The sequence below is a fragment of the Microcaecilia unicolor genome, chromosome 6 (assembly GCF_901765095.1).
Source record: "Microcaecilia unicolor chromosome 6, aMicUni1.1, whole genome shotgun sequence".
Lineage (NCBI taxonomy): Eukaryota > Metazoa > Chordata > Amphibia > Gymnophiona > Siphonopidae > Microcaecilia > Microcaecilia unicolor.
The window spans coordinates 41,037,899-42,162,773 of NC_044036.1; the positions used below are offsets into that span (position 1 = coordinate 41,037,899).

General features: G+C 43.9%; 3 protein-coding genes and 1 long non-coding RNA gene across 5 annotated transcripts; 2 read left to right on the forward strand and 2 right to left on the reverse strand.

Annotated features, from left to right (window-relative positions):
• Window positions 1-53,564: 53,564 nt before the first annotated feature.
• On the forward strand, window positions 53,565-587,765 carry CACHD1 (cache domain containing 1). 2 transcript variants are annotated; one of them, XM_030205962.1, is made up of 27 exons: window positions 53,565-54,115; window positions 239,707-239,769; window positions 311,828-311,976; window positions 336,288-336,394; window positions 375,353-375,479; window positions 386,288-386,432; window positions 394,579-394,795; window positions 420,506-420,655; window positions 435,229-435,462; window positions 451,618-451,767; window positions 456,301-456,424; window positions 471,397-471,514; window positions 478,121-478,289; window positions 487,146-487,288; window positions 487,724-487,905; window positions 490,898-491,008; window positions 511,089-511,211; window positions 517,951-518,050; window positions 518,149-518,265; window positions 525,155-525,315; window positions 531,702-531,788; window positions 543,591-543,707; window positions 563,649-563,800; window positions 566,926-567,087; window positions 568,126-568,203; window positions 573,140-573,241; window positions 585,552-587,765. In XM_030205962.1, exons 1-27 carry the CDS (start codon window positions 53,876-53,878, stop codon window positions 585,788-585,790), a joined length of 3,867 nt encoding a protein of 1,288 aa, XP_030061822.1. In that variant the 5' UTR covers window positions 53,565-53,875; the 3' UTR covers window positions 585,791-587,765. The 2 variants fall into 2 exon arrangements, with proteins under 2 accessions (XP_030061822.1, XP_030061823.1); XM_030205963.1 differs by lacking the exon at window positions 53,565-54,115 and adding an exon at window positions 208,578-208,644.
• Window positions 587,766-622,970: 35,205 nt separating this feature from the next.
• On the forward strand, window positions 622,971-753,596 carry RAVER2 (ribonucleoprotein, PTB binding 2). Its single transcript, XM_030205895.1, has 15 exons — window positions 622,971-623,312; window positions 650,825-650,891; window positions 673,199-673,668; window positions 679,344-679,535; window positions 685,341-685,467; window positions 691,304-691,386; window positions 715,143-715,247; window positions 715,380-715,491; window positions 725,834-726,063; window positions 731,138-731,249; window positions 735,889-736,034; window positions 745,862-745,945; window positions 751,543-751,599; window positions 751,685-751,807; window positions 753,153-753,596. Exons 1-15 carry the CDS (start codon window positions 623,067-623,069, stop codon window positions 753,294-753,296), a joined length of 2,298 nt encoding a protein of 765 aa, XP_030061755.1. The 5' UTR covers window positions 622,971-623,066; the 3' UTR covers window positions 753,297-753,596.
• A 17,832-nt stretch (window positions 753,597-771,428) lies between these two features.
• On the reverse strand, window positions 771,429-984,230 carry JAK1 (Janus kinase 1). Its single transcript, XM_030207520.1, has 24 exons — window positions 984,153-984,230; window positions 897,313-897,511; window positions 881,747-881,870; window positions 853,539-853,692; window positions 849,934-850,097; window positions 847,252-847,594; window positions 843,880-844,065; window positions 842,013-842,170; window positions 835,549-835,672; window positions 826,778-826,967; window positions 825,111-825,217; window positions 814,867-815,022; window positions 812,877-812,964; window positions 809,866-809,993; window positions 805,044-805,179; window positions 798,508-798,659; window positions 795,613-795,763; window positions 792,781-792,875; window positions 782,190-782,382; window positions 780,690-780,814; window positions 778,342-778,514; window positions 777,312-777,429; window positions 772,986-773,096; window positions 771,429-771,872 (listed from the first exon to the last, which is right to left on the reverse strand). The coding sequence occupies exons 2-24, from the start codon at window positions 897,479-897,481 to the stop codon at window positions 771,771-771,773; spliced, it is 3,447 nt and encodes a 1,148-aa protein (XP_030063380.1). The 5' UTR covers window positions 897,482-897,511; window positions 984,153-984,230; the 3' UTR covers window positions 771,429-771,770.
• A 53,186-nt stretch (window positions 984,231-1,037,416) lies between these two features.
• Window positions 1,037,417-1,058,452, reverse strand: LOC115472641. Its single transcript, XR_003942530.1, has 3 exons — window positions 1,058,442-1,058,452; window positions 1,048,295-1,048,299; window positions 1,037,417-1,037,529 (listed from the first exon to the last, which is right to left on the reverse strand). It is a non-coding gene; the product is annotated as an uncharacterized LOC115472641 (long non-coding RNA).
• Window positions 1,058,453-1,124,875: the final 66,423 nt, after the last annotated feature.

Here is a 1,124,875-nt window from a genome sequence, read left to right on the forward strand (position 1 = left end):
ATAGTAGCACTTAGTCATTTTGCTGCCACACATGTTTGCTGCTATTCTGTACATTTATGTACACAAGTGGCACATAAATATGGGTACCCATTTATAGAATTGCCCTTCACATGCTTTATTTTTCGTTGCTCTATTTCCCTATATTTTTGTGTGCCTGGAGAGGGCCCAATAAATGAGTATTTTTATACAAATCCATACTAGCGTCCCTTGGGGTCCCTTTTTCTAGGGTGTGCTAATGATTAGCATTCGCTATATGATAAGATGCCCACTATATTTCTATGGGCGTCTTAGCATTTAGCACATGCTAATCAGTGCACGCTAAATCTGTTAGCACACCTTAATAAAAGGATCTCTTAGTTATTTTTTCCAGTGTGACTTGAATGTGCCTGTCCAGGAACCATCCAGAGAATATTCAACCAAACTGCAGGTACATTTTATACTTGTCATGACTTGGGTTGAGCCCTTGAGTTGCAGCCAAGTTGACGCTACCTAGTATAGCCCCTCCACTGACAAATGAACTCAGACTTACTTAATTACCTTTTCTTCTTTTACAGGTAAATATTGTATGTGCAAAATATTCAATAATAAAGAACCTTTTAATTGAAAGTTCCAATAAATTACTTCTTTTCCATTTCTCTTACAGGGTGTATAAAAGGTAAGTGTAGCTATATTAAACTCTTCTTAAAAACAGGTTTAACAGAAAACCTTTCATTCGTTTAACTTATTTTTTTTCCTCTGTTAGGATTCAAGTTCTGTATTGTGATTGAAGGTTAGTACCTCAGGAAATTTAAGTTTTCCTTTTAGTGTCTGAATGTCCTAATGCCCTTTAATTTATTTTCTTTCTTCTTTACTTATCTCTGTTCTTCAAGCTCTCTTGGTATTCTTTTTTTCATCTGTCTTGGATGACTTGAATGCTGATCTTCACCCTAAAATCCTGGCTGCAAAATAAAATAAAAGGAAAGAGACTTCCTCCCTTCAGTGTGTGTGTCTCTTGTTATGAGCCTGCCTGTCACAGGATACCTGTACCGAGCTTTGCTAAATAAAATAAAATTCCCTTCTAGTGAGAAAAACAATTTTGTCCGAGTGTCCTCACTAAAACTTTTATTTTTTTCTTTCCCTCACTTTAACTACAAGGAGAGAATTATCTTCAGTTTCTTCTGTTTTCTTCAGAATATCACTCATTCAAGTTTAATTCACTCGTCTGAAAAACATCACTTTAAAGTGACATCATTTTCTTTAAATTCAGGATACAAGACCCCTGGTGTGTTTTCACACCCAAATTAAACTAAAAGGGTCTTTATAATTTCAAATTAATTTACAAAGAATCTCCTTTTAAAATAGAGAACCTAAATTTTGTCACCAGAGGTAAACGGTTAAATCAAGATCTCTCTCTCTTTCTCCCTCTTGTCTGTAAATTCTTTAGTAATTAAAACAAAATTTATATATAATTGCTAGTGACAAACTCCTTTGCCGCAGAATAAAAATTACCTTTGAGATAGTAATCAGTATAAACTGGCCAGATGAAACTCTCCTCTAAGTTAAATCTTTTCCTTACATTCTCTCTTTCTCACTTCACACTTTTATTTTTATTTTCAGACAGAAACTCTTCACTTTCATACACGAAAATCTTTCTCATACAGACAGCACTCATACCCTCTTTTCAAAGCTGTTGGTTGCTCTCTTCAACAGCTGTTTCTGTTCAGGTTCCCTTAGTGACCAGAACAGCCAATCAGATAGATCCTGACATACCTGCTGCAGCTCACTCTAATGTTCCATTTACCTATTTTATATCAAAAATAAACCTTAAAACCCTCATTTTTGGATTCTAATAGCACAATTCATATCAGAGCCATGCCCTAACGCAGTGGCGTAGCCACAGGTGGGCTGGGGTGGGCCAGGGCCCACCCACATGGGGCTAAGGCCCACCCAACAGTAATACACATTTAGTAGTAGCTGGTGGGGATCCCAATCTCTGCTAGCTGAAGACTTCCCCCTGATAGTAATGAAAATGCTACTCCCACGATACCGACACCTGCACATTCTCAGTTTTCAGCGCCTGCCTGCTGCAGACTGCCATGGTGGAGAGAAGCATTTTTTGGGTGGGGTGGAGAACACTTGGTGCCCACCCACTTCTTGCCTAGGCCCACCCAAAATTTGCTGTCTGGCTACGCCCCTGCCCTAACGTTTATCATGTAAAAATCTGATTTAGACCCCCAAATACTCAAATTAGAACTTCCTAAAAATGGACTCATTTGCTTAAAGCCAGAGCTACTTCAAAGTGTTTTATTAATACAGCTTAATAAGGTGTTTATATTTGTTATAAAGCTAGTTGAATGATATGTACCATTGTAGTAATTATTTTGCAGGATATTGTGATGTGTGTTGACATGTTTACCAGACTCAAGTCTACTATAATGGCAGAGTTTAAGTTATGGGATAATGTGACTTTATTTAAAAATGGCAGTGTTTCCAAAGTTTCCATAAGTGTGCGTGGGGTTTTATGTCGCTGCAGGACAGCTGTTGGGCAGAGTGTTTACTTTGAAATCTATCATCAAGTGCACTCTAAGGCATTACTTAGTACACCAAGCACTACTCACATCTAAATGCCTAGTGTCCCCCCCCCCCCCCCCATGTTAACTCTGCCCCCCCACAAAAAAAAGTCAGGTCTGGCTATGCCACTAGCATACATATGGCCTGAATCCCACCAGCAAATGTCACTGTTCTGCAGTGGCTGGGACAGCCCTTCCTGTTGCTAGGAAAGCAATCTCTGCAGCATCCCCAGCCCCTGCTGGCTTTCACACCAGAATCCGTGTCTGGTTCCTTCTCTCCACACTTCAGGGATAAACCTCTCAGGGCTTCACAACTTCTACAAAGAGGCACTTCTTAACAGCATGTGAATGATAATAAATCTGATCCATTTCCCTCCACCATGAAAGCTGCTGGAGTTTGAAACCCACTTAATAAGGCCAGGATTATGTGGTTATAAGAGTCTCCATGTCTGGTGTGTAAGACATATGGTAAATATAAATGTGTTCCCTGAAGCCATGTATCATTTGTACTGTGGCTGAATTTTGTTTAAAGGTTTTAGATGTTAATTCTTAGGGTCTGGCACTGAATGCTTTCCTACATCAGAAATGTAATGAAATTGGATCTCGATAGCAGTAGTATTTGTACTTTTCTATATTATTAAGTAGAGAGATGTGGTAGCCGTGTTAGTCCACTTTTAAAGATAATCAATAGACCCCTCCAAAGGGACACCACCTTGTAGTGGTGGAGGGGCTTCTGTGTTTCAATGACTCAGAGGGCTATGCTGAAGGGTTACCCATATCAGACAGGCCTCTGAGGAGAAACCAGACAAAGAGTGTCCCAAACTGGGAGAGTGGTAACACGGCAACCTGAAGTTCGTATGCTCAATGGCCCAGCTGCCCTCTGAAGTTTTGTCTTCTTTACGTAAATTTCCTCTCTGCAATTGCAGTTACCTTAACTGAGAGGAAGGGGACAACAGGCGGTCAGCCGCCGATGGCCAGCGTTTTGTGCCCTGAGCAGCAAGTGCGGGACTGCTGCGTGACAAACTGCCCACAGATGAAAGGGCTGGCGAGTCCTTTGATTAGCGCCGGCAAAGGAGCATCGACGCTCTTGGACCTGGAAGAAACAACTCCATCGCTCCCGAATTATTCAGCCACCATGTCCAAAGGAGTGGAGGAGTGAGTTAGAGGCATATGCCGAAACGGAGGACATTTACAGCAGAACCCGAATCGGCAGAACTACTCCTAAACACCTAAGAGAAATCAACTTGTTTTTGGCTCCCGTGGAGGTTACATTGAATACCATCTGGAAGGCGCTTCGGGACCTAACGGTGGCAGTAAATAATTTTGTTTCAGATATAATTTTATTAGAGAGTTACATGGACAATTTAACTGAACCCTTTGAGAGTGAAAAATTGATATAACAAATGATTCTACACGAGCAAGAAGTGGTTATGATTTTGAAAATGATAATAGACCAGAAACTTTGAAAATTAAAATGAATTTTATTATAGATGATTAATATCGAGATTATTGTTTTTCCCAGAGTTCCAGGTATGACTCCTAAAGTTTTCCTCAGAAATATTTCCTCAATTATTACTTTAAAAGGAGTGAAGCCTGTGAAAACTGGGATTACTTTAATCAGTGGGATCTGAGTTAGAGACTTAAGTATATGTATTGTTAAATAACTTCTGGTTTTTAAAAGAGAACGAATGTAATCAGATGTATTATTTCTAACTAATATTGGACAATAAGTATGTTTTCAATGAAATGATTTGACTATACACCGTATTGGCCTTGAAGAAGCCAACCAGATGATCAATGTGGAATAATGAATTAGACGAGTAATATCTGGGAATAATCAGGTTAATACCACGTTTTTTTCTGTTTATTGTTTAAGTGATCTCCTTGTCTTGTTTCACTCTCCCTATTTAGTGGTCTAAGGAAGAGAATAGAATTACCTGGCTGAAATAATTCCTATATATTACTTTCTCTGTATTTCCAACAAGTTGTTTTATCGCTTGTAAAAATTTAAATGGCTATAAAGGTAATCAATAGAAATAGAATAAAATAAAACAGATATAAGTGGGGTTTGGGGGCAGCAGAGGTGTCATTTTGCCTAGCACAAATGGCAAAATGCATAAGGAGTTACCTCAACAACAGGTAACTGAATTATATGCTATACTTTTCACATTTCCAAATAATACATGTCTTAAAGGATTCTAATCTGTTATTTCTGTATTCTCTACTTCCCCAACTCTTTTTTAAAACATAAGATAAACTTCCCTGGCATACTGAGGCTGCGCATGGCCTGCATACACTAATTCCATCCAAACAGTGAGGCCGTATATGGATCTGGGCAACAATAACCTTCTCCAACTCCTTTCTGCTCCCCTAACATATTCTGGAAATGTGGTGTGGATTAGATGCAAATCCAAAAAGCTATTAGGAGGCATAACTAAAGGCATGTATTTCTGAAATACTTGGATTTCTCCCACCTCCCCAAAAATATGCCTGTCGTGATCTTTATGGACCCCTGACATGTCTTGGAAATTTATTGTGCATCTGATGCAGAATGGCTGCAAAACAGCACACTTATTAGGGCATGAGAATTGTACAAATCTTTATCAAATGTGTGGATCTAGGGGAAAACACCGATGTTCAACCTTCTCATGGAAACAAAAGAAAAGCCATGTTGAGTCAGACCAAGGTCTGTTGAGCCCAGCATCCTGTCTCCAACAAGGCCAATTTGTATCACAAGAACAATATAGATCTATTTCTTGTAGCTCATTTCCAGGTATAAGCGATGGTTTTCCAAAGTCTGTCTGGCTAATAGTTATGTATCAGTGGTCTTCACTAATTTTTAAGTTGAGGCCACTTTGGATCCAGTTGAGCTGAAGGAGAGCCACCAAGTATCTTGCCGTATGAGGACACCTGCTAGTTATTAGTGTCATGGAATGCCCTCTTATTTTGAAGTTATTTGAAAAGTTAAATAACTGTTCCCTGTTTAAATCATTTCATCCTACTCATGATTTGTATAAAATATCACATACCCTCTCAATCTTCTTTTCTCCAAGCTGAGGAGCTCTAACCTATTTATCCTTTCTTTACAAGGGAGGTGTTCTATTTCCTTTATCATTTTTGTGGTTTTCACTTAGTATTTTCTTGTTCTGATATATCCTTTTTGAGATGGGCCAATCAAAATTCACATAGTTATTAAGGCATGGCCACACCAGGGAGACCTATACAGACTCATAATGATATTCTTCATTCCTTTTCAAATAATCACAAACATTCTTCTTCTGTTTTTTTGGCGGGGAGGGGGTGGGGGGTTGGTTTGGCTTTTTGGCAGCAGCAGTACACTGGTCTGAAAAGTTCAATGCACTACCCACAATTATGCCAAAGTGCATTTCCTGGGCAGTAACTCATTAGTTGGGATTATTTTTCCCCATGTGCATCCCTTTGTGCTTGTCCACGTTAAATTTAATTTGCCATTTAGAAGTCCAGTTTCTTTTCTCATAAGATCCTTCGGAGATTCCTTACAGTCCTCTGCTAGTTTAACAACTACAGCAATAATCATTTGTCATCTGAAAATGTAATCACCTCACTCATGGTTCCTTTTTCCAGATCATTTCTGAATGTTAAATAACACAAATTCTTCTACGGACTCTTGGGGCATGCTACTATTGACCTTTTTCCATTTGGAAAACTGACCATTTAGTCTTACTGTCTGTTTCCTGTCTTTTAACTGATTATCAATCCAGAAAACAGAACCACTTCATATCCCATGACTTTTTAATTTCCTAAGGAGTCTCTCATGAGGGACTTTGGATGATATGATGCAATGATGGTTGGCCATGAGTGTCTTTGAATACTACTGAAGCCTTTTGTTTCCAGTGTGATTTACTAGTATTGAACTTTTCACTCTGAGCACCTAACACAAAAAAAATTTTAAATTTAAAAATATAAATACATGTGGATTTGTGAATTATTTACTTGGATAGGGTTAATTGTGCGATTTGAACTAAATTTTAACTGTCAGACCTTTGACCATTCTTGTAATGTTTGGAGATGTCTTCTCATGGTTTCTACTCCCTCCAAGGTATCCACTCTATTGGCTATCTTCGTGTCATCTGCAAAAAGGCAAACGTTTCCTTTTAATCCTTCAGCAATGTCTCTCATAAATATATTAAACAGAATCAGCCCCAGCACCAACCCCTAAGGCACTTCACTGCTCACCTTCCTTTTCTCCGAGTGAATTCCATTTACCACCACCCCCTGTTGCCAGAATTTTCCTTTGGTAAAGCCATGTTGCCTCAGATCTTGCAACCCATTGGCTTCTAGAAAGTGAAATATATTTTCCTTTAGCAGTGACTCCATTATTTTTCCTACCACCGACTTGAGCCTTACCAGCCTGTAGTTTCCCACTTCTTTCCTGACCACATCAGCTCATCTCCAATCCCGTGGAACCTCTCCCATCTCTAAAGCTCTATTAAATACATCCTTAAGAGGTCCTGCCAGGATTTCTTTGAGTTCCCTCAGTATCCTGGGACGTATCCCATCCGTCCCCATAGCTTTGTCCATTTTCAGATTTACAAGCTGTTTATAAACACTTTCTTCCATGAACAGGGCAATATCCACTCCATTCCCAGATATACCCTCATCGGCTGACCATGGTCCTTGTCCAGGATTTTCTTCCATGAACACCAAAGTAAAGTAGTAATTTAGCACATTAGCATTATCATCATCACTCTGCACATAGCCACTCTCAGCATCTTTCAAGTCTTCCAATTCCATTCCTAGCTTTCCTCCTGTCCCCAATATATCTGAAAAAGGTTTTATCACCTCTCTTTACAACTTTAGTCATTTTTTCTTCCACCTGCGCTTTCGCTAGCTGTATTTACCTCTTCGCTTCTTTGAGTTTAATCCAGTAATTTTTTCCGTGATCTTCTTGTTGCATCCTTCTGTATTTCTTGAATGAAATCTTTTTTTGCCCTTATTTTTTTGGCACTTGTTTAGAGAACTATATAGGCTTCCTGCTTCTCTTGTTTTTGTTTACTTTCCTTGTATAAAGGTCTGTTGCCATATTTGTAGCAGCTTTCAGCTTGGACCACTGCAGTTCTACTTCTCCATTGCCTACCCATGCCATCAGCTCCTTCTTCAGGTATTCCCCCATTTTGCCAAAATCAGTGCTTCTGAAATCCAGTACTTTGAGTTTTGAGTCTCTGCACTCTGCTTTTGCTCACTACTGGGTGGCGCACAGGAGTCAGCTCTGTGGGTGCTATAGCCTCAGTACTGAGCAAACGTCTTCATTGTGTCCAGAAATTGGTAATTTCCATTGAGTTTAGCACCCCCAATCATTTTTGAAAAGGTGACTCCTATGGTCTGGAGCAGAATTCTAGGTGTGTTAGCCAGTTTGGACAAGAGTCCTACAAAATCTTTTTACTACTTGAATGCCAACTCTACCCTCCAGCCCTTTTTTCCACCAGGCTCACTTTTTCCTTAGTTGCCAAGATTATAATTACATTTCTGCGCCTGGCAGCTGATGAGTCCCACATATGAGAATATCATGCCTGCTTGTCCTCAGAGAAAGCAAAGTTACTTACCTATAGCAGGTGTTCTCTGAGGACAGCAGACATCTATTCTCACACCCCTCCCCCCTCCCCGGAAGTTGTCTTCTTAGTTTTAGTTTTATACTGCTGGTTCTGCACTCGCTCGAGCATTGGGTGGGAAAGCACCCGTGTATGTGTGGTGGGGGCACTGCCTCAAAGTTTTAAAGTGACAGTGCACAATGGCATTGTTTGCACCGGGCTCAGTGGATGATATCACCCACATAAAATATATACCTGCTGTCCTCGGAGAACACCTGCTACTGGTAATTAACTTTGCTATATTTACAGTGCTGACTTTTCATAGGTAGGGTTGGTGCAATTTGAGTTCATGAACTTGGTGCTGCTATAGTATGATAATCTTCTATTTGCAAGGTTTTTGGTTACTTCACAGAGGGTCTGCAGTGGAAGGTGTTTGTGTTGCTGTCATTGATGTGACTCTAGAATGTGACTGTCATTAGGATCTTTTTAGTATGTTGAGTTGTAAAGTATCCCACTTCTGCTTTGTACCCATTGTTGTGAGACTTTTAATAGTTAATCTGGGAGTGTTCTGAGTGAATGAATTATTATACTGTATCGGACTGATATTTAAAGGTAATTTTGCGTTAACAAACATATAGTCTATTCATATATTTCTAATATCAAACATTTTCAATTATTAAGTGGACAGTTATTATCTGCATATTTGTGGGCGGGGTTAGGGAAGGAATGAGGACAGGCTAAAAAAAACTATGCAAATAACAGCAACATTCAGCAGCAATGCAGATAAGTTATACACTTAGTTTAGGCCTATTGAACAGCAGGACAAAAATAAAAAGTTAATGCCAGTGTGGTCACTAAATTCTGTGTATTGAGCACCTCTACCTATATGGATAATGGCACTGAATATATGGATTAAGTTAAATATAAATGCCCGTGTCAACATTTAACTTAAGCCGGGGACTGCATCAGCTGAAAATTAACTCCTATCGGTGTGGTTTATATCGTAGGATTAACCCAAAGATGAGGATGCAACACAAGCTGGCTCAGGGTTTGATCCAGCCCTTGTGCCTTTGTGACTCACTTCTTTTCTTAAAGGATGGTAAATCAAAGGCTTTGTAGAGACTTCTGACAAATTCATGGTGTTCCACTGTAATCTGCATTAAAAGGAACACAGATCCCTTAATGAGGAGAAAAAGACTCATTCAAAAGATTGTATTTAGTCCTTGAAACATATGTCAGGCAGATTGGGTATCTCAAGCTCACTGGTGCCTGCTTTGCAAGGCCCCACTAATTGAAAAGCAGCAGTACTAATGAAACATATTTTAATTAAGAAACAAACAACGTCAGTAAGAATCCCCTTCTTTCTTTTTTTTTGTACCATTTCTTATGAAATACTGTATTACTGCTTAATATTTGTTAAAGCTCTTCTTAATATTCTAATTAAACCAGTGCACTGAAGGAATGATCCCTTATAAGAACCCCATAAAGGCATCAATTATGTTATGGAGATCACGAACATACCATGCACAAATCAGCTGACTCAAGAATGGAAATGTATGTTTAAACATGCCTACGTCTCTAATGCCTTTTAAAAATAACAATTATTTGAAATAAACTATGCTAAAGACACACAGAAAGAAGCCACATGAACAAGACTAACAGAGGAAGTTATAGAACTGAAAAGCTGGCAAGTTGATATTTTGAAGATGCAGGGGTTAACTCTGTGAGCTGTCTGTAATACTCCATCCCTCTAGAAAAGAATAAAATAAATAGGAAACAGAAGTTTTGTATCCCCTTTCCTTGCTGGTAATTAGGAGCATCTGTTGTAGACAATTTTATCCATTACTATTAGCCCTGGGCTTGCCTGTTTTCCATAAAATGTATAATGTGTGCATTCCTGAGAGGGGCACCAGCATAGTTCTGTCCACACATATGTTATTGGTTGCTCTGTGCTACTTTAAATACATGCTCTTCAGCCTGGAATGCATACGACGTAGATGGCTGTGATTTAATACTCCTAGAGAAAGGGCATGCGAGAGATCAGCCTGCACGGTCTTGGATGGACATGAAAATGCTACATGCAAGAGACTGCCCTTCACAGTCCTGGGTACATATATATAAGTGGAATCTCACAAAGAAGCATTTTGTGTCAAAAGTCAAAATGCTTAGTGCTTCCAGTCCTATGTCAAATTTGCATCCACTGGGACACTGATCTCAACTGTCTGCTGGAGGCACACCTATCCAGTCGGGGTTTCGGGATTACGACAATGAAGTGGAGGAGTCAGGGCCGGGCTTAGGCAGAGGCGACCAAGGTGACCGCATAGGGCCCCGCGCCTGAGGGGGCCCCGCACAGCATGCCTAAGGGGGCCCCGCGCAGCGCCTCAACTCTGCCTCGCTCGTGCCTCCGCTCCGACCTCTGCCGCTGCTCGCCTTAGTCGCCTGAGATGATCCCCATTCCCGCGGCTCGGCCACTCCACTCCCGCCACCACCGGCGCGGCATCCACCCCCGGCTTGGGCCCGCTACTAATTGTAGTGGACTTGAACTGAATAATTTCTGGGGAGGGGAGGTTTCATGATAGCATTGTGCTTATTATTTCAATCAGTTTTTTTTGTACAGGTTTAGCTTCATTTATCTTTATTTGAAATTTCATAAATAAAAAAATGTTCTAAAAATGGAATAATCTTATCAAAGGGGTGGAGCTAGTGTGGAGGCAGAGCTAGGGTAGGCGGGGCTAGGATGGGGCCCCACCAAATTGGTCTGCATAGGGCCCCGCACTTGCTAAGACCGGCCCTGGGAGGAGTGGCCTAGTGGTTAGGGTGGTGGACTTTGGTCCGGAGGAAGTGAGTTCAATTCCTGGCACAGGCAGCTCCTTGTGACTCTGGGCAAGTCACTTAACCCTCCATTGCTCCATGTAAGCCGCATTGAGCCTGCCATGAGTGAGAAAGTGCGGGGTACAAATGTAACAAAACAAAAAAAAAACATGAATGATATTGATTTGCATAGAAGGGCAAGTCTATAAACTAGATGCTCACATTTACAGGTGTAATACATATGTAAATGTTTAGAACACAAGCATATACGTGCATAAATGCACATACACACACACACACACACACATATATATATATATATATATATATATATATATATATATATATGAGGCCACCGCTAGGAGGGTCACAGCGCTATGGGCTCCCCAAACCCCTACCTGCATTGACTAGTACTGTGGCAGGCAGGACCCTGGGTTGGAGCCCCTGATCGCGCACAATGTCGAGAAACCGCCATCTTAGACCATGGGACACCCGCTTGGTTACAGCAGGAGGGTACGGCCATTTCCCCTTCCAGGCAGATCTCTGCAAGTCAGAAGGAATGGATCCTAAGGAGCTTAGCCGAGATTGGGTGGCAGAGCTGGTGGCGGGAGGCGGGGATAGTGCTGGGCAGACTTATACGGTCTGTGCCAGAGCCGCTGGTGGGAGGCGGGGACAGTGCTGGGCAGACTTACATGGTCTGTGCCCTGAAAAGGACGGGTACAAATCAAAGTAAGGTATACACAAAAAGTAGCACATATGAGTTTTATCTTGTTGGGCAGACTGGATGGACCGTGCAGGTCTTTTTCTGCCATCATTTACTATGTTACTATGTTTCTATGTTATTCCTGGCATGACATGATCTGAGGACGGCACCCGCGCTGCTGGAGAGAGGAAAGAAGGACTCTCCCACAGCGAAGAAGAGCTTCCTCTCAATGAGTGAGCGGCACCGACAATCTGACCGGCAGACCCAAACCACAGAAGAAACTCAAACACACTGAACATTAAATCCATCCCAGCACATGTCCCAGTGATGAACCACGCTGACTCTTACCCAAGCAAAGGACCCACAAGGGAGCTGGAACTCAGAAACCGATCCAAGAGAGGAATCCCAGGTCATAGCATAGAAATTTAAAGATGCACAGCAACAGCTCCTGAGGCAGCACTTAACATCTCCAGAGCATGGTCACCAGGCTGCAGAGTCCCACAGTGTTCTCCTCTGTCCCCAACACTATTTAACATCACAATCAGGCTTATTTTTGAAAGAGAAGGGCGCCCATCTTTCGACACACATCGGGAGATGGGCGTCCTTCTCCCAGGGTCGCCCAAATCGGCATAATCAAAAGCCGATTTTGGGTGTCCTCAACTGCCTTCCGTTGTGCGGATGACCAAAGTTCACGGGGGCGTGTAGGAAGCATAGCGAAGGTGGGGCTGGGGCATCCCTAATATGTGGGCTTCCTCGACCCATAATGGAAAAAAGAAGGGCGTCCCTGACGAGCACTTGGGTGACTTTACTTGGTCCATTTTTTGTTACGAACAAGCCTCAAAAAGGTGCCCGAACTGACCAGATGACCACCGGAAGGAATCGGGGATGACCTCCCCTTACTCCCCCAGTGGTCACTAACCCCCTCCCAAACTAAAAAAAAAAACTTTTTAAATATTTTTTTGCCAGCCTCTATGCCAGCCTCAAATGTCATACCCAGCTCCATGACAGCAGTATGCAGGTCCCTGGAGCAGTTTTAGTGGGTGCAGTGCACTTCAGGTAGGCACACCTAGGCCCATCCCCCCCTACCTGTTACACTTGTGGTGGTAAATGTGAGCCCTTCAAAACCCAAAAGAAACCCACTGTACCCACATGTAGGTACCCCCCTTCACCCCTTAGGGCTATGGTATGGTGTACAGTTGTGGGGAGTGGGTTTGGGGGGCTCAGCACACAAGGTAAGGAAGCTATGCACCTGGGAGCAATTTCTGAAGTCCACTGCAGTGCCCCCTAGGGTGCCCGGTTGGTGTCCTGGCATGTGAGGGGGACCAGTGCATTACGAATGCTGGCTCCTCCCACGACCAAATGGCTTGCATTTGGTCATTTCTGAGATGGGCGTCCTCAGTTTCCATTATGGGAGAAAATCGGGGACGACCATCTCTGAGAACGACCATCTCTAAGCTCAACCTAAATTTCGCGATTTGGGCATCCCCAACCGTATTATTGAAACAAAAGATGGACGCCCATCTTGTTTTGATAATATGGGTTTCCCCGCCCCTTCACCGGGACGTTTTGCGAGGACATCCTCAAGAAAACTTAGGCGCCCCTTTCAATTATGCCCCTCAATGGCTCCACTAGGTAAAAAGCTAGAAGAACTGATGCTGAAATCACACATTTATGCAGACGACGTGACAATATACATACCCTTCTTGGGCAACCTAACAGATATCACAGACGGGATTCGGACAGGCCTAGATACAATGGAGACCTGGGCCTCCACCTTTAGGTTAACGTTAAACAGAGAGAAAACCAAATTCCTGGTTATATCAAGTACCGATCACCCTCTCCCCTACCACACCTTCACGATCGACCAAACAAGTTTCCCACTAGAGAACAATCAAAGTCCTGAGAGACGTGCTAGACCAGAACCTGACACTTGATGACTAAATAACCTCAGTTGCAAAGAAAGCCTTCAGAACGCGCTGGAAACTAAGAAGAATCTACTTCTACTACTACTATTTAGCATTTCTATAGTGCTACAAAGCGTACGCAGCGCTGCACAAACATAGAAGAAAGACAGTCCCTGCTCAAAGAGCTTACAATCTAGTAGACAGGAGATATCAGGTGGATCGATACAAGATTACGTTAGTATTCTATAACAGAACCTAGGGGCCTTGGCACCAGAGGCGTAGCAAGGGCGGGGCGGTGGGGGCGGTCCACCCCAGGTGTCAATGGGTGGGGGTGCATCCATCCACCCCCCCCCCCCCGGTGCAGCGCCTCCCCCCCGACACGGTCCCCACCTGCCTACGAGCTCCATCCATCTGCAGCACTGCTGTAAAGAAGAAATCGCTTCGTCGGCCCTTCCCTCACTCACTGTCTCCCGCCCTCTGATGTAACTTCCTATTTCCTCAAGGGCGGGACACAGTGAGTGAGGGAAGGGCTGACAAAGCGATTTCTTCTTTACAGCAGCGCTGCAGATGGATGGAGCTTGTAGGCAGATGGGGACCGTGTCGGGGTGGCGCTATGCCGGGGGTGGGGGGGTGTTGACGCCGGTGGGGGGGTGTCGTGTTGGTCTGCACCCGGAGGGGGGGGGGTGCAGCGACGATCCGCCCCGGGTGGCAGCCGCCCCCGCTACGCCACTGCTTGGCACTATTATAGAATACTCTCCTCCCACTGGACCTCCGAGCACCTAAATGGAATCACCCAGTTATACAATTGCCCCCATAATGGGTTCTGGTATATGCAAATTTTTCTCAGGCATACTCATTGTTAGCAATCCTGAAAACCCAACTATCTAGGTCTCCTTCCAGGAGAAAGTTGAGAGACACTACTCTTAGAAAAGCAAAAAGCTCTGTGTGATTTATAAGTAAGGCATTTGTCAAAGTCAAGTCAGACACCTGAGGTTAAGTGGATGGGTTTTCCTCTCTTAACCTGTGGATGTAGACCAGCAGCAGATCACTAGATTCAGTAGATTAAGAAACTGTAAACCCGATAAGCAAGATAGAAAGTGCACATGTACAGTGTAACACAATGGCATGTTTCCCCTGCCTCCATCAGCAGCTTCAACCAAGTTTGTGCGAGGGATGTAATATGTTCATACAGCTCTCTGTAATTGATGTGTCTTTTTACATAGCAACCAAAGGTTTGGAGAAAAATACATCGCAATACTTTTTTAAAAACAAAAAATACCAAACAAATACATTGTTATTTTTCTAATTTTTGTAGATTTTTGTATAGACAGGAGGGAAAAAAAACCTCAGAAATCGCAAAAAGGCTTTAGAACTTAAAGAGCTGTCTTTTAGCGATAGATCAATCACGTCAAAAAAACCTCCAGCTACACAAGGACACAAGGAGTTGCACATGTGCTCTGAAAAAGCCTATCACAGGGAACTACAGGATTACAGGGATTTGTAGTTCAAGGGCAATTCCCTGCCTCCATGCAAATAGGGGGCAGAACAGGAAGAAATATTTTCTCTTATTTGATTTAAGTTTACTACTTAGTAGCTTCCTTATGTGCCTTCTAGTCCTTGGGTTTTTGGAAAGAGTAAACAAGGGATTCGTGTCTACCTGTTCCCCTCAGTATTTTATACACCCCTACCATAAATTTACAAATTTAAAATCCCACGGTTTTCATTTGAAGTCAAACAATTGTTGCTCGCCATGGTCTTTAAATATTGGTGGGGGGGGGGGCCTGTTTTTCTAGTAGTCGACATGAGTGGACCCACTGAACCTGTGATTCATTCTTGCCTTTTGATCCTCAACAGCTTCTAGTTGTGGGTGTCAGGGGCGTAGCTATGGGGGGCCACAGGGGCCTGGGACCCCGCAAATTTCAACCGGGCCCCTGATTTGGCTGGTGGGGGTTGGGGACCCCTGCCAGCAACGTTATTTGTTTGTGAGGGGAAGCAGCGAGGAGGCGAGGCGGGGGGAGAGGAGTTGAGGTGAGGCGTGGCGTGGCGGTGGGGGGTGGCGGGGTGGCACTCAAAATGGGCCCCCAACCTCGGGCTCTGGTCCCCTCCGACCATGAGGTCAGGCTACGCCCCTGGTGAGTGTACCAAATACCCCTTTGCTCCACAATGTCATGCCAGTGTTTGTGTCTCTAACAGAAACACACAAAAAAAATCTCATTAGTTTTCAAAACAGTATTGTTGACAGTCTCTCTCTTCTGCTTTAAATAACTACCTTCTACACAGAACAGCATTTTAGGATGCCTCCCACAGTGTTTATGTTTGGTCTAAATTCAGATCCATTCTACAACTTACTTGGTGCATCTGTTTTTCTCAGGGTCAGTAATGAGTTCTTGGAGGCATTTGGTGTTTTCATGGTGGGGGATGATACTGGCATTCATTTTTGGGGAAAATGAAGCCTGCAATACTATTGCTGTTTATTTTATTGTCACATGTTTCTAAGACACATCCTGGTTAATTGCCTAGTACATCCTGTTTATCTACTCAAATTAATGAAACATGTGCCATTTTGCAGTTTCGCTCATACGAATGAGTGCACAAAATTGCAAAGCATTGCTAGAGGAGACTTTCTGTTGCCTCTGGTATTCTCATCATAATCTTCCCACTAAAACAGTTTGAGCATTAGAAAAGCCTTTTTGCTGATGCCAGTTTGTGGGCCTCTTTCAAGCATTTGTAAGAGCTCGCTGGTGTCGATGCAAAAAGCTGCATGTTAGAGCCGGTGACCGCAGGCATGTACCATGACCTTGCCACAAAAAATTTACTATGAGAGGCAGTATTCAATTACTGCTGCATTAAAAATGTGGCTGTAATCTGCAGCTCATTGCAAAATGTCCCCGTTTATGTTAGTGCATGAGTGATGATTGGCTCGTGTATTCACAGACAGGATGGCAAACAAACACAGTGAATATGACAATAAAAGCACACACAGTCAGTAATGGTGCTGTTAAAACTTTTAATTAAAACATGGTGTGACTCGACACGAGCCTGTGTTTCGGCCAACTGATCTGCATCAGAAGTCCAATGCCACTGGCCACGTTTCTTGATGCGGGAACCCCACCTGAAGGGAAATAGGTTGAGTAATAGCCCACAGATGCCCTGGCAGTGGGTCTCTGTAGACTGAGGAAATACAGAGGGGTTCTCTGAGGGGATTCACAGAAATGTCATTCTGGTGTATCAGCTATTCATCCACAAAGTTCTCAGCTGTGCTGGAATCAAAGAGAGCTTGGACAATGATCTATTTATTTTCTCATTGAAGGATAACAGGTAAAATAAAAAGGGAGATCAGGAGAGGAAGTGACGTCACGAAGTCGAATGGACACTTGAGACTTTAGCTCCTGCACTTCCCTGCGACTAAATTGCTTCATCGGCCGCCATCCGCTCCCGATTCCCTCTCAGATTGCTGGAAGAAATTCGAGGTGGCGTACGGGTCGTGATGAGTAAAAGCTCGCCGACGCAACTCAGGGAGGGAGAACGATGTTCGGCGAGGCAATCGGCGCAGGGCCTTTCGCTCCCTGCTTCTCCCACGCAGGACCGTTTGTCTGCATCAGACTCGGCCTACTCACACGTTGACACTAGGCGAATAGCACCTACAAAGGGCTTTTCCAGAGAACTGGTGAAATATTTGGATGAGATACGAGAGGATATCAAGACGTCCAAGCTAGAAATTCTAAAGCACATGGACGCTATAAGAATTGATATTCGTGAGCTGGGAGGCCGAGTTGAGGTCCTGGAAGAGTGCGTGGACGAACAGTAAACAAAGACAAGTCCTGGAAAACCGACACCCTCGTATCATTGTAATCCAGTGATCGTAATTGGCGGGCTTTCAACCATATTTTCTCCTTAAGAGCATAAGATGTAAATCGTACTATAATATCCCTAGGTCGGCTATCTGTAGTTTTTCCAAGTGCTCTATGTGCACGATCCATCTCAACAGCTTCAGCTTCCAAGCTTTCTCCCAATATTTTCACACACAGTGTCCTCACAATAGATGGTATATCCTCCATATTGCCATTCTCGGGAACTCCGTGAAACCGGAGGTTGTTTCTCCGGCCTCAGTTCTCTAAGTCATCTATTTTATACGGGAACTCTTCTGCTTGCTCAGTCAATTGCTTGAAATGAGATTCCACCAACCCAGGTTGCTCATCTTTTATCCCAAAGGCGGGCAATTAAACCAGTGCTGGAGATTTTGGTAAAGGAAAAAATCAAGTACAGGTGGACTTTCCCATTTGCATTATGTTTCACAGGTCAGGTTTCGCAGGATTGCGGAGGCTTGGCAGTTTTTGCATGAAGCTGGCCTGAATGGTTCTGCGGTACCGCCAGGCGACCTGGCTTCTGCGACAAGAGCTCAGTTACAAAAATGGAAGAGAGTATCGAAGAAGCCCAAGAAGCAAGGGAAACAAACTTGGCTGTAGTTTTATTGATATCCTGACTGTCTGTCTCTGTCAAATTGATGATATGGAAGTGGTGGTATATTAAGGCTATCATAGGTTTTCAGTGGGACTATAGCGGATGTGGGAGGAATAAGGGTAGAGTGTGTGCAGGAGGGTAGTTTGATGATATATGTTGCGGTGCATAACGTTTGAGTGGGGGGTGTAATCGGGGTATGTGTGAGGTGTGTGGGGGTGTATTTGGTTTGAGTGGAATGCTTCCTGGATTTCCCATTCATGGCCCCGGGGCGCTGTCTGGTGGGAGTATGATTGTGGGTAGAGGGGAAAGGGGGGGAGGGGATGGGGCGGGTTGTGGGTTTGGAGGGGAGGCTTTTTGGGTTGCCTTGGGGGAAGTTTTGTTTGTGTGGGTGGTGCTTCGGGGGGGGCTTCCTGGTTTAGGTGAGTTTACGATGTACCTGCTAGGCAGAGGTTTGACATGACATGACTGCAGATTTAAATTTTCTATCCTATAATGTGAAAGGCCTGAATTCTCCACAAAAGTGTCAGAAATTGTTTAAACAACTAATGCATTTTCACCCACAGGTGATTTTCTCCAGGAAACTCATATAAGAAGGGATCATGAGAAGTTCTTGTGTCACCCTCATTATCCCTCTGTATTTTGTGCTTCTGCATTAGATGGCTCTAAGAAAAGGGGGGTGGCCATTATGTTGCACTCCACTCTACAGATGCAGCTGGTGCGGGTGAAGAGAGTCAGAGAGGGGCGGTTTTTACTTCTCAGTGTGGTATTGGGAGACCAGGCTGTTACACTAGCTTCGATCTATACTCCTAATGAAGGGCAGAAAGGATTCTTGACTAAGTTGGTGGGTCATTTTAATTCTTGTATTCAGGGGAAATTTATAGTGGGGGGGGGGGGACTTCAACACTACGCATAATCCAGTGCTAGATAGGTCGGGTATGCCGTCTGGGGGGGATGTCTTGCTCTCTCAAGCTTTGAGTAGATTTGTTAGAGATTTAGGGATCTCGGATGTATGGCGAGTTTCCCATCCGGGGGCCAGGGATTATTTGTTTTATTCCTACTCACATGAAACGTATTCTCAAATTGATTATATTTTTGTGGATGTCACATTGACATATGCGAAAATTTCAGTGGAAGAGGTTAAGGTGATTAAGGCCCTGCCAATTGGAAAGTTGCCTGGTCTGGATGGGCTACCGAATGAATTTTATAAGGCTTTTAAGGGGGAATTGGCTCCTATTTTGATGGAAATCATAAATGAGATTCTAGTGGGAGATGAATTTCCTTCTTCTATGATGGAAGCTTGGATAGCGGTAATACCCAAACCGGGTAAAACTATGAGTGGGTGTGCCTCATATCATCCCATTTCTATACTAAATTCTGATATAAAAATCTTAGCAAAGGAACTGGCCAATCGTTTGGCAATGGTTATGCCAGACTTAATTCATCCAGACCAGACGGGCTTTATTCCTCGCAGACAGGCAGTGGATAATATTCGTAGAATGGTTAATTTACTCCATATAGCTCAGAAAAGTAATCTTCCTGTTTGTTTATTGGGGTTGGATGCTGAAAAGTCATTTGATAGAGTTCATTGGCCTTTTATGTTCCAAGTGTTAGATTGTTTTGGAATAGGTTCGGGTTTTATTCGGTGGATCCGGGCCTTGTATACCTCGCCTAGGGCCTGTGTTAGGGTTAATGGCGGTAGCTCTCCAATGTTTTCTTTGTACCGTGGGACCAGACAGGGACGCCCTTTCTTACCTTTGCTTTTCGCATTGGTTATGGAGCCACTTGCCATGTATATTAGGTCAGAACCTAATATATCAGGAATTCAGGTAGGCAATAGGGAATATAAATTGGCACTTTTTGCTGACGATGTGCTTCTCTCTTTGACAAAGCCCCTAATTTTGTTACCTAATCTGATGAAAGGTCTGTCATTATACTCCATGGTTTCAGGTTTTAAATTAAATGTGGGTAAGTCCGAGACCCCGGCAGTTGGAATTTCTCGATCGGTTGTGGAATCGCTCCAGCATTGTTTCTCATTCAAATGGGTTAAAGGAGGATTAACTTAAATGGGGGTTACACTCACTCCTCACCCCTCAGAGTTATTCTCAGCTAATTATCCAAGACTGTTGAAGGTGGTCAATAGGGATCTAGAGAGGTGGGATAACACTGTTTTGTCTTGGCTAGGTAGAATTGCGGTCTTAAAGATGAATGTATTGCCACGACTGATGTATTTGTTTCAAGTTCTTCCTATTCAGGTTCCTAGAGGCTTCTTGGCAGGTGTGCAGGACAAGTTGGTTCATTTTGTTTTTGGGCCAATAAGCGTCCTTGTTTGCCTAGGACTTTATTGTATAAGGATAGGAAGAAGGGGGGTTTGGGAGTGCCAAATGTTTTGTGGCATTGTAAGGCGGCTCAAGCACGAGCGGCTTTTGAGTGGTTTCAGGATCAGCCTCATAAGCTGTGGGTGAAGTTGGAGCAGGCTGAGGTGGGTTCTTGTCCACTTTGGGCCTTGATGTGAATTCCCAGTAAATATAGGGTGTTACGTAAAGATTTGTGTCCCTCGAGCCTTTCAACTTTCACTCATTGGGATGGATTGTTTGCTAGGCCGGAAGTGGTGTTATCTAAGTTGTCCCCCATAGCGTATAATCCACTCTTTCCCCCTGGTGTTTCATCAGGAATATTTCGTCGATGGGAATCCTTGGGCCTGGTTTCTTGGGGTCAATTATTTGAAGAGGGTAGTGTGCTTTCTTTTGAGTCTCTAAAGGAACAGTTGTACTAAATGCGATGTTTGCCTATTGTCAGTTAAGACATTTTCTTACCTCCAGGGAGATCCAGGCCACCATAGTGCAGGAAGACTCTTTTATTGAAGACCTTTGTGAAGATTCCAGAACAACAAAGGGTCTTATTACATGTTTGTATTCCTTTTTAAGGGGAAGGTTGGGTCCTAATCATGCTCACAGGGAGAGGTGGCAACAGGAGCTGGGGGTGTCTATTGATGAGGGTGACTGGTCCTTCATTGAGAATAATTGGTCTAAGATCTCTGTCTCTGTTCTTTATCAGGAGAATGTAGTTAAGGTGCTATACCGGTGGTATTTGACTCCGGTTCGGTTGCAGCACATGTTTTCTGGGGTTTCACCACTGTGTTGGCGTGGGTGTGGTCAGAGGGGAACGATGGGCCACATTTGGTGGACTTGTATTAAAATTAAGGCCTGTTGGAAAGCAATACAACACAGATTGCAAACGTGGATTCAAAGGCCGTTAAATGGTCACCTGAGTATTTTCTATTTTCAAAAATCCTGCCAGGTCTTACAAAATCTCAAGCGCTGTTAGTCAGACAAGTAATGGTGGCAGCGAGAGTTGTAATTGCTGGCTGTTGGAAACTGCCTGCAGTCCCACCATTGACAAGGTGGTTAAATAAACTATGGTATATATGTTAAATGGAGAGACTCAGGGCGGTATGGGGCCATACGGAGGCGAAGTGGGAGGCTATCTGGGAGCCTTTTCTGAAGCACTGTGAATGTTGAAGGGGGGGAGGGTGATGGTGGGGTGGGTTGGGGAGGGGTGGGAGATGACTATAGTTAATTGGGGTGCTTGGGGGGGAAGGGGGTTAGGAAACATTGTTAAAAACTTCAAAAACTTTGGAGTCACTTGTGCAGTTGGCAGATTTGGATTTCCTGTGGGATATGTATAAGTTAAGAGATGTTGTACAGGGATATTGATGTTCTATTTTTGTGATTTAATTCTGGTTGACATGTATACAGTTATCCTTCATGTGCACTATTCACTGTACAGGAATCTTTTCAGTTTCAATAAAGACGCTTTTCAATTTAAAAAAAAAGAGGGGGGTCAGAACAACTTGGGAAGGACCAAGGGAAGTCTATACCACTCCTGGGTCTCATGGAGGGGCATAATCGAAAGGGGCGCCCAAGTTTTCCTGAGGACATCTTTGCAGAATGTCCCGGCGAAGGGGTGGGGAAACCCGTATTATCGAAACAAGATGGGCGCCCATTTTTCGTTTTGATAATACGGTCGGGGACGCCCAAATCTTGAAATTTAGGTCATCCCTAGAGATGGTCATCCTTAGACTTGGTTGCTTCTCATTTTCGGCGATAATGGAAACTAAGGACACCCATCTCAGAAATTACCAAATGTAAGCCCTTTGCTCGTGGGAGGAGCCAGCATTCATAGTGTACTGGTCCCCCTCACATGCCAGGACACCAACCGGGTACCCTAGGGGGCACTGCAGTGGACTTCAGAAAAAGCTCCCAGGTACTTAGCTCCCTTACCTTGTGTGCTGAGACCCCCCCCCCCCAAAAAAAAACCCCAAACCCACTTCCCACAACTGTACACCACTACCATAGCCCTTAGGGGTGAAGGGGGCAGGCACCTAGATGTGGGTACAGTGGGTTTCTGATGGGTTTTGAAGGGCTCACATTTACCACCACAAGTGTAACAGGTGGGGGGATGGGCCTGGGTCCACCTGCCTGAAGTGCACTGCACCCACTAAAACTGCTCCAGGGACCTGCATACTGCTGTCATGGAGCTGGGTATGATATTTGAGGCTGGCATAAAATATAAAAAAAATTTTTTTTGAGGGTGGAAGGGGGTTAGTGACCACTTGGGGAGTAAGGGGAGGTCATCCCTGCTTCTCTCTGGTGGTCATCTGGTCAGTTCGGGCACCTTTTTGTGGCTTGGTCATAAGAAAAAAAGGACCAGGTAAAGTCGTCCAAGTGTTCGTCAGGGATGCCCTTTTTTTTTCCATTATGGTTATCAATAGAAATCAAACAAAATAAAACATGGAAAAGAAAATAAGATAATACCTTTTTTATTGGACATAACTTAATACATTTCTTGATTAGCTTTCGAAGGTTGCCCTTCGTCAGATCAGAAATAAGCAAATGTGTTAGTTGATAGTATATATAAGTGAAGCTTCAAAGCATTTCAATGACAGTCTAGCAAGGGGGGGGGGGTGGGTAGGAGGTATGCATGGGTACATCAAAGCATTTCATTTCATAGATAGTCTACAGGATGGGTGTGGGTAGTTGAGAGGAGAGTGATAAACAGAGAAATACAACTTTATGGTTTATAATGGGCTAGAAAACCCAGATCCTTGTTAAGTCCTGTCTGTTGGGTGTCAAAATATTCAATCTTTATAAACCATAAAGTTGTATTTCACTGTTTATCACTCTCCTCTCAACTACCCAAACCCATCCTGTTAGACTATCAATGAAATGAAATGCTTTGATGTACCCATGCATACCTCCTACCCACCCCCACCTTGCTAGACTGTCATTGAAATGCTTTGAAGCTTCACTTATATATACTATCAACTAACACATTTGCTTATTTCTGATCTGACGAAGAAGGGCAACCTTCGAAAGCTAATCAAGAAATATATTAAGTTATGTCCAATAAAAAAGGTATCATCTTATTTTCTTTTCCATGTTTTATTTTGTTTGATTTCTATTGATAACCTTTAAGAGTGGACTAACATGGCTACCACACCTCTCAACTTTTCCATTATGGAAAGTCCCGCCTTCGCTATGCCTCCGACACACTCCCAGGAACTTTGGTCGTCCCCACAACGGAAAGCAGTTGGGGACGCCGAAAATCGGCTTTCGATTATGCCGATTTGGGTGACCCTGTGAGAAAGACGCCCATCTTGCAATTTGTGTCGATAGATGGACGTCCTTCTCTTTCGAAAATAAGCCTGAAAGTGTTCCCCATTTCCTGGGACATCACTTACCATAATGTCCCAGGTCCGCGTAGTATAGACAGAGGTTTTGCGCTCTCTGACATCTTTTCTTTTCCTCCGAAAGTTGAGAATGTCCTATCTGTATGGGAACCTCTTCCTCCAGGGTAACTGGAAAAGTTGGCATCTGTGAGTTTGTAGGATCCTGAAACTGTGGTGTCGACCACATAGAGTGTCTCCACATTCCTTAGTCCTCTTGAAAGCAGATGTCTACCTTGATGCATAGGGAAACCAGGTTGTCCAAACTGGTGGGGAGATTCCATCCTACCAGTTCATCCTTAATGTGGACCGCCAGGCCCTTCCAAAAGATGGCTGCTGGGGACTCCTGATTCCATTGCAGTTCAGAAACCAGGGTCCGAAATTGAATGACGTACTGGCACACAGTTGATGCCCCTTGTCATAGGTGCAGGAGCTTGGAAGCTACTGAGGAAAGGCACCCTAGCTTGTTAAATACCTGCTGGAAGTGTGTGAGGAAGGCTGCCAGGTTGGACATAAACGGGTCATTCTGCTCTCACAGGAGAGAGGCCCAAGCCAGCTCTTGCCTAGAATGAGAAAGACAATAAAGGTGATCTTGACTCAATCAGAAGGAAAGCTAGAGGGTTGTAGTTCAAAGTTCATCAAGCACTGGTTAATAAGTCTCTGCGGGTTAGGGCTTCCACCTTGCCATCGTTTTCAGCCGGTTGTGGTGGTGGGAAGAGCGTTGGAGGGGACAACGATGTGTCCTGTCCCAAGAGCTCAGCTTCTCCTTAAGCTGCTAGTTCAGCGGGAGCTCCGACCGCCGATAAAGTGGATCTCGCGAGAAAACTCTCCAGGGTCTGCTGGGTAGGTGTTAATGTCGGAGCTGGCTGGGTCCCGATTCAAACGGATCCCTTTCGCTTCGTATGGGGCATTTCCAATTCAGTAAGCAAGAAATTTTGTTAAAGAAAAACGAAGAGAAAAGGATAAACCCAGCGGTCTCCGGAGAGTCAGTCACGGAATGCTGTTAGTGCCGCCATCTTGCTCCGCCCCTCTGCTCCAATTGGATCAGGTGCTAAGAATTATTAGGAAAGGGATGGTAAATAAGACCAAGGATATTATATTGCCTCTGTATCGCTCCATGGTGTGACCTCACCTTGAGTATTGCGTTCAGTTCTGGTTACCATATCTCAAAAAAGATGTGGTGGATTAGAAAAGATTCAAAGAAGATTAATCGAAATGATAGAGGGGATGGAATTACTCTCATATGAAGAAAGGCTAAAGAGGTTAGGACTCTTCAGCTAGGAAAAAAGACAGCTGAGGGGAGATATAATTAAGGTCTACAAAATCCTGAGTGATGTAGAACAAGTAGAAGTGAATCAAATTTTAATTTTTCAAAAAGTGCATAGACTAGGGGACACTCAATGAAGTTGCATGGAAATACTTTTAAAACAAATAGGAGGAAATATTTTTTTCACTTAATAGTTAATCTCTGGAACTCGTGGTAACAGCAGTTAGCATATCTGGGTTTTCGAAAAGTTTGGACAAGTTCCTGGAGGAAAAATCCATAGTCTGCTATTGAGACAGACATGGGGAAGCCACTGTTTGCCCTGGGATTGGTAGCATGGAATCTTGCTACTATTTGGGTTTCTGCCAGGTACTTGTGACCTGGATTGGCCACTATTGGAATCAAAATACTGGGCTAGATGGACCATTGGTCTGACCCAGTATAGCTATTTTTATGTTCTTAACCAGTTGGCAGTGTGAATATCACCACTAACCAGCTAAGTACTGGATCTTCCAGGCTTTGAACAAGCTCCATCCTACTACTACTACTATTTAGCATTTCTATAGCGCTACAAGGCATACGCAGCGCTGCACAAACATAGAAGAAAGACAGTCCCTGCTCAAAGAGCTTACATCCATGAACTGCTCCGCACCAACTTGACAGTTCAGGGGCAATTAATAGCGATATTCAGTGGCACTGTCCAGGGCCGCTGAGAGACTAAGCCGGGGCCTGGGGCAAGGCCAGGCCCGAGGCCCCCCTGAGGCCGCCGCCCCCCCTGAGGCCGCCGCTGCCTCCCCAATCGCTACTCAGGCCGCCAGTGCCGCAGTCCCCAGTGTCCACCCACCCACCCCCAGCCCCATTGACAGCCCCCCTCCGTCCATCACCAGGCCCCCTGCATTCAAATCGGCAGCGCCTCACCTCCGTGTGAAAGCGAAGCGCCGTCAGATCGCCTCCCTTCGGGCCTTCCCTCCCTGTGTCCCACCCTCATGGAAACAGGAAGTTACATCAGATGAGGGCGGGACACAGGGAGGGAAGGCCCGAAGAGAGGCGATCTGCTGGTGCTGCGCTTTCACAGGGAGGTGAGGCACTGTCGATTTGAATGCAGGGGGCCCGGTGGCAGACAGAGGGGGGCTGTCGATGGAGCCGAGGGCGGGCGGGTGAGACCGGGGACTGCGGCGCCAGGCCCCCTTTGCAGGCCCAAGCCCAGGAAAGTTTGTCCCCCCTGCCCCCCTCTCAGCGGCCCTGGCACTGTCCAGTTAAGTACCACTGAGTCGGACACAAGCAATTTAACTGGGCAGGAGTTAAATCGCTTTGAATACTGGGTGGGTTGTTCTTAGCCCATTCTTGAACTGATTGCTGTTAAACAATTAGTCAGTTTATTCAGGGCTGTAGATAAGTCTGGTTCAGCAGGTACGAGTAGCTGCATGTCATCCACATAGATGCAGAACTAAGATGCTCATTTTCAAAATAGAAAAATGGCTCAAAAGCGGCACAAAGCAACAGATGGACATTTTTCTCACAAAAGCTTCTAAGTCACGATTTTCAAAACGCAGAATTGGTATGTTTTATTCCTCAGCTTGTCTAAATTGCAAGGAGGCTTGTTTTGGATAGGAATTGGGCAGGCTTAAAAGCTAGATGTTTTTCAGGGATAATGAAACAGAAAAAAAAGGTCCTGGGCAAAAAGGAAGTATGTTTTTATCTAGACCTGTTTCAGTCATGACTAAATGAGAAAAAGATGTCCTGCCTGATCAGCTGACCAGTGGAGGGATTAAGGCATGACCCCCTCTTAATTCCACAATGGTCATTGACCCCCCCCCCCTCCCATTCCCCAAAGATGTGACAATGACAGTAGATACTAGGCTCTATGACAGCTCCAGATATTATGGCCATTCCTAAGAAAGCAGGAAACAAGTGGATGAAATAGCCTAGTGGTCAGTGCAGTGGACAGTGAACAACAGGGCCCAGGTTGAATTCTCACTTTAACTCTTTAATTTCAGTACAAATATTTGAACCCTTCTGGAACATATAAATACCTCCTGTACCTAAGTGACCTGCAAGCCTGAGGGCCATTGTAGGGTGGACCTTTAAGTACAGTAGGTTTTCTGACCATTAAGCTGCCCTTCTGCACTGCTGGGATGTGTGTGTAGCCAGTTTATTAAGAATGCTGTCTGACAATGTCCCAATGGCTTGTTTTTCTACATTTTTCCCTGGTACATCCCCCCCCCCCCCCCCCCCCCGGGCAGACTCAAGAAAATGTCAGGAAGCATTTTTCACGGAGAGAGTGGTGGATACTTGGAATGCCCTCCCGCGGGAGGTGGTGGAGATGAAAACGGTAACGGAATTCAAAAATGCGTGGGATAAACATAAAGGAATCCTGTTCAGAAGGAATGGATCCTCGGAAGCTTAGCGGAGATTGGATGGCAGAGCCAGTGGTGGGAGGCGGGGCTAGTGCTGGGCAGATTCTACGGTCTGTGCCCTGAAAATGGCAGATACAAATCAAAGTCAGGTATACACATAAAGCAGCACATATGAGTTTATCTTGTTGGGCAGACTGGATGGACCGTACAGGTCTTTCTCTGCCGTCATCTACTATATGTAGATGTACTTGGCAGTTTACAAAAAGAATATTTATAATAAAACATAATTGAAACAAACCAGAAAATGGTACATGCAGATGGATGTGTTGAGCATAAAAATGTCTAGCTCACAGCCATAAGTGAATCAAAAATGTAGATGTTTTTATAGTTCTATTAAGGCTGTTAGTTGAATGTTTTTTGAGACGTTTTCAGCAAAACGTCTCAATTTAGACTTAGACGTTATATCGAAAATGCTCCTAAATAAGTACCTATTGACTGAATCAGTTGTGTATCTAATAGATTGGATCTGAACCAGATAAGTACTGTGCCATTGACACCTGTTTCTGTCAGTTGTGCTAGCATGATATTGTGGTCCAGTGTCAAACAACTGTCTCTGTTCCATAACCAGGTCTGAATCTGAATTGACATGGATCTACGGTGACAACAGCAGACCACCAAAGCAGTAGAATAAAAACTTTATTGCACAAATACAGATAAAAACTAGCCTAACGTGGCCATGTTTTGCCTTCAAGGCTGGGTAAGGGGCATAGTGTCAAACAGACATAAAACATTAAATGAAAGGAATAATCAACAAAATCATATACAATAAATCATAAGAACATATAAATCATTCTAAATCATATTGCAATGAGATCAAACAAACATAATAAAAGAATATGCATATCAAATTGTCCAAATTACAAATATAATGTAGAGGATGTATTGCTGTCCTTTTTAATACTCTTGGGAGTTGTCCATTAGAAAGAGAGGGGTTTATGATTTTGTGGCCCCTTCTATGAGGCTCCTGCTTGCCTGTTGCACTATCTTTGATGAGCAGAGTCGAGGGAGTAGTTGGTTGGGTGAAGGCCTCTCAAGATTTTGTCAAGGGATTTTGTCAAGGGCTTCTCTGTAATTGAGTTTTAAAAAGTTCCAAATATTGATATGAGGAGAGGGCAAGTTTGTGTGCTCCTGGTTAACTGACAGGAGACTGGGTGACTGCCTATAAATGCTGGGAAAACTTTTAATGTTGTTGGCAAAATATGCAGCAAAATTGCAGTTCAGTTTCAATTGGGCAGGCTGGTTCTGCTGTGGGAATTACAGGTGGTATTTGAATTGGCAACCTGTTCAATACATTAAGAGAAATATTGTTTCTTGGCTGCTGTTAAGGCTTGTCATGCGTTTCCTACAGTTTAACCTGTCTTTATTTATTTATTTATTTATTTACCACCTTTTTGAAGGGATTCACTCAAGGTGGTGTACAGTAAGAATAGATCAAACATGAGCAATAGACAATTACAGCAGTAAAAATATTAAAAACAGTACAAAGTATGGTATGGTATTCTATTTACAATTTCAACACAATATCTGATAGCGAAGGGTAAAGCAAAGATGTAACATATAGAAGGGTAAGAAAGTAGGAAGAGTTAGAAAGTAAGGTGATTGATCTAAAGAAAGTTGCACATGAGGTCAGAGAAATGGTTAAATGTTATCTCAGCTAGGGTAGGAGTGGATAAACATGTCCTGCTACAGTATATGCAGCCTGAGTACTACTTGTGTGTGTGAGTGAGACTAAAGAGTTAGTTACTTCTTCCAGTAAAGGCCTGGTTGAAGAGCCAAGCTTTCACTTGCTTCCTGACTTCATTCAAACAAGATTTATCTCCTTTCCACTTTCCATCCTTCACACTTAAGGGTCCAAAGTTCTAGAGAGAACCGAGCTGAGCATATTTGAGTGCTGGATAAGACCAGTAGTGTGCTGGAGCAGGCTCTCACAGGCTCGCAAGAGCCGGTTGTTAAGTTTTTAAGAATTTTGGGAGCTGGTTGTTAAAGTAGGGCCCTCCATGGCTACTTTAACAACTGGCGCCCAAAATGTGGGCTTGGGCCCCCTGCTGAATTCTCTTTTACTTTGCTGGTGGGGATGCTGAGCCCTGCCAGCCAAGTAAATAGTCTACTGCTGCCGCTCCCCGCTCCTTGTTTCCAGCTCTGAGCAGCAGGCTGGGACTTCTCGAGCATGTGAGAGAAGTTCCAGCATGCTGCTCAGAGTAAGACGTTGGGAGTGGTGGCAGTCCATTTATTGACTGCCAGCAAAGGTATGCCTAGCTTGCCCGCACGAAGGGAGGGAGGAGAGAGAGGCAAGTGTTGCTTCCCCACCCCCCAGCCGCCCCTGGCCCTTCCAACTGCAGAGCTGGCTACGTCCGGAGAAAGAGCCTGTTGTTAAAAATTTACCAGCACACCTCTGGATAAGACCTTTTTTAGTGATGCAATTTTCTTTAGCGACTTAGCTAAGTGTGTATTCCAAATATCACTGTAGTGGTCTTTTTATCCACATTTTATTTATTTATTTATTTAGATTTTGCTCACACCTTGGGATAGTCCAAGGCAGGCTTATCCAGCCTTTTTCTATCAGGGACCACATTTTATATTTTGTAACATTTGGAGGGCCAAACACACACCATCATATTTTGCTGCATCATTTTATCAGATAGTAGCAGAATGCAACAGTGCATTGTCCCCTTCCCAGCCTTCACACAGTCTCTCTCACTCTTATTTACACCCCCTCCCCCCAGTCTTCACCCAGTCTCTTTACCCTCACCTGGCTTCAGCTGCAGAAGAAACAGCAGGATTCCTGCTTTCCCACCACGAAACAGCTGTCTGCAAGCTTGGGCCATGTGGTGCTGGAAGTTCGGGTTGGTCTCACGAGACTTGAAACCGCAAGACCAACCCGAACTTCCGGCTCCAAGTGGTTCAAGCTTACAGAGAGCTGAGTTGTGGCGGGAAAGCAGGAATCCCGCTGTAAGTATCACAAGAATTGCCAAGCTTCTGAGGGCCAGAAAAAAGCACTTGGTGGGCCGGATTCTGGCTCGTGGGCCATAGGTTGGACAAGCCTGGTCCAAGGCCTCCAGTAAATTCTAAGATTTTTCTTGTCTCTGATCTCCTTCCAAACTCTAGAAGGCGCCATTCGCGTCAGGTTGTCACGTAGAGAAAATCTGATTAGAAAGTAGTCTATCCATGATAGAGGTGTTATTTCAACCCCACTATCCTGATGTTCTGTGATGTCAACCCCCTTGCAGAACACCAAATCTGACCCTTTTTCAGAGTTGAAGAATTGATCATCTGTGTGAGTCCTAGTGCTGTTGTGTCCCAAACAACAGCTGTGGTGGTATTTGGAGTTTCAATGTGTAGGTTAGAATTTCCCATGATCACCAACCTAGGGAAACTCAATCATCTTTTTAATTAAATTAAGGAGAGTCACGGTTCTCATACTGAGTTTCCCAGTGCAACATTTAACAGTTAAACCAGTCTAATATCCAGTCCAACATTCATAGAGGATACGCAATCTCTTAGTTTCCAACTATTTAATACAGGTAAATAATGAACATAATGCATGCAGAATGTTGAAACAAGAGAGTATCAGAGTCTGAATTGTTTCTTCTGATAACTGCACAACATCCACAGGAGTGAATGCAGGTAGGTAGATGTTGAAGAAACAAATATTGGATTTCTGAATGTATACAACAGTTTTGTAGAAACAGTGAGGTGAAGAGGAGGCTTGTGTGACTTTGCTTTAGGAACTGAGCCAAGACGGAGATTTTCTTACAAGGGGGAGGAATGCAGGACTAGCTGAGATGTTAATGGCTCTGGAATGGACCAACTGGGTCAAAGGTTACACCTGGTTAAGATATGAGCAAATAGTAGTAGATCTCAAGGAGACTAGAGAGAGTTAAACATTTAACATATGAGTGTAAAGGTTACAGGACCAAGCATGAAGTATTGCACACTAGCTATAGCCTATCAGTACAATATAAACTGTATGTAAACAAGCACACACATCAGTGAGGGCAGAATAAGGAGTTCTTGTAGAAAGATGGTGGGTTGTTACAAAATGCTTAGTATACCATGAGCAGTCAGGTTTCTCTTCTAGCTGGATTAAAAGGGATTCTGATTCAATTAGATGGAGAATGGTGATTCTGCACAATTTGATTGTGTCTCCCTAGTCTTGGTTGATGTTGGATGTTGAAACCTGTTGTACTTAGTTCAGATAGTGGTAATCCCCCAGTTTCATCTAGCCAAGTTTCAGTTATTCCTAAAATGTCTAGATGCTGACCCCAAAATACAAGATAATACATTCTGTTCAAAACCACATTAAACTTATTTGAAAATGGATCGTTTGTAGACAAATCTCTTACCTAAAGAGAAAATAGAAAATATGATATCATCAGATCATGTGTCCATTTGGTTTGATCATATATATCTGCATACAAAAAGGGAAACAATGCTGTAAACTAGATGATATTTTACTGAATGATGATACGGTCTGCAAAAGCAGAGGAAATTATATTGTAGAATACTGCTATACAAATGGCACTGGCGAGATCTCACAGGAAATTCTCTGTGATTCATGTGGGGTTGATAGCATGGTCTGCTGGAAAGAAAAAGAAGAAAGATGCCAAAGCTATTAACTTAAAAATATGTATTGCAAAACTTAAAAGAAAACATAAGCTTAAGGGTTTGTATAGAAATATTCCACAAACCTCTATTCTGACAAGATTAAATTGGATAAAGTAGCAGATTTGGGCCCCAGTGTGGGAGGCTTTTCCGCAAAAAGTACACACTTTGTTCTTGAACTCCTGAACCTGTGGCAGCCTTGTGGGTGATCATCTTAGAGGACATGACACATATGAGTATTGAGCTGTATAATATGCTATAGTTAATCATCTTGATGGTGGGGAGAGGGGGAGTGGAGAGAGAGAAAATAATACCTTGCCCTGGAGAAGAACCACAGGGAATGAGGAAGCACTGGTAGATGTTTTAATGATGGGGGAAGGTGGCTTTCAGGGGATTGGTGAAGGAAATAAAATATAATTTGTTGAAAGTAAGATACAGAGGAATATCTATATAAAGTAGAAAGCAAAATGATTTAGCTTATGTCACACTGTGATGCGGCTCGAGTGTAGTTAGTTACTTATAAGTCCAGGACCCTGACTCCTTTCCAGGTTTTCTATATAACCTCCTTTAATGACTTGAAATCATAGTAGTTAATAAACACAAAGTCTTATGGTTGCGGGATCCTTCCTTCACTGATTCATGACATTTAACAGCCAAATTCATGTGGAGAGTCATAATCGAAAGGGATGTCCTCGTTTCAATTTGGACGTCCTCGCAGAATGTCCTGATCCAGAGGCGGGGAAACCCGTATTTTCAAAACAAGATGGACGTCCATCTTTTGTTTCGATAATACGGTCAGGGACGTCCAAATGCTTAAATTTGGTTGTCCCTAGACTTGGTCGTTTCTGATTTTCAGAGATAATGGAAACCAAGGATGTCCATCTCAGAAATGACCAAATGCAAGCCATTTGGTCATGGAAGGAACCAGCATTTCTAGTGCACTGGTCCCCCAGACATGCCAGAACACCAACCAGGCATCCTAGGGGGCACTGCAGTGGACTTCATAAATTGCTCCCAGGTACATAGCTCCCTTACCTTGTGTGCTGAGCCCCCCCAACCCCCCCCCCAAACCCACTACCCCCAACTGTACAGCACTACCATAGCCCTTACGGGTGAAGGGGGGCTCCTAGATATGGGTACAGTGGGTTTCTGGTGGGTTTTGGAGGGCTCGCTGTTTCCTCCACAAATGTAAGAGGTGGGGGGGGGGTGGGGCTGGGTCCGCCTGCCTGAAGTGCACTGCACCCACTAAAACTGCTCCAGGGACCTGCATACTACTGTCATGGACTTGAGTATGATATCTGAGGCTGGCAATCAATATTTTTAAAGATGTTTTTTTAGGGTGGGAGGGGGCTAGTGACCACTGGGGGAGTAAGGGGAGGTCATTCCTGATTCTCTCTGGTGGTCATCTGGTCATTTCGGGCACCTTTTTGTGCCTTGTTGTAAGAAAAACACGACCAGGCAAAGTCGTCCAAGTGTTCATCAGGGACGTCCTTGTTTCTTTCAATTATGGGTCGAGGACGTCCTAGTGTTAGGCATGCCCAAGTCCGCCTTCGCTACGCCTCTGACATGCCTCCTTGAACGTTGGCTGTCCCTGCGACAGAAAGCAGTTGGGGACGTCCAAAATGGCTTTCGATTAGACCGATTTGGACGACATTGTGAACAGTGGCGTAGCTAGGTGGAGCGCCAGGGGAGCGGCCGCTCCCCCAAACGGAGTTCTGCTGGTGCCGGCGCCTATTTTTTTCGTTGTGTAGCACTGAAAATGTGCGCCAGCAGAAGTCCGCTCTCGCTCCCCCTGCGCCATCAACCTGGTTCAACCTGGCTACACTTCTGCCTGTGAGAAGGATGTCCATCTTCCGATTTGTGTCGAAAGATGGGCGTCCTTCTCTTTCGAAAATAAGCCCGATAGGGTGCCAGCTTAAGGCCTTTGTTTTATCAAGGGCGCCCTATAAAGCCACACTTTAACTAGCTGCATGGGAGTCCTTTATGTTTCAAGATTTCCCACATAGTTAACACAGTATTTTAAAGAAAGTTCATTCGCTACCCTTTTATTTCCTTTAAACTCAAGCTTTTTGTACCCATTTAACGTTCTGAGGCTCAGGTGACCCCCACCCTTGCACATACCAGCAACTAAACATCTGGTATCCACCCACATGGGTCAGGCTTAAGTGCAGTGCCACATCCCCAACACACTTCAAAAGAAGTTAAAATGCTTGTAGTCATTCCCAAGGTCAGATTCCCGTGTTCATACCTTCAAGACTTCCCCCCCCCCCCCCCCCCGGAGCCTTCTGCCACGTTCCTATGAAATTAGCAAGGAAGGTTCTTATCAGGCCCTTAGGCTCCTCCCTTTTTACCTTTGACAGTGCGGAAATGTCCATTGGTTCTGGCTCAGGTGTTACAACCTCACCTTGATCCCCTGAAACCCCTTCAACAGGCAACCACTCCATTGGTTCCTCCTCCCCTCCTCTGCAGCTGATAATCCTTAAGGTTAACCTGCCTACAAAGGTCATGGGCTTTACCCTCAGGGACTTGGGAATTGTAGTGAGGGCTAACCTCACTAAAGGCGTCATGTGACCTATCCCGAGGAAACTGGGAATTGTAGTCCCTTGAGCTCTCTGGAAAATGCCTGGCTTTCGGGCAGCTCTTCCCAAAGACCTCCCCTCTAGATCTGTCTTGCCCATCACACTTAACACCACGATATTTGTTTGCTATTAGAGTTAAGGATTTATTTTGGATTACTATATTGTACTCATAGATGAAAACCATGTAATAGTTGAATATGTTGAAGATTCATTCAATACAATAAAAAACAATTGGATAAAGTCCTCTATATTGTGGTCTTGGATTCCTAATTGTGGACTTGAGTGAAGTTCTTCTAATTTAATTACTGGATATTGTATATCAGAATAAGTTTTTATTTTTTTTTTTCTTTTCACTATGCTGTACAAGTGTTATTGCTTAGTTAAAAATTTATAATGTGATGAATAACAAAAAATTGGATAAAGTAAAACAAATATACCGTATATACGCAAATATAAACCTAATCGAATATAACAGGCTGTCTGGGCCAATCTGGATCCTTTCCTCGACAGTGTCTCACTCCTCTGACATAACCTTACATTACAGGACACTTATATCCCACACATACCTCCTGAGTTCAGGAATATTGCAGTAGAAAAAAAAACATAATACATAAGATTAAGAAAAAATCACATTAAAATCAAAAAATTAAAAACCAAGACTAAGCATAACAATCATTAAATCAGATAATTTCTAAATAAAAAAAAAAGATTTTAACAACTTCCAAAATTGGACATAATTAGCCTGACTTCTAATATTGTGTTAGCAATTTCCCTCTGAGTGATCCTTGATTGTCCTTTGAGTTCACCAACCTTTCCCATGTAAGACTTGTCTATTGCTATCAAGGGTTGTCCACTTCATTTTTTTATCACAAAAATCTGCCATTCCCAATCCAAAATCTTTGAATTTTGTGGCCAAATGTCACCAAATACTCACCAACACAGTCGTCACGATGAACAAACTGCATGTGGCAGTGAATTTCAATTGAAGGAACTTCAACAGTCAAAAATTCTATCATAGCAAGTTGCTTAAATCACATCAACAAGTGCTCACTGCACGCTTATATTTCACAAGCAATAGTAAAACAGCCTCTTCACACAGACACTTCTCACCAACTGAGGTGAAGGAAGAGATTAAAAAAAAAAAAAAAAAAGAATACAAGTAGCACATTAGTCCTGCCATCTGTTGATGAATTATAAAGCTGGAAGTATTACTTTTCAATCAACTCTCAGAATTTAGGAGGGGGTTGTAAGGACAAAAATTTCTCTACATCACCTAATACCCTTGTATTGACCCTGCCTTCCAAACAACTATAGCAACAGTTCTCAGAAAGGGCCCCACAAATTACAGCTCACTCCAGAGTGTAGCAACATGCTCCCTAAATCTGACCACTGGGTATAGCTATTGAATGAGGGCTGAGGCTTCCTAGCTTTCCTGACCCTGGCCGCTCCAGAGAGCAGCATCCTGGTCAGCCTTATAGGATTTTCATTTAATAAGAACCAAAGTTCATTGTTTTTCAGGGGCTGTCCTAGAGACATGGAATGAGCTTTGTAAAGAACAGGAAAATTTTATTGATTAATTGCAATTTCACTGAATGTCAAAAACTTATTTGTTTGTTGTGGGGGGGGGGGGTTAAATAAGGGCTCCTTTTACTAAGCTGTACTAAACACTATTATGTGCTTACTGCAGCTTAAAAGGACATTAGAGAATTGCATGAGGACAGATATTTCACGCATCTCCACCCATCCCCAATGGAATCTAACCCATACCCACCCATCCCCACTAAGATCCATTCCATCCCCACCCATCCCCACAATTAATCTCCTCCATACCCACCCGTATTCAACGCTATTATTTATTTGCTCGCACACCTCTGTTTCCTCAAAACCCCAACAGCCTCCCGTGTATTTTTGGATAGTATTCACTATTCAACCAATGAATCATGTTCCGAGCCTCAGTCTGGTGTTCCAGCTGCCTCTCTGGGCATTCCAAGCTTCATTCTGGTGCTCCAATTACCTCTTTCAGTGCATTCCAAGTCTCATTCTGGAGTCTCCATAGATTTTGACTACACTCCCGTGGGAATCCTACAGCAGCTTCTTCCATCCCCACGAGAATCCCGCAATCACCATTCCTGTGCGATTCTCTAAACTGCATGCACAAACCGTGCACTAAATCATTTTTATTTTTAAGTAGAAGTGGTGTGTCTGAGGGCAGAGAGTGGGCGCTTCTGTGCTAACTACTCCCCCCCCCCCCCATTTACTAAGTCGCGTAGCAATGCCGACACAGCCCATTCAAAGTACATGGGCTGTGTCGGCATTAGCGCACTGGCAGCCGCTAGCATGACTTAGTAAACAGGGGGGTTTGTTAGTGCATTTGCATTACCACATGCTAACTGTTTAGCACAGGATTAGAACATGAACCCTTACTGGCTACTAAATAATTAATTCTTTATTTATTTTTTTTAAAAATGGAAAATCAGCCATTAATCCTGCTGCGCTAAAAATGGCCTTAGCATAAGGCCCACATAAGGGTGAACTAAGGCCACTTTTTAATGCAGCTTAGTAAAAGGAGCCTTAAATATTTTAAGTAGTGAATTAAGGTGCTATGTTTGTATAAATGCTGAGGTTTGGATTTTGGGGTGAATAAGAATCTTGGAGGATTGTTTTTAAAAATTGTTTTTTATGTTGTACTCTACTTTATGACTGATTGTTATTTGTTTTGATTATGTTGTACTCTGCTCTGTACATTTTGTGCTTGAAAGAGTGGCAGATAAGCAGCAGCTCCCTCTGCAAGGTCCCTGGCTGGCCCAGATTTAGGACTTTTCTAGATTTGAAGCATACTAGAATTTTAGTTAGATTGCATTACAGAAAACCAAAATGTGCAGCATCTGTGGACCTAAACAGTTTAGTCTTTTCCCCGCCTTTTTTCCTGGTAGAGTATCTTAAACTCAAGGAAATGGATCTCAATAAAGTGTGTGCTGTTTTTCTCATGCTGTTGAATGAAGTGTGAGTCATGACATAGACTGTACTTTAGTGAAATTCAATGTTCTGCCTCTGTAGGCCAAAGAAAATATTTTTCTTTGATTAGTGATGATTATTCCTCAAACAGATGAAACTCAGACTGAACAGGAAATTCATTATTCCCTCCAGGAATAATGCCCTGCTTACGTTTTTTCTTTAAGACAAAAGGAGCTAGCTCTGTGGCTTATCCTGCTTCTAGTCACAGATGTGTTATGGAGTTCACACAAAACTACAGGCCTAACTGATCCACAGAGCCAACAAAACAAGACATTGTGTTCAAGGAGAAAAACCTGAGAACAGCATTGATAATAGAGGTCTCAGTGCCAAGTGATTACTCTGTGCATCCAGCTGAGAAAGAGAAGCTCCTTGCATACCAAGCAAAGCAGTCACGAGACAGTAGCGTAGCCAGCCCTGCAATTTTGGGGGTGCCCAGGGGTGGACTGGGGGACAACGCATTCCCCTCTCCCCCTTCCTGCGCGCACACACACTAAACATACCTTTGTTGACGGGGATGCCGAGGTCCTTCCAGCAAAACTAATACAGTGCTGCCACTCCCCTCCTCCTTGCACTGCTTCCTTCCTGCTCAGAATACTACTATTTGCTTTTCCTTAAAATCAGGAAGGTATCTTCATATATGTTCATGTTCGTACTGTGCAAGATAGTTTATATTATTACTAGCCGTTAAGCCCGAAACAACGGGCTAGTTTTTTGTTTTCCTATGGCCTCCCCCCGTCCACCAACCCTGCTCTCTCCCCTGCCTTCCCTCCATGTCCAGCAACTCTCTTCTCCCCCCTCCCATCCGCTCCATCCACCCATGTCCATCAACTGTTCTCTCCCCTACCCTCCATCCTCAGGCTCCCATCCACCGCGATTGTGACCTCCTGTGCCCTGACGTCCCCACCACCGCCACCACCTTTGACCCCCCCCCCGGCGTCGCCCCCCTCTTTCCCCCGTTGTTGTGTCGTCAGTTCTCCATTGCTGCGTCTGTTTCCCTCAGTTCCGCCCCCTCCTTCCCTCCCTGCTCCCTCCTCCTCCGATTTCCAAGCCCACGTCCAAGCCTTCCTCCCTATTGGGCTGTATTGCTGGCGGAGGCGGGGCTTGGACTTCTACACTCTCAGCGTTCCGACTCTACTGCGCATTTGCAGGTGAGTCGGTCACTTGCCTTTTATATGTTTGATCTAATCTATTATATTATAAGTGCACTCCATCTGCATGTTGTGATAAAGTCACATCCAGGATAGTTGGGTTAAGGCAGCTTCAGTCTGAACTACAAGTCCCAGAAGGCATTGCAGGCAAGGAGCCAGGGGGTGAGATGGAAAACCTGGACTGGACTCCTAGCTGCAATAAGGGAAGACATGGGTGTAAGCTAACAGGAGGTGTAGATTGGCTGCCACTAGGGGGAAAGAGAGATAGGAAACCCTGTGTGCAGGAGCTCCTCATTAGTCTAATGCTTAACTCAGCTGGTATGAGTGTGTAGAGAAGCTAATGAAAGGAGAATGATTGGTTGTGAGAGCAGAAGCCAGGGATTGATTAGGCAGGTGGGAAGGAGTCTCGAGTACAGTTCAGGGAGAGCAGCAAGGAAGGCGAGAAGCAGTTGCAGGCTGAAAACCCTTGGGCAGGGTGGTCCCTAAAGTACTGAAGTCTGACAGGCTGAAAACCCTTGGGCAGGGAGGTCCCTAAAGTACTGAAGTCTTGGAAGTATTTGCAGGCTGAAAATCCTTGGGGATGATGAATTGAATGGACTGCTGCTGTTGGAACTGTGTACTAGAAACCTGCATGGAATAAAGTCCTTGAGTTTGAAGTTACTGGGTCATTGTACCGGGAGCCTGTGGTTAGAGGAGATTGTTCTATCCCTGGCTGCACAAGAGAGGCACCTGGTTACAATGTATAAGATATAATATATTGGGAACTTGTCTATTTTCATGTAACTTTCAATTGTGGGATTAATCCACTGTCATTAATCCTGAATCATGTTGGTACATACCTAAGATGAGGATACCTCTATAGTCTTTTGCATAGTTTCCATATGTTTAACATCATTGCAATAATGGTTATACTTCATCATTTTAATTTTGCACTTCCATTGGGTTAGCAATTATGTTTGGACTCCCCTATAGCCTTGCCCACCCAAGGGTTGTTCCCGCTTACTATATTAATGGTAAGTGTATTGCAGCTATTACCTGGAGAGCCAAACTTGTCCTTTTAGTGCTTATGTTTAAGTTTCACAAAGGTTTCCTTTACTATTGATGATTTTGCCATCCTCAGATTTATTCATATGTTATTTCACTACTGCATTATGGTATGGACATTATTTTCTTATGTTTCATAATGGCTTTAATCAACAGAGCAAGCAAACAGAAAAAAATCATGTTTCACCATTTATTGCTGGGACGCACTTGCTCCATATATGTGGAGGGGCATAATCAAACGCCCATCTCCATGGGTGTCTATGTCCGAAAACGGGTATGTGAAGAAGCGGGACAGACCGTATTTTCGAAAAAAAATGGGCGTCCATCTTTTGCTGGGAGGGGGTTAGTGACCACTGGGGAAGTCAGGGCAGGTGATCCCCGATTCCCTCCAGTGCTCAACTGGTCAGTTGGGGCACTTTTTTGGGACTTGATCGTGAAAAAAAGGGTCCAAAAAAGTGACCCAAAATCGCGGTAAAGCCTTTTTTTTTTTTTCGATTATCACCTAAAGACACCCATCTCTGCTCGGCCGATAACCATGCCCCAGTCCTGCCTTCACCATGCCTCCAACACGCCCCCATCAACTTTATTCGTTCCCGCGATGGAGTGCAGTTGAAGACGCCCAAAATCGGCTTTCAATTATACCAATTTGGGCACCCGCGAGAGAGAGACGTCCATCTCCTGATTTAGGTCGGAATTTAGGCGTTTTTCTCTTTCGATTATAAGGTGGATAGTCTACTAGCTCCACTGGGTTGATGAAATCTTTAGTTTGTTTATTAAAGGTAACACGTAGATGGGCACGATATAGAACATTCTGAGTTTGGAACCAATGTCCTTGAGTCTTGGCCTGTATGCCAATAATTGCTTACACAGTTTGGTTGTGTTCTTCCTTAAGTCTTGTAGAAACAATAAGGTAGTACCTCCAAATTTAATGGGCAATTGTAATCTGGCATGTTGCATAATATCCACTTCTTGATTAGATCTCAATAGCCTCACAATAAGAGGACATATATGTCGGTATGCGGTGCACTCTGTCCACTTCCAGATCTCTATCAAACTGTAAATCTAGCAGCTTGGGCAAGAAACATTCCACAAATTTTATTGGATGTTGACCCTCTACAAAATATGGAAGTTATTGCGATGCACCCAGTTACAGTATTTGCATCTTCCAATTCAGTTTCTAGTTGGGTTGTACGTTTGGATTGGCGATGCAAGTTTTGAAAGTTTTCTTCTACTGCACAGATTTTGTTTTCCATTATATCAACATGAGATTCAAATTGAGAAAATTCTGATTTTAAGGCATAAAAATCAGATTTTATATCAGATGTGTCCTCTTTAGTTTTAGATAGGAGCTCACACATACTACGCAGTTTGTATAGAATGGCCAACAAAGCCTCCTCCTCATTTTTAATTGATGATCATTTTTGTGGAGAAACCAGTTCTAAGTTCCTCCTCTTCCCGGGTTTATTTGTGGCCATATATTTCAGAAATCAGGATCTGAATCCGTCATATCTGAAAACGTTGAAAAATCACGATTATTTGATTTATTGTCGAGGCTCCCACCAGAGCAAAGTATACTCTGCCATACTCTGCAGTGCTCACTAGCACCCCCTAGTCTTGATTGATGAAAAGGAATTTTCAAGGACACCTTGACAATTTGCCCATACATGTTAATATTATAAACGCTAGAAAGAACCTCTCTTTGGAATGATGCAAGTACCATGATGCGTGTCAGTTAAATTTGAGAGATTGAGATCATGCTCCATGTAACCTGGTATAGCAGTAAGGTACATTGCTATTATGGAATGCACAAAAACTAAATTATATTTACAAGATAAGCATAGAAATGTGTGGCAAAAATAATAACACCCAACATCCAATCCTATATAAAATTTGCCAAAACAATTAGGGCTGGCTTAACTAGCTTTTTACAATGAGATTTTCACTACCTCATTTTATCTTCTTACTAGTAAAAAAGGCTTGTTTCTTAACACAATGAAACAGGCACTAGCAAGACAATCCCCCACCCTCCCAGTTCAAGGCCTCTCTCCTTCCCAGTTCAAGGCCTCCCTGCCGGCCTCCCTTCCTGGCCTCCCACCCACCCAGTTCATCAAGGCCCCCTCACGCCCCTCCCACCGAGTTTGGTGCTGGCCAGCGAGGCACAAGCATGAGAAACAATATGAACATAAAAACATAAGAGTAGCTATACTGGGTCAGACCCATGATCCATCTAGCCCAGTATCCCATTTCCAAACAGTGGCCAAGCCAGGCCACAAGCACCTGACAGAAACCCAATTAGCAGCAACATTCCATGCTACCAATCCTGGGACAAGCAGCTGCCTGCCTCCCCATGTTTGTCTCAATATCAAACTATGGACTTTTCCTCCAGGAAATTGTCGAAACCTTTTTTAAACTCAGATACGCTAACCGCTGTTACCACATCCTCTGGCAAAGAGTTTCAGAGCTTAAATATTTGTTGAGTGCAAAATACAGTGCAATCCGCTTAAGTGCAAGGGTCTGGGACCAAAGAAATGCATGCAATTAACCAGAGCGTGCACTTAACCGTTGTGAACCAAAGAAGCTTGACATCTGATAAATATATGTACAGTACTGTTTGTTATTATACGTATAGTATACAGTCTCAGTTAACTGACATTAGGCTTACTTGAAGTAATCAGTTATTGTCCTCTGTACACTCTTGGGCCTGTGAGTTCCATAGACTACGTCTGCCAGACGGTAAAAACTGTCATAGCACTGACATCCAATGGCCTCCAGATAGGCCCGCAGGGTGTTGAGACTCTCCAGCGCTCTTGCAAAAGTGACAGGAGGAGGTTGTTGAATTTCATCAGCTTGTGTCTCGCTGCTCATTTCTTCATCTGTTCCATCATCAGCCGTTGTTGCCTGCGTGTAGGCGCATATCTCGACATCAGTGCTGTCTTCAGCTGTTTGTAGATCGTAATCAACAGCTATGTAGCGATGGAACTCTTCTTCAGTAACACCGGCTGGGATGTCAACAACCTCTGCATCTGTTTTGTTCCTCTCCACATCCTTAACAAAGCTTGCCCGCTTGTAGCAGTTCACAGTGGTTGCCTGTGTAACATGATTCCAGGCTTCTTTCTGCATATGTAGGGAATCCAACAGTGATAGATTACGAGCCAGGTCAACAGCACGTTTATCCTTGCCAGTCTGGTCATCCATAACGCTCATCAGATGATGTAGCACAAGAGCCCGATAATGTTGTTTGAAATTGGCTATTATGCCCTGATCCATAGGTTGGATCAGAGAGGTAGTGTTTGGTGGCAGGAAGACCACCTTAACGTTAGACAGTCTGACATCATCCCTGTGTGCAGCACAATTATCACAAAGCAACAACATCTGACGCTTTTGTGCCTGCAATCTAGTGTCTAACTTCTTTAGCCACTGCTTCCAAATTTCCCCAGTCATCCATGAATTTGCGTTAGCCTCGTATGACACAGGAAGTCGCTTAACTTTCTTGAAGCAACGGGGCTGTTTGCTCTTTCCAATGACGAGGGGTTCCAGCTTCTCACTCCCATCCATATTGCAGCAAAGGAGGATTGTCAGTCGGTCCTTCGATGGTTTACCTCCAGTAGTTTCGGCATTTTTGAATGCAAGTGTTCCATCAGGAAGTAGAGGCCATTTTCGTCAGCATTGAAAATGTCACGAGGTGCAAAGTCATTCAAGATGGTAGGAAGAACTGAAACAACCCAATTTTCAGCACCAAAGTCATCAGTGTCTTGTTTCTCACCATGCTGTTTCTTGAATTTTATGCTGTTCCTCTCCTTCCATCTTTCCAACCATCTAACAGTGGCTTTGAATTCAGTTAGTCTAAGACTTTCAGCTAGCTGGTTAGCTTTCTCCATAAGCAGTGGACATAGGCAGTCGGTGGCCCAACTGTTTGGGGAGGCTAAAGGGGGCGTGGTTAGGGGGTGGGGCCAGGGGTGGAGCTTAAATCCATAATTGTCTGATAACACACAGAAAAAAATAAATAAATAAAAAGTCACAATTAATACCTTTTATTAAATTTAGATATTAAATATGTATCATATGTCAAAGAATAAAGTGGTTGCTCAAAGCATATACTAACCACAATCATAACTACAAAAAACTATGCACAACTTTGTGCAAAAACACACTCAGAACCTTACTGTACCATACATATTACACTGGGCAGAACCTAATACACCAATATACCACCCATACGGAAAATGCAGACCGTCATCAATATGAAACAAGGATCATAAAATCACAATTCTCATGTACAGCCACAAAACATCCTAATTCATGTTTAATGTGGGATAAAATGCCATACATAAGTAAATAAATATAAACATTTAATGTTGAGCACCTGATTCTCAAAGTGGACATATTCCAAACACTATAATGAAAATAAAATGATCTTTTCTACCTTTGTTGTCTGGTGACTTTGTTTTTCTGATCATGCTGGCCCAGTATCTGATTCTGCTGCTATCTGTCCTCTTAACTCCATTTCCAGGGCTTCCTTTCCATTTATTTATTTCTTTTCCTCCTTTCTTCTTCATTTCTGGTCCTCAGCTTCTGCCTATTTTCTTCCTCTATGTGCAATTTTTCTCTCTTCCTTTTCCCTCATCTCATCTCCTTCCTCACTCTTCCCTCCCCTCCATCCACCCAAGTCCAGCAACTCTCCTCTCCCCTGCTCTCCCCTCCATCCACCATGTCCATCAACCCTCCTCTCCCCTCCATTCACCCATGTCCAGCACCAGCAACCCTCCTCTCCCCTGCCCTCCCCTTCATCCACCTGCCCATCTCCCTTCTGCCAGCCATTTCCTGCCTTCTTCCAGCTCCCTCCCCACCGATCCCCTGACCCCCACTCCCCCCCCCGTCGCCAATCATCTGACATCTGCCCGATGGCCCTCGTTCCTGTCCTGCCCTCGCCCTACCTTAAAATAGCATAATTCTCCTCGAGCAGGCGGCGCCGGCATTGCAAGCAGCAGCAGGCTCCAGCGTTCCCTCACCTGGCTTCGCCCTTGCAGAAACACGTCAGAAGAGGGCGGAGCCATGCGAGGGAATGCTGGAGCCTGCTGCTGCTTGCAATGCCGGCGCCGCCCGCTCGAGGAGAATTACGCTATTTTAAGGTAGGGCGAGGGCAGGACGGGAACGAGGGCCATCGGGCTGATGTCAGATGATTGACGACGGCGACAGGGGGAGCGGGGGATCGGTGGGGCTGGAAGAAGGCAGGAAATGGCTGCTGAGGGCAGATGGGGAAGTCTGCAGCTCGCGAGGTGGGGGCAGCGGTTGGGCTGGGGAGGCTTAGCCTCCCCAAGCCTCTTATACCGGGCGCCTATGGCAGTGGACCACTGACAGGAAACTGTCTGCTCCTGACTCGAGAAAACCACCGAAGAAGAGCATCTTCTACCTCCTCAGCTTTTCCCGCCCGTTTTCATTTCCGTTGTGGATTTGTATTGTTTTGCCAGTCTTCCAGAAGCTGGTCTTTCTGCTTCAAGACACGTGAAATTTGACTGACACCACATTCTTTAGCAATAGATGCTTGACTTTGTTTGTTTTCTAATTTGTTAAGAACTTCTATTAGTTCAGCCAGTGTTAAAGTCTTACAGTTCCGCCACGATGACGATCCCGGTGTACGCTCTAACAACATTCTTTCGCTTATTCTGCCTGTGGCAGTTAAAGAGGTAGTAAATTTGAAATCTCGTTGGTTGTCACACACCAATCGGCTTCCATATTCCATGCGTGTGCTTATGCAGAGTCAGGTAACTATGATTCGGATTATTCTTTCCTATGTGCATCACCTTGCATTTGTCCACCTTAAATTTAATCTGCTATTTGGTTGCCCAGTCTTCAAATTTTCTAAGGTATTCCTGCAATTTTTCACAATTTGCACGTGTTTTAACAACCTTGAATAGTTTTGTATCATCTGCAAATTTAATCATCTCACTCGTTCTGATTTCAATATCATTTATAAATATATTAAATAGCACCATTCCCTGTACAGATTCCTGTGGCACTCCACTGTTCACCCTCCTCCATTGAGATAAATTACCATTTAACCCTACTCTCTGTTTTCTGTCTTATAACCAATTTCTAATCCACACCAGAACCTTGCCTCCTATCCTATGACTCTTTAATTTTATCAGGAGTCTCTCGTGAGGAACTCTATCAAAAACTTTCTGAAAATCTAGATACACCACATCAATCGGCTCACATTTATCCACGTGTTTATTCACACCTTCAAAGAAATGAAGCAAATTGGTGAGGCAAGACTTCCCTTGGCTGAACCCATGCTGACTCTGTCCCATTATGTTTGTCTATGTGTTCTGTGATTTTATTCTTTATAATAGTTTCTACTATTTTGCACAGCACCGATGTCAGCCTTACCAGTCTATAATTGCCCGGATCACCCCCTAGAACCCTTTTTATAAATTGGCGTCACATTGGCTACCCTCCAATCTTCAGGTACTATGGATGTTTTTAATGTTACATATTACTAACAGCAGATCAGCAAGCTCATGCTATGGAACTTTGGAAGGCTAAGTGCTTTGAAAATATGCCTTGTGGAGGGGCATAATCGAACGCGAACGCCCATCTCCATGGGCGTCTATGTCCGAGAACGGGTACGTGAAGGGGCGGGACAGACTGTATTAAAAAAAAAAATGGGTGCCCATCTTTTTTTTTGATAATACGGTTTGTGCCGGGCAAATACATTGGATCTGTGGGGATTTGAGCTGGGCAGTTTCGTTTTTCAGCGATAATGGAAACTGAAGGCGCCCAGCTCAAAAACGAACAAATCCAAGGCATTTGGTCGTGGGAGGGACCAGGATTCGTAGTGCACTGGCCCCCCTCACATGCCAGGACACCAACCGGGCACCCTAGGGGGCACTTGTAACAATTTAAAAAAAAAAGTAAAATACCTCTCAAGTCCATAGCTCCCTTCCTTTGGGTGCTGAGCCCCTCAAATCCCCTCCAAAACCCACTGCCCACAACTCTACACCATTACCATAGCACTTATGGCTGAAGGGGGGCATCTAGATGTGGGTACAGTGGGTTTTGGGGGCGGTTTGGAGGGCTCCCATTTACCACCACAAGTGTAACAGATAGGGGGGGGATGGGCCTGGGTCCACGTGGCTGACATCCACTGCACCCACTAACAACTGCTCCAGGGACCTGCATACTGCTGTGATGGAGCTGGGTATGGCATTTGAGGCTGGCATACAGGCTGGAAAAAAAGTTGTTAAAGTTGTTTTTTTTTTGGTGGGAGGGGGTTAGTGACTACTGGGGGAGTCAGGGGTGGTCATCCCTGATTCCCTCCGGTGGTCATCTGGTCATTTAGGGCACTTTTTTGGGACTTGTTCGTGAAAAAAAGGGTCCAAAACAAGTTACCTAAATTCACGCTAAAACGCCTTTTTTCGATTATCGGCCAAGGACGCCCATCTCTCCTCGGCCGATAAACATGCCCCAGTCCCGCCTTCACCACGCCTCTGACACGCCCCTGTCAACTTTGCCCGTTTCCGCGACAGATTGCAATTGAAGACACCCAAAATTGGCTTTCGATTATACTGATTTGGGCGCCTTTGTGAGATGGGTGCCCATCTCCCGATTTGGGTCGAAATATGGGCGCCCATCACTTTCAAAAATAAGCCCGATAGTGTTCCAATCAGACAATCTTATTCTACTCCTTAGTTGAAATGAATTCTAGTAATTTACTAGGTTCCAAAAATATATAATTTGAGGAATTTAAGGAGACTACATATCTACAGGGATACATAAGAAGAAAAGTTCCACCTATATTAAGCAATCTTAATTTTAATTGTAAAAATTCCTTCCTTCTTTTTTGCGTATCCCTCGATAAGTCCGGAAACATTTGAATTCTTGATCCTAGAAAATTATCTTTGATGTGGCTGAAATACAATTTGAGTATATTATTGCGGTCCAATTCGAGAGCAAACATCACCATCATGGTGGTCCTTTCTGTTACTGTTTCCAGTGACGTTTCAAGAAATTCAGTTAGGTTCAGATTAGGTTGAACAGAATTCTCCACATTTCGTATAACAGAGATATACTGAATCCTAGTAATAGGCGGAATATTATCAAGAGGAATATGCAAAACTTCCATAAGATACCTCTTAAACACTTCCAATGCAGATATTAATGGAGATTTAGGAAAGTTTAAGAGTCTTAAATTATTTCTCCTAATCTGATTTTCAAGGTATTCAATCTTCCGAGTTTGGAAATTTTTATCTTTAGACACACTGGAATAAAAGTTTTTAAAAGTTTGTATATCGTTTTCAAGTACCTCTATTTTGGTGGCGTGAGTCTCGAGCTTGGCTGAAAAATTCTCTTGGCCACCCTCCAATGTTCCGGTACCACGCTCAATTTTAAAGATATATTTCATATTACTTGTCAGTGCTTATGTTGCTTCCTATTTTTTTTTTTCATTTGGGTCCTTTTTCCATTCTTTGAAGAACAAACATTTGGCTGTAATGTCCTCTTTTACTTCCTAGCAGGCCTGAGCACAATGGACCATACTCATGAGCAGAGCATGGGTGTGAATAAAAGGCAGGAAGATCCATGTGTACACGTCCTGAGCAGAACTGGATGTCAAGTCAAAATCACAGAAACCACAAAAGGGTGGAGATTTAAAAAATGCATGACGATACAGTTTTGTCTGGAATTTTGACTTGACATCCAGTTCTGCTCAGGACAGTGTATCTACACAACTACAAATAAAGACTACCTTTTATTGTACACTTTTTTTTTTATTTGTACCCCACGCTTTCCCACTCATGGCAGGCTCAATGCGGCTTACATATTATATACAGGTACTTATTTGTACCTGGGGCAATGGAGGGTTAAGTGACTTGCCCAGAGTCACAAGGAGCTGCAGTGGGAATTGAACTTAGTTCCCCAGGATCAAAGTCCACTGCACTAACCACTAGGCTACTCCTCCACTAGCAACATTCCATGTAGAAGCCTGCCCTTGCAGATCAGCAATGCGGCCGCGCAGGCTTCTGTTTCTGTGAGTCTGATGTCCTGCGCGTACGTGCAGGACATCAGACTCACAGAAACAGAAGCCTGCGCAGCCGCATTGCTGATCTGCCAGGGCAGGCTTCTACATGGAAAGTTGCTAGTGGAATAGCAACATTCCATGTAGAATCTCAAATAGTAGCAACAGAATCTCAATAGTAGCAACATTCCATGTAGAATCTCCAATAGTAGCAGCATTCCATGTAGAATGTCAAATAGTAGCAACAGAATCTCAATAGTAGCAACATTCCATGTAGAATGTCAAATAGTAGCAACAAAATCTCAATAGTAGCAACATTCCATCTAGAATCTCCAATATTTATTTTATTTTTCTTACATTTGTACCCCACACTTTCCCCACTCATAGCAGGCTCAATGTGGCTTACATATTATATACAGGCACTTATTTGTACCTGGGGCAATGGAGGGTTAAGTGACTTGCCCAGAGTCACAAGGAGCTGCCTGTGCCTGCAGTGGGAATTGAACCCAGTTCCCCAGGACCAAAGTCCACCACTAGGCCACTCCAAAACTTGGATCTACCTGCCTTTTTTTCACACTCATGCTCTGCCCATGAGTACGGTTCATTTAGGATTACACACTAGGTGTCCTTTTACTAAAGTGTGTTAAACCCAGGGCTTTTTTTTTAGGGGGTACTGAGTACTGGCACCTTTTCTATTGTCTGCTAAAAGTGACCCATGGTCCCCAAGTTTTAATGAACAAACTCAGGCTCTACATACCAATTCTGTCTTGTCATAGATTTTGTAACTGGCTGCAGGGGGCCTTGCTATTGTGGGGTGGGTACGTCAGTGATCACCCCATCCCTGAAGGGTGGCCTGGCATTTGAGTACCATCACCTTTTTCGCTAGAAAATATGCACTGGTTAAACCCTGGGCTTAGCGTGATGTAACAAAGGATATTCCCACATACTAAGTTCAGATTTAATGCAACACTTTTACAATTTTATTTATTTTTTATTTATTGCATTTGTATCCCACATTTTCCCACCTCTTTGCAGGCTCAATGTGGCTTACAATACATCATGGATAATGGAAATATGTAAGAAAATATACAATTAGTATAACAGAAGGATTTTGGGTAACATAATAATGATGAAACAAGATAGTAGTTTGACAAGCATATTTTGTAAGGCAGTTCTGGATATATGTGTAGGAGTTCATGTTTGTTGATCTTTGTGGTAAGCCTTGTTGAAGAGATGGGTTTTCAGTAGTTTGCGGAAGTTGGTTAGTTCATAGATCGTTTTTAAGTTCCGTGGCAGCGCGTTCCAGAGTTGTGTGCTCAGGTAGGAAAAGGTTGACGCATGCGTTAGTCTGTATTTTAAACCTTTACAGTTGGGGAAGTGAAGATTAAGGAATGTGCGGGACGATTTTTTAGCATTCCTGGGTGGTAAGTCTATTAGGTCTGACATTTAGGCTGGGGTGTTTTATTTATTTATTTATTTATTTATGCAAATTGTGTGCTAATGCTTCCATTTGTGCATGGAACCTGCAAAATATTAATGTGGGAGCACTTACAGCCAAGTGCGCCTATGTTAAGCCTACATATTCCAGTAAGTGTGTGCTAATCAGAATGCACTAGCTGGATTATACAGGAATGCCCATTCCCTGCCCAGGCAACACCCTTTAGAAAACATATATTTAAAAAATCATTAATGCAGGGTTTAGCGAGCGGAAACAGGGAAAATACCACAAAACGCTTTAACGTATTTGTGCAGTATTAGAGATTGTCCCCATTCCCATGAGCTCTGTCCCCTTCCCTGCCCCATTCCTGAGATCTCTGTCCTGTCCTCACCCTGTCTCCCTGAGTGCTGTCCCCATACCCGCAAGCGCTGTCCCCATCCCCACAAGCTCTGTCTGATCCCATCCGCACAAGCCTCGAACAGTTATGACTTTATATTTAAATTATTTATTTAAAGTATAAAAAGAAACAATATTCTGTACAACTGTCATTTTATAAATCACAAACAATACAGAACAAGGATCAACAAAACCCTTGTCTTCCCTTTCCCCTAACAAATATTCCCTCCACTAACTGGAAAACTGAACAAGCCAAATTACTACAAATAGAAAATTCATGCTAACAGAACATCTCAGGCACACACACAGAACACACAGCTGATCAAAAATTATAAACATATATTAAACCAAAATCCCAAGAAGCCATACCTTCCATGTACGTCTACACCAAAGAAATAGAAAGAGATGCATTTCTTCCTATTCTGTGCAAAATATAATGTTCACACATGCCCACGGATGGTGTTAGAGAAGTACAGCTAGGGCAACTGCCTCCTGGCCAGAGAGACCCTAACCCTCCTAGAAGCTGAAGGATGCATGAACTGATACTGTGCTTTGGGGTTGCCTCCCAGATTTCTGCCCTGTGCCTCAGCCATGTCTAATACCAGCTCTGGCAGGATACACATTTCAAATCTGACATATTCTAGTCATAAATAGAAAATACAATTATTTTTTCTACTTTTGTTGTCTGGTCATTTTATTTTTTTCAAATCATGTTGGTCCCAGTATCTGATTTCTGTTTCCTTCTGTCTTATCATAACTCGTTCACCTGGGTCTCCTGCCCATTTGACATTTTTTTCCTCCATACTCACCATCCATACTCCATTTCAGTGTACCTCTTTCCCCATGTACAGCATCTCCCTTCTCTGTGTCCCCTATACTTCTCTGTCCAGCATCTCCCCTGTGTCCATCTCCCCATATTCATCATCAGCACTCTGTGTCCTTATCCCCCCCTGTATTCAGCATCACTCCTCTGTATCCCTATGCCCCCCCCCCCCAAGTTATAAGAACATAAGTGTTGCCATACTGGGACAGACCAAAGATCCATCAAGCCCAGTATCCGGTTTTCAACAGTGGTCAAGCCAGGTCACAAGTACCTGGCAAGATTCCAGAACAGTAAAACACATTTTATGCTGCTTATTCTAGAAATAAGCAGTGCATTTTCCCAAGTCCATCTTAATAATGCTTATGGATTTTGCTTTTAGGAAATTATCCCTGTGTCCAGCTTCTCGCTTATCTTCCTCCCCCACACCAGTTTCTCTCTCCCTCTCTCTTCCCTCCCACACTCTGCTGTATGTTATTTCACTCCCTCTTCTTTCATCCCCTTGGTTTGGCATCTCTCTTTCCCTTCCCTCCTCTCCCCTCACCCCTGCTGGTTCAGCACCTCTTTCTTTTCCCTCCAGCCTCTAACCCCCTCCCCACAGGTCTAGCCCCTCTCTCTTCCCTCCATTCCCCTTCCCACAGGTCCAGTGCCTCTCTCCCTTCCCTCCAGCCCCCCCCCCCATGGATCCAGTGTCTCGCACCCTTCCATCCAGCCCTCCCCCCCCATTGGTCTAGCACCTCTATCCCTTCCCTCCAGCCCTCCCTCTCTCTCCCCCATGGTCTAGCATGCTTCCCTCCAGCCTCCAGCCCTCTCCATGGGTCCAGCGCCTCTCTCTCTTCCCTCCAGCTCTCCTGCCCCCATGGTCCAGGTCCTTTCTTCCTTTCCTCCAGCCTTTTCTTGTGTGTTCAGCACCTCTCTCCCTTCCCTTCAGCTCCACCCCCCCCCCCCCATGGGTCTAGTACCTCTCTCCCTTCCTTCCAGCGCCTTCCCCCATGGGTCTGGAACTTTGTCTTCCTCACCCTACTCCCACCGTGGTATCTCTACCTTATGAAGCCACCGGCAATAATCACCACAGGCCTTCTCTGGGGCTTTCTCTCTGCCAGGTCCTGCTTTCTGATGTAACTTCCATAAGGTAGAGATACTGTAGGGAGGGGAGAAGAAACAGAGGTGCTGAACCCACAAGAGTGGTAATCGTATTTTTTTTTTACCACAGGAGCAAGGCTTTTTACTGTTCCTGCGTGCTGGTAAAAAGTTTTGCTCCCGCACCTGCAGTAAATGTGCCAAAAACTTTTCTGCTACCACAGGTTCACCACAGGTCCCCATCCCTGTGTCATTCTTTATGCCAGTGGTTCCCAAACCTGGTCTTGGTGGCACCCCAGCCAGTCAGGTTTTCATGAAAGAGATCCGCATTCACTATCTCCACTGCATACAAATCTCTCTGGTGCAGTACCCTGTTTCCATGTGCCAAACACTTTAAGGGCTTAATGCCTTTAATAAAATGGCCCCTAAGTGACATATACGCCAAGTTTATATTACAGAGTTTAGGGTTTGTGAGCATAACTGCCAATTTATGGCGCCAACCAGAACCTAAGCACAGCTATTCTATAAACTTTGCATCAAATTGGCCTTTTAGGTTAAGTGTACCTTAAAGAATTATCTTTTTAGTATTTCAAAAGATTGTGAGTTGAGATACAAGGAGAGAAAAAAAATTAAAAACATGTTTAAAAGCTTTTCAATATCGTTGACCATTTGGGGGGGGTGTGGGGGGAGTTAGTGGAGAGATGATATGTTTTAGGGTGAAAATTTATTTGTTTGTTTGCCTGTTCATTTTCTCTGTTGTTTAATAAAGAGAGAGAGAGAGATAAAAGCTTTTTAATATCTTTTCGCAGGTAATTGTGTTGCATCTTTTATAAATCAGTTTCGGAAAGAGCCGGACGAAACAATTGACACGGATTGAACTCCAGCCACACAGTGCGCGCAACCGTAGAATCCGGGCCTGCAGCTGGGGGGCGCCAGAGAGCCTGGTAAGCTCCGGCCAGAGTCCGCGCTCCGGCGCCGCGTTTTACGAGCGGCCGACGTTGTTGTCTCCTCTCCCCTGAGCTCCGGGATCGCGGCGGCGAGTTGAAGCGGACCAGGCAGAGCCTTGCGGACGTTCTCCTGCGCCCTTCCCCCTCCTCCCACACCAACTCATTCCTAACCGAGTCCGACCGGAGCCGAGGATTTCAGCAGAGAGCAGAAATCTGGCGGAAAAGTTGTTTTTTCCTTTTGTTCTGAGCCGAGGAGAAAGTTTTTGTTGAGGTTCTTGTGAGGGGGATTTTTTTTTCGAGTGCATGTTAACTGAGGGAAATAAACCCCAGGCAAAGCGCGGGTGGCCGTTTTTGTTTTTTCCCCGGAGCAACACTAAAACGGAGGACGCAGGATGACCGGGGGCACCCGGGAGGCTGGCGTGGGCGACGGAGTATCAGCTCTCCGGTGTGTCGGGAGGAGTAGAAGGGGCACTTTTCGGTGGCTGCTGCTGCCCCTGCTGTTCTTCTCCGCGGCGGGTTTCTGGAGGTTTAGTGCCGCTGAGACGGACTTTTCCATCCTGGACGAAGCGCAGATCTTGGCAGCTCAGATGAGGAAGCTGGCGACGGAGGAACTGGGGGTCCTCACTATGCAGGTCTGTGTGTGCTGCCCGCACCCGACTCCTGGCCCTGGCGCTTTGGTGCCAGGGTGCACTTAGAGGGGTGGGGGTGGGGAGAGAGGTGAGGGGTTCAGATGCCAGGGTGCAGCAGTCAGTGGGGGGGGGGGGGGGTGAGTGTCAAGAAGCACAGGGACTACTGCCAAAGGGGATCGTGGGATGTTTGGTGGAGAGAGAGGAGGGACTATGGCTAGGGTGAAATCAATGGGGTTGGGAGTAGGGAGGCTCTGGTGGGGAGTAGGGAGGCTTGAACAGGGTAACTTTGAAAGAAGTGGGCTTTTGCCAGCCAGGGTGACATGGATGACTGAAGATAGGTGCCAGGGTACCCTCGGATGAGAAGCACCAAACACCTCCCGGTCACCCACTCATCCGAGGGTACCCAAGCACTATTGGTCTCTCCACTTCTTTGAAACTGGCACCAAAGCTTCCCCAGTCACCCAAAGGATGGATCGTCCTTTTGCTACTTAGTTGTTGTACTCATTTTATTGGGGGCAAAATGATGCCCGATCGCACGACTTTTTTTCCAGTTTTTCCGAAAAATAAAGTTCTTTAATGCTAATTGCTTTTTTTTTTGCTTGGGGTTGAGGGGTTACTGTGTTGTTTGTTTGTTTGTTTTTTTGTAAGAAATAAAATGTTATGCAGCTTCATGGCAGGAATACTTTTAAATCGCCTCTCTCTGCTCTAAGATTGGTGACTTTCTGGCCCTTTGTCCCACAGGCTCAAGGAACTGAGCTGGATTGCATGTTGTTTTTTGGTGCTTGGTTTTCTGGCAATATGTTAGCTTTAGGATCACTGTTTTATGAAAACATATATTTGAATTTGATATCATGCTCTACTTGTTCCTACAGGCCCCTTTTTGTTTTGAACTTAATTTTAATGGCAATAAGTAGAAAGAAAATAAGATGATACCATGGACTAACTTAATACATCTTTTGATTAGCTTTTGAAAAGGTATAGTCGTCTATGTTTTGATTTAGCTCTATTTATTACCTTTAAAAATGGAGTAACACGGCTACCATACCACTGAACTTAATTTGAATACTGAACAATAATTGTTGGAGATAGTGTAGACATTTTAGAGAAGTAGAGGCTGGTGCAGTTTAACTTGTCGTTGCAAATGCTTTCTTGAGTGTTTAAAATGTTTAGTAAAATTTCATTCCACACTTATAAATATGCATGTATTGCTTGTTTATTTCATAACACAGCCACTTTCCTGTAATATAGGCAAGATATATTGTCAATTGTTATCAGAACTTATATCATAGAGGCAAACTGTAAAAACTTTACAGGAGGAAAAAGCCTTGGAGCTCCATCTTCTTTACAAGAGAGAAAAATAATAGGGATGGATGTATGGTAGACCTGGACCAATTCTCAGAAGACTCTGTCCATGAGGAGCTAGCTAAACTAAAAGTAGATAAAGTGATGGGGCCTGATGGGAAAAATCCGAGGGTACTCAAGTGGAGGCGTGGCCTAGTGGTTAGGGTGGTGGACTTTGGTCCTGAGGAACTGAGCTCGATTCCCACTTCAGGCACCTCCTTGTGACTCTGGGCAAGTCACTTAACCCTTGTTTTTAATTGCCTCTTCTAGACCTCTTTCTGACTCTGTCATACGGGGGACTAAAGGTACTTATTTCATATAACAGATTCTGTATAGTTTCTCTGACCTCCATTGTCACCCAATCCCATGGGGATTGAAAACTAATTCCCATAAATACTGCTTTCTGTTCTTCTGGATCTAGGTATACTCTGGGCCATTTATGTTCCCACATAAATCTTATTAAACATCTGTCTAAGTTTCTGCAAAGACTGAGTGTCACTTGTATATGATCTACCTTGTAGGCTAAATGTAAGGTAAAGAGAAGATAGAATCAATAATAATAAAGACAGGGATAGGTTTAGATAGATAGATACATTTTATTTCTTACCCAAACACAAGTCTTCAAGTTGATACAAATACAGACATCAGATTCTGGTTTCAACCGCACAGGGCTTCGCCGTCTGACAGCTTTGGAGAAAAGACTCTCAAACTAAGCCAAAATTTCCCCTCTTTTATACTCTATCTTCTCCATAGAAGTGAATGGTGAGATACCTAGCTCCTAATATTTCTCAACTTCCTGAGATCATACTTTCCCATGCGATCTGCTATCTGATGTACCCACCTCCTTTGGTTCTCAGCTACTGCTAATTATCAACATGTTTTGGGAAGCGTTGAGATAACAGTTTCACATCTTCCGGCTGCAATACGTCTCATACCTTTCTCATGAACTCTGTATTACCTCTGTATCATTGTATACCAAAACTAATAAGCTCCATTTTATTCATCTGATCTTTCATTACAAGTGCTATATTGGATTTAAAAATTGTACCAATTTTGTATCAGGACTCATTGTTCAGACCTGCTTTTTGCAGATTCTCAAATATTAAATCACTTGCTTGCTGTTTGGCCTAGTCAGTATTTTTTTCCAGTTGTTCTAGGCTGCATAGCTCTGGCCATCACTATTCCAGTGGTAGCCTTAAAGCTAGGCCATATATTAACATTCCCCTCTTCACCCTATCCCATAGGGTGACACCAGGGTTAACGTACCTTGGTACCATCCGTTCCAGAAGGTATTCTATGAGGCCATAAAATTATCTGAGTCTTAAGATCAACTGGTACAATTTGTTTAGTTTGCGGTTTGAAAGTATCATCTTGGCAGTACTGCAATTATGTCAATCCTACTAAAACTTATAGTTATTATAATACTATTTTTCTTCCACCTTTTAATATGCAGGTTCTATCTTATTCTTATGTATGTCAATATATTTATATTGTTATAAATCACAAAATCATTGGTTATATACTGATTATATCTTAATTATACATTTGCATAGATTAGCACAATTTATCATATCATCTTATACAGCTTTATATGGTTACATTATATCCCTGTGCGCTATCATCTGATTATACAGTTGCAGACATCTCTCCAGTGTCTCTAACAGTTGCATAGCGATTGGTCCTTCCCAAAGGGAGAGAGTCCAATGGGTTATCTCCTGTGGTGTTAGGAAGGAGGTTTTCGTGCAGGGTATACTGTCCCGCTACTGTCTTTTTCATTATTGCGGTTTCAATTAAGCGTTCTACTAAGCCTCTAGCACAAGGGATTATGCAACATCCTACTAAAACAAAAATTGCTACCACTATGATTATAGTCGTGGCTGCTGAAATGATAAATGTTTTCCATTTACCAAACGCTCTATCCATCCAACCTGTCCAGGATGTATCAACGCCAGAGTTTTCTGCCAACTCTTGCGACAGTGAGGTTAAGCCTTCTAAAGCTCTGGTAATTGATCCATCTGGAGCTGTATTGTTGGGGATAAAGGTGCAACACTGGGTACCTATCTTTTGGCACACCCCTCCATCCGCTGCTAGAAGTTGGTCAAGAACTAATCTATTTTCCAACGTCATCCGGCTAGTGGCGTCTAATTGTGTTGCAATTCCTTGAACTGCATCCCTAGTGTAATTCACAAATCTCTGCTGATTGTAATATATATAGTTGATCCAGTCAAGGTTCTTATTGATAGTCGCCCACCAAAAGAAAACTGATTCAAATCCTGCAGCTATCTGGTTTCTGGCTTTAAACTCATCAGGAACCCCTCTTGGAACTCCAATAGCATCTATATAGACCCGATCATCAAAAGATCCAGGCATTGCATTTCTCTTCACTCGTGAGGAAGAGCTGCTATGAGGAGGAGGCAAGGATGCTATAATGATTGGAATGACCAATTTGACTAGGGCACATCTGCCTGTCCAATTGTTAGGAAGTGTATGGCGGATAGTGCGGGTTCCACAGTACCACCATATGTCTGCTCTAGCTTGTGAGAACCGTGTTAGGGTCAGATTTTTCAGAGTCCCATTTCCTAAGGTTGTGTTACAATTGGTTAAGTTTCCTAAAAACCGTGTCTGTTTCACCCCATATCGTTCCAGACATGTATGATATCTGGTAGCTGGATTTGGAATCCTGAATGCAGGTGGAATCCTCATCCGAGGGGGTAAGTAGGGGTGGTGCTCGTCAAGGTGTTGGCAAGACTGGTTTATGTCCTCTTTGACCTGCAATAACTGTAACATACACCAAAATCCATCTGGATCATTTTGGAGATCTAAGGGGAAAGGAACAACTGTTGGTTCAGCTCTTGCATGGGAACAAAAATAACAATTAGAGACATTCAAACTCTTTGTAGTATAATGTGCCCATTCGAGCCATAGGTTTGTCTCTCCAAATCCCGTTTCCAGTGCCACTAAATCTTTAGAATTATTAATTGGTACAATCTGGTAAGGAATTTTTATTTCTGGGATCTTTGTCGGCACTAAAGGATTGGTCGCTGTAGGTTGGGCTGGGGGTGGAATAATCTTGAATTTTCCAATGGGGTCTCTACCTGTGGCATCAATTCCTATGGAATAAGTTCTGTATGTAACATCCGTTACTCCTCTAAAAGTGATAGCCACGGGATTACATTTGGTCATTTGGCAGAGGCCAGTGACTCGCAATTTCATGATGGAAATACTCCTTTTTAGATCTGGAATCTCAGTACCTGAGTAGGGAACCCATGAGCCTGTATACCACCATACTTGTGCCCAACTTCCACAATTGGGGAAGGGACACAGGTATACTTCAAAAGCTGACAAATATTGCTGCACAGGATGTTCCCCACACATTGTGTAAGCACACACATCAAGGGTGATAGTGGTTGTGTCCTTGGTAGTGGGTAATGTTATTTCATAAGTGGTTGTAAATTGTTCTTGAAAATTTGCTAGGTACTGTGTTCCATGTATCATGGGTGTGGTGAGCACACACAACAGGAGGGCTAAGCACTTCATGTTGGTAGTTTTCATAATGAGGCACGGTAGGTAAGTAACGGCTACTGATTAAGGAGAGCGACAAATTTATCCCAAGGGTTTTAGCAACAGGTATTTGGGTATGGGGGGTAAATTCTAATAGCCCCTATTTCAGTAGGATCTGGGATTTGGAAAATACCATATACTTCCAAAGGTCTCAATCCAACCTCTCTGATAAACAGGAAGGGAATCCAGTCAGTGCCCAGTACAGCGTATGTAATTACCCAAAAATCTACAATGTCACCAGTTTGTGGCCTGATTAGGAGGTCGTCTGTTTGTTCAATTTGTAAGCCTAAGGTTCCTCCAAACAGTGACTGAGTGTGTGTAACCGTACGGCTAGGACCTAATGTCCAACTGTCAAACAAAGGTTCACACAGTGTGTGGTATCGGGTGAAGGGGTCCCAATTTGTATCGTCTTCTGGAGCAGGGTCCCAATGAGGATGATATTCTGGGGGTTCAGGGATCAAGTGTGCACCTAAATTTAAAGGCGACGGTGGGGGAGAATCAGGTGGAGAAGGCGGAGTGTCTGGTAAATTCTGGGACATATATTGGTGGTCACTTAGGCGTGTTGAGCTATCTGGGAGGACGAGTGGCTGGGACGGTGATGTTTGACGTGGCTACAGTAGTATGTGTGGGAGGAGGAGCGTCACTAGCAGGAACCAAAGAATAAAGAGGAGGGGTGGGTCGTAATTCAAGCAAGGCAATATTATCCTCAAAAGTAGTTGTACGATTGGGGACAATATGGACCGAGCTACTGATAGGATTGGGAACAGTTGTAAAATACAAAACAGGAGGATCAGTGAGGAAAGGAGTAGTTGCAGAGATCTCAATAGGCTCTGGAGGATTGCCAGTTGAAAAGTCTGTCGTGGCAGATGTGTCTGCCCAGGGGGTGGGATGACTGGTGGCAGCGGGGCTGATCTTTGAGATCGTCTGGGGGGGGCTATATCCAACCAGGCGTGGGAATGTGATGTTCTGTTGGAGCTTTGTGTTGGCTGCTGTAGTAGGTAGTGGAGCAGGAGCAGATGCAAGTACAGAAGTAGTTGCAAGTACCGTAGCGTTTCCGGCTGGCAAGGTAACGTTGCCAGTGGGAAAGGCTGTAAGTGTGGTCCAAAGATTAACGTGATAACAGTCAGCAGTATAGGTAAACAGGGTAGTGAGAAACAAAACCAAACCTATACACAGTATGATCATGCACACGAGTCCAACAGCAAACAGTCTGGCAGATGGGAAGCAGAAGAAGAGGGTGTACTGATGTATTTATCTGGCTTGATTCGGGAAGTACCGATGTAGAATGTCGAGCAGCTCACAGGTGTTGCTGTGCAAAATGTTTACTGTTGAAAACACAATGGACTCTCGTTCTTCCGGGGTCAACTGTCCTGCTAGGTTGCGGACTTGGAGGAGATCGTCTGCCAGATTACGGATTCTGATGAGGCGGATGCGAAGATCCACGTAGGGAAGTGGATGAACAGGAACTGTGGGAGGTGGAGGTGAAGAAGGCAACTCAAATACTGGTTCAGATACAGGTGGTTGTTCAGATGGTGACTCTGGAGAATCTGCGAAGGCTTGGATAATAATGTCAGCCAGATCAAGGAGGTGTGATTCAGGAGAGGGGATAAGGTGGTTAAGTCTTTGGTCAAGATGATTCAAAAGTGTTGGGTGCGGGGTCGGTGGTCTCGGGCTCAGTGGCGGTGGTGATGGGGTTCGTGCTGGGACTGGTCTCTCCAGTGACTGCTGTGCTGGAAACATCAATGGAAACATCCAGGAGACCTGATGGGGTATTTGGATAAGCTCGTATATCTTTCAGATGGACCCAGGATGTGTGGTCCTCCAGCTTTGCAGCTGTGGCTGACAGGGCTTCTATCTTGAAGGGCCCAACGTAGATCGGATCTCGCCAGGTCTTGTGCGTGTAATAACGCCGGTGCACTAGATCGCCCACTTTATAAGGGGGGGATCTATCGGCATCACAATCCCCTCTTCTGTCCGAAATGGCCTGTGGAATTGAGGACAGAGAACTTACAATAGTTTGCAAGATATCCCAATATACTGAGTATTGATCGGGTACTTGAGTGTCTGGATTGCCAGGTATGAGTCGCATCTGGCGACCTGTACATAATTGGAACGGCGTCAGTTTAAGGGAAGAGGATGGAGTGGCACGGAGAGATAATAGTGCCAAAGGAAGGGCATCAAGCCAATTCTTTATCCCATTTGCCATAAGCTGACGCATTTTTGTTTTGAGCAATCCATTGTATCGTTCAACCAGACCATTACTGGTGGGTTTGTAAACACAGACAGTTCTGTGAGTAATGCCGAGTGCAGGAAGAAGGTTCTGCAAAAGTTCATTTACAAAGTGTGTACCATTATCTGTGGTAATTTTTCCAGGAATCCCAAATCGAGGAATAATTTCAGTGCACAGTGATTGTGCCATAGTTTGGGCGGTTTCTCTAGAGCAAGGGAAAGCTTCCACCCACTTCGAGAAAGCGTCCACGCAGACAAGCAGATACCGTTTACCACGAACGGGCGTCTGCATATCTGTGAAATCAATATACCAATGTTGGCCAGGTCCCTGGACAACAGGTAAATGACCTGAAGGAATAACAGGTCCTCGTTTAGGTGTGTACAGAAAACATTTGTAACAATTATGAACTACGGTGTGACACATGGGCATCATTTGGGGAGCCCATAATCTGGAAGACAATTGATCATACAGTGTAGTAGCATTTAAATGTAAGGGGTAGTGGAGGGCATGCAAAAGAAGAGATAAAACATGCTGTGAAACACATAATTGCCCATTGGGATGGGTCCAAATTCCATTCGGATTTAGGAAACATCCTGCCTGCTTCCACAAAGTGAGTTCTGCTTGTGAAAGGGAGGAAGTGAGGGTAGTAGAGAAGTCTGAGATTAAGGATTCTGAGGGAGGGGACGTTACAGGGGGCTCAGATTCAGGAGATTGCAAGGAGGTGATGACAGGAGGGGTGTTGAAAGCAGGGGAGGAGGATTCAGAGGGTGTTGAATCCGTGGGAGTAGAAGGGGGCGTCTCAAAGGGAAGCGCTTCGGACGCGAGTACAGGAAGTGTAACATCGCAAGTGGATATAGTAGGAAGATTGGAAAAGGAAGTGACTTCACGGGCTAGTTCATCTGCAACATGGTTACCATTAATGGCGAAAGAGAAAACTGTCTCCTGTGCTTTAATCCAGGAGATACTGGTGCGAAGGCCTTTTTGATGGCGCTTCTCCAGTGCTTCAAAAAGTGCAGTCCACAAAGGTAAGTGACTTAGGGGTTGCCCGGTAGAGGAGATCATACCCCTCTGGTTCCATTTGCGAACATGGGAATGCAAGGAAGTGAATACATAGTCCGAGTCGGTGACAATGCTCAGATCTGAGTGTAGTGCTTTAAACAGCAAGACATACAAAACCGCTGCAAGTTCTGCGGTTTGGGCTGTGAATGAATCAGGTAACCTGAATTGTATAGGATCCAGAATATCTTCTTCTGGTGTATAACGGAGGGCGGCAAAACCGGCAACTCCGTTTTGCTGAGAACCATCTGTAAACCAAACCTCGCCACTTTGCAAGATTTCTGAATGTAGATGGAGTGATTCAGGAACAGATAATCGGGTAGTGCACTCATGGGGAAAAATAGCATTCTGTGCTGTCTCTGATACAGTGAGTAATGGATCCAGGCGTTGAAGGTCAGTTAAAGTTAATGGGTGAATAAAGTGCACTACACTGAACAAAAGGACTTGATACTTTTGTAACCGGCAGACAGTCATGTGACTAATCTGTTTATCCAACAGATATTTAACATCATGGGATGTGTGAAGAATCACCGGAAGGTGAGGAATGTAGCTGTATAATTTTGTAACAGCTGTGCTGGCGGCAACAAGGCCCTTCTCACAAGTAGCAAAAGCTCTTTCAACAGGTGAAAAAGTACCCGAGAGATAACCACAAGCAAGGTCATCATGTTCCTGAGTGATCAGGCAAGACCAGGTAGTCTCAGTATGCACAACCCAAAGGTGCACATCCTGAGACACATCAATGGTTGCTAATGGTGAGGAAAGCATAACATCCTTTACAAGTGCCATAAGATCAGCTGTTTCTTGAGGTGTAAAAAGAACGGGTTCATGTTTTACTTTCTGTTTGCCTTGTAGTTTTATATAAAAGGGCTGAGTTCGGGCTGAATAATTTGGTATCCATAGGCGACAAAAATTTAACATACCAAGGACACCTCTGAGATCAGAAATGGTAGTGGGCATTCGCAAGGAGGAGACATGTTGGAGATATATTAACACCCTCCATTGCCCCATGTAAGCCGCATAGAGCCTGCCATGAGTGGGAAAGCGCGGGGTACAAATGTTAAAAAATAAATAAATAAATAAAACTAGGAGATGTCCTGGCGGCTCTGCTGTCAGACCTCATCAATGCTTCCCTAGAGTCTGGTGTGGTCCCGGAATATTGGAGAAAGGTGAATGTGGGCCCTCCGCACAAGAACAGGAGGAGGTTGGGAATTACAGATCTGTCAGTGCATGGTGGTGAGTAAACTAATGGAAACGCTGCTAAAGCGGAGGATTGTGTGGTTTCTCAAATCGAATAGCCTTCAGGACCCGAGGCAGCATGGCTTCACCAGAGGCAGGTCATGTCAGTCGAATCCGATTGATTTCTTTGACTGGGTGACCAAACAGTTAGACGTGGGAGGGGCGCTAGATGTGGTGTACTTGGGTTTTAGTAAAGCCTTTGACACAGTTCCGCACAGGCGGCTGATTAATAAACTGAGTGCCGTTGGTATGGGACCTAAAGTGACGGTTAGAAACTGGTTAAATGGGAGGAAACCAGAGGGTGGTGGTAAATGGAGCTTGCTCTGAGGATAGGGATGTTATTGGTGGTGTACCGTAGAGATCGGTCCTTGGGCCAACTCTGTTTATCATCTTTGTGAATGATATTGCGGAAGGGCTGTCTGGTAAGGTTTGCCCCTTTGTGGATGATAGCAAACTCTGTAAAAGGGTTGACACCCCAGAGGGTGTGGGTGACATGAGTAAATATCTGTCAAAACTTGAAGAATGGTCTGATAATTGGCAACTAAAATTTAATGCTAAGAAATGCAAGGTCATGCACTTGGGTTACAAGAATCCAAGGGCACGGTACCATATTGGGAGTGAAGTGCTTCTGTGTACGAAATAAGAGCGGGACTTGGGGGTGATTGTGTCTGATGACCTTCAGGTGGCCAAACAGGTAGAAAAGGTGACGGTCAAAGCCAGGAGGATGCTTGGGTGCACAAGGAGAGAGATGACCAGCAGGAAAAAGAGGTGATAGTGCCCCTGTATAAGTCTCTGGTGAGACCTCATTTGGAGTACTGCTTGCAGTTCTGGAGACCGCACCTACGGAAAGATATAAACAGGATGGAGTTGGTCTAGAGGATGGCTACAAAATTGGTAAGCGGTCTCTGTCATAAAACATACGGGGAAAGGCGTATAAACCTCAACATGTATACTCTGGAAGAGAGGGGATATGATAGAGACGTTTAAATACCTCAGTGGCATCAATGTACAGGAGGTGAGCCTTTTTCAAATAAGGAAAACCCTGGAATGAGAGGGCATAGGAAGAAGTCGAGAGGAAATACGTTTAGGAGGAAACTAAGAAAACGCTCCTTCATGGAAAGAGTGGTGGAAGCATGGAATGGCCTTCCGGTAGAGGTAATAGAGATGAAGACTGTGTCAGAATTTAAGGAAGCATGAGACATGTATTTTTGGTTCCCTTAGGAAAAGGAGGAGTTAATGGTTGCTGAGGAAAGGCAGACAGGATGGGCCATTTGGTCCTTATCTGCCATCATGTTTCTATGTTTCTATTGTAGGCGGTCAGTGGCCCAGCTGTTTGGGGAGGCCGAAGGGGGCGGGGTCAGGGTGTGTGTCCTACATCTATGATTGATAACACACAGAAAAAAGAGGAGGAAAGGAAGATGCTGGACCAGAGTGCAGAGATGCTAAAGGTGGCCCATCCCAAACAATGATAAGTACCACCCTAATTAGTGCGATTGAAGGCTAGTGAGTGAGGGTTTTCTTGCAATGCGTTTGGTATATACAATTTGTCATGGTGGAGAAGAGACTGAGTCCTAAGGAAGGGCTGCTGCTTATTGACAATGCCTTCATGTGTATGTAAAAATGGATTTATATATCATAATTTACATATCTTCCTTATTGTCCCTCCGGATCAGCCCAGAATGCAACTGATAGGTTGTGCATGCCTTCCAGTAGGTGGAGACTGAAAACTGTGACTCTAGAGAGATACAATAAGACCCCTGGCAAACTGTAACTAGACTCTGTATTATCAGTCTCCAGCAGGTGGAAGGTGGTGAGCCCTTTCAGTCTTCTTTCTTTTCTTTCATTCTCATTGAGAGTAACTTTGTTATTCTGTATCTCTTGTGTCTGGAGGCTGAGATCCTTGGGGGTGTCACACTCGGGTGACTGGGTCCCTCCCCCCTCTTTTCCCTTGGTCTCCCTGCTTCTTGGGTTCTGCAGGTTGTTAGCCAGCCTTCAACTCTTCAGTGGAAGAGTGTGTTAAGGCATTGGGAGAGGCAGCCGCTGTTCTTCCTCAGCGCTATGGCCAAGAAACTTAAGCATTGCTCTTTCTCTTCTGTACGGTCTGGCGGCCGCAGGGCTATGTAAATTTTGTATGACGGTCAATGCGGTTCTGGAAGGTGGTCCCTCTTGAATTGTTTCAGTGGTGCTGACTGAGGCAGCGGTAGCAGGGGATGTGGGCAGTGTGGGCGTGCCGGTGCCCAGAGCGGCGGGAAATGCCGCCATCGTGGGCTGTCTCGGCCAACAGACCTGCTGCTTTTCAGCCCTCAGATCAACCAGTTTTGCCGTGCTCTGTGCCCTTGGGGGTCTCAGGGGAGGGCATCCCGCCAGAATTTGTTTTACAAATTGTATAAGTCTTTTCTGCTGCAAAAGTCTATTCCACTTCCTGTGCCTTTGACTCAGAACTTAGACAGTCAACCCCTGCCTGCCAAGCATCCCAGGGGGCCTGGGACCCAGAGGATGATCTGGCTTCTGATCCAGATCAGGACATGCCTGCTTTGGAGGGGCCAGATTTGTTGGGGAAAGAAATGCTTCCTGAGGACCCCAGTGCAAATTCTCCCGGGAGAGGATCCTTCCGTAGTCCAAATTTTCTACAAAGAAGGTTTGCAAGAACTCATTTCATTAGTGGCCTGTACCTTGTTTTTTGAGGATGACCAAGCCACTCTTGTGGAAACCCGCAAAGTGGATCTTCTTGTTAAGGGTATTAGAAGACCAGGTAAAACTTTCCCTATGTATCAGTATATCCGGGATATCATACAGGCTCAGTGGGATGCCCCAGATTCTCCTTTTTGGCTTGCTAGGACAATGGTTCATCTTTATCCTGTGCCCTTCATAAACCCCCCGTAGTGGATACAGTTGTCTTCACGGTTACAAAGCGGAATACGGTCCCTGTGGTTGTGGGTACCGCTCATAAGGATGCTCAAGATAGGCGTATGGAAGCCCTTTTGAAGAGTACTTTTGATGTCTCTGTCTTGGCGGTTCAGGCAACCATCTGTGGTTCTTTGGTTGCTAGGGTATGTTTCCGTTGGTCAAAGCACATTTTGAATAGCACTTTGGATGATGTGTTCTTAGTACATGCTGAATGGCAAAAATAGTGATGAGGTCTACCTTTTTGGCAGACTCTTTGTATGATCTGCTTAGGGCTTCGTCTGAATCTACAGCTTTAAGTGTAGCAGCTAGATGCTGTGGGATTGGGCTGCAAACGTGGCTTCCAAGTCAAAGTTGAGCAAATTTCCCTTTCGGGGGTTCTCTTCTTTTTTGGGAAGACTTGGATAAGTTGGTTCACATACTAGGAGAAACTAAGGTGCCTTGGCTCCCTGAGGATAGGCCCAGAGTGTTGGGTTGTTCTTTGCTCCTTGCTAGGGGGCGGGGGTGTGATTTTCAGTGGTATAAGCCAGAGAGAGTGTCTGTGGCACAGAGATCTTGATTTTTTTTTTCAGAGGAATCAGTCCTTTCAGGGAGCTCAAAGCGGGGGTAGAGACTCAGAACCTTCCTTCCAATCCCCCTCCCATCCCACCCAATGAAGGTTTCCGGGTCCAGCCTCTAATTCCTGTGGGATCACAGTTGACACAGATTTATTGGAGGTGGGCCCAGATTACCTCCGATCAGTGGGTGGTAGAGGTTATTTGAGTCGGGTACTCAGTTTGTGCGGCATCTTCCCAATGCCTTTTTGGAGTCTCCTTGTTGCTCCCTGATCAAGGCAAACATGGTTCGGGACACGCTGCAAAGGCTATTTGTCCAGTTCACTCCGCAGAACTCAGGCAAGGTTGTTATTCTATTTACTTTGTCGTCCCAAAGAAAGAGGGATCTTTCTGTCCCATTCTGGATTTCAAGGCGGTCAATCGATCCCTCCGGGTTTCCTCTTTTTGAGACTCTTCGGTTGGTCATAGTAGCAGTCAGGTCCGGGGAGAATTTGACCGCGCTGGATTTGACAGAAGCTTACTTGCATATTCCTATTCAGCCTCTTCATCAGCGTTTTATTTGGTTTGCGGTTCTGGGCAGGCATCACCAGTTTTGGGTTCTGCCTTTTGGTCTCTGTACTGCTCCTTGCACTTGCACAAAAGTGATGGTGGTGGTAGCTGCTGCTCTTCAGAAAGAATGCATTTTAGTTCATCCCTACCTATACAGTTGGCTGATCAGAGCAAAGTCATATCAAGAAAGCCTGCAGGTTACAGATCTTGTGGTCCAGCTTCTGCAATCCCTCAGTTGGGTGGTCAGTTTTCTCAAGAGCTGCCTAGTTCTTTCTCAGTCCATCGACTAGGAGTTTCCTTTGACATGGTTCAGGCAGAGTGACTCTTCCCCAGACCAGGATTCGCAAATTGCAGGCCCAGATTCAGGCCTTTCTTCGAACATCGGTTCCCTGTGCGAGGGGTTATCTTCAGGTGCTGGTCTTGATGGCAGCAACAATAGAGGCAGTGCCATGGGCCAGGGTGCACATGAGACCTCTTCAGAAGTCTCCTTTTTTCCAGATGGTCACCGCAGAGAAATTTTCTAATGGTGAAATTGCCTTTGAGAATTCGGGAACGCAGCAGTCTATGTTGATGGCTCTGGATATCCAATCTGTCTAGGGGAATACCTCTGGATCTGCCACAGTGGACAGTAGTCATGATGGATGCCAGTCTCGGAGGGGGAGCTCACTATCTCGGTCAATATGCTCAAGGTTTGTGGTCTCGCCAGGAGGCCTCCTGCTTGATCAACCTCTTGGAAACCAAGGCAATTCAGTTGGCTTTGGAAGCTTTTCGCCCTCTGATCTTGGGCAAATCAGTGCGCATCCTGTTGGACAATGCTACGGCAGTGGCGTATCTCAATCGCCAAGGGGGAACGAAGAGTTGTCTCTTGGAACAGGGAGAATGAATGTTCAGGCAGACTTTCTCAGCCGTCACACTCTGGACCGGGAGAATGGGCCCTCAGACATTTCAAGCAGTCGTGGATTGCTGACAGCCGGTCACAGATCTATTTGGCTCAAATCTAAATACAAAAGTGCCTCAAAACAGTTGGAGCGACCCCAAGGCAAACGGGACTTCTGTTTGCGTTTCCTCTTTGGCCTCTCCTGGGGTGTCTAATTAAAAGAATCGAAGCACACAAAGGTCTTGTAATTTTGATAACTCCAGATTGGCCGGCCCTCTGCTTAGACTTCCAGATTCTCGTGGACTTTTTCAGGGTCCGGTGGTTCATCCAGAGCCAGCTCGATTTTGTCTTACGGTTTGGCGCTTTAGAGGGCTTGGCTTATGAAGTGAGGTTTTTCTACTAATGTGATTGCCACAATGCTTCGTTTACGTCGTCGTTCTACTTCTCTTAATTAGAACTTGGCGGGTGTTTGAGGCATGGTATTCAGATAGACACATTTCCCCATTTTGTGCTTCAGTGCAAGAGATCTTGGATTTCTTGGAGCAGGGTTTTGATAAAGGTTTGGCGCTCATGTGTTTTTGAGGGCGCATTCGGGGTAAAGCTTTGTCTGGCCATCTGGATATTTCCTAGTTCCTTTGTGGTGCGAATCTTCTATGTCATCCTGTTAGGGTGATCTTTCCAGTTTGGGATTTGAACTTGGTTCTATCGGTTCTTACTAGGGCAGCCTTTGAACCCTTGTCTTCCTGCTCTCTAAAGGATTTAACTCAAACGTTCTTCTTATAGGCATTGCCTCCGCTAGGAGAGTTTTGGAACTGCAGACCCTTTCTTGTTGTTCCCCATTTTTGGAGTTTTCTCAGGAACGAGTTGTTTTACGACCGGTCCCCTCCTTTCTCCCTAAGGTTTTGCCTTTCACTTATCTTAGTCAGTGGTTTTGCCTGTTTTGGGTTCTCCATCTAGTTCAGAGGAGCAGCTCCGTTTACGGTGTTAGTGTTTCAGAATTCTTCTGACATCCAATGTGAAAACGACTGAGAGCATTAGGGGCACTGATCATCTGTTTGTGTTGATTGGAGGGTTGCATAAAGGTTTGGCAGCATGTAAACCTACCATCTTCAGATGGCTTAAGGAGATGATCGCTTCCACTTACCTCCTTTCCGGGAAACCTGTTCCAGAGAGTGTAATAGCGCATTCAACCAGAGGCCAAGCTGCATTGTGGGTAGAGCATTTTCTGGTGCCTTCCTTGTAAATTTGTAAGGCAGCTACGTGGTCCTCCTTGCATTCGTTTTCTAAGCATTACCGGTTGGATATTCAGTGTTGTCAGGAGGCAGTTTTTGGCGCTAGCGTTCTCATGGTGGGATTGCTAGGGTCCCTCCCATGAATGTACTGCTTTGTTACTTCCCATCAGTTGCATTCTGGGCTGGTCGGAGGGACGCTAAGGAAGGAGAAATTAGATCTTGCCTGCTATTTTGCATTCCTTTAGTCCTTCCGGACTAGCCCAGATCCCTCCCAGTTACTCAGAGGACTTTGTTGTTTTTCTCATAGTCGTTTTGTTTCTGTCAGTGGAGCTGTTTTGCGAATTTGCACTCTTGTGTTTAAAAATAAATAAAACAAAATTAACAGAAATCTTTTGTCTATAAATGTTTAGCTATAATGTTCTACTTCAGGTATGCTGCACTATTTCCCATCCGCCATCCCTATTTCCTATCAGTCACATGAAAGAATTTCTGGCTGATCACAAACTCTGATAAGGTCTCCTGTTACTATGGCAACTCAGCTGCCTGGTATAACTTGTTACAAATGTAATTTACTGAGAAGAGGTGTGGCAAGGACACAAATTGCAAGTCTCCAGCACATATGAAGGAACCAATTGCAAGTCTCCAGCATATATGCAGCACCTATGATTGGTCCAGGGTAGAGAAGTGAATGTTTACCACAGGCCTATGAAAATATTCTGTAGACAAAGAAACTCTGAAAAATAGCCATGCTCGTAGTTTCATATCCTCCCATTGCCTATTTTTCCGAAGGGGGTGCAGTTTACCTCCCTCGTAAGAACTAATTCTTTATAGCTAAGAATCTTTCTTTCTTTCTTTCTTTTCTTTCTCTCTGTTCTGTGACCTTTGTATGACAGTGAGGAATAAACTTTCCTTTCTCTCTTTCTTTTTCTTTATATAATTAGTCTGATTACTTAAAGTACCAGAGCTACAGATGTAAGATTTTGTAAGTTTGCTATTATTTTTCCACAACTTGCTACTGCTATCTGATCCTGTGCTGGTGAATAATAAAAGACTTTTTTCTCTAATTCCTATCCAACATTTTTGTGTTCAGAGAATAGCAATCAGACGCAGCCAGTACACTTTTTTGGTTCAGACACATTGTTTAAGAGACATGTGTTCTTTGGTAGTATGTTCTGGGTGGCTGCTCAAGTTTCCCGGAGGCACAGAGTGAGGGGGTCGTCGTCTTCTTTGTTAAAGTAATACTGAGTCTAGTTACAGTTGGCCAGGGCTGTTATTGGCTCTCTCTAGAGTGAGAGTTTTCAGTCTCCACCTGTTGGAAGGCATGCACAACCCATCGCATTCTGGGCCAGTCTGGAGGGACTAAAGGAAAGCAAATTAGCAGGTAAGATCTAATTTCTCCAAATTTTAAACAAAATTATTTCAAGCACTTACCAACCCTAAACCAGATGCACATCTATGGAACAATTCAACATCAGATCCTGCAAAATATTCTAAAACCATGTCTGATGTTATGACAAACTGAAAGTAAATTAAAGTATTGATGTCACCTCAGTATGGCCAATACACAATCCCACTGCAAAACACTATGCACAAAGTTGTGCAGGCACACAAGTGGAACCTTACTGTACCATAACAACACTAATTCCCAGGACTCAGAGCAAAAACCTTATGCATGCCCTGTGAATATTATACTGGGCGGGCCCTAATACACCACCCAGTGAGAAAACGGAACAAACAGGTCTGCAACAAGATGTCTACATAGATACATGCTAGCAGAATACTGCACCTTGGTCACACATGCAAAACAGACAGGCCCTCAATAACATGAAACAAGGGACCACAGATCAGTAATAGCGATATGAAGGCAGCAACACTGAACTGCCCCATGTAAGCCGCATTGAGCCTGCCATGAGTGGGAAAGCGCAGGGTACAAATGTAAAAAAAAAAAAAATCATGAAATCACACTCTACATACAGCAATACTACAAATATTATAGTAACTGAAATCCAGAAGATCAGAATGCACATTTACAAAAGCTAATATAACAAAACAGTGAGGATGACTTAGAAAGAGTCAGATTAATCCAAGGATGAGTGCAAAAAACTTTCACTGGACATTAATAAAGCACATTATTTTTCCAACTAGAAGTACATTTCAAAGTGTAAATATCCAATGATTGCAAAACAGTGGTCTCGATAGGAGAGTAAAGACTCAACACGATGGAGGGAAGGGCCCAGCATTGTCATCACCCATACATTGTGTGCTCCCTGGCACAGGGATAGCTGCCAAACAGCACAAATACCTTAATTTATTCTATTGCAGTTCATGAATGTGTGCAATCGATTTTTCAATTGGATTATGTGAATCTTAACACTGACATTTTTGCTGAAATACAACTATGTTGTGTCTTTGATCTCCAATTGGGACTCTGTTCTGCAGTTGTTGGATGTTTGCACGTTATGACCATATGATTGTGGCATTATGGACTTGTGTGCATTAATAAAGCACATTTTTTTTCAACTAGAAGTTCTTAGCACTCATCCTTGAATTACCCTGACTCTAAGTCATACTCCCTGTTGTTTGTTTATTTTTTTATATTGACTACTTTTTGAGGACTTGTTTTGTCTACATTTCCAAAAGCTAACATATTCCAGTTAATAAATTCTAAATAAAATACTTTTTTCTACCTTTGTTGTGTGAGCATTTCATTTTTCTATTCACTAGTGTCAGGGTCTCTTTTCTGCTTTTCTCTATTTTTTTCCTATCTTCGCAGGTCTTTTGTCCATTTGACATTTCCTCTCTCTCCGTGTCAACCGTTCATCCTCCATCTGCATCCCTATCTGTCCTGTCCAGTATCTCCTCTCTGTGTCCCTGACCCTGTACCTTTGTCCATGTTCAGAAGCTGTCCTCTTAGTGTCTCTATGCTCTCCTATGTTCAGCATTTCCCCTTTTTGTGCCTACCTTGACCTGTCCTGTGTCCCTATCCCTCTCCCTGTGATCAGCAGTTTGCACCTATGTTGAGCATTGCCCTTGTGTGTCCCTATCCCCTCTCTGGCCAGCATTGCCGTTCTGTGTCCCTGTCCCTATGATTCCTCCATGCCCAGTATCTCTTCTCTGTCTCTGTGACTCAACTCTTTCTCCTGCATCCCCTACTCTGGGGCCAGTATCTCTCCCTCTAAATTCCTTCCACCCCTTCACAGTCTCCCTCTATCTAGTGTGTCTCCCTCTCTTTCCCATCCAGCATTTTTCCCCAGTGTTCTCTTCCCCCAGTCCAACTGTCTGTATCTGTCTCTCTCTTTCCTCCCCCTCCCCCACTGGTCCACCCAACTCCATGCTCCCTCCTAAGTTCATTACCTCTTCCCGTCTGTCCCTCTTTTATTCCCATTCCATCCAGCATGTTTTCCTGTTTCTTCTCCCCTAATCCAGCCTTTTTTCCTGTCCTTTCCCCACCCTGGTCCATCAGAGCAGCACTTGCATATCTCCTTCTCCCTCCCCTTCCCCCCCAGGTCAGTGTCCATTCCATCCAGCTTCTTTCCCTGTCCCCAAGTCCATCAGAGCAGCACTTGCATATATCTCTCTTCCCCCCCCCCCCCCCCCCCCAAGGTCAGTGTCCTGTCTCTTCTGTTGGTGAGCCCTTAGGTTCCCTAAGGCCCCGAAAGACCTCAGAGGACAGCCGTGCACCCCGAATCTTCACCCGCGGCGACCGCCGTTCACCAAGGGTTGAGCCCCCAGCTGCAGGCGGCCAGCAGGACTGCTGGAACCGTGGGGTGACGGCTGGCCTGGCTGGTAGTCAGCAAACACAGTCTCTGAATGGCGGCTAGCAAGGGCGGCTAGCAATCCGTAAGAAGGATTAGCACAGTCTCTGAATGGCGGCTAGCAATCCGTGAGAAAGATTAGCACAGTCTCTGAATGGCGGCTAGCAAGGGCGGCTAGCAATCCGTAAGAAAGATTAGCACAGTCTCTGAATGGCAGCTAGCAAGGGCGGCTAGCAAGGGCACACGAACCCACTGTGCCAGCATCGGATACAAAAACCGGAAGCGCCGATGTCTGCCAGCCCCAGCGTTTAAATATCGCGCCTTCCCGCCTCCAATGGCGAGTCTCTCCAATCCGACCTTGGGAGTCGGCAGAGCCTCTACTGATAGGCTCTGCCTGAACTCCCAGGCGGAGACTTCTTCTGGTCCTCCAATCGGGTGTGGGGAGGTGGAGCTCCAGAGCCCTCCGACTCCGGGGCGGAGAGGACATCGGCCCCATGCTCTAGCGCCGCCATTTTGGGCGGCGCGGGTCTCTTCCTGGCTCTCCTTCCAGCGAGACCGGCGGTCACCGTCGCCGGCCGCCGATCCCGACCCGGGCCGCCGGTCCCGCGGCGGCGCCGGTCCCCCTGCAGAGGCCGGTCGGCCGTCCTCCCGCGCCGTGGCCACCGACTCCCGCCCCCCGCGGCGGGAGGGGAGCAGGTAGGCGCGTGAGACGCGACAGTCAGTGTTCATTCCATCCAGCATCCTTCCATGTCTCTTCTCTTGCCCCCCAGCCCCCTCTGGTTCCAGTCTCTCTAGTCCCACTGGCCCTCCCCCAAAGAAGCAGTCCCACACTTGCCTTGAATGTCTTCCTGCTGCAATGTGCAGTTCTACTGGTAGCAGTTGCGCTTTAGCAATCACAGCAGACCTGCCTTGAGGACTGAACCTTTTTCCTGTGATTCATCCCACCCTCATGGAAGCAGGAAGTTGCATCAGAGGAGGTGGGATGTGTCATGGGGGGAAGGCCGAGCCTGCCATGATCATTAGAGTACCGGCCGCTACGGTGTGGAGAGGCGAAAGGGGGGGGGGGGGGGGACACGGCTGTGCAGAATTCTGCTGATGGCAGGTAAGCTGCAGCACTAATGGATTCTTGCTCTGTCTTTCCTGTTGTATCTGTTGTGTTGTGCTACGCAGCACTTCATGGTACCGTGCGGAGGCTTTTCGGGTTTGCTTGCGGCTGGCGAGGCTTAGCCTCCGTAAGCCTGTTATACCGGCTGCCTAGGGATAGGATTTACTGGGTAGTTACTTCATTGGCATAAAAAACTCCTGTTGACTGTACTGGCTCTATGCAATGCAATGTAATGAAGGAATCCAGTGACACACAAATGAATGCTTGGAACCTAAAGAATATTTGAATCCTGTTTTGCCCTGAAGCAGTTTTCTGGCGAAACTAGTCAGCAGGATTTTGTCTTCTATGACATGTTGCTCTCAAGTTGTCACATTTGATTTTTGAGTTATCAGTCGATTGTTTATTGCATTGCATAGAGCCAGTATGGTCAACAGTGAGGTAACTACCCAGTAAATCCTATCTTTTTTGTAAAGAAGGTGGGGCTCTAATTTATTTTTATTTATTTAGATTTTGCTCACACATTTTTCAGTAGTTGCTCAAGGTGAGTTACAGTCAGGTACTCTGGATATTTCTCTGTCCCAGGAGGGCTCACAATCTAAGTTTGTACCTGAGGCAATGGAGGATTAAGTGACTTGCCCAAGATCACCAGGAGCAGCAGTGGGATTTGAACCCGCCACCTCTGGATTGCAAGACTGGTGCTCTAACCACTAGGACACTCCTCCACTCCACTCAGGATTTTTCCTCCTGTATTTTTTTACCATCTGCCTCTATGCTTATAAATTCTGATAAAAATTGACAATATATTTTGCCAATATTACAGGAAAGTGGTTGTGTTATGATTGTTTTCTCTCGTGTTCTCTAATTTGTTGATTGCTTGTTTCAGTCATATAGTTAGAAGGTCCTGCAGCCAGATGAGAACACTATCTTTGCAATCTTTCCTTCTAAGTTGTTCTAACACTTGTGGTCCAATGTTTTAAACATTTATTTATTTTGAGCAAGACCTTTCAAATTTTATAAACTAAAATTTTGTGAGTGTGCAGAACAATATTTCCTGGGAGAAGTATTTGTCTGAATACAGAAATGGAGACATATTTGCAGAAGATTGACTGACTAGTTCTGGTGTTATATTTATTTTTTTAATACAGCGTATGTTCCTGTGAGTGGTTATGGGTCCAGCCAAAATGATACATTGTTAAAATTACTGGTTTATGTGAAGCTTGGTTAGTTCAGATAAAAATTGCTTAGGACTTGGTATCCTTATAGGTTAGACTATAAAATGTTATTTAATGGTATTCCATCATACATTTATTCTCTGGTTATAAATAATTATTCTGTTCCCACTGTAATTCAGTTTTAGGTCAGAGGTGATTCATAATTTTTCCATCTATGTCAGTAGTGTTTTTTTTATATACTGACTTATTGTTAAAAGAAATGTTACCATTCAACAACAAAAAAACTTGGTACTCATAATGGCAAATAATGAACTTTGACCCAATTGCATTGTAATTCAGTTACAGTTGGTAACAAATACATTGTAAAACCCTTGCCTGTTAAAGGCTGCACTTCAGTGTGATCAGTAGGGAGGAGGGAAACTCTGGAGCAAAATGTCCTTTTATCTTTTTGAAATTGACTCCATTCTACTACCTGAGGAAGGTCATTTGTAGTGGCTGGCTTCCCAGAGCTTCCAGCATTGTCCTGCGAAATGGCTAAACTGCTCCACTGGCCTTTCATACTATAGTAGGAAAACTTTAATTCATGTAGCTCACTTAAGGAGAGAGCTCGAACTGGGTAAATAGTCGCTTGTTAATATTTCAGAATTGCCTTTAGTAGTTTTGACGCTGTAAGCCGATGACTACATTACTTATCTGTTAGGAAATCCACTGAATGGACGATTTTCTAAGTATGATTAATGTAATCGTTTTCTAGACAACACATTGTCCGCTTTTGAGATGTTCTGCTTAGCTTTGGAGTCTTTTTAGGTAGCATGCCAGTTCAGTGTGTGGAAAAAAGTTAGGGGAAGATCCACGGCTATGAGGGGAGGTCACACTGCATTTATAAGAAAAACTGGGGGATTGTTGAATGAGTTGATGGGAGAGTCCTTGCAAGGATGTTGCATAACAAAAAGACTGGTCAAGGTCATTGACTCTGAAAGCAAGCAGATGGCAGGGCAGAGAATATACAAGTTGTGGGCCAGTGCATTCAAGTAAATTGTGGACTTCATCCTGATAAGATTGGACTAAAGGCCAGATGCACAAAACCTAACGAGCCCACAACTTGCGTTTTAAACTGGTTCCAGCCAGTTTAAAACGCAAGTAGTTTACCCGGGGCATGCACTAAGGGCATTTTTCCTGCCAAGGTAGCAGGCAACGAAAACGGAATGCAAATGATTCAAAAGCTATTATAATGAGCTGCACTACCGTTTTTCCAATTCCCTTACCGTAGGAACCCTAACGGGAGGTCTGCACCTCTCGTTAGGGCTCCTGTGAGGGAATCGGAAAGGAAAAGGGCCCCCCAAAAAAAGATAAAAAAGAAAAAAAGCAGGGAGCGCATGTGAGGGGCATCCTTTAAGGACGTACTCTCCCTGCGCTTGTGAGAGACGTTTTTTTTTTCCACAGTTTTTTGCTCTGCCGGCGCTCGTGTTTTTTTTCCCCCTTCTATTTTGTCTTCACCGCGCCACTTACCCCTCCACAGCAAAATTTTTCTATTTTCCTGGTTGCCGGACAATCGGGACGTCCCTTTAGATTAGGCTCCTCTTCCTGGTCTCTTCAGCCAATCAGAGCACGTTTCGCTGACAACAGCCAGCTAAGCCCGCTTTGATTGGCTGAAGAGACCAGGAAGAGAAGCCTAATCAAAAGGGACTTCCCGATTCTCCGACTCAGGTACCGAAGGAATAGAGAATGCAAGTGAGCTACAACGAGTAGCTCATTTGCATTCCCTATCGTTGATGCATTCCCGTTCCCTACCGATTCGCTATGGAATCCATAGGGAACGGGAATTATTGACGTCTTTAGTGCATCTTGCTCTAAGAGCTGACAGTAAAAAAAAAAGTGCATACTAACACCTCCTGTGGGCACATGTTGTTATATAAGGTGGTGACAAGGACACAAAGGCAATGAAGTTGGCAATAAAAAGCCATTTGTTGCTCATCCAAGGGAATAGATCAGGAGAATCTTGTGCCATTGCATACAAGGTTTGAAAGACCAAGTAAGACTGCAGTTAGGTGTTACTACAGCTGGGAAATTAGATGTAGAACAGAGAGACTGCATGGCTGTATCCTAAATTCTAGTTTCTGTGGGCAGGTAGTAGAACCCTTAAAGTATCTCTTGTCAAACTCTTCATATCTGTGGCATGTTCCTCCAGAATATGTTTGGCAGGTGAGGATTTCATCCATTGCCTGTCAGTGTTGCAGTTTTGTAATTTTTATTTTAAAGAAAGTTTCAGTTGCCAATATATGCAAGACTTAAAATGATAATTCAGCCTCAGTTTGCAGATCTGCTTCTAGCAGTGCTACAGAATTTTGAGCATCTGTTATGCTAGTATAATTGCTCTGCTTTGACTAGAGAGAGAAAAATGGAGAAATTGTGACTGTCTCAGGGAAAAGGTGTTTAAACTAGTAGATCCAAAATGTTCAGAATTGTGGTTTTTTCATGTCATGGGTCCATTAGCAGTGTACAAAAGTTACTAAAAATGTTTTTACATAAAAGATGGGGGTTGTATTACAAATTGTTTGCTTTAACAGAATTCATTAAAACCTAATTTTTGGTTTCTGGGTACTTTAGTCACCTTTTCTCAGAGATGGTGACAATTGTCCAAGAGACACTTTCACCCAATGACATGCCGGTATATTCCAACATTAGAATGGGGGTAAATATGATAGGCATAATTTGAGTTACCTTTTGGAATTAAAAACATTTGTGCATTTGAGTTTGGAGCATGCTTATTTAATTTTTGTCTTAAAGTATTAAGCAGACCCTCAACTTTGAAATAGAACCCCTCCAATATCTGAAAGCTTTTACATTCTTATTTTGGAGGAGGAATGATTTCATGGAGTAGATTGTGGTTCAGAAAACAGCTCCAAAGAGTGTACTGTTGTGGGAAATTTATAATTGCAGCCTTATTATTAAATTCACGAACCACAAATATACATTAAAGGCACGCACACAAAAAAATCTTTGTTGTCTTTACAAAATCTTTGTACATTACCTGAGGCATCATTAAATTTTAAAAACAACTGAGAAATAGAATTAAAAACACCAAGGGCCCTGTTTACTAATCTGCGCTGTAGGTGCACAAACTTTTTAGTGCATTCTAAAAAGTTTGCGCACCTACAACGTGACTTAGTAAACAGGGTCCCAAACCTGCTAAGGTAAAAAAATACAGTACCAGAAAAACAGTAATACAAATGGGCCAATTTTGGTGGCACTGGATTGGCCGCGAAGGCCGTGGTACGCCGACCTTCGTTGTCTCCTGGTGGATCTGCCCTTCAGGCTTCCGGTCACGCAAGATCTTTTGTCGCAGGGTCCGGTCACTCATCCGGATCCGGATCGATTCTGTCTTATGGCCTGGTTCTTGAAAGGGCTAAGCTGATTAAGAAAGGTTATTCAGCTCAGGTCGTTGCTACTATGCTTCGTTCTCATCACCGTTCTACTTCTTTGAGTTATGTGCGCACTTGGCGGATATTTGAGGACTGGTGTAAGGGGTTTAGTTTTTCTCCTTTTAGGGCTTTGGTTCCGCAAATTTTGGATTTTTTGCAGCGGGGCCTTTGGCTTCTCTTAAGGTGCAGATTGCGGCCTTTTCATGTTTTCGTAGTCTGATTCAGGGGAGGTCTCTCGCTAGTCATCCGGATGTGGTGCATTTTTTGAGGGGCGTTAATCTCCTTCGTCCCCCCTCTTATGTTCTTTTCCTCGTTGGGATCTGAATTTGGTGCTTTCGGTTCTTACTAAGCCTCCCTTCGAGCCTTTGCCGTCCTGTACTCTGAAGGACTTGACTCTGAAGACAGTATTTTTGGTGGCCGTGGCTTCAGCTAGGCGAGTTTCGGAGTTGCAAGCGTTGTCGTGTAGATCACTGTTCTTGGAGTTCTGTTCCGATCGCGTAGTATTGCGCCCAGTTCCTTCCTTTCTGCCCAAGGTAGTGACTCGGTTTTAAATTTCTCAGTCGGTGGTATTGCCTGTGTTAGGCTCTTTCTCTGGCTCAGAGGAGCAGCGGCATTTGAAGTGTTCAGGTGTCGAAACACTATGTTAAGTCTACTGATGACATTCGACGATCTGATCATTTGTTCTGATTGGAGGGGTACATAAAATGTTTATGGCATCTAACCCCACTATTTCTTGTTGGCTTAAAGAAGTGATTGCTTCAGCTTATCTTCTTTCTGGGAAAGCTGTTCCAGAGCATGTTAAGGCTCACTCTACGAGAGGTCAGGCAGCCTCTTGGGCAGAGCGTTCATTTGTAGAGCGGAGACCTGGTCGTCCTTTCGTTCTTTCTCTAAGCACTACCGTTTAGACGTCCTCAGTCGTCAGGTCACTTTCGGAGCGCGCGTTTTGTCGGCAGGCTGCTAGGGTCCCTCCCATAATTTCACTGCTTTGTTACTTCCCATCAGTCACATTCTGGGCTGGTCCGGAGGGACGCTAAGGAAGGGTAAATTAGACCTTACTTGCTAATTTGTTTTCTTTAGTCCCTCCCTTCAAGTATCTGTGGATTTTTTGTAAAGTTACGAGTTATTTATTGGAGCTGTGTTGCTAGTTTATTAAAAGAATTAATAAATACATATAAATAAGAGAAATATTCTCTGCTTTACTGAAATGTCCTGTTTGAAGGACCATGGTATGTTGGAAGGCACTCACCCTTTGTTGGCAATGTGCTGGTGGCTGCTCAGGTTTTTTTGTTTAGTTTAGTTGTTTCTTCTATGGCTTTATTTCTGCTTTGGTACTTTATTACTGGATCTTTCTCTAGCTGGTAAGGGCTCTTATTGGCTCTCTAGAGTCATAGTTTTTTTCTCAGTCTCCACCTGCTGGAAGGCGTACACAACCCATCAGTTACATTCTGGGCTGGTCCGGAGGGACTAAAGGAAAGCAAATTAGCAGGTAAGGTCTAATTTACCCTTATTTTGCTGGCAAAATGCCGATTCCTGGTCCGACGTGGACGTTGACCCACATGTGAGAACAATCAGCCTGCTGTCCTCGGAGAATACCTGCTACAGGTAAGTATCTTTGCTATCCCTTATTTGTCCTGTTTGTATGTCTTGATTTAGATTATATGCTCTGTCAAACAGGCACTGTCTCTTACATATTTAGTGTACATTGCTGCATATGTCTTAATAATGCTATAGAAATAAGTAGTACAGTGTTACTCTTTTAAGTGGAGGAGGTTTGCTGTCTGGTGTGAGGATGAGACCTTAGATCCCCTCACTTGTCCTACACAAATACTGTTTAATACCTCCTTCACCTCTCAGAGTCTGTTTTGAAAACCAACTCTGTAAGGGTTAATCTCCGTGTGATGAGTGCTTGCCATCACCATGTGGGAGGTAAGCCCATCTCTATACAGCCTCTAGTTGTTTGCTTCATGAGAGGTTTGTTTTTGACAAAGCCCCCAGTCTTACCTCCAACTGTGCCATGGGATCTCTATGTCTCCCTCATCCAGCTGATGAGGGCTCCTTTTGAGCCATTTGATTCCTGTCATCAGAAATATTTCACCCTGGAAAGTTGTGTTTCTGGTGGTGGTGGTAACTTCAGCTTGCAGGGTTAGCGAGTTTCAGGCTCTAGTAGCTGATCTACCTTACACTAAATTTCACTACAACAGAGTAGTTCTCTGCACGCACCTTAAGTTCCTTCCTAAGGTAGCGTCTGAGTTCCATCTTAATCAGTCAGTTGACTTGCCAACTGTTTTTCCCATCCCTGCCCATCCTAGCGAGAGTGTACTACATACTTTGGACTGCATACATAAGAGCTTGAGAATAGTCTGTCTAGCCTAGTATATTGTTTCCAAAAGTGGCCAAGCCAGGTCACAAGTACTTGGCAGAAACCCAAATCATGGCAACATTCCATTCTACAAATTCTAGGGCAAGCAGTTGCTTCCCCATGTCTGTCTCAATAGCAGACTATGGACTTTTCGTCCAGGAACTTGTCCAAACATTTTTTAAACCCAGAAATGCTAACCGCTGTTACCATATCCTCTGGCAAAGAGTTCCAGAGCTCAACTGTTTGAGTGAAAAAAATATTTCCTCATATTTGATTTAAAAGTATTTCCATGTAACTTCCTTGAGTGTCCCCTAGTCTTTGTACTTTTGGAATGAGTAAAAAATCGATTTACTTGTACTCTTTCTACACCACTCAGGATTTTGTAGACCTCAGTCATATCTCACCTCATCCATCTCTTTTCCAAACTGAAGAGCCCTAACCTTTTTAGCCTTTCCTCATATGAGAGGAGTTCCATCCCTTTTATTATTTGGTTGTTCTTCTTTGAACCTTTTTTAATTCTGCTATATATTTTTTGAGATATGGTGACCAGAATTGAACGCAATTCTCAAGGTGAGCGCCTTCTTTCTCTATAACATCAGCAAAATTCGCCCCTTCCTCTCCGAGCACACCACCCGAACTCTCATCCACACTCTTATCACTTCTCGCCTTGACTACTGCAACCTACTCCTCACTGGCCTCCCACTTAACCATCTATCCCCCCTTCAATCCGTCCAGAACTCTGCTGCCCGTCTTATCTTCCGCCTAGACCGATATGCTACTACTACTATTACTACTATTTAGCATTTCTATAGCGCTACAAGTCGTACGCAGCGCTGCACAAACATAGAAGAAAGACAGTCCCTGCTCAAAGAGCTTACAATCTGATAGACAAAAAAATAAAGTAATCAAATCAATTAATGTGTACAGGAAGGAGGAGAGGAGGGTAGGTGGAGGCTCATATCACCCCTCTTCTCGAGTCACTTCACTGGCTTCAGATCAGGTACTGCATTCAGTTCAAGCTTCTCCTACTAACCTACAAATGCACTCAATCTGCAGCCCCTCACTACCTCTGCTCACAGGACAAATCCCTCCTCTCAGTACCCTTCTCCACCACTGCCAACTCCAGGCTCCGCCCTTTCTGCCTCGCCTCACACTATGCTTGGAATAAACTCCCTGAGCCCATACGCCAAGCCCCCTCCCTGCCCATCTTCAAATCTTTGCTCAAAGCCCACCTCTTCAATGTCGCTTTCGGCAACTAACCATTGTACCTCTATCCAGGAAATCTAGACTGCCCCAATTTGATTGACTGCACTTTTTGTCCTTTAGATTGTAAGCTCCTTGAGCAGGGACCGTCCTTCTTTGTTAAATTGTGCAGCGCTGCGTAACTCTGGTAGCGCTTTAGAAATGTTAAATAGTAGTAGTAGTAAGTAGACTAAATCTCATAGACAGTCCACTCAGCTTTTTGTTTCTTCTAACCCAAACGGGCTAGGGTAGCCATCCGCAATTGGACAGTTTCCAGTTGGCTAGCAGATTGCATCTCCTTTACTTATGCCCAGGCTGGGCTGACTCTGGAGGGTCATGTCAAGGCTCATAATGTCAGAGCTATGGCTACATCGGTAGCCCACACTTGAGGTCAGACTCCATATAGGAGATTTGCAATGATTCTATTTGGTCATCTGTCCACACATTCACATCTCATTACTGCCTTGAGCAGGATACCCGATGTGACAGACAGTTCACTCAGTCTTGCAGAATTTGTTCAGTGTTTAGAATCCAACTTCATCCCCCTAAGTCCAGTTATGTTCTGTTCTAGGCTGCACCTCCACAACTAGTCCACAATTTTTTCAGGTTGATTGAGTACCGGCCTTGACGTTTTGAGCCTCTATTGCCCTAGCAATGTTGTTTTTTTGGTGAGCCTGGTAGCTAAAGATTCCCACATGTGATAATACAATGGCCTGCCTGTCCTCAGAGAAAGCAAATTACTCACCTGTAGCAGATGTGCTTTGAGGGTAGCAGGCCAAGTATTCTTACTTGCTTTCCCAATTCCCTTTTGAGTTGCATCCTGTAGCTTTTTACAATGTCCGAGGGACCCGAGCTCACTGGTCGGGCGAGAAGGCACCAGCTTCCACACCATGCTCCGTTAGCGTCATCACCCATGTGTGAGAATGCTATCCTTGGAGAACACCTGCTATAGGTGAGTAACTTTGCCTTTTTAAAATACAAAAAATAAAGGTATAATCTTGCCAAACGGTTAGTTTATTCCTGGGCTTTGTTATGAAAGTATTATTTTGTTCAAGGATCAGTTCACTCCAGAATTATCTTGTATTGATATTTTCAGATTTTTTGAGAAAGACGTTTGCTTTATTTTTAACAGTTCTTTTTGATATTGGCTGTCTTGTAGGGATTACTTAATCCCTTTAATTCATTATCTTAGTCGTCCTACTAAGTGTGTAATAAAATTCTCTACTTTTTTTATTGATTTGTTATATTCCTATATTAATATTTGACATCTTTTATTCACAGTGTTAGTTTATAGATGTAATGTGATCTGTATATGGTGGTTTAATAGTTGTTGATGTATAGACGTTATCATTTTATTTCAGAGTTTTCTTTTAAACATTGAAAATTTATAAATGTTTCACATATATGAATGTTCTTGATGTTTCTGACCATGTACAATTAATTTTAGTTGATGGTTTTGTTTTGCAAGGATTATAAATTAAATGTTTATTGATGTTTCTGATAATATATGATTCATTTTAGCTGATGGTTTTGTGCTGTAAGGAATATTTATTGATGTCTCTGGACATGTAGTTTGATTTTGTTCTTCAATCTTGTTTTTTAATTGTGCTTTTTAATTTTGGTATTTGTATTGATTTGTGTACTTCACATTTTTCTGTACATATATTTAATCCATTTATATTTTCATTTGGCATTTAGACTCCTGATGCAGGCACTTTAACTGAAACACAGCCCATGTTGAGTTATCATAATTACAATAAAAAGACATTGAATATTGTGATTTTCTTTGTCAGCTCCAGTGTATTGTCTTTAAGGAGAAATTAGGTCCTATCTGCTAATTTGCTTTCTTTAAGGAGAAATTAGGTCCTATCTGCTAATTTGCTTTCCTTTAGTACCTCCGGACCAGCCCGGAAGACTGGTGGGTTGTGCACGCCTGCTGGAAGGCGTGCACAACCCACCAGTCTTGTGGGCCAGTCCAGAGGGACGCTAAGGAAGTGCCAGTTTATGCACGTATCTAATATGAATAGGGCTTGTAAAATGAGGGCCATAGCATATCTTTTGACAAAGTACCTCATTCAGGACTCCTAAGGAAATTAAAAGCCATGGGATGGGTGGCAATGTCCTGTTGTGGATTGGGAACTGAATAAAAGATGATAAACAGTAGTGTTAAATGGCTGATTCTCTCAATGAAGGAAGGAGAATAGAGGTGGGATCTGTACTGGGAACAGTGTTTTTTTAAACATATAAATGATATAGAAATGGAAACAAGAAAGGAGGTGATCAAATTTGCAGATGTTATTATTCACAGTGAAATCACATGCAGATGTGAGAAATTGCAGAAGGGAGACTAAAAGACTGTGAGCATGGAAATGGCAGATGAAATTTAATGAGCACAAGTGTAACATGATACACATAGGGAAGAATACCTGAATTTATAGCTACACAATGCTGGGTTCCAGGCTGCCAAAAAGAGCAAACAAAATGTTAGGAAGGTAATATTTATTGGTTTTATTCTGTATCATAATGCCTTTGTATTGCTCCATGGTTCAATCACACCTTGAGCATTGTGTGCAGTCATGGTGACTGCGTCTTAAAGAATACATAGTGGAATTAGAAAAGGTACAGAGAAGGACAACCAAAATGAAAAATGGAATGGGACAACTTTCATTTGAGGAAAAGCTAGTGAATTTGGGGCTCTTCAGTTTGGAGAATAGACAACTAAGGTAGAAATGCTAGAGATCTATAAAATCTTGAGTGGAATGGAAATTTTTTTACTTATTCAAAAAGTGCAAAGGCTAGGGGGACACTGAAATTGTTGAAGAATATGGAAAAGCAGCTAGCAGAGCTGGGTTTAAAAATGGAATGCCACTGCTTATCCATGGGGATAAGTAGTTTGGAATTGTGCTACTTTTTAGGATTGTGCTGGGTAAGTAACAAGACAGCCTTTTGCAGACCACCAACAAAAACCATTGAAGCCTCAAAATCAAGTGTTGTCTTGTACACTGATAGGCAGTTTACTCGGGGATTAATATGCCTGTAGAAGCTGTCTCTCGAATACATTAAGTATAACTCTGGGCATTCATGGGGGGGGGGGGGGGTCTTTTCATGAGTCAAAGAGATGTAGTCAATAGAAACATTCTTAGCTGATCACTCTTTGACGACCCTTTTTTTTTTTTTTTAAGGTAAAGAGCAGTTCTTCACCTGAAGATCTTTTTCATAGATTTGTACAGTAATTTTCTATTTTAATAGATTTGCAAGTAGAGGTATATCCCAGGGCAGTCGTCTTCAATTTCTTCTAATACTGGGAGGCCCTGAAAGTTAGTGGCTGTGCTCATCCCCTCTTTTTATACAAAGGTATATTTTGATCACAGGTGCATCCAACCTGGGCTTGTATATCTAAATGGGCTTCACTCTCACGGTCCTTGTCCCCTCTGGGGAAAATATTCTGTAATCCCCTGTTAGATGGGATTACTAATAGAGTAAGTCAGTGGCGTTCCTAGGGGGGCTGGCACCCGGGGCGGATCGCCGATGTGCCCCCCCCGGGTGCAGCGCCCCCCGATGCAGCGCGGACCCCCCCCTCGGTGAAAGGACACCCCCGCAATGGAACCCCCCCCCTGCCGGGTGCAAGCCGCCAGGGGGGGGGCTCCGCGCACGCCTGTCCTCCATTGTTCCATGCTTCTTCTCTGCCCCGGAACAGGTTACTTCCTGTTCCGGGGCAGAGAAGAAGCATGGAACAACGGAGGACAGGTGTGCGCGGCACCCCCCGGCGGCGTGCACCCAGGGCGGACCGCCCCCCCCCCCCCCAGGAACGCCACTGGAGTAAGTCCCTGTAGAGAGTCACTGAGGGGAGTGACTGGGAGGTTCCTGGGTGGGAGGATGCCCAGCCCAAGGGGAGTAACTTTGAAATGAACTGCATAAAGATAGTTCCTTTCTGGACAGGAGTGACAGGGGAGGTGGAGTTAGTTGTTAATAACATAGTAACATAGTAGATGACGACAGAAAAAGACCTGCATGGTCCATCTAGTCTGCCCAAGGAGTTGGTTGCCCTTTAGGGGGGGGAGAGTACACTTTTTGGTCTCTGGTCTTTGGTTGCCTGTGGGTCCCCTGCCATTGACCTGGAGGGTAAAGGAGAGTCCCAGAACTAAAGAAGAAGTGAGTCCATTGGCTATAGAAGAAGAGTTGCTGCTAAGAAAACAGTGACTGGGAAGGAGAACTCTGGGTGGGCAGTAGAGAGATCCAACCTTGGAGTGCAGGATCGGAGCCAGGGAGTTCTCATCTCATAGTCAGAGTGAGCTGCTGTGTAGGTCGGACCACAAGGGTCTGGACCTGAGATACAGGAGCATAGCCTTTGGGACGCTGTCGTTGGGGGGTAGGCATGGACAACATGTAAATAATTCTACTATAGAACACCTTGTAAATACACACGAAAGAAGAATACCAAAGTTCCTCTGGGGAATGTCAGAAATACATCTTGTTTTAAAGTTTGTACCTGTTGGTGGAGATTTCATGCAGTTGGAATTTCCTTGTGGTTTACAGTGGAAGAATAAACTTTTTTTTTTTTTTGAGTTAAGCTGTTGACTATGGAATAGTCATTTTGTGCTAGACAGTGTATCGCTGTCCCCCTTAAAACAGCTAAATGTAACCACCAGCCTTACTTCCTACAGGGGTTTGGGACCTGGACTTTTGAGTTTCCTAGGAGAGAAGAGGGTAATCCCACCTGCCAACCCTTCTTTCCCCAGGTGGAGGCACTGTGCGCCAAGGAGTGTGTGAGTGAGAGCTTGACGGAGCATGACCTTTGCAGGGACTCCAGCCCGCTTGGACCCTGGACCCAGAAGCGCCTAGGCAAAGGGGCATTACAGCTACATATCAAAGCATAAATATCTGGAGCTAAGGACAATTCACTGGTGACTAAAAGTTTTTTCTCAGAAATCAGGTTGCCAATCAAATTGTCCTGGTCTAAATAGGCAGTCAGGAATCTGTCTCCTACCAGAACAAGCAGGGAGGAATAGGATCCTGTTGTGTAGAGAAGATGCCAAAATATGTAACTGGGGCATCTCAAATGGGATAAATCTAAGAACTGCTTTTTTTTTTTCCAGGGACAGAGTGTTCTGAAAGACAGATGAGCCACCAGTTAGGCTCTAATGAACATACCTGGGAATTTTTGAGTTTTGGTCACACAGATTTGATGTGAATTAGTGGAGATACATTTCAGTGTTCCTCTTTCACTTCTCCCCTGACCCACTCTTTTATAAACACATGTTCAATTTCTGAAATGGGATGACCCCATTGCTGTTTCCCTCACTAAGCATGAGCACAGTGCTTTTTCTTTTTTCCCTAACAAGCTTATAGTTGATGTGTCAGAGAACTTTTATCTGACTAGATAACAGATTGCATATTCTTTGCTTATGCGCAGGCAGGTTTTGACTTTAATAAAGAGGCATGTCTAGGTCTATAATGTTGGGGACAAGGTTGTGTCAATGGCCCATTCACGTTCGAAAACTTCTGAAAACTTTTCTTTTTTCAAACTGTATTGAACAGAATTTACGAAAGGGAAGGTGTAGAAGTTTTGGTTAAATTATATTTATTATAGGTAATTGTGTTGTTGTTTTTTTTTTTTTTTTTTTAGTAGTAGATTTTACTAGAAATGTATTTCTTTGTCTTTTTGGGTTGCTGTGCTTTTCTGTCAATGATTGGAGTTCTTGTTTGTATGAGAAGTATTTCTTTTTAATGTAAACCGTTCTGTTTTGCAATAGCAATAAGAAACGGTATATAAAATGAATAAATAAAATCTAATGTTGACCGTGGCTTTGCAGGTCTTTTCAGTAGCAGGGCCGCTGAGAGGTGAGGGCAAGATTCCCTTAGCCCGGCCGCCAAGGGGGTCCCGGCGCTGGAGTCTGTCTCTCTTGGGCTAGGTAGCCACAGGTGGGCCAGGGCCCATCCCCATCCACTTTGGGGTCAGGCCCACACGAAATCAGTTCTCTGTAGGCGTGGCTGGGATGTGGTTGTATGGACTCAACTTCAAATTTCTATTAAACAAGGCCACCGAAAGACAGAGCCAGACCCGAGACAGAGCCACCGCCACTCTTGCCCCACCGAGCCCAAAGAGAGTGGGCCTGAAAACTCATCTGGCCCCCTCTGGTGCTCTTCTCCTCCACCCTCAATCAGACCAAAAGAAATACCTGAGCTTGTGGGAATCCGTAAGCCCCCCCCCCCCACACTGAAGATCTCCTCCCTGCAGAAAGAACACTTACACCCTGTCCAGCCAGCTGTGTCGCTGAGCTGGAGCCACTGCTGCCCTACCTCTCATGCATGCTTAGTTTGCACATATGCGCAGAAGCTGGCCATGTCAGTGGTTCTGGAATACTACTACCAGTTGGGTTCTTTCTGCCAAGAGAAGGAGGTTTTCGGCTGGTGGAGCTTTTGGATCCCCACCAGCTTAGGTATTTCTTTTGGGTTGTTTGAGGGTGGAGGGGAAAAGCACTGGAGGGGGGGCCAGGATGAGTTTTAGTGCCCACTCTCTTTGGGCTCGGGGGGTGGGGGGTGGTAGCGATGCCAGCCTGAGTGGCGGGGGATGGCTGCGGCGGCTCTGTCTCTCAGTGGCCCTCTTCAATAGAAATTTGAAGTTGAGTCCGTACATCCACATCCCAGTACTGTTCGAATACTGACTCCTGACATGTCACTTTTGAGCAGTCATTGTTAATCTCACATCCAGCTTCACAAGTGCCCATTTTTATGACTTTGGGTTGTCCTCCTCTTAAATAAAAGGTCCTAAACTGCCAAAAAATTGTTCTCAAATTTCATCTTGAAGATAACACTTAGTACAGTTTCTGGAGTCAAGTGTGGTATACACTACCAAGTGGTTGAATTAGCACAAGTTAGAAGCTGTGGGCAATAGTGCCAGTATGAAGGCTCAAGCCCTTAGCTAGTGGTAGCTGTTGCATCTTTCATAAATGTTGGTAACACGTTATAGCCATATCAGAAAGAATAGTCCAGAGAACTGCATCAGTTAATTGCAATTGACAGAAAATGTTGCCTTTTGAAACTAGTTGACTACTGAATTAAAGGTCTGATCTTTGTGTCCAGTTTAGCTAGTGAAGGATTTATGTCCCTCATTTATCTGAACTAATTCCTGATAGCATTGAGTGTGCTGGCGTGGTTTTGACTCTTTATTGTGCTTTATGATTAATTCACTTTTTAAGGACATAAAAGAATATATTCATTCTGTTGAATGGTTTGGGGATTTTTCTCTTTGCACTGGTTATAAAGTGGGAACCTATGGAATAAAATCTCATGTGCTTTATGTGATTGTTCTGATTCTTTTTGAAGCATAACAACCTTTTTTAAGAGGCTCTGTGAGCCCACAATAGCAGCAGTTTTTCATGTTTCACTTCAAATTTTTTTTTTTATCTCAAACATTTTCAGAAAGTGAAGTGCTGAGGTCCTAATGGCAAAGGCAGCTGAAGTCATCAAGCTTGGGAGAATAAATCTGAATTTTTAATTAGGCTTTGAGTTAGTTGGAATTTTTTTTTCCAAGGTGTCAAGGCATCATTAGTGATTTAAGTCTTGCTGCATTATCCCAGACTGACATTTTCTCTTCAAACAGAGAGAGTGCAGCTGTCCTATGCAGATAAAAGTTACTGAGCTTGGTGTAGCAAGGTGGATTGGTAGATAATTAGCTGTCCCTCTTTACTGCTGTGCTGAAGAACCTAGCAAATCATTGTTGGGTGGGGGTGGGGAATGCAGGGAAAGGTTAGGAAAGGAGAGAATTAGCCACTGGAGAAAATCCAAATATGTCGCAAAGCAATTTAGAATATTTTCAGCTGTAGAAAAGCAGATAAAGACACGTGCTAAGGAAACATTATAAACTGAACATTTTATAATTCTTTTCATAGCTTTATTCAGTGGAGGAATGACTGTGTAACTGAAGAATCCATAAAGCATGGGCAATGACTGTTGCAGCAGATCCAGCAGTTATGAGCTGTTTTTGCTTCTAAAAAGTTTAATTGGGTTGCAGATTATTAGGGTTGACATTTCATTTTCCTAATGAGAAATTTTGCATTTATGCAGTTTTTACTAGGAAAACAGTCAAAATGATTTCGAACAGTTATTGGTAAGGGGGGGAGGGGGAAGCATGTAGAAAGGTTGATTCCAAAACAAATACTCTGCATATTTGAAGTATCTATCCTATATCACCATCCTTTCATAGTATTTCATATCTGTGAAAAGTAGGTACATTTCTTATTCCATAGTGTCCCACAGATCAATCCAGAGACAAGTGGGTTATGTCCCTCTACCAGCAGGTGGAGATAGAGAGAACAGTTCAGAGTCTTACTATATGTAGGCATGTGCAGCCAGTTTACTCTCAGTATTCTCTCTATCTCAGCAGGTGGATAGACATATCCTGTGCAGCTCTCTGGATTGAGATGTGCTCCTAGCCTGTTCTCTCAGGATTAGTTGAACTGATGGAGATTTGCTCCTAGCCTGTTCCCTCAGGATTAGTTGAGCTAGGGGTTCGTGGCCATGCTGAGCCAGTAAGGGGGGGTACACCTGGTGGTGCCAGGTCCCTCCCCTACCCCTTCCCTGTCGCCAGGCTTGGTGGCATTCCTTGGAGCTACGCTTCTGATGTTCCCTGCAAATCCTGCCTCTTTTAAAAAAAAAAAAAAAAAAGAAGAAGAAGGATCTCAAAGGCTAAAGTGATCATGGTTTTTCGGCTCTTGATTGGACACATCAACTGGTATTTCCTTCCTTTGGGCTCTGTTACTACTTTCCTATCGGGTGAGTGTCATTTTATTTCTTTACCATTCGGAGCGGTTCGTCAGGTTTCGCGGGACTCTGAACACAGCTGTGTTTTATTTTGCTGTTTGGGCGCTGGCAGGGAGAGCATTATTAGTGTTCCGTTGGTATTGCTAGAGAGCGCTGTAGTTTTGGTGGGATCTCGTCATCGCGGACGCCATCTTGTGCTGGGGCTGGCTGTTTAGCGAGACGCATTCAGGCTCCTTGTAGTTTCGCGGTTCTTTTCTCGGGAGCGTGCTCAGAGTGCTAGCGGAGGTGTCGGGCTTGAGGCGGTAGGGCCTTTTACCGACCCGACTTCTTCTCGTTGGCTGATTCTGGCAAGGGGAGAGGGAACTTTGTTCTTCCTCGTGGTTTTTTTCTTGTCTGCTGTCCTCTGATGTGTGTCAGTCGTGGTGAGACGGCGTGGGTCTCTCGTCTCTTAGCTGGTTTAGACAGCATTGTTTAGCAGCAGCGGAACGTTATTTTTTGACTGTCTGGGTTTGCCTGCACCAGGCTATGTGGTATCGTGCAGGTTCCCGGCCCTTCTTACAGTGTGGTATAACCTCTCCTACAGGCTAGAGGGGCTTATGATGTTAGTGGCATGTTAATTGTACGGGGTGAAGTTTTATTTCCTCAGGTTCTCTCACGGGCTGGCTTTGCTAGTGCAGATAGCATGTTTTGCTGCATATTGCATAGTTAGTGCTATTCTGGGTCAGCCTTGGTCCTGCTAGCCCAGTCTTCGGTTTTCAGATTCAGTTCTAACCTATGGTACTGGAAGACCGGGGTTTTTGGCTGCAGCTAGGCTCTCTCAGGGCTTTCTTGGTTACCCTGTTATGCATGTTCTAGAGGATGGCATGGGCACATGCTTTCTCAGATTTATTATCTGTTTGCTTGTCCTTAAGCGGTGGTGGTTATTTTCCTTTTATGGTTGTTAAGCCTCTAGATTTGGAGGCCTGCTCCGTCTCCAGACACCAATCCCGGTTAGGTCTCTGAGGGTGTTCCGGGTGTTTTGGATAGGCTTGGCTTCAGTCTACGGACATTGTGCTCTGTCATGGTTTTTCAAGCGTCTGTTTTTCTCCTTTGCCAGACTTCTCCGCAGGTGGCATGCTGCCGTTCCTGTGTCTGCAGTAGGCAGATTTTTGGTGACCGGGGGGTTTGCCGCTTTTCCTTTATTAGGAACTGATTGGGCAGGCCTTGGGCTAATTTCCATATCATCATGCAGATCAATCCATAGACTAATGGGTTGTGTCCATCTACCAGCAGGTGGAGATAGAGAGCAATGTTTTGTCTCTATATGTGGTCATGTGCTACTAGGAAATCCTCAGTATTCTATCTCAGCAGGTGTGTGGTCACACTCAGCAGCTCTGGCTTGGTCTCCACGCCTATTTACTTAGGCTTTGTTGAGTACCTGGGGTTGAGGGCTCTGCGTGAGCAAGTGCAAACCTGGTGGTGCCAGGTCCCTCCTTTTCTCCCCCCTCCCGCTGGCTCCATTTAAAAAAAAAAAAAAAAAAAGAATTGAAGCAGAAAAGCTGTTACTGATTCACCTGCTCACTGGGACACCATTTCGTCACAGCTTGGAGCAAGAAGCAGGTAATTCCACCTTTTTCTGGTGGGCAGGGGTTTCCCCAACGCTTCCCTCGTTGAATATGGCGGCGGATGGAAAGGGTGTGAAAAAGCATTCCCCGGACCATGCTCGCGTGGTAAGTGGGGATGTGCGGGGAGCGGAGGCGGAGAAGCCCTTTTTGGGCGCCTTTCAGGACTTATCCGATCTAGCCGGGACAACCGCCTCTGGGGCGTCGTCGCTCTTCCGCCGTTGGCCGCCCATGCAGCTCGGGTGGCTCAGCTTGGAATAGCCACCCATGAGTTGGGCGGCGGTAAGAAAACGGCGAAGATTAAACGTCCTTCCCGCACGGCTCCTCGGAGTGGCGTGTCGGATGCCATTTTGGATGCGCAGCGTGCTTCTCCCCCGCTCTATGGAGTTGAGGTTGAGAGTCCCTCTAGGGCTGTTGCCCAGGCTGCAGAGGTGCACAAACAGGGGGGTTTCTCCCCTGAATTTGTTTTATTGCTGCATCAAGCCTTTCAACTGCAAAACGCTGCTCCTGCTCCCCTGGTGTCTTCTGTATCAGACATGGGTGAGGAGCCTTCCCTGCTCAAGCGCCCTCGGGTGGATCCTCAGGTTTTGGGGGAATCTGTTTACTCTGATGCAGATGAGGGCAGTGTTTCTGAATTCTCCCAAAGGTCCTTTGGGGATTCATTGGAGGAGGCTGATCCTCGCTCTGATGGGGGAGATGACCCCTCTGCAGCGCGGCTTTTTCGCTCAGAGGAGTTGCCAAACCTGTTAGTTCAGGCTATGAGCATCTTAAGCATTTCCTCTCCGGATGAAGTCCCTCCCTCAGCCTCGGGGGGTTCCTCTATTATGTTGGGACCAAGCGCCCTCCCAGGACCTTTCACATCCATGAAGCCATGCAAACTCTAATTTCGGCTCAATGGGATTCTCCGGAGGCGAGCCTCAGAGTGGCCAGGGCTATGGCTCATCTGTACCCTCTGCCAGAGGGTGAGCGAGATGCCTTGCGTTGGCCGGCAGTAGACTCTCTAATTACGGCTGTGACTAAAAAGACGGCCTTGCCAGTGGAGGGCGGCTCAGCCCTTAAAGAGTCACATGACAGGACAGGAAACTGAAGGCGGCTTTAAAGTTAGCCTTTGAGGCGGGCGCCTTGTGTTTGCAAGCCTCGGTTTGCGGCTCCTATGTGACCAGGGCATGCCTGACAGTGTTACAGCAGGCTTCCCCCTTGGATCCTTCCTTGAGGACGAATTGGCTGGTCCTGGAGTCGGGCTTGGCTTACTTGGCAGACTTGCTGTATTGATGTCTTGAGAGCCTCGGCTAAAGGTATTTCTCAGACAGTCTCCGCCCGTCAGTGGTTATGGCTTAAGCATTGGACAGCTGACCATGCCTCCAAATCTCGCTTAGCCAAGTTGCCTTTTAAGGGCAAGCTGCTCTTCGGGGACGAGCTGGACAAGATCGTGATGGATCTCGGCAGTTCTAGAGGCAAGAGGTTACCGGAAGGCAAGGCGAGGTCCAGCAGTGCTCGCCCTGGTTCCTCTAAGGGCCATTTTCAAGAAGCCCGTCGGTATCGCCCGGGCAAGTCTGGCTCCTCCTCCTCTTTCAAGCAGCGATTCTCCCCAAAGCAACATTCCTTTCGCAGAGACTGCCGCTTGGGAGGCTCTTCCTCCGGTCCTGCCCCAGGGTCTCGTACCCAATGACTGGGCCCTGGTCCATGGCCCAGAGCGGATAGGAGGATGGCTGTCCTCATTTCTGGGCAAGTGGACCAGGGTAACTTCAGACGCTTGGGTTCTGGAAGTCATCAGATATGGCTACAAGTTGGAGTTCTGCCGGCCCCTGAGAGACTGTTACGTGAACTCTCCCTGCAAGTCTCCTCTCAAGTGGCGGCAGTTCAGCAGATGCTGAACAACTTACTCCGCCTTGGGGCGGTAGTCCCAGTTCCCGTAGACCAGTGCGGCACGGGACGTTACTTCATTTACTTTGTGGTACCAAAGAAAGGAGGCTCTTCTCGGCCTATTCTCAACCTCAAGGGAGTCAATTGGGCCTTGAGAGTACGGCATTTCCGTATGGAGACTGTCTGCTCAGTGATCGCTGCGGTAAAGAAGGGAGAATTCCTGACATCCTTGGACATCAAGGAAGCTTATTTGCACGTTCCCATCTGGCCGCCGCATCAGCGTTTCCTGCGTTTCGCAGTGCTGGGCCGGCACTTCCAGTTCAGAGCCCTCCCTATCGGGTTGGCTATGGCTCCGAGGACCTTTTCCAAAGTGATGGTCGTCATTGCGGCTCATCTCCGCAAGGAAGGCGTGCAAGTCCATCCCTACCTGGACGACTGGCTGATTCGAGCTCCCTCCTTTGCGGAGTGTGGGAGAGCGAAGGACAAGGGTCATTGCTCTTCTGAGCTCCCTGGGATGGATCATCAACTGGGAGAAAAGTCAGCTGCGGCCGACTCAGTCCCTGGAGTATCTGGGTGTGAGGTTCGACACCAAAGCGGGCAGAGTGTTCCTGCTGGAGAACCGGAGCCTCATGCTTCAGGCCCAGGTATGTCGGTTCCTAGACTCCTCAGCTCCCCGGGCTTGGGATTATGTGCTCCATGATGGCCACGATGGAGGTAGTGCCCTGGGCCAGGGCCCATATGAGACCGCTACAGCACTCTCTTCTGCGGCGTTGGACTCCGGTTTCGGAGGATTACGCGGTACGCCTTCCCTTGGATCCGGCGGTGCGAAGGGCTTTGAGTTGGTGGCTGTTGTCAGACAAGCTGTCAGCCGGAATGCCTCTCACGACCCCGGAGTGGACTGTCGTCATGACGGACGCCTGCTTGACGGGCTGGGGAGCCCACTGCCTGGGAAGGACAGTGCAGGGGATATGGTCGCCTGCGGAGGCGAGGTGGCCCATCAACCTCTTGGAACTCCGGGCAATTTGGTTGGCGCTGCAGGTACCAGGAGCGCTCCCCTAGCCAGGGAAGCCATGAAGTTATGCCTTTGGGCAGAGGCGAATCTGGAGCAGCTGTCGGCGGCTCACATTGCGGGAGTCCTGAATGTCGAGGCGGACTTTCTCAGTCGCCATACCTTGGATCCCGGAGAGTGGCAACTGTCTGCTCGGCCGTTCTTGTGGATCACGAAGCGCTGGGGCATGCCGACCTTGGATCTGATGGTGACCTTGGCCAATTGTCAAGTGCCGTGATTCTTCAGCAGAGGCCGGGACCCTCGATCTCTGGGTATCGATGCTCTTCTCCAACAGTGGCTGGCAAAGGATCTTCTCTATGTGTTCCTGCCATGGCCTATGATGGGCAGAATCCTCGGCCGGGTGGCGAGGCATCCAGGTCGGGTGGTCCTGGTGGGTCCAGACTGGCCCTGACGTCCTTGGTATGCGGACCTGATCCGGCTTTCCGTAGACAGTCCTTTGCGGCTTCCAGCAGAGCAGGGCCTTACATCAGGGTCCCGTGGTGATGGAGGATCCCTCCCCCTTTGGTCTTACGGCCTGGCTCTTTAGCGGATGCGGCTGAAGAAGGGTTTCTCAGACAAGGTCATCGCCACTATGCTGAGAGTGCGAAAGCGCTCTACCTCTAGTGCTTACGCTAGGGTCTGGCGTATCTTTGAATCGTGGTGTGAGGCCGGCTCCCTGTCACCCTTCACGGCGCCAGTTGCTTCAGTGTTGGCGTTCCTGCAAGAGGGTCTGGAGAAAGGCCTTTCGCTCAGTTCTCTTAAAGTCCAGGTAACATAGTAGATGACGGCAGAAAAAGACCTGCACGGTCCATCCAGTCTGCCCAACAAGATGAACTCATGTGTATACCTTACCTTGATTTGTACCTGTCTTTTTCAGGGCACAGACCGTATAAGTCTGCCCAGCACTATCCCCTCCTCCCAACCACCAGCCCCGCCTCCCACCACCGGCTCTGGCACAGACTGTATAAGTCTGCCCACTATCTTCGCCACCCAACCACCAACCCCTCTTCCCCCCACCGGCTCCGCCACCCAATTTCGGCTAAGCTTCTGAGGATCCATTCCTTCTGCACAGGATTCCTTCTGCACAGGACCCCTGAAGCAAGCCCTAGCTTGCTTCAGGGGTCACCTGAAGGGTGCTTCCCTGACTTCTCAGCCAGATGTGGTGCGTTTTCTGAAAGGTGTTAATCACCTGCGCCCACCTCTGCACTCGATTGTGCCTACGTGGAATCTCAATCTGGTGCTGCGGGCCTTGCAGAAGCCGCCCTTTGAGCCCTTATCGCTGCTGTCTCTTAAGGATCTGACATTGAAAGTGGTGTTTTTGGTGGCAATCGCTTCAGCCAGGAGGGTTTCTGAGCTCCAGGCACTCTCGTGTAGGGAGCCGTTCCTGCGTTTCATGGAGGCAGGGGTGTCTATTCGCCTGGTGCCTTCCTTCCTGCCCAAGATTGTTTCTCGCTTCCATGTGAATCAGCAGCTTTGTCTGCCCTCCTTCCATAGGGAGGATTATCCAGAGGAGTATCATTCTCTCAGATGCCTGGATGTTAGACGAGTCATCATCAAATACTTGGAAGTGACTAACGATTTCCGGAAGTCGGATCATCTGTTTGTGCTGTTCGCGGGACCTCGTAGGGGTCTCCAGCCATGTAAGCCTACCGTAGTATGTTGGGTCAAGGAAACGATTGCGGCAGCTTATGTGGCCTCAGGGAAGGTGCCACCAATTCAGCCAAAGGCTCATTCTACTAGAGCGCAGGCGGCCTCTATGGCAGAGTCCAGATCCGTTTCCTTGGAGGAGATTTGTAGATCGATGACTTGGGCATCGGCTCATACCTTCTCAAAGCATTACCACTTGGACCTGGCAGCGCGTGCCAATGCACAGTTTGGGGCATCAGTGTTGCGCTCTGGGATTTCCATGTCCCGCCCTGTGTAGGTACTGCTTGGGTACATCCCATCAGTCTATGGATTGATCTGCATGATGATATGGAAGGTAAAATTAGGTTTCATACCTGATAATTTTCTTTCCATTAATCATTGCAGATCAATCCATAGTCCCTCCCAGATATCTGTACTGTTTTTTCTCGTTTTTGTTTATTTCAGGTTCAAGTTCAGATTCCAGTTCTTGTTCAAGAGGACTTCGTGTTCAAGTTCTTCCAGTTGGATTTCCCTTAAGTTGGGTCGACTTTGTGTTACAGTGAGCTGCTGCTTCTTCCCCCCGTTTCGACGGTGGTTGGGATCTGAATTTGGTGCTTACAGTTCTTACTAAGCCTCCCTTCGAGCCTTTGTTGTCCTGTACTCTGAAGAAGTTGACTCTAAAGACAGTGTTTTTGGTGGTTGTTGCTTTGGTTCGGCGAGTTTCGGAGTTGCAAGTGTTGTCGTGTAGTGTAGATCTCCGTTCTTGGAGTTCTGTTCTGATCAAGTGGTGCTGTGGCCAGTTCCTTCCTTTCTTCCCAAGGTGGTAACTAGGTTTCATGTTTCTCAGCCGGTGGTATTGCCTGTATTAAGTTCTTTCTCCGGCTCAGGGAGCAGAGACTTTTGAAGTGTTTGGATGTTAAACGGGTGTTGAAACACTATGTTAAGTCTACTGAGGGCATTCGACGGTCTGGTCGTTTGTTTGTTCAGATTGGAGGTGCGCGCAAGGGGTTCATGGCTTCTAAGCTCACTATTTCTCGTTGGCTTAAAGAAATGATTGCTTCAGCTTATCTTCTTTTGGGGAAGTCAGTTCCAGAGTATGTTAAGGCGCACTCTACTGGAGGTCAGGCAGCTTCGTGGGCAGAGCGCTGTCTGGTGCCTCCAGAAGACATTTGTAGGGCGGCGACCTGATCTTATTTGCATTCTTTTTCTAAGCACTGCCGTTTAGACGTTCTTAGTCGGCATCCGGTGGTTTTTGGAGCGCGCGTTCTGTCAGCAGGGCTTCTAGGGTCCCTCCCATAATTTCACTGCTTTGTTACTTCCTATCAGTCATATTCTGCACCGGTCCGGAGGGACGCTAAGGAAGGGTAAATTAGGCCTTACCTGCTAATTTGCTTTCCTTTAGTCCCTCCGGACCGTCCCAGATCCCTCCCTTCAAGTATCTGTGAATTTTTCTCTAAAGTTACGAGTTCGTATTTCTTGAAGCTGTGTTGCTAGTTTATTAAAGGAATTAAAGAATTAAGACTTCAATGAATACATATACATAAATAAGATTGATATTCTCTGTTTTACTGACACGTCCTGTTGGAAGAATCATGTCATGTTGGAAGGCACTCACCTTCTGTTGGCAATGTGCCGTGGCTGCTCAGGTTTTTGGATGCACAGTTTAGGTGTTTCTTCTATGGCTTTTACTTCTGCTTTGGTACTTTATTACTGGATGTTTCTCTAGCTGGCAAGGGCTCTTATTGGCTCTCTAGAGTCACAGTTTCTTTTCTCAGTCTCCACCTGCTGGAAGGCGAACACAACCCATCAGTCACATTCTGGGCCGGTCTGGAGGGACTAAAGGAAAGCAAATTAGCAGGTAAGGCCTAATTTACTCCTAGACTTTAGAAATTAAGACAAGTGAAACTAGACTAGGGAAGGAGAAGGGGGATGTGATTTGAAACACCACCTTTCTGTGGTTACAAGCAAAGTGGTTTACATATTATATACGGTACAGGTACTTATTTTATACCTGGGGCAATGGAGGGTTTAATGACTTGCCCAGAATCACAAGGAGCTGCAGTTGTGCTGTAGGATGTGTGTTCTTGTATTTGGTGTAATCCCTTCTTCCGCCAGTGTAGGGATAAGTTTAATTTGTAGTGATCAGTCCAGGGTGTTTCAGTCCAGTTAATATCTGTTATTATTAAGTTCTGGTCTGTTGAAAGTTTGTGTGAGATGAGATCAAGTGTGTGCCCTTTGACGTGGGTTGCTTGCAATTGTGGCCATTTGAGATCCCATAAGTGGAGGAATTCCTTACATTCCCATGTATTGATATGCATTAATATGCAATCCTTGTCAGTTATTCTCCGAGGACAAGCAGGCTGCTTGTTCTCACTGATGGGTGACGTCCACGGCAGCCCCTCCAATCGGAAACTTCACTAGCAAAGTCCTTTGCTAGCCCTCGCGCGCCCGCGCGCACCGCGCATGCGCGGCCGTCTTCCCGCCCGAAACCGGCTCGAGCCGGCCAGTCTTCTTTTGTCCGCACTCGGTACGGTCGTGTTTTCGCCGTGTCGAGCCCCGGAAAGTCGACCTCGCGCGTCCAATTTGTTTGAACGTGTTTTTTTTCCTTCGGGAAAGCTTTGTCCTAGTCGGGAAGTGCTCCGGAAACCCCCCGCCGGGTTTCGTGTAAATCCTCCCCGTACTTCCAGCTTTTTTGCCCCGGTAAGTTTTCTTTCGTCGTCGGGGTAGGCCTTTTTTCGGCCTCGGTCGAGATTTTTTCTCCCTCTAAATTTGGTGCTTCAAATTTCGCCATTTCGGCTTTTGATTTCGCCGGCGTGATTTTTCCGCCCATGACATCGAAGCCTTCCAGCGGCTTCAAGAAGTGCACCCAGTGCGCCCGGGTTATCTCGCTCACTGATCGACACTCGTCGTGTCTTCAGTGTCTGGGGGCCGAGCACCGCCCTCAGAACTGCAGTCTGTGTTCCCTGCTTCAAAGGCGGACTCAGGTAGCGAGACTAGCCCAGTGGAACGTGTTGTTCTCGGGCTCTTCGTCGGCATCGGCACCGGGATCTTCGAGTGCATCGACGTCGTCAGCGTCCAGACCATCTTCCTCGGCCGCCCCTGCATCGAGTGCATCGAGGCATCGGGCCTCTGCATCGGCGCCGAGACATCGGATAGCTGCATCGACGTCGGTGGTACCAGGACCTCGTCTGCTGATGTCGTCGGACGGTGGTGCATCGGGTGGAGTGCAGGTGAGGGCTGTCCATTCCCCTGCTGGTGGCGGTGAGCCCTCGGGTGGGTCTCCCCCTACCCTGAGGGCTCCTGCGGTACAGCCCCCCCGAGATCGACCTTCTTCAGTCTCGGCCCCGAGGAAGCGACGGGTGGATTCGACGTCCTCCTCGTCGGTGCCGGGGAGCTCCGGTGACATGCTTCGGAAGAAATCGAAGAAGCATCGACACCGGTCTCCTCCCCGTGTCGGCACCGAGAGCTCTGGGTCGCCGAGGGATTCGGCACCCAGCAGGCATCGGCACCGAGAGGACCGCTCACCCTCTGTTCAGGAGGTGTCGATGCGCTCCGCTCTGGACAGCCCGGAACAGCCTCCACGCCCGGAACAGGTACTGACGTCGACGCCTGCATCGACCTCTCAGCCTTTCTCTGCAGCCGCTCTAAACGAGAGCCTCCGGGCCGTTCTCCCAGAGATTCTGGGAGAGCTGTTGCGCCCTACCCCTCCGGTACCGGCGGTGCTTGCGCCACCGGTACCGTCGAGCGTGGCGCCGGCTGGCCCATCGCCCAGGTTGAGGTCCCCGACGTCGGTACCGCGTGCGGTACCGACCGCGGCCACCTCCCAGGAAGGCTCCCCGACTACGTCGGCGGAGGGAGCTTCGCCGATGCGGGCGAGGGAGTCTACCTCTCGACGCCCCCATCGTGGACGGGGTTCCACGGAGTCGAGCAGGGCGAGGTTGCAGACACAGGTCCGTGAACTTGTGTCTGACACCGAGGGTGAGGCCTCGTGGGAGGAAGAGGAAGATCCCAGATATTTCTCTGACGAGGAGTCTGGGGGTCTTCCGTCTGATCCCACTCCCTCTCCTGAGAGACAGCTTTCTCCTCCCGAGAGTCTGTCTTTTGCCTCCTTTGTCCGGGAGATGTCTACGGCCATCCCCTTCCCGGTGGTTGTGGAGGACGAGCCCAGGGCTGAAATGTTTGAGCTCCTGGACTATCCTTCTCCACCTAAGGAAGCGTCCACTGTTCCCTTGCACCATGTCCTGAAGAAGACATTGCTTGCGAACTGGACCAAACCATTAACTAATCCCCACATTCCCAAGAAGATCGAGTCCCAGTACCGGATCCATGGGGACCCAGAGCTGATGCGCACTCAGTTGCCTCATGACTCTGGAGTTGTGGATTTGGCCCTAAAGAAGGCTAAGAGTTCTAGGGAACATGCTTCGGCGCCCCCGGGCAAGGACGCTAGAACCTTAGACTCCTTTGGGAGGAAGGCCTACCATTCCTCTATGCTCGTGTCCAAGATCCAGTCTTACCAGCTCTACACGAGCATACACATGCGGAATAATGTGCGGCAGTTGGCGGGCTTGGTTGATGCTCTTCCCCCTGAGCAAGCCAAGCCTTTTCAGGAGGTGGTCAGGCAGCTGAAGGCGTGCAGAAAATTCCTGGCCAGAGGAGTTTATGACACTTTTGATGTTGCGTCCAGGGCCGCTGCTCAAGGTGTGGTGATGCGCAGGCTCTCATGGCTGCGTGCCGCCGACCTGGAGAATAGAGTCCAGCAGCGGATTACGGACTTGCCTTGCCGTGCGGATAACATTTTTGGCGAAAAAGTCGAGCAGGTGGTAGAGTCTCTCCACCAGCGGGACACCGCATTCGACAAGTTCGCCCGCCGGCAGCCTTCAGCTTCTACCTCTACAGGTAGACGATTTTTCGGGGGAAGGAAGACTGTTCCCTATACTTCTGGCAAGCGTAGGTACAATCCTCCTTCCCGACAGCCTGCGGCCCAGGCTAAGCCCCAGCGCGCTCGCTCTCGTCAGCAGCGTGCGAATCAGCAAGGCCCCGCGGCTCCCCAGCAAAAGCAAGGGGCGAGCTTTTGACTGGCTCCAGCAGAGCATAGCCGACATCCAAGTGTCAGTGCCGGGCGACCTGCCTGTCGGAGGGAGGTTGAAAGCTTTTCACCAAAGGTGGCCTCTTATAACCTCCGATCAGTGGGTTCTCCAAATAGTCCGGCAAGGATACACCCTCAATTTGGCCTCTCAACCTCCAAATTGTCCACCGGGAGCTCAGTCCTACAGCTTCCAGCACAAGCAGGTACTTGCAGAGGAACTCTCCGCCCTTCTCAGCGCCAATGCGGTCGAGCCCGTGCCATCCGGGCAAGAAGGGCTGGGGTTCTATTCCAGGTACTTCCTTGTGGAAAAGAAACAGGGGGGATGCGTCCCATCCTAGACCTAAGGGCCCTGAACAAATATCTCGTAAAAGAAAAGTTCAGGATGCTTTCCCTGGGCACCCTTCTCCCCATGATTCAGCAAAACGATTGGCTATGCTCTCTGGACTTGAAGGATGCCTACACACACATCCCGATACTGCCAGCTCACAGACAGTATCTGCGATTTCAGCTGGGCGCACGCCACTTCCAGTACTGTGTGCTACCCTTTGGGCTCGCCTCTGCGCCCAGGGTGTTCACAAAGTGCCTAGCTGTGGTAGCAGCGGCGCTTCGCAGGCTGGGGGTGCACGTGTTCCCATATCTCGACGATTGGCTGGTGAAGAACACATCCGAGGCAGGAGCCCTGCAGTCCATGCAGATGACTATTCGCCTCCTGGAGCTACTGGGGTTTGTGATAAATTACCCAAAGTCCCATCTTCTCCCAGTGCAGAAACTCGAATTCATCGGAGCCCTGCTGGATTCTCGGACGGCTCGCGCCTATCTCCCAGAGGCGAGGGCCAACAACTTGTTGTCCCTCGTCTCGCGGGTGAGAGCGTCCCAGCAGATCACAGCTCGGCAGATGTTGAGATTGCTGGGCCACATGGCTTCCACAGTTCATGTGACTCCCATGGCCCGCCTTCACATGAGATCTGCTCAATGGACCCTAGCCTCCCAGTGGTATCAGGCCGCCGGGGGTCTAGAGGACGTGATCCACCTGTCCACGAGTTTTCTCGAATCCCTGTATTGGTGGACGATTTGCTCCAATTTGACTCTGGGACGTCCCTTCCAAATTCCTCAGCCTCAAAAAGTGCTGACCACGGATGCGTCTCTCCTGGGATGGGGAGCTCATGTCGATGGGCTTCACACCCAAGGAAGGTGGTCCCTCCAAGAAAGCGATCTACAGATCAATCTTCTGGAGTTGCGAGCGATCTGGAACGCTCTGAAGGCTTTCAGAGATCGGCTGTCCCACCAAATTATCCAAATTCAGACAGACAATCAGGTTGCCATGTACTATGTCAACAAGCAGGGGGGCACCGGATCTCGCCCCCTGTGTCAGGAAGCCGTCAGCATGTGGCTCTGGGCTCGCCGTCAAGGCATGGTGCTCCAAGCCACATATCTGGCAGGCGTAAACAACAGTCTGGCCGACAGGTTGAGCAGGATTATGCAACCTCACGAGTGGTCGCTCAATTCCCGTGTGGTGCGACAGATCTTCCAGGCGTGGGGCACCCCCCTGGTGGATCTCTTCGCATCTCAAGTGAACCACAAGGTCCCTCAGTTCTGTTCCAGGCTTCAGGCCCACGGCAGACTGGCGTCGGATGCCTTCCTCCTGGATTGGGGGGAAGGTCTGCTGTATGCTTATCCTCCCATTCCTCTGGTGGGGAAGACTTTGTTGAAACTCAAGCAAGACCGAGGCACCATGATTCTGATTGCTCCCTTTTGGCCGCGTCAGATCTGGTTCCCTCTTCTTCTGGAGTTATCCTCCGAAGAACCGTGGAGATTGGAGTGTTTTCCGACCCTCATCACGCAGGACGAAGGGGCTCTTCTGCATCCCAACCTCCAGTCCCTGGCTCTCACGGCCTGGATGTTGAGGGCGTAGACTTTGCCTCTTTGGGTCTGCCAGAGGGTGTCTCCCGCATCTTGCTTGCTTCCAGGAAAGACTCCACTAAGAGAAGTTACTTCTTTCATTGGAGGAGGTTTGCCGTCTGGTGTGACAGCAAGGCCCTAGATCCTCGCTCTTGTCCTACACAGACCCTGCTTGAATACCTTCTCCACTTGTCTGAGTCTGGTCTGAAGACCAACTCCGTAAGGGTTCACCTTAGTGCAATCAGTGCATACCATTACCAAGTGGAAGGTAAGCCGATCTCAGGACAGCCTTTAGTTGTTCGCTTCATGAGAGGTTTGCTTTTGTCAAAGCCCCCTGTCAAGCCTCCTACAGTGTCATGGGATCTCAATGTCGTTCTCACCCAGCTGATGAAACCTCCTTTCGAGCCACTGAATTCCTGCCATCCGAAGTACTTGACCTGGAAGGTCATTTTCTTGGTGGCAGTTACCTCGGCTCGTAGAGTCAGTGAGCTTCAGGCCCTGGTAGCCCAGGCCCCTTACACCAAATTTCATCACAACAGAGTAGTCCTCCGCACTCACCCTAAGTTTCTGCCAAAGGTTGTGTCGGAGTTCCATCTGAACCAGTCAATTGTCTTGCCAACATTCTTTCCCCGTCCTCATTCCTGCCCTGCTGAACGTCAGCTGCACACATTGGACTGCAAGAGAGCATTGGCCTTCTATCTGGAGCGGACACAGCCCCACAGACAGTCCGCCCAATTGTTTGTTTCTTTTGATCCCAACAAGAGGGGAGTGGCTGTAGGGAAACGCACCATATCCAATTGGCTAGCAGATTGCATTTCCTTCACTTACGCCCAGGCTGGGCTGGCTCTTGAGGGTCATGTCACGGCTCATAATGTTAGAGCCATGGCAGCGTCGGTAGCCCACTTGAAGTCAGCCACCATGGAGGAAATTTGCAAAGCTGCGACGTGGTCATCTGTCCACACATTCACATCTCATTACTGCCTGCAGCAGGATACCCGACGTGACAGTCGGTTCGGGCAGTCAGTTCTTCAGAACCTGTTTGGGCTTTAGGATCCAACTCCACCCCCCGAGGGCCCTGTTTGTTCTGTTCCAGGCTACACTCTCAGTTAGTTGGTAAATTTTTTAGGTCAATCTCAGTTATGTCCTCGCCGTTGCGAGGCCCAATTGACCAATGTTGTTGTTTTGAGTGAGCCTGGGGGCTAGGGATACCCCATCAGTGAGAACAAGCAGCCTGCTTGTCCTCGGAGAAAGCGAATGCTACATACCTGTAGAAGGTATTCTCCGAGGACAGCAGGCTGATTGTTCTCACAAACCCGCCCGCCTCCCCTTTGGAGTTGTGTCTTCCCTTGAAGTGTATTGTCTTGCTACATACTGGACTGGCCGGCTCGAGCCGGTTTCGGGCGGGAAGACGGCCGCGCATGCGCGGTGCGCGCGGGCGCGCGAGGGCTAGCAAGGACTTTGCTAGTGAAGTTTCCGATTGGAGGGGCTGCCGTGGACGTCACCCATCAGTGAGAACAATCAGCCTGCTGTCCTCGGAGAATACCTTCTACAGGTATGTAGCATTCGCTTTATGCCAAGATTCTAATTTTCATATTTCTTTGGTAATTTAATGAAAATTTTGTGAGTCCCGGTGCAGTCTGTTTAAGTGGGTTGGTTCTGTACATACTGTGACAGTAGTGAACCTCACACCTAAGCCTGTTTATGTAGGCTATGATATCACTCTCAGATTTACTGCTGATATTGACTGTAGTATTTGCATTGTACCATGTTCGTCCTCTGTCTTAAGTTTGTGATGGAATAAGCAACATTGTACAGTATATGTTGTTGGAAGCTCTAATGGAAGTTGCCAGTCAAGACTTTCAAAAGTTTAGGAGAGTTGCTTGGGGGGGCTTTCTGTGCCATTTACAGATTTGACCTTCACACTTGATGTATAGATACTCCTTTATCATCAGATGAAGTTTGGGCATTTTGTGCATGGCTGGAGTAGATGTTATAGTGGTAATATATTGCTTGAGCTGTGAACTGCCATGAACTGTGTTGGGAAGAGCAGTATAAATTCAAGTAAATTAATACATTTTTAATTTTTGAATTTTTATCTGTTTTTTTCAAATAAATGCTCGAGGTGAGGTACATCATTATTTGAATTCAGATGCAAGTCTGTGCCTCCAAAGATATTTTAGTCTACCTGATTTAACAGGAAAATAAGTGACTTGTCACAGGGGGCATCCATGGGTAAAGTAAGATTTAAACCCTTGGTTCTCAGCCCATAGCTCTATCCACTAAGCTGCTACTCCCGATCTGGTGTTAATGCTTGCATTTGTAGACTGAAATAATTACTTTATTCTCTCTGCAGTATGGGATGTGTGTTAGGTGCCACTGCCAGCACGTAGCCTGGTTGTGGTGATCCTGGATTCTTCTGGTGTCTTCTGCTACTGTAGACACAACCAAGTCAGGGTCAAGAATGAATCTGTATTTGGCTGTATGTTTTCTTATATCATCAATATTAATATGAAAAACTGGAGTAAAGACTTGTGTGAAGAACAACCTTTTCCCCCTTTGTCCTCATCACGGTCTCGTTGTCATTTGATTCTATGAGTTTGTGTATGTGTGTGTTAGAACAAGATTTGATACTTTAATCTAACCATGTGTGCTGACATACTTCTCCAGTGAGTCACTTGATTTAATTTGCTTGTTGAATTTCAGAAGTAGGTGTGGTCATTCAGACCTTTGGCTATTTTAGTTTGAATGAATTAAAGCTTACTAACTAAATTAGCCCTTCTAACTGGGGATAAGTACAGTAAGGGGGCCATGAGGGAATATAGAGGTCAACAGACAAGTTGCAAGTAACATCTTTCATGTCTGATTTTATCTGAGACATTTGTTACTGGCTTTCAAAACGACTTCTTTCATCTGATGCACCTTTTTATTGGCACGTGGGCTTTCATGAAAGCAATCTTTCCTTATGCTGGATTTAGAAAGCAGATGATTGGAATAGTAGCACAAATTTGGTGTCCACTCGCCAAGCAGTGTGCCAGATTAGTGGGGACTTCAAAAAAACCTTTTAAAGAATGAAGTAAAAATTCAGGAATTCAAGATAACATGGAAGCATTTCAACTTTACTAACACAGCCCATTAAGCTTAAAATACTTCTGCAATGTCCATAGAACTAAATATAGAATTGTTTTGCTTTCCAAATGGAGACAGTAGGTTTTTTTTTTTTTAAACTGACCCAGCAGAGTCCTTTGCAGTTCCTTCTCAGTAAGGGCCAGAGCTGCAATCCGGTTGCATATGAGCTTTTATTTGATTGAATTATGTTTGGTATTCTGCCTTTAGTAAACAAGTTACATCAAAGCGGATCAAAATATAAAATGCAGTCAAAAAAAACAAACAAAAATAAAGTGCAGTAAAAATCAGTCTTCAATGTTTTCCAAAAGCAAAGATAATTTAATTCTTTCTGACTTTCTAGTGGAATAGAGTTCCACAAATATCACATATGTAACTTACTGATCAGCGTAACATCACTATATCTGGCCCAGCCCAAGCGACTGAGAGATCAACTGCTTCTATCCTCTCTTTGTTTCAAGGGCACCAGATTCCAGAAGACCAACTCGCTCTTCCTTGTGGCCGGAACCTCACTTTGGAACCTCCTACCAATTGCCATCAGAATAGACAATGTCTGTCTTAGGTTTAGGAAGAAGCTAAAAACATTTCTGTTCCCCAAAATTCCCCTCTCACCTCCCATCACCACAACACTCTATGAAGTTTCCTACCTAACCATACCTTTATCTCCTCTCAGCCCTCTATCTGATTTCCCCATGCCTGCAGCATCTACTGTGCCTTAACTGTCTGTAAACTGCACTGAACCCTAAAATGGGCATACCAGCAGTATATAAGAACGAAATTAAACATGCATAGTTTAAAGTACTCTGGAAACTATGGCCTAACTGTGAGAAATACCCATGGCCTGCTCTACCCACATGTATGCCCCCATTGCAATTAGGCACCACGGCACTTAGACTCTACCTTATAGAACTTAGTGCACATAGATGCCTGTCAATTTGAGGGTGCCTTTGATGTGCATTGGTGGTGCCTACCTCTAGTCACTATTTTATAGAATTGCCCTATAGTGTCTAATGGATGCTAAATTTATTATTATTGTTAATGTTATATGCGATAGAACAAGAGCACATAACAGAAATCTCAAGTCCAAGATATCCAACCAACATTTGACCACTCTAATCCTGCAAAGCACAAAAAATGATAATCACTATAGAGCATATTTGATGCCCAGATATTAGACAGAAAACTAGATGATGTCCCAGGGAAACCACCATGTATTTGATTATAATAGATATAGAGTAGGGCAAGGATCTTTTCTTCAAAATCATGTAGCATCACATTTAGTAGGGTCCAAATTCAAATACACCACCTTGAGTGAATTCCTTCAAAAAGGCAGTAATAAATCCTAATAAATGCATTTGTTTTCATTAAATCAAAAACAGAGACTGATCCCAAGCATGAGGTCAGCAATTATCTATCCAAAGAATCAGGCTCTGACCTTCACAGAATCTGGATATCATCAGCATAAATGTATGGGCTGCATTTCATGGCCTGGATCTATGCTAAAATAGCAGTAATCCCATTTGAGATGAGTATAGAACATGCATTAGTTGATAGAGAATGAAATGTTCAGCCAAATATGCCTCTGCAATAGCATTTGTGCACAAGTAAAAGACAAGTTTTTGAACCATGTTTGTTTTTTTATTTTTTGTTCAACCTTTCATATACAGTATAGCACATTGTGTACATCACTGAGACAGCAGTAGCAAAACAACACACATTAATATGTAGAACTCGTGTATACAAGTATTAACACTGATTACTACCTCCATCTTAACTATCTCCCACTAAATTCAGTATAATTAAAAAAAAAATTTAAACCATATTCTGGCTTCAACAGGAAGCCAGTGAAATTTCTTCTAGTTTCTGCTTCCTTAATAAAAATGTAGCTGCTACATTCTGCACTAATGCAATATTTTAAAGCTCATTTTAAACCATGATACAAAGCATTGCAATAATTGGTTCCTGATAATATCAGTGCCCCAACCAACATAACAAGATTTTCATATTGTAAGAATGGACACACCATCAACTTTTACCAATCCAAGGCAACCATAAATCTTTCGAGATGTGGAGGGGCATTATCGAAGGGGTTTGCCCAAGTTTTGCTGAGGAAGTCCTCGCAAAACCTCTTGATGGAGGAGCGGGGAAACCTGTATTATCAAAACAAGATGGATGCCCATCTTTTGTTTTGATAATACGGTTGGGGTCGCCCAAATCCTGAAATTTAGGTCGTCCTTAGAGATGATCGTCCCTTTACTTGGTCGTTTCTGATTTTTGGCGATAATGGAAACTAAGGACATCGATCTCAGAAATGACCATATGCAAGCCCTTTGGTCGTGGGAGGAGCTAGCATTCGTAGTGCACTGGTCCCCCTGACATGCCAGGACACCAACCGGGCATCCTAGGGAGAATTGCAGTGGACTTCAGAAATTGCTCCCAGGTACATAGCTCCCTTACCTTGTGTGCTGAGCCCCCCCAACTCCCCCCAAAACCCACTACCCACCACTGTACACCACTACCGTAGCCTTTAGGGGTGAAGGGGGGCACCTAGATGTGGGTACAGTGGGCTTCTGGTGGGGTTTGGAGGGCTTCCCCCCGCTCTTCCCCCCCCCCCCTTGTTCATTTTCCTTTTTTCTTCTTTTTTTTCTTCTCTTTTTCTTTCCTTTCTTTCTTTTTACTTTTTTTCTTCTTCTTTTTCCCACTTTCTTTCCTTTTCTTCCTTCCTTCTCCCCCTCGTTGCCCTCTTCTCTTCCTCCATTCCCTTTCCCCCTCCCATTGCCCCCTCATTTTTTCCTCTTTCCTGTCCTCTCCCCCTTCTCCCCCTTTTTCCCCCTTTTCCCTCATTGCACCATTTCCCCCCCTCTTCCCCGCCTCTTTTATCCCCCTCTTTTTCTCCCCCCCCTTTTTTCCTCCTTTCTCTTTTTTCACTTTTTTAATTTTTTGATCTGTTATTTTATATATATATACTAGTAAATGAGGCCCGTTTCTGACACAAATGAAACAGGCGCTAGCAAGGTTTTTCTGGGAGTGTGTATGTTTGAGAGAGTGTGTGTGAGAGTGACTGTGTGAGAGAGAGAGTGTGTGTGTGAGAGTGACTGTGTGAGAGAGAGAGAGTGAATGTGCGAGTGTGTGTGTGAGACAGTGTGTGAGTGTGAGAATGAGAGTATGAGTGCGTATGTGAGACACAGTGACTGTGAGAGAGTGTGTGTGAGACAGAGTGTGAGATAGTATGTGTGTGATACACAGACTCTGTGAGACCGAGAGAGTGTATGAGACCGACCTTGTGACACATAGAGAGTGAATGTGATACAGTGTGAGACATAGTGTGAGAGACTGTGTGAGAGAGAGAAAGACACTGACTGTAAGAGAGTGTGTGTGTGTGTGTGTGACAGAGATACCTCCCCCTCCTCCTCCCCCTGTGGTCTGAGGACGCCCTCCCCCCTCTGGTCTCAGGATCCCCTCCCCTCTCTAGTCTTAGGATCCCCTTCCCCCCTCTAGTCTCAGGATCCCCTCCCCCCCTCTGAGGTCTGAGGACCCCTCCCCCTGTGGTCTCAGGATTCCCTGCCTCTCCCCCCCTCTGCGTGGTTGGCAGCAGCGTGCGAGTGTGTGTGTGTGACAGAGAGTGAGACTGGGTGCGAGTCTGCACCTGCAACGTTCTGAAGCTGACTCCGTGGCTTCACTGAAGGGTTCGTTGACTCCTGGCATCTGATTACCCGCCCTCGACATCATGACGTTTTGACGCGAGGGCAGGGCCTGCTCTCGACATCATCACGTTTAGACGCGAGGGCAGGGCAGAGAGACATGGGCAGAGAGAGGTGGCTACACAGTTACGAACTTACGAACCCTTCAGTGAAGTGAAGCCATGGAGTCAGCTTCAGAACGTTGGAGGTGCTTTTTATTATAGTAGATATTTGTTCATTCATTTATCCTTTTTTGTTTTTCAATTTTTATTTTTATTCTATATTACGATTATTTTTTTTGATATAGTTTTTTTAATAACCTTTTTCACCCCCCTTTTTTTATTTCCTTGCTGGTAGTGCCCCCTTTTTCTACCCCATTATTTCCACTAACAGACCCAAAATTCTCACTTATGGACTTGCATTGACAACCCTCTTCTTTTACTCTTTTTAACGTTTTTAAGGTTTTATCACTATTTATTTATTGCATTTGTATCCCACGTTTTCCCACCGCTTTGCAGGCTCAATGTGGCTTACAATACATCATGGATACTGGGAATGAGAAGAGGATGTACATTTGGTTTTACAGAAGGATTTTGGGTTACATAATCATGAAATATAAGATAGTGGTATTGCAGAACACATTAACAAACATTAGGAATATAGATAGTGGTATAGCGACATTATAAGACATTAGACGCGTTAAGGAGTTTCTGGGTATGTTTAGAAATTTTTATATGTTTTGATCTTGTGGTATATCTTTTCAAAGAGATGAGTCTTTAGTAATTTATGGAAGTTGGCCAGTTCGTTGGTCGCTTTCAAATTGTGTGGTAACGCGTTCTAGAGTTGCGTGCTCAAATAAGAGAAGGATAGAGGCATGCATTAGTTTGTATTTCAGACCTTTGCAGTTGGGAAAATGAAGATTAAGGAATGTTCAAGAAGATTTTTTTTTTGCATTCCTGGGTGGCAAGTCTATTAGGTCCGACGTGTAGGCTGGGGCATCTCCATGGATAATTTTATGAACTAGGGTGCATACTTTGAATGTGATTCGTTCTTTGAGTGGGAGCCAGTGTAGTTTCTCTCGTAGGGGTGTCGCACTTTCATATTTTGGTTTTCCGAATATTAGTCTGGCTGCCGTGTTCTGGGCTGTTTGGAGTTTTTTGAGTATTTGTTCTTTACAGCCGGCGTAGAGTGAGTTGCAGTAGTCCAAATGACTGAGTACCAGTGATTGTACCAAATTGCGGAAGACAGTCCTTGGAAAAAATGGTCTTACTCTTTTTAATTTCCACATTGAGTGAAACATCTTTTTGGTTATGTTATTCGTATGGCTCTCAAGTGTTAGGTGCCGATCGATGGTGACTCCTAGAATTTTTAGGGAATTTTTAGTGGCTCCATATCCACTTTACGTCTCCACCCATATTTTTACTAATTCATTTCACGTCACATAACAAGATAAAAGATATATCCCTCAGAGAAGATAAACAGATATATATGATATGCATAGGTTCAGAAATAATTATGTGCACAAAAATATATATAAGTATATTTAAGCGTATAGATTTTTATAAAAAGATTACTGTCTGTGTACTATATATAGAATACATTTTTTAATACATCGTTATATTTTATTTAATATATTTTATATTTTATTTATGTGCTCTGTATGTTCAATTTCCATATTTTACTTATCATTTATCTGTAATTTACTGTACACATTCTTTATTCAATATTACCATTCTAGGACTGACACGAGCATTTTACATGTGAACACACAAATCTTTGCCTGTATGGCTTGTATTTAGCAACTGATGTATATACATTTTTATTTGTGTTTTAACTGTCTATTTATACATGTTTTTGATTATCGTAATATCTTATTATTTTTTATCTTGCAATATTTTTCATCACCAATTGCTTTTTAGCATTTCAGTATCTGAGTTTTTGATTATATAAGATTTGATTTTTATTCAATGTTTATTTGTATATATGTGTTTTGTGGACTGCTGATGCAGACCTAACGGCCAAAACACAACGGTTGTGTCGAGTCTTTTTTCATCAATAAACAAGTATTTTAAGATACATCTCTCCAGGTATTGTATTGCCGTGGTCAAAGATCCCACTTTCTTCTATACCTGTGTTCTCCCGTGGGACGTTCGAGTTCTCCGCTTGACCTGGGTTTTGGAGGGCTCACATTTACCACCACAAGTGTAACAGGTGGGGGGGGGGGGGGGGGTGGGCCTGGGTCCGCCTGCCTGAAGTGCACTGAACCCACTAACACTGCTCCAGGGGCCTGCATACTGCTGTGATGGACCTGAGTATGGCATTTGAGGCTGGCACAAAAGATTTTTAAAGATGTACCTGGCAGAAACCCAAACAGTAGCAACATTTCATGCTCCCGTTCCCAGGGTAAACAGTGGCTTTTACATGCCTGTCGCAATAGCAGACTATGGGATTTTCCTCCAGGAACTTGTCCAAACCTTTGTGAAACCCAGGTACTCTAGCTGATGTTACCACATCCTCCGGCGGCAAGTTCCAGAGCATAACTATTTGTTGATGAAAAAATATTTCCACCTACTTTTTTAAAAAGCTTTTCCATGTAACTTCCTTAAGTGTCCACTAGTCTTTGTACTTTTTGAAAGAATAAAAAATTGATTCACTTGCATTAAGTTTACACCACTCAGGATTTTGTAGACCTCAATTCATATCTCCCCTCTACTGTCTCTTTTCCAAGCTGAAGAGCCCTAACCTGTTTAGCCTTTCCTCATATGAGAGGAGTTCTATCCCTTTTATCATTTTGGTCGCTCTTTGAACCTTTTCTAATTCCTCTATGTCTATCTTGAGATACAGTGACCAGAATTGAACTCAATACTGAGGGTGAGGTCGTACCATGAAGTGATAAAAAGGCATTATAGTATTCTTGGTCTTATTTACCATCCTTTTCTTAATAATTCCTAGCTTTGTGTTGTTAATTGTACTCTGGTTTGATGGTTTCCCCTAAGTGGTTTATCAAATAAAGTTAACCTGATATTCCTGTGGGTGTCTTATCGTTTAGCACACGCCACATCTTTTAGTGCACCTTAGTAAAACGACCCTGAAATGAGGAAAATAGTAAAAAAAAAAAAAAGATGAAACACCACATCTGCAAAGCTTAATAGTTTACATCAGCCAACAACAAATTAAAGAGCAGCAAATCACCTGGACTGGATATTATATACCTCAGTGCTGACAGAATTAAAAAATGAAGTTGCAGATCTACTATTAGGTTGCCATATTACTATCATTAAAATCATCTCGGTACCTGAAGATTGGAGAGAGACAAATGTAATGCCAATTTTTAAAAAGAGTTCTAGCAGTGATCTGGAAAACTACAGACCAGTGTGACTGACATCAGCAGCAGGCAGAATGGTAAAAACTATTATAAAGAACAAAATTACTGAACACATTTATTTATTTATTTGCTGCATGTATATCCCACATTTTGCCACCTATTTGCAGGCTCAATGTGGCTTACAATATATTACAAAAAACCAAAATAGCAGTAAAACCATGTATATCATCAAACAATTCAAAAAAACTCAAAAAATGTCAAAAACGCGGGAAAAAGTTTCAACAAGTAGGACAACCCTCATAAACACAGTTAGTTGTACATACAAAAAGTCATCATAAACTGAAAAAACCCCCCGTAGACAACAAGAATTTTTTGCATATTTTACTAAATTGCTTTTCACATGAACAGTCAAAAAGAATCTGTAGAGCCTTGAATATACTTAGAACAATGTCAAAAACATAGTGTTGTAGAGCACAATTTTCTCTTTCAGATGATACTGTTCACAAGCTGATTCAGGCAGACTCTTTTTTAGTAATTGGCTTTGAACTTCGGTACATTTTACCATTTGCGCTGACAGTGCCAACTTTGAAGAGATCCTGCAGGGCGGTTATAGATGCTGGTTAGTTGCAAATCAGGCAGTATTATGTCCAGCACAATCATAATGCTTGATCAAATATGTTCCGATGAGTCGTGACCAATTTTGATGCACACTTTGAGTCAACTTGTTTGACTGGATTTTGCATCCATAATGTTAAAATGTATTTCATTGGAATTAGCATCAAAAACTGTACAGGATTTGAATTTTTTAGCCATTCTTATAAATGTGTTTGGATTTTATTAGATCCCCCAAATGGCATTTTGGTAAATGTTGCGCGCTCATGGACTGACAACCTTTCAGAAAAGGGGGTCTAGATCTGCAACTATTGCAGTTAGAGACCTCAAATTTTGGGAAACTTCGTTTAACACCTGACTCGCGCAACAGATAAAATTTGAACAAAATTGGAGACATGATAGTGGGAAGGTTTAGACCACTTGGCATGGAATGACCCTGATGCCAGACTGGCTTTCTCTCCTATTCCAACTGGGGGACACCTCATAGCATTTTGGGCAGAGTGGGCCAAGGTTACTTCGGATCAGTGGGTCCTCAACATCCTTCAAGATGGGTACAAGTTGGAATTCTGTCTGGTCACTCCTCTCTGACAATCCCCTTGGGGGGGGGGGCAATAAAGGCAGCTCAGGTTTAGGGCACCCTTGACAGATTGTTGCCTCTACAGGCAATTGTGCCATTGCCCCCTGATGAGATTAGTCAGGGACGGTATTCCATCTACTTGTCGTACCCAAAAAAAGAGAACCCTGTGCGTCCAGTGTTGGACCTCAAAGGGGTAAATCACTGCCTGAATGTCTCTTACTTTCGGATGGAGACGCTGTGGTCCGTTTTCGCCTCCGCTCAGGCAGGGGAGTTTCTTAACAGTGCTCGATCTCAAGGAGGAGTATCTACACATTCCCATCTGGGCCCCCACAATGGCAGTTTCTGCATTTTGCGGTGTTGAGGCGTCACTTCCAGTTCCAGGCCATGCCGTTCGGCTTAGCCAAGGCGCCATAAACCTTTTTCAAGGTGCTAGTCTTGGTGGCAGCATTTCTGCATCAGCAGGGGGTGCGGGTGCACCAGTATCTGGGCGATTGGCTGATCAGAGCATCGTGCTTCCAGGACAGTGTGGCAGCAATGAACCAAGTCGTTTCCCTTCAGGTGTTGGGCTGGGTGATCAATTTCAATAAGAGTTGGCTGGTCCCATCTCAGTGGTTGGAGTAACTGGGAGTGCTGTTCAATATGCGACAGGAGCGGGTGTTTCTAACGGACGCCAGGCAACAGAAGCTGGTACACCAGATTCTGTTCTTGCTCTGGTGTGGTCGGCCGCACGCCTAGGACTATATTCAGGATCTAGGGTCCATGACTTCAGCCATTGACACGGATGCCTCTATTGCAACTGTCTTAACTCAATCGGTGGTCTCTGGCATCGCAGGATTTCACAGTTCGGCTGCCTTGGATGATGAGGGCCAGAAGGAGCATGGCCTTGTGGTTGACACCACAGAATCTGTCACGAGGAGTCTCGTCTCTGATTTCCCATCTGCTTTAATCATGGGCTCTTTCTCAGCTCACTGACACCGGCCGCATTGATTTTCTCCATCATCGCCTTCGCCTCTCCCGGCTCGCTGATATATATCACCCAATTTTCATGCCACACCTGTAGCTTCGCCGGGTAGAGAAGGGCAAACTTAATTCCCTTTTTATGCAGTTTGGTGCACGTGGGCGCCATAGCTTTCCTTAACATTGCCACTCTCGTTGAATAATCATTGAAAATGAGCAGTCTTTGGCCCTCGTAATTCAGTGCTTTCTTGAGCGGAAAGCCCTTAATATCTCCTCTTTTGCCTGCCAATTGGTAAAGTGGGCAATTACTGTTCTGGATCTGGCACTCTGCTTGCTTCGTGCCCCAATTTGATGCGCCCTGTCGCAGCATATTTTGTTTCTTCCAGTTTCGATACCCAGCTGATCGGGAAGCCAAGAGTCAAAAAAACTATATAAGTTCGTCGGGGAGACCAACAACTCTGATTGTTCCTCCTTGCGCGATTTTCTTGCTCCTCCAGGCGGTCTCTTAAATCTCACGTTTCTTTTTGAAGAGCTGATATCTGGGCCGCCATTTGCCTCATGTCGTCCTCTCCCAACGTTACCCTTTACTCCACTTCGGTTATGTGGCTAGCATGCGCATCGAATTTGCCATTAATTTCATCAACAGCTGTTTGTAGCTTGCCAAGCCTGTTTTCCAATGCCTCCGACACTGATCGCGTGATTTCCGCAATCCACTCTCCTGCTTGCTGTTCATTCTCATTCCGTGCACGCTGCAGTGGTGTCTCCGCCATCTTTTTTGGTGCCGTGGTGTCCGAGGTTTTCGCTCCTCTCTGGGATTTTGTGGACATACCGCAAGAACTCTCTCAGTATCTTAGCCAACTCTGGTCTCTGCCCCTTGAACAAGCGTCCAACACCCTCAGAAATCAGGTTCAGCCAGTAAATCTGGCTTTTTAAAAGCTGAAATTAGCAGGTCTCCCGAGGAGCCACTGTCCACCACCTCCTTTCAGGCAGCAGGCATCACGTGACCCCTGCGCTTTCCATGTTAATCAGTTGGTGAAGCTTCTCTCCTTCCGGAAGGATGTTTATAGGCTCCTTGTACCCCTCCCAAATTAGCATATACCAGCTATCAACAACTTGGGGGGGATAAAAGAAACCAGGGCTACGTGCATATGAGAAAGTCAATTGTTTATTTACCAAGTACAGATACAATTGCTGGTTTCTCATGAGAGATCAGTACAGTTACATAAAAAGAGATGTACTCTGTGACTGCATCTCTGAAATACTGTTCTGATTCAGCAGCTTATATCGTTTGTTTCAGACAATGATTTACATGACTTTTTCTGCAAATCATCCTACTCATAGATTATCTGGTTCTCACCATCTGCTTTCCTAACCTGTTAAACCACATTCTCTCCTTTGTTTACACTAGCTTCTTTCTCAAGCCTGCTTGCCCGTAAAGGTATCATAATAGACCATAAATTCCAGAGTCACACAGACTTATCAATCTCTGGTCTTTTGACCCATTCCATAGTGCATGACTGTGCTCAATTCTACAAGGAGCAGGAGGGTGTGCAGTTTGCTTCCTTGCGACTTTTGGATGTTCGCCAGGTGCTCATGCAGTATCTGGAGGTCACGAATTACTTCAGGAGATCACATAGGTTGTTTGTTCTTTTCAGCAAGTAGAGATTGGGGCTTATGGCATTTAAGGCATCAATAGCACGTTGGCTGTGGGAGACAGTTGAAACGGCATATTTGTTGGCAGGCAAGCAACCTCTGCTCGTGTTACAGGCTCATTTGACATGCCGGATGGCGGCCTCGTGTGCAGAGGCCTCTTTTTTTTTTTTTTACACCGTCAGACATCTGCAGAGCAGCGACATGGGCTACGTTTCATACCTTCACAAGACACTATCCAGGTGGATGTGGCAGTGTGAGAGGATGCCATGTTTGGTGCTGCGGTTCTGTGTGTGGCAGGGTCCAGGACATCCCATTCATCCTGGAATAGTGGGAAGATACGTAATGCAAGGAGAAATTAGATCTTACCTGATAATTTTCTTTCCATTAGTTCTTCACATTATTCAAGGAGTCCTCTCCTGCTTCTTCCAGGCGGCTGCACTGCAGTTCGGGTATGCCACAAGGTTGGTGGATGGACAGGACAGTATGGTCTATCATGGCGACTCAAAGTCTGCGCTCATAGCTTTTGGCCAGGATTCTAGTCCACCTGTGGTGATCTCATATGAAGTTTTGGCTGTTAATTGGCTCCGTGGTTGGGGCTCTTCTGCTTGTATAGTAAATAAGGGCTGAGCTAGAGGTTGGGGAATATAGGTTTCAGCTCAGCTCTGCATTCTCTATCTCCACCTGCTGTTTGATGGGCATGACTATACCACTTGTCCTGGAATAGTGTGAAGAAAGAAAATTATCAGATATGATTTAATTTCTCCTTAACAGCTATTCAGAGATCACGGGTTTGGGCGCAGTAGTCTCAAATGCCATTTTTCCTTTAGTCCTTAGTCATCTCATGGGTCTCTGTGATAGCAACTCTTTCTATGAAGAGACAGAAAAATTTGAATTTAAAGTCGATCGAAGCTGAGGTGAACAACAGTGTTTCAAAATATTATTGCAAGAATCAGAGGAGTTATTTGTGGAGGTGCACCACGAGGCATGTGCTCACCAAGTGATCATCACCATGACTCACCTCCCTTCCCCCCCTCCTTCGGCTATGTTTGTTTCCTTAGGAAAGGGGGTTGAGGGTGATTTTTTTCAACTTTAGAGGAAGGGAATCTTAACTCAGAAGGCACTGAATATTTCCAGTAGCCATTCTGGTCAAAGACAATGAAACTGAGAAATGTTTGTTGGTGGAGACTGTTGAATACATTTATATACCTGTACATTTTAGAAAGTTACTATTAGCTCTTAAAGCTTAAAAAAAAAAAAGACACGCCATGTATTTGACCAACTACCCTCACATCTACATCTTTTAGGCCTTTGAAGATTATTTGGGTTATGACTAACTCGTGTCTCCTTAGCATAGATTTTCTGATGTCGGTGTTGTCAGTTTCTTGGGGTTTGTCAATACCATAGAAATGTGAATTTTTATCTTTACCAATTTATTTTTCCTTGTTAATTGCTTTGTTGTGTTCCCCAAGAAAGGAAGAATTCAACTAAATTAAACTACTGCAGCATTGAATACATTTAAAACATTTTGAGATACATATCCATGGATTTGATGATGTATTTAGACTTTATCAAAATTCCTGACCCAGAAGCTTGTGTGATCTCCTTAATTATTTCTTAACCTAATTTTAACTGTGCTGTGGAATTGGCTGTGGATGTGTTCCAGCCTCTCCTGTACCCACACCATCTTCCAAATTGCACATTGTGATAGCTATTAGGAAATTTAGAGAAGTTTTTTTTTTCCTCCTTTCAGTATAACCACTGTGTATAATTGGAAATAAGCTCTGTCGGGCAGGGACTGTCTCTTCATGTCCAAGTGTACAGCGCTGTGTACGTCTAGTAGCGCTATAGAAATGATAAGTAGTAGTAAATAAAATATAAACACCACTCATTGTACATTAATTAATATGTGATGCAGTGGTTTGAAGGGGGTGGCTCATCTATCTGAGCTGTGCATAGTTGCATTTTTTTTGGAAACATAATAAAACTTATTGCTACCGTTGACTAGGGTGGTAATGACCACATATATTTAGCTGCTGCAGTTAGACATGCTCCCCTTTCTTTTAAAATGCATATATTGCAGTTAAAATCTATTACTTTTGCTTAAGTTAACAACCTGGCCGGATGATAATTTTAAACCTGGTATTCTGGCAAATGGGCGTAGAGTTCTATTGTATGCTTGATTGAGTGAGTTGGTCTGTGCTTTATAATTTCTTTGTTAAGAGTGTATTCACATGAACAGGACACGTTTAATAGACAGAGCCTAGATGAAAGCTTGCTTTGTGGAAGGGGAGCTTTTGTGCTTTTCTGGATCCCTCAGCAGTTCCTGTGGAGCTTCCCCAAGTGTCAGTGACACAGAACGGCAAAGGAAAAGACCTTATCACTTGAAGCCTGAATAAAGAATAATAGGGTAGGGGAGAATTACAGCAGGGAAGGGGGCCCAGCAGTTCTGGAATGCAGGGATTAAGGGGATAGATGCACACAATCTGAGCATTTTTTAGCACTTTGACTGCTCCCAGCCCCCAAGCTGGCACTTTGCATTCATCACAGTCTTTTTGGTCTTTGCTTCTGCTTAAGTAAAAAGGGATTATTTTGTCAAGAATGGCAGCCTTTTAGTTTCTCTGTTCATTTTTTAAAACATAGAAACAGAGAAAATTACAGCACATAAAGACCATACAGCCTGTCCAGTCTGCTCCTCCAACACCAGCTACTAAACTTTACAACCTCTGCCTGTCCCTCGGATCTTCTGTGCTTGTCCCATGCTTTCTTGAATTCAGACATAGTCTCCACCACCTTCACAGGGGGGTTATTTCATGCATCCACCACCCTTTCAATAGAGAGATTTTTCTTTAGATTACTACTGAGTCTATCCCCTTTGATTTTCATCTTCTCACCCCTCATTCCAGTGCTTCCTGTCTATTGGAGTTACGCCTTCAGTGAATTTGTACTATGGAGATATTTAAATGTCTCTATCATATCTTCCTTTGAGTATGTTACTGTATGAATGAGACTCTGGGTTTTTTTTTTACTTGAAAATGATGGTTCAAAAAGATTTTGTATTTTTAAACTGTGTTTTTAACTTGGGTATTTTCAGTTTTCATATATTGTCTATACTTGAATGAATGATGAACACAGTGTAGGTAATCCTAAAAATTGTGTGTGTGTCTATACAGTTAAGATATATGGCTTTTTGGCAGAAATAGAGAGTTCCTTGTGTTGAGCATGCGTGGAAGACTTCTGTAATACAATGTGTGAGTCAGCCTTAAGTGGACTGTTTTTACTATTAGGTTTATAATTGCCTATTTGCTAATTGTGTTTGGTAAATGATTGATGCAGGACCCTTGTAAAAGATTTTTTGGCGTGGGTAATTTGATGATGATTTCCAAATACCATAATGGACAATTATAGGTGTTCAACTCAACTGAAATTTGCTAGAAAATTAAACATTAGAGGGAGACCAGAGAGAGAGAGAGAGAGAGAGAAAGTGCAGCATGTGTGGTGTATATCTTAGGTATTTACTATAAGGCAGGGATTGAATAGAAATGAGTTAGCAGAACTGGAATATGAATTGGGATGCTGTTATTTAAATGTTGAGTTTAATGAGCTCATTTCCTTCTAAATTGAGTGTAACCGTGCTGATATCTGGATTTTGGGCAGAGAGCTTCTGATCCCAGTCTCTGGTGGAAGTGTTGTGTATTCAAATGTTAGAGTTGCACATTTTAAAATAAAATATGGCTTTCAAAGCATTTGGTTTCCTTAGCCTCAGCAGCAGATGAATCCAGAAACTGGTGGGTTGTATCAGCAGGTGGAGATAGAGAACACTGAAATGAAGAAAGTGACCCTGGTCGTCCAGCTCCTCGTCTTTTCAGTATATCTCAATCTCCAGGAGGTGGTGGTTGGATTCCTTCCAGCTCCTGGATTCTGCTTTGGGGGCTCGTGGGCTTTTTGGGCCAGTTGAGTGAGCGTGTGTGTGGTGCCATCCTTGAAGGCATACTTGGCTTCCAGGTCACTGCCTTACCCCCCTTTTCCCTACTTTGAGTGTTCCCGTGGGTTCGTTCCCTGAACTGCTATAGCCTTCCTCACAGTTAAAAAAAAATAAAAAACAAAACAAAAAAACCCCAAAACAAAAAAAAAAATCATAGAGAAACCCTGTTTTCTGCCTTGTGAGTTTTTTTTTTAAATTGTCTGGGGGTGGTACTTGTGCTCCTGGCGTTGCGAGACGTGATATAGCGGCAGAGTCAGTTAAAATGTGTTCCCGCTGTGGGTCGCGACATTCCACAGCAGGAGTGTGCACTGCCAAATGCGCTGAGGGCCTGAGCAGTGATGGCATGGCACTTGGTTCTGAAGGAGGACTTTCCTGTGCATCGGAGGCTGGCGTGTTCGCCATGGTGGCTGAGATGGCTGCAGATCCCGCTCTTTTGAAGTCAGGGGATCTCTTGCACTCTTCTGGACCAACTGTCAGGAACGCTAGCAATGCAGGGGTGGCCTCTGGGGCTGTACTGGGCATGGCAGGCACTGAGATAGTGGGGGATGGGTTCTCCTCTGATTTTATTTTGTTAATGCATCAAGCCTACTTGCTGAAGTGAGCCCACTTCCTTCAGCAACCTCAACATGCTGTAGGCTGCTGGACTGGAGGGCCTGGAGCCTCTTTCTTGACAGGGTGAGCTGATGGCGCCTGCCCTGTTGGAAGATCCTGCCCAGAAGCTCAGGAGAATGGCCTCTTTGTCTGAGGAAGGTGTCCTTGGGGCCCCATTCTCCTCCTCTTTCCATTTTGGCAGGTCCTGGGGACTCTGGTCACTCATCCAGATTGGAGGAGGTGAAGGGAGGGTGAGCTTCCTCGGGGCGACTAGGATGATTTGATGGCGGTTTGGATTTTTCACTGGGATGAGCTGTAATTTCTAATCTGAGACCTTGGAAGCCTTGAATATTGCTCCGGAGTTGCAGGCAGCTTCTTCAGACAATTTGAAGGTGGAGTGTACTCAAAAGCCATATAAAGCCTTTCTGGTACACAATGCCAATCAGGAGTTGATCTCCACCTTTCTTCTTTGGATGGCGGGCTCAAGGTGGTGAGGGCTCTATCCCACCTCTACCCGGTGAGTGCAGCTACTATTGACACCTTTTCTATGCCTAAGGTGGACACCTTGAGAAGACCAGTCTTCCTGTGGATGGGAGAGTGGTGCTTATGCAGGATCGGTGTCTGTAGGCGTCCCTCAAGTGATCATTTGCAGTGGTGGCTCTGGCATTGCAGGCTTCCATCTGTAGTTCTTATGTGGCCAGGGTCTTTCCTGGCTTCAGCAGGTGCTGGAACAGGACTAGAAGTTGGCCTGTGCTTCGGTCACCGGTTCCCATATAGAGTCTGGGCTTGTCTACTTGGCTGATGCTGTCTACGAGTTGGTCTGGTTACCCACTAAATAGATGGCTCTGGCTTTTTCTTCTTGCCGTCTGCTTTGGCTGCGTCACTAGTTGGCAGACATGACGTCCAAGCAGCACCTTATGAAATTTCACTTTCGGGGCAAATTACTTTTTGGCGAGGATTTGGGGGATTCCAAATCCCTGCGGCTTCTGGAAGATAATACTAAATCTAGGTCTAGGGCTAGTGCCTCGAGACCTTGGTTCTAAGAGGCTCACCGCTATTGTCCCAGTTGGGCTTCTGTGCACTTCCAGCATACCAGATTCCAGCAGTGGTTATCCTTTCAGAATGAGAAATGGGCATCTGGAGTTGCGACCAGGCTGAGCGCTCCAAGGTGCTCCTCGTGATGGAGCACCTGCCCGCTCTTCAGTGACTCAAATAGAGGGTTGGCTGACCCCTTTCTACGAAGAGTGGGCCAAGATTACTTTGGATCAGTGAGTCTTCGATCTCATCAGAGACAGTTACAGACTCAACTTTTCCTCGCCCGTTGGAGACTCCTTTTTTGTCTCGTGCCATAGCTGCCAAATGAGTAGCTGTGGCCTCATTGCAGACTTTGCTAGACATGGGGTGATGATTCCTGTACTGCTGTTCGAGGTGTGCACCGGTTGTTCTGTTTACTTTGTGGTGTCCTGAAAAGAAGGTTCTTTCAAGTTTGTCCTTGATCTTCAGAAAGTGAATGAGTTTCTGCGCGTGCGGCATTTTCGCATGGAGACTGTGCGGTCGGTGGTGGCATCTGTGCAGCCAGGAGTTCCTGATGGCACTGAATCTGAAAGAAGCTTATTTGCACATCCCAATTTGGTCCCTGCATCAGCGGTATCTTAGTTTTGTGGTCCTAGGGCACCATTTTCAGTTTTGCACCCTTCCCTTTGCGCTCGCCACAGTTCCCTGCACATTTTCCAAAGTGATGGTGGTAACAGTGGCGTTCCTGTGGAAGGAAGGGGTAAAGATGCACCCTTACCTCGACGATTGGTTGATCTGCGTGGAGTCCAAGCAGGAAAGCCTGTTGGCCACCAATTGAGTCTTGGTGCTCTTGCAGTCTCTGGATTGGGTGATCAATTTTCCCAAGAGTCACCTGATTCCCTCCCAGACCCTGGATTATCTGGGAGTGCATTTCAATATAATGTTTTCTTGCCAGAGAGTAGGAGGTTCAAGCTCCTATCCCAGGTTTGCGGTCTGTTGAGGTTGCCGAGTCCTTGGGCTTGGGATTATGTGCAGGTGCTGGGATCGATGGCAGCCACTCTGGAGGTGGTGCCATGGGCATGAGCACATATGTGCCCACTCCAGCATGTGCTTTTGTGCTGCTGGTTGCTGGTGTCTCAGGACTACCAGCGCCACCTTCCTTGGCTGCCACAGGCGAAGCACATCTTGGCCTGATGGCTTTGCGACACTAGCCTCCAGCTGGGAGTGCCGTTAGCCTCTCTGCAACGGATGGTGGTGGTCACGGATGCCAGCTTTGTGGGGTGGGAAGAGCTCTGTCTCCACCAGCTTTCTCAGGGACATTGGTCTGAGATAGAGGCAGCATGATCCATCAGTCAACTGGAGCTGCAGGCAGTAGTGAAGGCCTTGTGAGCCTTTCAGGATCTGCTGGAAAGTCAGGCAGTTCGAGTTCTCTCGGTTGATATGTACCGTCAGGTCGGTACACAGAGCTTGGCATTGGTTACAGAGGTGAGTGACCTCCTGCAGTAGGTGGAGAGCCACATTCTCTGCTTGTTGGCGGCTCACATAGCGGGTCAGACCAATGTTCAGGCGGATTTTCTTAGTTGTTATCTCCTTGATTTGGCAGAATGGGAACTGGTAGTGGTTTCGTTTCATAGGGAACGCTGGAGATAGATGTGATGTCGACAAGGGCGAATGCCAAGGTGGTGAAGTTCTTCAGGAGAAGAAAGGAGTTCGGGTCCGCAGGGTTTTATGTTCTGCTGCAGCCCTGGCCAAAATCATCTCTCCTTTACATCTTCCCGCTGTGGCCCTTAATTGGAAGAACCCTGCACAGGATCGGTCATCACTGGGGGCCAGTGGTTTTGGTGGCTTTGGATTGGTCACATTGTCCGTGGTATGCAGACTTGGTCCAGCTGCTGGTGAAACCACCACTTCCATTGCGTCCCCAGATCAATCCAGAGACTTGTGGGTTATGTCCCTCAACCAGCAGATGGAGATAGAGAGAACTCCGAGCCCTGTGCAGCCAGTTCAATCTCCGTATTCTCTCTATCTAGCAGGTGGAGTGACATACCTGTGCAGCTCCAGCTTGATCAGACTCCTATCCCATTCCCTCGGGGCATGTTGAGTCATACTTTGGGGTTGAGGTGCCATTGTGTGTAGTTTGGGACACCTGGTGGTGCCAGGTCCCTCCCCTCCTCCCCCGGCCAGCCTCACTAGCCAGTCCCTCGGGGGCACAGTGGTGTACAGTTGGAGAGTGCCTGAATTGGTTTCTCCTGCCTCTCTCAGGTTTGAAAAAAAAAAAAAAAGACAGCGTTCGCGCTTGTTCGGGCTGCTCCTTTGGGCTGAACAGACGGCTGACGGACCGTTGTTGTACTCGGAACGAGTGGGGAGGCTGGTTGTGAACGGCTTCAGGGTAGGGCATATCGGCACTGTCCGAAGCGGCGAAGTGCTGTTTGCGCTGTGGCAGCTGAAGGGCAGCATCAGGGGCGTGCGAGGAGTGCGCTAAGGCTGGGGCGTGGAACAGGAGGCAGAGCGGGGAGCCGCCAGTGCGCTCACCGGCTGGGGAAGGCTCTGTTTCCGCTCTCCCATCGGTGGCAGGAAATCAGCTGGCAGGCCAGCGCGTGCGTCGGCAGGCGCCATCTTTACTGCACACGCAGTCGGCCCCACGATGGCGGGATCGCAGGCCGCATTGGATTCAGTTTTGGAAGGTGTGAGTACTGCGAGTGCTCCTCCTGATGAGGTGGCGACAGGGGGGAGTCTCCTTTTCCACGGAGTTTGTGCTTATGCACAGGGCTTTTCTGTTGAAGTCATCAGCTGTAGAAGTTCCGTTGCCTATGCCTCAGGGTCCCCAGCCCAGATTGCCCCAGTGTCTACCTAAGAGGCCCCGGTTAGAGTTTCCTCTCGTGGAAGAGGATTTTTCGGGGCCTTCGGAGCCAGAGGAAGGACACCTCTCAGGGGACTCCCTGTTGGCTGCCCCAGAAGGGTTGGAGGAGGGGAGCTGCCGCCGGGTGAGGGAGATGACCCTACGGCGGTTCGCTTGTTCAGTAAGGAGGAGCTCCCAGCTTTTATAGTGCAGGCGCTGGAGGTGTTAAACATCTCACTGGATCCGGCACCTGCGGCAGTTGCTGCTCCCTCCATTATGATGGGTACCAGAGGTCTGTCAAGGCTTTTCATTTCCACGAGGCCATGAGGGTGCTCATTGAGGCCCAGTGGGATACCCCGGATTCAAGTCTCCGGGTGGCGAGGGCCATGTCGCGGCTCTGTCCGCTGCGCTCGATTTGGACTTCGTATGCCGGTGGTGGATTCCTTAATTACGGCAGTCACCAAAAAGACCACTTTGCCAGTGGAAGGAGGAACGGCTCTGCGCGACCCTCAGGATCGTAAATTGGAGGCGGCCCTGAAGTTGGCCTTTGAGGTGGCTTCTTTGACGCTGCAGGCGTCGGTCTGTGGTTCTTATGCGGATCGGGCTTGTCTCTCCTGGGTCCAGAAGGCTTCCTTGTCGGAGGAACTCATTGATTGCTTACTGGCATTGGAGTCTGGGTTAGCCTACCTGGCGGATTTGCTGTATGATATTCTTCGAGCTTCGGCTAAGAAGATGTCTCTGGCAGTGACGGCCCACCGATGGGTATAGCTGAGACATTGGGCAGCGGATGTTGCTTCTAAGTCCCGCTTGGCGAGATTACCCTTTAGGGGCAAGCTTCTCTTTGGTGATTTTCTCACTCAGATTGTGAAAGAGCTCGGAGACTCTAATGGTCTGCGGCTGCCGGAAGATCGAGGTAAGGTAGTGTCCAGGTCTAGCCCTCGTTTTCAGGAGGCTAAGCGTTTCAGATCTGCTCGGTCGGGCAACTTCCAGCGACCTCGTTTTCAGCAGAAGCAGCAGTCCTTTCGGTCTGACAGGCGAGCAGTCGTCTCAGGGCCCAGAGGGCCGCAAGGAAGTAGAGGGGTGCAATGATGGGGCCCTGGCTCATTACCTCCCGGTGATTGGGGGTCGTCTGTCCCTTTTTCGGGAGGAGTGGGCCAGGGTAACTTCAGACAATTGGGTCTTGGATGTGATTCATGACGGCTACGGTCTCGAATTCGCTCAACCCTTTTCAGATTGTTTCCTGGAATCCCCCTGCATTTTAAAAAAAAAATGTTATTTATGTATTTTTTGTTACATTTGTACCCCGCGCTTTCCCACTCATGGCAGGCTCAATGCGCTTACATGGGGCAATGGAGGGTTAAGTGACTTGCCCAGAGTCACAAGGAGCTGCCTGTGCCTGAAGTGGGAATCAAACTCAGTTCCCCAGGACCAAAATGAGCATGGTGATTCAGAACACTCTGTCCGAGCTGCTGCGGTTGGGGGCAGTGGTTCCAGTGCCGCCCGCAGAATTGGGACAGGGTCGCTACTCCATGTACTTCATGGTCCCGAGAAAAGGCGGGACCTTCTGCCCTGTTCTCGATCTCAAGTCGGTCAACAGGTGTCTGTGGGTGCGACATTTCTGTATGGAGACTCTACGCTCAGTTCTGGTGGCGGTGCAGCCAGGAAAGCTTTTGTCCGCGCTCGACCTCAAGGAGGCGTATTTGCATATTCCCATTTGGCCTCCTCATCAGCGCTTCCTGCATTTTGCGGTTCTGGGGCAGCATTTCCAGTTCCAGGCCATGCCCTTCGGGCTCGCAATGGCTCTCTGCACTTTTTCCAAGGTTATGGTGGTCGGCGCAGCGTTTTTGTGGGCTCGGGGGATTCAGGTACACCCACATTTAAGACGACTGGTTGATTTGCGCGCCATCGTACATGGAGTGTGTACAGGCAACGGAAGAGGTTTTGCAGTTGCTGCAGCTCTGGGTTGGGTAGTCAACTTTCTGAAGTGTCAGCTCCAACCGTCTCAGACCTTGGAGTATCTAGGGGTCCTCTTGGATACTCAGCAAGGCAGAGTGTTTCTCCTAGAGGCCCGAAGGCTTTGGTTGCAGAAGCTTCAGGCTCCTGCTCCCAAGCATTGGGATTACGTGCAGGTTCTGGGATCCATGGCGGCAACGTTGGATGTGGTTCCTTGGGCCAGGAGTCATATGTGGCCTCTACAGTGGTCCCTGCTCAGCCGGTGGTCGCCCCTTTCTGAGGATTATGCGATTCAGATTCCGTGGGCGCCAAGGGCGCGCTTTGTGATGCACTGATGGCTGCAGCCACAGAGTCTGCTCAGGGGGATGCCCCTCGCAACTCTGGAGTTGATTATGGTGACCATGGATGCGAGCCTCACGGGGTGGGGAGCGCACACTGTCTGAGTCAGAGGGCCCAGGGCACCTGGTCGTCGGTGGAAGCGACACTATCTATCAATCTTCTGGAATTAAGGGCCATTCGCCTGGCACTGCAGGTCTTTGAGACTCTTCTGCAGGGTCAGACAGTCAGAGTGTGGTCCGACAATGCGACGGCGGTTGCTTATGTCAACAGGCAGGGGAGCACCAGGAGTGCCCCGCTACCAAAGGAGGCCTCCTCTCTCTGTCTGTGGACGGAGAAGCATATCTCGATCCTATCAGCAGAGCACATTGCGGGGGTGCTGAATGTGGAGGCAGACTTCCTCAGCCGACATCAGCTGGATCAGGGGGAGTGGGAGCTCTCCCAGCGGGAATTTGATCAGGTTACGGACTGTTGGAGAGTTTCACTGATCAATCTGATGGCGCGTTCCTCGAATGCCAAGGTGCCCTGCTTCTTCAGCAGGGGCAGGGAAGCCCGCTCCGAGGGCATAGAGTCGCTTCTCCAGCCATGGCTAGAGGATCTTCTATACGTTTCCGCCGTGGCCCATGATAGGACGCATTATCGGTCGGATTGCTCGTCATTCGGGGCCGGTAATACTGGTCACTCTGGATTGGCCCAGATGGCTGTGGTACGCGGACCTTATTCGGCTGCTGGTCGACAGTCCTCTGCGGCTGTCGATCCACAGCAGTCTTCTGGTGCAGGGGCCAATAGTCGTGGAGAATCCTGTCCCCTTTGGGCTTACGGCGTGGCTATTGAACGGTCGCGCCTCCGGCACAAGGGTTATCCCGACAAGGTGATCGCCACGATGTTGCAGACGCGGAAGCGTTCTACGTCGTCGGCTTACGCTAGAGTGTGGTGCACTTTTGTGTCTTGGTGTTCTTTGGTGGGCATTTCAGCGGAGTTGGCACCGCTGTCGTCTATTCTGGCATTTTTGCAGGAAGGTCTGGATAAGGTACTTTCTTTGAGCATCCTTAAAGTGCAAGTGGCGACTCTAGCCTGTTTCAGGGATCGCTTGGGGGGTCGCTCTTTAGTGGCTCATCCGGATGTAGTGCGATTTTTGTGGGATGTCAACCATATTAGGCCTCTGAGAGTGCCGGTGCTTCCAGAGTGGAAGCTAAATCTGGTGCTCCATGCTATGCAACGTCCTCCTTTTGAGCCTCTGGGTCAGGTTTCTTTTAAGGACCTTACCCTGAAGGCGGTATTTTTGGTGGCTATGGCCTCATCAAGGCAAGTGTCGGAGCTCCATGCGTTGTCATGCCGGGATCCCTTCCTCCGTTTTTCGGAGGCGGGAGTGTGCATTCGGACTGTTCCTTCTTTCTTGCCAAAGGTAGTGTCTCGCTTTCATCTGGGTCAGGCCTTGGTGTTGCTGGCTTTTTGGCGGGAGGAGTATCCAAGTGAGTTCTGGACCTTACATTGTTTAGATGTTCGGCGCGTTCTTTTTCGTTATTTGGAGGCCACGAACTCTTTTCGTTGCTTGGATCATCTTTTTGTGCTGTTTGCAGGACGCAATAAAGGGGCGATGGCTTCTAAGGCCACAGTAGCCCGGTGGCTCCGAGAAGTGATTAGTTCAGCTTATGTGGCCATGGGGAGGTTCAAACTCATTCGACTAGGTCTCCAGCCACATCCTTTGCGGAGGCCCGTTTGGTGCCGTTGGAAGACATTTGCAGAGTGGCTACCTGGGTGTTGGTATATACTTTCACGAAGCATTATCTGGGGTTGCAATGGAAGGTAAAATTAGGTCTTACCCGGTAATTTCCTTTCCATTAGTCCCTACAGATCAATCCAGACGCCCTCCCTGGTTTTCTTAGGTTCTGTTGTGTTTTCGTTCAAGTTCTTCTGTTGAGTCTATGGAGCAGTTAAAAAAAAAAAAAAAAAAAAAAGGAGGAAGAAAGTTTCTGCTACCGATGTTCTCCCGAGAGAGGCAGGAGAGCGTGTTGTGTCAGTTGAAGGGATTCCTTTTACTGCTTTGGTATTGTTCATACTGAGATTGAGCTGGCTGCACAGGGCTACATATGCCAATCTCAGAGTTCTCTCTGTCTCCATCTTCTGGTTGAGGGACATAACCCACAAGTCTCTGAATTGATCTGTAGGGACTAATGGAAAGAAAATTATCAGGTAAGACCTAATTTTACCTTTTGTACCGGTCGTACTAGGGCTACTGCATCAGGGTCCACTTCTGATGGAGGACCCCTCCTGCTTTGTTCTTACAGCTTGGCTCTTGAGAGGGCAAGATTGAGAAAAAAGGGCTACTCTGACTCAATGATAGCCACTTTGCTTTGGGCTCGGAAGTGCTCCACTACGACAGCATATGCCAGAATGTGGTGAATTTTGAGGCGTGGTGCGCAGATTGTGTATGGTCGCCCTTGCAGGCGTCCGTGTCACATATTTTGGCCTTTCTGTAGTATGGGTTGCAGGAAGGTTTGGTCTACAACTCACTCCAAGTCCAGGTTACTGCCTTGGCCTGTTTCCATGGCCAAGTTTCAGGGTCTTCCCTAGTGGCTCGTTCGGATGTGTGCAGTTTTTGAGAGGCTCTCTTCCTCTTCGTCCTCTGGCTCGCTGTCCCTTTCCTTCTTGGAAGTTGAACTTTGTGCTAAGTGCCCTGCAGGGTGCGCCGTTCGAGCTGTTGAGACTGGCTTCTGATAAGGATCTTCCCCTGAAGGCAGTCTTTCTGGTGGCTGTTGATTCAGCTCGTCAGGTGTCTGAGATCCAGGCGTTGTCATGTCGGGAGCCATTTCTTCAGTTTTCGGAGTCTGAGGTGATCTTGTGGACAGTGCCTTCCTTTTTGCCGAAAGTCATGTCAGCTGTTCATTTAAATTGGTCTCTTTTTCTCCCCTTCTTTCAGAAGGCAGACTTCCCAGAGAATTTTGTTCAGATCTCGGATGTTCGGCGGACACTCCTTTGGTATTTGCAGATGTCTAATGAATTCTGTTCAGATCATCTTTTTGTGTTTTTGTCGGGACCTAGATGGGGCTATGCTGCGTCCAAGGTGATGATAGCCCGGTGGCTCAAGGAAGCCATTTTTCAGTGTACCTCTTGAAGGGTCTGGCTCCTTAGGAGGCGTTGCATGCACATTCGACTTGAGTGCAGGTAGCTTCTTGGGCAGAAACTATAGTATCCTTTCTTTGGATTTGTCAGGCAGCTACTTGGGCTTCTCTGCATTCCTTCGCTAATCATTACAGATTTGATGTGGCGGCGAGGGGTGATGTGCGATTTGGAGCGGTAGTGCTCTCTCAGGGAACAGCGGCTTCCTACCCAGATTATGGGATTGCTTTGGTACATCCCACCAGTTTCTGGATTCATCTGCTGCTGAGGCTAAGGAAGGAAAAATTATGTTTTATCTGATAATTTTCTTTCTTTAGTCACAGCAGATGAATCCAGGATCCCTCCCCTTTTTTCTTCTGGTGCATGCCAGATTCTTGGATTTCGGATACAGCCTTTCCAATGCAGTAATAAACAAACAAAAAAGACAAAAAAAAAAAAGAGAACAAAAATCAGAACCCAACACAATAAGACAAGAAAAGCAAATTGCGATTGAGATCCCTACAGGAACATGTTCATCTTATTGGCTGTTGCCGTTTTGTTGTGAGGAAGACTTTTTGAATTTTTCTGTTTTTTCCGTTGTATTCTGCTTTGGGATGCAACCTATACTGAAGAGATGAGGAGCTGGATGTCCAGGGTCACTGCCTTCATTTCATTGTTCTCTATGTCTTCCTGTTTCTGGGTCCGACAAAGCCAGTGGTAGCAGGCAGAGGGGAACGTCCCTGCGCCTGTCTTTTGCTTGCCGCCACGGTGAAGAGAGAAGCAGGGGATTGGCACATAAGCTCCAGACCATCTTTAACTAACTTTCTGTTTCTGAGTCCGGCAGAGCCAGCGGCAGCACATAGAGGAGAACGTCGCTGTGCCTGTCTTTTGCTTGCTGCCACTACAGCCACGGTAAAGAGAGAAACGGGAGCGACACACGAGCTCCAAACCATCTAAAATGAGTAAGCCAGTGGGAAGGGGAGAGGACAGGGAGACGACAGGGCAAAGCTGGATTTGGGGGAGGGGAGTCAGAGGAATGCGTTAACTGTATTAAACTTTTTTTTTAACGCCAGTAAAGCATTTAGCGCGTTAACTGTGTTGTTAACGTGTTAAATGTACAGTCCTGGAAAAAAACTAATTCCATAATGAAAGAGGTAAACCTTTTCCGATACTTGAAAATACATCAGAAAAAAAGTGTAATAAAAATACATACTGCAGACGACATAGACGTTCTGAGATAATTGTCTCCACCAGTTGGAAATACAGTATGGAAAATGTGGTAGCGGTCCCCGTATTGAAAAAATGTCCGCAGCGATGACAGGACATTCCTTTCATGTGTAAAACGTGCATATATATCTATTCGCATGGAAAGGGCGTCCCTCAGTCTGAGCAGCATGTCTATTAGGAGAGAGCCCAATTCCTCAATGTTACCAGTACCTGCACACTCTCAGTCCTGTGGAGCACATGGTGCACAGACCCATTCCCAGGTTCTCCATTCCTTCCCCCCCCCCCCAGCTTCTCAGACAAGCAGCCACAAATGTGTCTGTTCCCGGTAGTAGAATCTGAACAAATCCCCACAGTTACATAGTTTCAGCATTAAAACAATAAATATATCAATAGCTACTCCTGCTGGAATTCTGCACGACTGCGGATTGTAGAATTTGCGCAGAATTCCACAGCCGCACAGAATTCCGCATTTCTGTGCAGAATCTGCGTTCCTAGACGGGCCCACCCAGGCCTGTGGCAAAGGCAGGCAAAATGGCTGACTCCCCGCCGCCCTCCCAGGCCTACCTGGTGGTCTAGTGGTCTCTTCAGGGACAGGAAAGAGTCCTACTCTTTTCTATCTGCTGCCATCGCTGCTCTCTGGCTCATGCCACTGCTTTTTCCAAATGGCCGCCAAAACTTCAAGCGGTAATCTTGTGAGACTGCCACAGGAAGTCCCAGCCATTTGGAAAAAGCGGCAACGTGAGCCAGAGAGTGGTGGTAGCAGTGAGCTGGGCAGGAAAGAGTGGGGTTCTTTCCTGCTCCAAAGAGGTATTTTTAGTCAGCCCTACCTCATGATGAGTGCAGAGGTGGGCTGAAAAAATATATTACATAAGTATTGCCATACTGGGACAGATCGAAGGTCCATCAAGCCCAGCATCCTGTTTCCAACAGTGAACAAACCAGGCCACAAGTACCTGGCAAGATCCCAAAAAAGTACAATACATTTAAGTGGATTTTCCCCAAGTCCATTTTAATAATGGTCTATGAACTTTTCCTTTAGGAAGCCATCCAGACCTTTTTTTGAACCCAGCTAAGCAAACTGCTTTTACTACATTCTCTGGCAACGAATTCCAGAGTTTAATTACACGTTGAGTGAAGAAAAATTTATGGTGAACTGGCACTGGATTATTCCTGCATGTCCTAGCCTGGAGGGGGAGGGGTTGTAACTGGTCACATTGGTGCTGTATGGCAGCCCTATCAATGTGGTACCTAGTAAGGCATTCTTGGTCAGTGAAGTCCAGGAAGCAGGCCCCTAGCCTGAATGTTTTGATAGGGTTTTTTCTCCAGGGCCTTCCCTCCAAAATCTCATCCACATCCAGCAAAGCGTCAGCCACAATAGCATTCAGCACATCCATGGTTGACATGCAGGTGTCCCACCATCACAGGTGCAGCCCACTTACCTTAGTAACACCACTGTGCACACTTCCACTTACTGCACCTAGTGAGACCTAGCACCAGCATAGCACACTGCACTGTCCCAGCAACAGCACACAGCACAGTGACGAATTGGGACTGGACAAGCAGAGCAGCAGTGAGAGACAGAATACAAGCAGGCAGGGGTAGAATGGGAGGTTTGGGAATAGTGAGGGTTTGGTGAGAGAAGAAACAGAGCAAGGAATGGGTGTGGCTGGGGGGGGGGGGGGCTATCAGGTTTGGGCAAGAACTTGAGGAGGTGAGACAGAGGAGGCAAGACAAGGAGAAATAAGGGTCAAAAGTTTCAGACTGGGATGAACAAACAAAGGTAACAAACTATTCAGCAACTCTCCACTTTATTTCACAAGCAACCATTTCCACCTCGCCACTCTCCAACTCAGCAAATTCACAAGTGGGTCCAAACCCATTTTTTTAGGACTGTAGGTTGTGCAATTTGAGTCATTGGTTTTAGGGGAAAATAAGTGATAACACAACAAGGTATGTAGAGAGGCAGATTTCAGAAAGGATGTACAAATCAGAATTAAGATGTCCAGTTCAAGACATCTCAAAGTTCCACTAATATTTTAGAATAGGATTTGTTGACGTAGAGCCAACTCTAAAATACATGGAGATGCAATCATTTATATGCCAATTACATGCAGCAGGAGCATCCATTTTATAATCATAAACGTGTAACAATGGGTCAACATGGACACTAAGGGGCTCATAAACAAATTGAAAAAACATCCAAAAAAAATGTCACAAGTGACAGATGGACACGTTTCTCACACGAAAACATCCAAATACCAACTAGAAAAAAAAGCACATTATTAGACAGGTCATTTGGGGGGTATGAGATGGGCAGCGTCAAGTGGACTTTTTTTTTTTTTTTTTTGCAATAGCGGATAGCAAAATTACTTCCTGGCGCCAGAAAGAAAAATTACATGATTTAGATGTGCTTTAAAAGCGACTAGGTCAGTGGTTCCCAAATCTCGTCCAGGAAGAACCCTAGCCAGTCAGGATTTTAGGATACCCACAATGAAAATTCATGAGATCTGCATGCACTGCCTCCACTTCATGCTAATATATTTCATGAATATTCATTGTGGATATGCTGAAAACCTGACTGACGGGGGTGCCTCCAGGACCAGGTATGGTAACCATTGTACTAGGTCAAGCCCAAACCTGTCTTTATTTTTATACAGGGTGCCCATGTAAGAAATCCAAGTAAGTACTAAGTACTTTAGGCTCTGAAATCCAGCCCCAACAGTGTACAAATGGCTCACATACAAATTTACACCTGCTCCAAAGTTGGTATAAATGTGTATATGAACTCTGTGGGTACTCTTATCAATATATATAAATGGCGAGTGTTGTACTCACTCACAAATGCGCAGTAGAGACCCTCTCTGCCCCGCCCCCGCGTCAATACGTGATGACAAGAGCGGAACAGAGAGGGTCTGTACTGCGCATTTGCGAGGGACACCGCCGTCGCTAACGCTCCCCCCAGCCGAGTTCGTCCCCCCCCCGGAGCCGTCGCCACCCACCTTCCACCCGGTCGAGCCCTCGCTCCGCTATTGAAACAGCGAGGGCACGCAGCACACAGCTCTGCTGAGCTGCCGTCGGCCTTCCTTCTTCTTCTCTGCCTGTGTCCCGCCCTTGACGACATTACGTCACACGAGGGCGGGACACAGGCAGAGAAGAAGGAAGGCCACGGCAGCTCAGCAGTACAGTTGTGTGCTGCGTGCCCTCGCTGTTTCAATAGCGGAGCGAGGGCCCGACCGGGTGGAAGGTGGGTGGCGACGGCTCCGGGGGGGGGACGAACTCGGCGGCGGGGTGGGGGGCCTTTTAACCCCCCCTCCTATACTAGCCCGTTTTTACGGGCTGAACGGCTAGTTTTATATAATATGCATGAACCTCACAACTCTGCCTTCATTCCTTCCTCCAGGAATGCCTAGTGTAGGAGTAGCCTAGTGGTTAGAGCACCAGTCTTAACATCCAGAGGTTCCCAGTTCAAAAATCCCACTGCTGCTCCTTGTAATCTTGGACAAGTCACCTAACCCTCCATTGTCTCAGGTACAAAGTTAGATTCTGAGCCCTCCAGTGACAGGGAAATACCCAGTGTACCTGAATGTAACTCACCTTGAGCTACTGAAAAAGGTGTGAGCAAAATCCAAACAAATAAATATCTTGTAAAAGTGGGCACACTTTCTGTGCTTGTACTTTATGCATGTGTATGCCAGTTGCACGATTTTATAAAAGACCTTTTCTGCATGTAAGAGAGACTTTACGTGTAGAAAAAGCTTTATAAAATTATTCTCCCTCCTCCCCACAATTCCCAATAATATATGCTGTTGTAAATTATTTTGAGCAATAATTGAGTTAAATATATTCTTCTGTTATATGTAGTGTTGAGTTTCATTGTCCTGCAGTAATACCAGAAAACACAGCTGTTCCCCATTTTTCCTTTATTTTTCTTTCCACTCTGAAAATGCTTTCCTACTATCAGCCAGCCCAATTAGCTGCTCACTATCAAAAGACAGCTCTTGCCTTTCATCTTCCTGCAAAATGGGTATGAGTGACGGGGTGTCATGGAAACTGTGTCTCAGGTCATTTCCTGCTTTAGTTGTTATGCCATGAAAGAGTATGGCTTTATCAGCTGGAATCGAATGAATATATGTTCAGTTCTGAAGAGCATGCAGTCAAAAAAATCATAATTACTTTATTGGATCAAGTTTCCCAACAAGCACCTGATGATGTTTTAAGGGGTTTAGCTGCTTAAAAAGTAGGATACATTATTATCATTATCATCAGAAAATTCTTATGCTGATCAGTGCAAGATATCACAAGTCACTAGGAGTCCAGTCTTCTCCAGGGTCAATAACGTTACTAGAATTTTCCATATTCTGAGAAGCATGAATTCATCCCTGAACCAGCAATCTCTGCTGACAAAGGCTTAAGGCCCCTCATTACAGGTGATACGAGTCTGGTGGATAAGAGGGATGGCAGACCAAGTTACAGGCTGGAGGTAAGGCATCAACACCACTCCCAAGAAATCCAGTTTCATGCCGAAAACACTAGTCAAGAGATCTGGAAATGTAGCGGCATGCATTATTTTACAGAAGGCATCCTTAGACGTATTATCCATGTTCCCAAAATATCCAGGTGACATCTGTTTTTATGGAGCTGGCTCTGACTAAACTTTGGAGCAGATAAGATCTCCCATACTATTTGTGCTGCGTCTACTTGTTCAGACCTATCCACTCTTTTTAGTAAATTTGCTCTATGGCTGCACTTACCTTTTGAATGTGATCATTTTGCATTGTAGAGGGAGAGAAATGCTAGTGAAGTCACCAGTAGAGTGTCCCCAAACTCTCTCGAATTCAGATACTATTTTTATCTTTACCACTTCCACTGGGAAGCCGTTCATCAAATTCACCACCCTTTCCGTGAAGTAGTATTTCCTCAGGTTACTTTTGAGTCTGTCCCCTTTCACTTTCATCTTATGCCCCCTCGTTCCAGAGCTTCCTTTTAATTGAAAAAGACTTGCATCCTGTTCATTTATACTGCATAGATATTTAAATTTCTCTATCATAATGTCCCCTCTCCTGCCTTTCATCCAAAGTATACTTATTGAGATCTTTGTCTGTCCCCATACACTTTATGACGAAGACCACTGACCATTTTAGCAGTTATCCTCTGAACTGACTCCATCCTATATATCTTTTTGAAGGTACAGATTCCAGAATTGTACACAATATTCATTTTTTTTTCAATATAAATCTTTAAAAGAACCTTGGGAGATACTAATACAGCAAAGTTTAAAATTACACAGCTAGGAGCAATATAGACTTCCAACGACCAATATAGCCAAAGAACAAACAATGTCCTTTTGCCCTGTAATCCCCTGTCCCCCCCCCCCCCCCCCCCATATAAAACTCATAAACATAAACACCAGACGGGGTCATAAACAGCAATGATGAATTATTAACGGAAATCCAAATAGGCTTGCAATGGAGCCCAAGAGTGCGTAAATTGCTACTGTTTATCTCACTGAGTAATTGTCAATCTTTTCATGAGTAGAAGTTACCTTAGTCTATTTCTCCAGTCCACTAAGGAGGCTTTCCATAATCTTGCAATCTTACATCTTTTTTTTTGTTACATTTGTAGCGCTTTCTTAGTCATGGCAGGCTCAATGCGGCTTACATGGGGCAATGGAGGGTTAAGTGACTTGCCCAGAGTCACAAGGAGCTGCCTGTGCCTGAAATGGGAATCAAACTCAGTTCCTCAGTTCCCCAGGACCAAAGTCCACCACCCTAACCACTAGGCTACTCCTCCACTCTTGCTGCTGTAAAGCAATAAAAAAAAATCTGCTGGGACCCTGCATCCATATTGTGCAAGCCAATATTCAAAAGGCAGAATGCAGGAGTATAGGACCAAGTAGCAGAGTCTATAATTCAAGCGGTCTTCCCATACACTGCTAACCAGAATGGGCACTCCCACCACATGTGAAAATAAGTTCCAGAAAATCCCCAGTTTGTCCAGCACAAGGTGGGTAAAGTGCCATGCAAAGTGTGAAGTCGAGAGGTAGTGACATATCAACGCAATAATACTTTATAATTATGTTCCTTAAGTTTGACTAATAAGGACATCGTATAATTGTTGTACAAAACACTTTGCCCAGTCAGATTGGTCCCAAGAGATCTTAAGATCATTCTCCCATGCAGTCATATACCGAAACTTCAGAAACTTTATAGGCTGAAAAATAATGTAACTCTCTCCAGTGAGGATTCACAGACCACCCCCAATGAGGTTCAGATGACAGGTTATCACCCTGTTCTACCAGGAATTGGGCTTTATCCCCTCAGATTAGTAGGTTCTGGAGGTAATTCATCTGGGCTACGCTTTGGAATGTGCAGATCCAGTTTTTGATGCTGTTACAAGCTGAACAGTTCTGACTGATATCTTATCTTAGAATACTTTTTAAGATATTGACAATGGTACACAAAATCTATTGTACAAGAATACCACTTTCCTCTCACAGCTTCTGATCCCCTACTCCTCTTCATTCATCCTCAGACCCTCCTAGCAGAACCTTATCACCACTTTTAGGTATATCAATGGGGATATCCTGAAAACACCAATTGGCTGGGTGTGCTCTGAGGACTGGGTTTGAAAACCCGTTATACACATTTGGTTTAGTAAAACTTATTTTCACACTGGAGCTTGTAATGCATTCAATTAATCATGCATTCATGAATTCAAAGACATGCTAATGAACTGAATGTGTGCTAATGCCTGAACATCCCTCCTAGCTGCAAAGAAGTGTAAGGAATGCTGGAAACTAGTTGGGGTCTGTGGCATGCAGAAGGAAAGCTAGATGAGTCTTGCAGTCCTTATCTTCTACAGTATTCTGTTTCTAGCGCTAGTTGTGCTGGCATTTTATTCTCAAAGGGCTCAAGTTCAAAGCAACTGACCAAGATTTTATCATTGATTTAAAAATGAAAATTGCTGTGTTAAATCTATTTGAATATGTGGAAATGAAGGTCAGCAAAGTGAAAATATACCTTTTATTGGACTAACATTATTATTATTACATTTGTACCCCGCGCTTTCCCACATAATGCAGGCTCAATGCGGCTTACATAGTAATTTGAAATACAAAGTTAATAGAATTTTAATAAAACAGTAGTAAAACAATGTAAAGTTGGGCTTAGTGTATGATAAGTTGAGCTAGATAATATATGACTATATATATGACGCTTTCTGGTACTTTCATGAAGTCTCATAGATACTTGAATGTCTACATCATATCCTCCTTTTCCCTTCTTTTTCTATGTATTATTTATTACACAATTTATAGACCGCTATATCCTATGTTCTAAGCGGTTTACAAATATAACATCCATAAAATCGTATAAAAACAAACAATATCATCATATAAAAAGTAATAAAAATAATAAAATCAATTTCAAATAAAACAGATCAGTCATCAAAAGCCTGGATAAAAAAAAAATAAGCCTGAAGTAGTTCTCTAAACCGTAAATAATTTTCTACCTTCCTTAGGAGGTAGTTCAATCTAAAGCCGAGATCCTTCAGTACAAAAAAATATGTTCTAGAGACTACTGGGTCGATATTTTATGGTCACAGTTGGAATTTTTTTTCAACAGTGGCTACGGTGATCAAACAATATGTAGGTATTCAGTTCCACCAGCTGAATAGTAACCAACGTTAAATATCCAGAACTTATCTGGATAGTGGCAATATCCAGCAGGCCCACCCAGCAGTGCCACAACTCTGATCTGGCTGGTGGGGCTAATATATGTAATACATTTTAAACCTCATCATGTTATAGGACATCTAGGTAGGAATTGAGATGCCCATGTTGGGATGTTCCCAGTTCCCTAAGTAGTTTACAAAAGGCTTCTAAATACACTGCTTTTTGTGAAACACATATATGGACTTTAGCAAATGCACAGGTATTTCCTTAGCATCACTCCGGACTGGCCCAGAATGACTGGTGAGTTGTGCACTCCTTCCAGCCAGGTGGAGACTGAAAACATTGATTCTTGAGAGAGCCAATAAATTACAAGCCTCAGTATTCTCTGTCTCCAGCAGTCCAGCAGGTGAAAGGCATGGTGAGCCCTTCAGTCTCATTCTTTACCTATCTTTTTTTTTCTTTAAAAAAATGTAAAAAAAAAGAGCATTTTTTTTTTTTAGTGTGGCCCCTTTTTTTCATCTGTGTGCCATTTGGGTGGCCTCCCATCTCTCTCCCTGAGCTACCCCAGAAGAACATTGGTCCTCGGGTTGCCTTAGCACTATTGCCGGTTTCCAAAAACAGGTTGAGAGAGAGTACAGCGGAGTTCTTTTTGGAAAAAAAGGACCAGTACAGCTCTACCGTCTCCCCTTAGAGTCTCGGGCCGCAGTTTGGTGCTGCAGTATAGCAGAGAAGTTACGTAGATGCGTGGTCTGTCAGCGTTGTGGCCTTACTGCCGCAGGGGTTTGTAAAATCTGTTCTGGGTTGGATACCTCGGTAGCATCCACATCGGTGGATGTGGGTGCTCGGGGGTTGACTGCTCCCACGGTAGCGGTTCCTTTGTCGGATGCGGGAGCGAGCTGCAGGCGTGGCCCAGTTTTGGCGGGAACTTCCAACATCTTAGATCAGCCGGCTGAAGCAGGGCAGCCCACTGTGAAGCTCTCATGGCAATCTCAGTAGGTGTCTGGTGAGCCTGAGGGAATGCAGGGAGGGATTCCTGAGGGGGGTTTCCCTCTGGAGTTTTTGTTGGCAATGTATAAAGCCTTCTTATTAAAGCAGACCACACCCCTTACTTCTGTGGCCCCAGAAGCATCCAAAGGGATCTTTTCAGGTTCAAAGAGACCCATGATTTCCTGGGAGGATCAGGATGAGGCTCTGGGACTGGATTTGGAGTCCTTGGAGGAGATCTAGAGACCCTGGAACCGGATGAGTTTGGGGGTGATGAGACTGGGTTTCTTGCTCCAGAGGAACACTGAAGAGAAGTAATTGTTTAGCACATTCGCTTTATCCTCATCACTTTCCACCTAGTCATTCTCATTATCTTTCAGTCTTGCAATTCCATTATCTTCCTTTCATGTCAATGAGTCTCTGGTACTTCCAACCTTTGGTTCTTCCAATGAGTCGGAGGAGCAGTTGTTGCTACATAAGCTAGATGTCTGGAGAGTGTTAAAGGAGTAGGTGCAGTGGACAGATGAGTTTGGCTGGTTGGACCTTCTTTTTGTCTTGTTGGGTGCTGGTCGTAAAGGTTTTGCACCCTCTAAGGTGATGATTGCCAGGTGGATCAAGGAGATGATTGGTTTGGCCTATATTCTGAAAGGCAGGCTGGTTCCAGCTGGACTTAAGGCTCATTCTACTAGAGGGCAGGCTGCTTCCTGGGCGGAGATCTCTTTGGTTTCTCTGGCTGGAATTTGTAAAGCGGCCACATGGTCTTCCTTGCATTTGTTCATCTGGCATTACAGAGTGGATGTCCAGGTGCGTTGATGTGATTTTTGGGTGTTGGGTGCTGTTGGTGGGGCTCTTGGATTCCTCCCTTAGTTGACTGGTTTGTTAACTTCCCACCAGTCATTCTGGGCCTGTCTGGAGGGATGCTAGGGAAGGAGAAATTAGGTCCTACCTGCTAATTTGCTTTCCTTTAGTCCCCTCGGACCGGCCAGATCCCTCCCTGGACAGGCTGTGATGGTTGAGTGGACCTCTTTGACGAGTGTTGTCTTTTTGGTTGGGAGGTTTATCTTCTGCTCTTGTCTCCATAGGGGGAGTTTTTTTCCCCAAAACATAAAAATAAATAAATAAATAAAATTTCACAATTGGCATTGGTCGATTGCCAGCATGGTTTCTTTGGTCTACATCTATGGCTGTGGAGCCAAGCGGCGCACAAATGTTTCATTTCTTTCTTTCCTCTTGCTTTGTTACTGAAATACTGAGGCTTGCAAGGGCTGAGCTGGGCTCTTATTGGCTCTCTCAAGAATCAGTGTTCTCAGTCGCCACCTGCTGGAAGGCGTGCACAACCCACCAGTCACTCTGGGCCGGTCTGGAGAGACTAAAGGAAATTCCTTGTTATCTATACCAGACCAATCCAGACTAATACGTTGTGTCCATCTACCAGCGGAAGGAGACAGAGAAAATAGTTCCAAGTAAACCGCCCCTTAAGGTTATCGTGCAGCCTGGAATGTTCAGTATTTTCTCTGTCTCCTAGCGGATGGTGGATGGATCGTGCAGCTGCTCTGGATTGCTGGCTGGTAGCTCCTGTCTCAGATTCTTCTGGTGACAGTGGAGCCAGGGGTGTGCTGGTAACCTTGTTGGGGCAAGTTTTAGATGATACTCAGTGGTCCTGAGTTCCTCATTTACCAGCTAGGGCGATATCCAGTGATCCTGGTTCCCTCCCCTCCTCTACCTCCCCTGGCTGTCTTTCTACCAGGGTGATGGTTGATTGTGGCATACAGTAACTTGTCTCCCCGGTGTGGGTTTGTCTTTTCTGTGGTGGTAGGTATATCTGAATTTCTGCTTCTGAAGTAAGCCTTTATTTCTGTCACTAGTGAAGAAGGTTGTTTAAAAAAAAAAAAAAAGGAAACTTTGTTTTCCCCTCCTTTTCTGCCTCTGAGGTAAACCTTTATTAATTCCTGTCAGTAGTGAAGAAGGTTGTTTACAAAAATAAAAAAAAAGAAGAAACTTTGTTTTTCCTTCTTTCTCTTGCCTGTTATTACCTGATTTATTTTCCCGCCTTTGGCAATGTATTCTAGTGGGCCACTTGCGAAGGTTCTTTTGAATTTTGCTGGCCAGCATCTGATTCTACTTGGACCCTTCTGAACTGGTACCAGTTGCTTTGATTTTTTTTTGTGGGGCACAGCTCATGTCTGGATCATGAAACTCAGTTGTTTTTCTCCTCTTCACGGTCCTGGACGGCGGCTTGCTCAGAGGGCGGCCCCGTTGCTGGAACTTGTACCTTTGTGGTTTGGAGATCTTAGTCTGCCATTTCCAAAGTACTACTACTACTACTTAACATTTCTAAAGCGCTACTAGGGTTACGCAGCGCTGTACTGGGAGAAGTCTCTCACTGGCTCCGTTTGGCTGCAGGCTCAGTCTTTTTAGTCCAGGGCTATTTTTTTTCATTCCTGTCAGCCTTACATGGCTGTTGGTCAGTTCTTTTTCATACTATCCGGTCTCTGCTGCTTCAGGCATCTTTCTTGAGATGCCCCTGCTATTTGATTCTTGTTTTTGCAGCAGTTTTTCTTCCCTTCCTTAGGGAGGTTCTGGTTCTCTCGTCCTCATGGATCCTTCCTGTCTGCTCTGGTTTGTCTGCAGGGTACTTTTCTTCTGGCAGGGGTCCGAGTTGCCCTTGGTGTGCAACTGCTAGCTCAAATCCCTCTTCTGACTACCCCCGGGAGCGCCATTCTTGCCAGTCTTTTGCTTGGACTCAGTTCAGTGTCTCTTTATGGGAATGTGCCTTTTTAGGATTAGTTTGCCACAGCTCTTCCTTGCTTTCGGGTGGGAGTTTTAGCCTGGCACAGGTGGATTTTGCTTTTTCTAGTTCCTGGCACATTTGGCACTCCTTCCTTTTTCTGTAAGGGGCGCAGTTCTTTCCTGCTGAGCAGATCTATTGCTGTGCATCTGGATTATTGCCTCTTAGCTCTGCGCTTTTCTCTATTTTTCTCCAGGGAAGTGGCTCTGTTCTAGGTGTGGAAGTTGACTCTCCCTTAGCTGGTTTTTCCTCAGTTTGGTGTTAGTGGCCAGCTTCCTCTTTGTTCCTGGCCTGGCATGAGTTGTTTCTTCCTCACTGCCTTATGGCTGCATTTTGCTCCCTATGGTCTGAGGATTCCAGATCTGTGATGCTTACCTCCCTCTTGGCGGGAGTTCTTTCTCTACGTTGACTGCTGCTCCATATCGGTTGCCTAGGAGGGCAGTCATTGTGGCTCAGAGACCACTTGGGGACCTAGAGTGTCTCTTGGGGTACGGGGCTTTCTCTTCTTGTAGTTTTAGTCCCTTTGGGCCAGGAGAGTGCAGCGCCAGGTCTGCATTTCCACAAGTTGTTCTCTTTTCCTGTTGGCCTTCTGGCAGCACCTTCTTCTCTGGTTGTTCTCCGGGGCTCCATTTATGCATTTTACTTGTTGGGCACAGCTCCATCGCTGCATGTTGGGCACAGCTCCATCGCTGCATGTTGGGCACAGCTCCATCGCTTCATGTTGAGCACAGCTCCATCGCTTCATGTTGAGCACAGCTCCATCGCTGCATGTTGGGCACAGCTCCATCGCTGCATGTTGAGCGCTGCTCCATCGCTGCATGTTGAGCGCTGCTCCATCACTGCATGTTGAGCGCTGCTCCATCGCCGCATTGGAGCGCTGCTCCATCGCCGCATGTTGAGCGCAGCTTCATTATTCCATGCAGTTCCACCATTCCGTGTTGAGCACGGCTCCATCGCTGCATGTTGGGCACAGTTACACAGTTCCAGGTTGGCTTTAGCTCCAACGCTGTATGTTGAGGACAGCTCTATCATGGCATGTTGAGTGAAGTTCCTTCGCTGCTTATTCTGCACCCTTTATCTCTGCATGTTGAACACAGCTCCATTGTCACATTTTGAGTGTAGTTCTTTCTCTGCAGGTCTCAGTATGGGGCGCAGTCTTGTGTCTGCATGTAGAACACGGCTCTGTCTGCCTGTGGAACGCAGCTCCTTGTTTGTGTGTGGCATGCAGCTCTCTCTTTGCGTATGGAATGCAGCTCCCTGTCTGCGTGCAGAGTGCAGCTCCTCCGCCTGTTGAGTGTAGTTCCATCTCTGTATGTTTAGCACAGCTCTTCTCTGCAAATTGGGTGAAGTTCCAGGGCGGTATGTGGAGCACAGCTCTGTGACTGCAGGTGCTACACAGCTTCATGTGTGCGTAGAAAGCATAGCTCCTTGTCGGCGTGTGGAGTGCTGCTCCTTGCTGGCGTCTGGAGCGCAGTTCCTTGCCAGTGTCTGGAGCACAGCTCCTTATCGGTGTCAGGAGGTCACCTCCTTGCTGGCATCCGGAGCGCAGCTCCTTGTTTGCATGTGGAAAGCAGCTCCTTGTCTGCGTTTTATATACAGTTCCATCGCTACCGCAGCTTCAGTTCTGCAGGTACCTCTAACATCCAGCTCTTACGTTTGGGAAGCTTGCCAGGTGCCCTTGGCCTGGATTGGCCGCTGTCGTGGACAAGATGCTGGGCTCGATGGACCCTTGGTCTTTTCCCAGTATGGCATTACTTATGTACTTTCAGTGGGGCACTGCTCATCCTCTGTCTGTTACTCACAGCTTCTTCTCTGCTTGTTCAGTGCATTTCTATCTTTGCCAGAGGTGTGCAACTCTTTCTGTGCCCGTGGTGCATGGCTCAGTTTGTGTGCTTTGAGTGGAAATCCATTTGTTCTCGTTGAGCACGGATCCTACTCTGTCTGATGAGCACAGCTTTGTTTCTGTCCCTTGAGCACAGTTCAGTCTCTGACTGTGGAGCGTATTTTCACCTTTGCCTGTTGGGCACTGTTTCACCTTGTTGGCCAACCCCAGCTCTTTTCTGCGGGTTGGATACAGTAACTTCTTGGCAGCTGTGGCATACGGCAGTTTAGATTGCTAGACAACGCTGTCTTGTCTCCTGTTAGCTACCATTCCTGTGGCACCTTTTCTTGCCGTAGCCTCTTGGTGGCAGGCGAGAAGCTTCTTCATTGCTAGAGTTTGAATTTGTCTCTGCTCCTTTTGTGGCTACTTGGCACCTTGGGGGTCTTTTCCCCACAGTGTGGCTCTCGATTCTTTCTTTTTGTCTCCTTTTGTTCTCTTGGCTCTGTTCTTTCATCCCTAAGTCCAGAGCGAGCTGGTTGAGGAGTACTCTCTTCCTACAGTTGTACCCTGGTATGCTGCTGCCCTTTTCTTCATGGTTCTCCTGGAGAGACTAGTGCTCCAGTTGGTTGGTTCTCTGGACTCTGGAGTCTCTTCTTGTTCTGTGGTGTTTGATTCTCTCACTAGGCGCTGATCTGGGTGGTTCCTGGGCCTTTCTTCCTTTCTTCTATGAAGTGTGGCGCACTGTTTGGGGTTGCGTACTCCTAGTACTTGTTAGGGTCGCGTCATCCGACCATCTTGGACTCAAGGCAGACTGGCAGGTTTGGGAGTTAGTCTTTGTCCTTCCAGGGTTCAGAGAAGTGGATCCTGGTCTAGGAGAGAGAGTTCTTCTCCTTGTTGCTCAGATATGACTGTTGCCTTCCTTCCAAGGGGGGGGGGGGGGGGGGGGAGGTCCTTCCTTAGCGCAGGCAGCAGATGAATTCATCAACTGGTGGGTTGTATCCGTCTACCAGCAGGTGGAGATAGAGATCACTGACTTCAGTGAGTGGTATTGGACTACCAGCCCCTCTGTAAGCTAGTATATCTCTATCTCCAGCAGATGGTGAACGTCTTCTTACCAGCTCCTGGATTTTCTGCTTTGGGACTCCTCCTGGGCTGCTGTTTGCTAGCCAGTTGAGTGTGGGTGTGGTTGGGACTGGTGTCATCCTTGGCGGCATACCTCTTTGAGGGGTCCCTGCCTCACCCTGTGTCCCACGTCGGTCTCTCTTCCTGGTCTGCTTGCTTTCCTCTGTAACCTTCCTCACCTTAAATTAAAAAAAAAAAAAGGAAAGATATAAGAGAAACAGCTGCAGGACCTGTGTTTAAAAAAAAAAAAAAAAAATTTTAGAGAGAGACATTTTCAGCGTTGCTGGACAGAGTGGGAACTCTGGCTCTCTATTTGAGCCATTCTGTCAGTGTTGCTCGGCGGGGAGGCTAGTTTTCAGCGCAGGATGAATGATTTAAATTTTTTCTCCTCTGCCTCGTGCTCCAAATCGGTATGGCCACCGAAGTTGTCAAGCACTGCTCCCGCTGCGGTAAAAAGAGATCCGCAGTGGGGCTTTGTGTAGCGGGGTGCTCCAAGCCGGGGCTGGCTGATACTGTGCCCATAGGAGAACTGTCGGCTTCCCGCGCTGACAGCGTGGCTCCGCGCGCCATTTTGTCTTTCCCCGCCGACGTGGCTCCCGCCAGTCAGCTGATGGCGGTTTCGGAGCCATTGCTTGCGGCTGAGTCAGTGACTCTTCCTGCAGCTTCAGCACGCTGTACGGATTCAGGTTTCGGTCCTGGCGGCTCTGGGGATCCGTTTTCGCCAGAATTTATTCTATTGTTACACCAAGCTTTCCTGTTAAAGAAAGCTGCCTCACAGCCTGTTTCTCAGGCTCCTGTGCTCCCTGTTCATTCCTCAGAGACAGGATTGGAGCATTTGTTATCTGCTCAAGATTTTCTCTCCACTAAGAGCAGGAGAACGGCTTCTGTTTCTGAGGGAGATTCTTTGGGACCTGGGTCCTCTTTGCCCTCCTTGGCTGCTCTGTCAGGGGACTCCCTGCGTCCTAGGACAGAAGATTTTGAGGAAGGCGAATTGAGACAGGAAGAGCCTGATGACCCTACTGCAGTCCGTGTCTTTCATAAGGATGAGCTTGCTTCACTGATTTCTAATGCGTTGGTGGCTTTGGACATTGCTGATCCAGAGTCTCCTTCCTCCTCTTCGGTCAATCTTAAAATGACCAGTACCCGTAAGCCTTCTAAAGCATTTCCAGTTCATAAAGCTATTCAGGAGCTCATTTCTGCTCAATGGTCTGATCCTGAGGGGAGTTGTAAGGTGGCCAAGGCAATGTCTTGTATTTATCCGGTGGTTTCGGAGCAGGCAGACAAGTATGTTATTCCGACTGTGGATGCCTTAGTGACGGCAGTCACCAAAAAGACAACCCTTCCAGTCGAAGGAGGGGTTGCGTTGAAGGATACGCAGGACCGTCGCCTTGAGGCTTCTTTGAAGCGTTCGTTTGCGGTGTCTGCCTTGGCTCTTCAAGCATCAATTTGTAGTTCCTATTCAGTCAGGGCATGCCTTAGTTGGCTTCATCAGGCGCAAGAGCAAGACCTGGAGGGAGGTTTTTGTTTGGAATCTATTTCTGCCTTTTTGGAGTTTGGGTTGGCTTATTTATCTGACTCCCTTTATGATTTGGTTCGTGCTTCAGCTAAGCTTATGACTCTGGCGGTGTCTTCTTGCCGATTGCTGTGGCTGCGCCATTGGTCGGCGGATTTGGCATCTAAGCAGAGACTTACTTGGCTTCCTTTTCAAGGTAGACTTCTCTTTGGAGAAGATTTGGAGAAGATTGTCAAGGATTTGGGAGACTGGAAGGGTCAACGCCTTCCAGAAGATAGAGCTCGGTCTGCTACGAGACTCTCTTCTAATTCTTCTTCGGCGTGATCTCGGCCTGCACCTACCTTTCAGCGGAACCGTTTCCAGCAGCGTTCTTCCTTTCGCAGTGATAAATGCGCGGCAGCCTCCTCTTTGCGTCCCAGTCCTTGTTCTTCGAAGAGTGGGTCAACATTACTTCAGACCTTTGGGTTCTAGATATTATCAGAGACGGTTACAAGCTAGAGTTTTCTTCTCCCGTAGGCGACGTTTTCTTGGAATCCCGTTGTGTTTCTTCTGCCAAGCGCTATTCGATCCCTCCTGGATCTCAGGGCGATTGTTCCTGTTCCACCTTCCGAGATTTGGATGGGTCGTTATTCCATTTATTTCGTGGTGCCTCGAAAGGGAGATTCCTTTCGGCCCATTCTCGATCTCTGCAAGGTAAATCAGTTCTTGAGGGTGCGTCATTTTCGTGTGGTAACAGCAGTTCAGCCAGGAGAGTTTCTCACGGCTTTGGACCTCAAAGAAGCCTATCTTCACATTCCTATTTGGCCACTGCATCAACGGTTTCTCCGATTTGCAGTCCTCGGACATTGTTTCTAGTTCAGGGCGCTTCCCTTTGGTCTTGCTACAGCTTCTTGGACTTTCTCCAAAGTCATGGTGGTGGTGGCAGCGTTTTTAAGGAAGGAAGGGATCAGAGTTCATCCTTACTTGGACGACTGGTTGATTCGGGCCGATTCGGCTCGGAAAAGCCACAGGGCTACTGACAGTCATTTGTCTGTTGCAGTTGTTGGGTTGGGTGATCAGTCTGCCCAAGAGTCAGCTGGTGCCTTCTCAGCAGCTGGAATACCTGGGAGTTCGCTTCGACATGGCGTTGGGATGTGTCTTCCTTCCGGAGGAGCGTGTTCTCAAGCTCCGTTCTCAGGTATCTGCTCTTCTCCGGTTGCCCGGTCCTCGAGTATGGGATTATGTTTAACTTCTCGGTTCCATGGCAGCGACCTTGGAGGTGGTCCCTTGGGCCAGAGCTCACATGAGACCACTTCAGTCTTCCCTTCTGTGCAGGTGGTCTCCGATTTCTCAGGATTATCAGCGCAGGCTCCTTTGGCTTGCCATGGTGAAACGCAGCATGACGTGGTGGTGCCATGGTCCTCAATCGTCAGGGCGGCACCTGGAGTTTGGCTTTGATGGGCGGAGGCTCATCTGGAGTGCCTGTCAGCGGCTCACATTGCGGGGAGCAGCAACATTCAGGCGGATTTTCTCAGACGATATATATCCTCGATCCGGCGGAGTGGGAGTTGTCGGAGGAGGTGTTTCAGTTGATATGTCGGACTTGGGGAACGCTGATGATAGATCTCATGGTGACTCAGAGTAATGCCAAGGTACCCCGGTTTTTCAGCAGAAGGAAGGAGCCCAAATCTGCAGGGCTGGACGCTGTTCTTCAACAGTGGCCGGTCAGCGGTCTTCTATATGTGTTTCCTCCTTTGCTCTTAATTGGGCGAGTTCTTCTGAGAGTTGCTATGCATCCGGGTCGGATCGTTCTGGTGGCACCTGATTGGCCTCGGTGTCCTTGGTATGTGGATCTAGTTCGTCTTTTGGAGGAATCAGTCCTATCCCACCTCTTTCATCAGGGTCCAGTAAATGTGGAGGATCCCTACCACTTTGAACTTATGGCCTGGCTATTGAGAAGTCACGTTTGAGGAGAAACGGCTATTCTGATATTGTCATAGCTACTCTTTTACAGGCTCATAAGCGATCCACTTCCACGGCGTATGCCCGTGTTTGGCGCACCTTCGTGGCCTTGTGTAATGAGCGCGCGTGGTCTCCTTTTAAGGCTTCGGTGCTTCAGCTCTTGGCTTTTTTGCAAGACGGTTTACAGAAAGGTCTGGCTTATAATTCGCTCCGGGTACAGGTAGCAGCCTTGGCATGTTTTCGGGGTCGAGTGTCAGGCTCCCCTTTGGCGGCACATCCAGACATGGTTCGTTTTTTGCGGGGGGCTCATCATCTGCGCCCGCCCTTACGTCAGCCCTGTCCGGTTTGGAACCTTAATTTAGTGCTAAAGGTGTTGCAGAATTCTCCCTTTGAGCCTTTACGTACGGTTTCTGATAAAGATCTCACCTTAAAAGCAGTATTTTTAGTAGGTATTGCTTCGGTGCGGAGGATTTCCGAGATTCGAGCTCTGTCTTGTCGAGACCCTTTCCTACAGTTCTCGGAAGCGGGAGTCACGTTGTGCACTGTGTCTTTTTTTTTTTTTTTGCCGAAGGTTATCTCGGTTTTTCATCTCAACCAGCTTCTTTTTCTGCCTTCCTTTCGGGAGGAGGATTTTCCAGAGACATTTCAAAAGCTTCATCTTTTGGATGTACGTCGCGTCCTCGTACGATACTTGGAGATGTATAATAATTTTAGACGCACAGATTATTCTTCTTTCTGGCTCTCGTCGTGGACTAGCGGCTTCCAAGCCGACTATTGCTAGATGGCTTAAAGAGTCTATTTCCTCGGCGTACTTGTTAGCTGGTCGGATTGCGCCTACGCCTTTACAGGCACATTCCACTAGGGTGCAAGTGACTTCGTGGGTGGAGTCGTCAGTTTTGTCTTTGCAAGAGATTTGTCGGGTGGCTACTTGGTCTTCGGTTCACTCTTTTTCCAAGAATTATAGGGTGGATTTGGCAGCCAGATCCGATGCCGTTTTTGGGTCGGTGGGTTTGTATAGGGGGGCGACGGGTTCCCTCCCTGTTTAGACACTGCTTTGGTACATCCCACCAGTTGATGGATTCATCTGCTGCCTGCGCTAAGGAAGGTCAAATTATGTTCTTACTTGATAATTTTCTTTCCTTTAGCTGCAGCAGATGAATCCAGCATCCCTCCCTAGATTACCGTCGCAATTTTTTGATCTGTTCACTCAGGGACTTTGTTGTTCCTCTTTGTTCCACTTGTTTTCTGTTTTCCAGTTAACTTGCAAGTTATACATTTGGAAGCAATTTATCTTCAATTTGTTTATTATCAGGTAAGAACATAATTTTACCTTTGGCATGAGTATCTCTTGCTGCTTCTTTTGCTACTCTCGGGACAGGGGTACGTAATTTTTCTTTTGTTCAGGATGTTTGTTTTACTATCTACAGCTTCAGTTCCTTTTCTAGTGTCTAACTCTGTTCCATTTTGGTAGCCTGGTGGTTCGGACATTCAAATCCTTTTCTGCTGATCATTTTTTTTGCTGTGTGTATAGCTTTGTTGATTTTTCAACCTTCTACATTCTTCTTTTCTCCCCCCCCCCCCCCCCCCGCCCCAATCTTTGGGAAACTGCTACATCCTATAAGTCTGGACTGGTCTGGTATAGATGTCAAGGAAGGAAAAATTATGTTCTTACCTGATAATTTTCTTTCCTTTAATCATATCAGACCAGTCCAGATGTCTTCCCTGGCTAAAGTCTGTCAGTGTTGTTTCCTTTAGGTATCCCTGGCTGTTCCACGACTTTTCAATATGGTGGGATGTCCTACGGCACTGCCTACTTCATCTTCTCTATTCAATCTCCTGCCACTTGTTGTTGTGCCAGTTCTGTATGACTGCTGTTACTTGGGATCACGGAGTTCTTTCCCCGGATTCAAGGGTAGATCTCTGTCCTTGGGCAAGCTCAGTATGGACCATTCCCTCCCGCTTACTTTACTGTGAGGGGAGGTTGCAGTTAGTTGCTTTTGGCCAAGCAGGAACATTGAGGTTCTGCATATTTGTTTGTTTGTTATATTTGTATCCCACATTTCCCCACCTATTTGCAGGCTCAGTGTGGTTTACATAGTACCGGAGAGGCGTTTGCAGACTCTGGTGTGAACAAATACAAAGTGATGTTGTGGTAATAAGAAGTTCATGTGGAACAGTCAGCAGAAGACTTGTGTTATGCCCATTATGTACTTTAGTCTTGTTGTGTTGCAGAGATCAGGTATTTAAGTTGGATCGGTAGGGTATGCCTTTTTAAAACAGGTCAGATTTTAGTGATTTCCGGACGTTTAGTTGGTCGTACATCATTTTCAAGGCTTTTGGTAGTGAATGTCTAACTTTAGGCCTGAGCGTACTCGCGCAGCCCCGAAAATAAAGAGTGGTGTGTGAGCTTGTCCTGCTTATGTTCTGTAAAATATTAGCAGAAGAATCTCTTCATATGGCACTTAATGGAAAAAAAAGTGGGCCTTTCCTTAGCTCCAAGAGTTTACCTGTTTGGTATTAACTGTGTTTTCTTCTAGACTTCAGAGCACCATTGCTTGGCTATTCGAAATACTGAACATTCCAGACTGCACGATACCCTTAAGGGGCGGTTTACTTGGAACTATTTTCTCTGTCTCATTCTGCTGGTAGATGGACACAACCCATTAGTCTGGACTGGTCTGGTATGATTAAAGGAAAGAAAATTATTCGGTAAGAACATAATTTTTCCTTAGCAGGTAGGACCTAATTTCTCCTTGCTGGTACATCCAGCAGCATCAAGAGAAACAAAAAAACTACGTAAAAAAAAAAAAAGCATCACTCTTATGCACTGATGACTACTCGTGTATGTTGCAAGATGAGCACTTACCAGGATTTTACAACACCACATGAGTAGCTGAGTAAAATGACACTTTTTTTTTTTTCCATTTTTTGATGTAGTCTTAAATACCACTAAGGTAAGCATAATTGCTCCCTCAGTCACTGGTGGAGACTCCGGGTGCAAGCTTGCAGATATCTGACATGTCTGCCTTGGACCAGGTTAAATGTCAATCTGGGAGTTGTTTTAACATGTGTATTCCCATTACAAAATGAGAAGTTCAGAAATATATTTTCTTGGACATCACAACTTTAAATCTATGCAGTCAGCTGCATTTAGATGTGCTAGCAGCACTGTAAAATATTTACGTGTGTAAAATGCCATTCTTTGAATGTGTACATACTGAGGAACCATTCTAAAATGACCTCCGTTATATAATCGTTAGTTCAGTACCCAGTGGGGAAAGCATGCAGAGCATGGCTCATGAAATTTTTTCCAAGCCTTCTACATGTGTTTGCTTGCATGTATGTTTGTATCTGTACTGCCTCTATATGTGTTTCTGGCCTGGTGGGGTGCAGTTTGATTGGAGTGGAAACCAAACATTCTTTTGGTTTGTAAAGAATAATAAAATGAAACCAAGTGTGATAATATACATTATCTAGCCTTAGACATTGCTATAAACAGACTTCAGAAGATGTACTGTACAGTTTAACCACAGGGTGTTTCTTCACCACTAGGTGGCAGTACACATGGCAACCAGAAGCAAATGCATGGTTCAGTGACTAGGTGTCACCATAAATTGCAACTGTTAAAGTGGCTATAGTGGTTTAGCCACTAGGTTTTACAGTAGAATTTACAACAAAGAAAAGGAAATACTCATCTGAATCATTAAGAGCCAGCCCTATCTTCTTACAGGCTGCCACTGAGCTCCTGGGAAAAAGAGATGAGAAGCAGTCTTGCAGCTATGGTGCCCAAGCAACGGCCTGATCTTCTATCACACCCATGACTACTTCAAATAGTGGTCCTGCATTACTATCTACCCGAAAGCTAGAACTGCTGTTGAGCAAAGACAGCTGTAATAACACCTCAAGCCACTGTGAGAAAGAAAGGCAAATGTAGCAGCAGTTTGAGCCACCACAGGAGGGACAGGCAGCTGAAACAGTAGCTCAAGCCACCATGAAGAGGGATAGACAGTTGTCCTGGTGATTTGAGCTGCTGCAGATAACAGCTACTGCAGGTGCAATCTCTCTCCTGCTGGTTCTGTGACTGTGCCAGTCTGGTGAATCAAGGATAATTTCAGCAGGGTGTAGAAAAAGGTGCCAGTATTCAGTCCCGGCAAGTATTTCTGCAAAAAAGGTCTCATGTTATTCTTATAAATGTGTGTGCATTCCTTGACGTTGAAGAGAAGGGAGACACATGGAATATAAGGAGCTTGCTATTACCAGCTCTGAGAAACTTCTAAAGGCTGAATTTTCCTTCTGTTCTAGTGGAAAAAATATGTCTTGATGAGTTCAAACATTTTGTCATCTGAAGGCCGAGATTTAGTAGTGGAGGGGGTTGGTGTTTTGAAGTAGTATTTTCACTGTTTTCCAGAGCAAAATATAAATGAAAAACAAGTGAGCAGTGTAGAGGGGTGGGGAAAAAGGACTACATAGCCTTTCTGTAAGGTATTTGTCTTTAAATGCTGTGAGTCTGCTCTTCTGTGCTTTCTACACAGACACGACAAATAATTTACAAGATATTTCCACAATAATGGCATAGGACAGATGTCTCTGTGGACAACATTGGTTCCTTAGATTTAGACTCATTTCCTGTTTAGGCAGACTCACAATCTAAGATGAACCTGAGGCAGTGGAGAGCATAGGAGCCAACTTTCCAAAATGATTGGGGGTGCTAATCCCAATAGAAATTATCCCTCTCTGGACTGGTCAGACTTCTCTCAATATTGAGGATGCTTAAGGACTGACTTCTGTAGTGTAGGATGAAGTGACTTGGCCAAGATCAGAAAGAGTGTTAGTGGGAGACACAAGATTTTAATCCTGGTTTCCCTGGTTCGTAATCTGTTGCTCTAACCACTAGCCTTACTCGGTACTCTTTCTCCTTAGTTCTTCTTTACTCCTGCTTATGGGTTTACTGGTCCGAATCTTGTTTTGCTTTTGCTGACATTTATTTTTATGGCACCAAAACAAGAAATTGTTGCAAGTAAAGTCCATTAATGCTCAGTCGGTTAAAATAGAATTGAGTTTTAGTTAGAGTATAGTGATGGAAGCAGAACAAAGGGCGGAAGAGTGTCTTTTATCTGTTGGAGCTACATCACAGACAAAATCGAATGTCTGGACATAGTGCATATTGGGTGGGGTTGCTAAGGAAAACCATGGTTATTGGGTGTTGGGCTGGAAATTTCCCTGTTACAGTACATAAAACTTCCAGTGCTGGCACCCAAAGCCTGAAATGGGGCTAATCTGGTGCTCCTTATTAGCACTTTGCCACCCAACTTTAGGCTGGTAAGGTGTAGTGTCTTACCTTCCTACCACTTTCATCCCTGCCAGACCGCCTTGGAAGATGAGGCAAGAAGCATTTTCCGAGGAAAAGCAGGCATAACATTCTCACATATGGAGTGACATTATCTATGGAGCCCGGTGCGGACACTGCCAAGTGCACTGTCACTTTAAATCTTTGAGGCAGTGTCCGCTCCTGTCGCTCAAGCTCGGGACCAGCAGTCTGTCATTTTCTGCAGAGCAGAGAGGTTGACTTTTTAATCTCTCCTCAGTACGTCAAACTTTTCTTTTTTGGTGCCTTCCATTTTTCAGGACATTTTTTCTTGATATTCTCCTTTTTTTCAGTATTAAGTTGTTCAAATTATACTTTTTTTTTTTTTTTTTTTTTTTTTTGCAATTATTTTCAGTTTTTCTGTTTTTGGCCTTTTGGGGCCTCTGATCTCTTCTGTTGCCCAGGAAGCATCGACTGTGTTCAAGTACTCGACTATTCGAGCTCCCCAGGCCATAGAGCCTTTCACTTAGCATCAGCCGTTTTTCCCTCCATGTCAGTGAGAGTCCCAAGTGGCTTTAAGAAATGTACTCAATGCAATAGACAGGCCCCCATAACTGGTATGTTCAGTGATTGGGTCCAGAGCATCGGGACATACAGTGTAGCCTTTGCACATGCAAGTGATGACCCTTAAAGTCTGTAGAGTCCAGCTTGAAATACGTTTTGGTTCTGCATCTGCATTGAGCATAGCAGGGGATTCAATACTCGATGCGGAACCTGCATTGGTGTCAGCATCAAAGTGGGGGTGCACCGATGCAGTATCAAGAAGGTTTGACATTGGGCTTGGTACCGAGTACCTTTAAGGACTCCACATCCTCCTCTTCCTTTGTATATGCAGCAGATGAATCCAAGAACTGGTGGGTTGTGTCCATCTACCAGCAGGTGGAGATAGAGATTACAAAGCTGAAGGCAGTGATACCAGACGGCCAGCTCCTCCTTCACCTCAGTACATCTCTATTTCCAGCAGGTGGTGGATGGCACTTCAGCAGCTCCTGGATTTGTCTGTTGGGGATTCTCCTGGGTCCTGTGGGCCAGTTGAGTTTAGGGGTGTCTGGCTGGTGGTGCTGATTTTGGGGGCATACTCAGCCTTCTGGGTCGCTGCTTCACCCTCCCCCCCTTGCATCCCGGGCTTTAGAGCTCTAGCCTTTTCCCACGATAAAATGGCGGGAACACACGCCCTTTTGCTGGCGCAGCCCTATCTTTTCTCCCAATATCAGCTCTGATCCTTTTCCGCCCTGTGGCCTTGATGTGGGCAGGGGGGAGGGGTGGCTTCTCCTAAAGGACCTTGTGTTCCATTAGAGACTGCTGGTACAGGGGATTCTCCTTTATTTTCTCCAGCCTTTGGTTTCCTTTAGGAGTAGCCTAGTGGTTAGTGCAGAGGACTTTGGTCCTGGGGAACTGAGTTCAATTCTCACTGCAGCTCCTTGTGACTCTGGGCAACTCACTTAACCCTCCATTGCCCCTGGTACAAAATAAGTACCTGAATATATGTACACCGCTTTGAATGTAGTTGCAAAAACCTCAGAAAGGCGGTATATCAAGTCCCATTTCCCTTTCCCTTTACCAAAATCACTGTTGAGTCAGAAACTGTGTGTATGTAGCTGGGGCAGTGTCACAAATTCTTCTCAAGCTGCCCCCACTATGCAAGGGAAGAACAGAACTACTGTAAGTTGTTTCTATATTGTCTGAGAAGGATCTCCTCTGCTCTGGGACCCTTAATTTGAGCCTTTCTTCTTTAGAGAGCTTGGCCTCAGTTGCCCTTTCCGTGATTGGGGGAGTTTTTATGGCCATCTTGGGCAGATGGGTTCTAGAGGGCTAAGTTTTCCAGACGGAATCTGATGGTCCTGCGATGTGCCTTGTTTTTTTTTCAGGATGCACGTCAGCCACTGGGGGCTTCTCTGGTTCAGGGGATTTCTGACCTCCCCCCCCCCCCCCCCCCCTCCAAGCTCATTCTGCTGCTCTGTATGCCTATATGTTGCAGAAGTCTGGTAGGGGAGCTAACAGTTTCTTTTTAGTTCAGCCTTTGGAGTTTTCTGGCTTGTTCCCTGTCTCAGTCTCTTCGGATGGACCCTTCCCCGAAGAGGGGATGTTTTCTCTCTAGCTCAGCAGTAGAGTCAATTTCTCCCTTGTCTTCCTCTATTCAGAGGGAGTCTTTTCAGGGCAGTCTCTTTCTGCACAAAGGAAGCAAGAATCACCTGAGCTGGAAAGCCATGTTTGCCTAAGTAGGTACATTGATAGCAATAGACCTCACTGTCTGAGGTGAGTTTAGATTTTCTTAAAGTTCCTGCGTTGGCTGTTCCTGGTGTGGGAAACAGTGAGCAGCATCGGAGCAGGGCTCCTTGTATGTTGGGCCTCTGAAAGGGCCTATTTAGTGTTTTTATTAACAGACTTTTCTGTCCCCTCAGTTTTTCTCTGAGGGCAGTTGCTTGAACAGCTTGGAAGTTTCCCTCCTTCCTTTGTGGAACTCTTTTTATACTGGCAGTACAGGCATTGCCTATGAGCACACCACCCTGAGTGTGCCTCATCTCTGATCTTGGAAGCTCAGCACAGGGTTGGGCTTGGTTGGTTTCTACTTGGATAGGAGACGTGCAGTAGGTTTTCTTTTTCTTTTTTTTTTTCTGCACCTTTTGCTCCTTTACAAGTGGGAGTTTCTAGGCTTGGTGCTTTTGGCTGCACTTTTCTGTGGGAAATCTCTATATATAAAAGGCAACCCCAACGTTCTGAAGCCTCCATGGAAGTTGAGGCGCCCGAGATATCCGGTGTGCCCTGGAGTGTGTGCACCGCTCTCGCGTTAAAACGTCATGACGCGTCAAAACGTCATGACGTCGAGGGCGGAGCTATTGACACTCGAGGGCCGAAACGGCCCACAGCGAACAAGGCAAGTAGCTTCGAGGGATGGAGGGAGGGGGCCCCTTGCTAGCGCCCGTTTCATTCCGCTCAGAAACGGGCATTTTTTCCTAGTGTTACATATTGTTATTTTCTGGGGCTAGTGCTCTGGTCTCCATGGTTACCATGGAACCTCAGTGCTATCATGGTGGGGGCATTTGCTCCAGGTGCAGTAGCTTCAGTAAAATAGTTATGTCTTTCTGGAAGATGGTTGGCTTTCAGCCTGAAGGTCACAGATTTAAGGCTGGTTTGTGCATCATATTAGAAGCTGTGACCTTAGGCTCCTTTTCTATGGAGCATATTTTATTTCCCTCTCTCATATTGCTTGCCTTGACAAGCAGTTCTTTCCATAGCTGGGACAATTTACACTATGCTACAGTGCCAAAGGTTAGCTGTGGTTGTTTCCCACAGCAGCTCTGCTCTTCTAGTTTTGCTCTCTGACACTGATCAAACGATACGGTCCGTGTTTCGGCCAGCAGGCCTTCCTCAGGGGTCCTGAGCATACACGCTTATGTCCGCCATTAGACAGCATCAGCGTATTTTGTTTTTGTTTCATGAATACCTTGGAAGTGTACCTGTAAACGTCAGATTCAGGACCCCTGAGGAAGGCCTGCTGGCCGAAACACGGACCGTGTAGGGTCCCATTAAACTTTTCTGGCGCTCTTACTCCCTTGGTTTTTTGGTCTGTTTTGACTGATCAAACGATTGCATTCTAGCTCCAGCTTCCACTGTATCTGTGGCACCTCTAGCTAGCTGTTTGTTGCAGTGTCTCTAAGGCTTTTATTGCACGTTTGCACTTTTTCTTTATATTGGACAGCTAGCTATATTCAGAGCTACTTCAGTTTAGCCTGCACTTCAATTTTCCCTGCATTTCTCCCTTAGGATTCATTTCTTTTCTCCTCTTTGGCCCCCCTCATCTGTAGTTTCTCTGTTTGGCTGTTCTGAGCCCTCATGTTCAGTTCCAGGCTTTGCCTGTTGGCATGGCTATGGCTCCATTCACCTTTTCCAAGTTTTGGGAGTTTTGCGGCATTTTCCGCAAGGACAGCATCAGAGTGCACCTCGTTCTAGACGAGGTTTGAGAGTTTATCTTCCCGGGTCTTCTCTGAATCCTTGAGCTGGGTGGTCACCCTTCAAATGAGCCACCTCGTCCCATTCCAGACAGCTCTGGTACGATTTTTTTCTTGACCAAGAACTGGAGGATCTAGGTTCAGACTTGGGTGCACAGTCTGCTCAAGGGCGCTGAGTCTTCGGGCCTGGTTATGCATTCATATCTTGGGCTCTGTGGTGGACACTTTGGAGGTAGTGCTGTGGGTGGTGCTCATAGATGACATCTACAGCTCTTGCTTCTCAACAGGTGGTCTTCTGTGTTCAAGGAGTGTCAGCAGTGTCTTCTGTGGCTGTTCTCGGTACACCTGCGCATGAACTGGTGGCTTTGCAATTCCTCCCTGTGGAAGGGAATGCCTTGAAGCCTCCGCAGTGGATAGTGGTGGTCATGTATGCGAGTCTCTCGGACTGGAGAGTCCTTTGCCGCCTCCTCCCATCTCCGGGGTGGTGGATGGCACAGGGGACGGTGTAACCGGTCTCCCACCTGGATCTGCTTTTGGTGCTGTTAATCTTCTAGCCTTTCAGGACACATTGCAGGCCAGGCAGTGCTTGTCCCGCCTGGACCTTCTTTTGGTGCTGTTCATCTTCTAGCACTTCAGGACACGTTGTGGGCTAGGTGGTGCTTGTGCCTTCGGAGAAGATGAGGCGGTGGCTGCTTCCTTGACAGAGTGGGTCTCGGAGTCAGACTGTGGCCATCAGAGCATGTCACCCCCATGGAGTGGGCAGAGGACCTCGTGTTCTGTTTCTGCATGGCCCACTTTGCGGGCTTTTCCTTCAGTGAGTTCTCTTTTCTGTCGTCTTCTGGTATTGGCAGAACAGTTATTCCACACCAGTGCTTCTCCAACTTGGCCTCAGGTAGAGAATTCCGTAGGTAGATCTGATGGCATCCCGGCTGGACGCCCAGGTGCCTTCTTTCTTCTGTCATTGGAGAGAGGGTGATTCAGCATGGCTGGTTGTTCTATTGCTTCCTTAGCCGGAGGACGTTTTTCGATAGTGTTTCCTCAATGGCCTCTCTGCGACCGAGTTCTTTTCGGATCGCTCTCCACTGGGGTAGAGTCATTCTGGTAGCTACTGATTAACCACGGCGCCCTTGGTATGCGGATATGGTGAGGCTCCTGGTGGTGCCTTCGTTTTGGATCCGCTCGACTCCGGGCTCTTCCTTATGGGCCCGCTTCTGAGTGGATGATCCCTCTCACTTTGGTTTTACGGACTGTTTTTTTTGAGAGGCCGACTCTCAGAGTTCTTTGGACGCTATGGTTACTGCTCTGTTGCGATCTTGTTGTGGTCCACGGTCCACTGCAACCGCGTATTCTCGGGTGTTGAGGATTTTTTGAGGCTGGTTGCGGCCCACACTTGGTCTTCATTGTGGGCGTCTGTTCTTCAGCGATTGAGTTATTTCTGCAGGATGGGTTGCAGAAGGGCCTGGTCTGGCCTTGCACTCGGAGGTGGTGCATTTCTTGCAGAGTGCTTTGCTCCTCTGTTGCTGCGACCTTCTTCTCCCTGAAACCTTGTTCATATTCTCAGAGTTCAGCTAGGGGCTCCTTGTCTACCGAGCATTCCTTCAGACTCCTTTTGTTCCTTTGCAGAATGCTTCAGTTAGGAACTTACAAGCAGTGTTCTTGGTCGCCAATTCTTCGGCATGCAGAGTGTCTGAATTTTTAGCACAGCCATGCCGAGCTGTTTTTTTTCTGGAATTTGCTGAGTCTGGAGTGACCTTGCTTTCGGTTCCTTCTTTCTTTTCTGGCTGTGGTTGGCTTTTGTTTTTCAGCCTTTCTTTCTTCCCTTCTTTCGGGAGGGGGATTTTCATGTGGAGTACACGGCACTTCTGGATGTGCAGAGGGCTCTCTGGTATTTGCAGATGTTGCATATTTTTCAGTGTTCAGATCTTCTCTTTGTCACTGGTACTTGCTGTGGGACGGCAGCCTGTGATCTGATTTTTTTCTTGTTGGATGCAGATACTTTGTGGATTATTTGGAAAGATTGCGTTCCGTCGGTGGCATTCCAGGCTCGTTTCACGAGTTTGCTATCTACTTCTGGGCAGAACGGGTGTGCTTTCACTATTCAGATGCTGCCTTTGCAGCAACAGTTCTGTCTCTGGGAGCGGCGACTTCCCACCCTACTTAGGGATTGCTTTGGTACATCCCACCAGTTCTTGGATTCATCTGTTGCATACGCTAAGGAAGGTAAAATTATGCCTTACCTGCTGATAATTTTCTTTCCTTTAGTAGCAGCAGATTAATCCAGGATCCCACCCTTTGTCAGCTGCGCTCGTTTTGCCTATCTGTTCTTGTCCTGGTCTATAGTTAAAAAAAAAAAAAAGAAGAGGAAAGAGAACAGAAACCACTGAAGAGGACTCCATCGCAGTTGTGGTTTCTCTTAAGTCAGACTGACAAGTTTCTGTTTTGTATGGTTGATGAGGAAGGCTTCCTGGTTTTTTTTGTCTGATTCTGCTTGGTGATGAGACATGTACTGAAGTGAAGGAGGAGCTGGCCGTCTGGTATCACTGCCTTCAGCTTTGTAATCTCTATCTCCACCTGCTGGTAGATGGATACAACCCTCCAGTTCTTGGATTCATCTGCTGCTACTAAAGGAAAGAAAATTATCAGCAGGTAAGGCATAATTTTACCATCAGTGCATCGAAGAACCTGCAATATAAAAAAAACCTAAGAAGCATCGTCGTCATTCTTCCTCCAGGCACTCTGCCCACACCTCCCCTGCATCAACGTCCTCGATGCACGGGAAGCGTCCATGCCACAGTGACTGCTTTCCTCCTTTCCAACTCATTTCTGAGATCCTTTGAGGTCTAAGATCTCCTGCACTTGCACAAGCTATACCTTAGGCTGCATCCACATCGCTTTCTTAGCTGGTACCAACGATTACTCTTCATGAAGAAATCTCGGCTATGCTCAAGGAGGAACTTTCAGGGCTCGTCTTCACTTCTGAATTCCTCAGTGGACACTCTCTTTTCAGTAGTCCTAAGCCACAGATTAATATCAGCTCATATTCAAATCACTCCACAACTTTGCCACTCTCTACAAATGGTGGATGATGGCCCAGAATCTTACCCGGGGTCTTCTGTTCCAGCCCCTTCCACATCACAGGGTCCTCGCCATAGATTCATCCATGACAGGTTGGACACATCTCGACAGTCTTCACACACAGGGTTCTTGGTCCCCATGAGAGAAATAACATATCAACCTCCTGGAATTGTGAGCCGTTTGGAACACCTTCAAAACCTTCCAGGACACTAACCTCAGTCAGGTAATGCTCATTCACATGGTAACGATGTATTACCTGAACAAACAGGGAGGAATGGGTTCTTACCAACTCTGTTGATAAGCAATCCAGATATGGACTTGGGCAGCTTCTCGAAACATCTCTATAAGAGCTATTTACCTAGCCAGTAAATAGAATGTTGTAGCAAACTGAGTAGAGTCCTTCAACCTCAAGAATGGTCTCTCAGCACCTCTGTAGTTTGTCGAATATTCCAGCAATAGGGGACTCAAGCAATAGACCTTTTTGCTTCTCCTCAGAATGACAACTCCTTGCTTTTGTTGCCGAATATATGCTCCCAACCGTACAGCCCCCGATGCCTTCTTGCTCCACTGTGGAACGGACCACCTATACGCTTTTCCCCCCATACCTCTCATAGGGAAAATTCTTCTCAAACTTCATCGAGACCAGGGGACCGTGATTCTAACAGCTCCCTACTGGCCACAGCTAATCTGATTTCCTCTTCTCCTAGAGTTATCGCCCAGGGAACCATTGAAGTTGGATCCTTTTCCAACCCTGATGACACAGAACAAGGGGTCCCTCGTTCATCCAGACTATTGCTCTATAGCCCTGATGGCTTGGTGCCCGATGACACAGATTTACTTTCCTTAAACCTTCCTGACAGTCTCTAGGATACTCCTAGCCTCTGGGAAACCTTATACACAAAAATGTTACAGTTTAAAATAGAAAAGATTTTCTTTAATGTGTGCGGCTAGAACACTGGATCCTGCTACGAGCTCTCAGCCTACCCTTGTGGACTATCTCCTCCACCTTTTGGATTCTGTCCTCAAAACTAACTCAATGTACATTTGAGTGCCATCAGTGCTTTCATTCTAAAGTTGATAATAAGATGGATTCAGTTCGTCCCTTAATTCATGAAAGGTTTGTTTCATACCAAATCTCCTATCAAACCACCTCCAGCTCCTCATGTGGGATCTCAGTGTCATCCTATCAGCTCTCATAAAATCTCCATTTGAACTGCTTCACTTCATTCCTGTACTCTAAAGTTTCTCACATATAAGGTAGTGTTCTAGCAGAAGTAAGATCTATTGAGTTAATGAACTTCAAGAGCTTGTGGCAGACCTACCTTACACCAGGTTCTACCACGACAGGGTTGTCCTGAAACCCACCCCAAATTCCTTCTTAAAGTGGTAATGGAGTTCCATCTCAAACAGTCCATTGTTCTACCTGTCTTCTTCCCTAAACCACATGTAATCTGGAAGAAGCAGCACTGCATACCTTAGACTGCAATCATGCTCTAGAATACTATCTAGAACATGCAAAGCCTGATAGGAAGTCCTCCAAGCTTTTTGTGTCCTTCAAAACAAGCAGATTGGGGATTCCCATCACCAAATGTGCAGTCTCAACTTGGCTGGCTGACTGTAATTCCTACATGTATACTCAGGCAGGACTGATCCTTCATGGCCAGGTCACTACTCATAATGTAAGAGACATGGCAGCTTCAGTAGCCCATTTCTGCTCTGCCTCCATTGAAGACATTGCAAGGTAGCAATGTGATCTAATGTCCACACCTTCACTGCTCACTATTGTCTGGAGCAATATTCTAGGTGAGATAGTCAGTTTGGACAAGTAATCCTGCAGAATCGTTTTAGTACTTAAGTCAACACCGCTCTCTGGCCCTTTTTTCCACTAGGCTCACTATTTACATAGTTACAAAATCAATTTTTGTTGTGAGCCTGGTAGCTAATGAGTCCCATATGTGAGAATGTTATGCCTGCTTCTCTCAGAGAAAGCTAAATTACTTCCCTGTAGCACATGCTCTCTGGGGACAGCAGGCATATATTCTCACATGCCTCCCCTTGAGTTGTTTTCTTAGCTTTAGTACTGTACTGCTGGTCCCATGCTCGAGCATCTGGCAGGAAGGCCCTTGCACATGCGTGGTGGGGGCATTCCGTCAAAGATTTGAAGCGACAGTGCACTTGGCAGTGTCTGCTCCGGGCTCCGTGGATGATGTCACCCCATAAGTGAGAATATGTTTCCACTGTCCTCGGAGAATACCTGCTACAGGTAAGGAACGTAGCTTTAAGGACACAGCAATCATCCTTTTCCCATGCCTTTTTAAACAGGAAGCATGGATCATAGGGAAAGGAGCCATGGGGATTAGGAAATTAATGTGCCTCGGGGAAGAGGCATGGCAGCGAGCATTTTTTTAAAACACTTACCGTTACTGTCTATGTTAGGTATTCAGTGCTGGGCCATGTGCAGGCACCAGCAGTGAATATCCAGGCCTGATCTGATAGGAAGCAGCTGCTGGTACTTATGTGGATCTTAGCCGACATTCAGCCAGGCACCCACATAAGACACTTTTAAGAATAAGGGTGTCTGGCCAGCTTCCCTTTCCCTCCCTGGAAAAGCTTGGCCCCCAACTCTGATCCCCCTGTGAGAACATAGCTGCCCCACTCTCACCACCGCACCTCAGGCCTACCTTGATGATCCCCGGTGGTCTAGGGGGAGAAAGTGCAGGAGCGATGCCCACTCCTGCTTGTGGTGGCTCAAACTTCAAAATGGTTGCCGTGATCTCTAGCAAGAATAAATCTATTTTATGTACTACTTTGCTGGTAGTGTGGCAAGTTTTGTTGTTGGTTTTTGACTTCCTGCATTTGCCAGCCTCTCTGTGCGTCTTACATTATTAAAGGTGGTCAACGATAGCCTTTACAGTGTTCCCCATGCCTCACATTGTGCATAATCGCTAGGTACCGAGGCAAAGCAAATGTAGTATTTTATATGTTCAATTTTTTGTTCTTTTAAGATGACATAACAAGGAAGTCCACAGCACTTTGAGGAGAAAACATAATATACCCCTTCCCAGGATCCTTACATGTCACGAAATGGAACTTTGTCATCACAGTAGTACTGCTAGCATTGTAGTATATGAGTTACTTTGATAGTGCCAAGAATCCAACATGGATCTGAACTGCTTCTATTTTTAAAAGTTTTGATGTAAATCCATTTCTATACTCCCTGCACGTGATGCTGATGAGAGATTCAGAATTGGCAAAGTATAACAGTTGGTTGAGCAAGCATGTATCTAAGCTAGTTGCTTTTATTGAAATACATGTGCTGGACAAAAGGTAAGAAATTTAGAACGTAAGAGTAGCCATACTGGGTCAGACCAGTAGTCCATCTAGCCCAGTATCCTGTTTCCAGCAATGGCCAAGCGAGGTCACATGTACCTGGCAGAAACCCAAATCTTGACAACATTCTATGCTACAAATCCCCAGGGCAATCAGTTGCTTCCCCATATCTCTCTCAATAGCAGACTATGGGCATTTACTCCAGGAACTTGCCCAAACCTTTTTTAAACCCAGATACACTAACTGCTGTTACCACACTACATAAGATAAGTGCGGGTTTGAGAACGGACAGCAGAAGTGCCTTAAATGATGAAACATAAGGAGTGGGAGTAGCATAGAAGAAAACTTACAGAAAAATGAAGGTTTCTAATAGTTTAAGCAGTGTGTTTTCACAGGGTATGTATGTTTGAAAGAAACCAACAGTGAAAACCCACTGCTTAAACTATTAGAAACCTTCATTTTTCTGTAAGTTTTCTTCTATGCTTCCCCCACTCCTTATGTTTTTTTACATTGGTGTCTGCACTGGTGGTAAAATTAAAATTAGAAAATATAGGACCGATGATAGGACTAGCTCCACAATTTATCCTGGAATCCTTTTGATAATGCAAGGCTATGATGCACCTTGAAGGTGACAATCCAGGAGTGGAAGCATTGAGGTCCAGTTATTAATTTATTATAGAAAACAAACACACTCTAGGGGAAACAACACTCAGACTTCCCTTGGAACATATAGCAAATAGATGGTATACTACTTGCAATTACAACACAATATGTACTAGAACATTATAACTGGTAGTGAAGGGTAAGGCAAAGGTTGTAACATATAGATGAGTAAGAAAGTAGGAAGAATTCCTTAGCGTCCCTCCGGACCGGCCCAGAATGTGACTGATGGGTTGTGTACCCCTTCCAGCAGGTGGAGACTGAGAATAAAAAAACTGTGACTCTAGAGAGCCAATAAGAGCCCTTACCAGCTAGAGAAAGATCCAGTAATCTCAGTCTCCAGCAGGTGGAAGGTGGTGAGCCCTTTAGTCTCATTCTCTCTCTCTTCTATATTCTTTTGGTTTTCTGGTAGAGAATTTGTTCTAATTATTTCTGTGAATCTTGGGGGGGGGGGGGGGGGGGGGGGGAACGTGGTTTGCTGAGGCCCGTAGGGGGTCTTTGTGTGCCTCGGAGGTGTTACACTCAGGTGGCTGAGTCCCTCTCCCGATAGCCTCCCTGATCATTTTTGGTGTTTTATGTAAAGCCAAAAAGTAAGAAAACTGAAAGTTACCTCAAGCTCTTCGTGGGAATCGGCCGTTATTTTAGATTGCTTGCTGAGTGCTGTGCCCCTGCTCTGCCTGCTGCTCAAAGTCCCGTTTTGTCTCGGGGGAAAGCAGGTTTCCCTCCTGAGTTTGTGGTACAGATGTACCGAGCCTTTCTGTTTACACAAAGCGGCTCCTGTGGACCCTCCAGCGAAAGAGGTCTTTGGCTGTTAAACGGATCAGGCAATCTGTGGAGGCAGAGCAGGATGATTCTTTTGGCCCTGAGCAGGAGCTGCCATCCTTGGATGAGGAGGCTTGGCTCCCTGAAGAGGATTTTTCTGAGGACCTGGATCAGGCAGCAGATGGAGAAGAATCTCTTCAGGTGGGGGAGGATCCTTCTGTGGTAAGAATGACCTTTAGGAGCTTATTTCACAGGTCTCTTCTACTCTGCATTTTGAGGACCAGGATGTCCCAGTGGCCGAGCCTAGAAAGGTGGATTTGCTGGTCAAGGGGATTCACAGAGCAGGTAGGTCTTTTCCGATGCATCAGGATATTAGAGATATTATTCAAGCTCAGTGGGAGGTTCATGATTCTGCTTTTCGGCTTGCTAGGTCCATAGACAGGCTTTATCCAGTGCCGGACTTAGATAAAGATCTTTTACAGCTCCCCTTAGTGGATGCGGTGGTTTCTGCAGTTACTAAGTGAAACACTGTCCCGGTAGATGGTGGCACGGCTCTGCGAGATCACCAGGATCGCCGTATTGAAACCTTGTTAAAAAAATTCCTTTGATGTTTCGGCTCTGGCATTGCAGGCTGCAATTTGTGGGTCCTTGGTGGCGAGAGCTTGTTTCCATTGGTTGGAGAAGGGTGTTGGACTGGTCTTTGGATGATCTTTCTGCTATTGATAATGAAGCGGCCAAGCTGGAAATGGGTTCAGCTTTTTTGGCAAATGCTCTTTATGATTTGCTTCGAGCTTCTTCTACGTCTATGGCTCTTTCTGTTGCAGCTCGTCATACGCTTTAGCTGTTCGGTTGATCGGCAGATGCGGCATCTAAGTCTAAGCTTAGTAAATTTCCCTTTAAGGGCTCCTTTCTATTTGGAGAAGAATAAGACAAGCTGGTGCAGAGCGTGGGTGAGGCAAAGGTTCCAAGGTTGCCAGAGGATTGTCCGAGAGTTTCTGGTTGTGGCAATTTCTCGGCTCGTGGTAGAGGCTGTGATTTTCTTCCCTTTCGGCCAGAGTTTTTCCAGGGACAACGTTCCAGATTTTTCCAAAGGACTCAGTCCTTTCGGGGAGGTCGTAGGGGAGGTTGGGAGGCAGGGAGTTCCCTTGCCTCCTCTTCCCGCTCTCAGCAATGAAGGTGTGTGGGGCAAGCCTCTAGTCTAGGTGGGTGCTCGATTGGCACAATTTCAGAAGAGGTGGGCCCAGATTACTTCGGATCAGTGGGTATTAGAGGTTATTCGAGACGGGTACTCATTAGAGTTTGCTCACTCTTTGTCGGATGCTTTCCTAGAATTCCCTTGTTGTTCTTGCATCAAGGCCGGCGCCATCAGAGATACTCTCCGCAGTCTTCTGGACCTTCGAGCAATTTTTTTTAAAATTCTTTATTTATAAGTTTTGACATTTATATCATCAAACATAAATGCATTGAAATATCAGAAATATAATAAAATGTATGACATAATACTTTATATCATTCAAAAATAAGGAAAACAAATTGTTATATAATTTGTCCACAATTATTTGGTCAAGATACTAAGAAATAGTTCAAATGGAAAATGATAGTAAATTAACAATTTACTAACAGATGGGAGAAACAAATGTACACAGCCGATATTCAGCATATTTAAACTAAGGGAGTGCCTCCACGGTAGGAACAGCCTTTTCCATTGATTCAATAAACTCCAATAACTTCTTGGGAGTAAAGAAAACATAGTTCACCAGATCAATTGAAATACAACATTTACAAGGAAATCTCAGCACCAATGTGCCTCCTAATTTTAACACCCTAGATTTATACAAAAGAAATTCTTTTCTCCTCTTCTGTGTGACCCTTGCTAAATCTGGGAACACTTGAATCTTTTGTCCCATGAAAGAATCGTTAATATGTCGAAAATATAACCGAAGAATATTGTTTCGGTCAAACTCTAGGGCAAAAGTTACCAACAATGTAGTTCTTTCAGATATCAGTTCGAGAGAGTTCTCCAAGAATTCTGTTAAATTTAATGTAGTGCCAGGAGCTGTTTGAGGTTGTTCATTTAATTGAGCTGATCTACCAGTTATGTATTGGGTTCTCGTTATGGGGGGAAACCCCTCCACTGGAATCCCCAATACCTCAGTACAATATTTCTTAAGCATATCTGTAGGATTTATCAATGGTGATTTCGGAAAATTCAAAAGTCTCAAATTGTTCCTGCGCGCATTGTTATCAAGGTATTCCATTTTTCTATCTTGGATTTCTCTTTCTTTAATCAAGACTGAGGAAATATTCTGTAGTTTTTCAACCTCTCCTTCTATTTTCATAATTTTAACTTGCTGCTCCTGAGTTTGAGCTAACAATGTTTGATTAGCCTGTTTCAGGTCCGTTATATCACTTTTAACTGAGTTATTCATCGAGAGTAAAGTATTGTTCATTGCCTGAATGGCATCCCAAAGTGTATTCATAGTTACCACTGCTGGTCTCTTTAGAACTCCGATAGACGCGGCTGCAATCTCCCGAGAAACAGGAACAGCGGCCTGCACTGAATCCTGTAATGTTGTTTCCTTTCCCGGGGTTGAAGTGCTCATAGGTCCTCCCTCTACGAGTACCACCGGTCTGGGTAAATCCAGAACCTCAGGTTGTCGTGACCCCACGAGCAGAGAATCGCCTCCGGGTCGCGGAGGTGCAGTGAAGGAAGGAGGACTTAGCGTCACTCCTTCTATGCTGTGCTCGGTACCATGAGAGACCGAGCCAATCGAAGTGGGCATTTGTTCTCCAAGAGGCACCACTCGAAAGCTCTCCAAGGTCATCTGGCGAGTGGCGGGGGTTGACGGCGGATCCGCGGAGGAAGGAACCGTCGTTTTCCCCTTTCTCTTCCCCATAGTAAAATCGGGAAGATCAGTCCTCGCGCCAGAGCGTTTTCGAGTCTCAGGAGCTAAGGTACCTCACTTCCGTTCCTGACGCCATCTTGACCTTCGAGCAATTTGTCCGGTTCCTTGGGAGGAACAGGGTCAAGGCCGTTACTCCATTTATTTTCTGGTACCCAAGAAGGAGGGTTCTTTCCGTTCGATTTTAGATCTCAAGGCGGTCAATCAAGCCCTCAAAGTGCCCTCTTTTCGTATGGAGACGTTGCGGTTCATCATTGTTGCAGTGCGGTCCGGGGAGTTTCTGACTTCTCTCGATTTAATGGAAGCCTAGTTCCACATTCCTATTCATCCTGCACACCAGTGTTTCCTTTGTTTTGTGGTGCTAGGCCACCATTTTCAGTTTCGGACTCTTCCCTTCGGACTTGCGACTGTTCCTCGTACATTTACCAAGGTCATAGTTGTTGTAGCTGCGGCTCTCAGAAAGGAAGGCATTTTGGTGCATCCTTACTTAGACGACTGGTTGATCCTGGCGAAGTCTTACAATGAGAGTATTCAGGTGACAGCTCAGGTGGTAGAAGTCTTGCAGTCCCTAGGTTGGGTAGTCAATCTGAAGAAGAGCTGTCTTCAGCCTTTTCAGGCGATAGAGTATCTGGGAGTCCGGTTCGACACAGAGCAGGGTCACGTATTTCTTCTGTCTGCCCGTGTCCTCAAGTTTTGCAGGCTCAGATTCGTCAGCTTTTGCAGCAGTCAAGACCATCAGCAAGACACTATCTGCAAGTTTTGGGCTCCATGGCGGCATCGATCGAGGCTGTGCCCTGTGCCAGAGCTCACATGAGGCCTCTTCAGAGGTCACTTTTGTCAAGATGGTCGGCCCAGAAGGATTCGCTTCATCAAAGTTTGCCACTTTCGCTCCAAATGAGGACCAGTCTTCGATGGTGGCTTCGGGAGGCCAATTTGACCAAAGGCATGCCTCTAGATCAGCCCAGCTGGACTGTAGTGACAACAGATGCCAGCCTCCTTGGCTGGGGAGCTCACTGTCAGGGGCAGGTTAATCAGGGTCTCTGGTCCCATCAGAAGACATTATTTTCAGTCAACCTGTTAGAGACCAGAGCGATTCGTCTGGCGCTCCAGAGGTTTCTTCATCTTCTGAGAGGACAAGCAGTATCAGTAATGTCAGACAATGCCACAGCGGTAGCCTATATCAGTCGGCAAGGAGGGACGAGGAGCTTGCCATTGGAGCGAGAGGCATCGCTTCTACTTCAATGGGCAGAAGTCCATCTGGTCGCTCTGTCAGTGGCTCACGTAGCAGGGGTCTTAAATGTTCAAGCAGACTTTCTCAGTTGTAACATGCAAGATCCCGGAGAGTGGTCGCTAAACGAAGTGGCGTTTCGGCTGCAGGTCGATCATTGGGGTCGCCCAGGATGGACCTGTTTGCCTCTGCGGACAATGCAAAACTTCCTCTGTTTTTCAGTCGTTGCAAGGATCCCAAAGCGCAGGGCGTGGACTCTCTTCTTCAGTCCTGGCCGGCCGGTCTACTGTATGCTTTTCCTCCATGGCCTCTGATAGGGCGTCTTCTCCAGAAGGTCGACACGCACATGGGGTCGTTGATTTTGATGGCACCGGATTGGCCTTGAAGGCCGTGGTACGCCGATCTTCATCGTCTCCTGGTAGATATGCCCTTCAGGCTTCCGGACAAGCAAGATCTGTTGTTGCAGGGGTCTGGTTGTTCATCCGGATCCGGATCGATTCTATCTTACGGCCTGGCTCTTGAAAGAGCTAAGCTGATTAAGAAAGGTTATTCAGCTCAGATAGTTACTACTATGCTTCGTTCTCATCGCCATTCTTCTTTGAGTTATGTGCGCACTTGGAAGATATTTGAGGAGTGGTGTAAGAAGTTTAGTCTTTCTCCTTTTAGTGCTTCGGTTCTGCAAATTTTGGATTTTTTGCAGCGAGGTTTTGACAGAGGCCTTGCTTTGGCTTCTCTTAAGGTGCAGATTGCGGCTTTGTCATGTTTTCATGGTCGGATCCAGGGGAGGTCTCTAGCTAGTCATTCGGATGTGGTGCGTTTTTTGAGGGGGGTTAATCTCCGTTCTCCCTCTCGATATTCTTTTCCTCGTTGGGATCTGAATTTGGTGCTTATGGTTCTTACTAAGCCTCCCTTCGAGCCTTTGTCGTCCTGTACTCTGAAGGACTTGACTCTGAAGACAGTATTTTTGGTGGCCGTTGCTTCGGCTAGGTGAGTTTCGGAGTTGCAAGCGTTGTCGTGTAGATCACCGTTCTTGGAGTTCTGTTCTGATCGTGTAGTATTGCGCCCAGTTCCTTCCTTTCTGCCCAAGGTAGTGACTCAGTTTCATGTTTCTCAGTTGGTGGTATTGCCTGTGTTAGGTTCTTTCTCTGGCTCAGAGGAGCAGTGGCGTCTGAAGTGTTTGGATGTCAAACGGGTGTTGAAACACTATGTTAAGTCTACTGATGACAGTCGACGATCTGATCGTTTGTTCTGATTGGAGGGGCGCGTAAAGGGTTTATGACATCTAAGTCCACTATTTCTCGATGGCTTAAAGAAGTGATTGCCTCAGCTTATCTTCTTTCTGGGAAACCTGTTCCAGAGCATGTTAAGGCTCACTCTGCAAGGGGTCAGGCAGCCTCTTGGTAAGAGCGTTGTCTGGTGCCTCCAGAAGACATGTGTAGGGTGGCGACCTGGTTGTCCTTGCATTCTTTCTCTAAGCACTACCGTTTAGATGTCCTCAGTCATCGTCAGGTCGCTTTCGGAGCGTGTGTTTTGTCGGCGGGGCTGCTAGGGTCCCTCCCATAATTTCACTGCTTTGTTACTTCCCATCAGTCACATTCTGGGCTGGTCCGGAGGGACGCTAAGGAAGGGTAAATTAGACCTTACCTGCTAAGTTACGAGTTATGTTTTGGAGCTGTGTTGCTAGTTTATTAAAAAAATTAAGAATTAATAAATACATATAAATAAGAGAAACATTTTCTGCTTTACTGATATGTCCTGTTTGAAGGACCATGGTATGTTGGAAGGCCCTCACCCTTTGTTGGCAATGTGCCTGGTGGTTGCTCAGGTTTTTGGATGCACAGTTTAGGTGTTTCTGCTTTGGTACTTTATTTCTGGATTTTTCTCTAGCTGGTAAGGGCTCTTATTGGCTTTCTAGAGTCATAGTTTTTTTCTCAGTCTCCACCTACTGGAAGGCGTACACAACCCATCAGTCACATTCTGGTCCAGTCCAGAGGGACTAAAGGAAAGCAAATTAGCAGGTAAGGTCTAGTTTACCCTTAGAAAGTAAGATGATTGATTTGAAGAAAGTTGCACATGAGGTCAGAGAGATGGTTAAATATTATCTCAGCTAGGGTGGGAGTGGATAAATATGTCCCGCTGCAGTATGTGCAGTCCGAGTCAATCCTTGTGTGTGTGAATGAGACTAACAAGTTAGTTACTTCTTCCATTAAAGGCTTGGTTGAAGAGCCTAGCTTTCACCTGCTTCCTGAAGTAGAGGTAGTCTTGTGTTAAGCGGAGCCTTTCAGGCAATGCATTCCAGAGTGTAGAAGTATAGCATGAAGGTGGAGTATTGATTATAGGGGAATGTTTACACTCAGAATCTGAAGTAGGTTGTTGAACCAATTTGAAGTCTCTGCCATGATGGAAGTAATTTTACAGGACAAAAAAAAAGTAGAGTCCACAAGGACATATGGGAATCAGGAAACTCCTTATTAGTAGCATTCAGCTGTGTTTCGGAATAAAAGTATGCCTGCATCAGGGGTCACTAGACAAACTAAATATAAACGTAATGACAAAAATAATAATAAAAAAAACCCAATGACATCAAAAATAAATGAGCAAAAGAACATTTAAAAAAAAAAAGAGCAATTTAAGAAACATAAGAAACATTAAAAGTACCAGACAGCCAATGTTAAAACAATTTGATCATAAAATGTCCAAAATAATAGTAAAAAAAATAATTCCATTGCTAATAGCATATCAATAAATTAAAAAAAAATACATATCTAAGATTTCAAAAACTGCTGTAAGTCCTAAACAATATCAATGAAAATCCTTTGATCATAATATAAATGCACTCTGTCTTTCCAAGAAATAATGTAACATACTCAAAAGCAAAGTGGTGTGAATGTTCATATGTATTGAAACTTGAAGTTGCATTTAACAAATGTAACAAGTGCATTAAGTGGAGATTGACATTGGCAATGAGCCATACATATAAACATGTGGAATGTGAAAAATGTGAACTGCAGAATGTAATTTTACAGCCCAGCAAACTGTATTAATTTATCTAGAGTAGTACTCCCTGCTGATAATTGGACCAGAATGTAGACCTGCTGATGGTGCATATGAAGAGATCTGTATTAAGAACTGGGAGATAAGAATATATGACCCTCAATTATACAACAAAAGAATGCCCAGAAGCAAACACCCACACTGAGAGGTAAATTCTAATCTGTTTTAGTACCTTAAGTACTCTTACAAAAGACTTGTTTGGGTATCTTGACATAGTGACCTGGTCATATAACATCTATACATAATTAGCCTTATGTCACCCAGGATACAAAAAAAAAAGGTGTCTACCTTTAGCTTAAGCAATATTCAATGATGGTGGTAGTGAGAGTACAGACCATTTAGACAAAGATAATATCCCCTGTGCAGCTTGTAGGCCCAGTGATAGGTGAGAGTGTAAGTGGGGAGTGGAGGAGTACATGAATCAGGACTGGAATTCCAGAGTAGATATTCAAAGCAATTTAAAAGACCTGTAGAAGTTTCTGGCCATTTAAGTGGCTTTGTTGGGCTAAGTGGGGATATTCATTGGCACTTAACTAAATAGAGGCCAACCAAATTTTGGTTTTGGTTACTGCGTCAGAATTTTTAATGTGGGTCCTGGCTGATAATTATCCTGGTCCTACATAAGTGTTCTATGTGGATCCCAGCTGTATCTTGGCTGGGACCTGCATAAAACCTGTTGGCTATCCCAAATATTCATTGCTGGTGCCTGGACATGGCCCAGCATTGAATATCTAGGGCTAATTCTGCCCGCGATGTTCAGCATTTCAAAGACTGCGGATCGCCACGGGCTGAATATCGACTGCCATCTCTAGGGATCCTCAACTTGAGGATCTCAGATCACCGGTGGGTGCTTTCTAACTTCTGATTCACTTTCTATTGGAAGGTAAAATTTTACTTTACTTCTAGTTTAGGACTGGATTTGTACTTCACCCTTGGAAGTGAAAAAAAATAGTGCACTAAAATTTAAAGCATTTTGTTACATCAGAAGTAATGCTTATTGTGCTAAGATTATCATTGTTCTTTACTTCTCACTTAAGGTGACCTGAATGAAACTCCTTCAGTACATCTGGCTTTTTACTTACAAATGTTATGATTGTCAATGAAGATGAACAGCTGTTGAGATAGACTTTTGATTGGGTTATGTACTAGTTTCATGTTGTACTATAAAGTGTTAGAGAAAAAAAAATAAAACTTTTATTAGCCTTGTTTGACTGACAAACTTTCCCTGGGGGATTTCATGCTGATCTGCAGGTGTTATTCTGTGATTCTCTTATCAGATTTGACCCTGTGATTTTATGGACTTCAGTCTTTCAAGTGTTATGTTGTTTTGGAAAAAATGAATGGAAACAGTCTTGTGTATGTTATTCACTTGGGGCTGTATCATTGTAGCGGTGTGTAATTTTATTGTTGCCAAGTCATATCTTTTATTTGCTTGGTTATAACTGTTGGAGATTTGTGATTCAGCCATGTGTTGAGGGCCGGTGAATCAAAAGAGGAAAATAAATAGCAACAGTGCAAAAATTGAATACTTAAGATTGGGTTGGAAAAGAAGAGGATACTGCTTCTTTCTGCCTGCATGCAGTATGTTTTCCTATGCCACTATTAGTGCACAGGAGGGCAAAGCATTTATACACAGAAAATACTGTTTTTGTTGAGACTGGACAATTACAATGTTTTTTTTTTACCATTTATCTATGTCATGGGTTCTCAATCCAGTCCTCAGGACAGACCCAGACAGTCAGATTTTCAGGGTACCCATAATGAATATGCATTACTTCCATTGTATGCAAATGTATCTCATGCATATTCATTGTGGGTATCTTGAAAACCTGGGTGTATCCCAAGGACTAGGTTGAGAACCACTGCTATGTGTTTGCTTCTACAGTGGGCACATTTTAGTGCCAAACTTATGAGTAACATTTTTCGTATATGGAGATTCTTTGTAGCCTATGATACCGTTTGTATGTGATAGGGATATGCATTTGGCCTGTGGTTTTGGTTTGGGAAAAAATGTATGTGCATAAACAGTGTACACAAAGGGGCCCTTCTACCAAAGGGTATTTAGTTTTGGGCTTAATGCACTATAACACAGGATTTTAATGCACAGGAAGCCTTAAAGTAATACTGCATCAAGAAGGGACATTACCTCTATTTTTTATCGCAGGTTGTGTATTAACATTTGGATTAATATGCGGTACCTGCAACCCGTTAACACTGAAGCACTTACCACCTCTTGTTTAGATGGTTGTAAATGATCCTACATTAACTCTGCATTAGGCAGCATGCGGTATGTGCAGTGCATTAACTACCAAACACCTTCCATGCCTTCGTTCCACCCATGCCATGCCTCCAACAGAGAAATTTAAAAAAATAAAGTAATGTGCGGTTTAATATTTGGTAGTAGGCAGGCTACCACAAAACCCCTTAGTATGGTCATGTGGTAGCTTGTTTCCTTGTGTTAACTGTATGTTAAGGACCAAATTCTATAAATGGCGCCTAAAAAAATCAGTGCCAAAAAAAAATCACGCATAGTGTGTTATATAAACCTCGCCTAAAGTTAGGCACGGTTTATAGAACATGCATAGTGTCTGTCCCCGTGACTATTTACACCAACTAAAATCTGGTGTAAATGCCCATGTCTAATTTAGGTACATATCTAGGTGTATTCTATAAGAGTGCACATAATTTTCAGGAACGCCCATAACTCACCCATGCCCCTTCCATAGCCTCACCCCTTTTGTGACTCGTGAATTACATTTTATGCATACCACTTTACAGAATATGCTTGGAAAGTTGTGCACATAAATTCTAATTAATGCGTTATTGCCAATGATGTCCAATTATTGGTGCTGATTAGCAATTAAGTTGTGTGCAAAAATCAGCTACATGCTCTGATTTGCGCGCAGAACTTTAGTCACCATTTATAGAATCCAGAGTAAGCGCTTATTGCTGTTCAGTAGAAGGGTCCTTAGTCAGCTTTAAGTGCATAAAACCTCTGAAATAAGGTTCTCAGGGATTTGTGTTGATAGGATTTAGGCTGATATTTCAGTGCTTCCTGTTTTCTTGTTAAATTTTAATTAATTTCTCCTGGATTTTTGTAGCACCCCCCACCCCCCCTCAAGTTGTGGACTTGATAGGAGTTGATTTGTCAGAATTGAGGTAGTTTTTTTCTATTGTTTTAATTATATTCCTGTATAATTTATTTATTTTTTGTCCAACTCAGTTCACATTCTGTGCAAGGTTTTGTTTGTAATTGTTTATTAAATGGTAATTTAAAAAATGTATAATTGATCTACACACAAAAAAATATTTTCTGTATGTACTAATCAAATTTTACACTGTACTTCTTGAAATGAATCAAAAAGCTATTCAAAAATCAACCAAAACATCTGAAAATGACCTGGAAACAAACTGAATTTTTAAAATATTAGCACAACTATTACTAAAGAAGCAGAAAAAAAGACTTTTAAAGATGTTCCAGTGCACTGTTGTCCCTCACTTGTGGGGAAAAAAAGAAAATCTCTGAAGCCAAGAGCTGCTGGTGATGCAAGAGTAATGGTAATAGTTTAGCTGAAAGATTTGACTTAGCTTTTTCAGGTATGGAAGCAAGAGTGGTTTTCTTGGTAGAGTTACTTGCCAGCTGCCTCTTCAAACCTCTTCTGCCCCCCCCCCCCCCCCCACCCGGGGGTTCTTTTCCTCACAAGATGGCAATGAAACAAACAGAAATCAAAGGGTATAAATGCAACCGCTAAACTGTACTTTAATTGTAGCTGCTGTTTACTGTTTTTAGATTGTGACAAGTTGGATATTATGTTTCAGTACAATACTGAATTGGGAAAAAAATGTCTAGCAGAGCAGGGTGTTTAATTTGGAAAAACAAAAAAAACAGCTGGTTCTTGGCTCATTTGCCTGAATGGAGCAGCAGAATGGCATATAAAACAGCCTAGTTTATCTTGTGAATAGTGATCCTTGGATGTGAATAGTTAAAATAAACTGTAAACAAGCACATAAAGAAATATGAAGTTTATCTTTATGTGTTTCTGTTTTGATGACATATTGCTTTTAACTTGCATAATATTTTAGATTTTACAGTTCTTTAAATACAAGTCCAAAGCATTACTAGGATGGACATCTGTGGGTTAACTATTAGCAATTTGGCTTGATCTTCTTCAACTTTTTTTTTTTTTTTTTGTAGCCTTTTGTATGTGTGTTTGGAAGGCCATCACCACATAATTTGTTCCACATGTGTATAATATGGCTAACTGGTGACTTTTCCCCAGCGTGTTATGTTTATTTAAAGAGATCACAGTAGTACTGCATATTCCACTTCAGCTGTAAAAATTCCACAAACAAATTATCCCCTTTCAGACTCCATTTTGACATGGTTACAAAGTGATCTCAAGTTGTTAGGTCTCTCTTGCTTTGGTTTTCAGTTTTTTTACCCTGATTGAAAAATTAAACTGGGGTACCACAGAGGGGATATTTAAGAAAAAAGAATCTGTTCCTGAGTTTTTTGTATGGATGTTTTGGCATAGAGTATCATGGCCAGTAAGGTCATGGATATAGAACCTGGTTTATCTTGCTCTTTTTAAATGGCATATGAAATTTAGGGCCCTGTTTAGTAAGCTGCACTGTAGGCTCGCTAGTGTTTTTAGTGCATGCAAAATACTAGCCACACGCTAACGCTAGAGACACCCATATATTCCTATGGATGTCTGTAGCGCTAGCATGCGCTAATTTTTAGGGCACGCTAAAAGTGCTAGCGCACCTTAGTAAACAGGGCCCTTAATGTGGACAAATGCAAAGTGATTCATATTGGGAAGAATAATTTGAATCATAGTTACCTGATGCTAGGGTCCACCTTTGGAGTCAACACTCAAGAAAAAGATCTAGGTAGACAATATGCTGAAATCTTCTGCCCAATGTGTGGTGGCAGCCAAAAAGCAAACATAGTAACATACATAGTAACATAGTAGATGACGGCAGAAAAAGACCTGCATGGTCCATCCAGTCTGCCCAAGACAAACTCATATGTGTATACCTTACCTTGAATTTGTACCTGTCCTTTTCAGGGCACAGACCATATAAGTCTGCCCAGCAGTATTTCCCGCCTCCCAACCACCAGTCCCGCCTCCCATCACCGGCTCTGGTACAGACCGTATGAGTCTGCCCTCCCCTATCCTCGCCTCCCAACCACCACCCCCTCTTCCCCCCAACTGCTCCGCCACCCAAATTCAGCTAAGCTTCTGAGGATCCATTCCTTCTGCACAGGATTCCTCTATGCATGTCCCACGCATGTTTGAACTCCGTTACCGTTTTCATCTCCACATGATGCTAGGAATTATTAGGAAAGGTATGCAAAATAAGACCAAAAATATTATAATGCTGTATCACTTCATGGTGTGATCTAACCTTGAGTATTACGTTCAGTTCTGGTCACCGTTTCTCAAAAAAGATATAGCGGAATTCCATAGCGGCCCACAGATCAATCCGGAGACGAGTGGGTTATATGTCCCTCTACCAGCAGGTGGAGATAAGAGAGAACCTAACAGGTTTTAGTATATGTGGACCTGTGCATGCATCTTAACCTCAATATTCTCTCTATCTCAGCAGGTGGATGGACATATCCTGTGTAGCTCTCTGGATGGGCCTTGCTCCTAGCCTGTTCCTTCAGGTTTAGTTGAGCATGGGGTCTTGGCTAGGCTCAGCCATGTTGGGGGTACACCTTCTGGTTCCAGGTCCCTTCCCCCCCCCCCCCCCCAACCCTACATACTTCTCTTGCAGCAGACCTTTGTTCAGTAGCTCTCCTGCCTCTCTTAAAAAAAAAAAAAAAAAAGGCCTGCAAGATGGAAACACAGTTCTCTGAGCTGTTCTACCAGGAAATACTTGGTCATTCGCTAGGAAACCATGAGTGTTGGGCTCTCTGTTTTGTTCTCATCCCTTTAGGGTTTTTCTGCCGTGGCTAAGACTTTGTGCTCCATCGTTTTTTAAACTTTTTCCTTCCCCAGTTACTGCCGGCATGGTAGCATTTTCTGAGTATTCTAGAGTGGTTCCCCGATTGCCACGGGCAGGTCCGTAACTACACTGTTCTTACACGCAGGGTGTCTGGGAGGCTCGGCCATGCCACTTGGGGACGGGGAGCTGTACATTTTTGGCAGGTGTGCTCGTGCTGGCAGTCACCATCTTGCTTGCATGCTTCGGCTTTCACTTCTCACTGTTCCCGGTGTCTTGTTTACTGCGCTTCTCGCTCTGACCTCCAGGCTCTCTGTTGCTCCTCTTCTGCTTGCAGAATATATATTTTCAGGCTATGGTGATACTTTACACTGCAGATGTGGTTTTCCCGCGCTTCTTGCAGTGCACGTTTCTTTCCCTTTGGGCATTATGGCTATGGGCTGTAACTTGTTAAAAAAAAAAAAAAGTACCATGCGGTCCTGCAGCTATTTGGAGTTGAGCTGTCTTGCCTTTCCATTTTGGTGGCAGCGTTTTTTTTGAGCAGGATCTCAGGCTCATTTATTATGAGTAGTCCCTACTGTGATAGGGAGCTATTTTGGGAACTTACATCCTGGGGCCTGGGTTGTCTCACTGTCCCAGGTATTTTCTCTTTTTTCCTTTAGACTAGTAGTCTCTCGGGCGGTGATAGATTTTCGACTTGAGTTTGCCAGTGGCCACTGTTTTATTTCTACGTTGGTGGTGTCTGTGGTACGCACCCATTGGGCGCCTCGCCCACATGGGTTTCTCATTTTAGTGCTGGTTCCCAATTCGTGTCTGGCACAGTGGTGTGTTCCCCTTTGCTTGCTTCTACCAACCTGGGATCTGGTCTGCTGTCTTCACACCTAGCTTACTACTGCTTAGCGCAGCTTCTTAGTACTCTAGATTGTGTCAGCACCTGTGGATCTGTGAGGGCCAGCTTCTGGTGGACTCTGGTCTAGCAGGTCTGTGTACACCTTAAGTCTCTGTCTTCTTTGGAGAGGCACTCATGCATTCCTGTATCGGCAATTACAGTCCCTTGGGGTCTTACAGGCTAGCGTCACCTTCTTTTCGGTGAGGGCTGGATTCTGGTGTGCCTTAGACTCGTGGTGCAATTTCTGTATGGGGCTTCTTGTAGCCTGCGTTGTAGCAGTCTCTACAGCTCCGAAACATCACTGTCTGTGGTGCAATTTCTATATGGGGCTTCTTGTGGCCTGCGTTGTAGCAGTCTCCACAGCTCCGAAACATCACTATCTTTGGTGCACAATGGTGCACGCATCATTATTTCATTGCTCCATATAGCTTTCATTCTTAACCAGGCTTGTCAGCTTCCATACGCAGCCGGTTCCATAAGAGCTTAAGGAACATGGGAGTAGCTGTACTGGGTCTGCCGTTGGCCCATCTTTACCAGTGTCCTGTTTCCTACAGTACCCAGACCAGGTCTCAAGTTCGTGGCAGAACCCTGAAGCTTGCATTTTCTATGTGGAACCTTGCTTTATCGCTACCTGGGAGTCTTTAGGGGCTGGCTCTGTGCTGCCTGGAATGGCTGTCGTCTTTGTGAGCTAGTCTGGTTTTTTCACCCCCAAATGTTGTTTTTTCTTCCCCAGTTTGGGGACTCGGTATATACTAGGGTGTCAGTCTGATTTTCTTCTGCAGATGTTGGCCTTTCTCACTGGGCCATCAAGTGGATTCACTCCTTGAATGGTTGCAGAGTAGTCTTCTGGTAGTTGGTCTGGGTTCTTTTGTTCCAACTTTTAGTACTCTTCCTTCTACTGGTCCTGAGGGCATTTCTTCTCCCTCTCGGGATGGAGAGTTCTCTCGGGATTGCTCCTCTTCTATTGCTTTTGATTTTCTTTTCAGTTCTGTCAACAGCACTACTTGTTGGGGTTTGTTCGATCGTTGTGGTCCAACCCTACTTCAGGACTGCTTTGGTACTTACCACTCATCTCTGGATTGATCTGTGGGATGCTGTGGAAGGTAAAATTAGTCCTTACCTGATAATTTTCTTTCCATTAGTCCCAACAGATCAATCCAGAGCCGCCCTTGGTTGGTAAGGACTGTCTATTTGCTTTCTCACGTTTCTTTAGGTTTCTTAAAAAAAAAATAAAATGTAAACACAGCATCAAACTGCTGTATACCGTTTTGGGTATTTCCCTCCCGCAAGAGCGGTGGAGGAGGGGTTTACTTCGTTTTGATAGACTTGATAGAGGCAGGAGAGTACCTATAGACTGAATTTATTCTTCTTCTGCCATTGCTGTGGTATCAACAATACTGAGGTTAAGATGGACGCACAGGTCCACATTTACTAAACTTCCAAGGTTCTTTCCATTTCCACCTGCTGGTAGAGGGACATAACCCACTCATCTCTGGATTGATCTGTTGGGACTAATGGAAAGAAAATTATCAGGTAAGGACTAATTTTACCTTAGAAAAGGTTCAAACAAGAACAACCAAAATGATAAAGGGTATGGAACTCCTCCCATATGAGGAAAGGCTAAAGAGGTTTAGGGCTCTTCAGCTTTGAAAAGAAATAGCTGAGGGGAATATGATTGAGATCTATAAAATCTTGAGTGGTATAGAACTGGTAAAAGTGAATTGATTTTTCACGCTTTTTAAAAAAAATATAAAGACCAGGGGACACGCAATGAAAAAACATGGAAATACTTTTAAAATAAATAGGAGGAAATATTTTTTTCACTCAAAGAATAGCTAAGCTCTGTAACTTGCTGCCGGAGGATTTGATAACAGTGGTTAGTGTATCTGGGTTTACAAAAGGTTTGGACAAGTTCCTGGAGGAAAAGTCCATAGACTGTTATTGAGACAGTCATAGGGAAAGCCACTGTTTGCCCCAGGATTGGTAGCATGGAATGTTGCTACTAATTGGGTTTCTGCCAGGTACTTGTGACCTGGCTTGGCCACTGTTGGAAGCAGGATACTGGGCTAGAAGAAACATTGGTGTGACCCAGTATGGCTAGTCTTATGTTCTTTCCCAGTTGTTCCCCTTCTTGTCATGTGTTCACTGTTCCATGGTGAGCTGAAGGACAAAGAGAAATTAACACATTATCTACTAATGTTATGGGTAGACTTCTCTTACTGAACTTTTTTTGTGTCTGTGTTCTCGTTGTTATGGGCATATCTGTGAGTTTTTAATGCTGTATCACCCTTATATGAAGTAGACTTCAGAAATCTAGTTGGAAAGCTAATTTGAAAAACTACCCACCATTGGACTAGATGGGTTATTTGTGCTCAGATTCAATATAGGATGACCAAAGTTGTGCGCTGGAATTTCTGCACAGATCCAAGATCCACGTTCAAAATAATGAGGAAATGGGCACCAATTGGCCACTTAATTCATGCTTGATTGAAGTTGCACGCAGATCTCTCCTCCTTGCTGTTAGAACATAAGAGTAGTCATACTGGTCCATCTAGCCCAGTATCCTACTTTCCAAATAGTGGCCAAGCCAGGTCACAAGTACCTGGCAGAAACCCAAATCGTGGCAACACTCCATACTTCAAATCCCAGGGCAAGCAGTTGCTTCCCATGTCTGTCTCAATAGCAGACTATGGACTTTTCTTCCAGTAATTTGTTCAAACCTTTTTAAAACCCAGATACACTAACCGCTGTTACCACATCCTCCGGCAAAGAGTTCCAGAGCTGTTTTATAACTTGGCACCTAACGTTTCCTGCACACAAATCAAAAGGGGATGTGACCATGACAGGGGCATAGGCAGGTCATGGGCATTCCTAAAAGTTAGGTGACAACATAGTAACCTAGTAGATTATGACAAATAAAGACCTGCACGGTCCATCCAGTGTGCTGAATAAGATAAACTCATAACATGTATTGTAGTCTAACATATGTTTGTTTATTTATAATCTTCCTTTATTCAAGGCAGGTAACAACTCAACATACATAATATAAAACACAATGCAAAACTCACAAATAAGCTGAATTCATTACAGCGCAAATACAGCAGAGCAAATATTAGAAAGCATTAATGTCAGCAGAATGATCCAGGAGATAGCGCTTCAACAGCAGGTTGAAAGATGCAGTATCCTGCTGAGACTTCAGCGCCAAAGACAACTTGTTCTATGCTAAAGGTCCAGCCACAGCAAGGGTACCAGTTCTGGTCATTTGCAGACACATTTTTGTGGGAAATTTTAGTCAGTCCTCCCTCCCTCCCCCGAAATGTTAATGAAAGGAGGGGAACATACATGTTCATTTAGCAAGATCAGATAAGTTTATCTGTAAATAGTGATACAGAAATGTTTCTCATTGTATTGGGTACCACAGGACTGACTTAACGGAACTTCCAAGCACACCTTGATAGGCTTCCTATACACGTTACAGCCTATAAACTCCAAAAGGAAGTACTCTGACACAGTGCAAATCCTACAGCAAGTGTTAGCTGTAAATCTGAGAAATTACGATTATATTCCAGATTAGAGAATGACACAGGGGCTAAATTTGTCCCCATCTTTGTCCCCATCCCTGTGGGCTCTGTCCTCTGCAGAAGCCTCGAACACATGATTTTTTTTATTTAATTTTTTTTTTATTAAAGTATTAAAAGGAACAATATTCTGTATGACTGTTATCACAAATAGAAAACAAGAATAATAATGGGCAACTATATTACCCCCCCCCCCCCCACTACCCTTCCACTCTGTTAAAATGTCTAGGGATACAAAATTCAACCCGCTCTGTATGCCCTAGCGAGGGAGAAATATGCCTTATGAAGCACTGTTGTGATGTTTTTAAATCTGTGGATGAATAATAAGTCTTCAACTATCTCAGGATTCAGTTTAGCTCTCCTGTCTTCCATAGTCCTTCCCACAATAGAAAATGTCCTCTGAAAAGATGTACTATGTTAGCAGGAATGCACAGGAGCCCCTGTGCAAGTTTTGCCAGTTTTGGCCAGCACTTTTACTTGTTTTTTTCTAAAACATCAAAACCTCATTACCTTCATTAGAAAGTGAAACAGGGATGGGGATAAAGTTTGTCCTCGTCCATGCGGTTAACCCTATGTCCCCGTCTCTGTGTCATTCTCTACTCCAGATACCTTGGCTTAAGAGTGAGGTTCATTACTGTCATGGTATGCACAACACTAACCCATTTGGAGATATTTCCCCCACGAGAATCAAAGCTAAATAAGAAAATTACCACTTTTTAGAATGACTAGCAGGTGGTGTTAAATTGTCCATCCATTCTGTTTGGGGAGAAGAATTATAAATTGGGAAACATGTTATTCCTCTGTTTAAAACTTGTGCTTTGCCTAGTGCCAGGCAGGACAGGCAAATTGAAGGAACAGACTTGGCATTACTGTTGTGTCACTTCTTACTGAGAACTGCAGATCTGAGCCTGTTATTTTTGTTGGCAAGCCCTCGATGCTGCACCTTGATTTACTGGTGGGAGAATTCTGTAGACTTGCAAAGTCTAGCAAGCTAGCAACATGCATACTTTCAAGGAACCTGTAATGTACAGTGGTGGAAATAAGTATTTGATCCCTTGCTGATTTTGTAAGTTTGCCCACTGACAAAGACATGAGCAGCCCATAATTGAAGGGTAGGTTATTGGTAACAGTGAGAGATAGCACATCACAAATTAAATCCGGAAAATCACATTGTGGAAAGTATATGAATTTATTTGCATTCTGCAGAGGGAAATAAGTATTTAATCCCTCTGGCAAACAAGACCTAATACTTGGTGGCAAAACCCTTGTTGGCAAGCACAGCGGTCAGACGTCTTCTGTAGTTGATGATGAGGTTTGCACACATGTCAGGAGGAATTTTGGTCCACTCCTCTTTGCAGATCATCTCTAAATCATTAAGAGTTCTGGGCTGTCGCTTGGCAACTCGCAGCTTCAGCTCCCTCCATAAGTTTTCAATGGGATTAAGGTCTGGTGACTGGCTAGGCCACTCCATGACCCTAATGTGCTTCTTCCTGAGCCACTCCTTTGTTGCCTTGGCTGTATGTTTTGGGTCATTGTCGTGCTGGAAGACCCAGCCACGACCCATTTTAAGGCCCTGGCGGAGGGAAGGAGGTTGTCACTCAGAATTGTACGGTACATGGCCCCATCCATTCTCCCATTGATGCGGTGAAGTAGTCCTGTGCCCTTAGCAGAGAAACACCCCCAAAACATAACATTTCCACCTCCATGCTTGACAGTGGGGACGGTGTTCTTTGGGTCATAGGCAGCATTTCTCTTCCTCCAAACACGGCGAGTTGAGTTCATGCCAAAGAGCTCAAATTTTGTCTCATCTGACCACAGCACCTTCTCCCAATCACTCTCGGCATCATCCAGGTGTTCACTGGCAAACTTCAGACGGGCCGTCACATGTGCCTTCCGGAGCAGGGGGACCTTGCGGGCACTGCAGGATTGCAATCCGTTATGTCGTAATGTGTTACCAATGGTTTTCGTGGTGACAGTGGTCCCAGCTGCCTTGAGATCATTGACAAGTTCCCCCCTTGTAGTTGTAGGCTGATTTCTAACCTTCCTCATGATCAAGGATACCCCACGAGGTGAGATTTTGCGTGGAGCCCCAGATCTTTGTCGATTGACAGTCATTTTGTACTTCTTCCATTTTCTTACTATGGCACCAACAGTTGTCTCCTTCTCGCCCAGCGTCTTACTGATAGTTTTGTAGCCCATTCCAGCCTTGTGCAGGTGTATGATCTTGTCCCTGACATCCTTAGACAGCTCCTTGCTCTTGGCCATTTTGTAGAGGTTAGAGTCTGACTGATTCACTGAGTCTGTGGACAGGTGTCTTTCATACAGGTGACCATTGCCGACAGCTGTCTGTCATGCAGGTAACGAGTTGATTTGGAGCATCTACCTGGTCTGTAGGGGCCAGATCTCTTACTGGTTGGTGGGGGATCAAATACTTATTTCCCTCTGCAGAATGCAAATAAATTCATATACTTTCCACAATGTGATTTTCCGGATTTAATTTGTGATGTGCTATCTCTCACTGTTACCAATAACCTACCCTTCAATTATGGGCTGCTCATGTCTTTGTCAGTGGGCAAACTTACAAAATCAGCAAGGGATCAAATACTTATTTCCACCACTGTACCTATTTTACTGCTCATAGCTTTGTGAAGCAGCCCCTCCCCAAATGCAAGAAAAAAGGGGCTTTCAAAATCCCGCCCCCCACCTTGATCTAAAGACAGAAGAGACATTAGGTCCAAGCAACATCTCCATCCCAGTCCTCAACAAATCTTGCCTCGTTCTCAAAGGACAATAAGTAATTCTTCTGTGCTAGCTATTCAAAATGCTGTTGACTAACCAGAGGTTCCTCTTTGCTACATGCATTGGAGGAGAGGAGGGAAAAGGATGCATCTCAAGTAGAGAATGACACGGGGACGGGTGAGGATGGGGACACAGCCCACAAGGATGGGGACAAACTGTGCCTGTGTCATTTTCTTCTTTGAAGCCTGTTAATGAGCTGGATTGTTATGTTTGAGTGATGCAGATGATATTTTGGGGATCCTGTACATCCTGCTACCAGCATATCTTCTAAGAAGACATCTTCTGTCTCAGGAAGGAGTGTGGAAGACAGGAGAGATAGACTCAGTGGCGTACCAAGGGGGGGTGGGGGCGGTCCGCCCCAGGTGCACGCCGCTGGGGGGGGGGTGCTGCGGCACGCGCCTGTCAGCTGAGTTTGCTAACTTCGCTGCAGCTCCCTCTGCCCCAGAACAGGTTACTTCCTGTTCCGGCTGGGGCAGAGGGAGCTGCAGCGAAGTTAGCGAAGTCAGCGAAGTCAGCTGACAGGCGCGCGCCGTGGCACCCCCCCCAGTGGCGTGCACCCGGGGGGGGGGGGTCATTTCGCCAGGGGGGGGGGGAGTGCGCATCGGCGATCCGCCCCGGGTGTCATGCCGGCTAGGATTGCCACTGGCTAGACTGAATCCTGAGATTGTTGATGACTTTTTATTCATCCACAGATTTAAAAATCATAACAGTTCTTCATAGGGCATATTTCTCCCCTCGAGGGCAAACAGAATGGGTTGTACTTTATACCCCTGGACATTTTAACAGGGTGTATTAGGATTCCTTTGGGGTAGTAGAAATCAGCTATTGTTGGGGTTGGAAGGGTAGAGGGTGGTGGTGAGGAGGGTTATTATAGCTGCTCACTGTTATTATTATTTTCTATTTGTAATTTATACACAACTAGTTAAAAAAGGCCCGTTTCGTAAACAAATGAAACGGGCGCTAGCAAGGCTATAGAGAGAGTGAGAGTGTGTATATGTATGTGTGTCTGTGTGTGACACAGAGAAAACGTGTGTGTGTCTGTGTGAAAGAGAGTTGGCACAGGTAGGGTGAAAATGAAGATACAGCAGTGAAATTTTACATAGGACAGCTGAACCATTTGAGGCGTGTTTGTGTGTCTGTGTGAGAGAGTGTATATATGTGAGTGGGTGCGTGTGTGTGTGTGTGCGTCTGTGTGAGAGTGTGTGAAAGGGTAGGGTCAAAATGAAGAGACAGCATTATAATTGTACATAGCACAGCACAAACATTTGAGGCAGTTATTGCCTTATCTCCCCTGCCGCCCCCTCCATACCCAACGATTCGTTCCTTGTCTTCCATCCCCTCTGTGTCCTGTGTGTATGTGTGTGTGTGAGAGAGAGAGAGAGGTGCTAGCAGTCCCTGTGATAGTGGCAGGTCAGTTGCTCATTATAGCCAGTTAAGAGTGAGAGTGTGTGTGTATGTGTATGTGCTGTTTTTTTTCCTTCCCTCATATGCCCTCCGTGTCTGTTGTTTGTGTATAGAGCAGAGATCTATATGGTCCTTTTAGCGTTGCTGTTGACGTCGCGTAGCAACTGTGTGCTGCTGGTTTTCATTGTTCCGCGATGTATCTTATGTTCCATATCATCAAGCTGATCAATCCATAGACTGGTGGGTTGTGTCCATCTACCAGCAGGTGGAGATAGAGAGCAAACTTTTGCCTCCCTATATGTGGTCATGTGCTGCCGGAAACTCCTCAGTATGTTCTCTATCTCAGCAGGTGGTGGTCACACACAGCAGCAGCTCTGGCTAGGCCTCCAAGCCTAATCCTTAGGTTTTGTTGAGGCCTGGGGTTGAGGGCTCTTTTGAGCAAGTGCAAACCTGGTGGTGCCAGGTCCCTCCTTTTCTCCCCCCTCCCGCTGGCTCCGTTAAAAAAAAAAAAAAAAAATTTTAAACGTCTTTAAAGGCGTTTATTTCGACGTTTATTTAAACATTCATTGCAGCTACTCACTGGGACACCAGTTCGTTACAGCTCGGAGCGGCAAGCAGGTAATTTTACCTTTTTATAGCGGGCAGGGGGTTCCCCGATTCTTCTCGTCGTGGCATATGGCGTCGGAGGGCGAGGGCGCAAAGGGTCGCTCCCCGGATCGCTGGAGCGCTTCTAGAGGGGATGCGGGGGTATTAAAGCCTGATTCGCCCTTGTTGGGTGACAGTTTCGTGACCGATGAATGTCCCGGTCCTTCCTCCGGCGTGGCGGTTTTTCCCGCCATAAACGCCCATCCCCCGCTCCTCGCCTCCGCCATCTTGGCCGGCCACGCGGCTCGGACGGCTTCTTCGTGGGCCGCCCTTGAGGTTGGAGACATTAATGCCATGAACGCCCTTAATTTGGGCGACGGCACAAAAGCGGCTAAAGTTAAGCGCCGTTCTTCCCGCGTGGCTCCTTCGCGGAGTGTCGCGCCGGACGCCATTTTGGATGCGCAGCATGTCTCTCCCCCGCTCTTGCGAGCGCCGGTTGAGAGTGCGTCTAGGGCTGTTGCCCAGGCTGCGGAAGTGCACAGTCTGGGGGGTTTCTCCCCCGAGTTTGTTTTGCTGCTGCATCAGGCTTTCCTCAGGCAAAACGCTGCCCCTGCTCCCTCTTCTGGTAAAGAGGTTGAGGTTCCCAGAGGTAAACGCCCTCGGGTTGATTTCCAGGCCTTGGAGGACTTTGTCTCCTCCGATGTAGATGAGGGCAGCGTGTCTGAGGTCTCCCAACGGTCCTTTGCGGATTCCTTGGAGGAGACGGATCCCCGCTCGGTTGGAGCGGATGACCCCTCTGCAGCGCGGCTTTTTAGCCCAGAGGATTTGCCCAACCTGTTGTTACAGGCCATGGACACTTTGAAGATTTCCTCTCCGGAGGACGTCTCTCCCTCAGCCCCTGTTGGCTCTGCCATTATGCTGGGGACGAAGCGCCCGCCTAGAACCTTCCACGTGCATGTTGCCATGCACACCTTAATTTCGGCTCAATGGGATGTCCCGAAAGCGAGCCTTAAAGTGGCTAGGGCTATGTCCCGCCTCTATCCTTTGGCTGTGAGTGAACGTGAGGCCTATCTGTGGCCTACCGTGGATTCTTTAATCACTGCGGTGACTAAGAAAACGGCGTTGCCGGTGGAAGGTGGCACGGCCCTAAAGGACGCCCAAGACAGAAGATTGGAGGCGGCCTTAAGGTCGTCCTTTGAGGCAGCTGCTTAAGTTTGCAGGCCTCAGTTTGCGGCTCCTATGTGGCCAGGGCGTGCCTGACTATGGTGCAGCGGGCTTCCCCCTCGGATCATTCCTTGAGGGCTGATTGGCCGGCCCTGGAATCGGGCTTAGCCTATTTGGCAGACTTGCTGTATGATGTCTTGAGAGCCTCAGCTAAAGGCATGGCTCAGACAGTCTCTGCGCGGCGGTGGCTTTGGCTGAAACATTGGTCTGCTGACCACGCCTCTAAATCCCGCCTGGCTAGATTGCCTTTTAAAGGCAAGCTGCTCTTTGGGGTCGAGCTGGACAAAATCGTGACCGATCTCGGCACGTCTAAGGGCAAGAAATTACCAGAGGTCAGGGCTCGGGCTAGTACTCGTCCCGGTACCTCCAGAGGACGGTTGCAGGAAGCCCGTCGGTACCGCCCGGGCAAGTCGGGTTCCTCTGCCCCCTCTTCCTTCAAGAGGAATTTCTCCCCCAAGCAGCATTCCTTTCGCAGAGACCGCCGTCCCGGAGGTGCTCCCTCCGATCCTCCCCCAGGGTCTCGTACCCAATGACGGGGCCTTGGTCCACGCCCCAGTGCAGATTGGAGGACGGCTGTCCTCGTTTCTGGGCGAGTGGACCACAATAACTTCAGACGCGTGGGTGCTGGAAGTCATCAGAGACGGCTACAAGCTAGAGTTCTGCCGACCCTTAAGAGACGGGTTCGTACTCTCTCCCTGCAAGTCTCCGGTCAAGCTGTGGCAGTGCAGCAGACCTTGGACAATCTGATCCGCCTGGGCGCGGTCGTTCCGGTGCCAGAAAGTCAGCTTGGCAAGGGACGTTACTCCATTTACTTTGTGGTACCAAAGAAAGGAGGTTCTGTCCGGCCTATCCTCGACCTCAAAGGGGTCAATCGGGCCTTGAAAGTGCGGCACTTTCGCATGGAGACTCTCCGCTCTGTTATAGCGGCAGTGAAGGCAGGAGAGTTCTTGGCTTCCTTGGACATCAAGGAAGCGTACCTGCATATTCCCATCTGGCCTCATCCTGCGTTTTGCAGTCCTGGGACGACACTTCCAGTTCAGAGCCCTCCCTTTTGGGTTGGCTACTGCTCCGCGGACCTTTTCCAAAGTAATGGTGGTCATAGCGGCCTTCCTGCGAAAGGCAGGAGTACAAGTCCATCCTTATCTGGACGACTGGTTGATCCGAGCCCCCTCTTATGCAGAGTGCGGCAAAGCTGTGGACCAGGTAGTTGCTCTTTTGAGCTCCCTGGGATGGATCATCAACTGGAAGAAGAGCCAGCTGCGCCCGACTCAGTCCCTGGAGTATCTGGGAGTTCGATTCGACACCCAAGTGGGCAGAGTGTTCCTGCCAGACAATCAGGCTCAGGTGGACTAGTTCCTAGTAGCCTCTCCTCTTTGGGCTTGGGACTATGTGCAGCTGTTGGGCTCTATGCCGGCCACGATGGAAGTAGTGCCCTGGGCCAGGGCTCATATGAGACCACTATACTCTCTCTGCTGCAGCGCTGGACTCCGTTGTCGGAGGATTATGCTGTGCGCCTTCCCTTGGACCCAGCAGTGCGCAAGGCGCTGAGCTGGTGGCTGCAGACAGTCAAGTTGTCTGCAGGAATGCCTCTGGTGACCCCAGAGTGGATTGTCGTCACGACGGACGCCTCTTTGTCGGGCTGGGGAGCCCACTGTTTGGGAAGGACAGCGCAGGGGCTCTGGTCTCCTGCAGAGGCAAAGTGGTCTATCAACCTCCTGGAACTCAGAGCCATTCGGTTGGCGCTTTTGGAGTTCATCCCGGTACTGGCCTTGAAGCCAGTACGGGTCCTGTCGGACAATGCCACGGCTGTGGCCTTTGTCTACCGCCAGGGAGGTACCAAGAGCGCCCCTCTAGCCAAGGAGGCCATGAATCTATGCCAGTGGGCGGCAGCGAACCTGGAGCAGCTTTCAGCGGCCCACATTGCCGGGGTCACGAATGTCAAGGCGGTCTTTCTCAGTCGCCATACCTTGGAGCCCGGAGAGTGGCAACTATCTGCTCAGGCGTTCTTGGACATCACGAAGCGCTGGGGCCAGCCGAGCCTAGATCTGATGGCGTCATCGGCCAATTACCAAGTGCCGCGCTTTTTCAGCAGAGGATGGGACCCTCGATCCCTGGGAGTAGATGCTCTTCTCCAACAGTGGCCGACACAAGAGCTCCTCTATGTGTTCCTGCCCTGGCCCATGTTGGGCAGGGTGCTAGACCGGGTGGCAAAGCATCCCGGCAGGGTAATCCTGGTGGGTCCGGATTGGCCCAGACGTCCCTGGTATGCGGACTTGATCAGGCTCTCAGTCGACGATCCTCTGCGGCTGTCAGTGGAGCAGGGCCTGTTACATCAGGGTCCCGTGGTGATGGAGGATCCCTCCCCCTTTGGTCTTAAGGCCTGGCTATTGAGCGGCAGCGTCTGAGGAAGAAGGGCTTCTCAGACAAGGTCATCGCCACTATGCTAAGAGCGAGGAAGCGCTCTACTTCTACTGCTTACGCCAGGGTTTGGCGTATCTTTGCAGCGTGGTGTGAAGCAGGCTCACTTTCTCCCTTCACTGCTCCAATTTCTTCAGTGTTGGCGTTCCTGCAAGAAGGTCTGGAGAAAGGCCTGTCGCTCAGTTCCCTTAAAGTCCAGGTGGCGGCTCGGGCTTGCTTCAGGGGCCGCCTGAAGGGTGCTTCCCTGGCTTCGCAGCCAGATGTGGTGCGCTTTCTCAAGGGAGTTAATCACCTGCGCCCTCCTCTGCACTCAGTGGTGCCTGCGTGGAATCTCAACCTGGTGCTAAGAGCATTGCAGAAGCCGCCTTTTGAACCCTTGTCGAGGGCATCTCTGAAAGACCTGACGTTGAAAGCAGTCTTTTTGGTGGCTCTCACTTCAGCCAGAAGAGTTTCCGAGCTCCAGGCGCTCTCATGTCGAGAGCCTTTTCTGCAGTTCACTGAGGCAGGGGTGACTATTCGCACAGTGCCTTCCTTTCTGCCCAAGATTGTTTCTCGCTTCCATGTGAATCAGCAGCTCTGTCTCCCTTCCTTTCGTAGGGAGGAATACCCAGAGGAGTACTCTGCTCTTAAATGTCTGGATGTGAGGCGAGTCATCATCAGATACTTGGAAGTGACCAATGATTTCCGGAAGTCGGATCATCTGTTTGTCCTGTTTGCAGGTCCTTGTAAGGGTCTGCAGGCTGCTAAGCCTACAGTGGCAAGATGGGTCAAGGAAGCCATTGCAGCGGCTTATGTGGCCGCAAGGAAGGTGCCGCCTATCCAGCTGAAGGCTCACTCCACGAGAGCTCAGGCGGCCTCGATGGCAGAGGCCGGATCCGTCTCCTTGGAAGAGATATACAAGGCGGCAACTTGGGCTTCGGCTCATACATTCTCCAAGCATTACCGTTTGACGGTGGCTGCACGGGCGGAGGCCCGGTTTGGAGCTTCAGTGTTGAGGTCAGGGATTTCAATGTCCCGCCCTGGGTGAGTACTGCTTCGGTACATCCCACCAGTCTATGGATTGATCAGCTTGATGATATGGAAGGTAAAATTATGTATAATCATACCTGATAATTTTCTTTCCATTAATCATAGCTGATCAATCCATAGCCCCTCCCAGATATCTGTACTGTTTTTATTCTGGTTGCATTTCAGGTTCAAGTTTAGTCTTCAGTTACTTCAGAAAGACTTCGTGTTCAAGTTTTTTCACTTGGATTCTTCAAGAGTTGAGACGAGTTTGTGTTACAGTGAGCTGCTGCATTCCTCTCCCCCCCGTTTTACGGGGCTGGATTGAGACATAAATTCTGCCGGCACTCCCTCCCGCTTCGTGCGGCTGTAGGGCAGCTTTGTACCCCTCCCGCTTCGGCGGTGTTAGGGTCAGTCAGCTCCTCCCGCGGTTGCGGTTGCAGGATAAGCCAGATCCCCCCGCATCGGCGGGTGTGGTGTCCCTCCCCCGCTCCGCGGGGATGAGCTGGACGGATTCCCCTCCCCCACTTGTGTGGGGATGAGCTGGGTTAATTCCCCTCCCCCGTTTCGGCGGTGGTGAGCTGGGCAGAGTGTCCCTTCGTGGGTGTAATTCTCTAAGTGCTGAGTCCTGCGGATGGAGCTTTGATATCGACATACTGAGGAGTTTCCGGCAGCACATGACCACATATAGGGAGGCAAAAGTTTGCTCTCTATCTCCACCTGCTGGTAGATGGACACAACCCACCAGTCTATGGATTGATCAGCTATGATTAATGGAAAGAAAATTATCAGGTATGATTATACATAATTTTACCTTACGTTCCATCGCTTAGTAACGGGTTTTGCGATGCGATTGGTTGAGTGTCATTGCTCCGCCCTCGACGTCATGACGTTTTACGTGGGGGCGGGGCCAACACTCATGGGCGAATTCCTGGTTTCACCACCATGCATTTAGAACATTGGGACTTGTGGAGGCTTCAGAACGTTGGAGGTGCGTTTTATATAGAGAGATAGTTGCACAGCATATATTCCTTTTTATTCTTTAATAAAAAGATTTAAATATAAAATCATAATTGTTCGAGGCTTCTGCAGATGAGGCCAGAGCTCATGGGGACGGGGCGGGGATGGGGACAGAACCTGCGGGGACGGAGACAGGGCCAGCGGGGATTGGCCGGGGATGGAGACACAAGCCATGGGGATGGGGCAGGGATGGGGACAAACTTTGTCCCCGTGTCATTCTCTAGGCTAATGCCCCTTCTGTCTTTGGGAGAGGGGCAGAAAGTAAACATGGAAGAATTTGATTGGTTTGCATGTCATATTTTGTTCCTGCCTGATTTCTGTTACAAGTTTGAGCCTTAGGACTTTAATCTTTTGTATTGTTAGAGATTTTTCTTTGTTTGATTATGTCTTTGCTTATTTGTCTGTGTACTCCCACCTTGGATAAAGGTGGTTTATAAATAAATATTCAAATTCTAAGCATATTAGCCTGTTGATGCTCTTGGCCACAGGTAACTAAACCTCGTGTAGTTTACTGTTCGTGGCTTAGTGCAGTCTATAAAGGTTAACATGATTTGCATTAAGCCTCAAGTGAATTTATTTATTGGTATTTATTAACCACCTTTATGAAGAGATTCACCTAGGGCAGTATACAGTATTCTTTCAAAAAGGCAGTAAATAAATCTTAATAAATAAAATCAAGCTGCTTTGATATCAGTGAGGTGCATTGCATGCATGTACATGCAATACTGCTCAATTTTTTCCTGTGGAAAATTTTGTTGGTAGTATTGGTATCGTAAAGTCTGGTGTTACTGAGAGTGTATGAAAATGTGTATTGAACAAAGTATCTTGTCGTAATTATATTGTGGACTGGAAGATAGAGCAGTAGTATTTGCTATGTATTTGAAAATAAAATATGTTTTGCTTACTCATTTAAAATAGTGTTTCTGCTAATCTGTTTCTATATCAAGAATTTTTTTTTTCTTGGAATTGTATTTTAAAATTCTTGTAAATAAAAATTTAAAATATGTATTTAACACCCATTAAGCACTGATGGGGTCTTTTACTAAAGCTTAGCTCGAGTTATCTGCAACAGGCCCATTTTATTCCTAGGGGCCCTGCTGCAGATAACTCGAGCTAAGCTTTAGTAAAAGACCCCCCTGAATTTGGTGTTAAATGCACCATAGTAAATAGATCCTTAAGGGAGTCTTTTACTAAGGTACGCTAGCGTTTTTAGCTTGTGCTAAAAGTCAGCTGACTAAATTCTGAGATGCCCAATATATTCCTATGGATGTCTCAGCATTTAGGGCCAGATTCTATATATGGCGCCTGAAAAATCTGCATGGAAATCATTTTTGCCTAAGCGTATTCTATAAGATGTGCTTAGTTTGATACCCTTGTGCCTTAAAACTATCTATTTACACCAATGAAAAAGTGGTGTAAATCCCTGCATGAAGATTTATCTGGACTGGGCCATATCCTATAACAACGTGCGTAAATTTGAGAACGCCCATGAAATGCCCAGTTCCCTTCCTGTAACCATTCCCCTTTTTAGATGTGCGCATCAGAATTTAGGCACAGTGAGTTACAGCATACGCTTAGCGAATTATGCGCGTAAATTCTAATTATTGTCAATTATCATTATTGCTCAAAGTGATCTTGAACGCTGATTGGCTTGTTAAACCTATTAATTTACGTGCATTGTTATAGAATATGCTTAGATTTAGACACGGGATGCTCGACGTGGTATACAGAATCCAGCAGTTAGTGCCAGCTGATTTTTAGCACCTTAGTAAAAGACCCCCCCAATAATCTCCTGCCCCCCTAACTCCCCCAGCAAAAGGTCCATGGTGGCCTTGTGGGCGACCAACCAACCCACCCCCCCCCACCCCCAGCGACAGGGGGGCTGGAGGTCTACTGGACCTCCGGTCCCCCCCCCCCAGGTTCAGGGAGGGCTGGAGATCCAGTGGGTCTCCAGCCCCCACCCCTACTCCCCCAGCAAGGGGTCCCTAGTGGTCCAGTCCCCCCTACTCCCCTACCTTTTGTGTTGGAGGAAATGACAGCGCCTAGCCCTGCCCAGTTTATCCTGGGATGCGCTGGGCGGGGGCTATACACCAGTCCCTTATATAGTGTATAGCCCCGCACAGCGCATCCCAGGATACACTGGGCAGGGCTGGGAGCCGCCATTTTGCAGCATCGCAGGAAGAGGAGGTAGGCAGGCTACCTCCTTCAACACATAAGGTAGGGGGGTTGGGGGGACTGGACCGCCAGGGACCTCTTGCTGGGGGGCTGGAGACACCGGATCTCCAGCCCTCCCTGAACCTGGGGAGGGGGGTTGGTTGGTCGCCCACTAGGTCACCATGGACCTTTTGCTGGGGGAGTTAGGGGGGGCTGGAGACCCACCGGATCTTCAGCTCTCCCTGAACCTGGGGGGGGGGGGGGGGACTAGAGGTCTGCTGGACCTCCAGCCCCCTGTCACTGGCAGGTTTGCTGTTGGGGGGAATGGGGACCTGCCAGCATGCAAATGCATGCTGGACAGGGCTCACCATTCCTTCCCAATAATCTGCAAACCCTAACGCCAGCTTGGATCTGGCGTAGGGTTTGGCGCAGCCAGCGACCCAATCTTTGGCGCGCTGGCCACTGATCATTGGGGATTAATATGTTTAGCCCTGTTTAGCATGCATTTACATGCTAGTTGCGTTCAGAGCCCTCGAGCGCATTGTTTCACACGCTCGAGGGCTCTGATCATGGGGCGTTAGCAAACGCCGGTGCTAGTATGGCGCTAACAGCCTCTAGCGCTGGCGTTTGCTTCTGATCATCCCCCCCCCCCCCCCCCCCCCCCTGTCTATGTCTAAGTAAATTAACAGGGCAGACACACTACTGCACACATGAGCTAAGATATTCCCTCCTGCTGGCAGGGAGAGTCAAATTTTTGATCTCCCGTTGGGAGGAATAGAAGAAAGGCCTTGAGCTTTCCTGCAAGCCTGCACTTGGAATTATTCTGCATGGCTGTGAAAGAGATACTTCTGCTGCTTTATCTCTGGAAGCTAAGCGTGGATGTTCAGAGAATCACACCACTGGTTTCATTCTATCTAAAGGAGTGTGAATTCTGAAACAAGCTCTTGAACTTCTCTGGTTGCTAATGGAGTTTGTCTAGGTATCTGCCACACACCGCTTTGAAAAATTACCCCCTACTGTCAAAGCAGACATAACACAAATGTTTCTGTGTTACCACTGCTTGTCAGGATAAGAAGGGAGAAGCTCAAGTAGATTGTGAAACTGAAGAATGTTTAGTAATTGTACAGGAGGCCACACTTAAAACTGATAGCTAGTTTTTCCCATAGTTTTAAATTGTATTGATTTGTTGCAACATACATAAAATTAATCTGTTGCAGCTCAGTAATCCCCAGATTCTGTATAGGCTGTCAAAACCTAGGTGTGCGAATTTGCGTGAGCTGGGCAGATGAGTGCAAGTCAATTAGTTAACAAGGCATAAACGATCAATAATTGGACTTAAGTGGCACCAATTTGGGTTTAGGTGCTAGGCACTGCTCTATAACATCTGCACCTAACTTTTTCTAGCCTGCTGCTCAAAAGGGTTATGGCCGTGGGAGGAGTATGGGTAAGTCGGGGGCGTTCCTAGAAGTTAAGCATAATGTTATAGAATGCTATGTTGTGTGCTCAACTCCGACACCAGCATTTACACATGTTTTAGCAGGTGTAAATACTGGTACCTGTGGAATCTGTTCTAAAGCTATAAAAAGGCACTCATCCCAGAGCACCCTTTATAGAAAGGTGCTTAGCACTGATTTTTTTTCTGGCACTCATTTTTCGGCACTCTTTAAAGAATTTTCCCCTAATTGTGTATGTGTGTGTGTGTGTGTGTGTGTAGGAATAATATTTCAAAGCTTTATGGTGTCAAAATATTTAGGAGCCAGAAAAAAATGTTCTCTTTATTTTACCTGGTAATTTTTTTCCATCTTTTTTTTTTTTTTGTCATTTATTTACTTTGGGTTTATTTTTTGGCTCTTCCTGCTTCTTTTCTTGCCTCCTTTTTGCCAGCAGTTCTGTTTGCCTTACCTTCTGTTCCCTCAGCCTGTTGTAGTTGTGGCTAGGCAGCAACTGTTTTTTTTCCCAAGCCACAGAAGCAATTCCACTTTAATGCAGCCCAGTAATAAGGGGCCAACTGGAGCTATTCCTCTACATGGTACAGGAGGTCTGGCTGGTCAGTGGGCCTAGTCAGGCATTATATTTTAGTTTCACTGGAGATTTCTAACACTGAGTTTATATATATATATATATATATATATATATATATATATATATATATCGTGTTTCCCCGAAAATAGGACATCCTCCGAAAGTAAGACCTAGTAGAGGTCTTGCTGCAATTTTAAGCACAGTCATAGCGTTGAGCATGAGGAACGTGGCAGGCTTGTACCTGGGCATGTGCTCAAGAGCTCTTGAGCACATGCCTAGACAAAGCCTTATCAAAGCTGGCCTGTCAAAAAAAAGAACCCCCCCCCCCCCCCAAAAGCCCTGGTGGTCTCTTGCTTCTTCGTGGTGTTGGCCATGGGGACCCTGGAAGAAGTCCTTCACATGTCCCCATAGTTTGTTTGCTTTCTATTTGGGAACAAGTCTGCCCCATTAGTCCTTAGGACTGTTCTTCTGGGCCCTCGACTTTGTGTCTTCCTATGGTACCTACCGCTCACCTAGAGTGCGAAGCTCCCTTGTCAGGCTTTCCCACTCTAACTGTTCCAAAAGCCCGGAAACAAGTATTTCTGGCACTCTGGATGACCTGACATGCTCACAATAATTACAACTATTCAGATACTCTCTACTCGCTCCCACGGTCTATGCTCCAGCTTCGCCCTCAGTCAGGGGACCCTACAAATGTGGCAGAGGGTGGTTGGCTGCTCCTTCAGGTCAGTTTTTGGATGGGTAATTCTAACATTCTAGCCATTTGACTGTACTAGGTCGTATAGCCGGAAAATAGGTCTTTTCCTTAGCGTCCCTCCAGACCGGCCCAGATTGTGACTGATGGATTGTGCACACCTTCCAGCAGTTGGAGACTGAGTATTCTGACTCAACAGAGTGAGTCAAAAAGAGCCCTTGCTAGACATAGAAAGATCCAGTAATCTCAGTCTCCAGCAGGTGGAAGGTGGTGAGCCCTTCAGTCTCTCTGAATTTCCCTTCCATTTTCTTTCTTCACTCTGGTGAGTCCTTTATTTTTCTTCCTTCTGTTCACCTGAGCTGTGTTGGTTAATCTGTTCTCTGGAGGCAGAGGTCTGCGGGGGCCTATTCCAGCCTCAGGGGTGTTACACCTGGGTGGCTGGGTTCCCCCCCCCCCCCTCCCAGTCCTCCCTTTCACAGTTCTCAGTACTGTGCTTTAAGCCTGAGCTTCTTCAGGGGAAGAGTGTGTAGGAAGGGAGAGGCAGCCTTTTTCTCTGAGTAAATAAATAAATAAATAAAAAGAAGTAAGTGTCAACAAAGTAAAAAAAAAAAAAAGCTTTGAAATCGGCATTCTAGTGTCCACGGGCATACCGGCTCTCCTGTTCTTGTTTGTTGGCTGCTCTCTCCTACTTCCAGCCGGAGTACCCACTTAAAAAAAAAAGTGCGCCCTCACTCCTCATGGCTGAGAATTTCCGGTGCTGCTCAGTTTGTTAGAGCCGCAGTTTGGGCTCAAGCGGTGCTTGTAAGTTCTGCACTGCAATCGAGGGAGCACCGGAGTCAGGTTTTTTGCAGATGAACTTGGCGGTGGGTAAAGAGGTGGAAAAAGAAATGTTGGAGGTCCCGGTTTCGGCGGGAACTGCCACCATTTTCTCATCTTCTGCAGGACAGGTGGAGCAGCCGGTTTCTGTTCCGGTTCTTGCTCCCCAAGTTCTTTCGGAGGGTCATCCTCACGGCACTGCAGGGTTAGAGGGTGGTTTTCATCCAGAATTTGTCCTGCGGATTTACAAAGCCTTTATGCTGCAGAGAGTCAGTTAGTGTCTGCCAAGCAGGCCAGAGAGGCATGGGCTCTGGAGGACGAACCAGGACTGGACCCAGACTTGAACATTCCAGCATTAGAAGACTAGGATTTCTCTCAGGCTGGCAATTTGGATGAGGATCCTGGTATGTGGGATCCGGAAGCAGATCCTTTTATTCCTGAGGAAGATCCTTCTTGTCACGATTGTGACTATTTTCCTGGTCTGTGCTCACCTTGCCCTCTGGTGGCCAGAACCAGTGGCTGCCATAGACTGTCTTGCTGTCTCCCTACACATTCCAGACTTTCTTTCCGGTCCAGATCTTCCAGTCCACCAGACTTGCTTGCCTTGTTTGTACCTAAGCAGCACCTGTACTTGTCTTGGATTTCCTGCAGCTGAGCCTCAGCAGGTGATGGTCTTTATTAGGCACCTGTGGGCTTTGCTACCTTGCCTTTGTATCGCCAAAGGTTGCGGTGAGTTGTTGTGCTGTTAGGAGCACTTCTGCCTGCTTTGCTTGAGCTTCCCTGATTTTCCATTTTGGTTTCCCTGCTTTTCCCTTTTGATGCTGTTAGGAGCACTTCTGTCTTGTTGGTGTGCTGTGAGGAGCACTTTTGCCTCGCTTTGTCTGAGCTTCCCTGCCTTTCCCTGTTAGCTTCCCTGCTTTTCCCTTTTGGTACTGTTAGGAGCACTTCTGCCTCTCTTTGGTTCGTGCCTGCATGCCTTGTCTTGTTCCCTCTAGTGTTTGTCTGTCTTGTGTTTGTTTCTCTAGTCCCCTCTGCCTTTACCTTCAGTCCCTGTTTAATCAAGCTTGTTGCTATATCCTGTCACCTGAGGGAGTACCCTCAGTCCTGATTCCTGGTCCTTGTTTAGTCAGGCTTGCTTTAGAGTACTATACCCTGTGTGAGTTCCTGTATTCCATAAGTCCTGCCAACTGCCCGCACCTAGTGGCTCAACCCCTAGGGAACGGCGGTCAAGCGCAGGTGAAGTCTTGCTCCAGTCCTGTGTTCCAGTCTGATAGTTATAGTCCTATGTGTTCCTGCTTGTTTATCTACATCTGCAGCTTCTGTCTTGTTTGTTTGTTAGTCCAGTTCTGGTTGGGGGGGTTTTGCCTGCTTCTGCCGCTTAACGGCAGTAGCCCAAGGGCTCGCATACCTCTAGTATCCAAGACCATGACACTTCTGTTCGAAGAATCTTTCACAAGGAGGACTTGTAGGAGTTAATTTCCTTAGTTTCCTCCACCTTGCATTTTGAGGGTGAAGACGTTTCTGCTTCAGAGCCACATAAGGTAGATTTGTTAGTCAAAGGGGTACATATGCCAGGCAAGACCTTTCCAATGCATCAGGACATCAGGGTTGTCATTCAGGCATAATGGGATGTTCCTGACTTGGCCTTCTGACCGGCTAAATCCATGGTATGTCTCTATCCAGTCCCTGAGGCGAACAAGTCCCTCTTAAAGCATCCCGTTGAAGATTCAGTGGTTTCTGCTGTCACCAAGTGGAATACTGTGCCTGTTGAAGGGGGCACGGCGCTGAAGGACATGCAATACCGTCATATGGAGACATTGCTGAAGTGTAGCTTCAATGTGTCGGCCTTGGCAGTGCAGGCCGCCATCTGTGGTTCCCTAGTAGCTAGAGCGTGCTTTCGTTGGTCGGAAAGAATTCTTGATAGGTCTTCATATGATTTAGAGGCCACTGATGATGAAATAGCTAAACTCGAGATGGGTTCAGCCTTCCTGGCCGATGCTTTGTATGATCTCTTTCGGGCTTCTGCCAAATCTATGGCCCTGGGAGTAGCTGCGAAGAGGTCTCTTTGGCTTCGAGGCTGGGCAGCAGATGCGGCCTCAAAGTCTAAACTCGGTAAGTTTCTCTTTCAGGGCTCCTTGTTATTTGGGGAGGACCTGGAGTAGAGAGGTGTGGAGGACCTGGATAAATTAGTTTGTAGTTTAGGAGAGACTAAAGTACAGAGACATCCCGAAGATAGGTCGAAGTCATCTGGGCGCAGCTTGTTTTCCAGTCGTGGTTGAAGTTGTGATTTTTGTCGCTTTAGTACAAATAAACCGGCTTCGTCTCAGAAGTCCCGGTTTTTCAGAGGTCCCAGTCCTTTCAAGGAGCTCGCAGAGGGGGCAGGGACTTCTTTCCAGTCCCCTGCTTGTTCCTCACAATGAGGGTGTTTGGGCGCAGCCTCTAGTGCCAGTAGGACCGTGTTTGACACAGTTTTACTGGAGGTGGGCCCAGATTACCTCCCACCAGTGGGTTCTGGAAGTTATTCGAGAAGGGTACGCCTTAGAGTTTGCGCGCGCACGCATTTTTGGAATCCCCTTGTCGGTCTTTTCTCAAAGCGGGCGTCATTGGGGAGACTCTAGAAAGGCTTCTCAGCCTAAAAGCTATTTGTCCAGTCCACTCAGCAGAGCTCAGGCAGGCTGGCTGCTCCATTTATTCTGTAGTTCCCAAGAAGGAGGACACTTTAAGACCCATTTTGGACCTCAAGACAGTCAACAGCGCGCTCAAGGTCTCCCCTTTTCGTATGGAAACACTGTAGAGTTTGACAGCCCTAGATCTCACTGAGGCGTATCTCCCCTCTCACCATCGGTTCCTGCATTTTGCAAATTCTCGGCCGACACTTTCAGTTTCGGATGTTGCCCTTCGGTCTGGCGACAGCTTCGCACACCTTCACCAAAGTAATGGTGGTGGTGATAGCATCAGCCCTCAGGAGGGATGGGATTTTAGTCCATCCTTATCTGCACGATTGACTGATCAGAGTGAAATTGTTCCTTCCAGGTTCTCCCTTTTCTGGAACATCCTTGTGAGATCTCTCATGGTTACTGAAGTACATAACCCCCGTCCTTCCATTTTGTTTCCATTCCTTGGGAGAGCAATCTTCTCTATTTGTCTCCTCTCATCTCCCTGTTGGGCAGGCTCTTTGGTCGAGCAGGTAGTACGAAAGAGCCAGCACTCCGATGCATCCTTCTTGGCCTCTGCAGATTTAATTCCTCTTGATCCAGGTGTCATGGAACATGAGTATTCTCCGACCCTCATGGGGGAGTGGGTCTCTTCTGAATCCCATTCTCCAGTCTCTGGCCTGCATGGCCTGGATGAACAAGCTTTCGCATTAGCTTCCTGGCATTTTTTCTGAATGTGTCTTCACAGTCTTTCTGGCTTTTCAGAACGTTCCCCTTGGAGTTGTCTTCTATGCTATAGTATGTACCGTTGGTCTAGCGTTTGCGTGGTGGGCAGGAAGGCACTCATGCATGTGCACTGGAGTGTGTCTTGCTTTCCAAAAGAGCTCTGTGAAAAGCTTGATACAAGCTCCGGACTGGGCAACGCAGGTGCACGTTACCCAATCTTTTTTTTTTTTTTTAATTTATTTATTTATTATTATTAAAACAATATACAAGTTGTAATAACAACATATTTGTGAAAACACAGAGATCATATTACAGGAAAATAAACATCTGAAACATCAGGTCTCAACAACTGATATTTAACAATCATATCTCTTTCTCAGACCTCAATCTTAAAAGGGGGAAAAGGTGGTGAAAATCATATAGGAGAGATTAATAGAAAGGAACCTTAACTATTTGTTAGTGGCATTACTTCTGAGACGTTGCCCAATCTTGAGAATACATAGCCTGTTGTCCTTGGAGAATACCTGCTACAGGTAAGTATCTTAGCTATTCTGGAAAGCTGTTAAGATGTTTGCATAATATTCAACAAGATGCCAGGGTAATTAGTTGATACGTATCTTGTGCGGATGTTAATAATTTTATTGAAACATTTTCTCTATTCACCTTTTGCTGATTTATTCAAGATTTTATTTACTTGGCCCTGACATTTAAAAGATGGTACAAACAAATGTGCTGGAAATAAAATTAAGAAAGTTTTTTATTTTGGTGCAAGAACTGACATTTAGCATTCTGGTTTGAGAAACCACTGACATAAATATTTTATGTGCAGTGCAACATCCTCAAAAATTAAATATGGATGAAAGCTAGAAAACCTTGCAGTAGAGTGACAAACTGAGATTTTTATTCTGAGAAGGCATATATGTCTAGCTAGGGAATCGGAATTATTTTTTGGTGAAGTTGACATTGTCCACCAGAGTATAACATATGGGCACTGAATTATTTGATCTAAATTGCAGCATAGGTTTAGTTAACGTAAAACAAGCACCCTGTGCATATAGGGAAGTAAGATATCTTTTTTTTTAATAAACCATTTAATTAAGGGCCCTTTTACTAAGTCTGTGTGTGTGTGTATATATATATATATATATATGTCTCTAACAGAGCGTAATCATTTTTAGCGTGCGCAAAAACGCTAGAGCACCTTAGTAAACAGGGCCCTTAGTATGTGCATAGTTAGTGGTTCAAGCTTATTTATTTTGTTCTTCATGTGACCTTTTGTTTTTAAAATCTGAAATAGAACTTGATTAATCCTACTAATTTACAAAACAAACAAAAAAAATACATCTCATAATATTTTTTTAAAAGTACACTTTGAACAAAAGCAAAACATTAGAGGAACAAATCATATCAAACTATAAAAAAACATTAAACAAAAAAACTGTCTCTTGTCCTGCATGTTTCTAAGTACCTATATATTGTTTTTGTTCATATATTTACTGTAGACCAGAATACTAATTTTAGGGCATGTGCTACGTGTTTCTGAACATTTTCTTGATCCAGAAAAGAGAGCGCAAACACATTTTTATTATGTACTTTCTCTCTAGAGAATTTCCTTGTGCTTGGTTTGCCAGACTTGTCTTATTTTCACTTTCTGGTTGGAAGAAGCAGGAGAAAGAAGTCAAAGCCTATGGACTAGCATGAGTACTTATTAATAGGTTGTGGGGAAGGGGATAGATGGTGGGTATGTTGAGATTAATTAACAGTTTGATTCCCTGATGCAGCTTGGTAAAATGGTGGCTACCACTGAACATGGTTAACAAAAGATTTATTTGAATTCACTAGGAGATCTACCGCAAGAGCGGCTTTGAAGATAAGTAAAAAAATTGTTAAAAGTAAAAAAAAAAAAAGTTAATGTAATGAGAGGTGTTTTGTGGTTATGATAAAGCTACAGCTGGTTAGAAGACTAGAAAATAGTTTGGGCTCATTGAGGCTTTTTCCTCTCAGTTAAAATGATTGCTTGAAAATAATTAAGGACCTTTTACTAAACTGTTCTAGTGATTCCCAGCATGGCAAATGCATCACAGCGCATTCATTGTGAATGGGCTGCATTGCATTTGCCTTGCAGGAACTGCAAGCACAATTTAGTAAAAGAGGCCCTAAGAATGCTACTCATAACAGTTGTATAGAGGTAGATAGTATGCTTGTGAGAATTTTGAATTACCCAAAAAGCTGCATTTTTATGCTTAAATCGTTTCTATTGAAACCAAGCAACAAAAACAGTTAATAACTAGGTCAAACAGAGCAAAACCTACGCAAACCCTACCCTCCCACTCACCCACCCACCCACCCACCACAATCTTGAGAGTGTTTTGTGGATAAGTAGGAGTAGGTATAAAATGTTGGAAATTCACTGAAAAAAAAGTAAATCTGAAAGGATGTTGTTAATGGTAGTCATATTGACTCTGAAGTGAAGTTTTTATGGATTTTTATTGGACTAACATCAGAACTATCCAAAGTCTCTTCATTTTTTTTATTTGAAATTTTTCATTCAGACTTCAATTCTTGCTGAGCTGATTTCTCAGAGTGAAATGCATTAAACTGCCAATTCTTGAAGTCAGTGTAAGCTCTTCCAAGTATCCAGGCATCAAGGCAAAATAATTCAGAATGAGAGACTTTGCATGCTTGCTCATGCATTACATGGTCCTGTAGCCAGCCAAAAAGCCTGCTCTCAGGCAGTTCAAAGATCAAAACATAAAATCCTCAGCATGTGGCCAAAACCAAAATTCCTGTGGCTCAGTCAACAGTCATCCACCCTCATTTTAACCTAGAGAGTAGTTCCATGGTCCAAGCTGCACAATATTTCAAGGCACAAGTCTCCTCGGGATCTAAAACTCTGCTTAAAGTCCAGTCAAAGCATTATGCTTTCATTTCTTAAAATTACAGCTGCAATTTGTTTCTTTTCTCATCCTACGAGGTACACATTGCAAACTGCGGTAATATTTCTAGATTTTTTTTTTATATATATCTAGTGCTCTGCTTGATTTCTTTTAAAAAGGAGATTATTTTTTATTTGTAATATTTTATTGCTAAGATAGCTGTTGGGTTATTTTTGTTGCTTTAGTAGAAGAAGATGTTTTAAGGAACTTTTCCATAGTGTCCCACAGATCAATCCAGAGTCTTGTGGGTTATGTCCCTGTACCAGCATGTGGAGATAGAACTTCAGAGATTTACTATATGTGGCCATGTGCAGCCACCTTAACTTCAGTATTCTCTCTATCTAGCAGGTGGGTGGTCATATCTGTGTAGCTCTGGATTGATTGGCTCTTGGCCTGGTCCCCTGGGTCTAGACAAGCTTCTGGGGTCTGAGGTATCCCGGGACTTGGGCGCACACCTGGTGGTGCCAGGTTCCTCCTTTCCTCCTCCATCAACCCTTCCTTTCTGCCTGATAGGTTTGTGGTTCTCACTCTCCTGACTTTAAGGTCTGAGGTTTCTTTTGATCCGGTGTCCTCTCCTGTCTTAAAAAAAAATATGTCTGATTTGTCCAGCGCGGTTTGCAGTACTGGCTGAGGGGTGTGAGGACCAACTTGGCATGTGACAGTGATTCCTGAGGGGGTGAGTAGTCATTACCCTATCTGCGCTGGTGGGGCAGAGCAAAAGCGGCTCCCACTGTGGGAGCTACTGGACTGCTGTAGTTTCCCATGCTGGAGATCCACTGTACATCCCAACTCTCTGGAGCAGTGTGCTCCTCGGCTCGTTTTGGTGGGAGCAGGGCAGCTGTTTTCTTGGGTGTGCCTGCGCTTGAGGGCGCCATCTTTTGTGCCGCATCACATGGCAATGCTGAAGCGCCAGTGCTACCCTGGTGCCCGATTTGCTTGCAGTTCAGGCAGTTTTATATGTAGGCTTTTCAGAAGATGTGACTGGGGAACTGGGGTGGATCGCTCCCAGTTTCTTCATATTTGGCATTTAAGGGTTTCTGAGAAAGGAGGCCTGGGATGGTTTGCAGACTCCTGTGGGAGTCCTCGGGTCTCCCACAGCTTTGAGTCTCCTGCAGCATTCCAAGGACGAGGTCGGAGGCCCAGTAGACCCCTGCAGTTGTTCTGTGGCAGCTAGAGCCTTAAGCTGCAGCTTGGAAAGTACTGACTATCTGAAAATCTTCTGGTACAGATAGATGCCTGTGCTTCGTTTGGTGATTTATGGTTTGGGTGCACTCTCTTGCACTAAGAATATTTCTGGACCCTCCTTGAAGGAGGTTCAGGGTGGGTGTACATCATTAATGGAGGGGAGAAAGAGATCAAGATTAGGGATCCAACTCTAGGTTTTTCACTTTCTCAGAGCATGACAGTTCAGGTGGGGTTTAGTTAGTTAGGCTTAGGGTTGTTAACTCCATGTTTCTATGAGAAATGTTACATTTTGAGGCTAGTGCATTCCTCTCAAGTTTCTCTCGGTCTCCATGGTAATCCTGCATCCTCTGTGTGCACTGTTTACATCAAACTAGTTTTATTCAGGACAGTGGTTGGCCTTTCATCCTGAAAGTTACAGGTTCAAGACTGGTTTATTCATCCTATTAGAAACTGTGGACACAGCTAGGTTTCCAGTGGGGCATATTTTATTTTATTCTTTTGTACTGCTTGCCTGGCCAAGCAGTTCTTGCATGACTTCAACAGTTATCACTACTGTACTAAAGATTGCCCTTCTCTCTCTCTTTGTGCACTGATACTGGCCACACCTTTGCATACTAGCCCCAGCTACCCTGGTATCTGCATCGTACCCGGTACCTCTAATTGCTTCTATGGCATTTTTGGCATGGTATGGGGTACCTAAATTTCATGGGGAGTGGTCTAGGAACTACTTCAATGTAGAGGTAGCTTAATAGTTGTTGCAATCAGCGGAGAGTAAGCACAGAGCTCTACGGGTGCTGCTTGACGACGCACTGCAGCTTGCTATCTGTAGTACGCAATGGTGCAGCATCCATATTCTGCTATGCCATCTGGCTCTGGTTCTCAGCTGCACTTGTTAGCTCCAATGCTTAGCAGTTATAGTGCACAGTCACATCAGCCAATTATTTTCCCTATCTGCAAGATGTGGCTTCCAAGTCACATTTGGCAACCTGCCTTTTGGAAGTAATCTTGGGACTGGAGAAGATCTAGGGCAGTTGAGTAAAGACACCCAAGTCTCGGAGATTGCCAGGGGATGAGTCTAAATATGATTTTTAATTCTCTTGGTTTTGTCGTAGGTTTTGTGGGACCAGGAAAACCAATTTGAAAGCTGTTATTTGGAAAATTGGAAATTAATATGAATGAAAATAACTTCAGTAATGTAATATGCTTGGTATACATTATCTACATCTAATTTATCAAAATGTGGTTGGGTAGATTTGATGACTTTGTTTTGTTTTTGCAGAATAATGGACACTTGAATATTCTTCTTTGTGTGTCAGTTGAGGATTTGAGTTCAAGATAAGGCTTGTGTCTCCAAAACTATAATCAAGTTTTGCAGAAGGCAATTTTCCAAAAGTAACAAATTGGCAATTAAATATCTGAAAGTTTCACTTTGATTTGCACTACAAAGATGGATCTTCATGCTCTCCTTATTTGTCTGGTTTTGCTTATGACATTGTAACCTTGTGAAACTGCTTCTGTATTAATTCTGGGCATAACTGTGATCTTTATACTGATTCTTTTTTTTCCTTTTCCTTTTTTTTTTTTTTTGTCCAGCGGTCAGAGACACCTTGCTTAATGAGGAGTAAGGGAGACCCTTTGACAAACAAATTGCACCTTTTTATAAAGTGTTTCTAAAACTAAAGGATCATATTTAACTGGAATAGGAAACCTTATTTCAAGCACATTGGCAATATGTCAAGCATAGCTCCCTCCATTCCATATTGCATACGTACCTTCAGAGGTACTTGATTTAAACGTGAATTGCAACACTTGTTAGAGTATATTGTGCCTCCATGATAATATACTGTATCTAGAGCAGGGAGCATGCAGGGTGTTGTATACTCAGTAAATGAGATGGAGTTGTATATAATGTAAATGAGGAAAAATTATCGATTCAATGGATGCTACCTGAGTTATTTACCTCACACTAATTACTGTTTGTGATGATACAGAGAATACTTAGTTGATTAGATGCATACAGCTGAAATACGTGCAATACATAACAAGAAGAACAAAATGCCTGGAAAAGACTAAATAATTCGTGCAGGACTTCAGACTCACAGAAACAGAAGCCTGCGTGGCCGCGTTGCTGATCTGCAAGGGCAGGCTTCTACATGGAATGTTGCTAGTGGAATAGCAACATACCATGTAGAATCTCAAATAGTAGCAACAGAATCTCAGTAGTAGCAACATTCCATCTAGAATCTCCAATAGTAGCAACATTCCATGTAGAATCTCAAATAGGGAAAGGGAAATGGGACTTTGATACACCGCCTTTCTGAGGTTTTTGCAACTACATTCAAAGCGGTTTACTTATATTCTGGTACTTATTTTGTACCAGGGGCAATGGAGGGTTAAGTGACTTGCCCAGAGTCACAAAGAGCTGCAGTGGGAATCGAACTCAGTTCCCCAGGATCAAAGTCCACTGCACTAACCACTAGGTTACTCCTCCACTCAGTGGTAAGTGCACACTTACCACTGAACTGAAACTAGCAGCAGGGCACATAAGCAGTATTCTGTAATGGTGCACATAAATGCAAGGGGGCATAGATCATCATTTATCATTTAAACCGTTTTATATACTGTTTCTTATTGCTGGTGCAAAACAGAACGGTTTACATTTTTAAAAAATACAACCCAAACATACAAACAAATAAGAACTCCAATTATTGATAGAAAAGCCCAGCAACCCAAAATGACAAAGAAGGACATACCTAGTAAAATCTACAAATTAAATACAGTTAAGCCTAAACTTCTACACCTTCTCTACTATCATAAGTTCTGTTCAATACAGTTTGTGAAGAGAAAAGTTTTCGAAAGTGAATGTAGGACTTCTCTAATCTAATCTCTTTTGGAAGCCCATTCCAAAGAGAGGGAGACAGAAAGAATAAAGCTGATCCCTGTGTAGATTCCCAACGAGCCTTAGCAAGCGGAGGAATGACTAACCTATTATCTGTTAATGATCTAAGTGTCCGCATAAGAGAGTAGGGAATTGTCAAATTTGATAGGTAGCTAGGAATAAGTGAATGAAAAGCCTTATGTGTCAGAGCGAGTACTTTAAATTTGACTCTTGCTTCAATCGGAAGCCAATGAAGTTGGTATAGTAGAGGTGTTATTCTATCATCCCTCCGAGCCCCACAAATCATGCGAGCTGCTGTGTTTTGTATTCTTTGTATTCTTTTTAAATTAGCTTTAGTAATCCCTGCATAGATAACATTATAATAATCTAGGCGTGAGGTCATATACGCATACGTCAATGTTTTAAGAGAGTCCTTACTTATTAGATTTCTAATTGAATGAAGCTTCCTTAAGTGAAGAAGAGATTTTTTCACTACATCAGATATTTGTTCCTCAAAACTTAATGCAGAATCAATAATGACCCCTAAATATCTGAAAGATTTAACTGTAGGAATGTTTTGTCCAAATAACGTGGGCACTACTGATGGAGTAGTTCCATGCCCTACTATCCATGATGTTGTTGTCTTATGGGTGGGGCTCCTTTATTTATTTAGATTTTGCTCACACCTTTTCAGTAGTAGCTGAAGGTGAGTTACATTCAGGTACACTGGATATTTCTCTGTCCCAGGAGGACTCACAATCTAAGTTTGTACCTGAAGCAATGGAGGGTTAAGTGACTTGTCCAAGATCACAAGGAGCAGCAGTGGGATTTGAACCGGCCACCTCTGGATTTCAAGACCGGTGCTCTAACCACTAGGCCACCCCTTAAACACATAACGTACAGATTGTAAGTTACTTAAGACCCTGCTAGGTTTATGGTTGCTATAATTGGAGGCGTGTGTATATATATGCTGCCTGGGACCGTGGCTCCTGTGGTCTGCTAGGCACCATCAGTGACGTGATCCCCTCATGCCCCTCCCACCGAGTTCCAGACTCCACCATCCCTCCGATTTAAACACCCCTCCCCTCCGCGTTACAGACCCCTGGACCCCTCTGCCGTGACTCTGTCGAACCCCCCCCCCCCCCCTTCCCGACGAAAACACTCCCCCGCTGCCATCGTGTACCTGTTTTGATCTTATGTCATTCTCTAAATCCTCTACTTTCAAATGCATATCTATATTATCTTTAACCAGGTTAGACTCGATAACCTGCATTGCAGAATTCTGTGTCTCACATTCACCAATCAGAGATTTAAGGTCTAAAACATCCTTTTCCACAATATTAACCGTGCTGTGACAGTTTTCAGTCTTAATGTTCATTGAATTAATTTGTGGTACAATAGCATGACTAAGTTCCAGTACTGTCTGCCAGATGGTTTCCAAAGTAAAACACTCAGGATATTGCAGGGCAAAGGAAATAACAGGTGACTGACCTGAAGTTGCAGAAGAGGATTCAGTCCCATCAAAAGAAGCTAGATTCCTCTCTCCTCTAGTAGGAAACATTTACCTGTCTCAAGATTTTCTCTCTAGCTTCTTCTGGTAGTATCTCTGCCACTGACTGCAAGGCTGTTTCCCCTTCATGGCCTGCTCCAGTCTTGCCACCTTGTTCTGCAGTCACGCCGGTCTTCCATCAATGTTCTTGCAGAGTCTGTGGCAGTTACTGATTCGCTAGGTTGGACCTGCTCTGGGCATAAAGTGGTGTCAGTGTCGGGAGACCCAAACAGTCCACCTGTCTCCTGGGGCCTCCAATGGTTTAGAACTGGAGGTTTCCAAGGGACACCGCACACCATGAATTGATCCATTGGACCACTAAAAAGAGTACTTGCGGGCTCTGAGGGAACAGTCTGCTATCTCTCTTTATGCTTCCTTATCAGTAAAAACATTTTTTTAACAGAAATCAGGAGCTCAGGTAAGTGTGGCATTGTCACCATTTTGGATCTCAGTGATTGAGTACTGTGTGCCTCAACATCAGAAAAGTCTGTACTGTTTTTTGTGCCAGAGCCGGTGGTGGGAGGCGGGACTGGTGGTTGGGAGGCGGGGATAGTGCTGGGCAGACTTATACGGTCTGTGCCAGAGCCAGTGGTGGGAGGCGGGGCTGGTGGTTGGGAGGTGGGGGTAGTGCTGGGCAGACTTATACAGTCTGTGCCCTGAAGAGGACAGGTACAAATCAAGGTAGGGTATACACAAAAAGTAGCATATATGAGTTGATCTTGCTGGGCAGACTAGATGTACCATACAGGTCTTTTTCTGCCGTCATCTACTATGTTACTATGTTTTTTATTTGTGGATTTACTAAGAAAAAAGATCACTTGTGCCAGGTTTCTTTGTTGATCTGGCTTGGGGGGGGGGGGAGGAGGAGAAGGGGAAAATTGGTCAGTTTACTATGAATGTTTTATGTACTTAATTGAAAAACTGGTCCTGTATGTTTCAAAGGCAGCCATCTCGTTCTTGACTGCTGTAATTGCTGTGGGTTCATTTCAGTTTGGACTACTGCAGCTGATGTAGAAACACTCAACTTCTTATTGCATTTGTCTTTGCTTAAATTGTCCTGACGTTGAAGCGATCTGTGAGGTTTATTTTTACATTGGATTATGCTAACTGCATCTGTATGCAGTATCTAATAAAGTTTATTTTTAATTTTGTTATGAGATGAAATGTTCCTCATTAGTTACCTAACAATAGACTTTTGTATGACTGTTTCTCTTCAAGTGCTCTGGGATTTTATTGCCTTCCAGGCAGCATTAAACAGTGAGAAGCAAAATGTGAAAAACAGATGCTGGTACAGTGTGTAAACCAAAAGTGGGAAAGCTTATTTCATACTTTATTTTTTACTTGGCTATTTTTGTAAATCTTGTGCAATTTAAATTGGTTTTCAGTCTGTCCCATCCTTCCCCCCGAGGAACTGACAGTTTTGACGTTATTATGTTTTGGCTGCTTTTATTTTTTTTGTATGTTAGATGTAGCTTTCTTAGAAGTGATATGATAGGTAAGACAAATATTTTGTTGTTATTATTAACTTAGACATGTTATATATAACAGGCAGAACTGTGAATTATTCTTACCCTTATTTTTGAGCCCAGTTGAATGTCTGTATGTATGTGGATAGGGAGGCAGACAAGGTTGAAAAACTGTTTTAGCAATGGGTGTTAAATAGAAGTTGTGACCTAGGGGAAGAGGAGAGCTAAGTAATGGAATATTCCTCAGGTAGTAGATGTGCAATTAATACATAGCCTGAGGGAAAAAGATCGGGAGACCACCTCTGTGAATTGTCAGGGGCTTAACCTCTTTCTCCAGTTGGTACAGTAGAATTCTGATTTAATGTTGCAGGCCACAGGTTTAGAAATAGAAGATTTACTTGTGGGTTTTGAGCTTTGAGTGTGTAATTTTAATAAAAAAAAAAAAAAAAAAACAGCACACCCTGATGAGAGTGGAGAGAGAGTTTCAAAGAGTTGTCTTAAGTGAATTAAGTCAAGTTGAATAACATGGGTCCTGCAGGGGGGGGGGGGAGGATGTGAGGCAACTACCTACCTCTTTCAATGTTTTGTTTACTGTTTCACTAATCTAATCTAGTTTGATGGCTTGAATTTCCATGATTTAGGTGGAGGTGGTGGCAGGGTCCACTGTTAAGGGGCAGCAAAAGATTGGAAATTTTTAAAAGGAAAAACAGATCTTTTTATTCCCTTCCTCCTTTTGATACCCAGATTAAATGCTGTGTGGTTTTAAAAAAAAGTATTAAAGTGAATTAGGTTTTAACATAAGAATTAACACTTCTAATGTGTTTCCACTCTAATGTTAAATTATTTTCTCATCTGAAAAGGAAATGCAGTTTGTGCTTGAGTTCAGCTTCTAGAAAAGATCTGTAGAAAAAAGGAAGCTTGAGCATGGCGAGGTTTTAGAAGCTGCTGTATTTTGCTTTTTTTATCCATTCATGCTCTCCAGGAGCTGTGAACCAAGGATGTTATTTTTGTCGCCCTCCAAAGCATTACACTGGAATGGAGAGTTCACATTACCAAAATTACTGAACTCCCTAAGAAAGCTAAAGCAAAAGTGATATCCAGAAATGTTTAATAATGCCTTCTGTTATATTACTATCATATATTCCACTACCATGTAACCCAAAATTCTTCTGTAATACCGAATGATTATTCTCTTCTTATTTCCACTATCCACGATGTATTGTAAGCCACACTGAGCCTGCAAAGAGGTGGGAAATGTGGGATACAAATGCAACAAATATTAAAAAAACAAAACAAAGGACACTGTTTTGCCTTCTAGACTTATTGAAAGGGGTCTGATTTGCAGAATAACAAAATGTGTAAAATTTACTGGGAACTTAGATCAAATTTATTCTTAATACATTTTTATGAATATATATTATAGATATCCTGAAAACCAGACTTGTTTGATCCACTAAAGGGTATCAATGTTGCCTTCTATGTTTGGCTTTCTAGCTCAAACACTGGCTCTCCATGCTGGCAGCAGTGTTCACCAGTAGGTGCTCTTGTCAGCTTTTTTTTTTTTGTTACATTTGTACCCCGCGCTTTCCCACTCATAGCAGGCTCAATGCGGCTTACATGGGGCAATGGAGGGTTAAGTGACTTGCCCAGAGTCACAAGGAGCTGCCTGTGCCTGAATCGAACTCAGTTCCTCAGTTCCCCAGGACCAAAGTCCACCACCCTAACCACTAGGCCACTCCTCCACTCCACTCCTCCACTCTGCCATAACTCTCAACATTTTAGATACCCTCATTTTATATAACTTTCTCAAGAATAATTCTCAGTATCAGAAACCAACAGGGATCTAGGAACTTCACCAGGAGCGGAACTGCTCAGACAACATGGACCTTATAATTCTTTTCTACTGTATTTTCTTGTTTGTGTATTTAACTGGTTAAGTGCTGACCTTAGCAAGGGGTTAAGACTGGTGTATCCAGTTCATAAAGTCTGCATATGTCCTGTATATTTGCCTTTTTAATTCTTTCCTTCAACTTTGTTTCTTTCTTTTCATATATCTTACTCTTAATTCCTCCCTTTTTTTTTTTACATGAATCTCAGCTGCCCACATCTCTCAAAAACTCAATGAATGCTACAGTACATCAACAAGCTACAGATAACTGTCCTTCCCCCCCCTCTCATTTTCCCTTATATGGCAAACTAAACCTGCCCAGTGCATCCCATGATGTAGGGCCAGGTGCTACCATTCTTGAAGGTGGTGCTGCAGGCGGAAGCAAATGGGCATTGCTCCTGCCTCATTTAAGGTAGGTGTGTCACTAGATACCAGTCAGTATTTTGGGGTAGGGCAGGAGGGGAAGCCACTAGATTACCTTGTGTGTCTCTCTCTCTCTCTCTCTCTCTCTCTCTCTCTCTCTCTCTCTCTCTCTCTCTCTCTCTCTCTCTCTCTCTCTCTCTCTATCTATCTCTCTCTCTATCTATCTATATATATATATATATATATATATATATATATATATATATATATATATATACACAGTGGTGGAAATAAGTATTTGATCCCTTGCTGATTTTGTAAGTTTGCCCACTGACAAAGACATGAGCAGCCCATAATTGAAGGGTAGGTTATTGGTAACAGTGAGAGATAGCACATCACAAATTAAATCCGGAAAATCACATTGTGGAAAGTATATGAATTTATTTGCATTCTGCAGAGGGAAATAAGTATTTGATCCCCCCACCAACCAGTAAGAGATCTGGCCCCTACAGACCAGGTAGATGCTCCAAATCAACTCGTTACCTGCATGACAGACAGCTGTCGGCAATGGTCACCTGTATGAAAGACACCTGTCCACAGACTCAGTGAATCAGTCAGACTCTAACCTCTACAAAATGGCCAAGAGCAAGGAGCTGTCTAAGGATGTCAGGGACAAGATCATACACCTGCACAAGGCTGGAATGGGCTACAAAACCATCAGTAAGACGCTGGGCGAGAAGGAGACAACTGTTGGTGCCATAGTAAGAAAATGGAAGAAGTACAAAATGACTGTCAATCGACAAAGATCTGGGGCTCCACGCAAAATCTCACCTCGTGGGGTATCCTTGATCATGAGGAAGGTTAGAAATCAGCCTACAACTACAAGGGGGGAACTTGTCAATGATCTCAAGGCAGCTGGGACCACTGTCACCACGAAAACCATTGGTAACACATTACGACATAACGGATTGCAATCCTGCAGTGCCCGCAAGGTCCCCCTGCTCCGGAAGGCACATGTGATGGCCCGTCTGAAGTTTGCCAGTGAACACCTGGATGATGCCGAGAGTGATTGGGAGAAGGTGCTGTGGTCAGATGAGACAAAAATTGAGCTCTTTGGCATGAACTCAACTCGCCGTGTTTGGAGGAAGAGAAATGCTGCCTATGACCCAAAGAACACCGTCCCCACTGTCAAGCATGGAGGTGGAAATGTTATGTTTTGGGGGTGTTTCTCTGCTAAGGGCACAGGACTACTTCACCGCATCAATGGGAGAATGGATGGGGCCATGTACCGTACAATTCTGAGTGACAACCTCCTTCCCTCCGCCAGGGCCTTAAAAATGGGTCGTGGCTGGGTCTTCCAGCACGACAATGACCCAAAACATACAGCCAAGGCAACAAAGGAGTGGCTCAGGAAGAAGCACATTAGGGTCATGGAGTGGCCTAGCCAGTCACCAGACCTTAATCCCATTGAAAACTTATGGAGGGAGCTGAAGCTGCGAGTTGCCAAGCGACAGCCCAGAACTCTTAATGATTTAGAGATGATCTGCAAAGAGGAGTGGACCAAAATTCCTCCTGACATGTGTGCAAACCTCATCATCAACTACAGAAGACGTCTGACCGCTGTGCTTGCCAACAAGGGTTTTGCCACCAAGTATTAGGTCTTGTTTGCCAGAGGGATTAAATACTTATTTCCCTCTGCAGAATGCAAATAAATTCATATACTTTCCACAATGTGATTTTCCGGATTTAATTTGTGATGTGCTATCTCTCACTGTTACCAATAACTTACCCTTCAATTATGGGCTGCTCATGTCTTTGTCAGTGGGCAAACTTACAAAATCAGCAAGGGATCAAATACTTATTTCCACCACTGTATATATATATATATATACACATATACACAGTGCAATCCGCTTAAGTGCAAGGGTCTGGGACTAAAGAAATGCATGTAGTTAACCGGAGTGTGCACTTAACTGTTGTGACCCAAAGAAGCTTGACATCTGATATACAGTCTCCGTTAACTGACGTTAGGCTTACTTGAAGTAATCAGTTATACTCCTCTGTACACTATTGGGTCTGTGAGTTCCATAGACTACGTCTGCCAGACGGTAAAAACTGTACATAGACTGCTACTCAATGGACTTGGGAAAAATCCACAATTTCGGGAATAACATATATAGAATGTTTGTACGTTTGGGAATCTGCCAGGTGCCCTTGACCTATATTGGCCGCTGTCGGGGACAGGATGCTGGGCTTGATGGGCCTTTGGTCTTTTCCCAGTACGGCATTACTTATGTACTTATGACATTCAGTGGCCTCCAGAAAGGCCCACACGGTGTTGAGACTCTCCAGCGCTCTTGCAAAAGTGACATGAGGAGGTTGTTGAATTTCATCAGCATGTGCCTCACTGCTCATTTCATCATCTGTTTCATCATCAGCCGTTGTTGCCTGCATGTAGGCGCATATCTCGACATCAGTGCTGTCGTCAGCTGTTTGTAGATTGTAATCAACAGCTACGTAGCGATGAAACTCCTCTTCAGTAACACCGGCTGGGATGTCAATAACCCGTTCATCTGTCGCGTTTGCAACAGCTGCATCTGTTTTGTCCCTCTCCATATCCTTAACAAAGCTTTCCCGCTTGTAGCAGTTCACAATGGTTGCCTGTGTAACATGATTCCAGGCTTCTTTCTGCATATGTAGGGAATCCAACAGTGATAGATTACGAGCCAGTTCAATAGCACGTTTATCCTTGCCAGTCTGGTCATCCATAACACTCATCAGACGATGTAGCACAAGAGCCTGATAATGTTGTTTGAAATTGGCTATTATGCCCTGATCCATAGGTTGGATCAGAGAGGTAGTGTTTGGTGGCAGGAAGACCACCTTGACGTTAGACAGCTTGACATCATCCCTGTGTGCAGCACAATTATCACAAAGCAACAAAATCTGACGCCTTTGTGCCTGCATTCTAGTGTCTAACTTCTTTAGCCACTGCTTCCAAATTTCCCCAGTCATCCATGAATTTGCGTTAGCCTCGTATGGCACAGGAAGTTGCTTAACTTTCTTGAAGCAACGGGACTGTTTGCTCTTTCCAATGATGAGGAGTTCCAACTTCTCACTCCCATCCATATTTCTGCAAAGGAGGATCGTCAGTCGGTCCTTCAACGTTTTACCTCCAGTAGTTTCAGCATGTTTGAATGCAAGTGTTCCATCAGGAATCACTCGCCAGTAGATACCGTTTTCTTCAGCATTGAAAATGTCCTGAGGTGCAAACTTGTTCAAGATGGTAGGAAGAACTGAAACAACCCAATTTTCAGCACCAAAGTCATCAGTGTCTTGTTTCTCACCATGCTGTTTCTTGAAATTTATGTTGTTCCTCTCCTTCCATCTTTCTAACTATCCAACAGTGGCTTTGTATTCAGTTAGTCCAAGACTTTCAGCTAGCTGATTAGCTTTCTCCATAAGCAGTGGACCAATGGCAGGAAACTGCTCCTTCCTCGAGAAAACCACCGAAGAAGAGCATCTTCTACCTCCTTAGCTTTTCCCTCCTGTTTTCATTTCCGGTGTGGATTTGTATTGTTTTGCCAGTCTTCCAGAAGCTGGTCTTTCTGCTTCAAGACACGTGAAATTTGACTGGGATTGACACCATATTCTTTAGTAATATATGCTTGGCTTTGTTTTCTAATTTTTTAAGAACTTCTATTCGTTCAGCCAGTGTTAAAGTCTTACAGTTCCACCGCGGCGACGACCCCAGTGTACACTCTAACAACATTCTTTCGCTTATTCTGCCTGTGGCAGTTAAAGGGGCGGTAAATTTGAAATCTCGTTGGTTGTCACGCGCCCATTGGCTTCCATATTCCATGCGCGCGCTTATTTGAAGTCTTTCCTGCAGAGGAGCAGTCTTAAACCATGCATATAAGCGAATCTTGCACTTATCAGTGGTGCACTAAATCGAAGTTTGTCCCCATAGAAATTGATGGCGCCAAAAACGGGACTGAAGTACGGCATGCAGTTAAACAGAGCATGCGCTTATCCGACGTGCACGTAAATGGAGTGCACTGTATGTGTGTGTGTGTGAGTGTATATATATATATATATATATGTATATATGTGTGTGTGTGTGTGTATATATATATATATATATATATATATGTAATTATTTTTTAAATATCGGGGGGGGGGGGGGAGGGTATGGGGGGAGGGGGTGGGGGAGGATGTTCACAGGACTTCTTGGAGCCAATGGAGACTACCAGACGTTTTTCTTTTTAAATGCCACCTTTCCAGTCAGTGCTTGAGCCAAAAACCCAAAATAAGAATGACATGTAGCAATGAGCTCATTGCTTTTTGTGTTTCATGACTATTTTTGGAGCGCTAATTTCGTGGTAGAGCACCGGCTTCTTGGAGAGCGGATCCCTGGTTCTGGCATGTTTTGTAAAGGGTTTTTTTGACATATATATGCCTGTAAAAGCACACAAACCTGCTTATTTTCAAAGGAGAAAAACGCCCATGTTCGGGAGATGGGCATCCGTTTCCCGTGGGCGGCCAAATCGGTATAATTGAAAGCCGATTTTGGTCGTCTTCAACTGCACTCCGTCGCGGGAACGAATAAAGTTGATGGGGGGGCGTGTCGGCGGCGTGGTGAAGGCGTGACTGGGGCGTGGTTATTGGCCAAGCAGAGATGGGCGCGCTCGGCCGATAATGGGGAAAAAAAGGCGTTGTTGGCGAGAATTTAGGACACTTTTTCTCACGAACAGGCCCCAAAAAAGTGCCCTAAATGACCAGATGACCACCGGAGGGAATCGGGAATCACCTCTCCTGACTCCCCCAGTGGTCACTAACCCCTTCCCACCAAAAAAACCCCACTTGCAAAAACCTTATTTCCCAGCCTCTATGCCACCCTCAAATTTCGTCCCCACCTCCATGACAGCAGAATGTGTTTGATCCTCTCACAGCCTTTCCCTGGGTCAGATGTGGCTCTCGGGTGCACTGCAGGGTCACATCAGCATTGCACTGTGGTGGGTAGTGGGTATTGGGCTCCGTGATTTCACTAGCTTGTGTTGGTAATTGGTAGGCTCTTCTCCCATGGTGCTTTTCCCTCTGCTTACTGGGTCAGAGTGTGTCCTGTTTTGTTTCCGGTAGTCCACAAGGTAGTGGCCATTTTTGTAAGTCCGTTTTAGATCCCTTTCGTGTGTTAGCCACACGTTACAGAACTTAGTTCTTACCTTGAATGTTGCTGAAAGAGGGCATTGTACACCATTCTGCCAGCTCTGAGCTACTGCTAATCTTAGTACCAGGGAGACTCGTTTCCAGTGGGGCACAACCTCTGATCTGCAGTTAACTGAGTAAACGTGGTTATTGAAATAAAGGACGTTTTCAGCGAGATTAGTCTTCAGGTGTGAACTGTTGTGCCAAGGTGGTTATACAGCAGCAACAAGTCCTGTCCCTGGAGCAGTTTTAGTGGGTAATGCAGTGCACTTCAGGCAGGCGGACCCAGGCCCATCCCCCCCTACCTGTACCACTTGTGGTGGTAAATGGGAGCCCTCTAACCCCCCCCCCAAAACCCACTGTACCCACATGTAGGTGCCCCCCTTCACCATTAAGTGCTATGGTAATGATGTAGAGTTGTGGGGAGTGGGTTTTGGGGGGGATTTGGGGGTCTCAGCACCCAAGGTAAAGGAGCTATGCACCTGGGAGGTAATTTAATGTTTTTTCCTATTTTTTAAAAGTGCCCCCTAGGGTGCCCAGTTGGTGTCCTGGCATGTGAGGGGGACCAGTGCACTATGAATCCTGGCTCCTCCCACAACCCAAAGCCTTGGATTTGGTCATTTTTGAGCTGGGACGCTTCGGTTTCGATTATCGCTGAAAAACGAAAACTCCCAGCTCAAACGAATGCCCACATCCAATGCATTTGCCTGGCACAAACCATATTTGCGAAACTAAAGACAAACGTCCATCTTTTTCGAAAATACGATTTGGCCCACCCCTTCATGGACCCGTTCTCAGAGATGGACGTTCTTACACATGGGCGTTTGCGTTCGATTATGCCCCTCAGTATGTCTCTAATAAAATTATCCTGCCTCCCTTAACCCATGTAAAAGTATATGCAGTAAGAAGATATGTAGTTCTATTCAACTTGAATCTACTACTACTACTTAACATTTCTAAAGCGCTACTAGGGTTACGCAGCGCTGTACAATTGACATAGAGGGACAGTCCCTGCTCAAGAGAGCTTACAATCTAGTATTTGGGTGCAGACTTTGGGAGGAGTGCAGGCATAATCATGACCATGCATGATTTCTGCAGAATTGTTTCTAGTATTGTGTAAAGACACATAGGTGTCTATAAGGGCTCATTTTTTAAAGAAAAATATGTCTAAAAAGTGGCATAATACTGCATTTGGATGTTTTGCTTGCCAAAATGTTCACATCGATGTTTTTGAAACCTGTTTTGCAGACGTTTGTCTATGCATTTTATCTGCAGTACCTCCAAATCACAAGGGGGGCATGTTGGGTGTGAGATTAGGGTGTTCCTATTACTTGGACATTTTTCTGCCATGATGAAACAAAACTAAAATGTGGACTAAAACAAAAACTTTTGGGGCTAGACCTGTTTTAATAGCGACTAAGCCACAAAAATGTGTCCTAAATAACCACTGGAGAAATAAAGGAATGACCCCCCCTCTCCCCAGTGGTCACTGACCGTCTCCTACTCCCCCAAAGATGTGCAAGAAAACGGTACATACTGGTCTGTATGGCAGCTTCTGATTTTAATGGCCAGTGCTATTAGAGCAGCAAGCAGGTCCCTGGAGTAGCCTGGCAGTCTGTGCAGGTAACTGTGGAGAAGGGGACCCAGGCCAATAATTCACTGTTACTTGTGGTGGAAAGCGTGAGCCATCCAAAACCCACCAAAAACCCATATATAGGTGACATCTGCAGCATAAGGGGTATTGTAGTAGTGTGCAGGAGGGCTCACTATACAATATAAGGGAGCAATGGTGAGATGTGTACCTGGGAGCTTTTAGGAGAAGTGCCCCACCACTTTGCTGGGGTGTGTGTGTGGCCAGTCTACTAAGAATGCTGGTTTCTCCTACATCCTGATGGCTTGATTTTGTGCATTTTTCAGTTAGACTTTTTTTTCCCCGAAAATGGACCAATAAGATAATCTAGCAAGTGGCTATTTTTGAAAAAAAAAAAAAAAGATAGACCTTTTCTGTTTCAAAAATTGCTATATTCGCTATTCAGATTCCAGATGTTTTAAGCAAACTTCCAAAGTCTGACTTAGACGTCATATCAAAAATGCCTCTCCACGTGTCCTTATAAAATAGGTGCTTCCTTGGGTTTCCTATCCAGGTGACCTATTATAACTATCTACTAAAAGGTTTGTGGTACATTTGTCTCCCCCTGCTGTAGTGCCGCTGGGTGAAGTATGGATGTGCAGCCAAAATGTTCTGGGTGATTTTTGTTTCATTTCATTTTAGCTTGCATTAACTTTTTCAGTATGCTACTTTGATTTAGTACATAATAAAATTAACTCACACTAAACAAAATAAAACAAATGACAGCACATCTTTGTCAAATTCTTTATGCTTTAAGACTTCTCTTCATACTTTTATTATACTAGTTGGTTATAAGACATGTTAAGAGCTGGTGAACACTTTTAACAACTCTAGTTGGGTTGCGTAACTTCTTTATTGTATTCAGTGATACTGAGGAATCCAGGCTTTGCCTTATGAGCTTCCAATATACACAGAGTGTAAAAAAAATGGAACTTGAATTACATTTTTGCCACTTTGCTGGCATTCTTGCTACATTAGCAATAGGAGCCAATCATGATCTTGTAATGTGTAATTTGTGTGGGGGAGGTGGGTTGATTTTTATAGAATGGATGTTTGGATTTTTACTCTAAGGTATGCTGTGTTTTTGATCCCATCAATACTGGGTAGGGGTAGATATGGCCATTATTGGGTATTAGAAGGGGCCAGTTGGGGGGGGGGGGGATAATTTTGGTGCAACCTATACTAAATACAGTTACAGTGGCTAACAAATATCTTAATATGTTTGTTAAATAACTTTGCTAATGCATGAGGAAAATGGTGTAGCTGCTGTTTGATTTTAATAATACCCAGGGTTCAGATGTGATATCTATTTTGGAATCATGGCTGTTAGAGGCCAATTCAGTTGTCCTAAACCAGCTTTGCCCGGTAGGTTATCAGGTAATTTCCCAACTGAGGCAACATGGGGGGTGGGCATTGCATTATCTGCCCTTGGGCTGGTAAGGAAGTATTCCTTTGTTACAGAGGATATTGAGACTTTGTTGGTTGAGGGGCTCTGGGATTCAGTTGTTGTTAGTTTATAGCAGATAGAAGCTGTATATTCTGATCTCCTTTTGTAGAGGTGTTCTCACCTTTCACTTACTTCAACTACTATTTTGGGTGTTTTTAATATACATTTTGATTGTGTGGGAACTGATGAGGTAGATTTGTATGTATAATGTCAGCCCTGGGGTGGGTGCAGATAGTATGGGGCCCAATTCATAATGCTGGACATACTTTGAATGCCTGCTTTGTCAGTTATTTGAAAAGTTGTAGGGTGGTACTTGATCCCATGCCATGGACAGATCATGTAGTGATTTCCTTTTGGTTATCTTTGGGGATACAAACAGTCCTTTGGCTCTTATGATGTTATGTAGGGCTGCCGAAGGGGGGGGGGGGTGCAAAATTGCCTGGCCTTAGGCACGGTGCCGGTAAGCCTATTCTTGCTGCCTGCTTCCGAGTCTGTCCTCCCCTGCTCCTGCGTGCCTGTCCTCCCCTGCTCCTGCGTGCCTTCCAGGACCTGGATGATTGCAGTAGCTAGATATCGGTTAATGCAATCACCTGGGTCCTGACTCCCGGCATGGACAGGAACAAGAGAAGACAGACTATGGGAGCAGGCATGCAGGAAGCAGCTTGTTTTGCCCTGGGCTCGGCTATGTCTCTCGGCGGCCCTGATGTCAACTCTGAAGGGGGTCTAGTTACCTACATTGCAGGATATTGAGAAGTTGCTATTGAATTCAGTTATTGCTTTGTGGTATACATCATTGTAGAGTTTCTTCGATGGAGGTGGCTATGAAAGACAGATGTATTTTTGACAATATATAGCTCCTTGGTTTTCTGAGGAGCTTAGGCTTTATAAACAACAAGTGTGTGGAAAGTGGGAATGGTGTCGCTGCCCTGATGCTTACACAGTAGACAGCAGGCAAAAGTAGAGGCTGACCAAAGACGAATCACCACTGGAGATATGAATCCAACAGTCTTTATTGATATGAATAAAAGGACCTGACATGGGCCATGTTTCAACGCATGCAAGCACCTATATCAGGGGACAGATAGTAAACTCTATGGGTGAAAAATCATAAAATAATCATGAATAGAAACAAAGAGCAAACGTATAATTGTGTGCAAAAGTATATAAATTTTGAAATACAAACCGTGTTCATAATGATCAACATGTAAATTGAATAATAAAAAAATTATATATATGATAAAAGACAGAAAAAATATATAGTAAAAAATTAAATCAAAAATGATATAAAAATAATATAAAAAATACCAGCGCACATGTATCTTTGAAATAAAGAAATAAATCAAATATGAGTTAATGAAGCACTCACAATAGTTAGAATCAGAACAAATAATAAAGGATTAATTAAAAACATTCATAATCAATAAAAAAAAACAACAATCAATATGCCATAATTGGCATTAATGTCATGTTAATACTGAAAGTGTTGGTACTGAATCATTGTGGAACAAATCAAAAATAATAATAGTATATTTTACTGGTTTTCAGTCCACTAGTAGCATGAGATACGAAAAGAAGGAAAATTCCATATTTGAATTTGGAATATAGAAGAATTGATTGAACAAACGCAAAAAAGCCAAAAGTCAAAAAGAATATAATAAAAAAATAAATAAAACTGATGACAAAAGATTATATTGTTTCAGTAACACTATGCATTATTCATTTTTTGCTCATGCATGTACAATGTATGCCCTTTAAATCTGTTGATACTGCTGTCACTTTCTCTTTTGCAAGTTCTGTTCCTGCAGTCGTTGCAAGTGTTTGTTCAGATTTGACGTTTGGTCTTAGTTAAGTTGGTTAGCTACAACGAAAAAAAGCTTCATTTCTTGTAGCTTATACTTATGTTTCTTATCATGCTTCTTCATTTTGTACCTGTATTATTGAACCGAAGCTTTACGGTATTGTGTAAGCCGCATTGAGCCTGCAACTAGGTGGGGAAAATGTGGGATATAAATGTGTTAAAGCATTTTGGAAGGTCTACAGCTTCGTATATGAGCAGAGCTGTGGTCCCGTGCTTTCATCCGGGTAAGTGCAGCAACGGAATAGTTCTCCCTCAATTTGCAGTCTATTTTTTCTAATTTTCTTTACTTTCTGATTTGTTATCACGCCTCACAAGTGTATTTTACACTGTCGTCGCATCCATGGCTTCAGTACCGATAGTATACAATTATGATGAGTTTATAATAGAGAACGTGTCATGCATCAGGTTTGTATCTTAAAAATGGTTTAGTAAAAACTATAGTTTGTTTTTTTAACCTATATTTAGGTCTTTATTTTGGAGTTTTAACAATATATGAAACATTTTTAGTTATATTTTGGATGTTGTTCTTCTTTCCCTCCTTTCTTCTGTAATTAAGTATTTCCGATGAGGCTTATTATCATTATTTTAATTATTATTCAAGGCATCAAATACTATCCGTTTTTTGGTGCTTTTTAGTTTGTAACATATAAACAATCACAATTTCAAATTCTAGTAAAATTGTTCCGTGACCATATCTCTTCTTATTAGCATATCACATTACGTTTTCTGGCTAATTACTGGTTAAGTTTGCACAAGATTTGCTCAACAATGATCCAGTTACATTTTTTCTATGCCGTAGTTCTTTTTGATGGACATCATTATGACATAAGTTAGTAATCGGTCTTACCCCCTTTTTTATAAAAGTTTTTTACTTTAAAATCAATATAATCTTTTGTCATCAGTTTTATTTTTTTAATTTTATTCTTTTTGACTTTTGGCTTTTTTGCGTTTGTTCAATCAATTCTTCTATATTCCAAATTCAGATATGGAATTTTCCTCCTTTCGTATCTCATGCTACTAGTGTCCCGTTCCGGGCCCTTACCGGGGGGCCCCAGCGGGGGGCGAAGACCGACAGAGGCCGCGGGATCCGGGGCAGCGAAGACCAGCTGCCGACGGGGCCGGCGCTGCCGCGGGCCGCTCCGAGACCGGCGATCCGCTGGAGCAAGCGCCGGTCTCGGAGGAGGGGATACGCCGGCCAAGATGGCGGCGCCGGTGTCGTCGTCTCTCTCGCTGGAGCGGACCAGCGAGCTAGCCCCGCCTCCTCACGCCGGATTGGCGCACGGACAAAGAGACCCCGCCCGCCGGGCAGGCTGGCCAATCCCGGTCTCCCTTGCCTGTCTAGGCCGGGGGGATTGGTTCCAGCTGATTCCAGGGGCCGGCGGGCGGGGGATTTAAACGACGAAACGGAAGGGGACCAATGCTTCCGTTTCGTTCGTCAGAAGCCAACCCCAGAGACTGTATCCTCTTCAGCTAGCCGTCCTTGCTAGCCAACTCCAGAGGCTGTATCCTCTTCAGCTAGCCGTCCTTGCTAGCCAACTCCAGAGGCTGTATCCTCTTCAGCTAGCCGTCCTTGCTAGCCAACTCCAGAGGCTGTATCCTCTTCAGCTAGCCGTCCTTGCTAGCCAACTCCAGAGGCTGTATCCTCTTCAGCTAGCCGTCCTTGCTAGCCAACTCCAGAGACTGTATCCTCTTCAGCTAGCCGTCCTTGCTAGCCAACTCCAGAGGCTGTGCCCTCTTCAGCTAGCCGTCCTTGCTAGCCAACTCCAGGGACTGTATCCTCTTCAGCTAGCCGTCCTTGCTAGCCACCTTCAGAGACTGTGTCCTCTTCAGCTAGCCGTCCTTGCTAGCCAACTCCAGGGACTGTATCCTCTTCAGCTAGCCGTCCTCGCTAGCCACCTTCGGAGACGGTGTCCTCTTCAGCTAGCCGTCCTTGCTAGCGGCCCTTTAAAGACTGAGTTGCTGACTCCCAGCCAAGCCGACCGTCACCCCGCGGTTCCAGCAGTCCTGCTGGCCGCCTGCAGCAGGGGGCTCAACCCCGGTGAACGGCGGTCGCCGCGGGTGAAGATTCGGGGTGCGCGGTGGTCCTCGGAGGTCTTACCAGGCCTCAGGGAACCTAAGGGCTCACCAACAACCACAACAGGACAGGAAACGGAAGCCATGAGCTCGCCTACGCAGCCCGATCTACGGGACCTGGCCAAGGTACTTCAGCAGCAGCAGGAGCAGCTGAACGCCCTGTCGGGGGCACTCCAGAAGGTATGCTCTCAACTTTCTACGCTTCAGGTACAGAACCAGGCCGCTGCGGTCCAGGGGGCCGCAGCGGCTCCCCGTCCGGGAGGGTTTCGTACGGGACCTCGGTTCCCTGAGCCGGCGCGATATAATGGGGCCCCCGGAGGTTGCCAGGGGTTCCTCAATCAGTGCAACTTGGCCTTCCGGATGCAACCGGAGACATTTGCTTCGGACCAAAGTAAAGTGGGATATATCATGGGCTTATGTGAAGGGAAGGCCCTGGCCTGGGTGGCCCCACTTCACGAGCAACAGGACCCTATCCTAGATGACTATAGTGAATTTCAGCGCCGGTTCCGGATGGTGTTCGACCTTCCGGGGAGGCCATCTTCCATGGCGTCGGAACTGCTGCGAATTCATCAGGGGGAGGGAACGGTGGCCGATTATGCCATTCGTTTCCGGACTTTAGCCACGGAGCTACGTTGGAACCCGGAGTCCTTAATGGCTATCTTTACGGAAGGGTTACAAGAACGAATCAAGGATGAATTGGCTGGGCGGGAGGTCCCAGGCCAACTGGACGCCTTGATTTCGCTATGTATCCGCGTAGATACCCGGTTCCAGGAGCGAGCAAGAGCCCGGGCGGAACGGCAGAAGTGGGCACGGGGACCGTCCCGGACTACTAAGGGGCCGTCTCCTCGCCGTGGGAACCGGGACTCCAAGGAGAATGGGGAGGAGCCGATGGTGATGGGCCGTCAACGACTGGCTCCTTCCGACAGGAAAAAACGCTTGTGGAACGGACTGTGCCTCTATTGTGGTGAGGCCAGACATTTTATTCGAGCCTGTCCCGCTCGGGCGGAAAACGTCTCCCCCAAGGCACCTTGAGGGGAGGGGTCTTGGGGCATGCTGCTCCCCTACCGGATTCCTTGATCACCCTGCCAGTAATTCTACGGTGGCACGAGACCGCTATCCAGACCCGGGCCCTTGTGGACTCTGGGTCGGGGGGCAACTTCATTGGGTACGAACTGTTACAACAGATGGGTTGGCCCACGCTCCCGCGGCGGCCGGCACTGCAAATCACCTCCATCCAGGGAACTACATTACCCCAGCCGGTCACGGAGATTTCCTCCTTTCTGGAATTGCAGGTGGGGGAGGATCACCGGGAAGAGACCCAATTCCTGGTACTATCCCGGACCATTCATCCAGTGGTTCTAGGATTGCCCTGGCTACGGAGGCATAGCCCTGTTATTGACTGGACCAAAGGAAGTATCCAAGCTTGGGGCAGTTCCTGTCGGGAGAACTGTTGTAAGGGCCGGACCGGCAGCTGCCCCGCATGTACTACTACGCCCGGGGGGGCGCGGATAGAGCTGGGCTCCCTGCCCATGGACTATAGGGACTTTGCAGATGTCTTTTGTCCAGTGGAGGCAGAAGTTCTACCGCCTCATCGGTCGTTTGACTGTGCCATTAACTTGATGGCAGATACCATGCCACCGCGGGGCCGACTGTATACCCTGTCCCGAGGGGAGTCCAAAGCGATGCAAGAGTACATCCGGGAGAATCTGCGAAGAGGTTTCATCCGGCCCTCTACATCTCCGGCCGGGGCCGGATTCTTTTTTGTTACTAAGAAGGATGGCTCCTTGAGGCCCTGTATCGATTATCGGGGTTTAAATGCCATCACGGTAAAGGATCGTTTTCCTCTCCCGCTCATTCCCGAACTCTTTGACAGGCTACAAGGAGCCCAGATGTTTACCAAGTTGGACTTACGGGGGGCCTACAACTTAGTGCGAATCCGGCGAGGGGACGAATGGAAGACGGCTTTTAACACCCACGAGGGACATTTCGAGTATCGGGTGATGCCATTCGGCCTATGTAATGCCCCTGCGGTGTTTCAGCGACTGATTAATTTTGTGCTCGAGGATTTGCTGAACTCCACGGTAATTGTGTATCTGGACGACATCTTGGTGTTTTCCCAAGACCCCACGGAACATGTGGGTCATGTCCGCGCAGTGCTGCAGCGGTTACGACAATACCGCCTGTTTGCTAAGCTCAGCAAGTGCGCCTTTCACCAGAGGTCGTTACCTTTTTTGGGACACATTCTGTTACCCGGGGGGCTGCAGATGGAACCGGACAAACTCCGGGCAATTCGAGAATGGCCACAACCGCTGGGATTGAAAGCACTGCAACGTTTTTTGGGATTCGCGAACTACTATCGCCAGTTTATTCCCCAGTATTCGCAACTGACGGCGCCGTTGACAGCGCTCACAAAAAAGAACACGAAGGTCCGGGACTGGCCGGCCGAGGCGCAGGTGGCTTTTCGCCAGGTAAAGGAGGCATTCAACTCGGCGTCCATTTTGTTAGCCCCGGATCCAGACAAGCCATTTATTGTGGAAGTGGATGCGTCCGCGTTGGGAGCCGGGGCGGTCCTCTCACAAGTGAATCCTAAGGGCCGGCGCCAGCCTTGCTCTTTCTTCTCTCGGAGATTCTCCCCGGCGGAATGTAATTATACAGTAGGGGACAGAGAGCTCCTAGCATTGAAATTAGCCCTGCAGGAATGGAGACATCTGCTGGAGGGAGCGGAACATCGATTCACTGTGATCACTGACCACAAGAATCTACTGTATTTACAAGAAGCTCAACTGCTCAATCCCCGACAGGCCCGGTGGTCATTGTTTTTCGCCAGATTTCATTTTCAATTAGTGTTTTGGGCGGCTACTCAAAATACCCCTGCGGACTCCCTCTCCAGAGCATTTGAGATTCCAGAGGAGACCAAGGAGACCCATTCCATGTTGGATCCGGCATGCCTCAGCGCGGCCATGGGGGAGGTGGCTCCTACGAGAGAACTAGTGCCGGCCGCTGAGCGAGCGAAGGTAATGCAATGGGGGCATTCGTCCAAATGGGCGGGACATTTTGGGTATCAAAAGACTCTGCGTCTCATTACCAGGCAATATCAATGGCCTCAGATGAGGCGGGATATTCTTCAATTTGTCACCACCTGTCCGGTGTGCGCCCGGACCAAACCGGTGGTCGGGACACCCATGGGGAAACTACAACCAATGCCCGTACCGACCGGGCCCTGGACGGAGCTTTCCATGGATTTTATCACCGATCTCCCCAGTTCCCGGGAAAATACGGTGATTTGGGTAGTAATTGACCGCTTTTCCAGAATGGCCCATTTCGTTCCCTTGCCGGGACTTCCGTCAGCGGCCGCATTAGCTCAACTCTTCATTCAACACATTTTCCGACTTCATGGGCTGCCTCTTCGGATCATTAGTGACCGAGGCCCCCAATTCACCTCACGTTTCTGGAGGGCCTTGTGTACGGCCTTAGGGGTGAAAAACCATTTCTCATCCGCATACCATCCCCAAACCAATGGTATGGTCGAGAGGACGAACCAAACATTGAAGGGGTTTCTACGGGCGTTTGTCAACAAATGCCAAGACAACTGGGTCTCCCTGCTCCCTTGGGCCGAGTTTGCATATAACCACAAGTATCCACTCGGCCTCGGGAGACTCTCCATTCTTCTTAGTGTATGGACGACATCCTCGACTTCCAGCACCGTTCCCGTCTGGATCTCCAACCCCCATGGTTAATGAAACTCTGGCATATCTGCAAAGAGTCTGGGACACGGCCCGAGAACAACTGCAGAAGGCAGCCACCAAATACAAGATCTTCGCAGATCGGCATCGGAAAGCCGCTCCCGTCTTGCAACCAGGGCAGAAGGTATGGTTAAGCACAAAATACCTCCGGCTTCGGGTGCCCTCCCGTAGATTGGGACCTCGGTACATTGGACCCTTTGCAATCCAATCCCGACTTGGAGCTGTGACATATCGGTTGCGGCTACCTAGTACCCTGCGGGTGCATAACGCCTTCCATGTGTCCTTATTGAAGAGTTTTCGGGGGTCTCGATGGCATCCTCAACGGCAGGAAACCGAAAGGCTCGAAGCAGACCCCGATCCAGAGTTTGAAGTGGACGAAATCCTGGATGCAAAAAGACAGCGAGGAAAGCTATATTACTTATTGTCCTGGAAGAATTTTGGCCCCGAAGACCACTCCTGGGAGCCCGCGGCGAATGTACATGCTCCAAAATTGGTCAAAGCCTTCCACGCCCGGTATCCTTCCAAACCCGGGCCCAGAGAAAAGGGGGCATCCGGGGAGGATACTGTCCCGTTCCGGGCCCTTACCGGGGGGCCCCAGCGGGGGGCGAAGACCGACGGAGGCCGCGGGATCCGGGGCGGCGAAGACCAGCCGCCGACAGGGCCAGCGCTGCCGCGGGCCGCTCCGAGACCGGCGATCCGCTGGAGCAAGCGCCGGTCTCAGAGGAGGGGATACGCCGGCCAAGATGGCGGCGCCGGCGGCGTCGTCTCTCTCGCTGGAGCGGACCAGCAAGCTAGCCCCGCCTCCTCGTGCCGGATTGGCGCATGGACAAAGAGACCCCGCCCGCCGGGCAGGCTGGCCAATCCCGGTCTCCCTTGCCTGTCTAGGCCGGGGGGATTGGTTCCAGCTGATTCCAGGGGCCGGCGGGCGGGGGATTTAAACGACGAAACGGAAGGGGACCAATGCTTCCGTTTCGTTCGTCAGAAGCCAACCCCAGAGACTGTATCCTCTTCAGCTAGCCATCCTTGCTAGCCAGCTCCAGAGGCTATATCCTCTTCAGCTAGCCGTCCTTGCTAGCCAACTCCAGAGGCTGTATCCTCTTCAGCTAGCCGTCCTTGCTAGCCAACTCCAGAGCCTGTATCCTCTTCAGCTAGCCGTCCTTGCTAGCCAACTCCAGAGCCTGTATCCTCTTCAGCTAGCCGTCCTTGCTAGCCAACTCCAGAGACTGTATCCTCTTCAGCTAGCCGTCCTTGCTAGCCAACTCCAGAGACTGTATCCTCTTCAGCTAGCCGTCCTTGCTAGCCAACTCCAGAGACTGTATCCTCTTCAGCTAGCCGTCCTTGCTAGCCAACTCCAGAGGCTGTATCCTCTTCAGCTAGCCGTCCTTGCTAGCCAACTCCAGAGGCTGTATCCTCTTCAGCTAGCCGTCCTTGCTAGCCAACTCCAGGGACTGTATCCTCTTCAGCTAGCCGTCCTTGCTAGCCAACTCCAGGGACTGTATCCTCTTCAGCTAGCCGTCCTTGCTAGCCAACTCCAGAGACTGTGCCCTCTTCAGCTAGCCGTCCTTGCTAGCCACCTTCAGAGACTGTGCCCTCTTCAGCTAGCCGCCCTTGCTAGCCACCTTCAGAGGCTGTGCCCTCTTCAGCTAGCCGTCCTTGCTAGCCACCTTCAGAGACTGTGTCCTCTTCAGCTAGCCGTCCTCGCTAGCCACCTTCGGAGACGGTGTCCTCTTCAGCTAGCCGTCCTTGCTAGCGGCCCTTTAAAGACTGAGTTGCTGACTCCCAGCCAAGCCGACCATCACCCCGCTGTTCCAGCAGTCCTGCTGGCCGCCTGCAGCTGGGGGCTCAATCCCCGGTGAACGGCGGTCGCCGCGGGTGAAGATTCGGGGTGTGCGGCGGTCCTCGGAGGTCTTACCAGGCCTCAGGGAACCTAAGGGCTCACCAACAACCACAACAGGACAACTAGTGGATTGAAAACCAGTAAAATATACTATTATTATTTTTGATTTGTTCCACAATGATTCAGTACCAACACTTTCAGTATTAACACGACAATGCCAATTATGGCATATTGATTGTTGTTTTTTTTTATTGATTATGAATGTTTCTAATTAATCCTTTATTATTTTTCTGATTCAAATTATTGTGAATGCTTCATTAACTCACATTTGATTTATTTATTTCTTTTTCAAAGATACTTGTGTGCTGGTATTTTTTATATTTTTTACATCATTTTTATATTATTTTCATATTTTCGATTTAATTTTTTACTATTTATTTTTTTCTCTTTTTATCGTATATATAATTTTTTTTATTAGTCAATTTACATGTTGATCATTATGAACATGGTTTGTATTTCAAATTTCAAAATTTATATACTTTTGCACACAGTTATACATGTTTGTTCATTGTTTCTATTCATGATTATTTATGATTTTTCACCCATAGAGTTTACTATCTGACCCCTGATGTAGGCACTTGCATGCGTCGAAACACGGCCTGTGTCGGGTCCTTCCTTTATTCATATCAATAAAGACTGTTGGATTCATAACTCCAGTGGTGATTCGTCTTTGGTCAGCCTCTACTTTTGCCTGCTGTGATTCGTCATCGTAGAGGCTTACACAGTGGAAGCATATCGGAAGGGTTTGGAGTTATACCAAAGGGCATGCTGCAGGCAAAGAAGGATTTTTTTTTTAATAATCAGATTTTACAAAGTTGTTTTGGGCCTAAGGAATTATTTGCAATTGTGAGGAGACTTACCAGAGATCCTATTGATGGGGGTACTGCGGTATACCATGAGCTTTCTTGTCAACTAAAGTAGCTTCTCTAGTGGAGTTGTTTCAGTATTTGGAATCCCCAGCTGTCAAGCTTGACCATTTAGGTCAGTTGGAGAGCTGGACACAATTTCAGTGGGTTTATTTTAGTTAGGTATGAGATTTGGGGTCAAGTGGAATCAAGAATAGGGGTAGAGGGGAGGGAGGCTGCTAACTGGCTGGAGGACTGGAGAACCACATGGAGAGTTGAGCAGAAAGAGTTCAACTTCTTAGAGAAGAACTGGCAAAAGTGTGCACTGTAAGATTGGTAGGGGAGGAGGAGATTGAGGGTTGGGGAGAAAGAGATGACAGACGAGATAGTATAGAAAAAAAGGGTGCTATTAATTAAGAAGAATAGTATTGCCATTGAAGATCTCTAAGACAGTTTCAGTAAGAGGACTTCAATTGCTTACAAAGTGCTGACACCTTTCAAAGGTGCCTTTCCTGCAGTGGTAGGTCAGGTTAATACCAGGGTTTCTAGGAACGATGTGTAGAGCCAGCAGAGAGAGGGACAGATTTTGTGGTTGAACAGACTGGTTTGCTCTGATAAGGAAAGGGAGGTAAAATCCATAGGGAATTCACAGAAAAAAAGGAGAAAGCTGCTTTGTGTCTACAGTATTGTAATCGAATGATGGGAGTTGTGAAATAAGACAACGAGATTTGAGAAAGATTCAAGTTGAGATAAGATAACATGATCTAACCAGGAGACAGGAAGAGATGATAAGTTAGATAGAATAAAGGAGTCAAGTGACAAGTGAAGACAAGGTCTAGGATGTGGCCTGCTGTATGAGTAGCAAATGGGAGATGCTGAACCAAGTAAAGGTCACAAAGGAGTGAGATGAAGCATGTATTCTTGGAACACAAGTGGCCTACGAAGTGGAAATTAAAGTCACCTATTATAATTAAGTTGGGGTAGTAGTGCACTACTGCATCTGAAAAAGTTTGAAACAAAAGCATATGTGGTCAGAATCAACAATGCTGGTACATATAACAAAAGAAAGTGGAAGTTAGGTGAAGAATGTAAGTGGAGAAGAAGAGATTCCTGATATGATAAATTATATTGAGGCAATTCAGGAAGAGGGTGCTGAAATTGCTACACCACCACCCTCTTTGCTGAACGCCTTGAAGTAGAAAATGCTACATAGTTGGAAAGTAAACACTAAGATAAAAATAGCATCCTCACTGCAACCAAATCTCAGTGAGGAGCGATTTTAAGTTAGTGCAGTGGATTTTGATCCTGGGGACCTGGGTTTAATTCAATTCCCACTGCAGCTCCTTGTGACTCTGGACAGTCACTTGACACTCTATTGCTCCAGGTACAAAACAAGCACCTGTATATAATATATAAAGTATTTTAATTGTAACCACAGAAAGATGGTATATCAAGTCTCATTTCCCCTTCCCTACTTGAGATTCTACATGGTACGTTGGAGGAGTAGCCTAGTGGTTAGTGCAGTGGACTTTGATCCTGGGGAACTGAGTTTGATTCCCACTGCAGCTCCTTGTGACTCTGGGCAAGTCACTTAACCCTCCATTGCCCCTGGTACAAAAAATAAGTACCTGAATATATGTAAACCGCTTTGAATGTAGTTGCAAAAACCTCAGAAAGGCGGTATATCAAGTCCCATTTCCCTTCCCTTTCCCTAATTTGGAAGAAGCTCATCATAGGCAAGGGCTCTCTTCCCATGTAAAGATCTATAATTTAAAAGAAGCAAAGAAAAGAAGGCCAGGTGCAAAGAATCTGTTGGATGTGAAAGAGGGGGATTAGTGATAGGAACTAAAGAGCATGGGATGAGTTCATGCTTTCTGGGGGAGAGAATGAGGTGGATAGGGCGACAGATCCAGTACACAGGAATAGTGGCCATTAGTAGAAGTAGAGAGAATTAAATATCTGAAAAAATATGAACCTGCACCTGGTGGTCAGTTGCAAGCGTCTATAGGAAGAAGGTCGAAAGAAGTACAATAAGATTGCCTAGGAGTTGCCATAAGGAACTTGTCCTGCTCTTTGTGTGCCCCCTTTGGCGTGTGGTGCCGCTGTGCAGATGCCACTATGGTGTTAATGTACTGCATCTAATGTCATCACCTGTGCCTAGGTGGGCAGGGTATGCAAGAAATTAGGGCACTAGTGCTCAGCAGAATCAACACTGGAGCAGTTTTTATTTTTGGTTGTTTTAGCCGAGTTTGGGGTTTTGTTTTATGTGAATTACTATATGTTTTTTGTTTCTTGCTCAGAGTGGTAGATGATGTTGTAATTTTTAAAAAATAAATAAGTATAGATATAAAGTTGTTGTTTTTTTTTTTTTAACTGAGCTTAGACCACTTTTAAACCTGTACGATATATTTTACGCTGTGCTTGGAAGTCAGACACCCATTTTTCAACAGAGTGTGGAAAAGGGGAAGGAGACGCAGTCTCTGTATTATTTCTCTCTTAAAGGTTAAAGAAAGGCAGCTGTTGGTAGTTACCACTGCCTATATGGCAAATGTGATCTGCTTTTATTTTATTTTTTTATCACTCATGCAGCTGAGGCTTCCATATATTGGAACAGTAAATTATGTCCTGAAATTTAGTAAACTCAGAGAGAAAGAGAGTGACTACTATGGAAACTGACAAGGACTGAGGAAGCATGGAGAGCACTGGTTATAAGGAATTAAATTGTCCATTGTATTTGAATACCAGTATCTGTAAACAATTACAGTAATTCGAAGGGGCTGTCTAAGAGAACAGCTTTCAACTTTAAGATTGTACTAGTCAGATAATATGGCAGAAACTCAGGTAATGTATAATTATAGTACAAAAAAGTCTAGCAAACCATCTGGTTTCTGTTGCATGGGTGCTGATTGTAGATACTCAGTGGCCTGCAGGAAAGCTGACTTTAGGATTTGCTTTGCTTTTTCTGAGTCATACTTTGCCATTTTGATGCACAAGATCTTTGATCTACTTTGTCTTTGTGTCTCTGAAGGTCTTGATGTCAAACTTTTGACTTTTGCTTTTCTGTTTATTTCAGAAAATATTTAATTCGTTTGTATACACAGAGAAGATGTCCAATGGAGAAAGTGAAGTTCAACAGGTGAGCAACCATTTTGCATGTTTAAACAGGGGACTTGTAAATATTTTTGGGACTTGTACAGTATTTGTTTCTTCTCCGAGGACAAGCAGGCTGCTTGTTCTCACGACTGGGTTGACGTCCGCGGCAGCCCCCACCAACCGGAAAAGCTTCGCGGGACGGTCGGCACGCAGGGCACGCCCACCGCGCATGCGCGGCCGTCTTCCCGCCCGTGCGCGACCGCTCCCGCCAGTTACTTTTTTCCCGCGACTGAGAGAGTCGTGTTTTTGCAACTCTCTCGTTTCAGCCGCCGGAATTTTCGACCCGCGTTTACGCGGGTCGTCGCTCTTGGCCCTTTTGGCCTCTTCTTCTTTCAGTTTCGTTTGTTATCCAAAAAAAAAAAAAAAAAAAAAGAATTTTGCGCGTGTGGAGCACGCGCTCCTCCTTTTTCCCTCGCTTTCTAGCGGGGACGCCTCGTTGCGGCCTAGTGGCCGCTCGGATCGGTTTCAATTTTCATGGTGTGATTTTAGCCACCATTGCCGACTTTGACTTCGCCGACGCGATTTTTCCGTCGATGTCCTCGAAGGTCCCGAGTGGATTTAAAAAGTGTGGTCGCTGCGGCCGGCCGATCTCGCAGACCGACACCCACGGCTTGGTGCCTCCAGTGCCTCGGGCCGGAGCACAATCTCAAGTCGTGTGCTTTGTGTCTCGGTCTCCGGGAAACGGACTCAGGTTGCGAGGCAAGTTCTGCGGGACCGTCTTTTTGGAACTTGCGCCGGCCCCTCGACGTCGACCTCGACGGCATCGGTATCGAAGGCCGGTTCTTCGGTACCGGTATCGATGCCCGAGACATCGGCACCGATGGCAGCGACCCCAGGAGAACAGGTCCCGTCGGCCCGCCGGTCCGCCGGCGAGAGTGGGGTAGAGAGACCGCGTGGGCAGTCGGCCCCGGTCACTCCCTCAACTCGTGAGCCACGGGACCGAACCCTGTCGGACCCGGTACCCTCGAGACCGAGGGGGATCGACCTCCTCCTCCTCCATGCCCTCCGGCACCGGTGACGTGCACCGGAAGAAGGACAAGAAGCGCCGTCACCGGGAGCCCTCGGTGCCTGAGGAGGTGTCGACGCCGAAGCGTCATCACAGAGAGGAGAGATCTCCGTCGGTGGTGGAGGTACCGACGCGTCGGGGTTCCGGCACCTCGGTGCCGTCTCCTGGCCCCCAGCAGCTTCTGGCACCGACACCCTTGCCGGCCCCACCGCCTTTCTCGGCAGCGGGCCTGGACGAGTGCCTCAGAGCCATCCTTCCGGGGCTCCTGGAAGGGCTGATGCGCCAGGCTGTGCCGGCGCCGGGGGTGCTTGCGCCCTCGGCGCCGATGACTGTGGCGCCGGCGAGCTCTAGCCCGGCGCCGGGGCAGTCGACACCGCCGCCGCTTGCGGTGCCGGTCTCGACAGCCACGCAGGTGGAGTCCCCGTCGACGTCGATGGAGGGAGCTCCGTCCCCGCCGGCGCGGGAGTCCACCGCTCGACGACACCGAGGCCTCGGTGCCTCGACGTCGAGCCGGGCCCGGTACCGGACTCAGCTACATGAGCTAATGTCCGATACCGAGGATGAGGACTCGTGGGGGGAAGAGGAGGACCCGAGATATTTCTCCTCAGAGGAGTCTACGGGCCTTCCCTCGGACCCCACGCCGTCACCGGAGAGGAAGCTCTCACCTCCTGAGAGTCTCTCCTTTGCCTCCTTTGTGCGGGATATGTCTATAAGCATTCCCTTTCCCGTGGTCTCTGTGGAAGAGCCGAGGGCCGAGATGCTCGAGGTCCTCGACTATCCATCACCACCTAGAGAGTCCTCCACGGTACCGCTGCACAATGTCCTGAAGGAGACGCTGCTCCGGAACTGGGTGCGACCATTAACTAATCCCACCATTCCCAAGAAAGCAGAGTCCCAGTACAGGATCCACTCTGACCCAGAGCTCATGCGGCCCCAGTTGCCCCATGACTCAGCGGTCGTGGATTCTGCTCTCAAGAGGGCACGGAGTTCGAGGGATACCGCCTCGGCGCCCCCGGGGCGGGAGTCTCGCACTCTGGACTCATTTGGGAGGAAGGCCTACCAGTCCTCCATGCTCGTGACCCGCATCCAATCGTACCTGCTCTATATGAGCATCCACATGCGGACCAATGTGCAACAGCTGGCGGACCTGGTCGATAAGCTCCCGCCGGAGCAGTCCAGGCCTTATCAGGAGGTGGTCAGGCAGCTGAAGGCGTGCAGAAAGTTCCTGTCCAGGGGGATTTTTGACACCTGTGACGTGGCATCTCGTGCTGCGGCCCAAGGTATAGTGATGCGCAGGCTCTCATGGCTGCGTGCCTCTGACCTGGACAACCGCACCCAGCAGAGACTGGCCGACGTCCCTTGCCGGGGGGATAACATTTTCGGTGAGAAGGTCGAGCAGATGGTGGACCAACTGCATCAGCGGGGAAACCGCTCTCGACAAGCTCTCCCACCGGGCGCCTTCAGCACCCGCCCCCACGGGTGGGCGTTTTTTCCCGGGCACGGCAGGCTGCACCCTATTCTTTTGCAAAGCGTAGGTACAACCAGCCGGCCCGAAGGCCTCGTCAGGCACAGGGACAGCCCCAGCGCGCTCGTTCTCGTCAACAGCGTGCGCCTAAGCAGCCCCCTGCGCCTCCACAGCAAAAGCCGGGGACGGGCTTTTGACTGGATCCACGGGAACATAGCCGCCCTACAAGTGTCCGTACCGGACGATCTGCCGGTCGGAGGGAGGTTAAAATTTTTTCACCAAAGGTGGCCTCTCATAACCTCCGACCAGTGGGTTCTCCAAATAGTGCGGTGCGGATACGCCCTGAATTTGGCCTCCCTGCCTCCAAATTGTCCTCCAGGAGCTCAGTCTTTCAGCTCCCATCACAAGCAGGTACTTGCAGAGGAACTCTCCGCCCTTCTCAGCGCCAATGCGGTCGAGCCCGTACCACCCGGGCAGGAAGGGCAGGGATTCTATTCCAGGTACTTCCTTGTGGAAAGAAAACAGGGGGGATGCGTCCCATCCTAGACCTGAGAGGCCTGAACAAATTCCTGGTCAAAGAAAAGTTCAGGATGCTTTCCTTGGGCACCCTTCTGCCAATGATTCAGAAAAACGATTGGCTATGTTCCCTGGATTTAAAGGACGCATACACTCACATCCCGATACTGCCAGCTCACAGACAGTATCTCAGATTCCGCCTGGGCGCACGGCACTTTCAGTATTGTGTGCTGCCCTTTGGGCTCGCCTCTGCCCCACGAGTGTTTACAAAGTGCCTCGTGGTGGTAGCGGCCTACCTACGCAAGCTGGGAGTGCACGTGTTCCCATATCTCGACGATTGGCTGGTCAAGAACACCTCGGAGGCAGGAGCCCTCCGGTCCATGCAGTGCACTATTCAACTTCTGGAGCTGCTGGGGTTTGTGATAAATTACCCAAAGTCCCATCTCCAGCCAACTCAGTCTCTGGAATTCATAGGAGCGCTGCTGAATTCCCAGACGGCTCAGGCCTACCTTCCCGAAGCGAGGGCCACCAATCTCTTGGCCCTGGCTTCGCAGACCAGAGCGTCTCAGCAGATCACAGCTCGGCAGATGTTGAGACTTCTGGGTCATATGGCCTCCACAGTTCATGTGACTCCCATGGCTCGTCTTCACATGAGATCTGCTCAATGGACCCTAGCTTCCCAGTGGTTCCAAGCCACCGGGAATCTAGAAGATGTCATCCGCCTCTCCACCAGTTGTCGCACTTCACTGCTCTGGTGGACCATCCGGACCAATTTGACCCTGGGACGTCCATTCCAAGTTCCGCAGCCCACGAAAGTGCTGACGACGGATGCATCTCGCCTGGGGTGGGGAGCCCATGTCGATGGGCTCCACACTCAGGGTCTGTGGTCCCTCCAGGAAAGGATCTGCAGATCAACCTCCTGGAGCTCCGAGCGATCTGGAACGCACTGAAGGCTTTCAGAGATCGGCTGTCCTGTCAAATTATCCAAATTCGGACAGACAATCAGGTTGCAATGTATTACGTCAACAAGCAGGGGGGCACCGGATCTCGCCCCCTGTGCCAGGAGGCCGTCGGGATGTGGCGTTGGGCGTGTCGGTTCGGCATGCTCCTCCAAGCCACATACCTGGCAGGCGTAAACAACAGTCTGGCCGACAGACTGAGCAGAGTCATGCAACCGCACGAGTGGTCGCTCCATGCCAGAGTGGTACGCAAGATCTTCCGAGCGTGGGGCACCCCCTCGGTGGACCTTTTCGCCTCTCAGACCAACCACAAGCTGCCTCTGTTCTGTTCCAGACTTCAGGCACACGGCAGGCTAGCGTCGGATGCCTTTCTCCTCCATTGGGGGACCGGCCTCCTGTATGCTTATCCTCCCATACCTTTGGTGGGGAAGACCTTACTGAAGCTCAAGCAAGACCGCGGCACCATGATTCTGATAGCGCCCTTTTGGCCCCGTCAGATCTGGTTCCCTCTTCTTCTGGAGTTGTCCTCCGAAGAACCGTGGAGATTGGAGTGTTTTCCGACTCTCATTTCGCAGAACGACGGAGCGTTGCTGCACCCCAACCTTCAGTCTCTGGCTCTCACGGCCTGGATGTTGAGGGCGTAGACTTCACTGCGTTGGGTCTGTCTGAGGGTGTCTCCCGGGTCTTGCTTGCCTCTAGGAAGGATTCCACTAAAAAGAGTTACTTTTTCAAGTGGAGGAGGTTTGTCGTGTGGTGTGAGAGCATGGCCCTAGAACCTCGTTCTTGCCCTGCACAGAACCTGCTTGAATACCTTCTGCACTTATCAGAGTCTGGCCTCAAGACCAACTCAGTAAGGAATCACCTTAGTGCGATTAGTGCTTACCATTATCGTGTGGAAGGTAAAGCCATCTCTGGAGAGCCTTTAGTCGTTCGATTCATGAGAGGCTTGCTTTTGTCAAAGCCCCCTATCAAGCCTCCTACTGTGTCATGGGATCTCAACGTCGTCCTCACCCAGCTGATGAAACCTCCTTTTGAGCCACTGAATACCTGCCATCTGAAGTACTTGACCTGGAAGGTCATTTTCCTGGTGGCAGTTACTTCCGCTCGTAGGGTCAGTGAGCTTCAAGCCCTAGTAGCTCATGCTCCATATACCAAATTTCATCACAACAGAGTAGTGCTCCGCACTCACCCAAAGTTCCTGCCGAAGGTGGTGTCGGAGTTCCATCTTAACCAGTCAATTGTCTTGCCAACATTCTTCCCCAGGCCGCATACCCGCCCTGCTGAACGTCAGTTGCACACATTGGACTGCAAGAGAGCATTGGCCTTCTACTTGGAGCGGACACAGCCCCACAGACAGTCCGCCCAATTGTTTATTTCTTTCGACCCTAACAGGCTAGGGGTCGCTGTCGGGAAACGCACCATCTCTAATTGGCTAGCAGATTGCATTTCCTTCACTTACGCCCAGGCTGGGCTGACTCTTGAGGGTCATGTCACGGCTCATAGTGTCAGAGCCATGGCAGCGTCGGTGGCCCACTTGAAGTCAGCCACTATTGAAGAGATCTGCAAGGCTGCGACGTGGTCATCTGTCCACACATTCACATCTCATTACTGCCTCCAGCAGGATACCCGACGCGACAGTCGGTTCGGGCAGTCGGTGCTGCAGAATCTGTTTGGGGTGTAAATCCAACTCCACCCTCCAGGACCCGAATTTATTCTGGTCAGGCTGCACTCTCAGTTAGTTGTTCTTCGTAGGTCAATTTCTGTTGTACCCTCGCCGTTGCGAGGTTCAATTGACCTGGGTTATTGTTTTGAGTGAGCCTGAGAGCTAGGGATACCCCAGTCGTGAGAACAAGCAGCCTGCTTGTCCTCGGAGAAAGGGTATGATACATACCTGTAGCAGTTGTTCTCCGAGGACAGCAGGCTGATTGTTCTCACCTTCCCTCCCTCCTCCCCTTTGGAGTTGTGTTTCATACTTTATTGCTTGTCATTCAACTGGCGGGAGCGGTCGCGCACGGGCGGGAAGACGGCCGCGCATGCGCGGTGGGCGTGCCCTGCGTGCCGACCGTCCCGCGAAGCTTTTTCCGGTTGGTGGGGGCTGCCGCGGACGTCAACCCAGTCGTGAGAACAATCAGCCTGCTGTCCTCGGAGAACAACTGCTACAGGTATGTATCATACCCTTTCTGTTTGGCATATTTACTTGGGCACGTTATCAAAAACAGATCAGTATGAGTTAATATTAGACTTCAAAAGATGTCTTAATGATGACTAGATATGCTGAAGTCACGCAACTTTGCATTTTTTAATATGAAGTTAACAAAAATGCATTTCACCCTTCTTTTAACATAGAGATATATATGATGCAAACCAGGACACCGAATCAAAAGATTAATCCACTGAGTTTGAGGGTTTTTTATTTTTATTTTTTAGCAGGATCATATTTTATTAGGGCTGCAGATCGATTAAAAATTTTAATCACACAGTTAATCACAATCAAAACATTTTTATTGCGCGATGAGTCGCATAAAGCACCCCCCCTTGTATTTCCTCCTCTACAATGTAAAGTATAGACAGCTGATATAAATTCTCAAAACTTGGAATCTTGCTTCTATTTGGGATTCTACCAGGTACTGGTGACCTGGATTGCCCACTGTTGGAAGCAGGATACTGGGCTAGATAGACCATCAGTCTGACCCAGTATAGCTACTCTTATGTTTTTATTTATTTATTTTTTTATTTAACAAGGCCTGGAAAAACAATGTATTACCTCAGCAAGCAGGGATGCATGGGTTCATACCTCTTGTGTCAGGAGGCAGTTGAGTTGTGGCGATGGGCACACCTGGCTGGGCAAGATGACAATCTGGCAGAGAGACTGAACAGGATACTGTAACCTCACAAATGGTCTGTAAACATGGGCATTGCCCAGCAGATCTTCTGAGTGTGGGGCTCCCCCTCAATGGATCTTTTCACCACTTACTTCAACAAGGTCCCTCAGTTTTGCTCCAAGCTCAAATCACATGGCAAGCCAACATCGGATGCCTTCCTCCTCCATAGGAGAAGGGTCTTCTGTATGTCTACCTTCCAGTACCTCTTGTAGGGAAGAGTTTACTGAAACTCAAGCAGGATTGGAGAACCATGATCCTCATCACACCATAATGCTGAGACAGATATAGCTCCCTCTACTTCTGGAGTTAGCCTCGAAAGATCTGTAGAAACTGGACTGTTTTTTGACCCTTATCACTCAGAATGAGGGATCTCTCTTACAACCAAATCTCCAATCCCTGTCCTCATGGCTTAGATGCTGAGAGCGTAGAATTAGCATCTGCCCAACTCAGTGAGGGAGTCTCTAGGATCCTGCTTGCTTTCAGGAAAGATTCCACAAAGAGGCCATATAATTTTAAATGGAAGAGGTGTGTCATCTGATGTGAAGGCAAAGCCTTGGACCTTTTTTCCTTCCCTACACAAAAACTGCTTGAGTCCCTTCTACAACTGTCCAAGTCTGGCTTCAAGACTGACTACAAAAGGGTTCACCTCAGTGCAGTTTACACTTATTATCACTATGTGGAAGGTAAGTCCATCTGTGTACAGCCTTTAGTTGTTTGATTTATGAGATGTTTGCTTCTAACAAAACCCCAATCAGACCTCCTCAGTGTCATCCTTACCCAGCTGATGAAAGCTCCTTTTGAGCTGCTTGATGCTTGCCACCTGAAGTTTTGACCTCGAAGGTTATATTTCTGGTATGCAGGGTCAGTGAGCTTCAGGCCCTAATAGCTGTTCCACTTTACACAAAGTTCCATCATAATAGTTCCACATACATCCTAAGTTTCTTCCCAAGGTGGTGGTGGATTTCCACGTTTACCAGTTAATTCTACCAACATTTTTCCCAAAACCTTATGTCCATCCTGGTGAAAGCACACTGCGTATCTTGGACTGCAAGTGAGCCTTAACCTTCTACCTGGAGCAGACTAAAGCCCATAGACAGCCCACCCAGCTTTTTGTTTCTTTTGACCCAAACAGGATGGGAACAGCCATCAGTTAACACACCTTGTCTAATTGGCTAGCAGATTGTATTTCCTTTGCTTATGCCCAGCCTGAGCTGACTCTAGACAGTTGGTTTGGTCAGACAGATTTGCAGAACTTGTTTGGAGTCAAGAATCCAACTGTACCCTCCTAGGCCATTTTTCTTCAGTTTCAGGCTGCACTCTCCCAATTTTGTATATAATGTTTGGGTTGATTGGTTTCTGATTGGTCTTGCCATTGCAAGTCCCTGTTGTCCTTTGGTGGTTGTTTTCAGTGAGCCTAGTAGCTAAGGATTACCATATGTGAGAACACAATGATGTGCTTGTCCTCGGAGAAAGCGGTTACTCAACTGTAGCACATGTTCTCTAAGGACAGCAAGATATGTATTCTCACATCCCCTCCCTCTTCCCCTAGGAGTTTATTCTATCAGTTTTTTTCCTGTACTGCTGGTCCTGCGCACTCATGAGACACATATGCAGTACGGTGCTGTCAAAGGCTTCAAGATTTTTCTTGAATTCTGGGCAGGGTCCATGCCAGGGCTCTATCAGTGACATCACCCATATGTGAGAATTTGTGTCTTGCTGTCTTAGAAGAATATCTTTTACAGATAAGTAACTTTGCTTTCTAGCCACTGCAGTAATGTTGCTCACTCATGGACATGAAGCGGGATAGCTTTGAGACCCTGCAGTCCTGGGCCCTAACACCCTCTACAAGGTGTTGCACTTGCACAATGAGTGGGACTCTCTTCATTCCACCAAGGGCTGTGAATGCTGCCTTTGCACAACACAGCCTTAGAGCCATTGGGCCCAGTCACCTTTTATGTTGTAGAATCAAAACATAAAAGACAAAAAAAGCTATTGTGGAATTTAATGGGACAGAGTTTCCAGTCACGTGTCTTTGTTTGTTCTTACTAAGGAGTCAGTTCATTCACGCATGTAACTGTTTGAGCAGTAAATATAAAAACTTGCTGTTCAGAACTGGAACTAAGGATATATGTGAACAAGGATTTTTATCAGACTTTGTACTAAAGTGTTTCTCCCATGTTATATCTATGGGAAAAATACTTGCCAATCAATATTCCCCTCTTGGCAGTTTTTTTTAATTCCAGCCATCACAGGCTTTTTATATCCAGGTATTCTGCACTGGGCTGTACCTGGATACTGGCATTGATTATCTAGGTATTGGATAGCTGCTGACTGTTAATCTAGTTACTGGCAATTGGATAACAGTCTGGATAACTGGATAGTAGTCTTTTTGCTTTCCTGGTTTTGTCTGGATGAGTGCTGCTGAATATATTGGTATGACCTGCTCAATGGGACTTATCGGAGTAGAAGACCACCTACCCCAATAAGTCCCATTGAATATTGCCCCTGAATGCTTAGGTGTTGTAATAAGGCATTTTTGGTCTGTCTGTTCCCTAATTAAATAGAGAAAGTACTGGACAAAACTTCAACAAAAATCTGAACTGTAACGTCAATAATGAGCTGAATTTACTTAAACACTTAATAAATATAGAATGTGGTATCAATTCTTTTTTTCTTATTTTCAATTCAATTCAAAGTGGAGAAAAAGACCTCAGCAGTCTCTGCATGGCGATACTGTGCTGAATGTGCTCAAACGCCAGCAATCCTTGGACTCCGTTATAATCACTGGTCTCAAAAAAACTCTTCTCATATACAGTAAAATATATGTGAAATACTAAATTGTGATGTTTAATTCTTATAGTAATAATATTATTAGTGTTACTTAACTTTCAATCTTGCCCAACGGGGCTCTCCGTTTCGCTATGTAATATAAGCTTCCTCAGGGGGCCAAGTAACTATTGGCAAATCACGATACCTTTCCTTCAGGCTAGGCTTAGCCATATTCCTCGCTTGCCACCTGCCCACCTGATTTGCCAATAGTTACTTGGCCCCCTGAGGAAGCTTATATTACATAGCGAAACAGAGAGCCCCATTGGGCAAGATTGAAAGCTAAGTAACACTAATAATATTATTACTATAAGAATTAAACATCACGATTTAGTATTTCACATATATTTTACTGTATATGAGAAGAGTTTTTTTGAGACCAATGATTTTAACGGAGTCCAAGGATTGCTGGCGTTTGAGCACATTGAGCACAGTATCGCCATGCAGAGACTGCTGAGGTCTTTTTCTCCACTTTGAATTGAATTGAAAATAAGAAAAAAAGAATTGATACCACACTCTATATTTATTAAGTGTTTAAGTAAATTCAGCTCATTATTGACCCTAATGAAATATCCAGAGCACTTAGTTTATTTATTAGTTGCCTATGCGGAATTGTGTCAAAAGCCTTACTGAAATAGTACACACCTGGTCCAGCTCATCTCCCAGTCAAAGAAATAAATCATAATTCTTCTGTCAAGAGTGGAATCATGCTGCGTTGGTTCCTGTAATCTGTTGGATTCCAGATACTGCACTGTCCTCGTTTTAGCAGTGTTACCATTAGTTTACTCACCACTGTGGTCAGACTAACTGGTCTGTAGTTCCCATCCTTCTCCTTACTTTTGTTTATGAAGAGGAATCACATCTGCCCATCTCCGGTCCTCCAGGACCTTTCCCAACTCTAAAGAAACATTGAAAAGGTCAGACAGTACTATTGTATATATCCCACTGGGCCACGTTTGTGTTATCTAATTTCAGTTTAGCTAACTCCTCATGAACACAGTAATTTATTATCTTGATTTAAAGTCTGCATCCATACAATTTGCAGTGCAGATTACAATAAATATCAAATATATTTAGAAAGAGAAATGTTTTAAATATATCAAATTACCTTCCATAAAATTGAAACCCACAAAACAAAATAAATACAAATAGCATTTTTAAACCTTACTTCAGTCCCATCTATAATTCTCCAAGTAAACATTTTGGATATTAAAACTAGATTTGCATCAGTTCTTACTTCATCACAATCTTTTAAAATACTTGATTAAAAACCAGGTCTTCAACAATTTTCAAAAAGAAAGGTAATCCTTCACACTTTTTAGATCCTCTGATAGTTCATTCCAGGGACCTGGCACATTGCTGGTGAAAGAACAACCTTGTGTGTTTACTAATTGATATTCCCTGGCAGATGTTAAAGATAAATCCAAGCGATGAACTAGAGTGAAGATTCCTAACTGGAGAATATCTAATTAGTTTTTCACTCAGATATTTCAGTCCAATTAAATGTTAGCCTTAAATACTAGAGACGGCACTATGGTGGCAATTCTGTAAAATGGCTCACCGATGCAGCATGGGGAATGTGAATTCTATAATGGCATCAGGGTGCCCTGATACCATTACAAAATACAAAAGGAAGGTGGACCCGCTTATGCCAAGTCAGTGGTAGGCATAGGAGGGAGCCTTTATCTGTCAGTCAACACACACATCTAATAATATTCTGAAAGATATGAGCATTGATGAGTGACACTCCTGCATCTCGCCCTGCTCCTCCCACATGTATGCCCTCTTTTCAGTTGCACACTATGCCACTTAATATGCAAGCTTATAGAATAGCACTTTGTTCAAACGCATGCATAAGTGACACCTATTCTGCATTTCTGCACATCAGATGTGCCTAAATGCAGGCATGTCTTATATAGAATTGCTCTTATAATCTTATTCTAAGTTCCAGTGGTAACCACTGTAATACATAAAACAAGGGGTTACTCTAGTACTATGTGTGATTTTCTTATTTATTACAATTCAAGCTCCTCCTCCTTACCTACAAGTGCACTAAGTCTGCGGCTCCTCACTACCTCTCCACCCTCATCTCCCCCTATGTTCCCGCCCGTAACCTCCGCTCACAGGACAAAGCCCTTCTCTCAGTACCCTTCTCCACCACTGCCAACTCCAGGCTCCGCTCATTCTGCCTTGCTTCACCCTATGCCTGGAACAATCTTCCTTCACCCATACGCCATGCCCCCTCCCTACCCATCTTCAAATCTCTGCTTAAAACTCACCTCTTCAATGCTGCCTTCGGCGCCTAACCGCTCGAGATAGATAGAATGCCCCAATCTATCCACCCTATCAGATTAACTGTTCACTCGTCCTCTAGATTGTTCACTTGTCTTTAGATTGTTCTCTTGTCTTTTAGATTGTAAGCTCTTTGAGCAGGGACCGTCCTTCTATGTTTAAATTGTACAGCGCTGCGTAACCCTAGTAGCGCTTTAGAAATGCTAGTTAGTAGTAGTAGTAGTACAATGACTTGAAATACTGTTTATTAAATTGATGGTGGTGTTAGGTGGCTTACAAAGTGATCACCTTATCTGGCAAATTTGGTACATGTACTTTCTTTAGGGACATTTTTGGGAGCCCTAAATAATAGCAGGTGGCTTAAAACAATCAATTGGACTACCATACAAAATTCCTGAGGCCTTAAAATAGGGTTTCAGTTTATACCAAGCCTTCTTCACTACTGCATCAATCTGTGATTCCTGAGATGATGATAAACTCCTAATGCTTTGATTTCATGCAGTACTGGTATGATGTGTCCCAGTATTCATACTGACACTAACTCTGAAGGCTGACAAATAGTACCTATCCACAATATATCAGTCTTTTGATATTTAACTTTAACCAGTTTCACTGTAACCAATCATTCAGTACTTTTATAAAATCATCAAATGTTTCCAATATTTCATCAACTAATTTGTTGAAAAGTACAAAAAAATTGTATCCATATACAGAAATGGTTTGAAATGAGCTAGTGGACTAAGGTGCAAATTATAAAGAATTGGAGAAAGGGAAGATCCCTGTGAAATGCTATCCTCTAAAAGCATCACTGTTAAGCATTTTATCCATCCCAAAGATTAAATGTTCTATTTATTAAAAAAAAAAAAAAAAAGAATTAAACCATACTAAGGCTCTCCCTCCCACCTTACCCCTATGTCCTCCAGTATATATTTTTTTATTTTTTTATTTTAATTACATTTGTACCCCGCGTTTTCCCACTCATGACAGGCTCAATGCGGCTTTACATATACAGGTACTTATTTGTACCTGGGGCAATGGAGGGTTAAGTGACTTGCCCAGAGTCACAAGGAGCTGTGCCTGAAGTGGGAATCGAACTCAGTTCCTCAGGACCAGAGTTCACCACCCTAACCACTAGGCCACTCCCTCCCAGCTGAATATCATGACTAATGGTGCGCTAATGGATTTAGCGTGCGCTAATGTTTAGCATGCGCTAAATGATAAGAAGCCTTTTATGTTCCCATGGGCATCTTATAATTTAGTGTGCTCTAAATATGTTAGCACACCTTAATAAAAGGACCCTTAAGTATGTCAAAAGTTGCCATAAAGTCTCGGATTAAAATTCCAAAATCACCCTTACCTAAGTCATTCCACATCTCATCCAGAAAGCCTTTGACTTTGTACTAAAACTTACTTGGAATCCAGACTGTGTTCAAGCCTGCCTCTTATTTCTTTCAAATAATCTTGAAGCTAAACAATGGCACAAGATTTTATAATCTTTGATACCATCGCCAGATCTGAGATTGGTCAATAATTATTTATAGTCGATCTTGGCAGAGATAAATTCTTCAAAACTGATGGAGTAAAATGGTGTAGTAGCCGTTTTAGTCTAATTTTAATGGTAAAACATATCCCTGCAATATGCTTAGCTACAAACTGTGCCAACACATCTCACAGGATGCTACAATCACTCACATGGAAAAAACTTTCAGCATAAAGGGATCATTTACGTGCTTATCCTCAAACGTGGTATATATCATTCAGTGCAAAAAGTGTGAAGAAGGGTGCTATATTGGAGACAGAAGCGAATACTAAACACGAGGCTCAATTTACATAGATATAACATTAAACATTCCAATGCCAACTAGGATGCCATCTCTGTGGGACAGCACTTCACAAAACCAGAACACTGCAACAATGATCTTATGGTAAGAATACTAAAAGGAAATTTTAAGACTATCCAGGAATATAAGACCTTTGAAGTCAAAATGATGAAATATTTTGACATCCACCTGACAGGACTCAACAAAGACCTGGATTTCCTAGCCCATTATAACCCATAGAATTCTACTGCTTTGTCACTCTTTTATCTACCATCCATCTCTCCCTGTGGCTCACATAACCTACCCCTCTCTCTTCCTGTGAGACTGTCATTGGAATGCTTTTGTACCTTTGTGTTTCACTTATATATTCTGATATTTGTCAACATTTGCTTATATCTGATCTGAAGAAGAAGGGTTATCTTTGAAAGCTAATTAAAGATGTATTAAGCTAGTCCAATAAAAAAGGTATCATCTTATTTTATTACCTTCAAAACTAATCAAATAAAAGCTTGCTTCAAGGATTCTGGCAGATTTCCTGCCTCCAAACCATATTATTTAAAAAAAAAAAAAAAAAGAGAATTTTTCCCTTCGAAAATGTTTGCATCAACCACGCTGGACAGAAGTCAATCATACTACTTCTCTTTGCAAATTTGCTTCAAAATTGTTGTTTTTAAATATAATTATCCTTAGGGATATAAAAATCTGTTAATCTAGGAGTGGTGGAGGAGAAGCTTATTGGTTAGAGCCACCGGGTTTGACATCCAAGGGTGCTCAACTGAGATCCCACTGCTGCTCCTTGTGATTTTGGGTAAGTCATTTTACCCTCTATTGCCTCAGGTACAAAATTAGATTGTGAGACCTCTAGGGTCAGGGAAATACCTAATGTACCTGAATGTAACTCACATTAAGCTACTACTGAAAAAGGGTGAGCAAAATCCAAATAAGTTTCTTTCATATCCATCAGAATGTCTTCATTTATTTGATCCTTCTCAATTTCCTTTTCTATTTCTAGTTTAACTATGGGGCTCATGTTTGAAAGAGAGAAATGTCCAAAAAGTGTCAATAGTGTATGTTATAAAACACCATTTGGATGGATTTCTTCTTAAAACGTCCAAATCGGTGTTAAAGCCATAATGGAACAAAACTAAAATGTCTAGGGTGAAAATTTCAACATTTTGGTCTAGATCTGTTTTCAGAATGAATAAGGCACAAAAAGGTGCCCTAAATGACCAGATAACCACAGGAGGATGGCCTGCCCTCTCACTCCTCCAGTGGTCACTGACCCCCTCCCACCCCCTAAAAATGTGAATAAAAATATTACTTACCAGCCTCTATGACAGCCTCAGATGTTATAGCCAGGTCCATTAGAGCAGCATGCAGGTCCCCAGAGTAGTGTAATGGTATGTGCAGTGCACTGTAGACAGGTGAACCCAGGCCCATACCTTCCCCTTACCTGTTACACTTGTGGAAACTGTGAGCCCTCCAAAACTCACCAGAAACCCATTGCACCCACATATAGGTGCCCCCTTCATACATAAGGGCTATTGTAGTGGTGTACAGTTGGTGGTAGTTCGTTTTGGAGGGCTCAGCAGACAACATAAGGAAGCAACAATGATGTGTACCTGGGAGCGTTTATATGAAGTCCACAATAGTGCCTCCTAGGGTGCCCCATTACTCTCCTGGGATATCTGTGGGGCCAGTCTGCTAAAAATGCTGGCCCCTCCTATATCCTAGTGGCTTGATTTTCTCTGTTTTTAAATTGTACGTTTTGTTTTAGAAAATGGCCTGAAAAGATAAACGCACAGAACACGAAACCTTGTTATAAATGGTATTTTTGAAAGAAAAAAAAAGGTTTTGCGGTTTTCAAAATAGTCATGTTTTCTATTCGGAGTTTGGACATTTAGCGCAAACCGTCCAAAGTCAGATTAGATATCATATCGAAAATGCCTCTCCACGACTACAAAATATTGTGCTAGCTTATTCTCAAAATGATTAGGGGTTAAATTTTCACCTCTGTAATCCTTGCTTTTCCAATTAACTCCCTCACCACACTTAAACTCTTTATTCAAATTATTTGCCCTCAGTTTTCGATTTCTATAATAACCAAGTAGAGGAGTGTGGTAGCCGTGTTAGTCCACTCTTAAGGTTATCAATAGAAATCAAACAAAATAAAACATGGAAAAGAAAATAAGATGATACCTTTTTTATTGGTCATAACTTAATACATTTCTTGATTTTTTTATTGGACATAACTTAATACATTTCTTGATATTAAGTTATGTCCAATAAAAAAGGTATCATCTTATTTTCTTTTCCATGTTTTATTTTGTTTGATTTCTATTGATAACTATATAATAACCAAAAAATGTATTAATAGCCTTTGATATTCTGAAAATTTCCTATTTATGTCTCTTGTGCTGTCGCACTGTCATCTCTTCATCCATGAATGAGGAGCCGAAATATTTATTAAGCAGGTGCTTTTTTTTCCTTATGGACCTTTACATATTTCTCCCCTTCACCTTTTAAGTCTCTTAATGCCACTTTTGCACTTTCTCCTATTTTATTATATTAGATATTTTCTTTCCATGTGGCTGTTGCTGTGCTGATTACTTTTACTGCTTCTCTTTGCTTTTAAATGTATTGTTGCCTGTCTTCCTCTTTCTGCTCCTCCCTTGTAGTTTATGAATGCCAATAGTTGTTTTCAGACAGGGATGCAAGTGGTGATGTCATCTCGGATCACTTAACTCTCCAGCTTTTTCTGCTCTGCCAAATAGTCGTGAAAACAAAGCTCTCCCAGTACTTTTGAGAAGGTTTTATCTCTGCATCTTCTGACATTATTTGGAGTCATCATTCTTCATGTTCATTAAAAGAAAAAGTAAATTTATTTTTATTTAATTTGTTCATCTTGTCATTTCTTCAAAATCAGTGCTACATGGGCAAGAGATCCTAAACTTTGATATATATTCCAAGTGTCTAAGGGTGGAATGCAAACATTGTTTTCACGTTTCCCATCCCGGAAGGCTTGCCCCATCCACCTTTATAACCACTAGGAACCTGGGAAAAAAAAGGCTTCTTCAATTTTCTTTGCAGTGTTCAGCTAATTCAAGCAGCAATTCTTCAGTGGAACCACCCTCTACTTCTAGGTGCAGTAACGTCTGTCCAACTGCCAAGGATGCCCGCTCAATAAGTGGTGAGTGGCTTTTTGAAGGCTTTCAGGCCTGGCACATAGCCACCTAAGAGCTCACACAGGCCTGAGGGAAAGGCATCATCTTAAAGTCATTCCAAAATGCATGAGGAGCAAATAGGTCTGTTTTGAAAATCATCATCAATGTTGTCTCTAGCACAACACATTGTCTTGAGACATCAGCAACAAAACATTAAGCAGCCACAGTCTTTACAGTGTATATCCATCACAGATCAGACACAGTTAATGAATACAGTACAGTGTTTTTTTTTCTGTGCTACTAGTGCTGTTACTGCAAAAGATTCTTTTTACCTTGTTCTTCAGGATTTTTCTGTGCAGCAGTCAATGATGTATCCTCAAATGTTATTAACTCCAGTACTGCTCACTTTAACAGATGAATCTTCACCTTCTGTTTTTCTACCCCTGCCAAAGCAACCACATTCATTCCTGCAAAAGATGCTTAGTGAGATTAAGGGATATTGCAAGGATTAACCAAATGTCTGGTATCAACAGTGCAGCACAGCATCATCTCAATGAACTGGCTTGACTCTGGTGCAGAGAAAGATTTCTCCTGTTTCCTCTCTACTATCTAGTTCATATTCACACACAGTCATTGCTGCTTTTGTCTCCAGGCTCTGACATTTCATAAAATGGTCTGGAGGCATTAGATCTAGAAAATTTCACTTACCATTCAACTGTTTCGAAGACAGATATGAAATTCAAGGTCTATTCAGCATCAGGTTTCAGTAAAGTTCAGCTCAGTTGTGGTTGAAGCAGTTATGGAGAAAGCATAGAACATAAGAATAGCCATACTGAGTCAGACCAATGGTCCATCCAGCCCAGTATCCTGCTTCCAACAGTTGCCAAACCAAGTCAGAAGTACCTGGCAGAAACCCATTTAGTAGCAACATTTTATGCCACCAATCCTGGGCCATGCAGTGTGGCTTTCCCCATGTCCATCTCAATAACAAACTATGGACTTTTCTTCCAGGAACTTGTTCAAATCTTCCTTAAATCCAGATACGCTAACTGCTGCCACCATATCCTCTGGCACCAAGTTCCAGAGCTTAAATATTTTTTTGAATGAAAAAATATTTCCACCTATTTGTTTTAATAATATTTCCATGTAATTTCATTGAGCATCCCCTGGTCTTTGTACTTTTTGAGAGTGAAAAATCGATTCACTTCTACCCATTCTACACCACTCAGGATTTTATAGACCTCAGCCATATCCCTCCTCAGCCATCTCTTTTCCAAGCTGGCGTAAATGGCTGCATCTAGACCTAGGCGTGTCCACCCAACCTGTGCACTATTCTATAAACCACGTCTGAATGTAGATGCGGCTTATAGAATACCACTAGGCACGTGAAGTGGATGTGCCTAGATTTTAGTTGCCATATATAGAATCTAGCCCCATATCCCTAGTTTGGCTCTGGATTGATCATTTACATATATCAAGTTGGATTACAAATTGATGTTTTTTTTTCAAAGAATATTTAAACTGCCTGTTGCAGAAATTTAGTAAAGTTACTGTTGCATAAAATACAAATCCTTGGTGTGGTGAGTATTCTTGGATGTGAGAGTGAAGTTTTAATCAAGAGTACTTGTGTAAAACCCAGCTTAGCATCCTACGGTCTCCCGGAGTAAGTCCAGCCCTGGCCTACGCCCAAGCTTGAGTAAGTCAGTCTGAACTGAGTGTGGCTGAGAGAGAGATTGTTTTGTTGCCCGGGTCAGGGGTGCCCAACCCTGAGAGCTAGTCAGTGCCCCAGGACACAGTGGTGGTGAGACCCTGGTTACATAAACATACTTCCTGATTTCCCCAAAAAGACAAGAGGCTTGCACCCAATACTGGATCTCGGAAACCTCAACCTCCTTCTTTGCTAAGAGAAATTCAAGATGAATACTCTCCACTCTACTCTGCTGTTCCTCAAGAAAGAGACTGGCTTCTGTACACTGGATCCCAGTTTATCTATCCTTGTGGAAAATATTTCCAGTTCCTCCTTCATGCAGACTACCAGGAATAGTGGAATATTTTTGGTGGGAGAGGCCAAAAAGACTAACCTCTGGTTCTTCACCTAAGTTCTCTAGTCGCTAGTGCTATGTTGGTCAAAATATTGGTAGAGCCATGGCCCCAGTAGCCCACCCCATTCTGCTGCCTATGCAGAATACTATCAATACAAGGTTCTACCTTTTGGCATTTCTTGGCCCAGGGTTTTTACCAAAGGCCTACTGGTGGGAGCCATCTATCTCCACAAGTGACAACATCTAGTTTTCTCTTACATTTGTGATTGGCTCCTGGCAGATTCCGGCTACATGAGGGCCCCAGGAAGTAGAACATTGCAGAGGCAAGTGCAGTGCCAGGCGCATTAAGGCGGCACATAGATGCTTCAAGACCCCTGAAGGAAGCGCTAGGAAGAAGCAGGGACTGCCCCAGGTGCACGTGCATAGCGCAGTAGGTCAGAAGCTGCACTGTACAGCTGGTAACATGGCTTTATGCATAGAGGATTAAATGTACGGCTGACAGCAGGAGCCAGATTGAGAGGTGCATGATGCATCCATGTTTGCATGGGCGGTGACCTTTGAGCAGGATCAGGCCAGTTGCGCACTTCTATTACAGGTGACGTGTGTGGAACACTTTAGGGCTAGGCCTGGTGCACTAGTGTATACACCCAAGTTCCTTAATGCAAAAGGCGTGGGTGAGCTGCAGTCTGAACAAATGGTATATGGGTTGTGAGTGGGCAGCGATCTTAATTTACAACAAGACACCTTTGCTATGGTACGTGCCTTATTTGTTAGCACATTTTGCATGGGCTTATGTGATAATACAGTTAAGGATAGGGAGTGATTATCAGATGCTTGATTACTGTTTCTGTGCAACTGGACAGTGGCTGGGTTAGTATTTATATTCTATACCATCATACTAGGGTCTAAGCTCACATTGATTTGGTCAGTTTGGCCAATGTAGAAGTGGCTTCATATGCCTGTTACAGGACTTAGCTCACAGCACTGGAAACTTTGCAGTTCTATTATGTGCATCAGTGCCTATTAAGTCATTAGGCACTAAACACACAGGCCAGCTTATTTTCGAAAGAGAAAGACACCATATTTCGACCCAAATTGGGAGATGGGCGTCCGTTTCCCGTGGGCGGCCAAATCGGTATAATCGAAACCCGATTTTTGGCGTCCTCAACTGCAGTCCGTCACGGAGACGAACAAAGATCATGGGGCGTAGTGAAGGCGGGGCTGGGGCATGGTTATCGGCCGAGGAGAGATGGGAGTCTTTAGCTGATAATCGAAACAAGAAGGGCGTTTTTGACGAGAATTTGGTCCGCTTTATTTGGACCCTTTTTTTTTCAGGTCCAAGTCCCAAAAAACTGCCCCAACTGACCAGATGACCTCCCCTGACTCCCCCAGTGGTCACTATCCCCCTCCCACCAAAAAAACCCCCCACTTTGCCTGTATGCCAGCCTCAAATGCCGTACCCACCTCCATGACAGCAGAATGTGTTGTATCCTCCGACAGCCTTTCCCTGGTTCTGATGTGGGTCTCGGGTGAGTGTGACACCTTTTCTGTTAAGGGCACTGCAAAGTCACATCAGCAATGCAGTGTGGTGGGTGTAGGGTATTGGGCTCCGTGATTCCACTAGCTTGTGTTAAATGCTCACGATGTTGGTAGTTGGTAGGCTCTACTCCCATGGTGCTTTTCCCTCTGCTTACTGGGTCAGAGTGTACCCTGTTTTGTTTCCGGTAGTCCATGAGGTAGTGGCCATTTGTGTAAGACACTTTTAGATCCCTTTCATGTGTTAGCCATGTTACAGCACTTAGTTCTTACCTTGAATGTTGCTGAAAGAGAGGGCATTGTACACCATTCTGCCTGCTCGGACCTACTGCTAATCTCAGTACCAGCGAGACTCGTTGCCAGTGGGGCACAACCTCTGATCTGCAGTTAACTGTGAGTAAATGTGCTTATTCAAATAAAGGACGTTTTCAGCAAGATTAGTCTTCAGGTGTGAACTGCTGTGCCAAGGTTATACAGCAAAAAACAAGTCCTGTCCCTGGAGCACTTTTAGTGGGTACTGCAGTGCACGTCAGGCAGGCAGACCCAGGCCCACCCCCCCCCCCCCACTCCCACCCGTAACACTTGTGGTGGTAAATGGGAGGCCTGCAAAACCCACTGTACCCACATGTAGTTGCCCTCTTCACCCCTAAGAGCAATGGTAATGTTATACATTTGTCCCTCCCACGACCAAATGGCTTGGATTGGGACGTTTCTGAGCTGGGCGTCTGTAGTTTCCATTATCGCTAAAAATAAAAAACGCCCATCTCAGAAGGGACCAAATCCATGGCATTTGGTCTGTCCAAACCGTATTTTCGAAACGAAAGATGGACGCCCATCTTTTCCGATAATACGGTCTGTCCTGCCTCTTCACATACCCATTTTCGGACATAGATGCCCATGGAGATGGGCGTTCGATTATGCCCCTCAGGGTGACACAAGCCATTTTGAGGTCCTCATGAACAGCCGAGAGCCTTATTAGTGAAGGCTTATAAGGTATAAACCTGGTTTGTACAGCATAGGTCATGCTATGATCTGTAGTGCTGCAGCAGCCATCTCGTGTATGTCAGCTGGTGGCTGCCATTTTAAAATGCTGCGCAAGCGGCCATCTTGTGTGTGTCACATAGTGACATATGTGATTTCCTCTATTTCCCATCGTGTTCACCACACTACTGTAGCCTGTTGGTCTTTTACAATGCTGGTGTAGAAGTGTTAAGCTTCCATGTATATTGGGCTAGGGGATGTGTCCCATCAGCACGGAGCTGTGAAAAAGACTTGGGACCTATATCATTACACTGTCATTTGAGCTAGCAGGTGTTTTAGTATAGAATAACCCGTCAGCAGGATTTTGAAGCACCACTTCAAAGGTCACCTACACAACTGCAAGGGCATATGGCTGTGCAAACTGTCCGTGTCCCTCGCCATGGCAAAACAACACAAGTTTTACCTTTAACTAGCCCCCCCATGTTTGAATTAATAAGCTCCCATCCAGGTAGGCAGATATTTACAGGGGTAAGACACCTGGGTAAAAGATGTTCACTTACTTGTCCTCTAGTAGGGCAGGCATAGCCTATGCAATACTATTGATATGATAGCTATGTGAGACCATATTACCGCAGCTGACATTTAAAGGCATCTTAATATCGAATAAAAGTATTACAGTGATGTTGACTTAACCTCCTTTTGGATGGTCGTTGGATCTTTAAAAAGATATAGTGAAACTAGAAAAGGTACAGAGAGGAGTGACCAAAATGATTAAGGGATGGAAGGACTCTCATATGAGGAGAGACTAAAGAGGCTAGGGCTCTTCAGCTTGGAGGGGAGATATGATTTGAGGTCTATAAAATCCCGAATGGATAAACATGAATCAATGGTTTACTCTTTCAAAAAGTACAAGGACTAGGGCACATTTAAAACAAATAGAAAATATTTTTTCACTCAGTGTATAGTTAAGCTCTGGAACTCTTTGCCAGAACAAATGGTAAAAGCAGTTAATGTAGCTGGGTTTTAGAAAGTTCTCTTAAGCTTCTGCAGCTGATGTCATGATTGTTGCAGTTGTCCAGGTCTTTAAGTGGAACCAATGTTTCAGCTATAATGCTGAAGCTTTCTTCAGGGTATGCTGTGAAGTCTGCAGTTTGTTTTTATATATGGTGAGTTCTTAAACCTGATTGACTGGGGTTTGTGGTAGTTAGTTTCTTCAGGAAGAAAGGAGATTTTGGCAGGAAACTGAGGTGGGAAAGTCTATTCGTCACAAATTTGAAATCTCCTTCCTTCCTGAGGAAACCACTTACTATATATAAACTGCATACCTCACAGCAAGACCCAAACAGCTGCAACAATTGGGTTTAATAAAGGTTTGAAGAAATACCTGGAGGAAAAGGTCCATGGGGCTGTTATTCAGACTGCGGGAGATAGCCAGGCTGCCTCCCACAGTCAGCATTGAGTCCAGATATTCAATGCTGGGCTGTTTCCGGTGACCAGCATTGAATATCCATCCGGTTTAAATTTGGCTGGTTTCAACTTAACCAGCCAAGCTAATTTTCAGCGCTGGCCAAAGTTATTCCACATATGGCTTCCAAACTTAGCCAGCTCTGTGCTGAAAATTGTCAGATAGCCAGTTGTATCCTAGGCTGTCCACTGTTGGAAACAGGATACTGAGCTAGATGGAACCATGGTCTGACTCAGTAGGGCAACTCTTATGTTCTTAGATCCTTTTCCTGGGTGATGACTCCTAATGTAGAACCTTGAATCATATAGCTGTAGTTTAAAATTCTCTTCCCTACATGCATCACTTTGCACGTGCTTAAATTAAATATCTTGTTTGTATGCCCAGGTTTCCAGTCTCATAAAGTCGTTTTGCAATTAATCATAATCCTCTTCTGTCATCAGCAAATTTGATCACCTCACTCCGCGATTAGTGCACTAATTATTAATTTTGATTTTAAAAAAATTAATCACATTGCAATATTTGCTGTTTCCTCCAAACATCTCTTCCACTCCCAACCCCTGTCTTTGTCCTGATCCACCATCTTTTCTCCAACCCACGATTCAGCATCACCCCTCCCTTGCTGGATTACCTTAAAAGTGGCCTTCTGTTGGATCCCAGTAATGGCAGTGTTTGCACATATGTTGTCTGCAGCCTGGTTCAAAGCTTTCTGTCTGACCCATCATGCCCATGCAGAACAGGAAATCATGTCAGAGGGCCAGAGAGAAAGTTTTGGAGCAGAACATAGGCAGCATATGTAGACTGTTGGGGAGAGGGGATTGAGAGTGGGGACAGATGCCAAACTCTGAGTGGTAGGAGGAGAGTGAGCTGCAGACCCGTGAACAGAATTGGAGGGGCCATCAATGGAAGCTGTGGCTGAGATGGTGATCTCCAGCAGCCACAAGAAGAGCTTTATGCTGCTCACCAAGTTTGTGTCGCAGCTCATGGGAGCGGAGGGGAGGGAGGGAAGGAGAAGTGCTAGACTTTGGGAGGGAGGAAGGGAAGAGAGAGAGAAAAAAAAGGAAAATGGACCACAGGAAAGAAAGATAATAGACCTGGGAGAAGAGGAGAGGGAGGGAAGAGAAAAGGGGAGATTATCAGTCCTTTAGGGAAGGAGAAAGGGATGGGATTTGATAATCCGCCTTCCTGTAGTTACAGTCAAAGCTTTACATAGTATATACAGGTACTTATTTTGTACCTGGGGCAGTGAAGGGTTAAGTGATGACCAGAGTCACAAGGAGCTGCAGTGGCAAATAAATAAAATTCCTTTTTTTATGTGATTGATCACAATATAGCCCTATTAAAAAGAAGTGGTCTCATCACAGATCTCTGGGGAACCCCACCAGTCACCCTTCTCAATTGAGAATTTTGGGATTTTGACCATTTAACCCTGCTGTCTATTTTCTATCTTTAACCAGTTCTCAACTCACAATAGGACATTGCCTCCTATCCTATAACTTTTCAATTTTCTTTGGAGTCTCTTACGAGGTACTATGTCAAATGCTTTCTAAAATCTAGATGTACTAAGTTCTGAGGGGACAGTATTTCCAAATGGGTTACTTTGTTAAGCAGAACTTGGTTTTGGATTTATTGGATTACTTTTTTTCCATACCTTGGTAATAATGAGCCTCACTGCTAAGCTAGTAAATACTGAGGTAATTGAAACCACCCTTTATTATACTGTTGTGAAATTTGCTAGCTTCCCTAACTCTAATTGATTCAGCACCACTGATAGAAGGTTCTAATTGATATGATAACATCACACCATTTCTTCAAGAGCAGTATGTGCTAGGGGGTTAGATACTGGCACCCACAGATCAGGAAATAGACCTTGGGGTGATAGTGTCTGAGGTTCTCAAGGTGGCCTAACAATGGACATGGTGGTGGCTGCTGCCCGAAGAACGCTAGGCTGTATAGAGAGTGATATGTAACCAGTAGAAGAAAGGAGGTGTTGATGCCCCTCTACAAGTCATTGGTGAGGCCCCACTTAAAGTATTGTGTCCAGGTTTGGTGGCCGTATCTCTCCAAGGATATAAAGATGAGGTGGTTCGGAAGAAGGCAAACAACAGGGTTTTTCCTATAAGATGTATAAGAAGAGATTGGCGGACTTGAGTATGTTTTCGCTAGAGAATAGGAGTAAGGTGATACGTTACAGACATTTAAGTACTTGACAGGTATTAATATTCAAACAAATCTCTTACAGAGACATAGGGGGTGGTAGAACTAGAAGATATGAATGGGGGTTGCGGGGAAGTAGACTTAGGAGTAACATCAGGAAATACGTTTTCACAGAGAGGGTTGTAGATTTCTGGAAAGCCTTGGTAGAATCAAAAACCAGTGAGCGAATTAAAAAAATGTATAGGATAGACACAGGTGAGCCTAAATAGAAAGAGGATGGAAACACAAAATGGCTGTTTGGGTGTTATTTTGGGCAAGAGTAGGGGGAATTGAAGCTGATGGCCAGACAGACTTCTACAGTCTGTGTCTCGCAGATGACAAAAGACTGAAAGAAGATTTGGCAACTCCAGTGTGGTAGATCACTTTGTCATGTGATGCGAGTGAGGGTACTTGCAGCTCAAGGGGAAGAGGAAGACATCTTGACTAGTAAGTTGAATATTGTCATCAATTCTTGGGGATGATAGGTGGTTATAACCAAGACTGACTGCCTATATGGTTGGCATGGTGGAGATTTGAAGACCAGCTTTTAAGCATGGGTGACTGGCCACCTTGTTGGGCAGACTGGATGGACTATGAGGGTCTTTATCCACTGTCATTTACTTTGTTACTGTGTAACTTCACAATACAGGACTAAATTTAAAACTCTGTATCTGATCTTCAGGGTCCTTTAAAAGAAATGGGCAAGAGTAATTGAAGAATACCCTCTATGCACTTCCAAGGTCATTAAGGTTCTCCTAAGGAATATCCCTAACCACACCCTTTCCAAAGGAAATCATGTGATGTGATACCCACCAATGAGCCTTCTGTAGAATAGCCCCACATTCTGGAATGTACTCCCAGAAAAGTTTTTATTTGCTTCTTGAAGTAGAGATAGGAAAAGCCTTTCTCTTCCCCCAGACCTTTGATGGGAGAAACAAACAAGTAGCTAGTCACACACGGAAGGACTAATATCAGCTGCACTGAGGGGGTCTTTTACAAAGCGGCTCTAAGCCCAACCCGGTCTTACCGCACACTAAAACGGAATAACTGCCAGCCCAACACAGCTGCTGGTGGTAGTTCTGGCTGGAGCGCACACCATTTCCAGCGCTACAGCACGGCACTAACCCAGCAGTAATCGGTCATCACTGCGTGCTGCCCGGTTACTGCGGGAGCCCTTACTGTCATCTCAGTGCTACCTTACCACTACCTCAGTAGGGGTAAGTGCTCCCCGCCGCATGGCCACAGAATAAGGGTTATATTACCGCATGGCTTTTTGAGAGCATTTTTCCCGCAGCTTAGTAAAAGGACCTCTTACTGCAGTAAGCTTTTATGTCATTTGCACTGATTCTATATGCAATTATTCCTTAAATTAGTCATACTTGTCTTTTACGTAAACTCTTGTTACTCAATTTTAACTATGTTCCACCTTCGCTTTCTCCTGTGCTGTGTATTAACATGTTTGTATGTGTGTTGTGATGACATTATGTGTAGCTACTATAGCCTAAGTGTGTACTGTTATTTGAATGGGTTTTTTTTTTACAGCTGTAATTACTTATTGCCTATGTCCAGGAAATTCTTGCTATACACTACCATTGGTAAATTTCTTTAAAAAAGGTGGTAAATACATCCGAATGAATTAATTTCCCATAATATGGGCATAGAATACCTAGATGATGTCCTTTTTCTCCATTTCTGTGTAAGTAGTGTTTTATTGAGACTTTGTCCACCAATACCTATATCAGTCTTATTTTAAAGCCCTCAGTAGGTTCACCAGCCTATTCTGGAAGACACTTTACCCCTTCTTTGATAGGTGGGTGCCATCTCTCCATAGTAAGCCTTGAAATATCATTCCATGACCCAGAAAACTGAAATATGCTTTCATTGAAACTTATCCATGCAGTCATTTCCAAAATATAAACTTATCTCTCTTAGCATTCTACCAGTAGGATTGAGAACACTACTTGCACACTTTTCTTTTTCACCATTTTTCCCAGTGCCACGACTTCACTTTTGATATATTATGAGGAATATCCTATATAATAAAACTCACCCTCAACGTTCTGAGGACACTGACATCAGTGTCACTTCCTGCGGGCACTTCCTTCGGGTTCGAAGGGTTCGTGGTGGTGAAGCCACCGAAATCACTGTGTCGGGGCCCCGCTCTCGCGTCAAACGTGATGACGTCGAGGGCGGAGCAATGGTGTCAAAGATCGAGGGCGGAGCAATGGCGTCAAGTGGATGAAGGTGGTGTGCGTTGACGAGGTTCAGAGCAATGGCGGTCAGTGGCTTCACAGCGCCAAAGGGGTGGGAAGGGAGGGGGGGTTCGGTTCGGGAGGAAAACCTTGCTAGCGCCCGCTTCATTTCCTCCAGAAACAGGCATGTTTTACTAGTCTAGTTATAATACATTATTTGTGCCAACATGGATGAGCAGCATTGGATAGTAGTCTGTAGGCTTAGTGAATCTTGGCAGTCTCTTTATACAGTCTCAGTGCCCCTCAGAAAGGAGTCTCCAACCAGCACTCTTCCTTGCTTTTTAGGCACAGTAGTTGCTGATCTTACAGTTTTGGAGTTTACAAATTCTGGGTCCTTATCCCGAGATGGTTTCTCCTCTTCCTGGGCTGTATACTGGCTCTTCAGCTCAAATCAAAGTGGAATTGGGTGTAGGTGCTACTGCCTTTGGTAATCCGTATCCAGCTGTCATCTCATGGTTCAGTTTCATCTTCTCCACTGCTGGAGTTTTCACTTCATCGATGTAGTTCTCATATTCATTTATTTTGTTGAAAATAAATGAAATAACCACAAAGGGGGGAAAATAAATCCCTGAAAAACCCCACCTACGATGAAAGAAAAAAAACCCAAAATGAAATAAAAAACTTCGTTGGCATAATATAAGAAGAAGTCAGAAACATCTGCCAGTTCTTCTTGTCATACTCTTATTTCCATAGTCTGTGAAAAATGTATTTGCTCAAGCTTCCTATGTATCACTCAGGGAAAACTCCTCCTTGCATGTGCAAAAAGTACATATTACATACCATCTAACATAATAGATGTCCCCATTTATGATTATATTTAGGAAAGTATTGTTCAGCTGCTCGTTACCTCTGTAGGTTAAAACCAGATGAGAATCTACTCCTAAACAGTTAGACATTTCCTGGGCTTTAACATAGGCAGCCGAGACCCCTCGGAGCTAACAACATATTCTTGACATTAAATAACAACAGGACTCAAGGTATTTCTTGAAATGGCACAACTTGGCCACAGCTTTATTTTAAATACATACATCATAACCCTGGGTATACCCAAGCCAGTCATCCTTTTAGCTTACTAGCCTACCTAGTCTGCCGCAATTTAGCAAGACTGGTCAACCAGATTCTGAGCTCCCGCCGCAAAGCAAGGTAGCTCAATCGTAAGCGCAGCTATCCCGGCTGCCTAGCTTACTCCCTCAGGCTTGGGTACCCCGCCAAAGCTGCGACATAGTACAACTGTGATTGCATCAACATTTCATCTCAGGGAGGGTGTGGGCTGGATGCAGTCTGAAACCCGGACGCCGGAAGAGGACGTCCGGGCTCTGCCTCGGGGTTATATACCCCTCTTCCTCTCCGCCTATCCCAGTGGGGTGCAGCCACGCGGCGGGAAAAATTCCCGCTGGACCTGGCTTGCACCCTGCTGGGATCCTTGCGCATGCCCCGTCGGTGCATGGCGCCATGTTAATGGCGGCTCCGTGCACCTGGGGGGGGGAGGGGCACTACGCCTTGCTTGTTACAGTTTACTACATTTGTTTTCAAGAAGCCAAATGCCACACTCTATGCACCCAATAAACAGATGAACTGAAACCGTGCACAGTGGGGTATGGGACTAGCTATTACTGTTGGCATCAAAAAGCTAAAGTCCTGATTCCTGCACTGAGAAACATGTTGTGCTCTGCTGTCGTTCTCTCCCCCCCCCCCCCCCCCCCCCCCCCACACACTTTTACAAAGCCCCATGGTAATGCTAATACAGCTGTGTCGGCATTACTGCACAGGCAGCCGCTAGCAATGTGAAAAGGGAGGGTTTGCATTTTGATATCTCACCCCTCCCAAAAAAATGAAGACACAAGGAAACAAATCTGGCAGTAAACTGAAGCCTAAGATTATGAGCATAGAAATAGAATGTAATATTTTATTTATTTGAAAGTATTTGTTATACGTTCATTGAAACATTTATGTAAGCATGACTGTTTATAATTCAAAATTCTGATTAGGGCCACCAAACGCCAAATAAAAATGAAAAAGTAAAATGCAAAACAAATGAGAGACGTTAGTAGAGTAACACAACAATAAATTCAGGAAATATAAAAATACAGTAGACACAATAGGAAGTGCCCCTCTGAACTTTAAAAAAAATTTACAGAAGGAAGCCAATCTGTCAAGCTCTAAAATATGAATTGTAAAATCAGAATTTAGTTTGAAATAGTGGACAAAAACTATACCTGCCAAAACTCCTCCCCAAGACTTTTGGCATCAAATCTGCTTTATTGGCCATCTCCGTTGTGCAGTGTGATGATTTCCAATCTTTTGCCTAGTTTATGAGAATGTTAGATGTAACTTGCTTAGAACTATTAATGAAAAAGCTTGAGATAAATATCAATAACTATAGCTGAATAATTTAATAATCCTCTTAGCAGTTTGTCCATTCGCAAATTCTTGATGAAGCCATTTGCTTATGTGCTCTTTTGAGTTTGTTTATTTTTATGGAAGGTAATTTAAGTGCTACTCTCATATTCCTTTATTTGTTTCATTCATTTATTTAGTTACTTTTCATTATACAGATTAAAGATGGGATTAAAATTTAATTGCTACCTCTTCTCGGTGTCGCAGCCAAAGAAACCATAGTAACGATGTGTACAGCAGAATGCAAGCATAATCTGCTGTTCTGCCTTGGAGAAAGCTGTTCATAAAGGTGGTTACTAAATCCCAATAAATAAATAAAAATCCATAGCAATACAGTTCATTGCAAAGGTGGACATTTCAGGGGCATTCGTTTGCCTACCTGTGGGGGGGGGGGGGGGAGGGAAGGGTTCCCCTCCAACAGAATTAGCATATTGATCAGTTCAGAAGTATATTGTTCCTATGTAGCACTGTGGTAAGAGTCATGTACCATATTTGACAGAAGGTTTTGTTCTTCATGCTTTGTTTTATTTTGTTTAACCAACAATTCTTCTGTTTACTTTTCACATTTTTGTGTCCATGTGTTGAGATCAGTTATGTGACAGACACGCTGTGTCTAAAACATTTACAATATTAGAGCAATAAAGAAGGCATGAGAAAAAAAAATTCTTCCCCGTGAATGACCTTATTCTGTTCTTTTAATTCTGTGTCTCATAAAAGCTCCTGCCCATTCCTGGTTTTTTCCTCATGTTTTCTCTCAACTCCTATATAAACCAGAAATTGCTGCAGTCCCCTTTGTTCAAGCAGCACAAATACTACTCTCATTAACTGATTCCTGTAGTTAAATGGGTTTCAGGAGCGATTCAGAGTCTTTTCCCCATTAAGGACAAAGACCAAAGGAGAGCAGTAGTAATATTAGGGAGGACTGAAACTGGAGCATCTAGGTATAGATGCAGAATTTTGTTGCTAATTTTGTTTGTAGGTGATAGCATAAATGAAGCCCGTAACTTTTTCTTTATATACATTTCTTGTAACTTGCATAGTTTTTATGAAAGGCAAGAAATTACATGAACTAATAGAAAATCTTTTTAATCTGTTAGCTTTCCCTAACTATTCAGTGGCACTTAGGTGTCTATCAAAATAAAAAAAAAATGAACTACTGTGATGCAAAATTATGCATTGCAACCCTTGTCTAATTTTTTGAAAGGGAGCATGTGAATAAAAATTTGCAGTCCTATTTTTACAAAAAGATGATTTCTGGCTGGCTCCTTAAGCAGACTTTTGTATGGCAGGGAAATTGTAAAGGGACGTAGGGAATATTTTAACAGGGCCATGTTGTCTCTTAATCGCTCACCTTTCAAGATGCAAAAGTATTCCTGTTGTGTGGTCCTGCCCCTCAATCCCCACCACCAAGCCTAACCTATCTTGGCCACAATATCTGATGGGTGGTTCTGATAGGGCAGGAGTGACTGGGGATAATTAACTTGAAGATTTGTTTTAGCATTTAAGATACTAAGGTGCAGTGGCGTAGCGGGGGGGGCTGCCGGGCAGGGCAGTTCGCCGTTGCACCCCCCCCCCCCGGGTGCAGCATGATGACACCCCCCCCCGACGACCAGCTCCCGCACCGTACCTTTAAAAAGAATATCGGGAGTCGCGCCTGCCCTGCACGTACAAGAAATGTGGACCGTTGGCTCTTCTCTCGCTCTGTCCCGCCCTTGTGGAAATAGGAAGTTGCGTCAGCGGAGGGCGGGACAGAGCAAGGGAAGAGCCGACGGTCCACATTTCTTGTACGTGCAGGGCAGGCGCAACTCCCGATATTCTTTTTAAAGGTGGGGGGGTGTCGATTCGCCGGGGGGGGGGGGAGCTGGCAGGGAGCACCCCCTCCCGAGCTGACACCCGGGGCGGACCGCCCCTCCCGCTCCCCCCTTGCTACGCCACTGCTAAGGTGCCCTTTTACAAAAGGGAGGTAGGGCTACTGCACAGGAAAACAGCACTATTGCCGGGCGCCCTCAGGTGCCCATCAATAATTCTGTTTTTGGCACACACCGTTTCCCACACTATAAAACGATTTTTATTTTCTAGTGCAGGGGGCGGGGAGTAGGTTTTCCTGGCGGTAATTGGGCAGCGCATGGCCATCACCATGTTCTGCCCGATTACCGTGGGAGCCCTTACTACCTTCTAAATAGGTGGCGTTAAGGGCTCAAGAGTAAATAGCCATGCGCCAATTGGAAAATTAGCGCACAGCCATTAAGGGACTGGTTTTTCCCTCCACGGTAAAGAATGGCCTCGGCACATGGTAATCCCATGTGCCCACTACTGCAGGTCACTTTTTACCACTGCTTGTTAAAGGACCCCGAAGATTCGAAACTGCTACTCATTTAGCCAGAACACTAATAAGGAGGTGTTGCACGATGGCTTATGTAGTTTGTCAGCTCTCCATTTAATTTTATTAATAAGGTTTGCTTTACTGCAGAGCAGATGGAATTTGCAGCCTGCTTTTTTTCAGCATGAAAAATTTAAAGATTCAGGCCTCGATGCTCAAAACTCCGGCGCTTTTCCAAATAGCGCTGTAAAAATATCACCAGAATAGCACAGAAGAACAATGCCCTAATGCTCAGCGCTAATGAAATACAAATATAGGTGCGCTCATAACATTGAGCATTAGGGAGTTCGGCAGGAGGATTGTGCTTGGTGCATACACAGAAGAGTTCTGCAGAAATCTCAGCTCCTTTGCGCACGCACCTGGTTAAACATGAACATGAAGCACACATTGGCATCTGTTTTCTGCGGCCTAAATATAAGTGCTTACATTATTTTTTTTTTTAGTATGGATGCTTTAAATTTAGAAGCAGGAAACAGACACCAGTTTGTGCTTTCACTTGGGTCTGCTGTTTCTCATGACCAGCACTTAAGGGCTTGCATTAGCTTCCTTCTGCTTCCAAAAGCAATCAAAACTGGCAGATTTTGCAGAACGATTCATGAGACAAGCATGAGAATCATGAGAAATCCTCTCTTACAACAGCCTAACGCCTGCTCTGACCTGGCATTATTTTTTGCAGCAGTAAGGCAGTTTTGTTTCAGATGCTTTTTTTTCTGAGCATTGGGGAGGAATGCAAAATGACCTCTTTAATATGAGCTTGACTGCATTAGCATGCTACTTGCATTGTTTGTCTTTGCACTTGTTTGTTCCCATGCTCTGGTCCTCTGAATATTCTGTGCAAGTAAATGCAGTCGCTAGTATGGTGCTAATGGCCTCTAGCGCACTTGTTTACTTTTGAGCATTGGGGCCTCAGTGATGTGCTTATCGCCTTGCATTTCCTGTGATACAGCATTCCAGAAATGATATTTGTTAAACTGATATGCTAATTAGAAGAGATGTCTATAAGAGCACAGTGTGGATATATTCTTGTCCCTCACCTGTTTTTTATGGGCTAGTGAGATACTGTTACTTTTTGTCCTCCTCACTATTTTTTCTTCACCCTTCCTGTTTTATCCTAAAGGTAATTTAATTTATTTAGGTTAGTGGACTAAGCCTGTAAGTATACTTTGGGACTGTTATGATACTGCATTAACAGTTGGGGAAAGCATGCAGAGCATGGCTTATTACTTTTATCCCCTCTGCATGTTGCTTTTTGTGTACGTTTGTATGTATGTGTATACCTGTGTTTTGTTTGTGTATGTCTCAGTGGCGTAGCCACAGGTGGGCCTGGGTGGGCCGGGGCCCATCCACTTAGGGCTCAGGCCCATCCAACAATAGCACATGGTAATGAAAATGCTACTCTCCACAATACTGGCACCTTCGCATGCTCAGTTTTCAGCACATGCTTGCTGCAGACTACCAAGTTGGAGACTGGAGAGAAGCATTTTCCCACCAGCTGAGATATTTTTTGGTGTGGGGGTGGGGGAGAGAACATTTGGTGCCCACCCACTTCTTGCCTAGGCCCACCCAAAATCTGCTGTCCGGCTACGCCTCTGGCGTGTCTGTGACCAGGAGAGTAGAGAAAAGTGAAGAGGCTGTTTTAAAGGTTCAGTTCCCTAATTGCCATATTTCAGTGTACCAGTATTTCTATGCTGCAGAAACTGGAACTGCTTTTCCCATAGAAAATCCATTAGGCCATGGTTTTTGGGAAATTTATTTCTCTGGAACTGCAGGTCTGACCTGACCCATTTCCAAACTTGATATGTCATTTCACTGGGTTTCCCCCATACCAAATTTATTCCAGTTCAGTTAAATTTTTGCAGTTATTTTTCCTCAGATTGATGATGTGTACCAACACCAAGAAATGGATCTATATAAGTACATAAGTAGGTTCATAGAAACATGACGGCAGATAAAGGCCGGAAGACCCATCTAGTCTGCCTATCCTCTGTAACCCTTAACTCTTCCTTTTCGTAAGCGATCCCACATACTTATCCCATGCCCTTTTAAATTCTGAAACAGTCCTCGACTCCACAACCTCCAACCCCATTTCATGCCTCCACTACCCTTTCTGTGAAATAGTACTTCCTTAGATTACTACTACTACTGCTTATCATTTCTAAAGTGCTATTAGACGTATGCAGCGCTGTGCACTTGAACATGAAGAGACAGTCCTTGCTCGACAGAGCTTACAATCTAATTAGGACAGACAAACAGGACAAACAAGAGATAAGGGAATATTAAAGTGAGGATGATAAAATAAGGGTTCTGAACAAGTGGGTTAAGAGTTAAAAGCAGCATCAAAAAGGTGGGCTTTTAGCTTAGATTTGAAGACGGCCAGAGCTTGATGTACCGGCTCAGGAAGTCTATTCCAGGCATATGGTGCAGCAAGATAAAAGGAACGGAGTCTGGAGTTAGCAGTGGAGGAGAAGGGTGCAGATAAGAGAGATTTTACCCAGTGAACGGAGTTCCCGGGGAGGAATATAGGGAGAGATGAGAGTGGAGAGGTACTGAGGAGCTGCAGAGTGAATGCACTTATAGGTCAATAAGAGGAGTTTGAACTGTATGTGGAAACGGATAGGAAGCCAGTGAAGTGACTTGAGGAGAGGGCTAATATGAGAATGACGACACTGGCGGAATATTAGTCATGCAGCAGAATTTTGAACAGATTGAAGAGGAGAGAGATGGCTAAGTGGGAGACCTGTGAGAAGCAAGTTGCAAAAGTCTAAGCGAGAGGTCATAAAAGTGTGGAAAGTATATAAGTATTGCCATACTGGGAAATTCCAAAGGTCCATCAAGCCTAGCATCCTGTTTCCAACAGTGGCCAATCCAGGTCACGAATACCTGGCAGGATCCCCAAAAAGTACAAAACATTTTATACTGCTTATCCTAGAAATAGTGGATTTTCCACAAGTCCATTTAATAATGGTCTATGGACTTTTCCTTTAGGAAGCCATCCAAACCTTTTTAAACTCTGCTAAGCTAACCGCATTTACCACATTCTCTGGCAACAAATTCCAGAGTTTAATTACACATTGAGTGAAGAAACATTTTCTCTGATTTGTTTTAAAAATACTAATTGTAGCTTCATCGCATGCCCCCTAGTCCTAGTATTTTTGGAAAGTGTAAACAGATGCTTCACATCTACCCATTCAACTCCACTCATTATTTTATAGACCTCTATCATATCTCCCCTCAGCCGCCTTTTCTCCAAGCTGAAGAGCCCTAACCGCTTTAGCCTTTCCTTTATAGGGATGTCATCCCATCCCCTTTATCATTTTTGTCACCCTTCTCTGCACCTTTTCTAATTCCACTATATCTTTTTTGAGATGCAGCAACCATAACTGAACACAATATTTGAGGTGCGGTCGCACAATGGAGCGATAGAAAGGCATTATAACATCCTCATTTTTGTTTTCTATTCCTTTCCTAATAATACCTAACATTCTATTTGCTTTCTTAGCCGCAGCAGCACACTGAGCAGAAGGTTTCAACGTATCATCAATGACGACACCTAGAGGGGGAGCATTGTATATTAACGAGAGCCTTGAATCAAATAGATTGAAAATTCTGCAGGAAAAAAAAACAATTCTTGGAATCACTGTGGACTGAAATCCAATGTGTAAAGGGGAAAAGGATAGTGATAAGAGTGTACTACCGTCCGCCTGGCCAGGATGAACAGATGGATGCGGAAATGTTAAGGGAAATTAGGGACGCAAACAAACTGGGCAACACAATAATAATGGGTGATTTCAATTGCCTCGATATTGACTGGGTAAATGTAACATCGGGGCACGCCAGGGAGGTAAAATTCCTTGATGAAATCAAGGACAGCTTTATGGAGCAGCTGGCACAGGAGCCGACAAGAGAAGGAAAAATTCTAGACCTAGTCCTTAGTGGAGCGCATGATTTGGTGTGGTGTCCTTTTCGGGGGCTGTGAGAAGGCTGCACTTCCGCAACTGTACAGGCATGATGCTGTCTGAAACGTCTCTCATACCAGGCAGCTGGCATTCTGTGGCCTGTGAGTTCCAGTACATAAGCATGGTGGCTAGTTCTTTTTGCACCAGGTGTGATGGGGATGCTGTCACATTATATAAACCAGGTGTTGATGATTCTTGTGATTCTCTCGGTGGTGATAGAGTTTGCTTCGGATGGGGACTGTCTTTGGAGGGCCTGAAAGGGTCTCCGAAAGCCTTTCCACAAGGCTTTATCAGGGTTGGAGCTGGCAGATTAGGAAGCCCTGGATCTGATTCTCAAGGGGTCAAGATTGATGACCAAACTTTATCCCCTTCCTTAGGATGTCCTGGAGAGGTTGTCCAAGGTCCCTAAGGTTGACTCTCTTGTTGCAGCAGTTACCAAAAGACAACCATTCTGGAGGAGTACAGTCTGGCTGTAGTCATGACTATTTGATTGAGTTGCTTTGTAAGCAGCTATTGGCCTCCTCAGTGTTGGGGGTACAGGGAGAAGTCTGTTGCGGCTATGTGCGGTTCTATGTAGGGTCTAGCGGCTTTCCCCATTTTTGAATGTGGCCCTACTGGAGTCAAGGCAGCCTTTATGGTGGCCGTATTGCATGACCTTGTTCACATCTGTTCATGCTCATTGGCATCGGGTGTGATAGCGCCTAGATTTTGACAAGGGTCTGGAACAGATTGTTAGGGACCTGGGGGAAACTAGGCTTTAGTGATTCTCAGAGAATGGAGCATAGTTCTCTAGGGTGTCCAAAGGGAATTTGACCTAGACCCTGGGCGGTCCTCTTCCAAATGTTTTTCTCCATATCATTTGATCCATACCATTTCTCTCTCTGCCTTTCAAAGGTCCTTGATGTCGGAACCGTCACCACACAAGCTGTAAGTTCATAGAGTGCTTCTCCACTTCGTGGAGGTCATATCCTTTTTGGATGTCTAATCTTCTTTTTGGCCTCCTTTATGGTCCTTGTAAGGGACACAAGGCTTCAGTGTTCAGTTGCGGTCTAGATTAGGTCGATTGAGTCAGCCTATATTCTTCAGAGAAAAGGGGTTCCTCAGGCCTTAAGACTTGCTGTACTAGGTCATAGGCTACATTCTGGTCTGAAGCAGGGGTCGTCACCTCAGAAGACATTTGCAGGGTTGCAACATGGTCCTCCCTTCTTTCTTTTGTGAAACATTATAAGCTTAATATTTGGGTTAGGTGGGGACCTTGCCTTTATTTTCCATTGGATTTTCAAGCTTGGCCTCTTGATTCTCAGATTTCTGATCATCAAAAGAGATGGTATCATTCATTTCTTCATTTATTAAAAGACACCTCAGGCATGCAGAACATATCTGGCGCAGCTAGAAAGACCACCAAAGTCAGAAGACATATAATTATCAAAAAGCTTATATTCATGCAGTTCTTCAGGTGTAAAAATTGTATTCTAAATTGATGTTTAACTCATAGGACGCATTGTAAAAAAACTTTATGGTATTATTTTGTGTCTTACTATGCTACAACCTATGGTGTTGCAGGTTCAGGTTAATAATGATGACTTCGCTATCCTTGGCATCTTATTTTTCTGTAAAAGTTCAAACACTGAAAAATGATCTTCTCCTAGGTTTGATAGTGAGGATTTAATACCTTCTTTATGCATATATGGTCAAATTTTGAAAGTGTTTCACAATTTTCTGTGTATAAGGCTCCTTGTGTTATTGTGGAATATATGAACAATGGTAGATCCCTGTTCTCCAGTTTTACAAAATGATGAACAGGCTAGTCATCTTCCATTTTTGGTTACAGTAATTAATACTAGTTTGATTTCTGGTGTTTCCCACTGCGTGGAAGTGTACTATAATTAGGCCATTGCTCAAACTACCATCTCTTGGTCCAGATAATTACTGCCTCATTTCTAATCTGCCTTTTCCTATTACAGTTTCAGAGAAAGGGAGGGGGAGGTGGGCTAGCTTTTTTTGGGAATATTAGCTAGTTGCCTCATAGGGTGAAAATTTGATGAATCAGAATGTATTGCATATCCAAGTAGTAGCTTTTGAATGTTAGATAAAAGCAATTGTATTATGTTGGAAGTTAATGGAAAAACTTTAAATACAAATGTTGAAACATAAAGTTTCAGGGAAGGTTGTTCATGCTCAATTTTCTACCTTTCTTGAGGAAATGAACATCCCTCATCCCTGGCAGGTGGGATTTCACTCAGAGTATTGTACAGAATCACTTCTAGCAATTATGAATAAATTACATATCAATACTGAAAATTTAAGAGATTTGCCTAATGGGGGTGTACAACAGATATAGCTTAATATAAACAACTTATATTGTGTTAACAGCATAACAATGCTAAAACACCCAAATATAAGCATAAAATAAAATCTAACCAATGAGGTAAATTTGGAAATATTGTATCATATTGCTATTACTATACAGTATTAAAAAATAAATGGGATAAAGCAAAAATCAAGCCTAAAAATGAATATAAATACAAAAATTAATAAAGGCTAAATTCAGAAAATAATACAACTTAATTCAATTATACAAACATCTATAACTACAGCTAGAAAAATCCTTTAAGCACAGCATAATCCTGAAAGCTAAATAGACTGATACCTGCCTATTCTAAACTGCAGTAAATCAATACAACAAGACATACCACCAGTTAGCAATAACTCATCTCATTCACCCCCAAGGAGCTCATTAAATTGTTCATAACGGATAGACTTCACCAGGAATAAATGGAACAAAGTTCCAAGTAGGAAAAAACACAGTTATTTCATAAAGAAGTAGATCCCAAGTGAAGAAATCAAGCAGGTGTCAACATCAAATGTTCACATTCAATATACCAGGAATAATCCAATATATATGATGACAGTATGTTGCAAAATGCTATAATCCTAAAGGACCAAGGACTGGCCGTCGCCACAAATATATAAAAAGTTTCAGTCCTCACTCTACACAGTCTTTCCTTTGCTGTCGTCAGGTGTGAGATTCCCTGTGAAAATAAAAGCACACCTTAATGTACAGCATGTAAAGGTAACCAGCCCCCTAGAAGAGCCTACTAAAGTATATAAATCCTATAACAAACACCGAATCAGAAAACAGCTACTCACAAGATAAAGTTTGGCAGCAACAGAGCAGAAATTACTTGCACCACACATTCACAATACAACCCCCACACTCAGCAAACCATTATATAGCCCTGACACACCTTATTCCTAGAACCCAAAAACTATGAAAAAAAATGCCAAAATATAACCTGTAACATACCAATAGTTTAGTCAAACTCACAATTCAAACCATAGTGGTGTAAGGTATTCCAGAAAAATTAAACGCTGCTCTTTATTCTCCAAAACTGCTGAAACATCACACCCCCCCCCCCCCTTACGAGAGTCAAACCTGCAACAGTAGCACAAAACACAAACCCTTTAGGTCAAAATCATCCCGCAAATTTCTCAACCTGCACTTCCCCAACTGCAAAGGACTAAAATACAAGACGATGCATGATACCACCTTCTCCTACATGAGCACGAAGTTATGGAACGCAATTACCTAGAGACCTGAAAACAATCCAACGAAACAACTAACTTTCGCAAATCCCTCAAGACCTATTTCTTCAACAAAGCCTACAATGAAAACCCAGAACCTTACTAATCCACCTCTGAAAACCCATAGTCTAATTTACCTATTAAATTCCTTCCTTCTTCTCTCTACTTCTTCCCTTAATTAATCTCTGCACAATAATAATTGTACCTGACATCCAGGATTAACTGTATGTAACAAAATTATGTAAGCCACTTTGATTCTGCAAATAGGTGGGATACAAATGCAATAAATAATAATAATAATAAGACACATTCAAAGATCCACCAGAGGAGCTTCAATCTTTCTTTCTCTGATGTTACTAAGATGGCTCGCAATCCGCTGCTTTAGCATTTGGTCTGTGCAATATACCAAAGGGAGCAAGGACATTGCATAGCGTATACCACCTGACTAGACTCACAATTGCACAATATTGCAGGAATGTGGGGATGGGCAGCGGGGTAAACCTGGTGTTCCTTTGGCCATCTGCATGTACTTTGAGGGAACTACTGCCAGTGTTCCCATCACTATGTAGACGGGGCCAGGGAAGGGGTACAGGTCTGTGCACTCTCTCATTATAGCTCTGCATGGGAGGTAAAGGGTGTGGCTCCCCTACTTTCTAGGCATTGGATGTGTACATTCAGATTTCAGCAATAGATGGGGTTTTTTTCTTCAGTTCTAGATTTATGGATGTGCATATTGACAACCATGATTATTCTTGAATGACGAACTCCAGTAAGACATTGGATTGATGAGGGAACTGTTACATGTACTGCAGCAGGAATGGGACCTCAGTGTCTGTACCCTATCCATGTGTAGTGCTTGCTGAATGGTGCTGTGATCTGGGGGGAAATGCTGGACACTTACCTTGCCAGGGTGTGTCTGATGTGTCTCCAGGCTCTTATGGAGACATTTCTAGGGAGCAGGTGGTGGTGTCTTTTGAAAAATTCCTCCTGTGCCGTTGGGACAGGAGGACCAAGAGCTGGGTCTCCTCAGGGGAATAGTTAGGCTCCCGCCTGAGAAACATCCATATACAGCAATGGATGTTCCTTCATGTGCAAAGCTATATATGGATCTATTGCATGTGGAGGTGACGTCCTGTGTGGCCATATATGTTTTCTGGACATGGTGACATCTACTGACGATGGATATTCTATGCTGTTTATTTTCAAGTGGCAAGGACGTTTTCGCTGCTGTTTAGAGATGTTTTATTTCCGTATGTCTATTTTGTGTATTTTCATAACTGGGAAGATATTTATGTCTTTTTTTTTTTTTTTTTTAATTTTGGCTGTTTGATTTTGGACATTTTGCAATAAATGTCTCTCGCATGATTTAGATGTCATATTGAAAATGCCCCTCTTTGTGTCTCCTCTGGTATACCTTGCTCTTTTTCACAGTTTGACTGTCTGAGATCATTATAGTAAATAGCATTTAGATTTCCCAATGATCAAGCACTAATGAGCTTAATGCACTGTTTACTAACAAAGATAATTTTGTTTTAATTTAATTTTGTTATTGTATTGTAAGTTCTCCTTGGGGACATATTAATATAATATGATGTGTTAATTTATTCTCCAAAGCAAGAGGCTTGCAGCCATGTAATGAGACACTTGGGATATGTATTATGTGAGATTCATACGTTTTATTTTTATCAGCCATAGCCCTTTAGTGTCTGTCAAACATCTTTGTTTAAACAAAAAAAAGACAAATTGTTTTAATTGATGAGGTACCTGCTACAATCTCCTTCAAAGCCAACAGGATGGTGCAGAATTCAGAAAAAAGATGTTTAAACTTGTATTTCCTAGAAAAAAAAAGTTTACATCTACAGTGGTACAAAAAGGGACTGAGATGTAAATGAGAGACAGCTCTAATCCATTTTATGAGTGAAGCTGGATCTGAAGTCTACAGAAATCCTCAGCTTCTCTTCTTTGTGTGGGAGCCTCCATTCTTTGTAAACAAAAAGAAACAAAACAAAGTCACATTTTCTTGTCCTATCATGTACAGAAGAAAATATCATTATTTAATTTTCAGTTTGTTCTTAGACTTCTTTTTCTGATTTTTGGGCTTTTTTTATTTTTGTTTGTTTGCTTCACATATTCATGTTAATAAATATTTAATATGTCTTAAAACTTTTTAATGTGTATGTGTGGAAATCAAGAAGGGCGTTTTTGATACATCTAAATCCGAATTTAGTCGTTTTGCTAAAAAGTCCAAAAATCAAGTGGCGACCATAACGATTTTCAAACCAGAAAAACAGCTATCTTTTTGTTTTGAAAATGGCCATTTCCTAGAAGATTTGTAGACATTTTGTGTTCAGTGCGTTTTTTTTTCTTTTGTGACCATTTTTTTTGGAAAAAAAAGTCAAAGGTAAAAACGCACAATAATAAGCCATTGGGATGTATTGGGGGGGGGGGGGCAGTATTTTTGGACTGGCTACACAGACATCTCAGCAGAGCAGTAGGGCACCCTGAGGGGGCATTGGAGTGGACTTCACATAAAAGGTCACAGGTACGCATCTCATCGTTACCCCCTTATATTGTATAGTGAGCCCTCCAAAACCCATCAAAAACCTACTGTACACCACTACAATAGTGCTTATGTCTGCAGGTGTCACCTATAAGTGGATACAGTAGGTTTTGGTGGATTTTTGAAGGGCTCACACTTTCCACCACAAGTGCAGCAGAGTGAGATATGGGCCTGGGTCCCCTTTTGTACAGTACACTGCACTGACCACTAGGCTACTCCAGGGAACCTACTTGCTGATAGGACTGGCCATAACATGACACTGTCAGAGGCTGGTGTGTACTGTTCCTTTTACATCTTCGGGGGATGGGAGGGAGTCAGTCACTGGGTGAGTAGGAGGGTCATGCCTTAATCTCTACAGTTGTGATCTGGTCATTTAAGGCACCTTTTTTGTGACCTATTTTGTGATTGAAACAGGTCTAGACCAAAACATCTAACTTTTTAGTCCTGGATGTTTTTGCTTTGTTCCATTATGGTAGAAAAACATCCAAGTATTGGGATCGCCCAGATCCCACCCCCAGCATGCCCCTGATATGCCCCCTTGTGATTTGGATGCATTGCAGATGAACTGCATAGAAAAATGTCTTTAAAATGTTTTTCGAAACTAGTGATTTGGACGTTTTGGACAAAACAAAAAATCTGTCTGCCACTTTTTGGATGTTTTTTCTTTTGAAAATAAGCCCCCAAATGTACTTAATTCATAGGTTAATGTACATTTAATTGATTTTGTGAGCAGGTTCTCTTTTAAGATGCACAAAGGAACAGAATGCATGCTAATGAATGCCTGTCCTTAATTGTTGATAGTAATGCATTTTTTATTTACCACCTTTCTGTGGGTACAGCCAAAGCAATTTACATATACCATATGCAGGTACTTTTTCTGTTCCTTGTGGGCTCAAAATCTAAGGGCCTTGTTTACTAAGAAGTGCTAGCTTTTTTAGTGTGCGCTAATGCTAGAGACACCCGTATATTTCTGTGTGTGTCTCTAGTGTTAACACGTGCTAATTTTTAGCACGCACTAAAAACATTAGTATGCCAACAGCGTAGTAAACAGGGCCCTAAGTTTGTACCTGGGGCAATGAAGAGTTAGGTGACTTGTCCAGGGTCACAAGGAGCTGCAGTGGGAATGAAACCCAGTTCACCAGGTTCTCAGCCCATCACACTATCCATTAGGCTACTCCTCTCCACAGGAACATAGGTTCCTTTTCATGAACTGTCACTGACATGGGGGAATTGATAAGACAGTGGATTTTACCCTAGTGCTTGAGAAGCAAGCAGCCAATCAAATTTTCACCATGTCCACAGCGAATATGCATGAGAGACACATCCCTGCCTCCATTGCATGCAAATCTATCTCATCCATATTCACTGTGGGCATCCCGAAAACCAGACTGGATGGGTATACTTTTGAAGAGTGGATTGAGAATCAAAATTTTAGATAGTGGACCAGAGATGTGAAACATTGGAAACTGAAGGTAAGAAAAGGAAAATGAAGATCTGTGTAAAAACAACAAAAATAAAAACATATATAAAAATGAATAGTACATGCTCAGATCTGTTTTGCTATTATTTATAAATGTCCCGTCAGTAAAATTAAATACAATAATGTTATATTAGTCTGGTGACATATGTATGAGCTTGAATAGTCACATATTTCAAAAGTATTTAAAGCAACTTGAACACTGCACACTTAAATTGTCACAATGGCACATTTCCCCTTCTAGTTGCAGACTTGGGCATGTCTGTGTGAAAAACTTGGTAGTGAGAGATGTGGTGAAGTGGGTTTCAGAGTGCCAGGGACTGGGTGGGTTAGTGAGAGGGGGCAGTGTATACTGTATGCTGTCTTTGGCAGTGTATATGAATTGTGTATATCTGTGAGTGGTGTATCTCTAAAGAGAGTGTAGGTATATATCTCCTAAGGTTGTCTGGCAGGTAAGTGTGCATGAGATATTGTCACGAATTGTGAGAGTTGTGTGGAATAGAATGTCATGAGATGTTGGCTAGAGAGGAGTTCGTCACTATATGAGGATGTGGGAGTGTCAATTGGAGGAGTGGTATGTAGTGGAAGCCTTGGAATGTTGGGTTGTTTGGGGTTTAGATAAGTGTGGACTGCTGTGGAGAGGCCTACCACCAACTTCCCTTCCTCCTCATACTCTTCCCTCCCCTCTCCCTTGTTGGATGTTTTGCCAAAAACGTGGCTGCACAGTGAAATCCAGAGTTCTAGTAACTGTGTTAGTCTTGGAGAAAAATGGGTTCTTATGCAGGTTCTAATAACTTATATTCAACCAACTTGAGAGTGATCCATAAGTACTACACAATGAAGTAGTAGTACCACAAAATCAGACCTGTGATATGAACACTGATCAAATATTTCACATACAGTAAAGAGGGGGTGGGAAGCCACCAGTCCTTGAGGACTTGCAAATCGAACAGATTTTCAGGGTATCCCTAAAGGATATGCATGTGGTCTCGTGTATATTCATTAAAGATGTTCCAGAAATGCGACTAGGTTGTGGCCTTGAGGGCTGGAGATTCCCCACCCTACATTGGATGGATTGGATTTGGATTGCTCACACCTTTCTCAGTATGTCAAGGTGAGTTTCATTCAGGTATAGTATGTATTTTCCTGTCCCCAGAGGCAGTAGAGGGTTAAGTTGCTTGCCAGAGATCGTAAGATAAGGCAGTGGGATATCAACCTTCACTTCCCTGGTTCTCATCCCACTTCTTTAACTAGGCTGCTCTTCCACTGGAATATTCATTTTCAAATATGTGATTTGGCATTGTAGCTATAGGACAGAGATTATAGGGATTCAGATATCCTGTATATTTATGAATTAATTACCAATGTACTGGTCTGCTTTCAGAGTAATATCTTTATTTTGTGTCCAATTTCAAATCAGAAAACTTCAGGGGAAAAAAGTGGAATATGGAGGTGGATGGGTGAGTCAGGGGAATATGCATGGAGACAGAAGAGTGACAAACAAAGCAGTACAATTTACAATTTTATGGCTTATTTCCGATCTGAGGAAGAAGGGCAACCTTCGAAAGCTAATCAAGAAATGTATTAAGTTATCTATATAAATAAATCCCACCTTGAACGTTCTGAAGCTCCCTCCAACTGTGGCAGTGAAGTCCTGAACTGCTGTAGTCCTCCTGGCTATTCGGACTACTCACCACCGCCCTCAGCCACGCCCCATCTGCGACCTACGCCACGCCCCAACTGGACATAAAAAGCACCATGAACGTTCTGAACCACACTTTGAGGCTTCAAAAGTTTGTATGTTCGAAGCTCTGTAACCACTTTTAACCACAGTCCATCTGTGCGCCGCCATGATCTGAATCTGCCCCGCCCTGACCTATCAGAGTACATCTCTGCCCTGCCCTGACCTATCAGAGAAGGGAGGAGCGTCACAGCTGCACCGCTCTGACCTATCAAAGGGAACTGAAACAGGAAAAGGGAGGAGCATCACACCAATGAGGGACCTATCAGGGAAGTCAAATAGAAGAAGGGAGGAGCGTCAGAGGCGAAGGGCTCACTCGGGAGGAGCGTCACTCGCTTTGCTGTGCACATGTGCTGGAGGAGTTCTGCACCCGTTTCTCCTCCCTCTGTTTTCTCCGGTGGCCTTGGCAGCTGAATGTAGAACTAACGAGGGCAGGAGCTTTTGCTTCGCATCTGGCAAAGTAAGTCAGCTTCTGCTGTGCACCCTCCCCTCCTGTCCTTTCAAGCAGCGAATACGAGAGAATACGAGCTGGGACTGAACAGGCAGCACAAAACTCCTTTTTGTTTTCTTTTGTTTACACTTGCACAGCTGATAGCTGGTCGCTGCCTGCCGTGCCCCTCTTCCTTTTTACAAACATTATGTCACTTTTCCTCTTTTTCCCTCTTTTCTTTCTCTACAAACATGACAAGGGGGTTGGAACAGGAGGTCCTGCACAGCTCTCTCCACTGTTGCCACAGGCTAAGCAACAGTTCAGGCACAAGGAGGGGAGGATGAGGGCCAGAACAGGTACACAGACCACAGATGGAGGCGGAGGAGGGGGTCCTGACAGCACAGGTGAAGGGGGGAGGGGCGACCCACAGTCCTGAGAGAAGGGCTGTAGGGAGACCTGAAAGGAGGGGGGGAGACTGACCAGACAAGGAGATGAGGGGTCCTGCGACAACACAGTGGCAGATGCAGACGGAGGGGGGTCCTTCCAGCCAACATAGGGAGGGGGGGGATGTATCTCCGTCACACTCTCTCTCTCTCTCACACACTGACTGTCTCTCTCACTCTCTAACACTGTCTACAACACACGCTATGTCTCACACTCGATCACATTCACTCTCTATGTGTCACACAGTCACTGTCAAACACTCTATCACTCTCATACACTCTCGCTCTCGCTCACATACCCACTCAAACACACTGTCAATCTCACACACACACTCTCTAACAGACACACTTGCAGCCACACACATTCAATCTGTCTCTCTCACAAAGTCAGTCTCACACACACACTCTCTCAAACATACACACTCCGAGGAAAACCTTGCTAGCGCCCGTTTCATTTGTGTCGGAAACGGGCCTTATTTACTAGTGTCCAATAAAAAAGGTATCATCTTATTTTCTTTTTCATGTTTTATTTTGTTTTATTTCTATTGATTACCTTTAAAAGTGGACTAACACGGCTACCACACCTCTCTGCTCAATTCAAAAGAACGCTCCTAAAAGAGGGTAATTTAAACCCCAGCAGCAAGAGTTTGTCACTTTCCATCCTTCACATCAGGAATACAACCACACACAGTATGGGCTGGGCTCTGCTCATTCCTGCACAGTTTAGGAATCCATATTAGGCAGCAAGCCTTGAGCACTCTTTATTATTCAGAAAGGCTGAATCCTGGCAAAGTCCATCACTCCAGTGCTCACCACAGCGTAACTGTCCTTTTAAATTCAGCAACAGAGCTGAAACGAGGTTTTTCTTATCTGTACCAAGCAGTTCTTTCTCATTCGTGCACAAAGTCTGTCCAACCTCTCAAAAATAAAATCCAGGCCACAACTCTCAACACAGTGGTCTGCAGCCTAGTTTCCACTTGTCAGGATTTCTCTCTCACCTGACATTCTCCCAGTGGGCTGGTTGTTAATTGGCAGCTATCTTAAACCCAGAGTCACAATTTAAGCCATAATTCATCAGTTCCTCAGGGTAAAGTTCCTATTCTTTCAAAACTGGTGTGCTGGTAAATGTTTAACAGCAGGCTCTCTCTCCAAACAAAACCCCACCCTTAGATATATACGTAACTGTATTATACATTCTATTGGTACAAATGATATAATGCAGTTGGCAACCAATTTACAAGTGATATTAAAACTTACAATATTTTTTACTGTAAATTCCAGTTGGCCAATTGATTTTCGCCACACTCTTGTATCTATAGTCAACCTATGTTTGCTATTCATCCCAATCTAATTCTTTACACAATAAATTTATTGACATTAAATCTGACATATGATTTACTACTACTACTACTATTTAACATTTCTAGAGCGCTACAAAGTGTACGCAGCGCTGTACAAACACAGAAGAAAGACAGTCCCTGCTCAAAGAGCTTACAATCTAATACTGTCAGACTATTTCTCACCCTATATACCAATCTACCCACTACTTGAAAACTGGAGCAAGCTGGACTGTTACACATTCCTACACGGACACTGCATGCCAGCAGAGTCCTTCACCTCAGTTACACACACAGAACATAGACAGACCCTCAACTGATACAAAATAGGGGGCCACAAGAAACATTCAGACAAAAACTGAAGACCTTCCAAGAAAGCCAGATTCTATATGCAGTGAAGATACTGGTAAAAGTAACAGAAATGCATTTTCTTCCATACTTCGCTAAATGCAAAATTAGAAAAGGTATATATTTCCAAAAAAGCAAGCATCCATGAACAATATATTTCCAAAAAAAAAAAAGCAACCAACCATGAGCAGCATACTCCCTTTTCCCTCCCCTCCATGAGCAGCATGTCCCCCTCTCCTCTCCATCCCATTCTATATGCTGTATTTCTCCCTTTTCTCTTCCCTCCATATATGACATGTCTCCCTCTCTTCTCCCTTAAGGCCTCTCCCTCTCATCCACGTGCAGCTTGTCCCCTTCTTTCTCTCTCACCCACACAGATTTTCCCCTTCCTTTCCTCTCACCAATGCAGCTTGTCCTTTTCTCCCTCTCATCCACGCAGCTTGCCCTCTTCTCTCCCTGTCATCCACACAGCTTGTCCTCTTCTCTCTCCCTCTCATCCACACAGCTTGGCCCCTTCTTACCGTCTCATCCATACAGCTTGGCCTCTTCTCACCCTTTCATCCATGCAGCTTGTCCTCTTCGCTTTCCTTCTCATCCGCTGATCTTGTCCCCTCCCCCTACCGCCTCCCACTCCCCTCTCCTACCTGGTCCAGTGGTCAGCTGGGGCAGGAGTAATCCTCCTATGCTCCTGCCCATGCAGTCTCCACTCTGCTCCATACTGAAAATGGCTGCTGTGAATTCCCACAGCAATCTCACGAAACTGCTGCGAGTTTTGCTGCAATCTCACAAGACTACCGCTGAAACTTACGGCAGTCACTTTCAGCATGGAGGAGAGTGGAGATTGCATGGGAGGGAGCTTAGGAGGATCACTTACAATATCTTCCCAGGGAGCAGTGGGGCACCCCTTCTTTCCCCAACTGCTTTTTGATTCTAATATCCAATATTCTAACTTCCAACTGGATTTCACCATTGATAGCTTTATGTCAAGCTTAACCAGGTACAAGTCATCCAAACTCATGCCCTCCAGAGGTAAAATCGAGGCTATTTTCTGATCTGAGCTAACAGATTCCCTCACTACCGCATTTCCTATACATGGTTTGATGAAATTCTGCTGGGACACCAAAGTGAAAGCCACACTAGACGAAATTGCTCCATTTGCCACTAAAAAGGTCAAGACATCCATACATTTGCCTTGGTTTACAGAGGAACTATCCATCCTAAAAAAAAAAAGAATGTCGACACCTTGAAAAGCAGTGGAGAGAGAATAAAGATACTACTGATAAATCCAAATGGAAGTCAGCCTTTCAATGCTACAAAAAGAAGATAGCTGACTCAAAACACCAATACTATAGCAGCCTAATAGGTCAAGATGATCTTGACAACAAAAACTTTTCTTCTTAGTTAAAACACTCACATTCACAGAAAACATGCCCCACTGCCCAAGACCAAGCTGATCATTTTGCCAATAAGATCCTCCAAATTAGGTCCGAACCATCTAAAGCTACACTAGCAGAGGAAAATAGCTCAACCTGTAGCTCAGCCTTAATCGCTGGAGATCCTACAACCCAAGGACGCAAAACTGGGAATCTTTTCAACCACTAACAGTTCAGGATGTAAGATCAATGCGCTTGAAATGCTCCCTAGCCAACTGCCCCCTGGATCAATACCCAGAACACCTACTCAAATTCATCCCTATGGAAGCAGTACACTGGCTACTTAATAATCTCAATAAGCTGTTAAAAACTGGCTCTCTTCCTCCTGGTATGGGCAAAATTGTTCTCACTCTAGTACTGAAGGGATCTGGGCTAGACATAACATTGCCTGCAAACTACCATCCAGTGGCAAGCATACCCCTTTGTACTAAAGTATTAGAAACCTGCATTAGTAAACATCTCTGTATCTGGAAAACTTTCCTATTTTACACTGGTCACATAGATGGAAACATTGCTGCTAGTTCTAACTACATATATATCAAACAACATCTGTGCAAAGGCGCCCAAGTAATTCTTCTCCAGTTTGATATATCGGCGGCATTCGATGCAGTTCACCACACATTGCTACTCAAATGCCTGGATCAGATAGGAATAACAGGGACTGTGTTCAAATGGTTCAGTGAATTTCTTTCAAATCGAAGTTATTCTATCAAGCAAACAACCAACTTTCCAACTTCTGGTCGCCTAACTGTGGGGTCCCGCAGGGATCTCTCCTCTCACCTATTCTGTTCAATCTCTTTGCCATCCCTTGCCTCAATACACCTGGGACTTAAAGAACTACTATTATTCTATGCAGATAACATCCTGCTTCTCTTATCAGTGACAGCATCAAGCATAGATCCAACTCAGTCTGTAGCGAATGGTATGACTACTGTCAGCACCTGGTCCCTGACCAATAAACTGCGCAAAAAAGCAAGGTTCTCTGGTTCCAAAATCAGGGAGTTGAGGTCCTATCATCGATATCTTTGACCAGTGGTCAAATCTTTACAGTCGAATCTGAAACCAGAGTACTAGGGGTCTTGCTTGACTCTTCACCCACCTTCACTTCCCATATTAACCAGCTATGGAAGAAAACACTATTCAAAATGAGACAGCTACATCTAGTCAGATCATTCTTTGAGCAAAAAGCCTTTGCACTACTAGTTGAAATGTGAGTCCTACCTCACTTGGAGGTAACGTTCTATTTCTTGTTATTAAGTGTCAATATCAGAAAAAAAAACTGCAAATCATACAAGTGTTTCAACTCATCTAAACAAACTGCACTGATTTCCCATAGCAGAAAGACTCAAGTACAGAGCTGCTTGTTTAGTTTTTCAAATCCTACAGGGCTTCTTCACCTCTGAACTGCTGATGAAGACCACTTCGCTATGTATGGTCCAGTCTAACAGATTGAAACAACAACTGATGCTAGCATCACCGTTCCAAAAGGCAATTAGAAATCAGAGGATTTTCAGCTCTCTATTCCCCGTTCTTGGAGTCAAAATATGGAAAACTCCACGTATTCCCATCAGAACAGAAAACAGCTATCTCAGGTTCAGAAAGAGGCTAAAAACCTTTCTTTTCCCAAAGACTGCTTCCTAACAATCCATCATGACTTCTACAACCTAGTATCTTCCATTATCCTTTCCTTAATGTTTTTAGTCTCCTGCATTAATCCAATGGTCTGTAATGTTTCTCAAATCTCACACTAACACTGTTTACTTTTGTCTCACCTAGAATGTAAACCGCACTGAACCCTTGAAAGGGGATATTAGCGGTATACAAGAATTGATGTGAATTGAATATGTATTGTTCTCGTTGGACAGGGAAACTGGGCCTCATCCAAATTCCACCTCCTCCCTGAAGTTTGAGGTTTACCCTTCTGGGGACCCTATAAGCTGCAAATTGCTTCCCTTCTAGGGCCAGGCCAGATCTTCCACATTTCCCTGAATTCTATGCTTGTCCTGAGGAAAACTAGGAACTCCCCTTGTAGATATTACACCATCCCAGGGGTGCCAAGGGGGGCAGGGAGGCAAAATTTCCCAGGCCCAGCCTCCAAGAGGGGGCCAGCGCTGGCAAGCTTCTTCTGGGTTTGTCTCTCTCCTGCTTCTGCATGCCGACCGGGACCTGGATGATTGCATGACCTGGGATATTGTGTTAATGCAGTCATCCGGGTCCCGGCACACAGGAGCAGTCAGACACAGAAGGTAAGGGAGCGGGCGGCTCGAATGTGGTGGTGGTGGGGGGGGGGGTGGTCTTGCTGCAGGCCCGGTTGTGTCTCTCGGCAACCCTGCACCATCCATTTATTATAATTTTCTTTCCTGAATCAATAAGGCATATCTGTCCTGTTTTACTTATGGCATGTTCCAACACTATGATCGTTTGGTAAATCCTGGAAAGAATATGAGAGTCTACCTATCTATGTAGAATTTCCTAGTATATTTGGTGAAGAACAAGCTTAGGCATTTTATTTGACATGCTTTACTGGTGGATAATATTAGATGATGTGACTTGACATAAGTCTGCTTCTTGGAAGGATCAGGCATGTCACTGTAGTGTCAACAGGTTAATATGGCTGACTTCATCAAAGATCTAAGCACTAGAAATATGTTGGCATTGTAACTTATGGAAACTAACAGCTGATAGATCACTAGATCCTCTGTTTACAATCCTTTCTGTCATCGAAAAAGGGATGGGTTATCTTTCCAAATCCATCTGCATGTGACAGAACAATATAAGATACAGGCTGGCAAAAAATAATTTCTATGAGAGGTGTGTATGCATATGTTTATTGTATATAGATGTAGATAGCAGATACAATAAAATTGTTGTACTGGAGAAAGATGATGGCCTAGTTTAAAAGAACTTGCAGAAAAATTGTTTTGCTTTATAACTGATATTGAAGGTTAGTAAAAGTCAACATTTGCATCATCCTTTTTTTGTCCTTTAGAAAATACCCTAATTAACAGAAAAACTATTTTTCTTATTACAGTTTGGGGTCAAATAAGTATAGAATTGTCTGAACATTTCAGCTCGTTTAGAATGTTCGGGCAGTGTCGTCTTTTGCTCTGATGGGCTCATTTAATTTTGACCTGAGGAAGGAATTTTTATTGTATTTTACATTTATATTTATATTTGCACATTTGTATTTATATTTTTTGTCTAGATCTCTGATGCAGGCAGTTTCACCGAAACACGGACTGTGTCGGGTCTGTTAAAATAAATTATTGGGTTGAAGCTCCCACTCTTGAAGGCTCCTTGTGCTTTTTGTTCTTTCGCTCTGTTTTGAATGTACTTTGGACTCCATCTCCTGTGTTTCCAGAGCCAAAAGCTAGTCAAAAATGTGATGTACCAATAAAAATGCATTGCATTATACAAATTTTTCTTTGTTTATTGACCTTCTATTTTTGTGCATTCAAGTGGACTAACAAAGCAACTCTACATTTCCAATATTTGAAAAGCATCGGGCATCTGTGTAATTGTTAATTCAGTTAGCTACTCTTTGATTATATGTAACAAGGTGGTGTACAAAAAAATACTGCCAAAATAGGACACACAAAACAAGTAAACAGCATACCGAGTAAAGGGCAGAGATGGACATAAGACACAATGAACAAGAAGTAGGAAAGAATGGAGGGAGGCTTGGGTTTAGGGTGAGCAGTGTTGGTTAGGTGAAATAGAGAAGTGACCTAAACCTAAAAACATTGATTTGCCCACAGTTGGCACAGTCATTTAAAAATCAAGAAGCATCTACTTGAAATGAAAAGCCTGGATAAAATATAAAGTCGTAAGACCAATTTTAAGTTTCTAAGATCCAAAGGAAACATATTTTGAAGAAAAGGGGCCAAATATGCAAAGGAAGAGTTACCATGTAGCTTCTAGATAAATCCTAGAAGGCGATGGAGGAGTTGTTTCGTTATGCTGCAAATATTGTAAGTGACAAAGAGGAATATAAGGAACAAGCAAATTGGCATGGTAAAAGGGAAGGCCAGTACAGAAAGCACAGTGGGATAATGGGATTTTGAACTTGCATCTGTAAACAACCAGTAATAATACTGATTGAATAGCAGAGTAGTTATTAAAATCTGTGAGTATGAGATAGGGCTTTTACTGCTGTATTTTGAATAAGCTGTAGTATCCTAAAAGTTCTTAGGCCTTTGTAGAGTTTTTTACGATAGACCAAGCGACAAAGAAGCTGCATCTTCATCGGTAGTTGAACGTCCTTATCCTCAAGTAACTGCTGAACTGAGCAAATCTTGCAAAGGGCATAGAAAAAAAGATTTTACAACAGATGAGATTTGATGATGAAATGAAAAACCAGAATCTAGATGGGCTCCTCTCATAGAAGCTTTGCAGATTTTAGTGCTGAACGGTAGTTCTATTTATTTACCTTAATTTATTGTTGCTAGTTTTTTGTTAACATTTTTAGTACTCTAGTTATGTTTTTTCTATTTGTTTTTAAAATCATTTTGTAAAATGTAGTTGATTTTAGGTTATGTTTTATGTTTGCATTTGTATTGTCATGGGTTGGTGAATACTGTTATTATATATATATATATATATATATATATATATATATATATATATATATATATATATATATATATATATATCTGACATCCTGGCTTATCATATTATTTTGTATATATCAGTTAAGATTTAAAATTTGTTGTCATTCTTGAGCTTTTCAGGAAAGAAACAAAATGCAAGATAGATTTTCATGAACTCCAGGAAACACTCCTTGGTATGATGCACAAGGCTGGTGCAACTCATTAAGTGTGGTCAGCACAACAGGGGGAAAGAAGTGTGCTCCCCAAGCTTCTCCAACTTGGAAGCACTGTTGTTACTTGTTGCATTGGTGGCATGTTCACGGAGGTGAGGGTTTCTACTACAAAGACCACTTCCTTGGAAACCCCTGGCTAGGGGTCGGTTTCAGAACCCTCGGATTATCTGATCCAGGTCTCTCCTGCCTCCTCCCAGGGCTTTCAGGTCGCTTCTTCTCCTTGCCAGGCTCTGACTGGCTGTGCTTGGTAGAAGGCTTCTGCTACTTCTGATGCACTCTCTGGGGTCAAATTGGGGAACTGCCGCATACACTGCTTCATAGCCTGTGTTAATCCCTCCTGGAACTGCTCCGGGAGGATGATTCTTGTGATCTTTAGTCCTGTCTTCCTCTCCAAACGCAGCCATCTCCAGGCGACCTCCTTGAGGCGGTAAAAAAAAACTCCTAGGGCATTCTTTGGCTTTTGAGGCCAACAGGTTCCAAAATTCTTAATCTGTAGATCCATTTCTTTTCAAGTCTTAACAGTAATTCCTGTAGTAAAACACACAATCATACTAAACACACATAGCATATCAGTGAAAATACCTATACACAATCTTGCCACAAATTACTCCCCTCCCCACAATTAAAAAAAAATGTACCCTACTTAGGCAATGCAGTGTGGTCAAAATTAAATGTGCTATTCAGAAAATCCCTGATTCCAACTTAAACACCCCCAAACTCTCTACAGTTGATTCCCCAAAATAACAAATTCACAAGCTTCTGGAATAAAGCTGACTGCGAAATGCTAGCAGCAACACTTGGTAATGTGAACTAAAACTAAAGCCTTTCAACAATTAATGCCATATACAAAGGCCTGCACTGGACTTTTGGTTGAGTCTCCATGAATAGAGAACACAGATAAAGTTGCTCACAATACCTCCTCTCTACACCCTTGGATTTGCATTGCTTTTGGCCTTGGTCTGCACCGGGAGAGAGGATTCATGTAGGATTTCTGAATTTTGAAGAGATATGCCACGGTGCTCAAAGGGGAAGAGCCAGGGGCGTATCTGGAACCCGGCGGTAGGGGGGGGCCAGAGCCAGAGCCAGAGAGGGGGGGCACATTTTTGCCTGCCTTCCCCCCCCCGCCGCTGCCACTCTCCACCCCCCCCACCGTCAACCCTCCCCCGCGTACAACGTGCTGCGACATCAGACTCTGAACTGGATTCAACGAATCAGCAGCGTTACTTACAGCATGGCCACGGAGGAGTCGGAGGAAGACGAAATATGAAGACTGCAGGTCGGACCTCGGCTGGCGGGGGTTGGGGCCCCCGCCAGCAAAAGTAAGCAGCGGGGGAGGGTTGACGACAGGGAGGGGGGCCAGGGCGAAATCTGCTGGGCCCAGGCCCCTGTGGCCCCACGCAGATACACCCCTGGGAAGAGCACTCCATTCATAAAAGACGTGTATGCAAATAAGGTCTCTAAATTGGGACTTATGGGAGGATAAAGCCCCACTGGAAGTGCATCCCCAGCAGAGGCAATGATACCACCACACACTGCTGAGAAAAATTTGTATGACGCACTTTAAATTGTGTTACAAGAGCTTTGGGTGGCCAAGTTGGAGTTTGCGGACAGGGTGATAAATAAGCTGCACTGATTGAAAAAGTTGAACAGATTAAGGGGCGCTTACTCAGGAAAAGGACGCAGAATCTGCAGCAACTATCCACAAGCAAGTACAATTTTTAACTGCTAAGGTAGAAGATCTGGAAGACTTGGATGTGGAAACCAGGGAGTTTGGGGCAGAGAAAGATGTATTTGCTTCCCAAGCAGATTTATATCTGGTTGAAGACCATTCGGTATCGAGGGCCTTCCATAAGGAGGATCTGCAGGAGCTCATTGCGTATCTTCTATGTTGAATTTTGAAGAGGTGCAGGAAGTTTCTGTGCAGTGCCAGTTGGATTCCTTGGGGAAGGGGGTCCATAGGACAGGCAGATCCTTTCCTATGCATCAGGACATCAGGAATATTGTCCAGACGCAGTGGGATGTTCCCGATGCACCCTTCTGCTTGGCTCACTCTGTGGTTAGACTTTATCCAGTGCCAGAGCAGGATAAGGACTAGCTCAAGCCCCCAGTAGTGGATACGGTTGTCTCTGCAGTTGTCTGTGCTTGTAGATGGTGGTACAGCACTCAGAGACCCTCAGGATCATCGTATAGAGACTCTTTTCAAAACATTGTTTTGATGTTTCAGCCTTGGCAGTTCAGGCGGCCATCTCTGGGGCATTGGTAGCACATGCATGCTTTAGGTGGTCTGAAAGAGTGTTGGACAGAAACTCGGGCAATTTTTTCTTAGTGGACCAGGAAGTAGCCAAACTTGTGATGGGTTCGGCATTTCTGATGGATGCGCTTTATGACTTCTGGGCATCAGCGAAGTCTGTGGCATTGATTGTGGTGGCGCGAAGAACTCTCTGGCTTCAGGGCTGGTCAACGGATACCACTTCAAAGTCAAAACTTAGTAAGTTCCCATTTCGAGGTTCGTTGTTATTTGGTGAAGAGTTGGTAAAGAGTTTGGAGGAATCGAAGGTACCTTTTCTTCCAGAGGATTGTCCAAGATCCTTTGGCTGGGGGGCCTCAACCTCTAGAGGACAGGTCGTGATCCCAGGCATTTTCAGTCAGGCAGAGGTGCTACCTTTCAAAGGCCCCATTTCTACCAGCATACACAGCCCTTCGTGGGGGCTGGCATGGAGGTCGGGACAGTGGTTTTTGCCTCTCCAGCTTAGTCATCCCACCCAGTGAGGGTGTTTGGGCCCATCCTCCCAGTGGAGGATGGTTAACAGTTTTGTTTGGAAGGTGAGCCCAAATTACCTTGGACCAATGGGTCCTCGACATTATTCGTGACGGCTATGCTCTAGAGTTTGCTCATTCCCTGCTGGACACCTTTTTGGAATACCCCTGCCAGTCACTAATCAAGGCTGGGGTGGTCAGAGATACCCTGGACAGGTTAATTACCCTGCGAGCAGTTGCCCTGTGCCAGAACTTGAACGGGGAACAGGCTAGTAGTCCATCTACTTTGTAGTCCTGAATAAGGAAAGCTTCTATCGGACCATCCTAGATCTTAAACAGGTCAACAGAGCCCTTTGTGTTTCCCCTTTCTGGATGAAATGCTTCAGTCAGTTATTGTAGTCTTGCATTCAGATGAATTACAGAGTGGATATTTTGGAGCGTCTAGTCTAGACGCGGTTTTTGGTCAAGCAACGGGGCTGGTTGGATCCTCCCTTGATTGAATGCTTTGATACCTCACAACAGTCTTCTTGGCCAGTCTGGAGGGACATTAAGGAAGAAAAAATTAGGTCCTACCTGCTAATTTACTTTCCTTTAGTCCCTCTGGACTGGCTCAGATACCTTCCTTTGCAATCTGTGTGGGGTTTTTCTTTCGGTGACAAGGTTTCGCAGTTGTTTCGTGGTCTTCAGTTGTTGCTCTTGGCTCTGTGGGGACAGAAAAAAAGAAATAGGAACACAAGTTCTTGACGGTTGATTGCCAGCATGCATTTACTGTATATCTATATATATGTTTATCCATGGCAGTGAAGCCGAGTGGTGCACAGAGGTTCTGTTCTTTCTTTCTTTCCTCTTGCTTTGTTACTGATATACTGAGGCTTGCAGGGGATGAGCTGGGCTCTTATTGGCTATCACAAGAATCAGTGTACTCAGTCTCCACCTGCTGGAAGGCATGCACAACCCAACAGCCTTCTGGGCTGGTCCGGAGAGACTAAAGGAAATTAAATTAGCAGGTGGACCTAATTTTTCCATTCTCTCATTGGGGTCTCCAAGGCAAAGTCTGTCTGCACAGTTACTGCAGCAAGCCGGAGTTGAGGCCCTCAAGATAACTGTTCTAATGAAGCGCAGTGTAGACCTGGGATCAACACAATCTACGGAGACCGCCTCACAGATGGAAAGCGTTATGGATGTTGCAGAGTCTGTGGCATTAAAATGTAATCCCTTGGAGGTGGTGGTGTCAGACCTAGAAGTTCAAGAGGGGATAGTCATTGAACAGCAAGGAGACTAAATATGTTCACTTCCCCTTAAGACTCATTGGGGTAGCTGAACCCTTTTGATGAGAGTCGTGTTGTTTAAACCGGGCTCTTCATCATGGTTGGGTATTGTCAGCTTGGGGTAGTGGTCAAACAGTACAGTCTTGTGATTCCTGTAGAAGGTGGAGGGGTTAAATTTGCTACTTGGAATGTGGGTGGGGTCAATCATCCAAATAAAAAAAAAGTATCTTAAAACGTCTGAAAATTCTTTGAGTTGGTAAAGCTTTGTTACAAGAACTGAAATTGGCTCCAGTTGAAATGCAAAAGCTTAAGAGGGAGGTATTGGAGTGAGGTCTGTTACTCTTCTGGAGGGGAGGGAGTGGACAAAATCTAGAGGAGTAGCAGTATTACTAAGTTTGGGATGTGGGAAAGGTTTACGTGAGAAGCATACTTATCCAAGAAGCAGCTAGAGTACACAGAGCTCAAAGTTATAAGAGACAACTGTTAGTAGAAAATCTGGCCTACCTTCAAACAGTACATGAAAGTCATCCCTCCCCATTGATAAGGGAGAGGTCAGAAAGCTCAAGACCCAGCTAGCTGAATTAGACACTGAAAACAATCAATATTTGATGAGGAAGGTAAAGAGGGATTATCCGGAATATGGAAATAGGATGGGCAAGTTGTTAGTGTGGCAACTTAAACAGCAAAATGAAAAATGGGAGAATAAAATTATCACGATGTCTGGGGAGAGCAAATTTTCACATGAGGATATAGCTCATGAATTTAAACTTTTTAATAACGATCTATACACTCCTGAACTCATATTTTTTTTGTTACATTTGTACCCTGCGCTTTCCCATTCATGGCAGGCTCAATGTGGCTTACATATTGTATACAGGTACTTATTTGTACCTGGGGCAATGGAGGGTTAAGTGACTTGCCCAGAGTCACAAGGAGCTGCCTGTGCCTGAAGTAGGAATCAAACTCAGTTCCCCAGGACCAAAGTCCACCACCCTAACCACTAGGCCACTCCTCCACTCATATGCTTGAGCGAGGATATTAAACAATATATTCAGGGTCTGCACCTCCCCAAAATTGATGAGAGAGTCTATGCCACCCTAAACTCTCCTATCACAACTTCAGAAGTATGCTGAGTAATTTCTGATCTTCTATCTGGTTAATCTCCAGGGGACGATGGATTCTCTACAGAATATTACAAAGTTATGAAACATGCAGTGTCCCCTATTCCTTGCCTGCCCTTTTAATGAGATTATGGAGGGGGTTCCACTCCCTGGCTCGATGTACAAGGCTAATGTGATGGTCCTTATAGCTTTGTTAAATAATGACCTGGGGAATTTTGGTAAAATATTAGCTGTTGGACCACATAATCCCTAAACTAATTTACTATCACCAAACTGGCTTCATGCAAGGCAGACAGCTGAGGGATAACATATGAAGAGCCATAAATTTGAGTGACATTATTGAGAGAAGAAAAGAGAAAATTGTATGTGTCACTAATGATGCAGAAGAAGGGTGGGGTGGTCCTATATATTTGAAGGTATGGGTCACATGGAATTGGGGGGAAACTATGGCCAGTGGGTATGGTCCTTGTATGCAGAACCCAAGAGTGCCATTTTAGTTATTGGTATCAGGTCTGAAGAGTTTTTCCCTTACAAGGGGCACTAGACAAGTAGGTGCCCTATGTCCCTTCTTTCATTTACAATAGTGATTGAACAATTTGCTGCTCGAACTAGTGTCATCTGCTATCTCCCCGATTATAGTGCGGGGAGAACATGAAAAAATTCTACTTTATTCAAATGATACTCTTATGTCTAACCCACAACATTCTTTACTAAGTTTGTTGGTTGAACTTGAGCAATTTGGCCGGGTTTCAGGATTTAAAACTAATATAGACAAAACAGAAACATTGCTGTTCAATATCACTCCCTCTGACTTTCAAGATTTTTCCCTTTAAAGTAGCAGATAAGGGGTTTTGATAACTGGGTATCTTAATTTCTAACCAAATTTCAGAGTTGTGTAAGCTTAATTATGATTGTCTTATGAAGCAGATATAAAATGATCTGGAATCCTAGAAAACACTTTTTGGGGCAGAGCAACAACTTTACAAATGATGATTCTTCCTAAATTTATTCTTATTTGGTTTGCCAATAACAATCCAAATCAGCAGTTCAAACAGTGGGACAGGATGTTGCGACAATTTATTTGGGGTACACAGCAGCTACAGGTGCATTGGTCCCTTTGCAGAATAGTAAAGTGTCAAGAGGAGATGGGACTTCCCAACTTACGAAGATATGATCAGGCAGCAGTATGCAAGCAATTAGAGAACATCATATTGAACACCCCTCTGTGAGTTGAGTACAGTTGAAAAAGTCCTGTGTTTACCCACAATCTATTTTTGAGATGGGGGGGGGGGGGGGGATGCAATGAAGCTCTACTGTCCAAGGATCAGGTGCCCTAAAACATGTATTTATTATTCCTCTTTTAGCAACCTGGCAAGCTGTGTAGGGGTTTTGCCAATTGAGGGATAGTGCTCACCTGAACAGCCTATTTAAGGATTACCATCCATGGTCCATGGGGTATGTTGCATCTTTGCGGATTAAGTTGTGTGATGCTGGGCTTTATTTTTTTTTTTTTTAATTTGTTTTTTTATTATTTCAGAACACATTATTTACAATCAACTTCTCATTATACAACTATGCATACTTATTGTTCACATTTAGTTTTCTCAATTTTTGTTTTTCTCCCTCCCGTCCCTCCCTCGCCTCCCCCCATCCCAGCTCAAGCATTCAGGCATTCAAGATCTTGCTTTTAGCAACTGATGTTAGTGTGTCCCAGTAGGGGGACCAGCTTCTACAAAACCGGTCTCCTGCTTCTGATGCCAAGTCCTTGATACTTTGTCTTTCCAAAGCGCACATTTGCATCATCATCGACCTCCAACAACTGATTGAGGGTTGTTCGTCTGTCAGCCATCTCTGCAATATTGTTTTCTTTCCCATCAGGATTGCTCTCTGCAAAAATGTCCTCATGCCTGTCGGCATTTGTCCCTGAACAGTAAAAACATGAAACAGCTGCTTGGGTGAGCGCTTCCATTGAGTTCTCCACATGCCCGATACATGTTCCTCTAAGCTTTTCCAGAATCTCTGTATCCTTGGGCAGGACCAGAACATATGGCCCAAATGCGCGTTTGTACGAGCACATTTCGGGCAGGAATCATTGTCTCTCAACTTAGCTCTGAACGCCCTGTGCGGTGAAATGTACAATCGAAAAATAAATTTATACTGCGTTTCTCGCCAGCTCACATTCTCAGTTAATTTATACAGTCTTTTAATGCACCCTTCCAGCTGTTCCTGTGTAAGTTGTATTCCAAGTTCTGATTTCCACTGCTGTAGCACTAGAGAATAATTTGTTGCTTTGGTATTGTCTCTCAAGTGCATATGAAAGTATTTCATTGGGACTCTAGCTTGCGCGTCTAGACCCAACAGTTCGTTATATTTCCCCCAAGTTTCCATCGTTAATGTTTCTTTAGGTAAGGATCTCACATAATGTTTTAACTGTAGGTATGCAAACAAGTCAGACTCAGGTACTCCAAACTCCCTACAAAGTTCCGCAAATGACTTCATTATTCCTTGCTCATTCACCACATGATACACATATCTCACTCCCCTTGCTGCCCACGTCTGAAAGGCCCGGGAAGTGCTGCCCGCTGGAAATTGGGGATTCCCCCTGATGGGCAGCATCGGGGAGCTCACTTGATTAAGTCTTAAAAATTTACAGATCCATCTCCAAGCACATCTCAAAGGTTGAAATAACGGGGTCACTGGCCCTAGCTTTTGTGCCTGTCCCCCAGGAGCCTGTAACCAACTTGCAAAGTGTTGTTCCCGAAACCAGTGTATCTCAGATAATGTAAGGGAAAAGTATTCCGTGTTTCGGAACCAATCAGAGATATGGCGTATCCCACCAGCGAGCGATAGGAGACGTAGGTCCAACACTCCCAGACCTCCCTTCTCCCTGGGCAACATTGCTTTGTGCATTGTCATCCGGGCCCTTTTACCCTGCCATAAGAATTTTGCTAATTTATTCTTTAGCCACTTTTCATCTCTTCCTCTAAGGTACATGGGCAGCATTTGAAAGGTATACACCCAGGTTGGGAACAATATCATGTTGTATAATGCCACACGTCCCATCAAAGATATGGGGAGCGCCTGCCACCTGCCTAAGGCACACTCTCCACCTTTCTTTTTAAGGGTTCTATATTTAATATGTAGATTTGTGTTAAATCGATTGGGATTCTCACCCCCAAATATGTCATTGTCTCCTGTGCCCATTGCATTGGGAAAGGACCCTCCCATGCTCTTTTTATTTCTGGGTCCAAGGGTAAGGCTATGGACTTACTGGCATTCAGTGTAAACCCCGAATGGAACCCAAACTCTTCGATTACTTCTATCAATCGCCCTAGTGACTCTTGAGGTCTGGTCAATGTCAGCAGAAGGTCATCAGCGAAGGCCAGCACCTTTACCGTTTGGCTCGGGAGTGTGACCCCTTGTATCCCAGGGTCCTGATCAATCGTGCGGAGAAGCGGCTCTAAGTACAGTAGAAACAGTAAGGGGGAGAGGGGGCAACCCTGTCTTGTACCTGCTTGTATCTCCAATGGATCCGATCGCTTTCCATTTACCAACAGCCTAGCTGTGGGTGTCGTATATAAAGTCTTTACTGCTGCTAAAAACCAGCCCGACACACCCACGTGCTCCAGTACCCGAAATAGATAGCTCCATCTCACTTTGTCGAAAGCCTTTTCGGCATCCAGGCTTGTCAGTAGTAGCTGGGTATCTGTTGCACTGCACTGGGCAATAGCCAACAGGACCTTTCTTACATTGAGCACAGAGTGTCGCCCCCTCACGAATCCCACCTGGTTTTGTCCTATCAAATTGGGTAAGTAAGATGCTAGCCTGTTAGCCAACACCCGCGCTAATATCTTAAGATCCACATTAATAAGCGATATGGGCCTATAAGAACCCACTCGATCTTCAGGCTTCCCTGGTTTGGGTATTAGTGTGATCCAGGCCTCGTTCTCTCCCTCAGTAAAACTCCCTCTCTGTACCACCGCCTCGTAATATTCTAATAAAGAGGCCCCAAAGTCCACTGGTAGAAGTTTGTAATACTCTGCTGAATAGCCATCTGGCCCCGGCGCCGAGCCCTGTGGTAATGATTTAAGCACCTGCTGTATCTCCTGTATCTGTACCGGCCTAGACAATCCCTCCCTAATGTCAGGCGGCAGAGTGGGCATCTCTGCGTCCTCTATGTAATCTTGCACCGGAGTCTCTTCTTCTTCTCCCCCCTTTGCATATAGGTTCGTGAAAAATGTGTGAAACTCTCCCATTATACCCTCTAGTGTCCTTATCCTAGTTCCCGAGGAAGATCTCACTGAGGTAATTATCCTCCTCCGCTCTTGCGCACGGGCTACTTGTGCCAACATCTTCCCCGTTTTGTTCCCAAATCGTTTAAATTTCATCCCCCTCGCCCATAGCCTTTTTTTTGTCTGGTCATGTATAAGGGAGTTGAGGGCCACCGAAGTTGCCACCATAACATCCCTGTGCTCTCTTGATGGTGTTTTGACATATTTCTTTTTCGCCTGTTTCAACTCTCTTTCTAGCCTAATTATTCCCGCTGCTATTCTCTTCTTTCTTGCGCTCATGTATGCTATGATACTGCCCCTAATGACCACTTTCGAAGCCTCCCAGAATACTATTGGGGATTCACAGGATTCTGCATTAGTATCCACATAGGTCACCCACTGTTCTTTAATGTACTTCCCGAAATTCTCATCTTTATATAGAAAGGCTGGGAATTTCCATATCCTATCCCACTGCCCAGGCCCAGCAAAATCTACATCCACCCAGATTATTGAGTGGTCAGATACCTCCATGGGGCCTATTTCAGCTCCTGCTATTCGTGGAAATAGTGATTGGGCCACTAATATGTAATCCAATCGGGACCATGTTGAATGAACCTTAGATTGGTGGGTGTAGTCATTCGTGAGGGGATGTGTCAAACGCCACGGGTCCACTAAGGTTAAAGCTGTGCACATGGAGTCAAGCAACCCCTCCCTTTCTACCACCCGTCTTGTTCCCGATCTGTCCGCCTGCTGATCCATAACTTCATTAAAATCTCCCGCCCATATCCACTGTGCATCATTGTATTTTGAACCCAGCGCTATTAGTTCTTGAAAAAAACGAGCTGATTGAGAATTAGGACCATATATCGTGCATAAATAAACTATCTGTCCCTGGAGAGTTATTTTCAATAATAATGTCCTTCCCTTTTTATCAGAGTGAATCAATTCTGTGTTGCATGGGAACCCTTTTCTGATAAGGACCGCTACCCCACTTCTTTTCCCTCCCGATGAGGAGTAATAACAATCTCCCACCCACTGCTGCCTCAGCTTTTCGTGTTCCATGTCTGTTAATTTGGTTTCTTGAATGCATGCAATGTCTGCTTTGTGGTGTTTAAGCTGGGCCAGTATTTTGGACCTTTTGATGGGGGACGTGATGCCAGAAACATTCCAAGAAACAATCCTAAGAGGCTGATTAACATACGGCATCACCCTTCTCTATTGCATGTTTATGTGAAATCCATTCTGTCAGTTCCCCCCAGGAGCCCAGCCCCACTCCCAGGAGACAGTATTCACACTTCCCTTCCAGCATCTCCCTTAATCTCGACGGTCCTAACCGCCACCAGGACACTCCCACTATTTTGCTTGAGCTGTTCCCCATCCCCTCCCACCCCTCTCCCCTGCCTCCCCCCTCCCCCCCCCTTAATGCAAGCTATGTGCGGCGCCATTAAGCGTCACCTGGGTCACTTGTGTGCTGGGATCCCCCCTCCTCTCTCAAAACATTGCGATTTACAACATTCAGAACTGTATCTTACCCACATATTCAGTCATATCACATTCATTCTCTATTTTCTGAGTCCAACAGTCCGTTCCTAAATGTTCCAATCTTTTTAGCTCTTCTCGATCTCCTTCATGTAGGTGGCGTCTGTTCCTTTAGCTCTTTGTTCAGAAAGTCCATTGCCAGCTTTTCTGATGAGAATACAGACCATTTTCCATGTATTTGTATCTTTAAAACTGCTGGGTAGGACAGAGCAAACCGGATCTTCTTCTCTGCTAATGTTGAACATATAGGGTGAAATCTCTTCCTTTTCTCCTGTATCCCTGCTGAATAATCTGGAAAGATCAAGATTGCATTTCCCTCAAATTTCAGGGTATCTCTTTTTAGTTTATATCCATGCATGATCTCCTCTTTATGGATGAAGTTGTGTATTTTAATTATCACAACTCGTGGTTTCCTGCCTTCTTGGAGTCTTCCAAGTCTGTGAGCCCTTTCAATGCAGAGGCCTCCTCTGCTGTCTGAGAGTGCAAACTCTTTTTGTAGCCAACTTTCCAGCTTGGGCCCCAGCATTTTATCCGATACAGCCTCCGGTATTCCCACCAGTCTCAAATTAGAGCGTCGGGCCCTATTTTCTAAGTCCTCTAATTTTTCAGTTTGCATATTGAGCTTTACTTCCAGCTCTTCTAGTTTTGGCGCGCTTGTGGCCCACGTGTCCTCCATGTCTGACACTCGTTGCTCTAGTTCTTGCGTACGCTTCGAGATTTCAGCGATGTTAGTATCCATTTTACTCAACTGGGTCGCCAGGGATTCAAATCGGGGCTCTAATGCTGACTCGATCACCTTTGATATCTGTGCGAGCTGCCGCTCTGAGAACTCGGCATGCGTTCCCGGCTCCCCGCCCGCCATCTTGGAAATCGCTGGTGCTGGTGGCGATTTTCCTTTCTCGTTCCGGAGGCTTCTTTTTGTGGAGCTCGCCGGCATGGAGACTAAAAATTGGTCCATACACCTTTCTCCCTTCGCCTCACCAGGTCAGGGATCTTCAAATTTTTGTTTAAACGCTGGTTTCAGGCGAAACGAGGAGCGGGGATCCCGGAGCTCAGCTGCTATGCTGCTGTTGCTCTCAGTGCATCACGTGACCCTCCCGCTGGGCTTTATTTTTATAAGGACTTATTCTTGAATGGTACCTTACTGACACTTGGCCAATTGCAGGACCTTTTATAAAGCAGGTCCGTTTTTATCAATATTTTCAAGGCTTGGATTTTCTTCTTGGTCAGGATGTGAAAGAAAATTTGCATAAGGATCCTACAAAATTAGAAGCGGTATTATTTAAGTCCGTGCATAGAAAGAAATTCAGCACTAGGTTGTATGTGGAATTAGAACATTAATACCAATGAATATTCACGAGAGAGAGAGTTGCAAGCTGTGGAGGCAGTGCATGCAGATCTCTCATGAATATTCATTGTAGATATCCTAAAAACCTGACTGGCTGGGATGCCTCCAGGACCAGGTTTGGGAACCACTGCCTTAGTGGCAATATGGACTGCTATTTCAGAGTTGGCACAGGCAATGTGCCTTCAAATTAATATTTTGAACGTATTAGTGCAGGAACATGTTACTGAGGTTGAAAATATTGCATCTGAGATGAATGGTTTAAAACAATCATTTGAAGACTGTAATTCTAACACTGCAGCGAGACTACTTTTACACAAATCAAGGTATGATAATATCATACTCTTGCTTAAATCTCTTCATTGGTTGCCTATGATCAACAGAGTTGAATTTAAGGCTTTGTGTTTGCTTTTTAAGATTTTATATGGTCTTACTCCTGAATATATGTTTTCAATAATCAAGTTGCAGCCCAGTTGAGCTACAACTAGAACACATCATGGTAATAAGCTAATTCTTCCCTCTCCATCTCTATGTAGGCTTTCTTCATCCTTCAAAAAAATTTCTTACTGCCACTGCAGTATTCTTAATTCTTTACCTTCAGATGTGAGAATTGAAAGTGATTATTTGAGATTCCGTAAACTTCTTAAATATTGGTTATTCAAAAAGTATTTTTCATGATTCATCTCAAATTTTTTATCTTGATTAGCTATATTTTTAAAGTTTTGTTAACATTGTATGAGTCTTTGGTAATTATTTGATTGTAATTTTTTTCATTAAGTAAAAACATTCTGAGTTATTGGTTTGATATGGTATGTAAGATATGCTAATATGATTTTGAGATCTAAAGTCGAAGGTCTGGAGAATTAAATGAGAGGCTAAAATCTGTGTTTGCTTAATTTTCCTAAAATTCCATTGAGGTCAACTCGGGAAGTTTTTGTTTGATATTTGTCTGCTTCTTTGGAGTTACCAGCTTTGAATATTTCTGACTTGTTGGAAACTACAGAAATAGGAATTGGTGGCACCCACTGTGTTTAATAGTTACCTTTGCACTGAAAACTGATCTGGGTTGGGGTTCTATACTTTTTCTTTAAATTTAATGATGTATTGTTTTTGAATAGCAGAATAAGGATATTTAAAGATGTGTCAAAAGAAACAGAAGATGAGAAGAGATTATTATAGCTGGGAGCCATTTTTTCTAGGTCTGCATTTTGATTAAAATTTTAATTGCATGATTAAAGGTATGTTATGTAGTTATTTCCCAATGCTGCTCCTTGTGACTCTGGGCAAGTCACTTAACCCTCCGTTGCCCAGCATCACAAGGAGTTGTTTGGGGGGGAGAGGGGAGAAATAACATACCATTAATTGTGATTACAAATTTTAATCAAAATGCAGCCCTAAATAAAATAAATAATTAAGTAATGAAAAGATAAGAAATACAAAATACAAATTGACAAATTCAAGAATCTAAAACAGCACGCAGCATAGCTATAAACAGCCTTGCAGTTTTCAGAACCTACTTCAGAAATGCAGCCCTAATTATTTTCTTTACTCTCTGTGTAAATGTATTATAAAGTTGAAATATGTCTTCTTTCATCCTGCACAATTCACAGCTTTTCTGGATGCAAATGGACCTGTGGGTAGTCTTCCACATCACTACAGTAAGATGAAAAGCCAAGCTTTTACTATTACCATTTTATGTTAAAAAGGACATCCTTTTTGTGTTTTACTTTTTTGAAATGGATGCTGTTTCCAACATAACAGCCTCCTTTAGTAAATGATTAGTGTTTATTCTTAAGAGAAACACTCAAATATGATAGTATTTTACTACTAGATTCAGTTAATGGTGCCCAAATTTGGACGCTGAAAAAAAAGAACACTGAGCGTTATTCTATAAACGGTACTCCAAGTTGGGCACCATGTATTGAATAGCATATAGTACCAGAATCTGCACCCAATTTTGGACACACAAATTTATACCAACTGAAATCTGGTGTAAATCTTCACGTATAAATTAGGCGCAGATCCCACAAATTCTATTATACTGCACGCATCTTTAGTGAACACCCCTGACCCGGCCTTGTCCTTCCCATGACCCATGCCCCCTTTTCAGTTACACGCTAAAATATTTGTGTGCTCATCTTTATAGAATAGTGCATAGCAAGATGCACGTGCAAATCCAAATTGTTTCCAATTAATGCCAATAATTGTTAGCATCCAAATTTTGCTTGTGCAGTTTTGAGCGCCATTTATAGAATCTAGGGGTTAATGTATATATTAATGCTTTGTCAGTGCTTTATGTCCCCTGAGTTACAAGGTCCTTCATCAAACTAGAGCTAAACAGAGAGGGGTTAGAATTGCAGTCATTTATAAGGCCTTCTTCAAAGTTGAACTATTGTCCCAACTGAACTCTTATGATCTCGAGATTATTTCCTACAAATTAAGTGATCCTGCGTTGTTGGAGCCCATATGCCTTGTTATTATCTATCGCCCTCCAGGAAGCTGGTCTACCTCAGAAAGTTGTTTTACTGAATTCCTCTCAAATATTTATGTTAAGTTGCTAATGTTTTATTAGTAGGCGATATTAATTTGCATCTTGATAACCCTAGGGATGTTAAAGAGCTTATTTGATTTTCTCGCCTCCTGGTGATTAGTTCTGGCGCATTCCCAGTCCTCTCACATTAGGGATCATCTGCTGGATCTGCTGGCTTATAGAACTGTACTTATGGAGAATTTCTACCTGGGTGACCCATCCTGTTGCCATGGCCCTTAGACCATAAGACTCTGGAATTCAGTCTTTGCTGGAGGAAAGATACTAGAACTTTTCAGTCCACTGTTACCTCGCCTCTTTTTAAATCAAGAGGTAGAATTGATCCTGTAAAATTCTGGTCTTAAATTTTTGATAGTCCACAGCTTCCAGACACAGACAGCGAGGATTTCTTGTTTAAGTGGAATGAGTTATGTAATTCTACCCTAGATAGTATGGCTCCCATCAAAGTCTTGCTCAAACTCACCCATAGGGTGTCACTCTCCTCCTGAAGAGACAGTGTAGAAAGTTAGAGAGAAAGTGATCCAGACATAAATCTGATAAGAATGAAATGCTTTGGAGGGAGGCTATCAAGGATTGTAAGAAAAAGATTGTAGAAGCTAAAACTGTTTACTATAAAGAGCAAATTGGTTGCAACCACTTAAATACCCATAAACTCTTTAGCCTTCTTAATAGGCTTCTGTCGACCGAAAACTTAACATCAGTAACTGTAGCTACTCCCTCTGCTAATCAATTAGCTATGTACTTTAAACAAAAAGTAATTAAAATTAGGGGGGCTGTACTGCAACTTAAGACTACTAGCATTCAATCTTGCAACAAGCAGCCTAGTCTGGATGCTGGTTTTGCAGCAGACCAACTGTGGTCCTCCTTTCTGCTACCCAGTCATGAGACTGTCAAATCATAGTAACATAGTAGATGATGGCAGAAAAAGACCTGCACGGTCCATCCAGTCTGCCCAACAAGATAAACTCATATGTGCTACTTTTTGTGTATACCTTACCTTGATTTGTACCTGTCCTTTTCAGGGCACAGACCTTATAAGTCTGCCCATCAGTATCCCTGCCTCCCAACCATCAGCCCCGCGTCCCACCACCAGTTCTGGCACAGACCGTATAAGTCTGCCCAGCACTATCCCCGCCTCCCAACCACCAGTCCCGCCTCCCACCACTGGCTGTGGCACAGACCGTATAAGTCTGCCCAGCACCATCCCCACCTCCTTTCTCAAAAAGTATTCTTCCTCGCATTGCGTTCTGGATGCTTGTCCAATTTATTTATTAAAAACTGCACAGACAGGATTCATTGACCACCTTCAAGCTTGTATCTCAGGATGCTTTTCCTCAGCAGAAAGGTTCCATAATACTTACCTCAATCCCTAAGAGCACCTCGGCTTAATTGGGAGATGTTACTAATTACAGGCCTGTCACTTCTATCCCATTGTTTCAAAGGTAATGGAGGGAATAGTTGGCACTCAGCTTATGAATCATCTTTCCTCTTTCTCCCTCTTGCATAAATTCCAGTCAGGCTTTAGGCCTTGTTTAGTACTGAGATAGTCTCGACCACCTTAGTATCTGATTTTAGGAAACCAATTAGTCTAGGCTTTAAGTTTTTAGTGATGCAGTTCGATATATCAAGTGCCTTTACATTGATCATGTTGCTTTTAGGCCTGTTGGACCAATTTGAACTCTGTGGGAAAGTTCACCAATGGTTCTGCGGCTTCCTAAAATCTAGATTGTATCGGGTGAAATTGTCATGTTCTCTCTCTCATTGTCCAGGTCTCCTGTCTGCAGGATGCCACAGGGCTCGCCGCTATCTTCAATCCTGTTATGATGGAAAGACTGGAGGCAGCGGGGTTCTTCACTTTCATTTATGCGGACAATGTCACAATCTATATCCCTTTCAAGACTGGTTTTCCAGAAGTTGTCCATAGGAGTAGGCTTGGTCTTGATGTGTTGGAATGCTAGGCTTCTGAATTTAATACTAAATTGTAGTACATTCCATCAGAGTTAAAAGAGCATTTGGTGATTAGGGTTAGGGTGGTGGACTTTGGTCCTGGGGAACTGAGGAACTGAGTTCGATTCCCGGCACAGGCAGCTCCTTGTGACTCTGGGCAAGTCACTTAACCCTCCATTGCCTGCCGCATTGAGCCTGCCATGAGTGGGAAAAAGCGCGGGGTACAAATGTAACAAAAATAAAAATAAATTTCAGTATGACTATTTTTTTTTTCAATTTATAGATATTTTCTTCCAAAATAAAGTAAAACTAATTGATTAACCAGAATTGTTCTTGTTATTTTAAGATGATCTATTTCAAAATTAAGGATCTTTAAATTACGAACCCTATACCTTCTAACTCATGATGTATGATTTTCAGAAACATTGTGAAAACTAATCCTGTAAGAATTCTTTCAGCTTCCAAAGGAGCTTGTGTAAATCCAGAACCACATTCACATACTTAACTCTCATCTTGTGTGGCCAACACACTGGAGGAGAAAGGAGGAGTAGATAGAGTGTGTGTTGTCTTGGAATCCCTTTCTTTAGTGACAAAGAGGAAAGGGTGCCTTTCAGAGTGCATTGAGCCTGCCATGAGTGGGAAAGCGCGGGATACAAATGTAACAAAAATAAAAAATGAGTTGTATATTAATTCCTACTGTGTTAAGATGTGTTTGCTAAAACATGAGGATGCATTTCAGTAGTTCATAAATTGATTACCATAACAATTCACCGTTGTTTTATTCAATACAAACTATAAACATTGTTTAATGCAGCAACATTTTCTGGCAGATCTGTCATTTTTAAGTGTATGTAGCTTGCTAACTCTTTTGTAATGGCTCTTCTGAGGGAGGATGCAAACCCTGTCTAACCTTGTTTTCCTGATTTTATTCACTTAGCTGGCCAAGAAGATCCGAGAGAAGTTTAATCGCTACCTAGATGTGGTAAATCGTAATAAGCAGGTGGTGGAAGCGTCATACACTGCACACCTGACATCCCCACTCACTGCAATTCAGGACTGTTGTACTATTCCACCTTCCATGATGGAGTGAGTATTCATGAGACAATGCAGTTTGAAACATCTGAAAAATCACCCTGTCTTTTGTTTGCCAGAAAGTGCTTGCTATGATGACCAGGAAGTACATCATAGCAAGCCTGGTCTTATGATGATAATTTCACTTTTTAAATTTTCTGTTGTCTTCAGAGGCAAACTCCATCGTTTAGAAATGGCTGTAAAATCCAGTAATTAACTTTTAGTTCAGGTTTTCCGGCAGCTGATTTTTTCAGAGTATGTCCAGTAAGTTTTTAGTGGAGGCAGAATTGTTTATTTAAACTCAAGAGAAAAGATTAGGTTAACCAACTGCACAGTGTTTGGACTGGACGGTCCAGTTTGCACAATCTTGTACAGGTAGTATCTCCGCCACTGACTGCAAGGCTGTTTCCCCTTCATGGCCTGCTCCAGTCTTGCCACCTTGTTCTGCAGTCACGCCTGTCTTCCATCAACGTTCTTGCAGAGTCTGTGGCAGTTACTGATCCGCTAGGTTGGACCTGCTCTGGGCATAAAGTGGTGTCAGTGTCGGGAGACCCAAACAGTCTACTACTACTACTACTATTTAGCATTTCTATAGCGCTACAAGGCATACGCAGCGCTGTACAAACATAGAAGAAAGACAGTCCCTGCTCAAAGAGCTTACAATCTAATAGACAAAAAATAAATAAAGTAAGCAAATCAAATCAATTAATGTGAACGGGAAGGAAGAGAGGAGGGTAGGTGGAGGCGAGTGGTTACAAGTGGTTACGAGTCAAAAGCAATGTTAAAGAGGTGGGTTTTCAGTCTAGATTTAAAGGTGGCCAAGGATGGGGCAAGACGTAGGGGCTCAGGAAGTTTATTCCAGGCGTAGGGTGCAGCGAGATAGAAGGCGCGAAGTCTGGAGTTGGCAGTAGTGGAGAAGGGAACAGATAAGAAGGATTTATCCATGGAGCGGAGTGCACGGGAAGGGGTGTAGGGAAGGACGAGTGTGGAGAGATACTGGGGAGCAGCAGAGTGAATACATTTATAGGTTAGTAGAAGAAGTTTGAACAGGATGCGAAAACGGATTAGGAGCCAGTGAAGGGTCTTGAGGAGAGGGGTAGTATGAGTAAAGCGACCCTGGCGGAAGATGAGACGGGCAGCAGAGTTTTGAACCGACTGGAGAGGGGAGAGGTGACTAAGTGGGAGGCCAGCAAGAAGCAGATTGCAGTAGTCTAAACGAGAGGTGACAAGGGTGTGGATGAGGGTTTTGGTAGAGTCCACCTGTCTCCTGGGGCCTCCAATGGTTTAGAACTGGAGGTTTCCAAGGGACACCCGCACACCATGAATTGATCCATTGGACCACTAAAAAGAGTACTTGCGGGCTCTGAGGGAACAGTCTGCTATCTCTCTTTATGCTTCCTTATCAGTAAAAACATTTTTTTAACAGAAATCAGGAGCTCAGGTAAGTGTGGCATTGTCACCATTTTGGATCTCAGTGATTGAGTACTGTGTGCCTCAACATCAGAAAAGTCTGTACTGTTTTTTGTGCCAGAGCCGGTGGTGGGAGGCGGGACTGGTGGTTGGGAGGCGGGGATAGTGCTGGGCAGACTTATACGGTCTGTGCCAGAGCCGGTGGTGGGAGGCGGAGCTGGTGGTTGGGAGGTGGGGGTAGTGCTGGGCAGACTTATACAGTCTGTGCCCTGAAGAGGACAGGTACAAATCAAGGTAGGGTATACACAAAAAGTAGCACATATGAGTTGATTTTGCTGGGCAGACTAGATGGACCATACAGGTCTTTTTCTGCTGACATCTACTGTGTTACTATGTGTCCAGTTACTTCTTATAACCATATACTAACTTAAGATCAGGCAGACATGGTATATTTTTGGGACATTAATCCCCACCTATATGCTGACTGCTACGGACACAGCTGCATTACACTGGCATGAGGCCTTGAATCAGTGCCTGCACTGTGGCCTCAGCCACATTCATCCCCTTCCAATGCAGATATCCTGTGGGTGCAGGACATGGCTAATGCTTCAGCGCAGACCAGGATTCAAGGTTCAGTTCTTCTCTGAGTTATTATCTCTGGCTGCTGCAAGTCCAGGAATTATATGGCTGAGGTGGGCTTGGAGCCTGGGATTTAGGAACAGAGGGAGATTAAATGTTGGAAGGCTGAGAGAGAAGGGGAGGCTGAGAAAGAGTGGTCAGGGACTTGCTGGAGACTAAGGAGAGAGGCTGAGAGAGATGTGGGATTGGCTGAGGTCAGGGGAAGAGTGAGTGATATGTTTCAGAAATAATTATTTGTTGATTAGTGGTGGATTTGGAATTGTTTATTGGACAGAAAAGAGAGAATGGGGTTAAATAGCCATTTTTCTCATTGGAGGAGGGTGAATAGTGGAGTGCTGCGGGGATCTGTAATGGGACCGGTGCTGTTTAACATATTTATAAATGATCTGGCAAATGGATGTGGTAATAGTGATTAACATATCTGGGTTTAAAAAAGTTTGGACAAGTTCCTGGAGGAAAAGTCCATTAGTCTGTTATTGAGATGGACATGGGGGAACCACTACTACTACTATTTAGCATTTCTATAGCACTACAAAGCGTATGCAGCGCTGCACAAACATAGAAGAAAGACAGTCCCTGCTCAAAGAGCTTACAATCTAGTAGACCACTGCTTGCCCCGGGATTGGTTGCATGGAATGGTGCTACTAATTGGGTTTCTGCCAATCTGTGACCTGGATTAGCCACGGTTGGAAACAGAATACTGGGTTAAATGGTCCATTGGTCTGACCCAGTATGGCTGTTCTTATGCTCTTATGATGTCCACAGTAATAAAATGTTTAATCATTAAAAATAGTGTGCTGCAATCATGAAGACAGTATTTTTGATCAAATATATTCATCTCCTCCCTTCCCACACCTCAAGCAATGAAGAGTTTATCCCCCCACCCCCTATCCCACCCCTTTGCTGAAGGGTGTCCAGCTACAGCTTGTGGAAAAGTAGGCAGACCTAACAACAACTGGAGATGGGGTTACTTAACAGTAAACAGAGGTTAGAATAATATTTGCTAATGAGTTTATCGCATAAGAAAACCTAATGGTTTTTGGAAGTGGAAAGAATATAAATTACAGTTACATCTTGTAGTGTTCAGTATGGGTATTCACTCCTGTCTCTTGTTTTCACCTAAGATGGTTTACCAGAAGGATAGAAAGTGTGTATATACACATGCACACTATTCTCTTACAGTGCTAACTAGAGAAATGTTTTGAGCTGTTTATGTAGGATAGAAAGAATGCACCTGAATCATAGACACCTGCTTTAAGAGGCTTGGGGAAGCTAAGCCTCCACAGATAAATTAGGTCAAATCAAACACAAGACACATAAAACTTTAACATGGAGGAAAAAAGACCTCAGAGACCACACAGGCAACAAATGGAGTGGAGGAGTGGTCTAGTGGTTAGAGCACTGATCTTGAAATCCACAGGTGCCCAGTTAAAATCCTACTGCTGCTCCTTGGGGATCTTGGGCAGGTCTCTTAACCCTCCATTGCCTCAGGTAAAAACTTAGATTGTGAGCCCTCCAGGGACAGGGAAATACCCAGGGTACCTGAATGTAACTCACCTTGAGCTACTACTGAAAAGGTGTGAGCAAAATCCAAATAAATGTTGCGGAAGGGCTGTCTGGTAAAGTTGTTCTTGTTGTGGATGATACTAAACTCTGCAACAGGGTGGACACCCTAGAGGGTGTAAATGATATGAGGAAGGACCTAGCAAAGCTGGAGGAATGGACCGATAGGTGGCAACTAAGGGCTAATCCCCAAAAATGCAGGGTCATGCACTTGGGTCGCAAGAATCTGAGGGAACGGTACAGTATAGAGGGTGAAGTGCTTCAGGGTACGAAGGCAGAGCGGGCCTTGAGGATGATTGTGTGATGTCTGATGACCTTAAAACTTCCAAACAGGTAGACAAAAGCGACGGTCCAAGCCAGAAGAATGCTTGGGTGCATAAAGAGAGGCATGACCAGCAGGAAAAAGGAGGCGATAGTGCCATTATATAAGTCTCTGGTGAGGCCCCATTTGGAGTACTGCATGCAGTTCTGGAGACTGCACCTATGGAAAGATATAAACATGATAGAGTCGGTCCAGAGGGCGGCTACAAAATTAGTAAGCAGTCTTGAACACAAAAAATATAGAGACAGGGTTATGAACCTCAACATGTAAACACTGGAAGAGAGGAGGGAGAGAGGAGACATGATAGAGATGTTTAAATATCTCAAGGGCATTTATGTACAGGAAGAGAGCCTTTTTCAAATGAAGGAGAGCTCTGGACTGAGGGGGCATATGATGAAGTTAAGAGGGAATAGGCTTAGGAGTAATCTAAGGAAGTACTATTTCACAGAAAGGGTGGTGAAGGCATGAAATGGCCTTCCGGTGGAGGTTGTGGAGTCGAGGACTGTTTCAGAATTTAAAAAGGCATGGGATAAGTATGTGGGATCGCTTACGAAAAGGAAGAGTTGGCGCTGGCCAAAATCGGCTTTCGATTATACCGATTTGGCCAGGATCAGGAGATCGCCAGCCATCTCCCGTTTTGTGTCGGAAGATGGCCGGCGATCTATTTCGAAAATAAGCTCATGGGTATCCAAATGGCAGATGACATTCAATGTGAGCGAGTGCAAAGTGATGCCTGTGGAAAAGAGGAACCCAAACTTTATCTATGTAATGCAAGGTTCCACTTTAGGAGTCACCACCCAAAAAAAAATGATCTAGGTGTAATTTATAGTGGTTCGTTGAAACCCTCTGTTCAGTGTGTAGTGGTGGCTAAGCGAGCAAATAGAATGTTAGGAATTATAAGGAAAGGAATGGAAAACAAAAATGAGAACGTTATAATGCCTTTGTATCATTTTTTTTTCTTTTGCGATTAATGTTGTGTATTGTGTTTAAAAATAAATATATAATTACATATAGTGCTCAGCTTCCATACATTACACCGGCCTTACTTGGCACTTGGTAACATTATGCATCATACATCATCGCTCTACAAGCCCTCCCTTCCTGCCACATGTTCTAGTTCAAGAAAACCCCTTCGAGCTCTTCTACCATTTGTAAATGCAACTTATCTTAGGGTTACAGATTCTTAGATTGCTGTCTTCCTTGTGCAAGTTACTGGTTTTGTTGCTCCGGTGTAATGAAAGTAAAATTAAGTGACCGTGTTGTGCTCCATAACTATTTACAAGCAATCAAGCCTCATTGTTGGTTCCTCCACATTGTTGTTTTGGTTTCAACATGGACCAAGTTTCACCATACCCGGCGTCTTCACCAGTGGCGTAGCCAGACAGCCAGTTTTGGGTGGGCCTGAGCCCAAAGTGGGTGGGCACAAAATTTTCTCTGCTCCGCCCTACCTCCACCTCAAAATATAAATACTTTAGCTAATGAGGATCCTCAAGCTCAGTCAGCTGAAGACTTTCTCTGAAGGTGGCCAGAACTCTCTTTTACCAAGCTTGGCAGGCAGCAGCAATGACCCTAAGCCACTGATGCCAGCACCCCACACATGCTTAGCTGTCGATGGCTCAAGGATGCTGTTGCCAGAGCTTGGTAGAAGGGAGTTCTGGCCGCCTTTGGAGGAGGTCCTTAGCTGGGGATGCCTGGGAATCCTCACCAGTTATACAGCAAGGGTTAGGACTGTTGTAAGACCTACTTGGCCCAGGTCAGAAAATAAAGGAGGGCTCCCCTCCCCGATTCCCTCTCCTCTTTGCCTCCCTTCCAATTTTCCACCTGCCATTACTATCACACCAACAGAACCTCACAAAACTCAGAACAAGGGATCACAAATTAGAAATAAAAATATTTAGACAAAAATTGAAAAGGAACCCCAAGAAATTAAACATAGCATTACTGCAACACTGGAGACACAAAACATGCATTTCCTTTTCTACAGAACACAATACAAAGACATTTCCTATGCACATTTCCAAAAGCTAACATATTCCATTTAAAACATTTGAAATAAAATGCTTTGTTTCTACCTTTGTTGTCTGGACATTTTATTTTTCCATCTTGCTGGTTCCAATTTCTCTTTTCTGCTTTCCTCTCTGCCGTCTGCTAATTCTTCTTCAAGCGGCTGTAGTCCATTTGTCTTTTCTCCTCTCTCCTGTCTGTTCCCTCAATATTCCTGCCTCTGACATGTTGGTCATTCCTTTGTAGCTCTTTTCTGCCTCTCTCTCACCCTTCTTTGTCTCCTTTTTACTTTTCAACTACCTATCAAATTTCCATCTTCTTCTTTCACCCACTAGCTCTCCCATTCCCCATCTTACTCCTCCCCATCCCTACTTTCTCTTTTATCTTTAATCTACTCCCCATTACCATATTTCTACCCTCTGTAATCACTATCTCACATTCATTTCCTTGCCACCCCCTCCTCCCCCTCTTGCCCTCTCCCACAGGGTTCCACCATTCCCATCATCTTCTCCCTCCACCCTTCTAACCAGCATCTGATCCCCTCCCCACCCCACCATGGTAGCCTTATATTTTCCTGCCCCTTCTCTCTTCATTCCTGTTAAATAGTAATAGTAGTAGTCCTCTCCCCCATGGCCCAGCATTTCCCCCCTCACCACCTACTGTGTACCTCTCATCCACCTCCATGTCTATCTCCCCCTCTCATTCCCACTGTCCAACGTCTCTCTCCCCTTCCCATACAGCATATCTACCTTCCTCCCCTCTACCAGCATGTCTAACATTTCTCCCTTCCCTCCACCCCTATGCCCACCATTTTGCCCTCCTCTCCACCCCTATGTTTAACATTTCTCCCCCTCTCACCACCTATCCCCTCTCTATGCAGCATGTCTCCCTCTCCTCCACCTCATATGCAGCCAAGACTTCTCCCTTCCTGACCCCTCCACCCCTTTACTAGATCTATCCCTTCTTCCCCATGCAGCTTCTCCCCCACCCACCATGCCTCATCATTCCATCTTCCCTCCTCCCTGTGCAGCATCTTTCCTTCCATCTTCTTCCCTCCCCCCCCCATGCAGCTGCTGTCCCCGTCTTCCCTCTCCCATTCCAACATCTTTTCCCCATCATCCCTTGCCCCGTTGCGTGCCACAACTTTCACCCCCATCTTCCCTCACCCTCGCAGGCCCGCCCAGCAGCGATTCCGATCGCAGGCAGCTCCTTCGACTTGCACACGCTGCCTGCCGGCTGCCGCTCAAATCTCCTTGCAGCTACTAGCAGTGCTAACCCGGAAGCTCAGAGGAGAGGCTTCCGGGTTAGCGCTGCTAGTAGCTGCAAGGAGGTTTGAGCGGCAGCCGGCAGGCAGCGTGTGCGAGCCAAAGGAGCTGCCTGCGATCGAAATCGCTGCTGGGCGGGCCTGCGAGGGTGAGGGAAGATGGGGATGAAAGTTGCGGCACGCCACGGGGGAATGGATGATGATGGGGACCGGAGCCTCTGGTATCGCTGTGCTGCTGGGCGGGCCTGACCCCAAATTGGGTGGGCCCACCCAGGCCCACCCGTGGCTACGCCCCTGGTCTTCAGGAGAACTTTAAATTTCTGTGGGAATACACATTAAAATGATTCCTGTTTCAAAAACTTGCTACTTGCGCACCTTCTCACAGTCAACTAACCCTCCTATTATACATATAATCAACAATCAAATTCTTTTTATAGATGTTTATATTCACTCTTATCATAGTATTTTGTGGCATACCTTGAATGGAGCTTGATCCCACTCGAGAATGTCAAACCAAAAAAATCCAACACATGGGCACTGTGTTATTTATATGTCATACCTGATGTCATTCCCGTGCCTCTTATAAGTTTATCCATTCTATCTCCTGGTTTAGCCCATGTGGAATTACCGTATTCTATTGAAAAATAATTTGTTGCTCCCTTCGTAGCATGACCTTTGCAATATCTCCCCCATATGGTAAACTGATTTGAGTAAGAACTGTATATCTCAAGTCCTGTCCTGTCTCTAAAGATCTATTAAATAAATCTTTAAGAGGTCCCACCAGGATACATCCCAGGATACTGAGGGAGCTCAGGTAGGTCCCGCCAGGACCTCCCTGAGCTCCCTCAGTATCCTGGGATGTATCCCATCTGGCCCATAGCTTTGTCCACCTTCAGATTCTATGGCTGTTTATAAACTCTTTCTTCCGTAAACAGCGCAGTATCCACTCCATTCCCATATATTCCCTCGGCAGCCAAACGCGGTCCTTCACTAGGATTTTCCTCTGTGAACACAGTAGAGAAGTAATTGTTTAGCACATTCACTTTATCCTCTTCACTCTCCACATAGCCATTCTCGTAGAGGTGCCACCATCACAGAGTTTCAGGTAGTACCCACCACCGCCAACTGCAGGCTCCGCCCTTTCTGCCTCGCCTCACCCCATGCGTGAAACAAACTCCCTGAGCCCATACGCCAGGCCTCCTCCCTGCCCATCTTCAAATCATTGCTCAAAGCCCACCTCTTCAATGTCGCCTTCAGCACCTAACCACCACACCTCTACTCAAGAAATCTAGACTGCATCAACTTGACATTTCGTCCTTTAGATTGTAAGCTCCTCTGAGCAGGGACCGTCCTTCTTTGTTGATTTGTACAGCGCTGCGTAACCCTAGTAGCGCTCTAGAAATGTTAAGTAGTAGTAGTAGTACCCACACACCAGCAAGCATTGTAAGAGGTATCCCTTCAGTGTCAGGCCAGGCCTAGTGCAGGCCCAGGATATCGGTATGGTGCAAACAGTAATGGCTAGACACAGCCCTTGTTTACAATCCTGTATCTGCCATGCCCTAGCCTGCTATACTTGTAGCAGTTGTGATACTCATGGAGGGCAGGAGAGAGTTGGGAGCATGAAGGAAGAATAGACATGTTCAAGGGAAGGGCCAAGTGCACAGTGTGCTGGTGGAAATGCAGGTGCATATGATGTCAAGTTGGTGACTATGGGCCAAGTTTACCCTCATGTGCCACATGTTGACTTTTTTGCCCTTAGCCACAAATGAAGGCCAGGACAAGATTGTGGAGGCTGGGATGAGCTTGCATGCTGTGCTTCCAGATGACACCACCCAGGAAGCTGTGGTGGAGACTGTGTAGAACCCAGAAACAACGGGGACACAGTGCATGGAGTTACTTGTCTTCAGGAAGGAGCAGATGGAAGACATTGCATTGCAGGTACCATCCTCATTCAGGGATGCTGAACTTGATGCAGATCCTGCGGTTGAGGGTGGGTGCTGATGGGGCCTGCAAGATGCTGGCAGGAACTCTTGATGTGTATCCATCTATTCATGGCACAAAACTGTGTGCTCATGCAGCAAAGGGAGCACAAGCTGGTCCTACAGGAATGCATTCTTCTCGTGATGGAGCAGCAGATGGCACAAGTCACAGAGCAGATGTGGCAGAACTGGTTGGTGTAATGCAGATACTGACCTGCCAGATGGAAGTACTCCATGAGAGGTGGGAGCATATGACATCACCCTGGGAGAGACAATCATCCAGATCCAGCACTATGATCACCAACCATACCCCACCACCAGCCCAAACCATGGGTCCAGGGAAGCGTCAGGAGAGCAGGACTGCATCCAAGAGGCCTGCCAGAGGAGAGACTGATAATTGTAGTACAGAATAATGTACTACAAACAAAACGATTCACAGCTAGCATTGAAATCCACCCCCTGCAAAACAGATAATACAGATTCTGTAGCATTGAGTTGGAAACAGTCACACATCTCATCTCAAGATGTGATATGTTGTCAGGAAGTCTGTATACAGAAAAGCATAATAAGGTAGCATGTCTTATCCACTGGAAACTGTGTAAACACTGGGATTCCTGATAGAACTGTGGAGAATGAAGTAGTTACAATCATCTCTGAAAAGCTTCATGCAAAAAAGCCAGACATTGAGGTGAAGGAGAAAAACATAGAAACAGCATTACTGAAAAAAAGGCACAAATAAAAAGTAATCTATTTAGTATTGTGTGTAGAGAAAGAAGACACTGGAGTACCAACAAATGCAATCAGATCAAGAAAATCTCGCAGAAAGATACAGCAGCTGTCCCGGTTGTATTGGGCGCGACCAGCCTGATTAAACAGAATTTCTGAGCAGACCTTGATATGTTGCATTTATATACCACACCCTTGTAAAACCCCCAAAAGATGGTCTCTTTTGCATAATACAAGTGTTAAAATGAGAACTAGCAGGATGTCAGAGAGACTGAAATCATTCCTATGTACTACTGCACACACAGCTCAGAAGCAATAAAAGTATTAGAATAGTATGGGTTCATACGTGGGAAAGAAGCCTGTATTCCTTCTCAGGCTATCTACTCAGGTTCGATATAAAAGCTATTAAGTGCAAACAAAAGAGACCTGGTTCAGTGCTGCGGGTGTTGGCTCCCGAGCTGAGATGTCTCATTCTGGCGTGCAGCAGAATTGAATTGAACAAAATGGTGTGGTGGTTCCTCCTGATGAAGTGAGCGAAATGCGGTCCTGCATTGGGGAACCGGCATTTGTATAAGAAACAGCTGACGACAAATCCAGGAGTGACTAACCCATTTCCTTATCGTGTACCTGTGGAGGACTTAAAGACTTTATATCACACTAGACGGAGGATTGCTTCATAGACTATCATACACCGATTTATTGGTGATAACTTCAGAGTCAAAATATACAGAGTACCCGTGTGGAAAGCCGGGACGAGAAATTTAAGAGGAAATTATTAGCAATTTGACATTTTAGTAGAATGTAATAACTAAGCGTAACATCATTACCTGTATATTTTAGCAAGAGAATTTGGAGTGATGTTAGTCAGGTACTACGAGTGAATGGGGAATGAGTGAGTGGGTATTATTGTTTTTAAACATAAGTGCTCAGGGTAAAAGCACATTTTTTCAATAAAGATATTTGCTATTAAAACAAGCTGGAGTGTTTTTGCAATTGATAATATTGATTAACTCCAGCAGTTCTAACGTGTTCCTATTTAATAGGATCCATAATAAGCCACCAAGGCCATTCCAAAAAGGTCCTCTAAGAAACCTCTGGTACCATATAAGGAAACTTGTTGTATCTTGCAGGCTATAAAGCTTCAAACATCATCTTAGCAGTCTTGGGATCTGTCCTGGAGGCTCCTTCCTCTTCCCTCTGGGCCTCTGATTTTTCCCTCCCTCAGTTTTTATCCTTCTGCCTGAACTATACCCTCCTTTCTAAGCTTCTTTGTCCTTGCTCTATTAAGGTGGCCAGGGAAAGATGTTTATCTTAAGGAGAACTGGGTTTCTCCTAGCCATAACTTCACATACGGCCCCCCCCCCCCCCCCCAACTCAGCTTTCTCTGGTTGAGCATATGCCTTAGCTAGGGCCATCTTACTATTCAGTCATCTTCTTGTACTTCTACGGTTTGTACGCCATCTCTACTACAGTCTTACTAACCTTTCTGTTTTTATCGGCCCTCTTTCTCTTGACTGACTGAAACATTTTAGGGCATTCACTCTGCTAATCACCCTAGTATCATATTTACCTAATTCCAGCAATATATGAGAAAATAAGCATTGCCATACTGGGACAGACCGAGGTTCCATCAAGCCTAGCATCCTGTTTCCAACAGTGGCCAATCCAGGACACAAGTACCTGGCAAGATCCCAAAACAGTAAAACAGATTTTATGCTGCTTATCCGCAGTGGCTTTTCCCAAGTCCATCCTAACAATGACTTATGGACTCTCCTTTTAGGAAATTATCTAAACCTTTTTTTTAACCTTCTAAGCTAACTGCTTTTACCACATTATCTAGCAACAAATTCCAAAGTTTAATTACATGTTGAGTGAAGAAAGGTTTTCTCAGGTTAGTTTAAAATTTACTACTTAGTAACTTCATTGCGTGCCCCCTAGTCCTAGTGTTTTGGAAAGAGTAAACAAGTGATTCATGTTTATCCGTTCACGCCACTCAGTATTTTGTAGACCTCTGTCATATTTCCCCTCAGCCGTTTCTTCTCCAAGCTGAAGAGCCCTATTCACTTTAGCCTTTCCTTATAGGGAAGTCGTCTCATCCTCTTTATCATTTTCGTTACCCCTTTTCTGTACTTTTTCTAATTCCGCTGTATCTTTTTTGAGATGCAGTGACCAGAATTGCACACGGTATTCGAGGTGCAGGTGCACTGTGGAATGATAGAAATGCATTATAACATTCTCACTTGGAATGACACAAAGGCATTATAACATTCTCATTTTTGTTTTCCATGCCTTTCCTCATAGTTTCTAACATTCTATTTGCTTTCTTAGCTGCCACTCTCATTTGGAATGATACAAAGGGATTATAACATTTTCATTTTTGTTTTCCATGCCTTTCCTAATAGTTCCTAACATTCTATTTGCTTTCTTAGCTGCCACTGCAACTAAGGAGAGGGTTTCAACGTATCATCAATGAAGATACTTAGATCCTTTTCCTGGGTGGTGACTCCTTATGTGGACCCTTGTATCACGTAGCTATAATTTGTTTTTCTCTTTCCCAGATGCACCACTTTGCACTTGCTCACATTAAACATCATCTGCCATTTGGATGCCCAGTCTCCCATATCCACATGTATGTTCACCCCTTCAAAAAAAATGTAGTAGATTGGTGAGGGACGATTGCCCTTGACTAAATCCATGTTGGCTTTGTCTCATTAATCCATGCTTATGTATATGCTCTGTAATTTTGTTCTTTATAATAGTCTCTGCCATTGTGCCTGTCATCGATGTCAGGCTCACCAGTCTATAATTTCCCAGATCACCTATGGAACATTTTTAAAAAATGGCATTACATTGGTCACCCTCTAATCTTTACTTTACGCTGGACTACCATGTTAGTTGAAAGTGGGTCACAGAACAAAAATAAGAGTGAACTATATGTTCAGATGTTACAAATCAGACATTTCTAGGTACTATAAATAACCAATGAAATCAATGACAGCCTAAACATCATGGACTCCTGGGCAAACTCATTCCAACTGAAACTTAATACTGAAAAAACACACTGCCTCATCCTCTCGTCTCAACATAACAAGTACAAATCCACATCAATAAACATCTCAGGACACACCCTTCCTACCTTAGACAGCCTAAAAATACTCGGAGTCACAATCGACCGCAACCTTACCCTTGAGACTCAAGTAAACTCCATAATAAAAAAAATGTTCTACTCAATGTGGAAAGTTAAACGATTAAAGCCTTTCTTCCCGAGATAAATTTTTCGAAACCTAATACAGTCAATGGTCCTGAGTCATGCAGATTACTGTAACGGAATCTACGCAGGATGCAAAGATCAACTCACAAAAAAACTCCAGACTGCCCAAAACACAGCAGCCAGGCCGATATTCGGTAAAACACGATTCGAAAGTGCCTAACCCCTCAGAGAAAAGCTGCACTGGCTCCCAATCAAAGAAAGGATCACCTTCAAAATCTGCACCCTGGTCCACAAAATCATCTATGGCATAGTCCCAGGATACATGATAGACCTCATAGATTTACCAACCAGAAACAGAATCCGATCATCATGATCATATCTAAACCTACACTACCCTAATTGCAAAAGACTTAAATACAAAACAACTTACACATCCTACTTCTCCTACATGTGCACAACTATGGAATGCACTACCAAAGCTGTAAAAACAATCCATCACCATTTAAACTTCAGGAAATCTCTAAAAACCAACCTCTTCAAAAAGGCTTACTCCATCGACCCACCTTAAATCCCCAAACCAAGCAACACAGCATAACCAATGATCTAACTGGACAATATATAATCTACATTCCCTTCAACCCTCCAGTTGCCTGATACACACCTACCTCATCAGACCACATTACAATCTGTGTTTGTTATTAACCGAACTGGCGAATGCCATTACGGTACTTTGTAAGGCACATTGATCCTTCAAATAGGTGGGAAAATGTGGGGTACAAATGTAACAAATAAATAATAAATTAAAAAAAAAACCCACAAAAATCAAGATGATGCATTAAAATATTTCTGAAATAAAAAAGCCTTCAGTGAGTTCCTAAAAAGTAAATAATTTCTCATCACTCGAAGTTCTAAAGGTAATAAATTTTGAAATGATCCTGCCTTATAAGAAACAGAAGTTGACAACAGACTCTTAATCTAACTTCACATACAGACGGAACGTGTAATAGACATTGTCTCTGTAAATGGTCAGATTTAAAAGTAGTAGAAATATTGACCATTTTCATAAGATAATATGGTGCTTCACCTTGCAATAATCTTCCGGTACCTCGCTTGATTTTTAAGGATAAATTACATATTACGAACAATAGCTCTGCAAGTTCATTTTTCAATTCTGTCTGTGCTCTGGGATGTATATCTTCTGGCCCAGGCAATTTGCTACTCTTCAGTTTGTCAAATTGCCCCATTACATTTTCCAGGTTTACAGAGATTTGTTTCTATGACTAATCAACATTGAATACCATGTCTGGCACTGGTAAATCTCCCACATCTTGCTTATATAGAACCTCACCCTGCAGTTAAAGTCCCTCTCTCCACTATATACAACCAATGAGTTTTCTTGCCCCCTTTCCTTCAACTTTCCATTGCCCATTTTCTTCTTATCCCTCTCCAAAGCAGGGTTCTCTAAAGAACCATCCTGTTTAGCTAGCCATCCTTTACTAAGTTGGGGTGGCCTGGCCCCTCTTCTACAGAACCCCACATAAATCTGTTATCACTAAAGGTTACTCTTTCCTTCTGCTCTTCCATGTTTACAGTCCCTGTAACTTTGTGGCAGTCTTAAAGCTTCTACCTCTTCTTTATTAAATGAATAGCCAATAAGCCACTTCCTCCAATGTATTCTATATTCTCGAGCAGGTATGTCTTAGTCAATACCTTGATTCCCTGTCTAAGGAACACTGTTAGTGTAACTACTTGCACAGGAAGAATTTCTGTTCCTAACTAATGATTGTGGGTCTCCTGTCACATTTGCTGGCTATAGGATTAGGGTAGTAAATGTTGCTTAATCCTGTTATTGGCGAAAAGGTTAGGGTTGCCCTCTGAACCATGTGATTGGGGACTGACCTTCCCTCTATTGCTCAAATCAGTTCTTATGAGAACTTAAAAGTCTCATCCTCCCTTAGGACCCTCCTAATACTCCCTGGGTTATCCCCCACTCCAGAGTTCCTCTCTATTACTGCTCTGATTTTCTTCTGATAATAGGACAACTTTATCTGGGGTTGTACCTTCCCCTTAGAAGCCTCATAGAAGCCCAACTCAAACTCCTTGATCTGATGATGGCATCCCAAAGTCCAAATAGACCTATTCTTTGACTGTTATTACTGAGTCATAGGTAGTATGATGTCTTCCCTTGTCTCCGTGCTCAGAAATCACTGTGTGCTCCTCTAGTCATTCTTCCATTTTATGGCTTTCTTTTCCCTTTTCCAGATATGAACATCTTACCTCTAAGTCTTCTACACTTTTCAATATCTGCATCCTCAAGGGCAAAAGATCTTTATGGTTGGACAATTTTTCTGTCTAAGCAAGAGTCTTTTCAGCTTTGTTCAACAACCTCTCTAGTACCTGTTACACATTTCAGGAACTTTCCATCCATTTTAATTTTTTCTAAAGTGCCTTGTCCATCTCTTGTTCAATACATTGAAGATGTAATATTGGAAGTAGGTAAAAAAAGAGCTTTATATCCATTTGGCATTGCTAGGCTACTAATTATCCTCTTCAGTTTTTTCCATCTGGCAACCTTCTACCCAGTCCTGTAACTTTTCCTACATCATGTCTCTGACATATTGGTATTTCTTGCTTAGTTCTTTCCTCCATTTCTGTGTGTGTGTGTTTGTTTGTGTCTTCAATACCCTTTTCACCTCCCTAAAAGCTTCTCCTTCTCCCACCTCCATTCCAGCCTATTTCCTCTTCTCCCCAATTCTCCTGTCTCATTCCTTCCCCAGCCTCTTATTACCTTCTGCCTTTCACTTACTGTTCATTATCACATTTCCTCCCTCTGAACTAATCATCCTACACTCATTCCTTGCCAAGCCCCCGACTTTGCTTTTATGGTTCCACCATGTACAGCAAATCCTACCCCCCACCCCCATCACCTTGTCCTTCTCCTCCATTCCTATGGTCCAGAGTCTTTCCTTTTTCTCTTCCCCTCCCCCCCCTGAAGTCCAACATTTTTCCTTTCATTTTTTCTACCCTCCTCAGTCCAGCATCTCTCCTTCCCTGTGGTCTAGTATCTCCCTGTCGTCTTATCTTCAACGTCTCTTCTTGCTGGCTCTTCCACTTATAGTTCAACAGTTTCCTGTTCTCTGTCTCCTCCCCATGGTCTAACATCTCCCTCTTTTCTTTCTCTCCCCCTATCATGTTGTTGCCACCATCAATGTTTTTTTTAATTGTTTTTAATGTAATTTGTATGTTTTTGCATTATTTGTGTTTGGGATTGTGTGTTTCCCTGTTATCCACATATATATGGAATATAAATGAATAAACTAATCTAAACAATCAAATAAGTTAAAAACAGCATGTGGGGTCTTTGCGCCCACGCATGCTTGGCATATTAGATTAATTCCTGCCTCTCGGTAACAGGAAGTTTACATGAAAAGGTGCATCAAGAGGTGCATAATGAATCAACTCTTCAGCACATGCTTGGGTTCAAAGGTCCTGCATTGCTTTTCCTTGTTGATGCAGATTTCAGCCTGTCCTCCACCCCAACATAGCTGACTGCACTTGACTGCCCTGCCCCAAGTGAGTGCACGATTTGCACAGTGGATTGCACTGTCCTTTGCAGAGATGACCAATAAGACATTTTGAGTGAAGAATGTGCCGAGAGACTCTAATGGGACTAGAGAGAATAGGTCATATATAGTATTCCATTTATGAGATTACATGGCCCTTGTAGATGCCTGAGATGCACTTGGTAGTACAGGTTACAGGATGTCAGCATAACACAAAACATACAAACACTAGTAAAAAAGGCCTGTTTCTCAAACAAACGAAACAGGTGCTAGCAAGGTTTTTATCTATTTGTGTTTGTTTTGACCTGAACTGTTTTAATATATGTTTTGTTTTTTATTGATAGTTTGTAAAAGTGCAACACAGTAAGACAGGGTAGGGTTTATGAGAGTGTGGTACTGTTTTTTTTTTCTCTGTCAGAATGAGAGAGGGGGGTGGGGTGATGGGTCTGGTGAAGTGGTCTGTGTCAGTGTTGGGCTTGTTTTGGGGTTCCAAAGTGTTCATCATACTACTACTACTACTTAACATTTCTAGAGCCGCTACTAGGGTTACGCAGCGCTGTACAAAATAAACAAATAAGGACGGTCCCTGCTCAAAGGAGCTTACAATCTAAAGTGTTCAACCTATGTGTTGTATTCTCCAAGGAGGGGTCAGTGTGTGTGTCTAGGAGACAGACAGACACTGATTTATTTATTTATTTATTACATTTGTACCCTGCGCTTTCCCACGCATGGCAGGCTCAATGTGGCTTACATAGTAGCAATAAGAATTACAAGTCGTAAGAAGACTATACAATTTGTAGTAAACGTAATATTAATGGATAAGTAAATTGAACAAAGGAGGAATTAGGTGTATAAGTAAATTGAACATAGGAGGAATGAGGTATAGAGGGAAATGGGCGTTATGAGGTGAGCGTAGGAAGATGGAGAGGAATAGATGGAGAGGAAAAGATTAGGGATAGCAATAAGGATAATGGGAAACAAGGTCAATATATAATAATCATTGGTAAGGAAAAATGAGAAACAAATAAGAAACCAGGAAACAAGTGGTATACAGAAGTCTTGCTAAAATTAAAACAATGTAGATTATTGGAGAGAATATGGAGGAGGGATAAATTGATTCTGAATAAGATCAACTGGAGGAAGTCCACAAGTATTGCCATACTGGGACAGACCGAAGGTCTATCCAACAGTGGCCACTCCAGGTCACAAGTACCTGGCATGATCCCAAAACAGTACACTACATTTTATGTTGCTTATTCTAGAAATAACCAGTGGATTTTCCCCAAGCCCATTTTAATAATGGTCTATGGACTTTACCTATAGGAAGCCATCCAAACATTTTTAAACCCTGCTAAGCTAACTGTTTTTACTACATTCTCTGGCAATTAATTCCAGAGTTTAATTACATGTTCAGTGAAGAAATATTTTCTCAGATTCGCTTTAAATTCACTACATTGAAGCTTCATTGTGTGCTCAATAGTCCTAGTATTTTTGGAAAGAGTAAACAAGCGATTCACGTCAACCCATTCCACTCCACTCATTATTTTATAGATCTCTATCATATCTCCCCTCAGCCTTCTTTTCTCTAAGCTGAAGAGCCATAGCCACCTTAGCCTACCCTCATAGGGAACTTGTCCCATCCCCTTGGTCATAAGTACCTGCAGAATCCCAAATCGTGGGAACACTCCATACTACAAATCCAAGGGCAAGCAGTTGCTTCCCATGTCTGCCTCAATAGCAGACTATGAACTTTTCCTCCAGGAATTTGTCCAAACCTTTTTTAAACCCAGATATGCTAATCGTTGTTACCACAGTCCAGAACTTAACTATTTGTTGAGTGAAAAAGTATTTCCTCCTATTTGTTTTTAAAGGATTTCCATCTAAGTTCCTCAAGTATCCCCCAGTCACTGTAGTTTTCGAACAAGTTAAAAAAAATCGATTTACTTCTACACCACTCAGGATTTTGTAGACCTCAGTCATATGTCCCCTCAGTCATCTCTTTTCCAAGCTGAAGAGCCCTAACCTCTTTACCCTTTCCTCATACAAGAGGAGTTTCATCCCCTTTATCATTTTGGTCGCTCTTCTTTGAACCTTTTCTAATTCTGCTATATCTTTTTTTAAGATATGGCTACCAGAACTGAACATAATACTCAAGGTGCAGACACGTCATGGAGCGATACAAAGGCATAGTAACATAGTAGATGATGGCAGAAAAAGTGTTTTCAGTCTTATTCACCATCCCTTTCCTAATAATTCCTAGTATCCTATTTGATTTTTTTGGCTGCCACCACAATTGTGTATGTGAATGAGTTATTGTGTTTTGTTTTGTTACATTTGTACCCCGCACTTTCCCACTCATGGCAGGCTCAATGCGGCTTACATGTGTGTGTGTCTTGACAGTGCCAGAGGGTGGGGGTGTGGTTGATGAACTGAGAGGGTGCATCACTCTGTGTGTGTGTGTGTCAGTTTTTCTGTGTATCTGTGACAGTCACCGTTGGGGGGGGGGGACTTTATGTGGGCGGGGAATTGTGTGCGTTGTGTGTCACAGAGAGAGATTGTGTGTGTGTGTGTTATTGAGATAGGGGAGGGTTACTGAGGGTGGGTGGGAAGTCTCTGTGTGTCTGTCAGAGATGTTTTGTGTGTGTGTGTATCATAATGAGACAGATGGGGTTTGGGGGGGTTGTATTGGTAGTTTTTGCTTGGGGGTTTGTAGTGGGGTTCACAGAGAGAGTGTGTGTGTGTTTCTCAGAGAGAGATAGTGGGTGTTTTGGAAAGTGAGAGTGGGGGGCTTAAGTGGGAGGGTGGGTGCGAGTGTGTGTCTGTGTGCATGAGATAGATTTTGTGTGTGTGTCAGAATGTCTGAGAGGGGTTGTTTGTGTTTCCTCTTACCTGTTGTGCTATTGTAAATATATTTTTCTGTGGGCACGTCAGGCTGGCAGGTTATCTGGCTTCCAATTTGATGAGCATTGTGGGAACTGAGAGGATAGGGGCGACTGTATGTGTGAGTGTTGTACAGATTGTTTGTGTCTGTCATAATCACATAGGGGGTTGGGGGATGTAGTTGGTGAAGTGGTATGGGGTTGCGGTGGGGTTTAAGTGGAGTTTAGAATTGTTGGATATCACTGTTCTATTGACAGAGGAGCAGTAGTTGATTCTGAAGTTCAAGGCTTCATCATTGTGTGTGTCTATGAGACAGATAGTGGCTGTGTATGTGAGACTTATATTCTGTGTGTGTGTGTGTCTGTGTCTGTCAGTGACAGTGGTGGGGGTGTGTTTGATGATATTAGATGGTGCATGAGTGTGCGTGTGTGTGAGTCAGTAACTGTGTGTGTGTGGGGGGGGAACTCTGTGTTGTGTGTCACAGAGAGAGATCGTGTGTGTATGTGTGAGACGGGAGGTTTTCTGACAGGGTGTTACATTTTTTTTTCTCTGTCAGAATGACAGATGGGGGGGGAGGTTGGGGTGATGGGTTTGTTGAAGTGGGGGTGAGGATCGCATTTCCTCTTACCTGGTGTGCAGTTATGATTCGTTTTTCTGAGGGTGCCTTTTTTGACTGGCAGCGGGCTTGCTGGCGGTTTCGTAGCGATGTTGTTTGGTGAGTTGGGCTACAGGTGGACTCGCAGTGTTGGGCGGTTGGACTGTCAGTCCTTTGTTTTTCTTTTTGGCTGCCGTGGGTGCCGTTTTTGACTGGCAGCGGGTGGGCGGCTGGCGGTTTCGTAGCGATGTTGTTTGGCGGGGCGGGCTGCAGGTGGACTCGCACTGCTGGGTGGTTGGACTGTCAGTCCTTTGTTTTTCTTTCTGGCTGCCATGGGTGCCGTTTTTGACTGGCAGCGGGCGGGCAGGCGATCTGGCAGTTTCTCTGCTATTTTTTTTTCGGGGCGGGCTGCAGGTCGACTCGCACTCCTGGGCTGGCGTTGGCGTGCAGGGTGGCGGGCTGCAGGTCGACTCGCGCTGCTGTTGCTTGGGCTCTATGGATGACGTCATCCGAAGCTTCAGACCCAGGCACAGCCAATCAGAATGGAGACAGGGGCCCAGGCAGCTTCATGGAACCTTCATGGTGCAAATTATTATATAGGATTATCTCTATAAAAAGAATAGCCCTTATTCATCAAGCTTTACAATTTGTCTGAAAACAAATGCACAAATCTACTTTATTTCCTCATTTTACAAATCTATTTTGGCTACCCTCAGTGGATGTGCAGTTGTTACCTCAATATATTTTCTTTATTTGAATTATTTTTTAAACTAAACCCATTCTGATGATGTTGATTATGCAGAATTGAGGCCAAATTAAATTGAATTGGAGCTCAGTTGAACATGGTTTTCATGTATGATTCAAAGTGTCTGCAAATTTATTTTATCTCGTACGTTTGCTGATCTCCAGCTTGTAAATCCTGTTGAAGGAGAATAAAAATGACTGCAGCCTGATGGGAATTAAATGTCTGAAGTTCAAAGCAGTTTGCACATCATAGCAAATGTCAATCAAATGAACATCTTGCAAGCCAGGCAGGGAGTGAATTTCTCCATAGGGAGGAGATCAAAGTGGAAGTCGCAGCTCTGTTTTCCCCCTTGGGATGCAGTTTCGATCAGTTCATTAGAGTGGATTCACAAGGCAGGAATTTTTTTCCTCTTAGAAAAAAAATAGTTTCTCTTGAAACTGAATTCAGCTAGCTTTTTGATCTCATGAAAGTTGGTGAGGAGAGCCAGTTGCAGCCAAATATATGTTTTTTTCCAAGGGAAAATGGTTCTAGAGGACTATGAAATTATTACTTTCATTATTGTCATATATGCCTTAGACCTAACTTACCAGAAAACCGGAGGTGTGTAATTAATTAGACTTATATTAAACAGTGTTTGTTTAGTAGATGGTTTAATTACTTCTGCATTCATGGTAAATAATGCTGCTCAGTATGCCATATTTTTATAGATTTTGCTGGATGCTACCAAAAATAACTTTATTGATTGATTGATTGATTGATTTACAATGCTTGATATATTACGACGTATCCATCCGTGGCATCTTATTTTATTCAGAAATGTAATTATAAACATGATAGGCAATATTTAGTCAGCTCAGTCACCAACTAAGTAAAATGCTTGGACTGGTGTTTAACATAATCTGAATATTCAAAAACACTATCCAATAACTAATGACTTTGAATATGGATACGGATGGTGTGGTGGCTGTGCTGATACAATCTGTTTAGTGGCTAAATATTACCACTAAACCAATAATTTTTCAGCCTACCTCAAACCTTCCCCACTTTTATATGAATAGTATGAGGCCATTAAGGGCTTCTTTTACTAAGCTGTGCGGCAAATGAGAGGATGCCCATAGGAATTGAATGGGCTTCCTCTCATTTGCCACACCAGGAATTGCTAGCATGGCTTAGTGAAAGAGGCCCTTAGTGATTTAAATGGACTGATGATGTTCGTATAGCTTCTTAGAAAAAAAAGTATGGTTAGGCCAATTATGTGTTCGCCAGCCTCCTGCATAATTGTTTTTAAATATTGGTCCAATTATTATTGTTCTCTGATTGCATTCTGCTTTGTCTTTGAGAAAAATGAGATTGTCAGTTTTAGAAAATAAGTAAAATAGAACTGGATATGACTGTGGTTATGGCTCATAAGACCCATCCAGCCTGCCCAAACTACCGCCTCTTTAATAACACATACCCAATTGATTTCAGGCTTTCCTTCATTTCTTCTTGCTGGGAACCTTCTGTGTTTATATAATCCTTTCTTAAATTCTGCTTCAGTTATTGTCTCCATCATCTCCCCTGGAAGGCCCTTATATGGATCCACCACCCACTAATAGAGGTGGGATACATAAGTTCAAATTCCCTCGAGGCCAGTTGACTGTTCATCACAGTTATCAATGTCATTGGTTTTCAGCGTAGTATATCAGGTTTCTTTCTTGCCAGTATTAAAAGAGTTGGTCCACAAAGCTGGAAGTCTGGGTGAGCTGTTGCAGTAGATGGTATCCAGTTAGTCCCTTCAAAGCTTTTAGCTGCTATGAGCTGCCATTGTTTATAAATCCATTTTGATGACACCATGTGCAAAGGTCTTCCAGATTGAAGTCTCATGTGTTTCTCCATTTTTATGCTTTCTGTCATATGATTCTGGTTCTATGAGATGATCCTTGCATCTGTAACAGGCTGACAAAATGTAGTGTCCTATGCAGCTGCAGGAAGAACGTTCTGGGCCCCTGTTCCAGAAAGATGCCAATCAAATCTGAATAGAAAGTAGTCTGTTCTGAGAAGCTAACCAAATAGAACTGAAGCTTAAGTTTTTGGAAGGAAGTATAAAACTTTGAGTCAAGGGAGGAACTGTTCTCCCTTCCCCAGGGGCGGGGGGTTGCCAGTCTGGTCCACGGCTGTCCCCTGAGGCACAGGATGCATCAAAGAGGTAGGTTAGATCATTGAGGAGACCTGATCCTCTGAAGGAGAGAGTAACAGAACAAAGCTGCTACAAAAATATGGACTTTATGGGAAAAGGATTGAAAGCCAGGAGCAGTGGAGCTATTGAGTGTTAATACCTTAAAGAGGCAGGAGGTAGTGCCCATCTCTTGGGTGCTGATTAACTTGCTAGTTCTTAAGAGGAGTATATAATTGGTGAACGTAGGTTCACAAAGGAGCGAGAAAGTGAATGAAAGCATGATTGAAGCACAGGAGCAAAGAGGCTGTCCTAAGTTATCCTGGTAGCTATCCAGGTACTGCCATTGAATATCGGTGGTACCTGGTTAACAATTGGCAGGTCACTGAGTACTCTGACATTCAGTGTGTCAGTACCCGGGTGGGTGCTGACATAGAATATACAGACACAATTCAGCTGACGTTGGCTAGTGTTAAAAAATAAAAAAAATAAAAACTGACCGCCACCAGCTAAATATTGCCCAACTATTTCTTTTCTATTTTTTGATTGCCTTTCTACCCATCCATCATAGTTAGGCTTTCCCGGTCCTAACCTCACAACTTCAATGAATATTCTGTGGTTTTTAATCCAATTGAGACTTTGACTTGAAGCATTAATCAGATTGCCTAAATATGCAATATGAAGGAGGTCATGATAGAAATGCAGAAGATGACAGCAAAGAAATGTCCATCAATGCCAACTGCTAAGCTCTGTAAGCACTTCCTCTCTCTCTCTCTCTCTTAGAGATGGAGTCTGTCTTGTTAGCACCCTTTCTATCTTTAATTACCATGAGATTTTATTTGTTGGAAAATGCCATTGCAGAAATGGTCTGTGATGAGCAAAACTTGGAACTCCCAAGAGATGGTGCAAATATTGTGCCTAGCACAGTATCAAACCTCCCTCCCAAAATCCCTTCTACTCCATATTACACCAAGGTTTATGACTTTACAGGCAAAGGTGCAGCTGCAATCAAAAATCACTATAATTTCAGGCATAACGACATTGGCCTAATGAATCACCAGCCCAGCTGACGTTGATTTATCTGCCACCTGAGCAAAAACCCCGTAAAGCAGATTCTTCACTGTAACAATGACATGCTGAACAGTGTGATCCTGTACATTTTATTGTAGTGTTTTTTTGGTGTGTCTGATTGCTTGTGCTATTCACTATGAGCTTGCCTAAATATTTTAATAGCTTTGTATCATAAACTTTTTTTTTTTTATTATTTCAGATTTGATGGGAACTTCAACACTAATGTTTCTAAGACCATCAGCTGTGACAGATTATCTACAACTGTCATTAGTCGAGCATTCAATCCTGGACGGGATTTAAATTCTGGTGAGGCACTTTTTTATGTTGTTTTAGTGTGCTTGAGCACCCCCTAATAGAGTTAGTTGAGAATGCTATGGAAATGGGGGTTCAGTTCCTTCTAAGTACTTTGCAGGTTTAATTTGATATTTCAGAATTGACTTCTAGATTATTACCCATATTCTGTCTTAATTGCTATGACCTCAAGGGGTTATAGGTAATTTTTTTTTTTTTTTTTTTGTAAACAGCACATTTTGTCTGTCCATCCATATGCACAAACCTATTTTGAGAACTTTAGGAGGTTCAGGAAGAGGAGCTGAATGTTCTGTGTAGATCCTAAATCCCATGGCACAGGAAGAAAAAGCAGGCTGTGGGAGCAGCAAAGAAATGCTGGATGTGCATGAGGATCCAAGCCCCACTGCACAGGAAAGAGTGCAGAGTCTGCAGCCATGGCTGAAAATAGCATAGCAGCTGCTGCAGCCACAGTGAAAAAGAGAAGCTAGATTTTAAAAAATTAAGAGTGAAGCCTGAGGGAGAAGAGAATGGGGGGAAATCTAATGGATGAGAAGGGGAATGGAGGGAGGAGGGAACAGGGAGTGAATGGTTACCTTTGTGTGAACGAAAGAAGGGGAAATATGCAGTTATGTCATACTAAAAGTGTGCAAACAGGAAGAAGCCTCTACTTCCTTAGCGTATGCAGCAGATGAATCCAAGAACTGGTGGGTTGTATCCATCTACCAGCAGGTGGAGATAGAGATTACAAAGCTAAAGGCAGTGATACCAGATGGCCAGCTCCTTCACCTCAGTACATTTCTATCTCCAGCAGGTGGTGGACGGCGCTTCAGCAGCTCCTGGATTTGTCTGTTGGGGATACTCCTGGGTCCTGTGGGCCAGTTGAGTTTAGGGGTGTCTGGCTGGTGGTGTGTGTGATAGTGTCTAATTGGATTGAATGATTTAAAATGATGATGTAGGGGTTGTTGGTTGCCTGGGATTGGCTGAGAGATGGGGAAGAGTATGGACCATTGATTGAAGAGTGGAGGCGCGTGATAGTAACAGGCCTCATCTTTGGAGTGCAGCAAATGCGACACAGGATTATATACGTGTCCATGAACGGCAACAGACGAGAAATTGGAATTAAAACTTTACAAAAGTGTTGAACCCCTGAAGCAGCGATAGCGAAACGAGGACTCCCTGTTGGGTTACAATTGGTGCTACTGATTGAGAATGCAACGCCAGAGTTTTTGGAATTAAGATAAGTAATCGGCAGCATAATCACATCACTAGATCGTAAAGGATTGTACACACAGAAATCCTGTAATCTGTTTATTATTAAACTTTAAGACATTCATTAATGTGGAGTTTTTTTTGGCTAGAAGATGTTGCGCCAGGCCCACGCCTTATAGTCTGATAATCTCGGGCTGGCTGGGTGGCGATACTGAAGATTTTTTTTCTCTACTTAGATCAACACTGATTGAATTGAAAGAGAGCTCTTTCCTGTATCCATTGTCTTACACAGTGAGTGTGAACTGTGGTTTTGAGTTTCAAGTTAAAATTTAATGCCAAGAAGTGTAGAGTGATGCACTTGGGGTGCGAAAACCCAAAAGAGAGATACCGGATAGGAGGGGAGAGATTAGTAAGCTCGACTCAGGAGAGAGTAACATAGTAACATAGTAGATGACGGCAGAAAAAGACCTGCATGGTCCATCTAGTCTGCCCAAGATAAACTCATATCTTGAATTTGTACCTGTCTTTTTCAGGGCACAGACCGTATAAGTCTGCCCAGCAGTATTTCCCGCCTCCCAACCACCAGTCCCGTCTCCCATCACCGGCTCTGGTACAGACCGTATAAGTCTGCCCTCCCCTATCCTAGCCTCCCAACCACCAACCCCTCTTCCCCCCACCTGCTCCGCCACCCAATTTCAGCTAAGCTTCTGAGGATTCATTCCTGCTTCATAGGATTCCTTTATGCATATCCCACGCATGTTTGAATTCTGTTACCGTTTTCATCTCCACCACCTCCCGCGGGAGGGCATTCCAAGCATCCACCATCCTCTCCGTGAAAAAATACTTCCTGACATCTTTTTTGAGTCTGCCCCCCTTCAATCTCATTTCATATCCTCTCGTTCTACCGCCTTCCCATCTCCGGAAAAGATTTTTTTGCAGATTAATACCTTTCAAGTATTTGAACGTCTGTATCATATCACCCCTGTTCCTCCTTTCCTCCAGGGTATACATGTTCAGGTCAGCAAGTCTTTGGTCATACGTCTTGGAACGCAAATCCCATACCATTCTCGTAGCTTTTCTTTGCACCGCTTCCATTTTTGTAACATCCTTCACAAGGTACGGCCTCCAAAACTGAACACAATACTCCAGGTGGGGCCTCACCAACGACTTGTACAGGGGCATCAACACTTCCTTTCTTCTGCTGATCACACCTCTCTCTATACAGCCTAGTGTTGGTGTCAATAGGATCTGAAGGTGAAGAACCAATACGACAAGGTGACGGCCGTGGCCAGAAGGATGCTAGGCTGCGTAAATAGGGGCATAACCAGCAGAAGAAAGGAGGTGTTGATGCTCCTCTACAAGTCATTGGTGAGGCCCCACTTGGAGTATTGTGTTCAGTTTTGGAGGCCATATCTTGCTAAAGATGGAAAAAGACTGGAAGCGGTGCAAAGAAAAGCTACGAAAATGGTATGGGATTTGCTTTGCAAACCGTACGAGGAGAGACTTGCTGACCTGAACATGTATACCTTGGAAGAAAGGAGAAACAGGGGTGATATCATACAGACATTCAAATATTTGAAAGGTATTAATCCGCAAACAAACCTTTTCCGGTTACGGGAAGGCCGTAGAATTAGAGGACATGAATTGGGGTTGAAGGGGGGCAGACTCAGGACTAATGTCAGGAAGTATTTTTTCACGGAGAGGATGGTGAATATGTGGAATGCTCTCCCGCGGGAGGTGGTGGAGATGAAAACGGTAATGGAATTCAAACATGCATGGGATAAACACAAAGAAATCCTGTTTAGAAGGAACGGTTCTGTGGAATCTTAGCAGAGATTGGGTGGCGACACCAGTAATTGGGGAAAGGAAACAAGAGCTGGGGACACTTTTATGGTCTACGCCCTGATAGTGACTGGATAGATAGGGATGGGCTGGAGTGTAAATTTTAAGGGGCTTTGATGTTATCTTCAGAACTTAGTACAAGAACAGTGTTGGGCAGACTTGTACAGTCTGTGCCCTGAGAAAGGCAAGGACAAATCAAACTTGGGTATACATATAAAGTATCACATACCATGTAAAATGAGTTTATCTTGTTGGGCAGACTGGATGGGACCGTACAGGTCTTTATCTACCGTCATTTACTATGTTACTATGAAGTTAAAATTGGGAAGGAATTGTAAATCTGAGCAGTAGTTGTGATGGGCAGACTGGATAAGCTGTATAGTTTTTCTCTCATCGCTATCCATTTTTATGATCAAATACTTTGGAACGCCTATAAATGGGCAAAATAGACACTTGAGTTTTTGAACTCACCACCAGAAATGATAAGGCTTTATCTGTCATCTTCTTATCGCTTTATTGTAAGGCTTGGAAGCCAGTGGCAGTTCTCTTGACTTTCTTCCCTCAATATATGCATTTCCAGGGCTGGCTCAATCTGTGGACCAGACGAGGCACTGGCTCAGGTTGTCGCTGATAGAGGGTGCCAAAATCCCAGTCTGGCATCTCTCCCTCTCTCTTCTATCCCCCCTCCCCAGATCTACTTTCAGACCCCTAGAGGGTGTTGGCAGTGGCAGCAATTCACACACGCTCATAGGAGCCAACTTTTCAAAATTATTGGGGGTGATAAGCCCAGTGGAAATAACCCCTCCCTGGACACATACAAGGAATTTTCTCAGTATTGGGGGTGCTCAAGCACCTACAGCACCCATAGAGTCAGCTCCTATGCACACGCTGACTGCACTCAGCCCGGAGCCTTACCTCTGATGCAGCTTGCTAGGGTGAAACGTGGCAGAGGGAAGGCTCCAGGCCAGGCAAAGGCAACATGTAGAAATCACTGTCTCTGCTAGTGCACTCTAGGAATTTGAAGGTAGACCGGGGAGAGGAGGGTTAGAGAGAGAAGGTGGTGGTGGTGGGGGATGGATACTGAACTGCAGAGGGTAAAGAAGAGAGAGGGAGAGATGTTGGACTGAGATTTTGGCAGTGGCGTTCCTAGGGGGGGGGGGGGCGGTGGGTGCAGTCTGCCCCGGGTGCACGCCGCTGGTGGGGGGGGGGGGGGGTGCCGTGCCCTGTTCCGGGGCAGAGAAGAAGCATGAAACGAATGGAGGACAGGCGCGTGCGGCACCCCCCCCCCAGCGGCGTGCACCCGGGGGGGTCCTTTTGCCTGGGGGGGTCGCACTGCATCAGGGGGTGCTGCACTTGGGGGGCGGGGCGCATCGGCGATCCGCCCCGGGTGTCAGCCCCCCTAGGAACGCCACTGGATTTTGGCAGCCTTTATGATCAGCAAGGAGGGGAGAATTTGAGAGCGAAGGGGAGATACCAGATCACAGATGGGGATAAGGGGGTGGAAGGAGTGGAGTAGTGCGTACCAAAAGCAGTGCAGTGGGTGTGGTCTGCACCAGGTTGAGTCAGGAAGTGGGTACAGGGAGCAGTCACGCAGATGTGGCTCCACCGGTCCCCTCCCCCCCTCTGATGTTACTTCCTGTTCTGCAGACAGCCATGCGACTTTTCTCTTCACCCCCAGGTGGTAAGAATGATGCTCTATTGTGCTTGGCTTCAGAGGAGAGATGACATTCCGTGAGGGGAGTGATGCTCCGGGGGGAGGGGGAGGGAATTAACAAATAAAGATGGGAGAGTTGATTTGGAGAGAACTGAGGTGAAGGCTGAGTGCTGAAAGAGGAAGGTAGGGGTTGAGGTTGTGTGTGAATAACAGTCATTGGAGATAGAGTGAGTGTTGGAAGGAAGAGTGTGTAGGGGAGGGGGAGATTGGTTGAAGGAGAAAGAGAAGTGGAACAACTTTGTTTTAGATAAATCACTTTGAGTGTGCATCAGCAGAAGCAGACTCCCCCTCTCCCCAATTGGGCCAACTGCATCATCAGAGAAAAATACCTCTCCCTCACCCCTTTTGCCCAGGATGCTAGCTATTTTAACTAACTTAGGACCTGGCTATCACATCAGCATTTTTTTTGTGTGTGTGTGTGCAAGATTGGCACCACTTCAGTACCAGTGAAGGTCTGATGTTTTAGAGCAGTGATCTATCTCCCCCACAACTACCCCCCCCCCCCCAGTTCGCCACCACTACCTCTGTAATGTATTCTAGGATTCTCTTGTATTTAGTATTTTCTGGCACGGTCTCATTTTTAATTTTGTTTACTTCTGAAAGCTGGTCAAGAAAAGAATAATTTTCAAAGATATTTGTGTGGTCAGTGCAGTCTTTTACTGGCAGTAATGACCTACTACAAAATTGCCCACTGGCTACAAAGGAAAACTCTCATGCATCAGGTATCCTATATACTCAAGGTTTGTCTGTGTTTTGTAGAGGTGTTCCTGCAGATGGCATTCAGGAAGAGTTCACAGTTATGTGCATACTTTGGAAATTCAAGCATATGTGTAGAATTTATGCAGAAAAATTGTATATCACAATTGTGTAAATGTAAGTAACACAGGTTTCCTGAGGTAACTTTTACTTTGAAAATCTGGTAGAAACAATTTTCAGGTCATCTTTGGGTCATTTTCAGACTTTTCCCAACTTAAGTGCACTTTTTGTTCCACACATTTTGCTTCAATAAAAAAAAAGAAGAAAACTTTATTGAACTTATTGCTTTAGAGGGACTTGGAACGAGCAGGCATTGAGCATCTGCAGATGCTCAAGGTTCTGTTTAATTGTCATGACTGCCACACTGGTTGCACCCTCCAAGTCTTCCAAATAATGCTGCCCTAGGCAAACTGTCTAGTCCACTTGGCAGTCAGGCTTCCAGTGTGCAAGAGTACTGGGTGCCCTAAGCAAACCTTCAGTTCCCCCCCCCCCCCACACAAATTATCTTTAGGCTCCTAGTGTGAAGCTCCTTTTAAGATTTTGATAATTGTACTTCATTGTGATCATCACACAAACATCACATAAAAATGCAGATTAAACTACGTGCTATTCTGTAAGAGCTGTTGTCCCCATGGTAGAGCCCTCACTATCCCTCCACTTCACCGCAATTCCCATTTTAGCTGCTTTTGGATATTGTTAACTACTGTCTTAAGTTTACTATTGCTTGTCTTGGGGGTCCTCTGCCCAGTATTGTATGGATTGTGCTTCTCACTATATAAAAATGAAATTAAATTTATAGTTAAAAAAAAAAACTAAGTGCTGATGGAACTTTGAGTTTGTGTGGCTCTCAGTAACTACTGCTTTGCTTTGACTGCAGCTACTCCTTACTGCCCCCAAGAAGCTTCTGCCCGACGAGTCCCACCTAATCTTGCCAGATGGTTGGGCCAACCCTGTAGGCTGCCTCTAATCACTGGGACAGAGGGAGATGCATCCCTTTTCAGCCTTGTCCCTCAGCAACTACCTGCTTTGCCTAGGAGGAAAAATTAGAATGTTCTAAAGTGTGTGCATTATTAGCAATGGATAGCAAGAGAATACTTTTACAATGAGTCTTCTCATTTCTTTGGATCATAACGTATGCACCAGTCTTTAGAAGATTCTTACTGTAGTCATCTGCATTATGATAACTGACAGGAAAAGAATATTTACTTTTGTTATATTTTAATAGTCTCTGCTCACCTCACATGTTTTATACATTCATCAGGAGATCCAGATTGTTCATACAGAGCTCAGTTGAAGGAAAGCTGAAACATAACTGGAGTGTTTAAATAGCTTTTAATAGCTCGCTGGAGTGTGTGGCATTTAAGCTAAAGTTTTCCTTTTTTTTGTTTTTTAAAGTTTTGATATTGAGAGGGGTCAAGATGGATAGGTAGAAACTAAACTAATATTTTAGGCAATGGAGATGATAAAACTTCTAACAAGGCAATGACTTTAACACAATGACACTCAAAGTTTATCATTCCAAAAGCCAATCTTGTAGACAAAAGGCGCATTCAGTAATTATCTGTTTCTAAATTATAAAATTACTGTTCTGTAAAAATAAAAATGGTTGCAATGAAGGCCCTGTGGAGCCATATGTTCCTACAGTGCCACAGACTGAGTTTGGCTATCCTAGTGAATAATGCACAACAGCCAAGGGGCTGGCTTGTTGCTGTGGCTGGGAGCCCTATATTGGTAAGCCACAGAATAGCCCACATGGAAATGTCTTGTGGACTGGGAACTCAGGCTATCGATGGAAAAGAAAGAGTTGAGGGTGGAGGTGGAGGTTGAATCCATGCCCACAATTACATGGTAGCTGATCAACAAAAATAGCAGGGATCAACAGTAATGGTTATTTTAAAATTCCTGTGATGGAGAGCAGAACTTTTTGATTAGCCATAGCAATTTTTCACACCGGCTCCAGCAAGCAGGAATGCTAGATATTCCAACTGCATAGCATAAAAATTAAACAGCTTGCAAAATCTCACAACACTGTAATTTTTCCATTTTGTTTTCTTTTAAATGTGATGTGACTTCATTTAAATATTTCTTATTTATTTATTTGCTTGTGACATTTATATCCCACATTATCCCAAACAAGTTTGAGTTCAATGTGGCTTACAATAAACAGTATAGGATACGTAACAAAGAATAATGCATAAGAAAGGAATTTGTTGTAAGAATCCAATTTTACAGTACAATATCATAAACATACTGGGATAGCTATGGATGTTTAACATTTAGAAAATCTATTATGAATAAGAAATTGTATATGAAGCAAAGAGAAAGTTAATGGTAAATAGAGTAATAACCAATTCAGGTAATAATTAATTGTTTGAGATATGGTTGTTCTTTGTGAGGGTTTGTTTGAATAGGAATGATTTGAGGATTTTGCAGAATCTAGTATATTCCTGTATATTTCTTGTTTTGGGTAGTAAGGAGTTCCACTATTTGGTTCCTAGGTAAGTGAAGTCTGCAGAGTGGACAGTTTTGTAGATCACTTTTTTGCAATTTGGGAGCTGTAGTCTGAGATCGTTTCTTGCCTCATATTTAGTGTTTCTTTGAGGTAAGTTTATTAATGGTACCATATAATCTGGAGCTGTTCCATTTAGTATTTGAAAGATAAAGGTACATAATTTGAAGGTAATTCTCGCTTTGATGGGAAGCCAGTGTAATTTGATTAATAAAGGGAAGGCACTTTCAAAACGAGAGATTTTATATATGAACCTGGCCTGCAGTGTTTTGAGCTGCTTGGAGTTTTTTCAACAGGTACTCCTTACAGCCAGCATATATGATATTACAATAATCGAATTTGGATAATGTTAATGATTGTACCAATAGTCTGAATGTTTGTGATGAGAAATAGGGTCTGATCTTTTTAGTTTCCAAAGAGACCTAAAACGTTTTGTGATTACTGAGGAAAGTTGAGTATTGAATGTTAAATGTTTGTCTATAAAATTTTCAGATTATTGTCAATGGGGAACGAAGTGTTGTCAATTGTGAAACTATTGTAGTCGTTTTGGTCAAATAGGTTGGTAATGACCATGAATTTAGTTTTTTCTTTATTTAGCTTTAGTTTGGATTCTGAGGCCCAGGTTTCCATCAGATTTAAGCCAAGTTTTGCCTTTTGTAAGATGTCTTTAATGTTCTTTTTGAAGGTTATGTATATGGTAAAATCGTCAGCATATATGAATATTTTGAATCCTGCTGTTTCTAGTCTGTTGCCTAGTGGTGACATCACATTAAATCGAATGGACGATAACGAAGAACCCTGAGGGACGCCATAGTCCGGTGACCAAGGAGAGGATAAGGTTCTTTTCATTTTCACTTTGGAAGATCTTGATTTCAGGAATCCTTGAAACCATTTGTGGACTGTGCCCATATACCAAAGTTGTCTATTATGTTTAGTAGGATATTATGATCTACTACATCGAATGCGCTAGACATATCAAACTGCATTATTACGATCTGAGATTTGATACTAGGGTAGTAAGTACAGTCTCAGTGCTATAGCATGGTCTGAAACCTGATTGATTGTGATTTCTGTAGTAGGAGAAATGTGAATGGTAGTCCATAGTTTGTATTGCTACTATTCCTTCCATCACCTTTATCATCAAAAGAACGGAGGCTACTGGTCTGTACTTTGTTACTTCAGTTATGGTGATTAAATTGTTTTTTTTTCTACTGGTGTTAGGATAATAGAACTTTTATTATCAGGGAAAGTGCCGTGGAATACTGGGAGGCTTCCTTCATAAGGTAATAGGACAAGAATCTAGTATGCATTGTGAGTTTGAATAAAAATGTTTTAAAGTGTTGTGATGGCACATCACTACAGACAGCTACACAATTTGAGTATCTGCCTCTTTACAACTGTAGGGAATGTCATGCTCTTTTGCATAATTCAAGAAAGTAGTGCAGGGGCTTTTTGTTTCTTTAAATAATGCTTATTTCTCCAGCTTACCTTTTATAGTGCAAGATATTGATATATTGCACCAGCAGGTATCACGTGTCTATTGTTTATGTTGGGAAAATACGTAGCAGCATCAGGCACTTGGCATTTGTTTATAATCCATCACTGAGGGCTTCTTTTACAAAGCCGTGTTACCAATACTCGGTGTGACAAATGAGAGGAAGTCCATAGGAACTGAATGGGCTTCCTCTCATTTGTCACACCGAGCATTGGTAGTATGGCTTTGTAAAAAAAAGGCCCTGAGTTCTTTGCAGCAAAGTTTCAATTTTGTCTTCCGGTCTTGAAGAAAACGAGAGGCCATTGTACTCTGAAAGGATCATAAACAACCTTCAAAAAACAAATGAATTAATAACACCAAAAGCTATTAAAAAAACGACAGAAGCTAACAGCTGCCTTTTCCCAGCCAAATCCATCTCTCTATAAACTCTTGAATAACTACACGAACTACAATCAAGCATGGTTCCAGAGGATTGGAGGGTGGCCAATGTATTGGCAATTAAAAAAAAAGGTTCCAGAGGCGATCCGGGAAATTATAGGCTGGTGAGCCTGACGTTGGTGCCGGGCAGAATGATAGAGATTATTATAAAGAACAAAATTACTGAGCATATTCAAAAGCATGGATTAATGAGACAAAGTCAACATGGATTTAGTGAAGGGAAATCTTGCCTTACCAATCTATTACATTTCTATGAAGGGGTGAACAAACATGTGGGTAAAGGTGAGCAAGTCGATATTGTGTATCTGGATTTTCAAAAGGCGTTTGACAAAGTACCTCATGAAAGACTCCAGAGAAAATTGGAAAGTCATGGGATAGGAGGTAGTGTCCCATTGTGATTAAAAACTGGTTAAAAGATAGAAAACAGAGAGTAGGATTATACGGTCAGTATTCTTAATGGAGAAGGGTAGATAGTGGGGTTCCCCAGGGGTCTGTGCTGGGACTGCTGCTTTTTAACATATTTATAAATGATCTAGAGGTGGGAGTAACTAGTCAGGTAATTAAATTTGCTGATGACACAAAGTTATTCAAAGTTGTTAAATCGCAAGAGAATTGTGAAAAATTACAAGAGGACCATACAAGACTGGGCGTCTAAATGGCAGATGACGTTTAATGTGAGCAAGTGCAAAGTGATGCATGTGCACTTTGCACTACAATTCGGGTTCGGGAAAGAGGAACCCAAATTATAGTTATGTAATGCAAGGTTTCACATGGGAATCACCGACCAAGAAAGGGATCTAAGCGTCATTGTTGGTGATACGTTGAAACCCTCTGCTCAGTGTGCGGCGGTGGTTAAGGAAGCAAAGAGAATGTTAGGTATTATTAGGAAAGGAATGGAAAACAAAAATGAGGACGTTATAATGCCTTTGTTTCGGTCCATGGTGTGACCGCACCTTGACTATTGTGTGCAATTCTGGTCACTGCATCTCAAAAAAGATATAGTGGAATTAGAAGAGGTACAGAGAAGGGCAAAGAAAATGATAAAGGGGATAGACATAGTAACATAGTAGATGACGGCAGCAAAATACCTGCACGGTCCATCCAGTCTGCCGAACAAGATAAACTCATATGTGCTACTTTTTGTGTATACCTGACCTTGATTTGTATCTGCCATTTTCAGGGCACAAACCGTAGAAGTCTGCCCAGCACTAGCCCCGCTTCCCAACCACCAGCCCCGTCTCCCAGTCTCAGCTAAGCTTCTGAGGATCCATTCCTTCTGAACAGGATTCCTTTATGTTTATCCCACGCATGTTTGAATTCCATTACCGTTTTCATCTCCACCACCTCCCGTAGGTTGGCATTCCAAGTATCCACCACTCTCTCCGTGAAAAAATACTTCCTGACATTTTTCTTGCGTCTGCCCCCCTTCAATCTCACTTCATGTCCTGTAGTTCTACGGAAAGGCTAAAGCAGCTGGGGCTCTTCAGCTTGGAGAAAAGACAACTGAGGGGGAGATATGATAGAGGTCTATAAAATAATGAGTGGAGTGGAATGGGTAGACTTGAAATCGCTTATTTACTCTTTCCAAAAATACTAGGACTGGGGGCACACAATGAAATAGAAAGTAGTAAATTTAAGACGAATTGGAGAAAATATTTCTTCACGCAACGTGTAATTAAAGTCTGGAATTTGTTGCCAGAGAATGTAGTAAAATCAGTTAGCTTAGCAGGGTTTTAAAAAGATTTGAATGGCTTCCTAAAGGAAAAGTTCATAAACTATTATTAAAATGGTCTTGGAAAATCAACTGCTTATTTCTAGAATAAGCAGCGTAAAATGTATTGTACCGTTTTGGGATCTTGCCAGGTACTTGTGACCTGGATTGGCCACTGTTGGAAACAGGATGCTGGGCTTGATGGACCTTTGGTCTGTCCCAGTATGGCAATATTTATGTACTTATGTAGAAGTCCTCCCACACTCCAAAGCATGATTGTAACTTCACCAAAATGTAAACTGTAAGCCACTTTGAACCAACGCTTGTTTTTGGATAATAGTGAGATACAAGAATGTACAAATAAAATAAATAAATAAATAGATAAATACTCCCTCTGTATACACACTCTGGACTAGATTCAGTAAATGGCGTTTAAAAATCAGCACTGAAAAATAAAATCGGTGCTCAACACTATAATGGGCACTCAAAGATGAGTGCCCATTATAGAATTAACATTGGGCGAATGCCTGCTGAAACCAGGTGTAATTCTTGGCACCCAATTTAGGCACACATCCCTGGTATTCTGTAACACTGTGTGCAAATTGTAGGAATGTCCCTGACCCTCCCATGGCCACATTCCTTTTGGGTTGTGATCTATGGGATTTGGGCACACATTGTTGCAGAATAGCATCCAAAGTTCAGCGCCTACATATAACACAATTTACCCAGCAAGAATTTTGTAGACTAGAGGGTGTGAATGATCTGGGGCCACAGGAAAGTCCAACATTTGTAGCTATAGGAGCATGAAGCAGTATGCAAGGAAGCAGACTGCAACTAAAAAAAAATAATTTTTCCTACTCTTAAACACTCGCACAACAATTAAGGGTTGACATCCCAGATAAGGGCTGACAGTCCGCTGAGACCTGGATATTCAGTACCAGTACCCAGACATGGCCCAGCATTGAATACCTGGGCATATTTCTGGTAATGATGAAAAAATTGTTGAATATTTCCCCCTTTGCTATTTCTGTTTGCTTGTTTCATGGCTCTGTTGATTTCTTATTTCTGCCCATATTCTATGTTTTTTATATTTCCAAATAATATTGGAATAAAAAAGATGTACACATGTTATTATGGGCTCCACAATCTACCACTGATTACCTGTGCTGTAGCTTTTCTTTACTCTGTCAGTGTGATTCTGATAAGATCAGTTCAGCAATGCACTGTGTGTTTTGACGGAGGCTGTGAGTGTGCATGAAGCATGCAAAAACTGTAAAGGATACACCTCCATGGCAACAAGGCAAATATCTGAAGTTATATTTTCATTTAATTTATTCTGAGATTTAGCCTGTCCTCCCTATAAGCATAGGGCATGTTATAAAAAAATAAACAATATATAAATGCCTAGGTTTAAATGTATCAAATAATATAAATCCAAAAAATATAAATATTTATGTGCTCCCATTTGTGACTCTCTTCACTGTAGGGTTACCTCTCCATCACTGCACATGTACCCTCGTATTCTATAATGGTCACCCAAAGATGGGCACACTCCTGAGTTTTGTGTGCAACTAAATTACTTATAAGCCATTAACACTCAATAATTGGCTGCTAACAATCAATTATTGGCATTAATTGGCACTAATTTGGAGTTGCATGTACAACTGCCTATGCACAATTCTATAAATAACTACGCCTAAATTCTCATGCACAACCCAAAAAGGGGCATGGCCGTAGGAGGGGCATGGGTGGGCCATTCTCAGAAGTTATGTGCAGTGTTACAGAACTGGGGGATGCACGTCCAACTTGCACGCCAGGATTTACACCTGGTTTCAGTAGGTGTAAGTCCTGTCATCTAATTTTAGTTGCAGGAATCAATGCTATATGCTTTTCTATAAAGATTTTATATTTTGGTTACATTAGGGGCCCTGTTTACTAAGGTGTGCTAGTGTTTTTAGCACGTACTAACCATGTAAAAGCCCATAGGAATATTATGGGCGTCTACACAGTGTGCACTAATGCTTTGTGCATGCTAATAACGCTAAAGCGCCTCTAGCGTGATTTAGTAAACAGGGCCCTAGATTTGTTTCATTAGTAAAACCTTAGAAATTTAATACATATCATTTTGAGAATTTCATGTAGTTATAGGTTTTTGCTTTATAAAATTTGATTTTATTTATTTTTAATTTTTGGTCCCTCCTGAAGAAACCATGAATATATTGTTTGTCAATGATACTGGGGTTAACGTCAACAGGCTTATTATATTAGAGACTCCCTGTGCTTTGGTATTTGTATTATTTTATGGCTGTTTGGTTTTGTTTGTACAAACAGTGAAAACATAACTCACAAAAACACCAGTAGGGTAATAATACAAACATTAACAAACAACAGGTTTTATAGCACAGTGATCATAATAACTCGGGGAATAATTCAACATATATAACCTGTCAATTTACCTAGATTTAGCATTGCACATTTTTTCAATCTACTGGGAACAGATATGTTTTCAAGCCGTGCTTGCATTTACTCAGATCGTCTTTTTGTCACAGGAAAAAATGGTAGCTCATTCCGTAGAGACCTGATAAAGCATTATAGCTTTTACTGACTTCAGATCAGACATTGAAGGGAGAACCACAAGTTGCTACCCCTGAGAACAAAGTGAATTAATTGGGCAATACTATTTCAGTCTCTCATATATAAAAATATATAAAATGACTTAAAGGCCAAAACCAAGGTTTTAGATTAGACTCCTTTTGCTACAGGTAACCAGTGAAGAAAATTAAGAACATAGGTAGCACGGTCCATAGCTAATCTTATGCTATATAGTACTATTCTGAACCTTCTGATGTTATCTTTGAATACAGGGCATTATAGTAATCCAAATGAGAGAGAACTACAGCATTAATAACTTCTGCAAAGTCCCATCTCTTTAGAAAAAAAATGGACAAACTTTATGGAACTGGTAAAGGTTTTTTTTTTTTTTTAACTTTCTCTTAACCACATGTGAAACGTGGCACTCCAGATGTTAGACCAGCATCTAGCACAACTCTCGAACTATTAATTGCTTGCACCCTGCCCTCAAATTGTACATTCTCTGTGGGTAAGCTCACCTATAAATATTTGAAATCAGATCTCAAACTTATCAATGATATTCACTACTGGCCATACATAATTGTTGAAAAGAAGGAAGAGAGTAGCACTCCCTATGGAACACCATACAATAGTGGATAACCATAAGAACTCTCTGTTCCCACAGAACTGCATGTTGAATTTTTTTTTTTTTTTTGTTACATTTGTACCCTGCGCTTTCCAGGGGCATAGCCAGACAACAGATTTTGGGTGGGCCTAGGCAAGAAGTGGGTGGGCACCAAGTGTTCTCCAACCCCCCCCCAGCCACCACCCAAAAAATATCTCAGCTGGTGAGAAAACGCTTTTTTCCATCTTGGCAGTCTACAGCAGGCATGCACTGAAAGCTGAGCATGCGCAGGTGCCGTTATTGTGGAGAGTAGCGTTCTCGTTACCATCGGGGGGAAATCTTGAGCTGGCCGAGTTTGGGATCCCCACCAGCTACCGCTAAACGTGTGCTACTGTTGGGCGGGCCTGAGCCCTAAGTGGGTGGGCTTCGGCCCACCCAGGCCCACCTGTGGCTACGCTACTGGCGCTTTCCCACTCATGGCAGGCTCAATGAGGCTTACATATACAGGTACTTATTTGTACCTGGGGCAATGGAGGGTTAAGTGACTTGCCCAGCGTCACAAGGAGCTGCCTGTGCCTGAAGTGGAATCGAACTCAGTTCCCCAGGACCAGAGTCCACCACCCTAACCACTAGGCCACTCCTCCACTCAATGAAATCTCAATGAAAGGAAGGATTCCAGTCACTGCAGTACATTACCTTCAGTATCATGGTGCAAACTGACAACTGCTGCACTGCTGTTCAATAGAACCAAAAATGCATCCACCCCAACGGTCATAAATAACTGAAATCAATGTGTTTCTGCTTCTTTTAGCTGCTAATGAGAAGGACTATTTTGATACATAGTAGCTGGCATGGATTTTGTGTCAGAGTTGGAGGGGGGGGGGGGGGGTACCCTGGTACAGTCCACATTTTGAGTGCTGATTTGATAGTCTTTTAAATTATGCTGAGTTCTATTTCATAGCCTGCTTGTTGCCACCTCTAGTTTTGCAACAAGGCATTGATGTTGAGGGACAGATTTAAGGTCCGCTAAACACAGCAAAGGAGGGTGGGGAGAATCACCATCCAAGAATGCAGGGAAGAGGAGGGATGTGCAGAGGGCCCAAATTTGTGGTTTATTTTTGGTTCATTTGGGATCTTTTTCTAAATATTTGGAAATTTTTTTCACTTTCACACATTTATTTTAATAAAAACAAATTAATGAATATACACTAATCAACTTGATGCATATTAATTCATAGATATCACAAGCAGTCCATAGTCTGAGCAAGAATGCCTCATTAGACTCATTCCGATCAAGGACCTGGAGGGAGCTGATAGTACTTCTAGTTTACAATGATATGTTTGGCATTAGTTGGTGAGCCCATATGACTTTAAAGTCATGCTACTCAGACCCCGATGCACAAACGTCACTGTTAAACATCATGCATGTTTATATCTGCAGTTGAACTTAGTGATTTTGAAACAGCAACTGATGCTCAAAGGAAATTGCTTGCAAATAAGATGAACGGCAATTCTGTAAGCGACTCGGTAGGGAAAGCACCTAGCACATGCATAGAACAGTCTCTCAGTAAGAGTTGATGTTTTTCACATGCACTTCTGTACTGAGTGCTTGCGCTCGGTGTGTTCCACCTTCAAAGCTCGGCTTTCCACTAGAGAGTGACAAGGTAATGGTTACAGTGGTTACCTGGTGAAATTATTTTAAAATTGCACGATACTGCTATGGTAACAGTAGTACATTAAGCAGTAGTGCTGCAGGAATGGGGACCACAATTAGTTTTATCCTGCGGTAATGGGGATAAAAGGTTGACTGCCCCGCCCCCAAGCCCCAATGGGCCCTCCCCGGGCCTACTTTAACACTCTCTGGTGGTCTAGTGGCCTCTTCAGGGGCAGGAAGAACCCCACTCTTTCCTACCCACTGCCACTGCTCTAGCTGATGTCGCAGCTTTTGACACTGGCCAGGGAGGGCAGTGGGAAGGAAAAAGTGGAGTTCTTTTCTGTCCTGAAGAGGTACTCGTGATGTGTAGCTCTGCCCAGCACTGGACCGGTTAGTGTGTAGGAGGGAGGAAATGTATGGAGTATAGGTGCAGTGAGCGGGGCTGTAAAAAAGGAGGATGGAGTGTGGGTGGCTGGAAACCTCTAGGTAGCTGTGGATTTAGAGAAGGGGGCTGGAAACAAAGTTGGATGGCTGCGGGTACAAGAATGGGGGCTGAAAAAAGTAGGGATTGTGTGTGCAGGGGGGTCTGGAAAAAAGTGTATAGAGTGTGGGTACAGGGAGGAGGGCTGGAAAAAATAGGAATTTTGTGTGTGTGTGCAGGGGAGGCCTGTAAAAAAGGTAGATGGGGTGTGGGTGGAGGGAAGGGGGCTGGTGTGTGGAGGGAGGGAGGGAGGGGGCTGGAAAAAAGATGGTTGGTATGTGCAGGAAGGGGGGCTAGAAAAAAGATAGCGGGAGTGTGGGGGGCTCGAAATGGTGTATGGAGTGTGGGTGCAGGGAGGGGGCTGAAAATTGCATAAGGAAGATCTTTCAGCATTGAGCAGGGAGTTGCAGGGGAAAAGATATTATTGTGGGGATGGTGAGGGAACAGGGATGGAGAATGCAGGGACAGTGAGTTGATGGGGTTACAAAGTCAGCTTGACTGCGGGGATGGGTGGGGACAGGAAAATATTTGGGTTGTGGAGAGGGTGTGGGGACAGGCAAAAAAAATGCTGGTTGCGGGGAGGGAACGGGGATGAACCTTTGTCCCTATGTCACTCTCTACTTTCCACTCCTAGAATGCACATAGCCAACTGAAACACAGAAAAATTGTATATGTTTAAGCTATCAAATCTTGTTTATTTCATTTAAAATGCAATTGCAAAACAGCTGCAGTAACTTAAGAATTTGGGGTGTGGGTTGGGGTTAAATTCACAAAGTTTACAAAGAAAATGCTTTGTCCCTGAATCATTTGCTCAGCTGGAGTGATTTTTTTTTTTGGGGGGGGGGGTGGTATTTTGCTTTATTTATATTTGCTAGCCCTTGTTTGCCAAAGACTGGGCAATTTAACACAAGTACTCTACACAATCCAACAAACTGTAGTGCAAAACAAGCAGACCTGTTGAAAACTTTGCACGTTAAGGTGCTCAGTGGACGGAAATGTCTGTGCATTGCTCGGAATGTTCATTTTAATTCTAATGAACTGCTTGTAATACAGTTATATAGGTATATTAGTAGCTGCTATGGCAAACAGTAAAAGGGACTTTACTGTGCTTTAGATGCTAAATAACCTTTGCTTTAGTCCAGCTACAACCGGTCTAAAGCAAACTTTGCAAGCACAGTAAGCTTTGTGCATCAGGCTCATAGTGGCAGGGGTAGACCAAGGGTAGACCCCTCCCGATGACTCAAGGCTTTACTCCCTAAAGTCCAATATCCCCCCTCCCCTTCCTTGCCACCTCCCTGGCAGTGTTCTGCATCTGCCCTACCTTTCCTTACTGGCCCCCCTGAGGTATCCAGCATCTGCCCTACTGCCCCCTCCCCTGAGATGTTCAGCATTTGCCCTTCTTTTTCCTACCATCCTCCCTCCCCCCCCCCCCCCCCCACCCCAGGTATTCAGTATCTGCTCTTCTTTTCTCTAACTCCTCCTCTGAACCCCTCTTCACACACACACACACACACACACACACACACACACACACACCACACACCACACACCACACACCACACACATCCAGCATCTCTCCATCTCTGCTCTTCCCTTCCCCTGCTGGGCTTACTTCACTTCTTCTCCCACTCACTGCTGCTGAACTGCTACCTGGGCCTGCCACACTAAACAAGAGCCCCATGGCCAGTAGAGGATCTTAATTTGAGCAAGCTGAAGGCCTGCCACTTTCCAGCTCCTTCAAACTTCCTGTTTCGGAGAGGTTTGGAAGTAGCAGGCCTTGAGCATGTACAAATACTGAAGGCCCCACAACCAGTCTTGCTGATTTTTATTTAGTTGTCATGATTGCAGTGCCAGTGCGCTCTCTCCCCCCTTTAAATAATTGTGCCATCCATGATGCCTAGTCCACCTAATGGGTGAGTCACCTCTGGTCACTAAGACACAGGGAGAAACACCCCATTTCAGCCTCGTCCCTTAGCAGGTGCCTGCTTTGGTAAGCAGGAAATCCAGGCCTGTTGATGGTAATGCATTTCCTCTGGAATATCATTAGGCACAAGAATTATTATTTCATGGCAGACAGAGATTGTAATTCCTATTACCACTGACAGCATAATCGAATCGAACAAAATCACATTATTTCTTAGCTGTGTGGAATAACTAAATTCTGGGAGAGGAAAATAGTTTTCTGTTTCCAAGACTTCAACCTGTCATTGTGCCAAAACAATTAAAACTCCATTTTCAAAAGCGAGCAAAACAAATCCTCAAGCAACTGCCTTGAGTTGTAGGCTTAACTAAACCAAATGGACAGTTAGGGAGGTCCAAGTTTATCTTATCTACTAACATATTTGTTTGCATATTTGTTTATGCCTAGAGAGCCACCTCCTACTGCTTTGGCTTCCAGCCTTCTTGGAACCAGCACCATCAGATGAAGATCAGAGGTTGAGGAAAATTGACCTTTATTTGTATCTACCTGTGTCCCATGCCCCAGTTTTTAATCTGATTGTAACAGGCATATGCATACACTAGCAAAATTATTCATTTGGCAAAAAGTGTGTGTGAGTGGCTGAGACAAATGCATACATGCTGCCAGTTACTAAATTAAGTATTTTTCATAGGCACATAGATGTGAAAGAATAATTTTAGAATTAGTTCCTTAGGGGCCAATGTGCAAAAGTCCCCGTAATAACCCGCTCCCTGTTTCCACCTTGGTAAAAATTACTAAGGTGGAAATAGTGAGCAATGCTTAAAACAAATCACATGCAAATGAGCTCGCTATTTCCACGAGCAGCTCAGCAGGGAGAATGCTTACCACATGCATGGAATAGTAAGCCTTGATACCTCACACATGCCCAGAATGTCTCTCCCCTCCCCCCCCTAGGCCAGGTTGGATTAACACCTCCTTGCCCAAGCCACACAAGAGTTCTCTTCTGTCTATGGTGAGTGCTGAGCAGAGTCTCTGCTCTTCTTTTTCACTCCCAGGCTTCTTATCTTGATGATGCCTTTGTAGGGTAAGAGTGGGTGCCGAGCCATCTGCACCTGACTGACCCTGAGCCACCAAGGAAGCCATGTCCATTCAAGAACAGGGGTAGAGGAAGTAACAAATAACAACTGACTGGCAGATAGAGGAGGAGGAAGTGGCACTGGCGAGTAGAAGGCCAAAAGCTGGCACTAACAAACACAGACCCCACAGATGCCAAGAAACTGACCCAAGAGGAAGATGTTTTTAAACAAAGAGAGCCAGAAAGTGCCTAGCAAGCTTCTCTCTGGCTTACATCAGGGTAATTACTGTGCCGAGAGCCCCTGAAATACCAACCAGACTGCCCAGGGGCCACCATCATGCAACGACAGCTCCTGACCACCCGTAACAATTTCCATGCAAAAGGTAGGGGCTGCTTTTGCGCATTGCTTGAAATGCACATTTGAATAGTAATTACTTCATTTGCTTGGAGAAAAGGCGGCTTAGGGGAGATATGATAGAGGTCTATAAGATAATAAGTGGAATGGAACGGGTCGATGTGGAGCGTCTGTTTATGCTTTCCAAAAATACTAGGACAAGGGGACATGCGATGAAGCTGCAGTATGGTAAATTTAAAACAAATTGGAGGAAATTTTTCTTCACTCAGCGCGTAGTTAAACTCTGGAATTCGCTGCCGGAAAAGGTGGTTAAGGCGGTTAACTTAGTGGACTTCAAAAAAGGGTTGGACGACTTCCTGGAGGAAAAAGCCATAGAATGTTATTGAATGCACAAGGGAATACAATATTTCTAGGATGGGCGGGACAAATTGCTTGTTCTTTTGGCCGCTGTCGGTGACAGGGTGCTGGGCTCGATGGACCCTTGGTCTGTCCCAGTATGGTGATGCTTATGTACTTATGCTTATGATTCTCATTGTCTGCTTCTGCGAATGACAAAACCTCTCTGAGTCCCTTTGTGCATCTACCGCAGAAACTGTACTCATTAAACCGGCTTGTACCAATCAAAATCACACATTGCTGCCTCAGTCTGTTTTGTGCATCAGGTCCTTAATGTCTTCAGATCTTGTCTTCCTTTGCATGACATTTTGTTAGTCTATCCCAGCTCTGTGCATACTGATATTGTGTGCAATGCATCATCGGATGTTCTCGTCCTCTACCCCACCCCTCATGCCTCTTATGTAGCAGATTTTTTTTTTAATTATTCGTTTTGAGTAGGATTACCATATGGCTCCAGAAAAAGGAGGACAGATTAAGCCAGTCTGGGTTTTACTTCCATTGCTTTCAATGGAAGTAAAATCTGGACTGCTTGGAGCCATATCGTAACCCTAATTTTGACTAGCAAGTTGTCAGATATAATGACGTCACCACAAGGTCTTTAAAAATGGAGGGTTTTTTTTTTGCTCAGTAGTTTGAGAAAGGCAACAACATGAAAAAGTAAAGCCATTTAATGTGAGTGCTGGATGCCATTGAGAGGCATATTCGAACGGGGGCACCCATCTCTAAGGACGTCCCGGCGAAGGGGGCGGGGAAACTCGTATTATCGAAACAAGATGGGCGTCCATCTTTCGTTTCTATAATACGGTCGGGGATGCCCAAATCCCAACATTTAGGTCGACCTTAGAGATGGTCGTCCTCAGAGATGGTCATCCCTGGTTTTCGGCGATAATGGAAACCGAGGACGCCCATCTCAGAAACAACCAAATCCAAGCCATTTGGTTGTGGGAGGAGCCAGCATTCGTAGTGCACTGGTCCCCCTCACATGCCAGGACACCAACCGGGCACCCTAGGGGGCACTGCAGTGGACTTCACAAATTGCTCCCAGGTGCATAACTCCATTACCTTGGGTGCTGAGCCCCCCAACCCCCCCAAAACCCACTCCCCACAATTGTACAACACTACCATAGCCCTAAGGGGTGAAGGGGGGCACCTACACGTGGATACAGTGGGTTTCGGGTGGGTTTTGAAGGGCTCCCATTTACCAGCACAAGTGTAACAAGTGGGTGGGGGGTGGGCCTGGGTCCGCCTGGCTGAGGTGCACTGCACCCACTAAAACTGCTCCACGGACCTGCATACTGCTGTCATGGAGCTGGGTATGACATTTGAGGATGGCAAAAAAAAATGTTTAATTTTTTTTTTTAGGGTGGGAGGGGGTCGGTAACCACTGGGGGAGTAAGGGGAGGTCATCCCCGATTCCTTCCGATGGTCATCTGGTCAGTTCGGGCACCTTTTTGAGGCTTGGTCGTGAAAAAAAATGGACCAAGAAAAGTCGGCTAAGTGCTAGTCAGGGACACCCTTCTTTTTTCCATTATCAGCCGACGACGCCCATCTGTTAAGCACACCCCAGTCCCGCCTTCGCTATGCCTCCGACATGCCCCCGGGAACTTTGGTCGTCCCTGCGACGGAAAGCAGTTGAAGGCACCCAAAATCGGCTTTCGATTATGCTGATTTGGGCGATCCTGAGAGAAGGGATGCCCCTCTCCCAATTTGTGTCAGAAGATGGGCGCCCTTCTCTTTCAAAAATAAGCCTGATAGTTTTAATTTCAGTCTGACTGAGAGATAAATATCTGTATGCTGAGCATACTGCTGTAAACGCTGCTCTTTGTTGCTGGACTGCACAGTATGAGAGCCTCCAGCAATGCGCTTGTGATCGCTAGTAAAGAATAATGCAGAGCCTCTTGAGTCTTTCCACATCATGTAAAAGTAGAGCTGCTTAAAGTCTAGAGAAAATGCAAGAAAACCTTGTGAGAATGTGTGTGCTACTTTTATAAAAAGGTATTTTTAAGATGTTTAAAAAAATAAACTTTGTGAAAACAGTTTGATGAAGAAAGATGAGGAGACCACAGACTATCTGTAATACCTGTGACAACACAGCAGGCGGGCACAAATGGTCAAGCTGGGTGAATCGTGTGGTCCTTTTCTGCTAGCTTTCTGTTTCTAGTACCGGGTCTGTGGTTCTCAACCCAGTCGTGGGACACACCCAGCTAGTCTAATTTTCAAGGTATCCACAATGAATATGTACAGAAACTGCTCTGTTGTTGCCTGCAGCTCTGTATCATACTAATATTTGTGGATAACCTGAAAGTCTGACTTTGCCAGGTCAGGTGTATCTGGGAGACTGGGTTGAGAATCACTGAGCAGCCTGGGTTTAAAACGGGGACACAGAAGATGTCATTTGATCCAAAAGTGTAGTTTTGCGGAGAGTTAGGGAGGGCAGGGTCCTCTCCTCAAATGCACTGTGTACTAGTGCTGAAGTGACCACAACCCGCACTCTCAATATATATTTATTTGCTAAAAATTAAAATATACCACTCATCCAAATGTTGTTTTCCCAGCAATGACTTTGCTATCCCTTTTTGCTCCCTCCTTTCAAGGTAAACAGGCAGACTGCTTGATCTACTTGATCCTATTTGTATGGGTCTACTTTGCTATCATTCATTCGCTGCTCTTCCTCCCATGCCTTACCACTAGGTCTGTGTCTGTCCTAAGTATGCTTGAATTAGGTTACGCATAGCTATTGCCAATATTGGCTTATGATCCAAAATCATAGAAAAACAATTTAAGTTAATGTGATGATGATCCTGGAATCATCAAGAAATATATACCAACTGTATTGTACCTTGATTGCTGAAATGGCAACCTATGAACAGATTCCTGGAGAATGGATAGTTTTATTTTTTTAATTTAATAATCAAGATCAATTTTAGACATGTTTGTTATGTTCCCATAGATCAAGTGGTGCAAATGGAATTCGTCAGGTACTGATTATCTGCTGTTTATGTTGTGTCTGTTATTGGGAAGTTGTTGGCTCACTATACTGTGGTATGACTGTGAAGGCAAGTCTTTTTATATGCCCTAGCTAGCAGCTGTTCCTCTTTTAAGCTTTGTGCTTCAGTTCATAAATGATAACTTAGCTGAAACATGGTCTCCCCTTAGTAAATAGAAATGTCTTCAGCGGTCTTTATGTGCAAGACCTTGTTTTGTTGTAGGGTCCTAGGATCAGTCTTGTTGAAGCTGATTCTTCATTGACCTTTTAAATATTTTGTGACTAACAGAGCTCATGTTACTTTATAATAGGGTTTCTATCCTTAGGTGTTTAGAAAGCATGAATTTACATGTTTATTTTCCACCTAATTAGGAGTTCTTTGAGTGTACAAAACAATTAGTGTTTGTTGATGTTTTTCTGGTAGGTACCCTTTCCAGGGGAATCGGATGCATACATTTTTGCAGTTCAGAAGTTGGTAGCACAAACAATACAGAGTGTGTGTGTGGGGGGGGATGCAATAGTGCTAGCAGAAGTGGGTTTATTCCTGGTGTTTCTGCAGTAAATACCTATTTTACTCTTTTTGTTCTAGTCATAGGTGATCAGTGACTCATATGTTTGGGGAGGCTAAAATGGGTAGGCCTAGGACAGGTTGGGATGTAGCGCAGCATGCCATGCCATGGTGTGGTGTGGCAAGTTAAAATCATGGGGTGGGAGGGCAGTAGGCGCACTAGAAATGTTTTAATAAAATAAAATAAATACCTATGTCAGCAGTAAAGGGACAGTGGGAACCTGTTGAACACAGCAGAGATGGACCTCTGCATTGCTGCTCTGGGTACCTGTACCAGCCCCACCCCCGCCCCAAGTACCTCTGCTACTGATGGTAAAATGCACAATGAATACAGTCCAGGGATTATGTGCCAAAAAAAAATCAAGTATTGGACCAAAATAACATATAGGCATATTTTCAAAGCACTTAGCCTTCCAAAGTTCCATAGGTTTCTATGGAACTTTGGAAGGCTAAGTGCTTTGAAAATATGCCTCATAGTGTATTAAACAGAATAATATTTGCAGTATTCTGGAAATATGTGGAGGTACTTAAACATTTGGCTCCCACTCTACCTCAGTGCTCTCTTGTTGGCCATGTGAACAATGGTGGTCTATAGTCCTGTAACAGACGTTCTGTGGTACTGGAAACCAGAAAGTGATTTTTCTAGCAATTTTTTGGTAGGTTGCCATATGGCCACCAGGCTTCAGATGGCCTTTAGTTTACGGTTGAGTTACCAAACATGTTTGGAATATGTATTACCTTTGTTGTCTCTTTGTGTTTATTATCTGTTGTTTTCATTCTTTATTATAGTAAATCACTTAGGGCCCCTTTTACAAAGGCACAGTAGCGTTTTTAGCACACATTAAAAAGTGTGCACTAAACTCTAGAGATGCCCATATATTTCTATGAAGAGACCGAATTTACATATACATGTGGGGACTGATTGAATAACCAAAGTAAAAAAATGTCCCAAACATCAATCTTTCATCTAATTTTCATACAATTCTATAATACAACGGAAATAAAGTAATATATTTCCAATTATGTCTTTTTTTAAATTTTTTTCTTCTTGATGTTTGGGACATTTTTTTTTTACTTTGGCATATATTTCTATGGGCATCTATCGTTTAGCTCACGCTAATCATTAGAATGCGCTAAAAACACTAGCATACCTTCGTAAAAGACCCCCTTAGTGAATTGATTTGCAGTATATCAAATAAAGTTTAACTGTGACTTTGTGTGAGGCCCTTTTACTAAAAGGAGTTAAGCACTTAGGGTAGATTCAAGAAAAGTCAGCATAAGTTAAGTGCCAGCAATTTAGGGACTCTGTCAATTCTATAACAGCAGTTCTGCACAGAACTTCCATTATAGAGTACTAGCATAAGTCTAAATTGACACACCAAACTTTAGGCACGAGCATTTATGCCTGCTGAAAAGCCGGTTTGAGTGTTCGTGCCTTACTGTAGTAGTTAGGTGCGTGACTAGGAGTGGCCTAGTGGTTAGGGTGGTGGACTTTGGTCCTGGGGAACTGAGGAACTGAGTTCAATTCCCACTTCAGGCATAGGCAGCTCCTTGTGACTCTGGGCAAGTCACTTAACCCTCCATTGCCCCATGTAAGCCACGTTGAGCCTGCCATGAGTGGGAAAGCGCGGGGTACAAATGTAATAAAATAAAAATAAATAAATAAAATAAATATCCTATAACATGTGTATGGAAGTCCTGGGTACCCTACTAACTTACCATTCCTCTTCTCAGTCCACACCCCCTTGCAATTGCACGTTATGGATTTTGTGCACATGTTATAGAATAACGACTAAGGTCAGTTGCCCATGTAACTGCTTCTTGTTGCCAATTAAATTTGCTGATGACACAAAGTTATTCAAAGTCGTTAAATCGCGACAGGATTGTGAAAAATTACAAGAGGACCTTACGAGACTGGGAGACTGGGCGGCTAAATGGCAGATGATGTTTAATGTGAGCAAGTGCAAGGTGATGCATGTGGGAAAAAAGAACCCGAATTATAGCTACGTCATGCAAGGTTCCACGTTAGGAGTTACGGACCAAGAAAGGGATCTGGGTGTCGTCGTCGATAACACACTGAAACCTTCTGCTCAGTGTGCTGCTGCGGCTAAGAAAGCGAATAGAATGTTGGGTATTATTAGGAAAGGTATGGAAAACAGGTGTGAGGATGTTATAATGCCGTTGTATCGCTCCATGGTGCGACCGCACCTTGAGTATTGTGTTCAATTCTGGTCGCCGCATCTCAAGAAAGATATAGTAGAATTGGAAAAGGTGCAGCGAAGGGCGACTAAAATGATAGCGGGGATGGGACGACTTCCCTATGAAGAAAGACTAAGGAGGCTAGGGCTATACAGCTTGGAGAAGAGACGGCTGAGGGGAGACATGATAGAGGTATATAAAATAATGAGTGGAGTGGAACAGGTGGATGTGAAGCGTCTGTTCACGCTTTCCAAAAATACTAGGACTAGGGGGCATGCGATGAAACTACAGTATAGTAAATTTAAAACAAATCGGAGAAAATTTTTCTTCACCCAACGTGTAATTAAACTCTGGAATTCGTTGCCGGAGAAAGTGGTGAAGGCAGTTAGCTTAGCAGAGTTTAAAAAGGGGTTGGACGGATTCCTAAAGGACAAGTCCATAAACCGCTACTAAACGGACTTGGAAAAATCCAAAATTCCAGGAATAACATGTATAGAATGTTTGTACGTTTGGGAAGCTTGCCAGGTGCCCTTGGCCTGGATTGGCCGCTGTCGTGGACAGGATGCTGGGCTCGATGGACCCTTGGTCTTTTCCCAGTATGGCATTACTTATGTACTTATTAGCACCACTTAACACTACTTAGTGCCAATTATTGCTAGTTTACCTTAGTTATCAGCTCCTTATTAAGTTTTTTTTTTGTTTGTTACATTTGTACCCCGCGCTTTCCCACTCATGGCATGCTCAATGCGGCTTACATGGGGCAATGGAGGGTTAAGTGACTTGCCCAGAGTCACAAGGAGCTGCCTGTGCTGGGAATCGAACTCAGTTCCTCAGGACCAAAGTCCACCACCCTAACCACTAGGCCATAGGTGTGCAACTGCCTTTGTTCTGCACACACAACTTTGCACATTAGGAAGGTATTTTCAAAAGAACATCCAAGTGAGAATTGGAACACCCTGCTCGTAGTTAGCTGCTTGTGTCAACAAATGTTGTCTGAACTGTCTTTTAAACACTTGATAGTTTGTTTGGCTTCTAAGGAGGAGAGGCAAATGCATTTTTCTTCACAAGGGGTCATCGGCATGGCAGCAATTCTGATATGCTGCCTCAGGCCTCCTCAGTGCTTTCCCTCTGCTGTGATCCACCCCACTTTGAAGTAATATCCTATGGATCACGGCAGAGGGACACCACTAGAGAGTGCAGGCAGCACCTGTCAACCTCCTGTGAAGAAACGTGCATTTTAAAGGTTTGCCGGGAAAGTGAGGGAGACATTGGATGGGAGTAGAGAGAAGGAGAAGACATACCAGCCCACAGGAGGCCCTTTGATGCTGTGGCACCCAGGGCAGCTGCCCTTTTTGCCCCCCCCCCCCCCCCCAATGCTGGCCCTGCTGGGAAATGGAGGGGTCCTGCCTTCATCCCTCCAGTGGTCAGCTGCTGAATCAGAGCACCATTTTGTACTCTGTACATGATTGAAACTGGTCTAGATAAAATGACCTATTTTTTTTGCTTGGACATTTCTTCCCGTTCCATTATCATAGAAAGATTTCCTAATTTTGGGTCTGCCTTAGTCCTGTCCAAAACACGCCCCTTTACTATTTGGACAAACTACAGTGTAAAATGTACAAATGCTGCCTTTCGAAAACTGCAGTTTGGACATTTTCAGCAGATGGACCTTTTTTTGGCCATTTTGAGGCATCCATCTGCTTTGAAAAATGAGCACCTAAGTGTACAGTTGGGGTGCACAAGTACAGTGAAAACTCTGTTTTTGTTGATAATTCCGAAAATAATCGATGAAAACCGAAACCGACGAAAACCGAGGCAATAAGAAAATTTTCTTTTAAATGAATAATCATTTTTCAATGATTTCCTTCTTCAACTCAATCGTGTTCCTGTCCTTCTTCTTTGAAGGACTGCTGGCTATAGAAACTTTTTTTTGTCCCATGATGAGATTAGGCAGTTAATCAGAGGCACTGTACCAGAAGCAGCAGTGTGGGCAAAACGATGAAATTTTTATCATCTGAGAGCAGGCAGTTATGCAGAGGCACTGAACCAGAAGCAGCAGTGTGGGCAAAACGACAAAATTTTTATAATCTGAGAGCAGGCAGTGATCCCACAACCCGGAACAACGCCACAGGAGAACGCAAAATTAGCAGCGTGGGCATGCCGACGAATTCCGAGGCAACCAACAAAAACCGAGACAAAATTTTCGCTAAAAATATCGACAATAACCGAAAATGACGAAATCCGAAGTCAACGAAAACCGAGGTTTCACTGTATATACAATTTGGGGGTTAATGGTTAATGTGCGGAAACGAGCTACCACATGACCACATTAAGAGGTTTTGCAGTAGTTTGCCTTCTATTGCCCATTACTGAATTTTTCAGAATTTTTTTGTCATAGCGTGGGCAGACAGTTGGCGTGGAAGCATTAGTTGGCTAGTTTGTTGCACTTATTCATTCATTCATTCATTAATTCATTCAAGTATTTATATACCACTTAAACCTAAGCAGTTTACAGTTTCATTTTACAGGTACTCTGTCTGTCCCTTGTACTACTGTTATACCTGGGGCTAAGTGACTTGCAAAGGGTCACACAGAGCTGTAGAGGGAATTGAGCCAGGTTCCCCAAGATCTCAACCCACTGCTGACCATCAGGCAGCAGCAGGAATCAAACCCATAGTGGCCAAAATTGCGGCATTGCCAACACTGAATGTTGGAACGACGTCGATTGGGGCAATGGGAGCGAGGATAGTGGCGAGGTTGTGATGGGTTAGGCTTGGTGGGGTCTGATGGGTTAGGCTCTTGGCAGCCAGGGGTGGCTTTTACAGGAGCCTGTTCAACGGGCAGCTGTGTCAGATAGACTGTACCGGAGATCTTTATTGGTGTCAGATCATCAGTATAGGGAATCATTTTGTCAGTAATAGTGGAAATCCATTTATTGAGAATTTGCAAATGTTGATTGCAGGTAGAACCTGTTGTGTGCGTGTTAACATAGTTAAGTAATTTGTGGAGAATTTTTGGATTAAAAGTACCATGTCGAGGCCAAGAAAGGGCTAGCCATATTTTATTCCATTGATACCAGGTATTGCAAAATTTAATAAGAATCATGTGGTCTCTTGGAAAGTAGTTTATCACTCTCTCAAGAGGCACCATCATGATATGAGTACTGGAACCCTAGTATTGTTAAACACTTATATATAGGTTGTGGTAAACCCTAATAACAAACCTAGTCCTTTAAAACACCTATTTCATTGTACACATGTTTCACTGTTATCTCAAAAAGAATGCTTAGTATAATATTAAAACCCAAAAATAATAAGTACACCAACTCTGAAGCGTTACCACAACTAATGTGGCAATGATCGACAGGTACAAAGGGAGATCGTTAAAGTCCCCCCAGCATCCCAGAGATCACAAAAACGACTCGCCCCTCTAAAGGTACATCTACTTCAGAACCCTGCGTATCTGGGTCTCAAGATAGAGTCTCTACGAGGGGCCACACTGTGTCAAATCTTCCATAAACTATATCTCCGTTATTCCCTAAACTATATCTAACTGTATCACCATTATATCTTCTATGACTCAAATATCTTTTAATGTCTAGACCTTGTATAGCCTCTCCAAAGAACTAGGAACCCCCCTTACCATCAAAGTACTTGTACAAGATTTTCACTACTCACAAAATGGGATGGTAAAGGACTCAAAAAAACGGAATAGGTAGAATATATTATCAAACAATGTCTCTTTCTACCACTACTACAACTTGTTAGCAAGCTACACAGGCCAGTTCTGGGCAATGCACATAATGTGGAGAAAAAAGACATCAGGTATAACGGACCACCTCTTTGTCAAAGGACAAGCCTTTTGTATAACGAGGGGACCGTATCAATCACGTGTCTTGAAAAAAACTCCACACTATTTTTTACAGTTTCTAACTTGCCACTAGCTTAACCATGTACCTTGTCAACACTTGTAAAGGAGATTCAAACAACAAACTCTAAATGCAAAAAAGAACTTGGAAAGAGTACTTATCTTCACCGGAGAATTATCTTGCCTAATAACTCCAGCTTCACTTTCAACGTACTCCACATCTAATAAATCGAAATCCCGACAGGGTTGCCCTGTTTCGCTAAATTCAAGCTGCTTCAGGGGAATTTTTAAGAAATCCAAGCTTAGGTGTCTCGCCGTCTCCCTTAATCCCTGGATCAAAACATGGCGGACGGTCTCTTCACTTTCACAATCCGTTTTTATACTCGGCGTCTGACGTCACTCAGAAGCCCTCCAATCAGAGAAACGCTTTCCATTCCAGCGCTACATTCAAACCTCCGGGTATGACAGTCTTAAGTTCAAAAATCCATCGTTGTTCTCTCTGTCGTAAAAGCCGTCTAATGTCCCCTCTTCTTTCAGAAACTCTCATCTGTTCTAGTACAATACAACGCAACTCTGAAAATCGATGTTGAAATTGTACACAGTGTGAGACCATAGGTTCATAGGTCTTCTCCGATTGAATGCAATGTCTATGCTCTATTAATCGAGTTTTTAAAGACCGGGATGTCTGTCCCACATAACATAATGCACAAGGGCACATTATGATGTAGATCACATTCGTTGAAGTGCAATCTGTTATAGAGTGCAACTTATATTTCTTGTCAGAAATGGGGTGCATAAATTGATTAGAACTTAACATGATATGACACACTGAACAATGTCCACAAGCGCCATGAAATCCATCATAAGGTCCTTTAAACCTATCTTGGTCCCAGACTTCCGCTGGGCATAAAGTATCATTCAGATTGTTATTCCGTTGATAAGCGAAGACCACTCTCAAATCCCGGAAACAGGAATGAACCTTCAACATCGCTAAATGCTTTCTGACAATCTTAGATATTTTGTCTGTATGTGCATTATAACGTGTTACAAATGTTAACACCTCTTCAGGCTTCTGGATCTTCGGGCTAGGATGCAACAACCAATCTCTGTGATTATTCCTAGCTCTCTTCTTCGCGGTAGATACCAATTTCTTCGGGTAACCTCTGTTTAGCAACTTCAATTCCAGCTGATCAGACTGTTGTTGATAACCCATAGTGGAAGAACAAATTCTTCTATATCTAAGAAATTGAGCAAATGGAATGTTCGTTCTACAATGGTGAGGATGCATACTAGCAAATTGTAAGGTAGTGTTGCGATCCGTAGGTTTGATATATACTGCAGTGGCCAGGCGCTGATGTTCTAAAGTGACCCAAATGTCCAAAAAGGCGATGGCTGAAGTGCTGTGTTTGGCTTCAAACTTTATTGTATCATGACATGAATTTAATTCGACGACAAATTGGTCCAATTGTTCTACTGTGCCCCTCCAGACCATAAAGATGTCGTCAATGTATCTGAGCCAACAGACCGCATGATCGAATAAGGTGGACGTATAAATCCATCTTGTCTCAAAATATTCCATGAAGAGATTGGCAATGGTGGGAGAGCAAGCCGCACCCATGGAGACTCCTGTCTTCTGAAAATAAAATTTCTTATTCCAGGTGAAATAATTCTTGGTCAAAGTGATACGAATTAAATCAATTATAAAATTCGTTGGTACCATCTGAGGACGAGGTCTAGAGTCCAAAATTCCTTGCAATACTAAGATTGCTTCTTCTTGAGGTATTGACGTATATAAAGCACAAACGTCTAATGTGACTAATAAAATATTAGTTCTTTCTTGTATCTGTAAGGCTTCCAAAAGGATCAAAAAATGAGAACTATCACGCACATAAGATTTTATCAAAGTCATATGGGGTTGTAAGATCTTATCTATATATTGTGCTGCTCGTTCCAATAAAGAACCCTTGGCTGACACTATAGGACGACCAGGCGGATGTTCTATGTTTTTATGGATTTTCGGTAATGTATAAAAGACAGGAACTTTAAAAAAACGATAGTTCAAAAATTTATATTCTCTTTCTGTAAGAAAACCTTCTTTTTTGCCTCTATCTGATAATCTTTGAATAAGCTCTTGAACCTCCTCAGAAGGATCTTCGACCATCTCGAAATATGTGTCCCCATTGGCCAACTGACCTGCAATCTCCTCCATATACTGTGTCGTGTCTTGCACCACCACTGCCCCTCCTTTGTCTGCCTTCCGAATGGTGATTGTGGAATCTTTTTTTAATTCATATAAGGCAGCCCTTTCGTCCTTGCTCAAATTAAATTTGCATTTAGGCAAATGAGATTCCATCTCCTCCAGATCTGTTAAAATACACATTTTGAAAGTTGTCAAAACTGCTTCTAAATTGCCCGAAGGACACCACTTGGAAGGTTCGCTTACTAAAGATCTGTCTGGGCTCTCCTCCATTGTATTTGAGGCAAAAAACAATCTGAGATTCAACTTGTGGATGAATTTCTCAAAATCCATACGAAATTGAAAAGGGTCATGAAACCCTGTAGGTACAAATGTAAGTCCTCTAGCCAACACTGCAGTTTCAGTCGATGTTAATATTCGATTAGAAATGTTCACCACTGTTGATTGCGTCTCTGGGACCGCGTTTGGGGTCTCTGATTGAAGTTCCGATTTCCTCTGCTTCGCCCTCTCCAGGGTCTGGTTTTTTCTTGCATATTTTTTCTTGTCTCCCCTGGCGGATCATTGGCCTCCTCATTGCTGCTGGAAGTGTCAGATGAAAATTGAAATCTTGTCTGTTTTTTAACATTAGTTTCCACTGGTTCTTTCCTCATCCTTAGCAAGATATGGCCTCCAAAACTGAACATAATACTCCAGGTGGGGCCTCACCAATGACCTGTGCAGGGGCATCAACACCTCTTTTCTTCTGCTGGTCACACCTCTCTCTATACAGTCTAGCAACCTTCTGGCTATGGCCACCGCCTTGTCACACTGTTTCGTCGCCTTCAGATCCTCAGATACTATCACCTCAAGATCCCTTTCCCCGTTGGTACATATCAGACTCTCACCACCTAACACACACGTCTCCCGTGGATTTCTACTCCCTAAGTACATCACTTTGCATTTCTTTGCATTGAATTGTAATTGCCAAACCTTAGACTATTCTAGCTTCTGCAGATTCTTTTTCATGTTTTCCACTCCCTCCTGGGTGTCCACTTTGTTACAAATCTTGGTATCATCCGCAAACAGGCAACCTTTACCTTCTAACCCTTCGGCAATGTCACTCACAAATATATTGAACAGAATCAGCCCTAGCACCGATCCCTGAGGCACTCCACTACTCACCTTTCCATTAACCACCACCCTCTGGCGTCTGTCTGTCAACCAGTTCCTAATCCAGTTCACCATGTCGGGTCCTATCTTCAGCCTGCCAAGTTTATTCAAGAGCCTCCTATGGGGAACTGTGTCAAAAGCTTTGCTGAAATCTAAGTAGATTACGTCTATAGCACGTCCATGATTCAATTCTCCGGTCACCCAATCAGAGAATTCAATTAGATACTTTTGGCACGATTTACCTTTGGTAAAACCATGTTGTCTCAGATCTTGCAACTTATTGGCTTCCAGGAAATTTGCTTTCCTTTCCTTCAGCATCGCTTCCATTACTTTTCCAATAACCAAAGTGAGGATTACTGGCTTCTTCCCTATCACCACTTTTGTGAAGAGGGACCACATCCGCTCTTCTCCAATCCCACGGAACCTCTCCCGTCTCCAAGGATTTATTAAACAAATCTTTAAGAGGATCCGCCAGAACCTCTCTGAGCTCCCTCAATATCCTGGGGTGGATCCCGTCCGGTCCCATGGCTTTGTCCACCTTTAGATTTTCAAGTTGTTCATACACACTGTCTTCCGTGAATGGTGCTATATCCACTCCATTCTCATATGTACTTTTGCCAGTCAATCATGGTCCTTCTCCAGGATTTTCTTAGTGAAAACAGAACAAAAGTATTTGTTTAGCAAATTTGCTTTTTCTTCTTCATTATCTACATAGCGGTTTGCAGCATCTTTCAGTCTCACAATTCCCTTTTTAGTCCTCCTTTCACTAATATACCTGAAGAAATTTTTGTCACCCCTCCTTACATTTCTAGCCATTTGTTCTTCCGCTTGCACTTTCGCTTGCACTTGGCTTCTTTCAGTTTCATCCGGTATTCCTCTCCGTGTTCCTCTTCTTGAGTTTTTCTGTATTTCAGGAACGCCAACTCTTAGCCTTTATTTTCTTAGCCACTTGCTTGGAGAACCATATCGGTTTCCCTTTTCTCTTGCTTTTATTTACTCTCCTTACATAAAGGTCTGTGGCCATATTTATAGCTTCTTTCAGCCTGGATGACTGTCCTTCCACTTCTCGTATGTCCTCCCAGCCCATCAGCTCCTTCTTCAGATATTCCCCCATTTTACTAAAGTCAAGCATGCTTGAAATCCAGGACTTTGAGTTTTGAGTGGCCACCCTCCACTTCAGCTGTCATATCAAACCAAACTGTTTGATGGTCACTGCTGCTCAGGTGGGCACCCACTCAGACATTTGACACACTATCCCCATTTGTGAGCACCAGGTCCAGCGTCGCTCCCTCCCTCCCTTACTTTTATGTAATAATTTTTACAGCACCACATGTAAGTATTTAAAAATTGAAAGAATACCTCAGTGTGTAGGAGCCAATCTGAACACCATAGTTACTAGTCATCAGACTGTCTTGTTTATTTGGTACCTACCATATCACCCCTAATGCACAGCTATGGGAAATGCAGTATAAGATGCTAATACACATGTACATTTCACCTCGTTGAGCGCATAAAGCAACATTGGCCTCCACTTCATCTTGTTTCAAATGTGCATCCCATTCTGCGACACTGGGCCACATGTTCTGGTCAATGTTTCCCAGCTAGTGTGCAGTACACTGCTGTGACTTGAAGCTTGATAAAGGTGTACCATGGAATTCTCACCACTGTCTGATGCTCTGCTCCAAACCAGTACGAAGGCTGTGCTCTTAGTACTTCACAATAACAAAAGACTACAGTAATATAGGAAATGACGGCAGACACAAGAACAAAATGATTCTTATTGTCTGCCCAGTTGAGATTCATCCAGCTTTGAGTGGTTGAATATATAAATCCCTATGTGCAACTCAATATCCCCTTCCACATGTTAACCTTTCTCTCAATCCCTTTTCTTACTACTGCCTTCCACATGTGTCCCAAGTAGAGGTTCCCTGGTGGTATGGGGGAACTGCCAGAGCCTCCCACTGTGATACAGGCATAGCAGTTAATTTCAAAAGCCACAGCTCCAATATGATGGGTTTATGAATGTCTGCCCCTTCTCTCCTTTAATTTAAAAATCTGGAAAGACTGGTAGGGCTTCCAATATAGCCCTAGCTTCTCCTTTGGCTATTTGACTCCTCTTCATCTTCATACTGCCTGCTTTGCATAGGTTGGGGCACCACAGAACAGTTTTGTTAATGCAGGTGTGCCGTTGGGAAGCACCAAGTTAAACACATCTTGGATTAACTATGTTGAAATTTCCTATGTGCAATACCTTTTTTACTGCATGATGCCATATTATTTTTGATGGAAAAAAATATTTTAAAAAATAAACATTGGTCATGGAACTGGTATCTTCTGGGACATGGTGCTTCGACCTTGATTTGTAATCAGTCTGCCCTGCTCCATGATGTGAATCAACAAAGAGGAAGCTAGGCATTCAGAACGTAGAAGAAGCACCAGAAGCTCACAAGGCAAAAAAAACTTCTCAGCAGTTATCTGAGCCTTCTAAAAGGTTATTGTGCGATTCAGACTAGTTGACTTTTGTTTCACCAATTGAAATACTGCTAATTGGTGCTATGAACTTGTTAAGAACTAAAAAAATGTCATCGTGTGCTAGTTGGGTAAAAGAAATACAAGGCTGATTTTATTTTATTTTATTTTTTGTTACATTTGTACCCCGCGCTATCCCACTCATGGCAGGCTCAATGCGGCTTACATGGGGCAATGGAGGGTTAAGTGACTTGCCCAGAGTCACAAGGAGCTGCCTGTGCTGGGAATCGAACTCAGTTCCTCAGTTCCCCAGGACCAAAGTCCACCACCCTAACCACTAGGCCACTCCTCCACTCCACTTTGTTCTGCCTGCCTCAATAGGTATGAAATAAATAGCTCACACCACCAAAACCATCAGTCTTATAGGGGCCTTTTTACTAAGCTGTGGTAAAAAGGGCCCTGCGTTAACAGCGGGGGCCGTTTTTGCCATGCGCTGAGGCCCTTTTTACCGCAGCGGGTAAAAAGGCTGAAAAAAGAAATGGCCATGCGGTAAGATTGAACTTACTGCGTGGCCATGCGGGGAGAGCACTTATTGCCACCCATTGAGGTGGCGGTAAGGACTCCCGTGCTAACCCAGCAATAACCAGCCCGATTACCACCAGGTCATGTTCAAGTGTACAGCGCTGCGTACGTCTAGTAGCGCTTTAGAAATGATAATTAGTAGTAGTAGTAACCCCCTGCGTAAATATTTTTCAAATATTTCTGCTAGCGCTGGAAATGCCACGCGCAGGGGATGGAACTACCAACGACACCTGCATTGGTCCTGCAGTAGGTTTCGGATTGCCGAGTGGTAAATCTGTGTTGGGCTTACCGCCGCTTAGTAAAAGGGCCCCATAATGCATTATTCTAAACTGCCCGTGAATTTTTCACATTTTGGGGGCACAGTAAGCTTACTTTTACCATATTTTCCTGAAGAAACATATTTGTTCTGATTCTGATTGCTTTATAATTCAACTTTTCTTATGGGGGTGGTGTGGATTACAGGGTGACTACTGTACTCATTTGTAGGTTGTAAAGAATAGCGCAGTACATTTTTCTCCCAGCTACAGAGCCTTTCTCTCATTTTCAGTCGTTCAAATTCCTTCTCATATGCATCCCGTCATTGCAGCAAGAAACTTCATTTTTGTAGAAGACTGAAAACCAGGGCTAACCCAACCCTGCCCTGCTGACATCATAGCAGGTGGCTTTTTGGGACATCTAGAATGAATATGTATAAGATAAATTTGCGTGTATTAGAGACCTGGTATTTGCTCATTTCTTGCATGCATATTCATTATAGATGTCTTGAAAATACAGCTGGCTGTAGGTTCACTAGAACAGATATGAGAAGCTTTACCACAGACTTTTGTAACCCTCTACACATGTTCACTGAATCCTATCTGTAAATGATGCAATTCTGCAATAGTCAGAATTTCCTCCTCAAAAGCAGCTATAGCCTACATGACCAGGTTTCCTGCCAAAGCCACAGGTGGTTAGTCCTTGTCAAATTTTAATCTTTTATTTTCCAATAATTGAGAATTTGACATACATTCCACATAAATTCATTTTAATTTAGTAGCGAATAACACTATATAATTTCACAATATTTTTTTGTGGTGGGGGTGGGTTATGCATTTCAAGAAAAATAAAATGATTTATGTATAGAGTTTTTAGGCATATGCAGCCCAAAACGTTATTTTTGTTTTTTCTTATGTCATTTTTAGGAATTTTCATTTTGTTTATTTATTTAGCATGTTTTGAGAATAATGTCAGAGTATGCACTATTTACAGTGGAGGGAAAAATTAAATTTTGGGTTTTTCATGTTTCAGGTTAAAACTGATATGAAATTACATGGCAACACAGAGAGGGTACAAGACAAAGTCCAAAAACAGCAGAAAAAAAGCACACACATAATTTCATAAGAGTAGAAAAGCATTAAGAGCCTTCACAATAGGGACACAGATCCTTTTAATCATGTAGCTTGAACAACACTCTTGTGTAAATGACCCGACACGGGCCGTGTTTCGGCACACAGTGCCTGCGTCAGGGGTCAGTGGGTTATTAAATTCTGGTTGAAAAGGTCTGATGCACAAAACGGAGATACCTCCCCACACAATACAAACTGCATGTAGTTCCTTACTCCTCACAGTTGGAAGCGAAACAGCCCTCCATGTATCGTGTGGGGAGGTATCTCCATTTTGTGCATCAGACCTTTTCAACCAGACTTGTTTATGACCCCTGATGCAAGCGCTGTTTGCCGAAACACCGCCTGTGTCAGGTCATTTGCACAAGATTGGTGTTCAAGCTACATGATTAAAAGGATCTGTTTCCCTATTTTGAAGGCTCTTAATGCTTGTTTTTTTTTTTTCTGCTCTTATGAAATTACATTGGAAATGTTTCAAATGAATGCACATACCTAACTACATTCTGTATTCAATGTAAATGTCCGGAAAGCCCGGCTAGCTGTAGGTTCTTTGTTTATGTGCGTGTTTTCACTATCACACTTTTTAGGGACTGTTTATTCAGAATAATTCTTTATGCAGTAGGAAGTTTAAAATAATCTCCCCTGTAACATAAAATATTATTCAAAACATTTTAGTAGTATTCATACGAGTGCAATGATGCTCATCTTGCTAATCCTGTTCATAAAAGAGGATTGCCTAAGAAGCCATGAATGTAAACACACCTGTGATTTTTCTTTTTTTTGTGTTAAATCCATTTCATCCCCATCTTTTTCAAATTCTAGTTCTTGCTGACAACCTGAAATCTAACCCAGGAATTAAGTGGCAGTACTTCAGCTCAGAAGAAGGTATTTTTACAGTGTTCCCAGCCCACAAGTTCAGGTGTAAAGGAAGTTATGAACACCGCAGCAGGTATGGTTTGATTTGTCTTTGTGGGTAGGACTTGCCAAAATTCTCTCCCTCAAAACTGCTTCCAGTCTGTCCTAAAGAAACAGAAGACCTGCTTCTCCCATCTAGCCACCACTGAGTTTATGAACCCAAATAAATGGGGGGGGGGGGGGGGCATAACTCTTCTGAACATCGGATTGCCATGCAGGACATTACATGTTGCATACGTGCAAAGTATGAGCATGGCACAAAGAGGCTAATTGAAATAAATTATGTTCATAAAAAGTAGCAAAGTAGAAAAAGCACAGAGTGTGCTTGGCATCCAAATTTTAATAAAGGACCCAACATGGGCCATGTTTTGGCAGAATGCCTTCATCAGGGGTCTATTAAAACAGCATAAAAAATACATACTTGCAAACTTATTTAAAAAGTATGCATAGACTTACAAAGTTATGTGGAGGGACATTTTCGATATGACGTCCAAAATCTGAATAGCAAATGTAACTATTTTCGAAAAAGCAAAAATGTGTATCTTTTTTTTTTTTTTTTTCTGAAAATACCATTTGTAACAAGATTTTGTGCTCTGTGTGTTATCTTTTCAGTCCATTTTCAAAAAACAAAAAAACACACACACAAGTGAAAAACATGAAAATCAAGCCGTTGGGATGTAGGGGGGGGGGGGGGTCAACATTTTTAGCAGACTGGTACCCCAGACATCCCAGGAGAGCAGTGAGGCACCCTAGGGGACACTGCTGTGGATGTCGTATAAATGCTCCCAGGTACAACCATTGCTCCCTTATCTTGTCTGCTGAGCCGTCCAAAACCTACTTCCCCAACTGTACATCACTACAGTAGCCCTTATGGGTGAAGGAGGCACCAATATGTGGGTACAGTGGGTTTCTGGTGAGTTTTGGAGAGTTCACAGTTTCCACCACAAGTGTAACAGATAGGGAGAGGTATGGGCCTGGGTCCACCTGTCTACAGGGAACTGCACCCCCACTACACTGCTCCAGGGACCTGCATACTGCTCTAATTGACCTGGCTATAACATCTGAGACTGTCATAGAGGCTGGTGAGTACTATTTTTATTCATATTTTTGGGGAGTGGGAGGGGGTCAGTGACCATTGGGGGAGTAAGGGGGTCATCCTGGAACCCCTCCAGTGGTCATCTGGTCATTTAGGACACCTTTTTGTGTCTTGTTAGAAAAACAGGTCTAGACCAAAATGTTGAAGTTTTTGCCATAGATTTTGGTTTTGTTCCATTGTGGCTGTAAAACATCCAAGTGTTAGGCATGCCCTAAGCCCACCCTCAAAATGCCTCGACATGCCCCCTTGTGATTTAGATGCACTGCAGACGAAATCATAGATAGACATCTGCAAAACAGGTTTCGAAAATACCAATTTGGACGTTTTGAGAAGAAATCCGTCCAAATGGTGCTTTATGACACTTTTTGGAAGTTTTTCTCTTTCCAAAATGAGCCCCATAGTAATCTGTGGAACTTTGTAAGTCTATGTGCTTTGAAAATGAGCCTCCACATAAACAAAGTACATATAAACAAAATAAAATAACATTAAAATTTGAGGGCATGTAAGTATAATAATTTAAAATGAAATTATAATGACAGCAGCAAGACTCATCTTTGGCAGATCACGTTTTAAGAGTGCAACTTCACTCCTGCAAAACTGCACTGGCTCCCAGTCAAAGAACGTATCAATTTCAAAGCCCAGACTTTAATCCACAAGATAACACACGGAGAATCTCCGAACTATATGATAGATCTGGTTGACCTTCCAGCAAGAAACATGTCTGTATCCTCACGAAAGTACCTCAACCTGCACTACCCCAGCTGTAAAGGTCTCAAATACAAAACTTATTATGGATCCAATTTCTGCTTCCTGGGCAGCCGTCTATGGAACGCTGTCCCTAGACCTATCCGAGCAATCCATGACCACCTACCATTCAGAAAAGCAATAAAAACCCATCTATTCAAACAAGCCTACCAAAAGACCCAGATTAATCTGATGAACCCATCTACCTTACATATACTGAAGAGAAAACGACATTGACCCAGAATCTATCTCCCACCTTACCCACCTCTCTCTGTCACCTGTCTCTACCTACCTACCCATCCATTTACTACCCATCCATCCTTCTATTATGTTATACTTAATTTCCTACTTTACATAACAAAATTCTGTGTTACGTATTACTACTACTTAACATTTCTAAAGCGCTACAAGGGTTACGCAGCGCTGTACAATTTAACATAGAAGGACAGTCCCTGCTCAAAGACGGGATACAAATATAATAAATAAATAAATCTCAAATAGAAGCTTAGATAAATATGTCAATAATATTAAATCAAAATGAAAATCGGGCAATATGAAAAATATACAATTGAAGAGCACGTTTCCAAAACTCACTGTCCATTTTTTTTTCTGTTTTGAATTAAGCAATTAATTTCATTCATCAAGGCAATATTCATTTACTGTAACTTTTTCTTGTGCCAAAACTCTCTAAGTCCATGGTATTATAATGACTATGAGGCGTATTTTCAAAGCACTTAGACTTACAAAGTTACATGGAGGGGCATTTTCAATATGACATCTAAGTGCAACTTTGGAGTTTTGCAAAAAAAAACGTCCAAAATCTAAATAGGAAAGAAGGTCATTTTCAAAAAAAAAAAAAAATGTCTATTTTTTTTTTTTTAAATACTGTTTTGAACAAGGTTTTGTGATTTGGACGTTTTGTTTTTTTGGTCCATTTTCAAACAAAAAACGTCCAAGTACAAAACGCACAAATCAAGCCATTGGGATTTAGGAGAAGCCAGCATTTTAAGTAGACTGGTCCCCCAGACATCCCAGGAAAGGACTAGGGCACCCTAGGGGGCACTGCAGTGAACTTCATAAAATGCACCCAGGTACACATCTCACCATTACTCCCTTATCTACTGAGCCCCCCCCCCCCCCAAAAAAAAAACCTACCCAAAACCCACTGCTCCCAAATGTACACCACTACCATAGCCCTTACGGGTGAAGGGGCACCTATATGTGAGTACAGTGGATTTCTGGCGCGTTTTGGAAGGCTCACAATTTTCTCCACAAGTGTAACAGGTATGGGGAGGTGTGGGCCTGGGTCCATCTGTCAGTGCACTGCACCCACCACTAGACTACTCCAGGAACCTGCATGCTGTTCTGATGGACCTGAGTATAACATCTGAGGCAGGCATAGAGGCTGACAAGTAATGTTTTCAGTCACATTTTTTTTTGGGGGGGGGTAGGAGGGGATTAGTAATGGGGAGTAAGGGGAGGTCACCCCTGATTCCCTCCAGTGGTCATCTGGTCATTTAGGGCACCTTTTTGTGCCTTAGTCATTATAAAAACAGGTCTAGCTCAGAACTTCTTAGTTTTAGTCCTGGACGTTTTTGTTTTGTTCCATTATGGCTGAAAAACGTCCTTGTGATTTGAACGCACTTCTGATGGACTTCATAGAAAAACGTCTAAAAACTGGTTTTGAAAATACCAATTTGGACGTTTTTGTGAGAAATCATCCAAATGCAGATTTATGCCACTTTTTGGACATTTTTCTCTTTTGAAAATGAGCTCCATAGTAACCTATGAAACTTTGTAAGTCTGAGTGCTTTGAAAATGAGCCCCTTTGTGTTGAATACTCTATGCAAAACTCAGTCCAAAAGGTGCTACCTATTTTTCTCAAAACTGCTGCTGATTGAGTAAGTTTTGGAAAAGTGCTCTTCAATTACCATCAATATCAGCAGTACGGCTTAGGTTGTATCCTCTTTTCTTTCATTATAAATGAGCAATGCCAACATATATGAAAGTAAAGCTGAAGAGCAAATAAGTTTTAAATGAGAGGTGGAAGCTGAATGATGACGAGATTGATAACTGTGGAATAATAAATGAATCACATTCCTTATGCTGCATGAACAATAAGTGTGAACTGCATAGGGTGAATGGAATATTGAAATACTAGAAACGGATTGTATAATGCCCACAGGAGTAAGTGACTGGTGAAAGTGTTTGAGGCTAGTGTGAGAACACTTACGTGCAATAAAATTGAAAGCTTACTAATGTTGCCAATTCATTCCAATAAGGCAAAAAAGCTGTCAATTCACTCTATTAAAGCAATTAGAAATGGGTTCAAAACTGGAGATACTCAAACTAACCTGACTTATTAAAGATGTTAAGAAACATGAATTCTGCAGGATGGCTCAATTGCAGTGAATGAAAACGTAGTCTTTTTATCATGAGAAGTATTAAATAACTAGATATGAAGCGCTAAACATTTAGATATATCTAAACAAAGTAAAGTCTGGTACTGAATAAAATTGAAAAGCTAGTACAAAAAGGTGAAACTTACAAAACATTGGGTGAGCTTCCTCTTTGTTAAGGCATCGAAAATGCTGCACAAGCGGGAGGGGCACATAAAAAGACACTGAAAAGGAACAACGTTACGTTGACATCATTGAAATCCCCAGATGTAAAATAAAATTAAATCAAAGGCTGAAAAACAGAGTAAAGCCCATGTGAGAAATTTGGATGCCATTAAGAAATGCAGTGTCCAATTTCTCACATTAAAGCTTGGATGCCAACCCACTCTTGGAGGCCTATTGTACTTTTTCTACTTTGCTTGTTTTCCTTTGCTTGGAACCTCCTCTCTTCTGTTGCTATATTAAAGATAGCACATATTTTATTTCAAAATGTGTAAAAATACAAAAAAGTCTACCATGATAAAATGAGCAGAACAGAAAGAACAATAATCGGGGGGGGGGGGGGGGGGGGGGGGGGGGGGCAAATACGAAACAACTGCTCATTTTCTACCCACACACTGAGTGGTCCTGTTTATTAAAATGTGCTAAGTAGCACAAGTTTTAGAGCACTAAAATAGCTAGTGTGGTAAATACTCTTGTGCTAACTGGGTGGGGTATGGGTAGAGATTGAATGTAAACTGCACACTACTTAGCACAAGATAATTAGGGGCATAGTTATCAACATGGGTTATCATTAAGACATGTTATTTTATGCAATGAGTCCTAGTTACTAATAACAGATTAACAGTAAAATAACATGTCTTTACAGTAGCCCATGCTGATAACTTTCCCCTCTTAGAGTGTGCTGTCAAATGTGCAGTTAGTGCAGGTGCACTTAAAGCCACCTCAAGGGGTGCATCTGTATTATGCATGGTTGACATTAACCTATGATAGGGAATTTATATGATAACTACAGGGGGAATGTTAGATATGCCCCCAACAGTTAACTGCTCTTACCTTTTCACTTAACCTCTGTTTAGTAAAAGACCACCTAAATATTCTTTACTGTTTAAAGTAGATTTCTTGTATAACATGTATTTCTATCACTGTTTCCACAACACTAGGTATTGAAAATTCTCTCTTATACACCTAACAAATTATTTATAAGGGCAATGACACCCTTCCCCAAAAAGCTTACAGTCTAAATGAATATCTGAAGCAGTGGACCCTGATGTCACAGAAATTCTGTGAGGACAAGAAGGCCGTTGTATTCTTACATAAAGGTGACCTCATCCGGGGGAGCATGGTGCGGATGCTGACTATCGAGTTCAAGAATTTTCTAGCAGTGTCCCACCATGCATTCGCTGGTGCCTTCCTGCCCAATGCATGAGCTCGGGTCCCTCAGTAAGAATAATCCAAATCATAGTTACCTGATAGGGTCCACCTTGGGGGTCAGCACTCAAGAAAAATATCTGGGTGTCATTGTAGATAATACGCTGAAATCTTCTGCTCTGTGTTCAGCGGCCAAAAAAGCAAACAGGATGCCAGGAATTATTAGGAAAGGGATGGTGAATAAGACCGAAAAAACTATAATGCCTTTGTACAGCTCCACGGTGCGTCCACACCTTGAGTATTGCATTCAGTTCTGGTCGCCGTATCTCAAAAAAGATATAGCAGAATTAGAAAAGATTCGAAGAAGAGCAACCAAAGTGATAAAGGGAATGGAACTCCTCTCTTATGAAGAAAGGCTAAAGAGGTTAGGGATCTTCATCTTGGAAAAGAGATGGATGAGGGGAGATATGATTGAGGTCTACAAAATCCTGAGTGGTATAGAACGAGTAGAAGTAAATCGATTTTTATTTTACTCGTTCTAAAAGTACAAAGACTAGGGGACACTCAAGGAAGTTACATGGAAATACTTTTAAAACAAATAGGAGGAAATATTATTTCACTCAACGAATAGTTAAGCTCTGGAACTCTTTGCCAGAGGATATGGTAACAGCGGTTAGCATATCTGGGTTTAAAAAAGGTTTGGACGAATTCCTGGAGGAAAAGTCTTTAGTCTGCTATTAATTCAGACACGGGGAAGCAACTGCTTGCCCAGGGATTTGTAGTATGGAATGTTGCCACTATTTGGGTTTCTGCCAGGTACTTGTGACCTGGCTTGGTCACTGTTTGGAAAACAGGATACTGGGCTAGATGGACCACTGGTCTGACTCAGTATGGCTACTTTTATGTTCTCAGTCTTAGTTTTTCCACAGAGCTGGGAGAACACGTCACAGTGATCTCACGACGTGTATTTTTTCTTACTTCACAGTGCCTTCCCGTGCGGTCTTTTTGGTTCCTCTGCTGCTGCTTTTTTTTTTTTTTAGTATTTTATTAATGATTCCTGTTTCCTTTCCAATTCTTTTTATTTTTTGTAGTTTTTCGGCACTTCAAGTTTCCTTTCATTTTTGTGACCTGCTAGGCCCATTTTAGACCGTAGCACATCTCAGTTTTGACATTGCCTGTTTTTTGAGGAGTTTAATTTGACCGTGATTTAAGACCCCCCAATGGCTTCAAAAGGTGCAACCAATGCACTCAGGTGATTTCTGTGACAGATCCGCACTCCTGGTTAATTGGGTGCCATAGGCCTATCCATGAGCCTAATTCTTGTTCTCTCTGTTTTAACATGCAACTGAGGACACAGAAGGAGCAGCAGGCCCAACAGGAGAAACATTTTGGCTCCTCAAAGACTGGTACTTCAGCGTCTTCTGAGAGTACACTACTGACACGCCCCCTTGAAGTTTGGCCGGCCCTGCGACGGAAAGGAGTTGAGGCCGGCCAAAATCAGCTTTCTATTATGCCGATTTGGCCGCCATTATGAGAAGGGTGCCCATCTCCCGATTTGTGGTGGAAGATGGCTGCCCTTCTCCGTCGAAAATAAGCAGGATAGTGTCCTTAAGAAGGTGAAGGTCATGTACTCAGGGAGCAATGGAAATGAAAATATTTTGTGGAAAGAATAGATGAAAACAAAAGTGTCCAAGGTGGTACAAAATTTGTGAGGTAATTGGTGAATATGAGAACATGATAGTTGGGGAACAGGAGGAAGAATTGTTCCAACAGGAGCTATCAGCTGCTTTAAATAGATAAGGTTCACACTGGAAATGAAAGGGTGGTCTGCTCACACAAACTGGGGTTGATAGGCATGAATGAAGTCCAGTTATCCTCCATTGGCTGCACCCAGGTGAAATAGTCCAAAGGATACATTAGCATATTACCAAATTGTACACCAGTGTTAACAGGGTAAATAAGTGTTGTCCTGACCATGGGATCAAAGTACAGATAGAGCATCCTTATGGTGAACAAATTGGAACACTAACAGGCTTATTTGTGAAAGAGAAGGGCGTCCATCTTTCGACACAAATCGGGAGATGGGCATCGTCCTCTCAGGGTCGCCCAAATCGGCATAATCGAAAGACGATTTTGGGTGTCCCCCACTGCTTCCCGTTGCGGGGACAACCAAAGTTCCTGGGGGCATGTCGGAGGCGTAGCGAAGGCGGGACTAAGGCGTGCCTAACAGATGGGCGTCTTCAAGCGATAATGGAAAAAAGAAGGGCGTCTCTAACGAGCACTTGGCGAACTTTACTTGGTCCATTTTTCCTTGCAACCAAGCCTCAGAAAAGTGCCCGAACTGACCAGATGACCACCGGAGGGAATCTGGGATTACCTCCCTTGACTCCCCCAGTGGTGACTAACTCACTCCCACCCTGAAAGAAACAACTTTAAAATCTTTTTTTGCCAGCCGGAAATGTCATACTCAGGTCCATCGCAGCAGTATGCAGGTCCCTGGGAGGGGAGGTATGTGTGTGTCAGCGGAGGCATAGCAAAGGCATGGACGTCCTTCTTTCAAACATTTTGGACGTCCTGAACTGCCCCCCCTCCCACAGGGACGGCCAAATTTCAAGGGAGTGGAGTGGAGGAGTGGCCTAGTGGTTAGAGCACTTTTCTTGCAATCCAGAGGTGGCTGGTTCAACTCCCACTGCTGCTACTTGTGATCCAAAATTCAAATAAATAAAGGGGGTGTCGGACACATAGCAAAGGCATGGACTTCCTTCTCACTGAAACATCCACAAGAGCGGCCATAAGAACTGTATAAACTAACCCACACATTATCATCAAACCCGCAGACAAAGGAGGCTCAGTGGTGATTATGGACACAGAAAAATACATTGAAGAAGGGCACAGACAGCTCTCAGACAATACATACTACAGGAAACTAACCGAGGATCCCACACAGTATTATACAAAGCAGCTGAAAGACCTGATCAGAACATTTCCTAAACAAGTACAGCCACATCTGAAGAAACTCATACCAAACCAGCCTTCTGTGGGCACATTCTACATGCTAGGCAAAATACACAAACCTGGAAACTGTGGCAGACCAATCATATTGGGTATTGGCACACTCACGGAGGAAATATCTGGACTCATAGAGGGAATTCTGAAACCTCTCATGCACAAAACAAACAGCTTCATACAAGGCACCACAGACTTTCTGAATAAATTGAAAATATCAAACATTTACCACCAAATACCCTTCTGGTCACGATGGATGTAGAATCACTATACAGCAACATTCCCCATGCGGATGGCATAGCTTCATGTGAGAAACTTCTAAAAACATCCACACTGGACCATCAATACTCACCAGAAACCATTACAAAACTAATCAAATTAATTTTAACTCACAACTATTTCCGCTTTAACAATGATATCTATCTACAAATAATGGGCACCAGGACAGCACCCCAATATGCCAACCTCTTTATGGCTGAGCTGAAAGAGACATTTCTGAATACATACCAGACCAAACCCCTAAAGTACTACCGGTACATCGATGACATTTTTATGATTTGGACTGAGGGGGAAGAAACTCTGAAACAATTTTACAATTCCTTCAATACATACCATCCTACAATTGGATTCAAAATTGACTACTCCCCAGAAAAAGTCAATTTTTTGGACACCACAGTCTCAATCAGCGATGGATATATACAAACATCCATATACAAGAAACCCACAGACAAATGCAGCTACCTCCACAACTCCAGCTTCCACCCTTCACATACAAAAAGATCCATTATTTACAGCCAAGCCACAAGATATCACCATATCTGCTCTGACCCAGGGGACAGAGACAGACACTTTGAAACCCTGACTGCATCCTTCGAACAGAAAAGCTACAACCACAAAATAATCTCCAAGAATATTGCCTCCTTCCTCAAAACACCCAGGGAAAATCTGCTACAGTACAAAGGAAAAAAAAAACACAGAATCCCCCTTATAGTAACATACAATCCAGAGCTGGAAAAATTAAGAAAAGTCATAAAAGATCTGCAGCCTCTACTCCAGGAGGATGAATTACTGAAAGAGATATTCCCATCCACACCAGTGCTGGCCTTCCGACAGCCACCCAACTTAAAACACAAGCTAATTAGAAGTAAGCTCCTAACACAGACTTAAAAAGAAAAGAATGGCACACATCCTTGCAATATAACCAGCTGCAAACTATGCCAAAACATTTCGCAGGACCCCACGTTCATTCACAAAGGAAAAATATTCAACATTAAGGAATCTTTCACGTGCTCATCTTCCAATGTGGTATATCATTCAGTGTAAAAAATTCAACGAAGGCTGCTACATTGGAGAAACCAGTCAGATGCTAAAGAAGAGATTTAATTTACATAGACACCATATGAAAAATGCCAGTACTAATAAAGATGTCACGCCTGTGAGGCAGCACTTTACAAAACCAGAACACTGTACCAGTGACTTCATGGTAGGAATCTTAAAAGGGAACTTTAAAACAATACAGGAACGTAAGACCTTTGAAGTCAGAATGATTAAATATTTTGACACCCACCAGACAGGACTTAACAAAGATCTGGGTTTTCTAGCCCATTATAAACCATAAAATTGTACTGCTTTGAAAATCGTACTGCTTTGTCACCCTCCTGTCTCCATACATATCTCACCTTTCCCTCTTCTTGCCTCTCACCTATCCACCCTCATCCTGTTAGACTGTCACTGGAATGCTTTGATGTTTCACTTATATATACTGTCATCTATCAACATTTGCTTATTTCCGATCTGACGAAGAAGGGCAACCTTTGAAAGCTAATCAAGAAATGTATTAAGTTATGTCCAATAAAAAAAGGTATCATCTTATTTTCTTTTCCATGTTTTATTTTGTTTTATTTCTATTGATTACCTAAGAATAATTACAGAAATTGATACTTCTCCATGTCATCTTACATATTTATGGTGGTCTATTTTCAAAAGACATTTTAGAGAAATGTTGCGATACCTGGTATGCTATGGATCTCACTGAAATGTGTTGGATTGAAATTTTTTTTTTTTTTAATGTTCAGAAAAAAGCAAACAATGGTCAGTTTTTCAACCAAAATGAGAGATGGCTGTTTCAAATGCAGAGCAGTTGAGCACCCCTGCAATCACTAGCGTGAAAAATGTAGAGATGCACTGGCATCATAATTTACGATATGTTTAATTATATCATTTCAGGCCAGTGTACGTATCCACTGTTAGACCCCAGTCCAAGCACATAGTTGTTATTGTGGACCATGGTGCATCAGTCACAGACACACAACTTCAGATTGCAAAAGATGCAGCACAAGTTATTTTGCATTCTATTGATGAACATGATAAGGTGAGTTTTCCCATAAAAGAGGGTTTTATAAAATTTTCAAACTCCCAGCAAGGTGTAAAAATCTGATGGTACTTTGTTCCTGTGGACCTGAAAGTATGCATGTGCTTTCCTTTTGAAAGCTGCCTCAGGGTGAAAAGAATTCATCATGTACCTTACTTTTGTGCAAGTGAAATTACAATGATGGAATAGCACGCATATCTTTGAAAATGTAATCTATGTGTATAAAACACACCTCTGGTGAGGTCTCCATTCAGTCTAACTAAAAATACGCCCATTCTCCAAGGACAAGCAGGCCATATTCTCACATGTGGATGACATCGTCCACATTGCCCAGTATGGAATGCTTGATAGCATATGACAGCTTTTTAAAATTTTTTTACAAAGTTTATTTAAATTTATAAAACATAAATACGTAAATGAAACAGCAACCAATTAGCATTCATAGAAAAAGCTAAAGCATTAATATCTCCCCATCAAATACACCAGTCCCCCCAACACACCAACACCCCCCCTTTGAGAACACCAACCTACAGCCCATAGGATTACAGGAGCAAAGGTAGCAATGCCAAATTTGGTGGTGAAGATGTATCAGACTGCAAAGTGCATGTTATATACAAGTCCCATATGATAGGAGACAATCAAGCTCATTTTCAAAGCACTTAGCCTCCCAAAGTTCCATAGAAACCTATGGAACTTAGCCTCCCAAAGTGCTTTGAAAATATGCCTCCATATGGCCAGTCTGGAGAGCAAAAACAAAAAAGGAGGTAAAAACCCTCACGAAACCGTGGGATATAAAACAAAAAGTGAGGAGAGTGGATGAGGATACCAACAATTATATATTTATTCACTTGAAAAATAAAAAGTTAAAAAATAACAATGTACATAAAAATGACCCGACACGGCCGTGTTTCGGCCCAATGGCCTGCCTCAGGGGTCTTTGTAACCTGAATTGAACAATGAAACAAATAAAGAATATTGTTACAAATATATCATAAACATGAATATGGTGAAAAAAGCCAGTACTAATATATATAATTTTCCTAAAAAAAATTTTTTTTAAAACTTTACATATATGTTTTACTTTTATCACTCAATATTATACTATTAGAATGAGTCACAGATAATTTTCTGGCTGTTTGTTCATTTATTTATGCTATATTTTTAGCCTATCTCTGTTGTTTTATTCACCATATTCATGTTTATGATATATTTGTAACAATATTCTTTATTTGTTTCATTGTTCAATTCAGGTTACAAAGACCCCTGAGGCAGGCCATTGGGCCGAAACACGGCCGTGTCGGGTCATTTTTATGTACATTGTTATTTTTTAACTTTTTATTTTTCAAGTGAATAAATATATAATTGTTGGTATCCTCATCCACTCTCCTCACTTTTTGTTTTATATCAGTCTGGAGAGCAGTCAGCTTAGATATCTGGTTCATATAATCCAATTTTCTCAAAATAGCCTGGAGGCCTGGCAGGGTAGGTTGTTTCCATGCCGCCGCAAGCACAAGCCTACTGGCTATCAACACGTGGGTCACTAGTTTGTGTGACTGGCTTCACCCCATAAGGTTTAAAATGCAAAAGAAAGTGATCCATTTTCATGGGGTAAGAAACCTGAGTAAGGCTGGTAATGAACTTCAAAACCATAGTCTAGTATATCTGTGCCTTTGGGCAAGTCCACAAGATATGAAGCATATCCCCCACTTGACCACACTGTCTCCAACACAAAGCAGATCTATGATGCAACATCTTAGCAAGACACTGTGGGGTATAGTGCCATCGATAAAGAATTTTATAATCACTTTCTACCAAGCTGCTAGATATACCTTGAGGAGTTATTTAAAGGCACATTCCCACCTAGGATATTCATAAGCGGCCCCAAGATCCCGTTCCCACCTCACAATATAATGCATAATGGGTGTACGATAAGCTGGAAGAGCATATAAATATGGGAGATCCCCCCCCCCCCCCACAAGAGCTCGCTCTAGAGAGGTCTACTAGGCCCAACCCCCCCCTTGGCCTGACGGAGAATATAGCCTTGCAGCTAGTAATATTGAAATGCATGGGAAGCTGGGAGACCGTGGGAGACCATACTCCTCCTGGAAGTCATCAAGAGCAAGGCATTCCCCGTCTTCCCAGACCTGTCCCGATTCCCGGACGTCAACGCTCTCCCAATTATGGTAACAGGGATCCAAAGTTCCAGAGTAAAGTGAGGCATTAAGCAGATGGCCATATGTACGAGAAAAGTTCTATCTGGATAAAATTGTGCACAGATCCGGCTCCAAACTAAGAGAAGCCAATGAAGCAAGGGAGGGGCCTCCCAGGTAACCTCTAATAAAAGCAGGTGCGGAAGCCATGGAATCGCTCAGAGGGTATGAAGCTATCCAGGTTTCCTCAAGAGCTTTCCACGCTTTGAGGACCCTGGAGCAAGTCCACCAGTATCCTGACGTGCGCCTCCTGATAGTAATGAAAAAAAGAGGGAACCCCCATCTCTCCCTGCGCCCGCAATTAATACAACACATCACAGCGCACCTGGGCGGCTTTCTTTTCCAAATAAAAGCAAAAACCTTGTACCGTAAACCCCGAAAAATGTGTCTGGAATGGAAATGGGAAGTGCCATAAGTAGATATAACAATTTTGGAAGTAGCATCATTTTGATGGGATGAATGCAGCCTATCCAGGAGAGGTTTAAACCCTCCCATCGCTCCAGCTTCAAAAGAAGCTCCCGAACCTTGGAGGGAAAATTAGCTGCATACAGTCCATCCAAATCATGGGTTAAATTGACTCCTAAATATCGAAGACATCAATGTGCCCACCGACAGAGAAAACAAGATTGTAGGTTAGCCACCTGATGGTCCAAGAGAGTGACATTCAGAATCTGTGACTTGCTTATATTGATTTTAAACTTGGATACACTGTCATTCCTCTGTAACTCTCCCACCACTACCAATAAGGAGCTGTCTGGGACTGTCAAAGTTAAGAGAATATCATCAGCAGATAGCATGATCTTGGAATCTATAGGATCCTGATGTATTTCCTATATCGCTGGGTGCGCTCAAATCCGAATAGCCAAGGGCTCTATGGACAGAGCAAAAATGAGGAGAGAGAAAGCACACCCCTGTCTAGTACCCCAATACAGAGAGAAAAAGGGAGAATATTGACCATTAACCTGAACCAAGGCACGAGGAGCAGTATAGATAAGATGAAGCCACCGAAGGAAGCAGCCTTGCATACCTACACGGTCCAGGACTGCAAATGGAAAAGGCCAGTGCACCTGGTCAAACGCTTTTTCAGCGTCAAGTGATAGCAGGCACATAGGAATATTCCTAGATCTGGCACTATATATAAGATGTAACTCTCTTGTCACATTAAGTAGAGTTAAATGGTCAGTATTCTCAATGGAGAAGGGTAGGTAGTGGCGTTCCCCAGGGGTCTGTGCTGGGACTGCTGCTTTTTAACATTTATAAATGATCTAGAGATGGGAGTAACTAGTGAGGTAATTAAATTTGCTGACGACATCTCCCAGGGTTTTCACCAAGTGCTTAGCCGTAGTCGCAGCATCTGTATGCAGTCTGGGAGTCCATGAGTTTCCCTACCTGGATGATTGGCTGGTGAAGCACACGTCGAAGGACGATGCTCAGGAGTCCATGCGGAGAACTATTCAGGTGCTGGAGCTACTAAAGCTTGTTTTAAACTACCCAAAGTTCCATCTGCTCCCTGTTGAGCAATTGGAGTTCATTAGATCCCTTCTAGACATACAGTAGACATGAGCCTATCTCTCTATGCTGAGGGCGGATGTTCCAGTTGCATTCGCCATTTGGGTTCGAGCCAGCCAGCAGGTCACGGCTCGGCAGATGTTGAGGTTGCTTGGCCACATGGCCTCCATGGCACATATCACACCTATGGCACGTCCTCACATGAGAATGGTCCAGTGGACTCTAGCTTCCCAATGGTGTCAGGCCTCCAGCAACCTAGCAGATATCATCCAAGTGACACTGGAGCTGGTACACTCCCTTCTCTGGTAGTCAGTTTGGACCAGTTTGACTGTGGGACTCCCATTCTAAATTGCTCAGTCTCAGCAAGTGCTATCAACTGATGCATCCCACCTGGGGCGGGGAGCTGATATGTATGGGCTTCACACCCAAGGTGCTTGGTCAGCTCAGGAATCAGATCTTCAGATCAACCTCCTGGAGCATTCAAATGGACAATCAAGTTGCAATATATTACACCAACAAGCAGGGGGGTACTGGATCATACCATCTGTGTCAAATGTGGCACTGGGCTGTCCAGAACAGGGTAGTTCTCAGGGCCACATACCTGACGGGCAAATACAGCACTCTGGCTGACAGACTAAGCAGGTTCATGGAACCACACAAGTGGTCACTCAGTATGAGTATTACCTGTGAGATCTTCCGAGAGTGGGGCACCCCCTCGATGGATCTCTTTGCCACTCCACTCAACCACTGGGTCCCTCAGTCCTGTTCCAGGGTCAGGCTACATGACAGACTAGCATCAGATGTCTTCCTCCTGCATTGGGGGAACGGTCTTCTGTATGCATATCCTTCCATCCCTTTCATGGGGAAGACTTTGCTGAAACTCAAGTGAGACCGAGGGAACCAGATCTGCCTGCTCCTTATCGGCCCAGGCAGATCTGATTCCCTCTTCTTCTGGAGTTATTTTCTGAAGAACCTTGAAGATTAGAGTGTTTTCTGACTCTCATCACGCAGAATGAGGGATCTCTTCGGCATCCCAAACTCCAGTCCCTGGAGCTTAGAATTTTCTTCCTTGCATCTTCCATAGTGTATCTCCAAGGTCTTTCTGGCTTCCAGGAAAGATTCCACTAAGAGATGTTACCCTTTCAACTGGAGGAGGTTTGCCGTCTGGTGTGAGGGCAGGGCCCTAGATACTATTTCTTGCCCTTCACAGACCTGCTTGAATACTATCTACACGTCTCTGAGTCTAGTCTCGAGACCAGCTGTTTTCAGGTTCACCTCAGTTCAATTAGTGCTTATCACCATGTAGAGGGTAAGCCCAACTCTGGGCAGCCTCTAGTTGTTTGCTTCATGAGAGGTTTGCTGTTGACAAAGCTCCTTGTCAAACCTCCACCTGTGTCATGGGACCTCAACATCATCCTCACCCAGCTGATGAAAGCTCCTTTTGAGCCACTTGATTCCTGTCAACTGAAGTTCTTGACCTGGAAGGTCTTGTTTTTGGTGGCAGTTACTTCAGCTCACAGGGGTCAGTGAGCTTCAAACCCTAGTAGCAGATCCACCTTATACTAAGTTTCATCACAACAGAGTAGTTCTCCGCATGCACCCTAAGTTCCTGCCTAAGGTAGCATTGGAGTTCCATCTGAACCAGTCTATTGTCCTTTCGATATTCTTTCCCAAACCTCATTCCCATCATAGCGAATGCACACTGCACCCTGGACTGCAATTGAGCATTGGCCTTTTTCTTGGAGTTGGCTAAGCCCTACAGACGGTCCACCCAGCGTTTTGTTTTGTTTTTTTAATCCCAACAGGATGGGGGTCGCCATCGGGAAATGCACCATTTCCAATTGCTTGGCAGATTGCATTTCATTCACTTATGCCCAGGCTGGGCTGACTCTTGAGGGTCATGTCAAGTCTCACAATGTCAGAGCCATGGCTTCATTGGTAGCCCTCTTCAAGTCAGCCTCCACTGAAGAAATTTGCAAGGCTGCGATGTGGTCTTCAGTCCACACATTCACATCTCACTACTGCCTTGAGCAGGATACTTGATGCAATAGTCAATTTGGACAGACAGTTTTGCCGAATTTGTACGGGGTCTAGAATCCAACTCCACCCCCCCCCCACCCCAGGCCCATTTTGTTCTGTTCCAGGCAGTATATAATTTCAGGTTGATCATCTTTTTTAGCTCACCATTGCAAGTTCCAATTGACCTGTGGTGGTGGTTTTAGGTGAACCTGGTAGCTAGGGATTCCCACATGTGAGAATTTGGTCTGCTTGTCCTTGGAGAAAGAGAAGATACTTACTTGCAGCAGATATTCTCTGCGGACAGCAGGCCATTCATTCGCACATATCCTCCCACCTCCCACTGTGGCTCCTTGTGACTCTGGGCAAGTCACTTAATTCTCCATTGCCTCAGGTACTAAATGAGTACCTGTATATAATATGTAAACCGCTTTGATTGTAACTACAGAAAAACGGTATATCAGATCCCATCACCTTCCCCAGGAGTTGTTTCCTATTTTGTCGCTATCCTGTTGTACTGCATGTCCCACACTCTCGTGGTGGGCAGAAATGCAATTGTGCATGCATGGTGGGAATGCAGTGTGAGCTGTTCAAAAGCTGTAATACTCTATCGAGTGTTCTGTACCGGGCGATGTGGATGACATCATTCACATTTGAGAATGAATGGCCTGCTGTCTTGGAGAATACCTGCTGGAAGTAAGTATTTTCTCTCTATGGAAAACCCTCTGTACTATGAACTTGAATGAAGGTAGACAGGTTTAAGGAGAGGGCGTGGCCTAGTGATTAGAATAGTGGGTTCAAATCCTGTCATCACTGACACTTCTTGGAACCTTGGGCAAATAACTGTATCCTTCCCATTGCCTCAGGTACCCACTTGGATTTTAAGCTCTACAGGGAAGGAACATATTTTACCTGAGTACTTATCACTATTGTGTGACAATGCATGCATCCAGTAGTACTATGAAAATAGAATTATTAAGAAATAGCCAGTTTACCTCGGTAAATGCCAATGAAAATATTCCTAATTATATACACATTTACGGATCAAAATATATTTGTAGCTATTCTATTTTTTTAAACTTTGTAGGATTTCTTTGGCATCTATAAATTGTACCACATAAACGTTGAGTCTCTGAGTGACCAATGTCTTCATAGATCTTTGAGTGTGTGGCAAAGTCATCACAGGTACCAATTGGCACCCCTGCTAGAGGGCTGACCAAAGCCAAGCTGTATGGGTAGGAGGAGGAGAGGGGGTGTCTTCCCCTTCTTCCTCCTGTGATGCTTGTTTGGGGAGGGGGAAGAATTCTACACTGATTAAATGGCTTTGGATGAAGTTGGGGCCTCACTGAAGCGACTTAAAGCTATGTTCTGCTGGAATGGTTGTGGCACTGGTAGCAGCAGCATGTTAGCTGTCCATCCAGCCCACCTCTTACAGAAAACCTGTAGCACTGCATAGTAGTGTTAGCAGTCTCAGCAAAGGGCCAAAGTCTGCATAGAAATGGAACTGTACTTTCACACTCTTGAAAGTGCCTCTTCAGAACATGGCTCAGACATTTGGAAGGGCAATGTTGGGAAGACCACCTGTGTAGTGGTAAAATAGAGGACTTCAGTTGGTTATATGCACTAGAATTCACCAGAAAAGTGTGTCTTGTGGGAGAAAGGAAGAAAATCCTGACATGGTTATATTTTCCTGAGATTCAGTGCAACTTATACTAGTGTTTGAGCATTTTATTAAAAAAAAAAAAAAAGACATAGTCATGTATAACAGATTTTTCATTGAGATCCCTGGAGAATGATTTGATTTTCACCTTTTAAAACACACTAGCACACTAGCAGACTTTTATCTGAGAAAATAAAGGTTGTTGTCTTTCTTTTTCCCTCCCCCCTCTCCTTATTTGTCCTTAGACTAATCTTTCTCAGGGGCTCCCTGGGATATTGATTTTTCAGCAGTGGCATTTCAGATCCACACAGGTTTGAGGCATCCTTTATTAGTGAATATTGTCCCCTTATCTGTTGGTAATATGGAAAAGTTGGCATCTAAACATAAAAATATGTTTAAAAAAATCGATTTGACCTAGCATCTAAAATGGGGGTTCTCAACCTAGCCAGTTAGGTTTTCAGGACACCCACAATCAATATGCATGAGAGTTTTGCATACAGTGGAGGCAGTGCATGCAAATTTATCTCATGCATATCCATTATAGGTATCCTGACCGCCTAGGTGTGTCCAGCGAACTGGATTAAGAACCAAATTCTGTTTAAAAATAAAGGAGTCTGTGCAGTTGTGGATAATTATTTCTCTTGGGTGTTTTTGGTTTGTGGTAATACATTTTCTTATTTTTAGTTCATAGCTCACTGTTTTTTGCCTACTTTAACAACCTTATTTTCTATTATCATATATATTACCTAAGATTTCCATGTTGACTGTGGCTGACACAGTAAGGACCTGCTCCCTGGACCAGTGCTACAAGACGTTTCTCTCTCCTGCCACCAGTGAGACCAAAAGGAAAATGTCTTCCTTTGTCAGCAGTATAAAGTCATCTGAAAGCCCTACCCAGCATGCAGTGGGGTTTCAGAAAGCATTTCAGCTGATAAGGAATACCAACAATGGCACCAAGCCCCAAGCAAGTAAGTCCTTTATTAAACAGATCCAAAAGCAGAAAAGCATGAGGATAAACAAATCTTTATTTCCTTCCAGGGAGGAGTAAATGTTTTTTAAAAATATGGAAAATGCCACTAGGGAAGAGAGTTTAAAACAAATCATTCCCTCCATCCTTACATCCTTTCAGGCCTGTTAACCTGTGCTCTCCCTCCCACCACAAGGTGTGAATCCTTTCTGATGCTAATTGGCAGCCCAACAGGTTTAGTGGCTTCAGAGTTTTACCTTATTGTGGTTTGAGGGGTGTATGCATCATTCCAAACCATACTTTTATGTTGGATGAGAGGTAGGACTAGCCTGAGAATTGTAGCCCAAGGAATGATTACTCAGCAGCTTGTGTCCCTTTGTATATTTTATGATGAGATGGAAATGCCACACAAAAGAAACCACAAATGCAAATTAGATCTCTATTTTAAACTCTGTGCCCTTTCGCGCCCCTCCCCCATCTCCCCCATGGAATTCGTTGCCAGAGAATGTGGTAAAAGCAGTTAGCAGGGTTTAAAAAGGTTTGACTAGCTTCCTAAAAGGAAAGTCCATAAGCCATTATTAAAATGGATTGGAAAAATCCACTGCTTATTTCTGGGATAAGCAGCATAAAATGTATTGTACTGTTTTGGGATCTTGCCAGGTACTTGTGACTGGGTTGGCCACTGTTGGAAACAAGATACTGGGCTTGATGGACCTTCAGTCTGTCCCAGTATGGCAACACTTATATATTTGTTTGCCTTAATTGCCGATTGTGTGACACACTGCATTGGGTAAATCTCTTCATAAAGGCAGTTAATAAATCCCAATAAATATAATTTAGTGGGTATAGAGTTACATAGTAAACTGTCTTGATCTTTGCCAAGTGTCCAAGAAAGAGGATAGCATCTTATGTTTTGATCAGTGTGTAATTAAAATGCAGAAATATTGCTGCAATGTTGCCTTAATGTTTTTTCTTTCATGATACTTTGGTCTCTTAGCGTAAGTCAGGACTGAATCCTTTTGTTATCGTTGGGCTCTCTTGTTTTATTTTTTAGCAGGGGAAATTTCTTATTGTTGAAGTACACGCTAAGGCTGCTTCTTCCCTTGCTTAGCTGTAAGGGAGATCAGACACCAGAGATACGGAAATAAATTTTTCAGCCTCATCTGAGAGAGGAAGGAGAGGAGAATCAAGCCGATAATTGTAAAACCCAGTGGGGACAAAACCGTTCCAAGTATAGCACTTGTGTTCATTAGGACTTGGTGCCAAGAAGGAGCTGCCTTGCATCTTTCTACATTTCATTACTATTATAACTTGTGCTTTTTCTTTGTGTAGTTGTGATTAGGGTCTGTATGGTCCATCTAGGTTTCCCAGTAAGGCGGCTAGAGTTGTACCAGTCTCTCTTTGCAGATTAGACCCTCTGTGCCTTTGTTTAGGGTTGTACCTGCTGCTCCATGCAGGCTACATCCCTCTAGGCCTTGTTTTAAAGTGTGAAGGTCATTTAAGTTTTGCTTTGATTCCATTCTCTGTTTAACCCACACGAGGATGCATGCACTCTTTATTTGGCTTTTGTTTCTTGAGAACGAGCTTTGCTGGCACAGATATTGAAAGACAATGTTCTGTTGAACCTTAAAGTTTTAAGATCCTGCTGACTACATGGGATCTTTAGATGTGTGTCAGATAGAGGCTGACCAAATTTCGGTTTCACTTTTGGACTTGGCAACAAAATCCAGGTTCAGTTTTCAGCCGAAAAAGCCAGCTAGCTCATGTGTAAAACTCATTTCTACATAGGGCACATACCAAATTGTGCACACAAGTCAAGATTATCTGTGCACAAATCACACCATGCTTTTACATGCTTTAAGCTGGAGAAGGGCACTATCTGGCCGGTTTTATTATCCAAGTGTAATCCTGATAGGCCACCGAGATGCCCATCTTTTTGATTTAGTTGTGATCACTGACAGGCATAAGTAGATAATATGCCTGTAATCAAACACAGATAATATATTTTCATCTGGTTAAGGGTGTCTGTTCACTGAAGGTTTTCACTGATGCTAGGGTCCAGCTTGGGGTCAGCACCCAAGAAAAAGATCTAGGTGTCGTTGTAGACAATACATTGAAATCGTCTGCCCAGTGTGTTGCGGCAACCAAAAAAAAAAACAGGATGCTAGGAATTATTAGGAAAGGGATGCAAAATAAGACCAATGATATTATAATGCCTCTGTATCGCTCCATGTTGTGACCTCACCTTGAGTATTGTGTGCAATTCTGGTCACTGTATCTCAAAAATGATACAGCGGAATTAGAAAAGGTTCAAAGACGAGCGACCAGAATGATAAAGGGGATAGAACTCCTCATGAGGAAAGGCTAAAGAAGTTAGGGGAGATATGATTGAGGTCCGTAAGATCCTGAGTGGTGTAGAACGAGTAGAAGTGAATCGATTTTTTACTCTTTCAAAAAGTACAAAGACTAGGGGACACTTAATGAAGTTACATGGAAATACTTTAAAACAAATAGGAGGAAATATTTTTTCATTCAACGAATAGTTAAGCTCTGAAACTCGTTGCCAGAGGATGTGTTAACAGTAGTTAACATATCTGGGTTTTTAAAAGTTTGGATAAGTTCCTGGAGGAAAAGTCCATAGTCTACTATTGAGACAGACATGGGGAAGCCACTGCTTGCCCTAGGATTGGTAGCATGGAATATTGCTACTATTTGGGTTTCTGTCAGGTACCTGTGACCTGGATTGGCCACTGTTGGGAACAGGATACTGTGTTAGATAGACTATTGGTCTGACCCAGTGTGGTTATTCTTATGTTCTTATGTTAATTGTTTTGTATGTGAGGGTCATTAAATATTTTTAAAGGCATATGTATGCTTTTTGTTGGGCATCTGATATTGATTTGTTAAGTATTACAGTGTAATTGTTAACTTTTTTTTTTTTTTTTAAGGCTCTGGCAGATCTGTTTTTGGACATTTTACTGATTTTTGGAGGCCTTTGAAAAAATCAACAAAACCTTTTTCTTCATAATATATACAAAATCCCTGCCTATTGTAGTGTTATGTTGTTATTAGAGCTTTGTACTTTTTAAAATAAATATAAGATTTTAATAAGTGCCTAGTGATACCTGTAGAATTTCGCTTTCTATAGCATTAAGCCTGATATGACCACTTTCCAAAGTTCTAATGCTAGCAAGTAAACCCTCAGGGATGGGTGAAAGGGGGAGAATTAAGCAGTGTTCTCTGTAGTCCTCCTTTTTTCATTTATAAAAGACCCTGCTTTTGAAGGAGCATCTTCTTAGTTTATGACAAAGTCCTTGGAAAGAGTTTAGCTATTACTGAGCAGTAAGCAGAAAAACAATGAGTTAAACATTAATCCAAAAGCTGATATTTCAATATGCCTTAGAGCAGTTCAAGAATTGTCAAGTTTCTGAGAGCCAGAAAAAAGCACTTGGTAGGTCAGGTTCTGGCCCACGGGTAGTAGGTTAGACAAGCCTGCCTTAGAGGAACAAAGTTAAAATGTGGCATTGGGACTATCAATAACTTTATGTGACTTAGCAGTCCTATCTTTGCCATTAGGAAAGGGAAGATAATGTTAAACATTCCTCAAACTATTTGGATCCATGTGTCTAGTATCTCATCGGTTTGACAATTTTCAGCTGGTTTTAGAAGCAATATTGTGTAAAACCTGGCTGCACAATACTATCTTCTTAACAAGCTCTCGGCTGCCTTGTTTTTGAAAACAAACGTTCAATATAAAGCACCTTTTCAAGGAAAGGAGCTCTGTTTGAAATGCTTTTCGTCAGTCCTAAAGCCAGCAACCACATTTATGGGCAGATGATCAGAAGCAAACGTGTTTGCTACCACCCCATGATCAGAACCTGCAAGCGCAACTAGCATGCAAATGCATGCTAAACAGGGCTCTTAGCACAAGTAGCATGCAAATGCTTGCTAAACCTATTCCTTCCCAATAATCAGCGAGCAACATGCCAAACATTGGCACACTGTCCGATGAAAACCCTACACCAGCTCGGAGCTGGTGTTAGGGTTTGTAGACCATTGGGGAGGAATGGTAAGCCCTATCCAGCATGCATTTGCATGCTAGCAGGCCCCCCATTCCCACCAATGGAACCCTACCCCCACACACACATGACATGGGGGCTGGAGGTCCGGTGGATCCCCCCCCCCCCCCCCCCCCGACACAAGTACCTTTATTGGAGGAAGGAGATAGACACCCTTGTCTTCCAACAGTGCCGCCTCTCTTTCAGTAGTGCCGCCTCAAAAATGGCAGTGCCCAGCCCTGCCCAGTGCATCTGGCACTGCTGGAAGAGGAGGGAGTCTGTCGCCCTCCTCCAACAAAGGTATGGGGGGGGACAGGGAAGAGGGCCGTTAGACCACCAGGTTGGGGGTGGTTTCATTCACAGCCCACTGGGCCACCAGGGCTTTAATTGGGGGGATGCTAGGGGGTTAAGGGGGCTGGGGACCCATGGGATCTCTAGCCCCCTCAAACGTGTATCGGGGGTGTCACTGGCTCGGGATGGGGGTACTAGTCCACCAGAGCTATGCTTTTTGGGGTCTGGTGGTTCCACGGACCTCCAACCCCTGTGTTTGACAGGTCTTGGCTTTTCATAGCCATGACCTGTCAAACAAGTGCAGGAGGATTGTGCCTCAGAACATTCTCAGGCACAATCCTCCTGCGCTTTACCCTATGATCAGAGATAATAGCACACGTAAATTTGCATGCTATTATCTCTGATTCTAAGGGTGGTAAAGCTCTGCACTGTTCCAGTGCTATTTTTAAAGCACTGTTTGGAACAGCGCAGGGTTTTCTGTCATCTGGCCATTAATGAGATTCTACCATTTTGTGATTATTAATATTGCATTTGACGCAGCAAGAGTATCCTTCCTAAAGTAATGGATAATAAAGTGGTGTTGACATTCGTATGGCCCCTCCCATCTTTCCCTGTCTTGCACAATCCCTGCATCTTCGTCTCTCTCCCTTTTTATTTATTTATTTACGTCAATTTATATACCGTATCTTATTGCTACTGCAAGACAGAACGGTTTACAATTTATAAAATAAAAAGAAACAATACAATATGTACAGGTTGGACAAACATTAGAACTCCAATCATTACGGGAAAGCACAGCAAACCACAAACTAGCTACATAAGATGAAAAACAGTATAACTCATGATTTAATATACAGGAGAGCACCTCAAATACAGGATTAAGTACATAATATAATCTACACAAACAAACAGTACAGTTTTGATTTAATATACATTACAGATACCAAGAGAGGGGGACAAATAGAAAAAAGCCGAATTCCGTGTAGATTCCCACCTAGCCCTAGCGAGAGGAGGAATCACTAACCTGTTGTCTGTTAGGGATCTAAGGGTTCGTGTGGCAGTGTAAGGAATAGTTAGATTTGACAGATAATCAGGGTTTAGTGTATAAAAAGCCTTATGGGTCAAAACTAAGGCTTTAAACTTAACTCTTGCTTCAACCGGAAGCCAATGCAGTTGATGTAGTAAAGGTGTTACTCTGTCATCCCTCCGGGCCCTACAAATCATACGTGCTGCTGTATTCTGTATTCTTTGTAGTTGTTTCAAGCTGGCTTGAGTGATCCCTGCATATATGATATTACAATAATCTAAACGTGAGGTAATATAAACAGATGTCAATGTTTTGAGGGAATCCTTACTAATTGAATTCCTAACTGACCGAAGTCTCCTAAGATGGAAAAAAGATTTTTTTACTACGTCGGATATTTGTTCCTCAAAAGTCAAGCAGAATCGATTATAACCCCAAAGTATCTAAAGGATTTAACTGTAGGGATGTTCTGGCCAAATAGCATAGGTACCACTGCTGGACATGTGCCCTGTGCTACTATCCAAGATGTTATAGTCTTATCTGGATTTAATACTAATTGATATGTTGTGAGCCAATCTGCCACTTTATCCAGACAGATTTGAAGCGGTGTAAGGTCCATATTAGATGGTTTCTCCCTCTCTCCACAGCCTCCCCCTCCCTACACCTTTTGAGGCAACAACACTAGCAACAAACTGAAGGCCCATGCTCAGTTCCATTTCCCATAATGATTCTGATCTCTATGTGGGAAGCAGGGCCTGGAAGCGGAGTACCATAGACTCAGTAAATCTTGAGCTCCTTTGTAGTTTGTTGCTGCTGCTATTGGATTTAGGTGTAGTCCAGCGGTTCCCAAACTGTGCGCCATGGCACCCTGGTTTGCCGCAGCGAACTCTCTGGGGTGCCGCAGCAAATCCCAACCTCCCTCCCGTCACCACCCAAACCACTACTGCAGTTGACAGCAGGGACAGAGGACCAGCAGAGGCACTTGCATTTTTTTGTTGTGGCCACTGGGGACACAGAGCAGACAGCCTTCAGGACTCGCTTTTGCTGCCAAGGAGGTTGGATGAAAACGGAAGACGGGATGAAGTAAAAAAGTTGAAGCCAGTAGATCAGTCTCTGTTTCCCCTTCCTACTCAACACAAAGCAAGGAAACCTAGCAAACCAACCTATGAGCTGCTGCATCCACGCTGTCATTTTTTTTATTGTTGGTAGCATTTTTATTTGTCACTTACATTTTCAAAGCTGCTAGCTTCTGCATCATATGGCTGTACAGAGAGGAAGTATAATAACGGAATAACTTTTCATAGGTAGAGTGGTAATTTGCTATAAATCATAATCAGTGTGTCATTTGGAGGGGCTGGTTATAGGGACACCCTAGCACTGTTATTTTTGTGCAGAGAAAAAGATGGAGACCTGTGGGGGGGGGGGGGGGGTGCCGCAAAACATTGCTCAGACACAAAGGGTGCTGTGAACCAAAAAAGTTTGGGAACCACTTGTGTAGCCTGTTCTCTTAAAAAAAAAAAAAAAAAAAAGTCTGAAAATAGTTCTGGGGGAAACCTGTAGAGATGGCCTGGAGGAGACTGTGTGTGTAATGCTGGCAGCAGTGATGCCTGTTTTAAAGGTCCTACTAGCCTTTCTTAAAGAAAACTAGCCATGTTGGCCAAATACTGGCTGATGGGAACATTAGGTGGCTCCAGCAAAAATGACTGTCTGTCTCCTGCCTCACTCAGTCCCATCTTGATGAACCATCTAGCCTGCTTTGAACCTGAATCATAAGCATGAAGTTATGTAGTCCCTATAAAAGATTTATGGAAAAGGGGCTCTCGAAGAGTTTAGTTCCTGTTGGCAGGGCTGGATTAACACTATATTGGGCCATAGGCAAACATATATTTATGAAGGCCCCCCACCCCCACCAGGGACCCCAATCTCCCACCATCATTGCACCTCTACAGAAGTAGCAGGGAAAAGTGCAGAGCCTAGCTAGGGGTATGATAACGTTAATAGTTTGTGAGTGAGCATGGGAACTATGCAAGCACATGCTTTAAATGGAAGGGCTTAATAGGTAGAGATGGAGAGCTACCAAGTTATCTAGTTCCAGTAGGGAAATTCTGAGCCAGTCTTGGATTTCTGCAACCCTATCCTGGTACATTATGGGACACAAAGTGCTGATTTCAAGTGGTGGTATCATCAGAGGCTATAAATAGAACACTGATTTTGGCTATAGGTTTTACATGTGTAAAAAGGTTCAAAATGGAAAAGCAAAATAAAATATTTTAGCTTTTTCTGATGCCTCTGAAAAACTATAGGCAGAATGGTGGGAATATTAGGACAATTTTCAAAGGAATTTGGTGAAGTAATTGAATAGTTAACAGATAGGGTCACTAACTTTTTGACAAAGAAAAACGACACATGCACTGCTCCATGCCCCCTCCTTGTCCCACCCACACGCTTTGCCCCATCCCTTACCACATCTACTGTTGTACCCTTTACCTCCATGCCCCTGTACAGCCAACAGTCAGCACTGGGGGGCCATCTCAAAAGAAAACACTGCCACATATACTTATGTTCTTGCCCATCAGCCTGGTGACTTGCCATCAGCATTAATCCTGGATATTCAATGCTGGGCCATTTCTGGCGACTGACATTGAAAATCCAGTTTTGTTTTTAACCGTGGCAACTTAACCAGTTAAGCCAGTATTCAGCGCTAACCGGTTAAGTGCTTAGCAGTTAAAGATAGGCCTGTTGTTTATGCAGCCTGTTTTAATTGCTAAACATAGCCAGTTTGGCGCTGAATATCCACACCTAACCAGCTGTGTTGCGCAATATGACCGATTAGTAGCTAGCCCCTAACTGCATATACTCAGCGGGAGGTAACTAGTTACCTCCGCTGAATGGATATCTACAGTTAGGCGCTAAAACAATATTTAAGAGGCCTAGTCGGTTAAATCATTTTGAATATTGGGCCTTCTATGATTATTTCACAAACAAAATAACAGAAACAGAGCTCCAATAATCAAACTTTACAAAAAGAAAAAGTTCATTCCAGACTGATATAGAAAATCTGTCATAATAAAGTATCACTAATGTCTAGGACGGGACAGAGAAGTAGCCTAATAGAGCAGCAGGCTGGGAATTAGAGGGCCCAAGTTCAAATGCTGCGGCAGCTCCTTGTGGCCTTAGGCAAGCCACTTAACCCTCCATTGGTTTGGAATGGCCAGGGATGGCACTGGCTACCTCACTCCATAGGTCTTTTAGAGCTAGCTGATTGTGGGCAGCAGGGACTAGAAAGAGAGAATGCCCAGGACTTAAACAGCAACAACCCTACTTATAAAAAGACAGCACACTAGAACACCAGTGTCCTTCCTGCTAGAAAAACAGAGCAAATAAGAATGTTACAGAGCCCTACAAATAAAACAGTAACCGAATACCACATCTTGGTTACACACACAAAACAAAGAGAAGACCCTTTAATATGAAACAAGGGACCACACATCAGTAATAGAGATATGAAAGCAAAAACTGAACTGGAAACCTCAGGAATGATTCTGCATATACAGTAATTATTAGAGGATTAGAAACTGAAATGTAAAATATCAAAGATGAACCTTTCCAAAAGCTGGCATATTCCAATCAATACATTCAAAACAAAATATTTTTTCTACCATTGTTGTGTGAGCATTTTATTTTTCCATTTCATTTCATTTGGGCCCAGTGTCTTTTTTTTTCTACTTTTCTTTTCTTCTTTTTCTTTTTTTGTAATTTTCTTGCCAGGGTCTCCTGCCCATTTCACTTTTCTACATGTTCACCATCCATATTTCCTGTGTCTCTTATCTGTCTTGTCCAGAATCTTTCCTCTATGTTCCTGTCTCTATCCTCTCCCCATGTTCAGTATATGCCCTCTGTGTCCCTATCCTTCCCCCTATGTCTAGCATTGCCTCTCTGTGTCCCGGTCCCTATTCTCCCTCCATGCTCACCATCTTTTCTCTGTGTCCCTGTCCTATCCCTTGTCTAGCTTATCTCCTCACTTTTCCCCTCTTCCCACTCCCCCAACCCAGGATCAGCATCTCATCCCTCTCTCTCTCTCTCCCTCTACTGGACCAGCATCCCTCCCTCTCTCTCTTCACTCCTTAGGTCTAGTCTCGCTTTTTTTTTTTCCTCCACTGCCCTGCCATGTGTACAGCATCTTTCCCTTCCCCTCCCAGTATAGTATTTCTTCCCTCCCCTCAGGTCTGACTTCCTTCCTCTTTCCTGCCACAGGATTATGTATCAATCCATTCCCCTATCCCATATAGATCTGAAATCAATTGTTCTCGCTCCCTCAGGTGCAAATCTAGCACCAAATCCCTCTCCCCCCCCCCCCCCATGCAAATCTGGCATCAATCCCTTCCCTGCCTCCCCACCATCATGCAAGTCTAGTATCTCTCCCTCTTCTTCTCTTGCCCATGGTTCCTCAAACACAGTGAGCAAAGAGAGCACACTACTTCTGCTAGCCTCAGAACCTTCTCTCCGATGCATTCTGCTCACAGGAAGTTGCATCAGAGAGAAATCCCTGGGGCAGTAGGAAGTAGTTCTTCTTCCTCACTGCCAGCAACTCATGTTGGAGGGCAGCTGCGGTGGGGGAGAAGGGAGGGAGAGATGCTGCCAGATGCATGGGAACCTTGGGGTAGGGGGAGAGGCAGATGGAGAGATGCCTGACTCTTGGGAACTGAGAAGGGAGTGGGAGCTGCTGGACTGTGGGGCTATGAGCCGGAGGCACCAACCCCCCCCCCCCCCCCCCCCCCCCCCCCCCCCAGCTTTTCTGTTGCCAGTTTTAAGGCTCTGCTGGCAGCTGGTCTGGCCATTCAAAAACCAGCCAGGTCTGAATACCAGCCAGTTGGCAAACCTATTGACAGTAAATTCTCTGGGCTGGGCTGAAAATTTCTCTTCATTGAACTTCTTCATTCCAGCCCAGATTTTCAAAGGGAACCTTTTATATGAGACTGTCTTCACCAGATACACAGAAAACATACACAGTACATGCACTTTCTAGCTCTCTTTTCTAGTGCTGTCCTGCTGCTCATGTACTCATTCATGCAGTGGAACCCCCCCCCCCCCCCAAGTTGGCCCCATCATCATGTAAAATTCTGGCATTTGCCACCAGTTTTAACTCCGCTGAAAGCAGACCCTTCACACATTTCCCCATTCCTGAGTCCTACTCTTTAGCAGCAATCTATCACTCCCCCCCCCCCCCCCCCCGGAAATTCACTGGTTCTCTCCAAAGACACTGCACATACCTTTATGTAAAAATAAACGTGTATTTTGATCAGTGTTTTGTTATACTTTATTAAAAAAATTAAATACAATTTTTTTTTACAAAGACCCTGTGCAACAGCAGAGCTCAGCTTCCCCCACAGCCCTTGCAGTTCAGTCCCTGAGTGCTGGCCATTAGGACACAGGGTTGATAGGATAGTTTTAAAAGACTGAAGGAACCGAAAGTGTTAAATGGGGGGGAGGGGGGGAGTTCTGAATGACTGAAAGACATGCAAATTTGGGACAGGAAAACAATCTCAATGCTGGCCATTAGCACACAGGGTACATAGGAGAGTTTTAAAAGACTGAAGGAAACCAAAGTGTTAAACTGGAGAAGGGGGGGGGGGGGGAGTTGTGAATGACTGAAAGACATGCAAATTTGGGACAGGAAAACAATCTCAATGCTGGCCATTAGCACACAGGGTACATAGGAGAGTTTTAAAAGACTGAAGGAACCAAAAGTGTTGGGGGGGGGGGGGGGGGCAAGTTCTGAATGAATGAAAGAAATGAAAATTTACGAGAGGAACACAATCTGAATGCCGGGCATTTGTACACAGGGTAGATAGGACACTTTTTTTTTTTAAATGAAGGACGTGAAAGTATTACATCTTGGGGGAGGGGTGAGGAGGAAAGCGGTGGGGTATCCGGATACTGGGCGTTAGGGCCACAGGGGTACATAGACTTTTGAAAGCCTTAAGGAACCCAAAGTGTGGGAAGGAGGAGGACAAGGAGGGGAGGGAACGGGGTGAGGGGCATTAGGAACAGGGGAGGGGGCCCTGTCACACACTCTCATTCTCACATACATACTGTCACACAGACAGTCTCACTCTGTCACACACCCGCACATTCACTCTGGCTCTCTCTCTCTCAAACATACACACAGGGCCGTGCCGATGCGGTAAGCGAGGTAAGCGCCGCAGGGGGGCGCCCACCTCTGGAGGGCGCCGCCACGGTGCTTACCCTCACCCCGGCGCCCCAGCCCAATCGTCGACTTCGGATGTCCCTGCTGCCCTCACAAGCGTAGCGCTTTTGCGAGGCAGCTCGGGCTCTCCCTCCTTCCTTCCTTAGTTCCCGCTCTGGCTCCCCAATCAGCAGCCCCCCCCCCCCCCCCGCGTGTTTTAACCTTTACGCGATGTCAATCAATGAAGAACGCACACCAGATTCGTTTCCAGCTTCTCTCTTCACACAGTGTCCCGCCTTCAGCGTCAGCAATGATGCATTTCCTGTTCCCGCGAGGGCGGGACACTGTGTGAAGAGAGAAGCTGGAAACGAGTCTGGTGTGCGTTCTTCATTGATTGACATCGCGTAAAGGTTAAAACACGCGGGGGGGGGGGGGGCTGCTGATCGGGGAGCCAGAGCGGGAACTAAGGAAGGAAGGAGGGAGAGCCAGAGCTGCCTCGCAAAAACGCTGCAGCCTGCCACATGTAGGGGGGAGGGCAGGGGAGAGGAGAATTGTTGGCCATGTATGGATGCAGGGCAGGGAGAGAGAAGAAATCACTGGACAGAAGGGGAGAGGGCAGAGCAGGGGAGAGAATTGCTGACAGGCATGGATGGGAGGGCATGGATGGGAGGGCAGAGAGGCATGGATGGGAGGGCAGAGAGGCATGGATGGGAGGGCAGCAGCAGGGCCCAGGGAGAGGACAAATTGCTGGAAGGGGAGGGGAGAGAGGAGGATTGCTAGCTATGGATGCAGCAGGGAAGGGCAGAGAGGGACAAGGATGGACATGGGGGCCCAGGGAGAGGACAAATTGCTGGAAATGGAGGGGAGGGGAGAGAGGAGGATTGCTGGCTATGGATGGAGGAGGGAAGGGCAGAGAGGGACAAGGATGGACATGGGGGCCCAGGGAGAGGACAAATTGCTGGAAATGGAGGGGAGGAGGATTGCTGCCTATGGATGGAGGAGGAGGGAAGCGCAGAGAGGGACAAGGATGGACATGGGGGCCCAGGGAGAGGACAATTTGCTGGAAATGGAGGGGAGGGGAGAGAGGAGGATTGCTGGCTATGGATGGAGGAGGGAAGGGCAGAGAGGGACAAGGATGGACATGGGGGCCCAGGGAGAGGACGGATTGCTGGCTATGGATGGAGGAGGAGGGAAGCGCAGAGAGGGACAAGGATGGACATGGGGGCCCAGGGAGAGGACAAATTGCTGGAAATGGAGGGGAGGGGAGAGAGGAGGATTGCTGGCTATGGATGGAGGAGGGAAGGGCAGAGAGGGACAAGAATGGACATGGATGGGAGGGCAGGACCCAGGGAGAGAGAAGAAATTGCTGGAAATGGATATAGAGCAAGAAATGAAGAAGAAAGGAGGAAAGTAAAGAAATAAATGGAAAGGAAGCCCTGGAAATGGAGTTAAGAGGACAGATAGCAGCAGACTCAGATACTGGGCCAGCATGATCGGAAAAAGAAAGTCACCAGACAACAAAGGTAAAAAAAAAATCATTTTATTTTCATTTTAGCGTTTGGAATATGTCCACTTTGAGAATTTACATCTGCTATCTTATTTTGCAATGTATAGCAATTTGTTTCTAAGAATATTGCTGACAGTTCCTGTCAGTGTGGCAAGTGGTGAGCGATCATTTTCACCGGGGGGGGGGGGCGTGATCATTTTCACGGGGGGGGGCGCCAACTGATAGTCTGCAGGGGGGCGCCAGAGACCCTAGGCACGGCCCTGCATACACACTCCCAGGAAAACCTTGCTAGCGCCCATTTCATTCGTTCCAGAAACCGGCCTTTTTTACTAGTAAGAATATAAGAGTAGCCATACTAGGTCAGACCAATGGTTCATCTAGCCCAGTATTGTGTTTTCAACAGTAGCCAAGCCAGGTCACAAGTACCTGGCAGAAACCCAAATCATGGCAACATTCCATGCTACAAATCCCAGGGCAAGCAGTTGCTTCCCTGTGTCTGTCTCAATAGCAGACTATGAACGTTTCCTCCAAGAACTTGTCCAAACATTTTTTAAATCCAGATATGCTAACCGCTGTTACTACATCCTCCAGTAAAGAGTTCCAGAGCTTAACTATTCGTTGAATGAAAAAATATTACCTTCTATTTGTAAAAGTATTTCCATGTAACTTCCTTGAGTGTCCCCTAGTCTTTGTAATTTTAGAACAAGTAAAAAATTGATTTATTTCTACTCGCTCTACACCACTCAGGATTTTGTAGACCTCAATCACATCTCCCCTCATCTGTGTCTTTTTTGCAAGCTGAAGAGCCCTAACCTCTTTAGCCTTTCCTCATATGAGAGGAGTTCCATCCCCTTTATCATTTGGGTCACTCTTCTTTGAACATTTTCTAATTCTGATAAATCTGACAGTGCCCCCCTAAACTTTTGGGTCCAGGGCGCATGCCTAGTTTGCCAATGCCCAAGGAGGTTAGATTGAGACAGGAGATGACATGATTTCAAAAAGCTGAAGCCAATTAAGTTAATCTCTCTTTCGCCCGTGCGCAGCCGTCATCCAAATCAAACAAACCTATGAGCTACTGCATCCACGTCGTTCTTTATTGTTGGTAGCATTTTTATTTGATCTCGCTTATATTTTCAAACATACCGGCTTGTGCAGTATACAGAGGAAGTATCGGTTTCATCGGTTAGAGTAGTAATTCTGGATCGTAATCATTGTGTCATTTGGAGGGACTGGATATAAGGACTGCCTGTATTCATGCAGAGATGTTTTCATGTAGTAAAGGGCCACAAAAACACAAATGTTAAGAGAATCAGGTGCTCAATAATCACAGTTATTATTTATAAGTACAAAGTTTTTGAGTTTTTTTTTTTTTTTTTACGTTAGGTTGAAACTTGGGAATTTTAACATCTTTTTTTTCCTCTGGGTACATCAAAAGAAAAAGATGGTATGTGGGAACTTTGTGGAATGCAGTGGTATATTATAAAAATGCACTTGCTTTTTTATTACTACTATTTCACAGAGAGGTATTGAATAATGAGGGAAGACCTTCCTTCATGCTGAAGTTCTGTCCATAGTCTAAATGTGCCAACATTGTCTAGTTCAGCACACTATTAGCTGCCAAGTTCATACAAAGTTGATTATATTCAGTGGAAAATAAATCTGTTGGCTCAGGCTTCCTGATAAGTGAATATTCTATCACTGTTTTATTAATGCTACCAAGTGCAGTGCACTCCATTTAAGTGCACGTCGGATAAGAGCATGCTCTGTTTAACTGCATGCCGTACTTCGGTCCCGTTTTTGGCACCATCAATTTCTATGGGGACAAACTTCGTTTTAGCACACCACTGATAAGTGCAAGATTCGCTTATAATCATGGGTCAAGACCGCTCCTCTGCAGGAAAGACTCCGCATAAGCGCGTGCATGGAATATGGAAGCCGATTGGCGCGTGACAACCGAGATTTCAAATTTACTGCCTCTTTTAACTGCCCCAGGCAGATTAGGGGAAAGCATGTTGTTGGAGAATGCACCGGGGTCGTCGTCGCGGCAGCGGAACTGTAAGACTTTAACACTGGCTGAACGAATAGAAGTACTTAAAAAAATTAGAAAACAAAGAAAGTCAGTCATCTAAGAATATGGTGTCAATCCCAGTCAAATTTCACATGTCTTGAAGCAGAAAGACCAGCTTCTGGAAGACTGGCAAAACAATACAAATCCACACAGGAAACGAAAACGGGAGGGAAAAGCTGAGGAGGTAGAATATGCTCTTCTTCGGTGGTTTTCTCGAGTCAGGAGCAGACAGTTTCCTGTCAGTGGTCCACTGCTTATGGAGAAAGCTAACCAGGTAGCAGAAAGTCTTGAACTGACTGAATTCAAAGCCACTGTTGGATGGTTGGAAAGATGTAAGGAAAGGAACAGCATGGTGAGAAACAAGATGCTGATGACTTTGGTGCTGAAAATTGGGTTGTTTCAGTTCTTCCTACCATCTTGAACAAGTTTGCACCTCATGACATTTTCAATGCTGACGAAAATGGTCTCTACTGGCAAGCGATTCCTGATGGAACACTTGCATTCAAACATGCCGAAACTACTGGAGGTAAAACGACAAAGGACCGACTGACGATCCTCCTTTGCACAATATGGATAGGAGTGAGAAGTTGGAGCTCCTCGTCATTGGAAAGCGCAAACAGCCCCGTTGCTTAAAGAAAGTTAAATGACTTCCTGTGTCATACGAGGCTAACGCAAATTCGTGGATGACTGGGGAAATTTGGAAGCAGTGGCTAAAGAAGTTAGACACTAGAATGTGGGCACAAAAACGTCAGATTTTGCTGCTTTGTGATAACTGTGCTGCAAACAGGGATGATGTCAGACTGTCTAATGTCAAGGTGGTCTTCCTACCACCAAACACTACCACTCTGATCCAACCTCTGGATCAGGACATAATAGCCAATTTCAAACAACATTATCGGGCTCTTGTGCTACGTCATCTGATGAGCGTTATGGATGACCAGACTGGGAAGGATAAACATGCTGTTGAACTGGCTCGTAATCTATCACTGTTGGATTCCCTACATATGCAGAAAGAAGCCTGGAATCATGTTACACAGGCAACCATTGTGAACTGCTACAAGTGGGCAAGATTTGTTAAGGATGTGGAGAAGGATAAAACAGGTGCAGCTGTTGCAAACGCGTCAGATGAAGAGGTTATTGACATCCCAGCCAGTTTTACTGAAGAGGAGTTCCATCGCTATGTAGCTGTTGATTACGATCTACAAACAGCTGAAGACAGCACTGATGTTGAGATATGCTCCTAAATGCAGGCAACAATGGCTGATGATGGAACAGATGAAGAAATGAGCAGTGAGGCACACGCTGATGAAATTCAACAACTTCGTCCTGTCACTTTTGCAAGAGCTCTGGAGAGTCTCAACACCGTGCGGGCCTATCTGGAGGCCACTGGATGTCAGTGCTATGACAGTTTTTACCATCTAGCAGACGTCTATGGAACTCACAGACCCAAGAGTGTACAGAGGACTATAACTACTTCAAGCCAGCCTAATGTCAGTTAACTGAGACTGTATACTGTACGTATAATAATAAACAGTACTGTACATATGTTTATCAGATGTCAAGCTTCTTTGAGTCACAACGGTTAAGTGCACGCTCTGGTTAACTGTATGCATTTCTTTGGTCCCAGACCCTTGCACTTAAGCGGATTGCACTGCATTAAATATTATAGGTAGTTGCTTTAAGCTTTGTTTTAATTAAATTATCCAGACCTTAAATGCACATGATATTGCTTTTTAAACCCAAAGGCGAATCCTAAGGGAGGTTGAACAATTAGGTATAAACTGTGTTGTTTCTGACTTTACTTGTTTTGGACTTTTGGTCCTACTGATCTGTACATCTGCTGTCTAGAATTTTAGAAGATAGAAATGAGGACATAAAAATTAAGTTTTGCATGTACTCTGTAGAAGTTGTTGTTTACTTTTGCAATGTGTTGCCTGTTCTGGTGTGTGTGCATATGATAATGTTTGAATAAATGTCTGTACTTGTGGCTATGATTTCTGAACATGCTGCAGCATTAAAAGGGATAGACTTTTAAATGCCCAATTGGGTATAGATGGAGGGACATTTTCGATCAGGGACGCCCTCTCTAAGGGCGCCCATTTTCGAGGACGGCTCCACAAAGTGGCGGGGCCAACCGTATTTTCGAAATGAGATGGGCATCCATCTTTCATTTCAATAATACGGTTGGGGGCGCCCAAATCTCGACCTAAATACTGAGATCGCCGGATTTAGAGATGGGCACCCTCGGTTTTCCCCCATAATGGAAACCGAGGGCGCCCATCTCAAAAACGAATAAATCCAAGGCATTTGGTCGTGGGAGTGGCCAGGATTCGTAGTGCACTGGTCCCCCTCACATGCCAGGACACCAACCAGGCACCCTAGGGGGCACTACAGTGGACTTCGCAAATTGCTCCCAGGTACATAGCTCCCTTACCTTGGGTACTGAGCCCCCCAAAACCCACTCCCCACAACTATACACCACTACCATAGCCCTAAGGGGTGAAGGGGGGCACCTACATGTGGGTACAGTGGGTTTCGGGTGGGTTTTGGAGGGCTCCCATTTTCCACCACAAGTGTAATAGGTAGGGGGTGGGTGGGCCTGGGTCCGCCTGCCTGGAGTCCTCTGCACCCACTAAAAATGCTCCAAGGACCTGTATACTGCTGTCATAGACCTGAGTATGACATTTGAGGCTGGCATAGAGGCTGGCAAAAAAAGTTTTGAAAGTTGTTTTTTTGATGGTGGGAGGGGGTTAGTGAGTCAGGGGAGGTGATCCACGATTCCCTCCGGTGGTCATCTAGTCAGTTTAGGCACTTTTTTCGGACTTGGACCTGAAAAAAAGGGACCAAATAAAGTGGACCAAATTCTCGCCACGGACGCCTTTCTTTTTTTCCATTATTGGCCGAAGGCGCCCATCTCTTAACCATGCCCCGGCACACCCCTGTCCCACCTTCGCTACCCTTCCAACACACCCCCGGGATCTTCGGCCATCCCGGCGATGGAAAGCAGTTGGGGACACCCAAAATCGGCTTTCGATTATGCCGATTCTGGTGCCCCTGAGAGAAGGGCGCCCATCTCCCGATTTGTCTCGAAAGATAGGCGCCCTTCTCTTTCAAAAATGAGCTGGATGGTCATCTGATCTTTGTTATTTGTTTCAAACATATCCATTGACTTGCTCCTATGATGTTACTGAATTCTATTATTCTGTCTCACTGTATTTTCAAATGTAAGCCACATTGAACCCGACTTTGCTTGGGATAATGTGGGATATAAACGTCAAATAAAAAAATAAATCCTTTATCCTTCACCTTTTAAGACACTGCCTATCCAACTGGATGGTGATGGTACAAGGAAAGCAAGTTTGGTCCAGTGAAGACAAACTCAAAATAATCTGTTCCTTAGGCTCTAACAAATGCTACCATGCCATTCTTTTGTGGTTATGTTCCACTAATAAGCTAAACTATTAACTGCACACAGTTATGCAATATCGCAATTCCTCATGTATAGCTACAAAACAACCTTTTAAGGTGGATAGTGTTCACAATGACCTCCTTTTATTATCGACCAGATAAAGAGATACTAGTTGTCAGTTTTGGCACAGTATAAGTCAGCAAAAGAACAAAATATAAAAAAAAACAATGGACTATATTAGGGGCTTATAGCCCATTTAGTTATGGTTCAACAAATGAGACATCTGTATGAAACCAAATATTTATTTATTATTATTTTTACTGATAAAACCACTTGTCCCTGAAATGATGCTCAAAACAGAATAATCCATTTGTATAACTAACATATAAACTTCTAGAAAATAGATCGGTGAAGATATGATTCCATGAGAACCAATGAAAGGAGAGTTTAATTATATTATAACACCAGGATTCCCAAGGCAGATTACAACAACAGTTAAGATGAACCCCTTAGGAAAAAGGATCTCCTCACTGAAATTTGGCCATGTATTACTGTATTCTGTAGAACAGTGTAGAAAAATGAGTACAAAATGCAGAGTTTATTACTGTTGTTTCTACCATCTACAATAATTTTTTAAGCTGTTTAAGTGATATTTAATTTTATTACAAGATATACATCTAGAATATGGGAAGCTTTCAAATAAATACAAAAGCTATCAAATAGGTAAAAAAAAAAAAACCAACAACTTTATCCTCCACCTTTTACGGCACTGCCTATCCAACTGGGACAGCTTTAGACTTTTTACAGATGGACCACACATAGACAATCCATTATTTCTAATAATCCTTTGCTATTGTTTTCAATAGCGTTTGCTATTGTTTTGGGTGAACTAAAATGCCGGCAAGCTCCGCCTACTGGCTTCAGCCCACATAATGGGCAGGATTGACTCATGCCATCTCCTATCTCAATGTAACCTCCTTGCCTATGCCTTAATCTGTCTCTGTTAGTGGTATGCAGTGCTTTTTTTGTAGAAAAAAAGGTGCCGGTACTCATTATGGGCGGGGTCACCACACATGGCTCCACCCCTATGATAGCCACACCCACATTAACCACACCCCCTATACCAGCCATGGCGCATATAAACAGACATCATTGAAAATATTACAGTACTATAGGAGAAAAAAATAACGTGATTTTTTTTCATTATAAATAATCTCTGTAAGCTCTTACAGCTCCAGTATACCCAGTGCAAAATAAGACAGCCAATGTAAATTCTCAAATTGGACATATTACAAACACTAAAATGAAAATAAAATGATTTTTTTCTACCTTTGTTGTCTGGTGACTGTTTTTCTTTCCATATTGGTCCCAGTCTGTGATTCTCCTTTCTTTGTTTTCGCTTAACTCTTCTGTGCCATTTGTCATTTTTGTCTCCTTTTTCATTGCTTTCTTCAATATTTTTCAGGCTCTCTCTCTGACCAGATTTAATTCATTCTTACTATCCATTCTTTAATTTCCTTCATCTACCTGTGGCTTTTCATCTTTTCCTCACCCTTATTCTCCCCATGCCCCTTCCTCTTATTCTCCAGTCTTTCTCTATTCCCCTTTTCCATCCAGCAGCTCTGCTTTCTCTCCCCATCCTTCCAGTGTCTCCCCTATTTCTTTCTGCATTCTTCCATCCAGCGTCTTCCCTCTTTCTCTCCCTATCCTTCCGTTTTCCCTCTCTCTCTCCCCATCCTTCCATCTGTTTTCCCTCTCTTTCCCCATCCTTCCATTTGTTTTTCCCTCTCTCCCCAATCCTTCCATCTGTGTTTTTCCCTCTCTCTCCCCATCCTTCCATCTGTTTTCCCTCTCTCTTTCCCCATCCTTCCATCTGTTTTCCCCTCTCTCTCCCCAATCCTTACATCTGTGTTTTTCCCTCTCTCTCCCCATCCTTCCATCTGTTTTTCCCCTCTCTCCCCAATCCTTCCATCTGTTTTTCCCTCTCTCTCCCCATCCTTCCCTCTGTTGGTTTCCCTCTCTCTCCCCAATCCTTCCCTCTGTTGGTTTCCCTCTTTCTTTCTCTCTCTCCCCAATCCTTCCCTCTGTTGGTTTCCCTCTTTCTCTCTCTCCCCAATCCTTCCCTCTGTTGGATTCCCTCTCCCTGCCAAGTTTCCCGCGAACGGCGCGAAGTCGCGACACACGCGGCACCAGCCCCTATTTCCGGCCGCTGCTGCTTCTCCTGTTGAGCAGCAGCGGCCGCTACACAAAGAAAAAGAAGATTAAAAAAAAAAAAATTGAAACCTGGCTGAAACGCGGCACCCCGGCACTGTAGACAGCAATTAGGCATTGGCTGTTGCCCCGCAGCCGCTCCTCCTCTTGCCTCTACGTCACTGCCCCTGGAGGAAAACCCCGGAGGAGCGTAGTGACGTAGAGGCAAGAGGAGGAGCGGCTGCGGGGCAACAGCCAATGCCTAATGGCTGTCTACAGTGCCGGGGTGCCGCGTTTCAGCCAGGTTTGAAGTTTTTTTAAAAAATCTTTTTCTTTGTGTAGCGGCCGCTGCTGCTCAACAGGAGAAGCAGCAGCGGCCGGAAATGGGGGCTGGCACTACGTGGGGGACATGGACGCACGGGGCGGGGGGAGCAAAAAAAAAAGGTGCCGGTACGCCGTACCGTTGCGTACCGGCACAAAAAAAGCACTGGTGGTATGTATGAAATCTTGATTGTAATAGATTCCGTGTGTGGAGTAAACACTGAGTCTGCCAAGATAATGGAGGAAATCATAGGCCTATGTTTTCTGCTGTTATGTCAGTCAGTCAGTCAGTGAAGGAATGTGGAGGAGTGGGGTTACCGGTAAAATTATTCAGTGTTCCATGCCGAAGGCCATCTTAGGCATACAAAGGGGGTGAGGGGTGGGTTGCTTAGAAATTAAATCATGGAAGTTATATAAATAACGGGGGGGGGGGGGGGGTGTCTTATTTATTTATTTAGATTTTGCTCACACCTTTTTCAGTAGTAGCTCAAGGTGAGATACATTCAGGTACACTGGATATTTCTCTGTCCCAGGAGGGCTCACAATCTAAGTTTGTACCTGAGGCAATGGAGGATTAAGTGACTTGCCCAAGATCACAAGGAGCAGCAGTGGGATTTGAACCAGCCACCTCTGGATTTCAAGACCGGTGCTCTAACCACTAGGCAATACTTGCTCCCATTCACGTTAAATCAACTCTTTAAGCTCATAAGTTAATATTGTTGGATTCATCAGAATGGTAACATTTAGTCCTTAGATAGCTTCATAGCAATAGGGCAAATTTATAATCTTCATTGAGCCAAATAATTTAAACAGAATAATATCATTAGTACTGATTTTATTTTTTAATTCTTCTTCTATTTCTCTGGTATTTTCTCTTTATATATAAAAATTCAAGGCAGGAATTCATGTTTTACCATGCAGCTGCTTCAAGGTCAGTCTCCATCCAGTTTACAACTGCATGAGTAAACTGGATGGAGAGCGACCTTGAAGCGGCCATATGGCAAAAACATGAATTCATATTGGTGTGATGGGTCTCCTGCCTTGAATTTTTACATATAAAGAAAAAATACCAGAAAAATAGAAGAAGAAAAGATAAGTACTAATGATACTATTTTGTTTAAATTATTTGAATCAATGAAGATTATAAATTCGCCCAATTGCTATGAAGCTTCTAAGGGCTGAATGTTACATTCTAATGGATCCAGCAATATTGTTATGAGCTTAAAGAGTTGATTTAAAGTGAATGGGAGCATGTGTTTTATAGTGATTGATATTATATACTTCCTTCATTTTTAAGTTTATTTGTGCATATGATTGGAGTTATGTAAAATACCTGGCACATAGTATAGTCCTATCATACAGGTATAAACTGGTTTTGAGCAGAATTTGTTTTCCTCAAAAGTGTGTGGATAGGTCAGACATTGACCTCTTCAAGTTGCCTGTTGACCGACTTTTGCTAACCATGCATGTCTGGACTGTATTATTTTATGCACCTTCTGTCAAAATAGGTAGTGTTAAAGGGCTTCACTCATTCGTGAGGGGCAGTTAACAAGATTAGCAAGTGCTATGTTGATAATCAGTATTATATGTATGCACTAACTAGCCATGTATGTACTATTCTGGGTTATTGTACTTATTGAAATCACAGTATTGTAAAGCTATATAAGGTGCAGCACAATGCTTTGTAATTCAGACAGAGAATCTAATTGCTGAATCCCTGTCTCTCAGTGCTGATACAATAAACACTTTTTTTTATAATGCTACTAGTATAAAAGGCCCGTTTCGGTAGGCAATGAAACGGGCGCTAGCAAGGTAACCCCCCCCCCCCCCCCGCAGCGTCCTTCCTGTCTCCCCTGCCCCCCTGCAGCCACCCATCTGGTCTCAGGACCCCCTCCCCACCAACCCTCCTCTGCCCCTGCAGCCACGCATGTGCAGCGGCCCTCCTCTCTCCCCTGCTCCCCCTGCAGCCACCCATGTCCAGCGACTCTCCTCTCCCCCTGCCCCCCCTGCAACCACCCATGTCCAGCGACCCTCCTCTCCCCTGTCCCCCTGCAGCCACCCATGTCCAACGACCCTCCTCTCTTTCCCCTTGCCCCCCCTGTAGCCACCCATGTCCAGCGACCCATCTCTCTCCCCTGCCCCCCTGCAGCCACCCATGTCCAGTGACCCTCCTCTCCCCCTGCCCTCCCCTGCAGCCACCCATCTGGTCTCAGGACCCCCTCCCCACCTCCTTCTTCCCTGCCCCCCCCCCCCGCAGCCATCCATGTCCAGTGACCCTCCTCTCCCCCTGCAGCCACCCATGTCCAGTGACCCTCCTCTCCCCCTGCAGCCACCCATGTCCAGCGACCCTCCCCTCCCCCTGCCCCCTCCAGCCAACCATGTCCAGCGAGCCTCCCCTCCTCCCTCGGCGCATCACCCAAACCCCTACTCTCCCCAGCGCAGCACCCAAGCCCCTACCCCCCCCCCTCGGGCACATCAACCCCCTTGCCACCCGCAGGGTGTCCAGCCGCTGCTGCGTCTCCTGTTGAGCAGCAGCGGCCGGTACAAAAAGAAAAAAGCCAAAAGATTTTAAACCTGAAACACGGCTCCGTAGACAACCATCTGGCATTGGCTGTCATCTATGCAGCTGCTCCTCCTCTCCCCTCTGATGTCGCTGCGCTCCTCCGGGGTCTTCCTGCAGGGGCAGTGACGTGGAGGAGAGAGGAGGAGCGGCTGCAGTGACGACAGCCAATGCCAGATGGCTGTCTACGGAGCCGCGTTTCAGGTTAAAAATCTTTTTTTGGCTTTTTTCTTTTTGTACCGGCCGCTGCTGCTCCACAGGAGACGCAGCAGCGGCCAGACAGCGTTAGTACTGGCGGCTGCGGGTGGCGAGGGAGTTGATGTGCCCGAGAGGGGGGGTAGGGGCTTTGGTGATGCGCCGGGGGAAGGGTCTTGGGTGATGCGTCGAGGGAGGGGTAGGGGCTTGGGTGCTGCGCTGGGGCGGAGGGGCTTGGGTGTTGCACCGAGGGGGGGGCACTGAGAGCTGACTGGTAGGCTCGCGGCTTTGCAGGGCAGGGGCTTGGGTGTTGCGCCGAGGGGGGGCACTGACAGCTGTCCTACGCCTCCCCTTGCCTTGGAATCAGCTGTCAGTGACATCACTGACGTCAGTGCATTCTAAACTGCCTAGCAGACCACCTCCGAGGGAGCCACGGTACCAGGCACATTAGAACGTTGGAGGTGAGAATTATTATATAGGATAGGAACTGGTTATTCAATTCTCTACCAGTGTTGGTGGATGGGAATCTGGAGACTTTGAACTGGACTGTTCCAGATTGCCCAGGGATACCGGTTACCGTTCGGCACCAGGTAAGAAAATGTCTTCTTACTATGGTGCTGTGTATGGCTGGGTTTTCTCTATGGTCCCTTCAATGCTTCTTGATCTCTCACTTTTCTTTCCTCTTTCTGGTACAGTGTCAATACAGCATTATAGAAACTTTGAAGGTGGTTTATTTAACTGAATAATTTGGCCAAATATTTCATCTTGCTCTTTTGTTACTTCCATCTCAGAATTTTTTTCTTATTTCAGTATTTCACTCTCAGGTTTGGTTTTAGGGATATCCCCCTTCTTTCCAGTTTGAAGGATCCTCGAGCCTTCTCTGGGGGATGCCCCTCTTTCCAGGTTGAGGGGCTCCTGGGTCTGTCCCATCATTAAACTCACTGTCTTGGGCTTCTAATGTTCTAATTACTGAACTAATGATTATACCTTAATGTATATATCTGCTTCAAGTAGATAAAAGATGAGATGGTTTGTTTAATGGTTAGAACAGTGGGCTAAAAACCAGGGAAGCCAGGTTCAAATCCCATGTGATCTTAGGTAAGTCACAAGATTCATATCCTACTTGTTGTAAGTATTGCCATACTGAGACAGACCAAAGGTCCATCAAGCCCGGTCACAAATACCTGGCAAAATCCCAAAAAAGTACAAAACATTTTATGTTGCTTATCCCAGAAATAAGCAGTGGAGTTTCCCCAAGTCATTTTAATAATGGTCTACTGACTTTTCCTTTAGGAAGCCGTCCAAACCTTTTTAAAACCCCGCTAAGCTAACTGCCACATTCTCTGGCAATGAATTCCAGAGTTTAATTATATGTTGAGATATCTTGGGCTTCTTGTGAACTTGAGCAGGTTGCGTAACCCATTATTGTCTCAGGTATAAACATGGATTGTAATCCTCTGAGGGCAGAAAAATACCTATTGTTTCTGAATGTAACTTGCCTTGAGCTACTACTAAAAAAGGCATGAACTAAATCCAAAATCCCTTCCCTTCCCTTCTCTTCCTTATATTCAAGACGTAATTTGTTGACAAAAAGGAAGTGCAACTATGGAGACAAGGGAGGGATAGGAGCAACAGCAGAAGAGAGTGGTGGGTTAGGAAGTAGTGCTAGTGTTCTGAGCTCTGCTCCAAGGCTTATCCCCTTCCTTCTGTGCAGACTGCTGAAAGGCTGGGGCTGAAGCAGAACACCCTTGCTGCTCTGAAATATGAAAACAAGAAGCAGAACTGTGTTCTAGCCAGTCCCCCAGAAATTAAGCCCTGTGCATGTACGTATAAAGTACAGATATTTTTAGATAAAATGTTTTTCTTATATAGCGTATTTAGAGTATTTAAATTTTCTTCAGATACAGATATGGTCATCATCTACCTGTCAGCAGGAATAACATCAAAGGATTCTTCAGAAGAGGATAAAAAGGCTACTCTGCATGTTATCAATGAGGAGAATGGCTTCCTTAACAATACTGTAATGATTCTCACCTATGCCCTCATGAATGGTAGGGAGTGTTACCAGGCAATATTTTATTTTATTTTTATGACATGTACTGGAATGTGAACTTGGGCCACAGTAAACCTTTGAATAGGCAGGCATAACAAAGGAAATTTTAAGATACACATGTTTGATCTCTGTTTCATTCCTGAGATGTGGTAAATGTCTGGAGTTTGTGAAAGCTCCTATAATGTATATAAACTGCTGTTTCTTATTGTCCCACAGATCAGTCCAGCATTTATGGGTTATGCCCATTTACCAGCAGGTGGAGATAGAATTGATAACTGTAGAAGCCTGGGGGACTCCTTGCCCTTATTTGGCTCTTAGATTTCAGAGCCCAAGGTGTTCTGTGGATGCTTGCTGTTTATTGAGCTGTTGAGACTTTTGTGCATGATATTCCTGGTCTGTGAAGTAACAGGTCTTGGGGCTCAGCTAAATAAACCATTTCTTTCACATTTGAATACCTGTCTGGCTGTGTTATTCACAGGACCACTCCACAACACTTCAGTGGCGTTCCTAGGGGGGCTGACACCCGGGGCGGATCGCCGATGCGCCCCGCCCCCCAGGTGCAGTGACCCCCCCCCGGATGCAGCGCGATTGCACGCCGCTGGGGGGGGTGCTGCGTCCGCCTGTCCTTCGTTCATTCCATGCTCCCTCTGCCCCGGAACAAGTCCTGTTCTGGGGCAGAGGGAGCATGGAACGAACGGACAGGCGCGCGCGGCACCCCCCCCCCCCCAGCGGCGTGCACCCAGGGCGGACCGCACCCACCGCCCCCCCCCTAGGAACGCCACTGCAACACTGTCCTGGGGTATCACATCAGTGATGGGATCCTTGAGCTTATACCATCCGAGGAATCCAGATCTGTGACATCCGGGGCTCTGTATCCATTGAAGATACGCCAGGACAGCAAAAGGGGTTAGCCCTGCCATAGTTAGGGGGGGGGGCTGTATAGCTAGTGCTGGACAGGCAGGTTTTATTTTTGTTTAATGGTGCACTCTGCGGTTTTGGCAGCTAACAATACAGCAGAAACACAGAAATGCTACTCCAGACTCTGGTGGAGGGCCAGCAGCAACAGCAGGAGATCCTACAAAAGCAGCAGGAACAACAACAGTTTATTCAGGCACATTTTGAGCAATGGCAATGGCAACAACAGATACAGCAGCAGCTGTTAAAGCAAGTGTTGCAGAAGCTGGTAGAGCTACAACAGAACTCTTAGACCCAAGTAGGTGTGGCTGCCCAGGCACCCAACCTGCAAGCAAACCCCTCCAGTTTCAGTATTAAAGAAAATGGTGCCGGAATATGACCCAGACTATTTCTTGACCAATTTTGAGAGAACTTCCTGCCTTGCTGGTTGGCCAGAAATGTTATGGACAGCTCATCTGGGGAATTTATTGACCGGTAGCAGCCAGACTGCGTTCCAAGATGTCAGTTCCGTGAGGATGGCCACCTATGTGGAAGTAAAAGCCTGCCATACTAGAGAGGGCAGGCTCCACCGACGAGGCCTACCGGCAGTGGTTCCAGAAGGGTCCCTGCAAGTTAAAGAAAATCCCTGGAGTTTCTTCTACTGACTCAAGGCGGTGGCCTGGAGATGGTTGCAACCAGAAGGCAAGACAGGCCCGTAAATTGCAAGAATTGTCCTCCTGGAACAGTTCCTAGAAGGGTTACCCCTGCCTATGAAGCAGTGGGTGAGGCGGCACCCTAAAGTGACTCCTGAGAGTGCTTTAGAAGCAGCCAAAGCCTTCTACCAAGCACAACCACAGTCAAAACTCTATAAAGAGAAGAAGCAGTCTGGAAGTCCTGGGAGGAAAAGAGAAAAAGCTAGACTGGACAACCAGAGAGATCAGAAACCAGTCTTCAAGGAAGGGATCAGAGCGATGGAAGTCCTCATCCCCACGAACATACCACGTACCTTTACCCTGGTCACGGGATCCATACTCCCCCATCTGTTTCAGATATGGGGAAGGAGGTCACATAACGAGAGACTGTCATCAGGATATGCTTGAAGGTGCCATGGATGTGAATGTGGTAGTCACTCGCTACTGCAATTTTATGGAAGCATCCCATTCGGGAAGCAGAAACTGTGTGCTACTAGTAGAGCTAGAAGGACACCTGTACAAGCCTTAGTGTACTCCGGCAGTGTCAAGACCCTTGTCTGGAAAGGGATATTCATCTGCAGTTGAATTACGAGCGAGCTGTGACTCTGGCATGTGTAAATGATGACCAGCAACAGTATCAGATAGCTCAAATGTCTTTGAAAACACCTGTGGGGCAAACTCATCTGGAAGTAGCAGTGTTCCCGTGGCTACCTTACACAGTAGTTTTGGGCCGGGATTTTCCCAATTTCAGTGCCATCTGGTCCTAGCTGATCGATGGCCCAAAGATGGAGAAGGAGTCTTTTCCTGAGATCTTCTCACTGGAGGACCCTGATTTGTATGCCAAAATCCCAAAGTTGCCCAAACCCTGCCGCCAGTGGTGGATAGAGAAACTGCAGTTCTCTCTGAATTTAGGAACTGCCGTGGATGGAGATCCGGAGCCAGAAGATGATGGGCTGGACAACCCTGACCCTTTTGACAGTCTACCTGAGTGGAGTAGCAATGGAGCTACAGGAAACTTTCAGAGCCCAGTCAGAGGATGACTCCCTTAGAGCAGCCCGAGCTAGGGTTGTTAGAGTAGATGGAAGTCCCGTGGGCAACCAGGACCTCTCTAAGGTAGCACTCCCATATTTTGTATTATAGAATGACTTGTTGTATAGAGTGGCAAAGGAAACCCTGGAGGGGAAAGAGGTAGAGCAACTGTCAGTACTACAGCCCTACCATAGGCAGGTCATTCAACTAGCCCACAGTCATCTGTTAGGAGGTCACCTGGGGGAGGAGCGGATTTTGACCCAGTTTTTCTGGCCGGGTGTATTCAAGCAAGTTGAACTCTTTTGTCAGTTCTGCCCAACCTGCCAGCTTGAGTAGTCCTGCAAGGGTCCCACCTGCCCCTCTCATACCCATGTCCCTTGTTGATACCCCATTTGAGAAAATAACAGTGGACTTTGTGGGACACCTGGACACTCATGGCAACAATTATATTCTGGCCATCTTGGATTATGCTTCTCGCTATCCAGAAGTCATTGCCTTGCATAACGTGAAGATCACCACAGTGGACCATACGCTTTGGGAAGTCTTCTCCCAGATGGGAAATCCTTGCAGAAGTATTGACTGACCAAGGGACCGCCTTTATATCCAGAGTTATGAAGCAAGTTTGTGCATTGCTCAAAGTAAAGACCTTGTGGACATTGGTGTATCATCCACAGAGAGACAGTCTGGTGGAACACTTTAATAAGACTATGAAACAGGTGCTGAAAACGTTTATGGCTGAAGATGGGGAAAACTGGGATTCTCTCGTATGTACTGTTCGCATTCCGGGAGGTACCCCAGAGTTCAACAGGATTATCTCCATTTGAACTGTTCTATGGGAGAAGACACAGAAGAATCCTGGATGTGGTTCAGAAAGCTTGGGAAGAGGAACACAGCCCAGGAAGTAACTTGGCTGAATATGTGCTCACCATGCAGGAGAGGCTAAAAGAAAGCCAGTGAAGCTGCCAAATTTTGCCTAGGAAAAGCACAAGTGGGTCAAGCCCAAGTCTGCAACCAGAAGGCAGTATAACAAACTTTCCAGCCTGGGGATAGAGTCCTTGTTTTCTTTCCCTTTTCCAAGAGTAAACTAGTATGCAAGTGACAAGATCCATATTAAGTTGTGAAAAAGACACAACCTGTCAATTATAAGATGACCCAACCTGACAAGAGGGATAAGGTGAAGATATTCCACATTAATTTGTTGAAGAAGTGGGTCCACATGACTGCAGCCCGAGTCCAAAGAGATAACTTTGGGTTGGAGGTTCTGACAGAATCTGGACCCTTGCAAGTTGTACTTGGTGACTAGCTGTCCGTCTCACAGAAGGCCGATCTGGAGCAGTTGGCACACCAGAATGAAGATGTGTTTTCCAGAGTGCCAGGCCTGACCCACCTTGCAACTAATGATGCTATCACTGATCCAGCAGTGGTAGTCCGACAGTGCCCTAGTGGATTCCAGAAGCCCAACAACAGGCTGTGGTAAAAGAGAATGCTGACATGCTAGAACTGGGAGTCATCGAGCAGTCAACCAGTATTTGGTCATTTCCCATTGTGTTGGACAGGAGCATCTGGTTTTGTATTGATTTCTGAAAGGTGAATGCTGCCTCTAAACTAGAGGCCTATCCAGTGCCAAGGGTGGATGAACTCATTGAGTGGCTAGGAGGGGCCTGATTCATCTCGACCTTGGACCTGACCAAGGGATATTGGCAAGTATCTCTTAACCCAGCTACCAAGGAGAAGACAGCCTTTCAAAACTCCAGGGTTTGTTTCAGTTCATAGTGCTACCGTTTGGCCTTCATGGAGCTCCAGCTACCTTCCAGCACCTTTTGGATCACGTCCTTAAAACCTGTGGCAACTACGCAGCTGCCTACTTAGACGACATTCTTATCTATAGTAAAGATTAGAGGTGCAATCTCATCCAAGTAAAAGCAGTACTGGAAAGTTTATGGACCACTGGGTTAACAGAGAATCCCAAAAAGTGCTTTTTGGGAGGGCAAGAAGTCCAGTACCATGGGTTACTTGGTTGGGAAAGGACAAGTGATACCATGGATCCAGAAGATGGGCGATCACCCAAGTGCCAGTACCCCAGATGAAGAAGCCTTCCTCGGGCTCATTGGTTATTACCACCGGTTTATTCTCACGTTTGCTGAGAAAGCGGAACTGCTTACCCGCCTCCTGCAGAAAAAGGCTCCAGAGGAGATACCCTGGACTGACGAGTTGGATGTTGCATTCCAAACTCTGAAGAGGTCTATTTGTTCAGAGTTAGAGCTGGTCAGCCTAGACTTTAGCCAGCCCTTCATCATGCAGACTGATGCATCAGAGGTTGGACTCGTGGCCATTCTGGCCCAGGAAGTAGATGGGGAAGACTACCCAGTGGCATACATTAGCTGGGAGCTGTTCCCTAGAGAACAAAATTATGCAGTAATTAAGAAAGAAGCTGTAGCTGTCAAGTAGGCCCTGGGCCCTTAGCTGAAACTTCTTGCTGGTCACTGAACATCAACCCCTTCAGTAGATGGCTCGACATAAGAATTCAAATGCCCGGATAATGCACTGATTCCTTAGTCTCCAGCCCTTTAGCTTTCAGGTGAAACATTGACTGGGCCAAGAGCATGCTAATGTGGACTTTTTGTCCCAGGAGGTGGATGGACCCTGATATGGCAGGCACTCAACTGGATACTGTTGAGCCGAGGGAAAGGGTATGTGAGGATATTTATAGAACTCTGCCCCTCACCCTTAAGGATAGTCCCATAGACAGCCTGAGCCACCTTAAGAGCCCTAGTTCCATTCGAGAGGGGGTGAGCCGGGAGGTGGGGTTGGATTCGGAACCAGGAAGTATATAAGATGGGGCCTGACTGAGGTTAAAGAGGCTCAGGGAAAGAAGATTAGAAGCCAGCAGATGTTGCTGCAGTTCCTATGTACTAATTGTGACCTGGTTGAGGTAAGCCAATTTTACTGCTTGTTTAAGACTTGCAAGCCTTGCTTTGAGGTCTGGCTGAAGCCAGACCTGGGTCTCAGAGGAACTGAGACCTGACGGGCTGTGTTTGGTACCTGGCAGCCCCACCAGCCACAGACTGTTTGGCCGGCCGGCCAGAGGCCTGCTCGACTGTTTTTTTGAACCATAGAGACTTTTGCACCCGATGTTCCTGGCCTGTGATGTAACAGTTCTCAGAGCTCAGCTAAATAAACCATTTATTTCACATTTATATACCCGCCTGGCTGTGTTATTCACAGGGCCCCCCACAACACTTGGCTAGGGTATCATAGCCTCCCCCCCCCCCCCCCCCCAAAAAAAAAAAATATATATATATATATATATTGTTTTTTTAGAAAGAGAAAGCGGCTGGCTTAATTTGCAGCAGTTTCTAGCTGCCTTTGTTAAGGGGATCATCCTAACAGAGAGGATTTCTCTCTACTGTGACTTTTCTGAGGTGGTGAGTTCTGGCTTATATTTCATTCTCTGTTTTCTGCTGCTGCTGCTGCTTCTTTGTTGAGACCACAGTGTTTTCTCTTCATTCTATGTATGATGGCAGAAACAGTTAAACAGTGCTTTGGAGTACAGTGGGCGACTTTAGGGCTTTGCCCTTCTTATCAGCTATCCCCACAATTAGGATCTGATAAACCAGCTCAGCAGTTAGCCACAATACAACACTTGTAGGAAAAATGTCCCATTCATTGCTGGCACTGGCTCAGGTTTCTTCACACAGCATGGGAATATTAATTACCCACTTTGGATTCCCCCACTGTGCTCCTAGCAGCAGACACCTTTTTCTGAGTTGGATGCAGTTTCCTCACTTTTGATCCTGGTAAATCTGTTAATTCATCCTCCAGCTCCATTTTCTCCAGCATTTGTTCTCTTACTCCATCAAGAATCCTTGTTGAACTGTGCTTAGTTTCCACAGGAGCCGCCTGAAACTGATTCTTATTTGCAGAATCTCTTGGCGGTTATGATGAGAAGACTAGCGAGGTCTGCTGGGGTCAGTTCCTCATTCTGAGGGAGCCATTTCCATAGTTTCTGGTCATTTGGTTATTAAGGATTCATTGGAGAAGGGGGTATTGCCTTCTGAGGAGGATGATGACCCCTCAGAGCAGCATATTTTTCATAAGGAGGTGTTATCATCTTTAATAACAAAGGTTCTAGAGGTAATGAATATTACTTATCCAGCTTCTCAGAGCTCAGCTTCTATTTCCAATCCTGTTAAAACAGAAACTAAGAAGAGACCTTAGAATTTGCTGGTGCATGAAGCTAATCATGAGCTTTTCTCAGTGCAATGGGCTACCCCTGGTGCCAGTCTTAAAGTGGCTAGTCTATGGTTAAATTGTATCCTACAGCTCCAGAAGAGTTGGAAAACTGGATTTGCCCATAGTGGATTCTTTAGTTACAGCAGTAAATTAAGAAAGTGATTATTCCAGTAGAAGGAAGAACAGCTCTTGAAGATGTTCAGGATTGAAGATTAGAAGCAGTTTTTAAACTCTCCTTTGAAATTGCTGCCTTGTATCTTCAATCTGGTTTAGGATGGGCTGGAGAAAGCTGTAATTTGGAATGTGAGGACAGTGCTGGACAGACTTTTATGGTCTGTGTCCCGCAAATGACAAGACAAATTTGGATAGACTGGAGTTGGAACATAAGGAGGACAGAACCAGGCAGACTTCTACAGTCTATGTCTCAGAAACACCAAAGAAAGACCATGATCAAGTATATAATATCACATTCATTGTTGATTTAATCTTGAATTGTTAATGAATGTGACTGTTGTGCAGATTGGATGGACCGTTCATGTCTTTACCTGCTGTCACTTACTATGTTACTATGCAGGCAACTATACGCCATTCTTATGTGGAAAGAGCTTGTCTTTGCTGAGTTCAGATGGCAGCTGAATCTTCACATACTGATTTTCTATCTTCTTTGTATTTTCCTTCTATGGAAACTGGTTTGGAGTACTTAACTGAATCCTTTTATGATCTCCTTGGAGCTTAGGAAAAGGAAATAGGTTTAGCAGTTTCTGCTAGGCATCTCTTGTGGCTCAGGCATTGGTGCAGCTTCAAAATCAAGACTCTCAAAGTTGCCATTTTGTGGCAAATTATTTTGGAGGAAGACCTGGAGAAACTGGTTAAGGACCTAGGGAATTCCAAAATTCAGCGCTGCCGGAAGATAAGCCTAAGCTGTCTTTTTGTTCGAATCAATCTTGTTCCCTCTTCAGAGAAGTGAAGTGATGCAGACTAGGGAAGTCTAGCTCCTTCTAATGTAGGGTCAGCAGAAGCAATCCTCCTTTTGTATGCACAAGAGGGTCAGCTCAGCCTTCCCATTCCACAAACGCTTCCCATACATCCTCATAGGTGGGTGCCTTTCAGGATTTTTGGATCAAAATATCTTCAGACCAATGTGTGCTAGAGGTAATCAGACAGGGTTACAAACTTTGCAAGGTTGTTTACAAGAAAAGAACAGTTCAGTCAACTTTGTAAACCTTCTAGATCTGGGAGCAGTAAGTTCTGTTCTGTGCTCCAAATGAGGTTGAGGGAAATATTCCATTTACTTCATAGTGCCGAAAAAAAGAAGATCCTTTTGGCTAGTCCTAGATCTCAAGCAAGTGAACCATGCAATTTGAATAATACACTTCAGGCTAGAGACTCTTCACTTGGCAAACATGTCAGTTCAACCAGATGAATATTTAACCTCTGGACCTTAAAGATGCTTACTTTCATATTCAATTCTTTCTGCAGTTTGCAATTCTGGGGTATCTTCATCAATTCAGGCCTTGCCACAGCTCTGAAAACCTTTAAAAATATAATCATAGTTGTGACAACCTTCCTTTTGACGGGAAGGAATCAGAGTGCATCCCTACATAGATGATTGATTGATCAGGGCTTCCTCCTTCCAAGAGTGTCTACAAATCTCCTTGAGCATAGTGAATCTGCTCACATCCTTGGATGGGTGGTCAATCTAGCCAAAACAGGGTTCTAAAATAAATGTGGCACATATGTACATACATATGTGCCACATTTATTTTAGGACCTTATGTTGACTTGATTTACTGATTAACTTGTACAGAGGTTCATTCCCAAACACGTTCTGTGGGTTTTGACAATCTAGCCAAAAGACATCTGACTCCTACCCAGTCTCTGGAGTACTTGGGAGTTCTTTTTGACCTGCAGACAAGCCAGGTATTCATCCATCCTTAAGTAGACACAAGCTCTATACTCAGGTTCAACACTTGTTGGACATTCAAGCTCCTAATGCCTGAAATTACATGCAAGTGTTGGGCTTGATGACAGCCACCCTGGATGTGGTTCCATGGGCAAGGGCTCGCATGAGACTACTCCAGAAATCCCTATTAAGTTATTGGTCTCCCACCTCCCAGGCTTACGCTCCAGAAATCCCGCTTAAGTCATTGGTCTCCCACCTCCCAGGATTACAATCATTACATTTTGTGGTGCCTCCAAGTGAGATACTTCAGGAAAATCCGCAAAAGCGGAGAACTCTAAGGTCCCATGAGAGATACACAAACAGAGGAGGGAGAAAGTGGAAAGAGGACCATGGACTCCATAAGCAGAAGGGACAGTTTCTGCTTAAAAAGATTTATTGATCAAAGACTCAACACAATGCTGTGTTTTGGCCCAAAAGGCCTGCATCAGGAGTCTTTTGAATGAAAAGATCTCAAAATCTTCGGATAGTTAAATATTTCAGAATGTATCAAGCAAGACGATGGTAAGACCTTTATGATGGACAAGCTGTCAAATCAACGTTTGGTTCTGACTGTTTGCCGACTTGATTTGAAGGCTTGTATTGTCCAACATAAAGGTCTTTTTCAAGACCATCTTCTTGACTGATACATTCTGAAATATTTAACTACCTGAAGATTTTGAGATCTTTTTATTCAAAAGACTCCTGATACAGGCCTTTAGGACTGAAACACAGCGTTGTGTTGAGTCTTTGATCAATAAATCTTTTTAAGCACATGATTGTCCCTTCTGCTTCTGGAATCCGTGGTCCTCTTCCCACTTTCTCCCTCCTCCATCCAAGTGAGATATAGCATGTCTTTGTGGCTGCAACAGTCCCATCTTCAACAAGGGACCTCTCAGGCTCCACTAAATTGGGTGGTCCTCACTACAGACACCAGTCTCAGGCTAGGGAACTCAGTGTTACCAGTACATAGCCCAGGAGCATTGGAGTGCTGTAGAAAATCTGTGGCTAATCAATCACCTAAAGCTCTGGTCTGCAAGGCCCTAATTGCCTTTGTCAGAGTTCTGAAAGGGAAACCAGTATGAGTTCTTTCACACAATGCAACAATAGTTGTTTAAATCAACAGACCAGGAGGGACCAAGAGTACCTAACTGGCCCTGGATGCCGATCTGCTATTTGTTTGGGCAGAATCCCATTTTCCAGTGATCTCAGTGGCTCACACTGCAGGACACCTGAACATAGAAGTGGATTATCTTACCAGATGGTCCTTAAAACCAGAGGAATAGACTCTTTCCAAAGAATCATTTTCTGAAATCACAGAAAAATGGAGTCTTCCAGTCCTGGATCTCATGTTATCAAAATGCAGTGCAGAAGTTCCCAGATTCTTCTGTAGATGGAAAGAGTTTGGTTCAGAAATTTTAGATGCTCTTCTTCAGTCTTGGCCACAAAACGAGTAGCTGTATGTCTTCCCTCCATGGCCAATGACAGGCAGAATACTCAGGATATCTTAGAAGCCCCAGGTAGGCCATGCAGACGTTGGTACACAGACTTGATTCCGGTGGATTCTCCCTTTCACCTTTCATTTCACAAAGGTTGTTTATTTCAGGATCCAGTATGTCTCCATTTGGTCTTATGGCTTGTTGAAAGATCAAGATTAAGAAGAAAAGGATATTCTGAGGATGTGATAATGCTATTTCAGGTGCAGAAACAATTGACTTCCATTGCCTCTGTTAGAGTTTGGAGAATGTTTGATACATGGTTGCTGAAAGGTTTATTTCTCCTCTTTGATCTTCTTTGCCACAAATTCTGGCCTTCTTGCAGGCTGGTTTTAAAAAAAGATCTAGCCTTGAACTCTCTGAAGGTACAGGTTGCAGCACCTGTGTGCTATAGAGGTTCCTCCAAAATTCATCTTTGGCTTTTCATCCTGATATCAGGTTTTTAGAAGAGGTAAACCCAGGGGTTGGCCACCTGTTACATGCTAAGGGGTTTTGTGTGGCACACACAAGCTGTACGTACAACCTCCCAGTTATTCAATAATTGTACACATTGCCTGTGGCTGTGCTGTCTCACACTACATTGGCGGTAGTTTCCATGTGCTGTGTGTCCCATGCTCCTAACCAGCTGATTTGTTATTGGCCAGAGTGGACAGATCACATGAAAATGCCCTGTCATATGATGAAATGTGCCTGGCAGCCATCTTTGCTAGCAAAACTCACATTAGATGAGACTGGTGTATAGAGAAAAAAGAACTTTCAAGTGGGGAAAAAGTTGAAAGATAAGAGGCCAAAATAGCCTTTTCCAACATGACACAACGCAGCCAAGACCTGTCGCTTCTTTCTCTATAACATCAGCAAAATTCGCCCTTTCCTCTCTGAGCACACCACCCGAACTTTCATCCACTCTCTCATTACCTCTCGCCTTGACTACTGCAACCTACTCCTCACTGGCCTCCCACTTAACCATCTATCCCCCCCTTCAATCCGTTCAGAACTCTGCTGCGCGTCTTATCTTCCGCCTAGACCGATATGCTCATATCACCCCTCTCCTCAAGTCACTTCACTGGCTTCCGATCAGGTACCGCATACCGTTCAAGCTCCTCCTACTTACCTACAAATGCACTCAATCTGCAGCCCCTCATTACCTCTTTACCCTCATCTCCCCTTACGCTCCTACCTGTAACTTCCGCTCACAGGACAAATCCCTCCTCTCAGTACCCTTCTCCACCACCGTCAACTCCAGACTCCGCCCTTTATGCTTCGCCTCACCCTATGCTTGGAACAAACTCCCTGAGCCCATACGCCAAGCCCCCTCCCTGCCCATCTTCAAATCCTTACTCAAAGCCCACCTCTTCAATGTCGCCTTCGGCACCTAACCATTATACTTCTATTCAGGAAATCTAGACTGCCCCAATTTGATTGACTGCACTTTTTGTCCTTTAGATTGTAAGCTCCTTTGAGCAGGGACTGTCCTCTGTGTTAAATTGTACAGCGCTGCGTAACCCTGGTAGCGCTTTAGAAATGTTAAGTAGTAGTTGTAGTACAACGCAAAAAGGCAGGACTTTTTAAAGATGAATGGAGAGAGCGGTATGGTTTTGTTCCTCAAGGAGAGACGATCATATGCATACTGTGCCGTGAAACCATTTGTGGCACACACATCAAGTTTGGGGACATTTTAAAACAAAGCATGAATCATCTTTGTTAAACATGGATGCTCCTGACATAGCTGAGTATGTTAAAGAAATATGTGAAATCATACAGGAAACTAAATGAGACACTACTGAAGCTTACAAAGAGACATGAAAGTTTTACTAAAGCAAGTTACACTGTGGTGCTCTATATTGCATAAAAGGGGAAACCGTTCACTGATGGCGAGTTTATTAAAGAGAGCTTTTTATAATGTGCTGATGAATATCTGTTTGAAGGTTTGACAAACAAAAAAAATGAGATTTTTGTATGGAATTTTTGATGTACCTCTCTCAGCTAGTACTGTTCAGTGATGTGCATGTGACATTGCTGACAATTTCGACAGACAAAAACTAATTCACAAAGTGTGATGCTGTAAGTTTGACTTTAGATGAGAGTACTGATATAAATGATATCTCACATTTAATGCTAATTGCACAGTTTTATTCCTCAACACACAGCACAGTTATGGAGGAAGTGTGTTCTGTTTCACCTTGTTTTCTTCCATTCATTTTCCAACCTGATCCATGCCTCTTTTAAAAGCAGTTTGCACATTGCCATCCCTCCCCACAGGAAAGAAAAGCTGAACTTCGTCAGAATACATTCTATAACACTCAGATCCTCAAAAATCTTTCCCAGGGAAGCCATATACAAATTAAAAAAGAAGGGCAGAAAGTGCTGTTCCCGGCGGAAACATATAGACAAATGGTAAAGCCGTGAAACTTGAGCCTTCATCTTAACTTGCATAGAATGATCTGAAGATGATGGTCATTAAGTTTTGAAACCCCACCCTCCCAACACACACGTACACATTCTGGCTGCTGCAATCAGGGTGGATTGATCTAAATTATGAAAAAGAAAAAAAATCCCTACAAATATATACAAGTAGGGAAGGACCGATTAAATTCCAGTGAACTGCAAAGGTAAATAACCATACTTAAAATGGTATTTATTAACAGACCAAAAAACAATAATGATAAAAATTTTCTAAAACCAATAAAATACAAAAACATTGCCTGATTCAATTGTATACAGAAAAAGGCTTGTGATATACATAAAAATGTTGCCAGATTCGACATAGATCTGTGTTTCGGCGATAAACGCTTGCCTAATAAGTCATAATATCTAAAAACACAGGAAACATACAAATAAGCATGCATATCATAACAGATTATGCAAGAGCAAAGGAATTCCACTTGGGGTATAGAAAACCTCCTACTCCCGCCAGTTTCTCCAAAAAAATGGCTTCCAGTGGCAAATGGCTTCCGGTGGCAATGTGGTTCCTCCATAAAAATGACTTCCAATGGAACTGGCGGGGGCAGGAGCGCCTGGGATAGCTCCTGCCCCGAAGAGGCCACTAGACCACCAGGGCAGTTAAAAGTAGGACCGGAGACAGCCTTCGGTGGCACTAGCTCTCTTCTGGGGGGCGGAGGGCAGGGCTGGGACCAGGAGGACTCGGGTGGGAGGGGGCGAGTTTTGGTTTCAGATGAAAGAGAGATCGTCATTCCTAGTGTCTCCCATCCTCCACCTTTCTAGCCTAGCAGCTGATCCCTCTTTCTCCCCTCCCTACCCTCATAGCCTGACATCTCCCTGTCCCTTCTACTCCTCCCCCACCCTGTCCCTTCTTTCTTCCCTCCTGCCCCCCTCCCCATGGTCCAACATTTCTCCCACCCTCCCACCAATCCAACATCTCCCTCTTTCTCTCCTATCCCCTCTTGTGCAGCATTTCTCCTTCCCTATCCTCCATCCCCATGTCCAACATCTCTTCTTCTCTCTTCCCTCCTCCTCTGCCATTGTCCACCATCTCTCTCTCTCTCTCTCTCTCTGACTTGCACCCTAACATTTCTCCCTCTCTCCATTTTTCCCTCCCCTTCCCACTGCACCATGTTCAACATTTCCCCCCCTCTCATCGCACTCTCCCTCCCCTCCACTGCCATGTCCAACACCTTTTTCCTCCCTCCACTGCCTTTTCTACCATTGTTTTCCATGTCTCATCCTTCAACACTCCTGTGCCTCTCCCCACCCATGTAAAGCAATTTTTCTTCCCATTCCCTTCTTCTCCCTGTGCAGCTGCTCACTACCCCACTCCCTGCATGTACAACAATTATTTCTCCACCCTGCCTAGCATTGCCTCATCTTACTCCCCCACACCCTCCCCAAAGCCACCTACCACCGGCATGCTGCAGAATATAAGGCTTGGGAAGCAGCTTTCTCCGCTGGCTGCTACTTCACTGGTATTGCCTCCACCCCCGGCTGGCATTCTGCAAGTTTTGTTCCCTCCCTCGCTTACTGTCACTTCTGGGCTGTGTTTTTATTCTACAGCAAAGTTGCACCAGACCGGGGCTCTTTGCATGCTGCAGATGCTTCTTTCAGGCCGGCCCCATCTTCTCAGACATAACTTACGCTTTTATTAGGCATTTAATGTAATTGATTGAATACGCTTGGTGCTTACTCTTGACTGAATTATTTTTGCATTACTACCCTTTAATCCCTTTACAGCCTACAAAGACTTTCTTATACGATGTTGAAAAAGAGTAGACTTGTTTTGTGTGTGTGTGTGGTTTTTTTTTTCATTTCTAAATTTTGCATCAATTTCTTTCAGAGGGTGTAACTGGATTAAAAGAGCTGGCCTTCCTGCGAGATCTGGCAGAACAGAACTCTGGGAAATATGGTGTGCCAGACAGAACTGCTCTCTCTGTAACAAAAGGGAGCATGATGGTACTGAACCAGCTCAGTAACCTGGAAAGCACAGTTGGACGCTTTTACACAAACCTCCCAAACCGAATGATTGATGAGGCTGTGTTCAGTCTACCCTTCTCTGATGAAATGGGAGATGGTAAGAGCTCTATAAACTAGGAATCACCATGTGGAGCTGAGTGTAATAGGCAAGACAGCAGTGTAGACTGTACATCTTGGATAATTTTCCCTTACAAAAGTTTTGGCATGTTAATTGTACACTGTTGAATTCAGAGTTGCTGGAACCATAGCTGCTACCAGGAGACTCCTAAGACAAATGAGGGGCCATACCTCAAGGGGTGATAGATTCATGAGGTCCTGAGTCTGTGTGTAAAGGCAGTTCCCAAGATACTGCTATCATAAAGAACAAAGCAGTCTTTTGTATGTGTGTGTTCATGCTAGATGGGGACTCTGGTGCTAATACGGTAGTGCTTATATTGAATGATCTTCATCTTATGAGGGATATGAAGATGCTCAGGAAAAGAGGGTAAGGTAGCTATAGGAAGCAGAAGACTTTTATTGCACAAGCTAGTGTGAAATTTATTTAGTTGATGATACTTTTTGATTCAGTTCTGTGTGTAGGAGCTTGAAGGGATGATCTCTCTTTAAAAGAGCTATTGTGTGTGATCAGCTCAAGTAACTTAGTTTCAGCTTTGCTCTTCTGATTTATGTGTCTTTGCTTCAGGCAGAATATTATGAAACACTTCTTTACCCTAACCCACCAAAGTGCAGTCAACTGATTTAGACATTATGCCCTTACTTTATTATAGTGATATCAGAATTTGAAGCCTTTTCATTGAATCCACCTCTTTCCAAATATTCATGCTATATTTGGGATGGTGGTGGGGAGCAAATGAATCTCCTCAGAGATCATGAGGAGAAGAGTTCATTAAGGAAGGTAACATGTTCCATGACCTAGGACAGAGGTGCAGCCAGCTTACAAACTGTGTAAACTTGAGTCACATAAAAGTACTAGGAATGTGTCACATTTTTCTTGATCTCTGCCATGCAGAAAATTCTTTTCATAGCTACATTTAAAATATTTCCATGCACAGTGTTTTTTCTTTCCAACCATGTTTTAATTGTGCAGCTTATACATCAAACAAGATTCACAGTTGAGAATAAAATTCCCCAAAGTGATAATGCACATTAGCTTAGAATACAGAACATGAACTGAGCTAGAAAATAAGTACTAAATCTTGCAAGGTTAACTTAACTCCTAAAGAAAAGGATATCAAGGTTTCTAACTGAGACCTAAACAGCAAGAATATAAACCTACTGAAAAATGCACAGTTATAGTGTGACAAAATTGTGTTTCCCTTTTCTTCATTTGCAAACTCATTCTTGTCTGTTCTGGGACTGAGTGTAGAAAGACATTAAATTAGCAGGCACTGTATGAGGCGTGTGTGTGTGTCTTTGTATCTTTGTGCCTATGAACGCGGCCTCCTCGACAGGTGATATAATTTGAGCAAAACACACCTTAAAAATATTAAACATAAGATAATGACCAAGTAGAATGAGGCAAAGTATTTGACTTATAAATAATCTGATGAAGTACGTTCACCAAAAATGGTGACCATATATCATAACCAGGGATTATTTAATGTAGGTGTGTTTTTCCATCTAATTTAGGGTTTTTTATGGATACAAAATATAGGTGTTTATCAGAGCTTCACACCACAGGCTCTAATGCTGAGTACATTCATCGGTGGAATCAAATATGTACACTTGTGATACTAAAGAGTTGTTAGTGCAGAAAAGGCACAAAAATTTAGTGGAAGATTCAAGATGAGTCATAGAAAAAGTGTGAAAGTCTAGGGGAAATGGTGTTTTCTCCAAGGACAAGCAGGCCTTTATATTCTCACAGCTGGGTGATGCCATCCAGCAGAGCCTGGTGCACATGCTGACTAGCGATATTAACACAAAACTTTCTAGCAGCGTCCAACTGTGCATGCGCTAGTGCCTTCCCACCCAATGCATTAATGCAGGTTCCTCAGTCTTTGTTTTTCTGCAGAGCAGGGAGGATGATCATGTTCTCCTCAAGTGCGTACTTTTTCTCTTGTGCCTTTCTGTGCAGGTTTTTTGGTCCTGTTGGATTATTTATTTTATTTCATTTACCCTTTTTTCAGTTACCCTTTTAATTTCTTTTACTTTTTCAACCATTAAACTTTCCTTTATTTTCTTGTGTATTGCTAGACCCTTTTAGGCCGGAACCCTAACCTTTATTTAAACACTCCCCTTTTTCTGGCTTAAAACTGAGGAGTTTAATTTGATGTCCAAGAAGACCTCCGGTGACTTTAAAAGTGCACCCAGTGTAATCTGGTGATTTCCATAATGGACCATCATGTGCGACCTGACCATGAGCCTAACTCTTGTTCTATCTGTTTGCAAATACAACTGAGGACACAAAGGGTGAGGCAGGTTCAACAGGAGAAGCTTTTTGGCTCCTCGAAGGCCGATACATCAATATCGGCACTGGAAGTATTGACCTCGATAGCTGCCAAGACTTCAGCATCCACTAGAAGTTCACTAGCATTGAGGGAGGTCTCCGAATCCCTTGACATTGGACACTGAGAGTTGCCCCCGGGACTGGTCAGCATTGGACCGGACACTGAGTGCACGTACGGGTTCGACGTCATCCTCATCGGTACTGAAGGACTGCAACACTGTGCACTGGGGAAAGACCAAGAAACATACAGTGGGGGAAATAAGTATTTGATCCCTTGCTGATTTTGTAAGTTTGCCCACTGACAAAGACATGAGCAGCCCATAATTGAAGGGTAGGTTATTGGTAACAGTGAGAGATAGCACATCACAAATTAAATCCGGAAAATCACATTGTGGAAAGCTTCAGCTCCCTCCATAAGTTTTCAATGGGATTAAGGTCTGGTGACTGGCTAGGCCACTCCATGACCCTAATGTGCTTCTTCCTGAGCCACTCCTTTGTTGCCTTGGCTGTATGTTTTGGGTCATTGTCGTGCTGGAAGACCCAGCCACGACCCATTTTTAAGGCCCTGGCGGAGGGAAGGAGGTTGTCACTCAGAATTGTACGGTACATGGCCCCATCCATTCTCCCATTGATGCGGTGAAGTAGTCCTGTGCCCTTAGCAGAGAAACACCCCCAAAACATAACATTTCCACCTCCATGCTTGACAGTGGGGACGGTGTTCTTTGGGTCATAGGCAGCATTTCTCTTCCTCCAAACACGGCGAGTTGAGTTCATGCCAAAGAGCTCAATTTTTGTCTCATCTGACCACAGCACCTTCTCCCAATCACTCTCGGCATCATCCAGGTGTTCACTGGCAAACTTCAGACGGGCCGTCACATGTGCCTTCCGGAGCAGGGGGACCTTGCGTGCACTGCAGGATTGCAATCCGTTATGTCGTAATGTGTTACCAATGGTTTTCGTGGTGACAGTGGTCCCAGCTGCCTTGAGATCATTGACAAGTTCCCCCCTTGTAGTTGTAGGCTGATTTCTAACCTTCCTCATGATCAAGGATACCCCACGAGGTGAGATTTGCGTGGAGCCCCAGATCTTTGTCGATTGACAGTCATTTTGTACTTCTTCCATTTTCTTACTATGGCACCAACAGTTGTCTCCTTCTCGCCCAGCGTCTTACTGATGGTTTTGTAGCCCATTCCAGCCTTGTGCAGGTGTATGATCTTGTCCCTGACATCCTTAGACAGCTCCTTGCTCTTGGCCATTTTGTAGAGGTTAGAGTCTGACTGATTCACTGAGTCTGTGGACAGGTGTCTTTCATACAGGTGACCATTGCCGACAGCTGTCTGTCATGCAGGTAACGAGTTGATTTGGAGCATCTACCTGGTCTGTAGGGGCCAGATCTCTTACTGGTTGGTGGGGGATCAAATACTTATTTCCCTCTGCAGAATGCAAATAAATTCATATACTTTCCACAATGTGATTTTCCGGATTTAATTTGTGATGTGCTATCTCTCACTGTTACCAATAACCTACCCTTCAATTATGGGCTGCTCATGTCTTTGTCAGTGGGCAAACTTACAAAATCAGCAAGGGATCAAATACTTATTTCCCCCACTGTAAGCATCAGTCCTCCTTGACACATGGTACTGGGAGCACCAGGGCATCGGCATCTCTGGTACCCAAAAAGCGAATGCACTGGGAGGAGCGTGCCCCCTCCTTGTAAGAGGTGCCAGTGCACAAGTCTCTGTTATCAGTCTGATACCAACACCTTTTCAGGCTTCCTTTCTTCCTGCTCCCCCGCCTTTGCCGATGCCTTCCTTTGATGAGTGGTTCTGAGCCATGCTCATAGAGGAGCTGGCACAAATGTGCAATTGCAAACCATTCATGCATCGATGTTCTTTCACCAACTGTGGATCCAGCCCAGATTCTCAATGACCCAATACTACTAGATCTATGCCCTCCAGACTATAAAATTTCTCAGTGGCCAAGAATTGGAAAACAGGAGGAGGCATTGCAATAATTTACAAGTCACAACTCACTATAACAACTATATCTGATTCCATGACACCACAGCTAGAAATTGCCTCAATTATTATTAAACATCCTTCCTTGTTTGATCATCTAAACATCATCTTATTTTATAGACCACCAGGAAACTGGCAAGAATGCCAGCCTTATCTCATGGATTTCAACTCGAATGCTTGCGTGTCTAATTATAATCTCCTCATATTTGGAGACATAAATTTGCATCTTGAAGACCTCAATGCAAAGAACACACAAGATTGCAGGGAATTCTTCAAACTATGGGAATTCAATTGGACTAATACTCAAGCAACACATGTTGAAGGCCACACATTAGACCTATTCACATACAAACTCTCTTCTGACCATACCTTTACAATAACAGATACAAATTGGTCTGAAGTACCATGGTCAGATCACTTTAAATTAAATATATCTATATATTGGCGGATAAAAAATCTGATCCAGAAGCAGGAACGACAAATTTTCACCACAAGGGGTCAAATTGATCCGATACTTTTTTGGCAGAAGTTCTATGCGAATGACTGGACTACTCAAACTGATTCCAACCAATACCTTCTAAATTGGGATAACAGATGCAAATACATACTTGAAGCAATAGTACCATTACAAATAAAAACATCATGAAGACATAACTCACTTCCTTGGTTCAACAATGAGCTGAAAAAATTAAAAACTCAAACAAGAAGACTCGAACGTGCATGGAATAAAATGAAAAATGAACAAATGTTCACCGCGTGGAACCTAATGTTAAGGAAATACAAATACACCATCAGACAGACTAAAAGGTCATTCTATAAATCCAGAATTGGACCACATTACAAAGATTTACACAAGTTATTCCAATCTATTCATAACCTACTAGATGTCACGCCGGTCACCTCAACTAATTCTGATACTCCATCAGCAAATGATGTAACCACTTATTACAATCAAAAAATCATCAAATTAAGATCCACCTTATCAACTAACTCTTCTAATTACGAAACATTTATTGATTACTTAGACCCAATTACTGACGAATATCCGGCTGACTGAATATGGACAAATTTCAACTCCATAACTGAAGATACAGTCACCCAAACGATCAATAGATTTACCAAATCCCATTGTAAACTAGATGCTTGCCCTAGTCATTTAATAAAATCTGCTCCTCAACGTTTTTTAATCGATCTCACCTCCTATTTAAACCATATGTTCCAACATGGATCCTTTCCTGCTGACAAAGGTAATATATTACTTACTCCAATTCCCAAAGACCAGAAGAAAAAATTAAATGACATAACTATCGCCCAGTTGCATCCATCCCTCTTGTCAAATTAATGGAAAGCTTAGTAACTAAACAACTTAAAGATTACTTGAGTAAATTCTCAGTATTACATGCGTCCCAATCCGGATTTCATGCTAATCACAGCACTGAAACAGTTCTTATAACACTCCTAACTGAATTCGAACAAATTATCGCAGCTGGCAATAATGTTCTACTCCTCCAATTTGACATTTCTAGTGCGTTTGACATGGTTAACCATGGTGTTCTATTAAACATCCTTGAATACTTTGGACTTGGTGGAAACATATTGAACTGGTTCTACAAATTCCTAACTGTAAGATCTTATCAAATGATATCTAAGTCGACCATTTCCTCACCATGGAGGCCTGGATGTGGAGTGCCTCAGGGCTCGCCGCTTTCACCAATTCTCTTTAATTTAATTTGCCACTAGCCAAATCACTATCCAATCAAGGCCTAAACCCATATATTTACGCTGACGACATCACAATATACATTGCATTCAAGAGCAAATTACAGATAAAATTAATACCAGCTTCCAAATCATTAACTCATGGGCTGATGCTTTCCTACTTAAACTCAATGCAGAAAAGACTCAATGTCTTATCTTATCACAGTTTAAGAAGACTAATTACTAATTACGCCAATATTAATACACCATGCCACACTCTCCCTATTGTGAATAAGCTAAAACTCCTGGGTGTTACTATTGATTGAAATCTCACCCTTGATTGCCATGCGAAGAATGTGACAAAATGTTTTTTGCTATGTGGAAGCTGAAAAGAGTGAAACCTTTTTTCCCAAGGGAAGTATTCCTCAAACTAGTGCAATCGCTAGTACTGAGCCACCTGGATTACTGTAACTCCATTTTCGCAGGATGCAAAGAAAAAACCATTAAGAAACTCCAGACTGCCCAAAATACTGCAGCTAGACTCATATTCGGAAAGGCGAATTATGAGAGCACCAAATCCCTCAGAGAAAAATTACATTGGCTTCCACTAAAACATCAAATTGCATTCAAGGTTTGCACCTTAACCCATAAAATCATCCATGGAGAAGCTCCATCATACATGTCAGACCTAATTGACTTACCTGCACGAAACATCAAAAGTTCATCACATACCTTCTTAAACCTCCACTACCCCAATTGTAGAGGACTCAAATACAAATCACTACACGTATCTACCTTCACATACCTCCGCACAAAATCATGGAATAAACTACCGAATGCTATAAAAACAATGCATGACTTGACAACCTTCCGGAAGTTATTGAAGACGCACCTGTTCAAAGAGACAATAAAAATCCTCCTTAATGACTTAATTCCATTCTATATCTAAACCAACTAATACTGATCCCTTCTAATTTGATTATGTTAATCACATTATCACTATTGGTCATTATATCTCACCTGTTTTATTTTGTGTTATGTAAATAATTCTACTGACCTATCTACCTAATTTCTTACACAGTAATATGTTAAATTAGACCATACCTCTTACTCTGTTTATGATTATACCTTTTGCAACATAGTGTAAGCCACATTGAGCCTGCAAATAGGTGGGAAAATGTGGGGTACAAATGCAGCAAATAAATAAATAAATAAATTCTTCCTAAATCCTTACAGGGTGTTGACGTTGACCTCGACGCATACAGTACTGCTCTCGATGTTTGGGGAGGAAGCTTCTCAGGAGTCAGAGAGCAGAGCTGTGCCTCAGTGCTCTTTGGGACATGGGCATAGATCCACGGAGTCGAGGCAGGCACAGACTCATTCAGTACAACCTGAGTATGGTGAAGAGTCTGAATGGGACTGCACATGGGATTCAGAAGAGGATCCACATTACTTCTCAGAGATCCCTCACTTCCTCAAGAGGGATGTAAATCTCCACTTGAGGGTCTCTCTTTCACCAGTTTTATCAAGGAGATACTCTGACTACAAAGGGCCTGCACCAGCTCCAGTTGATTCGGAATGCAGAAGCAAGACTCATAGAAGGTTGCAAGCGACGTGACCACATCACACCATTTTTGCAAAAACTTCATTTGCTACCAGTACAATACAGGGCTAAATTTAAAACTCTTATGTCTGATCTTCAAGGCCCTGAAAGGAAATGGCCCTGAGTATCTGGAGAATAGGATGATCCTCCACACACCACTAAGGTCCTCCCAAGGACTTTCACTAACCACACCCTCTCCAAAAGACATTACATGATGTGATTACCCACAAGCAAGCCTTCTTCGGAGTTGCCCCCACACTCTGGAATGCATTGCCTAAAAGTCTCCGCTTAACACAAAACTATTTCTACTTCAGGAAGCAGGTGAAAGCTTGGCTCTTCAACCAGGCCTTTAATGGAAGAAGTAACTAATTTGTTAGTCTCACTCACACAAGGAGTGACTCGGGCTGCATATACTGCAGCGGGACATGTTTACCCACTCCTACCCTAGCTGAGATAATATCTATCTGGCCTCATGTGCAACTTTCTTCAAATTAATCATCTTACTTTCTAACTCTTTCTACTTTCTTACCAATCTATATGTTACAACTTTGCCTTACCCTTCACTATCAGTTATAATTTTCCATTACATATTGTGTTCACATTGCAAGTAGTATACCATGCCATATTTTGTATTGTTGAATATTTTTACTGCTGTAATTGCCTATTGCTCATGTTTGATCTATTCTTAATGTACACTGCCTTGAGTGAATTCCTTCAAAAAGGCTGTAAATACATCCTAATAAATAAATTAATTATTCAGGTGTTTGGAGTTAGTAAGGTTCTTCATAAACTGCCCAAGTCCCACCTTCTCCCAGTCCAGTGATTGGAATACATAGGAGCCTTGCTAGATACATTGTGGGCTCAGACCTATCTTCCACAAATGAGAGCAGAGACCTTATCAGCGTTCAACTCACAAGTCTGAAGCAGCAAGCAAGTCACAGTTTAACAAATGTTGAGATTGATGGGTCACATGGGCTCAACGGTGCGAGTAAATCCCATGGTATATTTCCACTCTTTTCTTTCTCAACTTTTGGATATCTGTAACCAGATCTTTATCTAGTTCCTCCGATTGTATCGGAGGTCTGTAGACAGCACCCATGTGGACAGAGGTTCCATCATCTCTTGTCAAGGTGATCCATATCACTTCTTCCTTTCCCCAGGCCCCTGGCATTTCAGAGAAACTGAATGAAATCTCTCTACACCTGGAAGATGTAATGGTGCAATTTGACAAATTGAAGAGTAGCAAATCTCCTGGGCTGGATGGTATTCATCCCAGAGTACTGATAGAATTGAAAAATGAACTGACGGAACTATTGTTAGTAATATGTAATTTATCTTGAAGATTGGAGGGTAGCCCATGTAACACCAATATTTAAAAAAGGTTCCAGAGGTGATCAGGAAATTATAGACCGGTGAGCCTGATGTCGGTGCCGGGCAAAATGGTAGAGACTATTATTATAAGCATGGATTAATGAGACAAAGCCAACATGGATTTAGTGCCTCGCCAATCTACTACATTTCTTTGAAGGGGTGAACAAGCATGTGGATAAAGGCGAGCCGGTTGATATTGTGTATCTGGATTTTCAAAAGGCATTTGACAGAGTGCCTCATAAAAGACTCCAGAGGAAACTGGAGAGCCATGGGATAGGAGGCAGTGTCCTATTTTGGATTAAAAACTGGTTAAAGGATAGAAAACAGAGAGTAGGGTTAAATGTTCAGTATTCTCAATGGAGAAGGTTAGATAATGGGGTTCCCCAGGGGTCTGTGCTGGGACCGCTGCTTTTTAACATATTTATAAATGATCTAGAGATGGGAGTAACTAGTGAGGTAATTAAATTTGCTGACAACACAAAGTTATTCAAAGTCGTTAAATCGTGAGAGGATTGTGAAAAATTACAAGAGCACCTTATGAGACTGGGAGACAAGTGCAAAGTGATGCATGTGGGAAAGAGGAACCTGAAAAAATTAAAAACCCAATCAAGGAAACTGGAACGTGCATGGAAAAAAAATAAAAGACGAACACACACGCAACGCATGGAAACAAATACAAATATGCAATAAGACAGACCAAAAGGTCATACTACAAAACTAAAATTGGGCCGGACTACAATAATACGAAGAAATTATACCATCTTGTGAACAAATTACTAGACACAACGCCGGTCATCACAAACAACACTGACATCCCATCTGCAGAAAACCTGGCTAAATATTTCAACGACAAAATTATAAACCTACGCAAAACTATACCTTTGGATAACACGAACATAGAAAACTTCATTAATGGGCTAGACCCAACCTCTGGTGAATACCCAGCGGACCGATTATGGTCAAACTTCGCTCTCCTCACTGTCGACACAGTTACCCAGGGGATTAAAAGATACTCCAGCAGCCACTGTCAATTGGACATATGCCCCAGCTACCTAATATTTTTATTTTTTATTTCATTTGTATCCCTCATTTTCCCACCTATTTGCAGGCTCAATGTGGCTTACAGAGGTCTGTTATGGCATTGCCATTCCAGGATGTCAGATACAATTGTTGAAGCAAAGAGATTAAGGATGGAAAGAAGTATTAAGAAAGTAGGTATAGAAAGATGATTTTCGGATTCTAGTGGATTGTTGAGGTGGTATAGTTAAGCTATGGGTCCTCTTTGTAGGCCTTATTGAAGAGGTACGTCTTCAGGGATTTACGAAAGTTGGATATTTTGTCGATTGTTTTCAGGTTAGCTGGTAGTGCGTTCCACAGCTGCGTACCCATGTAGGAGAAGGAGGTCACGTGTACAAGGTTGTATTTTAGTTCTTTACAGCTGGGGAAGTGTAGATCAAGAAATTTTCTGGATGATCTTTTGGCATTTCTGGGCAGCAGGTCCACGAGGTTTGGCATGTAGCTCGGGGCGTCTCTGTAGATGATTTTGTGTATGTTCGTGCAGATTTTGAACGTGGTCCGTTCCTTAAGTGGGAGCCAGTGGAGTTTCTCTCTTAAGGGTTTTGCACTTTCATATTTTGGTTTTCCAAATATGAGTCTGGCGGCGGTGTTTTGTGCTGTTTGGAGTTTCTTGATGGTCTGTTCTTTGCAGCCAGCATACAGCAGTAATGTAGGTGACTTAGTACCATTGATTGTATCAGGATACGAAAGATGGATCTCGGGAAGAAAGGTTTTACTCTTTTGAGTTTCCACATGGAGTAGAACATCTTTTTCTTAGTGTTCTTCACGTGAGTTTCGAGTGTGAGGTTTCGGTCTATGGTGACTCCAAGAATTTTCAGATTGTTTGAGACAGGAAGAGAAAAGTTTGGAATGGTTATGGTGGTGAAGTTGTTTGTATTATGCTGTGAGGTGAGTACAAGACATTGTGTTTTTTCTGCATTCAGTTTTAATTGGAATGCATCTGCCCAGGAGTGCATGATTTGGAGGCTTTGGTTGATCTTGTTGGTGATTTTGTTTAGATCATGTTTAAACGGGATATAGATCGTGACATCATCTGCATATATGTAGGGGTTGAGGTTTTGATTAGCTAGTAATTTAGCTAAGGGTATCATCATCAGGTTGAAGAGGGTGGGTGAAAGGGGGGATCCTTGGGGGACTCCACATTCGGGTGTCCATGGGGCTGATGTGTCCGCGTTTGTTGTTACTTGGTATGATCTTGTAGTCAGGAATCCTTTGAACCAGCTCAGAACTTTACCTCCAACTCCAAAGTATTCTAGTATGTGTAATAGTATTTCATGATTGACCATGTTGAAGGCACTGGACATGTCAAATTGTAAGAGGAGTATGTTGTTGCCAGTTGCAATTGATTGTTTGAATGAGTTCATTACAGACACTAGTACCGTTTCTGTGCTGTGATTCGACCGGAATCCTGATTGAGACTCATGTAAAATTGAGTGTTTATCTAGGTAGTCGGTGAGTTGTTTCGTCACCATGAGTTTGGTTATAAGCGGAATGGATGCTACTGGGCGATAATTGGTTATGTCCATTGTGTTTTTCTTAGCATCTTTAGGTAGCGGGGTAAGTAGAATGTTTCCTTTATCCTTGGGGAATAGGCCATTTTTTAGCATGTAGTTTAGGTGATTCGTGAGGTCTGTTGTGAGTTGTTGAGGGGCAGATCTGATAAGGCTGGCGGGGCAGATGTCTAATTTGCATTGGGATTTGGCATATTTTCCAAGTGATTGTGAGATGTCGTTGGGTGAGAGCGTTTCAAAGTTAGTCAATCTGCCCCCCAATAACAGATCTCACATCCCACTTAAACTTCAAGCTTCAGCAGGGTATTTTCCCTAAGGAAAAAGGTAACATCCTGTTCACCCCCATACCAAAAGACACCAAGAAAAAAACAAACGATATCACCAACTACCGCCTAGTAGCATCTATCCCATTAGTAGTCAAAGTTATGGAAGGATTGGTGACCACACAACTCAATGACTGCATAAACAAATTTACTGTACTACATGACTCACTATCAGGATTCCGACCTCAATACAGCACCGAAACAGTACTACTCATTCTCCTAACTAAATTCAAGCGGGAGATAGCAATAGGCAAAAGCATTCTCCTCCTCCAATTTGGCATGTCCAGTGCATTCGTTATGGTTAACCATAACATACTGCTAAGACTCCTAGATTACTTTGGAATCAGTGGAAACACTCTTAATTGGATCAAGGGATTTCTAACCACCCATATCGCCACCCTGGTCACCAGACTGCGGAGTACCGCAAGGATCACCACTATTACCGATCCTTTTCAACCTCATGATGGTCCCACTAGCCAAGGCCTTATCCACCCAAGGCCTTAACCCTTTTATTTACGCTGATGACATTACATTATACATCCCCTACAAACATGATCTGGCAGAAATCAACAACAAAATCAAGCTCAGCTTAAACATCATGAACTCATGGGCAAACGCATTCCAACTAAAACTTAATACAGAAAAAACACACTGCCTTATCATCACATCCCAATATAATACATACAAACCCACAAATATCAACACCCCAGAACATACCCTCCCTATCTCAGACAACCTGAAAATTCTCGGAGTAACAATCGACCGAAACCTCTCACTAGAGACCCAAGCGAAAACCACCATAAAGAAAATGTTTCTCTCAATGTGGAAACTCAAACGCGTGAAACCATTCTTCCCGAGAGAAATATTTCGTAACCTGGTACAGTCAATGGTACTAAGCCACGCAGATTACTGTAATGGCATCTACGCAGGATGCAGAGAACAAATTATAAAGAAACTTCAGACCACCCAAAACACAGCAGCAAGACTTATATATGGAAAAACACACTTTGACAGCGCCAAAGCACTCCAAGAAAAACTGCACTGGCTTCCAATTAAGGAACGTATCACTTTCAAAATCTGCACGACAGTTCACAAAATTATCTACGGCGAGGCACCGGGATATATGACAGACCTCATCGACCTGCCAATCAGAAATACTATAAATTCAGCACGATCATACCTCAACCTCCTCTACCCAAACAACAGGGGACTCAAATACAAATCCACATATGCATCCAGCTTCTCCTACTTGAGTGCAAAACTGTGGAACTCACTGCCTAAAGTAGTAAAAACTACGCTCGACTACCTGAATTTTCAGAAAGCACTAAAAAGGGCATACCCCACCGACCCAACATAAAAAACCTGCCACCTGCGATACAACGTAACCAAAGACTGTAATGGACATATCCTAACTCTCTCCCTCATTAAGCCCCAATTTTATTTACCATACATGTAATTCATTCTACCATAATATTATCTGTAACTGTTCATACCTTTTATCTGTTCATATCAGAATCGGCTAATGCTGTTTACGATACTATGTAAGCCACATTGAGCCTGCAAAAAGGTGGGAAAGTGTGGGATACAAATGCAACTAAATAAATTAGTAAATAATAGCTGTGTGATGCAAGGTTCTACGTTGGGAGTCACTGACCAGGAAAGGGATCTAGGTGTCATCGTTGAAACTGTCTGCTAGAGAAATCTATCCTTCTTTCCAGATAGTTTCCACCAAAGAAAAAGCATAATTGCCAGGAATACCCACAGAAGACAGTCCTGAGAACTAACAGTGCTTCCCTAGATAGCCAGTTTTTGAACTGTGGGTAAACTGTTATTGCCTTTTGAATCAGAAACCAGCTGCAAAGTTAGGGGCCCTTTTACAAAGGCGCATATGGGCCTTCGCACATGCAGCGTGTATCAAATTGACATTACTTGTCAAATCGGCAGTTGGTGCACACTGGATGATTACCGCATGGGTAACACATGAGCTGTTACCACTGAGTCAGTGGGTGGCGTTAAGGGCTCAGGCCGTAAATAGCCGCGTACTGGTTTTAATTTTACCACACATCCATTTCCCCAAAAAAGAAAAACCCTTTTTTCCAAACGCGATGGAGAAATGGTCCAGACTGGAGAACAAAAGTGAGGACATTATAATGCCTTTGTATCAGTCCATGGTGCTACTGCACCTTGAATATTGTGTTCAATTCTGGTCACCGCATTGCAAAAAAGATATAGTGGAATTAGAAAAGGTACAGAGAAGGGCGACGAAAATGATAAAGGGGATGGGTTGACTTCCCTATGAGGAAAGGCTGAAGTGGCTAGGGCTCTTCAACTTGGAGAAAAGACGACTGAGGGTAGATATGATAGAGGTCTATAAAATAATAGTGACGTGAATCGTTTGTTTACTCTTTCTGAAAATACTAGGACTAGGGGGCATGCGATGAAGCTACAAAGTAGTAAATTTAATACGAATCAGAGAAAATGTTTCTTCACTCAACGTGTAATTAAACTCTGGAATATGTTGCCAGAAAATGTGGTAAAGGCTTAGCGTAGCGGGGTTTTAAAAAGGTCTGGATGGCTTCCTAATGGAAAAGTCCAAAGACCGTTATTACATTGACTTGGGAAAATCCACTGCTTATTTCTGGGACAAGCAGCATAAAATGTATTGAACTTTTTTGGGATCTTGCCAGGTATTTGTGACGGATTGGCCACTGTTGGAAACAGGATGTTGGGCTTGAGGAACCTTTGATCTGTCCCAGTGTGGCAATACTTATGTACTTATGTGTCCAAAACACACGCCCACACTACTGCAGGCCACTTTTTGCTGCACCTTTGTAAAAGGGCCCCTTAAGGCACTATAGACCTAAAAGTTTTATACCTAATTAGCAGAAAATGAGCATTCACGGTTGATTCTCCAGATCACCTCTTTTAGTTACAAATTTACATAAAATTACTAGACAGCTACTGTATGAATCTTGTCCTCTATTTCTTTGATATTATGGTACTTATTTCAGAAGTACTACTTGTGTGTTAGACATGCAGAGACCAACATACAGATGTTCATATTGCATACTTGTGTAAATCTTGATTTTACTAAACCAGGATATACATGTGTAAAACGTAAAAAGGGTGTGGTCTGTGTATGTTTTGGGTGGGACTAGGACAGGCCTAGAAAATATGTATTCTTCATTGCAGAAGGAGAATGCACATCTGTGTCCAAACATATCGGCATCTGGATTTACACCTGCTGCGCAGTACGTCTTTGTTTCAGAAATGTGCTCATATTGAGCAGTGCTCCACTGAAGGGATTAGAGGAGGTCAAACCCTTAACCCCCCCCCCCCCCCCCCCAGTAGTACCAAGCTTTGTGACGGCATCAGGAGAAAAAATACCTTATATATTCAACTATTAAAAAATGTTTGAATCAAATACAAGGTCTTCTTATCTCTGAGTCATTTCCCCTCAACCCAAGCATCCCTTCCCCACCATGTACCTTCCAACATATATCGTCTCTGTTTTTATTAAATCCTTGTTTTTGTGCACAGTTGGATGCTTTGAAATATTTTTTTTAAATGTGTAAATCTGCAGCATCTAAATGAATGTAACTCATTCTGCAAACATTTACTCTTCCTATAACATTTACCTGAGTCTTGGTTACAAAACAGTATCTCAGGTGTTAGATGGATTGTGTGACATGTGAATTTTTATGCCATGATGAATAAGTACTCTTTAGCTTCTGTTTCGAATATAATTTAAATAGTCTGATAAATGTGCTTAGAAAAATGGTACTCCACTTTTGTCAGTTGGTGAAATGCTTCAGTAAGAAGCCCAGTCTGAAAGAGACACATTCAGTATGCATAGTCTTTCATTTTCTAATGAGCTATTTTTAAAACTGCTCTGTGCTGTGAATGAGTCATGCTAAGGACCCTGGAGAAAAGTCCTTTTTTTTTTAATGAGCTACAGGTTCAGTATGAATAATATGAGATATAGCTGAAGAAAATTCAACAGCTTTCCATGGCTTATGTGATTAATATATGCAAAGCAATAGGAATGATATTTAGAGAGCTTTTGTTGTCATTTTATAGGAACCTTTTTTTTTTTTTTAACAGCTGATCTTGAGGGCAAATGTTTTAAAACTAATCTGTGTAATTGTACATAATTGCAGTTGTCTGCATGTTGGTGTTCTCAATTTCTGTTCTTTCAATTCAAGGCCTGATCATGACCGTGAGTAAACCATGTTATTTTGGAAACCTACTGCTGGGCATCGTGGGAGTTGATGTGAACCTGGCTTATATCCTAGAGGACGTGACCTACTACCAAGATTCCTTGGCTACCTACACATTTCTCATAGATAATAAAGGTATTTGTACTATGAAAAACATCGAGAACATATTACACTCTGTTGTCTTTGTTCCATTGAAGTCATAAGTTTAAAACACAGAATGCCTTTTATGATGTCTGCACTGTAGAAAACTGTGCTGTAACAATAAACAGTGTTTAATGAAAGATCAGGCAGCAGTAGTTAAACCAGTTTTGCATAAAGTTACTTTCTGAAAAACTCAGTATTATGAGTGAGTTTATTGTCTCCAGGATTTATATATTTTATAAACAAATTTATAAATGAGCTCACTGTTTAAGAAATGATTTATCCTTTCATATGAATATCAGCTATCCAAAGGTACCACTTAGAACAGGAGTGCGCAGTCTGCGGCCCATGGGTTAAATGTGGCCCGCCATTGAATTTTATGCTGCTCCTGAGACTATAGGAAGTATACACAGAAAACATCATTAGCTAGAGTTTTGGTGATTTTAAATACTGTATTGTACAAATATTTTCAGAATAGCCAATGTAGCGGTTTGTTTTTATAATTTTTAGTTTTATGATAAATAATAAGTAAAAATGTAAGGTCTGTAAAGCTCTGTGCATTTCTGGTTCTGATATTGTGTAATGTTGCAGCCCTCTAGGGGTAGTACTGACATTTATATGGCCCTCTATGGGTTGTACTGACATTCACGCCCTGGCTCTGTGTATAAAGGTTGCCCACTCCTACTTAGAAGGTAAAATGCACTTCACAATATCTGTAAGATATTAATATTTTAACTTATTTTTTAGAATTTTTCCATTGCAATTTAACAATTGGCTAAGAACATAACAGAAGAAACCCATTAGTTGAATGTGGGAACAGAGACAGTCTTGGTGGCTCAGTGGCAAGTGCACTTCCACATAGAAAATCGTGGGTCAGTTCCCAAATGAGGCCTTTTGCACCTCAGCTGAGCAGGGGTAGGGGATGCTACAGAGCCAGAATTCGTAATCCCTTGCAGGAAGGTAACATTGCAGTCATCAATAAATGTGATGCATTGTTGCCAGGTTCTAGAGTCTGTGATGCAGGGTTCCTGAAGGAGCCTTGGTGCATGACTTCTAACTTCATAAACATTGTTGCACTGACCAAATTAGGAACAGAGGAGGATCTGTTAAAATCAGAGATAAATCCTTGGGTAGCTGTGACTGAAAACTGACAGTGTTAGAATCCTAGCCTGAAAGGAGAAAGGAAGACTACTGAGTCACAAAAGTAAACAAGTATTATTACTGTTGTTACAAAGTGTGGTAAGATGTGAAAGGAGCCTAGATGTTGAAATAAAAATGTGGGACTTGCAATAACCAAAGAGGAAAATGCAGTGCCTGGAATGAACTAGCAGCAGAAGTGGTAGACAAATAGATATAGAAGACCATGATAGGCAAATAAGAAGCTGGCCAGATGACATAGTGGCAGTATGGGAACTTATCTACTTATCTATCCAAGGTGGTGGAAATCCAGAAAGAAAGACAGTTGCAAACTGGACATATCAGTTGATCCTTATCTGTCATCATGTATTATGTATGTTAGGTCATGATGAGCTGTGGAGTCAGATAATGTTATAATTCCCCCCTCCCCTCCCTTTTCAGGTACCTATATTCAAATCTAGGTTGCATTCCAAGAGCAGACTAAGTTTTAAACAATGGTACCACCATTCCTTTTTCTATGTATTAGATATATTCACTCATGCTTCAGTATGTATTATTCTAGTTAATGCATTGGGATATAGGATTTTGTGGTTTAATCTTTTTGCTCGGATGCTCCCATATACTGTCATATAGCTGAAATAACACAATAAAATACCTATTGTAATCCAGAAAAACCTCTGACTAGATAATTTCAGTACATTTCTCATTCCCATATACTGCAGTTAATGTTTTTCAAAACTCCTCATAGTTCAAAATGTAAATAAATATGAAAGGTACACATCCAACTGATGCCTACATACAAGAGAAATTGTGTGTATGTTGAGGTGGGGGGGGGGGGGGGAGGTGATTCCAGTTTCTCATCCCAACATCTCTCATGCACATTTGTTGAAATCACAAAAGTAGTGTGAGTTTCAACGTAATTAATGTCTTCTTAGTAAAAACAATGGATTGGAATAGTATCAAGTGTCTCAGCCAAAACTAACAAATGCGTTAATAAGTTGTATTGGAAACCTGCTCAGCAGCGTCCTATGGTTGATTCTTTGCTGTCCTGTTGATGTCCCACAGTAGGTTTCACCAAGGAAAAAAATGAAGTAAAAAGTTGCTCTGCACTTGACAGTTGCTTATATGATTCATATTTTCAGAACTCTTTTATGTGAAGGGTATACTCGATGTAACCTTTTGGCCTAACCAACCAAAGCATTGACACGGCTGAAAGTCTTGTATGTGGGTAAATAACACTGTCGTGCAGAATCATTCTCTCTTAGAAAGTAAGAAATTTTGCCGTAGTTTATCAACAGTAAACTTCATTTTATCCTCTTCTGGTTGTACACAGACTGCTGTGTTGCAAAATCTAGAAATGTTTCTCTCACTTTGTGTTGCTCTTTTTTTTTTTTTTTAGCTATTTTATCATCTTTTAAATGCGTTTAGTTTTTTTTTATTTTGATGTACATAGGCATGCTTTTACATTGAATACAAAAGAGGTCAACAAAATAGTAAGACAAGCCCAACCTCGTAGGGACTGTCATATAAGAACAGGATACATGCAAATCATCAACTCTCTATTTACAATTATAGGTCACATTTTAAATAAATCGAAGATAAATTAAAGTGTACCACTCTGAAAACTAAAGGAGTCGGTATTCATTCTGCAGTGTTTTTTGAAAAGCTGACCACTGTGAGCAAGTTTGGAACCGCCAGCATAGGCGGTCGGTGGCCCGACTGTTTGGGGAGGTTAAAGGGGGCAGGGTTAGGGGTGGGGCCAGGGGTGGAGCTTAAATCCATAATTGTCTGATAACACGCAGAAAAAATAAATAAAAATAAAAGTCACAATACCTTTTATTAAATTTAGATATTAGATATGTATCATATGTCAAAGAATAAAGTGATTGCTCAAAGCATATTCTAACCACAATCGCTGAACTGCAAAACAATATGCACAACTTTGTCCAAAAACACACTCAGAACCTTACTGTACCATAAATATTACACTGGGCAGACCTAATACACCAATATACCACCCATATGGAAAATGCAGACCGTCAACAATATGAAACAAGGGATCATATCATCACAATTCTCATGCAGAGCCACAAAACACCCTAATTCATGTTTAATGTGGGATAAAATGCCATAAATAAGTAAATAAATATAAACTTTTAATGTTGAGCACCTGATTCTCAAAGTGGACATATTCCAAACACTATAATGAAAATAAAATGATCTTTACTACCTTTTTTTCTGGTCATGCTGGCCCAGTATCCGTTCTGCTGCTATCTGTCCTCAGTGCAGGTCAGGAAGTCATCCTCATTAAATATCTCCCTGGCAACCCAGGACACCTCCAGCCAACTCCCCCTGCTTTCCCAGCAGTAAGGTAAACAAACCATAAACCAATTTCTACAACTGCTAGAGGGCTTTCACTGCAGCTCCTGCTGTGAGGATGGAGGTAAATCAACAATTTAATCCCCTCAGAGCAGCTGGACTCCACAGTTGATCCATTCTGCTGCAGCAGGGGGGAGGCTAAGCCTCTTATACCGGGCACCTATGACCACCAGGCAAAATCCATATGCCACTGCTGATTATCTTGTGCAAAAGTGGCTGCCAGAAGTTATCCAGATCCATGTAGTGTTCACTACTGGTACCCAGGTAGCTAACCAGGCAAGTTAGGACAGTTTTTTGTCCGGCACAGGGAGCCTTCTGGGCATTGGCACTGTATATCAGTGGTGCTTAGATAACACCCAGCTCCACTCCTGGACTACCCAGCACTAACCAGAGAGTTCCACTATGGTCTGTGCTAATATTCAGTGGCATTCTCTGGTTAAGTGCTGCAGAATATAACAGACCGGTCAGCGTGATTTAGGTGGATAGGAGACTTCCTACCCAGTTAAATCATACTGAACCCAAAGTGCATATGCACTGTAGCATATAGAAAAAGGTCTACTGTGAAATTTCTTCAAAGTTCCAAACACATCAAAAGGTCATAGAAAGAAAAAACATGATCTCTTAACTGTCTTTCTTCAATAAAATTCTAACCGTAAAGGAAAGAAATGAGGGTTTAATGAGTATTGTGAGACTGTTGTGCCCCTTCCTATCTGTGATCTATGCTGAGCCCTGGCTCAGTGAAAGCAGTTACACTGTCTGCTGATTCCCAGCATGATTCTAGAAGATATCTGTTACTATAGGATGTTCTTCCCCAACCCTTCCAAAAATGGGAAACACTTTTTGTTGTTGAAAAGTTACCATCTCGTTTGAGGAAATGTAATTTTATATCCTCACATGGAATCATTCAACCTAACCAGCTTCTACTAACCTGGGTTAAAATACTGCTTTATATATTAAGTACATCCCAGCATTATCAGTGATGTGGTATTTTTCCCCTTGTCTTTTTCAAAGGATACACCCTTATGCATCCATCTCTTACCAGACCTTACTTGCTGTCAGAGCCACCCCTCCACACCGACATCATTCATTATGAGAACATTCCTAGGTTTGAACTGGTTCGGCAGAACATCTTAAGGTAAGATGTAATGGAGTAAAGTTCTGTTTTTTGCTTTGTTTTGTTTTGGTGTTTTTTCTAAGTAGCATTACCACCTTGACATGTGAGCTTGCCTGTTTATCTTTATTGCTTTAGGTTTCTAAAAAAAATAAAACTATACAAAGCTTGTTTTCTGCATAACCGTATCAAAACGTGACCAATTAAAAAAAATTGGAATTCATGAATAAATTTGCAATAAGCCTTCTGCAAATGTTCAGTATGGCCTCCATTGGCACCAGTGCTTGGAGTCGTTTTGTCCACTAATCAACCACAGTATCAATGACACCTTGACTCAAGTTGGCCCACAGCTCAGCCAGACACTGCTTAAGGTTGTCAGTGTCACAAATTGACCTTTCATAAACATGCTGCTGCATAAGACCCCAAATCCTGTAATCAACTGGGTTTTCAGGTCTAGACTGCTAGGAGGCCACAAGTCTGGTGAAATAAATCTGAAGTCATTCTCTGCAGCAGCTAGATGGTTTTCAGGAGCACAATGAGCAGGTGCACTGTCTTGCTGAAACACACAAACATTGCCAGTAATACACAGAATGGCCGGTAGCAGTTGCTGTGATAGTAAATCTTCGCAATACTACTTGTCATTAATCTTTACACCTGGGTGGAAGAAAATGTCCATACATCCCATTTTGGACACTCCAACTGAGACTATGACTGATTTGTTGAATATCAAGCGAGTTTACAGAAGATGATCAGCAGCAATGTCTTGCTTTTTCACTGCAGTCTGTGTAAAGTCAGCCATTTTGAGTGGTGGTAGGTGGCTCAACCGTGAAAATTTTCTTATCTGTAAAGCAAATGAAATCAACAGCATGTGAGGGGAACTTGGTAAAGGAGTTGCTTGGACCGTGTCATACAAGCAATGAAGTTGTTCTTGGTTAGCTGCTGTTCTTGCCTTCACTTAAGACACCGCAGGTCAAGATCATCGTAAATGATTTGAAACACTGTTGACTGAGAAATGCATGCTGCTCAACTAATTTGACAAATGGACTTGTGAGTTTTAGGTGTATCCTATTCACTCAGCACAAGTTCTTCATAGATTAGTTCTTCACCTCCCCCACTACCCTCTTTGGACACACTGTTTGCCCAGTTAACTCTTTCCGCTATCTTAGACTGTCAATTTACCTTCTCTCACCAGATCTCAGGTTTATGCAAAACAGGTTTCTTTATACTTTGTCAATTCCGTTCAGTGAGAAGGTACTTTGATTACAATACTTTCTACTCCCTTATACTCTTTTTGCTCGTCACCAGATTAGATTACTGCAATATAGCTTATCTTGGTTGTTCTCAGTCAAACTTCAGGAGACTGCATACTCTTCAAAACACCACTGTCAAATTGTTATATCATGCCTGGAAGTATATGATCACGTCTTCCCACTCTTTATCAAATGTCATTGGCTTCTTGTTGACAAACAGATTATCTTTGACTTTCACATCAGCCTTTAAAGCCTTCAGATTAGGATGAGTTCTGTATTTATCGAGTCTCACCATTCCTTATTCCCTAATGTGCCTCCTTCGCTTAATCAATGACCACCATCTATGCCTCCCTAGCCCCCGCTTTGCCCAACTGAAATCTGCTCAGCACCAGGCTTTTTTCTTTGCAGCACCTTCTCTTTGGAACTCCATGCCACTCCCCATCTGTGCTGAACTTTAAAGAAGTTTAAAGCCACTTTAAAAGCTTGGTTGTTTTGTCAAGTGTTTGACTCTACGTAAGATTTCACCACACTCTGCCACCACTGTTCTTACAATGTCTCTTACCTCAGTCCAACTCTTCCTTTAACCCCTCCCCCCTCTTGCTTTTTCCCTCATTTCCCTTCTTTGATTGTCTTCTCTTGTTTTGGCTCTGTTTGAACCTTTTCTGTCACTGTAGTTCTTTTCTGACTTGGCTTTGTTTTTAGATTATGCACCACTGTGATCTTCAAGTTAGCTAATGGTGATGAAACAAATCTACTACTACTACTATTAAACATTTCTATAGCGCTACAAATCTGAATAAAGTATGTAGGTACCAAACACAAAATGTCCCACACTTCCAAAGTAACAGGTACATAAGTATGGCCATACTGGGACAGACCAAAGTTCCATCAAGCCCAACATCCTGTTTCAAACTGTGGCCAATCCAGGTCATAAATACCTGGCAAGATCCCCAAAAAGTACAAAACATTTTATACTGCTTATCCCAGAAATAGTGGATTTTCCCCAAGTCCATTTAATAATGGTCTATGGACTTTTCCTTTAGGAAACCATCCAAACCTTTTTAAAACTCCGCTAAGCTAACTGCCTTTACCACATTCTCTGGCAACAAATTCCAGAGTTTAATTGCACATTGAGTGAAGAAAATTTTCTCCGATTTGTTTTACATTTACTAATTGTAGCTTCATCACATGCCCCCTAGTCCTAGAATTTTTGGAAAGCGTAAACAGACGCTTCACTTCTACCCGTTGAACTCCACTCATTATTTTATAGACCTCTATCATATTGCCCCTCAGCCGCCTTTTCTCCAAGCTGAAGAGCCCTAGCCACTTTAGCCTTTCCTCATAGGGAAGTTGTCCCATTCCCTTTATCATTTTCGTCGCCCTTCTCTGTACCTTTTCTAATTCCACTATATCTTTTTTGAGATGCAGCGACCAGAATTGAACACAATATTCGAGGTGCCGTCACACCATGGAGCGTTACAAAGGCATTGTAACGCCCTCAATTTTGTTTTCCATTCCTTTCCTAATAATACCTAACATTCTATTTGCTTTCTTAGCTGCAGCAGCACACTGAGCAGAAGGTTTCAACGTATCATCACCAATGACACCTAGATCCCTTTCTTGGTCTGTGACTCCTAACGTGGAACCTTGAATGATGTAGCTATAATTCGGGTTCCTCTTTCCCACATGCATCACTTTGCAGTTGCTCACATTAAACGTCATCTGCCATTTAGACGCCCAGTCTCCCAGTCTTGTAAGGTCCTCTTGTAATTTTTCACAATCCTCCCACGATTTAAAGACTTTGAATAACTTTGTGTCATCAGCAAATTTAATTACCTCACTAGTTACTCCCATCTCTAGGTCATTTATAAATATGTTAAAAAGCAGCGTTCCCAGCACAGACCCCTGGGGAACCCCACTAACTACCCTTCTCCATTGAGAATACTGACCAATTAACCCTACTCTCTGTTTTCTATCTTTTAACCAGTCTTTAATCCACAATAGGACACTACCTCCTATCCCATGACTCTCCAATTTCCTCTGGAGTCTTTCATGAGGTACTTTGTCAAACGCCTTCTGAAAATCCAGATACACAATATCAACTGGCTCACCACATGTTTGTTCACTCCTTCAAAGAAATATAATAGATTGGTGAGACAAGATTTCCCTTCACTAAATCCATGTCGATTTTGTCTCATTAATCCATGCTTTTGAATATGCTCTGTAAGTTTGCTCTTTATAATAGTCTCTACCATTTTGCCCGGCACCGACATAAGACATACCGGTCTATAATTTCCCGGATCTCCTCTGGAACCTTTTTGTAAAAATCGGCGTTACATTGGCCACCCTCCAATCTTCTGCTACCACGCTCGATTTTAAGGTAGAACTTGTTCAGTGCAGCCCGCTGGTGAAAGCAATCTCAATGCAAAAAAAAACAAACTTAGTTCCCAACATTCCCTGGCTGCTTGCACTTAAAATCTGAACCAGATGAAAACAGCTTTTAATTTAGAAAAGCCCACCTCTGGTTCTTCCCTGGTCATTGTGCAACTTCCAGCAATCCAGTCTTAGTATTCTCAACTCCCAACTCCCAGGGTTAGGGAAAAAACCTGTCGTATTTATTCAGCATGCTGGGGACCAAGGTCTTTCTCCCAGCTAGCCCCAGAGCTTCAGTCCTGCCTTCTTGTCCTCGCGGACCCAGACAGTAGCTGAGAAATCCTGCAGGCTCAGAAACTGACCTGTTCCCCCAGCTGGCCCATGCTCTCTCTTCTCAGACCCAAATGGTCACTGAGAGACCCGCCCTAGCAGTGGCGTAGCTATGTGGGGCCATGGGGGCCTGGACCCCCTCAAAGTTGCTCTGTGCCCCTGGTTTTGCTGGTGGGGTCCCCCCACCGCATTGCCTGTCCTTCTCTTCCCCCTCATGTCTTGCACGCTCCTTTTAGTGAAATCTCAGTTTCACTAAAAGAGGCATACAGGACGTGAGGGGGAGGAAAGGGCAGGCAATGTGGTGGCGCTGGAGAAGGCTTCAGCTGGCAGGGGTTGGGGACCCCTGCCAGCCAAGGTTCATAAGTACATAAGCACCGCCACACTGGGAAAAGACCAAAGGTCCATCAAGCCCAGCACTCTCTCCGACAGCGGCCAATCCAGGCCCGAAGAACCTGGCAAAAACCCAAAATTCAATAATGATCAATGGACTTTTTCTTCAGGAATCTGTCCAGACCCCCCTTAAACTCAGCAAGGCCAGCCGCCGTCACTACCTTCTCTGGCAATGAGTTCCAGAGTCTAACTACGCACTGAGTAAAGAAAAACTTTCTCCGATTTGTTTTAAACCTACCACATTCTAGTTTCATCTTGTGTCCCCTGGTTCTATTATTGTTAGAAAGTGTAAACAAATGCTTCACATCTGTCCTCTGTACCCCACTCATTATTTTGTAGACCTCTATCATATCACCCCTCAGCTGCCTTTTCTCCAGGCTAAAGAGTCCTAGCCGTCTTAACCTCTCCTCATAGGGTAGTTGTCCCATCCCTTTTATCATTTTTGTCGCCCTTCTCTGCACCTTCTCCAATTCCTTTATATCTTTTTTTAGATGAGGCGACCAGAACTGCGCACAGTACTCCAGGTGCAGTCGCACCATGGAGCGATATAACGGCATTATAACATCCTCATGCTTGTTTTCCATCCCTTTTCTAATAATACTCAACATTCTGTTCGCCTTCTTAGCCGCCGCAGCACATTGAGCTGAAGATTTCAATGTCCTATCAACGATGACTCCCAGATCCCTTTCTTGGTCCGTAACTCCTAAAGCGGAACCTTGCATGACATAGCTGTAATTAGGGTTCTTCTTTCCCACATGCATCACTTTGCACTTGTCAACGTTGAACTTCATCTGCAATTTGGACGCCCAATCTCCCAGTACCATGAGGTATTTGCTGCAGCAGTGGGTGGGGAGCAGCAGGGAGGCAGACCAAAATTGCCCTGCACCTTGGGCTCTTGCCCCTTCCCAACGCGAGGTCTGGCTACGCCCTTGCACCCTAGTGAGGTGCCTAGGGCTCAACAAATGCACACAAATTACCGAGTAACAATACAAGGCTGACTAGCTACTTGAAGGTTGTCCATTCCTTCTTCCAGGTTATTTACCCCCTTCTTACTAGAGAATTTGTTTAGCTGGGTCCCAGTGCAGTCTGTTCCTCATGGTTCTTTCTCCTGCTGTCTCTTTCTTCTGGCAGTTCTATTCGGCTGCACTGAAAGCTGGAAACAGTCAAACTCTGGGGCAGAGCATATAGTACTGATGCTCCCAGAGAAACAGACTGGGGATTCCCTGCCCCTGAAGTTCCTGGAGATCCACCCAAGCTCTTTTGAAGAGACTGCTCAGGGACTGGGCATCTTTCTTCCCCCTCACCATGGTAACCAAAATCTGGTGCTGAGTGAAACAAGGACTTTGGAAGGCAGTTTCCTGCTACAAGTAAGGCCATCTGTAAAGGAATCTAAGGGTTTCTCAGTATGCCCGAGGCTTTCCTTGTCACATACTTTATAGAATACGCTTAGATATTTGTGCACATAAATTCTAATTTATGCCATTTAGTGTCAGTAATTGCTCCTTAAGTTCAGTTATCGGTGCTGATTGGCTAATTAAGTTGCAAGCGCAACTCAAGTCGCACTATATAGAATCCAGGGGATTATGTATATTCAGCACAGCTGTCTATTTAGCAAGTAATGTTGACTATATTTAGTGATCAATGACCGGTACCAGTTCCATAGATAGCAAAGATATTCAGCCACTATCTGTATAGCTGTGTAGTTTAATTTAGATAAGCCTTTTTGCTGTCCATTGCTGCATGGATAGTGGCTGAATATTACTGTTTATCCATAGAGTTCGATGGAAGACTTGCAGTCTGCCTCAGCACTAACTTGATAGTACTGGAGTGGTCTGTAACAATTTTCAGCACTATCTGGATAGTGCTGCTGAAAATTTATGCCTAGGGCACTTATAGCAGATGCAGCTATTTTTGTATATTGGACTAATTCCAATGTTAGGTTAATAATGATGGGAATAGCAAATTAAAAGGAGAAGTGTTCAGAAACATCACTTACTAAACACTTGCTCAAGTTTAAACTGAAAATCTGTTAAAACAAAGTGAAGAATTAAAAGCAGAATCTGAATGTTTTCCCTTATAGGTGCTGGCCAATTAACTACAATGTTGTTTGGTATAGTACTGTTGCTTTTTTGAAAAAATGATAGAGAAATGAAGGGAGCAAGATTAACCTATTTTACTGAGAACAGCAAACTCATTTCTTGTATGAAACCTAGAAAGTTTTCAGAGTTAAAAGGATTTTTCCTGAGTTGTAAGTAAATAAAAAAAAGACATTGGGATCATAGGCAAGAGGGCAAGGGATGGAGATAACTAGAAGAAGAGCAGGTCTCCCATAGGCAGACATGGTGAGCCAACAGGTTCTTTTTCTACTGAAAACTGTTGTTATAGAGAAATAAAATAGTAAATGCTTGGGTTGTTCTTGTTTGTGATTGTTCCTGGATCAAGAAGTGCATGTAGAGGATTTCACACTGTCTGGAGCAAACAGCCATTGACAATGAAAGGGTAACCCTGCAGGGATTCTTTCAGCTCTGTCACTGTGGTGCCCTTATAACTTTCTCATTGTAGACCTCAGTTCAAAGGGGCCTTTTGTAAGACGACAAGGTGCAAGGGATTGAAGTGGAAGTAGGTGAATAAGGTTTCTAGTTAGTATTATCTCAGTACTATAGATTTTATCAAACTTACTAATGCTCACGACTTAGGTCATACATGTACTTCGCTGCAGAAAGTCTGAAGCCAGATTGACATGAATCTTACCAGTTTCATTTTTTGCCAGTTATTGAGTTGAATGTAGAATGTTTGCTCTATATTTTTTTTTCCAAACAAGGGATGTTAGATAACTTTAACTTTAAAAAAGGAGACTATGGTAAAATGAGAAGAACAGTGAAAAAAAAAACTTAGAAGAGCGGCTGCGAGGGTCAAAAATTTACATCAGGTGTGGATGCTGTTCAAAAACACCATCCTGGAAGCCCAGACCAAATATGTTCAAAAAAGGAAGACGGAAAACCAAACAACAGCATGGTTAGAAAGTGAGGTGAAGGAAGCTATTAGAGCTAAAAGAAAATACTTCAGAAAATGGAAGAAGGAACCGACTGAAAATAATAAGAAACAGCATAAGGAATGTCAAGTCAAATGCAAAGCGCTGATAAGGAATGCTAAGAAGGACTTCAAAAAAAAGATTGTGTTGGAGGCAAAAACACATAGTAACAATTTTTTTAGGTATATTAAAAGCAGGAAGCTGGCAAAAGAATCGGTTGGACCGCTAGATGACCGAGGGGTAAAAGGGGCGATCAGGGAAGATAAAGCCGTAATGGAGCAAATAAATGAATTCTTTGCTTCGGTCTTCACCGAGGAAGATTTGGGTGAGATACCGGTGCCAGAAATGGTATTTGAAGCTGGCGAGTTGGAGAAACTGAATGAATTCTCTATAAACCTGGAGGATGTAATGGAGCAGTTCTACAAACTGAAGAGTAGCAAGTCTCCTGTACCAGATGGTATTCATCCCAGAGTACTGATAGAACTGAAAAATGAAGTTACGGAGCTATTGTTAGTAATATGTAATTTATCCTTAAAATCGAGCATGGTACCGGAAGATTGGAGGGTGGCCAATGTAACGCTAATTTAAAAAAAAAAAAGGTTCCAGAGGAGATCCAGGAAATTATAGACCGGAGGGTCTGACGTCGGTGCCGGGCAAAATGGTAGAGACTATTTAAAGGACAAAATTACAGAGCATATTCAAAAGCATGGATTAATGAGACAAAGTCAACATGGATTTAGTGAAGGGAAATCTTGCCTCACCAATCTACTACATTTCTTTGAAGAGGTGAACAAACGTGGATAAAGGTGAACCGGTTGGTTTTGTGTATCTGGATTTTCAGAAGGCATTTGACAAAGTGCCTCATGAAAGACTCCAGAGGAAATTGAAGAGTCATGGGGTAGGAGGTAGTGTTCTATTGTGGATTAAAAACTGGTTAAAAGAAAACAGAGAGTAGGGTTAAATGGTCAGTATTCTCAATGGAGAAGGGTAGTTAGTGGGGTTCCCCAGGGGTCTGTGCTGGGACCACTGCTTTTTAAAATGGGAGTAACTAGTGAGGTAATTAAATTTGCTGATGACACAAAGTTATTCAAAGTCGTTAAATTGAGGGAGGATTGTGAAAAATTACAAGAGGACTTTACGAGACTGGGAGACTGGGCGTCTAAATGGCAAATGACGTTGAATGTGAGCAAGTGCAAAGTGATGCATGAGGGAAAGAGGAACCCGAATTATACCTACGTCATGCAAGGTTCCACGTTAGGAGTCACCGACCAAGAAAGGGATCTAGGTGTCATAGTTGATGATACGTTGAAACCTTCTGCTCAGTGTGCTACTACTGTCTTTTGCATTGAGTGTCACATGTATGATTATCTCCCAGTTGGTGAGATGTCATGTGTGTGTGTGCCCGATGCAAACAGCTCCTAGCTCTCAGAGAACGTGTCCGTTCTCTTGAGGCCAGAGCAGCAGACTCGGGGCTGAGGGAGACAGAGAGGTACATAAAGGGGACCTACAGGGATATTGTAGAGAAGTCCCACCTCCAGTCTGCTATCCCCTGTGCTACCTTGGAGGAGGGAAGTCTCCTAGAAGGAGAGCATCACCCTGGTGAAGTAGGAAGTACTCCTGTAGCCAGGACCTGCCCACCAGGGGATGTACTATCCTCTCGCACCGAGGATATGTCTCCAAATGCTGACCGGGAGGGAAAGGTGTTAGGACAGCTGTTGTAGTTGGTGATTCGATCAGTAGGCATATAGATAGCTGGGTGGCTGGTGGACATGAGGATCGCCTGGTGACTTGCCTACCTGTTGCGAAGGTGGCGGACCTCACGCGTCACCTAGATAGGATTTTAGGTAGTTCTGGGGAGGAGCCAGTTGTCTTGGTGCATGTGGTTACCAATGACATAGGAAAATGTGGGAGAGAGGTTCTGGAAGCCAAATTTAGGCTCTTAGGTAGAAAGCTCAAATCCAGATCCTCTAGGGTAGCATTTTCTGAAATGCTACCCGTTCCACGCGCAGGGCCCAAGAGACAGGCAGAGCTGTGAAGCCTCAATGCGTGGATGAGACGATGGTGCAGGAAGGAGGGTATTAGATTTGTTAGGAACTGGGCAACATTCTGGGGATGGGGGAGCCTATTCTGAAAGGATGGGCTCCACCTTAACCAGAGTGGGACTAGGCTGCTGACGTCGGCATTTAAAAAGGAGATAGAGCAGCTTTTAAACTAGAAACGGGGGGAAGGCCGACAGTCGCTCAAAAGCGCATGGTTCAGGATAAGGTATCTTTCAAAGATATCACCAAAACAGGGAAGATAGGGTATCCTGATAGTGAGGTTGCAAAAGAGACCGCAGTAGATCAGGTGTCCTTAAATAAAAATCAGACAAAAGATTTTAAACTAATGCTGTCAAGTAAGTACTAAGCATCATGTAAATAGGAACAACAAACATACTTTGAAATGTCTATATGCGAATGCCAGGAGCCTAAGAAATAAGATGGGAGACTTAGAATATATTGCACTAAATGAAAAATTAGATATAATAGGCATCTCTGAGACCTGGTGGAAGGAGGATAACCAGTGGGACACTGTCATACCAGGGTACAAATTATATCGTAGTGATAGGGTGGATTGAATTGGTGGAAGGAGTAGCATTGTATATTAATGAGAGCCTTGAATCAAACAGATTCAAAATTCTGCAGGAAACAAAACACTTCTTGGAATCACTGTGGATTGAAATTCCATGTGTAAAGGGGAAAAGGATAGGAGTAAACTACTGTCCACCTGGCCAGGATGAACAGATAGATGCAGAAATGTTAAAGGAAATTAGGCACGCAAACAAACTGGGCAACACAGTAATAATGGGTGATTTCAATTACCCTGATATTGACTGGGTAAATGTAACATTGGGGCACGCTAGGGAGGTAAAATTTCTTGATGAAATCAAGGACAGCTTTATGGAGCAGCTGGTACAGGAGCCGACGAGAGAAGGAAAAATTCTAGACCTAGTCCTTAGTGGAGCACATGATCTGGTGTGTGAGGTAATGGTGCTGGAGCCGCTTGATAACAGTGATCATAATATGATCGGATTTGATATTAGCTTTGAAGTAAGTATACATAGAAAATCAAATACGTTAGTGTTTAACTTAAAAAAAGGAGACTATGATAAAATGAGAAGAACGGTGAAAAAAAAACTTAGAGGAGTGACTGCGAGGGTCAAAAATTTACATCATTCGTGGATGCAGTTCAAAAACACCATCCTGGAAGCCCAGGCCAAATATATTCCACATATTAAAAAAAGAGGACAGAAGACCAAACGACAGCCGGCGTGGTTAAAAAGTGAGATGAAGGAAGCTATTAGAGCTAAAAGAAAAGCCTTCAGAAAATGGAACCGACTGAAAATAATAAGAAACAGCATAAGGAATGTCAAGTCAAATGCAAAGCGCTGATAAGGAAGGTTAAGAGGGACTTCGAAAAAAAGATTACGTTGTAGTCAAAAACACATAGTAACAATTTTTTTTAGGTATATTAAATGCAGGAAGTCGGCAAAAGAATCGGTTAGACCGCTAGATTACCGAGGAATAAAAGGAGTGATCAGGGAAGACAAAGCTGTTGCGGAGAGATTAAATGAATTCTTTGCTTCGGTCTTCACTGAGGAAGATTTGGGTGAGATACCGGTGCCAGAAATGGTATTCGAAGCTGACGAGTTGGAGAAACTTAATGAATTCTCTGTAAACCTGGAGGATGTAATGGGGCAGTTCTACAAATTGAAGAATAGCAAATCTCCTGGACCGGATGGTATTCATCTCAGAGTACTGATAGAACTGAAAAATGAGCTTGCAGAGCTATTGTTAGTAATATGTAATTTATTCTTAAAATCAAGCATGGTACCGGAAGATAGACGGGTGGCCAATGTAATGGCGATTTTTTAAAAAGGTTACAGAGGATATCTGGAAAATTATAGACCGGTGAGTCTGACGTTGGTGCTGGGGTAAATGGTAGAGACTATTATTAAGAACAAAATTACAGAGCATATTCAAAAGCATGGATTAATGAGACAAAGTCAACATGGATTTAGTGAAGGGAAATCTTGTCTCACCAATCTACATTTCTTTGAAGGGGTGAACAAACATGTGGATAAAGGTGAGCCGGTTGATATGGTGTATCTGGATTTTCAGAAGGCGTTTGACAAAGTACCTCATGAAAGACTCCAGGGGAAATTGGAGAGTCATGGGGTAGGAGGTAATGTTCTATTGTAGATTAAAAACTGGTTAAAAGATAGAAAACAGAGAGTAGGGTTAATTGGTCAGTATTCTCAATGGAGAAGGGTAGTTAGTGGGGTTTCCCAGGGGTCTATGCTGGGGACCGCTGCTTTTTAACATAATTATAAATGACCTAGAGATGGGAGTAACTAGTGAGGTAATTAAATTTGCTGATGACACAAAGTTATTCAAAGTCGTTCTATCGTGGGAGGATTGTGAAAAATTACAAGAGGACCTTACGAGACTGGGAGACAGGGCGTCTAAATGGCAGATGACGTTTAATGTGAGCAAGTGCAAAGTGATGCATGTGGGAAAGAGGAACCCAAATTATAGCTTCGTCATGCAAATTTCCACGTTAGGAGTCACGGACCAAGAAAGGGATCTAGGTGTCGTCGTTGATGATACATTAAAACCTTCTGCTCAGTGTGCTGCTGCTGCGGCTAAGAAAGCAAATAGAATGTTAGGTATTATTAGGAAAGGAATAGAAAACAAAAATGAGGATGTTATAATGCCTTTTTTATAGCTCCATGGTGCGACCGCACCTCGAATATCGTGTTCAATTCTGGTCGCTGCATCTCAAAAAAGATATAGTGGAATTAGAAAAGGTGCAGAGAAGGGCGACGAAAATGATAAAGGGGATGGGACAACTTCCCTATGAGGAAAGGCTAAAGTGGCTAGGGCTCTTCAGCTTGGAGAAAAGGCGGCTGAGGGGAGATATGATAGAGGTCTATAAAATAACAAATGGAGTTGAACGGGTAGATGTGAAGCGTCGGTGTACGCTTTCCAAAAATACTAGGACTAGGGGGCATGCGATGAAGTAAAATTTAAAACGAATCGGAGAAAATTTTCTTCACTCAACATGTAATTAAACTCTGGAATTCGTTGCTAGAGAATGTGGTAAAGGCGGTTAGCTTAATGGAGTTTTAAAAAGGTTTTGGACGGCTTCCTAAAGGAAAAGTCCATAGACCATTATTAAATGAACTTGTGGAAAATCCACTATTTCTGGGATAAGCAGTATAAAATGTTTGTACTTTTTTGGGATCTTGTCAGGTATTTGTGACCTGGATTGGCCACTGTTGGAAACAGGATGCTGAGCTTAAAGGAAGTGTAACATATGGTATTTTACTTTATACGCTTAAGTGAGGGTTCTGCCCATGCGTACACCTACCTGTAAAATAATTAGAAGTGTGTGTAATTACAGGACAGCACTTAAGTGGACTTTTGACATTTAGTTGCACATATGCCAATATTTACATCATTTACGCGTAAGTTTGATGGGTAAATATTAGTACATAAGTAATGCCACACTGGGAAAAGACCAAGGGTCCATCGAGCCCAGCATCCTATCCACGACAGCGGCCAATCCAGGCCAAGGGCACCTGGCAAGCTTCCCAAACGTACAAACATTCTATACATGTTATTCCTGGAATTGTGGATTTTTCCCAAGTCCATTTAGTAGCGGTTTATGGACTTGTCCTTTAGGAAACCATCTAACCCCTTTTTAAACTCTGCCAAGCTAACCGCCTTCACCACGTTCTCCGGCAACGAATTTCAGAGTTAATTATGCATTGGTTGAAGAAACATTTTCTCCAATTTGTTTTAAATTTACTACACTGTAGTTTCATCGCATGCCCCCTAGTCCTAGTATTTTTGGAAAGCGTGAACAGACGCTTCACATCCACCTGTTCCACTCCACTCATTATTTTATATACCTTTATCATGTCTCCCCTCAGCCATATCTTCTCCAAGCTGAAAAGCCCTAGCCTCCTTAGACTTTCTTCATAGAGAAGTCGTCCCATCCCCGCTATCATTTTAGTCGCCCTTCCCTGCACCTTTTCCAGTTCCACTATATCTTTCTTGAGATCCGGCGACCAGATTTGAACACAATACTCAAGGTGCGGTCGCACTATGGAGCGATATAACGGCATTATAACATCCTCACACCTGTTTTCCATACCTTTCTTATAATACCCAACATTCTATTCACTTTCCGAGCCGCAGCAGCACACTGAGCAGAAGGTTTCAGTATATTATCGACAACGACACCCAGATCCCTTTCTTGGTCCGTAACTCCTAACGTGGAACCTTGCATGACGTAGCTATAATTCGGGTTCTTTTTTCCTTCATGCATCACCTTGCACTTGCTCACATTAAACGTCATCTGCCATCTAGCCTCCCAGTCTCGTAAGGTCCTTCTGTAATTTTTCACAATCCTGTCGCGAGTTAACGACTTTGAATAACTTTGTGTCATCAGCAAATGTAATTACCTCGCTAGTTACTCCCATCTCTAAATCATTTATAAATATATTAAAAAGCAGCGGTCCTAGCACAGACCCCTGAGGAACCCCACTAACTACCCTTCTCCATTTTGAATACTGCCCATTTAACCCCACTCTCTGTTTCCTATCCTTCAACCGGTTTTTAATCCACAATAGGACTTTTCCTCCTATCCCATGACCCTCCAATTTCCTCTGTAGCCTTTCATGAGGTACCTTGTCAAACGTCTTTTGAAAATCCAGATACACGATATCAACCGGCTCCCCTTTGTCCACATGTTTGTTTACTCCTTCAAAGAATTGAAGTAAATTGGTCAGGCAAGATTTCCCCACACAAAAGCCGTGCTAAGTCAGTCTCAGTAATCCATGTCCTCAGATGTGCTCTGTAATTTTGTTTTTAATAATAGCCTCTACCATTTTGCCCGTACCGACGTCAGACTCACCGGTCTATAATTTCCCGGATCTCCCCTGGAACCTTTTTTAAAAATAGGTGTTACATTGGCCACCCTCCAATCTTCTGGTACCACACTCGATTTTAAGGATAAATTGTATATCACTAGCAGTTGCTCCGCAAGCTCATTTTTCAGTTCTTTCAGTACTCTAGGATGAATACCATCCGGACCAGGAGATTTGCTACTCTTCAGTTTGCCGAACTGCCCCATTACGTCCTCCAGGTTTACTGTAAAGTCAGTAAGCTTCTCAAGGCCTTCCATGATATCACCAGGACAGCAAGAGAAAGAACCGTGCGACCAAAGGAAAAAAGGCCAGGCGCAAATGTTCCACATTGCCAGGCTAAGAGGCAATAAGACTAGTTAACCAAGAATTTTTTTCTTCTATTATAATAATTTATTCTACAAGTAAAATAGGTGAGTACTGGTACCAGTGAAGGAGGCACTAATTGCTCCCAGACCCCATCATAGTGGTGTTCAGGCCAAAACTTTATCCACTGCTGGAGAAAATAGTGTGCAGCAGAGTCATATTGGGGTGTTCTGTCCATCTATCCTAATCTGGCTTTCACACAATAACATGACACACATTCCTCTTGACATGCAGATTTTTAAAAAATAAGTAATATGTCTAACTTCATTTGTTTCCATTATAGCCTCCCTTTGGGCAGTCAGATTATTACAGTTCCGGTAAATTCTTCACTCTCCTGGCATGTGAACAAACTGAGAGAGACAGGAAAGGAAGCCTACAATGTTAGCTATGCCTGGAAAATGGTAAGTGATAGTGAAATCTCTGTCTTTTGGCCTTTTAAAATTATAATTTCTAAACTACAACTTGAACATTCTCCATTTGCGAAAGAATTTCAGAATAACATTACTCCCTTTCTACAGCATGGTATTTCCTTCCTTTATTTGTGTTGTTTGTGGAGATTTTTTTGCTCTGTTTTCATTCTAGCAGAGAATATTCCGTGATTTGTTAATTAAAAGGGAGCAGAGAAAGAGAATTGAAAAGTTTCAGGGGAGAACAAATTATGGGAAGAACACATAAAGAACACATATTCTGAGAAACACTTATCTAAAGCTAAACTTGAATTTTTTGAAGGCTCTTAAAGGGTGTTATCAGACACTGCCTGACTCTTTTGTTTATACAGTTTTGAAACTGGCTCACCAGCAGGTATCATCCAAAGTGGTCTACAGCATTAAGAAGCCTGCGTATCTGTTAAGTTTCTATGTGGTCCGATTACTATGCTTTCCTGCTTACCACAACTTAAAAATGACCGTGGGACGCGCTCAGGCATCCTGTGGTAAAATCCAAATCTGCGTGCACTAACTGCATGCTAGAAAATATCTTTTAATTTTTCTTGGGGTGGGGGGGGCGGCAGAGTGTGGGCATTCCTGCCATAATCGGCGCAGCTACATTACCATGCACTAACTGATTAGGGCAGGATTAGCGCATGAGCTTTTACTGCCTACGAAATAGGTGTCATAATTTTTTTTAAGGTTGCGCGTTAATGACAGCATTAGCACATTACTGCTATTTCAAAAAATGGAAAATCAGACATTTTACTGCTACAGTAAAAATGGCCTTAGCGCACTGGAAAAACCCGCGTAAGGGTGCACTGAGGCCACTTTTTACTGCAGCTTAGTATAAGGACCCCTGTGTCAAATCTTGTGAAAAGAAAACAGACTGTAGAATTAGTTCAGTGAACATTTTAAATGTGAAAATAAAGTTGATACAAACAAGAAATATAAGTTTTTAAGAAAGAAAAATTAACTATGTACCTGTAATTCAACTACATGAAGTTGTAACAAAAAAAGGATTGTCACTATAAGAACATAGATGTTACAATTACAGACATGATTTTTTGGAGAAAATGAGTGCTATTTGTAATTTATATGATATTTTCAGAACTTTATATTTTTTGTGAAATTTTATTTAATTTAGTAACAAATTTTTGCTTAAAATTTCAATTGGTTATCGTTTTAATACTTATCCAGCCTAGTGGATTTTCCCATAGGAACCAGCTCTGTGGGTGCCACAGGGTGCTGAGCACTCTCAAGCTCCCTCATTTTGTTCATGGAGTGGTAATTTGTATTGTTTTTAGCATCTCCAATCATTTTGACATGTTGGCACCTACATGCCCACAGCTTTTTTGTTTTTTACCCCAGTCTCTGGGGGAATCTTTTACATTTGTTAAATTGCAACTGTGTAAATCATTTGCTAACTGTTATTGTTTGTCATCTGTCACACTGCCCATTTTATACAACCATATAATGCATATCATATCATCATAATGCATCTGCTACAGCATCTATTGTGGCACACAACATTTGATAAAAGTGTTACTGCACAGAAACCCTTAGTAAATGAACCCATAGAGGAAAATCATTCTTGGATAGTATTTTTGTACCTCTGCTCATTCTGGGCGACTATGTTATATGACAACCAGCACACACTGTGAAGAGCTATGTAATTAGAAACTCTTAGGGTAGCCTTGTTTCAGAGAAGGTAGTAGAGGTCACAGTAAAAAGAACAAAAACCTTACAATAATTTAAATGGTAGGTTCTTCACAAGCAACAAAACAGCACTGAGATTGATGTACCAAAATCAGACTAAAATTTTACTGCCTGATATTCAAAGTGGTCGCTCAACTGCTGCTATTTAGTGGCACTTAATTGGGCAGTGTCGCTGAATAGCAACTCTGACTAGCCATTATAAAAGTAGGCAGTTCAGGGGTGGGGTTAGAGAGGAGCCATTCTGCAGAATTGCCAGTGCCAGAAATATTCAGTGCCAGCACTCAAAAACTGTCCTAAATGTGGCAGTTAGTTGTGCGGGCTCTGGCTGAATATCGGCTGGGACTCGCATTTTAAAAATGCCCTGTGTTCTTCCAGATCTTCTCCATGCACTCTCCCTCGAAAGAGTAGCCCCCAACCCACAATTCTAGGCCTCCTGCTCTCTTCCGCCCCTTCTGCCACTCCCTAGCGGTCCAGTGGGGTGATGAGGGCAGGAACAAAGCTCACTCGTTCCTGCCCCTAGTGGCTGCAACTCTGACTCCAAAAAGACTGTGGTGACCTCTAGCCTGATTTTATTTCCATTGCTGTCACTGATGGAAGTAAAAGCCAGTGCAGCAGAAATAAAAATTTTGTTGACAAACTGTAGGGGCTGCATTGGAGGCATACTGACACCTTCCCAGCCTAATGCCACAGGCAGCTGCCTAGCTCATTTGTCCCTTGTAAATGCACTCCTTCTCATCTGATTTGATAAAAATGTATCCCACCCTTCTCCTGATCTGTCTTCCACAAAAGTTCTCAGTGCCAAGCTGGCGGAAAACAGCTTTTGGTCCTACTGGATCAATGTCAGCACTGCCTTGGTTCAAGCCAAGGGGAGATAAAGTTTTATTCCACTGATGTCTTGAAACTTATAGGCCGATGATCAGAAGCAAACATGGATGCTAGAGGCTATTAGTGCCATACTAGCACCTTTGTTTGCTCCCACCCCATGATCAGAGCCAGCAAGCGCATGAAACAACAAGCTCGCAGAGTCTTACCACAAGTAGCATGCAAATGCATGCTAAACAGCCCCCCTCCAATGGTCTAGCAAACCCACCCCTGCGGACCTCCTGCCCCCCTTCTGGTCTAGCACTCTCCCAACCCCCCCATACCTTGAAGACAAGAGGGAATAGCACTCCCTCCTCCTTCCAGCACCTCCTCCAAAATGGCGGGGGTGTTGGAGGTCCGCCAAACCTCTAGCCCTCTCTGTCTTTGGGGAGGGGGTTGATTTGTTTCTAGTTATAGGATGTCATAATACAATTAAATTTGAAGCGAATCACAGTACTTCAGGGATTGCTTTCCTGGATATATGGGTCGGCATAGATCAAGGACGCGTAGAAAACTTCTGTATATATAAAGCCTACGGATAGAAATACCACATTGCAATATAACAGCATGCACCCGCATCACTGCAGGACTAACATTCCGTTCGCTCAATTTCTCCGATATAGAAGAATTTGTTCATCTACTATTGGATATCAACAACATGCCAATCAGCTTGAATTAAAATTGACGGATAGAGGCTACCCCAATAAATTGGTGTCTGCAGCCAAGAAAAGAGCTAGGAACAATCATAGAGAATGGCTGCTACACCCACGGTCGATTTCCCCAGGATAAAGATGAAGTATTGACATTTGTGACACGTTTCAACGCTCATTCGAACACAATGACTAACATCATCAGAAAACATCTACCTTTGTTACAAGTTCATCCCTGCTTTCAGAACCTCAGAATTATTTTTGCATTTCAACGAAACAACAATCTCAACGAAGTATTATGCCCTGCAGACATCTGGAACCGTATGAACACCATGAAATTAAAGGAAGGTGCACACAGAGCTTGTGGTCATTGCTCCATGTGCAGTATTATGATCGAGTCAAATGTGTTCACCGACACATGCACAAACAAGGTTTATCCTTTACATTCTATAACTGACTGTACGTCTGACAATGTAATTTATAAGTTGTCCGTGTAAACTGTTTTATGTAGGACAGACATCTCGTCCTTTGAGGACACGACTGATTGAACACAGACATTGCATACAGGCAGAACAGACTTATGAGCCTATGGTGTCCCATTGCTTGAAGAAACATCATCAATTTTCAGAACTGAAGTGCATCGTCGTGGAACAAATAAGAGTAACAGAAAGCAGGGGCGACAAAGAGAGCAACGATGGATATTCTTGATGCAGACTGTCATTCCTAAAGGCCTGAATGTGTCCATCAAATGGAAAGCATTTTTGTAATTTTATTGCTTACTGGATTGGATGAATGATCTGTGACATCACACGCTGACTATATAAGCGGTACGCTTGAAAAAAGAACCTATCCGCCATTTTTGTACCAGGGTGAAATGGAGACTATGAGATGCTTTAATTACTTGGATGTATTTAAATTATGAAATTTTCCCCTGAAGCAGCTATATTTTAGCGAAACAGGGTTCCCCTGTCGGGACTTTACGGGACTTAGAAGAAGATCATAAGGAGAGTTGGACACCACAAAAAGCCCGTAGATAAGTAAAGATTTCAAGCAACTTCTAATACATCTCTTTTATAGGTGCTTGTAAGAGTACAGTGGCAGAGTTATCGTGAATTTGACTTGGTGGAGTTTTTTTTCTGAAGACTTATGATTATAGTGGTGCCCTCATTATACAAAAGGCGTGTCCTTTGAAAATGAGGTGTTGCCGATATCTCTGAGGTCTTTTTTTTTTCTCCACATTTTTCATTATTGCCTGCCACAGTTGCCCACAAACACGCTGCTTACAAGGTAGAATTGTTGGACAATTTCTGATTTTAATTACCCCCATATAGACTGGGTTAATGTGAGGGTCTGCCCCATCACAGCTCAGGTCCACCTTCACCTGCCGCTTGTGCTCTACACAAGAACCCTCCTCCCACTGACTGGATCATAACTGGATCAAACTGCCTCTGGGCGAGTCTCCTGCTCTCAAATTATCGCCAGTGATTTCTAGGTTACTACAGCCACACTCCCAGTGGTTCCACAGACCCAACACACAAACCACCAGGATTTTTATCAGTGCAGACAGGCAGGGCGAACAAACAAGTGTGTTTATTCTCAGAACTTGAACAGTGGACAGAAAATGTGCAGTCAGCAAAGAATAACAGGTAACTGAAAATGGATCAATTAGAAAACTAATAAAGAAAAGAGCACTCATTCTCTATACCAGTTTTGCAGCAGAGAAACACCACCTGCTGGCCACTAGAAGAAATGCACTTCAGAATTAATTAAGACAGGAAAATATCCAATAAATTTTACAGGCTTAAAACACACTGTTTCTTCACAAAAATCTTGAGAATTTTGATATGCATTGGTTCTTTTGCACTACTTACAGGTTACTAATGATTTCAGAAGATCAGGTAGGCTTTTTGTTTTGTTTAGAGGCATCAAGAAAGATTTAGCAGCTTCTAAATCCACTATTTTTCATTGGATTAGAGACTATTTCATCAGTTTACTTACTACAAGGATGCACCCCCCCCCCCTAAGGAATTAAGAGCTCATTCAGTCAGAGGTGTGGCAACCTCTTGGACTGAATTACATGTGGCTTCGCCAAATCTCATTTGTAGGGCAGAATTAAATCATTTGCAAACTAGGCATATGCCTTAGGCCTAAATGGTTGGGGTAAGGGCTTAGATATGCAAATTAAATGGGCAGATTTATTTTCCTTGGTAAGACAGCTGTTATCAGAAAAAAGAGGGTATATGTGTGTATATGTGGTAAGGAAGAGGGCAAGAACTGCTGCTTCTGCCTGAGGTCTGTCTATTATTCTCAGCCCCATGTACTGTCCTCTAGTCAGCAGAAGTCATTTAAACAGTGCTGTTTACTTGCTTCTTCCTTTTCTGTCTGTTTTTCTTTTGCAGTTATAACTATGTGGGACCCCATCTGTTGGAGTTTTAAAATGTATTTATCTTAGTATGGGGGGGGGGGGAGGAAAACACGCTGGTTTGCCTAGAGCTTACCATAGGGTTAATCCTGCCCTGCTCGTTTGTAAAGCTGTGGATTGGTCTGCTCCATACCTTTGCTAAGAACTATCAGTTGGATGTGAGAGCTAGAGAAGAGGCAGCTCTTAGTGCCTTGGTGTTTAAAGCAGGTGTTGCAGAATTCCACCCTTAATGACTGGAATTTTGTTGCATCTCATTGGTCCTAAATTTGTCTGGTAGAGTCAATAAGGAAGGTGAAATTTGTTCTTGCCTGGTAATTTCCTTCCATGAATCCTACCAGATCTGTCTAGACTCCTTCCCTAACCTGTGTGCTGTTACCTTTGGTTTTTGTTTATCATAATTTGTGTTATAGTTATTCTTGATGCTATGTTTTTATTCTTTGGACCCTGAACTCCTCAGAGAAAATAATTACAGTTCAATTGAGTCATTGCTTTGATATGTGAATACTGCTGAGGTACACAATAGGGCAGAGATTGCATTTGATCAGCAGTCTCCCATCTTCTGGTTGGTGGACATATCCCATCAGTCCAGGATTCAAAGAAAGGAAATTAGTAGGCAAGATCAAAGTTCACCTTCCAAGAAACCAGCAGCAAGGGATGGTCCTGAAAGCAGGCATCTTGAAAATGTTTGTCAGTTTAAAACCAGAAATACCTCTTATCAGACCAGCTTTCCAGAAATTATGGAACAGAGCTTTTCAAGTATCAGCTATTTATGTTGGTGCCTTTAGGCCATTTTATGAGAAAGTAGCCAGCATGTTGAGGACAACAAATTGTTTATTCTGTGGATCTGTTTTGGAGAACATCTCTGCACGTTGCTTGCCCTGCATGCAGGTAATTAGCTACAAGTGTAATGTTACTGTGTTTATTTTTTAGATTCAGGATACTTCCTTTATCCTCTGTATAGTGGTGATACAGCCTGAGATACCCGTCAAGCAACTGAAGAATCTGAACACTGTACCCAGCAGCAAGCTGCTGTATCACCGACTTGATCTGCTTGGCCAGCCTAGTGCTTGCCTGCATTTTAAACAGCTTGCTACACTAGGTAAGATAGATCTTCATTCTGTGGAGACTGGTGTATTGGTTTGGATGGAATGACTGGATAGGCTATATGGTCTTTTCTGGCCATCATTATATAGTTCATAGTTCACATTTATTTGATATACTGCATGTCAGCAAAGGTATCTAAGGAGTTTATAAGATAAGCTTTTTAAAAATCCCAGGGGAATTAAAACAAAGAACATAAGACTACTGGGAGGGGAAGGGGGGATTTAGGAAATCAAGAGATGAACTAGAATAGAAGGTAAAGAAATTACACCTCAGAGAGAAGAAACATCATAAGGAAATAATGGGCTAGGAAAAGTCAGGAAACTCAGGACTGCACTGCTACCAGGATGAGAGAAGTTTAGCAGTTAGGAGGAAATGCCTGTTGTGAGCAACACTCTGAGCAGTGATTTGAACTTTTGAAAGGACTGCTCTATCCAAATGTACAAAGGGAGGTTATTCCAGAGGTTGGGAGCCAGGGCACTGAAACAAAGATCAAAGATATGGTCCAATTTTATCTTATTGCAAGAGGGAAGACCAATTAGGTTATGCTATAAGGAATGAAGGGAACGAGGGAATATAAGGAATCAAGAGATCAGAAATAAATGTGAGGAGACCTGAGTAATAACCATGAAAGTCGATATGAATCTTGAAGTGAAGTCTGTAAGCTACAGGCAGCCAATTTTCAGACACCAGAAGGGACATTAAATGATAAACTTACCCTTACTGAATAGAGTGTTTTGTATGGTTTGAAGTTAGTGAAGCTGATAGCAAGGAAGACCCTGGTATAATGGATTACAGTAGTCAAACTTAACAATCACAAGTATAAGAATCAGAGTCCTCAAAAAAGGAGGTATCCAGAATAGAATGACCTGAATGAACTATCCAGGTCAGTCAGAAGCAAGGCTGAGATCTGGTGCCATGCGTATAAAACCATTCTGAACTACAGAGGAAAGTTGCTGCTCAAAATTAAGATTCTTATAAAGGATTACTGCAAGAACCTTGACAGAGTTCCTCAAGGGAAGACAGGAATCGGTAAAGGGCAGAAGGGAAGGAGTGTATACAGAGCATCATAAGAAGAGACTAGATTCTTATTTAGCTTCAGATGGCTGAGAATTAACCAAAGACTTGATCAAGCATGGAAGAAAAAACAGTCATGGACTCTGGAAAATATTGGTCAAGTGAAAGAAAAAGCTGAATATCACCAGCATAAATATAGAATGTGAAGCCAAGAGACGGCAGTAGCAAGAGGAATAAGGAAAACATTGAATAATGGTAGACCCGGCATGGAACCCTGGGGAATATCAGAAGAAAGGGGTAAAGGAGAGGAGAGCCAGTAAGACCAGGAGAACTTAAATGTAAGGTGATTAAGATAGGAATGAATGCAAGAGAAAGCAGTACTAGATATATGATAGAGAAATGCTGGGTTAGAATTGAGTGGTCAACCAGATCAAAAGCCACAAAGAGATCCAAAGAAAACAATCTGGTGAAATCCACCAAATGAAGTAGGGTAGATTCAGTAGAATGATGATGACAGAAACCAGTTTGCTTGGGATGAAAGATGTTAAGTCTTTAAAAAAAAAAGGAAGATAATTGAGAGGCAATAAGTACTTCAGAAGTTTTAGCAATAAAAGGAAGAGTTGAGATGGGACAGTAATTGGAAGGAGAAACGAGATCTAATTTAGATGATTTCAAGTGAGGGAAAACAGTAGTCTGTTTCCACTCAGTACCATGCCAGTGTGAAGGCTGGTATGGAGAATTAAAAGGATAAAGGGAGATAATGAATCAAGTATCTGTTTAAGAAAGGTAATAAATAGAAATAAAACAAAACATAGAAAAGCTTTTGAAGGTAACTGTTCTTCTTCAGATCAGAAAGAAGAAGGGTTACCTTTGAAAGCTAATCAAAAAATGTATTGTTAGTTCAATAAAAAAAGGTATCATATTTTCTTTTCTCTGATTTGTTTTATTTCTATTTATTACCTTTAAAAGTGGACTAACATGGCTACCACGCCACTCTGTTTAAGAAAGAAAATTGGTAAGCGGTCAGTGACAATAAAGGATATCAGACTAGTAACTATATTTTTCAAGTCTGCAAGATAGAGTAAAATTTGTAAGGGAACTAAATGAAATCAATGTAGAAGAGGAAACAGTAGTGGAGAGTTGAGGAGAGGAAAAGTAACAGGCAGAAGAAGTGTCCAGAGAAGGGAGGGAAAGCCGCGCATACTTTAAAAGTCTGAAGGGATTAGTGTTGCACTTAAAGGAGGATGAGAAATAAGCCGCCTTTAGCAGAACTGAGCTATGATTTATAAAATGTGGCAGGTTCTAAATAAGAGCATCAAGTGGAAAGTGAAGAGGATTTACACAAAATCTCTGGGCTCATTGCTATTGCTGCTTAAGAAGATGCAAACCAGGATGGAACTAATCAAACTATTCCTTCCTCACCTCATGAATATAAACAAGGGAACTAAATAACGACAGTATTGTGCACTGCCTTCCAAAGGTACCTGGATTTGATTTCCAGCTGAGGTCTTCCGCTTTCCAGGTCAGCCGAGGCAATAATCTTTTTGGGGACAAAAGAACTGATATCATCAAGCCCTTGTCTCAACCCGCTCCTTCTATGGCCTCCACATCCTGGAGGTTTTCTGGAAGGAATAAAGGGGGTTCCTACTACTCTCAAAGGCGCAGGTTCAGTCCTTCTTCCTGTCCTCAGCAGCAAATTCAACCTTTGCACTGCTATCATAAGTACATAACATAAGTGTAGCCATACTGGGTCAGACCAGTAGTCCATCAAGCCCAGTATCCTGTTTCCAAACAGTGGCCAAGCCAGGTCACAAGTGCCTGGCAGAAACCTAAATCATGGCAACATTCCATGCTACAAATCCCAGGGCAAACAGTTGCTTCCCCATGTCTGACTCAATAGCAGACTATGGACTTTTCCTCAAAGAACTTGTCCAAACCTTTTTTAAACCCAGGTATGCTAACTACTGTTACCACATCCTCCAGCAAAGAGTTCCAGAGCTTAACTATTCGTTAAGTGAAAAAACATTTCCTCCTATTTGTTTTAAAAGTATTTTCATGTAACTTCCTTGACTGTCCCCTAGTCTTTGTACTTTTGGAGTGAGTAAAATATTGATTTACTTCTACTCGTTCTACACCACTCAGGATTTTGTAGACCTCAATCATATCTCCCCTCATCCATCTATTTTCCAAACTGAAGAGCCCTAACCTCTTTAGCCTTTCCTCCATCCCCTTTATCATTTTGGTCGCTCTTCTTTGAACCCTTTCTAATTCCACTATATCTTTATTGAGATACAGCAACCAGAACTAAATGAGGCATTATAGTATTTTTGGTCTTATTCACAAGACCTTTCCTAATGATTCCTAGCATCCTTTTTGCTTTTTTGGCCACCGCTGCCGCACACTGAGCAGAAGATTTCAGCATATTATCTATAACGACACCTAGATCTTTTTCTTGAGTGCTAACCCCCAAGATGAACCCTAGCATCAGGTAACTATGGTTCGGATTATGCATCACCTTGCATTCGTCCACATTAAATTTCATCTGCCATTTGGATGCCCAGGCTTCCAATTTCCTAAGGTCTTCCTGCAGTATTTCACAGTTCGCACGTGTTTTAACAACCTTAAATAGTTTTGTGTCATGTGCAATTTAATTACCTCACTCGTCATTCTGATTTCCATATAATTTATCATATATGTTAAATAGTACCGGTCCCAGTACAGATCCCTGCGACACTTCACTGTTCACCTCCGCCATTGAGAGAAATGACCATTTAACGCTACCCTCTGTTTTCTATCCAGTAACCAATTCCTAATCCACACCAGAACCTTGCCTCCTATCCCATGACTCTTTCATTTTCTCATGAGTCTCTCATGAAGAGCTTAAGCTTTCTGAAAATCTAGATACACTGCATTCACCTTTATCCACGTGTTTATTCATGCCTTCAAAGAAATGAAACAAATTGGTGAGCCAAGACTTCCCTTGGCTGAACCCTACTACTACTAATCATTTCTATAGCGCTACTAGACATATGCAGTGCTGTACACATTATATACAGGTACTTTCTCTGTCCTTAGGGGGCTCACAGTCTAAGTTTTTTTGTACCTGGGGCAATGGAGGGTTAAGTGACTTGTCTTGGGTCACAAGGATTTGTAGTGGAAATCAAACCCAGGTTACCAGGATCAAAGCCCATGCCACCCTGCTGAGTCTGTCCCATTAAATCATGTTTGTCTATGTGTTCTGTAATTTTATTCTTTTTAATAGTTTCCACCATTTTGCCTGGCACTGATGTCAGGCTTACCGGTCTGTAATTTCCCAGATTACCCCTGGAACCCTTTTAAAAAAAAAGGTGTCACATTGGCCACCCTCAAATCTTGAGGTACTAAGGACAGTTTAAATGACAGGTTATATATTAGTAACAGCAGCTCAGCAATTTCATGCTTGAATTCTTTGAGTACCCTTGGATGTATGCCATCTGGTCCAGGTGATTTACTACTCTTTAATTTGTCAATTTGGCGCAGTACATCTTCCTGGCTCACTGAGATTTATTTCAGTTCCTCCGCATCATCACCCTTGAAAACCATTTCTGGTACAGGCAGATCTCTTAAATCTTCTTCCATAAAGACCGAAGCAAAGAATTCATTCAGTTTCTCCACTATGGCCTTGTCCTCCCTGAGCGCCCCTTTTGCTCCTTCGTGTTCTAACAGTCCCATAGATTCTCTCGCAGGCTTTCTGCTTCTGATGTACCTGAAAAAGTTGTTACTGTGAGTTTGAGCCTCTGCAGCAAGTTTCTTTTCGTGTTTTCTCTTATCCAACAACAGCGAACCAGAAAACTCAGCCTGCTTCCCGGTCTAATTAGGGACAAGCTGTTGATTGGCTCCAAGAGAGCATAGCTGCCATCAAAGTACCTCTCCCAGACAACCTACCAGTGGGAGGGAGGCTGAATTTTTTCCAGGAAAGGTGGCCCCAAATAACCTCCAAATTGCCCACTGAGAGCATCAAACTTCAACTCTCAGCACTGAGAACTGCTCACAGAGGAGCTCTCATCCCTTCTAAAGGCCCATGTAGTTGAACCCATTCCACCAGAGAAAAAAGGGAGTGGATTCTATTCCAAGTATTTCCTCATGCACAAAAGGAAAGGGAATTTAGTCCCATCGTAGACCCAAGGGCCCTCAACAAATCTGATCAGGATAATTTCCCTGTTCACCCTTCTTCCCATGTTTCAGAAAACCCAATTGGATATACTCTCTGTACTTAAAGAATGTTTATATCCACATTCAGATTCTTCCAAGTCACAGGAAGTATTTTAGATTTTGAGTAGAGAAACACCACTACCAGTATTGTGTCCTGCTGTTTGGCCTGTCTTCTGCTCCTAGGGCTTTCACGAAATATCTCACCCTAGTTGCTGCATTGTTATGCAAACTGGGAGTTAATTGGTTTCCCTACTTGGACAGTTGACTGGTCAAGAGCACATAAAAGGAGGGTAATCAGGAGTTCATGCAGAGAACTATTTGGGTGTTGGAGCTGCCAAGGTTCATTCTCACATATCTCAGGTCCCATCTCCTCCCAGTACAGCAATTGGAGTACATTGGAGTCCTTTCTAGACATGGTGCAAGCTTGAGCCTACCTGCCACAGGCTCAGGCAGATGCCCTCTTTGCCAGCACTGTTCAGATTCAGAGCAGCCATCAGATCACGGTTCAGCAGATGTTGAGACTGATGAGCCACATGGCCTCCACAGTGCATTTCACTCCCATAGCATGACTCCATTTAAGGAGCACCCAATGGACCCTTGCTTCTCAGTGGTACCAAGCCAAGTAGAACCTTGCAGATGTCATCAGTCACCCCAGGGTTAGTCCAATTGCTTCTCTGGTGGATGTTTTGGCCCAGTTTGGTCCTGGGACTCCCTTTCCAAATTCCTCTTCCTCAAAAGATTTTGACCATGGATGCTTTCACTCTAGGATGGGGAGCCCATGTAGAGGAGCTTCACACCCAAGGTACCTGTTCCACTCAGGGGACCCAGTTCCAAATCAACCTCCTAGAGCTATGGGTGATCTGGAACATTCTAAAGGCTTTCAGAGATTAGCTATTGAACCAAATTGTGCTAATTCAGATGGACAATCAGGTTGCCATGTACCATGTCATCAAGCAGGAGAGCATGGGATCCTTCCCCCCTTGTGTCAGAAAGCAGTCAAGATGTGGCAGTGGGCCACCAGCCACGGCATGGTGCTCCAGGCAACATACCTGGTGGGGAAAGACAACAGTCTGGCAGACAGACTGAGCAGGACGATGCAACTGTATGAGGGGATCTTTCAACATAGGTGTCACCCGCAAGATCTTCTGAGAGTAGGACACCCCCTTGGTAGATCTTTTTAACACTCATCTCGACCACAAGGTCCCTCAGTACTTCTCCAGACTCAGGTCACATGACAAGCTAGCGTCAGAGGCCTTCCTCCTAGATTTGGGGGTCTACTATACATGTATTTACCCATCCCTCTGATAGGGACATCTTTGCTGAAAGTCAAGCAGGACCAAGGGACCTTGATCTTCGTCACGCCTTATTGGCCAAGGCAGATCTGGTTCCCTCTTCTTCTGGAGTTGTCCTGCAGAGAACTGTGGAGATTGGACTGCTTTCTGACTCTCATTACACTGAAAAAGGGGTCTCTACTGCATCCCAACCTCTAGTCCCCTGGCCCTCATGGCCTTTAATGTTGAGAGTATAGATTTTGCATCTCTGCAGCTGTCTGTGGATGTCTCCAAGATCCTTCTGACTTCCAGAAAAGATTCCACTAAGAGGTGTTATACTTTTAAGTGGAGGAGTTTTGCCATCTGGTGTGAAGGCAAGGCCCATGATCCTCTTGCTTGCCTTGCACAAAACCTGTTTGAATACCTCCTACATCTTTCTGAGGTCTGGTCTAAAAACCAACTGTGTAAGAATTCAGTTAAATCAGTGCTTATCACTGTGTGGTAGGTAAGCCCATCACTGTACAGCCTTTCGGTCACTTCATGTGGTTTGCTGTTGTCAAAGCTCCCCCCCCCCCCCCCCCACACACAATCCTCCAACTGTGTCATGGGACCTGAATGTCATCTTCACCCAATTGATGAAAACTCCATTTGAGCCACTTGACGCCTATCATCTGAAGTACCTGACCTAGAAGGTCTTGTTTTTGGTGTTGGTCACTTCAGCTTGCAGGATTAGTGAGCTTCAGGCCCTAGTTGCAGATCCACCTTATACAGGGTTCATCATAACAGAGTAGTTCTCAGCATGCACCCTAAGTTTCTTCTTAAGGTGGTATCTGAGTTCCATCTTAATTAGTCCGTCGTCCTGCCAACATTCTTCCCAAAGCCTCATGCCCATCCTGGCGAAAGCGAACTACAAGTGAGCCTTATCCTTCTTTTTGGAGCACACTAAAGTCCATAGATGGTCCACCCAGCTTCTTGTTTCTTTTGACCTAAACAGGATGGTGGCAGCCATCGGTAAATGCACTTTATCCAATTGGCTGGCAGACTGCATCTTCTTCACTTTTGCCCAGGCTGGACTGACTCGAGGGTCATATGGCTCACAGTGTCAGAGCCATGGCTGTGTCAGAAGCCCACTTGAGATCAGTCTCCATTGAGGAAATTTGCAGAGCTATGATGTGGTCTTCAGTCCACGCATTCACATCTCGTTACTGCCTTGAGCAGCATGCCTGATGCGACAAGACGGTTTGGTCAGACAGTCTTGCAGAATTTTTTTGACATCTTGAATCCAACTCCATCCTCCTAGTCCCATTCTTTTCTGTTTCAGGCTGCACCTTCACAACGGTACTGTTTTGTTAGCATTATTGGTTCTGCTTGGCTTTGCTGTTGCAAGTCCGTATTGACCCTTGTTTGTTGTTTTCAGTGAGCCTGGTTGCTAGGGATTTCCACACGTGAGAAACCAAGTCCTGCTTGTCTTCAGAGAAAACCAAGTTTCTAAGCTGTAGCAGGTGTTCTCCGAGACAGCAGGACTAGTATTCTCGCATACATTCCCACCTCCCCTAGGAGTTGAATTCTTCATGCTTTTTGATCAAACTGAGTGTCCCATGTGACTTGGGCTAGCAAGAAATCACTTGCTCATGTGTGGTGTGGGCCTGCTAATGTCTTTTTTTCAATGAACGTTGGGTAGCTTCTGCAATGGGGCTCTATCGAGGACGTTACCTTCATGTGAGAATACTAGTCCTGCTGTCCTCAGAGAACACCTGCCACAGGTAAGTAACTTCAATATATCAAGAGATTTAAGCACATTGAAACTATTTGTGGATAATGTTCTGTAGCAGTTTACTTCCAAAGAAGATACTGGCTTTACCCTGGAACTAATTTGTATGAGAATATTGCTCTGAAAACAGAAAAATATTTCATTGGAAATCAGAACTTGGCTGCTGCTGAGTGCTGGAGAGCATGGGGGCAGGATGTTGCTAGCACTAGGAAACTTAGTGTTCAAGTATCCTTTATTGAAGCTGGATCAAATGCCCAGTGTAACTAACACATAGAAATAGCCCAGAACTGACATGCTGTGCCATGGTATGAATGGCAGTATATCAAATGCATGTGAATAAATAAATATATGAAACCTACTTGTTACTGAACTCTTAGGAGCCTGTGGCCAGGGATCATCAAGCTCTGGGAACCTGGCATTCAAATGTCGCTGGGGAAGGTATTGCTGATTACTGGAGGAGACTGGAACTTCCTTGTATGTGAGTGCTGGAGGAGTCCATATGTCACTGAGTGGTGGGGGGACCCTGAGACACAGTTGTCACTGGGAGGGCATATTACTCAGGAGTACCTCAGTTCTGTCATCTCTTGTTTTATTCATGTTTCAGAAAGCCCTACAGTCATGTTGTCTGCAGGTAGCTTCTCTTCTCCTTATGAACATCTGAGTCAACCTGAAACCAAACGGATGGTGGAACACTACACAGCATATCTGAGCGATAACACTCGTCTGATTGCAAATCCAGGCCTTAAAGTATGTGGCTTAACAGCTAAAAAGCTTATACATGACTTTGTTTTGATAATATTACCCAAAGTAGCGCCTCTTTGATTGTGAGAGTAGGTCTGATCCTGTGTATTTTTGGAATAACCATTATTTATCATAAGTACTTGAGGTGGTAAGAAAACAAAAAAGATATATAAAATATGAATTTGTGAAGCTTTTGAAATAGGATCTGATGGAAGCAGAAGAGTAAATTTCCTAGCTATGATCTTATACATACTTTAGTGTTTCATAAAGAAGGAGGGGGTGGTACATATTTTTTTTAAACATGGTGCATTCATCTGGTATGAGAAGATTTTGTAGAATGTAATTGTTTAGATTATCTCTGCTAGGTGCTTGAGCTTCCTATAGCCTCATCTTTTCATGCACCGTTGAAGAAACCCTGCTGTGTATGCTTTTATTTTGCAGTTCTCTGTCAGAAATGAAGTAATGGCTACCAGTCACGTCACAGATGAATGGATGACACAAATGGATATGAGCAGCTTGAACAGTTACATTGTCCGCCGTTACATAGCAACGCCCAATGGGGTGCTCAGAATGTATCCTGGTTCTCTGATGGACAAAGCCTTTGATCCCACTAGGAGACAATGGTGAGTTTTTAGGGCTCATGGTAAAATGAACTCAAGTCTTAGAGAGAGAGAGATTAAATATTTCACTAATAATCTGGTTGAATGTTCGGTAGTAAGTTCTCAGAAGACACTGCATTCCGGTTTATTTGTGCCTCTCTCTGTTTGCTGTTAGTGAGATGGAAATGCAGTTTGTTTACATTTCAAGCATATTTAATCCAATGTGTCTGAAGTTCTAATGCACTTCAGACTCCTATGTGGAAACATTTAATGAGACATAAGTCTATGAAATGTGTGTGCATGTATATATCATAACTCATCTTCTCAGTGGAGCCAGAATCATTGATAATAGTGGTGTGTAAAACATAGCATTTCAGAACCAATGAGCATATATTACAAAAAAAAAAAAAAAGGCATAGTTACAATTATCAAATTGAATTGAACTGCACTTCTTAGTTGGAAACCAGTAATGAGACCTACAAGAGATGTAAGCACCATACGCCTGGAATAGACTTCCTGAGTCAGTACATCAAGCGCCATATCTGGCCATCTTCAAATCTAGACTAAAAGACCACCTTTTTGAGGCTGCTTTTAACTCCTAACTCCTATTCACTTGTTCAGTACTACTACTATTTATCATTTCTATAGCGCTACAAGGCATACACAGCGCTGTACACCATACACAAAAGAGACAATCCCTGCCCTGTCTGTATTATCATTCCCACCTTAAGTAATCCCCTTGCTCTTATTTGTCCTGTATGGCTGTCTTGATTAGAATTGTAAGGTCTGTCAAGCAGGGGCTGTCTCTTACATGATTAGCATACAGCGCTGTGTACATCGAGTAGCGCAATAGAAATGATAAGTAGCAGTGGTAGAAGTAGTAGCAAGCAATAGCACAGAAAGCCAGTAACATTATTTGTTTCAATAACATTATTGCGCATTGCAACGGTATTTCTCAACTTCATCAAGTCAAGTACCCCCTAAATGAAACAAGTTGTAACTGAGTAGCCCCCCCACCCCCACCCCTCCCAACCTGGTGCTTCTGCTTTTTCAGACCAGCAGCAGCAGTGACAAAACAATGTAAAGCAGTCATGGGGTTGTAGTCTTCTTCCGCACACTGTTCGCTCTGGCGGTCCTCTATTCCAAGACAGGAATTTGATGTCGGAGGGGTCAGGGGACTGTCGGAGCCAATAACTCACACATAGAGACTGCGGCCCCGCAGCAACCGCATGATGTTTTACTGCCGCTGCTGCTGGTATGGAAAAGCCAGCAGTAGGGGTGGCAGCGGGAGGTAGGTTAGAGGGGTTTTATACTAGGTGCCTTATACCCCCCTGCAGAGATCTCGCATATCTCATGGGGTATGCATACCATGTGTTGAGAACCTATGCATTACAATAACAGACTTGGGTTAATGTACAGTTAGAACTGTAAATAGAACTGAACTGTACTTCAATTCCATTTGCTAACTGTACATTATTATATGCGTTTTGTAAATATATGCATATTACCTCTGAAATGGTTTGTAAGTTAAGAATAACACTTCATGCAGAATAAGCTAAGTTTTTTGTACTATTGTTATAAAATCAGATAGATTTAATGATCTTCAGAAGCAAAGGGGTTTTTTATGCCAATGATTGGAACCACCCTATAAGATCCTGCAAGAATGATTGCATGCATTTGCAGGTAGGGTTCTAAGATTTTCCCCCTCTGTTTTGATCATACTATACTGATTTATGCAAGCTTTCCAAAGGGGTCTCTTATTGTCAACAGTTTGAAGAGTGTGTTTGGAATTATTGAGGATTTCTCGTCTGTTCTCTTTTTTGATAAATATATTTTATATACACACTACTATTGTCAGTGACTGGCTGCATTGGGAAGATAGGCAATGTGTGACTGGAGATGACATAATGATCAAAGACTGGACGATTAGATATAGCAATTTGTAAATATTTTAAATATGTAAATTAACTAATTCAGACTGAACTTAAATCAAATGGATTTCACATAGGCAAGCATAGGTCATTTTTTTCTGCCCCTCCACTATACACCTGTACTGGCAATCCTCATGGCTTCCCCTTCTGTTGCCTGCAGACCTTCAAATTATCATCTTTGTCACCCCTCCTCCAACCCTGTAACATGCACAGAATATTTTATCAAAGCAGTGTCTCTGTCACAGGCCATGAGCCAACTTTCATCAATGGTGGCACCGGCAACTAGTCTGGACTTAAATGCAGTATGTTTACAGTCTCCACTGTGGTTTCTCCTGTTCTTCCTGTTTAAACAGTAAATCTATATCAGAGGAGAAATGCACTAAGGTCCCTGCACTTACAGCCAGTTTCTTGAACCCTGCAGCAGAAATGCTGCTTTCATTATGGGTTCTGTGTGGCAGGGCCAGTGCTAGACATGATGGGGCCCAGGGCAGATATAAGGGAGGGAGCCCCAAAGCTTCCTTGCAGTCTGTCTCTCTTTCAGCTCCAGGTAGGTTTGGGGCCCCCTTTAACTGCGGTAGAAAAGCCAGGACTTGTCAAACCACTGAGGAAGGATTCTGCCTCGTTTCTTGATCGCATGCCCAGCGCCTCCTTTACTTCCTTATGCTCAAAGCTAGTTTGCATACTATTGGCTTTGAACATGAGGACGTTATTTTTGGGTGCTGCTGTTGTGGTAAACTCCGGTGTTGTTCTATACAGTGCTAGAGTTTTGAGCATCGGAGCCTAAGTCATCATTTCTCTAGCAGTGCTCCTAACATACTCTGTTTTTATTGCACTTTGTTTCCCTGAAATAAGATGCTTTAGGAAGGTGCATTGTAACTGTTTTTGAAGTACTTGGCAACTGGAATATCTGAAATGTTTCTGTCTTTATTTCTCTACCCCCCCCCCCCCACCCAAGGTAAGCGATGCATAAATATACATAGATAAAATTGTATAGATAAATTTGTTGATCCTGTTCAGAACAGACAGTGGGGGGGTTTTGGCTTTTATATTTACATATAAAATGTTATTGTTTTTGTCTGCCCTAGGTATCTGCATGCACTGGCTAACCCAGGGTTAATTAGTTTTACTGGGCCTTATCTGGATGTTGGAGGGGCTGGCTATGTGGTCACAATTAGTCATACTGTCCATTCTTCCAGGTAGGATTGTGTTTATGTTTTCCCAAATTATGGGCTCCTTTTTACAAAGCTGCACTATCTTTAGCAGCGCTGAATGTGAAGAAGCCCATGAGAAAAGGCTTCTTTGCATTTAGTGCAACGCTAATCAGTAGTGCAGCTTTGTAGAAGGAGCCCTGTATGATGTGTAGTACATCCACTGACATCACTGAATAGATGAATATAGTGATATACATGTATGCATCTTTTTATGATCCAGTGATAGCTGTTGTTAAAGGTGGCCCAGCTGCCTTGCAGGACCTGTTGTGCATCTTGTGAGCCACTTAAGTGTAGCGGGTTATAAATCTTATAAATAGATAAACCTTACAGAAACTATTGTATGTGGAGGTAATATGAAGCCCGACACGGCCACGTTTTGCCTTCTTAAAGGGCTGCGTCAGGGACTTGAAATCATAACTGTTGAAAGAACATATAAAAGCAAGTAAGTTTAAATCATAAATTAACATTACTATTTAAATAAACCACATAGACCACATAATAAGAACATATATAATTAGAAACCATCCATATATGAATATTACGTAATAATAATTAAAAGTATATACTCCAGTGGTGCAGTCTAAACAATTCCACCTACTGGACTAAAACAGCTGAAATTTAAAAAAAAAACCACATTTGCTGAATATTTGTCAGACCTTGTAACATTGCTAAATCTCAAGTGTCACGGAATGCTCCACTAACATACACATCAGAAAAAGCATAGATGTATGTACTAAGAACACATTTGCTGAGTGTTTTCCAAACCTTATAGCCTTGAGAAATCACAGAAGCCAAAAGTACTCTTCTAACATAGATATCTAAAATGGAAACACTTTTTAAGGATTTCTTCCTAACTTATAAGTTGCAAAAATCTGATAAAAGAAACTACTATATCAAGCATTTCTTGTAGCCACACATAAGCACAAACCTTCTCTCCTGAAAAGCAGCAGTAACAGCAATCTGTGCTGATAAAAACACAGTGAGCTCTAAGCTCACATGATATAGAGGCTCTAGGGGTCAGAGGCCACCTAATTAATCCAAGAATTGAAAAATATAGAGAAAAGGCTAGAAATGATGCTTTTAACCAGAAAAAGTCCCACAATATTAGTAAATAGTATCACAGCTCTTATTTACCATTGACTAGAGATCAAAAAAAATTTTGTGGTTAAAATGCTTCAGAAAATATACCAAAAAGCAGTTCAAACAGGCTTAAACCTCCTTTTATACACATTAAATCAACTAAATAGTACTCAAAGCTTCATAAAAACTCATAAATATGCAAAAAACGTTAAAATACATTTGCATTTCAAGATGTGTGTTCCAGTGATGTCACAAGTGTACTAAATACTTTCCATCCACTGATAATCTTGCTAAATACGTCAATGAAAAAATATTAAAATTACGCAATTCACTCCCCCAACAGAACTCCAACTCAGAACATTTCTTTACTGTCCTTGAGCCCACCTTGGGTGCCTATCCAGCTGATCGTACCTGGTCAAACTTTGATCCTCTCACCATTGAATCAGTCACCCAGGCAATCCTAAGGTTCTCCAATTCTTACTGCAAATTGGACACTTGTCCCAACTATTTACTCAAATCTGCTCCTTATCGATACTTAGTAGATCTAACAACCCATCTAAATTTCATGCTTCAACAAGGTTTCTTCCCTGAGGATCATGGTAATATTTTTCTCACCCCAATACCAAAGGACACCAAGAAAAAGACCGATGATATTACCAGTTATCGCCCAGTTGCCTCTATCCCACTGGTGGTTAAATTAATGGAAAGCATGGTGACTAAACAACTTACGAACTACCTAACCAGGTTTTCTATACTACACGATTCGCAATCAGGATTCCGCTCCCTTTATAGTACTGAAACTGTTTTAGTTACTTTTTTGAGCAAATTTAAGCAAGAAATAGCTATTGGAAAAAATATACTTCTTCTCCAATTTGATATGTCTAGCGCATTTGATATGGTCAACCATGACATTTTACTAAATCTCCTTGATTACTAAGGGATTGGCGGAAATATACTCAGATGGATTAAAGGCTTCTTATCCTCTAGATCATACCAAGTAAAATCGAATTCAAACATATCATCCTGGAAACCAGTTTGCGGAGTCCCTCCACTTTCACCAACACTCTTCAACATATTGATGATTCCACTGGCCAAATCCTTATCCAATTTAGGCCTTAACCCATTTATTTATGCTGATGATGTTACAATTTATATACCTTTCAGACACGATTTGACAGAAATCACCAATACAATTGATTGGTTTGAATACAATGGATGCATGGGCAAACTCATTCCAACTGAAACTAAATTCTGAAAAGACTCATTGTCTTATCCTTTCATCTAAACACAATAAGTATAAACCTTCAACCTTAAACATCCCAAACTACTCTCTTCCAATCTCGGATAGCCTAAAACTGCTTGGTGTCATAATTGACTGCAATCTGACACTTGAAAGTCAAGTAAATTCCACTACAAAGAAAATGTTCCACTCAATGTGGAAACTTAAACGCATAAAACATTTCTTCCCACGAGAAGTATTTCGCAACCTAATACAATTTATAGTACTAAGCCATTTAGATTACTGCAATGGAATCTATGCAGGTTGCAAAGAACAACTAACAAAGAAACTTCAGACCGCACAGAACACAGCAGCCAGACTGATATTCAGAAAACCAAAATTTGAAAGTACCAAACCCCTTCGTGAAAAACTGCATTGGCTTCCCACCAAGGAACGTATTGCCTTCAAGGTTTGCACTCTTGTCCACAGGATTATTTTTGGTGAAGTTCCTGGATACATGTTGGACCTCATAAAATTACCACCCAGAAACAGTACCAGCCTTTCCCGAACTTATTTAAATCTGCATTATCCAGACGGCAATGGACTTAGATACAAATCAACTTATGCATCCAGCTTTTCTTACATAAGTACACAACTGTGGAACGCTTTGCCCAAAACCGTGAGATCTATCCAAAACCATCTTAACTTCAGGAAACTACTGAAAACCAACTTGTTTAAGAAGGCCTACCCCCCTGATCCAAATTAACTTCCTGCGACACAGCAAACTATGGACCGTACTAGACTTTTATCACTACCCGCTCTTTATTTCCTTGTTGTTTTATACTGTTTGTTACATGCTTACTACTGTACTATGTATTTCTATTATTGAACCGGAGCCTACCTCTACAGTATTGTGTAAGCCACATTGAGCATGCAACTAAGTGGGATAATGTGGAATATAAATATGTTTAATTAACGTGGACCAGCCTGTAAAATGAACAAATTAACTTTTAAAATGATCAAAACAGCCTAAAAATGTGAAAAAAAAACCTGGGTTACAAGCTTAAAAGCATGAAAATAATAGTCATAACAGCTTAAAAGTATAAACAAAAGGAGAACATAACAATATGAACATTTTAAAAGCATATTAATAAAACAGAAAACATTATTATCAATCTGAAAAGGTAAAACTTAGAGACAGATACAGTTACTCACGTAGCTAGAAGTATCAGAGAAAAACTGACAAGTCCATCTCCTGATTAAGACTGAGACCCAACAGTCTGGAATCTAAAAATTTGTATCTGCTCAGTCCTCAATACAATCTTGTCGAAATCACCTCTTCTCCATGATGTCCTTGGGCTTGTTAATACAAAAAAAATTGGTAGTCCTCAAATACATGGCCAGACTATAAAGAGTGTTCCACGAATGGCTTATCCTTAAAGCTCTTTTTGATTGCACCTCTGTGTTCAATAATCCTTGTGTTGAAATTCCGCTTAGTCTTACCAATATAAATCAGCTTACATGGGCACACTGTAACATATACAATTCCAACAGTCTTGCAGTTTGAAAATTGATGTAGGTGGAACGGGTCTCTGTTTATAGAGTATTTAAATTCCTTAATTTCCAAATTGATGGAACAGACTTAACATGAGCCATATTTAAAATGTCCAAGTGGTAATTGCCTTGTAGATTGCTTGAGACATGGCAAAGCAGATGGCACTAGAATATCCTTCTCTTTTACTATACCACTATACTATGCATGACTTATATTCTGCAATACCTCTAACATAGATTCATCACGGATTACAAAAAGAGTAGGCATCCCAAAATAGATGGAATTACATAGTATAAATAAAATCAAAGAGCAGTACAATTAAAATAGATCAAAAATCAATCTCTGTCTAAGAACATTATTCCTGAATAAAAATGAGAGTAATGTCATGTCCCCTACCTCAATGCAAGCGGCGGCGTCAGGCTGTGCAGGGTCCCGTCAACACGCACACTTGACTGGCACAGCCCTGAGCCATGTGTGTGTAGTTCTTCTGTGGCTGCAGGCTCCTTGATTGCTTTGCTTCCATGCACCTGGCTCTGCTCTATCTCTACCATGAGAAAAATGGTGAAAAAAAGACTGAAAGGAGCAGCTCGCAGAGTAAAAAACTTGCATCAGGCGTGGATGCTGTTTAAAAACACCATCCTGGAGGTTCAGGACAAATATATTCCACGTATTAGAAAAAAGGGAAAAAAGACTAAACGTCAGCCGGCGTGGCTAAACAGTAAGATAAAGGAAATCATTAGAGCCAAAAAACAATCTTTCAGAAAGTGGAGAAGAGAACCAACTGAAAGTAACAGGATAGATCATAAGGAATGCCAAGCCAAATGCAAAGCGGAGATAAGGAGGGCAAAAAAGGACTTTGAGAAGAAATTAGCGTTGGAAGCAAAAATACATAGTAAAAATTTTTTTAGATACATTAAAAGCAGGAAACCGGCCAAAGAGTCGGTTGGGCCGCTGGACGAAAATGGTGTTAAAGGGGCGATCAAGGAGGACAAAGCCGTAGCGGAGAAATTAAATGAATTCTTTGCTTCGGTCTTCACCGAGGAGGATTTGGGGGGGACACCGGTGCCGGAAAGAATATTTGAAGCGGGGGAGTCGGAGAAACTAAACAAATTCTCTGTAACCTTGGAGGATGTAATGGGTCAGTTCAGCAAGCTGAAGAGTAGTAAATCACCGGGACCTGATGGTATTCATCCCAGAGTATTAATAGAACTAAAAAATGAACTTGCGGAGCTACTGTTAGAAATATGCAATCTGTCCCTAAAATCGAGTGTAGTACCGGAAGACTGGAGGGTAGCCAATGTTACTCCGATTTTTAAGAAGGGTTCCAGAGGAGATCCGGGAAATTATAGACCGGTGAGTCTGACGTCGGTGCCGGGCAAGATGGTGGAGGCTATTATTAAGAATAAAATTGCAGAGCATATACAAAAACATGGACTGATGAGACAAAGTCAGCACGGATTTAGTGAAGGGAAGTCTTGCCTCACCAATCTAATGCATTTTTTTGAGGGGGTAAGCAAACATGTGGACAATGGGGAGCCGGTTGATATTGTATATCTGGATTTTCAGAAGGCGTTTGACAAAGTGCCGCACGAAAGACTCCTGAAGAAATTGCAGAGTCATGGAATCGGAGGTAGGGTATTATTATGGATTAAGAACTGGTTGAAAGATAGGAAGCAGAGAGTAGGATTGCGTGGCCAGTATTCTCAGTGGAGGAGGGTAGTTAGTGGGGTCCCGCAGGGGTCTGTGCTGGGTCCGTTGCTTTTTAATGTATTTATAAATGACCTAGAGATGGGAATAACTAGTGAGGTAATTAAATTCGCCGATGACACAAAATTATTCAGGGTCGTCAAGTCGCAGGAGGAATGTGAACGATTACAGGAGGACCTTGCGAGACTGGGAGAATGGGCGTGCAAGTGGCAGATGAAGTTCAATGTTGACAAGTGCAAAGTGATGCATGTGGGTAAGAGGAACCCGAATTATAGCTACGTCTTGCAAGGTTCCGCGTTAGGAGTTACGGATCAAGAAAGGGATCTGGGTGTCGTCATCGATGATACGCTGAAACCTTCTGCTCAGTGTGCTGCTGCGGCTAGGAAAGCGAATAGAATGTTGGGTGTTATTAGGAAGGGTATGGAGTCCAGGTGTGCGGATGTTATAATGCCGTTGTATCGCTCCATGGTGCGACCGCACCTGGAGTATTGTGTTCAGTACTGGTCTCCGTATCTCAAAAAGATATAGTAGAATTGGAAAAGGTACAGCGAAGGGCGACGAAAATGATAGTGGGGATGGGACGACTTTCCTATGAAGAGAGGCTGAGAAGGCTAGGGCTTTTCAGCTTGCAGAAGAGACGGCTGAGGGGAGATATGATAGAAGTGTATAAAATAATGAGTGGAATGGATCGGGTGGATGTGAAGCGACTGTTCACGCTATCCAAAAATACTAGGACTAGAGGGCATGAGTTGAAGCTACAGTGTGGTAAATTTAAAACGAATCGGAGAAAATGTTTCTTCACCCAACGTGTAATTAGACTCTGGAATTCGTTGCCGGAGAACGTGGTACGGGCGGTTAGCTTGACGGAGTTTAAAAAGGGGTTAGATAGATTCCTAAAGGACAAGTCCATAGACCGCTATTAAATGGACTTGGAAAAATTCCGCATTTTTAGGTATAACTTGTCTGGAATGTTTTTACGTTTAGGGAGCGTGCCAGGTGCCCTTGACCTGGATTGGCCACTGTCGGTGACAGGATGCTGGGCTAGATGGACCTTTGGTCTTTCCCAGTATGGCACTACTTATGTACTTATGTACTTATGTACTTATGCCTGGCTTCCAGGCTCCTTTATTGCTTTGCTTCCACCCACCTGGCTCTGCTCTTCCTCTGCCTGGCTTCCCTTGCTTCTCTCCTATTGGTCTTCCAGTTCCTCCTTCCCCTGCTCTTGACCTATGACTGTGCTCCTTCTCCCTGCTGATGTCAGATGCCAGCGCTTTATCAGCTGAGCTCTCCCTAGACTCCTTGCTTCAGCTTCTACTTTGGTAGGTGTTACTTGCTCAGTAGTGTGCTTCTCCTCTACCTTGTTCTTCGTTGCTGACTCTGCCAGTACCTGGATTACTCTCGTGTCTGCTGCCTGCCTACTGACCTTGCCTGTACCTGGATTACTCTCGTGTCTGCTGCCTGCCTACTTGACTTTGCCTGTACCTGGATTACTCTTGTGTCTGCTGCCTGCCTACTGACTCTGCCTGTACCTGGATTACTCTTGTGTCTGCTGCCTGCCTCCTGACCTTGCCTGTACCTGGATTACTCTTGTGTCTGCTGCCTGCCTCCTGACCTTGCCTGTACCTGGATTACTCTTGTGTCTGCTGCCTGCCTCCTGACTTTGCCTGCACCTGGATCACTTTCTTGCCAGCTGCCTTTCTGGCCGTCACGTTCATCACCCCGCTTCCTGCTCCATTTCGTAAGCCCTGCAGGTCGCCTGCACCTAAGGGCTCAATCTCTGGGGAAGGTCGGTCAGTGCAGGTGAAACCTGGGGTTGTCCGGCCGCCAAGCAGAACCTGGTCCAAATACCGGGCTCGGCAGCGCTCTACTTGTTACAAGAACTCACAGGTCTGACAAGTAAATAGATTTTATATAACTCGATATCCTATTCCAGACTTTAACAACTAAATATTTTAAAAGAGGATTCTGAATACAAAACTTGTAGCTAGAAAGATCATTTAACCAAATCATTAAATAAATGAGTTTTCAAATTCCTGAGAAAGAGATAATAATCATTCAATAAACATATCTCGAGGGGAAGAGCATTCCAATAACGAGCAGCCATAAAAGAAAATGTATGAGAAAATATTGATTTAAAACGGACATGTTTAGCTGAAGGAAAAACGAGAAGTAAGTGATTGCACTTTCTTGAAACTTTGTTAGATCTTAACAGAGACACAAACTGAGCCCCACCTTCTGGACACATACCATTAAGGAATTTTGAAAATAATACGAGATTTCACAGGTAACCAATGCAGTTTGGCCAGTAAAGGATTTACATGTTCTAACCTAGTTTTTCTAAATATTAACCTGGCACAGAGTTCTGAATCAGCTGGATCCTGGAAAGTTGTTCAGAAGAAAGACCTAAGTATAAGGAATTACCATAATCAAGAAGTGGCAAAATCGTTAACTGTACAATGATGCTAAAGTGTTCTTCTAGAAAGTAGGATCTTAACAGACATAATTGTGTTAGTTTGAAATAGGATTTCCTAATGAGACTGTTTAATTGGGATTGTATAGACAGTAATGAGTCCAATACAGTTCCCAATATCTTAGAGGTTGTATCTTCCTTAAGGTGAAATCAGGTGTTATCCACAATGTTTTGTGGTATTTTAGTTGGAGCCATAGTGAACCGTAATACTTTTGAATGCAACCATCACTGTCAGAGAAATGCCTAATACCTTTGATGATATACCAGTGTTTCCTTAATACCCCTACCAAACTAGTTGACATGTGGTTAAACGTAAGTGGAAAAATAATCTTACCGGTAGCCGATTTCTTAGTGCCTTTTAAAAGCTCTTTCCTGTCTGTCTGTGTTGCACGCTGAAGACAAGTGTTAATGCAACTGCTGTAATGTAGTAGTTGGTTTACATCTCTTGGCATCCTATAAACATCTGTAATGAATTTACATCCAGAGCATGAAACATTGATGTCTAAGAAAGGTACACAATTTTCACTATGCTGCATCTGAAATTTAGTGTTGTCCAGTTGATTCAGCGAGGTATAGAACCTTTCTAACAGTTCTTGTGTAGCCTGCCATATGATGAAAATATCATCAATGTACCTTTTCCATAAGAGAATGTTCTCACTATACAAACGTGCGTTCAAAAATTTCTCTTCAAATCTCCCCATATAGAGAGAGGGGCATAATCGAAAGGGACGCCCAAGTTTTCCTCAGGACGTCCTCGCAGGACGTCACGGCGAAGGGGTGGGGAAACCCGTATTATCGAAATAAGATGGGCGTCCATCTTTCATTTCAATAATACGGTCGGGTACGCCCAAATCGAGAAATTTAGGTTGACCTTAGAGATGGTTGTCCCCGATTTTCGGCGATAATGGAAACCGAGGACGCCAAGTCATTTGGTCATGGGAGGAGCCAGCATTAGTAGTGCACTTGTCCCCCTGACAGGCCGGGACACCAACCGGCACCCTAGGGGGCACTGCAGTGGACTTCAGAAATTGCTCCCAGGTGCATAGCTCCCTTACCTTGTGTGCTGAACCCCCCAAACCCTCCAAAACCCACTGCCCACAACTATACAACACTACCATAGCCTTAAGGGGTGAAGGGGGGCACCTACATGTGGGTACAGTGGGTTTCTGGTGGGTTTTGAAGGACTCACATTTACCACCAGAAGTGTAACAGGTGGGGGGGGGATGGGCCTGGGTCTGCCTTCCTGAAGTGCATTGCACCCACTAAAACTGCTCTAGGGACCTGCATACAGCTGTCATGGAGCTGGGTATGACATTTGAGGCTGGCATAGAGGCTGGCAAAAATTTTTAAAGTTTTTTTTTTTTAGGGTGGGAGGGGGTTAGTGACCACTGGGGGAGGTCATCCCCGATTCCCTCCGGTGGTCATTTTGTCAGTCTGGGCACCTTTTTGAGGCTTGGTCACTAGAAAAAATGGACCAAATAAAGTCGCCAAGTGGTCGTCAGGGACGCCCTTCTTTTTTCCATTATCAGTCGAGGACACCCATGTGTTAGGCACGCTCCAGTCCCGCCTTCGCTATGCTTCTGACATGCCCCCGTGAACTTTGGTCATCCCCGCGACGGAAAGCAGTTGAGAACGCCCAAAATCGGCTTTCGATTTTGCCGATTTGGGCGACCCTGGGAGAAGGACGCCCATCTCCCGATTTGTGTCGAAAGATGGGCGCCCTTCTCTTTCAAAAATAAGCCTGAGAGTGCCAATTGAGGGGGGCCATTGTTGCGCCCATTGCTGTGCCTTTTATTTGATGATAGTAATCTCCATTAAAGAAAAAAACAATTTGTAAGAGCAATGTTTACTATTTCAGCTATAAATTTTGTAGGTACTCACAAAAAAAAAGTCTGTTTTTGAGAGTGTCACAAATTATATCTATAGTATCAGCCTGTGGTATGTTCATGTATAGGGACTTCACATCCAATGTCACAAGAACAAGAAACAGCAAAAGGAATGTAAAGTCAAATGCAAAGCATTGATAAGGGAGGCTAAGAGGGACTTCGAAAAAAAGATTGCGTTGGAAGCAAAAACACATAGTAAAAATTTTTTTAGGTATATTAAAAGCAGGAAGCCGGCAAAACAATTGGTTGGACCGCTAGATGACCAAGGGGTAAAAGGGCGATCAGGGAAGACAAAGCCATAGCGGAGAGATTAAATGAATTCTTTGCTTCGGTCTTCACCAAGGAAAATTTGGGAGACATACCGGTGCCAGAAATGGTATTCAAAGCTGACGAGTCAGAAAAACTGAATGAATTCTCTATAAATAAGTAGTAGTAGTAGGATGTAATGGGGCAGTTCTACAAATTGAAGAGTAGCAAATCTCCTGGACCAGATAGTATTCATCCCAGAGTACTGATAGAACTGAAAAATGAACTTGCGGATTTATTGTTAGTAATATGTAATTTATCCTTAAAATCGAGCATGGTACCGGAAGATAGGAGGGTGGCCAATGTAACGCCGATTTTTTAAAAAGGTTACAGAGGATATCTGGAAAATTATAGACCGGTGAGTCTGACTTTGGTGCCGGAGTAAATGGTAGAGACTATTATTAAGAACAAAATTACAGAGCATATTCAAAAGCATGGATTAATGAGACAAAGTCAACATAGATTTAGTGAAGGGAATTCTTGCCTCACCAATCTACATTTCTTTGAAGGGGTGAACAAACGTGGATAAAGGTGAGCCGGTTGATATGGTGTATCTGGATTTTCAGAAGGCGTTTGACAAAGTGCCTCATGAAAGACTCCAGAGGAAATTGTAGAGTCATGGGATAGGAGGTAGTGTTCTATTGTGGATTAAAAACTGGTGAAAAGATAGAAAACAGAGAGTAGGATTAAGTGGTCAGTATTCTCAATGGAGAAGGGTAGTTAGTGGGGTTCCCCAGGGGTCTGTGCTGGGACCACTGCTTTTTAGCATGGGAGTAACTAGTGAGGTAATTAAATTTGCTGATGACACAAAGTTATTCAAAGTCATTAAATCGCGGGAGGATTGTGAAAAATTACAAGAGGACCTTACGAGACTAGGAGACTGGGCGTCTAAATGGCAGATGACCTTTAATGTGAGCAAGTACAAAGTGATGCATGTGGGAAAGAGGAACTCGAATTATAGCTAATTATGCAAGGTTCCACGTTAGGAGTCACCAACCAAGAAAGGAATCTAGGTGTCGTCGTTGATGATACATTGAAACCTTCTGCTCATTGTGCTGCTATGGTTAAGAAAGCAAATAGAATGTTAGGTATTATTAGGAAAGGAATGAAAAACAAAAATGAGGATGCCTTTGTATCGCTCCATGGTGCGACCGCATCTCGAATATTGTGTTCAATTCTGGTCGCCGCATCTCAAAAAAGATATAGTGGAATTAGAAAAGGTGACACTGTCGATCACAGTATACTTCTTGATACCCTGTCCTCACTTGGATTCCAGGGCTCTGTCCTTTCCTGGTTCTCTTCCTACCTCTCCCTCCGCACCTTTAGTGTTCACTCTGGTGGATCCTCTTCTACTTCTATCCCTTTGCCTGTCGGCGTACCTCAGGGTTCTGTTCTTGGTCCCCTCCTCTTTTCTATCTACACTTCTTCCCTTGGTTCATTAATCTCATCCCATGGCTTTTCCTACCATCTCTATGCTGATGACTCCCAAATCTACCTTTCTACCCCTGATATCTCACCTTGCATCCAAACCAAAGTTTCAGCGTGCTTGTCTGACATTGCTGTCTGGATGTCTCAACGCCACCTGAAATTAAATATGACCAAAACCGAGCTTCTTATTCCCCCCCCCAAACCCACCTCCCAGCTCCCCCCATTTTCTATTTCTGTTGATGGCTCTCTCATTCTCCCCGTCTCCTCAGCTCGAAACCTTGGGGTCATCTTTGACTCTGCTCTCTCCTTCTCTGCTCATATCCAGCAGATTGCCAAGACCTGTCGTTTCTTTCTTTACAACATCCGTAAAATCCGCCCCTTTCTTTCCGAGCACTCTACCAAAACCCTCATCCACACCCTTGTCACCTCTCGTTTAGACTACTGCAATCTGCTTCTTGCTGGCCTCCCGCTTAGTCACCTCTCCCCTCTCCAGTCGGTTCAAAACTCTGCTGCCCGTCTCATCTTCCGCTAGGGTCGCTTTACTCATACTACCCCTCTCCTCAAGACCCTTCACTGGCTCCCTATCCGTTTTCACATCCTGTTCAAACTTCTTCTACTAACCTATAAATGTACTCACTCTGTTGCTCCCCAGTATCTCTCCACACTCGTCCTTCCCTACACCCCTTCCCGTGCACTCCGCTCCATGGATAAATCCTTCTTATCTGTTCCCTTCTCCACTACTGCCAACTCCAGACTTCGTGCCTTCTTTCTCGCTGCACCCTACGCCTGGAATAAACTTCCTGAGCCCCTACGTCTTGCCCCATCCTTGGCCACCTTTAAATCTAGACTGAAAGCCCACCTCTTTAACATTGCTTTTGACTCGTAACCACTTGTAACCACTCGCCTCCACCTACCCTCCTCTCTTCCTTCCCGTTCACATTAATTGATTTGATTTGCTTACTTTATTTATTTTTTTTGTCTATTAGATTGTAAGCTCTTTGAGCAGGGACTGTCTTTCTTCTATGTTTGTACAGCGCTGCGTATGCCTTGTAGCGCTATAGAAATGCTAAATAGTAGTAGTAGTAGTAGAAGAGCGGCGAAAATGATAAAGGGGATGGGACAACTTCCCTATGAGGAAAGACTAAAACGGCTAGGGCTCTACAGCTTGGAGAAAAGGCGACTGAGGGGATATTTGATAGAGGTCTGTAAAATAATGAGTGGAGGTGAATTGGTAGATGTGAAGCGTCTGTTTACACTTTCCAAAAATACTAGGACCTTTAGTCTTTCCCAGTATTTATTTATTGCATTTGTATCCCACATTTTCCCACCTTTTTGCGGGCTCAGTGTGGCAATTTTGAGTAATAGTATCACCTCCACAATCCATATTACTCAAGATGTTGATAATATCTGCAGAGTCCCTAGTGTAGGATGGTATCTGAAATACAAATGGTCTCAAAATTTTAGCCAATGACTGAGATTATACGTCTACCTGTCAGTGATGTGAGAGATTTGTGTATCTTCAGGAGAATGTAAATAGTTGGAGTGACTGGGTATTTTACATCAAGGAACTCAATTTCTTTATTAGTCAGAGTGGTGTGGTAGCCGTGGTAGTCCACTTTTAAAGGTAATCAATGGAAATCAAACAAAATAAAACATGGAAAAGAAAATAAGGTGATACCTTTTTTATTGGACATAACTTAATACATTTCTTGATTAGCTTTCGAAGGTTGCCCTTCTTCGTCAGATCGGAAGTAAGCAAATGTGGTGGATGACAGTATATATAAGTAAAACATCCAAGCATTTCATTGATAGTCTAACAGGATGGGGATGGATAGGTGAGAGGAGGGTGATAAACATAGCAATACAACTTTATGGTTTATAATGGGCTAGAAAACCCAGATCTTTATTAGTCAAAAACTGTCTCTTTAGCAATATTCAAACGAGAACCAATTTCACTCTTGTCGCGGACTATAGAGGCAGTAAACCAAACCTACTGTAAGACTCCAACTTCAATTCTGACTCTTACTAATATTAGGCTTTACATTTTTTGTTCTGGTTCTAAAGTACTGGTAAATATATCTTTGTACTTTAGATCTAGATAGATAGATAGATAAAATATGGCAAATTTGTTGTAATGTTGTAAGTTTTTTTTATTTTGAAGCTGGAGTGAGAGTTGGTACATTTTTACAGCCATGCCCCCCTCCATAATCTAGCATCTCTTCTTCCCCAGCCCACTCCATCCCCCAGTAATCCGGCATCTCCCTTTCTTTTTCCTAACCCCATAGTCCAGCATTTCTGTTTCTCTTCCTTCCCCTCCCCCATCCCTTTCCCCTGCTGTCACTGCCTTCTCCACCTGAGCCCGAAACTGCATCAGAAATGCAACACAGCAGTAGGCTTTTGAGCATCTGTATCTGTTCCAAGCTTGCCACATCTCATTTCTGCCCTTCCCCCTCAGATGAAAATATCCTGTTGGAGGGAGTGAGATGCAGCAGGCCTTGAACACGCACATGGGTGCTCACAGGCTTGCTGCTGCACTGACAGTAGCTATCCAGTTCTACTCTGCCACTTCCTTGCCAACACCCTCTGAATTCTTCTGGCCTAGGCAGATGCCTAGTCAGCCTATTGTTAAAGGTGGCCTAGAAAGGTTAGTGGTAAGGCTGATACTAGGGAACACTTCCTAGGGCTTCCTATATCTTTCCTATTATGTGTCCTCTTCCCCAAATTTCATCCCAGTGCATCAAACGCTGAGGGGATGCCCCCAACCCCTTCTTGCCTTCTTAATGTTTTGAAATATTCTGTGTAGCCCTTCTTGTGACATGTTTGGAGACCCCAGCCTTAAGTGATTATTTTTTTCTTCCCATTGCAATATTAAATATTACCAGCAGAGGTCACCCTACCTTCATGGGAACTAGATACTGTTTGTTTTAAAGCTGCCTCAACTGGAAATATATGGAAGAATTCTTCCAACGTCTTTATTTGCACTAAGGAAGAAAAGCAAAAAAATCAATACCCTGTAGAAAGAGAGATTGTTGTCAGCAACCTTTTCTACTGGCAATATTTTTAGACTCTATTGCTCTTTTCACTATTTTTAAGATGATAACTTTAAGATGATACGTCTTGAAGAATAGGGATGTCATTAAAAATAAAAACCAAACACTATATTGTAGTAAACATCCAGTGATGTGCGTTAGGCATATGAAACCAAACATACAATTAGAAAAGCATTAATATTTAAAAGAGCAGTTCCAGAAAAGCTATGTTTAAATGATTATCAACATTATTAAATCCTGTTTGTTTTGATTTTCTTTCGTATTAGTTGCTGAAACAAATGAATAGTTTCTATATTCTGAAAACTCTTCCTGTTAAACACAGCAGGGTGCTTCTAAAGGATGAGGACCCATGTAGGCAACACTCCAATATATGCAAACAATCAAAATGGCATGTAGAAAACGGAGGTTTAGATTAAGTTTTATTGTACTTACTTTAGGGCTAGAAGTTAATCGCAGTTAACTCTGCAATTAATGCATTAATTCTTAATTGCTATTAAAACTATTAATCATAGTGCAGCGTCTCCTGTCTTCTCCAAGCATCTCTTCTTCTCTTTTCCACTCCCGACCCCTGTCCTCAGAGCATTCCAGCATCTTTCCCCCCCACCCATGATTCAACATCACCCCCTGCAGCGGTTTACGTTTTAAAGTGGTCTTTTGTTGGTCCCAGGCACCAGAAGTGTTGCACATGTGCTGCCTGCAGACTGGTCTGTAACTTCACTCTGAACCTTCCTGCAGGGTTGCCAGGTGGAAAATTTTTTTCCAGCCCGATGGAGCCCAAAAAACAGCCCAAAACCCGCCCAAACACAAACCCCGCCCCTGACACCCCCACCCCTGCGTCATCAACCCCGCCCCCGCTGTCATCAACCCCGCCGTCACCGGCCCCGCCTCCCACGTCACCGGCCCCGCCTCCCACGTCACCGGCCCCGCCTCCCACGTCATCGGCCCCGCCTCCACATCATCGGCCCCGTCATCGGCCCCGCCTCCCACGTCATCGGCCCCGCCTCCCACGTCACTAACCCCGCCCAAAACGTCATTAACCTCACCCAAAAACGTCACTAACCCCGCCCCCCCGCGGCCGAAAAAACCGCCCTGAAGGCCAAAACAGCCCAAAAAACCGCAACCCGCCGCGGGCAAAAATTTCCCGCGGCGGGTCGCGGAAAACCGCCCAATTGGGCGGTAAAACCGCCCACCTGGCAACACTGCCTTCCTGCCCATGCAGAAACAGGAAGTGATGTCAGAGGGAAAGCTTCAGAACAGGCAACAAGCGGTGTATGTGCAGCACTACCTCTACCAGAGACCAAAAGAAGATCACCTTTAAGGTAGACCAGTGGGGGTTGGAGGGGGAAGATTGAGAGGGAGCAGATACCAAACCCCGGGTGGGGGGAGGGGAGTGAGCTGCAGAACTCACTGTGGGAACAAAGCATATATTACCAGGACTTCCAAACCCGGTAGAGAGTGAGAAGTATAATTTATCTTAGCATTCTGGATATCTCACAAACAAAACCTCTCACTCGCTGTCCTTATTCCTAACTGCCCACAATTATATTTACACTTATACTGAGAGTAATGGATAAGGCTCAGGTGTTATTATAAAAAGGTAAAGCTGTTTATTGTATAGTACTGGCAGCAAATAATAATAAATGTAATCAGAGACAATGAATTATGCAAAATCACTCGGAATGATGTTAAAGGGTCTTAAGTACCTGTCAAGGGAACTAAGCACTCACTTATCCTAATCCTGAAATTATTAGGATGCCTAACCCCCAAGCACTACCAGGCACTAAGCAATAGCAGTTCAACCTGACATATCATCACTCACGAATACTGGATCCGTAGGCAGGTCAGGAACTGATGATGATGGACCAGGATTCAGGAACTCAGTCAGCAGCAAGTGGATTCTCCCCAACCAGGCAAGAGTCTGTGCAGACAGGTGATACCACAAGCCTTCGTCCTGTGGCAGGCTTGGAACAAGCTGGTGGCCGTTATCTAGTTTCTGGCAGATAACAGTTCACTCACCAACTAGCTGATAACACCTTCAAGGTAGGGGTTTTTTTTACCCTCTTCCAAGTCTTGGTCCCAGGTTACCTGGAACATGATGACCTGATTTCCTTAATGTAACAAAGAGAGGGAACCAACTACAGAAAAAGAAGACCAAGCAAAAAAACAGCACAAAGGGCCTTTAAAAACAAAAGGGAACACGTTTTTTTCATTAAAAAAAATCCTTAAATAGTGAACTTTGATTGAAGAAAGACCCGACACGGGCCGTGTTTCGGTGCTACTGCACCTGCGTCAGGGGTCACGCCAATAGACTAATTTCAAAAGGCTGATGCTTTCCAAAATTTTGTGTGATATAGTCCTCCGGATAAGATGTAATGCGAAGCTCACACAGCACCGTGTTCCCTTTTGTTTTTAAAGGCCCTTTGTGCTGTTTTTTTGCTTGCCCTGATATCCTTGCAATGATATCAAATACTGTTGTTAAACTACTGATAACAAAAGTTGTTGTTGTCCAAGTTATTTTGCCTTTGTCAAACTGGATGTTTCCACATTGTCCTCGAGGCCTTACACAATATCAAGCCTCTGCATTAGGGCTGACAATTGACCAAGACTGTAAATGTCAGGTTCATGATGTAGGCTAGTGCTCAATTGCAGTGCTATATGCAGGGTTTTGGCCCTACACCGCAAGCAGAACTGGTGGGGCCACCAGTGGAAACTATGGCCAAGGAGGTGAGCTCCACAAGCCACAAGAAGTGCTTGGTGCTGCTCCCCACCAAGTTTGTTTTGCTCACGGAAGTGAAAGGCAAGGAGAGAAAAGTGAAGAAAGAGAGAGAGAGATAATGGACCTGGGGGAAGAGGGAGGGAAGGAAAAGAAAGGGAGAGGTGGATCTGAGGGTAAGAAGATTATCAGTTCTTTATGACATGAAAGGGGAAGGGGTGGGATTTGATATACCACCATTCTGTGGTTACAATCAAAGCAGTTTTACATACATTATAAGTACATAAGTAATGCCATACTGGGAAAAGACCAAAGGTCCATCGAGCCCAGCATCCTGTCCCCGACAGCGGCCAATGCAGGTCAAGGGCACCTGGCAAGCTACCCAAACGTACAAACATTTTATACAAGTTAGTCCTGAAATTGTTGACTTTTCCCAAGTTCATTTAGTAGCAGTCTGTGGACTTGTCCTTTAGGAAACCCTCCAACCCCTTTTTAAACTGCCAAGCTAACCGCCTTCACTACGTTCTCCGGCAACGAATTCCAGAGTTTAATTACGCGTTGGGTGAAGAAATATTTTCTCCTATTTTGTTTTAAATTTACTAGTCCTAGTATTTTTGGAAAGCGTGAATAGACGCTTCACATCCATCTGTTCCATTCCACTCATTATTTTATATACCTCTGTCATGCCTCCCCTCAGCCATCTCTTCTCCAAGCTGAAAAGCCCTAGCCTCCTTAGTCTTTCTTCATAGGGAAGTCATCCCATCCCCGCTATCATTTTAGTCGCCCTTTGCTGCACCTTTTCCAGTTCTACTATATCTTTCTTGAGATGCGGCGACCAGAATTGAACACAATACTCAAGGTGCGGTCACACCATGGAGCGATACAACGGCATTATAACATCCTCACATCTATTCTCCATACCTTTCCTAATAATACCCAACATTCTATTTGCTTTCCTAGCTGCAACAGCAGCACACTGAGCAGAAGATTTCAGTGTATTATCGACGACGACACCCAGATCCCTTTCTTGGTCCGTAACTCCTAATGTGGAACCTTGCATGACGTATGTAGATACTTATTTTGTACCTGGGGCAGTGGAAGGTTAAGTGACTTGCCCAGAGTCATAAGGAGCTGCAGTGGGAAATAAATGAATTTAATATCTTTAATTGTGTGATTAATCAAAATACTGCCCTAATTTATTTATATTATTTCAAATTATTTATATAACAAGTAAACCAAACAAAATAATATTAAGAGACTGATTACTTAAGATAGCAATGTAAAAAAATGTATTTGCAAATGGCATTGCATGGCCATAACATCAGATACCCATGCGTTTATTTTCATCCAAAGTGTTATAAGAAATAAATAGGACCAAAGGGGGAGTAAAGAGAGAGATCACGTCTCCTTCCTCTCCTTCCACAAAGAGAATGCACTAGCTGTGAGAAACATGCCACTTTGGAGGTAATATTATGGCTGCGGCAGTCAGTGGGGGTTTTTTCCTTTAACGCTGGCTGCCGCCGCTTTTTCCATACCTGGATATTCAGCATTACGACATACCTGAATAATGGCACTGAATATCTGGGTATTTGGTGGTCACTGGAAACAATCCAAGTACTGCCAGTATTCAATACCAGTACCTGGATAGCTATCTGGGCATGTTGGGGCAGCTATTAGGTTTATGTTACAGAACAATTGGATTCTTATCTTCAACAGTTCAATATTTTACATTTCTTACAGTCAGGTTTTAGATAGAACCACAGTGTGGAGACTGTAGTGTCAGCCCTGATAGCATATGGCAAGGAATTACTATGTAAAGGTCAATGTGCTATCGTTATTCATTGTGATCTTACTAGCTCATTTGACTTGGTAGATTTTGACCTGATGACAGAAATTTTTAGCCATTTTGGAATTCAAGAGGTTTTCTGACTGATCCATATTACATAGTAAAAAAAAAAAAAGAAGGGGTCTGTTCAGAGAGATGGCGATCTCTTAGTGGTGTTCCACAGGGTTCTCCTCTCTCTCCCTCACGTATTAATTTGCTAATGCAGTCCCTTGGAGAGGCTCTTGACCAGATCAGTGTTAAACACTAACCACCTGGTATTTCAAACCATTTAACTGACCAGCAATGGCTCCTGGCCAGGTAAATGGCACTTAACCGGCTATCCAGCGATATTCAGCGGGAGATCGCCAGTTATCTCCTGCTGAATATTGCTGGTTAGCACTTAGCAGATAACCGGTTATATCATGAGATCTGGCTCTTGTCTTATGGAATCCGTCCTTTAACCCTAAAGATATAGGCAGAATACAAGACTTGGCATAACATAACATAACCTAGCTTGCCTGGGTAATTATCTGAGTACCAGCACTGAATTTCAGCAGTACCCAGATAACTTCTGGCTCTGCCCCTGTTCTGCCCCAGTATTACCAGGTAAGGGCTGCTGAAAATCCAGTGATGACCCAGTGAGCAGGATTTAACCAGGTAGGAGCCTCTCCTACCTAAATTAGGCCCACTGAATATCAGGCCCACTATATTTTGACAGCTATATATATAGATCATGCAGCTGCTTTACAGTGAAATGAGCAAGTGTTTGTAGTGCTTCAGATTTTCCTATTGTGCCCTTAATATTAACCCTGTGTTTCCCTACAAGTGCTCATGTTTCCTCCGGACATACTGTGGCTGTCATGGGTATTGATTTCACCCTAAGATACTTCTACAAAGTTCTGATGGACTTAATTCCAGTCTGCAACCAGGATGGAGGCAACAAAATAAGGTAAAGATTCAGAAACTGATTTTTTTTTTGTCCATTTATGTTTTTGCACAATTGTTAGCTTCATAGCCCAGCAGTGTCATTGTAAATTCTAATTTCTGGATATTTCCAGCTTTTGGCCACCCTTGCCCACCAAGGATCCACCCCTTCTTCCTCTTCCAAACTAGAACTTCTTGCCTCGGGATCCTGGTATTCTTTTTTTTTTTTTAATCTTTAAATTCTTTTTATTAAACGCCAAAATGAACATCAAATTACTATATACAAAGTTTGCCCCTGCACCTCAGGAGCATAACGAAGAATACATAGTATCATTTATAACCCCCAGTCCCTCTTCTACCCCTCCCACCTCCACCCCCCCCCCCCCCCCCCCCCCCCCCAGTGTACCCCCATCACCCCCACCCCATCCACTAAGGATCCTGGTATTCTTTTTTTTTTTTTTTTTATCTTTACATTTTTTTTTATTAAACACCAAAATGAATATCAAATTATTATATACAAAGTTTGCTCTCGCACCTCAGGTGCATAATGAAGAATGACTTGCATACATAGTATCATAACCCCCAGTCCCTCTCCTACCCCTCCCAACCTTTCCAGTGTACCATCCCCATCCCATCCCCTAATCCAAACCATCCCCTAATCCAAAAGCACCTCCCCTCATGATTCATAGGCAGGATCCTGGTATTCTTATTTCAGAATCTGATTCTGGCACATTTGTTTCCATCTCTTCCCCCTTGTACCTAGCCTAAACATCAAGACGACTGTCCTCGGCTGGTAATCGGGGCCCTTAGCGCCTTGAAGAGCACTATACAATTGCACACTGTGGCCAATGAATTTCATATTGCCAGAGTGCAATGACCTGGACTTCTGCTCTTTCCAAGAACTTTCAGATCTGCCTTAACAGCTTTCCTAGCTTTGATCAGCCCAAGGGGGAACAGCCAGGCCTAGGAATTTTATTTCTTCTACTGGTGCTTCTGAGCCATTATCAGTTATGAATTATGTATATCCTAGAGGAACATTGGAATATGATACAGATGTTTAAATACTTGAAAGGTATTAATACCTAGACAAATCTTTTTCAGACGGGGAAACGGCAGAACTAGAGGGCATGAATTTTGGCTGCATGATAGTAGACTTAGGAGTAACATCAGGAAATACTTTTTCATGGAGAGGGTAGTGCATGCCTGGAATACCCTCCCATGGGAAGTGGTGAAGAAAAAAAAACAATGACAGAATTCAAAAACACATGGGATAAACACAGAATATCCCTATATAGAAAGTTCATAGAATCAAAAGCAAAATTAAATGACCTTCACAGTATAAACAGGACATAGAGGAATGTATGTTCCATGTAGCAGCAGATTCAGCTCTGGCTGCTGTTAGTGCAAATGTGCCATTATATCCATCCCTACTTTGCCTGTTTACAGGGTAGACTAGCCTCAGAGTCACACAGTTACAATGCCTGAAAGCTAACTTTCGGATTCTTTTCCAGAATTAAGTTATAAGTGCGTATGTATGGACAGTAGAAGTCTCTGTATGATGCCAATTTTTTACTTAACTTAGACTGCCATTAAAGCACTATTCCCACTGAGCCACTTATCTAAGTTTTCAACTTTCTACACACCCAAATCTTGGGGTTATCAAATGCTTTTTCCTTGCTTTTCATCTACACTTCACCCTTGGTCCTCATCCATAATAGGTATAGGCTGACTGTTCCATCAGCAAATTCGTACACTTTTGTTAAGCGTGGATTGGCCTCTAGATAAATAGCAATTGTTTTATATGTTGACTTAAAATACAGGGGTAAATCAAAATATAGAAACCAGAACCATAAACTATAACTCAAAAAAAAAATTTGTTACTGGTAATACATTCATAGAAAATGCAAAAATTATTTAAAAAACTGTAAACATGCATTTAAAATCCATTGTCAAACTAAGGAGATGAAATGAAGGAATCTGATGCATTAAAAATATCATAAATCAGTCCCTGAGACCTAACCTAAGCAGTTTGTTTAAGCGTACCCCTAGTCCTTGTACTTTTGGAAAGAGTAAAGAAGCGATTCGTGTCTGCCCTATTCAATTTCACTCGTTATTTTATAGACCTTAAACTCTCTCTTCTTCAAGCTGAAGAACCCTAACCTCTGTAGACTTTTCTCATAAGGGAGCATTCCATCCCCATTATCATTTTGGCCGCTTTTCTCTGTACCTCATCTAATTCAGCTATATCTTTTTTGAGATGCCATGATCAGAACTGCACTTGATATTTGAGGTGCAGTCACACTATAAAGTAATACAAAGGCATTTTAATAGTCCTTTCCTTTCCTAATGATTCCTAACTTTCCATTTGCTTTTTTTGGCTGCCGCTGGAGCAAAGGATTTCAACCTAGATTCTTTTCCTGCTGTTGATTTAACAAATCTACAGACAGATGATTAAAAGCTCCGCGCTGTTCCAAACAGCACTCCAAAAATAGCGCTGGAACAGCAGGGGGTGTTATTATACCTATGATCAGAGATAATTGCATGCAAATTTAAGCACGCAATTATCTCTGATCATGGGTAGCAGTGCGGGAGAATTGTGCTTGAGCATGCACTCGGCACAATCCTCCCGCACTTGTTTGACAGGTCTGGGCTGTCAAAAGCCCAAACCTGTCAAACACACGGGCTGGAGGTCCATGGGACCACCAGGCCCCAACTACCTCTGCCTCGAGCAAGGCAAAATGGGGGCTGGAGGTCCCCCCCCCCTGACGATCCCCCACCCCCCAGGTTCATGGAGGGCTGGAGATCCGATGCTTAAACATTACAAGCTCTGTATAATATACAACAATAATCAGGTATTAAACAGAAAGTGATCTACCAAATACAATACTAAACATCCCCAGGCCTTCCCCCAATGTTCTGATCTTTCATCTATTTTTGCACCTACAGTAGATCCAAAAAACCCATGCACTAGATATCAGTTCTAATCTGTATGGCCTGAATTTCCTTCCTCTGTCTCTGAGTGCTACAGTACTTCATAAACTATGTGCTTTGATCCTTTTTATTGCAACGCATACCTGCAAACTTAGGCCCAGATGCATCAACCAAATGTAAAAGAATGTAAAACGTAAAAGTTCTTACCGAATTTGAAAAAACAAACAATGCACTAAAAAAAAACTCAGAAATGTTCAGTGCAGTATTCCAAAGTCGGATGCATTAAAGTATCGTTAATCTGGTCAAATCTCCGCTTGCGGTATAGGGAACGCATGCTCACAATTGCCAAGAAGAACAGCTGATCGGGTAAAAAGTGTGGGCGAATTCCTCCCGCACTTGTTTGACAGGTCTGGGCTGTCAAAAGCCCAAACCTGTCAAACACCCTGTCAAACTAGAAATACCCTGCCCCGAGGCCCAAGCAACAGGGGCTGGAGGTCCAGTGGTGGGCAACAAAAAAATTTACTTTGTAACCTCTGTAAAGTGAATAAAACACTGCACCCACAAAACCAGGGTTATACATAGAAATAAAAAAAATTGTTAGGTATACAGTCAGAAGAGGAAATACTGGCCGGCAACAAAACCCCCACCCACCGAGCAAAGGAAGTCTCCAGCCCCCCCCCCCCCCCAACCCCTGAAATTGGTCCCTGGTGGTCTAGTGGTCGCCAACAAAACACCCACCCACCCAGTGAGCGGAGGGGGACTGGAGGTCTGGCGGACCTCTAGACCACCCCAACTCCCCCCCCCCAATGTTGTTCCAGCAAGTACAGCCCCCCAACAAAACACCCACCCACCCAGCGAGCGGAGGGGGGCTGGAGGTCCGGCAGACCTCTAGACCACCGCAACTCCCCCCCCCCAATGTTGTTCCAGCAAGTACAGCCCCCCAACAAAACACCCACCCACCCAGCGAACGGAGGGGGGCTGGAGGTCCGCCGGACCTCTAGACCACCCCAACTCCCCCCCCCCCCCCCCAATGTTGTTCCAGCAAGTGCAGCCCCCTTACCTTAGTTGGAGGAGGGACGCAGCCTGCCTCCCTCCTCTTCTTTGGCTTGACGACATCAAAATGGCGGCGCCCAGCCCCGCCCAGTGCATCCTGGGATGCGCTGGGCGGGGCTACAGACCATGTAAGGGAATCGCTCCCTTATATGGTCTGAATTAGAAAACAATATGTGGGGTAAACAGAGGGATGCCTTTATAGAAAGAGAGAATATGGAATCAAAAGCAAAATTAAATGACCTTCACATGTTAAACAGTGCTTAGAGTGGTGTAAATTACGTGAAGCAATAGGTACAACTCAGTCTGCAAATTACCATTTATCTAGAGGGTGATCCATGCTCAGCAAAGTTGTATGAATTTGCCCAGTGGAATAGCTGGCCTACATTTTTATAGGTGAGGACCAAGGTCAGAGTGTGGAGGAAAAAATTGGATTTGATAACCTTCAGACTTGTACAGAATGGGGGAGTGTGAACAGTTGAGAACATGGATAAGTGGCTCAGTTGTAGAACAAGTGCTTTAATGTCCGTCTCAGTTACGTAAAAAGATGGTGAAATAGAGAGACTTCTACAGACTGCGTGCATTTATAACTTAATTCTGAAAAAGAATCCACAAATTAGCATCTTTCAGCAGTTATTACTGTGTGACTCTGAGGCTAGACCACCCTGTAATTGGTCATAGTATAGGAATGGATATAATGGCACGTTGTTTTGTATGTTAACTTCATACATCATTGTATGATTAAGCTATGTTGTGGTCAAATTGTTAGGCAGACTTGATTGGACCATATAGGTCTTCATCTGCTGTCACTTACTATGTTGCTATATATTAGTGGAGTAACACAGCAATTACAATTCTCTGTTCAAGACTAGTTTGCAGAAATGTTGTGTTACTGGGGTAGTATATTGAATAGCTTCTAGGTGTTGCATTCACAGGATCAAGGATGTTTGCAAGTTGCTTAATTGAAACTAGCAAAATTGACTGGAACTCTTAGTCATGTTTTGTTTGTTGGCCCACAGATTTGAAATACCCTGCCAACTAAAGTTCTTAAGCTATCAGACATTCTTTATTATAGATGAAAATTGAAGGATTTGTTTCTTTGAAAAAGACACCCTTGTTAGTAAGAGCAGTTCTATAACTGGGCACCCACATTTACATGTCTCTTGTGCATGTAAATGTGTAGACTACTAGCACTTATGCATGTAAATATTCATTTACCTGTGAAAATGCCAGCAGGGCATCCTGTAACAGTGTTCATAAGTGGCATAGCACATAAATGCAGGACTCCCAGTTATGAGCCTAACTTAAAGAATTCTGTCAGTTACACATGTCCCTGCCACATTTAATGACTGCAGTTATGCCAGGTTTAACCTTTTCAGATAAAGCATGTGTTGATACCTAGTTATGCTAGTGTTCTGTGACAGAATTTGCAGGCCCAGATGCCATTATAGGATAGGCTGTAACCGCATAACATTGGAGCACCCACTTATTGAATTGTTCCCAGTATGTCTTAGTAGATGCGTGCTATGGATTGTGTTGTGCATTGATGAGTATAGGAGTTATAAAATAATTCTTTTATGCTGTAGCAACAATTTTAAATATTTGTTGTCTATATAACTGTGTATGTTTAATATTGACTAGGTATGTTTTATTGGAATCTGCTAAGAAGATGAGATTAGTGAATAATAAATGTATATTAAATAAAATTGATAATATCAGCTGCAGGACAGGGACCCTGGGCTAACACGGTAATCACAATGCATCCCATCCAATGTGGGGGGTGGGAGGGTTGCTACTAGCAGTTTGACAAACTTGTTTCTTTGACTGATTAGGAGGGAGGATCTGGCTAGCCAAATTTAGGCCTGCTATTGCAGTGCCTACATTTGTCTGGCCAGATTTAGCTGGTTATGGCTGAATATGGCACTAACCGGTTATATATCTGACTCTGTCCCCTGCAAGCCTTCGACCTGCTTTCCCTTTGACTGATCAAATCTATGCACAAAGCCATACAGTTTTAAACAGTTAACTGCCAAAATTTGCTAGTTAAATTTGTGGTTTCAAAATCACAAACGGAGCTGCTCCCCTCCCTGTGGACCTCTTAGTGACCTGTGCCCAGTAGTAGCAGTAAGCATGAGGGGCTCCAAGTCAGTGAGTGTCTCTTCGTGTGTGGGCTTCCTGTTATACAGGGGTGTGAGCACCCACTCACAATTAGAGTCCTGTGCTGACCACTATTACTGTTGCCACCACTGCTGATGTCTTCATGTCTGGATAAGTGGATGGAGGGGAGTGGAGTCTGGTATTTTATTTTCATCATCCTCTGAGGTAATGTGAATTAAGTGTTAAAACGGGGTCATATTGGCTAAAAGTTTGGAAAGCAGAGAGTTAATTTTTTTGAAAACTGGTCTTGATATGCCTTCCACATCAATTGGCTTGGATAACTAAATGTAATTTAGCAGATTGAAATAGAAATAGCTGTAATTTGGTGAATATTTAAACTATCTTTGAAGGACGATGGTTGAGTCAACCATACTGGGTTTGAATCTTAGACACTTAGGACCCTGTGTACTAAGCTGCATTGTAGGTGTGCAAACTTTTTAATGCACGCTAAAAATTTACGTGCTAACGCTAGAGACACACATAGGAATATAATGGGTGTCTCTATCAGCGCATGCGCTAAAAAATTAGTGCGCCTACAGCATGGCTTAGTAAACAAGGCCCTCAAGTTTATGCAGATTAAAGTTTACTTTAGCAAAACGTATTTATTGCTTGTGTCTCTTGTAAAGGTGCTTTATTATGGAGGACAGAGGTTATCTTGTGGCACACCCGACCCTTATAGATCCCAAAGGCCATGCCCCTGTTGAACAACAACATATTACACACAAGGTATGTTTCAACTAGTATGTTCCAAATGGCTAAAGTATGTATACTGCACAGCAGGGTCTAAGGGTATAAATCCTGGGTAACTTGTGTTATCTTCACAGGAGCCTTTGGTGGCAAATGATATCCTGAACCATCCTAACTTTGTAAAGAAAAATCTTTGCAACAGTTTCAGTGACCGAACAGTCCAGAGGTTTTATAAATTTAACACCAGTCTAGTGGTAAGCATCTGAACTACGTGAAGGTTTATTTATGATGATTGCAGTTGATTGGGTTGTAATATGTTCACTGGGATTTTTTGCTCATTTTGCTTTTATTTTAGTTTTAATCTGGCAGTTCCTCCTGCTCTATTTGGTTTCCAGTTCAGTTGTAATCAGGGCTGGAATCTAGCACAATGGGCCTTTGTTACCCAGGGTCACTTCCTCCCCCCCCCCCCCCCCCCCCCACCACCTGTTTACTTTGGGTGGTCACTGAAGTGAGAGTCTTCCTTCTAAAATCCTGTAATCATGGGCCCTGATCCAACCACCAGGTGTCACTTAATAGCCCCAGCTCATCTGAGAGGTGGGAGATTTGACCTAGTAATCAAACCCAGGTCCATCTGCATATTAGTGCGCAGCAATGCCACTGAGCTGTTGAGTTGGTCCTAGGACAGTTTTGTTTTTCTGTTTGGTCACTTCTTTCACACATAGATGTAATAGGCAAGTCCCCTAAGATGGGACCTAAATTATATATGTACGTGAATCCTGGAAACAGTGATAAAGTGTTAAATCAGTTGACCGTATACAAATAATTTAACTAACTACTTCTTGGAGAAATATGCTAAAAACATGTAATTGGCCAAATAACAATTGCCCACCCTCAATTGTGCCCTGTTGAGGGGAGGTGTTCCCAGGAGTGTATGTGTTAGTCAGTGGAAGAGAAGTATGTTAGATGCATTTTCAAATCTTCCAGAAAAAAAAGAGAACAAGACCCTCATAGGCAACAAATGGAGAGCCAAGGAGTCCAAAAGATGAAGTAATCACTACTGTTTATTTAAAATTGAAGGTAAAACATCATCTAGTGGGGTAAAATCTTGGTGCTGGATAACTCCATATGGCCAAGTTTTATGTATGTTTGGAATAAACAAACATATAATCCTTAATTCCAAATGAACTTGATGTGCATAGCATCAACATGGCTTCAGCACAAGCAAAACAGCTTGTGTAAACTTCACTTTTACATTCTCTGGGGTTGCAACTAAAAAAAGGAGGGGTTAAATATGGTGGAGCACTAAGGGACTCTTTTAATAAAGTGTGGTAAAACTTTATGGTTACTGCGCATTAGATGCAAAATTTAAAAGCAGTAACTGCAAAAGCCCTACAGTATCTGTTGAGGATGTGCTCAGCATCTTCACCTCTAAGTAATGAGACTTTATAATTACTGTATTAATTGCATTAGATTGCAGATAATGCTGAAGCACTTAATGATACCTATTGAGGATAGTGTTGTGGTCTTCATCATCTGCTGTTGTACCATGCATTACCATACGTCAGTTGCAAGGCGCAGTTCATGCCCATTCTTTGCCATACAGTTAAGGTGGGAATTATCACCCCAAAAAGTGTAAAATCACTGCATTGTTAGCGCAGGCATGCACCAACAGCGCTAATTAATTCCTAAGTTAACTGTTTAATGCATTTTAGTAAAAGGGCCCCTAAAACATATGAAGCTCATTTTACATATGTTTATTTATTAAAATACTTATTACCCGCCATTACTGCGCACAGATCAAAGCGGCTTACAAAAAAATCTTTAAAAGAAAATCTGAGTTGAAAGTAATGCAAAATATATATTTATTTATTTAAAACATTTATAAACCGAACGATTCAAGAGTACTCGGCGGTGTATAATAAGATTTGAAAATCATACTAAAAGATTAAATTTGCATTTTTTGAACTTCCCTCGTTCTCCTATAGTATGTCCTATGGATATGACGAGATGGTATTATAGAGGAATATTACAAATTCCTCCCAAATCTGTCTTGCCAGTTACTGGAGCAATATGTGTAGCCAGAAGAGTTACAGATAAGGAAAAGAATGGTGAGCAAGTGTCGCGGGGACGACCAAAGTTCAAAGGGTGTCGGAAGCGTAGCGAAGGTGGGACTTGGGCGTGCCTAACACATGGACGTCCTCAACCAATAATGGAAAAAAGAAGGGCGTCCCTGACGAGCACTTGGGCGACTTGGTCCATTTTTTGTTACGACCAAGCCTCAAAAAGGTGCCCAAACTGACCAGATGACCACCGGAGGGATTCGGGGATGACCTCACCTTACTCCCCCAGTAGTCACCAACCCCCTCCCACCCTAAAAAAAAACCTTTTTAAATATTTTTTTGCCAGCCTCAAATGTCATACCCAGCTCCATGACAGCAGTATGCAGGTCCCTGGAGCAGTTTTAGTGGGTACAGTGTACTTCAGGCAGGCGGATCCAGGCCCACCCCCCACCTGTTACACTTGTGGTGGTACATGTGAGTCCTTCAAAACCCACCAGAAACCCACTATACCCACATGTACAGTGGGGGAAATAAGTATTTGATCCCTTGCTGATTTTGTAAGTTTGCCCACTGACAAAGACATGAGCAGCCCATAATTGAAGGGTAGGTTATTGGTAACAGTGAGAGATAGCACATCACAAATTAAATCCGGAAAATCACATTGTGGAAAGTATATGAATTTATTTGCATTCTGCAGAGGGAAATAAGTATTTAATCCCTCTGGCAAACAAGACCTAATACTTGGTGGCAAAACCCTTGTTGGCAAGCACAGCGGTCAGACGTCTTCTGTAGTTGATGATGAGGTTTGCACACATGTCAGGAGGAATTTTGGTCCACTCCTCTTTGCAGATCATCTCTAAATCATTAAGAGTTCTGGGCTGTCGCTTGGCAACTCGCAGCTTCAGCTCCCTCCATAAGTTTTCAATGGGATTAAGGTCTGGTGACTGGCTAGGCCACTCCATGACCCTAATGTGCTTCTTCCTGAGCCACTCCTTTGTTGCCTTGGCTGTATGTTTTGGGTCATTGTCGTGCTGGAAGACCCAGCCACGACCCATTTTTAAGGCCCTGGCGGAGGGAAGGAGGTTGTCACTCAGAATTGTACGGTACATGGCCCCATCCATTCTTCCATTGATGCGGTGAAGTAGTCCTGTGCCCTTAGCAGAGAAACACCCCCAAAACATAACATTTCCACCTCCATGCTTGACAGTGGGGACGGTGTTCTTTGGGTCATAGGCAGCATTTCTCTTCCTCCAAACACGGCGAGTTGAGTTCATGCCAAAGAGCTCAATTTTTGTCTCATCTGACCACAGCACCTTCTCCCAATCACTCTCGGCATCATCCAGGTGTTCACTGGCAAACTTCAGACGGGCCGTCACATGTGCCTTCCGGAGCAGGGGGACCTTGCGGGCACTGCAGGATTGCAATCCGTTATGTCGTAATGTGTTACCAATGGTTTTCGTGGTGACAGTGGTCCCAGCTGCCTTGAGATCATTGACAAGTTCCCCCCTTGTAGTTGTAGGCTGATTTCTAACCTTCCTCATGATCAAGGATAACCCACGAGGTGAGATTTTGCGTGGAGCCCCAGATCTTTGTCGATTGACAGTCATTTTGTACTTCTTCCATTTTCTTACTATGGCACCAACAGTTGTCTCCTTCTCGCCCAGCGTCTTACTGATGGTTTTGTAGCCCATTCCAGCCTTGTGCAGGTGTATGATCTTGTCCCTGACATCCTTAGACAGCTCCTTGCTCTTGGCCATTTTGTAGAGGTTAGAGTCTGACTGATTCACTGAGTCTGTGGACAGGTGTCTTTCATACAGGTGACCATTGCCGACAGCTGTCTGTCATGCAGGTAACGAGTTGATTTGGAGCATCTACCTGGTCTGTAGGGGCCAGATCTCTTACTGGTTGGTGGGGGATCAAATACTTATTTCCCTCTGCAGAATGCAAATAAATTCATATACTTTCCACAATGTGATTTTCCGGATTTAATTTGTGATGTGCTATCTCTCACTGTTACCAATAACCTACCCTTCAATTATGGGCTGCTCATGTCTTTGTCAGTGGGCAAACTTACAAAATCAGCAAGGGATCAAATACTTATTTCCACCACTGTAGGTGCCCCCCTTCACGTCCTTAGGGCTATGGTAGTGGTGTACAGTTGTGGGGAGTTGGGTTTGGGGGGCTCAGCACACAAGGTAAAAGTAAGTAAAAACTTATTCAAAAAAGGCATACCCTGATGACCCAACTTAAATGCCTCGATCTCACAACTCAATGAAACCAAGACTCGAATTGATCACAACTCAACCCTTCCTCCTTATCCTACACGAACCTCAACATTGTCACTCTGTATCTGCTATACCGGAAGTGGCGATCGCCACCACAGTTATTATGTAAGCCACATTGAGCCTGCAAATAGGTGGGAAAATGTGGGATACAAATGCAATAAGTAAATGGAGCTATGCACCTGGGAGCAATTTATGAAGTCCACTCCAGTGCCCCCTAGGGTGCCCGGTTGGTGTCCTGGCATGTCAGGGGGACCAGTGCACTATGAATGTTGGCTCCTCCCACGACCAAATGGCTTGGATTTGGTCGTTTCTGAGATGGGCATCCTCGGTTTCCATTATCACCGAAAATCGGGGACGACCATCTCTAAGGTCGACCTAAATTTCTCGATTTGGGTGTCCCCGACCGTATTATCGAAACAAAAGATAGACGCCCATCTTGTTTCGATAATACGGGTTTCCCCGCCCCTTCGCCGGGACGTCCTACGAGGACGTCCTCCGGAAAACTTGGGCGCCCCTTTCGATTATGCCCCTATTTGTTGTAAAAAGTCAAAGTATAATTGGTTTGGTAGGTACTTTTGGCTTTGCTTTCTTTGCTTTTGTTTAATTACCTATCATGATTTAAATATATATTTTATGACTCAGCAGGTACAAAATTTCTTGGATCACAAAACTGTGATTAATATATATTTTCTTTTTTTATTAGTATATTTTGAGGGGAATTTTCAATAAGATGCCTAATTCCAATTTTGGATTGTTTGCTGAGAACATCCAAAAATCGAGTAGTGAACATAGCGATTTTTGAACCAGAAAAACGTCTGTCTTTTTGTTTCGAAAATGTCCATTTGCTAGATGTTTTTGTGCTCATTGCATCTATCTTTTTGAACCATTTTTGAAAAAAAAAAAGTCCAAGGGAAAAACACACAAAAACAAGCCATTGGGATACATTCTTAGTAGACTGGCCACACAGACATTCCAGCAGAGCAGTGGGGCACCCTACGGGGCACTGCAATGGACTTCACATAAAAGATCCCAGGTACACATCTCACCGTTACCCCCTTATATTGTATGGTGAGCCCTTCAAAACCCACCAAAAATCTACTGTACCCTACTTGTTGCCTATATGTGGGTACAGTAGGTTTTTGGTGGGTTTTGGAGGGCTCATGCTTTCCACCACAAGTGTAACTAACTGAGTAGGATATGGGCTTGGGTCCCCTTCTCTACAATGCATAGCACCGACCACTAGACTACTCCAGGGACCTGCTTGCTGCTCTAATAGGACTGAGGGGTGGGAGAGGGTCAGTGACCACTGGGTTAGTAAGGAGGGTGGTTATACCTTAATCCCTCCAGTGGTCATTGAGTCACCTTTTTGTGACTTTAGTAGTACTTGAAATAGGGCTAGACCAAAACATCTTTTATCCCTGGATGTTTTTGCTTTGCTCCGTTATGGCAGAAAAACATCCAAGTTTTGGGAATGTTCAGATCTGAACCTCAACACACTCCCTTGTGATTTGGACACACTACTTCCAAACTGTTTAGAAAACTGTCTTAAAAATGTGTTTCAAAAATAGTGATTTGGACGTTTTATAAAAAAAAAAAAAGAAAGTCCATCTGCCAGCTTTTGCCACTTTTTGGACATTTTTGTGTTTTGAAAATGAGCCCCATACTGTACCAAGATACAAAGTGAGAGGATGATACGCTATGTTGATTAGATATAGAGCAGACAAGGAGCTAACTACATATATTTCTATAGAGGATTTCCTTACATTGTTCAATAATATCAGTGTCTTATTTATGTTCAAATCTCCCCTGCCACATTTTGGTGGGCTTCTGTGTGTCATGAAGTTATGTATGTTTCTTGCTTGAATTTAGTGTATAATTTTTCCTTTGTTTTATGCCATATTTCATTATGGGATATCTACTACTACTACTTATCATTTCTATAGCGCTACAAGGCATACGCAGCGCTGTACACCATACACAGAAAGACAGTCCCTGCTCAAAGAGCATACAATCTAGATAAGACAGGTAAACAGACAACAATAAGGGTAGCAGACAGAACAATAAGGGTAAGGGAATAAAGAGGTGGGGATAAAAGGACAGGGCAGGTGAGTGGTGGTTAAGAGTCAAAAGCAGTGGTAAAGAGGTGGGCTTTAAGTTTGGACTTTTAAACGGCCAAAGACGGGACTAGACATACAGGCTCAGGTAGTCTATTCCAGGCGTGAGGTGCAGCAAGATAAAAGGAACGGAGCCTGGAATTAGCAGTAGAGGAAAAGGGGACAGATAAGAGAGATTTATCTACAGAACGGAGTACCTGAGAGGGGGCATAGGGAGAGACAAGAGTGGAGAGGTACTGGGGAGCAGCAGAGTGAATGCACTTATAGGTCAATAAGAGAAGTTTGAATTGAATGCGGAAATGGATAGGGAGCCAGTGAAGTGACTTAAGGAGAGGATTAATGTGAGCATAGCGACTTTGGCGGAAAATGAGTCGTGCAGCAGAGCTTTGGACTGATTGAAGAGGAGAGAGATGGCTAAGAGGGAGGCCGGTGAGAAGCAGGTTACAATAATCAAGACGAGAGGTGATAAGAGTGTGGATATAGTATTTCTTTATACAAGGGTGTTTGATCTTGTATTTATTTTGTTGGAAAAAATAAACAAGGTATTTTTTGAGGTTTCATTTTCACATTTTTCTGTAGTTACATTTTTAGGTTTCAGCAATGAATACATATTTTTAGATGTTAAAGAACACTCTCTTATGTGTTATGAGGTATGTTTGTTTACTCTGTTTCTTATCGTGTTAGGGTGATTTGACAAACCTTGTACATGGTAGCCACTGTTCTAAATACAGACTGACAAGAATCCCACGGACCAATGCCTTTGTTGGAATAGTCAATGAAACCTGTGATTCCCTTGCTTTCTGTGCATGCAGTATGGTAGACCGGCTGTGCTTGAACTGTCACAGGTAAGAAAGAATGATGCAGAATTAGCAGCCAAATTGCATATACGTTTTGATGTTTTGAAACTGATAAACTTAGAACATGGATCTCTTCCAGTGGGAACCATGCGGAGACAAGTGGTTATTTTAGATACTGTATCTGGAAACTGGCATATTGCATGGACAACCAAATCCTGACTTTTATTTAATAAATCTTTTTATTGAAAGTGAAAAGGACAAGACAATAGTCACAAGGCAAAGAACAATATATAAGGTAACAATATCCTCATCTATACCCACCCCTTATCCCCGAAGGCCACATAGATTGAAACTGTGAAGAATAACACACAATTACTAGAGGTCTGGATTCTTATGACCTCAAACCACAGAAGGCCAACCCAACCCCACCCAAACACACACACACCCTCCCAACTAATCCAAGAGTTCCCCACCTCCCCCTAATCCCCCCCCCCCCCCCCCCCCATGTCTATGTAGCAAAATTAGCCTGATCTCGAAATCTATTGAGAACCTGGCTGTGAGCAGTCAGCGAAATCGAGGCTAAATAGGGATCCCAAATAAGCAGGAATGCTTTTTGGCATTTTGAGTGAGTATTAGCCCCGTAGGACTCCCAGATCATCAGAGCATGAAATATATTTCTCCAATATTAAAACGTAGGAGGAGCGTCCTGCAGCCAATAATTTAAAATGCATTTCTTACCCTCAATATGCGCTTTCCCCAACAGAGTACGTTCATCTCTAGTCCAAGAGCCCAAAAAGGAAGTTTTAAGAAATAATATGCCCACCTATGACAAAACTAATAAATGTCCCAAAAGACATTGTAGATAGGTATGAAGAGCCAACCAAAATTTCCTACAATACCAGAGACCATGAAAGACCATATTTTCTGTGCCCTGCATTTTACACAACAAGGGGTGTCCACACAACCTGTGTGAAAGGCATGATATTGAGAAAAGTAAGCACGGTGTAGCACTCTATATTTACATTCCTGAAGTTTAGCCTGATGAACCAAGCCTGGAATTTGTGTAAACAAAACACCTGTCAAGCACCTCAAGAGATGACCCAGTTGTCTGTGCCAGGCGTCCTGGAGAGCCATATTAGTGGGGGCACATTGCTGTTTAGTTAACAATTTGTGAAACCAGGAGATGAAAACTTGACCAAATGCATCACCCTCAAGAAATTCCTGCAAATGAACACCAAAAGAGAGGAGCATACTACCAGATGGTCAACCCCAAAAATAGCTAACAAATTGCAGATATGCAAAATGATCAGCCCGCGGAAAAGAAAATCTCTGTTTCAAGTCATCAAAAAACAGTAGCTATTCGTCCTCATGCAGCAAATGTTTGACTCGTTCCAGGCCATCGACAGTGGAGGAAAACTACATGATCTATACCAGGTTGAAAATCCACATTCCACGTCAAGGGTAACAACACCGTACTGTGGGGATCTTGCCCTCAGCCCAAAAGCAATTATCCCCACAGCTGCCATAGCAGCCAAAATAAAAGACTACTTTTAAGCCTTGAAGGAAGTTTAAAAAACAAAGTATAGTAAAGAGCAATAGGATGCCACAGTCTACAATAAGCTGTCTCAAATGACAAATCTGTATAATTGTCAGTATTCATAATCCAATAATGCATATGTCATAGAAGACAGACTTGGTAGGCCTAGGCCACCCCGCAGCCAATTACCAAGCAGATATTGCCAACAAAAAGCACTCACCAAGCATGGTAGTGCTTTAATATCCTTCCTCAATAAATGCAGAGGGTAGGATCTGTAGGACATACAACCAATGGGGGAAGATAACAATGTGATATACTGTATGTGTCCCATCAAGAGCGGCAAATGATCCCAAATCGCCAACTGCATTCAAGTATCCTGTAAGAGTTTATTAATGTTTAACCTATAAAGTTGGGAAGGGTCCATCGATAACACCCCTAAATATCTAAAGGAACCCTACGCCCACCGAAGAGAAAAAGAGGTTCTCCAATCCCTCTGCAAAGCCTCTTTCCTTTCCAGTGCTTCTGATGTATCTAAATTTAGAAGGCAACCTGCAAAATCCATATATTTGTGAATAGTTTCTAACAAAATTGGTAACGGCTAACACACAAGACCACCATAACTCCTAAATACTCTAGCGATATTACCACTAGGGGGCATTACTGCCAGGTGTCATGGTGGCCATTTTGTATCCTGGCAGAGGCCTGGAACTGATTATAACATTTTCACAAAGGTTTTAGTTGCTTGTTTGCAATGTTACCTGGTGGACCTGATTCATAGCAGTGAAACCGATTTCATAATAGGTCATCAGACAAGTGACAGTATCTGGAGGCTTATAAATCTAGTGTAGTAGGTGAATTTGGGGGTTTTCCCCAGCTTACCTCCTCACCATAGATGCTGAGAAGGCCTTTTATAGGGTCGTTTGGCCCTACATAATGGCTACTTTGAGCAAAATATGGATTGGTGGGAATGAGAACCTGGGGGGAATGGGTTCGATTCTCACCTAACCCTCCATTGTCCCAGGTACAAAAAGATTGTGAATCCACTAGGGACAGAGAAAGTATCTGCATATAATAAATGTAAACCACTTTGTACCACAGAAAGGTGGTATATCAAATCCTATTAACCTTACTTTACCCTTAATTACTTGGATTAGCTTTCCCTTATATATGGTAAACTGATGGCATATTTGAATATTAATGGGGATTTACTGATCTCTTAGCTTTGACTGGACAGGGCTACCCACTTTCACCACTCATCTTTGCAATGGTAACGGAGCTTTGATCAGAATATTAGAGATAGTGACAGGATATGTAGCATTTAAGCTGGCAACAAAGAGTATAAGATGATTTTGTTCACAGAGGATGTACTATTTATGATAACTGATCCCAAAGCGACTCTGACAGCCATAGTTCAAGGGTTTCTGGCCTAGTGGCTACTACAGTTCGGGTGGGATTGGCTTCCCAATGGAAACAAGCTGAGCTGCCCTCAAGAGATAAGCTGGTGGCAAAAATCGATTATGTGTACGTCCAAGCTGACAGCTTTGAGAGAGAACAGAATTAGCACTTTCCTCAATATCTGGTAGCCTTGCCAGATTTGGACAGGCTTGTCTATGTAGCATACACTAATGTTCTAACAAACCTTGGATAAGGCAGCCATGTTAAGGGTCTCTAATATAATCTATGACTTCGTACATTGGCTATGTTTGATGGGAGGATGGGAGGATTAGAGGGAGGGATGGGGGGGTGCATTGGTTCAGTTGTTTGATTTTTCTTTTTAAAAATCATTTGAAGCCTGCATGGAGTTTTTTTTTTTGTAGGGAGGAAGCTGAAGGGTCAATGGTGCCATTAACTCAGTCACCCTCTGGGAAAACTTTAAAGTCTGTATGAGGGAAAGGTGCATTGCAGCTAGCTCCTATAGAAACAAAACTAGACAGGAAACATCCCAGATTTGGAATGGTATTGTGCGCCTAGAACAGGCTTACAAACAGAATCCTAACTCTGCTCCCATTTGGAAAATCCAGGAGACCCTGAGAAGGGATTGCAAGACATGGAATTATAGGACATAAGCTTTGACTTACAGAGGGTTCAACAGGAACATTTTGAATTGAGGGATAAAGTGGTCCAATTGCTAACTGAAAAGCTTTTTAAATGCCAAGCCCAGAATATGATTTTATTTATTAAAGATGAACAGGGGCAAATGGTCAGAGGATGAAGGAATTTGGTAGGTGTTTGTCAGGTTCTACCAGCAGCTTTATATGAGGCTTTGGCCAAAATTTATGCTTATTTGGGAAAGGTGAAATTGTGTAGGTTAACTTAATTCTGGCATTTATAATCCACTTAACCATCAAGTTCAAGGCGGAGAACAGTTGCACGTTATAAGCAAGTGCATTTTCTGTCCGTAGAGGGCTCACAATCTCAGTATAATTGTACCTGAGGCAATGAAGGGTTAAGTGCAGGGCCGGTCTTAGCAAGTGCGGGGCCCTATGCAGACCAATTTGATGGGGCCCCATCCTAGCCCTGCCCCCATCCTTGCTCCGCCCCATCCTAGCTCCACCCCCACCCTAGATCCAGGGCCCGCCACCCCTCCCTCTGAGCTCCCGGGCTGCTCCCTCCGAGCTCCAAGGCCCCCAGCTCCAAGACCCCCCTCCCTCCCTCCCCCCCAGCTCCAAGGCCTCCCTCCCTCCCAGCTCCAAGGCCCCTCTCCCTCCAGGTCATTTTTTAACACCCCCCTCCAAAATACAGTACTAGGTATGCCGAGGCCACCCCCTTCTCCCATCCGTGAACCCCCTCCCCACCTCAGTCCCCTTCTCCCATCCAAGAACCCCAGTCCCCTCCCCACCCGTCCCCTTCAACCATCCAAGAACCCCCTCCCCACCCCTTCTCCCATCCGTGAACTCCCTCCCCACCTCAGTCCCCTTCTCCCATCCAAGAACCCCAGACCCCTCCCCACCCGTCCCTTCAACCATCCAAGAACCCCTCCCCACCCCCTTCTCCCATCCAAGAACCCCCTCCCCACCTCAGTCCCCTTCTCCCATCCAAGAACCCCAGTCCCCTCCCCACCCGTCCCCTGCTTCCATCAGAGAATCCCCTCCCCAACCCCAGTCCCCTTCAACCATCCAAGAACCCCCTCCCCACCCCCTTATCCCATCTGTGAACCCCCTCCCCACCTCAGTCTCCTTCCCAATTGAGAACCCCCCTCCCCACCCTTCCCCCACCTGAGAACCCCCACCCCACACCCTTCTCCCATCTGAGTCCCTCCCACCACCCTCACTGCCTTTAAAAAAAACCTCACTGCCTCCTCGCGGTAATTGGAAGTTACCTCAGAGGAGGGCGGGACTCAATGTGGGAAGGCCCGAACGACGTCGAAGAGATTTTTAGTAGCAGGGCAGACGCGAGGTGCTGCCTGCCACTCCGGCGCTTCAAAATTGTTTTTTTAAAGCCAGGACAGGGTGGGAGTGGGACGGAGCAGCGGGAACGGACTCGGAGCACCCCCCACCCCCACCCGCTGACATCTGGGGCGGACCGCCCCCACCACGCCGCCGTCGTCATGCACCGTTGGGAGGGAGGGAGGACTGGAGCTGCGGTCGGGGCGGGGCGACCTGAGGCGCGTCGTGCGAGGCCCTATGCGGCCGCCTCGCCTTAAGACTGGCCCTGGTTAAGTGGCTTGCCCAGGGTCAAGGGATGGGGAATCTGAGCAATTGTTGAGATCTATTAATACTGATGAAATAATTTGAGCCATTAAACAGTTGCCAGCCAACAAGGCCCTAGGAATAGGTGGATTTACCAATAAATTTTGTGAAGCTTTCGCTACACATATCACTGAACTGTTAGCACCAATGCTTAATTCTTTGATTCAGGTGAGGGAATTGCCTCTATCTTTACAAGTGGGAGTTAGTTGTCCCCAATCCTGGAAAGGATGCTGCCTAGTGCGACTTCTACATACAACATGGTGCTGTGTAGTGGTATCTGCCATGTTTTGTGGGGCAGATACTGGACATGCTGCCATGCACTTGCCATATGCTAGTTTTTGTAACTAATGTATGGCAACTGCAAAACTTACCACACTCTAGTAAGAGGGACACTAAGGCTTGTTTGCAGTTCATTGTATGTATTATGCTTTCACCTTTGTGTGCATGAAGACTAGGGAAAAAAATTAGCAGGGAATCTAACTGAATAAGGGCAAAAATCAGCCTATTGTAAAACTTTGTATAATGTGGATCAGTCCACCAAAGCCTGGGGTTCATTTATTCTGCTGAAATCGCTGCCACCAAAAATGAGACTTTCCAGGTCAAGTATTTCAGATCCTGTGTGTCCAGTGACTCAAAAGGAGATTTCATCAGCTGGGTGAAAACAACATTGAGGTCCCATGATTGCAGAAAGCTTGATGAAAGGCTTCAGTAGAAGTAAGCTCCATATAAAATTAACTAAACTCTGTACAGAGATAGATTTACCTTCTACATAATAAGGGCTGAGGTGTTATTGAGAGACTTAGATTTCAGCAAGAGATGAAGTAGTGGGATGCTATACATAATGTACCATGTACACGGACATGAGAATGTACAGAACAGTTGTCATGGTTTAAGCATGTAGCATCTGGCTGGAAGTAGTCAACAGTAGTCTGTTCCTAGTAAAGCTGTACATACAGTTTGAAAAATGGTATTCCCATTCAAAAAGGAATGTCAAAATAAATGTTTAAAATATTTTGTGCCCAGCCAGCTAATATTTTGTAATTTAACACAAATAGTTCTGAAGCTTGACCCCTCTTTCTCATCCACCAGCCCTCTCCAAAGATGCTCCTGCATGACTAGAGTAATACCACTATTAAACAGTCACAATTTTCTGTCATCACGTGTTTTGTGGAATGACATTTTTTTGGTTAAATATTTCTATGTTTCAGGATGGAACAGAATGAATGTGAATGTCCTTGTGAATGCCCTCTAGAAGTCAACGAGTGTACTGGCAATCTAACCAATTCAGAAAATAGGTAAGATCAAACAAATTTCAGCATTGACAGTAGAGGATAACACATCCCTCTTTGAAGCGTTGCGGTCTTTAAAAGTATGTTTATATTTATAGAATTTTGTTTTCAAAGATGGGGAGGAGAGTAGGGTTTGGTCCAATATAAAGAATGCTATTGAAGTTCAATTAATAAAATGCTCTTGCTCTGAGTAATTGCTAGTCTAACTGCAATTCAAGAATAGGAAGAAAAGAACTAACTCTATCTGAACTTAAGTAAAACAGCTTCCCTACTGCAAACAAATGCCGACATCAAAATCCCTTTTATCACAGGTCAAGAACCTTGGGATACAGTTCAACTCAATGTTTTGATCTCCTAAATTTAGGCAATCTTCAAAAGTTGCTTCTATCAGCTGCATCAACTTTGCAATCTCTCTCTATACATCCAGAAGGCAAGTCTGGCTATAATATCACAGCTGGACTATTGTAATATACTGTACATTGATCTGACCACAAAAGGTCTGTACCAGCTCCAATTCAAACGCTACACCACCAGCCTCAGTTAATTCAGAATGCTGCAGCACAATTGTTAGAAGGGTGCAGGTCATGACAATATTACATCATTTCTGAAAACCTTTAGTGTGTACCAGTACAATACAGGGTCTCCGATTCTATCTTTGATCTTCAAGTCCCTTAGTAGAAGAATCGGGCCAGAGTACTGATAAACAGCATTTCCCTCTATGCGTCTTTCAGCTCTCTAAGGTCCTTCCAAGGAATATCCTTAACCATACCCTTACTAAAGGAAATAAAGAAACACGGAAAATTACAAATAACACAGATAAAAACCATATAACTTATCCAATTTGCCCAACTAAACCAACAGCCCAGTCCATGTGCTAGACTTGAACCATAATACTACTAAGTGTTTTATGATATTTTATTCTTAATTTCTCAACTTTCTGGCCTCAGGTTTAGCTACCTGATATATCTATTCTCTAGACTTTATTGCTTAATTAATGTGTCCTGTGAAATCTGTATTGTAGTTTCTCCGAGGACAAGCAGGCTGAATATTCTCACAGATGGGTTGTCATCCGCAACGGCCCAGGAGACTGGAACAACTTAGAAAAATGTAGAAGTCTCGGGAACGCTCCTTTACGCGGGCTGAGCGCACCGCGCATGCGCGAATGACTTCCCGCCCGCAACGCAAGCGTGTCCTCTTCAGTTTCTTTTCGTCCGTGCCTTGGCAGTCACGATTTTTCGCCGCTGCTCGGGGTTTTGGTCCAGGAGACTAACTAAAGCGTTTATCGCTCTTTTTTGTTTCTTTTTGTTTTCCTTTTATATATTTTAGTCTTAAAATAAAATAAAAACTAGTTTTCCTTTATATTTTTAGTTTTTTGTCACTATTTTTCAAGTTTCCTTTTCTTTTCATTGCGGCCAGTTTTAGTCTGCTCGGCCGGGTCTTTTTCCCTTTTTTTTGTGCCTTTTTCTTTGGCACCATTGAGCCTTTTAATTTTGCAGCCGCTGTTTTTCCGTCCATGTCATCGAGGACTCCCAGCGGCTTCACGCGTTGTACTCGCTGCAACCGGACCATCTCGAGTACCGACCCCCTCCCCCCCCCCCCCACGCGTGGTGTCTTCAGTGCCTTGGGCCCGACCAGCTGCCTGTAAGCTGTGTACATTGATGAAGAAACGGACCCAAGTGGCTCGGGAGGCTCAGCGTGAGAAACTTTTTTCTGACCGGTCTGGTCCTTCGGCATCGACATTGGTACCGAGGTCGAGCGAAGCAGCAAGATCGAGAGCACAGGTAATGGCTGTCGAACAATCGCATCGCGCTGGGAGCAGTGAGGGATCGAGTGGGCCTTCTGCTATGCAGGCCCCCCGGGACCGACCTTCGTTGGACCCGGTCCTGAGGAGGCGTGAGGATTCCACATCCTCCTCTTTGGTACTGAGGAGTCTCGATGACGGGCGTTGGGCGAAGGCTAAGAAGCACCGTTATCAATCTCCTTCCATGCACGGTACCAAGAGCTCTGGGGAGCCGAAAGCGTTGGCGCCGAGAGGACCGCTCCTCCTCCATACAAGAGGTACCGATGCGTCGGTCATCTGGCAGCCTGGTACCGGCTCTTGGGCCCCCTCAGATTCTGGCACCGACTCCTGCACCGGCCCCCTAGCCTTTTCCGATGGAAGCTCTCGACGAGCGCATCAGAGCCCTTCTTCCAGAGCTTCTGGAAGGGTTGCTCTGCCAGTCTGCCTCGGTGTCAGGGGTGCTTGCGCCTTCTGTGCCGACTGCGGGAGGCAGCATCTGGGCCATCGCCTGTGGTGAGGTCTCCGTCCTCAGTGCCCTAAGTTTTTGCCGAAGGTGGTGTCAGAGTTCCATCTGAACCAGTCAATTGTCTTGCCAACATTCTTTCCCCGTCCACACACCCGCCCTGGTGAAGACAAGTTGCACACCTTGGACTGAGAGCATTGGCCTTTTACGTGGAGCAGACAAAGCCGTATAGACAGTCCGCCCAACTGTTTGTTTCTTTTAATCCCAACAGGAGGGAAATTCCCATCGGAAAACGCACCATCTCTAATTGGCTAGCAGATTGCATTTGCTTCACTTACGCCCAAGCTGGGCTGACTTTGGAGGGCCATGTCACGGCTCATAATGTTCGAGCCATGGCTGCGTCAGTGGCTCACTTGAAGTCAGCCTCCATTGAAAAGATTTGCAAGGCTGCAACGTGGTCATCAGTCCACACATTCACATCTCACTACTGCCTTCAGCAGGATACCCGACGTGACAGTCGGTTTGGGCAGTCGGTGCTGTAGGCTGAATATTCTCACAATCCCCCCGCCCTCCCTTTGGAGTTGTTCCAGTTTTCTATTTTGCTTTTTATATAACTGAAGAGGACACGCTCGCGTTGCGGGCAGGAAGCCGTTCGCACATGTGCGGTGCACTCGGCCCACACGAAGGAGCGTTCCCGAGCTAGATTGTTCTAAGTTGTTCCGGTCTCCTGGGCAGTCACGGATGACGACCCATCTGTGAGAATATTCAGCCTGCTGTCCTCGGAGAATACCTGCTACGGGTATGTATCTTCATTGTACTTCTAACCCAGACCCCATAAAAAGACAAAAGCAAAAAAAAAAAAAAAATTCTCTCCCTTTCTGCCTAGCTCTGATAGTAGAGAGGATAGGCTTTTCAAACTGTTTCTTGTCTTTCACTCTGCTAACTCTTGCTGTAGTATTCTAACTTTGGCTACTATACTGTGGACTAGCTCTGCCAGGTTTATTTTCCATTGTCAATCTTAGGTTAAAAAAAAAAAAAAACCAGCTTTAGTCTACAACTGGTTTAATTTGCATTTACATTAATGAAACTGCTATAATTTTTGGGAATATGTAGATTGAAAGGAGAAAAGTGACAGTGGCGTTCCTAGGGCCGCTGACACCTGGGGCAGATCGCCGATACGCCCCGCCCCCCCCCTGGGTGCAGCCCCCCCCCCCCATGCAGCGCGACCCCCCCGCCCCCGGCGAAAAAATCCCTCCCCCCCGGGGGGGTCACGCTGCTGGGGGGGGGGTGCCGCGCGCCGGTCAGCGTCGTTCGTTTCCATGCTCCCTCTGCCCCGGAATAGGAAATAACCTGTTCCGGGGCAGAGGGAGCATGGAAACGAACAACGCTGACCGGCGCGCAGCACCCCCCCCCCAGCGGCATGCACCCAGGGCGGACTGCCCCCACCGCCCCCCCTTGGTACACCACTGAAAAGTGAGTTTGTAGCTGAATTTGATATATCAAACTGAATTTGATTGTTTTTACAAAACTGTGTCATTGCTTGCCCCTTCTAGAGAATATTTTGAGATGGAGGATTTGGCTGACTCACTGCGACTTCTAGTCCAACCCACACCAGGGTTTTCTACTTACATATAGACAACCCAAAAATTATTAATATTATTCCTCAGTCATACACAGGCAATCTTGCAGACTTAGCCCCATCACCCTGTTCATACTCATTCCAACCAATCAAGATTACTTTTGTTCTGTGCAATAATTGTGGTGCTTTAGTTCCAAGGCTCACCATATGGAGACTTAAGGCTTATCCTGTCTTCAGCTTGCTACTATAAAACAGGAGCTCAGGAAACCTGAGCAGGAATTTGGATGCAATTAAAGCAGCTTCTATCACTGCACAGAAACAGACCAATTTCTCACAACTGCCTCAAAGAATAAAACCACCTAAGAATAGATGGATCACAGTAGGCTCAGGTAGACTTGACATGTGACACAGAAGCATCCACCCTCACAATTGTTGCCCCTATAGAATTCTTTTGCTCCATTACAGTACTGTGATGCTCCAAAAAATAGAACTGAGGTGGAACAAAAAGCAGTGAAGGTGTCCCAAGAGAAAAGACACCCCCCCAAAGCACTAATAAAGAATCTCATATCAGAAAACTGTTGCTGCTAGAGGATTCCATTATCAGAGGCATTAACTTTGGAACACAGTTCAAGGGGCCTAGCAAAGTGAAATGCCTTCCAGGCTCCTCAACTACCAGGAGTATTAGTCAAATACTGACTAAGAGAAGAAACTAAGGAGTCTAACACTGATGATGATATCCACTTGGGAACAAATGACCTGGCCAATAATTCCCCACTTGCAGCGCAGAGAACGTTTCAGGAGCTGGGGAGGGGTTAAAACTTTGGTACAAACAGTAGCTTTTTCTGAAGTACTACTTACTTTTGGAAAGGGAGAGAAAAGCTTATAAAATACCAAGAATTTCAGTAGGTGGCTCAAAGGCTGGTGTCATCAAGAAGGTTTTAGGTACATAGGAGGCTAGGGCAATAGGGCAATAATGGAAAAAAAAAAGACTATATTGTAATGATGGGCTCTTTCTCATTGTGGCAGGAAAAAAAATCATAAGTGAAAAATTCAAACAATATGTTTCTAGACGTTTAAACTAGAAGGCAGGGGTGACCTATGGAGGTAGGTCACTTCCAGTGGTCACCCTCGGCTAAAGACAAGATTTGACAGTAGTAAAAGCAATGAAAACAACAACAGCCTTAGCAAATCACTTCTTACCAACACAGCAGGAAGTGAGACCAAAGAAAAGACTAAACAGAAGATGAGATTGCCAATGAAATGTAGCTGGAAAGCAATGACCACAAATGCTCACAGTCTAAGCAGCAAAGTTCAGTTAGAAGCAGACTTAGACATTGTTCTATCACAGAGATATGGTTCAATGATTCCCATGGATGAGATGCAAACATACCAGGCTACAATTTATTTAGGAAGGAATAGGGATGGTTGTAAAGGTGGAGGAGTAGCTCTGTATATGAGAAATAATTTTGCAGCGACTTAAATGCCAGGAGCCTGGGGAAAGGAAGAAGCAATATGAATCACCTTGAAAAGAGATGATGGAACCTCTGTCCACATGGATGTTGTATACAGACCTCCAACTCAATCGGAGGAACTGGATAAAGATCTGGTTACAGATATCCAAAAGTTGGGAAAGAAAAGAGAGGTGCTGTTGCTGGGAGATTTCAGCTTGCCAGATGCAGATTGGAAAGCTCCAACTGTAAAGAGATCGTGGATGCCTTTCAAAGTGCTGTACTCAGACAAATGGTGACAGAACCCATGAGGGAGCGAGCGACACTGGGTCTGGGTTCTCACAAATGAGGAAAATATGTATAATGTCCATGTGGGTGCCCACCTGGGCAGCAGTGATCATCAGTTTTGTTTGATATAACAGCTAAAGGGGAGGGCAGCCACTCAAAACTCAGTCATGGATTTCAAACATGCTGACTTGTAAAATGGGGGAATTCCTGAACAAAGAGCTGATGGACTGAGAGGATATACTAGAAGTGGAAAGACAGTGGTCCAGGCTAAAAGAAGCTATAAATGTGGCTACTAACCTTTACATAAGGAGAGTAAATAAAAGCAAGAGAAAAAGGAAACCAATATGGTTCTTCAAGCAAGTGGCTGAGAAAATAAAGACTGGCATTCGTGAAATACAGAAAAACTCAAGAAGAGGAACACAGAGAGGAATACCAGATGAAACTAAAAGAAGCCAAGAGAGACATACGTCTGGTGAAAACAGAAGAACAAATGGTTAGAAATGTATGGAGAGGCAACAAGAATTTTTTCAGGTAAATTAGTGAAAGGAGGAAAGCTAAAAATGGAATTGTGAGACTGAAAGATGCTGTGAATCGCTATGTGGATAATGATGAGGAAAAAGCAAACATGCTAAACAAATGCTTCTGTTCTGTGTTCACGGAAGAAAATCCTGAAGAAGAACCATGATTGACTGATTCACAGAAGAAAGTGTTTATGAACAACTTAAAAATTTAAAGGTGGACAAAGTCATAGGACAGGACATGATGCATCCCAGGATATTGAGGGAGCTCAGAGAGGTTCTGGCAGGTCCTCAAAGATTTCTTTAATAAATCCTTGGAGATGGGGGAAGTTCCGTGGGATTGGAGAAGAGTGGGTGTGGTCCCTCTTCACAAAAGTGGTGACAGAGAAGAAACTGGAAACTACAGGCCGGTAAGCCTCACTTTGGTTATTGGAAGCGATCCTGAAGGAAAGGACAGTGAATTTCTTGGATCCAATAGAGTACAAAATCTGAAGACAACATGGTTTTACCAAAGGTAAATCGTGCCAAAACGAATCTGATTGAATTCTTTGACTGGGTGACCAGAGAATTACATCTAGCGCATGTCCTAGATCCAATCTACTTAGATTTCAGCAAAGCCTTTGACACAGTTCCTCATAGGCTCTTGAATAAATTTGACAGGCTGAAGTTATGACCCAAAGTGGTGAACTGGATTAGGAACTGGTTGACAGACAGATGTCGGAGGGTGGTGGTTAATGGAATTCACTCGGAGGAAGAAAAGGTGAGCAGTGAAGTGCCTCAAGGATTGGTGCTGAGTCTGATTCTGTTCAATATATTTGTGAGCACATTGCCAAAGGGTTAGAAGGTAAGGTTTGCCTTTTTATGGATGATACCAGGATTTGTAACAGAGTGGACACTCCGGAGGAAGTGGAAAAATGGAAAAGGATCTGCAAAAGTTAGAAGACTGGTCTAATGTTTGGAAATTACAATTCAAAGCAAAGAAGTGCAGATTGATGCACTTACAAGCAGATGATCAAAAGCCCCGCGCAGTTCCAAACAGCTCTCTAAAAATAGCGCTGGAACAGCGCGCGGTATTATTTGACCCAAGATCAGAGATAATGACATGCAAATATAAGTACGCAATTCTCTCTGATCATGGGGTAGAAGTGCAGGAGGATTGTGCCTGAGCATGCACTCAGGTATAATCCTCCTGCACTTGTTTGACAGGTCTAGGCTGTCAAAAGTCCAGACCTGCCAAACACAGGGGCTGGAGGTCCATGGGACCACCAAACCCCAACTACCCCTGCCCCGAGCAAGGTAAAACGGGGGTGGGAGGTCCAGCAGACCTCTGGTCCCCTGCCCCCCAGACAGGTTCAGGGAGGGCTGGAGATCCAGTGGGTCTCCAAACCCCCCCCCCCCCCCAGCATTTCTAAGAAGTCTCTGATGACACAGTGGGCGACTGACGCCCCCCCCCCCCCCCAGCAACAAGGGAGTTAGAGGTCCGGCTGACCTCCGGTTCCCCTAACTCCCCCCCCCCCCCAGCATTAGCAAGAGGTCCCTGGTGGTCCAGTGTGCCGCTGTCAATCCCCCCACCCCCCTACCTTGAGTTGGAGGAGGGAGGTGGCCTGCTTCCCCCTTTCTTCGCTGCCATCTGCAAAATGGTGGCATCCAGCCCTGCCCAGTGTATCCTGGGTTATGCTGGGTGGGGCTTCACAGCATATAAGGGACAGTGCTCACCATTCCTCCCCAATTGTCTGCAACCCCTAACACCAGCTCCAAGCTGGTGTAGGGTTTCCATGGCCAGTGAGCCAATCTTTGGCGTGCTGGTCACTGATCATTGGGGATGAATAGGTTTAGCATGCATTTGAATACTATTTGCGCTGAACCCTGTTTTGCATACTAGTTGAGTTGTTTCAAGCGCTCGGGGGGCTCTGATCATGGGGTGGTAGCAAACACAGGCACTAGTATGGTGCTAACAGCCTATAGCGCCTGCATTTGCTTCTGATCATCGGGGCATTAGGAAGTAGAAACCCAAGGGAGACGTATGTGTTAGGAGGTGAGAGTTTGATTCACAAAGACAGGGAGAAGGACCTTGGAATGATAGTATCTGAGGATCTGAAGCCAACGAAACAGTGTGACAATGCGGTGGCTGTAACCAGAAGGATGCTAGGCTGTATAGAGAGAGGTGTCACCAGCATAAGAAAGGAGGTGTTGATGCCCCTTTACAAGTCATTGGTGAGGCCCCACCTGGAGTACTGTGTTCAGTTTTGGAGGCCATATCTTAATAAAGATGTAAGAAGACTTGAAATGGTCCAGAGGAAGGCGACAAAAATTATACAGGGATTGTGCCAAAAGACACATAAAAGAGACTGGAAGACCTGAATATGTAGACCCTAGAGGAGAGGAGGGACAGGGGGAGATATGATACGGATGTTTAAATACTTGAAAGGTATTAATATATTTTCCAGAGAAGGGAAAATGGTAAAACTAGAGGACATGAATTGAGGTTGCAGGGTGGTAGACTTAGGAGTAATGTCAGAAAATTCTTTTTCACGGAGAGGGTGGTTGATGCCTGGAATGCCCTCCCAAGGGAGCTGGTGGAGAAAAAAACTGTGGCGGAATTCAAAATGGCGTGAGATGAACTCAGAGGATCTCTAATTAGAAAATGAACAGTATAAAAAACAAAACTTAAAAGGGTTGCATATGTGTTTGCATATCAAGTGGTGCTTAGGCAACTCTGGCTGTATCAACTAAGGCCGGTGCTGGGCTGGCTTGTACAGTCTGAGTCCCACATACAGCAATCCAGTTTGGGATGGGCTGGAAAGAGCTTTGATGGAAACTCCAGTAATTTGGAACGTGAGGACAGTGCCGAGTAGACTTTTACAGTTTGTGTCCCGCAAATGACAAGACAGATTCGGATAGGCTTTGACAGCAACTCCAATAGTTGCCTGAAGTATGTGAAGGTGGCTGGGTATAATTACCCTAAATACTCATCTATAAATCAAGAAATGTTGATCTCAAAATTCCATCAATAAACCAGGATTGTCATATTTCATCAGTGCCATAGCACTGTTGCTATTGCTAGATTCGTGGAAACTCAGACTCTGGCTGTGCTGGAGTTGCTTGAGAGGATATGCTAGATATGTCCCTAGTGTAGGAAGAACTCTTAATTCAGAGTGAGCTTGAACAGTATTCAAATTAAAGAAAAGAGGTTTAGAGGGAGGTGTGCAAGTGAGACTGGGGAGTGGTAAAAATAAATAGTTCTGATTCTTTAAAATCTTTAAATGTTCTGGCTGATTGAAAGTTTGTTCTAAGCATGTACACTGATAGGAAGTGGAGTGGCCTAATGGTTAGTGTAGTGGGTTGTGGACCTGGGGAAACTGGATTTGATTCCCGCTGCTGCCTGATGGTCAGCAGTGGGTTGAGGTTCTGGGGAACCAGGTTCAATTCCCTCTGCAGCTTTGTGTGACCCTGGGCAAGTCACTTAATGCATTACTTAGATTGTGAACCCACTAGGGACAGTCCCAGTACCTCTAAAATGAAACTGTAAACCGCTTAGGTCTAAGTGGTATATAAATACTTAAATGAAAGAAATATGCATGACAATTATCAGCAGACAGCCAAAAACTATTTGATTGAATGATGGCTCAAGCAATAGGTTCAAAGAGGAAGTTTAGCTGAGACAATGTTGAACAAGTTGATGAGTGAAATTCTGATTGTTTTTATTTATTTTTGATAAAAGAAAAACAGGAGTGTGTGTGGGTGCTGAGAAATACTGATTCCTGAATAAAACATTCTCCATGGATAGGAAGAGTGAGTGATTTGTGAAAATACATTTTGTTTTAGTGAACTTGCCAAAATTTAGAGTGAGAGCATTATCTGTGAGGGATAAATATATAATCCTCATATACTGAAATCTGATGATTTAGCTGTTTCCTTCTGACTTTGTTCTGACCCTGTCAGAAGCTGTGGGCTGTAGGAAGGGGGGTTGGGAAAGCAGGGGAGATGCTGAAGAGGAGGGAGAGGGAGCAATGTTTTGACCTGGACTTGGAGGTGGAGGGGAGGGAGGGAGAGAGAGAGAACAATTTGGGATCCAGCCTCAATTTATACATGGGTCACAGCATTTTTGGCCATTTTTAGTCCTAAAACTGCCCTCAACATATACATGAGGTTGACTTATAGATGAGTGTATACAGTATACATTTCCTTGAGCCCATGTCAAGCCAGTACAGGCAGGTGAAACAGGGGCATAACCATGTGTTGGTCATGGCCCCTCCATTTTGGAGTCGGGCCCACCCAAGTTTACAGCTGTGGCACAAACCAATGAAAGGAAAACTGGAGGTGGTGTCAACATCCACACTATCTAGTGCCCATACACATTAACCTCAGGTGCCATGAACAAATCAGTCCTGGTTATGCCACTGAACTGGAGCAGTTTTATTTTTCTCAGACGTGAGGGTCCATTTGATTTTTAGAGAGAGTTTTTAAGCTCTATTATTACTGTGTGCATAAATGTTCAGGTTGGAGTACATGGTTCCATGACGACCTGCTACTGTAGGGACACATGCAGAACTGCAGTATGCAATTATAAAGGAAACATCCATTCCAGGTTTGGGCCAGAAAACATGAACAAAATTCTGTGAGGATCAGCAGGACAGCCCATTCTCACATGTGCGTGACATCATTTGACGGAGCCCCAGCACAGAGATGCTCCCCAGTGTTCACTTATTCCAGAAGTTTTTGGCAGCATCCACCATAAATGCTCTATTATCTTATGTAGTTATGTAACGGATGTAGTTACATCTGGTTGCACTGAACAATCAAATTTTACTCAACAATGCTTAATTTTTGTTGTATTGAATCTTCGGATTTTGAATTTTCCCAGATCATCAGGACTGTCCCCTGTAGAATTCTTCAAAAAGTACCTTATTGAAATTTTGAAAGGTTCCTCCTCTTCAATTCCACCTATGAATAAGGTTTACGATATTTCTGTTTCTTCAAGACAAACAGGGACACTCCTATGGTTGCAAATCAACCTCAACAAGAAGGTGTGGATTTAAATAACTTGTCAGCTGTATTGGAGTCCTCTCTCTCTGAGGTGACTGATCAAGGGGCACTTTTGGCATCTTTTGTCTTTGAACAAGATCTAAATGCTGTATGACGGTTGTATTTTCGGAACTCACGGGCTTTGTACTGTGGGCAAAAACTTTGGGTCTATCCGGATGTGGCAAAGTCTACTCAAGATAGAAAAAAGTAATTTTTGGCAATGAGAACGGTTCTTCATTTCTTCTAGCATATCCTTGTAAATGTTTAATTTGTTATTTAGGGATGAAATATGTTTTTTGGGAGCCTCAACATCTGAGGGCCTTTCTGGATGTTAAAAACATCACCAGTAGTAATGTACAATCTGATGGCATTTAGATAGATAGTGTGTATGTAGCCCAATTTTTAGGGCCTTTGCTTTAAGTTATGCTTCCTTTATATATCTCCTAAGTTTTTCAATTACACTCCCTTTTTGTATGGTAGTCTAAGAAGGGGTTTGACAGTTTATTTTCCTTTGATGTTTCTTCTTATGTTTATATACCTCCATGTTTCTTAAGCAAGTGTGATACTTGTGAATTATTGTCATAAATTTAATACAATCATTTTTTTTTAAAGAAAAAACAGTGCTTAACTTTTGGAAGCATATGTAAAGTTTTGTGTGGGAAAAGAGTTGTTGATCAAAACTTTTCATTGTTTGAATCCTAATGCAGGAATCCTAGCTGTGAAGTCCACCAGGAACCAATGACGCTCATAGCAATTGATCCCAGTTTGCAAGATGCTCTTCCTCAGTGTATTAACACCAGATGTAATGAGAGAATGGAAAGTGGGTACGTGCAATACATTCATGTTGCATTATATGACTGTGTAGTATACATGCTATATAAATGGATATCCATAGAAGAGGAAAAGAAATTGCTTGAATACTTAAGGACCTATGGACCTATTTACTAAATCTTGTTAGTTGTTTAATGCAGCTTTTAATATGCTCTAACAACAAAGCACCATGTTAACTGATTAAAATTTTGATCATAAGGTTAAGTACATAAACCATTTTTATTTTCTGGTACACTACTATCGTAATCCTGACCATGTGAGAAGTTAAAATTTGTTCATCAATGTGCAGCATATATATATATATAGGCTGTGCGTCTCCCTCACATTTCCTCCTGTACAGTGCATGGGCACCATCTCCTCTCTTCTCTCTTCCCGTCCCCTCCTGCCATGGGCACCATCTCCTCTTTTCTTCCTTCTCCCAAAGGTCCTGGCATCTCAGCTTGCATCTTCTCTTTTCCCACACTCTGGCATCTCTTCCTCTCCTGCAGGCCCCACCCCTCCCACATGCTCCGACTTCTCTCACTCTCATGGCCCTTCAAACTTGTGTTTAAGGCTGCAGTGCTGAATGCATGCTGTTTCACACCTGCCTGAAGCCCTTCGCTATAACGTCCCACCTCTCTTCTGTCAGAACTTCCTCATTCCAGCTGGTAGGATGCTATTGTGAGAGGGCTTCGGGCTGGCCTGAAACAGCATCTTTCAGTATTGCAACCTTAAAGGCAAGTGTGGAAGGCTATAAGGAGGAAAAGTAGAGGGAGGGTGAGAGAAGTCGAAGAGGGGGAGGGGCTGCAGGAGGAAGAAAAGCCAGATAGCTAAAATAAAGAGGCAGAGTGTATTATCTTTATTTATGGATTCCAAATACTGTCAGTCCTATAATACCATTCCTATTTGCTTAAAATAACCAGTATCACTTATTGGTGTTCCCAGTCTTTTGCATACTACAACGACACTAACAAATGTTACTGTTTCTCTCTCTCTTTCTCCCTCCCCCCCCCCCCCCCACCATCCATCATTATCCCCTCCCTCTCCCCCGAATCCAGTATCACCTGATCTCTCCCCCCATTTACACCACCTCAAGCAGTATCACCCTATCTCTATCCCCCCCCCTCCACCCCCCATGCAGCATCATCCCATCTCTTCCCCGGTCTCTACTACCCGCCACTAGCAACAACCAGCATTGCCTCATCTCAATTTTTCTCCCCAGCCCTCTAACCATCCAGCATCACCCTGCCTCTTCCCCTCCCCCCTCCCATCCTGCATTGCCCCATCTTTCTTGCCTCTCTCGCTCACTGACTGACTTGGTCACTGGCTGCTTCTCTGGGTCTGCACAGATGTGGCCAAGGCAGTAGCAACATCATACACAAGTAATGTCCCCATGGCTGCCTTCTGTTTTGCTGCTGTTACTGCTGCAGCTGCTGGAGAAACTGCCAATGACCAAGTAGGTCGGGGAGAGGGAGAAGGAGAGGAAGATGAGAAAGACAGGGCAATGTAGAATGATTGTGGTAGGGAGAAGAGAGACAGAGTAATGCTGCATGGTTGGGTGGCACGGGAGAGAGACAGAAGAGAGATGCAGGCCGGGGATGTTCGTTACGTTAAAATTTTTATCATTAATCATGTTCTTAACTCATGATGTGAAACCCTAGTCTGCATAAAATAGTAGAACAGATCCTGCAGAAATAGCATGTAGATTGCGAGCACTGGGCCTAAACCTTATACTTAGTTATTTTAGAACATGTGTGTATGAATTACAACCCTGTCCACACTACACCCAAACCTTTCCTCTGAGCAAGCCTACTGTACAAATACTTGTTGGTTTGTAATGTTCACACTTGGTTCATACGTGGTGAAGGCGGTTAGCTTGGCAGAGTTTAAAAAGGGGTTAGACGGTTTCCTGAAGGACAAGTCTATAAACCGCTACTAAATGGACTTGGGAAAAATCCACAATTCCAGGAATAACATGTATAGAATGTTTGTACGTTTGGGAAGCTTGCCAGGTGCCCTTGACCTGGATTGGCCGCTGTCGTGGACAGGATGCTGGGCTCGATGGACCCTTGGTCTTTTCCCAGTGTGGCATTACTTATGTACTTATGTACTTTTTGGAATGACGTAATTTTATAAGAGACCTTTTATAAGCAAAAAAAAGTTTATGAAATTATCCTCATGGTGCTCATAAACCTGTGCAGTGTTCTCCCCAGGACCTTTGAATGGGCATACCACCTAACTGATTTCACTGACCACCTGGCTAACTTAACAGATAATTGTATAACTTTACGCAGTCCTCCTCCACCCCCACCCAGCTATTCTTTCATGCCACCTGCCTAGCAAACCTTTCTGGGGCAGGTATGTTATACTCCATTTAACTTTCAATAGCTGTACCTATTTTTTGTAATATATATGCTCTTAATGTTTATGATAAAACTCTGTGCTTGACTTATCCATTCTTACCAGGAATTTGAAGATCGTCCTTTTCTTCTGGAGGGTGATTTTAACAGGGTGTTGCCCAGATTGATAAGGACGTTCCCATGCTTTGTGAATTGCTGGATTTATTGGATGTGTGGCGAGTGCTGCACCCAACTGAATGACACTACACTCACCATTCTCGAGCCAATGATTCTCAAGCCCATATTGATTATATTTTACCATCTCATGATCTTTGGGCCCAAGTAGTGGCGGCAGAGATAGGGCCAAGTGAAGTGTCAGATCACACCATGGTGTGGATGGAACTGCGACTGCCTCGAAGCTCCATTACTTCCGTCCCCTGGAAGTTTCCGCTAGAACTTCACAAAGATTCCCAATGTCAAATTCATTTAAAACAAAAGTGGGCTAAATGTACTATTTAACCATTCCCATCTTGATACCCCGATTCAATTCTGGGAAACAGCAAAGGTGACATTATAGCCTACCATGCCCATCAAAAGAAAATAAAAATTAGATAGACTCACAGTGTGTCATAAAGCTAGGCTGTTGACTTTTCAGGCTGTGCTTAACAAGTTGCTCCATCAGTGAGCTAAGAAGTTTCTCTTCCATTATCAGTATCAGCTTTATAGATTTGATAACAAAACTGGGAAATTGTTGGCTCGCCTTGCAAAGAAAAGAGGTAGGCTACACAGGGTGACCACTTTATGAAATAATTTGGAGGAGGTATTTCGGAGTGATGAGGGAATTTTGAAGCTTTTTTTCTGCCTTTTACAAGGATCTTTAGTTTAAAAAAAAAACCCTGATTTAGGGTTGGACGGTGCTACCTATCTGAATGATTTAGACTTACCTACCATTTTGCCACAAGACCGCACATTGCTGAATTCTCTTATTACAGAGGGGGGGGGGTCCCTTGCAATTGCCCAAGGTGCGCTTTTTAAGTCTCTGGGTCTCAATGGTTACCAGTCGGAATTCTATAAATTACTACGGGAGGAGATTCCCCCCCCCCCCCTTTTGTCAGAAGTGTTTAATGAGATGATGACGAGGGGCAAACTTACACATACCCTGCAGACAGCTCAGATTTTGGCATTTCCTAAGCTGGGGAGAGATCCTAGTAAGGTGAAATCTCATTGACCAATTTCCCTCCTTAAGTATGAGGCCAAATTGTTAGCAAACGTTATGGCAAATAGACTTTCTCGAGTATTACTCTGTTTAGTGACAGATCCCCAAGTCCGCTTTATGCAAGGTCGATATTCTGTTCAGAACTTGCGTGGTATTTGACCTCCCTGGAAGTGGTGGCGCATTGTCATATACTGTCCCTACTTATAAGCTTTGATGCAGAAAAAACTTTTGATAAGGTACGACGGGACTTTTTATTTGATACGTTGAATACTTATGGCAATGGTTCCCGACCCTGGTCCTGGAGGCATCTCAGCCGGTCAGGTTTTCACGATATCCACAATGAATATTCATGAGAGAGATTTGCATGCACTACCTCCAACTCATGCAAATCTATCTCATCAATATTCATCATGGATATACTGAAAAACTTGACTGACTGGGGTGCTTCCAGGATCAGGTTTGGGAACCACTAGCTTACGGTAATTTCAGTTAGTTGTATGCACTTTATATGCAAATCCTCAGGCAATGCTATGTGTTAATGTCTTATAGTCAGATTCTTTTTTAATTTTCCAAGGCACTTGACAGGGGTGTCCCTTATTTCCCCCCCCCCCCCCCCCCTTTTGTTTTTTTCCTGACCTTGGATCCTTTAATTAGAGACATTCATTCCAATCCAGATGTCAAAGGGATTAGTTGCCCCATCATTCTTCGATGATTTGCTTGTTCACTTAGTGGCTCTCCAAGCATCTTTGACTGCTTTGTTGGAATGTATAAGTGAGTATTGCGATTTTTCAGGTTTTCAGCTCAGTTATCTTAAATCGGAGGCTTTACCATCCATTGAGTTAGTGAAGTGAGAGTGGTCAGGGCAGTTTCCATTGCGATGGGCAGAAGGCTGTTCTAAATATTTGGGTATCTATTTGACTAGTGATTTTTCCCAATTATATCACCTCAGTGTTCACCACCTACTAACGTTTTTCAGGGATCAATTTAGGCAATTGCAACTTTTACCTTTATCACTGATGAGGAGGATTAATTTGTATAAAATGTCCTTATTCCCTAAGTGGTTGTATGTATTACAATTTGCTTCCCTTATATCTTTACAAAAAAGACGTCAAGCTTTTATCCCGTCTCCTTACCCACTTCTGTTGGCAAGGTAGGAAACCTTGGCTGAAACGTCAATATCTATGTAATCAGTTGGGTTGGTTGTGAGCCCTTGGGCCCTGGCCGAGGCCAGCAGGGTGCCGACCCAGGCCAAAGGGAGACCGACCCACCACCGCACACCCCAGCTACACAATACCCCCTAAGCTACCCCTCCCCACTGTCCCTCAGGAAGAAGGGAAATAGGCATACAGGCGGGCCTCGCGGCCGAACCGGAACCCACGCAGACAGAGCCACTCGTGCGAGCCTCACGGCTGAACTGGAACCCAATCACACACAGGGAGGGGTGAAAGAACCCAGAGGGCCCCAAGAGGCCAGACACACGCTGAACACCAGCAATAGGGCAGCGGGGGAAACAAAGGACCAGAGCGGGCCACGCCCACGCAGGGGACTAGCGCAGGACAGGGGAACTAACACAGCAACCCCCCCCACCAGGGTAGGAGCCCCAGGCAGAAGCCAGAGGAACCAAACACAAAAGGAAGGCAGAAAGCCCTTGCCTCAAACCCACTGTAGACAGAGGCACACAGAACACAAAGGGTTAAGCTTGTAGAGCCAGCAGAGAGAGAGTGCCATAAATCAACAAACAATCAGAGAGAAGCTTCCCCTCCCCAGAGGGAGTGGGGCCCATCCAACAAACACACTGGCAGAGGCAGGAATACAATACACACAGTACACAAAGGGTTAAACTCACTGAGCCAGCAGGCCGGGACACTGGGAAGAGAAATCCTTAAAACAAACAAACAAAGGCGAGCGCTCTCACTCAGCCCAGAGCCCCGGAGGCTGAGCAATGCCCAGCCCCCACTAAACAACCAAGCAGCTGACCCTGATTACAGAGCTAGGTACACACACACACACACAGCAGCAGCTAACCCAGTCCCAGAGGGAAGGAAAAGAATACTCTAAATCAACACAGATCCCTGTCAGAACCTAGAGCACGTTCTGAGAGAAACCTATCAGGCTTTCTTGTTACCACCTAATAAGTAACGCAAAAGCAGAGAAACTCCTCAGCTGCAGGCTAAAGTACTATCCCCTGACGTCAGCACAACCCCTGGCAGCCAATCAGAAGAGACATCCCCCCTCCCCCTCAGCCAAACCGGCAGAATCATAACATCACCCCCCCTTCAAGGGCCCCCCCTACCCCGTCCACGAGGTTTAGGTTTGTGAGGGAAAAAGCGATGGAACCGTCTGACTAGGACTGGTGCGTGGACATGAGTAGCATCCTCCCAGGAGTTGTCTGCCGGTCCATATCCCTTCCACGCAATGAGATACTGGAGATGTCCCCGGAAGCGCCTTGCATCCAAGACATCCCGGACTTCGTATTCCCCCTGGGAGGCTGAGATGGCTGGACTAGCAGGCAACGCGGGCAAAGCCCCTTTTCTCAGAATCACAGGCTTCAGCAAGGACACATGAAAGGTGTTATGTACCCGTAATGTAGGTGGTAACTTTAGCTGATAACAGACCCGATTCACTTGCCTCACAATGGGATACGGGCCCACAAATCGAGGTGCAAAGCGGGAGGAGGGAATCTTCAGACGAAGATTACGCGTGGACAACCACACCAAGTCGCCAGGCTGGAAGTGCGGTTCCACTCTGCGAGACCGATCCGCTTGGTGTTTCATACGAGCGGAGGTCACTCGCAGCGCTTTCTGAAGTGATGACCAAATTGCTTGGAGCGAGGTCACCGCATCGGCCGCTGCCGGGACATCCAAGTTGGTTTTCAAGGGGGCTGGTATCCGCGGATGTCGTCCATATACGATGTAAAAGGGCGAAGCGCCCGTGGCCGAGCTCACTCGGTTGTTATGAGCAAATTCTGCCCAAGGCAGCAGCTGACTCCAGTTGTTGTGGTGCTCATTGACATACATCCGTAGGAACTGCTTCAAGCATTGGTTCACTCGTTCTGTTTGGCCATTAGATTGTGGGTGATATCCCGACGAAAAGTTCAGCTTTATTTCAAGGGCCCGATTCAGGGCTCTCCAGAACTTTGAGACAAACTGTACTCCTCGATCAGAGGTAATAGATTCTGGCAGACCATGGAGACGAAAAATAGAGCTGATGAAATACTGTGCCAGCTTCACCGCCGAAGGAAGGGTAGGCATGGGTATGAAGTGGGCCATTTTAGAAAACCGGTCCACCACTACCAAGACAACTGTGTGCCCTTCAGAGTTAGGCAGATCCGTAACAAAGTCCATGGCAATGTGGGTCCACGGTCTCTCAGGTACCGGTAAAGGCATCAGCAACCCCTGGGGTCTCCGACGGTCAGCTTTATGCTGGGCGCACTCAGGACACGCAGCCACAAACTCCTGCACATCCCGATCAAGTGAAGGCCACCAATACTGCTGGGAGATGAACCGCTTGGTTCCCAGGATCCCGGGATGTCCTGCCATTCGAGAGGCATGCCCCCATTGGAGTGTCTTTTCTCTCAGCCGGGGTGGCACAAAGGTCATACCTGCAGGTACTGCTAGCGTCATCGCGGGCACAATGACATCAGGTTTAATTACATACTGCAGGGGTTCTTCCTCCAGGTCAGCCTCCATGGACCTGGAGAGGGCATCTGCCTTGATGTTCTTCTCCGCTGGACGATAGGTCAGAATGAAATCAAAGCGGGAGAAGAATAGTGCCCACCGGGCCTGGCGAGGATTCAGCCTTCTCGCTTCTCGTAAATAAGTCAGGTTCTTATGGTCCGTGAACACCGTGAAGGGCTCCTGCGCCCCTTCCAGCAGATGACGCCATTCTTCCAGGGCCAATTTAATGGCTAATAGCTCCTGATCCCCGATGGCATAATTCTTCTCGGCAGGGGTATACTTTTTAGAGAAGAATGCACATGGGAGAAGTTTCCCACTGGGGTGGGCCTGGGACAGCACTGCTCCTACGCCAACCGATGATGCATCCACTTCCACGAAAAATGTATTTGTCGGGTTGGGATGGCGCAACACTGGAGCTCCAACAAATGCCTGTTTCAGATTCTCAAAGGCCTGACACGCCTCAGGCGACCAGTTGCGAGCGTCAGCGTTCTTCTTAGTCAAGGCAGTAAGAGGGGCAGTCAGGGACGAGTAATTCCAAATAAACTGCCTATAGTAGTTTGCAAAACCTAAGAAGCGCTGTAGAGCCTTAGGTTGCTGCCAGTGCAGGATGGCTGTCAGCTTACTGGGGTCCATACGCAGCCCGTGGTTAGAAATGATGTACCCCAGGAAGAGCAGTTCGGAGCGATGGAATTCACATTTTTCCAATTTCACATAGAGGTGGTTCTCCCTCAACCGCTGCAATACGGTCTTCAGGTGCTCCTGGTGCTCTTCCTCAGCCCTTGAAAAAATCAAAATATCGTCCAAGTAGACCATCACAAACTTATACAGGAGATCCCTGAAGATGTCATTCATGAAGGCTTGGAAGACGGCTGGAGCATTAGCAAGTCCAAAGGGCATTACCAGATATTCGTAATGCCCGTCGCGGGTGTTAAACGCCGTCTTCCACTCATCCCCCTCCTTGATCCGCACAAGGTTGTAGGCCCCCCTGAGATCGAGCTTGGAGAAGATCTGGGCCCCCTGGAGGCGGTCAAACATCTCAGAAATCAAGGGAAGGGGGTATTTGTCCTTCCGCGTGATGGCATTGAGTCCCCTGTAGTCAATACAGGGGCGCAACCCCCCATCCTTCTTCTCCACGAAGAAGAATCCAGCCCCCGCGGGTGATTTAGAGGGCCGGATGAAGCCTCGAGCTAGGTTCTCTCGAATATACTGGGACATGGCTTCCGTCTCTGGCCGGGATAGGGGGTATACGCGGCCACGGGGAGGTTCAGTGCCAGGTAGTAGCTCTATGGCACAGTCATAGGAGCGATGAGGAGGCAGAATCTCTGCTTGCTGTTTGGAAAAAAACATCTCCAAAGGATCTGTAGGGCCCCGGTAACATAACATTGGCTCGATCCAAAGGAAGCGTCACTGGGGCTGGTGAGACCTTATCCAAACAGACCTTCTGGCAGCCCGGGCCCCACGCCGTCAATTCACCCCGGGCCCAATCAGTGCAAGGGTTATGCAGGCGAAGCCAGGGTAATCCCAGGATTATGGCCTCAGTGGCCGACGGAAGGACGTAGAAGGAGATAACTTCTTTGTGTAAGACTCCTACCCGTATGGTCATAGGCACGGTTCTGGAGCGGAGAACTCCCCGAACCAGTCCCCAAGCCGCTGAGACAGTGATGGACTGAGGTAACTCCATCGTAGGAATTTGATGAACCCGCACCAGGTCCGCGCTGATAAAGTTGCCTCCCGCCCCCGAGTCAACTAGCGCCTCAAAACAAGGGGTATCCTTAATCGCCAGTAGAACTGGCACCAAAACCTGCATCCAAGGGGAGAAGGACTTTGGCCCTGACCCGGTCTCCCTAGCCGGTATCAGGGCTGCTGGTTTCCCGACTTCTTTCTCTTCGGGCACTCACGGACAAAGTGCCCCTTCACTCCACAATGCAGGCACAGCCCCTTAGAGCGTCTCCGCTGTCTCTCCTGGGCCGCCCGGTCAACCTGCATAGGTTCAGACCCATCGGGCACACCCAGCGACGGGGAAGCAGGGCTCTTGTGCGAGCTCCTCGAGTTAGCCCCTGCAACCTGCTGACCAGCGCGACGTTCACAGGCCCGCTCCCTGAACCGGATGTCCACCTGGGTGCAGAGACGGATGAGGTCATTCAGATCTGAGGGCAGCTCCCGGCCTGTGAGTTCGTCCTTAATGTTGGCCGAGACCCCATGCCAAAATACCGCAGTCAGGCTTGGGTTATCCCAACCTAGCTCCGCGGCCAAGGTCCGAAACTGGATGGCGTACTCACCCAGAGAGAGTCGCCCCTGATGTAGGTTCAACAGCTGAGTCGCCGCTGAGGAGGGCTTCCCGGGTTCCTCAAAGATGAGCCGAAATTGTTTCAAGAACTCTGCCAAATTATCCAGGAGGGGATCCTTCTTCTCCCATAAGGGCGAGGCCCAGGCCAGAGCGGGGCCTGCCAGTAGAGAGATAATATAAGCCACCTTCGCTCGATCCGAAGGAAAATCCCGGGCCTGCAACTCGAAGACAATTTGGCATTGATTGAGGAACCCCCGGCAGGTCTTACTGTCGCCCTCGTACCTCGGGGGCGTAGCCACCCAAATCCCTCGGCCGCATGCGTGGGAACCTGGCGGAGTAGCTGCTGGCGGGACCTCCGCAGCCCCCGTGACAGTCAGCGTGTCTACCCGTTGAGACAGTGCGTTCACGACTCCCGATACCTGTTGTAGCTGAGCATGCAATTGCTGGAGCAGTTGCATGGGGGATGGATCGGTCGAGCTCATGGCTTTTGCGTTCTGTAATCAGTTGGGTTGGTTGTGAGCCCTTGGGCCCTGGCCGAGGCCAGCAGGGTGCCGACCCAGGCCAAGGGGAGACCGACCCACCACCGCACACCCCAGCTACACAATACCCCCTAAGCTACCCCTCCCCACTGTCCCTCAGGAAGAAGGGAAATAGGCATACAGGCGGGCCTCGCGGCCGAACCGGAACCCACGCAGACAGAGCCACTCGTGCGAGCCTCACGGCTGAACTGGAACCCAATCACACACAGGGAGGGGTGAAAGAACCCAGAGGGCCCCAAGAGGCCAGACACACGCTGAACACCAGCAATAGGGCAGCGGGGGAAACAAAGGACCAGAGCGGGCCACGCCCACGCAGGGGACTAGCGCAGGACAGGGGAACTAACACAGCAACCCCCCCCCCCCACCAGGGTAGGAGCCCCAGGCAGAAGCCAGAGGAACCAAACACAAAAGGAAGGCAGAAAGCCCTTGCCTCAAACCCACTGTAGACAGAGGCACACAGAACACAAAGGGTTAAGCTTGTAGAGCCAGCAGAGAGAGAGTGCCATAAATCAACAAACAATCAGAGAGAAGCTTCCCCTCCCCAGAGGGAGTGGGGCCCATCCAACAAACACACTGGCAGAGGCAGGAATACAATACACACAGTACACAAAGGGTTAAACTCACTGAGCCAGCAGGCCGGGACACTGGGAAGAGAAATCCTTAAAACAAACAAACAAAGGCGAGCGCTCTCACTCAGCCCAGAGCCCCGGAGGCTGAGCAATGCCCAGCCCCCACTAAACAACCAAGCAGCTGACCCTGATTACAGAGCTAGGTACACACACACACACACACAGCAGCAGCTAACCCAGTCCCAGAGGGAAGGAAAAGAATACTCTAAATCAACACAGATCCCTGTCAGAACCTAGAGCACGTTCTGAGAGAAACCTATCAGGCTTTCCTGTTACCACCTAATAAGTAACGCAAAAGCAGAGAAACTCCTCAGCTGCAGGCTAAAGTACTATCCCCTGACGTCAGCACAACCCCTGGCAGCCAATCAGAAGAGACATCCCCCCTCCCCCTCAGCCAAACCGGCAGAATCATAACAATCTATATGGGTGATGGTTCACTGGTGGGCTAGGACTACCAGATTTAGGATATAGTAAAGCATGTCTTCTGCGTCATCTGAACAACTGGCTCTGTGACACAGCTGATTTTACTCCACTCACTTATGAAAGGGATTTCTTGATAGACACAGAAGGCAAAAGTAGAGACTAATAGACGATTCACCACTGGAGACGTGAGTCCAACAGTCTTTATTATATCAGGGATAACGACCCGACACAGGCCGTGTTTCGACGCTAAAAAGCGTCTGCATCAGGGGTCAATAAATACACCAAGTAATGAATGCAAAACGAAGAGTCCTACTTGTATCCAGCATATTCTGTTTGGTGCTACGTGATCAGTGAGTTGACAACACATATACAAGTAGGACTCTTCGTTTTGCATTCATTACTTGGTGTATTTATGCAGACGCTTTTTAGCGTCGAAACACGGCCTGTGTCGGGTCGTTATCTCTGATATAATAAAGACTGTTGGACTCACGTCTCCAGTGGTGAATCGTCTATTAGTCTCTACTTTTGCCTTCTGTGATTCGTCATCGTAGAGAACTTTTCCTGTTCTATATTTAGGGATTTCTTGATGCCCTGGTCTCTGCTGTCTTTTGTTCAGACTCCTGCAAAATCTCTTCCCAAACAATTGAAAAAGAGTTTGATTCTAGCTCCTTTACAGGGGATTTGGAGGGATATAGCAAGATTGTGAATTGGGACCCTCACCATTCTAACCTCCTTCTGCTTAAGGGAAATTTTGAATTTCTCCCAGGGGTTGACTCTGCAGTTTTTCATTGTTGGGACAAGGGTGGAGCATGCTGTTTAGAACATGTGTTAACCTCCAACGGTACTTTATTGGACTTTCCTGTTTTACTCCAGACCACCTTTGCTAGACCTACTGACCTCTTCGCCTATCATAAATTACAATATGATATTGTCTATTCTTCCAACGGGGCTTCTTTCCCACTATAGTAAGACTCTATGCACTTGGCTGGAGTCTCCGTCAGGGGACAGATTGTCGGTGTCGGAATTTCATTCTCAGTTGTTTCAAAAGTGCAGCCGGATAGATTATGGACTCTACGCAAATGGAGTGAAGAGATGGGAACTGAGTTGACTGTGGATTTGGGAAAGGTGATAGAGCATATTCCATCCATTACCTTTGCTGCTGATTTGTGAGAATGTCATTATAGGGTTCTTCAAGACTATGTTACCCAACGCCAAGCTCGACATATGGGAATGTTGTCGTCTTCCACATGTTTTAAATGTCAGGGATCTCTAGCCACTTTTATTTTAAGCTTTGTGGTCCTGCCCTCTGGTACTGGCTTTTTGGAAGCATCTTTTCAGCTATTTAACGAGGGTGGTCGGCCACCCTGTAACTTGATGTCCTATAGGGGCTATACTAGATCAGGGGATGACATTTGGCCAGCAGGGGAAGGGTTCCCATTTATTTATAAGTAAGCCCTGTCTAGTGGGGAGAAAATGTATTTTACGACAATGGATTAGACTGGCTCTCCCCCCCCCCCCCCCACAATTGGCATTGGAGAATTCAATTCCATAATCTAATGTTACTGGAACTACAAGATGCTACTCACTCCCTCAAACAACACAAATTGTTCTTGTCTGTCTGGTGTGCCTACATTCAATCATATCATAAGGCACAAAATTTTGTTTTGAACAAATTACACTTGATGTGAGAATTGGAATGTGATTTACTGTTGGGAGGTATGAGTCCAATCTCCCAGTAGTGAGGTGGGGAGGTTAAGAGCTGGGTGGGTGGGGGTAGGAGGGGAGGGGTTGTTATGGTTTGTTGTTACTTGTTTAGCATCTACTGTTTGATTCCTGCTGTCTATGCCAGTTTGGAGTCCTTTTCTCTACAGTTTTGTTTCGCGGATACACGCTTCCTGTCTTTTGGGTGGAAGAAGGATGTTTGAGCCTAGCTGATAATGTTTTTAGGTATTGATAAATGACGTTCTATGGGCACACTTGTATTATGCTGAATTGTTGTGTAGGTGATTTTGCTTGTTAGGCTTACGTTGTAAATTATCCTGTTTGCGGAATAAAAATATTGAAACATAAAAGGATATGTACCTGTGGAAGGAAGGAAGTGCATGAGGGGTTTGGTGGTCAGTATTTCCAAATCATTGAAATAGCAAGTGTTTCTAACACTTCAGTACTCTGAGGCAGAGTGGAAACATCTGAGAAAAGGGCCCACAGCACGATGATCACAAAAATCAATAAGCGTTGTGACAAAAAGCCATGATTCCAGTCAAATAACAAAAGATAGGTTCACCTCTTGAAGTTCGCCCCGAGGAGCACTACCGCTACAGCTGGATAGTTGATATGTGCCAAAGTTCCAGTGATCAGCTTGCATAGTTCATCATGTGATATGCTTGGGGCAGAGCGGGCAGCAATCCAGGTAACAGAGGTATGAGGCCAAGATCCGTGGCACAGGAGTGTATCCCATGTGATTCATTTGGGGACAGAGTAGGCAGCAATCCAGGTAACGGAGGTATGAGGCTAAGGTCCATGAGCGCAGGACTGTGTATGGACTGTCTATTGTGCATGATTGTTTTGCTGTGCTTGTTCTGTAGGAACAAGCACAGCAAACAATCATACTTAGAAGAGAGCAGATTTGCAAACTCATGCATGTCTGTTTCTGGACTGGGTGTGAAAATACATGGTAGTGTGTTTCGTCAGGGTAGCAGAGGCCACATGAGAGGTGTATGTAGGGGATGCCTCTTGGCACAATGGGATTGAACTGTAAACCATGTCAGAGTCCTCTATAGATATTAAAATGATGATCCTTTGTTCTGAAAGAAAGGCTTGAGTTGTGATTATCAGAATTTGTATGAATTCCAGTTGAGTTGATAGACTTAGCTGAGATTTGGATATTTTAATGAACCCTTGTGACTCCAGCACCCGGATGGCAATGTGCACAAATCCTTCAGCTCCTTCCTGAGATGTGCCTTTTACCAACTAATCATTCAAATAGGGAAACACGTGAATGCCCAGTCTGTGTAGATACACTGCTACTATAGCGAGACATTCTGAAAAAGATCCAAGAAACTGACGCAAGACCAAAGGACAGAACACACTGCTGGTAGTGGTGTTTCTCTATTACAAATCTGAGATTTCCTGTGACTGGGATTTCTTTGTGCAGAGAATATAACTACCCCTCCTTTTTGAATGAGGGAAATGAGGGTACCCAGGGAAACAACCCTGAACTTTTCTCTAACTAGATGCAGCAAAATTAAATTACTCAATTTGAAATAATGCCCAGCTGGGGTGCCTGTGGTCTTCGACAAAGGCCTACAGTGGGCAGAACTTGAAAAATGAAAGGACACTTAAAAATGATCAATAACTTTGTCTAAGGATCTTAAAGAAACTTAGAGGAAAACATACAAAATATTTTTTAAAAACTTTTATGAAAAAAAGTCATGCGATCTCTGGTGAAATGTGACTAACAAATTCCATGGAAAGATGAAAACTGAAGTGGTTCTGAACAGCAACGGTAGTCGGGAAGTGACACACATTGCACGGTGAGGTAGCTCAGGAGCTTAAGGAGAGATTAAAACTGGAGTAACATTCCTATGCAGGGCTTCATTGGTGACATCGCCCATGCTGTGAGGATGTGTAATCTTACTTAACCTCAGAGAAACCATGGTACTGCTCACTGCATAGGAACCTTTCTCAATTTGCACAGTGTTACAAAATCTAATGTTTCTACAATTGTTTTATCACAACAAGCCAGCATCTCTGATGCTGAGCCGAAAAAAACAATCCCCAAGATTTGAAGTCCACTATATTCCATAACTGCTCATTGTCAGTCTTCCTCCTTGTAAAGTACACTCCATAATAACCTCTGACAATGAATTCCACAAATTAAGTATGTATTGTATAAAGAAATACTTTGTGTGAAACCTGACACTCAATGACTTCGTTGATCAGTCCATAATTTTTGTAGTATGAGACACAGGAGTCAATTTACTAAAGTTTGTTAGGTGTTCAACACTGGTTTAAGTGCACATTTTAAAAATCCTAAATGTGTAGTATAAGTACCATTATTGCACATTAAATCCTGCTTTAAAAACCTAACATGAGATTTTATTTAAATGCAGGAAATTTATTTTTAGTGGGGGGAAAAAGTAGAGGACAGAGGGAAGCTGGCACAAATTGTGTTATATTAACATGTGCTAATTGTAAAGCAGGCTGTTACCATAGAAATTTTAAATACAGAGGTGTAGTTAACTGCTATCCACAGTAACTGATACTGTCTTAATAGGTGTTAATGTTGCAGCAGCTTCTCCCCACTTCCCCATTTTAACTACACTGCCTTTCAATGCAAAACATTACCATGGGGTTTTTTTTTTTAATTTTTATTACTAATGCACATTGAATCTTGCCTTTAATTTGCATTAATAGCGCAACATTTTTGTAAACAGGCCCCATATTAAATACGAGTTCCCTATTTATGCTTACTAATCACAATTTTGTATACTGCTACGATAACATAGTAGATGACGGCAGAAAAAGACCTGCATGGTCCATCTAGTCTGCCCAAGATAAACTCATATGTGTATACCTTACCTTGAATTTGTACCTGTCTTTTTCAGGGCACAGACCGTATAAGTCTGCCCAGCAGTATTTCCCGCCTCCCAACCACCAGTCCCGCCTCCCATCACCGGCTCTGGCACAGACCGTATAAGTCTGCCCTCCCCTATCCTAGCCTCCCAACCACCAACCCCTCTTCCCCCCACCTGCTCCGCCACCCAATTTCAGCTAAGCTTCTGAGGATCCATTCCTTCTGCACAGGATTCCTTTATGCATATCCCACACATGTTTGAATTCCGTTACCATTTTCATTTCCACCACCTCCCGCGGGAGGGCATTCCAAGCATCCACTACTCTCTCCGTGAAAAAATACTTCCTGACATTTTTCTTGAGTCTGCCCCCCTTCAATCTCATTTCATGTCCTCTCGTTCTACCACCTTCCCATCTCCGGAAAAGGTTCGTTTGCGGATTAATACCTTTCAAATATTTGAACGTCTGTATCATATCACCCCTGTTTCTCCTTTCCTCCAGGGTATACATGTTCAGGTCAGCAAGCCTCTCTTCATATGTCTTGGAACGCAAATCCCATACCATCCTCGTAGCTTTTCTTTGCACCGCTTCCATTTTTTTATCGTCCTTCGCAAGGTATGGCCTCCAAAACTGAACACAATACTCCAGGTGGGGCCTCACCAACGTCTTATACAGGGGCATTAAAACCTCCTTTCTTCTGCTGGTCACTCCTCTCGCTATACAGCCTAGCAATCTTCTAGCTACGGCCACCGCCTTGTCGCACTGTTTCGTCGCCTTCAGGTCCTCAGATACTATCACCCCAAGATCCCTCTCCCAGTCCGTGCCTATCAGACTCTCCCCGCCTAACACATATGTCTCCCTTGGATTTCTACTCCCTAAGTGCATCACTTTGCATTTCTTCGCATTGAATTTTAATTGCCAAACGTTAGACCATTCTTCTAGCTTCTTCAGATCTTTTTTCATGTTTTCCACTCCCTCCGGGGTGTCCACTCTGTTGCAAATCTTGGTGTCATCCGCAAAAAGGCAGACTTTACCTTGTAACCCTTCGGCAATGTCACTCACAAATATATTGAACAGAATTTGCCCCAGCACCGATCCCTGAGGCATTCCACTACTCACCTTTCCCTCCGCGCGAACTCCATTCACCACCACCCTCTGGCGTCTGCCTGTCAACCAGTTCCTAATCCAGTTTACCACTTCGAGTCCTATCTTCAGCCCGTCTAGTTTATTTAAGAGCCTCCTGTGGGGAACCGTGTCAAAAGCCTTGCTGAAATCTAAGTAGATTACGTCCATAGCACGTCCTTGATTTAATTCTCCTGTCACCCAGTCAAAGAATTCAATGAGATTCGTTTGGCACGATTTCCCTTTGGTGAAACCATGTTGTCTCGGATCTTGCAACTTATTGGCTTCCAGGAAATTCACTATCCTTTCCTTCAGCATCGCTTCCATTACTTTTCCAATAACCGAAGTGAGGCTTACCGCTGTAGTTTCCAGCTTCTTCCCTATCACCACTTTTGTGAAGAGGGACCACCTCCGCCATTCTCCAATCCCTCGGAACCTCTCCCGTCTCCAAGGATTTATTAAACAAATCTTACGATATCTTTACTTGATAGTCTTTCATTTAAGAAAACAAAGTTCATCAGCTAGGAAGCTGGTCCTCAAGGATATAAACAAAGACAACATAACCAAGATATTTTAGTTCTTTTTGCTGCATTAAGATTTCTTTTCAACTCAGTGTTTGGTTCATGGTGGTTTGTTTCTGATGGAATTGTATCTTTCCAGAGTAGACAACAACAACAACAAAAACTTATGAAGACACTTTCAGGCTCATTTTCGAAAGAGAAGGATGCCCATCTTTCAACACAAATCGGAAGATGGGTGTCCTTCTCCCAGGGTCGTCCAAATCGGTTTAATCAAGCCAATTTTGGACATCCCCAACTGCTTTCCATCGCAGGGACGGCCAAAGTTCAAGGGGGCTTAGCGTGCCTAACACATGGATGTCCGAGACTCATAATGGAAAAAAAGGGCGTCCCTGTAGAGCACTTGGACGACTTTACCTGGTCGTGTTTTTCTTATGACCAAGGCACAAAAAGATGACCAGATGACCACCGGAGAGAATCGGAGATGACCTCCCCTTACTCCCCCAGTGGTCACTGACCCCCTCCCACCCTCAAAAAATATCTTTCAAAATATTGACTGCCAGCCTCAGATCTCATACTGAGGTCCATCACAGAAGTATGCAGGTCCCTGGAGCAGTTTTAGTGGGTGCAGTGCACTTCAGGCAGCGGACCCACGCCCATCCCCCCTGTTACGTTTGTGGAGGAAACAGCGAGCCCTCCAAAACCCACCAGAAACCCACATCTAGGTGCCCCCCCTTCACCTGTAAGGGCTATGGTAGTGGTGTACAGTTGTGGATAGTGGGTTTTGGGGGGGGGGGTTGGGGGACTCAGCACACCACTTAAGGGAGCTATGTTCCTGGGAGCAATTTATGAAGTCCTATGCAGTGCCCCCTATGGTGCCCGGTTGGTGTCCTGGCATGTCAGGGGGACCAGTGCACTACAAATGGTGGCTCCTCCCACAACCAAAGGGCTTGCATTTTGTCGTTTCTGAGATGGGTGTCCTTGGTTTCCATTATGGCCGAAAATCAGAAACGACCAACTCTAGGAACGACCATTTCTAAGGCCGACCAAAATTTCAAGATTTGGGTGTCCCTGATCGTATTTTCGAAACGAAAGATGGACGTCCATCTTGTTTCGATAATGCGGGTTTCCCCGCCCCTCCATTGAGACGTTTTGCGAGGACGTCCTCAACAAAACTTGGACGTCCCTTTCAATTATGCCCCTCTTTGTCATAGTGGATTAAAGAATTAAAGCTAGAGGCTAGAGCAGCTTCTTTAGTCCAGACTGATTGACTGATCCTGGATTTTCAGCTGCATCGAATGTCCTTATATTACTATATTGGCTCTAAGTAGGATCTCAAGAAACAGAATCTGAAACATTAGTACAATATAGAATATGTGCTAAGCACTTTATCCAAATGGAGAAAGGTCGTTAATACATTAATTGTTTATTTTATTTATTTATTGCATTTGTATCCCACATTTTCCCACCTATTTGCAGGCTCAATGTGGCTTACATAGTACCATATTGGCAATCGCCAGTTCCGTCTAACAGTGACAAAGTGATGGTATATAAGGTTCGTGTGTACAAGACACAATAGTGGAACGTAGAGAGGGGGAGCTATGTTTTGTCCATACGCTCTTTGGTTTCGCTTGTGTTGCAGGGTTTAGGTATTTAGGTTGGGTCGGTAGGGTATGCCATTTCGAACATATTAGTTTTTAGTAATTTCCGGAAGTTTAGGTGGTCATATGTTGTTTTCACGGCTTTGGATAATGCGTTCCATAGTTGTGTGCTTATGTAGGAGAAGCTGGATGCATAAGTTGATTTGTATTTGAGTCCTTTGCAGTTTGGGTAATGGAGATTCCGGTATGAGACACTAGGCTTGAGATCAGGAGGTTTGATGACTTGGGTTAAGGAAAGATGGCAGTGAACATACTAGTCCAGGAGTGGTGTTAATGACAGCATGAGAGGTGCCTCTAAATCTTGTTTGTAGGATGGAAGAGTGATTTTCATCAGAGGTATTTACTAAACAGAGCAGAGGGAAATATCAGCTGTAAGACAAGTAATGTTCTTAAAACAAAGTAGACTGAAGAATGTTTTTGCTAGTCAAATGTTTTTAGGATTTTCATTGCATGAGTATTGTATGAATTTGTATATATTCGTTACATGGAATGCCTTTGGGAATCTTGAACTTTGGAAAATAGTAATACATTCCTTCTTACAATTTCAGAAAGCAGGCATTTTGTAGTATTTGACAAAGGGGTAAAACTACCCAAGTTTGTTATACTTTTTGCTTTCTTAGTCATAGCCATTTCTTTTTATATTATTATTATTATTTGTTGCATTTGTATCCCACATTTTCCCACCTATTTGCAGACGCAATGTGGCTTACAATATTACATCATGGCAGGCGCCATTCAAGAGTAGATAAACAATTGGTTACTTACAAAAACAAGTGTAACATAATGGATATAATCAATTCAGTAAATCAGATTATCAAGTAGGTAGTGATGCATTGGAATTCCTATTGTTAATTGTTATGGTAAGTATTATGAGCCAGGTGTAGCATGCAGAAAATGAAAGAGTACAAGCAAAGATTAGTTTTGAACAATCTCTGTCTTCTGTTGAACAGTCTCTGTCTTCTGTTACAGTGATTGTTTCGGAGTGTTAGACTGTGAATGGTGTATGGTGGACAGCGATGGAAAATCTCAACTGGATAAAGCCTACTGTGCAATCCAGAAAGAATGCTTCGGAGGCATTGTGGGAGCCAAAAGCCCTTACATTGATGACATTAATTCAATAGGTAATTGTAGTGTTCAAAAAAATGTGCACTAGAGTGATCTAATGCAGGGTATGAGACCATAAAGTAATAAGCCTCACCTAGCATTTGTCAACCATTAATTATCATTAATTGATTTTAACAGATGGCCACACCCATTCCAGTCACATCAATCAATCAGAATTGAGGATCTGCCTGGCCCCACCCAGTCCCCACCCCAGACTCCATCCTTTTTCATAACTCTGCCCCAAACCTCACCCATGTTGGTGACATCACAGGAAGTGCTGTTACAGCCACACACCCTTTTCCAAGAATCCTGCAACTGCTGTACACATCAAGGAGATTAGACTGATAACAGGAGATGGTACAAGGCTATGTAGCCCATTATATGGGTTGAAAGCAGTAGACAGAGTAACTGGTTCACCCAAATCAATAGCAAATGCTATTGAAAACAATAGTAAAAATTATTGGAAATAACAGACTGCCTATTCATGGTCCGTCTGTAAACAGTCAAAAGCTGTTCCAGTTGGAGAGGCAGTGCCTTAAAAGGTGGAGGGCAAAATAGTTTTTGTTACTTTTCAGCTTTTTAACTTATTCGAAAGCTTTCCCATATGTAGATATCATGAAATATCAACTGAATATCACTATAACAGCTTCAAAAATTATTGTAGCTGGTGGAAACAGCACTAATAAAGGCTGTATTTTGTGCTCGTTTTTTTACACTGTTGTATACAATACAGTAATACATGGCCAAATTTCAGTGAGCATATCCTGTAATTGCAAGTCTTGGCATTAAATGTTGGGGGCATGCCCAGCATTTTCCCATACAGTTAAAGCAGACACAATACACTTACCATGCACTAACTGCATTGCAGATAACATAGATGCACTATGCACTATACTGCTTTGCAATGGCAAAAGGAAGTAAGTGCCTATTTTTACTGAAGCACTTATTATTTGCATTCGCTTTACCGCCTTCACTAACTCAGCAGATCTAAGCGGTTTACATACTAAAATCAAAAAGGTCAGAAAAGAACTACAACATTTGTATAGAAAAGCAAGGAGCTTTCATACAAGCCAATATACATCACACCTCAGATTAGGGAACGGGGAGATATATTTGATACATAAAATATTGAAGAGGAGGGAAGTAAAAGGGGGACAATGGGGGTGGAGGACAGGGAGAGGTAAGAACAAAGGTAATGGGAAATGGAAATCCAGTGATGAAAAGACCACAGCTCACTAAGTAGGATTGAAAGATAAATGAAATAGCCAGGTCATTAGGGCAGACTTAAATTTGTCAAAAGATGATTCAGTCCGGATTTCTTTTGGGAGTGTGTTCCACGAAAAGGGAGCAGCAAAAAAGAAAGCACAGTGACATGTTGCCAATCGGGCCTGTTTTGGACCAGGGAATACTAAACGGTGATCGTTAACAGAATGGAGAGAGCGAGCAGGAGAGTAGGGAATTGTAAAAGTGGAAAGATAACATGGAAGACCTAACCAAAAGGCCTTGAAAGTAAGTGTAAGGAGTTTGAACATAATTGCTTCCTTTTGCCATTGGAGGGCAGTATAAAGTTAGTGTTCTCTGCTTCATTAACAGTTAACGCTTGGTATCACACATGTTAAGTGCAAGTTGCAATCTCTACCCGTTCCACTTTTGAAAGTTAATGTGGGAAATAGCATTTACTAAGGGCTCTTTTTACTAAGCACTGAGACATCCCATGGTAAGTTCCAAGTGTGTGTGCACACAAACCATGCACTAAAAACATATTTACATGTCTGTGTTCAGAGAGGGGGCGTTTCTGTGCTAATTAAGCACATCTACATTGCCACATGCTAACTGATTAGCACATGAGCCCTTACCACCTACACAATAGGTGGCAGTAAGGGCTCATGCACTAATTTTTGGTAATGGCCATGCACTGCTGGTAGCATGTGGCAGAGGCGTAGCCAAGGGTGGGCCCAGGCCCACCCACTTTGGGCACAGGCCCACCCAAACCTCACCAGCTGAAAACTCCCAACAACTGTCTCTCCTGCATACGTTGTAAATAGCAGATCTTCGCCTTCAGCGAATAGCAACTGATACATACTGTTTGCACTAGCCCCACAGCCTTCCCTCTGATGTTTCCCTCTGCAGAAACAGGAAGTTGCATCAGAGAGAAGGCTGTGGGGCCAATATGAGCAGTGTATTAGTTGCTGCTCGCTGACAGTGAAAATCTGCTATTTAAAAGGTATGCGGGGGGAGGGGGATTTTTGAGAAAACATATGGCATGCAGGCAAGAGAGGAACTGACCAAATCACCTGTGGGACAGAGCGGAGTTCTTCTGCCCACCCATCTTGAGCCCAGGCCCACCCAAAATTGGGTGTCTGGCTAAGCCCCTGGCATGTGGCCATTAATTTGGAAAATGGAAAATAGCCATTTTCCAGCAGAGGTAAAAATGGTCTGAGCATGCAGAAAATACCCATGTAAGGGCGCTCTAAGGCCACTTTTTACCACAGTTTTGTAAAAGGACCCGTGTTAAGCTACTGTATTAAGTTAGCACAAACATGTGCTAATGCCTGCATTAACTGCTTAATGCACTTTAGTAAAAGGGGACGGATGTCTCTTTACTTCCTTAGTGCGGAGCTCACAAGTTTATTGTAAGGTGTGTCTAATACTTGAAAATGAATTTTTGAAAGCTCACAGTCAATAATAGTTGCTGTAGGTAGTTTAAATCAGTTCCAGAGATTGATGTAGGCCATTATAGACCTACGAGATCTATATAAATTAATGTACATGGATTGGATAGATTGTATCTTGCAGTAAGACATATATGCATTGCAGTGAATGAGAAGCTGTTAGCACATGTGCTCGGTTTTCCTCATTTTAGATACATTTTGCAGATGATGGACTAATGAATTTACATATTGTTCTTGAATTTTTTTCACATTAATTTGCATTGCAGTAAGAATACAAAACAAATGTTGCATTTCTATACAGCAGAAGTTATGTAGGTGGTAGTAGAAATTAGCAAAAGAGCACATCAACCTTACCAGTTTTTGCAGTTTTGCTGAAGATAAAGACAGCAGTATAATTGTCCTTAAACAGCTTCAAGTTTCTCTTATAGCTCCATTTTTTTCTTTAATATTTCTTCTGCTGTTTTATTAAGGTGATGAGGTGATCACGCTGAATATGATCAAAAGTGCACCAGTTGGACCTGTCGCTGGAGGAATAATGGGATGCATTATGGTGCTTGTCCTAGCAGTATATGCATATCGTCACCAGATCCACCGGCGGAATCACCAGCACATGTCCCCTCTTGCAGCTCAGGGTCAGTGAGGTTCTCATACTGGGAATAAAAAAAAATAGAACAGTAAATAATGTTCTATCTTGGGTCACAAACTGGTCATGTGATTGCCAAGATGGTTATGGAATGGGGCTGCATATGTCTGGAACTTTTTCTGGTGCAAAATGTTTTCTAAGTGCCATGCAGGGTGTTGGTTAATCTCCTAAGACTTCACTTTTCACAGTTACCATATCACTATAGTTTGCAAAAAATTTTAAAGAGGGTAGCCATGTTAGTATGGTGTAACAAAAATGACAGAGGTAGGTGACACCTTATAGACTAATTTATTGAGGCATAATAACATAAGAAGAGCCACGGTAGGTCAGACCAGTGGTTCATCCAGCCCAGTATCACCTGAAGTTCTTATATTTAAGTGCAGAAAACAGGCGCCAATGTGTGCTTTTCCAGCCTTCCCACACATGCACACTTTTCCAATAACCACTCAGCATTCTTGATGGTTTAAGAGACAGAGGCTGAAATTGACCACTGTTGAATGCTGCAGATCAGTCCGAACCTGTCATGAACTAAGCCTTTCCAAATCTAAGTTCTAAGTGAGCTACAAATTCAGGTACAGTTGGTTGGCCTAGTCGCAGAGAGTTTGCAATCTGTATTTGTACCTGAGACAAATGGAGACTGAAGTGACTTGCATAAGGTTCCAGAAAGCGTTAGTGAGAGATGCAGGATTTTAACCATAGCAGGGCTATCCTAACAGCTGCCCATCCATTGTCTCCCTTTTGGTGCAGTGGGTGAGGCAGGGGCACTAGGGGGCATATTGCACAGTGTGATTCCAGCTTATGATACTCGTGAACCCTGGCTTCCGTGGTTCTCAGCCCATTGCTATCACTAGGCTACTTCTCCAGTTACTTCACAGACATTTACCACTTGTTTTGTCATTTTGGGTTTGAAGAAAGAGGTCCTGACTGGTCTGCCATCTGCTTTATAATACATAGCACTTTTATGATAAATGAGTGATTTAAAGAAATATGTTGCACTTTAAACTGCTCTCTTCTCTGTTGCCTGCAGAAATGTCAGTGCGCATGTCTAATCTAGAAAATGACAGAGATGAAAGAGATGATGACAGCCACGAGGACAGAGGGATCAGTAAGTGTTGAGCTACATTATAAAATTCTAAGATTTCCAAACATTTACTAGTATTTAGAGGGCTTTTTTTTTCCAAGTTTCTGCTGAACATGTCAGACAGAGAATTGCAAGACAAGAATGAAACAAAAGAATATGTAGTGAAAATAGCACAACAATTAATCACCTGATTACAATAGTTATATAAACAATTATTAGCAGATATATTTGAAACACAAGGAAGGGTATACTAGGGAGACAGATGTCAAGTGGAATGGTACAAATTACTTCATGAAAGAGACAAAAATCTTATTAAAGAGCCAAGGTTTAAGAGCAGTTTTAAACTTGGGATAGGATGAAATCTGCTGAACCTTTGTTGGAAGACTATTCCAAAGAGAGGGTGCCACACAACAAAAAGCTGCGTTGCAGGATCTGTCAAGCCAAATTCAAGAAGTAGGAGGGATCACTAGCATGCTCATGTCTGCTGACCTAAGAGAATAGGCAGGATGGTAAGAAACCAGAAGAAATGCTAGAGTTGAGGGTTTGTCGGTATAATAAACATGGTGGGTAAAGAGCAAAATCTTGAATTGGATCCTAAAGCAAACTGGGAGCCAATGCTGCTCAAACAGCAAGGGGGAAACATGATCATACTTTTTTGCATTTGAAATAAGCTTCACAGTGATATTTTGGAGAAGTTGTAGACTGCATATTTGATAATCTGGAAGGCCTACCAAAAGAGAGTAACAATAATCTAAATGAGTCAGAACCACTGCTATCCAAGTGAGGCCTTAGAGAATGAATCTTTCTGAGAGAATTAAAGGATTTCTGGATGATCTTAGAGATGCACTCTTGTAGTTGCATGCTACGGATTTTGCACATGCAATTTGCAGAATCCTAACCAAGGGCATTTACAAACATAATTACTAATAGTGCCAATTTACACTAATTATAGCCAATAAATGCCTTCGATATGTGGTAGCCCACATAATATTAATGACCCTACTTGACACATGGGAATCAATGGGGCAGTTGCAACCTGGTTCAAGGGATTCTTGAGAACCAGGTCATACCTAGTAAAGATGGCCAACCAAGGCGACGGCCGTAGCCAGAAGAATGCTAGGCTGCATAGAGACGGGTATAAGCAGCAGAAGAAAGGAGGTGTTGATGCCCATCTACAAGTCGTTGGTGAGGCCCCACTTGAAGTATTGTGTTCAGTTTTGGAGGTCATATCTTGCTAAAGATGTAAAAAGACTGGAAGCAGTGCAAAGAAAAGCTACAAAAATGGTATGGGATTTGCGTTGCAAACCGTATGAGGAGAGACTTGCTTACCTGAACATGTATACCTTGGAGGAAAGGAGAAACAGGGGTGACATGATACAGACGTTCAAATATTTGAAAGGTTTTAATCCGCAAACGAACCTTTTCCAGAGACAGGAAGGTGGTAGTACTAGAGGACATGAATTGAGGATGAAGGGGAGCAGACGGAGGAGTAATGTCGGGAAGTATTTTTTCACTGAGAGGGTGGTGGATATGTGGAATGCCCTTTCGCGGGAGGTGGTGGAGATGAAAACGGTAATGGAATTCAAACATGCGTGGGATAAACACAAAGGAATCCTGTTTAGAAGGAATGGATCCATGGAATCTTAGCGGAGATTAGTTGGTGACACCGGTAATTGGGAAGCAAAACCAGTGCTGGGCAGACTTCTACAGTCTACAGCCTGATGATGACTGAATAGATATGGATGGGCTGGAGTTTAAATTTTAAGGGGCTTCGACATTAGCTTCAGAATTTAGTACAAGAACAGTGCTGGGCAGACTTCTACAGTCTTTGCCCTGAGAATAGCAAGGACAAATCAAACTCGGGTATGCATATAAAGTACCACATACCATGTTGTTGGGCAGACTGGATGGATCATATAGGTCTTTATCTGCCGTCATTTACTATGTTACTATGTTCAGTATGCCTTCTCTAATTTCCAAAGTCATTCAAAAGATACTATAGGATCCAGCTCATCTAATTCTCATAGCCCCTTATTGATCTCATCAGCCTTGGTTCCCATGGCTCCTAGCATTAGCACAGAATGAACCTCTTTGTGTAGGAGATGACCGTATTCACACAACAGATAGGGCAGTTCATACATCCAGACATGCACTCCTTGCATCTCACTGTGTGGATATTGAAAGAGCATTAATTGATTCTGATTCTCCGCCAGTAATGCAACAGATTATTGCCTTTAGAAAACCTTTCACAAGAAAGTCTTAACCAGTTTAAGTGATCATTCTTCTCTCAGTGGTGCAGAGAGTGAACTATTAATCCAGTAATGCCTTCACCAGCTTGTCTTTTGCTATACCTCTTGGATCTTTCAAACCAAAGTCTCAAAACAAATTCAGTACCATTCCATCTCAATGCAGTTGCTGCATGAGCACATTCAAGGACAACTGATCTTTTCTACTCCTTTAGTTTCCAGATTTATCAAAGGACTTTCCAAAATACATCCTATAATTTGTCTTCCAGTTCCATCTTGAGATCTAAATGCCATTCTCCCCCCACTCACGGAATTTGTTTGAACCTCTATCTCAGCAATATAAAAGCATTAACTCATCAACACTGCTTGACTTCTCAGTGGTGACCCATTTCACATGAGTTAATAACTTATGACACACCTGCCCTCCTCATCGTGTGAACAAACCAATGATTCTTGTTTTAATAACATCTCTAATTCAATTTAAAAATGTTTAGGTTTTTTTTACAAAAAAACACTTATCTGAAAATTGCAGACTGCATGGCCCATGTTTCGTCAGGGACGGTCCTACACATGAACATAACAATATTGTTGCTTAGCTCCTAAACTACACAGTACTAACATCATATAAATATAAACAAGATATTAAAGAAACAAAGATCCAGATTTACTCACACCAGTGTCTGCTCTCTCTTACTCACTCACAGTATGGTGTCAGCATGTAATCACTAAGCTTAAATGGAACAGTTGACAGGCCACACCAATTGGAAATTAAAACATCATATGAGAGAGGGCCAATCAAGTTCCAAAGTTAGACCCACAGGAGTTACTGTATTCAGCACAAAAATCCATCTTTGCTCCTTGTAATTAAATAGTTTGTTACTATCACCTCCCTCCCACCCCATCACAATTTTATCCAATCACCCAATAATCCTAACTTAAATCCTCCTTGGTAAGTTAACCAGTCTGTTTCAGAAAACACTTTGCCCCTTCTTCAATAGGTGAATACCATTTTTGCTCAGAAACCCTTGGAAAATCTTGATCCAGTTAAGGCTCTTCACCACATTAGGGTTTCAGAGATGTTGTTACTCAGGCATTTGGATTGTACAGTTACAGGCCTGCATGGATTCATTGTTGTGTCTCTATGATTAGCCCACTTGATTCCATGAGCCAGTCAGAACTCATGATGGCTTGAGTATTCAATGCACAATATTGTTTTAGGTGAGGAAAGGTACTACAGGAGTTGATGTTTAATTTTGAAGTCACAAGTTGTGGTAATGCTGGGGGTTTGGTCTAGTGAGCAGAACCCAGCTCAGAGAATCAATAGGAGTTAGGAATACTACAAAGGCAGCATCTCCAAGGGAAGGGAGTCCCAATGACTGTACAGCAGTGACCCCCGCCCCCAGGACTGGGATTCGTGGTGTGCATATACTGGATTCTGAAAGGAGCCAGCACCTGTTGCTGTAAAAGCGGAGTTACTAAGAGGAGGAAAACACAAAACAAGAGAGGGGTCTGGGGGTTAACATATCAACGATGTAAGGATAGCCAAACAATGTGACAAAATGACAATAAACGCCAGAAGAAGGCATTAGAAGATAATTAACTAGTAAAAAAGGAGATGATAAAGCCTCTTGTGAGATTTCCTTTAAAAGGCGGTTAGCTTAGCAGAGTTTAAAAAAGGTTTGGATGGCTTCCTAAAGGAAAAGTCCATAGACCATTATTAGTGGGGAAAATCCACTATTTCTGGGATAAGCAGTATAAAATGTTTTGTACATTTTGGGGATCTTGCCGGGTATCTGTGACCTGGATTGGCCACTGTTGGAAACAGGATGCTGGGCTCGATGGACCTTTGGTCTTTCCCAGTATGGAAATACTTATGTACTTATGACACCGTCCACACACCATGCATTCATCTCCAGGATATGTTTCTCTGCCTTGGCCTTGGCCTTTACCCTTGACAGAAAGGATTGAAGAGAACACTGCCTACGCACCTATCTGCTTCATCCTCTCCCAGAGCCACTAGTGTCATTTTTGATATGCTGGTGGTAGGAGGGGGGGATTACCTAACCATATCATTTGTGCCAGAATGGATGAGCAATATCAGACAGTAGTCAGTAGTCTTGTTGAGTTTTAGTAAACTGTAATGTCTTGAATCTTGACAACTTACTGACGCATTTATGTGCAAGTGATGCATGTTTGATTTTGTTATTGCTGTACTTTTGTTGTAATGCTATATATGAATTATTGTTTATAAATTACAGATGTTAGAATTGGATTTATATTTGTATTAATATGTTTTTTTATTATTGTATTGTTATGAACCACTTATGATCAAATTTCTGTTTGAGGGCAACAGTATACAAACATATAACTGGAGTAAATGTTTGTTACCTATGCGCCTTAGTAACGAATTTTTGGATTCTAAGGTAAGTGCAGTTAGTGGAAGAACACAGTGGGAGGATAACACTCAGGCAGTTGGAAGAATTCCCATGTAGAAACTGTTCCAAATTTATGCCAGCATTTTTCATGTTTAAGATGGTTCTGGAGCATTTTGTTTAATCTTAGAGCAACTGTTTCATAGATTTGCCCCATAATAATTCAATGAATAAACAGCAGCAGCAGCTTAGATGTATTTCTAACTTGTATTTACTTCTGAGATCTGAGGAGAAACCCTGCTTCCAGGTTTAAAATAGAGAACTGTTACTTGTCTCCAACAGTCAGCAACACACGCTTCATAGCAGCTGTCATTGAACGACATGCTCATAGCCCAGAGCGTCGGCGCCGTTATTGGGGCAGATCCGGAACAGAGAGTGATCATGGTAAGACCTTGGGTAGCTTCTGTGCTTGCTTGCTTGCTTGCATGATGTTCTACTTCACCATTGCAGAGTCTGCAAAATGATTTGAACTGCTTTGCTCCAAAGATGAATCAGAGGCACTGGTTTGCCTAGATGACCTCCTAAGGTCTATTCTCTGATTCTCTGGAGCAGTTTTGACACTGCTTGGCACAGTCATTCCTAAATTCAGTTCACAGCACCCCAACATAAGTCTGATTTAAAGAATACCCACAGTATTCGTGAAGCATATTTGCATCCGTATTGTCTAAGCATCTAGTTACTTTTAACATGTTGATTGCCCTGAAGTCCAGACCTCTCATGGGGAAGGTTGCAAGGATAAGATTTAATTTAAGATGTTTTGCAGAAAATAATCTAGGTCTTTTTACTTAAAGAAGTATTTTAAAGTTTTAGTACCTTGCAGTGAATGTCTTTATTCCTTGCTATCAAGATAAAATGAAGCAGCATTTCCGTATTCTCAGAACATAACAGCAACACAGGCATGAATGTATTTATACTTAACTTAGGGGACAATTTTCCAACTGTCTGCACTGGTAAAAAATCTATGGGAACTTTCTGCTTGCAGACTTTATACCAAAGTGGTATACCAATGTTTGTCATGACTAGATTATAAGCTCCAGGGAGTAGGGACACTCTGTTATATATAGTATCTATGTAGAGCGCTATGTACATTTGGCATGCTCTATATGAATCATGATAATAACAAGGGAATGGGATTTGATATACCGCCCTTCTGTGAATACAGTCAAAGCAGTTTACATATTATATACATGTACTTAAATTGTACCTGGGGCAGTAGAGGTTTCAATGACTTGGCCAGGGTCACAAGGAGCTGCAATGGGAATTTAACCATTCCTGGAAGTTCTGGATTTAACTTTTTTTCTTAAAGCCTAAATTTGGCTTCCAGAACCCCCTTTCCACACTTTCCTATTGGTATTCAGGTAAGGGTACAGGTGATAGGATTTGATAAACAGCCTTGTATCATGAAAGGCAGATCCTCCTTGCACTATCTACAATCCTATATAGTTTTGAACATTTTTATTAAATTTTCCAAATTAAAAACTCTTACAAATAAGAAAATGAAAGAATATATACTGTACAATCAAAGCAGCATAACTAAACCCACCCAGCCCACTCCCAGCTCCCCCCTCCCCAAATTCCTCTTCCCTTACCAATACCTCTCATAGGGCCTTGGATAATCTAATTCTAACTCTGCATATATTTTGCTAAATTCCTTTTGGTTCAGAACAGATTACAAAAGCGATTAACCATACAAAACTGTAGATGTACAATAAATTCCAGTGCATTCCCAGTCATTATATATAAATTAGTACAAATCAAACATATTGAACCCTCTAAAACTTTTTTAAAAGGGTGTATTTTTAAATGTTGTCTAAATAATAAATAGTCTGTAAGATTTCTCAAATTCTTTGGGAAATTGTTCCATATCTTTGCAGCTTGATAGGGTAAAGATGAAACCAAAGAGTGTTTAGATCTCAGATTCCTAGAATCTTAAAAATACAATAGTATTCTGTTTTGGGATCCTACGGACTTTAAAGTAGACAGTAATACAGTCAAATGTAGCATGTAAGGAGAAGCAGATCCATTCATTATTTTAAAACACCAGACAACTGACTTCCAGTTTGGGGATGACAGAGTAAAGGTAGAGGTCAGAGAGGCTCCCGCTCCAGCCTACTAAACTGTATATTTATCGGTGGAATCCCCGCATTATCAAACTACAGGAATGTGTCTTACATTTATCTCATCTGGCACATACCTTGTTGAAAGATCCTGACGTTTAGATGGCTTCCAGACCTTTGAGAAATGACCGCCAGAAGACCCACATTGTGGAGACTAATATGGTGGACGTACCAGTTGCACCTTCACCACCTGCTGGCTCCATGTGGTCGGCGGAGATCATAGTAGAGGTTTTTGCAGCAATTAAATCCTCTAGGGAGACCCAATTTCAAAAAATCAGATAAATTGAACCAGATGGAGGTTCAATTTACCACCCTAAACAAAGATGTCCAAGATTTGCAGCAGTGGGTAACATTCATTCCGGTTATGCAAACTAGAAGATAAGATAGAGGGTTTGGAGAATCATTCCAGAAGGAACAATCTTTGCTTAGTGGGGGCCTCGGAGTCCAAAGATCTCTGTTCCTTCTTGGAGCAATGGCTAACAGACTCACTGCAGCTCTCAGAAACAGCAGGCCCTCTCCGGATAGAGAGAGCACACCGCTTAGGTGACCGCAAAGAACATTAAATGAAGATAAGGGTAGTAATTTTAAAACTCTTAAATTATACCCATAAATAATAGATACTTCGGTCGCTAAGGAATGGTACTAAGCTACAGCATGAGGGAACTGATATCCTATGTTTTCAAGACTATTCAGTGGCAGTTTCAACGGCCAGATGAGCCTTTTCCCCGATTTGCTCACAATTGATTCAGCACCAGATAAACTTCATGCTGGCATTTCCCTCTAAGCTGCGGATAACTCATAATGGCACCACCTCGATGTTTGAGTCTGCAGCTAAAGCCGCACAGCATGTTGAAAATATAGTATCATCACCTTCTCATTGAATGATCCTGTGAGCACTCTTTACTGACTTAGGCAGTAGCCCCAGGATGCATGGACCGCCATGTCCATTAAGCTTAATGGATTACCATACTTTTGCAGAGACTCTGGAAAAGGATTCTAGGCAGCAGCCTAGCGTGGACTGCTTTGCTCATTTTCTACATCCTGTCAGAATGCCATCTCTCTAGGAGATATTGTTATACTGGAACACGGATTTGGGAAAATCTCATAGAGAACCTGTTATGATCTGGGCTTACTGAGGCTGATTACCAGAGACATATTTGCCTCACCTCTTTATGGACTCCTTTAACTTTACTTTTCCATTGATCCTAGAGGCCTCAGTTAGCTCCCTTTGTAGACAAATTACTTTATGAGATGAAGGGGTGATGGGGAACTCACTATTCTAGAAGGGATTAACTTGCTGGACAGGAGTGGGGGGCCTCTTCAGATAGGTACCAGGGGCATATCTGCGTGGGGCCACAGGGGCCTGGGCCCCCGCAGATTTCACCCTGGCCCCCCTCCCCGCCGTCAACCCTCCCCCGCTGCTTACTTTTGCTGGCGGGGGGCCCCAACCCCCGCCAGCCGAGGTCCAACCCGAAGTCTTCATATTTCGTCTTCCTCCGTGGCCATGCTGCAAGGAAGTAACGCTGCAGTGCTAATTCGCTGAATCCAGTTCGGAGTCTGATGTCACAGCACGTTGTACGTGCGTATAACGTGCTGCGACGTCAGACTCCAAAACTGGATTCAACGAAGCAGCACTGCAGCGTTACTTCCTTGCAGCATGGCCACGAAGGAAGACGAAATATGAAGACTGCGGGTCGGACCTCGGCTGGCGGGGGTTGGGGCCCCCCGCCAGCAAAAGTAAGCAGCGGGGGAGGGTTGACGGCGGAGAGGGGGGGGGAATGGAGGCAAAAATGTGCCCCCCCCTCTCTGGCCCCCCCTACCGCCGGATTCCAGATACGCCCCTGATAAGAACACCAACAAGGTGTATAAGGCATTTGGGGAGGGGAGGGAATGTTTGCAAGGGAACCAGAATCCTGTGGTTAAGGGGATTTTTTCTTTCTTATTCTTTTTCTTTCTCTCTGGTGTGGATGTATTCTGGATGGAGGGATGTTCTGGGACAGTTGCAAGTCTGGACAAGTTTGGGACGTGGTCTTGGGCTGGGAGGCCACTTACACTTGATACCATTTTACTTCAGTATGGATATCATCATCCTCACCATACAAAGTAAAGGATAAGCCCAATTATCCACATGGAATGTAGGAGGGGTCACTTCTATAAAACATCAAAAGATTTTATATTTTTTACAACAAAACAAAATTGACATATCCATGCTCCAAGAGACTCACCTTTCCATGGCAGAGCGTCAAAAATGGTGAGTGGATTCTCTGGTTGAATCACCTGCATCTGATAGGAAAGAAGGAGTACTGATTTTATTTCAGAAGTCATTAGATCTGCAAATTCATTCTGTTTTACAGGGCCCAGAAGATAGATTTGTACTGGCTCACATATCTGTGAACAAGAGATCTTCTGGTTCTGTGTAATATATACACTAATGTTTATGATAAATCATTTTTTGCTAATCTACTCAATGTTCTTCTACCTCATGCTCACATAAAAATTATTTTAGGGGGTGGCTTTAACATAGTATACAACCCTGCCATGGACCATTCTCATGCATCAGGAGACACATGTATTTGCCAGTCTAAAGGCCTACCCCTACTCCTCAACACTTTGGGTCTGGTGGACTCTTGGAGATTATTTCACACACATGACCAGGATTATACCCATCTCTCAGGGGTCCATTCAACAAGCATATATTGATTATATTTTGGTCTCCCAGTCTCTTTTCTCACAATTGCAGTCCTCCAAAATAGGACCCTATGGAGTTCAATCCCATGCACACTAGACCTCACCAGTGGCAGTTCCCTTTAGATCTTTACTGGGATGGTGGATTTCACTTATTCTTGGTGATTAAATGGAAAGAATTTTTAGAACATAATGGTGCCCACATGTCACAACCTATTCTTTTTTGGGACATAGCCAAGGCAGTGCTCCGGGGAGGAATAATTACTTATGCAGCTCACAAGCGGAAGATGAGAGACAGGGAAATCCTACGTTTAGAAAGACAGCTGATTAGGGATAGGACCCAATTCAATGCTATCTCTAATCAGGTGATTAGGATTTCCCTGTCTGTCAGCCTTATTAGCCTCACAAGCCGCTCTCAATACTTTGCTGCATCAGCGGATGGTCAAATATATAATGTATTACAAATATAAACAACATCTTCATGGGGGGGGGGGGGAGTGGGAAACCGTTGGCTAATCTGCTGAAAATGCTCCATGGCTCTTCAAGAATTTTGCAGTTGGAAGGAGGCAGAGGAGTGAAAACTTCCTCTGATGCGGTCATAGTAGCGCTCTTTAAACGTTTCTATGAACGACTGTATGCAGTGCTGGAGGGGCACGATTTAGATGGTAATATGTATCTTGATAATGTCGCAGATAGAAATGCTTAATGTCCCCTTCATGGATAGTGAGCTTGGATTGGCCCTTCAGGGAAGTGCGTTAAACAAGGCACATGGACCATTTGGCTTTCAAGCTGAATTTTATAAGATCCTCCTCGACCATATTGCCCCCACATTACTGTCATATTTTCACACATGATCACTCATAAAATACTTTCAGAGTCCATCCGAATGGCACAAATGATTGTTCTTTTAAAGCCGGATAACGACCCCTGTTCACCCAATTCGTATAGGCCAATCTTGTTGCTCAACTTTGAGGCTAAGCTTTTTGCAACACTTTTGGCTGATCTCTTGGCTAAAATACTGCCAAATCTGGTGGCAGATGTCCAGGTAGGTTTTGTCAAGGGGTGGACGTCTACAAAAAAAACATTTGACATTTTGGTATCCCTGGAGACAGTATGTTCCCATAAACTCCCCTCTATTTTGGTCAGTTTTGATGCCGAGAAAGTTTTCGACCATGTGTCTTGGCAGTTTCTAGAATCACAGAGATGTTCTTTGAAGCAGTAAAAGTCTTATACTTGGTCCCGGAGGCAATGATTTGGGTGAATAGCCGTTATTCTCAGTCCTTTCTGATTAGGCACAGAACACGACAATGATGCCCCCGTCCCCACTTCTATTTGTCTTAGTGTCATGATGGTGGCTATTTCCTTGGCTGTGCTCACCTCGCCCTCTGGTGGCCAGAACCGGTGGCTTCCATAGACTGTCTTGCTGTCTCCCTACACATTCCAGACTTTCATTCCAGTCCGGTCCAGATAATTCTAGCCCTCCAGACTTGGTTGGAAGTTTGGCAGCTAGCCTCACCCTTAGCTGCCTTGAGATTCCTGCAGCTTGAGCCTCAGCTGCTGATTGCCTTTATTAGGCACCTGGCCCTTTCAGCAGGACCTTTGCATTGCCAAGGGTCTCGAGGTAACCAGTGTTCAGTTGCACTCTTGCCTTGTTCTGTTCTGTGCTTATTTCTTGGTGCATGTGTGTACTTTAGCCGTGTCCTGTTCTGTGTTTAGATCTTGGTGCCTGTGTGTACTTTAGCCTTTGTGTTCTCTGTTTGTTTATCTGCTAGGTTCTGCTTTCAGTCTAGCTTTATTGCTTGTATGTATGTCTTTCTTAGTGGCTGCTTGGCAACTTTGTCATTGCCCTAGTTCTTGTCTGTGTAGCCTAGCTTTGTGTCCTGTCTAGTCTGTCTTGTTTAGTTCCCTGTTCACCTTGGGCTTCTGCCCTACCCTGGTTAGTCAAGCTTGTCTTAAAGTCCTTTACCCTGTATAGTATCCGTTCTTCCTCTGTTTGTGGCTGGTTGTCTTCAGCTTCAGTTCCCCTCCTGCTTGTGTCTGCCCTGCTTGCTTTCAGTTTCCTTCCAGCCAAGCCTGTTTGGAAATTCTGAATCTTGATTCCTATCCTGAACCCTGTTTTGGCCAAGCTTGTTTAAGAATCATTTCTAGTGTGAGTTTCTTGGTGTTCCAGCCTGTTTGCTCCAGTACCAGCTTTCCTCTAAGTCCTGCCGGCTGCCTGCACCCAGGGGCTCAACTCCTGGGGAAAGGCAGTCAAGTGTAGGTGAATCCTAGTTCCAGTCAAGTGTGTTCCAGTCCGTGTGTTCCGCCTTGCTTATCTGCGTCTGCAGCCCCTGCCTTGCTGGTGTGCTAGCCCAGTGCTGGTTGGGGGGTTTTGCCTGCTGCTGCCGCTCCTCAGCAGTTGTCCAAGGGCTCACAAACCCAGTGTTTCCGTGAGAAGCCTAACACTTAGTTCTCAATCCCTTGATTAGAGATGTGTTGGTGGATCCTGAGATCCAGGGGGTCCCCTTTAGATTAGTGGCATTTAAAATCTCAGCCTTTGCTGAACAATCCCCAACATTCCTTAGGCACCCTGATGACCGGTTTTCAGGGGTATGGAGATTTTTCAGGCTTTTTTTTGTTACATTTGTACCCCGCGCTTTCCCACTCATGGCAGGCTCAATGCAGCTTACATGGGTCCATGGCTCTGGCTTCGTCGTACAGGGTAAAGCAGGACTGGGTGGACACTTTTCCATTACGCTGGGTCTAGCACTTCTTCCGTTATTTAGGTATTCGTTTATCAATGACACCTTCTGAGTTGTATTAGCTTAACATCTCCCGTCTATTAGACTCGACTATATCCACACTGGCCAGTTGGCAGTCATTATCCTTGGGACTTCATGGCAGAATACATTTGTTCCGGTTGATGGAATTTCCCAGGTGGCTCTATACATTTCAAATTCTGCCTCTATTTCTCTTGAAAAAGACCACCGTATTTTGTATTGTTTTTTTTTTATTTTTTTTTTTTTATTATTATTTAAACAATATACAAGTTGTAATAACAACACACTTGTGGAAACACAGAGATCATATAAAGGAAAATAAACATCTGGACCCACAGGTCTCAAACAAAGAATATTATAGCAATCTTATCTCTTTCTCAGACCTCAATCTTCAGAGGGGGAAAAGGTGGTGAAAATCATATAGGAAAGATTAATAAAAGGAAACATTGTCTATTTGTCAGTGGCATTACTTCTGATATTTTCTCGCTATTTCTTATAATTATTCTCAATTCAAGCTTTTCCTATCTACGAAACCCTGTAATTGTTCAGGATCATAAAAAATATACTTGTTATTCAAATATTTGACAATACATTTACAGGGGTAGGCGAGTAGAAATGAAGCTCCCATTTCTCTCACTCTATCCCTCTGTAACAAAAATTTTCTACGTCTTTCCTGAGTTACTCTAGTAACATCAGGATAGATCCATATTCTTTGACCATGAAATGGTTTCTGGAAATTTTTAAAGTATAATCTCATCAGTGAACTTAAGTCTTGCTCAAATATTAAGGAAATAATTAAAGTACCGCGAGTTGTCACTTCAGTTATGGATTCTTCCAATATAGCCGTTAAATTCTGAAGATCTATTTCATTACCCTCTTGTCCAGGTTCATTCTTCTTTGCTGGCATTTTTAAATAATAGATTTTATTACAAGGAGGGATAGCTTGAAATGGTAAGTTCAGATTCTCAGTTAGGTATTTTTTAAATAAATCATTTGGAGATATCCCAGGTATTATGGGGAAGTTTATTGCTCTAAGAGTCAGTCTTCGATTGAAGTTTTCTAACTGTTCCATTTTTCTATGAAGCAACAGTTTATCTTTTACCATAATTCTAGGATATTTTTGCCATTGTCTCTGAACGTACCTTATCCAAGGATTCCGTTAACTGAGTCATTTTTGTCCCAATTGAAGTGGTTTCTCGAACGGACTTAGAAACAACTTGTTTTAGATCCTGAAGCGCTTTCCAAATTAAAGTCAGCGTTATTTCTGCAGGATTTGCTTCTTCCAAGCTTTCTTCCGTTGCAAACTCAAGAAAGGCACTGCCGGACTGAATGTTACCTTCAACGACTTCCGTTGCTTCAAACAGACCTTGCTCTTTCCTTTGTGTTGCCGGGCATGGAGGTGGAATAATTCCCGGGGGCGAGAGAGAGATGTCCAAACCCTGGGGCGTCGGCGCTCCTACGACGGCGTCCATTGTAGGTCTCGCCTCTCCAGCTTCGCGAGGTTGATTCACCACAAAGCGCTCCAACGTTTGCTGCCGCGGAGACGAAGTCCTGGCCGCCGGCAGTTGGCCCCTGGTTATTGCCTTTCTTTTAGTGTGAGGCATTGTAAGTAACTAGAATTGTTTTAGGAAATATTATTTCAAGGCAGCAGGAGTGTCTCTTATGTGCGTTAGATCGCCATCTTGCCACCGGAAGTTCCCCCTCTGTATTTTGTATTGTTACCTCTCCTGTATCCTTTGGAGTGGTAAGAAACCTAAACTTGCAATGAGGCTGTTGTTTGGAAAATGGGGAGATTGGGATTACCAGATCTTGCTAAATATAACCTGGCCTGTTTGGTGTGACACTTAGGGGATTGGTTCTTAGAAAGAGATTATACCCAAATAGAAGTAGAAGCTGAAATTTTCACCCCTTGGAGCTTGGGATATCTCTTGCAGGTACAGGGAAGACAGCTTCCTGGGTTGGCATGGGGTCATGTTTTATTAGTCTCTTTACGGAATCTCTGGAGGACCCCCACCACTTCCTGGGTGATCTGTACACATACTTCAGCCCTACTACTTATCCAGGGAAATGTGGACTTTAATCTAGGTATTCATAATGCTGCCCTTAGGAGATGGGGAGATTTGGGCATCAGATATCTCTATCATGTGCTTTCACCCAGTGGATTGCTTTTGCCGTTACCAAATTTAAGAGGAGGGGTCCTTCCACAAATTGGAGACCACTTTGTATACAATCAGTTACACCACTACATAACATCTCTGGAACAGACAGCATTAGCTGAAGGTCATGCTTTGAAATTGTGGTCGGTCTTGTGCTTAGAAGACAGGGACTATTTATCGGTCTCGGTACTCCATAAAGCCATTTTACAGCTTCCCTTGCAAAAATTCTCAGCACATATTCAAGATATCCGGAGTCACTACATATATCTCTCTGGGTATCCCGAATTCCACAGCTGACTCTTGCGGCTGATCTACTGGAATGCCAGTTTCGAATCTTATACAGGATATATTTTTCACAAACTCAATTGTTTCATGTGGGTGGCATTGATTCTCCTGTGTGCCATAAGTGCAATAATTTACATAATTCTTTCATTCACACTTTCTAGGAGTGCTTGGTTATCTGGCATTTGAAAGTCCAATCCCCTACGAAGCAGAATAATAACCCCTGCCTTGCAGTTCATCGCCGGGGAGTCTATTATCACCCCCACCCACCACCTCTGAAATTTTTTATGTTCTAAGGAAGATAAATGGGTCTCCTGAAGAAAAGCTATATCTACCTTTTGCCTTTGAAGGGACTGTAACATTTTTTGACGTTTGATGGGCGAGGTTACTCCTCCCACGTTCCAGAAGACCAATTTAAGTGACATCACTCAGGGCAAAAAAACTAAATATCAAACCCAAGATTTTGGTTATCGGGAGAGAGATCATTCCAGCCACTGATCTCCACTCCACCCCCCACCGGAAGAGGAGCTAGGGCTCTCCAGGTCTCAGCCAGCCCCACCCTAAATTAAAAATATGCAAAAAAGAAACCCAAATTGAAATGGTTTTGAGAACTGTATATCCTCAAAACCTGAAATGGATACAAGCATGCTTTCATGTGGTAAATTAGCTATCATAAAAGAAAACAACACAGGCATAAACACAAACAAGAAGCTAAGCAGCAAGAGAATACAAGAAAAGTAACTTCCCCCTTCCCCTCTCTCCAATCCCAACTCCGACCCATAGTGTCCCAGTGAGCCAGTCACGTCATGACATCCTCTCCCCCTCCCCACAGACACCTCTTTTCTAAACACTCCCACACTGACTGACATCTCCCCCAACCAAAGACTTTAGAAAAAAATTGAAAATCTAGCAATATTTATTTATTTCATATTTTTATATACCACAACATTTAGCGTACCTTTGATTTTTTTTTTTTTGCATGAATCATGTATTGAGCATACTATGATCTGCTACCCTGCCTTCTGTTCAACCACTGCCCCCCAAAAAATTATTTATTTAGGACTTACTATATTGCCTTTAGTGTTGCAATAGCAAAGTGATTTCAGACTAATTGTTTATCATTTTGGAACAATGGAAGTGATATGATGTCCAGGTAACAGGACCAACAGCTTCCACACTTCACTTGCCCCAACTTCCATAGGTGCTGCGGCATTAGTGCCCCTTCCAAGTCCACTGATGTAGCTAACTTAAAACGAGAAAGAGAATCGGCTATTTTATCAGAACCCAGAACGTGTCTTGCTCTGAAATAAATGTTTGATTTCAGAAAAACAACTCCCTAATTAAAGAGTTAACCCCTAGGTACCTAGCTGATTGCCTGTTGACCACTTCTGCTAGTCCCTTGTTGTCACACCATAACAGGGTTTTCTTATCCTTAAGCTCTTCAGGCCATAGCTCACATGCTACTGGCAGTATTTCCAGCAACCATATACAATAATGGAGAAGATAGATAGAGTCAACTGGCAATAAATCTGACCATACAATAAATTTATAGAATCGAGAGGTGATGCCTCAAGAAGCCCCCGGCTGAATAACTCAAAGGCTCACAGGGGCTGGGCTGCTTCATCATCGGCAACCACCCCTACAAATAATTTTTCTCTTATTGCTTTTCCTTTACTTAGAAATTTCAATATACAAATTACTTAGCTTTCATTCCATCTAAGCTCTCAGGACGCTGAATATGACCATGACCAACGGTGGCCAGCGTTTCGTCACCTGCCTCAGGGTCAAATGGTCTGCGTCAATCTTAGCTTAAAGAATACTCAGCTTCAACGGGCCAGCCCGTTTGTAGGGGTGGTTGCCGATGATGAAGCAGCCCAGCCCTTGTGAGCCTTTGAGTTATTCAGCCGGGGGCTTCTTGAGGCATCACCTCTCGATTCTATAAATTTATTGTATGTCAGATTTATTGCCAGTTGACTCTTTATCTATCTTCTCCATTATTGTATATGGTTGTTCAGACAGAAGTATTAGGAGGGGATTGCCTTCATAATTTGCTTTAATCATTGGATAGTATTTCCAGCAATACATAGCAATCTCTAATAGTAAGAATCAGAACAGCGATATCACAGGTACCTCTTAAGAGAAATGTTGCAGGAGACTAGAGGTACGTGTGATATTGCTGTTCTGGTCCTTACAATTAGAAAATGCTATTTACTACTGGAAACGTAACTGTTATGTTATATGTTACCCCTAATGCAGCCTGAGAGTGAAATATGGCTGCGTCGGGTATTTTTGCAATATATAATATATCTGCATCTCCACTCTGGTAATACTGGGTTTTGTTGCCCGTGGACTTCTGTATTACCAAGCCTCTGTGAACTGTTGAGTTCTTACTGTACTTGAAATGTTTAAGCGTAATTTTCACCTTTCTCTCCCCGGCAAGTTTTTCTGCTGCACGTTATAATAATTTAGCAGTAAAACATTCAGTTGAAAAGGATGAATGTTGCTGTTTCTACATTTGAAATATTGCACATTGGAGAAATGTTGATGAATGTTCCCAAGGCCCAACCAGCTATAAAGGAGCAGGTGATCACATTGCTTTAACCTGTTGATAGGGTGTACTTTTTTTTTACATTCCTCCTACATGGTATGATTTATCAATATATATCTATATTATTGTATTATTTTTTTCCCCTAGGCTACAGTACCATGAGTCCTCAGGAAGATAGTGAAAACCCACCCTGTAATAATGACCCTCTTTCAGCTGGGGTTGATGTGGGGAACCATGACGAGGACCTAGACCTGGACACTCCTCCGCAAACAGCTGCTTTGCTGAGTCACAAGTTTCACCACTATAGATTACATCATCCCACGCTACATCACTGCCACCACCTACAGGCTGCAGTCACAGTACACACTGTAGATGCAGAGTGCTAAGGACCTTTGTTAAGGAGCACAAGGGAAATATGGATTGAGAGACACACAGCTATTAGCTGACAATTCAGTTGTGCTTCTGTTTCTGCCTGCAGTGGTTTTGCCAGGATATATTTTTTGAGGGGGGGGGGGGCGAGCAATCTCACTGCAAGGATTCTACATTTGCAAATGTATGATTGGCTCCTATGGAGAGAAAATGAACAGAATGTACTGGCCTTGCTCAAAAGAATAAGACAGAGCAGAAGGCATGTTAGATTTTCAAACATACTGAAATCTTGGGAGCTCTCAAGCTGAACCAAGAGAGGAAACAGCATTTGTTTGTTTTTTTTAACTGGAAAAATATCAATGAGTGCAAAAGAGCTGAAGAATGTGGTTTTGTTGGGAGATGGGTGTTTTATTAGTACTGCTCATTTGGGGACCTATGATAAAAACTAAACCACGCATCTCAAATTTTTAAGTAAATGATTATTTTTCTACTATTTATTAAACCTATGGGCATCAAAGAACTAAAAAGAAGAAAGAAAACAGCAAGTTAAAACATTTTTTTATTGTTGGTAGTGATGTACCAGCGACAAAGCCAACCTCTTCTGCCCACCCTACTTCATAAAGTCTGGGAAGAAGAAACCTTTCTCTGATTTGTTTACATCAAAACATTAGCCACAATCCCTTTCAGATCATTTTCAAATTAATACATGATGTTTAAGAATGGGATTCCCACCTTCTTGCCTTCTGGATTTCGACCATACTAGCCAGACCAGGAGAAAACAAAATGATAAGTGTGTGTCAAAATGACATCGTGCTAAGAGAGAAATAAGTTGCTGTACACAGAAACTGGGTTTCACCAGCTCAAACACATCAGCTCACATCACTACTTCAGACTTTTTATTTCTGTTCTATTTGTAAACATTGTGTATTAGAACCACAATTTTTGAATTAAAATATTATGAAGACATTGGTTTGCACTGTGCATAGAACAGTCACCCATTTATACGTAGGGGTTTATTCCCTGAAGTTCACAGAATATTGTTCTAACGATAGGTACTTAATATTGTATTATGTAAATACTATTTTTCACAGTATGCAAATTATATAAATTTGTGGTATCAGAATTTCCTTTTATACTGTGTATAAAACTGCAATCTCTAGTGAAATAAATGTGTAGAAGTATGCTGGGTGAATTATTTGTGCCTTCAAAGGGCTGACAGGTTCATCGTTCTTTTTTCCCCAAAATATAATTTTATTGGTACTTCATTGTACAAATTAGTCTTCATTACCAGTTCAAAGAGATTCATTTCTATTTTAGGAATAGGATACAAATGGAAATGGAAGATTTTAATCAATCTAAAAAAAAGTTCTCTTTATGTGGGGAAGCTTTTCTGGCACATGCATGCCAGGAACTGAAAGCTTTTAAGGAGATGTTTTAATTTCCTGTTGAAATGTAGAAAAGCTAATTCCTTGGCCCTGGAAGTGAAATAGCATTATATTTGTTCTGTATGGACATATTAGTATTTCCACACTGTTAAATTAGCACTTAAGTTGATGGTACCATGTATTTCTCATTGGGTTATTTGTGTAGCCTGGCCCATCTTGAGCCTTCCCGTTTAAAGCAGTATAGTAAACTTCAGCAGATGTATTTCTAGCTGATACAGAACAGAGCTGTGTCTTCTTGTACCACAAAGCAGTAGTTTACACATTATAATGAAGAAAAACAGTAGTAGATAGTAGGGATGTGCATTAATTTGAAATGGCATAGGAAATGTCAACAAGATATCACATGTCGTTTCATATTGTTGGCAAATGATAAATAGAAATTTCATGGGGTTTTTTAATGTGCCATCAGTGCACACTCTTTCAGAAAGAGGGCACACTATTTAAGAAGAGTGTCACTATTCCTAAATAGTGTGTACTCTTTTGAAAGACTCCAAGCTCTTTCCAAAAGAGCACACACCCTGTGATGACAACATGAAAAAAAAAAAAAGATTAAAACAAACATTCCCAGGAAATGATATGAAACAAACATTTTTTAGCTGCACACCCGTAGTAGATAGTACAATTTAGTACTATACATGTTGGATGGTGGCATCCATACTGGTAACAAAAATTGACTAACCTGCTGCTTTTATCACACAAATGTCCTAAGCAGCAGCCTGTTTTGAAATGCAAAAAAAACTGGAAAACAAATTTACTATGAACTTTAGTTCTTTACCTGCAAGAGGACAGTAGAGCTAATACTTTGCAGAAAGTAATAATAATTATTATTATTATTTATTGCATTTGTACCCCACATTATCCCACCTATTTGCAGGCTCAATGTGGCTTAATAATGCCATAACAGACTTTGAGGTCAATATATTAAAAGGACACAACTTCACCTGGTATGTACATACTAATGGGGAGTGTTGATGATATACAAATGTCCCAGAAGAGCAATGCACTTTAGTACATTGGCTTCTTTGTTAGTTGGCTGCGAGAATGTAACCTTGTCAGTGCAGACTAGAAGACTGATTTGGCAAATATTCAAGCTAACAATGAAGTTAAAAAGACAGTTTTATTTCCTTAGAGCAGTGGTTCCCAAATCTGTCCTGGTAATGCCACCGCCACTCAGGTTTTCAGGATATAGATAATCCCACCAATATTCAGCCAGCGGCAATTAGCATTTTTTTTTAAACAGTGATTGTTGCCAGCTATATTGTCCTCCAATATTCAGCCAGGCCCGCATAAGAGAGTTATGTGGGTGCCAGCACTGAATTACTAATTTATCTTTGTAACACTTTTCTGATCTGCCACCTGACCTCTCTAACAACCCCCCCCCCCCCCCCCCCCCCCGCATGTCTAGATAGGCCCCTGGCTCTCAAAATGGCTGCTGTGAGAGGTTGCAGCAGCCATTTTGAATGGCAGCCAAAAGGGGGCAGAAGCAGGGGGCTGCGCTTCTGTCCATAAAAATCCCCGCTGGACCGCCAGGTAGCCCGGGAGGGGGGCTACCTAGACATAGGGGGAGGGGAGGGACGTAGGGCATCTCAGGTGGGAGGAGTGTTAGAGAGACCGGGTGGAGGATCAGGAGGGTGTTACAAAGTTATGCGGGTGCCAGCACAATATTCAGTGCCAGCATCTGCATAACTAAGCAGCCTAATTTAGGACAGCTTGTGAGTTGTCTTAAATTAGGCCACATAGCTATGGGGGTGCCGGCACTGAATATTGCTAACACCCACATAACCCTGGGAATCCTCCCCAGTGCTGCCCCCAGCACCGTCCCTGACCTGCCCACTTTTTAGTTGGGTCTGTAGGGCTATTCAGCGGCACTCTCCAGTTAAGGGTCACTGAATATCCCCAGTTAGGCAGTGGGAAGTGATTTAAGCGGACAGGAGAGGCTCCTGCATGCTTAAATCGCTTTGAAAATCAGGCCCAATGAATATGCAGGGTGAGGCAATAAAAAGTAATCCTCTACAGTTTTTTGCCATTTTTCTCAACAACCGCTTTGAATTTCAACTAGAAATTTTACGTTCTTATTTAGTCATCATACTCGTGTGTTGCTATTAAACAACATAACGTGTCAGACTTTTGCAGCCACTGTGAATGCTCAGTGTCCATCCTCTCGCTTTAGGTTTTAAATAAAAGGGCCAAGCCTAGGTTTTGAGTAAAAGTAGGGCAAAACAAATGGGGAAAGCACAGGCCTTCAGTCAAACGGTCCCTGTGGCAGATAATCTGCAGCACTTCTTTAAATTCGCTTTGGGTTGTGCTTGTGATAGGCCTCCAACATTACTCCCCAGACAAAAGTCTACGTCACTGTGACATTAACTGTAAACTGGTACCCTTTTTTATTTATGTATTTTCTTTTAACAAGTCTGTAACTTCACCGTGTTAAAAGATAATCTTTTTCCACTCAGCACATCAGGGGCGTAGCCAGACAGCAGATTTTGGGTGGGCCTAGTCAAGAAGTGGGTGGGCACCAAGTGTTCTCCCCCCTCCCCCCAATGCGATGAGGCCAGTATCAGCAGCTTAGGAAGCTTAGACTGCTGAAGTAGAGAGCAGTGTTTTCAGCACCATCAGGGGGAGGTCTTCAGCTGGCGGAGCTTAGGATCCCCACTAGCTAACATTAAATATGTGCTGCTGTTGGGTGGGCCTGAGTCCTAAGTGGATGGGCCCCGGACCACCCAGGCCCACCTGTGGCTACGCCACTGCAGCACATAAATGTAGATGGTAACAACAAATATAGCTGTAAAAATTCACAGTGAGAAAACAGCAAAAAACTCTAGGGTTTTTTTTTTTTTGTCTCACCCTGAATATAACATGTATTTACGTACACTAGGGACCCAGTATATGCAAACTTATCCTGCATATTCATAAAACATAACTGGCTGTGGGGTCATCAGGACAGATTTGGGCATTGTTGTTAATGACAAATTTATCAGAAATAGCTTAGAATACCCCTTCAAAGCAAAGCCAAGATTAGAATTCAATTAATACCAGCCACTTCCTCCCCACCTATATTTATAGTGTTTTCTGATATGAATGAATTTGGGGTTTTCTTACATATACTATGATAAAGAGAGCAATGGCAAAGTTACTCTTTTCAAGCCAAAACAGACATTTATGAAAACATAGCCCTGTTCTAAAAAATGATTAAGAATGTAAACAGTGTACGTGTATTAATTTTTGAGATAAAGAAATCTGTGTGTAAGTTTGGCTCCATTGTGTTCCTGGTGCAGTTTTTATGATTCAATTTGGAAATCAATATAGCACCGGTGATAATGATGGATACTTATAGCCTGCTTCTGTCCTTAAATTTAGGTTCAGAGCAGGTTAACAATTACAACAAAAAGGACATCAGTCTAGAACTACGATGACAATTATAACTCAAACAAAATTATTATAATTTCATAACAAAAACTGTGAAAACAAATCTGATTTCAACTGTTTGCAAAAATGAATAGAGGAAGAACATAATCTAACTTCTACTGGTATATTCCAAAGTTTTTCTATTTGAAATTTAATACACTTTTCTTGAAAATGTTTCCAATTTAACACCCAGAACAGGAAAATTGTAACATGAGATATGTACAAGTTTGTTGATCACCCAACAAAGGGCTTATTTTACAAAGCTGCGCTAGCAATTCTCAGTGCAGTAAATGAGAGGAAGCCCATTCAATTCCTGTGGGCTTCCTCTCATTTGACGTGCGTGAATCTCTAACGTGGCTTTGTAAAAGAAACCCAAAATAATTAATATTGTCAGATCAGTTGGACAGTGACCCTCTAAAATTTGAAAAGCAAGACACCATTTTTGAAAACTATTTGCGCTTTCACTAGGAGCCAGTGCAGATCAATCAACAACAGAGACACATAATCAAATTTGGCTTTACAAAAAATAATGCAAAACACAAAAATAATATTCAGATCCACACTACTGCTAATGATGTTGAAAAATCAAAAAACAAAGCCTAAGTGCTGTGTTCTGAATCAACTGCACTCTCTGAAATTGCTTTTGATTAATTCCAATATATAAGAAATTACAGTAGTCCAATTGTGATAGAATTAATAACTGTACTAGCACCTTAAAATGATTAGGAATAAAATAAGAATGAACTAATCAAAGTTGTTTCAACTTGAAGAAGGCCTTTTGAAATACATTTTTAATCTGAACATTCATTGTTAAAGCAGAATCTAGAATAACCCCTAAAACTCTTGAAGTTCTGTTCATCATCAACTGAGAACCATCTGAGCAAATAATATAGCTGAGAATATTATCTGCATATACACGGAACCAAAATGTTTTTGTCTTATCTGTATTTAAATTAAGAATAACAGAAAAGGACCAACGTCTAATTTTCTCCATAGAGTAGTTGAGTTTAGAAAAAGTATTATTTGGGGATAAGTCCACTGGAATCGACCAAAAAAAAATATCATGACAAGAGTTTTACACCAATCTCCAGTTGAACTTTTCCAAGTGAGCTCATATAGCTGTCCTTTTACCAAGCTGTGGTAAAAGGACCTCTGCACTGGCGTCAGCACATGGATTTGCCACACACCAAGGCCTCCTTTTACCGCAGTGGGTAAAAAGCATTTTGTTTTGAAGGAAATGGCCATGTGGCAAGTTAACCACTTGCCACACGGCCGTTTCCTAGGGGAGCCTTTACCGCCACCTATTTAATAGGCAGTAAGGGCTCCTGTGCTAATACTGTGGTAACTAGGCAGCTCACAATGGCGGTGGAGGGGACAGCTCCTGCAGGTGCCCGGCGGTAGTGTCTGATTGGCGTGTGCCAATGCCACGGTAGCTGTACTGCAGCATTTTAAAAGGGCCCCATAGTTATATAACAGTGGGACCTGTGGGGCCTATAATTAAAAGTTTATTATAAAGGTTACTTTTGTATATGAATATTTTCAAAAGGTTGAAAAGCACTATTACTTTCACTGTGACCTGTGCAAGAACTTGCCAGACCACTGATGCAGATCAGCAGTGAAATGTATTTTAATAAATCCCCTGAAGTTTTTTGGAAATTATTTTTTATATATAAGGAAAATTATCTTTAAAAGACCAAAATATTACATCTGCAAGTGGCATACCAAAAATTCCAGTTTTTAGTCACTCCAATGGGCTTAGTTGGTTCCTCCAGGGTGACTGACAGAGAATGTAAACAAAGGAAATACGTTATAACAGAGCAGGATGGAGATAATATTGCAGAAGTCCCAGAACTACAACAAAAGTTTGGAAATTTTTAGGTATGAGACCTGGGCTTGGTTCTTACACACAGTTGTCTGTTCTTCAAGTCAGAGGCAATGCTTAGTTCATCATGCATTATTGTTCACAGTCCTCAAGGTAGCAAGTCTGCCATCCTGCAACAGTATCATCTACTGGTTGGCTGAAAGACACACATACCAATTCTGAAGAGCACCAAGTTCAGTTCATTCGGAAGGATTATCACTGCACTGCCTGGACTATAGGTTGAAGGGGGAAACAAATGGACAGAATAGGAAATGTTCTAGATTGGGTGAAAAGACTCTAGCTGCCATACATTGTGTTATCTCTGCTATATTTTGTGCACATACATTGTAAGCCGCACTGAACCTGCTGTCGAGCGGGAAAGAGCAGGGTATAAATGCTATAAATAAATAAATTGAATCTTTTTGAGTAAGTTTAAAAAAAGTTACTTACCTGCAGCAGGTTTCTTCAAGGAGAAAACGAGTGGAACTAGGGTCTGCTTTTGTTCAGTCCCTTATATATATATATATTTTTTTTTTTTTTTGCTCCTCCTTGCTGTAATACCTACTAGCATTTTCATTACATTACCAGCAATAATTTTACAGAGGAATGACCACAAAGCTTTGACTCCTGAGGCAAGCATTTCAAGCTAAAACATGGCTCCTTGTCAAGTCCTGGTTTAACTTGATGTTCAAATAAAAGATGACTTTTGTGTTTACCTTTGGAGTCTCCTCATGGATTTGGTTTGATGTACCTACTTTGGTGTTTTGGGATTTATGCTTGTGCGTAGGGGCGTCTCCCTTCTTACTTCAAGGACAGTGGGACAACTTCCCTATGAGGAAAGGCTGAAGCATCTAGGGCTCTTCAGCTTGGAGAAAAGACAGCTGAGGGGAGATATGATAGAAGTCTATAAAATAATGAGTGGAGTGGAACAGGTAGATGTGAATTGTTTGTTTACTCCTTCCAAAAATACTAGGACTAGGGGGCATGCGATGAAGCTACAAAGTAGTACATTTAATACGAATCAGATAAAACTTTTCTTCACTCAACGTGTAATTAAATTCTGGAATTTGTTGGCAGAGAATGTGGTAAAGGCGGTTAGCTTAGCGGGGTTTTAAAAAGGTCTGGACGGCTTCCTAAAGGAAAAGTCCATAGAACCATTATTAAATTGGCTTGGGGAAAATCCACTGCTATTTCTAGGATAAGCAGCATAAAATGTATTGAACTTCTTGCCAGGTATTTGTGACCTGGATTGGCCACTGTTGGAAACAGGATGCAGGGCTTGTTAGACCTTTGGTCTATCTCAGTGTTTCAATACTTATGCACTTATGTAAATCCTCATCACTGACAAAACCCACTGCAGGAAACAATACTACAGGTTACAATTTCTAGAAGATTTTGAGCCAGCTCACTACACATGCACACCTATTCCCACCTGCCGCTTCTCAAAGGACTACCTAAGTGCATTATAAGCATGATGAACAACTCCTCCTTGGGGAGGAGGGTTGTGAGAATGTATGTCCTACTGTCCTTGGCAAACACAGGTAAGTAACTTCATTTTCTCTAAGAACGAGCAGGGCATAAAATCCTCACTCACGGGACACTCTAGCTATGGCAGCTTCAACAAAGGAGAATGGAGTTGGATTCTAAACCCAAATAGATTCTGGAGAACTGTCTTGCCAAACCTACAATGTCAGGCGGCCTATTGTAGACATTAATGCGTGGTGAATATGGAGGAGGCCTGAAAATCTGTTCTATGGAGGCTCAAGTGGGTTACTAACATCACTTTTGCTCTAATATCATAAATGTGATATGGCCATCCATGGCCAAGCCTACCTGGACATGTGAAGGAAATGCAGTCTGCTAGCCAGTTGTAAAGTGTGTGTTTGTCTGTTAATCTGTTTGTGAGCCCTTGTGCCTAGGCCGAGGCTTAGGAAGGATCTTGGCCAAGGCCTAGGGTAGACCAAACAGGCACTACGCAATACCACAGCCACAAAGCCCCGCACACTCAGGACACTCAACTAGCACCAGCAGAAAAGGGAGATAGACCACTCAGGTAGGACTTAAGGCCGAACGGGAACCCACTTGTACAGAGTCCAAGCGTACTGGCCTCACGGCAGAAACAGCATCAGCAGCAAGGGTATCAGGGAAACAGAGAGGGGAGGGAGATAGCAATGGAAGGAGGAGGGGGGGCATATGCTGGATGGAAAGGATGAAAGAAAGAAGGCATGTGCTGGATGGAGGGTGGAAAAAGAGGACAGAGTTAGTGAGAGACAGGGGAATAAGAGGAAGGGAAATGGGAGAGCCGGGGTGAGGGAAAGAGATGGAAAGCTGTATGTAGACAGTGTAAAAAGAAGTTAAAAAAAAAAAAAAAATAAAGATTGGATAGTAACAGAATTGAATCTGGACAGAGAGACAGAAAAAAAAATTGAAGAAAGCTGAAAGGAAAGAGAGGAGAAAGAAAAATTATAAATATACAGGAATTCCTGGTAAGAGAGTTAAGAGAAGATGAGAAAAGCAGAAACCAGAGACTGGGACCAACACAATTAGAAGAAGTAACAACAAAGGTAGAAAAAATGTATTTTTAGTTTAGGATAAAGTAGTGTGGTAGCTGTGTTAATAAATCGAAAGTGGAAATAAGGTGATATCTTTTTATTGGACTAATTTTAAGATATTTTTGACTAACATTTGGAGAACAAAACCTCCTTCCTTGGGTCAAGACAGGATACCAAAACAGCAGTATACTGTCCTTACCTTAGGGAAGAAGTTTTGGCCTCTGAAGCTAACTGAAAAATATATTTAGTCCAATAAAATGGTATCATCTTATTCTCCAAGGACAAGCAGGCCTTCCTATTCTCACATCTGGGTTACGTCATCCGACTGAGCCCAGGGCAGAAGCTGACTAGCTGGTACAGTAGAAAGATGTAGCATCATCCCACCGTGCATGCGTTGGTGCCTTTCTGCCTGATGCTTGAGCATAGGTCCTCCAGTCTTCTTTTTTTTCCACGGAGCTGAGAGGACACATTCTGCTTAACACTTTTACAAGTGCCTTCCCATGTAGGTATTTTCATTTTTTCCTCTTATTCTTTCTCAGTTTTCTTTTTTTCTCAACCCCTCTCTTTTTTTTAAATGATTTTCAGCTCTTTTAAGTTTCTTTTATTTTCAGGTATGGCTGCCCGGTTTAGGCTGCTGTCCCAACCTCAATTTGAACACTGCCCCTTTTTTCATATTTCAAGATTGAGGAGTTTAATTTGGCAGAGATTTTTTTTCCATTATCACAGAAGACCCCCCCTCCCCCAGTGGCTTTAAGAGATTGTACCCAGTGTTAGATGGGTGATTTCTGCTACGGACCTGCACAATCAGGTACCTTGGGCCAGATCATGATCCCTCTGATTGTGATTACTGTTTAAAAATGCAGGTAAAAACTCAGCGGGTGTGACTGGCTCAAATGGAGTATCTTTTTGGCTCCTCAAAGGCCGGACCATCAACTTCGGCACCGGCATCCATGGCTGCTCTGACTTCAGCTTCCACTGAGAGTGCACTGGCATCAAGTGGTTCTCCACCTGCCTCGACACTGGGCACTAGTAGCAGGCCCCGGGAGCAGACAGCATCGGACCCAACACCAAGGACATGTAAGGATTCAGCGGCATTCTCATCAGCTCCCAGGGATCGAGGTTCTCTGCATCAGGGAAAGCCCAAGAAGCACAAGCATAGGTCTCCCTCAACGCATGGTATTGGGAGCATTGGTACATCAGATCCTCCAGTACCCAAGAAGCACTGGAGCTAGGAGGAGGCGCACCCCATCCTTAGACGAGGTGCTGATGCACAAGTCACCGAGCAGCCAGGTCTCTGCCACCGGTTCGGAACCAACATCTTCTCAGACTGCCTCTGCCCCAGCTTCCATGCCTTTGCCAATGCCCACCGTTAATGAGCAGTTCCACAACATGCTCCAAGCTGGTGCAGTTGCTGCAGGGAGCTCCTGCTTTGACATCAAGGGCACTTGCGCCACCAACAGTACAGCCCCAGGTCCTCTCCATGGTGACATCGGTGCTGATGCTCAGATCATCAACACCAGGCAGGATGTTGATGTCAGGGGCAGGGCAGGCAGTACCACCTTCTACATTGGGGGAGGAAATTCCCAAGAGTCTGAGGGTAGGGCTGCACCTCAAGACTCCTCAGAAGGTGGACATCGTTCCACCAGGCCAGTACAGACTCATTAGCCTGTGCCTGAGAATGGGGAACAGTCTGATTGGGACCGCTCATAGGAGTCAGATGAGGATGCACATTACATCTCAGAGGAGGACTCATATGGAATTCCATCTGATACCTCTCCTCCTCAAGAGAGATGAAAATCTCCACCTGAGGCGCTCTCTTTCATTAGTTTTGTGAGAGAGATGGCTGTGGCTATCCCATTTGAGACAGAGGAGGAGCCCAGAGCAGAGATGTTGTCTATTCTAGGCTATAAGTCTCCTCCTAAGGAAGGGGTCACTGTGCCATTCCATCCTATTCTTAAAAACACACTATTTAAGTTCTGGGAGTCTCCCCTCACAGAGCAGGTCACACCCAATAAGGTGGATATGCTGTATTGTATGTAGAAGGCTCCCAGATTTGAGAAGGCACAATTGCCACACAACTCCATGGTGGGTGAATCCACTCTCAAATGAGACAAAAGTTCTCGGTCTCACTCCTTGGTGCCCCCGGGTTGAGAGGCCAGAACCTTGGATTTGTTTGCGAGGAAGCCGTTTCAGGCCACAATGCTCGCCCACATTCAGTCCTACTAGTTCTACATGAGCCTTTACTTGGAGTCTTTGGTGAATGGTACACTGACTCTGGTAGACTCTCTCCCTTTGGAGCAATCTGCAGAGCTTTGCCAGCTGGCCAACAAGCAGATGGAGTGTAGGCATTACCTGGCCAGGGGCGCCTATGATATTGATGTTGCATCCAGATTCTCTGGCATGGGTGTGAGGATGTCGGGGATGTGCAGACTCTCATGGCTGCGTGTCTGTGACCTGGAAACAGCAGTTCAAGAGAGTTTGTCAGATGTGCAGTGCCAAGGGGACAACTTTTTTGGAAAGAAAGTGGAAGAGGTCGCTGACCTCATTAAGAAACATTAGACACTATCCACACTCTCTTTCGGTGTACGCCATCTGCTGCATCTTCAGCAAGAAGATTTTTGACTGGTTCTAGGCAGCATTCCTACTACTCTCAAAAGTATAGGTTCCCGCCTCCCACTCATTCCACGTAGGCGACTCAGGCCCAGTGTTCCAGGCCTCACCAGCCCTGCCCTTAGAAGTTCCAGCTGGCTCTCCATTCAAAGCAGGGCACAGCCACTCAAAATGTATCTGTCCCAGATGACCTTCCTGTCAAGGAGAGACTCATTTTTTACCAGCACAGATGGCTCCTTGTAACCTCTGACTGGTGGGTTCTTCAAATTGTCTTGGGTACACACTGAATTCATGTCAGAGACCTCCAAATTGACCACCAAGAGCATCTTTTATCAGCTCTCAGCACAATACTTGCAGAGGAAATCTCTGCCCTGCTATAGGTACAAGCAGTCGAACCCGTACCACCAGGGGAAGAAGGAAAGGGATTCTATTCCAGGTACTTCCTTGTGAACAAAATATGGGGGGATACCAGCCCTTCCTAGACCTAAGGGCCCTGAACAAACTTCTAGTCAAGGAAAAGTTCAGGATGCTTTTCCTGGGCACCCTTCTTCCTCTAATTCAGGAAAATTACTGGCTATGCTCTTTGGGCTTGAAGGATGCCTATACCCACATTTTGATGCTTCCAAGTCAGAGGAAGTATCTCAGATTTCGAGTGGAGAAATGCCATTACCAGTATCATGTTCTGCCTTTTGGCCTGGCGTCTGCACCCAGAGTTTTCATCAATTGTCTGGCAGTAGTCTCAGTGTATCTATGCAGACTAGAGGTGTATGTATTTCCCTACCTAGATGATTGGCTAGTCAAGAGCACATCTCAGGAAGGTGCCAAGGAGTCAGTGAGGATGACTATTCAGGTGTTAGAGCTACAGGGTTTTGTCATCAATTACCCCAAGTCCCACCTACACCCAGTTCACTAATTGGCGTACATAGGAGCCCTGCCAGATACAGTGCAGGCTTGGGCCTTCCTTCCTAAAGCGAGAGCAGATATCTTAGTAATGCTTGCCTTGCAGGTCTATAGCAGCCAGCAGGTTTCAGCTTGGCAAATGTTGAAACTGATGGGCCACATGGCATCAACCATGCATGTCACTTCCAGGGCAAGGCTCCACTTGAGAGTGTCCCAGTGGACCTTAGCTTCCCAGTGGTCTCAGGCAACAGGGAACCTATTGAATGTCATTCGCATACCACCAGAACTGACCCAGACCCTTCTCTGATGGACAATTTGGTCCAATTTAACTATGGGACTTCCATTTCAAATTCCACCACCTCAGAAGGTGTTGACAAACAGATGCATCCAGCCTGGGTTGGGGAGCTCATGTCGATGGGCTTCACGCTGGGGCCACTCATTCCTCAAGCTCTAAGGCTTTCAGAGATCTACTCCAGAATCAAACTGTTCTCATTCAAACAGATAACCAGGTTGTGATGTTCTTTGGCAGGGGGGTACAGGATCCTACCCTTTGTATCAGGAAGCAGTGGGCTGTACTTCACAGTATGGACTTCTATGCCACTTACCTGCCAGGCAAGAACAAGTGCCTAGCAGACAGATTGAGCAGGATATTGCAATCGCACAAGTTGTCTTTAAATCTAGACTGAAAGCCCACCTCTTTAACATTGCTTTTGACTCGTGACCACTTGTAACCACTCGCCTCCACCTACCCTCCTCTCTTCCTTCCCGTTCACATTAATTGATTTGATTTGCTTACTTTATTTTTTTTTTTGTCTATTAGATTGTAAGCTCTTTGAGCAGGGACTGTCTTTCTTCTATGTTTGTGCAGCGCTGCGTATGCCTTGTAGCGCTATAGAAATGCTAAATAGTAGTAGTAGTAGTCTATAAACATGGGCACCCCTCTGGATCTTTTTGCTACTCATCTCAACAACAAAGTCCCTCAGTTCTGCTTCAGGCTTAGGTCACGTGGCAGACTAGCATCAAATGCCTTTCTCCTACATTAGGGGGAGGGTCTTCTATATGTGTATCCTCCAATACCTCTCATATAGAAGCCTTTGCTGAAACTCGGTTAAGATCAGGGTACCTGATCACTCCTTACTGCCTGCAGCAGATCTGGTTCCCTCTTCTTCTGGAGTTGTCGTCTGAAGATCTGTGAAGATTGGCCTGTTTTCTGACCCTCATCATGCAGAACGAGGGTTCCCTTCTGCATCCTAACCTCCAATCCATAGCCCTCATGGCTTGGATGTTGAGAATATAGAACTCGAACCCCTGGGATTGCCTGAGGGTGTTTCCTGTATCTTGCTGGCTTCCAGGAAATATTCCACTAAGAGGTGATATTCTTTTAAGTGGAAGAGGATTGCCATCTGGTGTGAGTGCAAGACCTTAGATCCCTTCTCTTGCCCTACACAAAAACTGGTTGAGTACCTCCTACACCTTTCTGAATCTGGTTTGAAAACCAACTCTGTAAGGGTTCATCTCACCATGTAGAAAGCAAGTCCATCTCTGTACAGCCTTTAGTTCAGTTCATGAGAGGTTTTTTTGCTGACAAAGGCCCATACCAAACCTCTCACTGTGTTATGGGATCTCAACATAATCCTCACCCAGCTGATAAAAGCTCCTTTTGAGACTCTGAATTCCTGTCATTTGAAGTATTTTATCTTGAAAGTTGTATTTCTGGTGGCGGTCACTTCAGCTTGCAGAGCCAGTAAGCTCATTGCCCTAGTAGCTCATCCACCGTATGCTAAATTTCATCACAACAGAGTACTCTTCCGCACACATCCTAAGTTCCTTCCTAAGGTAGTGTCGGAGTTCCATCTTTGTTCTGCCAACAATTTTCACAAAACCTCATGCCCATCCTGGCGAAAATGTACTGTATACTTTAGATTGCAAGTGAGCCTTAGCCTGCTATCTGGAGCGGATTTGAGCCCATTGACAGTCCACCCATCTTTTCTTTTAACTCCAACAGGTTGGGGGTGGCCATCGGCAAACGCACACTTTCAAACTGAATAGCAGATTGCACTTTGTTTGCTTATGCCCAGGCTAGAACTGACTCTTGAGGGACATGACATATGGCTCACACCATGGCTGTGTCAGTAGCCTACTTGAGATCAGCCTCCATAGAGGAGATTTGTAATACTAAGATGTGATCTTCAGTTAAAACATTAATTTCCCACTACTGTTTGGATCAGGATACCTGACACAACAGTCGGTTCAAACAGGCACTTCTGCAGAATTTGCTCGGTATCCAGAATTCAGCCTTCTAGGCCCTGTTTTATTCTGTTGCAGGCTGCACCTACACAGCTAGTATGTATATAGTTTAAGGTTGATTGAAGCTTTAGTCTCAACTATCCTAGCTTTCTTGTTTTTGGTGAGCCTGGTAGCTAGGGATTCCCTGATGTGATAATAGGAAGACCTGCTTTTCCTCAGAGAAAGCAATTATACTTACCTATAGCTGGTGTTCTCCGAGGACAGCAGGCCGATTATTCTCACATACCTTCCCATCTCCACTAGGAGTTGAATTTAGTTTCTAGACTTTTTGATTTTTCACCTGACTGGAGAACCCGTGCTCACACGTCAGGCAGAAAGCACCAGTGCATGCATGGTGGGATGCTGCTAGAACTCTTCTACTGTACTAGCTAGTCAGCGATTGCACCTGGCTCCATTGGATGACATCACCCAGATGTGAGAATAATCAGCCTGTTCCCTCGGAGAACACCAGCTACAGGTAAGTAACTTTGCTTTTTCCATTTTTTGTTTTATTTGTATTAATTTATAATGTGATTGGAATATGTCAGGTTTTGAAATTTACATCTGCTTTCTTTTTATTTTGCAAAGTACAGGGGAACATGCATCGCTGTTTCTCTTTTTCTAGTGTTGCACGGTGTGCAGAATCTGACTTCTGGGTGGTTCCATTTAACTTTTGTCTACATATTTCTATTTTAGTTCTTGGTGACTTATTCTATACTGGGTGAGGGTCTATCTGTGAACTACGTGTATAAAAGAGACATGGTTTTCTGTTAGCATTGACTGTGCAGAATTGATCTATTTTATATGGTTAGATTAATTTTCCAATAGGTGTACTGATGTTCTAGTACCCACTGCGATATTTATGGTGCTGCCTTTTCCTAGGTAGGCTTTTGTTGTGTAACTCATGGGAGTTACTACTATTATGGTATGGTAAAATTGCTTTGTAGGTCCTGAGTAACATTTGTGGTGTTTTGTATTACTTCACAATATGCCTGGTACTGGATTTTGATTTAGATCACACCTTTCTCAACAGTAGCTCAAGGCAAGTTACATTCAAGTACAGTACGTATTTTTCTGTCCCTGGAGGGCTTATAATTTAAATTTTGTACCTGAGGCGGTAGAGGGCTAAGTGAGTTGTCCAAGATCTCAAGGAACAGCAATGGGATTTGAATCCTGGCTTCCTTGGTTCTCTGCTTGCTGCTCTAACCATTAGGTACAACTGATACAGATAATACATATTATTTGCACTAGCTGCATCTAATGTTTGGTAATTCAACAGTAATTAGAGGCTAGCAGAGTTGAAGCCTGGTGACCATTTGTATTGCTTTTACTGTTTATTATTTATTATCATATATTTTTTTAGTTTTGATGTAATGGATATTTTGCATATGCATGACCTTCCCATTATGTTTTCTGATTAGTTTTATCTTTTTCTGATAGTTGTTATTTATTTTTTAAGCCTTCTGAGCTTTTGTGCAATGTTTTGAGGCTTGCAGCAGCAACATTAACTGTTTTGTAGCAGACTCCCATTCCAATAATCCATGTAATTGGAATGCAAAAAAATGGCCACCTGGAACGCATGACATTTTCATCTATTTTTTAGCATTTTTTAGTTGAGTTTTTAATATTTGTAAGTGAAAATTATTAATTCCAGGTGGGGAGAAGCTGCTTGATCTTTCATGATTTTGGTTTGGAGAGCATTGGAGGACACTGGTGACTTCAGTACCTTGATTTTCTCAATGCTGTGCTTTGATAAGAGATGTTGAGGTGACCCAGCCTTTGCCAAGCAACCAATGTCATATGTTCTCAGCACCGATGAAGATGAGGACAAATCCTTTGCACTTGAAATTGAGTGATTGCTGATCCCAAAGGCATCCATCAATGCTCAACACTGAGGGTGATCAAGATAATTGCTGTATACTTGGTGTCTGATGCAACTCTGGGACCCGTGGATAGCAATGCTTCTGATGCCATTGTACCTGGACTGATTTTAACAGCACCAGAAAGTTTCTCCTTCTACTGTTCTTTCCCACAAATCACTTGCTTTGACATCTGGGAATACAGAGTATAATAAGAGAGGTCATGGTTGAGTTCCAGGCATTGCAGGCATCAGCTGTGAGTATGCATTATGGATGTGGCCTTGTTGCACCTGGAACACCTTTTGAAGCTGATGTGAGGGGGAGGGGGGGTCTTTGATATGTTGTCCAGAAAAATAGTCATGGCAAAATCAAACAACTTGACGATGAAAAAATAGCCAGAGGGGAACCTGGAGCCTGAAACAAGTCTACACCAAGCCAATGGCAAAAAATAAATAAAAGACTGCCTATAAAACCTATTTAAGGAATCTAATGGGTGGGGGGAGACCAAATAACAGTGACAGGTCTTACACACAGAGAAAATAACTTTGAGTAAACCTGAACTATAAATGCTGAGGTGAGTGTGACTTAAACACCTCTGCTCAACTCCATGGAAAAGAAAGAATTGAGGTCCTGCTTGACAGTGGCAGACGGTAAGTGGGAACAAGGTATGCATGTATGGTGAGCCAGCTCAAATGCTTCTAGAAATTCTAAGCTGGAATAGTTTCTTGTGTTGGGTACTGTCAGTGACATGACATCACCCGTGAGTGAGGATTTACTGTCCAGCATGTCCTCAGACAATGCAAGCTCATGCAACAAGATTGTATACATGACTTGCATTAATTTCTTGATGGACTATATGTTAGATATCATGATAGTATTTTGTGATTTAATCAATGAAATTTGTGTCAAACTACTAAACAAAACTAATTTAATTAAAAACAATATGGAATTTTATACTGCATACATTTTAATGCAATTTCTAAGTTTCAGAAACCCTCTATTTTGAGACTAACATTGTATATTTTTTTCATAGCTTCCCCAATCCCTTCACCACTTGTTCGCTCACAAGCATGAGGATGACCTAAACTCCTCGCTGGAGCGCATAGACTGATTAGCTGTTGTGTCAGTCATATCTTCTTCTGCTGTCATCTCAATGCTTAGCAGTAGAATACAAAGTATAAGGCTGGCTTCAGCCTTCCCTTATCTATTCCCTTTCTCTCCAGATATGAGTAAAACTACTTTAACTTATTTCCCACTTATTCTTACTCTCCTTTTCCTATTCTGCATGTCTTGCTGTTTTTAGTAAACTCCCTCCTGGCATTTGGATAGCTGCTCAGTTCAACCTATCCAACCGAGAGCCACTGCAAAATGGCAGGATAGTTCAGATTGAGAATGCTGGAGGGTGGCTGAAATCTTGAGGGAATGACCAGTTGAAATAATTTCTGTAGTCGTCCTCCTGCAAACAAGAAAGCAATCCCATTTCAGCCGTGTTATTTGTGGACTGAATTTCTGGTGAATTATATCCAGATAATGGTTCTTTGGAATTCCTGGATCCAGGGTGAGGCTAAATTTGCACTCATCTCTGTTTATAGCAATACTGCTGTGTCCATACTGGCCTGAATACAAATAATTAATAATATGTTTTGCATCTTTCTGTCTTATTGTAAAGCAGTGAGTGTTGGTGGAAATGTAGGCGTAAGTGAAAAGGTTGGCTAATAATAACTAGTCATTGTGGGAGGCAAATGACTAAATTGTCAGTCCATGAAAAATGTAAAGAAAATATGTACATTTGTGGTTCTGTGAAATGCCACTTTATTAAAACATACGTGGAATGTTCACCTTAATAACATTTAAAGTAAAGGGTCCTTTTACAAAGGTGCACTAGTGTTTTTAGCATGGGCTAAATGCTATAGACACCCATATATTCCTATGGACATCTCTAGCATTTAGCACGCACTAAAAACGCTACTGTGCATTTGTAAAAGACCCCCTAAACTGGTCATTTCCTTTCTGGATTTTTATTTCAATTATATTTATGTGCAATTCAAGGGAAAAAAGGAGCTTTCATCAGCTGGGTGAGGATGATTTTGAGGTCCCATGAAACAGGCAGAGAGGTTTGATGGGAGGCTTTGTCAACAGCAAATCTCTCATGAAGCAAAAAAATAGATGCTGTCTCCCCATCCATCAGGCCTCAATAACTGAACTAAATCAAATTCTTTTGTGTTTCCTCCATGTATCCATAACTCCTGAACTGTAGCCATCGTAACAGCATATTGAACTCTATTACCCTTTATCCTTTTCTTCTCCTCTGTAATTACTCACTAACCTCTTCAACTTCATTTTACTTGATTGTTTGTTACCAGATTGATGTATGCCTTTTCAGACTGACGTGAGCCACATTGAGCCTGCCTGTGGGTGGGAAAATGTGGGATATAAATGCTATAAATAAATAAAACTACTGTCCCAGTGTACACAGGCTAAAGGCTAACAGACTGACAGTGGCCCTCTGATAAAAATAAAAGCTTTGCAGGTGCAATGGTGTGGAAGTTGGGATCGTACCGGTTAGACTGAAAGTGGAAGTAGAAACTGAGGGTCTCATGTGAGTCAAGTGGGCGGGAAGGCATGCACACATGTGTGTTCACACCTTCCAAAAGCTGAAGAAACATTGGGCAGTGTCCGCACCAGGGCTCCGTCTGTAACATCACCTACATGTGAGAACTACAGTTCTGTGTGACCTCAGAGAAAGCTAATACTCCTGGAAGAAATATCAAGCTCTTTCTATTGTACAAGTAGAGGAGTGTGGTAGCCGTGTTAGTCCACTCTTAAGGTTATCAATAGAAATCAAACAAAATAAAACATGGAAAAGAAAATAAGATGATATCTTTTTTATTGGACATAATTTAATAAATTTCTTGATTAGCTTTCGAAGGTTGCCCTTCTTCCAGATCCGATCTGAGGAAGAAGGGCAACCTTCGAAAGCTAATCAAGAAATGTATTATGTCCAATAAAAAAGGTATCATCTTATTTTCTTTTCCATGTTTTATTTTGTTTGATTTCTATTGTACAAGTGAATTTGAAACAAAAGTCTAAGCATACCAAATGAAACTCTGCTGGAAGAAAAATAAACTGTAGGATAAAAATTCTATATTGGATTCCTCATATGAATGGTGTGCCTCAGCTGAGTGAAAAGCAGGAAGCAGCAGCAGTATCTGTATGCCAGCTCATTCATGATTTTGACAGGTGGAATTCATTATGCTGAAGAGTTTAGTGGAGCAACGGACAGCCCTGCATCAAATGCCATTGGATACACATAGAGCCTATGCATTTCTAAGGTCAACACTGGCATGGTATGGGAAAGGGGGTGGGGAAATACTACTGGAGAAGAAGAGGGAGTGCTGGGTAATGAGGAAAGAAGGAAGGGAGAAAGAGCTGGCTTGATATCTCATACATATTCATTATGGTTATCCCCCCCCCCCCCCCAAAAAAAAAAGCCAGTTCTTTCTCCCTTCTTTCCTTCCTCCATATTAGCATATTTATATATATATATATATATATATATATATATATATATATATTGTTATGGAGGGAAAAGTATTTTGTGGGCTTCCACTGGCCCTGAGATGGTGTTGCTGTCTGTTGCCTCAACCAGAGCCTCTACGATGTGCAGGGACAACAAAATACTTGACAGGTAAAGCTACTCACCCCTCTCCAAGGGAGAGATTGCCTCCTCCCCTTCTTCATGGAGAGGATACCAATGGAGGGCCCCCTGTCATCCACTTTCTTCTGCCAGTCATCGTACAGGGCTAAGATTTGCATGGAACTCTTTGGCTCCCCAGATGCAGACCCTGCTATCCAGGATGCTTATGGCCCCTAAATCACAACAGCAAGACCCTGGAACCCCCTCCATGACCTGATCACCTGGTGCTGCCATTTTTTCAAGATGGTGTTGGCAGAAGCAGGAGCAAGTAGGCATCGCTCCTGTCTCTCATGTTAAGGTATGGCGGATGAGCTTGAGTGGTCCTGTTTAAGTATGGGTAGGTGGGTCAGATTATTATTTGTTGCATTTGTATCCCACATTTTCCCACCTATTTGCAGGATCAATGTGGCTTACATAGTACTGTGATGGTGAACGCCAATTCCGGTATCAGAAATACATAGTGGTAATTGCGTTAAAGTTCAAGCATAACAGAGTGTCTTAGGTAGTTGAGGAGGAAGAATTAATTGTCCTTTTCTGGTACAATTTCCTTTGTGTTGCAGGGTTTGGGTGTTTAGGTTGGATCCTTGTGGTAGGCTTTCTTGAACAGATAGGTCTTTAATGATTACCAGAAGGTTGTAAGGTCATGCATTGTTTTCGTGATGTTTGGTAGTGCGTTCCATATTTGTGTGCTTATATAGGAGAAGCTGGATGCATATGTTGATTTGTATTTTATTCCTTTGCAGGTTGAGTAGTGGAGATTTAGGAATGTGCGTGCTGATCTGTTTGTGTTTCTGGTTGGTAAGTCTATGAGGTCTGGCATGTAGATCGGGGCCTCGCCGTGAATAATTTTGTGAACCAGGGTGCAGATTTTGAATGCGATTCGTTCTTTTATTGGGAGCCAATGCAGTTTTTCACGTAAGGGTTTGGCGCTTTCGTATCGTGTTTTTCCAAATATGAGTCTGGCTGCGGTGTTTTGGGCACTTTGAACTTTCTTCATAATTTGTTCTTTACATCCGGCATAGATTGCATTGCAATAGTCTAGGTGACTTAGCACCATAGGCGCCCGGTATAAGAGGCTTGGACAGGCTAAGCCTCCCCTGCTGTACTCTGAGAGGTTTAAATTGTTGATTTACCTCCATCCTCACAGCAGGAGCTGCAGTAAAAGCCCTCTAGCCTTTTGTAAGCAGTTGTAGAAATTGGTTTATGGTTTGTTTACCTTACTGCTGGGAGAGCAGGGGGAGGGGGGGGGTGGCTGGGTTGCCAGGGAGATATTTAAAGAGGATGACTTCCTGACCTGCACTGAGAACAGATAGCAGCAGAATTGGACAACCAGACAACAAAGGTAGAAAAGATCATTTTATTTTCATTATAGTGTTTGGAATATGCCCACTTTGAGAATCAGGTGCTCAACATTAAAAGTTTATATATATTTACTTATTTATGGCATTTTATCCCACATTAAACATGAATTAGGGTGTTTTGTGGCTCTACATGAGATTTGTGATGATATGATCCCTTGTTTCATATTGTTGACGGTCTGCATTTTCCGTATGGGTGGTATATTAGTGTATTAGGTTCTGCCCAGTGTAATATTTATGGTACAGTAAGGTTCTGAGTGTGTTTTTGCACAAAGTTGTGCATAGTGTTTTGCAGTTGAGCGATTGTGCTTAGAATATGCTTTGAGCAACCACTTTATTCTTTGACATATGATACATATCTAATATCTAAATTTAATAAAAGGTATTAATTGTGACTTTTTTATTTATTTTTTTCTGTGTGTTATCAGACAATTATGGATTTAAGCTCCACCCTTGGCCCCACCCCCTTTAGCCTCCCCAAACAGTTGGGCCACCGACCGCCTATGCTTAGCACCATTGATTGTACCAGGCTGCGGAATATTTTCCTTGGGAGGAAAGGTTTTACTCGTTTGAGTTTCCACAGAGCGGAACATTTTCTTTGTTGTAATTTTCGCTTGGCTTTCTAGCGTATGGTTTCGATCGATGGTGTCTCTGAGAATTTTCAGGCTGTCTGAGACAGGAAGAGTGTAATCTGGGGTGTTTATACTAGTGGGTTTGTACACGTTGTATTGTGATATGATATGCATGACTTGACAACCTTCTGGAAGTTAATGAAGACGCACCTGTTCGAAGAGACTTACAATAAAAATCCTCCCTAATGACTTGATTCCATTCTACATCTAAACCAACTAATACTGATCCCATCTAATTTGATTATGTTAATCACATTATCACTATTGGTCACTATATCTTACCTGTTTTTTTGTTTCAATTTGTTTATTGATTTTAACTTTTAACAAGAATACACTTGTTAATGAAATACAGCCATAATACATTACATAGAAATTAACCATATATTTTAAAGGAAATAACTCATAGAAGTACTAAATACTTCTCAATATATTCGAGACACATTGCAACATAAAATTATTTGCTTCCTTAGACCCCATAAGTTGAGGAGGCGAAAAGAGTAAGAAGAATATATACAATAATTCGTCAAAAAAATAACAAGTGGCGTAATATTCCCATAATTTACATTATTACAGCTGTTTAGAATCCAGAAAACACTTTAGGCTATCAAGTGAATAAAAGGTGTATTTAACCTGACCCAATCTAATAAGGCATTTGCACGGATAGGCAAGGAAAAACGTCCCTCCTATCTCAGCAGTTCTTGATTTTAATGCCAAGAAGGCTTTCCTTCTCTACTGAGTTGATTTCGTAACATCAGGAAAAATCTGCACTTTAATACCACCAGAACAGGTTCTTAAGTTCTTAAAATAAAGCTTCATTATATTATTTAAATCCTGTTCAAATATTAAGGACACAATCAAAGTGGACCGTTCTGTTGACTCATCCAGTGATTGTTCAAGTATAGCTGAAATATTAGCAAGATCCAAATTAGCATGATGACTTTCTTGATTTTTCCCAATCTCTCCTTTTGGAGTAGAAATATAGTATAATTTGTTAACTGCTGGAATTGCTTCCAAAGGTATTTTCAGTACTTCAGTCAAGTATCTTTTAAATAAATCTAACGGAGTAATCCCTAGGAGTTTGGGAAAGTTCAAAAGACGTAGGTTTAATCTTCTATTAAAGTTTTCAATATATTTCATTCTTCTCCAAATATCAAGATTATCTTTCACCACATTTTAAATTCTTAGAGAGAGTCTACATTCTTTTGAATATCAACTATTTTTCCAGCTATTTCTTCTTTTATCCAGTCTACCTTTGAATTTAGCTCTTGAAATTTATTATTAAAGTTACTGACTTCACCCGATGTTTGCTGTAAAGTCACATCCATCTCATTCAACTTTGCCCAAATCATTTCAAGATTTACCTCCTTCGTTCTCACCGAGGCTCCTGCCTCTAGACTCAGCGTCTTCCTTAGCATTTCCCGACCCTCACTGTGTGTTCCACTCGCAACACTTCCGGTAGGGCGGTGCATCACATTGGGATCCGTCGTCGACGCTGGGCAGGGAGGTCTTGTAATCGAAGGTGGAGAGAGAGATGTTTCCTCTCCCAGCAGGGCCTCCACTTCCCCAGAGAGCCCCGCTATGGGATCCTCATCTCTATTTGGTTGGGAAACCAGCGTGAAAAAGCGGTCAAGTCCGATCTGGGTCGAGGAGGGAGTCGTCGATCCCTTCCATTTGGTATGGGGCATTGTATCAGCAGGAATTATTTCCCCAGTTCGATCCTCAGAGACGCTTCTCTTTACATGGGTTATTCTTGTGCATAGCACAAATAATATGTTTTGGAGAGCAAATTAGTAATAACCAACCTTCATCTATTTATTCAACTTTGCTCCATGAATTGTTAAAGAAGGCACTTGACTGAGGATTATTTTACAATTTAAACAAACAGAAGCCTCAAACACCTCGAGGGAAGTCTTAAGCTTTTTAATAAACCTCAATGGGGTTATCTATCATTGGCCCCTGCCTGCAGGGAAAAAAAAACCAGTAGTGGAAAACAACTCCCCTTTCTGGAAGAAAAAAAAACACCATTGAAAAAAACAATGCAGGCCCAAAAAATTATAAATCCAAAGCAAAGACACAGTGTCTACTAAACTCAATTCTATTCAAGTCTTAAATGTATCAGTTCTATAGAATAGTGCCAACATAGGACAATAAAAATACTTAGCTTTGCAGCACACGCTGTTCCACTGCTTACTCAGCTCAGTCTTTTAATACACTTGAAAAATTGTCCTGTGTTTCCAAGGCTCAAATTCAATACCCCAACACAGGGCTCCCTTGTTTTGCAAAAGCTGCTTCAGTAGGAGGAACAAACTTGCAACAAGACTGTAGACTCAAGATGGTGATGAGTCAATTTGAAGGTGCCACTGTAGCATCACGAATCAGCATAGCCAACAAAACTTAAAGGGACGCGTACTCCCATACTAGAAGAATGCGGCCCATTTCAAAGGCCAGTTAAGCTGCTACTACTACTACTTATCATTTCTACAGCGCTACTAGATGTACACAGCGCTGTACACTGGACATAAAGAGACAGTCCCTGCTCAATAGAGCTTACAATCTAATTAGGACAGACAAACAGGACAAATAAGGGATAAGAGAATTGCTAAGGTGGGAATGATAAAACATGGGTACTGAACAAGTGAGTAAGGGTTAGGAATTAAAAGCAGCATCAAAAAGGTGGACTTTTGGCCTAGATTTTAAGATGGCCAGAGATCAGGGCCGGTTTTAGGTAGGGGTGACAGGTGCAGTTGCATAGGGCCCCGTGCCCCCAGGAGCCCCGTGGCACTCCCTCCCGCTCCCCGCCATTGACACGATCTGATTCCTTGCCTCCCCTCCCCTGAGCCACAGGGTGTCCTCCCCGCACATACCGGAAGCCACCCTGGTGGTCTAGTGGAGTCTTCAGGGTATGAAAGATCCCCAGTCTTTCCTACCCACTTCCGGAGCTGACCCCCTTGTTCCCACATTTCTCTTTAAAAATGGCTGCCAAGACTTCCAGCGGCGGCCTCTTGTGATGATCTTACTGGACAATATACAATCTACATTCCCTTCGACCCTCATGTTGCCTGATACACACCTACTTCATTAGACCACAACATAACCTGTATTTGTTATCAACCGAATTGGCGAAAGCCATTACGATACTATGTAAGCCACATTGAGGCTGCAAATAGGTGGGAAAATGTGGGGTACAAATGTAACAAATAAATATAAATAAATAAATAAATCCATTGTTGCTCACACTGCCAATCATTTGGAAATATCCAATATTCCATACAGTGTTTTATCATTGGTGCTGATACTTTTGCTGCTGTGATGCTATACTTCTGCTCTATTAAACTAGTTTTAAGAGCTTGCTTTGTTTGACCTTTGTATAATTGATTGCAGGGACAATGGACCATATAAATAACCCTAGTAGATAAACATGTGGTAGACCAATGAATGTGTATAGTATGTTGGCCCACATTCTTGTGCATACCCTGACAGAATTAACCTCACTCGTAAGCCAGGGACTGTGGAGTATGAACTCAGGTCTTTTAAATTTACTACTGCTGCTGGCTGTTGTACTTGTTGTGCCAAAGAAAGCTTCCTTCTGGAGTTCATAAGAGTAGCGTAGCCAGACATTGTACTCTGGGTTGCCCTGAGCCCAAATTGGGTGGTCATACAATTCCCCCCCCCCCCCCCCACACACACATGCAATGCCCCCCACACACGTGTGCATTTTGGCCCTGCTCCACAACACTGACCCCATTGCCCCATGTAAGCCGCATTGAGCCTGCCATGAGTGGAAAAGCGCAGGGTACAAATGTAACAAACAAAAAAAAATAATAACATAAATACATGAGCTGGCAGGGAATTCCAAAGCCCCACCAGCTGAAGATATCCTCTGGCGGCCAGAACAAGTGATTTTCCTACCTGCTACCGCTGGTGGCACTTTCCACTCATTGCTGCAGTGCTGGCCTCTCCCCTCCTGCACTTGCTTGGTTTTCAGGCATGCACAAAAAAACAAGCATGAGGTGGTGGTGGGGGGGTTGGTACTGCAGCAATGGGTAGAAAGTGCCACTGGCCGTAGCAGGTAGGAAAATCACTTGGGGATCCTCATCAGCCATAGGGTGTCAGACGTTTTGGGCGGGCCTGGGTTATGCCCCTCCATGGCTATTGCCCCTGCTTCATAAGATGTTACAAGTACAGGTGTGCTTGAAAACACTTTTAATAAGGTCTGTGGCACCCAAAAGATTGGAAATATATCTGTATACTTCTGTCACATTTTCTTGCTATCAGATTACATTTCTTGGTGCATGAGGCTCTTTTCTCTCTCTTCATGATTCATTAAGAAATTGCTTGGGACTGGCACTTCAATGATATATATATATTCTTTTTTTTTACACCACTATATTCATTCCTCACATCTAGCTTTTTATCAGTCAGAAGGGGATGGCCCACATGATCATAACCTATCCATTTCCATAATTCTCCTAGGGTCATGATCCCAGTGGTTTTCCAGTGCAGCAATGCTTTAACATTTACAACATTTCCAATGGATGGTACATGCCACTTTGTTGAAGTAATTTTCTGCCATCAGGACTTCACAGCCAGCTAAGAAGAGCATTTACCATTAACCTTCTCTTTGCTTCATGTACAATTTCTCATTCATAATAGATTTTCTAAATGTTAAACATCCATAGCTATCCCAGTATGTTTATGATACTGTATTATAACATTGGATTCTTACAACAAATTACTTTCTTATGCATTATTCTTTGTGTATCCTATACTGTTTATTGTAAGCCACATTGAAATCAAACTTGTTTGGGAAATGTGGGATATAAATGTCACAAATAAATAAATAAATTTGCAGCTCCTTTTTAAAGAATCTACAGCTGTCTGTTGTAAACAATCTTGTCTGTATCTGCTGTCCCGGGCTGCAACTATCAATTGCTTATTCTTAGGTTTTAATTTACCTCTTCTTTAACTATTCATGTATCTGGTTTTGATCAACAACTAGTTTCAGGAGTAACATATTTCCTGATGTACTTATTCATTTGCCCTAATTTGCTGATCTAATTCCTTCAAGAGTGTTTTTCTCTTCCTAGATTCTATTATTTATTTGTTTTTATGTATTTATTAGGATTTATTTACTGCCTTTTTTAAGGAATTCACTCAAGGTGGTGTACAGTAAGAATAGATCAAACATGAGCAATAGGCAATTACAGCAGTACAAATATTACAATAATACACAGTATGGCATAGCATACTGTTTACAATGTCAACACAATATATAATAGAACATTTTAATTGATAGTGAAGGGTAAAGAAAACACGGAACATATAGATAGGTAAGAGAGTAAGAGGAGTTAGAAAATAAGGTGACTAATTTAAAGAATGGTGCACATGAGGTCAGAGAAATGGTTAAATATTATCTCATCTAGGGTATGAGTGGATAAACATGTCCTGCTACAGTATGTGCAGCCCGTTTCACTCATGTGTGCATGAGACTAACAGTTACTCAGTGGCGTTCCTAGGGGGGGGCGGTGGCTGCGGTCTGCCCCGGGTGCATGCCACTGGGGGGGGGGGGGGGGTGCCGCGCACGCCTGTCCTCCGTTGTTCCATGCTTCTTCTCTGCCCCGGAACAGGTTACTTCCTGTTCCGGGGCAGAGAAGAAGCATGGAACAATGGAGGACAGGCGCGCGCGGCACCCCCCCCAGCGCCGTGCACCCGGTGGGGGGGGGGGGGGTTCCTTTGCGGGGCTGTCCTTTCGCCGGGGGGGGGGGGCCGCGCTGCATCGGGGGGGGGGGGTGCTGCACCCGGGGGGCGGGGAGCATCGGCGATCCGCCCCGGGTGCCAGCCCCCCCAGGAACGCCACTGCAGTTACTTCTTCCATTAAAGGCCTGGTTGAAGAGCTAAGCTTTCACCTGCTTCCTGAATAAGAGATAGTCTTGTGTTAAGCAGAGCCTTTCAGGCAGTGCATTCCAGAGAGTGGGGGCTACTCCAGAGAAGGCTCACTTGCGGGTATCATATCGTGTAATGTCTTTTGGAGAGGGTGTGGCTAGTAATAGTCCTTGAGAGGACCTTAGTGTCCTTTGTGGTGTGTAGAGGATCATCCTATTCTTCAGGTACTCAGGCCCATTTCCTTTAAGGGCCTTGAAGATCAGGCATAGAGTTTTAAATTTAGCCCTTTATTGTACTGGTAGCCAATGAAGCTTTTGCAAAAATGGTGATGTGGTCACTCACATCGCTTGCAACCTTCTATGAGTCTTACTGCTGCATTCTGAATCAACTGGAGCTGGTGCAGGCCCTTTGTAGTCTGACCATTGTATAGTGCATTGCAGTAATCCAGTCTTGATGTTATCATGGCATACACAACTGGGATAAGATTTACCTTCTCGATAAAAGGAGAGAGGCAGCATAGCTATCGAAAATAGTAGAAGCAGCTCTTGAATGTTGCTTGGATTTGGGCAATCAGAGTAAGCGTTGAATCTAACTGTATTCCAAGGTTCCTGACTTGTCGTTTGAGGGGGGAGTTCGTACTTCCCAAAAGGGATTTTGATGTGAGGGTTACCTTCGAAAGCTAATCAAATAATGTACTAAGTTAGTCCAATAAAAGAAGGTATAATTTTCTTTTCTATTTCTATTGATGTCAGGTATGTATCCTGTTGTGTTAGGGACCCAGAGCAGTGGCGTAGCCAGACTTGACATTTTGGGTGGGCCCAGGGCTAATATGGGTGGGCACTGTGTATATAGGTATGAGTAGTGCTTCTTGGGATACTACAAAATAATGCCTTAGAATGCACTTGATGATGAGTTTCTAAGTAATCTGCCCAACAGCTGCCCTGCATCAATATAAACCATATACATACTTAATGGAAAAATAAAGAGAAAGATACATACCTGTAGCAGGTATTCTCTGAGGACAGCAAGCTGTTCTCACTGATGGGTGACATCCACGGCAGCCCTGAGGTCCGGAAATCTTCCTAGCAACAAACGTTTGCTAGAGCCTTTGGTCGCGCGCGGGCGGCCACCTTCCTGCCCATCGCGCAGGGACATCAGTTAGATCAAAAAGCAAAGATGAAAGAAGGAACAACTCCAAAGGGGAGGAGGGCGGGTTTCAGAGAACAATCAGCCTGCTGTCCTCGGAGAATACCTGCTACAGGTACGTATCTTTCGCTTTCTCCGAGGACAAGCAGGCTGCTTGTTCTCACTGATGGGGTACCCCTAGCCCCCAGGCTCACTCAAAACAACAAAGAAAGGTCAATTGGGCCTCGCAACGTCGAGGACATAACAAGGATTGACCTACGAAGAAAACAACTAACTGAGAGTGCAGCCTGGAACAGAACAAAAATGGGTCTAGGGGGGGTGGAGTTGGATCCTAAGTCCCAAACAGATTCTGCAGCACCGACTGCCCAAACCGACTGTCGCGTCGGCTATCCTGCTGAAGGCAGTAATGAGATGTGAATATGTGGACTGAAGACCACGTTGCAGCCTTGCAAATATCTTCAATAGTGGCTGACTTCAAGTGGGCCACTGACGCTGCCATGGCTCTAACACTTTGAGCCATGACATGACCCTCAAGAGTCAGCCCAGCTTAGGCATAAGTGAAGGAAATGCAATCTGCTAACCAATTTGAAATGGTGCGTTTCCCGACAGAGACTCCCCTCCTATTGGGATCAAATGATACAAAGATTTGGGCGGACTGTCTGAATGGGCTTGTCCGCTCCAGATAGAAGGCCAATGCTCTTTTGCAGTCCAATGTGTGCAACTGACGTTCAGCAGGGTGGGTGAAGTCGGGGAAAAATGTTGGCAAGACAATTGACTGGTTCAGATGGAACTCCGACACCACCTTCGGCAAGAACTTAGGGTGAGTGCGGAGGACTATTCTGTTGTGATGAAATTTAGTACAGGGAGCATGGGCTACCAAGGCTTGAAGCTACTACTACTACTACTCAACATTTCTAAAGTGCTAGCAGACTTACGCAGAGAGACAGTTCCTGCTCAAAAGAGCTTACAATCTAAAGGACATAACAACAGAGACAATCAAATTAGGACAGCATAGTACATCTGATTACACAATAGTTCATATGGACAGACTAATAGATCTAAACAGCTAAAGACAATTAAGGTATGCAAATGCATAATACAGACAGATTGGTAGTGGTATTGAATAGAGGAGTAATGGTTAGGTTAAGAGCCAAAAGCAGAGTCGAAAAGATGGGCTTTGAGCAAGGATTTGAAGATGGGTAGGGATGGGGCCTGATGTATCAGTTCAGGAAGTCTATTCCAGGCAAAGGGTGAAGCGAGGCAGAAAGGGCGGAGTATGGAGTTAGCGGAGGTGGAGAAGGGAGCAGAAAGGAGGGATTTGTCCAGTGAGCGGAGGTTCCGGGTAGGAATGTAGGGGGGAGATGAGGGTTGAGAGGTAAGGAGGGTCAGCAGAGTGAGAGCATTTGTAGGTTAGTAGGAGAAGCTTGAATTGTATGCGATAACGGAGAGTCGAAAAGATGGGCTTTGAGCAAGGATTTGAAGATGGGTAGGGATGGGGCCTGATGTATCAGTTCAGGAAGTCTATTCCAGGCAAAGGGTGAAGCGAGGCAGAAAGGGCGGAGTATGGAGTTAGCGGAGGTGGAGAAGGGAGCAGAAAGGAGGGATTTGTCCAGTGAGCGGAGGTTCCGGGTAGCAACGTAGGGGGGAGATGAGGGTTGAGAGGTAAGGAGGGTCAGCAGAGTGAGAGCATTTGTAGGTTAGTAGGAGAAGCTTGAATTGTATGCGATAACGGATCGGAAGCCAGTGAAGTGACTTCAGGAGAGGGCTGATGTGAACATATCGGCTCTGGCGGAAAATAAGACGTGCCACGGAATTCTGAACAGATTGAAGGGGGGATAGTTGGCTAAGTGGGAGGCCAGTGAGGAGCAGGTTGCAGTAATCTAGGCGAGAGGTAATAAGAGTGTGGATGAGGGTGCGTGTGGTGTGCTCAGAGAGGAAAGGGTGAATTTTGTTGATGTTAAAGAGAAAGAAGCGACAGGTTTTGGCCGTCTGCTGGATATGAGCGGAGGGAGGAATCAAAGATGACTCCAAGGTTGCGAGGGTGCCATCTACTGAAATACAGAATGGGGGGAGAGGCGAGGTGGGTTTGGGGGGGAAAGACAATAAGCTCAGTTTTGGCCATATTCAGTTTCAGGTGGCGGTGTGACATCCAGGCAGCTATGTCGATCAAGCAAGCTGAAACTTTGGCTTGGGTTTCAGCAGTAATGTCAGGTGTGCAGAGGTAGAGCTGGGTGTCGTCAGCATAAAGATGGTATTGGAAACCGTGAGATGAGATCAGAGAACCCAGGGAAGAAGTGTAAATGGAAAAAAAGAAGGGCTCCAAGGACAGATCCCTGAGGTACTCCAACTGAGAAGCTCACTGACTCTACGAGCTGAAGTAACAGCCACCAAGAAAATTACCTTCCAGGTCAAGTACTTCAGATGGCAAGAATTCAATGGCTCAAAAGGAGGCTTCATCAGCTCAGTGAGAACAACGTTGGAGGTCTGCATAGGCGCTCGGTATCGGAGGCTTGGGGAGGCTAAGCCTCCCCAGCTGAAGATCGGATCCTGATGACGACAACGACGCTCGTCCCAACTGCCCGCCCTCTTTCCCCCAAGATCCGTTTCCTTTTTTTTCTTTTAAATTTACCTCCACTCCAGCAGCGCAGCGACAGACAGCGTTAGTGAAAGCGCTCCCAGTAAAAGCGCTTCTCTTCGCTCAGTGCCCCGCCTTCTTCTGATGTCATGACGTCAGAAGAAGGCAGGTCACTGAGCGAAGAGAAGCGCTTTCAGTGGGAGCGCTTTCACTGACGCTGCGCTGCCAGACTCGGAGGTAAATTTGAAAGAAAAAAAAGTAAAGGGATCTTGGGGGGAGAAGAGGGTGGGCAGTTGGGGCAGGGGAGAGAGTGAGATGAATGGGATGGCAGGGCTCAGGGAAAGAGGGGAATTGCTGAATATGGGTGAATGGAGGGGGGCACGGGAGAAAGGAGCATGGATGGGATGGCAGGGCTCAGGGAAAGAGGGGAATTGCTGAATATGGGTGAATTGAGGGGGGCAGGGGAAAGAGGAGCATGGATGGGATGGCAGGGCTCAGGGAAAGAGGGGAATTGCTGAATATGGGTGAATGGAGGGGGGCAGGGGAGAGAGGTTCATGGATGGGAGGGCAGGGCTCAGAGAAAGAGGGGAATTGCTGAATATGGGTGAATGGAGGGGAACAGGTGAGAGAGGAGCATGGATGGGATGGCAGGGCTCAGAGAAAGAGGGGAATTGCTGAATATGGATGAATGGAGGGGGCAGGGGAGAGAGGAGCATGAATGGACATGGATGGGAGGACTGGGCCCAGGGAGAGAGGAGAAATTGCTGGACATAGAGGGGAGGGGAGGGAAGAGAGAGGAAGGAGATGAGATGAGGGAAATGGAGTTAAGAGGACAGATAGCAGCAGAATTGGATACTGGGCCAGCATGATCAGAAAAACAAAGTTACCAGACAACAAAGGTAGAAAAGATAATGTTATTTTAATTATAGTGTTTGGAATATGTCCACTTTGAGAATCAGGTGCTCAACATTAAAAGTTTATATTTATTTACTTATTTATGGCATTTTATCCCACATTAAACATGAATTAGGGTGTTTTGTGGCTCTACATGAGAATTGTGATGATATGATCCCTTGTTTCATATTGACGATGGTCTGCATTTTCTGTATGGGTGGTATATTGGTGTATTAAGTTCTGCCCAGTGTAATATTTATGGTACAGTAAGGTTCTGAGTGTGTTTTTGCACAAAGTTGTGCATAGTGTTTTGCAGTTGAGCGATTGTGGTTAGTATATGCTTTGAGCAACCACTTTATTCTTTGACATATGATACATATCTAATATCTAAATTTAATAAAAGGTATTGTGACTTATTTTTATTTTTTTTCTGTGTGTTATCAGACTGTTGTTTACGCCTGCCAGATACATGGCTTGGAGAAACATGCCTCGACAACGGGCTCAAAGCCACATCTGGACGGCTTCCTGACACAAGGGGCGAGATCCGGTGCCCCCCTGCTTGTTGACGTAGTACATGGCAACCTGGTTGTCTGTCTGAATTTGGATAATTTGGTTGGACAGCCGATCTCTGAAAGCCTTTAGAGCGTTCCAGATCGCTCGCAACTCCAGGAGATTGATCTGGAGACCTGATTCCTGGAAGGACCAAAGTCCTTGAGTGTGAAGCCCATCTACATGCGCTCCTCACCCCAGGAGAGATGCATCCGTCGTCAGCACTTTTTGTGGCTGAGGAATTTGGAATGGGCATCCCAAGGTCAAATTGGATTGAATGGTCCACCACCGAAGAGAGTTGCGAAACCCGATGGACAATTGGATCACATCCTCTAGATTCCCAAAAGCTTGGTACCACTGGGCAGCTAGGGTCCACTGAGCTGATCTCATATGAAGGCGTGCCATGGGAGTCACATGGACTGTGGAGGCCATATGGCTGAGAAGTCTCAACATCTGCCGAGCTGTGATCTGCTGCGACGCTCTGACCATGGAAACGAGAGACAAAAGATTGTCAGCCCTCGTCTCGGGAAGATAGGCATGAGCTGTCATTGAGTCCAGCAGAGCTCCTATTAATTCTATTTTTTTGAACTGGAAGGAGATGGGACTTTGGGTAATTTAAAACAAACTCCAGTAGCTCCAGAAGTTGAATAGTTATCTGCATGGACTGCAGAGATCCTGCCTCTGAGGTGCTCTTCACCAGCCAGTCGTCGAGGTAAGGAAACACATGCACTCCCAGTCTGCGTAGCGACGCTGCGACCACTGCTTTTTAACATATTTATATATTACCTAGAGATGGGAGTAACTAGTGAGGTAATTAAATTTGCTGATGACACAAAGTTAAGCAAAGTCGTTAAATCGAGGGAGGATTGTGAAAAATTACAAGAGGACCTTACGAGACTGGGCGTCTAAATGGACTGTCTCTTCATGTTAAAGTGTACAGCGCTGCGTATGTCTAGTAGCACTTTAGAAATGATAAGTAGTAGTAGTAAGTAGCAGATGACGTTTAATGTGAGCAAGTGCAAAGTGATGCATGTGGGAAAGAGGAACCCAATTTATAACTATGTCATGCAAGGGTCCACGTTAGGAGTCACAGACCAAGAAAGGGATAAAGGTGTTGTCGTTGATGATACGTTGAAACCTTCTGCTCAGCGTGCTGCTGCAGCTAAGAAAGCAAATAGAATGTTAGGTATTATTAGGAAAGGGATGGAAAACAAAAATGAGGATGTTATAAAGCCTTTGTATCGCACCATGGTGCAACCGCACCTCAAATATTGTGTTAAATTCTGGTCGCCGTATCTCAAAAAAGATACAGTTGAATTAGAAAAGGTGCAGAGAAGGGTGATGAAAATGATAAAGGGGATGGGACGACTTCCCTATGAGGAAAGGCTAAAGCGACTAGGGCTCTTCAGCTTGGAAACAAGGCGGCTGAGGGGAGATATGATAGAGGTCTATAAAATAATGAGTGGAGTGGAGTGGAGTGGAGTGGAACGGGTAGATGTGAAGCATCTCTTGACGCTTTCCAAAAATACTAGGACTAGGGGGCACGCAATGAAACTACAATGTAGTAAATTTAAAACAAATCAGAGAAAATATTTCTTCACTCAATGTGTAATTAAACTCTGGAATTTGTTGCCAGAGAATGTGGTAAAGCTTAGTGGAGTTTAAAATAGTTTTGGACAGCTTCCTAAAGAAAAAGTCCATAGACTATTATTAAATGGACTTGGGGAGAATCCACTGTTTCTGGGATTAGCAGTATAGAATGTTTTGTACTTTTTTGGGATCTTGCCAGGTATTTGTGACCTGGATTGGTCACGAAAACAGGATGCTAGGCTTGATGGACCTTTGGTCTTTCCCAGATGGCAATACTTATATAAGTTTAACAATGGAGATGGATTCTGGTTGTTTGTATTCTTATTTCAACACCTTGTGCACAGTTGCTTGGGGCTAACTTTGAGAATTTTATACACTTAAATAGTAAATGATTTTTGAATTCAAAATGCATTGGTTGAATATGTTCTTAGGGCCCTTTTACAAAGGTATGGCAGGGCTACTGTGTGGGTAGCATGCACCAAATCAGCCCTACCACTGGGACAGCACAAGAGCCTGGCTGTAGTTCTGAAGTTGACATGCACAGTGTCCTGTGGTAGAAAATAATTTTAAAATTTCTACCATGGTGGTAATCAGCAGCATGGCCAGCACCATTGCTGTGTGCTGCCTGATTATTGCGGGGGTTACCATATGAGCTCATACTACCAAATAATTAGGAGGCCTTGGTCTTGGGTGCCCCTGACCTGAGATGAGCTAGCTGGTGCTCAGACCTGTCAGCAGGGCCTGTCTTAGCAACTGCGGGACCCTGTGCAGACTAGTTAGGTGGGGCCCTCCACCTGGCTCTGCCCCCACCCCTTGTTGACAAGATGCATTAAAATTTTTTTTAATTTCAAATAAAGACAAATCATATATGCACAATGCTATCATAGGAAACTTTTTGGGTTTAAAAAGCAAAAGCATGTGCATGTAAGGACTAGATAAATGAATTAAAACAAATCCCATTAATATGTAATACTTGGTAGCAGTAATGAAACAGTAATTGAATATTCACATGGCTGCCTGAGCCAACAGTCACGGCAGCCATTTTTTAAAGAGCGATGCGGCAACAAGGCATCAGGGCTGGAAAGACTGGGGATCGTTCCTGCCCTGACGACTTCACTACACCACCAGGGCGGCCTTGGGTACATGCCGGGAGGGCACCCTGCGGCTTGGGGGAGGGGAGGCAAGGAGTCAGATCCCGGCAGTGGTGGGAAGCAGGAGGGACAGCCACGGGGCCCCTGGAGGTGCGGGGCCCTGTGCAACCGCTCCTCTCACCCCTGCCTAAGACCAGACCTGACTGTGAGTGTGGTGGTGACTAGGTCAGAGTGACACTTACAAATGAGCTCCTGGGCTCAGGCCTGTAGGGATTATTATTTAATTACCTGAGCTTTCCACCATCATATAATCAGCTTAATTGTGGAATATTTTCCAAAAGTGGATTATTGGCACAGGACTATTACTGCTACTTTAAATTTTTGTTTTTTTTAACATTTTCAGGTCTGTCTGAACACAATCTGTTAATTTGTGCGGGTGTATTCTGTTCTCTTCAATTATATTTTTGTTAACTTTCCCTTTTCTATTCTGACTAGGGCCCAGGGTATGTTCATTAGTCCAGCTACCCTGATTCCCTCCTCCCCTCCCCTCCCCTCCCCCACAAAGCAGGATGAACTTTGCTGTCCCGTTGAAGACACTCGTCAGCTGTATTTTCGTGTTTGAAACCATGTTTTATTCAAGTTTACAATTAAAACATTCACAACTGTGAACATGATCAAACATTAAAAAAAGAATGCATCCCAGTTTTTTTTTTTTATGCCAATAACGAGGCCATAGTATAAATCCAACCGCAACTTTTTAACTGCGTGTTGGGAAAAGAGAATGGAGCTTGTAGCTTTCAGAGCCACCGCCCCCTCCCCCCGATAAGCGGCATCGAAGCTTGTAACGGATACCAGCGCGAGGGTTGGTTGGTGAAACTGGGTGTCGCGAGGCGGCCCTCACGCGCCCTGCCTCCTCCTCTCCACCTTCTCCTCCGCCTCCACCGATTAAGGCGCAAGAAGATGGCGGCGCATTCTGCAGCGCCGTTCCCCAGCGAGGAAAAGCAAGCTCCATCATACCCAGAAAATCCCGAAGAACAGCAGCCGCCGCCGCTGCCGGAGGTAAAGGAAGAAGACGAGGGAAAGTGGGAAGAATCCAACGAACTAGATCCAGAGGAAATCGCCCGTAGGCTGGAAAAGACGCGGCGGGAGTTGAGCAACAGGCGGAAAATTCTGATCAGAAACCTGCCGCAGGACAGCAATAGCCAGGTGAGAAGAACTGCATGCTTCTGGTAGCGCTGGTGGGGACATCGAGGAATTAGAACTACAGACAGCTAACTCCCTCCTCCTTATCCTCACTAAAGTACAGTAAGGGGCAGCGGAGGACGGAAGAAAAAAAAAAAAGTCGGAGGAGAAAGGGTGGGGGCGAGGAAGCTCGGCACAGGGGGGTAGCGGGAAGGAGACGAGTACGGCGTATTCTGTGGAGGAAAGGCTTACGAAGGCCGGGTAGCAGTTGCAGTGTAACTTTTATCTAAACGCTAAGGGTTTGGTTGCAATAAGAAAAATGCCTGTTCTTGTTTCTCGTTTAAGAAGTTTGTGCAGGAGGGAAGAAGAGGTCTTCTTTCCAGCCGTGTGACGTCCTGCTGGACTGTGACGTCACACGGCTGATTAGGATTTTGTGCGGAGAGGACGTTTTCTGGACATGAAGCTGTTTAGTGCCTGCTAACCTGTTGCTACTGTTTTCTGTGAGCGGCACCTTTCGTAATTTCGTACGTGCTGATAATTCTAGTAACAGTAACACAAATGCTCCTGGAATAGGTAGGTCCTCCGGTCTGTGAAACACAAGCCCAACAAAGCCTTTTTTTTCTTTGCTGGCTCAGGCGTAATAAAAAAAAAATGTGTAATGTCCAGTAATGTTCTTTTCTCGGATATAACCATTTTTTTCTTTCACGTTATCTTTTGGTGAGTATAACCAAGCATGTGTCACTTTTCCTGAAGGTTTAAGTTTGGAATATATCGAGCATGAGTAATTGGTGTATTTACAGCTTTGTTTATTAGTATATTTTATTAGTTACTTAACCTTCTGCCTTCTTACCCAGGGGATGGTCATTGACTCCTTGAAAGAGAGTTTTAACTTCGAAGGGTGGCATGAACTCTGGGCTTGAGCCCTCTCCAAACCTGCAACACCCCCTTAAATGAGTGGTAGGGGCTGCTGAAGCCCCACCATGCAAAGAAATACAGTATCTGAGCGGCTCCACGTCTCCTTGTGCTGCTTCTGTAATGAGAAGTCTGCAACATGCCTCCAGGTACTGACTCCAGGACTCCCCGAGCATGTCCAGTTCTTCAAAAACCGAGCATGCTCGGGGAGATTTGGAGTAAGTGGCTGCCTTCCTCATTACAGAAGCAGCACAAGGAGGCGGGGAGCAGATCGGGTATTGCATTTCTTTGGCTGGTGAGTCTTCGGAATCCCTGCCAGCAAAGTATGTTTAATGGTGGGGGACGGGAAGAGGAGGAATGCGTTGTCTCCCCAGTACACCCCTGGCCCCTTCAAACTCGGGGGGAGGGGGGGCTGGCTACACCCTTCTACTCTCACCATCTGACTCTGCTTTGCTCCTTACAGGGAGAACTTTTTATTTTCCATGGACATGATCTTGTAGCCACACCTATGAAGTTACATCACGCTGACGTGACTGACCCGCTACTCCAAAAACATAACTCTAGATACAAATCTGAGCATGCTCATGAATTCCCGCCTTATTGTACAGTGTATCTATCCTGTAACAGTATGGAACACTCAAGTTTTGTTTTGTCCGCGTTACGGGACGACCCAAGTTTCGTTTATTTTTCCTGTCAGTAAACAGTTTGCAGTCAGTTATCTTTTCTAAATTGGTACCTTTTTGTATTTATTGGTAATATAGTTTGATATGTCTTCAACTAAAGCAAGTTTTAAAGGTTCAAATTGTATAGTTGTCTTCGTCCCCGCCCTGTTCTCATCTGCAGAAGCCTCGACCACTTATGATTTTATATTTAAATCTTTTTATTAAAGTATGAAAAGGAACAGTATGCTGTGCAAGTGTTGTGTATAAATTACAAATAGAAAACAATAATAACGAGCAGCTATAATAAATCCTCCCACAACCACCACCCTCTAACCTTCCAATCCCAACAGTAGCTGACTTCTACTACCCCAAGAAATCCTAATCCACCCAGTTAAAATGTCCAGGGGTACAAAATACAACCTGTTCTGTATGCCCTAGAGGGGAGAAATATGCCTTATGAAGCTCTGTTATGATTGTTTAATCTGTGGATGAATAAAAAGTCATCAACAATCTCAGGATGTATTCTTAGAAGATGTGCTGATAGCAGGATGTACAGGATCCCCCATGCAAATTTTGCTAGCTGTGACCAGCAAAAAAATAAAATTACTGTCGTCTGCGTCAATCAAACATAGATAACAGTCCAGCTCATTAACAAACTTCAAAGTAGAAAGTGATACGGGGACAGAGTTTGTCCCCATCCCCCCGCCCCCATGGGATCTGGCCCCGTCCCCATCTCCAAGGTTACTGCGGGTCTCTGTCTGTTTAATTCTCTGAACTTTAGAGAATAAATATAAAGTACAGGATGTACTAGGACATGGACAACTCCTTCATGCATCTTTAGTAATTAAATTGGCAATGCATAAAAATAAAACTCAGAAATCATTCCCCTCCTAAAGATTTAAAATGTATGGATATTATGGGATGTAGAAGTTTTCAGTCAGCAATGTTATCTGCGTGTATTTCGGTGCACACATTCCATTATGTAGAATACTTATATACTGTAATGTAATGGATGATTTAGCTAAATTACATTGTCATTCCCCAGGATAGTTCTAATTTGTTTGTAAATATGGCCGGTGTAGAAGATTGTTCTAAACAAATGATAAGAGCAGCACGTGATATTTATGATAAATCAGAGGAGCAGCTACAGTCATTGCTACTAGGCGTTTAGTCTGGTTAAGAGCTTCAGCTTTAGGTGAAGATATTTATGAAAAAGTAGCTGATGTACCCTGTACAGGAGATTCACTGTTTGACGACAAAGTTAAACAGTTAATTGAAGGACTTAAGGAAGACTGTACTACACTATAGCAAGATGAGCACCAGTTTCCTAAAACTAACTATAAGAAACTACCTTTACTATTCCTCTCAAAATAAGTTTCAACAATGTAAATCATATGCCAATTCATTTTCTTATTATAATCCTAAACAAAACCGTCAAATGTTCTAATTATAATTCTAGAGGAATACGAAACAGAAAAAATCAGAAACCTGTTACTTGACAACAGCGTAAAATGCCTACAAGTTTTTGACAATTTAGTTCACCCTTGCATTCCTGTAGGAGGTAGAATCAAATGTATACCAGTTTGGCAAACAATAACAACAGACAAATGGATATTAAGAATAATTCAGAATGGTTATTCTCTTCAGTTTCTCAGTCCCCACCAATACAACCTCCTCAATCTGTCCATCTTACCTCACACCACAGTAGTTTCCTACAGCAAGAAGTTCACAGACTGCTTACCCAAAATGCAATAGAAATAGTTCCCTTTTCCCAAAGAAACAAAGGGTTTTTGAGTGATATTAGACCTAAGAAATCTGAACAAACACATTCTTAAGGAAAAATTTTGAATGAATACCCTTGCAACAATTCTCCCAAATGGATGTATAGTTTACTTCCATAGACCCACAGGATGCCTATTTATACATCCCTATCCATCCAAGATTGAGAAAATAACTAACGTTTGTTCTGAACAATCAGTATTATCAGTACAGGGTACTACCATTTGGCCTCACATCTGCCCCCAGAGTGTTCATCAAGTGTGTAGTGGCAATAGTAGCTCACCTGCATCAACAAGGAATAATTCTGTTCCCTTATCTGGACGACTAGTTAGTAGTAGCAAAGTCACCACAACAAAACCTAAAACATTTACATTTCACTATACAGCGTCTCAAAAGGTTAGGCTTTCTAATCAACCACAAAAAAATAATGTTTGACCCCGACACAGCAGTTGGAATTTATAGGGGCAGATCTCGTATCTACCGAAGCCATTGCAAAATTAATCGATATCTCGAGCACTAATCAAAAAACAATTAGTAAATCACCTTCAGTCAGTTCAAGTCACGACAGCAAGAAATTTCTTATTCTTACTAGGACACATGGCTGCAATTATCAGTGTTGTTCCTTTAGCTCATTTACATATGTATCCTATTCAGTGGCACCTGAAGAACAGATGGATTCAATACCTTCATCCTTTTAACGAAGAAGATTTTCATAACCAAACAAGTCAAAAAAGCTTTATTATGGTGGTCATTTCCAAACAATCTTCTAGTAGGGGTACCTTTTTAAAATAGCACGACCAACCAAAATATTGACAACAGATGCCTCCAAGATGGGTTGGGGTGCACATATAGACAATTATTCCACACAAGCGGAATGGTCTCTTCAAGACAGACACAGATCCATAAATTTTCTAGAACTACAAACAATCAGATTAGCAATATGAGCATTTTGAATCTGGTTAAAAAATCAGACATGTTTGCACAGACAACCAGGTAGTCATGGCCTATACGGACAAACAAGGGGGAATGGGTTCTTATACCCTCTGTTGCGAAGCATGAAGCTCTGGCATCTACTTCTATCAATTCAATCGACCGTGCAAGCAACATACCTGCCGGGCACCAGCAACAAATTGGCAGATTCGTTGAGCAGGAAACTACAACCACTCGAGTGGTGTCTCAAGACCATAATTATTCAAAGTCTTTTTCAGCAATGGGGAGCACCACAAATAGATCTGTTTGCATCCCCTCTGAACAGCAAGTGTCTGAAATGTTGTTCAAGGTGGCCCAGTCATAAAAGAATAGCACAAGACACATTCTCGATTCCATAGACACAGTGTCTTCCCACAATACCTCTAATTTCAAGAACAATACAGAAAATCATTCAAGACAAATCAAACATGATTCTAATAACACCTTACTGGCCAAGACAACCATAGTTTCCAGTACTCCAAAATTTGGTTGTTCTACAAATTCTTCCAAATGTACCAGGTCTAATAACAGGAGTGAAATGTATTACATCAAAATCTACAGGATCTTCGTTTAACAGCCTGGTATATCAAACAGACTATTTAACTTCTCCAATTTTTTTTTCACAGTCTATTTTTCACAAATGTTTTACTAGCCTAGAAAACATCTAATCAACTAAAAAAATCTTATACCTTTAAACGGACACGTTTTACTTCATGGTGTATTTCACAAAATCTGGATCCAGTTTCTTGTTCTATATCTAAACTGTTAGATTCCTATGTGATTGACACAGGCATTGGTTCTCTGAGTGACTTGATTGTTATGCATATTTAAAACTCAAAATAAAGATTTAAAAAAAAAAAATAAACTGTTAGATTATTTTCTTCATCTGACTGATTATGGTCTTGCATGCTCTTCTTTGAAAGTTCATATAGCTGCAATTTCAATATTCCGTGATCCTGTTGATGAATTGACTATAATTCATCACCCTATAACAAAACGTTTCATGAAAGGGTTGATGAATTTAAAACCACCTATTCGTCATCCACCAGTAACGTGGGATCTTAATTTGGTACTAGAAACACTAATGGAAGGTAAAATTATGTATCATACTTGATAATTTTCTTTCCATTAATCATAGCTGATCAATCCATAGACTGGTGGGTTGTGTCCATCTACCAGCAGGTGGAGATAGAGAGCAAACTTTTGCCTCCCTATATGTGGTCATGTGCTGCCGGAAACTCCTCAGTATGTCGATATCAAAGCTCCATCCACAGGACTCAGCACTTAGAGAATTACACCCACGAAGGGACACTCTGCCCAGCTCACCACCACCGAAACGGGGGAGGGGAATTAACCCAGCTCATCCCCACACAAGTGGGGGAGGGGAATCCGTCCAGCTCATCCCCGCGGAGCGGGGGAGGGACACCACACCCGCCGATGCGGGGGGATCTGGCTTATCCTGCAACCGCAACCGCGGGAGGAGCTGACTGACCCTAACACCGCCGAGGCGGGAGGGGTACAAAGCTGCTCTACAGCCGCACGAAGCGGGAGGGAGTGCCGGCAGAATTTAAATCTCAATCCAGCCCCGTAAAACGGAGGGGAGAGGAATGCAGCAGCTCACTGTAACACAAACTCGTCTCAACTCTTGAAGAATCCAAGTGAAAGAAGAACTTGAACACGAAGTCCTCCTGAAGTAACTGAAGGCTAAACTTGAACCTAAAACTCAACCAGAATATAAACAGTACAGATATCTGGGAGGGGCTATGGATTGATCAACTATGATTAATGGAAAGAAAATTATCAGGTATGATACATAATTTTACCTTCCATATCATCAAGCTGATCAATCCATAGACTGGTGGGATGTACCGAAGCAGTACTCACCCAGGGCGGGACATAGAAATCCCTGACCGCAACACTGAAGCTCCAAACCGGGCCTCCGCCCGAGCAGCCACAGTCAAGCGGTAATGCCTGGCAAAGGTATGGGCCGAAGCCCAAGTTGCCGCCTTGCAAATCTCTTCCAAGGAGACGGACCCTAAGCCGCTGCAATGGCTTCCTTGCCCATCTTGCCACTGTAGGCTTAGAAGCCTGCAGACCCTTACGAGGACCTGTAAACAGGACAAACAGATGATCCGATTTCCGGAAATCATTGGGCACTTCCAAGTATCTGATGATGACTCGTCTCACATCCAGAAATTGAGAGCAGAGTATTCCTCTGGGTAGACCTCCCTACGAAAGGAAGGGAGACAGAGCTGCTGAATCACATGGAAGCGAAAAACAATCTTGGGCAGGAAGGAAGGCACTGTGCGAATAGTCACTCCTGCCTCAGTGAACTGCAGAAAAGGCTCTCGACATGAGAGTGCCTGGAGCTCGGAAACTCTTCTGGCTGAAGTGATAGCCACCAAAAAGACTGCTTTCAACGTCAGGTCTTTCAGAGATGCCCTCAACAAGGGTTCAAAAGGCGGCTTCTGCAATGCTCTTGGCACCAGGTTGAGATTCCACGCAGGCACCATTGAGTGCAGAGGAGGGCGCAGGTGATTAACTCCCTTGAGAAAGCGCACCACATCTGGCTGCGAAGCCAGGGAAGTACCCTTCAGGCGGCCCCTGAAGCAAGCCAGAGCTGCTACCTGAACTTTCAGGGAACTGAGCGACAGGCCTTTGTCCAGACCTTCTTGCAGGAACGCCAACACTGAAGAAATTGGAGCAGTGAAGGGAGAAAGTGAGCCTGCTTCACACCACGCTGCAAAGATACGCCAAACCCTGGCGGAAGCAGTAGAAGTAGAGCGCTTCCTCGCTCTCAGCATAGTGGCGATGACCTTGTCTGAGAAGCCCTTCTTTCTCAGACGCTGCCGCTCAATAGCCAGGCCGTAAGACCAAAGGGGGAGGGATCCTCCATCACCACGGGACCCTGATGTAACAGGCCCTGCTCCACTGGCAGCCGCAGAGGATCGCCGACTGAGAGCCTGATCAAGTCCGCATACCAGGGACGTCTGGGCCAATCCGGACCCACCAGGATTACCCTGCCGGGATGCTTTGCCACCAACATGGGCCAGGGCGGGAACACATAGAGAAGCTCTTGTGTCGGCCACTGTTGGAGAAGAGCATCTACTCCCAGGGATCGAGGGTCCCATCCTCTGCTGAAAAAGCGCGGCACTTGGCAATTGGCCGATGACGCCATCAGATCTAGGCTCGGCTGGCCCCAGCGCTTCGTGATGTCCAAGAACGCCTGAGCAGATAGCTGCCACTCTCCGGGCTCCAAGGTATGGCGACCGAGAAAGTCCGCCTTGACATTCATGACTCCGGCAATGTGGGCCGCTGAAAGCTGCTCCAGGTTCGCTTCCGCCCACTGGCATAGATTCATAGCCTCCTTGGCTAGAGGGGCGCTCTTGGTACCTCCCTGGCGGTTGACATAGGCCACAGCCGTGGCATTGTCCGACAGGACCCGTACAGGCTTAAACACCAGTACCGGGATGAACTCCAACAACACCAACCGAATGGCTCTGAGTTCCAGGAGGTTGATAGACCACTTGCTTCTGCAGGAGACCAGAGCCCCTGCGCTGTCTTTCCCAAGCAGTGGGCTCCCCAGCCCATCAAAGAGGCGTCTGTCGTGACGACAATCCACTCCGGGGTCACCAGAGGCATTCCTGCAGACAACTTGTCTGTCTGCGTCCACCAGCTCAGCGTCTTGCGCACTGCTGGGTCCAAGGGAAGGCGCACAGCATAATCCTCTGACATCGGAGTCCAGCGCAGCAGCAGAGATTGTTGTAGTGGTCTCATATGAGCCCTGGCCCAGGGCACTACTTCCATCGTGGCCGTCATAGAGCCCAACAGCTGCACGTAGTCCCAAGCCCGAATAGGAGAGGCTACTAGGAACTAGTCCACCTGAGCCTGAAGCTTGACAATCCGATTGTCTGGCAGGAACACTCTGCCCACTTGGGTGTCGAGTCGAACTCCCAGATACTCCAGGGACTGAGTCGGGCGCAGCTGGCTTTACTCCCAGTTGATGATCCACCCCAGGGAGCTCAAAAGAGCAACCACCCGGTTCACAGCTTTGCCGCACTCTGCATAAGAGGGGGCTTGGATCAACCAGTCGTCCAGATAAGGATGGACTTGAACTCCTTCCTTCCTCAGGAAGGCCGCGATGACCACCATTACTTTGGAGAAGGTCCGCGGAGCAGTAGCCAACCCGAACGGGAGGGCTCTGAACTGGAAGTGTCGGCCCAGTACTGCAAAACGCAGAAAGCGTTGATGAGGAGGCCAGATGGGAATATGCAAGTACGCTTCCTTGATGTCCAAGGATGCCAGGAACTCTCCTGCCTTCACTGCCGCTATAACAGAGCGGAGGGTCTCCATGCGAAAGTGCCAAACTTTCAAGGCCCAATTGACCCCTTTGAGGTCGAGGATAGGCCGTACAGAACCTCCTTTCTTTGGTATCACAAAGAAAAAGGAGTAACGTCCCTTGCCAAGCTGATTTTCTGGCACCGGAACAACCGCCCCCAGGCGGATCAGATTGTCCAAGGTCTGCTGCACTGCCACAGCTTGACCGGAGACTTGCAGGGAGAGAGTACAAACCCGTCTTTTAAGGGTCGGCAGAACTCTAGCTTGTAGCCGTCTCTGATGACTTCCAGCACCCAAGCGTCTGAAGTTATTGTGGTCCACTCGCCCATAAACGAGGACAGCGGTCCTCCAATCTGCACTGAGGCGTGGACCAAGGCCCCGTCATTGGGTACGAAACCCTGGGGGAGAACCGGAGGGAGCACCTCCGGGACGGCGGTCTCTACGAAAGGAATGCTGCTTGGGGGAGAAGTTCCTCTTGAAGGAATAGGGGGCAGAGGAGCCCGACCTGCCCGGGCGGTACCGACGGGCTTCCTGAAACCGCCCTCTGGAGGTACCAGGGCGAGTACTAGCCCGAGCCCTGACCTCTGCCCTTAGACGTGCCGAGATCGGTCACGATTTTGTCCAGCTCGACCCCAAAGAGCAGCTTGCCTTTAAAAGGCAATCTAGCCAGGCGGGATTTAGAGGCGTGGTCAGCAGACCAATGCTTCAGCCAAAGCCACCGCCGCGCAGAGATTGTCTGAGCCATGCCTTTAGCTGAGGCTCTCAAGACATCATACAGCAAGTCTGCCAAATAGGCTAAGCCCGATTCCAGGGCCGGCCAATCAGCCCTCAAGGAATGATCTGAGGGGGAAGCCCGCTGCACCATAGTCAGGCACGCCCTGGCCACATAGGAGCCGCAAACTGAGGCCTGCAAACTTAAAGCAGCCGCCTCAAAGGACGACCTTAAGGCCGCCTCCAATCTTCTGTCTTGGGCGTCCTTTAGGGCCGTGCCACCTTCCACCGGCAACGCCGTTTTCTTAGTCACCGCAGTGATTAAAGAATCCACGGTAGGCCACAGAAAGGCCGCACGTTCACTTACAGGCAAAGGATAGAGGCGGGACATAGCCCTAGCCACTTTAAGGCTCGCTTCCGGGACATCCCATTGAGCCGAAGTTAAGGTGTGCCTGGTATCATGCACGTGGAAGGTTCTAGGCGGGCGTTTCGTCCACAGCATAATGGCAGAGCCAACAGGGGCTGAGGGAGAGACGTCCTCCGGAGAGGAAATCTTCAAAATGCCCATGGCCTGCACAAACAGGTTGGGCAAATCCTCTGAGCTAAAAAGTCGCGCTGCAGAGGGGTCATCCGCTCCATCCGAGCGGGGATCCGTCTCCTCCAAGGAAGCCACAAAGGACCGTTGGGAGAACTCGGATACGCTGCCCTCATCTACATCGGAGGAGACAAAGTCCTCCAAGGCCTGGGAATCAACCCGAGGGCGTTTACCTCCGGGGGCCTCAACCTCTTTACCTGACGAGGGAGCAGGGGCAGCGTTCTGCATAAGGAAGGCCTGATGCAGCAGCAAAATAAACTCGGGGGAGAAACCCCCCAGACTGTGCACTTCCGCAGCCTGGGCAACAGCCCTAGACGCACCCTCAACCGGCGCTCGCAAGAGCGGGGGAGAGACATGCTGCGCATCCAAGATGGCGTCCGGCGCGACACTCCGCGAAGGAGCCGCGCGGGAAAAACGGCGCTTAATTTTAGCCGCCTTTGTGCCGTCGCCCAAATTAAGGGCGTTCATGGCATTAATGTCTCCTACCTCAAGGGCGACCCAAGAAGAAGCCGTCCGAGCCGCGTGGCCGGCCAAGATGGCGGAGGCGAGGAGCGGGGGATGGGCGTTTATGGCGGGAAAAACCGCCACACCGGAGGAAGGACCAGGACACTCATCGGTCACAAAACTGTCACCCAACAAGGGCGAATCAGACTTTAAAACCCCCGCATCCCCTCTAGAAGCGCCCAAGCGATCCGGGGAGCGACTCTTTACGCCCTCGCCCTCCGACGCCATAGCCACGTGGAGATAAATCGGGGAACCCCATGCCCGCTATAAAAAGGTAAAAATTACCTGCTTTCCGCTCCGAGCTGTAACGACCTGGTGTCCCAGTGAGTAGCTGCAATGAATGTTTAAATAAACGTCGAAATAAACGCCTTTAAGGGCGTTCAAATTTTTTTTTTTTTTTTAACGGAGCCAGCGGGAGGGGGGAGAAAAGGAGGGACCTGGCACCACCAGGTTTGCACTTGCTCAAAAGAGCCCTCAACCCCAGGCACTCAACAAAACCTAAAAATTAGGCTTGGAGGCCTAGCCAGAGCTGCTGCTGTGTGTGACCACCACCTGCTGAGATAGAGAACATACTGGGGAGTTTCCGGCAGCACATGACCACATATAGGGAGGCAAAAGTTTGCTCTCTATCTCCACCTGCTGGTAGATGGACACAACCCACCAGTCTATGGATTGATCAGCTTGATGATATGGAACAACCATTTGAACCTCTTCACTCTACATCTCTTAAAATTCTTACCTGGAAAACATTATTCCTGATTGCACTGATATCTGCTAATTGTATTGGAGAACTTCAGGCTATAGCGTACTATACCCCACATATGCAAGTACTACATAAGGCCATTTTATGTCCTCCTCCAAATTTCTACCAAAAATAGCTTCTGCTTTTCATATAAATCAGTCTATTTTGTTACTAGTTTTTTTTCTCCGAGGACAAGCAGGCTGCTTGTTCTCACGACTGGGTTGACGTCCACGGCAGCCCCCACCAACCGGAACAAAAACTTCGCGGGCGGTCCCGCACGCAGGGCATGCCCACCGCACATGCGCGACCGTCTTCCCGCCCGTGCGCGACCGTTCCCGCTCAGTTGAATGACAAGCAAATTAATGAGTAAAACACAACTCCAAAGGGAAGGAGGGAGGGTAGGTGAGAACAATCAGCCTGCTGTCCTCAGAGAACACCTGCTACAGGTATGTATCATTCGCTTTCTCCGAGGACAAGCAGGCTGCTTGTTCTCATGACTGGGGTATCCCTAGCTCTCAGGCTCACTCAAAACAAGAACCCAGGTCAATTGAACCTCGCAAAGGCGAGGGTATAACAGAAATTGACCTACGAAGAACAACTAACTGAGAGTGCAGCCTGACCAGAATAAATTCGGGTCCTGGAGGGTGGAGTTGGATTTAAACCCCAAACAGATTCTGCAGCACCGACTGCCTGAACCGACTGTCGCGTCGGGTATCCTGCTGCAGGCAGTAATGAGATGTGAATGTGTGGACAGATGACCACGTCGCAGCTTTGCAAATCTCTTCAATAGTGGCTGACTTCAAGTGGGCCACCGACGCTGCCATGGCTCTAACACTATGAGCCGTGACATGACCCTCAAGAGTCAGCCTAGCCTGGGCGTAAGTGAAGGAAATGCAATCTGCTAGCCAATTGGAGATGGTGCGTTTCCCGACAGCGACCCCCCTTCCTATTGGGGTCAAAGGAAATAAACAATTGGGCGGACTGTCTGTGGGGCTGTGTCCACTCCAGCTAGAAGGACAAAGCTCGCTTGCAGTCCAATGTGTGCAACTGACGTTCAGCAGGGCGGGTATGCGGTCTGGGAAAGAATGTTGGCAAGACAATTGACTGGTTAAGATGGAACTCTGACACCACCTTTGGCAGAAACTTGGGGTGAGTGCGGAGTACTACCCTATTATGATGAAATTTTGTATAAGGAGCATGAGCTACCAGGGCTTGCAGCTCACTGACTCTACGAGCTGAAGTAACTGCCACCAAGAAAATGACCTTCCAGGTCAAGTACTTCAGATGGCAGGAATTCAGTGGCTCAAAAGGAGGTTTCATCAGCTGGGTGAGGACTATGTTGAGATCCCATGACACTGCAGGAGGCTTGACAGGGGGCCTTGACAAGATAAATCGGACGACTAAAGGCTCTCCAGAGATGGCTTTACCCTCTACATGATGATGGTAAGCACTAATTGCACTAAGGTGATTCCTTACTGAGTTGGTCTTGAGGCCAGACTCTGATAAGTGCAGAAGGTATTCAAGCAGGTTCTGTGTAGGACAAGAACGAGGTTCTAGGGCCTTGCTCTCACACCAAACGTCAAACCTCCTCCACTTGAAAAAGTAACTCTTTTTAGTGGAATCCTTCCTAGAGGCAAGCAAGACGCGGGAGACACCCTCCGACAGACCCAACGAAGCAAAGTCTACGCCCTCAACATCCAGGCCGTGAGAGCCAGAGACTGAAGGTTGGGGTGCAGAAGCGCTCCTTCGTTCTGCGAAATGAGAGTCGGAAAACACTCCAATCTCCACGGTTCTTCAGAGGACAACTCCAAAAGTAGAGGGAACCAGATCTGACGGGGCCAAAAGGGCACAATCAGAATCATGGTGCCGTGGTCTTGCTTGAACTTCAGTAAGGTCTTCCCCACCAAAGGTATGGGAGGATAAGCATAAAGGAGACCGGTCCCCCAATGGAGGAGAAAGGCATCCGACGCTAGTCTGCCGTGTGCCTGTAGTCTGGAACAGAACAGAGGCAGCTTGTGGTTGGTCTGAGAGGCGAAAAGGTCCACCGAGGGAGTGCCCCACTCTCGGAAGATCTTTCGTACCACTCTGGAATGAAGTGACCACTCGTGCGGTTGCATGACTCTGCTCAGTCTGTCGGCCAGACTGTTGTTTACACCTGCCAGGTATGTGGCTTGAAGAAGCATGCCGAACTGGCAGGCCCAACGCCACAGCCCGACGGCTTCCTGACACAGGGGGCGAGATCCGGTGCCCCCCTGTTTGTTGATGTAATACATTGCAACCTGATTGTCCGAATTTGGATAATTTGACAGGACAGCCGATCTCTGAAGGCCTTCAGTGTGTTCCAGACCGCTCAGAGCTCCAGGAGTTTGATCTGAAGATCCTGTTCCTGGAGGGACCACAGTCCCTGGGTGTGAAGCCCATCGACATGAGCTCCCCACCCCAGGCGAGATGCATCCGTCGTCAGCACTTTCGTGGGTTGCGGAATTTGGAATGGACGTCCCAGGGTCAAATTGGTCCGAATGGTCTACCAGTGCAGTGAATTGCGGCAACTGATGGGGAGGCGGATGACATCTTCTAGATTCCCGGTGGCTTGACACCACTGGGAAGCTAGGGTCAATTGAGCAGGTCTCGTGAAGGCGAGCCATGGGAGTCACATGAACTGTGAGAACAATCAGCCTGCTGTCCTCGGAGAACACATGCTACAGGTATGTATCATTCGCTATCCACCACCACACGAAACACCAACTCAACAATGTCTACATACGCTAGACTGCACCAGAGCTCTTACAATTTATTTAAAAAGTATGGCTTATCTAAATAGTCCTTCTCAACTACTCCTTTCTTATGAATCAAAACATCATCAACCAGTATCTAAGCGTACTTTTATCTGGATATATTGCGAATTGTATAAACATTTGTTATAAAAGATCTTCACCTTAAGATGCAGACTCCATTCCACACATCACAGCTCATAAAATAAGAGCTATGGCGACTTCACTTGTGCATCTTCATAGAGCATCAGTCCTGAATATTTGTCAAACTGCAATATAGTCGTCAATTCATACTTTCTCCAAATTGTACTTTCTGGAACGTGGCTTCACGAGAGGACTCCAGATTTGATCAAACCATTCTTGAAAATACTATCTGAACAATACCTTACCTCCTCCTCCTCCATACACAGGTACAATTCTTATTACTAGTATGTTTTTGTTATACTTCTCAAAAAAAAAAATTATGGAATTTATATGTAACCTGTCAAAGCTTGGGAGTCTTTATAGATGGGGCTATAAGATCATCTCCATGGAAAAATAATATTTGCTTACCTGTAACGGTAGTTTTCTGTGGATATAAGATCTTGTAGCCACACAATTCCTCCCTTCCTCCTTAGGTATCATTCACTTTTTGCATTAAACTGAGTGTTTTATACTGTTACAGGGTATACTGTACAATAAGGTGGGAATTCATGAGCATGCTCTGATTTGTATCTAGAATTATGCTTTTGGAATACCGGGTCGATCAAATTCATAGGTGTGGCTACAAGATCTTATGTCCACGGAAAATTACTGTTACAGGTAAGCAACTATTATTTCCATTGTAGACCCCTTAAGTGGGAGTCTGTTACTAAAGATTAGAGCTGTACCGAATATTCGGATTTGAATTCATTTGGGCCCGAATAGTGCACCAAATATATTATTCATATTCAGCCGAATAGCGATTTAAATTTGAATATGAGTAATACTTGCACTATAAAAGCGAATGCCCATTTGGTTTTAATTCTGTCCTGCGATCCCTTTGTATTTCCGGTTCCTTAGTTGACTGGAGATCTGGCAGCGACTGCTAAGATGTTTAAGAAAGCGTCTTACTGTTCAGCAGTTTCTTCAGCTCCTGCTTCCGCAAGATATGGAACACTCCCTCCTTCACTTCCAGCTGCATGACCCATACAGCTGCGCGTCACAACGCTCTGAGCCAATGAAGGAGAGAAAGGAAGGACTGCCCTCTCCAGTGTTGTTGGCACATAGCTCGAGGATGTACAACTGCTGCGCCAGTGAGATTAGAGGGAGTGGCCCTGCCTCTCTGTCCTTCATTGGCTCAGAGCGTTGATGTGCAGCTATATGGTCCAATGGCTCAGAGTGTTTTTATTTATAAGCGTTTAAACATATTGGATAAATATATGCACCAGGTTAACGGTGTTATCTTTGAATTGTCATTAATAAAAACTGTTGAACCTTAAACTAAAAGGGAGGGCGGGGGGAGGGGGTGTCTAGGGATAAAAGAAGAAAATGATTTGATGTATGTGGACGGATTACAAGTTGTCTGTTGTATTAGTAAGGTTATTTGCTGGGCATGATGTATATATGTTTTATATAATACGTCAATAAACAGATTTAAACATAAACATATTGGATAAAAAAGGCCTGGTATGGAAAAAAAAGTTATGGTTATGGACGAAGATTTGAGCAAAGCGATCTGCAGCATGTGCAGAGCAATGATTTCGGTTGGTGTCGGCCAGTCTAACAATTTGACTATATCTGCTTTCAACAACCACTTCAAGCACAAACATCAGGAGGAATTTAAATCTGTGTTGGTGACGTGTGATGCAATGCCCATCTAAAGCCCAGTCAGGAAAAACGAAGACCAACAGTGTAAGAGATTTGATTTTGAACAAAAACAGTAAGTGATAGCCTAGAGACCCAAAAGATTTACGAAGGTATTGGTGAGATGATAGCTGTAGATATCCAGCCTTTCTCTGTTATTGAGGACATTGGCTTCCAGAAGTTAGCAGCTTTAGAACCTAAGTATAAATTGCTATCAAAGAAGTATTTTTCAGAAAGGGTCATCCTGTCACCGTGTGAATGAGGTACTGATAAGTCAAACATATCATCTCTCATGCCTGGTTGTTGGACATCGGAAAACACAACTGAATTGGATTAGTGATTATCACTGGATTAGTGATTATTTTCAGCAACAGTTTGCTGTATTGCATTGTGAGTTTTTTCATGGTAGTCACACTGGAGCTTGTCTAGCAGGAGCTGAGTTGGAAATACAAAAAGGAACATTGAGAAAAGCCGAGTCCATGTTGTCTTACAAGACAATGGAGCCAACATAACTAAAGTTCTGAAGGACATTTTGCTAATGTTTCCTTATTCTCACAGGTTTGTCGTGTTATTAATTCATATGACCAGAAAACTGGTATGCTTTAAACATTCAAATGCCACCACATCTTGTCTACATGTATTGAGCTTGAATTGGGTCTGCCTCATTATCAGCTGCTAGCTGATATAGTGACTAGATGAAACTCAACATTTTATATGTTGGAACGTTTGGTTTGCTTGAAATGGATAATGTTAAGGGACTAAATATGCAGCAGTGGTCATTGATGAGCAGTGTGATAACTCTGAAGCTATTTGAACAACTATTTCGCAAAGTAATCAAGTTGTCATCTACAGTTTCTGTAGTTTTGCCTGCTGTAAGGTCTTTGCTCCTATACATGAATAACTTGTCTGATGGAATAAAGAAAATGCTGTCAGATACAGTAAAATCTGTGAATTAACTTTTCATGATGACTTTCTTATTGTTGTTACTTACACTGACCCAAGGTTTAAATTGTAGATGGTAACTGATGACCTAAAACGAATGTTGGCAAAATTGAAATAGCTGATGGTGCCATGTAAAGTGGCTGTACTGCTGTCCTCCTGTAGGGTCTTGGGATGGAGGAGGCAGAAAAAGGTAGTGTATGTAAAGCCCTTTTTTTTTGTGGCTGTAGTGAACTCACAGTGTACCCTAGTTCTTGTGCTCTAGATCTTTTCCTCCAAATAGTATTTGGTTCTTGTAGTTCTGTGCTCTAAATGCATGATTTTTTAGTGTGTCTTATTATTTTTATTATAGCACAATTCTCAAACCTTGGACCATTCCATTTAAAAAATATTTATAATATTTTCCATCTTCCTTCTCTTGTTATATTTTTGCTGATTTTCATGTTATTTGCAAATGGTACAATTTCCTTTTTAGTCCTTGCATATAAAGACTTGGACAGGGACTAGGCTTAGCTATAGTTCTTGTGCCCCCAGTCCTCTTCGTGACTTCCCCATTGTCACATTTTTCTGAATCCTTTTGTTTAATCAACTTACTGCCCATTTTCGTTTCCAGCTTGTTCATCATCTACTAGTTAACACATTAACTCTTACGAGATTGGGAAACTGGGCATCCAAATGGCAGATGACGAAACGTTTAAGTGATACATGTGAGAAAGAGGAACCCAATGTATAGCTATGTGATGCAAGATTCCACATTAGGAGTCGCCGACCAGGAAAAGGATCTACGTGTCATCGTTGACAATATGTTGAAACCCTCTGCTCAGTGTGCAGTGGTGGCAAAGAAAACAAATATAATGTTAGGTATTATTAATGTTATAATGCCTTTGTATCACTGATGGTGTGACCGCACCTTGAATACTGTGTGGAATCTTTTTCCTCACATCTCAAAAAAGATAATAGTGGAATTTAGAAAATGTACAGAGAAGAGCAATGAAAATGATAAAGGTTATGAGATAACTTCCCTATGAGGAAAGGCTAAAGTGACTAGAGCTCTTCAGCTTGGAGAAAAGACAGCTGAGGGGAGATATGATAGAGGAGTGAAGTGGAAGAGGTAGATATGAATCGCCTGTTTTACTCTTTCCAAAAATACTAGGACTAGGGGACATGCAATGAAGCTACAAAGTAGTAAATTTAAAACAAATCGGTGAAAATTACTCAACATACAATTAAACTCATTGCCAGAGAATGTGGTAAAAGCAGTTAGGGTTTAAAAACGTTTGGATATTTTCCTAAAAGAAAAGCCATAAGCCATTATTAAGATGGACTTGGTAAAATCCACTGCTTATTTCTAGGATAATTAGAATAAAATGTATTGTCCTGTTTTGGGATCTTGCCAGGTACTTGTGACCTAGATTGGCCACTGTTGGGAACATGGTACTGGGCTTGGTGGACCTTCGGTCTGTGCCAGTATGGCAACGCTTATGTTCTTATATAGTGTCAAAGGCTACAGCCCCCTGATATTCTGCTCTGTTCACTTCATCAAATAATTAAAAATTTGCTTGCAGAGATCTTGTAAAACTATTCCCTCTACCAATACCTGATCATCTGCTTCTCCAGCCAGATTTACTAGTTAACACATTGACCCATTATTCTCTGTATGTTTAATGCATCCATTAATCCAACTGGTTATTTCATTGAAAAATATTTTTGCCTTGATCTTGGTAATCATTAACATAGCAAACCATTTGTCTGTAGGATATATCAGTAAGAGTCCTGTAGATGATGGATGTAGTCAGATTTGATTTTACCAAATTTATTTTGTCTTTGTTTGAATTTTAATTCCCACCTTTTCACTAGTAGTTCAAGGCAAGTTATATTCAGGTATGCTAGGTATTTTCCTGTTGCTAGAGGGCTTATAATCACTTTTTTTTTTTTTTTTGTAATTTGAGGCAATGGAGGGTGGATTAACTTGTTCGAGGTTACAAGGATCATTGGGGAATTTGAACTCTGGTTTCCTCAGGTCACTCTTTGCTAGCTACTCCTCCATTCTGCTCTCTCTCACTTGCATTTTTTCAGAATGTTATGATCAGAATATTTTGGCTGTCTCTCATAGGAAAGGTGCATTTTCCTTATAAGTATACAACCTTCAAAAATTTTATTTTGTCAACAACTTTTATAATTATTCTGTTGCGGGTACTCATTCAAAAATAGCCTTTAAAAACCCGTACTGTTTGGTTTAAATACTGTAGGGGGCTATATTCGTCATCGCACCCACAAAAATATGTTTTCCGTCTCGTCCTGCAGATCAGTCCAAAGACCTGAGGGTTATGCCCATCTACCAGCAGGTGGAGATGGAGAATGCCAGAGCTCTGCCATGTAGTCCACTATGCAGTAGCCTCACTTCCAGTATTCTCTGTCTCTAGAGGTGGATAGGCATAATCTGTGCAGCTCTCTGGTGCTGGCTCCTGACCTGTTTTGACCAACACTTCAGAATGGAGACCTTGAGGTCTGTCATCACATTGGTTCAGCCCGGAGAATTTCTTACCTCTCGATCTGAGGCGTACTCTCACATTCCGATTTGGCTGCCTCATCAGCGTTTTCTTCGCTTTTTTTTACTCGTTTCGTGCTACGTACGAAACCCTGACCCATTGGTTCAAGGGATAACTTAGCGTTTTCTTCGCTTTTTAGTACTCTGGGAGCATTTTCTGTTCCAGGTGATGCCTTTGGTCTGACGATGGCCCCAAGGATCTTCTCCAAGGTGATGGTGGTAGTCGCAGCCTTCTTGCGGCAAGAAGGCATCATGTGCACTCATAGCTGGATGATTGGCTAATTGGAGCATCCTCTCTTTAGGAGAGTGAGCAGGCGATTGCCAGAGTGATTGGTCTGCTGCAGTTGGTGGGTTGGGTTGTCGACTTCAACTTCACCGAGAGTTGTTTGATCCCTTCTCAGTGTCGCAGAGTAGTTCTCGATACTGGGAAGGGCAGAGCCCTGCTCCCAAGGTCACGGCAGCTGAAGATCCGGTTGCAGGTGTTAACCTTGCTCAAGTTTATTAAGGAGTTTGCTATCCTGCCTATCAAAGTTTGTGTCCAGGCGGCTTAGGTATTAAACATATAGCGAGAAGGATTAGGGTATGAATATAATAACAGCACATGAAACATATGGGGGAAAAAGGGAAGAACTACAATGTTGATAGGATAGATGAAAGGAAAAAGAAAATGAGGTGCTGCAGGCTTTGAATTTATTCAGGTTCTGCTCCACCTCCTGACTCCTTGAGCAGGTTGTGAGCATGATGGCTTCTACTCCGGATGTTCTTCAGTGGGCAAGATTCCACATTTGTCCGCTTCAGATGGTGTTTCTCAGTTGCTGTTCCCCCATGTTTGGAGACTATCATGGCTGGCCCAGGTGAGGCTCGGTGCTCGCTGGTGGCTGTGCCTGGTGAGGGGGGGGGGTCTCCCTGGTGATGCTGGACTGGGGTAGTGACTACTGGCTGGGGAGTTCATTGTAGGGGCTAGATGCTCAGGGCCTATGGTCTTCAGTGGAAGCAACATGGCTAATATACTGCTTGGAGTTGAGAGCCATCAGGTTTGCAGTCATTCTTGATCCTTATACAAGGCAAAGCAGTTCGGGTTCTTTCGGACAATGCAACGGTGGCCGCATATGTCACCAGGCAGGGTTGCACGAAGAGTGCTGCTTTGGCTCAGGAATCGAGTCTTCTCTGCTAGTGGGCGCCATCATTTTAGTTCTCGTTGCATCGCACATAGTGGGAGTGCTGAATGTGCAGACAGATTACCCCAGCAGGAACCTACCAGATCTGGGGGAGTGGGAGCTCTCTATCGAATCATGTCAGAGGGTAACATCCCAGTGGGGAGTTCCTGTTCTGGACTTGAAGGCCACAAACAAAACACCGAAGCACCCCAATCCTTCAGCAGAAGGAGGGAGTTTGGGTCAGAGGCTGTAGATGCTCTGCTTCAGTCCTGCCTGGTCGAATGTCCCTTACCTCAACGCAAGCGGTGTCCTCGGGCTGCACGGGGTCCCATCGACATGCATACTTGACTGGCACTGCCCTGAGCCATGTATGTGTAGTTCTTCTCTGGGTTTGTTCAGAGAGTGGTGGTTGCAGGCTCCTTAATTGCTTTGCTTCCATGCACCTGTGTCTGCTCTCTCTCTCTGCCTGGCTTCCAGGCTCCTTGCCTTGCTTCCACCCACCTGTGTCTGCTCTCCCTCTGCCTGGCTTCCCTTGCTTCTCTCCTATTGGTCTTCCGGTTCCTCCTTCACCTGCTCTTGTCCTATGGCTGTTCTCCTTCTTCCTGCTGGTTCCTGCTGATGTCAGATGCCAGCATTTTATCAGCTGAGCTCTTCCTTGGCATCATGCTTTGGCTTCTACTTTGGTAGGTGTTACTTGCTCAGTAGTATGTTTCTTATCTACTTGTCCCACGGTGCTGACTTTGCCTGTACCTGGATTACTCTGTTGCCTGCTGCCTGCCTACTGACTTTGCCTGTGCCTGGATCACTCTCTTGACCTGCTGCCTGCCTACTGACAGGAGAGTGTGTGTGAGTGTATCAGTCAAAACTAATGAGAACAAAATCATCATCAGATAAGAACTAATTTTTCCTTCCATGTCACCCTTCAAAATCAATTCAAAGACCTGCGGGATGTAACAAAGTAGGGCAGGACACTGCAATCCCTGCAGAAAGGACCAAGGCCCCAAAGGCCGAGTCAGTCCAGGCCAACACATCCAATCTGTAATGCTTCACAAAGGTGTGAGCAGAGGATCAACTGGCTGATCGACAAATTTCATCAATAGAGATTGATTGCGCTCTTGTGGAATGTGCCTTCATATTCAGTGGAAAAGATCGCCCAGCTATCAAGTACACAGAAGAGATGGCCTCCTTAAGCCACTTCGCAATGGTAGCCTTAGTTGCTCTTCTTGCAGCCAGCAAACAGCACAAAAAATGGTCTGATCTCCTGAACTTGTTGGTATCTAAGAAGAATTGTTCAAACATCCAAACACTGGAGGAAACGAAACTCCTCTGGGTAATCCTCCCTGTGAAAGAAGGGGAGAGAAACTGGCAGATTTAAATGGAAAACTGAAACCACCTTTGGCAGAAAACAGACACCTGGGTGGGACCAAAATGGCGTCCCTAAGGAAGGACGTAGTAAGCAACTCTGGATGTTTCCTTGTTATGGGGAAAAACAAAGAAGTACAGGACTTTCCCTCAGAGACCCAGCAAGCTTCTCCCTACAGGCAGACAACTATCCCAGAACTGCTTACTGTTTTTTCTGAACTCCCACGATCCAGCTTTATTGGGGCATTAAAAGCAACATCCTTAAGTGAGCTTGATACGATGCTGAGCCCTGTGCCACCGGTAGCTCCACCTCCTCCAGTAACGGCATCTTCAGCTCGGGATTTGCAGCTACAGCTGTCACAGTTGGCTACTCAACTACAGAGGGGAATTGCAGATCAAATGAAGAGACACAGGGAAGTTCAAACACTCGGTGAGAAGATTTCTCTGACCCTGAATGTAACAAGAACAATGGTAGCTCCGGAAACATCAAATTCTGCCCAGGTACAGGAGCATGTTCTGAGGCCTTCATTGTTGGTATCTTTGTTAACCAGGCCAGATAATTGTTACCCTTGGTTCTTTATGGGACGCAGTTATTTTGCTTCATCAGTCTATTGTAATTTGACTGCTGTTGTGACTACAACTGAGATTGCCACTAATGTTGGAAGTGTGCAGATTAGATTGGATAAAATTGAGGTTGAGGCTACTACCTTACAAAAGCTTTGGTGAAGATAAAACGCTAACCGCAAGGAAACGAGAGGTTTTGGAGAATGCTCAGAGATATATCTTAATTTGCATTTTTACAATTTTCCAAGACACCTGATTTTATCCTCTACAGGTTTATTGAAGAAATATATGGAAGAGGTAATGCATAACTCCATTCTCTAAAGTATATTATATTTCAGCAAAAAACTTACCTTTAAGAGCTCAGAATGCTTCTGGGGAAATTAAAGAGTTGACTCAATACAGTTTGGATTTAATTGGGCTCTTGAAGATGTCAAGATCTGAGGCAGTGAGTCAAGCAATCCTCATGGTTATTTTTGTATTCCCTCAGGATCAGTCTATGGCTTGACAACATCCGCATATCATGGCCTCCTGGGCCAATCCGGAGCATCTAGAATCACTGGGCCCCTGTGCAGTGCAATCCTCTTGAATATCTTGCTGATCTTTGGCCATGGAACGAAATCAGAGGAGGGAGTCTGTGTCAGACTTGAGTTCTTGTACCAAGTAGAGTGCTGCTGAGCCCGGTACTCAGACCAGGTTCTGCTTGGCAGCTAGACAACCCTGGGTTTCACCTGCGCTGACTGCCGTTCCCTAGAGGTTGAGCCCCTAGGTGCGGGTGGCCTGCAGAGCTTACGAGACGGAGCTGGAAGCGGGGTGGTGAACGTATCGGCCAGGCAGGCAAGAGAGTGATCCAGGTACAGGCAAAGTCAACAGGCAAGCAGCAGGCAGGGGAGTAATTCAGGTACAGGCAATGTCAATAGGCAAACAGGCAAGAGGGTAATCCAGTTACAGGCAAAGTCAGTAAGCAGGCAGCAAGGCAAGAGGGTAATCCAGGTACAGGCAAAGTCAGTAAGCAGGCAGCGGGTCAAGAGAGTAATCCAGGTACAGGCAGAGTCAGTAGGCATTTCTGAATGGAGACTCTGCAGTCCGTGGTGGCAGCGGTGTGGCTGAGAGAGTTTCTGATGGCCCTAGACCTCAAAGAGGCCTCTTTGCAGATCTCTATTTGGCCTCCACATTAGTGGTTCCTGTGTTTTGCCATTCTGGGGTGCCATTTTCAATTTAGGGCTTTGTTCTGGCTTCTGCTTCCCGCACCTTCTCCAGGGTCATGGTGATGGTGGGAGCCTTTCTCCAGAAGGAGGGCATCAGAATGCATCCCTGTCTCGACAAGTGGCTGACCTGAGCGGACTCGGAGCAGGAGAGTCGCAGGGCCATGGCCCAGATCATTGCACTTTTGCAGTCCTTGGGCTGGGTCATCAATTGTTCCAAGAGTCCCCTCATTCCTTCTCGGACCTTGAATTACCTGGGGATTCGATTCGACACAGCTCAGAGTTGAGTCTTCTTGCTGGAAGAGAGAAGGGCCAAGTTAGAGTTGGGTGCGCAACCTGCTGCAGTTATCGAGTCCCTGAGCCTGGAACTACTTTCAGGTGTTGCGCTCGATGGCGGCCACTTGGAAGGTAGTTCCGTGGACAAGAGCTCACATGCGCTCTCTGCAACATTCTCTTGTTGAGCAGATGGTCTCCGGTTTCCCAGAAGTATCAGCCGCACCTTCCATGGCTTCCTCAGGCTCGTCAGAGCATGAGCTGGTGGCTTCGCGAGGACACCCTGCTGAAAGGGATGGCATCGTCCCCACAGTAGCTTGTAGCGATAAGGGATGCCAACCTATGAGGTTGGAGAGCTCATTGTCTTCACTGTGCTGTGGTAAATGCTCTGCGAGTTTTTCAGGACATGTTGACGGGCTAGGTTATTCGTGCTCTGTCAGAAACTACAACGGCGGTGGTGTACATCAGTCGGCGGGGGGTGGGGGGGGGGGGGTCTCAGAGTCTGGCCCTGGCTGCCGAGGCATGTTATCTGATGATGTGGGCCGAAGCTCATGTTCTTTGTCTGTTGGTGGTGCACATAGCAGGGCATTTCAATGTGCAGGTGGATTTCCTCAGCTGTCATCTGCTGGATTTAGTGGAATGGGAACTGACTGCGGAGGTGTTTCTCCTGATTTGCCAGAGGTGGGAGACACCAGACATTAAACAGGATGCCAAGGTATCCACCACCTTCAGCAGAAGGAAGGAGTTCAGATTGGCAGGACTGGTCGCTCTCCTGCAGCCCTGGCTGGAGGAGGCGCTGCTTTTCGTTTTTACTCCGTTGCCGTTAATTGGTCAGGTGCTCCACAAGATTGAGCGCCATCGAGGCTGGGTCATTCTGGTGGCGCCAGATTGGCCCTGGTGTCCTTGGTATGCAGATTTGATTTGTCTTCTGATAAAAGCAACTTTTCGGCTTCTGGCCAGCCTCGACCTCCTGCACCAGAGCCCATTGCTGATGGAGGATCCCTCCTGCTTTGGTCTTATGGCCTGGCTCTTGAGAGGTCACGATTGAGAAAGAAGAGCTATTCCAATACAGTGATAGTTACCTTGTGTACTCAGAAGTGGCCTACTTAGACAGTGTATGCTTGAGTGTGGCGAACCTTTTAGGCGTGGTGTGCAGACCACACTTGGTCACCACTTAAAGCCTCAGTTCCACAGCTTCTGGCCTTCTTGCAGGATGGTTTACAGAAGTGTCTGACTTACAATTCGCTTCGTGTTCCGGTGGGAACTCTCTGACCTGCTACAAGGGGTGCATGTCAGGCTCTTCTTTGGCCTCTCATCTGGATTTGGGCCGTTTTCCACAAGATGTGCTTCATCTTTGTCCTTCACTTCGTTGGCTGTGTCCGCACTGGAACCTCTATTTAGTTCTTTGGGCCCTGTAGAGGGCTCCCTTTGAGACTTTGAGGAGGGCTTCAGACAAGGATCTCATTCTGAAGGCGGTGTTATTTGTGGCTATTGCATCAGTGTATAGGGTCTCTGAGATTCAAGCCTTGTTGTGCCGGGATCCTTTTCTTCAATTTTCAGAGTTGGGGAGGGTCACATTGCGTATGGTGCCTTTTTTGTTTTTACCGAAAGTGATCTCAGCTTTTCATATCAGTAAGCCTCCTTTTCTTCCCTCCTTTCGGGAGGAGGACTTTCCGGCAGAACATCTCGAACTCTTAGATGTTCGAAGTGGGTTCTCCTTCGTTATATACAGATGTCTAATGATTTCCGGCAGTCTGATCATTTGTTTGTGCTTCTAGGCCAGCCTTGGTGGGGTGAAGCGGCATCTAGGCCGACTATAACCTGATGGATGAAGGAAACAATCTCTTCATCGTATATTTTGGAAGGCTGCTCCCCACTGGAGGCGCTGCAGGCTCATTCCACAAGAGGGCAGGCAATGTCGTGGGTGGAAACGGGTGGCCTCTCCCTGGACCAAGATCTGTAAGGTGGCTACTTGGGCGTCTTTGCATTCTTTTTGAAAACACTATAGAGTAGACAGGGCCGCTTTCTTGGATGCTTCCTTTGGCGTGGTGGTTTTGTCTAGTGGAGTGGTGGCTTCCCACCCTGGTTAGGGACTGCTTTGGTACATACCATCAGTTTCTGGATTCATCTGCTTCAGAGGCTAAGGAAGTACCTGCTGATAATTTTCTTTCCTTTACTCGCAGCAGATGAATCCAGAATCCTTCCCCTGTTCAGCCGTGTTCTTTGCGTTGTATGGTTTTCCTTTGTTCTCTTTTCTTATAAAAAAAAAAGGGACTAGAAGAAGTTAAAACAGACTAAAACGCAGTGTGACACCTGTTTATTTTGTTATGACTTATTGGTAAGGAAGGCTTCCGGATTCTTTTTGCCTGATTCTGGTTTGTAATGAGAGAGATACTGAGTGAAAGAGGGGCTGGCCATCTGGTACCACTGCCTTCAGTTTGGTAATCTCTATCTCCACCTGCTGGTAGATGGACACAACCCATCGGTTTCTGGGTTCATCTGATGTGAGTAAAGGAAAGAAAATTATCAGCAGGTAAGGCATAATTTTACCTTCTCAGGTCTGGCAGTCCATTCTAGAAACCTCACAATCTTCCTCCGCTTTAGAAGTGTTTCCGTTAGTTTATTCACCACAGAAGTCAGACTAATTACCAACCTCCTAATTTGTTACCCAGAGATTTTCCATTTTTTGGAGGTAGTTTTCATGGGAAAGGATCACCAAACGAGGTCTTCCAGCTGGATGACAATGAAATTTTAAGATCAAATAAAGTTCATTATATTACTCATGTATTTAAGGCTCCTTTTACAATGGTACAGTAGTGATTACCGTGTGTCGAATGCGACAAAATCCATAGGAATTGAAGGACTGTGTTGCATTTGTTTGGCGCTGTGCTAATCACTACCATGGCTTTGTAAAAGGAGCCCTTAGCTTTTTTTTTTTTATCCAATCACTGGGTAGTAGATTCTTGGCATAGAGTATGAAATGTCTTTAACTAGCAACAAAACCCTGCAGGATAGGGACAGCTTTTCTGTAGTTCCTAATGCAGAAAAAAACATCTCTAATTATTATTCTTTACATTAGCCATCTGATTTCTTGCAGTGTTGAGAACCAGTATAAACCCCTAGGGAATATTTGCTGATTAAGACCTATGGTAAGGAACAGTATTTTTTATTCATGTGATATGTGACAGCTGTTCACCTGTGTAACAAGAGAATGGCATCCTATGTAACTAGGAATACACCTGTTCCAGCACACACAGGCAGGAGGGAATTTTGCTCTCATTCTGAAAAGCATTCCTGTCTAATTGGTGCTGCTTTCTTTTTTTTTTTTTTTTTTTTGTAGTAGACCCTGTGGAGTAAGTAGGACTTTTGCAACCACTCATGGTTTCTATATCTTGATGTCTTGCTTCCCTAAGATATAAAAGTGTAATTAAATGAGATTAAAGTTATAGCCAGTTATTCCAGTTTGGATTTATGTTGCCCAAAATTGTACAGGCTACATTTTCTTGCTACATACCATTGAATTTGTTATAAATAAAATGCATTATTGTGCACACTTGAGATGGTTGGGTAGGGTAAATACAGTTAGCAAAACAGCATATTGTATTTAAGCATGTAATCTGCGTGGTGCTGGTAATTAAATGTAAGTGAATATTTACTTACTATTGTAATATGTTTGTTTTTCAGGAGGTCCATGATCTGTTGAAAGACTATGAATTAAAATACTGTTATGTGGATAGAAATAAAAGAACAGGTAAGTAATTTCTAAATTCTAGTATCTCTGACTTTTAAAGTGAATCTTGAGAGAGAAGTCATTAAGATGAGACTTGTATGAGGTGGCTACCCTAGCTCAGCAATAGCTTACTACTAATTTTTTTTTTACACCTCCTTCTAGAATGTAGTAAATAAGGCTTCTGATTTAAGATGATAACCAGTAAAGGCTGATGAAATTACCCCTGATACAAAAAAGTGTTTTAGATAAACACTGGAAAAGTATACTTCTGTAGTATTCTCTCACCCCCACCTCCCCTGATTTATATTGTATTCTCCACTCAATGTGTGTTTCTTTTTCTAAGATTACTCTTCTGGAGTGACATGAATATACATATTTGATTCAACTAGAAAGGGAATTTAGGAATAGTGCTTATAGTGCAAAAGCACCAGTGAACATTTTGTACCCTCATAGAATCCCTAATAAGCTGGAAAATAAAATACTTACATTTACAATTCCTTGTCTGTTCCATTCTAGTCCAAGCAAGTGGGTTGTAACACCTTTCCAACCAGCAGATGATGGTAGAGAAAACGGAATTATTCCAATGATGTTGCCAGTATTCAGGGTGATGCTGGCTGTGTAGACGCAATACAGATACTCTGTTTGAGGTGTTATTGAGGTACCTGACTCGTGGTGTAAATTCAGGAAAACAAATGGGGTCCCAGACAAGACTAACATTAGTAACTCTGGTGTCAGGTGCAGATGTAGTCCCCTTATCCTTGGATCCAAGCCCACTGTGCCAAAATAATGGAAGGAACTACCTCCACACCCAAGTATTATAAAAATAGGGTATTATTTTATTTGCAATAGCAGCAAATAATATAAGGAAGACAGGAATAAAGACAAAGATAATCCCATTACAAAGTAGCTTAGAGTAAATGTCCATTAATCCCTAACCAGACTCTGAAGTACAAAGAGTCACTCCAACCCCAGAGCACTAATATAAAGATACATAGCACATAATCTGATGCAGTCCTTCAGATGTCATCATGTCCCTCAGATGTCATCTGATCCAGTTCAGGTCTGCTCCTCAGGGGAAGATGTTAGCACAGCAGCTGCTTACTGATAAAGAGCTCCCTTTATAGAGAAATCAGAAGCTATATCTGTACTACTGACATACTTTCTGTCCTTGGAGTAACATAAACAAGTACAAGTTGACCAGCCACAGTGTCTCCAAGAGTCCTGCGTTGACGTCCGTTCTGATAACAGCCTAATTGTCCTGGAACATCGTGACCTTAGCAGCAGCTTCCAAGTATATTAAAGAAGAGTTGTTGTGCTTCTGTTAGACTTGATGTCTCCACATTGTTCTAGAGACGTTATAGATGAAATGTCTGAGTTCGCATACATATTGTAATCAGGTTATTATTGCTGGATTGCCATGTATGTAGGTACATGGATTGCTGGGCATAGTGCTCATAGTTCTTGCTTTGTTCATAATAGCTGGAATTATCCAGTATTTCTTTACTTCCAGCAGATGGTAGTTAACTGTGAGTCCTGACTGCCCAGGCCTCAGCTTGGTATCTGGGCCTGTGAGGTCAAGTTCTTGGGCCAGGAGCTCCTGGGTCCTAGATTCAAGTTGTAGCTTCTCATTGAACACTGATGTAATGTCCTCCTAAGCCCCAGGCCCCTGTCCTTGGATGTGAGCTTGGTGTGGCTATGAGGGGTCTATGTTATGGGGTCGGGAAGGGACTTAAAATCCCACATCTTCCTATGAGCTCACTGCAGTGCCAAAAAAAAAAAAAAAAGAGCAGTTGGCCTCTCTCCTTCTCTCTTTTGATTGGAGCCAGGAGATAAAGTTAACAAAATAAATAAAATTAAATAAAAAATGAAAGCAAAAAGCATGAGGAGAGAGTCACTGGGAGGTGTGTGTCAGGGCTGGAAATAGGGTGGCCTTGACAAAACTGTTTGGGTAGGGGGAGGGACACCTCTCTGGGACTGGGGAGGTCCTGGAAGAGACAAGTGGTGCAGGTGTGCTGGATCAAACCACCGTGATTCAGGCAGACAGGTGGTGCGGCTTAGTACAGCTGCCGGATTCATGTGCCCCATTTGTGATGGAAAACTAGCCATTTCAGTTGATTGTTCTGGTGCAGAGGTGCTCCATGTGATGTCTGTGTGGCTGCCGCCTTAGGCTGTTTATGTGGGAACCATAACTATCATTCACCATTTCTTATGGTTTCAGGACATTAAGAGGCAGCAGCAGCTTTCACTAGGGGAGTCGGTGGATTCTTCCTTCTCCCTGTGGCTGGGGTGCAGATATGCAGCTGAGGACCCCCAGGACTGAGGAGTGCTCTCCTGTCTTGGGAAGGACAGTGCAAGGGGGGCCCGAGATACCATGCCACCCCCTTTCCACCATTGGGACCTTAAAGAAGACCGGGAGGGAGGATCTCTCCAACTTGGGAGACTTCCTGGATGGAAAGGAGATTTCTCAGAGAAGGAGGAGGACTCTCCTGCAGTCTACTTATTCATAAGCCCGGAGTCTGTCTCTCCCCCCCCCCCCACCCCCCCTCTAAAGAGCCCATGAAGTCCTTGGATGTAGATCCCATTGTGAAGGGACTGCAGGGCATTCCCTTTTTCTGTTCATTGTCTTCTGACCCAGGCTTTCCTAGCCAAATGGCAGAATTTAGAGGTGCTGCTTAAGGGGGTGAAGCTTGTGTCTAGGGCTATATTGTAAGTCTTGGGAAGGGGTCTTTGGCAGCTGTCCATGGACACCCTTATTGTTATAAAGAAGACCATACCCTGATGGAGGGAGGTGCAGCACTTGACGCACAAAGAGGGAAAATGGAACAGCTGCTAAGCAATATCTCTGCCTTTGCTCTGCTGATTCAGCTGATAATCTGTGGGGGGCTATATGTCTGCACCCTGGTGCGCTGATTGCATCAGCTCCCGGAATCACCTGAGGTGGCGTACCTGAGATTGGGAGCTTTTTAGCAGATGCCTTTTACAAGGCGACTTGGGTCTCATCTGGGACAGCAGCTTCTGTGGTGGTAGCCTGTAGGTGGCTCTATCTGTACCATTAGATGGCTGACACAGCTTCAGAATCGTGCCTCAGTAGGTTGCTGTTTAATGGCCATCGCCTGTTTTGGAGATAACCTTGAGAAGCTGGTTGAAGATCTGGGGAAAGGCCTAAGCTTCGGTGTCCCTTGGAAGATTGGCCCTGGTCAGTGCCCACCCAGGTGGGAGTTGGCTGTGGTCTAAGGACAGGGGTCAGTTCTCTTCAAATAGGAACTACTACTACTACTACTTAACATTTATAAAGCGCTACCAGGGTTACGCAGCGCTGTACAATTTAACACAGAGGACAGTCCCTACTCGAAGGAACTTACAATCTAAAGGACAAAAAAGTATAGTCAATCAAAATGGGGCAGTCTAGATTTCCTGAATAGATGAATAATGGTTAGGTGCCGAAAGCGACATTGAAGAGGTGGGCTTTGAGCAAGGATTTGAAGATGGGCAGGGAGGGGGCTTGGCGTATGGGCTCAGGGAGTTTATTCCAAGCATAGGGTGAGGCGAGGTAGAAAGGGCGGAGCCTGGAGTTGGCGGTGGTGGAGAAGGGTACTGAGAGGAGGGATTTGTCCTGTGAGCGGAGGTTACGGGTAGGAGCGTAAGAGGAGATGAGGGTAGGGAGGTAATGAGGGGCTGCAGATTGAGTGCATTTGTAGGTTAATAAGAGAAGCTTGAATTGTATGCGGTACCTGATCGGAAGCCAGTGAAGTGACTTGAGGAGAGGGTTGATATGAGCATATCGGTCTAGGCGGAAGATAAGACGCGCAGCAGAGTTCTGAACGGATTGAAGGGGGGATAGATGGTTAAGTGGGAGGCCAGTGAGGGGTAGGTTGCAGTAGTCAAGGCGAGAGGTAATGAGAGAGTGGATGAGAGTACGGGTGGCGTGCTCAGAGAGGAAAGGGCGAATTTTGCTGATGTTATAGAGAAAGAAGCGACAGGTCTTGGCTGTCTGCTGGATATGCGCAGAGAAGGAGAGGGAGGAGTCGAAGATGACTCCGAGGTTGCGGGCAGATGAGACGGGGAGGATGAGGGTGTTCTCGACTGAAATAGAGAGTGGAGGGAGAGGAGAAGTGGGTTTGGGTGGAAAGATAATGAGTTCGGTCTTGGCCATGTTCAGTTTCAGGTGGCGGTTGGACATCCAGGCAGCAATGTCGGATAAGCAGGCAGATACTTTGGCCTGGGTTTCCGCCGTGATGTGTGGTGTGGAGAGATAAAGCTGGGTGTCGTCAGCATAAAGATGATATTGGAAACCATGAGATGAGATCAGCGAGCCCAGGGAAGAGGTGTAGATTGAGAAAAGAAGGGGTCCAAGGACAGATCCCTGAGGAACACCAACAGAGAGCGGGATGGGGGTAGAGGAAGATCCATGAGAATGTACTCTGAAGGTACGGTGGGAGAGAGAAGAGGAGAACCAGGAGAGGACAGAGCCCTGGAATCCAAATGAGGATAGTGCGGCAAGGAGTAGATTATGATTGACAGTGTCAAAAGCGGCGGATAGGTCGAGGAGGATGAAGATGGAGTAGTGACCTTTGGATTTTGCAAGGAACAGGTCATTACAGACTTTAGTGAGTGCCATTTCTGTCGAGTGTAGAGGGCGACAACCAGATTGTAGCGGATCGAGGATGGCATGAGAGGAGAGAAAATCAAGGCAGCGGCTGTGAATGGCGCGCGTTCAAGTATCTTGGAGAGGAAGGGTAGGAGGGAGATGGGGTGGTAGTTGGAAGGACAGGTAGGGTCTAGTGATGGTTTTTTGAGGAGTGGTGTGACTACAGCATGCTTGAAGGTGTCAGGAACAGTTGCAGTGGAGAGAGAGAGGTTGAGGATATGAAAAATGGGGGGGTGACAGTAGGAGAGATGGTGTTTAGTAAGTTGGTGGGGATGGGATCAGAGGAGCAGGTGGTGCATTTCGAGGAGGAAAGAAGATGGGCGGTATCAGGAAAAGAGGAGAAGGAGGCCTGGGTTGGTTGGTTGAGGGAGTGGATTAAAGGGTGAAGAGGAGGAGGAGGTGGCTTGATAGTGAATTCGAGGTTGATCTTCTGCATCTTGTCGCGGAAGTAGTCAGCCAGTGATTGAGGAGAGAGTGGGGGTGGGGTGGGAGCGGAGGGCACTTTGAGGAGGGAGTTGAGGGTGGCGAAGAGACGACGAGGGTTGGAGTCGAGAGAATTAGTCAATTGGGTGTAATAGTCCTGTTTGGCAAGGAATAGGGAGGACTGGAAGGAGGATAGCATGAATTTGTAATGAATGAAGTCGGTATGGGTGTGAGATTTCCTCCAGAGGTGTTCAGCAGATCGGGCACAGGAGCGAAGGTATCGGATTCAAGGTGTCAGCCAGGGCTGGGGATTAGTATGCCTTGTGGGATGGGGGATGGATGGTGCAAGGGTGTCCAGAGCAGAGGAGAGAGTGGCGTTGTAAGCAGAGACAGCCTTGTCGACAGACTTGGAGGACATGATGGAAGGGAGGAGATTAGAGATACTAGAGGATAAGGTGGGAGGGGCGACAGCCTGGAGATTCCTGAAAGTAGTGGTTAATGTTGGGCGGGACTGAGGGGGGAGGGTGATGAAATGTGAAGGTGATCAGTTGATGATTGGAGAGAGGAAGTGCAGAGGCGCAGAATTTGCAGGGTGAGCAGGTAGAGGAGAGGACGAGGTCAAGACAATGGCCAGATTGGTGAGTAGGGGTGGTGGAGCTCAGCTGGAGGTTGAAGGAGGATGTCAGAGTGAGGAACTGAGAAGCGTAAGAGTCGGATGGGTCATCAGCGTGTATGTTAAAGTCCCCAAGAATGATGGACGGAGATGAGGGTTCAAGAAAAACGGAGAGCCAGGCATCGATGTCGGTAAGGAAGTAAGAGAGGGACTTATCAGGGGGGCAGTAAATGACTGCAACTCTGAGTGCCAGCAGGTAGAATAGACGGATGGAGTGAACTTCAAAGGATGAGAAGCAGTGAGATTGCAGTAGGAGGAGGAGTTGAAAACTACAGGAGGGCGAAAGTAGAAACCCGACGCCTCCTCCGCGGCCAACTGGGCGGGGAGTGTGGGAGAAGAGAGAACCTCCATGGCATAGGGCCACGATTGAGGCAGAGTCGTCAGGGTTAGGGCGAGCAGTTGAAGGGAATGGGAGATGGAGATCATGGGTGAAGGAAAGTTTGTTGGAGACCGAGCGGGCATTCCATAGGGCACACGAGGAGGGGGGGAGGAGGGGAATAGAGATGAGATTGGAGATATCCCAGAATCGTTTGCATGGATAGGACGAGGACACGTGTGGAGGACCAGGATTGGGACTAATGTCCCCAGCGGAGAGCAGGAGAAGGAGTAAGAGAGTACGGAGAAGAGTAGGAGAGGTACGACGACAGCGACGCAGGTGAGATGTACCCAGATAGAAAGGAGATGGATGAATAGAAGGAAGGAAATGTTTAAGGTTGAGAGCTGAGAAAAAGGAAGAGGAAAAAAGAGATGGTGAGATGACGAATACAGGTGGTGGAAATTGTGTTCCTGCAGTGTACAGTGGTTTAAGATGGAGAAACAAATTAGGAAGGGACAGTGCCAAGAAGAAAAAGTGTACTGGAGCCATAAGTAGTAACTGGGAGAAAAATAGATGTAAAGAGAAAAATGCCTGGAGGCCCTGAGTGGATCGGAGTGGACTTGGGAGTCACCCCGGAGAAGGCTGTAAAGGATATGCAGATGAGCTGCAAGTCCTCCACAGCACCTGAAAGGCGGCCAGTGGTAGAGCTGGGCACCTCTCAGCTGAGGAAGGCTTACCAGGGGTTAGGCCGAAGCCAGCATTCCTCCCCCTGAGGGTCGCCTGGCCCTCAGGGGGAGAGGAAACTGGGGCTGCCTCTGCAGGGGGGTTGGGTTCAGAGATGGGATGTTTTCAGTGGGCAAGGAGGCTGTGGGACTCTGAGGTTGCCCTTGCCCTCAGACTCTTTAAGGGGCTCCAGTGAAAGTCAGCCGTGCCTCTCTATGGTGGGGAGGGGAGACTTTCCCTATTTCACCTCAAGTGGGCCAGTATCACTTCTGAGAAATAGTTCTTGGGGTGGTGGTGAGACGGGGGATGTCCTGGCATTGGAGAAGATGATTTCTGATGCTTTTATGATATTACCTTGCTGATCAGATGTCAAAAGAGCAGTGGTCCAGCTCACCCTGGAGCATTTGTTGTGTTTGGGAGCCATGGAGCTGGGACAGCCGTGGAACAGGGCCAGGGTGGTATTCAATCTATTTTATGGTTTCCAAGAAGGGGGTGCCTTCAGGCCCATTCTGGATCTCAAGGGGGTCAATTTATTCCTTACGGGTTCCGCATTCCGGATGGAGATGCTGTGGTCTGTGATTGCCTCAGTGAGACCAAGGGTGTTCCTTACTAGTCTGGGTCTGACAGAGGAGTATCTCCAGATACCCATCTGGACCCCCCCCCACAAGTGCTTCTTCCGTTTATGCATCCAGATATGGCAGTTTCAGTTCTGCACTCTTCCCTTTGGGTTGGCTATAGCTCCCTCGTACCTTCTCCAGGGTCATGGTGGTGGTCTTGGCACACCTCTGTATGCAGGGAATTTTGGTGCTCTCATATCTGGATGATTGGTTGGTCTGAGCAGACTCTGTGAAGTTTGCCAGATTGTGCTCCTGGAATGCCTAGGTTGGGTGGTTAAATGATCCCAAATGCCAACTGGTACCCCAGGCTGGGAGTACTTTTCTGCCAGAGGAGCTTATGAGGAAACTGCAAGCCCAGAACTCCACCCTCTGTTTATAGGAGACTCCTCAAATCTGGGATTACATTCAGTTGCTGGGATTTGTGTCGGCTACCCTGGAAATGGTTCCTTGGGCATGGGCTTATATGTATTCACTGCAGCAGGCTCTGCTGTCACATTGGGCACTTCTGTCCCAGGATCTTGAAGCCTAGCTTTCCCTTTTGGTTCTGGTACAGCATGGCTTGGGACAATCCACACCACTTGCTTAAGGGAATCCCTTGGACTTGGGGAAAGGCACAGCTTGCCCTGGGATTGGTACATTAAATGTTGCTACTAATTGTGTTTCTGCCAAGTTCTTGTGACCTGGATTAGCCTGCTTTTTTTTAATTGACTGACGCAGTTTGTGACTACTGCTAGACCCCTGATGCATGTGGTTTCACCGAAACATCTACTGTGTCAGGTCTGATCAATAAAATGTTTGAGTTGACTCCCCCACTCTTGAAGGTTCCTTGTACTTTTTGTGTTTTTTCGCTGTTTCTAGTTTGCGGTCACTTATTCTGTAATTGGTATTTGTGTTCTGTGTGCATGGTCAAGACTGGGTATTAGCTTGAATTTTATATGTAGCAGTCTGTAGTAGTTTGGCTTAATTAGTTTTCCCAGTAGATATATTGATGTTTTAGGACCCGCTGTAATATTTAGAACACTGGCTTTTCCTAGGTATGGTGCTTGTTTGGGGAGTTAGGGCAGCATTATAGATGTGCTATATGACCTGAGTGACTTTTTTGTAGAGTAGTATAAATTTCACAATATGCCTGGTATTAAGAAGATTGATGTTGTGTTAGTGAAATCACATCAGGATCAGAAATGTCTTTGTGTGGTGAGTTTTACAGGGGGAAAAATGGTGCTGCCTAGAGAATTATTCAGGGACGGGACCCGTGATAATTGGCGGTAAATCCACGGTATCAAAAATAAAACTTTACTGTGTTTGTCTTTTATAGACATTTTAAGTGCATCCATAAATCAGCACAGAACTGGGCAATGGTTAGACAAGTCCACCAACAATGCAGATAAATTCCTTTCTCTGCTCCATACTTCATACAGGATGCTGTTGATTACTTCAGACTATTTACCCACCCAGGGTGCATATATAGTTTCTGTAGCATCACACAATACCACACTTTCTGCCAAGTCCTGCATTATACACCAGGGGAATTTCTAGAGGGAGGTGAGAGGACTTGGCAGAAAGTCCTCTCCTCCCCTCACCTCCCTCTAGAAATTCTCCTGGTGTATAATGCAGTGCTAAATCTGTATAGAACAAATGGAACCAAACAAACTTAGTAGTGCTTAGACGGCATCTCCAGTAATTCGGAAGCAAAGCCAGAGCTGGGCAGACTTCTGCGGTCTGTGTCCTGATCATGGTCAGACAGATTTGGATGGGCTGGAGTTGGGGCTTCGATGACAAGCTTCAGTAGTTGGAGAACAAGGCCACTGCAAGGCAGATTTCTATGGTCTATGCCCTAAAAATAACAAAGAGAAATCAAGATCAAGGATTCGTATATAGTATTGCATCATACCTTATGCTATGAGTTTATCTTGTTGGGCAGATTGGATGGAGAGTACAGGTCTTTATCTGCCATCATCTACTATGTTACTATTATAGTTCATGAGCCCACTTCTGTATTGTGTGTTGAAAATGGGGCTTTTGATACTTTTTCAAAATATTCTCCATAATACCATCCTATTAATCTCTTAAGTGGTTCATCTTGCGGCCAGTATTGAGCAAATTCTAAAGTAGTCCAAATTTGTGGGATAATGTCAGAGTTTTATGCTAATACCACAAGCTCAAGGACAAGATTCAAAAGTGCAGGGTTTGCTCATTCAAATTACAAAAATTAACCCAGGAATGTTAATCATTTACAAACATCAGAAATGTTGCTTATCTGTACATACAACTCGCAAGAGAAATTTTTTTGGGATCCTCAGAATCACCGGCATACTCAAAGCATAATTAACTTCTCTTAGTGCTAGAGTTGCCCTTCCTCACCGGTCCCAGGTTTTATATGAAAACATATTTTAATATGGAAAACTTGCAATGAAGCAGTATCATGCTTTCAATTACTTATCTTGAAACTGCTATTCAAACGCTGCTCAAAATTGTCGGCAATGAAGCCGGATCTGCTGCCAACATGGCCAAGTTGGCCGTCTGCTTGGAAAACCCAAAAAGCTCAATGAAAATCCAATTTAAAACAGTCAAGCAGCATATCTTTTCAATCATGTAAAGTACTCATGGATACATAGCAACTCTCTTCATGAGCAGCCAAAATGGTGACAGTATCTGACTGATGCTAGAGAGGTGTGGTAGCTTTGTTAGTCCACTTTTAAAGGTAATCATTAGAAATAAAACATGGAAAATAAGATGATACCTTTTTTATTGGACATAACAATACATTTCTTGATTAGCTTTTGAAGGTTGCCCTTCTTCGTCAGATTGGAAATAAGCAAATGTTGGTAGATGACAGTATATATAAGTGAAACATCAAAGCATTTCAGTGACAGTCTAACAGAATGAGGGTGGATAGGTGAGAGACAGGAAGAGGCGGGTGGATGAGGGACAGGGAGATATGCATGGAGATAGGAGGGTGACAAAGCAGTACAATTTTATGGTTTATAATGGGATAGAAAACCCACATCTTTAAGTCCTGTCTGGTGGCTGTCAAAATATTTAATCATTCTGACTTCAAAGGTCTTGTGGTCCTGTATTGTTTTAAAGTTCCCTTTCAGGATTCTTACCATGAAATCACTGGTACAGTGTTCTGGTTTTTGTAAAGTGCTGCGCACAGGTGACATCCTGATTGGCACTAGCATTTTTCATATGGTGTCTATGTAAATTACATCTCTTCTTTAGCATCTGACTTGTTTCTCCAATGTAGCAGCCTTCATTGCATTTTTTACACTGAATGATATATACCACATTAGAAGATGTGCACGTGAAAGATTCCTTAATGTTGAATATTTTTCCTTTGTGAATGACCGTGGGGTCCTGTGAAATGTTTTGGCATAGTTTGCAGCTGGATATATTTCAAGGATGTGTGCCATTCTCTTCTTTTTGAGTCTGTGTTGGGAGCTTACTTCTAATTAGCTTGTGTTTTAAGTTGGGTGGCTGTCAGAAGGCCAGCACTGGTGGGGATTGGAATATCTCAGTAATTCATCCTCCTGGAGTAGAGGCTGTAGATCTTTTATGATTTTTCTTAATTTTTCCAGCTCTGGGTTGTATGTCACTATAAGGGAGATTCTGTTTGTGACTTTTTTTTCTTTGTACTGTAGCAGATTTCCCCTGGGTGTTTTGAGGGAGGAGGCAATATTCTTGGAGATTATTTTGGGGTTGTAGCCTTTCTGTTCGAAGGATGCAGTCAGGATTTCAAGGTGTCTGTCTCTCTCCCCTGGGTCAGAACAGATACGGTGATACCTTGTGGCTTGGTTGTAAATAATGGATCTTTTTGTATGTGAAAGGTGGAAGCTGGAGTTGTGGAGTTGTGCATTTGTCTGTGGGTTTCTTGTATATGGATGTTTGTATATAGCCATTGCTGATTGAGACTGTGGTGTCCAAAAAATTGACACTTTCTGGGGAGTAGTCAATTTTGAATCTGATTGTAGGATGGTATGTATTGAAGGAATTGTAAAATTGTTTGAGTTTCTTCCCCCTTAGTCCAACTCATAAAAATGTCATTGATGTACCGGTAGTATTTTAGGGGTTTGGTCTGGTATGTATTCAGAAATGTCTCTTCCAGCTCAGCCATAAAGAGGTTGGCATATTGGAGTGCTGTTCTGGTGCCCATCGCAGTGCCCATTATTTGTAGATGATATTGTTAAAGTGGAAATATTTGTGAGTTAAAATAAATTTGATTACTGTCAAGCCTCTTAAGACTTGTTAACTGCAAAGTCTCAATATCTTGAAGTATAACCTTGGCACACCAGCACACACCTGAAGTTTCCTTTATTGAATAAACAGATAATTTACTCACAGTCAGATGTTCAGAAGTGTTGCCCCAGGGCACAGAGACTCTGTAATTGTGAGAGCAGATTTCTACCTCCAACCATTGATACAGAAGAGAGGCAGCTTTATTGCAGAGGTGAGAAAATGGTTGAACAGGTAGAAGTAGCTCAGAGCTGAGTGACTGGAGAGTGCAATATCTGAAATGCTTTGATGTTTCACTTATATATACTGTCATCTACCAACATTTGCTTATTTCTGATCTGACGAAGAAGGGCAACCTTCGAAAGCTAATCAAGAAATGTATTAAGTTATGTCCAATAAAAAAGGTATTATCTTATTTTCTTTTCCATGTTTTATTTTTTTTATTTCTATTGACTGTTGCTATAAACTGAAAGTAGTTATACCACGTGACTGGCACAGACATAAAATGATTGGTTAACACCCCCACATCCACTAAAAATCTCAATGACCACCACTCAAGATCTCCGTTTAAACCGTGCGGCTGCTCAGAATTTAACATGTACATCCAGCGCTGTTCTTTAAAGTTTAAAATTTGTTCAGCATTCCCACCCTCCCACCCAAGCTGAACAGTGTCAATGACTCTCCATCGAATATCTTGCCAAGAGTGCTGTAAATTACGCCAATGTTGAACAACAAGATCTGATACTTCAGTCACTATGCGAGACATGAGGCGTATTTTAATAGAATGAGATTAATGACCCACATACACCAAATTGCAAGGGCAGATTATAACATAAATAATGTTCTTTGTATGACACAAAAGTGGGCACATGACACAATGCGCACCCAGTCAGATCCTTCCAAAGTTAGAGGACACCAGTGGCATTCACTACTTTTGAAGTGGCCCAAATTATCCAATAAAGTTTCAGTATAATCCAATCGCTTATGTGATAGAAATTCACCAATAGTTTTGCACCTCCTGCAGTTCCTAGCCTGGTACTGACTACAAGAGGAAGAAAAGGAGAGTGGTTGCACATCAGGCTGCCACTTCCTTTTCTTTTGTCCAGAACAGAATGTAGAATTTGAACCAGATGGTTCAAATTTTGCATTGCGCACCAGAGGATGCGGTCTGATATGTAGTCACTCTCCTACTACTTGTGATTCGCGCTGGGCCAGGGCTGCTGCAGGGGGAGGGGTGGTGAGAACTGGGTATCCATGTGCTGTGGGAGAGAGGTAGAGGGGAGAGAGCTGGGTGTGTGCTTGGATTAGGGGGGGGGGGTACAGTAGGAGGGAAGAGCGCCAAGTGTCTGTGTGCAGGAACTGGGGAGCTATATGTGGGTGAAGAACAGAGAAAACTGGAGAGAGGTATGGAGGGGTTCAGTTATAGAGGGTGGTCATTGGGAGGCAGCTACAGGGGAGGTGGTGTATGCCACAGGAGGTTATACAGTGGTGGAAATAAGTATTTGATCCCTTGCTGATTTTGTAAGTTTGCCCACTGACAAAGACATGAGCAGCCCATAATTGAAGGGTAGGTTATTGGTAACAGTGAGAGATAGCACATCACAAATTAAATCCGGAAAATCACATTGTGGAAAGTATATGAATTTATTTGCATTCTGCAGAGGGAAATAAGTATTTAATCCCTCTGGCAAACAAGACCTAATACTTGGTGGCAAAACCCTTGTTGGCAAGCACAGCGGTCAGACGTCTTCTGTAGTTGATGATGAGGTTTGCACACATGTCAGGAGGAATTTTGGTCCACTCCTCTTTGCAGATCATCTCTAAATCATTAAGAGTTCTGGGCTGTCGCTTGGCAACTCGCAGCTTCAGCTCCCTCCATAAGTTTTCAATGGGATTAAGGTCTGGTGACTGGCTAGGCCACTCCATGACCCTAATGTGCTTCTTCCTGAGCCACTCCTTTGTTGCCTTGGCTGTATGTTTTGGGTCATTGTCGTGCTGGAAGACCCAGCCACGACCCATTTTTAAGGCCCTGGCGGAGGGAAGGAGGTTGTCACTCAGAATTGTACGGTACATGGCCCCATCCATTCTCCCATTGATGCGGTGAAGTAGTCCTGTGCCCTTAGCAGAGAAACACCCCCAAAACATAACATTTCCACCTCCATGCTTGACAGTGGGGACGGTGTTCTTTGGGTCATAGGCAGCATTTCTCTTCCTCCAAACACGGCGAGTTGAGTTCATGCCAAAGAGCTCAATTTTTGTCTCATCTGACCACAGCACCTTCTCCCAATCACTCTCGGCATCATCCAGGTGTTCACTGGCAAACTTCAGACGGGCCGTCACATGTGCCTTCCGGAGCAGGGGGACCTTGCGGGCACTGCAGGATTGCAATCCGTTATGTCGTAATGTGTTACCAATGGTTTTCGTGGTGACAGTGGTCCCAGCTGCCTTGAGATCATTGACAAGTTCCCCCCTTGTAGTTGTAGGCTGATTTCTAACCTTCCTCATGATCAAGGATACCCCACGAGGTGAGATTTTGCGTGGAGCCCCAGATCTTTGTCGATTGACAGTCATTTTGTACTTCTTCCATTTTCTTACTATGGCACCAACAGTTGTCTCCTTCTCGCCCAGCGTCTTACTGATGGTTTTGTAGCCCATTCCAGCCTTGTGCAGGTGTATGATCTTGTCCCTGACATCCTTAGACAGCTCCTTGCTCTTGGCCATTTTGTAGAGGTTAGAGTCTGACTGATTCACTGAGTCTGTGGACAGGTGTCTTTCATACAGGTGACCATTGCCGACAGCTGTCTGTCATGCAGGTAACGAGTTGATTTGGAGCATCTACCTGGTCTGTAGGGGCCAGATCTCTTACTGGTTGGTGGGGGATCAAATACTTATTTCCCTCTGCAGAATGCAAATAAATTCATATACTTTCCACAATGTGATTTTCCGGATTTAATTTGTGATGTGCTATCTCTCACTGTTACCAATAACCTACCCTTCAATTATGGGCTGCTCATGTCTTTGTCAGTGGGCAAACTTACAAAATCAGCAAGGGATCAAATACTTATTTCCACCACTGTATGGTCTGGATGTGGCAGTGGACAACCAGCCACGGCATGGTATTCGGGGCCATATACCTGGTGGGGAAAGATAACAGTCTGGCAGGCAAGACTGATCAGGATAATGCAACTGCATGAGTGGTGTCCCATTATGGGTGTTGCCTGCAAGACTTTATGAGAGTGGAGCACCCCTTCAGTGGATTTCTTTGTCGCTCATCTCAGCAAAAAATTCCCTCAGTACTGCTCCATACTGAGGTCATGCAACAGGGTTAGGTCGGATGTCTTCCTCGATTGGGGGAAGGGACTTCTGTTTGTGTATCCTCCAAACCCTCTGATCGGGAAGACTTTGCTGAAGCAGGACCGAGTAAACATGATCCCCCATAACGCTTTATTGGCCGAGGTCAATAAGGTTTTCCCTTCTTCTGCAGTTGTCCACCGAAGAATCTTGGAGATTGAAATGTTTCCCAACCCTCATCACACAGAATGAGGGGTCACTTCTGCATCCCAGCCTCCAATCCCTGGCCCTTATGGCCTGGATGTTGAGAGTGTGGAAATTGCAGCCCTCCAGCTGCCTGTGGGTGTCTCCAAAATCCTGTTGGCTTCCAGAAAAGATTCTACCCTGCAATACTTTCAAATGTAAGAGGTTTTCTGTCTTGTTTGAAGCCAAGGTACTAGAGCCTCTCACTTGTCCTACACAGAAACTTATTGAATGCCTTACATCTCTCTGAGCCTGGTTTAAGAAACAGCTCTGTAAGGGTTCATCTGTCTACAATTAGTTCTTACCATCACTGTGTCGATGGTAAGGCCATTTCTGTACAGCCTCTAGTTGTTGAGGTTTGCTGTTAACCCCCCCCCCTCGACAAAACTCTACCTGTGTCATGGGACCTCAACATCGTCCTCACCCAACTGATGAAAGCTCCTTTTGAGCCACTTGACTCTTGTCATCTGAAATACCTGCCCCGGAAGGTCTTGATTTTAGTGGTGGTCACTTCAACTCATGGGGTCAGTGAGCTTCAGGCCCCAGTAGCTAATCCAACCTATACAAAGTTTCATCACAACAGAGTAGATCTCTGCACGCATCCTAAGTTCTTTCCTAAGATGTCGATTGTCTTTCCCATGTTTTTTTCCAAAACCTAATTTCCATCCTGCTGAAAGTGCACTGTACACCTTGGATTGCAAGGGACCTTGTTGTGTCTGGAGTAGACTAAAGTTCATATACAGTCCACCGAACTTCTTTTTTTAATCCCTCCCCCTCCCTAAACAGGATGGTAGCAGCTACTGGTAAACACACTTATCCAGTTGGCTAGTGAATTGCATCTCCCTTACTTATACCAAGGCTAGGCTGACTCTTGAGGGACATGTCACAGCTTACAATGTCAGAGCCATGGCTGCATCAGTAGGCCACTTGAGATCAGCCTCTGTTGAGAAGATTTACAGAACTGCAGTGTGGTCTTTAGTCTACACATTTGCACCTCACTATTGTTAGGAACAAAATACCTGTCATGCAAGCCAGTTCGGTCAGGCAGTCCTGCAGAATTTGTTTGTAGTCTAGAATCCAACTGCACCCTCGTAGGCCTATTTTTTTCTGTTCCAGGCTGCACCTTCACAACAGGAAATGCTGGTTCTGATAGGCAAGTTCGTATTGACTGTTAGTTGTTGTTTTCGGTGTGCCTGGTAGCTAGGGTTCCCAACTGTGAGAATACTCTGTCCTGCTTGTCCTTGGAGAAGGCAAAATACTCACATGTACTCATCTGTAGCAGATGTTCTCCAAGAACACCAGGACAAGTATATTCTCACATGTGTGGTGATGTCACCAACGGAGCTCCAGGTCAGAGGCTGCCAAGCATACAGAACATTTCTAAAGCCTTTGTACCGTGCATCGTGAGTGCTTTCTGACCCGGTGTACTCGCGCGGGACCCTCAGATCAAAAAACTTAAGAATGCAACTCTAGGAAAGGTGGGAGTTATCTGAGTATACTTACCCTGCTGTCCTCGGAACACCTGCTATAGGTGAGTAACTTTGCTTTCTAAGTATTCTCACATACCCTCCCACCTCCCCTAGTAGTTGTATTCTTATGGTTTTGTTTTGTTTTTTTAATCTGATGGACCCCGTGAGTTCATCGGGTTGGAAGACACCCATGCAGCATAGTCAGGCCTGCCAAAGGCTTCAGGAATGTTCTGTACGCTGGACAGCATCTGACTCTGGGCTCGATCGGTGACATCACCCCATTTGTGAGAATACTTGTCCTGCTGTCTTCGGAGAACACTTGCTGCAGATGAGTAACTTCACTTTATTGGGCTGTGCATCAGTTATATACTGAAGCCTGTTCCCATCGTAGGTCTGGTAATTCAGGAGTAAGCATAATCAGCTTGCAGTTCAGTTCTCAATACAAAAGGGAATGGTTTCTGCCAGGCTACATTTAGTTACTTGGTGCACAAGAGTATTAATTTAAAAATTTAGCATTAAACAGACAACAAGAGGCCTGACTTCCATTTCGTAATGTTAAAATGGGAATTTTGTTACCTTGGCCATTCTTCTGGCTCTTTGTTCATAACTCATGCAGGCCTATCCTAAAGGGATTTTTGTTCCTGCTCTGGGTTTTTACTTCCTCCTGGATCATACCCTCCTTTTTCTTAATATGACCCTGTGAGGGAGTATACTTTAAGGGATCTGGGTTTATTCTTCACACTCAGTAAAACAGACATCGCTACAAAGTGAACAAGGCTATATTAGAACTTTGCTTGTGTTGTGAACCAGTTTGTTTTTAATATATGGAATGAAATAATATAATAATTGTTTTACATTAGAATGCTTGATATTTATCTTTATATTAAAGCTTTTTTGATCTTTTAGTGGTTTTGATAGTAAACAGGGTATCGCTTTTATTTTAAATTAGCATGCCTAACATTTATATGGCCATAGTTATACCAGCCATAGAACTGGTATAATTGTGGATGCCTAAACGCAGCGCATGTAACTTGCAGTATGCCTTAACTTACACGCATAACTGAGAGCCTCCCTAGCACTCATACGTGCCCTTATATAATAGTGCTTGGGGCATTAACCCATGTTAATGCTACTTTCTGTGTACTTTTGCATGCACAGGTTGTTTAATCATGGTTGCCTAGTGGCAGAATTGCTCATCACAGGTTTTTGTTTGTTTTATAAATGGTTATTTAACATTCATAGTACTCTGGAACTTTAGGACAACATATTATCCTTCAACCTTTCTCAGTTGTGATGCTTTTGTAAAGAACAAACATTTGGGGCCCCTTTAACAAAGCGGCAGTAAGCCCAGCGTGAGCTTACCGCTCACTAAAAAGGAAGTACTGCCAGGTTATTGCAGCAGCCTGGCGGCAGTTCACACCCCCAGTGTGCATCATATCCGGCGCTACAAAAATATTTTTATCTTTGTAGCGCCAATGTGCACTCTGCAGTAATCGGCAGTACCACATGCTGTCCGGTTACTGATGGGTTAGCACGGGAGCCCTTACTGCCACCTGCCTTTTACCTGCTGCGGTAAAAGGAGGCCTCAGCTCACATCAAAAACACGTGCCGACACCAGCATAGGTTCCTTTTTGCCACAGCTTCGTAAAAGGGGCCCTAAAGGAGGAGTAGTGCGGGAATCATACAAACCTTATAGGTCCTTTTCTTGTGATATGAAAATGAGACACCTTACAGTCTCAACAGCTTATGCACTACAGCATCTTTACTGCTGGTCTTTAAAATGTAAGACAACCCCCCATTCCCCCCCACCTCCACCTCCTCAGCAGACTCCAGTTCTTTCAGGGCCAACACTACTTCTAAAACTATAGTATTAGCACAGGAGAAATGAATGTGAGAGATGCATATATGATACTATCACCACCTCAGGTGTGGATTGTACTGTATGTATTCTTTTTTTCAGTCTCGATTATCTGACCTAAACGGGACCGATCCGTTGTCAGATAAATGAAAAGTTGGCTAATACAGAAAACAATGCATAAACAAAGTGTTATTAAACGCTAGTCTTTTTACCACCACTCCAAACTACCAGCCACTCTTAATTTGTAGTGATAAAAGACTAAGGCTACGTATGAGAAAAAGCAATTTAGTTTATTTACTTATCAAAGTAAGGTATAAACAATATTTTCTCATGGGAGAACAGCCGCCGCTACACATAGGTGTTTTCTGCCACTGCCTCTCCAAAGTAATGTACAGCTTTAACTGTTTTTATATCCTTGTTCCCATAGGTTTAACAAATCATCTTCCTCAAAGATCATTCTGTTTTCTTTCAACTGCCAAACCACATTCCTTTGTCCATCCATAATTACTCACATCCCACGCTTGTTTGAACGCAAGAATGTCTTATCAGATCATCAGGCTTATTTTCGAAAGAGAAGGGTGCCCATCTTCCGACACAAATCGGGAGATGGGCGTCCTTCTCTCAGGGTCGCCCAAATCGGCATAATCGAAAGCCGATTTTGGGCATCCTCAACTGCTTCCCATCGCAAGGATGACCAAAGTTCACGGGGACGTGTCGACACCGTAGCGAAGGTGGGACTGGGGCGTGATTAAGAGATGGACATCCTCGGCCGATAGTGGGGAAAAAAGAAGGGCGTCCCTGACGAGCACTTGGCCGACTTTTCTTGGTCCATTTTTTTCTTATGGCCAAGCCTCAAAAGATGCGCGAACTGACCAGATGACCTCCAGAGGGAATCGGGGATGACCTCCCCTTACTCCCCCAGTGGTCACCAAACCCCTCCCACCCTAAAAAAAAGTTTAATATTTTTTTTTGCCAGCCTCAAATGTCATACCCAGCTCCATGACAGCAGTATGCAGGTCCCTGGAGCAGTTTTAGTGGGTGCAGTGCACTTTAGGCAGGCGGACCCAGGCCCTCCCCCCCCCCCCCCCATCTGTTACACTTGTGGTGGTAAATGTAAGCCCTCCAAAACCCACCCGAAACCCACTGTACCCACATGTAGGTGCCCCCCCTTCACCCCTTAGGGCTATGGTAGTAGTGTACAGTTGTGGGAAGTGGGTTTTGGGCATGTGAGGGGGACCAGTGCACTATGAATTCTGGCTCCTCCCACAACCAAAGGGCTTGCATTTGGTTGTTTTTGAGATGGGCGTCCTCAGTTTCCATCCATTATGGCTGAAAACCGGGGACGACCATCTCTAAGGTCGACCATCAATAAGGTCGACCTAAATGTTGAGATTTGAGCGTCGCCGACCATATTATCGAAACGAAAGATGGACGCCCATCTTGTTTCAATAATACGGGTTTCCCCGCCCCTTCACGGGCTGTCCTGCGAGGACGCCCTCATGAAAACTTGGGCGCCCCGTTTGATTATGCCCCTCCACGAGTCCCCGGCTCACATAGCTTTAAACCTTTTTACCTTGTTTCAAAGTGCCCTTTCCTTCTGTTTCAAGATGCACACCCGTGCTCATTATTTACAAAAAGCATAGAGTTCCTGACTTTCAAAAATTGTTGTAAAACAAAGATTTTTAATAGAAATAAATGTGATGACCTCACCGGGGGGGGGGGGGGTCTGTTGGATTATTGAAGATCAGATAATCAAGACTGTACTGTATAGGGTAGGATGTATGCCAATGAAGAGAAAAAATGTTTGTTGAATGAACACTTAAATAGCTATAATGAAGATGGACAGACTAGGCTAAAACCTAGGCAAAAACACATTTATGTGTTGATGGCATATTTTATTTTTACTTGTGGAGATTCCAGTGCAGCTGCATATTTTGGTTTTGAATTTGCCCCCATGAATTTGGTCAGTGGAAATTGGTAAATGGGTTTTTCTCCTTCTTCATTGCTTTCTCATTTACTGCCCTTATCGTGCTACCTTGTTCTGGAATATTTTAGGCTACCAAACATTCTAATTTTATTTAAAAAATACAAATGATCCTTTTTGATGGACCAGTAGATGCAGTACTTCTATGGTAAATACAGTGGTGGAAATAAGTATTTGATCCCTTGCTGATTTTGTAAGTTTGCCCACTGACAAAGACATGAGCAGCCCATAATTGAAGGGTAGGTTATTGGTAACAGTGAGAGATAGCACATCACAAATTAAATCCGGAAAATCACATTGTGGAAAGTATATGAATTTATTTGCATTCTGCAGAGGGAAATAAGTATTTGATCCCCCACCAACCAGTAAGAGATCTGGCCCCTACAGACCAGGTAGATGCTCCAAATCAACTCGTTACCTGCATGACAGACAGCTGTCGGCAATGGTCACCTGTATGAAAGACACCTGTCCACAGACTCAGTGAATCAGTCAGACTCTAACCTCTACAAAATGGCCAAGAGCAAGGAGCTGTCTAAGGATGTCAGGGACAAGATCATACACCTGCACAAGGCTGGAATGGGCTACAAAACCATCAGTAAGACGCTGGGCGAGAAGGAGACAACTGTTGGTGCCATAGTAAGAAAATGGAAGAAGTACAAAATGACTGTCAATCGACAAAGATCTGGGGCTCCACGCAAAATCTCACCTCGTGGGGTATCCTTGATCATGAGGAAGGTTAGAAATCAGCCTACAACTACAAGGGGGGAACTTGTCAATGATCTCAAGGCAGCTGGGACCACTGTCACCACGAAAACCATTGGTAACACATTACGACATAACGGATTGCAATCCTGCAGTGCCCGCAAGGTCCCCCTGCTCCGGAAGGCACATGTGACGGCCCGTCTGAAGTTTGCCAGTGAACACCTAGATGATGCCGAGAGTGATTGGGAGAAGGTGCTGTGGTCAGATGAGACAAAAATTGAGCTCTTTGGCATGAACTCAACTCGCCGTGTTTGGAGGAAGAGAAATGCTGCCTATGACCCAAAGAACACCGTCCCCACTGTCAAGCATGGAGGTGGAAATGTTATGTTTTGGGGGTGTTTCTCTGCTAAGGGCACAGGACTACTTCACCGCATCAATGGGAGAATGGATGGGGCCATGTACCGTACAATTCTGAGTGACAACCTCCTTCCCTCCGCCAGGGCCTTAAAAATGGGTCGTGGCTGGGTCTTCCAGCACGACAATGACCCAAAACATACAGCCAAGGCAACAAAGGAGTGGCTCAGGAAGAAGCACATTAGGGTCATGGAGTGGCCTAGCCAGTCACCAGACCTTAATCCCATTGAAAACTTATGGAGGGAGCTGAAGCTGCGAGTTGCCAAGCGACAGCCCAGAACTCTTAATGATTTAGAGATGATCTGCAAAGAGGAGTGGACCAAAATTCCTCCTGACATGTGTGCAAACCTCATCATCAACTACAGAAGACGTCTGACCGCTGTGCTTGCCAACAAGGGTTTTGCCACCAAGTATTAGGTCTTGTTTGCCAGAGGGATTAAATACTTATTTCCCTCTGCAGAATGCAAATAAATTCATATACTTTCCACAATGTGATTTTCCGGATTTAATTTGTGATGTGCTATCTCTCACTGTTACCAATAACCTACCCTTCAATTATGGGCTGCTCATGTCTTTGTCAGTGGGCAAACTTACAAAATCAGCAAGGGATCAAATACTTATTTCCACCACTGTAAATGCCATGCCCTCCAGCTGATGTGAGAATGTAAGAAATGCTTCTACTAGGAATCTTGGTTTATAGTGGAGATTAATGCAACTTCATGTGCCTCTTGCAGCTTTTGTTACCTTGCTGGATGGAGAGCAGGCTCAAGATGCAATTCAAAAATTAAACCAGCATTCACTTCGAGAAAAAGAAATTACTGTCCAGCTGCAGCCGACAGATGCCTTGCTGTGCATCACTAACTTGGACCCCTCCTTCACGTTTGAAGAGTTTGAGGACCTTGTTCGTGCTTATGGAAACATTGAACGATGTTTTCTGATATACAGCGAATTCACTGGCCGTTCAAAGGGCTATGGGTTTGTAGAATACATGAAGAAAGACTGTGCGGCCAAGGCAAGGCTAGAACTGCTGGGCCGCTCGCTTAGAGAATCCACTTTGTTTGCTCAGTGGATGGATGTTAATCAGTTGACTGCAGATCTTATTCATTCCAAGTGCCTTTGTGTGGATAGAATTCCCAAGGACTGTAATGATTCAGAAGAATTACTGCAAACATTTTCTTCTCTGCATAAACCAATTTTCTGTCAGGTAGGTGTTAGCATAATACAAACTGTTCATGGGCGTGGGAAGCTACTATATATATACACCCTGGATTCTATATAACGTGCCTAGAGATTGGTGCCGAACTCGGCGCGGATTGTGTAACAATGCATATAATTTAACAAGCGTAACGAGCAATAATGAGCACTAATTGGCACTGATTAGAATTGACACACACAGTTCGCTAAGCGTGTTCTGTAATGATGTACGCCAAACTTCTAATGTGCATAGACAAAAAGGGGTGTGGTTATGGGCCGGGAAATGTGCATTTTGTGGGTGTTCTGACATTTACATGCCTAGTTATAGAATATGGCCTAGTGCACCTAAATTTATACGCTGGGATTTATGCCACATTTTTGCTGGTGTAAATGGATGTGCATAGATTTAGGTGCTGAAATATCAAATACGCGTGTTCTGTAGCACCGATTATAGAATACACTTGGCACTGATTTCAGTGCCTTTTTTTTTTTTTTAGGTGCCATATATAGAATCTCCCCCACAATGCTTATGCTCCTACACTACATCTTTCTGCTGGATTTGTTCTCCAAAGATAAACAGTTTGCTATAGCAACACATATGGAGTCTTATGGTTATGCTTGATGCTAAATGTGTTTGTTTATTTCCAGGATTTAATATACCGCAAAATAGAGCCATTACTGGTGGCTAAGCAGTTTTCAACAATAAAAATGAATAAGTTTATTCCAGAGCTTTTGGAAAGATACAAACATCTTTTAATGTCCATGTGCAGCTGAATTCCTTTGACCTCGGTTCATTTTGTCTGCTAAGACTGTCATAAGAATTTTTTGTTCATTGCCCTGTAGAACACAAGAAATTGTCTCCTGGCTCATTGCCTAAAATGTTCCTGGATCACCCTAATTAGTGTGTGGCATTCAAAATTTTAGGTGCCAAGGTACAATTGTTGTTTTCCTCAGTAACTATTTTTGTCTTGCCTTTACTGCTTTTTTTTTTTTTTTTTTGCCTAATTTTATTGCCCATTTTGTTTAAAAATTGATAGTTATGTAGCCGTTAGAAAGCTGGCACGTCTGTGGTCGTGACCCCTCTCAGGCTTACTTACTTCTGGTGGTCCGCTTCTAAGCTGGCTTCTGTCTGTTCTTTCTAAGTTAGCTCTGTCTATGGCTCTGAGTGCTGGCTGCTTCCAGCATGGCTCTGATTGCTCCTCTGTGCTGCATCTGTGTATGTTGAGCTTCTCTATGCTTCAGTATGCTTTCTGCCTGCTTCTTAGGTGGTGCTCCTCTCGCCCTCTGGTGGCCAGAACCGGTGGCTGCCATGGACTGTCTTGCTGTCCCTACCCGTTCCAGACTTCAGCACGGTCCGGATCTTCCAGGCTGCCAGACTTGTCTTTCTTGTTTGTGCCTGAACAGCACCCGTAGCTGCCTTGAGATTGCTGCAGCTGAGCCTCAGCTGCTGATGGGCTTTATTAATCACCTAGAAACTTCTGTGTTTGCCTTTGCATTGTCTAAGGTCCCTGATATATGAGTGTGCTCTGTGCACTTCTGCCTAGTCCAGTTCTAGTCTGAGTTTCTTGCTTGTATTCTGGTTAGCTTGTGTATAGCTTAATTCTAGTTAGTCTGTGTGTAGCTAGTTTTGGTTCTATTGCTTATTTCCTAGTCTTGCCTCTGGTCTGTATTCCTGGCTTGGGTTTCTTTCTTAGTAGCTGCTTGGCAGCTTTCAGTATTGCTCTGCTCTCTGCCTGTATTTCTAGCTACTGGAGCGTCAGCCATAGTCCTGTCCTCTGCCTGTATTTCTCAGCTACTGGAGCTCCAGCCATAGCCCTTCTTCCTGCCTGTATTTCTAGCTGCTGGAGCTTCAGCTATAGTGCTGTCCTCGGCCTGTATTTCTCAGCTGCTGGAGCTCCAGCCATAGTCCTGTCCTCGGCCTGTATTTCTCAGCTGCTGGAGCTCCAGCCATAGTCCTGTCCTCTGCCTGTATTTCTCAGCTACTGGAGCTCCAGCCATAGCCCTGCTCCCTGCCTGTATTTCTAGCTGCTGGAGCTTCAGCCATAGTCCTGTCCTCTGCCTGTATTTCTAGCTACTGGAGCTTCAGCCATAGTCCTGGTCTTTGCTTGTACTTCTCCGCTACTGGAGCTCCAGCCATAGCCCTGCACCCCTGTTTTGATTCCAACCCTGTCTGCTTCTACCTAGTGTGGTATTTGTTTGAGGGTCCTAGTCTAGTATTCTGCCTAGCCTCCCTAGGGTATTCTAGATCCCGTGGGTTTCCTGTTGGTATCCAGTTCCTGCCCTGTCCTGAAAGTCCTGCCGGCCGCCAGCACCTGGGGGCTCAACTCCCAGGGAACGGCGGTCAAGCGCAGGTGAAGTCTAGCTGTTTCTGCTCTGCCTGTTCCAGCTTGTTTGCCTCTGCTGCAACTCCAGTCCAGGGTTCCAGTCCTGTGTTGCTTTGTCTCTGGTTTGGAGGTGATTATTGCCTGCCACTGCCGCTCCACGGCAGTGGTCCAAGGGCTCACAACCCAGTGCTTCTGGGAGAAGCGTGACAAAAGCAGGCAAAAAGTAAACTTTTTTTTTTTTGTACTTCTAGCCTCCCCCAGCCTATTGTTCTCCTTTACCGCACTCTCCAGACTCCTCAGTGTATTCTTTGGCCTGGACTGATGATGGGAGAGATATCTCTCCTTTGCCCATGATGGTAGCAGGTGTGGTATTATCTTCAAAGTTATTCCTGTTATTTGTTTTCAGACTGGATGCATAAGTTAGATGGAGAGTGGGTAAATTTTACTTCATATACCAAAATACAAAAGTTTGCTTGAAAAATGCTACCTTTGTTTATATAGCAGCTGATAATGTCCAGTAGTTATCCACTGCTTGAAATCATAAGTGCTATGGAATATCGTGTCTTTAGGTTTTAACCAATAAACATTGATGAAACACCTTGATGTAAAAATGTATCTAGCAAACACTTGTTTAAAACGGTGAAAAACTACAACTAGTGTTCTTACACCTCTTTTAGCTTATTTTATATCCTCCACACAGGTTTGTGCCTTTTCTTCGCTGATGACTCCTAAATGACGCAAATATACATCTTAAATAACCTTTTCCAGTGGAATCAAACAATAGTATCTATGGTGCAAAACCACCAATTTTGTTTGTGGGGGGGGGGGGAGCTACCCTCATAAAACTTCCTAATTAGCTGGAAAATAAACGTCTACGTTTTATAATTTATAGACATCTAGGAATAGAAGCTGTAATTGTAAACCCTCTGGGAACAGGCATATACCTACCATATCTGCATGTAACTTATCTTGAACTGCTTGTGGAAAGGTGTGAGCTAAATCTAAGTACATAATAAATTGAAACAAACTTTCACAGTGTTCTGAGATGATGTTGATGGGTACTTATAACCTGCATCTCTCTCTAAACTTAGGTTTAGAGTGGGTTAACAACTATCAACAAGAAATGAACTACAATGATAAATAAGTATAAACTAAAACAAAAATATTACAATTGACAAACATTTTGAAAACAAATACGGTTTCAGCTGCTTATGAAAATGAATACAAGAGGGACATAATCTAACTTCTACTGGGAGTAAATTTCAAAGTTTACAGTTTAAGGAAATTGTAACATGAGATAGGTAGAAGATCGTTGAACTCTAGTCACTCAACAAGGTGATTAACAATTTCAGATCAGTTGGACAATGACAATGACCCTCTGAAATTTTAAGAACAATGTGCTTTCATTGGGAGCCAGAGCAGATCAATTAATAACGGCAACACACGGTCAAACGTGGCTTTACAAGAAATAAGCATAGCTGCTGGGTTTTGAATCAACTGCAGTTGCTGTAATTGCTTTTGATTAATTCCAATATATAGAGAATTATAGTAGTCTAGTAGTGATAAAATTAATAACTGCATTAGCACCTTCAAGTGATTAGGAGCAAAATAAGAATGAACTAGTTGGAGTTTTTTCAGTTTAAAATGAGCATTCGTTGTTAATGCAGAGTCTAGAATAACCCCCCAAACTCTTGAGGTTCTATTCATCATCAACAGAGACCCATCCAAATAGATAATATAACTGAAATATTACTTGTTTGCACTGAGCTGAAAAACTTTTGTCTTATCTGTATTTTGCTTAAGCATAACAGAAAAGTACCACTGCCTAATTTTTCTCTATACAGTAGTTGATTCTAGAAAATGTAATGCTTTGAGATCCTACCCATCTGATGAAAGTATCCTTTAAGCATTAGATACCTGTGAACCAAGCTCCTGACCTGATAGGTCAATATTTGATGTTGGACACTTCAGCTTAGAGTTAGTGAGCTTCTGGTCCTAATGATATACCCGTCATATGTCAGGTTTCATTATACTTGGGTGGTGCTTCACACATATAACCCAATATTCTGCTTAAGGTGGGATCATGTTTTCACCTTCATCAATTATTCTAATGTTTTTTTCCTAGGTCTCATTTTCATAGAGATGAAAAGGCCCAAAATTCCCTGCAAAAAAGATGTCACTTTTTTTACTTGGTTCAAGCCTGTAGAAAGTCCACCTACCATTTGTCTTATGTTTTGGACCCTAATAAATATAGGTGTGTGAGAACAAAGTACACCATTTCCAATAGGATAGCAAACTGATTCTCCTTCTGTTATGTCCAGGCATGTCTGATCTTAGAAATACATATGAAGGCCCATCATGTTAAGACTATGGTGACATAAATAGTCCAGCCAAGGATTCTGTATTGAGGAGATTTGCAAAGCTATGGCCACGCATTCTCATCCAATTACTATCTAAATATGGTCTCCTGGTGGAATGATAGGTTTTGACTGTCTATTTTCCATAGCTTCGGTGAGGAGTAGAGCCTCGTACATCCCTCCTAGGATCCATTTAATAATTTAAGGTTATCTTCGTTGTTTAAACAATGTTAAGCAGTTTTCCCTACCAAAAATGTATTTCTAGCTTAATAATGTGGTATTTGTCTTTGAAGACTCCCCTTATTTAGGGACCCCCCGTGTATATGATGGTGGTGAACTGCTTGACTTCAGGTGGTGGTCCTTGCTCCTTCCATCTTTCCTTTTCTTTGGCATTGACCTCACCAGTCTAAGCCGTTATATGGAACTGAAGAGAAGTGCAGTGTCTCAGAAATATAGGAACACTTTCTGTGCATGATCCTTGAAAGACTTGCATTTTTCTGAGAAGCTCTGGAAGAATCTGTCCATTCGGCATCGAGCATTGCACGTGACCCCATGTGTATTTCTGAACTGCTGTCTTTTTGGAGAATGTTATTCATCAGGTATTTCCATTCAGTACAGATTTATTTTAATAATACTTTAATATATGATAGAGCTGGCATTCCTTGAAGTACTTATTGATCAGAAAGTGTGTGATACAGCGTAGAGTAATATTACTATTACAATATAGTGTTTTAAAATCAAGTTTTTGATCTATTCATATTCTTCCAATGACAGTTGTATGCTACAGTAAATCAGGCTGGTTAAGTGCCGCAGACAGCATCTCTAGCTCAGCCAGTCAGCAAGAGGGTAATTGAATCCTGATAACACACATACAACATGGGAGGTACCACTATGGATCATGTGACTTTAGATGGTAATAAGTAATGCTTAGTTTTGTATGACTATAAAGTAAGTTTCAGAGTATCTGTCTCCTCTGTAATGTTTTGTGACATCTATCATTCCAGTTTGCTCAGGATGAAGGCAGTTATTTTGGTGGTTTTGCAGTGATTGAGTATGAAACAGCAGAACAAGCTGAAGCAGTAAAGGATACCAGTGATGGGCTAATGCTGAGGGGCAACCCTTTACGGGTATCCTTCTGTGCCCCTGGAGCACCAGGGCGAAGCACATTGGCTGCACTCATAGCAGCACAAGGAATGGTAAGAATCCCACCACACTCTTAACAGAAAATGCCTCTTAACAACTTTTAATGTTTGAGATGATTATTTATTTTTTTAGTTAAAGTCCCCTAGTTTGTTTGACTCATTGCTATTATGTACACCATGTGCACTTGACAGGAAAAAAATGCACTCTGTATGTACTCTCACCATACTCTCCTTATTCCCCATTTCCATATACAGGTTTGTATCATGCAGATTACAGACAGAAATTAATGAATAAAACATACCAGCTGATATCCAAACCTACTTATTTGGATAGCAGGTACTGTTGCCTGGATATGTAGCACTGAATGGGGCCATCCCTTTCCATAGTATTATCCTGATTATTGCCACCCTGGTGCTATCTATGGGTGGAGCAAGGGCAGCCCTGTCAGTTATCTGGTTAGCGGCTATCTTCAGCCTACTAACTGGAAAAATTAGAACAGCAAAAAAGTCTGTCCAAAGTTTGGTTAACTATCCAGGTATCAGCCCGAATATTGTTGATATTAAATAATACCAGCGATCAGTGCTGAATCCAAATATTCAGCAGTAGCCACTATCCTAACAGCAACACTGAATATCTGGATTTAATTCTACAATAAGCAAAAACAAATGCTGATTTCTTTGTCTGAATTTTGGCCAGATATATAACACAGTATAAATATAAATAATGCATGAAAAGAACACATTTATAATAAACAGTGTAGGATCCACTGCTGTGTAGACCTTAATCTGAAGCTAGGTCTGTATAGCAGTGTTTCTCAAACTGTGAGTCATGACCCTCTTATGGGGGTCATAAATTTCTCATTTAGGGTCATGACCACAACTGCAAAAGAAAAACCCTGGACAGCAATGTCATTGATCCATGCAGGCTGACGGAATGCTGTAATTTAGCCTTTGAAAGCTTGATGGGAGATGAAGCCTACAGCAGCATTGTCAGCTGATACTGGCTTGGAGAACAGGCATGGGTGGAAAGAGGTAAGGACAAGGTCATATGAATTTTTAACAATTCAAAGTGGGGATGCAGATGAAAAAAAATTTGAGAAGTTGTGCTATAATAGGTATCAAAGAAGGAATAATTTAAAACACCTGAAACCCAAGTCATCTTTATTAAGCTTAGGTCCAACAAAATGACATACATCAGGGACCAACAGGGTGGGTTGTGCACGCTTATGTTTGTATCTGTGGGTTTTGGCAATGCTACAGTAAAATACACAAGAGCCATGGGACCTGAAGACAAATGGGAACCAGAATGGTGTGGGATCACTGGCTGCTCCACTTACAGGAAAAATGGGTAAAAGGAAGATTGGTTGTGTCCTGGAAGGGGGAGCATGAGTGAGAGTGCTAAGCTCAAGCCAAGAGGGGGTGGCAAATTATCTAGGGATGTGCACAAGGCAAAAAAACCCCAAAATGTTTAGTTTGAGGTTTTCCCCCAGTTTTCGGATTTATTTTTATTATTTTTTTTTGGTTACAGTAATACATTTTTTTAATGCCTGCTCATTGTCTGCTCATTGTCAGTGTGGATTCATTTGTAAGTTCATTCTCAAAATCCTTGGCTTATATCTTGTACAGTGAAAAAATTCACAACATATATATCACTTCAAGATAAACTAGCTCACCAAAATATTTTTCTGTTACTAGGAAGAAAAGACTTCAGATGCTCAGAAAACCAACATATTTTGTTGTAACTTAAGTAGTCCCCCTTCAGAGTTTTTACTTCTGAGCAGCCTCATTGTTAGTCTCAAAAACCTCTATTTTTTTAAATATAATTTTTCAATTTTAATTCTATCATTCATAGCATTTTCAATCTTATAGAATGTATGTAGATTATAACATTTCCAATTTATTAGAAATATCAAAAAACAGGCAACTTAACTTTTAGTGAATACTATTTCCTCACAAAGCACATGTCCTTTGTCCCTCACCCTCTTCCACCCTCCCCATTGCAGTACCCACACCCTCTATCCCCAACATGTATCCTTCCCCCCCCCCCCCCACAAGAGGGTAAACTCCCTACCCTCCACCATCCTTGTATTGGCTTCCTGTCCTCTCGCCCTCTCACTCCCTCCCCCCAGCACTCACGCCCACTTATCACACTCTTGTAACAGCTACTGCATTCGCTCCCTCTTGCGCACACATCCACTCTCTCGTTACCTCCATTCTACATCAAGAGTTCATCCTATTGTTGCTCCTTAGCTTGTGAGTCTGTCACTATTACTATGTCCATACAGTTGAAAGTCCCAGTTGGGCAATATCTGAAGGCACTCTGTCTCTCCCGGAAAACTGTAGTACAACCTTGGGTGTTCCAACACAAATAAGAGGCGCACCACCCGAGTCCCTGCTTGCCTCTATCTTTGCATTCTAATCGCTTGCATCTCCTGAGTCTTCTGACTCCTCCTCTACTATCCAAGCTTGTGAAGAATTTGAGAAGATTTTGTTTTCCTCCATGGAGCCCTTCCTGCGACTTAAAGTTTCTTGCCCACAGATGTCCCCAGCAGGGCACTATTTCCTTGGTCTCCAAGTTTCGATAAGTTGCCCTTCTGTTTTTGAGTATAGTTCAGCAATTTAAGAAAACTGTGTGTCTTATATTGCCAAAAAATATTTTCTGTCCGTCCTGGAACAAGACCAGAAGTTGGTGAGCTAGTTTATCTTGAAGTGATATATGTTGTGAATTTTTTCATTTGTAGGTTAGCATGTTTTAAATTAATTTAGAACACACTAGATTTTTAAAGGCATACTAACAAATCAAATGCACAATAATGAATGTACATCTCTACAATTATATGGTATGCAAATGATTTCAGGTTGAGGAGGAGACCAGATTTTTTAGGGGGGGTGGGGGAAACATATTGATCCTTCGATGAATTAGCTAGTTTACTTATAATGTTGGATAATTTGGATTTTCACCATCCACTTTAATTTCTGTACACAAATTGAAGAGCATTCCAAAGAATACGACTAGTTTCTTAAGTTTCACACACTTTACAAAGAGAGGCAAAGGCGTGCTTTTAAACTTGGCCTCAAACTTCTAGTGGGGAAATGCCGGATTAAATGCGCTTCCAACATGTTATTGCAGTGCCCCATAAAATTCTGAAACTAAAGTTAATATCTGAAAACAAATCCATTGACTAATAAAGATTTTTTTTTTTAAAGACCTGAGACACTTTCTGTTCTGTTATTATCGCCAGTCATTTGTGAGCTTCCTTTTGTGACATCAAACTCTGAATATTTTTTTTTCTTTTTCAGAACACCTGGGTAAACAGCATTGCAGTAATCTAAGGGTCCCTTTACTAAGCAGCGATAAGCCCCACCGCACACCAATCTGGAGCTAATGCCAGCCCAACACTGGCACCGGCAGTAGTTCCACCCGCAGTGAGTGGCATTTCCTGTGCTAGCGGAAATATTCAAAAAATACTTCCGCAGGGGGTTACCTGGCGGTGATTGGTTACTGCTGGGTTGGCGCGAGAGCCCTTACTACCACTTCAGTGGGTGGTGGTAAGTGCTCCCCCCCCCCTCACATGGCCATGCAATAAGAGCAACCTTATCCACATGGCTGTGTCTTTTTATGGCCTTTTTACCTGCAGCTTAGTTAAAGGGGTTCTTAATTTGTTGGTGCCAAAAACTGCATAACTGTCTTGAAATTGAATTTGCTATATAAAATTCTGTTGTCTCATGCCTTTTCATTGGTAGCTCAAGACAGGTTACTTTGGTACAGTGGATATTCTCCTGTCTGCCGAAGGCTTACAATCTAAGGGCCTCTTTTATCAAACCGTGCTAGCGATCCCTGGTGCAGTAATGCCGATAAGGCCCATTCTCTTTGAATTGGCCTTTGTTGGCATTGTCACGTTGGAGCCACTTGTGCAGCTTGATAAGAGTCCCTAAGTTTGTACCCTTGGCAATGGAAGGTGAAGTAACTTGCAAAGGTCACAAGGAGCATCTGTGAAAAAAGTAGGTTTGAACTGTGAATTCCTTATTGTACTGTTAGGGTACCTCTCAGTTCCAAATTTCAAAACCAGATTAATAATGGAGATGTAGAAGGTGAGAGTACATTAAGATTGTGATTGGAGTGATGTGCTGTCCAGGGTTTTTGTTTGATATGAAAATGTTAATAAAAACAATTAAAAAAAAAAAAAAAAAAAAAGAAGGTGAGTACATAGTGAGTACATTTTTGTTCCAGGCATATAAGCTTTAGAGATGTTTTAGAATCTCTCTTTGTTTACATTTCTAAAAGTATAAAGTTCAATTGGAATCTGCTTGTCTTTCAAATTGAAATTTGGACCTCATTATTTATTGATTTATGTAGTCATTTGACAGCCAAGAGAGATCTATATCTTATATAAGATATCTTATATCTTTATACTTAATGTGTCAAAAATGTATTTCCATTTTTTTTTTTTTTTTTGCAAAGAAGATAGTATACTATGTATTTGGAGAGAAATCTTAGATGTTTTTGAATTAGTCAAGTCATTACTCATAAAAGTTGTTCAACACACAGCCCAGTTTGTTTCTGCTTTTACAGTTTAATTGATGCAGGTAGTGTTCAGCTATGTATATAAAGATGCAACTTATAATGTCGGTACAGCACAGTTTCCAATCGCAGCATTTATACCAATACAGCCAGTGGAGGTGTCATGTGGCAGGATGGTCTTCCACTGAGATGACAGAAAACAAATTTATGGGATAACGTGAAGAGGTTTAGTTGGAATAGAGAGATGGGAGAAGAGATAAAGTGACAAGTGAGAGGGAATGAAGAAAGGGATGGAGACTGCAAAGGAAGATGATCTGGAGGATGGGGTTGGTTTGTGTCATAGCTACAATGTAGGTGGACGTGATGCACACATTTTCCCTCTTTTAGTCTGAGAGCAAGCCATTCAAGAAGCTGTTGGTATGGAAAGCACCAAACATGTAAAAGGCATGGTGGTGCAATTGTATCACGAAAAATAAAGAGACCAGAGACATAGGGGTCCTTTTTACTAAGGTGTGCTGAAAAATGACCTGCAGTAGTGTAGACGCGTGTTTTGGACGCACACAGAATCATTTTTCAGCGTACCTGCAAAAAATGCCTTTTTTTTTTTTTTTTGCCGAAAATGGACATGCGGCAAAATGAAAATTGCGGATGCATGCCACAAATGAAATTACCACAAGGGCCACTAAGTAGCTGGGTGGAATTGGCACGCATTGGGCGCACTTAGGTGCTTATGCGGCTTAGTAAAAGGGCCCTTCAAAGAGGTAATGGAGGAGGAGGATTAACTCAGGCCAGGAGGTAGGAGAAAGGAGGAGAGGATTAGCAGCTGGTGTGATGGTATGTGACAGGAGTAAAGTATAACTTTATGCTTGCTATTTCTGAGGTCAGAGTTGAACAGTTAAGTTAATTGTATGATGCTTAATATTCAGTATTTTACAAGTAACGTTAAGCCCTGTCCCCTGCAAGTTTGGATGCATTGACTGTATAAGTCATTAGCAGTGTACATTTCCTGGGCTGAGATTTGTTTAAAGTGCTTATGTGGCCAGAGCCCAGTGCTGATCACATAATCCTTTTATTTCATATTTATCCAGATTTCCAAAAACAAGATCACATAATCTTGTAAATATTGTGTTTATTTAGCTACTGTCTCATAGAATGTACAACAGAGACAAGGGTATTTACTGTTCTTTTTTTTCTGCATTAACTTCAACTTTAAAATTTGCTGCATTAGGGAAGGCAGTAACTATAAATAGAAAAACAACCTTAAAAAATGCCTTCCTTCCCATTTTCTGTGCTTTCAGCAATGTTACATATACATATATATATATTTTTGATTCAAGATGCAGAACTGTAAGAAAGGTTTGCTTCCTGAGCCGAATGCAGTCCAGATTATGAAAAGCTTTAGTAATCCTGCCATGCTACAGATGCTGTTACAGCCACAACTTCAGATGCAGGGGAGTAAACCAGGTAAGCCATGAAGCCCCAGGAAACCCACTCAGTGGTTGAATGGGACAGAAAGTGTGAGAGGCCAATCTTCAAAATCTTTTAGAACAGGTAAAATGCTCGGTTATTGTTAGATATTCAACCCAAAATAACCAGCTGTTTTTCAGGCTGAATATCTGGCTAAGTTTAGGTAAACATAATGGAGAAAATTTAGAAACCTTGGGTGTGGTTTTACAATCTTCTTGGTATTGGTGGACCTTGATTGGTTATGGTTGGAAACTGGACACTTGATAGGTCCTTTGATCTGAGTCAATATGGCAGTCCTTATGGAAGATAATGTTTCATGTATAAAAAGTGGATTTACACATGTATGTATATATAGTGCTATTAGAAATGGCACTGCATATAAGGGAATTATATAAGCATGTAGAGAACAAAAGAATTGCTATACTGTATCAGACTAAAGATCCATCAAGCCAAGTGTCCCGTTTAAACCAATTGCCAATCAAGGTCCAGCAGTACCTGGATATCTCCTCCTCCCAATCTACTTATCCCCACGGATAAGCTTTCCCCTAGTCTACCTTAATGGTTTATGGACTTTTCTTCCAACAAAATTTCCAAACCTTTTTCAAACCCAGGTATGCTATAACTGCTTTCTCTCAGTGAATTCTAGAGCTTAATTGTACATTAAAAATATGTCTTCAGATTTATTTTAAATATTCTACTTCATGATGTGTCCCCTGTTTAGAAGGAGACTGAAACTGTGCTGGTGGGTTTTTTTTATTTTTTTTTAGTTTTAGCCAAAACCAGCTTACCTAAAATGACATTAGTGCTCAGCCTGGCCCCCAAATGGGAAGCACCCCGATTCCCTCTCTCCTCCTTCCCCGGCCTACTGTACCACTGGTGGTCTCGTGGCTGTGTGGTATTGTGACCTGGCATGGAGCCCTCAATAAATACAGCTAGTCAGGGGTTAAAGGTATTTACATGCAGAGAAATGTGTAACCTGTTCTTTCTACAGGTCAGAATTATATAAACGTACAGAGTCTCTTCTTATAGTCACAAGCTCTCTCTCCCGTGGCCTGCCCCTGTAGGCCCATGGCACATGCTTGGTCACCCCTCTACCAGGTGACCCAGCTACTTTCTTTTCCTAGAATCCCTACCGTTCCACTGACTTTCCAAATCACATTGTCTACTAGGTTGTAAGACAAACTTGTCCTACCTCAATTCTCTCCTGCTCTGTCACGAGATACTGCAGCCCTGCCTGCCACCCTCTGCACTCGTGGCTTCCCTTCTAGAGACCTCTTGCCTTGGGGTCTCACTCTGGGAAGCCTCTTGCTTTGGGACCTCTCTGAACTGTTCTGGCTGAGGGAATTTAACCTCCTCCTTGCCTGAGCCCTGCCCCTCTGACATGGCAGGTTTAACTCCACCTACTGAAAGGCTGAACTATAACCTCAGTGAAGGATTTACTTCATTTCTTTGAAGGAGTAAACAAACATGTGGACAAAGGGGAGCTGGTTGATATTGTGTATCTGGATTGTCAAAAGGCGTTTGACAAGGTACCTCATGAAAGGCTACAGAGGAAATTGGAGGGTCATGGGCTAGGAGGAAAAGTCCTATTGTGGATTAAAAACTGGTTGAAGGAGAGGAAACAGAGAGTAGGGTTAAATGGCAGTATTCACAATGGAGAAGGGTAGTTAGTGGGGTTCCTCAGGGGTCTGTGCTAGGACCGCTGCTTTTTAATATATTTATAAATGATTTAGAGATGGGAGTAACTAGCGAGCTAATTAAATTTGCTGATGACACAAAGAGGCATATTTTCAAAGCACTTTGGGAGGCTAAGTTCCATAGGTTTCTATGGAACTTTGGGAGGCTAAGTGCTTTGAAAATGAGCTTGATAGTTATTCAAAGTCGTTAACTCGCAACAGGATTGTGAAAAATTACAGAAGGACCTTACGAGACTGGGAGACTGGGCGGCTAAATGGCAGATGACGTTTAATGTGAGCAAGTGCAAGGTGATGCATGTGGGAAAAAAGAACCCGAATCATAGCTACGTCATGCAAGGTTCCGCGTTAGGAGTACAGACCAAGAAAGGGATCTAGGTGTTGTCGTCAATAATACACTGAAACCTTCTGCTCAGTGTGCTGCTGCGGCTCGGAAAGCGAATAGAATGTTGGGTATTATTAAGAAAGGTATGGACGTCAACCCAGTCGTGAGAACAATCAGCCTGCTGTCCTCGGAGAACACCTGCTACAGGTATGTATCATTCGCTTTCTGGAAGAAGGTGGCAATCGTGGTGGGTGAGGCAGACGATTCTACAGTGGTTAGGCTTTTTCGTAAGGAGGAATTGCCTTCCTCCATCATCAGGGCTCTATAGGTACTTAAAATTGAGTCCTTGAAGGTCCCAGCTCCAGCAGTAGCAAGTCTTAAGATGACTAGCATTAAGTGGACACCTAGGTCCTTTCCGGTTCATGAGGCCATTCAGAAATTAATTACTTTTGAGGAAAACACAGAGGAGGGGTGGTGAAAGCTGAATCTGAGGAGAGAGGAAGAGATATTGGCCTCTGGAGGGAGAGAGATGTTGGACCCGGGAAAGGGAGACAGGCAGGAAGAGATGTTGGACTCAGTTGTGGGGGAGGGAGGCAGAGATGTTGGATCCAGTTGTGGGGGAGGGAGCAGAGATGGTACTCCTGGGGGAGGGAGAGGTGTTGCATCTGGGAGGAAAGGGAAAGAAAGATGTTGGATCTGTAGAGGGGGAGAAAGATGTAGGATCTAGGGGGGAAGGAGGGAGAGATGTGGGACCTAGGGGGTGGGCCTATAATCCTTATTGCCCAGATCCCTGTCAGTCTGCCCCTGTTACAAACCAATATGCCTGACTTCGGTGCTGAGTAAAATGATAGAAACTAATACATTTACTGAACACTTAGATAAAACATGGTTTAATAGGACAAAATCAATATGGAGACTCACCAATTTGCTTCATTTCTTTGAAGGATTGAATAAATATGGATAAATGTGAAGCCGGTTGCTGTAGTGTATCTAGATTGTCAGAAAGCTTTTACAAAAGTTCCTCATGCGAGACTCCTAAAAAAAAAATTAAAAAGGCCATGGGATAGGAGGCAATGTTCTGTTGTGGCTTGGGAACTGGTTAAAAGATATTAAAAAAAAAACAAACCCAAAAACAGAGAGTATAGTTAAATAGCTTCTCTCACTAGAGGAAGGTGAATAGTGGAGTTCCCCAGGAATGGGACTGGTGTTTTGAATAGTTTTGTGTCACTTTCAAATTTAAAGTTGTTAAATCACATGTGGATTGTGAGAAATTGCAGGAGGGCATTAGGAGATTCGAAGACTGGGCATCCAAATGGCAGGTGCAAAGTGATGCACATTGGGAAGAAGAATCCAAATCATAGTTATTTGATGTTAGGTTCCACCTTAGGAGTCACCACCCAAGAAAAATATCTAGGTGTCATTGCAATCAATATGTTGAAATCTGAGCAGTGTGAGGTGACGGCCAAAAAAGCAAACAATGCTAGGGATTATTAGAAAGGGATAGAAAATAAGCCAAAGAACATTGTAATGTGTCTGTATTGTTCCGTGATGCAACCTAAACTTGAATATTACGTGAAATTCTGGTCATGTATCTCAAAAAAGATATAGGGCAATTAGAAAAGTTCCAAAGAAGGGTGACCAAAATTATTAAGGGGATGGAACTCCTTATATGAGAATAGGCATAAGAGGTTTAGGGCTCTTCAGCTTAGAGAAGACAAATGGCTGATGGGGAGGGGGATCTGAAAGAGGTCTATAAAATCTTGAGTAGAGTAGAATGAATAAATGTGAATCTATTATACTTTCAGAAAGTATCAACAATAGGGGATACTCCATGAAGTTTACTTGATAATACGAATAGGGGAACTATTTTTTTTTTTTCACTTAACAAATAAAGTTCTGGAACTGACTGCCAGAGGATGTGGTATCAGCAGTTAGCATATCAGGGTTTTAAAAAAAATGTTTGGGCAAATTCCTGGAGGAAAAGTCTATAGTCTGCTATTAAGATAGATATGAGGAAGCCACTGCATATCCCTTGAATCTTGCTACTCTTTGGGATTCTGCTAGGTACTTGTGACCTGGATTGGCCACTATTGGAACCAGGATACTGGACCATTGGTCTGACCCAGTATGGTAGTAGTTTTGTTCTGAAGGGACTGGATAGGATAGAGGCCCCTGGAGCAAAGGTAAAGCACCTTTCCTTAGCCTCCCTCTGGACCGGCCCAGAATGTGACTGATGGGTTGTGCACGCCTTCCAGCAGGTGGAGACTGAGATTATCTGGGCCGGTCCGGAGGGAGTAAAGGAAAGCAAATTAGCAGGTAAGGCCTAATTTATCCTTATTTCCTGTACAGCACATCATATGAACCTATAGGAGGCTTTCAGTGTTTGTCCTTTTTAACAGTATTAATGTGGTACTATAAATTGAGACCCTGGCTCACGATGCTACGAAAACTCAGGCAGTCGCTTTTATGGCGTCATATTCCCATTCAGTCTCTGCTGTTTACATTATTATTGCTGTATATTGCAAGTATAATTTAAAAATGAGGACAGAGTAGATGTAGTAAGCTACTTATGGATTAGTTTTTTCTTGGGGAGAATATTATGTAAAAAAAAGTGGCAAAACTGCAAACTAGAGGGGAGATGTTCAAAGCGAACTGAGCTTGCAGCATTTCATTTAGACTGGTTTTAGCCAGTGTAAGTGAAATGTTTTTGTGCGCCTAATACATCGCGCTGCTTTTACTGTGCATGGAAGCAGTGACCGAAAGTCCTATGTAGGCGAGCTCGCTAGTATTAAAATGAGGCCATTAGAGGTTCCCTCCAGTGCTGAAAGAAACACGCAAACCCCCCCTGAACTAATGGCTAAAAAACTACTGAGAGCTTCTGAGCAGGCGTTAGGGTGAGGGGTGGGGGCAGCTGGTGAGGGATGGCTCAGAGACACTGGTTAGTCGATGGTGGTAACCTCACCTCCTGAATTCTGCATCTTGTATACTCATCTGCAGTCATGCTTCTGAAATGCACTCACCAGAAGCTCTCTCAAAAGTGTGTGAAAACTGTCCAAATGGTATCAGCTGCCTCATGTTTCATTCCGCGTGACAGGCAGCAAGCCAGATAGTTTTCCCAAAGCTAGGGGAGGTACACAGTGCCCTGCTATTTGCTTTCTTATGGGTCTCATCTCCCTTTCATCCTATAGTTCCCCTCATACTCCCTTCAGCCAACACAGCTGCTGAGCAGACCCTACCAGCCATTATGACACCACCTCTACATGCACCCTTCCTGCCCAGTTTGTACGCCAGAACAGGCTGAGCCCAGCATTTCTGGTGCTCATTGACTGGTCATTCGCACAAGATCTGTGCCTACTGCACAGCGCTTGTGGACGTGTGCCAGGAACATTGCTCCCCCTTTAACGTCCAGTGCTCAACGTTAACAGCATGCATATAATTTGCATGCTGTTAGTGCTGAGCATCGGTCAGTAATTTAGATTTGCTGTTCCTGCTGGTGTTTCCTGGCGCTGTTCCCTATAGTGCACCCCCCCCCCCCCCCCCACACACACACAGCTGGCTACCTTAGAGTTGGACAGTTCAGCTGTGCTGTGGCCAGAGCAGGAATCCAGTATACCTACAGTATTGTTCCCTCTTTAAAAACAGGCTCTAACATTTTTTTCATTTCTTTGGGTGTTAAGTGTTTTCTGAGCGTTTGGAAGCAGGGCTGTTAGTGTGTTCCTTAAAAAAAATAAAAAGAATAGCAGCATTGCTTATGAAAATAATCATAATTGTTTGCACAATAAATGCATTAATTAACATTTCTTGTTTGGCCCAGTTCTAGCAATGTCCCCTGGGTTACCTCGCTTTGTAAATCCAGCAGTCAACCCCGCCTTTTTACAACTGAATAAAGTCCAGCAGGTAAACAAGTGATTATTTGGCATGATTGGTGACCGATAATAACATGTATGGTACTTTAATTCTTTATTTAACTTTTTTTTCTTAAATTTCCCTGCAAGTGTCTTGTCAATCATAAGTAGAGGAGTGTGGTAGCCATGTTAGTCCACTCTTAAGGTTATCAATAGAAATCAAACAAAATAAAACATGGAAAAGAAAATAAGATGATACCTTTTTTATTGGACATAACTTAATACATTTCTTGATTAGCTTTCGTATATATCATTCAGTGTAAAAAATGTAACGAAGGATGCTATATTGGAGAAACAGGCCAGATGCTTAAGACAAGATTCAATTTACATAGACATCGCATGAACAATACTGGTGCCAGTAGGGTTCCCACGCCTGTTGGTCAACATTTTACAGGACCAGGACACTGTACCAGTGACTTCACAGTGAGACTCCTGAAAGGTAACTTTAAAACCATACAAGAACGTTAGACCTTTGAAGTCAGAATGATTGAATATTTTAACACCCAACAGAAAGGACTTAACAAGGATCTGGGGTTCCTAGCCCATTATAAACCATAAAGCTGTATGTCTCTGTTGATCACCCTCCCCTCACCTATCCACACCCATCCTGTTAGAATATCAATGATATGCTTTGATGTCCCCATGCATACCTCCTACCCACCCCCATCCTCCCACCCTGTCAGACTGTCATAGTAATGCTTGAATGTTTTCACTTACATACACTGTCAGCTAGCACATTTGCTTATTTCCGATCTGAGGAAGAAGGGCGACCTTCGAAAGCTAATCAAGAAATGTATTAAGTTATGTCCAATAAAAAAGGTATCATCTTATTTTCTTTTCCATGTTTTATTTTGTTTGTCAATCATAGAAATAACAGCTACGTTTTTTGGGGTCCTTTTCTGGTGGAGAAGAATGAAAAGAAAATTCTTAGGGCCCTGTTTACTAAGATGTGCTAGTGTTTTTTTAGCGCGCGCTAAACACTAGAATGCCCATATATTCTTATGGGCGTTTTTAGTGTTGGTGCAAGCTAATTTTTAGTGCACACTAAAATGCAAACACGGCTTAGTAAACAGAGCCCTTGGTTTTGTTTATCTCTTTTTGTTGATATAGAAGATTTATGTTTCAATATTTTTTATTAATGGCATCAAAAAGAACACAAATAACATGTTGAAACTGTAATAGTAACAACCAAACTTTGCTCATAGCAAAACTTCACACTGGTTTTAGGTCTCACTATCCATTCAGTTTTCAATTAGCCCCCCCTTCCTCCCTCTTAGCTTATTAGCTCACCCAGGGTTATAATTCTTGTAGCCCCCGGATTTACAATAACATAACATGTCTATCCCCCCCCCCCCCCCCCCCCCCCCCCCCAAAAGCTGGAAATATCTAATACTGCTAACTTAGGCCAAAAATTTGTGCATCCTTAGCTGATATTCACCCATCTCCCCTACAACGTGTTCACTAGAAGACTACGACCCCTGGGCCCCGAGTTTTGTATGTATGGATTCCAAACCTGCAGAAAAAGCTTCCTCCTCCTAGGGGACCCTTTAACCTCTCTGGCCTCCCAAGAGGCCAAAAGATGCACTTGATTCCTCCAGTGCCAGTACTCCGGGGATTCCGGTGAAGTCCAGTATTGTAGTATGACTTTCTTAGCCACTAAACATAATTTATGACATGACAGGATAGCCCATCTGGACATTGGAAGCAGTGGCGTAGCCAGACAGCCAATTTTGGGTGGGCCTGAGCACAAAGTGGGTGGGCATAAAATTTTCTCTCTCCCCCCTCTGCCAAAAATTGGCTGTCTGGCTACGCCACTGCCCCGACCCCCCAAACCACCGCTGCAGGTTTTTCCCTGCCCTTTCCCCAGTCACCACTGGCATGCTGCGGATATTTCTCTCCCCCCCCCCCCCCACCTGCTGATCCTTTCCCCCAGGCACCACTTACCGGCATGCTGAAGGGCTTTTTTTCTCTTCCACCTCCCAGCCACCCGACCGTCGGCACGCTGCAGGCCTTCTTTCCCCTCCCTCCCTCCCCTTCCATCTCCGCCGGGCAGCGCCAACCTAACTCTATAACAAAGCTGCACGGTACCGGGTCCATCAGCATGCTGCCGCTACACTCCTACCTTGTCATCTTTTGGCAGATGTGTTCTGCTGCTAAATCTGCAGCGGATCCACACGGTGCCAGGGCTTTCTCTCTGTACGCTGCTGCGACTGCTTCCTCTGCGCTGGTCCCGCCTCTTCAGAAAGAGTATCAGAGAAGGTGAGGTGGGACTAGCGCAGAGGAAGCAGTCACAGCAGCGTACAGACAGCCCTGGCATCACGTGGATCCGCTGCAGAAGCAGCAGAACTAACACCTCTGCCAAAAGATGACAAGGTAGGAGCGTAGCGGCAGCATGCTGACGGACCCGGTGCCGTGCAGCTTTGCTGTAGAGTTAGGCTGGTGCTGCCTGACAGATGGAAGGGGAGAGAGGGAGGGGAAAGAAGGCCCATTGGGTGCACCGTTGTGGGGTGGGCCTGAGCCCGCCCAGGCCCACCCGTGGCTACGCCCCTGATTGGAAGATATGTTCCCCATACATCCAGCAAAAATTGTTTTACTGACCCACTAATCTCCTGATCTACTAAGCGAGATAAAACCCTTCTCACTTTCTTCCAAAAACGTTGAACTCCAGGACACGCCCAAAAGGCAGGGAATAAAGTATGACTAGAATGACCACATTTAAGACACCTGGCGTCTCCTGTACCCCCTGTGTGCCAATTGGGATTTTGTCATATATGCTCTTATTACCACCCTATACCCACATTCTCTAAGTCTCACATCCGCAGCCAGCTGTGGTAGGCTTCGGATCATAGCAGCAACATCCCAGGACTCCAAAGGCACCCCCGAGTCCTCCTTCCATTTATTCCTCACTAAGGAAAAGTCCTTATCAAGATCTTCCCTTTCCAAAGCTCTACGAAGTTGTGACACAGACAGTCCTCGATCTGCTACCTCCTGAAAGAATTCCCTAATCCTAGCTCCCAACTGATTCCCTAGAGCCAGCCCATTCAAAGTAGAAACATAATGTTTCCTCAGCGACCCTCCAGACCGGTCAAGACGCGTGGGTTATGTCCTCCTACCAGCAGAGGGAGACTGAGAAAACACTAAGCTTTTGAAGCCTGTATATATAACCTGTGCAGAACCTCCACTAGCCAGTATTTTCTCAGTCTCAGCAGAGGTAGCAGTTGACAGCCTGTGCAGTCTCCAATAATCTGGTGAGGTAGTTTGTCATTGGGTCGTAGGATTTTTTCCTTCCAAACTTTATTCTGTTGCAGTACCCTGTACGTGTGTGTGTAAAAAAAAAAAAAAAGAAAAAAGTGCTTTGGGGCCCTGGGTCTGGTGGGGCCCAGTTTTTCCCCCTGGGGTGTTACACCTATGTTTGGGTCCCTCCCCCTGTGCTGCTCTCTATTTCTGTTTGCTTGGCAGCTTTGTGCCTCGGCTGCTTTCTCAGTATTGTAGCCTTGAGTGCCTTACAATTTCCAGATGCCAGAGTTAGAGTAAGATGCCTTTAAGGTCAGTTATTCTATTTCATTTTGCTTGCCAGCTTTGTGCCTCGGCTGCTTTCTCAGTATTGTAGCCTTGAGTGCCTTACAATTTCCAGATGCCAGAATTAGAGTACTGTGCCTTTAAGGTCAGTTATTCTATTTCGTTTTGCTTGGCAGCTTTGTGCCTCGGCTGCTTTCTCAGTATTGTAGCCTTGAGTGCCTTACAATTTCCAGCTGCCAGAGTTGGAGTACTGTGCCTTTAAGGGCATTTATTTCTTTATTTTCAGCGGACCGAACGGGGGTTTTGATTCCTTGCTGGAACGAGAGAGCAGCGCTTTCTCCAGTGCTTTTGCAGTGTGAGTGAGTTTTTGGTTTGGCGCGTTTGCGGAACAGCTTTCCCTTCCCTCGTGGTTTATGGCGGCCCAGCTCCTCCGATGTCGCGCGTGCTCGTGGCGAGGGGTAGAGGCGCCGGGCGCTCAGTGTAGCTTTGCGGTGCACCTATAAAGGTGGCTGCGGCACCCCCCGACTTGACCGCGGAGGGATCGATGGTGTCGGGAGTCTCCGGGTCAGCGGGAGCGTAGGCAGGGCCGCTGTCAGCGGGAACAGTTTCGGCGGGAACAGCCGCCATCTTGAGTCTGACGCGGCCCGTGGAGCCGGCTGGTTTTGGGCCTGCGGCCTCCGTTTTTGGCACAAAAGGGCCTAATGACGGTCCAGGAATGGTGGGCTTTCCTCCAGATTTTGTCTGGACGCGGTATCAGGCCTGGAGATCGGGACCCCCCCTCCCCCCCCCCAATTGGAAGAGGGGGCTATTTCCGTCTTGGCTGAGAGACCACGGTTAGAGTGGTCAGAGGACAGGCAATGTTTTTCTCATGTAGCTGCAGAAGCTGCGCTTAGTGATCTGGGGGAGTCAGATGGAATTGACGGCTCTCAGGAGCAGGATTGTTGGATTCCTGGAGAGGATCCTTCAGTAGTGCGGATTTTCCATAGAGATGAGCTGTCAGAACTCATAGATCAGGTGTCGTCCACCCTTCAGTTTGGTCCTGAGGTGGCTTTGGGGGAAACTGTCCAGGATCCGTTGGTGAAGGGCATTCAGCGTCAGGCGTGATCCTTCCCTATGAACAAGGATCTCCGGGAGATGATTTGTCAGGAATGGGATTTGCCGTGTAAGGTGGCAAAGGCAATGGCAAGGCTTTATCCCCTCCCTCAGGACGATAGGGATTCCTTTAAGGCTCCCACGGTAGATGCAGTAGTGACGGCAGTAATTATAGCTACGGCTATCCCGGTTGATGGAGGAACGGCCCTCCGTGATCCTCAGGATAGGAAGTTGGGATCTTTTCTCAAGCGTAGTTTTGTTTTGTCGGCTCTAGCCCTGCAGGCCTCGGTTTGTGGGGGTCTGGTAGCTCGGGCATGTTTTCGTTGGGCCGAGAAGCTCCTGGATGATTCGGTAGATGTTGGTTCTTCTGGGGGTCAGGAGTTAGCCGACTTGGACATGGGTTCATCCTTTTTGTCTGAGGCTTTTATGATTTGTTGCCTACTTCAGACAAAAAATATGGCTATGGTTGTGGGTCTCTGCCACTTAAGGGAGCTTTGCTCTTTGGAGAAGATTTGGACAAGTTAGTGTGAGGTCTTAGTGATACCAGGGTTCTATGGCTTCCAGATTTTCGGTTCAAGGCAGGGGCCAGAACTAGTTCCTCTCTGGGACGGTTTAGGGAGGCTCAGCGGTATAGGCCGGGCAGATCGAGTGGGACCTACCCCTAGCTGTCTGTTTGTCCAATTTAGATTGTAAGCTCTGTTGAGCAGGGACTGTCTTTTCATGTTAATTTGTACAGCGCTGCATAAGTCTAGTAGTGCTATAGAAATGTTTAATAGTAGTAGGACCTCTAGGGGTCGGTTTTTCCAGCGCACACAGTTCTTTCGTGAGAGTCGTCGCGGAGGGCGTGGCTTTTCCGCGGGAGGTTAGTATTCAGGCCACAATTCCCAATGAAGGTGTGCGGGCTCAGGCTCTGGTGCATGTTGGGGCTCGGCTGAGTCTGTTTTACCAGAGTTGGGCCCAAATCAGGTCAGATCAGTGGGTTCTCAAGGTGTTTCGAGGCGGATGTGCGCTGGAATTCGAAAGCTGTTCTCCCGAAGTGTTTCTGGAATCCCTCTGTCGGTCTTGGAGCAAGAGGGCAGCAGTGAGGGACACTCTGCGGTGGCTGCTCGCGTTGGGAGCCGTGGTTCCTGTTCCTTCAGATCAGCAACGCTCAGGGTGCTATTTGATCTATTTTGTGGTCCACAAGAAAGAGGACACTTTTCGTCCCATTTTAGATCTCAAAAGGGTCAATGCGGCACTCAAGGTGCCCTCTTTCCGGATGGAGACGTTGCGGTCGGTCACTGGTGCGGTCAGGAAAGGAGAGTTTCTCACTTCCCTGGATTTGACGGAAGCTTATCTTCACTTTCCTTTGTGCAGCCTTTTGGTTCCAAGTTACAGGGTCCGATTCGTCGGTTCCTTGCAGAGAAGGCGCCGATGGCCCGTACTTATCGTCAGGTCCTGGGCCTGATGGCGGCGACCATAGAGGTAGTTCCGTGGGCCAGGACGCACATGCGTCAGGTACAGTCAGCTCTGCTCAGTCGTTGGTCCCCTCTGTCGCAGGACTTGGAAATGTGTTGTCGCTGTCGGTGGCCCCTCGTCTCAGTCTCCGCTGGTGGCTCAGTCCGCGCAATTTGGGAAAGGAATGCCGTTGGAGTCCCCACAGGGGCTGGTAATGGTCACGGATGCCAGTCTGCAAGGTTGGGGGGCACATTGTCTCAGTCAGGTAGCTCAAGGCCGGTGGTCTCGGGCAGAAGCAGAGTGGTCCATCAACCGGCTGGAAACTCGGACCATTCGGGTGGCGCGCCAGGCCTTGACGTCGGTGGTTCGCCACAAGGCAGTCCGAGTGCTCTGTGACAATGCCATGGCAGTAGCATATGTCAACCGTCAAGGGGGGAACAAAGAGCCTTGGCGGCGCAGTTGAACTCATCTTCAGGCTCTCTTGGCAGCGCATGTGGCCGGGGTAGGTCACAAAGATGCAGATTATCTCAGCAGGCACACTCTAGATCCCAGAGAGTGGTCTTTTCTTCGGTCAGTGTTCCAGTGAGTTGTGTCGGTCGGGGGACTTTCGGTGATCACTGAAGAGACCCTTGAGCGGAGGAAATCGACACTCTTCTGTTGCCTTGGCTTCGGGAGTGACTGTATGTGTTTCCTCTGTGGCTGTTAGTCGGTCGAGTAATATAGCGCATCGAACATCACTCCGGTCGGGTGATTCTGGTAGCTTCGGATTGGCAGCGTCGACCATGGTATGGAGACCTGGTGCGGTTGGCAGGGGCGGCGGCCCTGCCTTTGTTGGGATCAGTTCTGTGTCAAGGCCCGATAATCATGCCGGATCCGGCTCGGTTTTCGCTTATGGTTTAGCTCTTGAGCGGCACAAGTTGAAGAAGAAGGGGCTTTCGTCCAGTGGCTTTGCTACGATGTTGAGTTGCCGTAGACGATCCACTTCCTTGGTGTATGTCCGGGTTTGGAGAATCTTTGAGCACTGGTGTGAAGACCATCGAGTTCGGCCGTTTCACTCTTCGGTGGCGGAAGTTTTGGAATTTTTGCACGATGGTGTTGATAGAGGTCTGGCCTTGTCTACACTGAAGGTTCAGGTGGCAGCTTTGTCATGTTTTCGTGGGAAGCTTCAGTGAAAGTCCTTCGCGTCTGTGCCTGAGGTAGTGCGTTTTTTGAAGGGTGTTAAGTTGTTGCGTCCGCCTCAGTGACGGATGGTGCCTCCATGGGATTTGAAGCTAGTTTTGGATGCTTTGATCAGGCTTCCGTTTGTGCCTCTGGTATCGGCATCTTGTAAGGATTTATCTTTAAAGGCGGTCTTGTTGGTGGCGATTACTTCAGCACGGAGTGTTTCAGAGCTTCAGGCTTTGTCTTTTAGGGAACCATTTTTGTCCTTTCTGAGGGAAAGGTTTCGTTGCGGACGGTGCTTTCCTTTTTTGCCCAAGGTGGTTTCCGAGTTCCATGTTAATCAGGTCATCTCTCTGCCAGTGTTGGGTGATATGGCTGGAGATTCGGAGCAGCGTGGTATTGCCAAGCTGGATGTCAGGAGAGTTTTGAGTTGTTATCTCTCTGGAACTCAGGACTTCAGAGCCTCTGACTGTTCGTTCTTCATGGTGGCCCAAAGAAGGGTGCAGCGGCTCCTAAGGTGACCATAGCACGGTGGTTGAAGGAGGCGGTTGCATCTGCTTACTTGGTGAAGGGTCCTGTGGTGCCTAGGGGCTGGTCTGCTCATTCCACTAGGGGAATGGCAGCCTCGTGGGCGGAGAATAGTATGATTTCTCTGTTAGATATTTGTCGGGCTGCGGTTTGGTTTTCGTTGCATTCCTTTGTGAAGCATTATAGGATTCCTGTGCATGCAAAGGACGAGGTGCGCTTTGGGGCAGCAGTTTTGACCTCTGGCCTTAGTAGGTCCCTCCCATAAGTTAGTTACTGCTCTGGTACGTCCCACGCGTCTTGACCGGTCTGGAGGGTCGCTGAGGAAGGTGAAATTAGATCTTACCTGCTAATTTTCTTTCCTCTAGACCCTCCAGACCGGTCAAGAGCCCGCCCTGTCTGTATTGGAGGCCAGGAGGTGTATTTGTTGGATAATTCTTGGCTGCTGTAAATTGTTGTTTCTCTAATTGCAGACTGTTTATTTCTGTTTTGTGATAGGAGTCCGGGACAGGTGGGGCTCTTCTTTGATAGTCCACCTGTAGAAGCCCAACTGTTTTATCAAAGGCAAAGGAACATGTTTCCGTAAGAGCAAGCGGAAGATGTTTCTTGTTTTTGCAGTTTACTGTGACCACGTACAGGGTTGCTAGTTGTTGTTAGTGTTTTTTGTTTCTCTGCTTTGTCAGGGGTATACTGGCTAGTGGAGGTTCTGCACAGGTTATATATACAGGCTTCAAAAGCTTAGTGTTTTCTCAGTCTCCCTCTGCTGGTAGGAGGACATAACCCACGCGTCTTGACCGGTCTGGAGGGTCTAGAGGAAAGAAAATTAGCAGGTAAGATCTAATTTCACCTTAATTTGCGTGTACGCATACCGATTGCTCCAAGAGGATTCTATCCTAGGTTGCAACTCAAAAGATATGAGCTCCCCCTCTAATGTTCTCAGATGTTCTAATCTACTAATACCTCACTGCTCCCAGTGTCTGAATGTGGGATTATCAAATCCCGGGCTAAAGTCACTATTACCCCTGATGGGAATCTGATACGAGTTACGTGCATCCCCTTCCAATTTCCCCACCAAGATTCGCCACGCATCTTGCAGGGGTCCCAACAGCATACTCCTTCAGGTGACCTGGTAGTTTCAGGTGATCTTGGTGTAACAAAAAGTAAAAATTATTGGGAGCATAAAACGAGCACTCCATCTCCACAGGCGTATATGTTTGTGATTGCCCAAACCAGTCACCCAGATGGCGCATTAGACACACGTAGTTATATTTTTTTTAATTAGGGAGCCCTATCCCTCCCTGTCTCCACGACCCCAGCATAGTGGCTATTTTAAGCTTAGGTTTTTTATTTGCCCAACAAAAACGGCTTACTAGACTATACAAAGTGTTCAAGTCCTTCTGCAAAATCTGCAGAGGCAAAGTCTGTAACACTTAAAGCCAGCGTGGGAACTGAACCATCTGTATCAAACTCACCCTACCCATCAGCGACAGCGGCAAATCTTTCCATCTACTCAATTGAAACCAAGTACCCTCCAACAGAGCAGATATGTTAAGACGGTAAAGTTTCCTAGGCTCCGTTGATAATCGAATCGCCAGGTATTGAAACGAGGCCTCCGCTCAGTGTAAGGGGAACCCAGGTCCCCAATCTTGCTGTACCTGCTGGGAAGGTGGCAGCGCCTCCGATTTCTCCAAATTTAAACAAAAACCTGCATAATCCCCATACTCTCGAAAAGTATCCAATAACGCTGGCAGGGACCTTTCCGGATTTCCAATGTGTACTAGCAAGTCATCTGCGAATGCTGCTACCTTTAAAACAATGAGACCCAATCTGAATCCCTTGAATGTCGGGGTTTGCCATAATATCCCTCAGCAGAGGGTCCAGGGATAAAACAATGAGAAGAGGTGATAGGGGGGCAGCCCTGCCTGGTCCCACGAAGAACAGGAAATGAACGGGACTCCTTGCCATTGATTAATACCTTTGCCTGTGGTGTTGAGTATAATGCCTTAATAACCGAAACAAATCGTCCAGAAAACCCATACGCTGTCAGAGGCAAAGAGGAAATCCCAGTGTACTTTGTCAAAAGCCTTTTTGGCATCAAAACTAATCTGCAATGACTTAAGGCCCTTTTGCCGTCTATATTCCAATGTTGTTAGTATTTTCCGAAGATTCTTGGCCACAAACCCCACCTGCGAATCATTAAGAAGATCAGGCAAAACCCTCGCTAGGCGGTTAGCCATTACCTTTGTTAACAGCTTGACCTCAAAGTTTAACAGTGATACAGGGTGGTATGACGCGGGCCGTGTGGGGTCTCTCTTCCTGGCTTAGGCAATACAATTATCTGCACCATTTCCATAGAGAATGGCAAAAACTGCTATTCTACAATCTTATTTAAAATATTAGTCAGAGGGGGTATGATGTCTGTGCCCATAACCTTATAAAATTCCGATCGGAACCCATCTTCCCCAGGTGTCTTAATCAGGCAGCTACCATTAATTGCGAGAGCTACCTCATCCTCTGTGATCAATGTTTTCAATAGTTCTCTTGCCTGAGGCTCTAGGGCTGGTAAGAATAGGGTATCTAAATAAAGTTCCCTAGGTAACCCTGCATTTGGGGACGTGGCATATAGCTTACTATAGAATTTATGGAATACCTTGCTTATGGCCTCATCTGTGTGGACAGTGTTACCTGTTTCCTCTCTGATGATGATTATTTTTTGCTGGGCTCCCTTAGACCGGACCAGCCTTGCCAGAAGTCTACCTGCCTTATTGCCGTGTTTGTACAACATATATCTAAAATATGCCTGCGATTTAAGGGCCCGTTGATGCAAAAGAATGTTTAGTGCCATCTGAAGGTCCAGCAGCTGTTGTCGATGCCTACCAGCATGAGAGATGCCAAATCTCTGCCAGGCCTGATGAAGAAGGGCCCCAAGTCTCAAGATTTCCCTATCCCTCGCTCTCAACATAGTGGTAGTAGCTTATTATTTCCCCACGAAGCACTGCCTTCGCCATTTCCCAATGTAATATCGGTTGTGTCTCATTGCTGCATTAGCTCTCTTGTATTTCCTCCAACAGCCCAAAATCCACTCTTGGAAGACAGAGTCTTTATAAAGATCTAAGGGAAGCATCTATCTCTGCCGTCTCGTTTCTGCGGGCCCACAGACCCAATCCATCCACACCCAAGCATGATCCGAGATGACATAAGGCCCTATCTCTGTTCTCTGCACCTGTCCGAACTCTTTTCGCGATACCAGCAGATAATCTATGCATGCTTGGGTTCCTTGCACCCTCAATAAGTGAGTGTAATCCCTATCAGAAGGGGGCAGCTCCCTCCATATATCAACGAGATCCAACAAATGGCTTATCTGTAATAACTCTTTGTTAGTATGATATGAAGTGGAAGGTGTCTGCTTAGATTTATCTACCCCTGGGTCCCAAACAGCATTAAAATCTCCCCCCACCACCAAAGAAGAGGAGTCTAGTGAAACCAGCCTATCTAGCACCTTTCGGTAAAATTTTTATCATACTGGTTTGGCGCGTATTTATATTACAAATAAACACCACACGGCGATTGTTCACCGCCTTGACCAGAATGTAACTCTCCTCTGAATCCGCTGCCAGGGTCTGTACACTCTCCGTCACCCCTTTCCTAAACAGAATGGCTACTCCCCATTTTTTGACCTGGGCTGCCGCTGCCACACACTCCCCCACCCACCAAGTCTTCAGCTTAGCATGCTCCAGCTTGTTCAGATGGGTCTTCTGTAGTAGGGCAATGCCAATATTGTGCCTATTTAAATGTTGTAAAATTTTTGTTCTCTTTACTAGTGAGCTAATCCCACCCACATTCCAAGTTACCAGTTTCACCATGATAATATACCGATCAAGGCCTCATTACCAATGGTTACCCAATTATAGCTTGGGCAGGGACGTCCCAGCCACCAGACCCCAACATCTTCCCAGTCTCTAGCTCTGTCAGTCCAATGTACTTCTCCCACCAGCTTCAATTGTTGCGCCAACCTATAAACCCCACTGTCCAGCTCCCTTGCCCCCCCCCCTTCGTTCCCCCCTTCCCTTCCCATACCTCTACCCTCCCCGATTGTAACATTCCTCCCAAAGGAATAGTCACATTTTAACACCACCCCAACTTCCCCCTTAAACATGTTGTAAACAATTAAAGCAGCATCAAACCACAATCAAGTCTCAGTTCTGCGACGGTAGGAAGGCTCCCGTCACCAGCATGACTCTTGCAGGCTCCTCAATACTATGCCTTCCATCTGCCAGCCATCTCTCCGTCAGCGTCCCAAGAGTCTCTGCTGGTCCTGAATGTAAAGGAGGCCAACGGGAGAAAAAAAAAAAAGTCCTCGCTTCCACACCCCTCAATTGGCCCCTTAACCATAAAAAGGTAGACTCCCTATTGCCCTTGTAATAACAAATATATCCCAATCCAAAACATACCAGGAAAACCAGATTTAACTGTCTTAATTCTCATAGTCTTTCCATCAATGTAATTTCTTCTCTGCTCCCTCAGTATAGAGGGTCAGGAGAAGCGACAAGACAAAAAAAAAAAAGGACTTCGCTTCAAACTGTCCACAGCTCAATTGAGCTTTGAATAAATTTATCTCATTCCATCTCTTACAAAATCATACCGACTCCTTAGCTTCAGCACCTCACTGACTTCCCGCCGTTAGCCTGATCCACAGCCAATAAATACACTTTCAGCCCAGGCTTTCAACCAGAGTTCCCTGTGCTTTCTGCTGCAGCTCCCTCCAGTCAGGTGAGGAATTCCTTCTCCGCCTCCGCTGTGGTATACGATCTGACTGAGCCATTATGCGTGACTTTGAGAATGGCGTGGTAAATCAGCGCAAATTTTACTTTCAAAGCAAAAAGTTTTGAGCAGATGGGAGCGAACACCCTTCTCTGTGCCGCCACTCCAGCAGAATAGTCCTGAAAGCAAAGCACTTTTTGGTTTTCATAGTGCAGCACTTTTCCCCTACAGATCGCCTGCAATATTGCCTGATAGTACATAAGTACATAAGCACCGCCATACTGGGAAAAGACCAAGGGTCCATCAAGCCCAGCATCCTGTCTCCGACAGTGGCCAATCCAGGCTTCAAGAACCTGGCAACCTCCTCCCCCCCCCCCCCCCCAAAAAAAAAAAAAAAAAAAAAAATTAATAATGTTCAATGGACTTTTCCCTCAGGAATCTGTCCAAACCCCCCTGTTTATGGTTAAAATTCAGCACTTGGAGAATGACCACTCTGGGCTTCAGTGACACTGATTGCTTCAGCCCCAGCCTGTGAGCTCATTCAATTCGTAATGGCCCTCTAAGATCCAGTAGGTGGAGCTCCTTGACAAACCACTGTTCTAGGAAGCCCACCAGGTTTCTGTCCAGAATAGTTTCAGGGAGACCCACCAAGCGTAAATTGTTTCTACGTGATCTATTTTCTAGGTCTTCTATCTTAGCTTCTAGTATTAATATCTTTTTGTGCATAGTTCCCTGGGCCTCTTCAACAACAGTTACCTGGTCTTCCACTGCACTTGTTCTTGACTGGAACACCGCACATTCTTTGGACAGATCACTTACCTGATTTTGTAGTCTTTCGAGCTTGGAATCGATAGGTGATAATCGCCTTTCCAGGAGCTCTTCCAACACTACCGTCATTTTTGACTTGATTTCTGTGACCCAGGCTGATGAGATCGTGAGGGCCACTGGACTTGCGGGCGCTGCCATTTTTTCCTCCAGTACTCTGCCTCTCGTCTTCTTGTGTGTCACCCTCGCCGCCATGTGTATGATTTTTGCCTCAAACGGAGCCCAGCTTTGTTATGCTCGTTTTTATGAGTCAGAAAATGAAATTTTCCGAGGTCTGATGCTGCGTTGACTTAGGGGATTAAGTTGGGTAGCCGGAGGAGCCCGGACTAATGTCGTCCCGCAGCCATAGTGTCACTTGACTCCGATATAGAAGATTTAATAATTTTGTTAGCTTGTATTGTTTTTGTTTTTTATTCTACTCCACCAGTTTAATGGTTGATCCTTGTGATGTGAACTAGAATTTTTTTTTAAAGATAATTAAATTTTCTTTGTATAATCTTATTTTCTAATATGCATTTGTGCTTGAATGTATCAATGTTTTGTTTTTAATATGTAGCTAAGCAACTCAAAAAATCTTGCCTGCACCATGCTGGAGGTATTTGGTCCTTCTAAGTGCTCTATCCATGTAGCTTTCCATTCAGAGCTGATCTCTTCTGACTGATGTGCGCAGCGTGCCTTGAGCTTGTCTATAGCCTTATTGGACTGTGGTGCTGTGAGTCACCTGCCTGCAGTTCCTGTATCAGCTCTACTCTTTCCTAAGCAAGTTTTCTTGACAAAAAGACTGCTGGCTGAGGAGGTGGCTCACAGCACCAAGATCTGTAAAGGCTATAGCTACTGCTATTCCCAAGAGCAAGCAAACCCAGGATGTCCATGCATTCTAGCCAGAGGCTATAAAAAGTGTATTAAGTCAACTCTGGCTGTTGAAGAAAAGTTGGGGAATTTGTTGGCTGGATTTAAAAAGAACCAATATACTCAGGAAAAAGTTTATTAAAAATTTAGATGTTTGGGTATCTTCAGGATTTACTGGACACATCTTAAAAATCCCCCCCCCCCCTCCACCACTGAGTGCATACATTTTGCCCTTTCAGCTTGTTAGCTGAACAAAATCTATTTGGTTATCTTTGGTTAGTGCTTGAGGAATTGCAGGGCCTCAGTTGTAGTTTAAATGTATTGTCTGGTTATACTTAACTAGATAAGTCAGGCTACCAAAATATTTTTTCTAAACCTATGCAGATAAGTTTATTTGGATAATAATAGCTAGTTATACTTAGGAGTCAGTCTTAAATGGTTAAATTCATTGAATATTCAGTTAGCTATCTGGATAAATTTAGCCAGTTGTCATGCTGCTGAATATTGACCCCCTCCCCCCCCCCCCCCCCCCCCCCAACTGATTCTGATTGGTACTGCATCCTTCAGTACAGTTAAGCCAAGCAGGACTTGGGAGATCTTTTTTTTTTTAATAATTTATTTTAAATATTTGGATAACGTACTGAAGAAGAGATGAAAACGTAATTGTTTTATTTGTCTTCAATAAATGGTAAGTATTGAATACACTTGGAAGCACTATGGAAATGCGCAGTAGTAGTAGTATGTCTGTTATAGCTTCAGACTTCCATAAAGACAACAAACGGTGGTAACATGTTTGATTCACTTAACACATTGAGGGCTTCTTTTATAAAACCACACTACTGATTCTCAGTTTGGAAAAGGAGAGGAAGCCTGTTCAATTCCTATGGTCTTCCTCTCATTTGCCACGTGGGAATCGCTAGCGCGGCTTTGTTAAAGAAGTCCTGAGCTAAGCATTTGATATGTAAATTTATCAGTCTCATAACTGAGGTGTCAATGCTGAAAGCATTACCATGGGCTTAGCCTGGTTTTACTGACTGAGCATTGCAGAAATGGTTTCAGTGCGGGTGTTTGTTCGCCCATTGCTTTATATCTCGGATCCAGTGTTCCCTAAAACTAAATAATAAAATGTCAGCTCACACCTAAACTACTACACAATTTCACCTTCTACATATTTTCAAACTCTAGGTAAGAGGCAGGTCTTTAACTGTTTCCTGAGTACTAAATAATCGTACTGCATTTAACGTGCCAAAAAAGGGGATCTGCCACTGAAAAAGTAGTATTTTGGATATCAAAAGCCTTGGTTGGCTTCATCTTTCCACTAGAACCTAACCAAAACAGAAACTAGCTGTAACTCATTGCGTGGTTTCAGCCAAAGACAAAACTGAAAACTCACCCAGGGAAGCTGTAGTGGTCAACAGTATAGAGAGCGAGTGCATTGTTTGTTCATTCTGAAGTTTTTTTGGAGCTAATCTTACCTTTAGTTGGATATTAACTCATTTCTGAATTATTGACTAGAGAGACCTTTTGGCTAAATCGGGTTTGTTTTTTGTGGTGTGTGGAAGCTCAGAGAAAACAATTTTTTATTGTCTTCAATGGATTTTCAGCCTGCTTTGGCATAAGTTAACTAAAGAGCGTAATGCAGCAGCATCCCCCTATGGAGGTAATTATATAAAGCTTTACAAGTGGAAAATACATGTTTTACACGTGGAAAATGATTCTTATAAAGTCTGGAACCTTTTTTTAAAAAATAGCATTACATTGGCCATCCTCCAGTCTTCCGGTACCACGCTCAATTTTAAAGATAAATTACATATTACTAACAATAGTTCCGGAAGTTCATTTTTCAATTCTATGAGTACTCTGGGATGGATACCATCCGGTCCAGGAGATTTACTACTCTTTAATTTGTCAGATTGCCCCATTACATCCTCCAGGTTTATAGAGATTTCATTCAGTTTCTCCAACTCTGCTTTGAATACCATTTCTGGCATCGGTATCTCGCCCAAATCTTCCTCGCTGAAGACTGAAGCAAAGAATTCATTTAAACTCTCTGCTATGGCTTTGTCTTCCCTGATTGCCCCTTTTACCCCTTGGTCATCTAGCGGTCCAACCGATTCTTTTGCTGGCTTTCTGCTTTTAATATACCTAAAACAATTTTTACTATGTGTTTTTGCCTCCAATGTATGCAGACTGCATCTAGGAGCTCCTAGGGAGAGGCAAAGGCAAAGTTGTGATGTGCATTCATATTTTATAAAATGCATAGAGTACATGCACAAATTTACACCTTCGGAGCAATTGCAGATTTGTGTGCTACAGGGACTAGTTCTGGTTGCCTGTTCTGTATTGACACATAGGCGTCTATGTTGTCTTACTAAATAGGCACGTTTTTCCTTTTATAAAATGTAACTCCACAAGGAGAGTGAAGTCAGATCTGAGCTTTTTAAATTTCTCCATCTGCTGTCACGGGATACAGTCTGCTTGTTTGGATTGGTCTGGCAGGACTAAAGGAAAGGAAATTAACAGATAATTCTAAATTTCAGTCTGTGTTATTGGTAGTTTCATTAAGGTTTTCCACATGTATAATGTGTCTTCATGCAGAAAAAGACTTTTGTAAAATTAAATGGAAAATGTGCACCAGCTTTTTTGTAACCTGCACATAATCACTTACATAGTAACATAGTAAATGACGGCAGAAAAAGACCTGCATGGTCCATCCAGTCTGCCCAACAAGACAAACTCATATGTGCTACTTTTTGTGTATACCCTACTTTGATTTGTACCTGTCCTCTTCAGAGCACAGACCGTATAAGTCTGTCCAGCACTATCCCCGCCTCCCACCACTGGCTCTGGCACAGACCGTATAAGTCTGCCCAGCACTATCCTCGCCTCCCACCACCGGCTGGCTCTGCCACCCAATCTCGGCTAAGCTCCTTAGGATCCATTCCTTCCAGGGGTATAAGTCAGGCAGAATGGAAGCAGAATTGCAATGAAATTATATGTAAATATTTACATATATCAATTTTTCGGGAAGTGTAAATGTTCTTCTCCGAGGACAAGCAGGCTGCTTGTTCTCACTGATGGGTGACGTCCACGGCAGCCCCTCCAATCGGAAACTTCACTAGCAAAGTCCTTTGCTAGCCCTCGCGCGCCCGCGCGCACCGCGCATGCGCGGCCGTCTTCCCGCCCGAAACCGGCTCGAGCCGGCCAGTCTTCTTTTGTCCGCACTCGGTACGGTCGTGTTTTCGCCGTGTCGAGCCCCGGAAAGTCGACCTCGCGCGTCCAATTTGTTTGAACGTGTTTTTTTCCTTCGGGAAAGCTTTGTCCTAGTCGGGAAGTGCTCCGCAAACCCCCCGCCGGGTTTCGTGTAAATCCTCCCCGTACTTCCAGCTTTTTTGCCCCGGTAAGTTTTCTTTCGTCGTCGGGGTAGGCCTTTTTTCGGCCTCGGTCGAGATTTTTTCTCCCTCTAAATTTGGTGCTTCGAATTTCGCCATTTCGGCTTTTGATTTCGCCGGCGTGATTTTTCCGCCCATGACATCGAAGCCTTCCAGCGGCTTCAAGAAGTGCACCCAGTGCGCCCGGGTTATCTCGCTCACTGATCGACACTCGTCGTGTCTTCAGTGTCTGGGGGCCGAGCACCGCCCTCAGAACTGCAGTCTGTGTTCCCTGCTTCAAAGGCGGACTCAGGTAGCGAGACTAGCCCAGTGGAACGTGTTGTTCTCGGGCTCTTCGTCGGCATCGGCACCGGGATCTTCGAGTGCATCGACGTCGTCAGCGTCCAGACCATCTTTCTCGGCCGCCCCTGCATCGAGTGCATCGAGGCATCGGGCCTCTGCATCGGCGCCGAGACATCGGATAGCTGCATCGACGTCGGTGGTACCAGGACCTCGTCTGCTGATGTCGTCGGACGGTGGTGCATCGGGTGGAGTGCAGGTGAGGGCTGTCCATTCCCCTGCTGGTGGCGGTGAGCCCTCGGGTGGGTCTCCGCCTACCCTGAGGGCTCCTGCGGTACAGCCCCCCCGAGATCGACCTTCTTCAGTCTCGGCCCCGAGGAAGCGACGGGTGGATTCGACGTCCTCCTCGTCGGTGCCGGGGAGCTCCGGTGACATGCTTCGGAAGAAATCGAAGAAGCATCGACACCGGTCTCCTCCCCGTGTCGGCACCGAGAGCTCTGGGTCGCCGAGGGATTCGGCACCCAGCAGGCATCGGCACCGAGAGGACCGCTCACCCTCTGTTCAGGAGGTGTCGATGCGCTCCGCTCTGGACAGCCCGGAACAGCCTCCACGCCCGGAACAGGTACTGACGTCGACGCCTGCATCGACCTCTCAGCCTTTCTCTACAGCCGCTCTAAACGAGAGCCTCCGGGCCGTTCTCCCAGAGATTCTGGGAGAGCTGTTGCGCCCTACCCCTCCGGTACCGGCGGTGCTTGCGCCACCGGTACCGTCGAGCGTGGCGCCGGCTGGCCCATCACCCAGGTTGAGGTCCCCGACGTCGGTACCGCGTGCGGTGCCGACCGCGGCCACCTCCCAGGAAGGCTCCCCGACTACGTCGGCGGAGGGAGCTTCGCCGATGCGGGCGAGGGAGTCTACCTCTCGACGCCCCCATCGTGGACAGGGTTCCACGGAGTCGAGCAGGGCGAGGTTGCAGACACAGGTCCGTGAACTTGTGTCTGACACCGAGGGTGAGGCCTCGTGGGAGGAAGAGGAAGATCCCAGATATTTCTCTGACGAGGAGTCTGGGGGTCTTCCGTCTGATCCCACTCCCTCTCCTGAGAGACAGCTTTCTCCTCCCGAGAGTCTGTCTTTTGCCTCCTTTGTCCGGGAGATGTCTACGGCCATCCCCTTCCCGGTGGTTGTGGAGGACGAGCCCAGGGCTGAAATGTTTGAGCTCCTGGACTATCCTTCTCCACCTAAGGAAGCGTCCACTGTTCCCTTGCACCATGTCCTGAAGAAGACATTGCTTGCGAACTGGACCAAACCACTAACTAATCCCCACATTCCCAAGAAGATCGAGTCCCAGTACCGGATCCATGGGGACCCAGAGCTGATGCGCACTCAGTTGCCTCATGACTCTGGAGTTGTGGATTTGGCCCTAAAGAAGGCTAAGAGTTCTAGGGAACATGCTTCGGCGCCCCCGGGCAAGGACGCTAGAACCTTAGACTCCTTTGGGAGGAAGGCCTACCATTCCTCTATGCTCGTGTCCAAGATCCAGTCTTACCAGCTCTACACGAGCATACACATGCGGAATAATGTGCGGCAGTTGGCGGGCTTGGTTGATGCTCTTCCCCCTGAGCAAGCCAAGCCTTTTCAGGAGGTGGTCAGGCAGCTGAAGGCGTGCAGAAAATTCCTGGCCAGAGGAGTTTATGACACTTTTGATGTTGCGTCCAGGGCCGCTGCTCAAGGTGTGGTGATGCGCAGGCTCTCATGGCTGCGTGCCGCCGACCTGGAGAATAGAGTCCAGCAGCGGATTACGGACTTGCCTTGCCGGGCGGATAACATTTTTGGCGAAAAAGTCGAGCAGGTGGTAGAGTCTCTCCACCAGCGGGACACCGCATTCGACAAGTTCGCCCGCCGGCAGCCTTCAGCTTCTACCTCTACAGGTAGACGATTTTTCGGGGGAAGGAAGACTGTTCCCTATACTTCTGGCAAGCGTAGGTACAATCCTCCTTCCCGACAGCCTGCGGCCCAGGCTAAGCCCCAGCGCGCTCGCTCTCGTCAGCAGCGTGCGAATCAGCAAGGCCCCGCGGCTCCCCAGCAAAAGCAAGGGGCGAGCTTTTGACTGGCTCCAGCAGAGCATAGCCGACATCCAAGTGTCAGTGCCGGGCGACCTGCCTGTCGGAGGGAGGTTGAAAGCTTTTCACCAAAGGTGGCCTCTTATAACCTCCGATCAGTGGGTTCTCCAAATAGTCCGGCAAGGATACACCCTCAATTTGGCCTCTCAACCTCCAAATTGTCCACCGGGAGCTCAGTCCTACAGCTTCCAGCACAAGCAGGTACTTGCAGAGGAACTCTCCGCCCTTCTCAGCGCCAATGCGGTCGAGCCCGTGCCATCCGGGCAAGAAGGGCTGGGGTTCTATTCCAGGTACTTCCTTGTGGAAAAGAAAACAGGGGGGATGCGTCCCATCCTAGACCTAAGGGCCCTGAACAAATATCTCGTAAAAGAAAAGTTCAGGATGCTTTCCCTGGGCACCCTTCTCCCCATGATTCAGCAAAACGATTGGCTATGCTCTCTGGACTTGAAGGATGCCTACACACACATCCCGATACTGCCAGCTCACAGACAGTATCTGCGATTTCAGCTGGGCGCACGCCACTTCCAGTACTGTGTGCTACCCTTTGGGCTCGCCTCTGCGCCCAGGGTGTTCACAAAGTGCCTAGCTGTGGTAGCAGCGGCGCTTCGCAGGCTGGGGGTGCACGTGTTCCCATATCTCGACGATTGGCTGGTGAAGAACACATCCGAGGCAGGAGCCCTGCAGTCCATGCAGATGACTATTCGCCTCCTGGAGCTACTGGGGTTTGTGATAAATTACCCAAAGTCCCATCTTCTCCCAGTGCAGAAACTCGAATTCATCGGAGCCCTGCTGGATTCTCGGACAGCTCGCGCCTATCTCCCAGAGGCGAGGGCCAACAACTTGTTGTCCCTCGTCTCGCGGGTGCGAGCGTCCCAGCAGATCACAGCTCGGCAGATGTTGAGATTGCTGGGCCACATGGCTTCCACAGTTCATGTGACTCCCATGGCCCGCCTTCACATGAGATCTGCTCAATGGACCCTAGCCTCCCAGTGGTATCAGGCCGCCGGGGGTCTAGAAGACGTGATCCACCTGTCCACGAGATTTCTCGAATCCCTGTATTGGTGGACGATTTGCTCCAATTTGACTCTGGGACGTCCCTTCCAAATTCCTCAGCCTCAAAAAGTGCTGACCACGGATGCGTCTCTCCTGGGATGGGGAGCTCATGTCGATGGGCTTCACACCCAAGGAAGGTGGTCCCTCCAAGAAAGCGATCTACAGATCAATCTTCTGGAGTTGCGAGCGATCTGGAACGCTCTGAAGGCTTTCAGAGATCGGCTGTCCCACCAAATTATCCAAATTCAGACAGACAATCAGGTTGCCATGTACTATGTCAACAAGCAGGGGGGCACCGGATCTCGCCCCCTGTGTCAGGAAGCCGTCAGCATGTGGCTTTGGGCTCGCCGTCAAGGCATGGTGCTCCAAGCCACATATCTGGCAGGCGTAAACAACAGTCTGGCCGACAGGTTGAGCAGGATTATGCAACCTCACGAGTGGTCGCTCAATTCCCGTGTGGTGCGACAGATCTTCCAGGCGTGGGGCACCCCCCTGGTGGATCTCTTCGCATCTCAGGTGAACCACAAGGTCCCTCAGTTCTGTTCCAGGCTTCAGGCCCACGGCAGACTGGCGTCGGATGCCTTCCTCCTGGATTGGGGGGAAGGTCTGCTGTATGCTTATCCTCCCATTCCTCTGGTGGGGAAGACTTTGTTGAAACTCAAGCAAGACCGAGGCACCATGATTCTGATTGCTCCCTTTTGGCCGCGTCAGATCTGGTTCCCTCTTCTTCTGGAGTTATCCTCCGAAGAACCGTGGAGATTGGAGTGTTTTCCGACCCTCATCACGCAGGACGAAGGGGCTCTTCTGCATCCCAACCTCCAGTCCCTGGCTCTCACGGCCTGGATGTTGAGGGCGTAGACTTTGCCTCTTTGGGTCTGCCAGAGGGTGTCTCCCGCATCTTGCTTGCTTCCAGGAAAGACTCCACTAAGAGAAGTTACTTCTTTCATTGGAGGAGGTTTGCCGTCTGGTGTGACAGCAAGGCCCTAGATCCTCGCTCTTGTCCTACACAGACCCTGCTTGAATACCTTCTCCACTTGTCTGAGTCTGGTCTGAAGACCAACTCCGTAAGGGTTCACCTTAGTGCAATCAGTGCATACCATTACCAAGTGGAAGGTAAGCCGATCTCAGGACAGCCTTTAGTTGTTCGCTTCATGAGAGGTTTGCTTTTGTCAAAGCCCCCTGTCAAGCCTCCTACAGTGTCATGGGATCTCAATGTCGTTCTCACCCAGCTGATGAAACCTCCTTTCGAGCCACTGAATTCCTGCCATCCGAAGTACTTGACCTGGAAGGTCATTTTCTTGGTGGCAGTTACCTCGGCTCGTAGAGTCAGTGAGCTTCAGGCCCTGGTAGCCCAGGCCCCTTACACCAAATTTCATCACAACAGAGTAGTCCTCCGCACTCACCCTAAGTTTCTGCCAAAGGTTGTGTCGGAGTTCCATCTGAACCAGTCAATTGTCTTGCCAACATTCTTTCCCCGTCCTCATTCCTGCCCTGCTGAACGTCAGCTGCACACATTGGACTGCAAGAGAGCATTGGCCTTCTATCTGGAGCGGACACAGCCCCACAGACAGTCCGCCCAATTGTTTGTTTCTTTTGATCCCAACAAGAGGGGAGTGGCTGTAGGGAAACGCACCATATCCAATTGGCTAGCAGATTGCATTTCCTTCACTTACGCCCAGGCTGGGCTGGCTCTTGAGGGTCATGTCACGGCTCATAATGTTAGAGCCATGGCAGCGTCGGTAGCCCACTTGAAGTCAGCCACCATGGAGGAAATTTGCAAAGCTGCGACGTGGTCATCTGTCCACACATTCACATCTCATTACTGCCTGCAGCAGGATACCCGACGTGACAGTCGGTTCGGGCAGTCAGTTCTTCAGAACCTGTTTGGGCTTTAGGATCCAACTCCACCCCCCGAGGGCCCTGTTTGTTCTGTTCCAGGCTACACTCTCAGTTAGTTGGTAAATTTTTTAGGTCAATCTCAGTTATGTCCTCGCCGTTGCGAGGCCCAATTGACCAATGTTGTTGTTTTGAGTGAGCCTGGGGGCTAGGGATACCCCATCAGTGAGAACAAGCAGCCTGCTTGTCCTCGGAGAAAGCGAATGCTACATACCTGTAGAAGGTATTCTCCGAGGACAGCAGGCTGATTGTTCTCACAAACCCGCCCGCCTCCCCTTTGGAGTTGTGTCTTCCCTTGAAGTGTATTGTCTTGCTACATACTGGACTGGCCGGCTCGAGCCGGTTTCGGGCGGGAAGACGGCCGCGCATGCGCGGTGCGCGCGGGCGCGCGAGGGCTAGCAAAGGACTTTGCTAGTGAAGTTTCCGATTGGAGGGGCTGCCGTGGACGTCACCCATCAGTGAGAACAATCAGCCTGCTGTCCTCGGAGAATACCTTCTACAGGTATGTAGCATTCGCTATATGCATTTACATGCTATTGGGGCTGGTTCTGGTCCACAGGCAACTGTATTGCTTTCATAAAATAGGCATCTTTTCAAACCTCTAACAGAGGCATCTTGTTAGAAAATCAGGCCCATAAGCTGACTTTGCTCCTTTGTTACTTCCTTTTCTTTTTCTCTGCATGTGACTGTTTTGATCTTAAGCAGCATTGTCTACCCTAGATTTAGAAAGTGGTGTGTAAAATTGTTCTGTCTTTTGAGTAGCAGTTTAAAGGCATGCGGGATAGTGTTTTTTTTTTTCTTTGTCTTTTAATGAAACATTTATTTCTCTCTGAATTTTGTAGAAGTTGGATATAGGGAATACATGTAACCTGCTGCTGCATAGTGTCTCCCAGTTACATACGGCACAACAACAGCTACTGAAGATAAAGAGCAGCCAGACCAACAATGTAAGCATAGCAGGGCAGCTTTTTTTTTTTCCAGTTTATATGCTTGCATTAATTTTCATGAGAAATCTAGACAAACTGCTGAGAAATGTGAGGATGTAAGCACTCAAACACACTCTTTTACTCTTGCACTAGAAACCTGGCTTACTTGGGGAAGCTCCAGCAACCTTACTGCAGAAAGCTCTGGGATTAGGTTCAGCACCTGCAGTGAATACAGAGATGGCGCATTGGACAGAGGCACAGAAAGGTATTGGTACAAATGGAATATCTTGGAGACTTAGCATTTTGGCACCTGGTGCCCACTGCTGTGATTCAAGCCACACCAAAGAAAAGAGGTTGGAGAGAGAGGGGCAAATACTAGAGACTGGTGTAAAGCATGGCAAGGAAACAGCTTGAAGAAGGAGCGAGCAAAGAAAAAGCATACCAGTAAAGTAAAAAAATAAATAAATAAAACCACAGAATAAAAATGTGAAAAGTATATTGTGGATGAGGGAAGATATCAGATAAGAGGGGAATATCATTTTTCCCTGACTGATAAAAATTTGGCTGCTGCTTCATTTCTGTAAATATTTTTATATTCCTGCTTATATGAGCAAGCTGAGTGTGTGTGTGTGTATATATATATATATATTTTTTTTTAACTAAAACATAAACTGAGTTATAGTTGAGTTTACATAACCAGTTGGAAGAGTTCTATCAGAAGTGGCCTGTTGTCAGGAATGGAGGACACATGGGCTCTGCATAGCATTTTAGAAGCTAGCTGGTCTCTTGATATAAGACCTCTGAGTAGGATGATTTGCAGTGCTGGAATAACTTTTATACAATACTAAAACTACATTGAAGGGTCCAACTTGAACAGAAGACCTTCCTTTCTGTACCTCAGTGAGTGGGTGGAGCAGAGAAGGTAGGCAAAAATGAAGAGAAGACCTCCCCAGAATAGTACACAAGATGGACAAGATAAACATTCTCTGCTTTATACATTTTGTCATTTTACCGGTCATTGACAAAATAATCATGTTCATACAAGTGACAATTGCAGCCGCTGAAACAGCCCTGTTGTCCTGATACTACACTTATGTCTTAGTTGGCTCATTGACCTTGTTTGAATTAAAATTGTCAGAAGTACAATTAGAGTATCAACAGCAGTTTTCATTGGGTGAATAGCTTATTTTTAATCCAATTATCTTAAAAAACACTTTATTTTGAAAACAATCAAAATCCCTGTAGCAGTGTTCTTTATAGGTATCAGAGCTGCTAAGGGGTCCCGATTTTTGAGAGGGAGATTTTAGTACATACACCAGCCACACCCACTCTGGCTTGGCTTCACTCACTCTACCTTGTGCCATCTTGAATTTCTTTTGATGTAGGCATAGGGAAAAAAAGATTTTAAGTGCTCCCAGGTTTCAACCCAATTCGTTTAATTATGGGATATTAATTATATAAATAAGTACATAAATAGAAACTCTGAATGTTTAACACCTGATTCTCATAACAAATTGTCTGTTTACTAACAGTGCTAGGGTGTCCCTATAACCAGCTCCTCCAAATGATACACTGATTACACTTTCTAACAAATTACTACTCTACCTATGAAAAGTTATTCCCTTATTATACTTCCTTTGAGTACAACTGTATACTGCAAAAGCCAGCAATTTTTGAAAATATAAGTAAGATAAATTAAAAAAAAAAATCTACCAACAATATAAAAATAACAACCATGGATGCAGCAGGTCAGAGATTACAATTTTGCTTACTTTGTTGAAGGAGAAACGGAGACCAATTGGCTTCAACTTTTCATCTGATCCCTACGGTCTCCCTCCACCATGATGCAGCCTGTGCTCTGTGCAGCAACCAGCCAATCATATCCACAACAAACAAAAACAAATGCGGGGGCGCAGCAGCCTTCAGGCATGCGGTGTTGGCTCTGCTGGTCCTCTGCCCCCCGGAACGTCAATTTTGAGTTCCAGGGGGCAGAGGACCAGCAGAACTGACAGCGCAGGCCTGAAGGCAGTGCTGCGGCTCTGCGCGTTTGCTTTTTTTGTTTTGTTTTTCCACTGCTGCTGCATTGGGAGAAGCGGCGGCCAATGACATATTTCCCTTTCTATTTTGGGAAGCGACTGACAAAAAAATATTTAAAATTTAAAGCAAAGTCACAGAAGGGGCCATACCAGTTTTGGTTCCTTGTCCCGGGGGTGTACACCTTGGACTTTGGGTCTTTCCCTCCATCCTCCCTATGGAGCTGGTTTTTTGCCTTGACCCCCTCTCCTTTCTCTGATGGGGAATGAGATACTGCTCTGAAGAAAAAGAAAAAAAATCTCTTCAGTATTCTTTTTTAAACTCACTGGATTACAGCATCTTTGGAGTTATACTGGTTGGAGGTTGGAGGAGATTTCATTGTTTTTCCCTGGTGAAGAAGTTTGCTAGGCTCCACAGGGATCCTCTGGCACGATGGCTGCCTCACCAGAGAAGCCGTGCCATTGCAGTGTCTGTGCTGCTTGCTGGTTAGTTTTCCCAGTAACCAGTCTTTACCAAGTGTGCACTGAAGCAGGCTCGGGCAATGCAGCATTGAATCCTGCAGCCAGTGCTAGGAGGGAAACAAGGCAGCTAGCCTGGAGGGTCTGTTGGGTGAAACAGCTTCGGATTCAGCGGGAAACGCTGACGTTTGAATGTGCTCTTGTTCTTACCAGGCATGATGCAGGGCAGCTGATGCCCTTCTCCCTGGAGTTTGTCTAGCTCCTGCACCAACCCTTCTGCATGAAGCAGTGCATACCAGAGCCAGTTTCCCTGGCGTTCTGGGGTACTTGTACATGAGGGTCCATCTCAAGCAAAGAAACAGCATTTGTCTTCTGCTTAAGATATTGGTGAGATGGTCTCTCTAGCCTCTAGTTCCCATGTGGAGGAGGATTTAGACAGACTACTCAGGTCTGGAGGAGAGGTACCCTTAGGGAAGAATTCTTCAGTTGTGTGCATTTTTCGAAGACTGGACTTGCCTTGTTTAATATCTCAGGTGTTAAAGACCCTCAGTTGTTGGAAGATCCACTTCCTGCTCCCAGGAAAGGAAACCCTCTCTTAAAGGGGATTTGGAAACCACCTAAGACTTTTACCTGGAATGAAGGCCTAAAAGAGCTGGTTCAGGCAGAGTGGTCTACTCTGGATGGGGTGCTTAGATTTGGCAGAGCCTTGGCCATACTCTAGTCTATCAGCTCCCCTAACAGGACCTTGATATGTTTTGTCTTCCCAAGGTTGATGTGCTTGTTACAGTGGTCATTAAGAAAATAGCCATCGTGATGGAGAGGGTGTGGCGCTTGAGAACCTGCAAGTTTGCCATATGGAAGCCCTGCTGAAACGGTCCTTTGAAGTTTCTGCGTTGGCCTTGCAGGTGGCCATTTGTGGAGGTAATGTTGCCAGGGCTTGTTTACAGTGGGCAGAATGTCTGCCAGATTACCCAGGAGAGAATTCTTCTGGAGTAATAAACCTGCAGTTGGGTACAGCCTCTCTTATGGATACCCTTTATGATCTGATCAGGACCTTTGCAGAAATGTTGGCTCTAGCAGTAGCTGATCGTATTTTTCTGTGGCTTTGGAATTGGTTGGTGGATCTAGTCTCTAAGGTCTGATTTAGTTACCTTTTTTACATGGTAAATTGCTTTTCAGAGAGGATTTGGAGAAATTGGTCAAGGGTTTTGAGGAGTCTAAATTTCCAAGACTGCTGGAAGACAAATCTTGTTCAGGCTCTCAGGCTTCTGCTAGAGGTGGTTTCAGAGATACTCATTATTACTGCCCAGGCAAAGTTCTGGTGTTGTAATGAGGCAGATTTTGGTCTCAAGGTCAGTCCTTTCAAGGCAGTTGACAGAGATGCCAAGATAGGGGATGGGTCTTCCTGAGCCTCTCTCTTTTCCCCGTGGAGGTTTGGGGGCTTATTCTGTGGTCCTTCCCATTGGAGGTCGGTTACAGCAATTTCATCGGAGATGGGCCAAGATAACTTCGGACCAGTGGGTCTTAGGTTTTCTTCAATTTGGTTAATGCCCTAGAGTTTTGTTGCTCTTTTTTGATTCTTTTCTGATCTCTCCTTGCAAGTTGCCTCAGAAGGCATTAGCTGTTCATATGACACTGGACAGGATTGTGGCCCTCAAGGCAATGGTACTGGTACCACTGAAGGAGAGAGGTTCTGGCAGATATTCCAGAAAGAGCACTCCTTTTACCTTATCTTAGACATCAAGGGGGTCAGCAGGGTACTAAAAGTGTGCTTCTTTCAAATTAGAGACCTTACATAGTGTGTGAATGTGGCAGTTTGGCGGTTAGAGTTTCTGAACTCCTTAGATCTTTTGGAGGGCTATCTTTGTACCCTGATCTGGATCATCAGAGATTCCTGGGATATCATTATTAGTTCCATGCACTGCCCTTTGGGCTGGCCTTGCACCTTTTCCAAGATCATGGTTGTGGCAGCGGCACATCTCTGCAAGAAGGGTGTGTTGGTTTAACCCTATGTAAATGATTGACTCATTTGAGCAAAGTCTTTCGAGGAAAGCAAGAGAGCCTTGGATCGCATGGAGGGGAATAATCGAACGGCGCCGGCGAAGTAGATTGCCGGCGATCTATTTTGGTGGCGCCGCAAACAGCTGGCCGAACTGTATTATCGAAAAAGATGGCCGGCCATCTTTTTTTTCGATAGTACGGTTTAGCCTGGCCAAATGCCAGAATTTGCCGGGTTTGAGATGGCCGGTTTTGTTTTTCAGCGATAATGGAAACTAAAAGCGGCCATCTCAACCCCGGCTAAATCCAAGGCATTTGCTCGTGGGAGGAGCCAGCATTTGTATTGCACTGGTCCTCTTGACATGCCAGGACACCAACCGGGCACCCTAGGGGGCACTTCTAAAAATTAAACAAAAATATACAAATAGCTCCCAGGAGCATAGCTCCCTAACCTTGGGTGCTGAGCCCCCCAAATCCCCCCCCCCCCCAAACCCACTCTCCACAACTCTACACCATTGCCATAGCCCTTATGGGTGAAGGGGGGCACCTACATGTGGCTACAGTGGGTTTTGGGGGGTTTGGAGGGCTCGACACTTAGCACCACAAGTGTAACAGGTAGGGGGGGGGGGGGATGGACCTGGGTCTGCCTGCCTGAAGTGCACTGCACCCATTAAAAACTGGTCCAGGGACTTGCATACTGCTGTCAGGGAGCTGGGTATGACATTTGAGGCTGGCATAGAGGCTGGAAAAAATGTTTTTTAATTTGTTTTTTTTTGGGTGGGAGGGGGTTGGTGACCACTGGGAGAGTAAGGGGAGGTCATCCCCGATTCCCTCCAGTGCTCATCTGGTGAGTTGGGGCACCTTTTTGAGGCTTGGTCGTGAAAATAAAAGGACCAAGTAAACCCGGTGAAATACTGATTAACGCCGCTTTTTTTTTTTCCCATTATCTGCGAAAGCCGGCCATCTGGTAGCCACGCCCATGCCCACCCATGTCCCGCCTTCGCTACGCCGCTGACACGCCCCCTTGAACTTTCGCTGGCTTGGCGACGGGAAAGCAGCGATGGTGTCAAAAAAAGCAGCTTTCGATTATACCGATTTCGCCGCTTTTGAGAGATCGCCGGCCATCTCCTGATTTATATCGGAAGATGCCCAGCGATCATTTTCGAAAATAAGCCTGATGGTGACCTTCCTTAGCCTCTCTGTTAGGGAATTTTACTAGAGGCTGTTTTACTCCTTCACAGTCCCTGGCATATCTAGGAGTTCGATTTGATACCCAGATAGGCAGGGTTTTCCTTCTGGTAACCAGAGTTCAGATGCTTCAGATCAGACTCCTCAGCTCTTGGCATGGGAGATTCTCCGGGTGTTGGGGGTCCATGATGGCCATCGAGTTGGCTCCCTGGGTGAGAGTCTCTAATGAGGCCTCTGCATGGGGCTTTTTTCTCGAGTTGGTCTTCTCAAATGTATGGACTTCTCTGATGCCTTTGTCTCTCTCTCCTGCACCGCACAGCAGTCTTTACTGGTGGTTGGGTGGGCACCATTTGCTACGTTGCATAGACCTGGAGCCTCCATAGTGGATCCTAGTGAAAAGAGGTGTCAATCTTTCTGGTTGAGGTACCCAAGTGGCTCAAGGTTGCTAGTTGGAGGTGGGGTGACCTAGTACATCAGTCGCTTAGAAATTCGAGCAATCCAGTTGGCTTTCTTGGCTTTCCACCACTCTGTTCACCGCAAGACGGACAGCGTGACAATGATTGCTTATGTCAATCAACACAGGGCCAAAAAAAACCATTCACTTGCCTAGAAGGCGGCAGCCTTGATGTCATGGGCAGAGATCAGCCTTCAAGCTCTGTCTGTGGCTCATGTGGCAGGGGCCTCAAATATGGAGGCAGATTTTCTCAGCAGAAACATGTTGAATCTGGAAGAAAGTTCTCTCTCAGGCATCACATTTCAGGCGATAATTGGTCACTGGGGTCCTTCGGTCACAGATCTCATGGCAATGAGAACAAATACAAAGGTCCTGCATTTCTGCAGCCATTGAAAGGACCCGATTTCCAAGGGCATAGATTCTCTGATGCAGATTTGGCCATCCCAGGGTTTGCTCTAGATGTTTCCTCTGTGTCCCTTGATAGGGTGGCTGGTTCAGAGAATCAAGTCCCGTTGGGTTACAGTAGTTCTGATAGCCCCAGATGGCCATGAAGGCCATGGTGCAGGGATCTGGCTAGTCCACAGATCGCAACTCCTTTTTGGTTCCGTCTGTTAGATGTTCTTCTTATTCAGGGACCCATTCACATGCCAGATGTGACTCAGTTCTCTCTTGGGGCCTGGCTATTGAAAGTCAAGCTGAACAAGAAAGGATACTCGCTCAGGGCTTGTCCATATTGCCTAAGAAGCATTTTACTTCCTTGGCCTATGTGCGCGTTGGGTGCATTTTTGAAGACTGGTGTGATGGCAGAGGAGTCTCGCCCCATTACATGCTTCAATTGGAGAGCTCTTAGATTTAAGAGGGCTTGGACAAGTGTCTTGCCATGTCCTCACTTTGAGTACAATTGGCAGCCTTGGCAGTGTGTTAAGGTACCATACAAGGGAATCTGCTAGCTTTCCATCTGGATCTTGCCAGATTTTTGCAAGATGTAAAGCATTTGACACCTCCATTCTGCTGACTTTTGCCCCCACAGGATTTGAACGGTGCTAAGGGCCTTCGTGCTGAACCTTTTGAGCCTTTACACTCTTCTGCTTTGAAGGAGTGGCCTTTCTGGTTGCAGTCACCTCAGCTAGGCGTATTTCTGAATTATAGGTGCTCTCTTGCAGGGAGCAGTTTCTCACCTTCCGGTACAAGGTGTTCCTTCATCCAGTGCCATCATTTTTGCCCATCTTAAGCAGTCCATTTCCTACTCGTATACTGTGGATGTGCGTTGGGAAGTTTTATAGGACTGACACTCTTCATGCTGTAGATGGGAAGAGAAAGGACAAGGTGGCGTATAAAGCTAGATGGATCAAGGTGGCAATCACCTTTGCTTACCTTTTAGCTGGGAAACAGCTTTCTTCCAAGCTTAGGGCACACTCTACCAGGGCACAGGCTTCTTCCTAAGCAGAGTTTTCTCTTATTCCTGTGTTGAATATCTGTGGGGCAGCTAACCTGGTCATCCCTTAATTCCTTTGCAAGGCATTACCACATGTGCAAGCTTGACAGAACGCTGCCTTTGCAGCTTTGATTTTTAGCTCAAGAGTTGTCTGCTTCCTGCCCTTGTTTAGTATTGCTTTTGTATTTCCCACTCATTGAGAATGGTCTGGAGATAAGGAAGAGAAGTTAGACTTACCTGCTAATTCTTTTCTTGACTCTCTCCAGACCATTTCTGAATCCACCTGAGCAGATTCTTCAACTGAACTTCTTTACTTGTCCCAGTGCATGATTTTTTTCTTTGGAATAGCAGTTTTTTTCATTTGATTCCAACAGGCTATTGTATTCCTTCTGGTGTTTCAAAAACAAGGAAACAAACAAACAAAAACTATAAAAGGCTTGCAGACTATTAAATAGAGAGTACTTTGTTAATACTGAGTTTGTTGTTTCCTTTTCCCTTTGGGTTTGTTTAATGGGAGTGTCTGTTGTTTTCCGTACATAAGCACTGCCACGCTGGGAAAAGACCAAAGTCCATCAAGCCCAGCACTCCGTCTCCGACAGCGGCCAATCCAGGCCCCAAGAACCTGGCCTTTCCTCCAATTCCTGTAGTCTTGCTGATTCTACAAAAAGCAAAAAGGGAGAAAGCATTACTGATCTTGATTACTCCACATTGGCTACAACACCTGTGGTTCCCAGTGTTGCTCAGCATGTTCTCTCATCCACTAATCTTTTTGACTCAGCATCCAGATCTACTCAGCCAAAATTCCAGACAAATTTTTCATCCAAATTTGCGCTCCCTCAATCTAGCGGAGTGGCTGATTCAACCATCACCCAAGTGCTAGATATTTTTTCACCAAGAGTGCTGCATGTCCTGCTGTCATCCAGGAAGGAATCTACTAAGAAATAGTATGACTCCAAGTGGTGCCATTTTCAGCACTGATGTTATCAAAAACACCTTGATCCAGTGTCCTGCTCATTTACTATTTTCTCTCACTAAGCCAAGCAGGCCTTTTGTATGCTTCTGTGACGGTACATATGGTGGCATTATCTGTTTTTCACGATGAAATTGACAACCTTGCTATCTTCAAGCATCCAATTGTGAAAAGATTTCTACCAGGGTTGCTCAGACTAAAAATTCCCTCTATGCCCTCCCCACACCATCATGGAACCTTAATCTGGTTCTTGCGGCCCTTATGCTTCAGCCTTTTGAACCGCTAGCTACCACCTCTATCAAATACCTTTCTTGGAAGGCAGAGTTCTTAGTGGCTGTCACTTCAGCAAGGCGTAATGGGGGAACTACAGGTTTTAGTTTATTATCCCCCATACACGCAAATTTTGCATGATAAAGTGGTGGTGCACATGCATCCTAAATTCCTTCCTAAGGTAGTTTCTGATTTCCATTTGAATCAAGTCATTACTCTGCTGAGCTTTCATCCACCACCTCATAGCAGTCGGCAGGAGAGAGATGGTCATTCGCTGGACTGTGCCAGGATACTGGCTTCCTATTTGAAAATCACAGCTTTATCAAGAAGACCTCAGTTGTTTTATTTCTTACAAATCTCTCTCCTCTCCAAAGCCGGTCACGAAACGTACTGTTTCTGATTGGATTGCAGATTGCATTCATTTTTACTATGAATCATCAGCTTCTCAGCAGTCACCCCAATTCTACGTATCACAGCTCATGGGCTCCGGGCAGTGGCAACAACAAAAGCCCACTTACAACAGGCCACACCACAGGATATTTGTAAGGCAGCTCTGTAGACGATTCCCAATACCTTTACTAAACACTATTGTATAGATGTGGAGTCATCTCTGGATACATGACGGGCAGTCCTGACCTGAAAGCTATGAAGCTTCAACTCGCCTCCAACTCCAAGGAGAGCATGTAACAGACATATTTCTTCTATACTATTTTTGTATTTGATTTTAAAAATATCTTGACAGTTCCTATGTCTGTTACCTTTAACTTGGGAGTATCCATTTGTGTGGCTGGACAAACGATCTTCCAGCCACACAAACCCACCCTCCCTCCCGGAGTTGAAGCTGGTTCTGAACTAACTGGCTAAAGACTGAGATGCCAACATTGTGGCAGGAATACCTGCACATTGGCAGACAGCTCCCTGAGAGTTTTCTGAGCTTGGAACTACTGGGTCAACTGCGCTGCCATGTTGTCACCCATTTGTGTGGCTGAAAGATCATTTGTCCACGGAGAAGGTCTGTTACAGGTAAGCAACTCCGCTTTTACTTCCTGTCAGTTCAGGACTCCCAGGAATTATAACTCCAAGTGTTCCTGTAGGTTAATTTTCTTTCTGAGCTCTGCTAACTGCTCTGGAGTTTTCTCTAGTGTTCAACCAATTTAAAATCTATTCAAACCAAAGCCCACAAAGCCTTTATTGAATGCCTGTTTTTGCAAATGTTTTTTTGCCTTACATCGGCCAATTGATAGGGATAAACTTGGTGTGCAGTGGATTAGGTGCAAATGTTTACCATATCAAAGGGCACTTTTTGCAAAGTAATTTTGCAAAATTGGACTTTGTGTGGAAAATTGCTCCAAAACATTGAAGTCTTTATGGTTTTCTGCATTTGTAAATGTTTCCGTTTGAAGCCCACTTTTTTTTTAACTGACATCACAGCTTAGTATATCAGTCTCATAATTGCAGGTCTGTTAAATTGTTTGACCTTTTATTTCTACATATTAAAGTTGTAGAACTTTTTTTTTACTTGAGATGATTTTTACCAAAATGACAGTTCCCAGGAAGTGAGGAATCACAGGGTTGCTGGTGAACTGTTTCAAATACAATATCCACATATGCAAAAATTCCTAGAAAGAACTTCTTAAACCATCAGCAAATGCTGCACTGTTTCTGAGACAGATCTTTTTCAGATATAACCCTAATAATAACAGCTTGTACCTGAGGTAATTTTATACCTGCTTGTAAGAGTATGAAATAATTTGACTAAATATTGTTTAACAGAAGAATTTCTCCTTTTCTGAACTACAGCAACTGGTCTGATGTCTGCCCCAAAGGCAGCAGCAGGAATGGATATGATGTCCTTTTTTCCCAGCCAGCCTGTGTCAGCACTGCCACAGAATAAGCCATCAACTACAGCAGCAGAAGAAACTGTTCCAGGCTCACAGACTTACTTCCAGAGTTTCTCAGATTTCCCTGCTGGAGCCTTGCCAGCTGGGTATCCCCAGCCTCCAAGTCCGCCCAAAAGCTTGAGTTCAGGGGTAAGGAAAGACTGGAGATATTCTGCTTTCATCTGGAAATAAGTAACTTCCATTTGTAATGAATATTTACTTTTTATATATATATATATATATATATATATATACACACACACACACACAGTTCTGGAGTAATTGGTTTTGATATTATGCAACAGATAGACTGTTCAATACATAAAGAATTATACGGTTTCTGTTCTTTTCTAAAGCAATTATAAAAATATCTTTATCTAGTAGTACTGTAAAACAGTAGTATTTATGCCTCCAGTGGGAATCAGTTGTAGTCCAGAATTTCTCTTGCAGTGGATTATTGACTCGTCATAATTTCGATATAATTAAATACTAGTTTTATTTGGTGGCTTTTTACAAAATTTAATAGAGAATAGATGCCACATAAGTTCAGGTTGTTACATAGTTCAGGACAGAAGGCTATGGGGCTGAAATACCAAGGGAAAGGACCTGATTTATCAAGTCTTTTTGTCTGTTCTGGAGTAGATGTAATAAGCAGAGTGTTACCTAATGCACACACCAAAAAAAGTGCTGTTGGCAGTAAAAAAGAAAAGAAAAAGGTACACCAAAATAAAAAAACTGTGCGTTTTGCCATGTTCTATATTGAGCATTTTTCTTTTTCTTTTTTCTCTTTTCCTGGTAGTACATGAGCCAATCCCTGTTCAGTAAACACTTTCTTATTGGTAGGCTGACCCCTAGTGGTATGCACTGATGTACCACTAGGGGTCAGGTGTCACCATTTTTCAAGATAATAGTGCCATATAATTGCTCACTTGACCCCTGCCTAATACTAATCGGAGACCATTCCCGTAAAAAAGTAAAACCTAGTATTTTTTCATAATCACACTGCCCCATTGGTCCCGCTATATATCTCTGTGCAACTCTTACCCCCAACTCCCCTCCCCCCTTTCCTCCTACTGAGCTGCAAATTGCATAACTTCCCATGCACTACAGTGAGACACAGCTACCCCTCCTCCTCTCTTTATACCCTGATCAGCATGCACTCCTCAACCCATTGATACACACACTCTGCAAATTCTTTGAAAAACCCTTTGCTTCCTATCCATTCCATCCATGCCCCACCAGTGAAAGTCAATACAAAAATTTACTCCTATCTTATTCACTTATGCAATCTGTAGGAACATTAGCAAAACAAAGATTTGCAAATAATTTTCATATCCACCCCGCCTCATGAATAGCCACACACACACTATGCCACCTCCACCCGTCCAATCCAAACAGTCCAAATAAGAGCAGCCCAACCATGACATTAACCCCTCCTTGATTGATAGATGAAACAGAAAAGGTCCATCTAAGCATAGTTGCTCTTGCTCTCGCTCTTATGTCAACACTTAGGGAATGGCCGAAAGATCTTCGGAGCCTCCTTTCTCGCCTTCTGCCATCACAAGCCGTGATGAAGATCTCACAGTCCCCAGTTTTTGCTAACAAAAGCGGGTCAGTCTCTGAGATGCTGACGTCTTTGGAGCCCTGCTATCAGAAGCAGTGAGACCCTCTTTCTGAAGCAGCTGCCATAATTCCGTTACTGCTGTTACCTCCTTAGGGGCTCCTCTAATGGTCACCAATATCACGAAGGGAAATAACTAATGATATTTAATATTTTCCTTGTATAACACTTCCAAAGCCTCCTTAAAGTCCCTCCTCTTTTGCAGGGTGATGCTCAATACATCATCAAAGATTTCGATCTTATGATTGTCCCAAATGAAATCACTGGGGTCCCTAGCTTTCCTTAGCAAAATTTCTTTTCCTAAAAATTATGTATACATGCCACAATGTCTCTTGGAACCTCACCTCTTTTAGGTCCCAAAGCCCTATGTGCTCTGTCCATTTTCAAAGGGTGGGTGTGCTCCCGGGCTTCTACATAAGTGCATATGTATTGCCACACTGGGACAGACCAAAGGTCCATCAAACCCAGCATCCTGTTTCCAACCGTGGCCAATCCAGGTCACACGTACCTAGCAAGATCCCGATAAAGTTCAGTACATTTTATGCTGCTTATCCCAGAAATAAGCAGTGGATTTTCCTCAAGTCAATTTAATAATGGCCTATGGACTTTTCATTTAGGAAGCTGTTCAGATCTTTTTAAAATCCCGCTAAGCTAACCACCTTTGCCATATTCTCTGGCAATGAATTCCAGAGTTTAATTACACGTTAAGAAAAATTTTCTCCGTTTCATATTAAATTTACTACTTTGTAGCTTCATTGTATGTCCCCTAGTCCTAGTATTTTTGGAAAGAGTAAGCAAATGATTCTAGTCTACCCGTTCCACTCCACTCATTATTTTATAGACCTCTATCATATCTCCCCTCAGCTGCCTTTTCTTCAAGCTGAAGAGCCCTGGCCGCTTTAGCCTTTCCTCATAGGGAAGTCGTCCCATCCCCTTTATCATTTTTGTCGCCCTTCTCTGTACCTTTTCAAATTCCACTATATATATATATATATATATATATATATATTTTTTTTTTTTTTTTGAGATGCGGTGACCAGAATTGAATGCCAGTATTGGAGATGTGGTCGCTCCATTGACCGATACAAAGGCGTTATAATGTCTTCACTTTTGTTTTCCATTCGTTTCCTAATAATACCTAACATTCTATTTGCTTTCTTAGCTGCCGCAGCACACTGAACAGAACATTTCAACTTATCAGCAATGACGCCAAGATCCCTTTCTTGGTCGGCGACTCCTAACGTGGAATCTTGTATTACGTAGCTATAGTTTGGGTTCCTCTTTACCACATGCATAACTTTGCACTTGCTCACATTAAATGTCATCTGCCATTTAGACGTCCAGTCTCGTAAGGTCCTCATGTAATTTTTCACAATCCTCTTGCGATTTAACAACTTTGAATAACTTAGTGTCATCAGCAAATTTAATTACCTCACTAATTACTCCCATCTCTAGATCATTTATAAATATGTTAAAATGCAGCGTTCCCAGTACAGACCCCTGGGGAACCCCACTATCTACCCTTCTCCATTGAGAATACTGACCATTTAACCCTCTCTTTGTTTTCTATCCTTTAACCAGTTTTTAATCCAGAATAGGATACTACCTCCTATCCCATGACTCTCCAATTTCTTCTGGAGTCTTTCATGAGGTACGTTGTCAAACGCCTTTTGAAAATCCAACACCAGTCAATTCGTTGTATAAACATTGGCACTATCCGTGCGGCAACTGTAAAAGCCTCAGTCTCTGGGACCCCTCTAATCCTGACATAATTTCTTCGGGCTTTATTTTCCAGAGCTTCTACCTGTGCTATCAAATCTTGCGTTTCCTGCTGTAGATCCTGGTGCTGTTTCTGTAACAGGTCAAGGCCTTCCTCCTGCTCACCCACTTGGTGCTCCACTTCTCCACGTGGCCTCCCAAATCAGCAATATCTGCTCTAATGTCCTTAACTTCATCTTGCAGCATGGAATTTGGATTTTAACTCTGACATCCACTTCTTCATATTCTCTTTGGTTAGAGAAGCTGAGTCCAAATCTTGCTGGGCTCTGACTGAAACCCTCATCTTCAGATGCATTTTCATCCGATTTGTTGGTTTGTGCCATGGTCCTCCATGTGCGCCCCTTGCCATTGGTACATCTCCTACACGATTTGGGACCTTAGCTGATTCTGATTTCTTTTTGCACACTATAACTCCGACACTGTTCTCCAGCGAGCAGGCAAAAAGCAGGATAACCTCTACTACTCAATCCACTGAAATGATCAAGGGTATCGCTCAATTTTTATTCAGGAGCTTGTGCCTCATGCTGTCATGTTCAGCGCTAACACCACCGGAAGTCTCCAGGTATTTTGGTTTTGATAGGTTACATTGATTTATTAGTTAAAGTTGTTATTTTTTTTTTAACACAAATTTTTAAAATTATTTTCTTTATTAAAAAAGCTGATATAAGGTTTGATTTACCTTATTATTTGTTTTATGTTTATCTTCGTTTAGCCTGATATTTTGAATTGTAATGTGCCTCAAGCTGTTTGGTGAGGTGTATCCTTAAATAAAGTGAGGTAAGACCCAAATAGATTAGGGGCTGTTATCAAATGCACACTGTTTAATTGACTAGCAGGCTGCATTTCCTTAAATGTCAAAGTAATGGTGGCATCCGTAGGCCACTTAAGATCAGTCTGCATGGAGGAAATTTGCAAGGCTGCAACACAGACATCTGTTTCTCTGTTCACAGCCCACTACTCTTTTTGGAAAGGGATTCCTGACGCGGCATTAGTTTTGGCCATTCAGTCATCGGGAATGTCTTTGGGTATTAGAATCCAGTGCCATACTCCCTAAGCCCATTTCTTTTCTGTTCCAGGCTGCCTCCCCCTCCCCCCCCCCCCCCACAAAAAAATAAAAGAATATTCAAAAGGCTACTTGCCACTAAATATATGTTGCTTCCTCCCCCCCTTTTTTTCCTGTTGAAGGCAGCTTGTAGCTAGGCAGTTCCATTCTGTGCAGACTTGTTTTCCTGCATGTTCTTAAAAAAAACCCAAGTTATTTACTCTCTGTGGAGAACAGAATACAAGTCCTTGCATGCCTGCCCACCACCGAGTTGTATTCTAGTCAAGCCAAGCATATAGACAGTGGCAGATGGGAAGTGGTGTGCCTGCTTGATGGAGTGACTCAAAAGCTTCAAGTATATTCTAAGCTTGAGAAGCATCCTGCATGAGCTGTATCAGTGGTGTCACTCATGCTGTGAGGACTTATTTCCTAATGTCCATAGGGAATACCTTCTACAGGTAAGTAACATGGTTATATTGAAGGTTCACAGCTGATAAGTCTGGAATTTAAAAGTGTAGAGATGAAGATAGGAAGTAGCATCAAAGGTAGCCCCAGCATGGTGAGCCATAAGATAGTTTTAAAGGACGGCGGAGCAAACGGAAAAAATCTGTTTTGAAGTGAAAGTAAACTAAGAAACTCTGTTTAAGTATTCTGCTATCGTTCCTGCATTTGTTCTTTGCCAGTTTGTTCTTGGAGAGAAATACAAATGCTGCTGATTGTTATAGAGTGACTATTTTAATAGTAGCAAAAAAGGGACTGGTAACTTTGATTATTTTGTGCAGGCTGTACTTAATAACCAGAAATCACTTTTGGGAGAACCACCCAGAGATATTCGGCTTAGTACCAATCCATACTTGAACCTGGCCAGTGTACTTCCTGCTGTTTGTCTTCCAGGTAAGCAGTAGATGGCATATATTTCTGTTATCAATGCAAAAAAACAAATCCGACAGGAGAGACAATATCAAAACCTGCTTGCAGAAAGTCAGTCCCACGATGACCACCAACAGGTTTGCAAGGGCATACACCAAAATACTAATTATAAATAATTCTAATAAAGTATAATTAGTGAAGTGGTACACAGGGAGTTCAGTATGGGCTGTTCCTACAGCCGAGCTGATTTTAGTGAGTCTAGCCGCAAAGTAGCTCACTAACACGCTCCATATTTTACTCTCTTTGCATGTTACCCCAATTTCTTTTGTGAATACACCTTTAAAAGGCTAATGTGCAAATTAATAAAGCTACATTCCTGTATGCCCAAGCAAAAATAAAAATGAAACCTGCTGGTGAAACTCAAGGAAACCTAATTTACTAAATAACTAAAGTCACTATGACCACGTTCATTAGAGAATTATATGCACTGGAAAAATGAAGACAAGGGAAACTTATCTGACTCTGAAATTTGATCAGTATTTCCCTGACGAAGATTTTTTGAAACGGAAATTTCTGTAGGACGCGGACGTGGAAACTTGAGGAAACAACTCAGCAACAATTCAGAAAAACTGAAGCGTGTTAGTGAGCCGCTTTGCGGCTAGACTCACTAAAATCTGCTCGGCTGTGGCAGCAGCCCATACTGAACTCCCTGTGTACCCCTTCACTAATTATACTTTATTAGAATTATTTATAATTAGTATTTTGGTGAATGCCCTTGCAAACCTGTTGGTGGTCATCGTGGGATTGACTCTTTGCAAGCATATATTTCTGTTAAGCACTTTGTTTTGCATGTGGAGCATGACTTATGTCAGGGCAGTGGGGTGGAGACAGCAGTGTAACTGTGTTTTTTTTTTTTTTTTTTCGCAGCAGGATTCAGCCTTAGAGTTGGACAAGGAGATGTACTACAGTAAGGGAGTTGAGCCACCAGCAGGTTTTTTTTTTTTTTTTACATAGTTCTGGTTTAATTAACTGAGGTGATCAGAAGAGCTGCATTTCCCTCTCATTCTTGCAGATTGGATACTTCTGAAGAGGCCACTGAAGTATGATTTTGTGTGAAACAAACCCAGCCCTGGTGATTCAACTCCCTTATTGTAATAAGGTTTTTCTTCAAGTGCTGCTGAAGTTGCTGTTCTTCCTGGTTAGGTTAAAGCTTTTGGTAACATTGGCCACAAGATTATTATAGCTTTGCATATGGGATGCTGTGCTTAATGGTTATTCCTTATCCCTCCAGAACAATCCAGATAAGTGGGCAGGTGGAGACTGAGAACTAATGAACTGTGACATCATCACATGAGTATGAGTATCCTGTGCAATCACATGCCAGCCAGTATTTCTCAGTCTCTAGCAGGTGATAGAAAGTGTATCCTGTGCTGCCCAGTCAGTCTGGTAGGAGGAGAAAAAAAAAAGAAAGAAATTAAACTGGACAGCCATTCCTAGGAAATATCTGAACAACAGATTCATCCTTACCTGGAGGAACTTCTTCCATTGAAAAATCATCCTCAGAATCCTCCTGAGATCTGTCTACATCCTTATCTGTTCCCTGACATTCTGTAAAAGGAATATAGTCTTCTTCCTTTCAAGAAACTGGGGGACATTTTGCAGAAAATTTAGCATTTCCAGAATAATTGGCAGCACCTGCAAGAGATTGACTTCTGTAGTAACCTCTCTCTAACAGAACACCTGATGCATAAGGAGGACAAACTTAGGAGAAAATGGTACAGACTACCTGATAGAATCGCCAGCGTTGCTGAACTCTAGGCCTTGTATAGGAAGTAATACCAGAGGTGCATCAGAATCTTCAGGGACCAAATGAGACAAAGTGGTAGTGGTTCCCCTAATGGTGGGTCTTCTGTTGTGTCAGAAGTCTGCTTTTTTGCCAGCGCTGAATCCGCTTGTGGAGCCCTACACATCTCAATTGCAGAATTAGATGTAGAAGTGGAGGAGTGGCCTAGTGGTTAGGGTGGTGGACTTTGGTCCTGGGGAACTGAGTTCGATTCCCACTTCAGGCACAGGCAGCTCCTTGTGACTCTGGGCAAGTCACTTAACCCTCCATTGCCCCATGTAAGCCGCATTGAGCCTGCCATGAGTGGGAAAGAGCGGGGTACAAATGTAACAACAAAGTTCTGGCTTCATTAGCTTCGTCTTCACAAAAACGGCAATAAGCCCATGCTAGAATTAACCACCCGACGGCTACCACAGAACTGGCAGTATTGGGGATTATCAGACTGTGCTGTCAAAGCTAAAAAGTCTGCAAACTCCTTTGAAATTAAATACCTCCTCCCCTTAAACAGACAGCTTAAGCACTACAGAAATATAGCAGGGTTAGAACCTACTGCTGCTGCAAATAAAAGGTTGCACTTTTAAAAATTAAAATTGCACAAGAAGTCTGTGGGCACAGCATCCAAAATAAGGCACTCAAGGGGCTTCACCCAAAAGGCAGTGTGGGGGACAGAGGCACAAACATAAACCCCACCAAAACTTTAAAAGGGCTATAAACAGGAAGGGTCTCAAGACACCTGGGTGCAGTACCCCAGAGACTGAGGACTGACTAAACAGTCCTAGCTTTGATAATAAAGGAGCTAACAGTAAATGTGAAACAACTTCTCCTTACAAAATTAAACTTTTTTTCTCCTACCAGACTACTTGCTGGAGACTGAGCAATATTGGCTGGCACGAGATTGCACAGGATACATATATGATGATGTCATAGCTCATTAGTTCTTAGCATCCACATGCTGATAGGTGTGCATATACCCACTCATCTAGTCTGGTCTGGAGAGGGATTCAAGGAAAGAAAATTAGCAGGTAAGATCTAATTTCACAGGTTTTTTTTTTTTTTTTTTTTTTTTAAATTCTGAAGTGTCAGCAGGAGCTTTATATAAATCGCTAGCCAATCCATTGAAAACCAAAGGGTCAGTTTGTTTTAGGTTTTATCGTATATGCCTTTAGCCAAGGAGCTTACTCCTATGTCTACTCTCATAACACCATAGATGTTTTAAAAAATGGCACTAGATTTATCTGCTAAAATGTTGCCAACTGGCTTATGCAGGGCCTTGAAATTCCGACTTCTTAGTTGCATTCTCTAAGAAAAGCAAGTCCATGTGTGCATTGGGGGTGAATTTTCTAGGACTGGATCAACCCTGTGGGGCAAATTTGGAGTCATTTTGACAACTACTGCTAAATGGTCTAATGTACATAAGAATCCCAGATGAAAGGCAGTCATTCACATTCATTCAATGTAATTTAAATACAAAATCAAAAATCACAATAAATTAGAAGTCCAGAGTAGATACAGGTACAGAGGTAAGAAGTTGTTGGCAGTCGGACATAACACAAAATTATATGAATATTAATCCAAAACTGCAACTAAAGATGGATTGATTTGGATGCTGCTGTAAAATATTGGGGCCCATACCTGGTATTTTCTAAAGGGAGACCTTTCTTGTATTTTGATTATCTCTTGGGTTGTACGAGTCCACAAAATGAAGTAAAACACTCTTATCCTCTCATCCGTTTTGATCCCTGTGGTTTACTTATTTTGTATCCTGTGATTGAATAAAATGTGGACCCATCCTACTTCCTCAGCAACAGTTGTTTGGGAGAGCCTGAACATTTTATATCTCAGAAACTATGCAGTATCAGACCTGGTCACTACCTCAGTAGAAATCACAAGGCCAAGTTCTGTGAGCTGTAGTAGTATGACAAGAAAAAGGTTATATCTATATATATCTATATCTATATCTATCTATCTATCTATCTATATATATATATATATATATCACACACACACACACATAGACACACACACACACACACACACTTGTTATACTACAAAATAAGTAAACCACAGGGATCAAAACGGATGAGAGGGTAAGAGTGAAACATGAAAAGCATTCTGATGACATTCTCAAGGGAAAGGTAGGGGGTGGTGGTGATGGGGCGAAACAGAAAGGTGGATGAGTAACCAGAAGATTGCAAGACAGTAAAAATATTTGGTTTGTAATGTGATAGGAAACCCAGATCCTTGCCCTGTCTAGTGGATGTCAAAAGATTTCATTAGTCTAACTTCAAAGATCTTACATTCTGGATTGTTTTAAAGTTATTATGATAAAGGTAATTTATGCAGTGTTCAAGTTCTGAGGAATGTTCACCAACAGAAGTGTCTTTAAAAACAATCCAGGAATGAATAGCAGAGGAAGAGTCAATAAGTTAAGAACTGGTTCTGATACGACATACTTGTTGCTACACTACTATCATATGGGTCTTGCTCCAGAGCAGCTTATGGGTTCCTTTTATTAAGGCGCACTAATGAATTAGCACATGTTAAATGCCATTCAGCATATAGGTTTACAATTGGCTGTGTGGCGTTTAATGTATGCTAAATCCATTAGTGTGCCTTAGTAAAAGGACCCCTATGATTTTATGTTTTGAGCATTGAGCAGCTCCTCCATCCTTTATCTTAAAAAAAAGTTATTTAAATTACCAAAATAGTACCTTCAGATTTTATGAATAGAAGCATGAATATTTGGCACTGGGCTACATTTTGATGTAATGTTTGTATTTTTTTTTATGTAAATGAAATACCTCAACTTTACTTTGTCAGCCGTACCCCCTAAGGCTTCTTATGCTCAGCAGCAGACTGGCATTTTAGGAAGCACAATGGACACTGCAGTCTCTCAGGAATCCTCATTGCAGCCTACACTGGAAAACTATTTTAACTGTTTTCAGCAATATGGAGACTACACACAGGTACAATACCCTTTAATATTTTGTTTAGCAGTTCTTTACGGTGCACTGCATAATATTTTCACTTCCAAATCATACAAAATCTTGCCTAGATTTCTGATTATGAGGAAGCGCTGACACTGGATTAACAATCAAATTGTACAAAAACAAAAAGTGGAGAAAAAATTCTGTGAAAACAATAGCCAGCCACTTGATTTCAATCATCCATACTAGCTATATTTCCAACACAGGTTAAAAAACAAAACACGGCACTACATATCTGAATGTTGTTCAGAAAACAAAAAAGTAGGAGGAAGGGATGGCGTGGACCAAGATAGTTGGCTGAGCTTTTAGTTCTGCACAACCTGATTAAATTTCAGTGCAAATCCCCTTTATTTGGGTAATATTACATACTAGTAAAAAAGGCCCGTTTCTGACACAAATGAAACGGGCGCTAGCAAGGTTTTCCTCGGAGTGTGTATGTTTGGGAGAGTGTATGTGAGAGTGACTGTTTGAGAGTCGGAGTGAAAGTGTGATTGTGTGAGAGAGAGCGTGAGTCTGGGTGTGAGTGTGTTTGTGAGAGAGTGTGTGTGTGAGAATGAGAGTGTGTGCAAGTGTGTATGTGAGACACAGTGTGAGTGAGAGTGTGTGTGTGTGGGCGAGAGAGAGAGTGTGTGTGAGACACAGATTCTCTGTTTGAGTGAGTGTATGAGACCAAGCGAGTGTGTGAGTGACTGTGTGGCACATAGAGAGTGAATGTGATACAGTGTCAGACAGAGTGTGTGAGAGTGAGAAAGACATTGTATATGAGAGAGAGAGTGTGAGCCGTGCCCTCCCAATCCATGGCCATCTGTCCCTGCCCCCTCCATTCATCCTTTTCCAGCAATTCCCCTCTGTCCCTGAGCCCTGCCCTCCCAATCCATGGCCATCCATGTTTGTCTGTCACCTGCCCCCTCCATTCATCCCTATCCAGCATTTCCCCTCTCTGCTTGAGGCCTGCCCTGCAATCCATATCCATCCATGCCCATCTGTCCCCTCCATTCATCCCTATGCAGCAATTCCCCTCTCCCTGAGTCCTGCCCTTCCAATCCATGCCCATCCATGCTCCTCTGTCACCTGGCCCCTCCATTTTTCCCTATCCAGCATTTCCCCTCTCTGCCTGAGGCCTGCCCTGCAATCCATATCCATCCATGCCCATCTGTCCCCTCCATTCATCCCTATGCAGCAATTCCCCTCTCCCTGAGTCCTGCCCTTCCAATCCATGCCCATCCATGCTCCTCTGTCAACTGGCCCCTCCATTTTTCCCTATCCAGCATTTCCCCTCTCTGCCTGAGGCCTGCTCTGCAATCCATATCCATCCATGCCCATCTGTCCCCTCCATTCATCCCTATCCAGCAATTCCCCTCTCCCTGAGTCCTGCCCTTCCAATCCATGCCCATCCATGCTCCTCTGTCACCTGGCCCCTCCATTTTTCCCTATCCAGCATTTCCCCTCTCTGCCTGAGGCCTGCTCTGTAATCCATATCCATCCATGCCCATCTGTCCCCTCCATTCATCCCTATCCAGCAATTCCCCTCTCCCTGAGTCCTGCCCTTCCAATCCATGCCCATCCATGCTCCTCTGTCACCTGGCCCCTCCATGTTTCCCTATCCAGCATTTCCCCTCTCTGCCTGAGGCCTGCTCTGTAATCCATATCCATCCATGCCCATCTGTCCCCTCCATTCATCCCTATGCAGCAATTCCCCTCTCCCTGAGTCCTGCCCTTCCAATCCATGCCCATCCATGCTCATCTGTCACCTGGCCCCTCCATTTTTCCCTATCCAGCATTTCCCCTCTCTGCCTGAGGCCTGCTCTGTAATCCATGCTCCTCTGTCCCCTGCCGCCTCCATTCATCCTTTTCCAGCAAGTCCCCTCTCGCCCTTCCATGACCCCCCCCCCCCCCCCTCGCATCCATGCTACGCTCTCTCCCATGTCCCAGCCTGGCCCGCCCTCTTCTTCCCCCCCCCCCTTCGCATCCATGCCTCGCATCCATGCCCCCCCACCCCTTCGCATCCATGCCCCCCCACCCCTTCGCATCCATGCCCCCCCTTCGCATCCATGCCTCGCATCCATGCCCCCTCCTTCGCATCCATGCCTCGCATCCATGCCTCCCTTTTTTTTTTTTTTAAATTCTTTTTAACTTTACCTCCGTGGCGGTTCGTGCAGCGAAGCGTCAGGGAAGGAGGCGGCGCTCCCGACGTCTAGCTTTCCCTTCGCTGTGTTCCGCCTTATTTTGAAGGCGGAACACAGCGAAGGGAAGGCTAGACGTCGGGAGCGCCGCCTCCTTCCCTGACGTTTCGCTTCCGGATTTGTTTGTTTTGTCGCGAGGGCGGGGCAGAGACGGCTGGCTGGCTGGCTTGAAGGGAGGCTTCACACCACGAATCCCCGAACCCTTCAGCCTCAGCCTGGGAGTGACGTCAGATGGCTTCAAGGCTTCAGGCTTCAAGGCTTCAGACTTCCGGCTTCAAGCTTCCGGCTTCACAGAACGTTGTCCTGAGAACTTAGGCTTCCGGCTTCAAGCTTCCGGCTTCACAGAACGTTGTCTTCAGAACGTTCACGGTGCGTTTTATTATATTAGATAGGGAGAGCATTACCACTATAGAGGAACATTTGAAGAACACGGGAATATAAGTATTTTGCGCTTCCCCTCGTCATATTTTGCAAGATGTTGCTTACCATCCTGCCGGAGCTACAAGTTTTGAAAAGGTCAAGATGGAGGAGAGTGGCAGTCAGCCAGCCCTACCAGTGACGCAGCTTATAGTGGAACATTTGAAGAACATGGAAATATAAGTATTTCGCTCTCGTCATATTTTGCAAGATTTTGCTTACCATCCTGCTGGCACTACAAGTTATGAGAAGGTCAAGATAGAAGAGACTGGTAGCCAGCCCTACTAGTGATGCAACCTCCTACCAAGGAATTATCACCAGATCCATCGGTGGATGGAGGTCCACTTACGGAATATCGGGTACTCCTCCAAGAAATTAAGACCAATTTGAAAGTGGTTTGATCCGAGCTGAGTACATTGGCAGTGAATCTCTGTGGAGAGATATCTGAATTGGGCCATAGACTGGTTGAGATGGAAGCTCGTTTGGAGGAGCATATGAAATCTTTCATCCCTTTGGACTCTTCTCTACAGGAGTATAAAACTACTGATCAATTTCTACTTGACAAAATTGAAGATTTGGAGAATTGCAGCATGTGACATAACCTCCATTTCAGGGGAATGCAGGATACTGTGTACTATATAACAATGCTTCACAGGAGGAAGGAATTCCAACCTTTTACTAGATACACAGCTGGGACAGGACTGGACTGCCGCTGCGCATGCGCTTATGAACTATTATGAATTGCTCTTAAACTATGAGGAAGTGCAATGATAACTGTGACCTTGATATGAGAATTTATTCACTTATTGGTCACATGGGTTTTCTGAGCACATTTGCATAATATTTTTATAAAAGTAACTTGTAGCTCTTGGGAAATAGGCTTATATATTATGTGAGTAGATCCCAAGATTTAAAGAAATATAAAGATTTACTTTTTGAATCCTATTTTTGGTTTGACTGATGACTGTGATAAAGGAACTTGAATAGGAAGCTGCATATAAATATCTAATAGTGGAGGAAGGAAAAACTATCAAGCAGAAATCAAGAGAGACAAAAATTAGTAAAGAATATTTTAGGAGTCTAAAACTGATATTGAAGAGTGCATTAACATCACAGAACAAGATACTAGGTAGTGGAGGAGTAGCCTAATGGTTAGTGCAGCGGGCTTTGATCCTGGAGACCTGGATTCAACTCTCACTGCAGCTCCTTGTGACCTTGGGCAAGTCACTTAACCCTCCATTGCCCCAGGTACAAAAACATTGATTGTGAGCCCTTTAGGGACAGAGAAAGTACCTGCATATAATTTGTACAGCGCTGCGTACATCTAGTAGTGCTATAGAAATGATTAGTAGTAGTAGCTATTAATCAGCTGGCATTTCCTGTTAAAGGTCTTGGAAAACTAGATGTGCAAACATGAAAACTCCTCCGTACCTGTGAGGTCATCTATAAGAATCAGTGTATACCACTAGAGATGGAGGAATGGGTCTCATTGAAAGAGGTTACAGCTATTGAGCTACTATCATAGGCCTCTAGGCTTACCTAACACCATCATCAGATCCAATGCACAAAAGATGTTGAAATATAAAAGAAAACTTCCAGAATCCAGTTCCATGATTAAACTTGGACAAGTGTTCTGATGAGTACATATGTTCTGAAAAGTACATATGAGAATGGAGTGGATATAGCACCGTTTACGGAAGACAGTCTGTATGAACAACTTGAAAATCTAAAGGTGGACAAAGCCGTGGGACCGGACGGGATCCACCCCAGGATATTGAGGGAGCTCAGAGAGGTTCTCGTGGGCCCTCTTAAAGATTTGTTTAATAAATCCTTGGAGACGGGAGAGGTTCCGTGGGATTGGAGAACAGCGGACGTGGTCCCTCTTCACAAAAGTGGTGATAGGGAAGAAGCTGGAAACTACAGGGCGATAAGCCTCACTTCAGTTATTGGAAAAATAATGGAAGCGATGCTGAAGGAAAGGATAGTGAATTTCCTGGAAGCCAATAAGTTGCAAGATCTGAGACAACATGGTTTTACCAAAGGTAAATTGTGCCAAACGAATCTCATTGAATTCTTTGACTGGGTGACCGGAGAATTGAATCATGAACGTGCTATAGACATAATCTACTTAGATTTCAGCAAAGCTTTTGACCCGGTTCCCGAGAGGAGGCTCTTGAATAAACTTGAGAGGCTGAAGATAGGACCCGACGTGGTGAACTGGTTGACGGACAGATGCCAGAGGGTGGTGGTTAATGGAATTCGCTCGGATGAGGGAAAGGTGAGTAGTGGAGTGCCTCAGGGATTGGTGCTGGGGCCGATTCTGTTCAAAATATTTGTGAGTGACATTGTCGAAGGGTTAGAAGGTAAAGTTTGCCTTTTTGTGGATGGTACTAAGATTTGTAACAGAGTGGACAACCCGGAGGGAGTGGAAAACTTGAAAAAGGATCTGCAGAAGGTAGCATGATCTAAGGTTTGGCAATTAAAATTCAATACGAAGAAATGCAAAGTGATGCACTTAGGGAGTAGAAATCCACGGGAGACATATGTGTTAGGCGGTGGGAGTCTGATATGTACAGATGGGGGGAGAGGGATCTTGGGGTGATAGTATCTGAGGATCTGAAGGCGACGAAACAGTGTGACAAGGCGGTGGCCGTAGCTAGAAGGTTGCTAGGCTGTATAGAGAGAGGTGTGACCAGCAGAAGAAAAGAGGTTTTAATGCCCCTGTATAAGTCATTGGTGAGGCCCCACCTGGAGTATTTTGTTCAGTTTTGGAGGCCGTATCTTGCTAAGGATGCAAAAAGAGTTGAAGCGGTGCAAAGAAAAGCTACAAAAATGGAATAGGATTTGCATTACAAGACGTATGAGGAGAAACTTGCTGGCCTGAACATGTATACCCTGGAGGAAAGGAGAAACAGGGGTGATATGATACAGACATTCAAATATTTGAAAGGTATTAATCCGCAAACGAACCTTTTCTGTAGATGGGAAGGGGGTAGAACTAGAAGACATGAAATGAGATTGAAAGTGGGGGGGGGGGGGGGGGGGGCTCAAGAAAAATGTCAGGAAGTATTTTGTCATGGAGAGAGTGGTGGATACTTGGAATGCCCTCCTGCGTGAGGTGGTGGAAAACAGTAATGGGATAAACAAAGGAATCCTGTTCAGAAGGAATGGATCCTCAGAAGCTTAGCGGCGGTTGGGAGGTGGGGCTAGTGCTGGGCAGACTTCTACGGTCTGTGCCCTGAAAATGGCAGATACAAATCAAGGTCAGGTATACACATAAAGTAGCACATATACTACTACTACCACTTACTACTTAACATTTCTAAAGTGCTAATAGGGTCACGCAGCGCTGTACAATTTTAACAAAGAAGGACAGTCCCTGCTCAAAGGAGCTTACAATCTAATGGACAAGTATGCAGTCAATCAATCAATCAATCAATCAATCAAATGGGGCAGTCTAGGTTTCCTGAGCAGAGGTAAATGGTTATGTGCCGAAAGCTACAGTGAAGAGGTGGGCTTTGAGTAGGGATTTGAAGATGGTGAGGGAGGGGCTGGGAGGGGGCTTGGCGTATGGGCTCGGGAAATTTATTCCAAGCCGATCGAGTGCAGGAGCGAAGGTATCAGATGGAAGGGGTCATCCAGGGCTGAGGATTAGTACGCTTTGTGGGACAGGAGACGGATGGTGCCAGGGTATCCAGAGCAGAGGAGAGAGTGGTATTGTAAGCAGAGACGGCCTTGTCTACAGACTCGGAGGACATGATGGAAGGGAGGAGGTTAGAGATATTAGAGGATAAGGTGGGAGGGTCAACAGCCTTGGAGATTCCTGAAAGTAGTGGTTAGTGTTGGGCGAGAATGGGGGGGGGAGGGTGACGAAGTGTGAGGGTGATTAGGTGATGGTCTGAGAGAGGAAGAGCTGAGGTGCAGAAATTGGAAGTTGAACAGGTGGTGTAGAGAATGAGGTCGAGACAATGGCCAGTTTGGTGAGTAAGGGTGGTGGAATTAAGCTGGAGATTGAAGGAGGATGTAAGAGTGAGGAACTGAGAAGTGGAAGAGTCGGATGGATCGTCAACGTGTATGTTAAAGTCACCAAGAATGAGGGACGGAGATGAGGGACGCTGAGACCAGAGCTCCGTTAGAGGCCGCATCCCGAATCACCCCATTGAAGACCACGAACTGAACTGTCCCATTGCCATCGGAGAGGTGGAATACCTCCTCCAGACAGGATCAGCATCAACGAAAAACGACGATCGGGAGTTGCCGACGGAGGTCCGGAGAACGGCGGGAAACCACTGTGCAGGTCTTTCTCTGCCGTCATCAAAAATAAAAAATAAAAAGAGTAGAAGGAATGGGTGAAAATCAATTGGTACCAAAAGAAAAGGAAGCTACAGAATTTGTGAAGGAAGAGAAAAAACTTGAGGAATTTGATCAGCAGGGAAAAAACAAATGGCAAGCATAAATACAGTGGGGAAAACGGTTTTAGTACAGGAACCATTTGTGGATCAAAATCAGAAGAAGAGATGGCTTGAAACCTAAGGATGATCGATTGATAGTTGCAGCTCAGGACAACGAATTAAAGATGAGATTTTACAGCAAGCATTGAAAAAACTGGTGAAGCAGACATCTGTAGGGTGAGCTAGAAACAGTCAACTTATCTTGTGGCTGGCTGCGAAGTGCTGATAGCGGGAAATATTTATACAGAAAGGCACAATAAGGTGGTGTGTCTCATTCATTGGAAACTGTGTAAGCGTTAACAACATCAGTGTACTGGAAAAAGTATTGGAGTCATGACCCTAAGAGAATTATGGGGAACAAAGAGGTTATGATAACCTAGGATATCCCCATCCCAACTGATAAAAAGCTGAGTGCAAGAAAACCAGATATAGTGCTAAAAGAGAAAAATATTGGAACAGCATTGATTATAGAGGTGATGGTTCCAAGTGATTACTTGGTAAATCGCAGAGAGAGAGAGAGACCTTCAAGTACTAACAATTGCAGTCAGAGATCAAGAGAATGTGGCAGAAAGATGCAGAAATATTTCTCATCATTTTGAGTGCAACACTTGATCAAAAAGAACTTCCAAGTGCACCTGGATATTACATTTTATGAACCCCAGAAGGAAGTTCTCTTTGGCACAATGCAAATGTTATGGCGAGCCTTAGCAGTAAATTTGAGAGACTGAGATCATATGCCACATACCCTGGCTTAGAAGTGAGGTTCATTATAGTCATGGTGTGCGCAAAAATAACCCATTTGGAGAAATTGCTTCCTAGAGCACACAGCTCCTTTTGTTGATGAAAGTTAATCATAATCTTTAAAAGTTAAGTGTTTTTTTTTTTGATTGGCAGCACCTCCTCATAATCAGAAATTTGGACAAGTTTTTTTTTTTAATTAACCCCCATATTGATAGGATATTTCTTTGGGATATGCTAGGGAGGTAATATTTCTGGATTATAAATGACAACTGTATTGTGGGTTGTTCCAGGAACCAATCAGAAGGGAAACTACTTTAGATGGGGTCACTGGTGTAAGCAGACGTGGTGGTGGAGCTGTTAAGCAGTAATGATCACAGTGTGACTGAATTTGTCATTAGGGGAAAGAGAAAGGGAATGTGATTTGATATACTGCTTTTCTGTGGTTACAGTCAAAGTGGTTTATATACTACATTCAGGTACTTATTTTGTACCAGTGGCAGTGGAGGGTTAAGTGACTTGCCCTGAGTCTCAAGGAGCTGCAGTGGGAATCGAGCCTGGTTCCCCTGGGTCTCAGGTCACTGCACTAACCACTAGGCTGTTCATCTGCTCTAGGAAGGACGACACTAAGGAGGCAGAGGCAGTTCTATAACTGAGTGTCGTCAGGTAGTCATGCCAGTGACGCGTGCTGAGCACCAGTTCTTTAACAGCATCTTTGTGCCAAGGTGCCATTATATAATACCATTATAAGTGAGCATTGGCGCATCTAATGTTAGATATGATCATTTATGCCAGGTAAATGGCAGGTCTAAATGTGTGTGGCTGTGTTCTATGTTTTGCGTGTAACTCATAATATTCTATAAGTTACTTGTATAAACTGGAGACATGCCCATGCTCCTCCCATGTGCTGCCTACTTGTACACCCCCTTGCAGTTATGGGCTAATTCACCTGCGTTATTAGAATAGCAAGTAGTGTACTTATGCAGTCCAGTTGTAAAATTGCCCTTTGAAAATACTGATGAGAGAAAATTCCAAAACCGCTGATCTAGCTGTTGAAGTTATTTCTTAGAATCCACTACAAAAAATAGGGAACACAAGAGGATAACTTATATATCACAAAACAACTCAATAATAATCCTCTTATAGTGAGTACATGTACTTAATTTTTATAATTTTACTGATTTTCTTAAAAAATAGGGAGAAAAAGTCTCAACAGACTTCACCTTGGCAAAAAAGCCTGTAGATTACAGCAGTGGAATAGTTGTGGGAAAGAGTTTGTACATCTTTCAAGCTAAGTGAAAACTTTGGATTATGCTTAAAGTTTTTGGAAGGGTTTTTAGCCAGTGATGACAGAGAACTCCTGTAATCTATAGGCTTTTTTTTTTTTGCCAAGGTGGAGTTTAAGGCTTTTCCTCCCTATTTTAAGAAAATCAGTAAAATTATAAAAATTAAGTATGTACTCACTATAAGAAGATTATTGCTTTGTGAAATTATTTCTTAGCCAGATAGCTGACTTTGAAAAAACCTACCTCCTAATGACCTGTGAATAAGGAGTGTTGCAGTGACTGGGCTGAGGGAGTTGGTGTGTATATAAAATAGGGGGTGTAGGTGGGAGAATCCCAGGTAGCTGTGAATGAAGTTTCATGGTAGTATAGTTTAACAGAAGCTAGTTCCAACCGAGCTGGAAACCCAAACTAAGCAAGAGGAAATTGAAACGATTCAGGTTTTTCTAGCTTGGCATTTAATGAAAAAGTATCATACCTGTTGAGTTTTATTTGTGGATTCTGCATTTTACCAGTAGATATGTACAACATGGTAATTCAGTCCAAACATTCAGATTTTTGTGTCTTTATTTAGACTGGAGATACATTATGCTGTGCCACATACTTGTTTGTGATTTATATTTTATACTAGTTACCAAACTAGGCAGCTAAAAATAATAAAAACTAAACTGGATTTTTGCAGTAATGCAGAACTTGTATAAAAACATGTATTCAACATGTGTTTCAAATTCTAGGAAGCAATCAAGCAGTGGTATGCATATTACAGTCAGGCATACAATACAACTGAAGCTGGAAAACAAGAAGATGGGGGAACTGAGGTAAAAAGCAGAAAGATAAATTGGTCATTTATAGTTCTAAAAATTCCATGTACTAAGCATCTATCTTATATGGGTTGTTATGTATATTCTGTGCTGCAGGTACAGATTACAGGGGCGTAGCCACGGGTGGGCCCAGGCCCACCCATTTCCACTCAAGGCCCACCTAAAAACAGTGGCTCGCAATCGGGCATCATGCGGTGGTTAAGATGAAGCTTCTTTTCCCTCCCTCACCCCCATCGCGAAGCGTCTAGTTTAAATTAAGGGTGCTGGCCAGCAGAGATTCATCGAGTCGAGATCAACTCCGGAGCCTTCCACGATCCAAGTGGTGACCGAGGTGAATCAGCTTCTCCCTCCCTCACCCCCACCTCAAAGCACCTAGTCTAAATTAAGGGCACCCGCTGACAGCGATTCACGGATGGAGACCCACTCCAGGGCATTCCCTCTGCCACGATCCACCCTCTCGGTAACAGGAAGTTGCAACAAAGAGAGCGGATCACGGCAGAGGGAACGCCCTGGAGTGGGTCTCCGTCTTTGAATCGCTGTCGGCTGGTGCCCTTAATTTAAATTAGAAGCAGCGCAGTGAGAATGAGGGGGGAAAAAGGACGGAGTAATGCTGACCTGCGGAGCGGGCTGGGAGTGAGTGGCTGTACCTGCAGGGTGGGAGAGGGGCGGGCTGGAGGCCGAAGGGAAGGGAGAGAGGTTCAGGACCTGCAAGGGGGGGGAGAAGGCTAACTGGCTGGAGGGAAGAGATAGGGTTTTGGACCGTGTGTGTGTGGTGGGGGGGAGGGGTGGCTGCCTGGAGGGAAGGAAGAGAGGTTCTGGACCTCCAAATAATGTTCACTATACCAGCACAGGCAGCTCCTTGTGACTCTGGGCAAGTCACTTAACCCTCCATTGCCCGCCGCATTGAGCCTGACATGAGTGGGAAAGCGCGGGGTACAAATGTAACAAAAAAAAAAGGGGGGGGAGTAGCTGACTGGAGGCAAAGGACAGGTGTTGGACTTATTGGAGGGGGGGGGCTGGAAGCAAGAGAGAGAGGTGCTGGACCTGTAATAGCGGGAGGACGATGGAGGGAAGGAAGAGAGGTGTTGGACCTACAAAGGGGAGAGGCTGGGGGCTGGAAGAAAGGAAGGAAGTTACTATCTCTAGGCGGGTCACAACTAACTCTGCTATTTCTTCTCTGTAAGCTTGAATTTCTTGCAAAATCTTGTTCCATATTTCTGAGGGCTCGGCAGTCTGTCTTTCTGCCTCTGTTGCGCCTCTGACAGTTTTGTCCCCAGGAATTCCAGATGCCATCTTGTCTTGCAGGGTTTTCATTGTCTTTGCAGCATATATATCTTTGGTAGCATCCGCTTTAGTTGCTTCGGCATAGTTCAGCTTTGTAGTGCACTTTCTAGTACCTGGTAATGTTCACTATACTAGTTGGTGAGGCCCCACCTGGAGTATTGTGTTCAGTTTTGGAGGCTGTATCTTGCTAAGGATGCAAAAAGAATTGAAGCAGTGCAAAGAAAAGCTACAAAAATGGTATAGGATTTGCATTACAAGACGTATGAGGAGAGACTTGCTGACCTGAACATGTATACCCTGGAGGAAAGGAGAAACCAGGGTGATATGATACAGACGTTCAAATATTTGAAAGGTATTAATCCGCAAATGAACCTTTTCTGGAGATGGGAAGGCGGTAGAATGAGAGGACATGAAATGAGATTGAAGGGGGGGCAGACTCAAGAAAAATGTCAGGAAGTATTTTTTCACGGAGAGAGTGGTGGATACTTGGAATGCCCTCCCGCGAGAGGTGGTGGAGATGAAAATGGTAACGGAATTCAAAAATGCATGGGATAAACATAAAGGAATCCTGTTCAGAAGGAATGGATCCTCAGAAACTTAGCGGAGATTGGGTGGCAGCACCGGTGGTGGGAGGCAGGACCATTGGGAGGTGGGGCTAGTGCTGGGCAGACTTCTATGGTCTGTGCCCTGAAAATGGCAGATACAAATCAAGGTCAGGTATACACATAAAGTAGCACATGAGTTTATCTTATTAGGCAGACTGGATGGACCGTACAGGTCTTTCTCTGCCGTCGTCTACTACGTTACTATGTATGGAGGAAAAACAGGTTGGGCAAGGCGGAACTCCCTTAAGCACGTCTGCTCACCATGCGCGCCAGCTGGAAGTCCCTTAACTTGCAGATATGAAAACACATCACCTTAAGACAACCCATATATGTTTTTCAATTCTGCAAAGGGTATGAATTCACCCACATCCAGTAACTGTCAAAAGCAAGTAAGGCCCTCTCCTCCCATTTATGAATCACTCCACTGTGTCATCCCGCTTGAAATCCAGGTTCAAATCGAATCAGTGTCAATGATGAATTCTTACTCCTGATCCCAAACTTTTCTTGACTCTCCGCCACAATCTCAAGAAATGCCTCATGAAAGGGTTGGCAATTTTCTTCATATAATCCAAGAGAATCCGGAACAATCATAATACAGTGGTGGAAATAAGTATTTGATCCCTTGCTGATTTTGTAAGTTTGCCCACTGACAAAGACATGAGCAGCCCATAATTGAAGGGTAGGTTATTTGTAACAGTGAGAGATAGCACATCACAAATTAAATCCGGAAAATCACATTGTGGAAAGTATATGAATTTATTTGCATTCTGCAGAGGGAAATAAGTATTTGATCCCCCACCAACCAGTAAGAGATCTGGCCCCTACAGACCAGGTAGATGCTCCAAATCAACTCGTTACCTGCATGACAGACAGCTGTCGGCAATGGTCACCTGTATGAAAGACACCTGTCCACAGACTCAGTGAATTAGTCAGACTCTAACCTCTACAAAATGGCCAAGAGCAAGGAGCTGTCTAAGGATGTCAGGGACAAGATCATACACCTGCACAAGGCTGGAATGGGCTACAAAACCATCAGTAAGACGATGGGCGAGAAGGAGACAACTGTTGGTGCCATAGTAAGAAAATGGAAGAAGTACAAAATGACTGTCAATCGACAAAGATCTGGGGCTCCACGCAAAATCTCACCTCGTGGGGTATCCTTGATCATGAGGAAGGTTAGAAATCAGCCTACAACTACAAGGGGGGAACTTGTCAATGATCTCAAGGCAGCTGGGACCACTGTCACCACGAAAACCATTGGTAACACATTACGACATAACGGATTGCAATCCTGCAGTGCCCGCAAGGTCCCCCTGCTCCGGAAGGCACATGTGACGGCCCGTCTGAAGTTTGCCAGTGAACACCTGGATGATGCCGAGAGTGATTGGGAGAAGGTGCTGTGGTCAGATGAGACAAAAATTGAGCTCTTTGGCATGAACTCAACTCGCCGTGTTTGGAGGAAGAGAAATGCTGCCTATGACCCAAAGAACACCGTCCCCACTGTCAAGCATGGAGGTGGAAATGTTATGTTTTGGGGGTGTTTCTCTGCTAAGGGCACAGGACTACTTCACCGCATCAATGGGAGAATGGATGGGGCCATGTACCGTACAATTCTGAGTGACAACCTCCTTCCCTCCGCCAGGGCCTTAAAAATGGGTCGTGGCTGGGTCTTCCAGCACGACAATGACCCAAAACATACAGCCAAGGCAACAAAGGAGTGGCTCAGGAAGAAGCACATTAGGGTCATGGAGTGGCCTAGCCAGTCACCAGACCTTAATCCCATTGAAAACTTATGGAGGGAGCTGAAGCTGCGAGTTGCCAAGCGACAGCCCAGAACTCTTAATGATTTAGAGATGATCTGCAAAGAGGAGTGGACCAAAATTCCTCCTGACATGTGTGCAAACCTCATCATCAACTACAGAAGACGTCTGACCGCTGTGCTTGCCAACAAGGGTTTTGCCACCAAGTATTAGGTCTTGTTTGCCAGAGGGATTAAATACTTATTTCCCTCTGCAGAATGCAAATAAATTCATATACTTTCCACAATGTGATTTTCCGGATTTAATTTGTGATGTGCTATCTCTCACTGTTACCAATAACCTACCCTTCAATTATGGGCTGCTCATGTCTTTGTCAGTGGGCAAACTTACAAAATCAGCAAGGGATCAAATACTTATTTCCACCACTGTATGTGGCGCAAAGGAACAGTTGTATGAAAACACTCCTTTTCAAGTAACACACCCTCTTTATGTGGGGATCCCTCCCAGTCCCAAATTTGCTTAAGCTGGCTTGCCCAGCATTACCAAAGAAGATTCAGGACTGCCTTACCACCCCATTCCTGCCCATGCCACAGAACCTTCTTAGCTAAGCGGGGGATCCTCCTCCCCAGATGAACCTAGAGAAATCCCTTTGTAACATCTTCAGAATCCCCTCTGGCACTGCTATGGGAAATGTTTCTAACAGAAACAATAAACGCAGCAGTGCATTCATTTTTAATGCTGCTATTCTTCCCCACCATGAAAACCAAGTAGGCTCCCAACTCTCCAAATCCCCCCCCTAATGGACAGTGATCAGAAGCAAATGTGCGTGCTGGAGGTTGTCAGCGCCATCCTAGCACCTGTGTTTGCTACTGCCTCATGATCAGAGTCCCCAGGCGTGTGAAACAACGCTCTCGTGGGCTCTGTACGCAAGTAGCATGCAAATGCATTCTAAATATATTCTCCCCAATGATCAGCGAGCAGCGCGTCAAATCCTATGCTAGCTCGGAGCTGGCATTAGGGTTTGTAGACCATTGGGAAGGAATGGTGAGCCCTGTCCAGCATACATTTGCATGCCAGCAGGTCCCCCATTCCACCCAATACAACCCCCCCCCAACAAGCAGAACCCCGACCCCCAGCCAGCAAGTTCATGGGGGGCTGGAGATCCAGTGGGTCTCTAACCCCCCTCGCATTCCTCCCCCCCCCCCCCAAACAAAAGCCCTGGTGGCCCAGTGGGGTGCAAATCAATCCTCCCCCAAACCTGATGGTCTACTGGCCCTCTTTCTGTTCCCACCCCCCACTCGTACCTTTGTTGCAGGAGGGAGGTACACTCCCTCCTCTTCCAGCAGCGACACCTTGAAAATGGGGGGGGGGGGGGGGGGATTGGAGACCCACCAGACCTCCAGCCCCCTCTCTTGAATTTGTGTTGGGGGTGTACTATAGGTCTGCCAGACCTCCATCCCCTGTGTTGCGGGGTGGGGGTTCGGTGGGGGCACAGGGCCATGGTGTTTGCGGTCTGGTGGTTCCACAGACCTTCAGCCCCTGTGTTTGATAGGTCTGGGCTTTTGGTGGATCAAAGTAGCGAGTTTCTAGGATTTTGGCCAACATCTATATTAAGCAGCGATATTGGCCTATATGAACCATAACTTGCCGGATCCTTCTCTGGTGTCAAAATACCTGTTATACCTGCCACTCTAATACTTGGTGGCAAAGTCTATCTAAATATTGTGGTGTTCCAAATCCGTTTCAGAGGTCCAGAAATACTAGTCCATGTTAACTTTTAAAGAAACCTTGTGTAATTCCTTTATGAAAGAACAAATTTGGTTTTTTTTCCAGATAGCAACTCCAAAAGTGCTTTCTCATTGGGATTTTCTCAGCTTTGTAATATAGAACTTGCTTTGTCTTAGTGTTCCTAATTGTAATTTCTCTTCCTTTTTTTTAAACATAGAACATGGGCTTGGCAGAAGTCTATCAATCACTCCCCCCTGAGGATTACTATAGCCAAGTAAGAATAATTATTCAGAATGCCACGTTTAATGTTTTTGTGTTTTAGAAAATAATTCTACCTCACTCTGCTTGCTTTTGTTTAGGCTTCTGCTGCTGCTTATGGAGACTTTAGTTATCTACATGTAATGCCTTCATATTACACTGCTGCCCAAGGAGCACAACATCCTGCCAGTGTACAGTCCAGTCAACAGAGTCATATAAACAAGGTAAACATTTCCTGTTTTGTCAAACTCATTTGTGGAACATATATTCTCCGAGGACAAGCAGGCTGCTTATTCTCACATGTGGGTTGACGTCTGCGTTGGGCCGGGAATCAGCATTTTGCAACAGCAAAAATGTTAAAAAGTTTTGCCAGAGTCTTCTGGTGTGCGTATTCGTGGACTGACTTCCCACCTGCCACGTGAGCGTGGTGGAGATGAAAACGGTAACGGAGTTCAAACATGCGTGGGATATGCATAAAGGAATCCTGTGCATAAGGAATGGATCCTCAGAAGCTTAGCTGAAATTGGGTGGCGGCGCAGGTGGGGGGAAGAGGGGTTGGTGGTTGGGAGGCTAGGATAGAGGAGGGCAGACTTATACGGTCTGTGCCCTGAAAAGGACAGGTACAAATTCAAGGTAAGGTATACACATATGAGTTTGTCTTGGGCAGACTGGATGGACCATACAGGTCTTTTTCTGCCGTCATCTACTATGTTACCTCAGTTTTTCTCCGCAATGAAGTGTGGTAGGTTCCTCCTGTGCTCCTGGGAAAAGTCTTCTACTTTCGTGAGTTTTTTCGCTTTTTCCCTCGCTTTGTTAAAAAAAAAAAAAAAAAAAAAGTTTTACCCTTAGTTTTCTTCTTAGTTCCCTTTTCTTCCTGATTTAAATTTTTATTTTTTTTTTTCCACGCGGCTGGCCTTTAGGCTGCGCAGTCAGGTTTCTTCCCTTTTTTGTGTGCCCTTCTATTTTGGCACAATCACGTCTTTTGATTTCACTGAGGCTGTTTTTCCTTCCATGTCATGGAAGACACCCAACGGCTTCAAACGTTGTACTCTGTGCAACCGGATCATCTCAGGTACCGATATCCAGTCATGGTGTATCCAGTGCCTTGGGCTCGACCACAGCCTAGCTGCTTGTAGTCTGTGTCTTCGTATGAAGAAATGGACCCAAGTGGCTCGAGAAGCCCAGCGAGAGGGGAGCTACTACCAAGGGTTAGGTTCAGGAGAGGGGCTGCTGCTAGCAGGGTGGATCCAGGAAGGGGGGTACTTTTTGTTTGGGGCAGGGATAGTTTCTTTTTCATCTTTAGTTTTGGCAGGGCTCCGTTAGTAAATATTGGTCATAATTACCTAACAGCCATTTCCTTCCACTTCTGTGTAGTTGCAGTAGAAAGAGTTGTTTGCCTTTTTTTCTAAATGCCATTATTTATCACATTCTTTACATATGTTTAAATTAAATGAAACTTATTTTCTTTAAGATTATAACTGTTAAAATATCATAGGCAGTAGGATTGGTGGTTTATGTGATTTCTGGAGCTGTAGCCTTTGTTTCACGCTCTTATTTTTTCTGTTTTAGCAACCCTGGACTAATGAGAAGCGAGGATCTTCATATCTTTTGTCTTCCCCAGAAACAAACTTGATGGACTATGCCAGCCAGAATTCTCAGGATACTGGAGAACATTATACAGATTCCTGTTTTAAAAGGAAACGAGTTTACTGAGATCTAATCAGCGTGTCCAGTTTGCAAGTCTGTTTTTTTTTGTACCACTTCTACCTTAGATAAACACGATGTATGTTTCAGCAAGACAAAAACAAATGACATATCGTAGACTTGCAAATAATAATATTATAAATACGTACACATATATATATATATGTAGCAATAAAAATGACATGGAAATTTTCTATGGATGTTTTGTTGTAATATAGCAACAAATGAAATCAGTGGACTTGTGTACAAAAGTAAATTTGTACTTTTTTGTAAATACATAAAGCAATAAATATGGCAGTTGTACTTGTTACAGCATTTTCTGATCCCTTGACTCATAGTTATTTTTTATATGTCTTAACCCAGACCCATTTTTCAGTTTAATTTTCTAGGGTTTACACACCAGCGTTTTGTAAATTCCATGGCCATTTTTGTATTGTGTACAAGTTCTAGTCAAATATAATTATAATGCTCTTAAAATGCAAAATCAGTCATCCTTTTCTTGGCCCTCAATTTTAGGAATTCTGGATGGGCTGAAGATTTAGAAAGAATGCAAACAATGCTTGTTTATCACCTATCAAATTAAGCTTTAAAAAGATTTAAGAACAGAAAAATGGCAATAAGGACAAGCAGGACAGAAGATTGCCAGAGATAGGTGACATCACCATAAGAGCCCAGGCACAGACACTGCCTAGTTCAGAAGCTTCCCAAAGCCTCTGGTAGGTCTGACCACACATACATGTATGCATGCCTTCCTGACTTGTGCAGGACCCTCAGTTTCTTGTTTTCCAGAGAGCTACTCGACATGTTTATTATCACTTCTGACATGTGATTTTTCTTGCCTGATTCCAGCCTGAATCTGCAGTGAGTAGTGGGACCCTTGATATATATATTTTTCAATCCCCTTAATTCCTAGTATTTGTGGCCCTTTTAAAGTTTGGTTTCCATTTTGTGACTTGCGACCTGAGCTCTGGGTCGCTTTTAACAACAAAACCATTTTTTTTTTTTTTGTCAAGATTGCATCATTTGATTTTGTTTCGGCTGTTCTTCCAATGTTCTAGAAACCTTCCAGTAGTTTAAGAAGTTTTGAAGGTGTGGGGAGGGTCCTGTCTGTGACTTGACACAACTGGCGCCTCTGCCTTCTCTAAAATGCAGAAAACACAGAGTACAGAGGCCCAGAATGAGAAACCTTTCAGAGTGCTGCGGTCTGGTCCATCAGAAGTATTGACCCAGATGGAATTAGAAGCTGTTCACCATGCTGGAGATGCATGAACACTGAGGAGGTCTCAAATGCCCTCAACATCAGGAGTCAGTAGTGCCCGCTGAAGCTGAGCATCCGAGGACCTGCAAGGATTCTGCTTCATCCTCGTTGGCATCGAGGGAAGGCCAAGAAGGATCAGCATCATTTTTTTTGAAGCATGGTGCCAGGAGCTCTTGGTCACCAGTATGTGAGAAGTGTTTGTGTCCTGAGCACACTTCCCTTCTATGGAAGTGGTGTTGATGCACCAGTCTCGATGAAGCTGGGATCCTGCCTCCAATTCGGTTCCATCTTCCTTGCAGAATGTTGCTGTACTGATGCCAGCTCTGGCCACGCCTTTACTGATAGTTGCCCCCGAGAAGTGACAAGAGGGTCAGGTAAAGGAAGGAGCTGGGGCACATCCTAGCTCAGCGCAGTGCCAAAGCATGGAGGGTATTATTGGTGCTGTTCCAGCCCAGTCTGGAGACCTGTGCTCTGACCATTGGCAGACACCAGTGCCTCACCTGGTAGTGATGGTGGCACTTACCAAGGTGGTGCTTTATCCCAGCCCGTCAGGGGAGGAAGCAAATTGTGAGTACGCAGAATCTGCTTGAATACTTCTATACCTCTCAGAGTCTTGTTTTAAAAACCAATTCTGTAAGGGTCCACATCAGTGCAGTTGGTGCACACCAGCACCAGAGATTGGCAAGCCCACATCTTTATAGTTGCTAGTTGTTTTATGCAAGGTTTGCTTCTGGTAGAGAGCCCCCCACCCCATGTTACCTTTAAAGTCATCTTACCTAGATGCCAAAAACTCTCTTTAAGTCACTTGATTCATGTCATCTGAAGTACCTGACCTGGAAGATCTTGTTTTTGGGGGTGATCACATCAGCACACACTCAGTGATCTACATTTTTTAGTTGATTCACATTACATGAGATTACATCATAACCAGAGTAGTTCTCTGTGCCCATCCTAAATTCTTTCCTAAGGTAGTGGCAAATTCCCCCCTTAACCAGTCAATTGTTCTGCCAGCATTTTTCCCCAAAACTTTATGCCCATCCTTCTGAAAGTGCACTGCAGACATTGGACTGCAAGTGAGCCTTAGCCTTTTATCTGGAGCAGATTAAAGCCCATAGATAGTCTACTCAGAGTTTTGTTTCTTTTGACCCAAATTGCAACCATTGGTAAATGCGCCTTGTTCAGTTGGCTAGTGAACTACATCTCCCTTACAATCAGGCTGGGCTGACTCTAGAGGGTCATGTCATGGTGCACAATGCCAGAGCCATGGCTGCATTGTAACCCACTTGAGAGCAACCTCCATCAAGAACATATGCAGAAGTGCGACATGGTCTTCAGTCCACACCTTCACATCTCACTATTGTTTGGAACAGAATACCCAACACACCATCCAGTTCAGTCAGGTAGTCCTGAAGAATTTGTTTGGTATCTAGATTCAAACTCTATCCTCCCAGGCCCATTCATTTCTATTCTACGCTGCACCTTCAAGCAGGGAATTACTATCTCCCCACAAAAGTATTGGTTCTGATGGGCCTTGTTATTGCAAGTCCCTACTTACTGTTTTTTTGGTGAGTTTGGTACCTAGTGATTCCCAGCTGTGGTAGCAGGTGTTCTCCTATAGCTTCCCACTTCCCTCCCCCTAGGCCAGTGGTTCCAAAACCGGGTTCTGGCTACACCCCAGCCAGTCAGGTTTTCAGGATATCCACAATATTGATGAGAGAATTGCATTCAAATCTCTCATGAATATACACTGGATATCCTGAAAACCTGACTGGCTGGGGTGCCTCCAGTACCAGGGTTGGGAACCACTGCCCTAGGAGTTATTGGCTATGCTTTTTATCCAGTGCCCACTCTTGCCTGAGGCAGGTGGGAAGACATGTACAATCAGGCATGCCGGAGGCTTTTGAATGCTAGGTAGCATTTGCCCCAGCGCTCCATCAGTGATGTAACCCATCTGTAGTAATCTTCATCCTGCTTTCCTCCGTGAACATTTGCTGTAGTTGAGTAACTTTGCTTTATGAATCTCTTTACCTTTAAAGTGTCTAGGTTCTATTTGAATGTGCAGTTTCTTCCACCCTAATCAAAGAAGGACAAATCTGTTATTCTTTGTCTATACAGCGAGATTTATTATACAAGCAGAGGATAGAAAACATGACCACCTAATCACTTTATAGCCAGGTTGTCAGTAATAAACTCATATCAGTGTATGTTTCAATTTGTAAAAAGCTGCTTTGAGAAAACAAGCTTTGGTTGCTCAAAAGAAGAAAAAAATATATACTTTTCAAGTGTCAGTGAGCCCCTTAAAGGTGGTAATTATCTGAATAACTTTAGCCCAGCTGTTTGCAAACTAACGTGTTTATAGGGATGTATCTACAATGGACTTTATCACCTTGTATTTGTTTCGCTACCGGACTAGGCAAATGCCTTTACGGTATTATGGAAGCCACATTGAGCCTGCAAATAGGTGGGAAAATGTGGGATACACATGAGATAAATAAAATGATGTGATGTGGAAATTGTCACCTACTTTCCCCATATTTTCTATCCTCCCCCCCCCCCCCCCCCACCTACACACAATTTGTGTACACAAGAGTTAATCAGCTAAACGTGGAAATTATTTAAACAGCAAGCATCATTTTGTTTATAGTTATTTTACATGGGCAATAGCTTACTAGGACTGATAGAATCATATTCCTTCCTTCCTTTGAGAAGAAAATTTTTTTTTTTTTTACAGCACACTGGCAAGAGACTATTCTGGCTTTTGAATGTTCTTTCCACAATGTTTAGTTGACACCATCAGTTTCTAGTGTGTGTTAACTTGTATCTATAATTCTCTACAATCTTGTTTGTTCTCTGGATAGCTGTACTACATTTAAGTAGATTCATCCTTTTATTTCTGTGATTGTGGTGTTTGATGTGCAATTGCTTTGGATGAATAACAATAGCTCTTCATAATGTGCCTTGGTTGTGATTTGAAAAAAAAAAAATCCCTATTATAATCTAGCATGTTATTTTGGTTATATCTTGCTCAGCTTCCAATTAGAAAAAAAAACAAAACAAAGAACATTGATGTGGAAAGTCCTAAAGACACCTATGTTAAGAGAGACCACATCCACAAGCACAGTTATAGCTCCCCCAAAAAGGGTGTAACTTTGGGTCTGTAGTCTCTGCTTGAACTTGTGTATTTTAAGAAATACTTTGGACTGATGGAGGGTAAAGTAAACACGGTGGTGAATCTATTATGTTATTGTGTTGGGAGGCAACCAGTGGCCTAGGAAACATTCTGTGCCTGGAAAGAAGAATGCATTCATATATATCAACATATCCTAGAATCTATTGTCACATAGTCAGTGAAGAAATTGAAGCTGAAATGGGGTTGGGTTGTTTTCTGGTTCAGATATCCAAAGCATAAAAATAACCATGACATACTTGCAAGGGAAAAGATGATTTTTTATTTTTTTTTGAATGGCACTAATGGCTGAGATTATTACTTAAAATATGTGAGGAGATCCCAGACGCGCTACACAGGGGCGTTCGGTGGTAGGTAGGGGGGCAGGGGCTAGAGTGAGGGGGAACATTATAGCGCCCCCCCCCCCCCCACCGCCATCAACCCTCCGCCGCCTACCGCCGTCACCTACCCTGCCTAGGTCCTCTTCCTCCTGCCGATTTTTAAAAATATTACTTCAGCTGGCGGGGGACCCCAACCCCCGCCAGCCCAGCCGAGGTCTTATTTAAGTTCTTCATCTTTGCACTGTGAAAGCTGCATCCCTTCCAGTTTCGGACGGAGTCTGACGTCGCAGCACGTTGTACGTGCAGGACGTCAACGTGCTGTGCGTCAGACTCCGTCTGAAACTGGAAGGGATGCAGCTTTCACAGCGCGAGGATGAAGAACTTAAATAAGACCTCAGCTGGGCTGGCGGGGGTTGGGGTCCCCCGCCAGCTGAAGTAATATTTTTAAAAACCGGCAAGAGGAAGTGAACCTAGGCGGGGGTAGGTGACGGTGGTAGGGGGGTCCAGGGCGAAATCTGCGGGGGCCCAGGCCCCTGTGGCCCCACGCAGATACGCCGCCCCTGGTGCTACATGCAAGAATATTTGGGCTATAAAATGGCATAGCTGCATATCATAAATTACTAAAAACAAAATTAATCAAATTCTAACAACTATTTCTGCGTTAACAATGATATCTCTCTGCAAATCATGGATACTACTATGGATACCAGGATGGCACCACAATATGCTAATCTCTTCATGGCTGAACTGGAAGAGGTTTTTGAACACATAGCAGACTAGACCCCTAAAATACTACTGCTATATTGATGACATTTTTATGATTTGGACTGAGGGAGAAGAGACTTTCGAACATTTACACAGTTCTTTCAATACATATCCTACAATCACATTCAAAATTGACTACACCCCAGAAAAAGTCAACTTTCTAGATACCACATTTTCCATCAACAGTGGCTATATACAAACATCTATATACAGCAAACCTATGGACAGATTCCACAACTCCAGCTTCCTTCATATATAAAAAAAAAAAATCCATTATACACAGCCAAGCCACATGATACCATTGTATCAGCTCTGACCCAAAAGCCAGAGATAAACACCTTAACGTCCTGACAATCTTTCAAACAAAAAGGCTACAACCCCAGGAATATTGATTCTTCCCTTAAAATACCCAGAGAAAACCTATTGCAGTACAAAGAAAAAAAGTCAGACAGAATCCCCCTTCTAGTGGCATACAATCCAGAGAATCATCATAAAAAATCTACAGCCACTACTCCATTGCTGAGATATTCCTAGCTCCACCAGTGCTGGCCTTCCAACAGCCACCTAATTTGAACCAAATTAGTGAAAAGCAAGCTCCCAATACAAGCTCAAAAAGAAGAGAATGGCACATGTCCCTGTAATATACCAAGTTGCAAACTGTGCCAACACATTTCACAGGATCTCCCAGTCACTCACATGGGAAAAACATTCAGTATAAAGCAGAGGTTCCCAAACCTGGTCCTGGAGACAACCCAGCCAGTCAGGTTTTCAGGATATCTACAATGAAATCTCTCTCATGAATATTCATTTTGGGTATCTTGAAAATCTGACTGGCTAGGGTGCCTCAAGGACCAGTTTGGGGACCACAGGCTTAAGGGGGTCCTTCACATGCTCATCTTCAGATGTGGTATCATCATTCAATGCAAAAAGTGTGACGAAGGATGCTATACTGAAGAGACAAGCCAGATGCTAAAGATAAAAATCAATTTACATAGACATCATATTAAACATCAATCACAATGCCAACCAGGATGTCACCTCTGTGGGACAGCACTTTACAAAACTAGAACACTGCAACAATGATTTTATGGTGAGAATACGACTTGTTTCGGCCTAATCGGCCTGCATCAGGGGTCTAGGAAATCGATGACTAGTCTTGGAAATACATGTTTACTAAGGTTAAGAATCCAATTCAGCTGACTTCTCAAAACACAGATAAAGTATTGCACTGTATCTGTACTCAAAGAGTTGGGTCGTCGTCCATGTTTTAGAAGAATTAACTTCAGGAAGGTAAGACCTTTGAAATCAAAATGATAAAATATTTTGATGCCTACCAGGCAGGACTTAAATATCTGGGTTTTCTATTCCATTATAAACCATAAAATTATACTGCTTTGACACCCTATCATCACCCATCTGTCTCACCTAACCCACCTCACTCTTCCTGTGAGACTGTCATTTGAATGCTTTTGTGTTTCACTTATATATTCTAATATTTGTCAACATTTGCTCATTTCTGATCCGAAGGTGGGGAGTTACCTAAGAAAGCTGATCAAAAAATGTATTGAGTATAATAAAAAAAAAAAAGTATCAGTGTATTTTCTCTGTTTTGTTTTACTTCTATTTATTACCCACTTGCTGATAAAGGAAATATGTTGCAAATACAGTGTCATTAGGCCAATGTGATTGTAAGTACATAAGCATCACCATACAGGCATCTTATTTCCAACAGTGACCAATCCAGGTCACAAGTACCTGGCAAGTTACCAAAAGAGCAAAACAGATTTCATGCTACTTATCTCAAGAATAAACAGCAGATTTCCCCAAGTCCACTTAATAATGGTTTATGGACTTAAGAACTTGTACAAACCTTTTTTTTATTTTAATACCCTGCTATGCTAACTGCTTTTACTACATTCTCTAGCACAAATTCCAGAGCTTAATTATGTGTTGAGTGAAGAACTATTAAAACTGAAGGATAAGAAACATGCCTCTATTGAAAACACAACTGTCCTGTTAAGCGCTGGTGCTTTAATACTTTTATTCAGCAATGCTATCTGTATTGGTAGCAGTGCTGAATATGAACAGATGTTGGCACTATTTGCTTAGATTATGCCTGTCAAACAGTAGGCCTAAACTATATAATTATGTACACTTTTTTGCTTGCCCGAACAAAGCCCATTTTTATATGGATAGTGTCAGGCCATTGAGAGATACCTATTATGGCATGACACTATCCATCTGGAAGGCAATTCTATAAGCTGGTGCCGAAATTTATAGTTTACAGAATAGTAGTGCTTATGCACGTGATTGGTGCCAATAATTGGCAGTTATACATATAAGTGCTAGGTGCTACTCTAGAAACAGAAGGCATATGGGTGGGTGGAGCATGGTGTAAACGTATAGAATACCATCAGTTGCACACATTGGCGTCAGCACCCAAGAAAAAAGATCTAGGTGTCGCTGTAGACAATAGGTTGAAATTTTATACCCAGTATGCAGCGGTGACCAAAAAAAGCAAACAGGATCTAGTAATTGGGGTCGCTGCACCAGTTGCCCTGGGAGCAGGAGTGGACAGTTAGTGGAGCGGATTTCAACCTCCATTCCCATCGTACAAGGTCATCTTGGTGTGTCTGGTCGTTTTTCATTTCTTCTAGCCAGTCAAGGTTCAGCCAACTCAAGGATTCAACGTATTATTTGCAGCCCTAACATGTATCTAACGGACCATTTTAGACTCTCTTGTCCTTCCCTATTTCTTCTTCCCGTTCCTTCTATTCTTACTAATTTAATTGTACCACCTCTGATCTGGTGACAGCCTATCAGTGCATTATAACCACTTTGAGCCTGCAAAACTGTAGGGTATAAATGTGCAATAAATAAATAATTATTAGGGAAGGGATGGTAAATAAGACCAAGAATATTGCAATGCCTCTGTATCACTCCTTGGTGTGACCTCACCTTGAGTACTGCATTCAGTTCTGGTTGCCATATCTCAAAGAATATATAGCAGAATTAGAAAAGGTTCAAAGAAGAGTGAGAAAAATGATAAAGGGGATGGAATTCCTCTCATATAAGGAAATGCTAAAGAGTTTAGGGCTCTTAGCTTGGAAAAGAGACAGCTGAGGCGGGATCTGATTGAGGTCTATAAAATTTTGAGTGGTGTAGAATGGGTAAAAGTGAATCAATTTTTCACTCTTACAAAAATTACAAAGACCAGGGGGCAGTCAATGAAACTGCATGGAAATACTTTTAAAATAGGAAGAAATATTTTTTAGTTAAGCTCTGGAACTCACTGCCAGAGGATTTGGTAACAGCAGTTAGTATGTCTGGGTTTAAAAAAATGGTTTGGACAAGTTCCTGGAGGAAAAGTCCATAGGCTGTTACTGAGATAGACATAGGGGAAGCCACTACTTGCCCTGGGATGGGTAGCATGGAATGTTGCTACTAATTGGGTTTCTGCCAAGAACTTGTGACCTGCATCAGCCACTGTTGGAAGCAGGATACCTGGTTAGATGGACCACTAGTCTGACCCAGTATGGCTATTCTTATGTTCTTATTGCAAGGCGCACTTGGCACACTCACTTATGCCCGGCATTGACCTGCCATAAGTAGGTGCACCAATGTGGCTTTGTGCTAGTATTTTATAACGGCTTAGATGTGCCCTTAAGCTGTTACTGAATTGGCGTTAAGCGTGCCCCTTTGCGACACCTAAAATAAGGCTCCAATTCATAGAATTGTTGCCATGGCTTTTAAAAATAAACAGCAGCATCTAGCATTTGCCACTGGTAAGTGTATAATTAATTACCTTGGAATATTAGCATGGCATTAGCTCAGCTGCCACTGATATTGTGAGACAGTTCTGGCTATCATCCAGTTTGTAGGGATGCATTCTTCATCGTTACAGAAATCTGTTGAGAAACCTTTTCAAAGGTAAAATTATGCCTTACCCGGTAATTTTTTCTTTTAGTCCTACTGGACCAGTCCAGAGCCAGTGGGTTTCTGGACTGGTCCAGTACAGATGAAAAGGGAACTATTATACAGACTTCCTATACTCTACTGTAGAAATAAAAATGAAAGAATGGATTGTAGGGTGCACACTGATAGCACATCTTTCATAACAGCATTTATTTGTATAAAGGTTAACAAAGTGCGTAGTATTTAGACTGGACAAGTAGAGATATAAGAACAATGTAAAATTCAAAAGGCATGAATTGCAGGATTAAAACAATTCAAAATTTCAGGTTTTCAGATTTTAAAAAAGCTAAAATACTCCTTGCAGCTGCACTAAAATTGCCTACCCTTAGCTTCCGAGAATCTAATTTCTCTCTTTATTTTTAAAAACAAGAGTTTAGGGAGGTATATATGGATGTTGGAAAGAAACTAAATTGAAGGGGGCAGACTGAAAACCAAAATAATGTTATCTATAATATAAACAGTGACATATACAAAGCTGGTGGCAGTAAACTAATTGCAGATTAGAGCTCTGCTATCTCAAGCCTCAAGCTCTGAGATCAAAACTGCACACAGTATTTACACTCCATCAGGAATATTTGGAATTTCTATGCAGAAAGGAAACTTTCTGCTTAGCTTATGTTCCAATTCCCATTCAAAGCATTACTACGGGACTAGCTGACAGAAGTAATTTCTCTCTCCAGTTCTTGGCATTGCGCTTATTCTTCCTTTAACAGAACACTGGTGTAAGTCTGGACAAAAAAAAAAAAATCTCAAGCACACAATGTACAACGAAACACTTGTCAGGAAATACAAAATATTAAAATTCAACAAAACATTTCATAAAAGCATTTACAATCTAAAAAATGGAAATGGACATATATTAAGTGCAAACCCCGCTCACAGATGTGCCCCCTCCCATTTGACTTCATTCAGCAAACACTGCTTGACTAAAGGGGCAATTTCGAAATTGTGCATTTTGGGACAAACATTCATTTTATATTTGCATTTCCTCTCTCTGTGGTCAGTATTTCCTCCCCTGACCAAAATGTTGGCTCCTATAGCAAAAAGGAGCTACCGATTAGCGTGCCCTGAATGCGAAGAAGCCCATGGGAATTGAATGGGCTTTGCATTCAGCGTGCTGCTAATCAGTAGTGCCGCTTTGTAAAAGGTGCCATTGCGTGAGAGCAATTTTCAGATTTCTTGACCTATGTGGGCATATTTTTTTTAAAACCTTTCGAAAGGCTTGAAAAAAAATTGCCTTTTAGATTTTGAGTGCTTTGGAATTTAACATTGTATTTCTTTATTCATATGATAATCAGACTCGGTTTGATGTCTACTCAGGAGGGAAGGTAGCTTCTTTCTGGTCGTTTATGCTGGGAGTTCAGTAAAAAAAAAAAAAAAAATCAAAAGAGGGATGGAATTTTGGATGTAGCTCATGCTTTTTTCTCAAGGCAAGTCACTTTTCAGCACAGTAAACAATTTGCTTCAGGTAAAATTTAGATTGTAAGCCCTCTGGGGACAGAAAAGGAGATTTAAATGACTTACTTAAGATCACAAGCAGCCACAGAGGCTTTGTTGGTTCTCAACCGCAATGTTACTTACCTGTAGCAGGTGCTCTCCAAAAGTAGCAGGCAAATATTCTCACATATGGGTGTTATCCACGGAGCCCAGTGCAGACATTACAACAGTACATTTACTTTAAAAACTTTGAGGCAGTGCCCCCACTGCGCATGCGTGGGTGCCTTCCTGCCCGATGCTTGAGCGTGGGACCAGCAGTATAATATGAAAGCTAAGAAGGTAACTCCAAGGGGAAGCAGGAGGGATGTGAGAATATATGTCTGCTGTCCTCTGAGAACACCTGCTACAAGTAAGTAACTTTGCTTTCTCTGAGAACAAGCAGGCATAATATTCTCACATATGGGACTCACTTGCTGTGAGGATCACAATATTTATTACATTTATACCCCACATTTTCTCACACAAGCTAAAAAGAAGTAATTACAAAATATGAATCAAAAATACAGTATAATATGTTAATAATGAATTTGGTATTAGAAGCAGAAAGTGAGCCTGGTGGAAAAAAACGGCCAGAGGGTGAAGCTGACATTCAAATTGTAAAAAGATTTTGCAGGACTGCTTGCCCAAACCGGCCTGCCTGGAATGCTGTTCCAGATAGAAGTGAGCAGTGAAGGTGTGGACAGAAGACCATGTTGCCACCTTGCAAATTTATTCAATGGAGGCAGAGCAGAAATGGGCTACTGAAGCCACCATAACGTTTACACTGTCAGCGGTGACATGGCCAAGATGGATCAGTCCAGCCTGAGCATATATGTAAGTTATTTTATGTGTGTTTTTAATGTTAGCCGCTTAGTTGTTTATTAGGCAGGGTATAAGTGTTATAAATAAATAGGAGATACAGTCTGCCAGTCAAGCTAAGCCAGTATTGTTTGGTGATAGGAATTTCCAATCTGTTAGGATCAAAAGATATAAAAAGCTGACAGGATTTCCTATGCAGTTTAGTACGCTCCAGATAAAGGTACTACAGCACGCTTGCAGTCTAAGGTATGCAGTGCTGCTTCTTCAGGATGAGAGTGTGGCTTTGGGAAGAAGACAGGAAGTACAGCAGATTGACTTGGGTGGTCTGATAGGTTTGGTATGAATGAAACCATTCATGAATCTATATCCAGGGATGAAAAGAAACTGGCTTATTATCAACCCTAGAGTGGAAAGCGCTAATAGCACTCAAACGTACTCTGAGTTAGTTTTGAGGCCCGAATCAGAAAGATGGAGGAGGTACTCCATAAGAGAAGGGAGAGAGTGTAGGGTAGACTGCTCTGGCTGTACACCAGAAGGAAAATCATCTCCATCTGAAATGGTAACATTTCTGCGTAGGTGGTTTACTAGAGGCTAGGAGTATCCTAAAGACACTGGAAGATTTAAATCCATGTTGCAAAGAACAGGGGTTTGGATGCAGGAGGGACCCCTTGTACTGTGTTATCAAGGTTGGAAACGGATTAAACCTCAACAGTTCCTTGGATGATGAAGAGGGAACCAAATCTGACATGGCCAGTAGGGAGCAATTAGGATCATGGCCCCTTGGTCTTGATGCAGCTTCAGATGAGTTTTTCCAATGAGAGGCAGAGAGGGAAAGGCGTACAGAAGATCTGTTCCCCAATGAAGCAGGAAGACATCTACATGGTTGGAAGCATAGATTCTGGAATAGAAGTGGGGAAGCTTGTTGTTCTGAGGTCTATTGCTGGAGTTCCCCACTGCTGGAAGAGTTGACAAGCCACAAGCATGGTGAGGGTCCACTTGTGAAGCTAAAAGACTCTGCTCAATTTGTCTGCCACATCATTCTGCTTGCCTGCTAGGTAAATGGCTCTTATAGAGATGTTTTGAGAAGTTGCCAAGTCCATATCTGGTTTGCTTGTTGACAGAGGAGATAAGAAGCTGTTCCCCCTTGTTTGTTGAGGTAATACATTGCAACATCTTACTGAGGAGGTGGTCCTGTAAAGTTTTGAGGGCATTTCAGACTGCTCATAATGCTAGATTAATATGATGCCATTTCTCCTGTGGCGGCCAAGAACCATGTGTATGAAGGCCATTGAGATGAGAACACCAACTTACCTTGGAGGTGTCCGTGGTGATAACTTTGTGATGTGGAAGAGGCTAAAAAATAGGTTACCGGATGAGATTTTGTGGAACCATCCACCACTGTAGAGTGTGGTGCAGTTGTGGAATAACTCAAATACAGCTGAGAGTGGTCCCCGTGGCTTGAGAACACTGAGAGGACATTGACCACCGAGGTATTCTGAAGAGGAACCAAGCCAATAGTGTTACATGGACTGTTGAAGCCATGTGGCCGAGTAGATGGAGCATCTGACAAACAGAAACTTGGCTGAAACTGAAACTTTGACTGGAGGGTTGAAACTGTAAATTTGACTGGAGATATGTACTATATTGTCTACTCTTGGATGTGGGAGAAAGGCTCGACCCTGAACAGTGTCCAAGAGAGCCCCAATGAACTGCAAGGTCTGAACTGGTTGAAGATGTGATTTGGGGTCATTTATTACAAATCCGAGGAGCTCTAGGAGACGTATGGCAGAGTGAATTTTATTTATTTTTATTTATGCATTCTTGTAACCCTCTGTTATTCAAAAAAACAGATTTTGGTTCATAGTGGCTTACAATTTACATTTTTGTGAAGTTACAATCGTTTGTTACAGTTAGGATGTGGGAGAGACATCTGTAGCTTATGCAGTTAACTGTAGAATTTTTTTTTAAAGAGGTAGGTTTTCTGAATTGAAGATAGTTAGTGATGTTTCTTGTGGCTTTTGGTACCGAGTTCCACCATTTGGAAGCCAGGTACCTAAATCTTGCTGTGTAGATGGTTTTGTAGGTTATGTTTCTGCAGTTGGATAGGTGAAGTAGGTATCCTCTGGTTTCTGGGCTAGCATTTCTTGTGGACAGTTCTATCAAATATAGCATATAGTCGGGCGCCATTCCAAATAGTATCTTGTAAATGAGTAAGTAGGCACACCTTGATTGGCAGCCAGTGTAGTGTTGTGAGCAGTGGGGTGTTCTTTCATATTTCGACTTCTAAGTATAAGTCTTGCTGCTGTGTTTTGGAAGGTCTGTAGCAATTTTACTGTACTTTCCTTGCACCCTACGTAAGCTGCGTTGCAGTAGTCTAGTTGTGATAGTATTCTCAATTGTACCATTATCTGGAATGATTGTTTGGAAAAATAGTTTCTTATCCTTCTCCGTTTCCACAGTGTTCTGAAGCATTTTGACATTACTGCTGATATCTGATTGTCCAGTGTTAAGTGTTTGTCGAGAATGATTCCCAATATTTTTAATTTTGTTTCAATCTGAAATGCTTGTTGGTTGTTTGTGAAATTTTGGTGGGATGTGGGGTTGTGCGGGCTGGATAAAACCAGGAATTTGGTTTTCTCTCTGTTTAGTTTGAAAGTGGCTGCCCATTCTTCCATGAGAGGCCCAGTCTTTCTTTTTTTTTTTTACTCTGTCCAATATTTCAGTGATGCTGTTTTTGAAAGGTATGTAGATGGTAACATCATCTACATTTATGAATGGGTTGAGATCCATTAGTTCCAGTTTTTTGCCACGTGGTGCCATCATTACGTTGAACAGTACTGGTGATAGTGGGGAACCCTGTGGTAACCCACATTTAGAGATTCACGAGGCTGATGTCTGGTTAGGCATCATTATATGATGTAGGATCTGTACTGAACCATGTTACCACTGTTCCACCGATTCCTATGTTGAGCAGGCCCATTGGTGTTGTGTGGTCTACTAGGTAACACCCTTGATATATTGAATTGCAGTAGAAGTATATTGTGACCTTTGCTTATTAAGCTTCTGAACTTCGTTATCAGGGTGGTTATGACCGTCTCGGTGCTGTGTTGTGGTCTAAAACCTCATTGAGAGTTATGAAGGATTGATAATTGTGTCAAGTATTCCATTAGTTGCTATGCTGCAAGACCCTCCATTGTTTCAGTCAATAGTGGAATTGAAGCCACTGGTCTGTAGTCTGTGATGTCGCTGATCTTGCTGGTTGTATTTTTGGGGATGGGGGTCAGTACAATGTCACCTTTAGAATGGAAGTGTGCGCTGACTGTAGAGAGGCTGATGTGATCAACCAGTAATTGAGGTAGGGGAAGACATGTATGCCCCACCTGCACAGCATTGCAACTAACCTATCAGGCATTTTGTGAAAACATGAGGAGCTAAGGCCAAGCTGAATGGCAAGACTTTGTATTGATAATGCAGAGTCCCACAGTGGAAACACAGAAACTTCCTGTGAGCAGGAAGAATGGATATGTGGGTGTATGTCTCCTTTAGGCAGTTCTGAGATATTTGTTCAAAACCCAGAAGTTGAGAATTGGTCAAACTCCCCCCATCTTTTTTGGTATGAGAAAGTAATCAGGAGTAAAATCCTTAACCCCTCTCTGGCAGAAGAACTAGTTCTATTGCCTTTTGCCGGAGGAGGGTCGACAGCTCCTCCCGAAATACCATCATTTGGAGGGAGTTGAAATGAGACACTTTTGGTGGTGGTCAGGAGGCCGCCTTTCCCAATGCAGAGCATAACCATGCTGAATGACCCAAAGTACTCAATGGTCGGAGGATTTGAGGGACCACCTCTCTTGAAAGAAGATCAGCCTGCCTCCCACCAGTATGTTAACTGGCACGGACAACTGAATGGTGGAAATGTTCTTTAGTAAGGAGTCAAAAACTGGATTGCTATTTAGACTGAGAAAGGGCCCGTGACTTCTGCCCCCATTGCTGTCGTGGGTTTGGGCGCTGGAACGCAGTTCTCTGAGGAGGAGCAGTAGTAGTATAACGACATTTAGATGTGTAGGAAATAGAATGGTGAAATCCTCCTGAAAATCTTCTAGAAGCAGCAGCGGTAGAGGGCTGTGGCTTGGAGAGAGTTTTAATGGTAGCTGTATGTTTTTTAATCAGGTCGGCCACTTCCTTGACTGTCACCAAAAGTTATCTCCACGAGAAGGGAAATCTGCTTAATGTTCCTATACTGCACATTTGTGATCGGAAATTCTGAGCCAGGAAAGATGTTTCATTGCTACTCCTAAAAGTAGAAATACGAGAAAAGACGTCAAAGGAATTAAAGGCCTGTCTTGCTAGATATTTGAAACAATCTAGAAGTTTCCTGTCGATTTTAAGGAACTCGGTAGCCTTTACAGCAGGAAGGAAGCCTGCAAAGGAGACAGCACTCTAAGTAGATTGTGGAAAAAAGTTGAAAATATGTGGTTGGTTACGCAAAGAGGCTTGAAACATTCTCTGCCTGGAGGAGAACAGGCATGAGATCTCGCACTGCGTGAGTGCTTTAAATCAGATTTCACAACTAAGAATAATGGGGTAATTGTGTTTTGTTTTGTTTTTCAAACCCTGTGCACTTCTATATCCTGTACATTGTATCAACTTTCTTGGAGCAACTTGAACTGTTAGCAGATCTTCCCAGTTTTTGAAAAGAGCATCCTTCATAACTGTATGAAAGGGAACACTGATTCCCTCTCTAGGAGGACAGTCATAACCTAGAACATCAAAGAGCACTGAATGAGGTTCTTCGTCAGTCAAAATCAGGAAAGGATGTACTTTCTGGAGGAGACATGCCTTTCTGGTGTTAGAGAAGGTTCAGATGGAATGCCATAGGACTCCTCAGCTGAGAGGTCATGTGGATCTTGTTCTGACTCCCAGAAGAGGTCCAAGTCTGATTTTTCAAAGTACTCGTCTTGGAATAGTGTGTCGACTACAGTGTCTGCTCTGTGTGGAAGGCCGTCAAGGCAGGTGTCTCTCTGAACCAGGAGAGAGTTTCTCTGCCAATGTCGATGCATGTATCGGTCGGGTTTGTGCTGCCCCCAACAGTTGACACCAAGCTGGTGTGCAGGACCTCTGCGACTGTCTCTCTGATGTATCCTCAGTTAGGCTTCCTGTAGGGAAGGTGTTGGTACCAGCTGGGAAAGGAGTGTAGAGGCAACCTGAGTTATAGCCTGTCTAGGCGTGGGAGACCTCAAGGAACCTGAAAGCATAGGCGCCGACTCCTTGGATGCTTTGGGTGCTTGAGCACCCCCAATATTTGACCCACTGGAAGTTCCCAGCCAGCCCGACCTGCCCACCCCTCAACAGTCCTCCACCCTCGTCTTCCTGTGTGCCGCACAGAATTTAAAACTCATCTTACCATGTGGTCCCAGCGGCAGCAGTGAAAGGCAAGCAGGCTCGGCGCTTCAGCCTTCCCTCTTCTCTCAGCTCTAGTCACTGCTGCCACCAGGACCCCAAGGTAAGATGAGTTTTAAACTCTGGGTGGACCGCAGGAAGGCGAGGGCAGAGGACTGTTGTGGGAGAAGAGGTCAGGCTGGGGTTGGGACTGGCACTTGAGTCGGAGGAGTCGGGGGGCCTGGAACTCGGAGGAGGGGGGGCCCTGGAAATGCACCACCTGTATAAAAAAAAAAAAAAAAAAAGAATTTCAGCACCCCCAATCATTTTGAAAAGTTGGCTCCTATGCCTGAAGGTTGTCAGTGGGGAGTAATCAGTTGAAGAGAAGGAGAGTGGTCACCGTAGTACCCTCTTTGACATGGAGGGAAAAATGGCTGACACAAGGTGAAAAGGCTCAATGGTCCAGGGAGCTCGAGTAAATCTCTAAGCGAAAATGGTGATGCTGTTCAGTCAAAAAAAAAAAGGCCCAAAGGCTCCAAAGGCCAAAAAAGAATTTGAAAAAAATATATATATTTTACTGAAATTTAACAATGAAAAAAGAAAAATATGACAGGAAAAATATCCCAAAAAGGGAAGGCACCAAATAGAGAAAGTTTGACATGAAAACACAAGACTGCTGGTCCCGTGCTCAAGCATCAGGTGGGAAGAAACCCATGAATGTGTAGTACGGCACTGCCTCAAAGTTTCTGACTGCACTATGGCAATAGCCACATGGAGGTTTCATGGATGACGTCACCCACACGTGAGAATATTATGCTTGTATGTCTTCAGAGAACGCTGGACTACTCCGCTTCAGGTGTGTTTATATTGCAGTATACATTACTCACACTTTTTTTTTTAAACCTACTATATCTCCTTAATTCCAGAAGCGTGCTTTCTGTAACAAAACAAATGGTTTGGGTTTCTTTTTTTTTTTTTTGGGGGGGGGGGGGGTCTCATCAGACATTGCTAAGGACCAAATTTAACTCTAGGGCTGGTCCACTGCCACACCAGAGAGAGAGTTTAAAACTTAATCAGCATGTTGGGCTATTATAAGAGCATAATATCATTAATGCCCACTGTGGGCATTCTGAAACCTTTGACCTACTTGAAACCACCAATGACTGTTAAAGTCTTTCAATGCTATTAACATAAAAAAAAATCCACAGCAGCAAGTGAAGCACCAGAACATAACAGCTTCACTATTCTGCTTTTCACTGCATTCCACGGAACCAGGTAAAAGTACTGACAGTCTATAAAAACAGTATCTACAGTTTATTTATAAGGGCTTCAAATCGTGGAATAAGATTTTGGAAAGTGGTCCGGCTGCTCTGATTTTGTTCCCAACACTTTCTCATCAGCTGATAAACCTGTTAACATAAAATAGAACAAAAAATGTTTGATTACAATATATTCATAAAACTTCTCATTCTTATACTGTTTAAGTAAAGTTCAGTCATTCACAGTAAATGAGACTGTGCAAAAGCAGACAAAGCTCCTAAGAACAAGACTATACTATAGATCAGGGATATGTATTCATTAATGTGCAACCAAAATTGTTTTAATGCATGTTAACCTACTAATTAATGTGCATCAAGTTGATATGCATGCATTTCTTGCCATTCTACATGTTCGAAATGAAGGAAATCATCATGTACTGAACTGGACTTCTCCAGCCCAACAGGCAAAAGGACTTACACATTTTCCAACCCCCAGTGAATATGTAAGTATGCTCTCATAGGAGCCAGCTCTGTAGGTGCTGTGGGTGCTAGAGCACCCCCAATATTAAGTTAACTCCTTGACTCTGTTCTGTTGGATTTAGTATCCCCAATCATTTTGAAAACTGGTCTCCTATGAGTATGCTGACCAAGTATTTTCAAAGGCCCTATACGGACAGCGTCGATGAAAACCACTGTAGCCACTTCAGCACTATCTGTATAGTGCCTCAGCAAAGTAATGTCTAGTGGTGATATTCAGCTGCTTTTCATACAGCTATGTGGTTTATTTTAGGCTTGCTAAATTACTTATATATATGTATATCTATTTGAGGTCAGCACAGTACATGTGCATTCAGCACTGCTAACTGTACAGCGATGCCGCATATACATATTTTTTTTAATACTTCAGTTGTATACAGAAAAAAACAAACCACAAAACAAAAACATGCTGACAGCCCAGACTGGATACTCACCCATTAGTTATCTATTTCTAGTACTCATATACATATCCCCATTTTATCCTTCTTCACATCCCTTTTGTTACAAAATTCATTTAGCATCAGCTGTGCCCTAATGTTACCAGGTTCTTAAAGCATAGTGAAAATAGCAAATGAAAGGACTGCAGGCAATTAGATTCTCATCTATAGCCAAATGAAAGAAAATCAGCATCACACTGTGACTTGCCTTTCTAACCAAACTTTTAATGTGAAACAAATTCCTTAGCTACTTTACACACAACAGTTACTATTTTTTTGCATTCTGTACCTCATCTGGGCAATTTGCAGGACATGGTAAACGGTTTCCATCTTCTAGTACTCTTATCAGCCGTGTTACTGTCATCTGGCCTTGGGTTGGGCCAATCATTTTCAAAAACATCTGGTTAAAAAAAAAAACAGTACTTACAATTCTTATGCATAAAACTGTACAAAAATAAATCATTTTGGTGAGGGTAGGCACAAATTAAACACTTTGGGCCCTTTTACTAAAGGGTTGCTGTGTGGCAATGGCTTGCCACAAGGCAACCCTGAACTACTGCCAGCCCAATGCAGCCACCGGTGGTAGTTCTGCCTCGAGTGTGCGCCATTTCCGGTGCCATGGAAAATATTTCCGTAATTTCTAGCGAGGCACTAACCCAGGAGTAATTGGGCAGTGCTGGGTTACTGCGGGAGCCCTTACTGATCTCCCTGTATGGTAAGTGCTCCCTCCCCTCCTCCCCACATGATCCCAAGGTAAGAATAATCTTATCGCATGGCCATGTCTTTTTTTAGGGGAACTAATCATATCAGTGTGGTGTATTTGGGATATGGCATCACTGACCCTAGTGAAGGCCTATTCATAAGCTCACTTACAATGACCCATCTAGTGTAGTAACTTGACTTCTGGGGTCCAACTTCAAATCCTTCAGCTCTGGTAGCTTCTTTGGCTTCTGATTACACTACTAGCTGCCCATTGTTACTATCAGAAACAATAAGTTGGACCCCAGAAGTCAAGTTACTACACTAGACTGGGGTCATTGTTTTCCAAGCTTTATAAGTGAGCTTATGAATAGGCCTTCACTAGGGTCAGTGATGCCATATTCCAAATACATCACACTGATCTTAGTTCCCCTGAGGACGCCAATAATATATATTTTTTTTTATTCATTTATTTGTAATTAACAAGCATTACATCTTGTATTTAGAAACACAGAAAGGCAAAAAAATTATTGAGGAAAAAACAAAATACATTTTTATATTCTTCCTTAGACCACAAAACAATGGGGGAAGGGAGACGTGTCTAGTAAAGAAATAAAGAAATAACAGTCTTATATAATAAGAAATAATAAAGAAAATGGCCTGGCTCATTAATCCACCATAATAAAGATTAATCCGTTGTTAAATTATTACACTGGGGGTACATTGAGGACCCGCTTTTGTTCCAGGAAAGATTTTAACTGATCCGACTCAAAAAAAACATACTTTACATTTACAAGGATAGGATAGCAAAAAGGAGGCTCCAATTGCCCTTGTCTCCTCTCTTAACGCTAGGAATAACTTTCTCCTATCTTGAGTAGTTTTAGTTACGTCTGGATAAATCCAGACCCTGGATCCACAGAAAAGTTTCATTGAATTTTTAAAGTACATTTTTAGTATTGCGTTAAGATCTTGTTCAAAAACTAGTGATATCAATAAAGTCTGTCGATGTGAGACTGCTGAAAAAGACTGTTCCAGAAACGCCGAAAGATCTTGTGATTCCTGGTTATTCTCTTGTGGTTTAACTTGATTGCTTATCTGCTTCAATTCTCCCTCTTTATTTTTAGGCAAAGGAACATAGAAAATTTTATTAACTGGAGGAATATGAGAGGGGGAATATTGTAGATTTTCAATCAAGTATTTACGAAACAGTTCCATCGGACTCAAGCCAATTATGACAGGAAAACTTAGTATCCTTAGATTCAAACGCTTATTACAATTTTCAAGTTGTTCAATCTTTCTCAAAGTCATCAATTTGTCTTTAATCAAAACATTGTTAGTCAGTTTCAGCGTCGTTATTTCTGTTTGAATCAAATCTATTTTTGAAGTAGTGTCTACTTTAAAGTTATCCATAGCTTCAGTTAAGACTTCAACTTTACTTACAAGCATGGAAGTCTCTTTTACCGTGTTCGCTACAGTTTGAGTCAGTTCTTGAATAGCGGTCCAGATCGACTCCAGTGTAACCACCTGGGGAGCTTGCTGTTCCACAGTTGTTTTCTCGGTCCGCTTTGGGGTGGAGCCACCACTTGCAGATCCGCCGCCTTCGACTTCCAAAGCGGCTAGATCCGACATCCACTGCCGACTACGAGCTGGACAAGGTGGTTGATTAATATCCGGCGGGGACAAAAAGATCTCTGAGCCCAAGTGAGCCGTCGCTCCTTCGTCGGCGCTCACAGCGGGCAAACTCTCACCGGAGATAAACGTGGGTTTTGTTGTGAAGCGATCCAGCGTCGTCTGAACCTGCGATGAGGTAAGAACCAATGGCGGATGGCTCTTTACCACGGCTTTCCTCTTTGTATGAGGTATTTTTAGAAAAAAGAAACAGGTTTTTAGGTATAAGTCCAGAGAGCTCGAGCACACACACTCAAAGCTGAGCCGCCATCTTGGACACGCCCCCATCCAGCCATGGGAGGACGCCAATAATTTGGCGAAACATGGCCCATGTAGGGAGCTATGAACAATGGACACGGAGCGATAAAACTGCAGTTTTATAAGTCATGGAGAAGAAAGGTGATTCTGAAGATTTAAAAGTTTTGCACTGACCTGACTGGGGACTCAAACTATTCTTTGATTTTGATCATCTACAAGAACGCTAAGATGATGACTATCCCATCTCTTTTTCCCCCTACCCCACTCAAGCTAAGTAGCTTTTTCATTTTTTTCACTGAGATTGTTATAATTATTGAAGCTATATTAATAGAGAGTGGAGGAAGGGTGTGCGATGATGGTGGTGTGGTGATATTGTACTTCTCGAGTCTTCGGATCTTATGCAATACACCAAAAATACTGAGCACAATTTATTAATATACACATTTATTTTTATGATTTATAGATTTATTTGTTATAATTTTTTTAGTCATTGATCTATTTGGTTTCTATAACAGTATATAAGTGTAGAGTGATGCACTTAGGGTACAGAAATCCAAAAGAGAGATACTGAATAGGAGGGGAGAGATTAGCAAGCTTGACTCAGGAGAGAGACCTTGGGGTGTTGGTGTCTGAGGATCTAAAGGTGAAGAAACAATGCATGCAACGGCCGTGGCCAGAAGGATGCTAGGCTGCATAGAGAGGGGCATAACCAGTAGAAGAAAGGAGGTGTTGATGCCCCTCTACAAATCGTTGGTGAGGCCCCCCTTGTAGTATTGTGTTCAATTTTGGAGGCCATATCTTGCTAAAGATGTAAAAAGACTGGAAGCGGTGCAAAGAAAGGCTACAATAATGGTATGGGATATGTGTTGCAAACCGTACGAGGAGAGACTTGCTGACCTTAACATGTATACCTTAGAGGAAAGGAGAAACATGGGTGACATGATAGACGTTCAAATATTTGAAAGGTATTAATCCGCAAATGAACCTTTTTCGGAGATGGGAAGGCAGTAGAACTAGAGCACATGAATTGAGGTTGAAGGGGGACAAACTCAGGACTAATGTCTGGAAAGTATTTTTTCACGGAGAGGGTGGTACATTTGTGGAATGCCCTCCCGCGGGAGGTGGTGGAGATGAAAATGGTAATGGAATTCAAACATGCTTGGGATAAACACAAAGGAATCCTGTTTAGAAGGAATGGTTCCGCGGAACCTTAGCAGAGATTGGGTGGCAACGCTGTTAATTGGGAAACAAAATGGGAGCTGGGCAGACCTCTACGGGTATACCCTGATCGTGACTAAATAGATAGGGATGGGCTGGAGTGTAAATTTTAAGGGGCTTCGACGTTAGCTTCAGAACTTAATACAAGAACACTGCTGGGCAGACTTCTATGGTCTGTGCCCTGAGAAAGGCAAGGACAAATCAAACTTGGGTATACAAATAAAGTATCACATACCATGTAAATGAGTTTACCTTGTTGGGCACACTGGATGGACCGTATGCCGTCATTTACTATGTTACTATGTCATTTACTATAAGAATCAGGCAAATGGTAGCATGTGGGCTGAGGAACAGATTGAAAAGAAGGGCACAACAACCTTGGGGTACAACAAAAGCCAGGGGCAGGTGAGCAAGCTGACTAGACAGAGACTGAGAAGGATCTGTTGAGAAAAGAGGTAACTCATTTTAAGACCATGCCAGGCAGCCCAGAATCAATGAATCTTTGAATAAGATTATGGTCGACAAGATCAAATGCAGAGGATAGATTGAGTAAACTTGCTAGTATAATCCTGCCCCTGTCAAAGATGGAATTAAGCTGAAGTTAAGGTGCGTTCAATGCTGCTTAAAATAGTTCAGGTATTCAGACATAGCTTGCAGCCAGCTGCCATATTCTGCAAAAGAACTAAAGCAGCACTTGAAAGAAAAAAAATATATACATCTTGAGATATGAAAATAATTCTGTGAGGTTTATTTAAATGATAAATACAATTACCGCCACTGGACTGCAATCTGCATCACAGTAAGTGAGCAATTCGTATAAGGTGACGCCGAATGACCAGACATCAGAGGCGATGTAGAACTTACAATGAAGCAAACATTCTGGAGCATACCTAAAAGAACAAATCATCCGATTATCATTTTTGAAAGGCAGCCCTGCACAGAGAAGTAGTAACTTGGCAGAGTTGCAGTTGCTCACTCTGCCTTGAATGTCAGTTTAATAAAAATGATCATCTATCTGTAAACGGTAATATGATAATTTCTGCCTCACAATATTTTGGGTATTTTAATATTTAAATCACTTCATTTAACAAGAAACATTAGGGGCTAAATTTATGAAAGTGCAGTATCTACTGTAAGTCCTGTTTTATACAACGGAAGCTATCGACTATAAACCAGCTAATAGTGTAGTACACTTTGGTAAATTAGCCCAAACATATGGCACTGCACAAATCTGTGTCCCCAAAGTTTATGCCAGAAGAAAGAGGCACCTATGAAAGCACTCTATGGGTATGATTTATTTCTGGCTGTAGTTCAATGCAACAGTCAGGTCCGTGCAAGTGCACTAAATTGAGAGAGAGTGGAGTGAGAGAGAGTGAGAGTGAGAGAGAGAGTGAGAGAGTGCGAGATAGCGAGAGCGTGTGAAAGTGCACTGCAAAAATCTAAAAATCAGCTAGAACAGGACTTAAGTTTTATTCATGCCCTGTGCTTCCTGCTTTACCACAGAATTTTAAGATTCCGGGGCAAACTCTAAAACTGGGGCACTGAGTACACAGAACTCACTTTACCTCAGTGTGTCTTATTCCATGTTATCTTGTTTCAGCATCAGAGAAAAAAAAAATGCAATTTTTTTACACTTCATTTGTAGCTGAGTTTATAATCTGCTAACTATACAATACCCAGCTACACACCAGTAGCTTCAAACTACTCTAATTCATAAAAGGGACAATTCAATAAACAGTTCCTATGTTACTTATATGCATAATACTCATTATAGACTTAAATAGCTATCATTAGCAAATTACCAGAAGACAGGACTGTCTAGATCATCTTTAACAGTGTAATACTCCTTATCATTTTGAATAGTTTTGGTCAGGCCAAAATCTCCAATTTTCACCCTGTTCTCATTCTCAACAAGGACATTTCTTGATGCCAAATCTCGATGAACATACTGACAAGAACCCAAGTAATCCATTCCCTAATGAAACGAAGAAAAAAAAATGACAGTTTGCAATTCTCTTACTTGACATTCTGCATATTCAGCATTCCTCATGTGCATTACATCACACTGATAACTTTTCAAATTTAACTAAGAATCATTTGAAACCCAAGGCACCCTTTTCCAGCAGTGCTCCATCATCCCAATGAAGCCAAAAGTGTGATCCCACTGTGTCTACCTGATACACCTTTCTGACTGGTTCTGTGAAAGTTTTGTTTAATTTAATATTCCACTTTACTCTTGGAGACTTCAAGGTGTATTACAGAAAAAAAAATGACTACAGAAAATGTATCTCTCAATCCTAAAATACATAAAAATATAAAACAAGAATTGTAGTTAATAACTTAATTCAATATGAATTATTGAAACAACCATGTCTTCAAGGCAGGTCTAAATTTCTTAGCAGGAAGAAAAACTTCTCAATTCTGAAGGCAAGGCACTCCAGGCCTATGGACTGCATCCTGGGATAATTTTCTCTCTAGCTTTTTGTAGTTTAAAATGCTTAGCAATGGGCAAACAAATTAATTTATTCAGCTGAACATAATAGCTTTTTCTGTAGATATAGTGATATGTAAGTACAGTAGCAATACAAACTGAAGCCATCCCATACAATATTTTAAATATAAATAGGAACAATTTAAACAATTTGTGTCTTCACCAAGCATCAACGTAGTGTAACCAAAAAAAAGGAGTAGTTCTTTCAACTCTAGTTCCCTCCCCTCCCTTAATCTATGTAGCTGATACATTCTGTAAAATTTGCAGTCTTCGTAAATGTTTTTCTGGAAGTCCTAGTAAATTAATATTACAGTAGTTAAAAAGTAGAAAGGTAGTTATGTAGTATACACTCAGGGGAAAAAAATTACAAAGGAAAATAATTTTTACTAGTCCTGACCCTTGGGGTAGTACTTCGAGATTGCCACTACAAGTCTTAGCTGTCATTTTGAAAACTGAGCTGGCATAACAAGAGGGATCACTCCTGCCCATCCTACTTAGACCATCAGGACATCCTTAAGGTAGGCTTTGGGGAGGGGGGGAGAATGGGGGAATACTGTTAAGGAGTCTTCAAGAGAGGTTTTGTTCAGAAGGAATGCTCTTGGAATGGAGCTATGGAAGGGGGTGAGTGCTCTTAGGGACAGACTTTAGGGAAGAATCAGCAAAATTTACCCTCTTCCCCATATTTAGCCTACTATCCAGTTAGCTAACCAGGTCAAGTTAGACCATGACAGTTAAAGGGACAATTCAGCAGTGCTACCTGGACAGCAATGAAAAATGCTATTACTTGATCAGAATTTTTAATCGTATGATTTATCACACTTAAAACTTTTGATTGAACAACAGCTATAATTTTTAATTGTGCTTTTCTACTATACTTTAGCACTGCACCTTATGGATATCTCAACAGTCATACTTTATCGACAAGGCATTTCAAATAGACTGAGTCAAAGTACCCGTTTTACCTTGAGATTATAAAGGCGGCCCTTACACTGTAGAGGTAAATTTTATTTGAAATCCCTTTGTGCACTCTCAAAAGTTTAGTTACACACAGCAGAAACATGATGTGCGCCAGTGTTCGCCTCAGTGAATTATGGGATAAGGAGGAAAAAGGTTATAATGCAAAATGTCAAGTATCCTCAATGAGACCAATCTGGCAGCTCACCTCTCTCAGTCATAATTTATTTTATTTATTACATTTGTACCCCGCGCTTTCCCATACAATGCAGGTTCAATGCGGCTTACATAGTAATTCGAAATACAAATTCTAATAGTGAGAGAAATTAAACAGTAGTGAAACATGATAAAGTTGAAGCTTGATAATGTATGATTAGGATAAGGGAGGGTAGACAAGATATGATAGTATAGGTTGGGGGAAATAGGGTAAGGAGGAATATAGCAAAGGAGAGATGGAGAGATGGTTGGGATGAGTAGAGGGGGAATGGGGAGGTGGGGTAAGTAAAACCAATGAAGATGTCAGTATCATAGTCGGAACAGAATTGGGAGTGGTGGTTGATCAGGTTAGGTTGGGACATTAGAGTAGGCTTGCTTAAAGAAATTAGCTTTCAACATTTTTCTAAAGGGCAATTAAGATCTTATAAAGAATAAAATTAAAAGCATATTTTGAAAAAGTATTTGGTATGGCTATGTTTACAAACTCACCTTGCATATCTGTACTGCATATTTTAGTTGCTGTTTTAGGCTTATTTTGCTCTTATTCCGGGGAAGATATTCTTTTAGACTTCCAAGAGGAAGAAACTCCATGATCAGTTTAACCCCGCTACCACCTAAAATAAATATTTAGTTTATTAACAAAGGGATTACCCGCAAACATCACAGTATCTACAGTATGTAAAATAAAATTCTTGGCTAGAAGTAGAATGAAGGAATCTATTTCTGATGTTTGATGATAAAACAAAGGAATATCAGCTGGAAATCCAGATAGGATCTGTACGTTTATATTTAGGTTTATTACAATCATTTCATATAGCGCTTATCTTGTTCAGGTTTAAGTGGTTTACGAAAGGATAAAATCAATTTTAAAAAGGAAAGGAAAAATCATAAACTTGACAGTACAGAAAATCGGTCATACAGAGGCACTTAACTATGCCAAATCTATTGATGATTGTTTTCTTATGCAGATAATATTTTAATATTGGTTTCTGTCTGTGCTACCCTGCAAGAAATGTCTGTAAACAGTTCTCATGATATGGATAAAATTCAAATATGGGCTGTCGAACATATGCTTCAATTGAATCAGAGTAAAATGAAAGCTTTATGGTTTTCTAATTTTTTAACAGATATTCTTTTTTATTTAACATTATCTAATGGTATAGTTTTACATTTGGAAAAAGAATCTAAGGCCCTGGGAGTCATCTTAGATTATTCGTTAAGCTCTAATGCCCAGATTAATCAAATTTGGAAAAAAATCTTTTTTCAGAATGTGTTAGTTGAGGCTGATAAGGTCATATTTTTATAAACATCATTTTGTACTTTTGGTTCAAATGTTGACTGCCTAATCTTTACTGTAATTCACTGTATGTTGGACTAAGTAGTAAGTTATTAACTAAATTACCGTTATTACAGAATACGGTGATATGGTTAATTTTTCGATGACAGAAATATGATAGTGTTTCTGGATATAGGAAAGATTTGTATTGGCTTTGTGTTCGCTCAAGAATCATTCTTAAAGCTGGATGTTTAGTTTTGCAGGTGCTATATGGATGATAATCTGTATTGCTTATCCAATTTTTTTATTTGCTGTTTTTATACTTCTGTTCGAAGATTGCAACTAAAATATCCAGTTTTTAAGAATATATGGTTTAAGAGGCATCTTGGTTCAATGTTTTCATATCAGGTCATTACTATTTGGAATGATCTACCTACTCCAATTCACCAAGAAGCAAATTTTATGCAATTCCTTAAGAAGTTAAAAACCTTATTTGATAAATTTGAGATTGTTTTTCTGGTAATATTTTATCATTTCTCACCCTGGTGAGGTTTTGAATTGTAAACTACCTACTAACTTTTGATGGGATCAGCATAGTCTATAAATCATCAATTAGATTAGATTGCTTCTTTCTCATCTCACCAACATCTCTGTGTACATAAGTTTGCATGCAGAAGTGGCTCTTAAACTTGGCAAAATAAATAAATCCTTACCATCTTCAGTGCATATTCCTTTGTACTTTACAATATTTTCATGGTACAGATTCCTCAAAATGTCAATTTCTTGCTTCAGGTCTGCTATGTGATTACCACCACTCTCTGGCTTCAGTGATTTCACTGCAACCAGCTCTCCTGTGTTATCCCCTTCTGGGTCATATCTGCATAGCTCAACTTTTCCAAAATGGCCCTGATTTGAAATGGAGGAGAAATATGTATTCTCTCATTAGAATCTTTCCAAATACTGCAGAACACATAAAAGTAAGTAAACAAATATTATGAGCAACGTCAAAATTGCTGCGCGTCCATTTTGGGTCTGCACCCTTACCGCCATCCATTGACCTAGCAGTAAAGACTCATGCGGTAACCAGGCAGTAATGACCTACGTGCGTCAAATGCTACTTGGCGTGCGTCCGAAAATAAAATATTTTCAGATGCGCTGAAAAAATGAAATTAGTGCAAGAGCCACGCGGTAACTATTTTGGCGCATGTTGGGCACACACAGATGCTTATGCAGCTTAGTAAAAGGGCTCCCAAGTCCTCATAGGTTTCCTAAAAATTAGTTTTCCATATCCCAAATAACTTTTGGTAGGGAATTTCAAAGCAATGAGGAAGTAAACAACACAGCCTTGTTGCAAATGCTTTGGAGATAGACTACTTTTGGAGAAGGCAGCTGGAGATGAACTTCATGAGATATTTCAGAACTCTGAAAGGCATTTAATGCCTTAAGATGAAGTCGGGAGAAGCTGAGAAGGCTTCACTGTGCAGAGAGAGTCTTTTCTCTTGGAGAGCTTATTTAAGTATCACCGCAGACAAAAAAACGGCTAAGGCTACTCTATAAAGTAGTATGTGCATAGCAATTCCTGGGCATGCCATTTATTCTGGACCCAATCAAAACCCTGTCTCAGGTTTTGCCCGAGGCTTTGAATTTCTGCAGGCATACTGCCAAGGCCCTAGAGCTATGTTGTTGATAGGGCTAACATAAGAAAGGTAATATATCTTCTATGGGGAAAAAGGTTTCTTCTCTGGCACGTTCGAGTATCTGGCAGATGGGTATTCAGTGGCAGCAGTGAGGATCTGAAGCATGGAACAGTGTTTTCCCCCCTAATATTTGTGTGTTTGCTTACATACAAAAATATATCCATAACTTAACTCCTCAATGTAAATATCATAAAATTCCTACATTACTCAAACACATTACTTCCCTTTCATAAGCCCTCCCCCCCCCCCCCCCCCAGTGCCACATGATACATACCAGGAAATCATCTTCATCTGCTAAACACACATATTCTTACAACCCCGTCTCTTTGACGGCCTGATGTGCTTTTCAGAGAAGTTAAATTTTCAGCAATTGGAGGGGTTTTTTCGTACCAGGTAATTAGGTTTTGCATAACTGTGACTCCAGGATTAAATTCAGGAATTCATGCTACAGTAGAATCAGTGGCGTAGCAAGGGCGGGGTGGTGGGGGCGGTCCGCCCCGGGTGTCCGCGGGTGGGGGGTACTCCGTCGCGCCTCTTCTCCTGCCACCGCCTGCCTTTTTCTTTTTTTTTTTTTTAAATTCGTGCAGCCACGCAGGCAGTGGTTCGCATCTGCCCTGCGTGTGCTGTGAAAGAAGTAAATCGCCAGCGCTCGCGTTGGGCCTTCCCTCGATGTCCCGCCCTCGAGGAAATAAGAAGTTACCTCACAAGAGGGCGGGACATCGAGGGAAGGCCCGACGCGAGCGCTGGCGATTTACTTCTTTCACAGCACACGCAGGGCAGACGTGAAGCGCTGCCTGCGTGGCTGCACGGATTTAAAAAAAAAAGAAAAAGGCAGGCAGTGGCAGAAGAAGAGGGCTCTGTGGCTCTCAATGGAGGGGGGACGGGACTGGGTCAGGGGGGGAGCTCAGAGGGGAGAAGGGGTGCTCAGAGGGGAGAAGGGGATTGGAGAGGGTGGGGTGCTCAGAGGGGAGAATGGGGACTGGGGAGGGGTGGGGGTGCTCAGAAGGGTACTCAGAGGGGAGAAGTGGATTGGGGAGGGATGCTCAGAGGTGAGAAGGGGATTGGGGAGGGTGGGGGTGCTCAGAGGGGAGAATGGGGATTGGGGAGGGGTGCTCAGAAGGGTACTCAGAGGTGAGAAGGGGATAGGGGACAGGTGGGGGAGTTCAGAAGGGTACTCAGAGGGGATAAGGGGACTGGGGAGGGGTGGGGGTGCTCAGAGGGGATAAGGGGACTGGGGAGGGAAGTGCTCATGGGAGAAGGGGTCTGAAACTGGAACTGGGGGCTGAAAAGGGGCAGGGGCTGAAACTGTGGGGACTGGGGGCTTTCAAGGGGACAGGGAGAACTGTCTGGGGCTGAAGCTCGGGACTGGTGAGAGAAAAGGGCTGGGGTTGAAACTAGGGGCTGAAAAGGGGACAGGGAGAAGTGGCTGGGGGCTGAAGCCCAGGACTGATGGGAGAAAAGGGTGGCAGGTAGGAGATGTGGGCTGGAACTAGGTGCAGGTGGAAAGAGGGGGCAGAGAGAGGAGACAGACCCTGGATGGAAGGGGGGAGCGTGAGGGAGGGCAGACCCTGGATGGATAGGAGAGGGAGGGCAGACGGATCGAAGGGGCAGAGAGAAAGGGCAGATGGTGGGTGGAAGGGGGAGAGAGAGAGAGGGCAGACACTGGATGGAAGGGACATTAGAGAGGGCAGACACTGGATTTCAGAGAAAGAGCGAAGACAGATGCTGGATGGAAGGAAGACAGTGAAAAGAAGATGAGGAAAGCAGAAACCAGAGACAACAAACTGTAAATAAAATATATATTTTTTATTTTTTTGCTTTAGGGTATAGTATTGTATCTGTGTTTATGTGTTAATAAATGTTTATAAATAGAACATATAAATAAGGTAATCATTTTATTGGACTAATTTTTTAATACATTTTGACTTAACTTTCAGTGAACAAAACCCCCTTCCTCAGGTCAGGATAGGATACTATAACAGCACTATACTGTATTGACCTGAGGAAGGAGGATTTGGCCTCTGAAAGCTAAATGTATTAGTCCAATAAAATGGTATTTTATTTTCTATATTTGTTTTATTTCTATTTGTTAATTTGTAAAGTGGTGATCGGATTTGTTAGTTTTTTCAAATTTACATCCACTGTCTTTATATTTTGCACAGTACTAGGGGACATTTTCTGTTTCTGTGGTGTTGCATTGTATGCAGAGTCTGGCATCGGGGGTTCAGTTTAATTTTTGTCTAAATAGAAAGTTTATGATTACTTATTCTATAGTGGATTAGGGTGTATCTGTGTTTGTGAAAAAGACATGGCTTTTGGTTGGCATTGACTGTGCAGGATCGACGATCTGTACTAATCTGTCTGTTTTCGTTTTACAATAGGTGAATTGATGTTCTAGTGCTCACTGTAGCGTTTAAGATGCTTGTGTGACTTGTAGAAACGACTGCTTATGGTATGGTAGAATTGCGCTATAGGTCCTGAGTGTTTTGTATTCTCGGTATGCCTAGTACTGGATTTGGGGGGGGGGGGGGGGGGGGTGTTAAAAAATGACCGGCCCCGGGTGTCAACTACCCTAGCTACGCCACTGAGTAGAATTATCCCAGTCCCCATGCTTCACTGAGGATTCACTTCTTTCTACAGCACCTTTTTGTGTTTTCTGCTAATTCATAATACTTTGTCTTCCAGTCTCTCACAGAAGCACTTTTTAACAACTAGTCCTTAGCGACGAAGGAGTGATCTGTGTCATCTCAGTGTTCCCGAGTCTCAGCTTCTAGTTCACTGGCAGAAGCTTCTGTCTCCATACCTATCCAACAAATGAGTCCTCGGGAAGAACTGAATAGCTACTGAAACTTTATTTTCTCTCATTTCACAGCTGAAAACCTAGATATTCAAAGGCTGTGACATGAAAAGTAGGCTGCAGTCCCATCCTGCTGAACAATAGATAAAAAAAAAACTGATGTGGGAAGCTGTGGTACCTACTAATATCAGACAGCACAAAGCTAATGCTAGAAAAGCCAGCGTCTCATCCTGTGACAGCACAACACATGATGTACACTGCACTTTATATAAAAGCTCTATATCCTATATAATAATTCTCACCTCCAACGTTCTAACCTGCCTGGGACCATGGCTCCCTCGGAGTCGGTCTGCTAGGCACATCAGAACAGACTGACATCACTGGCTGCATTATGACGTGATCCCCGCAGACCAACTACGGACACAGGCAAAACAGAACGTTTAGAGGTGAAAACTACTAGTAGTGCTGCTGGAGCTCCGATGATGGTAATGGTGCCGCAAACACCCCCCCCCCCCCCCAAACCCCCTTCTGATGTTTCAGGACCCCACTCCCACTCCACCCTTCCCTTCGTAACAGCCACCTGCTTAAAAGTTCTTAACTCCTGCACGCAGGGACACCGCTACCGACAGCCTTTTCTTCTGCTTCTGTTTCAGCTGTTCCTGTGGTCCCGCCCTTCAGGAACAGCTGAAACATAAGCGGAAAAAAGAACTGTCGGAAGCGGCGTCCCTGCGTGCAGGAAGCTCACTACCCCCCTCCCCCTCCTTTTACCGGGGTTCCGGCAGAAACATTGAAGAGCGAGCAGGCTCAGCGAGTCTGCTGCCTTCCCTTCTCTTCGCTCTGACTCTGGTCCCGCCCTTGCGGAAACAGGAAATGAGGGCGGGACCAGGGTCAGAGCTCAGAGCAAAGAGAAGGGAAGGCAGCAGACTCCTTGAGCCTGCTCGCTCTTCAATGCTGCCGCCGGGACCCCGTTAAGAGAGGGGGAGAGGGGGGTTGGCGATTTTGGGGGGGGGGGGGCGATGTGCACGTTGGGGGATGGGAGGGAGGGGGGGACTGGAACTCGAAGGGAGAACAGAGTGAAGGAGAGTGACAGAGGGAGGGAGGAAGCCATGGAAATTGGAGGGGAGGAAAGGGGGCCATGGGACTTGGAGGGGACAGAGGAAGAGAGCGAGGGGGGGGGGGAGGAAAACCTTGCTAGCGCACGTTTCCTTTCATACAGAAACGGGCCTTTTTTACTAGTATATTATTTGAGACAGTACTTAGCACTGTGCTACATTTCTACTAAAACATTTTATCTTCCTATAAGCAAAAATGATTTGTTTTAGAAATGCATGAAACAAAATATATCATATGAAGTTGTATTTATGTATTTGTTGGGATTTATTAACTGCCTTTATGAAGAGATTCACCCAAGCCGGTCTACAAAGTCATCACTTCCTGAGAAGTGATTCATTCGTAAAGACAGCAGATGCTTTACTGTCTGTCATTTTAACATCTGTTCTACATGTTTTACTATATGTTCATATTGCACTGTTTTCCCAAAAAAGAACTCAGAACTTCTCCAGTAGGAATAGTCTCACCAAGACTACTGTAATTCTCTCTATCGTGGTCTCAGTCTTTCCCAAATCAGTTACAACTTGTACAAAACACTTCTGTTAAAACGTCTTCATGGTGCCAAAAGTGTTACCTGCTACTGTATGCTGGACATTGGTTCCGTATCTCCCACTGCATTCCTTTCCAGATTCTCACCATTTCTCATCAAGTCTTCTACTCTGGGATCCCACCTTTTCTTTACCGTTCTTATCCTTACACTCCATGTCATCTCTGATCCTCCCAACACAATCTGTTGGTTATTCCATTGCATCTACATATAAGGTTAGATTATACATGAAACACCTGCTTTATGCTGCACCCTTCTCTCTGGAATCACTTACCCCTGGACATTTGTTGTGAAGCTTCTCTTAAGAAACTTAAAACTGCCTTTCAAAGTTTTTACTTCGTTCCAGCTTTCCCCTCAGGCTAGGTTTTTTTTTTTTTTTAGGTATCCTTGCCAGTGTTGGCAACCAGCCTGTTGTAAGAAATGCAACTCAGCAAATACAATATAAATAGACACCACTATACTGTGTCCATCAACTGCCGGTCAATTTTTAGCCTGCAGTAACAAATGCTGTTTCAGTAGTCTTTGAACAATCCCAAATTCTTCTGGGTCCTAAGGGCTCCAGGCAGTTTGTTCCACTCTGTTGGACCTGCTACAGAAACAATTCACCTTCTAGTGTTCTCCAAACAAAACAAACAGTCGAAAATCAGGGACCTCCTGGCAACCCAACATAGCAAATACTACAGTAGTCCAAACTAGAAAAAAAAAAACCAAATTCTGTAGCACATACAGCTAGGATTAACTGCACTGGCTCCCAATCAAAGAGCGTATTGCCTTCAAAATCTGCACCATGGTTCATAAAAGTCTTTACGGCGAAGCCCCGGGATACATGACAGACCTTATAGACCTGCCAATTAGAAACACAACAAGATCAGCACGAACATACCTAAATCTTCATTACCAAAGCACCAAAGGACTCAAATACAAATCAATGTATGCATCTAGCTTTTCCTACTTAAGCGCACAACTATGGAATGCTCAATGCCAAAAACAGTAAAAACAACGTACGATCACCTGAATTTCCGGAAAGAACTAAAAACAATCCTGTTCAGGAAGGCATATCCCACTGACCCAACATAAAAGCCTGAACACATGCAACACAACAAAACCATAGATCACAATGGACACACACACCCCTACCTCTCACTTCCTCCCTAAATTTCCCCAATGTATCTACCATACTTGAACCTTATTCTATCATAACACCACCTTGTATTTGTTCATACTGGAACTGGCGAACGCCATAACAGTCCTATGTAAGCAGTGGCGTAGCCAGACTGCCAATTTTGGATGGGCCTGAACCTAAAGTGGGTGGGCACAAAATTTCTCTCTATTCCCCCTTCCCCAGCAAAATTTAGTCACACTAATCAGATGCATTTGTCACACAGGGTAAAGTGCTGCTTTTCAGTGCATCAGGTTTCAGAAAATGTATTTAAAAGCCTAACACCCTTTTCAATTAGCTTTCAGAGGCCAAAACCTCCTGCCTCAGGTCAGCATAACGCTGTTATGGTATCCTCTCCTGACCTAAGGAAGGAAGTATTGGTCTCTGAAACTTTATTAACACAGGTACCATATTACTTTATCCTAAATTAAAATAAAATTATTTTCTTTACCTTTGTTGTATGGCCATTTACTTTTTCTCATTGTGTTGCTCCCAGTCTCTAGATTCTGCTTTCCTTCGTCTTTCTCTTGCCAGGGTTTCCTGTCCATTCACCACCTATGGCTTTTCATCTTTTCTTCACCATTGTTCTCCACATGCCCCTTCCTCTTATTCTCCAGTCTTTCCCTACTCTGTCCTCTCCCTCTTTCCATCCAGCAGCGCCCCTCTTTCTTTTGCATCCAGCGTCTCCTTTTTCTCCCTACCCTTCCATCCAGTGTCTTCCCTCTTTCTCTCATCCTTCCACCCATCTACCCTCTCTCCTGATCCTTCCATCTAGTGTCTCTATCTCTCTACTCTTTTCTGTTCAGTCTCCCCTCTCTCTCTCTCTCTCCACATCCTTCCAGTCTCTCCCCTTTCTCTCTGCATCCTTCCATCCATCTCCCCTCTTTCTCTCCCTATCCTCCCATGTCCAGCGGCTCTCTCCCTTCCCTCCAGTCCCTTCTTCCTCTCCCTCCCATGTCCCAGCAGCTCTCTCCCTTCCCTCCAGTCCCTTCTTCCTCTCCCTCCCATATCCAGTAGCTCTCTCCCTTCCTTCCAGTCCCTTCTCCCTCTCCCTCCCATATCCAGTAGCTCTCTCCCTTCCCTCCAGTCCCTTCTTCCTCTCCCTCCCATATCCAGTAGCTCTCTCCCTTCCCTCCAGTCCCTTCTTCCTCTCCCTCCCATATCCAGTAGCTCTCTCCCTTCCTTCCAGTCCCCTTCTTCCTCTCCCTCCCATGTCCCAGCAACTCTCTCCCTTCCCTCCAGCCCTTCCTCCTCTCCCTCCCATGTCCCAGCAGCTCAGCCATTTTTCCTCCAGGTCCGCCCATCCGCATCCTTCGCGCTCTCTCTATCCCTTTTGTCCCAAGGAGGCAGCGCTTCCTTCCTGCCCTGTCTTCTCCCGAAGCTCCGCTGCATCGGTCCCTCCCTGCAAGTAGAATCCTCCTTCGCCGGTTGCGCTGCGCTGCCATGCACATGGAGCTTCACTCCTCCCCCTGCCGCGTTCATCCGGCCCTAAACAGGAAATGCATCACAGAGGGCCAGATAGACGCGGCAGGGGGAGGAGCGTAGCTGCGTGTGCAATTGCATGGCAGCGCAGCGCGACCGGCGAAGGAGGATTCTACTTGCAGGGAGGGACCGATGCAGCGGAGCTTCGGGAGAAGACAGGGCAGGAAGGAAGCGCTGCCTCCGTGGGACAAAAGGGAGACAGCAATGCGGATGGGTGGGCCTGGGCCCGTCCAGGCCCACCCGTGGCTACGCCCGTGTATGTAAGCCACATTGAGCCTGCAAATAGGTGGGAAAATGTGGGATACAAATATAACAAATAATAATTAAACTTTGTAACCTCCTTCTTGCTGCTTCTCCTATAGCTTTCACCCCTTATTTTTGCACTTCTTGATGTAAATCACTTAGACAATGACTTTGTGGTATAATCAAATAAAAGGTGAAATGGGACAATATTCACAGGCTTATGATGGATCTTAAGAAAGCTACAGCAAAGTGAACATTTGTTGTTAATAAATCATCTTTTGATATGCCCATTTTGGGGTTTTTTTTTACATCCGAACTTCCACAATACTCCTAGTCAACCCAGTTGGGCTTGTTAGTTCTAGTCCTCAGACAAAATGGGCCAGAGTACTTAAAGAATAAGCTAGCTCTTACATACCTTTAAGACCTCTAAAGTTATTTCAAGGATTATCACTATCTGTACCTTCATCAAAAGAAATTGTACGTGATACCCACCAGGAAGCCTTCTCAGGAGTAGCCCCCATGCTCTGGAATTTACTCCCAGAGGGGCTACGTATACTACCTCTACTTCAGGAACCAGGTGAAAGCCTGGCTCTTCTCCCAAGTCTTTAATACATAGGGTGACTGACTATACACTCATTCTGCACCACACTAACTTAGATCAGTTCTTATCTCTTGCTTAACTATACAACAAAATTGCCTTGAGTTTAACTAAGAAAGCACAAAGGCAGACGGTCTGCAAACTCCAAGGTGGAAAGCAAAAAGAAGCAGATCGTGTAGAAATGAAATGTAATTTATTTAAACAATACAGCAATATTTATATGAATACAAACAGCCCGACACAGGCCGTGTTTCGCCCAACTCTTGAGTTTAACTAACCATCAAATTATCCCAACTGACTCTGTACCACGCATCTTGATCCCATCATATATATCTGTTCTTGGTCCCTCAGCTATATGCTAAGTCGTATTATAGAAAATCGTTAGCATCATATCTGTGTTAGTTGAATGTTCTAATTCATGCTTATTAGGTGTATCATTAGTATTATGATAACACTGTATTATATCTCTGGTATTCGTGTACATTTTTGATACTGTTTCATGGTAGTTCTATTATTATGTTTCAGTTTACTGTTTTCAAGTTTATCTCATTTATTGTATTTATGTTTATTCTTGGTTATTTTACTATTATGCTGTTAACAAAATTATAAGTTTTATGTTAAACTATACCTACTGTACACCGCGCCTTGGGCGAATCTCTTCATAAAGGTAGTTAATAGATCCCAATAAATAAATAAATAAATAGTAATACACATCAATTTCTTCTGGCTGTCTCCTGCAGCTTACATCACATAAGAGGAGCTTGACCAGAGTGGCTTACAGGCCAGATCAATTACTAATTGAATCTGGAAGAATGCAAAACCTTTTAGCACTTTTGCTACACTCTTAAACTGATACCTCAGTCTTCCCACTATAGTAAAACACAGGCAGAAAGTAATATCCGTCAGAATTGCCTTCTATGACACTTGATTTGTCTAGTTAGCAACAGCAGGACAATGGCCCAGGAAGTGAAATCTAAACCAGGAAATCAATGTATCATTTAACGATATAAGATACTGCCATGGCACCAGACTAGTTCAATCTGTCAACCTTAAGATGGAGGTGGTGAGACATTCTATTTGGTTAAAAAACCAAAAACACACACACACACCCCTAGACTGAAATTACAGAAGATACTGTAGTACAGATTTGCACTCAAGTGCTAACACCACATATATTTCATAGTTACTTTCTATAATTTCAGCATTCTGAGATCACTACAGATGGAATCCTTCAATTCATATTTGACAGAAAATTGTACCATTTATTGTTCAATTTTCATTCTAGTACATTATAGTGAACGTTTTGCATGTCAAGTTACATTCTGTTGAACATCTGAAGTAGGAATCTATGGGATCTTTAAAGATCATGTAAATACTATTGGGGATCATTCTTAACTTAATCCAATAAAGGTACCACAATCTGCGAAGAATCCTGTTTTCTCCACGTTAATTACTGATACTAAATACTGGCACTACAGAGATATAATTAAGTGCTGCAGAAAATCAAAATAAAGATAAAAAATGCAAGAAAACAGACATACTACAAGATGATATCCTGCCATGAAGAAGCACCAACATGCTTAACAAGCACCAACATGCTTAACATAAGGACAAATATACTGCATAAATACCTAGGACCATATTATTCATACTGAATGCCTTCTGACTTACCTCACCCAAATCTCTGATACGTTTCAAAAATCTTTTTTCAAAAAGAGTTGGATCAATTTCTCCAGATGGTGTTTTTTCTGAAACAATGTCTGGATCTGATATTTAGGAGGCAGGGAAGTGGGGGGTGGGAACAGAACAAAACGATAAACAAAAATTCTGAGTGAGACCGTGGGTTGTGGCACACCCCCTGTAAAATCACAGCACCCTAAAGGCCAGTTCATCTTTCTGCACAATGTAAATTCTAAGACTACATCAATATTTTCTTAGACACAGCTATCAAATGTAGTTTATCTAGAGGATGTGTACCTAATTCTGGACATACTATGTCATATTGCTTCATAGAAGGTAGGTATGATGAGAAAGCAGAGGGGATGGATTAATTCGATGAACCTCACTTGTACAGCTGGGTTTAGTTCAACGGTTCAGGTAGAAGTTAGTAGATTACAGGGATCGTTTTATAATGGCATGCATAAATTTACAGGCTGTTAAGTTTGCTTTGAAATCTACCTGTACAAATTTGTATTTACTTTAATGTGTGGGTAGTCTTTTCAGAGAAAAACACATGCATACTTTCCAAGATCCAAAAGTATGTATGTAAATAAACCACACACACACCCATCTCCCCAGGAACATTTCTAAAGGATGATGGTAAGAGTACACATACTCAGGGATTATACATGTACTTTTACCTTCATATTGGGAGGGAAAGTACACAAAAGGTCATTTGTTCATAAACACTGTTTTACATCTAGAATTGCCTTATAAAATTGCACTCTGCTGCATGTGTAGCAGACATCAAAAATCTCAAAAATTACGCTGATTAAAAAGAGGGTCTTATATCATACTAGTAAAAAAGGCCCGTTTCTGACACAAATGACATGGGCGCTAGCAAGGTTTTCCTCGGAGTGTGTATGTTTGAGAGTGTGTATGTGAGAGAGAGTGACTGTGTGTGTGAGTGTGTGTGTCTGTGAGAGAGAGAGAGAGAGTCTGGGTGCGAGTGTGTCTGTGAGAGAGACAGTGTGTGTGTGAGAATGAGAGTGTGTGCAAGTGCGTATGAGACACAGTGTGAGAGAGAGAGTGTGTGTGTTTCACACAGATACAGTGTGTGCGAGAGAGTGTGTGTGAGACACAGACTCTCTGTGAGACTGAGTGTATGAGACCAAGAGAGTGTGTGAGTGACTGTGTGACACATAGAGAGTGAATGTGATACAGTGTGAGACTTTGAGGCATATTTTCAAAGCACTTAGCCTTCCAAAGTTCCATAGAAACCTATGGAACTTTGGAAGGCTAAGTGCTTTGAAAATAAGCCTCAGAGTGTGTGAGAAACAGTGTGTGAGAGTGAGAGAAAGACATTGACTGTGTGAGAGAGAGAGTGTGTGTGTGACAGAGATACCTCCCCCCCTCTGGTGTCAGGGCCCCCCTTTCTCTCTGGTGTCTGAGCGTTACTGTGCAGGACACTGAGCTCTGGCTGTGCTTCAAGGAACTGACCAATCCTATTTAATAGAATGCACCTCCAACATTCTGAAGCCGAGAAACCTTGTGTGGCTGGTCACTTCTGCTTGTGACGTACCCGGAAGTACGTGATGTCAATTCAGGAGATGGATACAGAGAGCAGGAATGCCTCAGCCATGCAGTCAGCTTCAGAATGTTGGCGATGCGTTTTATTATATAGGATGAAGTCTTATTCTACAGAGAACGTAGTTATCGGAATTGAGAAAGCCAAGTCGCAACGTGTTCAATTTCAGCAGCTCTGATGCAGAGCCCTTTCCATAATACCTGAAAACAATTAATGTATTTGCCGGCATGTATGGGGTAGCAGTCATTTTAGAAATGGGCACATGGATCAAGTGAATGGCACAAACTTGGCAGCTTCCACATAGCAGTGGCGATTTCATAATTTCCATGTGTACACGGTGCCGCTTCAACATGTAAATCCCCATTTTCCAAACCTCTACATGTAAGTGCAACCAATTAAATGGTAGGGCTATACTTTTAATCTGGTTTCAATTTGGAGACAAACAATAGGGGATTAAGGAGAATGATTCCCTTAATTATTCATATAAAATCCAACAGGGATATCTTTCCCCATAAATATGCATTCCCTTTTTTGAAAGGCGGGATACACATGTAGATTTTTGTCCCACGCAAGCCCCATTCTACTCAAATCACCTTGAAATCTATATGATGTGGCTCTCCATGCGAAAATAGCAGATTTTAAAATTACCGTTTACATGCGTTTGCAATCTATATATGGAAGTGTTGCTATTTACATGCAGAGGTGCTTTTAAAATAGAGGCCTAAGTCTAATTTTTGGCTCCCACAACACACCTTGCACTTCTGTTGATCACTATGAGCAAGTCAAAAGATCTTGGATTTGTATATTATGTCCTGCTACTTAAATACATTTGCCAATTTACATGTACGACATTACTTTGTGTGTGTGTGAATGGCTCCTACATTTTCTAGAATGAACTCCTAAATCTGTTTGTTGCCGTTGTATACAGTCCTGCCATAGGTAATCATCTGATAATATTCTGCCATTGTATTTTAGACAGTACAAGAATGAGAATGAGTAGAGGAGAAGCCTAGTGGTTAGTGCAGCGGACTTTGATCCTTTTGAACTGGGTTCAATTCTCACTGCAGTTCCTTGAGACTCTGGGCAAGTCACTTAACCCTCTGTTATCCCAGGTACAAAATAAGTAAACAGCTTTAATTGTAACCACAGAAAGGCAGCATATCAAGTCCCATCCCCATCCAACTCTGGCTTACCACCGTTTCCCATAGTTTTTAAATGTTATAAAACCTCAAGCAAGTAGAAAAACTAATTCTCACTTTGTTCTTCCAGTTTATTTATGTCCCTCATAATTGCTCTGAAAAACGGTCTTTGGTTAGGATCATAATTCATGCACTGCTTCATCAGGTCTGCCAGTTCCGTGCAGGATGGAGTTACTAGCATGAAGTGCCCTTCATAGAATCTTTCCTTCTGTAAAACAGGATTGACAGCAGCTGTATTATATGCTTAATTAACATTGATTGTCCACAATTATAGATACATTTAAGGACATGAATAATTTTTTTTGTGTGAGATCATTTTAATTATAATTCATATAAACAAAAGTACGAACACTTCAAAACGAAAACATTTATCTGCTGTCATCTACTATGTTATGTTATTCTAGTCCACATCATGGCAGCAGGAAAGAACGATACACAGAACAAGAAAAAAAAAAACCTCAAAGAAATCAAGACTAAAATAGTCATTTCAACCTGGATAACAAATGAGCATTTTTTTTCTAAAATCAATTATACCACTCATGACAGCTTCCCTATCTATCAGTCTTTCCAACTGCTCAGGTTCAAAGAAGACATATTTAACATCTGATAAAGTAATTAAACACTTGGAGAAACATTTCAAAAAGAAATTAGCACCAAGGGCTAAAGCTCTTGGTTTTCACTAAAGAAACAGTTTACATCCTAATTGAGTAATCATAGACATATCTGGAAAACTTTTTATCTTCCTTTCTAAAGTAATTATGCAAAACTATAGCTTTATCTGGCTCTGAAGAAAAGGAAACCAGGAGAGTAGACCGAGCTGATATATTATCCTGAGTAGTTTATTTAAAAAAAAAAAAAAACAGAGTCAACTTTTCCATCGCATTGGCTCCATCTGGAACTAACTCATCTTGGCTTTCTTTCAGAACTTTTTCAGGTATATAATAGTATTTAGTAACAATCACAGTATCTACATTAGGCAAAACCAACATTTCTTTGAAATATTTCCTCAGAAATATCTCAGCAGATAATAATGGACATACTGAAACATTTTACAATCTCAATTTAGTAGCTCTGAACTCATTTTCCATCCTCTCTACTTGTCTATGCAAATACAGGCTCTCTTTAATCCCAGATGGTCCTACTTGTTGTATCACACCAATCTGAGATTCAAACTTCTTACAAACAATATCAGTTTGTTGAATTTTAGAGTCCAAATCCTCCACCTTTGAGAACACTTGTTGAGAAAACTCAGAGTTGTTGGACTGGTCCTCTTAACATTGCTTCAGTCCGTTTAACCACTTTCCACACATCAAAGAAATCTGTGAAGCCTCAACCTCTTTGACTAGGGTTTCAACAGGAAATTTCACAGCCTTCAAAGCAAAAGACGGCTGTGGTAATGACTGCTGCAAAGTCAAATCCCTCTCTTCAGGGGAAAAAAAAAACCTTCTTGGGACAAATCTCCAATAGGGGAAAGATGGGAAGGAATGGGTGGCTGAGGGAGAACCTCTCCCCTGAAATCATGAAGCACCTGATTCATTACCAGCTATAGGAGGAGAAGAAGCAATATTCTTATTCAATGTCACCAAATGTCTCTCTATCCAACCTGGAGTAGAAGCAACTCACTCCTAAATTTTTAACCTTAGCTGTGTTTCCCTATAACAGCAACAAAGACAAAGTTCTTCAAAATACCTCAATCTGGAAGAAGTCAGACATGTCCATCTACAAAATATCCAGGTCCACCAAGGCTCCATGGGGACGCCAAAGGAGCTCACAAGGGGCCTGGCATGCCCCTTAGGGAATACCCCGTGGCTGCTCTGCAGGATGCTGCTGCTTTTATCTCCAATGCTGGTCCCACACTGATGACATCAGTGGGACCAGTATATGAGATCATTTTCTGACTCCTACATTAGTATTTATTCATTTAGGAGTTCTCACCATTCTACACTACAGACTTGATTCAACATTTCTTATGTAGAACAGTTTCCAGCAAAAAATTATTTCTTGACTTAGTAGTAAAAAATAATCACATTCTATTTGAAATAAATATAGTTCCACATAATTCTGAAGAGAAGTTATTATTGGCAACCAAACAGTTGAAGGTTACGGAACTATATTTTGTTTTGTTTTTACCTCTGACATTTTATGACATTCTTTGCTATTACTGACTATGCAGTATAAACTAAGTAGAATTTAGGAAGATAAAACTGGTTGCAAATTCCGTGTTTTGGAGTTCAGACAGTACCAATAACTACTACTAAAAATTAGGCAGGTGCAGCAATTAATGGCAAGGGTAAGATTCTGAGAGACCTATAAGGCAGATTGGCAGATAGGAGGCATTGAAAGGAAAATCAGATGGACCAGTACACTGAAGCTAGTAGAAGAATCCCATAATTTAGAGATCAGAGAATGTGACAAATGCAGAAGCAAAACACTTTTCTAAGTGGCCTCATATGGCATTTGACAGAGGCAGAGAAGGAAGACTGTAAGCTAGGTCAGACTATCATGAACTAGGCAGGCAAGAAGAGAGAGCAGAAACTATAGGAATGACAAGGATCAGGCAGAAAGGCAAATGACAGGGTGCCACATGCATCTGAGCAATAAACATATGATTTATTAGGGACAATCACCAATCCAGATCAGACCACCATGCTAAGGAAGACAAGGCAGGCAGAAAGAACAGCAACTGTATGAGTGACCAGTTGCTAAAGATCATGATTGCACCAGAGTACTGAATTAATGCACCAGTAGGATAAACTTTAAAAACACAAAAGGAAACATGGTTTATCATTTATAATCCGCCTTATCACGATAAAATATTCACATTAAGACATTCATAAATTATGGGAATTAGGAGAATGCTATTTAGAGTATCATAGAATTAGTAAGAAAAAAAAATCTGTAGGCACTGGTTATGAGCATTGTTTTCCATGACATTACATTTTTTCAGATTACCTCTGCTAATGTCTTATCCTTCAGAGGCAGTTCCCCATTATAACAGATTTCCCACAGAGTTGTACCAAAGCTCCACTTGTCTGCTGCAACACTGAGGTTTTTGGTATCCTCAACACATTCAGGGGCAATCCAGGGAATGCGTTCCACACATTCTAAGAGAAAGCACATTGTGTAGCAAAGTACATGAAATGTTACAGACCTGTGAGAAGTCACTATAAAATCCAGGCTGCAAATGACATCTTTATACGATACCTTTAGGTTAAATTTACAATGATCAGAGAATTAATTGGCAGTTAATACCCTGTATGGAGAAACTGAAAGCCCAAGGCACAAGGTCATTCCACCCAGACAATACAACTAGAAGATATATGCTTCCACCATATATTGATGACAGCAGCACTTGATATTATCAACTAAGTAATGAAAATGGACACTTCTAAATTAAAAACATCCTACACTTTATTCATTCAGACTGCTCAGAATCTAACTCTATATTATGCCATACTTAGTGACATTGCAGAGGTACATAATCTATGTGCCTTGCAAGCTAGTAAACCTCCATCAAATTTGATAATACACTGACCCCCTAATTCTATAAAAAGTGCTAAAAATTGGGTGCACAAATTTGGGCACACACAATTTAACTGAATGACAAGATAATTAGTGCCAATAATTCACTTGTCAATTATTGGCACTAATTAAATTTAATTGAAATGTACACGCATAAATTTAAGCACTGGATTGGGGGGGGGGGGCGAAGAAACATGAGGGTCATGGGCACATCGGGGGTGTTCCTAGAATTTACATGTGTAATTCTAGAATAAGGCGGATCTGCACCTAATTTAGTGTGAGGATTTGTACCACATTTCAGTTGATGCAAATGGTCGCACCTAAAGTTAGACGCGATTCCTGCGCATAAGCACTATTCTACAAACCGTACCTAACTTTAAGCATATTTTATAGAGTAGTGCTTTTTTTTCTGTGCCGATTTTTTAGGTGCCATATATAAAATCTAGCCCTAAACTAATAACTTTAAAGAGCAATAAAAGAAGGATCTAATACTTAAGTGCTAACTGCATAAAAAATTACAAGAGCGGTTAAAATGAGATATGGTGACACAAATGCAGCAAATGAGGATGAACTCTAATAATAATAAAATAGCTCAAAGGAATGAAAGGACTGTGGCTGTATTACACGTAAATCATCTGTGTGTGGTGATTTTTTAATATCTGTTTAGGGACTAGATAGTGAAAAATGAGTTTACAACATATCTACAGGCCTATTCACTAAGCTATGTTAGCTGTAATTACAACAGTTAGCACGTGCTAACAGTTAATAACCATGCTAACTACCTAATGTGACAAAATGGTGGGTTTTAAGCCTGCAAAATGTATTGATTATTTCTTGAAGTGTATTTCTCTAGTTTGGCCAGCAGTTGGTGCATGTTTATGTTTAAAACTGCTAAAGAGAAATGGCTGTTCCTTCTTTAGTTAGCACACACAGAAGAAGTTAACCTGCAGTGATGTGGCCAGCTACTTTTAAAACTTGTTGCTCTGATTGGCCCAGGAGCTCAACTCATATGGGATGTACTGCCTTTTCCCCCAGGCTTAGCCAGAGAGAAGAGGGAGAGAGAGATTTCTTTGCCGAGGCCCTGTGAACAGTTATATTTGATAACTTGTGAGCAGCTATATGCCCTGAACTTCCTAGGTACTATTTAGATAGTAAACAAATGTTTAGATAGTGTTATAATTGATCCATATTTCAGTTGCTTGTTACTGTTTGCACCTTTTCTGTTTACTGTTTTAATTTTTCATGACAATAAACATTTTTAGTTTATTGCCTCTGCTTGTCTGGACTAAGAATCCTGGTGGTTTGTGTGTTGGGTCTGGGAGTGCTTTCCAGAAACTGTGGGACCACTGGGATTGTGGCCCCAGTAACCTAGAAATCACTGGGGATAATTTGAGTAAGAGACTCGCCCAGAGGCAGCTGGGACCCAGGAGGTGGGAGGAGAGTGCTAGTATAGAGCACAAGTGGTACGTGCAGGCAGACCTGAGCTGTGCTGCGGATAGACCCTCTTAGTGGCCGCAGAACAGCCCAAGGTGGGTGGCTAGGCGTTCCATGACACCTAACAAGGAGGGGGCAGGGAACGGGTAGAGAATGCATCTTACCGTTTACACGCAGGAAATTACTACATGTTAATAAGGCAGATAAAATGGTACAGGTAATTCCACCTAAATAGATGCAGCTAACTGCAGTATGTCAATTTGCCATTCAGTTAATGCACATTAAAAAACATTTTTCTATATTAACAGAATGGCAGTTACAGTGTGAAATTTAGCCATTAACCAGTGATAACTGCAAAATCTTACTGCAATCACAGTAAAACAACATAAGAACAAAAGTGTTGCCATAATGGGACAGACTGAAGGTCTATCAAGCCCAGTATCCTGTTTCCAACAATGGCCAATCCAGGCCACAAGTATCTGTCAAGATCCTAGAACAGTAAAACAGATTTTATGTTGCTTATCCTAGAAATAAACAGCGGATTTTCTCAAGTTTATCTTAATAATGGCTTATGAACTTTTCTTTTAGGAAATTATCCAAATCTTTTTTAAACACTGCTAAGTTAACTGTTTACCACATTCTCTGGCAATGATTTCCAGAGCTTAACTACACGAAATCAAGCTCAGCTTGAATATCATGGACTCATGGGCAAACGCATTTCAACTAAAACTGAACACAGAAAAAACACACTTTCTCATCCTCTCATCCCAATACAATACGAACAAACCCACAAACAAACACCCCAGATTATACCCTCCCTATCTCAGACAGCCTGAAAATTCTCGGCGTTACAATCGACCGTAACCTCACACTAGAGAACCAAGTGAAATCTACAACAAAGAAAATGTTCCACTCAATGTGGAAACTCAAATGCGTGAAACCATTCTTCCCGAGGGAAACATTTCGCAACTTGATACAATCAATGGTACTAGGCCACTGCAACGGAATTTATGCAGGACGCAAAGAACAAATTATTAAGAAACTTCAGATGCTCAAAACACGGCAGCCAGGCTTATATTTGGAAAAACGCGATTCGAAAGCACCAAATCCCTCCGAGAAAAACTGCACTGGCTCCCAAACAAAGAACGTATTGCTTTCAAAATCTGCACCCTGGTTCATAAAATTATCTACAGCGAAGCCCTGGGATACATGACAGACCTCATAGACCTTCCAACCAGAGGATCAACACAAACATACCTAAATCTCCACTACCCAAGCTGCAAAGGACTCAAATAGACTGCAAATAGATGGGAAAATGTGGGATACAAATGTAACAAACAAATAAATACATACAAATCAACCTATGCATCCAGCTTTTCCTACATAAGCACACAACTATGGAACGCATTACCAAAAGCCGTGAAAACTTATGATCACCTAAACGTCCGGAAATCATTAAAAACTAACCTGTTCAAAAAGGCACACCCTACCAACCCAACTTAAATGCCTGTACCCTGCAACACAACGAAACCAAAACTCATAATGGACATATAACTCCTCTTCCTCTCTACGATTCCCTAATGTGTCTGTACACGCGAACCTTATTCTACCACATTACTGTATTTGTTCATACCAGAATTGGCGAACGCCTTTACGGTACTATGTAAGCCACATTGAGCCTGCAAATAGGTGGGAAAATGTGGGATACAAACGTAACAAATAAAATTGAATGAAGAAATATTTTCTCTGGTTTGTTTTAAATTTACTATTTAGTAGCTTCATTGCGTGCCTCCTAGTCCTAGTATTTTTGGAAAGAGTAAACCAGCAATTAACGTCTAGACATGTAAAAAAAAAATTTTTAAACATGAAACTTAAATACTTATTCTGTCAGATCAGCAGCTCTGTTTGCAAATGTGCTAAAACATTTTCCCTATTTTGTCTCCATGGAAAAAAAGCTTAAAGGGCAATTCTATAAGCTGACGCCTACAGGTACCAGCCACTGACAGTTGGGTACCTGTGTGCACTAGATGTTATTCTATAACGCGGTGCCTAAGTGCCACAGTGCCTAACTGCAAGGGGGCATATAATTGGGTAGAGCATGAGCGCACCATGGGCATGTCTTTCAGTTACATAAGTACTTTAAAGAATACTATAACTTACACGCATCATTTTTATTTATTAATATTTATTTTTCGCTCTATCTTCCAAATTCTAGGCTCGACAACTTATGCCTGCTGTTGACATGGCATAACAGGGCATACCAATGCTGACTCAAGCTAGTATTCTATAATGGAATCTTGGTTCCAAGACTCCAGTACAGAATTGGTGCTAAGCACACAGCACTGAAGTACCTAGACTGTGGCTCCAATTTACAGAATTGCTGCCTTTGTACCTTTGTCCCTGTGTGTCAAAGGACAATGTAATCGTCACTATAAGTAAACAATACTTAGGAAGACAGACAGACAATGCTATGGGCTTCACTAAAAGGGTTTTCTTACTTGCAATGCTTGGGTAGAAATTCCTTGATAATCAGATTTGTTGTTTTTAAGAGTTATTTAACATTTAATACAAATATACATCGTGTCCACTAAATCTAGCAGAATTAGCATAACATGCAGTGCTTTTTTTGTGCCGGTACGCGCTGGTACAGCGTACCGGCACCTTTTTTTCCTGCCGCCTGCTATCCGTTCCTGCTGCCCGTCGAGATCCAGCGCCCCTGCCCCAGCTGCCTGCCCTCTTGGCTTCCCGACAGCCCTGCTGCTTTCCGGTCCAAACCTCTCCCCCCCCCCTCCACGTTTCAATCTTTTATTTATTTTTTTTACGTGCAGTCACAGCGCCGGCGTTGCTGAGAGGACCAGGCTCGTCTCCTCCTGCCTTCCTTCCCTTCGCTGCCTCTCAGTGTCCCGCCTTCCTGTGACGTGTTTCCTGTTTCCGCGAAGGCGGGACACTGAGAGGCAGCGAACAGCGAAGGGAAGGAAGGCAGGAGGAGGCAAGCCTGGTTCTCTCAGCAACGCCGGCGCTGTGACTGCATGTAAAAAAAATAAATAAAAGATTGAAACGCGTCGCGGAAGGGGGGGGGGGGGAGAGGTTTGGACCGGAAAGCAGCAGGGCTGTTGGGAAGCCAAGAGGGCGGGCAGCTGGGGCAGGGGCGCTGGATCTCGACGTCGGGTGGGGAGAAGGTCTGATGATGTGGGGGCTGGATGAATAGCAGACCCTGGGGATGGGAGAACAGGGCACCTGCTGGGCGCTAGGGGTTGAGGAGAGAGAAGGATATTTTGCTGGGGCTGGGAGCTGATATAGGGAGAAGAGTCTGACTCTGTGGCTGGGAGAAAAAGGGACCAAAGACAGACGCTGAGGTTTGGGGCTGATCTGTAGAGAAGGGTCTGATGCTGGGGCTGGAGGGCAGGGGAGACAGGATAATCACTGGACATGCATGGCAGGGGAGGACAGGGGACAGAAAAGAATTGCTGGACATGGATGGCAGGAGAAGACAGAGCAGAGAAGAATGGATGGCAGGGGAGGACAGGGGGCAGAGAAGAATCGCTGGACATGGATGGGAGGGAAGGGCAGGGGAAGGAGGGGACATACTGGACATGGATGGAAGGGGAGGGCAGGGGAGACAGGATAATCACTGGACATGCATGGCAGGGGAGGACAGGGGACAGAAGAATTGCTGGACATGGATGGCAGGGGAGGACAGGGGGCAGAGAAGGATTGCTGGATATGGGAGGGGAGAGAGGAGACATGCTGGACATGGATGGAGAAGAGAGCAGGAGATAGAGGAGAATTGCTGGACATGGATGGATGGAGGGGTTGGCGGGGAGAGAGGAGAAATGCACTTGGATGGAGGAGTGGGGAGAGAGAATTATTTCTTTATATGGATACAGGGGAGGGAAGAGAGGAGAAATGCTGGACATGGATGGAGCGGAGGAAAGAAAAAAGAAGATGCACAAGGATGGAGATGAGGGAAAGGAAAGAGGAGAGAAACAGCACACGGATGGAGAAAATAGGCAAAAGCTGGATCCACGTTGTACCTCCTCCAGTCAATTCTGCAGAGGAGGATCCAGCTTTTACTTATGGATGTAGGGCAAGAAATGAAGAAGAGGAAAGGAAAGAAATAAATGGAATGGAAGCCCTGGAAACGGAGTTAAAAGAACAGATAGAGAGCAGCAGAATCAGAGGCTGGGACCAATATGGATAGAAAAACAGTCACCAGACAACAAAGGTAGGAAAAATCATTTTATTTTCATTTTAGTGTTTACATCTGCTGTCTTATTTTGCACTGGGTATACTTGGAGCTGTAACGGCTTACAGAAATTTTTTATAATGAAAAAAATCATATTTTTTTTTCTCCTATACTAGTATATTTTCAATGATGTCTGTTTATATGCGCCATGGCTGCTATAAAGGGTGTGGCCAATGTGGGTGTGGCTATCATAGGGGTGGAGCCATATGTGGTGATCCCGCCCATGAGTACCGGCACCTTTTTTTCTACAAAAAAAGCACTGATAACATGATTAGAAACTTCTTACCTTGCCTGGATAACACTGTGATGGGAATCCCAGGGTCACTGAGTTTTATAAATGGACCATATTCATTGTCAATCCCCTCTCTTGCAAGCAAGATATTTTTAGTGCATACATTTCCATGCACTAAATCTTTATCTTCCTGGAATTGGAAAGAGATTACAGAAGTTAATATGGTAGCAACAAAGTTGCTTAAAAGTAAAAGGTTTCTATGTAGACAGCAAAATTAAATAGGCATACAAGCAGTTGATGTTATCACACAGCATCACAACAGCCAGGATGCTAGGCTACATAGAGAGAGAGGTATGTCCAGCAGACAAAAAGATGTGTTAATGCGCCTGTACAAGTCATTGGTGAGGCCTCACTTGTGTTCAGTTTTTGAGGCTGTATCTAAGGACTAACAGAACTGAAACAGTCCAGAGAAAAAGTGGCAAAAATTGTATGGGGTTTGTGCCAAAAGATATATGAGAAGAGACTTGAACTCATTATGTATACCCTAGAGCAAAAGAGGGATAGAGGAGATATGATGCACATGTTTAAATGCTTGAAAGGTATTAATATACAAACAAATCTTTTCTAGAGACAGGGAAGAGATATAACTAGAGGACATAAAATGACGTTACAAAGTGGCTGACTTAGAAGCAACATCAGAAAGCAATTTTCCATGGAGGTGGTGGTCGATGCCTGGAATGCCTTCCTTTGGGGGGGGGGGGGGGGGTACACAAATAGTAATGGAGTAAAGAGACAGGATTCTTATATGGAAAGATACAGCCTGTTCCAGTCCGTCTGCTTTAGCTTGTCCCAGCCTGTTCCAGTCTGTCTGCATCAGCTTGTCCTAGTCCGCCACCTCCTGCTTCAAACCACTCCAGCCTGCCACTCAACCTGCCTACTAGCCAATCACTGACTGACCACCAATCACCTGACTGACTACCACCCACCCTGAAACCTGCCTGCCTCCCAGCCCATCTTCCTACCAGCTCATCACTCTCCTGCCCGACTGCTTATCCTCATCTGCCTGTCTCCCAGCCCACCTACCTTCCCTTTGAACACCTCAGTCACTACCCATGGCCCCCATTCACATCCTATTCCTTGCCCTGTCCCTCCCTAATCTTTTCCCCCTCTCACCGCGGTCTTCCACACGATCTCACTACCCATCCCTGTCCTCTTCCGTCCTCCCCACTACTGCAATATCCTACCTACCCCTGTCCCCCACCACCTCACCATCCCTACTGTCTTCCTCCTCCTTCCTAGCTCTCAACCTTCAACACCTCCTTCCTGCCATGAACCCTTCCCCTTTCCTCCTAAGTGCATCCCGCCTTCGTCGCCCTTCCTCACCCACACTTCTCCGCACTCTCTTGCTCCTTCTCCTGCTATCCGCGGGTGACATCAACCCCAACCCAGGTCCCCCCCACCTGTCCTCACCCTCATCTCATCTATGCAAACGCTCCCACGACATCTCCAATATCATCCCTATTCCCCTCCCCCCCTCCTCCCTCCCCTTCTCGTGCGCCCTGTGGAATGCCCACTCAATCTGCAACAAACTTCCCTTCACCCACGATCTCTTCATCTCCCATTCCCTTCATCTGCTCGCCCTAACTGAAACCTGGCTCACCCCGGACAACTCTGCCTCAATCGCAGCCCTATGCCACGGAGGTTATCTTTTCTCCCAATCGCCCCGCCCAGTCGGCCGCGGTGGCGGCATCGGACTACTACTTTCGCCCTCCTGCAGCTTCCAACCTCTCCACCTACCTCAGTCTCACAGCTTCTCATCCTTTGAAGTTCACTCCATCCGTCTATTCCACCCACTGCCACTCAGAGTTGCAGTCATTTACCGCCCCCCTGATAAATCCCTCCCATCCTTCCTTACCGACTTCGATGCCTGGCTCTCCATCTTTCTTGAGCCCTCATCCCCATCCCTCATTCTCGGTGACTTCAACAACCACACTGATAACCCTTCCGATTCATATGTTTCTCAGTTCCTCACTCTTACCTCCTCCTTCAACCTCCAACTGAGCCCCACCACCCCTACTCACAAATCTGGCCACTGTCTTGATCTCGTCCTCGCTTCTACTTGCTCACCCTCCACTTTCTGCGTTTCACCTCTTCCTCTCTCCGACCACCACCTTATCACATTCACACTTCAGCACCCTCCCCCTCAATCTCGCCCAACACTAACTACTACGTCCAGAAATCTCCAGGCTGTTGACCCCTCCACCTTATCCTCTACTATCTCTGTTCTCCTCCCTTCCATCTTGTCCTCCAAATCCGTTGACAAAGCTGTCTCCACTTACAATGCCACTCTCTCCTCTGCTCTAGACACCCTTGCACCGTCCACCTCCCGGCCCACAAGGCGTACCAATCCCCAGCCCTGGCTGACCCCTTGCACCCGATACCTTCACTCCTGCGCCCGTTCGGCTGAACGCCTCTGGAGGAAATCTCGCACCCTTACTGACTTCATTCACTTCAAATTCATGCTATCCTCCTTCCAATCCTCCCTATTCCTCGCTAAGCAGGACTATTACATCCAATTGACTAATTCCCTCAGCTCTAACCCTCGTCGTCTCTTCGCCACCCTCAACTCCCTCGTCAAAGTGCCCTCTGCTCCCACCCCCCCTTCACTCTCTCCTGAATCTCTGGCCCACTACTTCCGTGACAAGGTCCAGAAGATCAACCTCGAATTCACCACTAATCCTTCTCCTCCTCTTCATATGTACAGTGGAGGCCATGTGGCCCAACCACCTCAACATCTGGCAAGCTGTGACCTGCTGACTGTACTGAACCTGAATGACGATGCAAATGAGAGCATCTGCTCATACCTGAAGCAGGATAGGCTCGAGTTTGAACTGTGTACTCCAATTGCTGTACTGGGAGAAGATGGGACTTGGAGTAGTTGATTACAAAACCTAGTAGCTCAAACACCCAAACAATTCTATAAATTGATACTTTAGCACCCTCCCCTGATGTGCTCCACCAGCCAATCATCCAGATAGGGCAACACAAATTCCCAGTCTGCGTAGCAATGCTGCTACTATAGCAAGGCATTTTGTGAACACTCAGAATGAGCAGAGATCCCCCTGTGTCTGATGGACTGTTTTACCTGGGTGAATTGGCTGTATTACACCTGCTTTTACCTTTGGTGAATGACGACATTACAGCTTGATGTATAAATATCGCCCCTGAAGCAGCCCTGCTGGGTGAAACATGGCCATGTTGGGTTCCTTTTATCCAGTTTTCTACAATAAAGACTTTTAATGTACCTTTAATGATGCCTGCTTCTTCATCTTCCATTCCACAGTCAGAGCAGACACAAAGCCAACAAAACACAGTACACGATACCGGTAGTGGTGTTTCCCCACTCAAAATCTGAGATACTTCTTGTGACTGGGGAGTATTTGGATGTGGCTATAAGCAGCCTTTAAGTCCAGAGAACATAGCCAACTGTTTTTCTGAATCATGGGAAGAAGGGTGCCTAGAGCATTCATCCTGTATTTTACTTTGAACAGATATTTGTTCAGATCCCTTAGATCTAGGATGGGCTGAAAACCCCGTCTTTTTTGGGCACAAAGAAGTACCTGGAATAGAATCCCTTTCCCATCTTCCCTTGGTGGAATGGGTTCAACCGCATGGGCCTTTAGAAGGCGGGAGAGTTCATCTGCAAGCACTTCCTAGTGCTGAGAGCAGAAGTTTGACATTCTCGATGGGCAATTTGGAGGAAGTTGACACCCATTGGGTTCAAGGTTACAAGGGGCCACCTTTCTTAAAAAAAAAGTTTAGTCTCCTTCCTACCAGTAGATCATCCGGGACAGACTTTTTTACTTTGGTAATGCTCTGCTGAAACCAGTCATAAGCTTGTCACCTGCTTAGACTAGGGAGCTGAGTGGAGCTTCTGAGTTTGCTGCTGCCAAGGATGGGAACTTAAAGGCCGAGCCTGTTGCTGAGGATGGCATGAAGGAGTGAATCTATGCCTTTCAAAGTAGTAGGTAGTCTTTCGACTTATACCTGAAAACCTCCAAGAAGAGGAGGCCGTAGAAGGCGTGGCCTGAGAAAGGGACTTAATGGCATCAGTTCTTTTCTTTATGAGGTCTCCTACCTCTTCCACTTTGTCCTCAAAGAGATTATTGCTCCAGCAAGGGATGTCTGTCAACTTTTCCTGAACTGCTGGTTCAAGATCCAAGACATGCAGCATTGAGAGTCTGCACATGCCGATACCTTTAGCGGAAAATCCGGATGCCGTATCAAAAGTGGCCCTAGTCAGATGCTTCCTGGACTCCTGCTCAGTGGCTATCTGGTGAAGGTGTACAGCCTGTTCTGATGTGACAGTGTTCACAAACCCAAGCACACTGCATCAAGGTCTTCAAGTAAAGGCCTAAACTAAATGGATTGTGCTGGTACCTATAAGGATACAGCACTGAATATACATATTAATTTATGCACAGGCAATTAATACAGTAAAAATGCCCACTGTGAATCTGGCCTGTACGTGTCTGCCAGTTATACAAATATACTTCTGCATTTTGTAAAGTGTACATGTAATACAAACGCCATCCAGCTCTGTCCATGGAACACCCACTGTAAATATGTATGAGTAGGATACTTATGTATATTTTATACATGTATATGGCAGTGAATTTTAGAAACCACTCTTTCTACATTTAAAGCTGGATTTTACTGTTAGAAAGACTATGTAAAATTCCTTCCACAATCTCCTGATGCTGAGACTCTAAATTCTTTGGGGAAGAGACATATTAAACGTGTGAGTTACATCATGTCACACAAACAAGTATTTTTAAAAAATAGTTTTCAAACTAAAAATTAATTTATTACATACCAAGTAACTGAGTGCACTCGCCAGCTGCTTTGCCACCTTGAATTTCCAAAGAGTTGTAAGGACATCACTTTTGTGGTGCATAAAGAGATCAAGAGGCCCAAAGTCTACAAACTCTTCAACCATAATATCTATAATTAAAGAATTAAAGAATATTACCTGATTAAACAAAGAGACACTAAAGGGTTAAGGTCACAGCTGGATGTTGCAAGACAGTGCCTTCAATTACCCTAGAAATATTGATAGTCCATTGCAGTGTACACCACTTTGGAATGTCTTATAGTATATGATTTTAGATAAAACAGTGTTTGGATCTAATATTTGACATTTCAGAATTGGCAATAACACAGAAAAAATTCCTTCTAACATTTTATAATTTGGAAATTAACTTGAAAATAATTCATTTTATTCCTTATTTTAACATTAGAAAACTACAAGTCTGCTTTTCTTTTAGTAACATTCTTAAACGTTTTATAAACAAGACTATGGTGCTCATTTTCAAAGAACACAGACTTACTTTACATAGGGGCTCATTTTCAAAGCACTCAGACATACAAAGTACTATAGTAACCTATGGTAAATGAGCCCCATAACATATGCAACTTTATAAGTCTAAGTGCTTTGAAAATGAGCCTCTAGCACATAATATTATAAAATATGATGGTGCAATAGGACCAGAAGGTCTATCTGGATTAGATTGTTAGATTCTTGATATACTGCCTTTCTGTAATTGACACTGTTTTATAGAACATGCTATGACTACATTACGCTATATTCCATAATTAACATGTAAAACAATAACATAGTAGGCATTTTTCTGAACTGAACGCTGAAGTGAAACCCTGCTCAAATTCATAGAACAAAAGAATGTTAGGGAAACTGGATGGCTCAATGAAACTAATGCAAGTTTACAGAGCCTTTGAAACCTGTACAGCACTATTCAAAGCCAGTTTTGAGAGGTTTCTATATATTGATTGCAACTGGCCATCAATGGTCTATATCTGATATTTGTTTATGACTTTGTAAACCTCGTCTGTTATTTACTGTTAGCCACACTGAAATTGAATCTGTTCAGGATAATGTGGGGTATAAATGTCAAAATAAATAAATAAAATGACTGAAAATTATTGCCATTTGAAAGCCATTTGGTGGCCTATGACAAGTGGCTGCCAACACAGTTCAGTTTACAGTGAACCAATATCAACCATACAAAAACATCACCACCATCCTTTAGCACAAATTGGCAGTCTCAGAACAGACACAAAACATTGCACACACTTGGACAGTGACTCATCTTTTTAAACTTATTTGATTTCTTGCCTTCTCTATATACTTCAAAGCGAGTTACAACTAAAATTAGTTCAATACAAGTACAATATTAAAATGGAAAAACACCCCAAAAACCCCACCCATACAAGACAAAGCTCAAACAACCAGTATGTATTAGTCCAAGTTCTTGCTGCTAACAGGCTTGTTTAAACAGTCAAATGACTACTTTCCTGCAGAATGACAGATAATGTTGAAGCTCAAGAGGAATACTATTCTAGAGATGGGGAATCTCCTGGTAGTCTAGTGCAGGACAGTGAGGGATGACCCCTGGTTTCTATCCAGTGTATAAGACTGCATTAGTGGCAGCAAGGTTTGTGGCATCACTGTTCAGGGAAAAAGCATGGACAGGACCTTGAATGTCAAAAGAAATTCAACAGGCAGCCAATGCAGCTTTTCCAAAAATAAAGGTAACATGATCATGAGACCTGAAATTTCTCATAAGTCTAGATGTTGTATTTCGAAGTAGCTGTGTTTCAAACATGAAAGAGAAAGGCCACGATATAAAGAATCACAGGTCTTACCTTCAAACCACTGAATAAATAATAGCCAACTGCCTTTTTGTTTTCATATATCATGGTTGAATTTTGTGGATCTGACATGAATAGAAAATAAAAACTGACATCCTAATAAAAAATCCTGGTTTGAATGGATAGCTGGAAATCTAACTGGACCTCTGCACTGTTCAGAGCACCAAGTCACAACCTGATTATCTGCAAACCCACAAGGTTTCTGATTTCATGCGTTTAAGCTGGAGTGGATCAAACTGCTCTGAAACTGCCCCAGACGACTATTCAGTTTGTAACTGCTGCATATATTGGCACAAACCAGGTACTGGCAATCTGAATATTGTCAATACCCAGAGCACATCCTGGAGGAGTGGCCTAGTGGTTAGGGTGGTGGACTTTGGTCCTGGGGAACTGAGTTCGATTCCTGGCACAGGCAGCTCCTTGTGACTCTGGGCAAGTCACTTAACCCTCCATTGCCCCAGGTACAAATAAGTACCTGTATAAAGCCACATTGAGCCTGCCACGAGTGGGAAAGCGCGGAGTACAAATGTAACAAAAAATATTTAAAAAAATCTAAAATCCAGAACAACTCTAAAATGTGGTCCGTCCAAAAGATGACTGATGAATATTGGCAGGACAATGTGTGTGTGCCTGTGGAGAAACTGAGGACTTCAATCTGTCATTCTGGCACTTTTCATAAGCAACAAAGTCAGTCAGCAATGAAAGCAATTGTCACATTCTAACACTAATATTGTATGACACAAGTACCGAAAAAGAAGAGAAGAGTGTTAACATGAATGTTATGAAGTCCCTGCTTCTATCAGACATTATCTGCGAGTCTATCACAAGTGCAATAGCTGATGTCAAGTAGGAGTGAAATCCCAGAGACCTGTATATATTTCCCTAAAATGCATCTGCAGAAAAATGATCATTTCTCACAAGTCGAAATATGAAGTTTGCAGATTCCTTAGCTGTAGCTACAGGATCTGAAAATAAAGCATAAAATATAGCATTTGGCTTACAGCTCTAGTTCAAACAGCTGCCAATCAAACATTTATGATAACCATGAAGTTCACTAACCTGACTCTTTACTAGATAAGAGAGGTCACAAGAGACAATGTACAGGAAAAAAATGCTTTAAGTTTGAAGGAAATTGTAAAGTCATAAATTTGAGCATACTTTCCAAATCACGAACACAGACTCCATGAAGCAGGACTATGTGCTTGTGGGAAACTTGCCTCATCATGCTGGCAGTTTCAAAAAATGCCTGGTAGGAAATCAAAAAGGTAAAAGTTAAAAACCAAGACATTCAGAGGTGCTCAATAGTCTCTAATATTTAATGATCTTATGATGAAACAACTGGATTATTGTTATTGTTACACCTATCCATAACACAGAGTGTGGAAATCCAGTCGCTCCAATGTACATTTAAGTCAACATCCAAGCACAGATAGTAAGACATTTTCTTTAACTACCAGTTAAGCCCGCGGTTGTCCCTAACAACAGAAGTGACTTGGTCCAACAAATATTATAAGACAGGTATGATAAAGGATGTTTCTGCTCTCTTTTAATAATAGGGAGGATAATTCTCAAGGCCATTTCCATGGGTAAAATAGTGCTTTACTACTACTAATAATAATCATTTCTATAGCGCTACTAGATGTATGCAGTGTTGTACATGTTAAATGCAGGTACTTCTTCTGTCCCTAGAGGACTCACAATCTAAGTTTTTGTACCTGGGGCAATGGAGGGTTAAGTGACTTGTCCAAGGTCACAAGGAGCTGCAGTGGGAATTGAACCCAGGTTGCCAGGCTCAAAGCCTGCTGCACTAACCATTAGGCTTTACCCACAGAGATGGGTTTCTACATAATTACCAGCCTAATGTGTGTGTACTTTTACCCGCAGCATGAAGATATCTTGGGGGTGAAGTTGAGCAGAATTTTATTTATGCAACTCCTGAATTTTCATATAATGCAAATTAAACCCTGGGAAAATTGTGCACCCTAAATAGAAAGTATAAATATAAGTACCATTTTCTTGGGATTATTTTCAAAGCAAAGTACACACATGCTTTCACATTGAAAGTCCAGTCAAGCATGCGGAGAGGGATGTATGTGCACACTTTTTACCTGTGTGCACTGTTAAAGAATACTGTACATAATTTTATAAACAATTTTATAAACATAATTTTATAGACAACGTACATTCCTTACGGAATGAAAATAAGGGCTTTGGGGAAGGAGTTAAGAGTTATTTTCCTATGCAGAGATGGTTGAATAATCTGCAGTGTCCCATCAGGACAGATTAACTGTTTTTTGATAGAATCTTACAGGATATCAAAAGGCAGCTTAAGAAGTGGTGATCATCAGAAGGCCAAAAATGTGAAAAGTGTCTGATTATAATGTTGTTTCCTCCCTCTGTTTATAGAATTATAAAATAGAATTTTCTAAAGTAAAGGAAGATACCAATGTCATCACTTGATAGAGATCTGTTAGGAGAAATGTAAACAAAGCTCGGAGCTTTCTAGAGTGATGCACCATGCATATATGGGACTTCTTGCAAATGCCTCATGTGGGGCCATGTCAGTTCCAGTTTTTCCAAGAAGCTCACAGGATGTATTTTTCATTCCTACAGCCTTCCTTTTAGTAAGTTATGAGTGAAAAATGTTTTCTCAATCCGATTGTCTGCATTTCAAATCTCTTCCTCTTAAAAGTCCCTTAAGTTGGAGCTTATATTCATTTATAAAGTTTCCTTAATTTTTGGCACAGGCAAAGTTAAAAGCTGCACTAGAATTGGTGCACTGAGTGAGACTGCTCCTTCATTTTTTTTAAACACCACATAGCCATCTGGATTTGGTTAAGGGGAGGGGGGCCTTGGAACTTGGAGGGAGGGAAGCCAGGGAGGGAGGGAAAGGAGAGAGAGAGGGAGGGCGGGCCCCTGGAACTGGGAGGGTGGGAGGGACTGGAACTCTGAGGGAGGGAGAGGGGGGCTGGAACTCAGAGGGAGGGGTAGAAGGGGGGAGGGAGGTGGGGAATGCACCACCTGTAAAAAGTTTCAGCACCCCCACTCATTTTGAAAAGTTGGCTCCTATGCATCTCAAGATAGCTTGCTCCAAAACTTTACTTATTTTCTCATATAATCTCAAGGAAAAGTTAAAATTAATACTTGCCAGGGATATGTCTCTGTGGCTAGCATCCAAGACTTTAAGGATAACTTTGATTTCTTTCTCTGCATCACAGACCTCATCATCATTCTCATTATCAGTCTTGTAGTTTAGCCTTCCACCATAAATCTGCGTTCTTGTTCCTCTTCCAAGGTGATCCAACTATCAAATAAAAGCAAGGCTATATTTTCAAGCTATAGTGTTACGCCAGGAAAGGTATTTTCACACCTGTCAACTTCCTGGAGTTGCCAGAATATGATTTATTATATTGAAAACTCATTTTTGTGTCACGTAGTGGTGAGAGAAAAAAAAAATTATAAACAAGAGACTGAAACAATCACACACAAAAAAAGTCACGTGGCTTTGCACCTTAGTTTTGTACAACCCCAGCTCCACAGGGAAAAATAAATTTATCAGGACTTATTAACCACCTCTATGAAGACATTCAGCCAAGATAGTGTTTTAAGACACACACTTATGTGCAATTTAAGAAAATAAAAAAAAAAATACATGACCTGGTTTTGCTTCTCTGATTGTTGGCACAGTTACAAGAATCTGTTTGTGGAGGGCAGTAACAATTGGAATATGTTGCGTACCAACTTATGCTAATCAAAGTGCTTATGTGGGGCGAGGAAGGCGGCATCACACATAACCAATGGAAGACCAATATAAAAACAGACAGTGTATGCTAAACAATGCTACAAATACATCAATATGATCCCTCATGGGAACTGTATAAAGATTCAAAACATCATGGTGAAAATTAAATATTGAACCACTCATGACCAAAAAACTGAAGCACCATCCCAACTTTAAAAAAAACCATAAAACAACTTTAATATGCCCCATTTTAACCACAATCCCTGTTTCTAAGTGCAAGTTAAAAGCAGAAAACGTTTTTTACATTATATATTGAACTCCACCAAAAGAAAAAAAAAACAAAAAATGTCTTTTAACAGTGCAGCTATCACACAAAAACATGAATCAAACATCAATATGAACTATATGGGACAACGTTGCTCTGCTGTTCTCCTTGGACAAGAGATGAGAATAAAGCAAACCTGCTAAAATACTACTTCTCTTCGGTGTTCACAGAAGAAAATCCTGGAGAAGGACCGTGGTTGGCTGCTGAGGGTATATCTGGGAAGGGAATGGAGTAGATATTGCACCATTCACGGAAGAAAGCGTTTATAAACAGCTTGAAAATCTGAAAGTAGACAAAGCTATGGGGCCGAATAGGATAAATCCCAGGATACCGAGGGAGCTCAGAGAAGTCCTGGCGGGACCTCTTAAGGATTTAATAGATCTTTATAGATGGTAGAGGTTCCACGGGATTGGAGATGAGTGGATGTGGTCCCTCTTCACAAAAGCAGGGACAGGGAAGAAGTGGGAAACTACAGGCTGGTATAAGATAGTTAACTTTCTAGAAGCCAACGGATTGCAGGATCTGAGGCAACATGGCTTTACCAAAGGAAAATTCTGTCAAATGAATCCGATTGATTTCTTTGACTGGTTGACTAAAGAACTGGATAAAGGACATGCACTAGATGTAACCTACTTGGATTTCAGCAAAGTCTTTGATACGGTCCCTCACAGAAGAATTCTGAATAAGCTAAAACGGCTGAACTTAGGACCCAGTGTGCAATGGCAGCTAAGAAAGCAAATAGAATGTTAGGTACTATTATGAAAGGAATGGAAAACAAAAATGAGGACGTTATAATGCCTTTGTATTGCTCCATGGTACGACCACACCTCGAATACTGTGTGCAATTCTGGTCACTGTATCTCTAAAAATATATAGTGTAATTATAAAAGGTACAGAGAAGGGAGATGAAAATGATAAAGGGGGTGGGACACCTTCCCTATGAGGAAAAGCTAAAGCGGCTAGGGCTCTTCAGCTTATATGATAGAGGTCTATAAAATAATGAATGAAGTGGAACGGATGGATGTGAATTGCTTGTTTACTCTTTCCAAAAATACTAGGACTAGGGGGGCACACAATGAAGCTACAGAGTAATAAATTTAAAACAACTTAGAAAAAATATATTTCTTCACTCAACATGTAATTAAACTCTGGAATTCATTACCAGAAAATGTGGTAAAAGCAGTTAGCTTAACGGGTTTTAAAAAAGGTTTGTGGAAAATGCACTGTTTATTTCCAGGATAAGCAGCATAAAATGTATTATACTGTTTTGGGATCTTACCAGGTACTTGTAACCTAGATTGGCCACTGTTGGAAACAGGATGATGGGCTTGACGGACCTTCGGCTGTCCCAGTATGACAGCTCTTATGTTTTTATGATCGTATGTAAGAGGATTGAAAACTCATTGACCGACAGATGTCAGAGGGTGGTGGTACATGCAAACTGTTCAGAGGAAAGGAAGATGTAGTAGTGGAGTGCCTCCGGGGTCAGTGCTGGGACCGATTCTGTTAATACTTACTGTACACCGCCTTGAGTGAATTCCTTCAAAAAGGCAGTAAATAAATCCTAATAAATAAATATAATTGAGAGACATTGCTGAAGGATTAAAAGTCTGCCTTTTTGCAGATGACATAAAGATAGCCAATAAAGTGAATACCCTGGAGGGAGTAGAAAGCATGAGAAGTGATCTCCAAATATTAGAAGAATGGTCAAAGGTGTGGAAGTTAAAATTTAATGCCAAGAAGTGCAGAGTGATGCACTTGAGAGTGCAGAAATCCAAAGGAGATGTACCAAATAAGAGGAGAGAGATCGATACTCAGCTCAGGAGAGGGACCTTGGGATGATGGTGTCTGAGGATCTCAAGGTGATGAAACAATGCAACAAGTAGGTGGCCATGACCAGAAGGATGCTAAGCTGCATAGAGAAAGCCATAACCAGCAAGAGGTGTTGATGCCCCTGTGTACAAATCATTGGTGAGACCCCACTTGGAGTATTGTGTTCAGTTTTGAAGGCCGTATTTTGCTAAAGATGTAAAAAGAGTAAGTGGTTCAGAGAAAACTGACCAAAATAGTATGGGATTTGCGACATAAGACATATGAAGAGAGACTTGACCTGAACATGCATACCCTGGAGGAAAGGAGAAACAGGGGTGGGTATGATAAAGATGTTCAAATATTTGAAAGGTATTAATCTAAAAATGAACCATTTCCAGAGACGAAAAGGTGGTAGAACTAGAGGACATGAATTGAGGTTGCAGGGAGGCCGTCTCAGAAATAATGTCAGAAAGTATTTTTTCACAGACAGGGTGGTAGATACCTGGAATGCCCTCCTGCTGGAGGTGGTGGAGATGAAAACGGTAACGGAATTCAAAATTACATGGGATAAACACAAAGGAATCCTATTTGGAAGGAATTGATCTATAGAAGCTTAGTCGTGATTAGGTGGCAACACCAGTAGTTTGGAAGCAAAGCCAGTGCCGGGCAAACTTCTATGGTCTGTGCACTGATCGCGGCTGGACAGATTTGGGCGAGTTGGAGTGGGACTTCAATAACAATTTCAGAAGTTTTAGAACAAAGACTGTGTTGGACAGACTTCTATGGTCTATGCCCTGAAATTGGCAAGGACAAATGAAGATCAAATATACATATGAAGTATCACATCATACCTTATGCTATAAGTTTATCTTGTTGGGCAGACTGGAATGACCATCATCTACTATGTTGCTATGAATGCAAAATGAATTTATAATTATTGGTCTCTTTTACAAGTGTCACACGAATACCCTTTATTTTTTAAAAATTACTGAAATACTAAAAACTCTATACTTATAGTCAAACGAGTAGAATACTGATCATATTTTCCCGATAAACTGTGAACAAATTTATAAAAGAAAAGTTCAAAGATTTTCTATGGTTTATTTTTTTTCAGCCATAGACTTGATTTTTTTGATCCCAAAAGTCTCCCATTTTACAATTTATTCAGTTTAGGACCCTTTTACTAAGCTGCAGTACGCACTAATGCGTGCTTACCGCGGGTTATAATCCACTACCATGGGGAAAGAGGAAGGGCCAGTCATAGTGCAGGCCACTTTTTAGTGCAGCTTAGTAAAAGGGCCCCTTAGAATTATGAATCATGGGTAGAAAATATAATTTTTCGGATCTTGGTAAATTGCTGCTTATTTCTGTCTTGATGATATACTATGGGTATTACTATGTAGGTTCATTACTGTCATGGTATGTACAAAACTAACCCATCTGGAGACATTGCCCCCAAGGAAAACTCAAGTTTCATTTCCCAGCTCAGATCTTCATTCCTCCGGAAGCACCCTATATACTAGAAACTTAATTACTAGGGGTGGCACTTAGGGCTAGATTCTATAAATGGCGCCTAAAAAATCCACATGGTAAACATTTCCGCCTAAGTGTATTCTATAAGCGGCGCTTAGATTTAGGCACAGTATATAGAATACACCTAGTTGATATTCCAGCGTTTGAAAGTATACATGTCCATTTACACCAACAAAAATGTGGAGTAAATCCCTGCATGTAGATTTATGTGCACTGGGCCATATGTTATAACTATGCAAATACATTTTGGAATGACTACAAAATGTTAATTTCCTCACCTATAGCCGCGCCCCTTTTAAACTGCACACACTGGAATTTAGGCGCAGTTCATTACAGAATACGCTTAGTGAGTTGTGCGCGCAAATTCTAATTATTGCCAATTAGTGATTATTGCTTGTTAACAGCAGTTATCAACGCTGATTTGCTTGTTAAATCAATTAAGTTACATGTGTTACAGAATATGCCTGGATTTCAGCACAGATCTCTAGGCATGCTATATAGAATCTGGGGGTTAGTGCACTATTAATTCGATTAATTTAAAAAAAATTTAACTAGTTTTTAAAGTTTTTAATCCTGATCAAAATTTTTTAAATTCCTCTCTGTTGTCTAGTATTGCTATCTCTCCCCTATGTTGCAAGTAACATGTGGGAATCGGTGCCAGAGACCCTATGAAGAGCCAAACAAATGTTAAGAAAAATGCTTGGGGGGGGGGGGGGAGAGATGCTGGACCTGTGTACTGGGGAGGGGGGGGGGGGTCAGCATCAGCAGAAGAGGAGACAAATAGATCTCTGTGTCTGGGATAACGGGTTTAGAAGCAGAAGGGGAGATGCTTGGGTTTATGTATAGGGGAAGGATGAAGCAGGAGAAAAATAGGTACATATATGGAGGAGAGGGGGAGCAATGTGCTATGGGAAGGAAGTGCATGTATGCAACTTTTCATTATATTCAGCAGGTTTGAAAAATTTCCATGCAGTGGGAATTTACCAGTACCAAGCCATCCAGCCCAGAGATGCGAATAATCGTGTGATTAAAAGTTTTTATACCACGATTATTTTTAATCTGTGCCTACTCCTAATTGAATAGCATGTTGTGCAGGATAATCAGCCACGCTGAACATTTGCTCAAAAGGATGTTTGTGTCAACGTTAAAAAATTGAAAAGCATGTGCCCAAAATGCATGCCATGATCAAGCATGATTTGCGATTACAAGTTTTAATCACTGCCCGCCCCTAAGTAATCAGGCACACTCTTGGGCTCATTTTCAAAGCACTTAGCCTTCTAAAGTTCCATAGAAACCTATGGAACTTTGGAAGGCTAAGTGCTTTGAAAATATGCTATTATAAACTCAATCAAAAAAAAAAAAAAGAACAGTGTGACTGAGCAATCTTAAAATATGCCAAAAAATTAAATGAAAAAATAAAAACAAAGCAAAAACTGCCAAGGAAAAACTCATCCAACATGCTAGGTAGCTTCCTTAAGAAAACTTTCAAAAATTCCCTACCTTTTCAAAATTATAATTTGTTTTTCTCTCATTTTCAAGATTTTGTTTTTAATATTTAACTAAATTCTACAAATATACTAAGTACAAAACTTGTAAAGAATACAAGATTACTTTTTAAGATGGGTATTTCAGCTCTGCAAATTCAAAAGGCTTAAGGGTAGTTTCATAAGCTGAGTCAGAACCACATTAATATCCCATGGAACTTGTGGTTTCCTGAGAGGGAGTTTTGTGTTTTGTAAGCCTTTCATTAACTTAGACAGCAGAGGGTGCAGCGACACCAAATTCCCATTACTTGGTTGTGTTACGCTGCTATTGAGCTCAGATGCACTTTACTGATGTTTGAAGGCCAGACAAAGAAAGGTGCAATATATATATATATATATTTAGATTTAGCTCACACCTTTTTCAGTAGTAACTCAAGGTGAGCTGCATTGAGGTACAGTATGTATTTTCCTGTCCCCCAGAGAGCTTACAATCTGAGTTTATACTTGAGACAATTCAGAGTTAAGAGACTTGCCTGAGATAACAAGGATCTGTGGGATTTGAACCAGGATTCCTTGGTTGTCAGCCCAGTGCTCTAACTATTAAGCTGCTACTCCTTTAAATGAGCAGGTAAGAGGTCCAGACTGTCCTGCACACAGCATGAATCTACATGAATCTACAGGATCTTCTCACAGTTTCTTAGAAGCTGGTGGAAAGATTAAGAGCACCGAATAGCCAAGCCTCCAAGCCACGAGTACTAGCAAATGAATGTTTGAATGAGGAATTCTTCCTTGCTTCTCAGTGATCAAAGAAGGTAATTCTAACATACATATCAGCATCAAACCCAAAAACCTGTCTCCAACAGTGCCCAATCCAGGTCACAAACATCCTGCAGGAACCCATGAGCTAGATCCATTCGTATTTGAAGTCAATAAAGCATGGGATAAACACATGGGGTCTGTAAGGAAGAGGAAGGGATAGTAGATGGCATGGATGGGCAGACTGGATAGACCATATGGTTTTTATCTGCTGTCAGTTTCTATGTTTCTTCTGTGTTATTGCTCACACCCATAGATCAGATCTCCCAAGTTTACATGGCTGACGAATGGACTCTTCCTCCGGGAACTCGTCTAACCCTTTTATAAACTCAGCTATGCTAATTGTCTTCATCATATCTTTTGAATAGTTCCACAGATTAATTGTATACTGGGTGAAAAAAAATCTCTAATTTGTTTTAAATGTGCTATTATGATTCATGGTGTGTCCCCTAATCTTAAACACAGTTTGAAAAGGTAAACAATCACTCCCTAATTATCTGTTCCTCCCCAAATATGATTTTATAAACTTACTGTACCTCCTTTCAACTGTTTCTTCTCCAAGAAAGCTTTAACCTATTTAGCCTTCTAAAGAGGAGCTGTTCCATCTGCTTTATCATTTTGATTGCCCTTCTCTGTACCTCTTTTAATTCTGCTATATCCCTTTTGAGATTGGAACTTCAGAAAATTCTCTTCCATCTAACTTGCTAGTCTCACTCACACACGAGTGACACAGGCTGCACATACTGCAGGACATGTTTATCCACTCCTACCCTAGCTGAGATAATATTTAACCATCTCTCTGACCTCATGTGCAACTTTCTTTAAATTAGACACCTTACTTTTTAACTCCTCGTACTCTGTTACCCATCTATATGAATCATCTTTGCTTATATTACGTATTGTGTTGTCATTGTAAGTATTATACTATGCCATACTTCGTATTGTTATTTGAATGTTTTTACTGCTGTAATTGTCTATTGCTCATGTTTGATTTATTCTTATTTTATATCGCCTTGAGTGAATTCCTTCAAAAAGGCGGTAAATGAATCCTAATAAATAAAAACGTGGAAAGTGTTTAAATGAAGAAAATCTGGTCTGCCAGATTAAACTCTAATTTCTTTAATTAAGGTTGTGGAAGGAATGAGCTCAGAGGCAGGGGAAAATAATGTTGCTAAAGTAGTTTTCTCCTTAGCATTTTGAAGTTTCTCAAGAAATAGATATTACACATCTGGGCAGCAGAATGAACCAAGAATGACTAAGGGTTCTTATGAATGTGATACTGACTGTGTGAGGACTCCTAAGTCATATTCAGAAAAACCTTTTCAGTTTTTGAGCAAGCTCGTCTGTCTGAACACCATTGGATGATCTATATATCTATACACACACATGTACATATATCTCAGGAGTCAGTATCCATCTAGGTCAGAAACTTCAATGTACATAACAGTTTTCACAAGGGCAACAAGAAAAAAAACATTTTCAAATTTTTGAAAAAGGAGGTATAGAATGTGAAAACCTTCAGACTGTATGGTTAGGTTTATGTTTTCAATTGCATAAATTGTGAAAATGAGATTAAAGCAAATGATATTTTATTTTATTTATTATTATTATTTTTATTTGTAGCATTTGTATCCCACATTTTCCCACCGATTTGCAGGCTCAATGTGGCTTACATTTGCCGTAATGGCAATTGCCATTTCCGGGTAATAGGGTTACAAAAGGTGTTGCATTAAAGTACATACATACATGGTAAAGCAGAATACATACATGTAAGAGAAGAATACGTTATAGTAATGCATATTGGTTCTTAAGTGAAAGATTGGATTGTGACATTCGTCAACTATAGATAAATTATCTCTGACAATGATTAAAGTGTTAGAGCTTGATCATTGATAGTAAAGAGGTTGATCAGTCAAGTAATCGAAGTTCGGTTTTTCTAATTTATTTGCAGTCATTATTGTTTAGTATTGAGGATGGATGTTATTGGTATACCTTCTTGAACAAATCAGTTTTCAGTAGTCTTCGGAAGATAGTTAGGTCTTGCGTTGTTTTTATTGCCTTCGGTAGTGCGTTCCATAGTTGCGTGCAGATATAGGAGAAACTGGTTGCGTATATGGATTTATATTTCAGCCCTTTGCAGTTAGGGTAGTGGAGATTGAGGAAAGAGCGTGCTGATCTTTTTGCGTTCCTCGTAGGTAAGTCTATAAGGTCTAACATATAGGCCGGGGCTTCCCCGTGAACGATTTTGTGGATCAGGGTGCAAACTTTAAACGTAATTCGTGCAGTTTTTCTCTTAGGGGTTTGGCACTTTCGTATTTCGCTTTCCCAAATATAAGTCTGGCTGCTGTGCTTTGAGCAGTTTGAAGTTTCTGAATGATTTGTTCTTTGCATCCGGCATAAATGGCATTGCAATAATCTAGATGGCCTAGCACCATTGATTGTACTAGGCTGCGGAATACTTCCCTTGGGAAGAAAGGTCTAATCCTTTTGAGTTTCCACACTGAGTAAAACATTTTCTTTGCTGTATTTTTCGCATGGTCTTCGAGTGTAAGATTTCGGTCAATTGTGACTCCCAGTATTTTCAGACTGTCTGAGACCGGAAGGGTGTACTCTGGGGTGTTTATGGTCTTGGGTTATTTGTGTTATATTGTGAGGATAGGATGAGACATTGTGTCTTTTCTGCATGGTGTAGGGGAGTTTTTAAAAGTTTGCCTACAGAATCTTCCTGTTATTTTGGAAGTATTCTTAATAATTTATTTCCACAGTGACTGCCCTCTGTTCAATGCAACACTATTAGCAACCGTAGGAAATACTCCAGTGAAACATGGAATTCTTTTGGCTCATCTCTCCAGTTATAAACCCTGCCACTTCTAGAACACTTGGCTCTCTAGTAATACCATTATATTAGATAATTCATAAAGAGGAATTTAGGGGAAGTTTTCAAAATGTCTGCACTGGATAAAGTCTACAGGTACTTTATATCTGTTCCAAATTTCAAAGTACAGCACAGGCATACTTCAAAGATGAAAACTGCCACAGATTTTTGTGGGTATTTTTTGAATGGAAAATAATACATGGAGACTTTTAAACGAAATCTATGTGCCCTAAACGAGAGGCCCTTTTACAGAGTGTCGGTAAGCCCAACAGGGGCTTACTGCTCGCTATTCTGCGGACAACCGCCGGCCCACAGCCGCACACTGCCCGGTTACCGCTGGGTTACTGCAGGAGCCCTTACCGCCACCTCAGTGGGTGGTGGTAAGGGCTCCCTGTCACATGGCCACTTGGTAAGAGTTTTCTTACTGCATGGCCATTTTGGTTTTGGGGCTTTTTACCCGCTGCAGTAAAAAAGGGCCCTGGTGCGTGGACCTATCACAGGGCCCTTTTTCACGCAGCTTGGTAAAAGGACCCCTATGTTTCTCGGAACACCTCTCAAAGGAGCTATGACTGGACCACTGTGCATACTTTTAGCCATGTTGAAGGGTGATCATTTTCAGATGGCTGATTTATAAAATGCTGTGAAAACTTCCATTTTTTTGCTAGAAGCAAACTAATGCTGTCCTTCATAGTAAAGCTTACAATTGTGTTCTAAACTATCCATTAGCAGGTCTTCAACTACATTTCATTATGACCAAATTAAAGAACTGTTTATTAAAACAGAAAGAAATTCATGAAGGACTTACTTGAATAATCTGCTCTTTGAGGATTCGATGGAAACTCAGTTGACTGAGAGAGTAAACAGGCTGCCATTCCTGGGCTTTCTTTGTTGCTACTAACAAATTGGAGATTTCTGTAAGAAATATACATCTTGCTGTTACTTTAGTTTAGTCCCTAAGCTACTAACTTCAGTTATGTCTTGCTCTCATCTTGATCACGATGTAATCTCCATACTTAGGCCCTCATAGGTTGGGTAATTTTTAAGAGACTTGAGCACATAAAAACACTGTTATACGTGCACAAGTACACTCTTATAAAACTGGCAATTTTAAATTGCCCAAGGTATATATGCATAAAAATAGCCACAGAGAAATCATAAAGGCTGCTTTTATGTGATATAGGTAAAGGCAAGACCAGGAGGAAACAACAGGCAGAACAAAGGTGGAACTTATGCAATTCAAATTGTGGGGCCCATGCAGAAAGAATTGCCGTGGATTTAACCCAGTTTCACCGTGGATTTTAATGGTCCAAAAATGCAGCAATAGTTTCAGCGCAGGTGTCAACTTGTGCAGAAACCATTACCGCAGACCGCATTTAAAAGCATGTTTATGCGGTCATTAAGAATTCCAAGACCATGCAGGGAAAAAAAAAAAAGTTCCACATGCATTTAGCATGTGAATCTTTTTGCCAAGTTCAGCATCCCCTCTCAAATCATCAATATGAAAGAATGAATAGGATGAATGAATCACGTGTAAAATAATGGGAAAGTGAGCACGAGCACAACATACCCCAAAGGGAAGTATAATAAGGAGTAGGTCATACGAATGTGTTCTCTCTAGCACTTTCATCTTAAGGGCTGAACCACATAACATCAGCGCCTCAGCTATAGTGTGGTGTGGGGTTTAATTTACTTGATATGCAGCTTAGATAAGAACGAGGTATCCAATTATACAGATTTGATTGTATTTCCTATATATGAATATATGTTAGAATTATCTGCTTAAAAAGGGTTTGGTAAGCCTGCCAATACTGAATAAGGTCCAGGTTGATTTTGCTGTATGTACATACACTACTTAAGGAGGTGGAACACTTAATGTGCTATGATGGTTCCCTCGTGACTCTACCGCATATTCCTTTTGGGATATAATGGTTGGAATGGGTATGGACTGAGCACATTAATACACAATATACATTTTATTGTTTGGATTTCTGTATGAAGATGGTAGTGTTGATTTTTGGAAATTTATTTTGAGATTTAGTAGGGATTATTTAGACTCAAAAGTATATTTGATTGTTCTTCCGGTTGTTTAGCTAACTGTCCAGGTAGTGACAGCGATTGGGCGGATCTAGAAGCTACCCAGTTAGCAGCGATATTCAGTTCCACAACCATGTAACTGCCTATAAAGGCAGATATTAAAAAAGGCTGGCCCAACTTTATCCGGTTACCTATCCAGATACTGGTCTGAATATCTCTGGGACCAGGATAAGCAGCATCAGCCAACAATACTTGGATATTCAGCACTGACCTTTATTTGGATATAGTCACTGAATATATGGGCATTAAAAGCCCATGGCGACTGATCACCACGAGCTGAATAATCAGAGGGGTCAGTAACACTCCAATATTTTTCATGCATGTTTTGTTTTAGGTTTTTTTTTTTTTTTTTTAACAAACAGGAATTTTCAGAAATACCTCTTGGCTTTGGCGGGCAACATTTTCTCAATGTAAAGCTCACATTGTCCGTTCGAAGAATCTGTACTTTTAGGTGGTCCATCAGTGCTTTTAAAGATGAAAAATCCCTATCTGAACCATTCAGGAAGTAGCCATCTTGTTTCACTTCAATCTGGAAGTTCTTATATTGTTTTGAACTTTTGAATGTATTCTAGAAAGAAAACATGAAATAAAATAAAAACACACATTAATATTGCTTACAAACATTTGGAAACCTAGAAATTAAATTCACAATAATATATTTCTCCCGATTTCTCTCTCTTAAGCGGGGGTCATTTATTAACACGTAGTTCATTAAGAACATTAAAAAGGATAGTAGCAAGGGTCAAATTTTGTTCTTAAAAAAAAAAAAAAAAGTTATTTTCTGTCCTTTGGCTGCTGGAGAGGTAACACTGCTACTGACCTGAATTAGGTGTTAATTAAGGTGAGAGGAAGTAGAATATTTACAAAGGTTAAGGGCAATCTGATTACTGAGTTAGCTTGAACTTTCTGCCACAGCCTACATCATTAACAGATTAGCCTCTAGAAGGCACAGCAGGATCTAGTTTAGTCTTCAATTCTACCCGCCCTCTCCAACTCCCATTGTACCCCTAGAGCAACTCTTCATTTATAGTCATTTATTCTAATGGGGATAACAGGGGAGGAGTGCTCAGAGTTTTAATTACATTTCATTACTTTCTAACAAGAAAATACTAAATAAATCACACAATATACCATATAAGCTAAATACTTTTTTATATTATATTAATATCCTTAATAGTTCAGGATATTTTTAATTATTGAAAAACTCAAAAATATTAAGATGGAGACAAAAGTCCAGTAGCAAGGGGTGCTCTCCAGTCTTTCCATTGAGTGTCACATGTATGATTATCTCCCAGTTGGTGAGCTGTTATATGTGTGTGCCTGATGCAAAGAGCTCCTAGCTCTCAGAGAACGGGTCCATTCTCTTGAGGCTAGAGTAACAGACTTGGAGGAGCTGAGGGAAACAGAGAGGTACACAGAGGAGACCTACAAGGACATTATAGAAAAGTCCCACCTCCAGTCTGATAGCCCCTGTGCTGCCTTGAAGGGAGGTCTCTTAGAAGGACAGCATCATCCTGGTGAAGTAGTAAGTACCCCTGTAGCCAGAATATAAAGACAAACTTGCCACAGAGGCTAAAACTCACAATAACAACTTTTTCAGGTACATCAGAAGCAGAAAGCCTGCTAGGGAATCCGTGGGACCGTTAGATCATGAAGGAATAAAAGGGGCACTCATGGACGACAAGGTCATAGTGGAGAAACTGAATGAATTCTTTGCTTCGGTCTTTACAGAAGAAGATGCAAGAGATCTGACTGTACCAGAAATGGTTTTCAAGGGTGATGATGCGGAGGAACTGAAAGAAATCTCAGTGAACCTGGAAGATGTACGGAGCCAAATTGACAAATTAAAGAGTAGTAAATCACATGGCTCGGATGGCATACATCCAAGGGTACTCAAAGAACCTGAAGCATGAAATTACTGATCTGCTGTTCATAATACTTAACCTGTCATTAAAATCGTCCGTAGTACCTCAGGATTGGATGGTGACCAATGTGATGCCAATTTTTTTAAAGGGTTCTATGGGTGATCCAGGAAATTACAGACTGGTAAGCTTGATGTCAGTGCCGGGCAAAAGAGTGGAAACTATTACAAAGAATAAAATTACAGAACACATAGACAAACATCGTTTAATGGGACAGAGTCAGCACGGGTTCAGCCGAGGGAAGTCTTGCCTCATTAATTTGCTTCATGTCTTTGAAGGTGTGAACAAACATGTGGATAAAGGTAAGCCAGTTGATGTGTACCTAGATTTTCAGAAAGCTTTTGATAAAGTTCCTCATGAGACTCCTCAGAAAATTATAGAGAGTCATGGGGATAGGAGGCATGGTTCTGGTGTGGATTAAGAATTGGTTATTGGACAGAAAACAGAGGGTAGGGTTAAATGGTCATTACTCTCAATGGAGGAGGACAAACAGTGGAGTGCTGCAGAGATCGGTGCTGGGAGCAGTGCTATTTAACATACATATAAATGATATAGAAATTGGAATGACAAGTGAGGTGATTACATTTGCAGATGATACAAAACTATTCAAGGTTGTTCACATGCGGACTGTGAAATATTGCAGAAAGACCATAGGAAATTGGAAGACTGGGCATCTAAATGGCAGATGAAATTTAATGCGGACAAATGCAAGGTGATGCACATTGGAAAGAATAATTCAAATTGTAGTTGCTTGATGCTAGGGCCTGTAGCCCACCTTGGGGGTCAGCACTCAAGAAAAAGATCTAGGTGTTAATGTAGATAATATGTTGAAATCTTCTGCTCAGGTGTGTGGTGGCGGCCAAAAAAGCAAACAGGATGCTAGGAATTATCAGGAAAGGGATGGTGAATAAGACCGAAAATACTATAATGCCTCTGTATCACTCATGCTGCGTACACACTTTGAGTACTGCATTCAGTTCTGTTCGCTTGGAAAAGAGACGGATGAGGGGAGATATGATTGAGGTCTACAAAATCCTGAGTGGTATAGAACAAATAGAAGTAAATCGATTTTTTACTCATTCCAAAAGTACAAAGACTAAGAGACACTCAAGGAAGTTACTTGGAAATACTTTTAAAACAAATAGGAGGAAATATGTTTTCACTCAATGAACAGTTATCCTCTGGAACTCTTTGCCAGAGGATGTGGTAACAGCTGTTAGTATACCTGGGTTTAAAAAAAAAAAGGTTTGGACACGTTCCTGGAGAAAAATAGGCTGCCCTGGGATTTGTAGCATGGAATGTTGTCACAGTTTAGGTTTCTGCCAGGTACATGTGACCTGGCTTGGCCACTGTTGGAAACAGGATACTGTGCTAGATGGACCACTGGTCTGACCCAATACGGTAATTCTTATATTCTTATGTGATGTTGTTGAAATGTATTATTTACCACATCAGTACACTTTGCAGTAAATAATGTATATAAATGTTAATGAATTACTGCCTATGTCAGGGTGGTTCAATGAAAATCAACTGACCCTAAGAAACAAACAATGTTTTTTTCATATTTGGCCAGAGATAGTTGTGACATATCCTCCATACTTCAGGTCTCACATTTAAGAAATATGAATGGTAAAATTTTACACTAGGTTTTGGATAACATCAATTGTTAAACTATATCTTGTGTAGTTAGGAATAAGGAATGCAGGTGGTAGGGAAGGGGGGGAATGGGACTTGATATACCGCCTTTCTGAGGATTCTGCAACTACATTCAAAGCGGTTTACGTATATTCCGGTACTTATTTTTGTACCAGGGGCAATGGAGGGTTAAGTGACTTGCCCAGAGTCACAAGGAGCTGCAGTGGGAATCAAACTCAGTTCCCCAGGATCAAAGTCCACTGCACTAACCATTAGGCTACTCAGTGCAGCAAATTATTTAACTTGGAAACTGTAAAGAGAAAAAATTATTATTGCTGTAGTATATGTCTACATGTCACCATGCATGTCATGAAAACCATTTTTTGTGGGTAAAACAGAATTTACCTGCATAAAAAATAAGAACTCCCTCCTTCAGGGCTTCACACATGAAAGATCAACTGATAAAAATATTTAAAAGAAGAAGCATGCTTCACTCCTGAACAATATTTCAAAGCAGTTTAGATTAAGCTTTAATTTGGCCAATCCAAAGCATGAAATCTCTTCTTCAGTTATTCTATAGTAGATTTATTTGAATGTGTAGGGTTGCCATCTTGCTTCATGACCCATTGACATGGAATTAAGCTCTAGACTTCAATGCCAAAAAATGTAATACGAGCGGTAAGCATAAGAGGGTTTAAAAAGCATTTGGTCTAGTTCCTAAGGGAAAGTCCATAATCATTATTAAGGTGGACTTGGAGGAGGAGGCCTAGTGGTTAGGGTGGTGGACTTTGGTCCTGGGGAACTGAGGAACTGAGTTCAATTCCCACTTCAGGCACAGGCAGCTCCTTGTGACTCTGGACAAGTCACTTAACCCTCCATTGCCCCATGTAAGCCGCATTGAACCTGCCATGAGTGGGAAAGCACGGGGTACAAATGTAACAAAAAAAAAATCCAGTGCTTATACATGGGATAAGCACTATGAAATCTAATTTATGCTTTTGGTGGTCTGTCTCAGCACAGTAATGCTTATGTACTTATATATTTATGGCTCAGCTTCAGTTCAAGGCCCAAAATTCTTCTCTAGAATTTTCTGTTATAAAGCAGAATTCATGGTTCCATCAATGACAGCAAGTCATCCTAGTCCTGATGCAACAAGGCAGCCCCGCAGCATGATACCTCCACCACCATGCTTGATGATTAACATAAGGTTCTTACTTTGGCGGGCATAGTTTGGTTTTCACAAACAAAGCATTTCCTATAATAACTGAAAATTTCAATACTAAACTTGTTTGTCCAGAGAAATTTAAAAAATGATGGCAAATAAGGAGCAGAGCCTATCCAGTCTGCCCACTGACAGAAACTAAGTTGCACAATCCCTTCTTCAGAGATCCTCTGTTCTAGTGCCATGCTTTCTTGACCTCAAATACCATTCTCACCTCCAATAGGGGGCACTTACAACCCTTTCTATAAAGAAATATTTCCTTGTATTACTCTTTATCTCCTTTCATCCTCATCCTATGACCCCCCCATTCCCAGAGCTTCCTTACAATTGAAAGACACCCTCCTCATCCTCCTGCACATTTATATTATTTATTTATATCATGGAGCTATTTAAATGTCTCTAACATCTCTCCTCTCTCTCTTCCAAAGCATGGATGAGATCTTGAAATCTGTTTTCACATCCTTAATTGCAATCCACTGACTATTTTAAGAGCTGTCCTCTGGACTGACTCCATCCTATTTATATTCCGCTGAAGATGTGGTATACAGAATTGCACACAGAATTCCAAATTAGGTTTCACCTGTTTGCCATTCCTCTCCATATGCACATAAACATCCGTCCAGTTTTTGCCTCTTCTACCTATTCAGCCATCTTAAGACAACTCCTTTATCTTGCTCTTTTACGCAAGTATTTCAATCGTTCCCTTCAGTTTTCGCAGCTCAAATGCACGGCCGTGAATCTTTTTAGCAGTAAATCTTAGCTTCCATAATCTAAACCCATCCTTCCTCACGTTAGCCACATTATACCAGAAGTTTAGTGGGACATCAGATGCTCTTTCCTTACTGGAATTACTGCCCGGGGCACGCTTTAGCGCTGGGCAGTAGGTGCCTACGCGCCTTAGTAAAAGGGCCCCGGGCAGTAATTCCATTTTTGACGCGTGTCCAAAGCAGGCGGTAAAAGATATTTTCTATTATGTGGTGCTTACCCGGGCATTTTACGCGAACTGGCCGCTTACCACCCAGTTAGCACGTGAGACCTTACCGCTAAGTCCATGGGGTGACAGTAAGGTCTCAGGCTGAAAATGGACTCGTGCTGGTTTTAATTTTGCCGCATGACCATTTTTGGCCTAAAAAAAAAAAAAAAGCCTTTTTTTCCAGGCATGCTGAAAAAAATGGCCTGCACACATCCAAAATACATGCCTAGTGCAGGCCACTTTTATGTGCACCCTAGTAAAGGGGCCCCCCAATGATTTATTAACAAGTGAAACAAATCCACTTATCTCTGAACTTAAAAGTCTAAGGCCCAGATGCACTAAAAAATCGTTAGAGCCCTTCCCTTACCGATTCCCTTAGCGAATTGGTAAGGGAAGGGCATGCATCAAGGAATAGGAATGCAAATGAGCTGCTCGTTGTAGCTCACTTGCATTCTCTATTCCATCGGTAAACAGTCGGCCAGTCGACCGGTGGAGCATGCGCAGAGCAGCCAAGCGTTATGCTGGCTGCTCTGCGCATGCCAAGAACGTTCTTTATGGACGTGCTTCACTTTAAAAAACAAAACTTTAAAAACACTTTAAAAACAACAAAAAAAGACGAGCGTGTTTAGCTCAGCCCCCCCCCCCCCACCCCGAGGTCGCCGCCGCTGCCACTCCCCCCTGCATTGAAATGACAGCTTCAACACTGGCCTCCCTGCCTCTTCTGGGACTGGTGGTTGGGAGGCGGGGATAGTGCTGGGCAGACTTGTACGGTCTGTGCCAGAGCCGGTGGTTGGGAGGCAGGGCTGGTGGTTGGGAGGTGAGGATAGTGCTGGGCAGACTTATACGGTCTGTGCCAGAGCTGGTGGTTGGGAGGAGGGGCTGGTGGTTGGGAGGCAGGGATAGTGCTGGGCAGACTTATACGGTCTGTGCCAGAGCTGGTGGTTGGGAGAAGGGGCTGGTGGTTGGGAGGCGGGGATAGTGCTGGGCAGACTTATACAGTCTGTGCCCTGAAGAGCACTGGTACAAATCAAAGTAGGGTATACACAAAAAGCAGCAAATATGAGTTATCTTGTTGGGCAGACTGGATGGACCGTGCAGGTCTTTTTCTGCCGTCATCTACTATGTTACTATGTTCTGCACCCCCGTGGCCCCGCACCCGCCACCGCTCCCCCCCCCTCCACCGGGCCCTCACAGCACCTCTCACCTCCGTGTGAAGGAGCTGCAGCAGGCAACAGCTGATCGCTTTGCTTCGGACTTCCCTTCTATCCTCCTTGACCCGCCCTCATCTGACGTAAGTTACCTATGTAGGTTACTTACGTCAGACGAGGGCGGGCCAGGGAGGAAAGGAGGGAAGTCTGAAGGGAAGCCATCAGCTGTTGCCTGCTGCAGCGCCTTCACACGGAGGTGAGAGGTGCTGTGAGGGCCTGGTGGCAAACGGAGGGGGGCGGGTGGAGGGGTGAGCGGCGGCGGCAGCGGGGGTGCAGAGGATGGCAAGGAGGCCGGTGCTGAAGCTGTCATTTCAATGCAGGGGGGAAGGGAGAGCGGCAGTGGCGGCGACCTCGGGGGGGGGGGGGGGGCTGAGCTGAGCTAAACGAGCTCGTCTTTTTTTTGTTTTTAAAGTGTTTTTAAAGTTTTGTTTTTTTAAAGTGAAGCACATCCATAAAGGACGTCCCTGAAGAGCACTTTTTCCCCCCCAATTTTTTTTGTAACATTATAGAAGTTTTTCATCCCGCGCAGCCCCAACGACAGGTACAGACCCTCTCGTTAGATTTTCCAGCGTTAAGGCAATCGGAAAAGGTTAGTGCATCTCATTACAATAGGGTTTCTACACAATTTGCTCATCTGCATTCCGTTTTCGTTAGCTGCTACCGTCGTCAGAAAAAAGTCTTTAGGGCATGCCAGGGTTTACTACTTGCTCGTTAATCGCTCGTTAATGGCTCTTTAAGTTTAGTGCATCTGGCCCTGAATCCTTGCCCTACAGTTATAATGCAAAGGACTGGAATAATTGCTTAATGATAAAAATCAATCAACTTACAATTAACTTATTCCACTGTCAACAGCATACAGTTCTCCCATTTTGTCTTTTAATTCATTGTATATTTAACCTGTCTTTACATCTCAATTTCGTGTTTAATTTTTGGCAAATATTGATAAGAGAAACCAGCACATATATGTTTAGTTTTATTTTGAATTGCATCAGCTGTATATTGACATTAAATAAGATCGTACCTAGACAGTGGCGTACCAAGGGGGGGGCAGTCCGCCCAAGGTGCATGCCGCGGCGTGTGCCTGCTCCGAGTTCGCTAAACCTTGTTGTTCACTGCAGCTCCCTCTGCCCCGGAACAGGTTACTTCCTGTTCCGGGGCAGAGGGAGCTGCAGCGAAGTGAAGTTTAGCGAATTCGGAGCAGGCGCGCGCCGCGGCACCCCCCCCAGAGGCGTGCACCCGGGGGGGGTGTCATTTCGCCAGGGGGGGAGGTGTCATTTAGCAGGGGGGGGGGGCGCGCATCGGCGCTCCCCCCCGGGTGCCATCCAGGCCAGGAACACCACTGTACCTAGAGTTCACATTTTCCAAATTAGTTCATTTTTAATGATGAAAAACAATGCTTTATGATCATTGACAACACCCCAGAACTTAAAATCAGGCTTCTATAATAATCTAGCCTATTAACATAATTAAAGAAAAAACATGAGGAGTTTTATGCCACCTCCTCCTCTCCAGTCATCACTGCTGCTGTTTTTCTGATCTCAACTGTGATGTGAACCATGGTACATGTCATGCCTTCTGAATATTTAACCTTTTTAAAGGGGCAATCATTTAAAGAATCCTCCAAGGATCTGTTTCACAGACATACTGAGTTAAAAGCATTTAAGAAGGCTAAGTGTTAACTATGGAAGGCATTTATGTTTTGACAAATATAACAGTTTTATTCTCACCCTGATACTGTTCAGAGACTGAAGAAAAAGTAATAGATAACGTTCACTCCAGAGCACTGGACTACACTTAGGTAATAAATTGTTAGATCCAGTCAATTGTTTATCAAGGACTAATGACAACAGAATGACCAGGTCTAAGAAACACAACATTTGCACCTTTAAGGCTGGAAGCCTGAACACAAGACATGTTGATTTACTCTGCGGGTGGTTTAGTTGTAACCATTTAACCAGCTGATTCTAATTAGCCAATTAATTCTGCTACACAAACTAGGGGTTCACCTGCTATTTCAGTATTACTTACTGTTCCTACTTTGCACACTTCTGTGTCTCGAATTGCATAGAGAAATATTGGTTTCAATTAAACAAGGGTATCATGAAAAAATCTGTCAGTCTATTATACTTGAGGTTCACTACTTCTCAGCATTGTACAAACTTATAATAAACATTATCTTTCCTATGTACCTCAGACGGTTCTTCACATGTTACTGTCATAAGAATATGATTGAAGTCTGTACAGCTCCATCGCAACACATACATCCCTTCTTCATTTCCTTCTTGCTTCAACTTACTGACAGCATACTCGTTGCTGCAATGCATGAAAGTATAGATATGAGAACAACCCAGTAATCTTACAAACCACCTACAAGGTTAATTCTACAAGGCAAGCGCTAACATTTACAAACAGTTATGCATGCAAATGTTTATAATACTAGCATATTTGGGTATGTGTGTGCACATGCATTCATATAAGCATGTGGATCCAGCATGGGCAGAACACAGATTTATGCATGTAACTTACAGAATACTAGGCACAAGTATTTACATCAGCTCTATGGCTGGTGTAAGTGCTCTCACCCATGTGCATATGTACAAATATACCCAGTTATACTAGCATTCTATATGGGAAAGGAGGTTATATATGCTCCAAACAGGCACCCGCTGGGTCCCTATATATAGACGTAGAGATATAGAATTACCACCTTAATGTTTTGAAGAGGAGTAGCCTAGTGGTTAGAGCAGCAGGTTACAAACAAGGGAAGCCAGACACTGATGTTCTTTGTGACCTTAGGCAACACACTTCATCTTGCCTTAAGTACAAAACTTGATTGTAAGCTTTCTAGGGATAGGGAAATAATGTATCTGAATGTAACTTGCTTTCAACTACCACTGAAAAGTGTCAGCTAAATATAAACAATAATCAATCTTATTGTCTTTAACGGAAATATACCGACATGAGATAAACTCCATTACAACTAGTTTGTAAATAATAATCCATTTCTAATAAAAATGCTTTTATCATGCACCCATTCTTCAAGAAAGAGCAAGAGAAAGCTATTGAAATCAAGAAAGAGCAACCATAATGAAACCTCAAAGGACACTTAACAAGATCTCTGAATTAGAAGCAGACACAGAAGAACACTGGGAAGAACTGCATTTTTCATATAGTTAATATTTTTTCAGTTTAGTTATGGGGCTGAACTAAGTTAATCAATTTCCTTCTTTTGTGTTTTCCCCCTTTTATTCCTTCTAACCCCTCTTCTTTCGTTCTCTGTTACCAGGGAAGCCAGAAGGTAAGCTGAGGACTTGCTAATTAAGCATCTGACTGTGGGATCCGAGACCAACCTTGGCAGAAATCTTCCTTGAAGTGCACCTTCAGTGACAAATATTCCTATGTACAGGTGACACCCCATATTGATTCTCCAGCATATACATGTCCCAATTTAGCAAACATATATTTAATTTGCTTAATTATTTTCCAGTCTCATTAATGCATAGCAAACTAAGAGACCTACTGTGTGCTGTATTGTATGTTTAGTTTAGATTGAGATTTGATTTATCTCATATCAAATCAGTTTACAAATAAATAGAAAAGGAATAGAGAACAAATGGAGAGAACAGAAGAGACCAAATACATAGTAGATGACAGCAGAAAAAGACCTGCATGGTCCCATCCAGTCTGCCCAACAAGATAAACTCATATGTGCTACTTTTTGTGTATACCCTACCTTGATTTGTACCTGTCCTCTTCAGGGCACAGACCAGTGGTGAAGTGCACTGCAGACAGGTGGACCCAGGCCCATACCACCCCCCTAAATGTTACACTTCTAGAGAAAACTGTGAGCCCTCCAAAACTCACCAGAAACCCACTGTACCCACATATAGGTGCACTCTTCACCCGTAATGGCTATGGTAGTGGTGTACAGTTGGGGGGGGGGAGGGGGGCTCAGCAGACAAGGTAAGGGAGCAATGGTGAGATGTATGCCTGAGAGCATTTTATGAAGTCCACTGCAGTGCCCCCTAGGGTGCCGTATTGCTTTCCTGGGATGTCAGGGGGGGGGGCCAGTCTACTAAAAATGTTGGCTCCACCTACATCCCAATAGCTTGATTTTGAATGTTTTACACTTGGACTTTTTTTTCGAAAATAGACCAAAAACAAAATGTCCGAACAGTATTTCGGGGGGGGGGGGGGGGGGGGGGGGAGATGTATTTCTTTTTTGAAAATGACCTTCTTTCCTATTCAGATTTTGGACTTTTTTGCAAAATGTACAAAGTCGGACTTGGAAGTCAGTTGGAAGAAAACACTGAAGAAGGATTATGCAGAGAAGGCAGCATGGAAAGTTGGAACAAAAGGGGAGGTCAAGGATTGTTGAGAGCAGTTTCAATTTCCCATGCCTGTGTAATAGCAGGCTTCATTTATTCTGTCTGATGTTAACTATTTATTTATTTACTGCATTTGTAGCCCACATTTTCCCACTTCTTTGCAGGTTCAATGTGGCTTACATTATGCCGAAATGGTGGTATCCATTTCCGGAATGAGAAATATATATTATTAATTAACAATAAGCACAACAAAAGTATGAAGTACATGAGAAGTAAATGGATATATAATACATTCCATGAATTTGAAATCGAGGATAATGTATAACATTCAGTAAAGAAAAAAGAAATTAAAGTAGTTAAATAGAAGAATTCACTGTTAACTTGTTCTAATTGAGGTTAGATGTCAGATCATTTATGAAGGATCCTTTTGATAAGTCTTTTTGAACAATTTAGTCTTTAGTAGTTTCTGGAAGGGTATCAAGTCATGCGTTGCCTTCATGGCATTCGGCAGTGCATTCCAAAGTTATGTACAGATGAAAGAGAAGAAGAACTATGACTCTGGAAGGGGGAAGATTTTTAGAGTACAAGCTGGAGTGAATGGAGAAAGAAAATCTGCGATGACTGCTGATGGAGAGCTTGGTGAGCTATTATATTTATTTATTTAAAAATGTATATCCCGTCTAACACTAAGCAGCTTTCAAAAATATATATACACAGAGACATAGAAAAATGATGGCAGCTACAGTTGATCGAGTCTGTCCATCCCCATTAACTACTAAGTTCTACAACCCTTTCTCTCCCTCAAAGATGCTCTGTGCTTGTCTGGTGCTTTCTTGATTTCTGCCACTGTTCTCTACTGAGAAGCTGTGCCACTTATCTACCATCCTTTCATTAACAAAATATTTCTTTAGGAAACTTCTGTGTATATCCCCTTTTACCCTCATCACATCACCTCTCATTTCAGAGCTTCCTTTCAACTGAAAGAGGCCTTCATCCTGAACACTGGTTCAATTTAAAAAAAAAAAAACAACATCCATATGTAGCTAGATTAGCCATAAAGCGTTTTTGTACATTATATTATTTCCCCTGACATGGAACCCACCAAAACATTGGCCAATATTGTATATCACTTGTTTAGAAGTGCAGAGCACAGAGACAGCCTCATTAAGGAAGGCCAGAAAAGTGTCATGCAGGCCTAGGACACAATGAGGCGCATTTTCAAAGCACTTAGACTTACAAAGTTACATGAGTACCTATGGAACTTTGTAAGTCTAAGTGCTTTGAAAATGAGCCCCATCATCTATAGGTAAGTAGCCTAGACTGACTGTTTTGATTTTATTTTCATTAAAAGTAAAAACTGAGGAAAACCCCCCTCTCTCTAACTGTCCCTTTTGGTGATTTGAAATTGTCCTATGTGACCCTTGTCATGCAATATTAGGGAACTTCGGCACTAGATGAACTCTGATTAGAGCCAAATGGGAAGGTAAAATGGCCTGAAAATAAGTAGTATACACAATACTAAAAAAAGTTTCATGTAACAAAACTACATTAAAAACCTGCTTTTTTTGAGGAGAATAAATAAGTCACTGAGACCTTGCACATTTTTGTTTTTTTCTTAGTTTTTTGGCTGAGGGAGGGGTCTCCAGTATGCTGGGCTAGGCCAGGCTATAGTTCAGGTGCTCTGTTGGGTGAATTCATAGGGAGCTGGAATCACAAAAAGCGTAATTCACAATGAATCCTTTTAGTCCAGGGACTACCTGCACTAGGACTCCCCCCCCATCCCAACTCTAAGAAAAGGCACCCCTGGTCGGGCACCTGGAACAAGGAGGCTCTCAACTAGAGAACCCCCATCCCCATGGACTAATATTTACCTGTTCTTGAGGAAGCCTCCTCTGGTATCCTCTTCAACTGTTACCGTGACAGTTTGGTGGATGCTGATGTTGGCAAAGTTAAACTGCTGTGTCACTGACATTGCAGAATTACTGCTATTTTCTAAGATGAATCTAGGTATGTCCGGGGAGGGGGGGTGATTGTGTCACTTAATGTCTGGATTGTGCCATGTTTTAAAGTCTGTAGTCTGGAGATTGCACTTGATTTTGCTCTTACGCTGGATGATCAGGACTCTGCGGTAACTACAACAGTCACGAAAACCTGTGATTAGTTAGGCAACAGTACCCATTTCTGACCTCTTACAGTGATACAGGCAATGATCCTTTCACATTTAGACTACTGGGGCTGTCTTCTAAATCATTGACCCTTCTAAAAATAATTCTAAACACTGCAGCCAAAATTAATAGATGGGAAAAGGCCACTCTTTTGTTCACACAGAACTGGCTCCCTTCTCAGTGGTCTTTGATACAAAGCAAATAGGGACAGACAAAGATCTCAATATGTATACTTTGGAAGAAAGGCAGGAGAGGGGAGATATGATAGAGACATGTTTTAAATACCTATATGGCATAAATGCATAGGAGGCGAGTCTCTTTCAAATGAAAAGAAGCTCTGGAACAAGGGGCATAGCATGAAGGTGAAAGGGGTTAGACTTGGAAGTAACCTGAGGAAACACTTCTTCATGGAAAGGGTGGTGAATTCATGGAACGGCCTCTTGATGGAGCTGGTGGAGACGAAAACTGTATCGGAGTTCCTATGTACTTGTCTCAAGCTTTCTTGAACTCAAAGGGAGAAAAAGGGATAGTAAATGGCATAGATGGGCAGACTGGATAGGCCATATGGTCTTTATCTGCCTTCATTTTTCTATGCTTCTATATAAACTGAGGATTCATTTTAAAATCCTTATCACCACTTTAACTGCTGAATATTTTCTTCCATCCTACCTTATATTAGTTGAAGAAATATGTTACTCACTGACTGCTATTCTCTAGCCAAAATCTGTGTCTTCCTATCCCTTCACTAAAGGTGCTGAAACTAGTTAGCTCACAGGAAAAATTCATTCATGGGCAAAGTGCCATTGCCGCGGAGACAGTTTTATTTTTATTAGCAGCATTTGTATCCCACATTTTCCCACCTATTTGCAGGCTCAGTGTGGCTTACATTATGCCGTAATGGCGATCGCCATTTCGGAATGAGAAGTACAGAATATTATTACATTTGAACTACAAAAATAAAAATAAGTTATAAGTAGATATACAGTTCAATTCAGTTACTGCCTCAGCTTAGGTTAAAACATGGCAACAGGGGTATTTTTTTTGTTTTGTTGAACATAAAATAAGACCTGGATCTTTGAGACTTTAACCTTTTTTTTTTTTCATTTAAGCTGTATCATAGGTAAGGTAAGGTTCAGTATTGATGCTAATAACTGTCCATATCTCTCCAGGATAGGAGCTATCGGAGGGTACTTTATGGCATGAAGGTTAATGTTTGCTTTATTGTATCTGGCTGCCAGCTGATAGACACAGGACTTCCTCCTTTTGGCCTACTAAGTTTGTATCTAGACTTGTTTGTATTTGTCATAGTTAATATTGCTATTTTGTAGCCTTACTTTTTCATTCAAATTGCTTTTATTTTTCTAGATTTTATCCCCTTCAATCTAGTAAAGGCATAACATATACATATGCCAAATTAAATTAAATTATACAGATATTTTGGCTAGGAATGATTAAGAGTAGAAGATAGATACCTTAGACTAGTGATTTCCAAACACAGTCTTGGAGGCACCCCAGTCAGGTTTTCAGGATATCCACAATGAATATTCACAAGAGATTTGCATGCACTGCCTTCACTGCATGCAAATCTCTCCCATGAATATTCATTGTGGATATCCTGAAAACCTGAATGGCAGGGGTGTCTCTAGGACTGTGTCTGCCTGTCTTATGAGCTCATAACCCTTCATTTCTAAGCCTTGCTACAGAGAAGGAATGCATTTCAACTCACAGATTTGACATGTACAGGAAACCCTAAGGCCTCATTTTTTTGGAAATGCTGTTTAATATTGAGAACAACATCCACAACTGGTTAAATATCCCAATAAGCATGTTAGAAAGATATATTGCTCTGATCCAGTCTTCCAAAGATTTGTTTTTGTTCACATCCTGACCAAGACCTCTCATTGATCCTCTGATCTGGTAAAAGCTGAAAAGAATCTTGGGATACTCTCCCACGTGCTACAGATAAGTGCATGACATCTAAAAGATCCAAATAATTCACATCCTAATTGTGTACTGAAATATTTGTTACCCTGCTGCTCACAAGAAAAACAGGATACACTGGAGATCGTGGCATTTTTGCTCAAGAGTCATTGAATGCCAGCTAATTTGGGAAAACATAAATCTCTAATGCCTAAATAAAGAATATACATTAATACTCACGATATTGGTCCATGACAGTTATTTTTTATGTTGTGCACTATCAAAGGTGGAGCTACATCAGTGCATAGGTAATGCTGAGCATCTGCTGTAAGTCTGAAATAACCATCTATCAAGGATACAAATGATAAGGCATGCTCATGTGATGAGAGTTTTAATTCCTAGAACAAACAAAAAAAATCTTAGTCAAAACATGCTGAAATATTCAAACTGAAACTTCTTGCTAAAATGTCAGCACTTGCCAAAAAACCTCAGAGGATAGCTATGGAATGAAATTAGTATTTTGTGTGAACTTAAAAAGCAGCTGTTTACAAATATAAGGAAGAGAGGCTATCTTTGAAGGCTCGAGAGGCATTTGCACGGGCAAAAGCATGCCCAATGCATCCAAGCAATGATTTTATAAAAGCCATTACTTACACATGTAAGTCCGCAGCATGCCATGTTTAAAAGGGCATGTTCTGGGCAAGGTTTGGACAGGCTAGAAAAGTATGCATATATTTCGTATTTTGCAATAGAAATACAAATGTGCGGTAAATGCAAAAAACTTGGGTGAATCTCTTCATAAAGGTGGTTAATAAACCCCAATAAATAAAATTTAAAAATCTGCTGCATACAATCTAGACAACAGCATTTATACCAGCTCCGAGGTTATGTGTGGATCTAGGGTCTTGGAGGAGAGGGGTAGGAAGAGAAAGGTAAGAGATTCTGCATTTAACCCATGCTTTTTTTCAGTAGTAGCTCAAGACATGCTACTTTCAGGTACAGTAGGTATTCTTCTGTCCCTGAGGGTTTACAATCTAGGTTTGTACCTGAGGCAATGGAGGGTTCAGTGACTTGCTTAGATCACAACGAGCAACAGTGGGATTTGAATCGGACTTCCTTCGGTCTCAGTCAACTGCTCTAACCATTAGGGTTACATCTCTGGCATTGAAAACCACCTCAAAAATGGCAAAACAGTTTTGTAGCTTCACTCTAACCAGCTTCCCTTGGATGTCCAATTTTGTAAAATCTGACATTGTGTGTATAAGTGCTGGCATTTATAGACAAAGTTGCAAAATCACTGCTTATACATTTAAGTTCAAGCTCTTGCAAGCCATTTGTAAAATACTAAGACCGGGACATACCTTTTTCTACCTAGATGACCTATGGAAAATTGGCTTTACATAAAGCAATTAATGAAAAGCACTATTTCAAAACCTCAATAAATGCACCTGACAACACTCGGTTACAGTTGTAGACTTCAATAAATCATGTCTGTCTTATACTACATGCAAACAGGACAAATCAAAAATATGGATATTAGCACAAAATGGAAATCTAAGACACGTGGAGGTGTATTTTCAAAGCACTATAGGTTACTATACAACTTTGTCATTCTAAGTGCTCTGAAAATACGCCTCAAAGTATATCACGGATTTATACGGTTGGGTCAAAGGTCTTGTCAGATGGGATTACTGATATAAATCTAAATAAATAAATAAAATATAGACATATTTCCCATAAAGGCCATGAACACAAGAACATTCACATCTCTGCTATGAGCTGGAGCCACAAATATATTTTTAATATTACATATAAGTTTGATAAAATTGGAAATATTTCCCATGTCTATATAATTTTATTCATAGCCAAACAAGTTCAAACTGGCTCATAGTTTTAATCTTGCACTGGAAAGTTCTTCAGGAGCAAATCTGGTTGCTGTCAAATTAAAAAGTGTTCCCAGTTTTAAATATGAACCTAAATGATTGGTCATATAAAAAAATTAAGACTAGCATCTCTGCAGTCAGAGTATAGTAACAACTTCTGCATCAACCTAGTGCATCCCAAACACATTCTCTAGTTTCCTCTATTTAGGAAAGCATCCACTTACCATCCCTTTGTTATCCTGCTTGTTAATACTGACTGTGGCTTCTTTTATGACAATATGTGTGATTTCAGGGAAATAAGAAAAATTGTTCCATCCCTCCAGGGCTTTGTTATTCTCATCACTCTTCTTATTTTTATTTTCAGATTTTTTCCTTTTCAACTTATTCTTTTCTTTGTCATTTAGTTGAATCTAAAAATATAACAGTAAATAAGGACAGCAAAATAACGCTCATTCATTCTGAAAGGCAGAGGTGCACATAAAGAATCATGCTTTAAAATTTCTCAAAGAAAGTTATACATTTATCAGTAGCCAGTAAACGTATCTTCCTTATCCAAAGCCTATGTGGATAGTACCAGGTAAAAACAATCACATTACTTACCCATAGAAGGTGTTCTATGTGAACAAGAGGATACAAGTCCTCATAAATGGATGACACCATGCAATGGAACCACAGGGAGAAGCTCCCCCAGCTTACATTGAATCAGCATGCGTGCACGCGTGTGAATTCCCATTCCTCACTATTGTGCAGGACCTCCCTTAGTCTGTTATAGAGTTTAGATGGCAAATCCTAGCAAAACTGGGCAGGTAAGAGTTACAGGTCTGTAATTTGGTTATCTCTGAGGCCAAGCAAGACAGGAGGTTCTCACACATGGGACTCCCTAACTACAGGCAGTCTAAGAAATCCTGGAAGACCAACTGGTCAAATTCCTGTTGCACTGGAAGCTCTTTTCCCAAAAAGTAGTGAGATGCGAGTGTTTCCCAAAAGTAGTGAGATGTGAGTGTATGGCCTTGCAAATCTCCTTCATACAGAGGTCAATCTCAAAAGGGTTACTGATGTTGCTATCACTCGCACCTTATGAGCTTAGACATGACCTTTCAGAGTCAAGCCTGCCCGGGCAAAAGTGAAAAAATGCACACTCGTAGCAAACTGGATACAGTACATTTGGCAATGACAGTCCCAGGCTTATGGAGGGTCAAAAGAAAAACTGGGTGGATTTTCTAAGGGCTTTAGTCCTTTCCGAGGAGGAGATCAGAGAGACGTGGTAACCAAAAACTACTGGATTAAGAATCAGCTATGGTGGTCAGTAGTTTTATTTGCTTTTTTTTTTTCCTTAATGCTCACTGCAGTATGTATTTTTTGTCAATTCTTTTTACTTAAGCCAATATAAAAATCCAATCCAATGAACAAATTTTCAAAATATAATTTTTAAACGTGTTTATACCCCCACCCTTGCCCTCAGTAACCCACCTGGTTTTAAACTTATACCTTCACACCTTTAGATCAATTATTAAAGCATCTGATCACTCCACTTGGCCTTGACTCTTACAGCCACATGGAAATCTCAGTTCTAGAAACCACCCTCTTAAAACTGCACATCCCTTCTTTCTCCCTCCATCCATATCACTTCCCACCCTTGCGTAGACTCAGAATTGTCCTTGCGGCTGGACCATCACAGAGTGCTCCGGATCAGTCAGATCTCCCAAGGTATTCAAGATGAGACACCTAGCTTTTGGAGATAGCTTCTGAATATAACCTTCCCAGACTTGCAAAAAAGTTTTTCTTCTCTTGAAAGTATGTTTAACTTGTTGCAATTCCATCAATAATACCAAGTGTAATTTTTCTCCAAAGGGTCTAGTACTATTCTACAGCCAACAACTGATCCCATAAACTAGAGACTCTCTGCCAAATATGATTGTATTTCTGAACACCCCCATAAAGAATGAAAAAAGGTGTTAACCTCTGTATGACATTTAAGACACTGTGGTGTAGTAGCTATCCCTGTTTGGAACGCCTGAGATACAGACCCTATAGAGTATCTAAAACTGGTATTCCTGTAGTTCCGTACTGTACACTGTTCTAGGTATTTGTGAAATTAAGGGGCAAATATTCAGAGACATGACCCCCATTCCTATATCCAAAGCTCATCTCCTAACAATTTTTTTTATGATCTTGGGGGGGGGGGGGGGGGAGAGAAGAGAGGAAGGAGGAAGGGGGGAGGTAGGGTATAAAGAGTACTATGGTAACTGGATACTATGCCTCACTCATCTGTCCATATCCAAAAATTTCCTAAGCCTAGGGCCAATCCTCGTATCCAATATTTTGGACCCCAGAGCGCAGATACATTGCTTATATAAGCATGCAGATCCCCCTTCTCCTAGTCTGAGGTTTTGATTGACATCTTCATAGAACAACAAATCTCTAGCCTCCTTTATAAAGTGTCCACCTGAACAGAAAAAGTCCTACCTGGTTGATCATCTGTGGTTTTTTCCCCCTATTTATTAAAAAGGATAATAAACATTTGTTGAAGAATAGTATTTTTTTTAATGAGTAGATCTTGTTGATTGAGACTATCATAGTCTTGGTAAAAATAAGTCATTACCATAAATTTCCTAAATTATTTCTAGCTCTGACGTGTAAATGACCTCCTATAAAATACTGACCAATGAAAATGAACACGCCATGATGACATGATAGAGCATGAATGGAATTCACAAGTACATACATAGATTATAAAATAGTTTATGTACATACATGTGTACAGTAGATTGGCTAAGCAGGTGAGAGCAGGTGTAAACATCTGGGCCTGCAAGGTAGGCATGATTTCTGTCATTATTACTATGTGGCACATTTTCAAAGCACTTAGACTCACAAAGTTCCATAGGTTACTATTTGTAAGTCTATGGGCCCTGTTTACTAAGCTGCGCTGTAGGCACACTAGCGTTTTTAGCGAGAGCTAAAAACACTAGCGCACCTTAGTAAACAAGGCCCTAAGTGCTTTGAAAATATGCTTCCATGTGTGTTTATAAATAGTGCTTAAGTAGGCATCTACTCACCCTCTTAAACCAAGTGCCTGTTATAAAATTACCTTCACAGTGGGTAATTTCATAAAGGTTTTTCCATGTGTAAAGCCTACTTGTGTGTTGCGACTTGTACATGATCTATGTGTCAGGGTTTCCAGGGGCATAATCTGAGTGGATCATAGGCAGATGTGTGTGTCGGCATTTGCATGCTATTGGGGCTGGTTGTGGAAAACCTTTTATAAAAAACGCATGGGGGGAGAGTTTTGCTGTTTTGACTTCTGTGATTATTTCAGAGTTTTGTATGTTGCTATTAAATAAAAATGATTTGAAACATCAAACATAGGTGTCTAGATTGCATTTATAAAAAAAGTTCCTTTATGGACCTCACCTAAGTGTGCTGTTATAAAATCAGACCTATAAAGATCAAACCTTAAAATAATGTATCTTGCTCTCATTAACCCTCCCACAATAAGAAAAGAAGACTCCAGTGAGATTTTTCAAAATTAAAAAATTCAAGCGGTGAATCCCAAACTATCAAAACCTAAACCAAGACTCATTTTATCAGGTACTGACGTTTGTTTTCCGTCTCCACTGTATTCCAGAATTTCCAGTCACCATTACTTCATATTGTGGCATAATCTCACTGCCCGGCACACAGAAGCCATTTTTCTCATTCTCCGAAGAAATCAGTAATGATGAAGTTTCAAATATTTCCACACCAAAGTGCTTAGTCAGAGTTTCCAGAGTTGACAAGTATTTAACTTTCAGGTCATGTGAAGACACACTGCCATCACAAATGGTCTTATTGTTAAATTCCTTCAGAAAATTCTTGAAAACATTATTGATCCGAATTCTAGTTAAAAAGTTTCGCTGTCTGATAGTCTTGTTCAGGGTTTCAGGAATATATCGTTTGTAACTTGAAAAACAAAATAAAACAAAAGTAGATATTATGTTCTGTCTTTTTAATATACAAAGGTAACAAAAATCTCACAATAAAAAAAAAAAGAGACAAAAAAAAAAAGCAGACATACAAATTCCAAAACTGAATGAAAACGCTTTTATTTAATTGCCGAGTCAAAAAAGAAGGTTTAAGGTTAGCAGAGCTTAGAAAAAAGAACCACATAATACCCATTTTTTCAGATGGCTGTGCATTTTTAAACAGTACTACAGACAAAATCTTTCCACCATTACAACTTCCTTTTCGAATTTTATAACTTTTTTGTTGTTGTTTCTCTGAACCATTATCTTAGCAAAGACCTACCATCGATGTGAAACTTTTCTCTGGTACTAATCTCTTGTTTGCTACCAAATTCAGGGACCCTTTTACTAAACTGTCATAAAATCTGTAGTAACAAAAATAAAAATAAAATAAATAATGCAGGAATATAAGGTATATACAGCACCCAAAGAGGGATGGAACTAGCAATTTCTAATGCTGGTCCTGCATTAAAGTGGCAATTAGTACACGGGACGGGATATGGCCAAAGTTACCATGGAAGCACTTAGCACTTCCTAAATATAAGGTGGTAAGTGCTCCTATGTTAAATCTGCGTTAGGCAGTTAAGTGTGACATGCTAGCTGGCTAACGCTTCCATGCCCACTCTCTGCCCATGCCACGCTCCTGAAAGAAAAATTCTAAATAATTTAGTAATGCACAGTTTAATGCATGGAAACAGGCAAACTACTGCAAAACACCTTACAGCCGCAACATGGTAGCCTGTTTCCGTGCATTAACCCCCGGATTTTGTATAATGTGACTGAAACTGCGTGCACAAATCTGGTCACATTCTAGAATTGTGCATGCAATTTAATTACATTAAGAAGCAAATCAGTGTTCATAACTGCACTTGAGAAGTAACTACCAACAGTAATTGGCAATAATTAGTATTTATGCACACAACTTGCTAAGTGTATTCTGTAAAGCGATGCACATAGAATGGGTGAATTTTGATAAAGTTACATGCAGGGTTATAGAATTCGCCTGCTCGCACCCAACTTAGGCTCCCATATTTGCGCCGGTATTTACACCAAAATTTACACAGAATGTGTGTGGAATGCGAGCACTTGTGTGATCTGTGCACAGGCATTTTCTGGAGCATAGTTCGGACAGAGCAGAGTTGCAACAGGTACATATTTTATAAAATATGTATACCCTTAGGGCCAATTACTAAGGTGTGCTAAACACTAGACACCCACATATTCCTATGGCTTAGTAAACAGGGCCCTTAGAACATAAGCACACATTTACACCTTCTTTAGAGCAAGTACAAAATGTGTGCTACTAGGGCTGATCTGGGAACCTTTTTTTTTTTTTACATCTCACAGTTCCCCTTACTATGTATATTTTATTCTAGCTAATTTTCAAAGAAAAAATTAACATAATTAGAAGACGTGCCAAAGTTACGTTTTTTTTTTTGTTTTTTAATTCATTTTTGGCCTGACAGTTTACTCAATTTTTGGTATTCTAGCTCCAGCGATACTAACACCCACTGCCGCTGGATGCACTGGATGAATAAATTAAAAGAGGGCATGCTCTGGGCACAGTTTGGAATGTCCAAAACCACATGCAGTTCAGACTTTACAATGGGAATACAAACATATTTTTACAAAAATACCTCTCTGTTCAGAGTTTATACCAACTTGGAGGCAGGCATAAAAGAGTTAGCTACCTGCTTATTTGGACCCACAGTATCCTACCAGTGATTCCTGGCAGCAATTGTGCTTAAAACCATTTCAAAAACGAAGAGTGACTTTGTATGACTCCTTAACTGACTCCTCTTGCATATGTAGCTTTGCAAAATTGGTATTTATTTATTTTTTACATTTGTACCCCGCGCTTTCCCACTCATGGCAGGCTCAATGCAGCGGGCAATGGAGGGTTAAGTGACTTGCCCAGAGTCACAAGGAGCTGCCTCTGCCGGGAATCGAACTCAGTTCCTCAGTTCCCCAGGACCAAAGTCCACCACCCTAACCACTAGGCCACTCCTCCTCTACACATGAAGTGCTGGTAAACACACAAGTATGTTGCAAGATAACACATGTAAAACCATTTCCTCTTCCAACATGTATTTTTCTAAAATAACTGTTGGTACTGGATGTACTGGCAAACATACTTGTGTTTTCCGGTGTCCTTATAAATATTTGGGGAATTGCGAATGTCTCAACCTGGCTATCTCAATTCCAGCCTAGACAACCTACCCAAACTAGGCTTCATGTGTTGCAAAATTCTGAATTCAAGAAGATAATCATTCTAACCTAATATCCTTGAGAAGTTCTGGAAGTTGTATATTCTTTTGGATCGCATGATGAGATATGGCAAGTACTGCCATACCGAGGCATTCATTCTCAATTTCATGAGCCTCCTGATCACTTTTAGGGTCCCGAACAGGTGTCAGACATTTCACCAAGTCATACTGGCCCTGAAAAAGAAAGAAATGGGAAATCAGTTTACTAATAGGAAACTTATCCATTTCACTAATTTGCTAAAAACGGGGGGAAAAACAACACATTGTAATTTTTCTAGAGTAGATATCAGCCCACTGACTTGATAGTAACAGAAAATAGATACTCCTTATTAACAGTGCATTCTTCCAAATCACTTACAGAAAGGGAATGCCATTAAAAATATTTAAACTAGAGTAAACATATTTTTGCTACCTGGTTTGAAAACAGCACCGCAAATATGACTACAACATACAGAAATAAATCAAGGAACAAGTTATTGTAGGGGGCATCAGGAGTTGAGACAATTGTACAAAACAGTAGTTAATGTACTTGGATAAGAGGGCAAGCTGTTCTAAGGAAATAAAATGTTTTCATTAGGAAAAGATCTTAAAATAATCTTAATCATTAAAAGAAACAAAGTCTTACTCTCAACTCTTTCTATGTTATTTTATTAGTGGTATGGAGAGGATGGCATACTTGTAGTCTTCTGTAAATATCTTTAGAAAAAAAAGGGGGAAGGGTCACAACACTGCTTAAAACTATTCAACAAAGAACAGTAGCAGAAAGACTACAGAACTTAGAACTTCTTGGAACCTCTCCCCTGTTAATTAGAGGTCTACTGTTGGCAGGAAATATTCAGAAACATTCAAATTGCATGGAAAGCGGATTTTTTTGTGGTTTTTTGTAATCTGAATTTTTAAACAATTTATTGGATTGGATTTATTGACTTGATATACCGCTCATTATATAAATTTTAAAGTGGTTTACAATATAAATGTAAATCCATTTATTTGAGTTATCTCCTCTCCTCACATTTAAATTCACCTTTCCCTTCCAGATCCAGTTCCCATTTCTCTTGACTCTTCATAAGCCATTTCACTGAAACTAAGCATATATAATAAAAGTCTTCATAACTTTGTATGATGTTCACAACCTGCTGTCTGAATAATACAATTCAATAAAGACAATAAAAGTAGGGGTTTGTTTCACTCATCTACATAACATACTCGCTACATTTTCAGTGTACATAAGAACATAAGTATTGCCATATTGGGACAGACCGAAGGTCCATCAAGACCAGCATCCTGTTTCCAACAGTGGTCAATCTAGGCTGCAAGTACCTGGAAAGATCCCAAAACAGTACAATGCATTTTATGCTGCTTATCCTAGAAATAAGCAGTGGATTTTCCCCAAGTCCATTGAGTGAAGAAATATTTTCTCCAATTTGTTTTAAGTTTACTACTTTATAGTTTCATTGTGTGCCCCCTAGTTCTAGTATTTTTTGAAAGAGTAAACAAGCGATTCTTGCCTACCCGTTCCACTTCACTCATTATTTTATAGACCTCTATCATATCTCTCTTCAGCTGTCTTTTCTCCAAGCTGAAGAGCCCTAGCTGCTTTAGCCTTTCCTCATAGGGAAGTCACCCCATCCTCTTTATTCATTTTCATTGCCCTTCTCTGTACCTTTTCTAATTCCACTATATCTTTTTTGAGACAAGGTGACCAGAATTGCTTTGGGTCCTAAGTTCAACCATCTCAGCTTATTCACAAGTCTTGTGTAAGGGACCATATCAAAGGCTTTGCTGAAATACAAGTAGATCACATTTATCACATGTCCTTCATCTAGTTCTTTGCTCACCCAGTTGAAGTCAGATTCATTTGGCAGGATTTTCCTTTGGTAAAGCCACGTTGCCTTGGATCCTGTAATCCATTGGTTTCTAGAAAGTCAATTTATCCTCCCTTTAGCAGCGATTCAATTATTTTTCCTACCACCGACGTGAGGCTTACCAGTCTGTAGTTTCCCACTTCTTCCCTTTCTCTGCTTTTGTGATGAGGGACATCAGCTCGTCTCTAATCCCGCAGAACATCTCCATCTCTAAAGATCTATTAAGTAAATTCCTTAAGAGGTCCCACCAGGACTTCTCTGAGCTCCCTCAGGATCCTAGGATGTATCCCCATCCAGACCCATAGCTTTATCCACTTTCAGATTTTCAAGCCGTTTATAAATGCTTTCTTCCATGAACAGCGCTATACCCACTCCATTCACAGATATATCCTCGGCAGCTGACCGGGGTCCTTCTCCAGGATTTTCTTCCATAAACATCGAAGTGAAGTATTTGTTTAGCACATTTACTTTATCTACAGTCTTGCAATTTCATTCCTATTTTTTCTCCTTTCCCCAAAATATCTAAAAAAGGGAAAATGGAAAGGGAAATGATATACCGCCTTTCTGAGGTTTTTGCAACTACCTTCAATGTGGTTTACATAGTATATACAGGTGCTTATTTGTACCTGGGACAATGGAGAGTTGAGTGGCATGCCCAGAGTCACAAGGAGCTGCAGTGGGAATCAAGCCCAGATCTCCAGGATCAAAGTCCACTGCACTAACCACTAGTCTACTCCTCCACCTCTTTACATATTTAGTAATTTTTTATCTTCCACCCGTGCATTCGCTAGCCATATTTCTCTTTTTGCTTCTTTGAGTTTTATCCAGTAATTTTTTCCATGATTCTCTCGTGTTCTTCTGTATTTCTTGAACAAAGCCTCTTTTCCCCTTATTTTTTTCAGCCACTTGTTTAGAGAACCATATAGGCTTCCTGTTTCTCTTGTTTTTGTTTACTCTCCTTGCATAAAGATCAGTTGCCATATTTATGGCAGTTTTCAGCTTGGACCACTGCGCTTCCATTTCTCCAATTCCTACCACAGCACTCAACTCCTTCTTCAAGTATTCCCCCATTTTACCAAAATAAGTACATTTGAAACCCAGTACTTTGAGTTTTGTGTGACTGCACTCCGCTTTTGCTCATAGATAAACCATATTGTGTGATGATCACTATCACCCAGGTGGGCACCCACATGGACATTGGAAACACATCCTCCATTTGTGAACACTAGATCCAACATCGACCCTTCCTTCGTGGGTTCCATCACCAGTTGTCTGAGCAAGGCACTTTTGATAGGCATCCACAATCTATTTCTTTCCAATTCTACCGACGGAACGTTCCAATCCACATCAGGCAAATTGAAATCTCTCTTTCATACCAAGCTTATGAATATCTTCTATCAGGTCACTGTCCAGCTTCTCCATTTGTGCTGGAGGCCTGTAGATAACACCCATGAGGATACAAGTTCCATCTTCTCTTTCCAGTGCTATATAAGTGACCAGTGAAAAATTACTAGTTTAATGCATTTTGAACTGAATTTTTTTTAGATGGTGGAATATAAAAAACATACATGGATATGGAAACTTTTGCAAGATATTCTATACAAATAGATTAAAAATAAATCACAATTTGAAATTAACTCCTCCTGAATCTTATGTGTCAAGAGTTTATAACAGCATTCATCCTTGAATTACTCTGTTACTTGTATCATGTATTATTATTAGAAAAGAAAAGCTGATTGCCTAGCCTTACCTGTGCAAACAAGTATTCCAGCGAATTACCATCTAAAAGTGGAGTCCCATCTTGTACTCGCTTTTTATCAAAATCATTTCTCTGTCTTTTAGCAGAATGCCTCCAAACAGATGGCTCATTTTCATTAGTGCCATGCCAGTTTGTAAAATAAAACCTAAAAAGTAAAAGATCAAAGAAAAAAAGAGCTTTAAGAAAAGTAAGCATAGCAACTGTGATCTTCTGTCAGTAGTTTACCTGGCTAGAATGAACTGATGCTTTGGCAAGTTAGATCAGTGGTTATGCCTTTAATATTTACCATTTAGTCTGATTTGGCTTACTGTATTGTATTATGTTTCATTGTACTTCACCTTGTGCTATTTGTCAAGACAGATAAGCAAATCTAAACAAGAAATAGTTTTAAGATGTCAACATATTTTAGAGTACTAGAAAGTAGGGATATGCATGCATTTGGTTCACTTAGCAACCTTAAAAGACATATGCAAAATTGACTTAAAACATGTAACCCTATCAATTAATGCATGTAAAGCCAATTTTGTACATTAAGTTCCACCATGTGTTAATAAAATATTTGAAACAAAAAAGTCTCAAAAGGAAACTGCAGTGAACCAAAAATTGTTTGCATTAACCTATCTACTAAAATGTAACTGGGATTAACCCTTCCACATGTCACAGTTCCTAAGAGGTCTGGTTGCTCTCATTACTTATTCATATACTTCATACTGTCAAATTTGTTACATTTTGTTTTGTGTGTTATGACTGTATACTGCATTCATGTGATTTGTAAATCAGAAAAAAAAGCAGTCTATAAATTTTAAAATGCAATTAAATTTACCTCGATTTGCTTTCTACCTAGTTTTTCTTTTTTTTTTTTTTTTTAGATCTCTTTGAATGTCATGCTTGGTTTTAATGCATTTACTTACATTTTTTAATTCATTCAATTCAAATATTTTGTGTCAACACCAAAAAAGGCACACTATAAAAGTTCAGCATCTATCAGAACATGCCATTGGACCCAGTAGGAAACAAGCTGCTTTATCTAAATGTTTCTGCAAACAGCCATGATTATTATTATTCTTATTATTAACATTTGTATAGCGCTACCAGACGCACACAGTGCTGAACACCTGATATAGAGAGACAGTCCCTGCTCAATAGAGCTTACAATCTAAAAGTAATATAGACAGACAATTAAGGGCAATGTCAATTAAGATAATTAAGACAAGTCAAGAGAATTAAGTCAATTAAGACAAGACAATTAAGGGCGAGGGAAGTACTGGGTGAGAAGGAACAAGGGGAGGCAAATGAGTAGTAGCTAGGAGCCAAAAGCAGTGGTGAAAAGGTGGGTTTTCAGCATAGATTTGAAAACAGGTAGAAATGGAGCTAGACGTACAAGCTCAGGAAGTCTATTCCAGACATAAGGTGCCACAAGGGAAAAGGAACGAAGTCTGGAGTTAGCAGTGGAGGAGAAGGGGGACGACAAGAGAGATTTTGTCCAGTAAGCGGAGTTCACAGGGAGAGATGAGAGTGAAGAGGTAATAAGGAGCTGCAGAATGGATGCATTTAAAGGTCAGTAAGAGAAGTTTGAATTGTATGCAGAAGAGGACAGGGTGCCAGTGAAGTGACATGAGGAGTGGGCTAGTGTGGGTATAACGATTTTGGCGGAAAATAAGTCGTGCCGCAGAATTTTGGACAGACTGGAGAGGAGAGAGATGGCTGAGAGGAAGACCAGTGAGAAGTAAATTGCAATAATCCAAACAAGAGGTGACCAGGGTTTGGACAAGGGTTCTGGTAACGTATTCAGAAAGGAAGGGGCGGATTTTGCTAATGTTGTAGATAAAGAAACGACAGGTTTTGGCGATCTGTTAAATATGTGCAGAGAAGAAGAGAAAGGAATCAAAATGACTCCAAGGTTACGAGCCATTAACAGAGATAGAGAATGGGGGAAGAGGGGAGGTGGATTTAAGGGGAAAAATGAGAAGTTCAGTTTTAGTCATGTTTAGCTTCAGATGGCGTTGAGACATCCAAGCAGCAATGTCAGACAAGCAGGATGAAATTTTGTCCTGGATTACGGTTGAGATTTCAGGGGTGGAGATGTAGATCTGAGAGTCATCTGCATAAAGATGGTATTGAAAGCCATGAGATGAAATCAGGGTACCAAGGGAAGAGGTATAGATGGAGAAAAGGAGGGGTCCAAGGACAGAACCTTGGGGGACACCAACTGAAAGCGGGATGGAAGTTAAAGAGGAACCGCCAGAGTGAACACAAAGTGCGAAGTGAGAGGTAAGAGGAGAACCACGAAAGAACAGGGCCCTGGATTCCAATCGAGGATAGCGTATCAAGGAGTATGGTGTGGTCAACAGTGTCGAAAGCAGCAGATAGGTCAAGAAGGATAAGGATAGAATATAGACCTCTGGATTTAACCAATAGCAGGTCATTAGAGACTTTGGTAAATGCGGTTTCAGTAGAGTGAAGAGGGCGGAAACCAGATTGGAGTGGGTCAAGAATAGGTTGAGAAGAAAGGCAGTCAAGACAGCAGCAGTGAACAGCGCGTTCAAGTAATTTGGAGAGGAAAGGAAGAAGGGAGATGGGGCAATAGGTGGAGGGACAGGTAGGGTCAAGTGAGGGTTTTTTAAGGAGTGGAGTGACAACAGCATGTTTGAAGGCCATAGGAACAGTTGCAGTGGAAAGTGAGAGATTAAGGATGTGACAGATGACAGGGATGATAGTAGGAGAGATAGTGCTAAGTAGATGAGTGGGGATGGGATCAGATGAACAGGTAGTACATTTAGAGGAGGAAAGAAGAAGGGCAGTTTCCTCCGTAGAAACTTCAGAGAAGGAGGAAAAAGAAGGAGAGGAAGGAGAGTAGGGGGTGCGGATTAAGGGAGAGAGAGGTGGGGAGGGTTTGGATGAAAATTCAAGGTTAATCTTACGGATTTTATCGTGGAAGTGTTCAGCTAGGGTCTGAGGAGAAAGAGAAGGGGGAATTGGGGATGGAGGCACTTTGAGAAGAGAGTTCAGTGTGGTGAAGAGAAGTCGAGGGTTAGAGCCAAGGAAATTTGTCAATTGGGTGAAGTAATCTTGTTTGGCCTGGGAAAGGGCAGACTAGAAGGAGTTAAGCATGAATTTGAAATGAATAAAGTCGGCAAGGGTGCGGGATTTAAGCCAACAACATTCAGCAGAGCGGGCACAGGAACAAAAGTAGCGGATTTTAGGGGTTAGCCATGGCTGGGGTTTGGTACACCTAGTAGGACGGGGCATGGGAGGGGCAAGAGTGTCCAGAGCAGAGGAGAGAATAGTATCATAGGAAGAAATGGCTTCATTGACAGATTTAGATGGAGTGGTGGTGGAAGAGAAAAGGTTAGAGACACAAGAGGACAGAGTAAGGGGGTCAATAGCTTGAAGATTCCTAGATGTGGGGGTTGAGATTGGGTGGGACTGGGGAGGAGGGTGCTTAAGTGTGAAGGTTAATAGGTGATGGTCAGAAAGGGGGAGAGCTGAGGAAGAGAAACTGGAGGGGAAGCAGTTGGAGGAGAGGATAAGTGACCATTTTTGTGGGTAGGTGCAGAGGAACATAGCTGAAGATTGAATGAGGACGTTAAGGCAAGGAATTGGAAAGCATAAGAGTTAGAGGAATCATCAACGTGGATGTTAAAATCACCAAGGATAATGGAGGGGAATGTAGGTTCAAGAAAGAAGGAAAGCCAGGCGTCAAAGTCAGTGAGAAAGGATGAAAGAGCTTTATCAGGGGGTCGATAAATGACTGCCAATCGGAGAGGTAGAGGAGTGAAAAAGCGGATGGAGTGGACTTCAAAGGACAAAAAGCAGCGAGACTGGAGTGGAAGAAGAGGTTGGAATTTGCAGGAGGGAGAGAGTAGTAATCCAACGCCACCACCGCGGCCAGCAGGGCGAGAGGTATGAGAAAAAAGATAACCACCATGGCAAAGGGCTGCAACAGAAGTAGAGTCATCAGGGGAGAGCCAAGTTTCGGTTAAGGCAAATAGATGGAGGGAACGAGAAATGAAGAGGTCGTGAATGTAGGGAAGTTTATTGCAGATGGAGCGGGCATTCCATAGGGCGCAAGAGAAGGGTAAGGAGTAAGGGGGAAGAAGAGGAATAGAGATGAGATTAGAGACGTTACGATGTGGCTTGCATAAGTAGGAAGAAGGCAGAAGAGGAGGACCAGGATTGGGATTGATGTCACCAGCTGAGAGTAAGAGAATGAGTAAAAGAGAACCAAGGAGAGTAGGAGAGGTGTGGTAACGAAGGCGTCGAAGGCGAGAGGTACTCAGGTAGAATGGGGACGGCACAATGGAGGGAAGTAAGAGATGAAGATTAAAAGCTGAGAAGGAGGAAGGGGGTAAAAGTGAAGATGAGGTGATGAAATCAATGGAGGGGCAGTGAGTTCCTGTAATGGACAGTGGTGGGGGTGAGGGAAAAGATTAGGAAGGGATAGGGCTAGGAAGAGAATGTGCATAGGGGCCATGAAAAAGTCTGATGAACAGACGATGTAGGCTGGATCAGAGGGCGCAGGCAGGATCAGATGTAGGCTGGATCAGAGGGCGCAGGCAGGAACAGAGGGCGCAGGCAGGAACAGAGGGCGCAGGCAGGAACAGACGGTGAAGGCTGGATCAGAGGGCGCAGGCAGGAACAGACGGTGAAGGCTGGATCAGAGGGCGCAGGCAGGAACACACGGTGCAGGCACTCCAGACTCTTTAAATACTCTGAGGGTCAATTTGATTACTAAATATTTGTGTTTGTTAAAAACCTGTGTGCGCTGCTATTCTTATTGGTGCAGCAGCAGTTAGAATATGCTACCTCCTGTTAGTGTACACCAAGATTTAGTCAACATGGATAAAACTCTCTAAACAAACATATTAAAGGATCTTTTTATTTGTAAAATGTATTGATCCCCGGATTCTATATATGGCGACTAAAGCTATATGTGCAATTTGGCAGCATAGCCAAATGCTGCCAAAAACTGCACGCGTAACTTAATTAACAAGCAATTATCGGCATTAATTACAACTTCATGCACAATTTACCAAGCGTACTCTATAAAGTTGTGCACGTAAATTCTACCGCATGGATCTCAAAAGAGGGTGTGGACATGGGAGGAGCATGGGCAGGTCGTGGACATTCCTAAAATTTACATGCACTGTTACAGAATATCTCTGATCCTAGCCTAAATTAGGCGTGGGCATTTATACCAGGTTTTAATTGGCATAAATGGCCACCACAACTAAATTTAGTCACAGGGACGGGCACAACGTGTATTCCATAAACCATGTGGGTTTTTTTGCGGCAATTTTTTTAGGCACTATTTATAGAATATGGCTCCAAATGTCTATTGGTCAGAAGGGGTGGTATATAACATTTTATGCAAATAGCAGTTGTGAAGTATTGGTCACAGCTGAAGAAAACTCTCTTGCTGTCACTGTTGTAGCTGGCATGGAGGAACTTACCCCTCCACACTATGAATAGACTTAACATGTGGTAAAGAACTTTGCTGCGCGGTAACAATATGGTAGGGTTGTCCAACCTTGGTCTTTGAGGGCCGTAATCCAGTCAGGTTTTCAGGATTTCCCTAATGAATATGCATGAGATCTATTTGCATGCACTGCCTCCATTGTATGCAAATAGATCTCATGAATATCCATAGGGGAAATCCTGAAAACCTGACCTGGTGAGGGCCAAGGTTGGACACTCCTGCTATATGGGAACATGCTAGAATACATTCAACACTTATTAAATATCAGCTGCTGCAGTAACAAAGTAGAGCATCAGATGAATGCAAATTTCAAGATTCAGGTTTCAAGTTTATTAAAAATTTGATGTACTGCTCATTAGGGACCTTTCTGAGCAGCGTTCAATTAGTATAAAGTTAATAATGTATAGAAGAAAGGAAGCTGGAAAATAATTAAAGTCATGAAAGAAAAGGGACAGGAAGATTAGTAGTAACAATTGTGTGAATTCAGTATCCCTGCAGTTACCACTGAAGCTTAACCTTTAAATATGAAGGGCCATTAAAAAGAAAGAAAGCTTTGAAAAAAATCAACATTCTAATCTTAAAATAAACTCTAAGGGGCCCTTAAGTTGGTTAAGCAATTATCAAGTAAATTAGCATGTGCTGATGACACCTCATGGGCCAATTCTCAAAACCAAGCACAGGCATTAGAGGCGATTAGCACCAGACTAGTTTCGGCGTTAGTGAGCGCAGAATGTTCAGAGGGTTCTAACGTGGGAGAAAACGTGCGCGCCAAAGATTAGTGTAAATAATATGCAAATGCAGTCAAACAGATGTTAATAAGGCCATTTCCTACTCCCTCCTAATGCTCAAAGAACAGCGCACAAAACAAAGCCGCCATCACTGGTGAAACAAATAATACTACCTCAGAGCAGGCATTATTAGGGTGTTTGAAGAGAGGATTTCTCATGATTCTCTTTAAAATATGCCAGTTTTTCTTTAATTTCAAAGCAGAAAGAAGCCCGGGCAAGCCCCTAAGCACCAGTAGTGAGAAACCAATGTGCGCAAGTCTGAGCAAACCCGAAAGTGAAACAATATATTTGCACCCATTTACAGCGTTTAAATATAAACCTTCCAAGTTAAAAACAAAATGCCAATGTGTGCTTCACATTTTGAGTTTGCCTGGCGCATATGGACAGTAGCTGGGCTTACCGAGAAACTCTTCTGCGCATGTGTAAAGCACGTCCCCTTTCCTTGCTCTCGCTTTAACAGCTCGCATATGATTTGTATACCATTTCCTTTGAGCACTGGCGAGCTCATTTTCTGCGTTGTTCCGGTGGTATTGTTTCTACACTGTTGGCTTATCGCAACAGTTCTGAGCATTGGTCCATGAGTGCAATAACAGCTACCAGGTTAGCATGGCTGCACTAACTCACACTAAGGGGTGATTTATGGGAGAGGAATGGGTGTGGACTGTGCACTGCAGCTAGTGCATGGTACTTTACTCCACTTTAACCATCACTGTGGCAGCTAGCATTGAGGCACTTACACCCTTCCATGCCGTCTGTGATTAAACATAATGCATGCTAAAAACTTTACTTTGCAGTAACTGTATGGGAACATACTGGAAACACCTTCAACGGTTAATGTATAGCCTTTGCGCTAACCATATATTAATTTCTGCATTTCGCACACAATAATTGCAAAACTTTGCTTAACTTTTTAGGGTCCCTAAAAGAGAGAGAGGGGCAGCCAAAGTAAGATTTTAAGCACAGATGTAATATGATCACAGAGTTTTTAGTTTTAACAAAATACAGGCAGCTGTTGCAGTTCAACTGGTTTTATGCAAGTTCAAATATAGGGAACTGCAATAATCAAATTGTTTCATAACTAGGGGCTGAAGAACTGAGATCAGCTAATTTCTAAAACCAGTATTTAACAAGCCTGGCAGATTTTCATCAAGGAAGGCCAGTGACCAGTTAGATCAAAAGAAAGCCAATGTAAGCATTGCTGTTCTGCTGACTGCTGGACTCTAGTCTGGCAAACTATCCCCATCCCCTACCCTAAGGACCTATTGTTGGGCAGACTAGATGGACCATGCAGGTCTTTTTCTGCCGTCATCTACTATGTTACTAAGTTACTATGCATAGCCTTTGAAAGGAGCACATGCTGATAGCTTTGTAAGCCTTTACAATACAATGAACATGTCTTACAGCGCATGAAAGATTGCAAGGAGCTTGCTTATGGGAGTAGTGTAGGTGGTTGATTGGCATCACTCCGCACTTTGCATTACAATGTAACTGCCAAACAGACCATTCCAATTTTTACACATCACTTCTCCTATTATCCACTTTCTTTGGGGAGTCTACTCTGTTAAAAATCTTCAAGTCATCTGCAAATAGGCAAACTTCCTTATTACCCTTTGGCAATGTTGCTGTACCTCAGGACTGATCCCTTGAGGCACTCCACTACTCACCTGAGTGAATTCCACCATGGTTTGTAATTTGTCAGTTTCTAGTCTAGTTCAAAACCTTGGGTCCTAACTTCAGGCTGCTCAGTTTTTTCCATGAGCCTCCTATGAGGAACTGTATCAAAACCTTTGAAGAAATCCAAGTACACAACATCCAGCACATGTTTTTGATCTAGTTCTGGTCACCCAATCAAAGAAAAAAAATATCAGATTTGTTTGGAATGGAAAAGCCATGCTGCTTTAGATCTTGTAACCCAGTGAATTCTACAAAGCTCATTATCCTTAGCTTCAGTGGTGTCTTTATTACTTTTCCAAAACCCTCACCTACACCCTTGTCACCTCTCATTTAGACTACTGCAATCTGCTTCTTGCTGGCCTCCCACTTAGTCACCTCTCCCCTCTCCAATCGGTTCAAAACTCTGCTGCCCGTCTCGTCTTCCGCCAGGGTCGCTTTACTCATACTACCCCTCTCCTCAAGTCGCTTCACTGGCTCCCTATCCGTTTTCGCATCCTGTTCAAACTTCTACTAACCTATAAATGTACTCACTCTGCTGCTCCCCAGTATCTCTCCACACTCGTCCTTCCCTACATCCCTTCCCGTGCACTCCGCTCCATGGATAAATCCTTCTTATCTGTTCCCTTCTCCACTACTGCCAACTCCAGACTTCGCGCCTTCTGTCTCACTGCACCCTAAGCTTGGAATAAACTTCTTGAGCCCCTACGTCTTGCCCCATCCTTGGCCACCTTTAAATCTAGACTGAAAGCCCACCTCTAACATTGCTTTTGACTCGTAACCACTTGTAACCACTCACCTCCACCTACCCTCTTCTCCTCCTTCCTCTACACATTAATTGATTTGATTACTTTATTTGTCTATTAGATTGTAAGCTCTTTGAGCAGGGACTGACTTTCTTCTATGTTTGTGCAGCGCTGCGTACGCCTTGTAGCGCTATAGAAATGCTAAATAGTAGTAGTAGGTAAGGGTCACTTGTCCTATAGTTTCCCACCTTTTCTGTTACCACTTTTATGAACAAAGACCATATCTGGCCTTTTCTAGTCCTGTGGAACCTCTTCCATCTCCACGGATCTATTACTCCTGGTGGAATTTCATACATCAAAACACACTGTGTGATAATCTCCACTGTCCAGGTGGGCACTACCCAGACATACTTTCTTCATTTGTGAGTGGAGAAGTAGCCTAATGGTTAGTGCAGCAGACTGAAATCTTAGGGAACTGGGCTAAATTCCCACTGCAGCTCCTTGTGACCCTGGGCAAGTCACTTAATCCTCCATTGCCCGAAGAATAAAAAACAAAAAGACTATGAGCCCACTAAGGACAGAGAAAGTATCAGCAAAGAATGTGTACAGACATGGCCATATGGTAAGATTATTCTTACTGCGTGGCCATGCAGGGGGGGGGGGGGGGGGGGGGGGGAAGCACTTACCGCCACCCACTGAGGTGGCGGTAAGGGCTTCTGTAGTAACCCCGTGGTAACTGGGCAGCGCCAATTACTACTGGGTTAGCGCTGTGCTAGAAATTACAGAATTATTTTCCAAAGTACCGGAATTAATATGCGCTCAATGCGAACAACTGGGGTGCCACATGGCAACCCTTTAGTAAAAGGGCCCCTATGTGATTAAGTGCAACTGCAACAATGACTCAACGCAATCCTGCGTTTTGGCGACACACCTGCTTCAGGAATCAATGTTATCTGTAAAGCATACACACAATATAGATATTCAAAATATGAAGTAAAAAAATAAAAACATAAAAATGAATAAAAAGCTGTTACAATCATATCAATAGGTAACTGAATTAAAACCAAACATAAAACCAAAGCTAATACAAAAAGCAAGCAACTAAAAGCTAATGAAAAAAACTAATAAAAAACTAAATAAAAGCTAATAAGTGATAAATATAGATCTCCAAAATAATTGTACAAAAGACTCATGTATGTAGACCATATTACCATTGCTCATTGCTTGTTATATGTTTTTACACTAGATTTATGTTAATGGATAGTTGTCTCTACCATTTTTCATCAATTCTATCTCATCAATTGTGTACTGGTTTATGCATTTTCACCATTTGATGAGATCAACACAATTCAAGGGAACACTTCCAAATGTTTTGTAGAAGGGAAAAAAAAAAACCTTGCCCTTGCACAAAAAAAACCCCCAAAACAATTATCGGAGGTAACCACAAAAACTGGCAGCTTAATAGACTGGTACATCTGGAAATGTGATTGGCTACAAAGATTATTGCTACGCAAACTGTTGCAGTAATACCACAGACATTGAGCACCCCGGGTATAAATGTTTTAAGCAGAGCAAAACACAGATCACAACCCTGACAGAATTGTAGAGGATGAAAAAGTTATGATCACCTGGAACATTCCCATTCTAGCTGATAAAAAAAAAATTGTGATGCAAAAAACAGGACCCTGTGGTAAGGAAGAAAACATAATTACTGCATTACAATAAATGTCTGTACAAGACACGGAAAAAAAGAGCATTAAGAACAAAAGACTAAATATGGGAGGAAAATACAAAAATAGTCCCAATTGTATTGGATATAGTCTGATCTATATAGAAAATAAAACAAAATCCACTTTCAAGTAGGAGCTTTTTTAGGCACAATGCAAGTATGATGAGTCTTAGCGGTAAATCTGAGACAGACTGCACTCAACATACTTTAGCTTATGAGAAAGCTTCATTACTGTGAAAGACTGCATGAAACCATCCAATTTGGAAGCATCAACCCATGGCTTGGCATGCTATTGGAATTAAGCCTGTGACAAAGGATTTATGTGACTACCAAGATAGATTAACAAGCTTCAAAGAAATCAATGTCACAGAAGACAACCATTTTAGCGTATGATTGTGGAGACACTATGGAAGATGCAAAAGCAGAATACAGAAAGCTCTTAGAAAAAGTTAAAGGAATGAATTTTAAACTCTATAAAATGAAGCTGAAATTACACCTCATGGATGTACAATGCATGATAGAACTGATCTCCTCCCAATGCCTATACCTCTACATGAAAAATCACTTCAAGGGCTGTTAGAATATATTCAAACCTAGCACTCTTTTTCCTTTCGGATCATGCATATGAACTTCTGAGACACTTGCTAGATGATGAATATGAACACAATTACCTCAACATGACACAGGTCTCATCAAATCATTAGTCACCAAGCACCCTGAATATGAACACAATTACCTCAACATGACACAGGTCTTATAACTCATCAAATCATTAGTCACCAAGCACCCTAAGATGACATACTATGATGTACTAAATAAGTCATCACATAGTGAAATGCCAATGACACCGACTTGTAACAGTTCAAAGTGCAATCACTAGCTTTCTATCCAAAGTTTTACCTCCTGCGCACACTGAAAAAGAATATCTAGTGATTGTGTTAGTCTGTACATTTTCTAAAAGGCAAAAATGCATAAACTGAACACAGCCTCAAAGTCATTGTAAGAAACCACTGCCGGAAGCTGAAAACGTCTGCAGCAGTGGAGCCAGAAATATATACTGCACATTTATCAAAAGCAATCCTGCTGCTATAATGGCATGAAGATGAACTAGAATATGAAGAACTAAATCTGCAAAAACAGAGAAAACCAAAAAGCATAGTGAAGTATCAAGCAAGCCAATGATATTCTCACCTTACAGCAAAGGCTACAGTCTCAAGAATACATGCTATTGAACGAAGAGCTACTGTGCTTGACAGCTTTTGTAAACCAGTATCAGATAAGGTCTAAGAAGTGATCTCAATTTACAAAGCACAAATACAATTTGACTACAGAGGAAATTTAGGGGGGGGGGGGGGGGGGCGGGAATTCATCAAGCACCGTTAGGGCCTTAAGTCATTATCTGGCCTTCAATGCGACTTTAATGGCCCTAACATCGCTTGACATAAAATATTGACAGCAATATTTAAGTTGAAATGGATTAGGAAAATACACCACAAGTTATGTTAAGGCCTAAAAATCATGAGATAACAGCCCTAGCAAGGTTATTTCACCGCGAAGCAGCATCAGGCCACAAATACGCGGCCCAATGCTTCTGGGCCTGCAGAGCACGGTTGCCTCCCTTCAGCATCAAGACCTCTATCCCCCCACCACCCATAAAGGCTACCTTTAAAATCAGTGGTGGTCTGGGGGGGAAGGGGGTCTTCAGGCACGAGCAAGGCCCACTCACCCCTGCCCATTCCAGTGCCTTTAGGAAAATGGGCACAACTACCTGGATTGGCCACTGTTGGAAACAGGATGCTGTGCTTGATGGACCTTTGCTCTTTCCCAGTATGGCAATACATATGTACCACTATTTTCTTATAACAAAACATGACCCTCTAACGACAGTCCTGTGAGGCTACAGCTAGGGGTGCCATTTTCTAAAGGCGCCAGACTGGGCAGGAGCGAGAGGATCTCGCTGTTGCCTGAAGACCCACCCCACCCCCACCCCCCGTAACACCACTGACTTTAAAGCTAGTCCCTAAGGTGGGTGGGGAAGGGGTCTGCAGAGGATTTTGAAGCTCAGGGGGTTTGCAGGACTTGAAGTTTGGGCCACAGCTTTGCATTCCAATGCGCCCGGGCCATGGTAATAACGCTGCTTGTGAGGTGGCTTGCAAGCAGTGTTTTTCTCTTGCCCCGTGATTTAGCAACCTGTGGTACCAGGATCCCGCAGGTTGCTAAATCCTGCGGGGAACCAAGGTGCAGTAAAAGGCAATATTTTTTTTTATCGCACCTTGATGAATTCCCTCTTTAATTCACCAGAGTTAACTCAGAGACCAGTATGACTCCAGAACAGGAAGACTATTTCTAAGGGAAAGTGAATTACTTGCTATTATGGGCACAAATTTGGGGGGGGGGGGGGGGGGGTATATGGTAAGTCCTTTAATCCACAGTTTTTAATTTAAGAGGTTTAAGCTTATTGTGTTCTACACACCAAGGCAACATCATCTAGACAATTATTCAGGAGGGTAATGTCAGGAGAGATCATGTTTGTGTGTAAACACTAACTAGGGGGGAGAGGGGTCTTTTACTAAGGCGCGCTGGCATTTTTAGTGCGCTTTAAAAATAGGCACATGCTAAACACTAGAGACGCTCATAGGAATACATTGCCAACTTTAGCGTTTAGCGGGTGCCTATTTTTAATGTGCACTAAAAACGCCAGTGTGCCTTAGTAAAAGACCCCCTGGATGTCTTCACTGAATAAAAATGTACCCAGCTCCTCTCCTTAAAGGAGCAAAGCGGGTTAAGGAGGACATTTCTACTCCACTTAACCAAATAATAGCCCAAGGCAGATTACAAAAGATCAAATATCAAACATAAGAAGGTATTTCATAAACAACCTAGGATTCAATGCACAGTTGAAATATACATAGTCAGTCTGCTGATGCAAATCAAGTGGAACAGAATTCCAGGTCTCTGGACCAACACCTTTTATATATATATTTTTTTAATAACTTGTAATCTGAAATTGTGGACCACAGGAACAGTAACATCTAGCAGCTAAATGTAACTGCCAGGTTAGGACATATGTTACCTAGGTCTTCATACAATCAGACGCCACTCCCTGACCAATTTTAAACAAAAAAAAACAAAAGCTTAGATTGGACTCTGGCTTTAATAGGCAGCCATGGAAGGCAAACAAATAGGGAGAAGCTGTCTCCCATCTAGAACTGCCCCATAACAACTTTGCAGTGACATTTTATTTATTTAGATTTTGCTCACACTTTTTTCAGTAGTAGCTCAAGGTGAGTTACATTCTTTTGTAACACTTGTAGGTGTTGAAACTGATAATCCGGCAAACCCAACAAGACAATATTACTATAATCCAATGTAGACAGAACAACAGCCTGGACAACCAGTCTTACATGATGTTCTTCTAAGTAAGCCCTTATGTGCTTAAGTTGTCGTAATTGACCATAAACTTTCTTAATGAAGAAGTTCAGGTAAGGATCAATTGTAACTCACAATAAGGGACATCTCAAAGGATTTAGAAGACAGGTACGGCTCAAACTATCCAAGAACCATGCTCTGGAGGCCAATCTCAGCTAACTGTGACCAGATCAAATGCAGCCAGTCATGAGGCCCAGCAAATCTGATACGGTCAAGGAATTAACTAAAAAAAAAATAAAACACACAATAGAACAGTCTTTTCCAAAACTCTGGAAACAAATGGGGCATGTCTGAGGCTGGATGGTAGTTCTCGGGTAGGGTTAGAAGCAGGTTTCTTTGAAGATAATCATTTTCTGCCCTCTTTCCAGTTAAGAGGGACATAGCCTGATTCTAGGCTGCTAAAGATGGTGCTGATGTAGCCCCCCACCCCTTTGTTACCATACTCCTCACACAGTACCTCTCTAGCCCCTGAGCAACTAGCTGGAGTTGATTTACTAGCAATCATGGCAGAGATCAAGTTAGGCAATGCTACACTGTTTAACTGATGCAAACAGATAACGAATTAGAGGCTGTTGGGCAAAAGTTAAAAGAAGTTGTAAAACAATGTTTTTCTTACATACTTTTGAACTATATAAATACGTTGTTTTTTTCTAATGTAATGCTCTTGGAGGTCACTTCCCAGTATCAAAAGCCTTTGCCTGGACTCATTAATGGCAGCATCAATAAGGCACACCCTGGACATAATGATCATTGCAGGTAATATATATTCCTAGTGAAAAGATTCTCACCCAGCACAGTGAATACCAGCACATGTAAGAACCTCAGTATTGTGGGTATGCCAGAAGGTTCAGAAACTGGCAGTATGGATGCCTTACAGAAAATAATGTCAAAGAACATTTTGTAACTGAAGGGTTACCTAAAAATATGTCAGTTGAAAAGATGTATTGTACCCCTGAAATTCCTGGAAACCTGATCAGGTGCCACACCACCATGGTGAAGATTCTAAATTATAGGTACAACGTACTGCTTCTACAGTTTGTTAGGAAGTATAAAAACCTCAAATAACCCTCCCTTCACAGAAGGCCAACATTGGAAAGGTCGGAACGCTAACAACTGAGTTAAGCAGAAAGCACAGTAGGAATATATGGCGAAAGCTATTATTTCTCCTTTCTTGAAGGCAATCAACCAGAGGTTGGCACAGCGTTATTCTTTTTTTTCTTTTTTTTTTTTTTTACTTCTTTGCTGCAATATTTCTGAACAAAAGATACTAACAGTTGCAGGGCAGAAAGCCTATTTGGTATGCATTGTGCCCCCCTCTCCCTTGAACAAATCTGTACTAGTAGCTGTGGTGACTTCCACTACTCACTTAGTTAAGCCCGACTTGTCTGTATCACTGAGCACATTGGTAAAATCTTCACCCAGACAAAAACAGCAAAATCTGGGAAGGAAAATGTTCCTAGCCTTAACCTTTATCAGGACATCCAATCTCTATTTTTTCTCCTACCTTGAATATATTAGGAGATCAATTCTCATTTAATCTTTGATTCCCAAATCTCAGCTGTTTTTGCATTGTCGTCTGTGAGCCATTAGATGTTTTCTTGAGCCACATGATTTTGTAGGCCCAACTAAATGAGAATGTAAGACAGCATAACTCTAACTCGTGAATTGACCTCTCTTTAATCAGTTCTAACATCCATAGCTATGTCCTTTCTTGTGAAATAGGTCAAACAATATATAGTCTAATCATGGCCCTCAACATTTGATGTCAACAGAACTTGGCCAAAAAAAAGGGGATTGACGTTGAGATCCCATGACACTGGTGGAGCTTTGACAGGGGGCTTCGACAAAAGCAAACCTCTCATGAAGCGAACAACTAAAGGCTGTCCAGAGATAGGCACCCTCTACACGGCGATGATAAGCACTAATTGCACTAAGGTGAACTCTTACAGAGTTGGTGTTAAGACCAGACTCTGATAAGTGTAGAAGGTATTCAAGCAGGGTCTGTGTAGGACAAGAAAAAGGATCTAGGGCCTTGCTGTCACACCAGACGGCAACCCTCCTCCATTTGAAAGAACAACAGCTTTCCGTGGAATCTTTTCTGGAAGCAAGCAAGACTCAGGAGACACCCTCTGAAAGACCTAAAGAGGCCACTCCTAAGCTCTCAACATCCAGGCCGTGAGAGCCAGAGACTGGAGGTTAGGATGTAGAAGCGACCCCTATTTCTGGGTGATGCGGGTTGGAAAACACTCCAATCTCCACGGTTCTTCGGAGGACAACTCCAGAAGAAGAGGTAACCAGATCTGACGAGGCCAAAAGGGAGCAACTAGTATCATTGTTCCGCAGTCTTGCTTGAGTTTCAGCAAAGTCTTACCTACTAGAGGTATGGGAGGATATGCATACAGAAGGCCTGTCCCCCAATGCAGGAGAAAGGCATCTGACGCTAGTCTGTCGTGGGCCTGAAGTCTGGAACAGAATTGAGGGACTCTGATTGATCTGAGTGGCAAAAATATCCACCGAGGGGGTGCCCCATGCTTGGAAGATCTTGTGGACAACGCCCACGTTTAGTGACCACTCGTGAGGTTGCATGATCCTGCTCAACCTGTCGGCCAGACTGTTGTTTACGCCTGCCAGATACGTGGCTTGGAGAAGCATGCCATGATGGCGCGCACAAAGCCACATCCGGACGGCTTCCTGACACAGAGGGCGAGATCCAGTGCCCCCCTGCTTGTTGGTGTAATACATACCAACCTGATTGTCTGTCTGAATTAGAATGATTTGGTTGGACAGCCGATCTCTGAAAGCCTTGAGAGCATTCCAGATCGCTCGTAATTCCAGGAGGTTAATCTGAAGACCTTTTTCCGGAAGAGACCAAGCTCCCTGAGTGTGAAGCCCATCTACATGAGCTCCCAACCCTTGGAGGGATGCATCCGTCGTCAACACTTTTTGTGGTTGAGGAATTTGGAAGGGACGTCCGGAGGTCAAATTGGATCGAATGGTCCACCACTGAAGGGAACTACAAAAGTCGGTGGATAGATGGATGACATCCTCTAGATCCCCTGTGGCCTGACACCACTGAGAAGCTAGGGTCCATTGAGCTGATCTCATATGTAGACATGCCATGGGAGTTACATGAACTGTGGAGGCCAGGAGGCATATTTTCAAAGCACTTTGGGAGGCTAAGTTCCATAGGTTTCTATGGAACTTTGGGAGGCTAAGTGCTTTGAAAATGCGCCTCCATGTGTTCTAAGAGTCTCAACATCTGCCAAGCAGTGATCTGTTGAGACGCTCGAGCCATGGACACAAGGGCCAGGAGATTATCTGCCCTTGTCTGGGGAAGATAAGCTCGAGACATCTGGGTGTCCAACAGAGCTCCAATGAACTCCAATTTTTGAACCGGGACTAGATGGGACTTGAGATAATTGATCACGAACCCCAGTAGCTCTAGCACTCGAATAGTCATCCGCATGGACTGTAGAGCGCCTGCTTCCGAGGTGCTCTTCACCAGCCAATCATCGAGATAAGGGAACACATTAACTCCCAGTCTGCGAAGCGATGCTGCGACAACTGCCAGGCACTTTGTGAAAACCTTGGGTGCAGACGCGAGACCAAAAGGCAGTACACAGTACTGAAAGTGCTGTGTTCCTATCTGAAATCGAAGATACTTCCTGTGAGCTGGGAGTATCGAGATGTGGGTATAGGCATCCTTTAAGTCCAGAGAGCATAGTCAATCATTTTCCTGAATCATGGGAAGAAGGGTGTCGAGGGAAACCATCCTTAACTTTTCTCAGACTAGGAATTTGTTCAGGGCCCTTAGGTCTAGGATGGGACGCATCCACCCTGTTTTCTTTTGCGCAAGGAAGTACCTGGAATAGAATCCTAGCCCTTCTTCCCCTGGTGGAACGGGTTCAACCGCACAGGCCTTTAGAAGGGCGGAGAGTCCCTCTGCAAGTACCTGCTTGTGCTGGGGAGCTGTAGGACTGAGCTCCCGGTGGACAATTTGGAGGCGTGGATTCCAGATTGAGAGTGTATCCTAACAGGACAATTTGAAGAACCCACCGGTCGGAGGTTATGAGAGGCCACCTTTGGTAAAAAAAATAACCACCTCCCTCCAACAGGTAAGTCGTCCAGAAGAGACACTTGCACTGTGGCTATGCTGCCCTGGAACCAGTCAAAAGCCCGTCCCTTGCTTTTGCTGGGGAGCCGCAGTGGCCTTAGGTGCACGCTGTTGACGAGAATGAGCGCGCTGGGAATGAGCCTGGGTAGGCTGCCGAGAAGCAGGAGTGTACCTACACCTATTATAGGAATAGGAAACACCCCTCTTCCCTCCAAAAAAACCTCCTAGATGAGGAGGTGGTAGCAGAAGACACCCGGCGGGAGAGAGAATCCATAGCATCATTGTGGTTTTTGATCTGATCGTCCACATCCTCTACTTTTTCACCAAAAATTTATCCCCCCCGGCAAGGAACATCTGCCATCCACTGCTGGATCTTATGATCCAGGTCAGAGACATGCAGCCATGAGAGTCTGCGCATCACTATACCTTAAGCAGCTATTCTGGATGTCACATCAAAAGTGATATAAGTACCCCTGGCCAGGAATTTGATACGCATTCTGCTGCCTGACCACCTGGTGAAAAGGTTCGGCAAGCTCCAGAGGAAGCGCTTCAACCAAACTGGACAGTTACCTCACCGAGTTCTGCAAGTGGATGCTCGTATAGAGCTGATATGCCTGAATCTTGGCTGCGAGCATAGCAGCCTGATATGTCTTCTTCCCAAAAGAATCCAAGGTCCTAGACTCACTGCCCGGGGGCGCCGAGGCATAGTCCCTAGTACTCTTGGCTCTCTTGAGAGCAGAACCCACCACCATAGAATCATGAGGTAGCTGAGACTTTACCATCACCGGCTCTCCGTGGACTCTGTACTGAGACTCACTTTTTTTTGGGACCACTGGATTAGAGAGAGGGAACGACCAGTTTCGCATAAGAACTTCCGTGAGTGTGTTATGCAAGGGAGCCGTTGCAACCTCTGTAGGTGGAGAAGGATAATCCCTCGAGCATCTCGGCCCTGGGCTCATCCACAACCTCCGTAGGGAAGGGAATATCCTTAGACATTTCCCGAACAAAGGAGGAAAAAGAAAGACTCTCAGGCGGCTTCTCTCAATGGGTGAAGTAGGATCAGAGGGGACCCCATAGGACTCTTCCTCTTTCTCCCATGAACGCTCATCCTCTGTATCGGACAAAAGCTAAGAGCAGCCCGAACCCAAGCCTGCCTCAACGTCAAGGAACGACGACCTTGAGGGAGATGTCAAGAAGTCGACCCCTGCCTGGACTGCAGTGAAGCTTCCTCCGCCGACATCGAAGGGAAGTCGACCCGGGTGGCAGCCGACGCAGATGCCGCAAGCGACACCAAGGTCCGGGACCTCACCACAGGTGAAGGACCAGATGCCGCTTCAACAGATGGTGCAGAAGGCGCAAGCACCCCCGGCACCAAAGTAGACTGGCACTGCAATCCCTCCAGAAGCTCTGGAAGAAGGGCCCTGATGCGCTCGTTGAGAGCCTCCATCAGAAAAGGCTGAGGGCCGGTGCAGGAGCTGGTGGTAGAATCTGTGGGGGCTCGAGAGCCGGTACCAGGCTGCCAGAAGACTGACGCATTGGCACCTCCTGTATAGAGGGTGAGCGGTCTTCCAGGCGCTGACGCTTCTCGGGTGCCGAATCCCTTGGCTCCCCGGATCTCTCGGTACCGCGCATGCAAGGAGAATGATGAAGGTGCTTCTTAGCCTTCGCTCGATGCCAGTCATCGAGACTCCTCGGTACTGAAGAGGGGGACGTGGAATCTTCATGCCTCCTTGGGGCCAGGTCCGACGAAGGTTGGTCCCGGGGGGCCTCCATAGCAGTAGGCCTCGAGACAGGTGGAGACCCACTCGATGCCTCTCTGCTCCCAGTGCGATGTGGTTGTTCGGCAGCCATTACCTGCGCTCTCGAAGTCGATGCTTCCCTCGACGTCGCCAACCTCGGTACCAATGCAGACGTCGATGGACCGGACCGATCAGCAAAACGTTTTTCTCGTTGAGCCTTCCGGTACACTTGGGTCCATTTTTTCATTAAAGGACATAGCTTACAAGCAGCTGGTAGATAATCAGGCCCAAGGCACTGGAGACACCACGCGTGGGGGGTTGCACCGAGTACAACGTTTGAAGCTGCTGGGAGTCCTCGATGACGGACGGAAAAACAGTGTTTGCAAAATCAAAGGACGCGATTATGCCAATTAAAAAGGCACAAAAAGGGAAGAACAAAGACGGCCGTGGTGAAAAGAAACTTAAAACCAGTGACTAAAAATAAAAATAAAGGAACTACTCTACTTTTTTTTTTTTTTTTAATTTTGTACAAAGACATAATGAAAAGAAAAGGGAAGCAATCACGCACAGACTCTACCTGGGCCAAGAGGAACACAGCGAAAAACAAAACTGTGTCACCTCAGATGCAGAGAAAAAAATACTGAGGGACTTACGTGACGGGAAGGAAACTGGTCCGCGCATGTGCAGTGCGCACCGCTCACACGCTAGAAGACTCTGGAAGATTTTTTGAGATTTTGCTAGCAAAACTTCCGATCTTGAGCCAACGTGGACGTCGACCCAAATGTGAGATCAAGCAGCCTGCTTGTCCTCGAAGAAAGCTAATTTATTTTAGCATACCACCACTAACTTACAGAAGTAACATAACAAGGACTCTACCTAGGAATACTCAACATAGTAAATATTGCAGTGGAACCTAGATCATCAATATGCCTATTGGGGAACTGAACAAGCTGAAATATTATGGATGCTTAAATAGAAACTCCATGCAGTACCTGGTCTCGGTCACAAATACGCCCCTGGTAAGAAGGAAGTTAACTGCTCCCTCTTGGTCCCCGAGACCCTTTCAAAGTGCAGAATAAATTACCACAACTTTTAAATAAGGACATGCAGACAAAAATTAAATATAACCCCCAAGATGTCACACTCTGCACACAGTTCAACACTAGAGAAATACAAACAGCACCCAGTATTCTATAAAATATTAAGAAATCAATGTAAATTTCTTGCAAAGCTGACATTTTCCATTCATCGAATTAAAAATACAATTCTTTTCTACCTTTGCTGTCTGGTTGTTTTGTTTCTTTCTTGTCATGTTTGTCAAAAAATACAAGCAGTGGGAATCAAGTATCAAAAAAACCTCCCCAAAAGTCAAACAAGTACTAAAATACAATAAAGCAGTTTTAAACTTAAAATAAGTATAATGATGATAGATTCAAAAAAACTAAAACAAAAAAAAAAAAATCAAAATATCACATCATATGACAACATCAAAAAATGGTAAATGCCAGATTCAATCAGTACACCAAACCCTAGTGAAACAACAAATCCACTTAATAAAGTTGAAAAAAAATCCTAGAAAAGGACTTATCTGTATTCCAGGAATCGAGTGCTAAATCTTCAGTATGGAGGACAAGTTTCCAAAACAGTGTCTAGGGTTTGATGTAGTCAATTCACAGCTGGTTGGTCATGCATTAGAAGAGTGTCCGTAAATCCATGTTCATAAAACGCAGTCCACAAGAACTGGCAATCTGGCATCACATCTACGCCATGATCTAGCATTTTTTTCCCACCTCCACCTCTCTCTCCCTTCCCTTCTCCTCACAGTCTAGTGTCATTTTCCTTGCTTTTTCACTTCCCTCCCTGCCCCCTCCTTCTCCTGCAGTTCTCAGATCTTCCACCAGCATTAGTTCTCCTCTCAAGGCAGCCTCACTCCATGCTGGCCCCAAAAGCTCTCTCACTGTACAACTTCCTGTTCCCGCGTAGGTGGGATGCTGCAGAAAGCTTCCAGGGCCAGCAAGAGGCGAGGGTGAGGCTGCCAAAAGTTTGTAGGACTACAGCGGTGGCACAGCGTGAGGAGAGGGAAGTGAAATAGACGTCAAATCGTGGGGAGGAGAGAAGGGAGCATACAGGTTGTGAGGTGGGGGGGGGGGTGCCAAATAAGCATAGGCACGGACACTGCTGGGGGGCCTGGGCCCTGAGCCCCCCCTGTGGCTACACCCCTGGTAAGAAGGAACACACCACCCGAACTCTCGTCCACGCTCTCATTACCTCTCGCCTTGACTACTGTAACTTACTCCTCACCGGCCTCCTACTTAGCCACCTATCCCCTCTTCAATCTGTTCAGAACTCTGCTGCACGTCTTATATTCCGCCAGAACCGATATACTCATATCACCCCTCTCCTCAGGTCACTTCACTGGCTTCCAATCAGATACCGCATTCAGTTCAAGCTTCTTCTTACTTACAAATGCACTCACAGTCTGCTGCCCCTCACTACCCTCATCTCCCCTTACGTTCCAGCCCGAAACCTCCGTTCACAGGACAAATTCCTCCTCTCATTACCCTTCTCCACCACCGCCAACTCCAGGCTCCGCTCATTCTGCCTCGCCTCACCCTATTGCTTGGAACAACCTCCCCGAGTCCTTACGCCAAGCCCCCTCCTTGCCCATCTTCTTTGCTTAAAGCCCACCTCTTCAATGCTGCATTCGGCACCTAACTCTTACCTTTCAGGAATTCCAGACTGCCCAATTTGACTGCCCCTATCAGTCTGACTGCCCACGCGTCTTTTAGACTGTAAGCTCTTTGAGCAGGGATTGTCCTTCTATGTTAAATTGTACAGCGCTGCGTAACCCTAGTAGCGCTTTAGAAATGTTAAGTAGTAGTAGTAAGTTAACTGCTCCCCCTTGGTCCCCTAGACTGTTCCCTGAGGAAAGCTAGGGGCCTTTTATAAAGCTGCAGTAAGCACTAACACATGCTTACTGCAGCAAAATATGGTATACTGTGGGGCATACTGAAGAATCCTGCAGTAATTTTGGGATGTGTGTGTGTGCTACCCACACACTAAAAAGATTAAATTTATTTTTTGGAGCATGGCGTGTCTGGGGGCGGAGAGTAGAGACCTGCACAGGAGCTGGATTTGTGGGAATCCCCTCCATGGCTGCATGACTGCCGCTGGAATCCCTTCTGTGTTCACAGGAATCCCACAGGGACAGATGCAGTTCCTGCAGGGGTTCCCATGAAGTTTATGCAGCCAGCCTGGCTCTCACCTCAGAGTGCTGCTTCCTCCTCCTTCTTGCTTGAGCACACTGAAGTCTCCCATAACTCTCTCTCTGCTCCCGGCCAGTCAAGCATGCACAGAGCAGCAAAGCGTTATGCTGCCTGCTCTGCGCATGCCAAATACGCCTCCCAGCGCCGCCCGAAGATGCCGCGCCGCTCACTCCCCCCCCCTGGCCGCAATAATAAAAACAAAAGTGCAGTTGAGGCTGGCCATCGAAAAAAGCCGTCCGTTGTCGCGTCATTCACCTCCTCAAAAAGACATTTTTTTGGCCATGCTTCACTGAGCTGAGAGACCTGGAAGTCTCTGAGCCAATCACAGTGCTGTGATTGGCTGAGACTTCCAGGTCTCTAAGCTGAATGAAGCACGGCCAAGAGAGAGATTTTTTTATTATTGAGAAGGTGAATGACGGCGAAAATTGACGGCTTTTTTCGATGGCCGGCCTCAACTGCACTTTTGTTTTTATTATTGCAGCGGGGGGGGGGGGGGGGGGGCGGAATGACTTTTATAGCGTTTTTTTAAAATCAGTTTTCAATCCCGCGCAGCCCCAACAAGAGGTACAGACCTCTCGTTAGAGTTTCCAGCGTTAAGGCAATCGGAAAAGCTTAGTGCATCTCATTGCTCATCAGCATTACGTTTTCGTTAGCTGCTACCGCAGTCTTAAAATGGCTTTTAGTGCATGCCAGGGTTTACTACTTCCTAGTTAATGGCTCGTTATTGGCTCGTTAGGTTTAGTGCATCTAGCCCCTAGTGACTTTTTTAAAGGAAACAGCAGCATTGATTTTATCTTGAACGTCTGAGGTTTTATCATATGTTTTTACTTTTCTCTTTTTCTGTGCTTGTATAGATGTACGGCTGTTCATTTCATTTTGGCCTGAGTATGCCTAATTTTCCTGACTTTAAATTTAATTAAATCAGTAGTCATTTGCATTACCTGGATAGGAGTCAGGTAGCAACAGTGTCAGTGAATCAGTCTCTGATTCACTGACACTGATGCTGAGGTAGTCACATGCATGCGCCAGTAGGTCTCAATCTTCATATGCAGCGAATCTTACAGAATTCAGAGACGGTTTCTGCAGCTGCCGCTGAGTGACTCCAGATCCAGTGAACCTAGTCAGACATGTCCATGACATGTGCGTGCCAGCGAGGAAATCTTCTAGTTTTGTATGTGCAGCTGCAGCAGCACTGAGTGGCAGCCGCCAAACAGCGAGTCCAACTTCCTCCTTGCCTGCTAGTGCTGCTAGCCCATCTCTATCTCAACTCCAACCCAGAGCGGACCACCAGAATTTAATAGGCACCATTCTGGCTTGTCTCTCTGTCTTTTGAATTGCTTGCAATGCAATACAGAGGGTTTTGGGGATTAATTATATTGATTACTGAAAATAAGCAACATGGGTGTCAGTGGGATAAAATTGCCTGTTTTTTTATCGTCACTTACTATAGTTGCGAAAAAACTGGAATCAAGCATAGAAGACTATGTGAAAAGGAAAACCAAGTAAACACAAATTCTAGTATAATTCTCAAACTTTCAACATATGACTCAGGGTCGCCGTAGCAGCTGTACATTTGACAGAGACTCCAGAAGCGCAGAGCCATTCATTGTGCCACACTGAAAACCCGACTGGCAAGGGGTACTCCAGGACTGGACTTGGGAAACACTGGTATAGAGAGAGGTATAACCAGCAGAAGAAAGGAGGTGTTGATGCCCCTGTACAAGTCGTTGGTGAGGCCCCACCTGGAGTATTGTGTTCAGTTTTGGAGGCCGTATCTTGCTAAAGATGGTAAGAAGACTTGAAACGGTTCAGAGGAAGGTGACAAAAATGATATGGGGATTGCACCAAAAGACATACGAGAAGAGATTGGAAGACCTGAATATGTATATCCTACAGGAGAGGAGGGACAGGAAGATATGATAGAGATGTTTAAATACTTGAAAGGTATTAATATAGAAACAAGATATTTTCTAGAGAAGGGAAAATGGTAAAACTAGAAAACATGACTTGAGGTTGCAGGGTGGTAAACTTAGGAGTAATATCAGAAAATATCAGCAAACAACTCAAAAACAAGAGGACACTCCATGAATCTCATAACCAGCAGTGAAAACAAAGCACGGAAATAATTTTTCATGCAGCACATAATTAAGTTGTGGAATTTGTCATCAGACGATGTGGTCAAGAGGACTAACACAGTAAGCTCAAAAGAGGTAAACACAAGCTCCTAGAGGAAAAGTCCATAAAACAATTATTAGCCATGCACACTTGAGAGAGCCATTGATCATCCCTGGAAATGAGCTATGAGAAATAGATCTAATTTTTTGCGATCTGCAGGGTACTCACAAACTGCAAAAATCGCTGTCAGACACAAGATGCTGGGTTTGTCCAACTCGGCATGGCTTCTTATCTCTCTATTGAAGATGGAACCAGGAAATACCAGGAAGCTATTGTGTGTCAAAAATTTGTGCTACTAAAACATCAAGGGGCCCTTTTACCAAGCTGTGGTAAAAAGTGGCCCGCGGTAGTGTGGGTGCCTGGGATTGCTGCGTGCCGAGGCCACTTTTTACCGTGGTGGGAAAAGGGCTATTTTTAAATTGAGGTCTTTAATGGCCGTGTGCTAATATTACTGCCTATTTAGTAGGCAGTAGGGGCTCACGTGTTAATCCAGCAGCGTGCAGCGATGGCCGAATGCTGCCCAATTACCACTGGGAATGCCTACTCCCCTCCCCTCGCACTAGAAAATAAACATTTTCTGGCGTGCAAAACTGCACACAGGAAAAGTAGATCTACCGCCAGGCACCTGGGCATGCCCACGGTAGTGCTGTTTTCCCGTGCGTTACCCGTGCAGTAGCTCTACTGCTGCTTAGTAAAAAAGGACCCTAAACATCCAAAATGGAAAGAAAAAAAACTGTTGGCAAAAGACAGCTGCAGGGAGAAGCCGTTGATCTATTTTCTCTTCGAGTACATACTACCCAAAGTGTGAAACTGGGTACGAGTATGAAACAAAATGCATATTTATATAATTCATATTTTAATGCTAATTTTGACCAGAAGCCTTCTACCAATGTAATTTTTATTCTTTTATGATAAATTGTGATAGCTTTTTAAAAGTGTACTGTATGACAATGCCTTTTTTTTTTTTACATTTACTGGCACCGGGGCATAGAAAGGCTACAGTTATTGCTTGATTTATGTGCAAAAGCTGAGTTAATCTTTGGATCAAATCCAGGTATTGTATAGATAATACTGCTTTGCCCTTCTGAATCTATCAAAAGATGCTTAAAAGCAGGACGTAATATTGTGTCTTCTTTAAAAATGACAACTTGTCTACTTTGCTTCCAGTTATCTTGACTGTCCTGTTTCTATCTCAAACATTTTTATCTCATATTTCTATCTATTGATGATTTCTGGAATTCCCAAAGTCATTGCTATTTGAAAGATATTGAGTTTCCACATTAAATTATTTTGCTGTTTCAATCCAACTGGAGACATATCACCACAAAATTACCACAGAAATCAATAGCTAACAATCATTTTAAAAACGCCAATGATTAAATGGGGAAGGAAAAGAATTACTTTCTACACACTAGAAATTTCCATACCAGAATATTGTGGCACAGTAGCAATGTAATATTTAGAAATCCAACTTTCTCTATTAGTAAAGGATTTCAGCTACCAGTACAGTTATTCTGATATTTTTCACAACACACAAAATTTACTACAGAATTAAGAAAAGAACAAGGTTCAGTTCTGTAGAAGTATGCTGTTTGTAAGGAGGTCCAGACGCTTTATATACATAAAGACTAAGGGCCCTGTTTACTAAGGTCTGCTAGCGTTTTTAGCATGCACTAAACACTAGAGACACCCATATATATTCCTAAGGGTATCTCTAGTGTTTAGCACGCGTTAAAACGCTACTGCGGCTTAGTAAACAGGGCGCTAAGTGAAAAGTAAAAAACAGAAAATAGGGGGATACTCATAAAATAAATAATTTGTTCATTCTATATGGTGCTAACCCAAATTTTTGTTAAATGTTAATATTGTATAACTCGACTACCATGGACTTCTCTACAAGGAACTCTACAAAACCAAGATAAAATCCAGTGTCCAAGAGAAAGTGAACAGAGACCAATGACTATATAATCTTTGGAGAAAGAAGATTCCCCCAAGGGTCTAAGGAGCCCCTTTACTGAAGTGCAGTAAGATTTTGCACTTATAGCATGTTAACTGCAAAACTTAAGGTGTGGTAAATGCTGGGTTCCTCTTGAGGTGACTTTAATTGCAGTTGAGACTATGTAGCGCATGGCACCAACCCAGGCGCTGTCACACTGGCAGCCATGCTATGCCACCACACGTCATACTTATGATCTGCCCCTACACCTCATGTTAAGCAGTAAGCACAGGTATTTTTTCCGTGCTGTTTTAACTTGTGGTAGCCATTAGTATGGCTGGGTGTGCCCCGAGGACTGGATTGAAAACCTCTGGTTTACACTAATGGATAATGTGCAGTAAAATCTATGCTAGTTGCTTAATGCAGCTTGGTAAAAGGGCCCCAACACAGAATATCTGAATAGTAAATATTTAAAAAAAAAAAAAAAAAGTATTTCCAATGGAAAAAAATAGATGAAAGTCTTTAAAAAACTATTTACACACTTTAATTCTCTATCTTCCCCCTTTCATGTTCTCAAAATATTTTAGAAAGCAGTACAAAAAGGGTCCAAAATACAACAAAGGCACCAGGAGCCTTCAGAAATGGGACACGGTTTTTTATTAATAAATGTCAATTTTTCAATATGGACCCAACACGGGCAGTGTTTCAGCGCACAGCACCTGCGTCAGGGGTCTGGTGTGTTCAAAGACCAAGGCTTCTTTCCTACAAAGTAGGGTAGTAATTTGTTCAGTTAAAGAGAATTAACTCAATGCGTTAGGATAATCCAGTTCCTTTGTCCTTATTGGAAAATTGATATTTATTAATAAAGAACTGTGTCCCATTTCTGAAGGCTCCTGGTATCTTTGTTGTAGACTCCAAATATTTTATACAGCATTGATTCCTGTACAAGGTGAATTTTTGGGTAGCAGTTCGTGAAAACTGTGTAGCAAATTTAAGTTATGACATATCTTACATTTGCTAAGGATTCAGCAACATCTATTGTTACATCAAAATACTTTACAAGAAAACTGTAGGACAGCTTAGCAGAGCCTTTGTTTTCTAGATGCATACAGGACTTTCTTACATACCTCATACGATAATGCAGTCTGAGTGAAATCTTATCATCTATTTTAAAAATGTGATTTGGTGCATAACACAGATTTCTGCCTTCTTCATATAGGGCAAACAAGTTGTGGCATAATGGAGATATACCTGTTAAAATGAGAGAGAAGAAAAAAATCAATCTGAAAAAAAAAAAAAAAAAGACTGTTGGTCCCAAACTCGCAACTCAGGAGGGAAGGCACCTGCACATGCGTGGTGAGAGCACTGCCTCACAAGGCTCTGTGGATGATATCACACACATGAGAGACTAATATGGCCGCTCGTCCTCAAAGAATGGCTGTTTTCTATAGACAGCAAGATTAAGTCAGGCACTAAGTAGGCAACACCCTCGGACAGCAATGGGAACGAACAGCTCTCACCAACCGCAGACCTAAAATACAAAATTCTGAGTATGTGTGGTAAAATTCTGAGTATGTGTGGCCCTCCCTGTGCCCACTAGTATCTTCCATCTCTTCAATCAGTTCTATAGCTCAAGTAGTAGTAGTAGCTGAACTTCCATGAAAGTGAGAGGGATTGTGTGCCTTATTAATCATGCTGTCTATGGAGAAAAACTATTGCGGTGAGAAACAGCTTTTTTTCCCTTGATAAGAAGGATTGAATCAGGGACAGAGCTGGGTGACTTCCATGCTTAGAGTTGGCTCCAGATTGTAGATAACTTCATTTTTAGGTGCAACCCACTGAGGAGAGAATGTAAAAGTTAAAATGAATACCCAAAGCAGATTGCTGGGTACTGTTCAGTACTGCCTAACCAAAAGCACTGTCTCTGAGCGGATTCACAGATACTCTCTAGTAGTAGCTCTAATCACAGGCGCCGACTCTGTGGGTGTTGTGGGTGCTCAAGCACCCACCAATAATTTGGGGCAGTGGTGTAAAGTGCCTGTGTTTAGGCACTACTTGCTGCCCCTCCCGCTCCCTGCCCTGCACAGCTGTCCTTTAATTTTCTAGGCCGCCGGCAGCATCAGCAAGGTAAGCACACTGCCTTCGACAGCCCGGAAGCTTTCCAAAACTCTGCTACAATTTCCTGTCCCGCATAGGCGGGGCGCTGCAACAGAGGGAGAGCTTCCAGGGCTGCCAAAGGCAGTGCGCTTAGCCTGCTGACGCTGCTGGTGGCCTGGAAAATTGAAGAAAGGCAGTGGTACAGGGAGCCAGAACAGGCAACGTTAAAAAGCTGAAGCCAATTAGGTAAGTTTACTTTTCCCTCTCCTCCGTGCAGCTGTCAGTCATCCCTGTTCACGCAAAACAAAGCAAGCAAACACATGAGCCGCTCTATCCACGTTGTTGTTCTTTATTGTTGGTAAAATTTTTATTTGATCTCGCTCATTTTTTTCAAACATGCCGACTTTGCAGCATATGGATGCACACAGGGGAAGTATTGAGTAATTAATTCTAAATTGTAAATCATGGTGTCATTTGGAGGGGCTGCTTATAGGGATTCTCTGTATTCATGCAGAGATGTTTTCACTTAGTAAAGGGCCACCAAAACAGATATGTTATGAGAATCAGGTGCTTAAAAATCAGACTTACTATTTATAACTACAATTTAAAAAAATACAACACACTATTTAGGACCTGGGAGCATTTAACATCTTTTTTTTTTTTTCCTGTGCCTAGATCAAATGAGGTCAGTGGAGATAAACCATGGGTTTCTTTCCTGTTTGGTGATGCTATTTCTTCAACTCCAGAATCAATATTTGACTTTTGGATTTCTGTTTATGAAAATTTCTATAGTACCAATTCAAACCAAGTGTTCTCTCTCTCAGCAGTGAACACATAGTGCATATTTAATTGTGCTGCTGGGCTCTGCTGAGCACAGCCTAGCTTTGACCTGCTCCAACTCTGTCAGATCACAGGCTTGAGAATTCAGCAATCTCTAAATCCCAACCCTGCTTGCAACATCTCCACAGTCTTCTGTAGCATGCTGTGAAAAGCCAGTACATTCTCCAGCATAACTGACACTTCACTGTTGTCACGGCAGATAAAGAGCTGACCACACAAAGCAGATAAATAACAGACCACACAAACCCCAAAGCATATGGAGAAATAAGGTAGTAAGCAATTTATTAAAGCAGACAAGATTTAAAAAAAAGTGCCCAACGTGGCCACATCTGTCCTATATAAGGCTGCGTCAGGGGAAAATAACTGTTAAACTGACAAAAATGAAAACTAAAAACCAAATCATAAAAATTTAAATCATATCAAGCAAAAAATATATACTATGAACAAAAATTTAATAAGACCATGTGTAAAAGCACAGGTGTAAATAGTAAATAAGAATCACCCAGTTGATAGTTTAAAAGACATTGATAAAAGGATTGGAATACACATGCATATGCGCTCCTCAGTCTTTTGTTAAATTTTTGTGTCAGCTTGTGAATTCAATAATAAAGTATACTGATACTACAAGCTTGTATAGAGCAAGTGTGGTTGTTTTTCCTACACAGGAGACTGTCCATGTTTTTCAGCTGTTAGGTAAATGGCTTTTTCTGCTATGATTTGACTTATGCCTCCTTGTGAGCACTTTTTGCTTTTTGTTATTAGTTGATCTGGCTTTTCATTATTGGAATTTTGATTTTTTTTTTTTTTAAATATTGACTTACTATAGATTTCTGCTTTCAGTTGCTATCAGGTGTATGTGCCTTTAAAGACCCTGATAGATACGTGTCCCTTTAAAGTTTTTGTATAATTATATCTGCTTAAATCAGTTTTGTGTATGTATGTTTTGAAAGATAATTGTGGTTACTACATTAATTTTATGTGATAGTATTTGTAAGTAGATTTATCTGCATTTGTTTTCCTTTTTAACTATTGTATTAGTATAAGATTTTACTACTTTATTAATTTATGGATAATTTAATATATATTTTTATGATTTGGAGTAGTTTTATTTTTTTTATTTACATTTGCTTTTGTGTATATTCTTGTACTGGAAAGTTAAGCTCCTGACACAGCCTCTGGGAGGTGAACTGTGGCCACTTTGGGCATTTGGTTTTAATAAAGCTGTGTTTGCTCTTTCATATTTGAACAATTTCTTGGGTGATTATCATCAAAATACACCACACTCCCATCACTGAAGGAAAACTGATGTCTGTAGCAGAAAGAAGGAGTTTCAGAATTCTGCATTCACAAAGAGTTATATATACTTCTGTGCTGAAAACCTGCACAATTTGACCAAAATAAATCTAAAGAATCTCAATATGATAGAAACTTTTATAAAGATATGTTTAAATGACAAATAAAATAATGAATGTGTCTAGGCTCTTATGAGCCGATGATCAAAAACCCTACGCTGTTCCAAATAGCTCTGTAAAATTAGAGCCAGAAGAGTGAAAGGCAATAGCGCCCCATGATCAAAGCTAATAGAATGCACATTTATGAGCTATTCGTTTCGATCATCAGGGTACTTCTGTGGGAGGAATCCTCCCACAGATGTAGTTTGACAGGTCCGGGGCTCAATGCCATGACCAGGCTCCAGCATTGAATTTCTGGGTACGAGTTGGGAAAACATAGCCGATTAAGGGTTCTGTTTACTAAGTCACGCTAGAGGCGTTAGCATTTTTAGCACTCATTAAGCATTAGCGCGCGCTAACCGTGTAGATGCCCATAATATTCCTATGGGCTTCTACACGATTAGCACATGCTAATTTTTAGCATGCGTTAAAAACACTATAGCGTACCTTAGTAAACGGGGCCCTAAGTGTGATATTCAGTCCTTCACTGACTATAAAGATAAGACTGCTCCCACAACGCCCCCAAAAATGCCAGTTTCGGCTTGGGTACTAACTGGGCATTTTCAGCAGCACTATCTGGTTAAGTAACACTGAATATGCCCCTTAGCCCCAGATAGGTGATTTGAATAGCCTCCAGTGTGCACTCAAAGAATTGGTGCACTAAACATATACTATATTATTAATATATGTGACATCCACAAAACTATCGAGTGGAAGTCTGCTTTGCTGATTAAGGGAGGTATAACATATTTTCAAACAGATGATTAAGTACATCTGAAGTGATTTTGTGGACATCGCAGTATTAATAGCTTATGTTTCGTGCATCACTTAAAGAATAAATGTCGGATGGGTTTTTGTCAGTGATTCTGCCATGTTCTAAATTATGAGCTTTTTTTTTTTTGTAAATACCTAAAAGGAGAATTTTTTTGAGAGACTTGATATGTTTTGGCTTCCTATATTTTGTATGATATTTAGTGGAGTTGTTTCTCATGTTTTTTTTTTCTACAATACAAAAGCACTAACAAGAAATCTAAAAAGTCCCATTGCCCTCGCTTGTATTTTGGTTATCATACTGATGAAATAAACCTTGATCAAAATGAAGACATTTCAACTAGATCTAGAGCAGGGCTTGACAAACCCCAGGCACCAAGTTGCCATAGCGCCTAAAAAATCAGACCTGGTGCCTTAGATTTGCACCCTGAAGATCTCTGCCACAGTCCTCCTCTCTCCATCGTCTGGATCCAGCCTGTGTCTCCTCTCCACCTCAATTCTCCCGAATCCCACCCACCCCCTCCTCCTGGGTCTAACCTTGTCTCGATGGCTAGCAGCAGCGATTAAACATGCTGTTCTGGCCTGCACCCGGAGGTGGGGGGGGGGGGGGGGGGGAAGCTTCCCTCTTTCAGGTCTGGCCTTCACAGATGTGAAAAGTTCTCTCACAGAAAGCAGGACCTAGCAGAGAGAAGGCCTCAATGTCGGCCAGAGCAGCTTGCCTTAATCGCTGCCACCAGCCATCGAGACAAGGTTAGAGGACCTGGAAAGAAGGGAAGGGGCTGGAGGGAGAAGTGCTGGATCCTGGAAGGAGTGAAGGGGACTGGAGGGAGATGTGCTAGATCCTGGAAAGGGGGGGGGGGGGGCCTCGAGAGAGTTATGCCAGACCATGAGTGGGGGGAAAGGGAAGGGACAGAGCACAGACAAGATATGCTGGGCATGGAGTAAGAACAGAGACAAGGACACAGGACAATGTTGGGGAAATGGGTGGGATAGAGACACAGAGGCAATGCTCAATATAAGGGGAGGATAGGAAAGGGACACAGATGAGAGGTGCTGGACAGCACAGATAGGGACACAGAGAAGATAGATGGCAGACACAGAAAAGAAGAAAGGTCAAATAAACAGGAGACTCTGGGAAGGCAGGAAAAATGGAGAAAAGCAGAAGACATAGACCAAATCAAATGTAAAAATAAAATACTCAGACTACAAAGGTAGAAAAAATATTTTGAATTTATCAATTGGTCCATGTCAGCTTTGGGAAATGTGCATCTCTATTTTTCTCTCTAGTATTGCTGTATATGCACAGTCTGACTCCTTGAGGTTTCCAGCTCAGTTTTTTGCCTTCATATCTCTGTTGCTGGTCTGTGGTTCCTTGTTTCATATTTGTTGAGGGTCTGTTTTGCATACGTGAGCAAGGTGCGGTTTTCTGCTAGCTAGCATGCAGTTTCTGTGTAGAGATTTATAAGAGTCCTGTTCTATTTTCTCAAAAGATAGTAGATTGCAAATATCATGCCATGCCTATAATACCAATGTTGCCTTTTTAGGAAAGGCTAAAGAGGTTAGGGCTCTTCAGCTTGGAAAAGAAATGGCTGAGGGGAGATATGATTCAGGTCTAAAAAGTCCTGAGTGGTGCAGAATGAGTAAAAGTGAATTGATTTTTACTCTTTCAAAAAGTACAAAGACTAGGGGACACTCAATGAAGTTACATGGAAATACTTTTAAAACAAGAGGAAATACTTTTTCACTCAACAAATAGTTAAGCTCTGGAACTCACTGCCAGAGGATGTAGTAACAAGTTTGGATAAGTTCCTGGAGGAAAAGTCCATAATCTGCTACTGAGACAGACATGCTTGATTCCATACTACCAATTCCACTGCTTGATCTGGAATTGGTAGCATGGAATGTTGCTACTATTTGGATTTCTGCCATGTACTTGTGACCCGGATTGGCCACAGCTGAAATCAGGATACTGGGCTAGATGGACCATTGGTCTGACCCAGTATGGCTATTCTTATGCAGAAACACACTCGGAACCTTACCGTACTATAAGAACATGAGTTTATGCTTAGCGTTTTGCAGTGGAAGGGCTGTGTGTTGGTCTTACTAAGATGACTTCAAAACTTTAATTTTAGTTTGTCATAACATTAGGGTGTACTGTAGGGACGGGGCAAGAACTGGGATTCTGTACTGCTGTAGGGAGGAGAGAGCGAGCACACTGGAGTCAGTGTGCTAGGGTGCAGGAGCAGAACTTAAAAAGCTGGAGAGCAGTACTGAGAAAGGGGTGTGTGCTGAGGGGAGGCAGAAAGAAAATAATTTGTGGGTATCCACCCCACCCTGGAGAGGCAGCCTACACTGGAGCCACCTTGATCAGGAGGATACTTGAAGTGACAGCAACTGCAGAAGAAGCCCTTAAGGAGCATTGTTGTTCTGGAGGCGATTCTCCAGCAGCCCTTTGGGTAGGATAAGTTTACATTTTTTTAAGAATTCAGGTATTTTTTGTGAAGGGGGTGGGGGTGGGAATGGGAATTGACAGAAGCTACTGTTTGGGGGGGGGGGGGGGAGGTAGAGGAGAGATTCAAAGGGCTACTGTTGTAGATGGGGATGTGAGCCAAGGCTGCTACTGAGGTGGCTGGGTAGGTGATGAAGAGTGGCTGTGTTTGCTGGGAGTGGATGGGACAAGCAGTGGGAATGGGTTAAAACTGCAGCTGCTGGGGGCAAGTGGGCAACAGAGAGAGGCTAAAGCAGCAGCTTTTGGGGATAGGTAAGTGGGTGGGTGCACCATCCCACACACTCTTAGTAGCTGTAGCTTTGGCTTCTCTCCCAATGCCCCACCAACCACAGCAGGTCTCTCTCCATTGCCAGACCCAGTTACCTCCTATTTGCTCCTTCCCTGCTACTGTATTAAATAATTTGCTGTGCATCATCTTCAGCACATTATGAATGTGCAATTTATAAATGTGCATAAATGAATAAAAGTTCCAGTTGTTACAAATCTGGCACCTAGATTTTTAGGCTGGCTCCTAGATCCTAAGAAACTGTTGATCCCTGATGTAGAGGGTAAATTTTTTTTTTTTAATCCTTCAAATATTTGAGATTTTTAAGCACATAACAAGTCAACTTTCAACAATTCTTCTTTTAGAACGGTAAAGAATTGTAACAATACCACTTACAATCAATCTTACTTATCAACATAGGCATTGTTACAGAGATAAGCAACAAGAAATCTGTTTTACTGTTCTGGGATCTTGCCAGGTACTTGTGATCTGGATTGGCCACTGTTGGAAACAGGATACTGGGCCTGACAGACCTTCAGTCTGTCCCAATATGGCAATGCTTTATGTTCTTATCCTATATAATAAAATGCACCTCCAACGTTCTGAAGCTGAGAAAGTGAAGCCTTGAAGCATTCGTGCTCCTGCTGTATCCATCTCCTGAAATGAGTCACGTACTTCCGTGTTCGTAAAGACCAATCACTGGAAGGGAACGCCCGGTTGTGTGCAGTTTCAACAAGAATGTTGCAGTTGCGGCACAGCCAGGTGTATGTGGGAAGAGGTTTAGTGCTGTGAGGACTTTTGAAGAAAACTGTGGTTGAGTGCACAACTCTGGTGGTCTTAAGTTGTTTGGGTGCTGACGTGGGGGTGGGGTGGGGAGGGGGGGCCATGGCACACACTCATATTCACACACACACACTTGCAAATTCACTCTCTCTCTCACACAGTCACTCTCACACACACTCTCTCTCTCTCTCTCTCTCTCAAACATACACACTCCGAGGAAAACCTTGCTAGCGCCCGTTTCATGTGTGTCAGAAACGGGCCTTTTTTACTAGTGTCTTACAATCCATAATGACAGTAAGTGATTCACATATACTAAAGAACTAAGAACAACATTATAACACGGAAGATAAAACATTTCTTAAAAAGAAACGTCTTCATATTTCACCTAAATTCCTTATAAAAGGTAAGTGTCATAAGTATGACAGAAATCTCCTTGCCTAATTTTGCAGCTTGAAAGGCAAGTTGGTGTTCAAATAATTTAATCATTTTATACCTTCTGAAGATTAAAAAAAATGTAATTCCTTCTCCTATAATTCTTGGTGCATTCTGTTAATTTAAAATGTTCATGAAAGTAAGTTAGCACAAGATCATGGAGAGCTTTATAAAAGGAAACACAATAATTTAAACAGAATTCTCGCCTCTATGGGAAGCCAAAAACAGTTACTAAAAAAAAAACCTTCAAACTATACAAAATGTGGCCCTTCAATTGATTTTTCTCTTTGAAAAAATCTGATAAAATATCTATTCTGTGCATCCTAGATATGCAATATTGTAGTAGTCAAGTGGCTCAATATCATTTGTACTAGAATTTAAGTTGTTTTTTTTAAAGAATTTGCATATTTACCGAAGTTTTCTAAGGAACAGAATAGTTTTCCTTATTAGAAAATGTATTTGTGGCTCTAGAGTTAACATCTTGTATGTATCAAATCCTAAAATTTTAATAGATCATAACAGTTTGTATTCTGTTTGATTAATAGAGATAGATAGATAAAGCCAAATTGGATTTGTTTTCAAAACATAAAAACTTTGTACTTAGCTTCAGCTTATGTTTGTACATCAAAGTTTCTACCAATTTTAACTCTTTCTGAACCATAGATAGTTCCATTTCTGAGAAACAATGATAAGTACTAAATTTGATGTTTTTTTTTGCATGTGCATGCTTTATACTTTGATTTGTATTCTCCAGCCCCCCCCCCTCCCCTTTCTCTCTTCTTTTCCTCTTTCCTCCCTCTCTCTTGTTTTCACTTAATTTGATTCTGAATGTAGATTGCTGCTTCTAACATGTGAGCTCCGGTATTGCCTTACTTTGTAAAATGTTACTTGTTGTTACGTTGTGAGCTCTTGATGGTATCTGTATCAAAAATTAATAAAAGAAATTAAACTTAAAAAAAAAAAAAAAAAGAATTAAAACTGAAATGACATCTGCATAACTAAGGGCCCTGTTTAGTAAGCCAGTGTTTTTAGCGAGCGCTAAAAATTAGGCACGCTAATGCTAAAGACACCCATATATTCCTATGGGTGTCTCTAGCATTAGCGTGCACTCGTTTTTAGCGCTCGCTAAAAATGCTAGCGCACCTTACTAACAGGGCCTTAAGTCATAAAAAACATTTTCTCAAATTCTAGTCCTAAAGTAGATTTTAAAAATATTAAAAAGAGTAATGAGGACAGTGGTGAGCACTGAGACATCACACATGGATTTTTCCAACTGTCTGAAAAACTTGTATTCATCTGAACGCTATAAGATCTATTGGTAAGAAACCTTGGAACCAACTATACACTTGCCCTGCTATTCCAAGTTCCTCGAGGATCATCAACAAAATAGTGGTCAACGAGGTCGAAGGCACAAGAAAGATCAAATTGAAGAAGTGCCCATTTTTCTTCACTAAGTAAAGAGCGAATGTTATTAAAGAGCCAATAACTGTTTCAGTACTAAATGATGAATGAAATCCCGACTGAGAATAGTGTAGTATATTATGTAGATTTAAGTATTCTGTTAGCTGAACTCTGTTCAATTTGTCTGCCACAACATTATGTTTGCTGACTAGATAAACAGCTCTTATAGAGAAGCTGCCCCATATCTGAATTGCTTGTCAACAGAGTTGGTATGAACTTATTCACCCTTGTTTGTTCAGGTAATACATCACAACTTGGATGATCGTGCAAATGAGAACTATCTGATAGAGGATGTGGTCCTGGAAAATTTTGCGTAGGGACCAAGAGCCCTGTGTATGGAAACCATTGAGATGAGCACCTCAGCCTACCATGGAGGAATCTGTGGCGAGGACTTTGTGATGTGCAGGGTGCTGGAAGGGAAGTCCCCATGTGAGATTCTGGGGAACCATCCACCACTGTAGAGAACGGAATAGCATTGGGATAACTCAAATAACCAATCCATGGCTCAGAGGATAAATAAATCACATTTTCTCCTGCTAAGGCCCCCATATCTTAGTCCACTTAGGCAGTGAATGATGCCAAACTGCAGTGAGATATTCCATATTGTAGATATATCGCAGCTTACAGAGCCATTTACGCACTGAAGGTATACCTGGATCCTTCCACGAAGCTGCTATGACCAGACAAGCTGCACTAAAACAAAAACACATCAGTGCAGATCTAATCTAAGGGTAGCCTGAGTAAAAAAAGCTGGTTACCCAATTCTGCTATTAAATTTAAAATTCTCATCAGAGTCATTTCACCAATTCCTTGGACTATATCAATCATTTACTTATTCCATCTGCACCCCCATAACTCAAAATCGACCATCCTCAGTTGCACAGACCCCCAAACTCTGGAACACTCTCCTCTCAGTTCCACTTAGAATCCTCTTACTCTAAGTTCAAAGCTGCCCCTTAAGACCCACTTCTTCGTTCTAACTTGCATAAAAGCTCAACTTGATGGCTCACACCCCCCTAAACTGAATTTTTCTTCTCTCATAAAGGGTATGGAACTCTTCTCGTATGAGGAAAGGTTAAAGAAGTTAGGACTCTTCAGCTTGGAAAAGAGACGGATGAGGGGAGATATGACTGAGGTCTATAAAATCCTGAGTGGTGTAGAACGAGTAAAAGTGAATCGTAGTTTGTTTTTTCTTCTTTCAAAAAGTACAAAAACTGGGGACACTCGAGGAAGTTACATGAAAATACTTTTAGAACAAATAGGAGGAAATATTTTTTTCACTCAACAAATAGTTAAGCTCTGGAACTCTAGGCTGAAGAAAACAGATGCCAAGGTGTGCTTCACGTTCGGGTTTTACCAGACGCATGCGAACTGGAGCCGAGTTTACCACTGAACTCTTCTGCACGTGCGCCAAGCTCAATCCTCCTGCAGAACTCCCTAATGCTCAAAGCTATGAATGCGCCCCTTTTGGGAGTCCGCTTTCGCATCAAACTGTTCACTGTTTTTTTGATTCCTTGGTACCCTTGAATCTTTCTACTCAAAGCTATTCCTGTGTATCCCTCTGCTAGAGCAGCATTGATGCATTTCTGTGTCAGTGCTGTTCAGTTGGTTCTTGAGTTTCCTGGTGTTAGATTGATCATAAACCCTTGTGCCTAGGACGAAGCCTAAGAAGGACCTTGACTGAGGCCTAGGGTAGACCAGACACAATGCAGTAACATGGGCCGCGAAGCCCAACACACTCAGGGAAATCAGCAAGCACCACCAGAAAAGGGAAAGAGACCACTCATGTGGGCCAAGGCCGATCGGGAACCCACTTGTACAGAGTCATAGTGTACGGGCCGCAAGGACGAACTGGAACCCAATCATACAGTAGCGAAGGGAAAAAGAACAACGTGAGGTGCCAAAAGGGACTGGAGCTCAGGCAGCGCACACAGCACCGGGCACTGATACAAAGGGAAAAATGTCAGACCAAACTGGCAGATACAGACAACAACCAGAAGAAGAGAATACAAAGGCTACACAGTAACCCAGGTTGCGGTAAGCAGTACCCATAGGGGTGAAGGTAAGGCAGGGTCAGAGCAGGACACTACTAGACTCACGGAACCTAAAGGAGTGAAGCTCCACAGAAATGGCCAACAAGGAAAAGACAAACAGAAGAAAGGGGCTGCTAGAATCCACCAGGCGGAGAAGGGCAAGCCCCCCCCCCCCCCAGAGCACACAAGAGTAAAAGCAGACCACAGGGAAAGATCGCCTTCAAATACAAAGACAGGAAAAGGGCTAAAGCTCACAGGAACCAAATAACAAACGAGCAAAAGCAGACTATAGAGAAAAGCTGCTTTCGAATATAAGGACAGGAAAGAAGCAGGGCTCACAAGAGTACAGGGTTAAAGCAGACTACAGAGAAAGGCTGATTTACAGAGGCAGGGCTCACAAGAGCCAAATACTAAACACTGCGCACAAAGGGTTAAAGCAGGCTAGAGGGAAGACTAAAAGAAGGAACGAGCATACCAAGGACAAGTCAACACCACAGCCGGGAAGAGAGGCAAAGCAGAGAAGAGACAACAGACACAGCTGCATTGCAGTGAAGTAATCAGGGGAAAAACTAGCTACAGCCAGCACAGACAGAAACTACAGACAAGGGGAAGCGCAAGCAAACTACAGAGAATACACCCTGTGCCACGAGCACAGGCTAAGCAGGACGAGAGCTCACAGCTGCAAGGGATAATGCTAGAGCGTCCCAAGTAGGGAGAGGTAAGTTTAAATAGGGTCTGAAGTCTGACGTCTGCTGCCTAAGACGTCAGCCCAATCCCTGACATAGCCAATCAGGAGCAAGTCCCAGTAGAATCATAACACCTGAAAGTCTTCAGAGATACCATCAGTGAGTAGATGGTTATTTAAGTTGTGTTATATTTACGATATGGAATATCTTACTGCTGTTCAGCGTAGGACCCTTTCTAAGTGGACAAAGATTTGGGGACCCTTGAAGGATAAGCTATAATCATTTGGACTAGGCTATTTTCTTCCTTTTCTTTTGTTTTTTGTTTTTTTGTTTCTTAAAACCCACAAAAATCTTCATGTTTGCTGATGTTCAATGTTGATATTGTATTTTTCTTTGCTGTATTTTCATATGTTGAACTTGTTATGCCTCGATTGAAATAAAAAAAATTAAGAAAAATAAATGTTTAAAAAGCTATGAGTGCGCCTAAATTTGCATCTCATTACCTTTAAGCATTAGGGTGTTGTTCTGCACTGGTCCAGTGGTATTTTTATGGAACTATTCAGAATAGCACCTGAGTTTTGATCATCGGCCTTTTAGGGGCTCATTTTCAAAGAGCTTGGACTTACAAAGTTCCACAGACTACTATGCAACTTTGGAAGCCTAAGTGCTTTGAAAATACACCTCTATGTAACTTTGAAGTTCTAACTGCTTTGAAAATATGCCTCTTAGTCACTCTTTCCAATCCTTTAGTGGATCACTCCCTCTGCTTCCACTTTGCTGCAATTTCATACAGTGCCAACATGATTTCTCTTCTTTCTTTCCACTTTACCCCTCCTCCATTTGAATAAACCCATGAGACACATTCTTGAATTTCATTACTACCCCCACCCCTTCATTTACAGCTTTTAGCACTCCTTAACAAAAGGTTTGTATTTTCAGGCATGTCCACCAGATATGTACAAAATTATCTTTTTTCATTCACAGTCATGCCAGCACAAGGTTAAGACTTCATATGAATTTTCTCTGATCAAAACTCAAATAGATATCTTTAACCCCTCTTCTATAAATTCCCCATTGTTGCTCATTTAGAGCTTCCTCAAATCCCTTTCCCAATCTATTTTTATTTGGTACATTTGTATCCCACATTTTCCCACCTTTTTGCAGGCTCAATGTGGCTTACATAGTACCGTAAACGGCGTTAGCCGATTCTGGTATGAACTAATAGAAGTATGAACAATTACAAGGTGATATTGATTTTATGCAATGAGACCTAGTTACTAATAACCCAAGTTAAACAGTAGCGCATGCTGATAATTTCCCTCCTTCATGGCACAAATCAAGGCTCTGTTTTCCCACCAACTAAGCCAACAGCATCACTTGATAGCAGAGGATGCTGATGTACATTTATGATACTGAGGACTAGTGAATTGTATACAACAATCATGAAAATATGCTGGAGCAAAGGAACCAGAGAGTTTGCTGAGCAACCAACTCCTGCAATTTCATGTCAACAGTAAAACTTGAGTTAATGGAATTCCAAAATGAAATCCTAACAATTAAGTAGGATCTTAAACTTTAACAGGCTGATATTAAAGTTGTATTTGTAAAATTCCCTCTCAAGTAATTATAAAATGCAGTGATAGCCCCTTTTAATCTTTTCCTAGTAGAGGGTAACTTTTTAAAGTCATTTTTTGTGCTTATGCAGCAATATATGCAAATGAAATGGTTCTTATAAAACAGCAAACCAGGAGCAGTGTCTTGATAAAACAACTAAGCAGGTGTTTACTTGGCCTTTAACCAAGCTGCCCTGTTATAATAAAATCACCCTCTAAGAGACATAGGAAGCCTACAAAGAGAGAATTTTAGTGACATGGCATTTGAAGGACAGATGTGGTATCTTGTGCATTTAATCATAAATTAAAAATGAAAATCTCAATGCTTGGGGCTAGATGAACTAGAGAACTACTGCATTATCATAAATAAAATGTCAATTAATATTAGTTCATTAAAGATCCCATTTTATGTAGTGGGATTTTTCTACTAGTGCTGTCCGATTTGTGCTTCAAATCAATCCACCGATTCCTTTGTGTGAATCGATTCGAATGAACCTCAATTGGGGAAAACTGGGACTTCCCTCACTACTCTCCTGCCTGTCACCCAAGCCGCTGCTGCAGCAGCAGCAATAAAAGAAGGTACTCACTGCAGAGCCAGACCGTATTCGCACAGGCTGCCAGCTCTGTCCTGGAACAGGAAGTGACGTTCAAGGGGGCGGGACTGGCAGCCACACCAATGGAGAGTCTGGCCCCATGGTCCATAGCTTCTTTTTCCACCACTGCTGCTCATCTGGAGAAGTAACAGCAGCAGCGGCAGGGGGGACAGACACTGGATGGAAAAGGTGGGGACTGAAGAGACAGAGAGGGCAGATGCCGGATGGAAAGGAAGCAGAGAAGAAGGGCAGACACTGGATGGAAGGGGGGAGGGGAGGACAAGAGAGAAGGGAGATGCTGGTCCTGGTGGAGGAAGGACAAGAGGAGTGAGAGGACAGAAGGGAAGGAGGAATAAGGGGAGAGAAGCTAAACATGAGGGATAGGGGGGCATGGAGAAGGGGGATAGGGTCACAGAAGGGTGCTGCTGGACAGGGCAAAAATAAAGATACAGAGAGGGGAAATGCTCAACATGGCAGGAAAATAGGGGCAGGGACACAGAGGGGAGTTGAATGGTGGACATGGACTGAGAAGAAATGCTAAATGTACCAGGAGACCCTGGCAAAAGAGTTGAGAAGACAGAAGAAAGTGGAAACCAGAGACTGGGACCCACATGATTACAAAAATTAGAAGTCCAGACAAACGTAGGAAAATGAATTTTGTTTTCTATTTGATAAGCAGCCTTATAGAACTGTATCAAATTGAAAAATCGATTCATATGAATGAATTGAAAACTTTGCCGCCGAATCAGGCAGCACTACTTTCTATTAATAATGCATGCTAACAGATCTGTGCATTTTAATAAGCCTACCCTTGATATTTTTATATTAAGAAGTTTCATATTTTTATATTTAGAAGTTTCATATAAAGAATCAGGAATCACATTTACAATATGGTTCAATGTGATTCAGTTGCTAATACACTTTATAGAAACAAAATTTCAAAGTATAAGCATAAAAAGTTAATGGTACATTTGACTAGCTTTCAGAAGTTAGGTCGTGTCAGCTCCCAAAAGACAGTCAAGAAATGTATTTCATTAATCCAGTACAAAAGGTATCTTTACTTTGATTATGACCTTTCTTTATTATTATGCTTTCAACTAGAACAGCTCTGCAATCATACTAAACATATTTTCAAAATCAACAAAAACTTGATACTCACTGCACTTAAGAGCAGCCTGGATGCACAGGTCTTCTGCTGTGTACTCTCCACTCGTGTGGTGAATAGGAGAAAGCTCAACTAAGTAAAACACTATCTCCAATCCTTGTCGTGGAGCCTCTGCTTTTAGTTCACTTTTTTTTGAAGTTCTCATTTTTGCACAAAAAGCCATCGCATTGCAAACTTTTCATACACATAGACACTATTATGAAAAAAGAAAGCAGAACACAATAAAAGCATGTTAAAGCAATCCAAGTTTTTTTTTTAACCCACCTGCAATACTACACCTTAATGATACGGCAATAAAGGGTGTAACAAGAGGACAATGCTGCAAAATTACAGAGCTTTATAACTCCCATATACCATTAACTATGTAACATGGTTCTGAATTCCTGTACAGTTTCATGGTGAAATCAAGCTCTGTATAAGTCTCTAGGGCATGAGTTCATGCAATTTTCTAGTGCTTTGAAAGTTTGTATGTCATTATTTGCCTGTTATTTATTTAGGGGTCCTTTTACTAAGCTGCATTTAAGAAATGGATTTAGTGTGTCTTAATGTGAGCCTTTTCCATGTGCTAAATCATTTCTAGCGCAGCCATCAAAAGGGCTTTTTTTCTATTTATTGACTACATGGTTGTGTGCTTTAGCCCACAGCAATTATAAAAAATTACCAAGGGAGCACTTACCTCCCCTATTTAGCAGGCGCTAAGGGCTCCTGCATTATGGATGCACTAACCAGTTAGCACAGCAGTAATGTAGCATGTTAGCTGATTATTTTTATTATTTTTATTTTGGATTTGCTCACACCTTTTTCATAGTAGCTCAAGATGAGTTACATTAAGGTACACTGGGTACAGCGTATCCTTGCCCATTCTCTGCCCCCAAACACACCCCCTCCCAAAAGTTTTTTAAAAAAATAAAACAGCATGCACAGTTGACATACTAACACAAAACATTTTAGCATGTCCTTCATTATGCCATTTTGCTGTGTTAAATTCAAATAGTCCAATCCTTAGTAAGTGGGGGCACTCAACACACACTTGTCACATCCCAGCACACAACTCTTGTTCATAAAACACTTCAGTACATGATATTTCTTCACAAAACTTTAATTCGCATTCCCAACCTGACTTATAAAAGTATCAAGGCCTGCGTCAACATGGCCACGTTTTGCCAATGCTGCTTCAGGACAGAGACCCTAAAAGATAACATATACAAAAATCTTAACATTCTAAATCATAATAACCCAGTTATAAATACGCTGCTTCATACCAGAGCTCCTCTATCTCTTAAAATTGTGACCTAACGCCATCAACTATTTAAAAGGCCCACACCCAGCGGAATGTCATCACCCACCAATCAGCACCAACAGCATATTATAAGAGAGATGTTCAATGAAGGTCCAAGTTAAGCCCCCTCAGAGTACCATATCCAATGTAAAAAATCCATCTTTCCTCTTTCAAATATAACAAAGCATCTATGTTACCCCTTTCTACTCCCATGTGTATTTTCTCTGACACCCGCCTCCACATTTAAGTCCAATGATGTCACTTGTCTCCTAATGGGCAACTAAACTGGGTTTGTAGTACTTGCATGTAATTCTTGATTTGTGTTCTGTCAAGCGGTTTAATCTGGCGCAAAGTGCACTCTAGATAACCAAAGACCATGTTATGGCATAAATGACATGACCTGATTCACAGTTGCTATTGTCCCACCCTGTAAACTGCCTGCCCTGATTGAGGATCCTGTTAAAGCCATGGTGCACAATTTGCATTTCCCACATTCAACCTGGCCCACAACAGACGTTTGATTGGCCTCATAATCAAGTCTTTTATAAGTGAGAATCCCCCCACTGCTTTGCCTCTCTGATATGCTATCAGAGGTACCTCATCAAAGCACGAATGCACAGAGTACATGCCAAAACAAAGGAAATGTGGGTCATATACAAAAATACACCACTATTCTAGTTGACTGACAAGTGGCTTGATAAGCCAATAAGACATCCCTTGGTGAAAATTTCGCCCTACAATAAGCCTTCTTGATAGCAGAATGAGGATACCCCACTCTGCAAAACACTGCTATAGCTCTCTAGCATGTACCATCAAATTACGCTTCCATGGAACAAATCCTATGGATTCAGATAAATTCACTTGACAGGCAAACTCTTCTTAAAGAATAAGGATGAAAACTCGTAAAATGTAATAACATGTTCTCCGAAGACAATCAGGCTGTTTGTTCTCACATGTGGGGTCGGCGTCCACGGCGGCCAAAGGAAAACGGCAAAGTTTTCAAAGCAAATTTAAAAAGTTTTGCCAGAGCCTTCTGGCGTGCGAACCACACGCACTGCGCATAGCGCAGACTCCCCCCCGCCCGTCACATGAGCGTTCCCGCTCAGTTTTTCTTGTCCGCTGTGAGGTGAAGAGCTTTTTTCCCTGTTCGCTTTGCTGGCCCAGGAAAGAGAGTCTTGACAATTCTTTTATATTTCTTGTTTTATTTCTATCGTTATTTGTTCTTTAAAAAAAAGAAAAAACGCGGTATTTTTTCTTAGTTTTTGGCACTTTCTAAGTTTTCTTTCTTTTTGACACAGCTGGCCTTAGGCAGCGTGGTCGGGTTGTCACCCTTTTGTGCCCTTTAATTTTTTTGGCACGATCGCGTCGTTTAATTTCGCCGAAGCCGTTTTTCCTTCCATGTCATCGAAGACACCCAGCGGCTTCAAATGTTGTACTTGGTGCAACTGGACTATCTCGGGTACCGATACCCATGCTTGGTGTATCCAGTGCCTTGGGCCCAACCATAGCCCAGCCGCTTGCAGTCTGTGTCTTCGCATGAAGAAACGGACCCAAGCGTCTCGAGAAGCCCAACGAGAGAAGCTTTTTGGGGCTCTGTCCATTCCTTCGACGTCGACATCGAGGACGCATCGACGTCAGGAACGAAGGTAATGGCTGCAGAACGATCAACTCATGCTGGGAGCAGTGAGGCGTCAAGTGGGTCTCCAACTGTCTCGAGGCATCCTATTATGCAGGCCCCCGGGACCGACCTTCATCAGACCCGGCCCGAGGAGACGTGAGGATTCCACGTCTTCCTCATCGGTACCGAACAGTCTCAATGATGGGCGTTGAGCGAAGGCGAAAAAGCACCGTCATCATTCTCCTTTAACACATGGTGCCGGGAGCTCCAGGGCTTCAAGGGAATCGGCACCCAAGAAGTGTCGGTGCCGAGAGGATCGCTCCCCCTCTATTCAGGCAGTGCCAATGCGTCGGTCTTCTGGCAGCCCGGTACCTGTTCCCGAGCCTCGACAGATTCTGCCACCGGCTCCTGTACCGACCCCGCAGACTTGTCCGATGGCGGCGCTCGACGAGCACATCAGGGCCTTGCTTCCAGAGCTTCTGGAAGGATTTCTGCGTCAGTCTCCTTCGGTGTCGGGGGTGCTTGCGCTTTCCGTACCGTCTGTTGCAGTGGCATCTGGCCCTTCGCCTGTGGTGGGGTCCCCGACCTTGGTGCCGCCTGCCACCCAGGTTGACTCCCCTTCAACGTCAGTGGAGGAAGCTTCACCGGAGTCCAGATGGGCGTCAACTTCTCGGCACCGCCATCGAGGACGTCGTTCCTCGGTGTCAACTTCTCGGCACCGCCATCGAGAACGTACTTCCTTGGCGTCGAGGCAGGCTCTGTTTCAGACTGCTCTAAGGGATGTCTTGTCTGATACTGAAGATAAGCGTTCGAGGGAGGAAGAGGAGGATCCCAGGTACTTTTCTTCTGACGAGTCCTATGGGATTCCTTCTGAACCTTCCCCTCCACTAGAAAGGAGACTTTCTCCACCGGAGAGTCTACCCTTCACCTCCTTTGTCTGGGAAATGGCTGCAGCTATTCCCTTCACAGAAAAACGAAGTGGGGTTCACACTCTCCACAGCAATCGGACACAACAGAAAAGGGGTGGAGAGGGCCCAATGTCAAGAGATCAGTCACCACACTCAAGGGTAAGATGCTCCAGAAAACCCTTTATTAGGACCCAACACGGTCCGTGTTTCGGCTATATCAGCTTTCTTCAGGGGTCAATCGATGGATGTTCTTTGATATATTGATTGATGGAGCATTTACTGATCAATTAATAAGAATCTCATGAGGCCTTGACAGGCACTTCGTATATCGCACTGCAGTGCCTCAGTAAACTTGTCCATACCGGACAACTTGCCGGTTGGGGGGGAAGTTAATGTTTTTTCACCAAAGGTGGCCTCTTATAACCTCCGACCGGTGGGTTCTTCAAATTGTCCAGTTAGGATACACCCTCAATTTGGAATCCAAGCCTCCAAATTGTCCACCGGGAGCTCAGTCCTACAGCTACCAGCACAAGCAGGTACTTGCAGAGGAACACTCTACATTTCTACAGGCCCAAGCGGTCAAACCTGTTCCACCAGGGAAAAAAGGGCTGGGATTCTATTCCAGGTACTTCCTTGTGCAAAAGAAAATAGGGGGGGATGCGTCCCATCCTAGACCTAGGGGCCCTGAACAAATTTCTTGTCAGAGAAAAGTTCAAGATGGTTTCCCTAGGCACCCTTCTTCCCATGATTCAGAAAAACAATTGGCTATGCTCTCTGGACTTAAAGGATGCTTACACACACATCTTGATACTTCCAGCTCACAGGAAGTATCTTCGATTTCAGATAGGAACACAGCACTTTCAGTATCGTGTACTGCCCTTTGGCCTGGCGTCTGCGCCCAGAGTATTTACCAAATGCCTAGCTGTAATCACAGCTTCGCTTCACAGATTGGGAGTGCATGTGTTTCCTTATCTCAACAATTGGCTGGTGAAGAGCACCTCGAAGGAGGGTGTTCTGGAGTCCATGCGAATGACTATTCGGGTGCTAGAGATACTGGGGTTCATCATAAAATTATCCCAAGTCCCATATCACCCCAGTCCAAAAATTGGAATTCATTGGAGCCCTGCTGAACACTCAGACAGCTCGAGCTTATCTTCGTGAGACAAGGGCGGACAACCTTCTGTCCATGGTGTCCATGGTTCGAGCATCTCAGCAGGCCACAGCTCGGCAGATGTTGAGACTTCTAGGGCACATTGCCTCCACAGTTCATGTCACACCCATGGCACGTCTACATATGAGATCAGCTCAATGGACCCTAGCTTCCCAGTGGTTTCAAGCTGCGGGGGATGTAGAGGATGTAATCCAACTGTCCATCGACTTTCGGAGTTCTTTTCAATGGTGGACGATTCGATTCAATTTGACCATGGGGCGACCATTCCAAATTCCTCAGCCACGAAAAGTGCTGACGATGGATGCATCTCTCCTGGGGTAGGGAGCTCATGTAGATGGGCTCCACACTCAGGGAGCCTGGTCCTTTCAGCAAAGAGGTCTGCAGATCAACCTCCTGGAATTAAGAGCAATCTGGAACGCTCTAAAGGCTTTCAGAGATCGGCTGTCCAACTAAGTGATCTTAATTCAGACAGACAATCAGGTTGCCATGTTTTACACCAACAAGCAGGGGGGCACAGGATCTCACCCTCTGTCAGGAAGCCGTCCAGATGTGGCTTTGGGCTCGTCATCACAGCATGTTTCTCTAAGCCACTTATCTGGCAGGCATAAACAACAGTCTGGCTGACAGGTTGAGCAGGATTATGCAACATCACGAGTGGTCTCTGAACATGGGCATAGTCCGCAAGATCTTCCGAGCATGGGGCACCCCCTCGGTGGATCTTTTTGCCACTCAGATCAAACACAAGGTCCCTCAGTTCTGTTCCAGGCTTCAGGCCCACGACAGACTAGCGTCAGATGCCTTTCTCCTTACATTGGGGGACAGGCCTTCTGTATGCATATCCTCCCATACCTCTAGTAGGGAAGACTTTGCTGAAACAAGACTGCGGGACCATGATCCTGATTGCACCCCAGATCTGGTTCCCTCTTCTTCTGGAGTTGTCTGCTGAAGAACCGTGAAGATTGGACTGTTTTCCAACCCTCATCACTCAGAACGAGGGGTCGCTTCTACATCCCAGCCTCCAGTCTCTGGCTCTCACGGCCTGGATGTTGACAGCTTAGAATTCGCCTCATTGGGTCTTTCAGAGGGTGTCTACCGAGTCTTGCTTGCTTCCAGAAAAGATTCCACGAAGAAGTGTTACTTTTTCAAACGGAGGAGGTTTGCCGTCTGGTGTGACAGCAAGGCCCTAGATCCTCTTTCTTGTCCTACACGGACCCTGCTTGAATACCTTCTACACTTAGAGTCTGGCCTCAAAACCAACTCAGTAAGGGTTCATCTTAGTGCGATTAGTGCTTATCATCGCCGTGTAGAGGGTAAGCCTATCTCTGGACAGCCTCTAGTTGTTCACTTCATGAGAGTTTTGCTTTTGTCTAAGCCCCCTGTCAAACCTTCACCAGTGTGAGATCCCAACGTCGTTCTCTCCCAGCTGATGAAAGCTCCTTTTGAGCCAATGAATTCCTGCCATCTGAAGTACTTGGCCTGGAAGGTTGCTTTCTTGGTGGCTGTACGTCAGCTCGTAGGGTCAGTGAGCATCAGGCCTTGGCACCTTATATCAAATTTCATCAGAACAGAGTAGTCCTCCTGCCCAAAGGTGGTGTCTGAGTTCCATCTTAACCAGTCAATTGTCTTGCCAACATTCTTTCCCCGTCTTCATACCCGCCCTGGCGAAAGCAATTTGCACACCTTGGACTGCAAGACAGCATTGGCCTTTTACGTGGAGCAGACAAAGCCCTTCAGACAGTTCACCTAGTTGTTTCTTTCTTTTGATCCCAACAGGAGGGGAGTCGCCATCGGAAAACGCACAATTTCAAATTGGCTAGCAGATTGCATTTCCTTCACTTACGCCCAAGCTGGGCTGACTCTGGAGGGCCATGTCATGGCTCACAATGTTAGAGCCATGGCTGCGTCAGTGGCTCACTTTCAGTCAGCTTCCATTGAGGGGATTTGCAAGGCTACAACATGGTCATCAGTCCACACATTTACATCTCACTACTGTCTTCAGCAGGATACCCAACGTGACAGTCTGTTTGGGCAGTCGGTGCTGCAGAATCTGTTCGGGGTTTAGAATCCAACTCCACCCCCTAGACCCATTTTTGTTCTGTTCCAGGTTGCACTCTCAGTTAGTTGTTTATGGTTTCAGGTCAATCTATGTTATGTCCTCGCCGTTGCGAGGTTCAGTTGACCAATGTTCATTGTTTTGAGTGAGCCTGGTTGCTAGGGATACCCCACATGTGAGAACAAGCAGGCTGCTTGTCCTCGGATAAAGCAAAGATACATACCTGTAGCAGGTATTCTCTGAGGACAGTAGGCTGATTGCTCTCACAAACCTGCCCACCTCCTCTTTGGAGTTGTTTATTATTTGCTTTTTGATTAAACTGAGTGGGAACACTCACGCAATGGGCGGGACGTTGTCCGCGGTTCGCGCGCCACAACGCTCTGGCAAAACTTTTAAAATTTTGCTGTAGAAAAATTTGCCGTTTCCTGGGCCGCCATGGACGCCAACCCACATGTGAGAACAATCAGCCTGCTGTCCTCGGAGAATACCTGCTACAGGTATGTATCTTCGCTTTTCTAATGACTGATTTTCAATACGAAATGGTTTGAATTGCAGTACCTGCTCGGTACACCAATATATCCAAAAATTCAATATGAGAAGCATCGCCGGAAACTGTGGATTTCAAAACACTAGGTAATGAATTAACCCATTCCACAAACTCCCGTAGGAGCCCAGCATCTACTTCCCATATAAAAAAAATATATCAAGAAATCTACACCAAGCTTTTATGTATTGAAACCAATGTGACAGATATATCTATTGATTCTCAAAATCAGCCACCACCAGCGTTGCTATAGAGGGCGCGTGCTACAGAAGCACCCATGGCTAACCCACAATGCTGCTCATAAAATTTACCCTGAAAGCAGAAATAATTTCACTGGATAACTAATCCTGATAAATCCATCTAGAATTCAGTTGGCATACGAGACAAGGATTGTCTAGCCTCAAGATGTTTTTGAATTATCTATAGAGCCTTACTCTGAGGAATAACTGTAGAGAGATGTAACATCCATCATTACAAACATAGAACCTAATGTTAATTCTACTTTGCTTAACTCTCTCAAACAACATGTCGAGTCTTGAATGTAGGATCGCACCCTATGCACACAAGGTTGTAAATAAATATCTACCAATTTACTCAAAGGCTCTAACACAGTATTTCTAAAAAAAAAAAAAAAACAATAGGTCTACCTGGGAGGCTATCCATGCTCTTATGGATTTTTAGCACAAAATATATTCTCTGAATATTAGGGCTCTGAAGGCACAAGAAAGCCCATTTCTATAGATGTCACCATATTAGACAAAAAGGCTCCACCCATCACTACTTTAATCTTGTAGAGAAGAAGTGGGATCGCACTCCAATATTTGGTGTCAGTATCCAATAAAAATGATTGCTTCAGTCAAATATGTATTTTTGACTTGTACCATAGTGGCTCCCCCTTTGTCAGCCTTCAAAACCACAACTTCATGATTGTCTTCCAAAGCATACAATTCTCACCTCATTTCCGAGGATATATTGTTTCTGTATAGACTATAAATGAAATGGAGGTAATAACGAAACTATTCCTCAAAATGTATAATTACAAAAATATATAGGAACAGAAATATATTCAAAAACCCTTTTCTTTAATAAATGTCACAATTCTCCACTAACATGAAATCTATTACTTCTAAACATAATGAATATATTGTATATCAAATTTTACAAAACTCTTCTCATAAAATGTCCATAAAGTATTATATTCAAAATCCTCTACTGAAAATTTCTTACACTCACAAATCAGATGTTTTGCCCCATCATACTTCATAATCATAATGATCCTCCATCAGCTTTTAATAAGGCTGGTTGAATAAATTTTTTCTTGATGGTATTCACAAATTTATTTCAATGACATATATAAAACAACGATTCGCAGCTCTACACAGTGTTTCGCCTTTGGCATCCTCAGGAGAACTGTGACATTTATTAAAGAAAAGTGTTTTTGAATATATTTCTATTCCTATATATTTTTGTAAAGCGAGGATATATTGTGCCACCTTTGTATAGAGCTGAACCTCGTCTCAAGATTGGACACCTCTCACAATAAAATCTTTTGAAAACTTTGTATGGCTGCATCTACTGGACAGTCAGGTACCCAAATGGATCTTATCCTCAACAGGAAAATATCCTCCCATATAGTAGCTGACTCAAAATACTTCTGCAAATGTAATTTACGGAAAAACCTATACAGTGCTAATTCTAATTCTAGAATGTCATACTGCTCAACAGACAACTGACCCTCTGCAACTGACACTGCCTTTTTGAAGAAATTCACCCGGTGGTATACAGCAAGAACAAGCCAGACGTAGTCAATATAGGAGCAAACCTGTTCAAATCATAGTACACTAGTTACAATGTCAACACAATACACATTAAAACATTAACAGCATAGGTGTACACCCCTTCCCGTGCGCTCCGCTCCATGGATAAATCCTACTTATCTGTTCCCTTCTCCACTACTGCCAACTCCAGACTTCGTGTCTTCTGTCTCACTGCACCCTACGCCTGGAATAAACTTCCTAGGCCCCTACGTCTTGCCCCATCCTTGGCCACCTTTAAATCTAGACAAAGCCCACCTCTTTAACACTGCTTCTGACTCGTAACCACTTGCCTCCACCTACCCTCCTCTCCTCCTTCCTGTACACATTAATTGATTTGATTACTTTATTTTTGTCTATTAGATTGTAAGCTCTTTGAGCAGGGACTGTCTTTCTTCTATGTTTGTGCAGCGCTGCGTATGCCTTGTAGCACTATAGAAATGCTAAATAGTAGTAGTAGTAGGTAGAACCTATAGACAGATAAGATAGAGTACTATGAATTAAACTACACATGGAATAGTTGCTTCTTTCATTAAAGGCTTAGAAGAGACTACCCTTTGTATTTGGATTGTATATTGCTGGTAACAACTGCCAAAAGGAAAGTGATTTTTATATTTTGCACATTACTACTCCTGTAAGCAGGTTTGCCTCCTCACAAGATAGAAACCACTAAACTGTAGATTAAAAAAAAAAAAAAAAAACACACAAGAGGAGTTATTGGCAGGATTAAGTGGGCCTTTTACAAAGGCGCGCTAACATTTTTAGCCCAAGCTAAAAATAAGCATGCGCTAAAAATAAGCACGCGCTAAACGCTAGGGACACCCATATATTCCTATGGGTGTCTCTAACATTTAGCGTATGCTAAAAACGCTTCCACAACTTTGTAAAAGACCCCCTAAGTCAAGATGGGAGAAGTGTCCCTGACTGAGAGCACCCTGAGTAAGGATGTTAAACCCTCTTGCTGGGAGCAATGGTTACCTGCTCCATATCTGAATAGTCCTTCCCTGAAGTTCAGAGTCTTGGTGGAGAACAGCAAATGCAATTAACTGCATCAGTACGCAAGCTGAAGGAGCAGTAGGACATGGTGTTACACTTTTAACATTTAGCAGTCCAAGGGAAACAGGAATCAGATGATGCTGTAAAAAAAAAAAAAAAAAAAAAAAAGTATCCTCACCCGAGCAACAGCACTGTTCAGACCCAAGCCCAGGCCCACATCATTTGTATGTTTGGAGGGGGGAGGGGGGGGGAGGGCAGTACTTGTGAGAAAGAGATACAATAGCAATTCTAGTTCCAGCAGGGAGACCAGTCCTGGTTCTAGAATCACTGTTGACATGAAGCCAAAAGGTGATGGGACTCCAGCAGTTGACAGAAAACTGGCTCTAAGTTTTCTGTTTTGACATTTGTCAGCTTCCTTTTCCAAAAACCATCTAGGGTGGCCACATAGTAGCTGGTTGACAACCATCCCATATCTGTCAGGGTCTACCATTCTCATTGGTAAAATTGATGAGTTTACAGGCCCCCTCCTGACTTTGGACGCTAGCCATGTGCCTAGTTTGCCTATGCATTAATTCCCCCCATTCCTGTAAACCCCATTGCCCACCATCCTTCCTCTACCCCCATAAGAACACAAGAATAGCCATACTGGGTCAAACCAATGGTCTATCTAGCCTAGTATTCAGCTTCCAAGAGTGGCCAATCTAGGTCACAAGTACCTGGCAGAATCCCCCCAAAAGTAGCAAGATTCCATGCTACCAATCCCAGGGATAAATAGTGGCTTTCTCCACGTCTACCTCTATCTCTTCTCTTCCCATCTCTATTCCTTCTGCCAACCCCAAGATCCCATCTACCAAGCCAATCACCCTTCATCTCTTTCCTGCACTGATCACTTTGATCCATTTCCTCACCCAAAAACTTTAGAAAAATAAAAAATAGATTACACAGACACATACAAGTCAGAACACAATATTTTCTTATAAAGATTTGAACATTAAATGCAATTAAAAAAAAAATCTATGCAGGTGTGCCACAGAATTTCATTAACTTTTTTCATAGCATTTCCATTTGTCCCAGAATCTACTCTACAACTGCCCAGGGAAATTGGGGCTGTAAACATATACATATTAGCACAAGGGAATAACAGAGCTGCAAACTAAGATCCTCTCAGGTACACAGCATTACGTTGTTACTGGAAACTTTAGATTTGCTTTATTCCAGTCAATATCTTAAGTACAATGAAACAGCATTCACAGTATTTCTGGTCACATTTCCCATAAAATATGTCTTCCAACTTATGCTGGGCAATATTTCAGTTTTCTAAAATCTAACTAGCACAAGCGGTAAGCATTTGAAATCTGGGAACTCTTGGGTTCAGTGGTGCTAAATCAAATTTAATAATGGCATGACAACTGCATTGGCAGTATATGAGAATCTGTAATCACCACATTTATAAGGATGATATATTGCCTGACTACTAGAGTAATTAAATTCTCCAGCCTCAAAAAGGACTCATTAATAGGCTTACAAGCTACTGTCTTACAAACAACTGGGCTCTCTCCCGGAATGTAAGGTCACTAGAGCATTAACCATATTAATAGTAATTGCTAAGTGATCCATTCAGCAATGCTTTACATTCCTGCAATGCAGATCCTCTCTCATTATGTGCTTTCAGAAAACATCCATTTAACAGATACATAAACTAAATCAATCCAACAGCGCCAACCATTTAATAGCCCAACATATTAGTCCACAGGCCTCAATGCTTTGCTGTTCCCTCTTTCCCAAAGGGATTTTCAAGTTTAATATTTTCTTAATTAAAGTCCAATGATTTTTTTAAGCTGTTGGACAACTGTCATCTGGCGTCTTGTTATGTTCTACTTTAACAGAACTGCACAGGCAAATAATACAAACCTTTTCCAAAACAGGTCTAGAGTAGCAAGATCCAAAAACGTAAAGGAGCACTGTTGTGTATTCATTGCAAAAGTTCAATCTGCAGCAAACAGAAGTTCAAATACTGCTTGTACAGTAAAAATACTTTCTGAAGTCCATTTTTACATACCACTGAGAACATGTAACAACAGAACAGAGTAATCTGTATGAACAGAGGATATTTGCAGTCCATCTATATATTCCTCCCAGCACTTCTGAGATGACTCCCAGTCCACCCCCAACCTGCTGATGCATCCACTCCTGCTACTCTGCGCTCCATCTTATGGCAAGCTTGTATTTTCTCTTCTCCTATTTCCTATGGCTCCACTACATTTACTCTTTCTGAGGCTAGCTCTCTGTAATCTTATTCCTAATCTCTAGCCACTATGTTCTTCAAGACCACACTACCCACTTACTATTTTTGTCACCTTACCAATCATTTTGTGTTCCACCCTCTCCTCTACTCTTGGCTGAATAAAAGAAAATGTTGAGGCTTATCTCCATTCTCTTCGACACTGTTGTCATGCCTCCCCTACTCTTCTTCATACTCTTGTGCTTTTTCTCCTTTCAGCTGGGGATATCAGTCCCACTCCTGGTCAAGGCAACTCTCACCTGACCTGTGCAGATCAAACCACAATCCCTTCAATCTTATTCTTATCCCTCTCCTCTCCCTTTCTCATGTGCACAATGAAATGGCCACTTTGTCTCCAACCATACGCTGCACATTCTTGTTCTGAGACTTGGCTTTTTCTTGAAGACTCTGATTCAGTTACTGCCCTATGTCATGGAAGTTACCATGGGCTTTGCCAGTTAGCCATGGCAGTTGTGACAGGCTGCTATTCCCCTATGTAGAGGTTTCAACACCTTCTTCCAATCTCACTCCTTTTCTTCCTTTGAAGTTCACTCCATTTGACTACTCGCTCTACTATCTTTCCAGTTAGCCATCATTTGCTTTGACTCCTGGCTTTCTTTCTTTCTTGAACCATATTTCCCTTCTCTCATTCTTGGGGGCTTTAACATTCATGTCAATGGCCCCTCTGACTCTTATACCTCAAAGTTTCTTGGTTTGACTTCTTTATTCAACCTTCTACTATGTTCCAACACCCCTACTCACCAGCGAGGGAACTACCTCAATCTTGTCTTTCTCCAACTTCTCGTCTGCCCATCCTGAAAACTTAGTTGCTGTAGGCTGAATGGTTTGGGAGACAATGCACATGAGAACAAAGCAAATATATTAAGTGACTTTTTAAATTACAGAAGTACTAGAAATTTCAGTGGTACAACAATGTGCCACCAAGAAACAATGGCTAAAATAAAATTAAGCACATGCACACAGTGTTCAAATGAAAAAGAAACTGAATCCTAAAGGTAGTTGCTCATTCTTCTATTACATCAATCACCCTGGATGCAATGGGGAGCATATTCAATAGATGCTATATCTTCAGCATACATCAGAATATTAAAACCCAAACTAGCCAACTTCTTACCCAAAGGTCCTACAATTAAATTAAAAAGAATGAGATAGGGGCGAGCCCTGAGGAACTCCACAATCCAGGCTCCATTCCATACAAACAGACCCCATCATCCTCACTTTATAACTTCTCATAGTCAGAAACCCCTTAAACCATTGGGGAACAGAGTGCCCCACCCCCTAAAAGTCCAAAATAATAGAGTGGCATGAGAGATCATACTGCATCAGAAGCACTTTCTTACTCATACTAATTACCTAAGCTCAGATGTCAAAAGTGGCCAAAAATTGTCTCTGTGCTATGGCCCCTCCTAAAACCTGAGATTCATGAAAGACATCATGAAGATACAGGTAGCTTGTCAATTGTTGTGCCACCAGTCCCTCCTCAATAAGAGGAGTTTGAACTGTACGCGAAACAGAGAGGGAGCCAATGAAGTTACTTGAGGAGAGGGCTAATACGAGTATAGCAACACTGGCAGAATATTCTTCTGTTATGTAACATTTCTCCTGAAGAAGAAGCAAAACAGATGGGGGTCCCTTTTCTGTCAAGAAATTGAGAGATGTTAAAAGCCTGATTTGGAAAGGACACAGAATCTGAAGATTTTCAGTGCTACACGATAAAGTGTCAGTGATCCGGTTGGGAGATTTATGACTTCTTCAGGATCGTCATACATAAGGCGCACCCATGGCCAGAAACAGTAGTGGAAATAATGGAGTCATCGCGATCTACTTAGTCATCGAAAGCTAAGTTGAATGTAGATTTAAGAGACATTAAGCTGGTTATGATGAAAGAATACAGCGAATAATTTGAGATATGACGACTACATAACTGTTGGTGGATCAGAAAAATTAAGGATATATTAAACAGCTGATTTTTTTTCTCTTAGAGATTGAGTTAGGAACGTGGGGTTCCCTGATGGGCTGAAGTTATAATTCTGTTTTATGGACTTACGTTTTTCAAGTCCTGAGCAGAGTTTAGATTTGAGCACTTTGATTAATAAATTGTTATCACCCTTTCTTCTGTTTTTTAACTACAGATTTTTTCTTCCATTTGAAATTGATTTTGGAAGTTTTTATTCTGTTGGGTTTTTTTGGGAGTAGGAGGAGCCTATGGTGTTAGCCAATACAGTGGTGTCCTAATTTAAAGGTACCCTGGGCTTTTGAGGCTATTTTTTATATATAATAATATATCTATACATTTTTGATCGAAGTGTCTAAGATACAGGGACAGTGTTGGTTTGAGCATAGTTTCTATTGAATATCTGCACTCTTACAGTTTTTTTGATTTTTCTTATTTTATACACAAAATTTTTTTAATTTATGTACATATTACTATCATCATCAAATGTACAAATAATTTGCTCTTATGACGATTGCCTTATGAATTCCATATGTTAGTCAAGTCATTATTATTATGTTTTTTATTTGTTACAAACAGTTCAGTCAAATGATGTTCTTCTTCAATATTATTTCCTTTACATTACTTAACATGTAGATGATAACATTAACATCTCTTTTGTGGGAATCCATTTATTCGTAAATATAAAAGTTTTTAAAATAAATATATACATATTTTTTTAATATATATATTTTTTAATCAATTTTTAGGATGTGGGATACTAAAATTATGGTGACTATCATTTTATTAGTTGAGTCTTTATGTATAGACTAGTAAAAAAAGGCCCGTTTCTGTGAGAAATGAAACGGGCGCTAGCAAGGTTTTCCTCAGTGTATGTTTGAGAAAGAGTGTGTGCGAGAGATGGAGTGTGTGTGTCACAAAGAGAATGAGAGAGAAAGAGTGTGTCAATGTTTGTGTATGAGAGAGAGTGTGTGTGATGAAACAGGTGGTAGCAAGTGTGTGTGTTTGAGAGAGAGAGAGAGAGAGAGAGAGAGAGAGAATGAGGGAATGAGAGTGTGTGCTAGGGTGCCCCCTCCCCCAAGGTGGCCCCCTTCCCTCCCTCTTCTCTGCCTGCCAGATGCAAGTGTGTGTTTGTGACAGACAGAGAGAGTTAGTGTGTGCGAGTGTGTTTGTGAGAGACAGTGTGTTTGTGAGAGAGAGAGAGTGGGTGGGTGGTTGTGTGTGGGGGAATGAGAGTGCGTGCCAGTGCCTGGCAGCCAAGGGGCTTCCATCCCTCTGCCTGTCTCCCCACCTCCTACCCCTCCTGCACCATTCCCTGCCTGCTAGCACTGATGTTTCCCTGTATGCCTGAATGCGTGGCTGCCAAGGGGCCTCCCCTCCTCTGCCTCTCTGGCCACCTCGTAGTGCTTGCCTGGCTGCCAAGGGGCCTCCCCCCCTGCCTCTCTCCCCACGTCGTAGTGGTCCTGCACCCCTCCGTGGCACTTGATCGCCGTTATTCGCGACTCCTCCCCCAGCCTGCTAGCACGGAGCACGTGTACCTCCTGGTCATCCGGCGTTCCGTTGGTTTGTTTTGTGGAGGGTGGCAGCTTGGGGATCGTGGCAGTGTTGGCAGGTGTATGTACGGTAGGGTCGGGAGGGCGCAGGACGGCAGCGTCGGTGATCAGCTGTTTTGCGGAGGGCGGGGGTCCATTGGGCATTTCATGGTGGACAGTGGGTGAGGGGGAGGGGGGTCGAGCAGTGACTCGGGAGAGGGGAGGGAGAGAGCAGTCAGCGGCGGGTGGCGAGGGGAAGGTGCGTCCTGGGGGGGGGGGGAAGAGAGAGGAGCTGGCGTGTTACCTTACTGCTCCCTTCCCGTACCGTTTGTTTGATCGTTGCTCCACCGTCGACGTAATGGTTGCTCCGTGGACGTCATCACGTTGGACGCGAGGGCGTGACTGACAGAGATGGACAGATGATCAGTCGAGAGGCTTCACCACCAAGAACCCTTCACGGAAGTCGATGGAGCTGGAGTGGCTTCATTAGAACGTTGGGATCGTGAATTATGTCCGGAAGGGGTGTGGCTGAGGGCGGGTGTATGAATGAGTGAGAGAGGTGCTGACAGGCTACAACACTACAGGGCTTCACTGTTTCCCTGCCACACTGTGAGCTTCAGAACTGGAGGTGAGCTTGAGCTTTATTATATTAGATAATTCCTTTATATATTTTTTCTATATTTTGATATATATGTATTTTCTGTTTTTAATTGTTTTAATAGTGGGTATATATGTGTATATATTATATTGTCATATATGTCTATATATATATATATATATATATATATATATATATATATATATACTAGCAGTTGAGCCCGTAAAAACGGGCTGGTATTGGGGTTTTCCTTCCTTCCCCCTCCCTCCCCGCGAGGTCGCCACCGCTACCGATCCCCCCCCCCCCCCCCGCAGTCGCCGCCATCCCTCCACCCAGCTCGGGCCCTCTCTCTCTAGTCCGCTACTAAACTTACACATCCATTCGCCGGAATGCAGCACGCACATCAGCTGAGCTGCCGTCGGCCCTTCCTTCTCTGCCTGTGTCCCGCCCTCCTGTGACGTAACGTCAGCGAGGGCGGGACACAGGCAGGGAAGGAAGGCCGATGGCAGCTCAGCTGATGTGCGTGCTGCGTTCCGGCGAATGGATGTGTAAGTTTAGTAGCGGAGAGAGGGCCCGGGCCGGGTGTGTGTGGGGGGGGTAACGGTAGCGGTGACCTCGGGTGGGCGGGTGCGGTATCAACCTCGGCGGCGCAGTTTCCCTCTCTGTCCCGCCCTCGTCATCACGTATTGACGCGGGGGCGGGACAGAGAGGGAAGTCTCTACTGCGCATTTGCGAGTGAGTCGGTCACTCGCCGTTTATATGTTTGATGTCTAAATATATATATATATATATATATAAATGTCTAAACATCTTCTTTTTCAATTTGGTTTTATAGTGTGCGTGTGTACATGTATCATATTTTTGTATGTATATATTTTTTAAAATTGGTTTTTAAATTTTATGTCATTTGTTTTATAGCCCTTGACGCCGCAGCTGTGCTGGGTGAAACACGACCTGTGTCGGGATGTTTAGAACATTTGGCTTTCATTCAATAAATTTGTGTTCATTTTCTACTGATCTGCTGTGTTTTACATTTTATGCTATGCATTTGTTTTAATCTTGATCAAAGGTTTTTGGCCATTTGATGACTAGTTTTGGAAATATGTATTGATTTCCTAGGTATGTGTCTCTTTTTATCATTTTATTGTATTTGATTTTACTATATTTGTTTTTTACTTATCAAAAACAATGTGTGTATGTATTTATTAATATTTATGTTTGATTTTACATTTTATAGACCCCTGATGCAGGCTGATTGGGCCAAAACACGAATTGTGTCGGGTCGTGTTCCATGTTTTTAGAAGAATTTTGAATAAATTTTTGGTTTGAACATAGACTGTGAGAAGATTCGTTGCTCTACTTTTCTACCTTTTGGTGCCCCCTTTTCTGAGTATTTTCCTTCTGTTTGCGACTGGTAGGCCTATAACCAACATAACCAAAGACAAACATTAAAATCATAATAGTATTTTGATTAAAATGTAAATACATACATGTTTAATCAGTGGACAAACTATGTACAGTTTCCGAAACATTTAAAGGAATTGTTATTTAAAGAAGCTTTTTAGAAGCTTTTGCAGACTTACAATCAGACTATGCACTCTCTGTGTCATATATGTTTGTGCACCTGCAATTAAATTATGTGCGAAGCTAGGCTGGCAAAATCTGAGTGAAGATGTTCAGGATACATTGAACTCGGCTCTTATTCTGGGATCCCAAAATAAAGTTCCATTAACTGGACATGACAGAAGACTTGAATTTTGCTAAATCTGCATCACAATGGACACAGGAATTTGACATAGAGATTACAGAGATGAATGTTAGTTGCTGTGTGTTGGGCACTCAATGTTCTTTTTCCAAATACGCAGTTGTGGGAACTTCAGTATACAATTTGCACTCCGGTTATATACTAGCCCCAGCCAGGCATTTAAGGCAGCGCTCTGTCCAATGGCCGAGTGCCCGAAATGCCATCGTTCTCCTGCACATCCGAGTCATATGTTCTGGCTGTGCCCCCAGACCTGTGCATTTTGGGCACACATCCTTCAATAGCAGGGCTGACGGGTAGTGTAATGCCTTTTGATTTTCTTTGACAGACATCCGATTGCACACACATTTCTCTCCAGATTTTCTGGATTTTTTTATTTTTTTTTTGTCAGGCAGTGCTATGGGCAAGAAAACAATTTTGCACAGTGACTCTTGTGCCTCCACCTATGCAGCGTGGAGGATACAGATGCTCTAATTATTATCGATAAGGCGGCGGGGCATGCAGACCTGTCTTCTGCGAAAGGGGAAACCTTCCAGCGTGTTACCATGCAATCAACTGCTTATAGCAGAATTCTGAATGGATGTTGATACTTGGCTGAGAGTCTGTCAGGGGGAGGGATTGGAGATGGAGGAAGGGGGTTTTTTTTTTGGGGGGGGCAGGGAAATCAGAAAATTACTGTAACATGTCAGTGTATCTGTATTGTTCTGTTTTGCTTATTGAAAAGTTCATGGATGTCGATTTTATTCTTGTTTTAATAAACAAGATTTAAACAGACGTTTTTAACTTAGAAACTGACTAGGTCGGGAGGCCTAGCTGAAAACTGATCATATTGAAACTTGAGAAGTTGTATTACTTTTGTTTCTGGTATTGTATGTTTTATGGTGCAACATTTTTTATTGATGAAAGATCAAACATCGTATCAGTAAGTATCCAACATAGCACGTTCCAAATCAAGCTCTTCCAAAGTTACAAATGGCAACTTATCAACATTTTACATATTCATCCTACCTTAACCTTCCCTAAACCCCTCTCTTACCCCCCTCCCCCTCACCCCTCCCTGCTTATAGTGACTAAATTATTTATATATGTATTAGTTATGAACCGCCTAGTACTAGGGATAGAGCAGTATATAAACTGTGGCATAAATAAATAAGTCATCAACAAATCTCAGGATTCAGTCTAGCTCTCCTTTCTTCCTTTCCACATTAGAAAATGTGCTCTCAGAAGACATGCTGGTAGCAGGAATGCACAAGATCCTCTGTGCAAGTTTTGCCCATCACTTTTGCTTATTTTTCCAAAATGACAAAGACGTTAGCATTACTTGAACATAAATAACTGTCCAATTCCAGACATGCCAAGTAACATGCATTCGTCGTGAGACATGCATTTGTGCCCTCTAGGCTGCGCAGCTGCATACCATTTTTAAGTTCTAGTGCAAGAGCTCTCCACTGCTGCATAGCATAAGCACCTGGACTTTCCCACCTCCCACCACTGCTGCTGTTGCTTCTCTAGATGAGCAGAGTGGAAGCAAAAGAAGCTACACTCACCATGGGGCCGGACTCTCCACAGACGTGGCTAAGGAGGTTTAATTAACAGGAGACAGCATGACATTACAAGGCTGAAGTCACTCCACCCAAGAAGGTTTTAACTCTCCCCAATGCAGCCGCCACCATCTTGGTACACCCAAAATGTAACTGATATGGCAACAAGCTCCGCCAAGCACGCTCCTGCCATATCTTGTTAATTAAACCTCCTTGGGCAAGGCTGCAGGTCCCAACCCCTTGGACATCACTTCCTGTTCTGAGTCTGGCCCTGTGGCAAGTGTAGCTTCTTTTGCTGCCGCTGCTGTTCATCTAAAGAAGCAACAGCAGCAGTGGGAACAGAGAGGGGACAGACACGGGATGGAAGGGGGGAGAGAGAGAGGGCAGGCGCTGGATGGAAGGGGGGAGGAGGACAAGAGAGAAGGAAAGGAGATGCTGATGCTGGAAGAGGGAGGAAAAGGAGGAATAAAGGGAGACGCTGAACATGAGGAGGGATAGGGACAGAGATGTGATGCTGGATAGGGCAAGAATAAAGATACAGAGGGGAGGTGCTCACTGTGGCTGGAAAATGGGAGCAGGGACACAGAGGGAAGCTGAATGATAAGACAAGGACAGAGAAGAAATGCCAGATGGACCAGGAGACCCTGGCAAGAGAGTTAAAGAAGACAGAGGAAAGTGGAAACCAGAGACTAGGACTAATATGATTAGAAAAATAAAATGATCAAAAGTAGAAAAATTAATTTTATTTTCTATTTATTGATTAGACTTAGTTATTGTAATATATATATATGCCAGAAATGGTGTTAGACCTGCCTAGGGCTCATGGGGAAAAAAACCTCACTCATTGGCCTTTAAATATCCAGCATAGTGGCGGTAAATTTCCAGCTTTGGGATAAGCTACCCTTGGTGTCTCTGCATTCATTAAGGGAAAGGGAATGGGACTTGATATACCGCCTTTCTGTGGGGTTTTTTTGCAAACACATTCAAAGCGGTTTACATATCATATACAGGTACTTATTTGCACCTGGGGCAATGGAGGTTTAATTGACTTGCCCACAGTCACAAGGCGCGGCAGTGGGAATTGAACCCAGCTTCCCAGGATGAAAGTCCACTGCACTAACCAATAGGCTGCTCCCCCACTCCTTCAGAGGAGAAATTGTTCCATAAAAGTTGCTCAGAAAACTGCTAATATCCATTTACATTCTTTTGGAGGACAGCTGCTAGATAACCCTTCTGTGCCACCTGAAGTCTAGTGGTTAATTTCTCATGTTGCACTCATATTAGAATGTTCTGTGAACTTTTCTACCTTGCTGCAGAATAAACAATACGCTTGTATCACACCGTGTGAAATCTACTGCATAAGTTAATTCAGGCGCTGAACCCCTTTTATGCATCGCTCACCTGCTAATGTGTGCATTGAGCTATTATTTACCACATGCATCTGTCCACAGTAGCTTTTTGTATCGGCACCACCATAGGCACAACATTAAAAAGAAAAGCCCTTATGAATAAGATCCTGTGACTAGTTTTTTAGTAAGAAACTGCATTTGACTGGCTGGGGTTTCCTCAGGACAGGTTTCGGAATCACTGAATGAGGTATTAGGAAAACACCTATTTGAAGCCTATTCCAGGCAGATACTTAACATAAGAATAGCCATACTGGGTCTGACCAATGGGTCCATCTAGTCCAGTATCTTGATTCCAACAGTGGCCAATTCAGGTCACAAGTACCTGGCAGAAACCCGAATAGTAGCAACATTCCATGCTACCAATCCCAGGGTGAGCAGTGGCTTCCCCATGTCTGTCTCAATAGCAGACTATGGACTTTTCCTCCAGAAACTTGTCCAAACCTTTTTTAAACCCAGATACGCTAACTGCTGTTACCACATCCTCTGGCAACAAGTTCCAGAGCTTAACTATTTCACTGAGTCAAAAAATATTTCCCTCTGTTTTAAAAATATTTCCATATAACTAGAGTGTCCCCTAGTCTTTGTACTCTTTGAAGTAAAAAAATCAATTCACTTCTACTTGTTCTACAGTACTTGGGATTTTGTAAACCAAAATCATATCTCCCCTCAGCTGTCTTTTTTCCAAGCTGAAAAGCCCTAACCTTGTTAGCCTTTCCTCATATGAGAGAAGTTCCATCCCTTTATCATTTTGACCGCTCTTCTTCAAACCTTTTCTAAATTTCACTTTATCTTTTGGGGATACAGCAACCAAAACTGAATGCAATATTCAAGGTGAGGTTGCACCATGGAGCTATACAGAGGAATTATAGCATTCTTGGTCTTATTTACCATCCCTTTCCTAATTATTCCTAGCATCCTGTTTGCACACACTGGGTAGACATTTTCAGCTTATGGAATATCACTTAGCCGGAAACTTCTCATTAGAGAATGACATGAGGACAAAGTTTGTCCCCATTCCTCCCTCATCCCCGCAAGCTTTGACCCCCATCCCACCCTGTCCTCACAAATTCTGCTAAAATTATTACTGTTACAGCAGACTGAGTTCCCCCCCCCCTTCCCTGTGGGATTCTCTAGAATGGCTCATGATATTCTTTCCAACCCCTCTGTGTGCATTTGCACCTCTGTTGTGTGTTGTGTATCCACAGTATGTGTTGTGTCTGTGGGGGGTAGCTGGGCTGATGGTGCAGTTTGCAGGGAAACTATATTTATGGGGGGGTTAGGGCAGTTGTGTAGGAGTAGTTTTTGGGAGTGAGTGCAGTTAGCAGGAGAGTATTTTTTTGGATGCAAGGAAGCTAGGACTGTAGGAAGTAGTTTCTAGGGGTGGGGCAGTTGAGTGAGGAGGTGGATCAATTGTGAGAGGCTTGTGGGGGAACACTACAGGGGGTAGTCTCTGGGGTGGTGAAATTGGAGATATTTTTTGGATGTTAGGCAGTTGCAGAGAGTAGAATTTGGAGATGCGACAGTTTGTGGGGTGATGCTGTATTAGTGGGGGCAGTCTGCTAGTAAAGATGCAAAGAGAATTCTGAGGGTGATGCAGTATTAGTGGGGGCAGTTGCCAGGAGCAGTATGAGGGGTTTTGTTCATTTTCAAGAGGTAGTTTTTTTGGGGTAGGGCAGTTTTCAGGCTGCAGATGCATTTGCAGGGGCAGCTTGCAAGACGGTGAGGCATTTGTAGTGGTAGTTTTTGTAAACTGCCTTGACCTGTCCAGATTAGGCAGTATATCAAATGTTCATTAAAACATAAACATAGTTTTTACAGGTAGCAGTAGTTTGTGGTTGGTTTGGGACAGGGGCTTAACCAGACTTCCGTGGGAGGGGGGTCCAGAGCTCGAGGGAGGGGGCACATTTTAGCCCCCCTCCCCCGTCCCCTCCCGCCGCCATTGTCGCCCCCCCGTCTCTGCCGACCCCCCCCTCCCGCCGCGAACCCTCCCCCGCCGCCGCCTACCTTCTGTTTTGCTGGCGGGGGACCCCACTCCCCGCCAGCCGACGTCCTCTCCGACCGTAGAATGCAGCGGCAGCCAGCAGAGAAAAGTCTTCTTTCTTGCATGTTGTACGTGCAGGACGTCAGACTCAGAGGACAGTTCTCAGTCTGACGTCCTGCACGTACAACGTGCAGGACCAGCATGCAAGGAAGAAGACTTTTCTCTGCCGGCTGCCGCTGTGTTCTACGGTCGGAGAGGACGTCGGCTGGCGGGGAGTGGGGTCCCCCGCCAGCAAAACGGAAGGTAGGCGGCGGCGGGTTCGCCGGGAGGGGGGTCCCAACTGAAATCTACAGGGGCCCAGGCCCCCTCAGGCCCCACGTAGCTACGCCACTGGTTTAGGAGAGTAGGGAACAGGGAGAGCAGTTTGAAAGGAGACATTCCTTAACTGCTGTGTTGCACTGTATGTACATTTCTATGCTACAGAAGCTGGAACTCCTCCTCTTATAGAAATGCACTGGACCATTTTTTTTTTTTTGGGGGGGGGGGGGCTTATTTTTCTGGATCCTCCAATCAGATTTAGCCCCATTTTCAAATCTGTGTCTGATTAGTTGTCCCATGTCAAGTTTCATCCCATTCCATTAAAAATTTTTAAGAAAATTATTTTCCCCCAGATGGACAGACAAGACATTCTCAACCCCTTTTGTATAATTCTTTCCAACTTCTGTTGGGCTGGAAAGAATACAAAAAAGTACAAATACCAGGAGACATGCCATGAAGTTACAAAACAGTACATTTAAAATAAATAGGAACATATTTTTTTTTTCACTCAGTAAATAGTTTAGGTCTGGAACTTATTGCCAGATGGTGTAATTAAAGGAGGTTAGAGTAGATGGATTTAAAAAAAAAAAAAAAAAGGCTTGGACAAATTTCTGGAGGAAAAGTCCACAAACTTAATTAAGGTAGACTTAGAAAAAGCAACTGCTTATCCCTGGGGTTAAGCAGCATGGAAACTAGCTATTTTTTGGGATCCTGCTAGATACTTGTGACCTGGTTTAATCACTCTTAGACAGGATACTGGGCCTCATGGACCTTTGGTCTGATGCAGTATGGTGATTAATATTACGTGTGCTAGAATAGGCTACCTTCAAGAAAATGCAATTAAAAAGTCTAGCTAATTGTGCATCCCTACTTTTTCAGATCAGTGTTTAGGTATGTTTCACACAAAACTGTTAAGGAGTCACTATGGAGAATCAGTCTAATTGTACGCATTTGTTTATATGTGCAAACAGATATTGCAAGGTGGTAGGGAAATTGGGCCTCACCAAGATGTAGTAACATAGTAGATGACGGCAGAAAAAGACCTGCACGGGCCATCCAGTCTGCCCACCAAGATAAACTCATATGTGCTACTTTCTGTGTATACCTTACCTTGATTTGTATCTGCCATTTTCAGGGCACAGACTGTAGAAGTCTGCCCAGCACTAGCCCCGCCTCCCAACCACCAGCCCCGCCTCCCACCACTGGCTCTGTCACCAGTATTGCCAGTAGAGCTGGATCCCCCCCAACACACAGTTTTTTAAATTTAAAAAAAAATTCCCACACCTCTCAACATACCTACAAGCTTCCCTTCTATACAATAACACCACACACTTCCGGTCCCCCAACTAAACAGCCACTGCCAGCCTAGGAAGACACACTAACATTCATCTCCCAGCCAAGTCCCCACACAGAATTGCTCAAGTCTAAGAACAAAGGAAGAGGAAAAAGCGTTATTGTGCATTTTCTCCAACTTGTTATTCTTTAACAGGAGTTGTTGAACTATCCACAAAACACCGGAATCCCCTCCCTAGCATAATATGCTCACTATAGTTACAGGAAGGACTAGTCATACTTGGGGAATTTCCACACTGGCTTGTTCATGAAGCAAATCTTCAAATTCTATGCAATATAGACCCACCCCCTAAAGAAAAGTATGAAGCACATGCAATAATCAAAACCTCAGACAAATGATAAAATATTTTTCTTTCAAAGGCTCATGTTCAGCAAAGATTCTGCCAATTTTTTTTTTTTTTACTTTACAGAAGGATCTTAATTTATAACTGCTACAAAGATGTATTCTGGTACATATTACTACTATACCAGCTAAATATTTACACAGCATTAAAGCATGTAGCTACCATAAAAAAATTCACTACTCTGGAATTTACAATCTAATCAACACAGATAGTCGAGACAAGAAATATATTGCTGCTTCTTTTGGTTTTGAAAATTGTTAATAAAGTGTTCTCAGCTGGAAACAGAAATATGTCATCACATTAAATTCGCTGAATAATCTGGGGTATCATAAGGAAAATGAGAGTCAATTAAGTAATGAGCAATGTTATTTGATTACATACAAATCCAGACAAATTAGATTATTCAGAAATAGACTTCAGATGGCCATATTTAATATGAAAATTAGTGCATTTTGATGTGTCAAATCCTTACTATATCTACCTTCATTTTTACCAAAAATTCATAGACCACCTCAGGAATTTCTTTGCCCTCCCACAGCTACTGGTAGGGGCAGTTGTGAATTTGTTTTCTTTTTTTGCCGAATACAGTGGAATCTAGTACATCATATAAAGCAAGGTTACTTACCTGCAGCAGGTGTTCTCCGAGGACAGCAGGCATATATTTTCACATACGGGGTAACATTATCCATGGAGCTTGGTGTGAACACTGCCACAGCGCACTGTCAATTTAAAATTTTTGAGCCAGTGCCCCCACCATGCTCTTACACTGTGAGCGGTGAAATGGCATTGAAGGCTCAGCCCAACCTGAGTATACATGTAGGAGATACAGTCAGCCAGCCAAGTTGAAATAGTACATTTGGTAATGGCATCCCTAATCTGTTAGGGCCAAAGGATGTAAAAAAATGGGAGGACTTCCTATGAGATCTGTATGAACCAAACAATACGCTAGAACACGTTTACAGTCTAAGGTATGCTGCTTCTCCAGGATAAGTGTGTGGTTTAGGGAAGAAGACAGGAGTACAATGAACTAACAGAGGTGGAACTCAGATACCACTTTTAGGAGAAATTTGGGATGGATTCAGAGAATAAACCTGTCGTGGTAGAAGCTGGTGTAAAATGGGTCTATCACAAGGGCTTAAGTTCTACCAGACGTGTAAGTGAAGTTAAGTGCTACTAAAAAGAGTGCTTTATAAGTAAGAAGCTTCAAAGAACAGGAATGGAGTGGTTGAAATGAAGGTTTCATGAGAGCTATGAGGATGACATTAAGATCTCACACTACTGGAGGTGGTTTAATATGAAATAAACCTTTCATAAATCTAAATATCAAGGGATGAACTGATACTGGCTTGTTATAAACTGCACAGTGAAAAGCGCTAATGGCACGCAAGTGTACTCAATTAGTTTTGAGACCAGAAGTGGAAAGATGGAAGAGGTACTCCATAAGGGAAGGAAGAGAGCTTCTAATAGGGTTCAGTGCTCTGCTGAACACCAGAGGGAAAATCTTTTACACTTGAAATGGTAACATTTCTGCGTAGAAGGCTTTTTAGAGGCTAGGAGAATTCTAGAAACAAAGGTTTAAGGAAGCTAAGAGTATGTAGTCAAGAACCATGCCGTCAAGGTCACAAAATGGGGATCTGGATGGAGGAGGGACTCCTTGTTATGAGTGATTAGGGTTGGAAAGGGATCCAACTTCAATGGTTCTTTGGACAATAACTAAGAGAAGAAGGAACCACATCTGATATGGCCAGTAGGGAGCAATCAGGATCATGGTCCCTTGGTCTCGGTGAAGATTGAGAAGTGTTTTCCCAATGAGAGGCAGTGGGGGAAAACGCATAGAAGATCTGTTCCCCCAATGTAGTAGGAAGGCATTTGGGGGCTACTCAATTGGGAACATAGAACAAAAGTGGGGAAGCGTATTGTTCCAAGGTGAAGCGAATATGTTTGTTGGGGTTACCAACTAAACGAAGATTCCACAAGCCACAACCATGCTGAGGGGCCATTTGTGAGGCTGAAGATCACTGCTCAATTTGTTACTGCATTCTGTTTGCCGGCTAAATAAACAGCCCTAACGGAGACGTTTTGAGAAACTGCCCATCCATATCTGGATTACCTGACAGCAGAGGGGATAAGAACCTGTTTCGCCTTGTTCGTTAAGATAATAAATTGCAACTTAGTTGTCCATGCTAACAAGGACTGATTGAGGATGCGGTCTTGGACAGTTTTGAGGGCATGACACACTGCTTGTAATTGTAGAAGATTGATATGATGTGTTTCTCTTGTACTACTACTACTTAACATTTCTAGAGCCCTACTAGGGTTACGCAGCGCTGTACAATTTAACAAAGAGAGACAGTCCCTGCTCAAAGAGCTTACAATCTAATAGACAAGTGAACGGTCGGGCCGATAGGGGCAGTCAAATTGTGTATGAAAACCATCGAGATGAGCACTCCAATTCACCATGCAGGCATCTGTAGTAAGGACTTTGTGATATGGAGGGGGCTGAAATGGAAGTCCTGGGTGAGATTCTGCAGAACCATTCACTACTGCAGAGATTGGCATAGTTGTGGAATAACTCGAATACACACAGAGAATAATCATGTGGCTTGAGACCACTGATAAGAGATTGTTTACTGGAGGTATGTGGAAGTGGAGCTGAGCCAATAGTGTTGCGTGAACTGTTGAACAAATATGGCCAAGTAGGCAGAGCATCTGACAAACAGATACTTAGCTGGATTTGGAAATCTGAGCGAAGAGATGTATTATATTGTCTGCCCTCAACTGAGGTAGAAAGGCTCAACCTTGAACAGTATGCAGAAGACCCCCAATGACCTGCAAGGTCTGAACTGGTTGAAGATGTTACTTGGGGTAATTTATCACAAAGCCCAGGAGCTTGAGAAGTATAGCAGAAAAGATGAAAGTTAGTGCTGATTCTTTGGAGCCTGCTTTGATTAACCAGTCATTCAGGTAGGGGAAGAAGTATATGCCCCACCTACAGAGTACTGCAACCACCACTATGAGACTCAAGGAGCAAGATTTTGTATAGATAATGGAAGAGTTCCACAGCAGATGCGAAGGAACTTCCTGTGAGCAGGGAGAATAACTACGTGAGTGTATGCCTCCTTGAGATCTAGAAAGCAAAGCCAATTGTTGAGCTGAATCATGTGAAGGAGTGATTCCAGGGACACCATGTAAAATTTATCTTTGAGTAGGAATTTGTTTAAATTCTGCAGCCCCTCTCCAACAGAGGAACTGGTTCTATTGCATTCTGCCAGAGAAGTAGAGAGATCCTCCTGAATTACCATCAGTTGGAGGGAATTGAAATGAGACTCTTCATGGATGGTCTTCTTTCCCAATGCAAAGCATAAATGTGCTGAATGATACAAAGCACCTCTCTTAAAAAAGGATTAGCCTGCCTCCCACCGGTAGGTTGTTTGGAACAGATAATTGTATGGTGGCAATGCTCTCTAAGAAGGAGTCAAAAACTGGGTTATAGTTTAGGCTGTGAAAGGGTTTGTGATTTCTGTCCCTGCTGCTGTTGTGGGTGTGAGCTCTGGGGTGTAGTTCATTGTGACACTTAAATGGATAATAGAGTACCAATATGCACCAACAAATCTTCTAGAAGAAGCGGTGGTGGGCTGTGGCCTGGATAGAGTTTTATGTTTCAATGTTTTTATTGATGGCAACATATAGCAAAAATAAATAAATTGAAACACCAGTAGTACACACAAAACACTGTGAATAGCAAGTGCTTACACAATCGACCAGCTAAGCCATCAAATACAAAAATTTTTAACACCCCCCTTGCCCCCCCTTAAAAGTACAAACAGCAAACCATGACCCCATAACCATATACCCTGACCTAGTCCCCCCTCCCCTGCCCTTAACTCAATATGTCATCCAGGGCTTTTACTCTGATAGCACCTGGGCCTATATTATCTCTATATCTCCACCACCCCCCCCCCCCCCAACAAGCAGGCCAACACTAGTAAAGTGAAAATAATACTGGCTAGAGTTTTAATTGTATGTTGTTGGGTTTTTTTTAATTAGGTCTGCTACCTCCTCAACTTTGTCACCAAATAATTTCTCTCTCCAACAAGGGACATCTACCAGTCATTCTTGGACTGTAGATTCAAGGTCAGAAATCCTAAGCCAGGAAAAAGGTCACAGTGTTACTCCTAAGGTGGATATGAGAGAAGAAACAGAGGCATCAAAGGCTGGCCGTGCCACATATTTATGACAACCCAGCGTTCTGAAATTACTCAAAAATTAATCTGCAGATCTACTATTAGTAATCTTATAACCTGTCATTAAAATTGTCCACAGTACCTAAAGACTGTAATGTAGCTAATGTAACATCAATTTTTAAAAAGGGTCCCAGGGTTGATCCAGGAAACTACAGACCTGCAAGACTGACATCAGCGTGTGTCAGTAAAATAGTAAAAACTATTATAAAGAACCATGGGATAGGAGGCAATGTCCTGTTGTGGATTGGTGACTGGTTTAAAAAAAAGATAGAAAAAAAGAATAGGGTTAATGGGCAATTCTCTCAGTAGAGAAGGGTGAATAGTAGAGTGCCACAGGGATCTGTACATTTACTGTATAAAAGGTCCAGAAATGGGAATGACAAATGAGGTGATCAAATTTGCAGACAAAATTATTCAAAGTTGTTAAGTTGCTTGCAAAACGTGAAAAATTGCAGGAGGATCTTAATGAAACAGAAGACTGGACATCCAAATAGCAGATTAAACTTATGTAGACAAGTGCAAAGTGATGCACATTGGCAAGACTAACCCAAGTTACAGCTATAGTTCCACATTAGAAGTCACTACCCAGAAAAAAGATTTAGGTTTCATCACAGCCAAAATAAAATCAAGCAGAATGTCACAAATTATTATGAAAGAGATTATAATGCCTCTGTATTGCTCCATGGTTGAGAACACACTGAGTACTGCGAGGAATTATGGGCACCATATCTCAAAAATGAAATAGCAGAATTAGAAAAGGTACAAAGAAAGGTGACCAAAATGATTAAAGAGATGGAACTCCTCTCATATGAGAAAAGGCTAAAGAGGTTAGGGCTCTTTAGCTTGGAGAAGAGATATAAGGGGTGATATGATACAGGTCCACAAAATCCTGAGTCGAGTGGAACGGCTAAATACAAATTGCTCTTTCAATAAATATAAAGACTAAAGGATACATCATAAAGTTACTACTTTAAAAAAATAGGATTCAAATATTTTTTCAGGTTGACACATTGTTAAGCTCTGGAACTCATTCTTAAAGGATGTAGTAAAAGCAGTTAGTGTAGATGGGTTTAAAAAAATGTTTGGACAAATTGATGAAGGCAAAGTCCATAAACTATCATTGAGATAGACCCTTGGAAAGCCAATACTTATCCCTAAGGGTAGCTAGAATGGAATCTTATTTCCTTTGGGAATTCTGCTAGGTATTGTGACCAGGCTTGACCACTACTGGAAGTAGCATAGTGGGATAGATGGACCTTTGGTCTGTCCCAGGGAGAGTGAAGGAGAGGTGCTAGACCTGACTGGAGGGAGGGGGAGAGGAGTGAGTGAGAAACTTGTGGAATAAGATTAAGTAAGGAGGTTTGGAACTCTTAAGAAATATTTTTCAGAAATTCTGGGATTTACAAGTGATAATTACCCACCAATAACTAAGACTTAGTATATAAAAGGGAAAAAACCCTCTGAACAATTACCTAGAGAACCTTTAAATCTTACTGACATTTGTGAGAGTGCAGGTGAAAGGGGATCCGGGAAGGCACGAAGAAAGGGGGTACAGGGAGCCAGGGAATCCCAACGGGGCAGATTTCATGTGCACAACACCCACATTCAGAAAGCTGGGCTACCGGAGGCAGAGAGGTTGGCTGGGTTAAGGAAGAAGGGGAGGAACTACCAGTCCCAGAATCCTTCTCTTCCCCACCTGCTGTGCAAGAGTTAGGGGAGGAGATAGAAGATTGGGAAATGGTCTCTGAGGAAGGTGATGAGGGCCAGCTGGAGAGATTGGGGGCGGGGGAAGTTGAAGAGGAGGATAAAATGGAGATTACTGAAGGACTAGGGGAGGAACAGATGGAGATTGGAGCCCTGGCTCAAACCCGAAAAGCTGCTGTAAGAGGGTGGCTAGCTGTACCTTGGAGAGCCTGGTGGAAGACTGGAGGAGAGAGGCTGAGGCACTGGGGGAAATCTCTACTAAAGAGGAAACAGGTGCAGCCTGTGGGAGAGAAAGAGAGGTTGGCACAATTGAAACCCCAGCCTGAACCAGGTGGGAATAAAGCTGTGTAACCGTGCTGTAAGAAGGTGCAAGAAAGACTGTGTAAACTGTTTCATACTAAAAAGGTCTGGGCTGCAACCTACCAAGCTATTTGGTTTTTTCCTCTGATACTGTACTGTTCCCTAAGTGAAGTAATCTGAGCTAAAGTGAAGTGAAGTTATATGGACTGTTTTTGAACCTGAACTTGACTGTGTTGAACCTGAATTGTGCTCTGGGCTGCTAGCCTAAACAACCTGGGGTGAAGGGTGTTTTGTTGATTTGAAGCAAGAAAATAAAAGCTCTTACTTATAAACATTGGGCTTTGAATGTGCCTCTGTGAAAGGAACGGAGGGAGGAGGAAGTCCTGGGAGTTCACAGGGCCTGGAGCCAAGGCTCAGAGGAGCCAGATTGCTGTGGAGTGAAGGCAACAGTCGTGTGGAGGAAGAGGCAGCTAAGCAGGGTCGAGCCTGGCTGGGTCCTGGATGGGCGACCCAGCTACACATTTTAGAAACATCTGTAGAAACAGAAAAAGCTACTTTGTTTCCTTCGCTTTTGACACCCTGAGACCGTCCGTCCATCTTCCAGCCTGCCCGTTCATCCGCAAATCCAGACAAACAGGCATGCTGGCAAAACCCACCCAGATGCCCGGCCATGTACTCAAAAAGAGGACATGTCCAGGTAAAACCGGATGTATGGTAACCCTATCCAGGCCTCCTACTGTGACCATAAATAAAATTCTGAATGTATTTGTGTTACATTGATTCTACTATAGTTGCTTTTGCTTTTCATTTTGTAATGGAATGAAGCTTGGCTGGAATGGAAATAATCTTTCTTTCTTTGTGTTCCACATACACATTCAATTTATGAAATTGCCATCAATAGCTGACTTGCATGGTGCTCCTATGTAGAGTTCAGATGTGACTCTGGGCAAGTCACTTAACCCTCCATTGCCCCATGTAAGCTGCATTGAGCCTGCCATGAGTGGGAAAGCGCGGGGTACAAATGTAACAAAAAAAATGGATAAAATTAATGTATTACATATATATTTCCGTCACATGAATGAAATGTTCTGGGGGGGGCGGGGGGAGATAAATATTTTTCCAGATTTGTCTAAGACGACTCAGCTGAGGAGGAAAGAGCTCTTGGCATACAAGCCAAGAGTTATAGCCCTAGGGGCAACCTTCCTTGTTAAATTTCCATGCAAATGTTTAATATCTTATGAAACAATTTCCTCTTTACCGACCCCAAGAAACTTCAAGAGTTTGTAATTGCCAAAGAAAGTATGAGAAATCCCCCTGAAATAGTTAACCAGACTACAGCTGCTGTCTGATTGTATCGTTGGCATAACCTCTGTTCAATGAAACGGGCGCTAGCATGTGGCTTTTTTTGTGTGTGTGTGTATGTGCCACAGAGTTATTTTGTGTGTGTGTGTGTGTGTGTGTGTGTGTGTGAGGGTGCGGTGTGTGTGTAGGTTGTTTTGTGTCTTTTTTTTGTTTTGTTTTTTGCTTGGGGGTTGGGGGATGTGCTGTGCTGTCCTTGTTCGCTGTTTGCTACTGGCTGGGTCGCGGGTAATCCTTCCAGCTGGGCCGCAGCTTGTCCTGTTCGCCCACGTCCCAGATGGTGACAGGCACGTTGTTTTCCGGCTCCTCTGACTCCATGTCAAGCGATCCCAAATATAGTCTGTGCTATAGGCCCTCTGGCACTCTTCAGTACTGGCATTAGGCATTTAAAAATTTCTCCCCCCCCCCCCCCCCCCCCCCCCCAGTATATTTTTGCACATACCCACAGCTGGAATATTCTTCTTTCGTTCCTGCGGTGGTTCTGTGCTCTCCGTGCTGCACAGATAATGAGCCATTCTGCTGGGGAATGCTCCTCCCTTATTGTCACGTAGTTTCCTCTGATTGGTCCGTCTTATGTTGCCTAGTGTTGCCTGGGAACGGTGTTGTGATGGTCCTTTGTGTTTCAGAATGTTGAGGGTGTTTTTTCTGATTGGTCCGTCATGCGAGGGCGGGGCAGAGAGACATGGTCAGTGTTGTGGCTTCACCACCATGAATCCATGAACCCTTCAGGGAGTGACTGAGTGACTTCAGAACGTTGTCTTTAGAACGTTGAGGGTGAGTTTTATTATAGTAGATATTTTAAGTATGACAATTTCCTTAATCTTGGATCACTTATTGTGGTCTGTGAATATTTAGAAAGGTTTCTTATTTGAATTTATGTCTTATGATTCTCATAATGATTTAATTTCTTTGGATTTATATTATGTTCTTTTATGAATGTTATAAAGGAGAAAATTAATAAAGAATTAAAAAAAAAAAAAAGACTAGGTAAGGAGGGTATTCGAGAAAGACAGGTGGGGATGGAAATTATTGGCATGCGCTAGTTAGAGGGGGCTATGAGAATCATAGTGCCCCATTCCTTCATGAGTTTTAGGAGAGTCTTTGCTATAAAGTAGTATGAGGGGATATGTGTTCAGAACACCCTTCCCCCAATGCAGGAGAAAAGCATCTGAGGCTAGTTTGCTGTATATCCCTTTCCTGGAACAAAACTGTGATACTTTCTTATTCTAAGGGGAAAATCCACTTTAGGTGTTCTCCACTCACAAAAGATCAATTTTATTACTCCTGAGTCCAGAGACCACTCATGTGGTTGAAATAGTCAACTCAGCTTGTCCACCAGAACATTATCCCTCCCTGTCAGGCACATACGTATTTTTGAGGGTCATCCCATGACAGATTGCCTAGTTCTACTCTACATTCTGATAGTCTCTCAAACAGAAGGTAGAAAACTCTGTTCATCCCAGGTAGTTGATAATGTAGTACAAGGCTACCTGGTTGTCCACATGGACCAGGACTATTCTGTTACCCAACTGACATCTGAAAGCTTTTAAGGCAGTCCATCCCACTCTTAATTCCAGAAAATTTACCTGATGAAGTTTCTCCCAAACAGACAGACAATGGAGCCTCAATGGGAAATTCATCTACATAGGTATTATGAAACTTTAAAAGCTAAAAATGTCACTTTAAAAGAGCAAATGTTGATATATGGATAAGCAACGAAAGACACAAGCTAGACATAATAGGATTACATTGATAAAATCAATAATACATTTTGCAGCACCATTCTATACAAGCTTCAAGGGATGAACAGAAATAGCAAGCAGGCCAAAACATTTGGCATTACAACAGTCAACAGCAAGGCGTGCCACAACTTGTAAAACAGTTTCTCAGCAGATTACAGATAATGCTTTAACCTAAGCAATGAGCTTAGCTTTTTTTTTTTTTTTTTTTTTTTTTTTTTTAATTTGTACTAATTTTTAACATATCCCAAAAGAATTAGATAAAACAGAAATTGAAAATACATACAATACAATTACATATAGTAATATAAGAAAGAAAAAGAGATACACTTTTGTCCACAATATACTTTGTAGGATCCAAGAATTTAAGAAAAAGAAAGAAAAAATATCACTCGATTATCGCATACCAACGCATAATTAAACTCTGGAATTCGTTGCCGTGGAACGTGGTGAAGGCGGTTAGCTTAGCAGAGTTTAAAAAGGGGTTAGACAGTTTCCTAAAGGATAAGTCCATAAACCACTACTAAATGGACTTGGGAAAAATCCACAATTCCAGGAATAACATGTATAGAATGTTTGTACGTTTGGGAAGCTTGCCAGGTGCCCTTGGCCTGGATTGGCCGCTGTCGTGGACAGGATGCTGGGCTCGATGGACCCTTGGTCTTTTCCCAGTGTGGCATTACTTATGTACCAATACAGTACTCCCCAGCCTGTCGCTACAGTGTGTGAGCATGAGACTATACAATGACATTTATTCCTTCTTTAGCTACAAGGAAGTCCTCCAGTTGCTTGGGTTCAAAGAACTGAAACTGTTTACCCTGAAATAGCACGAAACAAACAAGAGAATTTCAACACAAAATTGGCGCGCCCAAGGCCAAAATCCTTGGTTGAAAAGCCAAAAAGGCCTTGCGCTTTTTCTGTATTTGAAAGATCAGGAAATATTCTAACTGTGTATCTAAATGTCTAAATGAAAAGTTTCAAAACAGCATTTCGATCCATCTCCAGTGCAAAAGTTACCACCATAGTAGCTCTCTGCGGGTCTTAATACATTCATACATTGGGGGTGTTATATGTGACATGGCGAATAGGAACCGGAAGGTATACATCAACTAGGATCTCTGGGTAGAATGTAGAAGAATAATGGAAATGATGAGTTGACAGGAACCGGAAATACCGGGAGATATCTATAAATAGCTACCAGTGCTCGAGATTAAGGTGACTAACAAGAGGATAGGCTGATAAGCTGTAAGACGAATAAGAAGCCATGGAGCGTCATTCAGCTATAAAGTAACAAACGGAGGTTGGACACTAATCTTGTTGAAATTTATTTCGTTACAGGCTTGCGCAAGATCGACCCCTTGAAAAAGCCGAGTTGAGCGAAACAGGCACCTGTCGGGGACAAGTCTGCACGGGAATAATTAAGCTAAGTCAAGCATTCATATGAATATGAGGAAGCACAGCCTAAGTAAAGAAAAAGTAAAAAAAAAAAAAGTTTAAAAGTTAAAGTCCGCTCCCAACAGAAGGGTGTGTAGTACGCTATAAGTGAGGATGGTATGAAAGATCACGCTCTTTCCAAGTGCATATAAAAGAGAATTCACTATAAGACAAAAAAAGAAAAAACAAAAAGTTAAAAAAGTTAACAAAAATCAGGAAAAAGAAAAGGGAGGAGGCAGGGAAGGTCTATGATTATATTTGTCATAAAAGTGGGGCATGCCTTAACCGGTGATGAGTAGAGAAAAGTAGTCCCCTATGGCTGTATGAGACCCTTCCTTTCAATAAGTACAAAAACAGACGATTATTTCCACTGATTAAGTAGATTGTATCAGATATAACTGTAGTGGAATTTTGCCAGCTAGTCAGATCAGTTATTTCTAGGATAAGCAGCATAAAATGTATTGTACTGTTTTGGGATCTTTTGGCCACTCCTGGAAAAAGGATGCTGGACTTATTAGACCTTCAGTCTGTCCCAGCATGGCAACACTTATGTACTTTGGCCTCATCCTATGTTACATGGTTGAACATGATGCTTGAAATGTTCATGTGGGTAAACGCTCCACCTAAGCACCAGTTGTCAACTGGAAAAGTGTACCTATAGGAACTCTGGGCCTGGTTCATTTAACTTACCTCAAGAATGGCAACTGGAAGCCCCAGAGCTACTATCTGATTGCATGTCAGTCTGGAAAAATAATAGGCCAAATTGATAAAATTACAGAGTAGCAAATCACCTGAACTAGATTGCATACACACCAAAGTGCTGATAAAACTAAAAAAATACTAATACTTAGATCTGCAATTTCAATTTGTAACATCTTCAAAATCAAGTATGGTACCTCAGAGGTGCCAAGTTACCTAATTCCAGGAAGGAGACTTTTTGGCCAGTCCTGGATTTCTGCCCTCATCCTGTTGCATAATGGGTCCTGCAGCACTGATTTCAATGGATAAAATCATGGACTACAAATACTACACTGCTTTGGGATGTAAGTTTAAAACCAGGACCGTCCAAAAAGACTCCCTCTTGGAATGGGTAACTTGGCAGCTCTGGTACCTGCAGATTGGAGAGCGGCCAATGTAATGCCAATTAAAGGGTTTGAAAAGTAACCTAGAAAATTGTAGACTAGTGAGCCTAACCAACACTGTGCATTTGCAGATTCTGCAAGAAAGATCTGGACACAGTTTCTCATCTCAAAGCTGGTTATGAAATTCTGATGGCAGAAAATTTCTATACAGAAAAGCACAATAAAACGGTGGCATCTCAGCTATTAGAAACTTTGCAAACATTAAAATATTGCTGTAACACAAAAGCACTGGGATCGTGACCCAAAGAGAATTATGGAGAATGAAGAGATTATGATCACTTGTGACATTCACATTTCGACTGATAAAAACTGGGTGCAAACAACCCCAATATAGTAGTAAAGAAAAGAAAAAAAAACAACAGAACAGAATTGATAACAAGGGAATCTCATGCCAAGTGATTATTCTGTGAACAGTGTTGCGAGAGAGAAGATCCTTATATATCAAGAAGTGCAATCGTATACCAAGAAAATGTGGCAAGGAGATACAGAAATATTTCCCATCATCATAAGTACATCTAAGTTCATAAGTAATGCCACACTGGGAAAAGACCAAGGGTCCTTTGAGCCCAGCATCCTGTCCACGACTGCGGCCAATCCAGGCCAAGGGCACCTGGCAAGCTTCCCAAACTTACAAACATTCTATACATGTTATTCCTGGAATTGTGGATTTTTCCCAAGTCCATTTAGTAGTGGTTTATGGACTTGTCCTTTAGGAAACCGTCTAACCCCTCTTTAAACTCTGCCAAGCTAACCGCCTTCACCACGTTCTCTGGCAACGAATTCCAGAGTTTAATTATGGGTTGGGTGAAGAAACCTTTTCTCCGATTTGTTTTAAATTTACTACACTGTAGTTTCATCGCATGCCCCCTAGTCCTACTATTTTTGGAAAGCATGGACACTTCACATCCACCTGTTCCACTCCACTCATTTTATATACCTCTATCATGTCTCCCCTCAGCCGCCTCTTCTCCAAGCTGAAAAGCCCTGCCTCCTTAGTCTTTCTTCATAGGGAAGTTGTCCCATCCCCGCTATCATTTTAGCCGCCCTTCGCTGCACCTTTTCCAATTCTACTATATCTTTCTTGAGATGCGGCGACCAGAATTGAACACAATGCTCAAGGTGCGGTCGCACCATGGAACTATACAATGGCATTATAACATCCTCACACCTGTTTTCCATACCATTCCTAATAATACCCAACATTCTATACGCTTTCCTAGCCGCAGCAGCACACTGAGCAGAAGGTTTCAGTGTATTATCGACGACGACACCCAGATCCCCATCATCGTTTTGGTTTCCACAGGCTTGATGAAAGGGATTTTCATTTTTTCATTTATTAAAATTTATATTCTGCCCTTATCTAAGGTGGACCACAAACAAACATACGGAAAAATTAGTTCTCACCTGATAATTTTCTTTCCATTAGTCCCAACATATCAATCCAGAGACTTGTGTGAGGAATGGGAGCTGTCTCCCCTGGCCTTCAGTCTGATAACGGATCGCTGGGGCCTTCCAGTTTTGGACCTAATGGCATCCAGGTACAGGGTTATGTCCATCTACCAGCAGGTGGAGATAGAGAGACCTCCGAGGTTTGCTATATGTGGACCTGTGCAGCTAGCCAACTCTCAGTATGAACAGTACCAAAGCAGTGGCATGAACCACATAAAACTCTCCTGCCTCAGCTAAAAAAATACCAAGGCACCAATTCAACCGTGTATCTGATACTTCTTATTAAACACGCAAAGGCAACAGCCCTTAAAGATTAACCCGAATCTAAAACAACACAATCAAAACTCCACTATAAAAACCAAACACCCTGGGTGGGACTCTGGATTGATCTGTTAGGACTAATGGAAAGAAAATTATCAGGTGAGAACTAATTTTTCCTTCCATAGCATCCCACAGATCAATCCAAAGACAAGCAGTCCTCAAGTAGGGTGGGACACAGCCAAGCCAGCCGAAATTACCTGTGCACCAAAAACTGCATCCTGCTGAGCTGCCACAGACTCAATAATGACGAATGAAGGTATGAGACGACGCCCAAGTTGCCACCCTGCAAATCTCTTTCAAAGACACCAAACGGGACTCAGCAAAAGAGGAAGAAGCCTGAGCTCGAGTAGAATGCGCTCAGATCTGTAAAGGAACTGGCCTGCCAAAGGCCACATAAGCCGAGCCTATAGCTTCCCGTAACCACCAAGCTATAGTGGCCTTGGAGGCCATGTCGCCCTTCCTGTGCCCCCCAAAAAGGACAAAAAGGTGATCCGGTCAAAATTCACTGGTCACCTCCAAATACTTAAGCAGAGCGCACCGCACAACCAAACATCAAAAATCTTGAAAGCGCTCCAGATAATCCTCTCAGTGAAACACTGACAAATGTAGCAACTGATTCAGATGAAACCGAGAAATCACCTTAGGCAAAAAAGAAGGAACCGTCTTAATGAACACCCAACCCCTACCTCTGTGAACCGCAGAAAGGGTTCCCTGGAGGAAAGCGCTTGCAGTTCCAAAATTCTCCTAGCCAAAGAGATGGCTACCAAAAAATACCGCCTTCAGGGTGAGATCCTTTACAGAAGCCCCCGACAAAGGCTCAAAAGGAGGCCGCTGCAAGGCTTTGAGGACTAGGTTCAGATTCCACGATGGAACTACCGGTGTATGGGGTAGCCGCAAACGGTTCACACCACTGAGGAAACGAACCACGTCCGAGTGGGAGGCAATAGAGCCCCCTTGTAGCCGCCGTCTAAAACAGGCCAGCGCAGCTACCTGAACCTTGAACGAACTGAGAGACAGTGACTTGTGCACACCCTCTTGAAGAAAGGCGAGTATAACTGACATGGAAGCCGAAGCTGCTGACACCTCTGAACCGGAACACCACGGCTCAAAAGTGCGCCACACCCTGGCGTAAGCTACTGAGGTGGACCGTTTCTGAGCTTGAAGCATTGTGGTAATAACCGTGTCCGGATACCCCTTACGTCTCAACCTTGCCCTTTCAAGGGCCAGGCCGTAAGAACAAATGGGGAGGGATCCTCCATAACGACCGGTCCCTGGATCAGAATTCCGCCCAGCTCCGAAGGAGAGGCTGATCAAACTGCATGCGAACCAAATCCGCATACCAAGGATGCCTCGGCCAATCCAGGGCTACCAGAATTACTCAGTCAGGATGACTGGAAATCCAAGTGAGCAACCTGCCCACCACTGGCCACGGAGGAAACGCATGAAGAAGAGCCCGGGGCTAAGGCTGCAGAAGAGCATCGATCCCTTCTGAGGCGAGGTCCCAACCCCTGCTGAAGAAGCGGGACACTGGCATTGTACCTGGACGCCATTAGATCCAAAACTGGAAGGCCCCAGCGATCCGTTTTCCGACTTAAGGCCAGGGGAGACAGCTCCCATTCCGCACACAAGTCTCTGGATTGATCTGTGGGACGCTATGGAAACAAACTTTATAATACAACAGACCATACTAACAGTCAACACAGACTATCAAATACACACTCATACTCATCGTACATTGAACCTGCACAGGAAGCGATCAGTCACTAACTCCAGAATCACTAAGCACACTTTCATAGGATGTTTAAGAGGACCAACTGTCAGGTGGCTTTCTGAAGAGAGATACTGCACTGCTATTATGCCAGAAACCCTGTATTTGAATATAGAGAGTACACAAGGAGAACTTGCCAAAAAATTGAAATAGGAAGCTCTTTGAAACAATGCAAATATTATGGCAAGCGTCAGAAGTAAATTTGAGAAGCTGAGATCATACGCCACATAGCTTTTCTAAGAAGTGAGGTTTGCTACTGCAATTATGTGTGTAAAACTAACCTTTTTAGAGAGATATCCCCCATTACTCTTTCAAAGACACATTTTACTATGTCTCTTCCAAATGAACCCCCCCCCCCCCACACACACACATGCATGTCTTGAACCAAGGAAAGGGAAACATGCCGTTATATATACTGTACTGTGCCAGACATATTTTGTGCACACAAGTAAACATATGGCCAAAATCTAAGTATTTAGGGGCAGGGCCAAAAGTAAGTGGCTGAGTATTGCCAGTATTTGCATATCTGGATGATATTATAAATTTAAATGAACTACATAAGGTAAAATTATGTCTTACCTGATAATTTTCTTTCCTTTAATGCAGCAGATGAATCCAGGAACTAGTGGGTTAAGTCTGCCTACCAGCAGGTGGAGATAGAGATAAACTAAAGACAGTGATGCCAGACGGCCAGCTCCTTCCTCAGTTAGTATGTCATTCGTAAGCATTTGCCAAGGCCAAAAATATGAAACCAATAACCAGAAACCATCCTCACTATGAAAAACAGAGAACCAAATAAGAACTTCGAAATAACTGCAACTTGATCCAGAAATCGGAATCCTTTCCGTGTTTCCATATCTGTCTGAACTCTGCAAAAGAGAACCCGGAAGGAAAAAAATAGCCACACTGTGCGGAAAATGAAAAAACAGTCAGCTGAACTAGGGAGGGATCCTGGGATTCATCTGCTGCGTTAAAGGAAAGAAAATTATCAGGTAAGACAATTTTACCTTCCTTGTCACTTGCAGCAGATGAATCCAGGAATTAGTGGGATGTACCAAAGCATTCCTTAAGTAGGGTGGGAAGCCGACGCTCCCCGCGCCAACACTCCCGTCCCAAAACTCGCATCCTCCCGAGCAGACACGTCTAGCCTGTAATGCTTCGCAAAAGTATGACAGGACGCCCAAGTAGCCGCCCCACAAATCTCTTCCAGAGATAAGGCCGACGCCTCCATCCAAGAAGCCACCTGTGACCGAGTAGAATACGCCTTCAGGGCCACTGGAGACGCCCGCCCTTGTAGTAGATACGCCGCTCCAATGGCTTCCCTAATCCAGTGAGCAATGGAAGCCTTAGAAGCTGCCTCACCTCTTTTCGATCCCAACAACAGCACAAAGAGATGATCCGAGCGTTGAAACTCATTAGAGATAATTACCGAAACAAGGCTCACCGCACATCCAGGAAATGTAGCGAGGCAAACTCCCCCCAGATAATCCTCCCTTCAAAAAGACGGAAGATAAACCGCCTGATTGACATGGCAAGCCGAAACCACTTTAGGTAGAAATGACGGCATCGTCCGGATCGACACCCATACTTCCGAAAACTGCATAAAAAGGATCTCTGCAAGACAAAGCCTGAATTTCGGAAATCCTCCTAGCCAAAGCAATGGCCACCAAAAACATTGTCTTAAGTGTTAGATCTTTCTCAGAAACCTTATTCAACGGCTCAAACGGTGGGGCCTGGAGGGCTCGCAGTACCACATTCAAATGCCATGCCGGGCACGGCTACTGCAGAGGAGGCCGAAGCCGAAGAGCCCCGCATAGGAAACAGACCACATCAGAGTGAGCTGCTAAAGAGGAACTGTCCAGTTTGCCCCTAAAACAAGCTAGCGCGGCCACCTGCACTCGAAGGGAATTAGATGCCAATCCCTTTTGAAGACCATCCTGAAGGAACTCCAGAATAACCGGAATGTCCACCCGAAAAGGCGATTCAGCACGCAAAGCACATCACGCCAAGAAAACTTTCCACACTCACGCGTACACTGAAGTAGACGCTTCCATGCCCCCAAAACAGTGGCAGTCCCTTCTTCCTCAGCTGCCGCCTCTCAATAGCCAGGCCATAAAACCAAAGCGGGAGGGATTTTCCATCTGAACTGGCCTTTGATGCAGCAGATCGGGAGTCACCGGAAGTGGCAATGGTGGCTCAGAGTGCCCAAACGAGATCCGCATACCACGGCCATCGGGGCCAGTCTGGGGCCACTAGAACGACCGGCCCCCGATGCCGCCCTATGCGGCAAAGAACTCTCCCTATCAGAGGCCACGGAGGAAAAACATACAGTAGCTGTTGTTCCGTCCAATCCTGCGGATCCTGGCTGCTGTTCGCGGCTGAAGAACTGGGGAACTTTGGCATTGCAAGCCATGGCCATGAGATCCATTACTGGTCTTCCCCAACGTTGACAGATCAGCCGAAAAGCCGAGTCCGACAGCGTCCATAAGAGTCCGGCTGAGAAAATCCGCTTGAACATTGTCTTGACCCACAATGTGCACTGCCGACAGACTCTGAACATGCGCTTCCGCCATACTAGAAGATGAGACGCTTCCACTGCCAAGGGAAGACTGCAAGTGCCCCCCTACCGATTGATGTAGGCCACTGTCATGGTGGTGTTCGAGAATACAGGAACCACCTGCCCTGCAGAAGGTCCTGAAAACTCCGCAGCGCAATCACGACTGCTTGCAACTCCAGACGATTTAATCGGCCAAGTCGCTTCGAGAGGGGTCCACGATCCCTGGGCTACTCGATTAAGACAATGGGCTCCCCAGACCGCAAGGCTGGCATCCGTCACGACTACCACCCAATTGGGAGACGTCAGAGAAACACCCTTCTGCAAATTGGCTGACCGGAGCACCACGCAAAACTGTCCCTGGCCCGGCTCGACCAAGGAAGGCGCCGCTGATAATCTAGCGACGTCGGCAACCATCTGCTCAAAAGGAAATTCTGAAGAGGCCGCATGTGAGCCCTTGCCCATGGAATGGCCTCCAAGGTCGCCGTCATGGAACCAAGGAGCTGAACATAGTCCCACACTTGGGGAGTGCGACGACTCAATAAGGTCCGTACCTGAGAAAGCAATTTGATCCTTCACCCCTCGAGGAGAAACACCTTCCCCCGCTTCGTATCGAACTGCACTCCAAGATATTCCAGACTGAGTAGGAACCAGATGACTCTTGTCCAGATTGACCACCCAACCTAAGGATTGCAACACCGCAATCACTCGGTCGGTGACCACTCGACTCTCCTCTGCTGTAGTCACCCGAATCAGCCAGTCGTCGAGATATGAATGCACCCGAATCCCCTCCTTCCGCAGGAACGCCGCCACCACCACCATTACTTTGGGAAAAGTGCATGGGGCAGTGGCCATCCCGAAAGGAAGGGCCCGAAACTGGAAGTGCTACCGAGCACTGCAAATCGGAGAAACCGCTGATGGGGCTGCCAAATGGGAATGTGTAGGTATGCTTCCCTCAAATTGAGAGCCGTCAAAAACTCGCCTGGTTGAACAGCAGCAATAACTACCCTCAATGTCTCCATGCGGAAGTGACGAACCCGCAAAAACTGGTTTACTTTTCTGCGATCAATAGGCCGAAAAGCCCCTCCTTTCTTTGGCACTACAAAGAAGATTGAGTACTGACCTGTGCGCATTTCAAAAGAAGGAACAAGCACTATAGCCCCTATCCTTAGAAGGTCTCGCAAACACTGCAGAACTGCTGTCCTCTTGGCCGCGATAAACAGTGGTACTCCAGAAAAAAAAATCTGTAATGGGAGAGAAGGATTCTAATTTATAGCCCTCTCGCACTACATCGAGGACCCACTGGTCCGAAGTAATTCTGGCCCACTCTGGAAGAAAAAGAGAGAAAGCTGACCACCGATCTGCTCTCTTCCTGAGTGGACCTGTGCCCCATCATTGGGAGGATCGAGAGGGGGGTCCAGCCGGATGCTTCTCGTTGCGAAAGAAAGAACACTGCCCAAAACGAGAACGCTGGAAGGCTGCGTTGGATCGCCCCGGGCGATACCGTCGCAACTCCCTGAACCGTGACCTCGAAGCTCCCTGCCTGGGCGTAGACTTGGTTCTAGATTGTAAGCTCTTTTGAGCAGGGACTGTCTTTTCTTCATGTTCAATTGTGAAGCGCTGCGTACGACTGGTAGTGCTATAGAAATGATTTATAGTAGAAGTAGTATCCTCTGGGAGACGGTGAGATTTGGAATTCCCCAAATCTTGAACAATCTTTTCTAGGTCTTCCCCAAAAGGCAATTTCCCTCGGAAAGGCAATTTAATAAGCCGCTGCTTAGAGGCCATATCTGCAGCCCAATGACAGAGCCACAGAAGACGTTGAGATGAAACCGTCAAGGCCATGAATGTGGCCGAAGCATGGACCAAATCATACAAGGCATCCTCCAAGTACGCCAGCCCAATATCCATCAGGGGCAATTGAGGAGCGTCTGACATATCCGACTCCGAAAACGAATCCATGACAGAATGTAGCCAATTGAGACAAGCTCTAGCCGAATAAGAACTACAAACAGACGCTTGAAGTGTCAAAGCAGCCACCTCAAAAGCACGTTTCAAAGAGGCCTCCAGCCGTCTGTCTTGCATATCCTAGAGTGCCACACCACCTTCCACTGGAAGAGTAGGCTTCTTAGTGACCACCGTCATCAGAGCATCCACCCTAGGTAGAGCAAACTTCTCTAAACGATCCGCTGAAACCGGATACAGTCAGGCCATAGCCCTGGCCACTTTCAGCCCCCCATCTGGATCCGCCCAGTGGGCCGAAATCAACTCTTCAATAGCTTCATGTACCGGAAAGTCCTTAGAAGGCTGTCTGGTACTAGCCATCTTGGAGTTGACTGCCTGAGAAGCCGCAACCTCAGGGTCCTCTATATTCAGGGCTTCCAGCGCCTGAGAGATAAAGGAGGACAACTCCTCCTTATGGAAAATCCTCACGGCAGAAGAGTCCTCCGGTTGGCAGTGAGGACACCGTCCTCCACCCCTGTCTGCTCTGAGAGAGCCACCACGGAGGAAGCTACAGGACCCCTCCTCAGACCCCAAAGAAAGCCTAGGCTTTTTAAGGGAGGAGAAATCCTCTGGGGAAAAACCCCAAATCTCTTGGTTACCCCCAGACCCCCTGAGAGGATCAAAGGCTGAAGCTGTTGCAGCCGCGTGAGGGGGGGGGGGCAAGGCCCTTTTCAACAAAAACACCTGATGGAGTAGCAAAATAAACTCTGGCGAAAACCCCTCCCTTCAACAGAGGAGGTCGCAGCCAAGGCACCTGCACCACTGCCCACAATGCCTGACGGCCCCCCCCTCCCCCCCGACTCCCCTACCAGCGGAGAAGAAGCTTTGCCCAAAACCGCTACCGGAGCCAGCGCCACAACCGATCTCAAAATGGTGCGAGAATCGCCAGGCTCCGGGCGGGAAAGCACGCTCTCAGGGGGAGGGGGGCACCGCTCCGTCGAGTCCTGCGAAATCAGCGCACAACGCGCAGCAAAAGCCCACTGCCGAATGCCGTTTCCCACATCGGGATCAGCGTTTTACCGCCTCCGCTGCCATCGCCCGCCCCCGAACAGGAACCCAGCAGGACTTACCCCAGACCGGGAAAGCGCGGGAACTGACAGCTGAGCCGAAGAAAAAACTCTCCAACTCCACTTCGAACTAGGCTCAGACAAGCAGGCAACAGAAAACAGGACTCTGACAGCAGTAACAGAAACCTGCTCTTTTTTTTTTTTTTTTTAAGTGAGGAGGCAGAAAAACAGGGAAGGAAAGGAACAGCAAAAGCCTGTTCAGAGGGAATTTGAGGTGCAGCAGGGACCCAGCAACTGCGTATGCTGCCAAATGGGACACCACCAGTCTGCCACCCCCAGCTCAAACTGGCCACCGGCCCAGGAGCTGGAGAAAAAGCCGTCCACCACCTGCTGAGAGAGAGACATACTAACTAAGGAAGGAGCTGGCCATCTGGCATCAATCACTGCCTTTAGTTTGTTTATCTCTATCTCCACCTGCTAGTAGGCGGACTTAACCCACTAGTTCCTGGATTCATCTGCTGCAAGTGACAAGGAAATAGTAGTTCTAACTTTAAATGGATAACTTATCTTTTATCAGCCATTCCAACTTAAATTCCAGATAAGTTTTATGTGGCATTTGCCCCTCTGAATACTGACACTATATATAACTTGTTCTAAATTTTGGCTAAAATGGTGTGATTGCCAAGTTAGTTTTTCTTTAATTCATGAAAACAAAAAAAGTTAAACAAAAACCTAAACTGGAAAAACAGAGAAACCATAGAAGTCCTATAGTTACTACTTTTGATTTAGGAGTCCCTGAAAAATAATCCCTGCTCTGTCTCTACTGTCGTTTCAGCAACCAGCTAACCTGAAGCAAAAAAGGCAGTGAAAAAATTAAAATTAAAAAAAAAAAAAACCTAGCTCCTAACATAGTCAAAGAGAATGGCATAAATCCCAGCAACAGTGCAAACTGCCAGAACATAGCACTGGACCCCACAGTCATCCACAATTTATTTCAGGTTTTGTTCTTTTCCACCAATTCAAGCTCAGAATAGATCATAAAAGCAGGTTAGAATTGACCACATGTAACAGAGCACAATCATGTAAGACACACCAAAGATAAAACTTAGTGAAATATACCATAATAAAATCTCAATTAGCATTCTCACTGTAAGAAAATTAACAGAAGCAGCATATTAACGGCAAAACCCCGCAACTTTAAAATAGTTATGTCCTTAGTAGTCATCTAAAAGAGAAAACACTGTGTCCAGCTATCTAAATTTCCCCAGAAGGGGTGTTCCACAATAATAGAACTGCCACGAAGGAACACTTCGAGTCATCACCAGTTTGGTAATGTCATATGGAAAGTCATCAAAAAACAAAAGAAAAAAAAAAAAAAGTAGGACCATGACCTGGAACGTAATGTCTTAAACAATATGCTAAATAATCAAGAACAATATCATGCCAACATCTAAAAGCCATAGGAAGGGCTTTAAGATGAAATAAGAGCCTATCAGTTGCAAGCCAGAAGTAAACAAGCAACTGAATTTGTTGCAATTTCTTATTTATTTTCAACCAGCCCAACATATAACATGCTACTATTTTATTTATGTATCATCCTTCTAACTTAAGCTCTAGGCTGCCTGCAATAAAAGAATACAGACTGTAACAAACAATTAGCACCCACATCTAATTACACTGGATTTCCTAAACGAATCCATACCATCACAATCATATTACATCATCATCAACATTAAATCAAAAGCCTCCATATAAACTACCATCTGTAATTCTACAAATTTAAAACCCTCACCCATCCCTAAGACACCGGGGCTGATGTGGGGGGGGGGGGGGGTAGAGTTAGGTGAAAAACTGTCTGGGAAGGGAAAACTGCCTATAAAGGTAGATGGGAGAAGGAGGCCCGAGACAGAAAGATAATTCAAAACATTGCTAAATCTAACATTTACAATGTACAAGGTGGGATCTTGCCAGGTACTTGTGACCTGGGTTGGCCACTGTTGGAAACAGAATGCTGGGCTTGATGGACCTTTGTTCTGTCCCAGTATGGCAACACTTATGTTCTTATGTTATGTTCTTTAAGTTCAATAAAATTCAAATATAAAAACTCTGATAAAATGAAAATAAGATTAACAAATCATGAGAGAGAGAAAAATAGGCAAGCTTAAAATTAGAGGGAAGTGGGATGTAGGCAAGGTTTAAAATTCAGGAGGGGTGGGGTAAACATAGGGCAATTGAGGAAGGCTACGGGGGAAGCTTCCAGGCAACAGAACTAACAATTTTAACCAAACGTTAACCGGAATAACCAGGTCTTGACCAAATTTTAATATTTTTGCATGATGGTTCTGTGCAGATACAACAGCCTAGACAACAGATAAAAAAGTGTTTTAAATCATAAAGAAAGGATATTCAACAAAAGGGGATCCTACTCGTTCTCCTCCTTCAAATTAGTGCATATTATTCAATGCAAACCGACGAGCAGCAGCATGCGGGCAAGAGATGAGAAAGAAACGGGCAGAGGGGAGCTGAAACACTGATTTGTAGAGCTGTAGCAAGTGATCACCCACAGATAATAGCTTGGGCACTACAGCAGTACTCCACATAAAACCACGTCTAGCCAAGGATCTGGGAACATGGGACCAGCCATTAGGCTCAAGAAAGCTGTGCGGCATTAGCCTGCAGTGCTAGGAGCTAGCCCAGGGACCAGGAGCACCAAACTGAACAGCCTACCATCTGCTGAAGGTAGAAAGAAATACTGGAATTTTCCAATCAGCACCAGTCCTCCTTATGCTGGTGATTTCATTTGAAAAGATTAGTTTCTCTACCTCCAGCTGCTGGCAGGAAGGGATACCACCCTACTTGTTCAGGATGTACAGCCCAGACACTGAGGAATACTAGTTGACAATATACAGAGCAGCCAATAAGAAACGGTATAATTCAGTAATAAAGTTTCACAGAAGAAATGGCAAAGAAAAATGAAATGAGCCTCCCCATAGAGAACAAGGGGAGGCAGTTTAAAAGGAGGAATTCCCCAACTGCTATGTTTCAATATAAGTTTCAACACTACAGAAGCTGGAACTCTTCCCACAAAAATGTATTTGGGCAATTTTGGGGGGGTTTCTTATTTCTCTGGATCCCCTGGTCCAATCTGCCCATTTTCAAACTCTTTTTACCGTTTTTTTTCCTCACATTTCATTCCATTACTTTTTTCGACTAATTTAGCCCCCAGACAGGCTCTCTCAACACCTTTTGTTTAGTTCTTTCCAACTTACATTGAGCTGAAAAGAATAAAAAGCTCAGCTATCCAACTGTTTCCAAAACAAGTCAAAAGTTTAAATACTAAAATCTTACAAGAAATCCAATATGATAACCAATTAAAATGTTTTAACATTACTAAAAGCCATACTACCTCTCACACCAAATATGATTCAGCTGAACTCTACATAGGAGCACCATGCAAGTCAGTCATCTCAGCAACTTTATAGAAGGGCTCTGGAGCTATTGATGGCAATTTCATAAACTGAACGTGTAAGTGAAACACAAAGAAAGAAAGATTATTTCTATTCCAGCCAAGCTTCATTCCATTACAAAATGAAAAGCAAAAGCAACTATAGTAGAATCAATGTAACACAAATACATTCAGAATTTTATTTATGGTCACAGTAGGAGGCCTGGATAGGGTTACCATACATCCGGTTTTACCTGGACATGTCCTCTTTTTGAGTACATGGCCGGGCATCTGGGTGGGTTTTGCCAGCATGCCTATTTGTCTGGATTTGCGAATGAACGGGCAGGCTGGAAGGCGGACGGTCTCAGGGTGTCCTACCCTCCCCTCCTTTACCTTATTGTAGTGCCCTAGTGGGTTAGTGATCTCTTTAGGGCAGGAAAGAACCCCCTCTTTCCTGCCTGGCACGACTGCAGACCGTCTTGTTCCCGGCACCGCTTCAAAATGGCTGCCGAGAATTTGAGCGGCTGCCTCACAAGACTTCCACAGAAGTCTTGCAAGGTCACTACTTGAACTCTTGGCAGCCATTTTGAATTGGTGCCAGGAGCAAGACAGGTCTACAGCTGCCCGGGCAGGAAAGAGGGAGACCTTTCCTGTCCCAAACCACTAGGGTACTACAATAAAGTACAGGAGGGGAGAGGTAGTGAATGAATGGAGTCATGTGGGTGGAGGGAGGCTGGAAAATTGGGGAGGGGATCTGGCTTTCTTTAGGATATGCCTGGCTTTCATTATTTGGGGGCTCATTTTTGAAACAGAAAAACGTTCAAAAAAGGAGCACAAAGCAGCACATGGACTTTTTGTTTTGCTAAAAACATCCATCCAAACTGCTATTTTTGAATCCCATTTTGAAGACTTTTTCTATGCAGTTCGCCTATAGTATGTACAAATCACAAGGGGCTGTGTCAGGGGAAGGATTTGGGCATCCCCAAAACTTGGACATTTTTCTGCCATAAAGGGCTAAAAGATAGATGTTTTGATCTACACCTGTTTCAGTCACGAATAAGTCACAAAAAGGTGCACTAAATGACAATTGGAGGGATTAAGGAATGACTCCCCTCACTCCCCCAGTGGTCACTGACCCCTCCTACCCCCCCCCCCCCCCAAAGATGTAAAAGAGAGTATATACCAGCCTCTTTATTTGTTACATTTGTATCCCACATTTTCCCACCTATTTGCAGGCTCAATGTGGCTTACATAGTACCATAATGGCGTTTGCCAGTTCCGGTATGAACAAATACAAGGTGGTATTGTGGTATAATAAGGTTCAAGTCTGGTAAATGCATGGGTGAACTTGGAGAGGAAATTAGAGAGGAAGAGGAAAAGTTAGGATATGTCCATTACTCATTTTGGTTTTGTTATGTCGCATGGAGCCAAGATTTTATGTTGGGTCAGTGGGGTAAGCCTTACTGAACAGGTTTGTTTTTAGTGCTTTCCTGAAATTTAAGTGGTCGAACGTGGTTTTTACTTTTGGCAATGCGTTCCATAGTTGTGCGCTCAGGTAGGAAAAGCTGGATGCATAAGTGTATTTGTATTTGAGTCCTTTGCTGCTTGGGTAGTGGCGGTTTAGGTATGATCGTGCTGATTTTGTTGTGTTTCTGGTTGGCAGATCTATGAGGTCTGTCATGTATGCCGGGGCTTCGCCGTAGATAATTTTATGGACCATTGTGCAGATTTTGAAAGAGATATGTTCTTTGATTGGGAGCCAGTGCAGTTTTTCTCGGAGGGGTTTGGCGCTTTCAAAATGTGTTTTTCCATATATAAGCCTGGCTACTGTGTTTTGGGCGGTCTGAAGTTTCCTTATGATTTGTTCTTTGCATCCCGCATAAATTCCATTGCAATAGTCCGCGTGGCTTAGAACCATTGATTGTATCAGGTTGCGATATATTTCCCTTGGGGAGAATGGTTTCACTCGTTTGAGTTTCCACATGGAGTGAAACACTTTCTTTATGGTGGATTTCGCTTGGTTCTCTAATGAGAGGTTCCAGTCAATTGTTACGCCGAGGAATTTCACACTGTCTGAGATAGGGAGGGTGTGACCTGGGACGTTGATACTTGTGGGTTTGTATGTATTGTGTTGACACCTTCAGATGTTATGGTCAGTCCTATTAGAGCAGCAAGCAAGGAGTAGCCTAGTGGTCAATGCAATGCACTGTAGAGAATGGGACCCAGACCCATGTCCCATTCTGGTAGACTTGTGGTGGAAAGTGTGAGCCCTCCAAAACCCACCAAAAACTTTCAGTACCCACATATAGACGACACCTACATCTATTAGGGACAGTGAAAGTACCTGCATATGTGTACAGCGCTGCATACGTCTAGAAATCCAAGGGAGACGTATGTGTTAGGCAGGGAGAGTCTGATAGGCACGGATGGGGAGAGGGATCTTGGGGTGATAGTATCTGAGGACCTGAAGGCGACGAAACAGTGCGACAAGGCGGTGGCCGTAGTGAGAAGATTGCTAGGCTGTATAGAGAGAGGAGTGACCAGTAGAAGAAAGGAGGTTTTAATGCCCCTGTATAAGACGTTGGTGAGGCCCTACCTGGAGTATTGTGTTCAGTTTTGGAGGCTGTATCTTGCGAAGGATGTTAAAAAAATGGAAGCGGTGCAAAGAAAAACTACGAGGATGGTATGGGATTTACGTTCCAAGACGTATGAAGAGAGGCTTGCTGACCTGAACATGTACACCCTGGAGGAAAGGTGGAACAGGGGTGATATGATACAGACGTTCAAATATTTGAAAGGTATTAATCCGCAAACGAATCTTTTCCGGAGATGGGAAGGCGGTAGAACGAGAGGACATGAAATGAGATTGAAGGGGGGCAGACTCAGGAAAGATGTCAGGAAGTATTTTTTCACAGAGAGGGTGGTAGACGCTTGGAATGCCCTCCCGTGGGAGGTGGTGGAGATGAAAACGGTAACGGAGTTCAAACATGCGTGGGATATGAATAGAGGAATCCTGTGCAGAAGGAATGGATCCTCAGAAGCTTAGCTGAAATTGGGTGGCGGCGCAGGTGGGGGGAAGAGGGGGTGGTGGTTGGGAGGCGAGGATAGGGGAGGGCGGTCTTATACGGTCTGTACTAGAGCCGGTGATGGGAGGCGGGACTGGTGGTTGGGAGGCGGGAAATACTGCTGGGCAGACTTATATGGTCTGTGCCCTGAAAAGGACGGGTACAAATTCAAGGTAAGGTATACACATATGAGTTTGTCTTGGGCAGACTGGATGGACCATGCAGGTCTTTTTCTGCCGTCATCTACTATGTTACTATGTAGCGCTATAGAAATAGGTAGTAGTAGTAATAGTAGTGGTGGTGGTGGTGTATAGTTGGGTACTGTAGTTTTTTGGTGGGTTCTGGAGAGCTCACCATACAATATAAGGGGGTAACAGCAAGATGTGTACCTGGGACCTTTTATGTCAAATCCACTGCAGTGTCCCCTAGGTTGCCCCACTGCTCTGCCGGGATGTCTGTGTGGCCAGCCTACTAAGAATGCTGGCCCCCAAACATCACAATGGCTGGTTTTTGTGTGTTTTTCCCTTGGACTATTTTTTGAAAATGATCCAAAAAGATAGACGCACTGAGCACAACATCTAGCAAATGGCCATTTTGAAACAGACAAGAGGTTTTTCTGGTTCAAAAAAAAAAAAATCACTATATTCGCCACTAGATATCTTGATGCTATCAGCAAAATGTCCAAAATTGGATTTAGACATTTCAAAAATGCTCCTCTTGATCTCCTAAAGATCTTTCAGATGAACTCTAATAAATGTTTAGGGTCTATTACAATTACATTCCGCAGTTAACACAAAAGTTCAATGTGGATTATAATAAAGGTAACTGGCCAAAAAATTCTGTAAATATACAAAATTGATAATTTTAATAATTGCCTAAATATTGACCAAATAAGTTTTTAATTTCTTACTAAACTGCCCACCATAACTTCTTTCCATCCTAATCATACTTGGCAAAGAATTCCAAATCTTTGCAGAACTGGCATCAGAACTATTCTAATCTTAAGGAAATGTATAAGAGGAATGTGGGCTACACCGCTACTTCAAGGGGAAAAAAAAAAAAAAAAAACACAAACCACGTGGTGAAACAAGCAAAGGTCAGGTCACTTCACAACTGGAAGAAAAAAAAAAAAAAGGAGGATAACTATGAATTGCATACTGGTGTATATTATTGAAACGGCTACCTCAGAACAGTAGTAGAGTAATTGATTCACAGCCATAAAATTACAAAGTCCACGTGTTAAGGTCCTCAGAATTAAACTAACTTCATTGATAATTTCCTTAATTGTTAAATTTTGTCTTGATCTACCGTAGTTAAGCATTTCCAATTTTGAGGTCGATGTAAAAGTTATTATTTCCTTTACTGAGACAAGTAGTCTGTCTCAAGTATAGAATGTTTTGTTTAAAATTTAGTTGTTTCTTTTTATGATTCTTTGACAAGATGTATAATTGAATTATAAATAAATAAATAAAAAAAACTAACTTCATTGAAAGCCTCAAATCAGCAATAGCAGATATTTTTGCAGTATGTGATGCAGCTGTTGCATTCTACTACAAGACTCTCTGGTCACTTCAGTGGCTCAACAGCAGTACATAAGTACATAAGTACATAAGTAGTGCCATACTGGGAAAGACCAAAGGTCCATCTAGCCCAGCATCCTGTCACCGACAGTGGCCAATCCAGGTCAAGGGCACCTGGCACGCTCCCCAAACGTAAAAACATTCCAGACAAGTTATACCTAAAAATGAGGAATTTTTTCAGTCCATTTAATAGCGGTCTATGGACTTGTCCTTTAGGAATCTATCCAACCCCTTTTTAAACTCCGTCAAGCTAACCGCCCGTACCACGTTCTCCGGCAATGAATTCCAGAGTCTAATTACACGTTGGGTGAAGAAAAATTTTCTCCGATTCGTTTTAAATTTACCACACTGTAGCTTCAACTCATGCCCTCTAGTCCTAGTATTTTTGGATAGCGTGGACAGTCGCTTCACATCCACCCGATCCATTCCACTCATTACTGCCATATAGAAGATGCAGGTTGAGCTCTCAGGCCCAGCGTCTGATCTACAGGCCAGCCGAGGATGCAGTGGAGACAATATTTACAGCCCACTGGGGATAGGGAAATAGTCCTAGCTATTGCTAAATGGTGACACCTACTTGTCAGACTTAGGATACATATATACCAGGTTCTGGAGAGAATCCTAGACTCTGGCTCCTGGCCAAAGATGGTCACTAAGACCTCTGCTAATTGGATGGTTATAAAATAGGGGAAAGAATTGTGTGAAAATGCAAATGAAAAAAGTCATATGGCCCAAGAGGTCAGTTCTGATTAATTTGGAAGTCCACAGATGCCAAAAGAAATTTCAGGCTACAAAATGAGTCTCTTTTAATGCTCTCTTACCCAGCTGCTTGAGAGATTACTGCCCCATCCATCTCTTCCATGCCACAAGATAAAACTGATGCAAAAATCAAACCTAGAGAAATTATTAACCCTAGAACGCATGACGTTAAAAATATACATATTAACGTCATGGGGGCCTTTTAGGCCCCCATGCACATAATGTAGAAAAACACACTTAAATAACTTTCACAAGTTTATTTCAAAATTGCTCAATAAAATATGAATAGTGGACAACATTTTAATTATAATTTTTCACAGAAAACACCAAAAATCTTTTTTTTTCCCAAATTTCACGCAAAGACATGAAAACACACAAAAATGCATAGAAATCTATAGCAAACTAGCTGCAGCTACATTTTTATTCTAACTTTCTTTTCTATTATATTAGTCTTCCAAACAATTCTGACATGTTATTTTTCAGAAGAGTGTTCTTTGCAAACAGTTTCCTTACAAGTGGAACAATATCGCTCAGTTTTCCTCTCTATGTTTCTTGGACACATGAAACAACGCTTTCGTTTTCTTTCTCCTGGCTCTGGAGTAATCTGAAACTGTACGCCACACCGTTTCATTGCTTCTTTAGTTTTCTTTGGCAAGCATTTCAAGTCGCTTCGCTCTATCATGTGAGGTATTACAAGTTTATGACAAAGGTCCTTCAAGAATAAGCGTCTCCTGTCCTTCCTCTGTGCATGAAATTCAGGATGAGTTTCTGTATAAATAATGAATGAATTTAGGGCTGCTACATCAAGCATATTTGAAAATAGTACTACAGGCCATCGTTTTGTTTGCCTCTTACACGAATATTCTCCCACCATCTCATCCATTTTATCTACACCTCCTTTTGTTGCATTGTAATGCAGGATGATTTCTGGTTTCAATTTTTGGTTATTGCTGTCAACACTGCAATCGTGATGCATGGTACTGAGTAAAATTACAGATTTCTCCTTCTTTGCCTAGTAAGATACCAAAGTCGCTTTGTTATTGAATCCAAAGACACTCTCATAAAGTGCTCGCTGACGATTGTGTTTGAGTGCTGCTGGAATTTCTCGTCTGTTTTGCTTTATAGTACCAACAAGTGTAATAGCTTTTGCAAGCAGAAAATTGCCTAGTTCAACATTGGTGAAATAATTGTCCATGGTGATGTTTCTACCTGAATTGAATATTGGAACAGCAAGAGTTTTGACTATTTCAGACCCCAGATCCTTCTGTACTGGTGCACCAACCTCTTTGCCACAGTAGATTACGCCATTTATGCCATAATAATTTGCAGAATCACACATCCAGAAGATTTTTATACCGTACTTGGCTGGCTTGCTGGGCATGTATTGTATGAATTTGCAGCGTCCTCTGAACGGTACAAGTTGCTCATCTACAGTAACATTAGTACTAGGATTGTAAAATTTTGTGCAATTTTTGATAAATATGTTCCAGATATAACTGATAGGGGCTAATTTGTCTGTTTCAAACCTCGCTGCACGAGTTCGCTTATCATCAAAGCGAATGATCCTTCTAATTTCCTCATATCTGCCCACTGACATTGTCGCCTTATAGTGTGGATCAGAAAGTGGGTCCAGAAATAATTCTCGTATTGGGACATCATACGATTTTTGACTCCCTGCCAGCAGGAAAAGTCCAATATATGCATAAAGTTCCTCTTTTGAGATATTTTTCCAGGACTTATTTTTTGCTGAAGCGATACGTCTTCCTTCTAGGTTTGAACATAATAGGACCTCTTCTGCAATATTGTCAGAAAAATAAGTACAGAATACATCTTTAGGGGTAAAGTAACTGGGACTTCCCACAGCTCCTTGAGCCTGTCTCACAATATTGTGTATTGGAGTACGTCCGACTAATGTAGGATTACTGTCCCAAAAAACATTTGTTTTGGATGTTCTACTTATCACTTCTTGAGGATCCACTAGATTCACTTCTTCATCATCAGAAGAATCACTGGATGAGGATGTTTGATTAGCTGGTGGCAGATATTCTTCATCAGACAAAGATAGTTCACTTTCATCATCGCTTTGAAACATAATCGCTTCAATCTCTTGGTCAGTCAGACACTTGGAGGAAGACTGTGCCATTGCTGACTAGATGTTAGAAAATGAAACAGATTTCCTCTCAACAGCTTATTTTATCACAGGTCCTTCAGCAATTAGCTCACAGTGTATACTGTCCTCAGTGTTCAGAGGACCTGAGGTGATGTCATGGCCTTATCACTCCCTCCAAAAATCACATGACATCCTCACATGTTATTATCCACACCCTGGCCCCTCCACCAGCATTACTGAGTACAAATAAAGTAACTTGAGACACAAACACTTCTGAGAACATGATAAAAACAGCGGGGGCCTAAAAGGCCCCCAATTCATACAGATGTGGTTTTCACCAAACAAGCATTGTTACACCAGAATGCCTATGAAAAAAAATTATATGAACAACTGGATATTATCAACAATGACATACTTGAGTAATACCTTGAGTTTCAAAATTCTAACTAAAGTAATTTTGCAGATAATAGCAAAAATGTAAGCATGGGGGCCTAAAAGGCCCCCAATATGCGTTCTAGGGTTAAAGCCTTAATTTTCTGTTGGGTGTTAAAATATTCCCATCCCCACCAGTACTGGCCTTCCGACAACCACCCAACTTAAAACACAAGCTAATCAGAAGTAAACTTCCATCACAGACTGAAAAGGCACAGAAGGGCACACGTCCCTGTAATTTATCCAGTTGCAAACTATGCCAAAATATTTCACAGGACCCCACAGTTACCCACAAAGGAAAGATATTCAACATAAAGGGATCTTTCACTTGCTCATCTTCCAATGTGGTATATATCATTCAGTGTAAAAAATGTAACGAAGGATGCTATATTGGAGAAACAGGCCAGATGCTTAAGACAAGATTCAATTTACATAGACATCACATGAACAATACTGGTGCCAGTAGGGTTCCCACGCCTGTTGGTCAACATTTTACAGGACCAGGACACTGTACCAGTGACTTCACAGTGAGAATCCTGAAAGGTAACTTTAAAACCATACAAGAACGTAAGACCTTTGAAGTCAGAATGATTGAATATTTTAACACCCAACAGAAAGGACTTAACAAGGATCTGGGGTTCCTAGCCCATTATAAACCATAAAGCTGTATTTCTCTGTTGATCACCCCACCCCTCAATTATCCACACCCATCCTGTTAGAATATCAATGATATGCTTTGATGTCCCCATGCATACCTCCGACCCACCCCCATCCTCCCACCCTGTCAGACTGTCATAGTAATGCTTGAATGTTTTCACTTATATACACTGTCAGCTAGCACATTTGCTTATTTCCGATCTGACGAAGAAGGGCAACCTTCAAAAGCTAATCAAGAAATGTATTAAGTTATGTCCAATAAAAAAGGTATCATCTTATTTTCTTTTCCATGTTTTATTTTGTTTGACTTCTATTGATAACCTTAAGAGTGGACTAACACAGCTACCACACTCCTCAACATAAGTGTTGAAATGAAATTATATACTAAAGTCACTACATCTAAGTAAACTTCAACCTGTATAAGAAGAAATTAAATGTTCCCAATACCTGTTGGGTTGGTCTGCCTTCCAGACACAGACCAAAACTTAGGTGACAACACTGAATCTTTTTAGTTGTTTAAATCTTTTCAGAGACTTCACTTTATTAATTCCATGAGCTCTGACAGCAGACAAATACAGAGCCAATATGATTCACTTAGGGCCCTGTTTACTAAGCTGCATTAGAAGCGTGCTAGCATTTTTAGTGCGTGCTAAAAATTAATGTGAACTATCCGTGTAGGCACCCATAGTATTCCTATGGGTACCTACACAGTTAGCACATGCTAATTTTTAGTGTGCACTAAAAACGCTATCACACCTTAGTAAACAGGTCCCTTAGATTCATAATGTAGGAGTACTAAAGTAGGGAAAATCATTCAGAAAAAAAATCATTTTAACAGGGTCAAACACCTTCCGAGATAAAACATGAGAGACTGCTTAAGAAATTCAAGAGTCATCGATAGGAGGCAATGCCTTTGCAAACTGATTAAAAGATAAGAAAATAAGTAGTACTAGATGCTATATAGACCAGTAGCATCCATTCCCCTATTCACCAAAATAACAGAAGGCATGGTGACCAAATAACTCACAGAGTATCTAAACAAGTTCTCGGTACTGCACGATTCCCAGTCAGGATTTCGCTCTAATCACAGCAAGGAAACTGTAATAGTCACGCTTATGACCAAACTCAAACAATTGATAGCAAACGGCAACAACATACTACAATTTGATATGTCAAGCGCATTCGACATGGTCGACCATAGAATTTTATTACACATCCTCGAATACTTCGGAATCGGAGGTAACGTTCTCAGATGGTTCAAGGATTTCCTAACCACCCGCTCATATCAAGTGACATCAAACTCGACAACATCAGCCACATGGACACCTGAATGCGGAGTTCCACAGGGATCCCCCCTCTCACCGAACATATTCCACCTAATGATGACACCCTTGGCTAAGCTATTATCGAATCAGAATCTAAGCCCATACATATATGCTGATGATGTAACAATCTTTATCCCATTCAAACATGATCTAAGAGAAATTTCCGATGAAATCAACCAAAGCCTACACATTATGAACTCCTGGGCAGATGCATTTCGACTGAAACTAAATACCGAAAAAAACCCAATGCCTAGTACTCACCTCGCAATACAACAAGAAGGAATTCACCACCATCAATACACCTAATGTCTACCAGTCTCAGACGCCCTAAAAATCCTTGGAGTCACCATTGACCGAACCTTACACTTGAGAACCATGCAAAAAACATAACTAAAAAGATGTTCCTTTCAATGTGGAAACTAAAACGAGTCAGACCATTTTTCCCAAGGAACGTCTTCCGATACCTGGTACAATCACTGGTACTTAGTCATCTGGACTATTGTAATTCACTGTACGCCGGCTGCAAAGAGCAAATACTCAAAAAACTCCAAACAGCCCAGAACACAGCAGCCAGACATATTCGGCAAACCAAAATACGAAAGTGCAACACCCCTTCGTGAAAAACTACACTGGCTCCCACTCAAAGAACGCATCACGTTCAAACTCTGTACCTTGGTCCACAAAATCATCTATGGTGATGCCCCAGCCTACATGTGGGACCTAATAGAACTACCACCCAGAAATGCAAAAAATTCCTCCCGCACATTCCTCAATCTTCATCCTCCCAAATGTAAAGGCTTGAAATACAAATCAATGCATGCATCAACCTTTTCCTATACAAGCACACAGCTCTGGAACTCACTGCCACGTAACCTGAAATCGGTCTACGAAATGACCAACTTCCGCAAACTCCTGAAAACTTCTCTCTTCAACAAAATATATCATAAAGAACAACAAGCGTAACTCTAATTTAAGATATCCAGGAATGTTCTTTAATGTCTTTTGCTTTCACACTATCACACACCTAACGTCTATGGCTTTAACACTATCATGTATTTTACCATCATGTAACCAAAACTTCTGCTAAAACAAATGTATACTCTTGTCTATTTCCAATATTATGTATTTCACCATCATGTACCCAAACCTTGCTGTAAAACCAATGTACATTCTTTTCTATTTCCAGTATCCATGATGAATTGTAAGCCACATTGAGCCTGCAAAAAGGTGGGATAATGTGGGATACAAATGTAATAATAATAATAATAATGGTTAGTTCTCCACATGGAAAAGGATCATACTGGAGTGCCCCAAGGTTCTGAATTAGGATGACATAAAATGATTCAAAGTTACTAAAATGGCACAGGATTTTAAGGGTTTGCACGAGATCTTTAGACTACTAATCTGAATGGTAGATTACATTTAATGTGGGCAAGTGAAAAGTGATCACCACTGGGAAAAATAAGACCAACTACAGGTACAAAAGCCTGGGTTACAGAGTCTTTGTGGACAACACAAAGATTTTCCGCCCAGTGCATTGTGACTGCTAAGCAAATAGAATGTGAGGGATTACTACTATAAAAAAAAATGGGGGAACTAAACTTGCTTTGCTTCTCTATAGCTCTGTGTGACTGCAACTTGATGCACTATGCACTTTGGCCATCCCATAACTAGAAAAGCTCCAGAAAACAGCAACAAAAAAAATGATGGAATAGATAAATACTTCCCTTATGAAGGACGAAAGAAAGATTAAACAGATTAGGGCTCTTCAACCTGGTGAAAAAATGACAGATTGGATAGACTAAATGTTTAGAAAACCATGTATGGGGTGAAACAATGACAGATTGGATAGACTAAATGTTTAGAAAACCATGTATGGGGTGAAACAACACTTGTTTAACCTTTAAAACAGCACAAAAACAGGAGGACACAATGGGGTTCATTTTCAAAGCACTCAGACTTACAAAGTCCCATAGGTTACTATGTAACTTTTTAAGTCTAAGTGCTTTGAAAATACACCTCAATAAGAACCAGCCAAAAAAGTGAAAACAAATTGTAGAGCCCCTCCCGCCCCCCACACAGAGCAAATAATTAAGTTGTGAAATATGTTGCCTGAGAATTTGAAAAAGGTAACACAGGGAGCTTCAAAAGAGGTTTGGAAAGTTCCTGGAAGAAACGTCTTAAAAAAAAAAAAAAAAAAGTAGCCAGGCAGACTTAGGAGAGCCATTATTCATCCCTGAAAAATGAGCTACGAGAAAGATTTCAGCTTTTTGGGATCTGCTAAGTACTTATGACTCAGACTGGCCACTATCAGAGAAAGGATGCTGGGCTCAATGGACCTTGGTCAAGTATGGCTTCTCTTATATTCTTAGAAATGCAATCCAAAAAAGAATAAAAAAGAAAAAATCTTAATGATTGCTGTAGATGCCAACTAAGTAAAAAAAAAAAAAAAAGAAACAGAAAATACGCCAGCAAACAGATTACCAGGAATCTGTTGTGAAAATATTCATTCTTCAGGTATTAGACTACAAGGGTCACACTGCAGTATGGGGTCCAGGGCATTTAGCATGTGCTAAGCTTCAGTAAAAGGACCCCTAAATTCTTTAAACCAGAATAACTTGTTCATAGAAATCACTAATTTGCAGGCAAACCAAAGTCAAATCAGTTCGGCATACAAAAATCAAGTTCCTCAGCCAGCTTCCTTCAGGTTTTGTTGACTAATGAGAACTGTAAGACAAACAAAACAAAAAAGTTAAATGTATTCAGATGCTCATGACAAGTTTCTCTTGAGAACAATTACTGCTACTGTACATAGTAGAATCTGATTTTTGGATGCATTTCAAAAACAGGATAGTAGTTTTCACTTCACTGCTTAAAGCAGCAAACAAAACACACTCCCCATGAAAGTTTTTCTTTACTTTCTATAGATGTCTCAGAATTCTACCAGACTTGCCTTATGTGCTAGTCTTTCCTTCTATTAAGTGGAAAGAAACCAAAACTCAAACAGAAGCTTCTTCTCTGTATAAAGAGTGCATTTCCTCTGCTTGATGCAGTCCCATATCACATTTGCATGCTGGAGTCAAATGTGGATGACAAAAATATGTTAGCTGCTGCTGCAGTGGCTTGCAGCCTGCCCTGCTCCAACAGTACAGCAGGGCTTGAATGAACCCGGATGGGCTAGTCAAAAGGAGACTGAGGAGGAGCTCAGCTACTTGTTGTCATAGGAGCCAACTTTTCAAAATTATTGGGGGTGCTAAGCCCAATGGAAATAACCCCTCCCTGGACACATACAAGGAATTTTCTCAATATTGGGGGTGCTCAAGCACCCACAGAGTCGGCTCCAATGCTTGTTGTTGCCTTGTCTGCCATGCGCCCACCCCACATGAAGGGCTGGAAGGGTTGTCAGTGGTGGAAGCAGAGCCTGTGTGGAGCAGCAGAATCAAGTTAGTTCCTCTCTTGCTTCTTTCCTCTAGCCAACTCAGAAGTTCCTGGGATGGCGGAGGCCCACTGCTTCACTGGATTTTTGTGGTGGATTGGGAGGAGACTGGAAGGGAATAAATTAATGACACCAGAGATATTCTGGGGTAGGAGGATCATGAGATGCAGCTGGACACAGGTCAGAAACAGAATGGGAAAGGAGGGCAACATGCTGCAGCTGGACATAGCTTAGGGCAGGGCGAATATAATTCTAACCATCTGCACCAGGTGCAAAAAAGTGCTGGTCTCGGCTGTGATACACTAAGTGGGTTACTCCAGTGGAATGTCAAGAAATCTCACCGATAGGTAAGAACATTTTATCTCCAACATTAATGCTGACAATAGCCCAAACCATAAGAGTTGCCACAGCAGTAACTCATCAGTCTCATCAGGAAGTGCTGTCTATTATGACAGACCAGGGCTACATCAAAAGACACCTCAACAACTAAATATTGCCTTGAAAATTGCATGGAAGCTTACATTGGAAGCAGACTGCCTTCCTATTCTGGAAGCAGTTACCTCGGCCTTACACAGTACAGAGATGCTAGCCCTGTCCCAGCCTCCTTTATTTTGGGCTTGGAAAAGAAATACCCCACCTACTTATCAAATTGACTAGATCAATTTGCAAAGCTCTCTTAATTCCAAAGTGTGCAATCTGGCTTCTAACACACCAGTATTTCATTTCCATCCTCATGATAATTAACAAGACTAAGGTAATCTGAACAGAGTGCCAGTTCATTCCAAAACAGTGGTTAAAATCCTAAACAGCAGCTTATGATGCCATCAACCCTCCAGGAAAGCAGAAGGACAACCTGCAGCGAGTGGCAATTATATAACCCTAAACAGCAGTGGAAAGAAATAGGGTGGGAGGGAAACCAAGATGGCTTCCTGATCTGATGCCCGGTTTGGTAGCCGGTTAGAGGACTCCTCACAACTCTCCTTGGTTTCGGTATGGGGAAGAGAAGGGGAAAGTGAAGCTGTATCCTCTAGTACTCACCTCTATCCCGGCGAAGCAGTTCACCCTTCAGGGGTTTTGCATGTCAACCAGCACCAGTTCAGTGTTTTCTTCAGCTGCACCAGAGGAAAGTCCCATTAGCAGCACAAATGATGTTTTGTTCAGTCCCATGGAGGCCACAGCAGCCTCGAAGTGTTCCCCCATGTTGGCTTTAACCATTATTCCTCTACATTGAAGTAGATCTGTAATATCGCTAGCTTTCCGATACAATGAAAAGGTGCAAAAGTGCAACAGAAGCACTTAGAGACACTGACACACAGCTAGTCATGCAGCTGATACAGTGGTGGCTGCAGCTGGTATGCAAGAGTTCTGGCCAGGGTCAGTGTGAAATACCAGAGAGCAGAGCTGCTGTGGAAAACCAACACTGTTAACCTTTAGCACCATAGCATAGTGTTAACAACCCCAGCCATGCAATGAACTGCTTGTCAAGGCAAGCAATATGGGAGAGTAAAGCAGCTCCTTGTGTCTCTGGGTAAGTCAATTAACCCTCCATTGCCCCAGGTACAAATAAGTACCTGCATATACTATGTAAACTGCTTTGAATGTAGTTGCAAAAACCACAGAACGCCAGTATATCAAGTACCATTTCCCTTTAAATATGCCCCATTTGAAACAGAGCCAAGTTCCAGAGCTTCTAATATTATGCACAAACCAACCTTGAACCTGTGACTTTCCGGCTGAGCGCCAGCCAACTTTCAGAATAAACTGGTTCTCAAAGCACCAACACTGCACCTGGAGAAAATCTCAGCATGGCAACAGGTTCCTGCTGTTCAATGGTTACCATGGAGATCAGGAGAGATATGGAAAGTGAAGTAGCCTCAGAAAAAAAATTAGGATGCAAATTGTTTCACAGAAACATGGAGCCAACAGCACTAAGCTTGACTCTATACAAAACTCCTTTGTAAAGATGCTGAAAAAAAAAAGAATACTTGTACTGCCAATACAAATAGAGTTCTGCTAAGTTCTGGTAACAAAAAGAAAGTTCCACAAATGAAGTGAGGGAAACTTTCAGGGTGTTTTTTTAAAGTAACTGCCCTCTGTCAAAAAACTGAGGGGACTCAAAGCTCTCTAAATGAAAGGTACACAAGAATATGAAAACACTAAATAGGTTCGTTCAAAAGACCTAGCTAACATGGTGAACTGCCCTGATGCTGTTTGCTGGCTCCCAACTCAAACTATAAGTAAAATCTTAACTCACCAAAGGCAGCATGGTCTTTTTTGGGAGACTGCTGCCACTAAACGAATCCACTTTAGGCAAACACAGCTTCTCCAGCTCAGGTATGGAAACGGGGTAAAGACACAACATAGCCTTCGCAATCCCAAAGGGTATCGTCTGGAATGATCCATTCAGCAGTGATGATTTCCTGCATAGCCTCATGCACTGGAAAAGACTTAGGTGGTCTCCTAGTACTCACCATTTAGGATTAGCAGATGCAGGTGTAGCAGGATCAGAAGAAGAAATATTAAGAACCTGGAGAGCCTTATATATATAAAGGAATGCAACTCTTCCTTGTGAAACACCCATACCACAAGTGGGATCATCAGATTCCTCTGTACATAGCTCCCCCTCCTCCAATTCCTCCAGAATCTATGGAGAAAGGGACTGCCCTGACATGACTCCCTCAGACTGAGAAGGAGACAGGGGAGCAATAGTCCCTACTTCTGAGCTGGAGTGCAAACGCCTCCCTCTTTGAGGCAGGGGGCAAGCCAGAAATCGCCAAAGGCTGAGCTAAAAAGGAACGGTCAGCTCCCCTACCAGACTTCAACATATAGGCATTATGAAGCAGCAGAATGAACTTGGGGGGAGGGGAGTGGAACAACCCTGAAGAAACCCCTGGAGCAGCTGACATCTATGTAAGGACCACCGAATCAGTGCTAGGTAAAAGAGCCGTCAGCAGTGCTGCTCCCAAATCACAGTGCTGTAAAATGGTTGCCAGATCACTTTTAGCCCCGTGAGGAGAATGAGCCTGGGAAACTAACAAGGCCTCCCCAAACACTGCCCTCTCTGCCAGAGGAGAGCATAGCCACCTGGACACTGCCTTAATGCTGCTCTCCACTGTCTACAGTGAGAGCAGCTTTTAACAACTTTGGCAGCTATTCCAAAGAAAATGAAAGTAGAACCGAGACCAATCTGAAGTTGAAAGAAAATTTAAAGACACTCACCGGGAGAGCTAGCCATCAGGATTACTGCATGTCGAACTCTTTATACTGGTCCAGCCCAGTATTTCTTCCACAGCCAAGGCTGTGGGCTTTAAAGAATTATGCCCCAATTTTTTTTTCAGTGAGGAAAGAGAATGGAGGAAAGGGGAGAGGGGAGAAGGGTGGGGGCAGTGATGTAGCCACTGGTGAGCCCCACTTTGGGCTCAGGCCCACCCAAAATTATTGCACATTTGTTATTGACTGGTGGGGATCCCCAAGCTCCACCAGCTGTAGGAGTCCCCCAGCAGCAAGAACAGCTCCCTTTCCTACTTGCTGTAGCTCATGGCATGTCTACTCACTGCCATCGTGCTGGCCTCCCACTGCCACGCACGCTCAGTTTTCATGCATGTATGAAAACAGAGCATGTGCAAAGGGGCAGAGCAGCAGCAGCACATGGACAGTGGCAGTGCCGACAGTTGAAGCAAGGAGAGGGAGCTGTTCTTGCCATTGGAGGACCCCTACAGCTGGTTGGGCATGGGGATCCCCACCAACACAGTTATTTACTGTAATGTTTTGACTTGGCAAGGGGGGGGGTGTTTGTGGAAACTACAGTATACGTGCCCACCCAGTATGCCCCGTGGTCCATCCAAACTTTGAGGTCTGGCTATGCCTCTGGGTGTGAGAGGGGCATGGTATCACCAGATATACCCCCTTAAAGCCAGCACCGCTCAGCTGTGCACCCCAGAGCTCGAGCCATCAGATGAGACCAGGAGCCTGTGAAAGACCGTCCATCCGCCTGCTGGAGATAGAGAATACTGACTGACCAAGGAGCATTCCATCCTAAAAAAAGACAGTGCAGTTCACCTACTGGTAGATGGTCACAACTCACAAGTCTCTGGATTCATCTGCTACTGGTGCTAAGGAACTCTAGTTAATAGAAGCAGTTTGATTACATCAGGCCTCCAAGGAAGCCCCGAGCAAACTGCATAGAGCAACAGTTCATAACACTGAACAGCAGTGGTATGAGGGCATTAGGACTCCAAAGCAGCATGCACAGGCTATTTTAAGAATGCCTGGGACAGATGGCAGGATGCTGATGGGTTGCATTTGGGAATTTTATATGTTCTGCTACCAAAAGATGGGTGAGTGACTTGAGACTTAATATTAATAATTTAAAAACTACTTTCTGATTTATAAGAAACTACAATGTCACTTTCAGAATTAAATAGGAAGTAACTGTGAGAATTAACTTGTCCTGGTGAAAAAGCATGGCTCCCTTCACAACAAAAATAATGCAAAAATAAAACAAAAACCAAAAAAAAAAAAAACAGCACTATTGAGAAAAGGCATGCTGATAAGAAAAAAGTGAAAATGCAAAAACCAAAATCTTATACACACACACTAAAAAAATGATTGTTGTAAACCATCTAGAATTTCACATGGACAGTACACAGATGCAAATGAAAGTATCCTAACTCATGTATGCCTATCTAAGAATAACCCAAAGTATCACTTGAGATACTTGACGTGGACAATAGGTCAGAATAAAACCCAGATATATGTCTGAAAAGGATTTTTTTTTTTTTTTTTTTTTTAAATAAGCAATTGATCAGTTCTTAGCTTGAGCCTGGGAACTATGTACTTGTCAACCTGCATTTAGCTTAAAAATGTTCAAGTGACACCCAGCTTCTGAATAAAGGAATGTGTACAAAACAATTTTTATATGGACTCTGAAATATGCTGTATCAAGGGGCCAACTTACACAGCACATTTTATGAAACAGGGCTTATCTTGTGGCTCTGTTTTGAATAGAAATGTTTTTAAGATAATACATCTTTTGAATAATCAAGCCCTAACTCGGAATTATGTTCCTAAAATGTTTTTTTTTTTTTAAACATACCCAAAGGGCTAGAATGGTGCTGAGAAAATTGGCTCTAAAAAAAAATAAGCACTAAGATCTATTCTATAAGGATCTGCACCCTTTACAGAATAGCAGCTAAGCACATAAATGGTGTCTAACGAAAGATGCCACAATTATACCTGCTGAAATAAGGTGTAAATGCTGGCACCTGGGTCTATTCTGTAACAACGAATATAAATTCAGGGAATGCCATGCCCCCTTGAATTCACACACTATAAGATTTCCCTGCACATTGTTATAGAATACGACGATGCGTGTCTACATTCAAATTAAGGTCAATTAATGCCAATAACTGGTTGTTAGCAGCCAATCTTTCGTGCTGATTGACTCATTAAATCAATTAATTTGCACAATGCACCCGCAAATTTAGTCACCATGTATAGAATCCAGGGGGGGTAATGTCAGTAAGGGAAAATTTCTAATGGCACTCAAAAATGGGACCCAGCAAAGATCAGTGCTAAGCACTATTCTATGCCTGCTGAACCCTGGTGTAAATCCAGGTGCCCAAGTTGGATGCAGTGACCCATTATTTTATAAGACTGTATGCAACTTTTTGGAATGCCCTTGACCCACCCATGCCCCTCTCATGTCACCTCCTTTTGGGATGTGTGCTATGGAATTTAGGTGCCCAGCATTATGAATAGCGTGCAACCAGATACATATGCAAATCCTAATCCGTACCAATTAACATCAATTGGTTGTTAGCATTCAATTAAGCTAGTTGGCTAAATAAGCTGTTAACTAAGTTGTGAGCATGCCCAAATCTGGGCACTATATATAGAATCCAGGGTAAACTCCTAAATTTAGAAGCATAACAAGTAGGGCTGTATATCTGATCTCAACCCAAATACATTATTCATATTCAGAAGAATAGTAATTCAAATTTGAACATGAATGATCCAGGGCTCTACTGTGCTAAACCCTACTGAAATAAACATTTGATCTCTGATTTCACGTTGTTCTCTTTTATTATTTGTTATGTTAAAGTTCAATGCCTATTATTAATTTTTGGTATTTGTATACAGCCAAACAGTAAAATATGCTATTCGGTACAGCTCTAAAAACCAAGCGGGTATCAACAAGGGTCCATTTAGGGAAGGAGAAAATTTTTGGAGCTTAGCACTGATTTTCAGCATTAGGCTCACATACCTAGGCAAATGAATGACAGGCCTAAATTTAGGAACATAAATTTGTGTTCTGTTTTCAGCTGAAAAGTCATAGTTTAAGAGCTTAAAAGTTAGGAGCTCAGTTTTTCTTTTTTATAATCAAGCCCTTAATTTGGGGGTATTTTGTTTTCTAGATCTTTGCCTTATATTAAATATAGGTGTGATAATGGATTTAGCACACACTAATGACTAGACACTCATTACCCCCCCCCCTTTTTGCAAAGCCGTACGGCAATGCCGACACAGCCCATTCAAAGTGAATGGGATGTGTTGGCACTACTGCACCAGCAGCCACTAGTGTGGCTTTGTAAAAGGGGGCCTATATTCCTGTGGGCATCTCCTCATTTAGCACAGGTGCACCTTTGTAAAATGGACCTCATAGTGTTTTTCTAAAATTATTTTGATTTGTTTAGTCTGTTATATTCAATCACTTTCATTATTACTAAATATATATTTTGAGATTTAGGGATTTTTTTAAAGCTTTATATCTTTAATTCACATTCCTTTTCTGGATAGTTGTCCTACAGGATAATGCCTGTATCTCATCCACTCTCCTGGCTGATGGAGTTACCAAAAGTACAACTTTTAAAACCAAAATCTTAAGTAACATTTCTTGTAGCGAAAGACTAAGATTTCATTTAGGACAGGAGATCTTTCCAGGGAGGCCTAATTGTACTGCTCTTAGAAATCCACCTAAGATTCCTGGGATTCCCCACCTCACAATGCAACAGAAGAAGCTTGACCTTTTAGGGTGCAGTTTCAAAAGACTAGGAAGTTTCTAGATGGTTAAAAGAGAGTTGAGTCCAAAATCAGCCACATCTGGCTAAGGAGATTTTTAGTGGCCAGAAAGCATGTGTGTACTCTACTTTTGACTACAGAGGGAAATAAAATTCCAGTGGGCATTTCAGAGGTTTGCAAGTCTCACACACACATATTTTCTTTTTTAATTTTCATTTTTATTTGTCAAATAGGATGTATGCAGAAACACCTAATACAGAAAATGAGAAATGGCATTTCCAAGCAAACAAGTCTAACAGCCTATAGTATAAAATAGTCAAGAACAAAAAGAAAACAGTTGCAATGCAGTGGAGAGAAAAAGCAGTCTTCTAATAGCAAAAATTAATCCCACACAACAAATTCAAGGAGTGAAACTGTTTACAATGACAACAGATTTATTCTGAAGAAAAAAGAAACACACACACACACACACACACTTTAGAAGCTCAAGTTCCAGAAAATATATCTAAGCTTTCCAACATTTAAATCGAGCACTTTCAGTGAGATAAGAAAATAATTGTGTTCTGATAGAGCTATCCGAGGGGCTGAGACCAGCTGCATGGATCCACTGGCTGGCAGGATTGACCCTATCTTCCCAATTCCATCAGCTGCAACAGAGTGGGGGAAGTGGGGGTCAATGGCAAAGTAAAACGTCAAGGCTGAAAAAGAAATCTGGCTCCAGTGAAACAGAAATCATTGCAATCAAGGAGATGTTCAACAGTTGACCCCTTTGAGTTACAAACAGGCCACATAAGGGGACTCCAAATAGAAAGGTCTTAACAATATCATTCCTCTTTACCATGACAATAGAAATTTGGCTCTGGATAGCACACAGGTATAAAAAAATTATTCTCCTATTATATTTAATTTTCAAATATGTATGTGCATTGTAGCCACGCCACTAAGGCATGTACACTTACAGTTTTAAATGATGGTGTAAGCAAATTACTTTTAGTCACGTAAAGTGATAGTCAAATACAGGCTGAAAAGTACAAATGTACACTACTAAGACACCTTACTGAAAATAACCACTAAAACGTTATTAAAAGTGTTTTTAGATCTATCTTGCAGAAATCCAAAACCTGGAGAACGTCCAACACTGTAGGGAAGAACCCTTTGTAATACATGGCCTATGGAAAATGATTCATATTCTGGAGTAGGACTAATTAACGGAGCTCTTCCTTAAGTGCAGCATAGTATTACTCTATTTGAAAATCCTTTGTGTTAATGCACGTTTTTCAAATAGAAATGCCATTAGAGTTATACTACATAGATTCAGCCCTTGAGAGTAGGAAATCCTTCATCAAAGGCAGGATAAATCGGCCTGGCAATTAACAGGGCCACCACTTCGGTGCATGACAAAACCAATTTGGGACAACTGACCTGACTGTGCTAACCCCTCTAGCAATATCTCTCTATATAAAAGGCACCACCAACGTTCTATGAAGCCTCCAGCTGGAAGTGTGAAGGGGGAGAGATATCCGGTTTCCCCATGAGTGTCTGCCCCGCCCTCTCTGTAACACAAACAGTCAGTGAAGGAAAACACAGCAAAGCAGGAAATCAAATCGCTCTCTCTGTAACAGTGAAGGACTCAGAGGGGGGAGGGGAGAGAGGGCAGAGGGCAGGGACACACACACTCCCACATGCACACAGAAGAAAACCTTGCTAGCCCCCGTTTCATTTGCATCAGAAACGGGGCTGTTTTTACTAGTAGTAACATAGTAAGTGATGGCAGATAAAGACCTGAACTGTCTATCCAGTCACACTCATTATCCCAACAGTCATACATTATCCAGTTATGATTAAACAATGAATGTGAACTTGATCATTGTCTCTCTGGCATTTCTGAGACGTAGAGATATATTCAAATGGACAACTAGTAAAGGCAGTAAAGATGTATGTCATCATAGATAAGTAGAGTAACCAGTGCCTGGCAAGGACAGAATTCTTTGACTTATTTGACATCCATGGAGATCAATATCCCTAAAACCTCAAGACCAGTACAGGGATGACAAAGAGGGCAGGGAAAAGAGCAAGTGGATATGTGATATAAGCAATGGATGGCAGCAACAAGACCCATCTACCGACTCTTTATCGAGTGTAATCAGATACCTGATAGCAGGGAGAGATTGCACAGCACCATCAGTATGAAGAATCTCAGTATAGAGAAATAAATAATAAACTGCTGTTGTACCCAGTAAAAGTACTGTGGATCTGTACTGCTCAGATGCACTTTTTCTCCCTGTAAGACTATATACTGCCCATACCCGTTTCTATGCATAAGGCCTGAATGCACTAGCCTAACTGATGCCTATGAACCAAACTCTGACTGCAACATAACCATCCAAACATGGCTACTACAAGACATCCTATATGAACTGGTCTGACATCTCCCAAGAACATGCTGAACATTTGCATTTTCTCTCTGGTGTGAAATCTACAGGGTGAGATTTAATGACATAGGAATGAGGTAACCCTCATTAGGGGTAGCAGCTTTGATAAGGAGGGCTATCTACAAAGCCAGAGGCCACATATCATCTGCAGGACAACCATCCTAAACTATACCATCAGCATTCACCAAGACCTTACCTCGTCTACTATGTGTCTACCTACACCAGCAGCTATTTGTGTGCCCAGCTCATCCAATCAGATAACTATTCTACGTACGATTCGATGTCCTCTATAATCATGCATTCTTGCTAGAGAGGACACCTTTCTGTGACTGGTGTTATTTCACCAGCCAACATAGATCTTTGGGATCTGCCGGGTATTTGTGACCTGGATTGGCCACTGTTGGAAACAGGATGCTGGGCTCGATGGACCTTTGGTCTTTCCCAGTATGGCAATACTTATGTACTTATGAGTTCCAGAGAAAAGCTGAGTACGCATGCAGTGCTCATACATGACCCTGAAGTATAAGTATGTGTTGTACTGAGTAAGAACCAGTACTGGGTAGCATCTTTGCCACAGTTAAGATTGTTTCCAAAGAAGGGCTGTGTGTATTCCAGCTTCATTGCTGATACCCTTCCACTACAAATGCAGACTGAAGACACAGAGGCGCATTTTCACAGCACTTAGACTTACAAAGTTCCAACTCCGTAAGTCTAAGTGCTTTCAAAATGAGCTCCACAGTGGAACAGAGGCAACCTCTACACAATCTTATCCAGGAGCCAGATGTGAAACATCAGCATGGAGTCTGAAAGAGAGGGAAAGGCAAGATCTGCCACACTGAAGAAGCAATGAACTTTTCCAAGTACATCCAAAGGGTAAGGACAGTCATACTTCCTATGGTCTAGGGAACAACCAGTGGAGTAGGAAAGGGGGGCGGTGGGGCGGTCCACCCCGGGTGCACGCCGCTAGTGCACGCCTACGTCTTGCCCCATCCTTGGCCACCTTTAAATCTAGACTGAAAGCCCACCTCTTTAACATTGCTTTTGACTCGTAACCACTCGCCTCCACCTACCCTCCTCTTTTCCTTCCCGTTCACATTAATTGATTTGATTTGCTTACTTTATTTATTTTTTGTCTATTAGATTGTAAGCTCTTTGAGCAGGGACTGTCTTTCTTCTATGTTTGTGCAGCGCTGCGTATGCCTTGTAGCGCTATAGAAATGCTAAATAGTAGTAGTAGTAGTAGTGGGGTGTCGGCTCCGCTGGTTCCCTGCTCTCTCTGCCCCGCAACAGGTTACTTCCTGTTCCGGGGCAGAGAGAGCAGGGAACCAGCGGAGCCGACGCAGCTCCCAGCGACGTGCACTGCGGGCAGAATGGCCCTCCCGCCCGCCCCGTTTTCTATGGTAGTGGCAAGCGCTCTGGGGGGGGGGGGGGGGGGTGCGCAGCAGCGACCCGCCCTGGGTGTCAGTTGCCCTCGCTATGGCACTGGGAACAACATAGCAAAGTTCCAAGTGTGAGTCAGTACCTTTGGCATGTGGTTCTTTAGGTTATTATTGCTTGTTAGTTTTCACTGTTCTGAGTACTGATAACAAAAACACATAAGCAATTACAAACTTACCAATAAATTGTAATATAGTTCCAAAGTGTGGCATTCTCTGAAATTGCCAGAAAAACCTTCATGACAACACTTTTCTTTGTTTTGGGGCTACTTTAGGGCAAAATCAAACTCCAAACAAATAAGACTACCCACAAACTAACCAGAATAATTATTAGCTAACTAGCTTATCAGCTAATCACCATCCTAACCAGCCCTGAATGTTGGGTGATACTGGTCACTTCTTTACAAGTAAATAAAGATTTGTTGTTTAAGGAAGAAATCAAACACACTATTGTAATTTTTCAAAGCATGAATTTGAGAAATTACATTTTGCTTCCTTCAGATATGTCTGAAAATTCACACATTATGTATTCTTTTATCTATGCTAGAGCGTAAGAATTGATAAGTAGAAAAATCTATTTATTTTTTGTGTTGCTCTGACTTGATATGATGTATTTTAGTCTTAGATTTTTTGCTATTATATTGTACAGTACACCATGTTAAGTACTTCTGTATAAATCAGCAGAACATAAGAACAATAAGTCAGTCTTGAATGGATACGCCACTGGTCCATGGCGCATGTATGTTGCATACGCCCCTGTCAGTCCCTCCCTTCCTCGCTCCGTAAACCTCTCAATTCCCTTCCTCCTCTCGCACCTTAAAATCACCTCTAGTCTTCACCCAAGCAGCGCCAGTGGCTTTGGCACTCAGGCTGCCTGCGGCCTGCACTGGGGCTCTCTCTCTGAACCGTCCCACCCCTTATGATGTAACTTTCTGCTTTATGAAGGGGTGGCACAGTTCAGAGAGAAAGCCCCAGTGCAGCCACAAGCAGACTGAGTGCTGCTGGCACTGCCCGGGCAAAGACGGGAGGTGATTTTAAGGTATGGATGGAGGGGGGGGGGGGGAATAACGGGAGGGAGATGCAGTGTGAGACACAATCCCTGTTCAAAATTCTTGCCTACGCCACTGTCTTGGAACTCAGATCAAGTCACCAGTCTGAGGAGAATAATTGATTCCTTCCCTTCCATAGCATGAATAAGATCTTCCTGTCAGAAAAGCTTTCAAGGCATTTCCACCAATTCGTCTTGAAAAAAATACCTAACCTACCATATCAAAAGCAGTGCTAAGATCTAGAAGACTCAGCACTGTATCTGAGCCCTAATTTGGATCGTCCCTCAATCAATCAATTATGAAAGCCAGAACTGTTTCTGTACGTGAAACTTCCTAATTCTGACCAACAAGGATTAAATATATTTTTATGGTTACAATATATGGGAGATGACACTATTTTCCATTTACTCAGCAGCAGATGTTTTCCTAGAAACATTTTGTTATTCTAGGTTCATGTTTAGACACACATTTTCTTCAGATATGAGAGACCATTTGCAATAATTTTCAAAACATATTTTTATTACATACTGCTTTCAGCACTTAAAAAAGAAGATTACACTGAAAAATTAAGTACCCTGCCCTTGTTCATTTTGCTGAGCCCCTTCGCTGTCTTTTCCAACTAAGCTGCCAGGATGAACATTGTACAAATGACTTGCTCCCTAAAATGTTTAAAATTTCCTTTTGTCTGAGCCCACGTTTGCAGGTAAATGAATGAGTTTCTGCTTCTCTTCTAACCTCTCAGCATGGTTGTGAATACACTTATCACCTTGTAACAAATATTACACTAATAAAAAGGCATAGAAGTATAAGGCTGAATTATTTTTCCAGTGTATGCCGAGAGTAGAATGTTTCTATAGGTAGAATCCTGCCCTTTACCCTCCAAACCCCATCATTTTCCATTAAGGATCTGACTGTTCTAGAAGCTTCCCATTTATCACTCGCAAGTCAGCATTACACAGAACTTCATAAGAACAAAATCACAGATGGTTCTGTCAAAATTAACTTTTTTTGTGGTGCATCTCTAACATTAGGAATACTTTTTTTTTCTAAATTGTTTTTATTTTACAGCAAATTACAAATGCGCATTCAGTACAAGAATAACCCATAGAACAGCATAAGATTAAAGATCACAAAAAAAACAGACAAGTAAAGCTATACTTTGTCTACAAAACCATACATAATGCTAACTTCTCATATCAAGGCACCAATCTTGACACTCACTACCCAAACAAGTTAGAAATATTAAATTATTACATGTCATTTTGTAGCTCATTGAAGTCTCATTTTTTTACTTCAATCTTTAACAAACCAATTAATTCAACCCAAATTAATGCTATGCCTGACAATTCCTACTAACCCAGTATCCTCCTTAAGAACTTTCTACCACAGAATCCATTTCTCATTCATCCTTCCTTATATTACTGATTACTTCTACATTATCAAATAGCTAATCTATCCTCGATCTAGACTCCTTTTGTCTTACTTCTATACTCCTCAAATTGTTCACTCATTTCCTTTATAATGGTTCAGTTAATATGTTTAGCTTTTGTACATGTTCTACTGTATTATGTTTAACATACTATCAGGGGCATTTTCGAAAAAAAAGGGTGCCCATCTTCCGACACAAATCAGGAGATGGGCGTCCTTCTCTCAGGGTCGCCCAAATTGGCATAATCGAAAGCCGATTTTGGGCGCCCTCAACTGCAGTCCATCGCAGGGACAACCAAAGTTCACGGGGGCGTGTCGGAGGCTTAGCGAAGGCAGGACGTCCTCAGCCGATAATGGAAAAAAGAAGGGCGTCCCTGACAAGCATTTGGTCGACTTTACTTGGTCCATTTTGTTTCACAACCAAACCTCAAAAAGGTGCCCAAACTGACCAGATGACCACCAGAGGGAATTGAGGATGACCTCCCCTTACTCCCCCAGTGGTCACCAACCCCCTCCCACCCTAAAAAAAATTTTAACTTTTTTTGCCAGCCTCTAATGTCACACCGCGCTCCATGACAGCAGTATGCAGGTCCCTGGAGCAGTTTTAGTGGGTGCAGTGCAGTGCACTTCAGGCAGGCGGGACCCAGGCCCATCCCCCCCTACCTGTTAAACTTGTGCTGGTAAATGTGAGCCCTTCAAAAACCACCCAAAACCCACTGTACCCACATGTAGGTGCCCCCCTTCACCCCTTAGGGCTATGGTAGTGATGTACAGTTGTAGTGAGTGGGTTTTGGGGGGGGCTCAGCACTGAAGGTATGGGAGCAATTTGTGAGGTCCACTGCAGTGCCCCCTAGGGTGCCCAGTTGGTGTCCTGGCATGTCAGGGGGACCAGTGCACTATGAATTCTGGCTCCTCCCAAGACCAAATGCCTTGGATTTGGTCATTTTTGAGATGGGCATCCTCGGTTTCCATTATGGACGAAAACTGGGGATGACCATCTCTAAGGTCGATCATCTCAACATTTAAGTCGACCATCTCTAAGGTTGACCTAAATGTTGAGATTTGGGCGTCCCTGACAGTATTATCGAAATGAAAGATGGACGCCCACCTTGTTTCAATAATATGGGTTTCATCGCCCCTTCGCTGGAATGTCCTTAGAGATGGGCGCCCTTAAAGATGGTCGTCCCTGTTCGATTATGCCCCTCCACGTTATCTTCAAATATTAACGTTAGCCACATTGAACCTGAGTAACCCTTGGGATAATGTGGGATAGAAATGTCAAATTAAAAAAAAAATACTTGTTTCAATCCCACTTTGAGGGAAATAAAAGTCGCCAAACTAAAAAAAATAAAAAAAAGCTAATTTCTTCCAGATATCAAGAGATATTATTCTTTTGGGAGGTACTTTTCTTATGAATCCAGCCCTGTAATATCTGTCAGAGCATTTTCTTTTTTTATTACATTGTTTTCTTTAATTGTTGGAACCTATGGTTGTAAGTGGGGGTTTCTTATTTTCTAAATAAACTGATTTAGAACAAAAACTCAAGGAGTTATAGAAAACCAATATTGCATTACAAGGAGTAATCTCTATGCAATTCAGTGCATGGGTCACAAGTACGTAAGTACTGCCATACTGGGACAGACCGAAGGTCCATCAAGCCCAGCATCCTGTTTTCAACCGTGGCCAATCCAGGTCACAAGTACCTGGCAAGATCCCCAACTTTTCAAAAGGCCATACAGGACTTTCAAATCATGGAGAGGGCCACATGAAATTTTAATTACCTCTACCCTATAATGTCACCTTCTCCCTCACACCTCTCTAGTCTCCTTTAATTTTTTTTTGGTGGGGGGCAAGAAGGTGAGATAGTTATATATCAAAAACAAAATTTTCACCTTTATTCTCTGAAAAGTTTACTTTTCTTTGCAACGGCCACAAACTAAACGTCTGTTTAAGCAGCAGGGGCAGGACTCTCAAGAGGAACTGTGGTTCTTTGGGTCTAAAAGGCATCCGCTTTCAAGACATGAAAAAGCTGGTCCAGAGCTGCCCAAGGAAGGAACTCCTGGGGGACCAAATTTCAACTTCCCATTCTGCAAAGACCATCTGTGACAAAGCTTTGCCAAATTTATTTAAGGTTTCTATCCCACCCATCAAACAAATTGAACAGCTTACATTCTAGAAATAGCAGAAAATATAAGACAGATGAAAGAGGTGAATAGGAGAATTTAACTACAATATTTAACAGGAAATTGTGGGAAGGAGGAAAACACACTAGTAGTGGAATGTGTACCATGAGTCAGGCTAGCCATCGGTGCTCCCTTAGCAGCGCAAAGGACTAGTGTTAACCGTAGCCAACAGAGAAAAGAAATGTTTTAAGATCTGTTTTGAACAATTGGAGGGAGGAAGAAAGTTGAAGGTGGTGAGGTAGTTTGTTCCAAAGTTCAGGGTCTTGTATAGAGAAAATGAAACACTAAGTGGTATCGTAGATGATTTCTCTGACGGAGGGAACTATGAGCAGATTTTGTTGAGATCTTAGATGTAGGGGGTCAGGAAATGGGAAAGATATAAGGGTACTCCAGATGCATGCAGAAAACCTGCTAAAAGCCTCAAACCCTTCAGGATAGGATCACCATCAGAAGCATACTCCAGCAAAGCAGCGGAAATAAAAAGAGCAGAGACAACTTGATCGATAAGTGGTAAGTCCTCATGGAAAAACAAACTACTGGGGAATCAATCCCTTCTTCCAAGGACAGCTCTACAGACTCCGACAAGGAATCCCCCAAGGAAAGATCACCACCATCCAGACTCCCATGCTTCCCAGTGTTCTTCCATAGAGGATGAGGGCCGGACTAGCATTGAGCATTATCCAGACCGCTAAGCAGGGTTCCTAAGGTGCTTACTACAATCAGAAGGCCCCTTAAGAGAATCATGGGTCCCAACCAGACCATAAGACACTTGAGACTTAGATGTTCTATACAGAGGCTTGGATCCCAGAAACAACCTAAGATGTTTCAAGAGTGTCTGATCAAACTATGGTTGTGGCTCTGGGGATTCCCCCAAGTCACCCAAAAGCTCCCTCAAAGCTCCTGCATCACATGTAAAGCAATAGTTGTTGGCACCGGTACATAACCACCAGCTTTCATAAACCCTGCAACATCTGCCTAGTAGCATCCTGCCTAAACTGGTCACAATAAACACCTGTAAAAAAAAAAAAAAAAAAAAAAAAAACTTTGCAGCATAAAGGGAGAGCTGCCTGGAGCAGCAACAAAAACCATAGAATTCCCCAATTCTTGTTTAGGCAAAGACAGCAAACCTTCTGCCTTGCTTCCTCCCCCCCCCCCCCCCCCCCCAAGATTTTTTTAATTAAACTCAGCAATGATGGATTATTATACAAGCATCTAATAACAACAATGCAGATTAAAGAATGTGCTGATTGTTCTGCAAGATAGTGTGGCTGTCAGGACCTACTAGCATCTATATTAAGGTTTTGGGCTCTGGATTGGCCACTGTTGGAAACAGGGTGCTGGGCTTGATGGACCTTTGGTCTTTCCCAGTATGATAATATGTGTGTACTTATTTTATTTTCACCTCCTCAATTTAAGATCACTACACCAATATTTGATGGATATTCCTAATTTGAAGTATGCTAAATAAAGTGATACCAGAGCAAGAGTATTCTCGGTTGCTGCACCCATCTCTATGGAATGCACTACCATTAACGTGAAGATCTAAATTCCAGTGTTATTTTAAATAGAAAGCAATTTTTAAAAAAAACAGACTAGCAAACTTACCTGTTAGAGATGGCATATAGTAGTTACCTTGAAAAATAAATTGTGGATAAAAATGCTGATGCCGTTTTGTTTTTTTAACCAAAGAAAATTGATACTATTAACCGAGATATATTGTAGGTTCACTCTATTGTATTTAAATCTATGTGCTTCTGAAATTTATTTTATATTTTTGTATTGTTTTAAATATTGTGCATGTATATTTGTAATCCCTTGAGTATTGGAGGGTGCAGGCTATAAATTATACTGTAATGCTTTGACTGCAGCTGCTCTTTGCTGCCCTGTGTGATTGCCTAGTCTGCTGCAGTAATTAAGTCTCTCTGTCTGAAACTTTTTTTTTTTAAAGTTTATTCCTTCAGCAGGGGAATAAAGTTAAGGGAGCCCAAAAATAGATAGATATTTTAATTCTGCAAAGGGAGAAAAGGTGGGGGTAATTACCCCTTCTGGCAAGGCCCAGTAGAAATCTATGATAGATAGAGGCATATTTTCAAAGCACTTAGCCTTCCAAAGTTCCATAGGTTTCTATGGAACTTTGGAAGGCTAAGTGCTTTGAAAATATGCCTCATAGCCTCACTAAGCAAAGGCCCATGGGCCAAGGCTCGGGACAGGAAAGCTTCCGGGCTCAACTAGGAGTCTACAACAGCCAGACTCAACCATTGGACACAGGATATACCACACATATGGAAGTGAGGTTAGTTACCACAAAAATCCTGCTGCAGCAATCTCACCTCCACCATCTGCTGGAGACAAAGAAATATCAACAGGATCCTGGCTACACCACTTGTAAAACTGGTGATGTCATTAGAATCTTCAATATTTCTATCTGCTGGTAAGAGGATGTAACCCACTAATATGAAGAGTGGTCTAGCAGAATCATAACGAAATGCTTCAAAAGTAGTAATCTGGCAAGGCAAGAATTCCCTTGGCTCTGTTCCATTATTTATGTTTAGTTATTTTGCTCTTTATAAAAGCTTTTACTTTGGGTAGTACGGATGTCAAGCTCACTCATCTGTGTTTCCAGATCATCCCTAGGACCCCCCCCCCCCCCAAACTTCAGGTACCATGGACATTTTAAAGATAGTTTACAAATTATTAATAGTAGATCTACAACTTCATTTTTCAGTTCTTTCAGCACTCTGGAATACATACCATCTGGGCCAAGTGATTTGCTACTCTGATTTATCAATTTGACATATCCAGGTTCACTGAAATTTGTTTCAGTTCTTCTGAATCATCACCTTCAAATATAATTTCTGGCATGAGTACCCCCTATACCTCCCTCTGTAAAAACTGAAGCAAAAAAATAATTTTAGTATCTGTGCTGTAGCCCTGTCCTCCCCGAGTGCCCTTCTTATCCCTTGACAATCTAATGATTCAACTGACTCCTCAGGTTTCTCGCTTCAAATTACCTGAAATTACCATGGCAACTTTCTTTTCAAATTTTCTTTGTCTTATCAATGCTTTGCATCTAAATTGCCAGTGCTTATGCTATTTCCTGTTTTCCTCATTTGGATCCTTTATTCATATTTTGAAATATGTGCTTTTAACTATAATCTTGTCACTCCACCTTTTAAACAATGTCAGCTCTCATTTGGACTTCCTTCCACATTTTTTAATGCATGGAATACGTCTGGTCTGGTCTTCCAAGATGGTATTTTTAAGCATCCATGCCCAATGTAAATTCTTAAATCTCAGCAGCTGATGGCAGAATATGAATGACAGTATACATTGCTGGGACACTGACAGGACAGAGTATGCATTCATACAAGTTCATCATCCTTATGATGGTCCTGCTGTTTAACGGCTCCACCTACAGTGGTGCATGTAGCAGTGGTGGCAGTAACCTCACAGGGCTAGTGAGCAGAAATGCATGTGCTCCTTCACCATACCCACAGCAACTGTAGTCACTGACTCCAAAAGACTAAACAACCAGTTTTGGAGCCCTGGTAGACCAGGTAACAACGCTTTGTAAGTCCAGTATGGCACAATGCGCATATACCAAGAAAAGTCCAAGGCTAAGGGGCCTCCTACCACCCTTTTAAGTTGACCGTTACACAGGTAGTAACGCTGGAAACAAAAAACAGTAACTTTTGCACTTCATTTTTGCTTCCAAGCTTGGACACCCTGGCCATTGATCGCTGATAAACCTTGTAAAGTGTATATACATATATATATTCATATGGCTACACTGCCATAAGATTCCCACTGTAAGAACAAATGCCCCCACAGTCTTGGGAGAAGGTTCTAATCTGCCACTGAATAGGTCGCAGTTTGGACTTCTGCTCTAAATGTAATTTCTTGGAAAAGGGGTGGAACAAGAAATGCCACAGTATTCTTTGTGGATGCATACTTCCATTATACAAATCTTCATTATATATAAAACTGATTAGTGAATAGGACTGTTTCTTGTATGTATGTACAGAAGTAAAGAACACAAGAATGCAGATAATTCTCTTTTCTTTCTCCACCTTATATTTCTTTCTCTCTTGAAATAGGTCAATCTCATTCTACCTAAAAACAAGAGAAACCAGATTTGGAAAATTCAAATATAAAAGTCTCACCATTCCTTTATGATAAACAGGCTGACAGCCAACACATTTTTGTTTCTTTCTACAGCAAATAACAGATAAGCTTTACATTTGGTTGGTGTAGGTAAAGGAACAGGGCAGTTTGTTGCAATCAAGACTAGCAAGTAAAGAGATCACTGAAACAAGAAAAAAACAACGGTATAATAAAAAGAATATATTATTTTTGAATTGATTTCCCAATGAAGTAAAAGATGGATATATTTAAGACTGACTTATAAAATCTAGTAGTGGAACGGTTACTAAGCTATAAAAAAAAACACACATACATACACTGTACCCCTTTTTAGTAATATGCAATCCAGAGTTACAAAACTGAGAAAAATCAGGAGAGACACATAGCGACTACTCCTGGAGAATGTGTCACTGACAATAACTTTCCCTTTTCCACAAACACTAGCTTTCCATCAACAATCTAATCTGAAGCAAGCATCTAGCAAACTCAGAAAGCAGTGTACAGTACAAATCCTTACAGTTTCCCACACTGTAAACTATGCCAGCACATATCACAAGACCACATGCAGTTATCTATATGGTAAAAAACATTCAGAATAATACAATTTATTCATGCTCACCAACTAATGTAGCAGATATTATTCCAAGCAGTGAAGACGAACACTACATTGGCAAAAACAGCTACAAATTAAAGATGATAATAAATTTACACGGAAAAATTACACATCATAATGAAGAGCAATGCAACACCTTGCAAGGTAACTTTATCAGAATCAGACCACTTTATCGATGACCTTGTGATTGGAACAATCCAGGAACGTAACCTTTTAAAAGAAAATTATCAAACATTTTGGAGGAGTTCTTAATAAGGACTTGGGGTTATTAATTTACTACCATAACTGTTTATGATTCACTTATTTTCTACCAATGGCACCTCTTACTTTGACCTTGCCAGGGCACACTAGCCAATCTGGGGGTCTGCTCGATCAGGAGCTGGTACTCTGTGTAGAGCAGAGTGGCTCAGATAAATGCTGGTTGAAGCAGCTTTTGAATACAGCTTGGTGTGTTCCAACAGTCCTACCCCTGAGAAGCCTACTTGATCCTCAGGGTTTTAAAGTGAAGTTTCTTGAACACCTCAGTATTTTCAGCAAATCAATAGTTCAGGGAGGCTGAAGTTGCTGGATTCAAGAAAGACCCATGAGTTCTTAAAACCAGTTTTCTAAGCTTTAAGTAATGTGAAAGTGTTGAACTCTATCTAGTGTTGTGGAAAAATAGTACTGTTCAAGTGATCTGGGTTTGTTACCAAGAAGGAAGATTTGCTGTGTATCCAGGTCCAGCACTACATCTAGGACAGATAAAGTCTTAACTGAAGCCTAAGTTATATTTTACTACATTGCCTGCTGTATGTAATCCAAGTCCTCGTTATGTTACTGCTCAAGTATAAATAAAACCATACTTGAAATACTACTACAGAGTGTGCCATAACTGCAGAAGCCTAAAACATGTCAGATCTGCTGGACCCAAGGAATGAATGTAATCACAAAAGCAAATTTTTAAAAAATGCATTGTTAGATCAATAAAAGGTATCACTTGTTATTTTTTGCCTGTTAAACTTTATTTCTCTAAAGCTAGGAGTAAAATCAATTTAGGGACAAGCTAACTAGCAACGCAAATTATTTGTATCTTTACAACTGCAATTAGCTGTAGATCTGAAGGCACAAAAAGAGTAGAATATACAATCATATAATTTTGTGATAACCATTTAAATAAATACCATGCTGACATCATTGTTTCAGTCCTTACGAGAGGTTTCCATTTTTCTAACAAGGGACATCCATGAGTACACAAATATATAAAAAAAACTAAGCCCACAGATTCAGGCTTAATTTCCATCATAAACCCTATCAACTATTTTTAAAGTGATGTCAGACAACCTTACACAGATAACTGTTTCTTTATACCCTTGAAAACTATACATAAAAGACTACCAGATTTAAGAAGTCACCAGCATCTCGCTACTAAGCAATATACAGACGCTACTCTCTGAACAATGAACAATAATCTGACCCTCAATCTTTGCGACATGAAAAAAAAATTGCAAGTGGCAACCAAGAAACAGTCTTACCTTAAAATCTCTAATAGATATCTGCTTACAAGCACAATGAAGTGACATGAAATCACATTCTGTTAATGGCTATATTAGCAATATACAGTGCTAAATAAAAGTCTTGCTGCCAAGCTACACACTCTCAAAAATAATCCTATTCTGTACCAGATGTTTCAAGTTCAAAATGTGCATTAATGGTTGTATCTTGAAAGTCTCACATATTCTCAGGGCCTGAGAGTCAAGACAACAACAAACAAAGACAAGCTTTTTATCCTATTTTCAGGCAAACTTGAGTAATTCATCTTAAATTTAGAAGCCTAAAAGTTATGCCATTTATTTTGCTTAGATTTATGAGCCTGGTACTACAAATTGATGTCAAGCTCTTAACTTTTCTTGTCCATCCTAAATCCACCCCAGATGCCACCCACTTTTTACACTCCTAAATTTAGTTTAGTGAAATTTTGAATATCAAGATAAGCTCATAGATTGACCTCTTTGAAAATGTACTAGGGCCATGTGCATAACTCAAAAGTTAGTAGCACAAATCCTTCAAATATCAGGCCTTCTGATGCTAGATTTCATAACCTATCTTTATGTATATATTTTTTTTCACTGTCAGGGTACACCATAAATGTACAGCACAACTATGTCACTAAAGTGGTACCTATGGAAATACGAAAAGTGTCAGAAAAACAAAAAACGAAACAACAAAAACTACACAGAATGTTATACCATTTCCAAACCACACACACAAAAATCCCCCAATCCCAATGGAATAAAGAAAAATGTATTTCCCGACACACAATTATCAGCAGCAAGAAATGCCCCAAAGCAAAATAAAAAAATCCCCTACTGAAACGTACATAGTGTATTAAAAACACAGGATGCTCCTCCCTGTTATAAACAGGATGTCGGCCATCACTTCATGAAGTAAAAACAGCAACAATTTCGTGCTCCAATTCTTCTGTTCATATATGCAACAATAACAATATTTCTATGTCTCCTTTCACCCCAACACGCAAACATTTACTGTTCGTGTACAGTTTCATAGCTGTGTGATGTCACGGCACTCACATTTCCCAGATTTCACAGCCACTACCATAAACAGGAGGCGAAATGAATCACGAGCAGAAGTTCTCCCACAAAGTCACCGACTTTATTTCTTTATAAAATATACTTTTCTCTTAGACAACCATAGCCATTAGTAGAGCGGGGTACAAAGTCCAATAAAACAGAGAATAAAACCCAAAGAAATAATTCAATATCACCAAAATTCATACTCAAAGCGCCCTTGTAGGTTTATGAATCATGTAAATAAAGGAAGGCAGTATAATTATTCCAATAGCTACAGCCTTTACAGCTGGGTCTTTTGCACCCTAAATTCTACACTCCTACTGCTTATCAGCTCTACCAAACCTCTAGGCAGAGCCACAGACGGTCCCTGCTCCGTGGCGCTTACAAGCCAGTCAAGAGACAGACAACGTACCTCTTTTTCTCCCCCGTTTGTTGACTGCTCAGTACGCCTGGCAGTAAGTTTATCTTATTTTAATTTGCATACATCGTTCACGCGCAGGCAGTTCTCTCTCACACTCGGACCGCATCTGTTCGTCACCAAAGAGATACCAAGTTACACGCATTCAGGGACTGGGGTACCGACCTCCTCTCTCCCTCTATATTCCACTCTCCTCCTTGTCCAGGGTCCAGCACCTCCCCGTCAAACTCATACCTGAGGTCGCTCACCAACAATCCCACAGCTTTCCTTCTCCGGTGCCCCGTCCCCTACGACACAACTTCTCTCCCTCGCTCTGAGGCATCCCTCCCGCCTTGATCAGGAAGTTGCGTCAGAGGAGAACTGGACGCCAGAGAGCGGGGTTGGCGGGAATCCCGCGGGGATGGAAGTAAATGCTTCCGCCTCCCATCAATCATGCAGCGCAGCCATACTTGATGCACTTGAGCGTATTTGATCGATCCAGAACAGGGACGGCATGACGTCAAGAAGCCTCCCCCTTTTCCTCTCCTCCGCGCAGCCGTCATCCCCATTCACCCAAAACGAAACAAGTAAACCAATGAGAGCTGCTGCATTTTTATTTTATTTCACTTATATTTTCAAACATGCCGGCTTGTGCAGCATACGCATCTACACAGAGGAACTATTGGTTTTATCGGTTACAGTAGTAATTAGTTCTAAATTGTAAACCATTTGGAGGGGCTAGTTATAGGGATTCCCTGTATTCGTGCAGAGATGTTTTCACCTAGTAAAGGGCCACCAAAACAGACATCACCTTATGAGAATCAGGTGCTTAACAATAAGACTTATTATTTATAAGTACAGTTTTTTTAATATTAATTAGGGTGAAACCTGGGAGCATTTAATATCTTATTTTTCCTGTGCCTACATTAAAAGAAAAAGATGGCATGTGGGAACTTGATCCTTTGGTTTTGTGGAATGCAGTGTGGGGCTTTTGTGTGGGGAAATCTTGCCTGACCAATTTACTTCAATTCTTTGAAGGAGTGAACAAACATGTGGACAAAGGGGAGTCGGTTGATATTGTGTATATAAAATAATGAGTGGAGTGGAACAGGTGGATGTGAAGCGTCTGTTCACGCTTTCCAAAAATACTAGGACTAGGGGGCATGCGATGAAACTACAGTGTAGTAAATTTAAAACAAATCAGAGAAAATTTTTCTTTGCCCAACGTGTAATTAAACTCTGGAATTCATTGCCGGAGAAAGTGGTGAAGGCGGTTAGCTTAGCAGAGTTTAAAAAGGGGTTGGACGGATTCCTAAAGGACAAGTCCATAAACCGCTACTAAACGGACTTGGAAAAATCCAAAATTCCAGGAATAACATGTATAGAATGTTTGTACGTTTGGGAAGCTTGCCAGGTGCCCTTGGCCTGGATTGGCCGCTGTCGTGGACAGGATACTGGGCTCGATGGACCCTTGGTCTTTTCCCAGTATGGCATTACTTATGTACTTATGTACTTATATTATAAAAATGCACTTACCTTTTTTATTACTATTTCACAGGAGGGTATTGCATAATGAGGGAAGGGCTTCCTTCATGCAGAAGTTTTGTTCTGAGTCAGTCTAAATGTGCCCAAATTATCCAGTTCAGCACACTATTAGCTGCCAAGTTCATACAAAGTTAATTCTCAGTGGAAAACAAATTTGTTGGTGCCGGCTGCTTGCTATGTGAATATTTATTTATTTATTGCATTTATACCCTGCTTTTTCCCGCTCGATAGCAGGTTCAGTGCGGCTTACAAATTATGGGTTACAGAGTATCACAGAAATAACACATTTGAAGGATAGAAGGGTTATGGTGTGGTTATATAGTGTAGGACAAGAGGAAGAGATGTGGAGGGGGGATAGAGGTATAGGTGCTGTTAGTGGTGTGGATTAGGTTTGTTAATTAATTCGGGTCGTTTGGGTAGACTTGTTTGAAGAGGTAGGTTTTCAGCAGCTTTCGGAAGGGTAGATGTTCGTTGGTTATTCGGATGAATCTTGATATGGGAGGCGGGAAGTATTGCTGGGCAGACTTGTACGGTCTGTGCCCTGAATAAGGCAGGTACAAATCAAGGTATGGTATACACATATGTTTGTCTTGTTGGGCAGACTGGATGGACCGTGCAGGTCTTTTTCTGCCGTCATCTACTATGTTACTATGATATGGCATTCCAGAGTTGGCTACCTATAACGGAGAAGTTGGATGCATAGTAGGTTTTGTATTTGAGATCTTTGCACGTGGGAAGATGAAGGTTGAGATATGTTCGAGAAGATTTGGACCCATTCCTGCCTGGAAGGTCGATCAGATTGCTCATGTAGCTTGGAGATTCTCCGTGGATGATCTTGTGGATCAGTGTGTGAACTTTGAAGTTTGGAGTTTTTCACGGAGTGATGTTGCGCTTTCGAATCGTGATTTTCCAAAGATGAGTCTGGCTGCCGTGTTTTGGGCGGTTTGGAGTTTTTTCAGGATTTGGGTTTTACATCCAATGAAGCTGCTGTTGCAGTAGTTAGCATGGGTGAGTACAGTGGATTGTACCACATTGCGGAATGTTTTTGTGGGGAGGAATGGTTTCACTCTTTTCAGTACCCACATCATGTTGAACATCTTCTTCGTAATGGTTTTTGCATGAGTTTCTAGAGTTAGGTGGTTGTCTAAAGTTACTCCTAGGATTTTTAGATTGTTGGATATTGGGATTGTGATATCGGGGGTGGTCAGGGTATTTGGGAGTAGAGTAGAGTGTTGTGATGAGAGGATTAAGCATTGAGTTTTTCCTTTATTCATTTTCATCTTGAAAGCGTTAGCCCAGGAGGCTAGGATGTTCATGCCAGTGATTATTTTATCAGAGATTTCTGCTAGGTTGGATTGGAAAGGGATGAAAATGGTGACGTCATCTGCGTAGAAGAGGGAGTTTAGACCAGATTTGGATAGGGATTTGGCCAGAGGAATCATCATAAGATTGAAGAGGATCAGGGATAGAGGCACTCCTTGGGGAACTCCGCATTTTGATAACCACGCAGACGAGATTGATGTGGTTGATTTGACTTGGTAGGATCTGGTGGTGATGAAACTTTTTATCCATTTAATGATGTTGCCGCCGATCCCTAGTTTGTCCAGCAGTTTTGTAAGAATATCGTGGTTTACCATGTCAAATGCGCTGGATAGGTCGAACTGCAGAAGTATGTTGTTTCCAATTGAAATTTCTTGTTTGAACTTGGATATTAGGGTAAGAAGTACTGTTTCTGTGCTGTGTGCAAGTCGAAAACCCGATTGTGACTCATGTAGTATGGAGAATTTTTGTATAAATTCATTGAGTTGGGAGGTCACTCTATTTTCCATTAGTTTTGGTCAGAAGAGGGATGTTATTGCTAACAATTATTGCATATTAAGGGCATTTGCTTTCAACTTTGTTTTAATCCATTTATCCAGTCCTTACATGCAATTGGCTTTCCTTTTTAAGGGTGAATCTTAAGGGTGGTTGAACAATTAGGTATAAAATTGTGCTGTTTCTGACTTTACTTGTTTTGGACTGCTTTGGGTCCTACTGATCTGTACATCTGCTGTCTAGAATTTTGGAAGATAGATATGAGAAAATAAAAATTAAGTTTTGTATGTACTCTGTATAAGTTGTTGTTTACTTTTGCAGTATGTGTATAGAAGCCTGTTCTGGTGTGTGCATGTGATAATATTCGAATAACTATCTATACTTATGGCTATGATTTCTGAACATGCGGCATCATTAAAGGACAGACTTTTAAATCACCAGTTGGGTATATATGCTAATCTCAACTTTGTTAAATGTTTCAGACATATCCATCTACTTGCTCCCATGATATAACTGAATTCTATTATTCTGTCTTACTGTATTTTCAAATGTAAGCCACATTGAACCCGAGTTTGTTTGGTATAATGTGTGATATAAATGTAAAAAAAAATCCTTTATCCTCCATCTTTTAAGACACTGCCTATCTAGCTGGATGGTGATGGCAAGCAAGTTTGATCCAGTGAAGACCAACTCAAAATAACCTGTTCCTTAGCTGGGCTCTTGTATTGAAAATGGGACTATCTAATAAGTTAAACAATTAACTGGCTTTCTTGAAAGGATTATATAACCTTTGGATGCTTGACTAGGAACAAAAACATATTTATTCAATATCACAATTCCTTGTGTACAGCCACATAACAACCTGTTAGGGTGGATAGTGTTCACAATGAGCTCCTTTTATTAACAACCAGATAGAAAAGATAAGAGTTTTCAGTTTTGGCACAGTATAAGTCATCACAAGAACAAAATATAAGAAAACTAATGGACTGCATTAGGGGCTTAGAGCCACTCAGTTATGTTTAAACAAAAGAGATCTGCATGAAACAAAATATTTATTTTGATTTATAAAACCACTTGTCCCTGAAGGGGAAAGGGAAAGGGAAATGGGACTTGATATACCACCTTTCTGAGGTTTTTGCAACTACATTCAAAGTGGTTTACATATACTCAGGTACTTATTTTGTACCAGGGGCAATGGAGGGTTAAGTGACTTGCCCAGAGTCACAAGGAGCTGCAGTGGGAATTAAACTCAGTTCCCCAGGATCAAAGTCCACTGCACTAACCACTAGGCTACTCCTCCACACATGCTCAAAACAGAATAATCCATCTGTGTATCTAAAATTTACACTTCCACAAAACAGATAACTTAAAGATGTGATTCCTTGTGCCCTGTAGCTGGGTCACCCATCCAGGACCCAGCTGGGCTTGACCCTGCTTAGCTGCCTCTTCCTCCACACGACTGTTGCCTTCACTCCACAGCAATCTGGCTCCTCTGAGCCTTGGCTCCAGGCCCTGTGAACTCCCAGGACTTCCTCCTCCCTCCGTTCCTTTCACAGAGGCACATTCAAAGCCCAATGTTTATAAGTAAGAGCTTTTATTTTCTTGCTTCAAATCAACAAAACACCCTTCACTCCAGGTTGTTTAGGCTAGCAGCCCAGAGCACAATTCAGGCTCAACACAGTCATTTTCAGGCTCAAAACAGTCCATATAACTTCAAACTCAGGTTCAAAAACAGTCCATATAACTTTACTTTAGCTCAGATTACTTCACTTAGGGAACAGTACCTTATCAGAGGGAAAAACCCAATAGCTTGGTAGGTTGCAGCCCAGACCTTTTTAGTATGAAACAGTTTACACAGTCTTTCTTGCACCTTCTTATAGCACGGTTACACAGCTTTATTCCCACCTGGTTCAGGCTGGGGTTTCAATTGTGCCCAGCTCTCTTTCTCACCCACAGGCTGCACCTGTTTCCTCTTTAGTAGAGATTTCCCCCAGTGCCTTAGCCTCTCTCCTCCGGTCTTCCACCAATCTCTCCAAGGTACAGCTAGCCACCCTCTTACAGCAGCTTTTTGGGTTTGAGCCAGAGCTCCAATCTCCATTTGTTCCTCCCCTAGCCCTTCAGTAATCTCTATTTTATCCTCCTCTCCAACTTCCCCCGCCCCCAATCTCTCCAGCTGGCCCTCATCACCTTCCTCAGAGACCATTTCCCAATCTTCTATCTCCTCCCCTAGCACAGCAGGTGGGGAAGAGAAGGATTCTGGGACTGGTAGTTCCTCCCCTTCTTCCTTAACCCAGCCAATCTCTCTGCCTCCGGTAGCCCAGCTTTCTGGATGTGGGTGTTGTGCACATGAAATCTGCCCTGTTGGGATTCCCCGGCTCTCTGTACCCCTTTCTTTGTGCCTTCCCGGATCCCCTTTCACCTGCACTCTCACAGCCCTAATGAATGGAGAGTTTAATTTTACTTCAATTTAATTTCAATATATTCCATTTTTATAACACCAGGCTTCCTGAGGCAGATTACAACAACAGTTAAGATGAACCCAGCAGGAAACAGGATATCCTCACTGGAAATTGGCCATATTGTATAGAACAATGTAGAAAAATTAGCACAAAATACAGAGTTTATAACTGCTGCTGCTACCAGCTACAATACTTTTTAAGCTGTTTTAGTGATATTCAATTTTTATTTCATGATATTTATATCTACATAGGGGAAGCATTCAAATAAATTAAAAATCTGTCAAATAAGTAAAAAAACAAAAAAAACTTTTGTCCTCCATCTTTTAACCCACTGGAACAGCTTTTGACTTTTTACAGTCTATTATTTCTAATAATCTTTTGCTATTGGTTTCAATAGCATTTGATATTGTTTTGGGTGAGCTAAAATGGTAGCAATCTCCGCCTACTGCCAGCATGCTCTGCCTACTGGCTTCAGTCCATATAGGGGGAGATTCTATATATGGCACCTAAAACAACTGGTGTTGAAATCAGTGCCAACTAAGCCTATTCAATATTTGGCACCTAGATTTAGGCACTGATTATAGAATACGCTTAGTTGATATTTCAGCGCCTAAATCTATGCACATCCATTTGCACCAATTAAAACATGGCATAAATTCTGGCATGTAGATTTAGGCGCACTGGGCCATATTGTTTAAGTAGGCACGTAAATTTCAGAATGCCCACGAAACGCCCATTTGTCTGCCCATAACCATGCCCCTTTTTGCCTGTGCACATTAGAAATTTGGTGCCCATAATTACAGAATACGCTTATTGAGTTGTGCACCTAAATTCTAATCAGTGCCAACTAGTGTTAATTATTGCTATTTAAGTACTGTTATCAGTGCTCATTAGCTTATTAAGCCAATTGAGTTGCACATATTGTTATAGAATCCATGCCGATTTTGACGTGGATCTGTAGGTGCGCTATATAGAATCCAGGGGATAATGGGCTAGATAGGCTCATACTGTCTCCTGTTCTCAATCTAACCTCCTTGAGCTCACACCAAGAAGATTTATGGCACACTGACACATCCATGTGCCAGCAGCATCAGAGGCCACCTGGTGTGAGAATGTTTAGTAGTTAATTGAGAGTTCACAGTGTTTAGAAGAATGATTGAATTGGCTTGTGCACACTGCTGCTGGTGGTACAGCTAAGTTAAGGGCCCAGTTCGAACAGTGTGAAGACCCAGTGAATGAAAAATACTTATCCACCCTCTATAGCAGCCAATTGTTCACCAGCTGCATGGGTGAGTTGAATTTCTGAGGGTCTTCTTTGTTTCATTATATTATAAAATTCTCCACATTGTGTACTCAGTAAGGAGATGTTTGTTTGACTCTATCTCCCCAGCTTGGATAAGTTTGTATTGATTGATTTACTAGTGGATTTTGGGATTTATATATATATATTTTTTACTATAACTTAAGCCAACTAAATAAAAGATCTATCTTATATGCGTGAATGGTGACAAAGTTATAGCCTATATGGATTGTTAGTTCAATTTTAAAAAAGTAGTATATGGTCACATGATGAGGTGATGAGTTGGGTTGTGCTAGCCTGAGCTGCTCAGAGGCCCCTTTTGTCCCACACCATATGAATGGAATAAAAGTGCCAGTAACCTTATCTGTGTATATTTCAAAGTGAGGGTATTATATGGACAAATATCTGGCTAAATTGGGTGTCCGGATGGCTGCAAAACTGCAGAGGAAAGGCGCCAACAGAGGGAAGTTGGGAGAGGAGGAAAGTTGCCGACAGAGGGAAGTCGGGAGAGGAAAAGATGGTGGATCCTCCCTCCTGTTTCCCTTGGCTGTTGGGCAAAACACTAATGGCTGAAATAACAGAATCAGTGGTACACGCTTTAGATTCCCAATTTGTTACACTTTCAGAACAAGTGTTGAGCATACAAAGCGTGATCCAATAGGTTGCGACGCACACAGGAGAAATGGAAGTGCGGGTGTCAGACCTAGAAGACCATACACAGCATGCGGAACAGGACCTGGAATCTCTAACATGCTTAGTCAGACAGCAATCTGCGAAGTTGGAAGATCTTGAAAATCGTGCACAGAGAGATAATTTACATTTCATTGGATTTCCGGAAACAATAGTGGATTCAGTGGTAATGGATACTCTCTCAAAGTGGCTCATGGACATAGTTCCCCATGTAGCAGCAGAAAGCCAAATACGGTTGGAGAGAGTGCATCATGTAGGCCTCAAATGTGAAGGTGACTATAGGCCTTGCTCGATTATTGCGCAATTTCATTTATACCCTCAAAAAAGCAGACATTTTGCTCCATTACAAATGCAAATGTGCAGACATCAAATATGAAGATCTTCTGATCAAAATCTTCCAAGACTTCTCCACCGCATTAGTGGAGAAACACAGACTCTTTACCCCACTTTGTGCAAAACTTTGCGAGCGCAGTGTTTGACTCATGTTGATTTACCCTGCCATCTTGAAAATATATTTGAAGGACAATGGCTGTTTTTTTGAGGATGACAAGAAAGCAGCTCAATGGATTAATCACCAAGAGTCTACTACATGAAATACACCTTAGATCCAACCTGAAGGAAGACATAGGACCCTGCAACCTTCTAAATATAAACCAGTTGGGTTGTAAGTTTTATGGCAAGGACATCTTCTTGCCCCTACTTATTCCTGGTGTGAGATAACATGGGAAAATAATGTAAAAGTCTTGTTCTTAAAACGATTTAAAGTTGATAATTAACAGCTTGGGGTGGTATAGGGAGGGGGGCCTCCAGGCATAGAACATGTGACCAGCACCTTTTCCCTATGAAGCTTTGGGGGGAGATGCATTGTAATTTAGTTGGGGGAGTTTAGTTCAGGGGGGGGGATTAGCTCTCTGACAAGATAATTCTTACTCTATTATGTTTAGTCAGCCATTCGTGGTATAGTTTACCTGTTGTTTGGGATTCTGCTGTGTATGTCACTGCCTCGGGTGAGGGCTGGGCATTCGGGGTGTGAAGCTTTAAGTCTAGACCACAACTTCACATACATATTTACCTTTGATGAGGGGTCCTAGACTGAGGCTCCTTTCATGGAATGTGGGAGGCATTACGTCACCCATTAAAAGAAGCAAAATCTTAGCACACTTGAAATGACAAGAGGCAGACATAGTATGTTTACAAGAGACAAAACTCACAGATCAGGAGCATCAGAAGCTGATAAGGGGATAGGTGGGTGAAATGTTTTATTCTTCCACTAATCACAGAAAAGCGGGAGTGGCAGTACTTGTTAAGAAACGCCTACAAGGCTTGATTCAGTTTGTCAAATGCGACCAATATGGACGTATTTAGCTATTAAAGGTGAGATGGCAGACCCAAGAGTTTTATCTTTTAACAGTATATACAACCAATAACTATGAACACACATTTTTCAAATCTTTCATGGTGTTGGGGTTACAACATTTGTCCTTACCTTTGGTAATAACAGGAGATTTTAATCAGGTCATGGATATCCGGTTGGCTCATTCTCAGGGTGGAGTGGATTTAGGTTTATCTAAAGGGTTACCTTTTCTTTGCTCTTCTTTGATGTTAGTAGACCCCTGGCTTGTATTAAATCCTGGAGTCCGAGATTATACTCACTTGTCTAGGCCTCATGGTACATTATCTCAGATTGATTATATCTTAATTTCACAAACTATGTCTTCTCAGGTTCTCAAAGCATACATTGGTCCACTAGCTATCTCCAACGGTGATCTGGAGAGCAGACTTTGGCATTTCCCATCCTACCTACACATAAACGAGGAATTTCATACGTACTAGCAAACTAAAGTAGCAAATTTTATAGCTAATAACCAATAGCACAAATCAGATGCCACTTTATTTTGGGCAAGTGATCTGACTGCTAAGCTGGAGCTACAGGTTTTAGGTATCTATTTATTCCTGCGTCAGGCATTCATCATAGAGGCAGCCCAAGGCAATATGCCGCCTGAGGCAGGGATGAAATGGCACCCCGGACCCCCAGCATCATGTCCCCCTTGCCAACTCCTTCTCACCCTCCCAGCTGCGGTCTAGCATCTCTCCCCCCCACTCCAATTCTCTAATGTAGTTATGCCCTTCCTTCCACAAGCCACTAGTTTTGTCCAGTACTTCCTGTGGGTCCTAATGGCAACTTTAACTGCAGTAACTGAATGACCAAATATCAGCATATTACACAATTAGAACAGTGAGGTAAACTTGGAAATAGCCAAACTAAATGTTTGTAATAGCAATAATATGATGGAGTATCAGTAAAGTGCACATTAAAATATTACTACTACTTCTTATCATTTCTATAGCGCTACTATGCGTACACAGCGCTGTACACTTGAACTTGAAGAGACAGCCCCTGCTCGACAGAGCTTACATTCTAATTAGGACAGACAAACAGGACAAACAAGAGATAAGGGAATATTAAAGTGAGGATGATAAAATAAGAGGGTTTTAGTGGATGCAGTGTACTTCAGACAGGCGGACCAGGCCCATCCCCCCCCCCCACCTGTTACACTTGTGGTGATAAATGTGAGCCCTCCAAAACCCATCAGAAACCCACTGTACCCACATCTAGGTGCCCCTCCCCCTTCACCATAAGGGCTATGGTAGTGGTGTACAGTTGTGGGTAGTGAGTTATTTTTTTTTTTGGGGGGGGGGGAGCTCAGCACACAAGGTAGCACAGTAGAACATTCAAATAATAGAAATATGATGCTCACAATGGCCCAGATATAATAAGCCTCACTATCCATTAGGACAGTAGTTTACTTTTGATTTTCTTGTGCTGTCCTTACTCCTGATGCAGTAAAGGTGGAAAAATCCACAGTAAAACTATTGTGCTAAAGGACAGCATGGTCTACATGAAAATTGCGTGCAGACCCACTGAATCAGGAATTGCGCCTGATGTAAAAAACTGTGCTGAAATTTAGTCCATGTTTTTTAACTTTTCCTTTAAGAAAGGATCTTTACTTCAGCGCAAGGCTAAAGTAAAGAGCCTACAGAGAAGCAGCAGCATTATCTGAGGTGAAATGCAGCACTTCACCTCAGAGGACTCATGGCCCAAGTGGGCATGATAATTGATCCCACCCTGAGGTTATCTGGTTCAGGGCACCCCTGGCCCAGGCACCTGGCCTAGTCAGGCCCTGAACAAGTCTCTGATGCAGCTACATTAACCTTCTCCCCCCCCCCCCCCCCCTTCTACACACACATACATCAATTATACTTTCCTGGTCTAGGAATGCCTCCAGCGGTGTCCTTCTCTCACTGCTGCTGTCTTGTAAAATGGTGGTACCTGACCCCTAGTGGTGCCTTTAAAGCATTGCCTTATTTGTCAGACTGACCCCTAGTGATGCATTAGTGCACACCGCTATGTGTGAGGCGCTGCTATTTTTCAAGATGACAGCAGGACAAGGAGGACACTCCTGAATGCCTCCCTAGATCGTATATCTATCCCACTGGTACTCAAACTGACAGAAAGCATGGTAACCAAACAACTCACCGATTACTTAAACAAATTCTCTATACTAGACGAATCACAATCAGGATTTCGCTCCAACCACAGCACCGAAACAGTACTAGTAACTCTCCTACCAAATTCAAACAAGAAATTGCAAAAGCATACTTCTCCTACAATTCGACATGTCTAGTGCGTTCGACATGGTAAACCACAAAATACTACTATACATCCTAGAATACTTCGGGATTGGCGGAAATGTACTAAGCTGGATTAAGGGTTTCTTAACCACTAGAACATATCAAGTGAAATCGCACTTGAACATATCATCACCATGGAAATCAGACTGTGGAGTACCCCAAGGATCACCACTATCGCCGATCCTCTTCAACCTAATGATGACCCCACTAAACCAAATCCCTAGCCAACCAAGGCCTTAACCCCTACATCTACGCAGACGATGTCACGATATACATCCCTTACAAACATAAACTAACAGAAATCACCAAAGAAATCAAACTCAGCCTGAAAATCACGAACTCATGGGCGGATGCATTCCAACTAAAACTTAACACAGATAAAACACACTGTCTCACCCTCTCATCCCAATACAACATGAACAAACCCACCTATATAAACATCCCAGACTACACCCTTCTTGTTTCAGACAGCCTGAAAATTCTCGGAGTTATAATCGATCAAAACCTCATGCTAGAAAGCCAAGTGAAATCTACAACAAAGAAAATGTTCCACTCAATGTGGAAACTCAAAAGAATAAAACCTTTCTTCCCAAGGGAAATATTCCACAACTTGGTACAATCAATGGTACTAAGCCACCTAGACTACTGTAATGGAATCTATGCGGGATGCAAAGAACTAATCATAAAGAAACTCCAAACAGCTCAAAACACCGCAGCCAGGCTTATATTGGGAAAAACGAGATTCGAAAGCGCCAAACCCCTACGAGAAAAACTGCATTGGCTCCCAATCAAAGAACGTATTGTGTTCAAAATCTGCACTTTGGTTCATAAAATCATCTACGGCGATTACCCAGGATACATGACAGACCTCATTGACTTACCAACCAGAAACATAACGAGATTAACACGCACATACCTAAATCTCCACCACCCAAGTTGCAAAGGTCTCAAATACAAATCAACCTATGCATCCAGCTTCTCCTATATAAGCATGCAACTATGGAACGCTCTACCAAACGCCGTGAAAACAACGCAAGACCTATTAAACTTCCGGAAGTCACTGAAAACTTACCTCTTGAAAAAGGCATACCCGAATGATCCAACTTAAATGCTTAAACCCTGCAACACAACGAATATAACACTCAAAATGGACATAACATAACTCTTCTCCTTTCCTATTCCATAATGTGTCTGTCACACATGATCTTTACCATGATAACACTATGTATTTGTCATACCGGAACTGTCGATCGCCAGCATGGTACTATGTAAGCCACATTGAGCCTGCAAATAGGTGGGAAAATGTGGGATACAAATGCAATAAATAAATATAAATATCATTACTTCAGGGGAGGGGAGTTTTGGCAGGAACAGTGGCGTACCAAGGGGGGGCGGTGGGGCGGTCCGCCCCGGGTGCACGCCGCTGGGGGGGTGCCGTGGCGCGCGCCTGTTGCCCTGTCTCCGAGTTTGCAATTTGCATGTGTTCACTGCTCCCTCTGAGTCTGCCCCAGAACAGGTTACTTCCTGTTCCGGGGCAGACTCAGAGGGAGCAGCGAACACATGCGAATTGCAAACTCGGAGACAGGGCAACAGGCGCGTGCCGCGGCACCTCCCCCCCAGCGGCGTGCACCCGGGGGGGTGTCATTTCGCCGGGGGGGGGGGAGGTGTCATTTCACTGGGGGGGGCGCGCTGCACCCGGGGGGGGGGCGCATCGGCGATCCGCCCCGGGTGTCAGCTAGGGTCGGAACACCACTGGGCAGGAAAGGTGTGATGCAACCCTTAATTAAAGCAGAAGAACACTCTTTGTGGTCAGACCAGCGCACAGAGCATTACAGTAGTATAGGAATGAGATTATCACAGCATGCATTACTATGATCAGACTCACCTTCTTGGTATATGGAGAGAGATTTCGTAGTTGCCACAAAGGTCAGAAGCTGTTTTTAAAAGTTGCTGAACTTTTGAGGTCAAACTAACTGATGAGTCTAGTAGAACTGTGTGGTTTTAGGCCCTTCCATTGTATGGCTGTTTCTATTTCTTTCTGAATGTCTCTGTGTGATTGTACCCTTAGTTTCATATGTTAAGCTCAGAGTGCTTGGATCCCCCTCTCTCCTATGAGAATTGGCATTCTTTTCCTTGTATCTTGCTTGTTTTTAAATTTGTTAGCCGCTATGTCCTATGTGCAGAAATGGCAGGATATCAATCAAATATTTTAACAAACATAAACATAGTATCCTGGGATTCATGACCTGTGATATTAGGAGGAGTTCAAAGTTCCCAAAAGGGATTTTGATATATTAGGCACCTGACTGCTCATGCTAGGAAACCACTGAATCTCTGTTTTGCTAATGTCTTCAGACCGAGTTTATTTATGTTTTGTTGCCCATTCCTGAGTTGCTGTAGCTAGGCAGTCAGTTTACTCAAATCTGTAGACAGATGTGGTTCAGCAGGTTTGAGTAAATGTACATCATTGGCGTAGATGTAGAATTTGGAGTCTATCGATCAAACCAGCTCAGCTGGAGGCTTGAGTTACATATTAAATAAATGAGGTTAGTGATGACATGGTATTGCTGAACAGAAATCACTGTTGTTTTTCTAATAGGATTTGAACCACACAAATATGCCTGCCACTGGTACCTGTTTTTGCCAGTTAAGCAAGCATGTTATTGTGGTCCACAGTGTTACAGTACAGCAGCACTAGTATCAAAGTGGGGTAGGATGGGACTTAATATACCGCCTTTCTGTGGTTACAATCAAAGCGGTTTACATATTATATACAGGTACTTATTTTGTACCTGAGGCAATGACGGATCCGCTCTCACAGTTTCTGTGGAGATCGACTGTTAGGGATACAAGAACTGTCTCTATTGAATAACCAGGTCTGAATCTAGATTGGATCTAACCAATTCCTTTCTTTTAGACAGTTGCTGAGTTGAGCGCATGTTCTGGCCTATACATGTTCCCAGAAAAAGGATGTTGGATACTGGCAGCGCTAACCCCTAGCCTTCCAAATGGAAGACTGAGCTCCTAGCGGTAGTACTGCAAGATTGCTGCTAGGGGTCAGCATCATCAATTTGAGACCTGGAACTGATGGACAGGAGCAGAAAGGGGACCAATCCTGCCCCATTCCGCTGGACACTAGGGATCTCCCAGGGATGAAGGTAGGTCTGGGGTGGGGGTGAGGAGGGGTGAGTCTTTTTAGTTGTGAGTGGGGAGGGGAAGGGGTGGTAGGATGGGAGGGAATCTGAAGGAGACAACGTAATTGTTAATTTGTCATTCTATTGTCAATCTCTTCTTTAATAAACATATATTTAAAAAGTGGCATTTATATGTTGTTTTACATTAGGATGCTATATGACAATCTGAATTTCAGTGTAAAGGGTCTTGCCTCAGAGAGTGAAGCAATGAGAGACAAACCCCCTCATTCAAGTGGCGTAGTCACAGGTGGGCCTGGGTGGGCTGGGGCCTGCCCACTTAGGGCTCAGGCCCACCCAACAGTAGCACACATTTAGCAGTAGCTGGTGGCGATCCCAAGCTCCGCCAGCTGAAGACTTCCCCCTGATGGTAACGAAAACGCTACTCCCCACGATACCGGCACCTGCACATGCTCAGTTTTCAGCACATGCCTGCTGCAGACTGCCAAGGTGGAAAAAGCGTTTTCCCGCCAGCTGAGATATTTTGTTGGCAGTGGAGGGGAGAACACTTGGTGCCCACCCACTTCTTGCCCTGGCCCACACAAAATCTGTTGTCTGGCTACGCCCCTGCCTCATTCTATAACAGGTCACCTAAATTAAGCACCATCCCCTGGATTCTATGTGGGCGTATGCAATTTAATTGAGTAACAAGCCAATTAGTGCCAATAATCGGACACTAACAATCAATTTATTGGCATTAATTGGCAACAATTTGGATTTATTTAAAAATATTGCCACACTTCCATGAAGCATCTGTAAGTTGTGCTTAAAAAAAAAAAAAGAAAAAAAATGTAAGCAGTTCATTGTTGGTGGGCAGTCAAAGGTTATCAAGGGACACCTCGGGCATGCTCAATCAGTCCAAGTTATGCATGCAAGTTTTTAAATATAATTTTTCTTAAAAAACAACAACAACAACAACAACAACAACTGGATTATTTCTCTGCTCATGCGAAAGAGGAAAAGCAGGACTGGCTTAATCTGGAGCTGGTAACATGGAGGCATGTGGTAACACTTTCTGCGTATTTGTTGGAACATGAGGCCAACTCACGTAAATAGTAAGGTCACTATGTGTTGTTGCAGGAAGAGAACTGTGCAGAGAGACAGGAAAACCCCTTCCTGTTTCAGTCCACTGTCATAAGAGACATTGTTGGTAGATAAAAAACTTTGAAGTCCCCTGCTGCTTCCTACTTCATTCTCATCTCATTCATCTCTCTTCTTTACTACTACTGATCTTTGTATCCTTCTCACTTTACTTCTGCATCTAGTTTATCAAATAATTGTAATGGAAATGCATGAATTTGTTCTTACTAGCTCCTTCACTGAAAAGCTGTTTCAGACATTCACCACACTGTTGGTAAAGAACTATTTCTTTCAAAATTTCTCTGAGCTTCCCTTCATACAGCTGTATATGCATGAATCCTTATTTAAATTTTACTCACACCTTTTCAGTAGTAGCTCAAGGTGAGTTACATTCAGGTACACTGGGTATTAACATAGCAACCGGGGAATTCAAGGATGTAAGTGTATATAACTTTGGAAGGCCATGGAATGTGTATGTGTTTATATACATGTGGTGTGTGTACTAGGATCTAATTTGTTTGAAAATTAACAAAACTGGATGAATGACACCATCTTTGGTTCATTCCTCTTTAAATGAGCCAAAAAATGTTCATTTCCATTTGTTTTCAGCACCATTATAGAAGCAGTGCTTCTCAGCCCAGTCCTCCGGACACACTCAGCCAGTCTGGTGCACTGCATTCTTGGGATGCAAATCCATGTCATGCATAGTCATTGTGGATATCCTAAAAACTCAACTGGCTGGGTGCGCCTCAAGGACTGGGTTAAAACTACAGGTCTGTGGGGCTAGGGAAAAAAGCCAGGCACATCAGGAAGTTACATCAGAGAGGCGGCTGCAGTAAAGGGAAGAGGCGGATGCTGGTGGCAGGGCAGTATATGGGAATTGTTGCTACTGCTGGCTTTTAAAAAACCGCAAAAAGAAGATAAAATTGGGGAAAGGGGTAGAGGAAGGAAGGGGGGAGATGCCATTCCTGAAAGAAGGAGTGGGCGGGGTGGCTTAATGGTTAGGTTGCCCCTGCACACTCCTCTCAACCAACCCCTTCTACATTGCCCTGGACCCTGGCTTAATTTTTCCTGCAGTGGACAGTTGGCCAAAACATTTTTTTTTTAAGTTTGCATGCCATGGGATAGCAAATGCATCGCATTTGCATTAATTTTAATGCAGTGTGTGCAGTCAGGGTTTCTGCACAAGTTAAGACCTGTGCTGCAACCCTTCCTGCATTGCTATTCTGCAGTAAAACTGTGAAAAAAAACCCATGGGGAAACTTTCTGCATCAGCCCCACAGTAAACAGGGGACTTCAAAGATGTGCTTAGAAGTCTTTATCTACTGTGGATCTGGAATGCTCTGTTACTATGACAGTGGCCTGAAACCGGAAGGGGTTTTCCTGTCTTGCTGCACGCATACTGACCTACTAATTACTTGAGTTGGACTCATGTTCTAAGAACTACACAAAGCATTAGCAGATTTATTTAATTTATTTATGACATTTGCATCCTACATTATCCCACACAGGCTACTACTACTACTACTTGACATTTCTAAAGCGCTACTAGGGTTACACAGCGCTGTACAATTTAACATAGAAGGACAGTCCCTGCTCAAAGGAGCTTACAATCTAAAGGACAAATGTACAGTCAGTCAAATAGGGGCAGTCTAGATTTCCTGAAAGGTATAAAGGTTAGGTGCCGAAAGCAAAATTGAAGAGGTGGGCTCAGGTTCAATGTGGTTTACATGCAAGAACCCCCCCCCCCCCCCATCAAATTAGAATACGGTCAGTTAATTGTAACATTTTAACATTTAGCATAATTACAAGTTTATTATGAAGTTGAGGCTAAAGTCCTGGTTAAGTTGAAACAAATAATAATGCAAAGCAACATTCATTTATTATCTATTTATAAGATGAGTGCTTAGCAGAAATGCCTTTAATAATTTGTGAAATCTCAAGTAATCGTCTATACATCTTAGTTGCTTATGTAGAGAATTCCAAAGTTTGGTACTCTGATATGTGAAATCTGTGAACAGGGTCGCCGAAAAAGGGGGGGGGGGCAAAATTCCCCTGGCCCGGGACTCCAAGGAGGGCCGGCGCCAGGGTCTCTCGCCCTCTCCTACTCCCAGGCCGCCTGCGCCGCAGTCCCTAGTCTCCACCTACCTACCCTCAGCTCCTTTCTGTCTGCCATCTGACCACCTTCATTTAAAAAAAAAATCTCAAAATCAGCAGCACAGCGCCTTCTGTGTAAAAGCAGTAGATCGCCTCGGGAGGGCCTTCCCTCACTATGTCCCGCCCTTCTCTGATGTAACTTCCTATTTCCACAAGGGCGGAACACAGTGAAGGAAGGCTCTCCCGAGGCGATCTGCTGCTTTCACACAGAAGGCGCTGAGCTGCCGATTTCGAGATTTTTTTTGTTTTTTTTTTAAATGAAGGTTGTCAGATGGCAGACAGAAGGGAGCTGAGGGTAGGTAGGTGGAGACTGGGGACTGCGGCACCGGCGGCCTGGGAGCAGGAGAGGGAGGCGACAGCAGTAGCGATTGCGGGGAGGTGGGGGAGGGGTGGGATGGGGCGATCCTTGGGGGGGCTGGGTGAAGCCTTGCCCCGGGCCCAGCTCAGTCTCTCGGCGGCCCTGCCTGTGACAAGAATTGATTTGTGAGGTAAACTTTTGCAATTTGGATAAAGGAGCATGAGATATGCTCTAAAAGTAGTGGTCGTACTACGTAGAGGTATATAAATTAGATGTTGCATGTAAGAAGGTGATAAATCATCAAGAATTTGGTATACAGCAGGGGTGTTTCCAGACTTCAAGGTGGGAGGGGGCCATATCCAAACGTGAGGGGGCACATTTTGGTCCCCCTTCCTGACACCCCCCACCACTGCCTTGCTGCCCACCCACACACACACACACACACTCCGCCGCTGCTGCTGCTGCTACATATACCTTGGCTGGCTGGGATCCTCAACCCCCGCCAGCTGAAGCACCGCCACCGCTGCCGCCACACATGCCTTGGCTGGTGGGGGTCCCCAACCCCCGCCAGCTGAAGCGTTTTTTTTCCAGCACTGGTCTTTGGCACTGCTGCATTTTCTGCCCTGTTCTCTCTTCCCCTTATGTCATGTCCGGCATGCTCGTTTTAAATGAAATTGAGCATGCCTGCATGCTCAGTTTCACTAAAACGTGCGTGCCAGATGTGAGGGGAAGAGAGAGCAGGGCAGGAAATATGGCGGCGCCGGAGACCAGCGCTGGAAAACACGCTTCAGCTGGCAGGGGTTGGGGACCCCCGCCAGTCAAACAAGAGGCACAAATCCAGTTTTTTTTGGGGGGGGGGCCCAGGCCCCAGTGGCTACGCCACTGGTATACAGTCATACATATTTTAAAGGTGATTCTGGCATTTATGGCAAGCCAGTGAAGTTTTAATATAAGAGGGGAAGCCTTTGCAAAGCGAGGAGCACTACATACAAGGTGAGCTGTGGTGTTTTGTGCTGCTTGTAGTTTTTAAGGGGAGAAATCTTAATTCCCATATATATATAGCATTACAATAATTAAATTTGGATAATACCAAAGATTGAGTAAAAAAGGACACAACCTTTTTAATTTCCACAGTGTTGCAAAGACACCGATGCTTCCATGTTATAAGCATCAGACTAAGAGGCAGATGCACTAAAGCTTAATGAACCTTTAATGACCCTCCAATGAGGAAATTTTGATCCGTTGCATGCATCAAAGGGCTTTTACCGTGGAAGCTAGCAGCTAACGAAAACGGAATGGAGATGAGCAATTAGTGTAAAAACCCCATAGAAACGAGATGCACTAACCTTTTCCGATTGCCTTTACGCAGGAAAAAGGCAGGAAATCTAACGAGAGGTCTCTACCTCTCGTTAGGGCTGTCAGCTACAAGTTTAAAAGTGAAATGTATTTAAAAAAATAACTAGGGGGGCGAAAACGCGTGTCAGGGGCGTCCTTTATTGACGCCCCAGGTCGCTGCTGCTCCCCTCTCTCTCAGCACCAAAAGAAAAAAAAAAAATCGGGAGGGGGCAAAGGCGCTCGTGAGGAGCGTCCTATATGGCCGTCCTTGCCCCCCCCACCCGAGGTCGCCGTTTCCCCCCCCCCCCCCCTGCAAGAAAAAACTCAAATTTTAGCATCCCCAGCCCTGGGCCGGCACTCCTCCCTTCCTGTGTCTTCTCCCACACTAGCTCCGTCTCCCGCCATGCTCCGGTCCCGTGCCCCGCCCCCGCCGCCCCCCCTTTGGTCGTGGCTGCCGCTCCCCCCCTCCAACGACCCCCCCCTTTGCCTTACCGGCCTGTGCAGCGCCTCTCACCTCTGCTGCACGGGCAAGAACAGCTGATCGGCGAGTCAGAAGGCCTTCTCAGACGTCCCTTCTTTCTTCCTGGGCCCGCCCTCCTCTGACGTCAGAGGAGGGCGGGCCCAGGAAGAAAGAAGGGACGTCTGAGAAGGCCTTCTGACTCGCCGATCAGCTGTTGTTGCCCGTGCAGCAGAGGTGAGAGGCGCTGCACAGGCCGGTAAGGCAAAGGGGGGGGGTCGTTGGAGGGGGGGAGCGGCAGCCACGACCAAAGGGGGGGCGGCGGGGGTGGGGCACGGGACCGGAGCATGGCGGGAGGCGGAGCTAGTGTGGGAGAAGACACAGGAAGGGAGGAGGGCCGGCCCGGGGCTGGGGCTGCTAAAATTTGAGTTTTTTCGTGCGGGGGGGGGGGGGGGGGAAACGGCGACCTCGGGCGGGGGGGGGCAAGGACGGCCATACAGGACGCTCCTCACGAGCGCCTTTGCCCCCCCCACCCTTTTTTTATTTTTGTTTTGATTTGGGAGCCATGTGCTTGTGTTTTGGCTGTTTGTGGCATGCGCAGAGCAGCTAACATAACGATTGGCTGCTCTGCGCATGCTTTAGGGGCCGATTACCGATGTGTATTGTGATTCTTTGATACATTGTACTTTTCAATACCGATCCGAGCATGTGTGACTTGTTGTTTTGGTGCATTCTTCGTTTTTTTAAAATCGTTAGGGACTTTAACGATTTAGATTTTTTAACGTTTGCTTGATGCATCTGCCTCTAAGCGAGTCCTGCTTTTCCTCTTTTGCCTAGCAGATGAACAGATACTTGACAGATGGTTATCCCCTCATATCTTGAGAGCTCGACTAGTGAGAGGGGTCCCTTTTTGAAATTTCAGGTGGCAATGGGCTAGGTATATGTGACATGTTGCTGCCTGTTCCGGGGCAGAGGGAGCATGGAACGAACGACGGACAGGCGCGCGCGGCACCCCCCCAGCGGTGTGCACCCGGGCGGAGGGTTCTTTTGTGGGGGGGGGGTGTCCTTTTGCCGGGGAGGGTCATGCTGCATCCGGGGGGCGCTGCACCCGGGGGGGGGCGGGGCGCATTGGCGATCCGCCCCGGGTGTCAGCCCCCCTAGGAACGCCACTGCTTCTGCATCAGCCTTAGTTTATTCTGCCACTCCAGGACCCCCCTCTTCTCCAAGGGTCCCAAGGCAACCACACAAACAATAACTTTTACTACCTTCAAACTCCACTTCCCTTATCAATCACATAACAAACCGACTTTCTCTGCAATTTATTTCACACACACTCCCCTTGGGCTGGGCTTCCCTCCCATCCAGGGACATCTCATATGCTCTGCTCAGTAACTCCAGGGAAGAACCAACACCATTCAGTAATCCCCATAAAATTCCCTCTTCAAACTGACTTTCCCTAATGCCTCATCTTAGCTTTTTGTCATGTTCTTCCTTCATCTGGCTCTTTATTCTGTACCATTATCATCCAATTTGTTTTAAATGTTGCAGGGTGTTCTGGATGGAGCACACAGAAAAATGGAAAACAGATAAATATTTCCTGCCTTTTCTGCTAACAGTGCTGTCTCAGTGTAGAAACCTAAAAATCATTTTGCTTTAATGCACATCAAGCTCTCTGTGACAATGTGTCAGCCTGGTTTCCGTGTCATGATGAGTTTAAAGTGAAGCGCCTCTTTAAATGTTTATGATGACATGGGGTTGTATATTATGACATCCTCTTTATCTTTTGCTCAATCTTTTCATATCCTTTTTTGCTACATCAGGCAATTGTAAACAACTTTGAATACCTACTTTCATTTAACACGTTTATGTTATGGACACCATAAAGGCAGTTCTGCAGGGCTGGTGTTAAACATGCTGGGGGCCAGGCTGAGTTTCCTTCAGCTTCACACAGACTTGGTTCCCCTGTAGCATGGGGCCCAGGACAATAGCCTTGTCTGCACTCCCTAAGGCTGACCCTGCAACTCTATGCACTGAAGAGACCATATTGAACCTGCCTGGGGAGGCTGCAAAGTACTCACAGACCTGAAAGTTCATTCTAAATGTGGAAATACCCACAGAGTATCCTTTTCAAACTGTGGGTAATTTTGTGCTACTGAATACCCCAAACCAAAAGCTCTGTTTGTTTTTAATTGATGTCACTACCAAGGCACAAAATTTCTGATTGTTAACAACAATGGGCATGGGGGTGGAGCAAGATGGCTGACTGAGAGGATGCAGGAGAGTTAGCTTGTTTTCTGGCAGGCATTATGCAGCCTAAGCGTAAGGGGAAGGTGAGAGTCTTTTCCCCCAAGGCCACCTTGAGCCCTGGTGGTCAGCAGAAGCTTGTCTCTTTTGTGCTTCCCAATTGGGATGTTATAGAGGGAGGAATCCCAGCTCAGAATGGGCAGTGTTGTTCAAAGTACTAGGTCAAAGTACTTAAGTAAAAGTAAACAAAATACGTATACAGTGGGGGAAATAAGTATTTGATCCCTTGCTGATTTTGTAAGTTTGCCCACTGACAAAGACATGAGCAGCCCATAATTGAAGGGTAGGTTATTGGTAACAGTGAGAGATAGCACATCACAAATTAAATCCGGAAAATCACAGACGAGGGCGGGCCCAGGAGGGAGGAGGGATGTCGGAGACTGCAGTGGAGACGATCAGCTGTTCCTCCCCGTGCAGCGCCCTCACACAGAGGTGAGAGGCGCTGCACGGCCCGGTAACAAGGAGGGGGGCACCGGTGGAGGGGGGAACGGTGGCGACGACTTCAGAGAGGGCGGCGGGGGCGGGGCACAGGGCGGAGAATAGCGGGAGGCGGAACTGGGAAGAAAAAGAAGAGAGGAAGGGAGGGGCGAGCCGGGGCAGCTTCAACTTTGGATGTTTGGCAAGCGGGGAGCAGCGGCGACCTCGGGTGGTGGGGGGGGGGGGGCAAGGACGCTCATAAAGGATGCTCCTGACGAGCGCCTTTGCCCCCTCCTGAAACACAAGTGCTTTGGGGTTTTTTTGTTTTGGTTTTTTTTGACGTTTTGGGACATGCGCAGAGCAGCCAGCATAACGCTTGGCTGCTCTGCGCATGCCTTAAGGGCCGATAACGCATGTTTTTACTGAACGGTTAGTGAATGCAAGTGAGCTGCAACGAACAGCTCATTTGCATTTCCTATCCTTCGTGCATTCTTCATTTTTTTACATTCGGTAACTTCTTTAACGTTTTAGATTTTTTTAACGTACGGTTGATGCATCTGGGCCTATATGAGAATTGGATCCTGACCCTTTGAAGTGAGATAAGGATTCTTTTACGGAGGATGCACTTGTTTAACAAAAGGCCTGAGATGTATCTTTTAAGGAAATAACAAAGAAACTATCAAACACATCACTCCAATATAATGTCACACTGGGGATTCAGATCTGAAAGATAAAATATATGAAATTTTAAAAAATAGCCTCAGTGTAACAGGGAGCCTGACTTTTATGCTCCACTGTAAATATTACCATCACAGGCTTCCACCACCTTCCGAAAAAAAACACAGAGAAAAACTCCCAGAATATTTCAAAAATTGTAAAGAAGTAGGAGAAAAGTCTGTGTTTATAAAACAGAAGGGAGGGTAACACAATTTAACACAATACAGATCCAAATACCCACAACACTAAATCTCACTATGAATATAAATCACCCAAATAGACACTAATTAGCAATCCCTCACTAGACTAAAATCCTCATTCAAAAAGAGAAGCCTTCCTGCAAAATAGAGCAAAAACTCTTATAACATTACTAGAATTGCTTAAACTTCCATCCTTACTAATGAATTGATTCTAATTCTAACAAAAAGTAAACTTTACTTAGCTCAGAACATCAAAATTGTCCTGACAGAAGTACAGCCTCATAAGAATTTCACAGTCTGTGGGGTTTCTCCAAAATTAAAGTGTCCAATTTATATTATCCTTCTGGCAAAAATGTCCAATTTCCTTGTTTCTCGACAGTAGGAAATCCTTCTGTTTCGCTATCTTCATCAGGAGAAATACATAGCAGTGCATAAAACTGCTTTACAAGTTATCCATAGCAAACAATGTGCTCAAATGCAATATTTTGTATGTACCTTTTGCAGTGGCGTTCCTGGGGGGGCTGGCACACGGGGCGGATCGCCAATGCGCCCCGCCCCCCGGGTGCAGCGCCCCCCCCGATGCAGCGCGGACCCCCCCGGCGAAAGGACCCCCCTGCGAAGGAAACCCCCCCGCCGGGTGCACGCTGCTGGGGGAGGGTGCCGCGCGTGCCTGCCCTCCGTTGTTCCATGCTTCTTCTCTGTCCCGGAACAGGAAGTAACCTGTTCCGGGGCAGAGAAGAAGCATGGATCAACAGAGGACAGGCGCGCGCGGCACCCCCCCCCCCCCCCCCCAGCAGCGTGCACCTGGGGCGGACCGCCCCCACTGCCCCCCCCTAGGAACGCCACTGACCTTTTGGTAATTGTAACAAACAAATGACATATCCTATATGATGTATTCCTGAAAACAAAAAAACAGTTATTTGTACTTTGGGCTGAGAAACCCTATATAAATGCTTGGTCTGAAAGGCAGAAGGGGTTGCTGACAATCTAACTCAGTTTATCTCAGCAGACTAAGGAATAGACGGACTGTTCCATTGCAACTCCCTTTTGTTTATGTTCCCTCACTACCGTGCTTTTTATCTGCTGCTACTAATTTCTTATTTTTCATGTTCTTGGGTAAGAATTAACTTTATTAACGTGAGAAGCTTCTTTTGTTTATAGTTGTTTTTGGTTCTTATCAGGCTGGTGGTCCTAAGAAATCAGTTGGGGAATTTGTACGGGTGAGGCGCTGGGTTTCTGAGGCCCAGCACCAACAGACCCAAAAAGAAGGGAAGGGAAAAGGGGGAAATGCAGCACATGAATAGAAGGGGATGGAGAAGAGAGGGGGACATACTACTCATGAATGGGAGGGAAAGAAAAGGGGGCCATGCTGCTCATGTTTAATTAGTTTTATAACCTGCTATTGTTTGCTGATTACATTTTTTCTGTTTCACTGTTCAATAGTTATATGAGAATAAACATAATTGGTTGTTTGCTCTGCTTGTCTGGACTGATTAAGAATCCTGGTGGTTTGTATGTTTGGGTCTGTAGGTGCTTCCTAGGAACTGTGGGACCACTGGGAGTGTGGCACCCAGTATCCTAGAAATCACTGGGGATAATTTGAGCAGGAGACTCACCCAGAGGCGGTTGTGACCTAGTCAGTGGGAGGAGGGTGCTAGTGTAGAGCACAAATGGCAGGTGCAGGCGGACCTGAGCTGTACTGGGGATAGACCCTCTAAGTGGCTGCAGGGTAGCCCCAGGTGGGTGGCTAGGCATTTTGTCACAGAGGTCTATTTCCAGGGAGCCACAAGAAGCTACTTCTATTCCATTAGTTTCTTTGCATGTTTGCATCTTCCAAATGGTTAGTACACGTGCAGTCTCTGCACAATGGCACATGAGAGGAACTTGGCTGGTTACAGCCGTTTGGTTTAAAAACAAAACAGCATGCCAAGAGATTTTCCAAGCACAGAGAACAAAAGCACAGCTATTGCAAAGGTTTTACTGTTTTGTGACCTGGATTGGCAACTGTTGGAAACAGGATACTGGGCTTGATGGACCTTCAGTCTGTCCCAATATGGCAACACTTATGTTCTTATGTCACAGTTATATACCAGCATACCAGAGTAGTCAGAATAATATGCGAGAGAGAAGACAGAAGGGATGGGAAAGGACCATTAAGGAAAGTATAAAACATTCAAAACAATGATTTATTCTTAGACAAGCACTGATTGTTGAACTCAGACTGTTACTGTTTTCAGCTTCATTCCATACGATAGGCTGTATTTTGTTACTTGGATATTTCTGACTCTTTCTCCTTCTTTCAGCTCACTCAGAACCAGAACCTTCATGCACACCTACCCTGGGATTTTACCCTAAATAGGCCAACTTTCCAGTTATTCCCAGTCGGTCATTACAACAATAGCCTAGAGTCTAGGAGCCAGGTACTAGGCTCCTTCCAAAACCCTGTATCAAGGCAGAGCTGTAAATCTGACCACCACTTGGCATCTTGAATGAAAACAACATCCTCCTCCACTCCTAGGTCTGTGAACATTGACTGCACAGCATTTCCCAGGGTGTGAAAGACCCAGTTGAAGAATCACACCAGTGTTTCCCAACCCCTCTCCTGGAGGCACACTTCTCTAGTCTGCTTTCCAGGGCTACTACACAGGGGCGTATCTGCGTGGGGCCACGGGGGCCTGGGCCCCTGTAGATTTGGCCCTGGACCCCCCTGCCGACGACCCTCTCCACCCTCCCTCCCGCGGCCAACCTGCCGTCGCCTATCTTTGCTGGCGGGGGACCCCAACCCCCGCCAGCCGAGGTGCCCGCCAGCCAAGGTCCTTCTGTTGCAAAGCTGGCAGGGGACCCCAACCCCCGCCAGCCAAGGTCCTCTCTTCTGTTGCAGCAAAGCTTCCTGTTCTGAGTCTGTCTGACATGTACGTGCAGGACGTCAGTCTCAGAATTTGAAACTGAAGGAAGCTTTGCTGCAACAGAAGAGAGGACCTCGGCTGGCGGGGGTTGGGGTCCCCCTCCAGCTTTGCAACAGAAGGACCTCGGCTGGCGGGGGTTGGGGTCCCCCACCAGCAAAGGTAGGTGATGACGGCGGGGGAGGGTTGGCGGCGGGAGAAGGGGTGGAGAGGGTTGTTGGCAGGGGGGGGGTCAAAGTTGGCGATGGGGGGGTCCAGCAATGGCGAGGGGGGGGGTCCGGAAATGGGGGGGGTCAGCGGCACTGGGGGGGGGGCTAAAATGTGCACCCTCACTCTGGCTCTGGCCCCCCCTCCCGCCGAAGTCCAGATACACCTCTGCTACTACAATGAACATGCACAAAATGGATGTGCACACATTGGAGACTCATGTATGCAAATCTATTACAGATACGCTGTAAACCTGACAGATTAGGGGAGCCTCCAGAAGAGGGTTGAAAAACACTGATGCACTATCAAGGTCCAGCACACCTAACATTAGCCACTACTTCCGCACTGAGTATTTAGTGTGGAAAAGCATTCTAATGGATGCAAGGCACCAAAACAGGGCAGAAATGGCAGATCCACATGAAAACACACTTACATGTCCATTTATAGAATAGCACCTAAGTGTTTCCGTGTGGATCTGTAAAGGCGGCGTAACGACAGGAGGGACATGGGTGGGTCAGGAGCATTCCCTCAAGATGCATACAGTGTTATAGAATAGTGCAGATCTTCACCCAACTTGCATGCCAAGATTTACATCTGGCTTCAGTTGGTGTAACTCCTCGCGCCCAAAGTTGAGTATAGATCATAAGAACATAAGAATAGCCACACTGGGTCAGACCAATGGTCCATCTAGCCCAGTATCCTGTTTCCAACAGTGGCCAATCAAGGTCAGAAATACCTGGCAGAAACCCAAATAGTAGCAAAATTCCAGAACCCCAAAGCGAGCAACATTCCATGCTACCAATCACCAGGACAAGCAGCAGTATCCCCATGATTGTCTCCGTAGCAGATTATGGACATTTCTTCCAGGAACTTGTCCAAACCTTTTAAAAACCCAGATACACTAATCACTGTTACCACATCCTCTGGCAATGAGTTCCAGAGTTTAACTCTTCTGGCACTTCACGCTGTTCTATAAGGGGAGCTCATCCCAGAATTCTCATTATAGAATACCATTCAGGACTGATTTTTTTTCAGTGCCAAAACTTGAGCACCTTTTACAGAATCCAGCCCTAAGTATGGCACTGGTAGAACTTTTAGTGCAGTCTCCAGCCAACCACTGGTGGGACAATAATGGTATCTTTCTTCAGTTATATCCTGAACTTGTACCCCTGGAAATTGAAAATTATGGTACTTTTCTATCTCAACTAGGTTTCTATAAAAGCAAATTGACTCAAGTTCCCCATGATGTCCCTCAGGAGTGGAGGAGTGGCCTAGTGGTTTGAGCACTGGTCTTGACATCTAGAGGTGGCTGGTTCAAATCCCACTGCTGCTTCTTGTGATCTTGGGCAAGTCACTTAATCCTCCATTGCCTCAGGTACAAAGAATCTGTGAGCCCTCCTGGGACAGAGAAATATTCAGTGTACCTGAATGTAACTCACCTTGAGCTACTACTGAAAAAGGTGTGAGTAATAAATAAATGATCAACTAGCCAAAGCACTATTCACATTCAGTAGTCCAGGCTCATAAGTGGAGTGTTCACAAAAATGGGGATGTAAAAAAACAAATCCTAGAAAAGTCTATAAAGACTGGACAAAGCTACAAAACAATCAGTTATCAAAATCCAGTTGGGGGGTGGGGGAGCAGGAGGCCAGCAAATAATCCCTTTCCTCTCCTGTCAGTGGAGCTTCATAGGGAAGTCTTGTTGAAAAAAATTAAAATTATTTTAAAAACATTTTTTTCAATTATATTTGTTGGATTTTTCAAGTTATAAACATGAACAGACTAAAAAGAAAAACAATAAAGTAACCATTAAAGTAAACAATAAAGTAAAACAATGAGCAATGATGGTTGACTAAAGTGATTAAACGTGACACGTTGAAGTAATAAAAAGTATAGGACAGTGAAATAGGCTAACGGGTATTAGGAAGTAAGAAAAGCATCTAGTTTCTCCATTTAGTATATTGGTGACTACAGATTGAGGAATTGTTTTCTAGTATGTTTTAATTTAGAATGACTTTTGGCCTTCATGATTTGTAGCTGTGCGCTGGGGATTAATATTTATGGATGATGTTGATTGAGTCTTGTATGGATAAGATTGAATTGCTTTTCTGTTTATTTATAGCATTCCATTTCCTATTTTCTTTTATGATATTATTTTTGTAAACCACTTAGATCTTATCTACAGTGAAGGTCGTATAGAAAATTTGTAATAAGCGTAAATGTACTCCCTTGCATGCACCCAGTTCCATGTTTTCTTTGGCTATGCTGCTGAAGCTGAAAACAAGGATGTAATTGTACATATGATTATGAATGTTGCTTACCAGGCTGAAATCATGCAGTTGTTGCCAGGTCTGAAATTAAAATTTTGGTGCCCATACACAAGACCAGAGAATAGCGAGAAGGGAAGCTTTTCTCCTGGAGATGAGACAGCACGACTAAAGAAAGTGGAAGTAGGTTACCTAAGAAATTTGATGTCCCTTTTACCAAGCTGTGGCAAAACGGGGTCTGTGCTGGCATCGGCGTTTCAGGGAGGAGCCCTTACTACCACCCGTTGAGGTGGCAGTAAGGGCTCCTGTGCTAACCTGCCAGATATGATGACGTGCTGGAGGTGGGAAGTACCGGCTGCCACGGTAGCCCGGCAGTACTTCCTGTTTAGTGAGCGGTAAGCCCGCATTGGGCTTACCACCACTTTGTAAAGGAGCCCTTTGTGCTTTCAAAATTCTATGCCAGTGTGTAAATTGTGCCCAAGCAAGTTAATGGAAGCAAGAGATCCACTTACAGATCTTTTGAAGTGGACACCCCCACCTCTGGGTACCCTTTCTAAAATTATCATTCTCGGCACCCTAGGCAGTATGCCTAAATGCAGGCCTGTCATAGCTATATTTAGCAGAGGCATTAAAACCATATTAGAAGTTATTTTCCAGATGTACCCTCAAGTTCAACTGACTCCTGGTAACTGTTATGATTGTCTTGGCATGAGACAGGAGTGGTTTGTCATTGCTTTCTCCTAAGGCGTGGAAGAACTTTTGTTGTGCCCAGGCCACTAAGAGCTACTGTGGGATTTGAACCTGGGCCATCTGGTCCTCAGCCCACTGCTCTAACCATTAGGCTACTCTTCTGTTCTGCAAGTTGTCTTAAATCATATTACATCTGCCACTCTATGGATTACAAGTATAGATCTATTATAGTTTAAATAGTTCTTTTGACAATGTTTTCTCTGTTTATTTATATTTTACTCACACCTTTTTCAGTAGTAGCTCAAGGTGAGTTATATTCAGGTACACTGGATATTTCTGTGTCCCAGGAGGGCTCACAATCTAAGTTTGTACCTGAGGCAATGGAGGGTTAAGTGACTTGCCCAAGATCACATGGAGCAGCAGCAGGATTTGAACCGGCCACCTCTGGATTACAAGACCAGTGCTCTAACCACTAGGCCACTGTGTAAAACATGTATTGCTAGAAGATTGACCCTTTCGCAGGTCTATTATTATTACTAGAAGCTTGAGTCTGGGCTACCTAATTTTTGGAATCTTTATGCTGTATGACCCCTGATGCAGGTGGTTGTGACCCAGTCAGTGGGAGGAGGGTGCTAGTGTAGAGCACAAGTGGCAGATGCAAGTGGACCTGAATTGTACTGGGGATAGACCCTCTAAGTGGCCGCAGGGTAGTCACAGGTGGGTCCATGATGTACAGCATCTATTCATATGACTGATTAAAGGACCTGTTATGGATTTGAAAGCTCTTGGTGCTTTTTCTTATATTGTATGCTGTGTGCTTTGATTCCCTTCCTGTGCTGCTGCACTTTGTTGAGCTGCCATTAACCTGTTATGTTACCTTACTATGTACCCACCCTAGTTGCATTGTAATCCACTGTTTCATTTATTTACCCCCATTTACATGATTTCTACTCTTTTATGTAATCGTCCCTGTTGTACACAAAGCCACATTGACCTGAAGGATTGCTTGGATAATGTGGGTTAAAAGAACTAATAAATGAAATTACAGGTCATTCTGAGAAACCAGAAATCTTGCCCACTCTGGCAGACTGTCTGAACTGTTAGCTTGACTCTACCTACCCCTCTCCTTTGAGCACCAGGTATCTTGTTATCAAAGACAGTTTCTTTTCTCTGTGACAGCTGTGTCCTGTTCCTTCATGTCTGGACAAGAGAGCATGAAAGACTCTGATGCATTGTTTGGTTATTAGCCAGCTGGACTACGGTTACATTCTTTGTTGTGGGCTTAAATTTGTTACCTTGAAATATCTGCAAAATATTCAAAGCACAACAGTTAAATTACTGAATTTGGCCAAAAAGATATGATCGTGTCAGACAGTCACCCCTCTGCTTATTGCCGAACACTGGCTTCCAGTTGTTTATCATGTTCATTTTAAGATTCTACTTCTTGCTCATAAAGGTTTTTGCATCGGACAACCTTTGTATTTAGTAAACCTGATTCCTCTGTTCTCTCAGCCAACGAGGTCATAAAAACATAAAAATCAAATCAAAATCATTCTTACTAACCGCTATCTCCCCTTTACAGGGTTTGGTGTGGTGTACAACATGCACAAATAACATACAAAAAGTTTACAAACCAGCATATAATAACTCTGTATAGAAAGTCATATAGAGGCAAGCTAATTAGTACTACTACTATTTAACATTTCTAAAGCGCTACTAGGGTTACGCAGCGCTGTACAATTTAACATAGAAAGACAGTCCCTGCTCAATGAGCTTACAATCTAAAGGACAAATATACAGTTAGTTAAGTAGGGGTCATTAAATTGGGGTAGTCTAGGTTACTTGAAGGTATAGAGGTTAGGTGTCGAAAGCAACATTGAAGAGCTGGGCTTTGAGTAAGGCTTTGAAGATGGGTAGGGAGGGGGCTTGGCGCAGGGGCTCAGGAAGTCTATTCCAGGCATAGGGTGAGGCGAGGCAGAATGGGTGGAGTCTGGAATTGGCGGTGGTGGAGAAGGGTACTGAGAGGAGGGATTTGTCCTGTGAGTGGAGGTTACGGGTGGGAACGTCAGGGGAGATGAGGGTAGAGAGGTAGTGAGGGGCTGCAGACAGAGTGCATTTGTAGGTAAGAAGTAGAAGCTTGAACTGAATGCGGTATCTGATCGGAAGCCAGTGAAGTGACCTGAGGAGAGGGGTGATATGAGTATACCGGTTTTGGTGGTATATAAGACGTGCAGCAGAGTTCTGAACGGATTGAAGGGGGGATAGGTGGTTAAGTGGGAGCCAAGTGAGGAGTAGGTTGCAGTAGTCAAGGCGAGAGGTAATGAGAGCGTGGATGAGAGTTCGGGTGGTGTGCTCAGAGAGGAAGGGGCGAATTTTGTTGATGTTAAAGTAGAATTAGTAGTAGGAGCGGCATCTTGGGCGGGGGAGCTTCACAGCATTTTACCTCGTCATGGTGACTTTCCAAACCTGGCAGCGATTCCTATTCGCTGCCCTACCGGCACCAGCACTTGCCTCTTCCCTTTACTGCGGCCGCCTGAAGTAACTTCCTGTTTTGCTCAGGCAGTCGCAGTAAAGGGAAGAGGTGGGTGCCAGCGGCGGCAGAGCAGCGTACGGGAATTGCTGCAGCTGCCGAGCTTGGAATGTCACCATGATGAGGTAAAATGCCCGGAGGGGTGGCATCATGTAAGCTCTGTCTCAGGCGGCATCTTGCCTTGGGCCAGCCCTGCATGGCCTGGCAATGAATTTCCAGGTTTAATCTTGGTGGCAGTCAGCAAAACGCTGATTGCTGCTGGCTGAACAACGGGCCCATTGAGTTTGAAAATGGCCAAGGGGCTCCAGAGGAATAAGCTCCCCCTCCCAAAAAAAAATAATAGAGGCCAATGCATTTCTGTGGAAGGAGACCCCCCACAACTTCCCTACCCCAAATACCCTCATAACTACCCCACCACAGTGCAAACTACCCAGCCCTCAAAATTATCCCCTGAAACTGCCCCATTCCCAAAAGCTACCCTTTCAACTTCCCTACCACCTTGCAGACTGCCTCCATTCTGAGAAACTACCCTCCTCAATTGCTCTACTCAAACACAGACACCCACACCCCCCTCTGCAGAGGGGCTGGAAAGAATTCCACATGCTATGGAGTGGGTACCAGCCTTCCTATGCTGAGGTGGCCAGTTCAAAATCTCACTACTACTACTACTTAACATTTCTATAGCGCTACAAGGCATATGCAGCACTGTACACTATACACATAAAGTCAGTCCCTGCTCAAAGAGCTCACAATCTAAATAAGACAGGTAACAGACAGAACAAGTAAGGGGTAAGGAGTGGAGGAGTAGCCTAGTGATTAGTGCAGCGGACTTTGGTCCTGGGGAACTGGGATCGATTCCCGCTGCAGCTCCTTGTGACAATGGGTAAAGTCACTTAACCTCTGTTGCCCCAGGTAAATCGCTTTGGATGTGGTTGCAAAAACTGTAGAAAAGCGGTAAAGAGGAGGGGATAAAAGGTACAGGCAAGTGAGCAGTGGTTAGGACTCAAAAGCTGTGCCAAAGAGGTGGGCTTTTAGCTTGGACTTGAAAATGGCCAAAGACGGGGCTAGACGTACATGCTCGGGAAGTCTATTCCAGGCGTGTGGTGCAGCGAGATAGAAGGAACGGAGTCTGGAATTAGCAGTAGAGGAGAAGGGGACAGACAAGAGAGATTTGTCAACAGAACCGAGTGCCTCTCTCCTTGTGATCTTGGGCAAGTCACTTAATCTAATTGCCTCAGGTATAAAATTAGATTGTGAGGCCCCCCCCCCCCCCTCCAGTGACAGAGAAATGCCCAGTGTAGCTGATTCAAACTCACCTTGAGCTACTACTGAAAAAAAAAAAAAAGGTGTGAGCAAAATCCACACAAATAAATGCATACTTTACCCACTTATTACCTTGTTTTGTACTACTTTAACTGTTTGTTTGTTTGTAAGACTGTAAATGCCTTTTATCATCATACCTAATAAGAAAGGTGGTATATATCAAAGCAATGAATAAACTACGCAAAACTACATTATAATGATTAAATATTTGGGCTTTTTGTTCCCCAAAATATTTGATATATATATATATTTTTTTAAAGAAGTGATTTCTCCTCCAACCCACATGTAATCAAACCTTTGTGTATCCTCTGCAATTAAAAGCACATCTTTCAGGAACTAAATGAGCACTCATGGGCTCTGAAACTGCTTTTGTTTGTTGGGTGTTTAAGTTTGAAGCAGTAAGGATTGTGCTGCTGCTGCTGCTTCTTTCTTCCTGAACAAACCCCAAAGCAGGAAGGATGTTGCTCATTTCCGTCTTAAGACCTGTGTGGCTCTCTACTACTTTTTTTGTGGCAAAGGTGCATTTTTCTGTTCCCCACTCATCAGACAATGCTGTAAGTTCTTTATTTACTCAGTTTCTAGAACAGATCTGAGTTCTAAAAATCCATGACAGGATATAGGTGGAGTGGAAGTGGTCTAGAGATAGGCTGTCAAAATGGTACAGGGTCTGCACCAGAAGTCCTATGAAATTTGGCATAATCTCTGTGCAAAATACTGATTCTGTTGCTATGTGATACACTAGAATGTGCTCACATTTCCCTGGTGTTCATCTACCTATCAGTCACTGGGATAGGGTGGGAGTGTCCTACACTACTACACTAGCAGGGAAGAATAGCTCTGGACATGAGAGGGGTGGGGAGATGCTTGACCACAGTGAGGTTAGGGAGATGCTGAACTGGAGAGAGGTTAGGGGGGAAGGGGAGATGCTGGTCACCTGGGGGCGGGGGGGGGGGGGGTTGGGAAAGTGTTGTTGGCCACGAGGATGAGATAGAGAGGGGAAAGTGGGTGTGCTGGCAGCAGGGCCGGTCTTGGGCAGGGGTGACAGGGTCCTGCACCTTAATGTGCATCCACATTTCAGTGGAGAGCATCAGGCAGCGATTTTCATATCCTGTCAGCTGCTGAGCCCAGAGCCTCCTGGCTGATGCATCCTGCCCCTTTTTAGGGTTACCATATGTCCGGATTTACCCGGACATGTCCTCTTTTTGAGGACATGTCCGGGCGTCCGGATGGGTTTTGGCCAGCCTGCCCATTTGTCCGGATTTCTGGACAAATGGACGGGCTGACGTGCGTGTGGGCGGTGGACCTCCCCTCCCCTTACTCACAATCTTCCCTGGTGGTCTAGTGACTTCGGGGCAGGAAAGAGCCCCCTCTTTCTTGCCCGGCGCACTGCTCTGCATCCTGTATGCTGCCTGTGATGGTCTCGGCGAGATTCAAAATGGCCACTGAGAATTGCAGTCTTGCAAGCAGGGCCGTGCCGATGCGGTAAGCGAGGTAAGCGCCGCAGGGGGGCGCCCACCTCTGGAGGGCGCCGCCGCGGTGCTTACCCTCGCCCCGCGCTGCCAAGGCCTTTAAATCTTTTACTTGGGTCGCAGCAGCGTCAGTGAAAGCGCTGCCGACCAGCAAGGGCGGGGCGGTGGGGGCGGTCCGCCCCGGGTGTCATCAGAAAGGGGGGTGCCGCCGCTCCCGCTGCTCTTCTTCCTGGCACCCCCCCCCCCCGCACCAGCCCTTTAAAAATAAATTGCCGACGCGAATAGCAAGCACAGCACCTCGTGTGCAAGTAAAAGAAGCGGATCCGATCATCTCATTGGGCCTTCCCTCACTGTCCCGCCCTCCTCTGACGCAACTTCCTATTTCCTCTAGGGCGGGACAGTGAAGGAAGGCCCAATGAGATGATCGGATCCGCTTCTTTTACTTGCACACGAGGTGCTGTGCTTGCTATTCGCGTCGGCAATTTATTTTTAAAGACTGGGTGGCAGGGAGAAGACGAGGCAAGGTGAGGGTGGGGGACAGATGGGGTGACCGTGAAGGTGGGGGGGGGGGACTCGGATAGCAGAAGGGACTGGGTGGGAGACAGATGGGGTGAGGGGGACTCGGATGGGCAGAAGGGACTGGGTGGGAGACAGATGGGGTGAGGGTGGGGGCACTTGGATAGCAGAAGGGACTGGGTGGGAGACAGATGGGGTGAGGGGGACTCGGATGGGCAGAAGGGACTGGGTGGAAGACAGATGGGGTGAGGGGGACTTGGATGGGCAGAAGGGACTGGGTGGGAGACAGATGGGGTGAGGGTGGGGGCACTTGGATAACAGAAGGGACTGGGTGGGAGACAGATGGGGTGAGGGGGACTCGGATGGGCAGAAGGGACTGGGTGGGAGACAGATGGGGTGAGGGGGATGGGCAGAAGGGACTGGGTGGAAGACAGATGGGGTGAGGGGGACTTGGATGGGCAGAAGGGACTGGGTGGGAGACAGATGGGAGAAGGGGCATGGATCTGGAACTGGGGTCTAAAAAGTGAGCAGGAGGGAGAATGGGGTCATGCCTGGGGCAGGGGTGGATGGGAGAATCAATGGATCTGGAACTAGGGGCAGCCGCAGGTGGGAACTGGGAGCCGAAAAGAGGGGGCATTGAGAGAGGGGGGATAGATCCTGGATGGAATGGGGAGTGAGAGGGAGGGCAGACCCTGAATGGATGGGAGGGGGAAAGAGAGAAGGCAAATGGTGAATCGAAGGAGCAGAGAGAAAGGGCAGACAGTGGATAGAAGGGAGTGAAAGAGCAGACAGTGGATGGAAGGGGCAGAGATAGAGGGCAAATGCTGGAGGGAAAGGAGAGAGAGAGGGCAGATGGTGGATGGAAGGGGAGAGAGAGATGGCAGACTGGGGCAGATGGTGGATGGAAGGGGCAGAAATAGAGGGCAGATGTGGATGAAAGGGACAGAGAGGGCAGACACTGGATGGCAGAGAGAGAGCGAAGACAGATGCTGGATGGAAGGAAGACGGTGAAAAGAAGATGAGGAAAGCAGAAACCAAAGACAACAAACTAAATATATATTTTTATTATTTTGCTTTAGGATATAGTATTTAGCTGTGTTAATAAATGTTTATAAATAGAACATGTAAATAAGGTAATCTTTTTATTGGACTAATTTTAATACATTTTGACTTAACTTTCAGAGAACAAAACCCCCTTCCTCAGATCAGGATAGGATACTGTAACAGAACTATACTGTATTGACCTGAGGAAGGAGATTTTGGCCTCTGGAAGCTAAATGTATTAGTCCAATAAAATGGTATTATTTTATTTTCTGTATTTGTTTTATTTCTATTTGTTAATTTGTAAAGTGGTGATTGGTATTTGTTAGTTTTTTTCAAATTTACATCTGCTGTCTTTATATTTTGCACAGTACTAGGAGACATTTTCTGTTTCTGTGGTGTTGCATTGTATGCAGAGTCTGGCATCGGGGGTTCAGTTAATTTTTGTCTAAATAGAAAGTTTATGATTACTTATTCTATAGTGGATTAGGGTGTATCTGTGTTTGTGAGAAAGACATGGCTTTCAGTTGGCATTGACTGTGCAGGATCTACGATCTGTACTATTCTGTCTGGTTTCGTTTTACAATAGGTGAATTGATGTTCTAGTGCTCACTGTAGTGCTTAAGATGCTTTCCTTTTCCTTGTGTGACTCATAGAAACGACTGCTTATGGTATGGTAAAATTGCTCTATAGGTTGTGAGTGTTTTGTATTCTCGGTATGCCTAGTACTGGATTTGGGGGGGGGGGGTGGTAAAAAAATGACCGGCCCCGGGTGTCAACTACCCTAGCTACGCCACTGCTGCCGACGTCTCCCTTCCCTTGCACTCGTTGGTTCCCTCAGTGTCCCGCCTTCTTCTGACATCAGAAGAAGGCGGACACTGAGGGAACCAAGAGCGCAAAGGGAAGGGAGACGTCGGCAGCGCTCCGCTTTCACTGACGCTGCTGCGACCGGAAGTAAAAGATTTAAAGGCCCCAGGGCGCGGAGGGAAGGGCAGAGAGGGACATGGATGGACATGGGGGCCCAGGGAGAGGACAAATTGCTGGAAGGGGAGGGGAGAGAGGATTGCTGGCTATGGATGGAGGAGGGAAGGGCAGAGAGGGACAAGAATAGACATGGTTGGGAGGGCAGGACCCAGGGAGAGAGGAGAAATTGCTGGAAATGGATATAGAGCAAGAAATGAAGAAGAAAGGAGAAAAGTAAAGAAATAAATGGAAAGGAAGCCCTGGAAATGGAATTAAGAGGACAGATAGCAGCAGAATCAGATACTGGACCAGCATGATTGAAAAAAGAAAGTCACCAGACAACAAAGGTAGAAAAAAATTATTTTATTTTCATTTTAGCGTTTGGAATATATCCACTTTGAGAATTTACATCTGCTATCTTATTTTGCAATTTGTTTCTAAGAATATTGCTGACAATTCCTTTCAGTGTGGCAAGTGGTGAGCGATCATTTTCATGGGGGGGGCGTGATCATTTTCACGGGGGGGGGGGGGGGCGCCAACTGATAGTCTGCAGGGGGGCGCCAGAGACCCTAGGCACGGCCCTGCTTGCAAGGCCGCTTCAATTCTCGGCGGCCATTTTGAATCTCACAGAGACCATCACAGGCAGCATACAGGATGCAGAGCAGCGCTCCGGGCAGGAAAGAGGGGGCTCTTTCCTGCTCTGAAGAAGTCACTAGACCACCAGGGAAAATAGTGAGTAAGGGGAGAGGTGGTGACGGGGCCGGGGGGAGGGGAGCTGAGGTGAGGGGGTGACCAAGGGGAGGGGAAAATGTGACAGGGGGCGAGGGGCGACAAGGGGCGGGGAGAGGGTGTGAAATGGGTCGTGGCAAGTGTCCTCTTTTTTTAAGGACAAAAAATGGTAACCCTACCCCTTTTGATGTCACTTCTTGCTTCCACAAGGGCGGGATGCAGCAGCAAGGAGGCTCTGGGCTCAGCAGCTGAGGGGATATGAAAATTGCTTCCGCTGTCTGCTGATCTCTACTGAAATGTGGTGGATGCACATCAAGGTATGGGGTGTGGTGAGGTTCTGAGAGCTCTAACCTCCTTTTAAGGACTGAGGGGGGGCCCATTGAACTGGTCTGCACAGGGCCCCTGCAATTGCTAAGATCGGCCCTGGCTGGCAGTATGGGGAGGGGGAGGGGTGAGAAGGGCAGATGCTGGACCATAAGGGGGAGTAGGTCCTTGAGCTCTTCATGGGATGAGAAGCACGTGGCTTAAGGTTCACCTAGGCTAGGGCATCAGATACCCTTGGGCAGGCCCTGGCCTTGCGTTCTTTGGGTTCTGAAAAGTGCACAGTTCAATCTACAACTCAAGTGAAGTCAGTGGTGTAGTGAGGAATTTCTCCAAGGGCGTGGGGACAAAATATTTGTTTGCATTACCCAACAGAATGCTCGAATGGAGGGGAACAGCAACAGTAGCAGGCGAAGTGAGTGGCTATGAGATAGGAGGGGGGGGGGTGTCCCCCTCTGCCCCCTCCCTAGACCCTTGAGTCAAGTAGCTGCAGTACTAGCGAGGGGCTGCCTAAGCTAAGGGAGCCGGCTGTCAGCCCGTATCCCCGGGGCCTCTGCAGCAGCCGCGCAGTCAGCAGGGGCAGCGGCCCCGGCTTTCTTTCATGCCAATGTTTTGCACTGCTGGAACGGAAACAAATCGCTGCTCTGGGTAAAAAAAAAATGTATCAGAAACTGAGATTTCCATCTCCAGTTTAGAACCTAAAAGAAGTGTTTGGCACGTGATTTTGTTCATTTACTACCTAAAGCCACCGGGACGCAGTAGCTACACAAAACTGAAACCTAGCACTTGACAGCTGTTGTACTTTTGCAGAGAAACCAATTTTAACACGGCCGACACTAGGACCCGGCAGCGTCAGATTCAGGCTGTTTGCTTCGGGGGTGGGTGGACCCGAGTTGCAGAGAAGAGGATTGCGTGAGAGGCACGTAACTGCCAGAAACTCTTGTGTGGGCTGGGAAGAATCTTATTTACCGAAAGTGGAATCCTCCTAGCTACTTTATAACTGGCTGGAATTCCCATCATGTATTGATCCGATCCAGATCGATAGGTCATGCTACAAGCGCAGCAAAACGTGCTTCTTTTGTCAATAGTCTGCAGTTGTTTCAGATCAATTCCTTGCAGAAGAAGCCTTTGAAGGGCTCCAAAACGTAAAAGTTATTTAAAGCAAGTCTATATTTTTTCTGGCTGCAGGAGATTGAAATGAAAAAGTGAGGACGAACGCAGATCATGGTGGGTATCGTAAATTAGGTATCCACAGACCTAGTGGTCCAGAGCCCGGAGGTGGAGCATAGATACACACTGTGTGTGTGAAGATCTGCCTGTATTTACTGTATTGAGCCGAGCGCATTTCCTGGCCGTTTAAATGCCTCTTCTACACAGAGCAAAGATTCGTAAGCCAAATCCTACCTTGAAAACAGTTTCGTGACTCACAGAATTATATCATAAAACTTGCAACAGTGGCTTACATCATCGCCAAATGATAAGAAGTGTAAACACCTTGACTATGAGGAATTAGCATTCTTTTACCATAAGTAAAAATAGACAGGGTGATAGTTATGTAATTTTAACAACCCCATCCGGGAAGCACACAGCTGGTTTTCAGGAAATCTGAATTGAATAGCCAGGAGATTGCATTCTTTGGAAACTCCCATGTATGCAAAACTGCCTCCTGTATATTAATGGTGGCAATCCTAGAAATCCCATTGGGCTAGGTGAGCCTCCAAACACCCAGTTAGGGGGTCTCGGTTGCTTTGTGTAAGGGGTCCTCACACACACACACATCCAAACAGTCCAGGTTCTCAGGATGCCCACCATGTGTACCTGTGACATAGATTTGCATACAGTGGAGGCAGTACATGCAAATTTATCTCATACATATTCATTCTGGATATCTGGTTTGGGTGTGCCCTGAGGACTGGATTGAGAATCTTTGCTATAGATTGCAGTCTTTGTAGCCCTAAGTATTTATCAATGTTGCCACCTCAAAGTATTGCCTCACCCTTCATAAGTACATAAGTATTGCCATACTGGGAAAGACCAAAGGTCCATCGAGCCCAGCATCCTGTTTCCAACAGTGGCCAATCCAGGTCACAAATACCCGGCAAGATCCCAAAAATGTGCAAAACATTTGCATCCAAACCTTTTTTAAACTCCGCTAAGCTAACCGCCTTTACCACATTCTCTGGCAACGAATTCCAGAGTTTAATTACACTTAATTCTCCATTGCCCCATGTAAGCCACATTGAGCCTGCCATGAGTGGGAAAGCACAGGGTACAAATGTAACTAAAATAAATATGTGATCCTGTTTTTTTCTTTTTTTTTTTTCTAAACCTGAGGCCTGTTATTGGGAAAAAAAATGCTGAACAAATAAATTTGTGCCCTATTTTCTTCTGAAAAATCATCTTAATTTAGGAGCTTAAAAGTTATACTTATAAATTTAGGCCTGCCATTCACTTGCTTACCAGAAGGACCCTTTTATAAAGTGGCAGGAAGCCCAACGTGGGCTTACAGTATGCTAATTTGGAGCCACCGCCAGCCCAACATGGGAAAATAGGGCTGTATTTTTTAGTGCGGAGCTAACCCGCCAGTAATTGAGCAGTGCCACTTGCTACCCGGTTACCGTGGGAGCCCTTATCGCCACCTTAATGGGTAGTGGTAAGTGCTCCCCCTCACATGACCACGTGGTAAGAGAAAACATACTGCATGGTCATGGCTATTTTCAGTCTTTTTTTTTACCTGCTGTGGTAAAAAAGGCCACAGCAAAACAGGCCCCTGCCACTAGTGCAGGGCCCTTTTACCGCAGCTTAGTAAAAGGACCCCTGAGTGTTTTGCTAAATGCCTAACTTTTTTTTCCCTATCCTAAGTCTGCCCTATTACTAACCACTTTTTCTGCTCCTAAATTTGAGGGGTTAATGAAAGTCTGAGCATACATTTTGGCACTCAGCCCTCGTAAATTTTCAAAGAGGACATTTTTGGAGAATAGGTCTCACATAAATCCTTTGAACATCATGGTGGTAAGTTTATTTTTTTTTTTTATTAGCAGTCTCTTAGGTTCCTCTTTTTTAAGTTTCAGCAAAAGCCATCATGTAGGGAGAGTGCGGCTGGCAGTGACATTCAAGAAGCAGGGAAATCAGATTAGGAAAGCGGTAGGAGCTGAAATGTGCCTTCTATGTACATTTACTCGGTGTTATTTACTGATTTTGTTTTGTTTATATTTTATATGCATGACAATGTTATTTTGATCTGATTTATTAGTTTGCTTTTGTACTTTGCCTAATTTGTTGGGCTTTGCCGACTGAACTGTGTTTATGTTTGCTTGTTGTTAAATATTATAGTAATTGTTGTTATGTTTTATATCCTGCCTAGGGCATCTGGGAAAGTGAGTTTTTCAGGTACAGGTTTACAACAGGTGTCAGTAACTTGAAGTCCAATGCAAAAAAAATATTTCTTATTCACAACAGACAACAAAGTACAATCCATGGCACTTTACTGGGATTATCATATAACAGCATTGTGGTGTACCTTGTAGGACCTCCACACGTTTTCTTAGATGTTCAAGTCATTACACGGTGAATATGTCTTTTGAGTGTGGATTTTCTGTATTCTCTAGAAAGGGAAAAAAATTCACAATAAAACAGTGAAAGGAAACATTTGTGCATGAAACAGTGTGAAGATTTTGCAACAGTTTCTTTCTTTTTTTTTTCTTGTATTATTTCATGTTCTAGGTGGGGAGGGAATTTAATTCATTTTTATTTTGTTTTAATGATTTTCATCTTTTTTTTTTTAAATAAGACATAACACCCAGGCCTGGAGCTCTTGTCCCATGCCGAAAATCTTGCATCTTGTAGTTCAAAACAAAGCCCTTCTGGGCCTTTTCTCCATCCTGCCCACTCACTTGGACTTCACTCCCTCCACTCCCAGCTTACAGGCTGTCAAAAGTGTCTTAATGGTCCAAGAGTAATTGCTTAATCACTCCTGTCTGACTTGTGCTATAAAAGTACTGCCTGAATTGAGGCTGGTGTAATGTTTTTGCATTAAGAGTACGTTCTGTTGCCGCAGTTTGTACCTCTGGCAGTGACATACCTAGCATATAATTGACACTCCCCTTAGACCAGAAAAAGATTTCCTCTCTGCCCTTCCCTTCCCCCCATAAAATCAAATCAATTATTGTGTACCACTAATATCTCCTCTCCAGGGTTCAGTGTGGTTTACATTCTAGGTGCAACAGGCGCCGATAATGTAAGTGTGAGGTATGAGAACAATTAGAGACCACTGGTGTAATGCATGAGACCAAAAACATTATAGGAAAGGATAATGGATGATACTAGGAGGTAGAAGTCAATGGATTGTTATGAAGCAGTCTTTGGAAGAGGAAGGTTTTTAGCCTCTTCCTGAAGCTAAGGTAGCCGTTTTCTGATCTGATGGCAATAGGTATAGAGTATATCACAAAAAACGTTCTTCCTTTAAAATATTTAATTTCTTTTATTACAATACATATATCACATAAAACCACTTATGCTGTGTAAGTTCCGGAACTTGCCCAGTCACACCCTTCACCAGGGCCGTGCCTAGGGTCTCTGGCGCCCCCCTGCAGACTATCAATTGGCGCCCCCCCCCCCCCCGTGAAAATGATCACGCCCCCCCCCCCCATGAAAATGATCGCTCACCACTTGCCACACTGAAAGGAATTGTCAGCAATATTCTTAGAAACAAATTGGTATACATTGCAAAATAAGATAGCAGATGTAAATTCTCAAAGTGGACATATTCCAAATGCTAAAATGAAAATAAAATGATTTTTTTTCTACCTTTGTTGTCTGGTGACTTTCTTTTTTCAATCATGCTGGTCCAGTATCTGATTCTGCTGCTATCTGTCCTCTTAACTCCATTTCCAGGGCTTCCTTTCCATTTATTTCTTTACTTTTCTCCTTTCTTCTTCATTTCTTGCTCTATATCCATTTCCAGCAATTTCTCCTCTCTCCCTGGGTCCTGCCCTCCCATCTATGTCCATTCTTGTCCCTCTCTGCCCTTCCCTCCTCCATCCATAGCCAGCAATCCTCCTCTCTCCCCTCCCCTCCATTTCCAGCAATTTGTCCTCTCCCTGGGCCCCCATGTCCATCCTTGTCCCTCTCTGCCCTTCCCTCCTCCATCCATAGCCAGCAATCCTCCTCTCTCTCCCCTCCCCTTCCAGCAATTTGTCCTCTCCCTGGGCCCTGCCCTCCCATCGATGCCTCTCTGCCCTCCCATCCATGCCTCTCTGCCCTTCCCTCCGCGCCCTGGGGCCTTTAAATCTTTTACTTCTGGTCGCAGCAGCGTCAGTGAAAGCGGAGCGCTGCCGACATCTCCCTTCCCTTTGCGCTCTTGGTTCCCTCAGTGTCCGCCTTCTTCTGACGTCAGAAGAAGGCGGGACACTGAGGGAACCAACGAGTGCAAGGGAAGGGAGACGTCGGCAGCAGTGGCGTAGCTAGGGTAGTTGACACCCGGGGCCGGTCATTTTTTTAACACCCCCCCCCCCCAAATCCAGTAGTAGGCATACCGAGAATACAAAACACGACCTATAGAGCAATTTTACCATACCATAAGCAGTCGTTTCTATGAGTCACACAAGGAAAAGGAAAGCATCTTAAGCACTACAGTGAGCACTAGAACATCAATTCACCTATTGTAAAACGAAACCAGACAGAATAGTACAGATCGTCGATCCTGCACAGTCAATGCCAACTGAAAGCCATGTCTTTTTCACAAACACAGATACACCCTAATCCACTATAGAATAAGTAATCATAAACTTTCTATTTAGACAAAAATTAAACTGAACCCCCAATGCCAGACTCTGCATACAATGCAACACCACAGAAACAGAAACTATCCCCTAGTACTGTGCAAAATATAAAGACAGCAGATGTAAATTTGAAAAAACTAACAAATACCAATCACCACTTTACAAATTAACAAATAGAAATAAAACAAATACAGAAAATAAAATAATACCATTTTATTGGACTAATACATTTAACTTCCAGAGGCCAAAATCTCCTTCCTCAGGTCAATACAGTATAGTGCTGTTACAGTATCCTATCCTGATCTGAGGAAGGGGGTTTTGTTCTCTGAAAGTTAAGTCAAAATGTATTAAAATTAGTCCAATAAAAAGATTACCTTATTTACATGTTCTATTTATAAACATTTATTAACACAGCTAAAATACTATATCCTAAAGCAAAATAATAAAAATATATATTTACAGTTTGTTGTCTTTGGTTTCTGCTTTCCTCATCTTCTTTTCACCGTCTTCCTTCCATCCAGCATCTGTCTTCGCTCTCTCTCTGCCATCCAGTGTCTGCCCTCTCTAATGTGCCTTCCATCCACCATCTGCCCCAGTCTGCCATCTCTCTCTCCCCCTTCCATCCACCATCTGTCCTCTCTCTCTCCTTTCCCTCCAGCATTTGCCCTCTATCTCTGCCCCTTCCATCCACTGTCTGCTCTTTCACTCCCTTCTATCCACTGTCTGCCCTTTCTCTCTGCTCCTTCGATTCACCATTTGCCCTCTCTCTTTCCCCCTCCCATCCATTCAGGGTCTGCCCTCCCTCTCACTCCCCATTCCATCCAGGATCTATCCCCCCTCTCTCAATGCCCCCTCTTTTCGGCTCCCAGTTCCCACCTGCGGCTGCCCCTAGTTCCAGATCCATTGATTCTCCCATCCACCTCTGCCCCAGGCATGACCCCATTCTCCCTCCTGCTCACTTTTCAGACCCCAGTTCCAGATCCATGCCCCTTCTCCCATCTGTCTCCCACCCAGTCCCTTCTGCCCATCCAAGTCCCCCTCACCCCATCTGTCTCCCACCCAGTCCCTTCTGCTATCCAAGTGCCCCCACCCTCACCCCATCTGTCTCCCACCCAGTCCCTTCTGCCCATCCGAGTCCCCCTCACCCCATCTGTCTCCCACCCAGTCCCTTCTGCCCATCTGAGTCCCCCTCACCCCATCTGTCTCCCACCCAGTCCCTTCTGCTATCCAAGTGCCCCCACCCTCACCCCACCCTCACCCCATTTGTCTCCCACCCAGTCCCTTCTGCTATCCATGTGCCCCCCCACCCTCACCCCCCACCCTCACCCCATCTGTCTCCCACCCAGTCCCTTCTGCCCATCCGAGTCCCCCTCACCCCATCTGGCTCCCACCCAGTCCCTTCTGCTATCCAAGTGCCCCCCACCCCTCACCCTGTCTCCCACCCAGTCCCTTCTGCCCATCCGAGTCCCCCTCACCTCATCTGTCTCCCACCCAGTCCCTTCTGCTATCCAAATGCCCCCCACCCTCACCCCATCTGTCTCCCACCCAGTCCCTTCTGCCCATCCGAGTCCCCCTCACCCCATCTGGCTCCCACCCAGTCCCTTCTGCTATCCAAGTGCCCCTCACTCTCACCCCATCTGTCTCCCACCCAGTCCCTTCTGCCCATCCGAGTCCCCCTCACCCCATCTGTGTCCCACCCAGTCCCTTCTGCTATCCAAGTGCCCCCACCCTCACCCTATCATCTGTCTCCCACCCAGTCCCTTCTGCCCATCCGAGTCCCCCTCACCCCATCTGTCTCCCACCCAGTCCCTACTGCTATCCAAGTGCCCCGCACCCTCACCCCATCATATGTCTCCCACCCAGTCCCTTCTGCCCATCCGAGTCCCCCTCACCCCATCTGTCTCCCACCTAGTCCCTTCTGCTATCCAAGTGCCCCCCACCCTCACCCCATCTGTCTCCCACCCAGTCCCTTCTGCCCATCCGAGTCCCCCTCACCCCATCTGGCTCCCACCCAGTCCCTTCTGCTATCCAAGTGCCCCTCACTCTCACCCCATCTGTCTCCCACCCAGTCCCTTCTGCCCATCCGAGTCCCCCTCACCCCATCTTTCTCCCACCCAGTCCCTTCTGCTATCCAAGTGCCCCCCACCCTCACCCCATCTGTCTCCCACCCAGTCCCTTCTGCTATCCAAGTGCCCCCCACCCTCACCCCATCTGTCTCCCACCCAGTCCCTTCTGCCCATCCGAGTCCCCCTCACCCCATCTGGCTCCCACCCAGTCCCTTCTGCCCATCCGAGTCCCCCTCACCCCATCTGGCTCCCACCCAGTCCCTTCTGCTATCCAAGTGCCCCCCACCCTCACCCCATCTGTCTCCCACCCAGTCCCTTCTGCCCATCCGAGTCCCCCTCACCCCATCTGTCTCCCACCCAGTCCCTTCTGCTATCCAAATGCCCCCCACCCTCACCCCATCTGTCTCCCACCCAGTCCCTTCTGCTATCCAAGTGCCCCCACCCTCACCCCATCTGTCTCCCACCCAGTCCCTTCTGCTATCCAAGTGCCCCCCACCCTCACCCCATCTGTCTCCCACCCAGTCCCTTCTGCCCATCCGAGTCCCCCTCACCCCATCTGGCTCCCACCCAGTCCCTTCTGCTATCCAAGTGCCCCCCACCCTCACCCTGTCTCCCACCCAGTCCCTTCTGCCCATCCGAGTCCCCCTCACCTCATCTGTCTCCCACCTTCTGCTATCCAAATGCCCCCCACCCTCACCCCATCTGTCTCCCACCCAGTCCCTTCTGCCCATCCGAGTCCCCCTCACCCCATCTGTCTCCCACCCAGTCCCTTCTGCTATCCGAGTCCCCCCCACCTTCACCCCAACTGTCCCCCACCCTCACCCTGCCTCGTCTTCTCCCTGCCACCCGGTCTTTAAAAATAAATTGCCGACGCGATAGGGAGCGCAGCACCTCGTGTGCAAGTAAAAGAAGCGGATCCGATCATCTCATTGGGCCTTCCTTCACTGTCCCGCCCTAGAGGAAATAGGAAGTTGCGTCAGAGGAGGGCGGGACAGTGAGGGAAGGCCCAATGAGATGATCGGATCCGCTTCTTTTACTTGCACACGAGGTGCTGCGCTCGCTATTCGCGTCGGCAATTTATTTTTAAAGGGCTGGTGCGGGGGAGGGGCTGCCAGGAAGAAGAGCAGCGGGAGCGGCGGCACCCCCCTTTCTGATGACACTCGGGGCGGACCGCCCCCACCGCCCCGCCCTTGCTGGTCGGCAGCGCTTTCACTGACGCTGCTGCGACCCAGGTAAAATATTTAAAGGCCTTTGCGGCGTGGGGCGAGGGTAAGCACCGCGGCGGCGCCCTCCAGAGGTGGGCGCCCCCCTGCGGCGCTTACCTCGCTTACCGCATCGGCACGGCCCTGCCCTTCACTTCACCACCCATTCACATAAACCTTGTGTGGGCACATTTCTGTATATCCATAATCTGTGTACATGCTCCCCAATTGTTGTTTCCTCAATTTCAAATCTTCCACTTGTGTCTTAGATATCGTCCTTAAAGGTTCAAATTATAGTCCTTATAAATCATAAAATCTTCTAAATCACATCAAGCAGGAGCACAGTGTTCACAACAAAGTCTCTCCAGCACTCTTCTTGGAGTAGTGTTAGTTCAACAGAGTGAATCAGTGCAGTGTGTCAAGGGCTTCCTGGAATTTACATACTGTTTCCAGACTTTAAGCACCTTCTAACTCTTCACACCTTCTCTCTTTTGTTCCTCTCTTTTGTTCAGCAAACACTCAGAGGAACAAAAGAGAGAAGGTGTGAAGAGTTAGAAGGTGTTTAAAGTCTGGAAACAGTATGTAAATTCCAGGAAGCCCTTGACACACTGCACTGATTCACTCTGCTGAACTAACACTACTCCAAGAAGAGTGCTGGAGAGACTTTGTTGTGAACACTGTGCTCCTGCTTGATGTGATTTAGAAGATTTTTATGATTTATAAGGACTATAATTTGAACCTTTAAGGACGATATCTAAGACACAAGTGGAAGATTTGAAATTGAGGAAACAACAATTGGGGAGCATGTACACAGATTATGGATATATAGAAATGTGCCCACACAAGGTTTATGTGAATGGGTGGTGAAGTGAAGGGTGTGACTGGGCAAGTTCCGGAACTTACACAGTATAAGTGGTTTTATGTGATATATGTATTGTAATAAAAGAAATTAAATATTTTAAAGGAAGAACGCTTTTTGTGATATAGTTTTGGGATCTGTTCTTCTAGTTTAAATATTTATCCCCAGTAATATATATAATAGGTATAGAGTACCATATTTTAACTCCAAGTACAGGGAATAGAGAGCTGAAAATCTGATTTCGAATTGTCTTTTGAAATGGTGACGCTAGCTTTTTAATATATTTTAGTTGTTTCACTTAATATGTTCTTTACATTTTATTCTTTTTGTGTTTGTTTTTTTTCATTTTTTATTTATGCAATTTTAACATTTCACAAGCTTTTTAAGCTTGTTACAAGCAACACAAGATACATAAGTGAAAGGTATATACAAACACATATCATCTCTAACTAAGAGACTAAGGAAATTAATATTAACTCACTTTGTATCTTCCTTAGACCACAATAATGGGGGGGAGGAAAAAAGAAAATTCAGGGTAATTAAATAGGAAATGGTATTGAAGGAAAGGCTTAATGCCCTTTAATAACCACCTATTTTATTTCTGCTGTACTGATGTTATTACTTGACTATCTTTTTCAGGTCTATGAACTCTCTCAATTGATTTGGTACAAAGAAAACATACTTAATACCCAAATATTTTACAATACACTTGCATGGGTATGCAAGTAAAAAGGTTGCCCCCAAAGACCTCGTCTCTTTTCTCTCATTTCAAGGAATTTTTTTTCTTCTTTCTTGTGTTACTTTCGTAACGTCTGGAAAAATCCGTAATTTCTGACCACAAAACTTTTGATGAATATTTTTAAAGTATAACTTTAAAACAGAGTTAAAGGCTTGTTCAAATACAAAGGAAATCAAAAGAGTAGCTACCTCAGTCAGTGAGTCTTCCAGGATTAATGAAATATCTTTCAGTTCTTCAAATCTTTCTTGTTCCAAAGGTCCAGGTATTCCCCCTTGATTTTTTTTTTGTAGGAAGAAAAAAAGATCTGAGATGAATACTTTAAATTTTCAACAAGAAACCTTTTAAATAAATCCAAGGGTGAAATTCCTATTGGCTTTGGGAAATTCAAAATCCTCATATTTAAATGTCTATTGTAGTTTTCAATGTGCTCAATTTTTTGACGAATATTTATATTATCTTTCATCACTACTGATTTATTTTCTTTAATTGTTACAACTTAATCTTGAGCACTCTTTACTTGGTCTTTAAAGTCTTGCTTCAATTTTTCCACTGACTTAGAGAGTTGGTCTACTGTGGAAATCAAGATTTTTGTTTCCTGAGTTGATCCGAGAATCAAAACTTGCATTTTTTCCATAGCCTGCCAAAGAGTTTCAAGCGTTATCACCTTGGGGGGATCAGGCTTACCATCCCCTCTCAAGATCACGCTAGCTGCCGATTTCTGCTCCAAAGAAGAGCCCCCTCCGCTGTCCTCAATCTCACCGCCTTCCGTGTCTTGGGGATCAGCTTTATCTTCTCGGAGTTCGGCAGGGCAAGGTGGGTTTCCAGCTTTCGGAGGAGACAACGAGTTCTCATATTCCTGCGACGCTGGGCTCCCTGTGCGAGCATCTAGCGGATCCTCGACTCCGGTTTGATCTGGTGGACACCGGATTGCAAAGGCGTCCAATGTTCGCTGTCGCGGGGAAGATATTCGGGCTGGAGAGGGTAAGGTCCTTACAGTCCCCTTTCTCTTGATATGTGGCATATCAAAATGAGGAAAATAAAGATTAAATTCAGCAAACACTCAGAGCATCTTGCTGCTCTCGGCGTGACGGCGCCATCTTGATCTGCCCCCCAGCTGTAGCTTTTTCTATTTTTACTTCTGTTTGGTATTTTTTAACATATTTAGACTATCGTATATTTATTACATGGAGTCTATTACGTTTTGATTTTGATTGTATTATTTATTTTATTTTTGTTACATTTGTACCCTGCGCTTTCCCACTCATGGCAGGCTCAATGCGGCTTACATGGGGCAATGGAGAGTTAAGTGACTTGCCCAGAGTCACAAGGAGCTGCCTGTGCCTGAAGTGGGAATCAAACTCAGTTCCTCAGGACCAAAGTCTACCACACTAACCACTAGGCCACTCCTCTACCTTATATTTTATGATTTTATTGTATATTCATGCTTTAACATTTTAAAAAATATATATTTATATGAACTTGGATACAATTTCTTATATACCTTTGTACATGTCAGAGATATATATCTGTTTAATTTTTATGCCCTGATATAGGCTGTTTTGCCGAAACACAGTGCTGTGTTGGGTCCTGAAGAATAAAGGTTTCATTTACTTATTCCATTGTCCTGCTGCTTTTTCACGGGAGAGCCCTGCTGGTCACTCTTCTTCTTTTCCTTGTATTTGTTGACGTAGTGGAATACGGTCCTCCACTTCTGCGGTGTCCCTCCAAACTTACCGCATTGCCATTTCCTTCTTTAAAACAGAAAAAAAAGTCTTTTACCGGCAGTGGTAAAAGGGAGCATCGGTGCGCAGCAGACCCGCGTGCCGACACCACCACAGGGGTCCTTTTACTGCTGCTTGGTAAAAGGACCCTTAAATGCATAGCCTTATCAGTCTGTCCAGTACCAACTGGAGCTGGGGTATCTGCTTACTACTACTACTTAACATTTCTAGAGCGCTACTAGGGTTATGCAGCACTGTACAAATTAATAACTAAGGACGGTCCCTGCTCAGAAGAGCTTACAATCTAAAGGACGAAATGTCAAGTTGGGGTAGTCTCAATTTCCTGAGTAGAGGTGTTGTGATTAGGTGCCGAAGGCGACATTGAAGAGGTGGGCTTTGAGCAATGATTTGAAGATGGGTAGGGAGGGGGCCTGGCGTATGTTCTCAGGGAGTTTGTTCCAAGCATGGGGTGAGGCGAGGCAGAAAGGGCGGAGCCTAGAGTTGGCGGTGGTGGAGAAGGGTACTAAAAGGAGGGATTTGTCCCCACTCCTGTCAGAGTTTGCTTATTTCTGACCAAAAATACATTGATTGATTTCTAGACGGCTCAAGTGACTGAATGGTGGGTGCATTTTGTGAAGAAGGAAGTGTCCTCTGGTTTATGTGAAATACCTTCCTTCCTAATTCTAAAGAAAAATCAATAATAACCCCCCCACACACCCATTTCATCACATCACATCTGCAGACTAGAATACACATTTCCTTCTCCACTGGAACCTCTCACCGACTTCTAAGGAACATAAATGATAACAGTATTCTTGTGGAGGATTCTCACAGGGATGTTTTATGAAATTTTATCAGATCCTTCTCTACCCTCCTTCTTCTTGCTTCGGATTATAAGCAGTCTTACATTTGGGATCCTTTTTCATAAAATTCTCCAGCTTTGGGATTTAAAAAAAATGAAATTGTTTACCCTCCTAAGTAAAAAAAAAAAAAAAGGGGGTGGGAATGACCAATGTGATGAGTCAAGATAAAAGAACAAGACATTTATTCATATATACATCAGCATTTGCTTAAAGAAAGCACATAAAAGAAAAGCAGCGAGCTTCACTTTAAAGTGGATTGAACACAGTCCGTGTTTCGGCCTATGCCTTGATTAGGAGTGCTTACAAAATTGGAATATACAGAAAAACGTACACGTATGTGAGAAAAAGATCCACACATGATGAAAGGGCTAGTGAAATATTTATTTAAAAATGTATAAGAGGTGATGACCCAAAGAAAATGTACAGGTGAAATACTGTGATTGCAAAAAAAAAAAATAGAAATAACATTTCTTTAGTACATACCAAAGCTAGGATCAGTGTGAGATTGTGCTGAAAGGAGCTTCCAGAATTTGTATTCTAAAGATATGCTGTTTCTGGAGGTTCTGGTTGAGAAAGAGACCCACTTCAGTAGAACCAGAGGACAAGCATTTTTTGTAATCGGCCCAGAACTTTGGAATAGTCTATCGGTAGCTTTGAGGGGGGAAGGGTCTTTATGTCACTTTCGATATTGATTGAAAGCCTATTTTTTTTTATTATTTTGGCATTCCTTGGGGGACCTGTGGAGGGTTGGTAGATGATATGTTTTGCTTTGTTTGAAGTTTTTGAATGTGTGTCTCTTGTTTTAACTTTCCTATTAATATTGTAGTTCTATTTCTGTTGTTTTTATGTATTTTAATTTAATTTTGAATTGTAAACCACACTGATATTTTATTATGTATTGCGGTATAATCTACTATAATAAAAAGCACCTCCAACGTTCTGAAGCTGACTCCGTGGCAGTGAAGGGTTTGAAGGGTTCATGCTGCCTGCTGTATCCATCTCCTGTCCTGACGTTTGCGTGCTTCCTGGTTCGTCACAACCAGCAGTGACCAATCACTGGAAGGGAATGTTGCAGAGTTGCCAGGCAAAGGAACATGACGTCACACGCATGAGGGTGTCATCATCCCTCCCTTCCTCCCTTCATTTCAGACCCCCTCCCTCCGAATTTTAAAAGTCATCTTCACTTAGCAAGTCGGGGTTATGGCGGACGGCAGCAGCAGTAAAAGGCGTGCAGGCTTGGCCCTTCTCTCTCTTTCAGCTCTGGTTCTGCCCTTGCCGAGCCTGCACGCCTTTTACCACTGCTGACGGCCGCCGTAACCCTGACTTGGTAAGTGAAGATGACTTCTAAAATTCGGAGGGAGGGGTGCTGGAACTGGAAGGGAGGGATGATGACACTGGAACTGGGAGGGAGGGGGGACCCTGAAACTCAGAGGGAGGGGGACCCTGAAACTCAGTCCCCTGGAACTCGGAGGGAGGGGATGACCCTGGAACTCGGAGGGAGGGGGTACCCTGGAACTCGGAGGGAGGGAGGGGGGACGACCCAGGAACTCGGAGGGAGGGGGACCCTGGAACTCAGAGGGAGAGAGGGAGGGGGGGACGACCCTGGAACTCGGAGGGAGGGAGGGAGGGGGGGCCCATGGCACACACTCTCTCACAGACACACTCACACCCAGTCTCACTCTCTGTCACACACACACACACTCGCACATTCACTCTCTCTCACACAGTCATTCTCACACACACTTTCTCAAACCTACACACTCCGAGGAAGTCCTTGCTAGTGCCCTTTTTTACTAGTAAATGTAATAAACTGTAGCTGTAGCTTCCTGTCCCCAAAATATATTGGGCTCTCATTATAGGTGGCATCTTAAGTACCTCAATTAAATACTTTTTAACCATGTCCAAACTAAGCAGCAGAGGAGACCTGGGAAAATGTAATAGTCTAATATTATTGTCTTGGTCTGATTTTTCAGATATTTCAAATGTTGATGGGTACAATTCTTGTCTTTAAGAGAGACCCTTCTACATTTCCAAAGTTTGAACTTTAGTTTTTAGTAAATCAACATCTGAGAGCTGCCAGTCAATAACTTGAGCCTGAGAAAGGACCACCTTAGACAACATCTTAATACCAGTAGTATCATAGGCGTAGACTGGGGGGGGCGAGGGGGGGCAATGCCCCCCCAAACGACGATGAGGCGCCACCGCGCCATTAGTTAAAAAAAACAAAACAAAACACATGCACGCACGCGCTCCTCTCCGTCCGCTTGGCTTCCCTGCTCTCTGTCTGCGTCCCGCCTTCCTCTGATGTCAGAGGAAGGCGGGACGCAGACAGAGAGGGCAGGGAAGCCAAGCGGAGTAGCGGACGGAGAGGAGCGTGTCCGTCTACCCCTCTCTCTTCCTCCCTCCCTCCCTCCGCCGCAGGCAGCAGTCTTTTCCAGCGTTCCTGGCAGCGGTAGCGTTGTACACGCTGCCTTTGGCTCTGCCCCGAAGCCTTCTCTTCAAGTTCCTGTTCCCGCATAGGTGGGAACAGGAACTTGAAGAGAAGACTTCCGGGGCAGACCGAAGGCAGCGTGTACATCGCTACCGCTGCCAGGAACGCTGAAAAAGCTGAAGACTGTTGCCTGCACCGGAGGGAGGGAGGGAGGGAGGAAGAGAGGGGGTAAACGGAGTCACCATCTTGGACCTCGCGGGGGGGGGGGGAGCAGAGGGAAGATGGATGGGACTGGGAGGGGTGGGGAGCAGACTAGCAGAGGGAAGGAGCAACAGATAGATGGGACTGGGAGGGGTGGGAAGCAGAGGGAAGGAGCAGGAGATGAATGGGACTGGGAGGGGTGGGAAGCAGAGGGAAGGAGCAGGAGATGAATGGGACTGGGAGGGATGGGACTGGGAGGGGTGGGGAGCAGAGGGAAGGAGCAACAGATGGATGGGACTGGGAGGGGTGGGGAGCAGAGGGAAGGAGCAGGAGATGAATGGGACTGGGAGGGGTGGGAAGCAGAGGGAAGGAGCAACAGATGGATGGGACTGGGAGGGGTGGGAAGCAGAGGGAAGGAGCAGGAGATGAATGGGACTGGGAGGGGTGGGAAGCAGAGGGAAGGAGCAGGAGATGAATGGGACTGGGAGGGGTGGGAAGCAGAGGGAAGGAGCAACAGATGGATGGGACTGGGAGGGGTGGGAAGCAGAGGGAAGGAGCAACAGATGGATGGGACTGGGAGGGGTGGGAAGCAGCGGGAAGGAGCAGGAGATGAATGGGACTGGGAGGGGTGGGAAGCAGAGGGAAGGAGCAACAGATGGATGGGACTGGGAGGGATAGGACTGGGAGGGGTGGGAAGCAGAGGGAAGGAGCAGGAGATGAATGGGACTGGGAGGGGTGGGAAGCAGAGGGAAGGAGCAACAGATGGATGGGACTGGGAGGGGTGGGAAGCAGAGGGAAGGAGCAGGAGATGAATGGGACTGGGAGGGGTGGGAAGCAGAGGGAAGGAGCAGGAGATGAATGGGACTGGGAGGGGTGGGAAGCAGAGGGAAGGAGCAGGAGATGAATGGGACTGGGAGGGGTGGGAAGCAGAGGGAAGGAGCAACAGATGGATGGGACTGGGAGGGATAGGACTGGGAGGGGTGGGAAGCAGAGGGAAGGAGCAGGAGATGAATGGGACTGGGAGGGGTGGGAAGCAGAGGGAAGGAGCAAGAGATGGATGGGACTGGGAGGGGTGGGAAGCAGAGGGAAGGAGCAGGAGATGGATGGGACTGGGAGGGGTGGGAAGCAGAGGGAAGGAGCAGGAGATGGATGGGACTGCGAGGGGTGGGGAGCAGAAGGAAGGAGCAAGAGATGGATGGGACTGCGAGGGGTGGGGAGCAGAGGGAAGGAGCAACAGATGGATGGGACTGGGAGGGATAGGACTGGGAGGGGTGGGAAGCAGAGGGAAGGAGCAGGAGATGAATGGGACTGGGAGGGGTGGGAAGCAGAGGGAAGGAGCAGGAGATGGATGGGACTGGGAGGGGTGGGAAGCAGAGGGAAGGAGCAAGAGATGGATGGGACTGGGAGGGGTGGGAAGCAGAGGGAAGGAGCAGGAGATGACTGGGAGGGGTGGGAAGCAGAGGGAAGGAGCAAGAGATGGATGGGACTGGGAGGGGTGGGAAGCAGAGGGAAGGAGCAGGAGATGGATGGGGGTGGGAAGCAGAGGGAAGGAGCAGGAGATGGATGGGACTGCGAGGGGTGGGAAGCAGAGGGAAGGAGCAAGAGATGGATGGGACTGGGAGGGGTGGGAAGCAGAGGGAAGGAGCAGGAGATGGATGGGACTGGGAGGGGTGGGAAGCAGAGGGAAGGAGCAGGAGATGGATGGGACTGCGAGGGGTGGGGAGCAGAAGGAAGGAGCAAGAGATGGATGGGACTGCGAGGGGTGGGGAGCAGAGGGAAGCCTACTGGAAAGAAGACACTGAATAAAACAGAAGACACTGGGACCAAAGCGAATAGAAAAACTAAATGATCAGACAACAAAGGTAGATAAAAGTATTTTATTCATAATTTATTAATTGAAATGTGTCAGCTTTTTGAAATGTGATCTGTGATATTTTGCCTGTAAATTCAATTCCTTCCTCCACATTAGCATATTCATTTGCATATGTATATATGCAAATGATATGCTAATATGCTCCGCCCATTCTTTGCCCCCCCAAATGAAACAGTCAAACTACGCCTATGAGTAGTATGTTCACTAGTTGCAGTCAAGGATTCCATTATAGGAAGCAGCCTGACCTCAGTCTTGTCAAATTACTCACAGTTTTCTCAGAAAGGATCCTAGCAGCTGGCTAAAATGCTGGTTTTTCCACTAAATAAGGATCCGTATCAACTGCAGACTGCCCCCCCCCCCACACTGATCAGAGCACACCTTTGGTTAAGCAGTAGAGCTGCTTCCTGGTTGCAGGGACGCCACCCATTCTACAGAGCTGAACGAAGCTGCATTACCAGATAATTCTGCCATGGCCTCAACTGAGCTCAAAATCTCTCCAAGGTCACCTGCTTCATTGTAGGGGTAGAGGTGGAAGCGGAGGGGGGGGGGGTGGGGGGTGGTTCTGGACCTGCTCCCTCCTCTTACCCATCGCTCTTCAGGCAAGGGTTTGAATTGGCATGGCTTCGTTGGAGGGCAGGAGCTAGTATGAGCATATCCTTTCTCTTGGATCCCCCTGGATTTAAATTGGTTTTGATATTTTATTATTGTAAGTTCCCAGGTTTGCCTGATTATTCTTATTGTTAAACCGCAGTGGGCTGAGTGTGTTTGTTGGCTTGCATCAACCTAATTCTGCATTTTCTTTCTCTATTCTGTCAAAATTATAGCGTTCTTTTCTATGTGTGTTTTAATTACAATTGAGTGGAGGAGTGGCCTAGTGGTTAGGGTGGTGGACTTTGCTCCTGGGGAACTGAGGAACTGAGTTCAATTCCCGGCACAGGCAGCTCCTTGTGACTCTGGGCAAGTCACTTAACCCTCCATTGCCCCATGTAAGCCGCATTGAGCCTGCTGTGAGTGGTGAAAGCGCGGGGTACAAATGTAACAAAAAAAACCCCCACCTTGTTTTTACTCACAGAAAGGTGATATAGCCTCTACCATAACTATAAAAGGTATGTGTGTGGTATGTAAGAAATTTTATGTAGTGTAATGCAACTAAGAAGGTCTTCTGGTATTGATATCATTCTTACCTATGTCATATGTGATTAAGGCAATGTGAAAGTTTAAGGTGCTGTGGGGCAGTTACCTGATTTGGATAAAGACATTCCATTATCATCGTGGCAGTCAAGAGTACAGATTATCAGCCTCTCCGTGAAACAGTTTTAAATGCAGACACAATCACAGCATTTGGACTGCAGCAGTGGCGTAGCCACTGGTGGGCCAAGGCCCATCCATTTTGGGCTCAGGCCCACCCAAATTTTGTTCTCCCTTTGTGTGGCTGGCGGATATCCCCAAGCCCTATCAGGCAAAGAAACCTATAGTGGGTAGCCAGTGGCAGTGTTCCTGAGCTGCTGCTGCTGCCAGCCACCAGCACCTCCCTGCACTTGCTCAGTTTTCGCACATGCATGAAACTAAGCATACATGCAAGCTAGTGGCTGGCAGCAGTGGCCTAAGAGGAGGTCTTCAGCTGGTGGGGCTTGGGGATCTCCACTAGCACAGGTATTTTGTTTACCTTGGAAGGGGCACCAAGAGGGGGAGGGCCAGAAACTAAATTTTTGGCCCACCCTCTTTGGTCTCGGGCCCACCCTAAATTAGCTGCGGAGGTTTTATTCTTCTGTGTTTTGTTTTCATCTACAGTTTATATGAGTACCAAGTGGCACCCTCTGGTGGTCAGTATTCACAATAAAAGGGGAGCAAATGTTCCAGTTTTGCTTGAAAGTTGGTGTGCAATCAGAATGGAGAAGCATAAAATCATATCAGTTTTGTTTTCAGTTCTGCGTTTTGCTGCTCGTACCGCAGCAAGGTTATCTTCTGGTGCATCAGTACAAGATGGGTTTATAATTTAATACTCCTGCTCTCATTTCCTCACAGCTAGTTCAGCTTCCCTACCCCCTCCAACAAGCCTACATTTTGTTTGGGTTATAGACTCACAATGGCCTCTATTCAGTGAAATTTAGAGGGTTGGGGGGAGGGGGGCAGGGCTCACCCAACCATTAGGCAAGGCAGCTGCTGGGGGGGGGGAGGGGGGGTGTCATCAAACAGCAGCTGTAGTCAAAGCAAAACAATAGATCCTGATATCCACACAAACTCAAAGAATCATGAATGTGTACTTTTACCTTCAGAAAGAGCGGTCAGTTTTCAAATAGCCATTTATTGAGATTTTGCTCACACCTTTTTCAGTAATAGCTCAAAGTCAATTATATTCAGGTACACCGGGTATCTCTCTGTCCCAGGAAGGCTCACAGTCTAATTTTGTACCTAAGACAATGGAGAATTAAGTGACTTACACAAGATCACAAGGAGCAGCAGTGGTATTTGAACTGGCCACTTCTGGATGTTAAGGCTGGTGCTCTAACCACTAAGTTACTTCCTCCACTTATGTAGGTAAATGGCTTTTACCTACATAACAAAATGTAATATTTAAAAGTATGTCATCTTGGGAGGGCAGACTAGGGGCATAAAAGTTAGTTAAGCATTACCATCATATCTATGTTATTTGAATGTTCTTTCATGCTGTCATAGTATTGTACTAACATTTATCATATTTGTACTACATTCTGCAGTGCTGTTAAATGTGTATATTTTTAATACTGTTTCACGGTAGTCCTATTATTAGTTTTCAATTTGCTTTACCAAGTTTACCTCATTTATTGTATTTATGTTTATTTTTGGTAATTTTAGTATTGTTATGCTTTTAACAAAACTGTAAGTTTTATGTTAAACTGCACCTGCTGTACACTGCCTTGAGTGAATCTTTTCATAAAGGTGGTTAATAAATATATATATAGTTCTATCAATCAAACTATATATATATATATATATATATATATATATATATATATATATATATATATATATATATAAGTACATAAGCACCGCCATACTGGGAAAAGACCAAGGGTCCATCAAGCTCAGCATCCTGTCTCCGACAGTGGCCAATCCAGGCCTCAAGAACCTGGCAAAACCCCCAAAACAAAACAAAAATTGAAATTAATAATGTTTAATGGACTTTTCCTTCAGGAATCTGTCCAAACCCCCTTTAAACTCAGCAAGGCCAACTGCTGTCGCTACATTCTCTGGCAACGAGTTCCAGAGTCTAACTACGCGCTGAGTAAAGAAAAACTTTCTCCTATGTGTTTTAAATCTACCACATTCTAGCTTCATCTTATGTCCCCTGGTTCTATTATTGTTAGAAAGTGTAAACAAATGCTTCACATCTGTCCGCTCCATTCCACTCATTATCTTGTAGACTTCTATCATATCACCCCTCAGCCGCCTCTTCTCCAAGCTGAAGAGACCTAACCATCTTAGCCTTTCCTCATAGGGAAGTCCTCCCATCCCTTTTACCATTTTCATCGCCCTTCTCTGCACCTTCTCCAATTCCTTTATATCTTTTTTGAGGTGCGGCAACCAGAACTGAACACAATACTTGAGGTGCGGTCTCACCATGGAGTGATACAACGGCATTATAACATCCTCGTGTTTGTTTTCCATCCCTTTCCTAATGATACTCAACATTCTGTGTGCCTTAGCCGCTGCAGCACACTGAGTAGAAGTTTTCAACGTCTTATCCACAATGACTCCCAGATCCCTTTTTAGGTCTGAAACTCCTAACGCGGAACCTTGCATGACATAGCTGTAATTCGGGTTCCTCTTTCCCACATGCATCACTTTGCACTTGTCAACATTGAACTTCATCTGCCATTTGGATGCCCAATCTCCTAGTCTCGCGAGGTCCTCCTGTAATTTTTCACACTCCTCCTGCAACTTGACGACCCTGAATAACTTTGTGTCATCTGCGAATTTAATTACCTCACTAGTTACTTCCATCTCTAGGTCATTTATAAATATATTAAAAAGCAGCGGTCCCAGCACAGACCCCTGAGGGACCCCACTAACTACCCCTCTCCATTGAGAATACTGACCATTCAACCCTACTCTCTGCTTCCTATCTTTTAACCAGCTCTTAATCCACAATAATACCCTACCTCCAATCCCATGACTCTCCAGTTTCCTCTGGAGTCTTTCCTGAGGCACTTTGTCAAACGCCTTCTGAAAATCCAGATACACAATATCCACCGGCTCCCCATTGTCCACATGTTTGTTTACCTCCTCAAAAAAATGCAGTAGATTGGTGAGGCAAGACCTCCCTTCACTAAATCCGTGCTGACTTTGTCTCATGAGCCCATGTTTTTGTATGTGCTCTGTAATTTTATTCTTAATAATAGCCTCTACCATTTTGCCCGGCACTGATGTCAGACTCACCGGTCTATAATATCCCGGATCTCCTCTGGAACCTTTTTTAAAAATCGGCGTTACATTGGCCACCCTCCAGTCTTCCAGAGAGAGAGGAAGCCTAAGGATGAAGGTATGCTTAGGGGGCATCCAATACTCTTGCAGCAGCCCTGCTTGGGGGGATGGGAAGAAGTCTAACAAAGTACTAGATGTTAGCCAGAGCCAGTTGGAAAACAAATCCTTTGGAGTCCTTTGGTCACCAACTGGGGTCTATAACATAATTACTTCTGATAACCGTGGTTTATAGTTTGAGAACTTTCATCTCAGTTTGTCCCAGTAATTTTCTTCTGCTATTTTCAGCATCCAATACAGTTGGGAACCAACCTCTGTTAGGGTTATGGTGTCACGTGCAATTAGCTGAGGCTTTCCCCTATTTCTTAACCCTCTCCCCTTCCCTCCAAGCCCAGATATCCCTTGCCTGGGGCCACAAGCTCAGCTCTCCTTCCGTAATCCAGTGCATGGATACATTGAGCAGGCACTAGCCCTAGCTTCAGGAGCAGAAACCAAGTTGAAGCACACAACCCAAGTCTTCTGTATCCTGAAACACCATTACAGAGCCATCAAGCAAGCTCAGCTCTGAAGGGGACGGCACCTCTGGCTTTGCTTATTGTATCTGTCCAACTTACGTTTCTTTTGTAGTGGGTCCTCAGTGTTTCCAAGAGCAAAACCACTACTTCTACCTATGATTTCTACTTGCTGTAAAACAGGTGTGCTTAAATTGAGAGAGAACATTTCAGTGATTCATCTAAATTTAGGTGTATAAATTCAAGGAGTCACCCATTAATATAATGAAAGTTTAAAATCTATTCAGAAGGAAAGATTCTTTATGTTGCATGGGGCATAACCTATAGAGCAGACCACTGAGAGGCACTCATAGATGTTTTAGTAAGTATTTTAATATTTATTGTATTATGCAGTATTCTTATTTACTCACTCACATTTTACTTATTCAGATTTTAGTAGCTGTTGCTTCAGGAATTTTCTCTGATGGCCATATTAGGAACCTGGACATTTTGGCTGGTTGGTTCATATTTTGTAGGATTTTTGAAGGATTTTTTTTATGATGAACAAAGATAAAGCTATGACATGCACATATATTTTGCACAGATCTCATGACATAATTGGCTTCAATTTGTAGACACATATTACAAGAGAATATCAGTTTTCAAATAATGTTGTTATCACATAACCCCTTTCCTCTTCCTCCATATCAGTGTTTGCCTTCTTGTGGTTCATTGTAAATAACTATGGCAATTATTCCAAATTTAGGTAGACTGCTAAAAGTTACATTTAATTTAACTTGCAATGCGTTGTTGTAGTTGAGGCCAACCGAATTTCAGTTTTGGTTTCAGAATCAAAACCAGCCCCAAATCAAGTTTTGGTCATGCTTTGGTTGCAGCCAAAAAATGCCAAAACTCCCCCCATGACCACCTGTAGGCCCTCCCCAGCCTACCTTAAAAGCTCTGGTGGTCTAGTGACCTTGTGGGGGCAAGAACAATCCCAAGTTGTTCCTGCCCACACTGGCTTACACAATCAAAATGGCTGCCACGATCGCCAACAGCAGCTTCATGAGACATTTTGAGATTGGAGCTAGCATGGGCAGGAGCAACTGGGAATCATTCCACCCTTGATGAGGCCACTAGACCACCAGGGCTTCTAAGGTAGGCCCGGGTAGGGCCTTTGGGTGGTGGGAGGGTGGCGCTTGTGGTTGGGGGCTGGGTGGATCTGAGTCAGGGGGCCTGCTTTCTGCTAAGGGGGGAGGGGCTGACGGTTTCAGTTTCAGCAGAAACCAAGTGTCGAATTTCAGCCACAGATTTGGTTTTGGCTGAATCAGAACCCCCCCCCCCCCCCCCCCCAGTTTCCATTGCCTTCTATTGTACTTCCTTTCTTTCATTTGAAAAAAATAGGTAAAATACATCATGAGGAAGTAAAAGAAAAGCAGAATCCTATAAATGTGGCTCACTGCTGTGGTTCTTGTAAACCTGCTTATTGCTCTGCAAGTGAGAATTTTCTGTACTTAACAAATCAGGCGTTGATGCAGACTGTGGCTGCCTAAATGCTATTAAACACAACCTACCTGCACCAAACAGAATAAAGGAAGGAAGGGCCTCAAGGTGCAAGCAGAAGTTTCACAGCTGAAAAGCAGAACTGTGTGTTATGTAAACAAAGTTTAAAGTGCAAACAAAGACTATAAATATAGGAAAAGGAGCTCTTATGAACTTGGAAGTTCCATAGGGCTCTCCACTTTCACTTTAGGTTACAGAAACCACTCTGCTAAATTAATCATTTACTTGGGTTCTGGCTCTTAATGTAGGAATTTCCTGCAAAAAAACCTACATTCTTGTACATTAAACATGGTGTCACAAAACACCTAGCCACTTGCCTGGGATTACCCCACAGCCACTTAGAGGGTCTATCCTCAGCACAGCTCAGGTCCGCCTTCACCTGCTGCTTGCGCTGTACACTAGCACTCTCCTCCCACCGACTGGATCCCAACTGCCTCTGGGTGAGTCTCCCGTTCTCAAGTTATACCCAGGGCCGCCGAGAGGGGGGGGGGGGGCAGGGGGGACAAAATTTCCGGGCCTCCAAGGGGGGCCCGGCGCTGGGGTCAGACTGCTGGCGCTGCAGTTCCCGGTCTCACCTGCCTGCCTCCTCGGCTCCGGGCCCCCTGCATTCGAAGCATCAGTCACAGATTGCCTCCCTTCGGGCCTTTCCTCCCTGTGTCCCACCCTCGCGGAAACCAGGTTACATCAGACAAGGGCGGGACACAGGGAGGGAAGGACAGAAGAGAGGCGATCTGTGACTGCCGCCCTGAATGTAGGGGCCTGGAGCCGTGGAGGCAGGCGAGACCGCGGACTGCAGCGGCGGGGGGAGCAACGGGGGTGGCAGCGGCGGGGGGAGTGACGGGGGTGGCAGCGGCAGGGGGCGGAGGTGGGGCGGCCTTGCCCCGGGCCCGGCCTAGTCTCTCTGCGGCCCTGGTTATACCCATTGATTTCTAGGTTACTGGAGCCATACTCCCAGTGGTCCCACGGTTCCCAGAAAACACCCACAGACCCAACACAGAAACCACCCAGATTCTTTATCATTCCAGACAATTTGGCAAAAAAGTAAATTGTTTATTGTCTTAAAAATTGAACAGTGTAACTTTAAAAGTGCAATCAGCAAACAATAACAGGTAACCAAAAATATGGATCAATTATAAACATTTATTTACTTTCTAAAAAGTACCTGGGAAGATCAGGACATATAGCTGCTCACAACTTATCAAATGTAACTGTTTACAGGGCCTTAGCAAAGAGATCTGTCTCTCTCTTCTTCCTGGCTAAGACTGGAGCAAAAACCAGTATTCTCCAAATGAAAATAAGCTCCCGGGCCAATCAGAGCCCAGAACAAGAACATTTCAAAAAGATACTGCTTTTTGCTTCCTGTTTGTGTGCTAAAGCTAAAGAAAAGAAAAGAAAAGAAAAGAACATTTGTTTCTCTGCAACAGCTTTAGAACAAAGAAACACCACCTACTGACCCAATAGGAGAAATACACTTCAGGACATAATTAATGCAGGAAAATATCCAATACATTTTACAGGCTTAAAACACACTGTTTCTTCACACATGGCATAATTATTGATGATAAAAATCATAAACACATGTTCAGTAGAGAGAGTCGATTGTAGTCACAGCTAAACTGATTTTGATTGGACTGAGGCAGGTGTACATTCAACAAATGGCACTGGGGCTTCAGAGGTGATCCATACTGCTCCATGGAGCCAGCCAGACAATGGAACTCATCGTTAATACATGTCCACTGATATGTCTGCCTGGTGGTCTCCTTTGTACACTACATCTTAGTTAACCATTAGCTTATTGTCATGGCCGTGGATGTGCCCTGGCCCCGACTCACATTGCATCGTCTGCTGGGCTTCTGCTTCCACCTTGCCATGATAAGCCGCTTGTCTGCCCTTCCCCAGCATCTCCAATGCTTCTCCGCCTCCATGACACCAGCAGGAACTGGATCCTGGCCGCGCATGCATGTGCAGATGTTCTAAAAGCAGCCTGAAGAATGCTGATGTTCCCCGATGATGTCCCCGAGGAGGTATTTAGGTGCTCACCTCCTCCATCTGCTTTGCCTTCGCAACAAGGTTTCTGCCTAGCTGTGCTGCTCCAGCCCTGTTTGACTCCAGCTTTAGTCCTGCCTGACCTCATCTCCAGTCCAGTCTATCTCCAGCTCCAGCCTTGCCTATCTCCAGCCTTCAGTCCTGCTGTCCCTGCCTTCATTTCTGGTACCCAGTCTTCAGTCTGCGATTCTATCTTCAGGTCCTGTGTCTCCAGTTCTGGTTTCCAGTTGTCAGCTCCGCAGCTCCAACCTCTGGTTCCAGGTTCCAGTCTTCAGCTCCACAGCTCCAGCCTGTGGTTCCAGGTTCCAATCACCAGTTCCAGCCTTCTGCTTAGCAGCTACAGTCTCTGGTTCCAGTCTCTGATTCCGGTAGTCAGCCTTCAGCTCTGCAGTTCTTGCCTGCAGTTCCATCATTCTCTGGTTTCAGCAGGACTCATCTACTGTCTATCAGGTCTCCAAACTTTGGATTTAGAACCCTATCAGGCTCATTTTCAAAGCACTTAGCCTCCCAAAGTTCCATAGAAACCTATGGAACTTAGCCTCCCAAAGTGCTTTGAAAATATGCCTCTATGGCAGTCTCAGGGCTCACCACCTAGCCTCGTGACAGATTGCAAAGGCCATGAGTTCAACTGAGTCACCGGCCTTGCAGGTACTGCATCAGCTGGTTATCCAGCTTCAACAGTTGTCTGTGCCATCCAGGAGTTGACCCAGTGGATGGATCATCTCCAGAACACTGGCACACCGTAAGCTGTGGCTCCTCTGTCCACCATAGCTCCTACTGGCCTTGTTGCTTCTTCTGGAGCCCCGGGAGTCCACACAGCATCTCTATGAGGTTCAACAGGAACCCAAAGTCCTGTCATGGATTTCTAAACCACTGCCAAGTAATCTTTGAGCTACAAGTGAAGGACCTTGCTTCTGACAGAGCCAGAGTCTTCTCACTGGTCCTGCTTTCATTTGGGCTTCACCTATCTGGGAGTGAAGCAACCCAATATTGAATAACTTGAATGATTTCCTGGGTCAGTTTAAACATATCTTTGAGGAACCAGAGAAGGCCTTCTCCACAGCCTCTGAATTGCTTAACCTGCGACAAGGATTGCAAACTCTGGGTAATTATGCCATTCAGTTCTGGACCCTAGTTCCCAAGCTGGCGTGGAATATTGAGAGTCTGGTTGCTGTCTTCTGGAAGGGTTTGGCCTTCCAGATCAAAGATTAACTAGTGGGGTGAGACCTTCCAACAACCCTAAATGACCTCATCCTTCTCTGCTCCCAAGTGGACATCCAATTCCAAGAGCAAGCACAGGAGCGACAAACCGGCTGGAGGCTACTACAGCCTGGTCCCAGCTTCCAGTGCAGTTCTTCGTCTTCCTCCAAGCCCTCCACCTTGGCTGAGGGTGGGGAGCCCAGGAAGGTAGACAAATCAACCCTCTTGGATCAGGAGAAGCAGCATAGGCAGATTCAGAATATTTGCCTGTACTGTGGGGGAAAAGGCCATTATGCCCTCAGATGCCCCAAGAAACTGGGAAACCTTCAAGCCTAGTCCTGGTTGGGGAAGCAGGCGTAGGTCCTTCCATACAAATTCCCCAAACAAAACTGTTGGTTCCTGCCACTATAGAATTAGACCATGAGTCTTCCACTGAAGCTTTTATCGACTCAGGGGCTGGAGGGAGCTTCATTGACAAGGCCCTCGTCCAGCACTACAATATTCCTATCCAGGAACTATCAAAGCCTGTACCAGTTTCATCCGTATATGAGAACATAAATGGGCACATCAAGGCGAAGACGGTTCCTCTGCATCTGAGGACTGGAGACCTCCATAGAGAAGCCATTGTTCTGTACGTTCTACAGTTGGCAGTTAATCCCATTGGCTGCAGAAGCACAATCGACAAATCGATTGGCAGAAGGGAGAGGTCTCAGCTTGGAGTAAATCTTGTCTACATTGCTGTCTGGAATTTGTGCTTCTCTCCATTCTGGTGGCTGCTAGTAAACTAGAGAGTCTGGAGGATTTACCCCAAGCCTACCACAATTATGTTGATGTGTTTTCCAAGAAACAGGCTGAGACTCTACCACCACATTGGGACTATGATTACCCTATTGATTTGGTACCTGGGAAGACGCCTCCAAGGGGTAAAGTCTATCCCTTGTTTTGCCCTGAAACTGAGGCAATGCCAGCTTACATTGAAGACAACTTACAGAGGGAGTTCATCTGCCCTTCCACATGTCCTGCTGGAGTAGGCTTCTTCTTTGTAGACAAGAAGGACGGGGGGCCTACACCCTTGTATAGATTACAGGGATAAATTACAGGGGTTTAAATGCTATCACCATCAAAAACAAGGATCTGCTCCCACTCATTTCCGAACTGTTTGACCGACTTCAAGGAGCACACATATTCAACAAATTTGATCTTCTGGGAGCTTATAATTTGATCTGCATCTGGGAGGGCAATGTGGAAGACAGTCTTCAACACCAAGGATGGACATTATGAATATCTTGTCATTCCATTTGGGCTTGCCAGCTCCCCTGCTGTCTTTCAAAACTGTCAACGGTATTTTTTGTGACTTATTATATAAATGCGTTCTGCTATATCTAGATGGCATCCTGATATTCTCCCGCACATTGGAGCAACATCAAGAACATGTCAAGCTGGTACTACAATGCCTACACCAAAACCAACTGAATTCCAAGTTGGTAAAATGCACTGAATTACCCTTTTTGGGATATATCATCACTGACCGAGGTCTACAGATGGAGTCGGCCAAACTCTCTGCTATTCAAGACTGGCCACACCCTTTTTGGCACCAGGCATTTCAGAGATTTTTGGGGTTCACAAACTACTATTGATAGTTTATTCAAAATTACTCTTCTATCGCAGTGACCTTGACGATTTTAAGCAGGAAGGAGGTTAACCCTTGAGACTTGCTGGCAGAGGTTGTTGCAGCATTTGACCAATTAAAGCAAGCTTTCATGACTCCTCCAATTCTCTGACACCCAGATTCAGACAAGTGCTTTTTTTGTAGAAGTAGATGACTTTGCTATTGGAGCGGGTGCCATCCTATCCCTGTGCCTATTTTTCTTGCAAGTTTTCACCAGCTGAGAATTACATGATTGGAGACCGGGAGCTATTTGCCATAAAAATGGCACTTGAGGAATGGTGTCATCTGCTTGAGAGAGCCAAGTATCCATTCACCATGATGACAGATCATAAAAACTTAACCCCCGCCAAGCTTGGTGGTCTCTGTTCTTCTCCCAATTTGACTTTCAGGTGGTATTTCAGCCTGTGGAGAAGAATGTCAAAGCAGATGCCCTTTCTCAATCCTTGGAGACTACCAAAGAGACTTCTGAGCTCTAGCTTGTCACAGACCCAGCTAAGATCTTGACTGCAACCACAGTACCAGTCCTGCCTGGCAAAACCATAGTGCCCAAATGACATCAAGAGGCAGTACTGAAGTGAGAGTACAAATCAAAAATCTCTGGGCACCAGGACTCCAGGGTATGCTCAAAAGAATCTCTCAATCTTATTGGTGGCCAAGTTTGAGGAGAGATATAAAAGACAAAGTCATGCCCTCTGTGTGCACATCATAAGCCATCTTGTGCCCGTCCTTGGGGTCTTCTCCAACCACTCCCAATACCCAAGAAACCTTGGACACACACATGCTAAGGATTTTATCACTGAGCTTCCAGATTCAGACGGCTTCGCCACCATGTGGGTGGTGGTGGATCGATTTTCTAAAATGGCCCATTTTATTCCCTTGACTGGGCTACCTTCTGCTTCTACTTTAGCCCAGCACTTCTTCAAGGAAATCTTTTGCCTACATGGTCTACCAGAATCTATCATCTCAAATTGAGGAGTTCAGTTCACCTCAGAGTTCTGACACAGTCTCTGTGGGTCATTAAGGATCAAGTTAAAATTTTCATCAGGATAGCTTCTGCAGACAAACTGCCAGACTAAGAGGGTCAATCAAATCTTGAAATCATTCTTATGCAGCTACGTCTCAGCCCAACACAACGACTGGTCTAGGTTGCTGCCTTGGGCGGAATTTTGCTACAATAATCATGTAGGTGAGTCTTCTTGGGCCTCACTGTTCAAGATGCGCATCTTCCAATGTGGTATATATTATTCAATGTAAAAAGTGTGATGAAGGGTGCTATATTGGAGAAACAAGCCAGATGCTAAAGAAGAGATTTAATTTACATAGATATCATATGAAAAATGCCAGTGCCAACCAGGATGTCACCTCTGTGGGGCTGCACTTTACAAAACCAGAACACTGTACTAATGATTTTATGGTGGGAATACTAAAAGGAAACTTTAAGACAATCCAGGAACGTAATACCTTTGAAGTCAGAATGATTAAATATTTCGACACCCATCAGATAGGATTTAACAAAAATCTGGGTTTTCTAGCCCATTATAAACCATAAAATTGTACTGCTCTGTCACCCTTTTATCACCATGCATATCTCCCTGACCTTCATCCACCCGGCTCTCCCTGTCTCTCACCTAACCCACCCAACCCTCATCCTGTGAGACTGTTACTGAAATGCTTTGATGTTTCACTTATATATACTGTTATTCATCAACATTTGCTTATTTCTGATTTGACGAAGAAGGGTTACCTTCGAAAGCTAATCAAAAAATGTACTAAGATAGTCCAATAAAAAAAGGTATCATCTTATTTTATTTTCTATGTTTTATTTTATTTCTGTTGATTACATCTGAAACTGAGTCTGCATTACCTGATTTTGGCTGAAGCTGAAACCAAATCCAAAGCTTCAAGTTTGGCTGTGTGAATGTGAACCATTAAGGGCCGCTGGGTATTGTCAGAGCTTGTAGTCTGCATCACTCTGCAAAACCTGCAGTATCCAAGCCGGAATATAATAATTTAAATAATGAAAGACTATATTTTACCTTCAAGAAAAATAGCCTTCACAAGCATTGAACACAGGTTGATGAAAACTGAAACTAAAAGCCTCATTGTTTTTATAGTGGCTGACTTTCTGCCACACTCGGAGTGACAGCTGACATCACAACTCCACAGAGAGTCTAATTCCTAAGGAGCTTATCCACACTTTCAGACATAAATTCCAGCTAAAATTTTGTATCAAAAGTATTTATTTGGCACACTCTATTTACCATACAAACTATTGTGCTACGTAACTGCATTACTTGCAATTGCAGTACAAAAAAAGGACTACTTTATAATCCCTATGGCCTAGTGGTATAGTCAGGGCAAGACTAATGCCCCAGTCATGGCAGCCATGTTGAGAGCAGAGCTGGAATGGAGTAATTGGGGATCACCCCGCCCCAACAATACTGCTAGACCACCACCTAAGGGTAGAGGAGGAGGCATTTGTGTGTGTTGGTGGGGGTCCGGGAGGAGGGAGGAAAACAGGAAAAAGAACAGACTTTCTGCTTCCACTGAAAACCAGTGTGTTTTTTCTAGCAAAAAAGGTGCCGGTACTCAAATGCTAGGCCACCCTTCAGGGGTGAGGTGATCACTGAGGGACCCACCCCACAATGGCCAGGCCCCCCTGCAACCAGTCACAGAATCTGTGACAAGGCAGAATTGGTGTGTAGAGCATGAGCTCTTTCATTAAAACTTTGGGTCCATAGGTCAATTTTAGCAGACAATAGGTTATCAATAGAAATCAAACAAAATAAAAAATGGAAAAGAAAATAAGATGATACCTTTTTTATTGGACATAACTTAATACATTTCTTGATTAGCTTTCAAAGGTTGCCCTTCTTCGTCAGATCGGAAATAAGCAAATGTGTTAGCAGATAGTATATATAAGAGAAACATCAAAGCATTACTTTGACAATCTGACAGAGTGGGAGGGTGGGGGTATGCATGGGGACATCAAAGCATTTCATTGATATTCTAACAGGATGGGTGTTGGTAGGTGAGAGGAAGGTAATAGAGAAATAAACAGAGAAATACAGCTTTATGGTTTATAATGGGTTAGAAAACCCAGATCCTTATTAAGTCCTGTTTGTTGGGTGTCAAAATATTCAATCATTCTTATTTCAAAGGTCTTACGTTCCTGTATTGTTTTAAAATTACCTTTCAGTATTCTTACTGTGAAATCAGTGGTGCAGTGTTCTGGTCTTGTGAAGTGTTGGCCCACAGGGGTGGGGGCTTGACTGGCACCGGCTAGTTTCATGTGATGTCTGTGCAGATTGAATCTTGTCTTAAGCATCTGGCCTGTTTCTCCAATATAGCATCCTTCGTTACATTTTTTACACTGACAATAGCAGACAATAGAAAAGGTGCCGGTACTCAGTACCCCCAAGTACCCCCTCAAAAAAAAGCCCTGCTGAAAACTAAAATATCCTTTAGGCTGAAAAGGGATTTTGGTCCAGTTTTGGTGCCGTAACTGAAACTTAAACAGAAATTCAGCCGGCCTTTAACTTTTAGAAAAGAAAAATAGCTTTGGCTAGCTGAAACCACAAGACTATATTATGGTATCTCTCTGTGTCCGTAGTTCTTGTTTTTTTCAGCCTATATATATTAGATAAGAACTGTCAAAGACTTAGGATGTCAACTGAGATGTGGAAAATAAGTCATAGAATATTATAATGCTTCTGTATTGCTCCATGGTGTGACCTCACCATTTGAACTGTGTACAATTCTGGTCACCATATCTCAAAAGTGGAGGAGTGGCCTAGTGGTTAGGGTGTTGGACTTTGGTCCTGAGGAACTGAGTTCAATTCCCACCTCAGGCACAGGCAGCTTCTTGTGACTCTGGGCAAGTCACTTAACCCTCCATTGCCACATTGAGCCTGCCATGAGTGGGAAAGCACAGGTACAAATGTAACAAAACAAAAGACATATAGTGGAATTAGAAAAGGTTAAAAAAAGGGTAACTAAAATGATAAAGGGGACAGAACTCTTCTCAAATAAGGAAAGGCTAAAGAAGTTAGGGATTTTCAGCTTGGAAAAGAGAAGGCAGAGGTGGGATATGATTGAGGCTGAGTGGTGTTGAACAGGTAGAAAATGAATTGGAAATATTTTTTCACTCCATGAATAGTTAAGCTCTGGAACCTGTTGCATGCCTCTGTGCTTGTGTTCAAAAGGTATTTCTTAATTTTTTCTGTGCCTTTCTTTCCTGTTATATTTGTTTTTTGTCATTCATGTCCACCTGTACCTGCAAATCCTTAAAAGTGTAACAAAAGGTTGTTACTATGAAAGAATTATATTATTAAGTTGGGAATGAAAACACTTTAGGTTTCCCTACCTCACTATTGGTCCAGCTCTGCCACCTAGTGGCTGAACCTAAAATTGCAATGGATATAATTTTTTTGGTATGTGGATTGGGGTGAAGAAGATAAGATTGTTGAAATTCATTAAACGTAAACCCCTAAATTCTATAAATAGTGCTAAAAATTACACTCACAAATTTGAGTGTGTGCTCAATTTGTGCATGCAATTTAATTGAATAATGAGCTAATTAGCACCAATAATTGGGCACTTATAATCAATTATTTGGCGCTATTTGGCAACGATTTGAATTTATGCATGCATCTTTCTAGGCAGTATTCTATAAAGATGCATGCGTACATTTTTTAGCATGCAACTAAAAGGGGGCATGGCCATGGGAGGCCATGGGTGGGTCAGTGGCGATCACTAGAGATGCATGCAGTATTATAGAATCTGGGGAATCTGTGCCTAATTTAGGAGTGAGGATTTACACTAGGTTTTAATTGACATACAGATCCTGTTACTAACCCTATTCTATAAAAGGTGCCCAACTTGGAGTGTTGTGACCCAGTCAGGGTTAAAAGCCAGCTTCTCCAAGCTAGGCACAGCACATGTTGTGAATGAGCAGAGATCTCCTCTGTGTTGAATGCTCTGGTAAGTTTTGTCTTTTAATTTCTCTTTCTTTTTTGACTCAACTACTAATATATTTTTTTTGAGTAATCGTTTTTATTGGTAACAAGCAGAGCATTCCAATACAAACAGAAATTAAGTACCAACCAATGGCAGACGGTAATACTAACATAGTAGCATCTATAGGATACATTGCTCAACTTATTCACTGTGTTAGATATATGTCTAGCTGTATTCCAGTTAGTATACCCTAACACCCTTTTAGACTTCAGGCTCTTGCTTGTTAATTTTCTCTTTACTCCCCCCTCCCCTCCCCTCCCCAATTCCTCCCCACCCACTGTGTCCCTTACCCTTATACCCCCCCCCTCCTTCCCACCCCCCTCCTGTCCAGGATTACTCTCTTAGGAAGAAGTTGAAGAGCCCACAGTAGAAACTCTCACAGATGTATTATTTAGAGGACGATTTGGTATACATTCTAAGCATCGCTTCCATATATCATTATACTCCCTAAATGCCTTATGTACCAAGTGGGCTGTTCGTCTGATCTCCCATTCAGCCATCTGATGCAACTGCCCATACCACTGTTCAATAGGCGGCGAGAGCTGGCTTGTCCAATGCTGTAATATTACCTTCCTAGCCAACAACAGCGCCAACAGTACATATTGACATTTACTGCTATTCATCCCCCGCTCCTGCAGTTCGACATCTGATCCCATCAGCATTATTCCATATGCCCACTCATAAGAGCCCTGCAGCACCTTTTCCAACAACGCTACCACTTTGGGCCAGTACTCTTGAAGCGTGACACACTCCAGGAAATGATGCACTAAACACCCCCTGCTAATGTTGCATTTGTTGCACGTGTCTGTATCCCACAAGCCCATTGCCTTCCCTTTACATCTGGTGATGTACGCATTATGTAATGTTTTATACTGGATCTCATGTAATCCCACATTTGGTGTGACCCGGAAGGCCTGCTTGTAACATCTAGACAATTCTTGTTCAGATACTGCCCTCCCCAAACGCGTACTCCATTCCTCCTGTTGCATACCAAAATACCGGGAAGGCCTACGGTCTCTCCCCTCCTTGTACCATAGGGACAGCGAGTTTTGTGCACTTGGTATTTGCATAAACTAGTGATCTAGAGCTGTGAAAGAAGCATATGCACCACATTTGCTCTTCTAAGAGTCAAAATAGTGTCTCAGCTGCAGAAATGAGTAAAAATACTTTTGGGGGAGATTCCATGCTTTTTGACAATCAGAAAAAGTTGGGCATCTGCCGTTTCCCAGTTCAACCCCTTGCCCAATATATCTGCAGCCCCCCTTAAACCAGCCCTCAAAAGGAGACCCTGGGTGGCTCGCTCCAAACTCTGGGTTGCGCAAAATTTCCACAAAAGGAGATGTAACCCGTGCCCCTCCAATTCTATTTCTCCACCAATCCCAAGCCTTTTTCAGCAGGCGGACCAATACAGGAATTTCAACTTTTTTTGCCCCTGCAGTGCAAGGTATTAAAGAGTGATATCACCTCCCGTCCACTGTCCCAAGTCCCTACAGGTGCAAATTTCGTTTGTCCTGTGTGAATTTCATGTACCCATCTCATAAGTGCTGCCACATTATACAGTCGTAAGTCTGGCAAACCTACTCCCCCTTTATTACGATCTCGTGTCAGCTTGTTGTAACCTACTCTTGCTCTTCGGGCTCCCCATATAAAAGAAGATATAATACTTCTATATGTCGCTTCGTCTTTTTGCAAAACCCACAATGGCATCATCTGTAGGGAGTATAAAATCTTTGGCAGCAACACCATTTTTGTCAATGCCACTCGACCCAGGAACGATATGGGTAAGTCCTTCCACCAACTCAACTACTAATATTGATGTTCTTTTATGATTATTTCAGTTTTTCCTGGGTGTGTCGGTAATATCATACCTCAGGCTCCTTAGCTTAGGGAAAGTGACATGTTAACTCCTTGAAGGTATGTAAGCACACCATAACTGGCTCGCCATACAGTTTTTATGTAGTACATTTGTATGTATGTCTTTAAGTATACATATTGTATTTTATTTGATGTTATGGTGATTTTAGTTAATGTTTTCTTATATATATACACACACACACACACACATATATTGATGGATTCGGATTGCAGTATGATTCATAAGTATGTTAATCTATGTATGAACACCACAACTAGCTCCCTAGACACTTTTTATGTATTTCATTATTACATTTATGTTATTAAGTATTTATTGATCCATTTAAGTATTTATATTCACATTTTATTTGATTTCATGTTGATATGGTTTTTAAAATTTTTATATATTTATTGATGTATTCAGATTGCAATATGATTTACATGTATGTTAATGTATGTTTTTATATATTTACTAGTATTATATCTCCCCTGAAGCAGTCCAGCTAGACGACACATGGCAATGTCAGGTGTCCTTTTACCCGTTCTCTAGAATAAAGGCTTTTAACTTCATCTTCCACCATGTCTGCTTATTCATCTTCCATTTTACTGGGACTAGTGGACCCCATCTGCTTTTTAGGACCCTCTTTCAACCTCATGCAGGTTTAGGGCCCCCTGTGACATGGGGGCTCACGGCAATTGCCCTGATTGCCCACCCTAACATTGGCCCTGATGAGGAGAAGGAAGAGAGGTCAAAAACATTTTGCAGGTGAGGGTCAGGTAGCGGTCACATCTTGCAGAAAAGGGGTATTCCAGGTAGCAGTGGTATTGAGTGGGGGAGGGGAGACTGAGGGGGACAAGTTGTGTGCAGCACTACAATGAGTGGAGGTGAGGGTTCTTGTTCTGTCCTCCAACGGCCTCGCACTAGTTTATAACGTGATCCTAAAATGTGTGTAATGCTTTTACTATTATTCTGAGTTCTAAGGACTATCATTGCTGCACTTTCTCACTGCAAAGATACATGAGCAATGCACTGTGGGTAATGTAGTTCACAGGCAGTGCAACCACACTTGCTTGGCTGTGTAAGAACTGTTACCACTGGTTGTGAGGCTGCCCAGACCTCCTCCCTCTCTCTGCCAAGCTTGGCTCTTTTGTCTTCCTGCTATCATTTCCTGGTCATTCTCACTATCTCTGTCCTGGGAGGTCAGCCAGGTATGACCTTTCCCCCCAATCGAGAGCCGTCCTCTAGGGCCACCCCTTGCTACCCAATGGCAGGCTCTGTCCCCATTGGTCTCTATCTGCTCCTCCCTGAGCCTGTGTGAAGCCTCAACACCTCTTTGTCCTTTCAGCCATGACACGAGGCATTCCAACACCATCTAGCCAGAGACACGGAGCACGGATCTTCTCATTCCAGACAGCTCTGTCCTGCTGAAACTCCCTGTAACAAACCTGGTTTTTTTTTACCTTGAAAATATCTCCTCTCTAATGAGATATTGCACATTCCAGTCACCCAGCTTTGGACCATTTCTACCTATTCAACTATCCTTCTCCCCCTGCAAAATATCTACCTCTCTTCAGATCTTCACCCCCAACAGCTCTCAGATTAAGGAGTCTCTGTGACCTGGAGCAGCACCTCAGAACATCTATCTGTGAGTAAATTATCTGTGATTTATTCAGTAAAAGAGACTTCATAAAAATTAGAGACTTCGGGTGATTGGAGTGCCAAGGTTATACTCCAAGATATTGGGGCCTTAAGTCATCAAACCTCAAGAGTCTTGATAGTTCTCACCTGTCACACGTATTCAGAAGCACATTTTGCATGTTTTCAATTATAAAGGGAAGCAGGTCATCAGTGACTACTCAATGTAAGTGAATGGGTAGTGAGGTGGGAAAAGTCACTCTGGAAAAGGGGATAGAGATGTTGTTTCATGCATCATGGTGATAAATGTATTGATGTTATTTGGACTTTGAATCAAGTTGCCACTAATTATACCAACTCGGAGCCGTGCATTGTTCTTATGTTGTAACAGATGTGTGTTAGGGCATGTGTGTTGGAGCAAGGAAAATAGATGCAAGTGCCAAGCACACTTCTGTAAATAGGAGCCGTAATATTTTATTTTGTCAGCAATACAACGGCAGTTGTAAAACTTCACGATGAAACAGGCACGTCACACTGAAGTTGATGAAATAAAACTGATTAGTTCGATTCCCGGCACAGGCAGCTCCTTGCGACTCTGGGCAAGTCACTTAACCCTCCATTGCCCGCCGCATTGAGCCTGCCATGAGTGGGAAAGCGCGGGGTACAAATGTAAAAAAAAAAAACATCATTCAGGCCTAGAAATATCCAGATCATTGGTCAATTACCACACTTTTTAAATATGGGCATTTAAAGCCAGGTTCATAATTTTTACTGCCTCTTTAAGTCTTTTGAATGTTGTACTTCTGCAAATTGCCAGATGTATACAGAGGTAGATATTTATCTAAAGCAGCCATTCTCAACACAGTCCTCGGGGCACACCTAGTCCCATCGGATTTTCAGGATCTACACATTAAATATTCATGAGCTAGATTTGCATGCATTTTCATTGTGGCTATCCTGAAAACCTAATAGGACTAGGTGTGCCCCCAGGACTGGGTTGGGAACAGCTGTTCTAGAGGCTGAATTCCAAGACTTGCAGAATGCATATGTCACAAAGAAAGAAGAAATAAAAATAGAAAAGTGTGAAAATTGCAATGAATGCCGTGATTGTTTCATTAATCTCAATTAAAAAATTAATCGTGATTAACAATTAATAGTGCCATACCGTATTTCCGTCCCTTCTCCCTCTTGCCCTCAGTGCATGATCCAGAATCTCTTCCTTCCCTTCCCAGCCCTGCAAAGTTCTTGCAGTTCCCTCCCTAGCCTGTCCTCTCTCCTGTACCTTAAAATCACCTCCAGTCTTCGCCCAAGCAGTGGCACTCATTGGCTGCAGCCTGCACTGGGGTTCTCTCTCTGAACTGTTCCACCCCTTCTGATGCAACTTCCTGTTTTCTGAAGGGTGTGATGGTTCAGAGAGAAAGCCTATGAGTGCTGCTGCTGCCCGGGAAAAGACTAGAGGTGATTTTAAGATACAGGAGGACTGGGGGGAGGGAGGGAATTGTGAGAGCATTTTGGGGCTGGGAAGGGAAAGGAGAGGTGCTAGACTGTAAATGGAGGAGGGGGGCCAGAGGGAGCAATTTGTGGGCCAGGAAGGGAAAGGAGAGACATTGGACTATAAATGGGGGGGGGGGGGGATTGTAAAAGCTTTGCAGGTTGGGAAGGCAGAGAGATAATGGACCCTAAAAGGAGGGGGAGAGGGCTGGGGGAAGAGAGGGAGGGAGAGATGCAGAACAGAGGAAAGAGGGAAGGAACAGGGGGAAATTTAATCAGTGGTGTAACCATGAAGGGGGAAGGGTGGCCTTGGGGATCTGGGCAAGTGAAGCACAGGAGCCCTTACCACTAGATCAATGGGTGGCGTTAAGGGCTCAGGCCATAAATAGGCATGCACTGATTTCAATTTTGCCACAGACCATTTTCCCAATCCATTGAAAAAAAGCCCTTTTTCCCCAGACACAGTACACACTGGCCTGTCCACACTATCTCAGGCCACTTTCTGCCATGGCTTAGTAAAAGGACCCCTTTGTAAAAATTTAAACCCTTTCCTCTTTTAGCAAGCCTTTTCCAAGATGTAACTTGAAACCTAGCTCTTTCGCAGAGATGGTCACTGTCAGTTGTTTTAGTTCATCTTTTGAGGTGTTTTTATTATTTTAAAGATTTTAGATGTTGTTTATATGCCATATTTATTTTGATTATATTATGTGTGGGACTATTGTAAAGCACTTAGAATCATAGATAATGCAGGTTACATCTTAAATAGATACAAATAAATAAATCACCTCGTGACAAATTTTTTTTTTTTTGGGGGGGGGGGGGGCAGGGGCAGAAGAAAATGTCCACATAATATCCTGGTAGTGGCTGCCTCACTTTGCTTCCAGGTGGGAGGAAACTATTTTCTCTCCTTATCAGTGCATTTTTCTAGCAAAACAAATCGGCCTGAGAGCTTGTCTCGAAGGGCCCCCCTTAAACGAGGGCTGAGCCTGTTCGAGAAGGCTCGGGAAGAGGAAGTGGGCGGGGGGGGGGGGTGCGACCTGAGTGCGTGAATGGGGAGTGTGGTTGGCTGATTCGTAGGACGCTGGTGTGCCCTGTTACCCCAACAGAGCTGCCCAATGGAGGAGCGGTGGCTAGAGGGCGGGGCAAAGGGGGAAATTTAAATGCTGGAGCTCCTCCGAGGCTCTGGGCGTTCCCTGATCCGTGGAGGTGGTTTGCCCACCCTCCCACCGGGTGTAGGAGGTGAGGCAGCATATTGCGGTGGTTTTGTTTTTTGTTTCTTTCAGATGGATGGCAGCAGAGTTGTCGCAGCGGCAAAAAACAAACCCCGAGCTACGGAGAGTGGGCTCAGGGGGTCTGAGCCAGGGCTTGAAAGGCGGGTCGGGTGACCCAGAAATTGTGTGGAGGTCCACACGGATCGGGGCACTTGCTGTGAAGGTGGAGCCCGGAGGATGGCGGCCAGAAGCAGAAGTACCGCTTTGCTAACATGGTGAGCGGCGGGGAGGGGGGGGGGTCGACTGCTGAGGTTATGCCTGGACACTTGTAGCTTGGGTAGGGGGGGGGCTATAGGCTATACTATTATTATGTTAAAGTTGAATTATTAATAATAAATCAAGCTGCGGCCTATGGTTATCCCATCTTGGTGTAGAGAGTTATTGGTGAGGGGGGTAAAAGGGGAGAAGGGGGGAGGGGCATGCTGATTCAAACGGGTCCCGGCTCCAAGGTTTAAAGGTGCCAGTACTCAAATGTCAGGCTATTCTTCAGGGGTGGGGTGATCACTGAGGGACCAATCCCACAATAGCCAGGCCCTCTGCAACCAGTCACAGAATCAATGACAAAGCAGAATTGGTGTGTAGAGCCTGAGGTCTTTCATTAAAACTTGGGGACCATGGGTCAATTTTAGCAGACAATGGAAAAGTTGCCAGTACTCAGTACCCCCTCAAAAAAAGCCCTGCTCCTTATCCACCTGTGGAGGAACATGGTTTGGGAGAGGGGTTAGGAGGGGAAGTGCTGGAGGAACACCTCATGGCTCATACCTGGCAAAGCAACAAGTCAGTGAGGGGGCTCTGAACCCAAGCGCATGCCATATCCAGGTGTTTCAAGTGAAATATATATGTTTTTGAAATTAACATCTGTTCTTTTTATATTTTGCATGGTACAAAGGGACATGTCAATGTTTGTTTCTTTGGTTTGCACTGTATGCAGAGTATGGCTTCATGGGGGTTGTTTAATTTTTGTCTACATATTTCTATTGTTAGTTTGTGGTTACTTATTCTATACTTCATGAGGGGCTACCTCTGTTCATGTGTAAAAAAAAAAAGGCCTGGTATTCTGTTAGCATCAAGCAGTGGCGTAGCCAAGGGTGGGCTCAGGCCCACCCACTTTGGACTCGGGCACACCCAGTAGCAACACACCTATGATGTGGCTGGCAGGGATTCCCAAGCCCCACCAGCTGAAAACTCTCAACAACTGTCCCTCCTGCATACCTTGTAAATAGCAGATCTTCGCCTGCAGCAAGCAGCGACTGATACATACTGCTCACACCGGCCCCACAGCCTTCCCTCTGACATATTCCTGCCTATGCGGAAACAGGAATTTGCATCAGTGGGAAGGCTGTGGGGCCAACATTAACAGTGTGTATTAGTTGCTGCTGGTGAAAATCTACTATTTAAAAGGTATACGGGAGAGGGAGGATGTAGACCATATGGCATGCAGATGAGAGGAGAGACCAAATCACATGTGGAATGGAGTAGGGTTCTTCTTCCCACACATCTTGGGCCCAGGCCCACCCAAAATTTGTTGGATTATTTGTAGTAAATAATTAGCAGATTTTAGTACACACAGCTTCAGCTTTAGAAATGTTAATTTCTTTCTTCATCTCTCTCTCATTCACCCCTGAATAATTCACTGCTGAGTCACTTTAAAGTTGAAGTAACAAAACATCTGTTTACTCACAGTTTGTAGTTAGATTATAATCAGACAGGCTTATATATACATATTACTATACATGTGTATTATCAGCTCCTTCCATGTGCTTAGATGGTAATGGATGCTCACACCACCATAGATCCTCTCAGGTTAGGAGAGATCATGAGCTCCATGTGCTCCATGTGCTGCATCTGCTGTATCTAACCCCCACAGGAAGTTGCATAGCTGTGTGACCTCTCTAAGTAATTCACATCAGAGGTCACAGAGTAATCACAGAGAAATAATAGGTGACAGGCAATGCATGTAAAATACAATTACATTCCAACAAACCCCTTCTCATGCATAACTGTCATGCAATTATTTATTCATACAAAGTCCAAGCTTTATACGCAGATTCACAAAATGTTCTCTGGGTAACGGTTTGGTCATGATGTCAGCTGTCATCTCACTGGTGTGACAATAGTGTAGACTGATGACCCCTTCTTTCACCAACTCTCGCACGTTGTGGTATTTCGTTGCGATGTGCTTGGTGCGTGACTGAACCTTGTCATTCTGTGACAGTCGGATGCAGCTCTGATTATCTTCCATTATCTGGATTGGTCTCTTTTCAGCTATTCCGAAATCCAGCAAAAGTTTTTCAATCCACATCAGTTCTCTGCACGCTTCCGATACGGCCACATATTCAGCTTCTGTAGAAGACAAACTCACAATACTTTGTTTATGACTGGCCCATGAAATTTGTACATTTCCATACATAAACACATATCCACTTGTGGATTTATAATCAGAATGATCCCCTGCCCAATCTGAATCACAGTAACATATTAGTTTTGGATTACTATTGGCTGAAATCTTTAATTTACAATCAATGGTACCCTTTAAATACCTTACCATCCTTTTAACTGCAGTCCAATCTGATTTGGTAGGTGAGCTGACCCTTCTGCTCAAAATTCCTACTGCATTTGCTATATCAGCCCTGTATGTGGTAGCTAGATATAAAAGCTTACCTATGGCTGATCTATATTGGATGTTATCTGGTAAAGGTTCTCTTACTGTTTCATCCTTCAGAAAATCAGTGATCATGGGAGTGCTTACAACTTGGGCATCTTGCATACCTAAACTTTCAATAAGCTCATTTATTTTCTGCTTCTGGCTTAGAAGATAAGAACCATCATTTTGTTTCTCAATTTCTATACCAAGATAGTATGACACATTACCAAGTTCTTTTATCTCAACATTGAGGTTTAAATATTTTACAATGTCCTTGTACTCTTGCTCACTTTCGCTTGCAATGAGCAGATCATCAACAAAAGCTAAAATGTATGCATATTGTCCATTTGTGCACCTAGTGTACAAACATTTATCTGCTTCACCTTGCTTAAATCCTAAATTTGTCAATATTTCATGCAATTTATCATTCCAACATTTTGCACTTTGCTTTAATCCATAAAGACCTTTGTTTAATTTACACACTAGCTGTCTTTGTTTTGTATTTATGAAACCTGTTGGCTGTTCCATGTACAAGTCTTCAGTTATATCTCCGTGAAGAAATGCTGTTTTCACATCAATGTGTTTGACTTGCATGCCTTTTGAGACTGCAATGCTCAGAAGTGTTCTGATTGTCGTGTGTTTCACTACAGGTGCAAACACTTCATCAAAATCTTCTCCATATTTTTGAAGATATCCCTTTGCCACTAATCTGGCTTTATACCTTTCCACTTTTCCTTGTGCATTCCTTTTTAACTTGAATACCCATTTGCATCCTATAGCTTTCTTGCCAGGAGGTAATTTTGTAAGAATCCAAGTATTATTTTTATCCAATGCATCAATTTCTTCTTGTGCAGCTTTATGCCATTCAGCAGCTTCTTCTGCTGGCATTTTCTCAATCTCATCCCATGTTAAGGGCTCTTGAGCTTCTGCTGACTTTGTTAGGTAAGACAGTCTTGGGGGTGGAACACCTTTGTTTTCCCTGGATGAGCGTCTGACAACAGGTTGGTCTGACCTTTCCGCATCCTCTAAATCTGAGAGTTCTTCTCCAATTGATTCCCCTTCTCCAACTGTACTGTCTTCTTCAATGATCCTTTCTGTGTCTGTTTCCTCTGCCTGTTCCTCGTTAGATACAGGTGAGTTGCTTTCAGACATCTGCCTTGGTATGGCATTTATATACACTGGCATGTCTATTATGGTTCTAGTTTCATATTCTGGATGATAAGGCTCATCTGGGATAATCCAGCCTTTATCAACCCTTTTGTTTTCATCAAAATATGTAACATGTCTTATGCCAACAATGCCAGTTTTCAGATTCAAAATTCTATATCCTTTGTGTCCTGGAGCATAGCCAACTAAAATGCCCCTTTCTGTTGTGGAATCCAGCTTATGCCTTCTTTGCTTTGGTACATGAGCATATGCTGTACTTCCAAATGTTCTTATGTGTGACAGGTTTGGCTTCCTACCATGCCATGTCTCATGTGGTGTGCGCTCAGCGCCTTTAGTTGGCATTCTGTTTTGTAGGTACACTGCTGTGAGAATGGCTTCCCCCCATAGTCTTTTAGGGAGATTGCTATCTGACAGCATACATCTGGTCATTTCCACAAGTGACCTAAATTTTCTCTCTGCAACAGAATTTTGCTCTGGTGTATAAGCTACTGTTGTGATATGCTGAATGCCTTCTTGTTCTAGAAATGTGCGCATGCTTTGTGAAGTGAACTCACCACCATTGTCGGTCTGAAGAACCTTTGGTTTTCTTTCAAATTTATTTCTCACCATGGCTACGTATTTCTTCAGCATGTCTGTGACTTGACTTTTTTCTTTCAGCAAATAGGCCACACAGTATCTAGAGAAATCATCCAAGAATATTAGCACAAATCTGTTATTTCCCAATGATGGGATATTAAACGGTCCACATAAGTCACTGTGTATTAAGTCCAGTACTTTATTACTCCTATTTCCTGTGTATGCAGGAAATGAGGGTCTCACACCCTTTTGAGTAACACAGTCTATGCATTTCTCCATTTTACCAGCATCTGCACTTATCTGAATGCCGGTGGCCAGTTGCTTACTGTAAAGATCCTGGATCACCTTAGAATCACGATGTCCCAGGCGGCGATGCCAGATTTCCAGACTACATTTACCATCATTCTTCCTTACTTGCGCCATATGTGAGGCTTCACCTGAAATGCTCAGTTTATAAACATCATTATGCATAAAAGCTTCAGCATACACTTCATCATTTTTAGAGATTGTGCACTTACTGTTTTCAAAATGAATCGCAAATCCCTTCTTATCTAATGTAGATACACTAAGCATATTGCAAACTGCTTGGGGAATATACAAGACATCACTTACAGGAATTTCTTTAACTTCATTAGACACTTTGCATTTTAAGAATCCAATACCTTTTGCTTGGATCTTAGCAGTCCCTGCGTTTGCAGTTTTAAGAATACCTTCCTCTGGACACATTTCCTGAAAGAAATCTTTACAATTGGTTAAATGGCATGTGCTCCCCGAATCCAAAATCCAAGTACTTTCATTTGAATTATTATTTACCATAGTCAAAGATTTTTCTGCCATTAGAAAGCCCTTGTGTTTATCTTTGTCCTTCATACATTTCCTGGTTTGAAAATTCTTTAGTTCCATTGGCTTAGGTGAGCTAGAGGGAGTGTTTTGTGTTTCCTTACACCATTTAGATACATGTCCCTCCTTTCCACATAAGTAGCAAATCAGCTTGCCCTTGGGTGGAGTTTTCCCATAGCTCCGCCTTCCTCTGTTCTTTGCCAAGAAATTTGTTTCATTTCTCTCTGACTTGCTTTGAGAACACATCTCCTCAGAATCATTTATTATGCATTCCTGCCTTAGTTTTGATGTTGCCTGTTCAAAAGATTGCCCTTCAATGGCCTCATTTACAGACCTAAAAACATCAAACTTCTTTGATAGTGAGGTAAAAAGAAATGCTCTTTTCAATGCATCACACATGGGAATTCCAGAAAGTTCTAGCTTTTGAAATGAAGACATAAGATGCATAATGTGATCATTACATTTACTTTTATCCCTTAATTTGGTTTCATTCAACTCTGCCAGCCAAATTGGTTGCTGCTTTGCATATGTAGTTGCATACATAGTTCTCAGTTTATATAAAATGTCCTTTGGTGTATCTTTTCCCTCCACTAATATGGCTTGTTTCTCTGAGAGAGCTTCTAGAAACATGCACTTCACATAATAGTTTGCATTGTCCCATTCAGCCATATTTTCAGCTGTTCTGTCTTGGTCTAAGCATATATTCAATCCTTTTGCTCGAAGGAGACATATGAATCTTAGTTTCCACTGCTGATAATTAAATTCAGTTAATTTAGGCACCTTGAGAGAGTAGAAAAATGGTGAATTTCTTCCCTCAGCCATTTTCTTAGCCTTCTGTCTGCTGTGTGGGGGGGAGAGAGAGACAGACTGAATCTTTCTGTTAAAACTTAAGAGAAAAATGTGGCTTTTTTACTGCCTGGTAATATTTCTCTTCTTTTTCAATTCCTGGGCCTGGGCCCATAACCCTTTTGTTGGATTATTTGTAGTAAATAATTAGCAGATTTTAGTACACACAGCTTCAGCTTTAGAAATGTTAATTTCTTTCTTCATCTCTCTCTCATTCACCCCTGAATAATTCACTGCTGAGTCACTTTAAAGTTGAAGTAACAAAACATCTGTTTACTCACAGTTTGTAGTTAGATTATAATCAGACAGGCTTATATATACATATTACTATACATTTGTATTATCAGCTCCTTCCATGTGCTTAGATGGTAATGGATGCTCACACCACCATAGATCCTCTCAGGTTAGGAGAGATCATGAGCTCCATGTGCTCCATGTGCTGCATCTGCTGTATCTAACCCCCACAGGAAGTTGCATAGCTGTGTGACCTCTCTAAGTAATTCACATCAGAGGTCACAGAGTAATCACAGAGAAATAATAGGTGACAGGCAATGCATGTAAAATACAATTACATTCCAACAAAATTGGGTGTCTGGCTATGCCCCTGGCATCAAGTGTCTGCTTAGAGCTAATCTGTACTAATCCAGCTTGTTTTGTTTTCCAATAGGTGTATTAATGTTCTTCTGCCCTTCTAGGAAGGACTTTGTGTGACCCACTGGAAGTTAGCTTATAAACATACTAGATTCTGTGGTCCACCTTGATAAGAAAACTTTTTACTTGTAATAAAGAAAAAAGTTTTTTTAAAAGGCTGTACTTTATTACTTTTACTTGCGTATTTTTTTTGGATGAGACTTTTCTACTTTTACTTCACTGCTTTTGAAGCCACTACTTTTGCTTTTTACTTCAGTACTTTTAAAAAGTAACAAACCCATCTCTGCTAATGCGTTAGTCCCAGTCTCCTTTTGCTTTCATCTGTCTCTTTTCTTAAATCTCTTTCTGGGATCACCTGCCCATTTGTCTTCTTTTTCACTTCCTCATCTATATCCATCTCTGACATTGATTTTTCAGCTTTGTTCCAATTACATTTCTGGCTGTAGGCACGCAGAGTTTATTCCTCCTTACCATCCACCCTGCAATATCCCTCTTTCTACTGCACTTATCAATAGCTCTCTATCTCCCCTTCCCCAGCTTTTAACTCTCCCATCTCTAGCTTCCCCACTACCCCTGCCACGTCTCCCTGGTCCTACAGAACCACTGAAAGGAAAGGACAGTCAGGTCTTTGAGCCTATGCCCATGCTACAGATCTGCTGCATCCCAACCTCTCCAATGAAGGTTTCCTGTTTCAGAAGAAATAGGATATGTCAGTGTTTGTTAAACTCAAAATAATGGAATCTGTAGAACTCAAAACCAACACTGCAAAGTTAGTTCTACATATACTTAGTATTTGACGGCAAGACTTGCGTATTTCAATGAAAGAATGGTGGAAAAAAAAAAAAAAAGACTTCAATACTATTGGAGGCACCTCAGTTTGCAGCTATCCCGAAAACCTGACTGGCAAGGAGGTACTCTAGGACCAACTTGGGAAACACTGGGATACGGCATGCGCTTGAGTTCAGAGCCTCCACACTGACTTGTTGCTTTGCCAGGTATGAGCCATGAGGTGTTCCTCCAGCACTTCCCCTCCTAACCCCCCTCTCCCAAATACATAATGGCACCATGTTCCTCCACAGGTGGATAAGGAGAGAAAATAGCCTCCTCCCACCTGGAAGCAAAGTGAGATACTTATGTGGGTTCTGGCTGAATATCAGCTACCATAAGAGGAGTCCACATTTCCCACCTCAAGAAGGTGCAATCCTCCCGGCTGAGCAGGCACCCCCAGACCTATCATAACAGTCCTGGTAGTCTAGTGGTGGTTGAGGCAGGGGTGCACCTCAGTTGCTCCTGCTGCTTGTGGTTCCTGATTGAGAATGGTCACTATGACCTCTAGCAGTAGTCTTGCTTTTGGTAACTTATTCTGTATCTGTGTTTCACTGAGGCCAGGTATTCTGTTAGCATATAGTTTCTATGTAGGGATCTGTAGTAATCCAGCATGGTCAGTTTTCCCAATAGGTGTAGTAATGTTCTACTGCCCAATGTAATATTTACAGAGCTTCTTTTTCTTAGGTAGGTCCTTGAGTTAAATTCTGGTCCTGAATGACTTTTGAAGGAAGTGCTATCGCTTCACAAATGGCTAGTACTGAAGAAGGGTTATATTGCTGTTGCTGAGCTAAGTATTACAGTTTTCATTTTTTTTAATTATATAGCCTGAAAAAAAAAATTATATATTTATTTTGGGGCAACCGCCTTATCATCTTATCCTATCCTTTGCCTCTGGCAGCAGATTTCCAAAGCCACCTGAGATTTATTGCTACATGACTCACCTGAATCTGCTAACCTCAGCAATTCACTAGCAATTAAGAAATACCAGCACTAATAGTTTTGAAAATATATTTTTCAAATCTGACTTTAATGAGCAAAAATCTTTATACCTGTGAATGCCTGAACTGCCTTCTGAAAGAGGTGATGGAAGAAAAAAAAAAATTAAATTACTGGAATTAATAAGTGGAATATACAGAGTGGACCCCTAAAGGGCAATAAAGTGGAAAAATGAGCAAAGAGGACTTCAAAACAGCTTTGAAATTACAGCATAGGGGGACAAGTGATAGCATACTACGAGGCATATTTTCAAAGCACTTAGCCTCCCAAAGTTCCATAGAAACCTATGGAACTTAGCCTCCCAAAGTGCTTTGAAAATATGCCTCTTAGTGGACAGACCTGGGTCCTTAATAAACTATGGCCACACATAGGGTAGCCTGTTCTTTCACAGGCGAGGAGAAATAAACAAAAATCAGTCATTGTTCTGAGGAATTCTGTGGTCTGCTTCTGCAAGTCCACAGCATGCACTAGTCTGTCTCTCAACAAGATAGGTCTCTGGCCTGGAGTCCCAGAGCTACAATTCTGTGCTTCAGGATTCAAACAGTTGGGCCTAACCTAACCCTAAAGTCCAAAGTACATTTATCAGCAGGATTCTGCAGTTTACACTTCTACTACTACTACTAATTTCTATAGCGCTACCGGATGTACGCAGCGCTTCACACTTGAACATGGAGAGACAGTCCCTGCTCAATAGAGCTTACACTTCTGTTGTAAAAGCATAGGATAGAGGAATTCTTTTCTCTGGTCAGGGCCTCTCTGTCCTGTCAGAGGGCTTTTAACTTCCTACTCCCTCTGACCACCACCCTCCTGATTCAGCAAGCTATGTAAGCTATTCTCTGCCTTAAGGTGACCACCACAGAGCCCACGAAGCAAGAGGAGATGTGGATTCAGTCATACAGGACATCTGCCTATAAATAAAAGCAGTCCCTGACTTCAACCAAGCCATCTCCTCCAAAAGCAAGTAACTGTCAAGACCATTGTAACATGGGCCTTACCACATAACCTTTGCAGACCACAGCCTGCACCCCCAGTGCCATCACGGGAGTCGTTGAGAGTCAATCTGCATTCAACAGCAATCATGGTCCTCTTCATCACAGCTGTCATCAGGACATCAACCTTGGGGGCTCACAATAATTATTTCAACTCCTTTCAAGTGAGTGAATATATATATATATTTTTTGTTACATTTGTACCCCGCACTTTCCCACTCATGGCAGGCTCTATGCGGCGGGCAATGGAGGGTTAAGTGACTTGCTCAGAGTCACAAGGAGCTGCCTGTGCCGGGAATCGAACTCAGTTCCCCAGGACCAAAGTCCACCACCCTAACCACTAGGCCACTTCTCCGTTAACTTTGTGCCCCAGAGGACCATATTCAACAACTCTTTCTCTGTCAATGCCATCTGTTGAATGCTCTGTGAAGCAGAAAGACTTGGTGAGCAGCCAAAACCCATCCATGATGGGATCCCAACTGATGATGACTCCTCTTGTGGTTTAAGCCAGAATTGAAAAGCACGAAACTACATGGTTGATTAGCAAGGCCAATTCCTCATGCCTAAAAAGGTGCACCACCACACAGGTCTCCTTTGGAGACAGCTCTTTGGGCTCTGGGATATCCACCTTACTCTGCAAACCTCCTTCCTCCTCTGCCCAAGAATCCTGTAGGGCAGATGCAGGCAGGATAAGGGCTCTTACATCACCTAATCCACTGCTAGGTACTCTGCTGCTCAGCCAGCTGAACGATGGTCTGCAGGGGCATCAGTACCACCCAGTCACCCCCAAGTATGGGTGAAACTCTGTAAAATGTACTCTTAAGTCACTCCTTGAGGGCTGGAAAAAAAAACCCCCTGTGGTCAAATTCCTGTCTGGGGTCCCAATGTTCCATGGGAGTCAATGGAGTTTTCCTCTCCACCCCCACCCCCACCCCTTCTCTGTCAGTGTGGGAAATGGTGTGGGAAATGGTGTTTTTGGCAGGAATGGCAGCCATAATTCTGGAATCAATGCCAATGCACTAAGGAGAGCTGCAAGCCTGGATCTCTCAAGGTACCCATTTTCCAGGCAGCCTTCAGCACCTCCTGCTGATGGAACTGCACTACTTCCATTTCAAACAGAGCAATAGGAACTGAAGGCATTGGTCACCTGCCTGCTCCCACAAACCCTGCAGCAGCTATCACCCAGCATTTCAGACACACCAGCTGGCACAACCAGAGCCATGCTCCCCAAAAGGACTCCCTACCTGACTTACCCAGCCATGGGATTCCTTATCATAATGCTTTCTGGGCTGTTATAAAGCCTCCTATTTTGAAAAACAACTACTACTTTTGTTTGGGTTTTTTTTTTCCAAGAAACTTTATTGACAAAACAGCTCTGTAAGCCTAATAAGATACACATGGCTGTGGAAAAAACTTTTTCTTAAGACAAAACAAAAAACAACCCACATTACACAGAGGATCAGACAATGGGGGGGTTAGGGTGAGGAGGGAGATAAAGTACTCATCCCCCCCCCCCCCAAAAGACCTGTGGTACCTCTGTCAGCCGGTTGGCCCCCTGAGCAAAACCCACTGGCCAGGGCTGGGCAAACTTGGTCCTCGAGGGCTAGCATTTCCTCAATAAAAATACACGAGATCTATTTGCACGCACTGCCTCCATTGTATGCAAATATATCTCATGCATATTAATTGGGGAAAATCCTGAGAACCCGACTGTGTTGTGGCCCCCCGAGGGCTGAGGTCACCTATCCTTGCTGTAGCTAATGCTCAGGGCCAGAGAGGGTAATTTCCTTTGTACTCAACCTGGGTAGGGACCATGGACTTCATGAACCCTGACAGTCAACAGCAGCCACAGAACTTGACCTTTGGACCTCTGGTCACGGTCTGCAACTGAGGGATTCACAGCTTGAATGAAGAAATTCTACTGCACCAACCAACCTGCACCTCTGCTGGGGCAGATAAATACGGACAAGATCCAGGCTGCACCAATCCTTATACTAGTGAAGTCACTGGATGAGCTTAGCTTCACCGTGTCCATCTGCTGGTAGGGAAACATAACTGTTAATCTGGAGGAGTCTGGCATGGTGAAAAGGAAACAGAAGTCAATAAAACTCAGCCTGCAGGCCATCTTACTCTACTCTCTCCCCCTTGAGGTAAGAGGTATCCCTACCTTTTCCATATTTTGAAGGAGAGGATATTTCTACTAGAGCTGCCCCTAGTCTTTCCTAATTGTTAGTTAATTCACTGGTCAGAAACTGATGGGCATTGAACTCTTTTTTTGAAAGCACAGGAAAGAAATTAATACGTAAAAAGGTAGGTCAGCCTCACCACCCTCCACTGCAGAAATGCCCTTCTAGAGCTGGGATGAGGCAAAGACATGCTCCTTTTGGAGGGGGAGTTTTAAAAATGCTTGATGGTGGGGGCAATTTGGAGACAGGTATTAATGGGCCAAGTATTTTAAACAAATATGTGATTATCTACTCCAACTCCCGCCCTTCCTGTATGAGCCCCTAACCACTAATTCTATCCTACCCCCTCCTATAGGACCCACCCACCAGTCTAGTATACAATCCCCTTGTGTCCCTCCAAACCCAGCTCTACTCTATTTTTTTAACCCCTAAAGGTCACTCTGAACGCCCACAAACACACCTCAGTGAACCTCCTAAAGCACTAATCGGCTGATGACCAGAAGCAAACGCAGGCGCTAGAGGCTGTTAGCACCATACTAGTGTCTGTGTTTGCTACTGCCCCATGATCTGAGCCCCCGAGCACGTGAAATGTGCTAACCGGCTCTGTACACAACTAGTATGCAAATGCATGCAAAACAGGGCTCAGCGCAAGTAGCATGCAAATGCATGCTAAACCCATTCATCCCCAATGATCAGCGACCAGCGCGCCAAACCCTACCCTAGCTTGGAGCTGGCGTTAGGGTTTGCAGACCATTGGGGAGGAATGGTCAGCCCTGTCCAGCATGCATTTGCATGATAGCAGGCCCCTATTCCCCCAATGCAGCAGCCCCCTGCAGGAACCCTGACCCGGCCCCCCCCCCCCCCCCAGCAACAGTGGGCAGGTGGTCCCGTGGATCTCCATTCCCCCCTGACCCAGGTTCAGGGGGGCTGGAGATCCGGTGGGTCTCCAGCCCCCCTAAATTCCCCTCAGATGTCCCTGATGGCCCAGTGGGCCACAGGTCAATCCCCCCCATCTGGTGGTCTAGCGACCCTTCCCCACCCTCCTCTTTCATCGATGGCGCCTCGAAAATGGAAGTGCATGCACTGCCTCAATCTCATGCAAATCTCTCATGAATATTCATTGTGGATATCCTGAAAACCTGACTGGCTGGGGTGCTCCAGAATCAGGTGTGGGAACTACTGTCTTATGGGCTTCCAACACAAGAGGGTAGGTATATTAGGCACAAAAGAAAATCTTTGAATGTGAATGTCTTTATTAAACAATCAAATTGTTTACAAATAGGAGTGGCCTAGTGGTTAGGGTGGTGGACTTTGGTCCTGAGGAACTGAGTTCGATTCCCACTTCAGGCACAGGCAGCTCCTTGTGACTCTGGGCAAGTCACTTAACCCTCCATTGCCCCATGTAAGCCGCATTGAGCCTGCCACGAGTGGGAAAGCGCGGACTACAAATGTAAAAAAAATATATATAGATTACAAAAAAAACCCAAACATTCAGAAACAGAATGTCAGATTTAATAGAGGGTTTCTCTCCTTATGGGTCAATGGGAAATTCTTTCATAAATCTGGTCCAGGGTCTTACTACCAAAGGCACACAAGCCGATGCGATTTGTTTCTAACATTACAACCTTCCCATAAGTTCCAGTCTTCTCTTACAAGAGCGGTGAAATGATCAGGTCGGCCCCCAAACCTTACAGTTCCACAATTCCATTCAGGGCTGCCGTGGGTCTTTTGACGCTAAGATGGCTGCCATCCTTCAGTTATCACAGTACTGTACCTTTACAGTGGACAGCATCAGCACTGTGATAACTGAGCCAGGGCAGCCTGTCATCCAGTGGATTCCACTTCACTGTCAATTTCCTTCTGCAGTTCAGTCATTCGTCTGCTGCTTGCAGGACAAAGAGCTGCAACATGACGTTCCAATTTCCACTGCTACAGACCAGTCAACGGTTTAGTGAGAAGGTAAATGTGCATTCTGGGTCAAATTCTATATATTGTGTCTGAAAAATCGGCGCCGACTAAAGACACGCTTAGCGTGATTTGAGTGCGCACAACTTAACTGAACAAGCTAATTAAGCGCTAATTGGTAGATAATCAATTATCAGCACTGATTGGCAATAATTAGGATTTAGGCACATATCCAATTCTATAACGGATTATGCCTAAATCCTATGGCGTACAACAATTTGGGGGGTGTGGTTAGGGGGCATTCCTGGATTGTATGCGTGTTGATACAGAATCATGCCTAAGAGCACCTAACTTAGGGCCCCCTTTTACCAAGCTGCGGCAAATGGCGTTGGCATGTGTCTTTCACAAGCGCCGAGGCCCCCTTTTTACCGCAGCTGGTAAAAGGGACATCTCGCTTTCCTATAGGAAATGGCCGTGCAGCAAATAAAGCACTTGCCACGTGGCCCATTTCAGAGGGGAGCCCTTACCGCCACCCAGTGAGGTGGCAGTAAGGGCTCCCGCACTTACCTGGCGGTAACTGGGCGGCGCGCAGCCCTACCCGATTACCTCCGGGTACACTTTGGCGCTACAAAAAATGGTGAAATTAGATCTTACCTGCTAATTTTCTTTCCTCTAGACCCTCCAGACCGGTCAAGACGCATGGGTTATGTCCTCCTACCAGCAGAGGGAGACTGAGAAACACTGAACTTTTGAATACTGTATATATAACCTGTGCAGTACATTCACTAGCCAGTATAACCCTGACAAAGCAGAGAAAACAACAACACCAACTAGAACTAATAACCCCGTACGTGGTAATTGTCAATTGGACACTTTCTTCATATCCTTCATTGTGTCCTTCAGATAGTGTGTGCTTCCACAGGTGGACGAACAAACACGGTCACACCTGACCAGACTTATACAAACCAAGTCTGAAACCATAGAAATCACACTCAACAGCTGCCAAGCAAGAACAACAGAGTACAGACCTCTTGGCCTACAGTACAGACAGGGCGGGCCTTGACCGGTCTGGAGGGTCTAGAGGAAAGAAAATTAGCAGGTAAGATCTAATTTCACCTTCCTCCACGACCCTCCAGACCGGTCAAGACGCATGGGACGTACCCAAGCAGTAGTATCTTAAGGACGGGAACCCCGTAGGCCCGAGGTCAACACCGCAGCCCCAAACCCTGCCTCTTCCTTGGCATGCACATCAATCCTGTAATGTTTAACAAAGGAATGCAAAGACGACCAAACCGCCGCTCGACAAATATCCACCGGAGGAATCAAACTACTCTCCGCCCAGGAGGCCGCCATACTCCTGGTAGAATGAGCCGAAAATTCCTTAGGGACCACGCGGCCCTTCAGCAAATACGCCGAAGCAATGGACTCCTTCAACCATCTAGCTATCGTAGCTTTGGAAGCTGCCGCGCCCTTCCTTGCCCCACCATGGAGAATGAACAAACGATCAGAAAGCCTATAGTGACGAGTTCTGGAAATGTAACAGCGCAAGACTCTTCGCACATCCAACTTGGCCAGTCGACGCTGCTCTGCATCCCCTGCCAAGTCACCCAAAACTGGCAAGGAAATCACTTGATTCACATGAAACTCTGAGACCACCTTGGGCACAAAGGACGGCACCGGGCGCAACAAAACCCTTTCCTTGGAAAAGGACAAAAAGGGCTCTCTACAAGACAAAGCCTGAAGTTCTGACACTCGCCGAGCTGAAGTAATAGCCACCAAGAACACCGTCTTTAGGGACAGATCCTTATCTGAAACAGAAACCAAAGGCTCAAACGGCGGCCTCACCAAAGTATCCAAAACGAGATTCAAATCCCACGAAGGTACCATCCGCCGCCGTGGCGGGCGCAGTAACTTAACACCCTTCAAAAATCGAACCACATCCGGACTAGAAGCTAACGACTTTCCCTGGAGCTTCCCACGGAAACACGACAAAGCCGCTACCTGCACCTTCAAAGAAGACAAGGCCAAACCCCTGTCCATACCATCCTGTAAAACTCCAAGACATCTGTCACCGAAGCCCGAAAGGGCAGCACCTGCCTACATGCACACCAATGCTCAAAAACTCGCCAGACCCGGACATACGCCAACGAAGTGGACCGCTTACGCGAACTCAACATCGTATCGATAACTCTGGCCGAAAAACCTTTCCTCCTTAACCTGTGCCTCTCAAGAGCCAGGCCGTAAGCGAGAACCGATCCGGATCTGGCATAACTATCGGTCCCTGACACAACACCCCTGAACCTGACAACGGCAGAGGATCCGCTATCGCCAACCGCACCAGATCTCCGTACCACGGCCGACGCGGCCAATTCGGGGCTAACAGAATCACTTGTCCGGGGTGTCGAGCAATGCGCTGAATCACCCGACCGACCAACGGCCATGGGGGAAACACATACAGCAACTCCTGCGGCCACGGCATTAGAAGCGCATCTATGCCTTCCGCTCGAGGATCTCTCCGGCGACTGAAAAACCTCTGAACCTGAGTATTGCGGGCCGTTGCCATGAGATCCAACACGGGAAGACCCCAGACCGACACAATGCGATTGAACACCGACCGACGAAGCGACCACTCTCCGGGGTCTAGAGCATGCCTGCTTAGGTAATCTGCCTCCACGTTGTCTACCCCGGCCACATGTGCCGCGGAGAGCGCTAGAAGATGAGCCTCCGCCCATTGACACAACAGCGCCGCCTCCTCCGCGACCGCCTGACTCTTTGTGCCCCCCTGACGGTTGACATAAGCTACGGCGGTGGCGTTGTCGCAAAACACCCGGAACGCTTTCCGCACCAGCACACTCTGAAACGCCTGAAGCGCTAGACGAATGGCCCGGGTTTCCAAACGATTGATGGACCACTGAGCTTCTACCTGAGACCAGCGTCCTTGAGCTACCTGCCCGAGACAATGAGCTCCCCAGCCCTGAAGACTGGCGTCTGTGACGAGAATCACCCACTGCGGAGCCTCCAACGGCATTCCCTTTTTCAGATTGCCTGGGTCTAACCACCACTGGAGACTGAGGCGTGGGCCTACCGGCAGCTGAAGGCGTACATCCAACTCCTGCGACAGAGGCGCCCACCGACTGAGAAGAGCTGACTGCAACTGTCGCATATGCGCCCGGGCCCACGGAACTACCTCTATGGTGGCCGCCATTAACCCCAGGACTTGCAGATACTCCCGGGCCGTCGGAGCCGCCTCCGACAGAAATAGCCGAATCTGACTCTGCAACTTGCGAATCCGAAGGCCCGGCAGGAAGACCCGACCGTTCCTGGTATCGAATAGAACTCCCAGGTACTCCAGCGACTGTGACGGCACCAGGTGACTCTTGCCGAAGTTCACTACCCAGCCCAGCGACTGAAGAAACTGCACCACTCGAGCTGTGGACTCCTCGCTCTCCGACTGGGACTTGGCCCGCACCAACCAATCGTCCAGATACGGGTGCACCAGAACCCCCTGCTTCCGCAAGGCCGCCGCCACTACCACCATGATCTTGGAAAAGGTTCGAGGAGCCGTACCTAACCCGAAAGGCAGAGCACAAAACTGAAAATGCTTCCCTAAAACCGCAAAGCGCAGGAATCGCTGATGAGCGGCCCGAATGGGGATGTGCAGATAAGCCTCCGTCAGATCCAAAGACGTGAGAAACTCCCCTTCCCGCACCGCGACAATGACCGACCTCAATGTCTCCATGCGGAAAGAGGGTACTCTGAGAGCTGCATTGACTGCTTTCAGATCCAAGATAGGTCGAAATGCATCCTCCTTCTTTGGGACCACAAAATAGATTGAATAGCAGCCCAAGCGGCGCTGAGCGGCTGGAACAGGCACTACCGCCCCCAGACTGATCAGCCGCGCCAACGTGTCTCGCACCGCCGCCCGCTTGAGCCTCGAATGACAAGGGGACTCCAGGAACCTTTCGGGAGGCGAGCCGTCGAACTCCAGAGCGTACCCGTCTCGCACCACTTCGAGCACCCACTGATCCGATGTGATTTGGGCCCAGTCCTGGTAAAACTGACTCAGCCGAGCCCCTATCCGAACCAGGGCCTGGACCCGCACACCTTCATTGTGAATTACGCCCCGAAACCTGTCCTCCCGCGGCGAAATCACGGCCTCCTCGCCGATTCCCCCGAAAGGACTGTGTTCGCTGGAAGAACCGACCTCTAAAGGCCCCACCAGACCTCCCGGGCCTATACCGGCGAGCCTCCTTAAACCGACCTCGGGAGGAAGAACCCCTAAACGCCGCCTTAGGCCGTAAATCCGGAAGACGAGGGGCCTTGGCATCGCTGAGACCTTTCACCAACTTATCCAAATCCTCACCAAAGAGCATGGACCCCTTAAAGGGAAGCGAACAAAGCTTAGCTTTGGAGGCCGCATCTGCGACCCAACCTCGCAACCACAGTGCCCTCCGTGCCCCCACCAGCATAGCCATATTCTTGGCCGAGGCACGGAGCAAATCATAAAGCGCATCAGACAAAAAGGAGGATCCCATTTCCAATTTGGCTAATTCCTGTACCCCGGAGGTCCCAACCTCCACCGAATCATCAAGCAGCTTCTCGGCCCAACGGAAACACGCCCTCGCAACCAGCCCCCCACAAATTGAGGCCTGCAGGGCCAGAGCCAACAAATCAAAACTCCGCCTGAGGAAAGCCTCAAGCCTCCTATCCTGGGGATCCCGGAGAGCAGTCCCCCCGTCCACCGGGATAGCCGTGGCTTTTGTCACTGCTGTCACCACCGCATCCACTGTGGGAGCCCTAAAGGAATCCCTATCTTCCTGTGGGAGAGGGTACAGCCTCGACATCGCTTTAGACACTTTACAGGGAGAATCCGGCGAATGCCACTCTTGAAACACCATATCCCGGATGTCCTTATTCATGGGAAAAGACCTAGCCTGCCGCTGAATCCCCTTAACCAAGGGGTCCACCTGCCTAGCCTCCCCCAAAACCCGCCTCTGGCTGTTCAAACTTGAGGGTGGAAGAGACCTGCTCAATGAGCTCCGCAAGCTCCTCCCTGTGAAAAATTCTTACTACAGAAGGATCCTCTCCAGGGACCACCAACTCCTGATCCTGAGGACCCTCAAACCCCTCAGGATCCGCGATATCACTCAAAACACCTTCCGATCCTACAGGGGAGAAGGCCTCCTCGTCGTCCCACTCAAAGCGAGGCTTCTTAGCCAGAGTCGCACTAGCCCCCTCCCCCAAAGGTGGGGGTCCCGCCTTCCAGGCTTGAAACAGGGTCCATACAAAATCCGGAGGAAACCCAACGCCTCCTGGACCCTCCGACGCTACCTTTGGAGCCGATCCGGGAGCAGCAGGGCCAAAAACAGCTGATTCCGCGGGACGCGCGGAATCCAAAATGGCGGACGTTCCCGCCAAAACTGAACTCGTCGGAACCGGCCCTGCCGACGCTGCCGCTACTCCCGACACCCCCGAACTAGCTGGGGCCTCCGCTATTAAAACCGGGGGTGCCGCCACCGGCGAGGCCTGCTTCGGTTCGCCGCACAAGCGGCACTGACCTCCCGGCGCCTCTACACCTCGGCGCGAACACGCGCGACAGCGGAGAAGTTTGCCCGCCATTACTTCAAAGCGCTGACCGATGCAAACACTCTGTCTCCCAGCTTTCCCCACAATTATCCGCTCTGCTCTCTCTCTCTCTCTTGTTATTAATAGCAACGGACCTTTCGTCCGTTCCTATGCAAACCAAGACTGCAGACGGCTCTTAAAGAGATATTACCAACAAAGCTGCAGACAGCTCTTAAAGAGATATTCTCAATTTCTTTTTGGCAGCTGAAAAGTGGGGGCTCTCAAGGCTACAATCATAGAAAGCAGCCGAGGCACAAGCTGCCAGCGTCTCCAAAGAGAGCAGCACAGGGGGAGGGACCTGAAAACAGGTGTAACACCCCAGGGGGAAAAACTGGGCCCCACCGGACCCAGGGCCCCGAAGCACTTTTTTTTTTTTTTATACCACGTACAGGGAACACCCAAACCAATAAATATGGGAATAAGAGGAGAAAACCCCCTTAACTGTATAATCAAACTACCTCACCAGACTATTGAAGACTGCACAGGCTGTCCATCTACCTCTGCTGAGACTGAGAAAATACTGGCTAGTGAATGTACTGCACAGGTTATATATACAGTATTCAAAAGTTCAGTGTTTCTCAGTCTCCCTCTGCTGGTAGGAGGACATAACCCATGCGTCTTGACCGGTCTGGAGGGTCGTGGAGGAAAAATACATTTTTGTAGTGCTAGAAATGACGGCGCGCAAGGTGTGGTAAGTACCGCTGGGCTGCTACGGTAGCCTGGCAGTACTTCATGTATAGTGAGCGGTAAGCCTGCATTGGGCTTACCGCCCCTTAGTAAAAGGAGCCCTTAGCTGCCAGTATTTATGGCTGCTTATAGCAGGCCTAATTGCAGCTGCCTACAGTTAGGTGCACCTTAGAGCCAGGGGCGTAGCTGCTATGGGGCCACGGGGGCCAGGGGCGTAGCTGTTATGGGGCCACGGGGGCCAGGGCCCCGTAGATTTGGCCCTGGACCCCTTGCCAACGACCCTCTCAACCCCCCCTCCCGCCGCCAACCTGCCGTCGCCATCTGCTACCTTTGCTGGCGGGGGACCCCAACTCCCGCTAGCCGAAGTCTTCTTGCTTCGTTTGGTTTCTGAGTCTGTTTGATGACGTCAGACTCACAGAAACGGAACGAAGCCTTGCGATCTGTTTCTGATGCCTTATGTCCTGTACGGGGCTACATGCACGGTGCAGGACGTAAGGCGTCAGAAACAGATGATCACACAACGAAGGCGCTGGAGTCGACCGGTGCTGAAGAAGACTCTTCGGCTGGTGGGGATTGGGGACCCCCGCCAGCAAACAAGGTACCTGATGCGGCGGTGGGGTCAAATGTAGAGGGGGCCAGGGCGTAATCTGTGGGGGCCCATGCCCCCGTGGCCCCATGTAGCTACGCCCCTGGTCTGTGTCCATATGCTTTATGACAAACACCACTGAGCACTTTACTAACCATCCTCTTGCTAGAAACAGAGAAAAGACCAGAGAAGTCTAGGATGTTTGTCTAGCATTGCTGACTCTCTGCCACATCCTCAGCTCCTGCTGGCCCAAGTTCACAATCACGTCTGACAATACTGGTTCACAAGCGCCAATGCAAACAAGGAGGATCCATTTCCTATGCAGATAAAGACCAAATGGTTGATAAGTGTCTGGCATACAGAAAAACTAGAACCACACACAATTCTTGTTATTTAACATATATCAAACTGAAAGGTTATCTCCTAGTATTGAGTTCAGAACTGACCCCAGTTTTGCCAGGAAATGGCAGAAACTGGCAGAAGAGCAGCAGCTGCTCCTAATCCCTTGCCAAGCTGCCCTCCTTACATGATAAGATGTCATAGCTTCAATTTACGCTTCAGGAGATGAACGAGAAGCCGAACAACATGCGACTGCACAAGAATGCAGAAGGAATGGCAGGAATTTATGGAATTAAACGATTATTATTATTATTTGTTACATTTATATCCAAAATATAGAACAGGAAAAGTTCTCTACGATGACAAATCACAGAAGGCAAAAGTAGAGACTAATAGACGATTCACCACTGGAGACGTAAGTCCAACAGTGCTCAAATATGCTTTTTTTTTGTTTGTTTGTTTTTAGTATATTGTCATTGCATGATACTAATATATAAAAATGCACATGCATTTAATATTAATTACCCTATTTCATTTTTTCTAACAACCATTTATACAGTGGGGGAAATAAGTATTTGATCCCTTGCTGATTTTGTAAGTTTGCCCACTGACAAAGACATGAGCAGCCCATAATTGAAGGGTAGGTTATTGGTAACAGTGAGAGATAGCACATCACAAATTAAATCCGGAAAATCACATTGTGGAAAGTATATGAATTTATTTGCATTCTGCAGAGGGAAATAAGTATTTAATCCCTCTGGCAAACAAGACCTAATACTTGGTGGCAAAACCCTTGTTGGCAAGCACAGCGGTCAGACGTCTTCTGTAGTTGATGATGAGGTTTGCACACATGTCAGGAGGAATTTTGGTCCACTCCTCTTTGCAGATCATCTCTAAATCATTAAGAGTTCTGGGCTGTCGCTTGGCAACTCGCAGCTTCAGCTCCCTCCATAAGTTTTCAATGGGATTAAGGTCTGGTGACTGGCTAGGCCACTCCATGACCCTAATGTGCTTCTTCCTGAGCCACTCCTTTGTTGCCTTGGCTGTATGTTTTGGGTCATTGTCGTGCTGGAAGACCCAGCCACGACCCATTTTTAAGGCCCTGGCGGAGGGAAGGAGGTTGTCACTCAGAATTGTACGGTACATGGCCCCATCCATTCTCCCATTGATGCGGTGAAGTAGTCCTGTGCCCTTAGCAGAGAAACACCCCCAAAACATAACATTTCCACCTCCATGCTTGACAGTGGGGACGGTGTTCTTTGGGTCATAGGCAGCATTTCTCTTCCTCCAAACACGGCGAGTTGAGTTCATGCCAAAGAGCTCAATTTTTGTCTCATCTGACCACAGCACCTTCTCCCAATCACTCTCGGCATCATCCAGGTGTTCACTGGCAAACTTCAGACGGGCCGTCACATGTGCCTTCCGGAGCAGGGGGACCTTGCGGGCACTGCAGGATTGCAATCCGTTATGTCGTAATGTGTTACCAATGGTTTTCGTGGTGACAGTGGTCCCAGCTGCCTTGAGATCATTGACAAGTTCCCCCCTTGTAGTTGTAGGCTGATTTCTAACCTTCCTCATGATCAAGGATACCCCACGAGGTGAGATTTTGCGTGGAGCCCCAGATCTTTGTCGATTGACAGTCATTTTGTACTTCTTCCATTTTCTTACTATGGCACCAACAGTTGTCTCCTTCTCGCCCAGCGTCTTACTGATGGTTTTGTAGCCCATTCCAGCCTTGTGCAGGTGTATGATCTTGTCCCTGACATCCTTAGACAGCTCCTTGCTCTTGGCCATTTTGTAGAGGTTAGAGTCTGACTGATTCACTGAGTCTGTGGACAGGTGTCTTTCATACAGGTGACCATTGCCGACAGCTGTCTGTCATGCAGGTAACGAGTTGATTTGGAGCATCTACCTGGTCTGTAGGGGCCAGATCTCTTACTGGTTGGTGGGGGATCAAATACTTATTTCCCTCTGCAGAATGCAAATAAATTCATATACTTTCCACAATGTGATTTTCCGGATTTAATTTGTGATGTGCTATCTCTCACTGTTACCAATAACCTACCCTTCAATTATGGGCTGCTCATGTCTTTGTCAGTGGGCAAACTTACAAAATCAGCAAGGGATCAAATACTTATTTCCCCCACTGTATATCATATTTTAGCTAGCATATAAGTCCAAAATTATATATATACCTGGAATACACATAATATTTATATTTTCACATTTTCATATTATATATTTTTTGATTTATATTAGCAGAAGCCAAAAACTTTTTAAATCTTTTGAATATATGTATGCTGTTTTAATGGTTATTAAGCATATTTGAGCATATTGACTTCTGATCAGAAAATTAGTGTCTATTGAATTTTCATATCTCTATATGGATGTGTATATATGTTTTTATTGGCATTATTTATATGTTATATGTTTTGATTTGTAGTGTATTTATTGACCCCTGATGCAGACGCTTTTTAGCGTTGAAACACGGCCTGTGTCGGGTCGTTATCTCTGATATAATAAAGACTGTTGGACTTACGTCTCCAGTGGTGAATCGTCTATTAGTCTCTACTTTTACATTTATATCCCACATTTTCCCACCTGTTTGTAGGCTCAATGTGGCTTACATAGTACCGGAGAGGCGTTACAGACTCCGGTGTAAACAAATACAAAGTGATGTTGTGGTAAGATAAAGTTCATGTGGCACAGCCACACTAGCGAATAGTACAACGGAAGAGTTGTGTTATGTCCATTTCGTTCTTTAGTTGTGTTGTGTTGCAAAGATCAGGCATTTATGTTGGATCGGTAGAGTATGCCTTTTTAAACAGGTTAGTTTTTAGTGTTTCCCAGAAGTTTAGGGGGTCGTTCGTAGTTTTCAAGGCTTTTGGTAATGCGTTCCACAGTTGTGTGCTTATGTAGGAAAAACTGGATGCGTAAGTTGATTTCTATTCGAGTCCTTTGCAGCTTGGGTAGTGCAGATTTAGGTACGTTCGTGTCGATTCAGATGTGTTTCTAGTTGGTAGGTCGATCAAGTCTGTCATGTATCCCGGAGCGTCACCGTAGATAATTTTGTGAACCAGCATGCAGATTTTGAAAGCAATACGTTCTTTGATTGGGAGCCAGTGTAGTTTTTCACAAAGGGGTTTTGCACTTTCAAATCGCGTTTTTCCGAAGATAAGCCTAGCTGCCGTGTTTTGAGTGGTCTGAAGTGCACTGCTCGGACAAAGGGCAACAGATGACGGTAATGTGTCTGTTATTATGCTTTGGGAAACGGCCATTGTTGTTTTGAGGGGCTGAATCATTTCTATGTGAGCCATCAGCTTAAGGCACGTGAAAAGCAGTTGTTGGACCTGATCGAGCAGTTGCGGGCGGCTCAGCGTCAGCATCAGAGTTCTTTGAGTGTCTCTAATTGTGCTGCTTATGTAGTGCTTAGGACAGGTGGATCAGCTGTTGGAGCAGAGGGCCTCTGCAAATCTTCTGCTTTACAAATATAAGCTTCATAAATGAGGCCATAAGTAAGGTAGGCTTTTAGACAATATAATCTGGCCTAGTAAGACAAAGCAGTTAATTTCTAAAGTTATGGTTTGTGGTCAGGCCCTTCAGTCCCCCTCAGGTATTGTGAGGGCCTTCATGGACTATTATAAGACTTTATATGCGCACCACGTGACGATGCACTGGAAGCTTTTTTTCAGCGGCTGGATATACCTAGGTGACAGTTGGGTATGTACGAGAAGCGATTGCTGCCTTGCAGTTAGGGAAGAGTTCTACAAATTGACAGCAGATCTAGTGACCCCGGTTCTTCAGAAAATGTTTCAGGAGCAGGCCAATTTGGACACAATGAGGCCCTATCAGAATAGGACCTTAAGTTATGTTATTCCCAAACCCTGGGAAGGATCTGGAGCAGGTGGAATCCTTTCACGCTAATCAATCAGGATTTGAAGATCTTGGCAAAGATTCTAGCCTTGTGGCCAGTGATGTTCCTATGTCAGCTGTCATCCGGGGTGGATTGCCGCTGCGCACCCCCCCCCCCCTCCGGCACATCACTTCATGGGGGTGCAGGGAGCAGCCACGCAGCTATCGGTTCTGCCAGTTCCCTGCCCCGGAACTGGAAGTAACATCAGAGAGAGCAGGGAACCAGTGAAGCCAACAGCTGCGCGGCTGCTCCATGCACCCCCTTGAAGCTTGCACACGGGGCGGACCACCCCCCACCACCCTACCCTGGCTCATGCCTTAAGCTGTTCCTGTTAAGTGCAATGCTGGGTCAGATCACTCTCACAGTAGCCAATCCAGGTTGCTTGGAAGTCGCATTAGGCTGATTGTAGTGGGGAAGATTCATTTTGTAGTTCTCACTTGCAGCAGTAAGAAGCAGTGAACAGGGCCAGCCTTACCAACTGTGGGGCCCTCTGTGGACAAGTTTGGTGGGTGGTTCCACGGGAGTCCAGTATGTCCCCTGTCGCCAACCCCCCGCTCCCCATCCACCCCTACCTTACATGTGTTTTTCCACAAAGGGCTCAGGGCAGCGGCAGCAATTTGCACAGGCCGTCTGCTGCCGACCCTGGAGCCTGCTCTTTGTTGTGTCCTGCCCTTGTGGAAACAGGAAATTATGTCAGAAGGGGGCAGGACCAGCAGAGAGCAGGCTCGGGGTCAGACAGCCTATGTGAATCACTGCTGCTGCCCTGGGCCCTCTAGGGAGAAACACGCTTTAAGGTAGGGTGGAAGGACAGGGGAACATGCTGGAGCACAGCCCTGTGCAGCACTTGCCTCTGTCGCCCCCCCCCCCCCACCCCCGCTTAAAGCTGCCCTGGCAGTGAGCTCCAAATCTACTGGCTAACAGCTGTTAGTGGATTATTCATTTACAATCTTATCTGAACCTGTCTTGAATGCAGCTATATTACTGGCAACAAATTTCACAGCTCATCTGGTTCCTCAGCCACAGGAGGGTGTTTTTCAGGGCACTGCAACCCTAAGAATTCTGGCAAAAATGAGAATCCTGGAAACTAATAAGGGATGCTATTTTTATTGTGATTTCCTTGGTTTGTATAACTGCAATCTAATAAACTCTGCCGTCTGGGAAATATACTGCGATTCAGACAACAGGTTACAGGGATTGGCCTTTCTTTCCTTAGTAAAGCAGTTAGTTCTGCAGGTATACAGTTTTTAAGGAGACCGTACTGTAGCCAAGAGTAAGAACTTTTAGCGCTTTCATACATGTACAAAAAATAATTTTTTCGTGCATTGGTTAGTTATGCTGAGGTACTCAAACATATTTTTGATCACATTACAATAACAGCATTGTGTCGTAATGTATTTATTTTTATTACATTTGTACCCCGCGCTTTCCCACTCATGGCAGGCTCAATGCGGTGGGCAATGGAGGGTTAAGTGACTTGCCCAGAGTCACAAGGAGCTGCCTTTGCCGGGAATCAAACTCAGTTCCCCAGAATCGAACTCAGTTCCTCAGTTCCCCAGGACCAAAGTCCACCACCCTAACCACTAGGCCACTCCTCCACTCCATGGCTTCAATTCTGCAAAACTCCTGAGCCCCATAAACAGCCAAGTTTCTAGAGACAGAACCCTGCGGGCAAATTTCCCCATTTTTGAGCCATCCAGGCTGAATGAGGAGGACATACCAGGATCTGCTCTTCCCGCCCCCCCCCCCCCCCCCCAGGCATTTATACCTGTACAACTCCAGACAAGCACAGGCTAGCTGCACGTACTGCACTCAATCAGCCAAATCAAAATTTACTGCTCCTGGACTTACTATCTCTACATGAGCTGAACAGACTGCAAGATCTGTGACATGAACGGAGTAGCTACACTTCTCAGATAAGCCCAGCACTGCTGGGGGGGTTTGAGGAAAAAAATTTAAAAAAGAATGCATCAGGGCATTACAACTCTGATCACAGTTCATAAACACGATGCTGAAGCACTGTAAAAATTCTAGAAACAGATATGCCAAGGGTGAACAATCCCAAAGAGTTAGATTGAAAGCTAAAGGGTAAGAGTTTTCAGACAGCATGCCCAGGGTATAAATTTAAAAAGATTTAAGTACGACACTACTTTGCAAATGGCAAAAAAAGTAGTATGCATGCTATTGGGTTTTCTCTGGAACCTCCCTACAGATTGCAGGCAATACGGGTACATTTCTTTGGGTTGAAAATTGTTATCCTGTCAGTGGCTCAAAGTATGCACAAAGATTTCAGAGCACATGTACTTACTTGTAAGTAGACAGAAAAGATGTGGCAGGGGAAACAGCAACAGGAAGGTGTGTTCAGATTTCTTTCCACTGGTTGGACCATTGGTGTTCCTTCTTTAGGTGTGTCTCTCATGAAAGCAGTAATTACAGCTTCCCTACCAGTGCTTTGATCAGGATAAGCAAGAGAAGGAGCTCAAAGAGTGAGAAATCCTTCAAAAGGGTGCAACATGCTCCTAATGACCAAACATAGTACATAAAGACCTGCACGGTCCATCCAGTCTGCCCAACAAGATAAACTCATATGTGCTACTTTTTGTGTATACCTTACCTTGATTTGTACCTGTCCTTTTCAGGGCATAGACCGTATAAGTCTGCCCAGCACTATCCCCGCCTCCCGCCACTGGCTCTGCCACCCAATCTCGGCTAAGCTCCTTAGGATCCATTCCTTCTGAACAGGATTCCTTTATGTTTATCCCACGCGTGCCTGAATTCTGTTACCATTTTCATTTCCACCACCTCCCGCGGGAGGGCATTCCAAGCATCCACTACTCTCTCTGTGAAAAAATACTTCCTGACATTTTTCTTCAGTCTGCCCCCCCTTTAATCTCATTTCATGTCCTCTCGTTCTACCTCCTTCGCATCTCCGGAAAAGGTTCATTTGCGGATTAATACTTTTCAAATATTAATACTTTTACCAAGACCTAGCATTGTTGTAGAAAAGTCGCTAAGGTGCCATGGGAGGGAGTATGTTTTATTAGCCAACTGCTGGACCTGTAATCACTATGGGGTCCTTTTACTAAGCTGCAATATAAAGAGGCATATTTTCAAAGCACTTAGCCTTCCAAAGTCGATGACCTAATGTATGTTACAATCTAATCTATCACTCAGGAACTAATATGCAATACCATAACGTATTCTTCTTTTACCATCTATGTATGCACCTTAATTCAATGCCTTTTGTAATTCTGTTACCCGGAAATGGCAACCGCCATTATGGCAAATGTAAGCCACATTGAGCCTGCAAATCGGTGGGAAAATGTGGGCTACAAATGCTACAAATAAATAAATAAATGAGCCCCATAGTGGTCTTAGCACACCCTTACGTGGGGTTTTCCTGCACTCTAAGGCCATTTTTACCTCAGTATTAAATGACAGATTTTTTTTTTTTTGCATTAATGGCCATGTGCTAATGCCATCATTAGATAAAGACCATTAAAAAAAAAATTACCGTGTTTGAACTTACCAATAGCTATTTTGCAGCCGTTACTGGCTCACGCGGTAACGTACCTGCACCAACTGATTAGCACAGAAATGTCCAGTCTCTGCCCCAGACATGCTCCTTCCGTGCAAAAATAAAAAAATATTCTTTAGGGCATGGGTAGCATATGCAGATTAGGAACTTACACACAGGATGCCCCTGAGCCTGTCCTGTGGTAAGCTAAAGGTACCTTAAAATATTTTATTGTAGGCAGAGCTAGACTCAACATGGACGTATTTCAGCCTGCTTCAGGAGTCTAAGAAGACGTGTCAAACCGTCGTCTACAAAACCTGAATGGTTCACAACCTAGGAGATAGATTCCACCAGGTTGTAGTTCCAAGGTAATAATAGGCAGTTTACAATATCGACCAGCGATTCTCAGCATATAAAGAGGTAAAATGGCGCCTTAACAGAACACCAAAGCTTAGTGTTTTAGCATAGCATTTATTCTTGTATTCCACATATAAGAGACAACTAGTTCAAAGCGGATCACAATTGCAAAATCAACCAGGTATAGCCCGATGAATTACCACAGCCAAATAAAACAATAGCTCACAAACAGGTAATGAACTCAATATAAAACATATTTCTGGAATAAAATTGTTTTTAAAAACTTTCTAAATTGTCTACAGTCCAAAATAGATCTTAATTCTAGTGGAAGAGTCCTCCTAAGCTTTGCTGCCTGAAAGGAAAAAGAAGATTCAAAACAAATGAGGGGATTTTATCCATCTAGGGCTGCAAAATGTCCTGTGGTAAAGCAATGTTAAGCTTTGGTAAGTGCGCTCTAGCAGGGCTGCCGAGAGTGGGGCAGGGGAGACAAAATTCCCTGGGCCCAGGCCTCCAAGGGGGGCCCGGCACCGCAGTCCCACCCGCCCTCCGTCGTCGACCGTCTGCCACCGGGCCCCCTGCATTGAAATCACAGCACCTCTCACCTCCGTGTGAAAGTGCTGCAGGCAGCAGCAGATCGCCTCCCTTCGGGCCTCCTTCCCTCCCTGTGTCCCGCCCTCGTGGAAGTTACATCAGACAAGGGCGGGACACAGGGAGGGAAGGAGGCCCGAAAGGAGGCGATCTGCTGCTGCCTGCAGCGCTTTCACACGGCGGTGAGAGGCATTGTGATTTCAATGCAGGGGGCCTGGCCCGGTGGCAGACGGAGGGGGGCGGGTGGAGGGGGGAGCAGCTGCGGGGCCCCGAGGGCGGCCTTGCCCCGGGCCTAGCCCAGTCTCTCGGGGCCCTGCGCTCTAGTACTTACCACAGTTTAGTAAATGGACTGCTAAGGAAGCCGTTCAATAACAGTACCTCATGAAAGACTCCAGAGGAAATTGGAGAGTCTTGGGATAGGAGGTAGTGTCCTATTGCGAATTAAAAACTGGTTAAAAGATAGAAAACAGAGAGTAGGGTTAAATGGTCAGTATTCTCAATGGAGAAGAATAAATAGTAGGGTTACGCAGGGGTTTGTACTGGGACTGCTGCTTTTGAACATATTTATACATGGTCTAGAGATGGGAGTAACTAGTGAGGTAATTAAATTTGCTGATTGCACAAAGTTATTCAAAATTGTTAAATCGCAAGATAATTGTGAAAAATTACAAATTTTGTGAAAATTTACTGGGAGACTGGACGTCTAAATGGCAGATGACATTTAACGTAAGCAAGCGCAAAATGATACATGTGGGAAAGAGAAACCCGAATTAAAGTTATGTAACACAAGGTTCCACTTTAGAAGTCACCGACCAGGAAAGTTGATCTAGGCGTCATTGTTGATACGTTGAAACTCTCTGCTCAGTGTGCTGCGATGGCTAAGAAAGCAAATAGAATGTTAGGTATTATTAGGAAAGGAGTGGAAAACAAAAATGAGGATGATATAATGCCTTTGTATCTCTCCATGGTGTGACCGCACCTTGAATATTGTGTTCAATTCTGGTCACCGCATCTCAAAAAAGATATAGTGGAATCAGAAAAGGTTTAGAGAAGGGCGATGAAAATGATAAAGGGGATGGGACGACTTCCCTATGAGGAAAGGATAAAGCAATTAGGGCTCTTCAGCTTGCAGAAAAGACTGCTGAGGGGAGATACAATAGAGGTCTATAAAATAATGAGTGGAGTGGAATGGGTAGACGTGAATCGCTTGTTTACCCTTTCCAAAAATACTAGGACTAGGGGGCAAGCAATGAAGCTACAAAATAGTAAATTTAAAACAAATTGGAGAAAATATTTCTTCACTCAATGTGTAATTAAAATGGAATTCGTTGCTGAATAAAAGAAATTAGCTTAGCGGGGTTTAAAAAGGGTTTGGATGGCTTCCTAAAGGAAAAGTCCATTGACCGTTATTAAAACAGACTTGGGGAAAATCCACTGCTTATTTTTAGAATAAGCAGCATAAAATGTACTGTTTTGGGATCTTGCCAGGTACTTTTGACCTGAATTGGCCACTGTTGGAAACAGGATGCTGGACTTGATGGCCCTTCGGTCTGTTCCAGTATGGCAATACTTATGTACTAATGCATTTATGTAAGCGCCCTAATAACCAACAGCAATATAATATTTATAGACTGTTATTGCCCCCAAATGGGTTTAATGCGGTGTACAAATAGATTAATTAGCAATATAATACAATAATACAAAATTCAACAATATCTGAAAATTAAAATAAAATATAACAACGCAAATTATAATCAATTAAAAAGAAAAGTCTTGACCTATTTACTGAATTTCAAATAACTGTGTTCTAATTGTAAAGAAAGCGGAAAAGAGTTCCATAAAACCCCCCAATGGCTGAGAACATAGTCTTTCTACAAGGTGGGCAAAGAATTAATTTATCGTATAAAAGAGATGAAAACTCAAAGGGACAAATAGACAAAAGTTCTACCATTTGGTAAAAAACACATGCCACCTTAAATTAAATCCGCTGTCTAATTAGAAAGCCAACAAAGTTGAGAATGCAATTAGGAACACTGGTAAACTTTAGATAGTTCAAATAATGAGGACACTGAGTCTATTCTATAAAGGAGAATGACGCATCGGCATGCCTCTGGTTCATGTAAATGTGAGACTCACTGCCCGCGTTATTTAGGTGCTACCATTTACATGAGCCGTAGGCATGCCGATACGTCATTCTCCTTTATAGAATAGACTCACCGCCCACGTTATTTAGGTGCTATTCTATAAAGTGGAGTGGAGGAGTGCCCTAGTGGTTAGCGTGGTGGACTTTGGTCCTGGGGAACTGGGTTTGATTCCCACTGCAGGCACAGGCAGCTCCTTGTGACTCTGGGCAAGCAACTTAACCCTCCATTGCCCCAGGTACAAATAAGTACCTGTATATAATATGTAAGCCGCATTGAACCTGCTATGAGTGGGAAAGCGCGGGGCACAAATGTAACAAACAAACAAAGGAGAATGATGCGTCGGCATGCCTATGGCTCATGAAAACTTAAGCCCCGAAATAACGCGGTCATTGAGTCTATTCTATAAAGGAGAATGATGCATCGGCATGCCTATGGCTCATGTAAAATGTTAACACCTAAATGTCACATTTATGCAGATAACATACATTTTATTGCATTTTAGCACATACCGTACAGTCTCGATTATTGGACCTAAACAGGACCGACCCATTGTTGGATGACTGAAAAGTCGGATAATATGGAAAACACTGCATAAACCCCTCAAACAATGCATAAACAAAGCAAGGAGTTCCCGATTAAAAAAAAAAATTGTTCTAAACATAGGAGCCGACTCTGTGGGTGCTTGAGCACTCCCAATATTGAGAAAATTCCTCGTATGTGTCGAGGGAGGGGTTATTTCCATTGGGCTTAGCACCCTCAATAATTACGAAAAGTTGGCTCCTATGGTTCTAAAGCAAGGAGTTTTAATAGAAACGAACGTGATGACATCACTGGGGGATCTGTTGGATTACTGAAGGTTGGATAATGAAGACTGTACTCTATAGAATGGTGCTCAGATGCGCTACTGCCGTTTACGCACAGAAGTGCATACTACCAAGCGCGCTTTAGTAAAAGGGCCCTATAATCTTCTAATACAGCTCTACACACCATACCTGAGTTGTCTCCCAGATCTTTACCAGTTAACATACTCTAACAGTGCGATGCTACATTAATTGTTAGCACTTGCTATCTGCTGTGGGAAAACAGCTAAAATGAAACAGGGTGCAGAACAGGCAGGGGGCAACACTTGTGGTTAATGTGGAGGTAGTTACTCCACATTTAACTGTTAATGCACCCTCCCTGCCCGTCTTCAAGTCTTTGCTTAAAGGCCACCTCTTCAATGCTGCGTTCGGCACCTAACCCTTACCGTTCAGTGAATCCAGACTGCCCCAATTTAACTGCCCCTATCGGACCGACCGTTCACTTGTCTATTAGATTGTAAGCTCTTTGAGCAGGGACTGTCTCTCTTTGTTAAATTGTACAGCGCTGCGTAACCCTAGTAGCGCTCTAGAAATGTTAAGTAGTAGTAGTAATGTTGCAGGTAAGTGGCGCAGTTTATGCATCTACAAGAGGTGGGACTATGTATACTGTGTTATCTGCTGTGCACTGTAAAGAATTTTTTTTCCTGCTTCAGTTTGACTACAATTTAAAGAGAAAGATGTCTCCCTCCACTTTTCAGTTCCTTTTTTCTGTATTAGGCTAATAAGGTAATTATTTCAGCTTAAGAACTTATTAGACTGTCTTGAGTAATCATAGCAAAACAATGATCGTTCAGAAAACATTTTTACACGCTCATCTGCATCTTTACCACAAAAACTTTCTTGGGCAGACTGGATGGACCGTGCAGGTCTTTTTCTGCCGTCATCTACTATGTTACCTACAAGCTTTTGCTGGCACAGAACATTAGAATACATTTACATTTTAAAATATTGAGAGAAAAAAAAGCCCTTTTAGCCTTTTAATCCCATTGGAGTTAGAAGAGTTACATTCATTGCAAGAATAAAAACAGTGAGAAATAGCATTTAAAAGATTTCCAGACCTGACATACTATATCCATTGGCCCAGATGCCTCTTAGCACCTTTTCTGGATACTTGACTGCAAAAAGGCTTGTTGTACCTGAATTTGAATAATGCTGTAGGCCACCTTGAGCACTAGCTGAAAGAGAAAAGGAAAGAAGATGGGACTTGATATACTACCTTTCTGTGGTTACAATCAAAGCGGTTTACATGTTATATTCAGGCACTTATTTTGTACCTGAAGCAATGGCGGGATAAGTGCCCAGAGTCACAAGGAGCTGCAGTGGGAATTAAGCCTGGTTCCCTTGGTTCTCAGTTCACTGTACTAATCATTAGACTAGAACTCCTCAAAATACTGCTCCCTGGCAAGTTGGCAGATTCAAAGGTTTATCCCAAGCACACACCCCTCCTTTTTTTTTTTTTCCATAGGTAACAGCGTGTGCATATTACTTCTAAAGACACAACGTCAAGTAGACAGCTCTGCAGGTCTGGATCGACTGGGCTTTTCATTGTAATTTAACCATCAAGGGTTTATCTATCTTCATGCATTCTGCAGATGCAAGAAATACAGGAAGCCTTACTAACACAGATCTCAATCATCATGGCACCCACACGAATAAGAAAACGAAACGTATTTGGACGAAGAGCATAGCACGCTGCAGCACTTTGAGAGACAGCTGTCAGGGAGCAGCCAGACCTCGCTACAGCTCCTCCTGCAGCCTGCCACTCCTCAGCCCAACCTCCCGGGCTCCTCCCGCTGGATCCTTCATGTAAACAACTTCCAGCTCTATTTACAATCACTTGACTGCAAGGGACCAATGCCAATATTCTCAGGGAAAATTAGAATGCGCCACAGGGGGAAAAAAAAACACCCCAAACCACGGAAGCCAAGCCCCCCTGACAATGCATGTAGAGAAATCGAAAACGCGTTCACTAGCCGCCACACTGTCGAATAGCACGGGCTAGCAACCAAAGGCAGCCTACCGGGGAATTCCCGGGGTACGCGGCTCGCGCGACGGTGACAGCTGTTACAATGTGTCCGGGGCAAAGCGCGCGCAAGAGTCTGGCCCTTCCCTCCCCCCCGTAAACAAAAGCGACGAACGCACCTAACGAGGAGGGAAGAACCCCCCCCCCCCCCACCTCAAACCAATAACAGGAAAACGCACCCCCCCACACCCCCTTCAAAAAAATACGACGGAAAGGTGACGAGAGGTTTCTCCGGTAAAACGCGCTGCAGTTGGGGCTGTCCCCGGTCGTCTAACGGTGTTGAAGGGATGAGCTGGCGGAAGAGCAGCCAGGGCTCTCCCTGCACCCAGATTCCGACGCCCTATAACAGTCAGCGACATGCAGACAGCCAAACGCATCGCACCGCACACCCACCCTGGGCTGCAGAGCCCTGCGGCACGCGCACACCTCCTTCTCCCGCTCTTCCCCATTGTTCTGCTCTCCCGGGTTCCGCGCGGAGACCGTCTCGTCACGCGACCGCAGCAGCTGCAATCGTAGCAGCGCCACTGGCGCCATTTTTCTGTTTTTAATAAATCTCTCTGCCATGTGATATAAAAATAAAAAAAAAAAACACTTCCGGGTCTCATGACCGAAATGAGAAAAACAAAGGAGACGCGGTAGCCCTGCCAAAAAAAAAAATAAATAAAATAAAAATGAGAGGATGACAGAAATAAAAGCCTAGGCGTGTGCGTTTTCTTTCCATGTGGGGGTGTCTTATTTTGAAAGAATGTTAAAAAAAAACCACACACATCCTAATCGATAATAGCAGGGCGCAGGAAGTCAACGCCAACTCGTCTCAAACGAGTTTTCTTTTGAGAATATTTTCAAAGGGCTGTTGTTGATTCCCACAGTTTTAATGGTGACCTATTTGTAATTGGTGGTAATAATGGCCCTTTCCCTAGCTTTCCTTTGACATTAGTAGCCAGAGTTAACTGTATACATTGTTTCAGAAATATCAGAATTGTAAAGTTTACTGTGGCAAACATATAAAAACAAATTATTTATTATCTTTTAATGCCTCCAGGAGGAGAATTTAGGAACAGTGTTTGCACATTTATCCTTCTGACTTTATGAGATAATTCCTGGGTTATATTTAAAAGCGTAGACATCTGATTCATCATTCAGGTTCTGTCTACAGAACAAAATGACTCCATTTTAATCATATGTCAACAGGAGGGAAGTGACAGAAACCATGTTTTATCATAGTGACCTGGCAGTAATCCTCCGCTGGGCTTAATCAATTAGGCTGGACAGGATACTACATTGTCTGCCTCAAACAAAAAGCTGTTTCTTATACTCCAGAGCCATTTGTCCAAAACTGGAAGTAACCCCATTGGGAAATCTAAACCTCTAGCGAAGAAGTTAGACATGCTGAGGCCCAAGGCAAAAACTTGGAAGCAGGAGTGGACTATAGCTGCCCTTACTGCCATAGCTGCCACCCCTTCCCTCACACTACAGTCCCCTGAGCATCAGTGGGCCCTTCCCGGACCTACCTTGGCAGGCCCTAGTAGTCTAGTGGCTTCTTTGGGGGCAGGAAAGAACCCCACTCTTTCCTGCTCACTACCACTACGCTGCCCGGTGCTGCCATGTTTTCAAAATTGGTGCAGAGACTTCCCTTGGTGTCTCATGGGTCTTGACAGTCTCGCAGTCTCAGCAGCCATTTAAAAAAACACGGTAGTGTGGCGCCAGGCAGAATAGCGGCAGCGGCCAGGAAAGAGTGTTGTTCTTTCCTGCCCAAGCAGAGCCCACTAGACCACCAGGGCTTCAAGATGGGACTGGGGAGGACTAACTAAGGCTCAGGGGGCTGTGGTGTGCAGTGGGGAGGGGGGGGGGGGAGGGAGAGCCTCTGGGCCCTTGGGCACTGCCTGGTTGCCTGGTCAGTCTGCCCCTGTTTGGAAGGAGTCCAGCAGGCTGTGCTTTCTTCAGCTTTGGCCAGGCTTGGGGCCCTGTGTAGGAGCCCAGGACAATTGCCTTGGCTGCTTCTCCAACCATCAGCCCTGTGGTCAGCATGAACAGTCACATTGACTATAAAGAGATTTTGCTGCTCTATATACATTATCCTTTACCCTTAAGCTCAAGTAAAAGGACAAGTTTTTCTGAAGAGTGATCTACTCTAGTGTGTTTTATTTTGTACGGAGGCTTTTGGGCCTTTTTACTGAAGGCCGAACATCTCCCAGATAAGAACAAACTGCAGAGATGCCAAGGGTGGACCATTTCCAGGCTGAAAACTACCCCAAGATAAAGATTTACTGCCCCAAAGAGTAAGACTAAAGAGGGACAATTTGGGGTCACAGGCTTTCAGAAGCCTCCTACATATTAAAAATGTATAATGATGTACTGTAATTTAAAAAAAAAGTAATTTATGTAAGTTCTTCATTCGGCAAGTGCTGCCAGTGTGGCTTTTGTCCTTGTCTGCAGTTGCATGTTTGTTCTATGATTCCAATCATGTTTATGTGAACAAATACAAAACATACACTGGCCATGGGTCTCATTTTCAAAGCTTTCTAGGTTTCTATGGAACTTTGGAAGGCTAAGTGCTTTGAAAATATGCCTCTCATATTAGTTAGTTTGGGCTATTTATCAATTTGATCAGTAATGCAATGCATATCAGTGACAACTTGTTGAGAACAGATATTTGAAAGGAAAAAGAAGTAGTATGCAGGCAGGAATTTTGAACATAAATAACCAAGTATTTGACTTGCCTTGCAGTAAACACAGCTTAAGCCTGCTGATATGCGACACAGCCTCATCACAAACTGCATTAACTTTTTTGGACTACTGCGTCAATTTTTGTTTTCTAGCATCATCTTAGCATTTGGATGTGTTAAAAGAATACTACAAAATGACATTTAAACCACTCTCAGAAACTCAGTGGGAGTGTAGAGCTGACAGCACAAAACTTTTATTCTATCAGCTGCCTGAAGTTCATAAAACACTACTTAAAATATAAGAACATAAGCCTTGCCATATTGGGACAGACCAAAGGTCCATCAAGCCTAGTATCCTGTTTCCAACAATGGCCAATCTAGGTCACAAATACCTGGCAATATACCAAAAGAGTCAAACAGATTTTATGCTGCTTCACCTAGAAATACAAATTGAAAAAGGAGAGCTACTTGACACAACAGAAATATATTGGAAATACCAATATGTGTATAGATATAAGGAGCGTCTCATACAGTCACATGGACACTTGTATGTGTCTGGCTTTTGTTGAGCCCGTGTAGCTGTGACAAAATGTAATCATAGACTGCCCCCAACCACCTGTGATGCACGGGAATTGCGTTCTAAGTGAATGTGCTTTAATGTCTTATTGTGATCGTCACTCTTTTTTTAGTGTGATTTTTTCTCCAGTGCATACATGGGGTTTAGAGTCTTTACTTAAAAAAAACTTTTTATGCTGTTGTAGTCAAACGAAGCAATATGGAAAAGATAAGTATGTATTTTGACTTATCTCATTTTCTTTAGAAGCTGCGGGTTGCTTTGTTGCTTTCAATCCAGCGATTGTTGTAGCCCTCGCGCTTCACTTGTAGAAACTTGATCAGATCACCAAGAACAGTGCCCGCCCGACAGGAGCCTGTTTCGCTATTGTTTGCTTTGTCAAGGGCAATAGGCATATATTTTAACGGCGTTCAGTATAGGCAGTATCTATAGGCAGTATCTATAGGCAGAAATAAGCAGTGGATTTTCCCAAGTCTATCTTAATAATGGCTCATGGACTTGTAGGAAATTATCCAAACCTTTTTTAAACCCTGCTAAGCTAACTGCTTTTACAACATTCTTTGGCAATGAATTCCAGAGTTTAAATCCACATTATGTGATACTACAACTAACAGTGCAACAGCATCTGAAGCAAGCAGCTTGACGAACCAGCTATATTTCTACCCATTCATTGTCTCACTTATTTGAGGTTAACTCCTTGTAGAGATCAATAAAGTTATGAAAATATTTCAAAATTCTGTTGTTTATATTGCAATGGCAACTAGATTTGTAGCAACAGCACGTGAACTGTTACTGTGTTTTCATGAGATACACTTTGACAAAGCCATCAGAGAGGCAAAGTTGCAGAAGAATTATAGATTTTTTTGTTACATTTGTACCCCGCACTTTTCCACTCATGGCAGGCTCAATGCAGCTTACATGGGGCAATGGAGGGTTAAGTGACTTGCCCAGAGTCACAAGGAGCTGCCTGTGCCTGAAGTGGGAATCAAACTCAGTTCCTCAGGATCAAAGTCTACCACCCTAACCACTAGGCCACTTCTCCATTCCTGCAGTGTCCACCCAGAAGCCATCAATTATTGGTTCATCAGTTTGATTATAAGGGATATGATGAACCAATAATTGATGGAAAAATTCACAATTGAATTCTTTTATTATCCCATTGATGTGGCATTACAAATACTGGAAGACAGGTATTCCATGCTTGGAAAATATACCTGCTGTACACCGCCTTGGGTGATTCTCTTCATAAAGGTGGTTAATAAATCCCAGTAGATACATAAATAAATAATTAGGTATTTGACTTCTTGTATGGCTGGCATGTGCTGAAAAGCAGGTGTCTTTTCATGAGCTCAGTAAACGAACAAGTAACTTACAAGCTGCTCTTACTGATTCAAAATCTGGAAAATGTGTTGTGGATAGAACTAAATTTGCTGAAGAACTTTGCAACTTTTGCTTACTTCTGCCAGAGTGTGTTAATATTGCAGTTGAGATATTGTGATACATTATGGGGCTCATTTTCGAAAGACAAAAAGTGTCATAAAGCACCATTCGGACGGATTTCTTCTCAAAACGTCCAAATCTGTATTTTCAAAACATGTTACACAGACGTCTGTCTATGCATTTCATCTGCAGCGTGTCCAAATCACAAGGGGGGCATCAGGGCCGTTTCGAAGGTAGAATTAGGGTGGGCTTAGGGCGTGCCTAACACTTGGATGTTTTACAGCCATAATGGAACAAAACCAAAACGTCTAAGGTGACGTGAATTCAACGTTTTAGTCTAGACCTGTTTTTCTAACGAATGAGACACAAAAAGTTGTTCTAAATGACTAGAAGACTAATGGAGAGATTCAGAAATTACCCCCCTTACTCCCACAGCAGTCACTGACCTTCTTCAACCCCCCCAAAACATGTGAATAAAAATAATACTTATCAGCCTGTATGACAGTCTCAGGTCAATTAGAGCAGCATGCAGGTCCACGGAGTAATGTGGTGGGTGCAGTGCACTGTAGACAGGTGGACCCAGGCCCATACCTCCCCCTACCTGTTATGCTTGTGGTGGAAACTGTGAGCCCTCCAAAACTCACCAGAAACCCACTGTACCCCACATATAGGTGCTCCCTTCACCCACAAGGGCTACTGTAGTATAAAGCAGTATACCAAATTTATGAATAAGCATAAATTTACCTGCAGCAATGCACCTGTAACAGACCAGCATGCCTATACAGGTCTGTCAGGTCTAGCCAGGCTTTCTACATTTTGTTTTCTGAATGTACTACTGTTGCAGAGTTGGGTTGCTCAGAATTCTCTTCAGCTTTCTTCCAACATACATTATGGGGGTTATTTAAAAAAAAAAAAAAGCCTTATTCATAATCTTGTTCATATGGAAATGCCACGCATACACGTGTAAAATCTGTTTTTAGAAGGCCACTATTATATGTGGAGATTAAAACTACATAGAGATTTCAAGGGGACGTTGTTTGGGTGGTGTATGGGTAGGACAAACCTATTTGTGCATCCCTCATTTCACAAAGGTGTATGGAGAAAAAGTTTCACGTCGGATTTTACACCTGCTCAGTTGCACAAATAAGTGCTAATTTTGGCCAAAGCTTTACACAAGGGATAAGGGAGTCATTCTCCTTTATCCCATGTTGTTAATTTTCACCTCCACAGGGCTGATGCTAGGGTCTCTGGTGCCCCCCTGCAAACTATCAGTTGGCGCCCCCCCCCCCCCCCCCGTCCAGCATCTCCTTTCTCTTTTCTCCCTCCCCCCTTCTCCTACCCTGCTCCCTTTTTCAGCCCAGTGCCTTAAAAGGTGAAGAACAAAAGTTTTTTTTTTTGACTAGACAGCTTTTTAATTTCTTCAGAGAAATCTTCTGTGCGACGTCTGATACTCTGCTTTATTCTAAGAGATCGCCAAGACCTGTCGTTTCTTTCTTTACAACATCCGTAAAATCCGCCCCTTTCTTTCCGAGCACTCTACCAAGACCCTCATCCACACCCTTGTCACCTCTCGTTTAGACTACTGCAATCTGCTTCTTGCTGGCCTCCCACTTAGTCACCTCTCCCCCCTCCAGTCGGTTCAAAATTCTGCTGCCCGTCTCGTCTTCCGCCAGGGTCGCTTTACTCATACTACCCCTCTCCTCAAGTCGCTTCACTGGCTCCCTATCCGTTTTCGCATCCTGTTCAAACTTCTTCTACTAACCTATAAATGTACTCACTCTGCTGCTCCCCAGTATCTCTCCACACTCGTCCTTCCCTACACCCCTTCCCTACACTCCGCTCCATGGATAAATGCTTCTTATCTGTTCCCTTCTCCACTACTGCCAACTCCAGACTTCGCGCCTTCTGTCTCGCTGCACCCTACGCCTGGAATAAACTTCCTGAGCCCCTACGTCTTGCCCCATCCTTGGCCACCTTTAAATCTAGATTGAAAGCCCACCTCTTTAACATTGCTTTTGACTCGTAACCACTTGAAACCACCTGCCTCCACCTACCCTCCTCCTTCCTGTACACAATAATTGGTTTGATTTGCTTACTTTATTTTTTGTCGATTAGATTGTAAGCTCTTTGAGCAGGGACTGTCTTTCTTCTATGTTTGTGCAGCGCTGTGTATGCCTTGTAGCGCTATAGAAATGCTAAATAATAGTAGTAGTAGATTGGCGACACCTCTCTGACATTGGACTTATAAGCAACAAGGCAGCGCGATTAGGCCGGTTGCAAGTGGAACTACAACATAAAAGCTGCAGATAGACCACGGATGTTAAGGATTGTTTGAAGTTTAGCAGCAGCAACTTGTTAAAGGACATTAGTTTCTTTTTCTCTTGTGTCTTTTTTTTTGTTTTGTTACATTTGTATCCCACACTTTCCCACTCATGGTAGGCTCAATGTGGCTAAGTGACTTGCCCAGAGTCACAAGGAGCTGCCTGTGCCTGAAGTGGAAATTGAACTCAGTTCCGCAGGACCAAAGTCCACCACCCTAACCACTAGGCCACTCCTCCACTCCTGACAAGGTGATTAAGATAGAGTATCATTCATGTCATTTTAATAATTTATGCCATAAGAATTCACAAGTTTGTAATAAACAGCACAATTGGTATTGTATGTATGTGTTAGTTGATATATGATATGAAGGTAAACAAATATTAGACAAACATTAGGAGTATTGAATGATATGTGACTAATTATTGAGCATTTAGCCCAGTTTGTGGTATAAGTGGCGCAAGAATTTAATGGTACATAAGAAAAAATTCTGGTCGGCTCGCTCAGTCTCTGTGTTCGAGCCACAGCACTGCAGGCAAAAAAGGAACAGAACACTCTGGTGCGCGCATGTAAGGCTTGTCTCTGATTCACTGTGTGCTGAGAGGTCGCCACATGCACGCGCCAGTAGGTCGGGTGACATCTGATGCTTGTGCCGAGCTGAGGTCTGCGCATCAGCCCTGGAGCAGAGAGTATTAATAGTAACATAGTAAGTGACAGCAGATAAAAATCTGAATGGTCCAGTATGCTTGTCTTTGGTGTTTCTGGGACATAGACCATAGAAGTCCACCTGGCCCTATCCTTATGTTCCAACTGCTGGAGTTGTCGTCGAAGCCCACTCTAGCCTATTTGTCTTCTCATTTGCGGGAAACAGACCCTGAAAGTCTGTCCAGCACTGTCCTCATGTTCCAGCCACTAACGTTGCTGTCTAAGCCCTTTCCAGCCCATCCTAAATCAGATTTCCATATATGAGACACAGACCATACAAGTCTGCCCGGTATCGGCCCTAGCTCATCACAGCCGCAGTCATGATCGATGTGACAGGGATACGAGCACACAATGTTGGACATTGTAAAACCACAATGCTGAGCCAAGCTTAGTGGAGTTTTACAGAAATGGAGATCTTGAGGACTGTCCAGAAAAACAGGAGGCAGCTGAAGAGGGAGGTGAAGTGCAAAGCTGCAGAGAATCCGCAGGATGTTGACCCTATGAAGCTCAGCCCTGAGGAGCAGTGGCGTGCCAAGGGGGGGGGGCGGTGGGGGCGGTCCGCCCCGGGTGCACGCCGCTGGGGGGGGGTGCCGCACGCCTGTCGGCTCTTCATTTTCATGCTCCCTCTGCCCCGGAACAGGTTACTTCCTGTTCCGGGGCAGAGGGAGCATGGAAACGAAGAGCCGACGGGCGCGTGGTACCCCCCCCAGTGGCGTGCACCCGGGGGGTTCTTTCGCCGGGGGTCATGCTGTTCTGGGGGGGCGCTGCACCCGGGGGGGCGGGGCGCATCAGCGATCCACCCCGGGTGTCAGCGCCCCTAGGAACGCCACTGCTGAGGAGCATATGAGGCATGAAATCCAACCCTCCCCCAGCTTCTCATGAAGGCAGCCACTAAAGGGTGTTTCCATTGGGGGTACAATCTGCACATAGCCCCACAGTTACTTTGTTTCAGCATTAAAAGAATACATAGAATAAAATGGTGTGTTGCAAAGTCCACTGCTGTCCCTTGTGTTGCTGCTGACCAGTGCCTGTGCTGTATCTCGTCCAGCAGTCAGGTCCTGCAAAAAGCAGAAACATGGGGCAGACCAGTCTCAGGTCATCTTCCCAGCAGAAGGGGAAGGGTAGGTTCGGAGGTCTCTGCTTACCTGGAGACGATGGCAAATGTGGAATCTAGCTGGCTCATGTCTCCCAGGGTTCAGCTGCCTGATGCTGTGGTGGCAGAATGGAGAACATAAGATTCAGTTTTCCAGGTGTTTGGCAATCCTAGCTGATGATTAGCCACCTCCTCCTTAGGAATATTAAGGCAACGTGAGGGTAAAAAAATGGCATCTAAATTGCTTATGTTAGATGCCATTCTTCCCAAAATATTTTAATGTTTCCGGACATTATCAAAAAGCCAAAATATTTATCCCCAAAACGCCTGTGTCCACAACTGATATGTCTAAAGTGCCCTATAAACCGTGTATCTCGGGATTCTCAAACCTGCACAGCCCACACTTGCAATAGCAACCAAAAAGAAGGCCCCTAGCAGGAAGCTCAATTTAGTGATGCTGAGATAGAGCTCCTAGTGAAGGTGGTAGTGGCACATTATGCCAATCTGTTTGCTCCCAAGGGTCAAACTATTTGTGCTTACACCAAACAGAAAGAATGGGTGACAGTATGCCAGCAGCTTAATGTGGTCTACTATCAGGCTTATTTTCGAAAGAGAAGGGCGCCCATCTTCCGACATAAATCGGGAGATGGGCATCCTTCTCTCAGGGTCGCCCAAATCGGCATAATTGAAAGCTGATTTTGGGCACCCTCAACTGCTTTCCATCGCGGGGACGACCAAAGTTCCCAGGGGCGTGTCGGAGGCATAGCGAAGGCGGGACTGGGGCGTGCTTGATAGATGGGCGTCCTCGGCTGATAATGGAAAAAAGGTCGTTCCTGACGAGCACTTGGCCGACTTTACTTGGTCCATTTTTTTTCACGGCCAAGCCTCAAAAAGGTTTCTGAACTGATCAGATGACCACTGGAGGGAATCAGGGATGACCTCCCCTTACTCCCTCAGTGGTCACCAAACCCTTCCCACCATAAAATTTTTTTTTTTGCCAGCCTCAAATGTCATAGCCAGCTCCCTGACAGCAGTATGCAGGTCCGTGGAGCAGTTTTAGTGGGTGCAGCGCACTTCAGCCAGGCGGACCCAGGCCCATCCCCCCCTAACTGTTTCACTTGTGGTGGTAAATGGGAGCCCTTCAAAACCCACCCGAAACCCACTGTACCCACATGTAGGTGCCCCCTTTACCCCTTAGGGCTATGCTAATGTTGTACAGTTGTGGGGAGTGGGGTTTCTTTTTGGGGGGGTTGGGGGGCTCAGCACCCAAGGTAAGGGAGCAATGTACCTGGGAGCAATTTGTGAAGTCCATTGCAGTGCCCCCTAGGGTGCCCGGTTGGTGTCCTGGCATGTGAGGGGGACCAATGCACTACAAATTCTGGCTCCTCCCACGACCAAATGGCTTGGATTTGGTCGTTTCTGAGATGGGCATCCTTGGTTTCCGTTATCGTCGAAAACCGGGGACGACCATCTCTAAGGTCGACCTAAATGTTGGGATTTGGGCATCCCCGACTGTATTATCGAAACGAAAGATGGACGCCCATCTTGTTTCGATAATACGGGTTTCCCCGCCCCTTCGCCGGGATGTCCTTAGAGATGGGCGCCCTTAGAGATGGTCGCCCTTAGAGATGGTCGTCCCCGATCATGCCCCTCCACGTAAATCATGCGATTAAACCTTTTGATCGATGGACAGCCCTAATAATGTTCATACAAACACTGCCCAACGCCCCAACATGTCATACAAACGCTGCCCAAAACCCCCTACTCATAACGACAGTGAAAGCACACAGCTCCTATGGACCTCAGCGGCAACTCGTTTCACACGGGCAATGATAATGCTATGATTCCTTGCCTCCTCACCACTGTTCCCTCTATGCTGAGAGGGAGTCCTCCACCTACAGTCCTGTCAGTGGGGGGTGCTGTTTCATTATCACATGTTCAATAGTGAGGGACAGGCAAGTGCTGTAGGATTTGAGGGAACCTGCTTGCTCCTATTGATTGAAAACGCAATATTGAAGCACCATCCTCCGCTGGCAGCAATGCAGTCGGAGGACTCCCGCTCAGCTTAGAGGGCTCCTCACCGGTCTTTATCTTTAAACTTAATTTCAGTGCTACAGTTCCTTGCTTAAGATAAAATAATTGTACTGATACATTTTGAGAAATTTAAATTTGATATGAACACAATTGCACATTAGTAGCACTGAAATTAAGTTTAAAGATAAGGACCGGTGAGGAGACAGGCAAATCAAGGCATTAACAATTCCAATGTAAAACAAGTCGCCAATGAGGTCCATATGAGCTCTGTGTGCGGTCGCTATCATTATGAATAAGGGGTGCTGGGCAGTGTTTGAATGAGTTGGCATAGAGTGGAGGAATGGCCTAGTGGTTAGAGTACCAGTCTTGCAATCCAGAGGTGGCCAGTTCATATCCCACTGCTGCTCCTTGTGATCTTGGGCAAGTCACTTAACCTTCCATTGCCTCTGCTACAAACTTAGATTGTGAGCCCTCCTGGGACAGAGAAATATCTAGTGTACCTAAATGTAACTCACCTGTGAGCTACTACTGAAAAAGGTGTGAGCAAAATATAAATAAATTATAACATCCTCATTTTTGTTTTAGATTCTGTTGCTACTATTTGAGATTCTACATGGAATGTTGCTATTCCACTAGCAACATTCCATGTAGAAGCCTGCCTTTGCAGATCAGCAACACGGCCGCACAGGCTTCTGTTTCTGTGAGTCTGATGTCCTGCACGTACGTGCAGGACGTCAGACTCACAGAAACAGAAGCCTGCACGGCTGCGTTGCTGATCTGCAAAGGCAGGCTTCTACATGGAATATTGCTAGTGGAGGAGTAGCCTAGTGGTTAGTGCAGTGGAGCATAGAATGTTGCTACTATTTGAGATTCTGGAATGTTGCTACTATTTGAGATTCTACATGGATTGTTACGGAGTGGCCTAGTGGTTAAAGCACCAGTCTTGCAATCCAGAGGTGTCTGGTTTAAATCCCACTGCTGCTCCTTGTGATCTTGGGCAAGTCACTTAACCCTCCATTGCCTCAGGTACAAACTTAGATTGTGAGCCCTCCTGGGACAGAGAAATATCCAGCATACCTGAATGTAACTCACTGTGAGCTACTACTGAAAAAGGTGTGAGCAAAATCTAAATAAAATAGAGGCCTCCGCCCTATTACTGTATACTTACATTGACTCAAAATTATTCCATAAAATCACACCAAATCCCCTAACCTGCCCATGCCACCCTTGGAGTTGTGCACCATCTCAGGGGCCCTTTTACTAAAGGGTTGGCATTTGGCAACAGACTTGCCATGTGCCAATCTAGAACTACCACCAGGGTGGTAGCCTGGCAGTAGTTCCCACCCCCAACAGGCACCATTTCTGCTGCTACAAAAATATTTTATATTTTTGTAGTGCCGGTGCTTACCTGACAGTAATCGGGCAGTGCTTACCCAGCAGTAATTGGGTTAGTGCGGGAGCCTGTACCGCCACCTCAATTACCACACAGCCATTTCTTTATGAGAAACAAGACAGCCATTTACCCACTGTGATAAAAGGGGGCCTCAGCAGTGGCGTACCAAGGGGGGGGGGGGGGCGGTGAGGGCGGTCCGCCCCGGGTGCCAGTGGGTGGGGGGTGCTCCGCTCCCGCCGCCTCCCGTGGCCGTTCCCGTGGCGCCGCACATTTAAAAAACCGGCGAAGCAGCGTCGCAGGCAGCGCCTCGTGCCCTGCTTGTAAAAAAAAAAATCAAATCTCCTTCTCCTCCTCGTCTTGACTCGACTCGGGCCTTGATTGGAAGGCCCGAGTCGACGTCAAGACGTCAAGACAAGGAGAAGGAAGGAGATTTGTTTTTTTTTTTTATAAGTAGGGCACGAGGCGCTGCCTGCGACGCTGCTTCACCGGTTTTAACGGGACTGAGGTGGGGAAGGAGAGGGGCGAAAGGGACTCGGGTGGGGGTGTTCAGAGGGGAGAAGGGGACTGGGGTGGGGGTCTCAGACAGGGGAGGGGAGAAGGGGACTGGGGTGGGGATCTCAGAGGGGAGAAGGGAAGGGGAGGGGAGAAGGGGACTGGGGTGGGGGTCTCAGAGGGGAAAAGGGGACTGGGGTGGGGATCTCAGACAGGGGAGGGGGAGGTGAGAAGGGGACTGGGGTGGGGATCTCAGAGGGGAGAAGGGGAGGGGAGAAGGGGACTGGGATGGGGGTGTTCAGAGGAGAGAAGGGGACTGGGGTGGGGGTCTCAGACAGGGGAGGGGAGAAGGGGATTGTGGTGGGGGTCTCAGACAGGAGAAGGGGAGGGGAGAAGGGGACTGGGGTGGGGGTGTTCAGAGGGGAGAAGGGGGCTGGAACTGGGGGCTGAAAAAAGGGGCAGAGAGAGAGAGGGGACAGATCCTAGATGGAAGGGGGAGCGAGAGGGAGGGCAGACCCTGGATGGATGGGAGAGGGAGGGCAAATGGTGGATTGAAGGGGCAGAGAGAAAGGGCAAGCAGTGGATGGAAGGGACGGCAGAGAGGGCAGACACTGGATGGCAGAGAGAGAGAGAGAGAGAGAGAGTGAAGACAGATGCTGGATGGAAGGACGACGGTGAAAAGAAGATGAGGAAAGCAGAAACCAGAGACAACAAACTGTAAATAAAATATATTTTTTATTTTTTTGGCTTTAGGATAAAGTATTGTAGATGTGTTAAATGTTTATAATAGAACATGTAAATAAGGTAATCTTTTTATTGGACTAATTTTAATACATTTTGACTAACATTCGGAGAACAAAACCCCCTTCCTCAGGTCAGGATAGGATACTGTAACAGCACTATACTGTACTGACCCGAGGACGGAGGTTTTGGCCTCTGAAAGCTAAATGTATTAGTCCAATAAAATGGTATTATTTTACTTTCTATATTTGTTTTATTTGTATTTGTTAATTTGTAAAGTGGTGATTGGTACTTGTTAGGTTTTTTTTTCAAATTTACATCTGCTGTCTTTATATTTTGCACAGTACTAGAGGTCAGTTTCTGTTTCTGTGGTGTTGCATTGTATGCAGGGTCTGGCATTGGGGGTTCAGTTTAATTTTTGTCTAAATAGAAAGTTTATGATTACTTATTCTATAGTGGATTAGGGTGTATCTGTGTTTGTGAAAAAGACATGGCTTTCAGTTGGCATTGACTGTGCAGGATCTACGATTTGTACTATTCTGTCTGGTTTCGTTTTACAATAGGTGAATTGATGTTATAGTGCTCACTGTAGTGTTTAAGATGCTTTCCTTTTCCTTGTGTGACTCGTAGAAATGACTGCTTATGGTATGGTAGAATTGCTCTATAGGTCCTGAGTGTTTTGTATTCTCGGCATGCCTAGTACTGGATTTGGGGGGGGGGGGGGGGTGTTAAAAAATGACCGGCACCAGGTGTCAACTACCTTAGGTACGCCACTGGGCCTCAGCACGTGTCAAAAACACATGCTGACGCTAGCGCAGGCCCCCTTTTATAGCAGCTTAGTAAAAGGACCCCTCAGTTACAAATTATTGCCACTTAGTGCTTGTTAAGGCCAATAATTGGTACTTATCACCAAATACATGCCAAGTTAGCACCAATTAGAAAATTAAGTTATTCATGTAACCAACCCTATTCTATAACTGCACATCTAAATTAGGGCACCATGGAGTGGAGGAGTAGCCTAGTGGTTAGTGCAGCAGACCTTGATCCTGGGGAACTGGGTTCAATGCCCATTGCAGCTCCTTGTGACCCTGGGCAAGTCACTTAACCCTCCATTGCCCCTGGTACAAAATAAGTACCTGAATATATGTAAACTGCTTTGAATGTAGTTTCAAAAACCTCAGAAAGGTGGTATATCAAGTCCCATTTCCCTTTCCCTATTTGAGATTCTACATGGAATGTTGCTACTATTGAGATTCTGTTGCTACTATTTGAGATTCTACATGGAATGTTGCTATTCCACTAGCAACATTCCATGTAGAAGCCTGCCCTTGCAGATCAGCAACGCAGCCACGCAGGCTTCTGTTTTTGTGAGTCTGATGTCCTGAACATACAGGCTTCTACAGGGAATGTTGCTAGTGGAGCAGTAGCCTAGTGGTTAGTGTAGTGGACTTTTATCCTGGGGAACTGAGTTCAATTCCCACTGCAGCTCCTTGTAACTGTGGGCACCTCACCTAACCCTCCATTGCCCCAGGTGCAAATAAGTACCAGTATGTAAAGCACTTTGAATATAGTTGCAAAAAAGCAGTATATCAAGTCCCATTCCCCATATATAGAATTTGAAGGACAGTGATACTTATAAACCATCTTTATTTTTTGGATCTACAATTCCAAGATTTGCTAACTAGGAAGAACATTGTAGCTAGCTGTGTGCTAAAAAAAAAAATGCATAAAGAAAACAGTAGCATGTGAGATCTCCTTGTATGAGCCAGTTCCTTGTATACAGAAACACTTATTTATTGGGATTTATGAAGATTTATGAAGAGATTCACCCAAGGTGCTGTACAGCAGGTACAGTTTAACATAAAACTTACAGTTTTGTTAACAGCATAACAATAGTAAAAACGACCAAGTATAAACAAGAATACAATAAATGAAGTAAAAATGGAAACATAAAACTGAATCCTAATAATAAGACTACCATGAAACAGTATAAAAAATATACACATTTAACAGTATTGCAGAACAACCATATAACAGGGATATGATAAATGTCAGTACAATACAAACAATACTATAACAGACATAAAATATAATGCCACCATAATACCAATGAAACATCTTATAAGCACACATTAGAACATTCAAATAACATAGATATAATGCTAATGCTTTTCCTCAATACACCTTGAGAACAAAAACCACGTACAGTGGAGGTGCAGTGATTCCTACTAAAGCAGTCAGGTCAAGAAGGGGGTAGGACAAGTTGGCTCTATCCAACCACAAGGGAGACGTGTAGGTTTCAAAATCTTTATTGAGGAACATTCAAATGACTCAACACTGCTGCCGTACTTCGGCACAGAAGTGACTGTGTCAGGAGTCTACAAAATATTAAAACATGTATAATATATTAACATATCCAAAACCAAACTAAAAAAATAAATACAGAAAAAAAATATGTAAAATCAAATAAACCATATTAATAATGGTATTAAAATATTAAAAGAGAAAAATGTCATGAAATGGTGATACCATAAAAATGATAAAAATCATATTTTACATATCAAAACAACCAAAACATGCAAAAAAATGGTGGGGGGGAGGGTAGATATAGATTACCACGATAGGATACATAATCAAAATAGAGTAATATAAGAATACAAATAATATAACATAAAAATGCCCATAAAAAGCAAGAAGATCCAAAGGGAATACTGGCCTTATAAATTAGATAACCTGACATTTCCTTGTTACACAATATAATTACAAGTATACCAAAATTATCTGAAGGAATGTAAATGATACGAACATAAAAATGCATGTTTTGGTTGTTTTGCTATGTAAAATATGATTTTTATCATTTTTGTGCTATCACCATTTCATATGACATCTTTTCTATTTTAATACATTATTAATATATATTATTTGAAAAAAAATATATATATATTAGTTTGGTTTTAGATATGTTAGTATATTATACATGTTTTAATATTTTGTAGACTCCTGACCAGTGGCGTAGGAAGGGGGGGGCGGTGGGGCGGTCCGCCCCGGGTGCACGCCGCTGGGGGGTGTCGGCGCCTCGCTGGTTCCTTGCTCTCTCTGCCCCAGAACAGGTTACTTCCTGTTCCGGGGCAGAGAGAGCAAGGAACCAGCGAGGCGCCGACACCCCCCCAGCGGCGTGCTCTCGGTGGATTGGCCCTCCCACCCACCCCTCACCGCCTTCCAGGTACGTTCTCGCGGGCGGGGGGGGGGTGTTGCACTACGGAGGGGGGAGGGTGCGTCGCGCTGCACCCGTGGGGGGGGGGTGCGCAGCGGCGACCCGCCCCGGGTGTCAGCTGCCCTCGCGACGCCACTGCTCCTGACACAAGGCACTTCTGCTCCGAAACACAGTAGATGTTGAGTCACTTGAATGTTCCTCAATAAAGATTCTGAAACCTACACGTCTCCCTTGTGGTTGGATAGAGCCAACTTGTCCTACCCCCTTCTCCATGACCTCAATACACCTTACCATGTAGAAACAGAGAAAAATGAAGGCAAAGACAATGTTGCTTGTGCAGTCTGCTCATCCATGCCATCTACTCTCCCTTTCATTTCCTTAGAGATCCTATGCACTTGTCCCAAGCTTTAATTTCATGAAGCAGGTGAAAGCTTGGCTCTTCAACCAGGCCTTTAACAGAAGAAGTAAATGGCACTAGCTGCACATATTATAGGACACTAGTAAAAAGGCCCGTTTCTGAAGGCAAGGAAATGGGCCCTAGCCAGGCAATTTCTCCCCCCCCCCCATGCCGGCGAAAACCGCCCCCCGCCGCTGTTGTGGACTACCTGTGCTGACGGGGGACCCAAACCCCTGAAGTGCTGTTGTGCCCTTCGCGTTGTTCATCTTCTCTGGAAGTTCCTCTGCGTGCGTCTGACGTCAGACGCATGCAGAGAAACTTCCAGAGAAGATGAACAACGCGAAGGGCACAACAGCACTTCGGCTGTCGGGGGGTTTGGATCCCACCGTCAGCACAGGTAGTCCACAATGGTGGCGGGGGGCGGTTTTCGGCAGGCCGGGGGGGGGGGGGGGGAGTTGAGGGGGGTGACAGATGATCCCGAGGCAGGGGCAGGAGTAGGGAAACACGCACACTCCTCCCCTTGCCTTGGAATCAGCTGTCCTGACGTCAGTGCATGTCTGCCTAGCAGACCACCACCTCCAGGGAACCACTGTCCCAAGCACAGAACGTTGGAGGTGAGTATTATTATATAGGATGTTTATCCACTCCTACCCTAGCCAATATAATGCTCAAGTACCTTTCTGACCTAATTTGCAACTCTCTTTAACTAGTCCCGTATTTTCTTACTCCTGTTACTCTATCTTATCTATATGTTCCATTTTCGCTTACACCCTATGCTGTCTATTAAAATGTTTTATTGTGTATTGTGTTAGCATTATAATGTAGCATACTATGCCATACTTTGAATTGCTGTTTGAATATTATTTACTGCTGTGATTGTCTATTGCTCATGTTTGACTTGTTCTTACTATATACCGCTTTGAGTGAATTCCTTCAAAAAGGCGGTAAATAAATACTAATACCTTTGCGTGTTCCATGAATCCACTACCCTTTCTGTTATTTCTGAGTCTATCCCCTTTCACTTTCATCTTATAGCCCCTCATTCCAGAGCTTCCTTTCAACTGAAAGAGACTCACCTCCTGTGCATTTTATGCCACGTAAGGTATTTAAACATCTCTTTCATATCTCCCCAATTCTGTCTTTCTTTCAAACTATACATATTGAGATTTTTAAGTCTACTCCCCATATGCTTTATGATGAAGACCACTGACCATTTTAGTAGCTCCCTCTGGACTGACTCCATCCTTTTTATATCTTTTTGAAGGTGCAATCTCTAGAATTATATACAACTAGTAAAAAAGGCCCGTTTCTGTAGGCAAGGAAACGGGCCTTAGGCAGGCAATTCCCCCCCCCCCCCCCCGTGCTACGGCCCCCTCGACCCCCCTCTTCCACGAACCTGTCGTTCCCCCCCCCGTGCCAGCGAAAACTGCCGCCACCGCCGCCGTTGTTGTGCTACCTTCCCTTCCCGTAGGTTCCTCAATCATCTTCTTAGAAAGTTTAACTCAGTGCGACTGACGTCAGATGCACGGAGTTAAACTTTCTAAGAAGATGATTGAGGAACCCACCCGAAGGTAGTGCACAACAGCGGCGGGAGGGGGGGTGCGGTTTTCGGCGTTCCAGGGGGGGATCGACAGGTTCGCAGGAGGGGGTGGGTTTTGAGGGGGCCATAGCGCGGGGGGGGGGGGGGGGTGACAGCTGATTCCGAGGCAGTAGGAGTAGGGAAACACGCTGCGTGTGTTTCCCTACTCCTCCCCTTGCCTTGGAATTGTTGGATTATTTGTAGTAAATAATTAGCAGATTTTAGTACACACAGCTTCAGCTTTAGAAATGTTAATTTCTTTCTTCATCTCTCTCTCATTCACCCCTGAATAATTCACTGCTGAGTCACTTTAAAGTTGAAGTAACAAAACATCTGTTTACTCACAGTTTGTAGTTAGATTATAATCAGACAGGCTTATATATACATATTACTATACATTTGTCTTATCAGCTCCTTCCATGTGCTTAGATGGTAATGGATGCTCACACCACCATAGATCCTCTCAGGTTAGGAGAGATCATGAGCTCCATGTGCTCCATGTGCTGCATGTGCTGCATCTGCCCCCACAGGAAGTTGCATAGCTGTGTGACCTCTCTAAGTAATTCACATCAGAGGTCACAGAGTAATCACAGAGAAATAATAGGTGACAGGCAATGCATGTAAAATACAATTACATTCCAACAAACCCCTTCTCATGCATAACTGTCATGCAATTATTTATTCATACAAAGTCCAAGCTTTATACGCAGATTCACAAAATGTTCTCTGGGTAACGGTTTGGTCATGATGTCAGCTGTCATCTCACTGGTGTGACAATAGTGTAGACTGATGACCCCTTCTTTCGCCAACTCTCGCACGTTGTGGTATTTCGTTGCGATGTGCTTGGTGCGTGACTGAACCTTGTCATTTTGTGACAGTCGGATGCAGCTCTGATTATCTTCCATTATCTGGATTGGTCTCTTTTCAGCTATTCCAAAATCCAGCATAAGTTTTTCAATCCACATCAGTTCTCTGCACGCTTCCGATACGGCCACATATTCAGCTTCTGTAGAAGACAAACTCACAATACTTTGTTTATGACTGGCCCATGAAATTTGTACATTTCCATACATAAACACATATCCACTTGTGGATTTATAATCAGAATGATCCCCTGCCCAATCTGAATCACAGTAACATATTAGTTTTGGATTACTATTGGCTGAAATCTTTAATTTACAATCAATGGTACCCTTTAAATACCTTACCATCCTTTTAACTGCAGTCCAATCTGATTTGGTAGGTGAGCTGACCCTTCTGCTCAAAATTCCTACTGCATTTGCTATATCAGCCCTGTATGTGGTAGCTAGATATAAAAGCTTACCTATGGCTGATCTATATTGGATGTTATCTGGTAAAGGTTCTCTTACTGTTTCATCCTTCAGAAAATCAGTGATCATGGGAGTGCTTACAACTTGGGCATCTTGCATACCTAAACTTTCAATAAGCTCATTTATTTTCTGCTTCTGGCTTAGAAGATAAGAACCATCATTTTGTTTCTCAATTTCTATGCCAAGATAGTATGACACATTTCCAAGTTCTTTTATCTCAACATTCTGGTTTAAACACTTTACAATGTCCTTGTACTCTTGCTCACTTTTGCTTGCAATGAGCAGATCATCAACAAAAGCTAAAATGTATGCATATTGTCCATTTGTGCACCTAGTGTACAAGCATTTATCTGCTTCACCTTGCTTAAATCCTAAATTTGTCAATATTTCATGCAATTTTTCATTCCAACATTCTGCACTTTGCTTTAATCCATAAAGACCTTTGTTTAATTTACACACTAGCTGTCTTTGTTTTGTATTTATGAAACCTGTTGGCTGTTCCATGTACAAGTCTTCAGTTATTTCTCCATGAAGAAACGCTGTTTTCACATCAATGTGTTTGACTTGCATGCCTTTTGAGACTGCAATGCTCAGAAGTGTTCTGATTGTCGTGTGTTTCACTACAGGTGCAAACACTTCATCAAAATCTTCTCCATATTTTTGAAGATATCCCTTTGCCACTAATCTGGCTTTATACCTTTCCACTTTTCCTTGTGCATTCCTTTTTAACTTGAATACCCATTTGCATCCTATAGCTTTCTTGCCAGGAGGTAATTTTGTAAGAATCCAAGTATTATTTTTATCCAATGCATCAATTTCTTCTTGTGCAGCTTTATGCCATTCAGCAGCTTCTTCTGCTGACATTTTCTCAATCTCATCCCATGTTAAGGGCTCTTGAGCTTCTGCTGACTTTGTTAGGTAAGACAGTCTTGGGGGTGGAACACCTTTGTTTTCCCTGGATGAGCGTCTGACAACAGGTTGGTCTGACCTTTCCGCATCCTCTAAATCTGAGAGTCCTTCTCCAATTGATTCCCCTTCTCCAACTGTACTGTCTTCTTCAATGATTCTTTCTGTGTCTGCTTCCTCTGCCTGTTCCTCGTTAGATACAGATGAGTTGCTTTCAGACATCTGCCTTGGTATGGCATTTATATACACTGGCATGTCTATTATGGTTCTAGTTTCATATTCTGGATGATAAGGCTCATCTGGGATAATCCAGCCTTTATCAACCCTTTTGTTTTCATCAAAATATGTAACATGTCTTATGCCAACAATGCCAGTTTTCAGATTCAAAATTCTATATCCTTTGTGTCCTGGAGCATAGCCAACTAAAATGCCCCTTTCTGTTGTGGAATCCAGCTTATGCCTTCTTTGCTTTGGTACATGAGCATATGCTGTACTTCCAAATGTTCTTATGTGTGACAGGTTTGGCTTCCTACCATGCCATGTCTCATGTGGTGTGCGCTCAGCGCCTTTAGTTGGCATTCTGTTTTGTAGGTACACTGCTGTGAGAATGGCTTCCCCCCATAGTCTTTTAGGGAGATTGCTATCTGACAGCATACATCTGGTCATTTCCACAAGTGACCTAAATTTTCTCTCTGCAACAGAATTTTGCTCTGGTGTATAAGCTACTGTTGTGATATGTTGAATGCCTTCTTGTTCTAGAAATGTGCGCATGCTTTGTGAAGTGAACTCACCACCATTGTCGGTCTGAAGAACCTTTGGTTTTCTTTCAAATTTATTGCTCACCATGGCTACGTATTTCTTCAGCATGTCTGTGACTTGACTTTTCTCTTTCAGCAAATAGGCCACACAATATCTAGAGAAATCATCCAAGAATATTAGCACAAATCTGTTATTTCCCAATGATGGGATATTTAACGGTCCACATAAGTCACTGTGTATTAAGTCCAGTACTTTATTACTCCTATTTCCTGTGTATGCAGGAAATGAGGGTCTCACACCTTTTTGAGTAACACAGTCTATGCATTTCTCCATTTTACCAGCATCTGCACTTATCTGAATGCCGGTGGCCAGTTGCTTACTGTAAAGATCCTGGATCACCTTAGAATCACGATGTCCCAGGCGGCGGTGCCAGATTTCCAGACTACATTTACCATCATTCTTCCTTACTTGCACCATATGTGAGGCTTCACCTGAAATGTTCAGCTTATAAACATCATTATGCATAAAAGCTTCAGCATACACTTCATCATTTTTAGAGATTGTGCACTTACTGTTTTCAAAATGAATCACAAATCCCTTCTTATCTAATGTAGATACACTAAGCATATTGCAAACTGCTTGGGGAATATACAAGACATCACTTACAGGAATTTCTTTAACTTCATTAGACACTTTGCATTTTAAGAATCCAATACCTTTTGCTTGGATCTTAGCAGTCCCTGCGTTTGCAGTTTTAAGAATACCTTCCTCTGGACACATTTCCTGAAAGAAATCTTTACAATTGGTTAAATGGCATGTGCTCCCTGAATCCAAAATCCAAGTACTTTCATTTGAATTATTATTTACCATAGTCAAAGATTTTTCTGCCATTAGAAAGCCCTTGTGTTTATCTTTGTCCTTCATACATTTCCTGGTTTGAAAATTCTTTAGTTCCATTGGCTTAGGTGAGCTAGAGGGAGTGTTTTGTGTTTCCTTACACCATTTAGATACATGTCCCTCCTTTCCACATGAGTAGCAAATCAGCTTGCCCTTGGGTGGAGTTTTCCCATAGCTCCGCCTTCCTCTGTTCTTTGCCAAGAAATTGGTTTCATTTCTCTCTGACTGACTTTGAGAACACATCTCCTCAGAATCATTTATTATGCATTCCTGCCTTAGTTTTGATGTTGTCTGTTCAAAAGATTGCCCTTCAATGGCCTCATTTACAGACCTAAAAACATCAAACTTCTTTGATAGTGAGGTAAAAAGAAATGCTCTTTTCAATGCATCACACATGGGAATTCCAGAAAGTTCTAGCTTTTGAAATGAAGACATAAGATACATAATGTGATCATTACATTTACTTTTATCCCTTAATTTGGTTTCATTCAACTCTGCCAACCAAATTGGTTGCTGCTTTGCATATGTAGTTGCATACATAGTTCTCAGTTTATATAAAATGTCCTTTGGTGTATCTTTTCCCTCCACTAATATGGCTTGTTTCTCTGAGAGAGCTTCCAAAAGCATGCACTTCACATAATAGTTTGCATTGTCCCATTCAGCCATATTTTCAGCTGTTCTGTCTTGATCTAAGCATATATATAATCCTTTTGCTCGAAGGAGACATATGAATCTTAGTTCCCACTGCTGATAATTAAACTCAGTTAATTTAGGCACCTTGAGAGAATAGAACAATGGTGAATTTCTTCCCTCAGCCATTTTCTTAGCCTTCTGTCTGCTGTGTGGGGGGAGAGAGAGACAGACTGAATCTTTCCTTTAAAACTTAAGAGAAAAATGTGGCCTTTTTTTCTGCCTGGTAATATTTCTCTTCTTTTTCAATTCCTGGACCCTGGGCCCATAACCCTTTTGTTGGATTATTTGTAGTAAATAATTAGCAGATTTTAGTACACACAGCTTCAGCTTTAGAAATGTTAATTTCTTTCTTCATCTCTCTCTCATTCACCCCTGAATAATTCACTGCTGAGTCACTTTAAAGTTGAAGTAACAAAACATCTGTTTACTCACAGTTTGTAGTTAGATTATAATCAGACAGGCTTATATATACATATTACTATACATTTGTCTTATCAGCTCCTTCCATGTGCTTAGATGGTAATGGATGCTCACACCACCATAGATCCTCTCAGGTTAGGAGAGATCATGAGCTCCATGTGCTCCATGTGCTGCATGTGCTGCATCTGCCCCCACAGGAAGTTGCATAGCTGTGTGACCTCTCTAAGTAATTCACATCAGAGGTCACAGAGTAATCACAGAGAAATAATAGGTGACAGGCAATGCATGTAAAATACAATTACATTCCAACAGGAATCAGCTGTGTTGACGTCAGTGACGTCCGTGCATGTCTGCCTCGCAGACCACTTGCAGCCAGGAAGCCACGGTCCCAAGCATAGAACGTTGGAGGTGAGAATTATTATATAGGACTAGTAAAAAGGCCTGTTTCTGACACAAATGAAACGGGCGCTAGCAAGGTTTTCCTCGGCTCCCCTGCAGCCACCCATGTCCAGTGACGCTCCTCTCCCCCTGCAGCCACCCATGTCCAGCGAACCTCCTCTTTCCGCTGCCACCCCTGCAGCCACCCATGTCCAGTGACCCTCCTCTCTCCCCTGCCCCCCTACAGCCACCCATGTCCAGTAACCCCCTGCCCCCCCTGCAGCCAGCCATGTCCAGTGACCCTCCTCTCTTCCCTGCCCCCCATCCAGCCACCCATGTCCAGCGACCCTCCTCTGGACATGCATCAGCTGTGAGGCATGTTTTTTTTCCCCCGGGTTCTGAAGTTGACATCATAATGGCTATGGTGATGTCAGCCTGATCTACGGAGCCTAGCAGACCAACTCGGAATGAGCCATGGTCCCTGGCAGCAAGTCAGAACATTGGAGGTGAGAATTATTATATAGGATAGAGCCTGCCATGAGTGGGAAAGCGCGGGGTACAAATGTAACAAAAAAAAAAAAAGAGGTTTCACTAGTCTGTAATATTATTAAAATGGGTTATGTTACTCTTCACCAGCAGGTGGCAGACTGACCTTCATTTAGTATGTAAGATTGACTGTATTTATAACAAGGTCAGCTGGAGATTGAATCCCTCCACTGTAGGAAGAACCTGATTCTTTGTTTGCTAGAGCCTGACATGTGGCAGAGGCTAGAAAATGTTAGCTTTGTTCAAGGGAAGTCAGTTAGTTAAGTATTTTTATTACTTTTTTTTAAATCATGTTATAGCACAACTGGATTCATGTAGTGCTGTACAGTAAATGACAGTATTCCGTAGGCCTGACAGGAGGAAGGCTCTCCTGTGTGCCACTGCCGCACCCCCCCCCCCCAAATTCTGCTGCAGACCTGCCGAGACTCCCACTTTGGCAGACCATCTCCTGAACTCTTGCCAAAGTGGGTAAGTCTCCTACTGAGCCTCTACTACTACTACTACTTAACATTTCTAGAGCGCTACAAGGGTTACGCAGCGCTGTACAAATTAACGAATAAGGACGGTCCCTGCTCAGAAGAGCTTACATTCTAAAAGACGAAATGTCAAGTTGGGGTAGATGAGATTTCCTGAGAAGAGATGAAGTGATTAGGTGCCGAAGGCGACATTGAAGAGGTGGGCTTTGAGCAATGATTTGAAGATGGGTAGGGAGGGGGGCCGGCGTACGGGCTCAGGGAGTTTGTTCCAAGCATGGGGTGAGGCGAGGCAGAAAGGGCGAAGCCTAGAGTTGGCGGTGGTGGAGAAGGGTACTGAAAGGAGGGATTTGTCTTGAGAGCGGAGGTTACGGGTAGGGACGTAAGGGGAGATGAGGGTAGAGAGGTAAGGAGGGGCTGCAGATCGAGTGCATCTGTAGGTGAGTAGGAGAAGCTTGAACTGTATTCGGTATCTGATCGGAAGCCAGTGAAGTGACTTGAGGAGAGGGGTGATATGAGTATATCGGTTAAGGCGGAAGATAAGACGTGCGGCAGAGTTCTGAATGGACTGAAGGGGGGATAGATGGCTAAGTGGGAGGCCGGTGAGGAGTAGGTTGCAGTAGTCAAGGCGAGAGGTAATGAGAGAGTGGATGAGAGTTTGGGTGGTGTGCTCGGAGAGGAAGGGGCGAATTTTGCTATTGTTATAGAGGAAGAAGCGACAGGTCTTGGCTATCTGCTGGATATGCGCAGAGAAGGAGCCTCTCCAGCCATATCCTGAACTTACCCTCTCTCATGTTGTCACTGTTGCTTTCTCAGCACTGCAGTGGTGGTATAAAAGCTGCATAAAGGAGGCAGGCATGGGACCATTTTCCTGTGTGCACCGCTCCAAGATCTGCTGGTCCCACCCCCTAAGATTCAGGAAGCTTGCCTCAAAGGGGGCAAGACTGGTATAACTAGCAGCGAGGTGCACAAGGAAAGGGTCCTGAGCCTGCCTCTTTTATGCTGCTTTTACTGAAGCTGCCAAAGGAAAGCAGCAAGTGATTAAGAGGGAGGGAGGGCGGGGGATATATATAGAGAAAAAGGGTAATAATGGAGTAGAGGGAAGAGGAGAGATCGAGAAAGACAAGACATGCTGGATGAGGGGGAAAAGAGATAAGGCAATGCTGGTTTGGGGTTGGGGGCGGGGAGACAGAAAGAGAAATTTGGTGATGGTGGATAAGGGGAAAGAGAGAAAGAGACCAGGTGATGATGGATGGGAAAAAGATATAGAGAAAAACTGAGTGATGGTGGAGAGAGAGAGGGAGAGAGAAGGAGGGAGGAGGTGATACCAGATGGGGGAAAAATACACAAGAGAGCCGGGGGGGGGGGGGGGGGGGTCCGGGTGTGGCCAAGTCAGGAGTCCCACTGCACTACTAGGGCTTTTACTAGGGCTTTTTCTAAGTTTAGGGGCACTGTGAGAGGGGAGGGGGTTAGTGCCCCACTGTACTACCAGGCAGTGGTGTACCAAGGGGGGGCGGTCCGCCCCGGGTGCACGCCGCTGGGGGGGTGCCGCGGCACGCACCTGTCAGCTGAGTTCGCTGACTTCACTGCAGCTCCCTCTGCCCCGGAACAGAGGGAGCTGCAGCGAAGTTAGCGAAGTCAGCGAACTCAGCTGACAGGCGCGTGCCGCGGCACCCCCCCCCAGCGGTGTGCACCCGGGGGGGGGGGGTGTCATTTCGCCGGGGGGGGGGGGGGGGGGGGCGCATCGGCGCTCCGCCCCAGGTGTCATGCCGGCTAGGATCGCCACTGCTACCAGGGCTTTTTCTTTGGACCAACAAGACCTTTTGTGAGGAGGGCTGGGAGGGTTTTTTTGTTAGTTTGCTGGGGAAGGTTGGGCTGATGCTCAGGAGCTGGGGGAGTGCACAGTACGGTGGTCAGAATTATGGAAGGAAATGAACATATTAATTTTGTCAAAACAAAAAAAAACGAATAAGAAAAATAAGAAGGAAGCAGAAATGCACAAAAAGTCTCCTGGGCCAAAAGGATCATAGCAGAACACCGTGTCACTCCAGAAGCAAATAGAAAGAAACTGACAATGTCACGCTCGTGCCGCAGGTGGAAAGCTGTTCACGCATGTGCGGTACGCTCTGCCCGCTTGCCGGAGTGTTCTAGAGAGTTTTTGCTTCGCTTTAGATATTTTGCTGGTCTCCTGGGCCATTGCGGACAACGACCCAATCATGAGAACAAGCAGCCTGCTTGTCCTCAGAGAAGTGGAGGAGTGGTCTAGTGGTTAGGGTGGTGGACTTTGGTCCTGAGGAACTGCGTTCGATTCCCACTTCAGGCACAGGCAGCTCCTTGTGACTCTGGGCAAGTCACTTAACCCTCCATTGCCCCATGTAAGCCGCATCGAGCCTGCCATGAGTGGGAAAGCGTGGGGTACAAATGTAACAAAAATAAATATTAGTTTAAATCGATGATAATGTTATGCTGTAATTCCTGGTTTGTCCAGTCTCTTTAATATGTAACCTGCACAGAACTGTGAGGTATTGTGGGCTATAAAACAAAATGTTATGTTATGTTAAGGCATACACACCCCTTCTCTTAACCAACCCTTCTAACGCTGCCCCACACC

Excerpts from the sequence above, each read along its gene's own strand:
- RAVER2 (XM_030205895.1), top strand. The coding sequence starts at position 623,067 with ATGGCGGCGCATTCTGCAGCGCCGTTCCCCAGCGAGGAAAAGCAAGCT. Across the intron at positions 679,536-685,340 it reads TCATAGCAGCACAAGGAATG|ATGCAGAACTGTAAGAAAGG; the intron begins GTAAGAATCCCA and ends TTTTGATTCAAG. Across the intron at positions 715,248-715,379 it reads AGAGCAGCCAGACCAACAAT|AAACCTGGCTTACTTGGGGA; the intron begins GTAAGCATAGCA and ends CTCTTGCACTAG.
- JAK1 (XM_030207520.1), bottom strand. The coding sequence starts at position 897,481 with ATGGCTTTTTGTGCAAAAATGAGAACTTCAAAAAAAAGTGAACTAAAA. Across the intron at positions 844,066-847,251 it reads AGTGGAGACGGAAAACAAAC|ATTCAACTAAATGACAAAGA; the intron begins GTCAGTACCTGA and ends TTATATTTTTAG. Across the intron at positions 773,097-777,311 it reads CAGATTGCAGTCCAGTGGCG|ATGTTTTTGAAAATGATTGG; the intron begins GTAATTGTATTT and ends TTTTTTAACCAG.
- CACHD1 (XM_030205962.1), top strand. The coding sequence starts at position 53,876 with ATGACCGGGGGCACCCGGGAGGCTGGCGTGGGCGACGGAGTATCAGCT. Across the intron at positions 456,425-471,396 it reads GTTCGGCAGAACATCTTAAG|CCTCCCTTTGGGCAGTCAGA; the intron begins GTAAGATGTAAT and ends TTTCCATTATAG. Across the intron at positions 487,906-490,897 it reads GATCCCACTAGGAGACAATG|GTATCTGCATGCACTGGCTA; the intron begins GTGAGTTTTTAG and ends TGTCTGCCCTAG.